This window comes from Strigops habroptila, chromosome 3, assembly GCF_004027225.2.
Source record: "Strigops habroptila isolate Jane chromosome 3, bStrHab1.2.pri, whole genome shotgun sequence".
In the NCBI taxonomy this organism is placed as follows: Eukaryota; Metazoa; Chordata; class Aves; order Psittaciformes; family Psittacidae; genus Strigops; species Strigops habroptila.
The window spans coordinates 1,644,490-2,685,526 of record NC_044279.2 but is presented as its reverse complement, the minus strand read 5'-3'; the positions used below and the strand labels follow the sequence as shown (position 1 = coordinate 2,685,526).

Here is a 1,041,037-nt window from a genome sequence, read left to right as displayed (position 1 = left end):
TCTCTCAGCTTGGGTGAGCAGTAATCCTAGAGAGCGGCCGCAAGCTGCGCTGCTCTCCGGGTCTTCATTTAATTCCTGGCAGCCGTAGGAATAATAGTGTTTTGTAAAAGCTATTAGTAATTTCTGCCTGAGTTCCGAGTCCAGCAGGCTGTGGCCCGCAGAGTTCCCCCCATGCAGAGACCTGACATCCTCTCTGCAGGTAATACCAGGGCTCTCCTGGAGCCAAAAGCAGAGCAGGCAACAGATGGTGGGGAGGAAAGAGATGCTCTCAGGGTGTTGATAGCAGCACATAGCAACAGGGCTTCCTCTTTGTAGAGACTGGGAGCCCCGATGCTGTGAGGATGGGCACCTTGCAAAGGTTTATGGAAGAGGGGAAGCGAAGGGGAAGCAAAGGAGAAACCTCCTCTGCTTCCAGAGGTGTTGGCCATGCTCACATCAAGGCAGGGAGGGGAAACGCCTAGGGGTGACCCTGCAGCTTCCCCTACCCCCTACACAAGATGAAGGCATCCAGCAGAGATGGTAAAGGCTGTCCCACCACTCATGGAGAGCAATAGCCATAGTGAGAGGCAGGGGTTGCCTCTCAGGAGGTACAATGTACAGCACCAAGCACAGCAGGACTCCTCTTCCTCTCTCCCCTCCCCATCCTCTCCCATTCATAGGAAATCAGGTTTAATCCAAGCTTTGTATTTTTAATTACCCTCATTTTATGCCACCAAACACGGGGGCCTACTTGCATTGTCCAAGATACTTGTTTTTAAAGAATATCATGTTTTTTCCCTTAAACCAAGTTTTATCTCCCCGGCACGTGCCTGTGTGTGCGCGTGTGTTTTGCCTGAGATCTGCTTTACGTTTCCTGATGGATGGATGGGGATTCAGATCCCCCCCTTTTTTCTTTTCTTAAGGTGGTGCATAAAATGTATTTATTCTTCTTTATCTCCTGCCTCTTACGAGGAGTCATTTGTTTTCATTCAGAGAAATGAATACTATGTGAAGCCTGAAGAGTAATAACACAGCAAAATGACAACGGAAGAGCGAGGCGGAAATCTGAGAGATACAATGGCAGGTTAGTAACCTCTAAAGATCACTGCTGTTGTGAGCAGGACAGTATTATTTAATGTCCAGTCTGCCTTGCAGCTCCATTTAATAAAACATATGAAAATCCCTGGGAAATTTTGGTCGTGCATTTTAAACAGGGCTGTTCTGCTGAAAAGGGGTAATCTGGATACACTGAGATTACTTCCTACTATCTGGTGCGGAGGAAGAAATTAATACAGATTCCTTCTAATTAATACAGATTCCTTCTGCTTCTTAAGACAATAGCATGAGTCAATATATCTCTGTGCTGTTTGGGTTCATAGAGAAGTGAGTGACAAATGAGACTTCATTTATAGGCAGCGTGGGCAGGAAAGGGTTAGGGCTGGAAAACCCAAATGACCTCTCCTGACCTTTGAATAGCAGCAGTAAAAAGGCCCAAGGACAAGGAGGGTTCAGGCTCATGCTGTTGTCATCAAGGGGATATTTTGCCCTTACCCACAGTGACAGCAGAGATCATGGATCCCTACAGAGAGGCGCTGGGCACCCTGACTGTCCCACTCCAGGGGGACAACCCAAAGAGTCTCAACCCTAAATAGCACCAAAGCCACTCTCAGCATCATCTGGGAAGATGCAAAATCACGTTGTCTCCATCCAAACAACCTCCCATCCCTGATTTCCCTCCTGTGCTGTCCCAAATCACCGTTTTGGTACTCATTGCTTGCAAAGTCCTGGATGCCGATGGCACTGCTGTGACAAGTGGGATAGCAGCAAACAGCACACACATCCTTTCATTTCATGCTTTGCTACCCGAGCCACACGGAGGGATCACTTCCAACAACACCCAAAGAACAGCAAACACCTTTATTTCAGAGCATGTGCATCTGTACGCTTTAACTCTAATAACAGAGCAAGGATTAAAAATAAAAAAAAAAAAAGAAAGAAAAAAAGAAAGAGAAGGAGGAATTGAAGAAGCTTTGGTAGTTTGGGGTGATTTTAATCGTTATTTCACCCCCCCCCCCCCCGCCATTTTACAAGTTTGTTAAACCAACATGGGATTTAAGTTGCTAAAAGCCAGAGCTGCTGTTTATACAGCTCCAGTAGCTAAAAACCTACATTGCAGCGCCACCTGCAGCGACCGCGCTTGGTGGCAGCTCTGGAAATCCCCAAAACTGGGTGAAATCCTAGAAAAAAGCCCTGGGGAGAGGGCTGTTTTCTTATGAGCTTATTCCTCCGGGTCTCTTCTTCATCCCTTTCTGCTCTTTAGTCGTTTAGGTGTTGAAGGTTTAACCAACTTGCCCTGCTTTGCTGACACCCGAGAGGAAATCATCCTCTCCTGGGTAGCTGTCACCATCCCTGCTGCTGACAAAGGATGTCTTCATCATGCTTTATGAGGGGGGGCGGAATCCATTGCAAGCTGTTTTAAAGCATGTCCACAGCTCTGTGTTGTCACTCCTGACACCTTGGGGAGGGATGGGATGAGCTCTGCCCCAAGAGCAGGTTTTGGTCCAGGTGTTGGCTGACGGGATTGTTGTGCTATCAGCTTTTTTGGCAGTTTTGGCAGCTTCAGGAAGGGTCATGTTGTTGATAGAAAATGAGATAAAAGGGCTATAAAAACCTGCAAGAGAAGAAGATGCTTGCAGGGAAGAGCAGGATTGTGCCACTTGGTCACCAGCCACTGCCTTCCCCCATGGTCAGAGCCTCTTTGCAACCAGTTTCTAACGACTGGTGGAGAAAAAGCCATTGAGCGGATCTACCCAAGCCATCCTCCACTTGTGCTTTGCCTTTGGAGTCTTGGGGGTTGCACATTGGTGCATCCAAGAAATCTAGGGTGTCCTGGCCTGGAGCAGAGCTGTGCAAGTGGCCCTTTCTCCTCTGCCACTGCTTTGCTGCGCAGCTTCTGGCAACTCCCTTCACTTCCCTGCCAGTCTACCCAATGTACTCTTTTGGGGCAGATTTATTAGTAGGACATCTACTAAATAACATTTACATCAGTTATCTAATATCTACCCCTTCTCCTAGCCCTTTAGCAACTATGATGCAATGTCAGCCAGAGGTGAGGCTTGCCTTCATTTCTTTAACACTTGTTTAGATGTTCTTTGTGTTGTCCCAGAGAATAAACCCAGCAACCAGCAGGAGCCACAGACCTGCAGGGTCTGACTGTTCCCTCCTTTGACTTTATCACTAGGGTTCCAGTCCATGTTAACATCTGGATTCATACACTAGATCAACTCCAGTTGAGTTACAGGAAGTTTTCCAGAGTTATTCAGCCCAAATTTCCCCTCTCTGTTGAAATTTCAACACCGTTGTCTCCCTTCCCATTCCCTTTTCTCTATCCCGCTGCTCCAGTTCATCCCTCCCCATCTCCACCTTGCCAGGAGGGTGCCACTGCCAGGTAGACCCTGTCCTTCCAAGCAAACCCAGGGGTGAGAGAGATGCTCATTCTACATCCCCTGCCTACCCAGAGGGGATTTATTATGTGCTCAGTCTGACAACATCATCTGCACATCTTCCCAACCCATCCACCCTGTCCCAGCTTTCCCTCCCTCCCCTCAGTTCACCCCCTGCCCTCTCCCTTGAAACTCCCCAATGAACAATTTTTCTCCTTCTCCCTTCAAATATTTGCCAACTATTATCACCACTGGTCACACCCAGGCTGTCACTTGTCCAAACAAAACAGAAGGGGGATGGCCACAGAAGAGGGGCAGATGGACGGAGGCAGGGTGAAATGAGAGCCAGGGGAGCAGTCAGGCCATAATGATAAGGAGAATATAAAACACAGGTCTGGGCTGTTGAATTAAATGAGGGGACGCCTGAGAGGGACTACTTCAAACTGCAGGAGATGAGTGGAAGGGAATAATACTGGAAGCAGGCAGGTGGAGTGATAAGATACAACCAGAGAAAGTGGGACAAATCCATTGTTTTTTCATTCTGGAGGACAATGCAAGTGGGAAGAGCAATCAATCCCTGCTTGGGAGGGCTGGAGAGCGCCAGGGGGAGATAAGGAGCAGGGAGGTTTTGGAGGTTGAAGGATAAAATGGAGAAACGGGTAAAGTGGCAGAGAAAAGCAGGCCAGGGACATGCAGGAGGAGCTGGAGACTTTATGGAAGGAGGAAGCTGGATGCCAGCACTAGAGGCACAAGGCACTGAAAGGTGTGGCTGGATTAAGCTGAGGACAAGCAATGCTTCAATCAGAAGAAATCCAAAGGAAAATCTGACAGCCTAAAGAGGGAAAGGGCCTAATCCAGAGATTAGGGCTTTACTCTGGGATTTGAGAGCCTGGGTCAGACTTGCTGCTGTGATGCAGCTCCTGGGTGATGCTCCAGCAGGTACCACAAATGCAGGAGAGCATTTAGGAGCCGGGCTGGACCTGCAAGGATTTTCCCAAGAAGACACAGGACTTCCCAGCCCTTGCAATTGGTAATAGATCTGGGAAGGTGTTTTGGGAAGTTTGCCACCCTAGTATAGCAGGAAATGGAAATGCAGAATATACTTTACAGCCTACCAAATCTCACAGCTAATCGTGGATGTGATTCACAGCTACTTCTGTGAATATTTATAAAGCCTCTTTCCTGTGTAGCTTTAGCATTTTCCTCACTACATCTATCCAGCCACCTACTTCCACAAAACTTTTAGGAACAAGATCATCTCACTGCCTGTCAAATGTGGCTGAAACTGCCCCAAATCAGTGTTGGGCACTGATAGATAGCCATGGGAAAATGTTTGCTTTGTTAGAACATCAAGCTAAAAGAACAACCAGAAAAACAAGGAAACCAAGCCCAATATTTATGAGGTTTTTTTGTAGCAACTCATGATTTTTAAGCCAATCACATTGAAAAAGGAAGGAGGGAGAAGGGGGAAGGCTAGCCCATATTTTTTAGCATGTGGGGTTGGCAACACATGGAGTTACCCCACTTAGAGAACGTGGGAGACAAAGAGGGGGAGAAGCAAAAGCTTATCTTGGGATGTTGTGGGAACCCCAGTGAAGAATAGCTATTCTTATATGTCAGCTTCATCACCATGGTATCAGAAAAGAAGAGCAGAAGGAGAAACGACAGGAAAGGGGGGAGTGGAGTAAGGTGGCTGAAGAAAGAGAAAAAGGAAAGGGAAGCAAAAGCCGTTTCCCTGATGAACAGTATCACTTGTTAAATAGTTGGTACATGGTCGCTCTGGTCCCCTGGGTTTACAGACACAAAGATGCTGCTCAGCCCTTTCTAAAGCACCCCTTAAAATGCTCAGATATTCACAAGAGCAGGCATGTCCTCTCTGATGTTGAAATGGGGCTTATTCAACCAGCCCTTCCCAAAACCTTACAAAAAATTATATACATACATGGTATAAAAACATGGCAGTTGTCTTCTCCACTTTGTTTATTGGTAGAACCTATACAAAACAGCATTGATTTGCTTTCTTCTTCTCCTGTGCTGGGTGTTTTCATCTGTGGTGAGAAAAGAATGCACTGGAGGGCAGCTTTGAAGAGCTGTGAGTCCTTTGCAGTGCTATAAACTGATGGTGCAACATCTCAAGAGTGCAAATTCTTCCTCTCTTCTAAACCCAGTATTTTACCTCCTTCCACCTCTGAGTGTATACAGATTGCCAAGCAGATGAGGATAGTGGCCTATGAAGACTGAAATTCAGCCTTTTACCATTGCCACAAAGGATGCTCAGAGCCACCCACACTCATATAAGCAAAATCTGGGAGAAGAGGGTTCTCTTCTATAGGGGAACATCCTTGCATTTTCCATGTTATTCATATGAATGTTTCCATCACCAGTATTTGTTTTCTGAATCATGCTGAGGTCGCCACATCACTGCTTTCTCCATTTCCCAACTTCCCTTTGGGGAGATCTCCTTCGTTCAGGTACAGCACCCCTGCTTATTTCAGTTACTTTCTACCACTCTCCGAAACCACCAGATGTTCCTTTTGGGAATCTCTTCATCCCAAATTCCTCCCATGTTTTGGATCACCTGCAACATCTACTTCTTTCCCATTTCTCTCTCCACCCAGACAAAGCTCTCCGGATGCAGGAGCTATGTTGTGAAGTTCCTCAGCACTTCAAGTCAAGGCCTTTGAATAGAATGACCCAACATTATCTCTTTAAACCCAGGTCATTTTGTACAGCTCCCGGCACCAATGTCTCAGTTAGGGGCTTTGAATTAAATCACTTCACTCCATCTCTTTGAAGCCATTTGACTTCTCACCCAAACAACTTGGGAGCAGCATCCCTCCCCCATCCCTCTCCTCCTCCTAACACCTTTTGTGCAAATCCCCACTGAAGAAATAAAAGCTGGCTACACATGTTGTAACCCTTTATTATCTGGGGAGCCCCACTCAAATGTACAGAGAGATAATGTTAATAGAGTGATGCATTTTGTCTGATCTAGAGCTGTCCCTGAAAGATAAATGCTGAGGCAAAGCAGAAGCATTTAATCACAAATAAACCATCTTAACATGTTGTGTATGTTTCTTCTTTCCCGTCCTAAAGAAGCAAAGCTTGGTCTTGTCACGGCATATTATTTTGCCAGCATTATCTCTGTTATTCCTCAATAATTCCATTTACTGCTGGTGATGGGTAGGAGGGCTGAGATATAGAATCAAATTAATTAAAATGACCCAACAAACTTGTGTTTGCATTGTGAGATTCAACATGGCAGCGGATCGAGCCGAAGACAAATTGCATTCAAATTAATTTAAGGAAAATAATTTGGGGCATATCAGGTTTATTTAGGATCAATTTTAATAAGCTAAAGTAAAGGCAAGGCAGTGGGTGATACCATCAGCCAGTCAAAAGCCACCTTTGATCGAGGTTTATACAGCTGAATGACAGTTACTTTCGAAGCCATTATGAGAAAAGCTGTTTTTTGGTGTGGCTTGGACAATTAAAAGAGCACCTCAATTACAGCTCCTGGAAATATTAGTAATGAATAAATTATCCAGAAGGTTTGACCCTCCCTTCCTTCATAGAACTTCCAAATAATTAAATTCCTTGTCACAGTTTAAGACATTGGATTAAATTCACCTACAACAGAGGATCACTGGGAGAGGTGAGCCTCCTTCATCCATGTGACTGGTGAGCAGTGTTGCATGCTCCGATAGACAAGGCATGAGATTTTGGGGGGGTTTCAAAACAGGTTTTTATTTTGCAAGTGTTTTCCTGGCATGTCCCTGACCCAATGTTCTTGCACAGGTTAGATATGGTGCATGACCATAGCAGGACCAGATCTTGGAAACAGAAGTCTTCATGTCCTGAAAAGATGCCCGAGTGTTTGGCCATCTCCCACCTGCATCCTAGAACATCAAACTCATGGCAGGCTAAACCAGCAGGAGAGGATAAAGAGCATCAGATGGGCCTTATTTGAAAGAGGCAAAGACATTGGGAACCTCAGCAGTGTTCCACATTGAATATGGACCTATCCTAGGTGCTCTGCATCCATGCTCTGCTCCAGTCCAGGGTCATCTGTGCTTGCTGAGACTGGAAGCACTTTCGTACAGGAGCTCACTCCTGCATCGCAGCAGAGTGAATTCACTGAGGATCCTCTCTATGGCAGCAGGTCTGGGTCACGTAGGACTGTGGGCAGCATCAGCAGTCCTGCAGATACCACAGCCCTGCCTTCACCAACCACAGGAGTCAGACTGCACCAGAATAAAGCCACACAGCTGAAAATAGATGTGGCACGTAGGCACATGGTTAGTAGTGGACATGGCAGTGCTATGATTGGACTCGATGATCCTAGGTCTTTTCCAACCTAAACAATTCTATGAGCTACACTTGGTATATGAGGACAGCATTTCCTCCAGGACACAAGCCCTAATCCTCAGGGATTTTCCTGCTAGCACATATTTATCAGCCTGATGTAAGCGCTGCTTTCACTCTTTCCTTATTATCCTTCACCTCATAGGAGATCAAGGGCTGGTGGCCAATATTTGGAGGTAACCGTCTCTTACCACTTCAGCCAAATGAGTATGTGATTGCAAATGGTACATGCCAGGACATAAGACATTATAGAAATGTGAAAGTCTCTCAGTGATTTATGGCTCTTTAATCAAGGGCTTTTAACATTTAATTAAATAGCTATAGGAGTTGTCTTTATTTCTTTATCTATCTATGGCTGGGTGAATTCAACAACATGAAACTTCATATATTCTGCGCATCCTGGGATCACAGCCCCCTCTGGAGCAGAAGTAGGGAAGGTGGGCAACAGGAGAACTAAAACACTTTGTTTTCTTATGGTTTTAAGATCCTGCAGTAATTGAAGGTGATAAATTAACCTCCAGTATTATCAGGTTGGGAAACCATGAAAGACTCATCAGAGGACCACGCTAAAGATGCAACAGGCAGCATCTTGCCGATGAAATGTACCATGCGGCAGAAAGAAGGGTCAGATGAAGGTGGTGGCTGAATCCAAGCCTGTTCTACTCCCCATCCCTCTTGTGGTCCCTTGTGATGCTCATCTGGCAGATAGAAGAGGGCTTTCCAAATCCCTGCTGTGGCTGGGAGGAGAGAAGGTTTGGGATACCTACAAGATGGACATCTCAGGTATCCAGCTCAGGCAGCACCCTGCTGCAGATATCCCTCAGCCAACACTCAGGGACTGACATGCCTTGGATAAAATGTCTGAATATTCTCCAAACGGCTAAGAAAAGGTCTTTTTTTGAGCATCAAAGGAGGCTTTGAGGTGTGTAACTTAAATATAAGCATCTCCAGTTAAATGAGATGAATCCTACCTTGTGACTCATGCAGTAGAAGAAAAACGACCCCATGAGCTTCTTGCTGGGCCACCTTGTTCACAGTTCCTGCTCAGTGAACATTTCATGGTTTCTAAGGATCAGGAAAGCACTGAAGGAAAGATGGAGAGTCTCTCCCCACACACTGGTGTCTCCATTGATGGGTTGTCAGTGAACTCATCAGGTCTCCTACAGCCACAGGGTCAAAAGGTACTTTTACATTGCCAAACAGCCCAGGAAGATATTCCATTGTTTTTCCTGACAATTTGATTATATGCCTGAAATAAGCTAGGTTGGACAGGGCTTTGAGAAACCTGGTCTAGTGGGAGGTGTCCCATGGCAGGGGATTGGAACTGGATGATCTTAAGGTTGTTTCCAAAAAGTTCTGTAAATCTATCTTCTATAAATCTGACTCCATGATTCTATGAAGTAAAACCAAGTGCCACTTTAATCTCATTCATATGCTGTATGGAGGAGACGGATCTGGGCATCAGGAGAGCTCAGCTTGGAACTAGCAGGCCGGCGACCTTGAGATGGGAGAGTACCTCTACTTCCACTACTCCTCCTCTCGAGTTTGGACTTCGTTTTGCATCAAGGGCTGCCTCTCATTATGCATGTGGATGCTGTCTGGCATAAAAGAGATGTGATCTTGGTTGTGGCCTCTGCAGCTCCTCTAGTACAAATAATAATTTCCATTCCATCTCTTCTTTTGTTTGCTCCTGATTTATATTAAACAGTTGGTGATTACTACATTTATGGGTGATTATTGCACTTATGCTGTGTTAAATCTAAATGTTTGTTTATCTTTATGTGGTCTCTGTGTATCTGTTTGCATGGCTTTTAACTTTATGATCGCAGAGTGCCTTAATTATAAAATCAATACATTTTTTAAACTTCTGACTATTGCAGAGATAGAAACCCACACGACACCCATGTCTGGATGCAACAATGACTCTTCTCTTGAGCTTGTAGCAGTACATGAACCTCAGCTACAGGAATCAATGGTTTTAGTTTGTTTAGGTTGTTTTTTGTGCTAGTAACTTAATTCTTCATTAGCTTGACTCATTCTCTGTTTCTCATCAAAGCCTTCCTCTTGCAAGCTGGTCTTAGATGGATTCTCATCTCCCTGCATGCTTATTGACTTCGGTCAAATGACTTCGTCAATGATCAATGGAGGTCATTGCCCAATGGTGCCTGTTGAACCAAAGCTTGGAGAAGTGGGGTCAGCCCCCAGCTCTGCCACAGGCACCTCTTGGGTCACACCTACACCACAGAGAAATCTTCAGTGGAGTATCTCCATTACAGCTGCGTTGGCTTTTTCTTCCACAACCTCATGTCTTCTGGTAATGATGCACTGCTGATGATATTGATTATTTCTAGACCTTAAGTAGCTCCACGCTGACAGTAAGAAGCCTTTTCTCCAGGCATAGGATGTAGAGGTGGCTGGGAATATTTAGCACAGCTTTACCAAGAGTAAGCCATGCCTAACTAACCCAATTGCTTTCTGTGATGGTTTGATTGGTTCTGTGGACAAGGGAAGAGCAAAGCACATTGTTTTCCTGGCTTTAGCAAGGTCTTTAATGGGCTTTCCTACAACCTCTCCATTGAGAAGGAGGGGAGATGTGGAAAGGATTTGTGAACTACCTGAAAGTGACTGAAAATCTGACTCAGCCTTTGGGCCCAATAAGACTAATCAGTGGTTAGTTACATACAGCATTCCTCAGGGGTCAATACTGTGTCCATCAGTAGCCTGCACAACAGGACTGAATGTGACTGAGCAAAGTCTTGAACAGCCTGACCTAAGTTCAAAGTTGTTCCTGTTTTTAACAGAGGTTGGGCAAGAAGCCTTCAGAGATTGTTTCCAACCTAAGTTTCTCTTAACCTGCTGGAAGACATGCAAGTTCAGAGAGAACCAGATGAGGTCTTTCTGCACCAGGGCTCACTGTGGTGTAGGCACAGCTCCTGTATCTCCATAGCATGATGTCCTACATCTCTTCCAGCTCATAAAGATGTCATTACCTTCTTCCAGGCAAAGTGCAACCCTGTAACCCTTGTCCTCTGCACCCAGCCACTCGGTCAGACATTTACCCATCCAGTTACCTGCTCATCCAGCCTGTGATGTTCTAATGTCCCTGATCCATCACAAACTTCTTGCATTTCCACTGTTCTTAGTAAGGATTTCCACAACCTTGCTTTCAAGCAGTGTAACAGCACAGCAGATTTCTGTTTTGTTGGGGGAAACCAAAGCACGTCATCAAAGCACACCTTGCAATGCCATACCTCAGATTATGCACTCAGAGAAAAGGAGCTCCTCTTTGCTTATGGTCCATACAAGTGAAGAAGGCAAAGATGTCCTCTTTTGGTCACCAAAGATGATTTTTACTCTAAAGGAACCTGTCGAAGGAGCCTAGACGTAGCCTTGTGTCTTGCTCTAGTGCAGCAATATCCAGGGGGAAGCAAGTTTGTGAGCAGATTCTGCAAAAATATGGCAGGCCTCAATTCTGAAATGCCCCCCAAGTTGTGTGACTGCAGGAGGTAAAAGACATGTCTGCATTACCCCATTGTATGAAGGAATTCAGTTGAGCTGAGCATCAAAACCATGTCTCTCTCATTCTGGGGACAATGCACAATACTCAAAGCACAGATTTGCTTGATTTAGGCTCTGCTTTTCACCCTGGTTGTGCCTCAGTTTCCCCTATTAGGTTGTAATAATCTGGGAGCATGTTATAATCATTAATATTTCTACTACTATGAAGAGTCCTGAAGCTCCTCCAGACACTTAAAACCTGTGAATTGATAAATACATCAGGAAATGCCCACTGCCTGCTGCTGCAAAAACCCCATGGAAACAGGAGCTGTAGCCACTCATGTAAACACAAGTTAATCAACAACCAGCATTAAAGAAGTGTAGTCAGGTGATGACCCCAATTTCTTTTATTCCAGGCTATATTTCTCAAGCAGCAGATCACATCATCTCTTGCTCTTTCTTTCTTTGCCACTTAGATGTAATTAGGATCCGTGCTCACAAGGAGCAGAAGCATCTGTAATTAAACCCAACCGCAGCACCAGGAGTGAGCTCTCAGGATGAGTTCACTTACGTGGCTGAGTGTGAAGGCCAGGGGTTCAGTGGGAAATGACTATCAGGTCTCTCACTATGGACAGAGAGCTGGTGGGAGTCCTAGAAACACACGTCAATGGGGACACATGTTCCTTTCTAAAGTGGTGCCCAAGAGGTAGGTCTGGAGGGGAGGTCCCAGAGCTGCTAGAGATGCCCCAGCCAGATTTCTGTAGCATCCTGTGTGTGGATTTAACCAAACTGCTAGCCAGGGCCAAGCTCAGCATCCTTAGTTTTGCAATCCTATTTTACCACTGTTTTTCAGGGAAAGTAAAGAAGGAGAGAAAAGCCATGCCTGCACACATTAACTCTCCCTAAAAAATGTGATATTTATCCCAGTATAAATGTATTCCTTGTCAGTACAGGTGAATTCAGATGCACACGCATCCATCCTGAGCAGAATATAGTTAGTGATTACAATATGATGTTTGGGAATGTGCACATAGGATCCTAGAATAGCTAGGGCTGGAAAGGACCTTAAGATCATCTAGTTCCAAACCCCTGCCATGGGCAGGGGCACCTCACATTAGACCACGTCGCCCAAGGCTCTGTCCAACCTGGCCTTGAACACTGCCACAGATGGAGCATTTACCAATTCTTTGGGCACCCTGTGCCAGCACCTCACCATCCTCACAGTAAAGAACTTCTTCCTTATATCTAACCTGAACTTCCTGTTTCATTTTAAACCCATCACCACTTGTTCTATCTCTACAGTTCCTGATGAAGATGCTCTCCAGCATCTGAGGTCAACCTGGACTATTGGGCAGATTGGACCACTAGACCAGGGCTTGGATCAACCTGGTCTAGTGGAAGGTGTCCCTGCCTATGGCAGGGGGTTGGAACTAGATTAAGTTCCCTTCTAACCCAGGCCAGTCTGTGATTCTATTAATTTAATTAGTTTAAATCCCATCTTTAATCACACTGGTTCCACCCATAGAAAATATCAACACTAACATGTTAAATCTCATGCGCACTTGTGGCAGGTGAGCCACTAAAATGTTAAAAAAAGGAAAAGACACCACCTAACTTATCCCAAATTTATCCAGTATCAATACACAGCCCTCACTCTACCCAGTGCCAACCTGAAGCTACCTTTTTCATATGAAATCAGAAGCAACAAAGGGTTATAATCTCTACACTTGGGTAAGATCAAAACCAGAGAGAAAGAGTCCCAGATCCAATTGCAATTGTAAGGGAAACATGGAAGCATAATTGTTGTCTGAAAGCAGCCTGGGGATGTAAGCCCCTGCTTGGAGCCAAAGCAGCAAGTCAGGTGTTGCAGGGTCTCTTTGGCCCTGTGTGGTCAGAAATGTACTATTACAACTCATTGGAAAACCTCAATGGGTTGTAATTCCGTTACAGCATTAAAACACACCAGTGGCAGAGGCATCCCAGGGGCTCTGTAATTCGAAAAAGACACATTCCAGCAATTACTTTTGGGTTTTGTTGTTTTCTTTTTTCCTTTGAAAGAAAAGCTGATATTAATGGTTTCAATTCTTTTTCATCCAGTTGCTGTCCTAGGATGATGTGGAGTTTTAAGTACGGGCAGGAAACAATTGGAAAGGGGACATTAAATGTATGCTTTTATGTACTAAAATATGTATAAATTCAGACCACAAGAAATGGACAGCAAAAAATTGCATGGAGCTCATTCCACCCAGGGAAGGAAGGAGCCCACAAGTTCACTCACACAGCTTATAAGGTCAGTGCAATCCCTCACTGGGAGTCGTTTACTTCTAAATGACTGTTGCCTGAGTATTCTTCTGAAGCACATCCTACATCTTCCAGGTGGAAACTGATATCAGGCTAAAAGCTTGCCTACATGTAACCTGCTTTTCTTCATCCAGGGAAGAAATGTGGCCTCCTGAATATGAAACTAGATTCCAGGACCTCCAATATTCTTGGTAGTGGAAGAAGTCAGAAGCTACAAGTTTGCTGGGTGATATTGGGAAAGGCTTTTCCGGCTCCAGCCTGCCTCCTTCTGCTATAGCTGGAAGGAAATGTTTCACATAACTCAACCCACACTGTTGTAAGAAGTCAATCCAGGAAGATATTTGAGGTTTTGATAGTTTTCCAAAGGCAAGGCAGGATTTTTTTCTTTTCTTTCTAAATCTGGAAGGCATCTCCTGGGACAGGAACATGACTTCCAAGGCAGCTCTTGAACCAGTTATACTTCATGCACTTTCATATGACTTCCCTGTAAATCCTGAACCTCCAGGATTTACGTTGATGTAAGGAACTATTACCTGCAACCCACAGGTTTGCCTGAGCTCCTGGTACCCCAGAGCAGCATTCACATCCCATCAATTTAGCCTTGCTGAGGAAATTGGGACATACCTGCACACACTGCAGGGCTTGCATGGCAAGGGTGCCACCACTTGCCCACACAGCAAATGCCCCATGTCTCTTGTTGAAGGGCTCCACTGCTCTAACATGAGAAGAGCAGCATCCCTGGAGAGATGTTGCTGACAGATAGGCCAAATTAACATGCTCTTGTGACAAGGTTTCTGTCCTGTGGAAATCTTGTGAACAGTAACAGAGTGACTTAGAGGAACAGGAGATCCTACTCCAGTAAAGTCAAAGCTACACTAGAATTGAAATCCATGGTCATTTCAAACAACAAGCAGCTAGTTTGGATACTCATCCCAGTTGTTAAAATTCATAGTTCCCTTTAAAATCCAAGTAAATATGCTTACAGAACTTATCCAGGACAAACAAATGTTGATGGGACACTTAGCAGAGGTTCTCTGCAGTCATTCAGTTGGCCTTCAGTACAGCGGTCATTATCCTTATGAGAGCTTCATGAGGATAAATCAGCCACACTGACTCTAAGTAATCATGCTAGATTGTTGGAGACTGGGACATAAAAGATAGATGGCTTCGTGGTTAAAATACTGGTTTAGGTCAACTGGAAGAGGAATTCCTGTCACATCTTCCATTGTGGTCTCTCTGTGCATCAAATTACAGGTTTTGCGCATTTAGACTATGAACTGTTGAGGAGCAGAGAGGGTGGTCATGTTTGCACACCTCCCAGAAAGGATGGAATGGCAATTCTGCTTGGCACATGTAAAATTTACTGCAATATAAGGAATAATACCAATGATTTGCTTTCTTCAGCCTTCTGGGGTTGGAAATCTCTGGCAGAACTGGAGTTTTACACACAGAGAGCACAGGGGACTGATTTAACCAGGCTCTGGCCAAGGATGCTGTGTAGACTTGGGAACTCACAGTAGAAATGAAGTCACAGACCCTTTAGTCTGCTTGGGAATTGGTGCCTGCAAGAAAACCAGGAACTAAGAAAGCAGAGCCCCTTGGACCTGGAAATGGGCTTTTCCTGTATTTTAGCCTGTTGTGAACCAAAATACCTGCCTTATACTACACCAGAGTCCCCATGACAATTGGGTCTTCTTCTCCCTGGCTGAATCTCTCTCAGCTGCCTCTGGGAAGTAAAGATGACTAGGATAGATCTCCCTGTTGTCTCTCATCTAAGGGGATCTGCACCCAGGCGAAGTCTGTACTTCCTTCTATCTCATGCTTTTTCCCATTCCCTGCATGTGCTGCTTGCCTGTGCCAAGCTAGTGATGTAGTGAAGCTAATAACCCACTGATGCATATTCATGAATGTCAGATAATATGTTAATGACACTATGCAAACACATTCAATTAAAAAAACAAAACAAAAACAAAATCCCAAACCCCAGGCCACCTTGTTTTGGATCATGCTCTTCCCAGCCTTTCCAAGTAGGAGGTTTTGCCTTGGTACAGGTTACTGGATGCCATCTCCTATTATGTCGATCCCCACTATTGTTGGTTTGTGAGTTTTGACAGTCATGACCTATTCATTATTTCAGACAAGCCATACCTTTCTGCTCTTGTTGAACCTTTGTGCCTTGGGGATGGGTCTTCTGGGGCTGGCCATGCTATCCACAATGGTGGTGTGCATCTGAAGAGCCCTCTTCAACAGGAGTAATTCCCACCTGCTTTGAGTACTTCCCAAATGGATTTGCAGATACACTGTCAGGAATGATCTCAGGGAAAAATGAATTTTAAGCTCCATGGCTGAAATAAATAAAACAAAAACAAAGAAATATTGTTTGGGGTGGATTTCACCAAGACTCATTCTTCTCAGACTCACCAAGAACTGGAAATAACCAAAACTAGCCAGGTGCACATTGATCACAACAAGCTCTTCCCTTTTACCTCTGAATACCTTTAAGAAATTGATAGGTTGGCAAAAAAAGGCTATTCTCTCTCCTTGCACTCATACGTACCCAGCTAGGTAAGGATGCTCACCTTGATGTTAGTAGAAGATCTCATATGGGCATCCATGGACCATCTCATCACATTCAAAGAAGGATTTAAACAAGGCTGTCTTGTCTTTCAGGGCAAGTCTGCTGAGAGAGAGAAGACAAGGCAGTGGGGGGTGCAATGCCTGCAGCTGAGAGTTATTAGGGTGTTGTCCAGTGTGAAGATTGACTACAATGAACACACATTGCTTTGAGTTCATTGCATTCCCACAAAAGGCTCTGCCCCATCACACCTCTCAGTGCACTCTATTAAGGGCAGTGGTTCTGAAATGATGTGGAGAAAGGAGGTCTATTGTCTGAAGAAGTTATCCAAACAGCTTTTGACATCTCCTACGTGTTCACAGAGCAAACAGGACCCTGGTTAGTTTGAAAAAACACAAGCACAGCTGCCACCACCTTGCTGCATCATGGGGAAGGGTCCCCAAGCAGCAATTGCTCCATTAGGATAGGGAGGGACCACCACCCTTAAAGGGGCTTGGTGCTGCTCACCTGGTCTAGTAGGTGTGTCTGCATGTGTCAGGAGCTTGGAACTGGGTGATCTTTAAGTTCCCTTCCAATCCAAACCATTCTGTGATTCCATGATTCTATGGTGCAGCCTCTGCCTGTGCCAACCTTGGTCTACTGGCAACAGTGGGATACATTCTCATGAGTTATTTTTGCCTAAAAGTCCACAAAGAAAGAGCAGTTCAAAGCATTTTGGAATAGCTCTAATCTTGAGATAAAGACAGCAATTGCATCTCTTCACCTGCAGCTGCCCCTCAACAAGCTGCCACAGAGCCCTTCAGAGATGCTTCTCAACCTCCTTTTAATCGAGGACCATAAAGAGATATTAATAACCCCCTCCTGGAGCTGCTTGTCATGGTGTTACAGAAGAGTTTGAAAACAAAGGTAACATTCAAGTGTTGCTTTGTTTTTCCTCCATTTTATTTGTTTGTCCATTTTTGGGATCAGGGTCATACAAAACGGAAAGTTTTGTAGTTATTTCAGAGCTTCTTTGAATGTCTATAGCAGCAGAGACAGTGCTGTACCTACCCGCCTTACCATCCAAAGAGTTTGCGATTTCCCTATATTGTTTGCGTCCCCGTGACACTGTTTTCTCCAGCCCTTTATTCCCAATAGGAGCAAAAAAAACCTGGAAGAGGATGAAAAAACCCTCACACTGTGAAAGGGAGAGAATGATGCCTGGCCAGGTTTCATCCATCTAACTTTATGTGTCATCAGTTCAGATGCATAAATCTGAGCGAGTTGTCTAGATGCCTTTTATATAGCCGATGGAGAGAAAGAAGAACTTCCCAGGTGCAATTCAGCCCAGCTGGGAGAGATGAATTGTGCTCTAGAAGGAACCATCTCTCTTTCCCCACCGTAAAGCAAAGTTGCGGCGATAAAGCAGCTCAGACATAACCGCCTACCTCTCAGCAAGCTGCAGTTAGCTGAGAAAAGTCCCACTCAAAATAACCCTCAAAAAAACCTGCCAGCTTCCCTAAACAGCTCTTATGGCGTAATAGAATAAAAGCATCCAGGGGAGAACTGCATCTCTGCAACACTGCGGTGTTTCCCACTAACCTCAAACCAGCACAAGCCCCTGACCGCAGTGAAGGTATCTGACCTGCTGCAAACCCTGGCTTTAATGCACCAGAATTTAATGCTTTAATGGACCAGAATTTGGGAGCAGAATTTGGGGCTCCCATAGTCTTGGGAATAGGATTTGGTATGTTAGAAGAGTTGTGCTTGCTCAGGTTGTGGTTTTGCAGCAGCAGACAAGTTGGGCAGCATAAAAGAGGCTGCAAACCCTCTTTGCGGGCTGTGCATGTCAGGAACAGCATCTGACTCCTGGTGATGCAAGGGATTACAAAAGGAGTAGCATCTTGCTGCAGATTTCCCTGACAAAAGAGGCTCCACCTTTTCTTCCTTCCCAAACATGGGAAAATTCCTGAAAACATTTCCTGTGCTCCATTGGAGGCTCCACCAGCACATACACACACACTAGATACACAGTCACTCCCTGGGTTTGCTTTGCAGATTTGCCTATTGACATTCCCCCTCCTTCCTTTCCTCCATCTCCTGCTCTTCACTTCCCCCACTCCATGGAGGCACTGGCACGACTCGGTTCTTTATAACATTCACCATCGCTGGGAGACCCAGGGCTGCTTTGAAAAATAATAATAATAATGGTTAAAAAAGCAAGACAGGGAAAAGAGAGCAGCAGAAAAAAGGGAGATTGAAAGGAAAGAATGCCTGTCAGCTCCAACCCGCTGCCGCACCGGCGTGCACACAGGTTGCCTTTTGCTTGGCACACATCAATGCCTCTTATCCTTCGAAGTTATTTCCCCTGGAGTGAACCTATCAAAGATGTTCAGCCTCTCTGGAGAGAGCAGTTCCAGATAACACTGGATTCCCTTGTCAATTTTTGCCTACCAGGCTCTGGCAGCATTTTCTACCTGACACTCTGATCTTGACACACACGTACAGGAGGAGCATGTGTGTGTGTTTCTGGAGCCGTTTCCTCCTGCTTTGTAAGCAATGCAGCTGCCTTTAGACTGCAGAGAGGAAGGGAAAACCCAATAACACTTGGCATCTGTATAGCACCCTCCTCATCTGTGATTCCTGTAGTGTCTTGCCCTCCTTTATAATTACAGTAATTAATATAATTATGGTAATAATAATGATTATTATTTAGGGTGTGCCAGATCTTTCCTAATACGGCTCCTTCCCTGGAAATCCTGGGCCTATATTTGTAAAAGAAGTCACTGTAGGATTTCCAAATAAATGCTTCCCCCCAAAAATCCTGCTGGGAATTCTGGATCATAGAATCATAGAATGGTTTAGGGTTGGAAATGACCTTAGAGTTCATCCAGTTCCAACCCCCTGCCATGGGCAGGGACACCTCCCACTAGACCAGGTTTCTCAAAGCCCTGCCCTGAAATTTTCATCCCCTCTCCGCTCTTTGCTGTGACAACAGCGCTGGAAGCACCAGCCTTTCCAACAGGCTCCTTGCATGTCCCTGATGGTTCAGATGGGTCTTTCTGGTCACTTTGTTATTTCATTTTCGGGTGGAGGGGAGAGATTGTTGAGATCTGATGGTACTTCAGCCCACCTGGGTGGCTCGGTCAGCCTTCAACAGCACCAGCACTAAGGCTGGTGAGAGGCGAGACTCGGTGCAACCCTTAAATCAGCATCCCAAGAAGCCGTGTAATTACAAGGCTCTACCTAGAAGGCCCAGAGCTCATTAGTCTCAGCAATAAAATAAGCAGTTTATAGGTGCTGTAACTCATGCTGGACCAAAAGGTGGGCATATTGCAGTGCAGCAAGCTGCAAAGCACAGACGCATGCCTGAGACTTCAGCCCCAACCAAGAATTTTGTAAAGCTCCAGCACAGCTGATGCCTCCTCTGCAAAATTGGTGCCCCAAAACATAGAATCATATGTGTCAATTGATGACTTATTTCTATTTTGTGTTTTCCCCCTGGGCTTTATGTCCCACAAAGCCTATGAAGACAGGCTGAGAACATTGAGGCTGTTCAGCCTGGAGAAGGCAAGCTGTGTGGAGACCTCAGAGCAGCTTCCAGTGTCTGAAGGGGGCTACAAGGATGCTGGAGAGGGACTCTTCATCAGGGACTGTAGTCATAGGACAAGGGGTGATGGGTTCAAACTGAAACAGGAGAGTTTTAGGTTGGATATAAGGAGGAAATTCTTTACTGTGAGGGTGGTGAGGCACTGGCACAGGGTGCCCAGAGAAGCTGTGGCTGCCCCATCCCTGGCAGTGTTCAAGGCCAGGTTGGACACAGGGGCTTGGAGCAACCTGCTCTAGTGGAAGGTGTTCCTGCCTGCAGCAGGGGGTTGGAACTGGATGATCTTAAGGTCCTTTCCAGCCCAAACCTTTCTATGATTCTATGATTCTATGACATTACACTCATCTCCAACGTGGATTGTGATCATCAGCTCAGCTCCCACACTGAGCAGGAGAACAAGGGTAAGAATTTATTCTGGTGTGTCACCCAACTGTCCTCCTCCTTCTCTGGCAATGCTATCCTCAGCATGGGTGGTAGAAATCACTGCTCTGTAGTTAAACATAGCCCTTAATTATTCACACTGTATATATGATCTAGCTTTCTACATATCACTCAGGTCATGCTCTGGAAGTAGCATTGCCACCAAGGGCAATGTGAGACCCCCTGAAGGTGTTAGTGGTGTGGGAGAAAGATCCCTGAATGCGGTTGATGGTTGCTGTTACTAACATTAAGTCATAACATTTCCACATGAGCCTAATCAAGTCCTGTGAGGAAAGGGAGGCTCAGCACCCCTTGGACACTTGAGTGAACCATCCAGTCTAGGAACACATCATCAGCATTACATCAGGACTCTACCACCTTGTGCCTTTAAGCATACTTGCTGATTTTGCCCTAAAGACATCACTTCTCCAGAGGTGATTGGAGAAGCAGGAGGAAGGCAGAACAGAAGGTCAGTGGGGCAACTGTGCTAGGAAATGAGGGGATGGTTGCCACATCTAAGGCCAAGTGGGATGGGGCTTTGAGCAACCTGGTCTAGTGGAAGGTGTCCCTGCCTGTGGCAGGGGATTGGAACTGGATGAGCTTTAAGGTCCCTTCCAATCCAAATTATTCTATGATTCTATGGTCTATGATTCATTCTATGGATTCCTGGCCATCCAAACCAGACCTCAGGGCATGGCTGCTTTCAGCCAGTGCTGCTGTTCCAGCTGCAGCAGCAGCACCCCAGTTACCCCACACATAACCTCACAAACCCAAACAGTGCCATAACACTGATCACAGTTCCATGGGTGCATAGGTCACCACCAGGCTTGCCTATGTGCAAACCACAAGGAGACCATGCAGGCAGAAGAGTCACTCTGCATGGTGTCCATATGGGCTCTTCCAGCCATTGGCGGACATTCAGGCAGCAAATGATTCCTGAAGATCTCCATGCTGAAACCAAGACCTCTGTTTGAAACTCAGCAGCACCATATAGCACCATATAGCCCCTCAATAGCAAATCCAGCCCTGGAGAGGACAGTCTTAATTGCAAGCTTTGCTAGAGGACTCACCTATGTTCCTACAGATTGGAGACCTGGGCTGCTGGCTAGTTCATGCTGTTCCCCCTCTGGGATTTTCAATGTTTGTCAATTCCTGGAAGATCCAATAACATTTTCAAAGCAGGATGTGAAATTGGATTATGTGGGACTCAGCCTTTGAGCAGAGCAGAGGTAAGTCTCCTTAAAGGCCAACAGCAATCTTTCCCTTTTCCCTGCCTGGGACCTTCACTGAACCTTGAATGGCGAAACACACGGCTATTCCATTTCACCTTGCAGCTGGCTTGATATAATTGATTATATTTGTCAGCTTTTTCTTCTTTAAATGCCATGAATGGATTCATGCTGCACTTACATACACATAAACCAGAGTTGCTGCCCTGCGACAACAGTTCCCTGTTCCTCTCTGGTTTGTGCTCACAATGGGAGAGATGCATTCAAATAAGACAGAAAAATATTGCTTTATAAATCTGAAGGAGGTTTGCAGCATCTAATCCAGCCATCCATCATCTCCCTGCTCTAATCTGCCTAAAGTCAATGGGGATGGAGAGGGAAGAAGCAGGCAACAATAACAGTATCATGGTAACCACGAGAGCGATGCTGGAGTGGATTATCTGCTCAAGGAGTGCAGGGAGGGGTGTGCAACCTCGCATGCTGCTTCCCCGGGCTGCGTGTCCTGGGTAAGCATTAATCAGATACAAAAGGGCATGTGTCACACAAGAATAACTCTGCTATTATTATTATTTATTCTATGTAATGCTTTAGCTCTCTAGTCAGGTCAGAGCCTTGGTCTTTTCCTTCGGAGACTGAAATAGCTGAAGGCATGCATGGCTCAGAGCATATTCTGAAGCCCTGTTTCCAGCTCTGCTCAGGGATGGCACTTTGTAGTCAGACAGTTCCTGCCATGTCCCCAGCAGCTTGGGCAGATGGGATGTCGCCGTGCCACCAGACATGCCATGGAGCTGAGGGCCCAGCTCAGAGAAGGGAGGTGTGAAGCATCCCTTCCCTCCCAGCAGCCCCAGGAGATATTCCCCCAGGGCACAATGGCATCCTGGCAATGCTCAGTGTGCTGGTGTGAAGTGAAATGGGGGCAGGATTAAAAGTAAAAATTATCCAAGAAAGTCTCAGCTTTGCAAAATTTGCAGTTTCCCCCCAAATACCATTTCAAAGGGAAGCCTGGAATGAACCAGCTCTTTGCTCTGCTCTGAGACCCATTCCTGGTGTCACCACTAGCTGCAATCACAGCCCACCACTCCTTCTCTCTCCTCCTGTCCCAAGATGTGTCCAATGACGGCAGAAGGAAGAGCATTGGCCTGAGGGATCACCTCAGACCTTTTGCAAAAGGCATCATGTGATGTGAAAAGAAAATACCCCAAAAACCAAACCTAAACTATTTGGGGTTTTGCTCCCATGGAAATGGAGCATAAGAGGCACAATTTCATCTCCTTAGAGAGTTGTTGGACTCCTCTAGTCCTCTCTGATGTCCAGGTACCCAGGGAGGAACAAAGGGAACCTGGAGTAGGAATTAACAGGGTGCAGAGTAATTACCCAAGAGTCTTTATATATACATATAAAGGATCTTTTATATATATATATAGGGTCTTTAGAAGTATTTCCAACTAAAAACAGCCAAACAAACAAACCAAACCCCCAAAAAAACAAACCAGGAGCACTTTGGGGCTTCATCCTTCTCCTCTGTCATCCTATCTCAGTCATAAGATGCAGGCTGCGTCTTGCAAGAGGCTGCAAAGACAAGAGGCCAGGAGAGGCAGCAGAGCAAACACACATCCCCAAGGGCCATGCTGCACTGCTGCTTCTCTCTGTGGCTTTGCAGGAGCTGCAGGGGTGTGACAACAAAATGCAGCAACTGGAGCTGAAGAGCCGCCAGCATCATGATGGTGGAGTGTGAATAAGGGACACAGGAGAAGCTGTTAATGCAGGGGAGATGCTGAAGCAGTCTTAATCCATTTGGCAGACCAGTGCCTGACACTGCATAAAACTATGCATTAGAGAAAAGAAGACAGTGTTTGGCTGAAATTTGGCAGGGTGTGATTTGTGTTGGCTAATGTACAGTCTGCAGCAGCAAAGGAGAGAAATCCTGGTGTTTTCAAAAGAGAGAAATCCTGGTGTACTCCTGCATTTGCGTCAATGAGGCATTTTAAGGTGTATCTGGATGGCAGAGGTGGCTCCCATACTGCTCTCTCTGCTCTCCTTTCACAACGAGTCTCTCCAGCTATCACATTTAAGTCTAAGGGCTTGGCTCGCCAGTAGATTGTCACACTCAATGGTTCATGGATGGGACTGAGCCCAAATCCATTCTCTATAGTTTGATACTCAGCTCTGCCTCTGCTATTAAACCTAAATAACAAGCAAGTTTAGTGGCTGCAAAAGCTGCCAGGCCATTGCAGCTTTATTTAGCCGCATAGCAGGTGGGTTTTGGGAAGTGTTTTTTGCAGCCCTCCCTCACACATGCATGCCCACAGCCTGCCTGTGAGGTCAACCCACGCCTGAAGGACTAGGAGTGTGAGCACCAGTCCTTCCCACCTCCACTAGCCAGAAGCAATTCTACTGCAGGGAGTCTTTGCGCTGGAGGTGTGCAGCTCGGATGTGCCATTGGAGTGTCCCATAGTGGGTTTGAGAACTGGCCACGAGCCTCAGGTGGGATCTGAGAGCACCAGAAGTCCCGGATGGGTGGGTGGATGGATGCATGGATGCCTGCATGGATGGATGATGGATGGATACGTGGATGGATGATGGATGGAGATGTTGCTAGCATTCGCCATTGCCTAAACCCCAGAATTACCATGACAAGGTCCTATCCAGCAATGGTCTCACTGTAGATGCCTGGGAAAGGGACCTCTATATTTAGGAGGCATTCATAGTTTTTGTTCCTTTTCAGGAACTTGTCCAATAGCTCTTTGAATCTGTGTAATGTCTGCCATGAGAAGGCAGTGGCAGAACTCACCGCCTGAGGTGTCCTTGTGTTTATTTTCAGCTTGCTTTCTGCAAAGTGCTCTCTCCCTGGCAAAGTTGATGCCTTCCTGTTATTGTATCAGCAGAGATGGTCAAAGAGCCTTGTCTCTTCATTCCTCAGCAGCACTTATGGTTTTACAGACATCTACTGCGTCCACTCTCAGCCATCTCTTTTTTAAAGTAGTGATGTTGTGTTATCAGGATCTTACTTGTGCCTCTAAGCCACAAACTGAGCAAGATCTGCAAGGAAATAAGAGAAACCATCTTTGCAATGTCCATGCTCCTGGCTTGCTACAGCCCACTCTTCCTGCCACAGCAACTTTCTTCGTAGCCCTATATAAACCACTTTGATTCACCTCTCCTAACTCTGTCTAAATTTGGGTCATTTGACAAGCCGAACACAGGTACCTGCTTCAGGGGAAGAGAAATCCTTCTGTAGACTGCCAAGGGACTTCAGACACCAGCTCTTGTGTCTGAAGTCCCTTGTATGTCTTGTACCTATATCATAGCTGGCTGAATCCCACCCATAGGGTTAGGGGTGGTAAATTCAGCCCCCTCCTCACACACCTCCCTTTGCCTGTCTGCAAACACAGGCAGCTTCCCCACTTTGTGGCATTATTTAGGAGCTCAATTAGTTAATGGCTGCAAAGTGCTGGTGAGATGGATAGCACTGTAGAAACAGTGTTCTTGGTAAGCATTCCCACTATTTTAAGCAAATAAAGAATGCCACCTGACAAATCTGTGGCTAGAAGGGACAGGATGTCAAAAGAGATGGACGGAGTATAACTGAGAAGGGGACAGGAATGATAATTCATCTTCCAGCTGGCATTTGTTTTATCTCCACTTTGGCTTGAATGCTCAAGAACAAGGTAGGAGGAAGGAGTTTTGTTACTGACTTACTTACTAATATCTCTGATGAAGGGCAAGAGATAAACTGAGCAAGAATGCACAACTGTGCCACCCCTTCTGTCTTCATGTTGTTTCTTCTTCATGTTTTTACTATTTCTAAGGTAAAAAGCAGGCAGAAAAACAAAAAGGTTTCCTTTTTGGAAACAAAAACAGCTGAAAAAGACTTTCTCAGATTATTTGTTAATATCATAAAGAAATGGAAAGGGGCACTAACACTGTTACTGCTCTTTTGTGAGTCAAAGCAAATCAGCAAGATGCAAACTTCTCTGCAACACATCTTTTGCTGTTGGCCTGTAGCCCTTTCCAGTGCTGCAAGCCTGGCCAAAGTCACAAACCAGAGCCAAACCTACACAGCACTCAAGGCTTCTACGAGTTTTCCCTGCTGCGTGCCATCATCTCTGCTGTTTGCACAGCTGAATGCCTGTAATACCTGAGTCAGGGCTGAGCGCAGTGTAAATCCCCCCAGCTATCAGGAAATCCAATTTTATGGACACGGCTAAATTTGTGTGATGTGTTGGAGGATTAATTCATGAAGATCATTGCCTGCTCAGTCCTGTAATTCAAGCTCTTTTCTTACAGGGGAGAGAGGCAGGCACACGGATATTTTCACATCATGGGGCCAGTCAACAAGTGTCACAGTGGGATGCAGAAGCAGCATGGAAGATTGTGCTTGGCCGAAGGTCAATACGACTATTATAGTGCTGCATGGGATTGGTCAAAGGTTTTAAATGAGTGGTCCAGATAGCTTAATTCTGATTTTATGGATATTGATATGTCAAAGGCTTCCAGGGACTCCAAGGACTGTATGTATATATAGTTCATTCTGGGATTTTTTTGTTGGATAGGTGTAGATTGGCCTAAATCATAGAATCACAGAATGGTTTGTGTTGGAAGGGACCTTAAAGCTCATCCAGTTCCAACCCCCTGCCAGGGGCAGGGATACCTTCCACTAGAGCAGGTTGCTCCAAGCTCCTGTGTCCAACGTGGCCTTAAACACTGCCAGGGATGGGGCAGCCACAGCTTCTCTGGGCACTCTGTGCCAGCACCTCAGCACCCTCACAGGGAAGAACTTCTGCCTAAGAGCTCATCTCAATCTCCCCTTTGGCAGGTTAAAGCTATTGCCCTTTGTCCAAAGCCTGTCTCCAGGTTTCCTGTCAGCCCCATTTTGGGTATTGGAATCTATAAATCACACCCTCTTTGTGGGTCAAGATGGAGAGGAAAAGCTTTTATTTGGGAGGCAATAGCCTGCTTATGCCATCATACTGCCTATGTCCTTCTGCTCTTTGCATTTGTGCAGTGCTTATTCCCTTCGTGCCTCAGTGGGAAACCATCACTTATCATTATAATTTGTCTTCGCAATGAAATGCACATGAACAGGGACATAGTTGCAGGTGATACTGGTGCTAAAGGAAATCCTCATGATTTTGGGGCCCCCTCAGGATGTCAGCTCAATGGGATCCATCCTCTGCATCTTCTAGATCTCCCAATGAGTCAGAATCTCTCTGCAAAGCAGGACCATCAGTTTGGTGTTGGGATGGATCTCAAAGCACATTGCAGAGCGTGCAGAAATGTGCTTTGAGATCACAAAGCAGAGTTTGCTCTGTTTCATGGATGGAGCAAAAGATGAGGGCAGCAGAGCTGTAACATGTCTTAGGCTACATCAGTTGCAGACTTGGGAATAGATCTAGGAAAAGGATGGTGCCTGTATGGGTGTATGTGTGCATACAGGGCTTGGTCCCACTGTCTTCTCCAGAGCAAGGATTTTTTCCAGCAGCTCAACCCCTCTCTGACTGACATGATCATCCTTCATATAAATACTGTACAGCTCTGATGACCAGCTGGTGCTGCTGGTTCCTGCATCTTCACCTAATGCCCTCAATCCTGCACCAATCCACAGCACCCTACAGAAGCTGCTGGGAATCACTGGAGCTTTCCTTGGCACGATGAAACCCTGGGGAAGAGCAGAAGCAAAAACCTAAAGCGGGTTTGATGTGATGGATGTTTATCTTAGAGGAAGAAAGGAAAAAGATGTGTATTAGATGATAGCAGGAAGGACCTCATATCACCCTACAAGACCCCTAAAACATCTTACAAACTGAAATACCTACAGGCATGTGGTATGTTCTTCCTGCTCCTACATCATGCCCAGTCTCTCCCCACCCATCTCGTTTTCCTTTTAACATCTAATTTCTCTAACCTTCTGAAAGCAGCCAGAAATGGTTCAAGAATGACCTTCCACCCCCTCCATCAAAGCTTGTCTCCCTTTTCTTCATATACCTCTTTGAATCAGTTTCAGATGAATGCAGAAGGCCCACTGAAAGTGTTTTCTGGGGTATTTTGTCACAATTTAGACCATTAAACCTAATATATGTTATCAGCAAAGTGTCTTACTAAACAGAGTAGTATTTAGCACATAAAATATACTTAAAATATTAGAAATTGGGATTGTTTTCTCTTTACAGTACCTAAAAGGTGTTGGAAAATGAGGGAGAAGTGCATTAGCAGAAGGATCAAGTTATGATTCAAGGCTGAAGAGTCAAAGCTCCCTGGACCATTGTAATTTTGACCCCTTCTCCAAATCATTATGCTAGGACATAGGGCCTTTTATTACTTGAGAATATAACACTGGGCTTTGCGAGCTTTAACTCTGCATTTTCTGGCTCTTGTGGGTTTAAATAATAATTTAATGTTCTATTAAAGTTGTTCCTTTTCTTATTTTTTCCATTAAAACAGTTCTTTCTCTTAGTTCTTTTTTCCCCAATGAATGAACTTGGATGTTTTTGAGAGTAAAAGGGGAATTAAAAAATGTGGGAATACCAGAGAGATTCTTCCACAAAAGCCTTTTGGGGAGTACTTTAAGGGAAGGTGAACACACCACGAAATCACTTTTTTCAGAGTGAACGATATCATGAGACCTTTGTACAAATAAGAATTAGATCCGCATGTTAATAAAGACAAAGCAATAAGCCTATCAAAGAAACATTCTTCATTTTGTTTCATGTTTCAAACATGTAAAGAACACAGATTTGTGGTTTTAGTGGAGGATTCTTCCACCTTTCTGTCCTTCCAAGATCACTTCTCAAATCTTTCATTCCTTGTTCTTTTACTGAGTAATTTCTGTGATGCCCTCTGCTCCCCTCTGGCCCTACATCATGCATTTGTCTCCTTTCTCCAGTCTCTAAAGATTATAGTGATTAGCCTGAGAAGCTTCAAGCTTTTTATTTAAAGCTCTTTGATATATCAAACATGTTTCTATGGATTTGGAGAACACTGGACAAATATGCAATTATTATTCTTCATTTTTACGTCTTATATACAGAATTGTGGGTAAATACACCATCAGGTTTACACCACCATTGTGCTAGATATTGCTCATCCATATGCTACATATCTACCTTATCAGAGGGAGCCAAGGGTAGGTTGTCCTGCTGCTGGATGGTATTGCGAGCAAGGGATATGCATAGGTCACTTATCAAGGTTTCTTGTGTACTTGCTTGGACATCATGACACCTCTTGACTTGTCGAGTAGTAAACTGTTAGCAGTTCATAACATCACAGCTATTAAAAGCAGAGACATAAGATTGCATAGAGTCTAATGGATAAAATGGTTATAAAGATGAGGAAAAGGAGTGACAAGCACTGCTAGTTCACAGGACACAGGGCTCCTTTCCTTTCCTTGCATCCAAGCCCAGAACAGTGATGCTACACCAAGAAATTTAGTAGAAGACCAACCCTGGTATTCCCACACACGTTGTAATTATGTCTTTTGTTTGCAATGCAAGTATATCCCAAAATGTATGACACACTCAGCAGGGAAAACAGATTAGCAGATAGCAGGAGGAGAGAACAGGGTGACAAGCATGTAGCAGGCACTGAGAGAAGATTGCATGTAGCAGGCACTGAGAGAAGATTGCACAGCTGTAATCATAATCAGACACTATGTTGGTATTCTTGTTATTGTCATTGTTACTGTTATTGTTATTATTATGAATATTAATTAAATGTTGAGTACTGACATCAGCCCCTTTCCTACCAGCATGACCTCAAAGTCTTCTGGACATCTTAAATCAGAGGCTCCATTGTTTTCCATTTGGACCAGAGCATTTCACCGACCTTTTTCACCACAGCAAAAACCTGTTGCATTTCAGAGCTGTAACAAGAGTACCAGCAAGAAAAAAAGCAGAGAGGGAGTTAATAAAGTGATCTGCTGTGTGAGTTCTGAATAAAAACCATACTTACAAATGGGGACAAATGTCGAGACCGCGGATGGTGTTTGCAAAAGTGGCAGCTATTGGCCAATGTTCCCTTTCTCATTATTCCTCATTTGTGGAACAAAATCAGATATTATCTCCAGGGATGTTTTCGGATGTAAATAGATGAGTAGGCATGTTCAGATGATTTTTGCCATCCCTAGTGTTTATGTTTCATATCATTTCATGGGCACACTTCAATCAGAATGCATCAAAACCTGTGGCCAGATGAGGGGTGTTTTGACTGAAATGAAGATTAAGCGTTACTGAAGACTATCTACAGCCATCCAAAACTAGATTCAGAAAGAAGCTGAACCATTTTTCTGGCACTTTCAGAGCCTCAGGGGTAGGAAGTTTTGTGCAGATTTATACTTTTTATATCTATATTCTTGCAACTGCTCACTAATGAGAACAATTTCTCACATCCTTGGTGTATGTAGGATGCCAGCGTCACAGCCCTTCAACCATGGGGCTAGATATGAGCACATTTACATCTGGGCACATCCAAAGTAACTGATGGAGCAACCAGGGATGGAATCAGACCCACAGCTTCAGGTGTGCAGAGTCACCTATCAGACGTGTCTTCCTCTTCATCATCCAGCCTGTTTGCACTAGGCTTGAATCATACCCAAACATAGCCAAGCTTTGGAAAACTTGGGCTCTCAATTCAAGTTTTTCAGACTATCTGTAGGTTTTTAGCTTGTTTTTCTTCTGTCTCCAAGTTACAACAGGTATCAGGACTTTAGGTAAGACACATTTCAACAGGGTTTTTTCACTTGAAGAGGAGCATTAGTTTGGGACCTAATGGGCATCACCACAGTTACATCCCACTCAGAACTTTCCAAAACTGATCAGTGCTTGGGGACATTCAGATTGGGTCACTGTGAGGGCTGGGTACATAGGAACATATTCTCTGCACCCTTTCTTTGGTCCATTCATCTTTGGATGAGTTTGGGTGTTATTTGCTTTATCAGGTCTAAAGACAAGGAATTGGGAAATTCCTTTTTTAACATGGTGCACAAGCTGATAGCTGGATGAGGGGAAAAAAGTGAATTTCCTATGAATTTGGTGTTTCATGGCGAAAGTGTAAGCTGTTTTGCTTGCTGCTGAATCTGGTGGTACAGGAAAAAGGCAAGTTGAGGAGTCACGCCGCTAAAGGAGAAGCATCTTCTTAATGTGCTGTAACTTTACAATCATCACACAGTGCCATGGGAAAGCTTTGGGACTTTATAGCTCCACCAGGGGACAGGTTGGAACTATCCTCAGTATATAACTGGGGAAACCACATCGGAAGAGGGTGCCTCAGTGCACTGCATATCTTCATATCATATATGCACTGCCTATCTTCATCATATCTTCTATGGACTAGTGTGAGGCATCCCTGCCCATGGCAGGGGGGGTTGGAACTAGATGATCTTAAGGTCCTTTCCAACCCAAACCATTCTATGATTCTATGATTCTATGATTCCCAATGACTAACTTCAGTTAGATACTAATATTTTTACTTTTATTTTCTACTGCTGACTCACATCTCACAGCACTTTGCTGTTCCTGCCTCCCTGCCCTCAGCTGATGAGAACCAGGGTTGTGCATCTGTCTGTCACTGCTGCTGCATGAAGTGAGTCCTCCACGTTGCATACAGATGAGACTTGGCTCTCGCTTATGCAGGAGCCAGAAGGAAACATGCAGGAATCAGAGCTCCCCAGGTGTAAAAGTGTGACAAACCCCCCCATCCCAAAACATGCTCTCAGTCTGTGGGGAACTGGTGGCAGACACTCTGCCAGCATTTGTGATTTTACTGCCAGCCCCACGATGTCTTGTGGTGTCTTGAACCAGTGAAAGGATTGTATGTTAAACAGCAAACACCATGAAGTTTTCTCTAAGGAGCAAAGCAATGACATGTGAGCCCTCAAGGGTGTGAAACCAAAGGACTGCAGAAGGACTCTAGATGTCAATGTTTTTCACGTCCTGAACTGTTTATGCATTTAGGATTGGCAATGGTGAGATTAACGTCTGGATTGTAGCTGTGTTCTCCACAGTTTCTTGCTATAATGTCTGATCTCTGAAGATTATCCCTACATCTTCTTCAAACTCTTTCTTTTTTAACATTTCCTTTACTAAGTCAGCTTTCAACCCTGCATTTGAGAGAAATATTAAGCTGTTGTGTTAAAGAGACATATCAGAAAGAGAGTCGTTCTGCAGCATGTGCCTCAGCCCTCCTCAGCTTCTATTTATGCTGCTTTTGAGCATAAGGATAGTTTGCTTTTATCTGTCCAATGGATTTCTGTTGCTGTGATCATTTCTCCCCTGGGAAAGGTGGCTGTGGCTCTTTCCACCACACTGACACACAAAAGACCCCTTTTCTTTTTGTCAAAGATCCAATGTCACAAATCTCCTGCTCTCTCACTTGGGGGTAGTGACTGACTTGGAAAGAACATCTCAATCGAATATTAGTTTCCCCAGATGAAATATCACTTACCCTCTCCTTTGCAGTGCCAGTAATACGAATGTTCTCCAACCACTGTAATTGCTTCGTGGTAGATTGAAAAACAGAAGGAGCAGCTTTGCTGATTTGTGGTTTAGAAGAAGGTACAATATATGTGTCTCCAACTGATATTAAAGATGACAGATTGAAATCTGAACCACCAAAGATGGGCACTGCAGATGATAAATTGCCCTCCAACTTTGAGAAGAGCTGGATCACTCTCAAAGTGCAAGGGAAGGGCATACAATGAAAGCTAGAAGGCCAGTGCGTAATCTCCACAATTAGTGTAAGCATCCATCCTGCATCTGTAGAGTGCTTTCCATTTCCATATGGGTGTAAGTGAATTAGTGTGCTGGGGGCTGATAGCCCCATTAGATAGCCTGCTTTCCTTTAATGGTTTGATAAAAGGAAGGTGACAAGAAGATAGATAGAGATAATACTCCAGGCTTCTTGCAGGAGAACCATTATCATTAACAACATTAATTAGCCTATAATACACTGTACAGAAACACCAGATACCACCAGTCTAAAGGGAAGTAACCTGACAATTGTCAGTAACATGATAGCTTAGCATTAGCATATACTGATCATTGAATATCTTTATCTTCCCAACCTAGCCTTTCAAATTCCCAACGCTGCCTTACAGGCAGCATCTCTACCCAAGTCATTAAAAAGACACATGGTTATGGAAGCAGGAGCAGCAAGACTGGTAGCAGACTCCAGAACCTTTTGCCATCAAATCAGCCTATGCAGAACTAGTCCAGTTTTACCCTTTGGAAACTATTTGCACTTAAGAGCATATTAAAAGCGGACTGAATTGCTTCTAAATCTATCAGCCTTTCCCAGCAGGGATGTGGTAGTGCCTTTGGAGAGCAACTCAGAGTGCTCTGATAAAGAGAAGTGCAGGGAATAACCCTCAGTTTGTCCATAGGAGGTAACAGAGAGAGATATATAGATAGGAGCAGAGCCTGAGACTGCCTAAACTCAGCCCTAGCATCCTGCAGTCTGGATGTGCAGAGATGATAAATTACGCTAAGGGAGAATGAAGCATTTTACTGTTACCCCTTGCAAGCAGCTAGCCAAACCCCCCTAAAGCTCCTACTAAGAAGAGAAATTAACTGTGGAATCAGTATTTTTCTAAGGTAATCATCTTTCTCTGCATGGCATGTATCAAGCCACAGTATCACAGAAACACAGTTGAGTCCCTTGGAGCAAAACTAAATCAGGCACATCAAGTTCATGCTCAACATTAACTGAAACAGGGGAAGTTCAGGTTAGATATAAGGAAGAAGTTCTTTACTGTGAGGGTGGTGAGGCGCTGGCACAGGTTGCCCAAGGAAGTTGTGAATGCTCCATCCCTGGCAGAGTTCAAGGCCAGGTTCAATGGAGTCTTGGGTGATATGTTTTATTGTGTGCTGTCCTTGCCCATGGCAGGGGGGTTGGAACTAGATGATCTTAAGGTCCTTTCCAACCCAAACTATTGTATGATTCTATGATTCTATTTTAGCGTTTTCTATGAACATGACTTCTAGTCTCCCCTAATATCCAAACTAGATGTCCTTTGCTGAAAATTTAGCTCATTTCTTCTTATGTTTCTCCCAGCAGACTAGAAGAATCATTCTTATCACTTTCTCAAGTATCTTCAGTCTCCTGGAAGGCTGTAATTCTATCTCCACTTGGCTTCTCTTTTCTTGGCTAAAGAAATACAGTTCCTTCAACCTATTTTGCTGATTACAAAACTAATCAAACTACCGGAGAGGGCTCTGAGCACAAAACCCTCTCTCAGAGGCAAGCCCCGAGACTTTCTTTCATCCAGATTTTCTGCATGCTGCTTCTTCAGCCTGTGTGATGCTTTTCCCTACCAGCATAAATGCACTGAAAGAAATACTGAGTTTTAATCATCTAACTGCTTTTGGTGTCTTAACAGCCTGAGGCATGTGGGCTGTGGGAACCCTCCTTGGGTTCTGGGTAGGTCCTCAGGGGTTAGGCTGATATCTAAGCTGGTTTATATTGCCTGACACTGGAGGTTATCACAGGACTCTGAATCAGCCACGGCTTTGAAACAACCTTCACAGGAAGCTCCCAGAAAAAGACTGAAATGATTTAAACTTCAGTTTGTTTGAATAAAAACTCAATTTCTCAGCTAGAGGATGGAAATAAAGTGAAATCTCCAGGGGATATTTCACCCCAGATGCTAATCTTAGGCTGGAATAACTCTCTCCTTTTCTGGATGGACACCTAAGGTTTGCTCAGCTTGGAAATCCAACCTTTAGATGGCCTACAGTTGATGACGTGTTGCATGTCTGTGCTCTATTTTTCTTTTGCTTTCTCAGAAACAGCTCCAGTCCAAAGAGAAGGAATTATCTATCTATCGATCTATCGATCTATTGCTCGATTTATTGCTCTATCTATCTATCTGTCTATCTATTTGGTAATTGAGGCAAAGTTTATGCTCCTTATTCCTTGGTTTGCAGCACTGTTCTATCTGAAAGTATTTCTTTGCCTCCTTAAGTGGGTGCTTTGACCAAACAAATCATTCCAAGTCTCTTCTTGAAGTTATTCTGTATGTGGTCTCAGACCGACTTCAAGCCCCAAACTCCTGGGCACTACACACCCTTGATTACAAATGCCATGGAGGCATTTCTAGCTGACCAAATCCTCCCTGACTACCTTCACAGCCAGGAGACAGAAGCAGGCATTCACAGCACCTACCCAAATTCATCTGCCCAAGCATGGATGTCTCCTTTAGAATGAGGTGATTCTTGCCTGAAAGGCTTGCAGTGGTGCATGGAGGGTGCATGGAGGCTGCACAGAGGGACAAGCTCAGACGAATATTACTTTGGACCTCATCTCTTGCAATGGTGGAGCATTGGCACTGGGGAATGGTTTGTACCAACATTTTGCTCGTCATCTAGTAACTGCATTAGTGAAGTGCAAAAGGAAACGCTGCCCATTTTACTTAGACTGGGGCTTAGGAGGAAGGGAGGGGAGGAACAAAATCTTCTTTGGGAGTTGAAAAATATGGAAAATGAAATAGAGCAGACAGTAGAGATTGACAGCTGGAGTCTGCTAGATCTATTACTATTGACCGTAAGCTTGGTTAAGGTGGCAATTATCAGCTATGGTATCATCCCTCCTAAAAGTGGAAAGGAAATATCAATACTGAAATGTTTAAAGCACAAAAAAAAAAAAGCAGAGCAGAGAGAGAATGTGGAATAATGGGAATGCAATGATTAAGACAGACAGACAGACAGAGATGTTGCGGCAACGACTCTTGGCAGTGCTGGGAATGAAAGTCTACATTTCAGTGTGAGAAAACATAAAGGAGATTAACATGCTCTCATGATGCCCACAGATTTTGGTAGACCGCAAAACAGATTTCCTGGGTTCTCTGAAGGAATTGCTTAGAGGAAATACCCAAGTCAGGAGGGTTATTCTCTTACTTACAAAAGATACCTGGATATAGAACCTACACCTCCAGTGTGGGGGGCAAAGAGATGGATCCACACTTGTCCATACATGTTATAAGGTTTGAAATGGCTTGAGATCAGTGACTTCTCAAGAAAAAAAAAACCAACAAACCAACCTTTTGGTTCTTGCTGCTTTGAACTTGCTGTATATTTCCCATGCTTGAGGTGAAAATCCGTCCTGAAACAGTGCACATGCATCAGTGTGTGTATGCATGTGTAAGCAGGGGTCAGATGGGCACGCAGCATTGTTATAAATAAAAGGAAATGCCTGTCTTTCTGCATTGTGCTCAGAACCAGGGCTTATTTCCCTAGAGGTCCACATGTCCCATTTTATTTATGATCTCTAATGGCACCATCCCAAATGATGGCTGCTCCACAGATGGGCCTAGTTCCCCAAAGGGAACTGTCCCACGAGTGTGGCTTTTTGGCAGCGCTAGCCACATCTTCCTCGCTATTTGGTGCCCAGCAGATGTGCTATTGTCTGGGGACACCTTAGAGGAGTACCTTGGTTTGGCATGAGGCTCATTTTGTTTTACTCTCTTGAAGAGATATTGTGCATGCACAAATCTTGAGGATGCTTTTAAAGCACAAGGCAATGAGATGCCATGCAAAGTGTTCCCTTGCATTGTAAGGTTTCAAGATTACAGCTTTCCAGGGGTCTCCTGTGCTCAAGTTCAACACCCCAGATCCATCAATTTCCTATGGCAGCTTTTGGTTTGTGCATCTTGCTTGCATCTTGGACAACTTCACAAAACCTCTTTTCCTGCTGCAAAGTCAGCTTGACTTTGCCTCTGCCTCACTGTCCACCTCCTTCTTTCCACATCCACAAAGTGGGCCAGGAGAGATGCTTGTGGGACCATGCCAAAAACCATGTCACTGAAACATCTAGGCAAAAGAGAACCTTCTGGAGGCTGTGGGTGCTTTTTTGGAAGTGGAATTGAGTGTTTGAGGGTTATTTTCAATGAAGGTTACTTAGCAGATTTTCCGAATCATCCCTACTCAAAAAATCAAGCTAGTGATGGAGCAATATATGCCCTTTCCTCCAAAGATGGAGGCAGCTGCTCTCCCTTATTCTTTCACTCCCAGATTAGCCCCTGCAGTCCCAAAGAGGTTACAAAAATTAATGATGACAGCAAGAAAAAGGGATTTGCCCTGACTATGCAATAGCCGCCTCCAAAACCTATGGGCAGTGCCTGTGGTGTTGCTGATGAGGCCAGGAAGAGCCCTCACGAGAACATCCCTTCCTTTCCCATCCTGCTGAGAAAGCACCCACGTCCCTCGAAGCACCCAGAAAGAGTCTTGATTTAGGTCTGGCTCATACTGCTCTTATCAGATGAATGGGAAGGAGAAATGTGGAGAAAATCTTGTTTATAGTGGTGGTAAGAAGCAAGACCAGGGGGAGCATGAATATATGCAGGACGCATCTGAGGCTTTACCTCAGTTGTCTCCTAAATAACGTTAAGGGTGATGGAAGGCAGCAGTGGCCATCTCCCTCCTTCCCCTGCAGGCCTAGCTTAGATTCTTTTTCATACTAAGTTTTCAGGCTATTTTGGGTCCTAAAGCCAAGCCTTCCTGCACCCTCCACCTCTTCTCCCTACATTTTTCACTGTGCTGGGAGAGAAACATGAAGGCTGAGTTTCCACTGCAGAGAAGAGGGGACCAGTGGCTGTAATTATAGCTCTTAAACTAATGATGTCTGAAGACTCTAGGTGATAGTAGTCTCTGTCCGTAGGATGGGGATATCCTGCATTGCCCTACCTCTGGGCATCTTGTGAAAGAGAATATCTGTTTTAACAGGGGAGTATTTCCTCAGCTGGTATAAACCAGCACATCTCGATGCCCTTCTAAAGGCCAGGATGGATAACGAAAGTCCCACAGTGATTTCCCACAAAGCTTCTCAGAATCTGAATGAAATCAGGACAATTCATTGCAAGTCCTTAGCAAAACAAGCACACAGCTTGGTGTTTAAATTTTCCCACCATCACTGCTATTTTTATGGACAGCCAGCCAGTGTCATATTTCTTTTCCCAGCATTATCCCTTGCTTCTTTTACAGAAGCAGGGCTTGACATACAGGGTGTCAGGCAAATAACTTGCCCAGTGCTTCAGAAAGTCAGCAAGAGAGTCAGGAATCACAGCCTGGCACCATTCAAATACACATATCTTGTCCTCTGGCTGCATGGAAAACTGCAGGCGTGGGATTGAAGGGATGGTGGGGAATAAGGGTAGAGAGAAAGGTGCAAAAAAAGGAGCTGAGAACAGTGCCTGTTCAATGAATGTATTTGAGTGGGAGTCAGCTAAAGGCTGGCTTATGGTAACTGCATCACACATTCACATTCATCTTTCTTGAGAATGTTTTGAGTTCCCTTTACTCACTACCAAGGCAACTGATTCCTGCAGGAAAACAGGGCGAACTCACACAGAGCGGTTGTGAACAGCAGTGAGCACAGCAACACCATGTTTGTGGGGGCACAGTGGCCATGTCCAGAGCAGTTCAGAAGATTCAGAAGAAACTTCTTAGCATCTGGAAACCTCCCACCACCAATCCCTGGGAATGCACAGACCAATCTGAATATGCTATGCATGGTCCACCCAAGTGGTGCACGGTGTATCGGATATGCTGCTCAGATGCTGATGGATGCTCAGCTTCAGCAAACAGCACTGCTGATGCTGGCAGAGGTTTTTCTTCTCACATCTGACTCCAAACTTCACCCGCCCTCTCCCCCAGCTCAGCTGCTCCGAACAACTGAAGAAGGAGAGGTGGCCTTGGAGGAGCTGAGAGCAGAGCATTTCCGCTCACACTGTTAATGGTATCAATTTGACTTGTGGGTGCTGTCAGAGCCTAGACTTGAACCTTCACATCCCACACTGGGACAGAGGGAGAGACTGTCCTCATATGTCCTGGGAGGAGTCCTGAGCCCTTTGCTTGTAGCCCACTGTGACATGATGAGGAGGGGGCAGCTTTGGCTGTCACCTCTCCCAGCAGGGCTCACGGACATCAGGGCTGGAGCTCAGCTGGCAGAGCCTTGGCTTAGTTACAGCATCAGTGATGACCCTGTGGCCTTTGTGAAAAGTGTGCTCAGCCCCTGGGTTGGAAAGGTTGGACACCTCTGGCTGATTTATCCAGAGGCACTGACACAGACAAGCAAGGTCCCAGCCTGGAGAAGTTTGTGGAAGATGGATAGCACAGCACAGATATTAATGGCTATAAGAGAAGGCAGCAGAAAACCTGAGGAAGCTGCTGGTACCTGACACTTGCCTTTCAAATATAATTGCCTCTTGTCTGGTTGATGGAGGGATTTGAACCTGGTGTTTCCAATATTGGAGGCACAAATCTCTGGAGTCTGCATGAAAGAGCAAAGACATCATTGTACTGCTGACCCATCCCTTCAGCTAGCAGTGAGGTTCAAACCTTGAGTCTCTGCCAGCTATTCACAATTAACAGCATGCACAGACAAGAGCATCTCCATATTAACCCATTATCATCGTCTGCTTTTAGACAAGCCTAAGAGCAACTCTTTCCCCCCTTAGCATCAACCTCCTCAGTTGCTGAGCAAGTTTAAAGTCACTGTTGGCACAGCCCCTTGTTTGTTGCTGTCCTTCAATCCATAGATGCTAAAGGTGGGTTTCCATCGCACCAGTCACATCCAAACTGATCATGCGGTGTTCCCTCAAGATAACCACAAGTAAGTGCAACTCATATTAAAAGTCAGTATGAACCCTGGAAAAGCTTGTCCATTCTCCATTGACAAGAGAGGGAAAAAAGACTGATTAGCTCTGATGTGATATCTGTATCATCTCGCCATAAGACTCTAAAAAGTGATGCTGCAGACATGTGCCATGAAAAGGGAGCCCTAAGCCATGACATCTCAGAAAATCCACAAGCCTGCCACTCTGGATTGCCAAATGCCTCTGAAGTGTTTCCTACAGGCCGCCTACATATCGAGTCCTCTAAATTCACTCAAAACTTGATTTCCAGTCTCTGTACTTCAGTCTACACTTGATTATTCTATATATACCATCAGCTATAAGGCCTGACCTTTTTCAAAGTTTGTCCATCGTGTTTCAACTTGAAGTTTTACAACAGATTAAGGACAAATGTATCTGGTCCCTACAAAAAGTGGGATAGAATGATCTCAGTGGTTTTCAGAGGGAAAGAAATGGGGAAATGCACAGAATGACTGAGAGTGTCTCGAAAGAGTTTGCACAGAGCAAGAATGGTCTCCTGCATCACGGGCCTACAAGTTTAACTGGCCAGCTTTGTCTGGGCTCCTCCAGCACTACTCCAAAGTCAACAGGCAACCATCAGATGATGTGGTTTCCTGATATGTTGTGACCACTCCTTGTAACACTTGTACTTTCTCTACTCCTACCTCTCTTGGAGTGTGGAGCACTTTGAGCAAGACCTGCCAGTTGTACGTGCACCCAGCACCCATCCATAGTACCATGGATTTGGTGCCATCCCATATGTGTGCAGGATTGAACCCTCTGGAATCCATCCCCAAGGAGGATTTGAATGCTCCCCCCACCCCATCACTAGCACTGTGTTTTTTCTTTCCTGAGACACACAATATTGTGTGATTTTGATTTTCAGGTGAATGATGACAATGAAGAAGACAAGGAGCAAGAGATTCACATAATTTTCTCTGTTAATAAGATCCGTGTTGCACTCATGCCTCCCTCCTCCTCCTTACTCTGAGCTTTCACTGATTCAAGGATCTGTTACTGCGTACTCGTTGGAAACAGCTCGTCTCTGTTTACTGTTTCTGCAGGAGATATTATTGCCTCTCACAGCTTAAATTCATGATTTCTTTTTTCTGTTTGTCTTTTTCCATCTCCAGCCTTCCTTCCTGCCTCCGTTTCCTACTTAGAGAGCACTTGGGTATTCAAACTACTTTTGAGACAAACCTTATTGCTTATCCTTCATGTCAAGGATATTAAGCATGTGTGCAAGACAAGAGGTCATGTTCAGACAGTCTACTCTACATACCTTGCTTTGCTACTACAATGATGGAGCACCACCAGCCAAGGGCTCTGCAGTGACTCACCTCCATTGTAACCCATGGGGTCAAGAGGAGGAAAAGATGCAACCCCAAATTTAACCATCTCAATTTGCATCACCAGTCTGAATGTGAGACCTGAATTGTCTCCCAGTGACAGTGGTAATTGATTCTAGGTCTTCTAGCAAAGAGGGAATGGCCAGCTGCCTTAGACACTAAACAGAAGATCTGACAGTGACTTTATACATGACCTTCATTTCCATGGACATGCATGTGCCTTCACTGGTTTTCCACATAGGTAAAACAGAAGTAGGATTTCTCACCCCACTCTGCCCACTATGAAAGAGCAAGACCACAGCAGTCTTTCCTGGGGAAAGGTAGGTCTTTCTTGGTACTGTTGAGACCTTACTGGTGTGAGAAGGGTGTGCACCAGAATAAGGGACACAGTGCCAGGAGACCAGGCTGCAACATCAAATCATTGCCTGCACGGCTCATTTGGAAACAACAGTTGAGCTGTAGCTCTCTTATCAGCTTAGTCACTGATAATATGAGATCCTTATACTGTACTCTTTGTCTGGCTTTACAGGTTTCCTAGGGTCAGTTTTAGATTGGATTAACGGCCAAGACCATTAGGATGGGCAGCAGCCTGCTCCGCTCCTCCTCCAATATTCACTGTCACTGTGCCAGAAGAAGCTCACCCCAATTTAGGTAGACACGATGTGAACATAGCACCAGACCCAGTCTGAGGATGCTGAGTAAGGATGATGACAAACAGCCTCAGCTCCTGGTGTTTGCCACTACCTCAGTGCTCCTACTTTGGGTTAGCTACTGTTGTTCCTATTGAAAGAGACTTTCTGCAATGGCAGATGGTTAGATATAAGAAAGAAGTTCTTTACTGTGAGGGTGGTGAGGCACTGGAATGGGTTGCCCAAGGAAGTTGTGAATGCTCCATCCCTGGCAGTGTTCAAGGCCAGGTTGGACAGAGCCTTGGGCAACCTGGTCTAGTGGAGGGTGTCCCTGCCCATGTCAGGGGGTTGGAACTGGATAATCTTTAGGTCCTTTCCAACCCAAACCATTCTAGGATTCTATGGAGGGGGCACGATTCACCCAGCTCGTTGCAGCAAAAAAGGAGAGCAAAAGGGTCTCATGGCCACGGTAGAGCCAAGCAGGCAGAAATGGGAAAGCTCAGCAGAGAAACTGCATGTAGAAAACGGCTCCACTGACAGAACCACATTGGCTCCACTGACCCTTTCCCTCTGCTGAGCTGATACTGCGGTTTTCATTTCCAGGCAGCAAGCTGGAAATGTTTCCTTCCCTGTCTGCAGATGCCAAAGGTGCCTGAGCTGAGATAGAAGCTTTCAGGGTGGCTCATCAGGAAACGCACCATGATAAACCCCCGTAGTGCTGGTGCTGTGCTTCTCCGAGCACCGTGGATGCTTCCTGCTTCCTCCACTGCACCACACAGCAGCCTGTCAGGAGTGGGACAGTCACAGCCTTTGCCTGTCAGACTGTGGGATTTCTCTCTCCCTGTCTCTGTGCCTTTGGTGCAATGCAGTATTTTCTGCTTTAGCTGCTTCGCTCACTGGAGCCCTGTGAGTGCTGGAGAAATGAGGGGGTTGCTTTGCAAAGCCTCCCTGCATGTAGCTACCATTCCCATTTTCATGCTTAGCCCAGTGATCAAGCAGGAGCATGAAGAAGATCTTTTATGCCCTGGTTCTGCTGTCTGCTTTTAGCAAAGTGAAGACTGGAAACGAGGAGCAGCAAAAATGTCTAGTGGGGGAACCCGGTTTCTGGGGAGTTTGTGTCCTGAGCACCAGCCTGAAACTCAGAGACCATCTCAAGATGTTTCTCCTTGTGTCAGCTGATGTGGAGAGGGATTAGATTATACATTAGTAGTGTATAGTTTGTCACATCTATATTTGACATCTATCTGATGGAGGAAAAATAGCTTGGTAAATTCAGGTTTTTATCACTGCCAGTTATAGGGAAAGCCCCATGTGCAACACCTCATGGATAGCTCCTTCATGGAGGATCAGCCACATCTACCCCACAGAGCACCAGACCCATGGCTTGTCCATGACCCGAAAACATAAAATCACCTTTTGATGGATCTTAATCTCTAAAACACCTGAAATGTAAAATCTAGTCCTCAAAAAACTGTTCGGGCTTTGTCTCAAAGCTACAAAGGGATTTGCATGCAACAGCTATGAAGTGGTGAGCTAACAGACATGTAGTGTGGGGACCAGAGAGCAGGAGCTACTCAGGGAGCTAAGCTGGCAATGTAGATGCATCTCTTTGGTAGATGCTGCAACTCCAAAATGCTCGGGTAACCCATGGGTTGCTGTTGCAATCACTTCTGGCAGAAACCCAGCCCCACTGTGTGCACTGGAATTAGGAAAATGCATAAACTGTGCTGTGGTTTCCTGCCTTTATGTAGGAACTTGCCTCTATCCCTTGCACCGCAACTACTCACATCTTCCAGCCAAACCTATAGAGCTTTGTCCCAGAGTAGTAGTACCCTGCTCCTGCTCTACTACTCATCCAAAGGCACGGAAAGAAGCTTTAAACCTCACACAACACTCAGATGTGTTTAGCACTGTGTTTAATGAGTTGTGCAAGGTCCAGAGCAGCAAAAGGCAGGTTATCACCAGATTTGCACACTGGGTGGAAGTGTTCTCAATCATGGCAGGCAGGCAGGCAGGCAGGCAGGCAGGCAGGCAGGCAGGAAGGAAGGCAGGAAGGAAGGCAGGAAGGAAGGCAGGAAGGAAGGCAGGCAGGCAGGAAGGAAGGAAGGAAGGAAGGAAGGAAGGAAGGAAGGAAGGAAGGAAGGAAGGAAGGAAGGAAGGAAGGAAGGAAGGAAGGAAGGAAGGAAGGAAGGAAGGAAGGAAGGAAGGAAGAATAGACACAGACGACCAGACCTCCTGCTTCTCTCCCCCTCACTCCTGTCCACTCTAATGACAAGCAGGCAGAGTTTCTCCTTTCCCAGCAGCCATGGAGCTTGTTTGAAGCAATTTGGAGGCAATTGAATGAAAAGGAATAAATGAGTGGATATTGCAGTTTATGGATGGCTGAGTCAAACCCACAGGCAATAATTAGAGGCCAACAGTCCCTTTTATGCCCACAGAAAGAAAACGACTTAAATTTGTTCCATTTTAGCTCCAAACAGGAGGTGAAGCTGTAGTGTGCTGGATTTTCAGTTATGGCACCTTTTAATATGCATCTGGAGGAAAAACCAAAACAGAACAGATTTTTTATCTTAATTTAAGTCAAATGTCAGTAGATCCAAACTAAATTTCTCTGGTTTCAGTCCTCTCCTTCTATTTGAGATGCAAAGAAATGATGGGGGGGCGGGAAACAGAACACGCAACTACAACTGCTACCTTCATTTGCCTACATATAGTTTTCATTTGCCCTACATATAGTTTTCAACATGGCTGTTTGCCCATCTGGCCCCTGGTTAGCACAATCTATGGTGGTTTCTTGCCTTCTTCCTCACCTATTTGCAATCTCAGCCTGGTTGAACAAATGCAGCTCCAAAGTGTGGATGACTTCTTCCCTGTGAGGGTGGTAAGGCGCTGGCACAGGGTGCCCAGAGAAGCTGTGGCTGCCCCATCCCTGGCAGTGTTCAAGGCCAGGTTGGACACAGGGGCTTAGAGCAACCTGCTCTAGTGTGAGGTGTCCCTGCCCATGGCAGGGGGTTGGGACTGGCTGATCTTAAAGTCCTTTTGAACTCAAACCATTCTATGATTCTATGATTCTATAAAAGGTATAAGGATTTGATGTGGAATGGCGTAAGTCCTTGAAGATATCCAGATAACGGAGGCTTTATAATACTTCAATGGAGTTACTTCATTGCTGCTGTTACAAGAGCATGTAGACCATGACAGAAGCTGAAAAACTATGAGTGGAGAAAGAGCCTTTACGTTACAAAACCCATCAGCAGCTCACAAAGTACAGATGGCAATCAGGGCTCCACTCCAGTGTTTTTTAACCTGACCATTTGCTTAGGGCAAGATTTCCCAAAGAACCCAGCTCCTGAGGCAGCTGCAAAACAAGTTTGTTTGTTTATCTGTTGCTCCTGTAAAACATATTGAGGTTTTGTTAAAAAAAAAGCACTTGGAAATACCCTATTTATCAGGAAAATTCATGCTTTCTTTGTGTTGAAAATGATTTCTGATGAAAACTGTGCACTTTCAGAGACTCCCCCCTTCTTTTTTCCTTTCCTTTCCTTTCCTTTCCTTTCCTTTCCTTTCCTTTCCTTTCCTTTCCTTTCCTTTCCTTTCCTTTCCTTTCCTTTCCTTTCCTTTCCTTTCCTTTCCTTTCCTTTCCTTTCCTTTCCTTTCCTTTCCTTTCCTTTCCTTTCCTTTCCTTTCCTTTCCTTTCCTTTCCTTTTTTTCCTTTTTCTTTTTTCCTTTTCCTTTTATCTTTCTTCTTTCCTTTTTTCTTCTTTTTTTCCTATATTTCTTTTCTTCTTTTTTCACTTTTTCTTTCCTTCTTTCTTCTTCATTCTTTTCTTCCTTCCGCCCCTCCCCCAAAATAGTAACAGCAACAGAACTCAAGCAAACAAATCCAAGAACCTCCTATGTCAAAAATTCTAACGGTCCTGACTAAATGCCCAAGTGAGGAGCTCAGATTTGCCACAAATGCCCAGCCTGCAAGAGCCCCCATTTTTATCAGGAAAACTACAGCCATCAGAAACTATTCCTCACTTTATGTAGGGACTTCTTAGTCAAAACTCTCTCGATACTTTGCTCTTGGGATGTAAGATGCTGTGGTTTGCTTTTGGGCTCTATCACACAAGAATGACAAGTTCTTTACAAAGCAACCCCAATCACTTAGGTTGGAAAGATCCTAAAGATCATCAAGTCCAACCATTAACCCAGCACTGCCAAGTCCACCAATAAACCATGTCCCTAAGCACCATGTCTACGTGTCTTTTGAATACCTCTAGGAATGGTGACTCCATCACTTCCCTGGGCAGCCTGTTCCAATCCTATACCACAGGGCAGAGAAGATGAATACTGTCACCGCACTGCTGCAAACACCAGTCCTGCCAACTGCAGAGTGTCGGGAACCACTTTCCCACCTCCTCCCTCCTCACAAACCATTTGGAGCTCAGCCACGGCCCTGGAAGAGGGCCCAGATATTTATGTTCCTGGACCTTGGCTCACCGTAGCCAGTGTTTGGTTTTGAAAACAACTGCTGATTAAACAGAAATCCCCTGCCCAACAAGCAGAAAAGAGTCTTTTCTTCCCCATTTTTGCCCATCCGGTTCCATTGCCTCGGCTGGACAGGACTGTCTTGCTGGACAAATCTCTCCTCGGCAAATTCCAGCAGCAGATACACTGCTTTGGCTCACACCTGCATTGATGTTCCCAGGGCATAAGAGCCTGCAGAATCTGGGAGATAGTTTGGATGATGGAGGAGAAGGTTTTTCTCAAATGGTTAAACTAACACTTGTTAAAATTTCAAAGAACCTTCATTTCCCTCAACCCTGCAGGGTGTGATTTCAGTCTCTAACACCTTTGCTTGCAGAGCAGCCTTCACTGGTGACAGCCAATGCAGTCCCCAAATAAGCATCCTACAGAGCCCTTCGTAATGCTTGGTTTCCCAAGATAGAGCAGTGATGTGACAACTCTGAAGCATTCCAACAAGTTGCCATTCTGACACCAAAACAGCTATGATTTGGCCTCCAAGAGACCACAACCATTCTTTCCATCCCCAGCACGAGGTTTTGTTAGCCCCAACTGAAGTCTGTGCCTTCACACAGGTTTTTCTTTGTATTGCAGGTGGCCCTACTGCTTTCAGCTTTGACACAGCTCTGTAGTGCATGGTGCTATACATGCCCCAAACATTTATAAGTTAAAGAAAGCAGATATTGTTTGGGAACAAAAATAATGTGCCATTTTGAAGATAGGGAATGGCTGGAAGCTGTCAGTTCTTGGCCATGAGTTCATCCACAGTTGTCGTGTTAAAATGTCCTTCTACCTTTGGTGTGTTACAGATCATAACCACATCATAGGCCATAGAATAGTTAGATCCTCACTGTTTCATTCAAAAACTACACTGAAGAGGGAACAAACACTAGCAAAAACTCACTTCTAGAGTCAACTTCCAATTGACACCATCTCCATGTCCCTGGAGTATTCCCTTTTTGTCTGCAGAGCATTGGACTACATGGACTATGTTGCTCGCACCATGCTTTCTTGTGCTTGAGTATGGATTAAATTTGGGCTACCACGTTTTCCAGGTAAACTGTTGATATAAGAGAGAATCACACTGTCTGGGAAGAGACTCACTACATGTTATAGAGAGGCTTGGCAAAGGAAGCCAGATTTTCAGGGCAGGCTGGGAACTGAGCTGGTCTGAAAATATGGGAGCTCTCAAGGATCAGGTACTTCTGAACATCTGAATTATTTGGAAATACTCTACCAGATCATAGTCAAAGTGCTAACAGAGACCTATGGCAAACCCAGCCCTTGTGCTGTTACCTTCTGAGCCCTACCTGTGCCTTTGTAGGTTCTTCTGCTACATACCACGTGTTCCTATTTCAGTGGTGCATTTAGGAATAAATCAAAATTTTCTATATCATCAATCACGAATTATTTCTCAAAGCAATCATGGATCTTTTTCCCAAATTACACTGTTTTTCCAACAGTATCTTCAACACCAAACCTCACAGCTTGGTGCCCCAAACCTGGACTCAAAACCATAGAAATCCAGTCTGGATGGAAGTATTGCTCACTTGCCTTCAGCCCCTGGAGCAGATCTCTAACAATGTACCACCAACTCTTTTTTGAGGGAGACTATCCCTGGCAGTGTTCAAGGCCAGGCTGGATGGGGCTTGGAGCAACCTGCTCTAGTGGAGTGTGTCCCTGCCCATAGCACGGAGTTGGAACTGGATGAGCTTTAAGGTCCCTTCCAACCCAAACCATTCTGGGATTCTATGATAAAGGAAGATGCAGACTAACAAGAAAGTCTAGAAAGGATGCAGTAAATCTCTTTAGGCATCAGGAAGTGGAACACTGGAACCAATGCTTCTTATTTTCCAACCTTTCTCTCCCCAGATTAGTATTTTCACTAAACTCCTCCTGAAAACATTTAAGGAGGAAGAGACAGAAATTTCTTCATCCAGCTATAACTGGAATGCTATTCCATGAAATAAAAAACACAACAAGAAAACAAGGTCTTACTATTGTGTTCCATACTGTCTTTAAAGTTAGTTCTTATAAAGGGAAATTGGGATGCTGTCTTTGAATTACAGAAAAGATGCTGGATGATTTCAGTTTCTCCTCTTTTTGCTCTTTCATTTCTGCTCGTCTCTGCTCAAGCAGTTGAAAAGACATCCAATATGCCTTGGACAAGTGACCACCTGACCTGGCCAGCACTCCCTGCCATGTAGCCCTTTGAATGGTAATATCCTTTAGTTGGCCATTGATCTAGTCTGGATTGGCTCCAGTGACCTGGAGGTGAAAGCCCTTGGTATTCCCTTACTAATCATAATCAAGACAAAGGAACTTATAGGACAGGGTTACAGGAAAAATGGTAGTGGATAGCAAAGTATATTCACAAGTATTTTTAGTCCTGAACACCAAGGAGCCACTTAGTCTATTGAGTATAGCTCTGAAGATGACGCATACAGATAGAACTAAGTAAAGGAAGATAAGAGCTTTTAACTGACATATTTCTTGGCAGACACCGTGCAGCACTCTCCCCAAAGGGTACATAAATACCCTGGTCACTAGAACTGTTTGAAACCCTGTTGCCTTCAGCAAGTATAGAAATTTTTACTGGCCATGAAATGATCTGTCAGATCTTTCTGTCTCTCATTTATAGCCTTTAGTCCCTCGGATCATCTCTTTCCTTCAGTGCAATTGCCTTACTTGCTGGCCTGAGGTGGACTCAACTCCAATCTGCAGAACAATGATGCTCCCATTAGTGTTCATTCTTACCACTTGGTCATGCCTTCATTAGTAAGCAGATGCTTACTATGGTTACCAAGAAAGAAGAGAGAAAACTAGTAGCTTCATCTGCAGTCTACTGTACATGATGCTGGTAGACCCACCACAGCTTTCATTAGTCTTGCATGCTATATTTGACAGGAGATGGGAAAGCATACTCATACCCAAACCTCTATGCAGAGCATGTCTCATTTCAGTCTGGTCCCATATAAGACCACAGGATCAGCTTATGACAACTGAGAGGGAGGTGAAAAGCCCCAAAATCGTCTTCCTCATCCACAGGTCCTCATATTAACCCTCAGAATAACATAAAATAAACCTAGCTGCAGTAGATCTGTCCAAATATACTTCCTCCAGCCCACAAGCCTGCTTCCAACAATGAGCAGCTGCAGATACCTAGAGAGAAACTGTACAGAACTGGGTAATCATAGAATGATCAATTCCCCAACTTATCTATTCAAGACACATTCTTCTTTCCAACATGGCTGCACCTCTTCAATGGGATGATATATGTGGTGGGTAGGTAGTTTCAAGGCAGGCGTATGTTCAAATATATTAGTCTAACTCTGAATCACATCAACCTAGAAAATCTGGAGACTGATGGCATTGGCTTAAGGAAATTCAGTGTCCTTGGAAGAAGTGAACATTATTCAAATTGAGTGAGCATCTTGGGCAGGACCCATTATTTAAAAAGCTCAATGGTCTATAGATACTGGTTTTGGATTAAGGTAACCCAGAGGAGGTTCAAGGGGTGATCTAAAGAAGAGCTGCCCTAAAACATCTGGATCCATGTGTATGACTCTCAGTTCATAGGAGAATCTTTCCTCTCCTCACTTCCACTTGGATAGAAAAAGGAGTGATTTGCTGCATTTAATTCAGGAACCACAAAGTACAAAAGCAGCATTAAAGTCAGACATCAAAGAAGGAAAAAAGATTAAACCCCCCCAAAACCCAGTTTGTTAATAAGGTTTAAGGCAAGTCTTGCTCTATTCAGAATCCATATACCCAACCCAGTGATTTGGCAGTGGAAACAGCCTGATCTCAAGAGTCACCAAGAAACAGGAAGCAATTGAGACAGGTCTTGAACATAGAGTCATAGAATGGTTTGGGTTGGGAAGGACCTTAAGATCATCTAGTTTCGACCCCTCTCAGCCAGGACACCTTACACCAGACCAGGTTGCTCAAGACCCCATCCAACCTGGCCTTGAACACCGCCAGGGATGGAGCATTGTAATTTTATTTCCCAAAACCCAGGAAATTTCAGACCTGACTTGTCTTAAACTGGGATGAAACTAGAAGCCATTCTCACACATATATCTCAGTGGTGCAGAACAGTCTCCTGCAGTTTTGCCTCTGAAGTTTCCTCCATAAGGGTGAGGCCAGGGGCCAGTACAGGGTCACCCTCTTCGTTCCACTGCCTGCCCAAGTACTTCACCATGTAAATGATCCAGAAACAGGCACGAGCTACCCCCTACCCACTCTGAGCTTGAGTTTAAGGACAAAAAAAGAAGCAGCTGCCTCCAAGAGCAAGCCCACGATGCCGCCCGTAGTTAGATGAGTATTGAACTGCCGCGCCAGCGTTTTTTACGGCAGTTTAAAACACTATCAAGGCAGCATCAAACTGCCTTTTACATCCAAACCCAAATGGCTATGGAATGAAGCCCAGAGTGGAATGCTAAATTGGATCCTATCAAATCAGCATCAGATCACACTGGCTAAGTTGTAATGAATGGCTCCTAACGACGGAGTTCATCATTATAAAGTAATGACAAAAGATACATAACCATCGAGGGCTCCAGCAGTGCAACCAGCCGCCACCCATCACCTGCCTCCTCCCCTTTCTCTGTTGCCTGCTGGTTTTTTCCTATTAGGGTGAAGTCTTTTTTACTGGGGAGTGTTTTTCTCCCTTTAACTGGCAAAGGGTTTCAGGGCTCATTCAGGATAAATTATTCAGTCTAAACGGATATGAAATAAATCTTCAATGGCAAACAATAGATGATTCTCCCTTTAGACACACCGAGCCTACAAATCTAATCTCCTGCTAAGCAATAGTGTGTCCCACTACAGCTGCTGATGGCAAAATTTACAACGGTAGCATTTGTTCCTTTATGCGCATCTATATTTAGATTGCCATAGGGCCTCCCCTTCCCACAGCAACACAAGGCAACTCAGCGTTGCATGTGTGAACTGGTCACCATGAGAGAGAGAGGCAGAGAAATGGCTCACCAGCCTTCAGTTCGGAAAAGAGTTAGTCATGCAAACTTTTAGCTATTTTCCTTGTTAAATAAAGATGCTTAAAAAGGATAGAGCAGCTTGTGTAAGTGAATTAGGATTAGCAGTCCCATGTATTGTTTTGCTGAGATTTAAGCCTCTCACATAGATGGACTTGCACTTCTCTTTTTGGAAAGCATGGTCTTGGCATAACTATATTGTTTACAGTCATTTTACCCACTCTGAACCCAGCAGACGCATCTGGAAGAAGGTGAAGCCTCAGACCCACCTATAGCACTCAAATCTCTGCCCCATCACTGACACCAGCTCCTCCTTTTTCCTCCACCAGCACTCACAGCACAGACTAATTTTGCAGCATCTGGAGGGTGGTTCTACTCCTTAGTGAGCTCAAAACACATAAAACCCCCATCACAGATTTAGTGCCAGAAATCAGCTGAATGAACTCTGTGGCTAGCACAAGCTTAGGCCACCAAATGGAAATGGTCGTCAGTGGATCCTCAGCAAAGCCACAATTCCCCTGGCTGAGGACTTGGCCTTCTGTGTTTAAATCTTTCATCACATTGCACCCACTCCTTCCTGCCATCTGCCAGGCGCGCCATGCCCTGGGCCAAGTCTGGTGCCGGCTGCTTCTCCCCGCACAAGCCTCCCTAGCCCAATATATGCCCAAGTGCTTCTGCACACTCCAACTGCTCTTCTCAACCCAGAAAGAAGCCAAGTTGGGAGCTCTGCTGTCATTTCCCCTACCCCCACATCAGCTGTAGCAGGAGTGAGCAACTGCTTTGGCTTCTCTTTACCTTTCAGGGCCATCTGGACAACCTCAGACCTCGTGCTAAGGGAAATGGAGAAGGGCCAACAGCACCTTCATGATTTCACCCAGGAACCAAGTTATAGCCTGGAAGCAGGAGGTTTATGTACATTCATGAAATACTCAGGGCTTCCTTGCGCTCCTTTATGGCTTGCGGAGTCCTCTGGGAATGGCATGGACTCCTAATGGATGCTGCATTAGCTAATCCAGTGATTCAATTACTTCTAAATACTCTCTGGTGGCAGGGGCCAGTCTTCCTGCTCACTTACTGGAAATAGTTGCTCTTCCAGGGGGAGGGGAGAAGAGCTCCCATTATAGGAAATATCCCCCTTTTTCTTCTTTGCATGTCTGTCCACAGGTACTGCTCAGCCTCCAAGGGCACAGATGGAGCCAGACAGACCTGACATCCAGTACCTGTCTCCCCAGAGGTCCAGACACAAACCCTTTCTGGCTCCACTATCATAAGAGATGAATGAAGAAGGTAGATCATACCAGCTCAGCACAGCAATGACCCGATGGCCACCAGCTTGTGGGAGCTGGACCGTATCCATCTAGCACAGGGTGAAGCCAGAGGTGCTCAGTCCTGCTGACACTCAACTCTGTAGGTTTGTCAGTCTAGGACCAGAATCCAGGTGATTTTAGGCGTTGCCCCATCCATTTGCTACAAGGTCATTCTTCAGCTGGACAGCAGAGTCCAGTTCTGGGCCCTTCACTACAAGAGAGACATTGAGGTCCTGGAGTGGGGCCAGAGAAGGACAACAGAGCCAGTGCAGGGCCTGGAGCACAAGTGTGATGAGGAACGGCTGAGGGACCTGGGGGGGTTTAGTCTGGAGAAGAGAAGGCTCAGGGGGGACCTTCTTGCTCTTTACAAGTGCCTGACAGGAGGATGAAGCCAGGAGGGGGCTGGTCTCTGCTCTCAAGGAACGAGGGATGGGACAAGAAGAAACAGTCTCAAGTTGCACCAGGGGAGGTTTAGACTGGAGATGAGGAACAATTCCTTCCCCAGAGGGTGCTCAGGCATTGGAACAGGCTGCCCAGGGCAGTGGTGGAGTCGCCATCCCTGGTGGTATTTAAAAGATGTGTAGATGTGGTGCCTGGGGACATGGTTTAGTGGTGGCCTTGGCAGTGCTGGGTTAACAGTTGGACTCGGTCTTAAATGTCTTTTCCAATCTAAGTGGTTCTATGATCACTAAAAGGGATGATAAAAGTAGGGATATAAGGCTGGACAGACTCCTATCCAAGCGATCACTATATATATTCTACTTCCCAAATTCATATTGCAGCTTTAATGGGACATTTCTTCATCTCCTACCTTGAGCTCTGCCTCTGTGGATGAATACATTTCAGTGGTGCATCTCAGACAGTCATTGTCTTAGGCATATGCATAGGCATCACCTGAATGTCATACAGCAAATCCATGCTCTTTTCACTAATGCTTTGCTGTATGGACAGAGCTTCATAAGCCTAAGAACAGCATTACTCTTAGTTCTTGAAAGCACAGATGAGATGAAAGACAAATTCAGCACGCTCAGAGGAATAAGAAGCTCGTGTCAGAGAAGAGCAGGTTTGATCCTGTAATGAAGGAGGGCTGTAACCAGCTTCATTTGGCTCTACACATACAAAATAGTGCTCCCCCCTGGAAAGTAATCAGCCAGACCATGGGAGGGTCTGCTTTTAGTCTCAGGTGGGTTTTACATAATAATACACTTATTTCTTAGAAACAGGCACAAAAATGAGGAAAGATATGCACAGAATGGGAGGGCCAGGTACAATTCCTTTTGATTTGTCAGGGATGAGCCATCAAAGAAGATCCACTTTTGGCTTTACTTTTGCATTAGGATTGCTATATTCACTTTTGACCAGGGAAGTGCTGAAGTATATACAAAAGACATTGTTTGCATAGTCTTAAAAGGCAAAGATAAAACCTTACAAGCTTCTACCAAAATATTCATATGGCCCAAAACCACAAGACAGACATTCATACATTGGTTCATAGCCTTAAAAAGCAGAAGAGATCAAATATATGTATATATAAATGTGTATAATATATATAAAATACATATGTATGTACATACACAATACATACGAAGAATTTCAGAGAAGTAATTCCCTACTGTGGAGAAGAATCAGTGTTTGCAAGATGCTGCAGCAGAGCATGGAGTCAAGCAATGTGGAACCACATTAATTACAGTTTCACTCGGTGCTTGGCCCAGGCTTGGGCTCTCGGGGAGGAATTGCTATTTGCAAGTGGTTTAACACCCTGCTGCCACTGCTCTCAAGTTCCCAGCTCGGAGGGGCAGGAAAAGTGCTGTTCGCAAGCAGTTCAGCTCACTGCTGCTGTGACAAAGGGAGAGCAGGGAGCATTTGCCTGAGTGAAGTTCCCAGGAGCAAAGCAGGAGCAGGCAAATCACATCCTGGCTAATCCTCCCTTCTAAACAGCATAGGACTAAAAGTTCAAGACTCTTCCCTTCAGAGCTGGTCCAGTACTTTCAGAAAACTCAAGCTTAGATACCACGTTCAAGTTTCAAGGTAATAAAAGATGTCCTTTGTGTGAGGACAACACCCAGGCTCGTTTTGGAGGAAAGTTCATGCTAAAGAATCAGTTTGGATGATTGAGCCATCCTGTTTTGCAGGAGAACACAGTTTAGGTATGTGGATGTGATCTGTGCTGGGTCACCTGGTCTCAAAAGACCTTAGACTGGATCACTGAGGTAAATCCATTGCATGGTCCTGTTAGCTGATTTGTTACTGACTGCATGGGATTTCCATGGGCTTTGGGGCCACTGCTGCCCTGCCAATGTTGCCCATACTGATTTGCTTAAGAGCTCGGTGCAGTTTAAGGAGAGCAAACAAAGCATCCTGCTGTAAAAGTCGTTATTTAGCACCAACAAAAACATGGCTTCTTCACCATTATATTCAGGGGAAACCCTTCGGCTAAATTCTTCAGTCATAGGTAGGACACAGGTAACTTGGAGATAGTGGAAGAGAAGGAAAGCCTGCATAAATGGTAACACGGGACAGGCAGAAGATTTAAATGCAAGGAGAAAGAATCAAATAGATAGAGCCTGAAATTGAGATGTAATAGATTTTGTTTGCATTGTAGAAGAACTATTTTAGAGAGAGGAAATTATGAATGAGGAGGGATTGGGATACAGAGTCACCTTAGAAGGTGGAACAACCAAATTATGAGATAACTTTGTTCTTCTAATCCAGGAGGTTCAGAGGTTCTGCTATTTGTTGCCTTGGTAGGTTTGGAGACAACCATTTGGTTGTGGAGCCACAAGGACGGGCAACCAGGTGATGGACATGCTAGACTTTGTTTGAGCTTCCTACCCTTGTCTATGGGTTTAGTTTAGGGCTGTACTGTGGTGGTTTATTTCAGGACTGATTATGAATTTCTGCTATCCAAGGCTGTCACACCATCAACTCCTACTGTCAATGCAGGGAGGTGGGCAGGCTGTCTGAACAACCACTTTAACAACCATACTCTGGACACGAAGCCTACCTCCCTCCTTCAACAATGGGGAATCTAGATGTAGTGGTCCTATGCAATGCATGACCTGAGCTGCCCATCACTATGGGAAGCATGCTGTGTGCTGCAGCTGGTACCTAAATCATTCTTGGAAATCATAATGTGGATATGGCCCTGTTTGAGGAAATTCTGGTCAAACAAAATTCACTGTCTGCACTCCACAGCCATAAAATACTTATCAACCTCAGACATCTAGAAAGAGCCATAGAGGAGGACCGAAGGCATTTCCTAGCACTACTTATGCACCCCATTGATGGCAATGATGGAGTTAATACAGCTCCCATCTACATGTTGAGCAGGCGGCTTGCCAGAGGCTTGAAGTCTGGTAAATAAGCAGGCACATCTTGGCTCAATGGGAACAGATTGCTAACTCAGTGCAGCTCAGGGTGAGATGCACCGTTGAGTGGCTGTCATTAACGGAGAGGATTCAGTGGTCATGACTGCGTGTCACTGTCACAGCCAGAGCTGCACGAGACTGGAGAACCTGGTAAAGAGGAAATGGGTTTGGGTCCTGACCAAATCTTGAAGTCCTTGCTCCATCAGCGCTCCGTTTCCTGGTCTCGGTGTAACCTGCTGTTCAGTGGGTGTTTCATGTTCCTCCCTGGCAACCAGCCTAAGAGCACGTGAGGCTGCTGCAGCTTTAGTTATGTCTCAAGAGCTGAAAGTTCCCTGGATTAGTCCCGAGTCCTTCCCTTCATGCTGATCTCAATGCAAGGACCACCAGGTTTGTTAGTATTGCTGATTTACTAATCTGAGATCCTGCAGAGCCTTGGTGGCAAACAGGGCAGAGAGACCCCAAGCACCATCATCCTGGATGACACACTATGCCAGAGATGACATACTGGATTCAAAACCAATTTAGTGGAGTTATGGGACACTGATGGGTTTCCCAGGGCAGTGGTGGAATCATCATCCCTGGAAGTGTTCAAAAAACATGTAGATGAGGTTCTTAGTGACATGGATTAGTGGTGGTCTTGGCAGTGCTGGGGTAAATGTTGGACTTGATGATCTTAAAGGTCTTCTCCAACTGAGTTGATTCTATGATGGAAAACTGAATCTTGTAAGGGTCTAGGTGGGGGTAAGGTGGGCACACTAACTATCCCCTCTCCATGCAGCCACTTCCCTACAGCTGCTAGTGGTTGTGCATCTGAGCACCTCTGCCTAGGAGATACTAAAGGGCATCTCCACAGGGCAACAGACAAGGTCTGTGAGTGAAATGGCTTCTCCAGTATTCATTCTGGGACTAAACCATCCACTGGGTTTCAGCCACACCATCAAACCCCTTCTAAAACCTGCCAAACCAGAAAATACAGCTATTGGGAAACCTGTGCACTGGAAAAGGCAACTTCTGGAACATTAAAGGCTGAGAAAGTCAGGGCTGTTCAGCCTGGAGAAGAGAAGCTGTGTGGAGACCTCAGAGCACTTTCCAGTATCTGAAGGGGACTACAAGGATGCTGGTGAGAGACTCTTCATCAGGTACTGGAGTGATAGGACAAGGGGTGATGGGTTTAAAATGAAACAGGGGAAGTTCAGGTTAGATATAAGGAAGAAGTTCTCTACTGTGAGGGTGGTGAGGCGCTGGCACAAGTTGCCCAAAGAAGTGGTAAACGCTCCGTCCCTGGCAGTGTTCAAAGCAGGTTAGACAGTCTTGGGTGACATGGTCTAGTGGAAGGCTTCCCTGCCCATGGCAGGGGGTTGGAACTAGATGATCTTAAGGTCCTTTCCAACCCTAACCATTCTATGATTCTATGATCCATTTAGGGAAAAGAAACCCAGCAAATCTACATCTCACCCTGTGCTGTTCCCTTGAGCTGAAGCTCAGACACAGAATTATAGACCTATTATGTGGGCTAAAGCTTAAAACCCATCAGAAGTCACCAGCGTAGGGCACGCAGTGCACACTGGAGCAGTTCCAGCTCAGTCTAGCAGCAGCCGGGGGGACTCCATCTGCTCCAGCCTGTCGCAACGCCACGCTTGCATTTCATTTGTCCATCCCCTGTGCAATTATCAGGATCTACATGGGAACTCTCTCTCCATTCTCCGTTTGCTCTCAGCATGCAGTGAATTCAAAGCTGTGCTGCCAGCATCACAGGGCATTGGAATCGCTCGCAGTGGCACGAAATCAGCTGGAAGGTTTGCAGAGCCGCAGCAGGGCAGGCAGGATCCTTTCTTTCAGCTGATAGAAAACCTGAAGAGTGATTTTATGAAATCCATTGAGGGAAACCCCAGGATCAGTGATAGAAGGGGACAGGAGGTTGTTATGGTGAAAAATCCTCTCTTAAACCACACAGAAATCTGAAGAGAGAGGCTCAGCAGAGGCACAACGAATGATGAGAAATTATCAACAGCTTCTATAAATGAAATGACCACAGCAATGTAACAGACCAGCTCTAAAACCCCATTAGGAGATGGAATCCAGACTGGGTAATGATACAGCTTTATCACAGCCCATATAGCGATCAGCAAACAAGCCTTCTTATAGCTCATACTGCGGAACTTTTGGGGTAGAAAGGTTGGAAATTGCGTCTCTGCCAAGCTGTGAGCAGAGAAACAAGTGCAGTGAAATCTTTGCAGGGCAGGATCTGTCTCAGATCACGCTGACTACTTGGTTGATGCTTACATAACATAATGAGAAACTGCAATATGGAGATAAGTCCTTCTGCAACTGCTACTTGCCTGCTAAACCCAAAACAGACCCCACCAGATCCTTGAATCCACCTCAGCCCATATCCGTTGGTTACTGATACAGCCTTTTCTATTCCTTAGTCTCCATCCCTGAGCAGGGATTCAGCTGTGTCTGCTGCTTTCCCAGACCCCTTCCCTGATGCAGTGCCTGATGCCAACTCCTGGTCCGAGGAGTTGGCATCAGGCAACTCCTGCAATACTCCATTGCAGTATTTGCATTTGCAACCTTACTTCTACATTGAATGCAGGATTTGATAGCAACCTGGCAAAAGAATGATGTTTTACCATCAAAAAACTAAATGCCCAGTGACTTACCCACAGGAAGTGTCTGTGAAGGAAGCCTTCACCACCATAGAGGATTTCTGTGGCAGATGCTCAGTGGAGTTGATTAGACAGAAATAAATCTCTCACTTTCAGACCAGCCCTGGCCCTCCCTCTCAATTCGGGTGGTGAAAGGGTCTGAAGAGGGAGATCTTTCTCCTTTTCAAGTGCTTCCCCCTCCACACTACAAAGTGTTGTTCCCACCTTTGTGTGGCCTGTGCTAAGTGGGAGCATGCAGCACATCAACCTTTCCCTAGGAAGCAGACTCCCAGGAACAAGTGATACCATTTTCTGAACTTTAAAGAGGAGGAAGCCTTTGTTTCTTACATCCTTTTAGGTGCTGATCAATAATGAAGCTTCAAACCTCCACAAACACGCCTTTCCCTGCAGTCAAACCAAGCCTTGAGGCTGCCTTTGCTCCTTCTGATGATGGGCAGCCTTTCTTCCAGCCTTGCTTCACCACCCCTCCCAGAGGATCTGCCATCAGAGGAGGACCCAGGGTCTGCACATTCACTATTCAAGCCAGCAAACAGCTACAACATCTACAGAGCCAATTAGTAAGAATGGACGGCTGCCATGGGAGCAGTGACCGATCTGACTTCCTGGGGTGGGTGAGCAGAGAGGGTGACATCTTCGTGACACAGGGCAACCCATCTCAATCCCAGCTGCATGTCCACCTCATTCATAATGCAGCTGGGCTGTTCACTGCTTTTCCCTGTTGCTTTCGATACCGGATGAACAGGAAAATCACTGATCATTAGCAACAACAGACAGAAGGATCCCAAGGGCAAACTTTATATCGTATTCATAAAACCAGCTCTCCTCTCAAGCAGTCTGTCTCCCTGTGGCAGGTCTGTTCCTCAGAGCATCTTTAAAAATACAGGTTTTATTTCAGTAGTGCCAAAAATCAAGGCCGCCTTATGCTAGACACAACACGACTAAGTAGATCATCTCTGCTCTGCAGAGCTTAAAATTCACATAGTCAAGACAATGTGCAAAGGGACCAAGAGACACAAGGAGGTGAGCTGACTTTCCAAAATCATATTGGAAATGGGTTTCAGAGCTGAGACTACCACCATGGTCTCCAGCCAGAGGCAGGATCACTACACCACAGTGGGACTATTCCATTAGTAGTACATTTAAATACTGCATGTGCTGAAATGTCTATCATTTTTCTTGGAGTCTGTTCTGCACCCTGATCACCAGGAACTGATATCTCTGATATTGAGCCTCAAGCACTATTATCTTCTATTCATAATCCAGTTTACCGTACAACATTGTTTTCTCTCCCTTTCTGTTTTTTACACACTTCAGAGCTCTTTTAGTCTCTTAAGATGTGCTCCTACTGCCATTGCCTAGCAAAACTGCATATCTGCTCCTAGACCCTCTCACTGCTCATTCCTAAATCCCTCTGGTTTGTCAAAGTCATACAGGTTAATACTGTGCCACATTACCAATTACTGGCACTGCAGTCCTTTGGAGGTACTTGCACAGGAGAAAATTACTCTCACTTGGAGATTCACAGTGAATAGTGCTTTCTACCCAGAATATGTGGAAAATAACTACTTTCCCAGTTACTGACCCACAATGAAGATACCTTGCAGATTCATGATAAGATGGCGTCCACAAGCACATCACACATTTAGCTCAAGCCTTGGCAAAGCTGGGTCAATTTAAAGCAAGGCCTGACAACTTCTTCTCGTCAAATCAGGTGGGATCAGCAGTGCCCCTCTTTGGGATGCAGATGATCACTCAGTCTGGATTTATAGGAGTTAAAACAATACCTCTGACCTCATTTGGGATCCTAACACCTGATACCAGACCAACACCATGTCTAAAACTATATGTCATTGCTAGATAAAAGCTCATGGTTAAAATAACCCTCCATGGCTGCAACATCCTATGATGAGAAGACCATTCCTTTGGCCAGCAAGGGAAGAGGCTTTTGTGCAGTGTTGTCCACCTACATAGAAAGAAACTAAAGCAGGCATGACAGTGAATTTTTCTCCTTTTTAGTTTTTTGTATCTGGTCTTGTACAAAAGTCATTCGGAATCATGTTCTGCAGAGCTAGAGAAGAATCAAATCTCACAAGGATCTTCATCTGGGCTGGTGGCTGGTACCCTGTAATGTTTTCTGTTAATGATTCAGACATGGAAGATCACTGAATTTGCTGGAGATAATGAAGGGCAGTGGTTAGGACTCAGAAGTATGTAACCATTTTGCAGGCTGATCTTAAAAGAGAAGGTGAATAGGCACAGAAGTAGAATGTGAAATTTAATGTGGCTAAGTGTGAACTGATGCATGGGGGTAAAGCAGTCTCTGAGCTAACTGCATTTTAAATTATGCTGAATTAGTAACACAAAGAAGTCAGATATAGACTTCATCGACAGAACCAACATTTACTGTCATTGTAAAGTGATGTGATAGAATGTCTAAGGGTCAGGCCTCCTCAGGAGGTCAACACGAGAACCAGGTGAGGGCAATGGTGGGCTCAGCTAACGACTTTCTCCTGATCCAAGCATCATTCTCAGCTGTTACTTAAAGCTGTCAGGCAACTCGGGCTGCTCACACCCTGTTTTCTGATCTTTATTGCTTTGCCAAAGTTTAATTGGCCCAGCTGATGCTTCCCAAGCTGGGTGTCTGCTGCAGGCTGGTTAGTTATTTGTGTTCTCATTTGCCAGAGGAGGTAGAAGCAGGGAGGAGAGGAGGAGACTTGGGTTTCAATATGAAATGAGTGCAACTCATTCCAAGGCAAAATGCACCAAGCAAACCATTAAAAAAGATTCTGATGGCTTTCTAGGGTAAGCAGCACCTCCTCCTCCCTCCTTTGGAATAGGGATTTGACACAAGAAACGAGAGACAGAGTCTGTCTGATGGCTGGGGAATGGCATTTCCTGCTCCCTGAGGGTTGTGTATTTGCTAGGTTAAAAAACCTCCCAAAACTTCAGCTTTTCAATTACTCAAGAAAGGCTTGGTAGTACATGGTGACTACATCTCCTGAGCCATTTGTCTGTGCTGACCATGCTCCTTCCCCTCATCCAGGAAAGCAAGGACACTTTGAGATTGGCTACCCCACCACAGCAAGAGGAACCTGGGACTTCCCTTGCAACAGTCTCCTCTTGTTTAGGACAAGAACTTGGAACAAGGAAACTTTTGTCCAGAAATTCATTAGGGTCCTTTTTGGCTTCCCAGGCTATGACTGAAGGATAGGATAGGTTAGGACAGGACAGGACAGGACAGGATAGGGTGGAATACTTCAGTTGGAAGGGACCTACAATGATCATCTAGGCCAACTGCCCGAACACTCCAGGGCTGACCAGGGGTTAAAGTAAGTTATTAAGCCTCTTAAACATTGACAGGCTTGAGGCATCAACTACCTCTCTAGGAAGCCTGTTCCAGTGTTTGACCACCCTTTTGATAAAGAAATGCTTCCTCATGTCCAGTCTAAACCTCCCCTGGTGCAGCATTGAACCATTTGAACCATTCTCAAGTATCCTGTCCCTGGATCCCAGTGGATCCCAGCACCTCCCTCTCCAATTCCCCTACTCAGGAATCTGTGGAGAGCAATGAGGTTGCCCTCAGCCTCCTCCTGTCCAAACCAGACAAACCCAAAGTCTTCAGCTGCTCCTCATAGGATGTTCCTTCCAGCCCTTTCACCAAAGAACAAAAATCAATGAGATGATAGATAGAAGAAGACATTGCCACAAGCAGATGTTGGTTGAGAGTATCTGGAGTGATGGGACAGACATTTGCTGCAACCCAAACCATAACAAGGCATAATTTTGGGACTGTACTGGTGGGTTTGGACCAAAACATCACCAGGAATCATGCTTACAGCTTGGATGACCACATGTTGCTGCTGCCAGCCCAGGCCTTGGCTCATGTTATTTTGCCAATGCAGATACAGGCTGGTGCTCCCATCTCTTCTCTGCTGTCATCAGACATAAATGAGACCCTTAAACTCCTCACATGCTGATCAACACAGAGCACGCTGTCATCCCATCAGGGTTAGCACAAGCAACGGAGCTCTGCAGGATGAATCTGAGAGACAAATCCCAGTGACAACCAATGGAGCAGGCAAGGAGTTATTCATGGAAATATAGCCTTTTTCCTTAAAAAAAGAGAAAAGAAGTTATTTATAAACCTGAGATAAAAGAATATTGGAGTTTTAAAATTAAAGCTAAGAGATGCCAGAATTGCCAGGGTACATACTTTAACCCAGCCCCTTTCATATATACTCATTATATTATAATCTTAATTACATGGTTGCATGGGTTTTATCTCCAGCACTTGGCTCACAGGATACAACACGCTTATTGAGTCAGGCACCAGGTTTATCCCTGTCATTCAGTGACCCCATCCCTTATTTTCCTGCACATGAGCCTAACTCAAAAGGCAGCATTATACACTTCAAATCCTTTTCTCTGCTGATCCCCCATGCCACAAGTTTCACTGGTATGAATGAATTTACTTTCGAAACACTCTCCTGAGACGAAGCTGTAGTATGATCCTCAGAGTAAATGCTATGAGCTGAGATACAGAGATAAAAAACATATATCCATTATGGCTGTTTGATTTGAGCTTGCTGTGACCCATTTTTTTCCAAAAGGTTAGCCTTTTTTAGAGCTTTTTTTGTTAGATCCCTAAGGTGCCATTCGTTTTAGTTGCAATTTTACCTATTCAACATCTTTACAAAGTCGACTGCTTGGTTTCAGTGAATGGTCATCAAAGAAGATTTTAGTCTAAATTATGCATGATGAAAGGACTTTTGTGGTAGAGTCAGGGCTGAAATAGGGCTGGCCACGAAACAAAAATCCTCTTTTGAATGAGGAGAAATGAATAATCAAGATTTCATTTTAAAAATATTTTAATGAATGTGACATCTTCTGCAATGGATGAGGGGGACGGAAAGAATGAGAGTCGTGGGTAGGTTGTATTTCTGGAATGAGTTAAGGCCAAGCTTTAGTCCTTGCTCTGAATCAAGCAGAATGAAGCTCTCCTGAAATCATTCCAAGTTTTAGTAAAAGATAAATAACTGAAATATTCACATGGTAAAAGGCAGACTAACGGGACAATCACACACCTTTGAACTTCTGGGTTTCCCCATGTGTAAATGAGTGTCCAAATTCAGTTATCTGTCACTTAAAACCTTATCCTAATTATCATAAGCCTTCCTGCTTATCCACCAAGAAGTTTTTCCACCAAGAAAACGTATTGGGACAAAATGTAGGTATTTCCCTGCCTAAATCTTGGCATTGGCTTTTCTTTCCTTTTCCTTTTCTTTCCCACCCACTTCATAACTTCTACCTGGTGCCACTGCTGTGCAATAGATCCCTGCTGCAAATCCCATCTCTGCAGCAGAGGAGACAGAATCTGCTTAAGAAAATGGGGTCTTTATGAGAGTTTTCCACCCCTTAATAAGTCAAGAAAACTGGAGATTAGGTAAACCTTAAAGTTTTAAGTAAAAATGCAACACAGTCAACAGGGAACAGTACAGAATCACGGAGTAACTTGAGCAGAAAGGGACCTCTAGAGCTCTCTGGTCCAGCTCCCCATTCAAATCAAGACCAACTCCAAACTTAGATCCAGCTTTGAATTCAGATGAGGTTGCTCAAGGTCATCCCTTTGAGCTGTGGCTTTAGCAGAGAAGTAATCCAGTGTCATGGTTTAACCCCAGCCAGCAACTCGGCCCCATGCAACTGGTTGTTCATTGCCCCACAGTGGGATGGGGGAGAGAATCAGAAGATAAAAAGTGGGAAAAATCATGGGTCGAGATACAGATTAATAGGGAAAGCAAAAGCTGTGCACAAGCAAACCAAACCAAGGAATTCATTCACCACCTCCCATCACAGGCAGGAGTTCATCCATCTCCAGGAAAGCAGGGCTTCATCACATGTAACGGGGACTTGGGAAGGTGAATGCCATCGTTCCAAACATCCCCCCTTTCCTCCTTCTTCCCCAGCTTTATATGCTGAGCATGACATCATATGGTATGGGATACCCCTTGGGATATAGATAGGATATAGATGCCCAAGCTATGTCCCCTCCCAACTTCTTTTTCACCCTCAGCCTCCTTGCTGGTGGGGTGAGGAGCAGAAAAGGTCTTGACTCTGTGTAAGTGCTGTTCAGCAGTAAGGAAAACATCCCTGTGTTATCAACACTGTTTCCAGCACAAATCCAAACCACAGCCCCACACCAGCTACTGTGAAGAAAATTAACTTTACCCCAGCCAAACCATCCAGGGATCTCCCTTGGAAAGGCCCACCAGCCACGGGCAAACATTAATCTCAAGCGGCTCTGCTGCTTCTTGTTTCTCTTGTTTCTGAATATGTTTGCCCTATTGCAACAGAGCAATAAATTGCCTTGTCCTTATCTCATCTGCAACATGTGCATGTATCCATCCATTGCCCTATCCCAAAGATATCAGAGCTTTATGAACTGTTACCTAACCTGGTTTACTTTGCAGGTGCGACAACTGCAAACCTCACTTCCTGCTGTCTCCGAAAAACTTCACAGACCCTGTCTAAAACACGACCATTTAATTGCATTCATTAGTATGTTCGATATAGTGTAATGCCAAAGAAGCAAGTATCGAGCATGTAACTAGCCAGATGTATGAGAAAGGTGATCTGCCAGGCCATGGGAGCATCTCATGAGAGGCAGCCTAGATGATAACCTCCTGTCCCCTATCGTTGTGCAATTAGAGCCTTTATCCTAATGCATGTACCCACGTGGGCACTGGTGACCAATATCCTGCCCTTTCCCAACTTCTGAGAGCTTGTCTTTGTAGCCTTAGTGTCCTTTTAATGTAGATTTTTTGATGTAATTATTTATTTACATGACCATGCAGCCTAGAGGGGCTCGCTTCCAAGGCTTGCGTGAGAAGACTGTGATTATTCAGGCTTTGCAGAAGATGATTAAAGCAGCGTGACTAAAGTGTTTAAAGTGATCTGTCCTAAAAAAGGGCAATGCACAATGTGCCCTCTTCCTGCACGCTGCAGCTGCTGTCTGTATTCACAGACAGATTTGTTAACTGCGGTGACAAAAGGAAGTTCTTCTTTCTTTTCCTTCTCATTGCTTTGGCATTAATCAAATGCAGCATGCGCTGGGTTTTGCTCCTTCCAGTTGCCTGCTCAAATTGTTGACTCATTTCCAGGTAGCTACACGTTCACCAGCCTCTTGACAGCAGTGAGGTGGGAGACAGGTCCCCAAAGGCATAATTTGAAGACAGTGTATTTTACAGAACTGTCAAGAAGTTCATTTGGGCTGCTGAGCCTTTATTACTAGTGACGTCTTGTAAGACAGAGAGGACCCAACTTGCATCTTGGATTTCAGGATGAGTTTGCAAGACTGATAGAAGAAAAAACCCCATAAACCAAGAAAAAGAGCCCTTCTCTTCAAGCTTATCTAAGCTGCTACTTGCCAAGTGAGATAAACGTGGGCCCTCACAATCTGATTATCACAGTCGTTTCACAGGCTTGATATCATCTTTAATCCACGGGCCACTATGAAATTAAACTGGCTGATCTATTCGGATAGAGGCGAGGGTTGAATAGCTAAAGGATGAAAAGGAAGGGTGTAAGAGGGGAAGATGAAGGAATTTCTGTTCATCACTTGGTTCATATAAGAAGTCAGTCTGAATATTCATTGTGGGTGGCAAAGTTTGGAAGAAATAGTGATAGGGGGAAAAAACACAACAACAGGAAGCCTTCATTTGAGAAAGAAAAGTCTGATCACGAATATGTTCCCTAAATCTAATGCTTGTTCACATGCAAATGTTGGATGGTACTTGCTTTTACTATGAAGATGGAATTTGCTATCTGCTCCAGAATGAGAAAGGAAGAAACAGAGGTGGAATTTAAAAGTTTTTACTGGAGGTTTAGTGCATTGTTCAGCTGGACAAAGTGGATAAGATGTACCTCTGAATTGCAAAATGACTCCTGAAGTGTAGTAGGTGCCTCCTTTTTTTCTACAAGTGACCAACTCCACCAGTTTAGTGGACTCAGTGAGGTTTGCACTGGTGTCAGTGAGATGAGAGGTTGGTCTTGGGGACACAGAGCTGGCAGAGTAGTTCTCAAATTGTTGCTATCACCGTGGGCATCTGGTTCACTTCTGGTTCTGTCTAACTTCCACCTCAGCAGCACCAGCTCCACGAAAACAGAAGCAGCAGGGTTCTGATGGAGAGATGCGTTGGGCTGTAAGGCTTTCATGAAGGGCGATGGGGTTTTGTCATCTCGTCTTTGAAGAGACAGTGCAGCAGTCAAGTATTCAAGCTTGGCTTGTGTCGGCTTTTACAAATGGAGGGATGTGAAGAGTTAGAAATGGAAGGAGCTTTTAATTTCTGAGGAGCTACAAATCGAAGGTGAACCTCATTAACTTGGACACTTTGTGTGTGCAAAATGAGAAGTATTTCACCTAATGAGAAGCTCTTAATAGGTGTTGGTTTTTTGCTAAATTATCATATTAACCAGCAGATAATTAACAAGCTTTTTCATAATGTGATGCTCTACTGATAAAATCTCATTGTCTATAAATCATCAAGCTACTACTCAAAAAAAGGGGCTTTTTAATCATGCTGGGCATTATGGGCAAAAAATACAAGACACTTTTAATTGTTGGGGAACTAGAAGGGAAAGACAAGAATGTCGCATCTGCTGGGGGCATGCATGGGGTGCCTTAAGGTAAATCAAGCACTTAGGGATGGTTTTAAACCACTTTAGAGTACTTATGGCCACTAGTATGTCATTATTGAAATGTCTTCCTTGGAGGTACAATGTGACAGAAGTTTAAGAGCAAATGACAGATCCAAGTGATACTTTAGAGGATATGGGGGATTTCCTCTAAGAAAAAAAGAATCATAGAATCATAGAATGATTTGGGTTGGAAAAGACCTTAAGATCACCCAGTTCCAACCCCCTGCCATGGGCACACTAGACCATGTCACCCAAGGCTCTGTCCAACCTGTCCTTGAACACTGCCTGGAAAGGAAAGCGAGCCAAGGTTAAAGCTTTAAGGTGCTTTTGAAAGTAGCATGGGATCTTTAATGACCATATGATGTTCATAGAATCTTGGAATCAGCTAGGTTGGAAAAGACCTTTTGGGACTTATCACTGTCAGAAAGATGCCTACTCCAGCACCATGATGGTGTGCTGGCTCCGAGAGCAGAGAGCTGCCAATTCAGCCATCACTGGATGGCTTGGACAGTAAAGCCTGGGGAGTTCTCATAGCACCAAGCCCTGCCACACAGCCTCTTTCATCTGCGGCCAGCACTGCTCATTATACATCATGCCAGAAGATCTTGCATGTGGCTCACCAGTAAACTCAGTGCTGGCAGACAGGCTGGAATTAGAGGCATGCTGGTCCCATTTGCACGTGAAGGAGCTTCTGCACCATGCAGCTCACTGGTGCATTTTATTTGGGTTTCTACCAATTTCTACTCAATGTAGCAATCAAAATAGTATTTAAGAGTGTTCTATGTTAGTTCTAGTCCCTGTCTCTATATCCATTCTATGAAGTGACTTAGGAACACTGTGGTTAAACCAAAAGTTGACCTGCAGTTTCCCAAGTCCCTCCTGTTATTCCCAGCCGAATAGTCTGTTTAGAAGGATAATGTCTACACAAGAGCATGGTTTTTACTTCTGGCTACATGAGGAGGATCTGAATTCCTGATACTCAATGCCCTCCCCTTTTCTGGGGTGTTTGTTGGGGTATTTGACAAAGATTTCCTCCCAGGCATAACCCGGGACTCATTTCCATCCAAGTGCATCCTCCCAACTCTTCCCTGTCATTCCCATCATGCTTCCTCACTGGGAAAAACCCCTAGTTCAGTACCTTTCCTACAGACACTCCTGGTGCCAGCCCAGAGTGGATCAGTAAGGCCATTGGATGGGACTTTGATTAACCTGGTCTAGTGGAAGCTGTCCCTGCCTGTGGCAGAGGACTGGAGCTGGATGATCTTTAAGGTCCTTCCAACCCAAACCGTTCTATGCTTCTATGAATATCTTTTATCTTTGCTCTTTCTGCAGAACAACTATGAAGTTGCTGGCAGCAACTTCTGAGATGTCCTCATAGATTCTCATTTGTACCCCTTGAGCTTTCAAATTACTTTCAGCCTGTTCTCATAGCTTTACTATTTCACAGGTCTGCCTTTCACATCATCTTTGCCCTCTCTGTCTGCAGGGGAATTGGGGCAAGGGAGGATCTTGCAGGGAGAAGAGGTGGCAGAGGATGAGCTGAGACGAGTCCAAGGCTCTTCTTGGTGTTCCCTGTCCACATTTCCCCTACACCTGCAAACTGCTCTGGCTCCAAGTGACACAGCAGCAGCTTTCTTCTTGGCATCCAGCCACTGTGGCCGCTTGCTGCTGGCACTGTAGGCTCTGTGCCAGCTGGCCCGGGTCAGAGAAAGTTGTGCATGGATCAGAAAGTCAAACCAGCCAGAGCTCAGAAGCAAAGAGAAGAGAAAAAGAGCAAAACAGAGAGAAAACCTTCAAGCCCGAACTGTTGCAGGGGTCTGGGCATTAGGATATTAAACCTTCATTCCTAGTTGATAATCCATAGCTATGCAGAAAGCCCAGCTGCCCTCATGAATACTTGTGAGGCTGTGGCCATGGAAACAGACCTCGGATCTTTTTGCTCATGTGGAAAGCCAACTACTGCTGGAATGAAATAAGACTCCCTTCTGATGGTCCACAGTGTCAAAACTGTGATGCATTGATTGCTCAGCAGTCCTCAGCCCATCTGACAAACATGCATGAACCTGTGCCTCTGAGGAATCATGGAATGGTTTGTGTTGGAAGGGACTGTAAAGCTCATCCAGTTCCAACCCCCTGCCATGGGCAGGGACACCTTCACTAGAGCAGGTTGCTCCAAGCCCCTGTGTCCAACCTGGCCTGGAACACTGCCAGGGATGGGGCAGCCACAGCTTCTCTGGGCAACCTGAGGCCTCACCACCCTCATAGTGATATACTAGTACCCATCATGTGGCCATGTCCATAAGATGTATAACCCACTCTTACATGGTCAGAAAGGAGCATGATGAATATCCTGAAGTTCCAGCAGCTTTCCATTCTTCCACATTTGATGCGTGGATGGGAGAAGCAGACTCCCAGTGCACCAAAACCCCAGAAGTTCATTGTGAGATGCATCCTAAAAGAGAAATGTTGGAGAACTCCCAGGCAGAGAGCAGCCTGGATAGATACTGGTAAAGCAGAGCTTGGCTCCTGCAGGTTGGAGATATGAGAAGCAAGAGGCTGGTTTCACAGCAGGACTTTTACACAAGGGGGTTGGCAGAGGATGGTTCTTCCTGGCTTGTCTTGTGCCCCAGCCCTGGTACCACTGTGCCCTGGGTCAGCATGAAGTGAGTGGATGCTGCTCTGCCTCTTCCCAGCTCCCATGATAAAAGGAGGGACAGAGCTGGAGATACAGCATGAGGTTAGACTGGATCAGAGTGAAAAATAAGGTGGGGGAAGGAGGGAACTAGAGCGCTCAGCATGATCACATGTGTTGGGAGGGCACCGGGACCCAAGCATTTGTGACACACATTTGGCACTTGGCACTTGCTTTTATATCCAGCAACACAAGGACTTGTTAGAGGTAAATAAAGACCACTGGGAGCCTTCATCCAGAGCTCAAACAGTGAGTGGAAACTCTTCTATTAACGCTTCCTCCCTGCCAGCTCCTCTCCTTTCCTTCTTTATTCTACCTCTAGGTCACAGCCAGCATCTCAACTGGAATTACCTCAGGCTGCTGCTGAACAAGCTCTGACCTCTGCTGCAGATATTCTGAGGGCAGAGTGTCCTGGCTGATCAGTGTGAGCCAATACACCCTGGCCTGTTTCTCCCTCCAGCCAGCAGCGTGATGGGGTGAGGAGGGGGAGGTTGTTACAGCAAATCTACTCCATGATTTATAGGAAAGGAAAATCCATTTGGAATTTAAAACTGCTATTAGCTCCTTTCAGCGTGCATGTGCCTGCATGTGTATAAAATATATATATATAATATAAACCCTTACAAAAAAGAAAACATAATAAAGAGGGGAGGGGGAAGGGTGTTTGCAAGCCTTGCAGGCACAAAGCACTGGAAATGTGCAGCAAGCTTTATAATTACCATAGCACAAAAGCTCTGAATTGAATTGCTTAGCATCCCTCTCTGTCTCCCTGCACTCTTCCTTGCATCACAAAGCTCTGAAGCATCATTTGAAGTTTCAAAAGGAACATTTTTGGGAATGAGATAATCAGCTTCTACTAATCGGCCACGTGTCCCAGCGTGTAATCCACGCACCTTCCAAGGAAGGGAACAAAGCCACGTCCAGCTAATCCCCTTGGGTCATGCCTTGAAGCGTGTCGCATGGGCCCTATGGCAGGAGAGGAGGCAAGAAGGATTATGCTGTCAAGAGCAGACCTATGTCTGTGCTCTCACATCAACCAGGACCTCATTATGTGTAATTCCAGGTAATGAACTCCAGGAAGAACGCTGTGCAGCAGCGAGCCATTTGTCACACTTGGGGCCCTTTACTGATGGTACAAACGTGAGCCTATTGACCAGCAATGCAGATTCCATGTGGGAAAGTACTCACTGCTGCGAACCCCAGAGCCCTGTGCCCTGCAGATGGGTCAACCTGGGAGGTACATCTCATCCATGACATTGCCATCTTCTCCATCACTTGAGAAAAGGTCTTAACCACCACTTTATATGCTGGCTGGGAGGTGAAATCACTTTCCAGACCATAAATGGTGCCAAGATGCTACACTGAGAGTTGCAGAACCGGGGGGAAAGGAGAGACAGGGTTGCTGGGGCTCTATCCTTGTGCTTGGAGTACCTAGGAGGAAGAAGAGGAGCTGTACAGGGATCTGGGCTGCTCATGCATTTCACATACAGTGCCACTTGGTCAAACAAACAGCAAAAGCCAGGAGCAATCTCAGAAGCTCTAAATCCCCTATTTCCTCATTGCTATGGAAGAAGTGTATACTGTGTGGGGAAAGGTGAGCAGGAGCATGAGTGCACTTGTGTGTGTTTGTGGTTGGCAAAGAGCACGTTTCTGACGCAGTGCCCCATGCAACATCATCTGCAGGGGTAAATTTGCTGGTAAAAACAGACTCAGAGGTGCCTCACCGAGACAAACACTCAGGAGTGGTGAACATCCATCCCGCGGATCTAAACTTGCTCTGCTGCTAACAGACTGCACCTCAGAAAGGCAAAAAGCTTCATTCTCTATTCCTCAAAATCCACCCCTGAAAAGAGAAGCTGTTCCTGTTACACTACAGCCAAACCTCTTTGAAGAGCTTTACTCCCTCCAGTCAGAGGAATCTCTCTCTCCCTGAGATGCTCACATCCATACACGGATATTCCTTCTCTATGACTCTCCAAAGGGAGCCATCAGTCTCTTCCAAATGCTCTCCAGTAGTCAGCAGTGATAGGCAATGTAATAATCCCTTTTATTGGGTCAATACATCAACTGGAAAACAGAAGCTATTCCTTTCTTTAGGTGATAGCCAAAGAGTGACCTATGTGAGCTTGCAGGCCGGTATATTATAGCTATTGGGCTGGCCCAGCCAGGAGAATGGTGTATTTACCATTCTTGGTTTGTCTCTTGCTGCTTTATTGCATTTCCTGTTTTGTGAGCAGCCTTAATAAAGCATCTTTCTGAAGGGCTCTCTGCTGCCTAGTAAATATCCTCCCTCATCTGCCAACGTAGATAGGGATCAATCCATCAGAGGAAGTCCCTTGGGATGCCATGGTGCATCAGTCAAGGTTAGGGACCAGACAGGCAGGTGACAGCAGAAGGATTGCAATGTTTCTGCTAGGAATGGCCCCCTTCCCTCCTGCTGCTTGGCAAAGAAATAGAAACAAGAGGATGGGAGAGTCCTCCAAAGATGGGAAAGGTTTCCTCTCTTATCCTCAGCAGCCTGGAGGAAAACAGGCATCCCTGGAATCAGCCACATGGGTGGCTTGGTGTAAAGAGCATTAACACAGCAGAATGCCCTGGGCTATGCTCCAAATAGACATCAAGATCTAAGCAGGGATTGAGGGGTACCGCACATGCAAGGACTTGGGAACTTTCCCATTGAAAGATGGGTCAGGACCAGGCTGTAATTATCTCCATGGGTAAGGTTTGATGGTGGCTTGTTGGCTTTGTGCTGCTCAGGATCCACATGGGATGTCTTTTGTAGCTGTCAAGTCAAAGGGCACAAGCTTGGTGGGTGCTGGAGCTGCCTGGCCTGAATCCAGCCTGGGCCTGCTGAGTGTCAGACATGGCATCTCCCCCCACGGACAGAGTTTCATTACTGGTGGAGCCTTGACAAGGTTTTATCACTGCCTGTGTTTCCCAGCTTTTCAAGCATCTCTCATATTAACTCTTCAGTGCCTTCCAGAAAGCAAAGAGAAGGATCCAAAAGATTAATTTATTGCTCCATTATTAACACATTAAAACATCAATATCTGCCTTCAGTGTCTTGCAGTGCCAGATGGGAGAGTGGAAGCTCTCATGTAAGGAAGCTGCAACCATAAGTAACAATGACCTTTTAATTGGTCCATTATAAGGTCGGAGCCTGGCCACCACATTGGGAGAGTTCACTAAGCAGTTAATCCATTTAGCAGAGTCCGGATCTTCAGAGAGGATGTAAGTGGTGTGGCTGTTGTATAAGCTGCATTTGAGAGTCATTAAAGGGTTGCTTTCTGCAGGAAGAGTCACATTTTAACAGCATTAGCTCCCGGCTCCACCAGGCAAGCCCTTGTGAATTATCCTACACTGAAGCTGCAGCTATAGATTTCGTCTTATAGTTTCGTGTGTATAATAAAAGACAGCTCTCAGACATCCTAGAAGAGGGCTTCTAATGGCAACTGGCATGTAGGAGCAGACAGTACATCCAGACTTGGGAGTGAATTAAACCCGAGCTCTCTGCAGATGGCTCCTCTCCAGCTGGATGGAGGACAAGAGGCTGCGCGTTGGGTAGGGTATTCACAGGCTGTGATTCATTATTTGGCTCCTTGCATGCTGACCAACGTCAGGAACAGTCTGCAAATGTACACCCAACACAGGCTTCCACCTGTAGCTGTTGTGGACAGTGCAGCTGGCTTTTTGGCGAACTGGTCCATGCTCCTCCACCACCACATCTGTGAACAAGCTGAGCTGTTTCCCTGCTGGTGCCAACCCTCAAAAGGCTTGTTGTATGAGGGAAGTGTCACTGGTTAGTTAAAGAAACTCCTGACCATATAGAACCTGCCAAATTCTGTCCTCTAACATGGAGTTCACATGTAGGATGAGACAACAACAAATTCAGAAAGATGTGGGATTAGATTGGGGAAGGAGATGAGGCTGCAGGCATGAAAGGGTAGCAGGGACTCTGTTCTCCTGTCCTGCATGGTGGGAATAGTTATCAGGGGAGGAATAAGAAGGGCCATTCATTAATACATATGTGTTTTAAGGCCCTTCAGTGGTCGAAAGGTAGTTAAGCTTATAAAACGTTTGTTGCCTGAGGGCATGATTTGGAGCTCCAGGTCATTCTCTGTATGGTGAGTCAATGGTGCCAAGGGCCTTAAAAAGCCACATAGCTACAGGCAGTCCCTGGACACAGGCTTGTAAATCTGACCTTCAAGAACCCCACAAAGTCCTTTATGCAGGTAGTACATCAAGATGGTGAAAAAGCAGTGTGAAGACTGCATGGGCAAACTAAAGAGAGGCCACAGAGAGAGAACCTGAGTTAAACATTAAAGTAACCGGATCTGGTTCTGCTTCTTTCCATGTCTGCCCTCCCCATGTTTCTCTCTGGTATATCTACACCAGGCTGCTGTCCCCTTCATCTTCCAAAAACTAGTTGCAGGGAACCCTCTAAAACCTTCCCTGGTCAGAAGGACAATCCTGGCATACCCTAAAGAAAAAGATGCCCAGTTATTGAAGAAGGGTTCACCTTGGTGAAGGTGGATGTCCTAATTGTCTAACAGCAGGGACGATTAGACCACTGGGTTACTCCATCAGGCTGCAACAGAGCAAAGCCCTGCAAGTCCTCTCCTAAAAATGATGGGAATCATAGTGTAGAGATCTACAGAGATGAAAGCTCAGGCTGGGGATGTGCACGGCCAGCAGGATGCCCACATTGCTCGAGTGGTGCGTGGTTACACCAGGGTTACAAAGCAGACTTCAGCCGCCAATTGCTTCTCCTAGCAAGCATGGAAGTGGGATGAACTGCCCCATTGATAGAGCTGTAACTTGCCCAATCTCCATCCATTCATCCTTGCACGCTCCTGTATCTCTAAGTTTCTTTTCCCCAAAGGAGCTAATCATCGTGCTGCCATGACCTCCCACCCCGGACCTCATCTGTATGGCAAACCCAACTTTCATGCTCAGCAGCAGCCCAGATTAGTGCCTTGTAAATAGAAGCATCTTTGTGCCCAAGCACTGACCTTTAACTCAGCTCCTGACCCCAGCAGTTTTGATGTGTCTGGCTATTTGTCTTGCTGCTCGCTGGGAGGAAGAATAGGAGAGGGGAGATGGCACACGACCGGGAGCTGAACGGAGCAGGGCTCTATTCTTGGCTCCACCTCAGACTTCCTCCCTGACCCTCAGCAAAATGACTTACTCTGTCTATTCCTGGGTTGTGCAGGGTCATACCCTGCTGTGGTGGGTACCCGCTGGAAGTGCTCATAGCAGTGGGAGGATCAAAGGGTGTTGGATGTAATTTGGCTGGACCTTGTGCTGCTGCACTTGAGCCTAAAATGGACTTTCCAGAACCTCAGATGGCCAGGGACTGGGAGGAAATGAGAGGAACTGTGCAGTTTTACTGCCATACCTTCATCATCATCGCACCACAGCTCTCCACAGCACAGCCTCCTCCACCTCCTTGCAGGTTAAGTCCAGACTCTACATCTGCACCTGGAAAAAAAGGCATTAACTTGCATTATGCATGAAAAGAAGGTCACACTTACTACACCCAAGCTTCAGCCAGACAACACATGCATCCTGTCAGTCTGTCCTAGAGCCTCTTGGACATTGCCATTAGGGCATGAAGACCCCATGATGCAGTTTACTGTGATTACTGCTTTCAAGACATGGGATTTCCAGTTGCTTCATCATCTACCTTTCCATTGAGAAGATCACCTACAACTGTATTTCAGACCATTCAGTGGCAGAAAGAACAAGGGAAGACAAAGCTGAGCATACTCCCAGCCTGGATGGACGTGCTTATCCCCCAGGCTGGATGTAGGTAATGGTCTTATTCCACTCTCAACACCACAAAGGTCAATGCCCAAATTCTTAGAACTCGTTTAAAAGTCCAGCTACAAGATTAATTTGACCTTAATTGGTTTCAGCACTAATGAAGTACATACACTTGGCTTTGCTTAATCAGTGAAACTTCCAATGGCATTAAAATGTCTAAGAATACAAATCCCTGGAGATTTAAAGCAAATAGTTAAAATCAACTTAGATCCAATTATCATATAAATCACTAATGACCTGGGTAAATTGGAAGCTCTTTGGCTCAGCCTCGAGGGAAGCATAAACCAAATAAAAATGTACATGTTACCTGGATTAATACCCAGGCTCAGGGGACTTCATTGCAAATATTCCAATAGGATTTTTCCAGTGACATTGTTACTCATTGCAAAACACCAATATTTCAAAACAAACCGTTTCCACAGGAAGGTTTTGATGAAACTTTCAAGCAGGAACATTCATATCTTTGTGTTCAGCATCCAAAAGATATGTTCACTCAAGAATAGGCAATTATTCATTGCTGGGCACATTCCTGCTGAATACTTTAACTGGAGGGCAATTAGTTATTTCCGGTCCCGTCTTTTTGTGCTCTGCTTTTCATCTCGTTCATGGTCACAGTCTGATGTTCAGTCTTTCATTTATAAAAAGAAAGAAGGAAAGAAAGAGAAGGTGATTAAAGATTTTGGGTTTGGTCTAATGAAAAAAAAAAACCCTTGCAAATGTTTGCTACATGCCCCAAGATGATCAGATCTAGTTTTCTAAATTAATTAATTAAAATAGAATCATAGAATCACAGAATGGTTTGTGTTGGAAGAGTCCTTAAAGCTCATCCATCTCCAACCCCCTGCCACTTGCAGGGACACCTTCCACTAGAGCAGGTTGCTCCGAGCCCCTGTGTCCAACCTGGCCTTGGACACTGCCAGGGATGGGGCAGCCACAGCTTCTCTGAGAAAAGTCTGTGCCAGCGCCTCAGCACCCTCACAGGGAACAACTTCTGCCTAAGAGCTCATCTCAGTCTCCCCTATGGCAGGTTAAAGCCATTCCGCTTGTCCTGTCCCTACATGTTTGTGTAAGAAGTCCCTCTCCAGATTTTTTTATAGGCCCCTTTAAGGTATTGAGAGGCTTCAATAAGGTCTCCCTCGAGCTTTCTCTTCTCCAGGCTGAACAATGGGCTGAAAATGCTCAGCAGCACCGAAGTGTTATAGAGGTAGGGATGCAGCAGACATCAGGGTGGACCTATAGGTCCATGGGAGAGAAGGAAGAGAGGCTGAGCTGCAGGGCAGTGGTGAAAATCAACTCTGGCTTCTGCACCAGTTTTGCTGCTTTTCCCATGCTACCTGGGTAAAGGAAACTCCCTGGTGTGAGTGTAGGCAGAGCCATGAGAGATGATCACAGCCACTGTCACGGTGCTGTGAATGTGATTTATAATGCAGTGTATTGATGTGAAATGGGAAATACCACATCAGTTGTGCAGCTCACCCATCACTGAGCCCACACAGGGGAATAGAGACACTTGCCATCACCTGAATTGTCCTCAGGGCCAGGAGGAGGAATGTTGGCTAAAGTGGGGCTGGAAAGATGCGACTTCAAGGCTTATCATAACAGGAGCTCCTTCCAGCTGGTGAGAGGATGATTTGCGTCTAGAATAGGAGATCTGCTCTGATCCTACAGTTCTCTATAAGGACTCCGGACAAACTGATGAGGATGGACCTGATTGGGTTCTCACCAGGGGCTCAATGGACATGCATCAACACCAAGGCAAGTTAGGGAGCTGAGCACCAACCCCCTCCATGTGCAGCATCCTCCCAGGTAACGCTGGAGCTGATGGTGCTCCAAAAGGCTAAGAAAGAAATCAAGCAGGGCTGCAATCCATGGCCTGAAAGGACAATTTCCTCCTGACCCGTGTGATTAGATGAGACCCTGCTGCATGAGCATTGATTACCCTGATGTTATTCCAGATGAACTATGTGCTTTTAGCAGTCGCTTTCTACTTTCTTTCACTGTGTTCTATTATGAAACTATTCGATCTCACTTCATATTCATGTATGGCCATTAGCTCACTGCCCAATGCTGCAGCCAGGCACCATGTGCTGAGCTTGCCCACCCAGATATTCATCGCATCAGGCAGCACAGGACAATTTAAAGCCAGGCTAAGCCAGTCCAGTTTGTCCCTGGGTCTGAATTCCAGAGCTAAAGATCCTTACATCTTTTCAACCACCAAATCAGCTGCATGCACACAGAGAGTGATGTGCAAGTTTCATGCTTGAGGGTGGAAAACCACATCCTTCCTCACGTGACATGTCACATTTGGCCTAGAGAATTTGCTTTTCTCTGGGGAATCAAGTATTCATCTGTAGTCGGTTCATGAGATAAAAATAGGTCAGATCTTGTTTCCTCTCAGCATCCTGGGACATATTTTTTCTCCCTGTGCTAGAATAACCCTCTCTGGTATCCCAGAAAGCTGAAAGAGGGATTTCCCTGTATGTACTGCAAGAGGAGCATCCACCTGCACACTTAGCTGTGACTACCAGTCTATCCAGGCTCTTTGTCCCCAGAATTGTATCACTTATAGAATCACAGAATGATTTGGGATGGAAGGAACCTTAATGCTCATCCAGCTCCAACCCTCTGCCACGGGCAGGGACACCTTCCACTACAGCAGGTTACTGAAGGCCCTGTCCATCCACTTGGGATGGAGAGGCTGGAATTTGCTCTGTTGGCTGCAATCCATCCAGCAAACCCCAACATTTCCAAGGAAGCATCCAAGGCCAGCACCCACGCTGGAGCTCCACCAGAGTTAGTGGGATGCTGAGACATCCCCGTCTCCTCTGTTGAGTCTAAACATTGGAAAACAAGGATTTGACTGTTGCTAAGCTACACGGGGCTGATCAGTGCAATGGTGAATGCAGGGCTGTGCAAGCTCGGGTCCTAATCCCTGGGGTGAGAAAAAGGGTTTGTCTGCAAGTCCAGGGACATGATGCTCACAGCACGGTCCAGGTTGCAAGCTCTGCTGCTGCATCATGCTGCTGGGGCTGAAAAGCCAGTGTTACCCTGGGGATGGGCAGCAGGCAAGGATGCTTGAAGATGTGCGCTTTAAGATGATGAGGGCTTTAAAGAGCTTAGCCCTTTGCTGTAAAAATAAAACCAAATGCCTTTATGTAACTCCCAACCCCTCTAAAGCTTCAAATACATCCCTTGAAATTAAAAAAAGAGAGATTTAAATCTGGAAAACCCCTCAACCATCAAAGTATCTCACCTTAAAACCAACACAAAACCCACAGCCAAAAAGCCCTAACAAACAACAAAACTTCAGGCAAAGCAAATAGAACCCACACCCTGAACAGAGGCGATAGAGCCGAACTGGGACCCTTCGCCTCCCACCCTCACTGGTATCCCCCTAAAGGTCATGGTTCAGATCCCACCAACATCAGGGCAGACCCTTGGGTGCTTTGCCTGCAAGTTTCTTGCAGTGGGGGCTTTTTCTTGTCTTTTTCCTTTCCCAACACTGCTACTTAATGAATAAACCCTAATCAATACTCATAATAAAGCTTCCTAGGCAGTAGGAGGGAAAGAGACAGATCAAAATGATCATTAAAATGGGAGGATTGATTCTGCCTCCCGTAACTCAGCTCTGACTTCAGCTTACAAACCTGACCTCTTGTTTATATCGGACTAGTTATGGCCTTGCCAGCGTGGACATAGAATCATAGAATCACAGACTGGTTTGGCTTGGAAAGGAACTTAAGATCATCCAGTTCCAACCCCCTGCCACATGCAGGGACACCTTCAACTAGAGCAGGTTGCTCCAAGCTCCTGTGTCCAACCTGGCCTTGGACACTGCCAGGGACGGGGCAGCCACAGCTTCTCTGGGCACCCTGTGCCAGCACCTCAGCACCCTCACAGGGAAGAATTTCTTCCTTACATCTAACCTGAACTGTTTCAGTTTGAACCCATCACACCTTGTCCTATTGCTACAGTCCCTGACAAAGAGTCCCTCTCCAGGTCACATCACCCATCCTGCAGACACCTTCAAGGCATTAGCAGAGCATGAACCACAACAGACAGCCCATGATGTTGGCAGCTGCAGCCTGAGAAGATTCTCCATCAACCATCACCAACACATTATTGTTTTCCCATAAACTGGTGGTGTTAGCTTTACATAAAGCCACACCATCTCTTCGTAGGTGCTTTCAAGACCAGGGCTTGGACTGGCTTGTGACCAAGGAAGACGTTGTATTAGCCTGACTGGGGAAGCTTTATCTTAGTGCCTTCAAATGAGGGATTTTAGGGATATTTCTCATTGGAGCTCCTTTTCATGTTACAGGGTTTTACAGCAAGTGTTTTCTGTCTCCAGAGCAACACTGCTACATTAGCACAGATCACAGACAGCCTCGGTGCGTCTCTGTGGGGGAAGGAGAACCAGCTTCCCTGGATAACCAGGCTCTTGGCTCTTCTGCTGTAACCACCAACACTGGGAGCAATTAGTGCCTCTGTACAAACCACTGGAGGCTGGATCCAGGGTGAATAGCACCAGCAAGAGGTCTGCAGGCTTCTGTACACGGATGAGAGATGGTATTTGAATAGAGCTTACTGCGTTTGATGAGGGCTGGCACACACTCACTCCGATGCGGCTGCGTCAAGCTCCGGTTCTCAATACGATTTTCCTCTACAGCATCATTGGCCTGGGGTGGGTTTGAGCCTTCTGCTCCTCACAGACTTCTCTGGGACTACCCAGGGGAATTTGTCCTGTGGCAGACCTGTACCAGGCACTTCTTCTTGTATTACTGATACAGCAACTGTTGAGAAACCTGTCAGGGCTGAATGTGAAGCCTGCTTTATGTGCAAAGGATGCAGAAAGCAGCAGTGTCCCTTGCTCACATATGGGTAGTGTTGGGTATGGATGTCCTAAGCTAAGCAAAGGGTGTGCAGAGGGGCATGTGGTGGACATCATTCACCTTCTACCAAAGGGAGAACTCACAACATCTTCAGTTTCTTGGTCAACAGTGTATTGTGTTAGACTGAAATACCCACCTAACACAGAAAGTTGTTGGGACACTAAAAACCCAGCATCCAACAAGCGCCAAGTGCTCCAGGTTCTCCCTGTCCAGCTTCCTTGTGAAGAGAAAATAAACCAAAACTGGTCTTATGGAAGAAAACTGCTGCATTCATCAAAGACCAGATGTCAACAAGGAAGTTGAGGATGGGTTTGTTTGCCCAAACACATTCCCACCCCAGGAGATGTTACTTCAAGGATGTTATTAGATGTACCTTTAGCACAAACACTGATGCTCACCTTCTTTTGTTCCATATTTAATGGAGAGGGAACAAAGAGGGATCACAAGCTGCAGCAACACAGAGAACTTAGGGAAGAGATAAATCTCTCCATGTGCAGGATGCAAAGGACTTATTTGAACACAGATGCATTGCACTATCCACACACCCAAGCAAGCTCACCCACCTCCCTCTATGGGAGATGAGCATTCCCAGACCCCCAGACGATGAGCAGTCAGCACAGTAAGCAGAAGATTTGCTTTAATGTCATGTTTTTGTCCTTGCTGTGTTCCCAGCAGCAGATTTAGACCCACCACCGTCTGGCAGAAGCCCGGCCACAAGCCCACAAAGGAGCAGCCAAGTTGAAATGAAGATAAAGCACTTGGGGGGTTTGACGGACGACAGGCATAGCTGCCTCCAGTCTGAGCCGCTCATACAATATACAAATGAAGACACAAATCAATGCAAAGTGTTTGAACTCCAGAGAGAAAGGAAAAATCAACCCATCTATCACACTCAGACACACGTCCATTGGAGTCCAAACGCTGGCAGTGCTTTTTGTCGTTGCAGCAGCTGGATTAATACAAACTGGGATGTACATACAGCAGGACATGAGGTCCCTCTCCCTTCCCTAAGAGGCAAATACTTCCCAGCCACCTTCAGCACCATCACTGGGACACACAGATTCTCTCAATCCTAGAAAGAAAGGGTTTAGCCCCACTTTAGGGAAGGGAAGGTGAGGAGATAAGTGCTACCCCACGGCTGAGCTTTGAGGAGGAAGACTAAGATGGGGCTAGCTGAAACAAACAGCTGAGGATTGGATTGAAAAAGAATGGAAACAGCACTATAGAAAAGGTAAAATGGTAAAAAACACCAAAAAACCTCACCAAAATCTGCCTGACACAAGCTCTGCTCACAGCTTGTTCCTTGGAATCCAGTTCTGGCAAAGCTAGTCACACTGGAGAAGGAAATAGGGCATTCCTGGGGCCATGATCAGTCAGACACTCCCAGCTTCCAAGTATTCCCTTACAGATGGGGATGGATAGCAGGTAATAAGCCTTCAGATAACCATACATCCTCCCTTTCTAGCTCCGATGAAGTACAGAAGATACTCTCAGGGGCTTTCTGTCCATCTCTCTGTGTCAGTGCTTTATTAAGGAGGTGGCTGCACTGAAGTGCATGCATGACTATTAAGGTGGCAGTCTGGGGCTTATTAAGCTCTGTTTAACACTCTTTTTTGAATGTTTCTGTTCAGTGATTAACATCATTAGGGGGGATTTTGGATATACAAATTAAGCATTAGCTGGATTTGACAGAGGCTGGTTGTTCAGTTTTGCCTGGTGCTGGGCACTTCTGCAATACTGAAAGAGGCAGTTGTCTTCTCCGCAGCCTGGCTATCTGAAACATGAGGGTGTTTTACAGCCTGCTACTTCATCCAGGCTTAGTCATCCTCTTCTTACTGAAAACTCATAAATAATCCATCCTAAGAAACAACTGTGGCACCACTTTGTCAAGCTTATTAAGACCATGGCTATGAGAGCCATGAGCTCTAAGCATTTCAAAGAGCCCAAATACAAGGAATAAATATATAAAGAATAGCTTTAAGGAGGGAGAACTTAGCCCTGCAGAACATCTCCTTATGCACCGATGTATGAGTCCTCTACTGAGCCTCTTCCACCCTGCATTTGATCTCTTGAAGACCAAGAAGACCAGTTTCAGGCTGGCTGTGGGCCCCAGTGGGTACCTTCAAATTGCTCATACTTCATCATGGTTTCAACATGTCTTTGCCTGGAATTATGCAGAAGTGCACATCTGCATTGGGTGATACTGGTCCAGCCTCCAGCTCCCAGTTCAACCAGTCTGAATCTTTTCCAGGAACACTAATGCAGACGTCCACTGAAATTGATAAGAAACAAGCTCCCGAGTATCTCAGAGGCTGACGAGGGCCACACAAGGAGACCAGGAGCAGCTCAGACTTAAACTCAGATTTAAATACACAAACTCATTTCTAAACCTGCATCACTTTCAGGTCATTCCCCAAGCTCATGAGGCACAGAGAGGCTGGAGCAGCAGCCTCCCAAATGCCTGTGAGAACCAGCAAAAGGAAAAGACTTGAAGTTAGCCCCATGGGCACCCCAGTGTTCCCTACAAGGACCAGAAGACACGTTACGGGAAGCACTGGCTTCCTGCTGCTGCTGTCCGCAGCTTGTACATATCAGAGCAATTTCAAGGCATTACTCTGCAGTGAACAGCACATATCACAGCCAAGGCCAGGTTATTTCAAGCCCTCTCCCTCCTCCTCCTCTGCTGCTGGGTGGGGAACCCATCACTGATTCACCTTCAACTCTGAGCAACTCCAAGGTCTTGGAACAGTAGCAATCAAGTGGCATCAAAGACAGAATCAGTCATTCCTTTTAGCAGGATGGCAAGTGTCAGGAGAGCATCTGCAAATAGAAATAGGAGGATGGGCTGTCCCTCATTCACTTACCTGTCTCTCTATCTAGAATCCTCTGACACCCATCGATTAATACTTAGCACTTCCACAACAGGTTACAGGTTCCAAGTGCTGTGCAAACATTAACACATTAACCCCCTTGCCAGGCTGTGAGGAAGGGGAGAGTCGTCATCTCCATCATACAGGTTGGTAACGGACCCTGGGGGTGTTCAGGGCACTGGTGGAGAGGAGGAACAAGCTGGTTGGGGATCAAGGCAACAACCTGTGAGTCTTCTCTTGCTATTCGTGACCACAGAGAGCATTTGCATTCATTTCCCTTCCTCTGCAAGCAGAAGGGATAAATAGTCCCCTTTTCCTAAAAATGGGCAAGGACAAAAACAAAGTCTCCATCAGGGGATGCAGCTCTTCTTCTGGACTGCTTCTCTAAGAAGACCCATGTCCTGATGGGAGGCCATCCATACGTGCTGAGACTAAATCAAGCACTTCCCCTTTGTGCCTGATTTGTAGCAAGACCTGATGTGAAACCAGAAGGTTTGGAAGATGGACTCATCAAAGACATTGGTAGGACCTTAAACTCCTGGATACAAGGAGTATGTTTTGTGCCAGTCCATGTGGTGCTACTCACAAAAGCATGACCAGAGATGCTTCAATGACCACAAATGATTCCTCTTTAATGGGCAAAGTTAGAGTTTGTGCAGTGGCCAAACACCTGTCAGGAAAGGGCGAGGTGGATTTCATCCCACCCCAGGGTGGGAAAGGATGTGGCATCCCTTCTGCACCTATCTGGAAGCACACAGGGTCTTCCAACCCAAACTATTCTATGATTCATCCAAAATATCCAAAGCCTTTTCCGCAACAGCTCCTGAAAACCCTCCATCACCAACCTCCCAGACAAGGGGTTTCCATGCCCAGCCTGGTCTGGCACTGCTCCCTCCTCTGCAGAACATGCCTCCATGCACTACGTGTTAGTGCCCCAAAGCTCTGTTTGCAAAGAAAATGCTTTTTTGCAATTTTACTGGACTGTTTGAGACTGAAGGAAGCATTGGAATATGCAGAATGGTGCTTTGATTCCATGTCATTCTCACGCAAACCTGCAACCAAAGCAGCATCTCTCCTCACCATGGCCAGGCTAATCTGCTCATATTCCTTTTCCACTAACACAGAGCTAGTTAAGAAGAGATGAAAACCAGTGCACACCAGCTACCAGGCTCTGCTACCTCTCACTGAACACTCCCTGCTGCCCATCCCATCTCAGAATCTGAGTCTGAATCTCCTGATCACTATAACCCCCACTTTCCTTTGCTCCACACCTTCGTTATAGGACACCCCAATATCCTGTTTTTATCTTAAATCCCTTTCACCCCTCCTTTCAGGAATACCCTGAAAATGCCTGGAATAAATGTCTTCCTATTTAATAAGAGCACACATGAGGATTCACCACTGGGGAGAGCCCAGCAGCTGTGAACAGATGTGCCCTAAGGTCAATCCAGACCCTGTTGTCATTCACCACCGCTGCACCGACAGGAGCAGACGTACAAAGCAACATCTATTACAGCAAACTAGACAAGGTCAGGGCACAGGATCAAACTCCAGCACACAATTACACATACCTTTAAGCTGCTGGTGGACTATCTGTCACCATCTCAGACCACAGTGAGCAGCCTCCCAGGCACTGGCCAGACCTTGGAGGTCTTCATGGGCCAAAGGAGTCTTTCCAGAACATACACTGGGTTTGTTCACCTTGTTTTGGAAAACAAGAAAATATAAGCATGGGGACAAAACTATGCCATGCTGTCCCATGTTACTTATGATAATGACAGACAAACAGCTCTGGGCTCATTCTGCAACCTCCCCTTTGAAAATGCCACCTCATTTGAAAGTTTGCCTCATGCCAAGGCATCAGCCAGGGTGGAAATTGTCCTACTGCATTTATAACAGAGAAAGGGGCAGAGAGAGTTGAAGGAATACCATTGCCTTCTGTATGGAAAGCAGACACCCAGGCTGTGCACCATGAACTCTCGCAGATGACAAGAGCATGGCCCCTTGTAGGAGTGGTCAGAACTCAGTGTGACACCACGTCTGTGGTTGGTCACCATCCTCCATGCCACCAAACATCCTGCTGGAACAAAGGGACTGGGTGATACAACACGCAGCCTTGTGCCTGCCTCTGATGGTCTCCTCATTGCATCTTTGTCAGCTACTGAATTCAGAAAGCCCCCATGAGCTGAGTTTGCCAGCAGGATGTACTCAGAACACAAAGGCATGAGAAGCAGCAATGGGGAGAGGAGGAATGAAGAGAAAGACCAGGTTGGATGGGGCTTGGAGCAACCTGCTCTAGCAGAAGGTACCCCTGCCCAAGGCAGGGGGCTGGAACTGGATGAGCTTTACAGTCCCTTCCAGCCCAAACCAGTCTGCGATTCTATGACATCTCTGGGGAGAATGGCTGCCTGGCAATGGGCTGGATGGGGCAGATGTAATGACAGGATGTATGTGTGAGGAGGCTGGGGCATAGCCTGGCTCTTCTATCAGCTCCCCCCATCCAAGTTGGCCAGACTGGGGAAAAGAACAAGCTGAGAGATTTTCAGTGTGCTGCCTGTCGCCATGGAAACCTCTTCCCCAGCATCCCAGGGATGCTCACCTTATGGGGTGGCCACAGAATCCCAGGAGAGGACCAGCCCTTGGGAAGGGCATGGGGCAGGAGCAGCAGAGAAAGGGTGGCCCCGGCACTCAGAGCTCTGCAAGCAGGACAGGGTGAGGCTCTGCACGCCTTCACTGTGGAGAACTGCAGTGGTGATCCTCTTAGTGCTCTGGCACTAAGCAGGAAGGCTGGGCAGGCTCTGAAGAGCCTGCAAGGGCATCCTGGGAATCAGGAGGTGGAAAGGTGAAAGCCAGGGATGCTGTCAACTGATAAAAGGTCAGAAGAAAACTCCCTTTGGTCGTTTACTCTGGAGTTATCCATCATGGAGTATGGAGACACACAACCAGACCTGCAGGCTCAGGTCAGCCAGAGAAGGGTGAAGGCAAGGTGAGGAGTAGATTTAAAATATCCAGACAAATACCTATGGATCATGCATATCCATATCAGCTGTCCTCATGCATCTGCCTGTCATGGTGCTCCTCTGAGGACAACTGGTCTCTTCTGCCCACCTCATGCTTAAACCAACGCTGGTGTGTGCACAGAGACAAACCCAAACCCAAAGGTTGCTCAGAGGGAGCAGTACAAACCTCCTTCTCCTGCCTCCCAGGAAGGTGGAGAAGGAAGGATGGACCTGCCATCCAGACCATGTTCACAATCTCCCTCTCCTCCACCACCTCAACCAGCTGATATAAGTCTTTGTAAGTCCAGGTCTTCAGGGAAAGGACTCTTGGAGCAACACCATTGTCTCTTGGAGGTGTTGGAGAAATGCTTGGAGGTGGTAAAACCCACCTTAACCCATGCGCATGGCTATAGATTGATACTCAAAGGGAACCTGAGCTCACACTTGATCAGGATGCACATTTTGAGCCGTCATTTCAAGATGTCTCAGGTTTCGTGTTTGTTTTGTTCTGCACAGTATTTATTGTGTGTTTGCTGCCGTGTTTTACCCAACTGCAAGAAATACATAAACAGCAAATGATCAAAGCAATACATCTTCTCCATTGAAAAGCAGGCAAGCCAGATGGAGTCAATTAATGAAGATGTTTAGCAAGACTAGAGTTTAGTTCATGTGCAAACAGGTTGTTCCTAGAAGCATCAATCTAATCCAATAACCAATGTGTGGGGGTGTAAGAAGTGCTGCTTTGTTCCTTCCTTTCCATTACAAAGAGCTGAGTGAAACTTTTGTTGTTGCTATTTAATCCTGGTGAGAGGTTTGGAATGAACAGCACCAAAAGGTGATTCTCAGCCTCATCTGCATGTTTTGATCATGTTGCTTAAGGCAAAAGAGGAATCGAGTATCCAAAAGCAAATTCAACGCTCAGCCTCTTCTCTGAGCCTGCCAACAAGGGAGCTAATTATGGCCAATAGTAATGATGTGGACATTGCTGCACAGTCTGCACCCAGCCAAGAATCCTGTTCCCTATCAGATGCTAATTCAGAGTGTTATGTCAGATTTCATTTTGATTCTACAAAATATTGCCAGACATAAACTCTTATAATGCCCCAAGCGACAGCCCCTTCAATCACTCGGAGCTCTGATCCACCCTATAACTCAGATTTACAGCCCAGCTTTATGCCACACATTATTGATCAATTATCTGGGGTGCAGCAGTCAGTGATGCCAATCCCTGCTTGAGGACAAGAAAAAAGGAGCCAGCAGCCTCTTCCAGGACTGCATGGCTGTATGCAGACCCCTACATGGGTGTATGAATTCCAGGGGCTGCAGTGATGGGGACCTATCACTGTGAGCATCTATCAGCAGCAAGAAGAACAAGGTACCTAAGCTGTCTGGAGAGCAAGGAGCAAAACAGAGCAAGGGGATGCTGGGACACTGGGGGCAAGCAGTGATTCAAGTCTTATTAAATGGGTCATTTCTGCATTTGAATCAAAAAGATGAGGAGAATGGCCCTGGCTTTCTCCTTGGCAGGTCACCGTGCCCAGGAGTCTCTGCCTGTCCCAGCAGCTATGGATCAGAGGTTGTTCTTATGGAAAAGCTGTGGATTTGATCCCTGGGATGCTCCCAGAGCTACAGGAGAAGGGATCAAGACCTCACACCTCCTGTTGGCGAAGAGCCCCAGCCCAGCCCCTGTGGCAATACAATCTTCCTGCTTCCATGGCTTTTACCCGCCCTTCCTTCTGTTGTCACACTGAACATGAAGGGTTTTGAAGTCTGCCTATTGCATGGGGTCGAGAGGTGGGATTTGATTGTAGCAAACTCTGGCTGACTAAATACAGTTAGCACCGGACACAGCAGGGTCTGGAAAGATCCTTCAATTGGGCATCTTCTCCTGATCTTGGGATCTACAGAGGGTCCATTCACCTTGACAGGCCAGTGAGCTGGTTACGGCCCTCACCAATCCTCTCCTGGACCTTCTTTGGAGATGGCAATACAAGGCTACCACTGCAAAATACAACAAGCCCACCAAATTCTCCCATGCTCCTGCCTCTTTTTCCACTGATCATTCCTGCTCCTTCATCCCACAGTCAGAAACTTTCCTGCTTTGAGACACATTGAACGTTGTGCAGCTCCTAACGTAGCAGAAGACTCAGAGGACTTCTTTATCCAGGAGAAACACTCTTATTTGGTGTTTATCCTTGCAATAGTTGTTTTAAACCTGTTTATTTAGAGGGAAGATTGCTCAGTAAGCCCAAGGTGCAATCATCTGTCAGCTGCTGTGGTCACACCAGGCTGTTGAGAGATGGCAAGAGACAAATCCAGGAAAAGAAAACATCAGGATAACTTTAGTTTATGATTGTACCACCTCCTCTTATCACCTACAGCTGAGGCCCTTGAGTCAATGCTGCTTCTTCCTCCAGCTCCCCCTCCATCCCATCAAACACACACTTAGAAAGAGTTTGAATACTCCTCGTCCAGCCAGAGAGTCATTTATCTCCACATCTCTCCAGACCCTAAGCTCAGAAAAACCAGGTTAAAGATGCACAGAAGCAGATTTCAGACTTCCTCTGCGTAAAACTAAAGTAATACACCTTTTCCTTTAGTGAGGACCTGGTTTGTTTTCCCCCCATGGGATGGAAAATGGCAAACAAGGAAGAAGTGGAGTTTAAGGAGATGGGTACGAGTGTGTGTGCCCATGCATGAGCGTTCCTTTGAGCAGCCATAATTCCAGCAACAAACCAGCCATCCTCAACTTCCAGGTAACATGAAGCTTCAGACCCAAAATGGACTGAGATTTGGCCGTGTTATCCTCACACTTACCTAGGAAAGGTCAACACTGTTTTAAACCCAACTGATACCGTGTCTGTGCTGCAGAACAGACATCTCCCCAGCTTCCTCAACCTGCAGCAAGCTTTCAAACCAAATTGATCAATAATAGCTCTTAAAAATTATCATCCCAAAATGAAAGGCTTGGCATTGCATATCCACTTAGGAGCTGTAAATACAGCAAATTAACATGAAACCAAAGTCGGTCCCATGTGAAGGCGCGTCTCTGAGATGCTGGAGCCTAAAATGGCCTTTATGGCTTAAATTTATACTAAGTACCAGCAATTTTTGGTGTTTCCTTTTTAGTGTTTTACTTTCAGTTGGCTTCTTTCCGAGTCTATTTTAACAGGAGGTTTCCCAGACATGGGAACAAAGCTGCTGTCAGTCATGTTTCTATTTATGGTTGCTGAGGATGCTGATGGGCACCTGAAGCTACAGAGTAGGTCTAGTTAAGAGAGGTGAGTGTGGTCAGGGTTTGGGCTGGAAATCTCTCTGCTCTGACTTATCACAGGATCCCAGACTGGTTTGTGCTGGAAGGGACCTTAAAGCTCCTCCAGCTCCAACCCCCTGCCACGCGCAGAGACACCTTCCACTAGAGCAGGTTGCTCCAAGCCCCTGTGTCCAACCTGGCCTTGAACACTGCCAGGGATGGGGCAGCCACAGCTTCTCTGGGAAAAGTCTGTGCCAGCGCCTCAGCACCCTCACAGGGAAGAGCTTCTGCCTAAGAGCTCTTCTCAATCTCCCCTCTGGCAGGTTAAAGCCATTGCCCTTGGCCTGTCCCTACAGGCCCTTGTCCAAAGCCCCTCTCCAGGTTTCCTGGAGCCCCTTTAGGCACTGGAGCTGCTCTAAGGTCTCCCCTTCAGGAGCCTTCTCTTCCCCACGCTGAACCAGCCCAGCTCTCTCAGCCTGCTTTGCTTTAATTTCATTACCAAGACGAAGAACATCATGCTCTCCATGCATGTCCATGCAGAGGGCTATGGACTGGGATGCCTGCCTTGTGCTCTTGCTTCTTGTGCTGCTGCTGTGGAAGCACAAGTAGCAACATGTCCATTAATTGCATCAGGAATTGCTCTGATCCCCACCCACAAGGGTAATGAGGCATCCAGTGTGCATTGATTTCAGTGGCACAGGGGTATCCAAAGCATTTTTGAGGATCTAGACCGACTGTGCCAGGATCTCTGCACCTGTAAGTAAGGGGATGACTGTGCCATGTGTGGGCTTTAAGATCGGGGAGGCTTAGCTCCAGGGTGGAAAATGATTTGCACTTTGATAACCTGCAGCAGGAACAGCCAAGAGAAAAGAGATTGATAACGAATGGTTAAAACCCCCAAGTTATTAATATTATAACATTACCTTCTGGGACAGGGAGTACTGCACCAACAGCGGTTCTACTGCTCAACCTCCATCTGTGAACAGGATGATGACCCCATTCTCTCAGGAATGGTCCAGCACAGGACTTTGAAGACTGCTGAGATCCCTTCTGGCCTTCCTAGGACTGTGTTACTGCTTCTTCTGAAACAGCTTTTGCCATTGGGTGGGATCCACTTAACCACAGCTCCTGCATGAGAGAAGATCATCCAGGCTCCCTCCAAGATCAGTAGGAAGGGGAGCACATCCAAAAGGAGTTCATACAAATCCAACAGATAAGCTGAAGCAGCCTCGGTATAAAACACCCTTGTTCATCAAGGGAAAGAAAGAGAAAGATGAACTCCCTTAGCCTAGAAGCTCACAGATACAGGATGTTTAGATACCCAAGATGAGACCTTGTCTTCAGCGAGGGGTCAGACCATGCAAATGCCTTCAAGAGAGTCAGAAACCTTTGTACAAATGAAAAGGCCCTGGGTAACCAGCACAGAGGGCTGGGAGAGCCCTTGGACAGGGCAGCTGAGACTAGCAGAGCTTGTCATTATGTACCTGGCTAAGAAGCCTTGATCTCCTGAGTGTGTCTGAGTTGTCCCTTAGCAGCGGCCCTAAAGCCAGAGCACAAAAAGGGTATTTTCCCAGAAGGCTGGGAGCGAAGAACTCTTTCCCATCAAAAACTTCTCCTCTGATGCTGCTGCAGTAACATCAGGGCCATTTTTGTCCTTCTGCAGACTCACAAACACTCTGCAGGGATGGGGTTCACCTGCACATCCCAGAAGGGGCATTGCTGAGCTGGAGTGTGTGTCCCCACATCACCACATTCCCACTGCTTTTCCCAGGATGGGAACATAACAAAGAATTCTGATTTGGTTCCTTTTCTCTCCCCTGATTCCCTCAGCAAAGAGAAGGGTATGAAATGAAAGCAGGTTCAAGAGACATACGCTGGCAATATTTCATGCTGCCCCTAGTCTGTTCTTTCCCACTGAGTATTCCCAGCCTGAATATTGAGTAACCCAGGCTTCAAAACACACACGGAGGTGATGGATTGCTGCTGAATGCAGGCTGAAGTTTTAAGCCAACAATTACTTTTCTCCGAAGGCTTTTTTCCCCACCAGAAACTGGGGAACAAAACCACCTTTGAATTGTTTTTATGAACAATGCTGTCTTCTGCACAGTAACTGGGCTCTTTAGAGGATCCTGGGTTATGAATAGCTCTCATTACAGGGGGAAAAAATGCCCATGTTTTCTGTACATGCACCTACTGTATGTGCAGGGGATTAATCACCCTCTTTAAAGAGGATCAGAGCTGAACTGATTAACTTCGGAGCAGAAACCTGATGTAAAGATGAAGGAGCCCCCTTAGAGCCTGCCTGGGAGTTCAGAGCCTTCTCCTTCCCCCTCCTTTCCTGCAGCAGGGAGGAAATGAGCCTCCCCGGAGACAGACAAGATGGACCTCAGCAAAATGAATGTCTCTGTAATGCCATAAATCAAGTGGTGAGTAACTTGTGCCTGGGGGAAGGGATCGCTTCCGAACTGGAGTCAAGGGGTGAAATTCAGTGGAGGGGCTGAAGATACCTCCAGGAGCTCAATATCAGTTTGGGTTTAACTTGTTGGACGTCGAACCTGCCACGTTGTACGTTAGCCTCAAAAAGAAAATAACAATAAAACTCCTCACACTGAGGGTGGTAAAACACTGGCACTGGTTGCCTAGAGAGGTGGTGGATGCACCATACAGGAGATATTCCAGGCCAGGCTGGATGTGGTTCTGGGAAACCTGTTCTAGTGGAAGGTTTCCTTTCCCCTTGTCCTGTCCCTACAGGCCCTTGTCCAAAGCCCCTCTCCAGGTTTCCTGGAGCCCCTTTAGGCACTGGAGCTGCTCTAAGGTCTCCCCTTCAGGAGCCTTCTCTTCCCCAGGCTGCCCCAGCCCAGCTCTCTCAGCCTGGCTCCAGAGCAGAGCTGCTCCAGCCCTCGCAGCAGCTCCGGGGCCTCCTCTGGCCTCGCTCCAGCAGCTCCACGTCCCTCTTGTGCTGTTGCCCCAGAGCTGGATCAGGACTGCAGGGGGGGGCTCCCCAGAGGGCAGCAGAGGAGCAGAATCCCCTCCCTTGACCTGCTGCTCACGCTCTGGGAGTGCAGCCCAGCACATACACACCTTGTGCCTCCAGGGCAGATCAAACACAATTCCTTAGTTCAGTTTGTCCAAAGCAAAACTGAAAAGAAGGAGTAACACACAGTTACAGAGCCCATTTTTGGTGAGTAGATTAAACATTGCACACCCACAGGTTCTCTCCTCAAACTCCGACAGAGCATTTTCCAGCTTAACATAGTTACTTCCTTCAGGCTGGGGAAACAAGGACTGAAAAAGCTGGATGATACACCCAGAAATACTCAAACTAGGAATCACATACCCTGATGCCTCACTGATCCCCAAGGAGCACTTGGCATCGTTTGCATGGACCAAAAGTAGTGCTATGGTTGGTTCAATTCATGGCCTCCGGGGGAAGTAAGATGAGTGAGACCACCTTCTGGACCCCTCGCCTTGGGACCCACCACCTCAATTTCTGCACAGGGTCACCTCGGACATATAGGAATGTCAAACCCAGCATAAGGAAGAGAACATGAAAGACCATGAGGTCCAAAAGGCTGACCCCAGGTAGCAGGAGGGGCAATACGGAAAGTATTGCCTCCCCAGGGAACCCTGAGTCAACCAAGGTTTGGTACCCACGGGTGTAATATGCTATTTGGTTTCTTGGTAACAGCAGCCCAAGCTGCAGCAGCAGCAATCAGCTTCATTCTAAACCCCCGAAAGTGCCACGATGTCAGATTAAAAAGCTTCCATTTAAAGAGGGAAAAAAAACCCAAACAAGAAGGCGAGACTTGATGGTGATTCATAATGAGCCTGTTTTAGAGGCTCCCTAATGGCTGCACTCTCCATTCAAGGAAAACACACGGTGTGTTGAGTGAATGATTTTGCTGGATGGTGCCACAAAGGCAGCACGCTCGGGTCGATAGATCCCAGAACACACACGCCGCTTACCGTAACAGCAGCAGCCACACATTACCCCTCCTTGAGAGCCTGAAGGGGTTCACAACTGTCTCTTGTTTTACTGGAGGCTATTTCGTATTCTCTTAATGCTGACACCCAGCCTCTGCTCTTCTGCAGCTTCCTCCAAACCTGCAAGAACAAATAACACAGGCACAGATTTGGTGCAGCGCTCCCTTCGCTTCTCCGAGATGGCAAACAGGGACCAAAGAACAGGAGCTGGGAGATTTGCTTCCTACTTGGTACTAAAGCAAGAAGGACTCTGCCTGCTAAGTCAGTGTGTTACCATGGATCCGCTCTGGCCTCACCTCCTATGTCCCATGCTCAGCATTTCTCCAGCACTTCACATTAGTTCCAATCATGGAATGGTTTGTGTTGGAAAGGACCTTAAAGCTCATCCAGTTCCAACCCCCTGCCACGGGCAGGGACACCTCACACTAGAGCAGGTTGCTCCAAGCCCCTGTGTCCAACCTGGCCTTGAACACTGCCAGGGATGGGGCAGCCACAGCTCCTCTGGGCACCCTGTGCCAGTGCCTCAGCACCCTCACAGGGAAGAACTTCTTCCCAATGTCTAATATAACAGCAACAGGATCAGCTCCTAAGCTGTTAAATACACACTTGCTCTGCTCCTTTTGCCTCTTCTGTGCACCTGGAGCTGCATCTGCATGTTGCTCACAGACTTCTCTCTGCAGTGCTAATTTCTTCAGGCAAAAGCAGAGATTTTCCTTCGTCCACCTGATTCCAGGAGTGGGAACCTTAAGCGAAAACAAAGAGATCATGAGACCTTTCCCTACCCATAAGCACTCGCTTGCTGCCAGTCAGACCTCACCCACCTCTGCAAATACCTCCTTTGGAAAGCATCAGGCTCTGCTATTTAAAGGCAGCTACAGTGGAATATAGATTTCTTGTTTGCTTGCTTTTTAAGAAGAGTCAGATTAGGAGACGTTCGAGCTGACTTTGACCTTTTCAAAACAGCCCAAGTGTTAATAATATTTAAACTGAGAGGGCAAAACCCGCCCTCACTATCTGACATAAGAAACAGGGGAGAAGCAGTAAATTCTCATGGGCAGCCTAGCAAAAAAGGTTCCTGTCCATTAACGGGTCTTCAGTAGCTCATCTCTTTGCCCCTGCTCTACTTCATCCACTAAACCCTTTGCAGAATTAAACCCCTATATCACAATATAATAAACCTGTGAAGAACTTTGCAAGGAGAAGATGTCCTGGTTTAAGGAATGTGCAAATCTCTTGATATCAGGTTTTAAGGAACAGTGAAGGACTCCAACCTTTGCCAAGTCCCTTCGAGCCTGGCTATTTCTATACCAGTAACAGGTGAATATGAAGCAGAACCTGCTCAGCTTGCAGTTTACTTGGGAATTCGATCCACTTCTTGCAGCTCCAACGCCAACGTTCCCAGACGAGGATTCGCAGTTTGATCTGTGCAGCCAACCTTCCCTTTGGGATAGTGGGAACAGCTGCTCTGCCCCCGTCCACCCGCGGGACTTGCAAAGGAAAGAGAGATGGGATCCTGTGTAGGGGGGTCAGAAAATAACTGTGGTTTCCTACAATAGCTGAACAGGGAAAACTCACCTCCAGTTCAGCCTGGAGAAGAGAAGGCTCCTGAAGGGGAGACCTTAGAGCAGCTCCAGTGCCTAAAGGAGCTCCAGGAAACCTGGAGAGGGGCTTTGGACAAGGGCCTGGAGGGACAGGCCAAGGGGAATGGTTTTAACCTGCCAGAGGGGAGATTGAGATGAGCTCTTGGGCAGAAGCTCTTCCCTGTGAGGGTGCTGAGGCGCTGGCACAGGGTGCCCAGAGAAGCTGTGGCTGCCCCAGCCCTGGCAGTGTTCAAGGCCAGGTTGGACACAGGGGCTTGGAGCAACCTGCTCTAGTGGAAGGTGTCCCTGCCCGTGGCAGGGGGTTGGAGCTGGAGGAGCTTTAAGGTCCCTTCCAATCCAAACCATTCTATGATCCTGTGAAGGTAGCCCATGGGTGAAGGGATGTTCAGGATCTAACAGAAGGAGCACTGGAACAACCCTCATCTCCCAAGAGCAGCAATGCCATGGGGACACTTTGAAGCAGTTACCCAAAAGGTGCCCTCAGCAGTCTTAACAGCATGTAATAAAACCCCCATCATCACTGGGTTTATCTGCTGCCTTAGGTCCTCCCCTGACCATGGCACAAGCACTTTTAGATGTCATTGGAAGGTGGCTCAAAATATTTTGGGTACAAGACCAATGACAAACAGACCTTTTAGGGATATTTTTCCTCCAAACCATCCCATTCTTCTCAATGTCAGATGATGCTTTCTACAGAAGAAGGGTTAACCTGGCAGGGGGCTGCTGCAGCACTGCAATTCAAGGTGCTCCCTCCAGCACAATGCTGAGTGTTCTCTTCCCAGCAGTTACTGGCTTGAGAGACAATCAAACTAATTACCTTAGTAATTACCAAACTAATTACCTCTCTAATTACCGAGTGTCTTTGTTCACCCTGAGCTGACATCCTTGCGGAGGAGCCCTGGCTCGGTGCCCCATGCTCTATGGGAATCTGCCTGCCTCTTCTGCAGTGACTTGAAGACCCAGGTCCTCTTCACACCATGGTCCTCCTCACACCCAGTTCAGGATGTCGCCCTCTTCCTCAGATGCTGATCTAGTTCCTTTGGCTGGCAAATACAAGTTTGCATTGCAGTGATAGTTTTGCTGCCAGACTATGGAAGGGCACATTACCTGTGCTGGGCATGGGTTTCTGTGGTTGGAATATCCAGAGCGCAGTGCTGTGGGATCACCACCACACTGAAACTAGATGATGAAACTAGAGATGTACTTGACCCCAGGCACTATTTGGTACCTTTCTCTCTGATGAGAACAGCAGCTGAGAGCAAACTGGAAGGTGACTTGAGATGACAGATGTTCCTCTCTAACACAGAGTTGAAACCAGCAGGGTGTTCATCAACCAAAAGCCAACATCAACATCACTGTCAATTGACCTCACCTCCCCAAGCTTACTCCTCTTCATTTTCCAGACCTCTGCTTGAAACTTGTCTTAGGCTCTCAAGAGCCAGGGTCTGGTAGTCACTCACTGCTCTCCTGAACCTCAATGAGACAGTGGGTGCTTAGTCCTGAAAATCACAGAATGGTTTGGGTTGGAAAGGACCTTAAGGCTCATCCAATTCCAAGCCCCTGCTACGGGCAGGGACACCTTCCACTAGAGCAGGTTGCTCCAAGCCCCTGTGTCCAACCTGGCCTTGAACACTGCCAGGGATGGGGCAGCCACAGCTTCTCTGGGAAAAGTCTGTGCCAGCGCCTCAGCACCCTCACAGGGAAGAGCTTCTGCCTCAGAGCTCATCTCCATCTCCCCTCTGGCACGTTAAAGCCATTCCCCCTTGTCCCATCCCTCCAGGCCCTTGTCCAAAGCCACTCTCCAGGTTTCCTGTAGCTCCTTTAGGCCCTGGAGCTGCTCTAAGGTGTCCCCTTCAGGAGCCTTCTCTTCTCCAGGCTGCCCCAGCCCAGCTCTCTCAGCCTGGCTCCAGAGCAGAGCTGCTCCAGCCCTCACAGCAGCTCCGTGGCCTCCTCTGGCCTCGCTCCAACAGTGCCACGTCCTTCTTATGTTGGAGGCCCAGAGCTGAACAGCCCAAGGAAAAATCATTGCATTTAAAGCATGAACACAAACGGTTTCATTAACACTGATCATGACCTATGAAGGATTTAATTTGAAGAGATGTTGGAGCCAGAACACGGAAAGAACTCATGACTGCAGGATGGAAGCCCACCTTGTGCATGCTCTTGCTCTCTCAGCACACTGGGCAAATGACTTAGCACCCCTCTGCTTTCTCTGTCCATGCTATTTGGGAAGCAAGGCTGCCTTGCTCTGTCCTGGCTATACCTACTGGGATGAACAGTAGAGTTTGGGTTAGGGATCTCTAGGTGCTCAGAGTAGAAAGATGAATATATAGAAAACACTAGAAATACTCCGTTTGCCCAAACCCAACCTGCATTTGCAGTTGAGGGGAAGACCTTGCAATAGTTTACAGAGAAGAATATTGTCTAGAATTTCTGTTACTTTGGAGAGGAAAACACAAAGCATAGGAAAGGGCAAGGCTCCCCCTCCTATCGCTTCTCCAGCTTGAGAGATGACATGTAACTCAATCATCAGACAGGGTCCACCTGAAACCCAATTCACCTCTTCAGATTCTCTCAAAAGGAGTACAGGATCTAGAAGAGAACAAAGCAGTGGCCATCTCAGCTGTAAAATTTATTCCATCCATCTCCATATTAAAGCTAATTCCAAATATCTGCTTAAAACTGCAATGCTGGGATATCCCAATAGGTGAAAAAACCCCAACCAGCTCTGCAAGGTTGTGTGACCTGTCCCAGACACACACAACTCCTGAGGGAAGGAAGTCTCACGTTGAAAGAGTCTAAATTACATGAGAGTAGGATGGCAGTGATTATTTTGACACCAGTGAAAGACCTGTGATTTGTTCCACAGGCACGGAGTGAAGAACAATGAAAAGCTTTGATTTAGCTGTTCCAATTCTGTTTTTCCTTTTAAAACCCTACGTGAAACTGCCCTTTGGTTACAGCTGATCAGAGCTTGTCAACGACCAACCATAACATCTGAAATGATTCTCTACCAGTGTCATGCCTTCATCTATTATCCCTAGAGAACACCTCCCCTACCATCCCTTCTGAGATTAGGATCCATTAAGCTGAGTTCAAATTCCCAGTGTGGCAGTGAGCAATCTTAGAGAGATCTGGTTATTTCTGAGGAGGAGGAAGACCGCCCCATAGGTTTTCCATTCTAAAGAAAAAGAGAAAAATGAGAAACTTCAAAGATTTTCAGTCTTGAAATGCAGCTGCAAGGTAAGTCTTGGCTGGAAGAGGAACAACATTGTCCAGAACAGGCTAGAACCAGCATTTTTTCTCCTTCTCCCCCAGTACCATAAACCATCAGCAGACACTCCTCTTGCCTGTGCTGCTTCAGATTCTGTGAAACCTTGTTTTTAAATATCATTAGTCCAGTTGCAAAACAAAAGATGGCAAATCATAGAATCCCAGACTGGTCTGGGTTGGAAGGGACCTTAAAGCTCCTCCAGTTCCAACCCCCTGCCATGGGCAGGGACACCTTCCACTAGAGCAGGTTGCTCCAAGCCCCTGTGTCCAACCTGGCCTTGAACACTGCCAGGGATGGGGCAGCCACAGCTTCTCTGGGCACCCTGTGCCAGCGCCTCAGCACCCTCACAGGGAAGAGCTTCTGCCTCAGAGCTCATCTCAATCTCCCCTCTGGCAGGTTAAAGCCATTCCCCTTTGTCCCGTCCCTGCAGGCCCATGCAAAAATGTCTCTTTTAAGCAGATCTACTGCTTCCTTGCGCAGGAATGTCCGATGTTACCTCTCAACTGTGTTTCCAAAGAACAGTGTCCTGCCTGATGTCCATCCCAACAAGCAGAACGAGGTCAAAGACTGATGAAAGGAGAAAGCCGCAGGTTCTCAGGAGGGGATGGCAAAGGTAGAAGAGGTGTCAAATTGAACCTCATCCCAGAAACATTCAGAACTGCTGCTCTACTTTAAAGGCAAAAGTTGTCCACAATGGGGACAGTTTTAAACTCTATACCCTGGTTGCTGCAATCAGCATCCCCAAGCTCAAGCAGCACATGTCAGAGATGCCACCATTTACGATACAGAAGATGTTTAAAGAACACAACGTCTCAAATGAAGCCCAAAACACAGTTGGAACAAAGCAAGCAAGACTGACTCCCATTGCTCAAGGCTGTCAGGATGGGAAACCAATAAACATTTGGCAGTAACAGAGACCTTCCTTCCCGACATAGCTCTTCTTTTGATTTTACAGAATCATCTGGCCTTAAAAACATCTGCTTTTCCTCTGTGCTGCATTTTGCTGCCAATTCTGAGCCTGGCAAGGATGGATCTGCCAACTTCTTGGCTCTCTGTTACAAAAGAGAACATTATGAAGGAGAATTTGTGAGTTAGCTGATTGGTAAACATTACAGCAAGCCACCATGTAAACATGTTGCTTATGTCCCTATTATTTCTCTCAAGCAGTTTACCTGGCACCTGACATTGAACTCCAGGATCTTCCTCTCCTCCTGATATTACAGTTGCTTCACACGTACAAAAGCCCACCTTCTTTTCGTAGGAATAAAAAATAACCCTTAATTAAACAGTGCTCACAAAGCATCTTGAGAATTAGAATAGAAGAGTCAGTGACAATATTGTGAATAAAGCCTAAATGAGATCCACAGGTGCACTCACAGTTGTACAGTGGGATGCAGTTCAACACAGCCAATTAAAGATACAGAACAGGTAAATAACTAGCAGAAGGCACACTGCCACACTGCTTATTTGACACTGATGCTGTTACTATTGCATATAAAATCTTTTCTAAGGTTGCTGGGTAAGATGAATGCAGCAGTTGTTATGTGAACAAACCCAGTTAAATCACATTGTGTACTTGCATGAGGATGCTTTGCAGGTTTAGGCACTCCATGCCCTTTCATTCACTCCTCAAGGAAGGAAACTTGTGGTGCATGAATCACAGCACACCATCACATGGGATCCTTTTAGGTTGCTGTGATGAAAAACAGTTCTATGTCAGTACTGTTCCTGAATCCAAGGTTGGTTATGCAGAGAAGTCTATGCTCTAAAGCTTTGTCAATAACATCTGCTGGTGAAACATGATTGACACAGCAGAGGGAACACCATCCACCCCTGAGGAATGGAAAGAGAGACAGACTGAACCATCAATCTTGTGCATAAAATACATTTATTGTTGGTACAGAGTGAGGCATATTTGTCAGTACTTGATAGGACCGAGCACAACAGAATCGTTTCATGTAAATAAAGGCCATGTTACATCTTATGTGTTGGATCATTAACATCATTCCAGCAGAAGGCCTGAAGAGAGACTTCATTTAGTGACATGATTTGTGAAATAAGTTAAAGTACAATTGAAGTTATGATACATGGTAAGGAAAACAGGCTGTATGTGCAGTGAGGACCAGGGGCTGACCTGCTCACAAAGTGCCACCACATCCCGGCACACCAAGTGTTACATACCCGTGCCTTTGACAGGGAGTTTTAGAGGAGATTCTACAGTGAAATAGCAGCATTTGAAGGATATTTCCCCTTTCTCAGGTCAGTGAAAGGTTCTTTTCTTTTCCTTCCTTCAATCACCACTAAGTGGATTTTACTAAGACTGAACAGTATCTTCGGCTCTGTGATTTCTGATGTAATAAGATACAGGTCTTGGCTTTTCAAATGGTCACACTGATTGAGCCGTGATGGCTGCTGCTCTTGAAATGGCTCTTCCAGTTCTTCTCTTTATTGGCCTGCCCTGTAAATGGGCTGTCATATCATTCTCGGGGTAAAAAATGCTCTTCTGCTGAAATTAGTTGATGGTCTTGTGCTTGATTTGGACAGTGCCTTTATCCTCCTCTCTCAAGCATGCTCTGCTAAGAAAATGGTCAGGGAAGAGGGGAAGAGAGAGGGAGAAATACGTATTTCAGTAACTCAAAGTTATTCCAGAGACTCCCTGAAGTTTGGCTACAATTCCTTCCTAGGATTTGCAATTGCTTAAATAAAAATATAGAAAAAGAAACACTGTCAACACACACATCATCACAGAGACAAGTCACAGGAGCAGAATGAAGCTATCTTAGGACTCCCCAAGCCAGCCATTTGGAGGCCTGCAGAGTTGCAGTAATGATCCCTCTTCATCCATCCTAATGCTATCATGGCTCTAGTGCTATTGGCTATTAAGGAAATTAAAACCCCTGACCTTACAATAAGATAAATCCCATTCCCAGCAATTACATACTCAAGGAAATATATCCTGAAGTCATAGAACACTAAGTGTCTCCCCTACCTACCTCCTTCCTGTGTTCTGAGTCATAATCAAAAGCTCAATAGTCTTAACGTGTTGCACTGACCTTGTGCTTCATTCATCACCTCACTCCCATGCACAATCAGCCACCAGGAGCTAAAAGTAAAGATCTGTCAAGCAGACCAAGAGTTATTCTTCCTGCCACATCAGACAGCTCTGCCATCAAGGTCTTGACTCCACAGAGGCTCTGGCCTCTACTATGAACATGCAGACTTGCAAGGACAGTATGTAGGGTCTGCAGAATGGAGCACAGGTATGGATACTGCTGGTCTAGACCAGTACAGAGAACAGACACTGGGACCTAACAGAACACTGACAGGGCAGGCAGTAAAAGCATGCTGGAGATCATCCGTGTTCATTGGAGGACTATGACACTGAGGCAATCAGAAGAGAATCCCAGACTGGTCTGGGTTGGAAGGGACCTTAAAGCTCCTCCAGTTCCAACCCCCTGCCATGGGCAGGGACACCTTCCACTAGAGCAGGTTGCTCCAAGCCCCTGTGTCCAACCTGGCCTTGAACACTGCCAGGGATGGGGCAGCCACAGCTTCTCTGGGAAAAGTCTGTGCCAGCGCCTCAGCACCCTCACAGGGAAGAGCTTCTGCCTCAGAGCTCATCTCAATCTCCCCTCTGGCAGGTTAAAGCCATTCCCCTTGGCCTGTCCCTACAGGCCCTTGTCCAAAGCCCCTCTCCAGGTTTTCCTGTAGCCCCTTTAGGCACTGGGAGCTGCTCTAAGGTCTCCCCTTAAGGAGCCTTCTCTTCTCCAGGCTGAACCAGTCCAGCTCTCTCAGCCTGGCTCCAGAGCAGATCTGATCCAGCAATGTATTGTTACTGCCTACAAAAATGGATAAATCCATAAAAAAATGGATATATCCATAAAATGGATAAGTCAGTAATTCTGAGTCTCCTTGTAAGACATGGTAGGAAGGGATTTGTTAATGTCAGCAGCAAGCCCAAATGTAAACCTTGAAATCTTATAGGAGACCTAGAAATGGCTGATTCGGGTATTTGAGCAGCAGTATCTGGCCAGACAGGGTACAGTCTTGCCAGCCTGGACTGAACTGTCAGTGTCACAGAAGTTAGGATTCAGGAAAATTAAAAATAAAGGGACTAAAAAGCCTGTTCTTGTGTATGTCTTCAACCAAATCCTCACAGTAGCACTAAAAATAGCCCAGTGAACCATTCAAGTAGATCAAGCAGCGTTTCTGCAAGGATTAAGAGGTGTGCCAAGGAGCAGGAGAGCATGCACATGAAAAGATGGTGAATGTCGTTGTGATCGCAACATTCCCCAGAATCCATGGAGGAGAAGTACATGCTGACAGAATAGAAGGCGTTGGTTTTATGCTCCCTAGGTGCCATTATAGAGAAAAATAAGGGAAACTTGTATTAGTTAACAAAATCTCCAAGCTCAGTTTGACAGCATCCCCATGGAGACTGCTGTAAAACTGATGAAGGCTACTTTACCTTTACTCTTTTTGCAGTGCTATTATAGAACTTGCTCAGAGCCATCACTGGGTTGAATATTAACTTTACATAAATTTGACACCGCAGAAGTTAATGTAGGAAATTCCCCACAGAGCTGAGAAAAATTGTGTTACTTTTATTTAGTATCCTAAGGAAAGAAATCACAGGGATTTGTTCATAACACGCATATTTCTCCCCACAAAATTTGATCTTCAGACAAATGGGAGTCTTCAGGCCTTTGGTTTTCTCTACATGTTTTGGGGGTTTTTAGTGTTCTTTGCTGACTCCTGATCACGTAAGAAATTAATGTATTTTGAACATTTTCCTTGTGGTTTTTTTTCACAATACCAATGAAGGGAACCTGGTCTGACTCTTCCATAACAAATTTCCTTCAATAAAGGTAGTGCTGTGTGGAGACCTCAGAGCAGCTTCCAGTGTCTGAAGGGGGCTACAAGGATGCAGAGAGGGACTCTTCTTCAGGGACTGGAGCAATAGGGCAAGGGGGAATGGGTTCAGACTGAAACAGGGGAAGTTCAGGTTAGATCTAAGGCAGAAGTTCTTCCCTGTGAGGGTGCTGAGGCGCTGGCACAGGGTGCCCAAAGAAGCTGTGGCTGCCCCATCCCTGGCAGTGTTCAAGGCCAGGTTGGACATAGGGGCTTGGAGCAACCTGCTCTAGTGGAAGGTGTCCCTGCCCGTGGCAGGGGGTTGGAACTGGAGGAGCTTTAAGCTCCCTTCCAACCCAAACTATTCTATGATTCTATGAAATGTTGGCCATTAAAGACAAGGCCTTTTCATTGCATTTCAGTTCAGTGTTTCCAACTACAATGATTTTACATCTTTTTCTATTAGAATCAAAGATGGTCTCTAGTAAAAATTCTGGAGGATGAGGCTAAAATAATGGTTCTATTCTGACTAGGATGCATGATTAAGGACCACTCCATCCTACAAATTAAAATGATGGTTGAAACAATGCCAAAAAGGCTGAGGAGTAACATTTTGTAGCTGTCAAACCCCAGAAGCTGTTGGTGTCATTCTCTGAAGTACTTTGAAATCTCACCTGCCTGCAGAGACTTGGATCCCTCTGGAATTCAATGGTCTAATAGGAAAGTATTGCACAGACTTCATTAAGGTATAGACCAGTTGTGTTTCCATATACGAATTTGGACTCCCTGTAGCCCGGGGAGAAATAAAAGGAGGAAGAAAAAACGGTATTTTAACAGCCACCTTGTCCATATCAGTGGGCAGCAGACCAGGATAAGTGATTAAAATGCCACTGGATGGGCTGTATTAGTGCAGTGACTGAATCTGGAGTTACTTCAGCAGTGGGAGCACAAATACATGCCACAGACAAGCCTAATATCTTCCCCTTAATGGCTCCATTAAGTAAGTTTTTCTCTCCATTACTATTAGAATAAACCTCAAACACTAATAATAGAGTTTAATTTATCTCACTGGCTTCTCATGACTTTGGGAGAAGATCTCAAGTGAAGATACAACAATGTGTCAAACTCCTCTGAATTAACAACTCTCTGGGCTTTTCTAATAAGGGGAGAAAAGGACAGATAGAGACATGAGATTACCGACAGGATGAGAAATAAGGAGCATACAGAAGAGAGGGTGAGATAATTATAAGCAAGATAGGGAAGAAAGGGGAGTCAATAAATTCAATTTATGAAAGGCACAGAATGTGCTCAGCCTGAGCACAAGTGCCCAGACTCAGCGCCAGGAAATCGGATTAGTTAACTTATTTGCTTTTCAATATCTTGGTCTATTCCCTCTAGCAAATTTTCTTCTCTCTTTGTTTCTTGTAGGCAATGTCAGTTAACTTTTTCATTCCTGGCTCTGCTATTTCTCCCACTTCCTCTGCCTTCCAACCAAGCACACAGAGAAGGTAATTTTGAGGCAGTTTATAACAGCATCTAGCAATTATTTGGTCTGGACTTCTGGGCAATCAGTGAGCAACAATAATTACAATTACAGCTGCCACACATGGAGGATGAGCTAGAGAAGACTAATGCTCTTGATGAAAAACAATTGTTCCTGCTTGCAAATGTATCCATCACAAAAGGCTTTTCTTTCTCTGTTATCGTAAGAGAGAAACCTCTCTGAATTCTAATCCTGAAGCATGTGTGAAAGAAGGTAAGAAACATTTAGGAAACACTTTTAACTACTTGACAGGTTTGGCTGAAGATCTTCAACAAAAATAAGGTGTTTAAAAGGGTTCAAAAACCCAACGCTCGATTTTATGCAGTTTCCTTTTCCTGCACCTTCTGAACATGAATTAATTCATCCTCATCGCAGTCTTTTGAAGGAATTCCTATCAGATACAAATTACAGTTGTAGCTGAAACATGTAATGTAATTACACTGAATTTTTTCAGTTACTTCAAAGAATAATACAAATTATAATAAATTAGTGTTCCAGATGATGGAAGCCACGGTGAAGATCTAGTTCACTCCATAACAACCTAATATTATTCCCAGGTCATCTACCTAAATGTCTCAAACCCACACATGGTCCACTAACTTCAGACTGGATTTTGGAATACAAAAACCACACTAAAGGAAAACTTAGAAATAACTTAGACACCTATCATTGCTTGTCATAGGAATTAATGGAATAGATTCAATTTAAAGGCAAAAAGTACAGTTCAAAAGGTCACGGGGAACCGTACAGTGTAGGGAAGAAAGGGATGAGAAAGGTTTTCCACCTGGAGCCCAAGGAAGGCACCTGGACAAAGATGGTTGGACTCCTCATGCTTGGGCATCTAAGCATGGCTCAACCATCATTCCAAACCTAATATAAAGGTTTCTGAAACAAAGCCTCAAGCTTGGACATCAGGAAAGATTTTCATGAGCAAGGAGATGTGGGAGGCTGAAGAGTTATTGAGGACAGGCTGAGAAATTTGGGGTTGTTCAGCCTGGAGAAGAGAAGCTGCGTGGAGACCTCAGAGCAGCTTCCAGTGTCTGAAGGGAGCTACAAGGATGCTGGAGAGGGACCTTCATCAGGGACTGGAGTGATAGAACACGGGGTGATGGGTTCAGACTGAAACAGGGGAAGTTCAGGTTAGATATAAGGAAGAAGTTCTTTACTGTGAGGGTGCTGAGGCGCTGGCACAGGGTGCCCAAAGAAGTGGCAAATTCTCCATCCCTGGCAGTGTTCAAGGCCAGGTTGGACAGAGCCTTGGGCAACATGGTCCAGTGTGAGGTGTCCCTGCCCGTGGCAGGGGGTTGGAACTAAATGATCTTAAGGTCCTTTCCAACCCAAACTGTTCTATGATTCTATGATTCTATAAAGGAAGGAGCTCAGGAGCATTAACAAGTGGGCAAAAGGATGTACTGACAAACGATATATTGAAGAAAATGATTTCAAAAGGACAGGGTGATCTCACTGACTTTTATTTGTCATTACATGGATCCTCTTTAAGTTTCTCACTAATGATAGCAAAGTTTAATATCATAAAGTGATTTTAGAGCTGCCCAGACAGCCAGACAAATTGTCCTCATCCTGCAGTGTTCAGAGAACAACCACGCTACAGCTGGTAGCTGCATTTGTCTTCCGGACTGCCAATGCAGCCAGGCTGCCTGTGCAAAAAGGAGCACACTGACTGTATAAACAAAGAACTAACAGTAATAGCACTGCAGTGAGCACTGTGGGCTGAGGAACAGCTTTAGCACTGCCACGCAACCATTGTCTCCTACACAGAATCATAGAATGACAAACTGGTTTGGGTTGGAAGGGACCTTAAAGCTCATCCAGTTCCAACCCCCTGCCATGGGCAGGGACACCTTCCACTAGAGCAGGTTGCTTCAAGACTCTGTCCAGCCTGGCCTTGTACACTGCCAGGGATGGGGCAGACATAGCATCTCCGGGCTCCCTGTGCCAGCACCTCAGCACCCTCACAAGGAAGAACTTCTGCCTTGTATCTAAACTGAACTTCCCCTGTTTAAGCTTGAACCCATCACCCCTTGTCCTATTGCTCCAGTCCCTGATGAAGAGTCATAAACATAAAAGAAATCAAGACTTCCAACTGGTGGGCAATCTAGTTTGAGACATCCATTTGTCATACATATGACAAGTAGCACCACGTAGTTTAATCCCCTTTTTTTAATCACTAAAACTGCAGATACCAGGAAAATTATGCCAACAGCGACAGCTACTACACTACACAACAGCTTCCCAAGGGAAGAGATGGAAATCCAAGCATTTAAATAAATTGAACCTGGACTCCACAGAGCTTCTGAGAACATACACACTGGGAACATGTGAGAAGGGCTAATCAGATATTCCCATAGTCTTCCTCTCTTCTTCATTTCATCATTGTTTCAGTGGCAGTATCTCTAACTCACCTGTTTGGCATGATTGACACAGCGCAGGTACTGGCTAGCCAGGGCAGAGCAGCTCAGGGTCTCCTGAGCATGTTGTCGATAACACTGTAGAATCTTGTCCTGCAGATCAGCGCAGATCGGATGAGTTTGGTATCTCCTGGGGAAAGAGAAAACAACCTTTTGTTTCCTTCTCAAAAAGATTTTAGCAAAGATGCAATTCTTTTGTTTATTTTTCTTTTTTAAAGAAGTGAACTAAATAGTAGTGAAGGAAAACACTTTAGAGTAATAAAGAAAGGCTGTTTCTAGAGCTAGTTGGGTGATAGGTGTGTGAGATCAGATGCAAACATCAACGTGAGCTGCAGAAGTTTGGCTATTAGGACCACAAGTGTCCTCCTGATGCAGTAGTCAGGTTCCAGCTGGCAGAGAAAATTAACATCCCACTTCGTATGAGGACATATAAGATCCCATCAATAACAAAGCACATCTGATCTCACCTACTTTCGAGAAAGTCACAGATCCACTGGAAAGCTTCATCGGTCTATAGCCTTACGACCACATAATCTTGCTACTTATTAAATATTGCTCCTGCATAGAAGTGAAATCACCCACTGGGCTGACCTCGAGACTATAAAAATCCTGCTACCCTCAGCTAATTTCACAACCTACTTTTGCTGATCTGATAATAGCCTCTATTTCTGGTGCATCCTTGCCATCACCTCAGTTCTAATCCTGACACCAGATGTGCAAGTTATTTAGGAATTTTGTCTATTTATTTTCTTTACTGTACGGATTCATTACTCTTGCCATCTTTTTGGCTGGTGCAGTACGCTTTCTGCCTTCAACAGAAGCCAAACGAAGGGGAAGTTTCTCTAGTCTGCCTTGTAAAATCCAATCTATCTCTTTTGGACAAAGATCTTGTGATTTCCATTAATTCATAAAATGTTATCCATGCTGGTAGTACCACAGAATTAAAATGGGAATCAATACTTTCCTATTTCAAAAGGAAGGGGGTTGGTGAAGTGTTTCAGAGACAAGAAGTCGATTGAAGTTTTAAGCTAACAGGACATTTAGTTTATAAATACTTTTTAAGGTTCTCATTTCTATAAGAGACAATCAAATCACAGTTAAACCCCTTTCACATCAAAGATAAAATATTTCAACAGTAGGAAAAAACTCCATGAAAACTTAGAAGACCATTTACAGTTCCTATGCCTTGAAAACAACCATTTGCTTTACATGTGAGAACTGTATCTTCCCGTTTACCCTACGAGGAAAGCCTGACAGTGGCTGCTTTAACATCCAGCTCACATCATTCTTAGTTCAATAAGGGTGTAAAAAACCTGCCACTCGTCAGCCACAGCATCGTTAGATGAATATTCTGTTCCTTCCCATTTTGCTGATTGGCCAAGGCAGATCTCTACTTTACTACAGTAAGACAGTGAAAGGCGAAGCACAATGATGTTCCTTAGGGGAATTGACTTCTTGGCAATCACTCAAGATGTAGTACTAAGAAAAAGGAATGTTAAGTCACCTTGATTTTACAGTATGTACCTATATAAAACATCCCTCTTACTCTTTTCATTCATTACCCTACATCTGTGACAACCAGAATTCAAATGCAGTCCCAGGTGCTTACACATTTTATGATCTGAAAGCTCAAACTTCTGTAGACTCTTAGGTATGAGGATTTTCCCTTAATCCCCCCTCTGCTGATATCAGCAAGCACTTCAAAAGAGTGTCAGGCATCAAAATGTATGTCCATAAACTGCTGCACGCTGATTATGGCGAGGTCTGGATCGGGATGAAGCACGAGAGGAAGCACCATGTATGCTCTCTGTAGATGTTAAGACTCACCACGGTGATGATTCAGGTCTAACTAAACCAGAGCTCATTTTAAATGCCTGAAAGCCTGGTCTGGATTGATAAACCGACACAAAAGACCACGAGTTAACAAAAAATACATTCAGAACATCTAGCTGTGTCTTTATTCACAAACCATTTTAAAGTGACTTCTTCTACAAAGGTGAAGAGGGAAGGAAATGGGTTGCTGGACACTTTGCTACATAAATTCTGTAAATCTGTCTAAAGCCATTTCAAGAGGGGTACTCAAACCCACATTAAGGAGCTGTTTTGAATGCGTTTTTCCCTGAACCATGCCATTAGTGACAGTTCCAAGTCCATGTATTATCCTTTATTTGAATGCTTCAATGGATTCTTTATGTGGCCAACCATATCGGATCCCTATAAGACACGTCGTCTCCTGCCCCATAGTTACTTGATCTCATACTATGACTTTTTAGACGTGATTTTTCAAGACGTGCTCTCAGCCCACTGCCTGTCCTTCCAGGCAATGCAGACCCAATGCAGGTCAACTGCAAACAGGGCCACTTCCTTCAAGTCAACAAGTCCATTTTCTTGGATTAATCTGTTGAACGAGAGCACCGTTTCCATATCGATCCGCTGTGCTTGTTACGTTACCCTAATGCACTATTTGCACTTTTGGGAAAACACTAAATGAGATTAGTGTCTAACATTAGATGGCCATAAACCACGCGCTGCAGGATCTCCCGTTCAGGAAAGAAGTGCATTATGGTAATCCCACCACAGGGTTTGAGATTGATTTCTGTTTGGTGATGGATGACAGGACTCTCAGATGGATGGTCAGAAACCGCCAACAGCAAGGAAACTCCTCAAAAGGGAAATGAAATATCTCCCTAACAGAGAACTGCTCTGAAGTTCCTATTTCACAGCATTATTTAAAGGTCTGTGCAGCTGGATTGAAGAAAAACCTTGTAAGTCAGCAGTGCAAAATGAGTAATTATCAGAGAATCATAGATTCATTATGTAGAATCCATAGCGAAAACGTGGAGGGTTTAAATACCTCAATGGATAAAGCAACCTGGTCTGGTCCTAGAGCTGACCCTGCGTCAAGCAGGACATCCCTTCCCTGAACTATCCCATGTCCTAAGAGAGCTGTGTTTTTGGGACATGTGGCAGGGAAAATGTCCCACAATTCTATTTAATTACTTGCTTAGGTATTTCACAACTAAACTGAAGGAAAAATACACACCCTAGGAGTGAATCAGGACTGCCAGGGAACCCTGACGCACCTCCACCTCCAGTGCAACTCGATAACTACCTTACAGAATCAACACACATGAAATCTCAAACGCTTTTCTTGGCTGAAAGTCAATATGAACAGCGGTCTGATCTGCACCCTGCACCACATGGCACGCTAGTAACGATGGGGTTTTATTAAGTTTACAATTACTTGATCTGCTTTCCCTTTTCCAGCTGCTCCTCAAGCACCTTGCATGCCAGCAGAATATTTCTGTGTACTAGAAGAAATCTCCAAGGAGCAGCACCCCCACCTTTTCCATCAAGCTGATGCACCACAATCTCATCAAGGTAAGAGGATGAAGACACAAAAGAAAATGAGAGAGTGTTTTAAAGAGAAATATTCTACGCTAAAGCACGAAGGGAAAATTTAATGAAGGGAACTTTGTACTCCTGTAGCCTCTCTCAAAGAGCATAGCTTATTGTACTCCTGGGGGCTCCAAGAAAGGAGCCCCTTCATGGCATTCAAATAAAATGTCTACTAAAGAGGAAATGGGAAATCACCATGGTAAGCTTTACAAGTTTTGTGATAAAACTGACTTTCTGACTGAAGGAATCTGAATCGCTGATGAGTTTCCAACTGTGCAGGTATCTGGCATAATCCCACCAGATCAGGACTTGAGGCAATTGTCATCTAATATGGGGGGGAAATAAAACAGAATGCAAGGCAAAAAAATAGTGCTATCAAATGGCCAGAAGTATCCAGGGCTTAATTTTATTCCTCATAAAAATGCTGACACCTACCAAAAGCATCTGTTTTTATTTGTGTAACCTTTGGCGTCTGAGGCTACTTCTGTGCTACTAAATAAAACACACCAGAGATAATCCTCTGGGTCCAAGGCCAAGCAGCACGATGCAGCACAACCTTAAGTGTAAAATCTTGCCTTCCCTTCCAAACAAGCAGCTCAGCACATCCACATCCAAACAGCAAACTGGGGACAGTCCCCAGCATGTGCTGGAAAGTCTTAGCTCCAAAGCAAACCCCTATAAACGAATATGCTACCAGTGAGACTCAATGCACCAGCACAGGAGGGTGCTGGAAGTGATGTCTTGACCTGTTTTATTTACTCCTACTGACGTAGGAGATGAGCCACGCTGTGACCAGACCCCAACTGTGACTGGTAGCATGCAAAGCAAAACAAAGAAAGGAGGATGATTCCGTTTTTAACGTGCTTATAATGCACACAAAGATAAGAAACGACACATTGAGGCAAACAGATGGTGAAACAAAAGGAAACTGAGGCAATCTGTACCATCACGATAGGACAAGAGGAAAAGGCCTCAAGTTGTGCCAGGGGAGGTTTAGATTGGAAACTGGGAAAAATGCATTCACCAAAAGGGCTGTCAAGCATTGGAACAGGCTGCCCAGGGAAGTGATGGAGTTACCATCCCTGGAGAGATTTAAAAGACGTGTGGATGTGGTGCTTTGGGACATGGTGTAGTGGTGGACTTGGCAGTGCTGGGTTAATGGTTGGACTTGATGATATAAAGGTCTTTTCCAACCTAAATAATTCGATGATAGGCAGCTCACTAAGTATAACAACAGCCTAATTGTTTTCAAGTGCTTTATGAGCAACCAAGAGGATTTTTAGAGGCTTTTGTGGGCAGTGAATCAATTAATGTTGTCTATGTCTAGCAGAAATTCCTTCTGAGAAACAGTGAAACGTGGTGCTTGTTTGAATAGTGGATGAGTGAGGGATAGAAGGTGGCATCACGCACGGTACAGAGAGAAAATAAACAGGGAATTGGAAACAGCAGGGAAGCAGATATGGGACATATGTGGCTTCAAAAGTAAAGACGTGTGACTTGCACGGGATCACAATGATGGGAAGCCAGTGGCAGGATGAAAGGAGATGATGTGAATCCAGGGTAGGAAACAGCACTGCTTTCAACAGACATCATCAGGGCCAGATTTCACTTCTTATCCCAGAGGAAGGGGGGAAAAAGTGAAAATTAATGTTGCAGTAACTGGTAGCCTGAGTAGTGATGGATTTAGCTGAGCAGATGGACAAGAAAGGCCGTGTCTGAGATGCTTTACATAGAGTCAGCAAGAGCAAAACGTAAGCCTAGCTGAGAAGACCTCGAGAGAAGGTCAGCTCAAAGATGAAGTGTAAGTGACAAGTCTGGAGCAGCAGCAAGACAGTGGTATTTTCCATCCTGAAACACAAAGGTGGTGATGAGGGGGTCATTCCTTTTATAAGAGTATCTCATCCAAAAAGAGCCACTTCCAACAGCATCGCTGCGGAGTGAATGCGCAGGACGTGTTTACAGAACAGAGAAGAGTTGCAAAACAGATAGTGGGACAAAAGGTCATATGATAATGAAGGTCCTTACTGCTGCAACCAGTATTTTTAGGTTTGAAATCAATTTACTCCTTATATTAAATTATTTTTAAACATTGTCTTCGCACATGAAGTAGGTGATGACTTGAAAGCGCATTATGAAACATGTAAAGCACAAACCAAATGGTTCTGTTCTTCCGAAAAATCATTTGGAAGTTAATATCACGGATCTGAGTTCTGAATATCTACAAGTGATGCTATGAAGCAGTCCATAATCAAGCTGTGCCCACACAGAGCCCTCAGAATTACCGTGTGGGAAGTGCTGCCAGCAAAAGATCAAGTACTGTGGAGTTGATTCTTGCTTTTATTTACACATGAGTACATAGTGTGACTTCTGCAAAAGGTGTAAACGAAAGAATTTGCCTAATGAATCTATGATGAAATGGTGATAGAAAACCACAGTTGTTTCTGCTCTACAGTTGAGAATGCTAAACGTGTAGTAATACTAAATGACTTATGCACAAGTTGGAATACAACTTATTCCACCTGCTGATATACGTATCTTTTGTGCTACTAGTGATGAAGTCCAGTGTCAATATTGCCCCTGTTAATTTTAGCTTCTTTTGCCTAAAATCCCAGCACTGACAAAATCATCAGCAAATGTTTGTCACCCTCTTATTTCATCTCCCCCCCAGCCTTCTTCAAATAAAAATCTATTTCAAACATTCTGACCTTTGAAATTTAAGGATGGAGATGAGGAGGAAAGACACATTCCAGCATATTCATACTCTCTGCTTGAAGACAGACATTTAATTATGTCAAGAGAGTACTAAGTCAAGTTCAATAGGTGGACAAAAAGCTGGTTTAACAACAAAGAGCAGCAGATAGTACAACTGACCTTTATAGATGCTTTTTCTTTACGTATTGAGTATTTCCCACCTGGTATGTTGGCAGGATACCAGCTTGTAGCGTAAGCAAAGTGGAAATCATTCCTTGTATTGCAACAACTTATTTATTGCATTCAGGGAGGCAAGAGCATCTCTAAGATTAAAAGAGAGAATTTACAATCTCAAATCTGGCAGAGCACATAAATACGAGCAGAACTTCAAGGAGTGAATAATTTCACATTTGCATGTGTAAAGTTATGCACATTCTTAAATCCCTTGTTGGGCTAGGACTTACAACAGTAAGACATTAGGATGAGGATCAGAAAAAAGATTTCCTGGTTGTGAATCCTAATTAGACCGATGAATGAGTCGTCAAGGTAAGTGTTCAGATGTTTAGGATACAACATTAGGACTAGATCTCTTTAGGCTTGAGAAAGACAGCTGCAAGTGAATGTGAGATGGATCTGTGCAATTACCAATGACACACACAAGAGATGAAGCCAATGAGGTTTTCTAGCAGTAGATTTACAATTGAAAAATAATTCAATCCTTTTCCAAACAACACATCACGAAAAAATAATGGTGAGACACTGGCACAGGGTGCCCAGAGAAGCTGTGGCTGCCCCATCCCTGGCACTGTTCAAGGCCAGGTTGGACACAGGGGCTTGGAGCAACCTGCTCTAGTGGAAGGTGGCCCTGCCCGTGGCAGGGGGTTGGAAATGGATGAGCTTTAAGGTCCCTTCCACGTCAAACCATCCTATAATCCTATGAAAAACTGGTACTCACGGCTAGAGGATACTAGGGTTATCATAAGCACATTAGGGTTCAAAAGATAACTATACAGTAACACAAGAGAAGTCCATGAAGAGATTATCAGGAAAAATATAATATTTGGCTCAGGAAAGCCCCACTCCACTACTTATTGGAAGGTGAAATGGTATCACTGCATAATTCCCCTGTTTTTACAGTGTTTCCTAAATACCCACTCCTAGCCATTGCCCAATAAGCTAAGGGGACCTCTGAGCTGACATGCTGTGACTGCTTAGACTCCAAATAGCTTGATGAGCAAGTCATCAAATGAATACAAGACTCCCATCAACCCCTACAGTCAAAATTAGATTGAGTACTTTGATATAAATTGGTCTGACTTGACTTTTATTATCCCAAAGCACTATTTGTATACAAAATTCCTCTCCCTGAAAAAAAAAACAACAAAGGAACCCTTAAAATATAAAGTACATCAACATATTATTATACAAATGTACCTTACACACAGCTGGTCCTTGCAGCTGCAAAGGGAAGAACGTGTTGGAATTACCCAAATTTAGGATGCACATTTTTTGTATTTAGCTTAAGGAACAGTTTTTACTGAATACCAGGATACTAAAAAAATAATCACAGATAATGATACAAAATTTAGACTTCTAAGAGGGACGTGCATGTCTCTACAGTGTAGAAAAATAACATAGCAACTATAATCTTTAATCGGAAAAAACTCTGGAAGGAGCAGTTTAATGTACATGGAATATATTATAGCCATGTAATGCATCTCTATGCCAACCGTATACTGGGCTGCATCAAAAGAAGTGTGAGCAAGTCAAAGGAGGTGATCCTGCCCCTCTACTCCACTCTCGTGAGACACCACTTGCAGCACTGTGTGCAGTTCTGGTGTCCTCAACATAAGAAGGACATGGAGCTGTTGGAGCAAATCCAGAGGAGGCCACGAGGATGATCAGGGGCTGGAGCACCTCCCGTATGGAGACAGGCTGAGAACATTGGGGCTGTTGAGCCTGGAGAAGAGAAGCTGCGTGGAGACCTCAGAGCAGCTTCCAGTGTCTGAAGAGGGCTACAAGGATGCTGGAGAGGGACTCTTCATCAGGGACTGGAGCGATAGGACAAGGGGTGATGGGTTCAGACTGAAACAGGGGAAGTTCAGGTTAGATCTAAGGCAGAAGCTCTTCCCTGTGAGGGTGCTGAGGCGCTGGCACAGGGTGCCCAGAGGAGCTGTGGCTGCCCCATCCCCGGCAGTGTTCAAGGCCAGGTTGGACACAGGGGCTTGGAACAACCTGCTCTAGTGTGAGATGTCCCTGCCCATGGCAGGGGATTGGAACTAGATGATCTTAAGTTCCTTTCCAACCCTAACTATTCTATGATTCTATGATTCTATATATAAAGAATTTCTTGGTCTTGCACTGATCAAAACCAGTTCCCAAGTTTGGCAAGCTAAGAGACAAAGATCAATCATCTCAGATACACATAAGTCTGTCCAACCACTCAGTGGAACAAAACCCAAACCCACAACAAGAGTCAAATCTACTCAGTCTGAGCTAAGCAAACCCCTCTACTTCCATGCCTCCGTGATCAGCATATCAACACTTACATTCCGAGCCTCCTAATGTAAATCACAGATTATTTTTAGAGTTTGCATGTGGCATCACTTGAGCTCTGCCTCATTACTCCGCCCCCAAAATTATTTAATGAAGACTGGCAAGGTTCCACTGGCTCAGCTGTTTGTGAGCAGACAAGTCAAAGACCACCGAGGCAAAAAACACCAGGTGGTGCCATTTCTTACTGTTAGGACTTTTGGGGGCTTTTTGGCATTGCGAAGATTTAGGCTGCAGCAAGCAGCAGATCTTCAGATCTGGCTAGAGCTCATGATGAGTTAGATTAAGTCTTTGGGAACTTCAGTTGACGCTTTGGCTGACATTCTTCATAGAAGTGGCTGATGCCAGTGGTTTGCAACCATTGCTGTTCCAGGATTACTTGGCTGTATTAACTAGCATTACATACTATGTAAAAAATACAATGCAGTATTTCTGATTTTTAAAGGAAAAAGAATTTCCTAAGAGCTCATCTCAATCTCCCCTTTGACAGGGCCTTGTCCAAAGCCCCTCTCCAGGTTTCCTGGAGCCCCTTTAGGCACTGGAGCTGCTCTAAGGTCTCCCCTTCAGGAGCCTTCTCTTCTCCAGGCTGCCCCAGCCCAGCTCTCTCAGCCTGGCTCCAGAGCAGAGCTGCTCCAGCCCTCGCAGCAGCTCCGGGGCCTCCTCTGGCCTCGCTCCAGCAGCTCCACGTCCCTCTTGTGCTGTTGCCCCAGAGCTGGATCAGGACTGCAGGGGGAGGGTCTCCCCAGAGTGCAGCAGAGGGGCAGGATCCCCTCCCTGAGCTGCTGCTCACGCTCTGGGGGTGCAGCCCAGCACACGGAGGGGTTCTGGGCTCAAGCGCACACTGAAGCCGGGTCATGGGGAGCTTCTCATCAGCCAACACCCTGAAGTCCTCATTCCTATCCCTATGTTAATTTTCCATGTACTGTTACCTCCTTGCATGTGTAAAGCAGAGACACACACACTCACAAAGAACACAGACAGACCTAAACAAAGATAAAACCCCAAATGTGCAGCATAAACCAAATACACAACAGCACACCATGTTGTAGATTTATTACTGCCACTTATTTCCCAAGAGCTATACAACTCACTTCAGGCTTTGTAAACGTGTGAGTAACATGGTCATCCCAAACCTGTGCTAATAAAATCTTCATAGCACCTTACCCTACTACACTAAAAAACCAGCTTTCCCTTTATATAGGTTCCATATAATGCGTTCTAATAAGAAGACCCATTTCTCATCTATAGCAAAGGTCAACTACTGCACTCAACGTGAAGCACCACAAGACGCTATCTTGTGGCACATTATTATCCAAATATTACTCTCTAGAGCAATACAGGTTTAACTATTTTCTTCAGCCATAAGAGGCCCAAAAGCCTGTTACTGACCACAAAACTAAGAGATAGTACGAGCTGAAGTAGCATACAGAAAAAGCAATCAACAGTTAAACACTTCAAGCATTGCTGCTCCCGTGGGTGATGATTACTTGAGGGAACTGAAGGTTGCAATCTTAAGAGATGGGAGAATAAATGCCAATTTTTCAGTTGGACATGAAGTTCTTCAACAAACAAGGCTTGGATTCACTCTGATAAGCTACAAAGGCGATGTGCACTTCCCCACGTCTTGCTGTGGCAAGCCACCCTTTCCATACAATATAATCAGCTGGGCTGCAACAACAATGATGTATTAGCAAACACACACAGAGAGTAATAATCACCCTGCAAACATGCTGATAATAAGTTGGAACTGGGCCTTGCTATAATATATCTTCGTATCTTAGTTTTAATGTGCTTGTACAATGTACTACGGAACTATTAAAACATAATGCCCTCTTAGCATCATACTAGGGAAAACGCACCTTTCACCATGAACAAATGATGAACTGAACTTAGAGATGAGTTCTGAAGCACAACATTGGTGTTTTTTCATTATTTTAATTATTTTTCATTATTTGAAAATAATTTTTCACTTCATAATTATTCACTGCCTGCTGGTGGATGTTTCCCTGAGACTCTTACTAGACACGATGGTACCTGGAAAGCAGTTTGACAACAGAAGGTGGAGAGTATTCACAGAATCATAAAGTGGTTTGGGTTGGAAGACACCTTAAAGCTCCTTCAGTTCCAACCCCCTGCCATGGGCAGGGACACCTTCCACTAAGCTCCAAGCCCCTGTGTCCAACCTGGCCTTGAACACTGCCAGGGATGGGGCAGCCACAGCTTCTCCGGGAAAAGTCTGTGCCAGCGCCTCAGCACCCTCACAGGGAAGAGCTTCTGCCTCAGAGCTCATCTCAATCTCCCCTCTGGCACGTTAAAGCCATTCCCCCTCGTCCTGTCCCTACAGGCCCTTGTCCAAAGGCCCTCTCCAGGTTTCCTGTAGACCCTTTAGGCACTGGAGCTGCTCTAAGGTCTCCCCTTCAGGAGCCTTCTCTTCTCCAGGCTGCCCCAGCCCAGCTCTCTCAGCCTGGATCCAGAGCAGAGCTGCTCCAGCCCTCGCAGCAGCTCCGTGGCCTCCTCTGGACTCACTCCAACAGCTTCATGTCCCTCTTATGTCCTTGCCCCAGAGTTGGACACAAGGAAGCATCATTACTTACTTATTGGGAACATATTGTAGGGAAAGATCATTGCTAACTCCCAAAGATCTTACAAAGGTCTCTCCTTGCACATCTGCTGTGTGCTGGCAGCATTAATTAGACACTCGGTTATTTAATGCAACTTCAGTCTGATCTAAGAAAGTCATTCTGATGCTTTGTGTTTTATAACCTTATCCCCTATGATTTTTAAGTTGCTATTTCTTTTTGCTAAGGTCTTCCAGCAGTTTGGTAGCAGAGTGCTTTTAAGTTACAGTATCTCAAGTTTGACAAACTTTAGATCAACCACTAAAATCTTTCCCACTTAGGTCATGCCCCTTGATTTCAACTGGTTCACACTGAAGTTTTACGGCTAATTGCTGCTAACTGAAGAATTCAACTTGCTCCTGCTGCGGTACATCTCGTTACAAAGGACGGTACTAGGCTAAGAGAAAGACAATAATTCTTCTTGCCATTTGCAGATGGAAACTGGTGATCTTTGCCATCCTGCTGGGATTTTTGGTTTTGTTTTTAAGGGGTCTAAATAGAAGACAGTCTGAAATAACCCTTACACGAGAAGAGTAAGACATGAGAAGAGTAATCGTGTAGTGCAAAAATACCTCAGTGATGGAAATTGTAACAGAAACAGAATGTTTTCTCTACAGATCTTTCCTTCTTCTCCTCCTAGTATTGCTTCTACAAGCAGGTAAAATTTAAATGACCTCTTTCCTATCATGGCACAAACAAAAATGGTCTCCTTTGGGCGTGCTGCTTATACAGACTGGCAGGATCTTATTGTGCTCATCCCACTTCGTGGGAAAGGTGAATCCACTGTAAAGCTAACATGGCAGCGAGTGCAAGCACCCTACCAAAGGTCCAGAGAGCTGAGAGAGACAATAATGGACAATAATTATAGCTAGTTATTGTTTGGTCTACTTACAGCCTGATTTTATAATGCTCCTGCCAGCAGAGCTATTTTCTGTGATGTCTTTTTCATGCAGCAACCTTTACATAAATCAAAGGCAAAGCAATACTCGGCAGTTTCTCCTGCAGCTTGTTTTGACAATAAAAGTTAATACTGAACCCTGGCTGTTATCAATCTTCATAAACGTGTCCATGATATAGCAAGCCTGTTCCATATTACACTGAGTCTGTTACTAATGCATGCACAGGAGCAACCCGGTGGCTTAATGGATCTCCTAAATGGCTTGAAACTGGGACCCATGTTAAGTGACAAGGAAAGTTTTAAAGGAATAACTGCTTTTCTCATTTCTTTCAATATATGATAAAATGATTATAGACTAGATTGCGTGTGGCTTGAGAAATGTGTCTTGTACTATGATAGGAATTTACACAGACAAAATAAAGACCTCAGGAAAATATACATCATGTTCAAGGAACTACAGTGACAAGTGCCAAATTATCAGTATTATCAGTTCCTTTTAGCAGAGATCTATGGGACCAAGGATTTTGATATTCAAGCACTGAACTGCAAATCTGACAGAATTAACAGACTTATTTCAGTGGCACACACATCCTCTTAAAGAGAAGGAGGGGGAATGCCTGATCTGTATTAATTTGGTTATTATTTGAAAGCAATTAGTTTACAGTGCTTATCCATGACAAGAGGGTGCTAAGTTTGACCTTCCCACATCTGTACTGCAAGGATCCAAAAACTTTATCTGTCTAAATATGCGGTTTACCAGGTACTGAGGAACTTGAAGCCAACTTCTGCCCCACGCAGTGTCATGCTGTGCAAGCAGAGAGGAGAAATGAGTCTCCAGATTCAAAATAAAGGGAACTTGGGATAGAGCCATTGCATAGATAAACTTCATCCTTAATCAATCAAGCCACCAAAACCTCTTCTGTAGACTGTCCAGAAGAATATCTGCAACTCTCTACCTAAAGGAGCTAAAATATTGAATAGAAGAGCTGGTGAACTGGCTCTCACACTGAATATATCTATAAAGAACTTGCTTTAAAATCTACATTGATGCTCTGACTGCATCTTTTTATTGAGAGGGTTACAACCATTTTTTGGCCAAACTACCATGTCTAGTCAAGGCAAAGGGAAAACACTAGATGTGATGGAAGAGAAGGGAGTGCATCTCATCAGCCCATGGAAGAGCAACATTTCACTCACAGTAAAGCAGTGTAGACAGAGGGAGTCTATTACACACAGATCTATAAAGCCCATCTCGCAAAGCCTTTCGATCCTGATCTTCTTTTGCTTCCAGTAATGCATACGGCACAGTGCAGCGTCTGCTCTGGAATATTATCCATCTTAACACACCCTAGACAGGGGAGTCCATCTTTATACAGTTTATAGCCACAGATATGGCACTCGAATGCTCTCCTTAAAGATACACATAATAGTTTTACCTATTTCTTTCAGTTCCTTCCCCTAGGCTTTCATGTGTGCTTTAAATGTTTCAGGACTATACTTTGATTTTCTACTGCAGGCAGATGAAGGGAAAGGCAGGACAGTGACAGAGCAGCTTTATGGTAGTTTTTCTTTAAACATTGATAAGTTTTCCAATTTCACTTATAGATCTTCTATAGAAACACAGAGCACTTGAGTTGATAAAACCCACTAACACTTCACTGCTCCATGAACAGTAATGGGGAGAAATTTATCCTACCAAACAGCTTTGTGTCTTCTCATATTCTTTTAGGGTTAGAAGGTGGTGTGCTTTTCACGCTTCCAAGTGTGCAGCCTGGCACACAAACAGCAGGTCACATCTATACAAGCCAAACTGTTTTAAAATGCCAAAGCAAACCCAAAATATTTAGGAAATCCTCACTTCAAAACCAGGAGGAAAAGAGTTTTGATTTGCTTAAGAATGAAGTTTATGTTCAAGAAAATCAGAAAATGCATTTATCAGATACTGTAAGCACCTTTAAAACATTGGTTAGAGCATTTCATGACCAATACATGCATTTTCTCCTATAGATGTCAGGGCTCATGCTTTAAAAATGCACTAAAAACCACTGAAAGAATCAAAAAGCACATTCAGAAAATAATTTAGCATTTTGCATGCAGTGATAGGACAAGGGGGAATGGCTTTAACCTGCCAGAGGGGAGATTTAGATTAGATACTATGAAGAAGTTCCCCCCTGTGAGGGTGCTGAGGCGCTGGCACAGGGTGCCCAGAGAAGCTGTGGCTGCCCCATCCCTGGCAGTGTTCAAGGCCAGGTTGGACACAGGGGCTTGGAGCAACCTGCTCTAGTGGAAGGTGTCCCTGCCCGTGGCAGGGGGTTGGAACTGGATGAGCTTTAAGGTCCTTTCCAACCCAAACCAGGCTGGGATTCTATGTTTTCTTTTAAAAATGTAAATGAGACAGCAACAAGTTGCTGAGTGACTGTTGGAAGATAGAGAAACACTTCTCGAACGCCCCAGGCCTCATGGACACACTGGGCTGAAATTGCTAACTGCTAACCAAGGCTCAAATCTGATTGAGATTCATCTTCATTTAGGCTGCCCTAAGCAAACAGGAATATAAAAAACAATATTGGAAGACAAATTGTAATTAAAAGTGCAGCTTTGCTCAGAGAAGGAGCCATTAGAGCATAACTGTTCTCTGCATGCCTAATGTGTTACCTATTTCCCATAGTAGAAAAAAATAACACATTTTTTATACCATTTAGTCTTCTTTTATCATTTTACCTTTTAGCTACAGGGTAAGGCTGGTGCAATATACCTGCCACATGCCAGGATTTTCAAGTCCAGTAATGCTTTTTGCTACAGGAATTAAAGTTTTACTCTTGAACTCATCTCACGTGAACTAGGAGGCAACCAGACAGCTTATCTACTTCATAAAACATCTTAACACTATTTTTACAAACCTGATTTTCTGAGTATGACAGCACTTTGCAACAAAGCATATGATTTGATATTTGTTTAATGTATACTTTGACTTTACAACTGTGATTTCATTTAGATGGAGTCTAAGCAGAATGACTCTGGTCTATTTTTGACCCTGATTTAGCCCAATGAAGGGAGGAAGAAAAAAAAGAGGGAAGCCTGGTTAATTACAAGTAGTAGCAAATGAGCTGTAATGGAGGTGTTATGAATGTAAATCAGTGATGCCCGATGCAGCAAGAGCAGCATCTGTGCATGCAGCTTCCAAAGTAATGAGATCATGCTGATGTCCTGGCATCCTGCTTTGATCACTTCATCTTGTTCAAGAGCTCTGATGGGAAAACAAAGGTCAGTGGCACTGACCTCCCTTCCCACAGCTTGTACACGTACCAGTATTAGCGACTGATCAAGGATTGCTGTCTTTCCACCCCATGATTTCAGATGGTTACATCGTTGGGGGCCTTAACTAAACAGATAGCACAACCTCCTGCCATGTGAAGTGTCATGTTCTAACATGTAGAGGTAATTGGCAATTCATTCTTCACCCTGTAACCAGACAGAGGTGCGTGCTGCTTAGAAAAATCATACCATTAACTCTGCAAAACGTGGTCCCTTCCAGAAAGGGAGGTTTGAAGCTGTGTGCTCCCAAGTGGGGGCTGTGAGATCTGTAGGTTTTGATCCTACAGATGGCTTGGAGTCATAATAAACATCCTTAGAAAAGGTATTTGTAAATCTCAGCAACAGAAGATTACAAAATACAGAACAAATTAATAATAGAGACTGAGTTTAACCTTCCACGGTTTAATACTGTAATTGGGAAATCATTTACTCGTGTTTATACAAAATCCCAACAAAGGATGCTTAAGGTATTAAAACAAGAGGCTTTAGTCCCTGAGAGGGAGTATGAAGCCAGATGTACCAATGCAGTGAAGAGTCAATCCTTATTGGTCATGAGTGGCTCACGGAGCTGCAGTCAGCAGCAAGAACTGTCCTTAATGAGAGCATCCATCAATTTTCAGGGGACTTGGTGGATTTCCAGCACACAAAACCAGAGAATGTGCCAATTTAACTGTTGGCCACTGACGCGTGAAGGAAGTTTCCCTCACTTGCTTTCATAAGGAAGACTATAAAATTACTTAATGTTTCTATGTAAGTAAATACAGAAAACCTATGGTGGGCTGAAACATGAGCATGTCGCCTTTGAACACATCAACCGGACTCACCTGAAGAGGAAAGGGATGTTCAGATAAAGAGGTATGTTTGCCCTCATGGTTACCCTACTACAACACTATCCTTTAATAACTATAGAATGATAGAATCATAGAATCACAGAATGGTTTGGACCGGAAAGGACCTTAAGATCATCCAGTTCCAACCCCTTGCCACGGGCAGGGACACCTTCCACTACACCAGGTTGCTCAAGGCCCCTTCCAACATATCCTACTCTTCCAGAATATCTTTTGTTATATTAAGTACTAATTCATATCAAACAAAAAATTCCTAGTCATGACTTTGTGCTTTACTACAATTAATTTTAAGATTGCTTTCTCCATTCCAGACCATATAGTAGCTAACTGTGTGAGAAACGGGTGATAGCCCCAGGGGAGCTTTAGTGAATGGACCTGCGACTTCTGGAAAGGAAACGAAAGGGACAGAAAGGATAATGGCAAACATGGAAAGCATTGGCTTCACCCTCTTCGTTAATGTGCTAAATTTTGAATAATGGATTTTTAAAGTTAATATAACTCTCACAAAACAATTCAATGCTTCAAACCTATTTCCTACCCAAATAAGTACATCTAAACTTCACATTACAGCTCAAATACTTCCATGAAAACACACATCCCCGTGTAAACAGGCTCACGATTTGGGGCTTAACAGAAAAACACACAGCTATTATGCCAGAATCCCCCTGCTTCCACTTGATTCAGAATGAATCTGCATCTAGCTAAAAAGTGCATAATTAATATTTCATCCTGTTGAGTACTCTCATTCCTAATGGACCGTATTGATCAAAGGAAGAAAGTTAAATATCTATGTTGCTGTAGGGAAAACTGAAGTTGTCATTTATGAAGTGATCATTGTTTCATAGGTAAATGTACTAAATAAAGGGTTTATACACTTTAGATATTGGAAAGCTGTTCAAAAGATATCCTCTTATATGGGCTTATAGGTTCCAGAGCAACCAAGACAGGGGTAACTACTGACCCCCAAAGTCCCTTCATGAAGCCAAGCTGCCGAAGCAATAGGCAACTCTACCCAAAAGGCAGAAATACACAGTTCTTGCTTCCTCACTCTGATTCAAAGGCATGCATAAGGCATGCATGGTGCAAAGGGCTTCACTAGTCGAGGGAATGTTCTGTCAAAGCAAAATCACTCATACAAAGTAGTAGTAGAAAGTCAAACACATTGCTGGAGTGAGCTCCACCACAGCAGCCCTCAGGTAAGCCTATCAGGACAAAACACTGGCTGAAAGGAGTGAGCAAAGAGAATGGATCCTGTTTTATTCCTTTAATATTCAAAAGGAACACGATTTTGGATGTATGAGATAAATAAGAGAGACTGAAAAGACCTGTAGTCTCTTCATCAGTTTCTCTTCCTGCCTGAAGCTGGTCTACGTATTCTGAATCTGGACTGGTTTAAATCTAAAGAGGGGTGACAATGACACCCACTCTGCAAAACACTATTTACACTTGGCTCGTGAAATGCAATGCCATTAGGTATCAAACAGCACTGCTGACACCAAGGTGAGTAGCTCTCACTGCCATGCCACCCTCTGCATGGTGTCAGCAGAACTGTCTGTGCAACTACACTTGGGGAAACAAAAAGGGCATGGGATGAAAGAGTACAAAGAAAGAGAAATAAGGTTCTTCAAGAACTTCTGCTGTTAAGAAAAGCTCCACGGTTTAAGCTGAGTTGATGGTATTTAACTATACATTCCTTCTAGCATGGCTTACAGACATACCAGTCTTTACTCATCTGTGGGATGTTGTGGGTAACTTGGGACCATCATCCCTAGATGTATCATGTGAAAAAAGAATTCAGGATAAGAAAACTGGGGGACAGGTTGAGAACACTGGGGCTGGTCAGCCTGGAGAAGAGAAGCTGTGTGGAGACCTCGGAGCAGCTTCCAGTATCTGGAGGGAGCTACAAGGATGCTGGAGAGGGACTCTTCATCAGGGACTGGAGTGATGGGACAAGGGGTGATGGGTTCAAACTTAAACAGAAGAGATTTAGGTTGGATATAAGGAAGAAATTCTTTACTCTGAGTGTTGTGAGACACTGGCACAGGGTGCCCAGAGAAGCTGTGGCTGCCCCATCCCTGGCAGTGTTCAAGGCCAGGTTGGACACAGGGGCTTGGAGCAACCTGCTCTAGTGGAAGGTGTCCCTGCCCGTGGCAGGGGGTTGGAGCTGGAGGAGCTTTAAGCTCCTTTCCAACCCAAACCATTCTATGATTCTATAATATGACCAGCAATAGTATCATTAGGGTGAACAATACCAAGACAACTGTTTCATGACAAAGCACTACATATATGTGCTATATTTGTAAGAGAAAAGATTAAATCCTGATGTTTCTATTTAAAGCCCATTGTCTCTGGCTGAGCAAAGGGAGTTCAACAAGAAGGCAGCAAGCCTGCAGGCTCTGTCTCAGGATTTCTAAATAGCTTTCTATTTTCTGTTACTAGAGGAATACTACATAGTAGTTCACGAATAACTTATAATCTGTACTTTTAACTTTAGTTTTTAAAAGCAACTGATGCTAATTGAGGTAGCAAAAGAACTGCTAGAAAAGGGAGTTTCTCACCAGCGGATGTGCGCAAGCAGAAACAAAGCAGTAACTATTTGCCTGGGTATCTCCAACATAGATTTCTACATTATAGTAGTATGTGAGTAAAACATGACAGTTACTGAAGAAACTTGCATTAAGGAACTATCAATATTCCTAATACACAGGTAGTGCAGAAGGGTGCCTTGAAAGTCACCATATGTGCCTAACATCAGCAGGGTAACAAGAACAGTGAAATAAACCCATATTTCCCTGGTCTCAGTCCAATGTTGTCAATAAAAAGCTTATTTTCTTTCTAGCCTTTTGGGTGTTTTGGTGTCCAGAAAACTGCCATCTCTGCTTTGTGAGACAATTCTATTTGAAGACCCAAGTGTCACTGCCATTCATTTAATGCAGCTTCATTACAAACTTCCTCATCTTCACTTCCCAGTCCAAAAGAATCTTAGGTAAAACACAACTTAAACTCCTTTTATTTCTATATATTGATAGAGATGCATCAAACATAACTGTGCTTTAAATTTTATTTCCAGGAAACATTAATAAACCAAGCTTTGTGACACAGAAGTCACCAATTAAAGGAAGAAACTGATGGTGTGTCATTTATTCCTCTCGACTGTATCCTGAATCAAACCCCTGCTGAGCATATTTTCAAGGCTGTAATAGCTGTTGCTTGCCTATCACTGAGCCCTGACTTCCATCAGTGAGCAGAGCAATGGAAGTGATCGAGGATAACGTGAACCATATTGATTTGGTTTGTAAACCTGTTTTTAAAACATCAAACTATGTGAAAATTGTACCGTGTGAAGCAGCCTGAGCAAAGCCCAAATCTTTTGGTGTTTAATCAAAGTTGCTCCTCCAGTTCCCAAGAGACATTCCTCCTATGGCAGGGCTCATGATAAAAAGTCTCATAGTAAGGGAATGAAACTGACAGAGAGGAGATTGAGATGAGCTCTGAGGCAGAAGCTCTTCCCTGTGAGGGTGCTGAGGCGCTGGCACAGGGTGCCCAGAGAAGCTGTGGCTGCCCCATCCCTGGCAGTGTTCAAGGCCGGGTTGGACACAGGGGCTTGGAGCAACCTGCTCTAGTGGAAGGTGTCCCTGCCCATGGCAGGGGGTTGGAGCTGGAGGAGCTTTAAGGTCCCTTCCAACCCAAACAGTCTGGGATTCTACGAGTAAAGCTATCAAAATCTGTAATTCAGAATAAACACCAAGATTCCAGATGATGTGAAGAATCCTGCGTGATTAAAACTGTTAGTGTTGGATCATTTCATCCAGGAGTCTACCCTGTTCTGTTCTGTTTCACTTGATTCTATTTCATTCTATTCCACTCCATTCTATATAAACCCTGTGTTATGATGCACAAAATCCAAAATCTGGCTCTGTTGCAGACACAGGAGTTTGGAAGTGACACTGAAGTGACACATTGAAATACCAGGAAAAACCTCCCCCTTGCTTTGCTGTGCACAAACACCACCAAAATGAACAGTCAATCCCCAAAGAGGACCTGGATTGTCTATCAGGGAACTATGTTCTTGCCAAGGAACCAGCAGGAAGAAGCAACTCCATATTGTCTACAAGAGTGAAGGAGGAGAGGAATGGCAAAATACTTCAGAAAAAGCACTACTGCACAGCTATGAAGTCTATTCTCTACCATAAGAATCAAAACCCACAGAAGAGAAAGCAAACCCATTTATTTTAGGCTGAATTTGCCCTATCTGCTTATTCTATTCCTAAATGAATAATGAAGATGTTACTTTGCTCTAGACACCACAGGGGAATAAAATGTCACCACCGCAGCTGCCAAATTTCCCTCTCCCAGCCCTTCAAATTAAGGACAAAAACCCACAATAAAAACACACAATTTGATTAGTAAAAGTTCAGATCTTTGCCCAAAGCCCAGCTCTTCCTGTAATATCGCATTCTTTTCTTCTTGTGTAAACTTCTCATTAGAACAGAGACATCTTCATAATAGAATAATTCTGGTTGTAATGTAACTGCGGGTAACATAACTCCTACATTAGAAAAGGCAGCATGCTCTAGTAATGTTGGTTTAATGTAATTTGTGTACTGCAGGAACTGACTGAACCTGCTCATTTAGGATTTGATCAATGTGAATTAGTGTCTTAAAGAGATGAACCATTTGATAATTCAGAATTTGATCAATGTGAACCAGGACCTTGCGGAGATAAAACATTTATCATGGACATTTTGGAATATCAGTCTAATCCAGGCAGCGCTGGAAAAGGTAATAACCAGGCATCAATAAGGACTGCAGACAAAGTACAGAAGACCTGCCAAGCTCTGTGATACAACTTGATGTGGGATATCTGTTCTTTTCCATTTTAATGGAGCAAATTATCCCTAAAGACTGATAAAGCCCTGGCTGATGTAATTTCAGGGACTAAATGGAGGGAGGAAAATCCAGGAAATATTTAAGTAATTATCCACTTCTTTTTGCTCTTGAAAAGAGATGTGGCTTCAACAGTTGAAGAAATGCAAGTGATCTCAATAAAACTTAGCAACTAATTCAAGCCATGTTTGAACTAAAGCGAGACCATTTCTCAGTGATACCACAATTAGATCTATTAATCTCGCACTTAGAACCTGAAATCACACTGACACGCAGCACACGGGTTTATGCATTAACAAAATTTAGCAGTTCAACCTTATTTAATTCCTCTTTTACAGCCAATTAAACAAGCTCTTTAAACAAGCCGTGCTTGAAACTCTGTCCTCAATCCTCACATGCAATTAAACTGAACATGAGAAGTGCCTGGTGACACCAAAAGAGCATCATCTTTAGGTCTCACTAAATCATTCATCATTTACCCATCAAGTAACGTACAAAAGGCAGCGATAAAATAACGTTTGCTGAATTGCAACCTTCAATAAAAAGCCACGGCATTTCAAAGGGTTTTCTATAAGGAAAACTTTGAAACGATAAAGCAATTTCGAGATTTCATGCACTTTATCAAACCTCCCGCAATTTATGCGCATACTTCAAGTACCTTTTTCTTTTCATAATGTTTTCCTCTTGGTTTTTTTTTAAGGCAATGGACCAAAACTAATAAAAAAGCTCCCAAGAATTTGGCAGGAAATTCAGCTTCAAGTGCAAAAGCAGCACAGCAATTTTGGTAATGGCATTACAGCAAAGACTAGGCAAATAGGTGATTTCTATTGGTACCTTTAGTCTCTAGAAAATTAAGAAAAGACCAATCTGATCAAGTGTTAGGAATCTCTGATTCTCTCTCTAAATCCCTCACCTGTAAATACTCTTTGCTTTACGTAGATAGACTGAAACATCCTTCAAATCGGTTTTCTTAAAGTTTTTAGACATTGCCTGAGGCTATAGACTGGTCCCTGCTTTATCAGCCATTTGTGCAAATATGAAATCCAAAGTATTTGATTTACTGAAGAAATCATTTACATATTAGGGGGGAGAAACCAAACTCAAAGCCATTTCCCACCTCTGGCCACAATAACCACTTAGAGTAATGGACATGTACTTAAAATCACAAGAAAAGCTTGTTTTGGAATAATGGAAGTGAGAATAGGCAATAATTAGATTTCAAAGCCTGAAAATACCCCCTGCAACAGAGGAAGGACAGATTCCTCCTTGATGGGAATCTTATCACATGAATGACAATGAATAACAACATACTGGGCTTCCTATATGGAATGGAAATCCCTTCAAATTATGCTTAAATCAGAATCGGAGTCAATGGTCATCCTGTCCCTCTTGCTCAAGGGACAGATGAATTCAGTCCTCAATATACTCTGCGCCATTAACCAGTACAAAGACTTTATATATACACTAGAGAATATTAAACAATTCATGATACTTCTTCATAAAAGATAAAATCGTTATCTTACAATTAAGAACTTTATTTATATCATTATCAGCAGCTCAAAAAAGGCCTTTTCTTTTGTTGCTCATCAAAGCCCAAACGAAACACAAACCAAAAGAAAATCCCTCCCTAAATCTAAAAATCTCCACAGAATAATGCATTTTACACAGCAATTTTTGGTTACTGCAAGACTAAAAGATTGTAAAAACTTCTCTCTGTATCCTTACTAAAATGATAAATGGAACCTTCTGCCTACCGGATGAACCAGCACAAAGGGAAGAGCCCAAGGCTAAGGGTCAGAGTCACTTTGATCCATCAATTACTGTATCTTCATTTAACTATCCTCAGCACTAATAAAACTAATTTAATTTGACCTTCTGACCACTGTTCAGGGCAATGGGAAGTTGCTCATTTAAATCTTTCACATCATGTAAGCACAGGGTGAATAGTATTGTAATGCAAAGCTGGAGCTACATTTTTGGTGCTCCATTAGAGAAATAAGGTTAAGGAATGGATGTTCTGAACAGTTCATGCATCTTATCCAATATTAATTAACTAGTATCCTACTAACTGCACATCTAATTTCTATGCAGCTTATGGTTACTATGCCCTGGCTTCCAAAATCTACAAAACTCTCTCATTTCAACAACCAGCACAGGTTGATGAGATCTGTAATAGGAGGAAGGGGAATTATGGTGCAGTTTAATGTGGGTAAGAACTCGATTAGGTGCCAGGCTCAAAAATAACTGGAGAAAAGACTTACTTGTACCGAGACGACACTTCATCAGCAGCTTTTTGGTATTGCTCTGTGGTAACTTTGTAGAACTGGGCACTCTGGAAAGTTGGAAAAAACCCATATAAATACAGATTTCATGTAATACCATTTATATACATGCTAGTATCTAGTAAACAAAGATAATATGGATATTTATCCATTTAAATTGCTCAAAAAAAACCCCAAACCTAACCCTCAAATCAAGTATTCTGCAAAGTTTCAGAGACAGAATCACAGAATCTTTAAGGTTGGAAAAGACCTGCAAGATCACAGAGTCCAACTGTTAACCCAGCACTGCCAAGTCCACCACTAAACCATGTCCTTAAGTGCCACATCCATCTTTTAGATATGTCCATGAATGGTGACTCCATGACCTTTTTTCTTTGTATTTGTTAAAATATGTGTGTGCTCTTGGTTCTGGAAGGTTATACAAAATAAATGGCTCTTACGGAGGAACCTATAAAGAGACATGTGGTAAGAATCACATATTTAGCACTAGGTGCTGCTGGAGCTTTTGAAATATCTCCATTAGAAAAAAAACAACCAAAATAATACTTAATCCTTACTTCTCTGCATGTCTCTGTGTTACTTACACATGTATCTCTATCTAGCTTGCAGTTGACAGTCGAGCCAATCTTCAAAGTTGCGCAATAAATTAATTATGGCTTTACTTTCTCTTTTGCTCTTCGCCTTTTGTAGTGAGTGATTTTAATATTCCAAACTTCCAGGTCACTTCAATCAGTTGCTAATGGTAATTTTTAAAATCAGGCAGCTTCAGAACTTATTTTCATCTCGCCTAAAGCCAGGAATGCCCTTCACTCAGTTTCGCCAAGGCAAGTCAAAATTGAAGCATCAAGCGACAGAACTTCTCAATACTTAAAAGTTTCTCAGGGATGTAGGATATTGGGTGCCTTGGGAGGCAGTCCTGAAAGGTAAACGAGTCCAGGAAGGCTCGACATTCTTCAAGAAGGAAGTCTTCAAGGAACAGGAGCAGGTCATTCCCATGTGCTGAAAGATGAGCCAGCGGACATGGTTTAGTGGTGGGCTTGGCAGCGTGAAGTTAACAGTTTGACTTGATGCTCTTAAATGTCTTTTCCAACCTAAATGATTCTATGGTTCTGTATTCAAAGACGAGCCACTATAATGTTGTGATGCTTCATGTCTAGATAATATATACTTGGTATTTTTCATGAGGTTTTTATAGCCTTAGCACAGTTGGACTTAAGATGTAATAACTAAGGCACCTGGCTTCACAGTTGAAGGAATAAAGACAAGTTAAAGCAGTTCAAAATATCTCTAAACCCATTTTTCTCTCAATGGTGGGGCAAACAGGTCATGGAGATGCATAAAGGTTTTGTTGGCACTTCCAAGAACTCTTCCATAGCTTTGTTACTCTTGAGACATGTGGCATTCCATGTTAACATGGCAACAAAACTCTTCCAATTCCACACATTACATACAGACCATTCTGAATCCTTATTTTAACAATCTACCTGTTTATACCATGGTTTAAAGTTATTTATGCCACAACATTGATCTTTAAAATATTTCACATACATGCATGGCACAATGCAGCCCATAGAAAGCATCATAACAATTTTATTTTGGGTAAAGTAAGCAGTTTTATGCATTTAAGACATTGATGTATGAAATAGCACCATGCCTAAAACATTGTTAAGGAATAAAATATTAAACACCCTGTAACTGGAGAGGTCACTCTTGTAAAAGTCGAAAGATGACATAGTCTTCTTGATCATTGGGTTAGTAAACATGTCCTGAGCAACATTTATCTGTGCCAAATGATGTCATGAGAAATGCAATTAAAAGAGCCCACTACAGCAGAGACACTTGAGGGAAACTCCAAAAGAAGGAGCTTTATGTATGAGAATAAAAGCAAAACTCATTTTTCCTTTCCATTTGAGGATTTCATCTCCTGAGGTTCTTCCTTGTGAATTCTAATCTTGGTACGCACAGAACTCACTGACAAAGAATCCCAACTCCAGACACAAAATTGCATTGCAAGTCTAATATTTTACCACAAATTATAACGAATTGTGTAACATTCACTGCAGGCAAAGGTCATGCACAGATCACAAAGAACACGGTGGCCTCACTGCACCTTTGTTTCGGAGGTTCAGACCTCATCATTCATTTGCACTGGAATGGAGGTTTCCACACATGTAACTTGGGGTCATTTATTTTTTCATAAATCATTGTTGGCCAGTAAGAAAATGAAAATGAAATCCTCCTCACACCAGTGACCCCCTCGCATTTAGCAATCTCAGCTGCCCAATGACAGTCACATCCAGGTTCCCTGCATGTAGATGGAATCAATAGGTATGGGATTAGACAGCAGACTGACTACGGTGTGAGTGTGGACAGGTCACTGTTTGAGATGATGAATAGCTCTCTATCATCCTCCAGTCCCCTACCATGCTAACATTTACTATAATCTTATTTGGGCTGCGATTTATCTTTCTTTTCCCTGATCAATAAAGATGAACACAACAGTTGTAAGGATCGATTGCAATTTTTTATCATTTTCAAGCATGAAAGAGCATTTCTGACACAAAAACAATATTCCGAGGGTACTTGTTCTACTTTTTAATTGCAGCTCAAGTGATCACCTGAGCTGCTATGTATGCCACGAGGTTTTAATCCCACACTACAGTCGAGCTATCAAGAAATCCTTTATTATCTTAAAGTATGCTGTGCTTCTTGAACCAGATCTTCCTTTGAAATTCATTCAGGCTCTTTTAGAGATATACTCTATAAGCCAGAAATGAAGTTTCATTTTATAAGTCCTCCCTGATCTGCAGTAAGAGTTCAGTGGTCATTCCTCTAAGTATAAAGAACTATAACATAGCACTGTTAACATCATAACAATCTCCAGATAAATACACATATGTATCCTGTGGTACATACAGTCTGCATATTCATGTACTGTTTAACTCAGAGTGAAGATAAAAAGCTACGGTCCAATTCTCAGGTTAGCAGCAGCTGCAAGCTATCAGAGAGCAGCTGTATCAGGCCTGTGGATCTTCACAAGTTCCAGTAGATACCCCAAATGCAGCTGCTTTGTGCCCAAAGTGTGCATGGGTGGGGAGGACAGACGGAAGGGAACAGAAATGTCTCACAAAGTTCAACAAGGCAAAGTACAAGGTCCTGCACATGGGTCAGTGCAATCCCAAGCACAAATACAGGCTGAGCAAAGGATGTATTCTGTGTTGTGCTAATTTAAGCATAGATACAGGCTGGGCAGATACATCCTTTGATGTATCCTGAGCTGCATCAAAGAAGCAGGTTGAGGGAGGCGATTCTCCCCCTCTACTCCACCCGTGTGAGATGTCACCTGAAGCTCCAGTTAACTCCTCAGCTTAAGCCTCCTATTCCTCTCAGTCTCACAGCATTGACACAGCACATTGCACTTGAGCTGTCTTCTCGCCATCTGGGCTTTGGTATTTTGATATTCCAAGAGTGTATTTTGATAGTCCAAGAGTGCCAGTCCTCAAAGAACAAGTAATCCTCAACCTTCACTAGCATTTGGGCAACAATATCAAGCAGATAAATACACCGTGGGAAACACTATTCTTCCCTGCTTACGCACCTGGATCTGTATGGAAGAAGATTTTGGTAAGGTAAGCATATTCTGAGTCAGAGGAGGGAAACCACTGTATTAATATATGCGTAGACTCATGTTTTTATAGGAATATCAATTGTCCTGCTAAAGTAAAAGAAGTTTAGGCAGATTTTCCAAGGACTGGTAAAAAACAGAATCTACAAAGCATCCAAACTCTGCTTAATTTTAGCTTCCTTAAAGAAAATTCTGTAAATGCAAAGTTCCAAAGTTACCTATTAATCATCTTTTTAAATATTGCAATATTGTGTTAGTTACCATACAGTTTTGTTGAAGAACCTGCAAAACCTCCTAGTGTTTAGTCAAGCGACTAATTTCACATGTGACTTTAATCTAATTGACCTGAATAGGACCTCCACGTGTTAAATTAGTTACTTAAGTGTTTATGGCCTGAAAATCACACATAGGTTGCAATCAAATTGAGTGCAAAGTAGTATTTTCTATGCCTTTCAATTCATAGAATCATAGAATATGGTCGGAAAGGACCTTAAAGTTCACCCAGTTCCAACCCCTTGCCATGGGCAGGGACGCCTCACACTAGACCATATCGCCCAAGGCTCTGTCCAGCCTGGCCTTGAACACTGCCAGGGATGGAGCATTTACCACTTCTCTGGGCAACCTGTGCCAGCGCCTCAGCACCCTCACAGTAAAGAACTTCTTCCTTATATCTAACCTGAACTTCCCCTGTTTCAGTTTGAACCCATCACCCCTTGTCTTATCACTACAGTCCCTGATGAAGAGTACCCTTCTAAAAGAAAGATGGAGATTAGTTGTTCTTGAGGAGGAAGTGCCCTTTCAGAGCTACCTTGAAAGAAGGGGAAGGAGAGAATCTTAAGCTGGCATTGCGGAAGAGAAGCTAAAGAAGAGAGGACTTGAATTTTAAATCTACCCAATTTCCCCTGAAAAACACACAGAGCCAGAGCAAGTATAAATGATGTTATAATTCAACTAAAGCAAAATGAGACCTGACCACGGGCACAAGTATTTTCATCATGTTTGCCCCTGAATTAATCTTCTTTGAACAAAAGTAAGAGCAGAAGCTTCTTACAGAGCACATTGTGGAGGAATAGGAGCAGAATTATTTTGCTAGCCAGCTCTGATTTCAAAGGACTGGGTAAGAAACTACATTCCTGCAGAACCTCAGGTCAGCTGTTTTGTCTGCATGTGGGACCTCAAAGCACGAGTGCATTTTTGACTCAGTGCTGAAAATCTTCAGATTTGCAGCCAGAGAAAGTTCTGAAAGCTCTCGTGTCATCCGAGCTGATAAAAGGTTATCAAAAGAACCAGGGGAACTTGAGAATCCTCATTTAATTTCACTAAAGACACATCACCTGGATGCACTATTTTATTCCACATGTGCTGAGACTGTTTTTAACCGCAGACACACCACGACTTATTTTGGCACTGAAATCTTTCTTATAAGCCCCTTGGCTCTTCAAGCCCTGAACAGATTCAATACAAGAGAGTAACATTCATGCAATCTATTTAATTTTTACTTTAATTTAATAGTTATGTAGTTAACAGTTTATTTGACAAAGAGAAAGACGTGTGACTTCCATACAAAAGAGACAAATCTAGCCTTTGCTTCAAATTAGTGCTGGGAAAGACAAAAACTGAGCACAGCTTGACTTCAGCTCAGCTCAGCACCTGCTCCACCCACCAAAGGAACCAAGAGCTTGGGATGTTTAGCACCTTTGAGAATCAGGGGAGAAGTTTTAATTTAAAGGCTTCTTTTCCCTTGTTATCCTCCCCCACGGAAGGACTCAAAGCATCGGCAGGCAAAGATTATCATGCTCCCTGAATGGCAAATTGGAAAGTTTTCTTCGCCTCCTTTTTTAAGCCATTTCTGCTGCAGTTAAGCTTTCTTTTATCCCTTAATTGAACTTCTTGCCATTTCATCTCGGTATCTTTTACAAACCCATTTGGGGACAACATGAAGCATTTTGTTTTATTCATTCTGTTGATGCGCAGCCTGAGATCTATGCTCCTTAAAAGAAGATTTCCAAGACCAGGAAGGAAGGAATAGCTCTTTAAGACTACAAAGTTGCTTCACAGATTTGACTCCAGCCTTAGGACTGACAAAGTTGATGTCCAAAACAGCCACTGCTGTCCAAAGAGACCTATTCCAGCAGTTGTGCAAAGAAAACTCATGCAGGAGCATGCTTTCGGGACGAGGACACACCCTGTGAAAGGTGTAAGATCACTAGATCATGCCCCACTGTTATGCCAAGAATAGGGCAGACCATGTGGATTACAAACGAAAAGGGAAGATTAACTGTTAGAAGAAGTACACGATGGGTGGAGAATGGATTGAGAGCAGCCGTGAGGAGAAGGACTTGGGAGTGTTGGTCCATGAGAAGCTCCCCATGACCCAGCTTCAATGTGCACTTGAGCCCAGAACCCCCCCTGTGTGCTGGGCTGCACCCCCAGAGCGTGAGCAGCAGCTCAGGGAGGGGATCCTGCCCCTCTGCTGCGCTCTGGGGAGACCCCCCCTGCAGTCCTGATCCTGGTCTGGGGCAACAGCACAAGAGGGACGTGGAGCTGCTGGAGCGAGGCCAGAGGAGGCCCCGGAGCTGCTGCGAGGGCTGGAGCAGCTCTGCTCTGAAGCCAGGCTGAGAGAGCTGGGCTGGGGCAGCCTGGAGAAGAGAAGGCTCCTGAAGGGGAGACCTTAGAGCAGCTCCAGTGCCTAACGGGGCTCCAGGAAACCTGGAGAGGAGCTTTGGACAAGGGCTTGTAGGGACAGGCCAAGGGGAATGGCTTTAACCTGCCAGAGGGGAGATTGAGATGAGCTCTGAGGCAGAAGCTCTTCCCTGTGAGGGTGCTGAGGCGCTGGCACAGGGTGCCCAGAGAAGCTGTGGCTGCCCCATCCCTGGCAGTGTTCAAGGCCAGGTTGGACACAGGGGCTTGGAGCAACCTGCTCTAGTAGAAGGTGTCCCTGCCCGGGGCAGGGGTTGGAACTGGATGAGCTTTAAGGTCCCTTCCAACCCAAACCATCTATGATTCTATGAAATCACATTAAAACATCCAGTTATCTTTAATCTGTGAAGCTACTGAAAGGTGAGCAAGAAAAGGAGGAATTATGGAAGAGGAAATATCAAAAAGCGAATAAGACTGTTCTATCATTCTATGATTCTACAATTCTATGAACATTACCTACTGTAGTGTGCATATATCACAGTTCCAAATTATATTAAGTTATAGCTTTATAAATATATGACCATTTTTACAGCATCTTTATTTGAATTAAAAAGCTCTATTTGTCTCTGAATTGATTTTAATTAGCTATTGAAAACCAGGCATATAACGTCATACAGCTTCCTAAGTAATAGTCCATCTTTATTCTACCTCAAATGCTATTAAAATGATATATGAATGAAGCAATTTCTTCTGAAATGTCATCAGATTGGGCCTTTGCTTGAATTTGTGTGTAAGTTATATTTCACATGAGTTATGACTTCTCTCATTCGGTCCAGCTGCACTATTCATGAAGTTGTGGGTTTTGACTTCAAAGATCAAATGAAGGATGTTCAACTCCACATTCAGGGAACCTATGTAACATTTATGACTTCTGCTCTTGTTCATGTTTCTACGTGCTATTATGAGCTCCTTTTGAGAGGACTGATTGCCCTCATTGGAACTGTCATCAGAACACACTGGATGGACCAGAAAGTTCTCTGTACCTGTCCCTAGGGCTGAAAAATAATAAGGAAGATCTATTCAAATGGAGCATCTTTCCATAAATGAATAATTACTGTCCAAAGGAAATCAGATTTCCAGTTCTGAACTGCAACATAAAAGTAACCTTCAGAGAAGCACCCAAAAGATCCCTTGATGAGAGACTTTGACCATGTACTGACTATGTTCAGGACAACACAGAAATAGCCAGACTAAAGATGCATGGGCAGATCAGGGGATGTCCTTTCATAACAGAGGAGAACTTTTTATGTGCAAGAAGTGGGAAGTCTAGCTGCAAAGAAGGGAGAGAGAAGACAAACTGGAAGAGAAGCCCCATGATTAAAATCCCCCCCCCCAAGGTAGTAATTTGAGTTCCTGGACTAAGCCTACAGAGGACATCTGGATGGTAAGAAAGTTAAGGCTAAGGCTGATTTTCAGGATTTTGGTGGAGTTTGCCTAAAACTACTTATTTCCTGCGTTGGCTTAAATTAAAGTGCAAACCCCTTTCTTCTGCCCTTTAATCTCTTAATAAAGCCTCATCTGCCCCTTCTGTCCTGGAAGAAATTGACTCTGGATGAGAGTCCTCCTCTGATAGATGTCTGAACTATGAGAGGCTGAAGGGAGGACTCTGGATACTCATGCCACCACATAGCTGTTTCTACAGAGAGATAAAACAGCAAACAGGTATCCAAAACAGTGCTGAAGATGCCAGAGACCCACTCAAACACAAGAAGCAAAGGAGAAACACACGCTGCATCTTGACAAATACTCTGCGAGAAAACAATTCACTTCCCAACATCATTTGATTCCATGATGTGTGTGTTTGTGGAAGACAAACGTTCAGTGTGCAGCGAGTGGGGCAAAGCACTTAATGCAGTTATCAGCAGAAAATGGGGGAAATAGCATATTCTTTGACCTTTTCTTTTAGATTTCCATTTCTGTTTTTCAGGCACCAGTAACTAATACCTTTAACTGCAACTATTAATGTCTCTGAAGTTTCTCCCAAGATATGCTTCACTTCACTTTTCTGCCCTGGTAGAACATTGATCTCTACTTTGTTAACGCTCAGAGCTGCCAAAGAAAATGAAAACCTTTGTGAAAAGGACAAATCTATTCAAAGTTCTTACAGCTATTCAGCCAAGCATCTAATCTGCATGTAATTGTGGTACAGCCTTTAATACAAATGTTCTCAACCTTAGAGATGCACGTGTAAATGCACAACTGTATTTACGTCTCCTACCGATGACAAGATGCCACATCTAAATGATTCCTATTTACAACTTCCCTTCTCAGTCTCCCCCTTTTCACTGTTACACATTATAAATTACATTCTCCCTAAGGTACCAACGGGCATGATTTCTCTGCATCCTAAAACAAACTTCCATCCCCAAAATGGCATAGGAACATGGGAAGTTGCCAACTGCTGCCATTGAGGCACATTGGAATGGGTATTGCTGCTGCCAGAGGTGATGGCCAAGAAATCTAAGTTGATAAATCCTTTCTCTCAGTGGCATCAGGTACAGACTGCAGCACTAGGAATAATACATTCATAAGGGAAGACAATCTGAAGTGACCCAGGAAGCTGGCTTTACAAACTTGTAGCAGAGACAGCACTAGGTTCAACACAGCTCTAATACAGCAGCCGTATTTTTAAGATCATGCTGCTCATCCTCTGCAGATAGAGAATTATCTGGGAAAATCACTTGAAATACTACCTGTTTCAAAGTCATTTTGGACGGCTTTCAGAGGCAGACTGCTATCCCAGTTAAGTGGTCAAAAGAGTAAGAGAAAATTGCTTCAGTGAATTATGGGTGAAAATTTGGCTGGATCATCAGGTTCTACTTGGAAGCCACCTACACGTAGAGCTCTTCAGGGGTCTATATTGCAGCCATTCCTGTTTAACATCTTTATCCATGACCTGGAAATGGAATGCATGCTTACCAAGTTTGACAGGGACACCAAATTGGGGCACATGCCCTACAAGAAGCCCAGGAAACATGACTTGTTTAGCCCAGAGGAGAAGAAGACCTGGGGGAACCTAACAGTAGCTTTAAAAGCCCTTGAAGAAGTTTATCAACAAGATGGAAACAGGCTTTTTACTGATGTGCAGTGGGAGAACAAGAGACAATGGTTGTAAATCAAAACAATAGAGCTTCAAAATAGATATAAGGAAAAATATTTCTGTCCAAGGATTAATAAACAGGAAGACAGGGATCTGAAGAGGTTGTGGTATCTCCAGCCTTAGAGATCATCAAAGATCCAACTGGCCAAAGCCCTCAACAACCTCATCTGTCTCAGTATTGATCCTGCTTTGAGAAAGAGGTTGGACCTCCCAAGGCCCCTTCCAGTCTGAGTAATTCTATGGATATATATACTTGCAGTCAGTGATATATATCTGATATCAGAATGAAAATCTCTTTTGGCTGGTAGATGTGCAATCTGCTCCGCAGCTGTACGTGAGATTCATCTTGTGGCAGAAGCCCAACATAAAGAATCACAGATTAGCTCTATCTTCTTTCAAATAAATGGAAAATAGCCGGGTTTAGCTTTGTTTATTAGATCTACCACTATCACTGCTCAGTCAGATTGGTTGCCTAAAGGCATAATGAGTGGAAGATTACCATTTTCTGAAAAGCACAATGCTGCCACAAATAACACTTTATGCACCAACCCTCAAGAGATCAAGAATAAAGTTTGGGAAAGAAATGCTGAAATATTCCACCTCTCTCAATGCAACAGCCCTGGCAACACTGTCACTACACAGGCTTGGTCCTGTCTCTGTATGACAGCTTTAAAGTGTTTTGTCTGAACCAATACCAGGTTGTGGTGACTTTTCTCAGGTAACCATTTCAGCACAGGGAATGCCAATAGTGAAACTCATGAACAAGTTTTGATGCCATCAAACTCCTCATATGGTGGAACTATGAGCTGCAGTATCCAAGTAAGATAAGCTTATTATTCAGGACCACTTTAATATAACATGAGCCGGCTTCAGTGTGCGCTCGCAGCCCAGAAAGCCAACCGTACCCTGGACTGCATCAAAAGGAGAGTGACCAGCAGGTTGAAGGAGGTGATCCTGCTCTGCTCTTGTGAGACCCCACTTGGAGTATTGTGTGCAGTTCTGGTGTCCTCAGCATAAGAAGTTCATGGAGCTGTTGGAGCAAATCCAGAGGAGGCCACGAGGACCATCAGGGGCTGGAGCACCTCCCGTATGGAGCCAGGCTGAGAACATTGGGGCTGTTGAGCCTGGAGAAGAGAAGCTGCGTGGAGACCTCAGAGCAGCTTCCAGTGTCTGAAGGGGGCTACAAGGATGCTGGAGAGGGACTCTTCATCAGGGACTGGAGCGATAGGACAAGAGGTGATGGGTTCAAACATAAACAGGGGAAGTTCGGGTTGGAGATAAGGCAGAAGTTCTTCCCTGTGAGGTGGTGAGGCACTGAAATGGGTTGCCCAAGGAAGTTGTGGATGCTCCACCCCGGCAGTGTTCACGGCCAGGATGGATGGAGTCTTGGGTGACATGGTCTAGTGCAAGGTGTCCCTGCCCGTGGCAGGGGGTTGGAACTAGATGATCTTAAGGTCCTTTCCAACCCCAACTATTCTATGATTCTAATATTTGTATTTGGTCAGATCAACAGTCTTCAGATATTGCTGGCACAAATACTCTAAATATTGGTATCTACTTGTCTACATCACTGTCAGGTGAAAGGTTTTTGATGATGTCAGGAGCAGCAGGACAGTAAAGAGGAGGTGAATATGGAGAGATCATCTTTTCAGTGTGCAAAGTTCACAATCCATGTCAAACCACCTACAAGGTGTCAAAGCAGAAAGTCTTTCAATCACAACATATCAACTGACTGACAGCTGATGATGTACAACAAGAGCTAAGCAAAACTACATATCAAGCACAATTTTTGGTGATTCTGAAGTGCTTCAAGCATGGTCTTTTGCAGCTGCTTTGAACACCATGTGTGAGCAGTGAGGAAATATCAGGACTGGTAGAACAAGGATGTTAAGGATATAAAAGACTGCTTGGTGAAAAACATTGTATGTATTTGTTTGGACAACTGATAGGTACCTGAATCCAAGAAAACTACATTCTATACTCAGTCTAGATTGAGAACTATGCTTATATTTAGTGAAGCAAGAAACTAAACGAGCTCTGAACATGTTTAAATCAAACTAATGTGAGAAATTCACGATGTTCTTACAACAGTGTGTCCCAGTAGACCCATTCTGTTCAGAAACAGCCTTCTGAAAGAAAAGCAGCCAAAACCAAGGCAGGTGGCCTCCTCACTCAAAAACCTGCTAAAAAAATCCAGAAACTAGGAAAAAGAAACCTATTAAGTGTCTCAGCATGCCACAGTGTAATCATCAGCACCAAATGCATTGCTCTGGAAGTTAAAAATGTGGGTCTACTGCTCTCAAGTAATAAGGCAACATGCCACAGAATTCCTACAGCTGGATGATACGTTAGGCTAAATAATTCAAATGCAGACCTCTGAAAACAGTCATAACTTATAACTATGTTTTGTGACCTCAAGAGATGATTCTCTCTATTTACTAGGCTTCTTTTTCCTGCACTCTTGGCAGGTGCTGTTTATTCCTACTATCCATTTCAATTCTCCCTCCTGCAGTGCTCAGAGCATCTTCCGAGCCAGAGCTGTTCCTCTGCCTTTCAACCATTCCACACAGGCATTTAGTGTATGTTCTGGCCTACATATGTATATTCTCCCACTGTTCTTCATTTTTCCTTTCCATTCTAAGTGATCACTTGTGCTACACACCTCTATTTCTCCAGACATCTGCAGCCTTTCACCTCTTCCTCATTAGTCTGAACAGATTTTTAGTTGCCTTGTAAGAACACACTCTGTGTTACAGACATAGTCCCCCACATCATGTCCATTTATTCTGGCAAATGTTGGGAAGTCAAAATTTTCCCATGTAGGTCACTGCAGTTATTATGAAGCAGGTCTGCTAATCCTTCTACCCATGTTGGCATTTGTCTCTTTGGGATGCGTAACTCAACCACCATCCCTGAAGGTATTTAAAACACGTGTAGATGTGATGCTTAGGCCATGGTTTAGTGGTGGCCTTGCAGTATTATGTTAACAGTTGGACTTGATGATCTTAAAGGTCTTTTCCAACCTAACTAATTCTGTGATTCTATGATTGATCATGCCTAACCTCAGCTACCTATAGGCAGATGATTCGACTACGCTTCCTTAGTTCCTTCCTTCCTAGTTTGTTAACTATGTTAACGGACAGCAAAACATTCTCTCTCTAAACTGATGAGACTGTTTCACCAACCTTCAGTAGTATCTATTACCAGCACCTACTGAGTGAAGCCAGCTATTTAATGCAGACTATGTTTCCTCTTCAAGCTAAGAGACAGAAAATGCATCAGTGCCACAGACTCTCACCAGGGAGGATATACAAAGGCATTGTAATTTAGACCAATGTCTCCGTGGCAAATACTCTGTTATACACTTGTACTATGCCAATATAACAGCAAAATAAGACATCACAACTGAGGGAAGAGTTACACATAGTGGTTCTTTTCAAAATATCAGAAACCCAACTGCAATCATTTATAGCTCTCCTTTATTCCTTACAGCAACAGGTCTAGCTAGATAAATTATATCTCTGTATCGATTAACACAGTTGCCTGATAAATATATGGAAGTACCTGCCAGTTTTGATTCTTGCATTTCATTCTACATAACAAGTTATATCTATATCATGTGTGGGAGCATTCAGAAAGCACTTGATATAGTCAATATTTCTTCTCTTCTTTTTCCCTCCACAGTACCAAAGCTACACGACAAAAGCTCCCATATCTTTGATTTGGTCAGCTATCTTAAACCCTCTATGGGAGAAACATCCATTTTGCTATTATAAGATCTGGAAACAGGTTGTAGGATCTATATCACTATAAGCTTACTGAGTACTACAGCAGCTCTTTGCAATGTTGTATTACTGTAATTATTTAATCGTTTTCTACATGTAACAAGTGAATCAGCAGCTTTATAGTGTTAACTCATATAATAATTTAGGAGGCACCTTCAGAGGTCACTTATGCCACTTATGCCACCCCTGGCTCAAATCAGGTCCAATTAGACCAAGCTGCTCGGACCTTGTCCAGTTAAGTCTTGAATACCTCCAAGAATGATTCCTTTGCATTAAACCTGTCTCCTATGGATCATACCACCAAGAACTGGAGAAGAGAAGCTGTGTGGTGACCTCATAGCAGCCTTCCAATATCTGAAGGGGGCTACAAGGATGCTGGAGAGGCACTCTTTATCAGGGACTGTAGTGATAGGACAAGGGGTGATGGGTTCAAGCTAAACCAGGGGAAGTTCAGGTTGGATTTAAGGAAGAAGTTCTTCCCTGTGAGGGTGGTGAGGCCCTGGCACAGGTTGCCCAAAGAAGTGATGAATGCTCTATCTCTGGCAGTGTTCAAGGTCAGGTTGTCTTTGGCAACATTATCTAGTGTGAGGCGTCCCTGCCCATGGCAGGGGGTTGGAACTGGATGATCTTAAGATCCTTTCCTACCCAAAGCATTCTCTGATTCTATGAATTGTATTTACGGTACCTACACACTGAAGCTTTCTATTTACTCCATCTCCACTTTCATACTATTTCTTAAACCTTGGACAGGAGGAGAAGTAAAATCCTGTCAGTAAAGTCAGAGCCACATGAAAACAGGTTCATGTGTCTCAAAACATGGTTTAATTGCATTAAGTAGTCAAATAAAAAGACATCGTATATCCCCTCAAATATGGTGATAGAATAGAATCATACAACTGTTTGGGTTGGAAAGGACCTTAAGACCATCCACTTCCAACCCCCTGCCATGGGCAATAAATCCTTGGTCTGTTAACCACTGGTAAAACTCCCACTTCAAAAACATTCCACACACCGTATGGCACAAACACACACAGCATCTTACACTTCATTTTCCAACACAAAAGCACGGGTCTTGTAAGGATCTTTCAAGTTTTTATGAAGTTCTTTCAGTTTTACAGGTATTTGAAATCATCTCTTGTCAGTTCATGGCAACAATTCAAAGACAAAACATCACTGAAGTTTTCTGCATAAAAAAGGGTCGTTTTCTGCTTTTGAAAAAGCATTAAAAGAAAAACCCTTCATATTTTATAAAAGGAAGCCCAACCTCCACTGTTAGCCAATAATTCACCTTACTTACACACAGCAATATGTTGTTTTGCTCAGTAAAAGCCTGCTTAGCTGCAAGAGATTCTCAAGTCTTCAGCATCCTGCACTTTCTTTTAAACACATAATTAAGGAAAGTTCCAAGGAATTAAGTGACAGTAGTGGCAGTACATTCTTAAGAAGGAAAGAAGATAATGAAAGCTGTTTGAAAAGTGCAATGAATACAGTATGGTGTGTATTCATTTCAAGGGGTGTGTTGCACTGGCAATGTGTTATTTGGTAGGGTTATGTCAAATAAAGAAGAGTGTATTTATTCACTGGTATTAAAGGAGAGAAGACAGCCAAGATACCAACAGTGTTTCCTACAGACACATGAAGCTGAACAGCTTCTTCTACAGGAAACTGTATGAAGGTGTCAAATAAGGGGAGACAGAGCTCCTGAGTGTCTGACACCCAGGCTAGGAATGGTACCACCTGAAAAAGGGCTCCTGGACTCCTGATTTAAGACCATGGCTCTTCTCTTATTCCAAAGTATAGAAAGTATATAAAGCTTTTTTTTTCTCCTTACGCTTTACTGAACAATACACAGCTTCTAAAAAAAGATTACGAAGATGATGTGAGGGCTGGAGCAGCTCTGCTCTGGAGCCAGGCTGAGAGAGCTGGGCTGGGGCAGCCTGGAGAAGAGAAGGCTCCTGAAGGGGAGATCTTAGAGCAGCACCCACTGCCTAAAGGGGCTACAGGAAAACTGGAGAGGGGCTTTGGGCAAGGGCCTGGAGGGACAGGACAAGGGGAATGGCTTTAACCTGCCAGAGGGGAGACTGAGATGAGCTCTGGGGCAGAAGTTGTTCCCTGTGAGGGTGCTGAGGCGCTGGCACAGGGTGCCCAGAGAAGCTGTGGCTGCCCCATCCCTGGCAGTGTTCAAGGCCAGGTTGGACACAGGGGCTTGGAGCAACCTGCTCTAGTGGAAGGTGTCCCTGCCCGTGGCAGGGGGTTGGAACTGGATGAGCTTTAAGGTCCCTTCCAACCCAAACCATCCTGTGATTTTATGATTTAGAAGCCTATTCAACAGGTTAAGCAAAAAAAGAGTAACTCAAAATCATGCCTTTACATTTATAGACATTTTGCTGAATAAAATGGTTAATCAAAAGACTGCAGATTTTAACTCACTTCTTGAGGCAATTAATGGTGCAATATTTCCTTCTATAGAACTTACCATAGAATTCACTCTCTATATGATATTTTGATGATTACAATGTTCTCCCCTTGCTCAGAGAAACTGAGGCAATGAAAAAATGGCACGTTTTTAAGATATGAATCAGAAGTAGAACATTCAGATTTTCTGTTCAAACATTTACTCGTTACTCAAAGGCTGAATTGCCACTTATTAGACTAAATAGAGGCACTTTCTATAACATAGGTGAAAACGCAAGTATTTATACCTGTGGAAAGCAGTAATTATAGTTTACAGCATGTTAACTGCTGCCAGGCACTACTATGCTGCTACTTTTGAGAACTGGAGGGTAGTGAGGATTAACTACTGAAATCAGTAGCAAACTTGGCACCAACAGACGTGAGCTGGCACAAAGCAACAATTATCTGCAATGCTTTTAAAAATACATATGGTCTCAAACACCCAAACCCACATTCTGTATTATTGTCACAGTCTATTAGGAATGAGGAATACCTTCTCTGGGCTTTGATAAATGTATAGACAAACAAGCAATAGATTTTGTTGCAGGAAAAGACATCTTTAACTGGATTATAGAGGTACCAGATATGGAAAACATTGAAATGTTATTAAGGTAAGACATTTAAATAACATTTAATTCTTTTCTGAGGATGAAGACATATGTTTGAACTCCTCTGCTATGGTTCATTTGAATTTGCTTCCTAATTACTGCAGCTCTGTTTTTGTGCTGTAGTGTGCATAAATCCATATTCCTACATGATGACAGCCCATGTAATGCAAAGGGTTAAGCTCTGACATGGGGGGAAAAAACATAAAGATTTCAAAAGTGGCAGGAGAGTATCTGCTCATTTCAAACACATGATTATCTCCCCATATTTCAAAAGGAAAGGCCTTTTGAGGCAGAGGAATATGCATGTGAATAGAAACATATTGAAAAGTCGCAGCATTCAGGTATAATGCTTTTCAGTTCGAAAGGCAGAAGATAGGGGAACTTTCAATTCTGACACGTTTAAAGAGCTGAACATGCCACCAGCCTGGTATTATCATTTCTGTCCCTTTTTCCAGCTCCTGATGGCTCCCTACCTCTTTTCCTAAGCCATGTTGATATCCCAATTAAAAACTACAAGAGCAACAGCGATTCCTTCCGCAGCTGAGCTGGATCTATTTCATACAGAGCAGGTTATCAGACAACCCATAAACAGCCTGAAAACCAGTTAAAACAGAATATGGGAGAGAAGACACATTCACCTTGGAAGTATTAGTGTAAAAATGACCCATTAGTTTTCCAGGAAGAACGTCACAAACACAGAAACTCAAAGCCATCTATTTCATCCCTTCTGAAGGAATGGGGAGTTAGGGATTTTAAAGGAATCTGGGTAACGCCCAAGACAAATTGGTTTTGTTCTCTTCAAAGCAAAAACTTGGCTGAAAAGAAGCTGTCACCAAGCCCATTATTCTGATTGTCTTTCTCCTCTCTCATTTCCCCCAGTTTTCTTCCTAGAAACCTCCTGGTCATCCTGAATTTGAGTTCCTTCTCCAACCTTTAAAGCCCAGTACTTTAATTTCTGGAGAGTTCACAGAATACAGAAAAATACAGAAATCTGCATTTCTGCATTAAATTCTCAATACAGAAAAATTTACTTCACCTTTCACTCCTGTGGCAAAGCCTGGCCAAGGCTGAGATCCGTGCCACAAATCATGTTATAACACAATCTATTTTCATTACAAATGAGACATCTAGTCCAGGTCATGCTTTGCCTATGAAGGTTGGACCAGATGACCCTTGAGGTCCCTTCCAACCTGGGATTCTATAACTCTTACAGTGATCACACTCTTCCTGACATTAAGAATCTCTTGTACACGATGAGCACAATAAAATGAAGATGAGAAAGACGATATACCTTTATCAGGACACAATAACACAATAAGGAACAGTTATTTCCTCAAGCATGGTTTTAGCTGTGTCCTTTCCAAGCAGCAGCATTCTCTGTGCTTACCCTCAGTAGTGCTTAGTCCTCAGTACAGGAAAGACATGGGCCTGTGGGAGAGGGTCCAGAGGAAGGCCACAGAAATTATCAGAGGGATGGAACACCTCTGCTATGAGGAAAGGCTGAGAGAGCTGGGGTTGTTCAGCCTGGAGAAGGCTCTGGGGAAACCTTATTGTGGCCTTTCAGTTCTTGAAAGGGGCCTATTAGGAAGATGAGGAGAGGCTTTTTAGCAGGGCCTGTTGTGACAGTACAAGGGGTGATGGTTTTAAACTAAAAGAAGGGAGATACAGGCTGGACGTGAGGAAGAAATTCTTTACAATGAGGGTGGTAAAACACTGGCACATGTTGCCTAGAGAGGTGGTGGATGAACCATCCCTGGGGACATTCAAGTCCAGGCTGGATGTGGCTCTGGGCAACCTGATCTAGTTGAAGATGTCCCTGCTCATTGCAGGGGGTTGGACTAGATGAGCTTTGAAGGTCCCTTCCAACCCAAACCATTCTATGATTCTACCCTACAGAAACAATGATGAAACCTGCTGTCCCTTTCCCCCATCTGCATATATACACACATGGTGAACCATCAAAACCTCCCACGAAAAAGGCTATGTCTGAATCACAGCTTATTGTTCAGTGAACCTAAACCAGCCTCACAATATCCATCAGCTCCAGATGTCAATGGCCTGTCGCTAGCCCTGTGTTTCAGCAGCTCCTCACAGAGCCCTCTCCCACTGACGGCCAAGTTATTAAGAAATGGTTTGTCTACTCAGATTGGCTTGATCATTTATTTCCCAAATTCCTTTTCCCATCATTTACTCATTATACGCCTCCTCCTGATATAAGAGGACATTTATTAGCTCCTGCATTTATTGTGCTGGCAAATAGAAACATTCTGCAGCATTTCCTGGGGATTCTCTCATTTATCTATCGGTTACAGGGCTGAAGTATTTTTAGGGGCAGAAAAAATTAAAATATCACTCAGACTGACAGCAGTGAAAATGAAGCTGAAAAAAACACAGAATTGTTTAGGTTGGAAAAAACCTTTAAGATAATCGAATCCAACCATTATCCCAGCACTGCCAAGGCCACCACTAACCCATGGCACTGAGGCCTCGGCTACATGGGGTGTGAACACTTGCAGGGACGGTGACTGGTGTGTGCTCAGGAAGGCTATTGCAGCCTTTAGCTTTACAAGACTATTTACAACAACGTACGGAATATTTCACATCAACATTATTGCTTTACAATGAGAAAAATCACTAACTACTGCTTAGGCAGAAAAAGGACTCATAAAATCACAGAATCATAAAATCACAGAATTGTTTAGGTTGGAAAAAACCTTTAAGATAATCGAATCCAACCATTATCCCAGCACTGCCAAGGCCACCACTAACCCATGGCACTGAGGCCTCGGCTACATGGGGTGTGAACACTTGCAGGGACGGTGACTCCAGCCCTGCCCTGGGCAGCCTGTTCCAATGCCTGAGCACCCTCTGGGGAAGGAATTGTTCCTCAGCTCCATCTAAACCTGCCCTGGGGCAGCTTGAGGCCGTTTCCTCTTGTCCCATCCCTTGTTCCTTGGGAGCAGAGACCAGCCCCCTCCTGGCTCCATCCTCCTGTCAGGCAGTTGCAGAGAGCGATAAGGTCCCCCCTGAGCCTTCTCTTCTCCAGACTAAACCCCCCCAGGTCCCTCAGCCGTTCCTCATCACACTTGTGCTCCAGGCCCTGCACCAGCTCCGCTGCCCTTCTCTGGCCCCGCTCCAGCACCTCAATGTCTCTCTTGCAGTGAGGGGCCCAGAACTCACACAGGATTCGAGGTGCAGCCTCACCAGTGCCCAGCACAGGGGGACAGTCACTGCCCTGGCCCTGCTGCCACAATGGTGCTGATACAGGCCAGGATGCTGGTGGCTTCTTGGCTGCCTGGGCACAAGCTGCTCATGCTCAGCTCCGTCGATCAGCACTCCCAGGTCCTCTTCCATGAGCAGTTTCCAGCCACTCTTCCCTAAGCCTGGAGCATTGCATGGGGCTGTTGTGACCCAAGTGCAGGATATGGCACTGAGCCTTGATGAACCTCATACGACTGACCTTGGCCCATTGATCCAGGCTGTCCAGATCCCTCTGCATGGACTTCCAGCAGATCAACACTTACACCTGACTTGGTGTAAGTGACTTAAAGAGAAAGGGTACTCAGGGAATGTTTTAATGCACATAATGTCATTAATACATCTTTAAAAGGGAAGTATTCTTAAATTAGGTACTTGGACAAAGGACAGAGAAGAGAAAACCAGTGAAAACAGGGACTGGTCTGTATTCCAATGCTTTACATCCAAAACTCAGCTTGCCCAAAGTAAAATTACTGGCAATTAAATAGAAGTATAAATATATTAAAAAGATAAATACATTTAAGGGAAAATATTTCTATCAGATTCCCAGGAAACTGAAAGAGCCTCAAGGATTATCTCTGGGGAGTTATTCCAAGTATCATATAAGCAGTAAATTCTCTAGATTTAGTTACATCTATATGTAAAACCAAAATCTCTAGAAGGAACCCTAAAAATTCAGTGTTTTACTTCTCAGGTGGTTCAATCCAGAGGGCCAGTATTTTCTTAATGTATTACCTTAAGAAAGAAAACCAAGCAAACTATCTCACTGAGTGTTGTTTTAATATAGTGTTAATTCAGTACAGTATTTGTTCCCAAACTTCAACTTCTATCAAGGAAAGCGGGTGGGAGGAGGGAACAGACCTGGGTGAAATGAAAGCTGCTTATTCATTAACTACCCATATGTTAAAAAGATTTTGCCATACCCCATGAATACACTCAGCTCTCTCTTTTAACATTCACATAACAAATCTCTTTGGTTTGTTTCATTTTGCCTATTAAAATTTCTCTCTCCTGATACCTTTCTTTGCTCCTTAAGAAGGGGAAAGGGAAAAGCAAAGCTGAAATGACAACTGCAAACACATGCGGACACAAGTGCTGAAGGAGACTTAGGCAATGGTGACATGTTTATGTTTAACTGTAAGAATCCACTAGTTTGTATTCATAAAAGTGAGCAGTGCTGGATGAACAACCTGCCCAGCCTTGTTAGGATCCAGTACTTGCTTCTGTGAGACAGCCATCCCACAGGAGAGACGTGCTTGATCCCACACCACAGAGTCAGGTCCCACTCGTTGTGATTTTCAGTCCTTCCATCAGACAAGGCAAGCAGTGGCAGAGGAAAGGTGTTACCCAGCTCTCCTGACTACATGATTTCAGACACAGGAATAAAGAGGGAGAGTGAAGGAGCTGCCCAACATGCTGCTTTTCGACAGCTTTGGTTTTTAATAGTGCCTCATATGTTAGAATCAGAAACCTAGAATGGTTTGGGTGTGAAGGGACCTTAAAGCTCATCCAGTTCCAACCCCTTGCCATGGGCAGGGACACCTTCCACTAGAGCAGGTTGCTCCAAGCCCCTGTGTCCAACGTGGCCTTGAACACTGCCAGGGATGGGGCAGCCACAGCTTCTCTGTGCCAGCGCCTCACCACTCTCATAGGGAAGAAACCCCCATCACAGCTTATCCTCATCTGTACTTTTCATTTATAGAAGAACATGTTTATGTGTTCAGAAGCACCAAGATTCATCTGTACTTTTCATTTATAGAAGAACATGTTTACGTGTTCACAAACACCAAGATTCAACTGATTTTAACACAAACTGAAACTCTCTTAGAGAAAAATAATGATTAGTGATGACCAGTTCTCATGGCACCATAAACAAATTCCTATTCTTACAGTATAGTAGGAGGTCAGTAAATGCTGAGATCCGGAGCAGTGATAGTTGTATAACTGAGGAAAAGTTAAGGATAAAGAACCCGTAATTCAAGCAGCGAGGACTTAAAAGCTGCAGGAACAGAAATGGGCTTTTGAAAGAACTAATCTTTACAAAGCTAGATGATAGCTGGATATACACAAAGCACTATATAAATAGCCAATTCCTGAAAAATATGATTTCCTCGTTCGTTGGGTCAGTAAATCCCCTATTAACTACCAAAATCTCCAAGAGTTTGAATTGTAGAGGTTTTGAGCATCCTTATTGCCAGTCAAAGTGCATCCCACCTCTCTGAGTGTATCTTTGCATAACACAGGCAGCGCAACCACATTCAAAAAACACGTTCCACCAAATCTGAGGAAATATCAGTGCCTAAATTCTGTAGGAAATTACACTGGGGCATCCTATAGGCAAAAAAAGCGGTATCAAGATGAGTTTAAAACAGCATTTTAGGCTAAAAAGCAGAATGAAATATAGCAGGAAGAGTGGAGGGGGTTGGAACTAGATGATCTTAGGGTCCTTTCTAACCTTAACTATTCTGTGATTCTATATCAGAGTCAGTTCTGGCCAGATATGCAAGAAAAATGTAGTAAACCAGAAGAAACTCAGGAAAAGAAAATGGTAAGAATGATGATGGGTTACAGAGAGATACTGATGGAGATAAAATAAAGGGGAAAAGCCTATAACTGTATTACAGAAAGCATAGAGTATTAGAAAAGTCTTTAAAGATCACATAAAGACATCCCTGCTGCAGGACTAAGTTGTTAGTTTGCATCCAGTGCACCATTATCCTTTGGTCTTCTGCAAAACAAAACCATGGAATTATTCAGCTTTTGCCCCAAACTAAAACTATCAACAAAGCAAAAACCGTCCCAAACCATGGGTTTGCACATAAAGAGGGTTGCAAACAACCTATAGGAAACTAGTTACTTGTTAGAAGTTACCAGGTGTCTTACTGCGTGAGGGCAAAAATAATGGCATATTAGTTATCGCACTACTTTGGGTCTCCATTTATATAAAGTCAGCCATACAGAATGGGAAAACAATCTGTAACTAAACATTTAGAGAAACATCAATATTACTATTCAGTGAGGAACAACTCCTTATTTTGTTATTAGGCAGCATTCCAGCATTGCTATTGATTGGATATGTGATAAGAGAGTGAAAAAGGTACGTTTAATGGGAAAAGTGTCTGAGAGGAAAACACTGTGTGTATTTGGTGGGCTTAGGGAAAAGAAATAGATTGGTGAGGTGTGTATTTAATAACAAATATCTTATCTACTTATTCATATATAGTAAATAAGAGAGAAAGAGCAGGAAAAAATAAAACAAGGCTTAAAACTAAGTGTTCCAAGTAATGGTTGTGGCTCAGCAAGATACGGTGGTGGTGCATTAATGCAGCACTCCAGTCAGAAGGCTACGGCTCAGTCTGCCTTTGTCAACCAGGTTGAGGTTTCAGATATTGTAATTGGTAGCAAGTTTCCTAATCTCAACCTGCCAGGCAAGAAGCATTCAACAAAAGCTCCAGCCCCAAAATATAATGACATTTGAAGAGAGAAATTTCTCTAATATTGGCAACACGAAGCAAGATCACAGCTTGGATTGACAGCTTTATTATGCTAAACTGACAAAAACATTACGCGCTGGTCAGTATTAAAAAGGGTGGTTTTCATGAGCAGTGTGGCAATACAAAGCACTGGGAAACTCTGATGAACTCCTCCTTTTATCTCCTTGGTGCAGCATATGAGCTCAGACATAGGAAAATCTCTTGGCCCGAGTACAGAATGAGAAATTAAGATATCTTGATTTTATACCCACGTCTCCAATTTGGGGAGAACAGCAGGAACCTGCTGTGGCAGCTGAATATCCATTTAAAAAGGATAAGACACCAATAACTTCACAGAAATAATACAATTCATTAATACTGATATGATATAGGGTAGAATTTGTCAAATGGAAGCCATAATATATGTTATTGCTTCTATCTAAGAAGTGGAAATGGAGTTAATGTACTGATATACAGGCTCCGTATATCAATATCTCTGTGTGTATATACATGTAAATATATATATAAATAGCTATTTGATATGGGGAGAGAGAGACACATAGAGAGCCAGCCAGATAAATAGAAACAAGAAAAAAACCACTGAGAACATCTCATAAAAACAGAAGGGGGTAGGAATGATGAAACTGTTTTCTTTCACATCATGGACATTTAGAGACTGCTGCTATAATGACTGGTTAAAATTCAGTATTATTGTCGAGCAATATAACACAGGCAAGCTCACTTGGAATTCAAAGAGAAAGAAAGTCTACAAACAGCCATTCAAGCAAGTCTTTTCTGAAGTACAGGAGTTTGGTTAGGTCAAAGAAAACACAGATATTACTGGGAGCATCAGTTTAAAGAGCAGAAGAAAGAAAAAGACCAAGCATCTTTAGCTGTACCATATTTGCCAAATTCACCTCTCCAGAGAAAGGACCATGAAGCATCTCCATAGAGGCAGAGCGGAGAAACTCTGAATGTTGGGGAAGTTACATGAGATTCTCTCCTACGGAGCCAGGCTGAGAACATTGGGGCTGTTGAGCCTGGAGAAGAGAAGGCTCCTGAAGGGGAGACCTTAGAGCAGCTCCAGTGCCTAAAGGGGCTACAGGAAACCTGGAGAGGGGTTTGGACAAGGGCCTGTAGGGACAGGACAAGGGGGAATGGCTTTAACCTGAAACAGTGGAGATTTAAGTTGGATATAAGGAAGAAATTATTCCCTGTGAGGGTGCTGAGGCGCTGGCACAGGGTGCCCAGAGGAGCTGTGGCTGCCCCAGCCCTGGCAGTGTTCAAGGCCAGGTTGGACACAGGGGCTTGGAGCAACCTGCTCTAGTGGAAGGAGTCCCTGCCCGTGGCAGGGGGTTGGAATTGGAGGAGCTTTAAGGTCCCTCCCAACCCAGCCATTCTATGATTCCTTTACAGACCATATTCTCAAAGTTGTTGGCACTGTACGTTAAAGCTGCTTTACTCATCCATGGTAAGAAAGATGCAAAGTATAAAGCAAATGTGGAACAGTCATTATTCCGGTTGCTACACATTCTGTTTAGAAGAGAAATCTTTTTGAGCAGTATTTTGTATTGCAATGGGCAATTTGGAAAATCCTGCTGGTATTACACGTGTCCAACACACTGCACTTCAACAACAAGTACAACTTGGCAACTCTGTCAGCTCTGCACCACAGCTAATTCCATTTCTTCACGGGAACAATGACAAAAGGTTTCCTGAGCTTTCCCTGTGTCTCCCCTAAATGCTCAGTACATTCTACCATCAGCCAAAACCGTTTCCTACTCTGCTGGATTCAGCCTCAAGTCTCAAAACACAGAACCTACATCGCTGCTATTTGATTTTGAGAGACATGAAAGAATGCAGTACGGATGTGCGGAGAGTAAACATGTTTGCTCTAGCAAATACAAACTCCTAAACACAAGAGGTGAGAGCAGAACCATCCTCTGCTTATGGAATTCTTGCTGATACAGTCAGGCAAGATCAAAGGAAGGAAACAGACTGATAAAACAAATAGAAACAAAAATCTTTAAACTGCTAAAATATGTTGTAGGGCATAAAAATGTTTGCGGTTGTTATATTGCCTTAGAATAGTCCCCCTCTGTTATCTACATCTTGCAAACTACAGTTGACAAAAGCCATAGCAAACAGATTCTGATTATTTAGTTGTTGAGATTTGAAAAGGTAAACAAGACTCTGAAGCATCGGAACAAATGTGGAACTCGCATTGTTTCCATCTCAGCACTTATGTTCATTATAAACACCTACAAAAAGCCAATACTTGGCTGTGAAGCTGAATCGTGCATCATCTCCTTTTCTGAGCACCGGGGCTAGTGCTGCAATGTTGGTCCATTCTAAGCCTTGAATAGAAAAATAGGAAGAGATCATTAAATTATAATTTCCCTGCACAATTGGTATAAGCATTTCCTACCAACAGGATTAGTATGAACGCAGGATCCCAGAATAAAGCTGCTCAGCACGAGGATGGCAGTTTAGTGTCTAGTAAATTTGATTTCTCTGAAAATCCTGACACATCACAATAGCAAAATCCTATTTACTGTGGCAAGCAGGATGGATAATACTATTTAACACCTGCTAAAGTACGTGCCATCAGCTCACAGCTTTGTGCTCTGGGTGCTCATCTTACCTTAAGGTTAATGCTCCTTGACAGCCTACATGGTAAGTAGAATCCCCAAATTAAGTGCTGAACTTATGATTTGCAAATCCTTCCTTGGAATTTAAGGCATGAAAAAATGGATGCAGATAAGAGCATCACATTTCCAGAACTTACGTCTATATCCTCAGGCTCTGATCTGGCACTAAGCCCTGTATGGGGCAGGAGTCTCCCTGCACAAGGGCCACTAAAGTCAGCTGGGACTCCGAATCGGAAAGGAAGAACTATCAGGGCAGTAACTTGTTCACTGTTAAATCTGTAGCACATCTAACAATGCTGAAACCTCCAAATGCTAAAAGAATCACAGAATCATAGCATTTAGGTTGGAAAAGACCTTTAAGATCATTGAGTCAAACAATTAACCCAGCACTGCCAAGTCCACCACTAAAACATGGCCCTAAACACCACGTCTACATCTTTTAAACCACTCTAGGGACAGTGACTCCACCACTTCCCTGGGCAGCCTGCTCCAGTACTTGACAACCCTTTTGGGTTTCCTAATACTTTCCTCTTAATCTTTTCTTAATATAAATTGGGGCTGTTCAGCCTGGAGAAGAGAAGCTGCGTGGAGACCTCAGAGCAGCTTCCAGTGCCTGAAGGGTGCTGGAGAGGGACTCTTCATCAGGGACTGGAGTGATAGGACAAGGGGTGATGGGTTCGAACTCAAACAGGGGAAGTTCAAGTTGGAGATAAGGAAGAAGTTCTTCCCTGTGAGGGTGCTGAGGCGCTGGCACAGGGTGCCCAGAGAAGCTGTGGCTGCCCCATCCCTGGCAGTGTTCAAGGCCAGGTTGGACACAGGGGCTTGGAGCAACCTGCTCCAGTGGAAGGTGTCCCTGCCCGTGGCAGGGGGTTGGAACTGGATGAGCTTTAAGGTCCCTTCCAACACAAACCATTCTATGATTCTGTGATAATATCCAGTCTAAATCTCCCCTACTGCAATTTCAAGCCGTCTTCTCTTGCCCTATCCTTTGTTACTTGTGAGAAGAGACAAGTCACTTCCTGGCTGCATCCTCCTGTCAGGTAGCTACAGAGAGCGATAAGGTCCTCCCTAAGCCTCCTCTTCTCCAGACTAAACCCCTCCAGTTCCCTCAGCCTCATCAGGCTTGTGCTCTAGAATAACTCTATTCCCTTAGACCACATGGATATTACTCAATACTTACTGGAAGTATTTCTAGGAAATTCACAAGCATAAAACTTAGCTTGAGTGAAATACCCTGATTAACATGGGGATACATATCTTGTTCATTCACACTGATAAATTAAGTAGTTTTGTCATACAGCAGTGTATTAAAATTAATTTCCTTCTGCTCCTATGACTAGGGGCATGATTCTGGTAATGATGCATAATAGTATTATGAAGCAGCAGAACATGAAAACAGTTGGATTTGATGAAGAAAATTTGAGCTAGGGAGAGTTGCATCAGTCTCAAAGCAGCAGAAGCATGCACAGACACACCTCATTGTGTGTAGTGCATGTGTGATGCCAAAAGTAGAATCAGAAGCAGCAGAGGATCTAGTCATGTTGCCTTCATAGCAAAGGTATCCTAAAGGAAAAGCAACTGGGTGAAGGGATGATAAGGTGTGACCTGCTCTGTAGGCAAAATGAATGCAACTGCTGATGTTGATTGTTAATTTCTCCCAAGTAACAAGGGACAGGACAAAAGGAAACGGCCTCAAGCTGTGCCAGGGGAGGTTTAGACTGGTGATTAGGAACAATTCCTTCCCCAGAGGGTCCTCAGGCTGCCCAGAGCAGTGTTGGAGTCACTGTCCCTGGAAGGTGCAGATGAGGCCCTTAGTGACATCGTTTAGTGGTGGCCTTGGCAGTGCTGGGGTAAGGGTTGGACTTGATGAGCTTAAAGGTCTTTTCCAACCTAGCTGATTCTATTTTTCTGTGTCTAGAACCTACAACGTTAGAGATGCAGAGATGGGGCTTGGAACTGACATGGAAACCAGTGGCACAACGGAAGGACAACGGATGTGGAGGAACTGAACAGAACAACAGTGAATACAGCACGACAGATGCATGTGATTGTGTGTGTGGATACACATGAGACAACATTCGAGAAAGAGGCTGTAGGATTGTTATTCCAGGTAGCAAGCTGCTCCATCTGCCCCAGATGTTAGCTTTTCTTTTTCTTGCTCTGCTATTTTAAAAGAAAAATCGCATGGTTTAAAATACCACTAATGCCACCTTATTATGGTAAATGATTAAGATTATGTAGGCTACACATGTCCATGATTTGAACACTGCTATCTCTGGGGTTTTTTTTGTTGTAGTTGAGATGCACCATCAGCCTGTAAGCAGACAATGAAAAACACTGACAAATTCTTCTCCAAGCTTAATGTGCAAACCCTTAAATAACAGCTTTCCATCCAAATCAGATACACAGTATGAGGAGGTTATTCTTTAACTCCTTTGCTAAACTGTCTCATTTTGCTTTGCTGCTGCAGAGCATGTAATAACTCATAGCTTATGTGCCATCTTTGACCTAGAAACACTGGCAGCTGTTAGGGGAATCTCTGGGTTTTTGGGGAAGTATCAAAAGGTTTTTAGCACATAAACCAAATTTATGAACAGATATTGCCCTGGAGAATAGAACTGTTTATGTTTTAGCATCCCAGCTGTCAGTGGTGCACAGTTATTCGGTCCTGTATTAATCCCCTGAAAAGGCTGAGCATCTTCACTGAAATAGTTTATAATTGACAGCCTTCATCTGGCGCTGAATATGGAGAATAATTCTCTCCATAAGGAGCACACTGTGCTGACACTAATCTGTTCTGTTGTCATCTCCCTTCATTATCAACGTCTGCATTGTTTTTTTTCCAGCAGCACTGAAGAACACAAATAGGAAGCGTCTAATTGAAAAAGGTAAGTAATCAAAAAGCCAATTAATCATCCAGATGAGCTCTGACACTCAATGATGCAACAGACAGAAATACCACATACAGAACTCAAGTAGTTTTAAAGTGTGCTTATTTGATGTAAGAATCATCTGAGAATGTCATTAGCATTCTTTGTCACAGGTGACAGATTCATACTGCACGTTTCTTCATCCTGACATTACTTGCCTACTCTCCACTTACTCCGCTCCCATCCTGCCTCCCATTCCCATCTTTTCTCTGCTCAACAGCCCATATCCGGCTCCCACTGAAATCAGGAAGTTATTGTTATTGTGCTCTGTAATTTCCAGTGTGTTAAACATTTCCAGATCTTTTCTTCCTAAAGCTCTATTTCCATCCCAATGCTCAAAAAGCACCAACACAGCATCTCATGAATGACCTTACTAACGACTGCAGGCCCAGCCGTGGTGAACCTGGGATTGCAGGGGACACGACCTCTCTGCTTTTGCAAGTTTTCATTCCATAATCTCCACATCTCTGAACAAGCTCAAAGTCAGATTTGGAGCACAGAGTTCACCTCCTTTCAAAGCTCAAACAACACTTTTTTAGTGTAGCAGAGATATGCACATGTACTCTGAAAACAAACTGGATGACAACATGGCAAAACAAAGGTTTCTTAGCTCACAAATAATGTCGGAATGAAAAGACAAATGTTAATATCATGAGAGCTCCACTCTGAAAACAGACCAAACATCATCCATGGCAGAAGACACTCAATTCCAAACTGCCTGCTGCAATCCTGGAGACTTCCAAGTCCAAGAAGAGAAAACAAGAGACGGCAGAGTTCCCCTATTCCACACTACTTGGGGGGACGATGCTTCAGTAGTACTCAAATACAGTTATTTAAAGTCCATTATCTCACTTGCACACAACAATGTCATATTCATACACATGTTAAAATGTGATTCCACATTGGAAGTCTTCCCTTAATAGGGATGACCTATTAGTGCATTAGGCAATCTAAAGGCACTATATCACTGACCTACTTTAACATTAAAAGTAGCTATGATAAAACCTTTCTGGGTGCACAGCACCTTAAAAAGGTGAAAGAGAAGCTTTCAAATGAAGAATCACAGTTTATCACACATCCTGCACCATGAATGAATGCCCAGAGAAGCTGTGGCTGCCCCAGCCCTGGCAGTGTTCAAGGCCAGGTTGGACACAGGGGCTTGGAGCAACCTGCTCTAGTGGAAGGTGTCCCTGCTCATGGCAGGGGGTTGGAGCTGGAGGAGCTTTAAGGTCCCATCCAACCCAAACCATTCTATGATTCTATGAATTACTCCACTGTAACTATAAAATGGAAGGCTGATAACTGATATCAGAGGTACAACCACCCCATAAGAAGTCAGTTTGGATGAGATACTGTGGATGCTTTTTCCTCTAACACCAGACAGTTATTTGGGAATAAAGAAGGCATTCTGTGCAGAGTTTTTTGTGAAGGACCTCCGTTTTAACTGCTTAAATAATGCACCGTTTTAGAATCATTAAACTAATTTATCCTCATCCTTTCAAACTATTTTTCATTGCCAAGAACATGGACTTCATTAATGTCATCGTCAAAAAGGTAGGACAAAACACAGAGACAGTATCTGATATGCCCTCTACTTAAAATATTCATTAAGACTAATTATACACACTGATAATTCATGCAACATGCTCTTCTTCCTAATCCATAAAAACAAGGGGTTTTCTTCTATCCTGCTAAGCTGCATAAATGAATATAGATCTTGTTAATAGTGTTTTCAAAACTAAATAGAAAAGAAATTCATATTAATCAACAATAGGTAGGCTCAGGATGAAGGCAGAGGGGTATAGGAGGCAAATGGATTCAGGCTGAAGATTACAACCAACCTGGGATCTAGAAAGTGGTGACAGCAGTAATTATTTGACATTAACATCCTATAAAATAATACCCCTCTAAAGAGTAAGAATGCTAACAGCAATATGTTAAAATACCATAAGCATGGCACGCAGCTTATCAAACCATTCTGTAGAGTTTAGTTTTGAGTCTGCGGGGGAAATAAAGGCTTTTCAAAGCCTTCTTAAAAAGCATAGAAGTGCTTTTTAAATGTGGCATAAACAATTTTAAACATTTTAACATTAAGCTTTACATGTACTGGTGGCTGTTGGAGGAACCACTAACTCCAACCAACGAGAACAACTGGATTGCAACGAAAATTCAGTGTGTACCTCCACACCGCACAGGCAATTTTAAGACTACTTGGTGATGCTCATTCACTTACACTGGTTCTTCATCAATGCTGCTACAGAAGTTACCCTGTTCGGATCATGTCTCTGTATGTAATTACTGTGACAGATGAAATCTCATTGCAAATGTGAGAACTTAGTGAAGAAAACAATATTCCCATCATTAAAGCCTCCATCTTGTCAATATTAAGCCAGAAGCAGTAGCAGTTCATAAGAAAAAAAACCCGTTGCACAGTTTTAAGCTTTATCTCCTTAGAAAAGTCATCTTAACAGTAAAATATAACCAGAAAGTCGGTAGCAGAAAGGAACAGAAAACTCTTCATTAAAAGGGAGAGAAGGCTCACCCTTTCCTCCAGTCGAGCCAGCTGCTCTTTGTAGTAGGCATCGTGCTTCTTCAGTTCTCTGTCCTTCTCTTCCAGCTGCCTGGCCTAAAAAAAGAAAGAGAACCATAAAGCTGGATCAAGAAAGAGCCTCACTTGCAAAGCAAAACATCCACTATAAATTGTACCAGTAAGGAATGTAAGAGCGATTGAGAACTGCAGTCTATTAGCTTTTGCCAAGCAGTACATTAATAAGATGATGATTGCTGCATTGAAAATGGAGAGAGATTGTCTATTGTACTGGGCTTTCTCCTTCCCCTCAACAGCTGTGCCACAGTTTGTCCAAACACATTTGGAAATGTCACGAAGACGGAACCAAGCACACTCATGCCGAGATGACTATTTGGGTTTTTATTGGAATTAACTTTGCAGATCACTCCTGAACTTTGGGAAACTTCCTCAAGCTACTGAAAGCAAATATATGCAGAGCCTGAATATTTCTTAATGGTAGAAGTGGACATTTTGACATGAGAAAAGCTGAACTTGCATCCACCTATTTCTAAGCAGTGCTTATAAAGAATTCTTTTGCAGTAGCTGCTTTTCCTTTAAAACCCCAATTCTGGAATGCATTTAGCACATGCTTAATTCTAAACACATAAATCTCTGGAAAGGACTAAATGCCTACATATTGGCAAAAGCAGATCTAAAAAGTACATCTAAAACTCTGATGTCCTCTTTAAGTAGCAATCCTTCCTCTGGAAACTCCTAGATCAATTGAAGCATCTGACTAGGCAAGCTGAAACCCTTTACTATAGGATCATCCCCATGTGGACCTACAAGGATGCTGCAGAGCGACTCTTCATCAGGGACTGGAGTGACAAGACAAGGAGTGATGGGTTTAAACTCAAACAGGGGAAGGTCAGGTTGGAGATAAGGCAGAAGCTCTTCCCCGTGAGGGTGCTGAGGCGCTGGCACAGGGTGCCCAGAGAAGCTGTGGCTGCCCCATCCCTGGCAGTGTTCAAGGCCAGGTTGGACACAGGGGCTTGGAGCAACCTGCTCTAGTGGAAGGTGTCCCTGCCCGTGGCAGGGGTTGGAGCTGGAGGAGCTTTAAGGTCCCTTCCAACCCAAACCATTCTATGATTCTATGTCCAGTAACTTAAAATAACACAGAATAATTCTGAATGTCTATCTTTTGAATACTGATATGAGTATTCATTTAAGAGACACTGCTTCCAGCACTACTGAGCAAGTTGACAGTTTTTTGGCTTTTCATCTGCAGTATGTACCAATATCTACTATTAAGGGGACTCATTAAGTATTACAAAACACATTCAAAGAGCACACATGCCCACAGAATTCATACAAAGCTCTAAGTCCTCCAGAGGAAATACCAGACAAGTGGTTTTTAACAAGCTATGGAGGATTTAATGTTTAAATCATCAGCACAAATTCATTGCAGGCTTGTAACGTTTTAATAATAACCTACCTTAGTGACTAATAATTAACTATCAGTGGTCATTACCACAACTGCCTATTCAATAGTAGTCATTTACCTCTAACGTTGTTTTCACACAGGTACTGAGACTACAAAGTCAACTTCCTATTTTAGCAGCACTGAAGGAGGTCATCCTGCCCCTCTACTCTCATGAGACCCCACTTGGAGCACTGTGTGGAGTTCTAGTGTCCTCAACATAAGAAGGACATGGAGCTGTTGGAGTAAGTCCAGAGGAGGCCACGAGGATGATCAGGGGCTGGAGCACCTCCCGTATGGAGACAGGCTGAGAACATTGGGGCTGTTGAGCCTGGAGAAGAGAAGCTGCGTGGAGACCTCAGAGCAGCTTCCAGTGTCCGAAGGGGGCTACAAGGATGCTGCAGAGGGGCTCTTCATCAGGGACTGGAGTGATAGGACAAGGGGTGATGGGTTCAAACTGAAACAGGGGATCAAGTTAGATATAAGGAAGAAGTTCTTTACTGTGAGGGTGCTGAGGCGCTGGCACAGGGTGCCCAGAGAAGTGGTAAATGCTCCATCCCTGTCAGCGTTCAAGGTCAGGCTGGACAGAGCCTTGGGTGACATGGTCTAGTGTGAGGTGTCCCTGCCCATGGCAGGGGGTTGGAACTGGGTGATCTTAAAGTCCTTTCCAACCCAAACCATTCTATGATTGTATGATTCTATCATGTCAAACACTAAACTGTCGTACTCTTGCTACTGCAGATGGTATCTCCAGGTCATAGAAGCATGTCAGAAAACTTACACCACGTACGGTGCTGTGCTTGTATAGATACAGGACTCAATTCTCTTTGTCAAAATTAGGAGGTGGGTTTTGACTTTGAAGGGTTTTTTGGTAAACAGCAAAGGAATAAAATCAAAACTTTGGATTTTTGGTTGTTCTTTGACTTACTACTTACCTTTGTTTCTATATCCTGAAGCATGTAAAAAAAAACCAGTGTCCAATTAGATTTATTATAGAATGGTGAATAGAAAGAATGGAAAAACATAATACATCAAACATATCTCTTACATAAAGCAATGCTAAAAACTACTTGGAAGTTGTTCTTTTTTAACGCAACTTCTCCCCAAATCCCCCTGCTCATCCAAAAAGCACAAAGCCAAATATTAATGCTACTTAGATGAACCTTCTCCTTTGCCAACCACCCCATCTTCAGTATAGTGCAATGAAGCACATGCTACAACCCTCTTCAGTACCATTTAAATGAGCCTTTATACACTAATTACAGGTTTTTGCAAAGCTGATTAAACTAAATGTTCTGCAGCCTAATACCACGCTTTGGATTGATCACGGTTCGGCTTCTTCTAGATAATCCCTGTATGACCTCCCAAAGCTGATGGTTACAGAAACAGCTGGAAAACCATTGCAGATTGTGCCTCCCCAAAACCATCCTCTCCCACGTACCTAAAGCACTACTTCAATGCATTGTCATAGTTACTCATACATGAATATTTGATGCCTAATCACTTCATGAGCCTTGAAATATTTGCAAACTCAAGAACATTCCTTTTGTGCAAATGGAGTTAAATAGGGCAGGGACAAAGAAAATGTGAAATTAATGTTCCATAACGCTCCTGAGAACTCAGTTAAGTTTTAGTTCTTACAATTCAATAGTGTCTCACATGATTCTATTGATGACCTGAAACCAAGCAGTAAAACTGACTTGGGAAAGCCAGTAAGATAGAATAAAACCCATGCAAGGGCTTCATGACTTAATTCACTTGCCCCATTACTGACAATTCACAAGGGCAGAAATTTTCAGGGTGTACAAACACAACAGGTCAAGGGCAGACTAATGATGGAGGAGATGAAACCCATCCTCTCCTCTGGGTGCAGCTCAGTTTAAATTCTTCCCATCTATGTCTTGCTTCCTGATCAAATCATACCATAGAATCACAGGATGGTTTGGGTTGGAAGAGACCTTAAAGCTCCTCCAGCTCCAACCCCTGCCACGGGCAGGGACACCTTCCACTAGAGCAGGTTGCTCCAAGCCCCTGTGTCCAACCTGGCCTTGAACACTGCCAGGGATGGGGCAGCCACAGCTTCTCTGGGCACCCTGTGCCAGCGCCTCAGCACCCTCACAGGGAAGAGCTTCTGCCTCAGAGCTCATCTCAGTCTCCCCTCTGGCAGGTTAAAGCCATTCCCCTTGTGCTGTCCCTCCAGGCCCTTGTCCAAAGCCCCTCTCCATTCACAAAAGAGAAATGGATTTGATTAACAGTATCTGATCACTCAATTTATATATATATGAAAGACAGTATGAGCAGGGGAATGCAAATAACACCCATCTGGTGTTAATTGCCCCGGGAAGTTTGGTTTGCTGTGGAAACTGTTAGCTTTTTGGGTTGATTCTTGGATTTGGTTGCCTGCCCCCCAGGATAACTAGTGATCAAAACAGATGGGTTTAGTGTACCAAAGATACGGAGGCCAAGAAGTGAATTATAGTCATGTTGTCTACTGCCCTGATCATACCAAAGCTTTTACATCACTGATAAACTAGAAATATCAGATTTTAAGAATACTAAATAATACATTTATCCAATGGTCTCATTCCCTATATTGTGAAAGGAACTGGAAGATTTGGCAGGCCAGTAAGAAACTCAGAAACAAGAGGCCTCTTCCATATAGCTACAACCCTGGCATTTGTGCAGTAATGCAGCCACAGCAAAGTTCAAAAGATATAGTAAACAAAGGATTATTCATTTATACAGGAGACAATATAAATATGCCAATGGAAGAGAATTCGCTGCAGAAATAAAACCCTGTAAGGTAATAGTATATTTATGTGGCTGCAGCAACATGAGCCCAGTGAATATCAATTAGCTGTAACAGAATAATTAACAGTAGCCATGTATTCAATTAGCTGAATGCTGCACTTGAGGTGTAAATGAGTTATTGGACCAGGCTCACTGCTTCTTCACAAAGTAACTCTAATAAACAAAGTGTTTGCTTGGGTGTTGTTTAGAAAAGAGCTTCCGAAAGTCACCCTTGAGGGGCAGCCCATTTTCCCAAGAGCACCCAAAGTGAGAATCCAAAACCAGCTCGCTGATACTAAATATAGGTGGTTCAGAATCACTGGGATGTTGGACTGAGGTCTAAAGGCCAACCTGGGTTTCATTTTCAAAAGGAGTGCCTGGATTTAGCACAGCACTGGGATGAGTGTCCATCACTGGAAGTGGGTGGAAACATCTACATCGCCTCGCTCACGGCTGCAGGGACACTTGCAGAGCTGCACCAAGCCAAACCCTTCTTATGCTGGGTACAACAGGTACACATCAGTTAACTATGAGCTGCAGTGTGCCTGTGCAGCCAGGAGAGACAAGAGTATTCTGGGGCGCATGAGGAGTGTGGCAGCAGGTTGAGGGAGGAGATGCTCCCCCTCTAGTTGACCCTGGTGGGGCCACATCTGGAGCACTGTGTTCAGTTCTGGGCTCCTCAACACAAGAAAGATAAGGAGCTGCTGGAGAGGGTCCAGTGGAGGCCACAGGGATGCTCAGGGGTCTGGAGCATCGCTCTTATGAGGAGAGATTGTGGGAGCTGGGCCTGGTTAGTCTGCAGAAGAGCAGACTGAGAGAGGATCTCATCAATGCAGATCAATAGCTCAAAGGCGGTGCCAGGAGGATGGTGCCAGACTCTTTTCAGTGGTGCTCAGTGACAGGATGAGGAGCAATGGCCATGAACTACAACACAACAAGTTTCACCTCAACATGAGGAAGAACTTCTTTACATTAAGGGTGTCAGAGCACTGGAACAGGCTGCCCAGGGCGTTGTGGAGTCTCCCTCTCTGGACATGTTCAAAGCCCACCTGGACACGTTCCTGTGTAACCTTCTTTGGGTGGCCCTGCCTTGGCAGAGTGTTGGACTGGATGATCTCCAGAGATCCCTTCCAACCCTAATGATTCTGTGATTCATTATCTCCTTACTAAGGTAGAACAGAGCAAATAAGCAGCTGAATGAAAATGTATGTTGAATAATTCTCTTTGAAACATAAAGATAGGGATCCAGTTAGTTGGATACAGCAAGGTTCAAGGTGGGTGCAGTCTGCAATTGCTCTTCTTTAAGGAGCTGCAGGGGATAAACCACTATCAGGTAATCTGGGAGAAGTTTGTAGGCAGGTTTCAAAATCAGCTCTTGAAGCACTCAGCAAGCCCAGGTTTACAGCTGCTAAGCTCTAAATTCATCAACATCCACCAAGTTCACAGCAGAACACCACTGAGATGGCTTCAGTTTGCATTTTGCTGGCAGAGAAGAGTGATTAGCTTCAAAATACAGAGTCCAGCTTTACACTAAACTTATCAATCATTATCAGCCATCTGAAAGTGCCCTGCCTAGGTCTTGCCAAGCTGTGTCATGGTCATTTCCTCATCACCCCACCATGAATATCAGGGGAAAACCAAGGGATAGGTCTCTCAAGCTACATTCGAGGCTGTGAGTAAGACCAGGCATCAGGTCCAGGGCTGCAAGAGCATCCTGTCACAATGCGTTTACAAGACTAAGGGGTTTTGCCAAATGAAATGCTAACTACAGCAATGAGGGCTTTTTTCATGGGAAAGGTCACATGAAATATCTACAGGCCCTCAGGCAAGCCTGTGTCCTCTGAAGAAAAGGTTAATGGATTAATAGGCAAAAGAAAGTGGCAGAGGAGGGCTGGCCTTCAGCAGTGCCAGAAGCATGACCATCTCACAGGAGAACTGTGATGCACCACTACTACAAGAGAGCACATCTCAAAAAGTGATCTTTCACCATTTTCCACTGTATGCTTCATCCATTCTTCCCTGTGAGGGTGCTGAGGCGCCGGCACAGGGTGCCCAGAGAAGCTGTGGCTGCCCCATCCCTGGCAGTGTTCAAGGCCAGGTTGGACACAGGGGCTTGGAGCAACCTGCTCTAGTGGAAGGTGTCCCTGCCCATGGCAGGGGGTTGAGCTGGATGAGCTTTAAGGTCCCTTCAAACCCAAACCAGTCTGGGATTCTGTGATTCATGTCACAAATAATAGAGCAAACCTTGCCATCAAATTCTGCTAAGTCATGCCTTTTTAAATCATATTAAAACTGCTCTTGCTAAGACCTTTGATGGTCATTCTTTGAACCACCCTAAACCACTCATTTCACAACATACCATTCTATTGCTGCAGATTTTACATTCCTTTCTCCACTTGAGGTCTGCTGGATGAGTTTATCTATAGGTTAAAGCAGCGTGTGAATCCATGAGCTTGTTGACACTAATGTCACTCAGCTACAGACTATGACTGTCAGTTGTGAAACAGTTACACAGCATTTGATGTCCACTAAATAGCTCTGCCCAGAAACCCTTTTGCAATGGACTACATTCACTCATCACGTATAGCCCTGTGCATTCAGGTTTGCACATTGATAAAATCAGGTTAAAATGGTTTCTTCTTGTGTGCATTCTTAAGGTCAGTAAAACTACAATGTTCATTCACTGCATATAGTGTCCCAATAAAAAATATTACATATTTCCACGTTTAATATATGTTGGATTGCAGCATTTAAACTGACACCCTTCTATTTCAACATATGAATACACACGTCACTCTGAATGAGCACAAGGAATAACTTATGGATATTCCTAGGAACATATGCTTCTCCCTTCCCCCCCAAATAATTTCTCTTTGAAGCTATTGCTATTCACAAAGTCATTCCTAACCACAGAAAACAGACCAGACACATAACTTGAAAACCCCCTGTGTTCATTTCCACTTGTAAAGGTAGAGAATAGCTATGAATTAGAAACAGCAGCAACAATAATGCATCATAAAATATATTCCTTGGCAACTGTAATTAAAACAAGCTTTTGTAATTACCTGTAAATGTGCTACAGGACATTGTCTAAAAATAACGAAGCCCTAAAGGAATGAGTAGTGCAGATAAAGATCACATGGAGAGAGGGCTAATGGAGAGAATTTAAGAACTGAATTTATGACAAGTTAGGACCCGGTCTGTACAGAACCTGTGACACAGAGCTTCATGTTCTGAATCCAGTTATAGACCAAAGAAGGAAAAAAACAGATGTAGATTGTGTCAAACAAGACAGTTTTGGATTTAATTTCTAATGTAAGACACAGGAATATGCAGGAGAACATTCATAGAATCACAGAATGGTTTGCGTTGGAACGGACCTTAAAGCCCACCCAGCTCCAACCCCTGCCACGGGCAGGGACACCTTCCACTAGAGCAGGTTGCTCCAAGCCCCTGTGTCCAACCTGGCCTTGAACACTGCCAGGGATGGGGCAGCCACAGCTTCTCTGGGCACCCTGCGCCAGCGCCTCAGCACCCTCACAGGGAACAACTTCTGCCTAAGAGCTCCTCTCAATCTCCCCTCTGGCAGGTTAAAGCCATTCTCCCTTGATATAATCACTTGATATGATCACATCATCACTTTAGAGGCTTCCAGGTTTCTTCCACCCCGATTTATTTTATGATCCTATCCTCAAAACAAGGGGCAGAAAGATCGCACAATTGTACCAACCTACTCCAAAATGAGCAATATGAGCACTACAGAAAAGCTTCACTTAGCACCAAACTTTGCTCCTCAGGGGGTGAACCATCTGGTTTGTGCAATCTGAAATCAACAGATCCTGAAGATTTTAGTTTCTTGAAAAAAAGAATTAAAATACATTCCTGACTATCATATTTATTAGCAAGATGCAGAAAAGCCTCATGTTTGCATGCAACCATAGTTCAAAGTAAAAAAGAGATGCTAAACAAATCTGTGTTGCATACATGCATGTCAAGGGGAATAAAAGGCAGGCATGACTTCTTTCTGAAAGTGTGTACATGCTTTTCATTTAACTAACACAGTCCAACAAGATCAAACATTTTAAAGACTATCTGTACTGCTGCCAGGTATTTGAAGCAATTCAAATAATGTCTATAACCATTTCTGACAGCTTCTGATGTTTCAGTCAGATGTCAAATATGTACAGATTTGCACTAATCTTAAAGAAGCATAGACTACTCTGTGTGAGCCAAAGTGGATTGCTTTATATAGAAATGGAGCAAGAGAACTATTATCCTGTAAAACTCAGGAAAAATAACTGCTGGTAAAGATTTAAGACTATGTTCTACTTCAAGCTTTGTTGCTACATGGCTATCGTAGTAAGTTATAAGTATTTGTGATCTTTGTCATTGTGTTCAGAATTCACAGAATCCCAGACTGGTTTGGGTTGGAAGGGATCTTAAAGCTCCTCCAGCTCCAACCCCCTGCCACGGGCAGGGACACCTTCCACTAGAGCAGGTTGCTCCAAGCCCCTGTGTCCAACCTGGCCTTGAACACTGCCAGGGATGGGGCAGCCACAGCTTCTCTGGGCACCCTGTGCCAGCGCCTCAGCACCCTCACAGGGAAGAGCTTCTGCCTCAGAGCTCATCTCAATCTCCCCTCTGGCAGGTTAAAGCCATTCCCCTTGGCCTGTCCCTACAGGCCCTTGGCCAAAGCCCCTCTTCAGGTTTCCTGGAGCCCCTTTAGGCACTGGAGCTGCTCTGAGGTCTCCCCTTAAGGAGCCTTCTCTTCTCCAGGCTGAACCAGCCCAGCTCTCTAATGATAATTTTACAGAAGTACTGTGGATTTCCTGGGTGAAATGAACAACAGAAAGATAAACAAAATGTATTAGCGAGCACTGTGAGCCAATATTTGATGTACTTTATAACAATACATGACATAAAACAAAGGAGAACATAAGGAACCACCACCCTTCCAGAAGGTGTTCTCACTCCAGTTTGCCACCAAAGTCAAAAAACAAGTCAATGAGAAGAAACTTGCACCTCGGTTGCCTAATGCCTAAATATCCAGAGAAGAGAAAAGCTTTCCCTTTAAGAATCTTTATTCTTGCTTCAGGAATCCAGCATCACTTGTCACTTTGATGTTATATTATTACATTTCTAAAAGCCACAACTTACTACTTGTCTTGTGAGCTGAAGATTCAGTAGATTGAAGATAAGCAGCGAAATAATTATTATAGATGCTGCATTAATACAAGCAGTGAAAACTCAACATCTCGTTGAAGCCCACTTCAAAGTCAATCTCATCTGAAATCCCATAGAAAACTGACTCTATCCTGCGTTTATTAGAGTCTAGTAGCATCAGGGACCACACGTTCTCCAGTTATTTTCCATTATATCCTACTTCTTGTATTAAATGATCAAAACTACACCTGAATTGATATAATCTCCTTCCAACAGAAGTTCCATCATTGGAACTGGCTGCTCAAGTCTGTTATCCTGGTAACCAATTTCCACTAAAGGCAAAAAAAGATGATGCCCAAGTAGGTAAATCCACTTTTGAATAAAAAATAAGAACACATTTATTTCTTCTCAGCTATTCAAGTTATTGATTTCTGCTTAAGACACAGAATTGAATCACTTGTAGCTACATCAGGTATTTCTCAATGTGAAAGATACATTCTAAACAGTACCCTGGATGTTTAAAAAGGCACTAACTTAAAAACATCTTTAAGACAATAGATTATCTGTATTTTGGAAATTAAATCTTATTAAATTGAAGTCTGTGGTAATAAACCACCAAAACTCATTGATTCTGTTTCAAATAATGCAGCTATACTGTGCACCACTATTCCAAACCAGAGAGTTTTTCCTAAGGGGGTTGATAATAAAACAACTGCAACTAGTAGGTGATTCATCAGGGACTGTAGTGATAGGACAAGAAATGATGGGTTCAAACTGAAACAGGGGAAGTTTAGGTTAGAGATAAGGCAGTTGTTGTTCCCTGTGAGGGTGCTGAGGTGCTGGCACAGGGTGCCCAGAGAAGCTGTGGCTGCCCCATCCCTGGCAGTGTTCAAGGCCAGGTTGGACACAGGGGCTTGGAGCAACCTGCTCTAGTGGAAGGTGTCCCTGCTCGTGACAAGGGGTTGGAACTGGATGATCTTCAGGTCCTTTCCAATCCAAACCACTCTATGATTCTACGATTTAAGACAGAAGTTGTAACTCAGAAACAAGCTGATCTTTTGAACGGGGCATATGACTTCACAGTGAAATATTTAGGTATTTAACGCCAGCATTGCCAAGGGAGTATCAGTTTGGTCAGTGTGGGAACACTACAGCTTTCACAAAAGATCTTTTCCCATCAGCATACACAAAAAATCCACATGATACAGAAAGTATTTACAGCTAATTGGTATGTCATCTATATCAAGGCTATACAGAATTTATCCCACTGAACAAGTAACTGCTTTTTAGCTCTTCTCTTTTGATTCCTTGCAGCACTTTGAAAACTCAATTCAAGCAAATAATAGGACAGTTACATGGTTCTTTTCATTGTATCTCTAAAATACTTCACTCTGAGACTCCTATGTGATAAGAGAAGTTACTATACCTGATTAAATTACTAAATACAAACGAAGATCCAGCAAAGCTAGAAAGCAAAGCCTTGGGAAAGTGGGGGAAAACAGCAGGAAGGGGGATACAACACATTTAATGTTCTTTCTATTTTAATTAGCAAACTACAATGCTGGTCTTTCAGAATTTGCTTTAAAATTTTAGCAACTAATAGTGAAATAAACCCACAAGAGAATTACTGCCTTGAGTAGAGTAGCTCTGGAAGGAGCTGGGATTGATTTATGTATTGATTACCGGTGAGCCTCTCCCTTTTATATCATCCTATAGCACGTGTCATTGAATTTCTATGTCCAACTTCCACTCATTGCACTTTTATTTCTCTTCTCATTTGACTGCAGAGTCTCTAGGGCAGAGCCTGGAACTCGCTACACATCTGTGCAGTGTTTAACATAATTATACTTCAAGCTCTGCAGGCGTTTGTATTATTCTAACTGGAATAAATAATATTCTAAGCACAAAAAATATATATAAAATTGATGGGAAAAGCAGACTTCATACAAGAAGGAGACAAACACTTGATTTTTGTAAAGATTATGCTGGAAAAACATATGAAAATGATTTATATTTTACTTTCTTAAAGCCCTGACCACTTCAGAAGGTATTTATTTGAGTGTGGTACTTATTTGGGACCGAGCAACTAAAAAACCCCAAACTTAGAAATATCATTTACTAATAGAAGGCAGAAAATACATGTAAGAGAGGGTCTGACACTACGTTTCTGTTCCTTCCTCTGACATCCTTGTTATGGAAATAATGTTGACACAACATTTAGAGTGATTAACATAGCAGGGCACAGACAAAAACACGGTTACAAAAACAACAATCTTCCTCACCACGGGAAAGAATAAGACAGTTTTCTAATGGGATATTCAACAAATAATTCAATTCTATCTTACACAAGGAAAAATGTAAAGTGAATACTCGTAAAATCCAATGAAATGCTCAAAGGTTTAATATTACTGGATAGAAATGGCCAAAAAGATCAAACCAGAGAAGATTACATGGGCAATGTCCAATATTTCAGGCAGTTTATGACTAAGATGACCACAGTTATGTGGAAAGAGAGATACATTGATAGCAACAGGAAATCATTTTAATTCATTAAGACCACATAAAACATCACAATAAGCTGTTGGAGTTACAAGTCCTGGACAGCCTAAAGATAGTGAGGATGAATGGAAGATGATACAATGTGGAAGCAAAAGCCTGCACCAGCCACATGAAGTATTTGTATTCTGATCGTAAAGCACTAGAAAAAGACTTTATATTCCTGCAGGCCAGCCAAGAAAAACTTGTCCTGTGTGTAACAACAGCCAAATAAAAACAGAAAGAGATTTATGAAGGGAAAAGAGAATCATAGAATCAACTGTGTTGGAAAGACCTTAAAGATCAAGTCCAACCATTAACCCAGCACTGCCGAGGCCACCACTAACCCATGGCACTGAGGCCTCGGCTACACGGGGTGTGAACACTTGCAGGGACGGTGACTCCAGCCCTGCCCTGGGCAGCCTGTTCCAATGCCTGAGCACCCTCTGGGGAAGGAATTGTTCCTCAGCTCCATCTAAACCTGCCCTGGGGCAGCTCGAGGCCGGTTCCTCTTGTCCCATCCCTTGTTCCTTGGGAGCAGAGACCAGCCCCCTCCTGGCTCCAGCCTCCTGTCAGGCAGTTGCAGAGAGTGAGAAGGTCCTCCCGAGCCTTCTCGTCTCTAGACTAAACCCCCCCACGTCCTTCAGGCATCACACTGAGATCATGTTATTTGACATAACTAAATAACTAAACCTCCCAGATCCTCCCAGAGCTCTGGTCACTACAGCCCAAAACTTCAGAGAAGAAAAAAGCTGGAGATACATAAAGACCAAACCCACCAGAAGTACTTTGTGTACATAGAAGGGTACATCCTAGATGTGTACAACATAATCAGATGTTCAGAGGAGGTGAGTCAGGCTTCTCTTATTTACTCCTTCCCGTAACACAAGACCGAGGAGATATTCAGTGAACAGTGAAATTGAAAAGCAACAAATTTGAAACCAATTAAATGCATAATTAACCTACAGAACTCATTGCCAGGAGTTATCAGAGAAGCCAATCACTGAGCAAAACCCAGAAAAGGTGAGATGTTTGTATTAACTCTGCAAACATCCACAGTTACACCTATACGGTAGTGGAGCCTCTGAATTCCTTTGAGGACTGTAAACCTCATCACTATGATAATAACTGGAAATATTGAAGTCTGTCATGCATGAATTATAAGAGATTAAGGAGGAAACTCCATCCTTTTTGTACCACCTGCATGTTCCAAAACCTACTTTGTTTCTTGTGGCATGTGACAAAACCCATTATTTGAGTCCAAAATTTGAGGCACTTGCAGTCAGCTGCTGTGATGCTGCATCAACATAACCAAGAAAGACATAAAAGCCCTCAAAAAGCCTTGCCAACTCTTTTCTTTCACAATCAAGATGACAATTTATAGAGGGATTGTGCAGACCCATACAACAAGCTTTGAGAAGTCGTCTTGCACAAGTGTGTCTCATCTGTGTGTTGAGAACAGCTAAACAGTGGAAGGAACTGATGTTAAACAAAGCTCAAGGTGTAAAACAAAACAAAGTATCTAATCAGTAAGGGAAAAAATAGCTAACAAGTTAATTTAAATACTGCTGAGACAAAAAGCAGAACGCCAAACTGGTTCGAATGACTTGTGCAGAAGGAAAGACGCAGTTTCTCCACTCAGCGAATTTCCAACCATCAGCCTCATTGTTCTTAAGACAGAGAAATTCACACAGCACAAAGCACAATTTCCCAGCCTGAAGAAGAGAAAAAGTGCTGAGAAGCACATTGAAGACAAAGACAGCAAATCATAGAATGGTTTAAATTGGAAAGGACCTTAAAGCTCCTCCAGTTCCAACCCCCTGCCACGGGCAGGGACACCTTCCACTAGAGCAGGTTGCTCCAAGCCCCTGTGTCCAACCTGGCCTTGAACACTGCCAGGGATGGGGCAGCCACAGCTTCTCTGGGCACCCTGTGCCAGTGCCTCAGCACCCTCACAGGGAACAACTTCTTCCTTATAGCTGACCTGCATTTCCCCTGTTTCAGTTTGAACTCATCACCCCTTGTTCTATTGCTATAATCCTTGATGAAGAGTCCCACTCCAGCATCCTTGTAGGCCCCCTTTAGAAACTGGAAGGCTGCTCTGAGGTCTCCATGCAGTCATGCTCTGAGCAATCCATGCTCTGAGTTCACCAAAGCAAACCAATACTGATGGCTCATCAAGACTCTCCCCACTCCTGCTCTCCCTTCTCTTCCCCTTCCCAAAAACCATGAAAACAGCAAACCTGTCCCAGCTATAATTTACACTCTGCTCCAACACTGCAGCTGCTTAACTAACTATCAAGGGTGAGTAGAAATTAAGACTGTAATTTCAATCAAAACAGTAAGAAGTCATTAGCTTGAAAATCGAGTATTACTGCTGTAAGGGCTAGGTTAGAAATGGGTGAGAAGGTCTCACTATGACCCACTACTAGAGAAACTATTAATCACTGTGTTGGTTTTGCTTATTGCAGTATCACAAATAGAGCAGCTCAACCTCAGCCTTGGATGAAGATACAGCTGTGCTCAGTGCAGCACAAACACAATATGGACAATTAGTGGAAGAACACCTGCACGATTTAATGTAATATATATTCAAGAGACAAGGTGGCAAGAAAACAACACAGTGAACAATTAACATCCAATAAGCCATATTGTGGGAATTTTTTCCATCCTTAGAGAGCATGAGTGGTAGAAGGCACAGTCACAAACAGCAATAACAAAGCTAAACTTTGTTATTGGTGTAAGCTATGAGGGTGCTGAGGCGCTGGCACAGGGTGCCCAGAGAAGCTGTGGCTGCCCCGTCCCTGGCAGTGTTCAAGGCCAGGTTGGACACAGGGGCTTGGAGCAACCTGCTCTAGCGGAAGGTGTCCCTGCCCACGGCAGGGGTTGGAACTGGATGAGCTTTAAGGTCCTTTCAACCCAAACCAGCCTCTGATTCCATAATTTATGAAACTTACCATACCAGTCATAACCTCCAGAGATGGAAATGTTATCAGTCATCACGACTATCCTTTTGTTTGTTTATAGTATTAAGCAGAAAAGAATTAGGGCTTCAGTGCAAACAGCTTCTGGCTCAAGAGCATTCCCTATCCACAAAGAGCTTGATACGGCATCTCAATACATGACCCTCCAATGGAGTAAGCACAGTTGTGGGCTGCAAGAGCACAAGTTGTGCCCTCATTTCAACTGTCTGTGCCACCACAGCAAAGATTTCCTTCCTTTTCCTTTCTCAGGTCACCAGCGATGCTTGCAAGGAGTCTGTACCATGTTTGGAGAATCTACAGTCCATACATTTGATAAAGGAATACTAGTATCTTAACATAACCATCTTATGTTGTGGGTGAGAAAGTCTTCAAGTGAAAGAAAGCACTTTAACATGCTTCATAGAAAAGGGGTTTCATCCCAGTCAATAGAATGCTTCAGAAAAATATAAGCTGACAAGTACTTTACAATAATGGCCAAAAAAACTTCCTCTTACATGTGGAGAGTTGCTAAAACATGTCAGTTTTACACAGCCTTTTGTGGACTGCCCAATATTTGCAGGGCTAGAAAGCAAAGCTCTTGTCTGAATTTATGAAGTGAGGTTTTTTAACTGCATGCTTAAGCCTCATTTGTCATGCAATACAGACTGTTCTAGCCCACAGTGAGAATTAGTGCTTAATTTTGTAAGCGTGGAGCCACATACCAACTACTTGCAGGAGTAATGCCACTGCTATTTGCATGGAATTGAGAAGAGCAAAGAATTGGTAGAATTAGATTAATTTAGAAATGGTAGAAAAGTAACATCTTTTCTGTGTCCTTAAAGAGAAATTAGAAGATTCTGCAGAACAAAACATGACTGATCATAAATAGGTAAAAAGATGGGATAAAATGTTTATTCATCCCACATAATACTGAGCACACAACACTCTGGTGAGGTTTAGGGCTATAAAACAAGATACAGCTCTGCAATGAAACAAGAAAACCTGGACTAGGGACTGAAGGACTCTCCCTTGTCTCTCAAGTACCTCGGTCTGGTTGTCAGATGAATACAGGAGTCGTGGTGACAAATCAAGGCAGAGTGCCTGGGAGATTGACTGGAAATGTCAGAGAAGGGCAGAACTCTGGTTTTATCCACTTCTTTCCCCTCTCATCCTGTCTTGTGAATTATAAGGTAAGGCAGATTGCAGAGACAAACAGCAGAAAAGCAGTATATAATTTGCTTTCTATGTGCTGCTCTATGTAATTCTTCATTCAGGAGCGGAAGCACCTAAAGCTATTCTAAAGAGATTCTTCTTTTATGCAACTTTGGGTTCAGAGAACTAACACAGATAATATAGGTTAAGAGATTTCGAGAGGAAATCTCAAAAGAAGAAAAACATTATTGCACCATAGAAAACAAGAAAATATATATATATCTTGTATATATATAAAAATACATTTAATTGTGTTGCTACTATCTGCAAGATCTCACATCTATCTGTAACACAGCTATTTAATCTTACCTGAGACTCTACCTTTATTTAACATGTCCAGGGATGCAGAGGCTAAAGAAATGAATTTCCAACAGAAATCATGTTTTTCTTACAACAGAACTCATTGTGTAGCAATCTCTGACCACTCAAATATTTATATGTGACCACTCAAAATGCATATATGTGAGAAAATACAGACAATAACTGGTGCATTGATCACCATGTATCAATCATAAGATCACAACCTGGGTTGGGTTGGAAGGGACCTTAAAGCTCATCCAGTTCCAACCCCCTGCCACGGGCAGGGACACCTTCCACTAGAGCAGGTTGCTCCAAGCCCCTGTGTCCAACCTGGCCTTGAACACTGCCAGGGATGGGGCAGCCACAGCTTCTCTGGGAAAAGTCTGTGCCAGCGCCTCAGCACCCTCACAGGGAAGAACTTCTGCCCAAGAGCTCTTCTCAATCTCCCCTCTGGCAGGTTAAAGCCATTCCCCTTGGCCTGTCCCTCCATCCCTTGTCCAAAGCCCCTCTCCAGGTTTCCTGGAGCCCCTTTAGGCACTGGAGCTGCTCTAAGGTCTCCCCTTCAGGAGCCTTCTCTTCTCCAGGCTGCCCCAGCCCAGCTCTCTCAGCCTGGCTCCAGAGCCGAGCTGCTCCAGCCCTCGCAGCAGCTCCGGGGCCTCCTCTGGGCTCACTCCAACAGCTCCATGTAGTACGATCCTGCTAAATTTGAACAACTTAAGGAGATGGGTTTCAGTTATTGAGATAACAGAGTAAAGTCCACATTGACCACTGCAGCAAGTGGTATGCTTTAAGTTAGTACTGACTCAGTACCCAAACAAGGTGCTAAGGAAACGCAAGACTGTTTTCCAATGGGACATAACACCAATGTCTCAAGACCTGTCAGTTAAACATCTAAAGTCCTCCTATAAAAACTGGGTTCTCTAGTACCCATAACCAAATGTCAGCTTCAATAATCGATATCTACCTTTCCACATTCAACAGGCAGTCTTGGGCAGTGACTATTTTTCACTTCTTTCTTTCTGTTATTGAGCACTATTAGGCATCTGCCAAATTCCACTTCCACAGCCTCAATTTATAGGTGGAGGAAGCAATATATTTACATGCAGAAGTTAAAATGCATTTGGGCACTGAAATACTGGTGAGGTAACTGTGGTAGAAGTACAAGTGTTATTACTGCCTGTGACATACAGTCCAAGCCCAGCTCAGACACTCAAAGGAGCGATGGAGGCATGAATCTACCTTATGCACAATATCACCATGGCTGCATAAATTCAGCTCCTATAAATTCAAATGCGAGAGTCTTGTTTGATTTTAGGAAGTCTTAATCTGTAATACATAGCAAGCAGTATTTCTTCTAATGATGGGCAAAGAGCCTCATATCTCCTTTTACTTAACTGGAGTCAATAAAAGAAAGGCCAAGAGAGATTTCCCTGGAATTTAAGCTGTAAAAGAATTAAGAGAAATCTGGATTTTCCTTTTAAAATCTGTAACAAAAAGTAACTTTCTTACTATTTTTTCATTGAGCTGTAGATCTGGGCTACCATCAGGTAGATCTGCTGTGAGTTCTTCTTGTGGTCACCATTCTTCCTTCTGCACCGCACTGACTTCCATGCAACTCAACATGCCAGGGGCACCAGGATGGGAATGGGACCAGCACCTCACTAGAAGAGGAATTATCCAGATCCCTGACCTGCAGCTCACTAGAGGAAGAACAGCCTGGATATCATCTTTCCATTGTCCCCATAAGAAAGCACTTTCTCCTGAACCACACCTTTGGTCATTGTTACATCCTCAAAAGTGGCAGCTCATTCCAACTTTAGGAGTTTCCAATGCAAACAGTTCTTACCTTTTAGAAGCTTTACTGCTGCCAAAAGCTTATCTTACTCTAAGAACTAGAGAAATAGTGCAGACAACGTATTTTTACTCCAAAATATATATTCAAGTGGCAAACAAGCACATCTTCGGGGAATGTTGGAAGCATTTAACATTCAGGACACCCAACTTGAAGCAGAGCTCATAGTGTAGCTATGGCTAAGTGACTTGTATAAGAAATGCGGGCAGGGATTTGGGAGTAATTACATAAAAGAGGAAAAGCTTGAAAGCAAATATACCTGGTTTAAGCAAACAGGCTTTTTTTTCTCCCACCCTAAGTATATCACTACACACATATTTGTATGTGTGTGTGTAAATATCTAAGTATTTATATATTATTACATATGCACATATATAATACTATATATATAAATACATATTGATGCATTCGTAAATTTTTATATCATGGAATCTCAGACTGGTTTGGGTTGAAGGGACCTTAAAGCTCATCCAGTTCCAACCCCCTGCCATGGGCAGGGACATCTTCCACTAGAGCAGGTTGCTCCAAGCCCCTGTGTCCAACCTGGCCTTGAAAGCTGCAAGGGATGGGGCATATATGTTTGTGTATATACATATATACAAACATAGATAGATAGATATTTGTGTATATATAAACACAAAAAAATCTTCCTGACTCTTTGATCTCAAAAATTACAACAGACAGTGAAGTTCTTGCATGTTCATTCTCAAAATTAAAGGATTAAAACCAAAGTAAAGGGTTTCCACAAGCTGCTATGTGAACATTTCTAATTGGCACTTGGTTATAAAGCAGATTCTTTTGGAGGCCTCAAACGTCTTCCATTATTACAAGGCTTCCAAATGATACCAGGATCATATTTGAAATCTACCAGTGAATTTTGTGGGACCAAGACTAGGACCTTGATTCTTCTGCAGGGAGGGTTGGCTGTTTTTAATATAAGAGGGAGTATCAAAGATGCTGAATATTTGACTAATCTCTTTGTTCAGCTCCCAGAATTCCAAAGCCTTAACACAAACATTCCCAAACTGCTAAGAAGCACCAACAGGTTTTTAAATGCATTTTGTGCACAACAACAAACAAAATCAGAATGCAGATAGACAAAGATCTACCCTCATAGTTGCAGGCTCAAGAGGATGATGTGCATAGAAATAGTACAAACGAAGAGATTAAGAAGCGTAAGCTCAGGTACATCCAGCATCTTTTGACCTACCTAAGAGCAAGAGCTCTTCTTCTTCCTTGAATATAGCTAAGCTTTTCCATCTAATGTGTATGGGAGGAATAACTCTGACAAATATTTCATTCCTCTGCCTGCCTGTAGACATAGAGAGGTTCATAAGCAAAAGCCATTCATCCGACGCCAAGTACCAGAGCATGGGTAAAACCACACTCATAGCTCATCTGCTCTGGGCAACCCAAACTTTGTCAGATGTTATTCTCAGATCAAGACTGTGATAAATGACAAAGACACAGAAAAGCAAGAAATGTGGAAGTATTTATTAAGGGCAAACCGGGAAAAACCAGAAGGATCCTGCAACAAAATGTAGAGAGATGATATAATCCTCCCCTAAAAGGAGATGAAAGATCTGAAAGCTTCACAATATGGCTAGGAAGGTGGGAGAGGAATAAGAAGACGTATTCCTCCCAAAGCAAGTCAGAGAAAGAACTGGGACCAGCACCCAACTGCTGCTGGGGAAACCAAAACTCATGTTAGAGAAAAGAATCAGAGAATCACAGAATGGTTTGGGTTGGATGGAACCTTAAAGACCAGCCTGGCTTCAGAGCAGAGCTGCTCCAGCCCTCGCAGCAGCTCCGGGGCCTCCTCTGGCCTCGCTCCAGCAGCTCCACGTCCCTCTTGTGCTGTTGCCCCAGAGCTGGATCAGGACTGTAGGGGGGGGCTCCCCAGAGCGCAGCAGACGGGCAGGATCCCCTCCCTGACCTGCTGCTCACGCTCTGGGGGTGCAGCCCAGCACACGGGGGGGTTCTGGGCTCAAGCGCACACTGAAGCCAGGTCATGGGGAGCTTCTCATCACCCAACACCCCTAAGTCATTCTCCTCAGGGCTGCTCCATTCAGTCCCTGCCCAGAAAGATTCTTTCCTCTCCATTTCCACAGGCATGAAACACAAGCCCTGCCCTACCAGCAGAAGTAGTATCATGGAAGAAAGACCAAAAGCTGCCCAGCTCTGCAGCACAGAATCAGAGAATGGTTTGAGTTGGAAGAGTCATTAGAGCTCATGTAGTTCCAAACCCTGACACAGGCAGGGACACCTTCCACTAGAGGAGATTGCTCCAAGCCCTGCTCAATCTGGCAAAGAAGAAATGAAAGATACAATCATGCTGCTGTTTTCCTCATGATGTCTGAAGTAGAATTATTTCTGATGTTTTTCAGAGCTAGAGAAAAAAAAAATATATGAAAACTTCAGAAATTCATAATTACTCTTGTAAGCAATTCAAAGATTGCCTTGGTATTAAAAAAAACCCTCTGGATAAAAAGGAATAAAAACATCTAAGAGACTAAGTTAAACAGAATAGGTTAATAATTTGTATTATCTTCTCACTAAGGTTTATACAGCCATAAAACCCTAATGGTAAAGAAATTTAGATTTAAAGGAGAAATTATGGCTACAGTTTTATCCGCTGTTCTAAATATTAAATATTTATAAAATTAATATGCTTATTAACAATATAATATCAAAATACAGTGGAGAGTGAGGCTATCTCCCTATTTATCTTTACACTGTTCCCACTATTGGTATTCATGGCTTAATGCAAGCACTCTTTGCAATAACATATTATAGCAGTGAATCAATAAAACACATTCTAATAAAACCTAATTCTACTCTGACCTACCACTGTCACCCCCAAATGCTCATCTATTTGTAAACTCAGAGGAAAAATAATCTACATGCCGCCCTTGCTTACACTTGGGAATGGGAGACCTCAGATATTGCTTCAGGCTGTGGCTTAAGAGACAAAGTGTGAAGGTATACTCCTGTCTGAAATCAATGGTGGTGGAACCAAAACTCCTTAATGCTTCACAAGGAAAGGAAATAATCATGGAATGGTTTGGGTTGGAAGGGACCTTAAAGCTCCTCCAGCTCCAACCCTCTGCCACGGGCAGGGACACCTTCCACTAGAGCAGGTTGCTCCAAGCCCCTGTGTCCAACCTGGCCTTGAACACTGCCAGGGATGGGGCAGCCACAGCTTCTCTAGGAAAAGTCTGTGCCAGCACCTCAGCACCCTCACAGGGAAGAGCTTCTGCCTCAGAGCTCATCTCAGTCTCCCCTCTGGCAGGTTAAAGCCATTCCCCTTGGCCTGTCCCTACAGGCCCTTGGCCAAAGCCCCTCTCCAGGTTTCCTGGAGCCCCTTTAGGCACTGGAGCTGCTCTAAGGTCTCCCCTTCAGGAGCCTTCTCTTCTCCAGGCTGCCCCAGCCCAGCTCTCTCAGCCTGGCTCCAGAGCAGAGCTGCTCCAGCCCTCTGATAAGTCAAAGAACTGAGTTACAAACACTCATTTTTTAGGAGATTTGAGTGACTTTTGTTAGCAGAGCTTTTTTAAAATGCTTTAAACAAATTTCAATCTTTTTTTAGAGCTATGGAGTATATTTTTCTTTATAAATAGAAAAAAAGAGCAAGCACTCAGCATGCAATAATAACCAAACATGCAAGAGCCACATGCCTTGAGAGAGATCTAAGACAGGAACAAATTAACCTAATCCTATTACTTGAAGGTCCAGGCCTGAAAAGAGCCGCTGAACCCTTGTGGTGAACCTGTGTCACTTTGATCTCCATTGTAACAGAAACAGCAAAGTGACATGCTCAAATGGAAATCATTTCTAACAGATGAAAGCAGGGCAGAGCACCCCCTGGATTAAATGTGTTTAGAAGAGTCAGAGGGTGAAAAATAAATAGGAATTATAAGTTTTCTACAGCTCTCTTCCCCCATCTCAGGTCCTTCTCTCAACTGCTTCCCAAAAGTGCTTTGAATCACTACAAATATGAAACACGTAGCAAAAAGAATGTGGAAAACAGGCTGTGAAGTCCAGTACATCCACAACATGGTCATTTATCTCTTTTTACACCAAAATACAGAAGCTGGTGTTAAATTACCTACTACATGGACAACTATTACACGGATTACACCCAAATGATAATGGAAGGTCATGTAGATAGGAAATTAAATACAGGAGACGTGATCATGGAAGGAAGGCTCCGTTTGCTGGAGCTTATTCTCCAAAATCACTTGTTATCTGAGCTATGATCTGCACTCACCAGTTGAAGGTCACAGTCTGGTTTCCTCAAAGAAATTCTTATTATTAGCTGCAGCCCTTCATATTAATTTTGCTGAGCTAATAAACAATATGGGAAAACTGCTGATCGAAACAAAAGTGTCCTTTAAAATTACATTGACATTACAGGTAATATTGAGAAATAAAAGGAAAATTTTATATACATAAAATCTGTATTTTCTATAGGAATTTATATATATATAAATCATATATAAACTTATATTTTAAATATATATATATAAATGCAAATTCTATGTAAAAAAACATTGTCCCCAACAACTGAGTCAAGGAGCCTGAAAAAAGCCAGTTCCAGGTAATTCTGCACATATTTAAGTACTTTATATGAGAAGCCCTCTGAGCAATAAAACCTCCAGTCTCACACAATAAACCTGCATCTGGAGTTCTTCAAGGGCACATGAAAAAATAAACCAAAAATCAAATACCCATAATTGCAGGGGGTTGGAACTATACGACCTTTGGGGGTCCCTTCCAACCCAGGTTATTCTATGCTGAGGAAACAAGTGATTCTACAGAGCTCCTAGTGCAGGACTGAAGCTGCTAAACTGAATGTCATACACGTGCTTTACTTGGCCATAGTGCTGGAAAAACTGTCTTTTTGTTGTTAAATAATATTGATTTTCTTTTGAATTATAAGATACTATTAGCTTAAGTCACCTTCACTTTGTTTTTACTATGCCCAACTTGAATTTCCCAAGGAAACAAAGATATTTTAGACAATAAAGAATAGCTAAAATAACTTTATTTGTAAATATGTATTATAGCTAAATTTGGGTGTTTGTATTTTATATATTATCACACCCTCCAGCTTTACAATAATTTCCCACCCCAAGCAGAAAAAACAAAGTTAAAGTAAGTACAAACAGGGAAAAGAAAACACATTCTCTGTTTGCTTTCTGCAATATTTTTCTCTCCAAGTAAAGCCTCTCAGTTTATACGCCCTCCATCCCTCCTGATTGCCATATCTGACAAGATATGGAACTACATGATCTTAAAGGTCCTTTCCAGCCCTAACGATTCTATTACTCCTGCTGAAAATTAAAGCACTGCGGTTGCTGCACTGCAGGGAACTGCCACATGGGGGATTCCAAACTGATGGGACAGATAGGAAGTCTGGGGAGGGGGGGGGGAAAGCCAGGAAATCATGGCATGGAAAAGGTAGAAAACACAGTGTTTAATTTTAAAATGACAGGTCAAACTATACACAGTTATAGAGATGATCTATGTATTTCTTACTGACCTCCTGCTCTAGAAAACTATAGTGGGTTTTGTTCCCTTCTGAAGCTAGACCTGTATTTGTGCATTGCTTCTAGCAGTATGAAAATACAAAAATTAATAATTAACGATTTTCAGTATTTGAAGCTTTTCCATTTTGCAGACATGTCAAGTGGAAACCAAAAATCATACAGGCTGAGATTGTTCAGCCTGGAGAAGAGACGGCTCCTGAAGGGGAGACCTCAGAGCAGCTCCAGTGCCTAAAGGGGCTCCAGGAAACCTGGAGAGGGGCTTTGGACAAGGGCCTGTAGGGACAGGCCAAGGGGAATGGCTTTAAGCTGCCAGAGGGGAGACTGAGATGAGCTCTGAGGCAGAAGCTCTTCCCTGTGAGGGTGCTGAGGCGCTGGCACAGGGTGCCCAGAGAAGCTGTGGCTGCCCCATCCCTGGCAGTGTTCAAGGCCAGGTTGGACACAGGGGCTTGGAGCAACCTGCTCTAGTGGAAGGTGTCCCTGCCCGTGGCAGGAGGTTGGAACTGGATGAGCTTTAAGGTCCCTTCCAATACAAACCAGCCTGGGATTCTATTAAATACACCCACCACACACAAATTTATGCATGTACACATTTCAAATCTGTATTTCACACTTCCTATTTTCAGCATTATTCTAAGAACTCACACAGATTCCCACCTAAAGCAGTAACTCTGACGTCCAAACTAAACTACATTTGAGAGATCTCATTCTTTAAGCAAATGAAAAATGGTTTTACTACACTGCTAGGGACTGGAGGGCAGGAAGGAGAAACAGCTTTTTTCCATAAGGCCAGGTTGGACAGAGTCCTGGGCGACATGGTCTAGTGTGAAGTGTCTCTGCCCATGGCAGGGGTGTTCGAACTGGATGATCTTGAGGTCCTTTCCAACCCAAACCATTCTATGATTCCATAACTGCCATTAGTATCCATTATTTGGGTACTAATTTGTAATTTTTCTACTTCCAATTCCTTTAAGTTTCACTACAATTTCTCACAATTCAAAAGACCATCTAATAAATGAATAGGCAATGTTATAAACATTCATTATACAGGTAAGCAATCGGAGACATTGATAAACCACCATTTGGTTAAATTTATGTATCAATGGCCATTCATTTTACTATATACAATTTGGAAGTGGATCTTTCTGAAGGCCATTATGTGGGAAAATATGCATTTCTGTGTTATTTTAAACAGGATTTTCGATCCAAGACTCAGCATAACACAATAAATTATAGAATTACTGAATCATAGAATCGCTTAGGTTGGAAAAAACCTTTTAGATCATTGAGTCCACCCACTAACCCAGCACTATCAAGTCCACCACTAAACCATATTCCCAGGTGCCACATCTACACGTCTTTTTACCTGCAGGGCTGGTGACTCCAGCACTGCCCTGGGCAGCCTGTTCCAATGCCTGAGCACCCTCTGGGGAAGGAATTGTTCCTCAGCTCCATCTAAATCTCCCCTGGTGCAGCCTGAGGCCATTTCCTCTTGTCCCATCCCTTGTTCCTTGGGAGCAGAGACCAGCCCCCTCCTGGCTCCATCCTCCTGTCAGGCAGTTGCAGAGAGCGAGAAGGTCCCCCCTGAGCCTTCTCTTCTCCAGACTAAACCCCCCCAGGTCCCTCAGCCGTTCCTCATCACACTTGTGCTCCAGGCCCTGCACCAGCTCCGGTGCCCTTCTCTGGCCCCGCTCCAGCACCTCAATGTCTCTCTTGGAGTGAGGGGCTCAGAACTGAACACAGGATTTGAGGTACATCTGGCCTTCCTCCTCATTCATATCCATAAACACTCAATCCTATTGTCATCACCATCAAGCTCTAGGCAATCTAGTAACTCCCTAAGGTACAGGGCTACCCCACTACCCCTCCTTCCTTGCCTGTCCCTTCCAAAGGAGATTATAGCCATCCATGGCAGCTCTCCTGTTGTACCAGTTATCCCACCATGTTTCCGCAGTGGCAACCATATCATAGTTTTCCTGCTGCACAATGGCTTCCAGCTCCTCCTGTTTGTTGCCCTTGCAGCATGCACTGGCAAAGATGTACTTTAGTTGGGTTATTGATCCAGCCACCTTTTTGGGGGGGAGAAGCCCTAATTCCTACATGAGGTGCTTCCATGGTTTCTAACACATCAATAATCTTTGTGTCTTTGCTGCTCACATGGATCTCCATCCCCTACCATCACCAAGACAGCAGACTGAAGGGCCTTGCTAGCACACTGTCCCTCAGACGTCATTGTGCTGCCCCCAGGCTTAGCTCTAGTAAGAACTCATCTGTAGTAACAACCTAGCAATTGGCTACACAGTGTAAGAACTACCTCCTGGATTTAGAAACAGATTTCATCCAGCACATCGTTCACCCAGTAAAGAGAAATCTGTATTTCCCCCCCCCCAGCCAGTGTACTTCGGTATTGCATCAATGATGACAAAGTGAGAAGCTCAAATATAGACACTCACATACACTAAAGCAGACCACGTGAAACCACATTCGTACGATGCAAAACAAGACTCCTACTGAGTGAGTAGGTGTTGTGAGAAAAGAAGCTCATTTCCTACTACGCGTGGAGTCACGACAACCACCAGCTGAAGGTTTGAAAAGCACAAAAAAAACCTTTGAGTTAGAGAGGGGAAAAAAAAAAGCTTTAAGATTAGAAATAATTTCCAAGAAAATTGTTTTGGTGTAGAAATACAAAGTGTTTCCAATTTTCTTTTAAATAGGCCTTTGCTTGTTGGGTGTATTTTTCCAAGAAAAATAAGCTTGGAATCAACTAACTGCATTTCTCCTGTAGCACGTGCTGCTCACCAAGATAAAGAAACCTCCTGCTGCCCTACAGGGACTGTCCCCATCAAGTGCTACAGCAGCTTGTGGGAAGGAGGAAGGGGAGGAAGCAGACAAAGGTGACATCGGTTGGGAGGTCACCTCTATTACAGCAGCCTCACTGGCCAGCAGGCAGGCATCATAAGGTCTTCAAGCATACCATAAAGTCCAAGGCTTTGTAAGGAAGGGCTGACAGGTCCAAATAAAGCTGGGAGACAGGCTGGGCCATCACTTCTGGTCTTTACGAAAGAATTGGGCATCCCCAGGATGGACAAAAGAGGGAAAAGCCACTGATATACGAGAGCAAAGAGGGACTACAGAAAGAGAACCAAATTAGTCTATTAAAGAACCTATTATTATTACTTTTAACAAAAAATGCTTGTGTAAGGCTACTAAAGACAATCTTTGTTATTATTTATTCAAAGGACTAATAAAACCATGCATCCTTTGGGCTTCTGCCACCATATTACTCATCTGCATATCAACCCTATCCTTTTTTGAACATCTTGAGCCAGAGAAGAGCATTTTTGACTTTACTTTTCAGTTCCTCTGATACAACCTCAGCTCACAGCTCACTTCCACTTCCACCATCACATAATCATAGAACAGTTAGGGTTGGAAAGGACCTTAAGATCATCTAGTTCCAACCCACATGCCGTGGACAGGGACACCTCACCCTAGAGCATGTTGCCCAAGGCTCTGTCCAACCTGGCCTTGAATACTGGCCAGGAATGGAGCATTTACCACTTCTTTGGGTAACCTGTGCCAGGGCCTCAGCACCCTCACAGGGAAGAACTTGTTTGTACTTAACCTGAACTTTCCCCTATCTCAGTTTAAACCCATCACCCCTTGTCCCATCATGTGCCGCTCTGGCTGTTACCACTAACACTAATTAACACTAGTTAGTTCCACTAACTAAGCAAAGTATTTGGTGGCTACACAACAACTCTGCTTACTATAGTGTTTCTACACAAAGCTGGTCCCAAATACATATTAACTACTAAACCAGATGAGACATAACACAAAAATACGGCTACCCAGTGCAGCATTATATTAAAAGCAATTACTACTTCTAGATATAGTTAAGTCCCTGACTAGAAGTCATTAAAGCTCCACACAAAACTGCAGACAGTAATGGATGTTAATTCAATGTCCTCTATTCTGAAAGCACTACTTGCTCTGCCTGACCAAACTCATGTGGCTGATTCATTTTAGGCTGAGCTTATCCTGGTCTTCCTCTTTCTGTTCTGTCTGGCACTATGTCATCTTGGTACACTGAATTTTAACAATACCAGTACTGTATTTTTCCTCATTTAACAGCAAAAATTCACACAGATCTTCACACCATAAATTACTGCTGTGTTCTAGCACATCAAAAAAATATATTGCTGTGAATAGTGTGAGAGAATATACTTAATTATATATTGAACTTGTAAAAGCCCTTTGAGAGCCCCCAAGATAGAATGAATTCTGTGGAAGCTCTCTTTATTAATAAAAGTACTTAGACCAATTACTTTGAACTTCTATAGACAGTGCTTTATTTCAAACTATTTTAATCAATCCTCACAAAATCTCTTGGCAACAGCATACAGGAAGTGTACAGAGGCAAAGGGAGTCATGGTGTTTCAGTCAAGCTACCAATTCTTTATGCTTTATTATTCACTTTTACTATGCTTTTTAACTAATCTAACAAAATAAAACCAATGTGGCTTGCCAGCCTCCAAGCTTTCTTTTATTAAAGGAGTGATTACATCCAGCAATCTGGAGGATGATCAGGGGCTGGAGCACCTCTCGTATGGAGACAGGCTGAGAAAGTTGGGGCTGTTGAGCCTGGAGAAGAGAAGCTGCGTGGAGACCTCAGAGCAGCTTCCAGGGTCTGAAGGGGGCTACAAGGATGCTGAGAGGGACCTTCATCAGGGACTGGAGCGATAGGACAAGGGGGAATGGGTTTAAACTAAAACTTCTGGCTAATAACAGGTTAGATCTTAGGCAGAAGCTCTTCCCTGTGAGGGTGCTGAGGCGCTGGCACAGGGTGCCCAGAGAAGCTGTGGCTGCCCCATCCCTGGCAGTGTTCAAGGCCAGGTTGGACACAGGGGCTTGGAGCAACCTGCTCTAGTGGAAGGTGTCCCTGCCCATGGCAGGGGGTTGGAACTGGATGATCTTAAGGTCCTTTCCAACCCAAATAATTCTATGATTCTATGAATATTAGAGAGGATCATTGAATTTTCCATCCTTTACTACTCAATAAGTAACTAATCATTTAAAGAGATTTAAATCAGTTTGAATCAAATGAGACTCAACATCATCTTCCAAGTGCAGCTGCTCCCACTGGACAGGTTACTGATCCCATTGCCATGTTTACGGAGTTGTCCATGTGGATCTAGTGGTGAGGGAATCAGTTTAGCTTACATTGTTCAACTGTTTCAGCAAATAGATGTCACCCAAAGCAAACTAGGGAAGTTCATATGAATTGCTACTAGGCCACTCACCCAGAGTGACACTCACCTCTAGCAAGGGGAAACAACCAGGAGCTGCTGAAGCCTTTATCTCCACTAATATTACTGGATCTAGAAGAAGATGCTCCCCAAAGAGACTGGAGTCTGTCCAGGCAGCAATTGATAGGGATGAGAACATCGATTGACTTTCAATTTCAGCTTCAGCCCTGGGTGCCAACTGAAGTTACGTGCAATGGTGTATGATTTATATTCTGCAGGATTAATATATTTGACACATGAAATTACAGATGTCTTCAAAGCATGAAGCCATTTCTTCAAGAGAATTTAATTATCACATATCAAAAAATTGAAAGAAGCTTTATTTTACAAGCATTGATTTTATCATCCACTGAGATCCAGTGAAACTTGCCAGGGAATTATGCGTTACTATGAATTCTACTACATCTTTGAACCCAAATACATGCTTGAAGACAATGTAGACTACCCAGTTCTTTCAAACTGGTAATTTATGTTCGGTTAAACACAGTTTGATGGATGTTAATCAAGAAAACAGGAATTGCTCAGACATTGCTGCTGTTACTGGTGTTAGTTGTTTGGGAGTTGTGATTTAGTGAAATCACCAGCAATCGTTTAGCAGGTAATTAAACCATAAAGCCAAGACCTGTGATTTCCAGGCTTTTTAAAGCAATAATAATCAGAATTCGCAGCCCCATTGAAATGATTCCCATCATTAGGATCACCAGCATCATTTGTGTTACCGTTCATTCCCTTTGTATGGCTGTATTAGTGGCTTTATCCAAATTACACCCTGCTGTCTGCTATTTTACTAGATATTCACTATACAAGTCCATCTCCAACAGATCTGGATCCATTTCTTAACCATGAGAGGGGTGTCGAAATTTAGCATAACTCTTGATTCATTCGGAGCCAGACTTCCATTAGCATACAAAACCATATTTGAAGTCAAATCCAACTTGAAAGACTGGACCATTGTTTTGTTCCCATTTGTTAAACCAAAGACTGCATTATACAAATTTCACAATTCCCCTAAGTGCCTTGAAAATTACAACCATTTTAGTCCATGATTCACTTTCATGCAGACTCTGACTGCATGCAATTTCCCCCCCTCCCCATCTCAATTATATCTTAATATTATGGGGGCTGAAATGCATTAAATAAATCATATTTCATAGCAAAGCAATAATACTTACATGCATTTCAGAAGAAATTGTCCTGCATTAGAAATGTATTTATAATGTCATTACCTTATTTTCCACATTGACTCAAGTATGAGGCAGCAGCGACTGCTCCAAGCTACGGATGGAAGCTTTTAGCAAACCTTATGTTTATTCTGCTGCTGGTAATTAGCTGGTTTAGTTAATATAATCCAACATTTACAAACAGCAATTTATCCAATATAGAAACTCGCTCCTGTAATTAGTGAAACATTGTTATTGATTAAGATTTAATATGGTGGTTGCTGTTGCTGCAATGTACTACATAAAGGGAACGATCACTAATTTGTCAGAGGACAGTTCCTAGTCAAAGTAATCTCCTGGCACAGCACCAGGAATTTCATTCTCTATCAACTCTTTTCTGCATGATTTTATCCCTTCTGCAAAGTTTCAAAGGTTTTAAGAGAAGGTAATGACAAAAGGAAACGTAAGAGAGAATTACACCCCCTCAAAGAGGCCAAAACTACTTGATTATTCTTTTATCGCAAGACAAGCTTAAGGTGATGCTTAAATTGCTAAGACCCATTAATGCTATTCAAAAATATTTTGAAGAACACACCAAAAAAAAGGAAAGAAATCTATGCCATCATTTGAAATTCAACACTAAATACGTTGAAATAGTATTAAACTGAAGTAGCAATTGTTCTATCAATTGTATCAGTGAAGTATCAGGCGTTGCTTTTTGTGTAGGAGAATAAATAAGAAGAAGTGATTGTCAGAAAGAAGATTCTTTGTGAAAACATTTCAGTTCATTGCAGAAAAATCTCAATTTCAATTAGAAGTTTAAGGCTGAACTCACCCTGTATCAAAACCTGAACTGTAATTTCTACTAACAGCACTCTCTGGATTCAGGCTTAACTCCAGCAGCGTTACTGAAAGAGAAAGAGGAGTCCAAGACTCTTCTAGTGAATCACTCATCTGAATAGACTTACCTGCTAGGAATATCACATTTGATACTTGCATTATCAAAAGCAAACGAGGCAAGTCAGAGTGAAGCACCAGTTCAGCTATTTAGAGTTTCAGAACATGTAGCACATTCCAGTAAAATACACAAGTGACGTGCTCAGAAGCACCAAACTCTATGCAAGATAAATACTAGTGTCTGAATATAGAGCTGCTTATCTACAAGTCTGAAAATCAGAGTCAAACCCAACTTTAAAACTCCCTATTTTAAAGATGTTGTAGTCTAAAAGATTATTTGTATCTCTGAGGAATTTCAGTGTTTTACAATGATCATTAAACTAAAGGGGAAGTATGAAATTTTCACTGACAAACCAAAGGGTATATTTAAGAACACCAAACAGTCTAAAAACCTTTAAGTTTGACTGAGAAAATATATGAATTATCTACAAGTTAAATATAAACTGGAATAATCATGAATACTCCAGTCCAGGGATACAGACCTCCTCATAACATGAGGTGCTTACACCCTTTTGGTAATGACAGAAATAACCAAGATAAACTTATTACAGTAAATAAACTGAACAAAGCTATATATATTTTCAACCTATTCCTAGATACCTGTGGAATTCAGAGTAAGACTCAAGGACTCACTTTTAAATGTATTCCTACAATTTAACCCAGTTACATACATATAATGACCAAGGGAATAGTGGAAGAACAGGGTTTCAGCTATAGAGAAAGTCAGGAAAACTATTATATTCATTAAAATGCTCCTAAAATGACTAGCTTATCATCTTTGCTACAGAACAGAGCAAGCAGAGCATAAATTATTTATGATGTGTAACAGTTTAATGGAGTATAAAATAGCTTTTTTTTCTTCTCACTAGTAGTACAAGTTCTACGTTTTGTTGTCAGCTCCACTCTCAGCACTGCACTCTACCCATCCACAATTGTGACATGCAACTACTTTTCAATTGTTCTGTATAAACTCTAACTTGAAGGAATTATTTATACCACCTATTTATTTTTTTGCTTCAAGTGCTATCATAGTATCCTACTGAGAACTGCTGAACTGCATGAAATTCAAGTAAATCACACCACAGGACAGTTGTCAGCTCCTCCAGAAAGTTGGGGAAGCCCTTGGATCAAATCCCGCACACAGCCTGACGCTGTGACATCCAAATCACCCTTATGGGAAGATGCACTTAGATCAACTTCCATTTCCCCCTGTGGCCACAATCACTCTCTCCATAATCTGTCGGAACATGCTCCAATCTCAGGGAATGTGTGTGAGCAGAGATTTGTGATTACCCAGGGGACCAAAGGGGCTTTAACACCAAATAGTTAAAAGCTTAAAAAAACCAAAACTACAGAATGCACATCACAAAGGAAAAAGGAAGCAACTATAGAACTACTAACTCTCACCAATTCTTCACAAATGGTTACAAACCATAAATGTGTTCTTATATAGAATCATAGAATGGTTTGGGTTGGAAGGGATCTTAAAGCTCATCCAGTTTCAACTCCCTGCCCCGGGCAGGGACACCTTCCACTAGAGCAGGTTGCTCCAAGCCCCTGTGTCCAACCTGGCATTGAACACTGCCAGGGATGGGGCAGCCACAGCTTCTCTGGGCACCCTGCGCCAGCACCTCAGCACCTTCACAGGGAACAACTCCTGCCTAAGAGCTCATCTCAATCTCCCCTCTGGCAGGTTAAAGCCATTCCCCCTTGTCCTACCACTAGAGGACCTCAGCAAAAGCCCCTCTCCAGCCTTCTTCATTATGACCCATTTTCCAGTTTATTATCTAATTCTTTCTATTTCTGTTTTATTATTACTTTGTGTGACATGATGTGGGTACCACTACAATATTTCTATGGTTTGGGTGCAAATCACCTTAATTGAATAAAATGTTCACTCAAGGAGACAATCACATTTCAGCTACAGCCCCTCAACCCCACATAGTCATACACAGAGAAAGACACTTCTACAAGATCATCCACTTCATAATAAAGTTGACACCTGAAACAGGTCAGAATCACATCCTGAAAACACCTATTTCTCCTGAATCAGAAAGAGATCTTAAGGTGAAAGGTTCTGGCACAGTTGATTAGACCTGTAACTAGCTGAAAATGTGGGCAGGCAAATGTACCTCTGCTTGCAAGTGACTGCGCAGCAACGCTGTGGTAAGACCTTACAGCAAGGCCACTACACAGCAGACAATCTAAATACTAAGCTTTTAAGGCAGCATAGACAGGAGATTCCCCTCATTAGGTCTGTTCATCCTCTGCATAATTAACCATCACACACTTGAAAGTAAACTTGAACTGACACTAAAGCTTACTCTGTGAATGACTGAATGAACCCGTGTATTTTTCCTCCACTTTATTGATCAGACTTGCAGTGTCAGCTATTGGGAAGAGCAGTAGTTATTTCCTTACTGTTCCAGCACCTGTACAAAAGCCTTGTGTCAACCTCTCCACAAAATAAAATTACTTTCCATTCATTTTCCACTCCATAAAGCCTCAGGCTATGGAGTGTCAGAAGCAAGAGAAGAGTTAAGGATGCTACACGCTTCAGCTCCAACTTTTCTGAGGGCTTAAGCTAAATTCATTTCATCCACATATAAAAGAAGAGAGAAAACCCTCCACTAACAATAAATAACATTTCCTTTTGTTCTGCTGAGAAGTTTGAGCATTCCCATAGTTCCCAAGGAACCTGAGAGCTGCCAGGAGAGCAGTGCCCACCACATTGATTTCAATGCACCTCCTCCTTCTACCTCCAATAAAAATCAAATTACACTTCACCGTGTCCATAAGCCTCTGGGAGAAAAAACAGCAACAAAAAAACCCACAAAAGAACAAACACTGATCAGATTCAATAAAGTTTTGTCAGAGCCTGGCGATAGTGTTCTGCATTAGTGTTGTGTGGCAATATGTTATTATATATTAGTATATTATTAATATATTAGTGGCAATAGTGATGTGCATCTCCCCCCCTGACAGGAGGCTGGAGCCAGGAGGGGGCTGGTCTCTGCTCCCAAGGAACAAGGGATGGGACAAGAGGAAACGGCCTCAAGCTGCACCAGGGCAGGTTTAGATGGAGCTGAGGAACAATTCCTTCCCCAGAGGGTGCTCAGGCATTGGAACAGGCTGCCCAGGGCAGGGCTGGAGTCACCGTCCCTGCAAGTGTTCACACCCCGTGTAGCCGAGGCCTCAGTGCCATGGGTTAGTGGTGGCTTGGTGGTTCTTTTGCAGGGAGAGAAAGAGAGCTGAAGCTAGAAGACAAACCAAATATATGGGCACAAATGAAGAATGGGCTGAGGAAGGGCAGGAGGAAGCTACAGGGGTTGGCAGTGGTCAAAAGAGGCTGATTTGAGGAAGAACTGGGGTACTGGGAAAAGTTTCTATAGAAACACATGTCTAAGCAAACAATTTAAGAACAGAATTTGGGAAGGAAATACCCACATTCAACCCCAAATATATTCCTGTACAAAATATGGATTGACTCAGAAATTCCAACTGCCAAGACTATTTGCTTAGAGGATAACTTGTAAAGCTTACAGAAGGGACGACAAGATGAACATCCTGGGTTTTTTCACGAGTTCACATGGAATAATAGTCACAGCATGCTCACCAGTATCTAAAATCTTACATGAACTTAAACATCTTTCCTTTCATGGCACTTTGGAAAGATGAAGAGGAGAAGGAAGAAGATTTGGCTTTTTAAATAGAGAAAACCACTGTCAAATAAGCTACACCAATAGTAAGATAGCAACAACATCACTGCAGAAGTTATTTTACCCGATATCTCTTATCTGTTGAACTTCAGCTCCAAACCCTGTGTTTCTGCAATCTTTAAATCTAATATATTTATCACCTTTACACTTTCTCGAGCACCAACCTATCAGCACTCTCTGAATTGATAATTTCACACAGCTTTTGCCACTATATTCCACAGCCAATGGATGCTACACGCCTCTACAATGAAACATACAAACCTAAGTTAAATATTTAATGAAATAAAAAGAATTTATAGTGCTTTCAGATTATCCCAACCCTACAGAGTGAGTTTAGAGCACAGAAATCAAGACCAACACAGTAAAATGAGATCACCAGATCTGGGCACCCAACTAAAAATGACTTGAGCATTATTTTGCATGGTATATACGTAATTATTTTGTTCTCTCTCCAAAAGTAATACTGACTACCCCTAGGAGATTTTGCTATCTTAATACTCCTCACAGACTGACAGATATACTTGTTGGAAAGCCAAAAGTGCTGCCATGCACATAAAAATACGCCATGTGCTAGTAGTGAGTAGTCAGAAGTTATCACGTGGCTGAGCACACTGCAACCAGCAATTCAGTAACGACAAGAGGAAGTCATAATATCCACTCTAACAACTATTTAGCCACTGTTCTTAAAAGGCTGAAAGTATCTGCTTTCAGTATCTGCTTTGTCCAATAAAACATCAGTGGAAATGCTGAGCAGCATCAGCAGATCAACACATGTCAGTCTTGTCAGGACACTTCATGCTCATCTTCTAGTTGAGCATCTCTTACTCCTCAAAGCTACATGGATCTGCTCCCTTAATAGACCAGAACTGATCATTAAAAACCCCAAAACCAACAAAATAAGGATGTCAAATGCTTGATACATTTTGATTCTTCGAGGATTATGACCCCACATTAAGGCAAACATACACCCCACCACACTGACCCACAGCCATTATATGGTCACCCTCTTTCTTGACACAAGCTACTTAACTACACTTATATTTGATGGATCTTGACCACCAGTTTTCTACTGGTCTACTGAAGGAAGATGGAGTTACTCCTCAAGAAAGAACAGCTTATTTTTTCCATAAGCCTCCAAAACGAACAGGAATAAGGGAATAAAACTGGGAAACAACATTGGCTAGCAAGAAAATCTGTTTCAAATAAATGAAGGTTTGCCTTAAAACCACCTTCTTCCAGGTGAAATCTCTTCATATAAAAATTCAAAATGAATTTGTAAGATGTAACAGACCACAAAAGAAAACGAGTGGCATTATTTTCCTGCTGTACAATAACTCACTTGCAGGTAGCATGTTCAAAGAATAATTTTCTCAAGTTCTGTATCTTCTTCCAACATCATTACTTTCAAAAGAAACAACTATGGGATGCTTTTCTTCTCGTGCTTCAAACAGGCAGATAAAAGTGAGAAGGAAAATTAAACTATTACATGAGATATTACAATGTAAAACAAAGATCCAGCTGACCTACTTATCTGAGAGTACTTAGAAGATGCCCCATTACTAAGAGAGGAACAAAACCTACTCATTATCCTTCCTTCCAACACTCCTCTTGCTTCTTCAGAAGCATTAAAAGGAGATTGATAGATGTTCTACAGAAGTATTGCTCCTCTTAGCACATACATTAAACCATCGCTGTGGGTCTGCTGTCATGACTTGACTATTTGGTGGCCCTTCAGTTACACACTAGAAATGACTCTGCTGTAAGTGCATATAGTAATATGCATATACTGCATAAAGCAATTCTCCTCCCTCTGAGAAGACATTGGAGAAGTTTTCTAGCTCCTAATGTAAGGATCTTCCAGTAAAACAGTACAGAAAGCTCCTTGTTGGTTTATTCAAAGGCTTTAAGACAGGCACATGGTAGGAAATGGACTTCAAGTCAACCTGTATTTACCTCCAAAATTACTTTAATGATCTTCAATTCACTGACACCCTTCACGTGTACACACTCCACCGCTACATTCAGCCAAAACCATTCACCTACACCTAAACCTCTTCTGTCAGTGTTATGGCTTCTTTCCTTTATGTGTGCTAAAGTAGAAATGACTTTGAAATGCACCCATAAAGGGATGCTAATGACTCTGACTCCTGACAGCTGCTACAGAAACAAGCCTGTTGGCTCAGGCACAGCACCATTAACTCTCTATCATAAAGGACTCAGGACTTGCTCATTTATTACTGCTGCACAGCCCAAGGGGGGAAAAGAGGGAACAGCAAGAGTTTCTTCCTCCGAAGCAAAATCATAAGCCACTTACTCCTCCTAATGTCACGATCCCCACTGTTATCTGCAGGGTAATTAGGAAAATGAGAAGTAATGATGGTTTTTTATGTATTTACAAACGTGATATGAATTCAACCATCACACAAGACAATACAAACAGGCTGGTGGACGTGCCAAGCTCCCAACTGGATTGTATCAGCAATATTAACCAAGAAGTAATATGACAAGTAAATACTATCAGCTTCTTTTACCATAGCTTCCCGAAAATGAAAGCTGACATATTTCTCCCATTCTTTCCTATGAAAGTTTTTAAACTACAGACATGACAGCTGAAACCAGGTTCTGCTTCAAAATCAGTTATAAAGAACGAAAGTTTTGTAGGCTAAATATTGAAAGGGCCCTTAGGGACAGAACAAGGGGAATGGCTTCAACCTGCCAGAGGGGAGACTGAGATGAGCTCTGAGGCAGAAGCTCTTCCCTGTGAGGGTGCTGAGGCGCTGGCACAGACTTTTCCCAGAGAAGCTGTGGCTGCCCCATCCCTGGCAGTGTTCAAGGCCAGGTTGGACACAGGGGCTTGGAGCAACCTGCTCTAGTGGAAGGTGTCCCTGCCCGTGGCACAGGGTTGGAACTGGAGGAGCTTTAAGCTCCCTTTCAAACCCTTTTCAACCCAAATACACAACCTCAGAGAAAGAGACTCGCACACAGACTGTTGTCCATACAAGTGCTATCCTCACTACATTGCGTGGAAGACGACTGAATTTCCAGCTACAAACTCCACTGCACTTTGCAGGACAGAGATGACACTGTGCTATTGCTATTTCACTATTAGACACTGAAATTAAACAGCTCTCAACCTTCAGAGGATTGTACTATCAAGAGAATAATTTTTATTAGGAAAATAAAATGGTATATTAACATTCTCCATTTATTAACTCTTACAGTTTAAACTCTTCCCTCCTTTAAATAAGGAGGAAGAGTGTTTTAATATCCACGAACATACCGGCACACCTACCACAGAATATATCATACAAGCAATACATGATAGGACTAGAAAATTTCTTGACATTTACATAGAGAAAACCCAAGCCCCGCAGATTTACCCAGGACATTCCATTTCCTTTCCTCACCCGCTCTGAAATACACTTTTAACTTGGATTTGTACACATTTGCTTTAGATACACGGGCACCTATTGCTACCACACTTCAGAATCTAGTGGGACCCTGAGATGATAGAATCCCAGGCTGGTTTGGGTTGGAAGGGACCTTAAAGCTCCTCCAGCTCCAACCCCCTGCCACGGGCAGGGACACCTTCCACTAGAGCAGGTTGCTCCAAGCCCCTGTGTCCAACCTGGCCTTGAACACTGCCAGGGATGGGGCAGCCACAGCTTCTCTGGGCACCCTGTGCCAGCACCTCAGCACCCTCACAGGGAAGAGCTTCCTTATGCCTGATCTAAACCTCCCATCTTTCAGTTTAAAGCCACAATCATCGCTCAGGTCTCCTATGGAAACACTGAAATTTCACTTCTTCAGTAACTCAAAGCAGAAACACAAGTCACCCAATTTTATACTAATAAATAAAGAATATGTCAAAGTGCACAAAGAGCAGAAAAAGTATTAAAACCCAAAACACATAGAAGTGTCTCACCCTTAAGTACCCTCAAGTTTAAAACCCAGTGTTGGGCATAGCTGTGAATATAACAGTTGGTGAAGCATAGTCTAGTCCTCTGCTTAGTTACAAGGAAATTCAAGACTTCTCCCACTCCTCCTCCCAACTCCTTCCATTCCCAAGAAATACCGTCACCACAAAACTGCCTGGAAAAGAAGACAACATATCTCCCAGCAGAAAAAGCTTTTCCATTCTTCTAGGATTTCGAAGAAGTTACAACACATCCCACTCCTAAACAGGCTCTCAGCATCCAGATTCTCAACCGCTCTCAATAAAAGAGAAGGTGCATGAAATTAAGGGGAGTTATACAAAAATAGAAGGAATGTCTCTGAAATAAAACTATCAAATTAAGCCTTAAGGAACATTTTATGGTCCACTTTGTCATCTTCCTGCTACTTACAACAAACCCTCTTTATTTTCAGCTCCACACCTCAAAAGGAAGGGCCCTTGTCTCAGAACTTGCTTTAAACTGAACAGGCAGAGTCCTGATTATAGCCAATACTACAGTAGTACAGAGTGAAAATGATACAACAGCAACATCAAGACCACTGATCAGTATAATGACTATTTAACAAATAGTGACTTTTTTATATATAGATGACTAGATCCTTTCCAAACTGTCCTCTTTCAATGGCTTGGTCCCCTTCTTTCAGCTGGTGTTCCTAAACAAAATACCCACGTTACACAGTGAGGAGTCCTCAGATAAGTTACAGATAACAGGGTTTGCATTCATTATTCAAGTAGTCATTACTAAAACAAATTCCTCTTAATTTCCATCCCCTCAACAGCCTTTCTTGTTATAAGCCTCCTAATTCAACCCAAAGGAAGGAAGGTTACAAGAATACTCCAAAGGAGAGACATGGGAGTATTTGCCTAGCCAAAATTAATCTAACTTGAGAGTATTGCTATTAAATCAAAGTCAGAAAGAGAGTTTCAAGACGCAGCAGATTGTTTTGTTGAAATGGAGGAGACTGTATTGTACTTCAAGACTTCTGCCAGATAAGCACATTTCAACCCATGGCATGTATTTGTACCACGTCATGTCCAAAGACAAGTCTTGCCAACTCTGATGTAGCTTTTGTTCTGCTATACAACTGACAAAGCGCACACGCTACAACAGCCCAGAAGTAATCAAAAGGAGTCTGGATAGGAATATGTGTGCCCAGGCAGCCAAGAAGGCCAACAGCATCCTGGCCTGTATCAGCACCAGTGTGGCAGCAGGGCCAGGGCAGGGACTGTCCCCCTGTGCTGGGCACTGGTGAGGCTGCACCTCGAATCCTGTGTCAGTGCTGGGCCCCTCACTCCAAGAGAGACATTGAGGTGCTGGAGTGGGGCCAGAGAAGGGCACCGGAGCTGGTGCAGGGCCTGGAGCACAAGTGTGATGAGGAACGGCTGAGGGACCTGGGGGGGTTTAGGCTGGAGAAGAGAAGGCTCAGGGGGGACCTTCTCACTCTCTGCAACTGCCTGACAGGAGGATGGAGCCAGGAGGGGGCTGGTCTCTGCTCCCAAGGAACAAGGGATGGGACAAGAGGAAACGGCCTCAAGCTGCACGAGGGCAGGTTTAGATGGAGCTGAGGAACAATTCCTTCCCCAAAGGGTGCTCAGGCATTGGAACAGGCTGCCCAGGGCAGGGCTGGAGTCACCGTCCCTGCAAGTGTTCACACACTGTGTAGCCGAGGCCTCAGTGCCATGGGTTAGTGGTGGCCTTGGCAGTGCTGGGGAACGGTTGGACCTGATGAGCTTAAAAGTCTTCTCCAGCCTGGTTGATTCTATGATCTATATACAAACATTGTGCTCAAAACTTCAGAAGAACATTATTTAACCTTTCTTTTCATGATATCTTGAGGGTAGAAACAGGACTCTGGAAGAAGGGAAGGTACCTGTAAGAAGGATTAATACGCTTGCTTTTTGCCCATGCATGACAAGGAATGATGATATTCATTTGAAAAGCTAGCATGGCAATTTTGTTAGCCATTCAATAAAAAGGGAGTAGTAAGAACAAATTGGTTAATGAATGAGGGAGGAGAAAGGAGAGGATTATGCAGTGAATCTATAAAAATGAACTCAATTTGAATCCAACCGAAAGAGCAAATTGATGGAGCAGCAGGCTTTGTAAAGCACCAGATCTTCATCTGGATGCTGAGATAACACAGTGATTAATTTTGCTTCTGTCAAATATCTTGGGGTTTGCTATATAGGAATTAAAGAAATAGCATGTTTTAATAGCATAGTTTTAAAGGCTGTTTGACTATCAAAACACATTCCTCTCACCAATCAAAAATAGATTTGAAAGTGAATAAATGCTCACTGTATGCACCTTACTTGCTGTCATTGTTTTTACTGTGGTTTTCCTGTATGCCAAACTGACATCAGAAAAATGAAATTAACCATTACATATAAAAATTAAATCCCACAAATCCCGATAACAAATTGCCAAATAAAAACTGAAAGGAGAAGGAAATTATTTGTATTGATCCATTGAAACAAATGCTTCAAATGTCAAATGGACGTTATAAAGGGATAGAAGAGAGATGCACGTAAGCAAGTGGAACAGGTTGCCCAAAGAAGTTGTAAATGCTCCATCCCTGGCACTGTTCAAGGGCAGGTTGGACAGAGCCTTGGGTGACATGGTCTAGTGTGAGGCATCCCTGCCCATGGCAAGGGGTTGGAACTGAAGGATCTTAAGGTCCTTTCCAACTCAAACCAGTCTGGGATTCTATGGTTCTAGTTCACAAGCACTTAAATGGCAGCTTCAGAGATGAAATAAAACATTTGCTTAACAGTTCACATGACAGATCATCCTGGGATTACAACCTACAGCACGTATCACCCCCAGGCTATTTTAAATTATTTATACTGTTGAACTATATCAAGGAGGGGGGAAATTGTTCACTCTTATTAACAAAGTAATTTTAGACATATAAATGTGTCTTTACCATTTTAAGGCACATCTATTTGTCCACATAAAACCATTTCTCATTTGTAAATATCTGCTAAGGAAAATCCATTTCTTGCATTGCTGGAAAAAAGAATTATCAATCTCTTATTTGCACAGCAACAGCTTCTTTTTCACACAGAGTTTTACATCCTCTATTTAACATCCCAGAAAATACGGAAAGCGATATTCCTTCCCAAACACCTCACTACTGCAGTAGAAATGCCAGGAAGAGAGGGAGGGAGAGCCAGTGAGAGAAGAAACATGCGCCACAAGACACATTAAGCCACATCCATGGTATGATCTTATATTACGTTTAATCAAACAAAGAGTCACTATGAGGGTTGCCCAGAGAAGCTGTGGCTGCCCCTTCCCTGGCAGTGTTCAAGGCCAGGTTGGACACAGGCGCTTGGAGCAACCTGCTCTAGTGGAAGGTGTCCCTGCCCGTGGCAGGGGGTTGGAACTGGATGAGCTTTAAGGTCGCTTTCAACCCAATCCTTTTCATGATTCTATGAAATACTGTTGCATGTCCGTTCCCCAAAAAAGACAGGTCACATTCTCCATATTCAAAATTATTTTCTTCCATTCTTCTCTTTTACCCTTGTCTTTTACAACAGACACAACCAAAACCAGATTACTTTTGTCCATATCACAAGAATGCTGATATAAAGAAGACTCTCCACTGACCAAGCCTGCTATTTCTAAACCATAAGAACAGCAGCTCGTGGCAAAACAGAACCATGTAGAATCATAGAATAGTTTGGAAAAGGACCGTAAGATCATCCAGCTCCAACCCCTGCCACGGGCAGGGACACCTTCCACTAGAGCAGGTTGCTCCAAGCCCCTGTGTCCAACCTGGCCTTGAACACTGCCAGGGATGGGGCAGCCACAGCTTCTCCGGGCACCCTGTGCCAGCGCCTCAGCACCCTCACAGGGAAGAACCTCTGCCTAAGATCTAACCTGAACTTCCCCTGTTTCAGTTTGAACCCATCAGCCCTTGTCCTATCGCTACAGCCCCTGATGAAGTCCATACCTCATCCTAAACAAATTGTATGAGTAAATCTCTAAAAATCTCCATTTTCAGAGATTAAGAGAAAAAAATCTGCTTTCTAATTTCTAAAACTGAAGAACAAGAGACAAAATTGTCACCAGATTTAATTTTGTACCATGTGGTTTCCAACCCTTAAGTCTCATTTTCAAATACGAGCCTGTAATATTTTTACTACCATAGATTGTGAGTTATGGCCACCAATCATTCTGTACTTCTCAGAAACAGCTTGACCCTATAGTGAGCAATCATGTTTCGCCTCAGGCTATGTAGTTTACCTCCAATGATTTCAGAATCACCTCAGAAGATTCATTTTTCTATTAAAATGATGAATGAGCTAAATGAGGTATGTAATAAATACTGCAGGTTTGTAAACAGCCTCCTTCTCTCTCCAGAGCTAATGCCTTAACTCATTTAGTAGTTCTTCCCCCTGGTATTTTCTAGTGAAGTCATCCCTAAAATACGGTTAGCACAGGACTGCTTGAAAGGAGCAGGAAGGGTTAGGATATAATCTGCTTATGGAAAGTAGGGGCCTCCTCTTGATCAAGCTAATGAATTGAGGACAGGCCAAAATGAATGCAAGACTAAAGCAAAGGTCATTGCAGAGCACACGTAGGTAGCGCCCAGGAGCAGCCACCCAAGGATGACAGGGAAAACACCTCAATAGTTCAGCCATAGAGGAGCGAAACACTATTTCAACCATATGTATTCAATTATGACAATAACCTAACTCAACACTCTTCAGCTCTTATCTATAAAAGAATGCACTTTGTCTATTGATTTCAGTGCTCCGAAAAGTAAAAGAAGAATTATACATCACAAATATGATCTTGTGAGGAAAAAATATCCCATAATCTGATTAGCGCATTCACCTAAGGTGCAAAAAGTGCTTTTTAATATAAGGATCCTTCTACCCAATTGATTTTTTTGAACACAGAATTTATTAATAGACCTTCTGGTGTAGAGAATCATTTACAAAGCAAAAAAAAGAGCTTGGCAAAACCAGATTTCACTCTCTAACAGGCACTTGAATGGAAGCCTGGAACAATATATAATTGTATTAGGATAGAGGTTTCTAATGATGGCAATAATCAAATTTTAATGTTATGGATGCAGCACATGAACAGAACAATATTTCTGTGTCTCTTCAAAAGGAAATGAGACTCTAATGTCATTGGCAGCTCAATAAAACCATTTTCCAACATACAGGGTTCTAATGACAGCTCATTTCGGTCCACACAGTGAAGCAAATATGTTAACAGTGAACTCCAAGTCATTATAGGGAGATGGAAATACAACAGGTCCTCTGCACTTTGGATAACTATTGATTTTTTTACTCCATATTCTCTATGTCTCACCCTGACTCTCGTAATGACTCAAGTGATGGAACGTCAACAAACTATTTATGGCAAAGCAACCACATTTAAAGCCACTCAACAAGACTCTGCCCAACTCAACTATCCACAGTTTTTAGACGTACAGCAACAATCTCCAAGAAGAAATACTGCAAAGGAGGACAGATCCGCTGTGAACAAAACGTAACACAAGTGTTCTTGGAGCAGACAGAAGTATGGGGCCTTCAACTGCACTGATCTTTGCTAAAGACCACACCAGAACCAAAATTCTCTATGGCTAGACTGAAATAAAAAGACTTAATTTATAAGAAAGTTGGGGCTGTTCAGCCTGGAGAAGAGAAGCTGTGTGGAGATCCCAGAGCAGCTTCCAACGTCTGGAGGGGGCTACAAAGGTGCTGGAGAGGGACTCTTCATCAGGGACTGGAGTGATGGGACAAGGGGTGATGGGTTCAAACTGAAACAGGGGAGATTTAAGTTAGGTCTTAGGCAGAAGTTCTTCCCTGTGAGGGTGCTGAGGCGCTGGCACAGGGTGCCCAGAGAAGCTGTGGCTGCCCCATCCCTGGCAGTGTTCAAGGCCAGGTTGGACACAGGGGCTTGGAGCAACCTGCTCTAGTGGAAGGTGTCCCTGCCCGTGGCAGGGGTTGGAACTGGAGGAGCTTTAAGGTCCCTTCCAACACAAACCAGTCGGTGACTCTGTGATTATGAAATCCTCTTTGAGGAGGGATGGACAGAAAAAATGCCATATACATGCTAAGGGTACACAAGAAGTATTTTGTTACCCAGCTGCACTACTACAGGCACTTCTCAAGTGTGACCTGAAGCATATGCTGCACTTTGTCCTTTGGTAAAAACACTCAGAGGTACTTGGCAAACATCATCTCTCAGAACTACCTGTAAGTAAAGCTAAAGGTACAAAACCGCTCTTCAGTGGCAAGGCCAGTTCAAGAGGTTTTCATCTTCTTCCTCTAATAACTTGTCCTCCGCACACAGCTTGCAATTTCCTTAATTGATCTATTTCTGTAGTCAAGCTACAAAGCGTATTGTGGGTATGCCTGCATCTCTAAAAGGCCTCCAGGATGGATTTGTAAGGCCTCTGCTCCAGTCCACATCATCTGCACTGACACAACACAAAAGGAAGTGAACTGCATTGCAGAGATAGAAATGGGTAGGAAGAAAAGAGGTAAAGAAATTCTTCATTGGCAAAGCATCCCTTACACCTAACACTGGTGTACACCCGACCCTTCAAAACAAGCTGGGTCACATCGCCTGCCAGAGAGGAGATAAAAAATAAGGATAATGAACTTCATAGAATCCCAGACTGGTTTGGGTTGGAAGGGACCTTAAAGCTCATCCAGTTCCAACCCCCTGCCACGGGCCGGGACACCTTCCACTAGAGCAGGTTGCTCCAAGCCCCTGTGTTCAGCCTGGCCTTGAACACTGCCAGGGATGGGAGCGTTTAAGGGCAGGTTGGATGGGGCTTCTTGCTGAAACTTCTCCCAAGTCAGCTCATTTCAGCATCAGATATGAGCCCCACTACAACGGGGACACAGCAGGATCTCAGCCAGAGATGCTGAGAAGCCAGAGGAGATGCAAAACCTCACTGGCTCTTCAGCACACTGAGTCTCACTGCTATTGCTTTTAAAAGACTAGGCCCAAATACTGAAGATAAGGGAAGTTCAGCTATATCTAAACACTCCTCAAAGCCAAAGTCATCCGAAGGCATTACTAACAGCATCAACGGCAGTTGGATTTATTTCTGCTCAATTAAGCACCAACAGTTGAACAAATCTTCACACCGACCCAAGAAGGGATTTCAGGGTCTGGAAACTCCACTCTGAATTGTAATTTCTACTTTGGTTGGTACAAACATCAGAATTAGTGATCTGGAAACCACAATTCTGGATCTCCCTCAGAACTGGTTTTGAAGCAGTTGACATCCCATCAGCCACCTTCCAGTCTATTTGTATTGAGGGAGCCATCCCTAAGAGCTTACGCAGCACATCAGTAGTTCAGTTATCATTAGCTCATCCATCACCTCCGTGTTTCTTTCAGAGCTGTTATGAATCACATCCAGGCTCAAAGAGCTGTTATTGGTAAAACTGTCCATTTCCCTTCATGTTTTCTGTTCAGATCTGACACCTTGTTTGAGGAGCCCTCTGCAAAGAAAAGTTTTGGCATCAAAACTTCCTCCACTCTGAAGAGACCCATCAAAAACCAATTCACAGTGTTTAGCTTCTGCTTTAGCTTCATTTTATCCAGGTTTTTCATTTGTATGAAGAGTTAATGCTAATTTTTGGGGTGTAAACACTTCAAAATCCCTTCTTTCTGACATTATAAGCAGCAGCTGGTGTTGTAATTGTTGAAGAATGGGAAATATTACTTCAACCTAACAATTTTCTGTCTATTTATTAAAACTGAATTAGCAGCCTTTACAAAGGCAGCAAAATTCCTCCTTTCTAACCACAATTTCTTCTCCTGTGCACTACTTAAACAATTTAGCTGCAGCAAAGGGATTAATTTTAGAGCTAATGGTAGTGACATTTCAGAAACACTCTTTCTCTACAAAAAAAAAAAAAAAAACCCAATCTGACAGATCAAATAGGGGCTACATAAAAAACAACCTTACTATAGAAGTTCACTACAACATGGAATTACTCATTCTACCTCAAAAAAGGTACACACAGATATTTCCCCCTTTACAGATTTTATATATTCAGCTTGGATACATGAAGCAAGACAGTTACCATAAGCAATAAAGCCATGGGAATAAAACCAGCCAGTTATGGGAAAATACAAGCACAAACACAGGCTGGGAGAGACTGGATGGAGCAGCCTGAGGAGGAGGACTTGGGGGTGTTGGTTGATGAGAAGCTCCCCATGACCCAGCTTCAGTGTGCACTTGAGCCCAGAACCCCCCCGTGTGCTGGGCTGCACCCCCAGAGCGTGAGCAGCAGGTCAGGGAGAGGATCCTGCCCCTCTGCTGCGTGAAAGGGAGACCTTAGAGCAGCTCCAGTGCCTAAAGGGGCTCCAGGAAACCTGGAGAGGGGCTTTGGACAAGGGCCTGGAGGGACAGGCCAAGGGGAATGGCTTTAACCTGCCAGAGAGGAGATTGAGATGAGCTCTGAGGCAGAAGCTCTTCCCTGTGAGGGTGCTGAGGCGCTGGCATAGACTTTTCCCAGAGAAGCTGTGGCTGCCCCATCCCTGGCAGTGTTCAAGGCCGGGTTGGACACAGGGGCTTGGAGCAACCTGCTCTAGTGGAAGGTGTCCCTGCCCGTGGCAGGGGGTTGGAACTGGAGGAGCTTTAAGGTCCCTTCCAACCCAAACCATTCTTGAGATGATTCCATGAAAATAAAGGAGACAGCTGCTAGAATTACTTGCAAGGAAGGTGAGAATTACTCAATGTTTTAATATTGAGACCCATTCTACAGAAACACACAAACCCTAATTGCTACCTTGTTATCTTACAGTACACCTCAAAGAATGACTCTCTACTGCAAATGACAAAACAGCAAATGCACAGTGATTTTCACCCAAGACCCTCAAGATATTTCAAGATTTCACAGACCGAAACAGTAAGATGATCAAAACTGAGCTGACCACACCAGTGAGTACAGAAGTCACTAACAGAGCTCAGATACGCTGCTTCTCTTCTGATGTGCAAAATCTATGCCCCGAAATGCCTATGCTTCCACAAAAGCATGGGTTTGGTAGTCAGCTCTACAATGTCATGCACGGAAAGGCAGCAAGTCATGACATCCCCCCCAAGAGGGGACATCCTGTAGGATTTTATGGTGTTTCCTTCATTTCATTAGCATTTCTATGTTCTTCTTCCAACTCAACACAAAGCAACAGCACACACATTGAAACACCACTCCCCAAGCTGATAAGGTTCAAAATTAGTTAACAGTAATTTTTGAGGCAGTGCTAACTTCAATATTCTTAAGTAAAAATTACCAGTAAACTCAACATAATGGCTAAATAAACCAGTTTGATACCCATAGTAAGAACTCTCTCAAGCATTTGGCTGATGAGAACAGCATCACACGCTGCTCAAAAGCTCAGTATCAACTACAGCAGTAAGTGAAGCTGCAAAAACCCCCAGTAATTATGCAAATAATATTCCCCATTATAAATCTTCAGCTCCTCAGTAGGTTGAGGCTACAAACGCCTGCTCTCTCATGCACAATATTAAGAATCCAAAGGTTTCAGGCATAAGACTCAAGGTGTACATTGGTCATAATTCCTCTCCGTTTTCCTTTGTTCCCATATCTTAACATGACAAAGCATTAAACATTTGTTTTTCATACTGTAATTGTTCTTCTGCAATAACATTACCATAGAAGTGAAAAAGCATTGGGACTCATCTGCAAGAGATACAAATACTCAGATGAAATTTGCTTGGTTTTAAATTCCTATATGGAAGAACAACATGAGCAAAAGATTTCTCCCTTACACAGCATCACTAAAGCTGTTGCTTATTGAAGTGATTGGTTTATTGTGTTACCAACCAATACACCTTAGAAAGCTCTGATTTTATTTCAGATACAGAGGGGCAAACATATTTATATGGTTGCTAACATAAATAATCCTATTTTGCTAGGAATGTTCAGAAACATTTCAAGCTTTTCTTGAAAATACCCTTTTTTTTTTACTATTTATACTCATGCAATGAAAAACAAAAGCAACAGCATATTCGTAGCTCAGAGAATAATGATTGTTACAAAGAAGAGTCAATACAGACTCAATACAGGAAGCAACCACTATATATAAGAAGTTATAAATCTGCCAGACATTTGAAATGGCCTGAAATACACAATGTCAGTTTTCAGAGGATATTTTTCAGCTATATTTTATAACTTCCTTGTCAGGAAGTATTTTATCCATCAGCTCCAGTGAAATATGATTCTTCAATACAGAATTTTTCACTAAGCTGGTTCTGAGGTTTGAGACCACCATCAAAAGTTAAATTCTTTGTTGTCTTTTAGCACATATGAGACTTCAAAATGATACTTTTTTAAATTCTCACTGTTAGCCAGATTTGTAGCCCAGAAATATTATGGGTTTCCTTTAAATAGAATAGAATAGAATATAAATCATAGAATGGTTTGGGTTGGAAACGACCTTAAGACCATTCAGTTCCAACGCCCTGCCACGGGCAGGGACACCTCACACTAGATCATGTTGCCCAAGGCTCTGTCCAACCTGGCCTTGAACGCTGCCAGGGATGGAGCATTTACCACTTCTTTGGGCACCCTGTGCCAGGGCCTCAGCACCCTCACAGTAAAGAACTTCTTCCTTATATCTAACCTGAACTGCCCCTGTTTCAGTTTAATAAATATCAAATATAATTGAATTCTATTCTATAAATAATTAATTTCTAGAAAAGTTCTCTTGTATTCTGTAACTTCTTAACATAGAATAATCAAATTAAGTAAATAAACCTAGAATACCTTATCATTCTCCCCCCCTCTGAAAAAAGACATTTAACACTATCCACACACAAGAAGACATATTCTATTTGCAGCCTTCAGAAAGGATCAGCTCCTTCTAATTTCTTAAGGCTCTTATTCCTAGGACAGGGAGATTGGACAAAAAGAGATAAAATTACATTCTATTAACTAATAATAAAGAAAAAACAACCAACAAGGAGATCTGCTTTCCTCTTCTTCCACTAGTTTGAAACAAGTCTGAAGTCTTGTTGGTTGGAACTGGATGATCTTAAGGTCCTTTCCAACCTAAACCATTCTATGATCCTATGAAGACATGGTTGCTCGAAATAGCTGAGACTTCTATAGAAGCTTCTGAACTCACAAAGCGTTGGGCCTTCTGCCGCTCCTCTTCTGTCGCAGCTCGCTCGCGGAGAATGGCTCGAGTCAAATGCTCATTTGAAGAGATCCTCTCTCGTTCCAGGAGTCGGCCAAACTCATCACGAACATACATTTGCTCTTGTTTCAATCTAGAGAAGGCGGAGGGAAATTTATATTGGAGGTGTGTTTTCTAAATGGACTTTAGAAGGACACTGGCACAATCACTTTAAAAGCAGTCACTGTCATATGTTATCCTCAGCATCTGAAGACACCTAAATTCAAGTATTCACTAAAAATTCCAGATGTTTATTTCAGATTGAAGTGCCAAACTCAGAATACCCAAAAGCTCCAAGCCTTAGAAACAATATTCATTACATCACATAAAATACAATGAATTTAAGAGCTTTATGAAAGTATATTCTTGACTAACAAGAACACGTACAGAGCTCTGTTGGTTCATTGCTTTTGTTCTGTTTTTAAGGAACCCTTATACCAGGAAAATCCTTCTCCCCACCAGCCAGTCGGCACCAGCTAAAAAGCTTTGCAATGGGATAATGCTTTCTTACCTCTGGACGCACCATAAACCCAAACATAGCATCAATCTACCAAGCTGCAAAAAGATCCAACATCCATAATAAACCTTTCCCAGCTATTTGAGACGATGAGATGAAACCAGCTATTGAATTTGCTGCACCACAGTTAATAAAGGCAACTCCAGCCCCAGAAAATCCTCAACACTAATGTCACAAACCATAAATACATTGGAAGTCTTCACCGTAGGACTTGATATAAGCACACCACATCTAATTATCATGAAAATACAGAGATGTAAGTTGTTTAGCTACTAAAACTTATCTGTTGCATGTATGTTGTGACACTGAAGTCAGCATTAGGGAAGTCAGAATAGAAATGGCAGCATGAAACACTGGTTTTGAAATAGATTTTTGAAAGAGTGATGGAGAGGAAGCTTAAGTATTCTCAGTGCATTTATCTGTTGTCAAGGGAGCTTCAAGAGAACAAATTGTAATGAGGAGGGTCACTTTGTAAAAGGCACCAGCATTACAGTACATTAGATTCCTCCCCAGGGAGCAGATTTAAGTGAGGTGGGGAGGAAAAGAAAAGACAATTACAAGATGTATTACTTGTGTGCTCAGATACAACCCTCTGAAACGCAGCAACCAACTGGGAATCTTGATAAAAAGTTTATTAAGCAGCATCTTCAATTACTCTAGCAGGGGGGGAAAAGAAAAAAAAGCCAGATTATGCAGACATGGACCAAATTCCATTAAGTGATTTCCCAAGGTCCCCCAAATTATTCCTGCAGCATTGCTATAACAAATCCTTCACACAATCAATGGTGCAGTCAAAACACGCTGGTTGTCTTTTCCATTGGAGAAATCACATTGTGTCTAAGGAGGAAAAGAAGTGTCAAAATAGAAGTCTCAGCAGCTGCTTCTTGTGAGAGGCAGCAGTGTTTAGTGTTCCCTGAGACTCAAGTAAGCTCCTTCCACATCCTTTCTGGATTTTACTTCCCGCAAGGGGTATTCCCCTAAAAATTGCTCTTCTTTCTGCATGCTGTACCTAACGAAGTAATTTAAGTGAATGAAATCAGACAATATCTGAAAGAGGCTTCCAGAGGTGTCCAAATTACAAACTCCCCAAAATCAAACTAAAAAACCCACTTATACATTTACATCTCCTTTTCGGCAAGTTATCCCCTGTGCATTTGACACAAGCTCAGTTAAGTCTTCTCCTTCTTGCCCTTGGAATTATGAACCTTTGTGAGATCTCCTCCCCACCTCTCTTGCAAAAAGGGGTCAGTTTTCTTAACACTTGAAAATAATGGGCTTCTAATGTCAGGATAAACCCTCTGATGGCCTAACCCAACTGCTGTCACATTCAGCTTCCCTACTCAGTACGCTACAGAAGAACAGGATGTTGTTTTCTACTCTTGACCAAACTCCACGTGTCCTTTGCTATAAGCTTGCTACAAGACACTGCTCTAGTGGAAGGTGTCCCTGCCTGTGGCAGGGGGTTGGAACTAGATGAGCTTTAAGGTCCCTTCCAATCCAAACCATTCTATGAAGCAATGATGACACAAACTCATCTATGTTGACAACTCAACTGATTCCTCGCCCTACAGTGAGCCACTAAAAAGCTTTTCAGACCCTCTGACACCCCTCAGAATTAGCTGACAAAACCACAGCCACACCAGCAACAGAAGGGGTGGAGATATAATGCTGGTTTCCCCCAGAGAGCTCAGGGCAAGACTTGCTATCTTGACCTTAACCATCCCATTTAAAATTAACTCGATACTACCCTACAGGCATTCCAGGTTTGAGGATCTTCTTGGCCATGAACTGCTATATCCAACCACAGCAAGAGCAGAAAAGATGGGGATAGAGAACCCAAACCAGGCACCTATAGAAGTCCTGCCAAAGTTGTATAACCCTACATCTGATCTTTAAGTTACTGGTTTCCAAGTACATGATGTGATAAATCCCAGAAAGAGGATTCTGTGCCATCTTTTGCTGGCAACTGCATCTCACTGTCACTGCCAAACCAATCTCCAAGGAACTTCCATCGCAACAGAGTAATTGATAGGAGTGCAGGGGAAGTCCTTCACTTCTAACTCCCACCACTGGTATTAATGCATTAACTGTGTTTAACAGATTACTATCCACCCACCTTCTTTTTCCCAATTCCATGTGTAAAATGATATTACTGAACAGTTAACAGCTGTGTTCTTTCCCAATAAATGAATATGAAAACCAGTATTTAATACTAACTAGCTCATTGATACTAATAATGATGTGAAATATCTACATCAAAACTGGAAAGAGTTAATCTATGTCATTCATACCCTGTCATCCAAATTTAGTTTTCTCAGTTACAGACTACCCTTCTTCCTTAAAGTGGGATTTCTTGATGTCTTCAAAAATCATGGAAGGTTGGAAGGGACCTTAAAGCTCATCCAGTTCCAACCCCTGCCACGGGCAGGAACACCTTCCACTAGAGCAGGTTGCTCCAAGCCCCGTCCAACCTGGCCTTGAACACTGCCAGGGATGGGGCGGCCACAGCTTCTCTGGGCACCCTGTGCCAGCGCCTCAGCACCCTCACAGGGAAGAGCTTCTGCCTCAGAGCTCATCTCATTCTAGTTTAATAAACTTCTAGATCGTGGCACCCAGTCACAAGCTGTACAGCAAGCATTGTACTGATTTTTCTTCCTTCCTTGCATGGAAGGAAGAAAAAGAAGAACTCTATACTATTTCATGATCAAATTTCATACAACTGAGGCCAAAAAGGTACTTGGCTTATGTTCTTCTAAAACATCCAAGCCTGCCTTGCTCATAGCAGCATCTTAAAACAGAAATGAGAAGTCTTTCCCATCTACCCTAATCCTCATTCATGTGATGAGGAATGCATCTCATCTTACCTCCAGAACAAAATACAACTAGATAACTTCCTGAAGCAGCTTTTTCCTTCAGGGCAACTTTTACTCACATTCCCATCTCACCCGATTTAAATTCAGAGTTTTAACAGAAGTGGGATTTTGAAGTAATTTTCATGTATTTGAGTTACATGATTGGGTGACTGGTGGGGGCTTAATGAAACGAACACAAGGCAGATACATGCTGATCCCAAACATTTCCTTGCATCATTTTACAGTCGTTTTCTTCCTTGACATTACAAATTCATTTTACTGGCATCCCCCATCTACTGCTGCTGAATAAAGGCAAACATCAGCTAAATCTACAGTAATGAATTATATTATTATCTAGCCCAAAGTAAAACAAATAGATACATATCTACAATTTATAAGGAATTACACAGCACAACTCATCGGTACAGTCCACTACTCCAAGAATTCCATGCAAATAGATCACTTAAAATGACGGTTTTAATTACAACAAATATAAAGGCTCAATAGAATGGTTCTCACATTTAAGCACAAAACTCTAGTTAACAGACAAGAGACATTATGCATTATGCTGATCATTTATACAGAAAGAAAGTGGGTTTAAAAGTGCTGCTACAGCAGAGGAGGCTGCTGGCTATCCATTTTTCTTTACAGTTGATAGTTTGAGTAAAATCCTTCTAAATAATAAGGAAATACTGTTTCAAGATGTGCCCTGTTATTTACAGTAGGTGATCTAATGAAATAGAGTATGCAATGCTACCACTTTTCCACAGTGCTAGTTGAAAATACACATAAAGCATTAACAAGAACCTCAATGTACTGAAGTTTGGATTTACACTTCACAGTATTTCATGTTCTCAACTGTTTTATAGCACACAATCATACACAAAACGAACTCCTGCCTTTCTACAGCACTGTCTCTTAGGACTTCAACGCTGAGTTAATGCTATGAAGTAACTTTATATACCTGCTCTTTTGGCAATTCAGTACTAAAATTCCAATTATTAAGTCACTTATAAGCCCTAAAGCTTCTGGCACTCAAATTCTACATCACAGCTTCTTTCACCCATCCTTTAAATGCTTGATGATTATCTCTTACTTTATTGAATGGCAAGTGCAGTCCACAGCTCTCAGAATCATGCAATCCCTTATGCTGGAAGGGATCTCGTGATCATCTGGTTTAAATTCCCTGCTGTTGTGGTGCAAGTACTCTAAAACCACCTTTGCCTTTTCATAGAACCACAGAAGGGTTTAGGTTGGAAGGAGCCTTAAAGCTCCTCCAGCTCCAACCCCCTGCCATGGGCAGAGACACCTTCCACTAGAGCAGGTTGCTCCAAGCCCCTGTGTCCAACCTGGCCTTGAACACTGCCAGGGATGGGGCAGCCACAGCTTCTCTGGGCACCCTGTGCCAGCGCCTCAGCATCCTCACAGGGAAGAGCTTCTGCCTCATATCTAACCTGAAAGATAAGTGAAGTCAGAAGATGCAGCTAGTTTCACCCTCCAACTGCAGCACAGTAGAATTAGAAACTTAAGAAGCCAACATGAAAGCATCTCTGATGGGACAGTCTGTTTTCTGTATCTCCTAAGAAATACAAGACAACATTCCAAAAAAAAAAGGCACAATAAAAACAACTCTGCTGCACTCAAGAAAAAAATGCCATTTTTAAACGAGTTCAAGAAAATAAAATCATTAATTCTATCACATCCACTTGTGACACAGCCCTGTAATAGTGCACAGCATGACCCATGTTAGCCACACTAACAAGATGAACGATTTAAATCTCAATCCAGAAGAATTCACTCTGTTGTTTACTTCAAAATATCCATTTCTGCCCTTCTTGAGAAACACCTGCAGATGTGAAAGGTTCCCATGAAGGGAAAAGCACCTTTTAATTCACAACAGCAGCAACACATGAAGAGATGCTGAAAAGAAAATACACATTAGTTTGGGGTTTTGATGGCCACTACGTGTTTTGTTCCAAATTAAAGACTCCATAGGAAATCTGAAATTGGGAAACAATTCTCTACTAAAAGCAAATACAGGGATTTATCATTTGCAGCCTTTATTTCCAGAGCATGAAAATTTATTATGCTATCAAAGATTAAACATTTGCTTTCTGTTGCCTGTCAGGGGAATGATTACTTGCCAGTTGTGGTGTCTTTATTACCATCTCCAAGCTGCACAATCTGATGGATCTGTGGTGATCCAAGATAAACTCATTCAAGTCCAAACCATGAACTGTGTCATTTTTCATTACCTCCAGCCAAGCAAAATCATAGTATTTCCTGTTTCAGAGTCCACTATCAGGAAAATCATCATCATCTTCTCTATAAAATGTAGAAAAAGCTAAAGGGTTATAAGTCTTTCAAGTTGGAAATTGTTGTTAAACTTGAACTGCATGTAATAATGAATAAAACATTTCAGTATTAAAAAAAAATCATAGAATATTAGAATGGTTTGGGTTGGAAAGGACCTTAAAGCTCCTCCAGTTCCAGCCCCCTGCCACGGGCAGGGACACCCTTCCACTAGAGCAGGTTGCTCCAAGCTCCTGTGTCCAACCTGGCCTTGAACACTGCCAGGGATGGGGCAGCCACAGCTTCTCTGGGCACCCTGTGCCAGCGCCTCAGCACCCTCACAGGGAAGAGCTTCTGCCTTATATCCAACCTGAACTTCCCCTGTTTCAGTTTGAACCCATCACCCCTTGCCCTATCACTACAGTCATAGAATCATAGAATCATAGAATCGTAAGGGTTGGAAAGGACCTTAAGATCATCTAGTTCCAACCCCCCTGCCATGGGCAGGGACACCTTGCCCTAAACCACGTGGTCCAAGGCTCTGTCCAACCTGGCCTTGAACACCGCCAGGGATGGAGCATCCACAACCTCCCTGGGCAACCGATTCTAGTGCTTCACCACCCTCACTGTAAAGAACTTCTTCCTTATATCTAATCTAAACTTCCTCTGTTTAAGTTTGAACCCATTACCCCTTGTCCTACCATTACAGTCCCCGATGAAGAGTCCCTCCCCAGCATCCTTGTAGCCTCCTTCAGACACTGGAAGCTGCTCTGAGGTCTCCACGCAGCTTCTCTTCTCCAGGCTCAACAGCCCCAATGTTCTCAGCCTGGCTCCATACGGGAGGTGCTCCAGCCCCTGATCATCCTCGTGGCCTCCTCTGGATTTGCTCCAACAGCTCCATGTCCTTCTATACATTCTTAGAATGATAAATGTTTTTATTAATGCTATTTTGTTAAAATTTTATTAATTTTACCCAGCTTCCTTCATCTTTCATGATCTCTGAACATTTCTATATGATATCCCCTCAACTCCAAAAGCTTCCATTGACTAAAACCGAGTACGTGTTTACAGTGGAAACTGTTCCTCATTTTTGTTTCCTTTGACACCAGCAAGTTTGTTAACGCATTCTGACAGACTTGCACAACACCCAAATCTGTTTTGAACAATACAGTTTAGGCCATGATGCAATATTAATGAATGAATAATGTTTCTGAGCACTGAGTTTCAATATTTAATGAGTGCACGCTGAACACGCCATAGAAAGCTATGGCTGAATATCACTGTAGCTGACGAGGGATTTGAAAAGATGAGAGACTCACCAGGAAAACAACTCTAACCTGAACTGAGGTCTGAGAAGTGTGAAATAGATATTTCTCCTACTTAGTTACCAGTAGCTGATTTTTCACCTGACTGCAAAGTCAGATAAATTAACGTCCATCTGCCTCTGCAAAACACAGTTAAGGAGTAAGATTCAGAAACAACTTACCTGAAAGGCAATGCCTTTTGCTTCTCAAAAGTCACACACCACCACCACTAAAAAGTTCTTCTAGTTAGAAGTGACTTTCTACAAATATTTACACATTAATAGTCTCTATTCATAGAATCCCAGACTGGTTTGTGTTGGAAGGGACCTTAAAGCTCATCCAGTTCCAACCCCCTGCCACAGGCAGGGACACCTTCCACTAGAGCAGGTTGCTCCAAGCCCCTGTGTCCAACCTGGCCTTGAACACTGCCAGGGATGGGGCAAGTGGGTCTTATCCTTATCAGATTTACATGCTACAGGTGAATGGGGCTATGCCTAACTTTAGTAGCACCCCCAGTCTTTAAAAATACACAATCAAAATACACAAACTCACTACAAGTGATGAAGAGCTCTCAGGATTATGGTGTGTGCAAGAAGAGAGAAAAGATTATAAGTACCAATAATACTTGCAACTTGGGTCCCATCCAATGCTTCTGAGCAACACAACCCGTCCAATACACCAGCCCACTGCAAAAGCAAGCCCTTCAAATCCAACCTGAGGGATCCAACTCCAGAGCTAGGGACCAGCTTCCTATGTTACTGCAGAAGCAAAGTGCAACCAAGCTCTTACCCAACCCACTAAACCCCCCCAGCTGATTTACTACAGCTATAACGTAGTAGCCAAGCAACTTCTAACAGCTGAGAGAGAAGTTAAAATCAAGGAGAAGGAGGAAGAGTGAAAGAGAGGCTAATTACACACCCATAACATGGGTTGGAAAGGTAGTCTGATGAGGATCAGCAGCATCTCTGGAACGTGCAGATTAATATAACGAAAACAAATATGAACATTATCTGTTTCATGTGGGGGTTTTTTTGCCTACCTACCTCAAACTGCATGCAGTAATCTGAGTGAGATTTTCCAATGGTCTTAGAGTGTATTACTTTTACTTTCCTAGGCTTGCAGTTCATATTATTAAGAATTCCACTGCTTTATTCCATACCCACACCTTCCTCATGGTGAACTACTCCTTAATGCTGGCCACACACATACATAAAGTAGCACTTCATTTATTATGAATGCTACTGAAAGCATAAAAGTGATGTGATTCCAGAATTGATCCCTAAGCAGCAAGTAAGCTTTTCCCATAATGTTAACTCCTCCTTTCAATATGTCCCATCATACACTTTTCTCAGTCACAAACTGTATTACAATTCACAATCCAGGAGTGCAGCCCACACTGGGATCTGCCCTGTGCAAAGGGACCTGGGGGTCCTGGTGGACACAGGCTCAATAGGAGTGAACAGGGTGCTGCTGTGGCACAGAAATCCAACAGGATGCTGGGGAACATCAATAAGGGCATCACCAGCAGAGATAAAGATGTCATTGTCCCACTATACTCAGTGCTTGTCAGGCCACACCTGGAATACCAGGTTCAGTTTTGGTCCTTGCTATACAAAAAGCTGTGGACAGGCTGGAGAGGGTCCAGAGAAGAGCCACAAAGATGATCCAAGGATTGGGAAGCCTTGTGAGGAAAGGCTGAGAGAGCTGGGACTGTTCAGCCTGGAGAAAGCTCAGGGGAGACCTTATCCCCATGTTCCAGTATTCAAAGGGTGGCTACAAAGAAGATGGAGACCCTCTTTTGATAGGCATCACATGGAAAAGAGGAGGGGTGATGGGCACAAGTTACTGCTAGGGAAATTCTGACTGGACACAAAAGGAAAATGCTTCACCATGAGAACAACCAGCCATTGGAATAATCTCCCCAGGGAAGTGGTGGATTCCCCAACATCAGACACTGTTAAGATCCAACTGCACAAGGTGCTGAGACATCTAGTCTAGACCATGCTTTGTCTAAGTAGGTTGGACCAGATGATCCTCGAGGACCCTTCCAACCTGGGATTCTATGATTTTTACTTTAGTTCTGGACATGTCCAGTAGCAATAACATACCAAGGAAGGCAACATACCAAGTGCTTTGCTTTACTCTTTCTTCAGGCTGAAATCTGTTACCCAACCCAAGAAAACACTGACCTTAACACAGACTATCTTGGTTAAGATTATGTTCCACTTGCCCCATGCAACCATTTCTTCCCATTCTCTCCATTACCCCCTACTTCAAACACTTCTCAAATCAACCAGGAGTCCAAGTAATGACACTTCTTTGAACATGTTCATTCATTTCCCTTTTCCAGCTGCCTTCCAGCCTCAACAAAACATCCACCACCTGAAACTATCTTTGCTAATGGCCAGGTTAGTTGGTGTGCAGGTCCTTGACCAGAAGATCAAAGGCACCAATTTCCAAACTCAATTCCATCCAGCTCTTCATCAACAATAATTCCACAGACAGCTTCTTAATGTGCACTACAACAGGGACACTGACTTAAGAGTCTGATGGCTGCTCATGCCCTGTAGAAGAGGGTTGAGTTGACTTTCTTTATTAAGATATATGGGTTGGGGTGGGGTTTTTAGGGGGTGGGTGTTGAGAGGAGAGAAGGTGAGTAAGGGGGAGGGAAGGTTGTTTAATGGGATTTAATAATTATACTTCATAAAGGCACTGTTTTTAAAATATGTGCATATAGAGCAGTATTATATAAAGACAGAATAGAGGAACAAATCTCTGCCTTTATGCCAGAGGCATAATCAGTGAATATCACTCCTCACGGGATCTGCAAAGGCAGTCAAGAAATTATGACAATATTAATTATCCCTTAAAATGAAGTGACAGTTATAAAATTCATTATTATTATTATTATTATTGTGTTTCTCTGCTATGTCTACTCATATCATCTGATGGGGCCTATGAGGATGCTGGGGAGGGACTCTCACCAATGACTGCAGCAACATGACAAGGGGTGATGGGTTTAAACTCAGGCAGGGGAGGTTTAGGTTGGATCTAAGGCAGAAGTTCTTCCCTGTGAGGGTGCTGAGGCGCTGGCACAGGGTGCCCAGAGAAGCTGTGGCTGCCCCATCCCTGGCAGTGTTCAAGGCCAGGTTGGACACAGGGGCTTGGAGCAACCTGCTCTAGTGGAAGGTGTCCCTGCCCGTGGCAGGGGGTTAGACCGAATTATCTTAAAGTCCTTTCCAATCCAAACCAGCCTGGGATCCTATGATTTGCTACTTTACAAAATGAAGGAGCTCAGCAGTTTGAAAGCAAAGGTTTGTTCAAAACTGCTGAGGGGGAAAATAGTTTCTCTCCTCCCTACCTGAATCTAAAACTATGAAGCAGTATTATTTTTGTTGATGCTCTCTCCAAATAAACCCACTGGCTTCAAGTCATTTTCCCATCTCTCCTCGAAATAAACTTAAAGATGAAGCTTGGTATGCAAGTTGTCAGTTGAGATTCCAAGTTTCAAACTCAAAGTGATAAATAATCCCTTGAAATTGGAGTTTATAAAGGTACGAGTGAATTATAGTGCTGCCTCCTCCAATCTCCTCTTCCTGCCTCCAAGATTCAGCTCCGTATATAGTAAGGACTAAACACAATGGTATTAATGGAGAGTCAGACCAATAGCAGGAATCTTTGAGAGTAACTCTACCATTGCCAAATAGCAATTTTCTCTTCCCACAAAACAATAAGGAATGTAAAACAGGCTTTTAAGATAACTTGGCATTTCCAAACTCTAAACTCCATAGAATCATAGAATAGTTTGGGTTTGGAAGGGCCCATCAAAGCTCACCTAGTCCAGCCCCCTGCGATGAGCTGGGACATCTTCAACTAGATCAGGTTGCCCAGAACCACATCCAGCCTGGCTGGATGTCTCCAGGGATGGTGCATCCATCACCTCTCTGGGCAACCTGTGCCAGTGTTTTACCACTCTCATTGTCAAGAATTTATTCCTCATGTCCAGCCTGAATCTCTCCTCTGTCAGTGGGAAACTATCACCTCTTGACCACGCACTAAACTTCCATGGTTTTAGAAAGGTACAATGCAAACTCATTGAGAAGGTGACTTACACTTCCATAACAGAATTATCCTCTCAACAGAAGGCTGTCCAAAGAGGCATCAGATACAACAGCTCTCCTGATGACAGTACTTGTTTTATAGGTAAATCTCTGACCAAACCCAAAGAGCCTTCACACTTAATCTTGGCTTCTTCCCCTGCCTGCAGAGGGACAGTTTTCACCCAGCCTGACCCTTCTCATTCCCTCTTTTCCTGTGAGAGAGCAGGATTATTACCCCATAATCCTCCAGACTTCACTAATGGTATATCTATTCAAGAATATACTCACTTCTAAGTCTTTTCATGTGTGTGAGATCAGACAAGGGAAACTTCTGGTGTGAGAAAGGATAAAGAACCCAAACTTTGAGCTGGTATGATGAGGCAAGGGGAATGGGAAGAGCTCAATCTGTGGAAGCAATGCCACAACTTGCTGCTGTCTCCATGTGTGTTCCCAATCCTGAGGCTGAAGTGGCCTTTTGGACACTCAAAATATAAACCAAAATATCATTATGTTTTCATAATATCAGTTATACACAACGAACTCCTCTGTGCTGTCTTGGTAAATGAACAGCCCTCATCACTGCCCAGCACTGTCTGATTTCACACTCAGAAAAAGCTCCTCTGCAATCTTACTCAATCACTATTTTAAGTCATCTCTCCCCTAATTCTACATCTTCAGACATGGAAGGAGAGTGTCATGCACACACGTCACATTCAGAGACAGAGGCCCTTATAAGATGTCACACCAGCCCTTTTGTCCAGTTTAGATGCAATTTCATAGAATCATAGAATGGTTGGAGTTGGAAGGGACCTTAAAGCTCATCCAGTCCCAACCTCCTGCCACAGGCAGGGACACCTTCCACTAGAGCAGGTTGCTCCAAGCCCCTGTGTCCAACCTGGCCTTGAACACTGCCAGGGAAGGGGCAGATTTATGCCTTACTACTATCTTCCAAAGTCCTGTTTATCACTATAAAATATCCCAGTTTTCCTCTCTCAAATCAGTAGCTGGAGTTTATTCGGGCACACTCTGAATGTCATGCTAGACAAAGGTTAAGCTTCTCAGCATTTGTGAACACGAGTCATGCTGTATAAAGGTGTATGAACAACGACAGCATAATTATCCACAGGCTACATCAATATGGCAGTAGTGACAACAGAGCTTTACTTAAGTATACCTTCTCACTCCAGAATGTGTCCAGCCTGGCCTTGAACACTGCCAGGGATGGGGCAGCCACAGCTTCTCTGGGAAAAGTCTGTGCCAGCGCCTCAGCACCCTCACAGGGAAGAGCTTCTGCCTCAGAGCTCATCTCAATCTCCCCTCTGGCAGGTTAAAGCCATTCCCCTTGGCCTGTCCCTACAGGCCCTTGTCCAAAGCCCCTCTCCAGGTTTCCTGGAGCCCCTTTAGGCACTGGCGCTGCTCTAAGGTCTCCCCTTCAGGAGCCTTCTCTTCTCCAGGCTGCCCCAGCCCAGCTCTCTCAGCCTGGCTCCAGAGCAGAGCTGCTCCAGCCCTTGCAGCAGCTCCGGGGCCTCCTCTGGCCTCGCTCCAGCAGCTCCACGTCCCTCTTGTGCTGGGGGCCAGAGGAGGGAACCTCATCCTTACACTGACTGACCGGCAGAGGCAAGCTTTGGTGCAAAGCTGTTGTACCACTTCTTGCCTTCCTAAATGGGATTATCAATCGGGTAATATCTTTAAATGTTTGGGGGTTCAGGGTTTTTTTTAAACAACAGTATGGTCACTTGTGCCCAAAGATGTTAAGCTCTTATTCTTGACTTATCAGTAGTTTAAACCATTATAATCTTTACTTTACTGCTTCCAAGTATTTCCAGCTTTCTATCCTACCATCAGCAGTAGAGAAGATGTAATTTTCGAGGCTGTTTTCTCACTTAATCTAAACACTATCAAGAGGTCCCTGTGGCAGGAGACTCCATTACAACTGTTTGCAAACAAAGGAGCTTTCTGTCCCCCATGAGAAGAATACTGCAAAAAAAGCCAGTCTCCCAATTCAACACAGGTAATTCCCCGGGAAAATAGAGTATTTTAGGAAGAAATAGATCTACTTCCAAAAAGTTCTCATGGAATTTAGTGCATTACCCACATGAAATGAAGATCCATTAATATGCTCTTCCTAAATTTACATCAGTAGAATGAATATTCTAAATCAATCATTTTCTTTTTCTTCTGTTCTGCCAGTAAACTAGAATAAACATGTTATTAAACAGAAATCAATAGTGAGCTTTAAAACATACAGTAGCACAGAAGAAGGTCAAGCCCTGCTATTGATTTTAATATAATATTTTTGGTGTGTCGTTTCCCAAAGGGTTCTTCCCTAATCTTGTGCTTCATTCTTCTCTCACTTTACATTTTCACTGGTGGATTTGCTGCTCTCTTCTGCAAACGCTGTCTAACCCAAGAAGTTTCCTAAGAGCTTGTCATCAATGCAATGTACTGCTGAGACATGACAAAACAAGGTCGGGGGGAAGCACTCACACACATCTGAGTATCAATTAAACCTTAAAGTGAATTGCAGTTAGAGGGACCCTCCCCCAAGCACAACACCAACACAAAAACACATACAGAAGCTAATGGCTGCAATCTCAGCACCTCCCACAGCGAGCCACCTTTGTGCACCAGCGTGTACGTGGCTTTAAAAGCCAATTTAGAGTTTAGAGAGATTTTCTTTAAACAGATGAGGATGTTTAGAACTCGAGAGGTTGCAATAAGTTATCCAGCTAATGACAGCTAAAATGCCACACACCATATGGAGCCCAGCTAGCCAAGTAGAACAGACTCCAATTCATTACTAGGGAGTGTTTGAAAATCTATCATCAGTATTACTCAAAGAAAAGCATTTTTCATGTGGCTTTCAAAACAAAAGTTGCCAAAGTCGTCATAGGAGAACAAGCAGTCAAACCACAGCAAAACTTAAGAGTTATCAAAAGCCATCCTAGAATGAAAGAATGGTTTAGGCTGGAAAGGACCTTAAAGCTCACCCAGTTCCAACCCCCTGCCATGGGCAGGGACACCTTCCACTAGAGCAGGTTGCTCCAAGCCCCTGTGTCCAACCTGGCCTTGAACACTGCCAGGGATGGGGCAGCCACAGCTTCTCTGGGCACCTTGTGCCAGCGCCTCAGCACCCTCACAGGGAAGAGCTTCTTCCCTATCTCCAACCTGAACTTCCCCTGTTTCAGTTTGAACCCATCACCCCTTGTCCTATCACTCCAGCCCCCGATGAAGAGTCCCTCTCCAGCATCCTTGTAGCCCCCTTCAGACACTGGAAGCTGCTCTGAGGTCTCCACGCAGCTTCTCTTCTCCAGGCTGAACAGCCCCAACGTTCTCAGCCTGTCATTTCATTCTTTTTCTAAACTATTCTTTATTTTGACAGTTTGCATTTCAAAAGCACAGATTCTTCCACCTAATTTTAAGATACACAAAGCTTTTACAGGAGCATTTTAATATGTAACATCTTCCCCACTAATCCTTAGTGAAATAAAGGGAACACTGCCAGCATTACTCCCTACAAAATATAACATCAGGAATATGACAAGCCAATCTGCTCCTTACCTTTCACAGCCCAATGCACAACCCATGAAAGCTGAATTATGGAATACTTAATAGAAGTTACTGAAAAGAGTCAAATGGCAAAATACTGGAGTTACAAAACAAATATTTCCATATCGTAATAACATTTTGCTCAACTCTTGAGCAGTCAACACAAAGCTTAAATGTAACTCAAGTTTTCCTGTGAAAGCCCAGTTCAAAAGAGGACAGATTTCACTGTAACATATTGATTTCCTTTATTGCTGACTCAAAAAGAAGCCTGATTTTTTTCTGGGACATTTATATAGTCCTATCTAATTATAGACTCCATCAACCTAACTCAATTAAACAGTAATATAATGATGTGTAGGAAACAACTGAGATATATGCAGACAGTTTAAATAGTACTAATTACATTCTCATTTCTTTAATCCATCATAATGAGCCTTTCTTCCCATTCTCAGAATGGAGGACAATGTGGAGGTTAATATTTATATTCAGTGTGTAATCATCTATACAGGAAAAAAATCAGTGAAATAAAGGACAAATGAACTCACAAGTCAGAGTTCATTGTGCAGCCAACTCAATTCCAAATTCCAACAGGATTTTTTTCCATTGCTAATAACCCCACAGGAGCATAGGAGACATTGCAAAGCATGCTTCTGAACTGCTGCATCCAAAGTCTGCCACTGCATTCTGTATGACTCTACCCAGTCTTTCACATAACCTCTGAGAAAACAGGCTTAAGAAAGCCATGTTTCAATATACAGAAGGATATCAAAAAGGCTTTCTACTAGTAAACTGTTTTAATTCAGTACTTTGTATCTTCAAAGCACTATAAAGCAGCTTAAAGCACACTGCAGCTCACAGAAACACTTAGAACTCACAGAAATAAGAATTACCATTTCTGTTGCTGTTAGAATATACCTTTTGATCACACAGATGGGTTACAAGTAACCCACCTCTGCACTGCTCTCAAACTATTTCCACCTCTACACCACAAAGTGAATATTTGGACTCAAAAGAAATCAACAAAGATTGAGCTTAAGAGACTACAAAAACAGTCAAGCCTATGAGGTCAAAAGGGATTTAAAGTCACATTTTATATCAGCTCTTTGCAAGGAAATTTCAGTTAAATACATGTTAAAACAACAAATTAATATCAGAACTCACTACATCACCCAAAGGTCTTACCTACCATATTGTCTTGGGGCACAGAATGCAACTGGTTACAGTAAGTAGATAAGTAACAGTAATAAAAGCATTAAGCACATGTTTGTGTTCCAGATTGTGATTAACAAACCAACCTTCTCTTTTGGGCTTCAGAGTCTCTCCTGGCTCGTTCTAACGCCAGTTCTTCAGCTATTCTCTTCTTTAGTTGTTCATCAATAACTACAATTAAAAGAAAATGAAACGAAATGTTAACACAACATATTTCTAATTACAGAAACAAGTACATAATACAGTGCTGTTTTGTTTTCCTCTTTCTATAAAGCAGCTGCAGTGCTTTCTTGTGGTTTAACCACCTTTCAAGCTTAGGATACACCAGACAGCCTTTAAAAACTACTCTTAAACAACTCTTCACTCAGAAGAATCTTTCAAAGATTAAAAACCATATGGTATATGTTAACTTAAATACATTTTTCTTATGCAATACACCTTTATAAAGTAAAATTTGGGGAGGATGGGACTGAGACCTAAATACCAAAGTTGTAAGATTCTGCGTTTTATTCACATGGAACCAAGGGAAACATCTTCCTGTGTAATGAATCAAGTACTTTCAGATGCACGTTTTACCCAACAAAGTATTTACAACATCCTCGATAGCCATACTTCCTGTTAGAAACAGATTTTGCCTCAAATTCTCCCAATTTGGTTTAAACAAGCAGACATGGAAAGAATAGTTTCTTCACTTAGATTATGTCACATGAATCAGTTGAGAGGCTGGTTAAGAACTCAAAGAGAAGCAGCTTCACGTGTATGAACAAACTTTTCAACACAAAGGTAAGAAACTATGAGAGGGACTAACCCTACAAGCTTGAAAGACATCTGTAGAGCTACCAAAATCCATTCAATAAGGTTTTGAAACACAAAGCAGGTCCATTCCCAACTCCTGGATATTCAAGGGCTCAGTCATACAAACTACTACACCGATACCATTCAACATTCACTATCTCCACATGCATAGGCAACTGCATACTTCCGAAAAGTCTGATCCAAAAAGATCAATAGTAGTTTGTTGTTACTTCCTTTAATAGAAGTTGTGGCAATAAACAATGTTTCAATAGATTTTCAGAAGAAAACATAGTGAAAAGTTGTTTCAATCTAAGAAAGAGCCAACCAAGAAAAACTGACACATACATAGCAGGAGGTAAAGAAAGGAGAAAGAAAATACCCAGTCATCTAGTAAGAAAGTAACATTTTCCAATTGGGAACATGTAGTAGCTTGGTAGCCAAAAGTTATGACAACTTCAATAGAAAGGCATGAACCTTCCACCATTCCCCAATGTCCTATATCCCTCCAGGCCCTTGTCCAAAGCCCCTCTCCAGGTTTCCTGGAGCCCCTTTAGGCCCTGGAGCTGCTCTAAGGTCTCCCCTTCAGGAGCCTTCTCTTCTCCAGGCTGCCCCAGCCCAGCTCTCTCAGCCTGGCTCCAGAGCAGAGCTGCTCCAGCCCTCGCAGCAGCTCCGGGGCCTCCTCTGGCCTCGCTCCAGCAGCTCCACGTCCCTCTTGTGCTGTTGCCCCAGAGCTGGATCAGGACTGCAGGGGGGGCTCCCCACAGCGCAGCAGAGGGGCAGGATCCCCTCCCTGAGCTGCTGCTCACGCTCTGGGGGTGCAGCCCAGCACACGGGGGGGTTCTGGGCTCAAGCACACACTGAAGCTGGGTCATGGGGAGCTTCTCATGGACCAACACCCCAAGTCCTCTTCCTCAGGGCTGCTCCATCCAGTCTCCCTCAGACTGTGTTTGTGCTTGGGGATGGCCCTGACCCACATGCAGGACTTTGCACTTGGCCTTGTTCAACTTCATGAGGTTCACATGGGCCTGTCTCAAGGTCCTACTGCTAAAACATGTTGTCCCACTCCAAAATGCCAATCACTTGAGTGTACTATATATATTGAATTCAGGGCAATACAACCCTCATCTGCCTTCAGAACCAGTAACAAAACCACTTCCTTATGTAATTAGAAACCAGATAACCACATTTTCAGGCAATATAAAACATGAAGCAATAGCAAGACAAGCCTCCTTAGAGATTCAACTTGTATTAAGTATTTATGTATAGAGACAGCATTCAATAACTTAGAAGTTGGAAACCTATGGAGATAATGGGCAAAAGCCATTACCCTCCCTTTTTTTGTAGCAAACTGACAGTTACAGTATTTGCCCAGGAAGTAGCACATCTGGAATGTAAATCCTTCTAAGATGGATAAGTTTAAGTCCACACATCATGTATACTTCAGTGAAGAGCTCCAAACACCATCTAATTTAAGCAGATAAACCATTCATTTCCTTTTTCTTTGACAAATACAGCCAACGAAAAAGTGTCTTAGAGGGTTCTAGTGATTAGGAGACCAAAGTGAGGCAGACTCCAATTCCAGGACCCCCTTTTGGAACCAGTTGGTTTCCGTTAGGCAGCAATCAGGTTTTAAAAACTAGAGACATGAAATGACCTCGGCTCCAGGAGTTGGCTTTATCCACCAATATTATCCACCATCATTAGCCCATGTTCCCATTAGAGTTAATAGATTCCAGCGTTCGATTCTTCTCATCCTAATGTAGTCTTATGAAATAGTGAATTTTATGAATGAATGAAGCAGCTTCATCAACTATATGGGAGTCTTGGCCAAGTAATTCAGTTATAAACATCTTAAGTCAAGTAGAATGAATCGATATCCATCTGGCAGATGCAGCCAATGCTTAGACGACAGAAAGAGTTGCCTTAGGGAATGGTGGGGGGACACTTGTGAGTGGCAAGTGAGACCCCAGCCTAAAAATACATTAAGATATGTGAAAATTCAGAGGGAAATATGAATTTTTAACAGATTATGATCACAAACACCAGATGAAAAAGCAAAACCCCGTTTTATTGGGGCTATCTCTACTGACTATTAACACTGCTCCACTGTTTCCTGCTCTGAGGCTATGTGAGGATACTCTGAGAGGACACAGAGATGTTAGGTTTCCAAAGATCAGCTACTCACTTCAAACTGTATCTGCAGAGGAGAAAAAAGGTGAGCAAAACATCAGGCTATCACATGGATCCTGTTTCTGTACTGCAGCACACATTCATCTCCTCAATAAGCATCACAAGCCTAAGTGGGAGCAGTTCAGGTTCTACATTTGTACACTTAGAAATGATTAAGCTGTCATAAAAGCAAAGAACTTACTTGACACTACAGCTACCTTATTCACAGAACAATCTGAAAGCCTGAGATCAAGTGTTTCTTACTGCAGCTCAACCCAAATACCTCAATAAGGGATTGTAATGATAGGACAAGGGGTGATGCGTTTAAACTGAAACAGGGGAAGTTCAGGTTAGATCTAAGGCAGAAGCTCTTCCCTGTGAGGGTGCTGAGCTGCTGGCACAGGGTGCCCAAAGAAGTGATAAATGCTCCATCCCTGGCAGTGTTCAAGGCCAGGTTGGACAGAGCTTTGGGTGACATGGTCTAGTGTGAGGCATCCCTGTCCATGACAAGGAGTTGGAACTAAATGATCTTAAGGCCCTTTCCAACCCAAACCATTCTATGATTCTATATTTCATGTCGTTTTAACACTGGACCTGAGAACACCCAAAACGTTGTGTAAGTGTATTGCTCACAGCATCTACATCATGAAGTTTATTGTTCTGCTGTGCAAAAATGAGTACAAGAAGTCTAACAGACCATAAAACATGTTAAGTCATAATGCGAAAAGATTCAGGCATCAGCCAATAAAGACATTTGACCTTAATCAATCAGGTTAGCCATCGATCAGGCAAATACTAATAGGGAATAAAAGCAGAGCTATAGATCATTCACCAGCATTATTGTAAGATATCATTGGGAAGCTGCCAAAAGGGAGCTTTATGATGTTTCAGTAAAAAATTGCAGTTCTACAAGTAGGAGGGGTTTGTCCTGGGTGAAGAAGTAGCATTTCAAATGAGAAAAGTTTCTTTATTAGCAAGAGGATCAGAAAAAGGAATTGGGTTTAGAGAAAAGCAATAAGATCTCTCTCTGATGGCAACCTCTGCTCAGACTATAGATTAAAACCAGGCAGCTGACTATTAAACTATTGGAATATTAGAACCTGGTGGCTGCAACACTGCTAAGATAAGCATGATCCATACATAAGTATAGAGCAGTTGCCAAAAATTACACAGCCATTCCCACCACCACACACTTGAGTATTTTAAGTTCTTCAGGATACTGAAATCAGTGTCAGCTTCATAGTAAGTGCATCCCAGAGCTGACAAATCAGGAAGATTTTCAAGTAATTCCATTTAGGAGGGTCACACTTGCATCCCAGTGCTATCTTATGCTCCTACAAGAGCATAAAATGAATGCAGCTCCAGCATTCCAATCACAAGACAATTCAGATAGATGGTCTGTAATAGGAAGCATGCTCAAAAAGCCACAGTGCTATAGCCAGAAATAGATCTTCTCTGTTCTCCTACCATGTGAAGGGTGGATGCTGATAGGTGTCTGATAAGCAGTATTCTCCTCAGTATAATGGAAATGGGGTGCCATCAACTGCAGGGACAGAGACTGTTACCATGCTCAGAGCTAGCAGCAAGTTGTACAATGCCTGAGAGGGACCAAACTGCTCCATGTAACACCACTGCAGACACAGAATACTGCTACGTGGTAAAACCCATGAAGCTCTTGCCTGGATCTTTGCAGACCAAGCAGTGAGGGTCAATAGATAAGGACATTCTGGATTTTGATGGCCTCTGGGATGCAGTAACCCAATGTTTCTTATTTGTCCAGCTACTCCTTTGGAGAAGTTTGAAAGATAGTCATTAATGTCTAATATGAAAGCCTAAATTCATTATGAAAGTCTGAATTCATTATTTCATAGAACCACAGACTGGTTTGGGTTGGAAGGGAGCTTAAAGCTCATCCAGCTCCAATCCCCTCCCACAGGCAGAGACACCTTCCACTAGAGCAGGTTGCTCCAAGCCCCTGTGTCCAACCTGGCCTTGAACACTGCCAGGGATGGGGCAGCCACAGCTTCTCTGGGCACCCTGTGCCAGCGCCTCAGCACCCTCACAGGGAACAACTTCTGCCTCAGAGCTCATCTCAGTCTCCCCTCTGGCAGGTTAAAGCCATTCCCCTTGGCCTGTCCCTACAGGCCCTTGTCCAAAGCCCCTCTCCAGGTTTCCTGCAGCCCCTTTAGGCACTGGAGCTGCTCTAAGGTCTCCCCTTCAGGAGCCTTCTCTTCTCCAGGCTGCCCCAGCCCAGCTCTCTCAGCCTGGCTCCAGAGCAGAGCTGCTCCAGCCCTTCTTCCTCTCACTCTAAAGCAATTGCTTCACAGAAACATTCAGCATGACACTAAGATTACAGCAAGAAGGTGGCACCCGAAGCTGTAACAACACACATTAGGTAAAGCAGACAACATGCAGCCTCAAAAAGGTTACTCTGAGGAATCAGGAATACAACATGGACAAGTTGATCAAGCAGCCTCTAACCCGCAGAGCTGGAACCTGCCCATTAGTCTTACATATTCAGAGATGATTAGTGGAAACTGCGTTTATTACCAGGCACCTTCACTAACTCCTCTCAAAAGGGCAGGTGCATTAAGCTGTTAACGAAGAGACACTTTGGTTAGATACAGTCAAACATCTTTTAGAAATTACTTTGCTAAATAATGGTCAGAGAATTCATTTATAGAGAAAAGAAAAGAAGAAGAAACTCGTTCTGCTTTTCCTTTTCATCCAGCTCTGCTATTCAAAGTCTAGTGAACAGGACATCTTTCAGAGAGCAGCTTCTTAAAGGCCACACCAGAATCACACAGATGCCCTCCAGGCCACCCAAACATCCTCCTTAAAGAGGTAAAACTTCACTGTCGCAAAAAATACCTCCAAGGACGGATGCAGCAAAGCCCCTCCAGGAAATGTGTGTCAACTGACTGACCTGGTGGTGAAAAAGCTCCTCTTTACGGGTTAAAAGCATCTCTTGTTTCAATGGATGCCTCTTGTTTGTCTTCCTGTTGTGTACCACCACACAGGCTGGTTCCCAGTATGTTCTCAGTAACTTCCTTGCTGGAAAGGTACTTCCAAGCCTAACAACTCCAGGTCCCTCAGCATCTCCTCTCAAGTTTCAGACCATGACTCCTTGACCCAGGGATCTCCGCAGTACTCGGGTGCTGCACAGGCTACTTCTGCTTTCAAATAAACAAGTCATAAGGAAGGACATAGGGCCTACAAGAAAGCTGGAGAGGGGCTTTGGACAAGGGCCTGGAGGGACAGCACAAGGGGAATGGCTTTAACCTGCCAGAGGGGAGACTGAGATGAGCTCTGAGGCAGAAGCTCTTCCCTGTGAGGGTGCTGAGGCGCTGGCACAGGGTGCCCAGAGAAGCTGTGGCTGCCCCATCCCTGGCGGTGTTCAAGGCCAGGTTGGACACAGGGGCTTGGAGCAACCTGCTCTAGTGGAAGGTGTCCCTGCCCGTGGCAGGGGGTTGGAACTGGAGGAGCTTTAAGGTCCCTTCAATCCCAAACCAGTTTGTGATTGTACAGTGATGACAACCACATACATGGCTTGGATGCAACTCAGAGTACTAACACAGGGGTAAAATAGACACAGTCTTCAACTTAGTGTCTGAATGCATCAACAAGACAAAAACCAAGAAGCTACATTTGGTATTTGGTTCATCTCTTCCACTGCCACTGAGTACAGGCTGTTAGGAAAGAGTAGTTCTAAAACAAGGGGTAAATTACCACCATGGATTAAAAACAGGATGAGACAAAATAGAGGACAGAAAGCACTAGAAAAGGGAAAGCTAAACTGAGACTAAACTTTGCACATGAATAGTCTAAAATCATTTTAATCAAGACTGAAAAAACTTAAAAAGGGAGAAAATAAGGCCAGGCAAGCTGAGCAGCACAATGGTACACAAATTCAGTGCTGAGCAATGAATAGCCACACGCACTGGAAAGCAGAATGTGATTTTATCTTACACTTTGCTTGGTTTTTAAATCAACCATAATCACATGTAAGTCCTGAGCATTGCACAAAGAACATTTGTTTAATGGCCAGCCTGGCATGAGAAGGACGAAAGTAGAAAGGAAAGAGAAGGTCCAACATTGAGTATAAAATACATGAAGAATGAGAGAGAAAGAATATGGAAATAGATAGAAGATGATGCACCTCCACACTTCAAGCGCAGTGTTTTATCAGGCTTTCCACATGAAGCCAAGGATAAGCTTTGCTGGGATCTATTTCAGTTCCACCAAAACTTATGGGCTTAACACAACAATCACTTTGAAAAGTTCTCCAAACTGTTTTGTCCCATAGCTTATGTTAACATCTTCTTTCTTTTAAGGCAAAGGGGAAAGAACACCTAGTCTTTGAAACAAAGCACAGAAGTGAGAGGTGTTGGTTGGGGTTTTTTTGCATTAGAAGCACCAACCTCAGCTGGCTCCTCACAGATCCCCATTGCATGTTTCTCTGCACCCTCACTTTAGGACAAACTGATCTCTCTTGTCCTTACAAGATCATCTTCCTTGAGCACCTCTCCAGTGCCCAAACTTCATCTCTCTCTCCTGCCTCCTGGCTTGGCAATGCACAGCACAGGCTGCAGCTGCTTTAGCAGAAAAGGTTGCCCAAAGAAGTGGTGAATGCTCCATCCCTGGTGGTGCTCAAGCTGGCTTGGACAGAGCCTTGGGTGACATGGTCTAGTGTGAGGTGTCCCTGCCCATGGCAGGGGGTTGGAACTGGATGATCTTATGGTCCTTTCCAACCCAAACCAGTCTGTGAGTATGTGCAGAGTGATAAACCTTCAGCAGAAGAGCTCAGGCAGCTTTAGACCTTGTCTCCACAAAGGATTTCATCTTAATGTCTCTTATCTACCTGCCCTGGATTTATCCAAACCTTTAGAAACATCAGGGCCTTAAGACTTTCAGTCCTCCCTTAGATTTGGCTGAAATAGATTCATAAACTCAGAAGTTCTCAGAAGGCAACTGGTGAGTATATGGCACTACCACACAACTCTGCCCTTGGGAAAGCACATGGGAATAATGGAAAGAAAACCTGAAATGGCTCAATGCAGTGAAGAGACGAGGTATAGAACATGTCATCATAAAATAGGCAGCCCCGGGCTTCCATTCACACACTTAAGGAAGCTCACAACCCAGCTGAGAGGGCAACATTGCAAATACTCTTATTTTTCTAATATTTGACAGGCACAGTGGGCAATCTATTGTCAAACTCTTTGCTGAAGTAAAGACCAAGCAAAATCAAGAGTGGGGTGGGGGGGTGTGGGACAAGACACAAAAGAACACCAACAGGCTACATTACATAGAGAATAAAGCTTCAAGCTACGTACTAGCCATTGCCAGGAACACCGAATCATAGAATCAACTGGGTTGGAAAAGACCTTTAAGATCATTAAGTCCAACCATTCCCCAGCACTGCCAAGGCCACCACTAACCCATGGCACTGAGGCCTCGGCTACATGGGGTGCGAACACTTGCAGGGACGGTGACTCCAGCCCTGCCCTGGGCAGCCTGTTCCAATGCCTGAGCACCCTCTGGGGAAGGAATTGTTCCTCAGCTCCATCTAAACCTGCCCTGGGGCAGCTTGAGGCTGGTTCCTCTTGTCCCATCCCTTGTTCCTTGGGAGCAGAGACCAGCCCCCTCCTGGCTCCAGCCTCCTGTCAGGCAGTTGCAGAGAGCGAGAAGGTCCCCCCTGAGCCTTCTCTTCTCCAGACTAAACCCCCCCAGGTCCCTCAGCCGTTCCTCATCACACTTGTGCTCCAGGCCCTGCACCAGCTCCGGTGCCCTTCTCTGGCCCCGCTCCAGCACCTCAATGTCTCTCCTGCAGTGAGGGCCCAGAACTGAACATGAAAATTTCTTCCTTGCTGGAAAAACTATTTCCCAATTCTTTACTGCAGAATTCCTTGCATTCACCTCCGTAGCATCTGGTATTGACAACAGAGCACCAGGGCATTCAAACCATCGATCTGATCCGACCAGGCAGTTCTCCTGTCCCTGTGCACACTAAGTATGAACATTAACCAGCTCACTTGGGACAACGTACCTTCGGGCTGTCTCCAACCCCATCATCTGTCTCAGGAGCTGGCAGGGCAACCACAGCTTTGGAGACATTAAAGTTAATGAAGATGTCACAAGGAAATTCCAAACTGCACATTAACAGTCATAAATATTGAATCAGGAAGCATGTGTCAGCAACCTGGTACCTCCACAGCACCGAGCCATGGGCTTATGAACACATTATGGGCCCTTCCACAATTAAAACACTCTGACCACCCACCCTGCAATTTAAAAGGCATAATATGCAAATACCCTCAGTTTTCACTCATTCTATTTAATAAACACTCCAGTTTGGTCCATACATCACACAAAACCCAGCAGTCTCAGTGGCCATTTAAGTTGAACAGCAGAGAAAAGACAAAATATCAAACCCATTAATCTTCATTTAGAGAGTAGCCAACTAAATAGTACCATAGAATAATTTCCTCTAGACCAGGAAAAAACAAGCATATACTTTATTTCTTATTCCATTAAACAACAAGAAAATGTTGTCTCAAGCAGCCAACTATGGAAACAAAACTTCTTTCCCCCCTGAAATAGGTTACTTGAGGTCTAGGTTAACATGCCCTGGTAGATCAATGCAAGAGAGTCCATCTGCACCTACCCACGCTGCCTGTGAGGACTCAAAGCTCCAGCTCAGATCTGTCAATCAGGTAGCTTTTATGAGCATAAAATTCACTGGAAGAATCACAGACTTCAGTTTGCTTTGGGTATCAGTAACACAGGCAATAACCCTTATCCTGACCTAAAAACACAAGCTTAAGAAAGCCATTTAAATATTCACTGCACACTAAAGAAAACAGAAGACTTCTAGTTTTGAAATCAAACTGTTAGATTTCCACGTGGATTAAAGCCATGGCAAGTGTCTTTAGTGTGCTTCAATTAGGTGGTACATCAGTGACAATTAAATAACTCTTCCTTCATTCTTAGTTTTCAAAGAGCCTGATTTGCAGGCAGCAGCATAGAATAGCAGCAAAGAAGAGGAAACAAGGAAGGGTTGTAACTGTACATCACTATTCCTGGCATACAAGACTAAAAAGGGAAATATTAGGGCTTTTCAAACTGGTGTACCTGGTCTTCAACCCTATGAAAAGTCCAAATTAGCCTTAAACTCAGTGGAAGAAATAATAAATCATCCCTTCATTCCACCAGCACTAAAACACCAGAAATAAGTTACTTGCTCTAAAGACCAAAGTATCTGTTTCTTTCCCTGCCTCTCTCAAGAAGAGAGGAATCTCTTGGAGACCCAAAGGAAGTTCACTGGTATATGTATAAGTGAACCATCAGAAACAAGATCTACACGTGCCAGAACAGTCACTGTCATGAGTGACCTTATTACACATATCGTGGAATGGTTTGTGTTGGAAAGGACCTTAAAGCTCCTCCAGCTCCAACCCCTGCCACGTGCAGGGACACCTTCCACTAGAGCAGGTTGCTCCAAGCCCCTGTGTCCAACCTGGCCTTGAACACTGCCAGGGATGGGGCAGCCACAGCTTCTCTGGGCACCCTGTGCCAGCGCCTCAGCACCCTCACAGGGAACACCTTCTGCCTCAGAGCTCATCTCAGTCTCCCCTCTGGCAGGTTAAAGCCATTCCCCTTGGCCTGTCCCTACAGGCCCTTGTCCAAAGCCCCTCTCCAGGTTTCCTGTAGCCCCTTTAGGCACTGGAGCTGCTCTAAGGCCTCCCCAGAGCCCTCTCTTCTCCAGGCTAAACCAGCCCAGCTCTATGAAGACAGGCTGAGAGAATAGTCTTCATTTCCCAAGTTTCTTTATTATAAGCCATGGATCAAGGCAGGGTCACCATTTAAACTGCTGAGGTTCTTAAAATGTCATTATTCTTTTTAGAGAATAGCATTCGGAAGAACAAACTCTATTTTCAGACTCATAGAAACTCAACCACCCCCGCACACAGCAACTCTCCCATTGAAATTCACACTCAGAGGCACTTCCACCACTATGGATTCAGTGCAACCACAGAACATGCCTCCAAGGACAAACGTGTAGGAACTGTTCAGTATTGGTCATGTGCAGCAATACTTGAAGCAGCTCATAGGATAATGAGATATGAAAACAATGCCATTGAGAGTGCATAATTTAACAATATTTCATATTTTCGGTTCCAAAGGCACTTGCATATATTACATTCTCTCTTTTACAATGTAAATGTGAGGATTAATCAATTTATACTCATGTAAATTAGTCACAAGATGGTGCAGAAGCTAGAAATAACAAAGCAAAGTTAGTTCATGTTCTATTTGGAACATTCTCTTTTCAGTATCCTGTTATTGGTGTAGCTTTAGCAGTAAATTCCAACAACAAACTTATGAGGGAGCTGGAAAAAATGAAGGGAAAGCAGGATTACAAGGTCTTCCCCTGGGATTCTTTGAATTGGGTTCTATCTGCCTGTGCTTACCAGCTGTATTTAACAAGAATAACTCATTTCATTACTCCCTAGCATGGCCAAGGTTACATTCTGATAAGCTCACAGAAAAATCAAGTTAAGAAATGGATGTATACAAGCCACAGAAAGAAAATTAAGGAATAGAAAATCCTGAGGCTAAACTTAAAATTAGATCTTTTTAACCAATATACAAAGGAGAAATGGAGCACAGGAGAATAAAATAGTAGGAAATAAGAAGTAAGGACACAGGAGCAAAGCTCAGTGCAGGAGAAGGCTGCCCTGCTGCACCAACGAGCCTGCACAGGCACCAATTCCAGTTACTCGTAGCTTAACAAGCTATAAATGTGAGCTCTTCTGCTGTAAATCCTTATAGAATCCTATCATGGAATGGTTTGGGTTGGAAGGGACCTTAAAGCTCATCCAGTTCCAACTCCCTGCCACGGGCAGGGACACCTTCCACTAGAGCAGGTTGCTCCAAGCCCCTGTGTCCAACCTGACCTTGAACACTGCCAGGGATGGGGCAGCCACAGCTTGATGAGAACAATCAGCCCTTGGAATCATCTCCCCAGGGAAGTGGTGGATTCCCCAACACTGGGCACTGTTTAACAGTCAGCTGGACAGGGTGCTGGGTGTCGTGGTTTAAGCCCAGCCGGTAACTCAGAACCACGCAGCTGCTCACTCGCTCTCCCCCTTCTTCCTCCCCCAGCTCCCGGAGGGATGGGGAGGAGAATGGAAAGAATGTAAATCCCACGGGTTGAGATAAGAGCAGTCCAGTAACTAAGGTACAATACAAAACCACTACTGCTACCACTAATAATAATAATGATAAGGGAAATAACAAGGGGAGAGGATACAATTGCTCACCACCCGCCAACCAATACCCAGCCTGACCTGAGCAGCAATCTGGGCCTTCCAGGTGACTCCCTGCAGTTTCTATCCTGGGCATGACGTGCTGTGGTATGGAATACCCCTTTGGCCAGTTTGGGTCAGGTGTCCTGTCTCTGCTCCTTCCCGGCTTCCCCTCCTCCCTGGCAAAGCATGAGACTGAGAACGTCCTTGGTCGGAGTAAACATTACTTAGCAACAACTAAAAACATCGGTGTTATCAGCGTTGTTCCCAGGCTGAAAGTCAAAACCACAGCACTGCACCAGCTACTAGGAAGGAAAAAAATGACTGCTATAGCTGAACCCAGGACACTGCAACATCCAGTCTAGGTCAGGCTTTGCCTTGAAATGTTGGACCTTTCCAATCTCACCAAGGTGAGGTCCTTTCCAACCCGGGTTTCTATGCCGTGAAATAAGTTATTATTTCAGCAGGTCATTTTGGTGTTTTGTTCCATTTAAATAACTAAAACACCAGTAATAATGAAACAGAACTATCACAGGCCTTTACAATACCCTTAGATTGACCACAACAGTGGAGAGACTTGCTACTCCAGCTGTCTGTGCTAGGAATTCCTACTATACATACACTGCAAGGCTTTTCTTGCCAAATACAGTGAATAAAAGCATTAGGATTCTGTAAATCAATATTTAAAACAATAAATATATTGTAAGCAATGATGGGAAGGATTTTGATTCTGCTTTCAACAGGATTAACCATGCAGTGTTCTTTCAGGACAATCGAAGTTGCCCAGTTCCTGATCTTTACAGTTTATAAGCTTATTCTAAAGCTGTTTTACCTGACAAGATGGAGACATTTCCCGGCATCTCTTATTTGCTTGGGCAAAATAACTCCTGAATCCTTTCTCCACATGCATTTCAATTAACATCTACCACTAGAGAGGACAGTGCAGTAATCACTTATTTCCACACATAATAGCAAGGTAAAAGGGTTTATAAACTCGACGCATAACAGCTGGGTAAAAAGGTTTACAAACTAAAACAGCTCTTTAGTTTGCATTTAGAAGTCACCACTAATTGCAAAGAATTTCTGCTATTGCACAGGTCTGCAATCCCAAATGGGACTCTCCCTGCTGTCAAGGCTACATAAACAGCAAATTCTGATGTTCAGGTCATTCACCACCATCGACTTTAAAGAGGATTCTCCAGCTGTGATTGCATGCTATCAGTGGCCCTGAAAAGTCCATTTTAGCCAGTTACAGCTCTGGATTGCAATTGCTTTGGACAGGAATAAGAAGATTCCCAAAGATGCTCATGAGTCTGAATCAGAAAGCCTTCTGGTGAGGGTATTCCACATCCATTGGGGGTAATACAGGCTCAGAGGAGCTAACTCGAGGCATTGAATTTTAAATGGCAATGTCCATGTGCCAACTGTTTCTGGGGCAGGGGGCCCTGCTTTCACATATATGTAGTGCAAAGCAGAGGAAATAGGCCTTGCTACCTGGAGAATACTTCTAATGAGTGACTGGATGGGATGAGTTAACAGGAATAGGTAAGAGGAGGAGGAATAATGTTATCTTCTGATATAGTGCAAATGACTGTACTACATGCCAACATAGCATGCCAAGGAACAGCAGCACAACCACTGACTCCAGGGCCTGCCACAACCTCATCTGGCCTATCTGCATGCATTCCCCAAAGAATCTCCCCCCTTCACATGGACCCAAGCTCTCCCGAATCCCCCAGGCTCATAGATGGCTTAGGCCAGGTTAGATGGGGCTTGGAGCAGATCTGGTAAGGAGCCTTCCCCATCCGTCCTGAACACATCCTTTTGAGGAGATTTCTAGGAGCGCAACAAAAGTCTTATTGTCTAAATAAAGTACATAGCAAGGTGCATTGAAGGATATATCAGTAGCTCTTTTCACTTCAGAAATCAGTTCAACAGGATGAAGATAATCTGTGATAAATAACCCAAGTCAACTATCATATCAGGGAGCATTAACTGTATCATTGTCACCAATCCTTTTGGAAGTTAACAGAAAACAAGTAAATTAATGATCCTGGAGAAATGTACCTTTAATTTGGATAAAGTTGGTTTAGAACTTGGAAAGTTACTCTGGGAAGACAGAAGATAAAAACAAATTACATAAGAGGCCATAATGCAACAATACTGTGAAAAACACAAGCAGTGGAAGCGTCTTCCCAGGTAAAGGTTAATGAAAGGAAAGACAAACGTGTTTCACCCAGAGATAACACACATCAATACATCTGCTGACCCCGTTAACCACATTTCACAGTGGTTGGAGTTGCACGGAAAGATAAAGCAAGATACCATATTTCTACATTGTACATTTAAAGCAATCCAACAATTAACACTAAACTTTAAAGGGAGTGTTTTCCAATAGAAGCCGGATATTCAGTAAAAAAATAAGTGTAACCATCTCCAGATCAAGTCATCATTTTATTTATCAATGACATGGGCACTGAAACTCTGCACAGAGCCTGACAGCAATCACTTCACCTACAAGTAGGTACAAAAAAAAGCCAACAGTGACAAGTAAGTGGATCTTTAACGGCTGTTGTGGTGCATTCAAATCTAATCTCCTGTATATTCAAGTTCTAACAACAGGCTGATACAGGGATGTTTTGTAACAGTGCAGAGAAAACAGTAATTCCAGAATTGGTTTATTCAGCTCAGATGCAAACTACAGCACATTCAGTCTCATCACTGCTGAGTGGAGCAGGATACAAGGAAAAGCATTTACACAGTGTTTGTAACAAGGTGCTGTAAATGAGAAGCAGTGACTTAGAAAGGGAAGTGCAGGAGAATATGGAAGCACTTTCTTATGCCTTGAGGATAATGTTGCCAGTTTCCTACATCCCATACAACAGCACATTTTAGAGAATCTTCTGGAAGTCAAGCATTAGTAACAAAGCAGCATACATGTAATGCTATTAGTCTGGAGAAGAGAAGGCTCAGGGGGGACCTTCTCGCTCTCTGCAACTGCCTGACAGGAGGCTGGAGCCAGGAGGGGGCTGCTCTCTGCTCCCAAGGAACAAGGGATGGGACAAGAGGAAACGGCCTCAAGCTGCCCCAGGGCAGGTTTAGATGGAGCTGAGGAACAATTCCTTCCCCAGAGGGTGCTCAGGCATTGGAACAGGCTGCCCAGGGCAGGGCTGGAGTCACCGTCCCTGCAAGTGTTCACACCCCGTGTAGCCGAGGCCTCAGTGCCATGGGTTAGTGGTGGCCTTGGCACTGCTGGGGAATGGTTGGACTTGGTGAGCTTAAAGGTCTTTGCCAACCGAGCTGATTCATGGTAGAACACAAGGAGTCAGATTAGAAGTCACCAATGTACACATTTCAAATACATGAATCAAAAAGGCGTCAAGGTCATCTGCACTCCTTACACAAGAGCAAAGACAATTCTGTTGAGGAAACTGGAGGGGACTTAGAAGGCATCATAACACATCTTCCTCCAGCTCCAACAAAACTGGCTTTATATTTAATTATCAGCAGACAACTACAATGTTGTCAGCTTCAAGATGTGGTAACTACAGTATTTGCAGCCCTATATTTAGCACTGTATTACTGCTTGTAATACTGACAACTGATGGTGCGTAAGATGAGACTGATGTTTATGACTATTTTCATTATTCAGAAATTATATAAAAGGACAAATGCCAAAATGTTTAAAGTTTTAACAGCAACCACCATCTAACACCTACATTTTTAATCACAGGTAGTGAGAGCTGCTAAAAACCACAACTTTTTCACATGGCTGGTCTCTAAACTGGTGTAATACTCCTACTATGTCCACCCCTGATAGCTATTTAGTGTTATATGTTGTCAGCAGTAAAACAAGGTACTACAGAAGGACGTAACGAGTAGCAGAGACTTGATCCAATTCCAGTCTAGGAATAAACTCTCTTGAACAGACACCAAGTAGCACACACAGGAGCCAGCAGCATCTCTGATACCAGCAAGTAAAGTCAGGAATTCAATAAGTACAGGGAAAAATAGACTGTTCTAGGGGCAAGAGGTCAGGGATGAAAATCCTGAGGAGGAAAAGTAAAGTGACTGTCAGCCAAAATGCTTCCAGATAATTCAGAAGTATGAGGTTTGCTTTATCTTTGAGTAAAGCATTCTCTCCTCTCTTGCAAATGACAGAGCAGACCAAAAGGAGCCAGTGGGTTCTACAATCTGCAACAGACCGGCACAGATACAGGAGACCATTCCACAGTCAAAATCTGGTTGACAGCGTGATGTGATATCCAGTGCTGCTCCTCCAAAAAACAGTTTCCTTAGATTGCTGATAACACTGAAGTCACTCATCTATATAATCACTGCTTTTATTAACTCTTTATACCAATTTCTGCAGATACTTCTCCTCCTTAAATCTCATAATACTCAGCACCACGTCACCCTGTTGAGAAATGTCACTTAGTAACATCAGGAATAACTGAGTCTTTTCTCTCAGGATAAACTGCCGCCTCCTCACCAAAAATAAAGAGGAAAATCAAAACTTAAAGCACCTTGGATGAACAGGCCAAGGGGGAATGGCTTTAACCTGCCAGAGGGGAGACTGAGATGAGCTCTGAGGCAGAAGTTGCTCCCTGTGAGGGTGCTGAGGCGCTGGCACAGGGTGCCCAGAGAAGCTGTGGCTGCCCCATCCCTGGCAGTGTTCAAGGCCAGGTTGGACACAGGGGCTTGGAACAACCTGCTCTAGTGGAAGGTGTCCCTGCCCGTGGCAGGGCTTGGAGCTGGAGGAGCTTTAAGGTCCCTTCCAACCCAAACCATCCTGTGATTCTATGAACCACTCACCTCTGTCTGTATAAAGCTCCAGAGACTAAGGAGAAATAGAAGCCTTCCACAGGATGAACCCCCATATCTCACCCCAACCTCAATGACTGACTTAGATTAGATGCTTATTTTTCAGATGCTTAACACGAGATGAAATCAAACACAGTTAATGAAGCTCAAAATGAGAATCAGATAGACTGGCTCCATGAAGCATTGTTGGAGGCACACAGCAAACAAAAGCAAAGAGAAGAAATAATGTTCTTCCTCTTGTTTAAATTTAGATTTCCAAAAACAGGCAGTAGTATCTGAGAACTGTCATTTTTGGTCTAGTGTTCCCCAAAACTTCAGTAATACATTTCAACATGAGGTCATTGGAAATCAAGGAATTCAATACACATACAAACCAGTGTGAGGAATAAATTGTAGCTGAATTCAGGTACCGAAAAAAGCAGCTAAAACTGCATCCTGATCCCCTGAGGCAGAGGCAAAGAATCCTCTAAGTGGTTACCTCCTGTTTAACTAAAAAACAACTAGTACAAAGCTTTCAAGCAGCAGCACTGTGCAATATACTTAACCTGCCTCATCTGACAAGTGATGAAGAGCTTTAGTAACACTTTGCTGCAGCCTGGAGATGAAAGGAAAAAAAAGAAACAAAGCTTTTCTTTTCATCTTAATGTGATAAATCAGACATTTAAAGTACGCTTTAATATCACACTGAAGATCCTCTACCTGGTAAATAAATTGTGATGGAAAGAAAAGCAGCATTTACTATTAAAAGCAAGAGGGTTTTTATTACTTGGAGGGCTGCTTGTCGTGTTGAAGGAACATTATACCTAACAAGTGGTGTTTTTAAGTAACACAAAGAAAATAAATGCATTTAAGACCCCCCCCATCCTACTTAATGTCAGTGGGGAGAGGGTTTGGGTAAGAACATATTCACTATAAAACCAGACAGGATGCTGTATAGCAGAAAGACGATTTCCTTGCTATCACGACTAACGCTGGTGAAAGCAAACAGTTCTAATTTAGTCATTGGGTTTATTTCTTTAAAATGATCAATACTTTTGATGTTGTTCTTTAAGATAGCAAAAGCATTCAGGCTGCAGCAAATGACTTCTGAGTCCTTTAAATTACAAACCCTTTTATCTTAGCCGGTATCTGGTCTTTTTGACCTCTAATCCCAGGAAGGTCTCCGAAGGACAAAGGAGGAATAACTGGAGTTTATTCTGGTGCCCAGACACAGCACAGACAAGAGAAGTCAAAGGCTGGGATTTGAAGAGGAAATATTACATAGTTCAATGCTTTCTGCTGGCAATCTTCAGCACATTTCATGCTCAATAGGAAGCAAGGACCTGAGCATGTGTGAACCCTGACTTCTGTACGAACACATATGAGAGATTTCTAACAAGGACCACAGCAAATATGTCCCAAACAGGCATCATAGAACTATAGAATGGTTTGGGTTGGAAGGGACCTTAAAGCTCATCCAGTTCCAACCCCTGCCACGGGCAGGGACACCTTCCACTAGAGCAGGTTGCTCCAAGCCCCTGTGTCCAACCTGGCCTTGAACACTGCCAGGGATGGGGCAGCCACAGCTTCTCTGGGCACCCTGTGCCAGCGCCTCAGCACCCTCACAGGGAAGAGCTTCTGCCTAAGATCCAACCGAAATCTCCCCTGTTTCAGTTTAAACCCATTCCCCCTTGTCCTATTGCTACAGTTCCCGAGGAAGAGTTCCTCTCCAGCATCCTTGTAGCCCCCTTCAGATACTGGAAGTTGCTCTGAGGTCTCCACACAGCTTCTCTTCTCCAGGTTGAACAGCCCCAACTTTCTCAGCCTGTCACCATCTTCAGTCAAATACTGATTTCTAATGGACAGTGTAATTGAAGTTAAGAAAAAAAAAAGGGAGGGGGGGGGGGGAAAGCATGTTGCCAGGTCAAATTTTATTTAAGTCTAGATTTAAAAAGAACGAAAAAAAGAGTTAAAAAGAAAAACCAAAACTCAGAAAACAAACTCCACCACAGACTTTCCAGGAGTCTGCCGCAGACATTGGATAAACTCTATTTGCATCTTCAAGAAGTTCACCCCATTGGAATAATCTCCCCAGGGAAGCGGTGGATTCCCCAACGCTGGGCACTTAAGATTGGGCTGGACAGGGTGCTGGGACATCTAGTCTAAATCATGCTTTGCCTAGAAAGGTTGGACCAGATGATTCTTAAGGTCCCTTCCAACCTGGGATTCCATGATTCTATGATTCTCTTATTGCACTGGTTTCTAGTTTCACAAGGTCCCATTTCAGCATGTTTGTGTCTTTGTACCATGTTGCAGGCCATGTGTGCACCATCTCTTTTTCCCAGGTTCATTTTCTTCTCTGTTTTTAGAGACAGTTTCCTTACCTCTCTGAAGTTACTGCCACACTAGAAATTACTACAAGAACCACATACCAGCCCCCAACAGTTGTTTTCAACATGATTTTCTGCCAGCTACTGTAAGATGATGTTTTAGCATGCACACATCTTGTGCCTCCACATCAAAAAGCAGGTTGTTTTAACTTCTAACTCACAAGCCATTTCTAAACAAACACTTTGGATATGCTTGTTATAGTAGCTACAACAAAAACTGCTTTATATGTGTACCACACAACTACTCCTAAAGATTTTTAGAGCCAACATCTGCACTCAGTAAACCCTTAATAGAGCACATGCAGCCCTAAGCAGAATAGCATGAAATTTCATTTCACCAAACCCACTAGAGACCCAAAAGCACACAGTGTGCAGTACATAAGAATTACCTGTTTCTAAGAACATCTAGAACCAAAAATGACACTTCTAAATGAATGCCCATTGAAAGAAATTCTGCCTCTCTGCAAAAAGCCACTCAGAGAGAACAACTGGTAAAAGAAAAGAACTATTAAATAAGCTGACTGCAATGGCTCTGCCTCGGCTTGAAGTAGTTACTTATGCATCGAGTAAGACAGGACCTGATACACAAAGTGCTGCTTCTTTAGATTTCATTTGGAATATCACAGCTTCTTCATCAGTTGTAAAATGAGAACCTTGAAATCAATCAATCAAATGCCCCCCTAATATATGAAAATATTCAGGGGATATAGTGGTTTTCACCCTGACCTTCATGTAGAGGGGGAACCAAACAAAATACAACTCAATTCCACAAGCTCCATTTGCAGAACACTTGCAAATCTCAATTTGTTTCTTTAGTTCCCTTTAAAGCACTGAATAACAGTAAATAAAGCAGGAGCAGAAGGAGAGAGGGGGGTGGGAATCAATTACTGCAATTGTGGCCTCAGATGCCTCCCACACATGGGCCACTTTCTTCACACAAAGTTGAACATCATCATTTCATTACCAAGAAAGGGGGAGAAAAAAGAACGGGACAGCAAGACCTCTTCTACATTTAGCCCATCCTTTCAACTGCATGATCAAACCTGAACAATATCTACACCCTGTCAAACTCCAGGTTAACATTAACACAAATGTAATTTCTCAGAGCATATTTAGGTGGGTGTATTTCGTGCAGCCCACTACTGTACTGAGATATGAGTATTTCAGGGTTGGGCTGGCTTGTTTACGAGCTCGTTTCAGCTCCTTGGGTTGGCTTTCTTTAGTTGTTATTACTAATCTACCTGGAGAAGGTTTTTGTTTAGAGGAAAGAAAAGTTAATCCTCCCTTCAACAGTATAAAATATCCTTTCAGTATTAGGGGAAAAACATAATAATTCTAGTCTATGAATTAGTCTGGTCACTTGGAGAAGAGAAGGCTCCTTAAGGGGAGACCTTAGAGCAGCTCCAGTGCCTAAAGGGGCTCCAGGAAACCTGGAGAGGGGCTTTGGACAAGGGCCTGGAGGGACAGGCCAAGGGGAATGGCTTTAACCTGTCAGAGGGGAGACTGAGATGAGCTCTGAGGCAGAAGCTCTTCCCTGTGAGGGTGCTGAGGCGCTGGCACAGGGTGCCCAGAGAAGCTGTGGCTGCCCCATCCCTGGCAGTGTTCAAGGCCAGGTTGGACACAGGGGCTTGGAGCAACCTGCTCTAGTGGAAGGTGTCCCTGCCCGTGGCAGGGGGTTGGGGCTGGAGGAGCTTTAAGGTCCCTTCCAACACAAACCATTCTGTGATTCTACATCACTGGACACTAAGTTATTATAGGGAGAAACATGATCAGCCAGCCACAAGGTTAGTTGTAACATCAAACTGCAGCTTCAAATACATGACATCTGCATAAGAAGTTCCAACACCTTTTGCCATTCAGTCTTGTTCTACCTTAGACATTTGTTAAAGGGCTGCTGTTCCAAGGACATCTCAACACTTGAAACACAATTAAAGCAGGAAGCCCAAAGGTACAGTCTCGATGATATCCTGAAGACAAGACTTCAGAGAAGAATTCAAACACTACTTCCGAATTGGACAAAGGTTGGGAATACAGTGAGAGAGCACCCCAGGCACATCCAGGCTCACGTTCACACCCTCAAGAAGTTCTGCTCACAAGCACGATGTGCATTCATAAGGTTCTAGATGTTCTGATACAATTATGTACCTCTTCCACAGTCAATCCAAGTCTTTAAACAATCAAATCAGGGCTTTTTGCCTATTTTAATATTCTCCTCATGTCTGCCCAACCCTCTGTTAATCACACCCCATCTTCTCAAGGAGGTGACTACTGTACTTTCAGCACACAGAGTGAACCAAGCTCTTCCACAGCCCTGAACTCCACATTTCTATGAACTAAAAGAAAGCACAGGTGTATAAATTGCATTATTTACTAGTTTTCCTTCTAATTTCAGCACCATTTTATAATGACATACCCAGCCACCTGAAAGCACTCATAGACCACTTGCATGTCACACAGACAGTGAGAACTTGAATTTATGCAATACTTGCTTTATCTCCCATGTATAATTCCATCTTGCCTATAGTCCTGCAAGCTGGTGACATGAATGTCAGGCTCAACTACACATTTGCTGTTACACTGACAGCACTAAAAGTTTGGCATCTTCAGCAGTCTGTGAGTAACAAGATGTTTCACCTTTTGATAATAAAATACTTCAATCAATAGTGAATCTTGAACCCAAAGAATATCAAGATACATCACTGAAAATAGAAGTTATCTCCAAGTAACTCAGTGACAACTAAGTGGCAATAGCAAACCACAGGAGAGCAGGAGTGAGCCCCGCAGCATCATGTACGCAGGAATAACCCTTCCTCTGTGTGTCACACCTTAGAATCATAGAATGGTTTGGGTTGGAAAGCACCTTAAGACCATCTAGTTCCAACCCCACTGCCACGGGCAGGGACACCTTCCACTAGAAGCAACACAGGTTGCTCCAAGCCCCTGTGTCCAACCTGGCCTTGAATGGTCCTTGATAAGGTTCCTGTTGGAATGTTCCTCATCCCTCCAGCCATCCTAGGTCCCTCTGGAGAACAGCCCTGCCCTCAAACATGGTACCTTCACCTCCCTAATTTGTGGTCATCTGCACTGAAGAGGGTGTGCTCCTTCTACCTCCTCCTCCATGACACTGATAGAGCTGTTCTACAGGACAAACTCCTGCAGACCACCACACGATACCAGCCTCCAGGTAGAGTATGACCCATTAGACACATCCAACCAGGTTTTTTTTTCAACCCAGTTTGTCATCCAGATACGTCCGAACTGCAACATCCCAACCGAAATACAGGAATATTGGGAGAGACGGTGTTAAATACCTTGATGAGGTGGAGGTAGATGACACCTACTGCCCTCCCCTCATCCACAAATCCACTCACGTAGTGGTCTCCCTCTGCTTCCACCTCCTGCTTGGCCTCATTTTTTCACTGAGGCTCTATCATGAGCTCCCTGGTTAACCAGACCAGCCTGCCAATAGATCTACTGATTTTCCTGAATATTGGAATGGACCGTTCTTGCAGTGGGAAAAGATTTTTCTTAAGAAGCTCACAGCTTTCCTGAACTTATCCCTTCAGAGCTGCCTCCTCTGGGATCCCACCAACTAGGTCTCTTCTGAAGCTTGCTCTCCTACAGTTCAGTTACATCCTGCATCTCCAGAACCTAACTCTTCAAATACTCCTTCCTGTACACCTCAACAATACTTCCTTACAGATTTCCAACAGAGCCAACATACCCTGAGCCACTGAAACTCCACCAAAAGACAGACAGCAACACAACACAATTAAAAGGCATCATTGCACATGAATGAACAATGCTTAGGAACACCTTTTTCCCCACTGGAGGCATGCAAGGTCTAACCTAATTCCTGAGGAAGCAGCAGCAGTGCTCATTTTACTACCCACCCACCCAATACACAGTATTTTATGGCATGGTCCTTTACTAATTTGTTTTTGTGGGGACAGTATAACAACAAATAAAACAGTTAAAGAAAAACAAAAGAGAGAAAAATCCTCTGTGGCCTCAGTGTTATCTGCTTCTGCAAAGGGAAAATGCTCGTCTGAGCTGCAGAGATTCTTGATTATTTAAGTATTTGTTCTCCTTTTTCAGCTATCCACCAAGTTAAAATGAATTAAACCATTCCCTTTCCCTGTTATGACCAAAGCTTTAGGTCTAAGACACACTCAGAGAGGAAAAGACCTAAAACAAAACCTAAAACATGTCTCGTTGTCTGAGCAAATTACTTCCCATCAATATTGCTTGAGGAATTCGAGACATACTTTAAAGATTTTTACACTTGTTAAATATTTTAGTACATTTAATATTACTCACATGTCAGAAAATGATCCAAGCAAGCTGGGATGCCTTAAGACATAGCGTTTAGATGTCAAATTTCACTGTAAGTGTATGTAATTTCATTTTCCGACCCCAAACTGAAGTCAATAAATTCATCATCTATTGGCAAGCAACAAGATCCACGTTCTTTTCATGTAATCTAATCCATTATTCCTCCACCAAAAGCTATCAAAGACTTGACTTCAAGAAAGGGCTGTTTTTAATAGCTCTAATGTTTCTCCCTTTAGACGTGGTTTCAGAAGAAAGTGTTATTTGTCTACAATGTATAAAGTTATAAATGCAGACAAAGACACTGGCTGGCCAGAGCCAGCCTCCAAACAACACCAGCCTGGGATAACTCTCTCCAGAAGCAGCAAGCGATCTGCTCTGTCACAGAAACAAGTCACTGTCATGCAAGTCACACACAGGACAGGAAGAGCTGCCTGGGGAGAGGTCTCTCATTTACACAGAATCATAAAATGGTTTGAGTTGGAAGGGACCTTAAAGCTCCTCCAGTTCCAACCCCCTGCCATGGGCAGGGACACCTTCCACTAGAGCAGGTTGCTCCAAGCCCCTGTGTCCAACCTGGCCTTGAACACTGCCGGGGATGGGGCAGCCACAGCTTCTCTGGGCACCCTGTGCCAGCGCCTCAGCACCCTCACAGGGAACAACTTCTTATATCTAACATGAACTTCCCCTGTTTCAGTTTGAACCCATCACCCCTTGTCCCATCACTCCAGTCCCTGATGAAGAGTCCCTCTCCAGCATCCTTGTAGCCCCCTTCAGACACTGGAAGCTGCTCTGAGGTCTCCACGCAGCTTCTCTTCTCCAGGCTCGACAGCCCCAATGTTCTCAGCCTGGCTCCATACGGGAGGTGCTGCAGCCCCTGATCATCCTCGTGGCCTCCTCTGGACTTGCTCCAACAGCTCCATGTCCTTCTGATGTTGAGGACACCAGAACTGCACACAGTGCTGCAAGTGGGGTCTCACGAGAGCAGAGTAGAGGGGCAGGATCAACAGTGCAAAAAGGTTTACCACAAGAAACCAAGAAGAACCTTCTGTATCATAGAAAAGACCCCCAGATTTGAGATCCAGCCCCCAAAGCCGTCAACAGAGAGTAGTTCAGTATTAAGTGCTCAGAGCACTTGCTTTGAAGCAAGTGTCCTTCCTGTCACGACACCTCATCAGCCAAACACACTCTGACATGGTAGATGTAGCTACAAAAGCAACAAACAGGTTGGACTGTTCTTCCTCCATCAAAGAAATTCAATAGTTTGTAATTCCCCATCACAAATCATTCAATGAAAGAGTAATGGATGGTATGGGAACATGTACTTAACTATAATTTAATCCTCTTAAATACAAATCATTTTAGCAACTGAGGTATAACATTGATTATACTTTCCTGGGGAAATACAAGCACTTCACCTAAATCACTAGTTCTTAAAGCAAAAATATGCATAAGGTTTCCCAAGCTTGCAAAGCCACCAAGTGATTCATTAAGTCTTTCAATACATAAACCCCCAAAACATGGAAAAAGCACTATTTCCAACACAAAGAGAAACAAAACAAAGGAGCAAGATACATACATGTGAATTAGCAAAGAATTGCTGGGTATTACAACCCTTACCTCTAGTCACCACATCCCAGAATCAGATGCTTATTCACAAGACCACTTCCCTACCTCGAGTTTAAAGATGAAAAAGCAACAACCACCTGCAAAGTAGGTAGGATGTGCAAGTGTTATTGCATATAAATCATACCATGGTCTGGGTTGGAAAAGATCTTAAGATCATCCAGTTCCAACCCCCTGCCACAGGCAGGGACACCTTCCACTAGAGCAGGTTGCTCCAAGCCCCTGTGTCCAACCTGGCCTTGAATGCTGCCAGGGATGGGGCAGCCACAGCTTCTCTGGGCATCCTGTGCCAGCGCCTCAGCACCCTCACAGGGAAGAGCTTCTGCCTCAGAGCTCATCTCAATCTCCCCTCTGGCAGGTTAAAGCCGTTCCCCTTGGCCTGTCCCTACAGGCCCTTGGCCAAAGCCCCTCTCCAGGTTTCCTGGAGGCCCTTTAGGCACTGGAGCTGCTCTAAGGTCTCCCCTTCAGGAGCCTTCTCTTCTCCAGGCTGCCCCAGCCCAGCTCTCTCAGCCTGGCTCCAGAGCAGAGCTGCTCCAGCCCTCGCAGCATCTTTGTTTTCAATCAAAGTGTTGACTTTTGGAGGAATTTTTTTGTCAGCATCAAGGCAAAAGGCCATTAGGGAATACTGAGAGCATTAATATTTCTGGAGCACTGATAAGAAGCCCTACTTGAACCTTGCAGCTTCACAGTCAACAACTATAAGTCACACGCTCTGATCTCTGCCATTCATTTTCACTCTTTCAGTAGCTACAGTATGTTCACTGTGCCGAAGTATTCCAAAATAGAGTAGAGGGTGCCTGGCACAAATCCTGCGTCATGCATTTGAACAGGCATCAATAATGATGTATAAAGATTTAAGAAAGCCATCATGTCAATCCATCTCTCTTGATAAACTGTATGTGACTTATTTCCACTACTTTATCATAGGAAAATAGCATATTGTAACGTCTGCTTAAGTCTATTTCAAGACAAGCTCAATATACTAGAATTCAGTGTTGATTAAGGAAGAATTATCACTTCAGAACTCAATAGATACTTGAAATGGGTATTTGCTTTTCCTGGTTTATTTTTTTTTTTACAAGTCTTTTGCAATGGATAATAGAAAGAAAACCAAGTAAAAAAAACAACTCTCACAAACATTGTGTTTTACACTTTAATGTCAAGGAGAAGAAAACAAAGAGTCATTTAACTCCTCTAAAAACCTACAAACTACTTCAAAAGGAGATATGGAAAGAAAGTTAATGTCAAAAAACATCTCTCTGAGCCATTACAATGCTCTGAAAGGCACATTTGATTTTCTTCCTCACATTAAAACCAGAAAACCATGGGTATACCTGCACCTGATGATCGGTTCTGAGACTGTGGCCTTCCACTGGGTGAAGAAGGTTCCTTCATACGATCAATGACACTGTCAGAGAGCTGAAAAACATAACCCCGAACAGAGTCAGGCTGCTTCTGATACTTTATCCCCATTCCCCTTCTTTTTCCACCCCCAAAATGAAGTAAAACTTTAAAAAGAGAGCATAAAGCTCCAGAATAACAGGACAGATACTCAAATTCTATGCACAATAAACTATTTCACTTCATTTGTGGAGTGAGCATCACCTCCGAGTGCAAACAATTCGACTGAACAAGACGATTTGGCTCTCACAGAACACAAGAAACGGATACAACAAAACACAGGACACAGGGAACAATAAAGGCAACACCAGCCTTTGACACGCTGCTGGTAATGAATCAGCCTTTTGCCTGTCACAGTTATTTGACTGACAGTCAAACCTCACACTGTGCAGGTGCATTTAACCCAGCAGGAACCTCATCAAGGCCCTCAGAGACCTTGTGCAACACGAGTGGGGACAGCAAGTCACTACGTTCATTCGCATGTTGCCCCATGCACACACGAAAACATTGCCTCAAACTAAGCAGAATCAGAGTAAGAGCAATGTCCAGTTTCAGATCTGGTGTGGTCCACGGGTAAAATGAACAGAAGGTAAAGAAATAACATGAAAGCTTTTGTTTTCCAGCTTTCTTGGTTTCCTCAAACACCAACTCTATCAAAATACTCTTTTATCACCCACGAGAATTAATTCTAATGTGAAAATTCTTTACTAACCCTACAGCACCATGTGTCTCACTGGCAGAAATCCATGTGACAAAGAGTTTGGCCAAAATCTCTCGTCTAATACAGCCTAAATGTACAAGTGTAAATGCTCTTCAGTGTAAGATCTCTTAACCCAACACTTAAAACTCTCAAGTTAACTTCACAGTTAGTTTTAAGCATGGAAATGGTTGTGTACATCCTACTTTTGGCTGCCTTATTGATCAATAGTAGTTACTTAGTGTAGCTACATCCTCCTAGTACACATGATATTACTCATGGTTTTATTCCAGGAATACCTTACAAGAATTCTCATAGTCCTTCCCAGCTTAGAACTGTGTCAGAGCAGCTGAACTCTGCTGTGAGCACTGACATTCCTGTCACCTCTTTACCCAAGAGCATTAAATAACCAGAACTAAAATACATCAGGATGCTGAAACAGGCAGCAGTGACCATCACAGCTCATTCTGCAACACTCCTCCCTACGAGCAGCAATAAAAGATAATCTATTATCACTGCTGGTATGAATTAGAGTCTCTTCCATTGAAAAACTTCCAAGCTGCGAGATTGAGAGTGTCACAAGCTGTCTCCTGGTATATTATAGGTAAGAGCATGCCATAAATAGGGAAAGCACGGGAATGCTTCTGCAGGTACACAGGAAGTCGATACACGGCGTGTCCAAAAGCAGAATATGGGAAAGGGAGGAGCTCTCACATGTAGAGGTCAGGGAAAGACAAAATAAGGTCTTCTAGTTCACATACCCCCTGTAACCGTTCTGCCGCCTGTATTTGGGTTTGTGGACAAGGACCCCCGACCACGGCTCCCTATGCACAGCGAGCTTCTTGCCACGACAGACGCCCCTGGAGTGCCCCTGAGCGCTTCGGCTCCCCTAAAACACCCAACCCAAAAGGCAAACGGGAGTGGAGGTCACTGCGGGAGAAGGGATGGCGAAGGGTCGGAAACAACCGCGAGGGGACGGGGCTGCAGGGACAGGAGCCAGCAGCGCTGAGGCAGGAAGAGACCAGACAGGGACCAAGGAGGGTCGAGCTCTGAGGGGAGGGAGCCAGGCCCTGAGCGTCCCCCCACTGAGAACCCCGGGCCGGGGGAGCCCCGCTCTCACCCTTACGCCCTTCACCACCGTGATGTTCTCATTCTCATCCGCCTCGAAGGTGACGCGCCGGGTGCTGCTCCCGCCGCCGCCCATCTTCACCCGGCGCCACCAGGCCGCGGACACGGACGGCCCCAAGGAGACTCGCCGTCCCCGCTGCCAGGATACTCCGCAACAACACCAGCCCTTATTGGCCCGACGCTCGCCTCGCCCCACCCTCCGCAAGCAGAACCCTGCTTCCTATTGGCTGCGGCGCCGTAGCCATGGAAACCGCACACCCCCGCTGAACAGCGGCGAGGTCCCCGAAAGGGTAAGGAAACTTTTTCGGTCTGAACTTGACGCGGGTGCGGACTACAAGTCCCATGATTCTTCGCGGCAAGGGGGCGGGGGCGGGAATGGTCGCGCCCGCGCAAAGCCCTCTGGGTAATGTAGTTCTCGCCTTGCGAAGCGTCGTCCCTCTTGGTCCTCCTGAGGCACAGCCGCGCTCTGAGGCGGCTTTCTCGATCCCTTCCCCTGCTCTGCTCGTCCCGCTGTGCTCCTGCCCTGCCTCATCGAGGCCACGCCAATGGCATCGTGTGGGGTGAGTGCCCCAGGCTGGAGCCTCGTAAAATCACGACATATTTTGGGTTGGAAAGGAGCTTAAAGCTCATCCAGTTCCAACCCCCTGCCACGGGCAGGGACACCTTCCACTAGAGCAGGTTGCTCCAAGCCCTGTCCAGCCTGGCCTTGAGCACTTTGCCACATCATAATAGCGTAAAATTACCATTAGCATAGCCTCTTAGGGCATGTAATTTTATTTCCAAGGGATCAATGTTGTTAATAACACATAATACATTTTCTTTTCAGCCTACAATATCAATTGCATCTGGATCTGGCTGTTCCGTGATCCCTGCAGGTCCCGTGGCCTGTCCGGACGGACAGAATTGCAGAGGTGCGTGCTGGAAAGATGTCTGAAAGCAGAAAAAGGTGTTGTTTAGTGAATAGTATAAGGAAAAAGGATTGCATTATGAAGGTCAGTGGTGCCAGGCACATCTCTGAATTTCTCTAGCCTAAGTAGGAGGCTAGAAGTACCTTTATACACTTGGAATATATGAATATTATCATTCTGTACAACTCCCTGACAGGAGGATGGAGCCAGGAGGGGGCTGGTCTCTGCTCCCAAGGAACAAGGGATGGGACAAGAGGAAACGGCCTCAAGCTGCCCCAGGGCAGGTTTAGATGGAGCTGAGGAACAATTCCTTCCCCAGAGGGTGCTCAGGCATTGGAACAGGCTGCCCAGGGCAGGGCTGGAGTCACCGTCCCTGCAAGTGTTCACAGCCCGTGTAGCCAAGGCCTCAGTGCCATGGGTTAGTGGTGGCCTTGGCAGTGCTGGGGAATGGTTGGACTTGATGATCTCAAAGGTCTTTTCCAACCTGGTTGATTTAATGATTCTATGAATATACATTGGTTTGTCTTTCCTACCATCTGGCCTCTTTACACAGTGAAGCCCTGGTCTTTTGATGGGACTTCTTACACTGACAGCACACAACTAATAATAACCATGATAACTGGGAAAATCTTTTCTTCTCTCCCCTCCACCCCTTCCAAGTCCTCCATCTGCTTGGCTGAAGGAAGGATAGCTTATTTGTACCAAAGTGACACTGAATCCTTCCACTCCCCTTGCAAGAAATGTGTCCCAAAGTGCTTACACAATGATCACAACAGAGTATTGCAGCCTGTGTCAACTGACGTATTTCATTTCTCTGAATCGATGCAAACATCATGTTGGTTGCATCAACAGAACTGCTCATATATCCTTGATGTATTTTCAAGCCATTTTTATTTGGATGTAAAGTGTCTATCGGCCAACATTTCAGCAGTATCTGCCTTCCTTGGGGCTTAAGATATTGCTGAAGCATTGGCTGATAGCCACTTTACTACCAAATAAAAATTGCTTGAAAATATATCAAGGACACATGAGCTGTTCTCTTGAGGTATGTGATGTGATGTTTATGCCTGTATTTATAGATCTTAAACTGGTTTCTATGAGGGGGCATTATTAAGAATTCAACATCCTGGTAACAGTATGTTTTTAAGGGAATAAATGGACTGTGCATCTATCTGTCTTCATAGTGTGTGAGCATCACAAACTGAGGCTATTGAATTTCTTTTCTCCACTGGGAATGTTTTCAGGGGGTCAAATTGTATTTGTTCAATTAGCAACTGTTGTGGAAATGCACTTCTCCAAATCAGAAGCAGCTCTTGTAATATGTTTGTCCTCTATTGAGAGAGTTCTGAGAAAATACTCGTCTTGCTCAACAGAAAGATTTATATTTAGGAATTAAGGTTCTAACAACCACTACTTTCTGCAAGCGTTTTTTTTGATTGTTTTGTATGACTTGAAATTAGAGAACACTCTTAACTTATGAACAGATTTGAGGAGGAGGAGAAGAACAAATGGGCAGAAATATACCTCAGAATTGCTTTGGGTCATTTTGGTGCATCTGTAAGGTGCATTCACTGTAGAAAGAGCAGGACTGAGGTACCCCAGAATTTATGGCTCCCCTATAATAGGTGAGAATGAAAGACTGTTTGCTGCAGGCCAGAGCTATCTATATGTCAGAAGTTTTTCTCTGTGGACTGTCAAACCTATTTGAGAGCTCTTTCAAGGACATTGCTCGATGAAAGAAGGATTAGAAGGTAATGTTAGAAAAGGCTACAGCAAATTTGCAATAGGAATCATTTGGTAACGACTGGCAAATAAACTCATGTCTAGTTCACAGCTCTCACCAGCAATTTGCAAATGGAAAAAGGAGTTGTTCTGTGTATAACTTCAAGCAATTTATATGTTCACATAAATAATACTCTTGTAGTAAGAGTAGCGTTTATCAATGTGGTACACAGAGTTGACTATGCTATGTGGCATAGAAAAACCCAACTTTGATTAAACTGACTAGTGCAGCAGCACTAGTCAAAGCATCAAAACAGTGCTTAGCATAGAATGATTTGTTGCTACTCAGTACTCTTAATCACTCTACTGGAGTTCTGTGCAGCCAAGCCAGGCACTTTTGATGTGCACATTACCTCAAATACCTGTGTCCCGCTCCAGTCAGAGTAACACAGAGACAGGGATGATGAAGTGACATGCCCAAGGTCATTCAGTGCCAAAGCAGCAGGACGTCAGTCTTCGCTGTCAGTTCTCTTCAGTGGTTACCAGAGAGTACATTTCCACCCAGCAAAAAGATAAAGCAAGAGCAGAATGACAAATAAAAACGTAGCAATCAATACAAACCTATTAAGTGCTTCTGATTCTTGTTTGCTCTGAACCCATTTCTGACTTGTGTAAGCAGAAAATCCATCTCAAACTGGTAAACTTCTGGTATTTCATTGTGTATCTGAAAGACAAGCAGTATCTTATTAGGTTAAAAACATTCACTTCTTGTGGTGCTGTGTGTTTCTCCACATGCCCCACACAGTTTTCCAGCCAGATTATAAATGCTTGGTCCTTTGTTAAGAAGCAATGCTCTTACCCAATGTCCTTGACTGGACATATTCCTTTGTGGTAAAAATGCTTCTTGTATCACATAATACTCAAATTGGTTGCTATAAAGTGTAGCCAAAGAGTAGTGGAGGACAGTATAGCCATACATTCACAAACAACTAAAGCCTAATGAGCCCAGGAACAAGTCACTGTTAAATTTCAGACTCTTGTCTCAAGACTTAACAAATGCCATGAAAACACTTGATAGGTGAGGTGACATATAAAGGCTCATTGCACACATGCTGTGAGTTCTTGTTCTGTAGAGGATCATCATGCTCGGTCACTGCCAAGGTGAGTATGTTGTGCTGTATGACTTTACCTGGTTATCCCTCGATGGTCATCTGAGCCTTAGAAATGTTCAGCATGGAAGGACTTTGATAGTACCTAGGTTCCTCCTTATCAGCAATGATCATTACAGCACAGTCTGCAAGTTCCCAAAATCTGGAAAGTACTCTTTCTGTAGGATGTAACAGTCCATAATGCCTTCTGCCATAAGATTTCACAAGTAAATAATGTATCTTCAGTACTCTCATAGAGTCACAGAGTGGTTTAGGTTGGAAGGCAGCTTGGAGATCATCCAGTTCCAACCCCCTGCCACAGGCAGGGACACCTTCCACTAGAGCAGGTTGCTCCAAGCTCCTGTGTCCAACCTGGCCTTGAACACTGCCAGGGATGGGGCAGCCACAGCTTCTCTGGGCACCCTGTGCCAGCGCCTCAGCACCCTCACAGGGAAGAGCTTCTGCCTCAGAGCTCATCTCAATCTCCCCTCTGGCAGGTTAAAGCCATTCCCCTTGTCCTGTCCCTCCAGGCCCTTGGCCAAAGCTCCTCTCCAGGTTTCCTGGAGCCCCTTTAGGCACTGGAGCTGCTCTAAGGCCTCCCCTTCAGGAGCCTTCTCTTCTCCAGGCTGCCCCAGCCCAGCTCTCTCAGCCTGGCTCCAGAGCAGAGCTGCTCCAGCCCTCGCAGCAGCTCCGGGGCCTCCTCTGGCCTCGCTCCAGCAGCTCCACGTCCCTCTTGTGCTGTTGCCCCAGAGCTGGATCAGGACTGCAGGGGGGGTCTCCCCAGAGCGCAGCAGAGGGGCAGGATCCCCTCCCTGAGCTGCTGCTCACGCTCTGGGGGTGCAGCCCAGCACACGGAGGGGTTCTGGGCTCAAGTGCACACTGAAGCTGGGTCATGGGGAGCTTCTCATGGACCAACACCCCCAGTCCTCCTCCTCAGGGCTGCTCCATCCAGTCTCCCCCAGCCTGTAGTTGTGCTTGGGACACACATTCCTGGTGTGCTAAATCCTGCTTCTGTTGGTGCTAAGTTTCAGTATATAACTGCAGGGCAAATTAAGCTAAGCTATCTAATTCCTCTAAATGAGCTTTGCAAACATACTTGAAGGCCTGGTTATTTAAACAGTAGATAACTTTCCCTTTCAAGGCCAGTTCAGCCCCTGCAGAAGCTGGAGGTTCATGGCTCATCTCAGAATCGATGCTTCAATCATTTCACTTTTCAGTCAGTGTTTCATTCTCATTAGTTCAAGATTGGAGATTGAGATGAGCTCTGAGGCAGAAGCTCTTCCCTGTGAGGGTGCTGATGCACTGGCACAGGGTGCCCAGAGAAGCTGTGGCTGCCCCATCCCTGGCAGTGTTCAAGGCCAGGTTGGACACAGGGGCTTGGAGCAACCTGCTCTAGTGGAAGGTGTCCCTGCCCATGGCAGGGGGTTGGAACTGGAGGAGCTTTAAGGTCTCTTCCAACACAAACCAGTCTCGGATTCTATGCGTGCTATCTAAAGACCACCACTGCTTCCATGAGATCACTTTTAGAGTTCCTGGGATACTTTATTAGTCTTTATTTCTCTATTGGCTACTATTGGATTATGACTACCCATATCACCCCAGAGATCCCTGCCCTTTCCACAGAGGACAGCCTGGATTCCATGCCTTGCAGCACTAGCCACAGGAAGCTGTTGCAAAGCTTATTTAATGCAGATGATGCAGTTCAGAGCCCTCCAATTTACCTATAGACTGAAAAGTATAATATATTAATATCTTGTGACATTAATATGTGATTATTTATGTTGATATGCTTTTACCTGGCTGGTGTGGTTCACATCGGTACCAAGTGAGCTGCAGGAGTTGTAGCCAGCATGACTGTCATCTCCAAGACCAGCTTTGATTCATGGTCTCATTTCCTGGTTTTCCTCCCACTGCTCACAGCCCTTTATTTTTTCCCTTCTTTCCACAGTCTATTTATTAAAGGCAGAGTTAGAAAATACAGTTAAAATATACTCAAGCTTATAATGTCTGAGTCGTATGGCTTTGGAACAATACACATTCTTTCCCAAACCCATCTTTCTGGATTGTCTGTTCAGCTGCTGAACTTCTTTACTGACTGAATGACTGAAAGAAGCAGCACCTGATTTGATCCATTCCAGGCTATAACTGTGTGAATAATCCTGAATTTCCCAAGCACTGCAAAAAGAAAGGAAAACACAAAGACACAGCACAAATAGTTTCTTGGCATTCTCTATACACTGATGTATGAAGCTGAAAAGCAGAAGTGTCATGATGCTAAGCACTGATACACCACAAGAGAACAGCAAAGTTGGGCATGAGGCCCTTGGCCACGGGACACTTGTGACCATAGGGACACCCAGCTCAGGGCACAGGGAGCCCAGAGATGTCCTGAGTCTTTGCAGTGTCAGGTCAATGAAGTGCCCATGGTCTTCTGCTGCTGATGGTGAAAATCATGTTGCTGGGCTATAGTATAGATGTGACAAGGTCACAGGGTGTAAAATTAGAGTAGCAAAAATACTTGGAAGAAACAAATGTGTTTGGACATATAGAGCAGTCTTCAAATCTGGCACAGCATAGGACAGAACCTCACTTCAATTCCTAAAAGCCTGTGGAAAACAAAGAACAAAAATAGAGTTTTACATGGTTTTAACAAATTAAGATGCTCCTGGTGGTACATAGCAATGAAGGAAGCTTTTTGTCTGCAGAACTTTCCCCTTTAATACACAGAAAAGTCTAAAGGAGTGTAAAAATGAAATGTAGATGTTTACAACAGTGTCAGATTGTATTGGATGCCACAAAGAGATCCATGGATTCAGGTGATCACTGAAGACAGGGGGTTGTCTGTCAGAGGTGGTCTTCTGTGCCTGGCTTCATTGCAGTAGCCGTTGTAAATACAGTGGCAGGGACTGCAGCACATGGCTGGGTTCCAGCTGCTTCAGTACAAAAGCAAAAGGATTTAGTATTTAACATCAATGTCAGCTGAAATGTTTTATGACCTTCAATGGGCCTCTGCCCCCTGTGGAGTTATTCATCAGAAAACTTGCCTGGGCTGTAGCATCATCTTGGGCACATTCAAGTGCTTCCTGCAGAGAGCATCAAGGACTCAGGGACTCAGCATTGATAGTCTCTCTGGCCTCGCTCCACTGGTGCCTGAGTCACAAGGGCTGGGAGCTGCATTTGCAGAAGCAGGTTTTTGATCATTATCTATCCTTCCTGCTCCAGCTGAAGAAAGAGAGAGATTTGAAGTAATCTCCGTTAATATCCACTTCTTCTTCCACCGCATCATTAAACACCTCCCTTCTTCCCTCGTTTTTTGGGGGAGATGAAATGTACAGTTCCTTTCTGGAAAACTATTATCTGACATTTCTGTTTATTATTTGTGCTTCCTCAACACCTGGGAAGTCCAGTGGTCAGAGTGGGCAAATGGGAATCAACAGTATGGTTGCAGTGAGCTTCATAGAAACATGCAAGAGGCTAGACTTGAACACTGCCAGGGATGGGGCAGCCACAGCTTCTCTGGGCACCCTGTGCCAGCGCCTCAGCACCCTCACAGGGAAGAGCTTCTGCCTAAGCGCTCATCTCAATCTCCCCTCTGGCAGGTTAAAGCCATTCCCCTTGGCCTGCCTTAAAAGATCCTTCTACTTCCATGCTGCTGTTGTCCCGAATCCCATCCCCTGTCACTCCAGCAGACATGCTGGGACATCACCTCCACTGTTACTATAAAAGGGACATTTTTTCTTACTATAATACATCTTGTCCAACATGTCCAACATAGTGTGAAGCAGTGTTCTCATAAGCTGCGTAGGAAGCTTTAAAATGATGTAGAATGCATGTAAAACTCTTCAGAGTTGGAAGGTCATTACTGGTAGGTTGCTATTCAAAAGAAAAGCATTACTCAGTAGCCCTGAATCTTCACTTCATTGAAACCCTTGCCATGGCCATTTCCAAAGGGAAATTCATGCCATGCGAACTAGCCTCTTTTTGTCTGCAGAACTTGTCCCTTGAACACACAGAAAAGTCTAAGGGAGCGTAAAAATGAATTAGTAGAACTGATCTTTGGGAAAAAGGTAAATCTTTGGCTAAATCCCATGGCCTAAGCTTTGTTGGAGGAAAAAGGATCAACATCCCTTTCATACAAATTGCCTAAAGTAAGAAATATCTTATTCTTCGAGAGAACTTAATGTCAGGTATCCAACACCAAGCTGGAGTAGCAGTCAGGTTGGTTCTTTACATGATTTCCCCAGGGATACCATAGTTCTTCCATTCAAATGTGTCTGTATTGCTTTTATCTCATTATAGTAGCTTGAAACAAGACATAGTCTGTGGGAAACCTCCTCTATGTGCCATCCAGGGTATTCCATTTGCACTGTTTGCTTTTCCAATAGTACATTTCCAGAGGCTGCCAGTGAAGCTACTGAAGTGCCATAATAATTAAACAGGAGATTAAACAATTCAAGAGAACAGCAACTACTTTAAGGAGGTGGATTTACCTCTGAATCCAGTGTGAGTGACACCAGTAATGGCCCCAAAATGAAGAAGTATTCTAGAGGTAGATGCAGTGCAGATCAGAGCCCCAGAAATCATCTGATGGTTGAAATAAAGCTTGACAGGGAGTCAGAAAGTTCAGTGTTTCCAGCTTGACATAAAGATGACTGAAGGGTTGTTTGACAATAGTGCTTAAGCACTTACACAAAGAGAAAATAGTGGAGCTTCTCAGTCTAATAGAAAGTGGTGTAACAGAGGATGGGTGTTAAAAGAAGAGAAATGCAATTTTCAAGACAGAGCAGCAAAGCACTGGGACAAACCCAAGTGAAAAGGTAAACCCTCTGTGTCCTGCCTGGGTTCCTTCAGACAGACAGAAGTTATTGGGAAGTGAATGAAATTCCATGGCAGGAAGTCAAAGTAGGTTATCTAATGACTTCCATTGGTGTTAAAAACTGTACCAGTAGCTGCCTAGGACTTCATCATCACCACCTAATATTCATATCATGGCCACATGGAAGATCAAGACAAGGAGCAGGCTCTTTCGCTGCTTGTAGAAGTCAGGTATCTGCTGAGATATGATTTGGGGCATCCTATGGAAACAACAGGGCGTAATTAGGGAAACTGTGCTATCTTGTTGCTTCCATTAAACATGTCAGGCAGCCTATGCTGAAATTGTTACTCCCAGAACCGCAAATGCAAGCTGGCCAAGCATCAGGTGCCTCAAAGCAACTTGTCACACCAATTCCTGTCAAGTAGTATTCCTTCCACCAGAGGCCAGAGCCCTCATTGTGCCAGTACAATATCTCTGGTCTGTTGCTGAGTTTGACTTAATCTAACAGAGATGGAACAGTGGTCACAAATCGGCCCTTCCATGACGATCTTAGGAAAAGAGCATAACAAAAGATTATGGGAATGAAAGTGGAAAAGAACTTTGATAGTTCCTTTCTTTGGCATGACCTCGAAAAGGACCACTTGCATTTGCTGGTTATGCTGTTTCCTACATCAACAGACCCAGCTGTTAACAACTGTTTCAGCTGTTAACATGCTGAAAGTTAAGCACATGCCTGAATTATTTTCCTAATCAGGTTCTTAAGATACAATAAACCAACTTAAAACGAATGTTTCTGTACATAGTAGCTGTTGTGGTCATATCCTGGGGAATGCTTGATCATACCATGTTTCTGCAGATGTTCTTCTTTGGGAAACATTTTGTACCTCTCATGTACCACTCACACCCCTCAATGATCTCAAGTTTGCATGATGAGGTCTCCATCTTCTTATTCTGTTAAATTTGCTCTTTTTCTTCCTGGAACAAAACATGCAGTCAACTGTTTGCATGTGCAACAGAGACAATCATAGCAAAATACAGAGCACTGTGTTATTTGCCAGGATGGACAGGAATGGTTGAGCCCTCTGTGAAATTGCAGACTGATTAATTATACATGACCCAAGCAGACTATTTACTCAGTGAGAGGCTAACACAGACTCTTTTGTCTTGTTTTGAGTGTTGCTTGCTAATCTGTTTGATTTGGCAGCTTGTAAATAACTGGTTAATAAAATTTGGGGATGTTAAACCTGAGTGGTGAGGAAAGGGCAGCCAATGCTCACAGCAAAGGGCGGTGAAAGAGCAAGATCTTTTTTAAGCAGTTGAAATGGGGAATAGATAACAGGGCAGGGAGAGAGAAACAAAGATGGTCATCCAAAGCACAGGTTATATTTTGAAAAAGCTTTAATTTACATTGAGAAATACATCCATGTAACATATTGAGCTTAAATATCCTTTCTCTCACTGCTTGCAAAGACATTTGAAGAGTGAAGCACTATTATCCCTGTTTCATATATAGAAAAAGTGAGGCACAGAGCAGGAAAGTGTCTTGCTCAACATCACACGTTTCCAGCTCCTTCATGTCTTGGTCTCCCACCCTAAAGCGGACCACAACTGGAGGTCCATCACAAAGCATACTTGCCTTGGAGTGAAGACACGACTGGCAAGGACCCACATCTCCAGGCGTTTAAGCCTGTGTTCTGTAGGCTGAGCATTGCCCTCCTTCCACTACAAATGAGGACCCCGGGGCTGAGATGAAGAGCATGAACAATGACCTATCTTCTGCCAATTCACTTCTTTCCTAGGAAAAACCAAAAGCAAAGTTTGCATTCAAACCCAATCACACAAAGGAAGGACGTCACATTGTCAAGCTCTTAAAAGTTCAGAGCGTTGGCGAGCTCCCAGCTCATTTGCTGTGCATATGCATGATGGTGGAATGTTAATGACATGATCCCGTACTGTTTCTTTCTGCAGGACACCTACCTTCAGTGCATGGGATAATGAGCACCTATGTGATGTTTTGTTTTCACATCGTGGTTTCATGTGTGGCCCCATGCTTCATTTTCTGCACACTATTCAAACCCAGCTCTCAAGGCAGTGATTAGTGCTCTCAAGGACTTCTCCATGGCAACAATCAATCTGGCATTCCCTAATTTTCAAGTGCTTTACTTTGCAATATTAACAGTGTTTTCTGTTTAAAAAGGTGTGTGTTGTGTCCTATATATTTAAAGCAGGGGCTTAGTCCTGGCTGGAAAGCTTAAATTTATATATCTCCTTTGATTTCAGAGATTGCTGAGATAGTAGTAGCAGGGTACTCTCTGCTCCATATCATGTGGTTCCTGTGATAATAGGGAATGTTTTTGTCCAATATTTCTATTTAGGGTTAGTAAATAAATGATTACATACTACGGAGAGGCAGTAGCTGACAAGTATTGGAGTCCGTTTGGCACTGCAGAAGCAGGAGGCAGGAGGTACATTCAGAACTGTGTGGGAACAGTAAGAAGCAATTGTCTTTTCAATCATAAAGTCCATGCCCAGCAGTGTCCTCAGTCAGAGTCCAGTATGTAAATCTGGTTTCTATTTTCATTACTTAGAGGTAACCATCAACAGATGGTGTTGTGAAACACTCACCATTTTGGCTAATAGAGTTACTATTGCCAACTGTCCTGTCCTCCAAGCAGTGATTAGATATATTATTACTAATAAATAATACATAATAATGATACAAACAGTCCAAACCTTGAAGTCCTTAGTCCTAAGCAACTCCCACACTCTTTGTGCTTATATCTCTGGATGACTAAATGTTTTACCTCACCGAGCCAAGTCCTCCTTTCTGATCTGTGTTACCAACCATTATTTCTTTGAATACAGCTCCTATGGCATCCTTCAGATGAGCTCCCACCAATGGGAATTCCATATGGCCATTAGAAACAGACCTTGCTCACGCAGGACTCAGGCATAGAAACTTTAATCACAACTTCCATTAAATTCCCAGAGCAGAGGAGCCAAAAACTCTTGCTGACTTTATGTGTTAGTATCCAGATGGTCCCTTCCAGTTCCACAGAATTCATTAGAAAGGAAAAGTGAACTCCCATCTCTTATGGGTATTGGGATAACCTTCTGGACAAGGTTGGAAGGCAAGCCAGTGATTTCTACCTGAATGTGTGCACTGTAAGGCTCACAGCAACCAAGTTTCCTGTACTACTGACTGTTTGGAAACAGCGCACAGTACATGGAGAAAGCAGCAGAAGGTGGGAGAGAATCCAACTTAAGGCCAGTCTAAAAAGGAAGGAGGATAACCCTGAAAGTCACAACTCTGTAGAAGCAACGCCTACACCCAGTGAAGAACACTGTGAGAAAACAAATGCACTCAGTGTTATCCTGGAGGATCAGGGATCAGCCACGTGAAGGGGAGATATATGAGGCTGGAGCGACAGCTGAGGTGTAAGAGTATCATTAAGCAAATCGTATTCCCGGACAAAGTATTCTGTTATTCCCAGTGGAGAGACAGAGCTAAAGAAAGTTGCAAATGACTTGCGAGGCTGCGGACCTTGGAACAGACATGAAGCAGCCCCACAAGATGAAACCAGGGAATATTGTCCCTCTCTCAATGGAGGCAGCATAATGTGAATTCTATCATATTTAGCACATGCAACATCTTTAGGCAACTGCTTAAATAAATAGCTGCTTGCTATGAAATTCCTGGATTCCTCTTAGTAACCAGGTTGGACATAGCACCACTCATAGAATTATAGAATCATAGAATAGTTAGGGTTGGAAAGGACCTTAAGATCATCCAGTTCCAACCCCCTGCCATGGGCAGGGACACCTCACACTAGACCGTGTCACCCAAGGCTCAGTCCAACCTGGCCTTGAACACTGCCAGGGATGGAGCAGCCACAACTTCCTTGGGCAACCCATTCCAGTGCCTCACCACCCTCACAGTAAAGAACTTCTTCCTTGTATCTAACCTAAACTTCCCCTGTTTCAGTTTGAACCCATCACCCCTTGTCCCATCACTCCAGTCCCTGATGAAGAGTCCCTCTCAGCATCCTTGTAGCCCCCTTCAGACACTGGAAGCTGCTCTGAGGTCTCCACGCAGCTTCTCTTCTCCAGGCCCAACAGCCCCAACTTTCTCAGCCTGGCTTCTACTTCTATCCAGGCTTTGATCATACAGACCAGTTCCATCAGCAGTTTTGCCAGGGAAAGAACTGATGATTTAAAAACTTGGCCCAATACTTGCGAGCAGAAGTGGCAGTAAACATTAGTCACTGTAGCAAACTAATTGGTTTTCCATATGGCATTTTCAATGGAGTGTGGAAGATTCACAAGTGAAATAATAATTACAAATGAGGAATACTTTGGGAAGAAAAAAAGTGGTTTTCTCCCTGTGCGTCACTTAAAGAGATTTCTAATTAAGTCAATACTTGATTATCCTGGAGATGACATTGGCAGCCAAATTGTACTTTGTTGGGTTTTAATCTCAGGGAAGAATTCTTCCCAAGGGCAGTAAAATTCCTGCATCTATTCAGGTGCTGCTGAGATGTGAGAGAGAGGAGAAAGGTGTTTAATTCCCTTTGGAAAATCAGGTGGTGAACATTTTCCTAATAACATTGTTGCCCATAATAGAAGTTTGTGCTCAGCAAGATAAGGGTCTGATATTAGTGATAAAGCCAAGTCAAAGAGAGATGCTTTAAGATATCCTTGGATCTGTACCTGGCTAAAGGCAAAGCCGACTCAGAGCTGGAAATTATGCTCCAAGGCAAAATGAAAGTAGCTTCATGAGATCTCAGCCCTAACAAAAATCCAGAGCATCTTATTCTCCTTCCAAGCTATTGATATGGAGGGATAAAGAAGAAGAAGAAACATACAGTGTAAATGGAGTCAAGAATTTGTTAGTCCAATTGATATTTTGAAAGCCTAATGTCCCAAAATACCTAACTAATGCTTTTAAAGTCTCATAAGTAATGCAATTTAATATCTATCTATCTATCTATGTATCTATCTATCTATCTATCTACCTATCTATCCATATATAAAAATTAATACAAAAAAGCCTTCCTAGACTCTACCTGTTATCTCCGGTGTGATGCTCACCCAGTGCCAGTGTCTGCATTCCAGGGGGGACAGGATCAGCCTCCTTCAGCCACAATCAAGGGGAAGATTACAAGTCACCCCTGGGGTCCTGCTTGGGAAGAGTGTGATGTCCATGGTGGGGTTTCTTCCTCCTCACTCTTTTGGTATGTTCATCTGTCTCTTCCCAGTGCCCAGCCCGGGCACACAAAGGGCTGGTGTTTGCTGGGCAGAGCCTGCCCGGGGCAGCAGCCCTTGGCCGTGCCGGGTGTCCCCAGCCCTGAGCTCAAGGCATGAGGCCCTTGGCCACGGAGCACTTGTGACCACAGGGACACCCAGCTCAGGGCCTTTTGTTCATACTCCCTGTGACCGGGGTATTTGACAACTTGTTACTCAAACATTCTGTTTCACAGAGCAGTCTGAGGACAGTCCTTCTCTCTGAGTTTCACTGCTGACCACAGGGAACGTGCAGAAGTGGATGGTGCTACATCCACAGACTTGTGGAGGGATTTAGATCCCACGACTGCATTTTGGTTGGTAATGCGAATGCTGGTTGTACTTTCATTTCTTCCATGCAAGTTGGATTCTGTCTATTCAGATCTTTATACAAATTTGGATTGCAGTTCTTATCTTCCAGTGGTTGTGTAGCATATGCACAGAGCAGCTGTGTCAGAGCCCTGTCCTGAATGCAAATCATCCTGATGGTAGCAGAAGGGGGCTGAATTAATTAGATGACTCTCACTGGAAGACAGCTAAGCCTGAAGCATCACATCCCATAGGGAAATGTCCACTTCTATCACATTTGCTGTTCAGGGACTTCAAAACGCTTTAAGGGTAAGATTCTTCTAAAGAGCCTGCAGAGAATATAATCCTCATTTCTCTCACTTAGCTCCTTGTGGGAGGTGCATGAACCAGACACATGGTTTTTGTCAAGATTATCCCAGAATAATAGGCCACAGGCCACATTCTGCTGCAGCAGAATATGGAGGAACATTTTCTTTTGTAGATGCATCCACTCAGTAGGAGGTATCACTGGAAGAGATCGTCTTTTCCCCCAAGATTTCCTGATCTTATTTGTATATTTGATCTTCTGCCTGGATAGGATCAGTTTATACCAGATATTTATGCCAGGTTGGATGGGCCTTTGAGCAACCTGGTCTAGTGGAAGGTGGGGGGTTGGAACTAGATGGTCTTTAAGACCTTTTCCAACCCAAACCATTCTATGATTCTACTATGGCCCGTAGCTGACCTCCCAGAATTAAACCTCACCATTAGTAATCCACACCTGAATCGCCGAAAGCCACCAAGATTGTAAGTAAGACCATGTCTAGCACCAGTACTGACAGCCAGGTGAAGTCCATACCTCTTCGTGATGACCTGCTCTGAGGATTCAGTTGAAAGTCATCTTTAGTCTCAGCCAGTTTGCTAAACAGCATCACAGAGTGGTTCCTTTTGATGCTTCACATAGGATCATGGAATCATAGATTGGTTTGGGTTGGAAAGGACCTTAAAGATCATCTACTTCCAACCCTCTGCCACGAGCAGGGACACCTTCCACTGGACCAGGTTGCTCCAAGCCCTGTCTAACCTGGTCTAATATCTCTGACTGATTTTGGAGGTTTGGTATTGCTGGGATGATGATATTCTTTCATTTCTTCCTTGGCTTCCTTGGCTTCCTTCCAGTTAATACTGACCATTGATGGCTAAGAGTTAACATCCTCAGCTTCTGATATGTGTTGCTCCTCAGTGTGCTGTGAGGTCCAGAGTGGATCTGCTGCACCAGCATCTTTCTTTGAGGACAGTGAACTTGGCTGGTTTAAAAATGCCATAAATCAGTCACAGTCAAACAGTCACCAAGACATAACTCTACTGAAGTGTCTCAACAGGAATTCCAAAGGAAAGGACTGAACAAGGTTATGGGGCTCTCTACACGAATGTGGCCAATAAAACTAAGGCAGGAATGACTCCGAATGATTTTGTGTGGCTTATAGAGTCATGCAGCAGAGACAGAGCTTGGCCGTTGGCAGAGGCTGTTCTGATAGCTGAGACAGATGGGTTATCTTTGCTTGGATAAAGAAAAAGACATGGAGAAATGGATTGGGTGCTGTGGCTCCATGCTCCACCACAAAGACAACTAAGGCAATAGACACCTGCACAGAGAAACTCATCTGACCCATTGCAGGTGTTTGGTTTTGAGATGTGACAAGCTGTCCTCTGAATGGGCCCACTGCATTCCAAGGTTTATAAGGAGAACCTCTGGTGACTAGCTTAGCTGTAGACATGTAACTTTTGGGTACCTAAATCAGGGCAGATCGATCACACCACAGGGCACTCATTAGCCTTGGCTGCCTTGAATCGTATGTTAGCACCAAAGCAGAACACAGGGCATTGAACACGACATGAGATGCTGGGGCACTTTCCCTTCTTTCGCCATCTGCTCAGTAGTATTTTGAGGTGTTCCATCCATTCCTTGTGTCTGAAAACTTGGTCTCTTACAGCTTGGGGAATATAAATAGTGATAATGGGCAAAGCTGGTGCCAAGTGGTCCATAGAAGGGGGATTGAGTTCATTTTCCCTTAATACAAGTGATGATGTGTGGTACAAGCCATTGGAGATGTAAACTGTAGCTTGCTTTGGTTTGTAGTTGGTAAACATGCACAGTTCCCTCTCGTCTGCACAGTTCAGTTCATGGCCCAAGCATCTAAGCCAAAACAACTCAATATTAAAGTGATAAATTAGAACTATTAAATATTTCATGATGGAAGGGAAAAAGCTGCTAAAGCCATAAAATATCTATAGGGTAATCTCAATTGTATCAGACAGAAATGTTACATTTTGAGGTTTAATATCTTATTTGAGGCTATTTCATTTTTGAGAACATGCAGTGCTGTTGCCATATAAATTTATGAACAAACTCCTGAGGCCACATTTGTTTTCTACGTATTGTTTTTCCTTGATTTCATGGCATTTTGGGATTGCTGGTGTTGGGGGATAAGTGATTTTGATTTCTGTATCCTGGTGTTAAACCCTCACCATCTCCCACCTGGGTTTTGTTTTTTTGGTGGTGGGGTTTTTTGGTTGATGGACTACCAGGACTTCATGGAACTTGTAAAACTCACAGCATAGACCTCTAATGGGACTATCAGAGATATTGTCAGTAAATCATTTCAATCTATATCTGCCCTCTCCCATTCTACCTTATTAGGATTACGCTGCACATGATGATTTAGTGCATTAAATGCCTGGAGTACCAGCTGCTGCAGGGAGAAGGGTGAGAGACAATGATTAGCCCACATCAGAATACATCACTGTGTGCAGAGGAGGTAACTTTGCCCTCAGGACCCCATGAGAAACAGGCACAGACCTCAGAGCAGCTTCCAGTATCTAAAGGGGGCCTACAAGGATGCTGGAGAGGGATCTTCATCAGGGACTTAGTGATAGGACAAGGGGTGATGGGTTTACACTTAAGCAGGGGAAGTTCAGGTTAAATGTAAGGAAGTTCTTTACCATGAGGGTGGTGAGGCCCTGGCACAGGGTGCTCCATCCCTGGCAGTGTTCAAGGCCAGGCTGGACAGAGCCTTGGGCGACATAGTCTAGTGTGAGGTCCCTGTCCATGGCAGGGGGTTGGAACTGGATGATCTTAAGGTCCTTTCTAACCCAAACCATTCTATAATTCTATAATTCTATAATAAAATGATTTTACATGTCAAGATCCTCATTTAAAACACAAAAAGACTCCCATCAGATTTCGAAGATGTCATGAGAGGATTCAGTTGTATCATTGTACAATTGAAGTCCTCAAAGAACTTTGCCAATACTCTCTATATCTTTGAATGTTAATTCAGTGAGATAACACACAGCTTTATGGAAGTCATTGGGTTATAGCAATTGCAGTGGTCCCTGTCAGATGCTGAAGACTCTGCCAAAATATGGCTTTGGGCATGAAATCTTTCACAAGGTTTGTTTTCAGCTCAAGGGGAGGTGTTGGGCTTGGGAAAAGATCCCATCACATTATTTTGGGGTGCCTGTGGAAGGACCCACCTATAAAACACTGTCACCTTCAAGTTTAACTCTTCACATCAACAGCTTCCAGTCACGACAGAGTATGGGAAGGGAAGATTATATCACGTAAGGAACTGGGGGGGGGATTTGAGACAGATTACTTGAGCTGGAATCTGGCCAGGTCACTGCAGTTAACCCCCTTACTGTAGCCAAATGCCGTGGAGTCTTTAATGGACGTAAGTGTTGAGGAACTTGTCTTTCACATCTCATCCGATGGCAGGAGAGTGGGGAATTAGTTTAGTCCCTTTAACACTGGGCTTCTGGACTGCAAGTGTCACAAAAGATATTTCTTTGCAGGCAGATGTCTGCTGCCAGTGGGAAGCTGAGAAATGCCAGTTTTAATTAAAAGCTTTATTTTCAAACACAACCCAGAGATGATAAGCAGTAAGAAGGACTTGTCCGCCGGGAGGCTTCAGTGTGCGGCCCTGAGCAAAACAGCAGTAATTGAAAGACAAGGCCTAATTCCCCTTCTCCCAGCTGGGTCTAACCATGAGGCAGGGACATCAATCCAGCCCTTGAAGGAGGGCTGGCAGCATCTCGGATTTGTCATTGCCTCTGTTGTCAGAGGGAAGGAAGCCAAAGCAAAGCTGTAAGATCTTCCTAGCCCTTCTCTCTAAAGCTGGCTTATGAAAAGAACACAAAAGAGAGGGGCAAAGCTGTTAGAGGAAAAGGCTGAAAGCTACCTATGTGACACGTAGAATCAGAGAATGGTTTGGGTTAGAAAGGACTTTAGGATCATCCAGTTCCAACCCCTTGCTATGGGCAGGGATGCCTCGCACTAGACCATGTCACCCAAGGCCATGTCCATCCTGGCCTTGAACACTGCCAGGGATGGAGCATTTACCACTTCTTTAGGCAACCCATGCCAGTGCCTCGCCCCCCTCACAGGGAAGAACTTATTCCCTATATCTAACCTGAACTTCCTCTGTTGCCTGCTTTTCCTCCTTTTCCTCCTCCTTCCCAGACATTTTACCTCGCCTCTTTCAAGCCCCACTGCTGTTGTACTATATCAAGTTCTGTACATATATTTAATTGTAATAAGATAGATTACAAGAATTGATTTTCCCCAGGGTCAGATCGATAAGACTGTATAAGCAAGGAATATACAACAGTTCAGGAAGAGCTCACTGTAGTAGATTAATTAATGATATGAAATACAGAAACATCCCAGTCACCGTAGCTCTCCTCAGCTCACCTGAGCTATTAGCTGAGTCTCTTGTGGCATTCAGCAGCATGCTGCCAACCTAACAGTATCCACATTCCTCTTGGAGTCATCACAGCCAGAGCTTTTGAAGATCCTAAGGTTACTTTTTGCACTTATTCTTTCAAGGAGAAATCACAGTGTGAAGTAAATACACTTCTGAGCAGCACAGCACTGACCTACCTAATCTTTATTGCAATCTAACAGGGAAAAGCAAAAACCTGCTGTACATTCTTACTCACTTTTTATTTCCCATAGATATGCAGCTTTTGGAAACAAGAGAAATGAACATAAAAAGAGATGCTGCTTTCTGGCAGTATTGGAAAACATATATTGGATCATCCGTGTGAACTAATATGTTTTTATTGAAGTGGCCTGATGGTTAGAAGAGGATTAGATGTGAATCCTGTTTCCTTCCCTTCCCAGCTCTAGGAGATGCATGATTTATAGCTGGAATCTAGAGGAGGGAGGAGAGAAAGGTGGCTATGTGCTGCATCTCCCTTACTACATTTCAAATTCATCTGCTCAAGACCAAAGCTGGCTGTTGTGTACCTAAATCTTTGGGAACACATTATGGTCTTAGTGGGTTTGTGGAGCTGACCCAGACCTTATAATCGTAGCTTCAAGGAAACAGCCTAAATGAATATGTTGTTGAGCCTTCAAAAATGATGAGGATACATTGATTCTGTCAGAAAATGTTTCATATAACTCGATTGATTATAGAAATCTTGGGGTTTGGAAAATCTAAAATTAAAATAAAATAAAATAAAATAAATTATGCTCTTGGTGCAATAAAATAAAAGAACAAGAAAGCACAAGGAGATTTAGATGAGGTATAAAGAAGCTTTTCCCTGTGAGGGTGCTGAGGCGCTGGCACAGGGTGCCCAGAGAAGCTGTGGCGGCCCCATCCCTGGCAGTGTTCAAGGCCAGGTTGGACACAGGGGCTTGGAGCAACCTGCTCTAGTGGAAGGTGTCCCTGCCCGTGGCAGGGGGTTGGAACTGGAGGAGCTTTAATGTCCCTTCCAACCCAAACCAGGCTGGGATTCTATGATTGTAATACTGGATTTTCATACTGGCTGTGACTCAGGAAGCTCATTCACCAAACAGTAAGATTTTCCTAACAGGTTGCTTGACCTTTTCATTACTATTATTTGTGGTCAGTAATGTGCAGCATCTTTTAAACTCTTACATGAGCATTGCTGGGTGAAAGGTTGATATTTTAAGGGAATTTTCCTCTGCTTAAAGTTCATTATCACTGAATGTAATGCTGTCGACATCTGACATTTATAGAGTACACTCAACCTCTGGCAATCCCTGGGCATTTTGCAAATGAGTGAGCCAGATGCTCAGCTCCTAAACCTTTACCAAGATCACCAGAGACATCCTAATTTACACCAAATGTCTGTATGTGGCAAAACGAGGTAATACCCTTCCTTGGAACAACTGATTCATCCATAGGAAACAAACTTTTGGACACACGGCTGCTTCCTTATGGCTTTGCATGATCTCCAGGAGAGCTGGAGGCCCCAGACCTTGCCTGTTTCTTCCTACTTTGTCAGTTTGCCTAAGGAATTTATCACCATTCCCTCTTCCTTGACCTCTCTTATGTCCTTAGACATTCACAGCAGCTCAACATGGCTGAGATGTATCTCTGAAGCTTCTGCCTGCAGAAGGTTTATGCTCTAGGAATGGCAACTGCTCTAGGATCAAAGTGGTTCTTCATGTTTGGAGACTGATTTAGACCAAGAAATGCATATAATGTTTAGATGAAGCCTGTAGTGACATGGTTTAGTGGTGGTCTTGGCAGTCCTGAGGTAATGGTTGGACTTCATAATCTTAAATGTCTTTTCCAGTCTTGTTGATTCTATGATTCTTAGACTGGGTACTGTTGGCTATGAACCTGCAGTGCAACTTGCTGTCCTGAGACCATGTAATTCATAAAACATCAGAATCTGGTTTCCAATATTGGTGTGAAAGCAACTCTAACCCTATATAATAAAGTTTGGGAGAGGCCTTAAACAGCCTGGTCATCTTCAGCTGTGGGAAGACAATTGACTACTCAGGGCTGGCATCTGCAGTTATATTTGCTAACTAACAGCTACCCTGTTTATCCTGTAGCGTATTGGTGCAACATGAACTTTTACCAGTCGTAGAATCACAGACTGGTTTGGGTTGGAAAGGACCTTACGATCATCAAGTACTGACTAGTGGCAGGGGGCCACAGGCAGGGACACCTCACACTAAACCATGTTGCCCAACCTGCTCTGTCCAACCTGGCCTTGGACACTGCCAGGGATGGAGAATTCACCAGTCCTCTAGAACCTCCCCAATACTACAAGATTTATGAAAAAAACCAGCATTTAATGGTTTAGAGAGCTTTAAGGCCACTTTTTGAATACTTTTAGGAGCCAGTTATATGGCCTATCAATGCAAGTAGCTTTAATAGTTGCTGTTTAATAGCATTCCTAATTACTTTTAAAATTGGAAGTATTTCCTTATTAGCCTAAGATCGTAGAATCATTGAATCCCAGCCTGGTTTGGGTTGGAAGGGACCTTAAAGCTCATCCAGTCTCAACGCCCTGCCACAGGCAGGGACACCTTCCACTAGCCCAGGTTGCTCATATGAATCCAAAATACGTGATGTGGATATGAGATATGAATACAAAATCTGTCTTCTGTCTATTAAAAAAAGAGTATTTATGAAACTTTGCTGAACCACAATCACCACTTTTATTAGCCTTGCTGGTGTCATGCATATCCTGAAGGTTTCATTTATTTCTGATATTTTTAGTTAGTCTTGTTATAAAGACATTTTATTGTCCTTTGTTCCCTCAGACTCAGGTTTGTTGTTGATATTGTTACATTCTCTTACCTAATGCCAATATTACCTAAGTCATTAGTACGTGCTATAAGCCCTTAAGCTAAGCTCCTTGGTGATGCTATTGCCTCAAATCCCAATAGTAAAAAGGCCCTACTACCACCAAGTATGCACAGTCTTACATAGCTGCTTCAATGTGCCTGGTCTTGGAAAGGATTTTCCTGAATTCCTGGTCTTGGAAAGGATAAAGTGGAGCTAGAAAAGGTTAAGGGAAGGATGACATGCAACAGGACAGCTTCCACAGCAGGAATGATCATACAGGCTACATGGTCTCTGGTGTATAGGGAAATAATAAGGGGAGTGGGAGAAATATAATAGACATCTGTAAAAAGATGAAGGTCGTGGAGCAAGTGAATAGGAAACAGTTGTTCAGTGACTGTTCAAAGCCAAGAACTAGGGGACATCAGTGAAATGAGGAGGTGGCTAGTTCAGAGCAGGGAAGAGAATGCTTTGCATAGGGCACACTGCAGGGCTCATTGCTACAAGACGAGGGTGATGGAATTTTCCAGGAGCTCAGAAAAGCACAAGTGGATAAAGGCCACCAAAGGTTGTTAAACACCAAAATGTCAGTTAAGACTCATAAAAATAATTATTTGCAAATTTCTACAGGCTGGGAGAGCAAACTAAGGGTGCTTACTCTCAGAAGCAGGGTATTGAACAAGATACACCTTTAGTTTGAGTTGGAATACTTGTTCTTACATTCCTGTCTATGCACTTGTAAATTCAGATCCGTAAATGAGTAGGAATAGGCCAAGCCCACCCATATTTTGGCAGTGAAACAACCCAATTTTCCCCACTTTCTGTGGCTGCTTTAAAATGGAGACCTGGCAATTGAGATACGTTTCATATCGAAGCACAAGCCACAATTCACAGCATCAATTGGAGTAACAGGACCACTGGGATGTCTTTTGAATGGGGATTGTCATAGTGCATTTGATGTAATGTGTTGCTCCATCTAGGAAATGCTCCATTTGTCTTTTCCTCCTAAAGGTGATTTTCCTTTGTGTTTTTGTTCTGGGTTTGAAAGCAAACGGTGGCAGCATGACATGAAATTTAGCAGCTCTGCATCCATTCTGGGCATGTCCACTTTGTTCTGACTAAGTTAGTCCCCAATTGCACCTGCAAATAGAAAACAGAACTAGGTGCTAAAAGAGAAGAGCTCTTTTTCTTTTATTTATTTTACTGCCTTGCCTGAGTAAGTGCACTGACATATTGCTGCATGTTCCCAGCATGTAGCATTAGGGTAACACAGCCCATTAAGTTGGATCACATCAGCCTAGGTCTTAATGGGATCTAAGATGACATGTTATGACACAGAGCACTTCATTATTCACTGGAGTGCTTAACTTTGCACACAGACACATCTCCATTTAGACCAGACCATGCTTACAGTGGTTGTGTTATCAACAAGTATTCCTTGCAAGGAATCTGCATCTCCACATTAAGCCAGGCAAGCTGGGAGGCTTATCTTTGGTTTCTGCTGTGACGAATGAGATGGTCTCTAGTTTCACCTAACTTTAGCTTCTGCTCAGCCTTCAGATGCCTTAAAGAAGCCAGTTTCTCTCCATTACCCATAGATACAAGTCAGCCAATCAGAATATTCACATGGTTGGGCTTTTAGTGTTTGGATATACATTGTAGAATAGTATTATCCTGACTGGCACACTGACACAGCAGCACATGCTCCTAGGCCAGAACCCCGCCATGTGCTGGGCTGCACCCCCACAGCGTGAGCAGCAGGTCAGGGAGGGGATCCTGCCCCTCTGCTGTGCTCTGGGGAGACCCCCCCTGCAGTCCTGATCCAGCTCTGGGGCAACAGCACAAGAGGGACGTGGAGCTGCTGGAGCGAGGCCAGAGGAGGCCCCGGAGCTGCTGCGAGGGCTGGAGCAGCTCTGCTCTGGAGCCAGGCTGAGAGAGCTGGGCTGGGGCAGCCTGGAGAAGAGAAGGCTCCTGAAGGGGACACCTTAGAGCAGCTCCAGGGCCTAAAGGGGCTCCAGGAAACCTGGAGAGGGGCTTTGGACAAGGGCCTGGAGGGACAGGCCAAGGGGAATGGCTTTAACCTGCCAGAGGGGAGATTGAGATGAGCTCTGAGGCAGAAGCTCTTCCCTGTGAGGGTGCTGAGGCGCTGGCACAGGGCGCCCAGAGAAGCTGTGGCTGCCCCATCCCTGGCAGTGTTCAAGGCCAGGTTGGACACAGGGGCTTGGAGCAACCTGCTCTAGTGGAAGGTGTCCCTGCCCGTGGCAGGGGGTTGGAGCTGGCTGAGCTTTAAGGTCCTTTCCAACTGAAACCACTCTATGATTATCAAATACCATATCTAAACCACTATTACCCTGATTCTGTATCATTGCAACAAACAGGAATGTTGCTGATTTTCCTCCGCCGTTCCCTCATTTTATCTAATTTATTATACCACTGTTATTCTGGGCATCTGAACTGCTTGGTTGCTACTGAAAGTTAAAGCTATGTTCATGTGTGGTGCCCCTGCTGTTTTGCTGAATATATCAAGCATGTCCATGTAGAGTAGACCTGCTGTGCTGGCCTAATGGCAGCAGCACACCACTGGCACTCTGATCCACTCCAACTGTTCCTGGCATGCCTCTGATGCCTTTGATGGGTAGACATGTTAGACAAGTTGCACCAAATAAAGGCAGAACTGCAGACTAAAATGCTCCCAAGCAGACTGTCAATGCTACATCATTATTACTTAAATTACCCACTTGTGGAAATACAGTGCTGGGAATGACGTGGTCCAGGTGGAATCAAGTACAAAACACCTCCCACACTCAGAGATAACTGAGTGTTGCTGGCTTGAGTGCGTGTAGGTGCTACTGCTTTCTGCCAGTTGACACGTGAAATTATTAGTACTATTTGTCACTCTCCCAGTCGTAAAACAAGTTACTGAGTGTTTTGCAGAGAAGTGATGTACCTTGCCCGAAATAGATGCACTTGGGACACTTGCAATGAGATCAGTAATCCATTACAGGAGTGCTTTTCACTGGCTGAGAGTACCAAGCAGAAGCAGAAAATTGAGCACATTGTAACCTACTCTAAAGCCTTTGATGTCCTCAGAAGTCATGAAAGCACCTCGGCATGTCTAGCGAGTCTGGTCCATATGGGACACGGATCAAATTGATAGGCTGGAGGGAAGAGAAATCATCCAGAGGCACTTTGACAAGCTTGAGAGGTGGCCAGTGCCAGCCTCATGAAGTTCAACATAGTGAAGTGCAAGGTCCTGCCCCTGGGTGGGGGCAATCCCAGGCACAGCTACAGGTTGGGTGGAGAAGTGATTCAGAGCAGCCTGAGGAGAAGGACTTGGGGGTGTTGGTCCATGAGAAGCTCCTCATGACCCAGCTTCAGTGTGTCCTTGAGCTCAGAACCCCCCCTGTGTGCTGGGCTGTACCCCAGAGCGTGAGCAGCAGGTCAGGGAGGGGATTCTCCTCCTCTGCTGTGCTCTGGGGAGACCCCCCCTGCAGTCCTGATCCAGCTCTGGGGCAGCAGCACAAGAGGGACGTGGAGCTGCTGGAGCGAGGCCACAGGAGGCCACGAGGATGATCAGGGACTGGAGCACCTCCCGTATGGAGACAGGCTGAGCACATTGGGGCTGTTCAGCCTGGAGAAGAGAAGCTGCGTGGAGACCTCAGAGCAGCTTCCAGTGTCTGAAGGGGGCTACAAGGATGCTGGAGAGGGACTCTTCATCAGGGACTGGAGTGATGGGACAAGGGGTGATGGGTTCAAACTGAAATGGGGGAAGTTCAGTTTAGATATAAGGAAGAAGTTCTTCCCTTTGAGGCGCTGGCACAGGGTGCCCAGAGAAGCTGTGGCTGCCCCATCCCTGGCAGTGTTCAAGGCCAGGTTGGACACAGGGGCTTGGAGCAACCTGCTCTAGTGGAAGGTGTCCCTGCCCGTGGCAGGGGGTTGGAACTGGATGATCTTAAGGTCCCTTCCAACCCAAACCAGTCTGTGATTCTATGATTCTACCAAGATTCTTATAACTGATTATTTTCTCAGCACTGGTTGCATCTCCCAACATACTTTGTTCCAGGAATAGCGTGTGCCTTGTCATCAGTGCTGCGATGATAGCAACATTTTAGGGATTGATGAAGCAAAGATAGACAGTGGCATATTGCTTTAGGAAAGGTGGGAAGGTAATTTAGCTGTCAGGACAAATAAGGGAGGGGTGGATTTTTGCAGTATAAAGTAGAACAGGGGAGAAAAAGGAAGTCAAACATGATCTTCAGTTTAATCAGCCAGAATGTAAGTATAAAAGCAGTGGCGTTAAGTGTATTAGTTAACAGAGGTAATAGAAAGGGTTTAGAGGAAAGTGAATCCTTTGGGAAGCTCAATGTGAATTCTATGTTTTCTGAAGTGCCCCAGTGGAAATTCAAATAGGTTGTAAACAACTGGAGATGAGTGAAAGGTGAAGATGAGTGATGGAATAACCATGGCCCTGACTGGGAAATGAGGTCTGCCAAAGCAGGTAAATAAGTCACCTAATGTGTGGAATGAATGAAATAACATGCAAAAGGAGACCTCAGATAGCTTACGTTTGGGCACATCCTATTTCAAAGCATCATGAGAACAATCAGTCATTGGAATAATCTCCCCAGGGAAGTGGTGACTCCCCAACGTTGGACACTGTTAAGATTCAGCTGGACAGGGTGCTGGGACATCTAGTCCAGGTCATGCTTTGCTTAGAAAGGTTGGAGCAGGTGATCCTTGAGGGCCCTTCCAACCTGGGATTCCATGATTCTATGATTCCAGAGTGATTTCCACAGAGACAGAGGATACTAGATGGAAGTGAGTAAATGGGGAGGGAAAAAATGAATGTAGGCAAGGTACATAGACAAAAGGAAGTGAAGAGAGATGGGACATTAGCTGGGAATGCAGCTGAATCTTGAAGAGTGTTTTTCATGGAGGCAAGAGTGGTTTTGAGAGTGGAATTAAAGTAGGCAAGGGAGAAGTGAATGTTCATAGAGCAGACTGGAGAGAACCAGGGAAGTTGGAGCTAACATTCAGCTTTAAAAGTGAGGTTCATGCAAAGTTAATTTAAACCAAGCTGAGAGTTGCACAGATTCAGAAAGAGCAGGTCCCATTTGCCCATGTCCTATGTGAAAACAGGAAGAGCCACATTTGCACACAGATGAGATTTCAGACCAAACTGTGTTCAATTCATTCCCATCCCGTGTCCATTCTGCTCATCACAGCAATGTCTGTTTGCTGGCAGCTGTGGGTCTTTCCAGTCCCCCTATACTTAAACCACAGACCAGATTTCATTTGGAAAGCCTGGATTATCACACATTGTGCCCAAACACTAAAATTAGCTCTCCTCTTCTGTGTACATCAATAAGCAACAGTGGTTTGACAGCCAAGGAGAAATAACACCACCAGAGCCTTGAGAAGCAAGGCATGGATTTAGTGTATGGTGGAAGGCAGACTTAATGAGGGCTTCTTGAATGACAGTGGTCAAGGTGCTTTCCAGGAACTGGGAAGACCCAACTGAGTGTCCACCAGCTCTTTTCCCTGGGAACTCATAGAAGCAGATTGCCCAAGGTGTGAGCCCTGACCCTGTAACTGCTCCACATGGACAATGACAAGGTCTCTACCCTCCCCTGCCAGGATTTGCCTTATTTATAGAATCACAGAATCAACCAGGTTGGAAAAGCCCTTTAAGATCATCAAGTCCAACCATTGTCCAGCACTGCCAAGGCCACCACTAACCCATGGAACCGAGGGCCTCGTCTACACGGTGTGTGAACACTTCCAGGGACGATGAGTCCACCACAGCCTGTTCCAATGCCTGAGCACCCTCTCAGCAGCCAGCACAGATATTATTCATTTCACCCTGTCTCTTCCAAAAACTCACACACTGGTAGTAACTTGCAGGCAGAGAAGTGCTACGTGGTGGCTTCCAGCTGGAGCAGCCTGGGCTGGGGCACAGCCAGGATGGAGATGCAAAAGGAAGAGCACGCCACCCATAAATCCCATTACACGCTGTGTGATGAAGCCCAAGTGCCAGCAATCAGCAGCATGAACGTGCCACGTTGCTGGTGCTGCCACGGCCAAAGCAAGGTGCTAAATTGCTGTGATTTAGCTGAAATCACTAGAATATCTGACTAAAAAATACACGATTATAACTGCTCCTCTGTGTGTCTTTCCATGTTCATTGGAAAGAAGTATGGCAGATCATAAACCGCGGCAACATCCCCTAAGCCCAGAGGGTTTAATGAAGGATTAAGGAGATTGTAACTGCAGAGCTGAAATAATAGGGAGGAAATTGAATTATTCCACCCATATTAAATGCATATATTCTTGAGCATTCCTGCCAAAATTACTTTGCTAAGCCGTGGTGTGAAATACAGTCTGTTTTCACATGGGTGCATTAAACAAAGGCGCCTGCTACAGTACAACAGCTTCGAAGAGAATGGAAAGGCATCAGGATGAAAAAGCGCTCCCGACGTATGGTTATATCAGCTCTAAATTGTCTCACAGATGTTTCTAGCTCCATTAGATGGAAGAGTGGGTAATTTATAGAAGTCATTTTTAACAGTTTGATTGGTGGTATATATCTGCTGAATTGATTGGCTGGGGAGACAGATCTTGATTTTTATAATAGCAATAACATCCTTTGCAGATTACTGCTCAATTTAGCCCTGATGTTGCTGGCCACCAACTCTCCAATTATATTATGCTGTTATTTCTTAATTATCAGTCTAATTGTAGGGAAGAGAAGAGCTGAGGATGCATGAGATTGGCTGGGCTGGACAAGAAACCACTGAAGTGAAGGGTCTGGCTCTTTCCCTTTGATATGCTCACAGCTCTGGCTGAGATCAGGGGGATTTAAACCCTCAAGCTTGAGCATTATTTCTTGTTTTGAAGTTTGCTAATCCTATGTGGATATTTCCCATTGAAGTCAATGGGAGTTTGGTTACAGATGAGACCGACTTAGATAATGTGCCCCCTTTTGCATCTAATGATGCTGGAGGTGACTGTCCTGAACAAAAAATGAGCTTCCTATTCAAAGCAGAAGTCTTTGATAGGCACATGGGGATGTTCATAGATGACCAGAGTAGTGGGATGGATAATTCCTGATGCTGGCTTTGAGGGCAGCCAGTGCCTCTTGACTCCCAGATTGCTCAGCTCTGACCTGTTATATGTCTTGGGAGGAGTTTGTTCCTGGTCTCTGAGAGTCAGGATGTAGTTTATACCTTGTCCCTTGAAGATATATTGTCTTCTCTGAGCTCTTAATGTGCATTTATTGCAACTGCCTCTTTTGACAAAATAAAAGTGTCCATACCTTTGGTTTGAGTCCCTCAAATCCCCAGGTCTTAGCACTGTCTTGTGGCAGTGAGATTTGCAGGTTAACTAAGAAATCTTTCATAAAACACCTTTTTACCTCAACTTTGAATTTATCACCTCTCAGTTTTGTCCCTCTGCTCTCATGGGATGGGAAACAACTGAAAGTCCCACTCTGTTCTCCATAGGCTTTTTCATAGAATCAGAATCCCGGACTGGTTTGGGTTGGAAGGGACCTTAAAGCTCAACCAGTTCCAACCCCCTGCCATGGGCAGGGACACCTTCCACTAGAGCAGGTTGCTCCAAGCCCCTGTGTCCAACCTGGCCTTTTTGGTTTTCTGCACATTTCTGTCATCACTAAAGAGATTATAACTGAGTACAGTCTTCTGCATTTTCAGTCACTTAAGAGGAGACGTCAGTCAGTGGAACAGATAAAAAGCTTAATAGTTCCCCAAATCCCAGGCTAAATTCCTACATTTTCTGCTGTACAACCTCTAGACCTTAGAAGCTGAAATTCTTCTCACAGGTTTTAGTTCCAAAAGCCAAGTCCCAGGAATGGTATTCAGTGTTTTCCAGGCATCAGTGAGTGTTCTGTTTAAGCAAGGATATAGCGAAAGCAGCTCCAGTCCTTAACCTGGTGACCAAGAGACTCCCTGAAATACTCTGGTTTTATTGACATGGTCTAGGGTGAGTCGTCCCTGCCCATGGCAGGGAGTTGGAACTGGATGATCTCAAGGTCCTTTCCAACCCAAACCATTCTCTGATTCTATGATTCTATTGGCATGAAAGGATGGAGGGAAGGGGTGGGAGGGTTTGCTGCAGAGGTGTATCAAAATTGCTGTAAAATAATAGAATGAGCAATTTTTTTCTCTCATTTAGGGCTTTGGAAGATTTCAAGCAAGAAGGAAACACTGTGAAAACAGAGGTTGCTCATTCTCCACTTGCTCAGAGGAGTGAGTTCATAGTAACTGTGTAGTGAGCCCTTAAAAATACTGCAGTCATTTACCTTTGGTGCTATTTCTGGAGAGGTTTTATCCCTTCCTTTCATGTCACACCCAAGTTTCTTCCACTCAGACAGCCGGTGGCACCTCTAATTTGTGTCATATTCTCTTCATTCTCTTTCATCTTTTCCTCAAGGGGTGAACTGTTGCGTGTTGGGCAGGATTTTCTTTTCAGAGGTTATTATTAACCCTTAGATTGTTTGAGGTTAGTTAGAAGCAGGATCAGAGACTTGGGGTTTTTATATATATAAGCCTGTATTCTGTATGTATTAAAAGGAATAGTGTCCACATCACTTAAATATCACCAAGCCCAGCAGGCTGCTGGTGGCATCAATGGCTTGAATACACACGTGGTCAAGCTCCCCTGGAGTTTATCAGTGCAAATCAAACCAGTCTCCATTGAACTGGCTTGTAAGTGATCCTCACATCCAATTTATTAAAACCACATTTGTTTTTCAAGCACACCAGATTCCTGATTAATTTCCAGCACCGTGCCTTATTTAATGCTGTAGGTTTCATTGTCATTTCTGATTTTCCACAGGGCGCTTGATTGATAGAAGCTATTGTGAGCCTGTTCTTTGAGCACATTGTTCTTGTCAAATAGCAACGTGCATCTTATTGATGAAAAGTCAGGGTGCCTTTTATAGATGGCAAAATCATCATGCAAGCTTTGGGACCATGTGCCGAGCATATGCACGAAGGAATGAAGGAGTGGTAAATTACGCCAGGAAAGTTGAATATTGGAGAGGAGTTACCATGCCAGTTGAATAGCTAAATTCGGCTGGCATAACATACCCCAGCAATCCATGACTCAGATGTTAATCAGTGTTAGATGCTCTTTTTAGTTATATGCTACTGATGAATGTTACAAAATCAAGTGGTTTGTACCAAGACTGCAAATTAATTTTGAATTAAATAAGCCTTTTGTTTGGAGGGCACTTGGGATTTGTTTGGGTTCTGATCGCTGCCCCCAGCTTTCTGCAGTGCAGGTGGTAGGAGAATGGCTTTAAACTGAAACAGGGGAGATTGAGATGAGCTCTGAGGCAGAAGCTGTTCCCTGGGAGGGTGCTGAGGCGCTGGCACAGGGTGCCCAGAGAAGCTGTGGCTGCCCCATCCCTGGCAGTGTTCAAGGCCACGTTGGACACAGGGGCTTGGAGCAACCTGCTCTAGTGGAAGGTGTCCCTGCCCGTGGCAGGGGGTTGGAACTGGAGGAGCTTTAAGGTCCCTTCCAACCCAACCCATCCTGTGATTCTATGAAAGAAGACTCTGCCTGGTCTTTTGGTTCATCCTTCTGCCACCACAGGATTGCACCCTGTGCAAGACAATCTCCTGTGTCCCCTGCCATGCACTCTCTCTGCTGCTCTGAGGTGTTGCAAGTGAAAGGAGTGCAAATTGCATCTTATAGGAGCAGTGAGATCTTCAAGCATGAAAACCAGAACTGACAGTGTCTCTGTGCTTCTGTCAGAGGAACCACACAGCTCCATGGGCTGCGGCACTGATGTAACTCATCAAGTTGCAGATATAAAGGTCAGACAAGTTGGAAGCTGAGCTGTAGTCCAGAGGATGAGGTTTCTCATACACAGTGATGCTTTTAATAGTAAAGGAAGTAACTTATGAATACCAATACGCACCTTCACAAGTCTTTCAGCTAATGATCTCACATAAGCCACAAAAGTAAATATTTTCCTTTTCTCCTCTTGTTAAGGATAAAGATAATATCTTCTCACTCTAATCCAGTGTGATCAAATGTAGGAGAGACAGCACATTAGAAAGTGGAGGACAGGAGTTAAATTCTTTATATTTGAGTCTGGGAAGCTGCAGAAACCATAATGGGAACTTTTTCTGCCTTTTTCTAGCAGGGTGCCTCTGGAGTATCCTTTGGAGGACGAAGGACTTCGCAAGGCCAAAGGCTTTGCATGGAGAGACAGCACAAAGGACAAGAGCAAAGGTGTGAGAACCAGTCTACCATGTACTTGAACAGAGCCAGATCATCGCAGGGGATTGGAGTTGTGTGCTTGCGAGAGGGGCTGGCTGGGCTGTTCTGAAATGAAAGCAGATGAAAACACCCAGCGTGAGTTGTGGTGGCAAAATGGAGCAAGTTCTGTATCCCTGGGACAGGCTGAAAGGATTTTGTGATCCAAATTGCTTTTCTTAGACAAATTGGTTTTACTTGCACAGACTATTTGCTTGGCCGGTGCGTTTGGAGCAGATGGGGAAGTGTTTTTATCTTCAATCTAAATCCTCATCCTTATGCTGCAGCAAGTCCACTTCATGGGGACTTCTTAGTATTTGGTTTCATTTCCGTGAGTGGATCTCTCTCAGCTTGACTTTGGGCAGTTCTTACTTTCTAACCTCCACAAGGAAACTTTCTTGGCTGAACAAGCTGTCCATAGAGATGCCAAAAAATCTATTACTTCCACTGCTGTCAGTGATGGGAGGCACATGTTTTTGGAGCTGAAAAGCAGGGTTTGCTTCCCCACTATTTGGGTATGTGAGGGATTTACTGCATCTATTTGTTTGGAGGATGGCTGAGTCACACTAAGAAAAATGACTGGAACAACTCACTCCCTGTGGAAGAAAGTGGCTTAAACTTCATCAGCTACAACTCAGCATCCTTGACTGGGGGCTTAGCTCCTGTGTGCAGGTTCTGACCTTCCCCTTATGAATCACCCCCTTTCCACAACTGCCTTAAGCTTTGACAGAAGTTGTATAAATCTCCTGCTAAAGTCCGGGATTTTCCCAGTGCTGGGAAAAGAAGAACATTAATTACCTGAGATTTTCTCTGCTCCACCGAGGCACAGCATTTGCCTACAGCAGAGCTGAGTATCCAGTATGAAATGATTCCAGCAGATGCCTTCCTTTCCTCTTTACTGTTACCCACACGCTTCTTTATGCACCCCTCAGCATAAACCCCCCCAAACTTTTAGATTAATCAAGATACAAATTGCACTCCTGGGAGGGAAAAACCTCTCCATGTCTTAATAAAAATCCACCCTTGCTGCAGTGCCTCAGTCCAGAGCCCAGGCTTCAACAGGCATGCAAGGAACTGAGACCAACAGATTGCCTCCTTTTAAGCTGAGACACAGCAATGCATCAAACATGCAAATCCAGCCTGGTGCTGCAGCTCCTTTCTAGGATATTTGCCCAAGGGAACAGAGCAGCTGCCTGCAAAGAGCCTTTGATAGAGAAAATCTATTATTCATACACACACACACTCTGAACTAAGGATTAATGTAGCTTCAAAGTTGTGCAAGGATATTGCAGTCCTATTCTAAAAGAGGAATCACCAGCTGGAGTAAGAGGGAATGACTGGGGGCAGCTTTTGGGGCAGCAAAGTGTGATGTCTACCAGGTGACACTTCAACCTTGATGACCATCTTGATGACAAGCCCTTGGTGGCTTGCTGACTGTGCTTTGTTAGCCCTGCAATGAGTGAGGTGGAGCTGCCCTCTCCTTCCAACCCTCCATTGCTATGTCTCCTCCTGAGATCCCCAAATCCTTTCATGTGTTTTCTCACTCAATGCACCATCAGGAGTGTCTCAGTGCCTTAGAATTGTAGAATCCCAGGTTGGAAGGGACCTCAAGGATCATCTGCTCCAACCTTTCTTGACAAAGCATGACCCAGACTAGATGTCCCAGCACCCTGTGCAGCTGAACCTTGCAAGTGTCCAGTGTTGGGGAACCCCCCACTTCCCTGGGGAGATTATTCTGGTGGCTGATTGTTCTCATGGACAATGGAGCAGTCCTTTGGAGCAGAATCATGGCCCATCTGAGCACCAAGAGCTGTTAAGCTGATAACAGAGGGGCAAAACAGGCCAGAGCAATGAGATAAAAAGGCCGATACTGCTGTCACGCTGATGTCTTCAAACAAGTCTCTCAAATAACCAGTGTTCACAGCATGTTTCAGGGCTGCAGAAGTAACTTTGGGTGTGCAGCACTCAAGAAGTCTATGAGACCTTCATAGCACAGATGGGAATAAATGAATAAAGGTCTATGTGAGGCCTTGTTGCCTTGTGTCCTTCCTAGACAGGACACATGAGGTTGGCGTCTTTCTGCAAAAGCTTTTTGACATTCTGATGCATCCTTTTGAATTCATCAATAAACCTCTATTTATTGGTCATCTGAATTTCCCCGAGATCCTGATTTCCCCAGAGCATCTCGCTAAGAGGGCAAAACTGAAGGAAAAGAAAAGAGAAAGGAAAAAGCACGAGTTCTGTTCTCTGTAATGAGCTCATTTGCGGGTGTTCAACTCACACATTTGCTATTAATGTTACGTTAGGTGGTTGAATGAGCTATCTAAAATGTGTGCAGTAGTCTCCATTTGGGATAAATGGAGAAGAAGGGATACTCAGAATAACAGTGGCATAATAAATTAGATAAAATGAGGGAACGGCGGAGGAAAATCAGCAACATTCCTGTTTGTTGCAATGATACAGAATCAGGGTAATAGTGGTTTAGATATGGTATTTGATAATCATAGAGTGGTTTCAGTTGGAAAGGACCTTAAAGCTCAGCCAGCTCCAACCCCCTGCCACGGGCAGGGACACCTTCCACTAGAGCAGGTTGCTCCAAGCCCCTGTGTCCAACCTGGCCTTGAACACTGCCAGGGATGGGGCAGCCACAGCTTCTCTGGGCACCCTGTGCCAGCGCCTCAGCACCCTCACAGTAAAGAACTTCTGCCTTGTATCCAACCTGACCTTCCCGTGTCTCAGTTTGAACCCATCACCCCTTGTCCCATCACTCCAATCCCTGATGAAGAGTCCCTCTCCAGCATCCTTGTAGCCCCCTTCAGACACTGGAAGGCTGATTTCTATATCTTACCCAAATGCACTGCTATTATCCAAACAATACTACATTCTGGCACCCACATATTTGACTCATGTCTTGCAGATTTTGAGTGGTTCACTTGAAGCTCACATATTCAGAAAACGTATAGACATGAATATGATGTATATGGGGAAAACTAAAGCCAGAACATCTCCCTCTGAAGTGGGCAAAAAGTATTGACAGAGAGCAGAAAGGAGCTTTTATCTTACGCAAGTGTAGCCAAATGCAATTTGATGTAATTCTTGGAGCTAACACGCTGATAAAATGACTCACTGTGTATCCCTCTGTGTCTTTTGCATTCAGGCTCGATACAGAAATTCCTTTGACTGGCATTTGTTGACATTTTAGCATAAATTTACACTTTCCAAGCCTGCGAAAGGCAACAAACCTCATTAAAAACCGATATTGATACACCCTCGTGCCACCTTGCTCGGGATGCAAATTCAGTCTCTCCCTGTTGACGTACCCTGTTGAGCAAACATATGTCATGGCCTTTGAATAGGAAACTGGCAGATGTCTAATTGACCTGAATAAATTGCCAGCATAAACCAGAATGGGTCAATAGAAGGTCTTAGAATCCCCCAGCAAATTTTAATCAAAACTGATGGGATTAACAAGTGGATGCAGAGATGAGTTATCTGATGCAGAAAATGCTGGAGAGTTCTGCATCTAGAACCAAAAGTGATTCATTCAAATGTAATTTTCTCTTCCTGGAGCTCCAGAAAACTTTGCTGTGTGGAAGGAAAAAGGTTGCAACAAAGCCATTTAAGTAGTCCAGGTGGACCCCAGCCCAGCAAAGAGCATGTAAGGTTTCTCTCTCCAGAGGGAATCACAGAACCATAGCATAGAATAGTTAGAAAGAAGGTGCTGGGGGTCATGAAATGAAGTTTCATCAAAGATCTGAGCCAGAAAGCCACAAAACCCTGCAGAACAGAAGTTCTTTGCTAGTAATGAGCTCTCTGTGTTTGGAGGACAGCCAAAATCAAGCCGCCAGCACCCTGGCCTGTATCAGCACCAGTGTGGCAGCAGGGCCAGGGCAGTGACTGTCCCCCTGTGCTGGGCACTGGTGAGGCTGCACCTCGAATCCTGTGTCAGTTCCTTGGGAGCAGAGACCAGCCCCCTCCTGGCTCCAGCCTCCTGTCAGGCAGTTGCAGAGAGCGAGAAGGTCCCCCCTGAGCCTTCTCTTCTCCAGACTAAACCCCCCAGGTCCCTCAGCTGGCCGGAGCTGGAGGTGCTGGAGGCATTGAGGTGCTGGAGCGGGGCCAGAGAAGGGCACCGGAGCTGGTGCAGGGCCTGGAGCACAAGTGTGATGAGGAACGGCTGAGGGACCTGGGGAGGTTTAGTCTGGAGAAGAGAAGGCTCAGGGGGGACCTTCTCGCTCTCTGCAACTGCCTGACAGGAGGATGGAGCCAGGAGGGGGCTGCTCTCTGCTCCCAAGGAACAAGGGATGGGACAAGAGGAAACAGCCTCAAGCTGCCCCAGGGCAGGTTTAGATGGAGCTGAGGAACAATTCCTTCCCCAGAGGGTGCTCAGGCATTGGAACAGGCTGCCCAGGGCAGGGCTGGAGTCACCATCCCTGCAAGTGTTCACACCCCGTGTAGCCGAGGCCTCAGTGCCATGGGTTAGTGGTGGCCTTGGCAGTGCTGGGAAGGGTTGGACTTGATGAGCTTAAAGGGCTTTTCCAACCTATTCTATGATTCTGTGATGTTGTCAGACTTGGGTTTCATCACGCAGCTACCTCCTGCCATGATGGGATGTGTCATCCCAGACCAGAACATTTGAATGCAGATGTAGCTGGAATATATTGAAATATTTGGACAAGAAGGAGGGTACTGTCGAATCTTAATATCAGGCATGGTAGAAAAACTTCTGATGCCATCATGAAAGGGAGGAATTGGAGTACGGATGAGTAGAGAAGGTGGGTGAAGACAATATTTTCAGTCTCATCCTCAGGAATCAGACAAAGGAACACTGTCCATTTAGTTTTTACACTCTTAGGTGCTGGCACCAAGAGCCCTCGTAGCAGTCCTGTGTGTGCTGCACACCCCTCAGCTCTTGGCTATTTGGGTTAGGCAGTAAAACTCTGTGGGTGCCACAGCCCACTCAGTGTAAGGGTTCAGCAAAGCTGGATGGCATGATTGTCATTAATGCAACCATCAGATCATAGAATGATTTGGGTTGGAAAGGACCTTTAGATCACCCAGTTCCAACCCCCTGCCATGGGCAGGGACACCTTCCACTAGAGCAGGTTGCTCCAAGCCCCTGTGTCCAACCTGGCCTTGAACACTGCCAGGGATGGGGCAGCCACAGCTTCTCTGGGCACCCTGTGCCAGCGCCTCAGCACCCTCACAGGGAAGAAGTTTGTGGTCTCCATCAGTAACTCAAGGGACAAATCTGGACTTTCTGAAGGTACTATGAAGGGCAATGCTTCTCCTATTGTCACAGCTCATCACCCCTGCCACCTTGAGCATGGCTTTTGCTATAGCTGATGGGGTCTATAAGGAGAGAGTAAATGAGCTCAGCCCGTTCAGCATGGATTTCATGCACAGAGCTCACAAAACCACAAGCTTACGCTCCATATTTCTAGCTGCCAACAGTGGTTTTGGTTTTGAAATCAAGCTGAAAGACCTAAAGGAGTAGTTATGGGTTTTATTACTTCCAATGCAGACAGCAGTTATGGACGAGGGCCCGCTCATACTAAACATTAAGCACTGTGTAAATACACAACAAATGTGCCAAACTGGTCATAACTAGGAAGCTGTTGCACCTCTGAAACACTTATAGTTTGAGTAGCTACTCTGAAAAGTTAAGATTCCAACTGGAGGTTTATATCATGTTTAAAAAATTCCTACTTTTGGAGCTTCCCCTTCCAAGCAACTCATCCAAACCATTATATTTTACTAGATAATATGATTTTAGAGGGAGTAAAATGTTACAGAGAGAAACGGGAGCAAACATTCATTTCACTTGGGTGTATATTCTTGTCACCAGGATGGGCCTCAAGCATGTCCATCAGTCTGTTTGATGGATGGATATTCCTCAGCAGTGGAATATAAGTTCTGCCCCACAAAAAGTTACAGGCTTCAGGTGAGGGAAGCCACAAGCTTCTTTGCTCTTTCAATAATGACATGGAACAACAACTCAACAATCTAAGCCAGTTATGGACTGGTGCAGGCAGAACAGGTTCCCAGCAAGAGAGAAATCCAGTCCCAAAGAAGTAAGTAGATAATTCAGACAAAAGTAAGGGTGGAGAAACAAATGCTTGGGGCAATGTAGGTTCTTGCTTCAGAGCCCATAAAGCGTTGTACCCAAGTAAGGAAGAGGACGTAAGAGTCCTGCACTTAAGGCGATGTGGGATGGATCTTGATGCTGGGAATATCTGCATCACCTTTGGACCACAGAGCCCGGGAGCTGCCATGTGAGCTGAACGTGCCTTTGGGGAATTCAATCAGATCCTTTTTGTCCTGGCTTCCAAAGCAGAAATTGGGCACCTGACAGGAATCTGCCAGGTTTGAAGAGGGAAGCCAGGAGCTTGGAGAAGGGATGGCATAGACACGTGTGTGCTTTCTGTTGCCTGCATTAGTGCTGCATTAGCTGTGTCAGCCTGACACAGCAGCTCAGAATGCAGAGAGGCAGTGTATTCAGATTTAGCAAAGCCCATTACATTCACAAAGGCTCAGGAGAGATGTCCCAGCAAGACAGTGCTGTAATAACTACAAGAAAATGTATTTTCACCAAGCTAGGCCCTTAGCTAAACTCTCTGCACCAGGGGATCTCGCTGTCGAAAGCTGCAGTTATTACTTTCTTAAAATCCTTATTACATTTCCAGCTCTATAAAAACTGAGTAATTACTGTCTTCAATTACCTCTTGGCACTAACTTGATTAATGTCCTCTACACCGATTGCTTTTTGAACTGTTGGAGACAAAAGATGAGCTGGGTCAAGTCTATCAATGGCCTTTTCAATGTCTTGTTAGCTGAAAAAGAGGGACTTGTGTGTTCAGGGAAGGGGCATCCCTTGATTCCTCTAAGGATGGACTGGCAGAAGCCAGACCTTCAATAGCAGGGTCCAAATTTAGGTGGTGCCAGTGGAACAGCCATTCAAAGTGGTCGGTTCTCTCTCTTTCCCTGCAAATGCCCTAGCTCTAAACCCCAGAGATCCAGGCTGGAGAGATGGTACTAAGTGGGAAGATCAATGCTTGTCTATACTGGCTTTAATAATTAAAGCTATTGAGCCATTATGTCTTGGATCAACAAACAGGGCTAACAGGTCAGGCTTCCTAGCCTTGTAAATTGATTCTTTTTCTACAGACAATATTAGGGTCAGGGGCCTTGACTGACCTGTTCTCCCAGGTCCTGCTATAAACAGCCGCTGACTGGGACCATCTGGCCATGATGTGGCTCAGGGCATTTATTATTCCCAGCAGGAAAATACTTTTCTCCTCTAGCAGAAGTGAGCAGTGTGTTGCTGCTGAGCTCTCGTCCTCCTTGAATCATAGAATCAACTGGTTGGAAAAGACCCTTGAGATCATCCAGTCCAACCGTTGCCCAGCAGTGCCAAGGCCACCACTAACCCATGGCACTGTGGCCTCGGCTACATGGGGTGTGAACACTTGCAGGGACGGTGACTCCAGCCCTGCCCTGGGCAGCCTGTTCCAATGCCTGAGCACCCTCTGGGGAAGGAATTGTTCCTCAGCTCCATCTAAACCTGCCCTGGGGCAGCTTGAGGCTGTTTCCTCTTGTCCCATCCCTTGTTCCTTGGGAGCAGAGAGCAGCCCCCTCCTGGCTCCAGCCTCCTGTCCGTGTAGTTGTAGACAGCACTGTGGAATGGGACAGCAGATGGGGTTTGCTGCTGGTAGAGTTATCTGTGACCTCAGGATCTGATATCTCATTATAATGATGAATTCTGTCTTCTGGCCCAAGTCATTCTGGGACCTGTGCACTGTGAATAGCTGGGCAAATGCTCTAAGAATCTTTACCAGCCGCTTATCTCCTCTTTCAGCATCCGATGGTGATGCTGAGACAAATACACGAATTTCTTGAACTGTCAGGGAATGATCTTGAAGGGGATGGAAGGAAGGTAGGAGAGGACCATGGCCACTTCACCAGCATTGGAGATGCTCCTAAATGACTCAACCTATCCTATGAAATCTCACTCTGCAACTTGGGCTCCTGCACCATGGAGGCCATTGGGCCGTTTGCTGGGAGGAAGGTTAAGCCAAGCTCCTAAACCAGGAAAGGATTAGCTCCTTTGGAGGGCTGCTGGCTCCTTCCCTTCACCCTGCTGGATGTGATCCATGGGCCACTTCCAGAATCCAGCTCAAGTCCTTCCGTCACATCACAGTCTTCATTCTTCCTTGTAAAATCAGCCAAGCAATTATCTTGCCTTCCTCATCCAGGCTTTTTTAGGGACCCATCTCTTCTCCAAAGCTTTCCACCCTGCAGCTCCAGGGCCGCACATGGGCCACTCTGTCCTCTGCAGTGCAGCCACACACAGATGCCTCCAGCAAAGGACCCCACTGTTTTCTGCCAGCTGCGTTTTGGAGTCACTTGGGTCAAGATCTTCGAAGAAACCAAGCTGCCAGGTTCTTGTTTTAACCTATAGAGCCAGTCGCCAGCAGGGATAGTGTGAGCTAAACACTCCAGCATTCCTGCTGTGCCTCAGGCAGGGTTTGCAACTGGCACTGAGCATCACATTGTGGATGCTGCCTTACTCTCTGTCTCCCCAGATAGCTCTTAAAAGCTCTTAGGGGCGTATTTACATGGTCTACAGCCACTCTCTGATTGCAGCATGAAAGTTTCCATTATCATACAAGCCTTGGAGACATATTCCAAAGACCTGTCTCCTCCTCCTGCCTGTCTCCATGTGGCAGGAGGTTAGCTGAAATGTGCTTTGCAGTCGCTGAGGATTAATGCTGTTTTGTAATGCCAAACCCACATCAGAGCTGCCAAAGGTCTTCTATGAGTAAAGGATTCTCAAGCAGAGACAATGTGCAATTTGCTCTTTGCAGCCCAGGAAAACAAGCCCCAGCAGAATGTTATCCCATGCTTGGATCTCTTTGTGTTATAGTTTCATGTGTCTGTAGTTTGATGTGTTGGTGTGTAACTCAGAGCCCTCTCCTGCACTGGCCGTGTTCTTATTTCTTCACCAGCCCTCTCAGTGCCACCTTCCTAATCCTTTCTGCATCCCTCATTCGCAGCCTGAATTTTCTCTCTTTTCCTTTGATACCTGCAGGAGTTTGGAACAATTGAATTTTATGTACAGATCTTGATTTTATTTTGTTGATTTGCTTTGCTTGTTTTGATACAGGACCGTGGTGAAAGTATGTGCTACTGGCTCTCTGCTCTCTCAGTTAACAGAGACAGGAGGAGATGTTCACTACCAGGGATGTCAACTTGGCCCATTTCACTGCAGAGAAAAACCTGTGTATTTCCTTCAAAAACTAGAAAATGTAAATAGTAGGAAGCTACTGTAAAGGAAAAGCTCATGTGCCCAACAAGAGCCCAGGTGCCGAATATAAGAAGGACATGGAGCTGTTGGAGCAAGTCCAGAGGAGGCCACGAGGATGATCAGGGGCTGGAGCACCTCCCGTATGGAGCCAGGCTGAGAACATTGGGGCTGTTCAGCCTGGAGAAGAGAAGCTGCGTGGAGACCTCAGAGCAGCTTCCAGGGTCTGAAGGGGGCTACAAGGATGCTGGAGAGGGACCTTCATCAGGGACTGGAGTGATAGGACAAGGGGTGATGGGTTCAAACTGAAAGAGGGGAAGTTCGGGTTGGATCTAAGGCAGAAGTTGTTCCCTGTGAGGGTGCTGAGGCGCTGGCACAGGGTGCCCAGAGAAGCTGTGGCTGCCCCATCCCTGGCAGTGTTCAAGGCCAGGTTGGACACAGGGGCTTGGAGCAACCTGCTCTAGTGGAAGGCGTCCCTGCCCATGGCAGGGGGTTGGAACTGGATGATCTTAAGGTCCCTTCCAACCCAAATCATTCTATGATTCTATGTCTTCTTGTAGCAAACCACAGTCATTTCTTCTCAGCAGTGTGAGGACAAGGACAAGTTGAAGATACTCTCCTACCCCCTAAAGGCACAGGGAAAAGGAAGGCTCCCTTCAGCAGCAAAGGTGGGGATTATAACAGCAGACTCTGCAAATATCCATTGAGCTTCCCAAACCCTCTGGTGGGTGGAAGGTGTCCCTGCCCATGGCAGAGGGTTGGAACTGGACGAGCTTTAAGGTGCCTCCCAACCCCAACCAGTCTGGGATTCTATGATTCTATGCCCCTTTCCCTGTTATTCCTTAATAATGCAGAAGGCATTAGTCCCTTCCTGAACCAAACATCTCAACTACTGCTGTATGTGCAGCCCAGGTTAGACAACTCTGAATTAGCTCACAGTGAGTTATCTCAGCTGCTGACAGCAGCCCAGCCCAGAGAGCTCGGTGTTAGATGCTGCTCTGACCATAAATCAGCTTCTTGGACGGGTTTTGCAATTCAAAGAACTTCAGTCTGAGACTGAAGAAAACATCTTTCCCTCTCCTGAGCCCTTACAGACTTCAGTGTGGGGTTGGGTGTTCCTCAGGAGGTGAGGGGTTTGAAGCACTCCTCAGGGCAGGGATGAGTGCTTGAACCTCTTTGTTACCACAGGAAACCACTTCTTCCTTTGACAGGGGTTCAGACAGTGAGCAAACAACATTTGTATTCATCCAGGGGTGTATTGGGTGGGTAAAGGGCAACTTAATATCAGGCTTTTTCAAGTGAGAGACAGCAATTGGCTTCATTCTGGGTGAGAACAAGGGCAGTGGGAGGCTGTGCTGGGGTAAAGATGCTTCTGAGCTGCAGAATGAAAACTTGATGTATGAAGGGATAGTTACTGGTGAAAACAGGAACTTACAGAGCCTGCAGGGATTGTGAGGAAGAGATTTTGCTGCATCCCCAACATCCATCATTGTGCCTGAAGCCACACAGGGAGACCCCACAGAGCTGGACCCATATGATCAGAGGTTTCAGGTGTGTGCCAGCCTCCTGCTCCATGTGCAGTGCTGCCAGCCTGGTAATCCTTAGTGGGTCCAGGTTGTTCTCTGCATTCACTCCTCTTTCCTAGCTCAGGGAGGGCTGAGCACCTGGGAGCAGTTGGAAACACAGGGAAGGAGTGAAGGCAAACAAAGGAGGAAACCTCTGGATTTTGTTTTCATCCTGCAGCATCCTGATTTATCTTCCAAGCTGTAGTGGGTATAAAATGCTCCTAGATATTCCAGCCCTTTCTTACCTCCATGGCAGCAGGGGAGCTTATCCTTGTAAGGACTGAGGGCAGAAATACACTGAGGAATATATCTACCCCCGTGGCTCTTCCTGCCATCACTTCCCAGCGACTTCTGGATCCACTGAACTAAAACCACTTCAGACAAATGGTTTCTTGCTGAAAAGGCAGCAGCAGTTTTCCAAAGGTTCCAAAATTTACTGAGCTTGTAATGACTGCAGCCAGTCACTGAGACTGTGATTGAGTGATCAAGATGTTCATCACCCAAGGCCATGCACTTATTGCTTTTTCCCTTGGAAAAATGAAAGGGAGTTTGTGTTATATCTTCTCTGGTTCCTTTTTATGTCAGTGAGAAAAGCACAGAACAAAGACTGTTCACTGCTCTGTGCTTTCGACTTCTCTCTTCTCTTAGAGGTGATCCTGCCCCTCTACTCTGCTCTTGTGAGACTCCACTTGCAGCACTGTGTGCAGTTCTGGCGTCCTCAACATAAGAAGGACATGGAGCTGTTGGAGCAAGCCCAGAGGAGGCCACGAGGATGATCAGGGGCTGGAGCACCTCCCGTATGGAGCCAGGCTGAGAACATTGGGGCTGTTGAGCCTGGAGAAGAGAAGCTGCGTGGAGACCTCAGAGCAGCTTCCAGTGTCTGAAGGGGGCTACAAGGATGCTGGAGAGGGACCTTCATCAGGGACTGGAGTGATGGGACAAGGGGTGATGGGTTCAAACTGAAACAGGGGAAGTTCAGGTTGGATACAAGGCAGAAGTTGTTCCCTGTGAGGGTGCTGAGGCGCTGGCACAGGGTGCCCAGAGAAGCTGTGGCTGCCCCATCCCTGGCAGTGTTCAAGGCCAGGTTGGACACAGGGGCTTGGAGCAACCTGCTCTAGTGGAAGGTGTCCCTGCCCGTGGCAGGGGGTTGGAACTGGACGAGCTTTAAGGTCCCTTCCAACACAAACCAGTCTGGGATTCTGTAATTTTATCATTCAAAGACACAAGAATGTTGAGAGGACCCGAGATCTGTGAATTTAAGCTGTGTCATTGTAATTTTAAAAAGATCATTTGTGTTTAGTGGAAGGGATTAGGAAAATGTAAAGCTGAAGGAAAAGCGGACAAAATGGAAAGGGAGGAGATGAATTGAGAGGAGATGAATTGGGGGAGAATGGGGAGCAGAGGGTAGTAGTGAAGAGTGATGAAAGACAGCGGAAGAGGCAGCTGAATGATTTTCAGCACCTGAATGGTTGTCTTCAGCACTTGTTGTGACAGATATCTACTAGTTTGTGACAGATACCTATTAGTTGTACTGACCCAATTCTTCAGCAGATCCCTGGAGCTGGGCGTTCCTGGAAATGTTTTTCTACTCCAAACCCACAAAGTTCATAGGAAATAATGATACTGCACTGCAGGGCTTGGCTTTCCTGAAGGGGAACTGTTCAAAACCAACACCAGTCACAGCAATGCCATCTTTAAAGAGATGAGAAGACCTTTTAGCTAATTTTATTGCATTACATTTCATTTCGTAGATGTACGGTAGATTACACCTCATTTTGTTGCTGAGCATTTAATATTACCTCAGCAGGCTTTAAGTGGGAATTGCAAAGCCTCTGCTGCATCTTAGACATCTCTGAATCCACTGTCAAGCCTTTGGGTGATGGCAAGATCAGTGATGAACCAGTGCAAAATGCAGTGATCTTCCATCCTAACGTGTCTGAAACCCTGCGCTAGCGGTGATGGAGTTGTGGGATTCATCTGCAAGTATGTCTTGCTGATTTTGTCTTTCTTGCCGACAATAAGAGGAAAAATTAAAGACATCTATCTCCAGCCTTATTCAGTGCCCACACAGCACTGCTGGACAATAAAGTTGATTTAAGTCTGTTCCTGTAGATTTGGGGCTTCAGACAGCTCTTTATCACAGCACTTTCAAAGCTGCAGTGCCTGTAGCTCGCTGAGCATCCTCTTGGACTACCCACAAACACTTCCTGACACCAAGTATTAAGGAATTACCATCACTGCCATCTCGCAGACTGGTTACTACTGAACAGTTTGGAATCTGAACTTTGAGGCTGCTTGATTATAGAATCATAGAATTGGAAAAGACCTTTAAGCTCATCCAGTCCAACCATTGCCCAGCACTGCCAAGGCCACCACTAACCCATGGCACTAAGGCCTCGGCTACACAGGGTGTGAACGCTTGCAGGGACGGTGACTCCAGCCCTGCCCTGGGCAGCCTGTTCCAATGCCTGAGCACCCTCTGGGGAAGGAATTGTTCCTCAGCTCCATCTAAACCTGCCCTGGGGCAGCTTGAGGCCGTTTCCTCTTGTCCCATCCCTTGTTCCTTGGGAGCAGAGACCAGCCCCCTCCTGGCTCCAGCCTCCTGTCAGGCAGTTGGAGAGAGCGAGAAGGTCCCCCCTGAGCCTTCTCTTCTCCAAATGGGTATGTCCAGAGATTTTAGATTAGTCCAGCCTGAGAGTCAGGCAAGTAACTACTTCTTCAGGGCTCATCCTGCTGACCAAACTGGGATAATTCCAAGGTGATGGGTGGTAATGTCTCTGGGTGAGGGCAAAGTCAACCCTTCCCCATCACCTAAGCTATGGTACTGAGTCTGGGCACATAGAATCATAGAATGGTTTGTGTTGGAAGGGACCTTAAAGCTCCTCCAGCTCCAACCCCCTGCCACGGGCAGGGACACCTTCCACTAGAGCAGGTTGCTCCAAGCCCCTGTGTCCAACCTGGCCTTGAACACTGCCAGGGATGGGGCAGCCACAGCTTCTCTGGGCACCCTGTGCCAGCGCCTCACCATTCTCATAGTTCCTTCTCTTTCTCGGCAGCAAAGCTTTGAGACTTTAAGCTAAGTAGGGTTTGTTGTTCCCTGCTTGATTTTCGTATCACTGGGTCACAGTTTCTCCTGTAAAATGGGAGTTACAATGTTTGCCAGTGATATATTTGCTTTGTCAAAAGTGCTATAGGAGTACAACAACTGTCATATTATCCTTCTCTTCTACCACCTCATAGTAAATTAAATTCGAGGCCAAAAGGACTGTTCAGCTGCTGAAACTTATGCCCCATTTTCTGCAAGGGAAGCCTTGATATTGGATGTGTGATGTCTCATTTCAGAAGGGCTGATACCACCGCTGCTTTTCCTGAAGATACAAGAGTGCGTTGCTGGTTCTGGGAGTTTTACTTACTTCAGTTCAAGTTTTTGTTGTTTCTCTTGCCCGAAGCTGCTGGTTACACAAACCAGCAAATATCCAAAGCTGTATTCAGGAGGATGAAATACTTCTGTGAGCAGCAGAATTTATGAAGTCTTATCTCCAACGGATGTCGTGCTTGGTTGCCTACAGTTTAATAAGGTGGAGCTTGATCCAAGGGATTTAGGCATCCATTACCTTTCCCTCCCATGTGAATTCACTGGAATAGATGAGCCAACTGGTTCCACCTCCCCCTTGGTGCCAGCAGGAATTCTGGGACTTTCTCTTCTATCCAGCCACCTCTTTCCCCCCAAACTGTAGGAACTTCCTGTCTTGGATATCACCTGAGGCAAGTGTTGATACCCAGGTCATTATGTGGACACCGATGGCCAGATAGACATGGGGAACTTAATGTCGCTGGGTTAAAAGACCTTTAAGATCATTAAGTCCAACCGTTGCCCAGCCCTGCCAAGGCCACCACTAACCCATGGCACTGAGGCCTCGGCTACATGGGGTGTGAACACTTGCAGGGACGGTGACTCCAGCCCTGCCCTGGGCAGCCTGTTCCAATGCCTGAGCACCCTTTGGGGAAGGAATTGTTCCTCAGCTCCATCTAAACCTGCCCTGGGGCAGCTTGAGGCCGTTTCCTCTTGTCCCATCCCTTGTTCCTTGAGAGCAGAGACCAGCCCCTCCTGACTCCATCCTCCTGTCAGGCAGTTGCAGAGAGCGAGAAGGTCCCCCCTGAGCCTTCTCTTCTCCAGACTAATATGAGATGAGGAGAGACAGGCTGAGGATTTGGAAGATAAATGAAGACGACTGGATGCTGGACATCAAATGAAGGTTTGTCTTAGCCATAAGATGGAAGGCAGCGCTGGTTAGTCACATTTAGACTTCCTGAGACCAAGGTTTGGTGCATCTACAATACCCAGTAATGATGAAAAACCTGTTGTTCTTCCTGTATGCATTGTCACTGCCATCAACTTCTCTGTTTGAACAAAGCCCTCAGGAATAAGTACAGACATGCTTCTCTGAGAAGGCTATGGAGTGCCCTCAGCCTCCTGGAAGGTGAATGCAGGCTCCAGGGCTCAAGCTGCACATGACTCAGTAGCTGTATGAAGCCATTGGAAAGCTGCTCTACCACCTTGCAGTTTACTGCTTCCCAAGGAATGAGATCTGTTAACTAAACAAGCAATGAGAAAAGATCATTCCATGGGATCAATTATGGGGTTTCTGACCCTTTTTCTGGCCTGGTCTGAATCAGGTCACCAACTGCGTGAACAAACTGTCTGGTTCAGTCTCACCTCTCTGTATTGTTACGGATTGCACAGTTGTAGAAACAGCATTCCCAGAGCAAAGATAATTAAAATAAAGGGGAAAAATAAACCCAAATAGTCTGGGTTTTTTTTAATGGTTTACAAAAGGAGAACAGCTCATCTTTCACTGTGTTTTACCTGCCTTTGGAGCAACACACCTCACCCTTCTGCTCTGATTTCCTTCAGGGACTGCATTACCACAGCATCTGTGGCTTTGACATTGGAATAACAGCAGTACTTTTCCACTTTGCTTAATCTTAGCCACCACTTTTTCTGCAGCAGCAGTACACAGCACGGCTTGGGATATGTCAGGAGGCACAAAAACAATAAGAAGGAATTTGAATCGTATTTCTTCCTTGATTCCCAGCACTAAACCAGGCAACTTCTTCTCCTGCCCCAGGAGTTGCTTACTTCTTATTCACAGGCAGAAAGAATTGATGGCAGCTACATGCGGGGGAGAGATACAGATTGTTGTCATGCAGGAAATATAAAAATACAACCTAAACCACTTTTAGCTCTGACTTATTTAATGGCAAATAGGAAGAACAAAGTTGTCCAGGCGAGTGACTAACCATAGAGCCAAGTCCTGTTGTTTCAGCACACTTATATCCAGTTCTTTCAGCACACTTCTTCATCCAGTTCTTAGTCCTCACAAAGCTTCATAAAACCCCAGAATTAAGTCTGTTGCAAGAAGTGGGGGCCTGGAACTTGATTCTTTGGCCATGGCCCAATTTCAGTGTAATGCAGCTGGTGCCAGGGTGACAAGCTCTGTAAGAGGAGGTAAGATATTAAAGTGACTGATATATGTCAGCTGAATTATGCTTGCTTTATACAAGCAGAATTGCTCCTCCAGTCTTAGATGGAAACTCTGGCCTTCCCTCTGCTCCCATTTCCACTGATGCAAGTCAAAGGTAATTTCATTATAACTAATATAAACGCATTACAGACAAGGCAATTACACCTGTAAGATCCTGGTGTGAGCTGAACCCTTTTCTCTGACATTTCTCCTAATGTTTGAAATGAAATAACGAAGTAAGAAGTGGCATTTTAAAAAATGTTAAACCTGTGGTTGAGACCTGGGTGTACAACAGGCCTGGTAAAACTGTTAGAAATAGGAATTCACAAGTAACACTTAGAAAATACCAGTGGATAAATCGTGGAAAGGGATTGCAGGTAAAACTAGCTCAGGAAAGGGGGAAAGCAATCCCCTAGCACCACATTGGTCCTGTGGGGAAAGGAGCTCTTTTGATAGTGGAGTGTTTAAAGGCTTCCCAAAGGAAGTAAGTCATATTTGCAAAAGAACTGCTCTGCCCGTACCTGTTTAGGCTTCTTTTTGGCACAGTTCTCTGCTGCTGCAGAGAATAGTTGTAAAACTGGCCCAATGGATAAGAAACAGCAGAGTATGTGCTCGCCTCCACACCGAGCCCTTTTCTTTCCTTATGAAGGGAGGATGGGGAGGAGGAGTGAAACCATCCGTGCTTCCCAATCCCTTCTGCTTGGGGGGGATCCTTTACTGAGCCCCTCTAATATTTACAGACAAGTTGTGACACTGATCAATTCATCATCAAGAAATTGTTTTGGTTAGTTTGGAGTTCATTTGGCTCGAATAGTCAAGGAACTAAACTTCTTACTAAACATACTTTACTAGATATACCTCCTAGTAGTAAAACACTGTGTGAAATATGAAAAGGAAAAGTACATTTCCATCCCCTGATTTCCAATAATTTTCAAGTTGAGATTCTTTCTTGCAAGCTGTGTAAGGAGAAAATGCTCTTCTTATAACCCTTTATCCTCATTGTATCATATCTTGTTAAAGAAATAACTCAGTGTTCATGTGCTGCCTCACACTACGTTGATTTCCTTTCCTTTTGTTTAAAGAAAACAGAAGTTCACACCTATTGCTCAGCTTGGGTTGGGAGTGAAGGGAAAAGGCTTGTAAATGAAACGAGGCAGTGGTTTAGCAATTATAGCCCAGGATTGAAAGTCAGCAAGGTTACAATTCTGGGGGAGATTTGCTGTTGTTTGTACTGATGAAGTTCCTCCTAAATGAGGTGATTATTGTCAGGAATGAAAAGGCAGGACACATTGATTTCATCCTCACTGCAACCTCCGGGACGTGCCGGTACAGAGCAGTCAATATGAACTGCCAGTTAACAAAAACCCAATATTGGCAAGTCGGCAGTTTGGGAAAAAAACTCCCTCCAGCCAGTGCATAAAACATTCAAATCGCCATCCTGGAGGAGCAAAGGCATTAGCAAACCTGCTCTGAAAATGAAGGGAGAGGAGCCCTTTTGGTTTAGTGAATAACAAATCGCAGAGCAGAGAGCCCATCTGCCCAGGGGAGATGTACTTCCACTCACTTCAAGTGCACACCCTACCTGGAGGTTAAAATCACTTTACTTTGAAGCAATTATTCTGTTCTCAAAACACATTGGTTATTCAGGAATAAAGTAGCTTTTATTTCAGAATTAAAGTGCCATGGGTTAGTGGTGGTCTTGGCAGTCCTGGGGTAATGGTTGGACTCGATGATCTTAAAGGTTTTTTCCAACCCAGCTGATTCTATGCTTCTATGAAAGCACCCATCCTCTTATTCTGCTACTGATAATAGATACAGCTGTTGATTATAACAGAGCTTCTTCCACAAGACCTACTATGGAAATCTTCCCCTTGTAAATAAGCTCTGGGAATACCATGCTTCCAATTACCTTCTACTTCAAATACTCTTCATATATATGGATGCTGTTGATTTACCTACAGATTTCACCAATGTTCATGCAATTAAAACCATTAACATGCAGCTTTGGGCTGAAGAAAGAAGTCCAGAACAGCGGCCAGGAGTAGTGTCTTTGACGTGATGGAGTGAACCTGGTTTAGAAAACACCCAGAAGCTTTTAGTACCTGACTGTTGCTGCACTTGCTAAGGAATCATTTCTTCTGCAGTAAGTCTGCGGCTTGTGTGGTGCTTTTAAGACAAGCTCTTAAAGGACCTGACCCAAGAGGTATCATTATTCTTCATCTGTAAATGGGGAAAACAGCTTTGTAAGATGAATTAGAATCATAAAATAGTTTGGGTTTGAAGGGACCTCTAAAACTCATCTAGTTCAACCCCCTGCAATGAGCAGGGACATCTTCAACTACATCAGGTTGCCCAGAACCACATCCAGCCTGGCCTTGAAGTTTGCTGTTGCCCAGGTGAAAAACAACTTTTTGTTTTCTAACCTTGAACACATTCACCTTTCCTTTTGTAAAGATGATCCTGTGGCAAGGGATGGAGCATGTTGATGGTAACTATGGGCACGTTGGGTGGCCTTCAGTAAGCCCTGGGTGTCAGAGATCTGCCCCTTCCCAGACGGTTTGTGAATTGATTCCAATTTTCCATCTCCAGTTGTGGAAAAACCACAGTTCAATGCAAAATGCTGTGGTTTGCTTTCAGAGCTGCCTTCAAACATCCCCTGGGCTGTTTTGGCCAGAGTCACCTCACCACGTTCTCTATGTTTATAAAAGCATCTTAACTTAAAGAGATTAAGTGACACTTCAGCAACTCTGTAATTTGCAGTCACAATCAGCCCCAGGCTAATATTTCGCATTAAATAGTTCATGGGACACATTCCTCTAAATAACCAGTGCGTTTTGTTCATTTTAAACCCTATAAACGTTTAAACCCCTCGCTGTTCTGTCAGATGAAGTCCCTGGGGTGCCATGAGGTGACATGGACACACTCTGTGGGGGCAGCTTTGGTCCCTCACGCTTCCACCCCTTTCTGCAGCTTCTAGAGCAAATGTTAGCTTTTGGACAGAGCCCTCTTTGCAGATGTATCGTGTCTAGACGATAATTTATTAATCAATCTTAACAGCATTGATTATATCGTCGACGGCGCGTTTCTGACCACACCAGGCTGGGGGCGCAGCCAGCAGCCGCCGCCATTAAAACTACAACTCCCAGAGGGCTCCGCTGGATGCCGTACGCCCCGCCCCTCCTCTCTTTCTATTGGGTCTAAGACCGAGTTCTCTGTTCTGATTGGCTAAAAGGGGCCACAGGGCGTGGCCGCGCTGTGTTTGAGGGGGGTACAAGATGGCGGCGGGCGAGGCGACAGGGCGCTACCGGAGCAGCATGAGCAAGAGCAAGGACCCCTCGGGGCTGCTCATCTCTGTGATCAGGTAGGGGCGGCGCGGCCCCGCTCCGCAGCCTCCCGTCCTGCCCGGGCTCCTGGGGGTGACCCAGGGCTGTGTGGGGGCCTTCCCCGGCCGGGTCTCGACGGCCTCGAGCCCCGACAGCGGTGAGGAGGCCGCAGTGCTGGAGCAAGGCTTCTCCTGAGGGGTGTCCTGCGCTTCTCCCACCCTGTGTGGTTCATCCCTATGTGTTCTCCTTACTTTGCTCTGTGTTGGGTTCAGAAGAGCAAGCCCTGCAGTTATCACTGGCTTAATGGCATCCAGGGAGGGTGAAGGCACTGTGTTCTTATTGCTAGTGTGTCTGTAGTTGGTCCCCATTCACAAACATACAGCAGCAGTGAGTAAAATGTGGCTGGTTGGAAAAGGTGTAGGACTAGGAAGTCCTGTGTGCAGACTGCATCCTGGTTTAGGATGTGGTAGTGGGAAAAGTACTCTTTTTGAGTCAGACCATCTTATGGGCGGATGAAAACAAAGTGGTTGTGTCTAGTCGTGTTTAGATTATTGATTTTTGTCTGCTCTTATTCGTGAACCCTCTTTTCCTCTGCTAGAGGATGATTCTGTGATATACATGGAGCCAAGCAAGGGCCTGAATTCACTTCACTGGTTTCCCTCTGCGCTTGCTTTAGCTGCTTGTCCCTCTCTGTGCTGCTTATAATCAGTGGGTTGGCAGCTGATGTCCCACACTGAAGCTTTTAAGTGTTATGCACACCCTCTAAAGCAGGTCTGGGCAGCAAACAGTCACACCAGCATCATATTATGAGTTGTAATGAGCTTTGAAACTTTGGTTCCTACTTCAGTGTCTTTGCCAGAGAGTACAGTCATTCTGTTACTTTGGAGAGGTTCTTGTAGCAATAGTTCTGTATCAAGGATGTGTTATGGTTTTAAAATCCTCTCTGAATGCTGATGTTTAAGCTGAAACCCCATTCTTTCATTACTCTGGTGACTGGTCTTTCAGCTTTTGCAAAGCTTCGGGTAGATGGTGGCTCTGAAAAAAGAGCTTCGGAACTGCTTCACCTTTCCGGGGTTGTGACTGTGGTCTCTGAATTGGATGGGAACAGAGGAACACACTGAACAATGAGTGAAAGATGATGCTTAACAGAGACCTCTCCATTTTGAGCGTATGGGGTTTGTTAGTATGGCAAGAAAAACTGTTACAAACCCTGGCTTATTTAGGTTGGAGTTACACCTCTATGTATGCAGCTGAAGAAGAGTGTACGTTGGTTTGACCTCTTGTAAACATGGAGTATAACAGTGATAGTATTGCAGTTTGGTACCTTTTATTTTGTATGTAACATACTGTAAGGGAAAGGAATGGGAAGTGAATACCCAAATCCGTGACTGTTAAAATGAGTGGTCTTCCTGCAAATGTTATATCCAGACCTACACACACTCTGTAGTCCAATTGTTCATGAGTTCACAAGGACCTTTTGCATAATAAATGATTAATTGTGAAAACCTGGAAAAATCAGGTTTCTCGCCTGGATTTTGAGGTTTTGCTGGGTGCTTGCACCTTACATTTGGGGCAAGGAGAAATAGTGTGTGTTTAAAGTGTGTTGTGCTTAGTGTTTCTTTATCAGCCTCAAATTTATGTACGTTGGAGGGGGAAACATGGTAAGTTGTAGCTAGATAACCTTAATTTAGAGAAAATACAGTGGTTTGTAGATAGGGGAAGAATGAATAATATATGTGCATTGATTGGGACAGCGTTTCCTGTAGTACTTGTCTTTCTGTCTTCCCTCCCCTTCCCTCATTTTGATTCCTATAATTTCCAAGAGTATTTTAAGGGCCTTTTATATCTCTTATTTTAATAAATCTGGACTTAATTTCATTTATAACATAAAATGAAAGTGAGCTCATGTTACTGTATTCTCCAAATAAGAAATGGTGTTTGGCTACTAATCTTTGGCTCACAGGCCCTGATACTTGGGCTGGTTTAGGTCCAGTGTTTAGACACAGCATTGAGGTTATAAACTCAATGGAATTAAAATTACTGAGCAGAACAGCTGATAACTAAACCTCCGGAATTTAATTAGAGCTTGTGCTTTTGGATGTAGAGATTCTTTGCAGAGCTTCAAGTGGCATGTTGAGCCAGACCATGAAAACCTGCAAGTAGAACTGATTGCAAAGGAAGGCAAAAAGTGGGGTGTTAATATTCACGTTTCTTAAGGTCAGCCAAGTACAAAAAGCAAATGGCATGGAAAAGAATTGAAATGACTTTCTTCTCTATGTTGTTTTGTGTAGTAGCTCAGGTGAGGGTGAACGTGCCAAGTAACAGGTCACTTTTGCTGCTTTTTACGCCCATAAAATGCTGGTGCAAACAAATTTGGGTGGGTTGAGTGTATCTTTGTTATAACTTAGCTTCAGAAAACATATTGCAAATCTTAAGAGCAGGCTATTGGTTTGAAATGTAGCAACGCTTTGTTTTCTTGAGAGCTTTATTTCCAATACCTTTATGGAGTCTTCTGCCAATCCTTGTGGTTTTACACTTGCGTTTCCCTGTTTATTTAGAAGGCTTTTTATTCCTCTCTTGCTCCTGTGTGAAAGGCCCATAAAAGGAAACAGAGTATGAAAAGCAGCAGAACTTTAACTACATTCTTCTGCAGGAAACAACAAAATCAGAGGAGCTTCTTCAAGTATTATGATACTACTATTGGTTAGAGCAAAGAGGGTGATGTCTTTCAAAAAGAAACCTTGTTTGAGTCTGTGAAATCCATTTAGTATTTCTACACTCACTCTGATTGTCTGTAAAATGCTTTGAAATGCAAAGCTGAAAGGGCTTTTATAAATATGAATGATTTTATTAATGAAGGGATAATTTCTGATATTTACTCAAGCTCAGTAGCTTTCTGTTGCGAGAGACTCAATAATTTCCTTTCCTCTGACACTAGATTTAGGGATTCTTGTACTTATTTCACTGGACTTCCCAGAGGAAAGTGTCTTGCTTTCACGGAGAGTGGGGGCAGATCCTTGGCAAAGTTTAATGTATTCCAGCAGCACTGAAATCAAGGAAGAAATGGAATTTTATGGGAGATGGGGCTGTGGTCTGAAATCAGGGTGTTGCTGCTGCTTCAGGAAAGTTGAGTGCATAAATATCAGTGTGGCAGCAGGTTTATCACTGTTGTTTGTCACAGTCTCTGTATAGCCTGGGAATTTTGGGTCATCCCTATAGTCTCTACAGTGTTGCTTTTCATCAGATCTCAATGCAGAAAACTCTGAGGTGAGCTCTGCGCTGGTGAGACCCCACTTGCAGCACTGTGTGCAGTTCTGGTGTCCTCAGCATCAGAAGGTGGAGCTGTTGGAGCAAGTCCAGAGGAGGCCACGAGGATGATGAGGGGCTGGAGCACCTCCCATATGGAGCCAGGCTGAGAACATTGGGGCTGTTCAGCCTGGAGAAGAGAAGCTGCGTGGAGACCTCAGACATAAGGCAGAAGTTGTTCCCTGTGAGGGTGCTGAGGCGCTGGCACAGGGTGCCCAGAGAAGCTGTGGCTGCCCCATCCCTGGCAGTGTTCAAGGCCAGGTTGGACAGAGCCTTGGGTGACATGGTCTAGTGTGAGGCTTCCCTGCCTGTGGCAGGGGATTGGAACTGGATGATCTTAAGGTCCTTTTGAACCCAAACCATTCCATGAGGGAAAATCCAATAGGAAAGACTGACCTGGTTTTGATCCCTTTTTCTGTCCCTGTCAGTGAAGTGTGTTTTCCTGTTGTGTCGGGGAACATGTTAGTTCTTTGGGAGTTGTTTCCTGTAGGAGGGTTGGAGTCCTGAATGAATTCACCTTGGTTTTCCTGTTGTTGTCAAGAACAGAGAATATTCAGCCTTGAGTATGGGCTAATTTGGAAGAAGTAGTTTCTTGAGTAGATGTGCTGCTCAGTAGAGTACAAAACCAGCAAATAAAGAGAAAATAAACCCCTGGTGTTTGAGCCGAACCAGGATGTGTTGAGTGATGATAACCCTGCTGAGGTTGTCTAGCTCAGAGGGGTGAGTTTTGGCTCCTAAGCCGTGTGTCTGGTGCCCATGCTGCTCTGTAGCCCCAAATCAAGCAGACTGGCCAGGTCCACACAACAAACCACCCAGCTCAGGTCTCCTCTTGCGGTCCTTGAGGTATCTCATTGGTTCCAAAACCTCTACATATCCATGAACAGCACTTCAGGTTGTTCACCAACATAAAACCTGTCTACTAGCTCACATGTGGGATGTTTTATAGTGTTATGCTGCTGTTTTTTTCCCTGTCCAGTGTTACAGGAGTGCAAGGGCCTGTCCTGCCTGTAGGAGCACTGTCAGGAGTGAAGGATGTGCAGCACTGCCCTAGGGCAGGATGGATCCATTCAGAAAGAGCCAGGAGCTACCAGGGGAGCTCACTTGGAGGTGATGTAGTCATACCCTCAGCTGTGCTGCTGCTGGGTTACGCTGAGTTCTTGGGGACAGTTTCCCTCCTGTTTTTCCTAGAGGAGAAATAGAGGGTTTCTTCATAACAGTAAATCTTAGAAATAAAGAGGGTTTGGGAAGCTCAGTGATTATTTGCAAAGTCTGCAATTATAATCCCCACCTTTGCTGCTGAAGGGAGCCTTCCTCTTCCCTGTGCCTTTAGGGGATATGAGAGTATCTTCAATTTGTCCTTGTCCTCACACTGCTGAGAAGAAATGACTGTGGTTTGCTACAAGAAGACATAGAATCATAGAATCCCAGACTGGTTTGGGTTGGAAGGGCCCTTAAAGCTCACCAAGTTCCAACCCCCTGCCATGGGCAGGGACACCTTCCACTAGAGCAGGTTGCTCCAAGCCCCTGTGTCCAACCTGGCCTTGAACACTGCCAGGGCTGGGGCAGCCACAGCTTCTCTGGGCACCCTGTGCCAGCGCCTCAGCACCCTCACAGGGAAGAGCTTCTTCCTTATATCTAACCTGAACTTCTCCTGTTCATACTCGAACCCATTGCCCCTTGTCCTATCACTGCAGTCCCTGATGAAGGTCCCTCTCCAGCATCCTTGTAGCCCCCTTCAGACCCTGGAAGCTGCTCTGAGGTCTCCACGCAGCTTCACTTCTCCAGGCTCAACAGCCCCAATGTTCTCAGCCTGTCTCCATACGGGAGGTGCTCCAGCCCCTGATCATCCTCGTGGCCTCCTCTGCTCATAGCTCCTGGGATTGTGACTTCCAGAGTAGGATACTGGATATCAGGGCTTTACAGCTTCCATCCCATGTTTCTGCTGGGTGGTTGAAAGCAGAGCACTGGTGCTCATGCCTTAGCACACCTGCTTTCAAAGCATGTGTTAACTCCCTCACGTATGAGAAGGATCCTTCCAGCTCCTTAAATAACAAGTACTTTGTAAGGTCAAAGTACTGTGGAATTCTGATACTGAGCACATGGGCTTTAGCGATATCTCTTTTAAAACCAGTGCAGAGAACAGAAAGTTCTACTCAGCTGCTGGAAGACAACTTGGAGAAGAGGTTTTGTAGCTTCCAGAGGACAAACCTGTGTATGTATATTGATTTTCCATAACCTTTTGTTTTGTTGCTTGCTGGCTGAAGCAGCTTTTGTGCTCTGCAAGAAGCAACGTGGCATTTAGCAAATGCTGTATTTTTGGAGCGACATCTTGTCACATTTTTAATTGGTGGCTGTTTCTGCCTCTTTTTTTTTTTTTTTATTGTTGGGCATTTTTCTTTCCAATTAAAGGGTGTTATTTTTTTCAGACTGGCCTTTAATAGCTCCTTTAATTGGGAGAAAACAAACTTTAGCAGTGACTCCATAAGACCTTATTGAAATCTTTGTGCTCAGCTTTCACACAGGCAAACGCACACAACAGACGTCTGCAGGAACTGAAATTACAGGCAAAAACCCCTTGAACAGATTTGCTATTTCACAAGTGGAATTCTCTTTTAATGCTTTTTGGCCATTATTTTTATTAAGTTTACAGTGAACTTTGTTAAATGGATTCTTACTAATGACCCACTCTGCTTTTTCTGTCTAAAGCAATAGAACTGATATCCTGGTTTGATGTGGAGTGAGGAAGATGGATGTAGAGCTCTTGCCCTCATTGTTACATTGGAGAAATAGCTGCTACAAGAAATATAGCAGAGTTATTCTGATCTGTATGTACTGTAATGGTCTCTTAAAACCACTTTTATTGCTAATGGTGTTTTCCAATGTTATCAAGGTAGCAGCTTTGCTGCAAGTAGTTCAGAAATTCATTGAGACTAAATTGTATATGGCAGAGAATGGTTTTAAATGAGAAAGTTCCCTTAAATGATCTCGAGGCACTTAGATAAAATGTTTGGCGAGTGGTGGGTTATAGCTTAATACAGCTCCTTGGTTATTGCAACAATAGGTGAGGGTGAATATGTGAATCCACGACAGTATGTGAAGGGACGGTGTGTGTAAGGGTAGGTCACACTGTGCTTTGGTAAAAGCTTGAGGTACTTTATCTTTCAGCTCTCATTTTAGCTTTAGTCAATGCACTTGGCAGAGCTGGAGCTCAGCCTGTCCTTACAAAACCTTAGGAAGCAGAAGTAGTTGGTTTTGTTAATAAATGATTACAAGTTCTGTGGTTTCGATTCTTTCAAAGACATTGCCTCCATCAGCTCTTTATTCCAGCACAGTACTGAAACCTTTGTGTTCATGATGGAATTGCCCAAAGCCTCGTGGTGATGGATGCAGGGCTGCTGGTCTGATGCAGTGTTATAGCAGGATGGGGTCATAGCACAGGGTGGCCTGTGGATCCTTAAATACTCTTCATCTTTTAATCATCCAGGTGGCAGGTCTCGGGAGCATTGGCCAGCCTCTGCTCTTGCAGATTTGAAAATACTGATCCTTAAGACTTGATTTTTCTCCTGGGAATGTGGTAGAGCCCTGCACCCAGCTCTGGGGCAACAGCACAAGAGGGACGTGGAGCTGCTGGAGCGAGGCCAGAGGAGGCCCCGGAGCTGCTGCGAGGGCTGGAGCAGCTCTGCTCTGGAGCCAGGCTGAGAGAGCTGGGCTGGGGCAGCCTGGAGAAGAGAAGGCTCCTGAAGGGGAGACCTTAGAGCAGCTCCAGCGCCTAAAGGGGCTCCAGGAAACCTGGAGAGGGGCTTTGGACAAGGGCCTGTAGGGACAGGCCAAGGGGAATGGCTTTAACCTGCCAGAGGGGAGATTGAGATGAGCTCTGAGGCAGAAGCTCTTCCCTGTGAAGGTGCTGAGGTGCTGGCACAGACTTTTCCCAGCGAAGCTGTGGCTGCCCCATCCCTGGCAGTGTTCAAGGCCAGGTTGGACACAGGGGCTTGGAGCAACCTGCTCTAGTGGAAGGTGTCCCTGCCCGTGGCAGGGGCTTGGAACTGGATGAGCTTTAAGGCCCCTTCCCACCCAAAGCATTCTATGATAATTCATTTAATAGCTGTGTTGGCTTCTTGGATCTAAAGGTATTTATAAAAAAGGGTAGAGAGTTGGCACTTATTGTCTCTTGCACATGGAGGATCACGGGGGTCATGAGCTATACTTGCATTGTTTGATTTGATGTGGTGAAATCTGATGAAGGGTTGGTTAATTTAGCAAAGTAAAGAATTCCCTGATGATATTTACTTAGATGGCTGTGGCCTTTCCACTGCAGCATTCATGCGTCCATCTGCAAGTCCTCAATGATGAAAAGATCATCAGCTTCTGTTGAAAATGCTCGAACCGACTGTGTAAGCAGCATAAAAGATTAATGGAATGTAAGTAGAGGAGGAAAAGGTTTATAATGCTCTGTTTACTTTGAATGTTTAACAGCATTTTGAAGAGAGTTGGTTCTGCCACTTCCTGTTGTGAAGGAGTGACTTGTTTCTTTGTTTGCATGAGGGGAGTAGTTTCTCCTGAATGTTTTGATTGAATTCCTCAAATCAAAGTGTTTCATGGGAATCCCAGCCTGGTTTGGGTTGGAAGGGACCTGAAAGCTCCTCCAGTTCCAACCCCCTGCCACGGGCAGGGACACCTTCCACTAGAGCAGGTTGCTCCAAGCCCCTGTGTCCAACCTGGCCTTGAACACTGCCAGGGATGGGGCAGCCACAGCTTCTCTGGGCACCCTGTGCCAGCGCCTCAGCACCCTCACAGGGAACAACTTCTGCCTTAGATCCAATCTAAATCTAGTAACAATCAACCTGTGAAAAGAATGAGAAAACATTCACCATGTTGCTGGTGAGTTCAATTGTTAAGTACCTTTTGGATTATTATGTTTTTCTTCTGGGTGACTTTTGTTTCATAAGGAACCGACTTTTACAGTGATTTCAATGAGACTCTGCAGAGGTTTCCAAACATGTATTATCAGATGATAAGCTTTGAGGTTAAATAGTGCTGGAAGCTGTAGATCACCCCATTTGGGACTTGTCTTTAAGACAACAGGTTTCAATTATAAAATTCAAATAAGTCCATTTAGTTTAATGAACCTCTGGAATTCTGTAGAGCCGTGTAGACACTCTGTGAACTACAGTTGTTCTTGTCCCAGGGTGCTTTATAGAACTTTTTCATCCTCCTTTGTTAAAATGTAGCTCCTTATAAGGTCTCACAGGGTGGAACTGCACTTGTGAGGAAGAATACATGCTCTAGACAGGCTCTTTTTTCAGACAGTGCTTTTTTTTACACCCATAAATAGAAGGTTTAAGGAAAAAAAACCCAACTAAACCAATCCTGATTTTCAGAAAAGATGGAATTTTATTGTTTCTTTGCTTTTGTATTTTATTAAGATTAACTCAGACTTAAATACCATGAAGTAGTAGTAAGGAGCAGTCCAGAGAAGGGCACCGGAGCTGGTGCAGGGCCTGGAGCACAAGTGTGATGAGGAACAGCTGAGGGACCTGGGGGGGTTTAGTCTGGAGAAGAGAAGGCTCAGGGGGGACCTTCTCGCTCTCTGCAACTGCCTGACAGGAGGATGGAGCCAGGAGGGGGCTGGTCTCTGCTCCCAAGGAACAAGGGATGGGACAAGAGGAAACGGCCTCAAGCTGCCCCAGGGCAGGTTTAGATGGAGCTGAGGAACAATTCCTTCCCCAGAGGGTGCTCAGGCATTGGAACAGGCTGCCCAGGGCAGTGCTGGAGTCACCGTCCCTGCAAGTGTTCACACCCCGTGTAGCCGAGGCCTCAGTGCCATGGGTTAGTGGTGGCCTTGGCAGTGCTGGGAGCGGTTGGACTTGATGAGCTTAAAGGTCTTTTCCAACCCAGCTGATTCTATGATTCTAAGGTGCCTCCAGTAAACATTTTCAAAAAGCCTGTTTGATCTTTGGTGTTGCTTCATGTGTTACTGTTAGGGGAGAATCTGCTGCCTGAGCCTTCACACACCACCCAAGGGTTTAACTGCTGGGACCAGAGTCCCTTCACAGCTCCAATGAGTCCATGGGTGCTTCTTTTGACTCCTCACTCAGACACACACTTGCTCTGGGACATGCTGCTTCCTCCTCCTTTGAGCTCAATCCTTTTTCCTGCAGCAGAGTCTCAGGTGTTGAATTCCAGGAAAAAATCATGTAGTTGAGTGGTGCAGGAAAAGGGACACCTTGAGCTGGTGCCTCCAGGAGGGACCTGGATCAAAGCAGTGTCTGGGGAGTTATACCCTTATGATTTATGCACTCGCTCCTCTTACACCTTTGTAGCCCAATGGTGATTTTTTTGGTCTTGGGTCTTCTAACGCCTGGTTGGATTCTTTCTCTGTCTCCATGCAGGAAGGCTGTGAGCTGTTCTTATCTGTTTGAGTTGCAGCTTCTGCTGACACTGGTAACCTCCTTAACTTCTGTTTTGAGCTTCTTGTGCACTAGCTTGATGGCAGAGCACAGGACACTAAAGTCCTGGACCTGGGGTAAACATGACACAGCACCAGCTAAAACATCAGGGTGTTGTCAACATTTTTCTCATACTAAAGACAAAACAAAGCACTGCACCAGCTTCTAGGAAAATTACTCGGAAAACTAACTCTCTTCCAGCTGAAAGTGTATCTTGGTGAAAGTCCACAGTTTACAGCCTCAGGCTCCAGCAAATCCAGCTGCTGTGGTAAGCAAACAACATCCTAAACCACACAATATTATGAGTCTAAGTGACTCAATCTATTTAAAACTTGCTTATTTAAGGTATATAACTAATCCCAGGCTGGTTTGGGTTGGAAGAGACCTTAAGCTCATCCAATTCCAACCCCTTGCCATGGGCAGGGACACCTTGCACTAGAGCAGGTTGCTTCAAACCCCTGTGTCCAACCTGGCCTTGAACACTGCCAGGGATGGGGCAGCCACAGCTTCTCTGGGCACCCTGTGCCAGCGCCTCAGCACCCTCACAGGGAAGAGCTTCTGCCTAAGAGCTCATCTCAATCTCCCCTCTGGCAGGTTAAAGCCATTCCCCTTGGCCTGTCCCTACAGGCCTTTAAATATCTCCAAACATTCACTACAAAGCCCAGTCCTTGAAATTAGTCAGATCAGGCCCATTGTGTAATATTCTGTTTCCCTCTATAGCTTTTAGGGAGGAAAAGGTAGTAGAATCAGAGACTCATGGAATGCCAGGTTGGAAGGGGCCTTAAGGATCATCTGGTCCAACCCTTCTTGGCAAAGCACCACCTGGACTAGATGTCCCAGCACCCTGTCCAGCCGAATCTTAAGTGTCCAACATTGGGGAATCCACCACTTCACTGGGGAGATGATCCCAATGAATAAGCCCATTTTATCATCCAGTATTTCCTAGTGTAGAGCACTTAGATGCATCTTTCATGCATTTGTGAAGTCAACACTTGATCCTCCCACCAACTTGTGCTTCCAACTCCCAGCTCCTATTCCTGTGGTAATTTGTAACTTGCCAATGTCCGAGTAACCCTCTGGGCAGCTGAGAGGTGGGTTATTTTCTTCCTTTTCCCTCACATCCTGACCTCTTACCTTCTATTCACCTCTTGTTGTTCCTTGTCTATTAGATTTCGTGCCACATAGAGCTTGTGCTGCTGTTGTGTCTGAGCCTGGCTCTCAGCAGGGGGCTGGGCTTGGCCTTCTGGTCTTCCTGCTCTATAAATGTCTGGTAATGATCACAACTGTTTGAACTGGACTGAGAAAGCAAATACTGTAATTGCTGTGTGGCCACGGTCATCAAGAGGTGCCTTATGAAAAGCAACTAGATTCTAATGGGTTGCTTTTTACTCTGCTTTCCTTTTTTTCCCCCTTTTTAATGCTGAAGTCTCCTTGGCACATTGCAGCTATTTCCTGCAGAGAGGAGACAGGGCTTTTGAGACATCCACTGCGCTCTGCTTAAATGATTATTTGTTGCTTCTAGCAACTGCTTTCTTGGTTTAACTCCACAAATCCTTTATTGGACAGAAATTGTCTGTGTTGGTGAGGGCTGTGCTTTGATTCTGTTTCTTTTTCTGTACCTTATAAAAGCTTGTTGTAGTCTGCTTTGGGTTTTAGATCCTTACTATAGTGTAAAATGGAGAACACGTAAATAAACAGACCCCCCTTCTCTAATTGTCACCCTCTAAAGGGTGATTTTGATAACCTTAGTGCTGCACTATTAATTTTATTGTCAGGAGTGATGCAAATATATATGATATGTTGTGAAGCCTACTCAGGAGAGGACCAAGAAGATGCTGTGAGGGCTGGAGCAGCTCTGCTCTGGAGCCAGGCTGAGAGAGCTGGGCTGGGGCAGCCTGGAGAAGAGAAGGCTCCTGAAGGGGAGACCTCAGAGCAGCTCCAGTGCCTAAAGGGGCTCCAGGAAACCTGGAGAGGGGCTTTGGACAAGGGCCTGTAGGGACAGGCCAAGGGGAATGGCTTTAAGCTGCCAGAGGGGAGATTGAGATGAGCTCTGAGGCAGAAGCTCTTCCCTGTGAGGGTGCTGAGGCGCTGGCACAGGGTGCCCAGAGAAGCTGTGGCTGCCCCATCCCTGGCAGTGTTCAAGGCCAGGTTGGACACAGGGGCTTGGAGCAACCTGCTCTAGTGGAAGGTGTCCCTGCCCGTGGCAGGGGGTTGGAACTGGATGAGCTTTAAGGTCTCTTCCAACACAAACCATTCTATGATATAATGGCTCTGGAGTCCCTGGAGCAACACAGAAACAGCAGAAAGTTTACTCTGGATTACTATTAAAATTAGAGCTTTGATCTCCCCAGTGATTCAGCACTTGGTTCACTTCCCTTCACTACAATGTTCATTTTTCCTGATGAGGTAAGAAATACTTAAATTTGATGGGTTTGCCTCTTTCTGTTGGTGTTTCCCACTGGCTTCAAGAGTGTTTTGATTTGGGTAGGTGATGCTGTGTGAAGGCCAATGAACTGTGTGCTTAAAGAAACCTGATCCCGAACTAATGGAAGATTCTTCCTCAATTTCCAAGCTGCACCTCTGCATCATGTAATACTACTTCTGCCTTTAGCCACACATTTGCTTATGTCTGATACTGTGGAATAGGGGAAGAGAAGCTTTACAGCAACACACAGATACAGCAATGGCCAGAAGCAATGGGGACTCCAACACTCCTCTCCTGTAGGAATTGTTTAGCATGTTGCAGGTGCAGACTTAGAAGGACTTGCTCAGTATAAAGCCCATATTTGCATTTTGCACACAGTAGCTCTTCACTTTGGTTTAATCAAAAAACCCACAGCACTGTAATACCCACATACTGTTCCTGCAGTGTTCTTCCTGAGAACCTAATTCTTTAGTCCAGAAATTGATAATTAAAACTGCTATCTAAGCTATCCATGGCTTAGCAATAATCATAGTGAACAGGACTGGCCTTAGGGGAGGGAAAATAGGCCGGTAGTTATCCAGCCAACCTGGCTGGAGGCATCAGAAGAAGCAAATAGGCAGAAATGAAACATTTATTATTCATTAATGTTAACAGTTCTCTCTTAAAATTCACACTTAATCTCATTTTCTTGGCATATTATTGGGCAGGTAGGAAGCTAAGAGTGGGCTGGTAGAAGAAATCACTCATTTGTCCTGGAAAACAGTCTGAAGCCCTTGAACATGCAAACTGTAGGGGGAAGTATGAGACTTCTCAGTGTGAACAGAAGTTGTGAAGTCTCAAATATGATTCCTGCTGGAGCTGAAGTTTTGAGGCTGGTGCCTGTACATGGATAGTCTTAAGGGTGGTTGTTAAATTCCTTTTGCCACAGTGCAAAATATGGGGGTGAGGAGGGCAACTAAATCATGGAATCCCAGACTGGTTTGTGTTGGAAGGGACCTTAAAGCTCCTCCAGTTCCAACCCCTGCCACAGGCAGGGACACCTTCCACTAGAGCAGGTTGCTCCAAGCCCCTGTGTCCAACCTGGCCTTGAACACTGCCGGGGATGGGGCAGCCACAGCTTCTCTGGGCACCCTGTGCCAGCGCCTCAGCACCCTCACAGGGAAGAACTGCCTGATATCTAACCTGAATTTCCCTTGTTTCAGTTTAAACCCATCAGCCCTTGTCCTATCACTACAGCCCCTGATGAAGAGTCCCTCTCCAGCATCCTTGTAGCCCCCTTCAGACACTGGAAGCTGCTCTGAGGTCTCCACGCAGCTTCTCTTCTCCAGGCTCAACAGCCCCAATGTTCTCAGCCTGGCTCCATACGGGAGGTGCTGCAGCCCCTGATCATCCTTGTGGCCTCCTCCTGGACTTGCTCCAACAGCTCCATTTCCTTCTGATGTTGAGGACACCAGAACTGCACACAGTGCTGCAAGTGGGGTCTCACCAGAGCAGAGTAGAGGGGCAGTAAGCTTTGTGGTTCAGCAGTACTATCACCAGCCTGAGCTCTACAGCGCTGCCTGAAGTACCTGCAGTGATGCCTGTTCGTGGCTTTGCCAAAGGCTTTTCCTACCCAATGACACAGAATGCCCCAGAAAAAAGCATTTCTTAGTAACTTAGTGTGGCTCTTCTCAGTTTGTGCGAAGCTTGTTGATGTGAGGGCTGAACAAAGAAGTCTCGTGTACATTTCATTCCCATCAAAGCTTATTTTTTAGTAGCTTGGTGTGGATAAGCTGGGCACGTTGGTGGGGACATGGGTGTTACACGAAGATTAATCTGCGTGTGGTGTCCTTTCTGTGGTGCTGGAGTTTGGATGTTCAATCCTGTTTTGGGGGCTGGAGTGCATTTGAAGCTCAATAATAGCATGTTACAAAGGGAGGTGAATTGCTTCATAGTTTAGCAGCTGATCATCTCTGGAACATTTCTGCACTCTGTAGTTATCTGCTGTGCCATGATGTGTATAGTACAATGGTGTTTGTTTTCCTCTGCTCTTGAATAGCTTAGTAAACATCCTGTTCTCTCACTTCACAACAATGGAAAGAATTTATTAGCTTGTGAAGAAATTGGGGCTTGTTTTCTGTCCTATGTCAGCTGCCTTTTGCTTGAATGCTGGAGAGTTTGCCTCTTGTCTTCCCTTCCTCCCCATATGAAAGCATCACACTGTAGGAGTAAATGTACAGAGGAGATGAGGTTGTGGCAGTTCTGCAGTCAGGCACCTGTGGATCTTGGATAGGTCTATGAAAAACATTGATGTGTCAAAAAATAGCCAACACTTCGTCCATAGTGTGAGAATAACTTGTTATACAGTGTGTGGAGTCTGTTGGTATGTGGTGTTGCTGGGACCAGCTGAATTACGTGGGTTCTCAGAGAAGAATTTGTTTTCTCCCTACTGCATGTGTTGCATTTTCAAAGCACTGGATGCGTTTCCTATGATAAACAGCAGCTATTTTATATATGTTTTATAGTCTGTAGCGTTTGCTGCATTTTCAAAATGAGACATTGTGTGGCTCTCTCAAAGTTCTTTAGTGTTTTACTGAGAAACATTTCATTTTGCTGCACAGAGGAAAACGCTGAGACTGAGGTCTGTGGAGAGAAAAAGGCTTTAATGACTCCAGTGGGTTTTCCAACTGCTTCCAAATCCCATGTTGAACATTTATAGGTGAGCAACCATAAGTCAGCAGTCTTGCCTCTCTGTGTTTTGAATTACTCTTTAGCTTTTGATGGTTACAGGCTGTTGTACTGCTGCAAAGCAACAGGAAAGGGTAGATTCAAACATACTTTTGGGTTGTAGTTGTACCAGCATTCCTTCATCTGTGGTGCTGAGGAAGGACTCATCTGGAGCTGTGGAGTTCATCATTCAGTTCTCCAGGAAGGTAACAGCCTCTTGCAGAAGTGGTGGAGATGGCACTTAGATTTGATCAATGTGAATACATTTGCTCATGTATTTAGGCTTGGAAACTCCCCGTGTTTGATGGGAACTGTTGCAGCAAGCTTAAGGCTTTAGGTGTCTCACAGAGTGAGGGTGCTTCAGGACTCCTGTACAACTCTTTCCACCTACTCCCTGGGCTATTGGAGTTGGCTGCTGGAAAGTGGCGATGAAAAATGCCTGTGATCTACAGATCCAATTTGACCAAAATGCACAGTCCCAACGGACTTTTGTTAATCTAATTCCAGTGTAAATTCACTGACCTCGGGAAATATCAGGGTTTGTTTTTGTCCTGTATGAAATATGCTGTACTTCCCATGATAAAAACATTTCAGGATTGTGTCTGATCATCTCTTCCTCCTGTCTGGTGCATGTGGAAGAGGCTGCACTGAATGAAGCGTTTTGCATTTGTATGATCTTTATTTTAACTAAGTATAATCAAAAGCTGGGGAGATTTGCCTCAATGAATTTCTGTTGCATAAAAATGCTTCTTAACAGGCTAACATCCAGTTGGAATTACTCTAATCCTATTGAGCTCGTGCTAATGAGACAGGCATATGCAGCCACCCAGCTGCCAAGTACAAGTGACAGGTATCTTACAGGGGAGCTGAAGTCTCACTTGGAAAACTGGGAATGAAAAAGCAAATGAACTGGTGAGGAAACCCAAGTGGAGATCCCAGAGTTCATAACACACGTCCTCGGTATCGAAACTGATGCTCCTTCTCTGTCATATTTTGAATGCTTTTGTTTTCAGGGACTTCTAAAAAGCTAAATGTAGATTTACCATTGTTTCATAATCCTGTTCTGTTTTGTACTTCTTCCTTCAAAGTTCTTTCTGCAAAGTCCCTTTCCCAAACAATTTTGAGCCCTTTCTATTTGGCAAACAGTGTGTTGACTTTTCTTCCTTGGCACACATTTTAATCGAAGTGAAACAAGCAAAGATGCCCTTGGCTTGCTTTTCTGCAGTGTTAGCAGGAAAGTAGGTAATCTCAGGAATATTAAGTGTTCCTTGCTTTGCTTTTTTTCTGTGCAGAGCCAGAAAAACAAATGGCTGCTGTACCAAGGGGCTTAGGTAGGAAATTCAGGTGTACGAGGTAATGTTTCATATGCAATCACTCTGTTTTGTAGTTACAGATGCTGCTAAACTTCAAGGGCTTAATGTTGTGGTTTCGAAGGAGGAAAATACATGGAAATGAGTTATGGGAGTAGAGAAAAGGTTGTGAATTAGTTGTGGTTTAAGTAGGTAAAGTGAGGGCTTATAGGTAAGTAGGAACTTTTAAGTTCAAGGCCAGGTTGGACGGGGTTTGGAGCAACCTGCTCTAGTGGAAGGTGTCCCTGCCCGGGGCAGGGGGTTGGAACTGGAGGAGCTTTAAGGTCCCTTCCAACCCAAACCAGTCTGGGATTCATCTGATAGAGTGACTTGAGAGGAACAGGAGTGGAAGGCTCTTACTGGTGGCTGTAAGCAGTTGTAAGTACTCATGCTACGTTCTAAGAACTTAAATGTTACAGCCATGGTGGACAAAAATGCAAATTATTGTCTGGGAAAAGGTTTAATGTGCTTTAAAAAAAAGGGAAATATCCAGAAGAGGCCTTCTCAGTTCTGCAGCTCACTGGGTTCTGATAGTTTTGACTTGAAACAGCTTCATTTCCTCTTATATATTGCTATGAGCATCCATTAAAGAATGGGTTTGCTCTTCTCTAAGTGCTCTTTGGTTCCTCAGTACATAGAATCACAGAGTGGTTTGGGTTGGAAGGGACCTTGAAGCTCCTCCAGCTCCAACCCCTGCCACGGGCAGGGACACCTTCCACTAGAGCAGGTTGCTCCAAGCCCCTGTGTCCAACCTGGCCTTGAACACTGCCAGGGATGGGGCATTTACCACTTCTTTGGGCATGATTGTGGGATGGATCCCATGTGCACTTCTATTCTCCAGCCGTTAATCCAGACTCCCACAGTGAATGGAAATAACCAAGTCCTAAACCCAGAACCTTATCCTTCTGAAACATAAGACTGAAAAAGCAGTCTCTTTCTTTTCTCCATTTGGATCTTGGGTTGTGATTTAAACTTCTATCCAGAAAGAAATAACCTACAGGTATTTAAGGCAAACTCCTGTGGGTGGAAAACACTGACCTGTTAGGCTGAAATTCTTCGCTGGGTAGAATTACTTACCAGTTTTGGCATAGTAAGTTGTCCCTTTACTGTTTCAAGTTAGAAGAGACTGAAGGGCTGTAAATACAGGTGAATTTTCTGGTCAAAATATGAGTATGATGTTCTTAGCGATGGTTGCTTCCAAGATATTTTCCCCAAACAGGTAATCAAAGCAAGTGAGAGGTTCCCAATGCAGGTGTTTAACTCTGGGAAGATTTCCCGGCTGGTGCATCTGACAGAGCCAGCTGGAAATCTTGGAATATGGTGCTTGACTGAGCCTGAAACTTCCACTGAGTTCAAGCCTTGCAGGTCAGGATCATAGGCTGGAAAAACAAACTGGCTGGGGGTGCAGCCCAGCACATGGGGGGGTTCTGGGCTCAAGCACACGCTGAAGCTGGGTCATGGCGAGCTGCGCATTGACCAACGCCCCCAAGTCCTTCTCCTCAGGGCTGCTCCATCCATTCTCATCCCAGCCTGTCTTTGTGCTTGGGGTTGCCCTGACCCATGTGCAGGACCTTGCACTTGGCCATGTTGAACTTCATGAACTCCAGCAGCAGAGTGATTCCTGTGTCTCGCTCTCATCCTGTTGGATTCTGGGCTGCCACCACATATTAAGCTCATTTTTCAGAGACCTGCAAGTGCAGAAGATGACTTAATTGACAACTCTATTCCCAGTGTGTGCTGCTGCGGTTCCTGAGGTCAGGTTGGATGATCCAGAGCTTTGAGACCTCTTTATTCCTGTTACCCTTCTTTTAAATGTGGGTTGGCAATATTCCCATGCTATTACTGGCTGCATTGTGGGGTTAAAGGATGAGGTCTTGGGAGTTTAGCCTGTGTGAGCTGATGTGTAGTGCTCAGCCACATGGACTGGTTTTTGCCCCCCCAAAATCATCTTGATTCTGCTGAAGGTGGCAGCAAATGTGTATTAATGTATCTAAGCTGACAAATAGCAAAATAGCAACTAAAATTGATAGTTCAGACATTATCATTTCAGTAGGAATAAGCTTTTGTGGTATCTAAGAGGCTTCTGATCTCCAGCTATAGAAGCTTTGTCCTTTTGCCATGTTTTGTGGTTTCTAAGATAGAGACCCTCTGGTGACCTCTCAGGCTTCGTAAGCATCTGTGCTTTGGCTGTGCAAATGTCAAGTGTTTTTAGAGCAAATACCCTATAGAGGGCAAGTTAAACTCAATGACAAGGACAAACAACTGAGCAGCACAATTGGAATCTGCTTTAACAATATGGATGTGCCTGAAGGTTGTGAGGAAGCCTGAGATAGGCAGGAACTTGCTGGAACATTAGGAGAGGCTTGTGACATCCACTGACATGAGTGATGTGGTCTTAGCCTTGGAGAAGGATCCTTTAGTTTTGTAACAAACTGCTGGTGTTGCAGATAAATTCAAGCCACAACTTGGCAAATGATGAATTTTGAAATCGAGTTTTGTTTAATTAAAACTAAAAACTTTTCTAGTCAGAGATAGAGGCCAGTTGGGTTCTGCTTCTACCGTGTCTGTAGCAATCCACAATTCTCCTGCGATCTATAGCACAGGTTAGAGAGAATTGATGTTTTCATTAACCACTGAGATAAACAATACTGTTCAGCTTCAAACTCTAACAATATGTCAGTTCCTAAAGAGGATTTACATTTGTGTCTGGTGTAACCATGCTGAGGAACATTCTTCTAGCAAAAATAAGCAATTCTTCACAAAGAAAGTGTATTCATCTGCAAGAGCTCTTAGCGGAAGGTGATTTACTGCCAAACACATGCTTGTATGAAGAATCACAGACTGGTTTAGGTTGGAAGGGACTTTAAAGCTCACTCAGTTCCAACCCCCTGCCACGGGCAGGGACACCTTCCACTAGAGCAGGTTGCTCCAAGCCCCTGTGTCCAACCTGGCCTTGAACACTGCCAGGGATGGGACAGCCACATGCTTTCCATTCATCTGTTACAGCATGAACCCAAACTTCACTGTGTCTCACAAGTGCTACGTGTTTGATACTGTTGCATTAACTGAATGTTTAGCTTTGTTTTCTAGTATGTAGAATCTTAGAATGGTTTGAGTTGGAAGGAGCTTTAAAAGATCATCTAATTCCAACATCTTCATGCATTACTCTGTGGAAAGTGTTTACGTGACCTCTGCTAACAGTCGTGGGTGTTTTGGTAGTACTTGGTGCATGTAATCACAGCTTGTTTGAGGGACCAGTACTGTGGATTCCCGAGGTGAGAAAGAGAAACTGGGCCACGAGGATGCTCAGGGGCTGCAGCACCTCCCGTATGGAGCCAGGCTGAGAACATTGGGGCTGTTCAGCCTGGAGAAGAGAAGCTGCGTGGAGACCTCAGAGCAGCTTCCAGTGTCTGAAGGGGGCTACAAGGATGCTGGAGAGGGACCTTCATCAGGGACTGGAGTGATGGGACAAGGGTTGATGGGTTCAAACTGAAACAGGGGAAGGTCAGGTTGGAGATAAGGAAGAAGTTGTTCCCTGTGAGGGTGCTGAGGCGCTGGCACAGGGTGCCCAGAGAAGCTGTGGCTGCCCCATCCCTGGCAGTGTTCAAGGCCAGGTTGGACACAGGGGCTTGGAGCAACCTGCTCTAGTGGAAGGTGTCCCTGCCCGTGGCAGGGGGTTGGAGCTGGATGATCTTAAGGTCCTTTCCAAACCTGACCATTCTATGATTCCATGACTCTATGACCAGATCCTTCTGCTCATTCATTCAGCTAAAATGCAGGTATTTCCATCAGGAGTCTGTAGTAGCAAATAGCCATGTTTAGCTCACGCTGTAGTGTCAAGATGCAGTCTGCAGCACTAGGCTGCTGTAAGCACAATGTCAGAGGTCTGTGGTAGAGCAGAGGCTGGAACTCAGATTTCTTCATTCCAGGCTTATTTTCTACCCACTGTTATCACTTTTCTGCATAATATTAAAGCATTTTGGATGCAGTGCAATTAAAACCATCATTTCTTTATGTGAAAACATGATTTAAGACACAATGAAGAATGTTTGGGAATAGAACATCACTTTAAGAACACAAAATATCCCTGTTTTTAGCCACCATGAAGCGTGGAACTTTAAGTGCTGCAAATTTCATGCATTAGGAGAAGCTCCTCTGTCAGTGGAATGAGGAGGGGGGTTCTCATCTCAGCATGTTCTTCAAGCAAGGGGAGAGATGTACCCTCATCCCCTGTCAAAAGTGCAGCTCTTGGTATATGGGAGCAGGGAGGAGGGTGTGAGGCACCCACGCTGATAGTCTGAGGCATGACAAAGGAAAGAGGATCTCTTCTCCTTTCCATGTGGTATCTGTTGTGGCCCTTCTGCCACTGCCATCTGAAAGTGACAAGAAGTGTTAAACCAGCATAAAACAAAATCCATCACTTGGGTACATTGTCTTCTTGTAGGGTGTTGGACAGCTTTTGGCTGTAATTCCTCTGTCCTCCTGGTAGTTGAGTAGAACAAGTGTGTGTGTGTGCTTCTGTCCTCCCCTCATGCCGTGTTCCATATGGGAGTACAGATTTGCTTGCTCACTTGGGTTTCCTTTGCTGCTCTTTCTTGGATTGTGATCCCCTGTGAAATGGCTTTTGCTTTCACTTTAGAGGTGGAGTCCTTGAGTAGGTGGTACAGCCTGTTGCTGTTCTTGGAGGGGAAGAAGGAGTAACCAACTGGAAGTTTGGTGCATGGCTCTTGACATTGAGAGGGAGCATTTCTTGAGTGAAGTCTTTGAGAAGAGCTTTTGCACTTGGGTCTCTACTATTTTCTTAATGGCCTTGAAGAGTTCAGAGTAAATCTATCAAATACCCTTCTTATGTCCTGCTTGTTGTTGAAGATCCTCTTAAATAAACCATAAGGAAATGGCTTCCTCTCCACTGTTACTGTTCAGTGATGTGCAGTCAGTTCTCACCTTCTAACTCCTGCTGTAGAGGGCAAGTGCCTGTTACTGCAAGGAGGGTTGATGTTTTCTTTCTTTCTTGACAGCAGGAGATACTGTGTTTAGTTTGACTCGACCTCGTTGTGAAAGTAGCAGAGAGCAGCAGCAGTATCCAGCAACGTGGGTTTTGGCTCCTTCCAACTATTGACCTTCTCTACACAAATAGCTTAAGAAATACAGGAAAAACTCAAGAAGTTCTCTTTTATTCCTCACAGGGTATTTTTTTCCGTAGTCTATTTGTTGGGGAATAATGGCCGTTGTAGTCTTTTACTATTTTGATAGTCTGAGTGCAGGATTTGTACCATCTCACAGTGGTGCCTCAGTTCAGAGGCCTAAACTTCCGTGACTTAAATGAAACGATAGTCTGCATGTCTTCATGCTCTACAGGTTGTATTTATAAAGGCATCTTACTTCCAACAAGTAGATGCTCCAGATGTCTTTGGGAGTTGATTGTTTCATGATGTTTAAGCATATGATCCAAAGCAGTTTGTATGCAGGGATATTTTTATCTATACCTTTAGTTTTTGCTTATTTTCTCATCAGTTCCTTAAAGTGATTCAGATGCTGTCAGGAGAACTACAGAGTTCTTCTCTCCTGGTTCTTAAGGTTGTGGTACACCAATGTTTAGGTCATAACTAAACCTGATCCTACATGAGCTTTCAGTAGAATTATACAGTGTTCAGTGTCCCTATTGCTGATTTAAATCAGAAACCTGTATGGACCAGACCTACCCTTCAAGGATGAAGAAAGAGGAAAATTCAGGATGCTTTTTTTGTGCAAACCAACTTTGAGTGCAACCTACTGTAGGAGAGAAGGTCTTTCTGGCTGTTGCTGTCTCCCAGGTCTTTCTGGTAGCACCATGGGTTCATTCCAGGTGTGGGCTTCAGGATCTGAGGGTAGGGTGGGTCTCATGAGGTGAGGGAGGTGAAGAGAGAGAAAGAGAAGATCACATTGATTCTTGAGTAGAAGTTTGGAGTCACCACAAGAAGCTTTTGTCTTCTGTGCCAGTTTCATTAAATTTTCAACAGTTTTGCTGGAACCTCAAACTTCATTGAGCTGTATGTGAATATGTATAAAAAATTAAACATCTTGTTTCATATTAAGATTAAAAAATCTCTGGTGTTGATCAGAGGTTAAAATAAATGAAGGGGAGATAAGGGCCCCTGACACTTCTTTGCTGTACTGGAGTGTGTTTGGAAACAGATTGACTATTGGAAGGCATGGGTAGGCTTTTGATGGATTTCTCTGTGTGTGTCTATCATACAAGGTTGGGTTGGAAGGGAGCTTAAAGCTCCTCCAGTTCCAACCCCCTGCCACGGGCAGCGACACCTTCCACTAGAGCAGGTTGCTCCAAGCCCCTGTGTCCAACCTGGCCTTGAACACTTCTTTTCCCTAAACCCCGTAGTGAAGTAAAGAAGCTCTGAAGCACCTGAAAACATGGAAATAATAAAACATAATATTTATGGGGGTTTTATATTCTTGAAGTACATTCTTCTCTACTAACACCACACAGGCACGTTTCCCAGAAGTAAACTTCACTTGAAGGGTACAGAGTTAAGAGTGACTTAAGGTTTGTGGTAAGTAGTGAATGCTTTAAGCAAAGGCTTCCTGTCCTCATAGATAACTTGAAAATACCCCTTTTTTTTTTCCCCTTTCTTTGTCTGCAGGACTTTATCTACCAGTGATGATGTTGAGGACCGAGAGACTGAGAAAGGCCGCCTGGAAGAAGCTTATGAGAAGTGTGACCGGGATCTGGATGAGCTCATTGTGCAGCACTACACGGAGCTCACCACCGCCATCCGCACCTACCAGAGCATCACGGAGCGCATCACCAACTCGCGCAACAAGATCAAGCAGGTGAGCACTGACTTTGTGTGTGGTTCTGTGTTTGCAGCTGCTCCATGGGCTGTGTTCTGGGTATAAATCTGGGCAACTTCTCTTCTTAGAATCATAGAATCAACCATTTGGAAAAGACCTTTAAGCTCTTCAAGTCCAACCGTTCCCCAGCACTGCCAAGGCCACCACTAACCCATGGCACTGAGGGCCTCGGCTACACAGGGTGTGATGCCTGAGCACCCTCTGGGGAAGGAATTGTTCCTCATCTCCATCTAAACCTCCCCTGGTGCAGCCTGAGGCCATTTCCTCTTGTCCTGTCCCTTGTTCCTTGGGAAAAGAGACTGACCCCCACCTCACTATAATCTCCTTTCAGGTAGTTGTAGAGAGCAGTAAGGCCCCCCTGAGCCTTCTCGTCTTCCTGTTTACTTATTATCATAGAATCATAGAATAGTTAGGGTTGGAAAGGACCTTAAGATCATCCAGTTCCAACCCCACTGCCAAGGCCAGGGACACCTCACACTAAACCATGTCACCCAAGGCTCTGTCCACCCTGGTCTTGAACACTGCCAGGGATGGAGCATTCACAACTTCCTTGGGCAACCCATTCCAGTGCCTCACCACCCTCACTGTAAAGAACTTCTTCCTTATATCTAATCTAAACTTCCCCTGTTTAAGTTTGAAGCCATCACCCCTTGTCCCGTCACTCCAGTCCCTGATGAAGAGTCCCTCTCCAGCATCCTTGTAGCCCCCTTCAGACGCTGGAAGCTGCTCTGAGGTCTCCACGCAGCTTCTCTTCTCCAGGCTGAACAGCCCCAATGTTCTCAGCCTGTCTCCATACGGGAGGTGCTCCAGCCCCTGAACATCCTTGTGGCCTCCTCTGGGCTTGCTCCAACAGCTCCATGTCCTTCTGGTGCTGAGGACACCCAAACTGTACACAATACTACAAGTGAGGTCTCGCTTGGTAGTGTAACATTGTAAGCTCCCATTTTCAACTTCTGTTTCTCCATTTTCCAGCTACTCATCACCATGCTGAACTGAAAGTTGAGCTGAGGAAGTGCTGTTACCCACTAATCTTGAACTAGGCCTGATCAGAGTTAGTGGGTAACTCTGGCCTGGCTACGAGCAGACCATCCAGACCTAATACAGTGCTCCCTGGCTGTGTGTTGCTACCAGTGTGCCCCCTCCATGAGGACCTCTCTTGTGTTTAAGAACAGAAGCAAACAGAGAGGTGGATGTGAAGCTCCAAGCTTTGCAGTGTGCCCACTTCACTTATTGTCTGGGCATGTTGCTGTCAGGTTTATGAAGTCTAAAGGCTGCTAAGCTAACACCTTTCCATCTAATCTGTTCGTGTTTTGATATGTTGGCCTCCAACCACCCCCTGACTAGTCTGGGTGATACATCAGCTTGCTTTTCCCCCAAGAATCTGAATTTGGGTGCTATTTCTGAGCTCAGTTCTGTTGTGTGAATATACATGAACTCTGTGCCCCTGTATCTCTGCATTTTGAGTGCTCACACTTCAGCAGTGTGCCAGTAAATAACTCTGGCAATCTTTGTTGTGGACTTGCTGGATCTGCTTTTCCCCTGCAGTAGTAGAGGAGTTCTTTGGTCCCCTGTCTCATTTTTTACTTCCTGTGTACTTTGCTATACCGAAACTTTGCAAACCAGGCACCAAATCTCTTTGTTTTTCTTTTCCTTATACCTTAGACTTCTCAGCTTAAAATCTTTCACAAGGAGCAGTGGGTTTTTACCCTTCTGGGGCTATGTACTGACCCTTCTGTCTCTGAAAATTCATTTAGCCTTTTCAAAGCAAATGAGACCGTTCTAATGCTTGCCAAGGGTAAGAGTTCATTGTAGGATTTATGTACAAAGCTCAGCACTTTGAAAGCAGAGATCAATTGCACTAGATTTGAAATAAACCATAGCCAATGGCCTATTTTCACACAGGGTACTAAGCTTTGCAGGGGTCAAACCAAACATAGAGGGCTGTGACCTTTTGGTCCCACCTGCAAGAATGACTGCAAAGGTGAAGGACCTTTTGATATTTAAGTTTGCTTATTAGTTTTGGTTAATATGTATTGCAGTAGTTTTGACCTCATCTCATGGGAGCTCCCAGATGTGGTTTGTCATCGATCTGTGTTACACTGTCAGACTTGTTTTGATGTTCCCCTCCTGTGGAAGGTGGATGATGGCACCGGAGTTTACTTGTGTTAGGAATTGTGGAAGTGATAGTCCAGATCCCCATGTGTATCTACCTTTTGTACTCAATTCTCTATGAATTCCTGCTGGGAAAGGCTGAGTTTTGAATCCAGCTTTAGAGGTGTTACCACTGTAAAACTGAATTATGAAGTAGAATCACTTTGCCCTACCAAGGGGAAGCTCTTGCTTGAAGACTTGCTGTTCATTCCTTCCCCTGCTCCCCAATGTAGCTATAGTTGATCTTCATTCTTGCAAGGACAGGAGCAGGAATGTCTTGTGAGACTCCTTCTAGCCCTGTGATTGCTTTGCTGACCTACTTTGGCTCCATGTAACAGCAGTCCACTGATGATGGTGTGCTGGGTCAGTGGCACACTTTTGATTAAGGTGTTGAGCAGGGATTAAGTCTGAAATGAACTCTGTGCCTTTTAGTTTGCCTTTGCAGCAAGTTATGACCCTCTTACATTAGGTTTTGTGTTAGCTGAGGGTTTTTTCTATGTTGCTCCTTGTAGAAAGACAGAGTGCAATGTTACTGTATGGAAATCTCCATCTCTTCTGGCTCTGGATGGAGGCTGGTTGATGTAGTTCATGTTATTTACTGCTTGTCTGTATTTCGGTCCATCTATGTATTTCACATATATTTTTGTCAACTACCTTGAGGTGAACAAGGGAGAACGTGTTGAAGTGGGATTTCTGGAGTGCTTTGAAGGCTCATTATTTAAAAGTAAATTGAAGGACCTACTTCTGAGTGTCTCTTCATCTGCAATTCAGTGAGAGCTCAGCCTGAGGAAGGGTTGGACCCCAAGAATTCAGAACTTACCACAAAAACACGAGTAGTGTGAAAGCGATGTGTGAAGCTGGGCTGCTAATTGCTGCCACATTTTAATGTGGAGTATTGATATGCATGATGCAAGAAAAGCTATGTTACACTGACCTTCCCAGGGGATATTGGGAGAACCTGAAAGCTGGGAATGTGGGATGTGATTTTCAGCAGGAAGAACGGAGAGTAAAAACTCTTGATGTTTTCCCAAATGGGGTGGAATAGTGGAGACTTTGGTACTTACAAGGTGGCATGAGGATCAAAACCAAACTGAATGGTGACACTACGTGATCATCACAGGCTGGTTTGTGTTGGAAGGGAGCTTAAAGCTCCTCCAGTTCCAACCCCCTGCCACAGGCAGGGACACCTTCCACTAGAGCAGGTTGCTCCAAGCCCCTGTGTCCAACCTGGCCTTGAACACTGCCAGGGATGGGGCAGCCACAGCTTCTCTGGGCACCCTGTGCCAGCGCCTCAGCACCCTCACAGGGAAGAGCTTCTGCCTCAGAGCTCATCTCAATCTCCCCTCTGGCAGGTTAAAGCCATTCCCCTTGTCCTGTCCCTCCAGGCCCTTGGCCAAAGCCCCTCTCCAGGTTTCCTGGAGCCCCTTTAGGCCCTGGAGCTGCTCTAAGGTCTCCCCTTCAGGAGCCTTCTCTTCTCCAGGCTGCCCCAGCCCAGCTCTCTCAGCCTGGCTCCAGAGCAGAGCTGAACCAGCCCCCTGATGTGATGGCTTTGATAAATAATGGAAATGCTGAATTAAATTCTATCTGAACTGCTATTTTTTCTGATAAAACCATCTCTCTAACAAAAATTGCTTGAGTTACTAGGAAAATGGTTGGACTCTTAGACAGTCATGTTTCAAGAAATGGACACCGAACTTGAAGAAAGGAGGAGATGTGCCAGAAGATTTAATAGGCAGATGGAGAATGTTTACAGCAAGGAACTTATTTGCCTTCACTGAAAATTGGATTCATGTTGTATGCCAAAATACTGGATTGATTTTTGGAAAACGTGCAAACAAACTTCTGGTCATGGTTAATAGGATCCTGTGTGTGTTCCTGTTACACCTCAGTTAAATTTCCACTACAGGTAGAAAACATGTACTCAAACCCATTTACTACAAAACCATTTTGGTTTGTAAGTACTCTATCCTTTCCTTCAGCTAAAGGAATAACCAGAAATCTTAAGGAGCTTGGATTTGACTATACTTCTGTGATCTTTTTGGAATTCCTAATGAAGTAAATGTGGGAAAGGGCTGATCTATGTTAGAAGCTGCCAGTTACAGCGCCACATTTAATTCAACTTTTGACACGTTGCTTGTAGGTGAAGGAGAACCTGCTGTCGTGTAAGATGCTGCTGCACTGCAAGCGGGATGAGCTGCGCAAGCTGTGGATTGAAGGGATTGAGCACAAGCATGTCCTGAACTTGCTGGATGAGATAGAGAACATCAAGCAAGTGCCTCAGAAGCTGGAGCAGTGCATGGCCAGCAAGCACTACCTCAACGCCACAGACATGCTGGTAAGATGTGGTACCTTGTGTTGGGAGCACACTGGTGAGCCATGTGGTTGTGTTCAGACAGCTCTGTGTGTGCTGCTGTTTGCTGTTTCCCTGCTTAGCTTCCTCTTTTGTCACTTGCTGCTTTCTTGGATGGAGTTTCCATTTGGTTTTGTTCTGATCCTGCCTGACTGGACCTTGGGTTACAGTCTCCCATCCTCTTTGGTCTTTCAGAGCTGTCTTTACCTGTTTGTGTCCTGATCTTGATGATTTCTGTAATCATCTAGTTCTTTACCCACAGCAATAGGGTTCCTTCTGCTTCTGTGGTTCAAAACTGAAGGCAAAAGCAGTATGTCTGCTCGTATTCCTCTTGTGTTTGCCAGAGAATGCCTTTAAGGAAATCTTCTCATTGCCTTATTTTGTTACTGTGTTTTTCAAATTTACTGTACTTTGTATTTACTGAGCTATTCCGTTGGATAAGTTATTATTCAACAGGAAAAAGAGCTGGAAATCTTAGTTATATCGCCCCATATGCCTAGAGCCCAGACTTGAGCTTGATTTCCCTTCTTTCCATTTTTATCTCATTTTACCTTAAAAATGACTTTCTACAGCTTGTTCCCTCTGAAACCTTTTCAACAGTTGGATATCAGTCTCCTCATCCCATTCCCTGGCATGTGTAACCCTATCTGCATTTGTGGTGTTCCTGTCACACCCTCTTGTCTGATTTCACTCTCCATCACCTTCCTGTTGCCTTCTGTTGCTCATGTTCTCTTTCCATGCCACACCTGATGCAGTTGCCTTCCTATAATCTGGTCACAATTTTCCCTTTCTTCCTGCTTCAAACCATCTTTCAGGAGCCCTCTGAGATTTACTCTCCTCAGAGTCTCACTGTCCTTTTAAATGAACTCTTGTCTTACATCTTCCATGGGTAATGTATCCATTGCTGTTGTGTAGAGTGGAATCTTTATGATGCTTATATAAAATGGTTCCTGTATATAAAACCTAGTGGAATTCCTGAAAGCAGATCAGCAGCGCAATGGCTCGAAGCAGCATTTGGGAGAGTGCAATCAGGTTTGGCCAAAGCTTTCCTCAGGTTTCTGATACAGGGAATTGGAGTGTGGTGTTTGGTGTTTTCAGTTACAAGAGCTAGAGAAGTAGATGTAAGTAAAGGGTGGTCAGTGTAGGGGGAAACCCACAGTATTCAGAGTTAACTTCAGCATTGGCTGAAGTGTTGGTGCTTTCTTTTACTGATGGACTTGCCTGTCTGCTTGGTTTGGCTTTGCTGTTATTTAATTCAAAAGTTCTTTATTGGAATAATAATTATTAGAATAATCTCTCCAGGGAAGTGGTGGATTCCCCTATGCTGGACACTGTTAAGATTCAGCTGGACAGGGTGCTGGGACATCTAGTCTAGCTTGTGCTTTGCCAAGAAAGGTTGGACAAGATGATCCTTGAGGTCCCTTCCAACCTGGCATTCCATGCTTCTGTGATTTTTCAGAAGGAAATTCCAGAGAAGTAATTAATTTCTTTTCTGGAATGTAAGATGTGTAAGAAATAAAATAGCAGTACTTTATAGAATCCCAGCCTGGTTTGGGTTGGAAGGGACCTTAAAGCTCCTCCAGTTCCAACCCCTGCCACGGGCAGGGACGCCTTCCACTAGAGCAGGTTGCTCCAAGCCCCTGTGTCCAACCTGGCCTTGAACACTGCCAGGGATGGGGCAGCCACAGCTTCTCTGGGCACCCTGTGCCAGCGCCTCAGCACCCTCACAGGGAAGAACTTGTGCCTTATATCTAACCTGAACTTCCTGTTTCAGTTTAAACGCATCACCCCTTGTCCTATCACTACAGTCCTTGCTGAAAAGTATGATAAATACTTAAGATTTCTATATATGCTTTAGAAATGGTTTGCAGGATGTGCATTTGATGTTATTGGTTTACAATGTGTTGTGTGTGCAGGTTTTTTACATCTATACTTACATGTCAATAAGGTTACTCAAGGCCACCTTAGAGCCAATATTAGACCTCACTGAGGTAAAGGCTTCTGTAGCACACACTGTGCTTTGTTTCTTGTTTGTTTGGTGGTGGTTTTGTTTTACAGAATAGAGTATCTTTTGTCAGAAATCAAATGATAATGATCTAAAAGGCAGCTGTGGGTTTTTTTGGGCTTTTTTAATATATCAAGGAATGCAGAGAGACCTGAAGTGAAAATGGAAGGCGCTGTTTCAGCCGTTCCTTGGCACTTGCAATTCTCATTTGAAGACAAGTGTACTTGTAATAAAGACACAGTAACCCGCCTGCATTTGGAGCTTTGTCACAGGCAGAAGTCACTGCAGGCTCGGTGGCTTTTGCCATCTCCCTTTAACACTACCTCTGCAAGACAGTGATGTTGTAATCACTCACTGCCTGCAGCATTATTCCTTCCTCCTTCCATCTGATATGAATATTACTTAGAATCATTACTACGCTATCGGGGCTGCAGAGTGTATATAGATCTCTGTGCTTTTGTTTCATTCCTCCAGGTAAACAGATGCTCATAGCTTAGAAAAAGCCCAAAGTGATGTGACAAGGAGGTCGTATCCCTCCTGGTGAAACTGGAGCATGATTAATACTGTTGCCTGTAGCCTTGTGATATGTACAGTCCAAATGAGACCTTTGCATTAGGTTGATGCAAGCGCTCTAATGGCATCATTTCTGCTTGCTGCAGCCCACTTCTGCAGCCTGTCCTTTGTATTCCACTCGCATTAATTGAAGTAATTTTGCCACTGAAGCATGTTCCAAACCTCTGCATTTAAATTGAAATTTTAATTCCCTTATTGTTTGCAGAAGAAGACTGAAGATGGTTTTGTTACAGGTTTCATTAGCACTCCAAACTCTCCAGCTGCTGGTTCTAATGTGCGGTGACTGAATAATGCTGGCAAGAATTGTTAATAAAAGAATGGCAGCTATTCCCAGTAGGATGAACACAATCAGAGGTAGTTTGTGACAGCTTATATTTGTAGGAAGGAAAAATTTGAAGTGGCAGCTTTTTTGTTCCCAATTCTGTATCCACAGCTCAGCTTTAGATATCACGTATCTACGTTCTGTGTTCCTTCAGCATCTTGATAATGCACACTCTGGTGAGCAGAGCTGGTAGGAGCAGGTTACCTGTTCTGTAATTGCATCTTACACAGGTTGTGTTAAAAGGAACATTAGTTCCAACCTTCCTTTGAATTGTGAAGCTTTGGAGAAATTAGGAGGGTCTGGAACAGGCAGAACTCTTGTTTGAGATCAAAGATATTTCAGTTACTTTCTGTATATACTTTTTTAAAGTGTGAGTTTTTACCTTTTATGTCAAGAATCTGTTTTTTTACACATAAAATTGCTAAAAGTAAAGTTCACTTTTATGTAGCAGTGAAGTGCACATGCACACGTATGTGTGTATTTTCTCTTTAACATAAAAAGGGAGCACAGGAGAGAGAGACTTTCTTGCTCTCTACAACTGCCTGACAGGAGGCTGGAGCCAGGAGGGGGCTGCTCTCTGCTCCCAAGGAACAAGGGATGGGACAAGAGGAAACGGCCTCAAGCTGCCCCAGGGCAGGTTTAGATGGAGCTGAGGAACAATTCCTTCCCCAGAGGGTGCTCAGGCATTGGAACAGGCTGCCCAGGGCAGGGCTGGAGTCACCGTCCCTGCAAGTGTTCACACCCCGTGTAGCCGAGGCCTCAGTGCCATGGGTTAGTGGTGGCCTTGGCAGTGCTGGGGAACGGTTGGACTTGATGATCTCAAAGGTCTTTTCCAACCTGGTTGATTCTATGGTTAGGTGCTGAGAGGAGAATTCTGACTCAGAAGGAGCTTCCCAAGGGAAGGCAATGGGCAGTGTCCAAAGGGGAGAGCAGCAGAGCTGGTAGCAGAGGAGATCTGGGCTTGAAGGTGCACTTGGCCTGAAGGATGAGCTTGGTTTGCTGGAAGGTAGGATTCTGAAATCTGCTAGAAGAGATGTTTTAGGTGTTCTACGCAGCACTACAGCCAAGCCAGAACCTGAAGCAGAGGGCACTCAGCAGGATGGGCAGCAGTGGGCAAGGACTGAAGGCTTCTTGCTTGGAGGAAGCAGTTCATGGCTGGTCTCCCCCAGCACTGGGCCATGTGTTGAAGGGCACTACGCTCTGCCTGGCCGTTACTTAATGAACTCAGGTATCAGAGAGGGTGTTGATCCAATTGTTCTGACTCTGCTGTTGACCCATGAGGTGCCCATAGGGAGAAATTAATATTTTCCATTTGTTTTAATAATCGAAGGGGTGAAATGCTAAAAACAGTCGAAGGAGGAAATGTTGTTAAATCCAATAATTAAAGGTCATATCATAATATGATTAAATGAGAATTGCTTAGGCTACTTTCTTTGCATTTCCTGGCTTTTATGTGTCTAGCTTTGCAATTTAATGAACTAATAGTACTTTTGACAAAGCATATCGAGTTTTAGAAAGTCTTCCCATTCCAACAGACCATGAAACACTTTACTCTGAACTTGATTTATTAGAACAGGGAAGTACAGTTCCTTTGGGGTGAGGCTGTGTCTGGTAACAAAGCACCATGAAACTACAGAAATGGATCCATGGGGGATAGGAGTGAGGATAACTGCTATTTCCAGTTGAAACTTCCTTTGTTAGGAGGATGACAAGAAGGAAGAATGAAGGTGGAGAGAAGGAAGTATGGAGCCCTTGGACTAGACTTCACTTAACTTCACCCTTCCTTGTGTTAAGAGCTAGGAACTGATTCATATGTGTGTGTTACTCAGGAGCACATCCTTCTCCTTTAGCCTGCCTGTCTTTGTTCCAGGGAATACAAAGCTGAAGTGACAGTACCTTGGTTCTCAAGAAGTAGGTCAGGGAATGCTCCACGACCTACTTCTCTTTCCTTTTGAATGTGAAGGACTTAGGTTTTGGTTTCCTTATGTCAGGGAAAGAATTAATGTCTCCTGCTCTGCTTCCTGAAGTGATAGGAAGGATATCAATATCCTTCCTATATTAGCATCAGGCTTTTCTCAGAGCAGATCTGTGGTGTTGCCAGTTTATTCACATTGTAGACTCGACCCAGTGGCTATTGTGTTGTTGCATGGAATTAGATGCATTGGCGTGGTGTCTGGCTGTGCAAGAGGGAGGTTGGTCCTGTGCAGGTAGATGGTGCAGCCTCATTAAAGCACACTGAGCTCACCCCAGTATCCTTAGGATGCATTCGATGGATTTTTGCTCAGCTCCAGAAGAGCACCTCCATAAGACCAATCTCCCTGTGGTAAGATCTCTCTTGGGTTGAGTTTTTGAAGAGTATTACTTCGTTGTGAAGTCTGACCTTTATATGGGGAACACACCAGATGCTGACCAAGTCCATTGTCTGCAGGCGTAAGTATTTTACACAAAATACTCAGCACCCTCACAGAGAAGAGCCTCTTCCTTACATCTAACCTGAACTTCCCCTGTTTCAGTTTGAACCCATCACCCCTTGTCCTATTGCTCCAGTCCCTGATGAAGAGTCCCTCTCCAGCATCCTTGGAGCCCCCTTCAGACACTGGAAGCTGCTCTGAGGTCTCCACGCAGCTTCTCTTCTCCAGGCTGAACAGCCCCAATGCTCTCAGCCTGTCTCCATACGGGAGCTGCTCCAGCCCCTGATCATCCTCGTGGCCTCCTCTGGACTTGCTCCAACAGCTCCATGTCCCTCTGATGTTGAGGACACCAGAACTGCACACAGTGCTGCAAGTGGGGTCTCACGAGAGCAGAGTAGAGGGGCAGGATCACCTCCTTCGACCTGCTGCTCACGCTCCTTTTGATTATAATGTCTTCCCAGAAAACTCTGGATGTTTGTAGCCTTGGCCATGGTTGAGAGTGTTAATTTTTGTTACTTGGACGTAGCTGCTACCTGTGGCTTTCCTCAGTATACTCCAAGGAGTCTCTTCTAGTTATAAGTACTGCGTAGCAAGCAGCCTGCCTGGAATATGAGTAGTCTGGAATAATGAAATAAAGAAAACTGGGAACACAGTTTTCAGTGTGCATTTTATTTACTGTCAGCCTTTCAGCTGGAACAATGAAAATCAATAAAACAAGCCTTTCATTTTCTGCATTTCTTATGGCAGAGCTGGGATTCAAGTACTGGTGTGGAACGGTTTCATATATTGGAATTAATGCCATTAGTGGAAATAAGACTTTTGTTGGTGTGGGAATCTGTAGCAATGCTTTTATTACATTTAAATTTCGGCCCTGCTTGAAGTTCTTCTTTCTGAATTACAAACCCAGTAGTATTTTCCCAATACTTCATGCCTTGAAGTCTTTCCCCAGCTAACACTGAGTCTCATCGTCATTGATCTCATTGATTACAAAGAAGCCTTTTAGGAAACAATGTTGAGAAGCTGGCATCTTGAGGGTTGTATCTCATTTCAGGTTACCCACTGAGGTGTGTAAGTGCTTATCCTTAAAGGAACTCTCTTGTGTTAGTTTTTAATGGTTGGCAAACCCTGTGATTTCTTTAGCTGTGTGGTTGAGGTATGGCTGAGAAAGAAGGCAGATTTGGTTTTAAGTTGATGTATGCCTAGGGTACGTTCAGGTGGTTCACATGTAAGCATGGAACTCATGAGCTTTCTTCTGTCTGCTGCTCATTGATTTGAGATAGAATCAAGGAATGGTTTGGGTTGAAGGGACCTTAAAGCTCCTCCAGTTCCAACCCCTGCCATGGGCAGGGACACCTTCCACTAGAGCAGGTTGCTCCAAGCCCCTGTGTCCAACCTGGCCTTGAACACTGCCAGGGATGGGGCAGCCACAGCTTCTCTGGGCACCCTGTGCCAGCGCCTCAGCACCCTCACAGGGAAGAGCTTCTAATATCTCATCTCAACCTAATACTGTGCCTTTACTCAGATGCAAGGATTTATTAGTAGTATTTATCTGCCTTCAAGGAACATGGTAAAGCTTTAGTGGATTAAGTTTGGTAAAAGACTTGGAAGTTCTTTATATGAGAAGCATTAATGCTACATATTGTTAGAAGATTTCTCACCTCTTTTCCGTATCTTTCTCTTTTTTCTCTTTCAATTCCATTTCCTGATATATTTTTTTCAAGTAAACTTGCTTGGCTGATTTTAAAGACATCAGAACGTGGAGAGTTTCTTTCCCTTGGAAACCTCTTACCATTTTTCCCTCAGTACACTTATCAATAACTTCATCTTATTCTTTTCACCCTGTAACTTCCATTATCTGAGGCAGCGCATCGTGTTCAACTCTTAGTGCCTAATCCTGCTTTATTTGCATTGACTCGTGCTTGACCTCAGCCCCTCAGCTCTTAATGCACCAACAAGCATTGATATCTCTCTAGAGTATTATGGGGTGGCTGTTAACTAATAACAACCATTCATTTAAGCTGATGAAAGTTTATTGAATAAGAAAACATGGTGTAATGAAGGTGGAGTAGAGGCGTCGAGCATCGCTTTATGGTGCAAGTGAGACATAGCTACACAGGACACTGCCCCTAATGGAAGGGAGAGGCATCCATCACGTTATGATCTGTGCTGCTGGGAATGGGCGTTTCTGAACATTAAATTTGATCTTTCCTGATCATAGATGCAGTGATGAGAAGTTCTTTGCTTTATCCTGTGAGACATTCATATTCTTACCATTTCATCATTGAATGCAGAGGATGCTTTTCCAGTAATCACTGGTCTTTCCATGAATTCTTTTTTTAAACTCTGGATTGTCCAGGCATAATTCTGTCCATAAAATATTGCAACAAGCAGCATAAGAAATTGACTGGCACAGAGTGCCCGGAGAAGCTGTGGCTGCCCCATCCCTGGCAGTGTTCAAGGCCAGGTTGGACACAGGGGCTTGGAGCAACCTGCTTTAGTGGAAGGTGTCCCTGCCCGTGGCAGGGGGTTGGAACTGGAGGAGCTTTAGGGTCCCTTCCAACACAAACCATTCTGTGATTCTGTGAAAGTTCACGGAATGCTACCAAGTAACTTTCTGACTGGTTAGATACAAGAGATGTTGCTGTGTAGACCTAGAGAAAGACTTAAGGCTGAAGAGCTCGTATAGAAGATGCATGGACCATGTGGTTGATTGAGGAGACATTGGTTTTCTTATACTACAGCTTAATATTACCTTTTGTGAATGTATGAATTCTGTAATATAAATAAGTAAAGTAATAGGTGAAGAGCTAGTTGGAAGGAGTTAAAGATTCCTTTAAGAGAGATGAGACACAGGGAGCATGAAAGATAGGAAATGTCATCTAGAAGACAGCAAGAGAATTGATTTGGGAAACTGTGGGTTTGCATTAAAAGGAAAATCCTGATGTTTTACTTTAATGCACCAGGACCCCATTATTGTAGCCATCATTCATATAGAGAGGAGACTTTTGGGACAGAGAGAGTCCTGAAAAACCACACTTTTCTTAATGGCAATTAAAACTAAATGCATTAAATGAAGACACAAAAAAGTGTGGCAGTGAAAAGTGAAAGGAAAAGCCTTTTGGATTATTTCTGCTGCCTTCACAATACCTACAACTGTATTGCCAATCCCTGAGAGTGCTCCAGTGAGATTTAATATAGATGTCTGTGCAAGGTCAGCCCAAAGGCGCTCTTAGGCCAGTGCTGTGTCTGAGACAGAGGATGCTGGAAGGGAGAGTGAGGCCAGAGCGAGCAATCACAATCCTTTCCCAGAACACTCTGAGCTTCCAGCACTTGGCAGTATGTGGCTTTTGACGGAAAAGCTGATGCCTTTTTTGCTGAATAGCACTCTGGAGAGGTTTCTTCCTTGTATTTTCCCTGACACTTTTTGCTCCACTTTAAGTTTTTGGCTTCAGGGCTGTCCTTTGGCAGAGATGTGTTGCTGACCTGTCTGACACTGACTCTTTGAGCTGCTGATTTCAGCTTATTGCCCAGGAGCTGCTGAGGGTTGGAAGCACACAACTATCACAGGTACTGGGGCAACACATGTCTCATTTCCATCAAGACATCACTCTAATGGAAGGAATCTTGGGCAATTCCATGCTGCCAGTGGACACTCTGACTTTCCTATTTCAGCAAAGTCATTTGACCATCCCCCTGTTGAAATTGCTGGTGTTCTGTGGTCAAGTCCAAGGGAGCAGTGGCATAATCCCCTCTCGTCGTTTTTAGCTGCTCTGTTCCTTGAGCACTGCTTTTGGTTTCAGCACTTTATTACTGGAAAGACATTGATGAATTACAGTGAGTGGAGGAGAGAGTAGAATGATTGATGGGTGACGGGACTAAGGCAAATTCCAAGCCATTAAATTCATGGAGCTGGAGTAAAGGACAGCAAGTGAGGACCACGATTTCATACATATTTTGAAGTTTGTAGAGGGAAACAGTAAGTTAGGTTGGGTCAGTGCCCGTTAAACACTTAAAGGACGTTTATGCTTTGTGTTAGTATAGTTATAACAGGTTTGCTTTAATGCTCTTATAAGGGAGGAGAAGGAGTTGTATCAACAAGAGATATAAAAGCAAGTTCTGTAAGATGTAGCAACATCAGAAGGACATGGAGCTGTTGGAGCAAGTCCAGAGGAGGCCACGAGGATGATCAGGGGCTGGAGCAGCTCCCCTATGGAGACAGGCTGAGAACATTGGGGCTGTTCAGCCTGGAGAAGAGAAGCTGCGTGGAGACCTCGGAGCAGCTTCCAGTGTCTGAAGGGGGCTACAAGGATGCTGGAGAGGGACCTTCATCAGGGACTGGAGTGATAGGACAAGGGGTGGTGGGTTTAAACAGAAACAGGGGAAGTTCAGGTTAGATCTTAGGCAGAAGCTCTTCCCTGTGAGGGTGCTGAGGCGCTGGCACAGACTTTTCCCAGAGAAGCTGTGGCTGCCCCATCCCTGGCAGTGTTCAAGGCCGGGTTGGACACAGGGGCTTGGAGCAACCTGCTCTAGTGGAAGGTGTCCCTGCCCGTGGCAGGGGTTGGAACTGGATGAGCTTTAAGGTCCCTTCCAACCCAAACCACTCTGGGATTCTATGATTCTGTGTTGGCTGCTTGGTGCCTCCTTTGGTACAAGTGGTTGCATTTCAGTAACGTTCATTCTGTCCTGGTGGGAATCTTAATATAAGGCTCAATGTTTAAGAGCAAACCCCGCGAAGAAGTAGCCCTTTTACCCTGTTCCTGTATGTGTGCTTTTCCCTGTCCTTCCCCATCAAACAAGCTGCCAGTGACAGCTTATCTCAGAAAGAGCCGTTTTCTTGCAGCCTGAGCACTTTTTGTGTGTGTGTGTAGCTCTGAATCTTTCAAACTAATCTTTTAAACTTCTCCCCCTTTCTGCTGCAGTCATCCACATCACTCCCCTTCCTGCAGCAGTCAGTCAGCAAATCCTTTCATCTCGAGAAGGGGAGTGAGCTCAGCGATGTCCAAAATACTGCAAAGGAGTCACCTTCTTTAGTCCTCAGTCATTTATAGCTCTTTGTTTGCTTTTAGCTTAATTCTTTCAAGACTGTTTAAAGGTGAATAAAATTGGTAGCAATTTCTTCATCATCTTAATATCCACTATGTTAATCAACACTCGGTGCTGTTCATCATCAGTGTTGTACAGCTACTCATTAATCCTCACATCCTGTGTGTACCTTCTCTCCCTTTCCTGTTTTTAAGGGGAAGGAGCAGTGACAATCAGGAATAGGTGCTGTTGATTTGTGCTTTTCCTGTTTTCCATGCTTTTTAGCTAAAGGCTCCCTGCTTGAGAACCATCTGGGGGTTCTTTAAGTTCAGGGTCGTTTTAACTAGCTCATGTTCCCTGGTTTGTCTTGATACCAACTCACACTATGCTGTGCACGGGCCTGTGGCAATTTGGTAGGAAACAATTCCCAGTCTTTGGATTTAAGTGCAGCTTGGGTGAGTTTTCCATGTGTTGCATTATTTGCATGTCCCGCCTTCAAAGGCAGCAACTTTTCAGCTTCATCTTGATTCACTTTGCAACAAAAATGTAGGACAAACTTAGAGATGAATCCTAGACTGGTTTGGGTTGGGAGGGACCTTGTGTGTAATTCATCCCTTAGTTACGTTTGTGGTGGTAGAAACTTGGAGGATCCTGTAACGCATCATCTGCTCTTACATCTATCAAGTGTTAAATTCCTTGGAGACAGACCATCATTTGTAGCTATTCTGCTGTTTTTCCCAGTGCAAATTCCCAGCAGCTGGAGTGTGAGCACCTTCGTGCTGCTTAAACTTTTGAGTTTAGATCCTTACTGATACGAGTCAGGTGCCAGCTGAATTCAGTGAGATGCTGGTTCAGATCTGGCTACGTACATTTAAGGTATTTCTTAGTCCTTTTCCTTTCCTGTACCTCTTGAAAATGAGTTCCTGTAAAAGCAGTAGATCAATTCTCCTCCTTTCAAATGTCAGCATTGTCTTATTCGCCCAGCAAAGCAGCTGAAACCTTCTCAGTTGCTGCTGTTTATTTGCTGGTTTATTCAAAGGGTTCAGCTTTTTCCCTTTGTCAGACTGTGTTTGTGTGTGATGTGACTTCTTTTGCTTCAAATGGTGACCTGGCACGTTGTTTTCTTTTAACCTTTCTCAGTTGTTTGTTCATGTTTCCTTTTCTGTTGTCTAAAGTCAGGATAAGCTGGTACCACAGCCACAAAGCATTAGGTTTTCTAGTTTGAACCACCCTTATTCTGAGGTTGTAACCTTGAAGAAGCACCTCCTTATAGAATCATGGAACAGTTTGAAAGGGACCTTAAAGCTCCTCCAGTTCCAACCCCCTGCCACGGGCAGGGACACCTTCCACTAGAGCAGGTTGCTCCAAGCCCCTGTGTCCAACCTGGCCTTGAACACTGCCAGGGATGGGGCAGCCACATTTTCTATCTGCTCATAGACTTCCAGGACTGTGGAGGTCTAGAATTAACACACAAAAATTCCTCTTTTCATACCTTTTTTTACAATGCTTTTTGGAAAATAAAAAGGGAAGACCTTATAACAGAAACAGTCTTGCAGTACCTAAAGGGGGCTGACAAGAAAGCTGGAGAGGGGCTTTGGCCAAGGGCCTGTAGGGACAGGCCAAGGGGAATGGCTTTAACCTGCCAGAGGGGAGACTGAGATGAGCTCTGAGGCAGAAGCTCTTCCCTGTGAGGGTGCTGAGGCGCTGGCACAGACTTTTCCCAGAGAAGCTGTGGCTGCCCCATCCCTGGCAGTGTTCAAGGCCAGGTTGGACACAGGGGCTTGGAGCAACCTGCTCTAGTGGAAGGTGTCCCTGCCCGTGGCAGGGGTTGGAACTGGATGAGCTTTAAGGTCCCTCCAGCCCAAACCAGTCTGTGATTCTATGAGATAATAATACTCTTGAAAAACCTGTTAAGGGAATGTGCAGCTTTACCTGCATTTGGCCTCAAAGAACAAAGAATTTTAACAAATCTCTTACTAGTACTTAGTTTCTACTTTGTTATAAACTGCTAAATTAAACCCTTCCAAACTGAATGTTACAATCAGCAAATGTTTTGCTACATGTTCTTTTTAAGGCAATTAAGCCCTGCTATAAACTGCCTGTAACCTTTAAACAAGCTGCAGAGAGCTTCTGGTGCCACAGTTATTTCCTCTAAACTGGGATTTTGAGCTCATACAAAGCAAAGCTCTTTTTCCAGGCTTCGTTGAGCCTTGTTTTCTAAGGGTAATAATGAGTACAATGGTAAGTGGATTTTAACGTCAAAAGTGACTATCATAGAAACATAGAATGGTTTGGGTTGGAAAGGACCTTAAGATAATCCACTTCCAACCCCTGCCATGGGCAGGGACACCATTATCTAAGCTAAATTCTGTTATAATCCAGGCCAATACTGTGAGTTAAATTAGGTGATTTTGTATTTATTTAAGTGGGCTGTCAGATTATTTAAGACAAATTCTGTTGTAATCAGGCCAATATTTTAATTATCATATGACTAAATACAGTGGTTTTGTATTTATTTCAGTGTTGCTTTCAATGGGAGAGACAGAATTTTTTCTTAAAAATTAAAGAATAAAGGTGGTGATGGGGATTACCTGTTATTTCTTTTGGCACTATTTGCTTGGTAAATCATGTCTTTAAAGAAGAATCATGAGATGTTTGTTGGTTGATTCACCTTCCAACTGACTTCTCTTGCTGTAACTCCTTTCTGCGCCCCAACCACTGCCAAAAGATGAATGTTGGGGAGCTCTTTTACCTCTAATGATCTTTATGGCCAGGTACTCAAACACAAATGTCATTATCTCCTCCAACCTCAGAAGCAAATATTAATCCCTTATTTCCATTTAGCTAAGCCAGGCGGGTGTGAGAAAGGGTCTTGAAGGACCCTCAGCTGCTTATTCTGGCCCCTGAAACCACGTGTAGTTTTCTTCTGTACATCTCATTTTCAGGTTCTCTGAGAAAAGGCTGCTATTCCATTATCAGTCTTAACCAGAGCCTTGTAGTGATAATTCTTCCCCTCTATAGACAGTTCTACATTTATTAGTCTTTTTGTTAGTATGAATAGCACACAGTAGGTAATAGGAGTATTAAAGACCAGGTAACTACTTGGGAAATGTAGCCTAAGATGAGGGAAGAAAAGAAAGGGGAGAAAATCTAATTAAATGTGATACCCTTGCATGTTTTAGAGCATCTTTAATCTTCATTATCCAAGGTGCTTCCCACAGTGAGGATAAGGAGCAAAAAGCAGGGGTGGTGTGGTAACTGCACCCTTAGTTCTGTGTGTGTGTGTGTGTGAAGGGAAGCAGTGACAGGGAAAAGAAGGTCTGGTTCCCTCACTGGCTTTTGGATAACACAGTATTGGGCCCAGTCACACTGTGCCATTATTTGGGTGTCCCACTCTGGTATTAGCAGGATCAGAGCCAGCATATCAAGGGAAGTGACTATGCACGTGTGAGGCTGCATGTGGAGTGCCAGTTTTGGGGGTCCCTATGCAGGAAAGGTACCTTTACTTGCATGGGAATGGGAACGTATCATACAGGAGTGAGTCCAGTGGAAAGCCCCAGGGTGGGTTGGGGTTAGAAGCACTCAATGTATTAGGAGATGCTGTAGGAGTTGTGTTTGTTCAGCCTGCAGAAAAGAGTGGTTTTTTTGCTGCTGTGACCATCTAAAAGTGTTGGAGGAAAAATGGAGTCATTGAATAGTTTGTGTTGGAAGAGACCTTAAAGCTCATCCAGTTCCAACCTCCTGCCATGGGCAAAGACACCTTCCACTAAAGCAGGTTGCTCCAGGAATGCAGCCAGGCTCCTCTCAGAAGTGCACAAACAAGAAGCAACTCTCAGCACTTTCTGTGGGAGAAGGTTACTGGGCATGAGGAGAAAACTCCTCCCCATGAGAGGGGTGAAACAAAAGACCAGAGTGTCTGTGAATCCTCATGCTTGCAGATTCTCAGGCCTTGACCGGAGGCCCTGAGCCTGGTCTGACGCAGCACTTAGCACTGCTTTGAGCAGGGGGGTGGACTGGAAACCTCTGGAGGTTCCTTCCAAGCTGGATAAGTACAATATTCTACCAACAATACAAATGCTGATGTGTGACTTGATTTCTTTGACTTGCTCAAACAGAAAGAGTTGAAAGCTGTGTTTGTTGCTGATATGCTGACGTGTAACTCGGTGAGTGCAGCGTGATTCTGAGCTGCTACTGTCATTTCTCCTAGTATATAGGGATTGTGCCTTTGTACCTTTGCAATTGCTCTTTGGTAGGTGTGGTTAACCCTTGGCCTCACCACTGTCCTTAATGACAGGTGCCTATGAGATGGCTCAAATGCTGTTTAATTTTAATATACAACAAACTTTGTGGAGCAGAGATGTGTGGCAGAAACTGTGTTGTTGTAGCAATAGACAACAGGATGGTTTAAGCTGAAGAAGGGGAGATTGAGATGAGCTCTTAGACAGAAGCTCTTCCCTATGAGGGTGCTGAGGTGCTGGCACAGGGTGCCCAGAGAAGCTGTGGCTGCCCCATCCCTGGCAGTGTTCAAGGCCAGGTTGGACACAGGGGCTTGGAGCAACCTGCTCTAGTGGAAGGTGTCCCTGCCTGTGGCGGGGGTTGGAACTGGGTGAGCTTTAAGGTCCCTTCCAACACAAACCGCTCTGATTCTATGGTTTGTACTTCTCTACATGTAGAGCTGTTTCATTTCCCAGCACTTCTTTTAAAGGGAGCATTCAAAACGCTGCTGGAGAACTGAAATAATCCCAAACATGCTTTAATGTACTGAACATATTAAAACTGATGTGGAAATGTTGTAGCCTTTGAGGCTTTTCCATTCTTAATTGTTCAAAGTAATAAAATTAAAATCCTAAAGGATGATATAAGTAATTAGTAGTGAAGGGCTCTGTCTGGCTGAAGACTCCAGATAACTTTGGAATAAAGGAGTGGGAAAATTATAGATGCAATTTAAATACAAAATCCCTGTTATTCAAGAGGGAGACGGTTGCCTTTTAAAATGTGAAAAGCTTTTCGTGTTTAGGAATGGTGTGAGCAATATGAACACATTCAACCCCCAACATTTAGGTTTCTCTCTAGAATGCACTTTTTTTCCCCTTGATTTATTCTTTATATCATAACCAGAGGAACAGCATTCATAATAAAAAATAGAAATCCAAATATAAGGGGTTTTCTCCTAAATTAAGCTTTTCTAACTGGAGGAGTCACTACTAAGTTGAGGAACAGCAGCATTTGTGGTATACACTGAGCTGTTACTGCTTTGTGCTGCCTGTCTCCCACACATCTCCTTTTGCATATCAGGGGTTGGAATGGGAGGAGGTTAAGAACAACCAGTTGAAGTGGAATGCCCAAGTTGAGAGAGTTGATGGTTCAACAGTAAATACACATCATCTTAAAGTATTTTTGTCATGCATTAGGGTCTCTTGCAGAATATAAGTGATGGGTTGTTACACACTGAGTGGGGCCATACAATTCTGGTCTTGATTTAAACTTTGCCAGTGACAGACAATGGATAGTTCCCATTAGGAATTCAACTTTTACAGTCTTCCAGTCTTATTTTTGGTGCTTGTGTTGTTTTTCTTGGCTCCATGGGGCACTGGCTCTGTTCTCAGCTGACCCACCATGGGGGGTTTCTAAGTCCCTTTATAACCTTACTCCTTCTCAAGGTGGTTGACCAGCTTGTTGACATGATCCAGATGGATACTTGAACTCTAAAGCTAATTATAAACTACTTCTGCTTGTGCTTCCAAGTAGTCAACAGAGCTGTTGTCACTGTAACTGCTCTTCCTATCTGCTTTCTGCTTCCCTGTCTTTTCCATCCACCTTTAGTTCTAAATCTTCCTGCTCTGGGGGACAAAGCTCCTGTGATGACAATGTGGTTACTTGCTAAAACTGAGTTTTAAGAACTGACTTTTCCCAGGGTAACAGGGTAAGACACAAGCTTGGAAAGGTTTTCCTTGTAACAGATCCATTGTTAGCTCTCTCTGTAGTGTGTTTTTAATCTTGTGCATTCCTTATAGACACTTTTGCTTCACTTTAGTTGCTTCTGCTCCTGGTCTGTGGTAAGTTATCCAGCACAGGAAGCAGACAAAGGTTTTAATGTCATATTATGTATTCTGAAACATCATCTGGGGTGCTGCTTCATAGCTGAATGTCAGGACTTAAATCGTCTTTCTGTTAGTAAAACTACAGAAGGGAAAAACATTTGCTTTCTGCTTTTTAACATCATGCTTCTACTTGTTGCCACCTAAACCAATTGGAGACCTTACCTTGACTTCCATGAACTTGGACTGAACCTCAGCTACTTTCCAGCCCCAAACTGTTCTGAACATGAAAGCTTTTCTCTTGTGCTTTGTCTTGATAATTGCTGGTAATGGGAAATGAAATCTCTGAAGATAAAACAGTGGTTAAGTGAGGCCTGGCTGGAGTGGGGTGGCCTCAAGTGAAAAGGCTCTGAGGGTGCCTGGTGTTGAGATGTGGCTGTAGAGTGCAATCACTGGGAAAGTGCCATTTATCAAGGGTGTGAATTCAAGCTTGTCTGGCTGCAAATATGAACTGTAAGAAGTGCCATCAAAAAAACCCACCCAATAAACCCCGCCAAAAACATCTCCAGCTTTTTCTAGCAGAAGAAAGGTCTGAGTGTAAAAATGTGGGGGTTTGGGTTTGCTTTATTTAAGTGCACTAAATGACTGACTGTTCCCTTTCTTTGTGAAGAGATGTGCTTGAAAGCTGTAATGAAGGGATGAGATCCAGAGGAATCTTGACAGGCTGGAGATGTGGGCCTGTGAGAAGCTCATGAAGTTCAACATGGCCAAGTTCAAGGTTCCACACATGGGTCAGAGCAATCCTAAGCACAGACGCAGGCTGACAGGAGACTGAATGGAGCAGCCTTGAGGAGATGGACTTGGGGGTGTTGTCAATGAGAAGCCCATGACCCGGCTTCAGTGTGTGCTTGAGCCCAGAACCCCCCCGTGTGCTGGGCTGCACCCCCAGAGCGTGAGCAGCAGGTCAGGGAGGGGATCCTGCCCCTCTGCTGCGCTCTGGGGAGACCCCCCCTGCAGTCCTGATCCAGCTCTGGGGCAACAGCACAAGAGGGACGTGGAGCTGCTGGAGCGAGGCCAGAGGAGGCCCCGGAGCTGCTGCGAGGGCTGGAGCAGCTCTGCTCTGGAGCCAGGCTGAGAGAGCTGGGCTGGGGCAGCCTGGAGAAGAGAAGGCTCCTGAAAGGGAGACATTAGAGCAGCTCCAGTGCCTAAAGGGGCTCCAGGAAACCTGGAGAGGGGCTTTGGACAAGGGCCTGGAGGGACAGGCCAAGGGGAATGGCTTTAACCTGCCAGAGGGGAGATTGAGATGAGCTCTGAGGCAGAAGCTCTTCCCTGTGAGGGTGCTGAGGCGCTGGCACAGACTTTTCCCAGAGAAGCTGTGGCTGCCCCATCCCTGGCAGTGTTCAAGGCCAGGTTGGACACAGGGGCTTGGAGCAACCTGCTCTAGTGGAAGGTGTCCCTGCCCATGGCAGGGCTTGGAGCTGGATGAGCTTTAAGGCCCCTTCCAACACAAACCAGTGTGGGATTCTACGTTGGTCTTAATCTTGAGAGTAACTCTTTAGAAACTGAGAAGATAAATTAAGAGATGAATGATCTGAATGCAAAGCTTTCAGTTTTTGTTGCTTGTGTTTTAGATAATACTTTTCCTGGATGTCTTGGAACCTTTTTATTGTAATTTTCCTGCTTGCTTTTAGTTCTTCCCTCACTCCATTTTCATCTCTCAACTTCTCAGTTTGACAAATGTTGTTCCTGATTTTGTTCTTACTTGCTGAAGTTGCTGACAGCTTTCAGGGCAGCGATGAATGCCTGCAGCTCCCCTCCAGTGCCGGGGGGAGTTAAAGGGTTTGGGATACTTGATCTGCCAAAGGAAGAAGGTGAAAATTAGAGCTGAAACTTCTGCCAAGGGTTTCCAAGCTGTGTCTGCGTGCCTGCTGAATCATCTCCACTTGGATCTAGAGCTTTTTAGGGAGAACCAAATCTGGGTTTTTGCTTCATCTGTGTGTTGGTTTTGTGGTGTGTTAGGGCCAAACTTCCATGACTGTTCACAAACAGGTACTGGGAAGAAAGAGGATGGAGTGCCATGGGTTAGTGGTGGTCTTGGCAGTGCTGAGGTAATGGTTGGACTTGATGATCTTAAAGGTCTTTTCCAACCTAGTTGATTCTATGATTCTACAGTGCTTGGTGCTGAGTGATTGGAACCCCCTGAATGCTGATGCTGTTGCAGTGTTGGTGAGCTTAGGAGAAGCCTGTTGAGTCCTCTGCGATTAATGCTGTGACACACATTCTTTCTTAAGACCAAGCTCAATCCTAAACCCTGGCAGCAAGTGCACGCTCTCATCATCCATGCAGAGAAGAGAACTTCATAGTTAGGGACTTCTTCTCAAAACTTCTCAGGAAAAAGGTAAAAGTGCAGCTTACTCTTACAAACTGTTCTGAATTCCAAAAGCCTGATGGCCCCAAAGCTGTGTCAGGGTCATTCTTGATTTGGAGGCAAACAAAGCAATACGGTGTTGATAGATGTTCTTTTGGTATAGTTAATATTTACTGGTATTGAGGGAGCAGACCTTAGCTTGGCTGTCTGCTTCCTGCATCTCCTTGCTTTGAATTTTTAATGTTAAGCTGACAGATTTGCTATAAACTTAAATCCTGAAGTGCCAGCAAATGTCTTCTTTTACTAATGATATCTTTTAGTTATTAGGGATTTTATCTATTTTAAATCTCTGGGTGCAAAACATGCTAGTTCTTGTTTCTTACAACATCAGCTCTGAAGTTTTGAACACTGCAGAGGGATTTTATGTCATTTCATTATTTTTCATTTTGTTAGTAACTGTGGAAGTGCTTTAATAACTAGTGAGAAAAACAAGTAAACTGGGAGAGATGCAAATTTGTAGTGTTGCTTTTATGCACTGATTTATCATCCCTGATGCCTTTTGTCCATGTTTGTTTTAAGGAAATAAATGGATGTTCTGAGAGTGAAGCAGCTCTGCTCTGGAGCCAGGCTGAGAGAGCTGGGCTGGGGCAGCCTGGAGAAGAGAAGGCTCCTGAAGGGGACACCTTAGAGCAGCTCCAGTACCTAAAGGGGCTCCAGGAAACCTGGAGAGGGGCTTTGGACAAGGGATGTAGGGACAGGCCAAGGGGAATGGCTTTAACCTGCCAGAGGGGAGACTGAGATGAGCTCTGAGGCAGAAGCTCTTCCCTGTGAGGGTGCTGAGGCGCTGGCACAGGGTGCCCAGAGAAGCTGTGGCTGCCCCATCCCTGGCAGTGTTCAAGGCCAGGTTGGACACAGGGGCTTGGAGCAACCTGCTCTAGTGGAAGGTGTCCCTGCCTGTGGCAGGGGGTTGGAACTGGAGGAGCTTTAAAGTCCCTTCAACCCAAACCATCCTGTGACTCTCTGAAATCAGGTTCCTCAGTGCAGTGCCCACTGTGTGTCTCCTGGTCACTACTGGAGCGCAGCAGCAGAGAAACGTTGTCTGTGGCCTGTTCCAGTTACCGGAGTGTGGGTTCTGTCTGCTGCCTTGTTGCTTGCATATTTGCCTTAATTTTAGCCTTAATAATAGAGCAATTACAAAACCCCGTGGTCTTTAGAGTTCAAAAGTGTCTTTGAACCAGCAGTAGCTTTCATTAATCTGATGGCTGTGTTTAAATTGTGTAGTTATATGACATAGCTGCTGTGTCGGCTGGAAGATGAGGCCTGCTAAGCTTTTTCAGCTATATCTTGACATCACTATAGGCAAATAAAATGTGAGCCATTTTCTCCACATTTATAGAATTGGCAGTAATGTTTCATTGGTGTTTCTGTAATGAAAAGAAGAAAGAAAATCAAACATCATTGTCAGTCTCTTTTTCTAACACTTTTCCACTTGCTAATCCTCTATTTTGTGATAATCTGGGCTTTGATTTGTATTTAACCAACTGTGTTTTAACTAACTTGGTTTATACATATGCTCAAATATTTGAAGACTGCTCATTAAATCCGAGTTGTTCAGATCTTGGACCCTTTTTATATATATTGAGTTTTCTTTTAGGAATAGAAATGAAGAAATACTACTCAAACCTTTTCTGCTTTAAAGAGGTTTATGGATAGAATCATCATTCAGACATTCCTCTAATCCAAGAGAGAAGTCCTGAGGTGGATGAATTGACCTTTAAATGTTGTCATGTGTGTTCTCCTTTAGGTGTCAGCTGTGGACTCCTTGGAGGGTCCCCTTCTTCAGGTGGAGGGATTGAGTGACCTGAGGCTGGAGCTCCACAGTAAGAAGATGAACATGCACTTGGTCCTGATAGATGAGTTACACCGTCACCTTTACATCAAATCAACCAACCGAGTAGGACAACGCAACAAGGAGAAAGGGAGATTAAGGTGGGTTTGGTGTGATGTGAGCTGAGGGGAGCAGGTCTGGAAGAGGACAACATTCACCCTTTCATAAGCAGAAGCTTTCTTGGGAGAGTGCCATCATCTTACACCTCAACCAGTCATTTTTGGCATATTGCTCATGCTTGTGACTGGAGAGCAGACAAGCTCCAAATACACTGATGCACCTTCGAGCCTGTGAACACTCTGTTCTCTTTCTTTCACTCCTGCCTAGTGATTCTATTGTTTTCTTGCTGCTTCCCACAGAAATATAATGAGGTCCATTCCTTTCAGCATTCTCATCCTCCTCTGATGCATACACCTTTCCTACAAACGTCGTGATCCTGAGGCTCAGTCAGGTAGAGGGAAGAACACAGGGAAAAATGGCTGATGTGTTAAAGCAAATGCCCAGGGTTTAAAAGACTTCCATGTACCCAGAAGTCAGTCTGCAGTATTGAAGTGCCCGAGCAGTGTCTTGGCTCTGTGGTGTTTCTAGGGTGTTTTAAAGATGTTGAAGCTTCTTACCTGGTTGTTGCCTCTGATCAGTAGATTTTAAGTACAGGTGCCTGGCTATTTCTTCCTAATCTTGTGGATTCTAAGCTTGAGGGTAATAGAGTTCTTGGGAGGAAAGGAAGGAAGATAATGGCCAGAAGAAAGTGACACAGTTTTGGAAGATAACTTATGTAGAGTAGAAAAGGTACTAAACAAGGGCAGGGAGCAAAAAAGGGAGCCACTGTATGATAAAGGTGCAGAAAAAAGACAAATTAGCATTTTATTATGAGAAGGAATAAAACATACTTACCAAAATGAAGAGGAGAAGATAGTAAGTTACATTAAATGAATTTAGGAAATGAAGAATTGATTGAAATTGAAATCTCTAGCAAGAAGGGTTCTAGCAAGTCATCACTCTCTTCCCTACTCATCCTGATAGTTTTTGGTGTACACAGACTATGTGACTGGTAATTCACTGCACTTCTGTACAACTGCTACAGGGCCCCTTATCTTGGTCTTGTTTTCTCTTTTTCCATGTTCCATGTTGATAACATGAACTCTTGCATCAAGCACAGCTTGTTCTTTTAGTGTGCTGCTCTAGACTGGCTGTTAACCAGGATGCAGTAATGTTTGTATCTTGTATTGATTTTAAGTGTGTGCTGTTTCACACTGCTGAGCTGGAATGGAGAGCTAATCCCTGTAAGCAGGGTATTGTAGGTGTATAGGGAGTACAGGTGGTTCTTAGGCAGAATAGTAAGTTTAGCTCTTGTCTTTGCAGGCTTCTATAAACATTTTGACCTCTAAGGGAACACGCTGAACTCCATTATAGGAGCCTTCTCCCTTAAAAATGAGTTCTTGCCTGTATTCCCCTGCCACATCCAGCTTTGTGCCTTTCATTATGCAGCTGGGGCAGCATGACACATTTTTGGCAAATAATTCTATGTGAATTATCAAAATGACCAAGTAGAAAGGCTGAGTAAGAAAATTCATCTGGAGAGGAGGCAAATAGGTGCGCACGGAAAAGGGATTTGAAGGGAGGAAAAAGGGTGGAGGTTTCTAATTGAAACTACAAACCCACTGTGCTGGGTTGCATCAAGGAGTGTGAGCAGCAGGTTGAGGGTGGGGATTTTCCTTCTCTAATCTGTCCTTAATGAGACCCCCCCCTGCAGTCCTGCATCCACTCTGGGTTCCCCACTACAAGAGGGACATGGAGCTGTTGGAGCAAGTCCATAGGAGGCCTATGGCCAGGTTGGGCGGGGCTTGGAGCAACCTGCTCTAGTGGAAGGTGTCCCTGCCTGTGGCAGGGGGTTGGAACTGGATGAGCTTTAGGGTCTCTTCCAACCCAAACCATTCTGTGGTTCTGTGAAACTAGAAGAGCTGGATGGATTGGGTAGTTGACAGGAGCCATGTGTATATACAGACACTTACTTGTTTTTGTCTGTGGACTTGTGCTTTAAGTTAAGTGTTGTAAACCTCATGTATCAAAACTGTTATGTAGATCTATTGCTTAGGCTTATGGATTGAAGAAATAAATGGATTATTTGTTGTTGAAGTAAGAAATTAACTTCTTGTTGAAGTAATAGTTAACTCTTTGCTTTCTTTCCCTTCGCACAGTTCACTTGTGAAAGATGCCTCTCCTGTACCTCTTATGGATGTTACCAACTTATCTACACCTCGAAAGTTCCTGGAAACTTCCCAGTTCAGTACTCCAGGAAGCTCCAGCAGTGAGTATTTCAGTCCTATGTATTCCTCATAGTAGGCACATCATCCCCTCTTCATGGTTGGCTGCTGATGGGAGGTCCTGAAACAAAAAGGCAGTGCTTTGTGCAGTGTCCTGGAGTGAGTGAGTGCTATGTCCAGGGGCAGACCTTGGCCATAGCTGTGTTTTGCTTTTGGAAAATCATTATTCCTCCCTATTCCCCCCATCAGCTTCAATTAAATACACTTAGTTTTCTGTGCCTGTTCTGATCTTGGTCATGTTCTTTATATCTTGAGCAGAAGAGATTTGCAGTCAGCTCAGTTGGCATACAGGTCTCCTCTACACTATTAATGTAAGCATGTGTATGTGTAGATATTGCAGAAGGGGGTTTTTTGCTGTGTTGAAGCCAAAAAGTCAAAGCTTTTCCTTGTGGAAACTTCCTGACTCCCACTAAAGATCTCTCTGTACACAGGGATAATCTGGTGGTGATCTTTGTATTCCTGTTACTACAGCAAACACTGAATGAAACACTCAAGTTTCAGTGCTGCTTTTGTATGAGGCTTTGGAAGTGCTGCAGAGAAGGAGAATTAATCCTTGCATTGTTTCAGTGGATTAATAAGTGGGGTTGTCCTTGTTTAACACATTCATAAAAGGAATAATAGAGAAGTGACCTGCATCTCTTCACGCTTCTCCAAAATCCAGTGTTTCAGTATTCCTCAAACGCAGAGAATCTTTTATTTTCTTCTCATCCTTATTTATTCTTTTGTCTTTGTCATCTTGTTCCTGTTTTTTCTTGTCCTTCTTGCCTCCTAGAGCCTTTCTTTTGCTTATTCTTGCCTTTCACTCTTGTAGGGGTTTTGTTATTTAGCTCTGCTCCTGCAGGGTTGCTGCTCTCTCAGAGCCTGAGGCTGTAGTTCTACCTACTAGATGTTTGTGAGGAGTCACTTGTGATATGCCACTGTGAGCTTTCAGAGCTGGAAGCAGCAGCTTGGTCATGGAAACCTGGAAGAGAACAGTGTGAAAATCCTGGAGAAAGAAATCCAGAATTCCTCTTCTTTCCCTGTCATCAGTGAGAAGTTCAGTTTCTTGCTAAAATCGCGTGATTTTGGGGAGCTGAGGAAATAAAGCACCCAAAATTGAATCCTGGTCTCACCATTGTAAATATTAACCTACTTCCTCTTCAATGAGTAAGCTGTATGTTGTATAGTGTTGCCATTATGTTCCACCTAAAATATTAGTCCTTTGTATAGTAAGGAAACAAGGACTCTGAAGTTATGGAGCTGATGGGGGGGTCTCCCATCACGCCTCCTGATGGGACATAGACAGCAGGAGATGCTCCTATTGAAGAATGGAAATCCTTTCAGTACCTTCAAACTTATTTCAGTACCTTTAGTATCTTCCTTAGGTGGTGTTTTTTATTGCCAGTGTAATACAAAACTTGGGTGCTCTGAAAAGAGTTTTGTTGGCCCTTGTCACCTCTAAAGACCTGCAGGTCTTGTATCTGCTGAGATTGGTAAGAGGTTACTCACTCTTCAAAGCTGGCCAAGGAGTTTTCCTAGGAGCTGTAGCCAATGTAAACCTGTTTGTAAAGATAAATGTGTTTTTGGGGTTCATGCTGGACTACAGTGATTCTGTCTGTGAAGGGAAGTCCCACACTGCTATTTCAGAGCCCAGGGCTTCACTGGCCCTAGTGTTACCACTTAGGTACTGCCCTTCTCCTTGAGCAGAGTCCAGTTCAAGTTTACTGCACTGATTGTCATAGAATCATGGAATTCCAGATTGGAAGGGACCTCAAGGATCATCTGGTCCAACCTTTCTTGGCAGAGCATGACTTGGACTAGATGTCCCAGCACCCTGTGCAGCCCAGTCTTAACAGTGTCCAACACTGGGGAATATCCACCACTTCTCTGTGGAGATTATTCCAGTGGCTGGTTGTTCTCAGTGTGAAAAATTCCCTCTTGTATCCAGTTGGAATGTCCCCAGGAATACTTAATTTGATTCTGTTTTTTGGGAGAGATGAGGCCAAGACTGTTTTCCACCATCTCACTAAGAACAGGACATGAGACCCCCTATTTAATCTAATAGCTCCAGTCGGAACAGGGACATTTGGGATACGCTTACCTGGACCATTCAAACATTTCTTCTTACACAAGCAATGATACTATTTTCAACTAAAAAAGGTCATTAGCTTATTGCTAATTATTTTGAGTGCTTCCCCCACATGCATAAGAAGAAAAAGAGGTTTGTTATCAGTCACTTGTGAGAGCAGAACAAGAAGTGGTACTAATATTCCTAAAGCACAGCTAGATCGCTGTTTTCTGGCTTATTTGAGACTTCTTAAAATCAGCAAATTCTAATTTCATTTGCCTGATGCAGTGTTGGTGTTTAAAATGCCCTGTCCTAAGAAACAGTTATTTCATACTGTGTTTGAATGAAGGTTCTGGGGTCCGAGCAGCAGGTAAGAACCACAGCAGTGGTCTTTGAGAACTCAATTGTTTGTGAACAGAAAACTGCACTGCTCCTTTCACTCCAAATGCCTCAAAAAGAAAGGCTTTGATGCCTTCACCCTCAACTAGTGAATTGACAGAAGTCAGTTGAGGATCTGCCTTAAAAACTCTCATTTCTGCAGATCTCTTTTTGCTCTTCATGCCCGACACACCAGAAAACCTCTTACCTGGCTCCTTGTTCTGCTCTGAATCACTGAGCGCTGGGCCAGCGTCCCTCAGACTGGCAAAGATGTGGGTTATAATAGGAAACATTCGATCAGCATGAAGCGTGCATATGGTTTTGTTTCAAGTGCACAATGTACTTATGGATATTTCTTCCCCCTAATTCTATTTAAAAGAAGCCTTTTCCAGGGCTGCACGACTATTAGAGAATTTATAACTTATGTGTCTGCATAACAAAAGCTGTTTCTGCCTTTAGTCATTTCAGTTCTTTGGCTTTTTATTGATGAAACAGAGTGGTCGTGCATATCAATGTGTGTCACGATGAAGCTCTGACTCATTCAACCCAGCCCAGCAAAGATGCCAACATTTTGAGTCCTTTCTGCATTCGCTTCCCAAAGGAGATGTTACCTCGTGCTGTAGAATCTTTATAAGGAAATTAAAGCTGTTCCTGCTGCACTTAAACAAACCCTTTGGTCGTGTTCACCTGAGGATTGCAGCTATGGCAGATCACCAGTAACATTTTCCTTTCATGCCAGTTCAGAGAAATAAATTCACTTCTAAATTAGGTTTGTCTCCTTGAACCTTCTGTACTCTGAAGAGTACTTAGGAAGGTTCCTGCATTGCCAGGCTCTTCCTGGAACTATAAAATGTGCTCACCCAGTACATAGCAAACCCCAAGTGCCCTTTTCTGAAGGATTCTGGAGAGTACTTGTTGGAAATCCAACAGAAGGTGAGCTGAGGTGGTGACAGTGTTGTCATTGGAGTATGTAAGTTTTATGCTGAACAGATAATATACTTCAGTGACCCATCCTTCTGAGCTCAAAGAGAAAAATACAGCTGCTAAATCCAAGCAGGATGGTGGCTTCTATGGTCAAGTCTAGTTCCTGCTCCTGGCTCTGGTTCTTCAGGAATGCAAGTGCGTGTGTGTAGGTGAAAACATGTAGAGACCTGTGAGCTTGGCCCTGCTAAATACCTGCAGGAACCAGAGCTTTAAGGTCCAATTTCAAAGGTGGCTCTAAAAATGCCTTTGTGGCATTCTGCTTGGTTTAATGGTTGCTTCCACTTCAAACGTGTTGAATAAATACGTTTAGGCTAGATCTTAGGCAGAAGCTCTTCCCTGTGAGGGTGCTGAGGCGCTGGCACAGGGTGCCCAGAGAAGCTGTGGCTGCCCCATCCCTGGCAGTGTTCAAGGCCAGGTTGGACACAGGGGCTTGGAGCAACCTGCTCTAGTGGAAGGTGTCCCTGTCCGTGGCAGGGGTTGGAACTGGATGAGCTTTAAGGTCCCTTCAACCCAAACCACTCTGGGATTCTGTGAAACTAGAAGGAGTAAGTGGTTGATAGAAGCCATGGAAATGGGAATTTTTTTCCTGTTAACCTCACCTGAGGATCTGACACCAGCTGGTGACTTCTCTATGCCTTGTACTAAGAATTAAATGATGCCTTCACTGAACCAGAGGGGTCCTGGTTTAGCTGGTTTGCATCTGCACAAATCCAGCTGAGGACTTGATGGGAAGGTGATGGCAAGTCTGATTCTCTCCCACTGTCATTGTGGTGCCACACAAAGAGCAGAGCTTGTTCTTATCTTGGGATAAACTTTAGTACCTAGAATGTTTAAGAGGAAGTCTGTTCCTGCAGTTGGAGGAGGGTTTGCAAGCACACAATTAACATGAAAGCCTCTGAAGTAACTTTTGGTCTGTTTTTGCAGGACTACGATTCATCTCACTGATCCTCACTCATGGTTCATGTTCTGACTTGAAGCTAAGCACTGATTTTTGTAAGCTGTGTGTTTGGGGAAGGAAAAGGAAAATCATGGAGATTTTTAGGTCCATGTGATGAAAGCCAAGAAGAGAAACACATAGATTGGAGCTGAGGAACAATTCCTTCCCCAGAGGGTGCTCAGGCATTGGAACAGGCTGCCCAGGGCAGGGCTGGAGTCACCGTCCCTGCAAGTGTTCACACCCCGTGTAGCCGAGGTCAGTGCCATGGGTTAGTGGTGGCCTTGGCAGGGCTGGGGAACGGTTGGACTTGATGAGCTTAAAGGTCTTTCCCAATTCAGTTTATTCTATGATTCTATGGTCACTTTTGCTGTGTAATTTCATTAGCGGTTCCTATATGTGGTCCCGATGTAAGATATTTGACTACCAGGCACTTACTTTCTTATTTGGAGACTCAGTTTTCATGCTGGTGTGCATCGGGAGGGTGTTGAACGTGGCTGACAGAGTTGCTTTGTCCACTTTTGTCAGAACGAAATGTTCTTGCAATGGATTTGGAAGAGTGGCCTTGTCAAATCAAAATGCCTCTGTTTTTGAAAGACCAACATCCTTAAAGCTGTAGATTGAACAGTGTGAACAACAGCTTTATAAAGAGGAGATTTGCCTTGAGGCTTTGAGGTTATTGATCTCAGAGACCCATTTTCTTCTAGGCTTGGTAGTAAAGTGGAGCAGAAAATGACCAAAATCTTTAAAGGCCCCATTTCTAAAGTAACTGTCCATTTGTGGCTCTCTGGCTCTGTACATGGGTCAGAACAAGGATTCAGCATCAGAAATGAGGAGGTGACATTTCTTCACACTTCAAATTATGCCTCTGGGGCGCTTTGAACTTGCATCCTTTTCTTTAGAAGGATTGAAGGCTGAAAGGATATAATCAGAAAGGACATAAATCATGGGCAATAGTACATGAAATTTTACTGTGTGCCCATAAAAACACACAGCTAATGAAATCTCCTGTAATGAGGAGCAGCAAATTTTGACCATTCATTGCAATGAAAAACAAGACCCAAGAGTCTTTTCTTTAGCTGCTTTGCTTAAACGAGTTATCAGCGTTGGCCTTTCTGGGCATCAGACCAGAGCTATTAAAATGCTTCTTGCAGCAGGTTTCTTTGTTGTGAAATGGCACAAGTGTACAAATGAGGGTAGCATCACTTGGAATAGGTGTTTTAATGGGGAACCAGCAAATCTAGAAGCTGTCGGGGAAGTTTCCACCTTTAACCGTGGAGGTGATGAATCGGTGATGCACACGATTCAACTTACTACTGCTTTAAACTAAGGGTAGGTTTTTGTCTGCTTGCACAGAGTTGTGTGTTTTCAGGTGCTCTGCTTCAGTGATGACATTTTGGAAGTGGCTGAATGTTTAGTTAGAGAACGTGGCAAAACCAGCACTGCTTGAGGTTGGTGGCTTGGATGGCTTTTGAGGAACCATATTTAAATGTTCTGTTTCATAAGCATGTTTCAGAGATCATTAGAACAAGAAAATCATCAGGAATGGCTTCACCCAGAGGAATTCATGCTTTGACCAACTTGATAAACTTCTATGATATAACTGACTGGTAGATAAGAGCGGTGAATATTGTCTGCCTGCTCTTCAGTAAGGCCTTTGACACCATCTTCTGTACGATCCCAATAGAAAACCAGTAGATGTACAGGTTGGATGAGCACCATCCAGGCTGTGCTCAGGTTGGGTGACTGAACCCTACCTGAGTTGAGGTTGGGGTGACTCAAGAAGTGGCTGAATGGTTGGATGCAGAGGGCAGTATCAGTGGCACAAAGTCTAGTTGGAGGCTTGTAACTAGTGGGCTCCTACTGGGTTCAGTCCTGTTCAATGTCTTATTTGCTGATGGGGCAGAGTGTACCCTCAGCAGGTTTGCAGATGACACCAAACTGGTTGATAGGCCAGAGGGTCTTGCTGCTATCCAGAGGGACCCAGGTAGGCTGGAGAAATGGGCTGACAGGAACCTCATGAAGTTCAACCAGAGGAATTGCCAAGTCCTGCCTCTGGAGTGGAACAACCACAGGCACTGGGACATGTTGGGGAGTGCTGGCTCCAGTGCTGGGCTCCCCAGTACAAGGAGAGACATGGATGTACTGGAGAGAGTCCAGCACAGGGTCATGAAGGTGATTAAGGGTCTGGAGCATCTGTCCTAGGAGGAAAGGCTGAGAGAGCTGGGACTGCACGTCCTGGAGAAGGCTCAAGAGGGATCTTTACCTGGAAGGGGAGGGTGCAGAGAGGTTGGAGCCAGGCTCTGTTCAGTGCCCAGTGCCAGGACCGGAAGCAATGGGCACAAACCAAACCACAGGAGGTTCCCTCTGAATATCAGGAGACATTTGGTTTTCCCCTTGGATTATGGGGGCTTCATTGTGCTCCCTGTCCCTGTCTTCCAGCTCAGGGTACCCAGAGAACAACTGGTCTTACTATTAAAAACTGAGGCAGAGAAGGCATTAAGTACCTCAGCCTTTTCTTCACCCTTTGCCACTAAGGGTTTCCCCTGCATTCCATAAAGGATGGAGATTCTCCTTTTGTAGCTAATATATTTACAGGGATATTGTTTATTGTCTTTTACAGCAGTAGCCGAATGAAATTCAAGTTGGGCTTTCTTCTCATTTTCTCCCTGTATAACCTTACAACACCCTTGTAGTCCTCCTGAGTTACCTGCCCTTTCTTCCAAAGGTCTTAAACTCCCCTGTTTTTCCTGAGTTCCAGCCAGATCTCTCTGTTCAGCCAGGCCAGGTTTCCCTGCCAGCTCATCTTTCAGCACATGGGGATGGCTGCTCCTGCACCTTGAATAACTCCTTCCCGATCAATGTCCAGCCTTCCTGGGCTCTCATCCTTCAGGATTGCATCCCAAGGGCTGCTAAACAGGCCAAAGTCTGCCCTCCACAAGTCCAAGGTAGCCATTCTGCTGACCCCCCTTCTGTCCAAGAGTCAAAGCTAGGAATAAACTCTGATAGTGTTGTGATTTTTGCCTTCATACCAGTGACTAACAAAGTCGTTCATAAGTTTAAGAGAAAATAGAGGTGTATCTTTCATTTCTGAGAGCTGATATGTAGGGATATCTTCTTTCACCCAGAGAATGGCACTTTTAAAGGTGCACTTCCATATAAACGCCTGCCTACTTTTGATGCCTTTTTTAAAAGGAAGGGGACAGGAGGGGCTCATTCCTGGGCCAAAGCTTTGTGGTCAGATAACCCCTTGATGACATTAAATGGCAGAAGAGGATGTTTGAAGTGTGGAAGACACGGGAAAAGAAGAACATCTTCAGTTACCCAGGGTTGGAATCTTGTCAGATCTTAGAGATCAATGGGCCCCCAAAGCTACCCAGGATACCTGCTTAATAGGCACAACGTGCAGGAAACTTGGTCCCCACTGTTTTAGCAAAAGACCAGATCTAACGAAACTTCTTGCTACTAGATCTTGAACCGTTCACTTTGCTGTTGTTTGTAAGAGATGTAAATCGATGTCTTGATATTTGAGGGTGTTCAAAATTGGTTTGCTCTTTTGAAAATGGAAGAGTTTCACACACGTCTGATGCGCTGGCAGAGTTCTCAGCCAGATTGCTGCCGTTAGTCCTCTTAAATGCTGTCCTCACATTTGGATACGGCAGCGTTTCCTCCCTCTTGGGTTTGCATGGTGTGTTATTAAGAATAATTTGCAGCCCTCTTACAAAGGGGATGGAGTGTGATGACGGGGACCTGCCCCTAAAAGGTTTAGAGTGTGAAATCCTCACATTGAGCTCAGAGGAACAAGATATTTGGGCTTTTTAAAAACAATAAGTTAAAACCTTTCTCTCTCTAACATTTCCAGCACTGTCTTTTCACCAGCTCTTGTTCCAAAGAGCTCGTTTTCTGTGTTTGTGCCTGCCATGTTTTAAGAGTAACATGTAGCGTTAACATGGGTAGACCATGTACACAGTGCACGAAGTGCTTTGCAGCCTTATAGGTTGAAAGGGGTGTGATAGATGAGAGCGTTGAGCAGGAATATGTTTGCATCCTTGCTGCTTCTAAAAATTTACCATGTTCTGGGTGTTTCTAGCTGCTTACCCCACAACTTGCCCAAACAAAATTGGAAAAGGTATCTATGAGAGAGGAAAAAAAGCACTATTTCATCTCCTCGATGTTCACTACCTAAAACCTGATCTCGTCCCTCAGAGAGGGGCTTTGGACAAGGGCCTGTAGGGGCAGGACAAGGGGAATGGCTTTAACCTGCCAGAGGGGAGATTGAGATGGGCTGTGAGGCAGAAGCTCTTCCCTGTGAGGGTGCTGAGGTGCTGGCACAGGGTGCCCAGAGAAGCTGTGGCTGCCCCATCCCTGGCAGTGTTCAAGGCCAGGTTGGACACAGGGGCTTGGAGCAACCTGCTCTAGTGGAAGGTGTCCCTGCCCATGGCAGGGAGTTGGAACTGGGTGAGCTTTAAGGTCCCTTCCAACCCAAACCATGTCTTTTCTGTGGAGGTTGGTGTAAGCTGACACTGAAATAAGTGTTATGTGTTTGTCATGGTGCTGTTTACACCATATGGGCTCTTTGGGCTGTTATTTCCTTGATCTTGTGTAACTTGAGGGTGCTGATGTTCAGAGTATGACAGCTTCAGGCAGCTACCGGGCTGGGTGCAACTTGTGCTGTGCCATTTCTCCTTCCTGCCATGTCGTTTAAATCCTTCTGGTGGATCTTTTGACATTCCTTCGCATTGTTGGAGAAGTTTTGATTTAAGTAAAAAATCTGTTGAGAGTTTGAAACCACAGGAGTCATCTGTCACCATCCATTGGCACTATCAGAGTTCAGTCTCAGCAAGCTCAAACAGCCCTTGGGTTTGAATTCCCATGCAGGGATTTGGGATGGTGGATGGCACAGCTTCAGCCCTCTCCTTCAGTGCTGTTCGTTATGGATAGAGTGATGCACTTCACTCGTAAGAGAGAAGTGGCAATATGTTTATTGGTATGAAATAGTGATTTAACTAAGTTTTGTAGTAAACGTGACAGTGATTTAGCAAGAGTTTGATGGTGAAACACTTGACTGTTGCCTGCACAGAGGGCAGGGTCAGACAAAGCTGTCGGAGACCCTCCCATTGTGTTGTGAGGTTCAGAAAGGACCCCCTTGGATTCGAACTCCTCCTCAGAGAGGAGTCTGAGTGCAGCTCGATCCAGACTGTCCCAGACTTCATCAGCAGTTTATGTCTAAAGGGTTATAATGTGCAATCAATCCTTTATATCCCTTAGCTCAGACTTCAAAGTTTAGCATGCTGTTAATTGCTTACTGAGAACCTGTTGTGGCAAGGAATCTCTCAACCTCGAGGAGTAACCTTGAAAGGTGTCCCTGCTCTGGGGTGATCCTGGTGTGCAGCCTGCTGCCATGCAGGAGAGCTCCACAGGCCCTCAGCTGTCTACTACTTATGGAGTAAGCTGATCAACTCATAGTCATGTTTGCATCCCAACGACAGACACTTGGCTTGAGTTGGACCTTGCCCAGGGTTGTGGTTGGGGAGTGGTGGTGCATGTTGTTCAGGTTAGCCCTTGGCTATTGTGTTGTCTGTCTGCCCTGAATTGAGTCCCATGGGCCACCAGGCCCCAGACACATCCATTAGCACCACCACTGCTGGTTCTCTCTTGAGCAGAGTTGGGATATATAAAGGTCAGGTTGGTGGGCAGGGAGAACACCACCACATTTGTCCATGTGCTGCCACCGTGACTATAGAACTTCCAAGATGCATTAGTTGAGTTTGCCTTGAAGACACTTAGTTCACATCAGTGATTGAATATGTTTATTGAGTGCTTCACCCAGTCCTTAACAGGAACATACTTTCATTGTTGCTGGGTGTTATCTGTAAAGTAAGAGATGTTGCTTAATGAACATACATAAAAGCACCTCTTGCTTTCCTCTTCCTTGTCTCTTAGCAACAGAATTTCTCCCTGTGCAGTCCTTGTTACTTCAGGACTGTATCCACAATATCCTGTCTAATTCTTCTCACTTTTCCTTTCCAGAAGCCTTGTTTAAAGATTTGAATAACTTCATCAACCCCTCGACAGACGTAATAAGGCAAAATAGGATAACATCAAACAATCATTCGCTTTGGCAGTGGAAACTTTGCTGAATTCATCAGAAGTCTGTTAAGCTTGATCCTGTTTAGAACAAAAACTCCTCTCATGAAGAATACAGTGAAGAAAAACAGCTGGGTTAGAAATTTAGGGCTTGTAGCTCCTTGAAACACACTCAAGGGATTTATAGTGGTATAAAACCTCATTTATGAATATCTTAATTACACCAGACTTCCTTTGTTTCCTAATACATAGCTTACACCATGAGCTCTCACTCCTACGTCAATCAAATGTGCAGGCTGGTGTATTTATGTATAGGGAAGCCCCCAAGCAAACAGAAATATCCAGATTCTGGGTGTTGCTGGTTTCCTTGTTTATTCCTTGGTTGCTCCAAGTAGTGGGAGTTCTGTGAAGGCAGAGGAGTTGATATGCTGCTTCTGCATGGTGCTAAGTGTTGGGTTTAATAGTTGAAATCTTGGATTATGCCTTTGTGAATCTATTCCAGTGCGAGACACAAGCCTTCTGGAAATTAAAGAAGATGCAGAACTGGATCCAGAGGAGAACAGCACTGTCTTCATGGGAATACTCATCAAAGGGCTGGCCAAGCTGAAAAAAATCCCTGAGACAGTGAAAGCCATCCAGGACCGCTTAGAACAAGAACTCAAGCAGATCGTGAAGCGCTCCACAACCCAGGTGGCAGACAATGGTTACCAGAGAGGGGAGAACCTTTCCCAGGAGAACCAGCCTAGGTAAGGATATTGTAACCACCAAACCTTGATTTGCTGCAAAAACAAGTCTGGGGAAGGGTGTTGTAGCTTTTAAATGCCACTTGAAGGAATGGCAGTAGTGATTTTGTAGTAGCAGAGAGAGGGAATGGTAACATTGCCAGAAATCCCTGTGTTTCACTGAAAGGCTGATGTGCACCTGGAAGGCTTGGGAATTCAGGAAATGTATTCCGAAGGGGGAGGCATTGTTGCTGCTTAGCTAAGGATATGGGAAAGGGAGATGCTTCCTTCTCCGCTTGGCCCTAGAAGAGAATCTTTTGGCTAAACAGATGTTGGAAATGTAGGTTTGAAGGTGGGAGCACAGTAGAAGGCAACATTATTTAACTGCTAAGAGGTGCATTGTGTTAAGTACTTGATTTTCTTTATATTTTAACCTAACTTTTCATTTTAAGTGGCTTTACAAGAGCTTGATTTGTAACGTTGTCTCAGAGCGCTGGTATCTACAGTGTAAAGAACACTTGTGCCAAAACAAATACTATCATCTTGTGTTGCACTGAAGTGTGGCTTTACACTGGTGCTGATGCCAAATACATTCTGAAGTTCCTGAGTACTGTGATTTTAAGAGAAGATTCAGCTCAGTTATTTCAAATATATCAGAATCCAATTAAACTGATGCAGGTGCCGAGCTTTGGAATCATGTATGGAACTAACTACATCCATAAATATCTGCCTAAGTTTCTGGTTGGTTTGCAGCCCATTTATATTAATGGTGAGGTGTGGAAGCCAACAGGGAGCTGTTCCTGCCATTCTTCAGGATTCACCAGTCCTATTGCTTGGAAAATAGGATTCCATAAGGGCCAGCTATCACTTCTACCTGAAATAGTCCTCTGTGATACTGCACGTTGGAATGATCACTGTCCAAAGGGAATGAATGGTGGAAGAGAAAAATGAAACCCGAAACGTGTATCTTCATTACACATAATATTTGTAGTGGAAAATGACTCCCAAGGAAAACATTAGCTTGATAAAGACTTCCTTTCTCATTCCTCTCTTTCTCATTGCTGTGGAAACAATTATGTTTGAAGAACTCGGAGAGTTACTGTGCTGATACCTTGGTGAAATTACAACAAGCAGAAGGCAGGATTTTAGTTACTGATGTCAAGAGGGAGCATAGCATATACTTGATATACTTCAGAATCAGTCTTGAGAGGTTGTATGACTACCTGGTTGTCCATTGAAATGGATAAATTGGATCAGATCAAATCTTCATGACATTAACCTGCCCAGAGGGTTGAGTAAGGGACAGAAAAGTTTAATGGCTTTTGGCATGTGTTTAATAGGAGTTTGTGAGCCCTTAAGATGCTGTTATTGTAGAGCTATGGAGAGTGTCTTGAATTCTTGTTGAATAAGGAGATAATTAGACCTGATTCTAAACCTAAATCCCATGTGAAGTTTACAGCAAGCAGTTGCATTCATTTATATTGAAAAGAATAAATTATAGTAAGGGGAGGTACACCGCCCCTTAAATTAGCTTCAGTTTTAAATCAAATCCCAGCGACTTTCCTGCTGTCAGGAAGCAAATCAATGCGAACAACAAGCTCCTGCTATTTCAAGAGAGCTCTGTGAGACCCCAAATTTGAGCACGATGCAGCACCCGAAACTGCTTACCTATTCATTAGGCTGTCAGCCCCAGTGTGTACTTGACCTCAGGATTCTGGGAGTGGAATGTTTTTCACTTCACCTTAAAGCTTGTCACACTTGGATGCCTCTTAGTCTCTGTGGCTGAGCTCAGTGCCTGTATTCAGCTACTGTGCTTTAAAAAGTGTCCATAAAATTCTCACTTCTGGCAAATAAAATGACTATGAAGGTGATGGAGAGGCCTGCAGGGTTTCAGGCCTTCTGCTGGACAAGTTCCCTGTGGCTTATTTGCTATGTACAGAACAAGTTATATCATAGACTGGTTTATGTTGGAAGGGAGCTTAAAGCTCCTCCAGTTCCAACTCCCTGCCACGGGCAGGGACACCTTCCACTAGAGCAGGTTGCTCCAAGCCCCTGTGTCCAACCTGGCCTTGAACACTGCCAGGGATGGGGCAGCCACAGCTTCTCTGGGTGGCTCTTATCTTTTCTGCATGGAAAGGGTGGTGGTTCCTTCCACTTGCAGATGGGGCTGATAATCTTGGTGGAGGTTCTGGTGTAATTCCTTTGGAGACCCCATGGAACAATTATGTAGATCCACCTCATTGTACAAGAAATAGTTTCTAGAACCTGGCCAGAAAAGTTGCAGGTCTAACAACAGCTACTGAGTCTGAAGAGATGCATCCTTCTTATCTGGCTGCCTTTTGCTTCCTTACCTAGTAAGCTTTTCCATATTGATTTTTGTGGCCACCTTTGTGTATAAAAACACTATTAATTACTCCCAAATTTATCATATAAAGATTTCAAGATTGGTTTTTTGGTTGTGACTAAAGCACAACAGGCTCCCGGGGGGTAATGAATGTCTCTCACACACCTCTGGGTGCTCTCTTCATAGAGCCACCAGGCTCTTGGGTCATCTCCTCAGAAGATGACACGAGCCCTGCTAAGGACCTCCATGTAATGGCATCAGTATATTTGTCACCAGTGGGGTGACAGAGGAAGGATTTGCATGCCTCTGTGATACACCTGATCCTGAAGTTTCCTAAAACACACAGCATGGATCAGTCATGTAGGATAAGACTTAGGATAGGCCTAACTAGATGGAACATCTTTGGCTGTGAGATACTTGGCTATGAATGTAAACCCTCCTTACTAACATGCACTTAGCACCATGAAATGTGAGTAATACGAAGATAGTGAAACCTCTTAAGGAGCAGTAGGAGGTTCCTGGTATTTCTTTGACATGGGAAGAAGATAATTTTGGAAATCATCCTTGAGTCTCACCTGGTTGCACTGACTTCAGCTTTAAGTGGACTTAAAGTCTAGGTAAGTTTTTAGGTATCTCTGCTTGGAATGAGTTTGTGAAAAGGGCTTTAAAATAGGAATTGCCTTTGGCTTACCCTTAGTTAGTGGCTCATTCCAGCGTGTCTCCTACCTTCATGTTTAGGTATGTGTATCTTGGGTTGTGGAGGACAAAGCATCATAGAAGAGGCCATGTTGTGTTAGCTTGGAGTATTGATACATGAACCTTCTGAATTATGGAAGAGATTTGACTTAATAATATTGATCTGGACACATGCCTACTGGAGGGTCAGATTTATAGGACAGGATTTTGCTAGGGATACATTAAAGATGAACTTTGGATTTCAGGGAGGATGGACTAGATGAGTTCTAAAGGTCCCTTCCAACACAAACTATTCTGTGATATAGTAACAAGTTTGCTACTGAATCCTGTTGGATTCAATACACTTTGCCCTACTTGTTCATCATCCGCTTCTGGACTTTTAGCTCATCTTGAGGCTTTAAAATAAAGACAAATTATACCCACACCAACACTCAGACCAGGCAGAGGATGTTATTGCTGCTCAAACGCCTGAGTTGTCATCACTGGCCTCATTCAGATGTCAGCAGTCACTCTGCATCAACTCATTCTCCCTTATTGTCCAGACAACAGGAGCTGCTTCTGGGGGTGTGTCACTGTCTCTCCACACATTTACCATATTTCTGGGTGAAGAGGTGATGAGATTGCTTTGACAAATTGCCCCAGCCAGGCTCCTGTCACTCTCTGTGTGTGTTCTCCTTAGGTCACTCCGTGCTGCAACTCCATCTGCATAAAATCTAGGCCAGATGGTTTTATGCTGTTTTGTCTCGTTGGCTGGCTGACATGGATTGTGTCTGTGTCTCTCTTGGGTCACCTTGTTTCAAAAACGACCTGACAGACTTTTAGAGCAAAGAAAATTAAGAGAAGAGGAGCTGGCTAACGTGAAAAGCAGGGAGATGTGGAAATCTGACATTAGTTGAGAAGAGAACAAGTAATGGGGTGGTAGTTAGGGCCACTGAAGAATGTGGGTCAGGGAGATTTCACATCTATCACATGGGGATAGGAAGACATTGGAATTGAAAACCAAGTAATTCAGTGTGTGGAGCTATTACTAAAATACTACTGAAGTGATAATGTGAGGTCAGGCTCACCTAGGGCCAACAGAAATTGTCCAAAATTCCAGCTTGTTTGGTGCTGCAAAATTGTCCTTTCCTGGGGCAGCAGAGTTGTGTAAGAGAGCTAATGTGTTCTTTCTAATGGGATGGTAGAAGAAGTTGGGCTTGCCCTGTTAGATTTTCAGTGGTATATCATCTATTTGCTCCCATGATGTTATCTTCTCTGTCATTTCAAGCAAGGCTGTTCCTCCAACAAGAAATTCCTCATCTATCCAAATTCTTCTGTATCTGATTTTCCTCCTATGTTTGTCTGGCTTCTGCCTGGCCAGCCACATGCCCCAGCTGCCTCTCTGCCACTTACTATGTGAAGCTCTATGTATCTCTTAGGGGCTGTTGAAGCAATAGTTGCCTCTCCCATGTCTTAGAATGGGTTGGAGAAGACACTTGTCAACAGTGATGGAGGGTGTTTCTGAGGGAGCCTTATCTGCAGGTTGTTTTGTTTCCTTCACTGGTGCCTTTGGTGATGGACTAACAGTAGATGGGGAGGGAGGAAGATGTAAAGGTCTTTCCACAGTAGCAACTTCTCAGTTTCACTTGGGCAGGATATTTATTAAGGTTTATTATGCCCCATCCCTGGCAGTGTTCAAGGCCAGGTTGGACACAGGGGCTTGGAGCAACCTGCTCTAGTGGAAGGTGTCCCTGCCCGTGGCAGGGGGTTGGAACTGGAGGAGCTTTAAGGCTCCTTCCAACCCAAACCAGTCTGGGGTTCTATGATTATACAAAGCCTTAATGGATTAGAATGGCTTTTCTTCCACACTGGACTTTCCTATGTTGAAAAGGTAATACTGTTAATGTTGATAATAGCTGTCTTTCCTGATGCTGTCACTTGAGGTATGGCAGTATTAATGTCCCCATGTTTCTTATCACAGAATGGTTTGGGTTATGATACCATGACTCCTAAACACATCTTTATTTTTAATATGATATACATCTGGCCTCACTATACCCTCCCAGACTTACCTAATGGCTTTTTCTATTGAATCAAGGTACTTTTCTGCTTAACCACTTGAGCTATGTGGTTATTGGCATTGGTAGGTGAATGGCCTCAGGAGGTTACTGTATAATGTTGTGCATATGTATCTTTATACACAAAATTGTAGTATATGAATGAGACACAGTTAGTTGATAGTAATTCTTTTAAGCAATAGCCAGTTTCTGTCCTTTGCAGACTAGAAGTTCAGTCCAGGATTGCTCTAGCCTGAGGTAAGTGGTTTTAACCACAGCATCCTGTGAGGCCACTCTTACTTTCCAGTGGTAACAGCAGCAAATGTGCAACAGCTTCTTAATTACTCCAGATAATCAACTGCTGAAGGAAGTGGATGCATGCAGATACTCAGCACTCTGAGATGAAGTGGCTGAGGTGTGAACACACATCTCATTAGTGATGGTTAACTAACACAGACGACTGAAGCGTGGTGGTTAAGGAGTGGGTGCAACTCCAGTTCTGCTCTAGATCTTCTGTCCTGCTCTGGGGATAGCAACTTCTGATGGGCAGACACAGCAAGCATGTGGTAACTCCTAAGCTGCTGCAGTTCAGTGTGATGGAGCCTGTCTGTCAGAGCTAGAAGTGCCTAACATATGGATTTGGGAAGTGTTATCCTCACATTTTGTTGGGGTTACGTGTGTACTTGAATTGCTCATTAAACGGCAGTGAACTCCATCAGGATCTTGCCATTCTCACATAATAAAACCTGTTGAGTCAGTGCCTTATCACAAGATATTCAGGAATTTGCAAAGGTCCATTAATTACAGTAATTGGGCAGTAAGGAAGCCAGAGGAGCAGGTAAAGTGTAGTACATTGAGATGGAGTTATAGCTGTAGTACCTTCCATATAGTAGTAAAATCTTGATAACTGACACAGTTGGTGGGGCTTTATGGTTTAGGTTTCTGATACTTCATGTTGTTAAAACCTGCCATAGTATTCATTTCATAAATCAGAATGAATATCTTGTATTCTGTTTGTATGGGTAAGTCATAGAACCCCAGACTGGTTTTGGTTGGAAGGGACCTTAAAGCTCCTCCAGTTCCAACCCCGGCCACGGGCAGGGACACCTTCCACTAGAGCAGGTTGCTCCAAGCCCCTGTGTCCAACCTGGCCTTGAACACTGCCAGGGATGGGGCAGCCACAGCTTCTCTGGGCACCCTGTGCCAGCACCTCAGCACCCTCACAGGGAAGAGCTTCTGCCTCAGAGCTCATCTCAATCTCCCCTCTGGCAGGTTAAAGCCATTCCCCTTGGCCTGTCCCTACAGGCCCTTGTCCAAAGCCCCTCTCCAGGTTTCCTGGAGCCCCTTTAGGCACTGGAGCTGCTCTAAGGTCTCCCCTTCGGGAGCCTTCTCTTCTCCAGGCTGCCCCAGCCCAGCTCTCTCAGCCTGGCTCCAGAGCAGAGCTGCTCCAGCCCTTGCAGCATCTCCATGGCCTGTGCTGGGCTTGCTCCAACAGCTCCACGTCCCTCTTGCATTGGGTCCCAAGTCACAGTGTTCTGACTTCTGGCTTGCTCCTCTCATGTGCTGCATGACTGTGTCCCTGTGGTATCTTCTATAAACTGAGTGGTGATTGTCTTGATGGTTCACAGGTTGCTGCTGGAACTGCTGGAACTTCTCTTTGACAAGTTCAACGCTGTGGCTGCCGCGCACTCGGTGGTCCTTGGACACCTTCAGCAAACAGTGGCCTCTCCTTGCAGCCAGCACGATGGTGATATCAAGCTCTATGACATGGTTGATGTGTGGGTGAAGATCCAAGATGTGTTGCAGGTAAGAATCTTTAGGTGGGCACATTTTCAGCTTGAAACAGCTTTTATAACCAGAATACCTGTCGCACTCAAGAGTCAACTATGCTGGAATTTGTCTTGATTTATGGTAAGCAGCCACATTTATAACACACTGTTAAACCCTAGTGAGCTTAAATATCAGCAAAATCTTTCTGTGGCTTCATCCTTATGGTGTATGGAAAGGTTGATCCCTTTTGCCTACCAAGTAATTTATCAGAAGCTTTCACACAGTGACATTTTCGTTCAGTGTTACCATGTCATGCCTGTCTTATAAAGTGCCACAGCTCTAATCACTTGTCTTCTCTTGTCGTTATGGCTTGGTTATAGTCAGCTGAGACACTTGCTGCCAGCATGTTTTGAGGGAATTCTTTTGTAAGTCTTATTTTTAAGCATAGGATACTAAAGCTGTATCTTCCTTAGGCTTTATTCTGGTACCATGCCTATCACCTGAGCATCCGAGACTCTCACAAGCAGCAGAGCATCTATCACATGTCTCTTCTCTCAGTCTTGCTGTGAGGCTACACATGCACATTAGGGGATTTATTTATTTGGGAATTGCCTTTATATATAGTACACAGTTGTAGACCTCACCCAGTATTTGATAGAGGAGGTCAAAGAAATGAGCCTGGCTTTATTTACAAGAGGTGGCAAGATTTATGATGGTCATTCCACCTCTGGCCTGTTCATGACAAATGCTCTCTGCCTCCTGCTCTACCACAGCTTTTCATTGTTGGGCTCAGGTCTATTTAGCTCTTGCTCTAAAGGCTTGTTTGAGCCTGCAGTGATGCACACAGGTTTTTTGCTTACACAAATACAGCCCACTGTGTGCATGGTGGGAATTTTGATGCTTCTTGGACATGGTAAATGTAAGCTATGGGCTTTTGATCACCTCCAGTGTTTGCTTGTTTGTCTTTCTAGAGCAGGTAGTATCTTTATTAAAGAAATCTTGATCAGTTTTCTCCATGATAAAGATTTTCACATCCATCCATTCAACATTGTTCTTCAAAACATTTGATGGGGAATTTCCAACCAGAGGTTAATGGTGGGTTTTCTAAACAGAAGAGTGGTGTAGAATTGAAGCTGTCTGGCCCTGTTAGAGAAGGATTAAACTTGATAACGTGAGGAGCAAGCTTGGCATGTGCTACCTCCAGCCAGCTTAATGTCATCCATGAGGTCTAGGAAAACTTGAAGAGCTTGGAGTTCTGCAGGAGGACAAAGCTTTGGGAGTAAGAATCCTCCAAGATTATATCTAAAGTGAGACAGAGTGACATGGCTGGGAATTCCCTCTTAGCAGTGAGAGTTTATGATGGTCTCATTCCTCATGAGCGGTGAAATTGGGAGTGAGTTATGGCTATTCCAAACCAACATTGATAAAGCTTCTGTACAGAAGCACGTGGTGGTGTGCACATGGAGAAGAGTGAACGTGCTTTCTGTGTTGGGGAGAAAATAGTTGGCCAAGCTTTCCATAAAATACATGCCAAGAAAGATAGAACAACCCCTTGTAAAGGTTTCATTGCTATTGGCCTGGCAGCACGGGTGTCAGAGGGAGTCAGAAAAGCTGCCAAAGGAGCTTTTATAATGCAGCACTTCAAGATCCATAATCTCTTGCTGGTTTAGGGTGAGAGATGAACATTGACATGGAAAGGAGGGAATCTTTCCATTTCTTTGTGCAACATCTTGTGGGTTTGCATACATTGGTTTTATTGGAGTGGATTAAAATGGTTTTTCACCTTACAGTGTAAGAAAACCTTTGATCCCAAAGCTAAACTATTTCTATTCTCTTTTTCCCAATAAGGATGATTTTTTTTTGAGAGGAGACCTTATGTTTGCAGCAGAGAGAGCAGGAAACTCAGTTTTAAAAGTGTTATTTAAATAGTGCCTGCACTGGGGAGGATGAAAACTTGGAGGAAGTGGGTTCCTGGTGAGGTGCATCAGGGAAATGGTGCAATTCCTTCAGATGGTTATGAATGAAGTTTATTCATCACGTCAGAACAATTTGGCACGACTCTGCATCTTTTGCGCATGTACATTGTGCATCTCAGCATGTGAAACACATTCATTACAGGAAGGTTATCTCCTTATAGCTCTGTACAAAAGTAATAATCATAGAATCCCAGAGTGGTTTGGGATGAAGGGACCTCAAAGCTCCAACCACCTGCCACGGGCAGGGACACCTTCCACTGGAGCAGGTTGCTCCAAGCCCCTGTGTCCAACGTGGCCTTGAACACTGCCAGGGATGGGGCAGCCACAGCTTCTCTGGGCACCCTGTGCCAGCACCTCAGCACCCTCACAGGGAAGAAGAATAACAATAATAATAATAATAGTAGCAATGTGTACTCCTGGTGGGCTGGAAAATTGTGTTCTTTTTGGAAAATGTGGGAGTTGTTCTTTTAGCTGGATTTCAGAGTGCTTCCTATTAACTGCAGCAAGCCCTGTGGTGTAGCATTAGATGAGTAGCTCAATGCTGTGCAATGCTTAGATACTGAACATGCAGATCAGATATTTTTGACCTCTGAAAAGGGAAGAATAATCCTGAACCTGTCAGGGAGAAGACAGGGTGACCTTTTAGAGTTGGGTACTGGAGTGTTAGAAAAGAAACAACCCATAAAATCAGTTTGTCAGACTATTAGAGCAGCCTTGCTGAGGAAAACCCAGTTTGAAGGTATTTACTTGTACAGGAGCCAGCTCAGCCTGTGCTGGTTTTGCTCAACCAACAGGAGAGATTTGCAACTTGTTTCAGTTTTAACTTGGCATTTGGTGTGTGGGGCTCATTTAGCTCTTCAGTGGAGTTGTAGGTGGAATATCCTTCTGAAGAGCCTCATTACTGTAGGACCAAGTACTCTGCTGGGGAGAAACGTGTTAAAGCAGCACTGAGCAATGTTCTGACATCAGTAATTGCTTCAGGACAATGCAGCAAAGTAATTCTGAGTTTTCTGGCACCATCCCAGCCCAAATGATGAGTGTTGTGCTGTGGGAAAGGCACAGTGGTGTACATGCATTGGAAGAAGAAGGTTTTGGGGGCAGCATAGTCTTTCTGTGGTGTCTTACTGGTTTAGGCCAGGTCAAATCTCTTTAAGGACTATTCTGTTGTATTATTGTTGGGGTCCAGCAGCTGGTGAACATGCTGCAGCAGTCACTCCGTGTGATGGTTCTTCCTTGCTGTTATCTACAGCACAGAAGCTTTAACAGTTCATTCACCTTTTTTTAGCACTGTCTTTTGATACCACAGTGAGAAAGAGGCATCTGTCCCTGCTCAACAATACCAGTGTTCATACAGCTTCTTCAGAAATGCCACCTCTCTAGTGATGGGGTGATCACCCTGTCAGCTATAGTGTCTTCTGCTGCTGGAGAGAAGGCAAAGACATCTCCATGTGTGCTCAATATCCTGACTTCATGGAATCCCAGAGTGGTTTGAGTTGGAAGGGACCTTAAAGCTCCTCCAGTTCCAAGCCCCTGCCATGGGCAGGGACACCTTCCACTAGAGCAGGTTGCTCCAAGCCCCTGTGTCCAACCTGGCCTTGAACACTGCCAGGGATGGGGCAGCCACAGCTTCTCTTGCTATTTGCTGTTGCTATTTGCCTCCAAGGAAGAGACTTTCTCTCCTTTTGCAGTGTTAGCATTTGTAGTTGATGGATCTCAATTTTTAAGTGGTCTGTATCTATTTTCTTGCTTCTGAGGGGGAAAAATCACATATATGCTCTGGGACATGTATCTTTAGCAGGCTGTCTGCTGGTCTGTCTACTGAGAAGACACTGACAGTTATTACTTCCCTTTTTGGGGGGCTTCTGTCTAATGCTTGTGGATATGTTCCTAAACTGATGTGATTTAGCAGCCTAAACATTGCTGAAACCATAAGGTAACTGGAGCAAGAGAAATCATAGCCTGCTCCCTGCCCACACACTACTGTTCTGCTGCTGCTGGAGAGCTGGAGATACCAGAAACTGTTGACTGAGAGCCCTTTCTCTTTGCATGTGATGCTCCTCTGCCCAGAGGCTGTGACATATCCTTCCTTACAGAGGGGAATGACACTTGAGCGCAGGATTTGAGCAGGGAGATGGAGTGTTCTGCAGCACACAGCCAGGTCTGGTGGCCAGCAATGTGAGTGATCTTGCAGCAAAGCTGCAATTGAGTTGTATTTCCAAAGCCACACATCTCTAGGAGGGCTGCTGGGGCACTTGGAGATGCATTTCATTGCTCTGCTGTTGGAAGCTGAGCCACTCTATGATTTTGTAAGTGGATCGATGGCAAAAAGTGTTGGTCTTTAGGCACACAAGTGAGCAGGGAGTGAAGTTCAGCAGTTCTAATACTCGGTTACTCAATGGAAAAGGTGTAGAGGGTTCAATTCCGTGCCAGTCTATGCAGATCTCAGCCAGCTCTGCTCTGATCCCATTTCTTCTTCTGCAGCCTGGGGTGTTTTCCTTGCTCTGGCAGCATTGCTCGTTTTCCTGACAGTAATCTCATTTGTGGCCAAGTGTTCTGGCTGTGTTTCCTTCTTGCTCAGGTCTTTGAAGTGTGTCAGGGTTGGCACAGGGAATGCTCTGCGAGGAAAGGAAATAAAGGGTTTATCCTGGGAACCGCAGCTTTCATCAGCCAAAGCCACTCTGTGGAGCAGCACCTCAAGGTACCTGCTCATGCAAAAACCAAAGTAGTTTTTGCTCTTGCCCTGGGTGGCTCAGCACAGCAATGAGAGCAGTGCAAAACACTTAGTAAAATACCTTGTGATGTTGGGAGCAGGAGGTCATGAGCTCTGAATCTCTCCACAGTCGTGATGCTGTCCGACTCTTCACTTCAATAAGTGTGTCCTGCAATAGATGACCAAATCTCTCTTTAAACCTTTGCCTTTAAAGGATTAATGAACTATTTGTGGCACACTTCATACTTGTAAAGTAAAACAAGATTCTTGGGTGAGAGCTGTTAGTGTTAATATGCCATAAATACCGGTTGAAATGTCAGAGCTATATATGAAATTGCTGTTGCATTTGGGAAGCTCACCAGGTAATATTTTGAACTTAAACTAGTGGTATTTCTCAGACATGCAAGAGTTTTATGGTTGTCCTCAAAATAATGTGCCTGCCAGTCTTTCTGTGCTTTTTAAATGGTCTTAAGTGTGTGGAACTGATGTGCCTGGACTCCTGACTGGTTTCTCTCATTAATGCTCATCTCTGGTTTAGCCATGAGCATGGTTGTGAAAGTCGTTGGTCTGCAGCTATTGAGAAATACATTTTTGTCAATCTTGCATGCATGAAGGGAGGAGAGAGCATTCTACTGCCCTGTGTGCTGTAGTGATAGGACAAGGGGTGGTGGGTTCAAACTTAAATAGGGGAGATTTAGGTTGGATATAAGGCAGACGTTCTTCCCTGTGAGGGTGCTGAGGCGCTGGCACAGACTTTTCCCAGAGAAGCTGTGGCTGCCCCATCCCTGGCAGTGTTCAAGGCCAGGTTGGACACAGGGGCTTGGAGCAACCTGCTCTAGTGGAAGGTGTCCCTGCCCGTGGCAGGGGGTTGGAACTGGAGGAGCTTTAAGGTCCCTTCCAACACAAACCATCCTATGAATCTCTATTTAAAAATCAAATTTAGGTAATTAGAGCAGGTCACTTGATACTTCCCCCTCACACTCCTGTTTCTTACTTGAAGTGAACTCAGAGCTCGCATTAAGAAATCTAGCAAAGTGTTACTCAACTTGTTAAAAATGCAAATATGTACTACTAAGAGCATGAGAATTTATGTGGAAGTTCATGCTCCAGGCAGTGTCATCGGGCCGAATCTAGGAAGGGATGAGATTATTTTGCAGGAAGGCATTTCTTTAAATTTTGATCTTGCCAAGAAGGTCCATAATGTGCTGCCTCTGGTAAAGTAGTTTATAGATTTGCTCTAACTTATTTCATTCAAGTCTTCTTACATATTGAAACAAAGTAATTTGGTAAGTTTCTTAAGCTCTTACAATGGTGCACTTGGAATTCATGCAGTCGTGGACTTCATGGAGTCATGGAACAGTTTGGGATGGAAAGGACCTTAGAGCTCCTCCAGCTCCAACCCCCTGCCACGAGCAGGGACACCTTCCACTAGAGCAGGTTGCTCCAAGCCCCTGTGTCCAACCTGGCCTTGAACACTGCCAGGGATGGGGCAGCCACAGCTTCTCTGGGCACCCTGTGCCAGCGCCTCAGCACCCTCACAGGGAAGAGCTTCTGCCTCAGAGCTCATCTCAATCTCCCCTCTGGCAGGTTAAAGCCATTCCCCTTGGCCTGGCCCTCCAGGCCCTTGTCCAAAGCCCCTCTCCAGGTTTCCTGGAGCCCCTTTAGGCACTGGAGCTGCTCTAAGGTGTCCCCTTCAGGAGCCTTCTCTTCTCCAGGCTGCCCCAGCCCAGCTCTCTCAGCCTGGCTCCAGAGCAGAGCTGCTCCAGCCCTCGCAGCAGCTCCGGGGCCTCCTGTGGCCTCGCTCCAGCAGCTCCACGTCCCTCTTGTGCTGTTGCCCCAGAGCTGGATCAGGACTGCAGGGGGGGTCTCCCCAGAGCGCAGCAGAGGGGCAGGATCCCCTCCCTGACCTGCTGCTCATGCTCTGGGGGTGCAGCCCAGCACACGGGGGGGTTCTGGGCTGGGAGCACACCTTGTCGGGTCAGATTGAGGTTTTGAGCTTCCAATTTAGGATGGTGAAATCACATTGCTAAAGGTGAAAAATGTGTCAGCAAGTACAAAGAGGTTCTGTAGCACTGGGATATATTATGCAGCTGGAAGGGCAAAGGATGAGACAGCAATGGCATACTGTCCTTTTAAAACAAATAATAGAAGTAGAAATGCACGAAATCAATCTCTTTTCTTTTTAACTGGCTGATTCTGGCTGAAGTGTGTTTAAAACTAACTCAATTGCTTTGGTAGCAGGTACCTGGAAGAGGTCCAGAGCTGAGCTCGAATAGAACATTGTTTTATTGTCATACCCAGGAATGGCCCTTGTTAACTGATCTGAGCTGCATTAACATGGTGACATAGCAGGAGTCTGTATGAATACAGTGTTAACAGCTTTTGTTTTGAGAGTCATTTTCATGCCAGAGCTGTTGATCCATTGTGTTTGATAAACACTAATGCTTATGCTAAAGTTCAAAGAGATAAAGCCCCGCATAAAAATGAATTGTTTGAAGAGTGTACAGTCACTTGTGCAGTTATTGCAGAAGAGGTCACTGAGCTTGTGTTTGGGAGAGTTTAAAAAAGATTAGCTCATTTCATGTTTGCAAGGAAGAAAGTTCTTCTCCTCTGTCCACGCTGTAGAACTTCAAGGTGCTCGGTACTTTAAGGGCTCTTCATTCCAGGTGGGTTTTCCTTTTAATCACAGAACACTTTGGGTTGGAAAGGACCTTAAAGCTCCTCCAGTTCCAACCCCCTGCCACGGGCAGGGACACCTTCCACTAGAGCAGGTTGCTCCAAGCCCCTGTGTCCAACCTGGCCTTGAACACTGCCAGGGATGGGGCAGCCACAGCTTCTCTGGGCACCCTGTGCCAGCGCCTCAGCACCCTCACAGGGAAGAACTTCTGCCTTATATCAAACCTATACCTTCCTTATCTTCCCTGTTCAAGTTTGAACCCATTCCCCCTTTTCCTATCACTATGATACATGCATTATATTTCACTTCAACCATTTCCCTGGATTCTTGAGTATTTGTTAGGTCTGATGTGCTTTTCTTTTTTTGGTTACTATCAGTGTCCACACCACTCGATTCCTGCTGTCAGCCAGAATTAGGAGAGACTACAAGTAGTTCATCAGCATTTGTAGACATATTTTATGGGACTATAAACCCATGTCTCTTTTGATGTGCTGAGCTTATTCACACTTAGTCCCTCTGTGCCTGGCTTTAAAGGCAGTGAGTCGTACTCTTACTAGCATCATAAAAACACTGTGAACAGGAAAAGGCCAAATGCTCATCATGTCCTCACGGCAAGACATCTCATCTGACAGCAGTGCAGGAGGGGATTCACGCAGGCAAATTCCTGCTAATGTTAGAGACTAGCTGGAATCCGAGGGAAATGTTTGGAAACTGTTTTGCTTAAAAGCCTTTCCGCTCCCGTGCTGTGTGCTTGCTGTGTTTGCCATGTGTGACATTTACAACACTGAGAGGTGGAAGCTTTTTTTGCTTTCCCTAAAGTTTACCAGCTCTTGCTTTTTTCTTTCCCGAGATTAAATCCCAACTTTGTTTTGGGGGCTGCCTGCTGTTTGCAGGAGTCATTTGTGACATGGGAAACTACAGAAATGCCTTAGTAAAAATCCTTTCTAAAAGGATTCTCTTTCCATTCTCATTTTCCTTGTTTTATTGCTCACAGGCATTTTGGCAAGTGAGCTCCTTGCAGTGAATCCTAGGACGGAGACCATGTGCATCTAGAAGCTCAGCCCTGCTCAGATAGAATCTGTCATGGTTGTATCTTTTATGTTCAGAATGGGCTGCAAGGGAATTAATTACTTCTTTTCCTTGTCATTCATTCTACAAGTCGTGCTACTTGCTGCTCTCTGGTCATACACATGCATCCCTTCACACGTCTGTCCCCATCTTTGTTCCTTCTTCCCCTTTCATCACCACCACACTCTCAGCCTTGCTCTAGGACCTGAACAAGGAGAGAAGGTGCAGCACTTATGGAGACGCATCTCTGAGGACCTAGTACTGTAGATGGGACAACGGCAGTTCCTTATCAAGGCCAGGTTGGACACAGGGGCTTGGAGCAACCTGCTCTAGTGGAAGGTGTCCCTGCCCGTGGCAGGGGGTTGGAGCTGGAGGAGCTTTTTAAGGTCCCTTCCAAGCCAAACCATTCCATGATCACTTGCAAAGGCCAATGCAAGTCTGTGCACATACACTTGGAAGCTGTTGCTGCCACAGCTCTGGACACAAAGGCACCACTTGGAGATGTGTTGTGTATCACTAATAGAATACATAAAACATTTAGGGACATATATTCACAGCATGCTTCCCATCATCAAAGTGACTTCGGCATCCGATCTCACCGGGGTGATGCCATTCTGCATTTTACACATGGGGGACCAAGTGTTGGAGTGAAGCAGAAAGGTTTGGAAGCATTTCTGTTATTTTTGGTGTGCCTGGTTCAGTACTGTAGAAGGAGGGAGCATATTGTGTGTTTTGTTGGTTGTAGTAAGCTTCTAAGATTTCTTTGTTTCTCTTGACATTATGGATCTTCTGCAACACTTAGAACATGAATATGCAAAGCACCCAATAAAACCTGGAGATGGCTGTTTTGCTGTTGATCTGCAGGCTTTGATATTCTGTTTATTTTGTCCTTCATCATGGTTGCACTGACCAGCTGCCTTCCAAAGTGGTTTTATTTAGGAAGACTGCAGATAGCTTTCAATGGTTTTTGAGTTATATGTCATTGGGTTTCATTTATATGTCTTAAGTGTTTCAAAGGGTATTGCCAACTCTGGTGGTAGATAACAAAGACTTTACTCAGGCTGTGATTCTCAAGGGTAGGTACATGACTGGTGAGGCATTGTAAGAAAGTATTTAAGCCCAGAATCAGCCTTTGTTATGTTTTTCCTTTATTACTTTACAATTATTCTGTGGCTCATGCAGTTCCTGCTGTACCAGGCTTTTACCAAGTTCTTCCCAAAGCACTCAGTTGCAACAGACTATTCTCTGCCTATATATATAGCGCAAATGCGTATGTACAAACCATCAGCAAGTGGCTGATGAGTCACTGGTGATCTTTGGACTAAGAGAGGCTGAAGAGCTCGAAGCCTGTTGTTCTTTACAGGAAATGACAAACTCCCAACTTCCATTGAGAACAAACAACCCTTCTCCACCCCCAAATCCTTCTGTTCCTGCTCAGTGGTGTTCTGGTAATGGCATCATAAGTCAGCGTTTTGTGACATCCAAACCCGAATCTGAAAAAATAGAAATCAAAATCCCTATTGACTTGTCAGAAATGAGCTTAGGAGAAGCAGCTTTTTCTACATTGATGGCTGAAATGGAAAATGTGAATTGCATTTCATACTTCTGTTCTGTCTTGCTTGCTTGGTGGGAAGTGCTGATGTGGTGCGCTTCAGCAGTGCCAATGTGACCCAGACAGGCTTTGAAACGGGCTGATTTTTATTTCTCTATTATAAATGCTCTGATTTCATTTATCGTTTAACTGAGCAAAAGTGACACTTTCAAAAATCTGAACTAAAGTAATAGTTTAATTTTGCTTCATCTGGTTAATCTAGTTTTATATTTTGTTGGTTTTATATAAAGACTCTGGAGGTTTACAAATCATAGAATCACAGAATGGTTTGGGCTGGAAGGAGCTTTAAAGCTCACCCAGTTCCAACCCCCTGCCACGGGCAGGGACACCTTCCACTAGAGCAGGTTGCTCCAAGCCCCTGTGTCTAACCTGGCCTTGAACACTGCCAGGGATGGGGCAGCCACAGCTTCTCTGGGCACCCTGTGCCAGCGCCTCAGCACCCTCACAGGGAAGAGCTTCTGCCTCAGAGCTCATCTCAGTCTCCCCTCGTCCTCTCCCTACAGGCCCTTGTCCAAAGCCCCTCTCCAGGTTTCCTGGAGCCCCTTTAGGCACTGGAGCTGCTCTAAGGTGTCCCCTTCAGGAGCCTTCTCTTCTCCAGGCTGCCCCAGCCCAGCTCTCTCAGCCTGGCTCCAGAGCAGAGCTGCTCCAGCCCTCGCAGCAGCTCCGGGGCCTCCTCTGGCCTCGCTCCAGCAGCTCCACGTCCCTCTTGTGCTGTTGCCCCAGAGCTGGATCAGGACTGCAGGGGGGGGCTCCCCAGAGCGCAGCAGAGGGGCAGGATCCCCTCCCTGACCTGCTGCTCACGCTTCTGTCCTTAGAACCCGTGTTTTCAGCACAGCCCTATATATATAGCTTCAAATATTGCAGTGTTGAAGACGCATGTGAATAACAGGGAAGACCCATATCTATCATAATATAGAAAATATGTGCAATAATATCAGCTGTATTTATTCTAGAATCAACTTGTTATTTGTTGCTTGTAAGGAAATGGCTGGAAAAGACTGTGTCCGTGCTAGGAACCATGGAAACCCATTTTCACCTGAGAAAATGGGGAGATGAGGGAATTAGTTAATTAAATGTGGCCTGTATGCAGTCATTCTACTCTTAGTATGTAATTAAAAAGCCTTGTAAGGCTCTTTGGGGTCTTCATTTACTGGAAAAGGCCTAAGAAAAGTGTGAATTTGGGTGTACTTTGGTTGAAGCTGTGAGCTGGAAACGGATTAAAATACTAATAAAATGTGTTGCATTGTTAATTCATTCTTTCCAGTCATAAAAGCTGGACTCCGTCTGCTTTGCATTTGCCTGACAAAGCATCAAAGAGCAGCTCTAGGAGAGGAGAATGAAAAATAGATGTGTGCTGAGCTGTGGTTTTGAGTGATGTGGTTCTCATGCTTTGATTTACTGCAGTGTTGCCTTTTACTTTTCCCATTGCACTGCACTGTAATGTCACCAAACACTTTTTACCATGGTTTGTGGGTGAAATGCTGTTTCCCAAAGGTTTTCTGATGGAAGACTTGGTGGTGGTGCCCACTATTCCCACTGTAGCAGTGGCTGAGGGGCACTGGAAAGTGCTATAAAAATAACCCTGAAACTGTGCCCAGCTCCTGGCTTGTTTTCCTGTAGTTTTTGTTGAACCATCCTGGGTATTTCTATGATGGATGGGGTTTTCCAAAAGAGCCAAAGGCATTTAGGATCTAACTCCCATGGCAATCCAGTGGGAATGGGGCAGCTAATTACTTTAGATTCCTTTGAAAATCCCAGATCTCATTTTGCACTATAATAAGGTGATTTTAGAGGGGGTGAACCTCCAACAAAAATAACACTTTGTGTAACTTTTCCTCTCTTTTAGTAGACAGGGGAGCTGCTTGGCTTTGCTGATGGCCACATCCCTTGTGTTGAACTTCCTTTGGAAGAGGCTTGGAGCAGGAGGTGGGATGGAAAGGTGGAGGACGAAATGCTGGTCTCTTTGTCAAGGGCTGACCTGTGGCCTTGTGCAATCCCTGAGATGAAAATGTGACCAGGAATCTTGTCTGCCACTTGGTAGATTCATTCCAATTGCACAAAGGTTAATAGTGTCATTAATTCTCTCTCCTAGGCTTAAGCAGTTGGAAGTTGCTGCATATGACAGGGAGAATAAGGCAAAGCAGTTACACCTCCCAGCGGGTCAGTAAATAAATAAATCAGAGCGGTCCCTTAAGCATAATATCAAGAATCTTTCCCTTTTTACTCACAAAGGACAGTGAAATAAACCAGTAGATTTACACCTGATGAGCTAGGACACAATAAAAGGGTGATCTCACTTTATTACAGTGATTTGGTGCTATATTCCCTTGCTGTTTAACCAGTGCATCACATGCCCTGTTAGAAAAGCTGCGTTTCCCAGCCCCGTTACCTGCCAAAGTGATAAATGATGGTGCCTTTGAATTGTTCTCTCGCTCTAACCTCTCTTGATAATTTGCCTTAATTCACAATGGTGTCGTTCCTTTAGAGCACATCTTGGGCCTAATGTGGACAAATTAAGACATTACCAAAGATCTGTGGACGTGACGAGTGGTGGAGAGTGTTCTGAAAGCTTCTGTAATCTCCCAGTGGAAGTGATGCTCATATCTCCCTGTTAATATGCACAGATCCTTGCATTTGAGTAGAGATTAAAGCCAATGATGTCCTTTAGCTTGTCTGCAGTGGGGTATCACACGCAGTTCAACTACTGCAGTTCCAGCCATGGAAAACAATAGTGTGTGTGTGTTTGCTTCTGTATGTTCTTAAAACTACGTTGTGTGTAGCTCTTCAGTATTGTGTAAGACAAACAGTTGTGGGGTTTGTTTTTCAGTTTTGCTGTATTTTCACACCAGAAGCTAAAGCTTCCTTCTGTGTTGTGATTGCAGTTGGATAACCTCTTGTACAGGATGCTTTTTCTTTCCCATGGGACTAATTTTAAGGTGCTATCTTTCAAGGCATCACTTCAAAATACTCTGGGTCTTTTTTTTCAGTGTCCTGCATCCATTCAGTGCTTAACATCTTCTACTCGGGCAATTAGACAATACATGGTTCATCATCATAGAATCCCAGAGTGGTTTGTGTTGGAAGGGACCTTAAAGCTCCTCCAGCTCCAACCCCTGCCACGGGCAGGGACACCTTCCACTAGAGCAGGTTGCTCCAAGCCCCTGTGTCCAACCTGGCCTTGAACACTGCCAGGGATGGGGCAGCCACAGCTTCTCTGGGAAAAGTCTGTGCCAGCGCCTCAGCACCCTCACAGGGAAGAGCTTCTGCCTCAGAGCTCATCTCAATCTCCCGTCTGGCAGGTTAAAGCCATTCCCCTTGCGCTGTCCCTCCAGGCCCTTGTCCAAAGCCCCTCTCCAGGTTTCCTGGAGCCCCTTTAGGCACTGGAGCTGCTCTAAGGTGTCCCCTTCAGGAGCCTTCTCTTCTCCAGGCTGCCCCAGCCCAGCTCTCTCAGCCTGGCTCCAGAGCAGAGCTGCTCCAGCCCTTGCAGCATCTTTGTAGCCTCCTCTGGACTTCCTCCAGCAGCTCTATATCCTTCCTGCACTTTTGCCTTTACGCTCATGAATCCAGAACAAAGCAAGGATTCCAGGGGATGATGCACTTGTATCAAGAGTTAAATTGCAAAAGTAACTTTTGGTGCATGGTTAGGTGTTTATTCTGCTTTTGGTGTGGGGATAGACCAAGGCCCTGAAAAAACCTTGCATTGCAGTCTAAATTTGAACATCCATCTGATTCGGGTTTGTAGTGGGAAGTGGTTTGGAGGAGAGAGAAGTCCATCACTAACTCAATGCATGGTGTGGTTAAAGACAGGACTGTCGTACCAGCAACCAGTTTCTGCTTTACTTTAAGTAGAACCATGATTCTCTTTATACTTATACTAATTATTTTGTGATTTTCAAATCTGAGTATCCCAGAGTTATTGGGAAGGATGAATCAAGCCTCTGCATTGCTGTGCAACAGGTACTTTAGTGAATCTTGTGTATATGTAGATCAGAAGATGTGATTTGTAGAAGTCTGGCTTTCCTTAATGGCAACCTGTGTGATTCCTTGAAACTCTGAGGTTGCAGGTTGTATCAGGCGGGTTAGTATTTGGTCCTTGTATTCCCAAATCCCTCTTTCCCTCTATCAGAATGATGTTCTTTGGTTTAATATTCTTCAGACACTGAGTTGGAGAAATCTTCTTTGTTACTCGTGCTTCATATCTCCTGTTATGCCTGTGTATTCCCTTCGCTTTATCTCTCCTGTGCTTTCTGAAAACCACCTAGATGTTAATCTGAATTTTTACATTGACAGGCTTAAATGTATCCTGTAGTCAAACACCAGCAGAAGCAAAATGATTTCCTCGTTCTCACAGTCCACCTAAAGAGTTATTGACACTCTCTGCAAAGTCATTGGAATGAAAATCCAAACATCAAACACCCAGAGTGAAGGGATTCTGCAGGTGCAGATGAGAATGAGATTATGAGACTTATCTCCAAGGTCACAAAGATGTGTTCTGCCTTTTGAGGAGTCTTTATTGTGATGTTGAGTGGACTCATTGTGTGCTGTAACTGGTGCTACACCTTCCTTCTGTGTTTAGTAAGAGCCTTGTGTTGTCTGGCAGCGCCTTTTTAAGGCCAAAGGTTCAGGTTGAAGGTTTTGTTAAACATCCTTTTCTGTTGCATTTAGCTTTGTTGTGAGCTCTATAATTAACAATCTCCTTAAAGATCAAGTTAAAGGTTCACATATTAATTGATGGTATAGAAACAGTTTCGTGCACATGGTATAATAGCTGTTTATGGTCTGTGTAGGATTATTGCTTGATTTATTAGGGATTTGTTCTTTTGGATGCATAATGTTGTGCTGTGTTAATGGTCCTGAGATATTTTGGCTTCCTTCTGAAAAGATACGAGGAAGGAATGGGAATCCTTTAAGTATCTCTCAGTGGCAGCTCCTTCAGAGTTGTATCTCAGTGTCTATGCTACAGGGATAAGTGCTGGAGAACCAGAATACTACGGTGAGTAATACCTTAAAGGTGTAGCAATACAGGTAAGTTTAGGGGAAATCTGTCAATTTGGAGTTTTTCTGGCTGGGGAACAGATTACATGGCTTTTGTAGCCTCAACTGACAACAGATCAGTACCTTTAATGAGGAAAAACCCACACAAGCTCAGTGTTCAAAGTATCTAGAAGCAAAACTCCATCAAATAGCCCCTGTGATACCAACTGCTTTGCCGGACAGATCTTCCAGAGCAGTTTCAGGTATTGATCAGTTTATTTGCTCAATATAATCCCAATGTATCAATACTCAACTCCTGTATCTGCATCCCAGGCTGCTACACAGGCATAATGTAGAGCTTGGGGTAGACTGCTGAAGCTGTGTGCAACCATGTGTGTATTTGGCAAGGGAAGAACAAGGGAGTGGGTGGTATTTAAGTGGGGTTTTTGTGTTTTTAGTCTCAGAATAACCTCTTTAGTGCTGAATGGTTTAATCAGATTTATATATATATATATAGAGAGAGAGTACTGTTTGCAACTCCTCCGGCTCAGTGCAGAGGTAATGTAATAGTACTACGATTATAATTCCAATTCAGTGAAACCCTCCCTAGTGGAATGGGAATGGAGAAGCAACCTTTTCCCAAAAAATGATGTAAAATGTTTGCTATCTTGTGGACAAAAGAAGAGCTCCTCTACTTCTCTGCTTTCCAGTTCCTTTCTGTGTTGAACTGGACTCTTTCACACCCTCAGCTTTCCTGTCATGGTGCATTCAGAGCAGCCTTCCAGTGTCTACAAGGATGCTGGAGAGGGACTCTGCATCAGGGACTGGAGTGATAGGACAAGAGGTGTTGGGTTCAGACTGAAACAGGGTAAGTTCAGGTTGGATTTAAAGCAGAAGTTGTTCCCTGTGATGGTGCTGAGGCGCTGGCACAGGGTGCCCAGAGAAGCTGTGGCTGCCCCATCCCTGGCAGTGTTCAAGGCCAGGTTGGACAGAGCCTTGGGTGACATAGTCCAGGGTGAGGCATCCCTGCCCATGGGAACTAGATGATCTTAAGGTCCTTTCCAATCCTAACTATTCTATGATCCATGCATTCCACACATTGAAAACATCTTTATCTTTTCACTGGAGTCCTGGTAAAGATACTAGGAAGGTAAAACTTCATGAAGGTGTGTAGAGTATTTAAAGTACTTTTATAAGTGCAGAATTGACATTTTTGGAGCTCACTTTCTTGTATGCCGTTATCTGCTTGGAAAAGCTCTACATGGGATTGAAGGAGCTGCAGTTGACCCTTATGATGCACTGATGGTTGCAGGGGTTGTTGCTCCTTTTGAGCTTTAAAGTGCCAAATTTGGGGGGGGGTTTGGGGTGTAGCATTAGGGAAGGAATAAACAAGCAATGGCTAGTCCCTCCAGGGAGAAAAATTGATCATTTTGGGGTGAATGAGAGCTTTTATAGATGTAATGAAGTTTGTAGTCATCCTTTTTTGGCTAATTCAAGAGTCTGATGATTGTGTTAAAATAAGATCAGTCCCAGCACCTCAGTAACATCCTCATGATAGTAATATTTATGCACCTGCTTTAATTTGGCTTTGCAAGCAAGGGCCAGCAAGCCTGCCTGTGAGACTTCACTGCAATGATGTGCTGGCTCAGCAGAATAAAGCTGACTTGGTGTGTTCTTAATGAATCCAAAATGATTCCCACCAAGTATTTGCTGAACCTCAGCTTATTTTTGCAAGCTTGAAAATGGCTCATTAATTGATGGGAGCCTGACCATGCCTTTGGAGAGAAGAAGTTAGCTCCAAATTACAGTTTCTCTTAAGCAGAGCTGACTTTCTCATTTTGATCATGAGTAGAGTGGCCCCAGGTAGTTGCATTTGTTTTAAAGGAGCCTTTGGATTTCAAATCATAAAATCCCAGACTGGTTTGGGTTGGAAAGGACCTGAAGAGGTTGTTCACTATTGTTTAGTTCACTTCTTTCCCTCACTTCCCTGAAGTTACTCTTCTGCTCCTTCCTTACTGCTGCACTATTGTCTGGAACGCTTCCTATTGATCTTCTGTGCTGGTGATGATTTCCTCTTCTGCACACAGCAGTGAAGAACTGCACGTGATTTGATCAGAGAAGATTTGGTGCTTCTTAAGATCTAGAGGACCATTTAAAATCTTTTTGGTAACCAGATAGGAAGAGGTTTGATGTTCTTGTTTGTTGAGTTGTCATTTTTTAAGGTTACTTTATGGATCCCTGTCTCTTTGTTTTCGGCACAGCATGAAAAGCTGGTTTGTTTTTGCTTAGAAAAAGGAATTCTGCTGAATTATATGTAATATTCCATTTTGGGGGTCCTCTGCAAACCACTTACTGAAAGAACAACAGCAAAAGAGTCGATTTAGCCATTGTCTGCTCAGTAAATATCTCCCTGTGCAGACTTTAAGGGAAAAGGAATGTTTTGAGGTGGAGGGAGATTTCTTTGCAGATATTGACCTGCAAGTTCTGGGTTGCAGAGATAAGTGATTAATCCATGTGCCATAATCTGTCAGAATTTGAATGGCTTCTTGCTTAACATTTCATTCCTAGCTTAGAATTAATAGTTTAGAAATAAATCTGTTACTATGTGGTGCTTCTACTGATACAGCAGCAGTTGGGAACGGGCTTTGAGGATGCTGCTGGATTTCTGCGTGTCTGAGATTTGCATGTATGGGGAGATGAGTGTTGTCAGTGAGGTCTTGATCTACAGTGTGCTGAGTACTTTGGCCCCAATCCAGAAAAGCAATTAGATGTAGGGTGTGATTGGGACCGTTCACATGGTTTAGGTTGTGTGTGTGCTTAAGTGCTTTGCTGGCTTATGGCCAGACTGCCCAGCACCTTGCAGGAGGAAGACAATATCTGTGTAATAAACTAGCATAGAACCTTTTTCATACGGTAATGGAATCCCAGATTGGTTTGGGTTGGAAGAGACCTTAAAGCTCCTCCAGTTGCAACCACCTGCCACGGGCAGGGACACCTTCCACTAGAGCAGGTTGCTCCAAGCCCCTGTGTCCAACCTGGCCTTGAACACTGCCAGGGCTGGGGCAGCCACAGCTTCTCTGGGCACCCTGTGCCAGCGTCTCACCACCCTCACAGGGAAGAGCTTCTGCCTTAGATCTAACCTGAACTTCCCCTGTTTCAGTTTGAACCCATCACCCCTTGTCCTATCACTCCAGTCCCTGATGAAGAGTCCCTCTCCAGCACCCTCGTAGTCCCCCTTCAGATAGGAAAAGAAGCCCCCAGCTTGATGTATAGTAACAGGTAAAGTAAGTACTCAAATGGGACAACATTGTGGAAGAAGTAGAGAAGTTTGTGGTTTTCCTTTTTGGTGGCTTTTTTTTCCTTAAATACAGTCAGATTCTCCATACTAGTGGGCTCTTCCCCCCTAAAGAGGAAAACCCTTTGAGCCCAAATGTTAGTCAGCATCCGTGACATTGATGTTTAAGGCACTTCAGGAGTACTCAGCGTGAAACACTGACTTGGAGCATAGTCAGTTGGATTGAATTGGAACATTTTGCAGAGAACTTGCTGCAGAATGTGAGTAACAGTTAAAGAAGGCATGAAGCATCTTCTTTCTACTAACATCTAAGAGAACTTGGTGACCTAGCAGATTAAGGACACTGAGTAAAGGGTATTTTTTGATTGTTATTTTATAGAGAGCACAAGTGTGAGGTTTTTTCTTAGAGCAAAAGATGAGTAATGGGCCCTTTCAGCATGTAGAAACATGCAATCTTAAAGATAGTAGGGCAGTGACAAAGAAGACACTGAATTCTAACGTTTTCTCTCTATCTGTACAAATGAACCTGTCTAAACCATGTGATGGCTCCTCAGTCAGAGGTGGGTGAACGGGATATTATGAGGCTGGATCTCGTTGTTGTGGTAATTCAAGAGGGTCTTTTTTCTTACCCGTCTGAAAATTGGGTGGTGATAGATGTCAAATATTTGTCTGTAGTGGGAATGTCAATATTTGCTATCTAACTGTGCCCATCGGGGAACAAATCACTTGCAAACAACAACATACTGCAATGAAATTACCCAAGAATTAAAGATGAAGCAGCTGAATGAAAAACAGATCCCGAATCAACTGAAAAACCCCAGTTAAATAAAAACGAGGTGGTTGGATTCCCTTGTGATGAAGAGAACCGAATGATAGCGTGTGTTCTGCAAAGGTGGCGAGATGACAAATGTCAGTGGGAATCTGGAAAGCTGTTTGCAGACTGTGCAGGGAAGACAGACTTTTAGTAGGAGGTGGAGGAACATGCCTTTATTTAAAGAATTCCTCTGTCTAGTGACATAAAAATGCATAGGAGAAAGGATCACATATAGGGCAAAATACTGTGGTATGAAAATTGAGATGTATTTATTAGTTCATGGATCAAGGAGTGGAAATGGAGAGGAATTCTTCTTTAATTCACAAAGATCAGAGACAAGCACTTAATAGCGGTGGCTGCCGCCCTCCGTTCCTGATGTTCATGTTGGGTAAGTGAAAGAGTTGATGGACACCTTGTCCTTGACTGGTTCTTGTAACGGCTGGTTCAAGAGCCCACAGGAGGAGTGAAGTGATTTTTAGGTTAAATCTTGGATTGCTGTTTGACATAATGTACCATGGCTGGTTCAAAAGGAGCAATTTGAGCTGCCTCCTCGTAGTGCCTAGAGTGTAATTATGTTAAACATCCCCAGGAGCAGCCTGAGTATCAACTAATAAAATGGACAGAAAAAGAGATGAAGTAAAAGCTAAATTGCCAAGCCTTAAACAGACAAAAGAAGCAGAACTCTTTATTGGCTGCTGGTTTCCAGTTGTCCAGCATTGTAATTCTGTTCCTTTGAAGAGAAGTGTAAATGGCAAATAGACAACCAGGCTGCCAAGGTTGGAGGTGTGTTTATTTGGTGTAAATAACTCAAAATTTAGAAATCAAGCTCTAGGAAAGCCAATAAACTGAAACATTTTTAGAGGAGGCCGTAGGAGGGAAGTGACGATGAACCCTTGTGGGGTTTAGGGATGAAATATATTTGATGTGACTTTAGACTGTTAAAAGCAAGACACCTGCAGAGGACATCGTGGGTTTCTTGGATTGTACAAGATTATGTGTTAAGAAAAGGAAACGTTATGGGAAAGCGAAAGGATTTCTCTGAAACCAGTCTTTAGTTTGAAAGTGTAGATGACGGAGCTACCCAGAAACTCTTCTCTTTTGGTAATAAGGACATACATAGAGGCAGAGTCAGAGGCTTTAGAAGGAACCTTGAAATGAATTTAAGCTCAAAGGCAGTATGTCTTCACCTCGCACTGGGCACTGGTGAGGCCGCACCTCGAATCCTGTGTCAGTTCTGGGCCCCTCACTGCAAGAGAGACATTGAGGTGCTGGAGCGGGGCCAGAGAAGGGCACCGGAGCTGGTGCAGGGCCTGGAGCACAAGTGTGGTGAGGAAGGGCTGAGGGACCTGGGGGGGTTTAGTCTGGAGAAGAGAAGGCTCAGGGGGGACCTGATCACTCTCTGCAACTGCCTGACAGGAGGCTGGAGCCAGGAGGGGGCTGCTCTCTGCTCCCAAGGAACAAGGGATGGGACAAGAGGAAACGGCCTCAAGCTGCCCCAGGGCAGGTTTAGATGGAGCTGAGGAACAATTCCTTCCCCAGAGGGTGCTCAGGCATTGGAACAGGCTGCCCAGGGCAGGGCTGGAGTCACCGTCCCTGCAAGTGTTCACAGCCCGTGTAGCCGAGGCCTCAGTGCCATGGGTTAGTGGTGGCCTTGGCAGTGCTGGGGAATGGTTGGACTTGATGATGTTAAAGGTCTTTTCCAACCCGGTCGATTCTATGATTGGGGCTTGGAGCTTCTGACATAGAAGTGTCAGAAGACTTTTTTAAGCAGGGGAAGTATGAAGTCACTGAGATGCCAGGAAAGATAAGCAGCCTCCCCTAAGACTCCAGCTGAGGATTGGAGAATAAGCAGAAATGTCTTACGTACATGTACCAAAGATTCTACAAACTATTTCTGCAGGGGAAAATTAGCTCTTGTGAGCGGGGTTTTTGTAGGTTTGTTCAGTTTTTAATAGTTCATTCTGCGCTTGCAAAGGACAAAGAACTTTGAACACATCAAAGTAGCCAGTGGTTGAAATGCTTTTTTCTTTTTTGATGGTTGTTGTAATGTTTTAATCAATTAAAAAACTGACCAGGAGACATAAAGCAACAATCAGTGAAAAATCATCTTCTTTCCATTCTGATAGCTGAACTCTGTTTTTCTGACAACCCTCGTGGTGGTTATCAGGCTTATTAGTGGTCTTCAAAAAGGTCTGTGGAGAAAGACAGCAAATTCGGACACCTGCAAAAAATCTCTTGAGTTATCTGGGACGTGAAGGGACTGATGAATAATAGAATCCCAGATGGGTTTGGATTGGAAAGGACCTTAAAGCTCATCCCGTTCCAACCCCCTGCCACGGGCAGGGACACCTTCCACTAGAGCAGGTTGCTCCAAGCCCCTGTGTCCAACCTGGCCTTGAACACTGCCAGGGATGGGGCAGCCACAGCTTCTCTGGGACATGAGATGAATTAAGAGTGAGAAGCAATGTCACAGAGAACGAGGCTTCTCGCATGCTATCTGCTAGCAGAAAAAGGGATGTATTGGGTATTGTCAGAGAAGTGCAAGAATACATCATGCTGTTAGTGGCAGCGCGAGGAGCCTCAGATACAAATCCCAGGCAAAACGTGTAGCAATTATGGGATAACTTTTTTCCACAATCCACTAGTTGAAAGGCGGATTATGTTTTATGACATGAATACATCCATTGCTTCCGAAAATCATCGATTTATTCTTCCAATATGTGCATGTATTTCTTCTTCTTTCTCCCCTTTCTTTGTTGCATACTGACGACAGGATCCTTTTCTACAAGGTTTAACCACGGATTGAGTTGCAGCAAGACTTTACTGGGCTTTCACAGTGGGTCTTGTCTAGTCTTGATCATCTTTGTTCTCTCTTCTGCTCCATAATAGTCATAGCAGAAGCAACAGAGGATTGGAAGGGATCTCTGGAGGTCATCTAATCCAACCCTCACCTACATCCAAGGAGAATAACATCACTCAAAAATCTCTGGAGATTCTGGAAAACCATAAAAACGAGAATCTAGACACAGCCCTTTACTAAAGGAGGCAGGGAAGCAAGGGGAGAATCAAGGGACTTCTAAAGCGCTTGTTCTACCTCTGACTCCTCAACAGAAACGTAGAAACCCAGAAATTAAGTGATCTGTAAAATCAGAGGAAGAATTACTGTTGCTGCATGTCAAGCATAAGCTGTGAACTGATTTACCTTCCTTCCTGGAGCTGGTAGGAGGGTTGTGGAGGAGGGAGGAGCAGTGGGGCTGTGTCCTGGTTGACAGTAAGTCTTCTACTTGTGTTTCAAGTGCTTTTTCTCATCACTGACTTTGGGAACTACAGTGTAGATAAAACTGTGATGGAGTAAAGAACTGGCTGGAAGAGGAGAAGTTCCGAAGGGTTTGCTATTAAGGGATTTATCTAATGGCTCTTTCGAGGGCTCTGACTGGGGCTTGGCGCTATGCAGTATTTCTGTTACTGTCTTGAATAATGCAGCAGAGAATCATAATATGTGCAAATACCATGTGCTGGAAGGTGGGGTCTGTTGGAAGCGTGTTGGAGAATATGATTGGAATTTGGAAGATCCTAATAAACTAAATTTAAAAGAAGAGACACTGGTACAGAGTGCCCAGAGAAGCTGTGGCTGCCCCATCCCTGGCAGTGTTCAAGGGCAGGTTGGACACAGGGGCTTGGAGCAACCTGCTCTAGTGGAAGGTGTCCCTGCCCGTGGCAGGGGGTTGGAACTGGATGAGCTTTAAGCTCCCTTCAACCCAAACCATTCTATAATTCCATGTGTTTGGCCATTTCCCTGTATGGATGTGAAGAGTTGGGTATGGCTCACCTTTAGCCGAGGAGTGGTGTGATACACAGGATTACAAATGGCACGTGAACCAGTCTGTGACCAAAAAAGAGAGAAGTTTTGCCATGCTGAGTACCAGAGGAGCTGAGCCTGCAGGATGTCTGGAAATAGTCCTGTTCTGGTCATTGTTGAAGGGATTTTGGCTGTGGTCCTATGTCCTTTTTGACTACGGTCTTGAGGAAGAAGCCAAAGAATAGGGAAGGAATTCAAGGGAGATCAACGAGTATGATCAGAGATATAGGGGAAAAGTGACTTGAGTTAAAAAGGAGCAATCTATTTACTTCTAGATAAAAGGAATAAGGGGTGGAAGGAGGCCTTTGCTTTCAGATACATCAAGAGAGTTGAAAAGCAGAGCGGAATCATGTGTTTTCTCAGATAGGAAGTACTGAGCTTAAAGACTAGCAAGGGAGATGTGAACGTTTCTTGTCTTTGTCTAACCTAACTGCTGGTGTAAGTAGTGAATGATTGAGGGATGTTATATCCTTGTTATGTAGCATCCTTATAAACTTCCAAGCATCTGTCAGGCATCAAAACATAACTGCTTCTTTGGGATGTGGGGATGGACTCAGTGATCTCTTGAGATCTCTTCCAATTTTGTGTGATTCCAGGAGAATCACTGGGATTATAGTCCTGCCATCCCCAATGATGGATGAAATGCTGGGAGAGCCAATCCAGCAGGTTATCAAAGCTTTGGAACTTTGCCTATTTGATTTAGTCCTAAATACCACCTTGCAAGTTGGGATTTGGAAGAGCAAGACATTGCAATTAGATGTAGAATTAACGGAAGGGGGAGGGAATGTGTTGCATTTAACTTCACACTTGTGATTTAAGTGCCAGAATTAAAATCATCAGCTCCCTGTGTGGTCTCCTTATTTGTAGGAATTCAAGTGACATTAAAATTGGATTAGTAATGAGCTTTTGCTTGAAGGACCAATATTAAAATCAAGGGAATGTGAAGGAGGAGGGAGGGTGGTTTCCTTGTGAAGCCTTCGTTGGCAGCGGCAACCTGTGTGTGTTTAGAGGGATGTGCAATCCTCTTCCTCCTCTTAAAAGCTGTCTCCTCCGTTTCAGCCATGGAGCAGAATCTTCCTTGCCTTGATTTGTGAATTATTTACACTTGGACTGTGATGCAGTGAAACTTTTGGAAAATAAAGGTATATATTAGTCTTCCATTTATGAGTGATAGGATTGAGGGAAAAGCAGCAGGCTAATGGAAGGGAATAAGGAAGCACTTGGGAGCTGCTGGCTCATACTTGACAGTGATTTGTACGTCTGTAGGTTTTAGAGTGCACGGTGTATTTTAGAATACCCCTTGCCTTTTCTTTGTTTGCCTGTAACCTCCTCTCACCCACCAGCTTATCTTGGGGGAGGGATTGCATTTGGAGGGGTAACTCTGGTCCTGGATTTGTTTTCCGTTCCTTGGAGCCACGTTACAGATGCAGCTATTCTCAATGCCTTTTGTATTTGCATCTCAGGAATACTAAATGCAATAATAATCTCTCTCTTAGACACTCCAGCAAAGATCAGACCCCTGCTATACTTGTCACTGAATAGATACTCAGCAAAAATTCTCTGTTAAATGCTGCTTGAGAAAGAGCAGAAACAAAGGTTGTGCTGCAGACTGAGACGTGAACTGAAGATACACTCAGGATCTCTTGGATTCCTGGTCCAGAAGCTTTGTTCCACCCCATGTGTTCTCTCCAAGTCTCCCCATGTTGTCAGCTGTAAATACAAGTGACACATCTCCCTGCCAGGTTGTCCAGCTGAGTAATGTGACTTTGTCCATCCTCCTCCTCCCTTTTCTACCAACTTCTGTTGCCTTGGGGTATTGTAACTGTTATTTTGCATTTGAAAACCCTCTGTTTGGAATCTGTGCCCGCTCAAAGGGGGAGGGAGAACTCTTAAGTAACAGCTTTTTTTATCCATTGTAGACAGATTGGTGTCACACGCCAATAAATAGGTAACTCTCATTGCTGCCAATGTTATTAGCTTGTAGAAGACAGTAAATTTACAGACTCCCTTGTGAGTCACAAATGTCTTAAAAACCCTCACAAGTAATTATCTGAAGTGGAGACAAGTTAATGTAGGTTTTGTCTGTTCCTTTCTTCTAACTCTTGGTCATGGTCAAAAGCCACGCAATGCTTAAAGAGAAGTTATATGTGTTAAATGTACCACAGGATAACTGGACACATGGATTTCTGAGGCAGGTTTGCATGTCCAACTGCAGTCTTGTGCTGTGAAGGATGAGCTTTGGACGTGACAGGTTTTAGCTTCTGGCTATTCATTTTTAAATGGTAGGTAGTGTCTTCATCACCTGAGTTAAATCTGACAGTCCTCTGGGGTTTCTCATGGTGTTACAGGGGATGCCAAAAGGTTATTTTAATAGTAAAATAGCATATAAATACATGGATATATATATAGGAATAGCACGAAGTGATGGCTGGTGTCTCTGCAGTGATGTGAGTAAATAAAACCACTTTGAATCTCTGAAGTTTAGGAGGGAATTGGTGCGGGGCGGGGGGGTTGGTTGAGTCTCAATGGTTAGAATTTGTCGTGGTAGTGGCAGCTTTTCTTTTGCAAAAGGCAGCAGCACTTCAGTGGTAACAGCATTGCCAGAGCGGGGAAATTGATGTTGGAGCCATCTGCTTTGTCCTGGCTCCACCCAGTGGCATTATCCAGCCAGTTTCACACACACCATCAAGGCTTTTCTGTGAAGCGAAGGATTTTGTGTCTGTACAGGATTTAGTGTTAAGAGAACCTCAAAGTTCCTCCAGTTCCAACCCCCTGCCACGGGCAGGGACACCTTCCACTAGAGCAGGTTGCTCCAAGCCCCTGTGTCCAACCTGGCCTTGAACACTGCCAGGGATGGGGCAGCCACAGCTTCTCTGGGAAAAGTCTGTGCCAGCGCCTCAGCACCCTCACAGGGAAGAGCTTCTGCCTCAGAGCTCATCTCAATCTCCACTCTGGCAGGTTAAAGCCATTAGGGTTCGGGTATTACACAGATGCTCTCTGCCTCTTCGCTTCCTGTCCCAGACTGTAGCTTTTGTTTGGATTTACCTGTCCCACTCCCTGTCTTTGCTGTTCAGTACCATGCACCAGTAAAAGGAATATTCCCATTGAGTCAAAGCTGGGACCTGAATTCAAATACCCAGCCCTCTGCACTGGGTTGTTTGCTCATCTGATGTGTTACACTGCTTTTCCTTTGGGTTTCAAAACAAATCCCCCCTCTATTCTGCAATTGCACTGCAACTGAAGAGTATTATCATTAAAAACTGACTCTATGGCAATAGCCTCAGGATGTTCATGTGAGCTGGAATTGCAGTAGGAATGACCAAGCTCTGCGATTCCTGCTGGGGAAAATAAGGATGAATTCACATCCTGCACCTCGAAGAATGAGAGGCATTTTCAGGAAGGCAGTGAAAGGCTGGATGGAGATGTCACAGTGTTGGTCAGGGGGCTCCTTTCTGAGCAAAGGTACCATTATATTGTTTCCTTTAGGTCCTCTAAAAACGCAAAGCGGGTTGTTGTTTTTGTTAGGCTCTTAGCTTTAAAATGCATTCCTGTTGCTATTGAATTTACTCTTTTTTTTTTTTTTATTTTGGCAATCTAAAATGTTTTTACTGAAGGAAACAATGCCATGCATGATTGGTTTGGTTATTGGAAGCCACACAGTGATTCCAGAAGCACTTCCACTTTCCTGAGTAGCAAAAAGCGATGGATGCAGGTCTTGCTGGAGAAATGTCATCGAAAATAACTTGAACAATTTCCAAATCGAATGGGATTCAATGGGGTGTGGAGTATTCTCAGTGCTGAGCACTGCAGATATTAAGCTGGGGGTTCAGTACTTCTCAGCTGGAGGCCTCAGGTGGGATTGCAGCTGATGTGCTGCTGTCTGCAGAGTCCTTCAAGAGTTAAATGTCACTGTCTGTCAGGATGATGCCAGAGCTCAGCTGGTGTTTGTGTGCTCACAGCCCCACGCTGGGTCCCAGCAAGGTCCTCGGGCGCTTTGTGCAGTGCCACTTGAGGATCTAACTCCAGGTTGGATAAGAGGGTGTCAGGGATGAAGCCACAAGGTCATACTGACTGTTGCATGTACTGCTTTGAAGTTTGGTGCTGGCTTAAAACTGGCTTTTGTTGAGCCAAAAGCCTTTCAGACTGGCTTAAGGAAGGGTCTGTCTTATCTCTCTCTATTCCAGGTTTCATTCTGGTAATCAATTCACTTTTTTACCTGCCATTAGGAAAGAAAACAGCGTCTACCAGGGAACTGAACGCTCCTTGTTTCTCCCTCCTCGTTCCTCATCCCTATGTAGGAAGTAATTTCATTGCCCCTACTTGTATCCCTTTAAAGCATGGAGTAAGAAATGTCTTCAAGGTCACATTCCTCCTTGAAACTAATGATGGTGTTTTTCCTAATCCCATTACAAGGTCCCCAGTATCATTAGATGCAAGCGTTACTGTTTAGCTTCATTTGATAAGCTTATGAAAGGGGGAGGAAAAGGCTCCCTGATGCAGGAAGGCATTCAAGTATCTGCTGTAATGGAACATGTTCAGAAACGTTATAATCTGCTTAACGGTGGCATTTTGGTGGCCCAGTGCTGCACCTTTTGTAGAGCAGCATGAAAGGCAGGAGGGATAGTGATCCTGACGGGGCCTTTAAAAGGCTGGAATGGCTCAGGCATATTTTATTGTTGCTGCTTTTTTTTTTTCCCCCAAGCCTGAAAATGGGAATCTTGTCTATGCTGTGAGCTCCCCCCTCTGGCATCAGGATATCTGTAATAATGTCAAAGACCCTGAAGCGTTATAGAAATAGTGTTTCTGGAGTAAGGTCGGGGCACTTTATATCAAGTGTGATATGAAGCCTGCAACCCCAGACTGCTGACAGGACTGCACTGCTCCGCACTTCATCCAGTTGGGAACAGGAGGAATAGAAACCCCCAGTTATTGTAAGTGTGACAAAGAGGTTCTCTAGTTCCAATGTTATTTCAAAGATGTCAGTGGCCTCATAAGCTCGGCTTGAAATGGTGGCTGCTGGGTTGGGGTCAAAGGGGAATGTGCCCTTTTATCAGCATCTTGGAGTCACTAGGCTTGTTCTATGGAAACCTACATTTGCTGCCCTGGCATTTAGCTGTGCTTTTGTATAAACCCTTCACACAACTGATTTTATGAGCTGTTTCTCTTTATCAGGTATTTTGCCTCTGGGCCACCATTGTAGATTCAAATGTGGTTGGATCTTCAAGGCCAGGTTGGACAGGGCTTGGAGCAACCTGGTCTCGTGGAAGGTGACGCTAATAAGATGGCACTAAACGGCTGCTTAACAAGCACCAGACTGAAAAACCTGGTTCCCTGACTCTTTAAATGCAGGTTGGCATTTTCCAATTGACCAAATCCTTGAATCGCAGAATGGTTTGAATGGAACCGACCTTAAAGCTCCTCCAGTTCCAACCCCCTGCCACGGGCAGGGACACCTTCCACTAGAGCAGGTTGCTCCAAGCCCCTGTGTCCAACCTGGCCTTGAACACTGCCAGGGATGGGGCAGCCACAGCTTCTCTGGGCACCCTGTGCCAGCGCCTCAGCACCCTCACAGGGAAGAGCTTCTGCCTCAGAGCTCATCTCAATCTCCCCTCTGTTAGATTATAGCCATTCCTCCTTGTCCTGTCACTACCTGCCCATGTAAAAAGTCATAACACCAAGTTAAAAAAGCTCCAAAACATGGAATCATAGAATATCTCAAGTTGGAAGAGACCCTTAAGGATCATTGAGTCCAGCTTGATGCAAACATAAAACTCCTGAAATCCCACCAATTTACTGACACCCCAAACAGTGGGATTTTAAGCATGTAAAAAACCTGTGGTTTTGTCACAAAGACCCTTTGTATGACTGACACAGGGGGATCTGAATAACATCCTGTCCAAAATTAACGTGAATTTACCCGAGGCTTTTATAAATGTGATGTTGTAGCCTTTCCTGCAAGATCTGTTGAAAAGCTTTTTATACATAACGAAGCCACAGTACTGGGTTTAACTGTAGCAGACTTCCTTATTTTAATCCACTTTTACTCCCTCACATCCCTGGCACTAGTTGGTAAATCACTCATGTGGGTCATGTCTCCTATTCCAGCACCATCTTACGAAGCTGTGGGTGGAAGTTTCTTTGCTCATCCTTCTTGTTTCAAGTCACTGTGATGAAGTTTTTAATTGATCTGAAAGAAGATGAAGCAACCAGTAGCTGTATGTTCTGTTACTGACTTTAATTAACTTTACTTTTCCTTACACCATTTCTTGCTCACTGTTTGCTATTGCTTAAAGGCAGAGTCTGTCTCAGCAGCTTCCACTGCTAAATGTCTTTCTTGCTCTGGGTTGTAAGTCTGACAGTCACCTCCACTGTACACACTTTCTCTTGGCTGGTTTTTCTCTCCCACACAGCACTGCTGCACTGGGATAGCAGTAGCTAGAGCTGCTTCAAACATAGAGGAAAAATGTATTCTCCTAGGATCAGGTGTAGTTTGCTATTAAAAAAACAACTTGGACTTAAAATGCAGTTTTAAATATTCTGTAAGAAATGGGTGCAGTTTTATATCTAGTTATGGAAATATTCAGGTAATTAAAGTTGGGGGTTTTTTATTAACGTGCATGATGATATATGAAGATACGTGCTGATTTGTTTGCTATATGGTCTAATTACCATGTATGTGAAATATATGGGTCGTAGAATCCCAGACTGGTTTGTGTTGGAAGGGAGCTTAAAGCTCCTCCAGTTCCAACCCCCTGCCACGGGCAGGGACACCTTCCACTAGAGCAGGTTGCTCCAAGCCCCTGTGTCCAACCTGGCCTTGAACACTGCCAGGGCTGGGGCAGCCACAGCTTCTCTGGGCACCCTGTGCCAGCGCCTCAGCACCCTCACAGGGAAGAGCTTCTGCCTCAGAGCTCATCTCAATCTCCCCTCTGGCAGGTTAAAGCCATTCCCCTTGGCCTGTCCCTACAGGCCCTTGTCCAAAGCCCCTCTCCAGGTTTCCTGGAGCCCCTTTAGGCCCTGGAGCTGCTCTAAGGTCTCCCCTTCAGGAGCCTTCTCTTCTCCAGGCTGCCCCAGCCCAGCTCTCTCAGCCTGGCTCCAGAGCAGAGCTGCTCCAGCCCTCGCAGCAGCTCCGGGGCCTCCTGTGGCCTCGCTCCAGCAGCTCCACGTCCCTCTTGTGCTGCTGCCCCAGAGCTGGATCAGGACTGCAGGGGGGGGTCTCTCCAGAGCGCAGCAGAGGGGCAGGATCCCCTCCCTGAGCTGCTGCTCACGCTGTGGGGGTGCAGCCCAGCACACAGGCGGGTTCTGGGCTCAAGTGCACACTGAAGCCGGGTCACGGGGAACTTCTCATGGACCAACACCCCCAAGTCCTTCTCCTCGGGGCTGCTCATCCAGTCTCCTCTCAGCCTGTGTTTGCGGTGGGGATTGCCCCGATCTATGTGCAGGACTTTGCACTTGGGTCAGTATGACCTAAGACAGAGGTCTTTGGACCTGAAGTCCCTTATTCAGTCTCTGAGCTTATCACAGATATAGTTGCTGTTCCCTCAGATTAGGATTGGAACCCCACGTTGCTCAGGCTTCAAGTTCAGGAGTGGAAAGCAGCAGGCCTGGATGCTCTCAGTAGTATTCAGCACCAAAACACTGAGCAGCAAGCTCACAGTGCACTGCACAGATGTACTAGATTTACTCCTGACAAAGATGTTTTCCCACTTTTGGCTGGTGATAATTGATGGGCTGTACCCTCAAGGGCAGTAAATCTCAGCAAGTCAGATTTATGAGGACCCTTATGTTTATTTGGCAGCATGACGCTTGTTACAGGGATAAACTGAGCGAGCAGAGGAAAAGCTGACACCTTGAAAAATGCTGTATCCTATTTCTCAACTGGACTCCTGCAGTTTTAGGGCCATAAAACTTTCCTTCTTGTTACGTGGGACAAGAGGCTTGAAGAACTTGAATTTGGTGGGGAGCTGAGGACCGGGAGACGTGCAGGTGTTTCCTCAGGGAAGAATCCCAAGGCATATTTGTTCTGTTGTGCTGGAGGGATATCGCACGTTTTTGTCAAGTGCCTGATTAAGTTTGACATTTGAAAATAGAACTTCACACAGAAATAAGTACTGTACTTGTGAGTATTTAATTAAGATGTTTAGTTCCTGTCAAGGTTGGTAGTTTCTCTTTCCTGTTAAGGGCAACACATCTTCCACTGCTGAAATCTCAGAAACCTGTACTTAACCTTTAATCGTCATTCCATTTACATAGAATTCTGATTAACAACTTTTAAAGTTCAGGAGCTGCAACGAAATGCAATTAAAGCCCTTTCGGAGTCTGTTATTAAGAGCTGGCATTTAATGAAGACTGGGGGCACACCACTGTTATCATCTACACTAGAGCAGGATGTCTTCAGCAATTAGTTGAAGGCATGAAATACATGGAGTGTGCTGTATTACCCATGAGTTAACATGGTTGGTATTTGAAGAGCATGCTGCCTTCTCCTCTCTTTGCTGTTGCTGGATTCTGTGTGCCAGTTTGAGTAGCAGAAGCTCAGATGAGGTGCGTTTAAGCATAGCACTGCTTCTCCTGCACATTAGAATTGCATATTTCTTCCCTAAGAAGATGCTTTGAAAGGTGTGTGGATAGTAGACATATAACGTGAGCAAATATATCCTCTGTCTTTGTGATTTAAAAATGTTTAGCTTTCCTTCAGTCATAAACATAAGTTTGTCTCCTCCCCATCTCCAAGCTATGCAGAACCAGTGAAGCTCAACTAAATTATAATTGCAGAGCAGAAAGCTGCACTCAATTACCTGTTCAACTCTTACACTCCTCCTTGACCTTTTTATATGCTACCTGAACAAAAAGTCCAGTCAAACTGAAAGACAGCATGTTTAAATCTCACAGGGAAACACTTCTTTTTGTGCTTTCTATGAAGCAAGTGGTAATTACGCCTTTCTGTTCTTTGCTTTTTGGTCCATTTTAGAATACAGTTGGTTAGTTACCCATCCTCTGCATCATACTGGACTGTATGTATTTTACAACTTCTTATTACTCATATCAGAAGGACTGTGCTAAAGACCATTATAGAGTCATAGAATGGTTTGGAATGGAAAGGACCACAAAGAACATCCCATTCCAACCCCCTGCCACGGGCAGGGACACCTTCCTCTAGAGCAGGTTGCTCCAAGCCCCATCCATGGCATACATCCAAAACATGGATTGTCTTTGGAGGAAATGAATTATCCCGCTGGCTCCCTGTGCCGCCCACCTTCATTTGGGGCTTTTTGTGGTTTTCTTTTAAGGGTCTCATACAAACCAAGCAAGCAGCCTGGGTACTTGGATCGTTTCGTGTAGCATGATCTGTATTTGCAGAGCAGCTGAGGTGCCTGGAGTAAAATAAATGCTGTCTGGTTGGTTTATGACCCAGTTATTCAAGCTGACTATTGGTAGCTTAAATAAATTTGTCACCGGTATTTGTTCCTCTGTTATTAAATAAAGAAAATAGCAGAACTACTGGGAAAGCTGGAAAATAAGACAGCCCAGCTCCTGCTCTGCTTTATGGAGGCCAGATGACTAAATTTCAGTGCAAATGGCTTCAAACTTTATGTGTCACTAAACTGGAAATGACCTTCATCATGTACCTTTGTATAAGCTGGTACAGATTGTTGGTTACATGGATATTAAAGCAACTGAAGTTAGAAAGCAATTGCAAAGCCTCCCTTGAGGACTTGAGGGAGAGGCAGCCCTCCTTCAGCACATGCCTGCTCACATCTTACAGAAGGTAATGTTACCTGCTGTGGTTTCTCAGTAGCTTTTTCTTTTTGGTGCTTATCAAGTGTAAGTTAAGATAAAACTTGTGATATTGGTGCTGCACAGAGGAGTGGGGTCAAGTTAGTAATGGGAGGTTCTAATGGACAACAGGCTCAATAGGAGTGAACAGTGTGCTGCTGCAGCAAAGAGCCAACAGGGTGCTGGGGAACATCAACAAGGGCATCACCAGCAGAGATAAAGATGTCATGGTCCCACTCGGTGCTTGTCAGACCACACCTGGAATACTGGGTTCGGTTTTGTTCCCCACTGTTTGTGTGAACAGGCTGGAGAAGGTCCAGAGAAGAGCCACAAAGATGATCCAAGGACTGGGAAGCCTTGTGGGGAAAGGCTAAGAGCCGGGTTTGTTCAGCCTGGAGAAAAGAAGGCTCAGGGAAGACCTTATCCCCATGTTCCAGTATTTAAAGGGTGGCTACAAAGGAGGTGGAGACTCCCTTCTGACAAAGAGTCACATGGAAAGGACAAGGGCTGATGGGCACAAGTTACTCCTGGGGAGATTCTGGTTGGACACAAAGGAGCATTTTTCACCATGAGAACAATCAGCCACTGGAATAAACTCCCCAGGGAAGTGGTGGATTCCCCAACATATGGACACTGTTAAGATTCATCTGGGACATCTTAGGTGTGGATAGGGTCGGTTTTGGGACATCTAGTCTAGGTCATGCTTTGCCTGGAAAGGTTGGACCAGAGGTCCCTCCGACCTCTATCTCTATGATTCTGTGATAATGATCCATCACAGGGGTGTTGATACAACAGAGGGTGAAATTAGTGAACACATGCAGCAAACACCACTGTTGAAATCATTATGCTGGGCACTTGTTACTCAACCAAATCCCTTTCTGGATTGATGTGTAAGCTGTCATGGAAGGGAAACAAATGAGGACTGGCTCATTCGAGGAGCCTACAGCCTGATGCTGGTGGCTGTGACAGCACAGGATGGTTTGTGCTTTTGCTGTGCTAGCAACTGTGAAACCCATTACATCAGTCTGTCTCGAGTGACTTCACCTCATCTATACGCCAAGTAGAGGCAGAGCCTGTGGTGCTGAGGATATAAAGTCCATACACACGATACCAAAAGCTTGTGAAATGAAAAGGTCCTGGTTTCCAAAGCAATGAGCAGATGCAGGATTCATTGCCCATGAAAGCAGCTTTTAAGAAGTGGTGTTTTGAAAGTAGTTTGGAGGTTCCTTCCCTCCCTCCCTCTCTTCCTCCCTGGAGGTAGATGCACATTCACAGGTCTACAGTAATAGTTGTGCTAATTCACAATTAGCATTGATAATGAATGTGGTAGCACTGACAGTGATAGTGTTATCTCAAGAGTTCTGGGGTTATTTCTTACTCTTTTTATCCCCAAAAAATGAAAAACAAAAAGGATTCTTCCTTCTTGTACAATAATGAGATTGGGCGATGCCTTGAGAGAATTAATTGTGGCAGGGTTTTTATTATTCTGTTTCAGTTAAATTAATTTCATGGGAAGCAAGAGGATTAGATAAAGCAGGTTGTGCAGGATGAAGCAGTATTCACAGCACCTAAAAATTGGCTTTGTTCTTGCAGACTTACCTTATTGCTTTTTCCTTGGTCAGGTTTGCCACGTGCAGACTCTGCCCCTCTTCTCGACGTGGTACAACTCACACAGAAGGCTCCGTGCTCATAGAATTCAATCAGTTGTTACATTTTGGGGGCTAAAAATCCACAATTACTGCAGTATTTTAATTATTAAGAGTTTTGATACAGCAAATTACTGGGTCATTGGCCACGAACCACTGTCTTGCATAGAGTGACACTGCTTTTCTTGCTTTATTCTGGCACTTTGCTGGTAGATACCTCCAGAGCTTCATGAATGCCTTTTTTTGTATGTTTACCAAAAAGTAAGTGCATCCTACTTGAACTCCCAGCTTTTTCCTTTCAGGAATCATTTGCTTTTGGTTTCGCTGCCCTGAAATCATCTGTGGCTGGAATTTATCTTCTCAGTCATGTTGTGCCTTTCCTCAATGGAGGCACTGTTATTTGCTGTTCCCGGGCATCTTTGTGCATCCCACTCATGGGATGCAGGGTAATTTGAATCTGCTGTTCTGTTTTTAACCAACTTTCCTCGTTGAGATCCTGTTAGGAAATCTCTCTTCTGTTTTGTGATCTTGGCTTCTGATTCCTCCTGTTAGATGTAACTGAACTGGAACTCTAGAGCCTTCAGTTAAGTCTCTTCCTCCTTACAACTCAGGAGGAGTCTAAGTTGGTACAGCTGAAATGCCAGTTTCTGCAGCTGCCCAGTGTGTCAAAGTAATAAGCTGAAAATAAATATCACTTTCAATTGTTAATTCTAAATGTATTGAGATGAGCTCTGAGGCAGAAGTTGTTCCCTGTGAGGGTGCTGAGGCGCTGGCACAGGGTACCCAGAGAAGCTGTGGCTGCCCCGTCCCTGGCAGTGTTCAAGGCCAGGTTGGACACAGGGGCTTGGAGCAACCTGCTCTAGTGGAAGGTGTCCCTGCCTGTGGCAGGGGGTTGGAACTGGATGATCTTAAGGTCCTTTCCAACACAAACCATCCTGTGATTCTGTGATTCTCAGATGCTGAGAATATTGGGTTGTTTTTGCCTCTTAAATTTCCTCAAAGTATAGGTGGAGTAACCTTCATTAGTAGTTTCATGCCCAGTGGTTGCCAAAGACAAGCCTGGGTGAGAAGTTTCTACTAGCACAAACCTGTTCACCAAACAGTTACCAGTAGCTGGTTTTATTTCCTATATCAACTGGAAATGGTAACTAAAGGTGCTGTGTGGCAACAGCACTTTGAAATCTAATGGTTCCTTCATGCAAGAGCATGAGAGTTGCCTTGAATGCTGCATCAACAGAGCCCCAGATGATAAGGAGCTGTTGTGATCTTCTCACCTGACTTCTGTGTAAAACAAGCCGTGGTCCTTTCTTCAATATACTCCTGTCTGAAAGAGGGCACGTGCTTTAGGCATCCAGTCTCGACTGGGTTGGGGGGGAAACAGTGACAGACAATAGAATGTAACCTTTGATGTAAGTGGTTAATTATGCTCTGGGAATGTTTGCCCAAGCATTCATCACAGTCTGTCCAGCTTCAACTTTGCAGCCTTTGGAGTTTTTGATAAAAGATTCATTAGTGAAGATGTTTTTCATCAGTTCAGTGCCCTCCGATGCACACTTGCAGGCTTCTCCGCTAACCTCTTCGCCTTCTCTTCACTAAGCTAATGAGACTGAGCTCATGGCTTCTGGGTGTTCCACTCTAAGTAATGCCTGCCAGCCTTTTAATAACTTCCAGGCTTCTTATGAGCACCTTTCCACCCCCTTCTTCCCTCATCTCTCGTTGTTTCTGGGTGCCAGGCTCTCATTTGGCATTCCATATGTGACACTAATATGGAGCGATGCTGTAAACTTTTACTTCTGGCAAAGCTCTCTGCTTTATGTAGCCATTTCCAATTAGCTAATTAATACCTATCATCTCAGTGGGGCCATCTCTGGCTGTTGATTAGCTTCAATATTCCCAAATTTGCTGAAGTCACAACTTTACACAATAATCATATAGTTCATGATTTCATTTTTTTTTCCCTTAGGTGTAAAGATTTACCTCTGCTGACACTGAAATTCTTACAGGAGCTTGATAATATTATGAAAAGTAATAATGAAAAAGTAAATTATATTCTGTTATCCATAGAATCCCAGACTGGTTTGGGTTGGAGGGACCTTAAAGCTCATCCATTTCCAATCCCCTGCCACGGCAGGGACACCTTCCACTAGAGCAGGTTGCTCCAAGCCCCTGTGTCCAACCTGGCCTTGAACACTGCCAGGGATGGGGCAGCCACAGCTTCTCTGGGCACCCTGTGCCAGCGCCTCAGCACCCTCACAGGGAAGAGCTTCTGCCTCAGAGCTCATCTCAGTCTCCCCTCTGGCAGGTTAAAGCCATTCCCCTTGTCCTGCCCCTACAGGCCCTTGTCCAAAGCCCCTCTCCAGGTTTCCTGCAGCCCCTTTAGGCACTGGAGCTGCTCTAAGGTGTCCCCTTCAGGAGCTTTCTCTTCTCCAGGCTGAACAAGCTGTGTTCACTTTATTATTTGCCTTTTTTTTTGCCCCAAAACATTATATTTTTCAAACCTTCTGTAGTCATTATATCCATAGGAATGTGACGTGGGAAAAGCTCTGGTCCATTCGATCCAGAAAGGGGTTGCTGTAGCTGCACTTGAACATGCTTTCATTCTCTAATTTAGCTTCTTCTAATTACTATCATTTTAAAAATGAAGATGGACTGAACTTGGGCTGAAAATTAGTTTTCTATCTAATAAAAGGTAAGTGTTCTGTAACAGTATTTCCCTTGGAATACAGAGGAAAAAAGGAATTAAGCTTTCCAGGACCTTGCAAAATCCAGTATTGACGGTCTTCTCATTTCCTTTTCTAAGTTGAGGATCATGTCAGGTGCCTGCCCAGTTTTCGTCTAGGAGATGCTGTATTGACTTTGAGCGTTCTGGCTTTTGTCAGATCCTTGGTGGAAATATAACTTTATCTCTGTTAATTTAAACCTAAATTTGTCATCATGAGAAGAATAATGTTTAGCCAAGATCTATGTTCTGTAAATCCATGTCATTGGACATGAATTCTATTATTCTTCCTTAATTCTTTATTAATAGAGTCTTCTATCATCTCTTCTGTGACTTTGTCCCAGATCAGTATGGGGTGGCGAGACCAGTAATTACCTGCTCATCCCATTTACCCTCACAAAATTCATGGTGTGGTGGTAGTTTTTATCTGATTTTCTGGACCCCGGAAATCCGTGAAGGCGTAATGAAAATCACTGTTAAAGGTGTAGAGTTTGGAAGTGTCATGATTTCCTGATGGAGCAAACTGTCCACACTCCAGCATCCACCTTAGTTCAGAATGTATGAGGATGTGAAATACCTATTTGCAGCTTTTAATTGGTGGAGTAGAGCTTATTCAGAGCTCAGGCCTCCTATCCACAACCTTACAAGGGGTACAAATGAGGAATGAATGTAGCTGTCACCCTGCGGCCATGCGTGTTTTATTGCCCGTGCGTTGTTCGTAGGTCAGTTTTGGCTATGATAAGGTGTAATGACTTACACAACATCTCGTGGGGCTCAGCTGAAGAAGAGAAGTGTGGATCTGGAGAGTCACAGGCAAGTGCAAGCAGACAAAGAAGCAAATTTGTTCTTGCCCCCTTGCAGTTCAGAGAGGCAGCGTTGTGTCAGTTGTTATCAGATCAGTGTGATAGACGGGCTACACATACTGATATGACCTTTTGTAATCTGAGAATTTAATTAAGCCTCCAAATCCATAAGTATTGCTTTTTTCATCAAATACTTCATATTAATTTTCATTTCCAAAGAGCAGTTGAAGAAAGAGTGCTTTGTTCTCTTCCTTCATGTACAGCTTTATTTGTTTGACATTGATAGAAAAACACTACATGGATGGCAGAATTCAACCATCGAGCAGAAAGTCAAAGCTCTTGTTATAGATGAATGGGATGTTGCAAACTTTGCAGTCACTCATAAATCTTGCTGTACGTCCATGTGATTAATGTCTAACAAGGGTTTTGATTGATGGCTTAGCGACTGCTAATCAGGTGTTATGGGACCAAATCATGGAATCCCTCACTTGGTTGGTTAAGGAAAGCTCCTGTTCGCTGAGATAGGCAGGAAGATGCCTGGTTTCTCTTTTCTTTTAAGTGGATTTTAAAGTTTTAGCTTGCTGTGGGTTTTAATAAGTACATGGCCAGGTCACAACTACTAACATCGAAATATGAAACTTATTAAAATCCTCTATGAGGACTAGGAGAAAAGAACAACTGGATAACATTGACTGTCCAGCTGTAGGGAATAGATTCATAGAATCCCAGAGTGGTTTGTGTTGGAAGGGACCTTAAAGCTCATCCAGTTTCAACCCCCTGCCACGGGCAGGGACACCTTCCACTAGAGCAGGTTGCTCCAAGCCCCTGTGTCCAACCTGGCCTTGAACACTGCCAGGGATGGGGCAGCCACAGCTTCTCTGGGAAAAGTCTGTGCCAGCGCCTCAGCACCCTCACAGGGAAGAGCTTCTGCCTCAGAGCTCATCTCAATCTCCCCTCTGGCAGGTTAAAGCCATTCCCCTCGGCCTGTCTCTACATCCCTTGTCCAAAGCCCCTCTCCAGGTTTCCTGGAGCCCCCTTAGGCACTGGGAGCTGCTCTAAGGTGTCCCCTTCAGGAGCCTTCTCTTCTCCAGGCTGCCCCAGCCCAGCTCTCTCAGCCTGGCTCCAGAGCAGAGCTGCTCCAGCCCTCGCAGCAGCTCCGGGGCCTCCTGTGGCCTCGCTCCAGCAGCTCCACGTCCCTCTTGTGCTGTTGCCCCAGAGCTGGATCAGGACTGCAGGGGGGGGCTCCCCAGAGCGCAGCAGAGGGGCAGGATCCCCTCCCTGAGCTGCTGCTCACGCTCTGGGGGTGCAGCCCAGCACACGGGGGGGTTCTGGGCTCAAGTGCACACTGAAACTGGGTCATGGGGAGCTTCTCCTCACCCAACACCCCCAAGTCCTTCTCCTCAGCGCTGCTCCATCCAGTCTCCAGTTCAGGCCGCTGACTTTGGGTGAAGGCCATGCATTGTGCAGTGCAGAGAGAAACAAAACCTTTGGGCTGCTTTTGAGACAAGTAGCGGACAAGATTTTGACTTGCCCACATCTTAATCTTACTGCTTAAAAATTGTAAGGGTCTTAATCTTCATGCTGCACTTATAAGCCAAATACACTGAGTGTTGAAGATCTCTCCTGTCTTCCGTCCCGCTTGGCCATGCATTGTAAGCGCTCAGCCATGCTTACACTTAATTACTTTGTTCTGAAGAATGTGTGTAACTGTTGAATACAGGGCACTGGAGCAGAAAGAGCTTTGATCTGTCTCGCGCAGTTTCTGCCGGGCTTGAATTTTATAACTTAAAGATGAACTTGGAGAGTAGTTATCAAAACTGCCTATTTTCACTGCTTTTACTGCTTTTGAGTTGTTCAGAGGCTTGTGTGTAACCATCCTGGCCGGTGTATTGAGTCATGCCTTAAATTAATGTTTTTTTCTTCTTTTTCCTCACCTGTGGTGTTTTCAGAGCAGTTCTTAATATCTCACCAAAACCTCATCTTCTATTTCTCTATTCCCCTTTTTAACTGGGAGGAATAACTCATTACGTTCCTAGCTCAAACCTCTGTTAGCTTATTGTCATGTTAAAATCATAGAATCCTGGAATGGTTTGTGTCGGAAGGGACCTTAAAGCTCACCCAGTTCCAACCCCCTGCCACGGGCAGGGACACCTTCCACTAGAGCAGGTTGCTCCAAGCCCCTGTGGCCAACCTGGCCTTGAACACTGCCAGGGATGGGGCAGCCACAGCTTCTCTGGGAAAAGTCTGTGCCAGCGCTTCAGCACCCTCACAGGGAAGAGCTTCTGCCTCAGAGCTCATCTCAATCTCCCCTCTGGCAGGTTAAAGCCATTCCCCCTTGTCCTGTCCCTACAGGCCCTCGTCCAGAGCCCCTCTCCAGGTTCATTATAGCCCCCTTTAGCTATTAGAAGACTGATCTTGGAGCCAAGTACTCTATTACACACTGAACATTTCCTAGTCCTGGATATAAAATGACACCAGAGTCATGGAATCCATTATAAATAGGTTTCATCCATAATGGAAGAAATGAAGTGTTTTACTTGATTAAATTTGAGGTTTTAATTAGATTTTTGTGGCCATTTTGGGGTTGTTAATTTAAGTAGAGAAGATGAAATGCAAATAGGTGAATACAAACGGATTTGGTAAATTACTGTTAAAAATGAGTGCAGTGATTACTTTGACTCTTAACAATAAACATCTATTTTCAAAGCTTGTGCTTAGGTAAAGTTTTAATTGAGATGTTTCAGGAGTTGAAGTTTCTTTGTGTTTGTATTAGTTTTGTTCCCAAGCTATCCTGAATTATTTCTAATTAGGGGCATGATACCATTTACCTAGATATTTATTTCTGTGTAATCTATTTCAACTTAGCCAGCACAGTCCTGATGTATTCCTTTCACTACAGACAGCTCTCTTTGATTCGCTTTGACCACCTAATGATTATTAAAATGCCACATATTACTAATAGCTTCCAAATAGGTAGAATTCTTTTAAAACAAATAGTGACTTTCTGAATGCACTGACAAAAGTTAATTTTTAAGGGGTTTCTTTTCATCTTCAGTTGAAAGGAAATTAGAAGTGAATAACTTGGAATCTGTTTCTGCTTCTGCACCATTGAGTTGCTTAAATAGCATCAAATACCAGGATACCATTCAGGGCTGTGAGGTCTCTCAGCAAGGGAGCCTCCATCCCGTTTACTATGTTGGGCTGGAGGGAAGTAATCCTAAACTACGTTGGCAGAGCTGGAAGCTGTGGGAATTCATGTTTTCAGTGGTAAGAGAAACAAGTTTGGTTTGGGAGCTATTAAAGGGCAATTTTTGCAGCTTTGCCAGGATGTTTTGGAGCATGTGACCCACAGCACATGCACTTGATCAGATCCATGGATGTTTTCTAGTTCTACATATAAATATGTAAAAAATATATAGGAACACATGCACATATATAAAATATGCTTTTGAAATTGAGCAGTTCAGTATTGCTAACCTTAATGTTTTCAAGAGCTGTGGTATATCCCCAGCCAACAACCTACTCACCATCTCCCAGCTTCTGCTCCTTATAGAATCAGTCTGGTGAGAAGTAGGACTTCTTTCAAGTTACTTTTGGTGCCATCAGGGTTTTGTAGCAGATTGAATTGGTCAAGTAATGTAAAACAAGCTTTCACCAAATTAGAGACAGTGGCGTCTAAATCCCTGGGATCACATTTCCGAAACTAAAGCCTGGTTTCTGTTAATTTGAAAGACTTTTATTAGTTTTCCAGTCTTTGCTAAAAATCCGTAACATTCAAGTTACATTATAATGCTTTATTATAATAAAATTATAATGTTTTATTTCAAGTGCTGAGTGCCTCTTGCTTCACCTTCATCTTCAGATGCTGCTGACAGAGTACCTGGACATGAAGAACACCCGCACTGCCTCGGAGCCATCCACCCAGCTCAGCTACACCAGCTCGGGGAGGGAGTTTGCTGCGTTTTTCGCGAAGAAGAAACCGCAAAGACCTAAAAACCCTTTGTTCAAGTAAGTGCTGGGACGAGGTTAAAGCTGTGCCTAAGCTGTGTTTGGTCCCTCAAGTACTGCACCGTGTTGGCTGCTAATCACAGACTGGTTTGTGTTGGAAGGGACCTTAAAGCTCACCCAGTTCCAACCCCCTGCCACGGGCAGGGACACCTTCCACTAGAGCAGGTTGCTCCAAGCCCCTGTGTCCAACCTGGCCTTGAACACTGCCAGGGATGGGGCAGCCACAGCTTCTCTGGGCACCTTGTGCCAGCGCCTCAGCACCCTCACAGGGAAGAGCTTCTGCCTTATATCTAACCTGAACTTCCCCTGTTTCAGTTTGAACCCATCACCCCTTGTCCTATCACTCCAGCCCCTGATGAAGAGTCCCTCTCCAGCATCCTTGTAGCCCCCTTCAGACACTGGAAGCTGCTCTGAGGTCTCCACGCAGCTTCTCTTCTCCAGGCTGAACAGCCCCAATGTTCTCAGCCTGTCTCCATACGGGAGGTGCTCCAGCCCCTGATCATCCTCGTGGCCTTCTCTGGACTTGCTCCAACAGCTCCATGTCCTTCTGATGTTGGAAATTGTGAGGAGAGAGCAGGGGCAGCCATGAGGGGAGCTCATGAGGGGAGCAGGGGCGGCCATGAGGGGAGATCATGAGGGTAAGCCGGGGTGGCCATGAGGGGAGATCATGAGGGGAGAGCAGGGTCAACCATGAGGGGAGGTGATGAGGGGAGCAGGGGCGGCCATGAAGGGAGATCATGAGGTTGAGCCAGGGTGGCCATGAGGGGAGAGCAGGGGCGGCCATGAGGGGAGATCATGAGGGGAGGTCAGGGGCGGCCATGACGGGAGATGATGAGGGGAGAGCAGGGGCGGCCATGATGGGAGATGATGAGGGGAGAGCAGGGGCGGCCATGACGGGAGATGATGAGGGGAGAGCAGAGGCGGCCATGACGGGAGATGATGAGGGGAGAGCAGGGGTGGCCATGACAGGAGATGATGAGGGGAGAGCAGGGGCGGCCATGACGGGAGATGATGAGGGGAGAGCAGGGGCGTCCATGTGGGGAGCTTGTGAGGGGAGAGCTGGGGTGGCCATGAGGGGGGATTATGCGGGGAGCAGGGTCAGCCATGACGGCAGATCATGAGGGGAGCAGGGGCGGCCATGAGGGGATATCATGAGGTGAGAGCAGGGGCGGCCATGAGGGGAGATCATGAGGGGAGAGCAGGGGCGGCCATGAAGGGAGCCCATGAGGGGAGCTCATGAGGGGAGAGCAGGGGCGGCCATGAGGGGAGATCATGAGGGGAGCAGGGGCGGCCATGAAGGGAGCCCATGAGGGGAGATCATGGGGGGAGCAGGGGCGGCCATGAAGGGAGCCCATGAGGGGAGCTCATGAGGGGAGAGGAGGGGTGGCCATGAGGGGAGCTCATGAGGGGGAGCTGGTGCCACCATGAGCGGAGATGATGAGGGGAGAGCAGGGTCAGCCATGAAGGGAGATCGTGAGGGGGAGCAGGGTCAGCCATGAGGGGAGCTCATGAGGGGAGAGCAGGAGAGGCCATGAGGGATAGGGGCAGCAGCTGTATAGTATGGGCCACTGTGAGAGGGCAGATGAGGGGTGGCTGTGACTGGAGATCATGAGGGGAGCTCAGTTTGCCCTCGGTGACAAGGGCTAATGGTGGGCTTGACAGTCCTGGGCTGGCAGTTGGGCTCGATGATCTTACAGGTCTTTTCCAACCTCATTGATTCTATGATTCTGTGACCCCAGAGCTGTACGGGGAGTGTAAGGATTGAGATGGAGATTTAATGCCCAAAGCTGAAGCCTCGGTGAGTTTTCCATTATGGATCTATTGCTGGTGTTTATACTGTAGCTCTATCCAGGGCTTATCTCAGGACTGGGATCCCATTGCAGTGCTGCTGCAGAGCGTGCAGTGATACACTGCGCCTGTCTTGATCCACGGTAAATTCAGGACCTCTTAAAGAGTGTGATAAAGGCGACTGGACAAAGAGAATTAAGATAACTGTATAATTACCAGATAGACTAAGCGGTTAATCCTATCACTAACTCCTTTAATTTGGAGTGCAGAACAGAAAGAATTAAGTGATTGGGAGGAGAGTGTAAGAGAGAGGATGAGAAACTGAGTGGCCAAGCGAAGGATTTGGGAGAACAAGTAAGATGTGCAAGAATAAGACGTGAAGAGGAGTTGTGGGTGAGCAGCACTCTTAGGAGGGGAGAGATCGTCTTGTTACTACACCTAGATTCAAGGGGCTGTGCTGAGTTATCGTCTCTTGCACTGACTGCATGTGCTGCTCATTCTCTTTGACCTCTGGAGGATTTTGGTCTCTGCTCTGGTGAGAACCCACTGCAGTCCTGCATCCAGCCTCATCTACATGGGTTTTGAACGCTTCCAGGGATGCTGATTCCACCACTTCCCTTGGAAGCCTGTTCCAATGCCTGAGCACCCGTTGGGCATGTGGATCTGGTGGTTGTATTCTCATAGTACTGAAGATCCCAGTTAGAAATTGAAGTCTTCTGCACTGTCTTCTCCCCCTCTCACAGGATGAGCTGTCTGTGTAATCTGTTATTAGAAGGTTAACTGTTGCCTGGAGGGTATGAGAGATACCTCCTGCTCCTGTCAACCCATGGTTATTCCCCCCAACCCTTTCTTTTCAGTGCTCCTATGGCTGTTTGGGTACTCTGACTTGTAGATATCTATCGGAACAAAACAGGGCTGTTCACCTTTTCTTACTGTGTCTGTTCTTGGGTGCACATGGACCAGTTTAAGCTTGAGAAATAAGGATGCTGTTTCACCTGCAGCAGTTTAAGGCTCTCTCTGAGTTTGTCAGCTGAGATTGAAGGTGGGTATAATTGTTTTCAGCCAAGGTGCATAACCTCACAGGAGCAGCACGTCTCCTACCACTCATGGTCTTGTCACCATGTCATTGCCGTCACTGCAGTGACAGCAGCATTTATTGGCATCTCTTATTTGGTTATCTGTCTTCTGTCAGCTGTCACTATATCTATGGAAATCTCTGTTGAAATGGAATTTCTCAGTCCGCTGACGGATGTACGTGTTTGATGGAGTGTTATTCTTGCCTCCTCTCCCATCTTCAGTGCTTTTCACGCCAGGATTTTTCTTGCCTTTCCGTTAGCTGTGTCCAAACCAGAGGAGCCTTCCACTTGTCATCAGAATATCTGTGTTAATTTCTTACTGCACAAGTCTCTTAGGGCAGGGCTCCACCTTGTGTTTTACTCATGGATGGATGCAGGTAGTTGTGGTGTGGCCTGTGGTAGTTTGCTGTAAGCAAATGTTATAAATACAAAGTAATTTTGCCCTGAGGAGAAGGACTTGGGGGTGTTGGGTGAGGAGAAGCTCCCTAAGAACCGACTTCAGTGTGCGCTTGAGCCCAGAACCCCCCCGTGTGCTGGGCTGCACCCCCAGAGTGTGAGCAGCAGGTCAGGGAGGGGATTCTCCCCCTCTGCTGCGCTCTGGGGAGACCCCCCCCCCCCCCCGAACCAGAGTCCTGATCCAGCTCTGGGGCAACAGCACAAGAGGGACGTGGAGCTGTTGAAGCAAGTCCAGAGGAGGCCCCGGAGCTGCTGCGAGGGCTGGAGCAGCTCTGCTCTGGAGCCAGGCTGAGAGAGCTGGGCTGGGGCAGCCTGGAGAAGAGAAGGCTCCTGAAGGGGAGACCTTAGAGCAGCTCCAGTGCCTAAAGGGGCTCCAGGAAACCTGGAGAGGGGCTTTGGACAAGGGCCTGGAGGGACAGGCCAAGGGGAATGGCTTTAACCTGCCAGAGGGGAGATTGAGATGAGCTCTGAGGCAGAAGTTGTTCCCTGTGAGGGTGCTGAGGCGCTGGCACAGACTTTTCCCAGAGAAGCTGTGGCTGCCCCATCCCTGGCAGTGTTCAAGGCCAGGTTGGACACAGGGGCTTGGAGCAACCTGCTCTAGTGGAAGGTGTCCCTGCCCGGGGCAGGGGGTTGGAACTGGAGGAGTTTTAAGCTCCTTTCCAACACAAACCATTCTAGGATTCTATGATTCCATGATTTTCTTCCAAAGTAGAAACTGGATGGCTGTGGGAAAGCAGTGAATGTGATTAAATCCTGCAGCAAAAGCTACTGCAAGGCTCAGGAATAATCTGAGTTGCTGTCTCAAGGAGGAGACAGAGGTTTGTTGCTGTAGTTTGCCTTGACCTTGATGCTTCTGGGTTTGTTGCCTGGAGAAGACCTCGAGGCCATGATACTAACATTACGCTTAGTATCTCACTAGGGGCAGAAGGGAGCCCATCATAAACACAAAGCCAAGAATTCCCTGTTCCTTTAATTAAAGTCTCAAGTGTTTGTTATATTTTGATAGACTGTTATTAGTTCAGTTGCGATAATACTAACAGTCACAGTCACAATTAAAGCAGAAAAGCCTCATTAATAGTAATAACCTTAACACTGTTGCACAAGAATGCTTACAAATGCTTGTCCTTTTTCTCTGATGGGATGCTTGTGTTTCCAGATTCCTTCTGGGCACCTCTTCCTTTAGCAAAAGGAGGGGGGTGAAGGGTGTTACAGCAAACCATCAATATCTTGAGGTCTTTACCCTGAGGAGTTTGATGTTCACGAACAATGTTTTCCCTCTAAGTCTTGTGTCCACTTTGGCCATCTGAAGATGCTTTGTCCCCACCGCCTGCCCCCTCTCCCTGGTCCCCAGCACCAGTGGCAGCACTGCCCAGTGCCCACCCGGGGCACACAAGTGACTGGTGTTTGCTGGGCAGAGCCTGCCCGGGGCAGCAGCCCTTGGCCAAGATGGGTGTCCCCAGCCCTGAGGTCAGGCAGGTCAGGCACAAGGTCCTTGGCCACGGGACACTTGTGACCACAGAGACACCCAGCTCAGGGCATGGCAAGCCCTGAGACATCCTGAGTGCTTGTGGTGTTGGGTCAGGGCCCAGTCTGTGGCATTTTACTATCAATGAGTATGGGGCTACCGCAGTTGAAAGACATTCATGTCTGCCTCTCAAATTGATCCTTGTGGAGTATTAGAGCCATACAATAAATACTTAATAATTTATTGCTCCCTAGTTCCCAGGACATTGTTTATTAGCTCTTATTTTTTATGTATTGGTCACTTAGTAATCTAGCTGGTTTTAGCCTGTAGCTTTGGTTTGGATTTTACCAGGCTTTGGGGCCATTCCTGCTTAAATACCTGGCTGCTCTCAGTTGAAGAGCATCTCTGTGCTTTGTCTCGTCATGGGTGGCTGCTGGAGAGCTGGGTTGATCAGAGGTGGCAGAATGGGATGTGTTGGTGATGGGTTTTATAGGAAACCATGCTTTTGTCTGCCTGCATAATTCTGCTCCAACATGCAGCAAGTCCTTATGTTTAGAGCTGCCTGGTGCTTACAAGGATGCTTCCATGGATGGCAAACTGACTGCCTTTTTTGTTTTCTTTGATTCCAGGTTTGAGTCCTCCTCCCATGCTATCAGCATGAGTGCCTATTTGCGTGAGCAGAGAAGGGAGCTCTACAGCAGAAGTGGAGAACTTCAAGGTGGGCAAGTAGATAATGTGTTGCTTTGGATAATTCTCTTTTGCAGGAGCTTCAATATCCTGTTCATGCTATGTCAGAGTATTAATACTTCTCCAGTTTGCCACACTGATTGTCTAAATCTCTCCAATTTTTAAGCTTTATTTATTCTTACGTTACAAAGCTACAAGGTTTCTCTTTATCCCCTCTGCATTTTCAGATGGGGTTGAGGTGTTTAAAAGATAGTCATAAAACAAGGGGTGAAATGCAGCCAGTCTCATCATGAGCACTCCTTATGGGTACTTGGAGCTAATATCTGCTTCCTTATCTGCAATTTATTTCCTTACATCATATGCTGAATGTGATAGTTGCCCTGGATTGGTTTGGGAGCTTGGTCATCTCATACTTGAAGTTGCAGGTTTCTGTTGTATGGACTGAAGGGACCAGTTCTTTCTTTTGTGCAACACTTGAGCAGTTGCAGAGTGTTTGAAAGTGGTGAATTTGAAGAGCTGGACCACTTGTGCTTGTTTATATGGCTTGTGGCCAGTCCTGTATGCACACAGAGAAGTGTTCTCTCCTCCGAGCATGGCATCCTTGTGTGTTTATTTCCCGAATGGTCTAATTCACAGTAGTCTTGGTTTTGGGAGCAATATCAAGGGAAGATCTTAGGGCTGTCGTAATAATGTATAACAGGACTTCTGTATCATCTGTTCTAGTTTCTTACTGGGCTAATCATAACAAGAAAATAATATACGTACTTCAGATATTCCAGTGATGGACAAAGGTAGAATTTCTCCTTGAAATCTTACCCATGATAATTTCCATTCGGCTTTTAGTTGAAGATGTTTTATGATTTACAAGGGAGTTTTTGGATGACTTTGTGTTCTCTTCCTCCTTGTATAACTTGGCTGTTCTCAGTGAAAAGTTAAACCCACAGGAGCACGAAAAGAAGCTTTGAGAGATGGGCAGTGTTCTTGTGGACAGATTGCATCACTTAAGTGACTCTACAGAGACGATCTTAGTATTGATGATTAAGGATATAATGATTCACTCTGTGGTGAATATTCAGATACTTCTAGATGGACTGTGAAGGAAGAATACAAGATAAAGATGTATTGGAGTTGAGAGTTGCCCACACTATGATCTGGCAGCCTATAAGAATAAAATAAAGTGGAGATACCTGTCTTTTAAATGATGGTATCACCATTTACACACATTTATATCGCAGCTCTTTACCTTTCGAAACTCAGGTTTTCACCTTCAGAATCTGTCACGTGCTCTTGTGCTCAGGATTAACTGAAAGAAGTTACCCAGTTCAGTAGGATACTGTGAACTGTAAGATGTTACACTGCACCAGCATTCTCTTATACCTCTCCTATGGAGACAGGCTGATAAAGCTGGGCTGGGTCAGCCTGGAGAAGAGAAGGCTCCTGAAGGGGAGACCTTAGAGCAGCTCCAGTGCCTAAAGGAGCTACAGGAAACCTGGAGAGGGGCTTTGGACAAGGGATGTAGGGACAGGCCAAGGGGAATGGCTTTAACCTGCCAGAGGGGAGATTGAGATGAGCTCTGAGGCAGAAGCTCTTCCCTGTGAGGGTGCTGAGGCGCTGGCACAGACTTTTCCCAGAGAAGCTGTGGCTGCCCCATCCCTGGCAGTGTTCAAGGCCAGGTTGGACACAGGGGCTTGGAGCAACCTGCTCTAGTGGAAGGTGTCCCTGCCCGTGGCAGGGGGTTGGAACTAGATGAACTTTAAGGTCCCTTCCAACACAAACCAATCTAGGAGGCTGTGATTGTACCAGTGGGTAGCAGGATTTAAGTAGTTATTTCTCCACAGCTAAGAACTCTGTTACAAAGTTTATGGGGCAAATGTGGGCTCAAAGCCAATCATTTTGAAGCTGTTGAGAGCAGTAAGTTTGGAGCAGGGATGGGACCATCAGGGAGCCTGCAGCACTTGCCTCAAAAATTTCAGGTCTCTTTGGGATGAGTCCTTTTGCTTTCTGTTGTTCCCAGTTGCCTCCACACCTTGACGTGACCAGTCCTCCATGTTGCTTTAAAAACACAGTAGAGAACAGCACTGACTCCAGGTCTGTGTCCTCTTTCAGGTGCTTGTGGCTGAGATCTGGGTGGTTTTGTGGTTACCATTTCTGTTAGAGGGGTTGTTTTTAAATAGCTCCTTGGGCTCAGAATAGCTTCCTGGGTTCAGAACTCTTTACAGATTCCATGAAAGATTGACTCCTTATTGATATCAGAGGAATCTTGGGGTAACATCTATCATAAGTGAGAGATTGTGAGCGTTTTCAAGAGCAGAGAATGCAGAAGAGAGCTGAAAGAACAAAGCCTGTGAGCTGACAAAGATGTAAAGGACAAAATACAGGAAATAGTGTGGATAGGGACAAGATTATGTTGCCCTTTCTGGATGAATTGGAAGAGTTTGAACGTGATGCAATAGGTGACAAAAAGTCCAAGTAGGGTGTCAACAGGGACAATAGATGAGATGACTTTGCTGAGAAATCTTTGCAGTTGAACCAGCAAGAAAAGTTTCCCTTTGAACTTGATGTTAAAAATGTACTCTCCTCTCTTTCTATTATAAGCTGCTGTTCCCTTGTAGGTAGCTCATTAATCTTCCCAAAATCCCAACCACAGCAAGATCTGCATTTTGATATTTCCTTCTTTTTCTTACCTCTTTTCAAGAGAAATACAATTTGATTGTTCAATCAGGTTACTGGAAAGCAGGCATGTGACACTCTCTCTTCTCTCAATGCCACACAGTTGCTCTTCCTGACAGCCTTATCCATGGGGATAGTTTTTCAGTGGCAGCAGGAGGAGGGTGGCTTGTGAGGAAATCTTCAAAGAGAACATATGCATTAGGAAAAGAAAGATCCCATAAAAGTTTGGCTCATGCCAACGTTTTGAAATAAGAATGTAATTTAAATAGCCTTAAAATCTGTGAAGATCAGGGATGCTTTGTCATTAACGTCTTTCATTTGGACTGAAATAGTGCGGCGCGTAAGGCACACGTTATCCCTCAGCGGGAGGCAGAGATGTGCTGTGAGTGATTTAGAGATGGAATTCTTGTGTCTTATTCCATTGAAATCAGAGGAGGAAAACTGAAGCCATGTGTTTTCCCCTTGAAGATGGACACACAAGTTGTTTGACAATTGTCATTAAAAAGAAGGGGGAAAGCAAGAACATAACTGAAATATCTCCTTCCAGACTAACACAGATGTGGGTCCCCAGGTTGTTGTCGGAAGTAGTGTCCGAGGTGGTTTCTTCTGGACAAAACAAGCAATGACCATCACTAAGCTTCTCCTTTCCTTATTTCCATGTGCTGGATGGGCAATTTACTTTTTCCTTGTTGGAACCCTCCTGCCATTTCTCAAATATGATGTTCCTTTTATAGTCTTGTTTTAAATAATGTGGGTGTATTTTATAACCAAGGAAGTTTATTCCATGAGCAGCTGAATGACTGAAGCCTTGTTCATCTCAGATGTGTCTCCTTTCTCCTATAACACTTTTCCTTCATTAGCCACACTTCTCCCCATGTCTAAACCTGCTTCATCCCCCTCACTTCTTTCTTGCTGGCATCCACCAGTGCCTGTCCATGGCCTTGAAACACCCCCTAAGGAGAAAGCAGCATGTTCCGTGGCTGGATCAAGCGGAGCACATACTGAACAAGCAGCCCCATGCTGTGGAAGCAAAGGTGCAGGTTGCTGCCTGGCTGGTAGGTCTAGCACATCCTCACTGCAGCTTCTCCTTCCATGGAGACACGCATTTATCCTGCTTCCATCTGCACAGCTGCCTGTTTTCACAAAACCTCTAAGATTTATTGCTTTAAAGATCTATTCCTCTGCCAGTTGTGGCAGGAATTGGCTCACCAACTCTGTTGTTGTGAGGATGGGACAGCCAGAAGATGAGATAACTCTTATTTTCATTGGAAACTAGGCTAAAACGTTGCTGTATTTCACCACTGTTGTTGCTGGCTGGTGGAATGAATCCCATGCGTGCACCTTATTTCATTCCACTGGTGCCTTCAATTACCTGGGATTTCTTGGGAATAAATGGAAAATGTGGTTTCTTGCCATTGAGGGAGAAGGTCAAGGACCGTGGGAGGGGACCATAGGTGGTAGGAGGGTGTCACTGGGGCATCACAGGGAGGCAGGAGATGCTCTGCAGGGGCCTTGAGGGGTTGTTTCTTTAAATGGAATGTAACTGGTGGCTGGAAAACAGGGTTTCAAGCAAAAATAAGGAGAAAGACCATTGATCTGGATAGTATCTATGCATGTCTGGATTTCTCATTGTGTATTCTGGTAGTGTTTCATAAAAGCCCTAATCCAAGTTTTAATTTCATTGTACTGAACAGTAGTACATCTGTGATTTGTGCATTGTATGCACCCGAAAGGATTAGTTTGGATGTGATCTAGCAGCCTTCACCAGCACAGTTGCTTTGGATAAGTGCCTTGAAGTCTGTCTTCCAGGGGTTTACATGTTTCCATTTTCTGTGGCTGGGACAGGAGCTGGATCCTGGAGATGCCAGTCCATTAAAAAATAATGATAAATAACTGTAAGCAAACAACAGGAGCAAAAGGAGCCATAACTGAAGAGGAAAAGCTCAGTGGATGCTAATCTTTATTTCAGAAGGTGCCTAATCCGAGCTAGTGATCTTCTTTACTTGTGGATAGCTTATGTGTGTGGGATTTGGAAGACCCAGGGTAGGAGAGCTCTGAGGGCATGAGATGTCTCCCCAGCAGCCGTGCACTGCGCTGCTTGCTGTTGGCTGATAATGTTGGTTGAATATGAGCAGCTTGTGCCCAGGCAGCCAAGAAGCCACCAGCATCCTGGCCTGTACCAGCATCAGTGCGGCAGCAGGGCCAGGGCAGTGACTGTCCCCCTGTGCTGGGCACTGGTGAGGCTGCACCTCGAATCCTGTGTCAGTGCTGGGCCCCTCACTGCAAGAGAGACATTGAGGTGCTGGAGCGGGGCCAGAGAAGGGCAGCGGAGCTGGTGCAGGGCCTGGAGCACAAGTGTGATAAGGAACGGCTGAGGGACCTGGGGGGGTTTAGTCTGGAGAAGAGAAGGCTCAGGGGGGACCTTCTCGCTCTCTGCAACTGCCTGACAGGAGGCTGGAACCAGGAGGGGGCTGGTCTCTGCTCCCAAGGAACAAGGGATGGGACAAGAGGAAACGGCCTCAAGCTGCACCAGGGCAGGTTTAGATGGAGCTGAGGAACAATTCCTTCCCCAGAGGGTGCTCAGGCATTGGAACAGGCTGCCCAGGGCAGGGCTGGAGTCACTGTCCCTGCAAGTGTTCACACCCCATGTAGCCGAGGCCTCAGTGCCATGGGTTAGTGGTGGCCTTGGCAGTGCTGGGGAACGGTTGGACTTGATGAGCTTAAAGGTCTTTTCCAATCCGGTCGATTCTATGATTCTGTGATTACTTCTGTGGGCTCAGAGATCGGACAAATGCTTCCATAATTCAGCAGGAAGGATGTGATTTCAGAAGCAGAAATGATGCTCAGGTGGGTGCAGAACTGATGACTCTGTTGAGTCTATGACTCTATCATGGTATTACTTTGTCAAAGGTGGTGTCAGTTGCAGGCTCCTTCTAGATCCATCAGGTATTGTTTCAGAGTCCTGTTCCCATGGGGAATCCATAAAGCTGAATATTGTGCTCATGGTGACCGTGGCCTCAGTTGAGTTTATCAGTAGAAGTGGAAAAAGACATTTTTATACACTGAAAATCTGAAGAGCCTCGCGGGTGCTGATGAGGATGGAGACAGCATCCGGCTCCTCCGTTATCTGTGTGTGTGCAGGCCCTGGTAGTTCAGCTGAAGGTCAGCTTTGCTGCTGTTGGACATCTGGGCTGCTTATAGGAATGAAATGTGAAGTGCTCCCATGCAGCTGCTGTTCCTTTGGATGTTAATGGACCCCACATCTGCTCAGCACCTCTTAAAATCTGGGCTTGGTACTTCTTTCTGTTTGGAAGCTCAAAACATTTCATTAATTAAACTTCTCAGTGTCTCCACAGAGTAGGATCTAGTTTGAATTGTAGCTGTGCAAGCTGTGGTGTGTGATCCATCATCCTGGGAAGGACAAAGGGAGCAGAGTTAGAGTTGGAATGCCAGAGTCACCTTTTAGTCTTGTGTTAGATCACACTGGTTTGACTCTGAATTGTGGTGGTGTGGTGGTTGTGGTGTTGATGTATATTCATATATATAGCACTTGTGTTCTCTCTGATCCTACTACTTGGACATCTTGCAGATGAGTTTGTGCTCTTTCTGTCACTGGAAGGTAGGGAAGTGGTTCCTGTACAAGGAAGGTAGAGAAAAGTGAAGTGACTTTCTCTGTAAGGTGTTTAATAGACCAAAGAATGAAATTCATGCCCTAAAGCAGGGTTCCCCCAACTACTGGGCACATTTAGTGTGCTGAACTGAAACAGCACTAATCCTCTATTTCTTTATGCTGTTATTTAAGCAGTTTCTGTGCAGAACATCCCTGTGCTGCATTATACACTTCTTTCTACGTAAAAACTGTGGAGAAGTTCCCCTTGCTTCACTTTGCTGCAGTTCCTTAAGTTTGGTTTTGTCAAAGGTGATTTTCAATACCCAGAACCCAGGTGAGGGTTGTAGAGTAATATCTAAAATTAATTTTAAACTCTATAATGAAAATCAAATGCAAGAGTCTCTTGTGGATTCTAAATAAGCAACACTCATCTCTGAGTTGGCCAGTCCTTTAGCTATATTATATATAAGATTTATTGTTTGCCACCTACCACGTGCAACATTCTGTTTTATCTGAATGTCTTTTAATAGTCATAGAATCACAGACTGGTTTGGGTTGGAGGGACCTTAAAGCTCATCCAGCTCCAACCCCCTGCCACGGGCAGGGACACCTTCCACTAGAGCAGGTTGCTCCAAGCCCCTGTGTCCAACCTGGCCTTGAACACTGCCAGGGATATTGATCATGTGTTGGTCTCCTGGGTTGCAGTGCAACTTGCTAGAAGTTTGGGCCTTGGCTCAATGGTTCAGGTGTAACTGTTGGTTATGAGAATTACCCATTTTCTCTAAGTTTAAATGACCAGGAGGTGGTCCCAGTGCATTGGTAGGAGGGCTACAAAGCTAAATGTATATTATTAAGCAACCTGCTCTAGTGGAAGGTGTCCCTGCCCATGGCAAGGGGTTGGAACTGGAGGAGCTTTAAGGTTCCTTCCAACCCAAACCGTTCTACATCCCACCCTGGCAAAGGATGGCAGATTGGGCTGTGAAACAACAATCTGTTGTAATGAGACAGGATATTCCTTTTTTGACCTCATTTCTTATTAGTAGAAACTCCGTGGATTTTTTCTTCTTGTTCAGGTGATCAATGGGAAGCCCTGAACATCCCTATGATACAAATTTGAGGAGTGGATTTGAGTTACTTGCCTGTATGGGGGAGAGGGACTCTTCATCAGGGATTGCAGCAATAGGACAAGGGGTGATAGGTTCAAACTGAAACAGGGGAAGTTTAGGAAGAAGTTTTTTACTGTCAGGGTGGTGAGACACTGGCACAGGTTGCCCAGAGAAGTTGTAAATGCTCCATCCCTGGTAGTGTTCAAGGCCAGGTTGGACAGAGCCTTGGGTGACATGGTCTAGTGTGAGGCGTCCCTGTCCATGGCAGGGGGTTGGAACTGGGTGGTCTTCAGGCCCTTTCCAACCCATAGCATTCCATGATTCCATGCTGCTCATCTATTCTCAGTCCAAGCCTGACTATTTCTCACCATAAGGTTTTAAGTAATTAAGGAAATGAAGGAGAACCTCTGCTAATTAAGATTTCAACGCCAAGAACTAGCAGCGGAGACGAATGGTATCTGCTATGACAAGGGCACAATGTAAGGCCACGTCCAGGGAAAATGCACTTATTTGTAGGTGCCTTGTTCCATTTGGATTCACCAAAGGGCTGCCGGAGGGAGCCAGCTGTGTTCACCCGTGACAAGAACCAATCTTGACGTCTTGGATAATGAAAACGCGGTTCAGCACCTTTTAGAGCTGGGTATGATAATATGTTGTCAGTCAGAGGCAATGAGGAGTGGGGGGGAAGCAATAGAATTCTTGTCTGCTTAAAGGAGACATTGTGACAAGTGGCCAGTCCTGCTTGAAGACACCCTTTAGACAAGGATGGGGAATAACTGCTTGAAGAATCAGGAGGTTGGTTGTGCAGAGGAGGGGGAAGGATGGGATGTTACGAATCTCCTGTCACGCAGCTGCTTTTGTCTCCCCATGCTACACAGGATCACACTTGCCTTTGAGCTTTGGGAGGGGGAGAGGAGAGGGGAAGAGAATCTCTTTTTTGTGGTGTGACAGTATTAATGCAATCATCTAGTTCAGACCTTGTAAGCCCACTTCTTATTTCCTCTGCGTGTGTTTTCTCTGCGTTAGAGGATTAGCTGCACCGTCTCTTCAAAGGCTATCCAATCAAGGAGGGGTTATTAAAACCAGGGTGCTTTATGACTGAGAATTAATTAGAGCAGCATTTTCATGCAAAACAGCCCATTTTTTGATTAGCAATGGAGCAGGGCCGCAATTAACACTCTGGGAAGCTGAAATTTCCAGCATTTGTGATTTGCAGGAAATGAGATTATCAAACCGGGGTCAGGCACTTGACAGCGAAAAGGGGATTATGTGTAAAGCAAGAATTTGTTTCTTGATTTTCTTTGCCTCCGAGATTGTTATTGAAGCTACAAGCAATTCAGAGGGAGGTAAAAAGAGAAGGGAGAGACCTAAAAATGGAAGTGGGAGAGACCTTTTGCTGTGTTAGTGCCTCCTCGCTGTGCCAACAGATTCCCTCAGCCTTGTGTTAGGGAGAACACACTTTGCATCTGATTTATAGCAACAGGTTTGCTTTGCTTTCGTGGGGTTAGTTGACCTTTTCCAATCCATGTGTTTTGAGAATCATGGTCTAGGTCCCTGCCCTTGGCAGGGGGATTGGAACTAGATGATCTTAAGGTCCTTTCCAGCCCAAACCATTCTATGATTCTATGAGAATCCTTCAGTGTTTTTTTTAAGCAGTCAAAATATTTCTATCCAGGGGAAGGAGGCAATGCAATCCCTTTACTAGACACAGCACTTGGTCTCAGTTCCTTTAAGTGAGTACGTGGCCAGTGTGTTTTCTAAGTAATTTCTTTTCATCTGATGTTAAGGATGTGTATTAAAGCTTATTAAAGGCTGACCTTGGCCATCGGGCTCTGTGGAAAAGAAGCAGGGCATCTCTGTCATTTCTAGAGGGTTTGAAGCGGGGTTTGTATCTCCCACTTAATTCTTCTAACTTTTAGAGCAGATACAAGGTGTTGAAAGTCAGGCTTGGGCTGTGGAATCTCTCCTTTAGCTTGTGCCAGGGACCTCGAGCAGGCTACAGCAGCACAAGTTGGTTTTGATGGCAGGTCAATATCTGCTGACTCCAGCAAGTTCAGAGAGTGCCAGTTAATGTCTACTGCAAGAGAGGGAGAAACGAGCAGTCATAGCGTCCCAGGCTGGTTTGGGTTGGGAGGGACCTTAAAGCTCCTGCAGCTCCAACCCCCCGCCACGGGCAGGGACACCTTCCACTAGAGCAGGTTGCTCCAAGCCCCTGTGCCCAAGCTGGCCTTGAACACTGCCAGGGATGAGGCATCCATCTGCTTTTTAAAATGACCATGTAATTCTTTTTATTACTACTGATTTTGGAGTGAAATTGTTCATGAAGGCAAAGATCGTGAAGTTAATGGTTGTCAGCAGCCACCACAGCCACATTCTTGGTCCTGTTTCTTACCTGGCAGTGCCTGCAGCTACTGCATCCTTTTCAGCAGTGGTCATATTATCAAGGAAGCTCACTCTTAGCTTGCACCTTTACCTTCATAGGCTGGACCTTATACAAGCCTGGCAGCACATCTTGGTTGTCCTTTGCTCCCTGATGTGGCTCAGCAACTCATTCCAAGCTTCAACCCTGACAGTATTTCACTCTTTGGTTTTGGATCCCTGTTCAGGGCTTCTAAGTCAGTCTTTGGTAAGCTCTTGCTTTAGTCTTTGAACCCATACGGTGTTCTTCTCTATTCAGAGCCTAAGGACCTCTAGTAAGCTTCTGTGAAGCTTGTCAGATACTGCATGGTCCTTTTCTTAATATGAAACCCCAAAATACCAGGGCATTAAGTTGTTTTATCAGTAGAAAAGTTTCTCAAATAAAGACTCAAAATCAAAGGTGATGGAATCAGTTATGAGTTCTGTCATCAGCCTCGGTTATCTTGGAGTATTCTTCACAACTCTCCTACTAGAGCTAATCTTCATTCCCCTATTGATATGAGGAAACACACTGAAAAAAGTCCTCATTTTATCAAATCCCCCCCCAAATGGATGCTTCAGTGTTACTACTATTGCTCCCAAGAGTAGTGATGGTGTTACAGTTCTGGCCATGCAGACTCTGGAGTTTCCTGGGACTTGCTGTGTCACAGTGCCTGGTTTGGAAAGCAAGCACTGATTTTCAAGGTGTTATTTACAGCTTCTTCCCAGCTTTGAGGTTTGGGTTAGTAAAGAATTTGATGGCTTTGTGGTGAATTTACAAAGATGTTGTGGAATTATCTTGTATTACGCAAATTAAGCAGAATAGGCAGGTAATGTTTATGCCTCTGAACTGTAACACCCTGTTTTGTATCAGTTCCTGGAGGGATTTTTTTCAGGAGAACTTGGCTTTTGGAGGTGCTGAGCTATCTCAGCTTGATGTGGCTGCCCCATCCCTGGCAGTGTTCAAGGCCAGGTTGGACACAGGGGCTTGGAGCAACCTGCTCTAGTGGAAGGTGTCCCTGCCCGTGGCACGGGATTGGAACTGGAGGAGCTTTAAGGTCCCTTCCAACCCAAACCAGTCTGGGATTCAGTGAGATGTTCAAGTCCTGACATCCATTAAAATCAGTCTGTGTGTTTCAATATGTTTAATTTTGAATTGGGTGTAACTCACCCAAAGTGAACATTAAATGATCTGAATTTAGGGGTGAGTAAAAGGAAGCCTCTCCCTGTAATGTGACTTTCCTGAACTGCAGAGCATCTTCTCTCCCTTTTCCCTTCTATCATCCAAGGCAAAGCTTTCTGGCTAGTCTGAGCCAGGCAGCAGACCGTGCTATGTCAGTGTGTAAGATGTGTCCCAGGCTGGAGCAGATAAATCACGCTTTGCTTTTCTGAAGGACAGTGGAAACATTTCATCAGTACAGCCAGCAATAAAATAACTATGATACAGTTGAACAGGTTCTCTTCTTCCTGTGATCTGAAATAATATGCTCTTCCTTTCTCTCCATGTGAGAGCTTCACACTCTCCTGGAATTGGTGCTTCTGTGTAAAGTTCAGTAGTAAACCATTTATTTAAAACCCTTCTGTCTTGCTGTTTAGGAGCAGAATTCTCTCAGTTTGGGATGAGCAGGTCTGGTTTCTGACTACCTGCTCTGCTTTGAGGAATGTTCATCGCTCCACTGGTGGAAGTGGGCTGCAGCAACCTGAAAGAGTGAAATAGAGTGTGCAGGTTAAGTGGATGGTACTGCCGTTGTCTCCTCTCAGATTTTAACCATCTCAAGCCAAAATCCTGTTTCTGAGCTCTGGCTTTCCAAAGGACATTATTTACTACAATGCTATTTCCTTGACTCATTTAAGGACTGATTTTGTTACTCCCATGCTGGGGTTTTGTTTGCTAGCAGGGCATTCCAGTGTGCCTTTGGTACCCCACGTTTAGATTCCTACACTTACCTTCTGTTACTGGTAATGAGAATAACTTACAGCAATTTGAATTGGGGTTTGGTAATTGCTAAATGCTAAGGAACACCATAGAGTTTGGCTGTAAAATGAAGAATCAAACTATCCAGTGGGAATTGTCCCACATGACATCCTTGTCTCTAAATTGGAGAGACATCAATTTGATAGATGGACCACTCGGTGGATAAAAAACTGGCTCGATGGCCGCACGCAAAGAGTTGTGGTAAATGGCTCGATGTCCAGTTGGAAACCTGTAACGAGTGGTGTCCCTCAGGGATCGGTGTTGGGACCGGTCCTGTTCAACATCTTTGTCGGTGACATGGACAGTGGGATTGAGTGCGCCCTCAGCAAGTTTGCCGATGACACCAAGCTGTGTGGTTCGGTTGATACGCTGGAGGGAAGGGATGCCATCCAGAGGGACCTTGACACGCTTGTGAGGTGGGCCGATGCCAACCTTATGAAGTTTAACCAAGCCAAGTGCAAGGTCCTACACCTGGGTCGGGGCAACCCCAGGCACTGCTACAGGCTGGGCAGAGAAGAGATTCAGAGCAGCCCTGCAGAAAAGGACTTGGGGGTGTTGGTTGACGAAAAGCTTAACATGAGCCGGCAGTGTGCGCTTGCAGCCCAGAAAGCCAACCATATCCTGGGCTGCATCAAAAGAAGCGTGGCCAGCAGGTCGAAGGAGGTGATCCTGCCCCTCTACTCTGCTCTTGTGAGACCCCACTTGGAGTACTGCGTACAGTTCTGGTGTCCTCAACATAAAAAGGACATGGAGCTGTTGGAGCGAGTCCAGAGGAGGGCCACGAGGATGATAAGAGGGCTGGAGCACCTCCCATATGAAGACAGGCTGAGAAAGTTGGGGCTGTTCAGCCTGGAGAAGAGAAGGCTGCGTGGTGACCTCATAGCAGCCTTCCAGTATCTGAAGGGGGTCTACAAGGATGCTGGGGAGGGACTCTTCCTTAGGGACTGTAGTGGTAGGACAAGGGGTAATGGGTTCAAACTTAAACAGAGGAAGTTTAGATTAGATATAAGGAAGAAGTTCTTTACAGTGAGGGTGGTGAAGCACTGGAATGGGCTGCCCAGGGAGGTTGTGGATGCTCCATCCCTGGCGGTGTTCAAGGCCAGGTTGGACAGAGCCTTGAGCCACATGGTTTAGGGCAAGGTGTCCCTGCCCATGGCAGGGGGGTTGGAACTAGATGATCTTAAGGTCCTTTCCAACCCTTACGATTCTATGATTCTATGATTCTATGAATATGGATTAGCTGAATGCAATTAGCTGGGAAGATGTATCTTTCAAGAGGATACTTAATTCTTGAAAGAGATTTATACAATATACATACTTTCTAGAATGATTAATTGCAATGATGGCTTTGTATACATACATTGTTTTAATCTGGCCTGTTAAATAGCAGAGAGTCCTAAGATGCTCTTAGGTGCTTCTGTTTTATGATCAAATCTTGCTGACATTTGGCTTTTTCAGCAAATTCTTAACTTCTTTCACATTGAAGTTCATCCAGATCCATTTTTTATGCGGGTCAAATTCCTGCTTACTTGTCTGTAAGTAATGGCTTTGTTTTCACCAGCTAAATTAGCAAGACTTTAAATACGTTGCTGAAGTATTCCTTGTATTTCTCCTGTTTGATAGAGTAGATAATGGTAATTATAAAAAATAAGATGAGAATTCTCTGTGGAGCCTGAACTGCCTCCTCTGCAGATTTTATCCCCTTTAAGCTGTGACATCTCCAGAAAGCAGTCGGATATCACAGGGTACGGCAAATGACAAGACATACCTTAAGGGTGAGTGTGGAGGCAGTAGCTGTTGCTCGTGCCTTGTCTTGTACCTGTTCAGTGGGTAAAGACGTGTTTAATCTCTGGCCCTGTCATTCTAATGCCTCTAATCTGTATTTGAAGTCCCTTAAAAATGCGAATCCCTTGTTTTTCAAGGAGCATAAGAAATGCTCCAGAGACAGCTATATTACCATTTGGATTTTCTCCTTTGCCTTTGATGGATGGATATATACATTTTTGTTTTACACTGAAGAGTTTTTTGATCTGGATAGTGTTAAAATGCAACAGTGACAGAGTAGTGGGCAGCTTTCACAAGCTCTGCTTTCAGGTTGGGTTAAAGCCATTGAGGTGAGCAGGAATTAACATTTCCCTTGTCTTGTAAAGGTCACCCTTTAATTGAGATTCACCATGTTCAGTCCAAAGCCTGGGTTGAAGGAGAACTCTCTTCACAAAGAAGGCACAAATTGGCAGTGTAATCTCATCAGAGGCTTGGGTTCTATGGTAATAAATCATTCCATTCGAAGCTAACAGAATTGCCACGGAGCATAAAACACGCCAGATGCTTGAAAGACTTTTGTGGCTTAGAGTTTGAATAACAGTTGGGTGGTCTGTAGGTGTCTTGAGTTTTTCCTAATAAGGGAGAACTGTTGGGAAGAAAGTAATTCTTACCTAATTAAAGGATTAAAATACATGTGATTTTGTTAGCTGTGAATTTGTCTGACGCAGGAATTGAAGGTGTGCTGTTGCCGTGCTGTAGATCTGTTTGTGTATGATATCTCAGAAATGATTGCAAAATAAATGGCCTCAGATTTCATCCATCCATTATACCCTGCCTTATCCAGAGAGATAAATGTGGGCTGAGCAGGTGATTCTCTTCTGTAGAATGAAGATGTAACTTTAATCAATAAAGAGATGTGATTTAGAGTTCTGAGGATAACAAAGGCTAACAGTTTCTGAAGGGCTCTTTGGGCTAAGTGCATAAATTGTTGTTGAAGTCTTTTCTTAATATATCATGGGTGATATTAGAATACTTTATTATCAGTAGACAGAAATACAGATATTTTTCAGGTGAGGAGAGTAGCAGAGAAGGCAGTTTTGCATCCAGGAGGTACGTAGGGAAAAGATTATTTGTATGGAGGCTGGAGATGGGGAAAGAGAATGCCTATGAGAAGCACCAGAGCTATAAAGCCTCCTGTCAGCGGGCATTTAAATCTCGCATCTCCTGGATTTTTGTTGTTGCTTTTGGAGCTTGAGTGGAATTGTCCATTCAGGAGTGTGTGGCTGCCTATGTATCTCACAGTGAATGGTTTGGGATAGCAGTTTGACTGTTGCTTGTACACGTTACAATGCAGAGATCTGGCACCTAGAACACATGTAGAAATGTCTCTGTTCTGCTGTTGATTGTCTCAAGATCTGGCCTCTTGTACCCTCCTCATTTCACTTCTTGTTGTTTGTTCTTTCTCTTTTCATAGCAGTGCACCAGATCAAGGCCGGTATCACCTGTAAGGACCTGGCCAGTGCACCACGTGTAAATGAACCTCATTGCTTTTGAATTGGAGCGGAGAAATTCTGTTTTCTGTCCTCTCTCTTATGCCCATGTTATTTCAAGAGACTGGAGAAATGAGTCGGTGGCATTTCTGGAGTAGAGCAGAGTAGCCTCATTTTGTTAAATGCTATTACAAGGTCCATCAGATAAAGAAGTTGTAGAAGGACATGGTGCATATGCTGAAAGCATCTTTAATAGGAGCTTGTTTTGGTGCTTAGTTCAGTTTAACTGCCCTGACAGGTCTGAACTTGGATTCATTAATGGAAAAATGATTGAATGGACAACATGGAATCATAGAATGATTTAGGTTGGGAGGGACCTTAAAGCTCCTCCAGCTCCAACCCCCTGCCATGGGCAGGGACACCTTCCACTAGAGCAGGTTGCTCCAAGCCCCTGTGTCCAACCTGGCCTTGAACACTGCCAGGGATGGTTCCTCACACACATGTGCACACTGAGGTCTGAATTTAAATTCATGCTCTATGTATAGACATCCCAAATTTCCATGCTTCCATTGCCAGTCTTTTAAACCATGTAGCACCACAAAGGCAGAGAAATTGTTGCAACCAGATTTTCTCCATATAACACTTCTGCAGCTGCTTGAAGCAAGTTGTTCCAAGTTTGCTGGAGAAAAACAGGCTATTTCTTTTCCCTCTAAATATTGGGTACAGCAAACACTCGCTGAAGATCTCATTAGTGTTTTCATATTTCATTGTAATTACTTAATAGTATAATAGCAAAGATTTGATGCTCAGTAACTGCCGCCTTTTACATAATATCAGAAATCCTCTAAGTGATTGGGGGCTTAGAGCATCTGTGCTCCTCTTTGGGTGTTCTAATTGCACTGATCATGTGGTTGTGTTGGATGTACTTGTCACCAGTAGTTACTGGGTGACATCCCTTGCAGAAGCACTGTATTCCCTGTACCTCAATGGCATCTAGAAGTGGGTGAACAACTGTAACAAATGGCACTTTCTTTGTCTGCTTAATGAATATGGAAGTGATTTCGAGTGGCCTCTTCCCTAGACTCTAACTATATATTTCTTTCATAATGGGAAATATGTTGATATTATGTGGAAAAGCTATAATTCCAGTAATAATTGGTTTGCAATGCACTCAGGGCTCTTCTCTCAGCAAGGTAAGATGCCAGTTTGGCCTGACCCCAGGTTAAGGAAGAGGTATGTGCCCAGTGTGAAGTTATATGACAACGTGATGCTTGGGGTCAGCTGCGAGCCATGGGAAATAATTGTTTGTGCCTTTATAGCTACTGTGGAAATGTGAGAATTTATCTAGAGTTGGCTAAAAGGTATTTGCACCATAAGCAGGCAAAAGCTAAAGTCTTTAAGAGTATAGGAGCCACGATGTGCAATGGTTTTTGTGGTGCTCATACGCAGAAGGGTGTTATTACATTTTAAGGATAATTACTATGGAAAAAAGCAAGCAAACCCCACTTCATCTGGACATGTCACTATTTTTCATGCGTTCACAATTTCAGCCCAAGAGGACCAGGCAGTTTCTCAGTGACTTTGCAGAATCCTAAAATAGGGATGTATTTGGGTAAAACTAGCATTTCTAAAACTGACACTGTTAAAATAGAATCACAGGATGGTTTGTGTTGGAAGAGACCTTAAAGCTGATCCAGTTCCACAGCTTCTCTGGGCACCCTGTGCCAGCACCTCAGCACCCTCACGGGGAAGAGCTTCTGCCTCAGAGCTCATCTCAATCTCCCCTCTGGCAGGTTAAAGCCATTCCCCTTGTCCTGTCCCTCCAGGCCCTTGTCCAAAGCCCCTCTCCAGGTTTCCTGGAGCCCCTTTAGGCCCTGGAGCTGCTCTAAGGTCTCCCCTTCAGGAGCCTTCTCTTCTCCAGGCTGCCCCAGCCCAGCTCTCTCAGCCTGGCTCCAGAGCAGAGCTGCTCCAGCCCTCGCAGCATCATCATTCCCCTCTGTGACTTAAATCAACCGTTGGATGTTTCTAACTTCAACCTTCACCTCAGAACCCGGATACCAATGTATTTCATGCAACCTTTTGCTTTCTAATTAGTTCCCTGGAAGAGAAGCACTTAGGACTCAATTAGTGGTAATAACTGGAGCGTGTGTGTATGGAGAGGAGATGATGTGTTGCAAGATAGGTTTCCATGTAGCTATCTGATGATTCTGATGGTGTTAATACATGTCTGTTATCCCTAATTGATGAGTTCAGTGTTGTGTTGGGTATTTCATGTATCTGGGGGAGAAAAAACATCAACAAAAGCCCTTTCCTTACTTTGTCAGCTACTTGATAACTGAAGGAAAGCAAATGTTTATTCAGAGGTGTGATAAGGAAGTGTGCTGTGTCTCAATACCCAGTTGCATTGCTCTCACACACGCCGATGTCAGGCTATAACTTTTCATTTCTATAGACCAGTTTGGCATTGTTGCATTAATCACACCAGACTGAGCACTTATCTCCACTGTTGTATTGTGTCTGTAATTATATAGTGCCTTACTATCAGTATATCCTTCTGGAGCCTGTTTGGAATACAGAAGAGTGTATTAAAGATAAAAGCCAGAGGTGGTTTTGACTGAAAATATTTAGACCTTTTTTTTTCCTTCTTGTTGTTTTAGGAGCTCATTTCATTTATAAAGGTTTATATAATTGCTTCAGGGCTTATCATGGTTTTTGCTACAGTTAAATGCTCTATATTCTTTCTTATTAATAATCATCAGTTACTCGATGCTTTTTCAGAGCCTACAGTTTTCATCCAGAAATAACTGGTTCATACATTTGTCTGTCTGAACTATTCAGCTTCTGACCAAGGGGCTTTGTGTTTGCACCGACATGTGGAGTTCAGGGGTAACCTGAGCCACTGGGCTGTGTGTAAATGGTGCTGTGCCATCTGTGCACCTTAGTTTCATTTGGTATCCTGCAGGTAAGAATCATTTCTGTAGCTAAAGGCTTTATTTTTGTAACCAGAGGATCCAATTTAGGAATTTTAACAAAGAGTCGCCCACTGTAGCTTGGCCTTTACCTTTGTATGACAAAAGGCGCTTATTCTATTTCAGGTGCTACAAGTGCAAAGGAAAACAGGAGAGAAGAATTCTATTTTCTCCTGTTGAGCAGGGATAGAGCTCTGAAATGCAGAGATACAGCTGCCTGAGGCAGGAAAAAAATACAGCATCCCTTGTCTGGGAGCTAGAAGAGCAGATGCCCTGTTCCCATTCAAAAGATGCTTCAAAAAGTAGATGGAGGATTGACAGGTCTCTCAGTTGTGTCGTCCTCTGCTACTGCTTTTACTCCTTTGGAAAAGTAGAGTCCTTGCACAGAAAAGTTGGTTGTTACAGTTTTAAAGGCACAGTTTTCTCAGCATAATGAGACACTAGAACAGGCTGCCCAGAGAAGCTGTGGCTGCCCCATCCCTGGCAGTGTTCAAGGCCAGGTTGGACACAGGGGCTTGGAGCAACCTGCTCTAGTGGAAGGTGTCCCTGCCCGTGGCAGGGGGTTGGAGCTGGATGAGCTTTAAGGTCCCTTCAACCCAAACCAGTCTGGGATTCTATGATCCTATGTTAAAAACTGATTTTAGGTGGTCTGAACATCTAAGACATGTAGTAGTTAGTACCTGACAATATAGAGAGTTGGTGGTTCACTGTGGCTGCTCGTAATGGCCTTGAGTAACATACCAATAGGCAATTATTAACTTCAGTGGACTTGGTCTGGCTATTGAATCATCAACTTGCAGAGTGCCAGCTTGGCCCTGCTTCTTCCCAGCTGAAGAAGTATTGAGGAGCCCATGTTTATGATTTGTGTCACATCTTACGTATACATCCCAGGTGTGATCTTGATGGGATTTCCTCTAGTAGAAGACCTCCTTAGCTGGTTTAGTAACATGAAACTGATCTCTCAGTGCTAGACAGAATCAGCTTTAGGTGAAAACCACTATTCATTGTGTCGGGGTTTATTTTAATGCTGACTGTTGGCTCTAAATTTGCACAGATCCAGGAAATCATAGAATCCCAGACTGGTTTGGGTTGGAAAGGATCTTAAGATCATTTAGTTCCAACCCCCTGCCATGGGCAGGAATGCCTCACACTAGACCATGTTGCCCATGACCTGGCCTTGAACACTTCCAGGGCTAAGTCACAGAAGGAATGTATGAATCAATTTCCCTCCTTACCCACTTGAATAAATGAAATCCACATTAGTCCCTGTGATTTCAGCTTTTTCACTGTTGTGGTAGATTAGGAATTCTGGTACATTGGGAATGTTCTGAGCAAAGAGCTGTTTTATGTGTTGGACGATGCACTTGCCAATTTATTTCTCAGATCGTAGGAAATCAGTTGTCTCTTGGAGGACGTACAAACACAGATACCTTACTCACAGTACAGAAGACACTTTGGCTTTTCTTTTTCTAGTTGTATTTCCCTTACTGGGTGTTGGAGCTTCTGAATTAGTCTAAACCAAGCATAAACCATTTCTTATGCACTGAGAAGAGACATTAAAACTAAGTAATGCCATACAATTGAATTAAATGTGAGGAAAGAAGATTGAAACCTCTTTCCCTTTTAATAGCAAGTTGATGCAAATGGCAGTGGATAAGCAAATTATAATACATTTTGATGAAGAAGTGGCAAGTTGGAGTGATAGGTTGGATTGTCTATATGGGAAGTTAATGATGCAGTTACAAAGCAGAACGAGGGGATGGATGTGGTGGATGTAATACCAGTGAAATTAAGCAGGTTAATTCCAAGCCTTTATGCAAGACTCCATTACTCTGTACTCTGAGTGCAGATTATTACAGTTATCTAATGTGTTTAACCCACTTAATGCTTTCTGATCGTGCTTATGCAGAAAACTAAAGGCTGGAAGTGTTTTAACATCACTTTTCCCTCCTTTCTTCTTAGAAACAGGGATTTTATTTTAATTGGAAAATAACCATATACGGTGCACTCAGTGTCCAGTTGCTGACGTTCCCATGGAGAGCACAGCAGGGATTTAATCTCATTTACCTAGAGAAAATTGCTGTGCTTGACTTCTAAACTGTTTTCCAGTGTGGCCTTGCTGATTGTACTTGTTACTAAGCTTTAGTTTCCTTCCTTTTGTTCTTCTAATGAGTATTATTTTGGAGGAACACAATATAAAGTCAGCGGAGAGGGTTCTTTGTAACCTTGTAGGTATTAGCCCTCCCTTCACTCCTTCCTTGGTTGATACCAGCTGGTTAACACCAGCTGGTTAACTTCTGCACCCTGTGATGTGACTGTGAGTAGGAGAATGATGCTGTGTTGATCCTTGAACCTTCAATTAGTTGCTGGTATTAAGCTGCAGGCCCTGCCCTTGACACTGAAGCTGTGCTGTGATTTTCTGGGATGACTTTGTACAAGCAGAACGTGTTAACATTTGTCATCCCCATGATGCTGGGGAACAAGCAGGAGGAATCCTGTTAACCAAACCCCTGGAAGCCCTTTGCTTTCTACTTAGGCTGTCAGTGATACCTGCACATCACCATGGTTTTTGGCACATTTGCCCAGGTAAAACAGATTGGGAGTTAATAGGGGTTGTGTTGGTGTTCAGAAGGAATAGATATAATCTGATTTTCTCTAAGTCGAAGCGGTTCAGCGTGGGTAAAGTGACAAAACCAGTGATGGTACATCTCTATTTGTAGGCAACATCAGGAGGAATCAGAGCTTTGCCATGTTTTGCATAAGTACTTTTCAGTGTAGAACTTGATATTGAAAATATCTTTCGTGTTTCAAATACCATCAGTCTTATTACATGGAGACACAACGTGTCAGAAAGCAGCCACATCCTCTGGATGTTAATGTTAACCTTCTGTTAAGGTGTCTGTTCATTTTAACTGTTCTTAAATTACTGCACATCACAAGACTCTGGTTTACTTCATTTCCTCACTTGTGTCATGAGCAAGATGCATTTCTGAATGTTCCGAAGAGCATCATCTCTGTGATTACAGCCATCAGTAATGTAAAGAAATAGTGCTTGCAGATGCTGTTTGTAATGTCTTCATTCTCTGAACACTGATACAGATATTTTATTCAGTAATTTGTTAGTGCTGTTCCTTTTACTAGGCAGTTATTTATTATTGGTGTCAAAAAATACTGTAAGTGGATCTAGATCTATTGTTTTTAGGCCACTGATTGAAGCCTGCTTCAGGAGTGACTGATAACTTCTAAGGAAACTTGGGCCACAGCCGGACAGGACCTAAGTGAAACTATAATGAATATAGAGAAACTAGAAGGAAGATAAAACGTCTCATATGGAGCCAGGCTGAGAGAGCTGGGCTGGGGCAGCCTGGAGAAGAGAAGGCTCCTGAAGGGGAGACCTTAGAGCAGCTCCAGTGCCTAAAGGGGCTCCAGGAAACCTGGAGAGGGGCTTTGGACAAGGGCCTGTAGGGACAGGCCAAGTGGAATGGCTTTAACCTGCCAGAGGGGAGATTGAGATGAGCTCTTAGGCAGAAGCTCTTCCTTGTGAGGGTGCTGAGGCGCTGGCACAGACTTTTCCCAGAGAAGCTGTGGCTGCCCCATCCCTGGCAGTGTTCAAGGCCAGGTTGGACACAGGGGCTTGGAGCAACCTGCTTTAGTGGAAGGTGTCCCTGCCCGTGGCAGGGGGTTGGAACTAGGTGAGCTTTAAGGTCCCTTCCAACCCAAACCATTCCATGACTCTGTGGTAATCTCTGTACACTCAAATTGCAGGGTGAACCAATGAGAACGTAACTAGCGCTGAATGTAGGCAGAAAACATCAATTCTGGAAATTATTTCTTTTTAATGCAAGTTAAATAAGCAGATGGGACTAAAACGCAATTACAGTGTCATACAGAACAGACCTTTTCTCATGACTGCCTGCAAAAACATTTCCTTGCAAAGGGTATAAATTCCTACTTAAATAACCAGAGAAGGTGCTGGGTGTCAAGCATTAAACACACCAAATTATACCATTTCTTTTAACTGATGTAGAATTGTATTTTTCCCTTTACTCTGATGTCAGGTGGAGGAATTTCTTCTTGACAAAGGCTGTTATATAGAATATAGGTTGTGGTTTTGGGGTAGGGGAATAGGATGCAGCCTCTTTGATGTTTAATATAGCCCCCTGTTATCTTTAATTCACCTGATGCCAACAGGAAGCAGTGCTGGAGCCGTGTGCTCCCGTTATCACCTCTTAGCCCTGATTTTAGCTCCTCGGCTGGGTGGCTTGTACCATTGCTGGTTTTGGGAGAGCAGCCAGGAGAGATGGTCTCTTGAGGTTGATCAGCAGAACAGATGGACAGACACAGGAGACATCACAACAGAGAGCATATTGAGAGCAAAGGAAAACGTCTTTAAAGGACATTGGGCTTTAGGACAAAAAACAACTTTCCTCGAATAGGTGCTCTGGCACAGAGATGTTTTCTGTCATTGGCTTTATTTTCCCCTTCTTTTTTTCATCAGCCTGTCCCTTTTTGAGGGACATCATCACTTGGAGAAAGCAACTGAGTCCTGAAGACGTAGATGTGTATTTTTGTCTCTCTTTTTAAGTACAACCTGACTTTCGCAGTCACTTCACTGACCTGGTTTACTTTCAAATACTTCCATTTTTCCTCAGTGTATCGGAAATGTCACAAGCCACCTCTTATGCTGTGGTTGGTTGTGTTCAGGTTAGGCTGAGCCCTTGGGTGCTGTAGAAATGAGGGGAAATGGCTTGCTTTCATTTGTGGTGCCTGATCTTTTAGGAAATACAGGTACAGCCTCTGGTTTTCACTGAGGGAATTCACCGAGTGGTAAAGCAAAAGTAAAGAGTGGAATAATTTGCACCTGAGTTTCTTAACACAGATATACATCAATTCAAATACATGAGACTGAGGATTAGAGAGGGGAACGGGGTGACTCTCCTAGGGTACTTGAAAGGTATCTTCTTAAGGGATATACAGGATACAACCAAGAGGTTTTGAGTTAACTGAAAGAGGTGTGATGCTTTGATGAAGCATCATCATCATCATGGGAACACCATCTTAGAGCAGAGTAATTCCACCTTTAGCAAAGGTCAACAGCGATACCCTGCCTTGCCTTCTTGGTAAGGAGGAGGAGGTGAATCAAGAGTATTCCTTCAGCTGGGATGTTCATCTGAGGTCTCTTGCCTCCCCCTTCCAGTCTTGCATGAAACTTCCAGCACATTCATGTTCTGAAGGTCTCTCCATCTCTGCTAAAGTTATTGAGGGACCCAAAAGTCATTGGGGTTTGGGGTACTGGTAGATTTAGGAGGCTGGGGTGCATCAGCCTTGCTTGCCCTAGTTATTAGCTAAAAATGGAGGGTGATGTTATGGCTCTTTAATTAACAAGATTTATATAAAATACATAAATATGCATCCACTTTTGTCAGGACTCACAGGAGAAAAGTGAAGACAAAAAAGAAATAGGTATTCTAGGGGAAGGGAGAAGAGGTGGTAGGGACTGGGGTGGGGTGGGATCAGGCTGTCTGCAGAGCTGGTTGTTCATGAAGCCTTTCACATCATCTGGGGCCTGCTCTGCTCTTCTCAAAGAGGTGACCTTAGGCACAGGCAGAACCAGTTTTCTTCCAGCAAGGTGGTTTTGAATGAAATAGATTGGATATTGCTGTTAGGGATTATTCAGGAAAATGTACCAAAAAAATACACTTACACCAGACAAAAACATGGAGCAGGGATGGTTTAGGTTGCCGGGAGATGGTTCAGGCAGCAGAGAGATGGCTTGGGTGGCAGAGGGGTGGTTTAGATGGCAGAGGGATGGTTTAAGGGGCAGAGGGATGGTTTGAGTGGCAGAGGGATGCTTTAGATAGCAGGATGCAGGCTCCAGCCTTTGTAACTATTTCAGCTAGTGCTGTGCTCTGAACACAGCTGTCAGGAGCACCTTAACTGAAGCATTAAAAATAACCTAATCCATGCAGGTGGTGAGGAGGAAACTGCATGTGTTTTCCCCGTACTGGTTTCCACTCCCAGCAGGTAGCTCAGTGCTGACACTCTGATTCACTGCTTGACCATGATCTTTGCTTTTTCTCCACACCTAAATTAACACCCATTTGGGCTTTGCTTTCTAACAGAACCTGCCTGTGAGACTATGGGTGCTGAGCTATTACAGAGGAGTCCTTTGCTTTTTGAGCACAGCCACTGCTGTTGGGTTAATGTTTTCACAGAGCAAATCAGCTGTGGAATATTATTTCCCTGGTGAGACCAAGACACCTCCATGTCTCAGCTCTGCAAGGAAATTTCAGGGCATTAGAGAGGGAAAAATACATAAATCTGTTCTTTGACAGCACTAGCAAATGTTGCTGGTGTCTGAGAAGCAATAGCTGGATGTGTTTGCTTGGACCTTGTCTATTCTGATGCCTGCATCTGACATTGTGGACATTTATGGACATGTTTGCTTTGTCTGGCTTTCTAAGGAGACAGCCATCTGGTCATACATGTACTGTCAGTGTCACTGGATCACCCTTCCGGAAAGAGAAAGGAGATTTTGCTTTTCATCTTCCATTTGAAATATCTCATTAACTAAAACAAATATATTGAGAAATATAATACATTATGTGTGAGGTGTAGCTTGGATCGTATAGAGGATAACGGGGCCACTGCAGAAGTCAATGAGAAAAGATCAAACCTCGCTTGGTGGAGAAGTAAGACCACAAAGTCCTGTTGAACACTCCACGTAAATACTGCTGAGGAGAGGAGGGAGGAAGGAGAGGTAAAGCTTCCCTTCCAATTCACTTATGATCTCTACTGTACCTTGAGCAGTGCATCATTTCTAACTAAAAGGCAAAAACCCCAAACCTCTTCATCTTCTGTTTCTCAGGCTTTGGTGATGGGTCATCTTACTCAGCTGATTGCCTCGACAGCTTCTCATCCAGCTGATAAATGAGGGTTGCATTGTTTTTATTACTCCCCAATATGTTGTTGACTGTGCTGTTAATGCTTAGTGGCAGGAGGAATTCCTGCTCTGTTTGATGCAGGGAATCACTGAAGTATCCAAGGGGCCCCAGAAGCAGATGTGAGGTACCTGATTTTCTCTGCTTGTTAACTCATATACAGGAGAGAAAAATGCATCTTTTTGCCTCAGAAATCTTTGAGGTTAAAGCTGTGTATTCACTCTGACAGCTGGCAGAGAGGCTTTGCAAAGCATTAATGAAACTGTGACCAGCATCTCCCGTCTTACTCCTTCAGGGTCACTGATGGGGGAACTAAACGTGGAAGTTGGTTCCTCTTGTGGTCATCTGGGAAAAGGGCACTCTTTCAGACAGGAGATACAGGAGATGCTTTAGACTTCTCTCTCAGTATTTAAATGAGCAGTGGACATGTTTTTGTGGCAAGTCCTGGCATGTATTTCTCTACCACTTGTATTCTTGCTCCTTTAGGAGGTATTCAGGAGGTAACCTGAGTGCTCAGCCCAGTTCAGGTAAACTAAACCTTCTCACAGTCATCTTTCCTTTTGCCTTTGATACACAATTATTTATCTTATAAATTAGGATAGCCCCATCCCTGGCAGTGTTCAAGGCCAGGTTGGACACAGGGGCTTGGAGCAACCTGCTCTAGTGGAAGGTGTCCCTGCCCGTGGCAGGGGGTTGGAGCTGGAGGAGCTTTACGGTCCCTCCAGCCCAAACCAGTCTGGGATTCTATGACTTTCAGCAAAGTGCGTCACAAAGATTTGCAAGGTGGTGTTATCCCTATTATAGAGATGGAAAAAATGGGTGAACATAGTTAATGGGACCATTCTGGCAGTGCTAATACTCCTGAAATTCAGGCACTGGCAGTCATTAACTGCTGGTAATACAGAGCTTAGCACAGACTCATTTTAGCTGGTTCCAGAGTTGGTTTGCAGCCTGTGGAAGTTCTCTGCTTGGAGCTCAGCTGCCACTGATGGTTGGTTGAAAGTGGGGTTTCTAAATGAGTCATAGAATGAATCCCAGACTGGTTTGGGTTGGAAAGGACCTTAAAGCTCATCCAGTTCCAACCCCCTGCCACAGGCAGGGACACCTTCCACTAGAGCAGGTTGCTCCAAGCCCCTGTGTCCAACCTGGCCTTGAACACTGCCATGAACACTTCAATCACTGCGCAGTTGTCACTGCAGCAGCGTAGCCATTGGTTTTCAACTAGAAGGATTTTGCAGATGTAGAAAATACCAACATACCTCATTTTGAATTCCAAAATTCTCACCGTTCTTTATTACCTCTAAGTACTCCCCTACACTTTAAAGAAAATGCACAAGATGTGCCACGTTTCATCTCACTGCAAATTCATGAGTATTGACCTGTCCATTGGTAAAGTCTTGTTCCATCCACCTTTGAATAGTTGTCTTTTGGTTCACCTTGCCCATCTCTGCATAATGCTGGCATGGGCTGCAGGCTGTAAGTGCTCTTAGATGCTGAACATCATGATGTTTTTCTCCACCTGCTTTGCTGTTTCAGTACCTGCTTCCATTTTATTCTCATGTCAAGTGCTGTGACAAGTACAAAGAGGTTACTTAGTTCCACTTCAGCTCCTTTGTCGAAAAGGACTCGTGGAGTCCAATGTTGGAGTTAAACTGGAATTAAAAGACATAGTGTTTACATAGCTTGAAGCTTGTCAAAAGGTGTGTTTAGAATCATAGAATCATAGAATCGTAAGGGTTGGAAAGGACCTTAAGATCATCTAGTTCCAACCCCCCTGCCATGGGCAGGGACACCTTGCCCTAAACCATGTGGCTCAAGGCTCTGTCCAACCTGGCCTTGAACACCGCCAGGGATGGAGCATCCACAACCTCCCTGGGCAACCCATTCCAGTGCTTCACCACCCTTACTGTAAAGACTTCTTCCTTATATCTAATCTAAACTTCCTCTGTTTAAGTTTGAACCCATTACCCCTTGTCCTACCACTACAGTCCCTAAGGAAGAGTCCCTCCCCAGCATCCTTGTAGACCCCCTTCAGATACTGGAAGGCTGCTATGAGGTCACCACGCAGCCTTCTCTTCTCCAGGCTGAACAGCCCCAACTTACTCAGCCTGTCTTCATATGGGAGGTGCTCCAGCCCTCTTATCATCCTCGTGGCCCTCCTCTGGACTCTCTCCAACAGCTCCATGTCCTTTTTATGTTGAGGACACCAGAACTGTACGCAGTACTCCAAGTGAGGTCTCACAAGAGCAGAGTAGAGGGGCAGGATCACCTCCTTCGACCTGCTGGCCACGCTTCTTTTGATGCAGCCCAGGATACGGTTGGCTTTCTGGGCTGCAAGCACACACTGCTGGCTCATGTTAAGCTTTTCGTCAACCAACACCCCCAAGTCATTTTCTGCAGGGCTGCTCTGAATCTCTTCTCTGCCCAGCCTGTAGCAGTGCCTGGGGTTGCCCCGACCCAGGTGTAGGACCTTGCACTTGCCTTGGTTAAACTTCATAAGGTTGGCATCGGCCCACCTCACAAGCGTGTCAAGGTCCCTCTGGATGGTTTAGAAGTCTACACACTTCTATCAATGAGCACAGAAGGAAACTCTGGTTTATTTTCCATTGCCAATATTCAGTGCAAAGAAACAACTGTGTTGTGTGTGCCATAGGTTGTAAAACAGATTCATTCCTGTCCCACGTTTGTCACATGAACTGGGACCACAAATATGTGTATCACTAATTGCCATTTTGACTCTGTTCACCCATATCCATTCTGGCCTGCTTTTAGGAACAGCTATTGCAAGAACCACTGGAGCTTGGGATGGGTGATTTACATCCTCTGGAAGCAGCTGGGAAACCCTGTTTTCACATATTATAAAGCATTAGCCTCTAACCCTGCAGGTTTGTGATGGATTAGCTGTTAAAAGCATGCTAGAGCTGACATGTGTAGGGGAAGGAATGTGTGAAAGTAATGAGAGTGATAGTGCAATCGTATTTCATAGTTGGGGTGTCAACTGCTTTTCAAACAGCAAAGTTTCAGGGGCTTATTGAGAGGTTTTCAAAGCTAATAATAGTAAAAGTAATAATGGCAATAGGTAGGTGACACCCCTGTTGAAGCGTTGTTCTGTGTTCAGGCTGCCATGGTATTCTCCAGGTTTTAAAGACCCAGAGAATGCAGGAGTCCTGAAAGCATGAAGAATTGTAAACCCATCAAAATACATAGAGAATGATCTTCTTTCTAAATAATGTTTTATATGTGCGTGGCCAAAGATCTGAAAAAGAACCAAATGGAAAACTTTTGTCAGAGCGGGAGAGTTGGCTGCTCAGGTGAAACATTGGATTTGGGCTTGAGGATTGATTCTGTTTCCAGCTGATGCTGGCTTTGCGCTGGGCTTTGTCATAGGATCATAGAATCACAGAATGGTTTGGGTTGGAAGAGAGCTTAAAGCTCCTCCAGTTCCAACCCCTGCCACGGGCAGGGACACCTTCCACTAGAGCAGGTTGCTCCAAGCCCCTGTGTCCAACCTGGCCTTGAACACTGCCAGGGCTGGGGCAGCCACAGCTTCTCTGGGCACCCTGTGCCAGCGCCCTTGGCCAAAACCGCTCTCCAGATTCCTTGCCAGCCCCTTTAGGCACTGGAAGCTGCTCTAATGTGTCTCGAAGTGTAAGTACTTCAGGGTAACTACAGGTAGCCCCATACCCCTTGTATCTCTGACCAACTTTCAGTGTGGGCCCAGCAGTTGAATCCTGAAGCTCAGAGCTTCACCAAAGCACCCAGGCAGACAGGGTGCTGTGCTCAGCAGCTTCATTTAACAAGCTCCCATGAGCTTAAGATCTAATTCTGAATGTGATTTTAGCAAGGGAAAGCTCTAGTTGTATTTCATTGTGGTGCAAAGCCTAGAAATAGCAATCCTGTGCTGAAGCAGTTGTATTAATTCCACAGTGAAAATAGCTGCTTCGAGGCTTGCTGACAATGCCAGTCAGTCATGGAAAAAGAAGGTATCAGGATATTAGGGGATATTTTAAATGTTTCAAATTCTGTGTTCTCTGCTATAAATAATTTAAAATCTAGTTCACAAATGAGTCCTTTCCCATCTTCAGGCAGTGTTTGATGATATTGTGATAACACAATGAAAGTGTCAAAGGAGGCTTCAGTCTCTGGTGGTGGAGAAGGGCATTAGATGAAGCTCTTTGCTGCTCTTAGTCCTGAGTGCTGGGTAGAGTTTAAATTCAAACTTCAGGTGTGCACTCAACGTGGGAGTATATACAAAAAAATACCCTATTTATTTGGTAAACACTATTCAGGAGGAAAAAGCTGCTCCATTTATTCTATATGCAGTTGTTCCATATGTTGGAATCTTCTACACGAGGTACTTGAGTGTTCTGGGACCGTGCTTACACTGGGACTGCCGAAGAAGAGCTCAAATGCAGTGAGCACAAGTCTAATTATTTTGTTCACTAGAGGCAATAATTGGCTTGTTCAGAAGTAATGAGATAATTCAGATGTAAATTCATTTTGGAGAGGGGAATTTTAATAATGGATAATCTAGGAAATTATAGCGTGAATGAAAGGATATTTTGTTTATAAAAGGAACAAGTAATGTAACTCCAGAAGGTTGGGGCCATTTCAGCTAATGCGCAGCTGGAAACGAAAGCTGGGAGATTGCTTTGACTGCTGTGTAAGTGCTGCGTGTTCTCTGATGTGAGCACTGGGTTTTTAACAAGACTCGTATCCTGTGAGTAAGTAGCAGCAGCGTTCGCAGAACTTCACTGTGGTCGGGGTGGTGTCTGTGGAGATGAACTTTAAGGTGAATCATGGAGTAGTTTGGGATGAAAGGACCTTCAAAGCTCAGCTAGTCCAACCCCCTGCAATGAGCAGGGACATCTTCAACTAGATCATGAAAAATGATGTGCATTCATGTGGACATACTAAATTTAAACCTTATGGAAATGTTGTAGAACCCAGGCTTGAGCAGTTGTGGGGTTTGATATTATTCCTTACATTTTTCTTTACCATTCCTGTGAAACTCCTTCGGGCGCAGTTTTTGGGAGCCAGTATGTGTTTCCCCTTAGAAACAGGATTTACTATTAGAAATGTGATTTTGAAGGGATGGGGTTGGCGTTATTTAACCTGATAATGATCCTACATAAGAAGAATGTGGAGCTGCTGGAATGAGCCCAGAGGAGGCCCCGGAGCTGCTGCGAGGGCTGGAGCAGCTCTGCTCTGGAGCCAGGCTGAGAGAGCTGGGCTGGGGCAGCCTGGAGAAGAGAAGGCTCCTGAAGGGGACACCTTAGAGCAGCTCCAGTGCCTAAAGGGGCTCCAGGAAACCTGGAGAGGGGCTTTGGACAAGGGCCTGTAGGGACAGGCCAAGGGCAATGGCTTTAACCTGCCAGAGGGGAGACTGAGATGAGCCCTTAGGCAGAAGTTGTTCCCTGTGAGGGTGCTGAGGCGCTGGCACAGACTTTTCCCAGAGAAGCTGTGGCTGCCCCATCCCTGGCAGTGTTCAAGGCCAGGTTGGACACAGGGGCTTGGAGCAACCTGCTCTAGTGGAAGGTGTCCCTGCCCATGGCAGCGGGTTGGAACTGGATGAGCTTTGAGGTCCCTTCCAACACAAACCAATCTGTGAGTCTGTGATAATTTTATTTCTCTAATTCTCAAGCAGAACTGCCCTGTCCTGCTTCCAGATCTACTGCTGGCTTGCTTTGGAACTTCTGCTAAGTCTTTATGCGTTCTACTTTCAGTCTTGGGTTACTAAAGCGAAGTGGTGGTGCCCATTGACATCCTTAAGAGCTCTAAATGTGAGTATGGGGCAGGTGCCCACCTTCTGCCTTCTACATTAGTATTTTAACTCAGGCTCTTTTGTCACAGAATCACAGAATGGAACCTTAAAGCTCACCTAGTTCCAACTCTCTGCCATGGGCAGGGACACCTTGCACTAGACGAGGTTGCTCAAGGTCCTGTCCAGCCTGGCCTTGTCTGTTAATTTATGGATTTGCACAAATAGAGATGTGATTTTTGGGTGACATACCTTCAAATGGATAGAAGGTGATCGATCACTTCATGATGCCATCTAGGTGGCATGCCAGCTGATGGAGTGTGGGCAGCAGATGGAGAAGCAACATCTGGCAGGTGGGACCAAGCTGGGGAGAAGTGAGAATTTCCTTGTGCCTCTGGGAAGCAGATTTAAAGGGAGAATATGTGGAATGGTTTAGTTTTTGTAGGAGCACGTGGACAAATCAAAACCAGATGAATGGAGCAGTGGGAGGAAGGTTTGAGCTGATGAGCATCACTGAAGGACCCTGGATCTAATCAGAGAACATCCTTTGTTGGCTTTCTTTAGCACCTCTATTCTCCTTTCCCCCCATGTTGTCCTTTGCCTTTTCCTTCTCTTTCTTTTTTGCTTCACAAGTATCTGAGCTGTGAGTTCTATGTTAAGCCCTTCTGGTTTGTCCTGTGCTGAAGAGCTGTGGCTAATTTTAATCAAGCTTGAACTGTCATTCCTGTTCATCAGTGTTACATTAGCATCAGTCCTGTTCATCAATGTCACATTAACACTAAAGCCGAACTCCCTGATTATTAAAGTGGATGGAAATCACAGCTCCGTGTGTGGCCAAATAGCTCCTCATCGATGGGGCTTTTGATGAGGCCTGATAGTTTAATGCAGGCCTTAATCAAGGGCTCGGAACTGTTTTCTCTGCTGGGCTTTATCCTCATGCTATTGAATTGCATGGCCACATGCACATATTCCCTCTTTCTATTCCCTGTCTTCTATCAGGACTGGAGCAGAAACCCAGTTTTAGGCGGAAGCATTGCTCACATTAAGAGCTCAGGTCCTCAGTGGTAATGAGACAAAGTGTCTAAGAATTGGTATTTAAGGCTGTGAAGATTGGGAAGGTGGGAAATCATTAAAGAGGGAGGGAGTTTGAACAGTGGGTAGTGCAGAGAGTCATGTGTCAAGAGCACTGCCTGGTTTATCCCTGGGATAAATCTTCATTGCACCATTAAGCTGGGTTTTGCTTGCTTTCTTACCTCTATTTCTTCCCTTTCCATTGTGGTTTCTACCTGCATCTCTGCTTTGCTCACTTGCCCAAATCTTATACTAGTTTTGACGTGAACAAGCAGTCCAGTTACATGAACAAACTATAGATTATACATGAATTTGGTTTAGGGTGATAAACACTTTGCTCTAAAGATCCAAGGTAAAGCTTTTGGGTTTCAAGTCCAGCCATCCCATTATTGCCCCCTGCACTGGGCACTGGTGAGGCTGCACCTCGAACCCTGTGTTTAGTGCTGGGCCCCTCACTCCAAGAGAGACATTGAGGTGCTGGAGCGGGGCCAGAGAAGGGCACCGGAGCTGGTGCAGGGCCTGGAGCACAAGTGTGATGAGGAACGGCTGAGGGACCTGGGGGGGTTTAGTCTGGAGAAGAGAAGGCTCAGGGGGGACCTTCTCGCTCTCTGCAACTGCCTGACAGGAGGCTGGAACCAGGAGGGGGCTGGTCTCTGCTCCCAAGGAACAAGGGATGGGACAAGAGGAAACGGCCTCAAGCTGCCCCAGGGCAGGTTTAGATGGAGCTGAGGAACAATTCCTTCCCCAAAGGGTGCTCAGGCATTGGAACAGGCTGCCCAGGGCAGTGCTGGAGTCACCGTCCCTGCAAGTGTTCACACCCCGTGTAGCCGAGGCCTCAGTGCCATGGGTTAGTGGTGGCCTTGGCAGTGCTGGGAACGGTTGGACTTGATGAGCTTAAAGGTCTTTTCCAACCCAGTTGATTCTATGATTCTGTGGTTACTTCTGTGGGCTCAGAGGTCGGACAAACGCTTCCACAATTCAGCAGGAAGGATGTGATTTCAGAAGCAGAAATGATGCTCAGGTGGGTGCAGAACTGATGGCTCTGGAACCCAGCGCTGATGCCTCCAGCCTTGCATGTCCTTGCACAAAACACAGCCCATGCCTTACGTTTCTTAGTCTAAAGTCATGTATGGCTCTCTGCATGCACAAATCAAACATTCCCCCTCACCTGTGACAGCCAGTCAATGTCCTCAGCCATTATAATGTATAGAATAAAAAAGTGCCATTTTTTTGGTACATGACAAGCATAAGTGGAAAGTGTTAATCAGGAAATGTTATGACTGCTGTTGTTTAGCACGTCAGCCAGTGCCCTGCAGACCTCGGAGGATTACCTACCTGTGAGCCCATCATGTGTCCTATAAAGAATAATTTGCTTTTCCCCAGCTGGTACAAAAGGTTCCAGTCCACTGCAAGGAGCTTTTTGTTAATTTATTAGTAATTAGCTCAAAGTGCAAGTTAAGCAGCAGTGGTGCCCAGTAGCATACTAGGAGTTGGAAGTGATGGAATGAAGGTAGACAGGCACCTAATTAAATGCCTGTGTAAACCCCTACAGTTCACCACACTGAGAAAAGAATATTTATGCTAAAATTATATAGAACCCCAGACTGGTTTGGGTTGGAAGGGGCCTTAAAGCTCCTCCAGTTCCAACCCCCTGCCACGGGCAGGGACGTCTTCCACTAGAGCAGGTTGCTCCAAGCCCCTGTGTCCAACCTGGCCTTGAACACTGCCAGGGATGGGGCAGCCACAGCTTCTCTGGGCACCCTGTGCCAGCGCCTCAGCACCCTCACAGGGAAGAGCTTCTGCCTCAGAGCTCATCTCAGTCTCCCCTCTGGCAGGTTAAAGCCATTCCCCTTGGCCTGTCCCTACACCCCTTGTCCAAAGCCCCTCTCCAGGTTTCCTGGAGCCCCTTTAGGCACTGGAGCTGCTCTAAGGTGTCCCCTTCAGGAGCCTTCTCTTCTCCAGGCTGCCCCAGCCCAGCTCTCTCAGCCTGGCTCCAGAGCAGAGCTGCTCCAGCCCTCGCAGCAGCTCCGGGGCCTCCTCTGGCCTCGCTCCAACAGCTCCACGTCCTTGCTGAGTTGCAAAGGCACTTTCCCCAATTCTTTCCTCAGCTTCTGCTTGCATTGTTTTTTCAAGAGTTTTTGACCAACTTTAGTGTTATAATTGAGTCAGTTCTGTCACAGACTTCCCTGGCATTAGACTTAATTAATGACAGACCACGGAAGCCTTCTTAAAGTGAAGAAAAAAGCCTGTCGTACGTTATTTGTCAGTGGCAGATCTGCTCTGTCGAGCAGAGTTACAGTTAACCTTTAACCAGTTATGGTGTCATCTAGAAGGTGCTGCCATCCTCTTTAGCTGTCATCAGACCTGGTTAAAGGTTAACATCTTGCTTTGGGCACCAGGGTCCTGCCAGGGCACTGTCATCTTCCCAACATCCATGGTCTGAGTTTCTGAGCTATACCCTCAAAACACAACGTTAAAATAAATAAGGAATGAGAAGATGCAGGTTCCATCTTACCAAAATCAATGAAATATAAGAGCACATGTGTTGGAAACAACTAATTCCTGTGTGCTATCTTCATTAGTGAGTCCTGGATTTAATTGGAGTCCTTAAACCAGAAAGCCCTGGTGGCTTCTTTACCCTCGTGTCTTGCTTCCAGTGCTGACGTAGTCGCTTGTCAAAGCAACCACTCTTTAGGAATAAGCTCAGTCTGTTGTTTCCTCCTGTGCTTTTCTCTTTTTGGGTCTGTTTTTAGGATATATTCAAAATGATATTCAAATAGTGTATTACCTGGGATGGGATTTCTCAGGGTTCAGCATCTCCTGCCTCTGAAAAAGCAGATGAATCGAAGCCCTGGTTTAGCAGAGTTGGGCAGCTGGAAGAAGATGAGAAAAGGGGTGATGGAACCTTGTGTTTGTGAAAGCTTGTGGTGCTTAAGATAGACATGGGCTAAATGGAATATAATGAATACGAGGGTGGCAGAGCCTGCTTTATCCTCTGAAGTCTCTGGTGGCATGGAAAGCCTTTGGTCTCAAGATCCACAGTGAAGGTGAATCACAGAAGCTACTTTCAAAACCAGATGGACTTTATAATTCAGGAGCATCTTCCAAATGGCCATAGCAGCATCTGCAGGTGAAAACCTCACACTGGAGCTCTACAGCTATAAAGGCAGGTTATAGCCATCAAGTTTATGTCTGGTGCTAAAATCAGCTTAGGTTTGGGTTTATCAGCTGTTGACGAGGAGTTTTAAGGCTGTAATAGAGTCTGGAAGGCATAAAAATAAGTGTAACTGAGCACGGAGGGATCACCCTGAGGCAGATGTAATGTGTAATCCTTCCTTGGCATTCGTGTAGCTTTCATGTTGTGAGGTGTTAAAGGGTTATAGTAGTATGAAAATCACTGCTACTAAAGGAGGATTTTTCTTTGAGGGTAAATAATGTGTTGGTACCTGTTTGTCTAAAGCTTTAATTGAATCTAGAATCCTTATACAAGTTTTCTTGCTCCTAAATCATATCTGAGTGGCATTCTGGTACACTTCTTTGATTGTGAGCTTCATCCTGCTTATAGATGCAAACAAAACATTACCTTTTCTTATGCTATCCACCTATGGTAGAAAAAACACCACCAGGTTTTGGGATGTTTTATTTGTCAGTGAATTGCTGCAGAGCTTTTTCCTCCAACCGCCACACAGGGGAAATGAAAAGCAACGACACAACTTACAAACAAGAGTAATTTCAGCTCTTCATCCACAATTACATCTCTGCTCCCTAAGGAAACTGTTGAAGGGAACATTGTGAGTTTAAGAACAGCTTTATTTTTATAAACACTTGCTTTTAATTCCTGAGTTGAAGTTGTGGTTATTACTGAACATTCCCAAGGCTTTTTGCAAACAGTATCATCTCGGGTATGGATTTCCATCCTCCTCGTTATGCTTTGCTTTTCTCATCTCCTCTTAAACTCATTTGGTCTCTGAGCTCCCACATATTATGCTACCTATCCCTGTTTCCTCTCGGCCATTCCCAGCTTGGTAACTTGACAAAAGTGAAGTGAACAGAATACTTTCCTCCTAAATGATATCCTCATATAAGGGCTTTTGAAGTATTACAGAAATACTCCTAATTAGTCAGGGTAAGCCTTGTGTAAAGTGTCTTCACATTAAGCCAATTTTAAAGAATAATAAAAGGAAGAGTAGAGAGGGGTTTTCCTTCATTTTTATGCAGTACCAAAGGCTCTATTGTATAACCTGACTCTTTCAGCTTCCTTGGATATGACCTGATCCAAGCGTCTTGTCCAGAATTCGTGGTGGATCATACAAAACCCACAGCATCTCTGGTTTAAACTGCCTCCATACTTTGTCAGGTACAAAATCCATCCTTTTAGGGTGGATCACTGTGCGGTTATAGACAGTTCCTGCTTGATTGCTCTGTATTTAGTTTATTCAGTTTATCCTTACAAAGGTTCCTGCCTTCTATGTCTTCCTTTGTAGGCTTTTTCCCTGAACAGTGGAAGAGGTTTGAACTGAAGGGACATCTCTCTTCATTCCACCTTGCAGTGCTCTCCTTTCTTGGTCCAGCATTTTGCTGTTCATCTAGGCTCTGAATTCCCCAGGATTAACCTCTACCCTGGGTTAGTAGCAGAGGGAGGAGGAGGAAGATCCTGCTGCAGGAGGATCCCTGGATATATCTGATCCGACAGGCAGTGAGTGGATGCAGAAGGAGGGACTCCCCTGGCTTAGCACACAATTTCCTGAATTCCCTTTGAAACCTTTCCCAAAGGATTCAGTAGGATTGTGACCTCTTTTTGGTATTGCCTTGAAAGAATCAAATTAGTCTAGCCATCAGTAATCTAGGAGCTGTTTTATATATAGCTACTAAAAGCAGCCAGGTAGGGTAAGTCAGCAGCTATGATCCACTTCTCTTCCTCATTTCTATTCCATTGCCCCAAATGTGGCACTTGAGGAAGAGCTGAGTCTAAACTCAGCTCTGTGCTCAGGTAAGGATATAGATGATACCACCTATTCCATTGATTTCAGGACCAATGGCAATTCCTTAAATCTCTGTGACCTGACAAACCAGTGTCTCTGTTTTCTCTTCCTTCACCCCATTCCCTATAACCCTTTCACCATGCATCTAAATGGGTTTCTTGCAGAAACGATGACCTTATCTGAGTGTTTTCCACCAAACACCAAAATGTAAAAGCCATTTCCCTAAATCCTCTGCTTCCAGCATCACGATTTCCAAGCGCCTGTTTCATTTCTCTTTTATTTCTTTCCCATTAACAGGAATTCCTGCGTACATCTCCTTGCAACAAATTAAATGAGGTTACAGCTCGGTGTCCTGTCTGTACAAGAGCCTCAGCTCTGCTTTGTGTCTTCAATCTTTGAACTTTGGCTTTGTCCTTTTGGTTGTTGTTCTCTGAACGCGTTGGCCAGAGGATGAAATTAAAAAGCACTTTAGCTGAATGGTAGGTGCTGTTGAACCCTGTTCTTGAAATGGAAATGAAAGCCCTGCCTTTTTCACATCCCTTTTCTTAAGCAACAGGATATTGATCCGCTGGGTTGAAGGCTTTAAAAAGAAGATGCTCTGTTATCTTCCCAGTTTATTTTTCTGGAGCAGCACGTTTTAGTCATCTTTGCATTTAGTGCTCTGAAAGAACATGGAGATCAGATTTAGGTTATTAGAGGGGATAAATCTTGTGCTTCATTCGGTGCTTTCTTATTCTGCCTTGTACCGGCGATAAAAGCAAGGGGATCTGAAGCTGAGCTTTGTCTGGAAGTTTTTTAGCTGTGAAAAAGGTTCCTGTTAAAGGCCTATTTGGGATTAAAGCGGGATGCCTGAAAACCATTGATGTGTTAAGCCCAAGCAAGCAGGTTCAGTTGCTATTTTGAGTTTCAATGTGTTGTATTTCACTTAGGTACAAATCTTTGTGCATTCCTTGTACAAGCGCTGTGCCAACTCTTCCGCGTAGTCATGGGCTGATACAGAAGAGTGAGGTGGGAGCTTGCAAAGCTGGACCCATTTCATGAGTTGTGGTGATTTTCCAATGGCTGTTCATAGGTTTGGGAGCTGGTATCTGTGCAGTATTGTTGCAAAGGGACTGTGTAAGTGCTTACTGCTAACAGCAGATTAAAATCCCCCATGATTTGGCTCTGTCACTCTCTGCCCAACTCCAGAGCTTTCACATTAGTGAAAAAGGAAAAGTTGGCTCCTCTACACTTGCTGTCTCATAGAGTGTTTTGAACGCCTTCTGTAGCGTGAGATGTGCCTTCATGGAGCATGGAGCAACCTGCTCTAGTGGAAGAGTGTCCCTGCCCATGGCAGAGGTTGGAACTGGATGAGCTTTAAGGTCCCTTCAACCCAAACCAGTCTGGGATTCTATTCTATGATTAAAACTTAACTACTCGAGGTCAGTTAATGCAGCATCCCTCGGTTGTTCTGCAGTCTCATCCCAGTGTTCTGTCACATGCTGATTCAGTGCCAAAGCATATGGATCCCCATATGGTGACTCTCTCTGGTTTTCCACCACCTGTAGTTAAGCTGATTTTCAGTTGCTGAATTTGCCCAAGAGATAAAGGAGAATCAGTACAGCAGTGAAATAGGGTTGCAGGGTAAAGAGTGAAGTTTCCTGTTGCTACAGTAGTTACTAGAAGAAGGAAAATAATTAAACAAATGGATTTAATGAGCATGTCAGTGATCAGAAACAAGTGTTTCCAACACCTCATTAGTGGGGGTGAGATGGGCTCCACACACTTTCTTGTCTCTGATTCAGCTTCTGTGAGCAGATTGGAATGAAAGCAGGTTGCTTGTCCTTAAAAGCAATAACTGCTTTAAACTGGTTTAAATGTGACTTCAGGGTTCAGAAATAATGATGTGGCCAGTAACATTTCCAGGTTTGAATTATAAAGCAAGGAAAATATATCCTCGGAATGGTTTGCCATAGCTGTATTCTGTTAGTGGGTTTCTTTGAAATACAGACATACATATTAAATTATATATGTGTCTATATGTATATTAACAGCTTTTTTTAGCACATCTTGTTTTCAAGCAGTTGTATCACTGCTTTGGGTGAGCTGAAAACAGCATCACAGTTAATTGTTGGAATACTTATCCATTAGCAAGGTAATGGAGTAAGTATACACCCTCGTTACGTTTTACTGGGCTTGCCAGTATTTCTTAGTGGCAGAGTGTTGAGTGAAGAGGGAGTAGTGTTAAAACACCCCCGTGTCAGTACGTGCCTCCCTGGGTGTCAGTAAGCAAATACATGAGGCTGGTGCTGGTTCATGGCACCTTTTGAACGGTTTTGGCCAACCCACCATCTGTAGTTGAATAAAATGTTCTTCTGCAATGGCTGTAGGATGGATTCCCTCTGCAGGCTGGGTTCCCTCTGCAGGCTGGATTCCCTCTGCAGGCTGGATTCCTTCTGCAGGCTGGATTCCCTCTGCAGGCTGGATTCCCTCTGCAGGCTGGATTCCGTCTGCAGGCTGGATTCCTTCTGCAGGCTGGGTTCCTTCTGCAGGCTGGATTCCCTCTGCAGGCTGGGTTCCTTCTGCAGGCTGGATTCCCTCTGCAGGCTGGGTTCCTTCTGCAGGCTGGATTCCCTCTGCAGGCTGGATTCCTTCTGCAGGCTGGATTCCCTCTGCAGGCTGGATTCCCTCTGCAGGCTGGATTCCTTCTGCAGGCTGGATTCCCTCTGCAGGCTGGGTTCCCTCTGCAGGCTGGATTCCTTCTGCAGGCTGGGTTCCTTCTGCAGGCTGGATTCCCTCTGCAGGCTGGGTTCCCTCTGCAGGCTGGATTCCGTCTGCAGGCTGGATTCTGTCTGCAGGCTGGGTTCCTTCTGCAGGCTGGGTTCCTTCCGCAGGCTGGATTCCCTCTGCAGGCTGGATTCCTTCTGCAGGCTGGATTCCTTCCGCAGGCTGGATTCTCTCTGCAGGCTGGATTCCCTCTGCATTTGGGAACTTCCTCATTCTCTGGGGTCTCCCTAGCTTATACATAGCCTGCCAGTGGTGTAAGAAGCAGATGCACAGTGTGCAGTTTTGGCTAGTGTGACCCCTAATTTTTAAAGGCCAGAGTCAAAGGATACAATGTGGGGCTACTTTCCTTCAGTCAACTAGTGCTCCTAGATCTGCTTTAGATAGGAACACTTGCAGATATCTCCTCTGTTTTCTTTGTATTCTCTTACAAACATGCTCCTGCTGCTTTCCATAGCTTCCTTTTCTCATGCCTACAGATTGTTCTTGTAATGTTACAGGGATGGCACAGCAATTTTCTGGGTTTAGGCCTATTGCTCTAAATGGTGGTAATGGTACCATCCAGCTTTGCAAAGATCCTGTGTTCATCACTCACATTTTAACTACACATCTACTCATTCAATGTCAGATCCTGCCCAAAATTGTTTGTAATTTTATCCATACCTTAGGGAGAAGCAATGTGCTGCCTTGATGGAAAGGATTTTAAGAGGCCTTAGGTACTCTTGTCATATTTCCCTTTCCACACTCATAGCCAGAAAGAATTTCATCAGCTGCTGTTAAAGTGGTTGTGCACTTGGATGATCTTGGTTGTTTTGAGTGATGCTCCAAGGCTCGCTGTGGTTGGGAGCAGGACTTTTCCAAGTCCTCGGAGTGAGCTGTGATCATTGTAAAGCTTTGGTTGATGTTTTGGTAGGGATTTTTAAATGGGAGCTTTCCTTGATCCAAGCAGCTGAGGTCTCCTGTGGGCAAGAACAGGTTACCCAACTAAACAGGGTAGATGTGAACAGCTGCATTAACCAACTGTAATTCTCATGTCTGTCCAGTGTCTTTTAATCATAGAATCATATAATGGTTTGGGTTGGAAGGGACCTTAAAGCTCCTCCAGTTCCAACCCCCTGCCACGGGCAGGGACACCTTCCACTAGAGCAGGTTGCTCCAAGCCCCTGTGTCCAACCTGGCCTTGAACACTGCCAGGGATGGGGCAGCCACAGCTTCTCTGGGCACCCTGTGCCAGCGCCTCAGCACCCTCACAGCGAAGAACTCTTCCTTATGTCCAACCTGACCTTCCCCTGTTTCAGTTTGAACCCATCACCCCTTGCCCTATCGCTCCAGTCCCTGATGAAGAGTCCCTCTCCAGCATCCCTGTAGGCCCTCTTCAGACACTGGAAGCTGCTCTGAGGTTTTTAATGCACCCATCCAGCCTTCAGGCCATGTAGCTCCACTGCAGAAAAGCAGCAGGTTATTATATTTCCCAGGAAGAATGTACAGAATATTTTAGCTGCTCATGATGAAAACGAGCTCTGTGTCTCCCGGGGAGGTACTGGCTGGGGTGATTCTCTAAGCGCTGCTCAGCGTGTGTGTACAGCAGCACATAGTTAAGTCATTAAAACCCAGTCAGCTGCCTGCGCTCCTGAGCGTGCCACCACGTATGTTCTTAGTGGATTGTTGTAGCTTTAATGAAATCCAGTCTCGCTGCATCACTAAACTTCTCTTCTCCAGGAAGGCTCTTTACAGGGACCTGACAGATCACCTCTCCAGTGCTTCCAGACGTCCTGGCTCTCTTCATTCTTCTCCATAACGAGTTTTGTGCTGCATGATAAAATATTCATGTTAAAATAGGTTCTAAACTAATTATCTGCAGCCAGCCGTTGCCGGTGCAGTCATTTGCTGTTAGCTTGGCTCAAGTTAATGGCTTGTATTTCAGTACAAATAGTCCCTCCTGGCTGTTTCCTGTCACTGATTCTTATCCTAAATGGAATTTCCATATGTGTTTGGAGCTAATTCTTCTGACATCCAAAGGAGTTTTCTCCTTCTGCGCCCTGCCTCTGAAGAGGAAGATGTGTTATGTATGATGAAGTTGCTGCAACTGCATTTTCCTTAGTAGCAATCATTGAGTAGGTCTTTCCTCTGGTTATACTCTGGGCTTTCTTTTACTCTGTGTGGTTTTAGCAACCATAAAGAAATAGATGTTCTACATCTATTGTAGATCATTCTCAGCTCCATCTGAGCATGATCTACAGTGATCATTCTGTTTGGGTATTGAAGTTACACAGGGAAAAGAGGGAATAAAGCTAGTGATATATCATGGAAAGATACACAGGTAGAATAATCTCAGTGTCTGTCTGGAGGTACCACATTAAACTGGCATCAGAGAATCCTGGGTTGATGCTGAGCTTAAAAGTAGCCTTAAAGAGGAATAGGATAGCTGGAGGCTGAATGAAACAGCGCTGGGTTGCAGAAGGGCTGATGACTTCTTTAATCTCAGTATTAGCTGTGTGTGAGAATCAAAACTCTCAGGGTTTTTTCTCCCTCCTTTTCTCCAACACGAGTTTGTATTAAAAATGCTGACAAATTTTCATCTCCTAATTCTTCCATATGTCCACATACTGTAAAAATGTCACTAAATGTATGGAAGTCATTTAGACTAATGACAGGTCCGTATGTCTAATTGTTGGTGGGATCAAGGTTTGTGAGTGCTATAAGGGAAATAATGTAGAAATCTATTTTTCTTCTTAATCTTCATGTTTATAGCAATTAACTTAAACAGCTTGTAGCAAAAAGAAAATCTGCTCTAGTCTATACTAATCTTTCTTACATTAGCCCTAACGGGACTCTTGTCATCTGACATGTCTAAGAGATTTATTCAGACATTTAAATTTACTGTAGATTCACAAGTGTGTGTTACAGAAATGAAGACAAACTCTTGCTGCAGGTGTCTGTAGCAATAAATGGATTATTCCATTTCAGTTAAACTTCATCAAACACAGAGTTGATCGTCTTCATATACCCCTCATGGGTGCACCCTTGGTGTGCATCGTTTGGGAGGAGAGGGAATTCACTCCAGGTCTGTTGGAATGGAAACTTATGTAAAATCACTGATGTTACAGCATGTGCAGAACCTCTCCAGAGTGTGCACAAGTTACTCCACCTTGTACAAGACCCACTCTTTTTCCCATTAGTTTGTGTTATTTATTGTAGTATTTCACCATTAAACCAAGGTGAGGGAGGTACTGTCTTTAGCTACATGCATCTTTAGGAGACCCTCTAAGGTCTCTCATTTGTAGAATCTGAGCTTTAAGCCAGTGTAAGTTTGCAGACAACACCAAGTTGGGTGGCAGTGTTGATCTGCTGGAGGATAAGAAGGCTCGGCAGAGGGATCTGGACAGGCTGGATCAATGGGCAAGTCCAGTCGTATGAGGTTCAACAAGACTCAGCGACGTGTCCTGCACTGGGGTCACAACAGCCCCATGCAATGCTCCAGGCTTAGGGAAGAGTGGCTGGAAACTGCTCATGGAAAAGGACCTGGGGGTGCTTATTGATGGAGCTGAGCATGAGCAGTTTGTGCCCAGGCAGCCAAGAAGCCACCAGCATCCTGGCCTGTCGCAGCACCAGTGTGGCAGCAGGGCCAGGGCAGTGACTGTCCCCCTGTGCTGGGCACTGGTGAGGCTGCACCTCGAATCCTGTGTCAGTTCTGGGCCCCTCACTGCAAGAGAGACATTGAGGTGCTGGAGCGGGGCCAGAGAAGGGCACCGGAGCTGGTGCAGGGCCTGGAGCACAAGTGTGATGAGGAACGGCTGAGGGACCTGGGGGGTTTAGTCTGGAGAAGAGAAGGCTCAGGGGGGACCTTCTCGCTCTCTGCAACTGCCTGACAGGAGGCTGGAGCCAGGAGGGGGCTGGTCTCTGCTCCCAAGGAACAAGGGATGGGACAAGAGGAAACGGCCTCAAGCTGCCCCAGGGCAGGTTTAGATGGAGCTGAGGAACAATTCCTTCCCCAGAGGGTGCTCAGGCATTGGAACAGGCTGCCCAGGGCAGGGCTGGAGTCACCGGCCCTGCAAGTGTTCACACACTGTGTAGCTGAGGCCTCAGTGCCGTGGGTTAGTGGTGGCCTTGGCAGTGCTGGGGTGAGGGCTGGACCTTAAAGGTCTGTTCTGAGCTAAACAATTCTATGGTTCTATGAATAAAAAGGAGGGAGGAAGAAGTGGAGGAAACTAAAGCAGAGCAAGTTAAAACTTAAAGCAGCTGAGAAGCTTGACTTACAGGACAACGTTGCTCTGAGATTAATGGATTTTGATTGTTTTATGAGCCTTAGACATCAACAGAGACATCAGTGATAAAAGCCTCCCCCTTGCCCGCATGTTGCTGTAGAAGAGTTGTGGAAGGTCCCTTGAGGTTTTGAGTGACTTATGCATCTGACATCTTAAATCACTAAGGATTTGGGAGGAGGTAAGTAAGATTAATTGCACTGTTAGTTTGTTTTCTCTGTTGTGCAGTGGTGCACTGGTGGACACACTTACTGGGGCTCTGAAAGGGGGAGAAAATACTCTTTTATCTATATACTATAAAGCTGTAAAGCTCTAATGAAGTTTTACATCATGTAAATTGTAGCATGGGGGAATTTTTACCACTATTAATTTGTTTCATATTGATGCTCAATTTTACACATCTTCAGTATTTATGAAATGAAGGAGTAGTTGAGGGGCAACGCTTCTCCCAGCAGCACAAATTAGTTTGTGTGGTTGGTTTCCTTCTCTCCTTGACTTTCTGTTCCAAATAATCCTTGTCTCTTCAGGGTGCAAATATCTAGAAAAGCATGAAGTGATACAACTTGAATCCCTCCTGCAAAGAACCAGAGGAACATTCCTTTGGAGTGGGACTTGAGGGAATACAATCTATTTCCTGTATTATTTTGTATTCTTGAATGCTCTTGTTTCATAAACACAGAGTTTACTGTGTTCCCTTCCTGCAGTGCTCATCCCTCTCAGAGTGTTGCTGAAATGATGGTTTTCTGCTACAGGAAAGATGACTGATAAGAGGGAGAAATTGATATCTGGGTCGTGGCTGTGCTTTCACCAGTATATCAATGATCATTTCTTCAATATCCTCCTGATTTGGGAAAAAATAGCCTTGTCTTTTTGGAAGTGAGTGGAATGAATGTTATCTTACCAAGAGATGAATGTAGATTTTGAATCCAGTTGATAGCAGCTATATTACGGGTTTAGCTTGATTTTCTAGGAAATGAGTCCTATCGTGAAGGAAATGAGTCTTTTATGATTGTTCTGGCTGTCCCTCCCCACTGATGTGATTGATATCAGCCAAATCTGAAAGAAGCAGGAGATGCAAAGACATATGCAGTACCTGGGAGGGGGGGAAAGAATTGTGACCAGGAGCAGCTGCACAGAGGAGAAAAACACTGAGGGAAAAGGGAGGCAAATTTGGCCACTGTAGTGAACAGAAGCCACTGGCCAGGGATGAGACACAGAGCTTCAAACCTCCCATGTTTGATGGTGTCTCCTGGGTAAGTGTTGTAGGGAACGTATGGAGATTTATGGATATAACAGTTTGGGAAGCTGAGGGGACAAAGGAAATGCATCTGTCTCACTAAGTGTTGATCCTCAAGCATTTATTAGAACTGGAAGTGGAAATAGCATTTAGTTACTACAAGGCATCTTTATTCTAGAGTTAGGGCTTGATTTTTTATGTGTACAACATCCTCCACTGTACTCAAAGCAAGCAGAAATGTTGTTTGTGTCTGAAAATGGTGGAAATTCATTTTTCTCAAGTCAGAATTGAGTCCTTCATACACACTTCTTTCTCCCAGCCCAGAGCTGTCATTCCTCCCTAGCCTGTATTTGCATGTAAAAATTAACTCTTCTTGAGAATCCTGTCTTGGTTTCAAGAGACTGAACATATGATTATCCCTGAGGCTGCTGAGCATGGACAGTGTGTTGGTGTTCCTCAAAGGACAGGGACTTCTGGCTCTTCTGCAGAACCCTTTAATGTACATCAGGAGAGTATTTGATAGACAACCATGAGATTACCTTTTGCTCTGAGCAGAGCTTAGGTAGGGGCATAGGTAAGACAGAAGTTGGGCAAATTAGCACAGTGTGATACTGAGGTTGATTAGCTCTGGGGAGAAACATTAAACTAGATTTTGTGTCTTGCTGGCTGTTAATGTGAGCAATGGTTACTTGTTTAACATGGTTTAGGCATGACCTTGGTCCTCCAAGGAGTTCTGCCACCTCCACGTTGTCTCTGTGTGTAGGTTTTTAGTTCATCTACCGTCTTTCCATGTGCCATCAAGAAGAGGTCTCACAGGAGTAGCTGTGGAGAAGCAGCTGTGCTGTTTTCTCTGAGGTGAGAGCATCAGGCGCTCACTGGTCTAATGTTTGTTCAGGCTGGAGGAGGACAAGTCTACGTGGATTTATAAGAGCAGCAAAAAGCTTTGGCCATGGAAAACATCAGGCAGCATGGGGAGTATTCTCAGTTTTAAGGAGCATCAGCTTTGACTTGACAGCTCTCATTAGACAATATGACTTAAAGCAAGATGAATGTAGACTACTTTGGTATTTAAGTCCTAATGTTGTTGGCTGGAATACACATGGTGTTGGCAGTTGTTGACCTTTTGCATCTGCCTTGTCTACTGGCCTTTGAGAGAAACCACTCAAGTATCCTGAGCCATAGTTTCATAGACCCACAGTCTGGTTTGGAAGGGACCTTAAAGCTCCTCCAGTTCCACCCCCCTGCCACGGGCAGGGACACCTTCCACTAGAGCAGGTTCCTCCAAGCCCCTGTGTCCAACCTGGCCTTGAACACTGCCAGGGATGGGGCAGCCACAGCTTCTCTGGGCACCCTGTGCCAGCACCTCAGCACCCTCATTAATGCTGACTCCTTCTTACATGAACAAAAGCATTGGTTGCATTTGCAGCATTTCTGTACAAGAGTTTTATGTGGGAGAAAGAAAACCCCTAAACCCAAGTTCTGGGTTAAAGTGGGATAATCGTGGGTAAGTCAGTTATAGCAGGAGAATAACTGTATTTATACATCATAGTTCAGATAGTGCAGGTTATGCTGCACCTCCACTCTCACACTGATCTAACCACTTAAGGAGTCCTGGAGGAAACTAAAAGCTTAGCATGCCATTATTAATGGTTACAGCTCTTAATAGGGGGGTTAAACTCAAATTCCTTGACTCATCCCTCTTTTTTCTTTTACTCTTTTCCTTGCTGGCCCCCCGTGGCCTAATGAAATACCTTCCTAATTAAATTTAATAATAGAAAGAATCATTAGTGTTCTGCTGGGAGAGATCATGGCTGAGACTGATGTGACCAAAAAAGAAGTGATTTCTGGAGCTGCAGCTGAACTTCCCAAAACTCTGACCTGAAACAGCAGAATAGGAGCCACAGAGGTGCTGGCAGGGAAGGGTTAACCATGAAGTTTGAGCTCCTCTTCTCCATAGAGTGTTTTGCTGGCATACATTAGAGTAAAAGGGGTTATAAACTTTATTTGGAGAGCCCTAAAGAAAAGGAAGCTTTGTGCGCCAAGTCCCAAGAGTTGGGAAGAAAGTGGATCAATTTAGTTCAATTGTGAATGAGTATTCTCCTGTGAACATCTGTAAACTGTTGAGTTTAATTGGCCTACAGCTGGCTCTGATTGGAGCTTGGGGGCATTTTTTTCCTCCTTTTACTTAGTATCTCATTTCCTTTTCCCTCTGGTTTCCTGGTGGCATTTGTTCGTGTTAGTTTTTCATGTTCAAAAGTAAATAACAACACAAACACATCCCCATCCAAGAGCCCTAAAGGAGAAGTGGGCTGATCTGCTAGAGCATCCTTTTGGAGGCACCTCTTACTGCCTGAGCATCAATGGGTTCCAGGTGCTTGTAGGGATGGAGGCTGGGTGTGAAAGGTGTTTGGGAGCTTGGTTTATTGGATTTGTTTGATTTATATTGTGGTTTTTCCCATCATTAGATTCTTTTCAGCCTCTTTTTTTTTCCTTGAATGAGTGAATAGCAGTTTTGGGTGGTTTATACAGTGTAACTCAGCTTGGAATAGTGAAAAGGGAAAGGACAATTGTTTTTCAGCTGATTTTTCTTTTGTCCAGCTGAGATGTGAATGTAGCAGTGGGGTTTTAGTACTCTTACTCTCCTCATAGTCCCTCAGGAATAATGTGAAGAATGACTTTAGTTGTCCTTTTCTCATGACCTCGATATTGTCCATTGGCAGAGAGAACAGAATTAGATTACAACAGGATGAATACAGGGTCCAACTAGGGCCTTAAATTGAAGATTTCAAAGTGCAAAACACATTGATGGCCTAACTTTACTATTACTATTATTATTATTATCGTCATCATTATTATCATTATTACTATCATCATCATCATCGAATCCCGGGTTGGAAGGGCCCTCAAGGATATCTGGTCCAGCCTTTCTTGGCAAACCATGACCTAGATTAGATGTTCAACACCCTGTTCAACTGAAGCTTAACAGCGTCCAATGCTGGGGAATCCACCACTTCCCTGGGGAGATTATTCCAATGGCTGGTTATTCTCAATGGGAAAATTGTCCTCTTGTGTCCTGTTGGAATCTCCCCAGGAGTAACTTGTGCCCATCACCCTTCATCTTTTTCATGTGAATCCTTGTACGAAGGGAGTTTCCATCTTCGTTGTAGCCCCCCTTTAAATACTGGAACAATAATAATATCAAAACTTGTTATTTATGGCAGTGTTCAAGGCCGGGTTGGACACAGGGGCTTGGAGCAACCTGCTCTAGTGGAAGGTGTCCCTGCCCGTGGCAGGGGGTTGGAGCTGGATGAGCTTTAAGGTCCCTTCCAACACAAACCATTCTCTGCTTTTATGATTATTATTTACTGTTATTTTCTTCCCAGAGCCATTGGTCATTTTTCCTGCCTGCTGATTAACCAACCATTTCTTTTGACCATTTATTGAATTTAGAACATTAAAACTGGCTCCGCAGATTCAGATTTCATCCTTTTTTTTTCATCCTAATACAAAGATGCAGTTTGTATTAGAAAAGAGCTGGATACATTAACATGTATTAATATTGTTAAAATCATATATTCTCTCCTGGATTTTGCAAAACCTGAATTAGAAAACGTAGCCAGAAGCACCTATAATTATGAGAAATGATGTTTTAGAGGGGATGGGTGGAGAGAAAAGCTGTGCAGACACTAAGCCAAATATGTGTTTGCATTTAATACTTATAAAACAGTGCCTAAAAAGCCTAAATAACATTTGATGGAACATCTGGCAAAGTTGTGGCATTGTTTTGCCAAAACATTTACTGTCACAAACTGAAAACAAACTTCAGTGTGTTTTAGAGGCTGGAATGTATTATTTTATACCGTTAGCTGGCTTCTCTCCTGGAGATGGATATTCCCAGTTCCCACTGCAGGATTTGGAGGGCTGCCTTTGCCACCAAATCCAGCTCCAGCATGTTTCTTAGGTGGGAAATCATTCCATTCAAGCCCTGTGGTGGTGGTGGCTGAGCTGTTTGACCTCCCTGTTCAATTGGAAGGGGAACGCGGCTCCTCACTGCTCCCGACGGGGAGAAGCTGCAACTTGTTAATGACCAGTTTTACTACCAGCTTGTTCTTGTGCCAGGAAGGATTAAGCTGTTTGTGGGAGGGATGGAGAACAGCTGGGCCTTTTTCTTTGGAAGCGGCGGGTGATGATACAGGCTGGAGTGGATAAACCTAAAGCGAGGGGGAGCTGGCGTTACTTCAGTGGAGGAAGCGGTTTGAAGGTGTTGGATTAGTAAATCCAGCGTGCGGGAAGACGTGGGTCTAAGTGGTAGATACTCACTGAGGTGGGGCTTAAGCGACCCCTCCAGCAGCTGGGTCGCTGTGGTTGCTGGTTATTATGATCTCCTAAGAAATCCCCCCGTTCCATGGAGGTTCATGCTTAATTTGGGGGTATTTAGGTTAGTTGCAGCCAGTGTTGGTTGCAGGATAACTGGGGTAACATCTAATTAAGAGGCCAGAATGGTCCATCAGATATGGACATCTTTGAAGCATGGCACACTGGTTAGATGAAAACAAAAGGAATGTTTTTAAAAGGGAGGAAAACGAAAGAAGAAGTTGAGATTTAATTGACTTTTGGCCTTTTTATGGCCCATGCATTTCTTTTAAGGGGATAATAGAGCAAGGAAAAGTCAGAGATGGCTGTTGCAAAAGTAGTTAATGGTGAAGCACAGGCTTGTGAAATAAATTGGAAAGGAAAGAGAGGAATGACTATGGGATGCAATCAAGGGAATAAAAATGATGCAGAAGAGCAGCCTGGAGAAGAAAGGCTCTAAATGTGGTTTAATATACATAGATGGTATTCGAGCATGAGACCAACCCATGAATGCTTCCAAGATCAGGAGAAGATGGAGAGTTCCAACCCCCTGCAATGAGCAGGGACATCTTCGACTAGACCAGGTTGCCCAGATCCACATCCAGCCTGGCCCGAATGTCTCCAGGGATGGGGCATCCATCACCCCAGAGCAGGGGATCAGATGTTGTAGATGTCTGAAATGCAGCTAAACTCTGAAAGGACCAAATTGAGAAGTGGGAAATGTGGGGTGGGAGCTGAGCCAGGCAGGGGGGGAAAGAAACCAGCTTAATGCTTTTATAATAATCCTGTTGTCTTGGATTTGGGTTGGAACAATTGCTACAGCAACAATCATCACTTTAGAATGCTCAAAACTTGTGAGAAAGGGGAAAACACGTTAAATTAAGGAATTATTTTGATTAATTTGATTTTTGGTGGTATTTGCTATTGCTCTATTTTAACATTTGTTAAAATGCTGTGTTTGTCTGTCAGCTGCACAGTGTAGGAGCAAAGCCCTGTTAGGTGACTGGTGGTATGGAGGACTCCTATTCCATGTTGTTCCTCAGCAATGAGTATCATTATCCATGTGCTGTGGCAAAACAAACGTGTTAAGCAAAGCATCAGTTGAAGCTATTTGTAAAGGTGTGGAGCAGCTTCAGCTCAAATAAATATGAATATTTGAAATTGGTTAAAAAGTGAGAATTATCTCTAAATATTTATGAGGAGGGATGGTGCTGGTGCGGGAGCAAAACCATCTCAGGAGGCTTCGTGTCAATCAAAACACCCAGATTTGTTCAAGGTGATTGAAATTCATATCGAGGTGGATCATTCAGAATGAATCTTGGGTTTGAAGTGAGTTAGGGCAGGAAAAAAGCATCAAGGTATGGCTTAGGGTTGGGTTTTTTCATGGTTACTTGTGGTTTAATACTAAGTGTTGTAGTGTTACTTCACTGAAAGTGCGTGAGCTGCTCCAGGACACAGAGCATCAGCTCAGTGCTTTCTTGAATGGAGAGAAAATGGGAAGAAAAAGACTGGAAATAGAAGATAGGGGCTTACAAATTGATCAGACTAATTTGTTGTGTATTGGCATGGCTGATAGATTTCTTTCTGGTGAGAAGAGGCATAAAAGGGAATTGCAGGACCTGAACATGAGACCTTTCACAGAGCCTGGAATAGATACTCCAAGGATGCCCTCCGAGATGTCACAGGGGCTCTGCCCTGCTCTGTGGCACCTGGTATTTCACAGAATGGGTTGGGTTGGAAGGGACCTCTGGAGATCATCCAGTCCAAACCCCTGCCAAGGCAGGGCCACCCTGAGCAGGTCACACAGGAACGTGTCCAGGGGGGTTTGGAATGTCTCCTACAACGCCCCTGGGCAGCCTGTGCCAGGGCTCTGCCACCCTCCATGGAAAGAAGTTCTTCCTCATGTTGAGGTCAAACTCGTTGTGTTGTAGTTTATGGCCATTGCTCCTCGTCCTGTCACTGGGCACCACTGACAAGAGTCTGGGGGTGCAGCCTGAGGGATGGGATTTCATCTTGTTTGGGTCAAAGTCCATGTTTTCCCAAATTCAGCCTTTCTGGCCATTAGGTGACATAGTTTTCCTAACCATGGCAGGGATAAGTCTTTGGTTGAATTCCGGGATTCCATCCAAGTTCTGCAGGTTTTTTTAAGAACCTAAAAACACATCAGGGTATCTGGAGGTAGTTTATCACACAAATCACTTTATATCCATATATGTTGGGTTTGCTACTGAAAAAACAGCAAAAGCTTTGTCACAACAACACTTACAAACCTTTACATTTGTATTTCATGCAATGGTTTGGGGTTGAAGGGACCTTAAAGCTCCTCCAGTTCCAGCCCCCTGCCACGGGCAGGGACACCTTCCACTAGAGCAGGTTGCTCCAAGCCCCTGTGTCCAACCTGACCTTGAACACTGCCAGGGATGGGGCAGCCACAGCTTCCCTGTGGATCTCTACAGCTAGACCCTCAGTGGGTCACATCTGCTCTGGTGCAGGTTTACAGTGCAGGTTCTACTGGAGGAAGCTATGGATCTGAAAATGAAATTGCACCAAGATTTGAGAGAGGAAAAAACCTGACATTGAGCTCTTACCCCTTGTAGCTTGAAATGGTTGAGGATTGAAAGAGTTTAGGAAGAGAGGAGCTTGTGGTGATGTGCAAAAGGCTGCGGATTTTGGCGGATGGGGAATGTGCTGAGGGACACAGTTCTCCAGGCATGAAAGATTCTGCCTCTTTTCCTTTTCCTTTTAAAAGAGGCAGAATGTGCTTGGACAGGTATTAGCTCACGTGTGCCTGGTCTGCTGAGGGCAGCAGTACCAGCAGCCAGTGTGTTTTGAAAAGAGCAACTAAACAAATGCTGGGTACTGGCAGGGATGAGAAATGCTGCAGATCGCGGCTGTGTTAACTCAAAGGAGAAGACAGATTCCTTGATGAGCCGGCTTTTGTCCTAAACTTCTCTCTGTTCCAGTCAAACAAAATGCTGATCCTCGTAATCCAAACGACCAGAGCTTTCTGGAGATGTGAAATTACCAGATCTCATTAATGCTGGGCTATATCATTCATCAAAGCACTTCTTACACCTCATGCTGGCTCCTTTTCTCTCCCCCTCTTAATCTTTCTCTCATTATAACGATGCCTCTGCCCTTTGGACCTATCTGCTTCCAAGGAGTTGACACCTGCAGAGATATTATTTGGTGAAGACTTGTTAACTCTTTCAGCATTGAAATGCTGAGCCTGTGGTAGGAGAAACACAATCTGGTGGAAGCTGCTTTGCAGAGCACGGCTCTAAATACCCCGATGACAACAGGCAGATGATTGCACACAAAGGAGAGGAAATTATTCCCCTAGCTGTGCTGGGCTTTCTTCTGATAAACTATTAGTCCCATTGTCAACAGGTCTGTGCAAATGCACTTAATGGCATTAGATTTGCTGTTGCTTTGGAGACTTGCTCCCAACCTAATGTGTTTTTCACGTGTGCCTTGTGCTCCTGGATAGCTCCAGACTAAAGATATCAAAATAAGCCCAAATGCCGTGAAATTAGACCTCACTGGGGACAAATGCCTTTGACATGAATGTGGAAACTACTTCTCCAGATGATACTAATAGTAGCACCCTTTATCTAAAGAGCTGTAGCTCTTTGCAAACACCTCGATTACCCAAGTGCTGCACTGCTCAGGTATTTTAGCCAAATAAATACCATTTCTAAAGGAATTTTCCATAGAGCTCTCAGAAATACCTGTCACTGTTTCAGCGTCTCCATGCAGTGATTGAAGCTCTTATCTCTCGCAGTAGGAGATGCCAATTTACTGATGTACTTTGCAGTTAAAATCCAAGTTCCATAAGGCAGATTAGCAGGGAGAAAATGCAAGTCTCTTTGGAGGGGAAAAAAGAAGAATTTGAAAGTTGTTTTCGAGTCGATTCTGTAATAAATGAGCCAATTTACATGATGTATCAGGTGCCATAAAGAAAGTCGTTGGAAATGGCAAGATCTGTGTTGTTCTGAGCCCCCCAACTATCATGCTAAGCAGTTGAGTTACTACATTCATCCTTTCTACTCTGCACCCATCTGTTCTTGCCTTGAATTGTATTTCCTTTGTAAACTCCAGTGGGATCACACATGTTTTTGTCGTTATGCAGGGACGAGCACATGAATGTTCTCATCAGCATCTAAACTCCTAGTTATTGATGCTATAGTTTTTAATTACTTAACTAAAAACATCATTTCTCATGTAGTATTTGCTCAGCTCCTGACAATACTTGGGTAGTTGATGTTTAGAGCTGACATATAATAGTTGCCAAAGAGCATTAGCTTGAAGTTCTGCAGGAGTGATGCTGAATAGAGACTATTTAGTGTTTCCATTAATCACCTCTAAATAGAAGACAGAATTGGAGAAGCTATTTGAGTTTTCCAGTCCTCTTCCAGTCATTGCAGTCAATGAACCACACAAGTAGAGGAACACATTTATCAAGAGTCAGTTTTTCTTTGTCCTCCTACTGAGAAGCAGTCCAGAACTTCACTGCTTTGTCATTTATGGATGTTACTTTGATATCCCATCTGGACTTTATCATGGTCAAATTACATTTCCTGGTTTAATACTGTCTCTAAATCTCTTTCCTTGTGTTACATCCCTGATACTTATATTTAATTAAGCAAACTATCATGTTTTTGCTTGTAAGATGTGCCGATTGTTCATCTGAACAGCCTTTCCATCTCTGTTCTGATCTCTTCTCATTTTGAATTGCTATTCCAGATGGTGTCTCACTAGTTCCTTAAATATTCATAGTATTCCCCTTCCTGACCTTACTGGAAATAGTCCACCTGCTCTATCTTGGATCATGTTTGCTTTGATGGCTGCATCCTCTGGGTGGCCCCAGGTCCTCCTGTGATTAAGGGATATACTTGAATTTGTCTTTTGAAACTGCAAGCCATGCAGTCTGTCCCTCATGGCAAAACTTATGAGCACCCGAATGCATTGAAATACTCAGTATCAAATTGTATTCCATTTCTCCAGTGGTCCAGGTGTGGAGTATCCCATTCTCCTGTGTGTTGGTAATAACTTCCATCTCTGCTTTCATCACCGTCTGGTTTTTGCACATTAACTTTTGTGCAGTTGTGATTAAAGCGTAAGTAGGAATATCGCCTTAGCTTGTCCTTAAGGACTGTGGTTGGTAAGCTTTTTGCAGTCCAGATTTTCATCTTCCAGCCTAAGTCATTATTCGTTCTCCTTTAATTCATTAACCACTGCACAGTCACGTTACCAATTTCCACCTTCTCCACCTTGGTGGTTTCCTTTATCACAGTATACTTCTATGATAACTATGAAGTCCATTAAATGTATTTTTAAGGGACTTGGTTCAAATGTATGTTTTAAGAAACTTAGTCACTTAATTTCAGTTTTGGATCCTTTGTTCCCCCAAACTTTAGCTCACAGGCTTCACAGTAACATCAGCTTCTTACAGCACCTCTTCTGGTCCTTCACAGCAGTGCTGGTAGTGTCTTCAGAGCAAGATGCAATGTTACAACAAATAATTAATGAGGACGTGGATATTTAGCAAGTTCTTTATTGGTGATTGGGATGGGATGTAGTTGATGACAGTGTGTATTTTGTGCCTAGAATCCCAGACTGGTTTGGGCTGGAATGGACCTTAAAGCTCATCCAGTTCCAAGCCCCTGCCACGGGCAGGGACACCTTCCACTAGAGCAGGTTGCTCCAAGCCCTGTCCAAACTATGATTTTGGGTTGTTGGTTGCTTCCCAGCCGCCACTCACCTCCTCAGGTGGAGCAGCCCCATTTCCCATAGGGGCAATCTGCTTTCCTACTCCTCAACTTGATTTCTCTTGGCAGCCACCCTGGATGCGGTTGACAGATTCTGTCTGAGAAGGGCTTCAGTAATTGCTCGTTCTGTTCGGATGCTGTGTCAATGACAGATGGTCACACTGAATGTTTAAAGTGTTCGGGACCCCCGGATGATCCCTCAGCTTATGAACCACAAACTTTGCCAACGTTTCTGTTGTCTATTAGCAGAAGTATTTACAACGTTGCCTTGGATTCCTATTTTTGCCCTTCCATCTTAAGCGTGTTTTGCTGGTTTGAAACGTTCTCTTTCTTTTCTTATTAAAGAAAGTCTCAAGATGTTAGGACAGACTGCCATAAGTAAGTGCCAACTGCTATTGCAGACTTGCTAACAACTTTATTTTTACCTGAGAATGCTACATATGGCCAAGAGCGGAAATATTAGGGTCTGTAGTCTTTGTGAGGCCTGGCAGATATTGTCTTGGAAGAAATAGCCCTTGGGTCAGTCATAAACTTCAGTTTTAGTTTCATTGCCGGAAGGACTTCTTCATTTTTTTGCCCAAAGTGATGGTTTTCCATCATTTCACAGCCCTGTGACAGCTCCAGACTTGCAAAAAAGAGGCGGTGGGAAAGCAGCCAATTTATTTATGGCATCCCTTTATTGCAGTTTAGGAGCTGCAAACAAGGGAAGTCAGTTTATGTGACCCATCGGAATTTCATGGACCAGAGATTGCCTGCAACGCCTGGTTTAGGATGGATTGGTTGACCTGCAGGGTGTCAGTTTGATACTTTATCTACTGCACATTGCATCATGTTTTACAAGACTTGTAAAAACCAACTTGTAAGGAAGACGTAGTTGCTCTTATACACTTATTCCTAGTGTTTTCCTGCTTGAAAGCATTTGACATCTTTGTCTTGTCTTTTCAATCCCGCAAACTCTGAAGGCAGAATTTTGCTTTTTACAGATTCCTTCATCCCTCTTCATGTTTTGATGAGTTGAGGGACTCTTCATCAGGGACTGGAGTGATAGGACAAGGGGTGATGGGTTCAAACTGAAACAGGGGAAGTTCAGGTTGGATACAAGGCAGAAGTTGTTCCCTGTGAGGGTGCTGAGGCGCTGGCACAGACTTTTCCCAGAGAAGCTGTGGCTGCCCCATCCCTGGCAGTGTTCAAGGCCAGGTTGGACACGGCTTGGAGCAACCTGCTCTAGTGGAAGGTGTCCCTGCCCGTGGCAGGGGGTTGGAACTGGAGGAACTTTAAGCTCCCTTCCAACCCAAACCATTCTATGAGCGAGGTGGTTCTGTGGCACATTTCTGCCCACATACAACTGGATTCTTGTACCATTCCTACGTGTCAGTGATAAGATGTGCTTTACGTTGGTAAAAAGCTACTGATAGTCTTTCAAAACCCATCCAGGTTCTGGTGTAGCATCTGCTGTGAAAGGAGGAGTGTCAGCCCATGAGTACAGACCAGGATGAGCAAATCTTCCTCCTGCTCTCTCAGATGTTTCTCTTGCTCTGCTGAGCGTTGCACTGAGAACTGTAATAGTCTTCAGCAAGTTTATCACATCAGATTCGTGTATTCAGCCAGTGTGTGCATTAAACTGGCTTCAAATGAGTTTCTTGCTGTTGCAAGCTGCTCTGATGGATGTCTGGATAATTGTCCTATCTGCATATACTAAAGGAGAAGGAAGTGATTGCATCCCCAGCCTTATTTGAAGGACTGAGGGCTGCTCTGAAGATCTAGAGGGAGGAGATTGGTGCAGCTAAGATACATTTAAATCAAATCAGGAGATTAATCAGCATCTTATTATGGTTGCAGAGTGAAGTAGATTTTATTGGGGTGAGGGGAAGGAGCTGATGTGTGCATGTGTATGTATGTGTCTGTATTTGGAGGATTAATTCAGTATGGCTGGACTATGATTGCTTGAGGTATATGAGAGAAACAGGCCAGAGGATGGGTAAGTTTGCTGCTCTCTGTCAGTGGATTCAAAAGTGGATTCAAAGATCGAGGTGTCTCTGACCAGAACACATCAGCAGCTCTCACTGCTTTTCCTCTGTGTGTGTGCTTGGGGATGTTGCTGGTTTGAAATGACTTATGGCTCCATTCCTCTGTTTCTCTCTTAATGTCATTGATGAATTCCTAAGTCCTGCTACTTCTCATCCTAGCTTGGAATTTGCAGTCCCTGCGCATGGAAGTCATCTTTGGTGTTCTCTCAACTGCTTTTCTTATTTTACTTTGATGCTGTATTTTGGAAGTTAAGGACTTGGATTTCCAAGTGCCTCGTGATCAAGTGCCTCAGTCCTGAACTGGATACTTAAATCAGCAACAGTTGCATCACTTGAAGGAACTCTTGCTGATGCCAGCCTGGAATTAAACACACTGAGATGTGTCCCCAGCTGGGAGGTGGAGAAGCTTTTTGTGTTTTCCTGGTGCTTCACAGCTTTTTTTGATGGAAACAGTTGTAAGTATGTGAGCTTTCCCATAGTAGGAAGTGAACTGTGCTGTTGAGACACTCCTCAGTAAACCAGCACATTGGCACAGCACAGCCAGGTAGAGACAACCTTGCTTTAGCTCATGGGCAGATCTGGAGGATAGTGTGGCCTGCATATGAGCATCCTGCTTCTTTCCAGCTTGCTCAGTACCTTTTTGGGCGTCTCTGTACCCAGTAGTACAGACATGCCATAAAGCTCCTTCAGTAAAAGGCTGAGTAACTCAAATGACTATATTCATCACTTCCTCCAAGGCTCACACATGTGCTGGGATTATCAGAGATGATACTTACCTCCAGGGAAAGAAGTGATGTATAAAAATACTCATTTTGAATAAACCCCATGCAGGTATTGAAGCCAATGCTTGTTTGATGTGCCAGCTTCAGCAACCATGGCAGACATTGGCAGGGTGGCACAAACCCACAGCAGTGTTGGCCTCTTTCCATGGTATCCATGTTAAGCATCTCTGTGTTGGAGAAGACTTGAAAGCACTGCTGGGAAACCCTCTGTGGTTTAACTTCCTCAAGGAAGCTTGTGATGCTCTTTTCTTACTCAGCATGCTGCTCCAGATTATTTCATCTGTTGTTTTGGATAGTCACTTGTGGGGTTGGTGGCTCTGCAATAAAGTCAGGTTCCAGCAAAGACTGCTCTGTTTTGCCATAATGCTCTTTGGTTTCTAAGATAACTGGAGAGATTGATTACTTTAGAAAGTTACTTCTCCCCCCTCTCTATTGACATAGACCGGATGAAGCCAAGGAGGAAGAAAGAATGTTCCCATCCAGTTTACTGAGCAGGACATCAATATTGTCAAAGACTGCCGTGCTCAACCCAGGTCAAGAAGATCCAGTAACACCAGTCCAAAGTTGAAGTCAGGTGCTTTGGATGTGTAGCAACCACCATGGCAGTCACTTGCATCTGGTCACCAAGTGGTTTGACATAGAAGTTATTCTGAGTAGGAAGGTCATGTTCAGGTGGGCCAAGGGCAATGTAAGGCTTTTAAGTATCTGCTTTTCTCTGTGTGCAACTCGGAGCTATCTGTTGGGGTGGAGCAGATGCTCTTTCACAGCAGTTCTGGGTTTTACTGTGGGATTTGTTGTTACCAAAGCCACCTGATTTTAAAACCAGAAGTTCAAGGCCAGGTTGGACACAGGGGCTTGGAGCAACCTGCTCTAGTGGAAGGTGTCCCTGCCCATGGCAGGGGGTTGGAGCTGGATGAGCTTTAAGGTCCCTTCCAACCTTAGATAGATAGGTCCCTTCCAACCAATATATAGAATCACCTTTTGTGATTCTATATATTGAGCTTTCTGTAGCGATAGTGTATTTTTGGGAATGGTTTCCTTCCATCCATAGCTGCACACTCCTATCTGAAGTGCTGAATTGTCCTTCCCTTGCTGTGTCAGTTGGAGTCTCCAATTCTGCAGGACATCATGGTATACAAAATTAGTAGAAGTTGTGTCAAACGTTGTTCTCGAATGATGTTAGTATTTCATTGGCAGTCTGTTACCTGGTGTCTGTCACCAGGATTCTGCTTTCTCATTATGTCAGTTATAGGAAATACTTTAATGACTCTCATTCCTTATAGCAGTGGCCACCACGGTGATGATGAAACAACCTGCAGAAGCTGGATGACCTTAGGAACCAGAGTAAAAAGAAGGGGATGAAATTCAGTAACTCTAAACACAGGGTCAGGCGCCCGGGGATTGATAACAGAAATTTGAGCTCCAAACTAGGAGCTAATCAATTGGAAGGGATGGAGCATAAGAAGTGGTGGTAGTCGATTATGGAATGACTGTGAGCTGCCAAAGTGATGCTACAAATGTGACCCAGGCAGGGTTTTCCAGCAGAAACTGGGAAGTATTAATGTCACTGAACAAAATCCCTGATAAGAAATCATCTGAAATACTGCATGGAGTTTCTGTTTTTATTGGGGGGAAAAAGACTATTTCATGCTGCAGTAGTCTGAAAGGTGATGCAATTGCCGACAAAAGGTATCAGGCACATTGAAGGGGTGATAAAGAGTTCTTGGCTGAAAAATGGTGTTGCCACAGATAGGAATAAACTGGCCAAAAAGAAATTCAATTTGGAAATTGGAGAAAGGATTCTAACAAGTGGAGAAGTGATTTCTGAATAGTGATGGCAAGAAACTTGGTTTGAGTGTGAAGGGAGAGGTGCAGGAGGTTAACTCAGTGACTCTAGAAATCCTCTCCAGTTTTTTGTCCTCATTTGACATGCTACAGATGGCTTTTAGTGCAGTGTGTATTTAAATGGGTTATTTTTAGGGAATTACAGGGAAGACTTGCTGGCATCATCTTCATCAGGGACTGTAGCGATAGGACAAGGGGTGATGGGCTCAAACTGAAACAGGGGAAGTTCAGGTTAGGTATAAGGAAGAAGTTCTTCCCTGTGAGGGTGCTGAGGCGCTGGCACAGGGTGCCCAGAGAAGCTGTGGCTGCCCCATCCCTGGCAGTGTTCAAGGCCAGGTTGGACACAGGGGCTTGGAGCAACCTGCTCTAGTGGAAGGTGTCCCTGCCCGTGGCAGGGGGTTGGAACTGCATGACCTTAAGGTCCTTCCCAACTCCAAGTATTCTATGATTCTATCATCAGCATTTTCTGTTGTTGGTTATAGCTACAAATGAAAGAAATGTGTGTAGTTTAGAAAGCAGGTTCTGCTGTTGTCTCCCGTTAAAACCAATCCATTCTTCTTCTTACTGAAGCATTCTTGAGGTCTGAGAAATGATGGAATCTTTAGGAACCTTGTTCTTGCCTCTGTTCTCCTGGGCTTGTGGCAACTATCAGCTGTTGGAATTAGCTTGGAAACAGAAGATGTGTCTTACCAAAAGAGTCCCCAAATAAACGTCCTCTAAAAGTGCTGAAGTCGAGAGGAAGTTGACTTTGAAATAGTCCATCATCACTGAGCCTGTGACTGAGAAAGTGCCTTCAAGAGCTCTACTTAGTCTAGATTAAGGAAAAACAAAAGCCAAAGGAACCAGAATGACATAAATAATGAAAGAGCTAAAAATGCCTTGGTTTTGTAATGTAGATGAAGGTGTCATGACAGGAACCCATTTACATATTGGAATTATTTAATTATCGTATCTTGTCCTCTAAAGAACCAAACTGGTCATGAATATTCATGTCTTCAATTAAAATATTAATGACAGATTGAGACTTTGGTTTTTAGGTCTCCAAACACCCATAAACAGATTTATTTAAATGCAATGAAGATTAGAGGTCAAAAAGGAATTGTCTTTTTGTTTTCAGGTTGCAGAGAGGCTGGTGTTCTCCTTGAAGACAGAAAGGTATCTTTTGCTCTGCATTCGCTCCATGCAGGTTTTTGGAAGGAGTCTTGTGGGTACCTCTGCTGTGCCCCACATGTGACTGTTGCTCCTTGTTGCTCCATAGCATCCCATAGCCTTGCGGAGGACTTGGAGAGGTTAATTTACCCTTAAATGCAGACCTGAAACCACCATCAAACACACTGCAGTGATGCTTTGGACAAGGGCCTGTAGGGACAGGCCAAGGGGAATGGCTTTAACCTGCCAGAGGGGAGATTGAGATGAGCTCTGAGGCAGAAGCTCTTCCCTGTGAGGGTGCTGAGGCGCTGGCACAGGGTGCCCAGAGAAGCTGTGGCTGCCCCATCCCTGGCAGTGTTCAAGGCCAGGTTGGACACAGGGGCTTGGAGCAACCTGCTCTAGTGGAAGGTGTCCCTGCCCGTGGCAGGGGGTTGGAGCTGGATGAGCTTTAAGGTCCCTTCCAACCCCAAACCAGTCTGGGATTCTATGTTCCATTTCCATATTCAGCCTGTAGGTGTAAGTTACTGCCTCTGCCCATGATATCTGTGCAAGGCAGCTTTTCCTTGCAGCTCATCTACAGCTTTGATGATCTTCAGTGTCCTCATTTCACTTCTTCTCCAGTAGCATCCCAATTGGATGCTTGGTGTCATCAAAGAAATTAGATTAAACCATCCTGCTGGCTTTAACCCAAGGAAGTTGAAGGTTCCATTGGGAACTGACTGTATCCGATGGAAGGCAGCTAGTAAATATTTCCAGCTTGTGAATAGTTGTAAAGAAGAAAATGAAAATCTTAAAATAGGAAAACCTAATGAATGGTTGCTGCAAAAGTATTCAACTAACCCTTACAATTGATTTTGCTAATAAAGAGCAATTCCTTAAGAATAACCAGACAGAAAAGATCCAGCATTTCCTTATCAGCAGGGAGGAGGAAAAACACTGGGTTTAAATGAAGAGAAATAATTAAGCTGTGAGGGTAAGCAGTTAAGTGACTGGATACAAGCCTTTTGGCTGTTATTTTGTGTGTAACTAAGCATAGCATGGAATTAACTGAAAATGTGCTCTTTTGTGGTAAGGTTGGAGACTGTGGCTCTCCTTCGGATAAAAGCAGGTCTTGCATTGTTGCAGAGACAGGAGAGAGGCTCTCTTTGGCCCCAAAGGCAACAGATTTGAGTCTGCAGCAGGATGTGTAGAGGGTCAGTTTGAAGTTATTTCGGAGGCTCATTGGTGACCTTAATGTCATAGAATAATAGAATGGTTTGGGTTGGAAAGGACCTTAAAGCTCCTCCAGTTCCAACCCCCTGCCACAGGCAGGGACACCTTCCACTAGAGCAGGTTGCTCCAAGCCCCTGTGTCCAACCTGGCCTTGAACAGTGCCAGGGATGGGGCAGCCACAGCTTCTCTGGGAAAAGTCTGTGCCAGCGCCTCAGCACCCTCACAGGGAAGAGCTTCTGCCTTATATCTAACCTGAACTTCCCCTGTTTCAGTTTGAACCCATCACCCCTTGTCCTATCACTACAGCCCCTGATGAAGGTCCCTCTCCAGCATCCTTGTAGCCCCCTTCAGACACTGGAAGCTGCTCTGAGGTCTCCACGCAGCTTCTCCTCTCCAGGCTGAACAGCCCCAACTTTCTCAGCCTGTCTCCATAGGGGAGTTGCTCCAGTCCCTGATCATCCTCATGGCCTCCCCTGGACTTGCTCCAGCAGCTCCCTGTCCTTCTGATGTTGGGGACACCAGAACTGCACACAGTGCTGCAAGTGAGGTCTCACAAGAGCAGAGTAGAGGGGCAGGATCACCTTATTCGACCTGCTGCTCACGCTTCTTTTGATGCAGCCCAGCAGTGTGTGTTTGGTCTTTGAAATGCATTGGTCAGAGCAGCTTATCTCCCTGTGTTGAATCCTCATCTTACTCCTCCTCGCAAGTCCTAAACTTCTGTCTAAAACATAGTGTTCTTGCTTTTGTTAAAGCCCCTTTTCTCCAGAGTGTACATGGAATAAAGACATGTCTTTATGAATGTAAGTGGGTGATGGTGTTCACTCTATCCAAGCTCTGAGCGGCTGGAGGCAATGCCAGCTCTGTGCTGGAGGTCACATTACTGCTTGGCACGCTCCTGTGCCTGAGCTAATAACCCTCTTCCCCCTGCAATATCTATAGGAACTCATCCATGTAGGTATACCCATAAAGAAAAATGTCTCAGTTGAGTCAACACCAGCTTCTGCAGTATCTTGCCTTTTATAAGGATTTCATTGCATGAAGTCACTGCAGGCTATAACAGTTTGTATAAATGACCCCGTTAGTGAGCAAATGCCCTCCATTCTTAAGAGACTTTGGACTTTATGTAGTTCTCTGCTTTATGGTGTAGATCTGGATGGTGTGAAACACTGCAGTAACAGATGATTTTGTTCTTGAGAGCACTTGGGATGTCTCCTCTGGTTTACTCTTTTAGTATGTGTCAGGTAGAGCCCAGGTCCATCTTCATGAGAATTCCTGTTGTGTTTCCTCTTGGCTGTGCCAATGCAGAACAAGCTACGACTGCTTCATATCCCAGCTGAGCTGAAGGCATGTGGCAGTGCTTGAAATGAAGGTGATCTCCCATTGCTGGTATCCAAAGTGTTTCAAGGGATGGGAACAACCACCTCAATATCACCGCTGTAAATCAGTGTCTAGTTGTCCAAGGTGGATTCAGGAGAGCATTTGATTTCATAGAATGAATTGTAGAATCCCAGACTGGTTTTGTGTTGGAAGGGAGTTTAAAGCTCCTCTAGTTCCAACCCCTGCCACGGGCAGGGACACCTTCCACTAGAGCAGGTTGCTCCAAGCCCCTGTGTCCAACCTGGCCTAAGCAAACAGTTGGGGAGAGTTTGAAGAGTGAATTCACCTGTTAAAGAACAGAGAAAAGGTGCCACAAGTGGTGAGCATAGAGGAGAAAATAGAGATATTCTGAGTTATTTCCATATTGAGCCATTTTGCAGGTTTTTTAGTGGCAAGATTCAGACCTTTTGTGCTTGTGAAGAGTTAAATGCAGTTCTTGACAGCCAGGCCATGAATGCTGCATAGGCATTCTTGCATTTGTTTTGAACTTTAAAGAAACAACAGGCTGATTAGTTGGAGCAGGTTTTCCCTCAGGCAAAACTAAAGAGTGTAATTTCATTACAAAATAGAGTGCCAAGAGATGAACTGGAGTTGGAATTTATGGGTTTTTTCCCCACCTTAAGGGATTTGACATTTCTATTCCTTGACATTTCTCTCATTGTTACACTGGCTGCATTGTGCTGCTTTTTATTTCCCCTCCCATGGTGAAAGTGTAGCTGTCTCCTTGAAGCTTGGAGTGTCTTTTCTTGCAGGTAACACTCTAATGGTTTGAATTAGTTCAACAAGCAGATGGTTGGAAAAGGAAGCTCCGCTCTCGTGTGTAGCACTGGGACATGGGATCTATTGGCAAAGAAAGAATGAAGCCCTTGAACATGGGTACGCTTAAAACTGGCATGAGGAAAGGCTGGTGTATGGTAAAAAGATGTGTAAATAGTAATGGGTTACTCAGAGGTCTGGTGTAAAGTACCTAAAGTATGTCGAAAGTAGCACCTGAGACAGTTTTGTTCCTGGAGCCCGTTATTTAAAGAATAATGGGTGTTTGTATGATTTTTTTCTGCTTTTAGCTGCTTCTCTTCCCCATTCTTTTCTGCAGCCCTTGGGTTTGGTGGTAGCAGAGCAAAGCAGCTCGGGTAATGCGTTGGAAGGCTTCATCATTTAGACTTCATTGTGAGGCGCTGGCACAGACTTTTCCCAGAGAAGCTGTGGCTGCCCCATCCCTGGCAGTGTTCAAGGCCAGGTTGGACACAGGGGCTTGGAGCAACCTGCTCTAGTGGAAGGTGTCCCTGCCCGTGGCAGGGGGTTGGAATTGGGTGAGCTTTAAGGTCCTTTCCAACCCAAACCATTCTATGACTCTACTAAAAGAGCAAACAATATTTGGCTGATATTCTAATTCCTTTAACCCATATATAATTTTATACATAATTAAGAATTTATATGGTCTACAGATGAAGATATATCAACCTAATCATGATTGTCAAGCACATGCTTTTCAGACTCCGTTACTTGCTGCTCTGGTACTTGCTATGCTGCGGATTTGTGCCTTTTTGCTGCTCAGATACAGCTGAGAACTTTTTTCTCAACACCCAACAACCCAGCACCTTCCCATAGGAGTACAACAGAGATCTCCAAATTCAGTGGGAGGTGGGAAACCTTTTACATCTGCAGCTTCTCCTGTGTTATGGGACCCTTTGTATTACCCAGTGTCGCTCTGAATAACACGACCCTTTCCCTGTGTTATAGTTTGGCTTTTCTCCATTTTAAGTAGCCCTTGCAGGGGATAGTGGAGCAGGGGAAGTACTCCCTGAATACTCCCTGCATCAACTAAGGCTTCTTCTGCTTCTTTCTTGATGAAGAGTACTTTTCAAAGTTGTGTGGCTGTTTGAAGCTGAAAGGTTAGGACCACAGCAGAGGGGGACCTCTAAACTCAGCACTCCTTTCAGATGCAGAATGGCTTACATCTATTTTTAAAGAGAGAAGGAGGGATTTGCAGACTGCAGCTAGAGGTGGTACAACACAGCTTGGAGATAGCGTTGTCCACACTCTCCAGTGTTATTGAAAGAAGCTTCCACACTTGAGGAATGTACCCCAAGGCATAGGAATAACTTTGGTTTGTGCCTGTTCCTCTGCTTTCTTTTAAACTTTGTGCTTGATACCAAGTGTAATTTTTGCTTTTCCAAATTCTTGTGGCTCTGCACTAGTGTGTGCGCTCCTGCTTCTTGTGGTTGAACAAAAGAGCACTTATTTCCTTTAATTTTGAAGTTAGAATACAGAGTATTCCAAGGTGTAGGTAAGACTCTACTGAGCTGTTGATAGAGCCTGCTGAATCAGCAGAACCCACAGATTAATTTAGAATCCCAGAGTGGTTTGGGTTGGAAGGGACCTTAAAGTTCATCCAGCTCCAACCCCCTGCCACGGGCAGGGACACCTTCCACTAGAGCAGGTTGCTCCAAGCCCCTGTGTCCAACCTGGCCTTGAACACTGCCAGGGCTGGGGCAGCCACAGCTTCTCTGGGCACCCTGTGCCAGCGCCTCAGCACCCTCACAGGGAAGAGCTTCTGCCTTATATCCAACCTGAACTTCCCCTGTTTCAGTTTGAACCCATCACCCCTTGTCCCATCACTCCAGTCCCTGATGAAGGTCCCTCTCCAGCATCCTTGTAGCCCCCTTCAGACACTGGAAGCTGCTCTGAGGTCTCCACGCAGCTTCTCTTCTCCAGGCTGAACAGCCCCAATGTTCTCAGCCTGGCTCCATACGGGAGCTGCTCCAGCCCCTGCTCATCCTCGTGGCTTCCTCTGGACTTGCTCCATCAGCTCCATGTCCTTCTGATGCTGAGGACACCAGAACTGCACACAGTGCTCCAAGTGGGGTCTCACCAGAGCAGAGTAGAGGGGGTGATTTTCTGATGAAGCTGAAATGTTCAAGTTTTGACTTCTTTAGCCTATGGCTTTGAATGCTTTTAAGTAAAATTTAAAATAAGGAATTAGTTGATACTTGAATATTTTTTTCAGCATGTACCTTTTGAGCTGTTCTTATCCTTGACACCTGCACAGCATATAAAAAGGAAACATAAAGAACTCTCTTAATAAGTTTCTGTAAATCAAAGCTTGTAAGAGTCCTTGGCCATTGCTTAAGAGATGTCTGTAGTTCCCTGTCTATAGAAACATACAGAAACATATATGGAAAGGACTGGTCATTCTTCTTGCTGGAGTTTGTTATATTAGATACAGCCTGATCCTGACATCTTGGCTCCTCTGAAATTGTGTTTTATTCAAGTCGCCAGGTTATTCCTGTGCTCGCAATGGCTCTGATTAAGCACTGTATTAGGGTCATATCCTGGAATAACAGGATTTTGAAATCCCTGGCTGCATTTGAAAGAACTGTGATTAAAGTTCTGGCTGTTTTCCTGCAATTGCTAATGTCTGCTGAGGGTTGTGTTCCCCTCCCTTTTATTGGAGCTCGGGTTCTGCTACAGGCCCGTGTGGTTTGGTGCCAATATCAGGGGCAGTCTCCAGGGGGAAACAGTTTTGCATTAGAATGCAAGAAGTAAAAGCTGTAGCAAAATTAACACAAAGGTCTAGAATTACGGTGTTGGTTGTTTCCTAAAGTCTAATTCATCTTTGATTGCATTTCAGGCAAAACAAAGCAAAGGGGGATAAGGAGGTGGGGAACCCCATCTACAAGAGATTATGGATGAACAGGTTGAGAAATGCTGCCTGACAGGTCATACTCGGAGCTATCTGCTAATTTCTACTGGCGCGGGGAGCTGTTGTGTGCATTTTGTGCACTGGCATGGACAATCCATTTTGATTCCCTTGGGGAAACCCCCTGTTATTAGTAGGGATCATTCTACATATTGCTGGGAAATGAATTAATTCACACTGGTGTGTGCACAGATGAGGAATAAGGATGTTCTTTTGTTGCTGTAAATTTATAGATGCACCACAGTGTTGAATAGCCAAGTAGGATTTATTGTGCCTTGGTTTATGTGCCAGATTTGTAATATTTTCAAGACTTGTCAAAAGATTGGCAAATTTATCTTCATCAGAACTCATGCATTCAATAATGAGTGGAAAACAACTCTCTGACAGCTTTTTTGGACAGTATGGTGGTTACTGTAGTCCCAGCTCTGTGCAGTTTCTGAATCCTCTCTTTCCTTCCTGTGTGCTCGTGTTAAAAACCTGACTATTTCTATAGATGGGTACTTCTAGAAGACCATACAATGTTTCACACTCTTTATGGAATCATAGAATGGTTTGAATTAGAAAGGACCTTAAAGCTCATCCAGCTCCAACCCCCTGCCACGGGCAGGGACACCTTCCACTAGAGCAGGTTGCTCCAAGCCCCTGTGTCCAACCTGGCCTTGAACACTGCCAGGGATGGGGCAGCCACAGCTTCTCTGGGCACCCTGTGCCAGCGCCTCAGCACCCTCACAGGGAAGAGCTTCTGCCTTATCTCTAACCTGAACTTCCCCTGTTTCAGTTTGAACCCATCACCCCTTGTCCCATCACTCCAGTCCCTGATGAAGAGTCCCTCTCCAGCATCCTTGTAGCCCCCTTCAGACACTGGAAGCTGCTCTGAGGTCTCCACGCAGCTTCTCTTCTCCAGGCGCAACAGCCCCAATGTTCTCAGCCTGTGTCCATACGGGAGGTGCTCCAGCCCCTGTTCATCCTCATGGCCTCCTCTGGACTTGCTCCAACAGCTCCATGTCTTTCTTATGCTGAGCACACCAGAACGGCCTCTCTGGCTTTGATCAGGTTTGTGTGTTTCAGTTTCCCAAAGGGGGAATTGAAGTAGTGACTCCAACCTTCCTTGGGTAAAGCTCTGTTGAGAAATGCTGTAGACAAAAAGGAGCAAAGCTCTTATTCACTGTTGTTAAATTCATGCTCAGGTTTCAGCTTCCCATTTAACACAGAATAGGGCTCCAACTTACCAAACTGCCTGCACCACCTTTGCATTCAGTGCCTGAAACAGCTTCTCCTGCTTGTTTCTGACCAGCTGTCATTCCCCTTCATTTACTCCATAGCAGGACTTGAGCACAAGAAGCTGATTTGGAAGCAGTCACATAGCTGGTGCACAGACATATTGTTCTGCTGATGTTCCCATGCCCAATCCTTTTACACTCTCCTATACTGTCTTGTCTGAGCTCCAACACCATATGCATTTAAATAAGTTGCTCTTTAATGTTTCAAAACCTGATTTATTAGTTGCTCACACTCCATCTGCCTTGAAAAACTGCAGTATGCCTTCACTTTCACAGGCTGCACAAAAGGTTGGGGTTCAGTTTGACTCTACTTTATCATTTGATCAGTGTGTCAGCCACATATGTAAAGTCTCTTTACAGCTACAGAAATTGTTTCAAATTCATACTTTTCTTTCTCCTCTTTTTCTCCCCCCCCAGGCACTGTGATTAATGTATTTGTCAAGTTGAATATTTACTGTTTTGTTGGCTTCCCTAAAACTACTGTGTTCAGATAGAAGCTCTTCCAAAGCATGGCTGCAGCATCAATCCTTATCCGAAGCCAGAAAACATGCTAGAGCTAATGAACTGTGATTACTTACACACTGCAGTCACTTTTCAGCTCTTTTGTTTTCTCAGCTTGCTTTATCTTATCTCTTGTAGCAGCAAATGGCCTCTACCTGAATTTTTTATACTCCTGACATGTTTTCTATTCAGTTTTAATGTCACAAGAACAAAAAGCCCAGCAAGCTAACAGAGAAAGCAAGTGAAATAAGACAAAGAGATTTCTTGACATAGAGTTATTTATTGCTTTTATGTTCTTATAAGCTGTTTAACTTTCAAACTTTCAACATTTCATCTTCCTTCTGAATGCTTAGAAGTTCCTTTAGATGATGGAATCGGGAGTTCAGAGAATCACAGAGTGGTTTGTGTTGGAAGGGACCTTAAAGCCATGTGGATTTGGGGGGTACCTGTCCATGTGGATTTGGGGGGTACCTCTACTTGGCTACAGCAGTGTTGGTGTCTCCTGTGCAGAGGTCAGTGCGGTGACAAGTGATGGACAGACTGGAAGCTGGAAGCAGTCAATTGCCCTTTGAGGCAGTTAATCCTCTCAGAGCTCCCTTCCTACCAGCCCTCACCCCAAGCACTGACAGCCAGTATTTTACAAGTAGTTAACCACCTAATTCCCATTGATTTTGGGTCTCTTGGAGTGCCAGTGTCATCATCTGTCTGATCTCTGTTGGTACTGGTAGCAGGTAGGGTGCTGATGTGTTCTTAAGTATCTCCTGATGGGCTGGTGTATAAATTCACAGTTGCTATGAATTAAAGTATGTGATTAAGAGAAGCAAACAAGAAATGCAGCCAGAAACCTTTGTTAAAGCGTTTCCTCCCTCAAGCAAAGAAGTAATCAAGTATTGGCCAGAGCTTATTCTTGTCTGTCTTGATAACACATGGATTTTTTTTGTCTGGTCTTGTGCATTTCACCTCCCTCCCATTGCAAAAGAGGGAGTAGGAGGCCCATGTGCTGTATCAGCAGCAGGTGGGTCACTGCCAGAGGCAGGAGCCATGTAGTGCTCTCACTACTGCAGTTTGTGGGTGAAGGGGACAGAGGGAACTTAAAATCACAGGCTGGTTTGGGCTGGAAGGGACCTTAAAGCTCATCCAGTCCCAACCTTCCCTCCGTAAGATCTCATCTCAGTGTCCCCTCTGGCAGGTTAAAGCCATTCCCCTTGGCCTGTCCCTACAGGCCCTTGTCCAAAGCCCCTCTCCAGGTTTCCTGCAGCCCCTTTAGGCACTGGAGCTGCTCTAAGGTGTCCCCTTCAGGAGCCTTCTCTTCTCCAGGCTGCCCCAGCCCAGCTCTCTCAGCCTGGCTCCAGAGCAGAGCTGCTCCAGCCCTCGCAGCAGCTCCGGGGCCTCCTCTGGCCTCGCTCCAGCAGCTCCATGTCCCCCTTGTGCTGTTGCCCTAGAGCTGGATCAGGACTTGCTACGTAGGAGTAGACAGAATAGTCTGCCTGAGATAATCCTCTAGATGCCCCTAGAAGATGAGGTCTATTTTGTCCAGTCTGTGGAGTCCTGAGGTGGTGGGTGTTTGAAGGCCTTCCTAGGATAGTTTTGTATCATTCACTTATAAATAGCCTTTGCTTCGCTTTACCATGGAGTGATGAGTTTCAGTTCCAGTTGCATTGGCAGACCCGTAACAGCTCCTGTCACACTGCTTATAGAGCTGCCTGTCTCAGGTCAAGGCTCTTGAAGCACTCCCAAATATTCATTTTAGGTGCAGGATGCTGGATACCGTTTGTGCTTTGTTCCCCAGTGGAGATGGGTCTGCAGAGTGGATCAAATCCTTCGCCATCCCTTCTCCATCCCTGGAGTAGGAAAACAAGTGCTGGGAGAACTGGTTGCTGAGCCCTTCATTCCAGCACTGCACCATGTGGGCTCTACTGAATCAGGTATCTTAGAGCAGCTTGAAAAATAGCCTGAATGCACTGAAGTTTGATGATTCAAGACATGCAAAAGGATTTTAGAGATCACTTATGTCTGTTTCCTTATAAAAAGAACTTGCACGTGCATTCCAATACCTTGGATCACTGCTGTGTGCCAGTACAACAACAGGTTGTGATGCTTGTTTTGTGACTGTGTTTAAGGGGGTACAGCTGTGAGACGATGGAGTCCTCATGTACAGAAACATATGAAAGGGCAGGAGACTTCTATTATAAACCTTCACACTTACTGTGCTGTAATAGCACAGATCAATCACTGTTTTCTGTGGAGCTCTGCTTTATAATAACCTGCTTTGCTCTATTTGGGCAGCTTTTGCTTTCTTCCCTTTCATACTAAATCAAAATCTGGATTTCCACACCTTGAAGATGGGGGGGGGGGCCACAGGTAATAACTGTTGTTGATCACCACATAATCAAGAACTTTTGGGAAGGACCATAATATCTGAACTTCCTCCTTTCCTCCTCTAAGTTTGCTCGGTTGCTCAGAGCAGAGGAAGCGGCATTGATTCACAAGCTGTGTTGATTGCTTGATTGTTGTGGCTTCAAAGCCTCTTTCAATATTCTTTTGATGGTTACATAGATTAACGTGAAGTGGCTCGCTAGGAACAGAGCTTTGATCACAGAGAGGCGCCCAAGAATTGGTCACTGCGTGCCTGGAACCTGTTTAGCTGTAGAGTTTGTAGTTGGGGAGTTGAGGACTGAAGTTGTCCTGTGCTATTGAAGGGGATAGGAGGGGAAGAGAGCACACAGAAATCCTCTGGTCCTCCTGATTTTTGGGTGCTTGCTGTTTCCGTTCAGACCAAATTAGTATTTCTTGGATGTTCTTTACTAATTAGAAAAGTATCTTTGTGTTTGAGAACCTTTTGTGTCTGATAGGATTTAAAGTGTACAGGGCTGAGGATGAAATGCATTAAGACAGATAGAGCTCCAAAGCAATTAGGTAATGTGTTAACGGTGTTCTGAAGTGCCAGTGTAAGAAATCTCACCTTTTAAAGTACTCTATTAGAGACAGAGAGAGCTTTCCTGATGTTGTTGTTAGTAAAGAAATTGCTTTATTACTTGCTATGGTTTTTAAAGTGCATTTATGAGATGCTGAGCTACCTCCTCTCTGATGTCTTCATGTCATAGAATCATAGAATCACAGAATGGTTTGGGTTGGAAAGGACCTTAAGATCATCTAGTTTCAACCCCTTGCCCTGGGCAAGGACGCCTCACCCTGGACCATGTCACCCAAGGCTCTGTCTAGTGTCCTTCAAGGAACAGATTAAGAGAGTGAGTAATGTGTGATTCCTCTTCAGACACATCAGAGTAATAACTTCCATATAAATCTTGGATCTTTATGGAGAAAATGGTTTAAATTAAAATATAAGTAATCAAAATCCGCAAAATCTAGGAAAAGGAAATAGAAACACTGTTGTTGTCTCTGTGTGTAGCTTGGTGTCATCAGCAAGCTTGCTGAGGGTGCTCGATCCCACTGTCTGTCACCAACAGAGATGTTGAACAGGATCAGTCCCAACACCAACCGCTGTGAGACACCACTCACTCATCACTGATCTCCATGTGGACATCGAGCCATTGACCACAACTCTCTGAGTGTGACCATCCATCCAATACCTTATCCACTGAGTGGTCCATCCACCAAATCCATGCCTCTCCAGTGTAGAGGCAAGGATGTGTTGCACAACAGTGTCAAATGCCTTGCACAAGTCCAGGTAGATGATGTTGCTCTCCCTTCCCTTATCCACCAACACTGTAGTCCCATTGTAGAAGGCCATGGCAGAGGGGTTGGAACTAGGTGATCTTAAGGTCCTTTCCAACCCTAACTATACTATGATTCTATATTTATTAGGCACTATTTGCCCTTAGTGAAGCCTGTTGGCTGTCACCAATCACCTCCTTATTGTCCATGTGCCTTAGCATAGTTTCCAAGAGGATCTGCTCCATGATCCCATGATGGGTTCAAACTTAAACAGGGGAAGTTCAGGTTGGATATAAGGAAGAAGTTCTTTACTGTGAGGGTGCTGAGGTGCTGGCACAGTGTGCCCAAAGAAATGGTAAATGCTCCATCCCTGGCAGTGTTCAAGGCCAGGGTGGACGGAGTCTTGGGTGACATGGTCTAGTGTGTGGTGTCCCTGCCCATGGCAGGGGGTTGGAACTAGATGATCTTAAGGTCCTTTCCAACCCTAACTATTCTATGATTCTGTGACCTTGCTGGGCACTGAGGTGAGACTGACCATCCTGTAGTTCCCCAGGTCTTCCTTTTCTTTCCCTTTTTAAAGATGCTTGTTACGTTTCCTCTTTTCCAGTCAGTGGGAACTTCACCAACTGCCACAACTTCTCAGATCTGATGGATAATGGCTTGGCAACTTCATCCACTGTATCAATGATGTATATTTAAATTTTTAAAATACCAGGCAGGATGGCAAACTTGAAACGCTCTTAATGTTTGCTCAGACTTTAAATGCATGCAGAGATTCAGGCTTTCTTGGTAGCCTGATACTTTTTCATCTTGAAGCATGACATTTTAGGCTCCATTTCAGCTGCGTTACTAATGGGCCCGTCTCCGACTCCCACTTGCAGTGGTATTCAGGTAGGCACACTTCATTGCCAGCACAGCGTGAGGATATCATTAACTCCATGACAAATTTCACTTCACCTCCAAGTTTTTTCTTCTTTGTTTTTTTTTTTGTCTCATAATTTACTACTTGACAAATTAAATCAGCAAACTGGTGCTCTTTAAGAAGGAACTGCTACAAGTGTAGTACTTTCTGACAGCTGGGAAAGTTTGGGGTTGTTTTTCCTAGTGCCTATATAATGTGGATATTACAGTTTCTTGCCTTAAACTAAAGCAACAACCCAACAAACCCTGCAACCCAAGTGAGATTTCTGTGGTGTGGCACTGCTGAAGCAATGATATATATACTCAGTCCAGATGGTTATTGGAGTGCTGTTATGCAGTGATGTTGTACATCAGTGAGCATGGGTGGTTAGTCCTGTAGTCGGTGCTTATAGTGAGCTGTCATGGCAATGAAGTTGAGCACTTACATACAGTTGGAAATCTTCACTGGGAATTAGGCTTTGCAGCTCTTTTCCCTAATGAGGTGGATAGTTTTCTTCTCTTGGAGGCTGCTCATGTCTGTGTGGTGTGTGTTAAGGACAGCCCAGCAGTACACAGCTCACACACTTAGCTCTTGTTTGAGAGATTGTGCAAACTGCCTCCCTGACAATTGTCTTGATAAGGGGAAAAAAAGTCAAACAAAACAAAACAAAACAGTCATTTTTTCCACTCTTCTTTCTTCTGGTACCCGTTTTCTGTGGAGCCTGGTGTTGGTTTCTTTGGATGAATGATCGTTCACCTCCTTGCAAGAGACGCTCTTGGTAGGAATCGATAAGGATGAAGGGATATTCATAGCGTGTTTTTATGGAGATGCTTGTTGGCTCTCCAGCACAGGGCATTGTCTGCAGTCATGGTATCGTGTTGGCTGGTCAGTGTAAATGCAGAATTCAGACCTTGATGTAGTCAGGGAGAGTCCCCACTACAGAGACCTGGGCTTGTTCAGCCTGGGGAAGAGAAGGCTCCTTAAGGGGAGACCTTAGAGCAGCTCCAGTGCCTAAAGGGGCTCCAGGAAACCTGGAGAGGGGCTTTGGACAAGGGCCTGTAGGGACAGGCGAAGGGGAATGGCTTTAACCTGCCCGAGGGGAGATTGAGATGAGCTCTGAGGCAGAAGCTCTTCCCTGTGAGGGTGCTGAGGCGCTGGCACAGACTTTTCCCAGAGAAGCTGTGGCTGCCCCATCCCTGGCAGTGTTCAAGGCCAGGTTGGACACAGGGGCTTGGAGCAACCTGCTCTAGTGGAAGGTGTCCCTGCCCGTGGCAGAGGGTTGGATCTAGATGGTTGTTAAGGTCCCTTCCAACTCAAACCATTCTATGATTGTGTGATGATTCACACTCAACTATACAGTCAACAGTATCATACACTGTCTCTTGCTCTACATTGGGCTTTTCTCCAGTGGTTATCAGAAAACAAAACTCTGTGTTGTCAACTGTGGTAAATGGCAGCATTTGCTTGCCTGTGCTGTGGCTGGGCACGAATGGAGCTGTGCTGTTGTCAGACTTGGAAAGAGGAGCAGTGCAGGCTGCTGGCATTAGCGAGAGCTGTTGCAGTGCTGGGTTCTTGTTGGTATGCACGAGGCATCACTGAATCAGCTGGGTTGGAAAAGACCTTTAGGATCAAGTCCAACCGTTGCCCAGCACTGCCAGGGCCACCACTAACCCATGGCACTGAGGCCTCGGCTACACGGGGTGTGAACACTTGCAGGGCCGGTGACTCCAGCCCTGCCCTGGGCAGCCTGTTCCAATGCCTGAGCACCCTTTCCATCTGGAATAAGATTTACGTCTCAGAGTATTTTTCAAGGTAAAATATTTAAATACAAACAAAATCACTTTTCCTCATAGCTTCCACCTACATGCAGAGCACTCATTTTTATTAACGGAAAGTGAAGAGCAGAGAAGATGTAAAAGCATCTTTTTCTCTCAGTGCCAGTGTTCTGTTCTTCTCAAATCTATCATCATATGGCCAAGCAGATAAGACAGATTATTTTATTCCTTGCTGTGGAGCTCGTCCCAGTCAATAATATTGATTAGTGCAGGGTGACTTGATGTAACAAGAATAACACCCCGTTCTTAATTCCAGCCTGTATTTCCTAGTTCATGCCTCAGTAGCTTATGCTTGGATGGATTCTCCAACAAGTCAGTTAAGACACAGCCCCCACTGGAAATTGCGGGCTCTGACATTAATCAGGGAAATGAAGAATTTTCTTCTCCTAGATGTTGCTCCTCTTTTGTTTCCATGACAAAATTGTCCCATTGTGGAAGTTAACTTCTTAAATGGAATTCCTGAACTTTTTTAAGAGCTACCTGTTTCTAAAGACAACCAGTAAAACTGTATAAACTCTGTCCTTAGCTGCTGCTTTCTGCTTCGTGAGTCCTTATGTTAGGGTAGGATTTATCAAGAAGCTTCGTGTCCTAATGGTGCGTTTGGGGAGCTGAGTCAGCTTGTGGAAATACTGTGGCTGTAGATCATAGAAACCTGGAATCCCAGGTTGGAAAGGACCTCAAGGATCGCCTGATAAAACCTTTCTTGGCAAAGTATGACCTAGACTAGTTGTCCCAGCACCTTCTCCTGCTGAGTCTCAACAGTGTCCAACATTGGGGAAGCCACCACTTCCCCGGAGAGATTATTCCAATGGCTCATTGTTCTCATTGTGAAACATTGTCCTCTTGTGTCCAGCTGGAATCTCCCCAGGAGTAACTTGTGCCCATCGCCCTTCATCTTTTCCATGTGACTGCTTCTCAAAAGGAAGTTTCCATCTTCTTTATAGCCACCTTTTAAATACTGGAACATGGGGATAAGGTGTCCCTTGAGCCGCCTTTTCTCCAGGCTGAACAGTCCCAGCTCTCTCAGCCTTTCCTCACGCGCTTCCCAGTCCTTGGATCATCTTTGTGGCCCTTCTCTGGACCCTCTCCAGCCTATCTTCATCTTTTTTGTAGAGCAGGGACTAAAACTGAACCCAGTATTCCAGGTATGGAATAGTGAACGTGGTATTCCAGATATGCGGATTCGCATGGATTTTCCAATCCACAGGGAATTTAATACTGTTCCTTTTACTGAGGCAGCAGTTAAAGTATTGAACAGCATCTTTGAATGTACATCAGTGTTGTGAATTCTTGTGCAAAACACTCCTTACCTGGAGGGACCATTTGGGGTATGGAAGAAGTGGTGGTGGTGACCTGCATGGTCCTTGGACATTGCTGTGAAGTTCCTAACAGGAGGGTCAATGAAATCAAGTCCTCAAAGAGCTTTATTTGTAGATTATGCAGTTAATGGTTAAATGGTTGCAGTTAGTGGCTTAAAGCAAAGAAACTTTGCTTAGAAAAGAAGCTTGGATTCAGTTACTCATTAGTTGTGTTCCTCCTCTTGCACTTTCCAGCCTGGAGACATTCTTCTTCTCATTTCGAGGCAGACAGATGTCAGGGTCAAAAAAATCAATAATCTGCTGGTGGTGTTTTGATTTCAAGCACTTTGTCATTTTGCTGTCTATAAAACTATCATAGTAATGTGATTAGGTTCTGTATTTATTAGTATTCAGTCATTAAGTAGAGTTCACATGCAAAATGTAAAGGACTTAATATAATATTCGGGATATACAGGCTTTGCCTAAGTTCATGTTTGGGCTTATTTGAGTTTTTTAGACCCAAACCAGAGTAGGCAGGTTTAGTTGTGAGATGATAGCAGCAAGGTGATGACCTGTGCTTAGTAACAAAGGAGCATCACCAAAATATGAGGGTTTATCTGCTGCTAATTTCAGGATGAGGTTGTTTTCTGATGCTGTCGTTTGCTTGTATGTGGAGTATCTCTCCTGCTCTCCTAAAGAAGTTTTCTGCTAGAAGGGTAACAAGTGGACTTTGTTGCTATTAGAAAATGTGAGGGGAACTGAGATTTTTCCCTCCCCCCTCTTTTCTCTCTCAATATCCTAATTTAAAGCATTCTGGTGTTAGGAGCTGCCTGCAGAAGTAACCTTGGTTTGGTGGCAATGATGTGCAGATGGGTGTTTTCTTCACACTTGATGTCCTGCAGGCTGGGCCTGAGGTGTATAAATAATGCTCTATGAGCTTGTGTTTTACTACCAAGGAACATGCCAAACTCAACCAGTTCATTGTTCCTCTTTGTATCCAACTGGAATTTGGGCAACAGAGATTTCTGCTAGGGAAGTACAAGACTCAGTGTGGGACATGGACTCCTGAGAAGATCCAGGTGTTATATATAATACAGAAGTTAAAATGTCATGTCACTGTTAGTCAAAACCAAGCTTTCTTCCAATGGATTGAATGGTGGCATCATCAGTCAGAGGTGCAGGGGCCTTCCATAGAGCAATATGGAAGCAGCAGTGAATTGCTGCTCTCCAAACCCTTTCTAAGCATTGTGGCCCTCAAAATCCAGCTTAGCTACATGGACAAGACTTTGGGTGTTTATTACACAAGGTGAAAGCCCTTGTGCTTTTGAGAAAGGATGATTTAAGTGTGTGCTCATGTGCTGGGGGTTTGGGTTTGGGCTGTTCCAGTAGCTGCTAAAGTCATTGAAACTTCAGGCTAGAGGTCCCCATCTGGCAGTGAGGTGACATTTTGAAGAACCATGAAGTTTGAAGAACCATGAGGTTCAAGTGTTTTAATGGTATCTGGGCATCTGATATGGGTGGATGGGTGTCATGCTAGCACCTCCAGTCCAGTATGTTGGACTTCAGCCCAACTGATGAATTCATCTGATGTGTTGGGAAACTCCTCTGCAGTTGAAACTGGGTCCAGTGCTATAGGAGACCTGCCCTTACCAGTCTTTCTGCAATCCTGTCACTAGCTATGGCAAGAGGAGCCCAAAATAGTGTATAAATACTGTCTGCATTGTTGCTATTGCGTTAGGAGTACTTCCTCTGAGCAGAAAGAGGGTAGAAAGTGCATATCTTTGCCTTAATTACAGATCTTTCACCAGGAATGAAACATTTAATGCATGTTTAATTATCACTTACTAAATGTTTAATTATCACTTACTCTCTAAAAAATCAAGGGATGTTCAGATCTGTTAGACAACTTGTTCCATGTTATTTTCCAGGAGGACCAGATGATAACTTAATTGAAGGTGGCGGATCCAAGTTTGTCTGCAAACCGGGAGCCAGGAACATTACCATCATCTTCCATCCCCTCCTCAGGTAAGACAGTCTTTCTACATGCTTTTACAGATGCAAATAAGTAGAATTAACTTTCCTTCTTCATGGGCACGTTGCCACCTCTGAGGTAACGTCCTCGTTATCCTGAGATAACAGCAGTGGGCTTGCTGTAAAGTTGTGTTGATGTGCACATGTATAAAGGAATCATTCGCTGAGCTTGTCAGTGCTCTTTAATCTTTCTTAATAGCTTACACCAAGTGGGATTGCTTGATGGGGTGACCCTGTGTTATTGCTGACTGGCCGTTATAGAACCATAGAATGATTTAGGTTGGAAGGGACCTTAAAGCTCATCCAGTTCCAACTCCCTTGCCGTGGGCAGGGACACCTTCCACTAGAGCAGGTTGCTCCAAGCCCCTGTGTCCAACCTGGCCTTGAACACTGCCAGGGATGGGGCATTCTGCTTATTAAAAAGTCAGGAGGGCACTTTATGAACTGCAAGGTAAGTTCATTCTTTGATAAACCCAGTGTGGTCTATGGACTGCAAATTCAGTGCCTGATTTCAAGTGTCAATTGCTAACATCTTCACAGCTCATCAAGGACTACTGGAACTTTAAACCAGAGCAAGCCTATAATAAGCCTCTTCTCACAGAGTCACTCACCTCTGATACTTTAATTTTGCTCTTTTTACTTTGCAATTTAACAGTTCAACTTCTTAGTTTTGCCTGAATTAAATAATATGATGTTTTTCCTCAGTTCATGTCAATCTTCCACCTCTGCTTTTCCCTTGCAGGGTTTTCCTTTATTGTCAGACATGTCCTTTCCTATTCAGCGCTGGCACAAGAGCATCCTTTAGAGCATTCCCCTCCTTGGCTCTGTCTGTATTACTCACTACCATGAGTCACTTAGGCAGCAGGGCATGTCTCTCGATGCTAAAACCCAAGCAATAATAAAATAGTAATAAAAAGTAATTGGAATCTGATCCCCAGAGGAAGGAATATCCTGACTGATGTCTCAGTAACTGAGACCTGTGGTCATTTATGACTTTTTAAGACTTAAAAATGCAGACACAAAGTGCATAAATTCCGCTAAATTTGAATTTCTGATGTCAGAACATGAGATATTGGAATAATCTTGAGAATAGCTCCTGTTGTGAGGACACACTAAATCTTTCCTTGAAGAAAGGGTTGCGAACATTATCCATTCTCCATTTCTTCCTAGATGCCCATAATGAAATGGATAATTTCATCACCATATTTTGTTTCAAACTCTCTTTTGTACGAAAGAAATGTGCTAAAAAATGAATCGTCTACAGCATAATTTATAGTTTTCTGCCATTTTACTGTGAGAAGAGATGGACAATGGTTAAGATGCAATATGCTATTCAAGATACGACCACTGCAATATGGGCTTCAATCCCTTAATCTTTAATGAATTTACAGGCTTCTTGCAAGCACCGAGGGAGGTGATGATGCTCCTATTGATGAGATACTTGACACTGATTTGGGAACTGGTGGAAATGCTTCTTTCTTTCTCTTTGCCTTCCTGCTTAATTTTCCTCCCTTTTCTTGCCATCCGAGTCAAACAGGAGTGCTCTGCTTTAAACAGCACTTCTCACAAGCACTTCACTTTCATTACCAGCTTGCAAGATGGGCGGTAGAAATAATTGGCCTCATAAAAAATAATTGCTTCAAGATGAAGGTATCTGCTTACAAGGTATTTTTTATGCCAACCATCTGCAGCATCTTTACTTCCTTGCATTGAGTAGTTCATCAATAACTGCGTGAAGAGGAGGAAAAGACTCTATGACCCAGCTTTTCTCACCCCAGCAGGATGGGGTGAGTTTGGGTGTAGGTCAAGGCTGTAGAAACTTCTTTAAGGTGATTTTACCTGCTGTAGTGATCAACAGAATAAAGGCGTGAGTCCTTGCTGTCTTCGATTTAATTCATGACCTTCAGCTTTGGCATGGGTTGCAGTGTATCTGGGATGACCATAGGACTGGGTTTCTTTTGCTGATAATAATCTCCTACAGGGAATTCTGTTCCTGATGGAAGTCAATAGCTATGACCTGTCCTACCAGCAAACTGGCTTACCCATTGGCTCCTGTTAAATTTGGCTGGCTGTGCTTGTAAAATGATGAATATGAAGGATTTACTTAAAATATTGATGTTTGCACATCATCTTACGTGTGTTCCTTATGTGTTGCATTCCTTGTTGGTTAGATCTCTGTCCCCCTCTCCTTGACATCCTTGTATTAAGTGACAAGCTCTCAAGGAGGTCATTGCTGCAGAGGTGTGAAGTTTTCACTTGCTTCATCTTCCATTTGCTGTTGGGCTTCTTTGTGGCCTGCCTCAATCATCTTTCATCCATGTCACTGGCTGAGGCTTCAGATGAATCTCTTTTGAATTCAAATTGATCAATATTTTATGTAGAAATTGGGGGGTTTTCCTTATCTTTATCAAATTCACATAAATATGTTGACAAAGAACTTTTAGCAGTGTATGGCTGAGCTGATCTTATTAGGAAGCTGAGTGCTTCTCAAAGTGTTAAGCTAGCTGGATCACTGAGAAATCAGACGTTGGCATGATGATTTAAAGCTTGAACATCCCATTAAGTGATGTCTTTAAAATGTAATTCAGCACAATAATGTTAGGTGGAGAGCTGTAACCAGAGCATTCATATTCATCAGTCTGAATTTCTCTCTTTTGTAATACCGATATGGAAAGTGTCATTGTCTCTCACATCAGAGACTTGCACAATCACAGCGTTCCACTGCTTATAATAATCTTATTTGGATCCTTTCTTATTTACAAGCTGAGATTGAGCATGGCTCCAGATTCTTCTGAAGAACAGAGTCAACAGCGTTTCAGAGGGCTGTGAATTAATCCCCATATCTCCAGTAACCAAAGGTTGGTTAGAGAAACTCTTAACTTAGCACCATGGAGAGTCTAAAGGCAGATAGATACAAATGGTTTTCAAAGTCTTCCTTCCCTCAGACTCATTTAGAGCAATGAGCCAGAGTTGGGAAGTGAGATGTGCTGTCCTTTGGGATACAAGTCCCTCATTTCCACTAGGACAACTGAGACTCACCAAGCCCCAGCTTAATTACCAGGGCTTAATGACACCACCACACACGGGCTAAATGAATAGTGAGGGTTTGGAAGACAAGTGGGTATTCTAGTAGAGATGATTCCTGGGAATAGGTTTTACTAACTACATACGAAAACTAATTGCACTTCCAAATTGAAGAGGGATACACATCTGATATTCCTTAATTACATTTGGCAGGAGGTGTCAAAGTATAAAAGTTACCAAAAGAGTCCAGTTGCTTTCTTCATCCTTCACCGCCAACCGGCATCTGCTTGGATCGTGGAAGCGCCGGTGTTACTGGTGTTACTGGTGTGTGGACTGACGTCTCCCGTTGGAGGAAGGGAACATGCAGGATCAATGTGAAGCCTTTGCATTGTGGAATATCAAACAGCCTGAGTGATGTCTGTTGTAACATTTGTTTGGTGGGGATTTCTTTCTCTTTTTCATGTGTATTTGTTTCAGCTGGCGTTTGAAAGGCACTTGGCTCTTCAGGGTAATAATCGTTTTACATATGCTTTATAGAGTCTGTTTATTATCAGACTATTGAAGAACAGATGTCTGCAGTCTTGAGCCTGGAGGGGGAGGGACAGGAGGGACTGGGGATGGAGGGGATGAGGGCATCTGGAATCCTGAAAGCGCCACTGATGCTAACTCAGTTGAACATTGTTTGGATGTTGGGTATTAAGGCCGTGAGGGTATCCATTCATTAATATCAGCCACACTTCATTAAGATCAAGCAGCAATTAAAAGGATTGTAGGATGGAGGAGAAAGCCAAGTGTTCATTGATTTGGAAGAAGCAGTTGCTTCTAAGCAAGCTTGTGTCCTTGTGGAGTGGACTAGGGAGGCTAAACTGACTTGGCAGCCTTTGCCTCTCTGTCTAGTGGGCTTGTCTATCTTGGGGATCTCCCCCTTCACCAGGTGGGATGAACTGAAACGTGTCAGTGATGTTCTAATCACTGCCTTTGATTTCAAAGTCTGGGGAGGGAGAAAGTGAAAAGCAAAGTGTGGATGTATTAAAGTACCAAAAAAAAAGGGGGGAGAAGGAAAGGCAAAATTACTGATCTGACTCTGCTGATGTTGGTTGGGATGTAGAGAATGAAGTTTAGTGCTCTGACGTGTGCATGGTCCAAAGCACTGCAGTTTGCTAATTCTTGGTATGTTGGATTGGTCAGAGTGGGGTTTGAAAGAGCAGGTAATGATTTGGCATTTGAATTTAACAGTTAAATGGTGATGTTAATTTATACTGGTCTCCATCATTCGAAGCAGTAGGCTTTTTACTTGCTAGCATTTTGAGGATTTCCTGTTTCTTCCAGTTATGTTAATGCTGATAAAAGAGTGATTGCTCTTTCAATGAACAAAACAAATGCTGTGGGGAATAATCAAGGATAGTAATTTACTTCTGCTGCCTGTTGATATCAGCATGGTCCTTACCAACTGGTGGCAATGAGCTCTCAATCACTGAAGGTCACATTTCAGACTCCACTGGTACCCTGTCCTTGGGATGGAGGTGCACAACATGTAGAATATGTATGTACATGCAGGGATGTGTGTATTAGCAGTGATGTTTTAGCTTTCCATGCTTTGGGAATAATCATGTCTATTTTATTCAGGATATACCAAGATAAAAGGTGCTGTATGTAGAATTTAAACCTTCTGTTGATTTTGAAGGTGTTGGAAGGGGATGGCAAAGTTGTCAATGGTTCCTATGGAGTATCTGAGTCCTTTGGTTATTGTGAGCATCAAGTGCTGCTGCATCTGAGCAGTGTTTGTGACTGCAGAGCTGTGATTGATAGAAAACTAAGCATAGAACTAAGAACCCAGTTATATATATCGGTACTTCACTGATAACCTCTTTTATTGGTATATTTGTCCAGCTATAGTAATGAACAACTAATTTGATTTTAACATATGCTGTAATATCTTGTAGCTGTGTACTATAAAATCAGTATTTCATGGTATGAGGAATGTGTTATTTGGGAAGCAAAAGGAGTGTGAAAATTAAATTAGTTTATTAGTTACATTTATTATGTTTAGACTATGTTAAATGATACCATGTATGCTAAGGAAAGTGGTATTTTATCAGTCTAAAGGGTATAGATTATTAGTGAAGTAGATGGAAAATGTCAAATGATCCTAGAGCACAGATTGTGCTAAATAATGAGAGTCGATGTCTTCAGCTTTTAGAAATCAAACCTGAAATACTTGATTTTAGAGAAATGAGTAAAACTGGCTCAAGCTGGGAGAAGGAACTTACAATATTGACTGCTTGAAGTTTGTATGTCAGATTGAATAATGTTCAGGGGATAAGGGGTTAAGTTAAAAAAAGAAAAGTCTGAGATGTTATGTACCCAGGAAAACATTATTTGGAAATTTTTACAGTTATTGTCCCCTTAAAAATGCAGCCATCCAGATTTTGTGAATACTGGCTGAAGTCTTACCTTCAGACATACCCCTGATTTTAAAAGAGAGGAAGAAATATCACTTAGTTCATCTAAATCTCACTTCTGCAAGGGAGACAATACCTTCCCTTTACAGAGGGATGCTGTGAGGCAGGGAGATAGAATCATAGAACGATTTGTGTTGGAAGGGACCTTAAAGCTCCTCCAGCTCCAACCCCCTGCCACGGGCAGGGACACCTTCCACTAGAGCAGGTTGCTCCAAGCCCCTGTGTCCAACCTGGCCTTGAACACTGCCAGGGATGGGGCAGCCACAGCTTCTCTGGGAAAAGTCTGTGCCAGCGCCTCAGCACCCTCACAGGGAAGAACTGCCTTCTATCTAACCTAACTCTGACTTCCTTATATCTAACCTAAAGGTGGTTCAGGCTCTGCGGTGTGGAGAGTCAAATGGGGCTCAAATCAGGAGATCTCAACTCCTGCTTCTCATTACGGTGCCGGGAGTCACCGTGATGCTTAATAACCCCATCTTTATTTTGGAGTTATTAATACTCATCCCTGAGTGTGACAGATGCTTGATGCAGCTTTTCCTACACTCGCTGTTTACTTCAATTGACCTGAATCAAAATCTCAAAGGAACAATTTGGCACCCACCTACTGAATTCTTTCCTCCTCCCCCCAACTCTGGTTTAATGAGTGTTTAGAAGACATTGAGTTGACGAGTCCCTTGCTGTTGACATTTAGTACTTTATATCTGTCAACAGCAGGGATGAATGTTTCTTGCAGGCAAATCCTCACTCTTTTCTCTTTGACAAGCTCTCATAAAGTCTGAATTATAAAGACACATTGCAGAAAAGCTTCTTGTTGTCACACTGCAAAGAAAAGGTTTAGTTCTGACTGAGGCCATCGCAGAAACGGGGCACAGGAAAGGGATGGGGAACAGCTTTACATTTTGTGCCTGTTTTTTCTATCCCCCAATGCTTTATGAGAACTGACAGTCTTACTGTGTGTGTCTGATTAAAGATGACAGTTTATCAAAACCTTAAGGTAAGACTGTTCATTTTCAATGACAGAAAATAAAGCAATCCCTCCCCACCACCCCCCTAAAGAAAAACTCTTTACAGGACAAAAAAAACCCCTCTCTTAATATGTGATCCATTGATTTTATATTGTCTGTCAGAAAACGGGCTTCAGCAGATCAGTCAAGTTTTGAGTTTCCAAACATGCTTCATCCTTATGGAAAATCAACAGCCTGTCAGAAATCTCACATGTCTCCAGCTCCTCCTTTCCTTCGGACAAAATGCGCCCTGAAGGAACATAGAGATTTTGACATTGCAAGAATTTAGGCTGAAGAGCTGAAAACAGTGTTAATTCAATTCCATGGTAATGAATCACTTCTAAAGCATATTGTGTTCATCAAGGCAACCAAGTGGTTTTAGCTCATTTCTTCATCATAGAATGGTTTGGGTTGGAAAGGACGTTAAGATCATCCAGCTCCAACCCCCTGCCACGGGCAGGGACACCTTCCACTAGAGCAGGTTGCTCCAAGCCCCTGTGTCCAACCTGGCCTTGAACACTGCCAGGGATGGGGCAGCCACAGCTTCTCTGGGCACCCTGTGCCAGCGCCTCAGCACCCTCACAGGGAACAATTTCATAGCAAAGAGTTTTTGGAGACTCTTTTCAGTAAACTGGTTACAGAGTCATAGAATAGTTTGGGTTGGAAGGGACCTTCAAAGCTCATCTAGCCCAACTCCTCTGCAATGAGCAGGGACATCTTCAAGTAGATCGGGTCTCTGCAGTAGAAGTAAGAGAGTGGTGTTTGCAAACAAAAAAGAGAATATATGAATGTTTGCACTCCAAAAGGTCAATTAACATTGCTAAGTAAGTGCAGATCCCTTAAAAATTGTCTGTTTCTTGGGTTTGGGATACCCAAGTTGATCATTCTTAGTCCTGAAGCTGGTAGCTAGTTCAGTAAACACAAGATGTAATCGTTCCACATACAAAGAAAAATTGGAGACCTTCTAGAAATAACACCAAATACAACAAGAAGGGAGAAATATTGGGAAGTGTCAGGTTTGGTTCCCCTCTACTAGGTCTCCAGAGCTCTCAGAAGAAAGATGCTATTCTGCTGCTTTTGGAGGAGGGTGAGTGACAGCCATGGAGAGCTGTGGTCTCGTGGGTGGTCAGAGTGGAGAGTTCATAGCACAGAAATCAAAAGTACTGCCTAAAGTAGGAAAACTGAAATGCTCTGAAGTTCTCTAATACTACAGGGAGGGAAATAAAACCACCCTCTTTTGCTACAAGTCTTCAGTCTAGACTCATTCTTCATTTCATTTTGCAGGGCTCCGCAATTTATCGCTGCAATCCATTCCTCACTGTGAAAGTCATCCCTCCTGATACACACCCTGTAATTGGTTTTAATGAAAATGGGTCTTGCAATTCACTCTGAAAATCAGGCTGGGCCTGTACATATGGAAATTGTTAATCTGAACTGAAGGCAAATTGATGTTAAAAATAATAGAAGTGAATTAATTGCAAGAAATCTCTAGATTGCCAGTTGTTATCTCTTCTTAACATTGGTATTTAGTTCATTCTCCTTTGTGTGGCTCCTAGATTACTATTTCAGCTCCTTCCCAGGCAGGATTATTCGTAGTTCTTCATGACACTTCGAGTATTTTGGGAGTGTTTTCAGCTTCCCATTCATAGAATCACAGGATGGTTTGTGTTGGAAGAGACCTTAAAGCTCATCCAGCTCCAACCCCTGCCACGGGCAGGGACACGTTCCACTAGAGCAGGTTGCTCCAAGCCCCGGTGTCCAACCTGGCCTTGAACACTGCCAGGGATGGGGCAGCCACAGCTTCTCTGGGCACCCTGTGCCAGCGCCTCAGCACCCTCACAGGGAAGAGCTTCTGCCTATCTAACCAAAATCTTCTCTGTTTCAGTTTGAACCCATCATCCCTTATCCCATCATCATAGTCCCTGATGAAGAGTCCCTCTCCAACATCCTTCTGGGCCCCCTTTAGATACTGGAAGTTGCTCTGAGGTCTCTACTGGGTCAGTGAGGTCTCATCTGGCTTATTATTTCTTTTATGGAATAGGTGCCAAACTTGTCACCTCCATGATCTGCTGCTGCTGAAGTTCATTCAGTCTCCACTCATCTGCCTTTTTCCCCCAAAAGTCCCTGCTGCTGGCACGTGTCCGGTCACACAAGAGGCACATTCCTGGCAGTGTTCAAGGCCAGGATGAACGGAGTCTTGCATGACATGGTCTAGTGTGAGGTGTCCCTGTCCATGGCAGGGGGTTGGAACTGGATGATCTTAAGGTCCTTTGCAACCCTAACTGTTCTATGATTCTATTCTATGATTCTATGTGAAATGCCCATTTTCTGTTGTCTGATGGGAGGAAATCTGCCACATGCCTCCCTCAAGAGCCTCCTAAAGAAAGTTTGGCACCTCTTCTGTAGTAAAAACCCAAATAGAAGTTGTCAAGGACTGGGAACTATTGCTTGAGTAAGCAGAATGGGTACTTATTATCAGGTTTAGGTACGCCCAGGCCAATAGTTAAGTGTTTTTTTTCTGGTTAGTTTGATGACAAGCAGTAATGGGTTTAATTGCTGGTTGTCATTTGTAATGTGGTGTATGCAGTAGTAGAGTTATTCTGATAATGTGTTGTAATTACCTACCATCAAGCATTTAACCACGTGCAAAATACAGTGTTGGAAGTAATGTAGCTAAGTTCTTTGAATCGAAGGCAATAGCTAGTGAGAGCACAATATCATATTTAAATGCCAATCAAATCAGGCAGGTAAACAAAATGAACTGGGTGAGGTTTTCTTTCCTCCATAAATACTTCCTGTGCCCTTCAACCATCCCAAAAACTTGGCAGAATGAGGAACATGCCTGGAGGGCTGATAAATAAAAGCTATTTGAGTTCCCTGCACATATACCTGCTTTAAAAAGTATTCTGCATCCTGCATAAAGTGCTCTCCAGAAAGACTCTTTGTGTTCAAACCCAAAGGAATTACTATGCATTTTGGCTTTGCTGTAGTAGGAGAGAAAACCTTGCTTAGATAGCATTGTCCCTAATTCTGAGTGACAAATGATGGTGCTAAATGGTAGATGGGGCAAAGTTGTTTAGAAAGGCAGAAGTTTCAATTCACCTTGACTTTATCTACACTCACAAATGAATCAACAGATGCAAATGAAAGAGGGGAGGCTGATCTGCCAAATTTGCATGCTCAGTTGCTTCAGTCCTGTGCTTAGTCTGGCAAAGAAAGGGGGAGGGAGAGAAAAAAGTGCCTGAAATGTAATGAATGGAAGCGTGGCTCATGATGACCTTTACCTACTGTTACAATTCCAATGCAGAAAAACCAAATTCCTGAAGATGTTTAATCAGCAAAGTTGAATTTTGATGCAATCACGTGCACAATCCTGTTACTGCTGCAGAAATTGATTATAATTCATGGCAATATTCTAGATTCATAAGGATTGACACCAGTGAACTGCCACCTTTTCACATTCATTCCATCCTTGGTGGGGCAGAGCCTGATGTAAGATAGAAGGAACGTGTGCTCCAGCTCAGAAACACCCCCCATGTGCTGGGCTGCACCCCCAGAGCGTGAGCAGCAGGTCAAGGGAGGGGATTCTCCTCCTCTGCTGCGCTCTGGGGAGACCCCCCCTGCAGTCCTGATCCAGCTCTGGGGCAACAGCACAAGAGGGACGTGGAGCTGCTGGAGCGAGGCCAGAGGAGGCCCCGGAGCTGCTGCGAGGGCTGGAGCAGCTCTGCTCTGGAGCCAGGCTGAGAGAGCTGGGCTGGGGCAGCCTGGAGAAGAGAAGGCTCCTGAAGGGGAGACCTTAGAGCAGCTCCAGTGCCTAACGGGGCTCCAGGAAACCTGGAGAGAGGCTTTGGACAAGGGCCTGTAGGGACAGGCCAAGGGGAATGGCTTTAACCTGCCAGAGGGGAGATTGAGATGAGCTCTGAGGCAGAAGCTCTTCCCTGTGAGGGTGCTGAGGCGCTGGCACAGGGTGCCCAGAGAAGCTGTGGCTGCCCCATCCCTGGCAGTGTTCAAGGCCAGGTTGGACACAGGGGCTTGGAGCAACCTGCTCTAGTGGAAGGTGTCCCTGCCCGTGGCAGGGGTTGGAACTGGAGGAGCTTTAAGGCCCCTTCTGACCCAAACCAGTCTGTGGTGCTATGCAAGTATCCCCCATTGATAAGTCAAATTCCACACCCATTCAGATATGAAATCTATTTGGGTAACAAAGCACCAGATGAAAGCTGAATTAAAATATCATCTTTATTTTTAGCCTAGATTTTTGATTTGGAGGTCTAAATGATTGCATTTTGGTTTTCTTCACAGAAGCAAATGTGTATTGGTAGCTTCATGATGGGTCTCACATCATTGTAACCTTCTAAAATCAGGACCCAGAATTTCCCCTAGCCCATAGCATTTAATTTAACAAATGTTCTTCTAATTTACCATGTTTCCAAAAAAAAAAAGATGAAAAGGGCAGTATTGTGACAGTGATGACATTTCTCTTCTTCCAAAAAGTAGATGAAATAAAATCTTTCTTACCATTCTTTTCAATTCCTGAAGTTCAGGTAGATGTTGTCAGAGACTTGTCTTGTGTTTCAGGTGGCTTGCCAAATCTTAAAGGCAATTTAAAACACGTTGTTTTCCTTTTCATACAACATCAAACTGGGATAACTGGAGCTGACAGTAGATTTTTATAGAACTTAATAGGCGTAAATCTCTTTCTGGATGGAATTAGCGTCAGACACGAAGAGCCTGGCTGGGATAGAAGATTGTGTCAGTGTTGCTAACGGGTGTTTTCAAAGACTTCCTTGTGTTTGGTGGCGAGTCCCAGCAGCTCAACACAGAAATAAGTCAAATTGTCAGAAGTCATTAGTGGTTGTCACTTCATAGATCTTCACACTGGAGTTCCCCCTTTGGAATTTCAGTGGAATGATATTTTTTTGCTGCTTCTTCAAGTAAGTAGGGCAGTCGGATGTTGTACAGAACTGCTGGGATTTAACCCATTCGTAGCTTTATAGTTGTGGCTGCAAAGAAATGGTGAATTTTGGAGTTTGAGGTTCAGTTCCGTGCTCTGCCAGAACATGTTCTGCTCCTAGAAAGTCTTTTTATACCCAGATCCTCAAGGATACATTTTGAAGCTTGATTTCATCTGAGATGCAGGCCTTTTAGGAATGGTTAGATAAGCTTTGCTTAAACTTGTTGATTTCAGACGTACCAACTTTAGCACATCAGACCTTTTAATTCATTGTGTTTCTACATTGTTTCACCTCTCTTTTTACAGGTAGTCTCCAAACACTGTTATTTTAGTGAAGTAGCATTTTGAATTGCCCATGGAAGGACTGTAGTTGCACTGTTTCTCTTGTTCTTTGTGAAACTGAAGTGAATGCTAAATGATGTGATTTACTTCTGTTTATAAATGAGTGCCCTTTCCATGGATTTATTCCTTAGTTTCTAATTAGGAACTTCTGGATTGTTAAATGGGGCAATTTGACAAAGAGGAGACTAATTAAGTAGGAGGTAAATAAGGTAATATGTAGTAGTATAGGGTTTGTCTTAAGGTTGCTCAACCAGCACCATCCAGGTAGGAATCCTTCATCACTCATCTCTGAGAGCAGGAGCGTTTGTTCTAGCCTTAGAAGCTTCTCACAGCTATTCCATCACGTGCGTTTTCCTTACCCATCCAATTTAGCCATTCCAGCAAACTCCTTTTAGAGCCACATTCACTGGCAGAGATTTCCTTCTGTCGCAGCTTCTTCTGCTCAAGGTCCACGTTGAAGCCACACTGCAATAGCACTCTAATTCCATCTCCACCAGGACCTTTGCTGCTCCAAAGTAAGCACTGAAGCAGAGCATAGAATGGTTTGGGTTGGAAAGGACCTTCAGATCATCCAGTTCCAACCCCCAGCCATGGTCAGGAACACCCTCCACTAGATCAGATATTCCCTTTCTGTTCCTTTCTCTATGAGAGATGGATTTTGGGAGCTTTATTTAGACCTTTATTCTCAGATTCTCAGCTACAAGGAGGTGCTGCTACCCAAGGGTATTAAAACTGTGGTTCAGAAGAAGTTATTTTCATCGATTAATTTTTTGCACATAATGATACAGAAATAGAAAGGTTTTGATTTAGTTTATATGCTTTGAATTCCCAAATTTGAAATGATCCATTAGTAATGCTTTGGTGTCCTCATTAAATACCTAATTATATGGAGCACTTTTACAGTTTTTGCCAGTTTCTGATGGCTTTTACTGTGCCGATCATTGCTGGTTGTGACATTTAAACCATATGTTTGAATTCTTCCATCTCGTGTGTCTTGTCATTTCGTTGCTCTTTTTGAGAACTGTTTCTATGATTTAGTAAAATAATTGCACAATAAGAAAGATAGTGTAATTCTGTGAAAGATACAGAACCAGTAGGTATCCCCTCAAGAAGAAGACAGAGAACCACAGTGCAGCCACAGGAACCAGTGGTTGGGGGCTTGTTAGTGGGAGTCCTTTCCTTGCGGCATTTGGGTTTATAGTTGTATGTGCAGTATCCCCCTTTAGAAGCAAAATATATGGAGATGAAAAAGCAAAGCAAAACAAGAACATAGAAGTCACCTTAAACTTAGCCTGGAGGTGCTTTTTACACTAAATCTTTTGACGTTTTTGATCTCCATGTCATGACAAAGTTAGGGAATAAATTCCCACCTTGCATGACAAGCCACCCCAGAGAGAGCAGTTGTGTCACAGGCCATTAGTGTTCATCATTACAAAGTGTATTGTGGCTCTTTCCTTTGTTCAGCTCCATCGATATTGATCTGGGAGGTGTATAGAGGAGGCCAAGGGGTGTAGGAGGATGTGAAGTTTCAAGCTCCAGGGTTATCTCTCTCATGTAGCATCTCAAAAACACTGTTGGCCCAAAAGGCACTTGTACTGAATCGTTGGCATGGGGTGCGTGACTTCAGTGTCACTTGGGTTTTAATAGGGGACATCGGTTTATGGACATAGATGAAGCCAGCATGCTTCAAGGGATCCTTCTGGGGCAGGAGTTAGAGTTGGCTCGTGCATGGGGATGGGTATGTTGAGATGGTGTCCGCAGGCCTTTGTGTTATTTCAGCTTCCCTGTGGTGTCAGCAGAGACAGTCAGTGTTCCTCAGCTGGAAAATCACTGCCTTTCATGACTTACTGTACTTCAGCTGCCATGCTTAGGTTGTTATTCCTTTCTTTGGCCATTTGCTGTGTAACAAATAGCACCACAATATACAGGCCAAAAAGGTGCTGTGCTCTCCTTTCATGTATTACTGTGCCTTTTTTTGGGGCATTTCCATAGAAGAATTTCTCAGTTGCACTGAGAACACTATTAAGTCTTTGAAAAACAACCTAAGAATGACTGGATTGTGTTTATTAAAATATAAGTCACTGCAATGACGAAGTGCTGGTACAGTCTGGTCTATCTTTTATAAAATCCAGAGCAGGATGAATTAAGAAGATTTATATTCATGGGTTATTGGGGCTGCTGAGCTTTGTTAGTGTGAGAGTCAAACCAGCTATTTCCTAGAGTCCTCAGGGAGGTTCTTAGACCACATCAGCAGTCCCCCAGGAATATGTGAGGTATAGTTAGAAGAGGGAGGTGGTTTCAAGGAGAGCATCACCCAGCAGATGCAGAGCACTGAGGTTCTCCTGCATTCAGTTGCTGCTGCAGAACTGTAGCAGAAAACCAGGAAAATTCAGGTCTGAAGGTGTGAATGGGAACAAGAGGCCCTGGAGCAGGTCTGCATGGAAAGATTAAATGAGAGGGTTGGTTCTCTTCTGTCCTCCCCTTGAGATGTTACTGATGTTTTTAATGTTAGAGGTTACAAAGTAAGACACAGCTTAAGTTCTTGTCATCTTTTTAGCCTAGAAGACCTGATCATTGATGCTTTGGGGGTTTGTTTCCCAATCCCCATTATTTTCAGTGCCACGGAGCCTTGCCTGTTGAATCCATGGCACGTCAGCAGGCAAAACCTCATGGGAATGTGTTGTTTTTTAAGAGGATGGACAAAGTGTTAGTTTAGGATCTGGGCCAGGGCAGTTTTGTTTAAATATCCACAAAACAAACCTTGTTCACCCTATGGAGGCAGGTGACTAGAACTTTGCGACACTGCTTTAAATGAGGTTGGGGTTTTTTAGCCAACTTCTTTCTTATTGCACTTTCCATCACACCCTGTTCTTTCTCCTCCTGTCTCATAGATGAGGGACAAGAATCTGAAGTGAAGCACAAGTAGTCAGGAGCACATGTCTGTAGGTATGAGCCTTGGCAAGGGCTTGTCACAGTATTGACCGGACAGTCACATTCTCATCTCATGCACAAGGACAAAAGCTCAACAGATAATGAAATCTGCGCATTGTCCTTTAGGATATTTATAACTACAGGGAGAAATTTGCTCTTGCTTTGCATGTCAAAGAGGTGGGAGTATCTATTCCCACAGTTAAATTCCATCCACGGGTAAGTACAGTATGAATGTACTTCTGAATTGTATATGAAAGAGAGAGCACAATCTGATTCTCTGCTTAGTGAAATGAATGGCAGCCAGGACATGACCTAATTATCCTGCTTCCCGTTTTCCATCTACATGAAGTCTTTCAGCTTTGTGGGTGTTTTTTAAAACCACTGATTTTTGTCATTGATGCTAGAATTTCCCTGATTTCAGTGTTCACCAAAGAAGGTGATGAAGTGTGTGTGTGTCATAATTATGTGATGACATGCAAATAATGTCTCCTAGGTAAAGAATCCAAGATTCTGATGTTGATAAACCTTACAAGAACTCTTTGGTTAAGCTTAGACTATGTCAGTCTCAGGGTAACGAGTTTCCTTGCTTTAAGTCCCAAGTGGGACATAAGTAGCTACATGACTAGATGGGTTTTGAAGGTCTCTTCCAACCTAAACTATTCTGTGATTCTATGATCTACCATTTACCTCAAACTTCTTATTTCTACTTTTTATTCAGTCACTTCCTCTGTTGCCTCAACATCGAGTTGATGCTTGTGATTCTAGGGCAAAAATTAAAGCATTTTGATAAGCCAGTCTGCAAAGGGCTGGACGTTATAAACTGAAATGTTAATTGTATATAAAGGAGCTTTGAAAATGTGGAGGAATTTGGAGGAGGCTTGAAACTTAATGGATCTAATAACATTTATGTTATCTTGAGATTGGGTGCATTGCGTTTACACGTGTTCCTTCGAATCGTGAGTTGATGTTGTTTATAGAGATCTGACACTCTTCTTGGGCTATGAATCGCTATTTCTAAGCTCCTCAAAGGATTAGTGCAGTAGAATCATGAAAGGAAATGGGCAATTGTCATTAATTTTATTACAACATAGAGATTTCAATGCCCTTGAAAATAGAAGCATATTTTTGTTTGGTTTGCCATAGTGTGGTGTTGTGAGTCTAGTTTTGGTGGAACCTACAGTCTTCTTTCAAGACCACATTGCAGACTCTTACATTCAATACCAATTATTTTTTTCATAAGGCATTTAAATGTATTGAAATGTGTGTGTCTGTGGAAAAGAGGGGACAGAAAAGCATAGAGGAAAAGGTAAAAGTCTCCACTAAGCTTTTTATCTCTACTTTAAAGGCAGAAGAACTGGCAAAGCTTGTGTTGAGTTCACAGTTATCCCTTAGACTTCTCTAATCAAAGTATCCAAAGCTACTAAGTGATCCTATTTACTAGAATTATTTGGGTAATTTATTATTATTATTATCTTTATGCTTAAATCAATACGGTTTAAGTCATAGATTACTGAGAGGGTGGCCAGTTTGTATTTCCTTGGCTGCATTTCAGTAACAAATTCACCTCTGGAAGAGTTGCAGCTCCTCCTCTTTAATATCACTGCTGTCCCATAGCGACCTGATGCTGAGATGTATTTGGTTCCCCCCAACACATGTTACTGAAAACACTGACCTGACCTTTGAAAAAATTAATTAACATGTATAAATGTTATTTTACTTTGTCATGTTGAGAGAAATGGTTGGAGCTGGACAAGAGGGATGCTTCTGGAATGGCATTGCTTCACTCACTTCTGTAACAACATATTGACAACACCTCCTTTTTCAGTCCTCAGCTGGCTGTCCTCTTCTCAGCTACCCTTTCATCTTTATTCTGTCTTGCTCTTTGAGGATTAGCTCTAATAAACTGCTTTTTATTATATTATCTACTTTTTGTGGGCATCAACACAGATTAAACGTAAACTTTCTGTAGACTGGGGTTGATTTTTGGTGTATTTAGGAAGAAGGAGAAGTTTTCTTGATCATTTCAATCCCTGGGTTTTCCTGGAGCAGCCAACTTCTGACGGAGGTATCTAGCAAGGCTTAGAGTGATACTGCCCATCTGTCAGCAGGACAAGTCATGGCAGAAATGTCCTGCCTGTACCTTGTCTCTAAGCTGAAGACCTCTTCACAAGAGAAAGAGAGAATAAAAGCCCTCTCTGTACAGGTTTGGCTCAGTTGTGACAATTTCATTTCTTGCCACCTCTCCTGAATTTAATTAGGAAGCAAAACTAAGTCTGAAGGGAGGGATTGTGATTGCTAGCTATAAATACATCACATGAATAAGTGTGAAGAAGGGCAAAGCAATTTGTCCACTGTTGGCTGAGAAATAAATGAATATAACCTTTCCTTTCCATCACTTGGTATGACAGTTTGTTGTCTTACTTTTTTCCTCATGGCTTATCTGTATATCTGCTGGTAACACTCTTGGCACGTGTGCATGAAGTTGTTTGGTTTCGAAATAGAGGATAGATTGAGATGAGCTCTGAGGCAGAAGCTCTTCTCTGTGAGGGTGCTGAGGCGCTGGCACAGGGTGCCCAGAGAAGCTGTGGCTGCCCCATCCCTGACAGTGTTCAAGGCGAGTTGGACACAGGGGCTTGGAGCAACCTGCTCTAGTGGAAGGTGTCCCTGCCCGTGGCAGGGGGTTGGAGCTGGAGGAGCTTTAAGGTCCCATCCAACCCAAACCGTTCTATGATTATATGATAATCACTTTAATAATACGGATTACTAACAATGGCATAAGAGACAAAGCAACATCATGCTGCTAGCTCTAAAGAACAGCTCTTCTTAAATACAGCTATGAGATGACTATTTGTGTGGAGGAAATTGTTCTTTTCTTAGGCTTGGGCACTTTAGAGGTCAAAAATAAAGTTATAATGAAAAATGCAATGTCAGTTGTATAGTCTAAATACTGTTTAATCCCCAGAGTGGGTGGAGAGGAGAAATAGGAATCCTAGTGCCTAATTCTTGGCAGACCAACATTTGTTGAAGTAATATTTGCTTTAAAGGAGAATAACTTGTGTAATGTCTTCGTGCACAGTACGTAAAGCTTTAAATAGTCCATTCCAGTATAAATTTCACCCTGGTGACTTGTATAATGTAAGAGCAGTTAAAGGAGGCTTAGTTTTGCTTTGCAGTAGGTCTAATACAGCAGAAGGACCAAGTAGGTGTCCTACCTGCTAATGCTGTGGCTAATTGCATAATGATTGCAAAATGTTTTGAGATGGCCATGGTGGTATCACTGCCTAGTTTTCACCAGGCTTATATTTCCTCCCGGTGTGTAGGACTATCTGAGCCCATCTCTCAAGCAGCCAAGCTTAATGGGCACACTCTAATAATGACTGAAATTAATTTCTTAGCAATGACACCATAATAATTAATACAGCCCTCTTGGGCTGCATGTGATAGAGGTGATCTGAGGAAGTGGAGATATTAAAGTGCCACTGTCCTTCTCCCCACGTGTGAAATATCATCAGTTCAGAGCAGGCTTGCTTTATTACAGCCATATTGAAATGAATGTGTTGCACATCTTCATTGAGTGCCTATTAACAGCACTTCCTTGATTTAAGAAATGGCTCCAATATGCGAAGACAAACCATTTCAATGAATAAATTTAGCACTTTAATGCTATTTATTTACTCCACACTGTAAAATGTAATAAGATAAATAATGGGTCCCACGGGGGTGTGGGGTAAGTTGGTGATCAACATCTCAGCAGGCAGATGAACACAGCTCGAGTGAAGAAATAATGACCAAAATGTTCAGTGCTCCCTCGGATGCCATTTATATACCTGGATCTAATAAAGAAAGAATTACAGTGCTTAACAACGTGCTTAGCACTGGGAGCTGAATGTAATGAGACCAGCAGTGAGGAATGTAGAGCTGTGTTAGCTCAATCTGAAGCATCACTTGGAGGTGTGGACAGTGAAAGCTGCGAACGATCCCATGTCCTGTCAACATGGGATTTGCTGGCTGTCGGGATACCTGTTCTTGCTTTTATACTGGTTAGCAAAATCCAGTCTGGGGCAAGCTTTCTGCTCTGTAACTCAAGTAATCTACTTAAGGCTGGTTTGGGGTTTGGGTTTTAAACCTCTCAGAATGTGTTTGGATTATCTGTCCAAGCATAGTGAAGGAGTGTGGTAGTAATGGGTGTACATGAAGGTTGTAGAGCTGGTCAGGGCTCAAGTGACAAAATTACTCAAGACTGGCAAGTGATTGATTTATTTCTCTCTTTATTTTCAAGCAACTTGACTTGATTATCCAAGTCTGAAATATGGTTGGAATTTTTTTGGGGGGACAGGGACAGATGATGACTGGGACGGTTGGGACAGCACAAAGATGGCTTAGTTAGAATGCCTGGTTCCTGTTCTGGGATGTTAGGAATTCTGGTGTATTCTAAAGACATTCTTTACTATGAGGGTGCTGAGGCGCTGGCACAGGGTGCCCAGAGAAGCTGTGGCTGCCCCATCCCTGGCAGTGTTCAAGGCCAGGTTGGACACAGGGGCTTGGAGCAACCTGCTCTAGTGGAAGGTGTCCCTGCCCGTGGCAGGGGGTTGGAGCTGGAGGAGCTTTAAGCTCGCTTCAACCCAAACCACTCTGGGATTCTCTGAAAAGCTGGGAGTGCTTCATGGTGTGACCAAGAATGGCACAGATGACCAACTGCCACTGCAGCACTTGTATCTCTTCTGGTTTTGCACTTGTTTTTCAGAATGGATTTCTGCTCAGAGGGAGATATTTCAGCATTTTACACTCGGTTTAGGTTGCACACCCAGGAAGTGTTAAGAAAAAAACCACATATATAAAAGACTTGTAAATAATTTTTCAAAATCACAATTCAGTTACTACTGGTGTACTCTAAGCAGTCACGCTTTGGGCATAAAAGTAATAACAACCTGTCTGGAGACTCTTCTTCCTATTTCTTGCTCAAGCATTTGAAAAGTACAAACATGAATAACAATCAAATGGTAAAATGATAATGGAGTGATTTGTACATCAGGTTTTCAGTGCTTTTTAAGCTGTCAATAATCCAGCACATCCCATATTTTAAAAATAAAATGTGTTTTTTTGCAATCACAGGTCTTGCAGATTAACTCCTCCTGGAGTTTGTTGCTTTCCATCCCTTCCAGGAGCAAATAATTCTGTCTCTGGTTCCTGTTTTGATACCTTTTGTCTTTCCATTAGTGTCTCAGCAATGCCTTTCAGCCCAGTCTGCATCAGGGGGTATATTCACTCGGGGGAAGTAATGCTGGTGCTGGAGCATAAGAGAAAATAGAGCTTGGCTTTGCCATTCTGGTTGGAACTAGATGAGCTTTAATGTCCCTTCCAATCCAAACCATTCTATGATTTGATGATTTCGGTGATCCATCAGACATGGTAAAGAGTCCAGATGTTGGTTAGGTGCTAAAACCTTTTGCCTTGTGGTTGAGCCACCATTGAGCATCCTAGGAGAATCTACTGGGATCAGATCTCATCACATCATGGAACGTGTGAATTAGAAGTAGTAAAAAATGGGGCATCTCGATTCAATTTCCAGTTGGTTGAAATGTTTCTGTTTTCAGGTGTGTACATTCGTTTTCCACAAAACATCAGCTTTTCATGGAGGAAATGGCTTCTTCTCATGAAAACAAATAGATTTAGTAGAAAATAACTTCCAGAGAAAAACTGAAAGATGGTTTGTGACCACCCTTAGTCATCAAATCTGGTTGAGTACACATGCACGTGCACACAGCAGATGGGCTGAACGGGGAAAGGGGCTGTTTTTAACTCGGCCCTTTTCCAACTAAGCCCACACGTTAAAAACAAATATAATTTACATCTCACTCAGCTGCTTGGAATTCCCACTTGTATAGGAAGATACTTGTCTCCTGTTCAGTTTCTTTTTCATTCTGGTTAAATAAATCCTTTCCCGTGCAGGGTTATAAAGCTTTCTATATGTTTGGGTATGCAGGAGCTATTTCACATCAGCTATTCACGCGGTGTGTGAAAGGCATCCTGCAGGAATAGCCTCAGTTGGTTATTTTTAGGAGGAGGAGGAGGATGGCATCAGCAAAACCACTAGAAAGCTTTTCTGCCACTGTATACACATCTCTGAAGACAGGCAGCCCACTGCTGCCTAATGAAAGGAGGAATTGGAAACCTCACACAGGCTGATTTAATCACACAGATGCTTTTGCCAAGATTTCCACCTTCCTGGGCAAAATTTGTTCTCTTTTCTCTGCAGAAAACCTTTACTACAAGAATTGTTTGGAGAGGAGGATGGGAGGGGGGAATCAACTGCTGGACTAAGTAAATGAGTTCAGGGACATTACAGGCTTCCCTAGTGGCACACTTGGATATATTGAATGTTTTGGGAGGTGCAGGAGTGAGCAAACTCTAATTGCTTCTTGGGGGTGAGGCTGATACTGTGTGTCTGCATCTGCTTCCTTCTCATTTATGGAATCACGTAACCCTCTGCAGCCTTGTTATCTGCTAGGTAGGACAATGGGATGCAAAGAATGTGAATATGGTAAAGATAACTTGCTTGCTTTAGTAGCACTTAGGCATTAAAGCCTGATCTGGAGTGTGTTGAGGGATGTGGTCATATTTCCATCAAACTTGGCTTTGGAGTATGTTTCTGACTGTGAGAAAGCACAAGGTTGAGGAAGGGAAGAAGGTTATTTGCTATCACAGCTGAGTTTGAAGATCTGGAAATGAGAATGAAAGCTGGTGAGTCTGGAAAGGGACTGGTGAGTGTGGGACATTGCTGGATCCATTCTGGGATGTCTGAGATGTCTTGAGTGTGCGGGATCTTCCACATCATTGTGGGCAACAAAGAAGGTTCCTTATGTAGAATTCTGGATTTATTTATGTCTTTAGAGAGAAAGGGTGAATCTTGTGGGTTATAAGGATCCTTTTTTCCAGTCATCCTCATTTTGATTCATTGTTAGGTGTTTCTGATAGTCCTCTAAAGCCCGTATTATCTGTCTTTCTCTTCTATCTCAATTAAAACGCCCACATTTAAGAGGTTTTATTCTAGCCATTGCAATCACACACTGAAGGAGAGGCTGTCTGCTCTGGGTATTTGTGTCGCTATAGGATTAGCTCTGTGTTTAGCTCTTGCTACTTTAATTGGGGCCTCAAGCAAGAAACATGTGTGGGGTGTGCTCTGCAGACTTCAGAAAGTTAGGGACAGAGAGAAGCAAGAGCTGTGCTACTCACACGGAGCAGAAATGGGTTTAATTTCCCAGCTTTTGCCACTCACATCTACCCAGGCTGGAAATAAATCGAAGCTCAAAGACTGGTGGCAGGAAAAGGGGAAGCAATTTTGGCCTTTAAGCAATTTTCTTCTTTCATCTGCTCCTAAAAGTTAGTTTCTCTTTTCTTTAATAAAGCTGTTTATTAGTGGAGATGGGTTGTAAACCTCCTAGAAATAAACCTACAAAGCAAATGAAAACTTTCCTTTGAAGCACTTGGCTGAATTGCACCTTTTTTGCTCTGCTTCTGGCAAGAAACCCATTGGAAAAACCTGACTGTGACCAGTGAACCACGATGGAAAAACTGAGGCTTTGTTACTTACTTTCCAAGTATTGTCTGCTGTCTCTCCATAGGCAACAAACATCTCATTGTTTTGGAGAACTGGGTTTTGGGTGAAGATAAATGCATCTGCAGGTACGTTTGCAAATGCTCTTAGGATGATTTAAGGAGAATATTGAGGAGTTTGACCAAAAACCTGTCCAGATCTACAAATCATTTTCCATTTAGTCCCTTGAGCCTTGAGTCCTTCATATGGAGTGAGCTCTCCTCTGTGGTGGCTGATGTAGCACAGGCGTGATTCGTAGTTCTCCAGTTCAATAATCTGCATGTGGGAAGATTTAGATTAGATGTAAGGAAGAAATTCTTTATTGTGAGGTTGGGACACTGGCACAGGGTGCCCAGAGAAGCTGTGGCTGCCCCATCCCTGGCAGTGTTCAAGGCCAGGTTGGACACAGGGGCTTGGAGCAACCTGCTCTAGTGGAAGGTGTCCCTGCCCGTGACAGGGGGTTGGAACTGGACGATCTTTAGGGTCCTTCCAACCCAAACCAGTCTGGGATTCTGGGACAAAGTCATTGGTTTAATGCACGCTCTTCAGAAGGACAAGATGCATTCAGGACTTGGCTGGGATCACCTTTACACCTCACTGCTAGGAAGAAAAATGTTTGTCTAGAATTATGTGGAAAACATCCCATCAATCTCTCTGTGAACATCACATTGAGAGGTGTGGGTGTGGGTTGTGATGTGCTGCAGTAGAAAGGAAAGTACTTGTTGGGGGAAAGAGCATCCTATGGACTGCAGGCTCTGAAGCACTGGAGACATTCAAGACCAGGCTGGATGTGGTTCTGGGCAACCTGATCTCCTTGGAGATGTTCCTGCTCGTTGCAGAGGGGTTGAACTAGATGAGCTTTGAAGGTCCCTTCCAACCCAGACCATTTGGTGATTCTATGAGAAGTGTTTGGTCAGGGAATTATGTCACTTTATACAATTGGTTTTACCCCTGAATTTTATAGACTTTGAAGAGATATTTGATTAGTATTTCTGTCAGTAGACACATTTTCCTTAAAACCTTATGGTATTTGTTAGAAAGTGTTTCTAATTTTCTGATCAATGAGGCATCTGAGCACTTTACATTTGTGCATGTGTTAAAACATGTACAGATTACCAAGCTTAATATGTTTTTACAACAGATCGAGGGCCATGAGCTCTGTACAAACCATATGTTGGTAGATGAAGAGGGTGAGCAGGATATGGCAGGTCGCAGAAAGGAGCAGTTGAATTTATCAGGCCCCTTTGTAGGAGGACATCTGCTCCTCTTTAGCTATGCAGATACTCAGAGTCACCCATTCCGATGGGAGTCTTCTGATGTCTTCATAAATTCAGTGTTTTCATGCTTTTTATCGCTGTGTTTAAGTTTGAATTGTTCCGGGGCTGATGCCTTCTTGGGTAATATTGTTGTTTATAATATGCCATGGGAGCCATGAGTGCTTTTCAGTTTTGAAATCAGAGTTCCTGTTGCATCTTGCTTACACCTTCTCCCCGTGATGCTCATTGATGTTAACTGAAGAAGCTGCTACCTGTAGGAAAATCATTGATTTTGTATGACTGTATCTTCTGAAATACTTCACGTGGTTGGAGAAATTGTCATTTTAAAACCTGCTTCTTTTGGCCTGATAGAAAACTCTTACCAACCTGGGGGTGCAGAGGGGAGCTGCATCAAATCCTTCAATACTTATGAGTATGTACGAGTGTAGCTACCAGCAGCAGTTCCCAATATGCATTAAGAGGATCTGATTTGAACTGTTCTGAGCTGGTGATACCCACCTTTCCTTCAGCATTGTTTTCTCCCAACCCTAATTGATGTATTTCAGTGTCAGTGTGATGAGAATAGCATGAAACTGTGATGATACAAATGTGAATCAGCCCCTTAGTATGAATCAAGAAGATGCTTTACCAAAATAAGACAGTTAAATGCTGATGCTATTTTGACTTATGTAGCTTGGAGGCTCAGTTTGCTTGTAGATAGTTTTTCTCCCCTTTTGGTTTGCTCTAATATTCATGAAAGAGAAAAAATGGGATTTATTTGTTGAACCAAACTCTTCATTCCTGAAGCAAAATCCAGAATGAAGAGCTGAGCCTTGAAACCTTCCCTATGGGTAAATAAAAGTGGTTCTGATGGATAAAGAAGGGGATGAGATGTGCGTTAAGACCTTCTGTGAAACATACACTGGCATCAGCTTCCTCCTTCCTAATTTTGGAAACTTACCCAGGAACTGCCTTTGCTGCCTGCTCAGAAAGAGGAATAATCTTTGTGGTTGTAGAGGTTCAGATGTGGCTCCTCAGGCATAATTTCTGAAATGGGGGCTCTACAAAGAAGTCAAAATAGTCACGATAAAGTCTTTGGGGTTATGCCGGGTTGGGAAGGGAGTATAGACTTGCTTTCCCAAAACACTCAAAAAACCAGAAGGGAATAGGAGGAATAATCATAGACTCAACCAGGTTAGAAAAGACCTTTAAGCTCATCAAGTCCAACCATTCCCCAGCACTACCAAGGCCACCACTAACCCATGGCACTGAGGCTCGGCTACACGGGGTGTGAACACTTGCAGGGCCGGTGACTCCAGCCCTGCCCTGGGCAGCCTGTTCCAATGCCTGAGCACCCTTTGGGGAAGGAATTGTTCCTCAGCTCCATCTAAACCTGCCCTGGGGCAGCTTGAGGCCGTTTCCTCTTGTCCCATCCCTTGTTCCTTGGGAGCAGAGAGCAGCCCCCTCCTGGCTCCATCCTCCTGTCAGGCAGTTGCAGAGAGCGAGAAGGTCCCCCCTGAGCCTTCTCTTCTCCAGACTAAACCCCCCCAGGTCCCTCAGCCCTTCCTCATCACACTTGTGCTCCAGGCCCTGCACCAGCTCCGGTGCCCTTCTCTGGCCCCGCTCCAGCACCTCAATGTCTCTCTTGTAGTGAGGGGCCCAGAACTGACACAGGATTCGAGGTGCAGCCTCACCTGAATTGCAGGCGTGTGTGCTGTGCTTGGAAGAAATCGCAGTTTCAGGTCCAGTAGGAAAATAGCTGATTGGGGGGTTTTGTACAGTTCTTACTGATTTTACCAGTAATGGTTTGGTTTTTAGCCTGGAAAATCAAGATCTTCCATTTATGTGTTTCCATCCCTATATAAGATCACTGCGTAACACACCAGAAACACAAGCTAACACATCTTTGGTGGCACTGTCCACGTGATGCTAAAGATCCCTTAACGCTGGTAATTAACCCAGGGCTGTTCCTTCCTAATTTAAAAGAAGTTTTGATGTGCAGAGTTGCCTTTGGCTACTGTTCGAATGAATTAAGATTTCAATATTGCCTCATATTTACTAACTCGCAGTAGGATGAACTTGGAGTTAGATCCTCATTTAGTTAAAATAAATGGACTTCCATGGTATTAAACAAATTTAAAGCAGAGGAGGATTTGGCCTGGGGGAGTATAGGAGGCTGCACGTTGGATCAGGTTCTGAGCTGCATGATAATGAGTAAGAAATGTGTAGTATGGTTGAGTTCAAGAGATCCGGGCTGGCTTTGTACCTCATGCCTAACACATAGCAGAATGGAAACAAATTAATATGCCAACAAATTGGAAGCTCACAGGAGAAGAAATAGTTGATACAACTCTCAAACGTATGTTCCTTCATTTTCAGTGGGTGGATGCAGCTTATTCCTTTATGTATGTGGTGTTTGGGTCTTGTGAAGGAAACATTTCAATGTAGAAAAATAGATCAAGGGCTGTGTTCAAAGCCAGCGCTTCCACCAAAACCTTTCAATCTCCTGGTTCATTTTCTGTACACCGTGACCCTCTTGAATGTCATCTGCTCCTTTCTGATTGCAAAGCCTTTCTCTCTCTGCCTCTTTCCCTTGTGGAGCTCCTCTCTTCTCAGCTGTCCTTTCTTCCTTTGTGAGCCTTCCCTCCTCCTCCTCCTCCAGCTGCCTCTTTCGGGTTGACACCTTTTGTTAGTGTTATCAGGCAGATTAGAGGACTAAGATTCAGGGGGGAACTGGTACAAATTCTTCTGGGTCAACAGGTTTGTTCCTGATGATTGTGCTCTTTGATTGCTCAGTATGAGGGACAATTGATCAATAGCAACTTTGTGGTGAAGCCCAAATTTGAATTTGAATGGATTTAACAAGCTGATTTTGAGGGAAACAGTGATTTGGAGGAAAGAAGAGAGAGGATTTGATGTTTGAGTTGTTTCTTCTTTTCTCCCCAAACTTTGCAGCTCTTGGGTTTTCAATAGATGGTCTTTTGGGCAAAACTGGGTTGGGAAATCATTGGAATAGTCAAGGTGGATATATGAAATCTTGTCAGGGGAGCTCTGTTAGCCCCAGCTCGGCTTTGTCATTGTTTCCAACTCTCCCAAGTAACTGCCAGTCCATCATGGATCCATCCCCATGGCTGGGAGATGCCACTGGCTTGTTTCACCATGTTTCTGTATGCTCACTGCATTTCCCTCTGACACTCCGCAGTGGTTGTCCATGTATCTTTACTGCAGTTTGAATGAGCATCCCTTGAGCTTACACTAAAGGCCAAGAACTTGCCTTTAGATCTCTAAATTATTAATATATACTTATATATTAATTAAACTTCTTGATGTCAGTTGAAACCAGCTCTGCTCTTCATCTTGAGTGGAATAAACATCATAAAATGTGTGCCTCATATTTTAGTGTATAACAAAGACATCACCTCTTAGGCCTTAGCTGCCCAAAGCAAGTTAATCTATGCTGTGGCTATCTCGATTTATGTGTCATGACTGAAAACCTGCTTATTAGCAAACCCAAGGAATCAAATCTTGTTTGTTTTATCACTTGATTTCATGCAGCTTTAAAACATAAAGTTGTTGCAGAAGATCATTTCTTCTGCTGTATTAATAAATGTTTGTGGACAGTATGGATAAAACCATTCACACTCTGTTCACACTTTCATGGCTTGGAATTCAATCTGTGAATCAAGCCAGACAATACAATAGCAGCGTCTTCAGGCAACTGCAATTTAATAATAGCCCTCAACAAAGTAGGTTTGCATTAGGTCTGTGCTGTGGTTAACCTTCACAAGGGGTTTTGCAGAGAAACCAGGCTGTTTATCTGCCTGCCTCATTCATTTCATGTTTCGGTGTCTTTGGGCTTAATAATGTCTCAGAAACTCCTGCCCGAGAGAGATGGGTTTTGAAAAGGGAAGGAAGAAAGGGTGGGCAACAGCAAAACAATCTCCCTGTGTATTTTACTCACAGTCCCAGTGGATTAGCGATAGTAGTTTGCATTAGCAGTGACAGTACAGAGATGATTACTCTTCCCTAGAGACTGACAGGGATAGAAATGGTGTTCCATTATATTGCTCCTTATTATTCTCTGTGCTAAGTGGCACAGTGACTGGGGAGCCAAAGGGCAGAGTTGAGCAGCGGTTTTAAGCTAATAAAGTTTTCCCAAGCAGGAGATGGGATTGTTAAAATGAAGGCTTTTTTCCAAGGTGTCTGAAAGTACCTTTTTATTTGGCACGAAGCTGAAAATGTGTATTGGCTGTGTTGGCTTTGCTCAGTTTGATGGAAAAAAATGTTTACTTTCCCTACTATTAGCTTCACTGCAGTTGTGTAGAATAAACTCTAATTGCATTGTGTTAAAGGACATTTTCCTGGGCTGCATCAAAAGAAGCGTGAGCAGCAGGTTGAAGGAGGTGATTCTGCCCCTCTACCCTGCTCTCGTGAGACCCCACTTGGGTACTGCTCTGGGGAGACCTTAGAGCAGCTCCCAGTGTCTAAAGGGGCTCCAGGAAACCTGGAGAGGGGCTTTGGACAAGGGCCTGTAGGGACAGCACAAGGGGAATGGCTTTAACCTGCCAGAGGGGAGATTGAGATGAGCTCTGAGGCAGAAGCTCTTCCCTGTGAGGGTGCTGAGGCGCTGGCACAGGGTGCCCAGAGAAGCTGTGGCTGCCCCATCCCTGGCAGTGTCCAAGGCCAGGTTGGACACAGGGACTTGGAGCAACCTGCTCTAGTGGAAGGTGTCCCTGCCCGTGGCAGTGGGTTGGAGCTGGATGAGCTTTAAGGTCCTTTCCAACCCAAACCATTCTGTGATTCTGTGAGTTTTCAGTTAATGCCACCATGGTTGGCACTCTGGAAGGCAGCCTCTATTTACAAGCCTTTGTAGAGCTGAGAAGTTTGTATTAAAAGATAAAACGGGAAAAGCTTAGAAATTCCATTGATGCCTTTCTAAACCTATTGCTAAAATCATACTCTGCAGCATGTAAGAATATGAAATATATTCTCAGTTTGTATTAGACAGTGACTGAGGTTAGAATGAGCACTCTCTATTTTGTTTTCTATTCTAGCAGGTACTTAAAGGGAATTATTACTCTTTTAACTCTTACAATTTATTCAGTGCTTGCTGCAGGTAACAGGATATATCGTTGCAGTTAAAATCCTTCCCTTGGTTTTTATAACGTACTGTATGCTAAGCCACATCCCAAAGGAATAAACACTTCCGATCTCGCTCTTATCTGTGGCACAGTTTACATGGTAAAAAGTCTGTTTTGGTGTTAAATGCTCTCATTTTTATTCATGTCCTGGGATGATTCAGCCTATTCCATGTGAATTACTGGATCAGGAGCGCTTTCAAAACCTGTACTGGCTTGTGCTGGTGTCTAGGATAAACAGAGGTGTTGTTTTAAGGTCCATCTAATATGATCGCACCCATTCCCTAAGCTCGAGCTGAGCACTAGTGCAACGGGGTTGTTCTTGGCTTTAGTAGCTATTGGTGAATACTGTATTGAGAAGGGACTGCAAGGTTTTGGATCTCTCAAATTGATGCTCTTTGATGAAGGATGCATTCAGGTACGTGTCTAGCTACCAGGCCAGTACCATTAATGTTAATTCCCTATCTGGAATCCATAAATCCTGTGTAAAACCAGAATTGGGCGAGATTAGCAGCTCCCTCTGAATACTGGTAATAGCAAGAGGGCTGGTAAGTCACCTCTCTCTTAGCCATGCTAACAGTAATTACTACACGAAGTTCCTTCTGTTTGTTCATTCTTACTGTAAATTAAGAAGTAAAGAGTTGGGACTTGCCTAATGTGTAACTTGATGAGGTTTGCAAATAGAGATGTGTCTTCAAAGAGTCATTTAGAGCAGTTATTTTAGAGCAGTTCTTTGCTGATGGAGACAAAACACGCTATTAAGAATAAAGAAGGTAAGACCAGTGCAGCAGTTCTTGTCCTAATGTACTCCAGTTTATGGCTTTTCAGTCTAGAATCACAGAAATCCCCAGGTTCTTATCACTGTTTCTCTAAATTAACAGTGATATGGAATTGCTGCACCCGTTGCTTTGCTCCCTGGAAACCTTATAGCTGAGAGCTGGGATACGGCATCAGACTATATTTAGAGGGATTTCGCTGATGCAGTGGGCTGACTTGAGAGCTTCATTTTAATATTTTAGTGTATTTTTATTCTTAGAAAGGGAGACCTTTGCCTTTTTAAGGAAACTTGGAGTATGGCTGCAGCTGCTCCGTGTGAAAGGCAGCTGCAGTGGGACATATGGATCCTTCTGCCACGCTTTGGTTGCAGGCTGGTGTCTTACTGCAGGCAGATTGGGCTGGGAGTGATTCAGGACCTAACACGTAGTAAGGCCAAAGCTGATGTGATCCCCCAGAAGGAGATAATGAATCTCAGTAAATCTTAGTGAAGAGACAAGAGCAATTTATTGTCTTGTCAACTAAAAGGGATAGAAATATAAGTTCTATTTTATTTGCTTCCTTTATTAGGAAGGTTGTCCACTCATCTTTAATTCACTTTGGGTTTATCCCCAAAGGTTAATGCCTTTCAGGCTCCAAAAACAACCCTCTGCTGCTCCATGGCTAAGAAGTCGTTGCTCTGTGAGGTTTGCACAAAACCACAATGTATTCCTGAGCTTCCAGGGAGCACTGAGCTCTCTTTGCAAACACGTTTTGTGATGTCTGATTGCCCTGTGAAAGAGATATTAAATCCTATTTGTAGAGCCAGGTCAGACAGGGCTTGGAGCAAGCTGTTCTAGTGGAAGGTGTCCGTGCCCGTGCCAGGGGATTGGGAACGGATGATCCCCAGAGCACAGCAGAGGGGGAGAATCCCCTCCCTGAGCTGCTGCTCACGCTCTGGGGGTGCAGCCCAGCACACGGGGGGGTTCTGGCTCAAGCGCACACTGAAGCCGGGTCATGGGGAGCTTCTCATTGACCAACACCCCCAAGTCCTTCTCCTCAGGGCTGCTCTCAATCCCTTCATCCCACAGCATGTATTGATACTGGAGTTGCCCTGGCCCACATGCAGGACCTTGTACTTGGCCTCATTGAACCTCATGAGGTTCACATGATCCCACTTCTTGAGCTTGTCAAAAAGCAGAGCGATGCTCAGGTAAGCTGCTGTGACAGGAGTTTAGACATCAGAGCATGTCCTGTGGCTAAACACACTGCTTGCTTGCACTGACTAATGTGTGAAGCCTTCCTGTGGGTGAAGCATCGTGCTTTCTTTACAAAAGGAGGCCTGAATTGAACACCACGTCATGTCATACAGGATGTTATCGGCAACTTTTAAAGATGTGCACAGTTGGAGGAGTCATCACTCTAACACCATGAGATCAGAAAAGAGGATGAGAAGAAGGTATTAGTGATGCTGTTGATGAAACAATGGGCGATAGGGTGTACAGCAATGTATCTATTGAACAAAAGCAATCGAAAATGAACCATATTATTTCTCACTCACTCGTCCTGTCACTGATTGAGGCATTTCAGAGCACAACCAGGAAAATAATAGGTTGCTTTCACAATGGTAAAAGTTTAAGAAATGCTAAATCATTCCTCTGACATCGTTGCTGTCCTTGGGGAGAGTTATAGCGTGCGCTATTGATGCCTTGCTTCATTCTTGCTTTTCGGATTCAATCTCGCTGCAATGGAGGCCTGAACATTTCAATTTGCTGCCTGTAGAGTGGTATTGAAATGCTGAGGCTAAAATGAGAGAGATGATTTGGGATGAGGCTGAAAGCAGAGGCTTTGTGGAAGGCATTACACAAACAAATCCTCTGACAAGACCTTCATTCACTAGCACATCTCCTAACCATCGTGACACAAAGCGAGTGGTAGGTGTTTGTAAGTAGGATATTCACTGTGGGTATTGATAAGCACTTTGGCATTGTGTGGATGTCTAAATCCGTGTTAACCTGACGTTCCCTTTCCGTTGTAAAGTTTAATTTTACAGCCTCTCCTTGGCAGAACTTTACTTTTGGACTTAGTATGCTTGGAAGACTTGGTGTAAGCTGTTCATTCAGTGCCTGTTATTCTGCTGGTTCATCCTAAAGCTAGGACCACCATGGATGTCCTCTTTATCACTTGCTAGTAATTCTGAGCATTCACATCTCAGCTGGTTATTCTGCTGGCATTGAAATGGGAAAAGCCTATTTCTGAGGTGGCTTCCATCTGAAGAATTGTGTCTATCCTGCTGTCATGAGACCCCACCTGGAGTACTGCCTACAGTTCTGGTGTGCCTGGTATCAGTGGCATAAAAAGGACATGGAGCTGCTGGAGCAAGTGCAGAGGAGGCCACGAGGATGATCAGGGGCTGGAGCACCTCCTGTATGGAGACAGGCTGAGAACATTGGGGCTGTTGGGCCTGGAGAAGAGAAGCTGCATGGAGACCTCAGAGCAGCTTCCAGTGTCTAAAGGGGGCTACAAGGAAGCTGGAGAGGGACCTTCATCAGGGACTGGAGTGATGGGACAAGGGGTGATGGGTTCAAACTGAAACAGGGGAAGTTCAGGTTAGATATAAGGAAGAAGTTCTTCCCTTTGAGGCCCTGCCACAGGGTGCCCAGAGAAGCTGTGGCTGCCCCATCCCTGGCAGTGTTCAAGGCCAGGTTGGACACAGGGGCTTGGAGCAACCTGCTCTAGTGGAAGGTGTCCCTGCCCGTGGCAAGGGGTTGGAACTGGATGAGCTTTAAGGTCCCTTCCAACACAAACCATTCTAGGATTCCATGATTTTAACTCACCCCCTCCTAAAATGGGCTAAAAAGAACTAAGGTGATCAGCCAACACTGGCTGTGTAACAAACCCCATTAGCTGCCGAAATCTTTCACTTACCTTTGATTTGGATCCAGTCTAGGGTCCTAGAGATGAAAGACTTGGTGCGTTAAAAGCCTCCTCATTATCAAACTGAGGCACAGCCCCTCCTTCAAGGCTTGAGCCCTAATCACCAGCCATGTCATTTGCAACACAATGCCTGAGCTAAGCTGTGCTGTCCTCTTCAGAGTTCACTTCTGGTTAGAAACTTTGTCGATTAGTTAAAAACAAATGAGCCTTGCTTGCATTTGTCTGCAAATAAAAGCATAATGTTCCCTCTTTGAACAGAAGTTTCTGTTACCACTATCACTCCAGACCCCTGAGAGGAATATATGGAATTGTTAGAAACGTTCTCTCCTTTTTTGTTTCCTTCTCATTTATTTCGTATTCCTGTGGCTCCCTGTGTACAAATCAATATAATAGCTCTTTGGTTCTGATTTAAAGTTTTTAGCTTTGAGTGCAGGCATTAAGTTATCTCCAAGAAGCTGTTTCAGTTTCGGCAATTTGGAGGCTTGTTGCTAATATTTAGTAGGTGCAATTTTTACTTTAACACTTTGCACTTGGTTGCTTTATTCTCTTCCACTTACCTGGCTCAGTGTGTCTTCCTGTTGTTCGTGCACCTCAATAATGTGGTGTTGAGGCTTTCTCCCAGGATTTTCATTCATCCAGTAGCCTGAGTGTGTTTGCCCCATTCTGGATGAGGCTATTTGGGGCTTTTCTGTGGTTTTCTCTTCCCAGGAGTCATTGGCAGCAGAGATTTCATAGGAAGGTTTTGCTTCCTTCTGCAGAAAGTACACTGGGGCTTTCTTGTCTTTCTTTGCCCCTGAGAAGTGGCATCCTGAGCTTGGCACTCAAGAGTCCACGCTGCAGCCAAGGTCGGGAGATGTGTTGTCATGAGGACCTCTCATCTTTATACCATTCATACCATTGATCTCTCATCAATCATACCATTCCTCTTGAACCTATGGATTTTATGCTTATCTTTAAGTCAATCACAGGCATTAATAACTCTCATTCTTCCAGCTGAAGAAGGATGATCCCTGTGAAAACCCCATCTCCTACAAATAAGGTGGCACGTCAAAGGTACCTGGGTGTCATGGAGATAGCTCAGATTTCAGGTAGATCAATGGATGTGAACAGACTCCTGCCCCTGGGGCCATCTATAGATTTCAGAGGAATAATCCTCAAAGCCATCAACGTTAGGGCCCAGATGTGGCAAATCTGTGCTGAGATTGCTCCTTCCACATCGTGCTCAGCAGAGACACAGGAGTGGCATGGAAAGGCAACCTGACAAAAGCAAGCTGTCATCTGAACAACAGCAACAAAAAATGTGATAACCTTTTGTTTCCTGTCCCATCAAATACAGTGCAGGAGAATAATCTCATCAGTTGAAAGAGAAAAAATATGGACTTTCCTCTGATAAATTATCTGCAGGCTGCTCACCTCATTGTTAGAAGTCAATATTTTGCCCACTTGCTGTGGAAGCCTTGCAGAACATGGACATTCAATTCTGAAGCAGTTTCCATTGGCATTTCTTTAATAAACTCTCATAATTTATAGACTGTGTTTTACATCATCTCCTCTTGCCTCCGGAGTTTGTTCTAGCCAGCTATGAAGAAATGCGGTATTGAGTTGTTACTCTTCTTGATTAAGTCAATAAAATCCATTTGTCTTGTTAAGTGAGTTGCTCCACTTGGCACGTTGTGCAATCCCAGATTCCACATTTTGGGGTGAAAAACAATATCCAAGGCAATGATTAATGATCTGACAATCAGAACTGCCGAGCCAGTACCTCAACCCAGCCACGCTTGCCCAGAGCTGTGCCTGTACTGTATTGCTAACGCAGCGCAGCGCAGGCAACACGACTTCAGCTGCAGTTGCAAGGTGATGATCTGTAATTATTGTTAGGTGATGATTGCTCTGAACACTGAAGAACATTTTGTTATTTTTAGGTGGCAGAACTTCATCTTTTATTAAAAACAACTGTACAAGTAGCATCACTGTGAAAGAAAGCTGAGAAATGAAGGGGTGGTTGTATTTTGGTTCGTAGCGTCTCTCATAAGCAGCCTAAGTAAGTTCTGCTTCTCCATATCAAATGGTTGTATTCCTGCATCACAAAGCCCCTGCCTCTTTTGTTCTGATTTGAAGCCTTTGAACTTTGGTGGGAGCTTGGTTTGGAGGTGGCTGAGTTGTTCTTAAAGCACTTGGGGAACCTGCTCTGCAGCTCTACCCAACCATTCCCGTGAGCACTGCAGAGATCCAAATGATAAAATCCTACTGTGTGTTTATACCTCATTTCCAAAGTCTTCATGTCTGTTTGTATTTGATCTTATTAGGTTAAATACCTCCAGAAGTAGCAATTATTCCAAGCTCAACAGCAGCAGCCAGTGAGTCCTTTCAGATAGATTTGTTGTTGGAGCAAGGCCAGAGGAGGCCCCGGAGCTGCTGCGAGGGCTGGAGCAGCTCTGCTCTGGAGCCAGGCTGAGAGAGCTGGGCTGGGGCAGCCTGGAGAAGAGAAGGCTCCTGAAGGGGACACCTTAGAGCAGCTCCAGTGCCTAAAGGGGCTCCAGGAAACCTGGAGAGGGGCTTTGGACAAGGGCCTGTAGGGACAGGCCAAGGGGAATGGCTTTAACCTGCCAAAGGAGAGACTGAGATGAGCTCTGAGGCAGAAGTTGTTCCCTGTGAGGGTGCTGAGGCGCTGGCACAGGGTGCCCAGAGAAGCAGTGGCTGCCCCATCCCTGATATGTTCAAGTAAGCAGCACCCGTTATTTTCAAGGTGAATAAACCGTCAAAACAGCAAACTTAGGTTTGAAACTCACAACATTTTGCTGCAGCTTCTTCCCATCCTTCCTGCAGGCTTTGTCTTGCAAGAAGCTCCAATTAGAGGGAAGATGGAGGATGTAGAGGGCAAGTAATGCATGAAACCTGTTCTCCCCATCACAGAACAGTGGAGATGTTTGTGATGGTTTGGCTATCTTCTTGCATCCTGATTAAGAGACATCCTCACTTTGTGCCTTTATCATCTGCTCTATCACCTTGCAGTTTGCTGATTCCCTTAGCTCATGGGAGCTTATTATAACCCAGCTTTACAATATAACTGAGGCCAGGCTTTTTATTTTTATATTTATTTTCACCTGTTGTAATTCTCAAATTACACCTTAAAGAGCAACTTGTCAAGGATGGTGGTTCCAAATTTCATCTAGCTTAGTAATAGTGTTTGACTATTAACTTTCTTCCAGATCATGAAAAGCTCTAAGGCTCCTTCAGGAGAGGAATGGAATAGCATTAAACTCCAGCCTCTCCTAAGATCCCTATCACTGCCAGTTTCTACTCCAGCCTACTTCAAAAACTCCAGTTTCTACTGTGTGTTGGGCTTGTTTGGAATCAGTATCTCCCAGAGATCATCTCAGTTATCTGTCTTTTGGGATGATCATCAACAGCCATTGCTAAATAACTCGAGCAGCAACAGGAGCCTCCAACTCCTAACCTCAAGCAAAGGGAAGAATCTCATCCTTCCTGGTTGCACATTCTGTCTCAATGGAATTTGATAGAAACACTTCTCTTTGTTAGCTCAACTCCACTGTCTTCTCTTAAGCCTTCCTCTCAAGCTGTTGTTCTTAACTAGTTGCATTTTCAATAATAATAGTGTTTTCAGGTCCCTCCTCTAAGATCCCATTTCTGTTTCCATCTTTGCATGGGCCAGGATGGCCAGGAGGAGCTCAACTAAGCCCTTCAGGCTTATCCAAATTAATATAGAACTTTCTTCTCCAACATTACTCATTGTCCCATCCCTGGCAGTGTTCAAGGCCAGGTTGGACACAGGGGCTTGGAGCAACCTGCTCTAGTGGAAGGTGTCCCTGCCCGTGGCAGGAGGTTGGAACTGAGTGAGCTTTAAGGTCCCTTCCAACCCAAATCAGTCTGGGGTTACATCATGATTTTAAGATGTGATGTCATACACACATGCTTAATGCTCTTCTGTTGATATGTCCCTCTATACAAACTTCAGTTGTGTTTTATATGAAATGCCAGATTTGCTCTCAATTATCAATTCCCATTCCTGGGATACAACGGTGTCGTCGTGTCTCTCCTGGTTTCCACACCTGAAGATCTTATCCACATACAGCTCCAACATACAGCCCATATGGGAACCTCTCTGCCAGCAGCGTTCAGGCTTTAATATGCCCTAGTTCTGCTGCTGACCAGGCAGGCTGGGTCTGCTGGAGGCTCGGTGGTGGTATGTAAGGAGGGGAACAGCGTTCAGGTGGGGCAAAAAGGGGGATATGGAAGCATTGGAGATACTTTTATTTATTAGTCTGTAGCAGCAGATTCCTTTAAGTGTTGGGGAGGCACAGAGCATTCTGCAAAGGGAACCGTGCCCCAGCTTTACTGCCAAAGCCATCATGCAGGACTGCCAGGAGCAGCCAGGGTCTGCCTCCTGTTGAGTTACCACTAGATCTGTTCTGTGCACCGCATGGTGTTACAACTCTCGTAGTAAAACAGCATTGGGAGACCTGCTCCTGGTTGCATCATGACAGTAAAAAGCATAATTTTGGCTCTTCCATGTGATGAGTTGACATGAGCCAACACTGACACTTCAAAAAGGGGAGAGTTTTTGAAGAAGAAAGTCCTCAAAAACTTCTTTTCACTTTGGAATGTCTCTTTCAGTGCTTTACCAAGTAAACTCCCAAATCCCTTCTGGATTATAGTTGCCTCTGAGCTGTCATATTTTGGGCTGGCATTCTTTTGCTGTGCATTTGCAATTGCTGATTCACAGAGCAATAAACCCCCAGGACTTTGATTCTAATCTCTGAAAACAAAGCAGTGTAGGAGAAATGGATTTCACCTTGCAATGATTAGCTCTTAGCAAGCTCGTGCCGTCTTTCTGGAGACATTTAGAGTCAAACTGCATCCGTAGAGACAATTCATCTTTCTTCCCATTGAAACTGCAGTGCTGAAATGCCATTGTAAATCAATAAAAAAGTGAGTCTTTTCGCTTTAGTCAGAGATTTTTACATTTTTAGAGCTGTATTGGAATAGCCTCCAGACCTGTCTACTTATTGCATAGTCACCATCGTGTTTAGCCACTGTAACCAGTGGTAGGTAGCACAGCAACATCTCTTAAATTGAGGTAATTCAGTGCTTTCTCTGCTTAGGGAAACTACAAAAGCCAGAGGTGAAGAAAACATATTAGGTTCTCCAAACGAGGTGATATTGCTATCTGTTACATGCATTATGGTGACGAATTGGTCCTTCAACCTCAGTGCATAGGTGGATTAAAAGAGGACGTAACTTAACTAAACAGGGCAAACAGAGGATGAGAGAAGAGAAGGATAATTACTCTCATTTTACAGATGGGAAATGAAGATCTGGGAAGATTAAGGGATTATAGAGCTCTGTGTTCCTCTGGCCTTGATCTTGCAAATAGCTTGAGCATCTGCTGATCTTTAACTACAGGAGTAGTTAAATTGAAATCATAGAATGGTTTGTGTTGGAAGGGACCTTAAAGCTCACCCAGTTCCAACCCCTGCCACGGGCAGGGACACCTTCCACTAGAGCAGGTTGCTCCAAGCCCCTGTGTCCAACCTGGCCTTGAACACTGCCAGGAATGGGGCAGCCACAGCTTCTCTGGGAAAAGTCTGTGCCAGCATCTCAGCACCCTCACAGGGAAGAGCTTCTGCCTCAGAGCTCATCTCAGTCTCCCCTCTGGCAGGTTAAAGCCATTCCCCTTGGCCTGTCCCTCCAGGCCCTTGTCCAAAGCCCCTCTCCAGGTTTCCTGGAGCCCCTTTAGGCACTGGAGCTGCTCTAAGGTCTCCCCTTCAGGAGCCTTCTCTTCTCCAGGCTGCCTCAGCCCAGCTCTCTCAGCCTGGCTCCAGAGCAGAGCTGCTCCAGCCCTCGCAGCAGGTCCGGGGCCTCCTCTGGCCTCGCTCCAGCAGCTCCACGTCCCTCTTGTGCTGTTGCCCCAGAGCTGGATCAGGACTGCAGGGGGGGCTCCCCAGAGCACAGCAGAGTAGCCCTAGTGCTGTATGAGTGGAAGCAGGAACTGAACCAAAGTTTCCCAACTCCCTGTTCTGTGCTTTAAGTACTATCCTGTCCACAGACTCAATACATAGTTATTTCCCCATGTTCTCTGCTATTTTGTACAGCGTTAGTGATGTGTTTGGAGGCAGCAATCAAAGATACTTTGAAAAAGGGATGCTTATTTCGAAAGGGAGAGAGCACTATTGTTAAAGCTGCATTTAAGTAGTTTAGTGTTCTTATTGCAGTCTGCCTTTAAAGACATCTCTCCAATTTGGCTTGTATTGATAATAAACCGGGTGCAGGAAGCAGAGGTGATAGCTGCAGGACTGTTTAACACATTTGGGGAGGCAGAGAGAAAGGGGGAAATCTATGAACTCTCCAAATGTTGCTGGCTTTTTATTTCAAGATCGATATAGGATCTCTGAGCACATGACAATGCAAAATGGCGCATAATATCACAGTCCTCAGTTGTCCCTAAATTACAGCATTTTTAAGCCAAGCCAGCTTTGTTTAAATAATGGCTGTGCCACGGAAGCTGTCTCATTGATTGGGTTACATCCGTGCGTCACAGCAAGAAAAACGAGTTTGTGTCAGGCTGAATTACAGGTTTACGTAGATTATTGAAGCATTGCTCTTTACCTCTCCCTCTGTCAATCATCATCGCCTTGCAGATTGCTCTATTTTTAATATATCTCAGTCATAGAATCATAGGATGGTTTGGGTTGGAAAGGACCTTAAGATTATCCAGTTCCAACCCCCTGCCATGGCTAGGGATGCCTTACCCTGGACCATGTCACCCAAGGCTCTGTCCAACCTGGCCTTCAACACTGCCAGGGATGGAGCATTTACCACTTCTTTGGGCAACCTGTTCCAGCGCCTCAGCGCCCTCACAGGGAAGAACTTCTACCTTATATCTAACCTGAACTTCCCCTGTTTCAGTTTGAAACCATGGGTTTTTAGCAATGATATTAATAGTAATTAATAATTAAGGCGTTATGGATACATGTGCTATTATTCTGCCCCTCTGCTGTGCTCTGGAGAGACCCCCCCCTGCAGTCCTGATCCAGCTCTGGGGCAGCAGCACAAGAGGGACGTGGAGCTGCTGGAGCGAGGCCAGAGGAGGCCCCGGAGCTGCTGCGAGGGCTGGAGCAGCTCTGCTCTGGAGCCAGGCTGAGAGAGCTGGGCTGGGGCAGCCTGGAGAAGAGAAGACCCGTTATCCTTTGAGTAAGAGCAGTGTGTGAACACTGCCTGAGTTCCAGTATCAACATGCTCTTTCCTTTAGTTGTGCCTGTAGTTTTGTGCCTGTTTTCTCAGCTAACACAGATTGTAATCTATTGTGGTAGATTGTGAAAAAAACCCATAGTATTTCATTTTACAACCTATTTGCAGAGGGTGAAACTGTATTGACCTTGTGTATAAGTGCTGGGGATTTTTTGCAGCCAAAAAGTCTTAAATTGACTGTCCACTTCCCTTGTCTAGTTTCACTAAAAATAGTAAGTTAATTCTTGAGTTAAATTTAATTGTCGTTTGGTTCTATAACCTGAACTATCAGGTCAATATTTGTGAAACAGAGGGGAAAAAGTCTTCTTGGAAGAATTTTTTTCATCTTAAAAGTGTGGTTTATTGTCAAACTGTATTACTTAGAGCTGAATGTTGTGGAAAGTTAGAAGTGCTGATATCCTATCCCATTCCTATCCTTTATCTCTGCATAACCCTGGATAGCCTGTTTCACCTTTTAATTACCCCTATATACATTATTGAATTATCTCACTACATCGGCTGATTTCCCCCCTGGAAAAACAGTCGGGAATAATGCATTAAAAGCATCTTAATGTTATATCGTTTTCTTTATCTCACTAACATTTATTCATCTGGAAAACTGGAGTAGTTTATTTGACCTGTACCATACCTGCCGTGGCACTGCCATCCCATGCCACATCCACATCCCTGAACACTGAAGGAAGGGAAAAGGCTAATTTATTCTGTAACTCAGAATATGTATTTTCTTAAATAGCTCTGTAGGAGATGTTGACAGCATGTGCAAACTTGATGTTACCACTTATGCTTTGAATCAGAGTATGAAGTATGAATCCTCTTCATCAGGGAGTAGTGATAGGACAAGGGGTGATGGGTTCAAACTGAAACAGGGGAAGTTCAGGTTAGATATAAAGAAGAAGTTCTTCCCTGTGAGGGTGCTGAGGCGCTGGCACAGGGTGCCCAGAGAAGTGGTAAATGCTCCATCCCTGGCAGTGTTGAAGGCCAGGTTGGACAGAGCCTTGGGTGACATGGTTTAGTGTGAGGTGTCCCTAGCCATGGCAGGGGGTTGGAACTGGATGATCTTAAGGTCCTTTCCAACCCAAACCAGTCTGTGATTCTCTAAGTGTTGTATGAATGGGAATGATAAGTGAGGATCTTTGCTTCATTAATAGACACTTAAGAGTCTCGGTCGAGATGTGGTCGTGGTGGTTGGGACCTCAGAAGACCTAAAGTAGTTGGATTCATTGTCCTTTTCTGGCCTGGTTTAATAGCCCAACAATGACCACGTAGCTGTTTGGCCAAGGGCAGATGTTGTTTCTCATCATTATGGAGTTTCTAAAGAGAAATAGAAAAGTAGCAGAGTAAGTCTGGGAAAGGATTACATTTTATATGTGTGTGGCCACAATGGGAGTTTTGCATCTCTGTTTCCATACCCAGCATGTTCTCTGTCATTAGTGATCCTTTTGACAAGTCTCATTGCTTAAAATGAGTAGGCTCAGTTGCAAACAGTGAGGTAACAGCATTTTGGAGTGCTTTTCCCCCATGGCACAAAGAAGAGAAGTCTCTTATTCAAAGGATATTAAATTAGCATGGAAGTAGAGTGAGTTATCATTTTCAGGAGTGGCTGCAGTACAGATGCATGTATGGAACGGAGGAACCTGTATGTGTGTGTATATTTTTGGTAGTTTAGGACATTATCTTCAAGTAAAGACAGGCAGACTCCAGGTAGCTCCTCATCTGGCTGTATTACGGGGTTTTATTCCATCCACCAAGGTGGTTTTGTGTTTATTCACCAAGTTCAGCCCTACGAGGCTGGAATGAGATACTGAAATGTAGTTCCATCTGATCTTGCAAATTGCCAAAGTTAACAACTTGCAAAGCCTAAATATAAGAAAGGGCTATTTTGCAACCCCTCTCATCGATGTTCTGTCAGAGCTTGCGTATGATTTCATTTCTCTGAATTCAATATATGGATTTTTATCCAAAGCATTTACCAGGTGCTGGTGACTCTCTCCCTTTGGTTGGTCGAAGATGAGCGGGGAGGGAAGGGGAAGAAGGATGGTATTTCTGTTTATTCACTTCTGTATTAGGTGAACTGAACTGTGGTTCCAGCATGAGTCCCATCAACCACTCAGACAGTCCTTGAAACCCTTTCCCAAGTCTCCATCCATCCTTACAGGTCACTTACAGGTTGCCAAAGAAAGAAGTGACTGAACTGACTTTCCTCTTCTGTGGTTGTTACTGTGTTAGGTGAAAGGAGGGCATTTTATAGATTGGATCTTCCAGTAGGATTAAACAAGAACTGGCACCTTTTAAATGAGGTCTTTGGATGGACGTAACTTTATAGTATTTTACTGGTCTTTCTGCCTGTGTGTGCAGTTGATTTTTTGGCTTCAATATCTGGTTTGATCCAAGGGTGCATGTATCATAAGTTCATTTTGACTGCAGGGGGTAGAAAGATGAGACAGTAAGTTAATGAAGGGTGATTTCTTCTCTCTTTATCTCTTTCATTGTCTATACCCCAGAACTGATTAGCACAATCCTGACCCAGAATAGGAGCATGAAAGTCTTCCTTGAAGCACCCTGGGAACTCTCTTTAATTGGCTTGAAGTTATTCTTGAATGGTAGAACCTTACCTATATGTCATTTATTTAACGTTGCTGAGATGGTTCCTTGGCCTGCATCAGTCTTTGGGGTCTGCTTAGTACCTGATCCATCCCCCAGCCCTCTGCTTGGTGGCAATGTGCAGTTTTAGTCCCATGGAAATGGAATCAGTGAATCTCTGTTGGTTTTCATCATTCTCTGACCAGGGTCACGCTGACACACGTTTCCATTTCCCTGGTTGAAGTCAGACTGCTAGAAAAGGAGAGAGATATCAGACAACCTGCAAACACAAACTCAGTTTGTTTGAGGATGTCATTGATTTGTTCAGAATAGTATTATACATGGCTGCATTCAAAATTAATTATAGAGAACCATTGTATTGCTTATAACAGCACTTTATAATTTAATAGAATTCCCATTAACTGAAGAGCTTAGAAAATATGAAAATATCTTCTTTTTCCTTGACTTTGCTGTCAGGAGTGGGTTTGAATTATGTGTAGGCAAAGAGCCACATGGTTAGAAGCCAGAGTAGCTCTAGTGGTGCTCTGGGTTCGAAACATAACATTAGTTTTAAGTGCTAAGAATTTCTTTTCTTTTAAAAAATCATTACTAGCTGGAATGGAGCAGTGATGGAGAGAGCAGGATGTGCCAGCTCAATAGTTCTTCTCCACTAGTTATGCTTATCATATGTGAAAAAACCCTAAAGAAATCAATTCCCCCAATCCCTACCCACGTCAACACAGCACTTATCAATGTGAGCCTAATGGAAGTTGCCTTGTGTGTTTGAAAGTGCATGAATCGGTGAATCAGGATATAATTTCTTTCTTAGAATCATTGAATGGTTTGTGTTGGGAGGGACCTTAAAGCTCATCCAGCTCCAACCCCCTGCCACGGGCAGGGACACCTTCCACTAGAGCAGGTTGCTCCAAGCCCCTGTGTCCAACCTGGCCTTGAACACTGCCAGGGATGGGGCAGCCACAGCTTCTCTGGGCACCCTGTGCCAGCGCCTCAGCATCCTCACAGGGAACAACTTCTTCCTTATCTCCAACCTGAACTTCCCCTGTTTCAGTTTGAACCCATCACCCCTTGTCCTGTCACTCCAGTCCCTGATGAAGAGTCCCTCTCCAGCATCCTTGTAGCCCCCTTCAGACCCTGGAAGCTGCTCTGAGGTCTCCACGCAGCTTCTCTTCTCCAGGCTGAACAGTGTCTCAGCCTGGAGTCCTCAGCCTGTCTCCATATGGGAAATGCTCCAGCCCCAGATCATCCTCGAGGCTTCCTCTGGACTTGCTCCAACAGCTCCATGTCCTTCTGTTACGCTTGCAAATGCTGCTATAGAATAAAGAGGGGTTTTGCACTGAATGAGAGTGATAAAAATTACTTACTGAATTGTTCCATCAAAGCAGCTTTGATTGAGAGGACAGAAGCCAACTAGATGGCCGTTCAATGGCTGGAAATACGAAGGAGTTTCATTTTGGTTTAGTGGTAGAAGTTTAGTTGAGGAGGTTAAAAAACAAGGTAGACCCAGGCAGAAAGCAACAAAACGAGCAGGGAAAAAAAGAAAATCAGAAAAATTCATTTGGCCATGACATATTTTGGGTGATTCTGGATTGATATTAATAATCCATAGTGCCAGGAAGGGCTGGCGAAGAAATTAAACAGCACAACAACTAGGAACATGTTACAGTGCGTGTGATGTATTGCACAGAGAGGAGAACTGCAAGTTCTGAGCTGTGGTTTTGCAAGAGAAGTGGTTGGGGATTTTGTGGTTGAAGGTGGTTGGCTGGGTTTAAAGGATTCTGTGCAGAAAGTGCTTGTGGGGATTGCAACCTTTCAGGGCAGACTTTGCTAGGCATGGAAGTGAGAGATGGCCAAGCCCTCCATCTGGAGATCATTGGCACTAGTAGGTCATCCAGACTTGGGCTTTGGGTCAAGCCTTGGCAGTATGGCATTAAATACAGCTACGTTGCTAATGTAAGAGATAAAGCACCTTCTCTTGGCAAGTACAGAGAGCAAGTCTGTGCAGACTGTGGAAGACCCAAATATATGTGTTTTCCTCCAGGCTTTATTTTTCCTTCTTCCTTTCTTCCTTTCTTTTTTCCTAATCCCAAATGTTCAGCAGCATATTGGGTCACCTAATTGCATTTTGGTTTTCCCTGGCTGCTGTTCTTATCGCAGCAGCACAAGACTCTGTGAGCTCCATCAATACTCGTGCATCCACGGGAGGCAATAAACCCCCGTAAAATTACAAAGGAGTCCTGCCAATTAGGCTAAAGCTGCTGTTTATGAGTTCTCAATAATTACTTTAGCTTCCTATTTATCTAATGCCTCAAGAAAATGGTGTCTGATTGAAGGAGGGGATCTTGCTTGACTGAGGACATGTCAGAATTGGACAAAGCCAAGTGGGAAGTCGAATTAGCGCTGTTTGTTTCAGCACATGAAGGGGGCTTCACAGGGAGACAGGGAAAGAATAGTCGTGATTTTTAGATGGTGCCAGCTAGCAGCTGTGCCATTCTCTTACCTTTTTGTCCTCCTTTTCATGCCCTGTAACGTCAGCTCCTCTGGCAGCAACCCAGGGGCTTGCATTAGGCAGAAGAGCTCTGGGGAAATGTACCATCTGGGGGAAGAAAGGGAGGTTTGAGGAATGTGTTGCTTGCTTCTTCTTGGCTTTGCCACATCTCTATATTTCTGAGGCCACTTACTTCCTACAGTCATATTTGGAGAGTGAGAAGTGGAGGGGGAGCTTATGGCTTGTCCACAACAGGGTTTCTGGTGATAATTCTGGGAATGGGAAGAAAATAATACATAAACCCATGTGTTTCAGTGCTGGATAATCAGCCATCTCTTCATTAAAAATGTGCCATGGCATTTTCTGTCATTGGCCGATAGATCCCTTTGCTCAAGCAGGGTTAAATCCATCGTGATGGAGAAGGGCCTCAGATCTTCATCACTGTGTCAACCTTCTAAGGTGGTGGACAGCAGGACTGGGGTCAGACCACAATGGGGGTGCCCTGTGCAAAAGGTAAAAACCTCAAGTGAAAGCTTTCACACCCAGATCCTGCATCATTTGGAGAAAGAATCATAGAATCACAGACTGGTTTGGGTTGGAAGGAACCTTAAAGCTCAACCAGCTCCAACCCGCTGCAGGTGTCCCAGGCAGGGGCACCTTCCACTAGAGCAGGTTGCTCCAAGCCCCTGTGTCCAACGTGGCCTTGAGCACTGCCAGGGATGGGGCAGCCACAGCTTCTCTGGGCACCCTGTGCCAGCGCCTCAGCACCCTCACAGGGAAGAGCTTCCATCTATCTAAACTAAATCTCCCGTTTCAGTTTGAACCCATCACCCCTTGATCCTATCACTGCAGCCCCTGATGAAGAGTCCCTCCCCAGCATCCTTGTAGCCCCCTTCAGACACTGGAAGCTGCTCTGAGGTCTCCACGCAGCTTCTCTTCTCCAGCCCCAATGTTCTCAGCCTGTCTTCATATGGGAGGTGCTTGAGCCCCTCATCATCCTCGTGGCCTTCTCTGGGCTTGCTCCAATAGTTCATTTTCCATTACTTAGAGTAAAAATGGCACAAACTGAACATGTGCCCTTTGTATGAACAAACATGTGTGTACAGAGTGCGAGTGAGAGACGTTTCAGAGCATCACACTGATCTCTCCTGAGAAAGCTCTCTCTCATCTTTGGTAAAGAATTGGAGCCAGTTTGTATCCACTCTGGCTTCACTGTACAATAGGTAGTCAAATAATGTTTTAACATAGTGTGAAACCTGGGATCCTCCTGTCTGCTGGGCATTTTCTCCATCCTCTTGCCTTGAGACCACATTATTGCTTCTCACCTTCAGTGTGTGAAAAGCACTTAGTGGTCCTTCCCTGGTGAGGTTGGTTAAGGCTTCCTACCTTAGACACACACCTCTGTAGTCACACAGAGCAAATACAGATGTTTCATTATCCTGCACTCTCTTTGCTTCTCCATGAATTGACTTGTTACTCCAGGGTTCACAGAAGGGTCTTGTGTCCATGAATCTTGTTTTCCAAACAGGCTGCACTGTAAGAGCAAGATCGTGCTTGGGAGGAGCAGGCTATACCTGAACTAATTCATAAGGGATGCAGAGCCCTTTTCATCCTTTCTCTCCGTCATTTCAAAGCCATGGAAATGGTGCCTATGTCTCCTGTATTATTCCTGCATCCAGAAGAACTGGAATGGGTCCCGCACAGTTCAGGTTTGATCCAGAGCACGTTCTTCTTACCCCAGCTATTAAAAAAGGGAGAAAGGAGCAGGATTTGTTGAGGGTTTTTAATAGCGTTTTGAATTTATCCCACTTCCTTTTCCCCCTGTTTCCAAAAGTTCTGCTTTTTCTGTGAGAAGCGTTGGAATTAATTTGGAAGTGTTAGTGAGGAGTACTGATAGACACAGCTGTAAAAGCACTAGGACCTGCAGAAGCCCCCAAAAAGCTGTCAGAGCTTGGCTCACGGTGGAGACGTGTAAGGCTTTTTTTTCCATTTTCTTTTCCCAAATGTACGGAAGCTTTTTGTCATTTCTCAGGATTTAAGGCAGCTTTTTAAAATCCCAATATCCCATGTTCTGGTGGTCTGTTCTTGCTGTGCTGCCACATGGTGGTGACCCGGGCTTCCGTGCTTATTGTCAGTCGTGTTGCACTGTGGCTTTGTGGGAAAGGAGGTGAAATCACTGAGTTGTAATGACTGGATCCAAGGAGTAGCCCCCTTTCACCCTCCTGGTGCACCAGCCAAGGCATAGACCAGTAACAGTGAATGCTTCAAAGGTGGGATTCAAAATGTTAGAGTTGTTCAGTGTTATTTGTAAGACTTTCAAATAATCTCATCCCTTGATTTTCTCCTTTTAGTTTACTCTGGAATCTGGAAACCTTAATAGTCAAGCCTCAGTGTATCACAGAATCATGGAATGGTTTGGAAGGGACCTTAAAGCTCATCCAGTTCCAAGCCCCTGCCACGGGCAGGGACACTTTCCGCTAGAGCAGGTTGCTCCAAGCCCTGTGTCCAACCTGGCCTTGAACAGTATTAGGGATGGAGCATGTAGGTAGCTGCTTTCTAATGAAGGAAAATCATGGTCCCTTCTCCCTAATCTTACAATTTATAGTCCTGAAAGACTGGATTTCAGGCAGGAGAATTGATGGTGCAAGAGACTTGAGATGCAGAAAAAACTCAGAAAACTAGCAACAACTAGAAAACTACTAGTGATATAGTGAATCCCTGTAGATCTACCAGATCTATCTGGATGAATATGTACTTTAAATACAGAATTTGGCTGTATTTTAAATAGCCAGGACTTGATTTACCAGCCTTGGGGCATCCCTTCTAGTCCTGGTAGGATTTAGTAATGCTCTGAGAATAGAATGCTTCTACATGTTTATTTTCTGGCATCTGTGGCAGTCTTAAGCCAACAACAACCTTGAAGTTAATCAGTTTAGATATATTACACATGTAATGTTAGCCAGTGATAGCCAAGGGTATTACCAGAAACAAATCCCTCCTAATTTCAGGATGACTCGTAACCATTTGAATTGGCTTCTCCTTACTTCCATTGAGGCAGTCAATGCATAGAGAGTGGAGCAGAGGAATAAACGTTGCGCAAGGTGGTAGAGTGTGATTTGACCCAGACAAAGCAGGAGTGAGGCTTGTTTGGGATTTAAGCCATTTGGGAGATGGAGCCAGTCTAAAGGGAATCTTTTCACCTGTATCAAACTGAAGAAAGGACCACAGTTTTTGCTGTTAAGCCAGAGAAGCAGGTAGCTTCCACACTGACTAGGAAACCTGGTGTCTCAGCTGAGCATGATCACATTACCCTCTAGCTGGTGAGCCATGGGGAAGATAAAAGCTGTCAGGTAATGGAGATTGGTTACAGCTCTCTTTCTAAAAGTTAAGTGTAATTCAGCTTTGGGGAAAATGCAGTGGCCTGACTAGATGGAAAGTTGGTTTAGATGGTTGTAGTGGTTGCTGAGGTCCTCAGTCATTCAGTTTATGTAAAAAGAAGTGCATTTATGAGAAAACCTTCACTTTTCTCCTTGGAGATGGGCTGCAGCCAGGCAGGACTAACCCTGGCTTCCTGGCAGTGGGGGAGCACTGCTAGTTCTAAGATGATAAAACAGGTCAACCATCATTTCCAGTAGTCAGTCTCGGTCGTAGTGGGGTTTAGTTATCTTGCCTTTGACAGAACTATCATATGTTAGAGACCTGTGAAGTATTTCAGTTGGTGATAGTGACTGTTTGCAGGTACAGAGACCTCATGAGGCATCTCTCCCCCACGTTTTGGAAGCTAATCTGGGTGTCTCCAAGCAAACTTGGCACCTGAATGGTTTTTTTACAGCCCTTAAGCTGATGAAGGAAGCTGTGGCTGCCCCATCCCTAGCAGTGTTCAAGGCCAGGTTGGACACAGGGGCTTGGAGCAACCTGCTCTAGTGGAAGGTGTCCCTCCAACGCCCATTGCAGGGAGTTGGAACTAGATGTGAGTGAACTTCTTCCCTATGTGCACATACTTCGTCACATTTACCCAGGGAGCCATACCTTGTCTCCGTGGAGGTGAAGGAGGAGTGATGCTGTCAGAAAAGCTAAAGGAGATCCTTAGCATCAGCTTTTCAAGCTGCAGAGAATATTGTGATTAAATGCCAGCCCAATCCCTTGTATAATATGTCCAGTTGTAAGAGTTGTAATACATTTTATACATTGCTTTTCTGCTGAAGGTTCTCTAAGTCCTTTGGAAATAAATGTCGATAGAAGACGATGTCTGGAAAGCTGTAGGTGTGTAGGTTAGAACATCATCCCTTCCAGGTGTCATTTTCTCCCTGTTCAGACCATTATCCAAACTGCCTAGGGCAGGCACTGAAGACTATGTACTGCCTTGAAGTAACAAGGGAAATACTCATCACACACACTGCAGTTAACTCAGGTTTTGTGCAGGATACAGCTTATTGCTGCTTCTCTGTAAAAGCGCTACAGCATCTGTAATGCCTCGGGTTTTATTCCTGTTGGGGCTGTAGAAAACTGATGGGAAATCAGAGTAACATAAGGTATTGGAATTACATGGGGTAGGGATTGCTCAGCACTGAGATACCTCTGATATTTCAGTGGGAGTAACTGAAGGGGAATTGCAGGATGGACACTGGACCTGAACAAGAGCAGAGTCAGGCTTCAGATGACCAAAGCGTTTTGCTTCATTTGCAAAATGTGCCCTTGAGTGCAGAAAATACTGAGTTCCTCCAACTCCTTGCTTTTCAAAGGGGCTTTTATGTGTTTGAAGCTGTTAAAAATGTGCTGAAACTGATATTGCTCTGCAGCAATGATTTATGTGTGTTGATTTCTTTGCGTCTTTCCCCACACATAGAATCCCAGACTGGTTTGTGTTGGAAGGGACCTTAAAGCTCCTCCAGTTCCAACCCCCTGCCACGGACAGGGACACCTTCCACTAGAGCAGGTTGCTCCAAGCCCCTGTGTCCAACCTGGCCTTGAACACTGCCAGGGCTGGGGCAGCCACAGCTTCTCTGGGCACCCTGTGCCAGCGCCTCAGCACCCTCACAGGGAACAACTTCTGCCTTATATCTAACCTAAATCTCCCCTGTTTCAGTTTGAACCCAAACCTGTTTGAGGTTGAACCCAAGTAAATGCATTCCTAAACACCACATTTTGTTATTGCCATATGCAACTCCAGTATAAGCCTTTGTTGTGTGTGATTTGCAAAATATTACTATGGAAACTTATAGCTTGTCTCTGTGGCCCTTCTCTGGACCCTCTCCAGCCTGTCCATGTCTCTTTTGTAGAGCAGGGAACAAAACTGAACCAAATATTCCAGGTGTGGCCTGGCAAGTGCTGAGCAGAGTGGGACAATGACACCTTTATCTCTGCTGTGTGATATCACTGGAAATAGTCATGTGTAAGTCTACAGGGTTGGGTTGAGTCCAGTACAGAGGTTGGATGCAATGGCCAAGTGTTGCCCACATCATTCTGGCATGATTTTCCTTGGGATAACCATGGTTGTTACCTGATTGTAAAGCCTGACTTCTTTTCTCTCTCCCTGCCTGACATTGATAGTTAGAGTGGAGTTGAACTGCTGTTTAGTGACTCCAAACCACAGAGTAGACAGGGTATTGGAAGAGGAGGGTTGACACTTCCCTTCAGCCTGCCTCCTCTTCCTTAGCAAGACACTCACCTTGGGATCTTGCCTTCTAAAGACATATCTGTGTTTCAGGGCTGTGTGTGGAAAATGGGTCACCCAAAGCCTTCAGGGTGGTTTGTTGCTTTCTATAAAGGTCATAAAAAGGAGCTGCCTTCTGGCACTATATAATACACTTGCTGTTCTTTAACACGCTTTACGATTGTGGTTAATGGCTCTGTGCAGTCCAGTACTGCACTCCATCACACCTTGCAAAGGCACTGGGTGATAATTCCTTCAAAGTGGAGATGCAGGAGAGATTGCAGGTGGGTTCTGTCCCACCTGGGTCAGGACTGAAGGTAAGTACTAGGGTAATTGCATGCATTAGCATAGAATCATAGATCGGTTTGAATTGGAAAGGACCTTCGCATCATCCAGTTCCAACCCCCAACATAGGCTTTTAGATGTCACCAAGCTTGTTAAGCACAATTCCCTGCAAATTTCCATTGTCCTTACAAAAATCCTAACCAGATCTTGTTTAGCAAGACTACTGATAGGGAAATACTGTAAAAGTTAATGTATTTGTATTTTACTTTACGTGAGAATGTTTCTCTACACTCTTCAGTCAAAAACTGTTGTGCAAGCTGAGCAATAAGCTGTGAGTTTATAATGCATTAAGGCTTTTACTAATGCATTATGTGAAACCTTTCACACTGGTGTAGCTGGATTTCTTCTGCTCACATCTATTGCATCATGTGTCTTTATCCAGAGAAAAAGCTATTTATCCCATTCCGTGATCATCTGTGTACTTACAAGAAGCAAAACAAAAGGCAAAATGCATTCCCAGAAATATGTTGTGCGTTATCTTGAACATACCTATGTTAAATTGTCCATCAGAGATTTCTCCGACTGTGAGGAAGAGGGTAAGGAAGTGTTAATGTCCTCTTTTAGTGCAGCTGAGGTTGGTCTTTCTTCCCCTATATCGTGCTTTTACAGGAAAGATAGTGGATCCTGGCTTCAGAATTAGATTGTTTCCAAGAAAAGATTTGATTCTGCTGTAAGTTATTGAAGGTAATAACATTTTATTGCTCTGCTTTAAGCAGCTCAGAATTTCTTGCAGTAGCTTTGAAGGGAGAAGTGAGAAGAAGAGGGTGATATGGAAGATGTGGCTGAGGGCTCGCCAGGTAGAAACCAGGGAGGAGGAGAAGGACATGGTGTGTGTTAGACAAGGTGACACTGAGCTGCCAGGGCAGGACAGCTGTGAAAAGGTGATCTAGGAAACATTTTCATTAGGAAATTAATGAAGTATTAGTGAGAAGTGTTAATATTGTTAAGCTGGATGCAACTCTCCCTGTGATAACTGTGACTGATGCTGATTACCTGTCTGCAAAGAAGGTGTGAAGGGGAAGCTGTTAACAGGAGCAGAAACCTCTTCTGCAGGAGTAAAGTAAAAAGAAAAGGTTGACTGTCTTCTGTTAGTGAAACAAAGGCTGGTGTGGAGGGGATGGACCTGTGCAAGCTGTAGTGCCCTGCCAGAAACTGGAGAGGGCAATCCCAGGCCAAGAATCATAGAATCCCAGAATGGTTTGTGTTGGAAGGGACCTTAAAGCTCATCCAGCTCCAACCCCCTGCCACGGGCAGGGACACCTTCCACTAGAGCAGGTTGCTCCAAGCCCCTGTGTCCAACCTGGCCTTGAACACTGCCAGGGATGGGGCAGCCACAGCTTCTCTGGGCACCCTGTGCCAGCGCCTCAGCACCCTCACAGGGAGCAACTTCTGCCTTATATCTAACCTAAATCTCTCCTGTTTCAGTTTGAACCCATTACCCCTTGTCCTATCGTTACAGTCCCTGATGAAGAGTCCCTCTCCAGCATCCTTGTAGCCTCCTTCAGATGCTGGATGGCTGCTATGGGTAGAACTGGGTAGAGATACCCCTGTCTGCTCACAGGCTGCCATTGCTGTGTGTAGTGCCCCAAATGTGCAAGTTGCTCTCTAGTATTGGGGCTATGTGTCACAATTTCTCAACACAGTCAACAACGTTTGGATCCATCTGAATCTGTGCCCGAGTCATACTTTTTGAGTATGGATCCAGTGTGTATTCCCCAAAACAGTCTTTTTTTTTATGTGCAATGATCTTAAGTTCTGCTTAGCCCTTGTAACTCTACAGAGTGGGATTAAGGGGAGGGAGAAAAGAAAACATCTTCCAAAGGTTATATTTCCATCAGATTGAATAGAGGTTGAATCTCGGTCTAATGTTAATGCTAAATAACCTACTTGGACTTTCTAATGTCATATCTGGTGCAGCTGAGAAAGGATAAATGAGTTTTCTATTATATTTCTGCTGCTGGTTTAGTTTAATTGGAGAGGTTTCCCTATAAGACAGCATTGATTAAATAGCTGCACCTGCATTTATATAGTCAGACCTATTTCTGCTATTGAGAAGGTCTGCATACCTCATCTAAAATGAAACCTTTCTCTATTTTTTAATATCTTATTCTTTAGGAGGTAGATTTGCAAGACTTTTTTTTTTCCCTTAGACCAAATTCCTTTAAGCTTTCCTTCATCAGAAACTCCATGTCACAGCTGCTTCTTATGCTTTAGAAATATGCATCACTATCAAATTCTGAGAGTACTTCACAGTGAAACGAATTGAGCATTATAAGTGTAGGTTATGACATGTCCATATTCAGTGAATGGGTCTAGTTGTAAAGATACAAGGATATGGCATGGAAACGGTGGTCTGGTTATGAGATGGGACTTCGGAGAACTAAACTGGGGGGGGATGTGTTTATTTGTTTAGGTTTTTTCCTGACTTTAATCCAGCAAAAGACATTGACCTATTGGAGCAAGACAGAGGAGGCCCTGGAGCTGCTGCGGGGGCTGGAGCAGCTCTGCTCTGGAGCCAGGCTGAGAGAGCTGGGCTGGGGCAGCCTGGAGAAGAGAAGGCTCCTGAAGGGGAGACCTTAGAGCAGCTCCAGTGCCTAAAGGGGCCCCAGGAAACCTGGAGAGGGGCTTTGGACAAGGGCCTGTAGGGACAAGACAAGGGGGAACGGGAGATGGAGAAGAGCTCTGAGGCAGACGCTCTTCCCTGTGAGGGTGCTGAGGCGCTGGCACAGACTTTTCCCAGAGAAGCTGTGGCTGCCCCATCCCTGGCAGTGTTCAAGGCCAGGTTGGACACAGGGGCTTGGAGCAACCTGCTCTATTGAAGGAGTCCCTGCCTGTGGCAGGGGGTTGGAACTGGATGAGCTTTAAAGGTTCCTTCCAACCAAAACCATTCTATGTTTCTATTAAATACTACTATTTCTCTTTTCCCATAGTTGTATGAGCGTGGGCTACTTCGCACAGGGGCGTGTGAACTTGGAGCAGATCAGCTCATCTTCTTGTACCTGTTGATAAGTGCATGCAGCTGACCTTATTGCCATGGAGAAATGAGTTTGCATGGCTCTAAATATACATTTCCAATGGTCCAGCAGTAGTGATCCTGTGAATTCATTCGCCTCTCAGTAGCATTTCTTCATTTGAACACCTTAAAACCACATTCTTCAGGACCAGTATATTGTTTCCTGATGATGAAGCACGTTAAGACCCAGCCTTATTTGGATTCTATAGATGTAACACTCAACACAACTAAACCAGCAATTTCCAGAGTCTTTGGCTTTCAGATAAGTGTGTCTATCTCTTGCTTCAGTTCTCTGTTGTGTTGTAACTCAGCATGCTTATAGTCATGTACAGTAGCCCTTAATGTCAGCAGCTTTTTACAACTTCATTAAATTGCCTACAGATTCTCCGATGCTTTTAATCACAAAAAGAGATGCTGACATGATACATGTGGCAATCAAAACATGAAAAAACCAGCTTAGGAGTAAGTAGCAGCAGCTTTCTCGCTGCAGATGTCAATGTCTTTGACAAGCAAGTGCTTGCGTTGTGACATATAGTAATAGAAAACATCCTGTTGTGGTAAAATACCACTAGCACCTTGAGAAAAGCCTGGTGTTTGTGGGACCAAATTACACACGGAGTTTCTTGAGTCCTTGTTCAATGAATTTGATGCCAATGGGAAGGCTGAGATTTCAGTTTATCATCAAGAAAGGAGATAAAAAAAGGAAGAAAAAAGCACCGCTAAGTGCACTTCAAAGCCTCCAGGCGCTACGGTAATACAAATAATAAATGAAGAACTAATAAAGTGCAGAATAGTGGCGTTCAGACTGAGAATGGGATTGATAAGGAATGAGTTTAACATTAAGAATAAAACCCTTCGGGGCTTCAACCTTCACTGATTGTAAAGTGTCAGGAAGGAAATTAACATTTTTGTTGTTGTTTACCTCCAAAATTCAGGAAGAGGGAGAGAATGAACCGAAGATGCTCCAAGGAGCCCTTCTGGAAGAAGTCCAACCATTGCAAAGTTACACAGATGAATTGATTTAATTAGGCTGCCTAATAACACTTCTGCTGTAGCTTTTGAAACAGGCTCATAACAGATATTAACTGATGCAATCTGGGTATTGCAGATTGGTTTCAAAGATTCCCATGACTCATCCCTACTTCTTAGGTCATAAAGTGCTCTGCAGAACATAAGAGTTCCCTGGTATTCTTTTTCCCTTCAATTTTCTGGTTTTACTGATTAAAAATACCTGTTCTGTGGCTGGAAATACTAAAGTGGAGACAGAGGCAAAAATCCGCTTTCCTATGTTGTAGCTTGTAGGAATTGTTCAGGAGAAAACTACAGCACTGTAGCTGTGTGCCTTGCAGTGAAAAAATGAGAATGAAACTGGTGTGGAGAAAATGGGATTTTACTACCCAGGGATTCTTTCTCCTTTGTAGAGGAGCTGTGCCTGTGTTGATGGCAAAGATGTCCATCCAAATACTAGTGAATGTTTGGAGTCTACTCGGCCCCGGTGAGGCCACATCTGGAGCACTGTGTCCAGTTCTGAGCTCCTCACTACAAGAAAGACAAGGAGCTACTGGAAAGGGTCCAGTGGAGGCTACAAGAATGCTCAGGGGTCTGGAGCATCTCACTTAGGAGGAGAGATTGCAGGAGCTGGGTCTGGTTAGTCTGTAGAGCAGACTGAGAGGGGATCTCATCAATGCAGATCAATATCTCAAAGGCAGTGCCAGGAGGATGGTGCCGGACTCTTCTCAGTGGTGCCCAGTGACCGGACGAGGAGCAGTGGCCATAAACTAAAACCCAACAAGTTTCACCTCAACATGAGGAAGAACTTCTTTACATTGAGGGTGTGAGAGCACTGGAACAGGCCGCCCAGGGCGTTGTGGAGTGTCCCTCTCTGGAGACTTCCCAAACCCACCGTGGACATGTTCCTGTGTAACCTGCTTTAGGTGGCCCTGCCTTGACAGGGGGTTGGGCTGGATAATCTTCAGAGTTCAACCCATTCCAACCCTAATGATTCTGTGTAATCCTGAAAGCCAGCACTGTTAAGATTTCACATACATCTGCTCTAGGTCGTAGAAACTAGGCACAGTGATGGAGCAATGCTCTGTCCCTGGCAGTGTTCAAGGCCAGGTTGGACGAAGTCTTGGGTGACACGGTTTAGTGTGAGGTGTCCCTACCCATGGCAGGGGGTTGGAACTAGATTATATTAAGGTCATTTTCAATCCAAACCGTTCTGTGATGCAGGTATTCAACGAACAGTGCAGTCATCTCTGACATGCTTTGGCTTTAGGGCAGTCTGTGATTTCAGCAGGGCTGAGTAGAGCCTCGTTTGCTGCTTTTGTGTAGCCAGTGATTCAAAATTGCTTTATAATCACCATGTAAAAACTTTGAAGTAGTAAAGACCACGTTGGCAAGACATAGTCCAATTACTTTGTTATGCATCTTGTTATGTTGGCGTATTTGTTTAATTAAATTCCTTGCTAATTAGAGCTGTATGTACTTGCGTTAATTATTATTTGCTTAACACAATCAGCAGTGTAATTCTTTCCAGAAAAGCCACACACTTTCTAGTTAAATTAAATAACTGATTTTGTGGGCTTTCTGAGGAAGAGTTGCTCCCTTTTTGTCAAGTGATAGGTTGCATTCTTTAATGTGAATGAAATTCAATTTAGACTAACTAAAACTTAATATATCATATTTTTAATGGGTGATTAAGCAAAGAAAGGAAGAACTGCTTTGATTTGTACCTCAGCATTGAGATGTATGAAGACAGGCTGAGAGAATTGGGGCTGTTCAGCCTGGAGAGGAGAAGCTGCGTGGAGACCTCAGAGCAGCTTCCAGTGTCTGAAGGGGGCTGCAAGGATGCTGGAGAGGGACTCTTCATCAGTGACTGGAGTGATGGGACAAGGGGTGATGGGTTCAAACTGAAACAGGGGAGATTTCGTTTAGATAGACAGAAGAAGCTCTTCCCTGTGAGGGTGCTGAGGCGCTGGCACAGACTTTTCCCAGAGAAGCTGTGGCTGCCCCATCCCTGGCAGTGTTCAAGGCCAGGTTGGACACAGGGGCTTGGAGCAACCTGCTCTAGTGGAAGGTGTCCCTGCCCGTGGCAGGGGGTTGGAGCTGGAGGAGCTTTAAGGTCCCTCCAACCCAAACCAGTCTGGGATTCTGTGATTTTTCCTTACTGGATTACAAACTTGGATGGGTCTGCTATTTATCACCCATGAAGACCTTTTACCATCTGACATAGGAAAAGTACATTTGTCTTCTTTGTTGTGAAGCTTTGGAAGGGAACTACTTTCTCATGCTAGAAAAATGTAACCCAGTGGAACTTCTGACCTTTTACCAAGCCCTTAATTACTTTTTAAAATGTAGAGTACTATAAAGATATTATACAGCCAGGGACCTATTTGGGTTTTAATACTATGCCCATTAGCTCTACTTTTGATCTGTGAATTTATATGTAGTCCCTAAAACTGAAAGGAATGTGATACCATAAATATCTTTAATCATATTCAGTAAGGAAGCTAATAACCAAGTGTCTAATTGTTTCTACAACTAGGTGACTAGATGCTACGCAGCGTGGGTAGAGTTTGTGTATGTACATACACCCACTCCCATATGTGTCGTCTCTCTATATATCTGGCACATTTACTGCTCTATCTTTATAGCATTGACTTGTGTAGGTTGTTTCTCATTTGAGCAGTGAGCTGCTGATCAATACTGCAAAATGTGTTTAGCGTTGGGGGGAATCACTGAACCACAGTTTATTAATGTAGTTATGCTGAGAACCTCTGGAAAGCAGTAAGAAAGAAGCAACTCAATGGACTAATGCATTCGGAGCAGATGGAAGAAATAACTCTTCTAAAGCAAAATATAAACATGGGCAGGATTATGTAGGAAGATAGAGGGGATTTGTCCTCATCCCAAGAAGGGTTAGGGGTGTTTCTTCGCATTTTTCAAGGCGGAATGTGCCGTTGGATGAGAACTTTATCAGTGGAGGAGCAGAATATTAATGAGGGTGGTGAGCTTATGGGGCTCTTCGATGTCTTTGTAATCACTGAAATGAAACTGGGTAGATAATACAAACACTCCTGAGGTCTTCTTGCAGATTACACAGAGGCTCTGTCTGTTCTTCTTCAATATTCACTAATTGCAGTTAGTCATTTTTAACTGTGCACAAAATCAACAGAAATATGGTTTTAAAACACAAGTGCAGAACTTGGCTCACAGTTACATCCATCCAGCTGTAGCATTCTTAATCTTGCATTTGAATGCTGGCCTGTGGCTGAGATCCCTTGGGAATAGAGTAGTAAACACAGTAAGAATTGCAAAGTGTTTCCTTCCCATGTGCTCAAATGCTCAACAGTGATTTTTGCTTTTCCAAACTTGTTCAAGTGCATCTTTTCTATTAAAAATCACCATTGCTCATCTACTGGGAAATAAGCATTTAAAGAAATGAGTGATTTACTGCTCCATGCAGAATGAAGGGCCCAGGTCTGCTGTTAGATGTTGTAATTTAAAATCACAGGGAAAAAAAATACAGAAATTGAAGAATCACAAGAGTAAGAAATAGAGAAGGGGAAGAATCAATAGTAACATTAATGAGAACTGCTGGAAAGGGCTGTGAATGGCTCTGGGCATCTCTGCTGCAGGAATCATTTCCAATCATAAAGCAGTATGTTGCCTTCCTACGCAAGGAGCATCTCAGAGATGTGAACCCGGTTCCCCAAGACAGACTTGATTCATTAGAGGGTTCTGCTTTACAGCAATACATTTTCACACAGAGGTTGTGTGAAAAACATCAGGGCTTCTGTCGGCCACCTGGAAAAGGGGATGAGAGTATTTCACTCTTCATCAGGGACTGTGGTAATAGGTGATGGGTTCAAACTGAAACGGGAGATTTAGGTTAGATATAAGAAATTCTTTCTTAGATAGAAGGAAGAAATTGTAGGTTAGATAAAATGAAGAAATTTCTATAAGGAAGAGAAACTGGCACAGGGTGCCCAGAGAAGCTGTGGCTGCCCCATCCCTGGCACTGTTCAAGGCCAGGTTGGACACAGGGACTTGGAGCAACGTGCTCTAGTGGAAGGTGTCCCCGCCCGTGGTAGGGAGTTGGAACGGGATGATCTTAAGTTCCTTTTCAACCCAAACCATTCTATAATTCAATGATTTCAGTTAAATAAAAGTTAAATAAAGATGATAAAGACTTCTTTGGAGACTTGACGATGTTACCCTCACAAGGCAGTGACTACAAACAAGTCCCAGAGGTGGTAGTAACCGTGTAAAACTTCTCACAGCCATCACAAGCCTGTACACCAGTTGACTGACTTGGTAAACTAGGCATCCCGGCTACCCTTGGTGCTTCACAAAGCTCTCAAAAGGGTTGACATTTTCTTTCTTTTCCCAGCCAGGATAAAAATCACAGCTACTAGTGGCACTCCACACAAGTAAAATTGGGGTGAAGAACCAAGATTTTATAGTTTGAAGTCCTCCTTCCACTGCAGTCCATTGCAAAAACCCAGACAGCTTTGGCGGGTCTATGGCTTTTGTGTGGCGATTTGATTGCATTGAGGAGAGTTCAGTTTTGATGGCTTGTATTTAGTGAAGGAGTGGAAAAGTATTAGACTTTGAGGTTTTTGCTGATTTGGTAACAGCAGACAAGACAGAGAATAGAGTTAAATGGATGGGTTAAAATAAAGGAATATGTGAGTCAAATATTAAGTGAAATATATGAGTGAGGCAACATGAGTGAGGCTTTGTGAAGCGGAAGCAGAGAGATGCATTTCCTTTCAGAGAACAGCAACTCAAAAGGTAGATAAAAACCCCATATTATCTGCTAGTTTCCAGAAATTAAAAATCTCAGTGAGACCATATGTTCTTTACCTGTCTTGGGACTAAACCTCCTGGTTGTATTTTCAAAGCCTAAAACCTTTTTCCAGGAATAGCATTTCTTACTTTTCATGCTTTGTCTAAATACTCCTTCCTTTCCTTTCGTTGACATGGTGTAAGCAGTTAATCGTGGAAAGACTCAGCTTTTAAGGAGAGGCTGAATTAACATGAAGGCTTTAGGCACACTACCCTGTGTGAAGCACTTCTAGAACCTTCATTTGGCCCTATTTTACATACAGACCTCTAAATTAATATCTTGCCTACTGGTATCTGCATACAGGAGGTACATGAGCTCAGGGCACTGATGCTTTGGCTTGGGTCCCACAGCGAGACCATCCTTTATGTGGTATCTTCAGCAAGCAGAAGGAAATAGAGGTACATTTAAATCACAGCTCTGGAAGGTGTATGATATCTCGGGACTTCTACTTGAAGAACAGGGAGTTTGCAAGGCTCTTTGGCAAGGCCAGATGCAAAAGGATAGTGTCTGTCATAATACTGTTTGGAGAAGTGCTAAACCTGAGAGATTGCAGATAGGTTGGATGGAGGAAATCAGGCTTTCAGTATCAGCCCTTGGGGCACTACAGCTGCTTTTATATCGAGCTTTAACTATAGCAATGTACTATATTTACAAATACCAGAGATACAGAGCAAGAGAACTTCATGCTTTAATGATTAATGGACTCTCTGATATCCCCTGAGTTGGTATTTTTCATAGATTAGATCTTCCTTTTTGCCTGGAGGCTGTGTCTGACTTTCATTCCCTTTCTGCAGTCAGGCTGCAAACACCTGAAATGCTCTGCTCTGCTATGGCCCATTACTCCATCCTGTGGATCTGGGAAAGGAGTGAACATTTCTGTTAAAGAAAGCTCATTTGGGTGAATTCTGTGCATTCCATAAGGCAAAAGCTCAGTTTTTCCTTGAGGGAAATGATAAAATAACTAGTTTGTGGGTTTGTTATCCTATTTGGTCCCAGGTAATGCATGTTGTAGCTACTTAAGCAGAGTTGGAGAAAATGTACTTACTTGAAGCAGTGATCACATAGACCCTTTAGATTATGATAGTAAGACTTTAATACTAAGAGCTATTTTCTGCTCACTTTTTGTTGCATTATCATAACTTCCTTTAATGACACTGTTCTCACTGGTCAATTTTTACCTCAGGGATAGAGAAAGAAGGCTAAATTGAGAAATATTCATGGATTATGGGGTTTGGAGCATCTCATTCCGAAATTGGACTGCTTTCACAGTGAAGATCATTTCCTAACCTTTTATATTGCTGGGAATAATCAGCTCCTCATTTTCTTCTGGTGGCTCTAATCTGTGACTGGAATAGGAAGGTCTACAATGTGCAGCCTTGAGAGAAAATGAGTGGTTTCTTTAAAAAAGTGAGTGGAGAGAATACAATTGCAGAATATGGAGTTTGTCCGGGATTGTGGCAGTAATATCCCATACACTCCACAAATGCCTGTGTTTCTCCAAGCAGGTAGTGCTGTTAACACAAAGGATGACTTCAACATCAAAACACACTTCCCAGTTGAATCAAGAAATGCCACTTGTAAATAGGCTTGTCCCTAAAAAAGCTTCCAAATTAAATCTGGCTGCTCTTGAAACATGGCATTCCATTAGGTCCCATACTCCAGTGTTATATCAATAGGGTATTGCATCCTTGGCATTTCATCCAAAAGTGGATAGGGATAGCAGGTTGCCTGCATGTAATAGAATCATAGAATAGTATGGGTTGGAAAGGACCTTAAGATCATCCAGTTCCAACCCCCTGCCATGGGCAGGGATGCTTCACCCTAGACCATGTGGCCCAATGCTCTGTCCAACCTGGCCTTGAACACTGCCAGGGATGGAGCATTTACCACTTCTCTGGGCACCCTGTGCCAGCGCCTCAGCACCCTCACAGGGAAGAGCTTCTGCCTTAGATCTAACCTGAACTTCCCCTGTTTCAGTTTGAACCCATCACCCCTTGTCCTATCGCTCCAGTCCCTGATGAAGAGTCCCTCTCAGCATCCATGTAGGCCCCTTGTCAATCCACAATAAACCACTTGTATCAAGTTGTGTGGAAGGAAAGATTTAGATCCCCATTGCTGGATGTGTTCCTTCCCTTTTACCCCACCAAATTCATGCCAGCCTCCATACCACCAGTTGTCTTATGTTGTGCGGCAAAGGGGTAGATGGCACCAAGAATTGAAGGAAGAGGTTTCCATCCAGTTCCTCCACTGTGCTTCCCCATGCACGTAATGCTTGCGGGAACAGAAGTACATTAGTTTATGCTTCCTCTAATTAATACGATAATACAAAAAGAGAGCTCAGGTCTGACTTTACAGGGTACTACAGAAAAAATCAGCTCCACAAGCGATGGTTGTGGTTGTTTAGATGTAATGGTTTCATTAGTCATCTCATGGTTCTGCAGACAGCTTCCACTTTCATGTCACATTTGTGTTCTAATCCTTCTCTTTAAGACTGACTACAATAAGGAGGAAGAAAAGAAACAGTTTTAATCCACCCTTTCTTCTAAATACCAAGTACCAAAGAGGAAGGAGGGTTTAGGAACGGGGGGGAGGGGTTGGGAATGTTTAATAAGACAACAAAATTCATTCCCCAGCTTGTTTCGAGGGGATTTTTAACATTCCAGAGCTAAATTAGAGAACGGATCCAGCGCAGGCCCCAGGCTTTGACATGTGTTTTATAATGACAGTTAATTAGATGCTGTCTACAGCAATCATAGGCTGTCATTCCTAATACATGTCTAGTAACGTGATGGACAGAAGAACTCCCTCCCCTCTCCTTGCCCTAATTGAAATCGGTTGCTGGAATTAACTATGAATATATGAGATGGTAGTTTGACAGCTAATGTAGCCTTTCCCTGCATGCCATGAAGCAGGACTATAACTCCTTCTGTGCTCTACATGTGTGGATACTGCAGTTAAGTGGAAGGGACATGATTTCCTGGTGGCGTGGAGGAACATTTCCCAGTTCCTTCCACATCCAGCCTTTCTCGAAGATTATTTGTCAGGGAGCCTTATAACATTCAAGAAGTCCTGCAGGTCTTCTCCAGTGATGCTTCTCTCCTTCTCCACCATTGGTTAGTCATTATCTTAGAAGATGTAGGTCAAGCTCTTAGAAAGTGGTAAATCTGTTGTCAATCATGCAAGTTTTTATGTAATTCAGAAAATCCTGATATCCCAGGGCCTGTAGGGACAGGCCAAGGGGAATGGCTTTAACCTGCCAGAGGGGAGATTGAGATGAGCTCTGAGGCAGAAGCTCTTCCCTGTGAGGGTGCTGAGGCGCTGGCACAGACTTTTCCCAGAGAAGCTGTGGCTGCCCCATCCCTGGCAGTGTTCAAGGCCAGGTTGGACACAGGGGCTTGGAGCAACCTGCTCTAGTGGAAGGTGTCCCTGCGCGTGGCAGGGGTTGGAACTGGAGGAGCTTTAAGGTCCCTTCCAACCCAAACCACTCTGTGAAAGCCACAACCATTGGCAGGTCTCACGCTACTCGGGAGAATTTGGAACTGTGGCTTCAAAGCAGTGATCTCCACAAAGCTCGTGTCTTTTTGCATCATTGGAAAAAAACCCTCCTTTGCTGTAATTGCTTCATCTAATCCCTTATTAGCCTGTAATATGGTTCCTGTCATGTCAGGCTTTTTTTTAATTCAATTTAAATAAATGCTAACAATATTTTGCTTCTAATTTATCCCCATCCTGGCTGCTTCAGAGACTTATAAGTAGATTGTTATGGCATTAATTATGATTTCATGGTCAGGTCCTGCTCCTCAATAGGAGTGATACAATTTTGCCCCCACTGTGTCTTCAAACAAGGAATCTACAAACAGCCCTATGATGTCTCCCACTGCTTTAGAAGATTTGCTATAATGGAGGGATGATAAAGCAATCAAACAAATCCTATTTACGCATCCCTGAGAGTATAATTCATGCATCAGTGAGCACTGTCAATGGAAAATTACCTTTGGAGTTTAAATTTCCATTCCAAAGTTGCATTATCATTTTGGTTGTGTAGGCTACAAGCTTCTGCTCTATCAAGACTGTGAAATTTATATCCAGCTGCCATTTTTACTGTACAAGCAAAAAACTTATATATAAAAGTATTTAATGTCCCCGTCTATAAATTGATATTTTTTAATAGTTCACTCGATGCTGCTGACTTGTACATTCTGTCTCAAACTTACCATCCTGTCTGTGTTTGGGTTTTTTTCTTAAGTCTCAGTAACAAAAACAGCAGTTGGAAATTGATTTTCTGGAGACCGTTCAATGTCCTCTCATCCCTGTGGATTCTTTCATTGCCATCCACTTGGGTCTTTATTTGAAGAGAAAGTGTGGAATAATGCAAGGAATGTTAGCCCTGTTTTTTGCTGTCAAGAGCTGGTATGAAAATGAGTGTTGTTACGTGCACATCTGGCCTCATGTTGAGAGTGTGCCTGCATTTCATTTCCAAAATCCAAGGGAGTTTTTAGCCTAGTGACCATAGGGTCTGCATAGTGAGGAGGATCTTGTTCGTCCTCTAACTCTGGCTTGAGTTTGTTGTTAATTGTATTGTCCTTGTAGGAATTTGCTGATTATCTGGCTTTGAACCTGCAGTTTCATAGAATCCTAGAATGGTTTGGGTTGGAAAGGACCTTAAGATCATCTAGTTCCAACCCCCTGCCATGGGCAGGGATGCCTCACCCTAGACCGTGTCAGCCAAGGCTTTGTCCAGCCTGGCCTTGAACACTGCCAGGGATGGGGCAGCCACAGCTTCTCTGGGCACCCTGTGCCAGCGCCTCAGCACCCTCACAGGGAAGAGCTTCTTCCATCTATCTAAACTAAATCTCCCCTGTTTCAGTTTGAACCCATCACCCCTTGTCCCATCGCTCCAGTCCCTGATGAAGAAGTCCCTCTCCAGCATCCTTGTAGCCCCCTTCAGACACTGGAAGCTGCTCTGAGGTCTCCACGCAGCTTCTCTTCTCCAGGCTGAACAACCCCAATGTTCTCAGCCTGTCTCCATACGGGAGGTGCTGCAGCACCTGATCATCCTTGTGGCCTCCTCTGGACTTGCTCCAACAGCTCCATGTCCTTCTTATGCTGAGGATGCCAGACTATGAATAGGTTCAAGAATCTTAGTTCTTCCTTCTGATTTGTTGAATGCGTGGTGATTTGGCCTTCATAAAAGTCTTTATCTGCTGAAGAAACCCTGTTTGGGAAATAGGTGTTTTCTCTTTATCTCTGTAGATAGAGGGGTACAGTCAAACTTAGGATGTAACCATGGGTTCTTTCACATTGGTTCTTTCACATGGGTTCTTTCAAATTTAGCTAGACCCATGAATCATAATAGAAAACCACTGTCCCAGCTGGATTGAGATGTTTGTTGTGTTTCCCCTTAATTTCCATTTCCAAGGCTTGTTTCTCCCTTTGTGAACTGAAATGCTGCTGGCATCTCCTGGAAACATACCTCATAATGTCATAGAACATAAAATCCCAGCCTGATTTGGGCTGGAAGGGACCTTCAAGCTCCTCCAGTTCCAACCCCCTGCCATGGGCAGGGACACCTTCCACTAGAGCAGGTTGCTCCAAGCCCCTGTGTCCAGCCTGGCCTTGAACACTTGGTTCTACTGCTCTTGCTGCACCATGTGTGGTAACACCAGGGTGGGAGTGGATTTTGGGTCTCCCTAAAGTCCTGCATTTGCATGAGCTGCAATCCTTTTCTTTCCATCTTTATCAAAGAGCCTTCCAAATCAGATTGGAAACTTGGCCAAGTGGTGAGAAGACCTTTTCAGTTTTTCTCACGTGTCAGCTCCCATCAGCAAAGAAGATTTAATTCTGTGGCCACTTTTTGTTCAGAGGATGGAATAATGGAAGGAAACACCTTTTTTCCCCCAAGCATGCCTTTTCTTCCATGACTTCCATCCTCCTTTTTCCTCATTAGCTTAATTTATGTTCCTCATCCTCAGTTCTTTAAGGTCATTGAAAAAAGGAGGAGGTGAAAGAAGAGAGCAGCAAGAGGGATAAAATACAAGGGGCATGAGTATGTTTTGATTAACATTTCTTGGCTTCATTCAGGCACTACTCTACTGTCAAAACAAGGCTTTGTAAAGCCAAAGAGTGATGAAGAGTCTTTTGGATTGAGATCAAGTGTCAGTGCTTCTTTCATGTTGAATACATCTTATATTGAGCTATAAATCCATTACCTTTCAATATACCATACTGTGACCCTGAGGTAGAGATGAATTAAATGGGTAAAGAAACACAGAAGGTTTTTTTTTTCTGTTGCTTTAATCCAAACCTCAAGCCAAATCCATATTTTTTCTTAGGAAACTGAGACATCCAGGATTCACTTTAGGCTGATTTAGGCTGGGTCTTTTTATCAGAGCATCCTTGAGCTATGCATGTCTTCAGTTTTCAGCTAGTTTTGCTAAATATTGTCAAGCACTTTTGGAGGAGGTAAGAAATGTTGAGGCTTTGTTTCTCATTATTCATCTATTGCTTTGATATATTCTGTATTTGGTATTTTATCTCCTCAGTCCCCTTCTCATAGGTCCAACATCGTATACCTTTAATATCTCCATTGGTTTAATGCCCACTGTGCTGGAGGACTGTGTTTTGTGCTCTCTGCTGGATGGAGGCTTTCAATGATTAATAGGTTATTTCTTTCTCCCAGTTAAATTATTGTATAGTGCTGCCTAGGGACAAATTCAGGGATACCTCTCCCAGGTGATGGATCTATTGGGAAAGGCACTAAGACGAAAGCGCTGAGTACCTGCATCTCTTCACCAAGCCCTTTCTTCCTCCTTTCTTACTTAGTCTCCTTAGTCACTGAGCAGTAAGTGAATGTTATATTGTCATTCTGTTATTGCTCCTTTTCATCACTTTTTTGTCCCATTTCTTTCCACTTTTCCTTCTACTTAGACTGAAAACTGAATGTCTCTTGAATCACACGCTTGGCTTTTAAAGATAAGCTGATCTGTAGCTACTTAGGTAGAGCCTACCTTAAATAATGTGAGTTTATGATACAAAAAGATAAATACACACATTGGTAAATACATAGAATTGGCAGAATCTGCCATTTCTTTGCAGTTTTACATAGGCCTGTCTGCTGCTGCATGTGTACTTCTGCATTGCTATCTGTGCAATTATGATACTATTGATAAGTGGATGTGTGTGTAAATATACACAGAGGAACTGAGAAGAGACTAAGCTTCAGCTATTATTTCATCGGGAGCTGAATGCTGCATGCTAACATTAAAGGGGGAAAAAGCAAGAAGTGAGCTATTGGATTCCTCTTCCCAGTTCCCCCCTTCCCATCGTTGGAGTTTCTGTGTGAGCAATATGGGATATTTTGTGACTCCATATGGAGAGTTGACAGCACAGCCTGGTTATAATAAAGCTTTCAGCCTTCTTCTCTAAGTCAGTGATTAAATGACATCACAGAGTCTTAAATGCATCAGCTGTAAAAGTCAGAAGGCTAAAATATCCCATTAAAGGGAGGCGAGTGTTGGAGGACCTGAAGTGTGGAACTGCTCCAGGAAAGCTGTTTTAAATGAGCTGTAGGCTGGTGTGCTGCTGGTTCAAGTTCTTTAGACAAAAAATACAGGGTTTTTTTAAAGCCTCTTGTGCTCAGGTTGATGTAGCTGTGTGTATATCTGTGTATGTCCGTGTGTGTCTGTAATCTCTGTGTGCTTATTTCAAGTAGTATATATGGGGAGTTTAAGTATTCTGTATATATTGTTTGGGCAGTGGTCCAAAGAGATCTGTCAGTCATGTGTGAGTGCTAAAGGGTGAAACTGCAAAGAAATTGAAGTTGAAATTCAGAGAATCATAACATGGTCTTTGGTCCCTTCCAACCCAAACCATCCTGTGATTCTGTTTTTGCAGTACAATAAGACTTGTGGCTGCAGAGGATGAATTGCAAATGCCATCTTTTCCAATACAGCTTTCCATGTCAGGATTTCACCATCAGAGTGCTTTAATGTATGTATTTTCAAATGCAGATCATGATTTAGGGCATTTTAGTTGATGATGTTTGCTCAGAAAGCTTCATTCTCAAGAAGGCAAATTTCAAGTACTTACTTAAGGTACGTTTCCTTTAGGCTGTCTTCTACGTGACACCTAAAATCAATATATTCTGAATATGCATTTATAAGAATAAATTTAGCATAATAGTGAATTATTCACAGCATTCAAACACTATTCTCACTATTAATTAGAGGAAAAAGATGAAATGCAGATTCACACAGACTGGCTGAGTTAGGACAAGTATAAGGGTCCTGATTCCTGGTGCAGGTAGTACAACGAAGGAAAATAAAATTCATGTGAAAAAATCTGAATTAAAACTGCTGCAACATCCATCCTGTCCACGAAGCTGCATTTCCCATAGTTCTATGTGTATTTTTATCCTATTTTTGGTGATTGCCTTCCAATATTTGAAGGGGGCTACAAGGATGCTGGAGAGGGATAGGACTGGGGACTGGAGCGATAGGACAAGGGGTGATGGGTTCAAACTGAAACAGGGGAAGTTTAGGTTAGATCTAAGGCAGAAGCTCTTCCCTGTGAGGGTGCTGAGGCACTGGCACAGGGTGCCCAGAGAAGTGGTAAATGCTCCATCCCTGGCAGTGTTCAAGGCCAGGTTGGACAGAGCATTGGGCCACATGGTCTAGGGTGAAGCATCCCTGCCCATGGCAGGGGGTTGGAGCTGGATGATCTTAAGGTCCTTTCCAACCTAAACTGTTCTCTGATTCTAAGAAGAAAATGTGGCACAATTTACAATGCAGGTAGCCACAGAGGTAGGATTTTATACCAGAAAACCATATTTTGTAAGATTGCTGCTGAATTATATCTTCATTGTTCTCAGTATTTATTTCCACCTACTTCATCCTCCTAAGCTCATAGGATTTGCTCTGGGGTTTGTCGTGCCTTGGAGGAATATAAGCACAAACATGAGGCTTTATTTACTTCCACATTCCTGGCTTTGTGTGTGTGCTGTGTCCCTTTGCAGATAATAAGATACTGAGTGTAATACCACAGCCCATCCCAGTACGCTTTCTAGCTGGAAAGATGAGACACCAGAAAGCTGCCGTCCCATTTCAGCTGGAGTGGTGCTGGCTGGCAGGGCAGGGTGGGATCACCATGGATGAACGCCTGTTATATCAGCCCATCTGTTACATATCTTTAATTAGAGTAATTCCCATGCAGTCATAAATAGGAGTTTCCCCATCCTGGCTGTAATTTCATGCCTGTTTCAGTAGAGAGTTCCTCTTCCCATGCATAACGCCGCAGGAGACCTCATGAATGCAGAGGAGCACAGCTCTCATCACCTTATGCATCAAAAATGATTTCAACTATGCATTTGCAAGTATTGATTTATGGCAGCAGGAGGATGAAGTCATGGGCAGAGTCAACATAAGCACTACCAGGCAGTTTGTGTCCCATGTTGTGGGATGTAAAGGCTCTCCAACCTCAGGGGCATCTTACTGGCCCCTTCCAGCCTCATTTGTGAGCTTGGTAAGAAGTGTTTCTAGTCAATGCACTGCATTCAGTTCTTCTGTTCTCCACATGTGCCTAAGGATAATTTTGCCTCACTCTAAATCCTGTGTCCTTTGACCTCATGGTCTGTAATCAAGAGTTACAGCATGCCTCAGGCAGTTCTTAGAATCATAACATCATAGAATGGTTTGGGTTGGAAGGGACCGTAGGATCATCCAGTTCCAACCCCCTGCCACGGGCAGGGACACCTTCCACTAGAGCAGGTTGCTCCAAGCCCCTGTGTCCAACCTGGCCTTGAACACTGCCAGGGATGGAGCAGCCACAGCTTCTCTGGGCACCCTGTGCCAGCGCCTCAGCACCCTCACAGGGGAGAACTTCTGCCTTATCTCCAACCTGAACTTCCTCTGTTTCAGTTCGAACCCATCATCCCTTGTCCCATCTCTCCAGTCCCTGATGAAGAGTCCCTCTCCAGCATCCTTGTAGCCCCCTTCAGACACTGGAGGCTGCTTTGATGTCTCCACGCAGCTTCTCTTCTCCAGGCTCAACAGCCCCAATGTTCTCAGCCCCTCTTTGTATGGGAGGTGCTCCAGCCCCTTTATTATCCTCATTCTTACAGCCCCATTTTATACAGTTCTGTGTTTACAGAATCAAATGCTGCTCCTAAAGTACTACATATCATCTGCGCAAAGTACACGATAATAAAACCAACACACATATGAGTATAAAATGATGTCTAGCAGGGTCAGATAATAGTTTTCCCAGTGGCAGTACAGCCCTTCTATGTTTATGCTGTGCTCTACAGCAACTTCACTCACTTTATTAGGCTAATGACTTATGTGTGTTTTGTAAGGATCACTCTGTGGACAGAAATCAACTGTATGGGCAGAAGAGATCATCTGTCAGTAATTCCTTGCTTCAGTTTTTAAGTTCAGGAGGTGAAAAAATACCATACGCAAATGGAACTGCACAGGGAATTAGTTTAATTAGTTAAATTAGTTTGATTTGGAAGACTGCAACTCCTGGTGTTGGAAATTGTGGAGGATGTTGAAGCAAATACCCTCACTCTTGAGAAATGAGATCCTTAATGGAGGCACAGCATTGAATTTGTCCACATTTGCTGTCTCCAGTAGCACGGCATTGCTCAGGTCCGTTATGATGCAAATCCATTCTCCTCATTAGCTTGGACCAGACCCTGGATACCAAATGAAGTGGATGATGAGAGACAATTCAGATACCTGCTATTTACTCTGGAAGCTGTTCTGTTTTCCCCACACAGAATGTACAAGCATCTCTCCTCATAAAACGAGCCCACTGAGCCTCATCTGAACCCTTCAAAGAAATAGTGGTGGCTCCTGGAGTTGGGGTGTTATTTCCCTGCTGTAAATATCTTCAGTGGCTTATGGTAAACTTCCCATCAGTTCTTTTCCTGCTGCTCTGCCTCCATACACAAGGTGTACACTTATTAATGGCTAGAGCCTGGAGCACAGCTGGTTCTTTTATCACTTTTTTCTTGCCTTCCTAAATAGCAATATTAGCATGTCCCAATTGAGTTAAGTTCTGCCAACTTACTAATGAATGTGATTAGATTGAAACTACGTGTAGCTTAACGTTGCCTGGCTTGAGTTGTAATCTCGATGCAGTATCTTTACTCTGGCAGCTATTTATATACAGGATCTTTGCATTCCTGTGCAAATAGCTGTAACTCAGCAGCACAGACAATTGGGTGGCAGATCCATGGTGTGAAAGCCACCGAGTTTTCCTCTGTGGTGTTGCATGCCCAAGGTTAGTGAGAAAGTAAAGTAACTGTGCTCAGATACACTCTTTAATATGTGTGTGCTTCCTTACCTGGGTGTCTCAGAGTGGTTTCGATTGTGTATACTCTTGTCTCATAGTTGCCATGTGATTAAGTATGGTTAAAACCCAACCCAACTCAGCAGCATCTCAGATCCACTCTGTGCTCTACATGAGAATCAGTCGGGATCCCACTCTCTTTCTGTAGGTTGGGTTGCAGGGACACCTTCCACTAGACCAGGTTGCTCAATATTGGAGGTCAATATATTAATTCCCTCCCTGGGGCTCTCAAACCAACATCTTTCCCCACTTCTCAATTCCCTTTGCAGAGGAACAGGTATTCATTACCACAGGCTGATGAGGAACACGAATCTTCAAAGGCGACTTCGTATTTCTTCCTTTGTTGCTCCTAATTTTGACATTGCCTGAGGCTTATGGTGTTTGTTCTTAGAAGAGGGAAAAAATAGGCAGAGATGGGCTTACTGCAGAATATAGTTACTCCCTAATCAGTGAGGAACAGTTTCATTTAGAAAAGATGATGTACTTAATGACCATGGATTTTTCCTCAAGCCAAGACCGTAAAATTGTTATCCCCGTTAAAGAGCTCTAAAGTTGCGTGCTTAAAGTGGCTCAGCACATTAATGCTTCCCTCCTTCTAATGCAATCACCCCCCTGTTTGCTCAAACCCATGTTTGTGGGTCCTGGTACCCTTTTGGCATTGCTGTTCATACGGGGATGGTAAGAAGTCTCAAGAACCTACCAAACAGTCATTGTCCCCAGTGATGGGGAAGGCAGAAGAGGAACCCAAGTCATTGGGTCTGGCCAATTCCCTCATTAATAGATCTGACCATTGGGCACTGTGCATGTTTCTTGGGTCTGCCCATGACTTTGCCGTGGAGATGCTATGACCTTAAGAAGGATTTTATGTTCCTGTTTGTAGGCCTGTTGAACACCCAGGAGCAGCATGTGAGTGTGCAGCCCTGACTACTCTTTGCCTCAGTTTCCTTACACTGCTCTATGGTGTGTGGGTAGACTTTCATCACTGGTGAATGTGGCTTTTAGAGAAATACAGAGCAGCTTCCTTAATTAGCCAAATATTGTCCCATCCAGATTCTCAAGCCAGGCAGTAAAGTATACGGAAATGATCTCCATCTGCTGTATTTCAGGGCCGTGTCTTTGACAGCTTTGGGTACAGGATTAAATTACGGAAAAGAGAGTTAAGGGATGAACTTGACGTTGACTGGAATAGAGGGACTTAGTGCTCTACCACAGATTGCTGAGGTGATGGTGTCTTATTTCCTACTATAAAATGGCATGTGGGCATGTGGAGAGAGCAGGGCTGTCCATGGAGCTGTTTCCCAAATACTTGCAAGGACACAGGGCTCTGGGTTGCTACCGTCCTACAGCTGGTGGTTGAATAGGTGTCCTGGCCATTTCTCTGCACTGGCTAAAAGGAAAACCCATGGAGGGGAGCCAGACTCACTCGTGAGTCCTTCATTGTGGATATCACAGTGTTGTGATACCTGAGTTAGGTGTCTGTAGCAGGAGGTCTGAACTTGTCCCTCTGTCCTCCTGGAGGCAGTAGCTCCATCACACCCCAGTGCTCCAGGACATCCCCAGGTGGGCCCTGGAGTTATAATCTCTTGGTTTGGGCTTTTCATTTGCCTCAACCTGTTCTTTTTGGAGTAACCCCCGATCTAACTGATTGTCCATACCCCCATCCACACACCGGAGACGAATCAGTTGGATGGTAATGAAAGATCACCCCATCTGTCTGCTTATTTAATGGAGTGTCAGCACACAGCAAATAAGAAATAATTGGATTGACAGACACAGAGCCAGTTATTAGGCTGTTTGCTGTCTGATTGGGAAAAGCAGAGGAGCAGAAAGGTGTAGCAAAGCTAATCTGACCATGTCTGTTGTTCTAAGCCACACCAAATCCATGAGCATTGAAACCTCTCGCTGGTCCAACTTGTTCCTCGCTGCCATCCACTCCAAAGCCATCCCTGCATTGAAATTACTAATCATTATCATGCAATCTAATAAAACACAGTTTTCATAAAGATAGTGCCCATTTATAAAGCTGTCAGCATAGCTACTCTATTAATAGAGCCGTTTTAAAGATTTATAGTCAGCATATGTTCCTTTTTACAGGGGCCAGATTGAGAGCTGTGGGGTTTGAGCACGAAGAATGTGCCACCACATCAGATTGAAAAATAATATGAATAATAAGTTAATTTTTACAAAGCTGTTGTGCTCAGGAGAGAATGTGAAGTTTGGCGGGGGGGATGTCATTACATTTCAGTGGTGGTCAACAAACTGAATGTAATATGGCAATAAAGGAAATAGGATTTAATAATACGGAAAGCTCAAGTTGGTGAACTTCATATTTCAGATCACTTGGTGTAATAGGATGACATTATGTGATGGTTCTGTTAACATCTTTATCGATCCGTGATGCTAAAGTGTTTTATACACATCAAATGAAACCCCACAATATTTCCGTGTGATGGGCAGGAATTCATTTAGAGTTGACTGTCAAGATTGTTTAAAATCGTAATGCTTTTTAAGCAAGGCTTTTATGTATTTTCTACCTAGCACCGTGCCTAATCCATCAGTAGTAGTGAAATAATGTTCCCTGTTGTAGTGTCATGGGAAGTAAAGCTTTGCCATTACTTTTATAGTAAGTTTGGAACAGAAGCAGCAGTGGGATCCTACAGGTTTGACTTCATCTCATGGGCAGAAAGTGCCTCTAAGCAGGCACATGCCTGGGTTCAGATAAAATAAATACATTGCAGAACTTCTATGGAGAGAGATTGATTGACCATGGTTAGTACATTTATCTTCTGCCTTCTGCAGGATTGGATTTAAATTACAAATGGATCGACACTGGGTAATTTAGTTCAGTGGTCATCTTGGATTATCATCTCCATCATGAAGCAATCTTGTGACTTTAAAGCAACTGGCAAGCTGTGCTCAACGTAGGGCTGGTTTGGGGCTGGTTTCAGGGACTGGAGGGGAGAGATTTGCTGGTGCAGCTTGGGAAGAGCAAAGGGGTGGCTGGTTGTAGGAGCTGTGTTTGCTCAGTACTGTAGAAACTTAAAACACATCAAATTAGTTTAATTTCATTGATAAATGATGAAGAAGCAGCTCATCAAAGCTCTATTTCTGGCTGAAAGTGGAGTGTGTTGCCATCACTGCTGAGTTGCATGTCACAGCTCTGCTGTCCCCATTCGCTGGGGGTAGAGCAGTTCACTGTTCCTCTTTACGTGGATGTGCACAATTGGGGTTTGTTGGCATCTTAATGATACAGCACCCATCTGCATTATTGAGGATCTCTTGCTTTGCAGATATTCATTGTTTGTTGTAATAGTGGGGGAACTGAGGCTCTTTACACCCGAATCCCAGACTGGTTTGGAAGGGATCTTAAAGCTCCTCCAGCTCCAACCCCCTGCCACGGGCAGGGACACCTTCCACTAGAGCAGGTTGCTCCAAGCCCCTGTGTCCAACCTGGCCTTGAACACTGCCAGGGATGGGGCAGCCACAGCTTCTCTGGGAAAAGTCTGTGCCAGCGCCTCAGCACCCTCACAGGGAAGAGCTTCTGCCTTATATCCAACTTAAATCTCCCCTGTTTCAGTTTGAACGCATCACCCCTTGTCCTATCACTCCGGTCCCTGATGAAGAGTCCCTCCCCAGCATCCTTGTAGCCCCCTTCAGACACTGGCAGCTGCTCTGAGGTCTCCACGCAGCTTCTCTTCTCCAAATAACCTGTAAAAGTTCCTCAATAAATTAGGAAAAGACAAAAACATTTGCCCAGAGGTTTCCTGCTTCCCAGTTCACATTGTAAAGAACATGTACCTGCTCAAAAGGGTTAAAAGGAGGTTCACGGCATATAGGGAATAAAGCTACTTTATATTTGTTCTCAAAATGAACTCGGAGGCTTCATAGCATAGTAAGGAGTCTGTAGGGGGTGAGAAGAATAGAAGTGGAAGTCAGCTCTCAAAAGCACCCGTGTAGGTTGGGCTGAGAGGAGACTGCATTACCCACTGGTGCATATAGCTACACACACAGCTCTGCTGAAATGCAGCCTTGTGTTGGGGAGCAACAACTGCCTGACAGGAGGATGGAGCCAGGAGGGGGCTGGTCTCTGCTCCCAAGGAACAAGGGATGGGACAAGAGGAAACGGCCTCAAGCTGCCCCAGGGCAGGTTTAGATGGAGCTGAGGAACAATTCCTTCCCCAAAGGGTACTCAGGCATTGGAACAGGCTGCCCAGGGCAGGGCTGGAGTCACCGTCCCTGCAAGTGTTCACAGCCCGTGTAGCCGAGGCCTCAGTGCCATGGGTTAGTGGTGGCCTTGGCAATGCTGGGCAACGGTTGGACTGGATGAGCTTAAAGGTCTTTTCCAACCTGGTTGATTCCATGATTCTCACTATGCTGCGGAGGGTCTTTAGGATCTGAACAACGCTCGAGTTTTCAGGTTTGATATAAAAGATGTGGAGCAAACCAAATTTGTCTGCCATAGAGGGGTAAAAGGCCAACACCAAGGGGTGGCTCTTGCAAGGAGCCGCAGACACTACGTTAACATCCCACTCCAAAGCCACTGTTCTCTGCTTCACACCGAGGGGCACTCAGGGAGGTGGTGTGAGCTTATAGATTCCTCTGGTGAGAGTTACACCTTGTGGGATAAATAAATTGCTCCCCAGGTCCCTCCAGTGAGAGGAGTAGTTGAGAAGGAAATGAAGAGGGCAAACAGCAGCTGTATTTTGGTTGTAGAAGACAGGCAAGTCTTCTCTTTACTCAGTGTTTGTTAGCAAGCACTGCCTTCTCATGCTTGTTAAATACTTACAATGCTTGAAATGTGCTTGTTAGGGTGTGTTTTAGGTTGGTGCAGAGAGTCATGTCACAGTTCAGCCCCATCCCAGCCATGTTTTCACCCATAGTTAGGATTCTTGCTTGCTGTTTATTGCAAATAATCAAAAAGCAGATAAAAAACCATCAAGCATCAGGACAGGGTGAGATGACGAGAAGACTGTCAGTGAATCCTATATCTGGATGTACATTTGCAACAACCAAGTGACGATGGTTTGGTGCCTACCAACCACATGTTCCTGGCCCTTTCTGGATGCCAAATAAACCACATGTCACACTTCACTTCCATGTCACAAAAGGGATAAGGACACATCCATTCACTTACCACGGCTTGGCTGATAAACCATAACTCAACCACGGAGATCATCTCTCCACACCCCACACAGATGCCACCTTGGTCTAAAGCAGACCAGTTGTATCACAAGCAAAGCTCCTTGAGAGGGAAGTAAATCCTCAAAACAGTGGCTGCTGCTGCAGCTCCGGCTTCTGCTGCTTTCCCTGTAGCACTCATGGTGCGTATTTCAGGTGCATCCTCATTAACAGAACGAGCTGATGTGATTCACGCTTGAGTTACTCTTCCTTTGCCTTCTAAGAGGCAGCTGTACCATGTCTGCTCACAGAGGGAGCTGCTTATGGGTCTGCCAGATGTATAAATGCTGTATGCAGATTTAATTGCTCTGTTTCATCTGCAGAAAGGGAAATAACATCTTCACAAGAACGGTGCCTAGAGAGGTAAGAGGAATAAAGTTAGATTTTCGCTGCTGTAAATTCACAGGCCAATGGATTGGGGTTTAACTCTGCAGACTGATGCCTTTACAAATTTACAACTAGGCTTAAAATTAGCCCAGTTTCTATTTCTTAAGTAACACAGCCCCATTTCAGTGGTCTGTACAGTATATGCCCCCATGTTTTGCTCAGGATGACAGTGATGTTGAAAGGCATTTCATAGCCTTCATTTCACAGTAACGACTCTGAGTTGTGCCATTTTGTTCCTTTGAAACTCACTTTCACCACGAGGTCACAAAACTCCAAGCTGCTCCTCATTCACATTTACCACCTTTGGAAAGATCACGCCAACTATTAGCTGAGGTTTGGCAGCAGATGGAAATGCAACTGCTTCATGAAGCTCGCTCATGCCCTTGCAAGAGATGAGAGGATAGAGACCATGAGATGCGAGCGTCAGCCCAACCACCAGTGCAGCTACAGCAGCAACCCCGAAAGCAAATGAAAGCAGTTTTGAGGCCGTGAGGATGGGGATGGAAACGTGAGCTGCTGTGCAAATGATGCAGTTGGAAAGGTTGGAATTAGCACGTTAAAATTTGCCATCAAGGTTTGACCTCCCCAACAAAAATCCAGTGTGGTTCCGCTGCTGCTGCTTATGGGTCTGGCTCAAGTGAGGGGCATCTGGGCTGTAGAGTATGAGTATAAAACATATAGAGTATTCTATACATTATGAAGCTTTACTAATTAGTTCTGGCTCTATATCTTGTGGTCCAAATACAGGCCAATATTCCCCTCTGGAGACATCAGAAGAAATTGCACCTGATCTGCCCTAAGAGAGTTGCGCAAAGTCAGAAGGTTGTGGGTTTAAGGTGATAGGTGAGCATTAAATAAGCACTACTTATAGACACAAGAAGATAGCTAAATTATAATTTAATGTTTTTCTGAGCGTATATGGTGTTTGTAGCACCTCAGAGGCAACGAAATACTTACTTTTCTATTACACCTGCATGGGAAGGAAGTCTTTCTTACCTCAATCTCATGGTTGAGCAACTGCAACACAGAAATCAATTCTACAAAGCTCCTGGGTTTTTTTAGCTACTGTTAAAAAATAGAAGTTCTGGATGCTTTCATCTTCCAGTGCTAAAGCTGTCAGCTCGGTGGGGACATACTCAGAAACCTTTACACTAACCAAAAGAGCTATATCGAGTAGTCGAGCTGTTTTTCACATTGGGGATTTCTGTTTGTATAGGGGAGGGGCTGGAGGGACTGAAATGATGGGGACTGACAGCAGAATCTGGCCGTTTGCCTGAAATAACCCATCAACACAGCTTGGCGCTGCAGACACCAGTCTGGCTGCTACTGCCAGTTACTCCTGTTAAGCTGAAACCTTAATATTTTAGTGCAGAATGCCCCAGATTTGGTGTTTTCTGTTAACAGTAGTTATTTTCCATTGAAATTAACCTTCCTGGATGTTTTCTACACTATATAATATTTGAAAATAGCAGAAAAATAGTGCTTTTTTGCCTGTTTACTGGGGTTTTGTCTGGGTTTTGCTATGTTTTTAAATGCAGTTAGTGTAGTTAAATCTCCATTGAGTGTCCCAGAGCTGTTTGCACTTTTTTATGATAATTATAGTTTTAATCATATTTTGGGTCACCTAGAGAAGAGCTTAAACCTTTATTCCTGCTGTTGTCTGCTATATAGAGCTCCCTTTGGACTGATTTCATGCAAAAGCAGCTCTATGATCTTGCATATAGGCACAATATTTATCAGCAGCATGCTCCTCAGTGAAGCATCAATGCTGAGGTAACTGGTGATGTACCCAAAATAATTCTCTGTAGTCAAGTTTTTATGCAAAATAATGAGCTTTCTGTTACTTTAGTACCTATTTGATTGGTATTCATAGAATCATAGAATCCCAGAATGGTTTGGGTTGAAGAACAGTTAAAGCTCATCCAGTTCCAACCCCCTGCCGCGGGCAGGGACACCTTCCACTAGAGCAGGTTGCTCCAAGCCCCTGTGTCCAACCTGGCCTTGAACACTGCCAGGGATGGGGCAGCCACAGCTTCTCTGGGAAAAGTCTGTGCCAGCACCTCAGCACCCTCACAGGGAAGAGCTTCTGCCTCAGAGCTCATCTCAGTCTCCCCTCTGGCAGGTTAAAGCCATTCCCCTTGGCCTGTCCCTACAGGCCCTTGTCCAAAGCCCCTCTCCAGGTTTCCTGGAGCCCCTTTAGGCACTGGAGCTGCTCTAAGATCTCCCCTTCAGGAGCCTTCTCTGTCTCCAGAGCAGAGCTGCTCCAGCATCTCCAGGGCCTCCTCTGGCCTCACTCCAACAACTCCACGTCCCTCTTGTGCTGTTGCCCCAGAGCTGGATGCAGTACTCCAGGTGGGATCTCACAAGAGCAGAGCAGAGGGGCAGAATCATCCAGTAACAAGCTATCTGTGGTCTGTGCTGCAGTGATTTTTTTAACTCTAATTGTATTTGTTGTAAATTTCCCATGTATATTGGTCAGTACTTTTGGTTATGGGAGCAACACTGGGTCTCACTTTGGCAGAGGAGGAGTTAGAGCATGGACCAGACAGTGAGATGGACAAGAAGTGGGTTTTATTCAATTAGATTGTTATGTGAACTGAATATACTGGAATATGTACCCGTTTGGTGGCACATAGTTGCTGAAATAGCCTCTTTTCTTAGCCCTGCTATCACAAGGCTGATAAATTAAGAGTCAGAGCTGTAACTGGTTGGTTATCAAAGAACTTGGCCAGGAGAACACCATCTGTGGCTGTTCCTTCTATTGACCCTCTCCCAAAACGCCCACTGTGGAGATGGGAAGGCTTTCTGGATGGGGAGTGGACAATCTGGGGTCTTCCAGGTGTGTGTCTTGTTTTGAATGTGTCTTCAAACCTTCAAGAAGCTATTCTCTTGGATATTTTACCTCTAATTTCCTTGAGTCTGAACAGCCAGTTTGGGATTTGCCGTTCTGTCAGTAACCAGTATCCAGTTCAAAGGCTTTCTGCTGTTTCCTTAGTATTTCCTTGCTTTGTGTAAGCTCACCAAAAGGTTCATTCCAGGTACTTGGATGTTTAATGAGTAAGACAGAGGGAAGAGAACAGTTTAGGATCATATAAAAATGAAACGAGCTGAAATGTAAATTTGGGCTGAATGTCTGTAAAAATTTTCTTAATGAGGTTTCAGAATATTTTATGGTTTTTTCCTGTCATTCATTTGTTTGAGGAGGGCATTTCAGATAATATTATCATCATCATTAAGAACAGAGTAGTTGTTATGCACTTGCAGTGACACGTCTGCAGCTTCTTTTAATGATATCTTAGAAGACATTTGATAACAAGAAGACAGCAAAAAGCCTTGGGAGGGTGAGAGTTGGAGGTTTCTGTATCAATCCGTGAAGCCTTTTTAGGCTTTATGGGTTTTATTGCACACTTTCAGCCTAGGTAAGACAGGTCTCAGAGCCGATGAAGTTGTGAGTTGGAATGAATTAAATTTGCTGAAATAGTTTGTCTTTTTTTTTGCCTTTTTGAATCCAAATGACTGTCATTTCCAAAAAGATACTTCATTTTCCTGAAAGTGCTTTTGTGTCTAAGGGGAATGCTTAATTGCAGCCGCAAATCACCTCAAATGCTTTCAGAGGAGGATAAAACAAGTTAGAAAGTGTGCATCATTTTGAGAGTGCAGGTTCTGAATGCAGGATAAGATGCAGATTTCTGGGTTTTGACCCAACTGCTCTCTGCAACAACTTCATCCTGCCCACACATCTCATAACAGTGTCCTTCAGAGCACCGACATCCCCTTTTTAGGATTTCACACCATCTACATTGACCATTATCTGGTGACACACCTTGCTCTGAAGTTTTATTCAAGGAAAGCATTTTGCGGGTCAGACATACATGGTGGTTGTGTTAAATAAGTGTAACTCCTGTCCTGGGTTCAGCTGTAACAGTTATTTTTCTCCTTCTTAGTAGCTGGTGCAGTGCTGTGTTTTCTACTTTAGCCTGGGAACAACACTGATAACACCGATGTTTTTAGTTCTTGCTAAGTAATGCTTACTCTGATCAAGGACTTTCTCAGTGTCATGCTCTGCCAGGGAGGAGGGGAAGCCGGGAGGAAGCAGAGGCAGGATACCTGACCCAAACTGGCCAAAGGGGTATTCCATACCATGGCATGTCATGCCCAGGATATAAACCAGGGGGAGTTACCCGGGAGGCCCAGATCACTGCTCGGGTCAGGCTGGGTATCGGTCAGTGGGTGGTGAGCAATTGTATTGTGCATCACTTGTGTTTATTGTTTTCTTCTCCTTTTCCCCTTTCAGTTTTATATTCTCTCCCCTTGTTGTTATTTCCCTTATCATTATTATCATTGGTGGTAGCAGTAGTGGTTTTGTATTATACCTTAGTTACTGGACTGTTCTTATCTCAACCCGTGGGGTTTACATTCTCCTCCACATCCCTCTGGGAGTGGGGAAGTAAGCGAGCGGCTTTGTGGTTCTGAGTTACCGGCTGGGCTTAAACCACGACATTCCTCAGCAACAGGGAAATTTTCCTTCCTGAACGTTCCACATGGCTCATTCTCTCACATTCAGAGAATACACCCCACGGCGTGGTAACCTTTATAGCTTTCTCCCCATTTTTTTTGTGCCAGTGAGAGATGATTTTAAGTGTAGTTGTTGATACTATTTCAGAAACCCTGCTCAATTACAACTGAATGGTTCTTTTCCTAGTGGAATCATCGAAGCAAATGGAAGTGAATCAAAGCTGTTCCTTCAAGGCCTTCTTTATGGCCCCTTTTTTACAGTGAGCTGTATTTCAGATTGCCCTCTTTGGAGAGTAAAAAGAAAATAGTAGGGTATAAAGGGCTCAGTGACAAAGTCTTTCACTATCATAGTGTTTTTTGATGGATTTTTTTTGGTCATGTGGATTTATGCATGTGTGGGTATATCCAAAACCAGTTTGAACAATTGTGTCCCAACCTAACTGCTTTATTCAAATGCCAGTTTTCTCCCCTTTCTATAAGTCATTGACCAAAATGGGATTTCTTATCATGTAACTGGTTCACACTCAGACATAAATGCTGATCTCTAGCATAGCCGTGGATCACATTGCTTTTTTGACATTTTAATAGAATCATAGAATCAGTGAGGTTCGAAAAGACCTTGAAGATCATCAAGTCCAACCATTGCCCAGCACTGCCAAGGCCACCACTAACCCATGGCACTGAGGCCTCGGCTACACGGGGTGTGAACACTTGCAGGGCCGGTGACTCCAGCCCTGCCCTGGGCAGCCTGTTCCAATGCCTGAGCACCCTCTGGGGAAGGAATTGTTCCTCAGCTCCATCTAAACCTGCCCTGGGGCAGCTTGAGGCCGTTTCCTCTTGTCCCATCCCTTGTTCCTTGGGAGCAGAGAGCAGCCCCCTCCTGGCTCCATCCTCCTGTCAGGCAGTTGCAGAGAGCCAGTTGTAAGTTGTTCTTAATGGCATTCTGAGTATTCCTTCTAATACAGAACACATAGGGTACGTCACTGTTGCAGTGTAATACTCTAGAAGGATTCTTGGTGCAAATCTGATGTCCATGTATATCTGGAGCCTTGTGATGCTTCCTTGGTTACCCTGGTCGTGTGCTTGGTGGGGTTTTCCTCCTGATGGGATGAAGATTGGAGCTGCACAGTGGCTGCCTCAAGTGCTCCATTTGCAGAGCAGATGGGGGACTTATCCTCGCTGGCGAAAACATGGTGAGGTCATCTTTGAACCACAGCAGATCAGAGTAGGTTGGCTCTCACTTGTCTTTCTTTTAGGCTGTGCTAAATGGTAACATACTTGCACCATTGGAGTATCAAATCGGTGAACTCTTAGGGCTGTTCCTTACTGTAAGACATCCTCTGCCATGCACACTGCATTTTTCTTCACCTGTTCTCTACTTCCCTTTCCTTTTGTAGAGACCTTTTAATTAAATGAAGACTTCAGAAATTGTCTATTTTTCGTTACCATTATCATTTAATCAAGTTATCTTGAACATTCAAACTTAAGGTCTCTCATCCATATCTTCTAGTCTTCCCTGCTGGGCAGAGTTTCAGTCTTAATAATTTTTTACTGATACCAAGTTTAAATCTGCTTTCCTAAGCTCTTGACCATTTGTTCTTTATCACAAGTGTTGCTGAGCACTCATAAAATCTCTTCTCACAGAGTCATTGCTGTCTAGCAGCTTTCTCATCATCTGTGATTACTTTATGGTTTGTATCAAGTAAAATAGGGATACCAGTATGAAGTGAACCAGTGTTGTCTATATGAAGAAGTTCAAGCCTGTTAGAACATGCCAACCACCTCAGTTCTCTAATCAAGGTAGAGTTTGCTGGAGATCAAGGCCTGGGTCTTTAGGAGAGATCTGAAAATGGTGATTAATGCCAGGTAGTGGGAAACAAAGATTCCTGATTACACTGTTTGCTATCACTGACCTTTCCTATGGCTCACACAAGCAATTTAGTCTCTGGTATAGGAAACACATAGAAACACCATCAAGTTACTGTGGGATAAGGAGTTGCTGTAGGTCAGCACATCTGCGTTCTAATAGTTTTCTTCTCATTTGAATATGACCATTCTCCCTCTTAAAATTTTCTTCTATTTGTGTTGGTTTAAGCAATTTTAAGAACATGCTGGGTTTTAAGTGTTTAAAAGTTGTTCTCTTCACTTCATTGAAGGCTGCTTGTTTCAAATTCAAGCTGTTGTGCCTCTCTTTTCCCATGTGAGAGGTATAATGGTATAATTCATATTCTTTTGTGATTTTAATGCATCAAAAGCACTGGGTAAATAAGCTTATAAAGAAAGAGTGGCAAATTTATTGGCAGGCATGAAAAGATACGGCAAGTTAGTTTAATATGGTCCCATCAACCTTGACAGTGATCCCTTAAGGACATCAGTGGCTGTCACTCGAAGCTGGTGACATTGGGTCTGTTATTTCGGAGATAAGCTCGGTGGTGGTCTCCCTGCTCTCTTCCCAGATGACTCTGCTGTTTCCCTGTTTTATGAAGCTGATTCACATTATCGATCTGCGAAAGGCAGGGAATAAAGCTGCCAGTCTTTGCACTTCTCTCCCCGCAGCATCTCTTTTTGGAGCAGCAGTCTTCAGACTTAACAGAGAATGGGTCCCCCTGCGGAACCAAGAGCTGCATCAGCCCGAATGTGTCACTCTAGACTGATGGAGTCAACGCTGCAGAGGCTTTAGGGAGCAAATTGTTCAGATTTGAAAGAAATCATGCTACTAACATTGACAGGAGCTTCTCAGTCAGCCCTCTGAAGGGAAGCCGCCTCCTCTGGAGTGCTGAACGTGGAGGTAGAAGATTATGGATAATTAAGCAGACCTCATTGAATTGTTGGGAAAATGGTTGGTGATGAGGCACCTCTAATACATGCTGCACACACTGGAACTGTTAGAGATGTTTCAATGGCAAAAGAAGTTTTTCCTAGAGAAGAAGAGGTGGCTTTTCAGGGTGCAGAGCGTGTTGCAATGTATGTTGGGAGATCCAAGGACAAATGATTCTGCTGCTGCTGTGTAGAACAAAGATAAAACCAATCCCAGCCTCTCCAGGAGTGGGATTAAAATATAAATGATTGTGAGAATGAGCAGGGACTGGAGCATCTCCTGTATAGAGACAGGCTGAGAAAGTTGGGGCTGTTCAGCCTGGAGAAGAGAAGCTGCGTGGAGACCTCAGAGCAGCTTCCAGTGTCTGAAGGGGGCTACAAGGATGCTGCAGAGGGACTCTTCATCAGGGACTGGAGTGATGGGACAAGGGGTGATGGGTTCAAACTGAAAGAGAGGAAAATCAGGTGAGATCTTAGGCAGAAGTTGTTCCCTGTGAGGGTGCTGAGGCGCTGGCACAGGGTGCCCAGAGAAGCTGTGGCTGCCCCATCCCTGGCAGTGTTCAAGGCCAGGTTGGACACAGGGGCTTGGAGCAACCTGCTCTAGTGGAAGGTGTCCCTGCCCGTGGCAGGGGGTTGGAACTGGATGAACTTTAAGGTCCTTTCCAACCCAAACCAGTCTGGGATTCTGTGATTCATTATGACTCCTGATCCATGCAATTTTGAAAAGAAGATTGATTTCATTGCCTGGGATACAAGTTAAAGAAATGACAAAGTGATTTCTAGAAGAACCTCCTGTGTGTTAAACAGATGGCATCACTGAAAGAGCTTTTGCAGGAGGAGATGACAAACATCCTGTGTTAAAATATTCCCGGAATCGGCATGCCATTCTGAGTGTGCAGGAATGGGGTCCTAGGATGAAACAATAACACATAATAAAAATATAGCATCATACAGACATGCATAATGCAGTATGATATCAGCATAATACATATGCATTGCTTTTTTCAGTGTTATCTCTGGGCTTCGAGCTGGAATATGCTGCTATTCAGATTAGAGATGGGAGATAGGGAACCTACCTGTGAGAATCAAGTGACCAAGCCAAGAAGGAAGTTTGCCTTTTCAAAGGGATTTCTGGCATCCTCATTGTTTTACTTTTAAAAGACATCTTTCCAGTACATCTCAAATAAAGCAGTTGGTGATTTTTGGATAAATAAATAGGAATTGTGCCTGGTTGTGGATTTTCTCCAATGCCTCATTTTGTCTGTTCTTCTCCAGCCATTGAGTCTTTTTCTCACCAGTTGTTGGCATTTTATCCATTATTCTTTGCAGGCTACCTTATAGACCTTTCCTACTCTTCATGCCTCATGTTGGTACAGTCTATTCCCCCACTGCTGTTGCTTGCCTCTGAGATGTAGGAATGGCAAAGCAACACTAACACATATAGAGTAACTACATGGTTTATTTACATTACATTCTTCCCCTTCTGTTTTCCAGGTTTATCCAGGAGATAGAGCACGCCATGGAACTTGGCCCAAGCAAGCAGTGTCCACTCCGTGAGTTCCTCACCATGTACATCAAGAACATCTTCCTCAATCAGGTCCTGGCTGAGATCAATAAAGAGATTGAAGGTGTCACGAAGGCATCTGATCCCCTGAAAATATTGGCTAATGCGGATACCATGAAGATCCTTGGAGTGCAGCGGCCTCTTCTTCAGGTAGGAGCTGAGTGAAGTGGCAGTGCATCCCTTAGTGTCCATGTCTAGCCATGACCCTGCTATGTATCCAGTGAGGAAAGATGTGGACCTGCTTGAGCAGGTCCAGAGGAGGGCCAAGAGGATACTGCGAGGGCTGGAGCAGCTCTGCTCTGGAGCCAGGCTGAGAGAGCTGGGCTGGGGCAGCCTGGAGAAGAGAAGGCTCCTGAAGGGGAGACCTTAGAGCAGCTCCAGTGCCTAAAGGGGCTCCAGGAAACCTGGAGAGGGGCTTTGGACAAGGGATGCAGGGACAGGCCAAGGGGAATGGCTTTAACCTGCCAGAGGGGAGATTGAGATGAGCTCTGAGGCAGAAGCTCTTCCCTGTGAGGGTGCTGAGGTGCTGGCACAGACTTTTCCCAGAGAAGCTGTGGCTGCCCCATCCCTGGCAGTGTTCAAGGCCAGGTTGGACACAGGGGCTTGGAGCAACCTGCTCTAGTGGAAGGTGTCCCTGCCTGTGACAGGGGGTTGGAACTGGAGGAGCTTTAAGGTCCCTTCCAACACACACAATTCTGATTCTAGGATGCTGTGACCCACAAGGTTGATCTCAACAGTCTGTAACTATGATCTGTTCCACTGTCACTGCTAGTATAGTCTTTCCTCTTCTGATCTCTGTATGCAGCTGTGTAGGTGTACACAGGCTCTAAGTTTTGCTTGTGCAAGAGGACATATCTCTCTTGCTACATATGTCAAGATAACATCATCTTTGCATCTTGCCTGGCACACACCATTCTTAAAGCACCTTTTAGCCATCGCTACAAACTGTTTCCAGCTTTGTTAAACAACTGCCACAGAGGTTTATTTTCAGTAAGGTGTGCCTCCTTAGAAGTTCTGCAAATCACAGAGGTGTGGGATTGGACTAAATACACATGCTAAACTACCAGGAGGAGCAAAGATAGATGAGGTCTACTGCCTCCCAAGGGCAGCGTGTGTGACTGATGTGATGCTGTTGCAGCAAGGCAGCTGTCTTGCTTCCTCAGGCAGATAAGAGAGATTTGGGAGATTTGGCTTTCAGGTTAAAGTATTTATGTGAGAAGCCTCTTTTGAAACAGCTTTTTGGAACTCTAATGTGGAGTAGTGATAATGGCAGCAAGCACAGTTGTCATCCCAACTACGTGGGTAGCAGGACAGTATGGAAGCCTGCCTCCAAATTCTGAGTTATACGTGTTGCATGGGACTGAAAGGAATAAACTCACTGTCATCTCTGACTCTTGCTGTGATTTGGGTCAAGCTCTTTTAATCCTTTTAAATTATTCCTTCTTATCTCTAAACTCACTCTTCGGGGATGAATAATATTTACAAAGTTCTTAGGAAGTAGCATGCATCTCCCAAGGTTTATCTGGCTGCTTTCTATCGTAGTTTATAGCTGTAAAACATGTATATTATAATGATGTATAATAATAGTAATTACTAGTAGTATTGTTATTGGGGAAAATTACTAGGATTTTTGCATGATTTAATGGTCATTAACTCTGTAGCTGTCTGGGTGCTGCAGGTATGGGATGGTTCTTTCAGAGGCAAAGCAAAATAAGATTCCAGTGGTTTCTCAGAAGTCTTTAGAGGGAATAGCTTCCTTAGAAAGGGCCAATAGTGTATTTACGTGATTTAACTCCATGAGTTAAAATGATGGTTTGGAGCAGCACGGCATCCCTGAACTGTTTCCTTCTGAAAGTACAGCCTTCTCAGAAACTCAGTTATTGAAACTCTAAAGCGGAAGAATACAACCCATAGTAAATAATTACCAACATGAAAATTGCTTCTGCCTCAATATTCTCTGGGCACACACAGCATAAGATGAAAACAGAGCATGGACACTGAAGAGGGGCTTTGGACAAGGGCCTGTAGGGACAGGCCAAGGGGAATGGCTTTAACCTGCCAGAGGGGAGATTGAGATGAGCTCTGAGGCAGAAGCTCTTCCCTGTGAGGGTGCTGAGGCGCTGGCACAGACTTTTCCCAGAGAAGCTGTGGCTGCCCCATCCCTGGCAGTGTTCAAGGCCAGGTTGGACACAGGGGCTTGGAGCAACCTGCTCTAGTGGAAGGTGTCCCTGCCCGTGGCAGGGGGTTGGAATTGCGTGAGCTTTAAGGTCCCTTCAACCCCAAACCATTCTGGGATTCTATGGCAGGAGCACATCCGAGAGGGGCTGCGCTGGGGAAGAAATCACAGCCTTACTTTGCGGTTCTCTGCAATGCCAGTTGCAATCACCATTGTAAGTGCCTAGGGAAAAAAGAAATATGCCAGATCTCTGATGCACATGGAAGTCTTCCAAGACTCGATTTGCAGAACAAGGGTTGAAAACATCAATGTTAGGGCAGTTTTGGCTTCCACAACAGGAAAAGTATCTGAAGATTGAAACTATGAGTTACAAATAAAGCAGAACTCTACTGATTCATGGGCCGAGTCCTCTGAAGATGTTATTCAAAGTTCCTTTTGAGAGATCTGGAAACAAATAGGTATATTCTGTGTTGTATTTTGTATTGTTTGCCTTTCCTTTGTTTTCTGAGGTTTAAACTGAGGGAAAGCCCAAACTCAGCCTGTGCAGGCATCTGACCTTATTGAGAGCTGAAAATACTTTATGTTAACATTAACCGATCAGCTTTGGAGCAAGACCAGGGAGGTTGTTAACCTTACAGATTTGGGTTGGGTTCTTAATGCAGTAATGTGTTTTTTGTGGATTGTGGCTTCATTTGTAGCCACGAAAATGTGTTGTATAATATCAATACATTCTCTTAAAGTTCATGCGGGGTTGAAGAGTCAGAATGGTTGGGAATTTTCTCGTCCACTTCCTGTAATTTGTTTCTCATGATGGATGGAAATCATTTTGAACTGGAATTATTCTTGGTCTGAATGTACATGGTCAGAAGGGCTGCCTGTTCCTGGCATTATAGAAGGGTAATTTTGTGAAAGAGAAGAAAAATTGCTGCCTCTTTGAACCAAGTCATCCAAATAGCTCCCTAAAATAATGCTATTGATTTTACATTAAAAGAGAAAAAAAATAAAAGGCTGTTTCTGCATTGACAGTGCTGTAGCCTGAAATCTTTGCCCTTATTACCTCATGGGTACCATGAAAATAGTGTGTGTAGGGAGTGAATGAGCCTGGCACATCTCTCCCAGCACTGTGCTTCTCTTTCCTGTCTTGTGTTATCCGTGTTCATGGTTCAACCATCCCACCCTCTTCTATCCTAAAGATCATTCTGAAGCTCCTGTGGCTGTGATTTGAACACAACTCAAGAATTATCAGTTCCGACTGCACAGGCTGATAAGAGCTGCTTTTTGATAACTATCAGCACATGGTAGAACTGAATTAGCTTATAGATAAGAGGTTTTCTAGCATCCTGTGCCATCGTGTCCTCAGAGATGAATCATCCATTTCTACAAAGATTATGCTTTAAAAAAAACCCAGAAAACATTGTAGATGGTCTTGTTTTCCATTCTTACATCCTAAAACATATAAAATTAGAAATCCTTTTCTTTTTAAGAGTGACTGAATAATCATAGAATCCCAGACTGGTTTGGGTTGAAGGGACCTTAAAGCTTCTCCATTTCCAACCCCTGCCACGGGCAGGGACACCTTCCACTAGAGCAGGTTGCTCCAAGCCCCTGTGTCCAACCTGGCCTTGAACACTGCCAGGGATGGGGCAGCCACAGCTTCTCTGGGCAATAACCCTGAAATTAATTTGCCTCAAAATTACTCTGTATTAAACTTTAGGCTGCAATTGTTTAAATCAATACTAAATTAGGCTACAAGCAGCTCAACAGCTTCTTGTAGCCTCTTCCTGTACTGTTCATGTTGAGGTGATAAATCTTTCCAGCTAGGCGGTCACTACTAATACCAGCCTTAAAAATCTCTTGCCCTGCCTCCATCTGACAAAAAAAGTGCAAGTTGCTCCCATCTTTCCACTCCACAGCAGCCAAGTGAGACTTCTCCTTTAAAGCATAGAATCGTAGAATCATGGAATGGTTTGGGTTGGAAGGGACCTTAAGATCATCTAGTTCCAAGCCCCTGCCATGGGCAGGACCCCTCACACTAGACCATGTCGCCCAAGGTTCTGTCCAGCCTGGTCTTGAACACTTCCAGGGATGTGGCATTTAGCACTTCTTTGGGCAACCTGTGCCAGCACCTCAGCACCCTCACAGGGAAGAACTTCTTCCTTATATCTAACCTGAATGCATCAGTGCGATCGTTGTCTTACAGCAGTATTGTGTGCATGGAGGGTGTGATAGCTCTCTGGCCAAGCTGCAGAAGCTGAAAATCTAGGGAAGAACTCCTTAAAAAGTCAGAGTGTGCAGCTGTTTGCAGGATGATGACTTGCTGGAGATCCCATCACCAATACTGCATATGGCATGCATGTAATCACTCGCTTTTGACTTCCCAACGAGAAGCTTTGGCATGTTTTCTTCCCATCACATTTGTCGTTATTAAGAAGAAGAATGGTCACAGTGAGTCATGTTTAAATGGCTCATCAATAGTGATGGGCACACACTTTGATAGCAAGTAGATATTATTATTTATTAGTATTAGTTGTCTTTTCAAGCTGGCTTCCAGAGATCAAAATCCATTACGGAGCAGGCATGGTTGGTCAATTGGGTATTTCCCATGGAAGTATGACTTTTGAGGCAGCACCTGTGGTTCTGGTCTTCCTGTTTCAGTGTTTTTACAGTGACATGTTGTCTAAACCAGCATGGAGTGCTTTACAGATGTTGTCATCCCTTGTGTCTATCTATCTGTTTCCATCACACAGCCAATATGTCAAGAGGTTAAGACCCACCGACTGAGTCCATGGCAGAATTTCTAGCTGAATCTTCTGTTTCAGTTTGCAACTAGAGACAAAATTACCTCTCCATGGAAGTCTGAATCTCCCTATTGCTTTCAGTATTTCTTTAGCTAATTTTTCCTCTGGGGGGAACATTTACTGTGGTTACTGCCTTTTGTGGAAGCTTTTACAAGGCTCCCATGTAAGTCATCTGCAGATGTGTAAGTTCTCCACTGAGGCTGATCATGAAGAGTTTTATAAAAGCAATTACTAGCTTTAGGCAAACTGTTATGGCAGTGCTTCAATTCATTTTAAAAATCAAGTTTAATTTGCACATTCAGTAAAGCCCAGGTAGGAAATGGCTTTAAGTTGCATATGAACACATTGAAGCAGCACACCTTGCAGGCAGGATTACTTTCTTCCTCTCTGGATGTGCAAAAGCAAAGTCATGTTTCACAAACCATCTCACAGATGTGGCTCATGTTTGACCTGAAGGAAACACTCACATGGTTGAGGTCTCTGTAACCTATTAATCCCTGCAGTCGCTGGGTGTCTCTTCCATGGATGAGTGCAGTCTTGCTTTGGAGTCAGATAGAATCTCTGTAACCCTCATTTGTTCAGCATTGAATCCAGGTTAATATTCCCCATCTCCCATGACCTGAGGCTCAACGCCAAGCTGGTCTTGGCCATGTGGTTTCTATCTAGAACATGTGAGAACTGTTTTCCTATTTAAACAAACTTATGCAGAGCTGCTCAAATCACAACTGCTCTACCTAGATCATGCTCTGTTAGAAACTAGCCTAAGTCTTCATTGAAAGCAATTAGAGTTGGGTGCAAAATGTCTTTGATCATGGTCTTACATGAGACCACCAACTTGGTTTGTTCACTTCAACAAATATTTGACCACAGTTTTTGGCCTATGCCAATGCATGTTGGATTTGAACTTCTTAAATGATGGTTACTCTTATTTCCAGGTCATTTATAGCCATTAATTGAGTATTTTCCTATCTGGTATCATACTATTGTCATTATGTTAGTTGGAAGGGGCCTCTGGAAGTTGGTCTCATCTGCCTAAAGGTCTGACCAGAACCGAAGCCTGGTCAGCACCAGGTTAGGTCAATCATGGCTTTGTCTCAGCGAGTCGTGAAAACTTCCAGAGATGGAGATCCTCTGGGCAACTGCACTGCTCTCCAGCTGGAAAGCTGTTCTCCTAGCCACAGTTTTTGGCTGCTGTTCCACATTATGTCCTATGTATGTTATATAGAACAGACCAGGAGTCTTCATTTAAATCATGTATTATTTTATATGAGGAAATGTGAAGTCTACACACAGCGCAGCTCTTGCAACTCTGTAAGGCACATTAGGTGTGAAGCAGAATAACTAATCCAGTGACCACATTATGGCCTTCACCCTTCTACTTGTGGTTGTGTCTTGTTAGGGCTGATCTCTGGTTTAAACTATTCCAGTGTTATTAAAATACACCTCCCTAGGGTCAGCCTAGCCACAATGGCCTTGACATGACTAGAGATGAAAGTGTGTGTGGAGGGTTTGTATCAATGAGTCTAATCAAAAGATGTTATGGACAAAGCAGACGAGTTCATAAAGAGAGATCACCCAGTCTCGTACCTCTTAGCAATTACGTTGTGCTTTTGATTAGAGAATCTTAAACGTTTTTTCAAGTATTTAATTTAATTGGGAAAACTTGCTATTCAAAGACTGCCTTTTCTAACACAGCTTTGCCTCTAACCTCTGTCTTTGTAGCACATCAGCCAATATCATTCCTAGGGTCCAATACTTCAGCATGAATTCATGTCATTAGCTTGCCTCGCTCAGGGTTGTGTCTGATAAGTTGTTTTAGAAGATGACCTGCGCCAGGAAACCTCTATTTCCAACCTTAAGTTCTGAGTTTGACCAAAAGTGATGACCTGACCTGAATGTTCTTGGGAACGTGCAGCTTCAGGTTGGAAAACCACAACTTCATGAGCTCGTGGTGCTGAGAAACCTGGTTGGAATGGGGTCAAACCTTGTGTTTTCAGGGTGGGTTGGAGGGTGCAGACTGGGTGCTGTCCCTTTTGATCTTCCTGCAGCAAGATTTTTTTGGTGGACAAGCTAGAGAGAAGTAATGGTTTCTGACACATCTGCTGGCAGGGACTGAATTGCATTAGCGCACCGTCAATCCCATCTTCTAAGAGCTGTCTTTATTGACACCTATTTGACTTTACTGGCTATCAAAGGCATCCTCAGGTTTTGGCCTGCATGGGAAGAGCAGCAGGCAGCCAAGGGGGAGGTGGATAACTGCATGGCCAACATGAATCCGTGGGGATCAGCTGCTCTGAGGGAGCAGAAGGGGCATAAAGCCCTCGAGGTCACCCTGGGAGTTGGAGTGGGTGAGGATTGACTTTGCCTCTCTTCATTTTCTGTCTCTCTCTGTTTTTTATGGTCATTAGTCTGATCAGTGGGACTCAAGCCAAAGAGGAAAGAGAAAGATACTCCAATTCCTGTGTGCTGGAGATGGCTGGCAAAGGAAGAACAAAGAAATAGGGGGAAAAAAGAGAAATAAAAGATAGCTGTCACTGTCGTCTTGGTCTCGAAGATTGACATCTCACTAGCAGGTCCTGTCTGTCTCATTGCAATTCCCTGTACAGCTTCTGGACGAATCCTGTCTCCATAAATGCAGTATCTATTGAGCTGCCAAGGCTTTTATGCTTTTTCTTTTGTTCCTGAATTAATATGAGATTTTAGGGCAGTGGGAGAAAGCACATGCATATACTGCTTCATTCTTTCCCATTCTTTCTGATAGGGTTTTATTTTTAAATCCTGCCGTCATTGTGCATCCAGTGATTTCTGGCTTGGACAGAAGTCAACAGGAATTTAGGTTAGATGTAAGGCAGAAGCTCTTCCCTGTGAGGGTGCTGAGGCGCTGGCACAGACTTTTCCCAGAGAAGCTGTGGCTGCCCCATCCCTGGCAGTGTTCAAGGCCAGGTTGGACACAGGGGCTTGGAGCAACCTGCTCTAGTGGAAGGTGTCCCTGCCCGTGGCAGGGGTTGGAACTGGAGGAGCTTTAAGGTCCCTTCCAACCCAAACCATTTTGTGACTCTGTTGCATGCAATAAGTCATGCATGGAGGCTTTGGGAGATAGACCAGTGTGGTGCTGGGAGTGCCTCCAAGATGTTGAGCACATCAGGACTTGCAGCGCTGTCAGTGAGCTGCAAAGAAGCATCTATATCTTACAAGATAAACTTCTTTAAGTATATATATACTTCTTTAAGTATTTATACTTCTTTAAGAAAGACATGGAGATGTTGGAGCAAGTCCAGAGGAGGGCTGTGAGGATGATCAGGGGCTGGAGCACCTCCAGGGCCTTGGGCGACATGATCTAGCATGAGATGTCCCTGCCCATGGCAGGGTGTTGGAACTGGATGATCTTAAGGTCCCTTCCAACCCAAACCATACTATGATGTTCTCATTAAGATGAACCCTTTTAAAGGACCTTTGCTGATGTGGTATTAAGTGTTCACCCTCACCCTTGTCTGCATGACTTTTTTTCAGTGGCAGTCGAGCAAGTGTTCGCTAGACCAGTAAAACCACTAAAACTTCCTTGTGAGGTATTTTTATTCTACTTTCCCTTCTTGCAGCCATATTTTCCTTCACAAGTTGGAAGTGAACCACAAGTATCTGCCCCAGCCTCGGTCACAGGCCTTGATTGATTATTTTAATTACCCAAAACAACCCAGACAGGCTCCTGCAGCTGTAGTATTGCACTCATAAATACTCATTTTGCCTCACATGGCTGAGCCCACATGGCTGGTGTCACAAACAGCTCCTCTTATCTTTCTGTCCAGAGGAGAAGCCATTAGCTTGGCCACCCTCCTGTTTGTTTAAAGCTTAAACTGCACATTTCTCATCTGCAGCCTCGTTAAGCATACAGCATCATGGCAGGAGAGCACATCATGGGATGCAGAGGCAGAGCTGGCCTTCTCTTTAACCCGAGGGTGCTTCCAAAAAGTATGTGTGAAATCTCAGATACAGCTGCCACAGAAGCGATACTTCACCCAGCTTCCTCCTTCCCTCCAGCTGCCTTTATTCCTAAGTGTTTCTTCAATTTGAAACTAGGGGTTTGACTTCACTAGGGTTGTTTCTGTGATGGATGACCATAGCTGCAGCGTGCAGGAGGCTCTGAGCATCCACCTGTGAGTACCTGCAGAGGCAGAGTCTGATGAACTTGATTTAAAGGAGATCCATATCACTCCATCACAAACAGCCCTCCAGGAGTTTTGTTAAGAACTTCTCTTTTCACTTGGAAAGTATAATTTCTTGCTTATTTGAAACACAGCAGTGGTAGAGTTTGGGGGCTTGGTTGGGCTTATTTTGACTCTCTCTGCACCCATTAGCTGAAGGTTGAGTCTCTCTAACATGACAGCACAGATATTTTTCTCTTCCCTCTGTTTAGTTTGCTTCGTGAATCCCAAATTGACAGGCTGAGAAAGTTGGGGCTGTTGGGCCTGAAGAAGAGAAGCTGCGTGGAGACCTCAGAGCAGCTTCCAGTGTCTGAAGGGGGCTACAAGGATGCTGGAGAGGGACTCTTCACCAGGGACTGTACTGATAGGACAAGGGGGAACTGGTTCAAACTGAAACAGGAGAGATTTAGATTGGATATAAGGCAGAATTTCTTCCCTGTGAGGGTGCTGAGGCACTGGCACAGACTTTTCCCAGAGAAGCTGTTGCTGCCCCATCCCTGGCAGTGTTCAAGGCCAGGTTGGACACAGGGGCTTGGAGCAACCTGCTCTAGTGGAAGGTGTCCCTGCCCAGGGCAGGGGGTTGGAACTGGGTGAGCTTTAAGGTCCCTTCCAACCCAAACCAGTCTGTGATCCTATGAAATCCAGCCTGGAACACAATCTCATACAACTTTATAGATGGCTTCAAGAGAAGAAACCTTCCTCTGTTCTTGCCAGGCTCATTGAAAGTCACATTCTTGGGGTTTTTTCCCCTTGCATTTGAAGCCTGGACCCATTTCATTTAGGAAGAATAACTCTAATTTCTAGTTTCTGAAATGTTTTCCTAGTCAGAAGTGCTGGATGAGAAGAGCCATCATATTTTAAATAATTGATGGCTACTTTATTGAGTTGTCAGCACTAATTCATCCTCCTTTTGAAGCGCTGGGACATTCAAAGGAGGAAATCCTTTCACAACCTGCTCATTTTTTGAAGGAAAGTTCATTTTTATAATTACTTTTGATTTCCACTGAGGAATGTAATTGTGGCTGTGTGGGGAGGGGTAGGCACGAAGTACCTTCCGGGCTTTGCTAATAAAGGCAAAAATGCCTTTATTACTACTTCTGCTGCTAATTTCTTTCCCTCCCTCCTTTTTGCAGGGGTTTAATTATACCTGTTTTAAAAGTGCATTTTGAAATGTGACACCCAGTTCTCATGGAGAACAAAAGAGAGATTAATCTATTGTTCAAAGGAAAGGTAAAGAAGCTTTATTCTTTTAACGTTGTTTTTTGTCAGGGGCTGCCCCTCCCTCACAAGCACCATTTCAGTGGGAGGGTTGCAGACAAGGAGCTGTGATTTTGAAGGAAGGGGCTTGTCAACAGGAGGATTCAAAGATGAAAACCAGATGCAAAGATGCTGCCATCAGACTATTCCTTCTCCCATGATGGTTTTCCCTCCACTGACAGAAAGAAAGGTTCTTGCTAGAGTGTATAAACTTTGCTAGCAGTTTAAAGGTTAATAGCACTCTAATTTACATCTGAAAGAAGGGAGAGAAGGCAGTAAATTAAAAGTTTCCCCTCTTGGTACTAACCTGTAAATAGATCCTTTCCATGTTGAAAATATAAAATATAATAATAGTTTTGCTCATGCACACAAAGCTGTCAGAATGGGATTTTGTTTTGCAAATGATCCGCTTTTGTGCTGTGATTTTTACCTGCATGAACTTCATACAGAGGGAAAAAGCTTTTCCCTTACATCACCCATGCAGCTGCACCATGAAGCTCTTAGACAGTACCAGGTCCTGGAGCCCCAGTTCTGGTCATTATGGCCTTGATCCAGGACTCCCTGGGGGCTCCCAACACAAGAGGGACGTGGAGCTGCTGGAGCGAGGCCAGAGGAGGCCCCGGAGCTGCTGCGAGGGCTGGAGCAGCTCTGCTCTGGAGCCAGGCTGAGAGAGCTGGGCTGGGGCAGCCTGGAGAAGAGAAGCCTCCTGAAGGGGACACCTTAGAGCAGCTCCAGGGCCTAAAGGGGCTCCAGGAAACCTGGAGAGGGGCTTTGGCCAAGGGCCTGTAGGGACAGGACAAGGGGAATGGCTTTAACCTGTCAGAGGGGAGATCGAGATGAGCTCTGAGGCAGAAGCTCTTCCCTGTGAGGGTGCTGAGGCGCTGGCACAGACTTTTCCCAGCGAAGCTGTGGCTGCCCCATCCCTGGCAGTGTTCAAGGCCAGGTTGGACACAGGGGCTTGGAGCAACCTGCTCTAGTGGAAGGAGTCCCTGCCCGTGGCAGGGGGTTGGAACTGGAGGAGCTTTAAGGCCCCTTCCAACCCAAACCAGGCTGGGATTCTACGTTGATTATTAATTTAATTACAATATTCAGGGACCTTGTGTCTCTGTAAAGTAAACTACTGCATGGAATGAAAATAGAGTAAAATGATGCAACTCTACAGGAGAGCCCTGCCTTGGGCTGTGTTCTGTTTTAATTATGTAGGTGCTGATTATAATTGCTCGAAAAGGTAAGAACAAAGGAGAATTGAAAAGCATTGAATTTGTGTAGATGATATCCTAGATTCCAATCTCAGCTGACCTTGAATTCAATGAAGTTATACTGGGTTTCTTCCAGTATGAGTGAGATGAGAGGTATCCCATTAGCTCTAAAGAATGTCAATTTAAACATTAAAGGACAGAAGGAGATATGGTCATTCAGCTGCGTCTGACTCCTGTCTACATGAATAGCATCAGCTTCAATTACCTCTTGAGTTGCATGCAATTAAAAGGAAAATAAGCTTGAAAATGAAACAAACCAAACATTGAAGCCTCTAAGGGAGCTCCACGACTTCTAACAGAAGGCACTGAGATTCCTCTGCTTAACTGTATTTTTTCTCATTTAAGGGTGGTGTCAGGAACTATATTAAAGGAGGGATAGTGATAAGTTGAACACCCGTTTTTGGTATTAACATGGCATTTTATATCTAATTCCTGCTCTGTTGTTTTCCATGGCACTTTATACAAGATGAAAAATATTCTTGATCACCGTTCTCCTAGCTAGACAGTGAGGATGAGAGATACTGAGCTGCTGGAGTGGGTCCAGAGAAGGGCACCGGAGCTGGTGCAGGGCCTGGAGCACAAGTGTGATGAGGAACGGCTGAGGGACCCGGGGGGGTTTAGTCTGGAGAAGAGAAGGCTCAGGGGGGACCTTCTCGCTCTCTGCAACTGCCTGACAGGAGGCTGGAGCCAGGAGGGGGCTGGTCTCTGCTCCCAAGGAACAAGGGATGGGACAAGAGGAAACAGCCTCAAGCTGCACCAGGGGAGGTGTTGGAAGTTTGTGTTGGAAGGGAGCTTAAAGCTCATCCAGTTCCAACCCCTGCCACGGGCAGGGACACCTTCCACTAGAGCAGGTTGCTCCAAGCCCCTGTGTCCAACCTGGCCTTGAACACTGCCAGGGATGGGGCAGCCACAGCTTCTCTGGGCACCCTGTGCCAGCGCCTCAGCACCCTCACAGGGAAGAGCTTCTGCCTAATACCCGTCATCCAGATTTCGTCTCTAGTGCTCAGTCTGAACACTGGGAAGAGTGGCAAAGCAAATAATAACAACAACAACATAGGTAGGGCTTGGGGAGTGCCACATGCTTTAGGAAGACAGCTGAATTTTGCAGATGGAAGACTTTATACACCAGAGAGGGTTGGGTGTTGGGTGAGCTCCTCAAAGAGTTAACAGAGGGGCTGTCAGAGTGACAAATAGCCCATGGCTTCCTGGTTAGCATTGCCTTTTCGAATCAGTGGACCACACTACGTTTAAGAGATGTGCCTGTTCGAAGCAACATCAAATGCTTCTGGCCATGATGCTGCTCTTTAGCCCTTCGTGTGAACCATCTGCCAGTAACCACTGGAAGGGATGAGGAATGAGACATAAAGCAGTCGCCACACCACAAAGCAGAGACTAGTCTGAACTATCAAAACAAAAACAGCAAAAAAAGGGGGAGAAAAGAGAGCAGAGGTCAAGATTAAGCAGCTGATGCTCTGAAAATAAGAACCTGCTCTTAGATCAGGGAGGAATATCCATGACAAATGGACTCAGGCAAGCAGGGCCTACGTGCTTTTGAGTGTAAACCAACAAATAGTTGGAGGGTGTCAGGGCTTACTCAGTCTTTCAGGTTCTTAAAAATAATTTGGCAACACTTGCATGGTTTGTCAAGCCAACAAAATCTCCTTTAATTGAAATGAATTGTCTGTGTGGATATAAATGCATATTGGAGTTTCCGTATCGCAGCCTCAAGCCGGGAATATGGGCTCAGCATCTCTTTAATTGCATTCAGCATTGCATTTCACAGCTGGGCTGAAGAGCGGCCAGAAAAGCTGCTTTCCATCAAGTCAAGTTTTAAGTTACAAGTCCTCCTCTGCTAGTTTTTACATGAATAATTCACCAGGACCAGAGCACCAGAGATACAAAGAGCTGGGAAAGTTTGGGAAAGGAGAGAAAGACTTTTCCCATCCAGATGTTGATTTGACAGTGAGCTAATGCAGAGAGTTAAACCCAGGAGTTGATATGCTCAGGCAGGTACATTTGGGTGTCTGGAAAGATGTGAACTTCACAAATAAACTCTTATTTTTGATATAATGGGAATGAGAGCTTTTGAACATGAAACAATCCAGCCTTGAAGAGAAGGTGGCATTTAACAGCACATTCGCTTTTGTTTTGCTGAACATTGGCCTTAGCCTGACATGTTTTTATAACCTCTAAGACAACAGAAGGAAATTGCCCTAATGGAGCCAAGAAAGCAAAATCCCTTGATAATCTGCAGCTAAGTTTGTGCTCCAACTCCTTTTACACATGAAACAGAAAGGAAAAGCCTTGGTCAGGCCTCAAACAACAGTGCTGGATTTGTGGTATCATGAAGCCTTCCAAAAATGATCTAAAATACATATATCTGTATATTTAATCTTATTTATTTATGGTAGCTTGAGTTTAATGCACTGAGCTGAGAATGGTGGAGGAAGAAAGAGGAGGAACATGTGCTGGTGGTACTGGCAGGTTGTCACTGGAGTAGACATGAGGGTTTGAACCCGCTTGAGATGATCTTCAGGGCAGTGCGCTGGTTTGAGCCCCCCACAGTTCTGTGCAATGTGCTTTCCCCTGTTCCCTTAAACTCCTCTTTTGGCATTTTTATGTGGGTATCAGCTTGGCTTTTTCTTTTAAAGCACATTTCTATCCTGTGTCATTTGGCACTGATCCGTATCTGGGTAATGAGAGGTGTTGTTTTCCCTCTGATGAGGAAAATTGTTTGGAGTATTTTTCTTGTACTAGGTTAGCAAGTGTTGAAATTGATGCAGTAAAATCATGACAGAGGAGCATCTCCCCATGAGTTTACTGTGGTGGTGAAAAACATGCTTCTTGATAGACTTTGGGGTTTTCTTTTAGGTTTATTCCTAATACTAAATGGTGAATGCTCCATCCCTGGCAGTGTTCAAGGCCACATTGGACAGGGCCTTGGGTGGCATGGTCTAGTGTGAGGTGTCCCTGCCCATGGTAAGGGGTATGGAACTAGATGATCTTAAGATCCTTTCCAATCCGAACTATTCTATGATTCCCTTGCACTTGCTCTTTTGCTTTGCTCTTAATAATCAAACAAGCTCTTGAAGGCATAGGGTGGCCTTAAGGAAATACTCCTTAACTCCAGTCTGTTTCTGCTAGCCAGTACCATCTTACACCCGCCTCAGCTGCCAGTACCGGATCTGTACTTGACCACTTGCTTTTGCAGGAGATGGTACACACCATTGCCTCTTCCCTTTCCCTTTTCCTTCCCTAAACCCCCAGTGACTATTTATAACTTGTAGCCATGACATAATTTAAGGTTCTTTACAGATTATTCCTGATTTGCCTTCTTTAGTTGCATCATTTCTTGCAGGTATGGTGGTAGCACAAGGATCAAGAGAGATGTGAGTGAAGGTGGGAATGACTTGGCTGGACAGGGGAGGATTTTCCATGCATAAGAAAACATAAATTATAAATATATATACTGGAGACAGATAAACGACACATTCAAGATTAGTGTTGTTACCAGAGGAGGACACACCACAAAAGCTGGCCAGGAGGGAGCAGAGCATGTTTCACCAAGGAAGTGGTTCACTTCCCATCCCTACCATTGATTTATTTTAAGAGGCTGCTAAAGCTCAGCTCCAGGTCCAGGCTGTGAGATAACCCTTTCTGTTTTTGAGCTGGACTCTGGAGGAATGGAAGGGAACTTGGGAAACAGCCAGTCAGAAAGTTCATGGAGCACAGGCAAGGAGCAGGTAATTACAAAGCAGCTTGACAGCTCAGTTTGTTGTACAAGCTCAGGTCAAAATCACCTACTCTGGGGTTGGGTTTCTTTACATCTGATTCAAGGTTCTTTGAACTTTGGGTTCATGCAAGTTTGAGTTGCATGTGTTGCTAGCAAAAAGAAGCTGATTTTATAGTGGTTGATATTCTGATTGGTTTCATGGAGCAGGTCAGTGTAGACAAGGTCTAATGTGGGGGGAAGAACGTAGTGACAGAAGTTTGTGGATCTGTCCTTAAATCTTCACTTTTGGAGATTGACATCCAGAGGAACAGAGGAAAATTTGCAGGGGCAGGAGCAGTATAGAATCACAGAATCCCAGACTGGCTTGAGTTGAAGGGAGCTTAAAGCTCATCCAGTTCCAACCCCCTGCCATGGGCAGGGCCACCTTCCACTAGAGCAGGTTGCTCCAAGCCCCGTCCAACCTGACCATGTGCTTGGAAGCTGACAGCCTTCTGCAGGTGAACTTTCAATGAGAACATGCCATTAGCTGTCCAAAGCCTCTTCCCTGCTTCATCCTCTGCCTTGTTGAACACTTATCAGACAACAGTAAGTCCACATCTGCTTGCTGGACCCACAGCCTTTCAATAATTTAACTTAAAGGCCATTTCTTACAAGAGTTAGTTCATGCCCCTAAAATATCTTTTCATTTAATTGTATAATAAAGGAGGAGCAGGCAACTTTAAGCACCTTTATCAGGGTAAAAATAGCAGTCAAGGCACAGTTTAAAGTACTTCTCACTTCTAGGATGTGTTCTTTTCAATCAGATAACGGTCCATATCTGCTCTTTCTTCACTTCGCCATCAGTTTATGATCGCATGAAGCCTCCAGCATCCTTCCTGCTTTATTTTTGTGTATCACGCTCTTAGGAAAGGAAAATGAAAATAGAAGGAACAGAGAAAGCTTGAATGCTGTAATTGCTTTTTCAATCAATTTTAGAGAGCTGCTGTAGAAACGAAATGCAAGAGCAGTTAAAAATATGTTTATGGTTCCAACTTATTGCAGGAAGATGCTCAAATCTCTCTTCTAACGTAGATATCCTTGGTGCAGCAAATGATTAAATGGATGATGGGAATATTTAGGTGAGGCTGGTGAAAATGGGTCAATAAAAGCATGTTTTCCACTGACCTTTTTGGTACCTTTGGAGTATGTTGCTGTAAATGGATTAGCACCCATTTTTTGGGTGACTTTTATAAATTGGTTCTGGGTGAGATACACGGGGTCACAACACAAGGTGAAACCCTCCCTTTCGTTATTCAGGGTTTACTCCAGAGTTACTCAATGAATTTTCCTTATCTAAGGAGGCCTGAGAAGGCAAACACTGGGATTTGTTCCATTTCCAGCATTCATAAGCAGCTGGTAATGGGAAGGGACATCGGTGTCGGTGGTGGCCACAGGGCTATGTGGTTCCTGGAATGGAGAGGAGAGGCTTCAAGATCATGGTTTCAGGTTAGAGGAGAGAAAAGGGACCATATATTTGTGTAAGTGCCTGGTTGCAGCCCAGTTCATGGTGTTGCCACTGAGTCTTCCCTGTGATAAGGAAATCATAGAATGGTTTGGGTTGGAAGGGACCTTAAAGCTCATCCAGTTCCAACCCCCTTCCACGGGCAGGGACACCTTCCACTAGAGCAGGTTGCTCCAAGCCCCTGTGTCCAACCTGGCCTTGAACACTGCCAGGGATGGGGCAGCCACCATCCAAAAATTTGAGGGATGGCTCAAAAAACCTTCATGTAGAAGGTTTCCCAAGAGATTTTAAGCCAAAATAAATCTAATGCCACAATATCTAGAGTTTTAACAAGCCGTCAGCAGAGGATGATGGGGGTGCTTGGGACTGGGTGCTGGTACCCTCCTAGGAAAGATGCAGTGCTTCAACTCTGAATGGACATATGTTGGGACAGCTTAAGGTTCAAACAACTGAAGGTGGCTCGGGACTGTGATGTGTTGGCAGACCAAGGTGAATGCATCTGGTAGTGCTGCCAAGCCAAGGTTTGCCTGAAGCACATCTATAAGTAATACTTCCTTTAGTACTTGCATCCACATTCATTTAAGGCAGGGATAATGAGATTTCTATGTCTCCTATACATCCTTCACATTTAAGTCAAACATGTCAGCAGAAGATTGAAGACATTGTAGTTAATGGGGCTACGTTTTGGGTAACCACAGAATTACAAAGATGGGTTTTCTACAATGTGTCATTCAAAGTGATTATTATTTAATGTGTTTATTAACATGTTGATGAAATTTAGGTGCAGCTGATAGAAAACACTTATTTTATGAAACTCGTGATGCTGGTTTTGTGTGAAGCGAGTTAATGCTTTGTTTTCAGTTTTTCTGATTTTATTAGAAATGAACTATCAACAAGAAAACATCTGATGTGGGTTCTATTTGCATTTCCCAAGCGTGTTTGTCGCTCTGCTGCATGGTTCAAATAGTGCAACAGAAGGAGCCATCAGGAGTTCTCACTGGGGGTAGGATAAGCATTTATCTCCAATGTCACCCAAGGAGCCTCCAGAGCTGAAGGAAGTTTGTTCAGGAGGACTTTGGGGGACACAAAACCATGTTCGGGCTTCTTGGAGCAGATTAGGTATCACTGAGAAGCTGGTTGATAGCCTGGCCAGTGTGGGACTATGCTCTGGTAATGAAATCACCCACCTGCCTGGCCCTGTGTCCCCCCCTAACTTGGGATAAAGGTTAAAAAATAGCTGGCAAGCTGTAATTCTATCATATTGATGCTTGTGAACTTCTCCCTTTCTTTCTTCACCCTTTAGAAAGCCTACTTGACCTGGGGTTTCCTGCAGCAGTGATGTCTACCCAATGTGATCTCAATGCATCAAGAGCTTCCTTGTGGAAGCCACATTTTCTGTCATACTGATGTTATTCAGGAAAAGAAATGTGCTTTATAGCCTGTTCTATTACTTGCTGTGAGTGCAGAGTGGGCCAGTGTCTTCTGAAGGCTCTGATATGGTGGCATCTGATGTGGCAGCAAATTAAAATCACATGGCTGAAGGAGTTGCTGCCCCAGCCATCTGCCCAGTCCCTTCAGTGGTTGTTGCTAGGAACATGAGGATATATGTGCTCGTGCAGACATACCCTGATCTCAGTTAACCTTGATATATGATGCAGAGTGAGTGCTGTGAAGGTTTGGGAGCAGATTCACAGGTAGGTGAGATGTAATAGAATCATAAAATCATAGAATAGTTTGGGTTGGAAGGGCCCTTCAAAGGTCATCTAGTCCAACCCCCTGCAATAAGCAGGGACATCTTCAATTACCTCAGGTCCTAAGATGATGCTATTGAATGGAGTGGAGGAGATGACTTGGCCATCTGATTTCAATCTGTCATTTCATCTCTTAAGAGTCCCTGTAGATCTTGAGCTCTGCACTCCTACAGTGGTGAGAGCAGGACACTTGGCTCCTTGGAAGAGCAAAGCTGTGATACATCCCATGTTGAAGGTTGTCAGGTTTGTATCCTCCTGCTCACTGCTCTCCAGCCCCTGAACTTTTAAGAGATGATTTTTAATCATACAGCAGGTATATTTGTGTGGCAGATGTGGTGCTGTAAAGATGCTGTCTACGCTTTGACTACTAGAAGAAGAAATTTGGGGAATGCAAGACCTACCATAAGAGGACTTACCCAGTTTTCCTTTTTCCATCTTAGGAATGGTGATAAGGAAGTGCTGTTGGAGCCTGCTGTAAAAAATCAATGACTAAAATAGACTGTGGGATATCTTCCCTATTCATTACATTTCATCACAGTCTCTGATAGTTCAGCTCGATCCCTAAACACTGCGTGCAATATCCTTTCCAAATCCCATTAAGTCTGACAGCTCTTGTCAGATTGTCTTGATAGATGTGTAAATGGTCAGCCCTGTTGTGAATACCACCAAAATCTGTGCCTCCCTGATACCTCCCATCACCAGATCTAATCACACACTCCCGTGTGAGTGAATTCGAAGCTCTCATTACACATAGAATAAAAACTATTTGCTTGTTTCAGTTTCGAATTGCCAGTAATTCATTTAGAGTCCAGTGAGGTGTGAAAGTAGGCCTGGTATTTTCCCTTTAGGCTGGATAGCTTTAGAAGTGAGAGTGCTGAGGGACCTCTTAGGTCATGAAGTCCTGGTCCCTGCCATCAGATGAACAGTATCATAGAACCTGCTTTTCATAAACATATTAAGTGTGTCTTCAAAACAGCCAGGTTTTCGTTCCCCATAGCTGCTGTTGAAGGGTATGTGTATTGCTTTAGTGCTTCACTATTCCTCTAATCCCAAGCAATGATAAGGCTGTTTATCAGCGCCTGCTCATCCAGGCTGCTGAGTTTGGTCCACCTGAGCGTCACTGTCTCTCCCTTGGGGCTTCAGTGGTGTAGGTAGCTTGAAGTCATCTGCGGATGTGTCTGCTCAGAGCTACTCAGCCTTTCTGCAGCTCAGTAAGGAGTAAATTTAACAACACGAGGTTTGATACTGAGGCTTAAGATGATCTTCATTTGCAAATGGGACTTTTTCAGTGGCAATACTTCTGGTTGTCTCTTGACCAGTTTTTGATCCAAAACCTTGCATGACTATTCTATGATTCTACCTTGTTCTGGGACTATATTTTGGTAATATTTTTCTTAAGGAGTAAACCACCAAAATCTTTTCAGAAGCTTATATTTATTTAGGAGAAAGTTGAGCTTGTTTTGAAAGGACTCAGGCTTATTATGAGCCATTTTCAACTCTTGGTCACAAAGTGTGGTCTTAGCAACTACGGTTTGGAAGGACTTCCAGATTCAGTAGTAAGGAATGTTTTATTTTTGTGGTAACTGCTCAGGATCACCTTGAGCTCTCTTGACCTCATAGAATCAAGAAAGATTGGATATGACCCAGCAGTGTGCAGCCCAGAAGGCCAGTCATATCTTGGGCTGCATCCAAAGGAACATGGCCAGTAGGTCAAGGGAGGTGATTCTGTCCCTCTGCTGTGGTAAGACCCCACTTGGAGCACTGTGTCCAGCTCTGGAGTCCTCAGAGCATTCAGCTCTGGAGGCCCCTTGGGTGATATTGGGTCCCCCTTTGAGATAGGGTTAATCCTACCCCCAGTGAGAACTCCTGGTGGCTCCTTCTGTTGTGTTATTTGAACCAAGCAGACTTTTTAGCAGGGCCTGTTGCGTTAGGGTGAGGTGTGATGGTTTTAAACTAAAAGAGAGGGGATTCAGGCTGGACATGAGGAAGAAATTCTTTACAATGAGGGTGGTAAAATCCTGGGACAGGTTGCCCAGAGAGGTGGTGGATGCACCATCCCTGGAGACATTCAAGGCCAGGCTGGATGTGGTTCTGGGCAACCTGATCTAGTTGAAGATGTCCCTGCTCATTGCAGGGGGGTTGGACTAGATGAGCTTTGAAGGTCCCTTCCAGTCATTTCTATGGTTCTAACGGAGCTACTTTAATTTGCTCCTTTTACATGGAACTGAATCAAACCCACTACCATTAATTGCAACAACATCTTGACATCGGAGACAAATTTCTCCTCCACTCCCTGCATTCAAAGCCCTTCTCCCAGAGGCAGAAAGGCAGCACGAGTGATCTTGAAGTGCCACCTGCCTTCCCAATGAAGCTTGCATTTCATCTGCTTCCCTCGCCTGCAGTACCGCTCCTCTTTAGCGGCACGGCGTTGCCAGAGAGATCTTACAAAGCTGACAACATTCAAGAGACAAATTATCTCCATTCGGAGTTAATTTCTGTTTCCCAGCAGGGCTCTGCTGTGACCCCGCTGGGTTTGGAAGTGCTGCTGTTTGGTTAATAGAGGAATGTTTTGTGGATGACTGTATCCGCGCTCTGCTGGTGCCAAGTTTGGCTTCAGCTGCTCTCTCGCCTCCTCTCTCGCAGCCAACATTGCGAGGCCTAAATGGATTTATTCACAGGACAATAACTTGACTGTCATTAGCATAGGGGGGGAATAATGTATGAGCAAGCCATAAAACAAAATGCTCATTCTCTGCCATCCATAACTGCCTGGGAGGTCTCTTAAAGATGTACTGTAGGGAGCCATCTGCTCGGAAGGGGAAATGGGACTGTCAGGAAATGAGACGCAAGTTACACATGGGAAGAGAAGATCTGTAGGATCATCCAGATCATTTGCTGAGCAGGACTGCTCATTACTGCTCTGGCTGGGAATTGATCAGTGGCATCTCCACTGTTATTGGATATCTCCCATAATGAGCTGACCCAGTGGGTCTTTCATTTCCCGATCTGATTCTCTTTTTCCCTCCCAGAACATGATGTGGGGGGAAAAGACTTCTTTTTCACACTGCCCTTTTGCTGTATTTTGGAAGTGGGATTTTGGGGTTGTGCAGGGATTTGCGTTTCTTTGCCATGATGGAAATCTGGCAAAGATTTGTTATGATCAGATGGCTGCTGAACTGCTGAGTAGTTCATTTAGTTCTTTTTGCTCCTTGCAGGGAGCTCAGAGGAGTGGCAGTACTAATCACGTAGTGTGGGAAACTGTGAAGTGCAACTGAATACTCTTTCTCTTCTTTGAGTTTGGTTTTTGGGGTTAAGGTACAGGTCTTTGGGCAGATTGTGATAAAACACCCTAGGATAATAGTTGGGGTGTTGTCAGCTTGGGTGTTGTGGTTGTCAAAGGGGGAAAGGAAAAGCTGGATGAGTAAGGGTTCCCCTGATGTGTAACAGGAGTGTTCCTCAACACATGACATTTGACTTTACAGCACCAGGCAAACAGTGCAGCTGGCTCCTAACACACATATTTATCACAGAGCCTGGCCCCCATCCAGACCTTGTTTTATGTTGAAAGGTGTTAGATGGAGCTCTATGAGAGGTGTTGTTTTTCCATCCCTCTTCATGTGAATAGGATGGTGAAAGTCACTTTGGCGGTAACTGTGCCCCATCTATGAGATTCTCCGCAAACATCCAAGTGATCCCATTTCCACACTGCTTTAAGCTGGTGTGGCCAAATTTTCCTACTGGAGATGGTCAGTCTGAAAGTGAATACAGCTTCCTTGGTTTCCATCCTCACACTTGGAACTATCCTGCTTCAGAAATGGTCCCACAGTTGGACCTGTCATCAGGTGGGGTCTGAGTCAAGAAGAAGCAAGTATCTTTGTTGATGGAGGAGAAAACAGTGTTCTAAGTGTTTAAACTTTGCACCCAGCCCATGAGTCTCGTTGTAATTGCTACTTGTCTTTGCAAGAATCCAGTCGTGGTGTCTGTTCTTCCATCTCCTGAGCAGAAGAGTTTGACCTGAATCTCCAGGGGTTTTAGTGGTCACTCACTTTTGATTAATGCAATGTTAATACAAGCTGTTGGATACTTGGAGCGAGCTGCTCACAATCTCCATGCATGAGGAGTTTCAAAAGAATCCTTTGGGGACATCCAGGGATAGAACTGTGATCCTCTTGGTCTTTGATGTGTACAACACAAAGCTTAATGTATTGAATAAATCGTGAGTGATACTGTCAGTTGCAACATAGGAGTTTTCTCCTCTCTGCTTTTTGGACAGGGCACTTCACACAACATCTCTGTGGACACTGGTGCTGTGTGAGGGCAACCTGAATTGCTCTTCAACTGGTCAACTCCAACCCTGCTCATGCCCCAAGAGTAAGTGCAGGAAAGTAAACAAGCAGAATAAATGAACCTATAGAGCTTTTAAATCCTCTGCTTCCTTTTGCAAGAGAAGAGACAGTTGATCTCTTTGCAGTTTCCAACTCAGGAAGCTCTGCAGAATGCCAAGGGTTTCATAAAATGAGAATTTCACAAGACTAAGGATATTTGTATTCTATTTGTGTGTGCAGACACGTGTGGTAATTTTTACGTTGAGTACATTACTTCTCATTTCTGAGTAGTTTTGGTTTTGGTTGCTAAGTCGTCCCTGAGAGAAGGAGCAGAAGGTGTTCTGAGAAGACTTCAGCTCTACGAGGGTTACATCTGAAGGTGGTTAAAAGGCCTTTTGTTGCTGTCTCATATTATGATTTCTCTATACCAGTGATGTATTTATTTGAAATCCTTTGGAAGCAAAGGAAATTGGGGTTGGAGAGTCCAACGTTTCTCTTGTCCTGGCGAGTCTAGTGGTTAGAGCATTGGCCTGTGCAATAAGACGTCCAATTTCAAGTCCTTTAGCTGAATGCATCGTCTAGGAGAAAAAATTCTCTCTTTTCTATTGGTTTCCTAATCACTGAGACAGGCAGAGATCAGTTTTGTCTATAAAAAGCATTTCAGCACAAGTCTGTTCTAATGAAAATGTGGAAAAGGTCTTGAGTTTGCCCATTCTTTTGGGGGCAACCTAAATTAGAAACATGAGAAGTTGCTGTGAAGCCAAATCCTCATCCTCTGGTCCCTCATGAGCACTGGGGTGTAAATTCCCTTTGTAATTTTTTGCTTTCTCCTTTAAAATTAAACTCACCCTTAGCTCTGCAGAATCCAGTAGCTCCAACATGAGGGCAGCTCCGGGAGATGATGGCTGCTGATGTGGCCCATCAATCACAGATGTCAGTGGTAATGTTCAGCCCTGCGTGCACAGGGCTACATTATGTGTGACAAGAAGTTCTCAGCAAAAGCCTTATAGTAAGGATTTTAGCAAGAATAGCAGAAATCCATCTGAAGTTAGTTGCTGTAAGTGACCTTTAAAAGCATTTTGGAATATATAAGATTTCTTTTCTTTACTCTGTAATTCCCACATGTAGAATAGAATCATCTATAGTTATAGAATCACAGACTGGTTTGGGTTGGAAGGGACCTTAAAGCTCCTCCAGCTCCAACCCCCTGCCACGGGCAGGGACACCTTCCACTAGAGCAGGTTGCTCCAAGCCCCTGTGTCCAACCTGGCCTTGAACACTGCCAGGGATGGGGCAGCCACAGCTTCTCTGGGCACCCTGTGCCAGCGCCTCAGCACCCTCACAGGGAACAGCTTCTGCCTTATCTCCAACCTGAACTTCCCCTGTTTCGGTTTGAACCCATTACCCCTTGTCCTATCACTCCAGTCCCTGATGAAGAGTCCTTCTCCAGCATCCTTGTAGGCCCCCTTCAGACACTGGAAGGCTGCTATGAGGAACCATAGTTGAACCCCAAACTATTTTTAGGGGCAAAAAGGCTTTTTTAGCTAGTTGAGGATGCTTAAATAAGGCTGAATTGGTCTGCTGGCTCTGGAAAAAGGAAACATGAACCATTCTGGTGGTTTAACTGCATTTTCATCTGTGCTGGCTTATAAAGTCAAGCCACAGAAAACAATGCAATAAATGTAATTGCCAATTTTAATATACTTTTGGATGTCTCAGTAGGAATTGAATCCATTGCATGTAATTAGCTGGATCCTCTTGGAGGGCCTCTGCTTTCTCCACACATTGCTTTGGAAGGCAGACTTCTTAATCACATTAATTACAGTTGAGTTAATGAAGAGTGAGACAGAGATGTGCATTGCAGTGCTCTAAGGTGATGTTTGTGACCTCTGTCTTTTGGGATATCCCCTATATTGGGTGTTAACTTCTAGAAACCCACTAGTGACATTGGTCTTGTCACTGTGTGTTGTCATTTATCCCTACAAGCAAGACTTTTAGACACTTGCTCCAAAATCTGACAAATGGTCTTGCAATTCCAGCGAAATGACCTCTTCCTGATCCCAAAAGCTGACCCTGGGTTACCCACCTCTTAGACCTGGGTTAACTGTTAAGCATTTACATGTCATGAATGTATTGATTTGGCCTTTTTTTTTCTCATTTCTAATCTTTTTCATTGTCTTAAAATCACAGAATCCCAGCCTGGTTTGGGTTGGAAGGGATCTTAGAGCTCATCCAGTTCCAACCCCCTGCCACGGGCAGGGACACCTTCCACTAGAGCAGGTTGCTCCAAGCCCCTGTGTCCAACCTGGCCTCGAACACCTCATTAATCTGACACTTATCATTAATTCTTGGTGAATTTAGGCCGTAGTTACAGTCTTTGCCTTGGGGTCTATATGGAGAGCATAAATCCAGGGGCACAATATTGTCTGATTTTGGCTCAGTGCTGCTAAGCCATCCTCCATCTTGTTTTTTCCTATTGCTTTTGTTCTTTCATCAGCCAGATGCCCTTGTGGTCATTGTGTCTTTCCTGGAGCATCTCTCCTCCACACAGGGCATGTGTATGCCCTCTCTCTAGCAAGAAAGTTTTAATAGGCAAGTATGCTTTAAATGCTGGGGCTCCAAGACTGAAGAAAACAGACCTTGGAGCACATAGAGTATTCATAACAATAACACAGATGGGTCTGAATCTCCAGGCTGGACTAGCCATATGAAAATGTCTATTATAAAATGAGGTTCACTGTGCTGCCAGAATTGATGGCCTGCTTCTGAGCATCATTAATTCCATAGTCCACGTGTAGTTTATATCATTTGGCAGCTGCTAATGATGTTCTAGAGCAGATATTACAAAGGAGAAAGAAACCTGCTACTCAGTACCTGCGAAAGAAATCGTCACCTTGCCATGGGTTTACCTGTAATTGGGAGCACTGTGTAAAATCCTAAAAAGAGCCATTTCTGGGAATATTCAGGGGGGGACTGAAAGTGTCAGGAATGAGCTTTTCAGCTCCTGCAGTACAAGCCGTGCATGAAATAACTGGATGTTATTCCTCTTCATTGCAGCCCTGCACAAATGTATATTGATTAATAAAGGAAGAGCGTGGCCTGTGCCTGACACTTTTAAGTGATAAACAGTTATGCAGCAGTAAAGAGGGTATATTAAAGGCTAAGAGCTAATGACTTTTCTTGTGTATGTAACACATTAAACCCAGCATGAAGCTACAGCTATTTTATCATGCTGCTAATGTCCCTGACAACATTCACTTGGTGGGAGTGAATGGATGGAAAGCTATTTACAGAAGTAAATTAAAATACCTTAAAAAATGCCTTTAATAATAGCTACAGAACTCAGCAGGATCAGAGAAATGAAAGATAGAAAAGACCTATTAAGTTATCCAGTCCATCTCCCTGCCAAGGCAGAGATATTCCTTATTATGCAGTTACTACTGTATCATTCAGTGAAGATTTAAATGTCTCAAGTGCCAGTGCCTCTGATGGGAGAGCAATCTAAAGGCTGGAAGATTGGCCTGTCACAAACTTCCCCTGTGTGCAACCTCATTTTTCCTTCCCTGCTCATCTGCGCTGCACACATAGATGCACAATGGGAATAAAGGGATGAAAATCCTTATCCAAGTGTTAACTTTTCTATTTCCTGCTTTTTCAAGCTTGTAACAATGCTGAGTTAGCAGCCTGCTTGGTATGGGGGATTCATGTTTGTTTGTTTGAAGACTCAAAAGACATCTTTTCCTGGGCTGCATCAAAAGAAGCGTGACCAGCAGGTCAAAGGAGGTGATCCTGCCCCTCTACTCTGCTCTCGTGAGACCCCACTTGGAGTATTGTGTACAGTTCTCGTGTCCTCAACATAAAAAGGACATGGAGCTGTTGGAGCAAGTCCAGAGGAGGGCCACGAGGATGATCAGGGGCTGGAGCACCTCCCGTATGGAGACAGGCTGAGAACATTGGGGCTGTTGAGCCTGGAGAAGAGAAGCTGCGTGGAGACCTCAGAGCAGCTTCCAGTGTCTGAAGGGGGCTACAAGGATGCTGGGGAGGGACTCTGCATTAGGGACTGTGGTGGTAGGACAAGGGGTGATGGGTTCAAACTTAAACGGGGGAAGTTTAGATTAGATATAAGGAAGTTCTTTACAGTGAGGGTGATGAGGCACTGGAATGGGTTGCCCAAGGAAGTTGTGAATGCTCCATCCCTGGCGGTGTTCAAGGCCGGGTTGGACAGAGCCTTGGGCCACATGGTTTAGTGTGAGGTGTCCCTGCTCGTGGCAGGGGGGTTGGAACTAGATGATCTCTAAGGTCCTTTCCAACCCTAACTGTTCTATGATTCTATGGTTCTGTCTTCTTAAGTGGATACTTCCAGTCCCATGGCTGTGATTTACAGCAGCGTGTATTTGGAGGTGAGAACCACCTTGGCAGGGGATGCTCGATGGCTTCTGCAGGGTGGACCCACTGAATCCAATCCCTTTTTTGGCCTGCTCCTGGGCATTGGCTAAGAGTTGGTGTGCTGAGAGTTCTCATTTTGTGGGTAGAATCTCATTTTAGGAGATTTGAATAGTTATGATGTCTTTTGTGGAGACAGATTTGCATTGCTAGCTTTGGAGAAGAAAATGCCGCTGCTTTTAGGTATTTCTATGTCAGAGCTTCTGGGATGGCAAGGTGGTTTTGTTTGGCTAGTTGTTTTTAAGCGTACCTTGAACATCTTCTGCCGTGAAGTGTATTCGAGCTCAAAATCAGAATGAATGCATCCAATACAACCAGCCATTGACATTCACCCTGTGATTTCTGCAACAAGTCCTTAACTCCGTTTTGAGTGTCACTATTCTTTCAGAAAAGCACCTGGTCTTGCTTTAGAGCCTTCCAGAGATGGAGAATGAGCACAAGCAAGCTGTTGGTGTGCTTAATTACCTTCACTGTTAAAAAACATGTAGCTCATTTCTGCTCTGGTATGAGCTTCAGTTCCCATCTGCTGGATCTTGTTATGGCTGGCTTAGAAGGTTTGAATAAAAGAAGTAAGGAGCTTTAAAACTATTCTAGTGTCACAGACATTCAGAAGCTCAAAAATGGTTTTTTCCCCTTTTTTCTGGGGTTTTTTTTTCCCTTTTCTATGTAAATGTGTGAACAGAAGTGTCGTGATAACCATCAGGTCCAGTTCATTGGGGATATGTAGAGCTTGCAGTTGAGCAGAGCATTTCTCCTTGGGGAAAAACGTATGCATATATGTATATAACGTATGTAGTTATATAGCCACATTGTTCCATCTTGATGGTGGCAAAATTGGTTTCTGGTGGGTAAAATGAGCTGTATCTCATATATGAGTGAGCATGAGTCTACAGTGGTCACTAAGGATGGTGAAGAAGAGTTGAATTGCAACCCAGCTGTTGTCCATGTCTTAATGATGTGAGAAAGCATGAAGGTAGGTGTCGGCTGGTTCTGACCTGTGATGCTGTAAGAAGGGGCTCAAGCTTGATTAGAAAATCAAAGTTTTTAATTAAAACTAAAGTTTTAAAATGAAAAATTTAAGTGTAATGGGGAAATCTTCCTAAGAAAACTTCTCCTTGCTGTGAAGCTCAATCTGGAGCACAAGCCTGTCACAAACTTGGACAAAGAATATGATGGAAAACCCCATCCAGCCATACCTACGGTCCTTGTGCTTCCTCTTCAGTCTTCCCTGGCTTTGGGATTTGGCCTCATTATTGCCAAAAAGGAACGTGTGCCTTTAGATTATGCAGGCTTTACTTCAAATTGCAGAGCCAGTAAGTATCACGTAGCTTTCATTTAAATCACTGCAGAGCATAGGTTGAAAATACTCATGGCAGACTCCTCTTTCTGTGCTTTAAATAGCTGTGATCGATTGTGCACTTACTGGACTTCAGCAGAGTTGGCTGCAGTTAATGTTAACTTCGTGTATAGTAGAGGTTTGTGTGTTCAAATCGTGGACTCTGGGAAATCCTAAATAATGAATATAGTGTTTAGAGGAAGAAAACAGCTCTTCTGCATGGTTAAAGGTAATACAGTAATAAGCAGATTTTACGGTACATGTTTTCCATGTGGTTTTTTTAATGTACATTTTGCTCTTCGTCAGTGTGGTGGTTCACTGGAGCAAATATTTTCTGGATCACACAGTGCCAGGTAAACAAGAGCTATCCAAGACCTTGTTTGTGCACTCATTTGGCTACTGCAGCATCACGTTTAAAGGTGAGAGAGAAACACAGTGTATCCTGGGCTCCCATTCACATCCATGGGGAGGAAGGCACTCAGGACCTCTCAGAATAAAGCCCCTAAAAACTAAAATGCCACCTGCAGTGAAAAAGGCAGAGTTATAGCTTTAAAAAAAAGAAATCCCTTAGAGTTAGGAGCATTTGGGAAGCAAAGTTGTGGTAGGATGTAGTATAACCATAGTAACAGGCAGGATTCTGCAGAACTGATACTGAAATAATGAATTTTGCTGGAAAAAAAAAGAGGAAAGCAGACTATCAGATTTTGAGATGGTAAAAAAGGGGTTTTTGCATTTAAACATGTATTTGAATTGATACATACTAAAAACTCCAGCCCTTTGTAAACCCTGGCTGTACCACAGAAGAAAACAAATTGAAAAGCCCCCTTATCTCTCAGTGTGAAATAACCACTAATCAGTAAAACAGACCATTTAGACTATCATCTTTCGTCTGTTAGCTAGAAAATACATTATTTTAGTTAGTTCAGGATTGCTTTTTTCCTTCTATTTTAGTGGGGGTAACCACAGCACTGATATACTGAAATAGGGGTGCAGGTTGGCTCCCTATGGCAATGATGGAGCATTCAATTCTCCTGCCTACCCCATGCCTGCTCCCCAAGCCACAGGGCTTATGTTGGCTACTTTTTAGGCATCAAATAGGCTTTAGCAGCCAGTTTATCACAGTATTCAACGAAAACTGTGTCCCCAGCTCCTGGTTTTCTTCTTTTGAACAGTTTCCATCTCTAATTCTGCTCTTTAATATCATCTAATGAGACGAGAGAATAGTTATTTCAGTGGCATCACAAGATAATTGTTTAACTGCTGGAATTTGGGCAAAGGGAGTAAATGCATTTGGGAGGGGGAGTGTGTGGTTTATCTCCATCTCTTTGCCTTTCAAGGCGCTGACAGCACTTGGTATTTAGCAGCTCACAAGAGCCTGGCCAGGTATTTAAGCAGCTCAACTGGTGAAGCAAAGCACATGCTGGGAGGTGGCTGCAGAGCTCCATTTCACCTGCCTGCTGGTAACAAACCCTTATTAATTGACAGCAGAATAACCAGATTGCAACTGGCAGCCTAATGCTGTGGAGCATCACAGGTCAGAGCACAGGGAGAGGCAGGATGGCAGCTGGGAGCATGGGAAGGGAGGCAGCACAGGCAGGACGGGTTCCTGTGTTAAAGCTGATTGCCTTCAGGGTGATTTTGGCAAAGCTCCCATGGATGCTGAAAGCCCATTAGTCTCTATAAATGTCCTAATAAAATTAATCATAATATTAATGAATCATAGAATAGAACAGGTTGGAAGGAACCCAAAAAGATAGAATCATACGATCATTGAATCATAGAATAGTTTGGGTTGGAAAGGAGCTTAAGATGTTCTAGTTCCAGCCCCCAAGATTGTGTGGTCCAGCATCTCATGGGAAAGGGAGATGAGATTATCCAGTGTTCTCCCCAGTTGCACCTTAAATCCCTTCAGCAGCAGGGACTCTACCACCCTGGAGAGGTTGTTCCAGTGAATGATTGTTCTCACTGTAAATGTCTTAAGTGGAGATGAAACCTTTCCTGCTGCAACTTGTACCCATTGCCTCTTGTCTTCTCCATGTGGCTCCTTGTGAAGACCCTCCATCCTCTTTGTAGCTCCCCTTTAAGTACAGGATAATGTCCTGTACTTAATATATTATAAATATTAATATACTTATATACAATATACTTAATATTGTATAATAATAAAAGTAACCCCAGATCCTGGATCCTAGAACCCAGATCCTGTGTGGTATTTATATACAACCCTAACTATTCTATGATTCTGTGATTTGGGGATTTGCACATCTCATCTCATGCATAATCCTGTGTGCCAGGTCAGTACCTAAGAGCACATCAAGCTCAGTCCTTTCTCCACAAGCCCATCATGGGCTGGAAACACTTGTTTGCATCCAGTGGCATTATGCTGGTAGGATACCCAAGTACAGGGATGGTGAGCAAGGCTTCCTTTATGCTCCTGAGGGAAACACTAGGCAGCCTCTGGCCCTGTTTCAGGCCAAGCAGCTTCCAGGCTGGAAGGAGCAGAGATGGACCTGCTGAGCAGAAAGACAGAAATCGAACATCCCAGGTGCCTTGGGACTGGTGGGAGCATTTTGCCTAAACCTCCTCTGTTATTTGAACGTTTGCATTGGGCATGGGGAGGCAGCAGTCTGGGAGATACCTGCAAAGGTATTTGGAGAGGTGGGACAGGAATGGCCAATGCTGCATTATGGAGAGTGGGCCCAGAGAGGAATGAGGAAGAAGAGTGAGGTTTTGAAATGAGAGGAGGCTGAAATGGATCTTTGTTGGATGCTGTTTCCGTGGGGCCATGGTTAAAGAGGATGACTTTCTTGGTGTGAGGCTTTCCCCTGTGCATGCTGTGGGGCAGGGATGGCACCAGGGACTAAACTGGGGCTCCTGAGCCAGAGCATCCCTCCAGGACCCTGCGTTAGAGCTTTGTGAGATGCTAGAGCCCAGTGTTGAGACGCCAGGAAATCACCACACTTTGCTGGCATTCAGATGGATCCAGAGGCATCTTGCATCACTTGCCCATCAGCCTGCTGGCTTCGATCCCAACTGGTCCAGAAACCTCCACAAGTTCATTTCTGTGGCTCATTGCACAGTGAGGAATCAGCCTAACACACACAGGTACTACAAGAAAGCAATGCCAGCCTTCCTAGCAGGAAAGGAGACACTTCTCCTTCTCCTAAACCACAACCACCCAGATTCCAAGTGCAGCTTTCAGCTCTGCATTACACTTCCATGGGAGGAACCAGATCTGTGGGGAAGTTTGTCACCTTAATAGATGATGACAGAGCACACGGCACCCGAGACAGGTGAGGCTGCATCAAGTGGAACAAATCTGTATGGATGATGCATTCCTGCTGGGGCAGATGAAGGCTTCCTCTTCTGACATGATGATTTATACATTCGCAGCTCTTGCCTGAAGAGTAGTGCCCCAGCATGGGTCACTGGAGCCCTCTGCTGAATACACGTTCTCAGTGCTGGGAAAGGAGGATGAATAGTGCTTTGTAAAGGCTGCCAATTTAACGTTTGGGGAGAAGCTGTAATTCATAGAATCATAGAATGGGTTGGGTTGGGAGGGACCTTAAAGCTCCTCCAGTTCCAACCCCCTGCCACGGGCAGGGACACCTTCCACTAGAGCAGGTTGCTCCAAGCCCCTGTGTCCAACCTGGCCTTGAACACTGCCAGGGATGGGGCAGCCACAGCTTCTCTGGGCACCCTGTGCCAGCGCCTCAGCACCCTCACATTAAAGATCTTCTTCCTTATATCCAACCTGAACTTCTCCTGTTTCAGTTTAAACCCATCACTCCTTGTCCTATCACTACAAACCCTAATGAAGAGTCCCTCTCCAGCATCCTTGTAGGCCCCCTTCAGATACTGGAAGGGTGCTATGAGATCTCCACACAGCTTTTCTTCTCCAGTCTGAACAGCCCCATTTTTGGTTTGAAAAGGTTTGATCTAGTACATTTATAACTGTGGGCTGTCAGCAAAGTCCGGCTTAAAAATTAGATGAGGCTTTATATTTTTTTCCCTTTGGGGCAGCCGCATCCTGCACTCACCTGGTGCCTTCCTCTGCCAGGGCATCTCAAGGAGATTTTTAAGTGATAGGGAATAATATACTGATAATAGACAACTATTCCAGTGCCAAGGTCTCCTCCTCCATCTGCTGTGTTTTCAAGAGCCCATCACCTGCTGAAGTCATCCCTGCACAGGTACATCCTCATCTGTGCCTTCTTCCCCCAGGAACGTTGAGCAAGTGAACAGAATGGGGAGAAGCTGTGATTTCTGCAGAAAACAAAATGCTTTAGGGGTGGAGATTGTTTCTCTAAGTGCTTCTTGCCAAGAAGTTAGAGAAAACGAAATGACAGCTTGAAAACCTGAAGGTTTGTGTAGGCTTGACCTGTTGTGTTGAACTTCTTCTGCGTGTTGAGGCATCATTGGGCAACCAGCTTTGTTGTACTGAAACTGCATTTTAAGGGACCCTTAACACCATACCTCCAGCTGCATCCTTTTACATTGAGTGCCCTCTTGCTGCAGAGGAATTCAGTTGGTTTTAATACATAAATGAGGTTGTCCAAGACAATAATCCCAAAGGTCTTATTGAAATAGTACCTCTGGGTCTGCTTATCCTCCGTCACTCAGGGCTGGTGAAAGCCCAATGCTCAGTGTGTAAATTACACCTGCCCTGGAGCTGCTTTACATTATGTGAAGCTTCAACACAACTGAGTAAGGACCACATCAAGGAATAATGATAAATATTTGCAAAACACGTGAAAGATAAAACCCACCGTGTTAATACCGAGTGGTGCTGCTCTGTTTTATCCCATTACCTCGACAGTAGCTAATAGCCAGGAGGTCATAAGAAGGAATTTCCTTTTACTTTTAGTAGCCTTCAGACTCTTTTAAAGCCCCACCGCCATGTGCTGTAGGAGTAATGAATGACACCCTTGGTGTGGTGTTAGGATTCAGCACCATGCAGCGTTTTCAGGTGCGAGGAGATGAATATTGTTCTGTGGATGAGTTTCCTTGTTAGTGTGGGGGGTTTTAAAAGGCTTCATTGAAGTGTCTTGCCATAAAATGATGCTTTGATCATCCCCATTTGCTCTTAATGAATCCAGATGGGTCAGAGGCAACTGGATTGTACCTCTCTGATAATACATGTGCTGCCTTTCATTTTCTCACACTGAGTTTCAGAACTGGTCCAGCTAACGAATCCAGCTGCATTAACATGGCCTAACGCATCCCAATACACCGTGTCCCCAGAGACACATGCAGATGTGTCAGGATTGCTTTGGAAAAGGTTAAAGTGTTACAGAAAAATAGATGTTCCATACCTGGTACTGTTTGCTTTCATATGGTAATCTCCTTTTTTCATTCTTTTATATTTTTCAATCATGCAAGTAGCTTTCTGTTTCCTTTAAATCAAAAGATCTCATTCTGAAATGAAGCTGTTGGCAGGAGCTTAGCTGTGATTTTAATGTTGTTGTACAGAGGAGAAAGTAAGTGGGAGAAACTACGTAGAAACCAGCAATACCTTCTCTTTTAACGTACAATCTTTGGTGGTTTAAGTTGTTGTTTGCTCAAATGTTGAGTTACATAAAGAAATAGAAATGGGGTGGATCAAAAGCAGCTTTGATTCATCTTCATGTGGTTTTGTGTAATCCATGAAGTTTGCAATCACATGAGCATCTCTGGTAAGCTAAGAGAGATCAGTTGATAGTGTTGGTATGCTGAAAATCCCACCCACCTCTCACCAGTGAAATACCAATGGAAAATGAAAGTATGATTATCCATGCAAAGAAGAGCAAAATGGCTTTGTCTTCCAGGTTACTACATGGATTAGGAAGGATTTCTTTGTATGGTTTTTTATTCCTTATATATGAGTATTAACTTTAATGCCCCAGTCTTAAGGATCAGCCCTCAGAAGGAATCTGGGCTTTGGGTTGAAGCTGCACAGCAACTTCTGTGTTTTCCATCTGTGCAGTCAGAGATGTTCGCATAGCTCACATCAGCAGGTTGGAGAGTCACCTTTTCCTCTGCTGACAGACAAACACTGTCCGTGTGAACACCTTTAAGCCATCTAGGTGCAAAGCAAAGCACCTTTGTTGGTCATTGGTGCTTGAAGGTTGAAGGACAGCAGCTCCTTAACCAGCCCAAATGCAGTGAATCATAGAATAGTTTGGGTTGGAAGGGACCTTCAAAGCTCATCTAGTCCAACCCCTCTGTAATAAGCAGGAACATCTCCAACTAGATCAGGTTGCCCAGAACCACATCTGGTTCATGACTATGCCCTACCTCTAGCCCAGTGGATCTGGTGGATCTAATTTCCCCCAATTGCTAGGTAATTTTCACACTGCGTTTATCAGCCATGAAGTACACGATGTTAAGTTTACCCCCAAGGGTGCCAGATCTCCCATTTTAGCAGGATTTGGATGGTTTCTTAAAGTGCTGCTTTTGCCCTCGCTGGGCTCAGCCTGGCACACCAAGCAGGGACAGCAAAGGGCCTGGGTGATGTTTGAATCCAGCAGCAGATGAGATGTGCTTACAATTTGAAGCCCACTAGCATGAAAACAGCACCGGTGGCTGCTGCAGCATCACTGTGCAGTTCTCTGCTTCATTTCCTTACAGTCACTCCAGATTGCAAGTCCTTTAGGGTTGGTTGTTCTCCTCTGTGCATGTCAAACCCAGGGCAGGATTGAGTACTTATTAAAACACAGATACTTGTAATAACAGGAGAAGCAGCATAAACAGGAGCATCTGAGAGGCATTTACAACACCAGACTATAGTTTTGTTTGGACAAAATAATCCCATTTTTTTTCTAATTAGAACATGAAAGATCAGTTAATTCTGTCATTTAAGAGGAAGCTTAATAAAATACATAAGCAATGAAAGCGAAGGGGTTTGTTTTGTCTCCAAGTACAGTTGTGAGCCAAGGATGTATCAGGAACAGCACAGGCAGTGACTAAGCCTTCATTGAAACCCCCATGTGCCGAGCAGTCCTGTGTGCTCGGGATGAGGGATGAGCTTGGCAGATGCTTTTTCACCACATCAGGGCCAGGCAGCAGAGCAGAATCAATTCCTGTCACTCAGGGGTTGCTCTGGTGCAGCAGGATTATGGATCAGGGTGATGCTCCGTGCTTTAATCTGGAAATCAATAGAGAGAAGGAAGTTGGGCTTGTGGGGATGCGGCAGAGATGATTTCGGGGTTGATGAGATTTTGCTCTGCAAACAACTAAGTCATTGAGTCTTCTTCACGTCCTGATTAACACAGAGAAGAGGCTAAATTCAGCCTTGATGGAGCTTTCCCAAAGTCCCTGGGGTCTTCCCATATAATTTGAATCCAGAATTTCTCAAACATACCAGGGCTCCCAAATGCTTCACTTTCCTTCTTTGACTTTGTGCATAGCTCAGGAATAACCCTTCACTCTACCAAGCCTAATATTAATTTAATTTATAGCAACCTGGGACTTTGGTAACCTTCCTTCTGTCTTGCTTGTAGCAAGCAAATGAAATACAGCAGGCAATGGTATAACTGCGCCAAGTCACCTTGGGGTGCCTCCGAAACCCCAAATTTCAGATGGAGCTTTTAAATCTCAGATGTTATGAGATACATAGTACCTCCTTGCTCATCTATAGGATGTGGAGCAGCACTTTTCTTTTGTGGATTTGTCCTGTTGTTCTATGATTTTAATACACTGCTTGGGGTAACAAAAGGATTGCAAGGTGCCGCTTAAACCTCAGCCACCAGCAGAAAGCTTGTGCCCTACACATGCAGCTTGTGTGATTGGGAGTGATGGTGAAATCCCTGGTCTTTAGGGTAGTCTGCAGTCTGTGAGCCTGGAGTTATTGCTCAGGGGTTTGCAGGTCCAAGCAGAACTCAGTGAAGCTGTCTGTACCTGGTTCCTCTAAAAATCACACTTTTGCATTCTGGGGTTTCATCTAGTGAAGGAAAGACCCAGTGAACTCTGCTGATCCTCAGCAACAGGCTCGGAAATCCAAACTTCATTCAAACCCCTAAGCCACCCTCTTCATCTCTTGCATTTTTCCTTCTTTATCCTCATTCATCCTGCTTTATGTCACTTGGTGCCATGGATTGCTCCAGCATCCGCTCAGCCTCGGGGACCATCAGCTGTACAGTTACATCTGTGAAGCTGATCAGTAAAACATGAGCAGGCTGAAATTAAGATCCACTCTGAACTGCCATTCATGCTCCTGCTTTTCTTTCTTTTCCAGAGCACAGTAATTGTGGAGAAGACAGTTCAAGACCTGATGAACCTGATGCACGACTTGAGCGCCTATTCGGATCAGTTCCTCAACATGGTGTGTGTGAAACTCCAGGAGTACAAGGACACCTGCACCCTTGCCTACAGGTACAGGCAGGCTTGGAAAGCAATGTGTGTTAGAGATGCTGTTCTTGGGCTTTTGCTCTTTTGCCATGAGTAGGCAAGAGTTACTTCTAGAAATCATCTCTGATGGGATGGGCAAGGGTATTTCCTTCTAGGTGGGGAAAAAGTCTGGAATAATGATCATTGGCATAAGAGTCTTGGCTTCTCAGTGACTTTATCCACATCACACTGTGTTTTAGGCTCTTTAAATGTGGATGACAGTGGTAGCAGAGCTTAGAAACCACACAGCTTTTCTCTTAATCAGGCAAAAGGTGACCTCAGGTTGGAGATGGAGAGTATAAGGCATCATCTTTAAAATAAATAGCTGTATGTAGCTATTGCTTCCTTGTAAGGCAAGTCAGACCTTTCGATTTTAAGTGTTACCAACAGATTCAGCAGTATTTTACTTAAATATATAGATTTGGGTATTCAGATCTCAGGGCAATGCAGGAATTAGTAACACCACCACAACATAAATACATCCACGCTGGGGTTTGTGAAACAAGAAGCTCCCCATGACCCAGCTTCGGTGTGCGCTTGAGCCCAGAACCCCCCTGTGTGCTGGGCTGCACCCCCAGAGCGTGAGCAGCAGGTCAGGGAGGGGATTCTCCCCCTCTGCTGCGCTCTGGGGAGACCCCCCCTGCAGTCCTGATCCAGCTCTGGGGCAGCAGCACAAGAGGGACGTGGAGCTGCTGGAGCGAGGCCAGAGGAGGCCCCGGAGCTGCTGCGAGGGCTGGAGCAGCTCTGCTCTGGAGCCAGGCTGAGAGAGCTGGGCTGGGGCAGCCTGGAGAAGAGAAGGCTCCTGAAGGGGAGACCTTAGAGCAGCTCCAGTGCCTAAAGGGGCTCCAGGAAACCTGCAGAGGGGCTTTGGACAAGGGTCTGTAGGGACAGGCCAAGGGGAATGGCTTTAACCTGCCAGAGGGGAGATTGAGATGAGCCCTTAGGCAGAAGTTGTTCCCTGTGAGGGTGCTGAGGTGCTGGCACAGGGTGCCCAGAGAAGCTGTGGCTGCCTCATCCCTGGCAATGTTCGAGGCCAGGTTGGACACAGGGGCTTGGAGCAACCTGCTCTAGTGGAAGGTGTCCCTGCCTGTGGCAGGGGGCTGGAACTGGAGGAGCTTTAAGGTCCCTTCCAGCACAAACCATTCCATGACTTCTATGGAACTTTCCCAAAACTTGTCTGTAAACTTATTCAGGGGGGCATCAAATGCTTTGTCCCTCTGTCCTAGACTGTCTTTGTTCATTAGCATTTTTGGGTGATCCATCTCTAACTGCTTCCCCAACCATAGAGACTAAACACAGTGTGGTCCCGCTGCGCATAGAGTTATGCTGGATCGTTTGGTTTACTTGCGTTATCCTAGATTTCCTGGGTAACCATCAATAAGTAACTTTCTCTCTGTATATCCCAGTTGCCCATCTTTAAAATGGCCCTCCCTGGAGAGGGAACCAGGAGCATGCCCCATGCCATGGTGATAAATACTTGTGTTGAGACACTACAGATGCTGCAGCAGTGTGGGCTGGGATATCTGCTATACATAATCTCCTTTAATGGCTAAATGAGGCTGGCTATAGGAGGGAAGCTGAAAAAGTCCCTTGTGTTTTCTAACCAAGAGCATTAAGAAATTATTTCCTATTGCCTGATTTCGTTCAGGAAAAGCTTCATCTGGTGAGCAGTTGTGTACAGGCTCATTATTATCAACACCACCACCAATAGCAGTGAGCACATATGGGTCTAAACTTCACTTGCGTAAATTGGTGGCTTGTCATGTGCCGTTGTCCAAAATGCTTGGATTTTATATGAAACTTCATTGACTGGAGCCAGACAATAGATGTGATTTCTTTGGCTTAAACTTAAAAGGTCCTTCCTTCCTTCCTTTGCTGATACCATTCCTGGTTTTGGCACCTGCTGAGGAGTAATTAGGACAGCCCTAATTTGGCAATATCCTGATTGCAAGCAGGAGGGAAAAACAGGAAACGTTCTAGTTTTGCTGCTAGCAAATGACTGACTGAAATAGAAATCTATATTCATTTCAAATGATGCAGAGGAATGGAGCAGCTCCCCGGTATTCCCAGGGCAAACAGTACGATCCATGGGGACATTATGCCCTCTGCAGGGATCTCCTATCAGTACGGCTCCATGCAGCCTTACTCTTTGGACCAGGGTTTTCCTTGAGGGTTTGAGATGGATAAATCCTTGTGTTCATAAAGTTAGGGAAGGAAGGCTTATTTATAGCTGCTTTAAATCAGAATAAACTCTTTAGAGCTGTGAACTAATACAAGCAGGCAAAGCCATCGGAGCAAGGGAGTGTGTGTCTGTTCTTGAGATGTCAAGATAGTGAGAATTTGGGAAGCCAGAGAGCTGTTTTATCCAAGATTTGCACGTGGCATTTGGACATTCCCCATGTGCATGTGTTTCTTGAAGGGGGAATATGAGCAAACGTGGGTGAAATGTATTCAAATACAGGCTCCTCAAAGCAAGGCTGTTTTATTTGGAGTCCTTCGCAGAGCAGATAGCACTGTCAGGACGTCAGTGCTAAGAAATGCACAGCTGAGGTTTCTCGTGTTTGATTTCCATTTGGCACACATTTTCCAGTGAATGCAAAAAGGAAAAAACCTGGATATGAATGGATTGGACATTTATCTAAGTAGCAGCTACAGATTTTCTTGTTTTAATTGATGATGGATTTCAGAAGCGTGTTCAATCTGATGTAGGTGAGATGTCTTCAGCAAATTACGTGTTTGTACCCAAGTGCAGTTTCAGTTTGACATAAACTGTTTATGGATGTGAGTTATGTTCCTGAGGGGTTGGGATTAAAATTAAAACAAAAATGTGAGATAGAGCCACAAAACCTCCTGCTGTGTTGGCAGTGCTTTTCTTCAGCCTTGTCCAGTCTACATCTAGCTGCTGCTTCAGCAAATTCCTATAATAGCAGCTCTACTCATGAGTGAAGCCTGTAGAGCTAAACCATTTTTACAGGGCTTTAGTACAAGGAGTCACAGGGACAGGGAAAATCCTGACCAGTTCCTGGTAGCTACCCTTAACATGAGTCTTTAGTCTCTTGCCAACACCCTTCCAATATCTGAAGGGGGCTACAAGGATGCTGGAGAGGGACTCTTCATCAGGGACTGTAGCGATAGGACAAGGGGTGATGGGTTCAAACTGAAACAGGGAAAGTTCTGGTTAGATCTAAGGAAGAAGTTCTTCCCCATGAGGGTGCTGAGGCGCTGGCACAGGGTGCCCAGAGAAGTGGTAAATGCTCCATCCCTGGCAGTGTTCAAGGCCAGGTTGGACAGAGCCTTGAGCGACATGGTCTAGTCTGAGGTGTCCCTGCCCATGGCAGGGGGTTGGAACTGGATGATCTTAAGGTCCTTTCCAACCTGAACTATTCTCTGATTCTCAGACAAGTTTTGCTGTCTTGAGTGCTAAAACTAATCTCTTTCTATGTCTTTCTACACAAATAAGCCCCATGTTTAATTATGCCCATGTTGAAGCTGCAGTTCTTACTTTGTTGTCCAGCTTTAAGCTCTGTCCTGTGTGTCCACCCGCTTCTTACCAGTCTTCATCCTCTCTCCCTTGAACAACCCTCCTGTTACACATTTTTCAACCTATCTGAAGAGCTTGAGTAAAGGCACCACTCACCCAAATGCGTCTCTTTAGTCTGTAAAAAGAGATGGACGTCTCCAAAGAGTAGTTCACCTTAGTTAAAAAGTGGCCAAACTCTTTGGAGGTGCTCAGCTTTCTCCTTTGGTTGGGAAGGCGGCTTGTGGTGACCAGCCTCCTGCCTGAACTGACTGAGCTAAATACGATAAGGTGGGATAAAACTGGGCCTGTATCTTTCAAAATGATGAAGAAAACCAGTGTATCTCAGTTCCTGCTTTCCAGCCAGCCAAAATTCATCCAAGGTGTGGGGTCTGCAGTCAAACAGGATTCCTTGAGTCATCAGGAAATGCTCTTGCTGCTCAGTTTACTACTTCTTACTGGTATCTTCCCCTTCTTCCATTAACTTTGGGGGTTTTAAGTTGTGTTTTTGACTCTTTCTGGGCACGGGTCTCTCCCTCAGGCCTTTAGGTACCTGGCACATGGTGAACATATTGGTTTTAACCTCTTAGCAGTGCAAGCAAAGCTCAGCATGGAAACACCACCTTGGCCCTGGGAAGAGAAACAACTTACTCAAAAATACATTTGGCACAAGCCAACACAGTTCAATTATTCCCCGTGGCCTCCAGATGTTTTCCTAATGAAAAGCCATACCCCCCCCAGCTGTGTCCAGGGATGTTCCCATCACTTTGATCCCAGCTCAGGGTGGCAGTGGTGCAAATCTGGGATCATTACCACCAGCAGATGTTTCCTGGATAAAACCCACTGAGCTGTAGAGGAGTGAACCCTCCTCACTCATCATGTGCCATCATCTATGTGACACCTTTTCCCTACCCACTCCCAGGAGCTGGGTACAGACAGATGGGATTTTCCTCGGCCCATTGAGCTGTGAATTAATTAGTTCATTATGGCACTGGTGGGAGCAAGAATGCATTGGGTCTGGCTGAGATGGAGTTAATTCTCCCCATAGCAGCCCTCAGAGTGCTGTGCTTTGTGTTGGTAGCTGGAAAGATGTTGATAACACACCAGTGGTTTGGTGCTGCTGAGCAGTGCTCCACAGCATCAAGTCTCTCTCTCCACCATTCTTCCCTCACCAGGAGGCTGGACAAGATCTTGGGAGGGGACAGAGCCAGGACAGCTGATCCCAACTGACCAAAGGGGTATTCCATGTCATATGATGTCTGCTCAGCAATAAAAGCTAAGAGAAAGGAGGAGGTGGGAGGACATTTGTTATTACAACGTTTGTCTTGGAGTAACTACTACACATACTCAAGCCCTACTTCTTGGGATCATAGAATCATAGAATGGTTTCGGTTGGAAAGGACCTTAAGATCATCTAGTTGCAAGCCCCTGCCACAGGCAGGGACACCTTCCACTAGAGCAGGTTGCTCCAAGCCCCTGTGTCCAACCTGGCCTTGAACACTGCCAGGGATGGAGCATTTACCACTTCCTTGAGCAACCTGTGCCAGGGCCTCAGCACCCTCACAGGGAAGAACTTCTTCCTTATATCTAACCTGAACTTCCCCTCTTTCAGTTTGAGCCCATCACCCCTTGTCCTATCACTGCAGTCCCTGATGAAGAGTTGCTTTACAGCATCCTTGTAGGCCCCCGTCAGACATTGGAAGGCTGACATAGCCTGCTGATGGGAAGTAGAGAATAAATCTTTTGTTTCCCTTTGCTTTGCACTTGGCCTTTGCTTTTGCTTTATTAAACTGCCTTTATCTTCATCCACAAGCTTTTTTCCACCTTATTTTGTCCCCCTCCCATCCTGCTGAGAAGGGGAATGATAGAGCGGCTTGGTGGACACCTGGCATCCAACCAAGATCAACCCACCACAGCCTATTACAGCAGCAGGAGTAATTACATAGGAGTTTGGGAGAAGGGGGAGTGTTTGAAAGGAAGCATTTTGAGCTGTACTAAAACATGTCATCCTGACTTGTGATAATTTACTCGAAGCCCCAAATTAGATTGACATTGATAGAAGTTATGGAGGTTGAAAACTGGCTGAGATGCTAGAAAGAAAAGGTGGGGGAAAAGGAGTGTGGAAGTGATGGGGAAAGCTGGGCATCTAACAGAGGTTGGAGTATGTACCAACCTATTAAACATGAGGGGGTGGTTGGAGTGAAACCAACCTATCAATAAAGATTAGGAGGTGTTCCCATCATGGGAAACAATGGGGGCATAATTCCAAAGGACCCATGTAGTGGTGGCAATATCCCAGCATGGATTACTTTGAAGCTTCCTATTGATTTCAGTGGAGAATTTGGCTTAGGGCTCCATGGCTCATGGACCCATGAGTAGCACATCACCAAAAGGTGAGAAAAGCAGGAGTTGTGTGGGTTAGGCTCTTGGAAAACAGAGACCCTAGGAAAGCAAGGACCCCAAACTCAGTTTGTAGCTTGCTATAGCAGCCGAATATCATCCTCCTTCTCCTTCCCCCAATACCCACTGCAAAAAGCAATAGGATTCTTGAAGACAGCAGATAATAAGGATCATAAAACAGAGAGGTAGCTCTGTCCTCTGTATAACTCCATCAGAAGACTCCCAAAGAGGACTTGCATTCGTAGTCATCTGAAGGGCTATGATAAGGCTGTTAATAATTGAAGAGAGTAAATAGTGGAAGTGGTGAGAGCTGAGGCTGCTGTAAGGGGAAATAGCAGGGAGTAATGGCATGAAACTGAGTAAAATAAAACACAAGCACAGTGTCAGGACTTTTATATTTTTTATGAAGCCAAGAGTTAGATTTGCTCTATTGTGAAATAAACTCCCAAGGGAAGGAGACTATTACTTTAGTCATTTAAAACTGGGGAGAACAAAGCACTGGCTAATACATCCAATGGAACAGTTGTCTTGCCTTGGCAGAGAAATGGCCAGATAGCATCAAATGCAGTTTTTCCATCTCAAATGTCAGAGATTCTAGTGAAGCTTTTGGGTTTTTTCCCTTCACCCAGGGTGTGAAAAAAGGGCCTTTTTTCCTAAGGGGAAAAACACCAAGTTCCTAACAGCAGCAAAAAGCCAAATTGCGGTTTTGACGCTGAGGTCTTCTGTGGCTGGAAACAGAATTCATTCTTTTGTCTGTGGCAGATTGAACATGAAACTTAAAGAGAAGGGAAATCTCTTTGTAAGTGCATGTGACAAATTCATTTTCACAAATCATGTGTATTTACAGAGCAGACGTTGTTTTCGGGGTAGTAGGTGAAAGGAGTGACAGGTTGCTCCGTGCTGGTGGGAAAAAGAAGTAATCTGCTCTGTCTCAAGATAGATTAGTGTTGGCTCCTATCTCAATGCCTTTTTCACTGTTTTCCTTTTCAAAACACACATACTCGGTGTGTTGTTACTTTTATTTCTATTTATTGACCAAAACATTCCTTTCAGGACGTGGAAAATGAGACTGGTTAATCCACATAAACCCCTTACAAATGTGCAGGGTCTTCATTATGATCTTGCATGACCCTTCCCAAAATCACCACCTGAATGCTAGGGACAGCTCTGAGCATCTGTTTGCCCCATTCAGTGGCCTAACCTGGATCTAGAAGTGTAAATGGCTCAGCAAGGTCCACATTGAGCTGATGTGGGCTAAACCAGCACAGATACATCCATGCCACAACACCCAGCAGCTCCAGTTCTTGGTTGACAGATCCAGTGTTGAATCTCTACATCTTTTTGATGCATGAAGTTTCTATCCATGTTAAAGAAGCAGTTTTTTCTGGGGGACAGTAACAGATAAAAGATCTATTTGGCATTTACACTTCTCCAACCACTTGCATGGTAGGACTCAGCAAACATACTTTATTTCTGGGTGTCTTGTAACATTGTGAGCAAGAGGTGGTGGGTGTTTGAGGGCAAACACAGGTCCCGGAGCCTTTTCTGTATTTCTCCATAGTAGAAGGTGATCAGACTCTTATTGCACAAGTGAGATCTTGATTCTGTTGTTAACCAGCAGCTAAGCCTCTCCACAGGAACAGGGCCTCTGAGACCTTGTCTTTTCAGATGCTTCCATTCTCAAGCCACGCTGCTGCTTGTTTGGTGGATTTGCCATATTCCCATTACAGAGGGCAGGAAAAAATCCTGCTGCTGCCCACTGGAGAGGTCACCACCATGCCTTTGCTTTGAGTGATGTGGACAGATCATGTGTTTCTTCTTGGGCTGGAGAAGCAGTCCCACTGGTCACTATGCAAGGGCCTCCTAGAAGAGCCTTCCAGATGCTCACCAGAGAAGGAAATTGATGATAGGATCTAGAAGGAAATTCCAGTGCCCCTAACTCCTGCTTCCCTTTTCCAAGAGATAGAAAAACACCTTCTAGGTCCTTCCTGTCTACTGAACAACCCAAGAATGGGAAAGGACTTTCCTCTCTGTAGTCACAATGTGCCAGTGAAGTAGCAAACATTGACAAGGACTATGCTGATGGTTGTTCCTGAGCAATCCCAACACAAAAAATAGGTAGCTAATTGACTCCTTCAAAGAGAGCATCCTGTTTATCTCCTGCAGTTGCCAGTGAGGAATTCAGCTTAGTTACACTGCCAAAAATACTGAACAGGGAAATTCATAATTGGAATATTCTGTGATCTTTGATTCCATTTCACACATACAGGTGATTTAACTGAAATCTCTATTAGTAGATGGTTTGGCTGACTGGAGGGAAGATCCTGGATTCTTCATTTCCTTTCAGTGCTTCAGACCTGGTCCCCAAGCTGAGCCAGCTGGTGTGTGGTGAGCTGGTGGCTTCCACCCAGGTCTTCCTGGGCAGGTTTCCACATTGCAGTCACAACACCATCAGCAGCGGCTGGTGAGCTCAACTGAGACTGCAGGCAACAAATGAGCCATGGAGAAACTACCTTCTCTCTCTTGTAGTACAGAATGACCTCCTCCAGTTGTGTAAATGACTATAAGCTGAATGATTTCAAGGGTGGAGGGAATAACTCTATCAAAGTACATCAAGAGTTGTGAGTTGAAGAGGATTTTATATCCTGTCCACCTGCATTGCTGTTCTCTCCAGATGAGCTCTTTGTTGAATTCCTCTTTGGACCCATTCTGTACTGCTTAATGCACGCTTGTATGTGACAGGGATTTTAATGGGTATGTGCAGAATTGCATGAAAAATACAATTTGCTCCTCACTGATGTGATTGTTGCTGCTTCCCCCATAGGAGCATCGTGCAGTCGGATGAAAAGCTGGTGATCAGTGCATCCTGGGCCAAAGATGATGATATCAGCAGGCTCCTGAAATCTCTGCCCAACTGGAGCAACATGGCTCAGCCCAAGCAACTGAGACCCAAGAGAGAGGAGGAGGAAGACTTTATAAGGTAAAATAATGTATTAAGTTGTGAATGGGTTTCAAGGAGAGTAGCAACAATGGTGAAACCTGCTGGAAATGAAATGATAGTGGTGTTTGTGTAGCTGTTTTGTGCCCAGGTGTGAGAAGACTCCTAGAATCATAGAATTGTTTAGGTTGGAAAAGACCCTTAAGATCATTGAGTCCACCCATTACCCCAGCACTGCCAAATCCACCACTAAACCCTGTCTCTAAGTGCCACATCTACACATCTTTTAAATACCTCCAGGGATGGTGACTCCACCCTGATGGATGGATGGAGTCATCCCGATGGTGACAGCCGTTGCAGTGAAGAAATTGTTCCTAATATCCAAACCAAACTTCCCCTGACGCAGCTTGAGGCCATTTCCTCTTGTGTATCACCAGGCACCAGCTTTGCTGAACTGAGAACTTCCTGTGTGTTGGCTGGGTTTGTTTCTGTTGATGGTACTGAGAAATCATTTAGGAAATAATCTGTTTGGGGGATGTTTCTGGGCTTTGCTTATCAGTCATATGATGGATTGGTAGATAAATCATTCTGAAGCTCTCTATAGAATCACAGAACCCTGGAGTGGTTTGTGTTGGAAGGGACCTTAAAGCTCATCCAGTTCCAACCCCCTGCCATGGGCAGGGACACCTTCCACTAGAGCAGGTTGCTTCAAGCCCCTGTGTCCAACCCGGCCTTGGACACTGCCAGGGATGGGGCAGCCACAGCTTCTCTGGGCACCCTGTGCCAGCGCCTCAGCACCCTCACAGGGAACAACTTCTGCCTAAGAGCTCATCTCAATCTCCCCTCTGGCAGGTTAAAGCCATCCTCCTTGTCCTGTCCCTACAGGCCCTTGTCCAAAGCCCCTCTCCAGCTTTCTTGTCAGTGTCTTTAGGTACTGGAAGTGCCTATTATCCTTCAAGAGAAAGGAGAAAGCAGAGCTGCTTCTCACATGCAGCAAGCACAGAAGAGAGGGAGGCCACAGTTCAAAGAGGAGCTTCAGTGGCAGTGGCAGCTTGCTGCTTCCCTGTCCTTATTGCTCATTTCTGCTCTCTGTGGTGTTCAAACAAGGCTATATGAAGAATTGTGCTTGTGAATGGGATTGGAGAGGGAAAGAAAGGGTTATTTCTAATTCAGGCAGATCCTTTCTCTGGTTGATGGTGCTACTCTTATTACCCCTCCAATGAAGAAAACAGTAGTTTGCAACCTCATGGAGGAGCCAACTGGTTGTACTGGACAGGAAACTGGCATCACCAAAGCTGTCCTCATTTGAGCCATAACCTAGTGATGTTTCTCCTCCATCCCAACCCCAGGAGCTGTGTAAGGAGAGTCAAATGAAATATATTAATACCTCCAGAGGAGATTCTTTCAGAGGCAACTTACTGAGTCCAAACCAGATTGTTTCTACCCTTTGAGGCAAATGAAAGCCTGTAAGTAGGCAGATGGCCTTTCCCTGCACACTGTAAATGGCTCAGTCTCTGAATCTTTGACGCATCCTCCTTGTCATTCCAGTGAGTCAAAAAGCTTGTCTGTGCATCCCCATCACTATTCATCACTTCCTTGATTGACATTTGGCTATAAAACTGGAGGAGTAAGTGAAGCTGTTGAAAATAACAAGTCTAATTTGCCCAGATTGTGATTTTACTCATTCACTCAAGGCAAGCACAATAACATGAAGATGGTGCAGTCTAGAGACAGGGACGATGTAAAGTATAAAATATGTCTAGTCACAGAAATGTTTGCTCATACTGCAGTGGGGATCATCAGCTTTGCCAGTGTTTCAAACAATATTCAGTAATACTGGAAGAGTGAGGATGCAGAGCCCTTGAGGTCTTTGTGCAGTCAGTCCCTGAGTGGTTTGAGATTCACTGATTCAGTCCTAGCCTCCATCCTTGCCTTCACATTCATCCCTTGTTTCTTGGCACAGAATGGTGCTGGGATGCCCTCCTGGCTCATACTGTGATTTCTGAGCCATCAGCATGGGACACCAGAGCTCCCATGGATGCAAATCTGGGCACTGCAGGCTGGGCATAACCTGCTAGTGTAAATTCCTGGCCAGGCTAAATCTGATGGCCAAGCTCCATCTGATGCTATAGCAGTGCCAACGTTTTGATCCTAATAGATATTTTCTTCCAATATTGTCATTTTATTATCCATTAATTGAAGTATTTTGTGAAATTCTATCAGAGGTGTTAGAGTGGGAAATCTCTTAAGTCATCTACACTGAATTCACAGGGAAAAGCCGCTCTACCATGTCTGGTTTTTAGCTTAGACATTAGGACAAAGTTCTTTTCTCAGTATCTGTTTGCACAGAGCATCATGTATTAAGCCTTGATTCCTCAGACTGCTGTGTGAATGCTCCTGCAGCATTCATTTAAATGATAGTAATTGGTCTGGGCCAGTTTTAGCTGTTGATGATAAGCAACATGGCTTAGAAACTTCCTCAGGAATCTGCGTGCTTGAATAGATCTCTCCTGAAAGCTGCAAAATAAAATTAATTGCTTGTCCAATTCTTTGTCATCTTCCTTCCATTTAAATGGGCTTTTTTTCTTCAGACTTTCCCCTAATACAAACGAACATAACTTCTTTGCCCTTTCTTCTTTCTCTTCCTCTTGGCACTGCTGATGAATTGGGAATAATTCTGCCATAGCCATCTCTGCCTGAACACTGCAGTGGAGCCAAAGAGAAGTGGATAGCTTGGTTGTTAGGGTCATGGCTGTGATGGGAGAGCCTGAAAGAGTTCATTTCATTATCACTCTAAGCATCCAAGATATTTAAATCTTTGATATACAGATACTCATCTGTTTTCATGGATCCCCCTGCTCCTCAGCTAGCAGGGACAGGACTAAGCATCCTTTCCTGAAAAGGAAAGTTTAAGCTTGATGAAGCATGGGACCATGTTCTGTTTCGACATAAAACAAGACTGACAGCAGTACTCGAACTACTCAGCAGTATCCCTTTATGAACGTTGCTGAATGTCGTGGTTTGAGCCCAGCCGGTAACTCAGAACCACACAGCCGCTCACTCACTCCCCCCCCCCCCCCCCTTCTTCCTCCCCCCGCTCCCGGAGGGATGGGGAGGAGAATGGGAAGAATGTAACTCCCATGGGTTGAGATAAGAGCAGTCCCGCAACTAAGGTATAACACAAAACCACTACTGCTACCACCAATGATAATAACGATTAGTGAAATAACAAGGGGAGAGGATACAATTGCTCACCACCCACCGACCGATACCCAGCCCGACCCGAGCAGTGATCTGGGCCTTCCGGGTAACTCCCCCCGGTTTATATACTGGGCATGACGTGCTGTGGTATGGAATACCCCTTTGGCTAGTTTGGGTCAGGTGTCCTGTCTCTGCTTCCTCCCGGCTTCCCCTCCTCCCTGGCAAAGCATGAGACTGAGAAAGTCCTTGGTTGGAATAAACATTACTTAGCAACAACTAAAAACATCGGTGTTATCAGCGTTGTTCCCAGGCTGAAAGTTAAAAAACACAGCACTGCACCAGCTACTAAGCAGGAGAAAAATGACTGCTATAGCTGAACCCAGGACACTGAATTAAACATGTCCTGAAAAGTTTACCATCAGTGTTTGTACTGTGGCAGGAAGAGATCTCAGAGCACAGTTTTCCTTCTCTCCTCCTCCTTAGGTTTCCTGTAACTCATTTGTTTAATTAAGAAGAAGAATCCAAACGTGATGTCTCTGCAGAAAACCCCAACCTCATGCCTATCTGTGTTGACAGTGATTGATTTTGTTGTCTTAACCCATCACTACGTCTTGCAAATAGATGTCAAAAGGCAGGGTAAGATACTAGCAGAATCTCCCCATTAATATTCTGGTGGGGTTGGCCTGACCAAGGGACCTGATTGAGCATATTCTAGTACCTCAGAACTTGGCAAGGGGAGAAAGGAAAGAAAAGTCATGCCTCTGTTCATATAATTAGTTTTTAAAGCTCTGAAGGCTATTTGGCACTGGGGTGAGTGTGAAATGCACTGCCCTTATCGCGTTATAAAGGTTAGCCTTCAGTTCATTGCTGAATCAGATGTGTCGGTGGTAAATCCCAAAGATGCATCATTTTCAGGTTTGCCTTTGATGAGGAAAAGCAATGTAAAAAGAGCTTCAAATCTGGTCATGCTTGAGTTACAGCAGAAATTCTTGGATTTTGGTGCAGCTCTGCAGCAAGGGGCCAGGGTTCTGTGCACAGCAGGAACCATGGCTTTGGTTCCTTCCCTTGGGGCTGGAGAAGGAGTGCTGGTAATTCATGGGCAACACATTTGCCTGGAAAGCCCATGCTGGTCTGAAGATCACACCACAATGCAGACTTTCTACAAGGACCTGTAGGTACAGGACAGGGGGAATGGATTTAACCTGCCAGAGGGGAGATTGAGATGAGCTCTGAGGCAGAAGCTCTTCCCTGTGAGGGTGCTGAGGCGCTGGCACAGGGTGCCCTGTGGCTGCCCCATCCCTGGCAGTGTTCAAGGCCAGGTTGGACACAGGGGCTTGGAGCAACCTGCTCTAGTGGAAGGTGTCCCTGCCCGTGGCAGGGGTTGGAACTGGAGGAGCTTTAAGGTCCCTTCCAACCCAAACCATTCTGTGATGATTCTGTGATTCTAGAATCTGACTGCAGAGTGCTCCAGCTGCTTGCTGCTTCCTTCTCTGCATCTCCTGTTCACATGAGGATGCTCATTCTCACTTGCTCTAAACCAAAAGGATGGGGTATATTTGAGCAACGTGGAAGGATACCTGTGCAACAGCAGATCCTTCACCAAATCATCACAAAATATATTGGTCAGAACAGTTACACTATCCCAACTGCTTATTAGGATCTCTTCCATTGGTTTACTTGATGCTCATCTTCAGACAGTATTTCCAGTGTAAAATTGGAACCTAGGTGCAGATGTGGGTCTGGTTTGGAAATGTGTCACTACTGGACAAGACAGAAAAGCCAAGCTGAAGGAAGAGAGCAGGGATGGGCTAAAGGGTGTCCCTCCAGAACAGAAGGCATGGAAGCAAGAAAGGTACCCTCCAGTTTTGGATGTATTTGGGACTGTGTCTTGGGAACCACTATTTCACCTCAGCTCCCTTAGGACATACAGCACATCTCACTTGCATGCTGGAAGAGGACATCAGCCATCCAACAGCAGTAAAGACACTGGGATATGCTCCAGAGAATGAAATATCCTTTCCTTTCCTTTTCATGCCTCAGTCCGTGTGAGCAGAATTGGGAACAAGCTGGGACAATTTGCATTGGACTATTAAGTCCTTCCCTCGGTGCAAAGGGAGAGCTGTGATGGCAGAAGTGTGGAGTTCAGCTCTTACCTCGGGGTAGGGCAGTCTTCCCTTGTTCCACCTCTCTATGCAACCAGCAGGCACTGGCCAGGGTTTGCATCAAAAGCTGTATCTCAGGTTGTTCCATCTGCTCTCTCATGGGTGGTTTTTGTAGTGTTGGTTTGGAGCTTTCCATTATTTTTAGTCTCTTTTGCTGTCCTAGTGCTTCTCCTGCTGCATGCTCCTTTTCTGAAGCCTTGATGTTTTATGGAAGGCTTTTCTCTTTCTTTACCTCTTTGCTCTCCCTCCCATTCTCAGTTGTAGCTTTTCTGCCTCTCTTCCCTTGTTTCTTTCTCTCTGAAGAATAAAAGATCCCTCTGTCCAATTTCTCAGGTTCTATTTATTATATCCCAGTACTTTTAAAGGGTAAAAGGATAATTTTGTAAGATTGGCAGCAGACTGCAGACAACTTTTCCCTTTACCGGGACTATGAATCTGAGGTGTGAGTCATTTCCATTTGATGACAGTCTGCTCTTTTATATGAAATGGGTTTCTAGATCTCTTCTCTGGAGCCTACAGGAAAATGTGCCTCACCATGAGCGCAACTGGTACTAAATCTTATTGCTATCAAGAGTATCATCTGAGAGGTGTAAAATTGAGTGAGCAACTGGATCTTCAGAGGCCACTTCTGTATTTGAGAGGTTTCCTTCTGCCTTTGCTTTGTCTTGTGATGGCAAAAAGATTTTGGAGGATTTGGGTTGGGGTTTTGTGAGGATTGTGTTCTGGCCTGATGATTCTATTCTGCACCTGAAGCCAGAAAGAGTCATTAATCCTGCAGGTGCATTGTCTATTAAAATGAGTGCAGCAATGCTCAGCTCTTCCAATGTATTTTTTCGGGGTAATACCTGTGTCCCTAAACTGCAGAACAGGGATGGAGGAGGAAGAAGGAACAGAAATGAGATTCAGCTCCTCCACAAAGCTTTAATAACAGCTCCTGCTTTAACAAGATTGTGTATCGCTAAATCACATCATTAGAGCTACACAATGCACTCGAAGACTCTTCCTTGTCTGCTGTGATAAATCGTATGATAGAAACTTAACAAGACCAGAATATTCAAATAAATTTAAGTGAGAAGATGGTTTGTGATGTTACAGCTTGAAATTGTCAATTAGTGATGGCTGCTGCTTGACAGTGCTGCGACCTCGCAGCAGAGGTTCGGAGCGCCGATGGTGACGGTCCCTAATAGAGATGCAGAAGTTGTTGTGGGAGGCTCAATGAGCCTCAAAGCTGGGTTTTAGGATGGGCTGGCTCTTCAGTCCTTTAAAACCGAATCCTTTAGGTTGTCAGGGTGAGTTTATATCCACTGAGGATCCTTTTGCAGCAGCTTTTCATCAGGGCTACAAATGCCGTTTGGTTGTACTGCGAAGTACTCGTGCTGAATATTTGAAATACCTTCAGGTGCTGAATCTTTGAACCAAGTGAAATGGCATCTTCAGCAGGAAGGTGGCTGGGAGGGGGTATATTGTTCTTCCAGCAGCAAATCATTTCAGAGGGCTTCCCTTTGCAGCAAACAGGCCACATGGGTTGTTTGTTTTGGCGCTTGCATGATTTCTTTCTGATGGTTGAACAAATTCTGGTGCAAGGTGAAGCCACAAATCACCTTTTCTCTCTGTCTTTATAAATAAGAACATCAGGGGAATTTCTTTGAATTAATCAAGGGCAAATCCGTCTGTCTGGGTAGTTTCTATACACAGTTTTTAAGCAAGGTCTCCAGGCTGACTCTGGCTCAAGTGTAGGAATAGAAAACAAATGGGTTATAAAACTTCTATATGACATAAATACAGAGAAAAATCTGCTGATCCAAAAGAAGCTGCAAAGCTGCAGTGAGACTGATGCATATACTGTCATCATAAGATTTCCATTATAATGTGTATCATGTTTTATATATAATATACAATATGTATTCTAAGTGCTTTATATTGAGTTCTTATACAGCAAGCTTTTTACCTAGTAATTGTTTTCGGTAACATTGTCATGGATGTTCAGTTTAATGTGGATTTGGTAGAACACCATGACAAAGCAGTAATCCTTGTTTTGCCACCTCATCCTAGAGCGTTTGTGTCTTTGTTCACGCTTTAATAGATGTTTTTAGGGTATTTCCTCTACAGACACAGCTCTGCCCGCTGCTTTTAGCTGCAGTTTAAATTCGTCTTGTTGCTTCTCATCTGCAAGCACCCGATGCTCAGTGGAAAGCATCCCTCTGAGGTCTGCGGTTGAGAGGGTGTGAGAAAGGACAGGAGGTCCTTGTTGGGTTCCAGGAGGGCTCCTAAGGGACTTGCTTAGTGTGTCCCCCCCATTCCTCCAGCTCTACGCGTACTCCCAACAAGCATTTTCATAGAATTGTCATGGAATCGTGGAATAGTTTGGGTTGAAGGGACCTTAAAGCTCACCCAGTTCCAACCCCCTGCCGCGGGCAGGGACACCTTCCACTAGAGCGGGTTGCTCCAAGCCCCTGTGTCCAACCTGGCCTTGAACACTGCCAGGGATGGGGCAGCCACAGCTTCTCTGGGCACCCTGTGCCAGCGCCTCAGCACCCTCACAGGGAAGAGCTTCTGCCTCAGAGCTCATCTCAGTCTTCCCTCTGGCAGGTTAAAGCCATTCCCCTTGGCCTGTCCCTACAGGCCCTTGTCCAAAGCCCCTCTTCAGGTTTCTTGTAGCCCCTTTAGGCACTGGAGCTGCTCTAAGGTCTCCTTTTCCTCTGCGTTGTTTGACTACGGGATAATTGACACTAATTTCTTGGCAGAGAAAAGGGAGAGGAGCAGTAAGTGAACATGAAGCTGCTGCCAAGGGCACATGAGAGATCTCCTGTCTCATTCTGCAGTACTGTTGTAGACACTTGGCTGCTTTTCAGCCCTGTTCTGGCACGGTCAGACTGCCTTAAAGGTAGCAATGGTCATCTTGATTTATCACACATGCTCTTCACTGGCCTTTCTTCCCCCTCAAACAAGTTTCCCATTCTCTTATGTATATGCTGAAATACGGATGAGGGGAAGCCTTGTATATTGTCATCAGTCCCTCTATAGAGGCCCTTAGTGACATGGGTTAGTGTGGACTTGGAAGTCCTGTGGTAAAGGTTAGACTTGCGGATCTTAAAGGTCTTTTGCAACCTATTTGATTCAGTGATTCTATTTCCAGGCATTTTAGCTCAATGTGTTGTTTAATTTTATTAACAGCTCATCACTTAGAGACATCACCACTGCTCTTGGTTGCTGGAGGAGAGGAGGGGAAGGTGGTCTGCCTGCAGAAGACTTAATTGACCAGCCTTTCCCCATCCCTGCTGGTACCATGTCAAGGATATGCTATGCATCCTATACAGTATCCAAGAGAACAGAGGAGATCTAAAGCTGAAACATTGCTGGTCACTCAGCTTGGAAAGTAAAAAAAAAAATAGAGAAATTAGGATGGTTTAACAAAGGGAAACAAAATGAGGTGCTTTGTTAATCCTAGGATTAAGCTAGCGCAGTCAGCCTGCTTTGACAAAGCAGAGATTTAACAGAGAACCCAGTTGCAGTGCACACAAATCCCATGGGAGTTGAGACTAAAGGGAGATGAAGTCGTGTGGCATCAGATACAAGTGTGAGGAAGAGTGAACTCCCACAAAGAAACGGCTGGACAGTGGATAAAGGCACTTGAATCTGCTTTATTTGCCATGTAGTTGATCTGCAACATTAATCTCCGTCTTGAGCATGGGTATATGCACAGCTGAATTAATCACTGGAGAGAAGAGTGTTGCCTTTTGTTACAGGTCTGTAAAACACTCTGTTATGAACCACTTGATAATGAGGTTTTCTTACTTTGTCAAATATATCATCTCTGTGGCTGGAAATTTCCATTTTTGGATGCTCACCAAAAGTTGCAGGATCTTTTATTTTCCCAGATGCTTTGGGAAAATAGTCCCAAAAGTCCAAAACAAGCTTCGTACGTAAGATAGGATGGGATTAGAATTGTCAGAGTCCTGGTAATTCAAGCCAAGGGTACCCACAGAACCATCAAAACCTCATCAATCAAATGCAGAAGGTGGCTGCACATCTCTTTGTATATGCTCTGTGTTAGATACGCACGTACAGACACAAATGTGGCAAGCATTGGCTGAGAAACTATGGGAATCAAAGGTCTGAAGATGCTGTTTTAAGGCAGGTATTCAAAAAAGCAGAGCTAAGGTTGGATATTCAGTTGATTTGGGGGTTTTTATATCCTTCTGTTGAGTGTAAGCCTTGCAAATTTAATAAAGACAAAGGCCTATAGTGAATATTCTCTCAAGCAGGCATCAGAACTAGCTTCAGGGAGACGTTTGCTAACAGCAGGTTTAAATTGAAAGGAGAGGGATCCACTAGAACTCTTTATAGTTATCATCTAAAAGGGAGTTGCTTGCTGAAGGTTGTCTCTATCACAGGTTTCAGTTTGTGAATTGGGGTTTCTGCAGTCAAGGGTGTGTATTAAAGAAAACAAATACATTTGCTGCCCTTTTGATACCAAATTCTGTTGTTTTGGAGCAAGGGGCAGAAACGCATTGATCCCAACAGCATTTAAGAGTATAGCTTCCCCTAGAAGACCTTATTTGTATTCCAAACAGGAACAGAAATAGGAAATACACCATGGTTTGTATAATATAGATTTTTCCCAGCCTGCCTGTAAGCACTGCATTATTCATGCCCAGGCTATCCATCCAAAGCAGTGCCAAAACTGTTCTGCTTTGCATGTGGGAAGGCAGAAGAGTTGTGCCTGTGATCAAAATGAATTGGTAATCGTGGTTGTGGGCAGCAGCATGGTAGTGGCTCCTCGTTTAACAGCTCTCAAATGGTGTTTTCCATAAAAAGTGCTTCTTCTGTGGCACTTTATATTGGGAAACTATGTTAACAAAGGTAGAAATTCACCACATTTCATTTCTTACATTTCCAAGTGATTGATGCAGTTGCCAATGGGATTTGGTAGTCTAAGTTAACAGGAGTACTTTGGTTGGAGGGAAGAAAGTGTATCTATGAAATGTCTTCTGCTCCACAGGAGCGGATAATTGTATCTGAGCGTTTGTAGGTGGGTAGAGTTAAGTGACATGTTCTGTGGTTGCTGTAGAAGTCAGTAACGTGTTTTACTTCAAAAAATCCTAGAATCCCAGACTGGTTTGGGTTGGAGGGACCTCAAAGCTCCTCCAGCTCCAACCCCCTGCCACGCGCAGGGACACCTTCCACTAGAGCAGGTTGCTCCAAGCCCCTGTGTCCAACCTGGCCTTGAACACTGCCAGGGATGGGGCAGCCACAGCTTCGCTGGGAAAAGTCTGTGCCAGCGCCTCAGCACCCTCACAGGGAAGAACTTCTGCCTCAGAGCTCATCTCAATCTCCCCTCTGGCAGGTTAAAGCCATCCCCCTTGGCCTGTCCCTCCAGGCCCTTGTCCAAAGCCCCTCTCCAGGTTTCCTGGAGCCCCTTTAGGCACTGGAGCTGCTCTAAGGTGTCCCCTTCAGGAGCCTTCTCTTCTCCAGGCTGCCCCAGCCCAGCTCTCTCAGCCTGGCTCCAGAGCAGAGCTGCTTCAGCCCTCGCAGCAGCTCCAGGGCCTCCTCTGGCCTCGCTCCAACCACTCCACATCCGTCTTGTGCTGTTGCCTCAGAGCTGGATCAGGACTCCATTGTGCTGATCATGCTTTACACAAAAAACGATGCTCTACCCCAGCTATGAGCTTGTCCACCCGGTTCAGCCTCGTATTCCCCTTCAAATGCCCATTTGGGCTTTGGATACAAAGCTTTGTATCCTCTTACGACTCTCTTAAGAAATGCACAGTCAGGAGAGCTTGCAAAGGGCTTTCCTGAGGTTCAGAAAAGATTTAACATGTTTCCAATAGCCAGAATGGATCAAAATTAACCCCATTTTATAGAGAGGAAGAACAATTGAATGTCCACTGCCATAGTCCCCTGGAGCTGGAGATGCTCCTGTGTCTCAGTCCCCAGGCACAGCCAACAGATAAGGATTCCTCCCAATCCACAGTATGCAGGATATAGCCTAAGGCAGCATATTTTCTATTGTCAAGCAGAAGAAAATCCTCAAAGAGATTTTTTTAATGAAGGCTATTTTTACTTTCTGCCTTTAATGAATTCAACTGAGCAATTTAAAACCATTTCAGGGTTGTTCTTTTCTCTTTTTTTCTTCCTCAAGTGACAGTGAAGTCCCACAAATCTAGGGAGACGCTGGCACTAAAACTGCTTAGATAGTATATAAAATGCCACTGATGGGATTATTTTGCTGCAGCTCGTTGCAGCTATTATGCTCAGCAGCATGATTCCTCATTGTAAGTTCATAAAGGAGCTAATGACAGGAAGTGGAGATTTGCAAAGTTGAATGGAAGTGGAATGTAAATTCGTAACAAAAAGAGCAACTAATGACGGGACAAGGATACTGAGGACCCTAGTGAATGTGCTGTCACTTAGAGTCTTTCAATGAATGCACTTGGTTTCAGCCAGGAGCTATTGTAATTAGATGTAGGAACCATGTCCTGATTTTCTCCATCCTAATGGTACACAAAAAGTCCTGCCGGATTCTCCTCCTTTACCTGCAAAAGCAATGAGAACGTGTGCTATAGAAATTGGACAAAACCAAACATGCTCTTCTTGGAGACAAGTAGTGGGACAGCCAAATCTGAATGCAAAAGGTGGAATGTGACAGTGGAGCGAGCAGTTATACACCTTCAAAGAACTTTTTGCAGCTTTTGAGGGGGTAAACACATTTGTTTTGGTCATCATTTTTCACTAGGTGCTATCTCTGCAAATAAAATAATGCATGGACTGATTTGTCACTTTGTCATAAGGTTTCACAGGAGATTTCTTTAGATGTGTGAAAAAACCTGAATCAGGGTAGGAAGAGCTGATTTAAAAGGAAAGATTAAGAGTGCTGTGTGTAATTTATACATATATCAGGGAGACACAGAAAGCACCTGCATGTCTCAGCAAGGTGTAAATGCTGGGTTGAGACCAAGAGGTATAGGAGTTGATTGAGATGGAGTTTGTAACTATGAGGAATGAGATGAAAGTCGGAGATTGTAAATGCAGGGAGAAGGATAGAAAATAACCTCCCTGAGATAGAGGTGTCATTCACTGTACCAAGACTTCAAAAACTCCACCAGCCAACATTCTTGAGACCCCACACTGGAACAGTTCTAATCTGGCTGGTTGGACCTTCTCCATGGTGTAACTGATGTCTTTCCCCTGCTGTCCCACGCTGTGTTTCTGACATTGGCTTCGGTTTGCATTTCAGGGCTGCTTTTGGCAAAGAGTCAGAAGTTCTCATTGGCAACCTGGGAGATAAACTCATCCCTCAACAGGAGATCCTGCGGGATGTCAGCGACCTAAAGGCCTTGGCCAACATGCACGAGAGCCTGGAGTGGTTAGCAGGTCGTACCAAGGCAGCCTTCACCAACCTCTCAGCCTCCCAGAGTAAGTAGCTCCCACAGGAGAACCTTTGTCTTAGAAATGGAAAAAAATCAGCATAAATACGTGATTTGAGCAGGAGTGGGCATCTTTTGTTCTTGATTTCAAAGCGGGTTTATGTCAGAGGGAAGCAGAAAACAAAGCAGCTTCATCTCTTTCTTCCTGGTGAATGCTGCGGTGTGGCATCTGCTCAGCCTGTGGTGGGCACCATGTGAGGGTGCCAGGAGCATCACTTCTAGCATAAGCTCTAAAGGGGCTTTCAAAGCTTGAGCTTTTCAGCTGTCCCTGCACAGGAGCAGGTATCAGCGCTGAGACAGGTTTCGTTTCCTTTAAAACATCGCTAGATCACTGAATATTTAAAACTAGGTGTGTATTATACATTCAGGAGAGAAACTGCACAGCTTTTAATGAGGAATGCCCTCATGTGCGTGTCACCAGGGCACTGATGCAAAAGCAGAAGCAACCCTTGGTGAAGCAAAGTGCCAGGAGGGCAGAGGCAGGGGAGCCTGGAGATGCTCGTGGCTGTCAGGGATTGCCTGCATTACCTTTGTGAGATCGTTTCGCTTCTCTCTGCTTCTTTTGCTCCTCCTTTGTGCAGCTTTTGCTCCTTCCCCCAGGGAATAGTGATTTTTCTCTGTCTGGAAAGTGCTGGAGACGTGATTAGTGTTGCTTCTCTTCTTATTGCTGTCACTGGCATTGTCTGCACGGGGTCACGTTCAGGGGAGGGTTGTAGCTGTGCCCCAGAAGTATAGCTCGATATAAACAGACCTCAGCTCTGCTGCTTTTCCACCTTTCCACCGTTATTAACTTACAGTGAGCCACCTACAGCTCAGCTGACCTGGGATTAAGCTTCTCCTAGGACAAAGGTTTGGGTCTCAGCTGCCTACTGAGCCATTCCCAAGAGCTGTCCTGTGTCACAGGCAGACGCCGGGGAGGTGGCTGTGCATTTGTTAGAGCAATTCATACTGCCCTAGATCCCTGTAGTAAAACAGTGTGTGTTTTACAAATACTGAACATCCCCTGTTGTCTTGGGGTTATATTAAATGCAGCTGCCTCGGGTGTGGAAGGAGGCATCTACACTATGTTGTAAATGAGGAGCAGAGGAGAAAAGGTTGCCCAGAGAGGTGGTGGATGCACCATCCCTGGAGACATTCAAGGCCAGGCTGGATGTGGTTGTGAGCAACCTGATCTAGTTGAAGATGTCCCTGCTCATTCCAGGGGGTTGGACTAGATGACATTTGAAGGTCCCTTCCAACCCAAACTGTTCTATGATTCTGTGAAAAGTGTTGCATAAAAACGTCCACACAGCTTGGTGGTATCCCAGGATACATGGAGATGTAGGGAGAATACATGGCATTTCTGCACTTCATCATGTAAATATGGAGTAGAGTCCCAGGGGAAGGTACCCATAGAGGAGCAGGACTAAGGGCAGCCAGATCTTCTGAGCTCTTGTGGGAATTTGGCATTAAAAATCACCTCAGCCTTATTTTCTGGGATATTTGTAGGTGCTAAATAAAGTCCTAGTGTTATATCTCTGTAAAAGTTATTATCATAGAATCATAGATTGGTTTGGGTGGGAATGAAGCTTAAAGCTCCAGTTCCAACCCCCTGCCATGGGCAGCGACACTTTCTACTAGACCACATTGCTCCAAGCCCCGTCCAACCTGGAACATTGTTCCCTGACAGCAGTGCATCTCTGGTTGACTGGCAATCCTTATAACATATATAACTCATATATAACTCTTATAAGAGTTATAACTCTTATATAACTCTGCTCTAGAGCAGGACCTCTAAACTCTTCACTCCACCTGTCCACTATCAGTTCATTGGGATCCAGAAGGATAATGAAGATTATCCCATCAGGTAACAATTAAAGACCCAAAATACTACAGGTAGCTTTAATATTCCTATAACCCATACTTTGAGTTCTCAATTCCTGAATGACCTCTACTCTCACAAGGTGAGATCTTCATGGAACAAAAGAAACCCAAACGCAATGGAAAATGCTATCAGTGTTCAGTAGCCAAATATTTATTCAGAGCACTTTAGTTCCTGGGGGAGTTCTTGGGGCTGAGGAGTTGTGCTCTGACAGTCAGAAGCTGTTAAAAACCTAAACATCATTTATAAGTTCAGCTCTAGTTGAAACTTAGATTATTTAATAGTGTTTTCCAACCATTAAAGGGCATGAGCCTGACTTTCAGCTTTCTGAGAGGATGTTACACAGAGCAGTGAATAAACATAAAAGTACAAAGTGTAGTATTTCACTTGGCAGTGTCCTCCTGACAATAAAAATTCATCTTCCTTTGTAATAACTTTATACCAATGCACTAAAATCTCTGTACACAAATGTCAGGAGGATCTGAAACAAGAGGAAGAACGAGGAGTGTTGGAAAATGTTAGAGGCTCTTGAACTCCTGGTTATAAATGAAACCTGGTGGAGTATATCTCATAAATGGAACATCAGTAGAGCTGACTGCAATCTATATGGGAGAAGTAAAAAGTGATGCCGTGGGGCAGAGGTGGTGGAATAATTCAGGTGTATTTACAAATCCATCAAGCTCCAGTGATATAGAGGGGAGTGCAGTTCTTTTGAGGAAGAATAAGAATGAACAACAAAGGAAAATTGAGATAAGATGTCTCTTTCCATCCCACTTGGGCAGGAGGAGAAGAGCAATGTGAATATGGTTGGACTGAGCAGGGAGGAGGAAAAATGAGAACTCCTTATTGTTTTAAAGGTTCATACAATGTTAATTCCATAACACTCAACTGTTATCTGAATTACTCTGTTCTCTTCTGTCGTGGTTTGATCATCTGAGTATCTGAGCATCTCATTGCTGGAAGCCACAGCAATGAGCATCAAGGGGAGGGAGGAGAGGGAATAACTGACAAAAGCAGAGCTAAATAAAGGGGGTTTCTGCCACGCACTGAAGCTCACCAGGTTTGGATTCAGATCACCATAAGTGCAGCCAGCTTTGTCGTTTCAGCATCAGTAACTTTGACTTTAAGATATGCCCAGGTGAAACCCAACCATTCCAATTCAAATCAGCTGGAATCAGTGGTTCTCATACACAAGTCAAGGGGCTGTTGGTCACCCAGCTCACTTTTTGGGTAGCTGACTTTGGGTAGACAGCAGTTGTTATATTCCTTTGAAGAACTCTGTCTTCTGCTTTATTTCTCTCCTTGGACTAGGTGCTGTGTTGAAGTGTCTGTGCTTGAACAAGAGCAGTAATCTCATCATCGATAGCAGTGGTGGGAGTTTATCTTTCATACTTACCACATGTTGGCCAATGCATGATGAGAGCACACATACAGGTCTTTGGTCATTTCTGTTTTCTGGCCCAGCAACTTGACATTAAATCTTGGTCCCACTCAGGGCACCATCAAAGCACATAGTGAGCGATTGGGACCAGAATTTTTGATGCAATGCCAGAAATACCATCTTCTGCAACAGGTTCGTAACATGCCAGTGGTGTTCCTGTATTCCTTCCTGGTAGAAAGTTGGTAGCTTTTCCAGCAAAGCTTCCTTGGCTGCAAACAGGCAAGGATGCCAGAGGAGAGCTCTTCATCAGAGACTGTAGTGATAGGACAAGGAGTGATGGGTTCAGACTGAAACAGGGGAAGTTCAGGTTGCAGGTAAGGAAGAAGTTCTTCCCTGTGAGGGTGCTGAGGCACTGGCACAGGGTGCCCAGAGAAGCTGTGGCTGCCCCATCCCTGGCAGTGTTCAAGGCCAGGTTGGACACAGGGGCTTGGAGCAACCTGCTCTAGTGGAAGGTGTCCCTGCCTGTGGCAGGGGGTTGGAACTGGATGAGCTTTAAGGTCCCTTCCAACACAAACCATTCTATGATTCTATGATTTATAGGCGTCACTGTAAGTATTCAGGTGGAGTTGGGCAGCTATGGGCATGGTTTGGGAAATGCTAAAAAGAGGACTACCTGTTGGTGGCTTTAGGCTGTGAAACGCCCCTTCCTAGAGATAAAAATTCAATAACCTTCTGCTGTGGCTGTGCCACAATTATCACTCATTTAAAAACAGTCTTGCTAATAGAGTGCTTTATCATGCTGGGCAGTCTCTGCATTCTTCATTATTTAGTGTTTGCTAAGCTGATGGCTCTTCCATAGCTCTTCCCTTATCTGCACTCCTTCAGAATTGGATTTTATATTTTCTGGACCAGTCAGATATGACAAAGTCATTTTCTTTTGCTCTTGTCTTTTGAGGGAATACAAACTTCTTTTTAACAATAACCATTTAAGGATTAAAATTGCTGGAAGATGAATTAACTGAGGAAGTCAAGTAAATTTTAAATAGGTTTTATATGGAAAATGGAAGTAGGGTTTCCTCTTTTCCTCTCCTGCTTCTCTGCCTTGTCATATGCAGATAGAACATAAACTCATCCTTTTTCCTTGCCAGAGCTTCAGCCTTCTGAAGCCCTTTGAATATTTAACAAAGAAGGAATTATTATGCATGATGAAGGAGTTGGGACGAGCTTTACATTTTTAAGATGGTTGCATGCTGTGTGTAGGTAGGAAGATGAAAGATTAGCCATTAGCTTACGGAGTTGCAGCTACCCTTTTAAATCCAGCCAGCTTTTGGCATCTCCTGGCTTCAGATCCTTGTAGTCAGCATTAACAACTGACTGGCTTAAATGTGGAGTTTGAAATTACTTTCTCCTGGAGCACACATGAAACAGGATTGTCCTTCTCTTTTAGGTGGCTTATTGGAAGTAAAGTTTTGGCCCATGTGCTGTGTCCTCGCATACGTTTGTAGAGAAGTAGATGTTCTTGCATCCGCCCAAAGGTTCGCTAGTGTATCATTGACACTTTCTCTGTGTCCCTTCTTCCTTGTCCTTAAGAATATCATTTTAGTACATTGTTTTATCTAGAAAAGCAGGACACCAGTAGTAGACTCAAGAAAGACACCTCCTCTCCTGTCATTACCTTCTCCACGAAAAGAAAATCTCTTTAGAAACTGATCCTGAGGTTCAATATTTAGTCAAAGTAGGAAGATGCATCAAGGAGACCCCTTAGAGGAAGCTTTGTGTGAGGAGGGTACTGAAATCAAGGCAGAAATGGAAAAAACCTCTGAGTTTTCTTACTGTGGGCTGTTTGTTGGCATTTTGTAGCACCTCAGGTCCTGGGTTCATGCAGTTGGGTGAGCATCTTACTGTGTGAAAACCACACACATACATGAATGCTTTCCCTTTTCCTAGGAGAAAAGCTTCAGAAATGTAAAGGATGCAAAACATGCCGGTTTTTAAAACCAGACTTAAACCAATGATTTCTTTGCAAGTGGTGGAAGCTTTTGACTTTCAGTGCCAGCTCCTCCCTGCCCCTTAGTGTCCTGTGGAAGTTGGCACTAGGGCAAAGATTCCTTCAGGAGCAAAGCCTCAAAGTCTTCAACACAAACCTGGCTTCAAATAGGCGTCAGGCTGACCCTGTGTCTGCAGTGGCAGAAGCTAAAAGGTGAACTCTCAATAACTGAGGGTTAACAATATATATATTATATATATAATATAACAATAACATTTCGAATTAACCTCTGCAGCTCAACCCTGCCTACCTATGGGGGAAGCAACCCAGTATTAGAGTAGAGGCATGGGACACCTTCTCTGAGGGCTCCCTCCATCGCTGGGACAGCCATGCCCTTGAGGACATAGAACCATAGAATGGTTTGGGTTAGAAGGGACCTTACAAGATCATCCAGTTCCAACATCTTAACCCTGCTACTGTCAGAAAAGCTGGACCTGCAGCAAAAGAGGTTGAAGCCATTTCTTCTCTACCTGCTTGTCACTCCACAGACATATATTGCAGTTGTTCACTGGCAGAGCTGGGTCTCTTATTGGTGATTTGCATTAGACATGGAGTTAATTCTTGTGTTGGGTTAATCCAGCTTCACGTGGGTGTAATGGGAAGTGTGGGAATGACACGCTCCCTTTCCAAAGGGAAGGTTTGCACAGCCCCTTGGGAGAACATCGCTTTCCAGCTCTCCCTTCCCATTTCACACAAGCCATATTGGAGGGTGGAGAAACCCAGCTCCAGGCAGGATGCTGCCTGCCCCTCCAATTGTGGCATTCCTGCTCCCAGCACTGCCATCAGCCCCACCGTGACAGCCTAAGTAGGGTGTTTAAGTGATGTCAATATGTCGAAGTGATGCAGATGCCAATATGCAGATTGGGAGATGAAGCCCTCTTGTTCTTCCCAAGGAAGTCCTTTCCCACTGGATTCTTGTCTCTTGGCTTTTTTTTTCACCCATCCAGGCAATTGAGATCGTACTTTGCACCATACAAAAAAGCCAGCATGGAATTTGTTACTGTCACAGGCTTTATCTAGGAATGCAACAATTCCCTGTAGCACTCTTAATTCCCATTGACACACTGCACTGTGATCCTTCAGTTTCCAAATTAGAGGCCTCAATCTGGTTGTGAACCAGCCAGATTTAATTGCAGAAGTGCTGAGAAGTAAGATCACAATGGGGACACCAGCAGTAAATCTCAGGAGACATTGGCTTCACCCATTTGTGTTGCAAAAGGAGCATGGCTCTTCCCTGGCAGCTGAGTCTGGTTATGATCAGGATCCAGTTTGGACTGATAGTATGTTTCTAAGGTGTTATAACATGAGGAGATTTATTTAGGGGCATTGCAGGGTGTGCAAAGGCAGAGTTTAGCCCTTCTGAAGTATCTAAAAGGGCATTCAGCCTCTTTATCCAGGATCATAGAATGGTTTGGGTTGGAAAAGACCATAAGATCATCCAGTTGCAACCCCCGTGCAAGAAGTTGGTGTCTCCAACATAGGAAGGACATGGAGCTGTTGGAGCAAGTCCAGAGGAGGCCATGAGGATGATCAGGGGCTGGAGCACCTCCCGTATGGAAACAGGCTGAGAACATTGGGGCTGTTGAGCCTGGAGAAGAGAAGCTGCGTGGAGACCTCAGAGCAGCTTCCAGTGTCTGAAGGGGGCTACAAGGATGCAGAGAGGGACTCTTCATTGGGGACTGGAGTGACAGGACAAGGGATGATGAGTTCAAACTGAAACAGGGAAAGTTCAGGTTAGATGTAAGGAAGAAGTTTTTACTGCGAGGGTGGTGAGGCACTCTCCTATTCAGGGGTGCTTTCACCCTAAAATCAAAGGGCAGTGTGCAGAAGATGCCTTCACCACTTCTTCTGTAGATGGGCAGCACTTCCTCTCCAGGTTTGCAGCAGTCGGGTGAGCTGTGACTTCATCCAAAGGCAGAGGAGGGAGCAAAAAGGTTTGTGCTACAGCTTTTTACCAAATCCTGCAGCTCGCTGTCACTGCCTGGCTCTTGTTAATGATAATCCCCAGCATTTGCATCACATTTTCCAGCCATACATCTCAAAATACTTTGAAAAGGTTAGTGAAGGCCATTACTGGATCAAGACTATTCTGGACCACTTTGCACCAGAGGGTCAGCCTCCCTTTTTCCCTGGCTCTGTAAGCCTCCTGGTCCTGAAATAGGCTTTGATGGCTAATAGAAAGCATCCTGCACCACTCGAGAAAGCGATGCCTTTGAAAATTGATGGCAGAGCCCCTTTATACCACTCTCCCAGAGTAAAGGAGCTATAATTTACAGTCACTTTCAGGCCCCTTTCTGCTGACAGAGTGGTGTAAAGGGGTCTGAGTACAAATGAAAATCAAGGCCGATGCACTGGTAAAATTGATGCCTTTCATTTCGTAGTCAGGCCACACAGCAGTGGTGAACTCAGGTGGGTCTTTGTGTTTAACCCTGGTGTTTCTAATGAACTGAATTCAGCTCTTAAATGGGGCTATATTTCTCTCAAGTTGCAGCTTATTCTTTCTTTACTGTCACTGAACTTGTAACACATCTTGCTATATTGATTGCTCACAGGGAACTGTTATTTGTAGGGATCTATTAATAGAGAACCTTATTTAAAAGCCAGATTAAAGATGATCAACACGTGCCTGACCTCATGCAGGAGAAGGACTTAGCAAATGCTGTTGCTTTATTATTGCCACAAAAGTACCTTTCTTTCTGAAACAGAAAAAGCTGCACATTTCTAACAAATGCAAAATGTCTGCCATTAACTTACAAAGATGAATCTTGAGTGCTTGTGTTATTTGATGAATATCTGTTGCTTCGGTATAACTTAGTCTAAATGACAGCTTTCCATTTTAGCTTCTTAAGCAATCTCACTTTCCAGTACTTTTCTTTGCTGTTCCGCTAAGTGAACAGTTGGTGCTTTTCTGCAGATGCTCAAAACGTGGTCACATCCCCTTCTCAGGTCCTCTGAACCTTCATAATATGGTTATCCATACTGTCTTTTTCCATCTCATCGCTGTGCACATATCTGAATGGAGATCCAGTGTCCTGGGGTGATCCTTTTCCACCTCTGCCTTGCAGACTGTTTGATCAGGATGTTAAACCTGTTGGTGTCTACAGCATGTTTTACACCTGAAGTTCACCTTGTCCATGCCCTGAGCTGACCACAAGGCTGTAGGTACTCCTACAATAAGATCAAGTTGTCAAGCCGTGCACCTAGGTGAAGTGTATTCATTTTACCTGGGCACGGTTGATTCAAAATGGTGTGGGACATCTTCATTCAGATCTAGTTGGTTCAGAGGAGAACCAGAGGAAGCCAAAAGGGAAAGGTCTTCTTGGGCATCTTATCTGCATCGCCCTGGCTCATATCCACACAGCTCAGCCTGTTCCTGTTCTGACCTCTCTGGATGCTGCAGAGATGACCAACGTCATCTTATTGCTACACCATTGTCCACAGCATGCTTGGAGCTGGTATTTAATCAAGAACCGAGATCCTGCCTCGAGTCATGGGTTTCCCCAGGTGGGACTCCCCTTGAGCAAGGGCAGGAGAGCTTTGCTATCCTCAGCCACCATAAAATGTGCATCTGTCAAGGCCAAACCAAACCATCTGCGATCACACGCTAATTAATCACCATTAGTAGTTTTAATAGAAGCTACAAATGTACCTACACTTACATAAAGCTGCTATAAACAGGTTGCAGACTCCTAGCTAATATTTAGACCTTGGATTCAGCAGATACATCACGTCACCTGGAGTTACTCCATGCTGAATGGTAAAAGCCTAATGAGGGATCCAGTGTCAAGAGTGCAGAAGCCTTTCAAAAGACATTTGGAGAGGAAATATTAAGTATCCATCCTGACTTAGAGCATTTATGAGCCTTTTATCAATGACTCCAGGGGCTGTCAGCAACACTATGGATGTATTTTCTCCCAGAGAGCCGCTGGGTTGAATGGATTGACTTAACATATCGAAATGGGATTATTATTTCCCCTCTAAGTGCCAATTCAGCAAAATTGTCTTGGACTTGAAAGCAGAAATGTGTCTGTTGGTCTCTTAACACCATCTGAAGCTGACCAAGAGCTGAGCAGAGCAATTCAGGGAGCGGACAAGAGTCCTGATGGTACCGTCTGAGCTGTGTTGGCTTTTGGAGGACTAAAACCATGGAAAATTTGTATTGGGACAGCAAAGTGTTAGGACTAACCTTTGAGACCAACAGGGAACTGCTGACCTCATGAAGATAAAATGGTTGCTTTGGTAAACCTGAGCATTTGGCTTGTTCTGTAACTTTGGTGATAAAATTCCATGGCTTAAATATGGGTCTGCTTTGCTTGGATCTCAGGGAATGACACCACAGTCATCAGCCAACTAAAAGCTCTTGTTTTCTTGTCAAAGTGATCTAGTGCCTTTCAGGGCCCTTTTTTTCCCTTGAATGTCTGCAGCGAAGCTGTTCTTATGGATTAGTGGTTGCAGATTTCCCCAGCCTCAATGCTTTACATCAAATATTTAATGGTTAGAAAATGAGATGTTGTTTTTCTGACCTGGATGCTCAGCGTTTATGGTTCTTTATCTCACACAATAGGCACACCACCGTGATGCTGTCCCACTATTGATCTGGTGCTGTGGGGTCAGCACTTAGCTTACCATCATGATTACACTAATTACTCTTGTTCCATCTTTCTTCCTTCCCACTCACCGGCCTTAAACACAGGGGATTGTCATGTAAATAAGTGACCTAATTAGCAGTGCTTTGCAACCATTTTACAACGAGGATCCTCATGAGTAACACCAGCAAATCAAGGCTATGTGGAAATAACTCCAAAGAACCTGCAGTTCACATCATTTGGTTCAATGCATTAGGATCTGTTTATCTCTTCTGAAGAAAGCAACTCATTGGTGTCAAAGATTAATGGCAGTCAGTCCATCTGCTTCTCCTGGGTTTGTTAGAGGTGACAGATTTACTGTGGGGCAAAATCATCTTCAAAACTAGGTGACAGGACTTTAAAGTATGGTCAATCATTGGTGTCACCAGTGAGTCATTTTGCTGTGGTTCGTGGGCTGTAGGATCATTCTGATCTAACCAGCACTTGTATTCATATGGGATTTGGGAGAAATTACTCTTAAATAAGCAGGAATTGTGGAGAAGTCACACTACGAGTCTGATGCAGCTGATGCAAAATGAGACATGTTCCTGCTTACATTAAGGGCATCTTTGTGCTTCTCTCTTTTCCTGGGAGTGGATTCTGTGTGTTTCCCATTCTTCAGCCTACATTTGAAAACGCTGTGTAGTTCCCATAGATATTCATATTCACACCTTCTTCTCTATCCTCCTGGACAAGATTCATTCATTCTTGTTTGTCTTCCAGCACAGACCTCCGGGCTGCTCCTCCTCTTGCTTTGCAAACCAGTCTTAAAAACAAACAGCTCCCAAAACACTTCTATCTGTAATTGTCAACAGCCAAAAAAGATCCTTAAGGTATCTGCTTAATTGCATTTACCGTCATTACACTTTCTTCACCTTGTCCTTGCCTCTTGCAAAGAAAAGCTGTTCTGCTCTTGAGCATCAGGACACCCATTGACCAGTAATTCTGTTTCTTGCTCTTCCAGTGAGTCCAATAGACTGGAAGATTTAAGGTCCTTTTAGAAATAGATCCCTCTCAGGACATCTTCTCCCCAGAGAAGTTTTGTGGTGGTGTTTTGAGGGCATTTATTGGCAAGATGCAGCTCTTTATGTCTGAGGAAAGAAATGAAAAGGTTAAACTCCTGCTTTTCTTTGCAAGGGAAGTTACGTGGAATCTCAGATGGTTTGGAGCATCACCCAGGTTGACCAGTCCCTTAACAAAACATCTTGATCCCTCAGTTTTTAGTTCAAGGCTCAGATATGCTGCTTTGTAAGTGTTCTAATACCAATCTTTAGTAGTTCTGAGGAAGTCTTATGTGCAGGTTGTCAGCTCTTTATAGGTTTGGGGGGTTAATACTAATCTAAGTGTATGGCCAAAGCTTATCTTCTTTTAGCTGCCAAAAAATCATTTCAGTTCATGTAGGACATATCCTAACAGTGGTGTGGAAAGTCTTCCATGCAGTTGGGGCATAAATGTCTGTTGTTCCCCTCTGCCTGGATTCACACAATGTATTTTCACAAATGCCCAGCGTTCCTGCCCAATGCTCACCAATGAGAGCTGGTGTGCTCCGACTCAGATACCATTGACATGTCGTTAATTTGATGATACATAGGTTATGTTGATTCAGAATGCTGTGAAGTATTCTTTATTAACAGTTGAGCAAAAATCATGGCTCTAAGGACACGGTGCCTTGTATGAAGCAGCTGCCTTCTGTTTTCCTTTCACTTGTTTTCGCTTGTTCATTCACAAATCATAGAATCACAGACTGGTTTGGGTTGGAAGGGTCCTTAAAGCTCATCCAGCTTCAACCCCCTGCCACGGACAGGGACACCTTCCACTAGAGCAGGTTGCTCCAAGTCCCTGTGTCCAACCTGGCCTTGAACACTGCCAGGGATGGGGCAGCCACAGCTTCTCTGGGCACCCTGTGCCAGCACCTCAGCACCCTCACAGGGAAGAGCTTCTGCCTTATCTCTAACCTAAATCTCCCCTGTTTAAGTTTGAATAATGTTGACAATTTTTAAACTATCTTCTCCTCCTGTTGAAACCAGTGACAAATGGGTAAAGAAATTACTTTGGGGGTGAATTTTTAGCTCTGTGTAGATTGATGGAAGTGGAGCTTCCATTGACTTCACTGGAGCTGTTATTTTGCCCTGTCTTTAATGAAAATGAAGCACATGGCTGGTTTTGGCTGACCAAGCACAGAGAAGGGTGGGAAACACTGAACAGGCAAACAAATACATTCCATAGCTCAAAAGCAGATGAATGGCTTTTTACTAAGCTTTTTAAATCAAGTCACTTCTGAGCTAGTAGAATTCAGCCCAAGAAATAATATTTTTGAGAGCGGTAGGGAATGAGAAAGTTACATTATAAATAACTGAAAACAGAGAATTTTAACACTGAGGAGGTTTTGTAGTTGAGGAGCACTGGAACAGCAAGCCCTGGACTTTTCAAAGTGAGTCAGAGCAGCCCTGCAGAGAAGGACTTGGAGTGTTAGTTGATGATAAGCTCCCGATGACCTGGCTTCAGTGTGTGTTTGCAGCCCAGAAAGCCAACCATATACTGGGCTGAATCAAAAGAAGTGTGACCAGTAGGTCAAAGGGGGTGATCCTGCCCCTCTGCTCTGATCTGGTAGGACCCTACTTGCAGCACTGTGTGCAGTTCTGGTGTCCTCAACATCAGAAGGACATGGAGCTGTTGGAGCAAGTCCAGAGGAGGCCACGAGGATGATCAGGGGCTGGAGCAGCTCCCGTATGGAGACAGGCTGAGAACATTGGGGCTGTTGAGCCTGGAGAAGAGAAGCTGCGTGGAGACCTCAGAGCAGCTTCCAGTGTCTGAGGGGGCTACAAGGATGCTGGAGAGGGACTCTTCATCAGGGACTGTAGGAATAGGACAAGGGGTAATGGGTTCAAACTCAAACCGGGAGATTTAGGTTGGATCTAAGGCAGAAGTTCTTCCCTGTGAGGGTGCTGAGGCGCTGGCACAGGGTGCCCAGAGAAGCTGTGGCTGCCCCATCCCTGGCAGTGTTCAAGGGCAGGTTGGACACAGGGGCTTGGAGCAACCTGCTCTAGTGGAAGGTGTCCCTGCCCATGGCAGGGGGTTGCAACTGGATGATCTTAAGGTCCTTTCCAACCCAAACCATTCAATGATTCTGTAATCCTTCCATATTGAATGTCTTCAACTGTGACAGCTCTCGTGCTCCTAGCTGCACCTGCACAATTTCACTTTATTCAGTGAAACAAAACCTGCTCTTCAGAGTTTTATATATGAATCAAGAGGTTTGTGGGCTTTTCCAAGCCTTTTCCACACTTGAATGCAAAGTGCTTAAAGGAAAGTGTTAAGCAACCAAACCAGTGGGTTGTCATATGATGGAAGTCATATCTCCCACCGCACTTTTTGCCCTCGGAAACACCTTTTTGTCCCTCCTGATAATGCCTTTTCTGAGGCTGCATGTTCGCAGAAGGTAATGGCAAACAAACCACTTTTGGAGGAGTTATTGCCTATTTCACAGTGCTAATTTCCTGGTGAAATTTATGCCCGCCAGCAGAGGCAGACGAGGAGCTCCGCAGGCAGCTCTAACGAGACAATTCATTAAGTGGCAAGTGTACACACGCCATAAGAAAACATTAATTCACAAAATGAAAAACTAATAGAGTGTTTAGCCCGTCCTTTATCACCAGTGACAGTCTGTGCTCTCCTCATCATTAGTGTTTACTGAACTGATGGGGACTGCAGCCCAGCCTGCTTATCACCACTCATCGCCAATGGGGTCGCAGTGATTTTTTTCCTCCATGCTGCTTTGTCCCCCTCTCACACAGTTGAGTTTTAGCATGGAGGGAAGGGCAGAGGGGCATGGAAGGAAGATCTCAATGCCAGCCTTCAGCTTTTTCTTGCTTTTCACAAGTTTGGGGCACAAGTGCTCTTTCCTTCTCCATCCTTATTAGAACCTCAAGAGAAAATCCCTTCCTTAAGTATCTTCCCATACGGTCCTGGTTGCCACTACTAGAGACCAGAGTTCATTAGTAGGAATTTGGTATGAGTACTATTAATGAGTCCCTGAGCTTGCTTTCTCTTTATTTCTTCTTGTCCTTTAAGTGTTGGCATAACTTTGCCCCTTCAGCACCAGCGAGTGGTTTTGCCGTTGATCCCAGTAAAAGGTGAGCTGGACCAGTGCTGAGTATTTAGACAATTCCATCCTCTCATCTCTTGTTTGAAAGGTCTCAACCTCTTAAAGTATGTCCTTTCTTGGTATTTGTCTTATTTTAGCAAGAATCCCTGGTCTCTCCCGTATTTCTCTGTCAATTGCTATGGTCAGCTGTGATAAATGTTCTCGATGTCTCAGAGCTTTGCAGGGATCAGGGCCAAGGAGGAAGGTTGAAGGTTGGACTAGATGACCTTTAAGGGTCCCTTCCAATGCAGACCATTCTATGATCTTGGAAATCCTAAGAGATGTCACTGCTGTTACTGATTTCTCTCTTTCTATTTAAAACCTATAAAGAGAACAATTTAGCTAAAGAGGAGCAATGCAGCAACATCTGCATAAATACTTTATGCCCAAAGGTTCACACTTGTGAAAAGGAAGGAGGAGGATGTCAAGCCCAAAATCTAGCTTTGGTTCCTGAATTCCTGTAGCTCTGAAATGAATCTCATGAACTTTGGGAGAATCAAAATCCAGTTCCAGATTTTATGTCTCATTCCAGTCCTTTTCTATAAAGCCGCAGCTCTGAGATCCCCAAACAGAGCAATTTAGAGGTAGGCAGTGAGTGATCTATGCCTTAGAGCTTCAAATAATACTCCGGCAGCCAGAAACTGGTCCAAGTGGCCATATGGGTGGCGTATAGTTGTTGTTGTTGTTGTTCATTATTTCTCAAGCACTGCAGGTGTGCAGAGCACTTTGCAAGAGGATAAAAAGAGAAGACCCCTGCTCCTCGGAGAGCTTACACTCCAACTGAGATCAGGATGGCATCTCGAGAGCGATAAGAGATCAAAGTGGGAGAAAAGATAAGCAGGGAAAGAGAAAGGGCTTTGGAGGAGGGTCCTGGTATTTATTCTCACCGAGAGGAAATCATTGTTTTTGCTTTGTCTGGTTCTCTTTGGTTCTTTACGCTTTTTAATCTCCAGCACATTCTAACATGTCTCTGCAGCTGAATGCAGCTATCTCCATACAGCTGCATGGAGATGATGCCCTGTGCTACCTATGTCACCTTTCAGTGAGGCTATGGGCATCTCAACAACATTCCTGTCACCTCCCAAAGCTCTTGCTTACCAGCATCACCACAGCAACAGCTCTTCTGTACTCAGCTCTGGCCCAGATGAACAGATTGTGGCTTAACAGAAAGAGAAGTGGTTTTTTAATGGTGACATGTTTAAAAAAGTATTAGTTTCCTCCTGCTCTTCGGCTTCAGAAGACAGAGATCACCTGGCATATGTCTTCCTTCAGAAATAAGTCCTTGATGTTGCATCTAATGTGCACATTGTACTGATACACTCTATTTCCTTCAAAGGAACCCCACTATAATCACATATCTAATTCTTCCCAACTTCACCCAATGCTTTTTCCTTTAAATATCTAGATATTCTTCTTTCTTGTTGGTGCTGGAGTAGCCATTTCATCTCCCAGTGGCATCATGACCTCGTGATACTAACAGCTGTAGGAACAGGAGATGTGGAGAACTCAGTCAGCTTGGATAGTAATGATGGATAAAAACAACGTTATCCAGGTTTTGCATGCTGGGAACTAAAGCATAGAAAGAGAAAGCAGTGCATGAGAGCCCCAGAAAAGTCTCCAACAGAGAGAAGAGTTAACCCTGAGCCTCTAAAGGTGTAATCCAGCACATAACCCATAACAGATTCCATTTTCTGTGTGTGTGTTTGCAACTATTTGGAGTTTCCTTTTCTGGAGAGGAAGGGAGTAAGGAATTAAAGTTTTAAAGGCTGTGAGCTGGTCCCTAATGCTACCTATGGGGCACAGCAAGCGTTTCATACTGCATCCCTGTTCCAAATAAGAGGGATTTTTGCCTCAGTGAGCCTTTCTGCTTTCCCCTCTACAGCAAATGTGTGTAGTGCTATAGAAAGCCTGAGCATGTTGGAGGTTTATTTCTCATGTTCAGGTCGCATTGGAGCCAAGGCAGAGCCTGTAACCTTAGATTGATTTTTCTCCTTCTGCTATTAAATCATTCAGATCTGTTTGTGGTCACTGTGCTCAAGCGGGGAGCAGGCAGGATGCACTGCTATAGACCTCAGTTGGTTCCAAGGTTTGTTTAGGGGTAACATGGCAGGTTTTGTTTAATATTCCAGAGGTCTGGCAATTTACATCCATCGATTTACAAGGCACAATCTGTCAGGAGGCACCAGCATTGCACTGAATTGCAAAATGATTGAAATCAGTGCTGACAACAAGTGTGTTAAGTTTATTTTTCTCAGGTTTGCTGGAATGGAACATTCCTTCTCCTTGGAGTGAGAAGCCTTGGCTGTGCCTACAGCAAGCTAGAAGAAACCCCAAACAAACCATAACTCTTACCCAGCAGCACAGGAAGTTCACTTAAGACAAATGAAATCCATCTGTTGAGTTGCATGATCATAAGGGCCAATGGAGCAAGGTGGCCACTGCTTACACACCCGCTGGTATTTTGTTGGCCAGGAAAGCTCATGTTCAACTTAGTGTAAATGGGTTATGAAGGAGAAGAAAGGGAAGAAGGAGGGATGGCTGCTGATCTGCTGGTTTGCTTTTCCAACATTTCAATTGGAGATACCTCCCTCTTCAGTAGAGGACTCAAAGTATGCTCTGGTGTAGTGAAAGTCCATGCAATGCAGGGCATTTGCCCATTCGCCCCTTTGCCCAAAGAACTGGCCAACTCCAAAGCCAGCTCCAAATTACATTTAAATCAAGTCTCCCTTCATAATTAAGACTCTGATTAATTTCTGCTGCTGCAGCTCTTTACGTGGCTTCTTCTTGCCAAGAATGATGGAGTAAAACTGTCTTGAGTGAGACTTAAAGTAATGGGATTTTCTCATGGGCTGTGAAGTGAATGTCCAAAGGAGAAGGGAAAATTGATGGGCTCTGAAAGGCTTCCTTTGATCTCAGAAAGCAAAAGTACACTTCAGTGTCCTCATTGTGCATGGGAGTTGGTGTGCATCCCCCAAACCATCATAGAATCATAGAATCAGAATAGTTAGGGTTGGAAAGGACCTTAAGATCATCCAGTTCCAACCCCCTGCCATGGGCAGGGACACCATCACCTCCATGCCATGGGGGCTCTGAACACCCAGAAGGACTTCAGCGCTCTGGCTTTAAATAAGGAGCAGATTGTCCCCCGTCTCCCTCCTCCTCTTATCTCCACTGACAAATATAATTACAGCTTCACTTAAATTGCTGTAAATGAATTCTGGAGAGTAGAAAAATTGTGCATGTATCTCTCCATTGCAGAAATGAGCTGACTCTTGCGTTTCGGATGATGCGTCCATCCATCTCCAATGCTTGCAGGGAGGCAATGCTGCAGCAAGTTGGCACGATCATACCAGAGGCTGCAGCCCCAGCACTGCTAAAGAGAGATGATTCTTGCAGAGAGTCCATCTCCAGGAGTGGGGCTGATAGAAACTTCTCAAAATGTAGGATTTCTTACTGAAAATAGATGGTTTTTTTTCCCCTCATAATAAAGGTGACGTTTCCTGCTTTCTGCTGTGACCAAATAAGCACCCTTAAACCTGATCCTGAGCCAAAAGTCCTGCCACCCTCCAGGGAAACAAATGTCACTTGAAGGTCTTGAAGCTGGAAGGTGGGTGCAGCTGCACAAACAGCTCTTCCAAAGCACCTTCCGAGAGACATCTCTTAACACCCTTATCTGGAAATAAGAAGCTGTGTAAATAAGCCCATCACCCCCTCGCTGATAATTCCATTTTCTTTGTGGGAGAGACTCCAGTGAGCAGAGGGAGGCTGGGAGCAGTGTTGGGAGGGGGCATCTGTGTTATTCCTGGCTGGATTGTCACCTTCATTTCACTCTTTATTTCTCCTTTACGCTCCAGGCCAGTTCATTATGTACAGCAGCATTTGCCAAGCTGTGAATTTCTCTACCATGCTCCTTGGTTAAAAAAAAGACCTTCATAAATCCAGCTGTGATTGCAGGAGCTGCTGAAGAAGGCTACTTCCAGGAGCTGTGTTTTACAAGGCTTCATCCATGCACGCTTTTCTCTGCTTTAATTCACAGTACATTTAGACGCACAATTAGGCACTTTGCTGCGTGCAATCCTTTTGCATTGCCACTGTCCTTTAATTGTGCAGTTCTGTCTTGTGTGTTTACCTCCGTTTCCATTGATTTCACACAAAATTGAGGCTTTTTATCTCCTCGTTCTGTTTCTTCTTTTCTTTCCAGACTAGATCTGAAGGTGTGTTTAATTTTAGGAGCAAATCCACAGCTCAGAGTTGGTTCTGCTTTCCAAGCTGGTCTTTGGCTGTACAAACAGCAGCAAGTGACATTTACTTAATCAGTCTCCATCAAATGCAAGTTTATTGTCCTTGGTGATGTACAGATCCTTTCTGTGCAAAGCTGCATTGGTGTCTGGCTGAGTGTTTGTCATGTAATGGATGTTAGTGCAAGGAAAGAGAGAAGGAGATGTTTCTTAAAGCCAGCAGATAACATACCTCCATTATCCAGGTTGATCCCAGAACAACTGAGCTGGAAATGTGCAGCAACTATGAAAAACAGCAGATATGGGAGAGCAAAAGAGTGTTTCCTAGGGGAAAGCTCTAGTCCCATTGTGGCACAAGCATAGGGCTCTGGTTAACCATATTCAGGACAAACTGATTGAAACCAGAAGGGGTGCAGAGAGTTGCTTCTGTCAAGCAACAGCCATCCCTGGAGGTATTTAAAAGACCTGTAGATGTGGTGCTTAGTGACATGGTTTAGCGGTGGGCTTGGCAGTGCTGGGGTAACAGTTGGACTTGATGGTCTTAAGGGTCTTTTCCAACCTAAATGTTTCTATGAAGGGCTGCCAGGGATGGAGAACTCCATAAGGCAAATAATAATGTTGGCACATGAAGAACCAAATATAAAACATCAGTGAATACGTTTTGACTGGGAATTCGATCCCACATTTTAACTTCACTGTTAGAGAAGTGATGTTCTGAAGGAGCAAGGGCAGAAATCCAAACAAGTCAATACACACAAGTTTATACTCAAGGCCATGGGACACAGGGCTTATAGGGACTGACTTGATCCAGGAGGTCCCTTGCAATCTATCATTTAATTCAAGTGGAAGTTGTCTAAGTAGGGCTGTCTGATTTCAAACATTGCTAATCACAGGAAGTCATTGCTGAAGTGCTGCTTGAATGAAGACAAACTCAGATATTTGGGATATGCTTCCTCTAATTAGGGAGGAATTGATGATAATAGTGTGTTAGTCTTGTTACTGAAACTCGGTCTTTAGCTCGAGTGGCAGCAGTTTGTATTGCAGGGGAGAAGGTTCAGGGTTCAGGCACTGTGATAAAATATAAGGGATGAAGGCTGCAGAGATAGATCTGCATTGACACCTCTCCAAAAGAGATGATGGGATAAACTCAGAGTGGTTTTTAAAGTGATTTCAATGAGAGGGAAGTAGTTGGTCCATGACCAACTCATACATGTTACCTGGTTTTCAATTGTTTTACTGCCCAAGAGCTGTGTTTTATTAACAAGAAGGAAAAAAGCCTCCCATTTGCCTCTGAAGGGATGGGGGCAGGCAAAAATTAACTTGAGATTGCACAAGGAAGCTTATAATGACCAAAAAGGACCATCTTTCGTGTCGGTGCCGTGCTTTGGCTCCCAAGCAGCAATTTTCTCTCTCTCTCCAAGCAAAGCAAGATAAATGTTCCTGGATTCTGCAGCTACAGAAATACTCATCACAGAGCAATACCTTCCCAAGCAAATGTATTCTGGCAGTTGATTAAACCTCTCAGATTCACTTTGGAGTTTAATCAATTGCAGAAGCAGTTTGTTGCTTCATACACTCCCAAATTATAGATGTGATTGCTCAGCTAAAGGTGGGAGAGAACACAACTATTTAGGATGGAAGAAGACGAGGTGTTGTGGTTGCTAAAGGGGAGTCGTATTGATGAAGTATGTCACTGTCTTCTCTTGCTAGCCATGTCTCCTGGTCAGGACAGCCATGCCAGCATGGAACACCTTCCTGCATCCGAACAGATCCTGCAAACCCTCAGTGAGCTGGCCAGGTCTTTCCAAGAGATGGCTGACCGCTGCCTGCTGGTTCTGCATTTGGAAGTCAGGTAAAAACCCTGGATTTGGGGATCGTGGGTGAGCTCGGGAGGCTTTAGGTTAAGATTGTACATATTATGGCATCTGAGAGAAATATACTTGCCTGCTATAGCATCAAAGGTAATAGAATCACCATAGAATGGTTTGGGTTGGACTGGACCTTAAAACTCATCCAGTTCCAACCCCTGCCATGGGCAGGGACACCTTCCACTAGAGCAGGTTGCTCCAAGCCCCTGTGTCCAACCTGGCCTTGAACACTGCCAGGGATGGGGCAGCCACAGCTTCTCTGGGCACCCTGTGCCAGCGCCTCCAGGTCAGCCCAGAAATGCCAGATCCCGTCACCATCACCATGGATGGCCAAATGTGGGATGGAGGCAGGATACCAAAAGAGAGAGAGTAGGAAAACTGTGGTTTGGGAGGCCTTTGTCCTTAGAAAACTGCACTATGGTGTTTCAATAGACTAACAGATCCCTGCACATTTATTAGCCATGGTGCTTTGGATTGCAAATAGGAGCTTTTCTCCCTACTTCAAATAGTTACAAACCAGGAAACCAGCTGGATTTTTTTAAAGGGATGGATAACTTTATGATGTCTCTGACTTCACATGCAAAGATCAAAGGCAGCAAATCCCTTTCTTCAGGCTGCCAGCTGCCCACTCTGGAGTGGGAGGACATTTTCCCTTATGTATCCTATGGGCCAGGTGTATTTTCATTGCTTCCCTTTCCTCTGAAGCATCAAATAGAAGCGGATGTCACGAGACAGGCAATGAGATTTGATGGATCATCAGTTTGTTCTGCTCTGACATATCCCAAGCCATACTGTATCCTTGCATACACAGGCAGAGCTCTGGTGAAGTCAATATGTAGCTTTAAAAACAAACAGGCATTAGTTATTGTCAGCAGTCCTTCAACCTGTTATCCATCATCTGGTGGCCACTTGATTGCAGGCTTTGCAGATGAGCTGGGGTTTGAAGGATTCCAGGAAAAGATTGGTAAGATATGGAAATGGAGCAGCTTTCCAGCTGTGATACAATAGGAGATGATGCTCGAGGTAACCCGGACTCAGGGTATGGACACCAACCTGGCTGGGTTTCTGGCCTTAGTTCTCTGTGGCTTTCCATCACACTTGGGTTAAGCAAAAATAAGAGCAAATTGCTTTGTTGGAGCAAGTCCAGAGAAGGCCACAAGGATGATCAAGGGCTGAAGTACCTCCCGTATGGAGACAGGCTGAGAACATTGGGGCTGTTCAGCCTGGAGAAGAGAAGCTGCGTGGAGACCTCAGAGCAGCTTCCAGTGTCTGAAGGGGGCTACAAGGATGCTGGAGAGGGACCTTCATCAGGGACTCTAGTGATAGGACAAGGGGTGATGGGTTCATACTCGGGGAGATTTAGGTAGGATATAAGGCAGAAGTTGTTCCCTGTGAGAGTGCTGAGGCGCTGGCACAGGGTGCCCAGAGAAGCTGTGGCTGCCCCATCCCTGGCAGTGTTCAAGGCCAGGTTGGACACAGGGGCTTGGAGCAACCTGCTCTAGTGGAAGGTGTCCCTGCCCATGGCAGGGGTTGGAACTGGATGAGCTTTAAGGTCCTTTCCAACCCAAACCATTCTATGACTCAATGATTCTAAGTGTAATTCAGTTTAGAGCAGACCATTGCCCACCTCCTCTAGTGCTTCTAATAGGAGCTCTTCTTTGACGTTTTAAATACACCAAAGCATTTTACTCTGTGGAGGAAGTGGATGGAATTAAGAAACAGAGATGCTAACAACCAGGAAAATCCCCAGTGAGGTGGGAGCTTCCCAACATTCATCACTCTACGTTTGCAACCATCTGCAGCAACAGAGGAATCTGCTTCCTTAAAGGAAATCTGCACATTCAGGTCATTAACCACTTCTTTTGTTACAAAGAACCCTGGAGGTTTAGATTACTTAACTCTGTTACAGTATTTTCCTATAATAAGTCCTATGTACAGTTGCATAGGAGCAGGCACTAAAGAGTATAAACACATGTTTTACTCTTGGAATTGCCCTAAAGTGGACTTGCTTGTGATGGCCACCTCAAGGATGGTTTCCAGGAGGATGTAGGACATGAAAGGCAGGACATATCTGGTACAGCTTCTCCCACCTCAACACAACTCCCTGCTCTTCAGGCCAGTCTGGTGTGAGCTGTCTGTCTCTGTCTCGGTGTGCTGATCCTGAGTTATACTTCGAGTGCAAGGGATATTTTATCCAGGCTTAAAATCATTGTTGTTTTTTACTAGCTTCAACATTGGAAGGAAAATAAGATGCCAACACTTTGCATACCCACTGATACTTTAACATAGGGGTTGATGCACTGTAATATTTCTCTCTTCTGTCTTGCAGAGTTCATTGCTTCCACTACCTGATCCCACTGGCTAAACAGGGGAACTATGCCATCGTTGCCAATGTGGAGAGTATGGACTATGACCCCCTCGTTGTCCGGCTCAATAAGGACATCAGTGCTATTGAGGAAGCCATGAGCGCCAGCCTCCAGCAGCACAAGTTCCAGTACATCTTCGAAGGTCAGGCATTTACCATAGAATCATAGAATGGTTTGGGTTGGAAAGGACATTAAAGCTCATCCAATTCCACCCCCTTGCCATGGACAGGGACACCTTCCACTAGAGCAGGTTGCTCCAAGCCCCTGTGTCCAAGCTGGCCTTGAACACTGCCAGGGATGGGGCAGCCACAGCTTCTCTGGGCACCCTGTGCCAGCACCTCAGCACCCCCACAGGGAACAACTTCTGCCTTATCTCTAACCTGAACTTCCCCTGTTTCAGTTTGAACCCATCACCCCTTGTCCCATCACTCCAGTCCCTGATGAGGGTCCCTCTCCAGCATCCTTGTAGCCCCCTTCAGACACTGGAAGCTGCTCTGAGGTCTCCACGCAGCTTCTCTTCTCCAGGCTGAACAGCCCCACTGTTCTCAGCCTGTCTTCATACAGGAGGTGCTCCAGCCCCCCAGATCCTCCTCTGGATTTGCTCCATTCTCATCCCAAAGCTTACCTGTATTCCTTTTGGGGATCAGGCAGACTGTGATACTATTGTGACCTACAGCAGATTGATAAGTGAGACCCATGCAAACACAGGACACTCAAAACCCCTGTTGCCTCCATTCCATTTCTGCCCGAATAGGAGAAATGGGCTGATGCTGAGTAGGAAAGCAGTAAGTTGATGTACATGCAGGACAATTCTTCCTCGGGAAGCCGTAGGGCATGTGTATAAATTACAAGCACAGCTCTGTTATGGCACAGTTCCTATCCAAAGTGTAGCCGTTCCATTGCTCAAATTAAATTTAGAGAACATTAGCTCTTCTGATGTCTCATCTGTTGTGATTACCTTGGAGAATATAAATCATGTTTTGGTTCATCTCCCCTGTATTTATTTGTGGCACTCACGCACAGTTCTCTTGCCTGCGCGCCAAGATGCATGTCCTTTTCTGTGGTGGTTGCTCAAAGTCAGGAGGAGGGGGTGGATTGGAGATGTACCTATTGCCCAGTAATACATGTCAGTAGAGATGAAGACATTGCAAGCCTGGCTGGCCTTGTTTTGGCCACTGCTTAGAGAAGGTTTTCAGTATCTGCAAAGAGCCACGAGGATGATCAGGGGCTGGAGCACCTCCCGTATGGAGACAGGCTGAGAACATTGGGGCTGTTGAGCCTGGAGAAGAGAAGCTGCGTGGAGACCTCAGAGCTACAAGGATGCTGGAGAGGGACTGTAGTAATACGACAAGGCGGGAATGGGTTCAAGCTTAAACAGGGGAGATTCAGGTTAGATATAAGGAAGAAGATCTTTACTGTGAGGGTGCTGAGGCGCTGGCACAGACTTTTCCCAGAGAAGCTGTGGCTGCCCCATCCCTGGCAGTGTTCAAGGCCAGGTTGGACGCAGGGGCTTGGAGCAACCTGCTCTAGTGGAAGGTGTCCCTGCCCGTGGCAGGGGTTGGAACTGGATGAGCTTTAAGGTCCCTCCTAAGACAAATTATTCTGTAACTCTACATCTAGTTTTGTACAGACCCGTGTACTGAGTGAATCAGGCTGGTTTTTGCTATTCATAATGTGACATGAATGAATACATTATTTTGGGGCTGGCTGTTTCCTTCCACAGCAGAGGAAAGATGGAGACATCATTCAGAAACAAGAAACTGTTCAAGACTGATCAGAGAGAGATTGTACATCAAGTGCATTGAAATATGGCTCATTTCTGTTCTTACAGACTGTGAGTTTACTAGAGAATAATACCACCCTTGATAACAGATTAAGAGACCATCAATTTGTGGGAGCAGTAGTAGTCCATTGCTCTGCCCAGAGAGGGGGACTAACAGGAATATTGTGCAAAGCCTGATTATAAATCTGGGAATACCAATGGCTATGATAATGCGACTTGGAGTTTTCATAGTGTTTGGGGTTTTGTACTTTTAGTGTTTTGCATTTTTCCTAAAGAAGGAAACCTTGAGGAAAGTCGTCCTAAAATGCACAGGGATGATACTGAGGGCTGTTTCCAGGTACAGTCCAGTGTATCTCCTGTTCCAGTTCACATTAACAGTGCTCATTCTTGGGTTCTATGATGAATTATTGTCACTAAATGTCTTCCTTCTGTGATTTTAGTGTTTGTTTCCCTCACCTTTGCAGGTTTGGGCCACCTGATTTCCTGCATCCTTATCAACGGCGCCCACTACTTCAAGCGCATCAGTGAATCTGGCATCAAGAAGATGTGTAGGAACATCTTCATCCTCCAGCAAAACCTGACAAACATCACCATGTCACGAGAGGCTGACCTGGACTTTGCAAGGTGAGCTGAGAGCCCCATGTTGGGTTTGTTACTGTTTTGATGTCCATGTATAAAGAGGTAACTCCTTCCAAAAGGTTCACTACTTACGCATGCAAGTGGATCGATATCAAGTTAAACCTATAGAAGTGTTAATTGTAAAACTCACTTTCCCCCTTGTTGAGCAACATTCAGAGCAACGTGGATCACTTGAGCTCAATGTGGAGGTCACACCAATGTGTCTGTAGTTGGGGCTTCCTGTTGGTGTGGTTCTTCTTAGACCAAAACCCAGGCAAGGAAAAGCTTCTAGGTATAGGTCTTGGATGGAACTCAAACTGGCAGGATCTGGTCCTGGATTCATGCCCAGATAAGTAATACTTTGGTTTGTTGAAGCCTTAAACTTTTAGCAACTCACAGGAACAGTGTGTGTGAACCTCAGGGATGCCAGATGCTGTCTTAGTTCAAGTTCTGTTGCTCTTTATGTAATAGTCATAGCAAAATAAAACCAAAACTGGACATGATAGATCCCCTGCAAGTTTCTCACCCATCTTGCTGCTTTGTTCACGAAAGGGGATTGTTTGAGGAATAAGCAAATGGGTAAAAGCAAACACTAAACATTGAGTGCTCTGCACATAGAATCATAGAATCAACTGGGTTGGAAAAGATCTTTAAGATCATCAAGTCCAACCTTTTCATCAGCACCCTAGATCCAACATGGACCGAGGGTGATGACTACAAGTAGCTGTATTGGCTGATCTTCTGTGGAGGCAGCTGGTTCAGGCAGCTGAGCACAAGAAATAGCCAAAAGAAGGGTCTGGAACTTGCACATTAAGGTGTTTAGATCAAATGACAGAGTTTTATGTGATGCTCAGATATGGAATACTGGAATATACGAGTGGAAATAGTTGGTGTCATCAGTTGGCCATTGCTCCTGGAGACTGAATTATGAGAGAAGCATGACTCCTTCAGATGAGGGAGAGTATGCCTTACTGAGTGCCTCATTTGCCAGGGCTCTCATATGGGGAGTGATCTCATCATTGAATTAGTTTCTTCCTAATAACATTGCAGTGGAGAAGTTATGAATGCTGAGGCCTGGAGGAGGGGGAGAGAGAAAGATCCATTACTAACCCTTCAAGGGACAGAGCTCCCAAATTCAATCTTTCCTTCTTAATATTATTTTCTCCCCTAATCTGTTGAAATGCTAAATAAATTAGACCAGGTTTTTGGCAGCAGAACAGAGCTTGAGTATGTGCTGACAGCAACTGGCACCCAAGTAATGGAACGCTGACCAAGTGCTGCTGGAGGCTGGCATGGCACAACTGGCTCTTTGCTGGAGAGGTCTCTGTGGTAGGGGTTGAATAGCCATAGAGCTGCACAATTTGATGTGGAGTTTGAAGGGAATGGAGAGGAGGGAACGTGTTCCCGTTCCCAATCTTGCCAGCCCAGCAGTTCTCATAGATCAAACACGCACCAGCCCTCTTTATATATGAGTTACATGGCAAATAGATTTTCTCCTGTGCCATTGGAGCTGCTGGGTACCATCATCAAGAGCTGTGGAGCTCAGAAGAGACACCTGAGCTTTCAGCACAGCAGCATCAGCTGCTTTGTGGTACCTGGGATACAGATTGCTTCCCATAATACAAATTCAACACCTTTTCTTTTTAGCTTTCATGACTGCATCGCTTCCCTCTTTCTTTTGGGGCAGATTCCTGTGATCTAGAGAGTATGTTTTATTCTTTTGTTCTTCAGATCACACCTGAATACTTATTATCCAGCTTCTCCCTTTACATAAGGCATCTCATGCATCCAAACCCTGCCCCGCTGACCTGAATGTACAATTACCCAAGCAAGTTCTCATGCTACCCCAGGGACTCCAGTTACTGAGGTCTATTCAAACTATAAAATAAACATAACAGTTCACCCCCAGAAAGCATAAAATAACATCAGTGTAGGATAAAAGTGATTTGTACTTCTGTGATACAGCTCATAGAGGAATCTGTAAACGTTTTGTGCTGTAGCTAACTATCAGGTTTGCCTTTTTAAAGGTGGTAAATGGAAAGCAAGCGGTTATTTTATGTGCGGGAGCAGTGGCAGAGCTGATGGGTTAAATACTCACTCGCCTACTCATCCTTCCCCCCTGCACCTCCTGGTAACTGGGGTAAATTCCCTCCCTGCTTCATTTCTACAGGGAACTGGGTGGTCATTGCTGAATAGGAGAGATTTCTGAAGTGGGTCTAAGCCAGGTTGGGACTCACTGCCCCATGGTTTTGACATGGTTTAGTGGTGGCTTTGGCAGTCCTGGGGTGACAGTTGGATTTGATGATCTGGAAGGTCTTTTCCAACCCAGTTGATCCTATGATTCTGTGATTCTATGTCTGATCTTTTCATTTGCTCTTCTGCAAAGTAATTGAACGTTTACTCTGATTTCTTTAAGGAACTTAGTTAGAAATCGTGGGCTCCTTTGATCGGGGGAAGGCATAATAGGGCTTTTAGTGTTTTTTATTTCACACACACAGAAAAACAGACTTTCTCAGGCAGTTATGGGGCTCTTTGCCCTCCAGGTTGGATCTAAGCCTCATCCGAAGCCAATTGGCTTATTCTTCCCCTGGACAGTCACTTCACTGCTTCTGTTGCTCCCTTGCCCTCTTGGTACTTCTTTGTCCATCAGAGCGTGACACTGAGGGTTTGAGAAGCAGTTAGCCACAATTAACAATCAATGCATCACCCTTCATACTATCATTATATGGTAGCTTTAATTCTAGAGCACATCCTGCGTGGTCCTTTTCTGAAAGTGAATGCACTTAAAGTCTGATGGCCTCAAGTTTATAGGAAAGACCAAACCATTTGAGAAAGGGCCAAAAGACTTTCAAGATCTTCCTGAGTGACGTGCTTTTGATTTGGGGTTTTGTTTTGCTTTTAGTTTTCACTTTTGATGTATTCTTTAAGGCTTTCTATGGGCCTCAGAGAGCACTGGGCATCCCCTTTCTTCTCTGTCTCCATGACTTAGGCAGTAGAAACCCCAACCAGAAAAGCTGGAGGGGGAAGACATTTCTCCTCATGTTGAGGATCCACAGCAAAATCTTAAGCCTTGTAATACTCACTTGTTCTGATGAGACTCTTGCTGTTTAAACCACATTCTTGATAAGATGTGTAACCTGTGGGTGACAGCAGCAGGATTTGCTGCTTTGGGAGTCATAGCATGGCAAGGGGAAAATTTGCTTTCAAATGGATTTTGCTTAGAGCTTCTCAGTTAAAGGTAGAACAGAGTAGGGAAACTCTCAGCAGAGCATCGCGAGGCAGAGCCAGAACCCATTTCCATTGAGAAAATGAATTGCCAAGTTCTAGGAAGGAGTTTCTCCACTGAAAGTAGAAAGGGTAAAATAGGCAGGTTCTGACTGCTGAGGTGTCACAAAAGGATTTGTAGCATTTGCTACATTCCTTGCAAATATGAATAGCTTTTTCCCTTATATGTGTGTTCAGTATCTAGGCCAGCAGAAATGCAGTTGGTTGTTAGGGCATCCACTACTATATTAAAGAAAAAGCAGTATTTTCTTCCCGTGTATAATACTATATACTGCAAAGTGTGGGAGTCAGCATGAGTGCCAAATACCTCTGAATTGTGGTAGGTTTAGACGCAGAATTCAATTTATGGCACTAGAAGGATAAAATTCAACTTCAGATTTGGATTCCAGTCCAGGTCTTTTCCCTTGTGCCTTCTTTCCTATTCCTCCTCTATCCCCACCTAAAATTACTTGTGTGGTTATGCAGAGATTTTGTCAGAGGTAGTCAAAAAGGGCTCAGTTTCTGTTTCAGACTTAGCCTTAAAAAAAAGACCATCCAGTTCTTATATGTTCATTTTTCATTGGGGGAATAAAAATCACAGCAGTGATAAAATTGCTCTATTCTTGAAAGTTAATTGAGGTGGTTGCAAGGGGAAGGGAGAGACCAGTGATGAAATGTGAACATTTCATACAACACAGTGTCACATATTTTGACCTCATAGATAAAGGTTTTTGAGTGGTACTACTTGTCGTTACTGGATCTGAAAGTGTCCTTCGTCCCTTAAAATGGTTTGCATCACAGTGAACCAGAGGTGTCTGTACACCTCAGAGTTAGATCGGAGGTTGCCCTGTTGCTACCATTCAGGTTAGTAGTTGCAGTGGCCATCCGTCCCATGGGGACCAGGAATCAGTTCCTGCTGCTAAAGATGTTACCAGGGCCGTTGGCTCTGACCATGTCTTTGTAGTAGATGTGGCACCTACATTGTTATTGCCAGTGGATCCCAACCACTCTGGAGAAGTCCCCAGTGAGAAGGCACGGGGACAAGCCATCAGCATGCTGGATGCTGGTTCATAGGTTGTAGAATCATGGAATGATTTGGATTGGAAAGGACCTTAAAGCTCCTCCAGCTCCAACCCCCTGCCACGGGCAGGGACACCTTCCACTAGAGCAGGTTGCTCCAAGCCCCTGTGTCCAACCTGGCCTTGAACACTGCCAGGGATGGGGCAGCCACAGCTTCTCTGGGAAAAGTCTGTGCCAGCGCCTCACCACCCTCATAGTAAAGAACTTCTTCCCAATATCTAATCTGAATCTGCCCTCTTTCAGCTTAAAACCATTATTCAGCCATGAATAAACCCCTGCAATGTCGTTCCGGTGCCTGTGATCAAATGTGTCTATTGTTATACCAGGGCTGCTTGAATTTTTATTGCTCACAAAAGAGAGTGACCTTTGCTTCTGCTCCCCAGCAAAACACAGCTGCTGCTCCGACCTTGTTCCTCTGCTTCCGTGCTCTCCCATGTACATCATGAGGCTACGACGTACATGTACTCACTTGTATTCTTACACTCTCAGGGCAAATGCCTTCCCTGCACCCATTCAGCCAGCTGCAGAGTCAGGAGAGAATGGCACCAATCCTCATACTGGTTTCTAAGTGAGAATCTCCAAGGCATTTGCAGGAAGCAGTCACAATTAATACCAGTTATCCTAAATGGGTCCTGGAAGCATACCCTGCACTCAAAACCTGTCTTTATTTAGGTGGGGAGGGTAAGAGAGTATAGATGAAGGAGGATGCAGTTGGAGCTTGAGCTTTCTTTCAAAGCAGTATTAAACTGCTGCATCACTGGTTGGGTTAGATACCAAGGTCAAGGTGTGAGATGTCTGCACAGGGCTGTGATGGGAAGAGACTAGCATGGGTTTGGGAAGCCGTGGATCTGCCTCAGCTCTGCTCCAGCACCTAATAAGCCCTCTATTTGTGTTTGTAAGCTTGAGTGAATCACAACACCAGAGTGGATATAGACCCTCTGGGTTTAGGATTATCTCAGTCAGTGACAAGAAGCAGAGATGCCCTTGTGCTACAGTTTTCCAGTGCAGACAGGACCATTGCTTTCAGCACAAAACATCCGTGGCAGTGACAGGGTTGTCCTGTCCAGCTCCTATTCTTGCATGGAGAATACAGGAAAATACCACAGGGAACTGCAGCAGCAGGGTTTCAGGGAATGCTTTGTTCCAGGGCACAGTTCTGGTTCGGATGCTTGGCATTAAGGGCTCCTCTCCTGTTATAACTGGCAGGCAGGGGCTATTTTTGATCCATTATACGGGGGCAGGAGAGATTTCTGCCTCTTGCCTGATGCAGAAGGTTCTTCCCGGCAGAGGGAATAAGCAATAACTTGCTGCCATCTACTGGGTGCTGCAGAGGGAAGTGGAAGCCGGTGTGTATTAGAGATCCCTCAGACATCACAGCGCTGTCAAAGAAGTCTTTTTCATTGCCAAATATTATTCCTCTCTCTGATTTTATTCCTGATAAATACAGATCCAGCAGGCTGTGCTGGCTGCCTGTCTGCCAGGCTGCCTGAGATGTAGCTGGTGGAGGGAAGCCTCCTTTGAGAGCCATTCTTGATGTACATTGAACTTGTGTACATCGAACCCCAGGTCCAACAGATCCTGACCTGGATCCCCTTTGTTCAGTGGCAGAACAATGTTCTGGTCTCAGGTGCCTCTGCAGTGCTCCTGTGATGCTCCTCTGCAAACTGTGCCAGCGCCTCACCACTCTCACAGGGAAGAACTTCTTGCTTATATCTAACCTGAATCTCCCCTGTTTAAGTTTAAACCCATCACACCTTGTCTTATTGCTATGGTCCTTGATGAAGAGAGATTCAAAAGCAAATGGAGCAGTGCACTAGAAAGGATACTGCAAGCTACCAACAAGTAGTTTTGGTGCAGACATCCTGGTCACTGACCCTCTTGACACAGTGTTGGTGGGAAAACCTCTTACTTGTTCATAAAGACTGTAAAAACTGAGGCGCTGGCACAGGGTGCCCAGAGAAGCTGTGGCTGCCCCATCCCTGGCAGTGTTCAAGGCCAGGTTGGACACAGGGGCTTGGAGCAACCTGCTCTAGTGGAAGGTGTCCCTGCCCATGGCAGGGGGTTGGAACTGGATGAGCTTTAAGGTCCCTTCCAACGCAAACCATTCCATGATTCTAAATGGGTTATTCTGGAGGAATTCCTCTCTTCCAACCTTTATAAAGTCCTCAGAGCTCTGGAAAGTAAAAGTCACCAATGCCTTTGCAATCCTAGGAAGACCTTCCCTATTAGAGCCAGAAGCAGAACAGGCTCTGAAAACAGAAGCTTCCCTTTGCGAACAGCATGGGAAAGACATGTTATCTCCATCACGATGCTGGACCCGTGTATCTGTGGAGCATGCCCTCATTTTGTTTTTGCTGCTTTTAATTAAGAAAGCTGCTTTAGTTTTCAATTAAAGACTTGGTTACAACAAAATCCCTATTTTCTTTGCCTTTCTTTTCTGTCTTGTTTTCTCCCCCCTGTAGTTTCCACTGAGCTTTGATCTCAGTGCAGGTTTAATTAGCTGTAATTAGTGGTTTCACTGCATTAACCAGAAATCCCAACCACAGAGGATTAAAAGCACCCCTCAGCTTGGTGCTTCCCCTCCTCCCCTTCCTCCTTTTGCTTCCCCCTTGTGCTTTAGGGGATCAGAGACTGTCCCTGGATGGTCCTTCACCAGATGGGTGCTGCTGGGTGATGCCCTGTGCACCCCAAAGAGCTGATCTGTTATGGACTCATTAAAACTACATGGAACAAATCATAGAATCGTAGAATGGTTTGGGTTGGAAAGGACCTTAAGATCATCCAGTTCTAACCCCTGCCACGGGCAGGGACACCTTCCACTAGAGCAGGTTGCTCCAAGCCCCTGTGTCCAACCTGGCCTTGAACACTGCCAGGAATGGAGCATTTGCCACTTGTCTGGGCAACCTATTCCAGTGCTTCACCACCCTCACAGTAAAGAACTTCCATATATCCAATTTGAACTTCCCCTGCTTCAGTTTGAGCCCATCACCCCTTGTCCCATCACTACAGTCCCTGATGAAGAGTCCCTCTCCAGCATCCTTGTAGCCCCCTTCAGACACTGGAAGCTGCTCTGAGGTCTCCACGCAGCTTCTCTTCTCCAGGCTGAACAGCCCCAATGTTCTCAGCCTGTCTCCATACGGAGGTGCTCCAGCCCCTGATCATCCTCGTCACCGATCTGTGTAGTTTAATGTCCAGTTAAGTCTGCAGTTGCCATGACTTTTAGTAGGACACCAATTCATGGCTTCCCATCATTTCATAGAGCACTTCTTGTGGTTTCTACTGCTTTCTGCAAAATGCTACATGTACAGCAAGGTGCCTGCTCGAGGCTTCCCAAACTTTCAGCTTCTGCAGTCCTCCACAAGCATCTGGAAGCCATGGCATGGCCATGGCCTTCGCTGGAGCTGCCCAGCTCCTCAGCACAGAAACGAGGAGACGTTTTGGAAGATATGACTGATCTTGGTAAACCCAAATCACTGGTCTGCTCTCCTCCATTGAGGTCCATGGAGAAATACCACATAGTCGGCCACACAATACATCTGGTTGCTCACAACAGAGCAGGAAGGAACCAAAGAGCTGGTGAAGAGCGAGTAGTGCTGAGAATCATGTCTCCTGTCAAGATACCCACTTGACACCAGGTAGAGATCAGATACACCAAACCCCACCAACCACTTGCATGTTGGAAAAGGTCTTGGTTCCTCTGACCAGCTCAGAAGCTGTATGGATATTTATGGAGACTGAAAAATGTAGCATTCCCAGATAGCTCACCTTGATGTCCAAGATTGGAGATGGGTCCCAGTTCACTGTGGATCAAGCATTTCTACTTAGCACATCTGTGCCAAAGTTGGCTGTTTTCAGTCATGTGTCCACCCAATCTCCTTGCAGTGCCAGGAAACAAGACTTTCTTTGTCCTTTCCTCAGTTTTCCAGGATGTTGCTGAAGTTCAGATCTATTCTTTACATCCATGAGTGAGTGAAAGAGGAGTTTGACCAGTCTTTGTCTTTAAATCACTGGCCCATGGTGCTGAGATGTAGAGGAAAGGCAACAACCCCATCCTATAGCCTGAAAATGATTCTCAGGTCATCTCACCAGAGTGAAGGGGACCCATGCTCTGGGTCCCATGTTCCCCCAGGACTCAGAAGCCATTGTTTGCTGTCACAGGATTGTCATCTTGGGAAGTAAAGCTTTCCTAAGGAAAATGTGCTGTTCTTGTTACACCACAGCCATCTCCTCCAGGTATTTCCTCTTTGCCACAAAACCAGACTTGTTTGTTATATCTGATCCATTTGGAGATGGGGTCTTTATGGTGTCTGTGGCTGAAGTCTCTCTCCTGAAGTCTGAAGGCTTAAAATTCCTTTCAATTCACTGTCAGTGACTGCAGATTGTAGATTTCTTCCCAGGATAATACTGGGGTTGTGCTCTGGCCAATCTTCTGGTACCTGGGTCCTTTCAGCCCTATCCTCTTCTGCAGGGTCAATGCATCTAGAGTAGACCAGTGAAATCAGCTGCTGGAGGGGCTTTGTTTCTCCCATCTTTGGGCATCCTGGTGGGCATCAGATGGGAGTAGATCATAGAATCATAGAATGGTCTAGTCTAAACACCCCTGGTTTACGGAAGTCCAAAATACTCCTCCCCAGGACTGCACATGATGCTTTATCTGCCTCATCTGGAAAACAGCCTCCAAAACATATTGTATTATATCTGCTATGCAGAATGCAGAGCCAGCACACAACAAAGGATCAGCAGCTCTTTACAGCTCCTCATCACACAGGAGGAAAGCAGCATCCAGCTCTGAAGGCTCAGTGGGAATGTGTGATGGCTCTTGCATATACCCCGTGATGCCAACGCCTTGGCAAATCCCACCTTCTTCTTCTCCTTCTCTGCACAACGGGACCTGATGCGACACAGTAAATCAGAACAGGGAAAGGATCCAGCAATGGGGAAAGGGCTGTGGTTTGGGTTTTGCATCAGCTTTTCCTCTTTTTTGGCAGGATCAGCTCCCTGGTCTGGTTCACAGCAGGCCCTGCAAACAGCTGCGCTGGCACAAGTGAAGGAGAGGGAACAAACAAGGAAATGAGCTGTTAAGGCTCTGAAATGATAATGTTCCTGAAAATGGAACTTTAGCTTAAATTAGGATAAGGCATCAGGGTTGAAGAAGGGAATTGCTCAAGATAGGAGCAGAGGGGAGGCAGGAGCAGCGAACACATCCTTGTGCAGAAGTCATTACTCTTCCCACACCATTTGCACCATTTGGCCTCACTCCAGCCTAAAGATGGACAACTTTTGTTCTTACCTTTGCTGAGTAGCAGCTTTCTTCTTCATTGCGTCTGTCTGGGAAATGCCTTGCCTGCTACTGATGCTCCACAATAGGAAAGAATTCCAAAATGCCCTAATGGTGATAGAGCAGATGTTCGGAAGCAAAAGCCTGACTCGTGGGGGATGACATTTCGTGTTTGTCCTTAAGTAATTTTCGCATAATGAGAGCATTTGAGCACATGGAGGTGGGAAGAAAGTGGCTGAACCACCGTGTACTGAGAACACTCCCCTTCCTTTGGTGACTGCATGGGTTATAAACTCCTCAAGAGGGGATTTTGCTGGCTTTGTAAATAAAACGCAGGCATTTCACAGAGACGTGGGCCATGGCAGCCTGAAGAACGTGCACTCAAGTCCAACAAAGTAGTTGGACATGACCCGGCTTCAAAGTGCGCTTGAGCCCAGAACCCCCCCATGTGCTGGGCTGCACCCCCAGAGCGTGAGCAGCAGGTCAGGGAGGGGGTCCTGCCCCTCTGCTGCGCTCTGGGGAGACCCCCCCTGCAGTCCTGATCCAGCTCTGGGGCAACAGCACAAGAGGGACGTGGAGCTGCTGGAGCGAGGCCAGAGGAGGCCCCGGAGCTGCTGCGAGGGCTGGAGCAGCTCTGCTCTGGAGCCAGGCTGAGAGAGCTGGGCTGGGGCAGCCTGGAGAAGAGAAGGCTCCTGAAGGGGAGACCTTAGAGCAGCTCCAGTGCCTGAAGGGGCTCCAGGAAACCTGGAGAGGGGCTTTGGACAAGGGCCTGGAGGGACAGGCCAAGGGGAATGGCTTTAACCTGCCAGAGGGGAGATTGAGATGAGCTCTGAGGCAGAAGCTCTTCCCTGTGAGGGTGCTGAGGCGCTGGCACAGACTTTTCCCAGAGAAGCTGTGGCTGCCCCATCCCTGGCAGTGTTCAAGGCCAGGTTGGACACAGGGACTTGGAGCAACCTGCTCTAGTGGAAGGTGTCCCTGCCTGTGGCAGGGGGTTGGAACTGGATGAGCTTTAAGGTCCTTTCCAACACAAACCATTCTGGGATTCTATGATTTAAGCCTGAGTTTAACTTTCAGATACATGCATTGACCTGCTGAACTGATGAACGCTTGCTCTATAACTAGTCATCCGCCGCAGTCACGTCTCCATCAGAGCTGGTTGCCCTCGGTTCCCTTTACAACAAGCAGCAAGAAGCATGATTAGAGTGTGATTTTCTGAATTTGTTTAAATCTTCTTTGCAATGAGATGCAGGGTCTGTTGCAGTGCCTGTTGATTTCAAGGATCGGTGAGCAGAGATGACCTGCTCAGGTGGAATTATCCGTGTCAGACATCTATCACTAGGCAGGATGAGCCCTTCCTCAGCTGTCTGGGGCCAGGAGGTGACTTCGCAGGTGGGCAGATCAATCCATAAGCACCCTCTATAGTTTTTTACACCTTGTAGCATCCCCATAGTAACTGGATTAGGGGGCTAAGTTGTTTTTGGAAGTTCCTACACCCCCAATGTCCAAACATGATGTGATGTGTGAAATCACATAGCATCCACTCCTCATCGGTGTCACTCTGTATAGTGAAGGGAGCATCTTAAAGCATTAGTTGGTACTGGAAGGCACCAGTACTGCCCAGGTTTTCCACTGTTGACTCAATGTTTTTATTTTGATCAGCCATTTCAGTTTTTCCCGGAGGCACTTTTAATCTTCCCACTGTAACCTTTAAAGATAGAGAGTTTAGTGGCCTCTATAATGATTTTCATTGCCTGAATGTGGATGTGTGAGTCTCTCTGAGTAAAGAGATTAATTCAATTTTCCTAAACTGGAAATGGACTGAAAAACTGAGAGGCTTCATTGACTTTCTTTGCTTGGGTCTGGGTGTGTTAGTGAAACAATCAATGGAGGTGAACTCCTCAACCAGCACAAACTGACGTTCACATTTCCAGGGACACAAGCTCAGGAAGATGTGAATAAACATCATAGTTTTGGCCGTCAGACTTGGCCAGAGCACATTCTTAGGCTGCATTAACAACATCAGGATATATCCTCCTGGCAATGAATTACAAACAAATTCCTCATTTCTCCCTGAGGTGACAGTCTTTTGCTGATATGCGCTTTCTTGAGACTAATAAGTTTTGAATGTCGGTGGGGGGGTGGAAATCAAAGTAATTACTTTGTGTTCCCAAGCTGCTTATTTGTGTAGGTGCATGTGTGTTTATCTCTCTCTGTCATGCTGCATTGCTAATGGTAATTAAAGTGAAGGGATTTGTCTTGTTAGAAGTTTTTCTGCTTAATTTCTACCTGAAGTGACTTTGGCCTCCGTGACGATGCTCAGTCACTGACCAGTTACTTGTAGAATTGAAGTTGCTTTAATATAAGGTTTAACTTTAGGAAACGAAACTTTGTGGGATTGAGTATCCTCAGCAAGTTTGCTGATGACACTGGGCTGTGTGGTGTGGTTGGCACTCTGGAAGGAAGGGATGGGATCCAGGGGGATCTGGACAGGCTGGAGGGGTGGGACTGTTCGAACCTCATGGAGTTCAACAAGGCCAAGTGCAAGGTTCTGCACATGGGTTGGGGCAATCCCAGGCACAGCTACAGGTTGGGCAGAGAAGTGATTCAGAGCAGCCTGAGGAGAAGGACTTGGGGGTGTTGGTCAATGAGCAGCTCCCCATGACCCGGCTTCAGTGTGCGCTTGAGCCCAGAACCCCCCTGTGTGCTGGGCTGCACCCCCAGAGTGTGAGCAGCAGCTCAGGGAGGGGATCCTGCCCCTCTGCTGCGCTCGGGGAGACCCCCCCTGCAGTCCTGATCCAGCTCTGGGGCAACAGCACAAGAGGGACGTGGAGCTGCTGGAGCGAGGCCAGAGGAGGCCCCGGAGCTGCTGCGAGGGCTGGAGCAGCTCTGCTCTGGAGCCAGGCTGAGAGAGCTGGGCTGGGGCAGCCTGGAGAAGAGAAGGCTCCTGAAGGGGAGACCTTAGAGCAGCTCCAGTGCCTAAAAGGGGCTACAAGGATGCTGGAGAGGGACTCTTCATCAGGGACTGTAGCGATAGGACAAGGGATGATGGGTTCAAACTGAAACAGGGGAGATTCAGGTTAGATATAAGGAATTTTTTACTGTGAGAGCAGTGATGATGTTAACGTCTTTTCTAACCCAAACCATTCTATGATTCTCTCTCTGGCTGTCCAGCAGGAATTGGGTCATTTTGCTTATCCAGATCTGTAGGACATAGGACGCATGTTGGTTTTCTTTGCAGACCAGGTTTTGAAAGCACATCCTGTGTCCTGGTATTCACTATCATCTTGGTGGAGGTTCTTGCAAATCAGAGACTACTTATCATCAACATTTGCTTTATTTGACTCCACAGAATCTGATATGTGGGTGATTGTAGCAAAAATGCAGAGTAAAATCCATGTTGTACATTGTCAGCAGTGGTGTGGTGTGTGCTCACCACGTGCTCATGGCTCCCTGGTAAACCAGCATAGGACACGTTGTCTGTGGCTCAATGGGTGGGCCAAGGAGTTCTGCCAGGTTTCCAGCCTTGGGTGTCCATCCCACCCAGGGATGGGGGGTTCAGACTCCCCCACACTTCATTTTTTGCCTTAAACATTAAATAACTGGGTTGGAAAGAGGCCACAGAGCTTTCCCACCGGCTCCCCAGGCTGCACAGACCACAGACCAGGTCTCAGTCTGGATCAAGAGAGCAAAACCGCAGCCCAACCACAGCATCCAGAAACTGTTTGGGTCAATACAGCCTTTTTTGTACTGTAGAAATATGAAGATGAATGTAAAAGCTTATTTCCAGGTCCACATAAAGCATAAAACACATAGATACACCAGAAACACCATGGCTTTAGCCATGAAGGGTCTAGGCAGGCTTTTGAATGCATTGGGAGCAGTTTTGTTTGCTTGCTTTAAAAATGCCGTAGGAACATCTTAGCAATCCTCTTGTCTCAGTGGAGTCCGAGGACCTTCTCCTCCTGCCTTCACTTGCTCCCCTGCCCTTGCAGAGCTTCAGGCTTCAACTGCCTTGATTGAGAGTGGTGAGGCACTGGCACAGGGTGCCCAGAGAAGTTGTGAATGCTCCATACCTGGCAGTGTTCAAGGCCAGGTTGGATGGAGTCTTGGGTGGTGTGGTCTAGTGTGAGGTGTCCCTGCCCATGGCAGGGTGTTGGGCCTGAATGATCTTAAGGTCCTTTCCAACCCAAACCATTCTATGATTCTAAGACACTGTTCAAACAAGGTCAAAATTTAGCCCCCGACTGAGCCTGAACAAACATCCAGAGTCATCCCTCTGATGATCATGGAATCACGGACTGGTTTGGGTTGGAAAGGACCTTAAGCTCATCCAGTTCCAAACCCCTGCCATGGGCAGGGACACCTTCCACTAGACCATGTCGCCCAAGGCTCTTTCCATGCCTAAGGCTCATCCCATGGGAATAGATGAGCCTGTGTCTGTCTGTGAATACCTGAGCTCCATGTCCGAGCTCTCACCCAGCCTGCTTTGGAGCTCCTCATTCATCTAAAAATGGTTTTCTGCTTAGAGGTGGGCTCTGCCTGTACTGACTTTGTGTGCTGAAGGTCTGGAAGCCTGCTGAGAGCCTTGCTTCCTCTAACAGCAAGCAGAGCTGTTTGTTAGAGGAAGGACAGAGTTTTTAAGGATGGGAAGTTGGTGTGACACAAAGCAAAGAAAGGGGGAACCATCAGTGTGTGAAGAACAACCATCCCAGGCATGTGTCTGCAGCTGAAATAAAGGTAAGCAGTGGCTTGTCAGCTTGAGATGCATCTCTATTGCCTGGCTCCAACCTGCAAATGGAAGCAATTAGAGATCTGTCCTGCCTTTTTCACAGTAGGCTGCATCTTTCTAGCACAAGCCCCACCGACAGAAAGACGCATGCATGTCCTTAAGGAGCAGATTGGTTTACCCTGTCAGTCAGATCTCATTAGAAGCTGCAATGCTTCATAGCTGGTAATCTGCTAGGAAATAACAGGGATTGGTGCTGTGCGATACCGTTTTGAGTCACTGCTCATCACTTTTCTGTGCACTGAAGTCAGATCTTCTGCAGAGGGTTCTTTTTTAATTAGATTGAGGCAGGGAGCAGAGCATTTCAACCTGCTGATGCAATGGCATCTGGGAATCATGCTTGGAACGATGAGCAGATAGAGCGTGGCTGGTAGGATGTAAAACATCAGTGCAAGGACACAAGGGGGACAGTTCTGGGAACGGTGCTTTTCAGTTGAGGACAGGAGGGAGGAGAGAGGAGAAAGGGGTAGCAATGGACAGGAGCCAGTTCCTGCTAGGCTATAGGAGGGAAGAGGGAAAACAAGCACAGGACAGAAATGGCACGACTGAGAGGACCAACAAGGCCAAGCCATGCCATAGCGCTAGGGCAGAGCAAGATACCAGCCTGGAGAAGAGAAGCTGCGTGGAGACCTCAGAGCAGCTTCCAGTGTCTGAAGAGGGCTACAAAGATGCTGGAGAGGGACTCTTCATCAGGGACTGTAGCGATAGGACAAGGGGTGATGTGTTCAAACTGAAACAGGGGAGATTGAGATGAGATCTTAGGCAGTAGTTCTTCCCTGTGAGGGTGCTGAGGCGCTGGCACAGGGTGCCCAGAGAAGCTGTGGCTGCCCCATCCCTGGCAGTGTTCAAGGCCAGGTTGGACACAGGGGCTTGGAGCAACCTGCTCTAGTGGAAGGTGTCCCTGCCCGTGGCAGGGGTTGGAACTGGATGAGCTTAAGGTCCCTTCCAACACAAACCATGCTATGATTCTGGGGCTGATGCAAAGGTCTTTGCTAACTGGGGCACCTGGGAACCTTCCTTTCTCACTGGTGCTGAAGCATTGATGATTAGGGCAGTAATTTGCCCTTGTGCTAGGGAATATTCTCACATCCAGCTCATTTCCTACGGATTTTCCACACTCTAGTGCCATTGATCAGTACCCAAAGGAGCCACAGTCCCACATACAGAGACCACCGATGAGCTCATCCATCTCCTGGCTCTGGGACCTAACCAGATTCTTGCAGACCCCATGGAGCCAGTTGCTTCACGTGGGAACAAGCTGCCATTCAGCAGTTTCTGACCCATGGAGAAACAGCTCCACATCATCTTCTTTTGCCCTTACTTCCCTTTCTTCCTCCTTCAAGCTCGTGCAGCAACATCCTGGTTTGGCTATTCAGCCACCCCAGTGTTTTTCACCATGAGCTTTCCCAGAAAAGATGTGGTCCATCAGAGCTGGATTTTGAATACTAAGGTGTATTGTCACAGTTACTCTCTGATTTGCATCCTTGAATGAGACTAAAATGCTGCCCCAAAAGGGAAACTGTGATTTTTGCAGCTAAATCAGTAAAAACCTGAGTAAACTGAGAGATGATTCTTCAGCTGCAGAAGGCAACTGGCTCCAGGGCACAAACACACTCAGTTTGAATAGGGAATGTACATCAGGCAATTCCCGTCTATCCGAGGTAGGTCTTCTGGTGAGGCTGACATTCAGAATTCTGCCTCAAATGCAGGAAACGTGGAGTGAAGGAGGTGAATTATTGATGGAGCACACGGATTATCATATCTGACAGATGGAGACTGTCTGGGAACATGTTGCAGAGTGGCATCTGCACCATGCCTGATTGGCGGCCCTGAACTTTTACACATCAGATGGAGGATAGCAACACACAAACTCTGATGCAGCAATTAAATCTGTCCTGTAATGAACCTGGGCTTTGTAGCCAAGAGAAATCCATACACTTGGGTATATATTTAAACCTCAATTCTTGTATTTTAGGAAGGTATTGATATAATTATAACATATAATAATATATAATTTGCTCAAGGAGGTTGTGGCTGCCCCATCCGTGGCAGTGTTCAAGGCCAGGTTGGACACAGGGGCTTGGAGCAACCTGCTCTAGTGGAAGGTGTCCCTGCCCGTGGCAGGGGGTTGGAACTGGATGAGCTTTAAGGTCCCTTCCAACCCAAACCAGTCTGGGATTCTATGTTTCTAATTACATCCAGACCACTGCATTTAAATATAGATGTATGATGTCAACATATAGAGATATATATTGCTTGGACTGCAGTGTGTAATCTCTTACTCAGATTTTATTAAAGGCTGTAAAGTTTCACTTGTATTTTACAGTTTGTATTGCAGATTTGAGATCAAATAATACAGAACAGATGTAGAATTCAGATGACATCTCGTATCACCTAGACGCATTAACATCTAAAGCTAAATTGACTCTCAAGTGCATACAGAAGTCATGTATCAGATATGTGCGACACGTCATCATGTGTGCGAAAACAAAGGGAAGAAGAAGAGAGGTGCAAATAATAGCAAGTTTTATGCTTTCATGAAGAACAGCTTGTATTATGAAGAAGCAATATGTAAAATATGCCTTTTTTAATAAGATTGAGTGCCTTCGTGTTCCAGGTTGTTTTCTTAAGCCCAATGCAACTTGGTAAATGACTGTAATTGCTTTGCCATCTGTTAACTGTTTGGTGCAGTGTGTGAAGCTCATTCTTCCTTCACTCAGAGCATACAAATGGGCAGATTCTGAGAATCATCTGGAAAATGGGCTTTTTGTCCCTGGAGGGGGTTCAAGGGTGGACACCACCGTGGAAGCTGGCTCTGGGACATTACCCAGTGAGCATCAGCATAGGGATGGTACTGGGTTGTAACGCAAGGGACTTCAACCCCTTAATCATAGAATCCCAGACTGGTTTGTGTTGGAAAGGACCTTAAAGCTCCTCCAGCTCCAACCCCTGCCACGGGCAGGGACACCTTCCACTAGAGCAGGTTGCTCCAAGCCCCTGTGTCCAACCTGGCCTTGAACACTGCCAGGGATGGGGCAGCCACAGCTTCTCTGGGCACCCTGTGCCAGCGCCTCAGCACCCTCACAGGGAAGAGCTTCTGCCTCAGAGCTCATCTCAATCTCCCCTCTGGCAGCTTAAAGCCATTCCCCTTGTCCTGCCCCTACAGGCCCTTGTCCAAAGCCCCTCTCCAGGTTTCCTGGAGCCCCTTTAGGCACTGGAGGGAATCTCAACAGACCTTCATTTTCCCAACTACAAAGCAGCCTTTCGACAAATTGGAGAAGTTCTGTACATGGTATCTCTATAGTGCCTCGAGATATACAAATGGGAGTTTAAAGAGGTTAATAAATTAATACCAAATCTACAGGTTCCGTTCTTACAGCAGAGTTCTTTTGCTATCTGGAGCTTTTGTACAGTTAGTAGATGCGTTTCTGGAGGAGATAAAAATAGCAGTTAGAGCAATTTCTCTGCTTTTGATGGCTATGAACTACCCCATCAGTTTCAAAGTGGTGCAGGGATTCTCTTCTCACTCTATAGGGTCCAACTTTGTTTCCAAGGAGCCACTGTCATGCTGCAGTAGAGTCTGTGCATAAGGAGTAGTGAGCAAAGGGCTACATCGCCAAGATATCCATCAGTAAGATGAGCAGACCTAGTTTTCCATGCAGTGGAGAATGGAGGTAGAAGCCACATCTGTGGCTGTTGGTCTGATCCTGCACTGACATTGTCTTGATAATATTTTCATTTTAAATGCTAAGAATTTATGCTGTCTGGCAATAATATATTGTAATGCAGATCTGTTGGCTCCAAAAATTGAGACCATTGGAGCTAAAACTTCACCAAGAATGGCCAGAAGAGGCCACAGTTGTACTGCACACAGCAGGGTTGGTGCTTGCTCCAGCTTCAATCCCAGCTCTTCCAGCAATGGTGCTCTCCAGAAGGAGCTCTTAAAAGTGGTCTTCTTGCTTTGCCTACTACAGCAACACCTTGGAGAGGCAATGGCTTCCCTCTGTAAATAATGTCTTTTGCCCTAGGTTTAATACAGAGGGAAAAGCAATTTCAACCAGAAATATTGTTGCAAAAGCAAATGAGTAGCATCTGGCCATAAATACCTTGAGCCTGTAAATCTGGAGGTTTCTAAGCATCAGGAGAACTATTGAGAACTGGAATATTGGGTGTGATCAAATGTTGACCAATGCAGAATGCATGGAGAAGAGGGTTGAAGCCCTTAAGCATTAACTCCTTCAGCCAGGAGACCCATAGTTCTAAGTTGATGTCCACTACAATTTGGTATTGAATCCATCTTGGATGTGTGGTTTCTTTGTAATAAACACTTCAAGCCAATATAACTATCTGGTTTTGGGTAGGATGAATTGGTTTTGCCCCATTTCTTCTCCATTCAGAGGTAGGAGATTGTGGCAATCAATACCCTTAAAGTATTGGTGGTGGTGGTAACTGATAACTATAAGCCAGTGGGTAGGGTTTGAGGCTGAACACCTCCAATGTTCTCAGCCTGTCTCCATACGGGAGCTGCTCCAGCCCCTGATCGTCCTCGTGGCCTCCTCTGGACTCGCTCCAACAGCTCCATGTCCTTCTGATGTTGAGGACACCAAAACTGCACACAGTGCTGCAAGTGGGGTCTCACCGGAGCAGAGAAGAGAGGGAGAATCACCTCCTTGGACCTGCTGCTCATGCTTCTACTGCTCCCTTATTAATATTTCCTTTTTATTGCCTTTTCCCTTCCTCCCATTGCTTGTCACTCATGACTTGGACAACACTGCCTTGCTGGGAACACAGGATGGGGATCCCCTTGCATCCGGCAGCATCATCACAGAGAGGAACACGTGCACATAGCATTGAAAACCCAATCCCTGAACAACTCCAACCACCCTCACACTGTGCAGTGATACACAGTAATTACACAGCTTTTCAAAGGAAGGATAAATCCATTAAACCCCATTAACTAATGTCTCAAAAACAATGTCTGAGACACTCCTTGTAGCTCCACAGTGGCTGATATAATGAAAGATGGAAATCCTCCCTCTCCAAATGGAACTTTATAGGGTATTAAATAAGCACCCTCAGCACTTATCTAAATCTTTAATTAGTTCTATAATATACTGATGAGATCAAGGCTAATTAAATTTATACAGATAAAGAGCAATGAAATTCTAGCCAAGTGAGCTGGAAAGTACATATTAAATAGTAAATTTAATGGTTCAAGCAGATAAATGCAATTTTATATATCTATATATATAAAAAATTCAATTCAATTCACATGTTGTATTCAAATTGATTCTGAGTGTGCAAGTTGATTGGGAAAAATCTTTTGAATAGATCAGTAAAAGTGCTAATCTGGCCTGTTGAAATATCAGTTCTTAATGGCAGCATGTGCAAATAAGCCACACACATTTGCATTTTACTGCATATAGTAAAAAGGAAACAAAATATCTATCCCATCTGCCAGTTTATAAAGAATATTAAGCAATGTTTCCCCTTGCCTCATGCATAAATGAGAGGGAACGTGGGGATGAATGTAGTCTGAAAGCAGAGAGTCAGCAGTTTGATGGAAACTACTGCAAAGATTGCTCCAGTCAGCAAAATCTAATACAGTTTTAGCTACCCTTTGGGAACAACAATTACTGTGGCAAAAAAAAAACCCTCTCCCAGCTTTATTTAGGATCAAGTGGCTTGGAACTGGATCCAAACCCTGATGATCTAAGTGGGGAGGTGCTTGGTGGTACAAGATTGTTGGTTTTGGACAAAAACAGGCATGTTTGGTAGCTATCAGTGGGTGAAGGACACATCTGATGGTGTCTGCTTGCCAAGGGGAGCTCTGCTCTTGTGAGACCCCACTTGCAGCGCTGTGTGCAGTTCTGGTGTCCTCATCATAAGAAGGACATGGAGCTGTTGGAGCAAGTCCAGAGGAGGCCACGAGGATGATCAGGGGCTGGAGCAGCTCCCGTATGGAGACAGGCTGAGAACACTGGGGCTGTTGAGCCTGGAGAAGAGAAGCTGCGTGGAGACCTCAGAGCAGCTTCCAGTGTCTGAAGGGGGCTACAAGGATGCTGGAGAGGGACTCTTCATCAGGGACTGGAGTGATGGGACAAGGGGTGATGGGCTCAAACTGAAACAGGGGAAGTTCAGGTTAGAGATAAGGCAGAAGTTGTTCCCTGTGAGGGTGCTGAGGCGCTGGCACAGGGTGCCCAGAGAAGCTGTGGTTGCCCCATCCCTGGCAGTGTTCAAGGCCAGGTTGGACACAGGGGCTTGGAGCAACCTGCTCTAGTGGAAGGGGATTGGAACTCAATGAGCTTTAAGATCCCTTCCAACCCAAACCAGTCTGAGATTCTATAAGGGAGAGCTTAGCAGGTATCAGGATGGAAAGGAGGGGAGAGAAAAGGAGAGGTCTGTTGGAAGAGGAGTTATGTTCTGCACATACCTCACCTTTTCCTTTGCTGATTAGCTCCACATTTTACTGGTGATTTATCATGTGTGTTTCACAGAAAGACTTGCAGTAGAGAGAAAACCAAGTCCTTCAGTGACCCAGAGGTGCACCCAAAGGTATTGGCTGGGTTTGTGGGGTGTTTTCCAGAACTAGCCATTAAAACAAAGCTACTTTAATCTGTACAGAAGCCAAGACATAGGTGATCTGATTTGTATTTAGTGCTTCATACTCTGTCTGTGTGGTTCAAGTTTTAAAAGGAAAAGTAATTGGATTTATAATTGGGTTGTCTTTAATTAGAAGACTTTACTTATACCCTTTTGAATAAATACACCTACTTTTCTTGCCTGGCTGTATCCTGATCAGAGTTCTGTGTGCTGCAGTCCCAAAAGCAGGTACAGATCAAGGTGTGAGGGCTTCCCATCTCTGACACTGTTTTCTACGTTGGACAAATTACTTAATTTCTATATCTATCTCAATTCATCCAGCTGTATAAAACAGGAATAATAATATTATCCTTACGTCACAGCCCTGATTCTTTATTAAGGGTTGTGATTTGCAGGAGCATGAAGCAGTTATGAATTATAAATGCACTTTTATGTCTTCCTCTCGTGTTCTGTTTTCTTTCACAACTAATTTCACTTTGGTGTTTGCACTTCTAAGCTTAGTAAGTGGGTTTTATGTTCTTGGCGCTCTCAACCTGTAGTAACATAGCTCAGAGCTGTCTGTGCCTCCTGCCCCAAACAGTGCTGCATGTTGCAGTGTGTGGTGATGGGGCATCTGCCTTTGGATTCCAAGAGGCTGCGGATGAGGTGGTCTCTCTAGAGAGGATCATAGCAGCACACAAACATTTTTGGCCTAATTTTAGGTTCCCCCGACATCCCATGGAGACAAATAGGTGCTTCTTGGCCACAGTTCATCTCAACCTAGACAGATATGAGCGGTGTCTATTTCTTGGCATGGTTTGTAAGAGGAGCTGAGGGTAACAGCAAAAACATCTCTAATGCGGACATCTAAAGCTGTGTGAATTTCCCTAAAGCACTTTGGGTTCTTCTGAAAGCAGAGAATGGGCATTGCTATTGTTGTGGCCAGAACTGCTCCAGGTTGACTAAAAATCAAGAAAGAAATCTTAAGAAATGATGATGAGTGGAACAGTGGCCTGAGGGTATTGATATTCTCTTGTCTGCTTTAGGCTGTAACTGCATAGAGGACCAGAAGGATGAGCAGTGGTTATATATACGATGTAGCAGATAACTTCCATCACTAGTTTCTATTCTGTCATCATAAGCTCCCAAAACGGGAGAAGAACCAGCAGCCCTACTTGCACCATCTTGGTTTAATACGCTCATCACTGATGCATGTATGCAGATGTCATTGCGGTCTTCAGGAGGTGTAGGAATTGCAGTAATTGCTGGTTTATGTGGATTTTCCTTTGCTTGGTATTTCAGGTTTTCAGAACTTGCTTTACAAAGTCCTGCACGCTAGAGCTCATCTCTCCTGCCCCATCTCTAGTGTCCTGTAACCATCAACTCCGTCCTCATCTCTTTCCCTTTCCCACCTGAGCTTTCTCATGCTCCATGCACAGGAAAGCCCCATGGGTTTCTCTTCTTGGTTAAGCCAGTCCTGAAAATCCATTTCTTCTGCATTACATAAACTGAAGTTATTTCATTTCTTGTTTTTCTTCCCTTTTTCCACTCACTTACCTCCGCCATAAATGTAGTGGATCCACCAAGATCTTCATGTGTCAAACTTGAGTGACTTTATAACTGCAGCTTTGGTCTTCTTTCCTCTTCACTTGAATGCTCATTGTTCTGTCTTGTGGTTTTTCATAGAATCACTGGATGGTTTGGGTTGAAGGGACCTTTCAAAGCTCATCTAGTCCAATCCCCCTGCCATGAGCTGGGGCATCTTCAACTAGATCAGGTTGCTCCAAGCCACATCCAACCTGACCTTGACTGTTTCCAGGGATGAGTCATCTACCACCTCTCTGAACAACCTGTGCCTGTATTTCACCACCCTCATCATAAAAACTTTCTTCCTTATATCTAGTCTGAATCAACCTTCTTTTAGTATTTGTCTAGACGTACTCTTTAAGTGCTTCACAGTTAATCTTGTTTACTTTCTTATTAGAATATCTAAGATATTTTGGGTGCTATAAAAATGACTCCCTAATTCCCAAAAAAGGAGGGGAATAAAGTATAGAATTAGGGGGTTTTGTTCCTTTTGGGTAAGCTCTGAGTTCTTGCCTTGTGAAGCAGTTTCCATCTGCACTATTACAGAGTAGGAACGCAGCTATATAATGAAGGCATAATTAAAGTAAGATCCTTTATTCTGACACATCACACTGCTCATCTGAAGGTCCTGCTCTTAAAAAGAGATCAAGTTATTCTTAGGGAAATCAGAAGTGAACGTTGAATTCACCTGGCCATCTTTTGACACACTTTTTTGTGTGCAGGCCTTGGGTTATAGGTTAATATTAGCATTTAAATGGAGAATGGTATTAATAGCCCTCAGAGGAGCTTGTCTCATCCTGATTGCCTTTCCAGGGATCTTCTCTAAATGAGGAAGCCTCTTAAGTTTGTTCTCTTTCTCCAAGAACAGAGTTCAAGAGACCTTCTTTTCTGACATACATATTTATACTCAAAATGCATCCTTGCAAAATGAGTCCATTGTTGGCAACTGGATGTTTTGTTTTACAACTGCTTCTTAAAACCCAACAAACCAAGTTGTTTTCCATGTCAGTTGGCTTCTTCAGTTTTAGTTTGCCCATGAGATGCCTTTTCTTGCACCTGGGAACCATTTCCACCAGTGATATTTAACCTTCCCTATCTGCTCTTAGTACAAAGGTGTTCTCCAGACGATGGTAAATCTTCCTGGGCCAATTCCAGCCTGCTAAAGTGAGAAGGAAGAGGACAGCGTTGTAAGGACGGGGTTTATTTCATAAAACATGTTTTCTTGTCATAGGATCACAGAATGCTTTGGGTTGGAAGGGAGCTTAAAGCTCCTCCAGTTCCAACCCCCTGCCACGGGCAGGGACACCTTCCGCTAGAGCAGGTTGCTCCAAGCCCCTGTGTCCAACTGTCCTGGGTTCAGCTATAGCAGTCATTTTTCTCCTGCTTAGTAGCTGGTGCAGTGCTGTGTTTTTTAACTTTCAGCCTGGGAACAACGCTGATAACACCGATGTTTTTAGTTGTTGCTAAGTAATGTTTATTCCAACCAAGGACTTTCTCAGTCTCATGCTTTGCCAGGGAGGAGGGGAAGCCGGGCGGAAGCAGAGACAGGACACCTGACCCAAACTGGCCAAAGGGGTATTCCATACCACAGCACGTCATGCCCAGTATATAAACCGGGGGGAGTTACCCGGAAGGCCCAGATCACTGCTCGGGTCGGGCTGGGTATCGGTTGGCGGGTGGTGAGCAATTGTATCCTCTCCCCTTGTTATTTCACTAATCGTTATTATCATTGGTGGTAGCAGTAGTGGTTTTGTGTTATACCTTAGTTGCGGGACTGCTCTTATCTCAACCCGTGGGAGTTACATTCTTCCCATTCTCCTCCCCATCCCTCCGGGAGTGGGGGGAGGAAGAAGGGGGGGTGGGGAGTGAGCGAGCGGCTGTGTGGTTCTGAGTTACCGGCTGGGCTCAAACCACGACACCAACCTGGCCTTGAACACTGCCAGGGATGGGGCAGCCACAGCTTCTCTGGGCACCCTGTGCCAGCGCCTCAGCACCCTCACAGGAACAACTTCTGCCTCAGAGCTCATCTCAATCTCCCCTCTGGCAGGTTAAAGCCATTCATTCCCCCTTGTGCTGTCCCTACAGGCCCTTGTCCAAAGCCCCTCTCCAGGTTTCCTGGAGCCCCTTTAGGCACTGGAGCTGCTCTAAGGTGTCCCCTTCAGGAGCCTTCTCTTCTCCAGGCTGCCCCAGCCCAGCTCTCTCAGCCTGGCTCCAGAGCAGAGCTGCTCCAGCCCTCGCAGCAGCTCCGGGGCCTCCTCTGGCCTCGCTCCAGCAGCTCCACGTCCCTCTTGTGCTGTTGCCCCAGAGCTGGATCAGGGCTGCAGGGGGGGTCTCCCCAGAGCGCAGCAGAGGGGCAGGATCCCCTCCCTGACCTGCTGCTCACGCTCTGGGGGTGCAGCCCAGCACACGGGGGGCTCTGGGCTCAAGCACACACTGAAGAAGGGTCATATTGTGCTAATCCACTATTACTATTTACCTGTTTTTCAGATGATAGAATCAGCTTTTAGTAAATGTTAATTCTTCTCCCTAGGCTTAAATCTCAACTTTAAAAAGAAGCAAAGCAGTTTGCCAGCATTTCACTGGATAGAGATTTCCCTCACTTGCAGTCCATTTATTTCTCCCATCCCTCCCTAACTTGCTTTTCCCAACTTCCTCTTGATAATCAAAAGAACATTTATTATGGCAGGGACAAATACACTTCTGAAAGTAAAAGGAAGAGCCTAAATAACAAAAATCACCAAACAAGAGGCTCATCCCACTCCCTCTTTCATATTTCATTATTTGATAACATCAGAAGATGAGGCCATCAGAGCTGCTTGGGTAAAGGCAAACAGGAATGTGCTTGATCAATATTTATTAATACTTTCAAAGACAAGGGAGGCAAAGTTGAGCAGACTTCATAATGGAGTGAATAATTACTCATGCAAATAGGGTTTGGCCCAGGGCAATGCCATGCCAAAGCAGCAGGGTTTTAATTGCACCCCATTATAAATGCATACCTTTGGCTCCCTCGTGCTGTCTCGCCTGCTCTCTTCTTTCTTGTGCAGGACATTTTTAATTAAAAAATAATCTGATCCCGGAAAGAGTGACAGATGAATCCTGTGTCTGTTGGTGCGGAATTCCTCAGTAATCCAAGATTTGGGACAAGCTAAAAAGGAAGGCAGCTGGAAGGACATGGGGTAAAGATGGGCTTGTGTTGCTGAGTTTGTCCAGTGATTGGTCTGACTGCAGGCAGAGCTTTAGTTCTTGCTCCTTCTTCTTTTAAGGTGCTCTGTCACCTTGGGAAGATCATGAGTCTTATGGACCATGAGAATATGGACCATAAGACAAGACCCTGGCACAGGTTGTCCAAAGAAGTGGTAAATGCTCCATCCCTGGCAGTGTTCAAGGCCAGCCTGGACAGAGCCTTGGGCAACATGGATTAGTGTGAGGTGTCCCTGCCCATGGCAGGGGATGGAACTAGATGATCTTCAGGTCCTTTCCAACCAAAACTATTCTCTGATTCTATAAGAATATGGACCATGAGAATATGGAGCAAAGACTTGCCATCTCTCAGAGAGATCAACCCAGCCGGAGCAGGCTAAGATTAAAATCTCATTTCACATCTGCTCAGCATAAACTCCCTGAAGGAGACCAATATTTCCTGAATCTAAGTATTTACTTTGTCAATCTTACTGCTTTTTCTACGCCTTGTCTGTATAACTGTACATGAGCTATTGCCACCACCCTCACAGTTAACCTTATATTAGATTTGTGACTGTCTATTGAAGCATCATGATAAATACCCAAATCTTTTAAACCATTGAGGCTGACAGCAGCTTCTGGGCACTCAGTGAATGAGCAGTGACTGGGTGGAAGCTGCCACTTAAATGTGGGACCTTTGTTTCTGCAAGGTCCCAAATACAACTATTCAATTATGCCAAGTTTAAGCATAAGCATTTCAGGATTAATTATAGCCGAAGAGGGGAACTGAAATGAAGACTCATCCTTAGACCACTGACCTGGATTGGGGTGGGCTTGGCAGTGCTGGGGAACAGTCGGACTTGATGATCTTAGAAGTCTTTTCCAATCCAGTTGATTCTATGATTCTATGACTTGACGGGCTTTATTAATCCCTGCCTGTATTAGATGTCCCTTTATCTATCTGCTTTATCTGAAGAATGAGCTGTGTTTTTCTGGCTGGGAGAGAGTTTATAGTAGTGCCAGTGTTATCAAGGAGGATGAGTCTGAGCCTCTCCTGTGCCTTTTTCCCCTGCCAGTGCATTGCTGCTTCTGGAACTGTGTGAGATCTGCTATTTGTTGTTTCTGATGTTAGATCTAAGGCAGAAGCTCTTCCCTGTGAGGGTGCTGAGGCGCTGGCACAGGGTGCCCAGAGAAGCTGTGGCTGCCCCATCCCTGGCAGTGTTCAAGGCCAGGTTGGACACAGGGGCTTGGAGCAACCTGCTCTAGTGGAAGGTGTCCCTGCCCGTGGCAGGGGGCTGGAACTGGATGAGCTTTAAGCTCCCTCCCAACGCAAACCAGTCTGTAATTCAATGTGTCTACCTGCAAGAGGAGCCAAGATTTAAAGAACATCCATCAGTGTGGCAGGAAGTGGATTGGACACACAGGCCTTGCCGTGATGTGCTCCTGAGCCAAGGCTTAGTTTTCCATACCAAGAGGTTCACAGGGAATTCTCCAGGCTTTGTCATTGTGCTGGAATTGCAGTATTAGCATCATTAGCAGATAAACTGCTAGATCTGTTCCTATGAGTGGAGATGAGGTTGGATTTAGTCTCCCCCTCCCTGAATCCTGTATGGAGAAATATGCTCCCCAGGTTTTGTGGCTTCTGCTATTGATGTTTTATCAGCATCACAGTCTGAGTGAATAAGAGATGTGAACATCGATGGCAGTAAATCGTATCACGTCATGTGGTGGGTGGCACAGTAGCTTCTTGGGACCGCCAATTGTGCCGTTGGGTTCCCCATCCTATGCACAGGAACTGAAATCAGTAGTTGACACAGAGTGACTTGGTGTTACCCAAACCCGGTGAGATTAGAGTTTGAGGGATTACCCAAATGCCTTCTGTGAACAGCAGCTGATACAGGGATGTGCAGGGTCTCCCCCATCCTTACCTCTCCTGAGCTGCACAAACATCCTTTTATCATGTCATAAATCAGGGGGATTTGGGGTTTCCTCAGACCACATGTACTACCAAGCAGCTCTTACCAAGCCTATTCTAAGTGGCTTGCAGGTTTCCCTTTCTTTTCGAAGGGGCATATTATCACTGAGACCATTTTCTGAGCCATTTACCTTCTGCTTCTAACGGAATAATGTGTCCTTGGAGCAGAGGCCACCTCTAAGTCCCCTCAGACCAGTGAACTGGTCCTCCATCAGCTCCAGGAGCTTCATAGCCTGTATCTGAAATGTGTGGAGCCGAACAACTCCATTGTTTTTTCAGCTTATCATTCATCCCCAGGAGTTGGTTTTTGTGTCTTGTACCCTGTGTTCTTTATTTATGTCTGCATGTATGTCTCCCATTCACGCACACTCACTTCTTTTGAGCACACAACCCAAATCCTGTCCTTATTCTTTGTATTGATGATTTTGGAGTCCTCCTCCTCTGACCATGAGCCCTTCCTCTCACTGATCTCAGCCAGACCACAGTTGTGTTGGTGCAGACTTTCAACCAGGGGAACATATTCTCAGGTCACAGCAGCAGATGATGCCCTGAAGGATACAGAGGAGATAGAAGCACAGATCTCTGATGCCCAGTAACTGGCCACAAATAGTAGGTGAAGCCTGAGCCACTCTAGTATGTAGTTTTGCTACAGCTGCATTACAGTCATTGCTGCAGTGATTTGCAGTCTGACAGCGTGCTGGATGCTCCGTGCAAAGGCACAGCTAAGCCAGACCTGAGAGCCTGCAAAGTAAAGAACAAGAGCAATTGAATATGCATCTTTGCCATGTTTGCCCTGATTGCTATTTTAATGCATTCAAAGAGGAGGGAAAGGGAGGGAGGTGATAACTTTTCCTGCTCTTGGGTTTTAAATCATTTATTCCACCAAGACCTAAGGATTAGACTGCAGCCTGCCCTTGCTCTCTGCAGAAGCATGGAGATGTGATGCAGGGACCTCCTCTTTGGCTGTTCCAGCCCATTTCTGCCTTGATTTGCTCTTCAGCCAAAGAAGTGCTTGGTATTTGGCTGAAACAAACCCTTGCTGCATGCAGACAGACGAGGATCATAGAATCACAGAATGGTTTGGGTTGGAAGGAACCATAAAGATCATCTAGTTCAACCTTTTCACTTCTCCTTCCACATCATTTTCTTAACAAGGGTATACAGCAATTATGAAGTTAACCAGTTCCTCTAGAAAAAAGGTTACTTTCCATCATGCACCACTTCTGTTTCGGTTTTGATATCCCAGAGAGGCCTAAACTACAGCTGAGGTTCATGGCTTCGTGGAGCTTGCTGCAGTGGGGTCATATGTGAGAACCTTTCCCCTTATCCCGGACCTGGAAGGGTCTGCTCAGGATTGGGACCCCTAATGCCTAAAGGAGCTTTGTAAAGCTTTATATTTGCACAGCTCCCTCTAGACAGGATGCTTTGTGTCGGTGATATCTAGAGCACAGACTCCTGACACCGGATCCAACCCCTTGGTATAGATGGGGAAACTGAGGCACGGAGCTCAGCTGTGTGAATTGGAAAGGCTGTGCCAGGAATTCACAAAAGTGCTGTAAAGGGCACCGAAGTCCTGATTCTCCTTCTGCTGCATGACCTCTATAGAGTGCTTTCCAAGCACCTCATGCTCTTCTCCCAGTTTAAACTATAATCAGTTTGTGCTATAAAGGAATCATGAAATCTTAGAATGGTTTGTGTTGGGAGGGAGCTTAAAGCTCCTCCAGTTCCAACCCCCTGCCACGGGCAGGGACACCTTCCAGTAGAGCAGGTTGCTCCAAGCCCCTGTGTCCAACCTGGCCTTGAACACTGCCAGGGATGGGGCAGCCACAGCTTCGCTGGGAAAAGTCTGTGCCAGCGCCTCAGCACCCTCACAGGGAAGAGCTTCTGCCTCAGAGCTCATCTCAATCTCCCCTCTGGCAGGTTAAACCCACTCCCCTTGTCCTGTCCCTACAGGCCCTTGTCCAAAGCCCCTCTCCAGGTTTCCTGGAGCCCCTTTAGGCACTGGAGCTGCTCTAAGGTCTCCCCTTCAGGAGCCTGCTCTTCTCCAGGCTGCCCCAGCCCAGCTCTCTCAGCCTGGCTCCAGAGCAGAGCTGCTCCAGCCCTCGCAGCAGCTCCATGGCCCTTCCCTTTGTGGAAGGAGGGAACAAAATAGTCTCAGAGCACCCCAGCAGCTCTCACTAGTTTCTGCTCCTTCACTGGGCTGTGGAGTCAGGACAAATAATCCAGTCCCAGTCCATTCCCAGCCTGTTTGTTCTGCAGTGGTTGGATTGGCAGCTGTCAGAATTGCCCCACTGCTTCCCTGGCCTGTGATACATTTGCCTTTCAGTAAGTACTTGTTTAAATTCTCTTTCTTGGCAATCTGTTCTTTCCCTAATGCCACTTTGCATTAATTCAAACCAGCCTGCGCTGCAGCCTCTATATTATTCCTTCTCTTCAGATGATCTTTTACTTATTAAAAAAGGCACCTTCAGCTCCTGGCTCAAATTTGATTTTGCATTATTTAATATTCCTTTCTCTCAAACTGTGTGTCTCGGTAGCGTTGGTGGTCCCTGGAGTTTAGGCTGGAAGCTCTTCCCATGCTCCATATTAGCATCTTTCTACAACAGGGTTTCATTAGGGACAAAAAAAACCTCCACTTTCCATATCTCTGTGATTTCTTTTGTTTCCAGAAGACTCCTGTTCTTGCAGTCTGGATACACGTCTATGTATCACCATGTATATGGAATCGTAGATTGGTTTGGGTTGGAAAGGACCTTAAGATCATCCAGTTCCAACCCCCTGCCACGGACAGGGACACCTCACACTAGACAAGATTGCCCAAGGCTCTGTCCAACCTGCCCTTGAACACTGCCAGGGATGGGGCAGCCACAGCTTCTCTGGGCACCCTGTGCCAGCGCCTCAGCACCCTCACAGGGAACAACTTCTGCCTTATATCCAACCTGAACTTCCCCAGTTTAAGTTTAAACCCATATATTTATATGCATCTATCTATATACTGTTTTCTATATGCTGGATACCAAACGGTGACATCTCAGCTGATGGTAGCTACTAGGAAGGAGAAGCCCTCAGTAACCCATAGTCTGTGTTTTAGCTGAGTATGGATGAGTGTGGGGACCAGACTTGTTGAGATTCGCTCCCTGTGCATGTAGGTGCCCACTTGGCATCTCCTGATGTTTTATCACAATGTTTGTGCTCTCTTTGTACAGCACCTGATGCAGTGTTCTCTGCTCGTGGCACTGCTGGATAAAAGTAATAGTTAATGGTATTCTACGGAAATAGCAGGAACATAGAATCACATCCTGGTTTGTGTTGGAAGGGACCTTAAGCTCATCCAGTTCCAACCCCCTGCCACGGGCAGGGACACCTTCCACTAGAGCAGGTTGCTCCAAGCCCCTGTGTCCAACCTGGCCTTGAACACTGCCAGGGATGGGGCAGCCACAGCTTCTCTGGGCACCCTGTGCCAGCACCTCACCAGCCCCATACTGAAGAATTTCTTCCTAATATCAAATCTAAATCTCCCCTTCAAGTACAATCAGGTATCACTGTTCACAAGAGTGGGTTTCTTTGCTTGCTTTTCAGGCAGTATTACGAGATGCTCTACAACACAGCAGACGAGCTGCTAAACCTGGTGGTGGATCAAGGGGTGAAGTACACAGAGCTGGAATACATCTACGCCCTGAACTTACTGCACCGGAGCCAGACAGGGGTGGGAGACCAAACCACCCAGAACATGAGGTTGCAGAGGTTAAAGGAGATCATTTGTGAGCAGGCTGCGATCAAACAGGCCACCAAGGACAAGAAAATCACCACCGTGTGATCTGCTCTGTCACATCAACTGAGCAGCAGGGGCTGGTGGGTTGCAGATCTAAGCCTCTGTTTCTGTTATAATCAAAGGCAAATTGTATCTTTGGGTTGACATCGAGAAGGGAAATGCCATTTGAGATTTGGGGTTGGGGTTGTTTTGGGGGGTTTGATGTGTAATCACATAATGCTTATTTAACGTGTTCTCCTAAGAGTGATTGTACAACAGGAACAGGCATCGTGGTGGAGATTTGGGTGGGATATTTAGCTTTGCTCTCTTACTGCTGCTTTGCCTTGAGATGTAAGGCAAGCTGCTATCTCTGGTGGGGTGGGAAAAGAGCAGATTTCACACTGAGTTAGGTCAGAGCCTTCAGACCACGCTAAAGCAAACAGCACCATGACAGTGCAGCTCAGACCTGTTGGTCACATGTGGGAGCTTGATGGTTTTGATGCTGTTCCAACAGCGTTGCTGCATGGAGACAGTTTCAGCTCTGCCACTGCTATTCTCCATGACAGCTGTAGATGCACTAAGTTTTCTGCTGTTTCCACTGCAAAGAGATCTAGTTGCTTATTCCTTCAGACAGTGATAAGCCAATTCTCATAGTGGGAGGTAACATGGGACCATTTGTTTCCACTTGTAGTTTTTCATTATCACAGAGCCATATGGCATTGTTTCTACAGCTCATACTGCGCTGGATGATGTTGGATGTAGGAGAAAATTGCCAATATAAGGTAATAGCAAAACTTCATTCTCTGTTTCTGAATATATCTTTTGAGTCTCCCCAGCTCAAAAGATATTTTGTTATCGTCATTTGATGTACTGGAAGGACATGCAGGCTTATGGAGCTCAGTACTGATGATCAGCAAGGGCAGGAGGAGGGCAGATCCCAGCCCTGCAGTCTGAGGTGCACTCACATCACCATTTCTGCCCTGCCTTGACCATATGAAGCCAACTCTAGAAGGTTCCTTATAAACTGGGGCTGAGTTTCTACCATCCCTCCAAACCCAGCATACACCACCCTTGTATGTGCCAAGTAAATGGTCACCCAGCTGGGTCTCACATGCTGAGATAGGTTCTCTTTGAGCTGTGTAAGTGCTTGTGTGTCAATCTCGAAACTGCAGAATTAAAGGATGTTTAAAGACTCTTCAAAGGCTTTGGTGCTTTGTCTGGTGGGTTTTTTAAAGAGCTGTTCTTTTCGTGGTGTTTAAAAGATTCTCTTCCAGGTCTGAATTCATAAAGTATCATCCAAGGTGACATCAGTGTGGAAGTGTCTTCTGAATCACTCAGTCTAATCCCCAGCTACCATGGGACAACTGGACAAGAAGCTTCTCAACCTTCATGTTAAAAGCAGAACCCAATAGTTCCAGTTCTTAGGAATCTTCTGGTTTCTATTCTCATTGTATTAATGAACCCAATTTTTCTTATGCCAATGTTGGCCTTTAACTGTAAGATTTCCTTCCTTTCCTTGATGAATTTGTATGGGTGAGGGTAGAAAACGCCATCATGGTAACACATATGATGATGTATATGTCTTTTTGGGGTAACACACGAGATCTGTAGTCACCTCCTCAAACACTCAGATGTGCTGCAGTGTAGATAGAGGAAAGCAGCCTATTCCATATCCAGACTTTGGAGGAAGATATAGAAGCTGTTTTGTACATGTAAGCCAGATTTGAGATTCTTCCTCATCTCCATCTCCCCTCTGGCAGGTTAAAGCCATTCCCCTTGGCCTGTCCCTACAGGCCCTTGTCCAAAGCCCCTCTCCAGGTTTCCTGGAGCCCCTTTAGGCACTGGAGCTGCTCTAAGGTCTCCCCTTCAGGAGCCTTCTCTTCTCCAGGCTGCCCCAGCCCAGCTCTCTCAGCCTGGCTCTGGAGCAGAGCTGCTCCAGCCCTCGCAGCATCTCCATGGCCTCCTCTGGCCTCGCTCCAACATGTCCAGGTACTTCCCAACAGGTGATTCAGGACTATAACACACAATGAAGCAGGCCCATCCTCTGGATGGTTCAGTTTTCCATGTGTGTTTCCAGCTACAACTAACAGCATGGCAGCAACCCGCCTGCTACAAAGACCTGGACACTATAACCAATGATGGGGCTATTCTGGCACTGAATCTGCCTGGATAAAGAGAGTCCCCTTGCAAGGGGTCTGGCTTGTGTGTTGGTGTTTGTTGCAAATCCTCGCTTGCTAATAGGGAATAGAGTGGGTGGGAAGAGATCTTTTGAGAACATTTTTTGTTCATTAAGCTGTTATTGTGGGTAGAGTCAAGCTGTTATGTTTAATAGTAAATAACTATTCAAACAACATGCTGGCTTATCCCTCACAATGTCCGCACACTCGTAGGCACCTATCTGGAGCCACAGCTGGGAGGCCAACCCCAAAGGTGGTTGGAAGAAGGGGGTGATACTGATTCACCAGTGGCTTCTAAGGTGTTTGGAAGGTCCCTTGGAGCACACAGTTTCACCCAGGTGACTATGTGACGTTGTACTCAACACCTCCATATAGTAGCCACCAGCCACTTGGGTTTGGTGCGAGTCACACAGTACCTTCTTGCTGCTCATGTGCTCTCATGGTCTAGTGCAGATTTGGGGCAGGCTTTGGCTGTCTTGAATTTATGAGTTCTTATAGGTTTAACAGAAGCACATGTCTCCTAAGAGCACCAGCCCTTGGCACTACTTGTAAGCATTTACTTCTCCTTTCTCCAGCATGTTGTCTGGTAACTATTTCTCCGCTCCAACCTGTAGAACCTGGTAACACAGATCATAAAATCATAGAATCATAGAATGATTTGGGCTGCAAGGGAGCTTAAAGCTCATCCAGTTCCAACCCCCTGCCACAGGCAGGGACACCTTCCACTAGAGCAGGTTGCTCCAAGCCCCTGTGTCCAACCTGGCCTTGAACACTGCCAGGGATGGAGCAGCCACAGCTTCCCTAGGACACCCATTCCAGATGGAGCATTTCTAACACATTCACAGTGGAAGATGACTTCTCAAGGGGAGCAAACCACATGAGGGTGTTGCAAACTGTGCTATGACCAAGGAACCCTCTTTCGCTTGGATCTGAGCTATGCACAGCGCAATGTACCCCCCTTCTGCCCTGAAGGAGGAACCTAATCCTCACTCTGGTACCTTCTCACAAGACTGCATTCAACACCTCTGGTTCTGTTCTCTGCACCAGTTCTTGTCTACAAGGAGTTTTGAGGTCTTGACATGACCCTGCAGGGCACAACAGTTTATGGACAAAGCCTGGAGATTTTGTTTTGTAACGAAACATGAAATGCTGTCAGCTCCACCAGAGAGAAATCATTACATGGATGTGGCCCTTTGGTGCTTAAAGAGACAAGGAAATACTTCTCCAGACCAAAAACCGAAACACTTTCATGGGGGCTGTAAAAGTTCATGAGGGTTTCACAATTTCCTCTTTACAGCCTCATCATCTTTAGTGGGTTTTAATTATCACGCTATTTCGAAGCCTGCACCAGACAAAACAGCAGAAGTGGAAGGAAAAGCAAATTGCTCTGGTTCCTTTCAAAGTTGTGTGTCTGTCACCAGCTCGTCCTCTCCTGAGTGCCTCATCCCTCTTGGCATCCTCTTGATTAAGGATGATACAAACCTGCCTGTCTGGCAGATGTACATATGTACACACATGCATAGATAGGTATGTAGGTAGGTAGATAGGTAGAGAGAGATAGATAGATAGACGGGTAGACAGATGGATTGATAGATACATCAATAGATAGATGATAGGTAGATAGATGGATTGATTGATAGATACATCGATAGATAGATGGATAGATACATAGGTAGATAGATGGACAGATAGACGGATAGATGGATAGATAGACAGGCCCCCCAGGGATCTCATAGTGTGGGTTCCCCCAACCTGATCAATAGATACATCAATAGATAGATAGATAGATGATAGATAAGCCCCCACGGATCTCATGGTGTGGCTCCCCCAGGCTCATGCTCTGCCACACATGTGATGAGTGCAGCCATTCAGAGCCAGCACTGGCTGGAAAGCTTTGCTGAGGAGTCGTTCCACTGAGACTCTCTTTGTGCCTTTTCTTGGCTGAGTTTTTACTTTATTAGCATGAGTCATAATTGCAAATTTCTGCTTGAATGTGGTAGATGGCAATAAAGGGGGAGGGCACCCAGACAGGGAGCGGGGAAGAGTTGCCAAGAGGAAATTAGCATTGCAGTAATGCTGGTTCTATTGCTCTTACACAAGTGGGGAGCTTTTTTTTTGGTGGGGAAAATAAGTCATTTTACTGAGATGAGACATGGAGAAGTCACACAAATGGCCACTTAATGCCCTGATCCTTAGTCCTGGGGATTAATTCCCATAGTGGAACATACTATGATACACAAGCCCCGTCCCTCACTGCGCACAAAGCTGACTGTGCTCTCATTTCAGGAATTTATTATCTGAGGATTCATCCTGCTGCACTTTAAATACCCAGTGACCCACATCAATTACATCACGGTAGCAACCTGAGCCTCGGGCAAGGCTGGATGTCCACCACTGTGCATGTGCATAGCAGGGGATGTTCTGCCCTGAAGAGTTTGTACTCCCAACAGAGGTGATGGATGGTAAACTTGAAAGGAAACTGAGGTGCAGGGAAGCCAAATGTTGCTCTCCAGGCCATGGTCCCTGGTGTACTACCCCTGCTCTTCCATTACTGGGCAAAACCACCTTGTCAATCCCGGCTGAAGCTGTTCCCTGCAGTTCATGTTTCAGCTTTTTACATCGAACGAGGAGCATGCTCTGAAATGAGGCATTTTACTTTATTTTCTGTTCCTTCCTTTGCTGATTGGATCTAACAACTGAACCAGGAAAAAATTAGGCAGCTGCAGCCAGCATCTAATCATTAAATTTGCTTTGGGATGACCTGAGTGAAATTCATCAGGAGCGATTTATTGGGAAGTTCATTGCATCGGTGTTCATTATTTACTCTGTTAAGCTTAGGCACAGTGGCAATCAGTGGAGAAAATTGGACTGTTAGGGCCTTGGACTTCAGTGTTTGTAATTTCCTCTACCGAGTTGCAGCATGAGATGTATTTGGCACGGAGAAATCACCCCCTTTGCTGCTGGAGCTCAGTGTGCTCATCCGATGGCACCCAGCCATCACGGTGGCTCGGGTAATTGGAGGGGTGAAAGCAGGGCTGGGGAAAAGAGTCACAGAAAGCAGCTTGAATCCTGACCCTGGTGTTGAGCACTTCCAAAGGCCTGTGGTTATTAATGTCATGGTTATCTTTCATGCCTCTGCCACCCAGCTGAGGCAAAGCTTCTGCTCTTGCTCCTGGTGAAGTCTCCCCATCAGCTCTGGGATAACCAGGCATCCGCTCTCTCGAAGCAGAGTCTTTGTCCCCCTGTGCTAAGGGACAGTCTTCAAGGCATCCCTGATCTCCACTGTGCCTTGTTTGTCCCCTACCTCGTGGCACATCCCACCACCACCAGCAAGGGACCAGAGGAGAGCAGAGTTTGTGGGATATGAGGGTTGGGTGCAGACAGGGTGCTGGACTGAAGTAAGGAAGAGCTCATCTCCTGGTTGGGACAGACATTAGGAGCAGGGATCTGCAGCTACCTTGTCCTCATGGGCAAAGTCCCCAGCAGACTCCGATTGTGAGGAAGATGGGGAGCTAACAAGAGAGAGGGGGACCTGAGCTTCTCCAAGCCTCTCTGAGGCTTTTATGAGACTTTTAAGACTATTGCTTTGCTCATGCTGGATGCTAGTAGCTGTCCCCACATGGGGGCTTCTCCAAGTTCAAGATGTGGCACACACACACCCTTCCATGCAGTGGAAAAGCTCAGGGAGGTGCATCAAGAAACACAAGATCAAGGGGAAATGAGCAAACCCAAGGCACTGGCTGCAGGGAAGTGATTCAAGGAGTTTGGGTGTGCTTCCAGCAGGCTGAATACCAATAACACAGCCATAGGAATAAGCTGAAGGGAAGGTGTCAAACAGATTTAGACCTCTGCCCCATCACCATAAAGACCAGAACCTGCAAAGCTGTATTAAGCATGATTTGAGCAGCATTCAAGCTGCCTGGTTTACACCTTTCTCTTCCTGCTCAGGAGCACCAAGGCAGCTTTTCAGGTTTGCTTTTCCTCCCTCCATCCAGCTGGATCATTTTATTGCTTGGTGCTTTTTGGTGAATCACTGAGTGAATTTGCAAGTGCAAAGAGCTGTCAGGGTGCTGGGGCTCCTGTAAATCTGCTTCGCATGTGGCCTGCATGGGAGACCTGATTGTTTTTAGAATTGAATAGTAAATCAATGTATTTAAGGCCAGCGTCTGCCGTTACCACTTCTGAGTATGAAATGCTCCCTCTGTCAATAGGGGAAAGTTTTATTAGGATCGTAACTGCTGATTTAGAGCTTCAGTTCTGCTTTGGGTTTTTGGAATGCTCAGTTCAGTGTTTGCTGTTCCAGAGCCAGGAGAATTTGGGGAACATTTCACACCGTGGCCACACACCATTCGAAATGCAATAGAGATTGAATGTCTGGGGAAACATCTCTCACCCTCTGTGCCACAGCAGCCCCTTTGGTAATGAGGGAACAACAGATTAATGAGTTTTCCTTCATTAGCACAGCTGGAATCACTTCTCACCTGCCTGAACTACTCCACAACCTCCTTTTAAGCTTTCAGCTTGAGAAACTGAGTGCAATGAGGGCTTTTCCAGGCATGTTTTGGGGACTGAGCCTACCTCAAACCACTGATCTTCACTGGGATATGCCAGCTGTGATGTGAGTTGCCTCTTTCCCTCCAGGCTAATAGACAGCCATTCTCCTTCCCCTGGTAGAACATTGGCCTAGAAGATTTATCTCTCCTTGGTGGATCCAGAAATCCCCTTTCTCACATGAAGAGCAGGAAGGTGTCAGATGAGGCTGTGAATAATGGGCCCGCATACTGAGCTGTTGCTCATAAATCACTCAGAAGAGAAGCCCAGGCATTTAGGGGAGTTGTAAAAGTCCCTCATCTGCATGATTAGCTCTTTCCTAGCTGATTACAGAAGAAGGACACTCCTTGAACAGCTCCTGTGTTTTTAACGATTCCTTAAACGTGAGTAGATTACCCCAAAAGCTCTGGGCAAACAGAGACAAGCCCTTGTGCCACCCTCAACCCTCCCTTCAGTAGATTAAGAGAGCCCATGTTTCCGAATGCAGAGAGGTTGGATGGGAGGACGTCAAGACATCCATGGGCACACAGCCACCAACTCTCATTGAAGGGTTACCCCTGCCACATGGAGGAGGGAAAGGTTAAGTAATAGTGGTCTGCATTCAGCTCTGGGGCAACAACACGAGAGGGACGTGGAGCTGTTGGAGTGAGTCCAGAGGAGGCCCTGGAGCTGCTGCGAGGGCTGGAGCAGCTCTGCTCTGGAGCCAGGCTGAGAGAGCTGGGCTGGGGCAGCCTGGAGAAGAGAAGGCTCCTGAAGGGGACACCTTAGAGCAGCTCCAGTGCCTAAAGGGGCTCCAGGAAACCTGGAGAGGGGCTTTGGACAAGGGCCTGTAGGGACAGGCCAAGGGAAATGGCTTTAACCTGCCAGAGGGGAGACTGAGATGAGCTCTGAGGCAGAAGCTCTTCCCTGTGAGGGTGCTGAGGCGCTGGCACAGACTTTTCCCAGAGAAGCTGTGGCTGCCCCATCCCTGGCAGTGTTCAAGGCGAGGTTGGACACAGGTGCTTGGAGCAACCTGCTCTAAGTGGAAGGTGTCCCTGCCCATGGCAGGGGTTGGAATTGGAGGAGCTCTAAGGTCCTTTGCAGCCCAAAGGTTCTATGAAGGAGGAGGTCTGGGATGTTATTTCCCACCATCCTAAGTATTTTCTGCATCTACCAAAACTGATGTCACCACCTAGGCATCTGCTTCTTTTTTTAACAGCCTCATTCAGGAGCAATCTTTCTCCAGCCCAAAACACGTGATCCTAATTTCACTCCAGTTGCCATTCCCTGTGGAGAGGGGTCTTAAAGGAGCCATTTCATCTCGGAGTGCATGAGCAGGCAGCCAGTCCCTGCACTGCCAAGCCAAACAGATGGGGTGAGGGGAGACAGAGAGGGAGGACAAGTGTGTTTCTGAGGTTTTAATAATCCCTTCTCCTGTCTGAATCATCACAAATCCCAGTGGAAGGGCAGGCATTTTCCAGATGGTAGGAAATAAACTCTGGGACACTTCCATGCTGAGAACTCATTAGCCCTCCTGGCTCTGCTCCAAGCTCGATGGCAGCCCATGTAAACTGTATTTGGTCCTGCCCTTTTCCTATCATCTGTTCCCATGAAATCTCCAGCCCCATCTTACGCAGACAAGCTGCCCAGCTAGCTATTAATTTGATTATGCGTGGCCTTTGCCTCTTGGAGAGCTTGGAGCTCAGGCAAGTATCTTCCTGTAAGCCTCCTGTATGCTAATCCAAGCATCTCAGCTGCCTTCACAGTACCCATCTGCTCACCTCTCATTTGATTCCCATGTGGAGTTCTGGGGAACAGTGAGGTGTTTGGCTGACTTTCAGGTTGCAAAGACAGAGCACTGGACAGAAGAAGTATATGTGTACATGTGCGCAAAGGGATTTAAGCCCAGCCACATCCCTCTACATGGGCTTGTGCCAGGCTCTGAGTTGTTCCAGGCAGTATCTGCACTTGGTGGTTGTTGCTGCCACCCAGCAAAGATGATGGGGCCTCCAGAGCAATCACAAAGCTCCAAATCACTCCCATTCTCTAACCTTAGTCTCCAACAGCCATCAGCTGAGTGACAGGAAAGCAATGGGAGCAGTATCAGGTCCTGGTAAGCCGCTGCTGCAGTAGCAACCTGGCTCAGTAGGCAGGGTGCTCCTCCTTGTGTGGTTGCAGGATGAGAGACTCAGCCAAGCTCATGATCTAGGATAAAAGGTTCTCTTGCAGGGTTTTTCTTTCTAAAACCTCATAGCTTTTCCATAACACAGAGTTCACCCAGTTTGTGAGTATCTTGTAACCCTTTAACAGTCCTTGAATGAGACTCAGCTAAACATTGATGTTTCCACAACTCATTTGGGTAAAAAGTGTCCCACCTCCTATGAGGAGGGGTGAAATAACTGCCCTGTGTTTTAAGGTATGGGAGGCACAGTAAGAAAACCTTTGTGCCATTTGAGCTCACCCATGGGTGCACTGTGCATCAGGATAGTCCACACACCCCATGAACTGAGCTGTGGAAGCAGTCAGGGTTCTATGGTGATAAAAGACCAGGACAAGCAAAGCTGTTTCAAAAGCAGTAATTTTACTTTCCCCCACTGTGACAACCTGACCTCTTTCTATTTCCCAAGTGTTTCCAGCAAAATTATACAGACTTTTTCCTCCACCAGCTCCGAAACTGTACTTTTTTTCTTCAGGAAACACATTACTTCACCATTTCAAACAGCCTCAGACCCTCACCCAGCACATGCCTGTGACTCCCAGTATAAATGACCAGTGTCACCAGTCCTCTCAGATATAAGCCAGGAAGAGCAGGACTGGCCTGTGACTGAAACAGCCAGGTTTGCAGACTGTCTGCATGGTGCCATTGAGCAGAGCCACCATCCTGCACAGAGCCCGTGTTGTCCTGGGGCTTTGTGGCTGGATAATGGTTCCCTGAGGGTTATCTGTCTGACAATCCCGATCTGGAACACACAAATGGAGGTGAACACACTCTTCCTCCTCCTGTGGAAGAGTGAGGAAGAAGAGGAAAGGAGCGCGGCTGTGTGAGGGGGATGCGCTGCCTTCAGCCACACAAGCCCCAGGGCGCCTGCTGAGGAGGTCGCCTGTGAGGCGGACTACAACTCCCAAGATGCTTTGCGGCTTGACGGCCGCTGCGGGCGAGCCCCTCGCGGAGAACTACAACTCCCATGCTGCACCGCTCCGCCAGCCGCCTTTCCATTGGCTGGTTGGCGCCGATCCCCTTCCCCCGTCTCCGTGGCAACGGGAGGCAAACAAGATGCTGGCGGCTTGGTGCGAGGGGTGATGGAGTGGTCCTTCAGTGCGAAGCACCGATAGAGCATCTCCCTCCGCGCCCCTATTACAACTCATGGCGGAAAGTGAAGAGAAGGGAGGAGAGGATGGCCTTGAGGAGCAGCTTCCTCCTCCTCCTGAGCCACCGCAGCCCCCGGACAGGCCCAGCCTGCAGCAGCCACGGCTCAGCCTGCCTCGCCAAGAGGACAAGCAGGAGGAGGAGGATGGAAAGGAAGAGGAGTCACAGCACACAGAGGTTCAGCTCCCCAGCTGTTAGGGGAGGGGTATGCTTGTGAGGGAAAAACCCTTTCCCCCCTCATCACTCAGTGTTGTTGTGGGGGGAAAAAAGGGGAGTTGATGGGGGCACCAGATAGTGATTTCTCATTTCCCCAAAAAAAGGAAAGGCTGGTTGGTCTCTTCCCCTCACCTCTAATTTCTGCCTTTTTTTTAGGGTCTCTTTCGTCCCCATCGTGTCCAGAATAGCTCTGGATTGCCCGTCTCCTGTTTTGCTACATAAAGACTAAGGATAAACTGGCATATGAATGGCCAGATTAAACCCCTTTCCTGTTTACATGCCCAGTCCTGAGATTGAATAAGCCCCCTGGGTCCAAGTGAATTTTTTCTCCCTGCTCTGCTGGGTTAAACAGTGTTCACTGCCACAGCATTATCACCTTGTATACTTACCTAGTAGAAATACATCTTTAGTCTCCATTGCTATAACATGTAGATGCTACAATTTAGATGGTTACCATTTGAAGCATCCTTTATCTTAGTCCCTGGATTAGCCAGGGACTTCTGTTCTGTGACTTCTCCAAGCTTACAGGAATTTCACAAACCATTGGCTTATTTTCTCATTAAACCTACGTAGTGGTTCATTAGTGCCATCTGTCAAGTGCCCACTTTGGCAAAGATTGTTCTCTGAAGAGCAGCGCTAGCTGCTCATGCTGAGCAAATGTAAAGGGCTTCCAATAACTTGCATATTGGGGTGCAACGCTGGGGTTATGTTAGTGCTGATTTGCTGAGATGTTAACATCCATAATCAATGTGAGTTTCATGGCTCAGCATCTCTGGAAATGGGTCCTGTTTAAAGCTGTGCATTTAAATCAGAAGGTAAAACCAACCCAAACCCAACAGAAACCTGTTGAACCTTTTCAAATGTATAAAGCTAGTACATGACATGTTTCTATTTATCTGTTTTGAGGCTGCATTAATCATTGTGTAGTGCCTTAGGTGATGGAGTCCTGAAAGCAGTGTTGGAGGACTTTTTATTATTAAACTCCGTTCCCAGTTGCATCCCAAACAGCCCCCATGTGGGGAATTTCATTTCATAAATCCCCCCTTAATCCATTCCTTTTCCTGATCCCTATTTCTGCTATTTTATAGGGTCAGCTTGAGGGAGTGTTGGATGAAGACACTGTAGCTGAGGGACTCCACAAGTTAGGGCACTCAGCCACTGGTATCGAATACGTCTATCTTAATCTGTCGCTTTCAGTAAGTATAAGCAAAGAACATCAAAGTAAAGTGCTTTTCTGCTCAAAGATTTCCTCTTTTTAACAGCAAATAGTTGGTCTAGTAAAAAAAAAAACTTCAAGAGGCAGGTTTTTGTCTCTACTTGTCAATGCTGTTTCATGTACATGGGACTGCTGACAAGGCACAGCATGGCTCCTGCTGACAACTGGCATATCAGTATTCTTTTTGCACTTAGTACCAACAGCAGCAAGATTCTTCCTTACCCAATCTTCAGGTGTGAAAATACATTTTCCGACTTCAGTCAGCTGGAGGAAAAGAATAGAGGAACATGTGAAGCACCTGAGAATGTGTTTCATTGCCCCTTCAGAAAGTTAGCGTGATATGTCCTTTAAAGCTTACTTGCTGCCTCTCCCTCTTCTATGCAGGTTGTTTTGCTGGCATTTTTCCTAGCTGCAGATACCTCTCCTGGTTGTGTTTTAAAGTCATCTTTTGACATTTTCACCATTCATGGCTGATCTGCAGTTCTAACATCACTTTCTATATATGCCATCCTGTTCTGACACATCCAGCCAGAGGGACCTCGAGGCACCTCTTCAATGTCTCCTGCTACTGTGTCTATCTTGGGAGAGCAGCTGAAGTTATATAGCCAGTTATTAAAGTCCCTTTCTTTATTTTTCCAGGGTCGTGAGTTAAGTGACATTAGCATTCTCTCCAGATACATTCACCTACAGAAGCTGGAACTTTCATCTAATAAAATTAATGGTATGTAGTAAATACACTAGTAAATTCTTGGCTTGTGAAATCATTTCAGATGAGAAATGCACTGTACCATGTAGCTTTAGTATCACAAAGCCTGGTCTACATTTTAATGGTGTAACTACTCCATACTAGCTCTACAGAATGAGGTCATGGCTAGATCTTCTTGAGAGTGATGTATGGACCATTCAGGCAGCTGTGCCAGCATATGTTTATCAGTGGGAACATGGAGATTATTGTCCAGTTTATTATCCAAAGATAAAATGCAAGCATGCATGTCAATACAAGGTTAAGGTTGAGATTTTACATGTGCAGACATCATAATATTTAAAGTTATGTCTGGAACAGTTTTCCCAGCCTTGAATTTTCCTTTGTCAAGGTTTCCCATTGGTGGTAATGTGAAAAATGATTCAGAAAGGTAATAAATGGAGACTGGGATAAACTCCGTCTCCTGCTCCTTGCCTCTTCCCTCATACTCCCCAACTCATTTAACATGAAAAGGAATAAGCTGTGATAAGAAACCTGTTGCATTATTTCTTTTAAATCCATTTCACTTGAGGTGCTGGAGTCCAATAATAGCAGCAGTTTTGTGAGGCAGCACTTCTCCATGCTCATTTTACTTACAGCTCATCTGAGAAGGCTGGGTCTGAACAGAGCAGGGACTTTTCCATAGCAACTGGTCATTTAGTCTTCAGTAGTGGCCTGAATACTCCACTAATTACTAACTTAGGACAGAGGTAATTTCTCTGTCATTCTAGAGGTAGCTGGAATATAAAACTACCTTCTGGCTTCTAGACAAATCAGTTGTCATACTGGAAATTTAATGTAGAACTTGAGTATTTATTCTATGTGGTGTAGAAACTGCCTCTTTTCTACTAGAAGGTGTTAGTACATCTGCTTTCTGCACTTTAAACATCACTTTCTGAATGTGTAACTACAAGTTCATTCTTGGTTGCTATTAGACATAATGGTCACACTTTGTCATGACGATCTCTGCATTTACCTATGCATTCAAGTAAAGGATTTGACCTTCTGTTTTGTTACTAGATCTTTCTTGTGTCAGTCACATGCCTTACCTACTAGAACTGAATGCTTCTAACAATGAATTGACTACGTATTTTGGTTTTAAACCACCTAAAAATCTCAAGGTAAGTTGCCAAAAATGCATTTTATAGGTTTAAGTTTGAAACCATTTTGTAAATCTACCTTAGACATTGTATTTGGACAGATGTAAAAGTGAATTTATATGCCTTCCTTGTTCTTTTCTTACCTCATTTGACATTTTAATAGCTTTTCCAAATCTTTGGGTATTTCAATCTGCATTTCAGTCTTATTTTGTTTCACACCCTGAACCCTTACATGCCATGGGAAGCTGTATTGTACAACCAACTATTCTACTGTTCTAGCCAGAGGTAAATACAGCCAGAATTTTTGCCTTGCTCCTTGAATTTATTAGTAGGATTGCTTCCTGCCCTTCAGATTGACTGATGCCCATCATTTTGTAACATGTACTTGAAGTGTAGCTGTGTGCTAGTCTTCCCTTCGCTGTAGCTCTCTTGTAGCCCACTTTGGGTTCTAAAAAGCAAGAGGGTGTTTTGAAATACAAACTCCATATATTTCTCTGTCTTCTCTCTTAGTTTTTTAATACGTATTAGTTTTTTAATATGTATATGTATGAATAATTACAGGACTATTAATGATAATGTTGTTGGAACAAAGTATAGTTTTGGAAGGTCCCAAAATGTGAATGCTGTGTTTCATGAAAAAAGAACCTGCCCGTTTATGTTTCAATATTAATCGTAGAATCACCAAATTGTTTGTGTCAGAAGGGACCTTGAAGTTCATCCAGCTCCAACCCCCTGCCACGGGCAGGGACACCTTCCACTAGAGCAGGTTGCTCCAAGCCCCTGTGTCCAACCTGGCCTTGAACACTGCCAGGGATGGGGCAGCCACAGCTTCTCTGGGAAAAGTCTGTGCCAGCGCCTCAGCACCCTCACAGGGAAGAGCTTCTGCCTCAGAGCTCATCTCAGTCTCCCCTCTGGCAGGTTAAAGCCATTCCCCTTGGCCTGTCCCTCCAGGCCCTTGTCCAAAGCCCCTCTCCACTTAATATTAATGATCTTATTTCTTCCACACCCTTGATTGCAAGTTTAACATAAAAGCCATTTAGTTTCACAAGACAGCTCTAAGTGCTGATAAAATAAAACTAACTTTCTGTCTCTTTTTTTCCTTCAGGAAGTCGATTTCTCACACAATCAAATACCTAGAATGAAAAACTTGTCAGCATACCAATCACTTACTAAACTCTTGCTGGATTGTATCCTTTATGGAAACTCGAAAGGGAGATAAGTTGCTTGTTTGCTTTCTGACCAGCTACTTGCTTCATGTGGATACCTGTTTTCTTTGTGTTGTTTCTTCATGTTAGTTTTGTCTTTAGAAGCAAGTTTAAACACTGCTGGTGATACTGATCTTAATTTACTTAGGCATGCATGGTGTTAAAAGTGTTGGTGTATACATGTAAGGATTTCGTCTGCTAGAGGAACACAAAAACCTCCACTTTGCATCATGTAAAACTGTAACGGTGACATGTCACATGGTGTTTGCATGGCAGAGGTAATATATAATGCCAGTATTTTTATAGACTAAAGGTTAATAGGAAATCAGCTTGGAAGACTAAGCTCCCTTAAATGAAAAAGGTGCATGTTGTTTCATCTTGAACATAACTAATTCCACAGGAACTGTAGACACTTTGCGGAGGACAAGGCTGTTTAGTGACAATGAAGAGAATCTTTAAGTGAGAGAATACTTCTTGGATATGCTGAGGGCAGTACACAGAGCAAAGGTGTTCTGCTCCCCACCTTCCCCACTCTTACTGTGATACCTACTATGTGGGCTTAGAAACACTGTTCTGGCAGAAATCAGATAAACATGAACCTGCACATTAAGGTTTTTCATTGCTTAATTTTCCGTAGTACTCAGTCTCCCTAAAGATTCTCCTGAAAAGTCGTCTGGAGTTTCATGTTGACGTGCTGTCTTACTTCAAATTGCTTCCTGAGAGCTTGTGAACCTTTCCTCTTCGCTTCAGAAATTATATCTTGATTTTCCACTCTGTGAAAGGGAGAAGACAGAAGCTATGATAGTTTTTTCTCTGTCTCTTATCCCATTACCAAACAATATTAATACAATGCCTTTTTCATGTAGGAGCAGATAAAGCACTTGCAGGGCGCCCAGGTTACATTATTCACACGTTTTAGAAAGTGTGTAGGTGACAGGATTCTTGTCAGCAAATGGCATTGACACACTATCCCTTTGCAATTCTAATTTTCTATCACAGAGGAAAAACCACATGGCAAAATGAAAAGGAAAGAAAGATCAGAGATGTGTATTGTGGATCTGAAGCAGTATTTTTTCAGTTGCTTTCAATGCAGCAGCATGCTGTCTTCCATTTCTTCATTTGGCAATGAAGATACCGTTGAAATGGGGAGGAAAACTTGTTTCAGGAATACAGTTGCAACAGGAGCCTCTGAAAGAGTGGTAAATGAGTGCAGGATTTAGAAGTGCAGGATTGAGAATAGCAAAGCGGCACTGTTCCTAACCCATGTCAAGCACTCCTCGCTGAAGACATGGCAGACAAAACAAGCTGTTCGTTGAAATCCTAAAGGAAAATACTATATTAAATACCGTGCAGTAGCAGAACTGTTTGGCAGGCATTCCTTGTTGACAGTAACTAAGCATTTCTTAACACCTTTAAGTAAATTACGATGCAGATGGTAAGGTCATTGTAACTTTTTTTCTGACAAGTGCATACACAAGCACACCTGACAGGTTTATAAATGAGTTTTTAAGGAGAAAACTGCCCAAACCAGAGAAGGAGACAGCTTGGGCAATAAGAGCTGACAAAGCATTATATGAGTTATTAAAAGACTAAACTTGATTGTATTTGTTTTTAGTGCTGAGCAATTTGCTGCCTCATATTGATGTTTATGGCTTAATAGTTTTTCCACACCAAAACTTTTCCTCCTCAGATTGATGCCCCATCCCTGGCAATGTTCAAGGCTAGGTTGGACGGGGATTGGAGCTACCTGCTGTAGTGGAAGGTGTCCCTGCCCATGGCAGGGGGTTGGAACTGGATGAGCTTTAAGTTCCTTTCCAACCCAAACCATTTCATGATTCAGTTGAAAGAGAAGCAGTCTCATTTGGTATGGAAATCACTTAATATCTATCAAACATTAGTGCCTGTGGATGGTTTTTGTTTCTTTTCTAAAATGACAGAGAGAGTGTAGTGTGAGGTCATATGAAAATATAAGCCTGTGCTTACTAAGTCATTTCTTCTCCTCTCTTTCTCCATCAAGGCCTGTGAGTGTAGAACTTGGGTATAATTAAGTACCTATATAGGAATGCAGTTAGGAAAAAACAGTTAGGTTACTGCTCTTAGAGTATTCTATTTGTCCTGGCTAAGCTTACATTTTGTTTGGTTACAATATCATTCAGACTGAGAGAAAGTAATCTTGATAATATGTCTGCTAGACATGTAAGACTAGAAATGTGAATGAAAATTCACTTTTCTTTCCCTCGTTGCAGGCAGAGTTCATTATCTCAGTTAAAAATGTTTTCTTCTGTGATTGCCTAAAGGCATTTGCCTGTGTCCTGCATGTTCTGGTTGTTTTTTGTTCCCAGTTATATTTCTTGGGTTTTTATTTAACTCATTCCAGCCTGGACATTTATGATATGAGTAATTCTCCTCATCTAATTTCAGTCACTAAATGATTAGATGCCTGGATCAGAGTTGTCTGATTTCAGAGCTACAGAGTCAGGTACCTCTGCAGTTCATCCCATTGTGAGAAAGATGGCTTGTTGTCAAAGAAGACATGATTTGTGTAAGGAATGAGGGTAGTTATGTTAATGCTGAATTTTGCTGAGGAATCCTAACTACTTGTACTGCTGCTGTTGATTTTAATGATAATTTAAAATACATTTTCCCTTTTCAGGACAGATGGCCAGTATAGAACAGGTATAATTTAGAGTGAAATAGCCCCATATAGTACTGTTGCCTGGCATGACTTCAGTAATTTGTGTGTGATGCTTGGAGGTCAAGGTCAGTTTGGAGCTATGTTACGTACTCCATAAACATAAAAAGATTACACCCTCCTCTGATGAATCAGCCATGTGACTGCGTTGTACAGTCTAAGACATAAAGTCAAAGACCTTCCAGTACCTAAAGGGGCCAACAAGAAAGCTGAAGATGGGCTTTTTATAGGGACATGTAGGGATAGAACAAGGGAGAATGGCTTTAAACTGAAAAAGGGCAGACTTAGATTAGATATAAGGGAAAAATACTGTGAGGGTGCTGAGGCGCTGGCACAGGGTGCCCAGAGAACCTGTGGCTGCCCCATCGCTGGCAGCGTTCAAGGCCAGGTTGGACGCAGGGGCTTGGAGCAACCTGCTCTAGTGGAAGGTGTCCCTGTCCGTGGCAGGGGTTGGAGCTGGATGAGCTTTAAGGTCCCTCCCAACCCAAACCATTCTGTGATAAATACCCCTATGTTTTAGCCTGCATACGTGCATCTGGTAAGCAGACCAGAGATTTACAGCATAGTTTTGCAAGATGCTGGCGGTAGTTTCTTCCCCACACTCCTGTTCTTCTATTTTCATTACTCTTGATTCGCCACCAGCCTGGTTATGCCACCTTGAAGGGCTGCATTGTAAACCAGGTCACAGAAACAAACCGAGTTAAAAACCCCTCCAATAAGGAGGGGAAGAACATTTCTAGCTGGACCAGTGTCACTTGTCCTGCTGCCCTACAAAAAGCTGTGTCAGTCAAACATGGAGGTAGTAAGTTCCATAGGAGTGGGTGTGAGTAGCTGGGATTTAAAACTCCTTAACATGAAGCATTTATTGTCCAGCTTCCCACACCATAAAATTCAGCTTCATTGGCTAATCTAGCAACTAATTGCTAAGGTTTTGTGTTCAGTTCTTTTCCTTAACTGCAAAAACCACTGTATAGTTAATAACATAGAGGAGATACAAGGACTGGGGAAGTGTCACAGTCTGACTCACCTTAGTTTGTCACACAACAGACTTGTTGCAATCGGTGGCCTTGAGAACCTACCTATCAAAATACTCAACTTGGTAAGAACTAAGTAATTCTAGTTATTTTCCTGTCTTTTATCAGTATATTAATGGCTTAATAAATGTGAAGATGATTACATTAAAATATTTTCAAAGGTATTTGTAATCCTGGACACATCTGGTTCATTAATACAGGGTCATAGAATGATATAGGTCAGAAGGGAGCTGTGGATCTCATCTGATCCAACTTCCTGCTCAAAGCAGAGTCATCTTCACTGGAGGATGCTCAGAGCCTTGTCCAGCTGCATTTTGGATTTCTCCAAAGATGCTTTGCTTTTACTCTGGATAGGTTTTGTTGTTGCTTAGGTGATGTGTAAGAAGTTACCTACTGTGCATGTCCCACAGTACAAACAATTAATTTCTTTTGTAAGTACATTTCCTTATAAAGCTGTGTTCACGACAGCAGTGAGCTGAGACAGGAGAAGTGAGGACCGAGACGCCTTCATTTTAGAGCACAAGTCAACTCCAGTATGCAATTCTGCTCTTCTATGAAAGGATCTTTATCTGATTTTTTAAGGTTCTTGTAATGAGATGGGAAGTTTTATATTGCCAGCTTCGCATCAAGTGATCTTGAGTATATTTGTTTAAATACAACATTTCTAGGTTATATTTCTAGATGCTATAGCGGGATTTATCTTCTCTGGCTTCAGATCGCTGCAGTGCAGACAACTGTACCTGAGCTACTTGTTCTTTGCTGCCTCAAATGTCAGTGGAGAGAAATGGACACTTAAAATACTTCATTATTCTGATCCATCTGCTGGTGTCTACATTAACACAAGATGCATCAGGCCTTGGAAGTCCCTGTTTCTCTCTGTTGGTTATGAAAATAGCCAAGGATAACTAGCCCAAATATAGACCTCTGTCAATGCCTACAGTTGTTGGCATGCATCTTACTCACTTTAAAGGCATTGGGAAGGCATGTATCTCCTTCCCCATTTATCTCAGCCCCATGCTTGTAAAATGACCTTAGTAATCTCAATGCTTTCTTCTGAATGATTTCAAGATAGGTAATAGGAAGAGTCATCGATATACAAGTTGTGCAGAAACACAAGCAAACCCTATTTTTAATGTTATTCACTTTCTATAAGTACAACAGGCTACTTCTTAGCAGGTTTTACTTCGAACTAATGATTTAAAAATATATTTAATGGGATTTGAAGACTAAGTACGAAAAAACTATACATAGAAATATGCTCAGATTTGCTACATTAGTTTGAAGCACCTACATACATATTTTAGATAAAGTGGACGAATACCTTATCAGGAATAGAAATATTCTTTTCCAATCCTTTTGAAATTTTAAAGATTTTTCATCTGTTCTGTAGTAATTGATGATACAGAAAAGAGTAACTATGGTCTGTACCCATCAAGACCTGGCTCTCATACTTAATTCTGCTTCCATATTCACATTTAAAAGTGGACAGTAGTGTGCTTTGAATAATATATTCAAGTAGCGTTCACTAACATATTTTTAATATACTTTTATTTCATATCTATACTGCCTTCAGTTATGCCCTTAGTGATAATAAAACTGGATTTTGTCTCATTTTTAGTGGATAAGATTAACTCAGATTGGCAAAATCATGTCTAAAAGTTCTGAAATAAGAGTATGACTATAGGAGTATGAAGATCTAAGCTGATAGGAAGAGCTTTTCTTCAGGGACAACTACACTGAGTTGCTCAATCATTGTCTGCACTGATTTCCTCATCTGTTAAAAGGCCTAGTAATAATTCTGTTAGTAATGGGTTATCTGCCCTGTAAAATACTTTGGAGGTTGTGTTAACAGCTAAACCTTATTAATATGAACATGTTTTTCAGGTTGGGTTCTTACGTGCTGATACGATTATTTATACAACTGCTTGTCTTTTTTAATTAGCAAAGTAGACACTCGTGGAAATTATGTAAATAGACAGATTTTAGCATAGCATTTCCTTTTGCTCATTAGAATAAAATGCAGTTCTTTTCTTCATGGGAGCAGCCATCCCCTTTCTTCCCATTGATTCAGCTTTCTTTTCCATTTTGCCTTGAGCTTTTTAGGTTGAAAGAGTAGTGAGGTCTGAAGTTTGGAAGAAAGACATCAAAACCTGTAAATACTGCCTAGCTATACCAAAAAAGCCTTTATTCTGCTTATGTTTGCAAAAAATAAAAAGTGCAGCTTTAGTGAACTGGACTCTTAGGAATTTTATGCTTTGCAAAATGGAAAGATCTCTACACAAATCCCTTTTGTTCACAGGGTTTTATGTGCATCATCTCTTGCATAGCATTTTGCAGCTCGAGCTCTGAGCTGTATCCTATTAACCAGAGGTCTAACGAAGAACAGGAAGAGAAGAAGGAGCCTCCATGCTATTAATAACCTAATTAAACATTTAAAAGTCAGGAAAAATGTCAAGGACAGACAACTGGATTCACGTTAGAGTCAGCTGCCTTATTTATTTCAACAGTTCCTAAATATTTATTAATAGAATATGAGGCTTCTAAGCTTTCAGCACAAGGTGATGCTGATGGAAAAATAGAGCTTACAAGGTTATCCACAAGGAATCATGTTGAGAGGCCATCTGGGTATGTGTGGCCATTGGGACAAAGATGAGTATAGAACTTAAGCATGTTACATCTATTTGGAGTTCAAAGCAGAAATGAGTATATGATTTGTGAGGCCCTGACAAATGAAGCCATCTGGTGTCCAGTGATAAATGTAGGTCTTCTATCTTGTACCTTGTATGGGAAGAATGGAAAACAATTATAGTTGTTTACGAGTTCTCAAAAGCTTGTGTTAGAGTCTAGGTGAACTAAAGCTTGGGTCATTTTTTCAGCATGGAGAAGGCTCCAGGGAGACCTTAGAGCAGCTCTGAGTGCCTAAAGGGGCTACAGGAAACCTGGAGAGGGGCTTTGGACAAGGGCCTGTAGGGACAGGACAAGGGGAATGGCTTAACCTGCCAGAGGGGAGATTGAGATGAGCTCTTAGGCAGAAGCTCTTCCCTGTGAGGGTGCTGAGGCGCTGGCACAGACTTTTCCCAGCGAAGCTGTGGCTGCCCCATCCCTGGCAGTGTTCAAGGCCAGGTTGGACACAGGGGCTTGGAGCAACCTGCTCTAGTGGGTGTCCTTGCCCGTGGCAGGGGGTTAGAACCGGATGAGCTCCCTTCCAACCCAAACCATTCTGTGATTTGTTGTGTTAAAGTCTCGATGCACTAAAGCTTGGGTCATTTCTTGTGTTAGAGTCTATGTAAACTAAGGTAAGTTTGTTTGGTTTGGGGTTGTTTTAAACATTTCTGTGCCTGCTGTCACTGACAATAAATAAAGTCTGCCTTCACTTATGCACTTATGCATACTCAGTGTGCATTAGGATAAACTTGTGTATCCTAGAGATATTTTTTTAGACTGCCAGTAGTCCAAAGAAGGCATTACTGTATTGTTCTGCCTTCATATTTTGATTATTTACTCTGTAATCATAAGTGTAAATATAACCATGATTACAGAGGGAAATTCTATGTATTTATGTATATATATTCTGTCATTTTATGTGCATATCTATTTTCTACATTTTAATTTGGATACTGACAAGAGTATCCTTTAGCTAGGATCAGCTTTAAAAGGATGCCAGAGCTCTTTCTGATGCTGTTGTCTCTTGCTCTTCGAGGTGAGTTGAAGATCAGTTAATCAGGAGATAGGTGACTCTTTTCACCTTGAGTAATGTCGAAAGCTGTAATATGTCATCTCTAGACGAAGATGGGGTTAATGCATAACAGGCCTATTTGTAATAGGATTCTCAGTAACAAGGTGAACTCTGTTCTTCCTCAGGAATGTTGGTTTTCACCTGTAGAACGTTCTCAACAGTTTATGTCCTTTCATCTCTGCTTAGAGCTCTAACCAGATTGAGAAGATAACCGGGCTGGACAGCTTGAAAACTCTACAGACATTGGACCTATCTAGCAATAAAATAACTAGTCTGGAAGGCTTGAAGGAACATGATCTACTAGAGGTGATCAACCTAGAGGACAACCAGGTAGCATACTTGATATTGATATATATAAAATACAGCTTTTTCTAAGAATACATCTTTTTTTTTTTTTTTTTCAAAATCCAATTCCTTTAAGGCTTAATCAAAAAATCTTAAAATGCTGCAAGAAATTAATTCTAAAAGATTATATTTTTCCTTTCATATTTCACTCCAATGCTGCTTCACATGTTGGTCGATAGCGTGCTCCTCAGGCCTTAGTTAAGATCTCTAGATGGGTTTATCTTTATGTAGATATCACTTCTATAGTATTTAGTGCTCATGTACATAAAGAAATGAGTGCTCCTCTGAGTGGATCAGATAAGGATGAATATGCAGCTCTTCCAGCTTGAATATTCTTGAGGATCTTTACTTACATCACAGCTTTTCTACTGCCAGGCCTCAGGAGGCTTTGCTCTTATTTCTCAGCCCAATTTTATGACCACAGATTCTTCTGAGCTTTCAGCTGGAAACATCCTGTGGGGCAGAACTTCATGGACTCTATAATAAAGCAGCTTTCATTATGCAGCAGAATTTTCACTGGCAGTACAATGACACAGTCAAACTCATTTGGGTCTGAGTTTTGAAACCCAAGCCATATATACACAATACTGCTGATATTGATCTTCCAGCATCCTTAACTGAAAAGACTGTCAATTCATGAATCATTTTAACATCGAAGATGAATCTGCTTGTGAATTAGGAAGTCTAAGAAAATAAGAAATAAAAATATAAATCAGGATATTATTGATATATTGATATATTGAATATTTTCTGTCATTTTCCCCCGCTTGCAAGATACATTTACAGGATTTAATTCATGACTGTGAGTTCTTTTTTCTCACACTGTGTTCAGGTTGACATTTAAAGGTACATCAATTGCACAAGACAGGAAACTACCTAATAGTATGGTTGCTATTAGCACTAATAACACCACTTCCATTGCCTCATATAGTTTCCACTGTTCTTTAGCATGTAAAGCTATTAATTTTACCTCATCAAAATTTGCCTCTTTTAATGATGTTATTGAAACTCTTTAATGAGTCACCAGTTTTTGAACATTTCCTTCTAAAGGAAGGAAATTTAAAGAGAATTTAAAGAGTGTTTTAATTAATTGACACAGAAAGATCTGAGTTTCTTGAGCTCATACCACCCAGAGTGATCTTAAATGCTTGGTTTATCTGCAAACCATGTCTCTCTTATACAAGTTGAGTGATTTTTCATATGCTGACAGTTGGCATTCTTGGATTTCTTTAGGAAATCCACCCAAATGACATTTAACTTGGTCAAAACTGTTCTGTGGTGGGCTTCTTGTTACCCTCAAATGAATACTGAGTAGGCTATGGTGGAGGTTTATGTTTTTAGACTCAGTATAGGGATAGAATCTGCAGTCTTCTAGGTTCAGTCTTTCAGCAGTGAAGAACAGGTATCAAGCATTACAAGGCCATTCGTCCCAGCCTACCGTGGATCCAATAACCTCTGGGACTGCCTTTCCACTAATGATAAAGTGAGGTTAGAGGACTAATTTGGGCTAAATTAACAGATGGCTAAAATGAGGCAACATGAATTCCATTAGAAGCATTTAATGGAGAACCTTACAGCTGTTCACTCAGGGTTTATAGTGCCTCAAGTGTGACTTTGTTTTGGGCACACAAACTGATTAACCCAACTTAACTTCTAATGCTTACCTGATGTGCCCGAGTGCAGCCAAGCCAGGTTTCTTTTGTGGATAGAGGAGATCTTAAGTGGAACGCACCACTTTCTGGACACATACAGCCAAGGACAACTATGCTGATGCTTTTCAGTCAAGTGCTGCAACTTAGGTAGGATGAACTTGAGCTCCAGTGAAAAGAAACTCTTCTTAGAAGGATTTTCTTTTGCTAGTCAACTGAAGCACAAATGTAACTGCACAATTGCCTCACTTAAACACATCAGACACATAAAAACTGAATGTGTCAGGGCTTGACATTTGAAAGAACTGGAATAGAGCAGGTGGTTCGAAATTGCAGTCTGTATTGTGCTGCTCCTCCAGCTAACATACAAGTTGTCTGCCTTTTGTGACTCAAAGTGCCTTATTGAATGCACTTAACATATATACCCATTTTGTGAGTATAATGAGGTTTTTTTTATGTCCAGATTTTAAAAGCAGGGATTAAAATACCTTTTTTCTCCCCCATAGTTATCATGGATTCTGTTGCTGCTGATTTATGCTCTCTTTCTGTCACTAATTAGATTGCTGAGCTGCATGAACTTGAACATATTGAAGATCTGCCTCTCCTCAGAGTTTTAAATCTGTTAAAGAATCCTGTACAGGTAAGAGGAAGCCCAAAATAAGAATCTAGACCTGCTGGTCTAGTTCACACCAGAATCCCTATAGCCTCAGTTTCTATTTCTGACAGTGGCCAGGTCATTTTAGGGAGTGAGTACAAGAAACAAGGATTGATGGTTTCCCTGGCATGGGTACCAACCTTTGTCTGGGAGCTTTGTCTGAACCAAAGCTGCATATGAAACATGGTTTTAACATTCACGTAATAAATTTTACTACTTCCATTTGTGAATCCATTTATACACTTGTACTCACAGTATGCCATGATTTTTGCTTGGGAAAAGATTCCTTTTTTGTTTGCTTTGAAGGTCTGTACCTGATTGTCCCTGGAAAAAGCTCAAAGGGACTTTATAGTGCTCCTTTCAAAAATCATATGTCTATGGAATCTGTATCTTCTTTTCTTCTTTAGGATTTACTAGTTCTTATTTATGGCTCCCATAATATTCCTCAATTAATGAATTAAACACCCATTTTATCAACAACAACATTTGCAAAATACAAGAAGTTCTGACTTTACCTCTGCATTTGTCATTTGTCCTGAGTGATCGAAGATGAGTCTCTCCTGACTTCTGTGATTTCTAAATTTTATGTGAATTTTACAGTGATTTCCAAGGCTAGAAAAAAAGAAAAAATATTAAGGGTTTAACTTCTTCTTCCTGTAATTGCCAGTTTTGTTTTGGCTTTCATGAGAATGGCCTGTTGTGGCACACAATGACATTGCTATGAAAACAATACCCAAAATAGGCTGCCTCTAGTCCTCTGTAATCCAAAAGCCTTTTCCTGTTCACATGTCCTTCCCCAAAGCAAAGTCTGATCATATTCCTTTCAATTACAGTTTTAATAATAACTTATACATGCAACAACCATCTTATGACAGCTGTTCTGTAGTTTTAACAGGACCTTTCTGGTTTGGGAACTAGGAACCTTCATGAACTCCTCAGTGTCAGCTTTTTAATTTCTCTTTTAATTATTCTTCTTATTGTCTTCAACTTATAAGCCAATATGATGACAATTTATAATGCAATTTCTCTTTTAAAGCTCCTATAGTATGACTAAGGTTGGAATTATTAACCATATAAATTACTTCACAGTAACAGTTTATTGCTATGTAAAATTACATAGCAATAATAGTTTATTGCTATGTAATATTACTATGTAATTTATTGTAGTGATAGGACAAGACGTAATGGCTTCAAACTTAGACAGGGGAAGTTCAGGTTGGATATAAGGAAGAAGCTCTTCCCTGTGAGGGTGCTGAGGCACTGGAACAGGTTTCCCAAGGAAGTGGTAAACGCCCCATCACTGGCAGTGTTCAAGGCCGGGTTGGACAGAGCCTTGGGCGGCATGGTCTAGAGTGAGGCATCCCTGCCCATAGCAGGTGGTTGGAACTGGATGATCTTAAGGTCCTTTCCAACCCAAACCATTCTGTAATTCGATGATTCTATAATCCCAACATAGATAACACTTTTAGTTCTCCAGCAGTCTTTCTTGGTGTTCTAGTGGATGTGGTGGTGAATTTTAAGTTCCCATCTTGACCTTTTGAACAGCGTAGTTGGAGACTTTTGAACAATTATTAACTCTTGCTGAAGAACCTAAGCTTGTGGTGGAGGGTGAATTTATACAGTGTGTTGACATCCTTTAGGGTAAAAAGCTTTTTCAGTTGCAATGTATTAAGGCCAATTCAATTTCAACTGATTGAGATGAAATATTGGATTGATGAAGGTAAATACTTTGTGTCAAAGTGGAAACTTTGTCCTTCAGGAGCAAGCAGATTATTGGCTCTCGGTGATTTTCATGTTGCTCCAACTAACAGAACTGGATCTCAAGAAGATTTCAGTGAAAGAAAAGGTATGTAAACATAGTACCATTCTGAATTTGTCCTAAATAAAGAATATTAAAAACTATGCATGCAAATGTAGCTTTCTAGTCATGTGGGTGTGACAGACCTTCCATGTTTCAGCCCCCAGGATAGGCTACAGGTTCAGACTTTTGCTTTCAAATCCAGCGTTCAAGGTCAGGTTGGATGGAGCTTGGAGCAACCTGCTCTAGTGGAACGTGTCCCTGCCTGTGGCAGGGGGTTGGAACTGGAGGAGCTTTAAGGTCCCTTCCAACACAAACCACTCTGTGATTCTGTGAAAAGACCAGTTTAAGGCAGCATGATCTCAGGAGGTGTTAATGACAGTTGTTGGTTTTATATGTATATATATATTTATATATGTATGTATATGTGTATATATATATATATAATTTCTGGATCAGTTGGAGTATGTAAAAATGCAAGGCTTACCTAAAAACTTAATTCAGTGAAGAGACTTACTTAGTAGCCATTGCTATTCAGCTAGTGAATCTGAACAGACAACTACATTCATGAAACACTCTGAAGTGATAACCACTGTGTTTTCTAGTGTTGTGTACAGCAAAGTGAACTCTGAAAGTTAAAATGCTGCTCGTATCCTATTCTACTCCATACAGCCTTCACTGTAAAATCTTCTCCCAAAACCAAACCTGCTCAGACTGCTTACAGTAGCGTTCTGTTGTAATAGAATCCTTTCCCTCTTGTGCAGCTTATACTGTAATTTGGTTGCTGCGTATAGTAGCTGGGCCCAAGCCATGCTAGAACTGTTAGGATCAACAGCTGCCAATTGGGGTTGGATTTCAGGGAATTATCCTTTAAAATTATCCTTCCTGGAAATGCATTGCTCCTAACTTTGGCTGCATAAATATTAGAGTTCTTGTTGAATGCCAGGCACTCTTTGTCTTGACCACAGAGAAGGGATAATACCGGGGTGTAATCCAACCCACCTTACCCAAGTGTGGTTTTGAAGTGAACTCCCTAGTTGCCCAACTTGAGATGCTTGATTCTCAGTGTGGAATAGTCTTGCAATGTCTTCCCTGTGAAGGTGGCGAAGCGCTGGCACAGGGTGCCCAGAGAAGCTGTGGCTGCCCCATCCCTGGCAGTGTTCAAGGCCAGGTTGGACACAGGGGCTTGGAGCAACCTGCTCTAGTGGAAGGTGTTCCTGCCCGTGGCAGGGGTTGGAACTGGATGAGCTTTAAGGTCCCTTCCAAGCCTAACCATTCTATGGATCTATATGAACAAGACTTCATCTGGACTTAACCTTAACCAGATGATAGACACCTAAGGTCTCCTAGCCACTAATTCAGACCAAAGAACAAAACTAGAGTGAAATGAGCTCCCTCCATTTCTCCCAAAATAGTGTGGACATTAGTTCCTGAGTACTGAAAGTTTTGCTTTAAAGATCCATTCCTGTTGCACCACACTAGTGGCTAATACAGGCATGGCTCTCATCAGAGCTTGCAGAAGTGTCTTGCAGTGGTATTGACTAGTTGATATTTGATGGTTTACCTGAAGTGACTCAGTAGTTCTTAACCTGATTCTGAGTGAGTAGTATTCATAATAACAAAAATATAGAACTCGTTAGTGGTCAGTACCCTCAATAGACCTTTCAATAGAATGGATGGAGAGAATCCTTGGAGTTTAAGTGCTCCTTATCCCGGGAAAGCCAGAAAAGCATTGTCAGGAGAAAACAGCAGTTTGTTTAGTTTGTTAATGCCCATTCTGTTCCTCTTCTGGCAAAGAAATGAATGGCTTCAGTCCCTAAGGATTTTACTTTGGCATCTTCCACCAGCACTAAGAGGATGCAAATTAATGGATAATTAAAACCTGAGCAAAATTACTTTGCATCTTATATGGCATCCCGTTTGCTTTCCAGTAAAACGGTGAATATATTAAAGATGGTGAGCTGCATCTGGCTGCCTTCCATCCATCTATCAAATTGAGCTTAAATCTCCTGAAAAGATTTATGTGTTCACAGACATGCCAAATCCAAAGACTGACCCTCATGAATAAGAAGCCACCATTATTCATAGTGGTCTGCTAAGCATATAGGAGCTGGAAACAATAACGTCACTGCTCTTCTTTCTTTTGCCCCTATACAGGTTGCTGCTGTGAATAAATATGACCCTCCTCCAGAAGTAGTTGCTGCTGAAGACCATATGACTCACATTATGCGTGCGATGCTGCAGCCCCAGAAGATCTTTGACAGGTAAGCTTCCCTCCACTTCACATCTGCTCCTGAGGGTGGCACTCATGTAAAGCACAAGGTGTCATCATATTTAGAGGGACGTTTTCCTGTCCCTCTCCCACCTCTAAATGAATCTAGTGAAGAGGAGAAGTTCTATAGTATTCTGTTAGCGGTCTGGAAATTAGGCAAATCTTATTTGGTTGGAATTGATTATGGAGTGAAGTTAGTCATTCACCTCTAAAGGCTCAGACAGATTGTCTGCAGCTCCTTTCTTTTAAACAATCTGTTGAAACAGATGGCCACAAGCACCATAAATGAAAGATGCAAAATTTCTCTCAATACCCAAAGGCACTTGAATAATCTCTAGAGGCAGAAGAGAGCTGTAAAACACATCATCTTCCTGTTCTGCTTACTCTTTCTCTTTGACTATTGGCATCCCATTGTGAACAAAATTACCTTATTTGTGGCTTTGCGGCACATTTTATATTCATAAGGTGAGATTTTTAAGTTTATCCTTAGGGAAGTCCAGCTACTTCTGCCTTTGGCAGGAGATGATGCTCATTGCCACTTAAATCACAGAAGGGAGAGGCACACCAATGTGCTTTTCCAGTGTTGCCATTGGCATGCTAGGTGACTTCTCTCAGCCTCATTTCTCATGGAGAAAATGGAGATGGCCATAATTTGCTGCTCTGCAGATGTGTTATGATGTTTCCTTGATGAGTGCTTGGAACATGCTTTGACATACTTAGATGGGAAATGTTATGAAATAGAAATGATTTATTATTATATTTGCTACAGTGGGCACTGAGATCAACTTTTGTGTCCCCACACCCTGTTGTAGCACCATTTTGGACGTCTGAATTCATAACTGAGTAACCTGACATACTGAACCAGCCTTCAATGTCCGAAGGGGGGCTACAAGGATGACAGAGAGGGACTCTTCATCAGGGACTGTAGTGATAGGACAAGGGGTGATGGGCTCAAACTGAAAAAGGGGAAGTTCAGCTTGGATACAAGGAAGAAGTTCTTCCCTGTGAGGGTGCTGAGGCGCTGGCACAGGGTGCCCAAGGAAGTGGTAAATGCTCCACCCCTGGCAGTGTTCAGGCCAGGTTGGACAGAGCCTTGGGCGACATGGTCTAGAGTGAGGCATCCCTGCCCATAGCAGGTGGTTGGAACTGGATGATCTTAAGGTCCTTTCCAACCCAAACCAGTCTATGATTCTATGATTTAAGATCAGTGATTTATTAACTCATAAATTTATAGTTTTAGAACAGCTTAATTGCAAGTCTTCTGTTTCCTGGGATTGTTTATGAAAGACTGGAGCCATCCCAGGGGTGATGATAGCTCTGAGAATTCTTAGCAGCCTATTAAACCCCTCCCCCCAAGATTTATTTACTGCTTTGCAGGGTTGGAGGTTTCTTTAACTAAAAGCACAATAGTTCTACCTAAAGGCATGGATTTCTTCCAATGCAGACATAGGCTCTGTTTAAATATTTGTTTACTGGATTGTGTATGTGTATCTTCATTGCTGGAGAGCAACAATTCTGTCTTGTGTCAGAGGTATTGTATACACAAACATAGAAACATGCAGACCAACATTGATGGGGCTGACCAAGATTGCTAATGATGCTTTGAATGTTCGCCCGTGCTCAGCTGGAAAGCAAACAACAGAGTCATTAATGAAATCTTCTAATGAGGATGTGTTCCAGACTTCTACACTATAAAATGTTTATTGGAACCAGCTTAGTACAGTTCATTTGCATCTATCATTTTAGATTAATTAATTTGTTTTAATATCTCTATTAAGAAGTGAAAACAAAGCAAAAACTTACATTCTTGCATAGTCTGCAGTCAGAAAACATTCACATTAAGTTCTTTATGCCATTCCCTCTCTGTGTGCCTTGTGATTCTATCTTTAATTACATGGCAACACATCACTGAACAATATGATGTGTATTTTTCCCCTACTAGACAAGCATGTGGCATTTAAAAAGGAAGTTTGATCATAGTTAGAACTGCTATATGGGGAGCAGAAATGTAATAATGGGGGCTCTTCAGTCTACTGGGCAAGTACATGATGAGACTTGGTATGTGGCTATCGAGGATCAATTCATTCAGAGAAGAAGAGCATGCTTATTTTGAACAATGGAAGTAATTAACCACTGGAACAATTTACCAAGAATTCCCCACAACTGGAATGTTTTTAATTAAAATATACTCTAACAGAACCCCAGGAATCAGGCCTGAAACAAGAACTAGCTTGGGGAAATCCTGTAGCCAGTGTGATGAGGGGAGTCTGACTTAGATGACTGCAGTAGTCCCTTCTGGCCTTGATATCTATTAATCTTGCACAGCAGTCTATTACTGTACCCACCAAAGACAAAGAAAGATGAAAGATATTAATTAAGTAAGCCAAGATACTGCTGACAAGTTATAGGAAACCCAAAACTTCTAGTTTCTGTTTTGAGAACCAGTAAGTGGGGATGCAATGAAAGAGAGGATTATGGAAATGTTGTCCACATTCTGTTGAAATCAGAAATCCAAGGAATTTGAGGATGTGAGGAATTTGAGCAATGGAAATTTACTTCAGAGAATTTGAATTCCAAGTATAATCATGTCAAATAATGATATATTGTATCATTGCTGGATATAACACTTCATTGTAACAGAAAAGATTACGGAGGAATTCTGCAATTTGCAAGCACGTAACAGGCTCAATGTGTGGAGAAGGAATAGATTAAAACTATGTTGAAGATAAGGGTTCTGTCTTCACAGACCTGCCTTGACATCTTTATTCACGAAGACCAATGCCTTGAGCAAGAGTCAGAACCTTTCTATTACGTCTTGATAAAATTTGAATCTCTAGACACCAAGAGTGTTTCCTGGAATTCCCATCTTGGAACTGGTTCATCCATAGCAATGCACTTATAGTATCCACAACTGTCATTAATACCTCCTGAGATCATGTTGCCTTAAACTGATCTTTTCACTGAATCACAGAATGGTTTGTGTTGGAAGGGACCTTAAAGCTCCTCCAGCTCCAACCCCTGCCACGGACAGGGATACCTTCCACTAGAGCAGGTTGCTCCAAGCCCCTGTGTCCAACCTGGCCTTGAACACTGCCAGGGCTGGGGCAGCCAGAGCTTCTCTGGGCACCCTGTGCCAGCGCCTCAGCACCCTCACAGGGAAGAGCTTCTGCCTCAGAGCTCATCTCAATCTCCCCTCTGGCAGGTTAAAGCCACTCCCCTGTCCCTCCAGGCCCTTGTCCAAAGCCCCTCTCCAGGTTTCCTGGAGCCCCTTTAGGCACTGGAGCTGCTCTAAGGTGTCCCCTTCAGGAGCCTGCTCTTCTCCAGGCTGCCCCAGCCCAGCTCTCTCAGCCTGGCTCCAGAGCAGAGCTGCTCCAGCCCTCGCAGCAGCTCCGGGGCCTCCTCTGGCCTCGCTCCAGCAGCTCCACGTCCCTCTTGTGCTGTTGCCCCAGAGCTGGATCAGGACTGCAGGGGGGGTCTCCCCAGAGTGCAGCAGAGGGGCAGGATTCCCTCCCTGACCTGCTGCTCACGCTCTGGAGGAGAAGCCCAGCACACAGGGGGGTTCTGGGCTCAAGCACACACCAAAGGGGGTCATGGGGAGCTCCTCACCAACCAACACCCCAAAGTCCTTCTCCTCAGGGCTGCTCTCACCACTAATGTCAAAGAAGAGAAAGACAGTCTTAACAGCTCAAAAAATGATGACAGGAGGAAGATATTTCTTGAACTGAACAGAATGTTGTCACTTAACACATTCAGATAAGGATTTTTAAGATGTATTTTTACCTTCTCCAGTATTTTTCATGTATTGTGCTAACAAACTTATCGTGCTTATATTGTCTAATGTCTTGTAAATGCCACCAAAAAGCACAGTAAGTAAAAAGTCCTTAAATCTCCCAAGGGTTCTGCTACTGTCTTGCTTTAAAATAGGCTAGTGGATGGAACACTGAACCAGGATCTGGGTTCATTTCACACTTTAGTAACAGCACATATGTACACACTCGAGCCAGCCTCTTAATTTATTAGGTGTATCTGTTGTGTCTTCTCTGAGGCTGGTACTCCATAGAGAATTAGCAGACTCAATTTCATTATTATCTCAGTGCTTCTGAAGCATCAAGTCCCATTATATACCAATAGTCTGGTAGATAATAGAGCTGGTTTGCTGATCCTAAAATAGGAGTAAAGCCATTACTTTGAAACCTCTTTCTTCCGTGCTTGTGTTGGATGGTTACCATTACTTCTTAGTTACTTACTTAGAAAAGGTAAAACAAATATACTCTGGTTTCAGGTATTTGCATTTATCTGTTTAAATCACATTCAATGGAAGCTAAATACACATAGGTCATTTTCACCCACTTTTTATTCATTTAAAGCTATTTATTAGTTAAAAACAAGTGGGTTTGGAGCTATTTCAACTATTTCTGACATATTATCAAGCGGTTTAATCATAAGATCTAGCTGAGGTTTAAAAATGAGAGTCCACAGTTGCATTCCATTTTTAGCTGTGTACATAAATTACTGGACACTCAGAAGTGCACAACTGCTTTTCATTCCAGTATTTACAGCTGGAAGTGGAAATCTGAGGATCTAACCATCTGCTCAGCATGGAGAAAATGGAGGGCTTTGTATTTTTGTAGCACTTTGGGTTCTTTTATTGTGATGGTGTTTGTGTTCAGTGGAGTTGAAGGATCTTAGTGGTTTTCATTGTATTGAATTGAAGAGTTCTTTACAAATCGCCACCTTCATCTGGAAATGCCATGGAAGTCAGCAAGATTCCATGCAGGAGTGTGGAAAGGTTTGTAGGATTGAGTCCAAGTTCATGCTAGGCTCATTATCCTCACCATTAAAACATTACCAGTTCGGCAATAGATTTGGAAAACTCTTAAACAAATCCCAGCTACACTGTGACTGCAGAGGGAGCTTTAGAAAAGGCTATAAATCAGAAAAGATTATAGTAGATAGAACATTACTCCTTTGGCAAAAGAGACCCAGGGGTCTTTAATGCAGCATTTTGTGCTATTTTTATGTTTAGAGCATATAAAACTGAGCACATGCTTCTCTTGATTGTTGTCTACACTGTGAACAATGCGAATAGTGTGATAGACAGATGAGATTAGTTGAAATGATGATAGAGTCTCTGTAGAAGCTTTATACAAAGTCGCTAAAGATTTCATTTGTAGGTAATGTGACAGCTCCTTGTTTTCCTTTCTTGTAGCACTTTACCTTGTCTTGATGCTCCCTACCCCATGCTGGTATTAGCTGGCCCTGTAGCCTGTGGTAAGAGAGAGCTTACTCACAAGATCTGCAGACAGTTCAACAATTTCTTCAGATATGGGTAAGTTTGCTCTGTAAGTTGAAAACACCAAGTGATCCAGGCCAGAATTGCTGCTGGTTTGGTGGCAGTTGTTGTTTCTCTTTGTAAAGAAGTTAAAGACAACCAATAAATGTTCATTGCTCTGCATTTTATCTCTTCCCAGGGCTTGATTGCCTGAAGTCATCACATACTTCCTTAAAAGAAAAGCTATTTAAATGCTCATGTTCTTTCCAAAGGTGAACAGCAAATAAACAAACGTGTCATTTAGTGCTCCTTTTATTGATCTGTTCCATCTCTGCTCACTAATGCCCCTCAACCAAAGCATCTGTTTAGATATGTATGCATTTCTCCTAATTCTTGTAATGTACCTGCATATAACACATTAGCATGCATGTGCTGAGGGCATCCAGAAGCTAAGGGAAGAGGCAAGTGCAGTTGCTGGACCAGTTTATTATCCTGGGAGTAGTGTTATCAAAGCAAATGGCACCTTTCAGACTTCACCACCTGCTGGGAGGACTAATTCTCCTTATCTGAAAGGCCTGAATTATGATGATCCTTACTGAGCTCCCTGTGTATTTAGTGGAGAGAAACTATCTCTTCCCAAGGGAGGTTCAGCCTTTGTGAACCACTTCCCTGAGGTACCTACCTACTTCCAGTGCCTAAGACATAGGAAGTCTGGCTAAGTTAGATCACCCCTATCAGGTGCTTAAAGTTAGGTGTTCCTTTTACCACCCATTCCATTCTTCAAGATACCTGACTTTCACAGGTCTTATAGCACATGCTATTCAGCCCCAGTCTGTGTTCCCATATATATTATATTGTCTCTCATCTATTTTCTCTTTTATTACACTGATTTTTCCATTAATTTTCAACCAGATTTTAGCCATAGTTTCACATATATTGCCACAGTAGGACCTGGGTCTCTATTTGTGCACTTGTGAATTGTAAGAAAGGGACCATGGGCACATACATATGTAAGAATGAAACCTCAGACTTCTTAGCATCACAGGACCATGTTCTGCATGCCAATGCGCTGTCTAGTAGTAGCCTTCTTCTCTAATACATGAAGATGAAGAAGCCTATATGTATTTCTCTCTGCTCTGTACTCAGATTGTAGCCACTTGCTGGTTTAGGTCATAAAACTGGCAAGTTGAAAGGACGTTTTAAGATTATATGACTGGAAAAAGGACTTTTCACCCTTCTTTAAAGCAACTACAATGTTTTGAAAGACTACATTGGAAATGACAAACTAATTGAAAGCCAAGTGAGATTTTCCAAGCACTGCGAGGGGTTTTTTAAGAGCATTGTTTTTCTATCATGTATTTTATTTTCTAAAAGCTTTATGCATGAGGGGAAAACAAAAAAAGGGGGAGAGAGACAGAATCTTAACAGAGCAGAAAATTGCAACCATAAAGCAAAGTTGTATTTTAATTATTCAGGGGAGATTTCAGCAATTTTCTGGCTTCTACCTTTAGACTTCAAACATTCCACTCATTAAAAATGTATTTCACACAGGAAACCCTGGCAGTTGGAATGTAAACATGGCCTTGCAATTCAAAAGGGTTGTAATGTTGAAAAGTGTTTCAAGAAATCAAGTGAAATTGGACCCTCAAACCATCTGGCTGGTGCTTAGGAATGACCTTTAAAGCTCGACGCGCTCATAATATCTTAAAGAAAATCAGGCCTTTGAAGTGGAATTTTAGAGCCCATGTGTAGCACACTGTTCTCGTTTGTCATAGCTTGCTGATGTAAAAGAAAGTGACACCCTCTAAATGCTGTGGTGGTGAAGATCTGACAAGCTCTGCTTTACTGGCTAAACTTGTATTGTGGTTTAACCACAGCCCCACGCAGCTGCTCGCTCACACTTTCCCCGGTGGGATGGGGAAGAGAATGGGAAGGTAAAATGGGTTGAGATAAAGCCAGTTTAATAGGGAAAGCAAGTTGTGCATAAGCAAAGCAAACGAAGGAATTCATTCACCACATAGAATCCCAGACTAGTTGGGGTTGGAAGGGACCTTAAAGCTCATCCAGCTCCAACCCCCTGCCATGGGCAGGGACACCTTTCGCTAGAGCAGGTTGCTCCAAGCCCCTGTGTCCAACCTGGCCTTGAACACTGCCAGGGATGGGGCAGCCACAGCTTCTCTGGGCAACCTGTGCCAGTGCTTCATTATCCTCAAACCATCACAGTCAGATGTTCAGCCATCCCCAGCAAAGCAGGGCTCCATCATGTATAACGGGGACTTGGGAAGACAAATGCCATCACTCTGAATGTCCCTCCCTTTCTTCCTTCTTCTCCCAGCTTTATATGCTGAGCATGATGCCGTAGGGTGTGGAATATCCCTTGAGTCAGTTGGGGTGGCTGTCCTGGCTGTGTCCCCTCACAATTACTTGTGCCCCCCAGCCTCCTCACTGGTGGAGTGGGGTGAGGAGCAGAAAAGGCCTTAAAATCATAGAATCATAGAATCCTCTAGGTTGGAAAAGACATTTAAGCTCATCAACTCCAACCTTTACCCCAGGACTGCCAAGTCCACCACTAAACCATGTTACTGAACATGTCACCTTGACACTGTGTAAGCACTGCTCAGCAATAACTAAAACATCCCTGTGTTATCAACACTGTTTCCAGCACAAATCCAAACCACAGCCCCACGCCAGCTACTATGACGAAAATTAACTCTACGCCAGCCAAAACCAGCACAGCTTCTTTATGGTTTATAACTGGTTTATAATGGGGGTTTTGGGGTTTGTTTAGGACTTTTTTAGTGTTTGTTTAGGACTTTTTTACTGTTTCATCCTGGTAGTAAGCTCATGTATGTGTGGTTTATCCTATTGTTCTTACGTGGTGGCAGGTAATTACTTTTCCTGCTTTGCATCCCACTTTTCTCCTTAGTTTCAGGATTGTTTCTCCCCTTTACTATTAGCAGTCTATTTAAAGATTGGTCTTTATAATCTCTTTCTTAACCTCAGTTCAGCCGAACTCTTAGTCTCCTTTTCCGTATTTAGGATTCTACTTTATATCATCCACAAGCTGACATGACTGGGAAAAAAATGGTTTCATCATTTCTCTATTACAGGGTGCTGTGACAACTTCAGTTCAGGCTACCCTGGCCTGGGCGGGGATTTATAACCAAAATGTAATGTTACATTGAAACTTCTTTTTTGTATTTATGGGTTGATCTTTCAAATATGCAGCATTAGTGCTGTGATTTGCACCTCATATTTCTTCTCTTCTTAAAAATAAACTGATTTGTAGCATTCTCCCTTTCCCCCCCTCACCCCTCCTATTCCAGAGCTGCTTCTATGATTGAAACCAGGTTATTTCTTTATTATACCATCTATCTTCCAGTCCCTGTCACACCACCAGGGAAGCTTACTTTGGAGAAGAAAACAGACTTGATTACTATTTCGTTTCTCAAGAAGCATTTGACAAAATGGTGAACACAGTAAGTACCTGACTAGTATCTTAGTAGACCCATTTCCTACACCCAGAGTGAACTCAACTTTATGACCAGGTTTGATTTTGATTTTTGTTATGTTATATACAAATATTATATTTGTATGTGCAGACTTATTCACTCACAGTCATGTAGCTTAAGTTTATAGATGGAAACCACAAATCTGTTGTGTCACTGTATATTTATTCTGTCTTGTATGAACATAGAGAAACCATTAACTGGGCATAATGGTCACTAAGAATATTTAAACAGTAGTATAATGTAGAAATAAACTTATTTCCATATGCATGTATGTGTGTGCAGGGAAGAAGAAGAACTTAAATAGTTGATATCCTTTTTCTTTGTTATTTCCAAATCTTCCAGCAACCCCACAGGGAAGGCAGTCTTTGAAAGCTTAGCAAATTCACCCTGAAGGCATCGTGTTTCTCTCTGAAGGCAATGCGCCTCCAGCTACTGTTTCTGATGCCTTTTGCTGCCTGCAGTAAAACATTGGCTTGAAAAGCCACAACAGAGCTCATTATTTGTACATATACAAATGGGGGAGCCAACACAGTCTTAAGCAACTGATCTGGTCCTAAATGATAACTCTTAGTAATCAAATAGTTTAATTTTAAAAGCATATAATCTGCTTACATCTCTCTAGACATACTAATGGGAAGCAAAGTTTCAGTTGTCAGGATTTAACTTTGAAATTTCTTGGCCAATTATACATTCTCCTTGCAGATCTGTTTCTGTCCTCTCTTTGGCATCTTCTCTTTTCTATGGCATGGCCATATGGTTTGATGTAATGTCAAAAGGATGCCCCTTGCTTTAGATATCGCTTTCTTTACAGTGTAAATGAATAACCAATAAAAGCTGTAACCTGTCAGCAGCTTGTTTTCAAGACACTGGTGTTTTATTATCCATGAACAATGTACAAGCACATGCCCTGCAGGAATGACTACGTGCTCTTCCCTGCAAATGTTGTGCTCCCATTGGTCTCATTGTCATTGATGGTTTAGGCAGGGAGAAACTTCACAGGGAATAAAAACAAGGAAGTCCAGAGTGATTATGCACATTTAAGGGTGTTCTTTCCCTTTAAGTATTTCCTTTGTCATTATAATTGCTGTTTTGAATTTCAGGGGAAGTTTATAGCAACCTATAAATACAATGGATATTACTACGGACTTGCAAGAGACACTGTAGAATCAATTGCCAGAGAGGGTCTTGCAACTTGTGTTCACTTAGAATTAGAGGTAAGGATTACTAACTGCCTAACCAGTTTTGACTGAGTCATTCTTTAACCTGCCAGAGGGGAGATTGAGATCAGCTCTTAAGGCAGAAGCTCTTCCCTGTGAGGGTGCTGAGGCGCTGGCACAGGGTGCCCAGAGAAGCTGTGGCTGCCCCATCCCTGGCAGTGTTCAAGGCCAGGTTGGACACAGGGGCTTGGAGCAACCTGCTCTAGTGGAAGGTGTCCCTGCCCTGGCAGGGGATTGGAACTGGGTGAGCTTTAAGGTCCCTTCCAACCCAAACCATTCTGTGATTCTGTGAGAACTATCCTGCGGAGGAATTCACACAGTTTGATGAAGGTTTGGTTCAGCTGCCTAGACATATCCACTTAGTGACACAAGAGACACCCCATGGCCTTCTGCCCAGCCTGCAGCTGCTGCTGTTACATTTGAACTAGTTGTGTGGGCTAATTACAGTTGTTGGAGATATGGTTGTTTGGTCAGAACTGCATTTTGAACTCTACTGCCTGTATCATGTAGCTCTCCATTGACTGTATGTTACCTACATCACTCCTTTTACGGACACCCACATTTAGTCACATGGATCCTTCCGCTGGCTTCTTAACATTTCCTGGCCTATTTTTCCAATGTTCAACAGCCTCATCTCCCCACCACATCACCAGCACTTCCCATTACAGTATCCTCAGCTTTTCAACCACATGCTTTCCACCCATCTGCAGCTTATAGTGGGACTAGTCTAGAGCTGCACACCTACTGATCACCCCTAAAAGAATGCCATGTTTCTCCTTTGCTGCTGAAGCAATGCAGGCTGCATGCAGGCCTGAGGCTATATTTTGTGCAGAACTATTAAAAGATGCGATCTCTTTGAGGGATGACTTTACCCTCTCTGAGATTTGTCAGGTGCACATGCACAGATGGTAGAATCTCTGAAGTCACGCTGCGTTAGGAAACTGGGTCACAAACAGAGTGTCAAAACCCATCTATTAGAATCCCAAAAGATTAACTTTTTAGCTCATTTTCTAATTATCTACTTCTCATTATCTTAGAATAAGATTTACTAGCGAGGGGTTGAGGTGACAAAAAGGAAAGACAGGATACATTTCCTTCCAAATTCTTTCTACATACTAAGCTCCATCTTTATGAGCTTCCAAAATGAGAGACTTTACAGTGCCTGGAATATGATACTGAGTGTTGCTTGGTGTCACTGTAGGACTTAGCTCTACCTCTGGGGGATTACTATGAGTTAACAGACACTACAACACTTCATGATAGATGGGGAAAAAAGAATGGAGACAAAAAAAAGATGCAGGGGACGGCAGTGCTGCCATAGGATCCTGCGTTATGCATCCAGAGTTAGGGGAATGACTAAGCAGAATTGAGCAAAACTCAACATTAAATTTAATTAATATTAAGATGATTATTTTGCTTGTGAAACTGATGTTCAAGAAAATAGTTTTTCAGTTAAGGAGCTTAGTGTTCGTAAGGTGTTTTAGTCTGCTTTGACCCAAATAAATCTGTACGCGTTTACTGGCTTGCATATAAATGTACAAATAACAGAATAGCAGCATCCAATATCTGAAGGGGGCTGCAAGGATGCTGGAGAGGGACTCTTCATCAAGGACTGTAGTGACAGGACAAGGGGTGATGGGTTCAAACTGAAACAGGGGAAGTTCAGGTTAGATCTAAGGCAGAAGCTCTTCCCTGTGAGGGTGCTGAGGCGCTGGCACAGGGTGCCCAGAGAAGCTGTGGCTGCCCCATCCCTGACAGTGTTCAAGGCCAGGTTGGACAGGCAACATGGTCTAATGTGAGGCATCCCTGCCTGTGGCAGGGAGCTGGAACTGGATGATCTTAAGGTCCTTTCCAACCTAAACCATTCTATGATCCTATGTCAGTGCTAAAAGCTAAGTAGTTCCTTGCTCAAATGGTCAACAATTTAATGCTGGGATCCTGCTCTCAAGTCCCTGTTACACAACTGATCTTAAACAGCAAATTAATAACTAAACCTCAGTGTAGTTCCATTCCCCTTTCTCCTCAGTCTTGCCTGAACTGCGAATCCCCCTCAGTCTCCATTGGTTGTGATAGGCACTGAGTGTGTCTGTTGTCTTGCCAGACAGACACTAAATTTACAGAGGAAGAAAAATAGGACATTAAATATGATAGAATGCCTTTTAAAGCTGTCAACTCTTCACAAAGTAGATGTGTTATCAAATAGTTTAGGAGAAAGAACTTAAAGGAACATCATGTTTATTCATAAGGAGGTTAAGCCAGTGACATAGGCAGTGACCATAACTTTTACTGGGTATTACTGAAGCTACTGCCATGGACAGACAGCGGAGAAACTCCTTTGTCACTGAAGTTTCAAGATCATGTAGTAATTATTCATAGTCTTGTATCACTGTGGACTCTGCGAGCAGATGAAAAACAATAACAGTGAGTTATGTATCTGAATAGAAGTTATCGAAGTCCATTATCTTCTGTGAGGTTCATACCCAAAGTGATTTAGCACTATTAAAAGAAATTTTAATTATGGGCTGTGGGCTGAGACAAGAAATTTAGAGCTTTTCAGTCACTTTAATCTGGAGTATATCTTTCACTGATAAAGGAGACTGAAACAAACGCTAAAAGTTAAATCATGCTGAGTCTACACTTCCAGTCAGTGAAGCTGCTGCAGTTCTGACACACAGTTATGCGCTGGAGTAGGCACATTTGTTGTGCTTTCCCTTTGCTCAGGTAGCCACCAATACCTGTAAAGCATGCTCCAACCAAGGAACACGGTGGCTAATAGGTCTCATTATGCTCCCAGAAATAGAAGTACACCTTGTTTCCTGCCAAAGACACCTCTCAATTGCACTTGTTGCTGGTTATCCTCTTATTCAGGCCAAGGACTCAAAGGAAATAGGATATTGTAGGATCCCAGACTGGTTTGGGTTGGAAGGGACCTTAAAGCTCACCCAGTTCCAACCCCCTGCCACGGACAGGGACACCTTCCACTAGAGCAGATTGCTCCAAGCCCCTCTGTCCAACCTGGCCTTGAACACTGCCAGGGATGGGGCAGCCACAGCTTCTCTGGGCACCCTGTGCCAGCGCCTCAGCACCCTCACAGGGAAGAGCTTCTGCCTAAGAGCTCATCTCAATCTCCCCTCTGGCAGGTTAAAGCCATTCCTCTTGTCCTGTCCCTATAGGACCTTGTCCAAAGCCCCTCTCCAGGTTTCCTGGAGCCCCTTTAGGCACTGGAGCTGCTCTAAGGTCTCCCCTTCAGGAGCCTTCTCTTCTCCAGGCTGCCCCAGCCCAGCTCTCTCAGCCTGGCTCCAGAGCAGAGGTGCTCTAAATTCAGGTATATAATACCTGGAATAACTAGGTCCTGATGGAACAGAAAAGATGGAAAGAAGGGAAACCCCAGTAACTGGTGGGTATGAGAAGCACGATGCTTTAAATCACTGTGGAATTTGATTTAAAAGATTCTTTCAAAAGTGTGTTTAGAATAAAGTTATACTACTCTTACAATACTTTACACATGTAGCTTTAGGGCACTTCACCTTGAACTTGCCTATTTTGTTGCATTTTAGATCTTGAGACCTGTAGAAGGAATTAATGTTTCCAGTACAGTTTTCACAGTAATTTCACAAAACATTTTGCTACTCTGCTTCATTTGAAGGGTCTGCGTAGCTTGAAAAATACCTACTTTAAACCCAGATGTATCCTGTTAGTACCACTTAGCAAAGAGAAATATGAGGAGCACCTGCGGAGGAAAGGATTATTCAGCAGACCAGAGATTGAAGAGGCAGTCTCCAGAGTGGACATGTACATCAACATGAGTGAGGATTTTCCAGGGTACTTTGATGCCATTATCTACACAGGTAAGTTAATCTCTTTTCATACTTTAAATCTGATTTCTATGGTTACACCAATAGATGGTCTGAAACTGCTCTGCAGACAGAAGCACTGGCAAATGTTAAAACTAAAGCTGACAAATGGTTTGATGTTCATCATAAGAGTTTAAACTATTCCTTCACTGATTTTCTCAGCTAATTCTTGTCCCAGAAATCCAAAAGCTCTGGACATCTGGCAGGACTGAATTACTCCACTACGTCCAACTTGAGCTTTAAGCCCATCTAGAAAGTGAAACAAGTATTGAACCTAGCAGAACACTTGTTAAATATTTTATCCTATGAGAATATTCAAAGGATCTAATTGTCTGTTGGTCTCTGAGCAGAGTTCAGAGCTGCTTTTAATCCAACAGTCCTAGTTATCCTTGGGCAGGACAGGCTTTATTCAAGTGTTGAAATGACAACTGATGCGCGGTCTGGCGATGTCCCACTGTAAAGAAGAGGATCTTCTGCAAAGCAGGATTCTTCTGATTCCTAACTTGCTCAAGTCCACCAACCTGGCACAAGGAATGGAAGGGTGGTAGATAGTCCATTAAAACAAATGTTTGCTTCCTGCTACTTAGGAATTGAGGATGGCAGATGGAAAAGAAGTGTCCTTTTCTATTTTATTCTGTATCTGCCTTTTTGTGGAGGTGATTTTTGTGGTTCACCACATTGATGGTGAAATATCTCATTGCGGTATGAAACAGTCTATTTGTACTTACTCTCAAGGGCATATAGAGCTTGCAATTTAAATGTAACATTGAAGAAATAAAACAGTAAGCCAAATTCCAGAAGGACAATGTTTAGGTGAGTGCAGAAACTGAGATGAATTTCAGATTATCTTCTTGAATGTGCTATTTATGAAGATGAAGATTTTACTCCCAACAAAATGATCTGGATGTGTTAAGAATGCATTTCTCTGTCAGACTTCTGTGATTTGTAACTTTGTACTAATGCAAGGTTGGCTTTTTCCATTATGCATCCTTCCTCTCTGCCATGAAATGCATATCCCTATCTGCAGATGAACTGGATGAGGCATTCACAGACCTGAGTTTCATCGTAAGGGAATACCTGGGTTTGAAGCCACCTGCAGTTGCTGATAGCATTCAGGACGTGAACAGCAGAGCAGAAGCAGGTATTGTGTCTGGGCACATGCTACTAGTGCTTTTATCAGTAAAGAATTCAGATTTATTTGTTACAAGAATTGAAATCTGTGAATGATGCAACCACTGAGACTGCTTGTGTCTGAAACCTCCACGTGCTGCTCTGCAATGGGTCTCCTGGGCTGATTCCTCCCTGGGATATAAATCTTTAATGGAGATTTTCCCAGGTTCTTTACATCACTGTGTGCCCTGAGGCAATAATATGCAGAAAGTGAGTTGCCTGACTCTTCTGAGGACGCTTTTGGGCTAAGGGTCATTCCAGATGCATCACAAGTGAGATATGCATCCATGTCCGAGAGCTTTATGCCTATCAAACTGCTGAGCAGCAAGAAAATGCCATGTCAGTGAGACCTGACTTTACTCTCTTCCCCAGGATAGCAAGAAGCATGAAGAGGTATATGAAAACCAGGACAGTAAGATGAGTGAAGGCAACTTATAAATTCACTCCAAGTGCTTTTGGGGCTACTCACTGCAGGGTAAATCCAAATGATGGACAGTATATTTAAGAGAATGCTTGAATCATAGAGTAGTTTGGGTTGGAAAGGATCTTCAAAGCTCATCTACTCCATCCCCCCTGCAATGAGCATATATTCTGTTTCAGGGAATGTTTCCGTCAAAAAACTAAGATAGGAAAAAACCCAAAACCTCACAACTTTCAGACAGATCCATTCCCAGATCAAAATCATGGAACTATAGAATTGGCTCAGGAAGGAAGGGTGCAGTGAAGAGCTTTATGCTTGCTTTGGAGGATGAAAGGATGACTGCTTTTGTCAGAGGCAGCATAACTAAGGTTAGCTTAACATATTGTGAGAACTCAGCTGCCCTTTGATTTTAATCCAGACAGGGCAGGTTACCAGCTGGGATGAAAGCAGAATATGACCTCTAAAATACTGGAGTAGAAGAAATAAGACACAGGCATTATGATAGTAAGAAGTGCAACGTGGACTAGCAAGAAGCTCATTTATGTGAACTCTTTCCTCTAACTCCAAGAGCCTCCATGGTTTATGCCTGTCTTGGTTAGATCCATTGGAACAGGAGGGTTAATCAGTTTGCTGAGTAACACAGAGCCAGTATTCATGACCTTCTGTGTGGCACAGAAGGCTGCAAATAAAAGTAGCTGAAGGAAGGGCAAGAATGAACATTTCAATGAAGGATAGCGTAAAATTCATCAGTTCATCAGTTCAAGTAATTTTGTGTCCTGAAAGAATTAATAAATACTGATTTCCCAGTGGACATGAAAAAACTTCTCCACATATTGCAGCATCTCAGTGCTTCAGCAGTGAGGACCTTTCTGCAGGATCTTATTTAATCTTGAACTATTGAAGTAAGAAAGACTTCCTTGCTTTTTTTACTATGATATTGTTACTATATATTGTTACTTATTTGTCTTAAAAACACTGGAGATGTTTTATCCTGAGAGGCAACAAACCTCACCAAACCCCAACTAGATTATCAGGAAAGAAGAAAAAGGGGATGATTAAAAAGAAAATATTTTTATATAATCATGGTATTTTTCATTATCTATATTTATGTATCTAAAGCTCCTTTAAAGGACTTTGTATTCCTCAGCAGTTCCGAGTTCTTTCGGTGAGTGACTTGTCGCTAGTTACAGAAACTTCATTACTACTACTAGATTTTGGTAATTCTCCTGTCCATAAAGTAACTTTTAAATTTACTATGCACCATTAAATTCATTTAGAGCTTCATTTATAGGTGTTTAAATAAATTTAACTACCCTATTTCTTGAGATCATCTCTTCTTATGGACTCTGTGAAATAATTTATCTTAAGAAACTTGCCCCAATGTTGCCTTTAATATGGACATTTTTAGTAAGATAGTAGCAGGGGGAAGATTGGTTGGGGGAGATTATGATAGGTTGTTAATTCTGTTTTTAATGAACTGCTCTGCAAGAGCTTTTGCTCATGTATAGAGTGAAAATAGTGGGAGAAAATAGATAAGTTCTTCTTTTAAAAAACTTTATATAGCAGAAGGATAATCTGTTTCAGAGCTGATAATGCTTTGTACTTGCATTAGCAGCTTTCCTCCCCAGAACCTGGTATTTTACAACTATTAATTATATAGCACAGCAGTCCTGTGGAGTATGTATTGCTATTTGTATTTTACAAATGAGGAAAGGGACATTTATGTCAAAGACTGATTATTTGTGATGCTGGGCACCAGAAATCCCACTGAAGCTTTGGCAGTGTGAAGCTCTGCACCTCTGAAGGTGAGGCTTTATACTTACTGTCAAAGTGAGTAGTTTACTGTCCCTGAAACAGAACCCACCAATCTCCAGTCTCATCTCCTCTGTTCTTAACGCCAGCCCTTATGGTAGCTACAACCCAGCAGTATATAAACAAAGAATCATAGTATGGTTTGGGTTGGAAAGGACCTTAAGATCATCCAGTTCCAACCCCTTGCTATGAGCAATGACACCTCACACTAGACCATGTTGCCCAAGGTTCTGTCCAACCTGGCCTTGAACACTGCCAAGGATGGAGCATTTACCACTTCTTTGGGCAACCTCTTCCAGTGCCTCGCCACTGGAGATATATATATGATGGCTATGCTGAAAGTCATCTGATGACTATTGAAACTTCTTAATAAAGGTATATACTATGAAAAATAACCCTATATACTGTGAAAAATAACCTGATTTAGTTTATGAACATGGATATGGATGGGGTGTCTCTTTGTCATCCACTGCATTCGTACATGAGTTTTTAGGTTGTGTGCTCTTGTGCTTTGATATACACTTAAACCTTTCTTAGGCTTGGATTTGTGCAGACTGCCATGTCCCAGTATTTATAAGATCTTTCCTGTGGCTTAATTTAATATTTAGATACCATTTTATAGAAGGATAAATCCCAATTTACAAATTTTTATTCAAATTTGAAAGTAATTCTTTTTGAAAACTGAGTTAGTTGTGTCTTTCTGGCTCGCATTCATGTTTGCTTCTTTGCAATACAGCAATGGTGCAAGTCTTTGGATTTCTGATCACAGAAATTCAGATAAATAACTGAAGAAAAGGTGCCTCACACCAACTCCCCATCACACCCTAAGACCTCTGAGAAGGTTAAAACTTCTGAGTAGGTAGTAATTAGCTTAGAGGTTATAACAGTGCTGCATATCAGAGCATCCACAACAAAGTGAGCTCATCTATGCTAAGCATCTCTTCCTAGCCCATTAATGTAGAAGGGGAAAATTCCCTATATCTGTGAAGTACTTGGAAGGTTTAAAAGCTTTTTGGGACCTGCATAGTTTATATCATAGAATCATAGAATGGTTTGGGTTGGAAAGGACCTTAAGATTGTCTTGTTCCAACCCCCTGCCATGGGCAGGGACACCTCACACTAGACCATGTTGCCCAAGAATCTGTCCAACCTGGCCTTAAACACTGCCAGGGATGGAGCATTTACTACTTCTTTGGGCAACCTGTGCCAGTGTCTCAGCACCCTCACAGGGAAGAACTTCTTCCTTATATCCAATATATATCCTTATAATCAATCCTTTAAAACTTTCTTGAGTTATCTTTTGTGAATCCAGAACTGTGCCAAAAGCCAGCTGATGATAGTTGCAAATAACTGGTTTCTTTCTGCTTGCTGTAAGCAAAGTGGTGTTCAGAATGTTTTTGTTCAGGAGTGTCTTTTCCACCCCAGCTTCCAGAATACGGGTCTTGCAACAGCCAAGATTGTCGCCTGGTGGTGTAACTACTGGAACTACTCAGTCTTCATCCATCAATGAGTTCTTGGACTTCTCTGACAAAAGCTACCCAGGAGGCATCTCAGACAAACATGCTGCACAACTGAGCTCCGTGGTAAGGAGCATTTACTTTCACCTTAGACAGAAATGATTAGTTGTATGCAAAAAATACATGTCAGACCTTTCTTTCTCCAGAGAAAATAGACTCCTGTTCTCTGGCCATGTTTCATTTCAACAATATTTATCAGTTCCCTAGATTTAAAGGCAGATTGACGAGAATGAGGCAGGTAAAGTCAGATGAGAGGAGAAGCCGTTGTTTCTGCTCAAGGTTACACCAGAGTGACTCTTTTGATCCTAATTAGAATCATAGAATGGTTTGGGTTGGAAGGGACCTTAAAGCTCATCCAGCTCCAACCCCCTGCCACGGGCAGGGACACCTTCCACTAGAGCACGTTGCTCCAAGCCCCTGTGTCCAACCTGGCCTTGAACACTGCCAGGGATGGGGCAGCCACAGCTTCTCTGGGCACCCTGTGCCAGCACCTCAGCACCCTCACAGGGAAGAGCTTCTGCCTCAGAGCTCATCTCAGTCTCCCCTCTGGCAGGTTAAAGCCATTCCCCTTGTCGTGTCCCTACAGGCCCTTGTCAAAAGGCACGATTTCATCCAGTTGATTTCATCCAATTGTGTACTGGTGTAAGGCAGCTGAATATCACCTCTCAGCTCTACAACAAGATATGGAATGATCCTATTCAGTGGAAATACTAAGATGCAGTTAAAAGGACAATGAAGATTACTTGTGAACGCCATCCTGTGGCAGTGGATAAACCTGTTCAGCTGAGCCTCAGAGTGTATCCTAGTGCTAACTGCCAGAGATCAAATTTAAACACATTTTTCACCTGCTTTTACTTTTCCAATCAACACATTCAACAACGTGCTTGGATTTCAAATAACCTCTTGCAACTTCAAGCTTCATCTCTCTTCCTTTTTTTTTTCCCCTTCTCCCTAATAGTCCTTTCCCTACAGGCATTCATTCTCCTTGTAGGCAGTGGAGGAGTTGGGGCTATGAAGCAGCTGTGTCTAATGCTTTTTTTTATATGACTATGACAGGAGAAGGGGGAAAAGAAAAATGAAAGCTTTAAACTTTGTTCCATTCCAGGGTTATGATGTCATTATGATGAATGATGGCTTGGCAGGCATGACTCGCTCTACAATTTTGCCACTACCTCTGTATTTATAACTACCTCTGATGTTTAGGATTAGTGCTGTAGATGGAGGAAAGTAACAGAACCCCCCCTGCCCCTGTTTTCCAGGTTTTCAAAAAGGCTTTCTTAGATGTGGAGAAAGGTATCTTTCAGTTTTCTGAAATGAAATACATCCTTTCAAGCCATGCAGAGCTCCAAAACTGTCACAAGTGTTGCTCATTTTCATGTTTCATAGAATCATAGAAGAGTTTGGGTTGGAAAGGACCTTAAGATCATCCAGTTCCGACCCCCTGCCATGTACGCCTTACCCTAGACGTTATCACTCAAGGCTCTGCCCAGCCTGGCCTTGAACACTGCCAGGAATGGGGCATTTACCACTTCTTTGGGCAACCTGTGCCAGCGCCTCACCACCCTCATAGGGAAGAGCTTCTGCCTTATCTCTAACCTGAACTTCCCCTGTTTCAGTTTGAACCCATCACCCCTTGTCCTATCACTACAGTCCCTGATGAAGAGCCCCTCTCCAGCATCCTTGTAGCCTCCTTCAGACACTGGAAGCTGCTCTGAGGTCTCCACGCAGCTTCTCTTCTCCAGGCTCAACAGCCCCAATGTTCTCAGCCTGTCTCCATACGGGAGCTGCTCCAGCCCCTGATCATCCTCGTGGTCTCCTCTGGACTTGCTCCAACAGCTCCATGTCCTTCTTATGTTGGGGACACCAGAACTGCACAGAGTGCTGCAAGTGGGGTCTCACAGGGGAGAGCAGAGAGGCAGGATCACCTCCTTCAACCTGCTGGTCACGCTTCTTTTGATGCAGCCCAGGATACGGTTGGTTTCTGGGCTGTGAGTGCACATCGCCAGCTCATGTTCAGTTTCTCTTTGACCAGAAACCCCAAGGGTTCTTTCATCCCAAGGTTTGTTAGTTTAATATGAGAGAGAAGACAGAGTATTTCTCACTTTGGTGGCACTCTGCCATCGCTCCTACCCCTGGAATTTATTTTTCTCACTTTTAATTTAATCTCTTTTTATTCCTATTTTGAAAGTTTACATTTTGTCAAGTCAGGGAGAAGTGGTTTATGATGAAGGAGGCCATCATTTACCTTGGCTTTAACTTGCTTAGTGGCTGCAAGGCTCCTTCTTATTAGTCTCCTTGTTCAGGGCTGGTAATACCTTTTCCTTATTTACTGCACTAAGTTTCCAACATATTTTTACATGCAGAGGAAGCTTTACAGCATCAGCTGAAGTGACAACATGGTAAAACACTGAAGGTGAAACACAGGTGCCTCTTAGACCATATTTAATGAGAAGAGTATAAATATGTCTGTGGCCTTCAAGTGAAATTTTGTCTAAACCATTACATTTGGGACTGCAAATGATGATAGTGCTTTTGGCACTCAAATAATGTGCTGTCACTGCAGTAGCCACGTTCCACTCCCATCATGTAGAACTGGAATAGGAAGAAATTAATGGCAGTCATCCACAAGCAAAGTAAGAAGCAGGATCTGCTGCTCAGGGATAGACAGTAGATGTCATTCCTTGCAGCCTTATCCCTTGTGAGCATGTCAGTTTTGTATGGCTGTAATTAACTGTACAGGGTATGAACAGAAAGGTGTCTATAACTGTAATCCACACAGAAATAAAGGTCAGAACTATATCTTTACCAAAAGAAAACACAACAAAACACCAAAAGAAAACAAAACACAAGCTTGGAGAGCACCTAAGCAGAGCCTTACTTAGCATAAGTAATGAAGGAAAGTGAAGGAATCCACAGTAGGCATTATGTGAGCATTCAGCAGATTAGCTATATTCTCTTTCATTGCTCATACATGGCAAAACACCTCTGTTACAGACATGTGATTTAGCTATTAAATTGATAACTATCAATGGCTATCGGTTGATAACAAATCAGGATTTAATAACTTTGTGATTTACATGTTAATGGTTTTAAGCACATGGTAGTGCTGCATTTGTCTGACCTGAGAAATTACATTGTCCTACAGCACATGTTAACACACCCTTAGAACTCAGGACCACATTTTCCTGCTGAGATCATCATGTGTTCATCATACAAAGTCGTTTTAACTAAAACTTGCAAAAGGTAATTCCTTCATTGGGGGGGGGATGTTGCTTGATATAGAGTTGGTAAAGCAGGTTTTCTGCATTGCTAGAGCAAGGAGACGGTGTATTTAAGATGAGGCAGAGGCAAATTCTACTGTATTCAGTCCCTTGCTGGTGAAAAGAAGCTTAAGACGACAGCATAGCTAGAATCATCCCCACTCTAACACACAGGGAGGTTGGGAAGCATCGAAAGTAGTTCCTTGAAGATATTTCTTCCTATTACCTCCTCACACATTTTGACTACTATGAAGAAATGGAGCTTCACTGGAGGTAAAGATCTTCATTTTTCAAAGCCAGCAAAGTTTCAACACAAAATTGGGTTTGTGTAGACTGGTGAATCACATTTAGCACCTTGTTAGTTATAATATAGCTCTGCTATTTTCCCAGAATCTATCAATTCATACACTCTGGAGTGTCAGCAAAAAAGAGGAGTATCATAACCAATTAAGTTACCATATATACTTTTAAGCTGCTGTCTAAAGTTGCTCATATTTCTTTATCAGGAAGAAGCTTCTTTCCAAAGACGTTTCTGTGCAGCACGTCAGGCTCTGTCAGGGAAGGCACCTAATGCATATGTCCAGCTCTTTCAAAGGTAAAAAGTAGAATGCTTTCAGCTAAGTCCTTTGCAATAAAGTGAAAAATGCCTTGTTTAAGGTTTCTTCTCCACTGCTCAAAAGGATGAATTATTAGAAGCTGTCAGGGATTGCAAATCTCAGAGACAACTCTCCTTTCTATCAATCACTTTTAAGTCCAGCCCTACAAATAAATCACACTCTGCCTGCCTTTTGACTTGGGAGTGTAGCAGTCTCAAAATATATACCAAAAATGTATGAGGCAGAGCCATCCACAAGGAACTTGTCTAAAACTATGAAATTGTCACATGTGTCTTCTCTGAGAGAGCAGAAAGGGATCATTTTTCTGGCAGCTCACAGTCTCCCACATGAGTTTTAGCACTACTAGTAATTAGTGTCGGAAAGTCACAGCCACGCTCAGCACAAGGTTGTTTGCCGCAGTGTCTCTCTGTTTAAAATAGAATCCATGGATATCTCTGTTTAAAATACGAATTCTGAAAGCTGATTCCACTTCCTAATTTTATTTTTTACTTGTTTTATTTTTTTATTTTAGAAATTGGGTTCTATCCTGACTCCCTTCTTCTTCCTTATATTCACAGCGATGCAAAAATGGTGTTAAAAGTCTATGAATCTCAATGTACCTTCTTTGATTGACCTTTTGTGGCACTCCTGCCTTTCCCTGCTTGTAAATCTTCCTAATCTGAATTCTTCTTTGCTTACTTTTCCTACCTGCCATGAAAAGGCTCACAGTGTTGACATTTAAAGTATCACATAGGCCTCTAAAGCAGCAATCATCAGAAAGGATAGAAAAGTTCATTCCTTTCAGCCCATTTCAGACCTGTACAAATGCAGTTACCAGTTGTAGATGCCAGATGTATTTTATGAAAATCATTCCAATGACAAAGTCTGGAGATTGACTCTTAACCAAAACAACCCTACTGAATTAAACTGTCTCTAGAAAACCAGTGGCCAAATTCTGTGCAGATGCAGAATTATCATAGAATCCCAGACTGGTTTGGGTTGGAAAGGACCTTAAAGCTCATCCAGTTCCAACCCCCTGCCATGGACAGGGACACCTTCCACTAGAGCAGATTGCTCCAAGCCCCTGCGTCCAGCCTGGCCTTGAACACTGCCAGGGATGGGGCAGCCACAGCTTCTCTGGGCACCCTGTGCCAGTGCCTCAGCACCCTCACAGGGAAGAATTTCTTCCTAATATCTAATCTAATTACAATCATAATCATAATTATAACAATAAAATAATAAAGTAATAAAATAATAAAATAACATCTAATCTAATTATGATGCATTTTCCAAATCTTTACTTATAGAAAAGGGTTTTTAAGTAGCTGGTTCATGCATTTTAAACTATGCTGAAATGAGAAGAAGAATAGAAATCAGTGTTTTCTTTTGATGGATGTCTTGGGTTTTATTTAGCGTTGCAGTATGAACTGTTCATCCTAGTCTGCTTGCTTGTTGCTCTTTGCTCCTTTTATTCCACAACACAGATGTTTTGGAAGCTGATTTTGGAGTTAAGTATCAGGCTGCTTCGGCAGAGCTGTCAGGCAGGTGAGAGCAAATCCTGTCACCCCCAATCAGCACTTGCAATTACCAGGCCTCAAGGGATAGACGCACTCAGTGGAATTGGAGGCAAGAGTAGACAACATCCCATTCCGTGCAAGAGGTTATGTCAAGAGGGGCCATAAATATGAATGTTATAAAATGGTTGAAATGCTGAGAGAGAAGCTGAATCCTGGTTTGTTACAATTAAATAGTGGAGAACCTGGTAGATCAAGAGGTCCACTCCAGTGCTAGTGCAGAGTTGTTCTGTTGAGCAGGTTTATTTACACAGAATTGAATCAAGTTTTAAATATCCATCAGAGAGGGGTTTTCACCTTGGAAAAGCTCACCTAGGGTTCCATGGATCTTCATAGAAGAGTGGTTCATAGAATCATAGAACACCAGCTTGGAAGGGACCTCAAGGTTCATCTGGTTCAACCTTTCTAGGCAAAGCATGACCTGTTCCAATGCCTGACCACCCTCTCGGTGAAGAAATAGTTCCTAATATCCAATCTGCATAATAGGAAGAACCACTTTGTGCTGGCATCATGCTGAGAGAGGACTGGGAATGTAAATAGGTGGCTGGGGACCAGAAATGGTAGAGGGCAGAAGCAGCTCAGCTTGTTTTGAGCAGCACTGCTGCAGAGAATGAGAACCCTGCTTCAGTTAGGAATGAATCTAAATTCTACGAAATTCATGAAACTGATGTCAAAAATGATACATTCCAAGAAAGTTCCTAAGGTATGTTTTGAATTCTTGTGTATCTGTAAATATTAAAAAGATTCTTCAATGTTAAAACTCATCATTACACACTTTAATCCAAACTGAAATATATTGCTGGGTTTTCTTGAGCATGAGAATGTTAGAAGTGGTGTCACACAAGAATCTAACCTATTTTATTTATTGCAGCCCCTCGGGCTTATATACATAAATGTAGATTCTTAAACTCAAATTACTGGAAACCTGGCCTCTGTTTTTTGCCTGGGGCTGTGTGCAGGTGTAATTGAAGTCATTTTGATGTCTCATTGCCTAACATAATGTACAGGCAACACTCAGTGGTTTGCTCTGAGCAATTTCACTAGTTGTCTGTGTATTTGAGAGTAATAAATACAAGGTTGGGTTGAAGTCTCCTTCAAATCAGGCCTTTAGCTAATGATTAACTTCTTTATTCCATCTAAATAGAATTGGAGGAAGCAAGAGCAGGCAGCGCCGAGAGGAGGATTTATAACATGTAGTCTTGCTTCTCTGAGTTGGAAGAAATTCATACACTTTACAGTTTCACTGCCAGAACTGGGAAGGGAGAAGGTCTATAGCAGCCTTCCAGTATCTGAAGGGGGCTACAAGGGTGCTGAAGAGGGACTCTTCATCAGGGACTGTGATGATGGGACAAGGGGTGATGGGTTCAAACTGAAAAAGGGTAAGTTCAGGTTAGATAGAAGGAAGAAGTTCTTTACTGTGAGGGTGGTGAGGTGCTGGCACAGGGTGCCCAGAGAAGCTGTGGCTGCCCCATCCCTGGCAGTGTTCAAGGCCAGGTTGGACACAGGGGCTTGGAGCAACCTGCTCTAGTGGAAGGTGTCCCTGCCCGTGGCAGGAGGTTGGAACTAGATGAGCTTTAAGGTCCTTTTCAACCCAAACCATTCTGTGACTCTCTTCTATGCTTCTATGGTCTGCCTGTGGCTGAGACACTCTTCAGGTTGGATTTGACTGCTGTGAACATAAGATTTATGTGCAAATGTTTCCAGAGAACTATAGAACTGTTTGTGTTGGAAGAGACCTTAAAGCTCATCTAGTTCCAACCCCTTGCCACGGGCAGGGACACCTTCCGCTAGAGCACGTTGTTCCAAGCCCCTGTGTCCAACCTGGCCTTGAACACTGCCAGGGATGGGGCAGCCACAGCTTCTCTGGGCACCCTGTGCCAGCGCCTCAGCACCCTCACAGGGAAGAACTTCTTCCTCTTTCAGTGTTATGTCTATGCCTCTCTTAATGATGAAACCAGGGCATTGTTCTGACCTCATGGAAATTTCACAGGTGCTACTTAACTTTTCCACTCTGTTTTCCCTGTTTTTTTGAGCTGAGGCATCCTGGTGCAATTTGAATTCTACTCTGAGCCTAAATACCTATAATAATAGTACAAAACATGAGAGACGACACAAAGAAGACATTTAGTGCAGAGACAAAAGGTGAAAAAATCATCCCTATCACACCTCTAAAATTGCATCTTTTTTATAGCTGTCGGGCATGTTGCTTGAAGTTTATTTATCAACTGAGTTGTAGCTTCTGAGGGTGGGTCACAGGTTCTGAATCCAAACCTTTGCTCCAGGAAGTAGAGTCCATTTTCCCATGGTTGTCCTTCAATCCTGCCGTCAGATTCCTGCTTTAACCTCCCCTGTCAGATGGTGTGTTTCTGTGCTGTACATCAGAGTTCTTTGCTGAGCTTTTCTTTGTTTCTTATTATTTTCATTTCCATCATATGGGTTTACAAGAACTGATTTCTGAGAGCACTCTGCTCTGGGGGCCAGTAAAGGAATCAGGCCCTTTCTCCTATGTAATTGGTTCAGATTCTGATCTGAGCTGGTAACAAACAAACACCATTACCAGCTGGTGGTTGCTTGACAGTGAAACAATAACAGCTTGAGGCCTTACACTAAGGAAGCTTTATTTATAGGTATTAATAAGAAGAAGAAACTAAAGAAGGGGAAATTTAAAGGCAAAGAGTGGAAAAACCTGGCTTGCAATGCAGTGTGTTGGGCTAGGGACAGACTTCAGAGGAGGAGTGGGGAAAGCTTCATCACTGAAGCACCGGAAGACTCATAGAGGGGAACAGTCCTGCTTTGGCAAGATGAGGAGGTGTGAAAAGACAGTGTGAGATTCCAGCCTCTCTGTTACCTGTGTGAAGCTGGCAGTGATGTACTTGTGCCTTAATGGCCTTTGGATGGACGAGGCTTAGAGCAACCTGGTCTAGGGGAAGGGGTCCCTGCCTGTGGCAGGGGGTTGGAACTAGATGAGCTTTAAGTACCCTTCCAACCCAAACCATTCTATGATTCTCTTTGGTTTTAGCTTTGTGGTGCAAGTCTATAATAATAAATATTGGTGTCAATTACTGCAATAATAAAGTGGTGTCAACACTGGTTTGGTTTAGGTGTTATACATGGCAGTGATGATGAAACTTCTCACTTTGTGAGTTAGTCACAAGGGGTGGGATTAATCTCACCCAATTTTGGGTGTCTAATAAAAATGTCTCTGTCTGAACTAGTTGCCCTACACTGCTGTCTCAGTGAAGAGTGATTCACCCAATCTGCTTTAGATCCCTACTTAAGCTTGAGTTTATTCCTACTGTAGCTGTGACTGTTCCTCTTTATTTGCTATAAACAGAGCCTGGATTACTACCCCCAACTGCTTATTGCTGTTCTCTCCCACAGGAGATAACACTCCCCTCCAGCTGAACAGGTCCTGTGAACTCACTAAGCTCTAATGAAGCTAGCACAGTATATAAATGCATGTAACAAGCACTTTCTTTTCTTTCTGCATCATTTCAGGGACCTGGCAGTCACTCCTGTACCAGGCAGCTTCCATCAGCAATTCCTGGAACCAACAATATATGCTTCTCTGCTCTCAGATGGAAGGAATGTGACCCAAGACCAGAGCTTCCCCCTGAGTAACCCGGAGAGCCGGTGAGTTCAGCTTCTGAGACAGCAGATCATCGCTGGGTGGAAAGAAGGTTAATGCTGCAGAGTGCAAGAACTAAAACCATTTCCCAAGCTAATGCAGTTGTCTCATCTGTTACATCAACAGCCTTATTAAGCACGTGTCACTGCAGCATAAACCAAAGTCTTGTCATTCATGGAATGGTTTCATTTAGACACCATAAATCACATACACAGAAAGGGAACTTCAAGAGCTTTCTATCAAAAGGAGGTTTGAAGGGAAAAAGATGCTGAAAGAAACTTGGTCCAGGTATAGAAAAACAGAACTTGAGTGATAAATATGGTTTTAAACCAAATTTATCAGATATTGCTATCAGGATTATTTCTCATTCTCTCTTTAGAGGACTACCATAGTTGCCGTTTAGGAGGCCCTGGGTGATATCATGATCTTCACATCCATACCTTACCCATGATAACATCAGGCTTCATCAGGATACTGAGCTCTGCAATACCTTTACCTTCTCTTACTATCTCAGCTACTGCTACTATGCTTCGTATCTTGTCCAGCATCTCTGCTCATGAGTGATGAACATCCCTATTTACTTGTACCACAGCTAAGCAGGCTCTGAGGCATGGGAGGGAAACAACTATCGCATTTAAAGCTTGTAGAGAGGTGAAGGTAGAAGAAGATTTGAAGAGGCTACACCTTCAGTGCCTTTTAGGCCTTCAGCTGTGTTTTCCTGATTGGATCTGCAGCTACACATTGCCTCTCACAGGATGGCTGTGACTTACTCTAATGGTCCTGTTTCATAAGTACATCTGAGCTCTGGCTGCCAACAAGCCTGTCTGCTGCTGTGGCAAGTGACATTGTATGCAGGATATGCTGTACCCTGGATAAGCTTTGTTTTTTCCTCTCTCCTGGCCATCTGTTGTAATCCCATGCCCAGATGGGATACATAGAAGCAGCCGGATGCCACACAGCATGACCTAGTGAAGCGTAACACACCAGATCCTCCATCCACACTAGGAAATAGCTCTGCTCACTCTTAAGAACCTACCACAAAGCTCATCTGAAAGCTTCAACCGGAATGAGCTACGTTGAATGGCTTAGAGTGAGCCAGCCATTGGTAACTTGAATTGGATCATGGGTTCAGTGCCATGTCTGGTATCCTGTTCTCATCCCATACAAACCCAGATACCTTCCCTGCTTTATTTGAACACACCACCTCTGTCTTTTCACACCTTGTAAAAATCAGTGTTAAATAACTTCCTAAACACACAGGAGGCCGCTTTTCACCTGAAGTCAGACCAGTGAGAAATGCTGAGCATCTTTATAAGATTTCAACCCATTCACCTTATCCTTCATCTGTTAAACAGAACTTTGAGATAAACTTCCTGTTGTAAAAAACCCTGTGTTCCTTTTCTATCCTAGAGAGACTGTGCCCTCGCTGTGATGTACTACCTGCCACTGTAATTACAAGTAGTTAATTAGCATGCTGTAAAAAGGGCAAAAGCACAGGCCTCTGCAGACTCATTTGTCCTGAGTATTTGTGCCACGGTGGAGTGTGCTGAAGGGGGACAGAATGAGTGGGTGAGAGAAACCAAGTGCGTAATAAGTTGCTGAGGGATTATGCATCATCTGTCCTTAGCAGGAAGAAGCAAGACCTATAATTCAAATGAGTGTGAAGCTCTGATGAGTTGTAAAGGTCTTACCCTTCACATATGGGAATAAATATGTCTTTCCACTCCACCACATTGTGGTGTTTTGACTTTAGCAGTGTTTTCATTTAGCGCTGTTAATAACACAGTGGGAAAACAACTGTGAGGAGAGGAAAAGCAAACTGCTAATCTGATTCATTTTCCATGCATGCAGCATGGCCTACAGCAAAATGGTAGAGAGTCATGTTGTCAACTCCTTTTGCGAGGGAAATATGGGAAGATGGGAAGGAATTTGCTTATAGGAGTGATGGATGGAAACACTGTTGTGTAGATGCATTTGAAAACCCCCGCATTTCTGAAGCATTGTAGCACAGCCTGCAGTGATCTTGTTTGAATATTGAGGTGCTTTAATGTTTTCTTCTTCTTTCTCTCCAATTTCATGCTGTCAACATTTGGAATGGAAGAAAGAGTAAACTAAAAAAAGCCATCAAGGGGTAAGAACATGAATGTGTTGACCTCCAGGCATAGTCAGTGAATGAAGTACTGCTTTCCAAGAGCAGGGATTGCAGATTAAGTCTCATATCTCACTGGGCAACACTGTGTCCAGGTCCAAATATTTTGCATTATTTCTCAAATCTGGCAGTTTTCATTTAAGCTTGAGCTGTGGTGTGGAAACGGCAGCATTATTCTTCAGGTCACCACCACTAGTTGGATCCAAGTCCTGCCGTTGTCTGTTACTTCTGCTTTACAAGTGAAATGATTGCATTTACTCCAGAGTGAAAATTAAAGGTTTCGTTTAGACATCTGCCCACTGACCCGCAGGTCTCAGCAGGACAGTTTCTAATTACATCCATGGCTTCTTTGCATTGCTAAGACTATAGCTATGGTCTTCTCCTGGGAAGTAACTTACGATGACCTGGTCTTTCCTGATCTCACTAATGAAAACACTGTGCCAGTTTCCAGGGATTTTTGAAGTCCTCTGCTGGAGGCTGACCTCTCCCACACGTGGAAGTGTAGATTATGGTTGCCTGAGGTGCCATTTGTTTTCACTCATAGGCTTCAGCAATTTATCATTGCCTTTGGTGAGCAGCAGTCCTTTAGGGCAATAGATCTTGCGACTGTACTTTAAAGCACTGCTACTCGCCACAGGCAATGATAAATTCTTTGGGTCCCTCTCTGCTGTATTTCATCGCTCACTTTTACCAAGCAGAAGTATTTGAGAGGTTATTGAAACAATCTGGTTACAGCATAATGAAGAGAGGAGGGGCAAAATGTAGTGAGTTGGAGAGTAGAAACTTCCTAATCATAGAACACTGCCAGGGATGGGGCAGCCACAGCTTCTCTGGGCACCCTGTGCCAGCGCCTCAGCACCCTCACAGGGAAGAACTTCTTCCTTATATCTAATCTAAATCTCCCTTCTTGTAGTTTAAAAAGCCATTCCCCCTTGTCCTATCACTACATGCCCTTCTAAAGAGTCCCTCTCCATTTCTTCTTCTAATTTCTTCTCCCTAATTTCTTCTTCTACATACAGGCTGTGGACTGTGCCTCAGTACTGGGCTCTTCAAACCTCACCCCACTGTTACATTCCGTTTACTTCTACTGGTGACAGAAATAGAAAGTAGACAAAATTAGAGCAAGCGCCACAATTTTTATTCCTGTAAAAGCATCTTTACACACAGAAGAAAAGGAGACAACATTCTCCATGTCAGGACTCCCATTAACTTCTTCTGTACTAAACCTGTTTGCAAGTTTGAGGGTGGAGTAAGAACCTCACCTACCATGTCACAGGGAACTGACTCAAATATTGAATTTGCACATCCCCATTCCTGACAAACACAATCAAATGAAAAATGTCCATCACTGAAATGTTACAACATCATGTGCAATGATGTATGTTAGGGTTTGGCAGTCCAGTGCAACCAGAATCTAAACAGGATCTATAGCAGGCCAGTGCTTTACTCCTCAACTCATTACTAAGGGAAAACTTCAAAGTTAGGACACATAGAACGTTTTGGGTTGGAAAGGACCTCAGGAACATCTAGTTCCAACCCCCCCAGCATGCCTGCTTCCCCTATAATAGGTCTCTTGCCTGTGCTGAGGCTGTCAGGGGAGGACTAAAGATACCTTATCCAAACTCATTTACAGGTCACCTGGCAAAAGCATAAAGGAGAGGCAAGTTCTCAGCTCCTCTGCTCCACCACTCTCAAAAACCTTGGACATCTCCATGGCAGAGACCTCATAAGCTCTAGTTTCCCGCTTATCTTTGATGTCATTCTCATTAAGCAGCTTTACAAGAATCCTTAATTAAATTAAATGCTTCCTATAACACTTGTACTAGAAAAGCCTGAGTTCCTACATTCCCTTTACACCCTGCCAAGTGGTACGTGAACTATTTCCATAGTCTACCTTGTCTTCTGCCCTTTAAGAAAGGGACAGCTGAGGAGAAAGGCACTAAAGATTGTTGTTCAGCACCTTCAGATGCTGGTTTTTAACATAGTGCATTCAAGTAGTTGCAGATAGAGATCCACAGGGGTTAATCCTAACTATATGATATCTATTTTTAGCCTTTATTTGTAGGCGGATGCGTGATCATGTTCTCTGAAGCAAAAAGCAGTAGTCAGCCTTTTAGAAACTGGAATAGATGCTGTTGAAGAGTCCAAGCTACTGTTTATACTAAGCCTGGATTTACTACTTCTAGTAATTTCTTATCCCTACCACAGTTATGTCTGATGAGTATTACAGGCAGCTAAAATGAGATTACAACTAGGGTTAAGCACTTGGCTGGAGCACTGAGTGTTTGATGAGCATCCTTGGACGCAGTGGACCTCAGAGAAGACGAAAGCACTCAGTACATTACAGGATAAAACACTTCTTTACCTTGAAGGCAACAGAAAAATACCCATAGACTTCCATAGTACATCTATCTAGTGACAAGATAATTACCTGTTTCTTCTGGGAGCACCTCACTGTTTTATCTCATTATTCATGATCCTTTCTTCTTATTGTATGGATTTATTAAAATACCACTGAAATACTTACTTTCCTTTCCCCACAACATTGTAATCACAGTTATTCTCACAAGCTTAAATGCTCCTTGCAAGAATTAGAGGGTGAAATTACTTTGGCCTGTCCCACGGGTAAGGTCAGGGTGAATAATCTTCCCCCTAGATTCATAAATCTATGAATTAGTTTCTCTCGCCTAGACCAGAACAGTCCTTTCTGTATGGAGACTGACACTATGAATTACTTTTAAGCATTGCTTCAGAAAAATATAACAGGTTTGCATTAAATATGTAGTTATTGATCCTTCCATATCAATCAAGGCCTTTTCCTTGCTTTTCTTGAAATAAATTGATAGGATATAGATGGAAATGGGAAGTCTTTATCAGAACAAGCTACAACGTGATCGTTATCATTGTCAGGGTGTCAGACCACTCAGGTTTTGGCTTTTCTGCAAGAGACATAACAGGTCAGAGGTACCTTGGGTACTATTCACTGGTAAATGGCTACTCATGGTTTGTGTTGTCACTGGGGCGCTACAGAAACACTTCTTTTCAAGGCAATTCCTATCTTCTTTCTCTCACCAAGAGAGAACATTGAAGATGGATTTGGAAACAAGGAGCTCTGAGTTCTGATCTCAGATCTGAAGCTGATGCACTGGCACGAACTTCTTTTGCACTGTCATGTGATTGATTAAATCAATAAATTCAGATTGAGAGAGGTAGTAGTTGTGTTTGCTAGCACTAGTTTTGTAATGTGTAAAGCTTTGTGTAACTGATAAGTATTGGGATTTATTTCTGACTCTTGACTGAGTTGTGTGACTGCAACATCAGTGATATTGTCAGGCTTGGTGCGTGTGCTATTTTATTGCTACTTCAAAGCATGAATCATTTCCTCCTCTCAGCTGCAAAGAATGTGGTCCTGCCAGTGGACGATTTCTGGTCTTATCTGGTGAATCTGCTGCGGAAGGTCTCCTGGTTCAGAGCCCTGTTCCCCATGCTCACCCCACTGAAGAAGCCAAAACTGAGCATCAAGATCCAAGAGGAGCTGAAGATGGAGTGGACAGATTGAAAGGTTTGAACCATATCGGAACATATTTTAAACCATTTGGAACTGGCTTCCCAGGAAAGTGGTAGAAACACCATCCCTGGAAGTGTTCACAAACCGTGTAGATGAGGCCCTCAGTGACATGGGTTAGTTGTGGCCTTGGCACTGCTGGGGTAAAGGTTGGACTTGATGATCTTAAAGGTCTTTTCCAACCCAGCTGATTCTATTCTATATTCTATGTAACAGCTTTGCTCAGGCTGTGTATCTTATTATAACAACAGTAGTTTTATTTGGGTGACAGAGGAGCTTCTTCATGCTTCTGGTAATGACACATTTAAGAAGCAAGGATATGATGTGGCAGATTCATCAGAGTGTGAATGCAACACACTCAATACAGCAGCTTTCTCTCAATGAACTTCAGGAGAAATTAAAGGTAGTGGCTGCTTAGGTGTAAAGCTACTCTTCCATATGTAGAGGTAGGGCAGTCACTACCTGAAGATGTTACTCTTCCCTCACCACCCAAAACACTGGCTTTCGGCTGGAGATAGGATTTGTGGAAGCTGTGGCTGCCCCATCCCTGGCAGTGTTCAAGGCCAGGTTGGACACAGGGGCTTGGAGCAACCTGCTCTAGTGGAAGGTGTCCCTGCCCGTGGCAGGGGGTTGGAACTGGATGAGCTTTAAGGTCCTTTCCAACCCAAACCAGTCTGGGATTCTATGATTCTATAACCCCCTCTTAGTGCTTCTTCACTTATTTCTGCAGAGACTGAATTCTCTGGTGACAATCTTCAGAGAAAACACAGCAAGTCCAAGCCTGGTTCTCACGTGCCTCAGCTCAGCAACTGGCCCGGCTCCCACTCCAAACCTGTCCTACCTCCAATCCCATCAGGGCGGAAGAAGACCAACCCTTGATGGCCACTACCAGCCAAGCCTTTGTCATGACTACACCGAAACTTTCTGCCTAACAGGAACAGTGATTTTTATATATCTATTTCTTTTCCACAAAGCAAAGTCTATCAAATATTACTTTTAAATCCATTTCTAATTAACTCTCCCCCCAAAAAGTTATTTATTTATAACTTGATTAAAAAGTAATTTCTATATTTCCCAATGCTAAAAATTATTTCCCCAGGCACTCTCAGCTGGGAAACGGTGTAGATTTTATTCCTAACAGCCACATGACCACATCTTCCATTAACTTCTCTCTTTTCTCCCCCTCCTATATTATAGATTTAATTGAGGTGCGGGAGCATCAAGGTCTCTGATAATATTGTCTATAGTGTAGAAGTGGTGAATTACTTTGAAGAGGGACTTTGTGAAGTGTTCAGAGAGTGAAAACTAGTTCCAAAACTATTTGTTATTTAATAAAATGTGGTTTTTTTGAAGGGACGAGTCCCAATTCTTGGATTTGCAAGTGTATTTAAACAACCCAGTGAGGAGTCATCAGGAAACCACAATATAATCATTGAGAGCTAGCTGAAGCTGAGAGTAATGTGTGAACATTTGTTTTCCTGTACGTGGAGTAGGAGCTCTGACAAGTAAATAAACCTCTTGAATTAATGTTTGTCCTGATTGATTAATTTTCATTACCGTCTACTTACAGAGCAGATAGTGAAGCCCCTTTGCCCAAGCAGCTTCCCATGAGGAGGGGGCATTTGCTATTCCTATTACAGCATGGATCTTTGCACGCAGAGAAGACAACATGACTTGTTGCCGCAGTGTGGAGTAAGTCCATGGAAGAGCTCTGGTTTACCTCACCCTGCATGTTCACAGTGTGGCCAGGTGGTTTTGGTGTTTAAATAGGATGAACCGAACGAAGCAACACAGCTCATGGTAAGTAATGGATAGATTCAGATAGCCTGACCTTAAATTCCAGCAAAGCCTGTAAAACAACTCTGCTTTTTATTAAGTAGTTTCTTTCCCATATAGTTCTTTCAAGCTGAACAACCACAGCTTTCAATGCACCTTTTTAATATCATTGATTTTGACAGAACAAAAAGCAAGGCTGCTCCATAGCCTGGGTTCAGAAGCTGCAGTTTCAACCTTAGCGGGTGTTTGGCCAATGCAGTTCAGCAAAGGTGGGTACCCAACTGCCTCTGGATTCATACCCAACCTCCACTGCTTCTTCAGTAAACCCCTCATGGCTGCTTTCCCTCTATAAATACCCTTGCAGAAGCTGGCGTGGCTGTTACAGCAGGCTGCATGGCAGATTGGCATGGATGCTGATGAGTATATCAGGTTTTGCTGGTTTAGAGGTGATAGTTTTGCCATGCACTGGACCAGGTTGCTCAAGGAAGTTGTGAATGCCCCATCCCTGGCAGTATTCAAGGCCAGGTTGGACACAGGGGCTTGGAGCAACCTGCTCTAGTGGAAGGTGTCCCTGCCCGTGGCAGGCGGTTGGAACTGGATGAGCTTTAAGGTCCTTTCACACCCAAACCATTCCATGATTCTGTGGTTAATGAGTATGTACAAGGTACCTTGTGGTTCATACACAGCAGGGCTGGGGTGGTCACAGCTCCTTGCTTCAGGTAATGCAGTCAGTGCAGATAAATCAGTTTTCTCCTGGACACAAATGCAGAAACCCATGTTCAGGCCTCTCTAGCCCAAGCTCGTGTCTGGAAAATAAGGGTAGTGGGTTGTGGGTGACACCTCAGTCACATCAGTGTCCCTTTTCCTTCCATTCCTGCCCCATTCTCCAAGCCGAGACCACTTCCACATTCAGCCCCAGCTCTCCATTCTTCTCTTGGAATGGTTCCTCCTGAGCAACACAGACCAAAACGTGACAAGTTATCCCTGGATTCTGCTGAATTTCCTTTGCTTTAACTGTGCAATCCTGCAAAAAAGCCTTGTACACCTTAAGTGAATGAGCACAAAGCTTCAAACTACTCCTATTTACAGGAATGTCTTAAATGTTAAGCTCTCCAGTGCAGGAATTGTATCTCTATGTTGATTGCATATAGCTGAGCATACAGGAGGAATATAAATATGTTACTCTTATTTCCCAGTTGTAAAAGGAAATCATTTGTTCGTCTGTGCTCAGGGTATTGCATTAGCATCAGACAATAATGTTTGAAGAGAATCTCCTATTTTGCAATCAGTTCGTGGGCCCTGAGCTTTCAACTACTTCCAAATGTGGCATGTTCAGGGGACCTTGTGTGGAAGTGAGACATGGGAATTTTTAAGGAAGAAGCTGAATTTGAAGTCAATTCAGCAAAATATCCAGTTTCTTTCCTGCTTTTCCTGCTATAATCTCACTTGCTCTTTTCCCACTCCCCAGCACACCACAGCTCAAGTTGCAAGCCCGATTTACAAGGATTTACCCCAAACCAACTGCATTCTGCTGAGCTGCCCTTTGTCTACTGCACCCTGAAGCATGGAACATCTGGTTGAGTCTGAAGGCAGAAGTGCTGCTGGGTTGCTGGTATGTAGGATTTACATTTCATTTAGCACATTGTTCCAGGGAACTCTGTTTTGCTTGGCAGGAAGCGGGTTTGGATTACTGCACAGTAACACCTTCAGTTAGTCATAGTCAAACAAAGCTCTGCAGCTTGAGTTTTACAAAGGGGACTGTAACAAGCTGTTTAATTTCCCCTTTTTTAAGTGAAACATTCAACATTCAATGGAATCAGGAACTCTGGTTGCTGCCTTGTGAGTGCAAATGGCTTTACCAGCCAGAGGTAGGCGCGTGCTTATCACACGTGCTGTGTCATAGCCCTGTGTTACACATGGGTAAATCAAGGCAGAGAGAAATCGCACTGAATTGTGTTGTCCCAGGAGGTTTTCCATAAGAACTGGATCAGAATCCAGCAATTCTGTATCTCTGCTCAAATGCTGGGTCTTTGAGGTGAAGCACAGGAGACTGTGCCCATGCAAAAGTGTTTTGGGAAGCCAAGTGCAGCTCTTTTATCCTGATTCCTCCCCCAGGCCAGCAGCAAGTTGATAGGAATCACAACAGAGGTGCTGTAGGACAAGGAGCTGCTGAATGAAGGGGTGATGGGTTTGTCAGACATAAAGGGATGGTGTTTTCATATAAACCTGTGCCTGAAGGAGAGGATATGAAGTTTGCTGGCTACAAGTTTGATGTACAGTGAAGGCTTCCAGGGGCTGTAGAATAAGTCCATAAATAGCTCCTCCTGGATATCTGCTGAGCATACTGAGCACTGGAGGCTGAGATGCTCCAAGGACATCCACAGAGTGCATAGGCAACCAGGGCAACCTGCTGTGGGCTTGGTAGAAGACAACAGCAGAAGGCATATGGTGGCTTGGATTCTCCAGCATCCCCTCCCTAAATTAATAGCTGTATTTTAAACAAATGGGTACAAAATAGTTGGGTTTGGCACTCTGAGCTTCATCTCCCTGCCTCCATCTACCAGCTCTAGAAACCCCAGAACCTAGAAACCACTGGTGGAGGCTTGTCTTGCTGGTGAGATCACTGCAAACCCAGCAGCTACACCTCTTTGTTTCTTTAACCAAGTTCTGCAGGCAGATGGGGAATAGCTTCCAGAACTGACCAAAGGGCTGTTTATTTCCCTGCATGTCACACACATCCAACTCCAAAATTACCTTTCTGAAGCTCCATGTCATGCCCTGGCAGTGACTGGCTGCCCCACTCCCTCTGCCTGCTCCCTCGGAGCTTGTCTAAGGGAAGATGCTGCATAATATGCTGCTATTTGGCAGCTGTCAAAGTGAATTAGAGTTTGTTTTAACAGTCCCATAGTGGAGGTGAGGAGAGCTGCTGCTCAGTGTGATGACACCAACCGCCCGTGTCCCTCTTTGCATCCCTCACTCAAGGGAGTGAAGGGCTTGAAGGAGACCCATGAGCTCTTTCCCTGGTCTCATCCTGCACTTCTGTGGTGTTGCTTCAGCAGCTCCAGCCTGCAAACCACTTTGGGTTCCCCATTCATGTACCATTTATCACTGCTAACACCAAGGTGTGTTTGCCAGCACAACTGGAGTCACCTTCTCCCCATGGTGACTCTTCATCAGGGACTGTAGTGATAGGACAAGGGGTGATGGGTTCAAACTGAAACGGGGGAAGTTCAGGTTGGAGATAAGGAAGAAGTTCTTCCCTGTGAGGGTGCTGAGGTGCTGGCACAGGGTGCCCAGAGAAGCTGTGGCTGCCCCATCCCTGGCAGTGTTCAAGGCCAGGTTGGACACAGGGGCTTGGAGCAACCTGCTCTAGTGGAAGGTGTCCCTGCCCGTGGCAGGGGTTGGAACTGGAGGAGGTTTAAGGTACTTCCCAGCCCAAACCAGTCTAGAATTCTATGATTCTATGGTCTATGGGATTGGACCCCCTTGGCACAGAGTCAGCCCTGCACACCCCGCACAGGCTGTGCACTAAATCTTGCTTCTTGGACATACCCTCTGAGTAACCCTCACAAAATATTTCAAGCCTCTGAGATATTCTTTTCTGCCTCCTGTAAGGCAGAGGCAGAGGAACCCTTGGAGCTGAGCCTGAAATTCATTTTCCTGCAGGGAGGAGGAAGAAGCTCCTGCATTCTTATCATTTGTGCTTTACCCTGCTCGTACCTCAGAGCAAGTAGAAGCACGAAGGTGTAAATCAATGTCCATCACAGAGGCATGAAGGCTCCACAGTGAAAAATCCCAATGCTGCGGGTCCTCCCAGAGATCTTCTCTAGTGACTCCCATCTCAATATCCTTTTCAGACCCAGCTTCAGTGTGCGTGTGAGCCCAGAACCCCCCCGTGTGCTGGGCTGCACCCCCAGAGCGTGAGCAGCAGGTCAGGGAGGGGATCCTGCCCCTCTGCTGCGCTCTGGGGAGACCCCCCCTGCAGTCCTGATCCAGCTCTGGGGCAACAGCACAAGAGGGACGTGGAGCTGCTGGAGCGAGGCCAGAGGAGGCCACGGAGATGCTGCGAGGGTTTGGTATCACGGAACTTCATCTTTCCCTTTGCTTTGGTCTGGAGGCTTTTATGTACACAACTAAGCACCAGTTGTCTCAGCCTAAGGCTCCAGCAACTTCAGCTGCCTACACTAAGGGCTACATAAGCCAGGCAAAACCAAAGGAATTCAGTTAAAGGAATTCAGCTAACTAAATCCACAACAAAGGAATGGAGGAGATGGATGGTCCCGGCTTGGTGCTGCAGAGAGGGAAAGAAAAAGCCCAGGGAATGAGAAGAAGAAAGAAGAGACTTGGGGAAAGAAGCCTCTCACCTCATGCCAGCATCTAGAAGGTCACATTGAGCTGAAGGACCACAGATGGGTCCACACATTCTAGGTAGGATCACCAAGCGCTGGAGGACACACGTGTGGAGCTACATGGCCAGTGTGATGGGTGAGGACCGGGGGTGCTGGTGCTCAAGGGTGCTCTGGAGGTGTTTCAATGCAGGAGGGATGGGTCTTCTCAAATCCCAGCCAGGCTCAGTTTTTCCTACCTCCTCTCATATAACAGCAGAAGTTGTGTGTTGATTTCGGCGCTCCATGAATTTTCCAGTCACCAGCAGCCGATTCCAGTAGCACAGCACAGAAGGAGAAACAAACCCAACATACTTTGAAGAGGATACAGATTTATTTCATATTTTAAAAACCCAACAAAAACACCACCCTAAACCCAACCAACCAACCCAAAAGCTTGACACTGATCAAAAAGCTTTTTGGCTCAGCCACTTGTCCAGCCTCTGCTAAAAAATCTGTGCTATTATCTCTAGAACATTAAAATCAAGCACATCAATAGCCCCATTTTTTGGGGGGTGAAAGACCTGGATTTAAATACTACTTTTGGCTAATGGGGCCCCTTTTTCATGGACCTTTCTTTGTCTCACAACTGGGCAAGCTCAATGCTCTCCTGCAGCAGGAAGGGAATCGCTGCATCTTCTATGACATTGTAAGAGTTATAAATATACAGAAAGACACAAATCACATAAAAATACCCCTGACAAGAACAAATCTCAACCCATCGTTGACACTTGGTTTGAGAGAAGACCAAGGACAGCACATGGTTAGAAGAAGGGAAACCCAAACAGCCCCAAGCCTACCAGCAGGACAGGAACTGGAAACAAGATGTGATCTTGACAAAGAGTGACCCAGTGAGTGTCTATGTACAGGTTACACTCACTCAGGCACTGCTCAGCTGTTGCTCTGCTAAATCCTCACAAGTTACTCAGTCCCTGATGCTGAATTTGTGGTGCCTTCCCCTCCTCCCTCTTGCAGCTGAAGCTCTGTGTTAACAGCCTTGAGGAGCAAGATCCTCCATCCTGGAGCCTGTGCAAGGAGCTGGAAGGGAGACCTGACCCACAGGAGATGCTGGGAAACAGTGTCCCCATCTACAGAATCCTTGGAAACATCCCGTATCTGACACTCAAGACATAAGAGATTTTCCAGGCTCAGGAAAACTCAATCCAGAAGAGAAAACCCTTCACAGCACCTCAGGAAGGAGCTGTGGGTCCCATCAGCATCATGTCACTGTTGGGATGGAGCTAACCATTTCCATAGTTAGTGGTCCATACACCGCTGGGCTTTGGGTTGGTGGCTAAAACCATCCTGAGAAGACACCAGTGCTTCAGCACTTGCACTGCACCAAGGGTTCCCCTTTTCTCCCAGTGACCCCCACCAATGGTTAGACCATGGTGGGCAAGAAGCTGGGAAGGGGCATGTCCATGAGAGCTGATACAGACAAAAATCAGCAACAAAACCATCAGGGAGGAGGTTTTGGAAAGGTGGCCATTGCTCAGGATGGGCTGGACATAGCTCTAACAGTGGGAGATGGGTTGGAATCACATTGGAAGCTATCGGGATGCTGGGTGGAGGAGTAACAGTCCTTACTTGGCCAAGCTGGATGTGAATCAGGTTGACATTCTGGATGCCTTAACTATCACAGTAGAGCAGGGATAGTACCACGATGATGGCAACAAGGTGCTCCAGGACAACTGAGGCAGCACAAAACAGTGCTCCTCATGGTCCAAAGCTGAGACAACTTGCTCTGCCCAACACTGAGCAGGTCCCAAAAGAGCTGTGGCTGCTGCTCCTCACCTTGCTGGCCACATGTATTGCCTGCACTGATGGGGATACACACCCAAAGCTCTTGGAGACACCAATCCTGTACCAGTTGGATACTGCTATGATGTACAGAAATGCCACAAGCTGATGCCCAAGGGGTGGGAGAAGACAAGTAGAGAACAGGATGAAGGGACAGTAAAACCACCCCCAGCAGCAGAAATAAGCTCAGTTGTACTGGCCCTTAAGTTCCTTGGCATCATTTGAACCCTGAGGTGGGGCTGGATCTGGGGGGGATCAAGGGCACGCTGGGGGCTCAGCACAAGCTGAGTAACAAAACCCACTGCACATGATTGTGATGAGGGGAAAAGTAGGAAGCATCTGGAAAGTGACCTGTACTGAGGACTTAAACCAAGGCAGGAGGAACCCAGCACACCCTCTGGCTGGTGAAGTATCACAGCAACACCTGAGGACCCTGATCTAGTTGAAGATGTCCCTGCTTATTGCAGGGGGGTTGGACTAGATGAGCTTTGAAGGTCCCTTCAACCCAAACCGTTCTATGATTCAGCAAAGCCTCAACAGCACTTCACTATCTCCATGAGAAGGATGAGAAGGTGACACAGTGGCACTTTCTGTCCACTTTGGGTTTCCTCAGGCTCTCAACTACTCCCTGCTGCTAGCGATGGGAGCTCAGTTGCTTGAGAATCAGCCTCCTGAGCCACCTCCCAGTGAAGGACCTACTGGGCAGACTGGAAGGCTCTACAGGAGCAGAGCACAGGGGTAGCAGGATCAGGCAACAAGGACTAAGGTTAACAGCCATGCCTGGAACTTCCAGTGTAACCAACAACCTGCTGCACAAACAGCAGTTCCCCTGGATGTTAAAGGACGGTACCAAAGAGGTTCAGGGTCCAGCTCATCAAAGCTGGAGGAGTGGACAACAGCACCATGACAAGGCTGGGCTCCTAACAGAGAACTGGGTCAGCTTTTCCACTACTTTAAAAGGGTTCCTCAAACGGGAGAACAAAAACAGGGGGAGAAGTTGGAAGCAAAAGGGGTTGCAAAAATAACCGCATTGTCTCTCCATGATCCATTTCAGTAGGTTCCCAGTGGAGGCTCCATGTTTCCCAGGAGCTTGGCACAGCCAACACCTCCCCTGTGTTATAAAACAACCCCTTTTGGGGCATTCCGTGCTGCTCCACTCTATAAAACAATAAAAAGGTCCCTGCAGAGAGGTCCAGGCTGTTAATCCTCCTTTGGCCTCTTCCTCCAGCGAGCCAGGAAGGGCCCGAGGCTGTTCCACACCTCGGTGTACATGAGAGTCCCCACGAAGACAAAGGCAGTGCCCAGCCAGTGCCAGGCTGTGAAGGGGTTGTGGAAGTAGAGGATGGAGAAGATGAGGCTGACGAACTTGCGGAGGGTCACCACCAGTGTGACCGTGAGGGATGTGCACTCCGTGGTGAGGATGAACACGCCGCGGATGCAGACGTATCTGGATAGGTGAGGTAAGGAGACGTCAGGGATGAAGAGGGAGGACACCTTGGAAGGCCTTTGGGAATGAGGACTGGGCAATGGACAGCCCCAGTCAGGTGATAGAGGGAATAAAATACCCTTCTCCTCACATCACTGCTTCTACAGCTGTGAACAGCTACAATGCAAACCCCAAAGACAGCCCAAATCCCCCCTCAACCCTGCTCTGGGGCAGCAAAACTACCCCGCCAGAGCAGCTGGGGCTGTCTGTTGGTGAAAGGTTGATGGCACACAGGGTTTACAGCCCCTACCATAGAGTCCAGGGAAGCTAAATCCAGTCTTCATGGAATGGTTTGTGTTGGAAGGGACCTTAAAGCTCATCCAGTTCCAACCACTGCCACGGGCAGGGACACCTTCCACTAGAGCAGGTTGCTCCAAGCCCCTGTGTCCAACCTGGCCTTCAACACTGCCAGGGATGGGGCAGCCACAGCTTCTCTGGGCACCCTGTGCCAGCGCCTCAGCACCCTCACAGGGAAGAATATCTGCCTTATATCCCATCTAAATCCACCAGCAGAAGCCCTCTTTCCCCTTGAGGGGGCATGGGGAAAGCAGATTAAACAAGGGGGTTTCATGGAGGAGTGTAAGCAGCAACTCACGCTTTCTGAACAATGAGAAGAAAATGGTAAGAGAGCCTCAGATTGAAGGGTCTTGAAGGCATCTCAGCTTCATCAGGCTTGCAGACCTCTCCTCTCTGCCTGGAAGACTCTACACTGATATATTACAGATAGCTCCTGATCTGTCCCTTCTGCCTAGAGCTGGCTGGCAAAACTGCCATAAGATTATCCCCATCAGCCTGTCCCTGGGGAGCTGGTGGCAGATTTCAGCTACCCTGGAAAAAACCATAAGCCCCAGGTTAAATTCCACTCTCTATTATCCAAGTTACACAAAGATCAGCTCCCAAATCCAGGGAAGACTTCAAGGACTTGGCACCCCCACCCCACTCCTCCTCTCCCAACCCTCCATCTCAAGCTGAGCTTTCAAAGGATACTGAGTGATGATGTTCATGAGGAGGTAGAACCACATGATTGGCAGGGTCAGCCCGATCACTGGGACCTCGAATAGCTCTGCAGGGAGAAAGGATGGAGCAAGGTCACTTGATGCACAGAGAGGTGTCTCCTGTCCAGGACTGACCATGATATAGATACAGTGCAGCTTCAGGAGTATGTTAATGCATTAGGCAGGATGAGGTATGGGCACCAGTTTGATTTTGGAGAGTTATCTTCTTCCTACTTTGGTATATGATAAATACAAGAGTTCGCAGATAAGCTTTGTCTTGCTTTCTTCAGGGCTGTCCTACTGTTAAAACTGGATGCATCAACTGTGTGGCTCTGACAGTGCTAACACAGCAAAGCCAGTGCAGCACCAGCAAAAGAGCCAATGGGTCTTTCTTTACACGTGGGTCCTGCTATTCCCATTTCTGAACCCCCTCACAGGGAAGAGCTTCTGCCTCAGAGCTCATCTCAATCTCCCCTCTGGCAGGTTAAAGCCATTCCCCTTGGCCTGTCCCTACAGGCCCTTGTCCAAAGCCCCTCTCCAGGTTTCCTGGAGCCCCTTTAGGCACTGGAGCTGCTCTAAGGTCTCCCCTTCAGGAGCCTTCTCTTCTCCAGGCTGCCCCAGCCCAGCTCTCTCAGCCTGGCTCCAGAGCAGAGCTGCTCCAGCCCTCGCAGCAGCTCCGGGGCCTCCTCTGGCCTCGCTCCAACAGCTCCATGTTCCCCTTGTGCTGTTGCCCCAGAGCTGGATCAGGACTGCAAGGGGGGTCTCCCCAGAGCACAGCAGAGGGGAAGAATCCCCTCCCTCAAACTAATGACAGGGTTGAGGGATACAGAAGCTTTCTGGTGCTGCAAAGCCTGTTGAATTTCACTTGAACAGCCCAAGACAACAGTCTGACATGCACAACTGCTGGACTGAAAGCTTCCTATGGCATTTTCCAGAGGACAGAAAGGTGTGAGAGCAAGGATCCATTTGTGCAGCACTTACCGGACTGGCTGAAGAGGACTGCATGGTGGTAGATGTTGGGGGCAAGGAGCAGAAAGCCTGGGAGTGGTAACGCATGCTGGAGAGAAAAGACATGATGTTAGCAGGTTATGTGAGCCCATCCCACTTCTCATCCTGGGAAAACAGCCTCACACATCTGGATGAGAGTACACACTTCCCTGCTCCAGCTTTGCAGTGTGTCATCCTTTGGATTTGTGCTGCGTCTGGGATGGGAAGGAACTCTCTCAGCAGTTCTATCTGCAACAGGAAGGATGTGGTGACTCACATTGTAAAAAAGGGCCTCTTTGGAGTGCTTCCCAAACTGCTTGTACAGGGTCTCCTGGAAAATCCCCATCCTGGCAGACATGAGGAGGGCGAAGGTGAGAGCAGCAATACCTGGAAGAGAAGCACAGCCTTGCAACGCTGCTCTAGCATGGCATAGCTCAGGTCAACCTGCCTGAAGACTCCCACAAGTTGGCTTTCAGTCAGTCCAGACTTGATCAGAAGACCGATAATGGCCTTGAGGACACAGGTGTCCAGCGCCTCACCATCCTCACTGTAAAGAACTTCTTCCTTGTATCTAACCTGAACTTACCCTGTTTCAGTTTGAACCCATCACCCCTTGTCCTATCACTCCAGTCCCTATGAAGGTCCCTCTCCAGCATCCTTGTAGCCCCCTTCAGACACTGGAAGCTGCTCTGAGGTCTCCACGCAGCTTCTCTTCTCCAGGCTCAACAGCCCCAATGTTCTCAGCCTGTCTCCATACACGAGGTGCTCCAGCCCCTGATCATTCTTGTGGCCTCCTCTGGACTTGCTCCAACAGCTCCATGTCCTTCTTATGTTGAGGACACCAGAACTGCACACAGTGCTGCAAGTGGGGTCTCATGAGAGCAGAGCAGAAGGGCAGGATCACCTCCTTGAACACTGTGCTGAGCTAACACTTGAAACAGCCACAGCCCCTCTTCCTCTCTGCAGTGTATCTCATAGCATCAGATCTGTCAGATAGGGCTGCTTTGTAAAGAGAATGTTGGTTTTCCTGAAACCACGACAAGAAGTCAAGAAGGTATCTGCAAACATGCATGACTGCAGCCTCATTCTGTCACTAAGTCATTAGCTGGCAGAAATCCCTTAGATGCCACATTTACCTCATTGGCCAAATTAAGAGTATCTCCTTGCACAAAGCTTCTAATGGGTGCCACAAAACCTATTTCTTTGCAAACCAACCTCCACCAGATGCTCAGTACAACTTAAACCCAGCATAGGGACTCCCACCACCATCTGCTTCACACAACCCACATATAGAATCATAGAATCAACTAGGCTGGAAAAGACCTTTAAGGACATCAGAGAGCTGAGTTTTGACCCAGCAAGGTCAGCTGGAGATGTGACGCTCACCTAGCAGCCACCACAAGAACACCTGGAGTCCATCCTCTTCATTTAAGCTGGAGTCAGATGCCTGGTGGAGGGAGACACAACATAGTCACCAGGAGCTACCATGTCCCTGCAGCTCATTCAAACCTGCCTGTACCTCATTCTTGGTTTGTGTGTTGTGTTCCAAGCAAACCCAAGCTCTCACATTCTCTGAACAGAGGTGGTAGCAACTACAGCACGCTCTGCTTTCCATTCTGCTCAGGGAATGCACCAGATTCCAGCAAAAAACTTGAAATGTCTGACCAAGAAAGTAGCTTTTCTGAAGTGAATGCCCTGGCTTGGCAAAAGACTGAACTCTTCAAGCACAAAACTGATCAATGCCACTTAGAAAGCTCTTAGACAGCCTATCAGCTCCTCTACCCCCACCTCAGAGATGAGTGTGCAGGAAAGAACAAGGGCTTTGGCCAAGCCCCAGTCAGGTATTAAACCAGAGCTCTGGCTTGCAGTGCAGACACTGAGGAAACCAGGCCTGTAGATGCTGGTAGCTGAGGGTAAAACTCCACGTAGCATGACTTGGCTCAACTCCTTTTCACTGTAGTTTAGGGCAAATTAGATTAACTCACCTTTGCTACAACTGTCTGTACTATACCACAACTCCATGACTGCATATGGATTAATAGAGAGCAAAGCTGCACAGCACAGACCTTCCTCAGACACTCTGAGGATATAAAAAGCTATTCAGTGATGGGGAACTGGAAGCTTCGACAGCCCTGGTTCATTTCCAGTCGCTCAGAGCTGGATAAAATGCAACCAATTTTCATTTGACCAGCACTTTATGCCATTTTCCTATCTTCAGTTGACAAGATCAGGCTGTAGGTGCTGACCCAGGAACAGCCCAAAGTGGTGTTACACAGGGATTTTCTTCGTTCCCTCCTGTTCTCCAAATGCATGCACTTTATTTCAAGGGTCACAGGAAGTCACATTGGATGAGAACAGGTCTGGAATAATCTAGCCTGAAAGCTGACAGTCTCTTCTGGGATAAAAAGAGCAAAGGCTTAAGATGGATGAGTTTTGTTTAAGATTCACTGCTCCTACTGCAACACATCACAGTAAAACAGCTTCTAAGTGTTATAAATAATGGTTTAATGTCAGCAAAAAGCAACCTAAACAGGTTAAAAGGCATCTGTAATTAAGCTAAACCACACACATGTGTGTGCATCCCTTCTCTCCAATCACATGAAAATGAAACCAGGAACAAGAGCCTTTTGGAAGCACATTTAGAGCCAGGACACATTTTATCTCTCCATTAATAGTCAAGCAAAGGGAATTACTGATGAAGGTGCTGACAGCAACTCCTCCTGTCAATAAAGTTCACAGCTCTGCCCTCAGGCCCTTTCCAATCCTTACCACTTGCTTTGCAGACATGAAAGTGCAGGTGAAGATCCCCACTGACACCAGGGCTATGGATGTGTATTTAGATACGCTGTATCTGCACAGGGGGAGAAGAGAGATGTCAGGGACCCAGCCCAGCCTCACGTTGTTCATCTACTGCTCCCTTGCATTGCTTTTAGCTCCATACTGGTGTGAACATGGAGTAATGGGCACATACCCATTACCTAACACTGGAGGGAAAAGGGAAGGTCAACTCACTCCAACTGCAACAAAAAAGGAGCACTTGGACCAAGATGTCCTTGCCTGTGGCAAAAGATCCCTCTTGGATCTCTGCATAGTGATGGAGTGGCAGGGGATGTGTTCATACTGGTCCAGAGCCAGACCCTAAACCACTGGGAGGACCCTGACATCTTTGCCCACTGCAGTGGGTTGACCCCAACAGCAGCCAAGCACCTACACAGCACTTATTCATTCCCCCAACTCGTGGCTTGAGCTAAAGTGTTTAATAGGTGAGGGAGGAAAATAAAGCCCCCAAAACATGCAAAATCACTCACCACCTCCCATAAGCATGGCCATCTTGAAGCCAATTTCCCCCGACCCTTTTCTTCCCCTACCCTGGTTTCTATTGCAGCACACATTAAGTGGCACAGAATACCCCTTTGGCCATGTTGGGTCAGTTGTCCCAGCTGTGTCCCCTCTCAACTTCTTGTCCACCCCCAGCCTATTTGCTAGGGATGCAGAGTGGGAAAAACAGAGCCTTGACACTGTGTAAGCACTGTTCAGCAACAGCCCAAACATCAGTGTGCTATCAACACTGTTTCAGCCACAAATCCCAAAGACAACACCATATGGGCTGCTATGAAGAAAGTTAACTCCATCCCAGTCAGGCCAGTAGATCCATCCATCAGGAGCAGTACTGGCCTCACAGAAGCAAGAGGAAAGAAAGAGGCTAACACAGAAGGCTGCAGTGATGTGTTAAATCTCTCTTTTCAGTCCATGCTTGCCTTAAATGAAGGAGTGAGGGGTGGTGGGAATGCAAGAGGGAACTATTCCAGCCTCTAGTCCAGGCATATCTTTATGTCCCAGTTTCCCCACCAGTAAAACAATATTTAACAGGAAAGGGGAAGGCACTAAACAGCACTCAGGATTAAGTCAATGGCAGAGCATTCCCTGGTGATGTAAGAAAGAGGCTCTGACTTACCTTTTCTTCAAAATGATGATACCTAGAGCCATGCTTGCTATGAGAGAACCCTGGGGAGGAAGAGAGAGAGGAGAAAAACAAAACAGAAGGTCAGCACGACAAAATTCCTTGGACTGGGATGCAGAGAGACACTGCGAACTCAATACAACTAATGCCAAAATACCAACAGACATGCCAGAACAGGATCAGGGAGACTGGCAGGGTGGGGACAAGAGGAGACAACTCCAAGTTGTGCCAGGGGAGGTTTAGGTTGAAGATTAGGAAAGATTTCTTCACCAAAAGGATTGTTAAGCACTGGAACAGGCTGCCCAGGGCAGTGATGGAATCACCATCCTTGGAGGGACTTAAAAGACATGTAGATATGGTGCTTAGTGATATGGGTTAGTGGTGGACTTGGCACTGCTGGGTTAACAGTTGGACTCGATGATCCTAGAGGTCTTTTCTAACCTAAATGATTCTATGAGTCCCGCTTCAGCTAGGAGGAGGGGAAAAGTTGAGCTGAATGGCTTGGGAACAAGGATGCTGGGGCAAACAGGCTACTAGGATCTTCTGGCCAGTGGGCCTCCCCCTTTTTTTGCCTCCCTCATGACACTCAGTGTGTGCTACAGACAGAACGTGGCCAAATCACTGTGGTTTTAATGGGGAACAGGAGTACAGCTCCACAGACTGACTGCAGGGCTGCAATACAAGAACCATCCCTCATGGTTAATGCAGGACAGGTCTCTAAATGTTGCCTGGTTTTCTTCTTTTTAACCTCTCCTGACTTCGGGTATCTCAACTCCACAGTGTGTTGTGGGAGAACAGATCTGCCCAGCAGATTGTGTTATTCCCAATAGCTGGACTTCTTTGGTTTTAACAGATACTGTAGCCTGGTGCTCATCTACACTTCAGTAAAGAAGCATTTTAATAGCATTTTCCAAAGCAAAGACTTTTGCAGTAACACTGCAGGTCAAATCCATGCTCTCTGACCTTGGATGTTTAACCAAGACACCTACACTAGGACATGGAGCATGGTGTAGCTGTATGGTGGAAGGGAAAGCTGGATCCCTTTGGCCAGCAGTTCAGTTCATCCAGACCCAGAGTCTGGGCTTGGTTTTGTCACTTACTTCCCCATCACTTTTGGAAATATACAGCCTGGATGAGCCTGTTTCCTTGTATATCCATTAGGTTGAAATACAGTGATCAACACTGTGAAAGTAAGAACTGGAACAGAGCCTTCAGAGCATAGTCGCTCTCCCCACAAGTTACCTGGAGTTTACTATTTGCACAGGGGGGTTGGTGCCCCCAGAGAAAGAGAGGGTGGCAGAACACATGCAGGGACAGTGCTTGCAAAGCTAACAGGAAGAGATGTCACATGAGGAGGAAAAGGATGACAGTACTCACCGATCTGAAGATCATGTGCAGCGGCATGGCGATATTTAAGTTCAGGGCATAGTTATTCACCACACTGACAGTGAAGAACATGGCTACCATGGTGAAATAGTACCTGAAACACAGGAACAACAGAAACCAGCTGATAGCTGTGCATGTACCTCCCTGGGATGCTGGGAGACACCTTGGGAACAGATGATGGATTGCAAGGAAAGGTCTGGAGCTGAGCAGGAGCCCATCCCTAGCTCTTGGCGCTGTGACAAGGAGATCAGTCCCCTTTGGATGTAGCAGGGAAGTCCTTAGGACAGGAAGAAACCTGACCTGCACTGACTCAACCTCAACTCCAGAAGCAAAGGGGAACTGAGGATACTTCAGATGAGACCTTTTAGCATGGACTTCCTCCAGACCCCTCTTTTCTAAGACAGTGGCATAAGACAAAGACTTGATTTGAGGGGATTCAATGTCTGCCAGCAGGCATTGCTACCCTGAAGGAGAACCATTCAAATCCAGTCTGAACACCACCTCCATAGTTCTACATCTCCATAGACTGAAGTTCTTCGCTGTGACACAGCCATGAATGGCACTAAACTTGCCCTCAGCTTCCTGTCATGAGGATGTGTGTCCCAAGCACTCAGCTGAGTGCTCTGTTTTGCCATAGGCAGTCTGCTAAGGAACCCCACTAAACCTCCTCACTTCACTTCAGCCACTGAGTGCCACGGAGGAGAGCAGGAACATGCCAGGCCATTGCCAGGACAAGATCAGCCCTGATGGAGAAATGCAGAAGTGAGTTTGTGTTTCCAGTAAACCTCTCCCTCCCACACCCATCGCATCAAGCCCCAGAGACACAGCAAAGCTCTTCAAACACAGCCAACTCTTCACTGTGCAAAGCACTGCCCTGTTGTTTGGACAGGAAAGTATCTGATGGCAATTTCCTATTGAGAATTCATAAAAAGAGGAGTTCATCTTTTAGCTGCATGACAGGTTCTCAATGCGGCTTCACAAATGCTGCAGAATGGATGGGATTTAGACAGGATAAATTGATAAGCCATTTTATTAAACACTTCTGGAGATAACAGATACACAGTCAATTTGTGCCTAGCAAAAGTGTTCAGATCAACTGTACCTTATTGGTATGGCTGGCTTCTTCCTCCCAAAGTTGGTTTCGAAGATAAAACCTTCCACTGCAATAAATAGGAACTGGGAGAATGTCACTATGTTCCCACATCCTGGAAACTGCCTGCAGAAAAGGGAAGTAAGACAAGCATCAGAGTATGCCATGGAGAACAAACACTGCATTGGGTTCTGATAAAAAGAGGCTCACAGCTCATATTCCCAGGGTGAGCATCAACCTCGAGGAGCTTTGCTGCTTTATCTGTCCAGGTTCTCACGTTGCCTTTGTTTAACACCTCCCTGCAGGTATTCACTCACCTGTGCTTGTAGATACATGTGCAGCAATCCCTTCCTCAAACACTTCCAAAGAGGAAATAAGCAGCCACCCCCACTGCTGAGGCTGCACCTCGAACCCTGTGTTCAGTTCTGGGCCCCTCACTACAAGAGAGACATTGAGGTGCTGGAGCGGGGCCAGAGAAGGGCACCGGAGCTGGTGCAGGGCCTGGAGCACAAGTGTGATGAGGAACGGTTGAGGGACCTGGGGGGGTTTAGTCTGGAGAAGAGAAGGCTCAGGGGGGACCTTCTCGCTCTCTGCAACTGCCTGACAGGAGGATGGAGCCAGGAGGGGGCTGGTCTCTGCTCCCAAGGAACAAGGGATGGGACAAGAGGAAACGGCCTCAAGCTGCACCAGGGCAGGTTTAGATGGAGCCGAGGAACAATTCCTTCCCCAGAGGGTGCTCAGGCATTGGAACAGGCTGCCCAGGGCAGTGCTGGAGTCACCGTCCCTGCAAGTGTTCACACCCCGTGTAGCCGAGGCCTCAGTGCCGTGGGTTAGTGGTGGCCTTGGCAGTGCTGGGCAATGGTTTGACTTGATGAGCTTAAAGGTCTTTTCCAACCCAATTGATTCTGTGATTCTATGATCATGGGGCAAGTGCTGAATTGGGTCTGGAAGTAAAAGAGGAAATTAGTTGCATCTCAGAGCTCTGTATAACACCCTGCAGGGTGTAGGGTCTGAATGAGCAACATCACACACCGACATAACCATGCTTATGGATCTTCCTCTTTCTCATAGGGAAGTGGCTTTGATAGGGCGCTCTCTCTACATACAAGCTGCTGTATTTGTTAGAGTTCAGGTGAAATGATGAATCCACCCAGGAGGAAGGCAGCAGGATTTCCAATAGCCCTTATTTCCACTGCATGAGGGAAGTGCCAAGCTCAGGTCCATGCCTGCAGAGCAAGGCGTAGTGTCCATGGTTCTGCTTGTATCATAAGCCACAAAGCAGTATCTGACCTTGAAAGAGACCTTCTTAGCTGAGCATCTTTGTTCTCCCAGAGACCCAGGCACTGCAGCCATCACTGCCTTTGTAGTGGAAATGACACCACCTTTGAGCAAATCGATCTTGTGTGTTTATTCTGAGGGAACAATCACAGAGTGGTTTGGGTTGGAAGGGACCTTAAAGCTCCTCCAGTTCCAACCCCCTGCCACGGGCAGGGACACCTTCCACTAGAGCAGGTTGCTCCAAGCCCCTGTGTCCAACCTGGCCTTGAACACTGCCAGGGATGGGGCAGCCACAGCTTCTCTGGGCACCCTGTGCCAGCACCTCAGCACCCTCACAGGGAACAACTGCCTTAGATCTAACCTGAACTTCCCCTGCTTCAGTTTGAGCCAATTCCCCTTTGCCCTATCACTACTATCCCTGATGAAGAGGAACTACACACAAGCCATTAAAAGCCTGACAATACACATTCCCTGCATGGTGATCCTACAAACAGGCCTGCTGCAGAGCCTGCCTCGTTCCTAAGAAGCTTACAGGCAGCAGGAGAGGATTTCCTGGAGGCACACAGTCAGCTGCAGGCTCAGAGGAGGCCGTGACATGTCACATAATCAGAAAGCTCCCTGTTATTTGCAGCAGGAGATGGGAATTTGAGCAAGTGCTTCCCCTGTCTCTGCTGCAAGAGAGAAACTGAGGCCAAGGACTTAATGGAGAAGCTGCACACCACTGAGTCCCAATCTCCTCCCTGCTGCGCAGCTGTGCAGCTTGCTCACACAGCAGCCCATCACAAGTAGTTAGAGGCTGGGTCTAGACACAGTTTTGTAGAATCATAGCATCATAGAATGGTTTGGGTTGGAAAGGACCTTAAGATCATCCAGTTCCAATCCTCTGCCATGGGCAGGGACACTTCACACTAGACCATGTCACCCAAGGCTCTGTCCAACCTGGCCTTGAACACTGCCAGGGATGGGGCATTTACCTCTTCTTTGGGCAACCTGTGGAGCACCTCGCCACCCTCACATTAAAGGACCTCTTCCTTATATCTAGAATATAGAATGCAAGCTGATAGATGCATGGGAGAACAGGAATAACCAAGCTGTCCCCTGCATGGCAGAGCCAAAGGCCTGGTCTCCTCCAAAATCTCCTCTGCCACCCCCCAGACTTCTCAGAAGCAGCAGCTCTGGATAACGCAGAGCTGGCAAGTGGTTGCCACCAAAGAGCACTTGGAAAGGCCACCTTCTCCCTGCATTTTCCATGGGGTAGGTACTAGCCTGAGCACCTCCTCTCTACCCACCTGCCAGTATTCACATTTTTCAGAGCTTCATCACCTATAAGCCCTCAATTCCTGCTGTGCAATGAGGTTAACAGGTTCAAAAGTCACCTGGGTGAAGAGGTATTGAACAGCAGACAGCAGCCAGGCTGCAGGATTGTAAACCTTATCTCTACTGGGGAATACAAAGCACGTGTAAACTTGGAACAAACCCAGATTATTCCCATGCACTAGACTTTGTTTCCTCCCCGTTTACAGATCCTTGCTGTACATATACCTCACATTATCAGTGAAGTGTTGATCCAGGGTTATATGTTGACTGATATAGTAAAAAGACAAATAAAGAAACCTCCAGGCTATATCTGTATCTTTGATTCACAATCCTAACACACTGATAGACCTAACAGGAGAGACAAGAAGTGTGGATATATCAACTACAAAGATCTACTTTAGCTGTAGCCAACTGGTAACAAGTCCTTCAGGAGCAATGTAGAAACACTATATGTTTCTGATGCAATTCTGATGCAATTGTCACCCTGCCTCCTAGGATGGGATTGCCTGGGCTGTCTGACAGCCCCAGCAGATGGTGGCATGAAAGATGGTGCAGAAGATTCCACATTCTGCAGGGAATTCCTTCAACAGCCCCTGCAAAAGAGCAACCTTCCCATTTGCACTATACGGGGAAGAAACTCCCATATATATATCCATTATATAGAGTCTCAACTGTTTTTACAGAGAAAGCACCTCACAAAGACACAGCTTCAGAAGGTGAAGAGCAGATCACAGATCATGGGATGAACTGGATGATGTTTCTTGCCCTGTCCGGGACTCCATCTGTTATTCAGACAGGGACTTAAGTTTAACTTGCTCTTTATAACCTCCAACAAGGAGTTTTCCTGCTTTCTCTCATAAAGCCACTTCACTACGTTGAGAGGGAGCAAACCTGGGTTTTGGCCTCCTTTAAATCCCCTTCATAGCAATTTAAGCCCCTTATTTCTTGTTCTGACTCCAGAGCCCAGCAGAAAAATTTCTCTCCTGTTCTCTGCAGCCATTCTCCACACATCTGAAGTCTTTGGTCTGTCCTCAGGCATCTCTAGACTAAACAGTTCCCATTCCTCTGCTATATCCTCATAAATCCTTAACAAATTTCTTCCAATCCCCTTCACTAGACTGTTAGGCTGGTCACTGCCTTTTCCTGTGATCCTCTTCCAGGACTTGGCTTGTTAGGAGAAGATTTATTTTCAAGAGAGACTTCTCCCTCCAGGTAACCCCAAGACCCAAAGAAATAATCACTGCAACCCCAATTTAGGGACCAAAGGTGAACAGCACAAGTGAGGGGTACAGGAATTGAGCTGTTAGGAACAGGGGAATTGCCAAAGTGGATGAGAGGCAATGCTTAAGAGAAACTTGTCTGTGAAAAACAGCTTTTCCTTGATGTCTGCACTTGGACTTCTGGAACTTGGTGCTCGAAATCCCTTCTGGGGTTCAGACACCTAATTCAGTCTCTGAACAGGGGCAAATGGCTCGCTTTCGTTTTAAACTCTGGCTGCAGGAGACACAAAACTAAGTGGCAAGCAAATGGAAGAAGCCAGATCCAAAGCTCTCTTCACATCAGATGGGCCCATTCCTCCTCCCTCACTGATGCTGCAGCACAAGCCAGGCAGGAAATGCAGAGGTTAGAGCAATCCCTGAGAGGAAAGAGAAGTCACCACACAAGGTCTGTTCCTCCAGGAACTGCTTCTTGATTTATACAGGGATTGCTGAGTGATTGTGCAACCTTGTGTTAAGGTACCTGCATCCCAGCCTCCTACTTAGCTTCAAATATCCCCTTTGCTGGCTTACAGAGTCAGGCTCTCTTCTGCGCTCCCTTTTTCTCTGAACAAGCTGGGATGATGATGGGTGGGAGGAAGTAAGGGCAGGTTTTAACTATGAGTGATTGCCCAGACAAGCTGTGGCTGCCCCATCCCTGGCAGTGTTCAAGGCCAGGTTGGACACAGGGGCTTGGAGCAACCTGCTCTAGTGGAAGGTGTCCCTGCCCGTGGCCGGGGGTTGGAACTGGATGAGCTTTAAAGTCCCTTCCACCCAAACTATGATTCTATGATTACATGACCATAGTACTGAGTGGTCAGGGGATGCAGCTCCACACTGACTTACTATGATTGTAGACACAGAACCAGTTTAATCATTACTTTCTCCCAGTCAGGACAAGCACTTTTGCCTTCACAGCTTGCTGACTGACCGTGGAAATAAACCCAACAGACCATCACCTTTTTTCCAAGCCATGCCAGCCTTCCTCCATAAGGGCAAGGAAGGCTTGGATGTACCCTAAAGACACAGCACTTGGATGTACCCTAAACATCAGCCCTCCTTCTTGTCCTCTCCACCTTGGCTTTGCAGCTGCATGATGCTACCAAAGATCACATTTCCAGATGGACAATGTTCCCTCGGCCCTGCCTGCTGTCCCCAGGGATCCCCAGCCAGCTCCTGCACGTCTTCTCCTTGGGATTTCGGCTGTTACTTGGGATCAGAGAGTGGTGGGGATGTTTTAGGGCCGGAATGATGCATGTGGTGGTCCCTGTGTCAGCAGAGACATGAGATCCCCGATGCTGAGACCATACAGGACAAGACTGAGCCCAAGTTGAGGGGGACAGCACCCCAAAACCCCACCAGACAGTGACACAACACGGCCAGGGCCTGGTAATCCACAGCCGGGCTCCTTTTGGCACCTTCATGAGGAACCCTGGCGTTCCTAAGCCATGGAGGGGATCGGCGACCCCAAAGGGACCACAGAACCCATCACCACAGCCCCCACCATCACCCCAAATCCTCTCCATCTCCTGGAGACCCCCAGGGCACCGCCGCCGCTTCCTCCCCTCACAAACCCTGAAGCCGGTAGGGGACACGGTGCCCCGGGGACCCTCCTCCGACCCCCCGATCCCATCCCTACCCCCGAAGCCTCTCCCCGTCCCCGCACCTGGCCAGCAGCTCCAGGAACACCACGTTGCTGCAGCAGCCGCCGAACACCAGCCCCACCGCCACGGCCGGGTGCATGGTGTCGCCTCAAGCAGCGAGGCAGCGTCCCGGGCCGCCACCGCATCCCGCTCCCGGGCCGCGGCCCCGCTCCCGAGCCCGGCCCCGCTTCCTCCCGGCCGCCGGTAGTTCGGTCCCCGCCCGGCGCTCGTTCACCGACACCGCCGCGGCTGCACGGTCTGGACTACAACTCCCAGCATCCCTCGCGGTGCACGCCGCATCCCCCAGCCTGTGGCACTGCGCCGCGGGGCATGATGGGAGTTGTAGTTCGGATGTGGCGGCGTGCGGTAATGGCGGCGCAGGGCTCCGCGCTGAGGTGGCTGGAGGAGAAGGAAGGGGGGCAGCTCAAACGCTGCTTCCCTGCTGAGAAACAGCCGCTAATTGCCGGTTTGGGTTTAGATCATTAAATTATCGCTTTGATGTGAAATCGAGCTTGTCTGAGGCCGCTGTTGGAGCCCCCAGCGAGGTCCTCCCACAGGCAAGCGCCGTATGAATGGCATCATGGCGGAGTCAGAAACACGGGACACTGAGGCAGCAAAACTGGGTTTGAAAAGCAGTTTTGTGCTCGGAAGGAGCTGAGGGCGACAAGGAGGGTGTGGGAGGGGGAGAAGGGAGGAAAAGAGGCACAAATGGTCGTGTTGGGGTGGTTTGGGGATGATGTGAGTCCAGCAGTACCAGAAGCAGCCCACAGCTTCACATGGGGAGATGGAGGAAAACACAACCCGTTCAGAGCAATGGGTGAGGTGTTTCTGCACACATCAAGTGAAAGAGAAGGGCACTGAGATGCTGGAGATGGAGGGTTTGGGTGAGAGGGTTATTGGTGTGGGGACAGACTGCACCCAGAGGCACCAGGACCATCTGCAATTATGTGTACATTATTTCCTTTCATGATAGGGTGCTTCAGCTTCTCTTGTCAGGATGAAGACAATATCCTGTCCATCGTGGTAAAGACATGAATTAGAGCAGCACAACCACTCCAAGGATCCAGCCCCAACATGTGGACTTTCTAGTCTGGCATAGACTTTCCATAGGGCTTAATACAGTGTCTATTGCACCTTCAGTTTTACTTTGTCCCTATTAGAATGTGTTGTTGCCCTGTTAATTCCTTATCTCTGTGCCCTACAGAGTGGTTTTGCATGAAGTTGGAGCAACTCATGTTTTTTGCTGTTAATGTAGTTACATATCAGTCAGGGGTGAACTGTCTTCTAAAGTTGTATGGAGAGACCCAGTAAGCATCTGCCAAAGCCTTCTGTGATCAGAAGAAGCCAGATTGATCAAAAAGTGGGATTTTCATGCTGTAGATACTTCTTTCTGTTCTAAATAAAATTTTGATCTGAATCAGACCCAAATCTTTCCCATTTTTTCTTCAAATACAAGTGTGAAATCCCATGAACACACTGCAAACAACTATGGTCAGTCCAAAAATGAAGCACTTCCTTTCATGATTTCCAGCTCTTCAGGGAATGACAGCCTTGGCAGCTTCTCTGGTGCTAAAAGCAGCTAATGACAGGGGCAGAACTGCCAGGATTCCCATTTTTCAGCTCACTGAGAGAGTTTCTAGGCTCTTTGACTCCAAGCTGGCGATCCCAGCATTCCAGACTCCATGCTTGGGGGCTGGAAACTCAGGGTGGTTGGAGCATGTGTCTTCAGGGCTTCGAGAAGCTGAAAACCTGGAAACTACAGCAATGACACCTGGGAATCCTTGAGTACCTTGTGTGCTTTGGCTGCAGATAGAAACACTGAGGTAGGGGGTTGGAACTAGGTGATGTTAAGGTTCCAACCCAAACCATTCTATGATTCTGTGATTCTTGATGAAAGCATCATAGATCCAAGGGATCTGGAGCCTCCCTTGTTCTGTTTTCAGGAGTTTCAGCTTGGATATACCCACTAGGAGGATGATCTGCCAGAAAATACAACTTTGGGGGTCAAAGCTGGATTCCTATGGGAATCCAGCAGTCGTGCTGAGCTCTGGCTCTGGTTTTGGCAGAAGTTCATTTTCCCCCTATTTCACAGGGCATTTTGGTGTTTTCTGACTTCTCTTTCAGTAGAAATGCTTCCACTGCCTTCCTTGGACCATCGGGTCCTTTTAAATGGTTTATATATTATTAAGAAGCACCATGGCTCATTAGCAACAAAGACAATGGCTCAGGCTTGCTGGCACATTGTAACGTCTCCAGGGTTTCCTGCTTCCACATCCTCAGCTGCTGCACAGGTCAGGATGATCGATTCCTTTCTGTTCCCTTCACTAATAACCTTTTGCTACCTTGGGTGCTCACTTCTTCACCTTTATTCACTTGCTTTGTGCTTCAAAAGGAGGGGGGGCGAAGGCTGAAGTTGTTTTCCTGCCACTGTAAATGCGCCGCACCTTAGTTCCTAAATGCATTAAGCCACAGAACAAATTGCTGCTTTTGAACTGCTCCAGTGTAACAGTAAACCCCAAATGTCAGCTCATAAAGCATTTCCAGCTGGTCATTGTAGCCTGGCACCTCTGGGAGGGCGGTTTTGTCTGGGGTGGTGAGTACTTAACATCCTTTCTAATGTTACAGCTATGAGGTAGGTTTGGGGACACATTGGCTGGCTGAGGGAAGTTCTCAGTCTGGTGAGTTCATGGTCTAATTCTTAGGGGATAGGGGCTTATATCACTGCAAAAGCTTCCAGGTCACCTCAGTGTGATGCTAGGGATGTACTTGCCAGACTTGCCTTTTATCCTTGGAGTGAGGTTGGTTTATCCCAGCTGTGATGCTGGACCAACTCCTTGTTTGTGGGTCGGTGTATTCTTCACAAGTGATCAATAAGATCTAATAGTATCATTCACTCCCATTAAAACAAAAATTAAATCCATTCCAAATTGAACATCAACTCCGTGATATCAAAATGAATGACAAAGTCAGAAAACAGCAAAAAAAATAATATATATAAAAAATACCAGTTCAAAAGTAATTTAAAATCAGTTCACCTTCACTGTGTCAAAAAGCAGACACGCAGCAGTGTCAGTGTAAGCATCCTATGAGCAGGAGAGATTTCTCAGCCCTGTCTCTCTTCTAGGAATGACAACTAACACTTGGCAGTGCAGCCAGGTTGTCTTGCATACCATGAACAGACAGCAATGCTCTTGAGGCCATGTTCTTGCAGTCAGGATGCTCTAAGGACACAGACAAGACGAGGTTTGTAGGTTGAAATAATATAGCTGAAAAATTAAATAAGCTTTCAGCTACAGGACAAAAGCTTCTCTTTCCTGCCCAGGGCTTATCTGTTTTCTACCAACAACAGCAGATGCTTTAATAAAAGATATTGCTTCTACCTACAAACATAATCTTGCTTCTGCCAGGGTTATTTTGACTTTCTTCGAAGATGGCTCAAATAAAACAAAACATGTTTTCACACCATGGAAACACGGGGGAGTCTGTTTCTGCCCAAAAAGCCGGCTGGGGGGTGATGCTGGTGTCTACCCTCATACAAATCTGTAACATTTCAAAGTTTCAATAAGCCCTGGCAGCGTTTTGAGTTCTGGACTTCTGAAATGCAGTGCAAAGAGAGTTGTGGACTCAGTATGCTGGGTGAGGGGGGTTGATTTAAAGAATACATCACAGAATCAACTGGGTTGGAAAAGACCTTTAAGCTCATCAAGTCCAACCATTGCCCAGCACTGCCAAGGCCACCACTAACCCATGGCACTGAGGCCTCGGCTACACAGTGTGTGAACAATTCCAGGGCCGGTGACTCCAGCCCTGCCCTGGGCAGCCTGTTCCAATGCCTGAGCACCCTCTGGGGAAGGAATTGTTCCTCAGCTCCATCTAAACCTCCCTGGGGCAGCTTGAGGCCGTTTCCTCTTGTCCCATCCCTTGTTCCCTGGGAGCAGAGACCAGCCCCCTCCTGGCTCCATCCTCCTGTCAGGCAGTTGCAGAGAGCAATAAGGTCCCGCGTGAGCCTTCTCTTCTCCAGACTAAACCCCCCAGATCCCTCAGCCGTTCCTCATCACACTTGTGCTCCAGGCCCTGCACCAGCTCCATTGCCCTTCTCTGGACACAGTCCAGCATCTTCCTTCAGCTCTGCCCAGGAGGCACATTGTGAGAGATCTTCCTCATGACAGAACAGGGAATTTGGGAAGCCAGATTTCTTTAGTAGTTGCCACTTTTCCCACCCCATTGCAGACAGTCAGGCCTTGATTCCCCAAAGAATCATAGATTTTTGGTCTTTGCTTTGGAAACAACTACAATGATCGGGGAAACCAAACAGAGCTGTAAGCTCCTGCATTAAAAGTTCTTATATTTCATTTCCAGACAAACATTTTTGAGCCTATTAGGTGTGGCAAAATCTGACAGAACACCAGAGACTTTGACATACTGACACGACAAAAGCTTGTTTCTCAAAGCTGAGCTTTCCCAGAAAGGCTTTCTTGCTCTCTTGTTTTCTAAAGCATAGCTTTTTCTGAGCAGTAAAGCCAATCATGTTCTTAACGCGTGGGAAGCAAATCAATCAAACCAATCTTGGTTGTTTTCACAATCAATACCTATGTGATGCATGCCTGGAAAAGGCAGGAGATTCTAACATACCACTGATGTGCAGAGGGTTTCTATAGTGCCTGGTCCACTGAGGATGTGAATCTGTCACAGAGCAGTTCCTGACCTTTGGCTCAGCTCGAAACTGCTTGTACTTTTAGTGCTGCAAGTGCCTTTTCAAACCACAGGGTATCAGTGGTGGTGGTGCTGTCACACAGGTATTGTGTGACTATCTCTGAAGAAGATCTGCTAATGTTTCAGTTAAGTGTTTCTGAGACAGTGAATTCTGCAGTACGGGCAGATTCTGAAAGATGCAAACAGAGCAAGCTAATGAAGTGCCTCATTCCTAACTATGTGAAATAGATTCCTAACTATATAAACTACAACTTACAAATAATTCATTATTTCACCTTAGATTTCACCTTTGGCTTCAGCTTTTGCTTCACTTCTGACTTTGTGGTCAGATGGAGATGCCACAGGTAAAGAAAAGCCATTTATTAGTTAGAATTACTGCAAGTGGAGACATGAACAAGTTTTAATACATCTGAGCTCCACCTTGGCCTTCCTTTGTTTACCAGCACCTTTGGTTTATCTACATATTGCACTGTTCATTCAAGCCTCTCCTCTCCCTGCTAGCAATGGTGTCTTTGCTGAAATGGAGTGTGATGTGTCATCTCCAATAACATCATTATGACAATGATATTTTTCCTGGTGGATATTCCAGAGAAGAGATTCAGAACTGACAAACTGGACTCTCTCCAATCCACACGGACTTGTGTTTCTGTGTTCAGGGCATTTCCAAAGAATGGGAAAACTGGTGAAGCGGCAGATTGTGGACTGATGGGTGGTGGTGATGGACTCACCACCTTTTAACTGGCATCTGGGTTTAAACTGAAATAGGGTAAGTTCAGGTTAGATAAAAGGGAGAAGTTGTTCCCTGTGAGGGTGCTGAGGCGCTGGCACAGGGTGCCCAGAGAAGCTGTGGCTGCCCCATCCCTGGCAGTGTTCAAGGCCAGGTTGGACACAGGGGCTTGGAGCAACCTGCTCTAGTGGAAGGTGTCCCTGCCCATGGCAGGGGGTTGAAACTGGATGATCTTCAGGTCCTTTTCAACCTAAACCATTCTGTGATTCTATGATTCTATGATTATTATTAATCTCATTTTGTAGTGGGAACAGTTAAGCTGCAGACACAGGCAGAGTCTGGGTCAGATCAGTTGGGGCGAAAAAAGGGAACAGACCCTAGGATTTAGATTTCTCTCCTCCAGTATTATGTATCATGATGTTAAGTGTATATTTGTGGGAGAGCAATGGTAAGGAATAAATCCTTTTTGTATGTTTGAAACCTAAACTCACCTAACCCAGGTATCAACGAGTGCTGTTGGGAGAGACAACTCCTGAACAGTATATACTGTGTCCTAAACCAGTCTGCTCTGCCATCAGCCAGCTTGTTGCTGTGCAGCTCTCCAAACCTTTCCATCTCAGCTCCTTCACTTTTGTTTTGGGAATGTGCAGCAGCAGAAATCCAAGAAGTGCTACTCCACTTTCACCAGCTTTGTTTGAAATGCCCCCAACCCCTGGACTTTCACAGCTTTGTCTGAGGGAGGAGTCTTTTGTTTCTCTGTTGGGAAGCTTTTTATGGCACTCAGCTTTAGATTGCCATTGCTTATATGATATCACATAACTTTAACTAAATCAAATCACTGATGTATTTTTAGGTGTGTTAGAAGGGTTAAGTCTCTCTCCTTAAATCATCACAGTCTTGGGATTATGTGTTCCACCACAAACTTCCAGGTCCCCCAAATATTCTCCCCACTCTCTCCTCGGTAGATCCTTTCTCAGCAATCTCAGTTATTTGCTAAATGCACCGTGCACATCCTCAGCGTAGCATTTCAGAAATGATCCCTGTTTCTGGATGGAGCAGGAGACATTCCTGCTGTCTCAGATGCTTTCTGTGAGGCACATGAGCTGCTTTTCTCACTACAGATGTTTCTATCCCTCGCTAGTGTAAAGCAGCAGGACTCCCATGACATAGTAGATGCAAGAAACTGCTGTGCTGAGGATCTGGCCTCCTTTCTCCTCTTTGTCGCTTCTTAAACTCTTCCCTTGTTTCCCTTAATTTTTTCTCTGCCAAGTTTCGTTTGGGTGATTTCCAAAGCAGAACTCCCTGATCAAGCAGTGCTGGTGCTAGAACTGCCGATGTGTGTTGCTACTTGTCAAAAAAGGCTAAAAAACTCCAGGCGTGTTTTGGGGAGAGACAAGGGGAAAATTGGAAATAGCTTCTTTATTCTTTTCTCTAACCCCCTCCCCCTTCCTTCTCCTCATTCCTTAAGATCGTTAAACTTGACATCTCTTTAAATGAGCTGGAAGAACTTCAACCTCAAGTGTTTTTCCCTTTTGAGAGCTTCCCTGTGTTGGATATGTGTCTCCATGCTTTAGGCGAGTGAGCATGGCTTTCCAGAGGTGATTGATGGCTTCTCATAGAAATGCTCTTTCAATTAAAATAACCTAAATGTACACAAAGAGGAGGGAAAGAGATTCTTTTCCCCTTATTTTACTGTTTTTATACTTGTCCAGCATGTGAATCAGAGTTATCTGCGTTAAAACATGGGCATGTCTTCTTCTCCTTTGCAACCTAACACTTACCTGGCTTCCCTCTGTATGCTCAGTCCTCATCCACATTGCCCCTGGAAAGCAATACTCTGCTGAGCTCAGCTTGTTCTCCCTGCTCAGCTGTGCCTACACTCTCTCCTTGCAAAGCTTTCCATATTTCCTCTGATTTAAGACTGGGTTTTCCCCCTCCTTGTGCCTGGAGATGAAGAATTAATGCACTAATTCACTATACCCTTAAGGTATCAGAATCATTATCATTAAACATCTAAACTATGCATTCAGCCCAGGTAGAGCTTGTTGCTTTAAAAGCCTTTGGTGACAGGGAAATGGAAAGGGAAATACATCTTTAGGTGTTAAAGGGTTTTGCAAGCTGCAGCATTGCAGTCTGCCTCCCACCTTTGTTCAGCACTGGGTTTTCATTCAATGTGCTGTCAGTTTTGCCCCCAAATTCACTTTTCCTTCAATGAAAGCCAGGGAAACGGTCACGAACATGTTTTTATCTAGATATTGTGTCCATTATTCATTTTACTCCAACCTTTGTTGCTTTTGGCTCCCACAAGTGTGGGAATTAGAGTTCTTCCCGACCTCATGGCACCAAGCTTTAGTTTCAGTGCACTGCAGGACATGTGGGATTTTGGCAGTTGGACCTACCTGTCTATTCAGAAGAAGTCTCATGGTCTAGCAAAGACCTTTGAAACCACAGCACTCCCTGAGTAACCTGTTATGACTTCACGTGGGCTTCAACAAGATTTTGGGAAGTTGCTCCAAGATCACTTTTGAGAGGGCTGGAAACATTCTACTACACTCTACATTTCCCACATGAAATACAGAATCATAGAATAGTTAGGGTTGGATAGGACCTTAAGATCATCTAGTTCCAACCCGCTGTGTCTGGTTCTTACCCGTCTGTTCTTGTGCATTGGTCTTTCTTTCACTTTGCTTTTAGTGTCTCCAAGAGTGTGTTCAGAGAACAGACATGGGGTCTAGGTCCAGCAGATCTATCGCTCCACCTGGGACTTTGTTCCCTCCTGTTGTGGGGATCTTTGAGACATCATGCCACAGGATTTGGACTCCTAGATTAATAGCTGGGTAATTTGTTCCGCTATTAGAAGTGTCCCTCAGGGGTTGGTATTGGCACCAGCAATATTTTACACCTTTGTTGGTGGCATGGACAGTGGAATGAAGGACACCTTCAGCAAGCTTGCCCATGAAACCAAGTTGTGTGGTGTGGTCAACACACTGGAGGGAAGGGATGGGATACAGAAGGACCTGTTGGAGGGAGTCCAAAGTAAGCCATGAAGATGTCCCAAGGGCTGGAGCAGCTCTGCTCTGGAGCCAAGCTGAGAGAGCTGGGCTGGGTCAGCCTGGAGAAGAGAAGGCTCCTGAAGGGGAGACCTTAGAGCAGCTCCAGTGCCTAAAGGGGCTGCAGGAAACCTGGAGAGGGGCTTTGGACAAGGGCCTGTAGGGACAGGCCAAGGGGAATGGCTTTAACCTGCCAGAGGGGAGATTGAGATGAGCTCTTAGGCAGAAGCTCTTCCCTGTGAGGGTGCTGAGGCGCTGGCACAGACTTTTCCCAGAGAAGCTGTGGCTGCCCCATCCCTGGCAGTGTTCAAGGCCAGGTTGGACACAGGGGCTTGGAGCAACCTGCTCTAGTGGAAGGTGTCCCTGCCCGTGGCAGGGGTTGGAACTGGATGAACTTTAAGGTCCTTTCCAACCCAAACCAGCCTGGGATTCTATGATTCTATGATTCTGTGATTTCTACATACTGGTGTGCACAGGCTACGGGTCTGGGGCTGTAATATCTCAGCAAGGCTGCTGCAGAGAGGACACAGATTTCCTAGTGCTGTCATAACCTGAAGCCACGAGGCCTTGGAGGCAGTAGATTACTGCAGACCTCGTGAATACAAGTCAGGGTAGAGAAATTAAATGTTCTCTGGGCCCCCATTGACAAAACGATGTTGGTGTGTCAGCTGTTATTAGACCCAAGAAAATCTGAGCCCAAGAGAAAGGGCTGGGGATGACTTGGCTCTGTTCACTCTAAGAAAATTCAATTTATTGTCTTGCTGCTCCATTGCCTGGAATGTTTCCGTGCCTGGGTCCTGTGTTCACTTGTGTGTTGGGGTAATAAAGAGGGGCCACAGACAGTCTAGACAGAGGTGGTCTCCTGAAGGCATCAATCTTCATTACAGAGACCAGCAGCTGGGAGATGAGGTAGGAAAGGAGCTATCCCTGGGTAGCACCACGTTTAACCCTTCAGCTCGCAGTATAGCAGCTCCCTCCTATCTCTTTTTATGCTGAAATGAACAGTTTGAGGTATATTTCCTCTTTCTGGCAGGGCAGTTATGGTGGGGCTTTTGTGCTGGTGAGGGTGGATGGAGTATGGATGGTCCTTGTTTGCCTCAAGGTAGAGAACTGGGAGGATGGTTTGGAGGCAATGAGAAAGCTGGGGTCAGTTCTCAGCAGGGCTGTGCTTGCTCCTAGAACAGGGCACTTGGTCTCATCTCCACTTGTACATGAATTATACTTTGCCCCTTGGCCCCCAGGCTCATGGAAAAGCTTCTCCACAGCTCTACCACAATGGAAACAAATCTGCTGGCCATCATCTCTGACCCATATGGGAGGGAGTTGAGCTCAGTTCTCTTGGGGCACCATCCTCACTGTGCTCTTGTGGGCTTTGTTTGGCTGCAGAGGTCCCTGAGAAGGGGCTGATGCCAAGCAGACACTGGGGACTGGCTTCTAAGTATTTGCATTTATTGCTGGGACAAAGGGGCATTTTGGTGTAACTTCATCCACGCTTGTGAAAAGGGCTTTTTCCAGCCCTGGATGTGGCTGTTCATGCGTTTGGAGCTCATCTTCCACTTGGGAATGGCTGGCATGTTCTTGTTGTGTGGCTTCGTAGAAGGAGCAAGACTCGTTGTGTTGGGTTTATGGTTGGACTCAATGACCTTAACAGTCTTTTCCAACCTAAATGACTGTGATTTATTGCTTGGCCAATGCCTGGGTTGAACTGAGCTGCCCTCTGTGTTAAGAGATACTGTGGGGATCTTCCGGGTTTCTTCAGTCTCTCCGTGAATACAGGCACTTCAGTTCTATCCGGGTTGCACTGTTAGTGCTTACATCTTATTTCTGATATTGACATTGATGTACAAACAAATGTTGCCAAGCCTTAGGGATGGCAGCAGCATCATTTCTCCTAGATTTTAAAAACTTCAGTGTTTCTTCTTATGCAAGAAATGAGTGGCAATAAATGAAACAAGATGGATTGAGGTTGAAAACTAATGGAAGGACATGATATTTTCATGCAGCATGTAGTAAACCTGTGGAACTCATTGTCATAGGACATTGCCACAATGCTAAAAATGTAAATGGTTTCCAAAGTAAGAAGTTTCTTCAAAGTAAGAAGGAAGTTTTAGGAACAATTCCTTCCCCAAAGGGTGCTCAGGCATTGGAACAGGCTGCCCAGGGCAGTGCTGGAGTCACCGTCCCTGCAAGTGTTCACACCCCGTGTAGCCGAGGCCCTCAGTGACATGGATTAGTGGTGGCCTTGGCAGTGCTGGGAAACGTTGGTCTAGATGATCTTAAAGGTCTTTTCCAACCTGGTTTATTCTCAGATTCACAGAAGAAAAGTGCGTGCAGGGTATTAAATACAAAGACATTTCCAAGGTGCAGTCTGTGCCTCGCATTGTCCCTAAGCTATAGGTCATTGGAGGCTGGAAGGATGGAGATGTCTCCATGTGCTCTTACACTCTTGTTAACCATCTGATATTGGCCATTGTAGGAAGCAAACCCTGCACTGGATAGCAAGTAGGAATCTGATGTTGGCCGTTGTAGGAAGCAAACCCTGCGCTGGATAGCAAGTAGGAATCTGATATTGGCCATTGTAGGAAGCAGACCTTGCACTGGAGAGCAAGTGGGAATCTGACATTGGCCATTGTAGGAAGCAAACCCTGCACTGGATAGCAAGTGGGAATCTGATATTGGCCATTGTAGGAAGCAGACCTTGCACTGGATAGCAAGTGGGAATCTGACATTGGCCATTGTAGGAAGCAGACCCTGCACTGGATAGCAAGTGGGAATCTGACATTGGCCATTGTAGGAAGCAGACCTTGCACTGGATAGCAAGTAGGAATCTGACATTGGCCATTGTAGGAAGCAGACCCTGCACTGGATAGCAAGTAGGAATCTGACATTGGCCATTGTAGGAAGCAGACCCTGCACTGGATAGCAAGTAGGAATCTGATGTTGGCCATTGTGGGAAGCAAGCACTGACCTAATACTGCAGCTCTCATGTCTCTCTTCATACTTTGCTCGCAACATCTGCTGTCTTTGCATAAATATTTCCCTGGCACCAGCTGCAGCTCTCTGGCAGAACGAGTCAGCAGGGTTGACTCTCAGCTTAGTTTTCCCAGAGTCTGCAGGATTTTCAGTGTGTCCTTCACAGAGGCTGAGCTTTTCATCTTCCCTTTTCCAGCTCCATCTCGATCCTTGGCGAGGCTTCAGAGGAAGAAGCAAGTCTGGAATGCGTTACAGGTGCCGAATCTCAGATGCTTTCATTTTACCTCTTATGGACAAGGTAAGTGAAAATGGAAGAGCTGTATTGTACTCACTGTGGGTCCCAGTCCAAAGTAAAGAGACGAGGTAATGTGACTCTGATTTTGATTCAAACTACAGCAAAATATACTGCAAAGGAGAGAAGTGAGGGGCTATTCTGTATCTTGTTATTATCTCTGTGCTGGAGTTTTATACTGTGACCTTCTAATGCATTTTTGGGTTTGTTAAAATCTACTTTTAGCAAAACATATTTGGAAAAGGGCAGAAAAGAGGAAATCTGTGAGGCCCCCTAAATATCCTTTGGGATGTTTGGGTTCAGGAGATGTGTGCTGCGTATGATGCACATTTAGGGATAATTTGCCTTCCCTCGCATTAGATCTAATCTTGCACCCTAATATTTACAGGGTAGATAAAATCTGAAGTGGAAACTTGAAATCTCATGTATAGGAGTGGCTCTTATGATTTTTAATAATCACTGGCTGTTCTTTCTGTTCACATATGTCAGAATTGCAATCTATGTACAGATCTCAGCTGCACTTGGCTTGCAGTTGGGGTCCTGTGTTAACGTTATGTTAGGTTGTTGTCATCAAGGCTGTGATAGAACAGGGTCTGGCAAATAAGCAGGGTTCCCAGCTGGGGTAGGGAGCAAACCAAACCCACCAGTGTGCCCTGGAGCCTTTGGCATGCCCAGTCTGATTGTGCCCTACTGAGAAGTGGTGGGAGGCCAGGGAAGATGGTGCCATCTCCCACCTTTCAGCCATGCAAGGTATGTGGTCAAACAGCTCTTGACCATGTGAAGAGTTTGACATGTGGCACCCAGTTTTATCCTGACCTTTTTTTTTCTCTTCTAATGCATCAGTCTCAGCCTGATGGTGTTTCATGGCATAAATGTCTTCTATCCATCTTTTCACATCCACTGTTATTTTAATTCCCTATAGCGCAGCCACAACCACTTCTTCCCATGGTAGAGTGACACAGCAGTCTTTGAACACCTAAAGGGGGCCTACAGGAAAGCTGGAGAGGGGCTTTGGGCAAGGGCCTGTAGGGACAGGACAAGGGGGAATGGCTTTTACCTGCCAGAGGGGAGATTGAGATGAGCTCTGAGGCAGAAGCTCTTCCCTGTGAGGGTGCTGAGGCGCTGGCACAGGGTGCCCAGAGAAGCTGTGGCTGCCCCATCCCTGGCAGTGTTCAAGGCCAGGTTGGACACAGGGGCTTGGAGCAACCTGCTCTAGTGGAAGGTGTCCCTGCCCGTGGCAGGGGGTTGGAACTGGATGACCTTTAAGGTCCCTCCAACCCAAGCTGTTGCATGATTCTACGACACCAAGAGCCGTGCAGTGATCCCAGGAAGGGCTGATAACAGAGTACACCCATTCTCTGTTCAAGAAACACAGACAAAGAAGACAAAAAGTCTATTATTCTTCTTGCTCTCAACATCTTTTAATTCTGACAGCATGATCCAGTACAGTGAGATTTGACCACATGCAGATTGGAAGGAACATTAGTTTAACTGAAGGGTTTTGGGGCCCTTTTAGAGCATGTCTTCATCAGTCTCTGTGTTAAGGCACCACTGCCTTTGCTCCTAATAATTTAACTTCTCGATGTTGTAGACATGCCATTATCCAGGGAATCTATTCACTCGTGCATGAGGGAGTGCAGCATTTGTCAGTGCACCTGATAGCTGAATGTAGCCTTCATTGCCAAGGTAAATTATCTGTAGATCAATCACTTTGAGTGTCCCGTTACCTTTAAGTGCTTCCACAGGATCATCGCATTGCCGGTGTGTATGTGTAAGTGTGAAACAGAAAAGCCAGCCCCAGTGAAAGGTGAGGATTTAGTCCTTCTGAGAGACACCTCGAGGGATTGCAGCAGGAATCTGCTGTGCTTTGGGGCTCCCTTTTGCTCCTGGAATAGTTAACGGTGCCAAGCAGAGCTACCCAATGTGGTTATCTGACCACTTGGGCATCCTTTCATGAGTTAAACCTTCGCAGCCTGAGCACTGAAGGCTCTTTGCTCACTTCACAGGGGTACAAGTATTGAAGTTGCTCTTGGGATGCACTAAAAAGCTTTTCCTTTTCTTGCATTGTAAATATTAGGTACACTCATCTGAGAAAAAAATTATGATGGTGAGTTTTAGGTAGGTCTTTGTTTGCTTTCTAGGATACAAGGGACTGCACAGCACTGCCCTGTACCCTCACTTACTCCTGCAACACCCTTGTATAGTCCCACTGCCCACAATTTTCCCTCTTTGATCCTACTTCTAAGTTTGTAATCCCACACTCATTTGTGCTTCCAGACTCATAACTCCTTATGGAAACCTTTGTCCTGCAGACAGAATTCTTGAACAATCTGACTACAAGAGCAAGAAGCTTCCTGCTAAAGACACAAAATCCACCTTTATTACACCATGGAAAGAAAATCCTTCGTTAACTCTTAGCCTGCAATAGAGTTAGCACCAAAATGCCTAATGTTCTGGGAATGGTGCTGCACAGGCCAAAAGTGTAGCGTTTTATCCTTATTTCTTGTCATTGCCACCAAGTTAGACATCTCAAATCAGACTGCCATACTGATAATTCATGGGTAGTTAAGCCCAGCCTAACTAGCTCTAATGGAAGGGGCTTGATGCTTCCTTCTGTGACATAAGCCTGTGGTCAGCAAAAGCCCAGGGAGAGCAGGGACAGGACATCTGGACAGTGGTGCAGCTGTGTCATAGAGTCCTAGAATCATAGAATGGTTTCTGTTGGAAGGGACCTTAAAGCTCCTCCAGTTCCAACCCCCTGCCATGGGCAGGGACACCTTCCACTAGAGCAGGTTGCTCCAAGCCCCTGTGTCCAACCTGGCCTTGAACACTGCCAGGGATGGGGCAGCCACAGCTTCTCTGGGCACCCTGTGCCAGCGCCTCAGCACCCTCACAGGGAACAACTTCTGCCTTGTATCCAACCTGAACTTCCCCTGTTTCAGTCTGAACCCATCACCCCTTGTCCTATCACTACAGTCCCTGATGAAGAGAAATGTCACATGATGTATTTGCCGTGGTGGCCATCAGTAGCGGTTGAGGCAAAGCTCAGTCCAGGCCTTTCGGATAAATCTGTGGCTGAGTGAAGTTCAGTGGGTATTGCTCATGAGAGCAAGGGTATTAACTGCTGGGTGCTAATTACCTATTTGTGGGATTGTATTTAGCCCAGTGAGTCCCAGTGCAACACCTTTGAAGGGTGAAGGGTACTGTTACCTGGTCCCTTCAAGAAAAAGACACTCATTTCTTCTATGCCTGTTCTCAACATCATGTAAACTGCTGGAACTTACCTAAAAATCAACTGAGACACAGAATTTTTACAGAATATGCTCTAAATAATGAAAAATGATCTAAATAATGATCAACTCACACATGGCTTATGTCTGAGGCAACTTGGCAGTGCATCCTGCTGCCTTCGAGCCTTGGACTGATAGTTAAATTTAAGCTGAAAGGTTCAGTTTTGAGTGACCAGGCATGCTACAGTCATTTCAACTTCTGCTCATAGTGGAGACAAGGTTTCCTTCACTCACCATTCGTTTTGAGATCTTGATGGATAAGGTCAGACCATCAGAGCTCTCAGTAATATCTGGGAGGAACTGTGTGGTTTTGGTAGTTGGTCCATATCTGGTTGGAGATGTTTAGAACTTATTTCTGTGTTCAATGAAGACAGGAAAGTACTTCCCAGGCAAGCCATGATCTACTGCCTATTTTACCCCCTACTCATCTGCCTGTTGCTGTCATTTTTAAGACTCATGGAGCTTTGTATTGGTGACCACTGGGAATTGAAAGATGTGACTTTCTGGTGACTTGAAGCACTTTGCAGGACTGGGACAGGCATTTGTATCTGAGTTAGAGAAGGTCTTGCTTCTGCTTCTACCAAGTGTGTCCATGTTGGCTTGCTAAAAGCTGGATGAACAATTGGTGCCATACGGTAACCACATCCTCAGCTGGTGAAAACCACCCGACTGCTTTAGATTAGATGTCCCTGAGAGAGAACACACCACCAGGAAGCACAAAATGCTGCCATCACATGAGGAAACATCATGTAATGCTCCCTGTGTTGCTGTCTCTGTGTAGTCTTGGGACTTGCCACCTCTTCACTGCCGTGTTCCCAATTTCCAACATCTGCCCTGTATCCAGTTGCTTGACGTGAGAGTGAACTGGGCAACCAAACAGTGCCAATAATTGAAATGGGATGTGTGACCAGGACAACAGAGACTCCAGCTTTCCCAGTCCCATCGTGCTGTGGTATCCTGATGGCAAGGGATATATCCCAGCAGGGTATTTCCCTGTACCTCCTGCAGAGCATTCAGCTACAAAGAGGGAAATGTGTTCTGTATTATTTCCAAGGGGTAGGCATGTGGGGAGGTCTCTGTTTCTTCTGATCGGGCTTAATTTCATTCATTTAGTAACTTCTTGTTTAGAGGACTTGGTTTAGTTTTAATCTCAAGGCATTTTCTCCAGCCAGCATAGGCACATGTGCCTTCCACATTGTGGGATTGAATGGAACAAGTGGTTCCTAATTCATCCCTAATTTAATAAGGGGTATTTCCCCTCCATGGTGTCCCAAGTGCTATTGCCTTCACTATTGAATCTTCCCTTCAGTCTGGTTTCTCTGGGACCTACATGCTGATTTTTCCTGTAGTTGGGATCTTTGGGCTGAGGCATATTACAAACTCCCTGGCTGTTGATTTCCATGAAATTTGGCTTGGAATTTTGTTGGGAAGATGGAAAAAGCTCCAAGATATAGATGTACAGATAGACTGAACCTGATTGCTTTGTTTCCACAGGCAAATCATGCTGAGAGTGCTTTCAAAGACTGTGGTGCTGAGGAAAGACTTGGACAGACATCAGGAAGGGATGGATAAGACATATGAATGTGTCTTTGCAGATGTCTTTAACAGAAAGCAAAGGAATGGTCCCTTCAGCCCACGGTGGCAGAGAAAGGGGTGGAGGTTGAGACAGCAAGGCTGGGGTGGGAAGGGAAATGCAAGGTTGCCTGTGGGAAGAGGGGGATCATGCTGGGATAGGAGCTATAGAGCATCCTGATGGCTTCCAGGCAGCATGTGGGTATCTCCAAAGAGAGCCATATGCCAATCTGGAGACATGGCTTAGCATCACAAGAGATAAATGTCCTCTTCTTTCCCACTGTAAACTCAGCAGCACCAAGAGATGCCTCACATTGGCACTCCAGGTAATTCACTGGAGGTCCATTCAGGCCAGTGGCCCTTCACACTTGCCATCTCTCACCTTTCCAGCAAAAGGAGTGCTTGTGGTAACACTGGTTTGAAGGCAGAAACCATTTCCCTATGTTTCATATGTGGTTCTAGGGGCCTGCTTTGGTCATTCCTGGTGGTCAGTGCTTGCTGGGTTGGTAACTTGGCCTACCAGCCAAAAGAACATCGCTGCCCAAAGGTGACTATAGGTCTGACACTGAAAAGAAAGAATCTTAGGCTGGGTAACTATTGAACCTGATAGGAATGGAAGTTTGCATGTGACGTCTACCCACAAACCCACCATAACACTGTGTTTTAGACAGGAAAAAGATATTCAAGCTGTGTGGTGTTAGTCTGGATACAAACGTGACAATCCATCGTAGCAGCCTTCCAATATCTGAAGGGGGCTACAAGGGTGCTGGAGAGGGGCTCTCCATCAGGGACTGTATGATAGGACAAGGGTGATGGGTTTAAACTGCAACAGGGGAAATTCAGGTTAGATATAAGGAAGAAGTTCTTCCCTGTGAGGGTGCTGAGATGCTGGCACAGGGTGCCCAGAGAAGTGGTAAATGCTCCATCCCTGGCAATGTTCAAGGCCAGGTTGGATGGAGTCTTGGTTGGCATGGTTTAGTGTGTGGTGTCCCTGCCCATGGCAGGGAGTTGGAACTGTATGATCTTAAGGTCCTTTCCAACTCAAACCATTCTATGATCCTATGATTCTGTTTCACAAGGATCTGGTTTGACCCAACATGCACCCTACTGATGTGATAACACTTTTGGCTCTTCACAAGGTGCTGCTTAGGTCCAGACAGCATTTAGAGGGAGAGCAAGATGACCTCTTTTCCCCTTTGAGTGGTTCTCCTATAAGATAGTGGGGGACCATTCCTCCTTGGTCCATCACCACCTATGTGCAGGTGGTATCTTAGCCACTGGATTCCCCTCACATGGGGCATCAAATAGTTGATAGATGCTAATCGTTTTCAGTTTTGAGTGGAGATAAACTGCAATTCCAGAGAGGAGAGGTTTCATACCCCCTTAGCAGCCCCCAGAGCCACGCTACAGTTGCTTTAATAGCCTAAACCTCAGCAGAAAGGTTATGAGAAGGAAATACAAGCTGGGTTTTGATCGCTGTCTGTTGAAAACATCTCAGCTTCCCTGTGCCCTGGCACAGGCTGCTGGTGGTTGATTTGGTTCATGTGCTCCAAACAATGCTCGGGGAAGATCTGAGATACTGAGATGTTGAAACTTCATTTTTGGTGGGTTTCATTCTGCTGCTTTCAGCCATCGTCTCGGCTCATCTCCCTCATTGTGCAGTGTTCCCGTGGACTGGAAGATGTGGTGCATTGGCCTGAGATGGGGCTGGCTGTGATTCCAAGCATCTGGAGCCTCCAGGCCTCTCTCCCTCAAAAGCAGAGCTCTGGGCAGGGATTACCATGAAACTTGGCAGAGGAATGATAACATTTTTGGTGTTGATGATGAGGAAAAGTGGGATATGAGGAGTTGAACCTGGTGGAAGCTGCTGGGAAGGAGTGTGCTCAGATGCTTCCAATGGGGATTATACCCTCAGCATCCGTTGGTTGCAATCAGGGTGCACCAGGCTGTGGGTGCTGGGTTAAGTATGAGGTGTCCCCGCCCATGGCAGGGGGTTGGAACTGGATGATCTTAAGGTCCTTTCCAACCCAAACCATTCCATGATTCTATGATTCATTGCATGAATTTGAGGGCAAATGCAGCTGCCCTCCCCATCCCACAGGGACTGGCTTCTTGGTGAGTCAATTCCCATCCCTGGTCCATATGTGAAGATAGTGAGATGCATGACACTTCCCACCACTTCCATCCATATATCCTAGAACAAGAGGAGGCTCTGAAGTCTCGCAGTGATCAGGTGTTTAATACTTTCCTCTTAGGTGCAGGAATGGCAGGGGCTGCGCTACTGAGCTGTGTGCTTTGACAGGGAAGATAAATGAACTTGCTGAGCAGCATTAAGCATAAAGAAGCCCAGGAGCTCCCCTGTTCCTCCCTGCATCTCCAAATTGAGTTTTGAAGCTGTGATTTTCAGCTGGCGTGGGACAGGAATGGATGGGAAGCTTGTCAAGTACAGGCAACATCTGCTGCTGGAGGGAGAAGGAGCTGATGTAAAATGTGATCTCTGTGAATGGGGAGCCCTGGGCTGAGATATAACACAGCAGCACATGCCTCCTTTCCAAGAAATACACATTAAAAGGTTGAAAAACCAGCCTGCAGAGTGAGCAAGGGGGGGTGGATGCTGAGCTTAGCAGTGTGTCCTTGAAGAAAATGAGTCTGATGATTGCATCTTGGGCTGCATTTCTAAGAGTGAAGCCAGCAGGGCCAGCAGATCCTTCCCACCATCTGGCACTTGTGAGATGGCATTTGGAGTGCAACGACCAATTTTGGGCTCCTCAGAATGGGAAGGTTATTGATACACTGGAGTGAGTCCAGTGGAGGCCACTGAGATGGTTGGAGGCTGAGATGTACAAGGAGGTGCTTTGGGTCTATTGGGCTGCGAGAAGCCGGTTGGTCCTTTGGGGCTCCTTTCTTGACCTAAACTGTGATTTTACCATTCAGTGACATCTGATCAGTCCGTTGGCTGTGCTGTATTGTCCATCAGAGCAAGCACTGAGCAAGCAGAGCCATGTGCAGATGATGAGCTGTGTGTCTGCATCCTCTCTCACCGTTTGGATGACTTGTGCAGATGGAGCCTATCGGGACCCCCAGTATACCCAGTGCCCTTCCTTCTCTGCCCTATAACTGAGTCTTACTGGCTCCCAGACGTCCAAAAGTGCAGCTCAGGCCACCAGAGATGATGAGATTAACTTTAAAATCATTCTTTTTCAGAAATGAAGGTGGGTCTGTGACACCTCCGAGCATCAGAGCACCTCAGGCCAGGTTTGATGGGGCTTGGAGCAATCTGATCTAGTGGAAGGTGTCCCTGCCCATGGCAAGGGGTTGGAACTGGATGAGCTAAAGGTCCTTTCCAACCTAAACCATTCCATGATTCTATGATTCTATGATTAAGCTCAGCAGTTTGGATGCTGCAAAGGGGCAAGTGAAGGAGTGTTGTGTGGCTGCTTTCTAAAAGGATCGTTTTCATTTATTTGCTTTAAAATGACTTCAGTTGGAAGTATTTTATCAGATAGGAGAATGAATTATGTTCTTTTATAAGAAAAACAAATGTTTCAAGCTCTGCTCTGTATGCTTTTCATTTGGAAAACTCTCATTTGCAGGCAGGGAGATCTTGAAATGGCTCAAAATACAAAACCCTCCCAAGGAACAGGGTGGGATAGCACTAGATGAAGAGGTTGTGGACACTGCTCCTGTATGTGTGGGGACACCACTCCTGCTTTCTGCAGGAGCTCTTGCATGTTGCAGCATCCTTATCTCTAGGGATGGTCCTTATGGCTGCTGCTCAGTCATTTACATTCAACATCCAATGGTAAGGATTTTACTGGCAGCATGGGCTCCTGTGGTTTTAATTTGATGAATTAAAGACAAATAATGCCCACAGCAACATGACAGAAACCTGTGATCCATCCTGTGCTGGTAGCATAGGACATGCCAGAAGGGAGGATTATCTGTCAGTGATTCCAGTGCCAGAGGGATCACACATGGATGGCTTCAGTGGCCTGAGCATGTGAATATTTACTGTATTTTCAGGTTCTGGATTATCTCTCCAGGCTTCCAAAAGCCTCTGCAGGAGGACAGAGCTCTCCCCTTATTCCTGATGCCTGGTGGCACCTCTTCCAGCACTAAATGCCTGGTTTTAGGCAAAGGCATCAAACCCTCTGTGTCTGAACAAGCTGTTGGGCATCAGCTGAGCCTAAATAACTGTGTGTATTCCCGTGTACATGATCCTGCACTGCCCACGAGCAGTATGATTTCACACCTCTTCCTCTCTGCCTAAAAAATAACACTTTTCCCCTTGCACATATGCTGGCCTAGGAGCATTTTCTTGCTTGAAGGTTTCCTCTCTGCTCGTGCATTGTGTTTTGTTAAACCACAGTAATTTGCTCATGGAGCTAAGCCCTTAATCTCCCCATTTGTACAACACACAGCTATTTAATGCCGTTTTGCTTAAAACACATGACATTTCTGCATATTTAAAGCAGGTAATACTGCAGTGCTTGCATAAACATGGGCAGAGTCAAGGGGAGTTTTTGGCTGGGTCTCTGCACTTCATTGTCTGGCTGGTACTTGGAGGCTTAACTTATAGGTACTTACGGGCTTAAGCACAGTTGGGTTCTTTGAAGGCTTTTCTTTGCTTTATTTCCTCTTTGATTTAGTAAATGGTGAAAAGAGGCAAAATTTGAGCATGGTTTTGAGTCACTGCAAATGGCTTCACATAAACGAATGCGCACGACTGCTACAAAAAGCAGGGCAGGCAAAAACTGCTGCTGAATTGTAAGCAAAGGGTCACCCTGTTCTGCAATTACTGTGGTCCCTAATGCACTGAATTGCAAATCATACCCATTCCTGGAGTGTAACACTAGCTGGCTCTGCCTGCCAGACTGAAATGAGCTCATAGAGCAAAGCAGCCAGAGAAAAGAGCTTTTAAAAGTGATGGGAAAATGGTTTTAGTCTCCAACCTGAGTGGGAAAGTAATCAGGCTCCATTCCCTAACTCTGCAAGGAAGACCTTAGTACAGCAAGGGGCAAAGGTATCACTTGCAAATAGTGCTGTAGTAACAGCTTCTCTGCTGGGTGTTGCTGTGCTGCACGAGGATGTTTTCAAGTATCCCATTGGTTTCAGGATGGGAACATCTACAAATGAGAGTTTTCCTTGTCCTGGACTCCAAAATGTGTTTTGAGATGGCAAGTGGGAATTATCACATGGATAAAACTTTAAATACTCCAACTTTTCTGATGTTTTTTTCTGCAGACAAAGTTACATTTTCTTTTTGAACAGCAGAATTTTGCCCAGATTTGTTCTGCCCCCATAATGACCCAAAGTGAAGAGCAGTCCTGGCAGCAACTAGGCTCTTGAACTGGATTCCTCATTGGAATGGGATGAGTCCCATTGGAACAGGATGCCACAGTCTGGCAGCGTCTGTGGTTTCTGCATATCTGTCTCAAGAGCACATATTCTTTTGAACTTCTCTTTTTATCTGCTATTTTGCTTCCCATGGGGGCCATCCTATGAGTGCTCCACTGGGAGCGTGCACCAAGACAAAGGCCAGGATCTCTTGGTCTACAAGCATTGCTTAGTTGAGAGGGCATGATTGTTGGGTTGGACATTCTGAGCTCAGTCTGCTTCTGTGCTCAGCTACCAAAATGAGGTCACCTTTTCATCCCTGATGGTATTTTTGCCACCTGCCCACTATAGACACGTATCTTGGCCATATCTCTGGGTGGAGAGGTGGAAGGCTCCACACCACTGCTTGGACCAGATCTCTGAATTGTAATACAGCTCCTCACCAGTATCCCCAGTTAGCTTTGGGGCTGGCAGCAACACACACCAATCTAGCAGTTAGTGATGCAGATGTGCTGCTTCTGCTTCTGGAATCAGTGCATGTGGATGCTACACTGTGCTGTATCCACTGGTTCAGAGCTCCCAGGAGGTTTGCCCTCTGTTTCTGCATGGTATGGTACAGACTTGCCTTTATTTTCCTGAATATGCATGTTTAAAGGTTCCCATTAGCACTGTAGAAGCTATTTCTGGTTCTTACAGAGAAAAAAACCCTTTTCCTGTGAGATTTATGTCATCCTATATTTAGAACACCTAAAATGCACTAATGGTCGAAATGAGATCTTTTATATGATTTCTCTTTCTTTCTTTTTTAAGCTGATGAAGAATAGAGTGGGAACATTTAAAGTTGTTTGCAATATATCCTGCACAGAGCATAGGCTGAGGGTCACGCTTTGATAAGTACCAATGTCACATACCAAACCTCTGCCTCCTTTAGGTAATCTGTGCTTGCTTGCTTGCCCTGATACCCTGTGGCTGTGCTTGGTTTCACGCTGCAGATCAAATGCAGCTCATTGCTGCCAACTGGAAGTAGGGTTTGGTCATATCTTCTTGTTCTTTAATTACTTTTCCAAAGAACTGAAACAATCCCCATCTTCAAAACCACATCACTGCATGAAGGGGGGGCTGCTGTTTTGTCTTTGGGTACTGGTTCAATGTTTCCTCTTGCTGCTGGCATTTTCCTTTGCAAAATGAGCAAATCTCAGCATGGAAGTGAATAAATGAAAGGGTGAAATGTGTCTGCAGGGAGAAGCAGTTAGAACTGCAGTGGTCAGGAGGACCCACTTCATGTAATCCCATTTACACCTGTATGTCTGTGTGTTTCGTTCTCTCTAAGCAATGCTGTATGTTTCAGCTCCGTGTTTTTCCTTAGGAGACCTTGGTGTGCATCCAAAGGAAGCAAAATCATCTTGGTTCCACCCCTGTGGAAGCACAAAACGAGATGGTTTGCCCAAGCTGAGACAGGGCAGGGAGGTAAAAGTGGGCTCTGCTGTTTCCCAATGCTTTCCCTCCATCCCTGTGTGATGTACCAGCGGAGTGGGCACCAAACTGGCTGCAAAACCCAGCAGGAGATGGGCATGGAGAGGAGCTGGTGCTTCCCACCTGGCAACCCCTTCACCCCACACCAGTCAGTCTAACCCCTATCTCACTTTCATAGCATCTCATGATTTCTGCCCTTGAGCCCATGGCTCTCAGACTCTGCAAGGGGCAGAGGAACAAGGTACATCTCCTGATGAGGTTGTACATGGGTTCAGGAAATCCACCACAGCCATAATTTGTCAAACATCTGCAGAGTTGTGCCATCTTCAGCACCCACATCTGCTCAGCTGTGGGCATCTGCCTCTGCTGGCTGTGTTATCCTGGCTAGAGGGATTAAATAATAGGTTCTATTAAGCTTAAATAATAGGGTTTTGCTGACCTGACTGGTTTTGGTGGAAAAGGGTAAACATTTACTCATATGGTGTCTCCTCTGAGAGGCTGGGAACTAAGAGGGCTAGTGAAAGCAGCTTTAAATGGCTCAAGGTAACAGCTCTACCAGCTGCTGGTGGAAGAGGATGGGAGCTGAGATGAAGCTACCCTGGCCGTGGTCACTATAAAAGGGCTGTAACCCTCCTGCCAGCTTTGTTGAGTGTATTGAGTGTCTATAGGGTGTTTAGTGCCTCGCTTGTAGAAGTCTGGGGTCACCTCATGTCTCAGTGCAACCTCAGGCTTTGGAGGTGATCCCACAAGGCTTCATCCAGAAAGGGGCAGACATCAAGGTCAACTTTCCTCCATTGCTATGTCCCTCTTTGCCTACCTTTTGTTGGTCCTTCTTGAGAGAGGAGTTGAGGGTGAAATAGGGTTTATTTCCATTCGGGTATGTCTTACAAAGTCTGACTGTGCAGAAGTACAAAGAACTATGGAGTGAGTGACCAAGTCAATGTCCCACATAGCTAAAGACATCTCAGGTGTCATTAGATGCCACTATGCTTTCATCTGAATCAAGCTCAGGATGAGTCTCAAAGAGGTGAAGTCAATGGAGACGGGTCCCAGTGTTTACAGCTGGTTTGCTCCTCATTTGGAGCTATGACATGCCACCAGTGGCCTTGCCCTGGGGAACTAGTTCTGCTAAGTTCAATGGACACAGGACCAGGTTAAACTATGGTGGACCTTCTGGAGGGCTGTGTAGTTGGATGGAGATGATGAGGTACCCTGGGAAGCTGGGAAAAGGTAGTTAGAGAAGGGGAGGGAAGGGCCAAAGAAATAAAGCTGTTCAGAACCTTCATGAAGAAGAATGAAGTGGCAGATAAATAGGAAAGGAAGGGAGAGATCTGCAAGATCTGCTGAATGGGAAAAATCAACAAGGAAGAAAACTGGGAACCTAATTTTGGACAAGAGGAAAAGCTGCTCCGGTGATTTTGGGGCTGGGTTTATCAAATGAGAGCATTTATCTTGGAGTAGGAGTGACAAGAACCATCCTGGCAACCATAAATCCTCAAGGCACAACTGGTCTGAATGAGACCTCATCTTTATTCAAGCTCTTGTTTGCCTTCAGGGACCACGATCAATTTCTCAGCTCCACGAGGGCTGTGTCTCTGCACTGGCCCCATCTCTGCTTTTGTGGCCTCAGGTTAATGAAGGACAAGGGCATGAGCAAGAAAGGCTGGTTTCCTTTCAATGGTTTCTCGAGGCAGAGGTGGTTGGGGATCAGCAAACGCTGCTGAACCTCTCCCTGCTTTTATCTGATGAATTATGTGTTTAGCAAAAGACATTTTGCTAAATATTAAGCCTGAAGTTTAGAAAATGGAAAGTGTTTCCTCTCCAGGAAGGTTGGCATTGAGGCAAGGGACGACTGCCCATGAAAGCTCCTCTTTGTTTGCCTTCCCTTACTCTCCCTTGATCGCTTTAAAATACTGCTGATTGCTTGAGTAGCTGAGAAGCCTCTCTTGGAAAGCTCCCAAATATGCTTCAGCACAGTTTATTTGTATGATTTGCACTTGGCCTGGTTTGATATTCCCCCCTTTTCTTGGTTGACAATTAAAGAACCAATTTCATTCCTCACCCCTTGCTCCATCCCTTTGATGGAGGCTGTTTGGCTGTAGGGTTTGGTAACAACATAAAGTGTTGTTCAGCTCCAGGTGTTCACATCTGCTGCTCAACAACTGAACATAAAACTACTACATAGACTGAGAACAGTTCCTTGGGGAAGGGTGGCCCATCACACAAACAGGTTAGTGGCTAAATGGGCCCCATCTCCACAGCCCCACACTGAGATGGAGATGCTGGACACCTTTGGTTTCTTCTCATTGCTCAGGGTGGTCATCCTTGTGGATTGGGACAGAAGAGCTGAATGTGGACATGATGCAGGTGCCTGTAGAGATCCCTGGGCTAGTGCCAACTGAATTAGGCTTGAGAAAGGGAAATTTCAGCTGTGCTGGCACAGTGCTGTGCTGGGTTATTGACTGAGCAGCACTGCTCTGCCACTTCAGCTAGTACACTTATGTACCACATAGATCAACCAGGTGTTAAAGGTTTATCATAGGGTGGTTCGTGTTGGAAGAGACCTTAAAGCTCATCCAGTTCCAACCCCTGCCACGGGCAGGGACACCTTCCACTAGAGCAGGTTGCTCCAAGCCCCTGTGTCCAACCTGGCCTTGAACACTGCCAGGGATGGGGCAGCCACAGCTTCTCTGGGCACCCTGTGCCAGCGCCTCAGCACCCCCACAGGGAAGAGCTTCTGCCTCAGAGCTCATCTCAATCTCCCTTCTGGCAGGTTAAAGCCATTCCCCTTGTCCTGTCCCTCCAGGCCCTTGTCCAAAGCCCCTCTCCAGGTTTCCTGGAGCCCCTTTAGGCACTGAGAAGCCAACCAGGAGGTCTGGACACACAGGACAGCCAGCCTCATCATCACTGTGACTCTTGGTGCAGGTTGTAGATGAGACTGACCCCCAGCATGCTGCAAACTGCCTTATTGTTAGTGATCCTGGAGACAGAAAAGAGCAAGAGAGCCCATTGAGTTGCTGCTTGTATTTCTACTGAATACAGCAAGAAGCCAAATATGCCCAGGATGAACTCCGATGAACCTGGATTAAAACCACAACTCCTGCCATCACTTTGGGCACCTCCAAATGGCAATTCCAGCCCTGCTCTGCTGGAAATGCGTTTGAGCTGCATGGCACAACCATCTCCTGATTGCCCCACTCAGGGCTTGTGAATAGATTTAATTGCTGAACACAGATACAATTGCAATTAAGCCTATTCAGCCTGATAACGAGGCATTCAGGGATTTAGGGAGTTTTATATGGTTCAATTAGATTCAGTTGTTAAGCCTGAGCCTTATGGAGTGCTGCTCTGAAGCCTGGGATCTGCAGGCAATCCTACTGCTTAAATCCTGGAGAGCTTTGGATGGTGTTTTCAGCCAGGAATGGTCTGAGTAGAGGGAAGAAAATGTGAGTGTATATGGTCAGGAAGCAGTTAATTCCTGGGATGTTTTGCTGGAGTGGGAAAACATCAGCCTAAGTGTTTTCCCTGCAGGCTTAAGCTGGTGGAGAGGGATGGGAAGAGCTGCACTGCTCTATCCTTACTGTTAAACACACCTACACACCTGGAAGCAGACACTGATTTATGTGTCTTCTAGCAGTCGTTTGAGGCTACTCTTATTTATGGATGGGGCTGTGATGGTCCCAGAAGCAGTAATAAAACGTGGAGCCCTGAGGACACTTTGTACATCGCCTTCATCTCCCCATCCCTTTTGGCTTCACCTGGACCTCCAGGGTCAGGATGGGGCTGGGATTCCCTCCCACTTTGTATCTTAAGCCAGTGCGTTCCTGCTTGCCCTGGGGGCTCCCATCTTTCACTCTTCCTTCTTGTCTTTGACCTTTTTGGCCTGTTTATTATCTCTTGGCCAGAGGATGGGATAGATGGGACCTACTGCAGCGAGACCTGCTCTTCATTGGGTCTGAAGTCCCAGGACCCCTCGCATTCAAAATAACTGGTGGTGTGGGGACGAGCCCCTATTTTGAGCAGCAAAACTTGGGTTTTGGTATCTCCTCTATTTGTGTGGTGTATGCTCAAGGGGTGGCTAAATGGGGTTTCACCCCACTGCTGGGCTGCCATGGGGTGTATCTGGCTTTCACAGATGTAGGAGGTGGTTGGAGATGGGTGTCCCTTGTGCTGCCATGAAGGTGATATGTTGCATGTGCTCCTCAGGCTCTTCTTGGGGCTGATCTCCCTCCCAGTAGCAGGGGGCCTCATTCTTCAGTGTCTCACCCATTCCCAACCCTGCAAAAAGAGCCTGCCCATTGCACCCAGAGCTTTGTGGTCACCCCACCATCCCCACATGGCACTTGTGTCCTTTTGGGGGTCATTTCTCATATATGGGAAATATTATGGGGTTGTTTCTCGTATATCCGACAGGGTTAGGATACCAAATACACCTGCATTCCCTTCACCACCCTGTGCCTCAGTTTCCTGCTGCCTCTTAATATCAATGCTAACATCCTCCACCTAAGAGACCATCTCTTAGAAAGCTCTTTGCTGAAGTGAGATAAGACAGATAAAGTGCAATCATGATTTACTTTGAGATATCTTGACTCAGGCCCCTCCATACCCTCCCAGCAATGTCAGGCCCCTAAATCAGACCCATATGTTAGTTCTGCACCCCACTTCTGCTATTTCCCATCCTCTCCTGGTGTTAATATCAACCTGAGCTCTTTGACCTCCTGGAAATAGAGACTTTCTCTCCCCTCCTCCCAACCCTTTCCCCATGCTGGCCCCTTCCTCTGCAAACATCCCAGTTATTTTATTACTATTTTGTGCCCACAAGGTAAAGATTTGTGTTTTCCCTCCCCTCCTCTTCGCTCCAGCATTCCTATGGGGTGGCATCCCCTGTCCCAGCCTCCCTTCCACTGCTTCCATCCCAGCTGCCGGCCCTCAGAGAAGGAGTCGGAGGTGGAAGGGGGGGAATGCCTGGAGCAGCCCCTCCTCCTGCCTCATAACTTCTTCTTCCAAGCGTGCAGGGAGTTTCACTGCAGCCCGGCTGACGCGGATGCCTGTTCCTGGGGCTGTTGGACCCTCTCATCCATAGGGAGAAGCCAACACGCAGCAGCTTGGCCCGGGTAAGCAGCGCTGTCTGTCCGTCCCTCGCTGTCTGTGTGTCCATCTGCCCTGTTATCGGGTTTTCTATGCTCTGTTCTGTGTGTTTCTGCTCTCCCCATTCTCAGGTTGCAGTGAAATGAACTGTGGCGTGAAAGGCGTGAGAACGGGATGGGGGCGATGGGGAGGATGAGGAGGATGCAAATCACCTCCCAGCTTCCCCGTGCATGGCACAAACCCCTCGCTGCTCTTTCAGAAGTGTCTGAGATGCCCAAAACTTGTCTGAAATCTGGATTTTGGAGTGAATTTGCACTTCCCGTGATGGGAGGTAACTCAGGGGCATCAGCTAGTTGCAGAGGCAGGGAGAGGTGGTGGAGAAGTGCTGTCGTGTGTAGCACATGGTGGGTTGTTTTGGGGGTTTTGAGGTTTTCTGGGAGGAATTGGGTTCTCGTTGCCTGCTTTGTTACACCCATGAGGTCTGAGCATTGCAATGGGCAGAATCTGGCCCCAGTGAACTTCCCACCAGTGGAATAAGGAGCTGTTCCTTATTCCTTAATAAGGAGTTATAGTTTTCTTCTAATGCTGTTCAGTTGGACTGTGCGAGGTGGATGGTGGTGAACAGCAAGTGCTGAAAGCAAATACTGGATCAAAGCTTTAACAGCAATGGAGCAGACCCTGCTGGGACTGGTTATAACTCCGGACAAAGTGGGTATTTCAGAGGCTTATGGGAGAAGCAGCAGATAGGGACAGTCTGGGACCATTTCTGGCTGAGGATGCTGGATGATTTCAAGGGTGGGATTCTGCATTCCTACATCTGGCCCAGACTAATGTAGCTTTGCAATGAACACAGGGACTGCTTGGGTGCAACCACATGTGTGCAGCTCTTGAGTTGAGGGTCTGCTCCTTTACTGACCCAGCACCAAGTCACACAACCCAGGTTTTCCTGCCTCGGTAGTGGTTATGGTGACTGAGATCCTTCAGCATCACCCCCCACCCTGTCTCCCCCTGTAGATGCTGACATGATGTCTCGCAGGGAGCAGCAGTGATTACCAATTTCAGTTGGCTGCTTTCCATCATAGGCCCAAAATAATGTGATTTCTGCTTGCAATCAGGGATTACAAGAAAGTGCCTTTCTTCCTGGGAGAGGAGAAAACTGGCCACCAGGCAGATGATTCATGGGATGTCTGCAAAGTCTTTGTGGCTCTAATAAAGTGATGGAGTGTGATGGAGTAGGATGGAGTCTGCAGAAATCGCTTCATTGCATGGATCAGGAGGAGCAGAAGGGGGATGGATGATGCTATTTCGGCTCCCCAATGCTTCTGCAGACATCTCTTCACCTGAATCTAGCCGAAGATGTCCCTGCTGATTGCAGGGGGTTGGAACTAGATGAGCTTTGAAGGTCCCTTCCAACCCAGACTATTCCATGATCATATGATTCAATGATTTCAGTGCCCCAAGCAGCATCATGTGCATGGGGAGATGAGTTGGGCCAGGAGGTGCTTGAGGTTGTGGTTTTGAAGGGTTGGCACAGGAATATGGGGATGTGTCCTCACCTCTGCAGGTCCTGGTGCTGTCCTCAGCCTGGCTGAGGGTGTGATGTTTATACAATGGGAATTGTTGGGGTGATATTTCCTCTCAGAAGCTGTTTGGAACAGCTTCTCAGGGGTTCCTGGTCAGCTACTCAGGGGTTCCTCACTGAAGCAGCTCTGTCACCTCTCTCTGGTCTTAAATATCAGTGCACTGGGGCTCATGGCTGGAGGAGGGTTTAAGTGCATGAAAGCTTGTCTGCTTTTTCCACCCAGCTTTCCCAAACGTGGCTTGTCTCATGTTTCAGCAGTCCTCAGATCTTCCTGTCCCAAATAATGCCTCCCCACCAGTTTTGTTCCTCTAACCCTGACAAAGACAAGGAAAGAAAAGGAGAGATGCAGCAGGGCATCTCCAGCTCCTTTGTCTGGCTACCTGGACCCCTGCCCCAGGCCATCATGTCCCCTTGTCCATAGGAAAGGGGACCCTGTCAACACTCAAGGCTTTGCAGGTATGGTGGGGAGCAGAGCTGCAACCACTGCTGGAGGGAGCCAGAGCTAAGATCTGGGGACCTTTCAGGTCTGCTCTTTGGAATAGGACCTGCCCTGGGGTGCCTATTTCATAGCTGGCAGGAATCAGTGCTGCTCAAACAGGGAGCAGAGGTCTGTGTAAATGGGAAAGCTGGGGAAGGATGGATGAGTGTGACTGTTTGCTGGGATAAGTGACGTTTTGAGCTTGCTGCAGCACCAAGAGGTGATGCAGGTGGTGGTGAAAGGTGGGTGATGTGTTCATTTTAGGCTCACCTTTGAGTGGAAGGAATGCAGTAAGGAAATTCATGTAAAAAGTGAGAGATTTGGGGTTCAATCCTTCCATGAACCCCACTGGTTGGCTCCAGCTCAGGGGCTGGTTGTTCTTGCCTGGGGGAAGATATTCTTGTCCTGGCTGGGAAGTGGGTGCCTTTTTCCAATTCACTGTCCATAAATCCTCCTTCCCTGTGTCTTGGGTGAGCACAGACCCAGCAGCAACTTCTGAGAGTGGGAGGAACAGAGAGAAATGTCCAAAATGTGTTTAGCTGCATCCATGCAAGCTTTGATGGGAGCATCCTGCTGAACAGGGTGGACAGTTGGTCCATAAAAGCCTGTCTAGATGGATACAGGGAGCCAGTTCTCTGTTCCTCAACCGTTAACACCAGTTTGTAGTGGGTATAAAATATGATTGCACCAGGCAGCGAGTTTGTAGAGAGGTAAAAATAATGGTGTATAGTAAAATGGCAAGTTATGCCAGTGCTGTACAGGGAGATGTCAGTCTGTCACAACGCACTTGCTTCAATGCCCCAGCAACTCAGCCAGTGCTGAACATGAGACCTGGGACACCAAAACAGTCCAAATCAAGATGCAAATGTAGTTGCACCATCTCAGCAGGATGCAAATGCCGGGGAAATATGGGAAGGTGCATTTGAGAAGGGTTTCACTTGCTTAATAGAAACTGAAGCTGAGATTTATGGTGGTTCCATCCCTTTCAGCAGAGACTGTCAACACAAGAGGGCAGCTGGTGTTTGTGTCGTGACCATGTCAAGAGTCTGCAGGGAACATTCAGGACCCATCCTCATCGTAGGAGGCTTTGTCAAATACAGTCTTTAGGGGTCATCTTTTATGGTGTGTTTGTGGTACCCCACTGAGGTTGGGTCCTGACCGGGGTGTAGACTTAGGCTGTAGGTCCTGGAGGGTGTCTGTGGGGTTGGAAGGGGTTGGAGAAGCAGCTTGGCAGGGTCAGGGGGTCCTGAGCAGGAGATAGAGACATGCAAGTCCCATGTACAAGCCCTTCTCTTCCCTTGCTTGCTCTTACGTGGTCCTTGGTCCAGCAAGATGGAAGCGAATAGGCTGGAGGCAGTGAAATGGCATCAGCCCAGAGGCAACAGGGATCTGCTTGTGGAATTTATCCAGCCACAAAACCAAGAGGCTCCCAAAGGATGCGGGACCTCAGGCTGGGATCTGTGTTTTCTTTGTCCCGGCTCCCAGTCCCCTCAGTCATGCTCAGGAGCACTTTGCAATGTGAATAACCTGGAAAAGATCCAGCCTGACTGAGTAACCTGAGGAATGCTGCCTGGCTGCCAGCCCAGCAGTCAATCCCTTCATCAATTGACTTCCCAACCCTTTTTTTCCACCAGCGTCCCCCCCACCATCTATTGATCTCCTCGTCTGGAAGTATTGGCTTTGACTCCATCAATACATAATCCCATGGGACCTTTCATCTTCTTTATGGGAAGACAGAAGCATTATCTTGTGGATGCCCCAGATGGCAACAGGGTGAAAACCCCACAAATACCCTTACAACTGTGAAACCTATTCAATGGGCAGCTCCTGTCTCTGTGCTACACGTGCTGAGGGATCTCCCATCACCTCACAGCCAGAAGCAGGGTGGCTCATTTCAAAGCTGAGCATTAAACTGGATGGAGGCAGCAGAAAGAAGCTGAAGTTGGTTTCAAGGTGTTCCCCATGTCTGGGAATGCACCCAAGGACTGTTTAACCATCATCACTTACTTCTCTTTTAGCTTTTTCTCTTCCAAGTGTATTTCTCATTTTTAAGTGGGATTCACATCGTGATGCTTCTCAGCTCTTGGATGCCCAGGGGATGCTATCAAAGGCTGTATTAGGATCAGAAGCCCAGTGGGGAGGCCCCTGGGGTTGAAGCAGAGCCATTTGTTCCATGTAGACCTCTGATGAGCGGTGATCTCCAGTGAAACTCTCCTTCAGAGTTATCCACCTCAAACCTTCACTGTGCTCTTGGCATTTCTTGCAAGAAGGAGAGATTGGGTGAGCAGCAAACCCTCCTTTGCTGTTTCCAAGCAAAACCATCCATCACCCACAAACTGGGTCTCTTGGAGTGGAAGGAAGAGACTGGCTGGAGATGATCTTCACAACCACCATCCAACTGTAACTTTCAGCTTGGAAAGGTTTCCAAGCTTAGCTAAGAAAGTATTTTTCCTATTGTTAATGTGAAAACCTGACACGTGGAGAGCGACCACGGTGTGGAGGAAAGAAGAGGAGGGTCTAGCTTTCATTTACAAGACTCAAAAGGTATTTCTGGGCTTTTCTCTTTTGTGCTTCTAAGCTGCAGTGCTCCATTCAATGCTTCCAGATGCTGCTTGGATAACTTCTGCAGGAGGAGGAAGGTGGCAAACCCAGCCCCAATTGGTCATGACTCTGCAAGTTGTCCCATACTGGGGGAAGAGAACCTGCCAGTTATCTCCAGCTATTTATCACCTTTCCATTGGTGTTGTTGCTGTCTTTCCAGTGGGGAATAGCCAAAAACCCAAGGAGTTTTCTCCTCCATGAAGCTTTGCCCTTAACTGGCTGTTTCCATCAGATCTGAGCAAATCCTAACCTGTGCTTTGCTCCTTGTTGTGTAACTCCAATATGAACAGGAGGAGGATATTGGAGCTGTGCTGTAGCCTGATGGGTGAGAAGATGGGCACAAACCTCCTCATGCCGTGTCTCCCACCCTGGAGGAGAGCCATAGCCAACCCTTGCCATGGTCTCAGGAGACCTATGGAGATGTTAATCCAGCTGCTTTTATACATGGCCCCCATCTCCCCGCCACATTTCCTATGGAAACAACAGCTCTGGGGTCTAAACCTCACGTTGGTGGAAGTGGGAAGCCAGGACCCCTTGTGGGTCACCGCCTTTGAACAAACCAGGCATGTTCAGCTGGGTGCCGAAGCGGAAAATAGACTTCCTCTGGGTACCACTTCATCTTCTTTCATTGAGCAGCTTCACCAGATTTACCCCCATCATCTCTGTTAAACATTACTGCACAGTGCAGCATTTAAATCAGGAAATCAATGGGATTTATTGAAAAAAACAACAAAAAAGCACCCAACAAAACACTTTCTTCAAGCTTTTGCTCTAGGAGAGGGAGGGGAGTCATTCACCCCTTCTGCAAGGAGCAGAACTGGTTGCTGACACTGCTGTTTAAACAGGCTCCAAGCTGCAGAATGCAGTAAGAATGCTCCTTGGAAAGGTTTCCTTGCTTTAAAATCCTTGTGTTTCATGGCAGGATTGCCTGGAGCTGAGAAAGGTCCGTCAGGAGATCAAATTGATGCATCAATGAGAAGTGGAGGGGAGCTGCAGCTCCGAGGATGTGGTGTTTGTTAGATCTTCAAGGAGGGCTGTTAGCCACCAGAGCTGTCACCCTTTGCACCACTACCACCAGCTTCTGCTGTTTGGGCATCTTTCTGCATGAGGAGCACTCAAACCCATGCTCATTTTGGGCACACCTTGGCCCAGGATGGTGCTGGATAAGCATTCAAGCTTTGGTTTAAAAAGCACATGCAGCCAATGCAGTCATTTCTCTTCATCAGGGACTGTAGTGACAGGACAAGGGGTGATGGGTTCAAACTGAAACAGGGGAAGTTCAGGTTAGATATAAGGGAGAAGTTGTTCCCTGTGAGGGTGCTGAGGTGCTGGCACAGACTTTTCCCAGAGAAGCTGTGGCTGCCCCAGCCCTGGCAGGGTTCAAGGCCAGGTTGGACACAGGGGCTTGGAGCAACCTGCTCTAGTGTGAGGTGTCCCTGCCCGTGGCAGGGGGTTGAAACTGGATGATCTTAAGGTTCTTTCCAACCCAAACCAGTCTGGGATTCTATGGCCATTCACAGCTCACACCAGCTGAAGGACCTGTGTATGTTCACCCAGAGTTAATGCTCCTGATCTTACACAGTTAATCCTGAATGTTTTGGACTGTGTTGGCATAATCCTGGTTTAGCCTGAGAGAAGGTGCCCAAGCGACTTTCAGAAAGACAAGGGACAATCTCAGCCCTTTTGGGCTTGATTTGAGCTCTCATTTTTGGTACCATTTGCACCTCTGCTTGCAAAGGGACCATCTCCTCCCTGCAGATCATCCCCTCTGGATGCTCATGGAGAGCAACATGCAGTTCGGGAGTGTGCCTCCAGCTACCAACAAGTCAATGCATTCATATTTCTTTGAAAACAGCTTAAACTTTGTATTCAAGGGATTTAGAGAGAAGTCAATTACCATAAAAATCTATTAACTCCATTAAAAAGGAGACTCAACTTTTGACCCCCTGAGGCTTCTTTCTATCAAGCCAGGAACAACCCGTGTTTAACCCGTTTTTTCCTGCCCTCCAATTCTACCGTTGTCCTTGAGGTTTGAAAATGGCTTTAAATCCCCTGATACTTAATCCCAGGAGAGGAGCTGCAAAGATGCACTGACCAGGCTTTTCCATGGGAACGTTTCAAAGCTGAAGGAGGGAACCAACATTTCCTTGGCAGCAAATTGTGAACACATTTACTTGGACAGACCCTCTAATCAATGCCAGCTATTGCATCTGCATCCTGTCTCCTGGGTTTTCCTTACATTGGTGACAACATGCTGCTTTTGGATGACCTGTTGGTACCATTTTGGAGCTGACGGTCATCACGATCTTCACTCTCCACCTCTCTGAACATCAGTTGCCCCTTTACTGGTGCTTTCAGTCTCAAGCCCTTGGTTTTATTCTTCATCTTGCCACCAAAATTCAGTGGTTTGAATGTGTCCTTTGTGTCAATCAGTGCAGTCTGTGCCTTGATTTTCCCCATCCAAATATGCAAAATTACATGTAAGATGTACTGGGATCTTATAGACCTGTTAATGCTGGTACCATCAATACCTGGACCATCTCCATACCCTTCTCCTGCCAGTCTTCCTGGTGCTTCCATATCTTGAAGTTCCCATTAATTCTCATTCAGGCCAATCTCTGTATTTCAATTATAGATCTTTGCAGGGCTGCTGGGATCTATCTCCATAGGGTTTATCATAGAATCCCAGACTGGTTTGGGTTGGAAAGGACCTTAAAGCTCATCCACCTCCAACCCCCTGCCCCAGGCAGGGACACCTTCCACTAGAGCAGGTTGCTCCAAGCCCCTGTGTCCAACCTGGCCTTGAACACTGCCAGGGATGGGGCAGCCACAGCTTCTCTGGGCACCCTGTGCCAGCGCCTCAGCACCCTCACAGAGAAGCACTTCTTCCTTATACCCAGCCTTATATCTGCTCTGATTTCATGATGGAGCCTGGCAGAGCTCCATGAACAGGAGCCCTGCGGTGCTGGGTCTAGTAAGGTGAGATGTAACTGAAGCCCTGGCTGGAGCATTCATAAGGAGGTGCCCCTGTGGATTCTCTGCTGGCTAATATAAGGTTGTGTTCAGCCTGCAGTCTTTCAGAGGGAGCTGCAAACAGGATACCTATCCTCTGTCCATCTGGCTGTTTTCAGGACACTTGTATGAAAACACTTGAGACCTGCTTCCCTCTGTCAGATTTAGCTGATATTGCCAAGATTTTGCTAGGTCATGAGGCAGAGGAGCTGTCTGCTTGTGTGACGTGCAATGTATGGCACAGTGGTGGGACATGGATCTGCACAGATCCCCTGGGAAAGCTCTGCATGCCCAGATGCAGCTCTGAAATGTAGCTTTTGTGCCTGTATGCAACAGGGATAGTTATTTGGTGGATGGATTTAGCAGCATCTGGCACGGGTGATGCTGGGGCAGGAGCTGTGTGAGATCCAGCTGGAGCCACAGGCAAATGGGAGGCAGGCACCAGCCAGATGAGGCTGTCAATCCTTTTTAGACAGACCTTGCTGACAGGGGTTAGTTATTTATCCCAAAGGGGTTATTTATTTATCCCAAAATTCGCTGGGAATAAAAGGAAGAAGAGTTTAATGCAAACATACACAGGAAGCATAAATAGAGGGGAACAGCCCAGCCGCTGGCACTACTGCAACTGTGTAAGACCTGATTTTCTTCTTCTCTTACCCTCTTGCATCTTGCCAGACTTCCCCCAGCTCTGACATCTGATCCAGATGAGGGAAAGGGAGAAACTGGTCCATCGACTTTATGGGGTTTGGAGGCAATTTGTTCAAGGAACTGTAAAACCTGGAGAAGTTGCTCCTATAAATTATTTACCAGGGACAGTAAAAGATCAAGGGAATTGCTGGGATTCCTTGCAAACCCCTGAGGTTTATGGGGTTGTTTTCCTGCCCCTACCAAGTTTCTCTAAAGATCTCTATAGAGGTTTTAAGTGATCTCTGACAGGAGCTGATGGCAGCAGTGTCTGCAAAGATCAGTTAAGAGCTGCTGGATTGAAGTTTGCCTATATGTAATGTATAAAATGAGCATTGTGGTGGTACCTATGATGTGAACTGAGTTGCCCCAAGTTGGACAACAATGGTGGAACAAATGATAGTCCTCCATCAGATATAAAAGGCTATATCCAATATATATCCTGAAAAGTGGAAGGAGCAAGCCCACATGTGATTTTAGCCCTCTGGTGGGCTGTGGATGGATGGAGGTGTTGGAGCAAGTATTGGAAGCTGCAGGGTAGCTCTTCACCCTGATATACATGTCCCACCTTGGAATATGTTCTCATCTAGGGCTGGTGTTTCATACCCAGGTGAACCCTCAAATGCAGTGGGATTTGGGAAGGAATCAGGAAGGGCTGTGCTTGCAGCCCAGAGAGCTAAACGTATACTGGGCTGCATTAAAAGAAGCGTGACCAGAAGGTCAAAGGAGGTGATCCTGCCCCTCTACTCTGCTCTCGTGAGACCTCACTTGCAGCACTGTGTGCAGTTCTGGTGTCCTCATCATAAGAAGGACATGGAGCTGTTGGAGCAAGTCCAGAGGAGGCCACGAGGATGATCAGGGGCTGGAGCACCTCCCATATGGAGACAGGCTGAGAACATTGGGGCTGTTGAGCCTGGAGAAGAGAAGCTGCGTGGAGACCTCAGAGCAGCTTCCAGTGTCTGAAGGGGGCTACAAGGATGCTGGAGAGGGACTCTTCATCAGGGACTGTAGCGATAGGACAAGGGGTGATGGGTTCAAACTGAAACAGGGGAAGTTCAGGTTAGATCTTAGGCAGAAGCTCTTCCCTGTGAGGGTGCTGAGGCGCTGGCACAGGGTGCCCAGAGAAGCTGTGGCTGCCCCATCCCTGGCAGTGTTCAAGGCCAGGTTGGACACAGGGGCTTGGAGCAACCTGCTCTAGTGGAAGGTGTCCCTGCCCATGGCAGGGGGTTGAAACTGGGTGATCTTAAGGTCCTTTCCAACCCAAACCATTCCATTATTCTAAGGGGAAAACCAAGAGAGAAAACGACTCATTTTCTGTTCAGAGAACAGCACCCTTGAATGTGGGATCATCTGTAATGTGAATGTGCTGCAGTCATCCATCAAGGACCCGCGCTGCCAGCGCAGCAGCAGGAGTTGGGTGGGTTTTCACCCTAAGCAAGCATTTGCAGCTCACTGCTGGGAGGCAGAGCCCAGCTCTAACTCTCCTTTGTAAAATGCATGTAATAAACATTAGAAATATGTTCAGAAATTGAACACATAGAAGTTCAACATCCACACGCATGAGTTCGTGTCTGCCAGGAAATGTCTTTAGTTTGTGGCATCCAGATTATAAACCCCTTTCGAACCCTCATCCTCGTCTTTGCAATGTGAATTCAAGGTGTGACTGTTCTGAGCTCCAGCCTTTCTGCATCCACATGGTCTTTGCTTTTTGTGACTGTTAACATTTACTCACTGAAGGCCTGGGGCTACTGTGCTTTTTCTTTGCCTCTGCAAAGCCTTCCAGGATTTATTCCTTATGTGACTATTTTCCTATTGCATTCTTAATGTGCATTTTTCACTGCAGTTAGAATCACAGAATCATCTAGGATGGAAAAGACTTTTAAGATCATCAGTGTTCCGTGCTGGAGCGTTAAACAATATCAGAGCTTTTAAACCCATTCAAAGGGTTTGCTGCCTTCCTGCTCCATGAAGGGTTTGTTATGGTCCAGGTCAGACTCTGCCCTATGGAGCTGAGGATTACATAGGAAGGGAAAAGGGGATGCTGCCATGTCGGCATTGAAGGATGCTGAGATCTGAGGGGTGATGGGGTCATCTTCCTAAAGCTTATAATAAAACTCCTGCAAGGGAGGTGGAGGTAAAACCTATTTTTCTTCAGCTCCACACTTCTCCATTACTTATTTTCCTAGAATCTTGTTTACTCCTGTTGTTAAAAAGTCTGAATTTTCTTGGTTTGGGTTTCTGTTGGCATTTCTGGGGAGGGGAGGCTGGTTTTGCTTTGAATCCATTTCTACAGCAACTAATAGCAGCAGAACATAGAGATTTGGACGTGAGTTGTAAAGGAAGGACACAGCACAGGTTAACCACTGCACAGCAGAGATCCCGATTACATCCAAAAATTAGGAGAAGAGAGAGGGAGAATAAGGAACAGAAAACACATTAGGGGAACTGGAGTCCTGAGGGTCTCAGATGGGTGCAGGTCCATGATGGGCAAGGCTACCACAGCCCTGGTGCCCCTGCAGTCTAGATGTACAAAGGCTGCTCCAGGCATTCGACCTTCATCTTGTTCTTTTAGGGATTGATTTAGGTGGGGTTGTTCCAAGCTGTGCACAGGAACTCAGCCTTGTTTTCCAAACGGGATCTGAACTATAACACAATGTGATTTTGAGGCTGCGTGTTGTTAACTGGAAGGAACAATCCAACCCTGGCAAAGAACTAGGTTGGATGAAGTCATTGGGCTCATCTTTTCCCCATGTCTGTAATTTCCACCCTGGAAGCAGTCCATGCCTCCCTGGGCAATGTGCTCAGCCCAAGATGAGCAGGGGAAGCTCAGAACAAGAGAAGAACTTCTTAATGCCCATTAGAAAAGGATAAAGTCCCTTCTGGCAGCACCACTGCTGTTGCTTTGCAGAGAAGTCCCTTCTTCACAGAGGGAGACTTCTATAGCAATTTGGGGGTCACTAAACCATCTATAAGTGACAACCAGAGTTTCCAGCCCCTTTGGCTGCTCCACAATGGTGGGGTGGATTTCCAAGGGGAGCAGGTATAATGCAGTTAATCCTGGTTTTAGGAAGCTGAAGGTTAGTTGTAGAACAGGGTAATAAAGACTTGAGTGCAGGTGATTGCTGTCTGCAGTGATGATCCTTCCTCCCTGCATCATTGACACAGCAGATGCTTCCCTCTTTCATCACACCACTAATATTCACATTGAGGTGGTTGTTGCCTGGAGAAGGGTGCTGTTAGGGAAAGGTGCTGGGGAGCAAAGCTGAGCTTTCCCCTGTACCATCAGCAAAGGGATGAAGAAATTAGTGGGTTTATGGACTTTAATGCCAATTGCCTAAGTCAAGATGAGCCTTTATAGCTGGAGAAAAGCTTCCTTTGCCTCTGTAGGCAAGTGGGATAATCATACTCAGATGGCTTGTGTTAAAGTCTCTTTTCTCCTGCAGATGAATGACTCTCCAGGCTGTGTTCTGAGTCCAGGAACCGAGGAGGAGCTTCTTCCCAAGGAAAAGGAAAATGTATGCCCAGATCCTTGCCCTGGCAGTGGCTGTGGTGCAGTACAGAGCTGTGGCCATCCATGAAGGTATGTGAGAAGTGGGTTACCATGAATACAGCATATAGGGATGACACTGAGACAAACTTCTGATCTCCAAGACCTGGTACAAGCCACCACACAGAGGATGTAAGAGAAGAGATCTCAAGGAAGCCTTGAAGCCTCCTGCTATTGTTTAGAGATGGCGCAAAGGTTCATCTCCTCCCAGGCAAGCCCATAAAGAGATTTTGGGGAGGAGAGGCCGGAGCCAAGAGACAGAAGGACCCCAGAGAAGAGCCTCATGGAGTCACAGCATGATCCTTGGTGCATCTCTAGCCTCAGGATAGGGAAGCTCCTTGTGAGCATCCTACAGAGCTAATCCAGAGCTCCCAGGACTGTCCTGAGATTGGGTATGAGCCAGTGAGGCCTTCCTGTGCATATTACTCTGCAGCAAGAAGCCCCCAGGCTTTGAAGGTGCAAATTCACCTGGACTAAGCTCAGTCAATTCACCAAGGAGTTAATGGAAGCTTTGGCATCAGCTACAAAATTAACTTGATTAAGTTCCTGTCCGTCAATTAAGCCGATATGTTTGACTATAATGCTCTTTAATTCCAAGCTGGGAACAGGGCAATAAATCACCATTTACAGATGTCTCTGGCAAACCTGTGATTGATGAAATGTGGTAATTTGGGAGGTGCCTGGAAAATTTCAAATCAAGTCATATCCCCCTGTGATTAATAGAGCTGTCTGTGGTGGTGGTTTCTGCAGAAGGTACCAGTCCAAATATGCTTAACATCACACGTTTCCACTGACAGCTTCAGGTACCGCATCCAAGCAGCAAACGCTTTCAGGATTTATTGCCAAGCTGGAAAGGTGCTGAGCTCCTGGCTCAGCATTTCACAGAATGGGCTCTGGTTTTCCTGGGGTAATGGTTGGACTTGATGAGCATAGAATCATAGAGTGGTTTGGGTTGGAAAGGACCTTAAGATCATCCAATTCCAACCCCCTTCCACGGGCAGGGACACCTTCCACTAGAGCAGGTTGCTCCAAGCTCCTGTGTCCAACCTGGCCTTGAACACTGCCAGGGATGGGGCAGCCACAGCTTCTCTGGGCACCCTGTGCCAGCGCCTCAGCACCCGCACAGGGAAGGGCTTCTGCCTAAGATCTAACCTAAATCTCCCCTGTTTCACTTTGAACCCATCACCCCTTGTCTTATCACTACAATCCATGATCTTAAAGGTCTTTTCCAACCTAGTTGATTCTATGGTTGCCCCTTTATGGAGAAAGGGGAATCATCCTGCCCTTCTTAATCCCATGGAGCTCCTGCTTGTTGTCTTTCCTCTCATTATCCCTGGATGCAGATGAGGGTAGGAGCATTGAGCATGGTGAGTAAGACTCTCACAGGCCAGGCACAGATGGAGAAGGCTTTCTGGGGATTTGGGATGTGGAGAGGAAGGCAGCAAAGGTCTCTCTGATATCAATGATGTTTTGAGCATATTTTCCAGATCAGGGCCAAAAATGCAGGTATTGCAGGAAAAGCTGCACTGCCTTGAGTAGCTCCAAGAGGTGGGTGATTTGGACTTGGCAGTGCTAGCTTCACGGTTGGACTTCATGATCTTAAAGGTCTTTTCCGACCTAAATGATTCTATGGTTCACTGATTTTGGTGGATGGTCTTTTCCATCTTGTTGAACCTTTGTTGGGATTTTCTTGTGGTAACACAGGTAGTGGTTATTCTGGGAAGCTTTTGAATGCTCCCCACCATGTTCTGAGCTCAGAGACAAGGACTGGCATTGCCTTCCCTCCGAGGAGTTCTGGAAGAACAAGGACATTAAGGTCCAAACTAGGGAAAAGGGGTAGATCCAAAATGGAATTGGCAGCTGGGAAAAGAGCTTATGGTGATTTGCTATTAGCATCTGAGGTGCCTCCAGTACCCTTCCTGGCAGGGAGATCTCAATAGAGAGCTTTAGGAAGGACAATGTAAATAATTGTCTCCCATTATTGTCAAGGGCAAGTGCTTTATATTTGCAGCTGGGTACAAGTTACACCAAAAATAGCCCAGTCATTATTCTTCTGTAATAACCAGATCTGTTAATCATATAGAATAATTAGGGTTGGAAAGGACCTTAAGATGAAGTTGTGAAGAGCTCGGCGTCAGGAAGCACAAAGAAGGATGAAGAAACCAAAAGCCTTGGGTAACAAAGACCCTTGGACTGCCATCCATCTGCACCCAGCAAATGATCCTAAAGTGTGGCCAAAGGGGATTGATCAGGGACATAGCAATGAAGAGCACAAAACCTGCATCTTTCCAAGCCCTTTGGGGGTGCTGCTTATAAGAATGGGGTAAAAGTCGGGTAAATTCAAGAAGTCAAGCTAAAACAGGCTTTCCATTTGCAGCAGAAGCATGAGAAACCCACCTAGCACATCTCCATAGCAAACTGGAACAAATGCTGCAGCCCAGTTTGGTGCCAGTCAGGTCTCCAGACCTGCAGCGGAAAGTCAAGGCAGGAGCTGGGTAAAATCCAAAGCAACAGTGGCACAAAATGTGGAGGGATTGAGTCCATTCCTGGTGAGCAAGATAGAAAAAGCCCTCCTCCAGCAGTCAGTCTACTTTTAGCAGCCCTATGGTAATAACTCAGCACCTATCTGCAAAGGAGAGAAACACCAAAGAGAATATATATTTTGAACATCCCTTGTAGAGCCTTCATTAATTTGAAGTCCCTAAAAGTCATCAGATTTCTGACCATGAAATGTATTTATTGGATGCCCAAAGAAAATTAATTTCAATTGAGACTGAACGCTGTAAAGTGAAATATGCCTTGATGTTTGTTAAGCTCATTTCCGTGTACCTACCTAATGTCCCTTTCCTGCTAGATGTCATCAGATAGCTCTGCTTGTACAGTAAAATAGCTTAAATTGTTCATTCTTTGTACAAGATACTGGTGCGCCTCTTGCTTCCAGCATATCCTACAGACCTGCTTGCTTTGATAGCCAAGTGCAAGGTCCTGCACTGGGTTTGGGGCAATCCCAAGTGCAAACACAGACTGGATGGAGCAGCCCTGAGGAGAAGGACTTGGGGGTGTTGGGTGAGGAGAAGCTCCCCATGACCCGGCTTCAGTGAGCGCTTGAGCCCAGACCCCCCCCCGTGTGCTGGGCTGCACCCCCAGAGCGTGAGCAGCAGGTCAGGGAGGGGATCCTGCCCCTCTGCTGCGCTCTGGGGAGACCCCCCCTGCAGTCCTGATCCAGCTCTGGAGCAGCAGCACAAGAGGGACGTGGAGCTGCTGGAGTGAGGCCAGAGGAGGCCCCGGAGCTGCTGCGAGGGCTGGAGCAGCTCTGCTCTGGAGCCAGGCTGAGAGAGCTGGGCTGGGGCAGCCTGGAGAACAGAAGGCTCCTGAAGGGGAGACCTTAGAGCAGCTCCAGTGCCTAAAGGGGCTCCAGGAAACCTGGAGAGGGGCTTTGGACAAGGGCCTGTAGGGACAGGACAAGTGGAATGGCTTTAACCTGCCAGAGGGGAGACTGAGATGAGCTCTGAGGCAGAAGCTCTTCCCTGTGAGGGTGCTGAGGCGCTGGCACAGACTTTTCCCAGAGAAGCTGTGGCTGCCCCATCCCTGGCAGTGTTCAAGGCCAGGCTGGACACAGGGGCTTGGAGCAACCTGCTCTAGTGGAAGGTGTCCCTGCCCGTGGCAGGGGGTTGGAACTGGATGAACTTTAAGATCCCTTCTAAGTCCAACCATTCTAGTATTCTGTGATAGATCTGGGTCTCGATATTTGTGCTTCAAATGAGGAACTTCCACTCAGTTGGATGAGAACAGCAAAATGGGGAATTAGGAGGAAATTAAATATAACAAAGCACCCTGGGAAGCCCTTGATTACCCACTTCTTTGGGCATAAGCATGGTCTCTCTTCTTTAGCTGCCATATCTCTGGGGTTTACATGACTCAGAGGGGTTTATCTCCTGCCTTGCTCATTTCATGGTGTGGGATGAGCCTTCCTGCCCCTCTTCTCCCCCAGCATGCAGGACAGCGGAGGTGGCTGACGTTTTATTCCTCGTGGGACAGTCACAGAGCACAGGGAAAGGCAGCTCTCGGCTGGTCAAGGACTTCATCAGCAGCGTGGCCCGTTCCTTTGAGAATGTGATGATGGGCAAAGGAGGCATCCGGCTGGCGGTGGCACTCTATGGGGAGAAACCAAGGTGAGTCCACCAACAGCACCCAGGTTTCTATAGCCCTATAGATCTATATGGGCAACTATATCCCTGAGGTTCAAGGGCTCTTGCTCCTCTGCTGAACCATTGCAAGAGCAGAGCAGGACTTCAACCCACAGCAATGTCACCAGAGCCTGGAGGTGCTTGGCCATGGGGAACTCTTTCAGGGCAGGGAGGATGGGATTTAACATTGCTAACAAGAAATTCCCCCCACCACCCTATGTTTTATGGCAACAGGGTGCTAGGGCTCATACCCTGAACTCCCTTGACCACTGTGAAGAGGACTTCTTGCCTACACACAAGCCTAGAGTAACCAGCTAAATTACTGCTGGTTATTGCCACTGTCAATGCATCCTTGTTGTAATGACAGTGTTTTCTTGCTCTTCATTCACCCATATTCCACCATTCCCAGGATGAGTATTGAGCTCACAGATTATGTGACCATTGAAGAAATGCTGGTTGCAATTGAGGATCTCTCCTTCAAAGGCAGCACCTTAAAAACAGGGTCAGCCCTGGCGTTTGCAGCTCATGCCATGTCACGCCTGGACACACTGAGAGAGGGTGCAGCAAAGGTAAGTGACCTTCTGTGACTGGCTTTCCTGGTATCATGAGCAGGGACCAGACCTCTAACTTCTTTAGCCAAAGGCATGAATAAGCAATTTTGTTTAAGTCCAGAGGAGGCCACGAGGATGATCAGGGGCTGGAGCACCTCCCGTGTGGAGACAGGCTGAGAACATTGGGGCTGTTGAGCCTGCAGAAGAGAAGCTGCATGGAGACCTCAGAGCAGCTTCCAGGTCTACAAGGATGCTGGAGAGGGACTCTTCATCAGGGACTGTAGTGATAGGACAAGGGGTGATGGGTTCAAACTGAAACAGGGGAGATTTAGGTTAGATCTTAGGCAGAAGTTGTTCCCTGTGGGGGTGCTGAGGCGCTGGCACAGGGTGCCCAGAGAAGCTGTGGCTGCCCCATCCCTGGCAGTGTTCAAGGCCAGGTTGGACACAGGGGCTTGGAGCAACCTGCTCTAGTGGAAGGTGTCCCTGCCCATGGCAGGGGGTTGGAACTGGAGGAGCTTTAAGTTCCTTTCCAACCCAAACCTGTTGGCCACACTCTTTCCAACAGGGATTCACCCAAGGTCTGGCTTGTCAGTGTGAAAGTCCTGCACTCTCTCTGTGACCTCGTTGTGTTGAACTCTTTCATTCTCTGCCTCTCACACCTATTCTTGTAGGTGGTTGTTTTGGTCACGGATGGGAAATCCAGTGACTCAGTTGAAGATGAAGCCCAGGTCCTGCAGGATGGAGGGGTGACAGTGTTTGCTGTAGGTACGTATGGACACTCTAAGTTACATGGAGCATTGCACCAACACACAGTCTATGCACTAGGGAAGATTCCTGATGGATGACACCCCCTTCCTCTAAAAACTACACCATCCCCAGGCTCAACCAGTAGCAACTACTCTAAGTACAGGAAAACCACATCTGTGCTGTGCTTGGGTATCTTTGTTGTTGTCAACAGCTGATTTATTCAGTGTAAACCTGCAGTTTTGCATCTGTCAAAACTACTCATGAATTCAGGAGTTCAATAAATAGGCCCATAAAAGCCAAAATGTTTTGATGTGACATTTTCGGAAGTGAAATATTTTTACTTTTGAAGGTTTCTCTTAATGGAGTTGAGAGACTGATTTTAGCTACGTGAAAAATGTCCATCAGAATCATTCCATAGGCAAGGAAAAGTTTCAGCACCCTCCAAGACCTAAATACAGCCATTTACTGCAAGTCAAATCCTTCCCTTTATCAAACATACCAGGAGAGAAGAAGGAAATGGTGGTAGTGGTTCATTATAGACAGCAAACAGGTTGGTTTGGACCAATATGAAGTGAAAATTAGGGGAGGGCTGGTTTGATGGGGAGTTTTTCTCTCTTTTTTAGTTCAGCACAGGAAACCCCTGCAATTTCGATGCAGCTTCCCAAATTCCTGTTGTCTGCTCATCCATCAGAAGGGCAGAAATGGGAATCATGAGGCTAGATCCTCATCCAGTGGGAAGGATGAGGCCAGATCCTACTCTGCTCCTTTTCACTCTCCATCCCAATACAGCTTTCCACTTCTCAGCCCATCAGCAGTCAAATACCTTGGGGCAATCTCTCCCATGCCAAGGAGAAAACCTTGACCTCTTTTCCCTGATGAAATAGGCTTCATCTGCTTCACCACTGTCCATCCAGCTTGAGACTCCATTCCTTGTTTCATCCTTTGCTGTGGGCAGTAGGATTCCAAAGCTGGTGTAAAAGTCCAGCCCTTGCCAATGCCTGTCCTGTCCCATGGATGGTGTTTGATGTCCTTCTTTCCTCTTCTTTTCTTCATCTAGGAATTAAGGATGCTGACAGGAATGAACTGAACAAAATAGCTTCAGAGCCCACTGCAGAGCATGTGCTTTACGCTGAAGATTTCCACCTACTCCACAACGTGGCCCCCAAACTCTCTCGAAGACTCTGTGTCACTGCCTCAGAGCCACCACGGCCCACCAAGCAGATTGTACAAGGTGTGTCAGGGTATCCCTTTATCCTGCTTTCCACCATCTCGAACCAGCTCCTTCCCAGTGTGTGGATGTGCCAGCCATGGACACAGACCCCCTATATCTCCTCTGTTAACCCCTCTGTTTCCCCCTCTGCTCTGGGGAGACCCCACTTGCAGCACTGTGTGCAGTTCTGGTGTCCTCAACATAAGAAGGACATGGAGCTGTTGGAGCAAGTCCAGAGGAGGCCACGAGGATGATGAGGGGCTGGAGCAGCTCCCGTATGGAGACAGGCTGAGAACATTGGGGCTGTTGAGCCTGGAGAAGAGAAGCTGCGTGGAGACCTCAGAGCAGCTTCCAGTGTCTGAAGGAGGCTACAAGGATGCTGGAGAGGGACCTTCATCAGGGACTGTAGTGATAGGACAAGGTGTGATGGGTTCAAACTGAAACAGGGGAAGTTCAGGTTGGGTATAAGGCAGAAGTTCTTCCCTGTGAGGGTGCTGAGGCGCTGGCACAGGGTGCCCAGAGAAGCTGTGGCTGCCCCATCCCTGGCAGTGTTCAAGGCCAGGTTGGACACAGGGGCTTGGAGCAACCTGCTCTAGTGGAAGGTGTCCCTGCCCATGGCAGGGGGTTGGAACTGGATGAGCTTTAAGGTCACTTCCAACCCAAACCATTCTATGATTCTATGAAGAATCACAAGGGAGCTTTAGGGTTTAGATGACCCTAGAGGAGCAATCAGCTCAGGGAGCATTTGTTGCTTGGTGACAGTGTCCTGTGTATTTTTCTTGTGTCTGTGTCTCCACAGATTGTCTCGTGATCCCAGATCCTGAAAATCTTGCTGATGGTCCAAACAAAAGGAGCAGCAATGGGCTGGGGCAGCGTTTATACCTCTTGGGGGCTTTCGTGATGGGCTTCTCATGGTGAAATCCAGCAGCACAGCTCAGGGTCTCAGAATCACAGGATAGTTTAGGTTGGAAAGGACCTTAAGATCATCCAGTTCCAACCCGCTGCAATGGGCTGGGATGCCTTACACTAGACCAGGTTGCTCAAAGCCCTGTCCAACAGAACTTAGTTCCTTGCAGAAGATGCAAAGAGCAGCCAGAGATCTTCAAAGACATCTAGATTTCTCCCCAGGGAGATACTGCTGTTGCAGTGAATCCAGAGGTGATGGCAATGAACTCCTGCCCCTCTCTTGGCACACAAACTCGTGAGCAGATGATTTAAGAGCTTGCAGCAGAGCTTGGGAGAACTTCATCTGAGTCCTTCAAAGGTCTTTTTTTGCTTTCTCTGTGGTTCTGTAGCTCTTGGGGGCTTCCTGTGACAGTTCATGGAGCTTTCAAGCTTTCTGGCAGACAGAAAAGCACAGACTGCTCTGGTGGCAGTAAGGAGAAAAGAAGGAAGAGCTGATACCCTATGCATTAAGCAGGTCTTCACAGGGGGATGTAGCCAGAACCAGTTTTCCCTTCTTGTGCTGTCAAGCAATTTGCCAAAAGAAAACCTGGTTGTGTGGGTTTGGTCTGGAAACACATCCCATTGCCCCTGGGGTTTCAACCTTACTTCTATCTATACCCAAGGCTTTCTCTGCGTTGAACATGTTGACTCCATCCATGACCAGCTTCTACATTTACAACTCTGGTACCATCACAGTCCAAACCAAAGGCCTTTCTTTTCTCTTTTTATAGCAGAGAAGATCATCGGCCCCCGGGATCTGCATGTCAGTGAGCACAGCCACAGCTCACTGCGCCTCACCTGGATGCCAGCTACAGGGAGGGTGATGGGGTACCGTGTCCATCTGCGTCCCTTGATGCCTTTGGGACAGCCAGTTTTGGAGGACCAGCGGCAGGTAGAGTTGCATTCCCACTTTGCAGAGCACCAGTTACACGTCCCAGTGTTAAGGATTAGTCCTCTGGTGAAGCTGCTGATGGCTCAGCCTGGTTAGGAAATGGCACCATGTTCCTCAACCGTCCTTGGTCACAACCCAGTGCACTGGCATAGATTCCTAAAGCTTGAAGTGAAGGTCTATAGATAGACCATTGAATTTGCAGGTGTGTTGGTTGCTGTTGTGGTGAGATGGAGTTTCTTGTCATTGTTCTTGTGGTGAAATGGAGTTTCTGGTAGTGATGCAGGGAAAAGGGGTGGAAGAAGGATGTGGCATGAACTGGCACAAACTGCATTGGGATTGATAGAAACGGGTTGATGCGAAGCACTCCTTTCCTTGCCTCTGTGATACCACCTCTCAAATAAGCCCATCCAGCTTCCCTACCTGCATCCCCAGTTCCTCTTGCTGCCAAAATTGTTCTTCTTGGTAAGATCTCCATGTGTTTTGGTTTTGGGTTTGTCATGTCCTTGTGTGAGGGATGGTGCCATGTGTGCCAGCTCGCTCCAGTTCAGCTTGACCACTGCACAAAGTTTGAGAGCAAGACTGAAGGATAGAAGATGTATGCCTAAAAGCTTTGATTTCTAATAATAGAACAAAGAAATGAAAGCATCAATTATTAAGGTTAAGAATATTTGCTCTATTAATTATTAAGATTTAACAAGAATGATCATTTTTGGCTGCCTCAGAATCACATAAGAATATAGTGAAAACACAGACATTATGTCTCCACCTCTCTTACCTTCAGGTTACATTGAAATCTTCCTCTATGAGCTTAAAAGAAACTTTCTTTGTCAAAGGTGTTTGCTTTTCCTCCATGTTCTTCAAGGGGATTGGGACCACCCTCACCTTTATGTCCTTGTCTTTATGGAGTTTTCCTGGGCCATCCCATGAAACCCACCATTGGCACTGTCCTGTGTCCATGCTATGTCCAGTGTAAACTTGGATATCATTTGAGAATCACAATGTTCTGAGTTAGTGCATTTTAAGAGGCTTATGGTCATCAAAGTCACCTTGGACTATATGTGAAGCCTCGTGCTCATAACCTGTTGCACAGGGGGGTCTTCTGTGGTCATGGAGGTGTAATGATGTCCTTTGTCCCCTGTGTGACAGATTGTGGTGGATGGTGACAAAAGCACCGTGTTGGTGACTGATCTGAAACCCAACACCAAGTACGTCTTCAAGGTGAGGGCTATCTATGGAGATGGCCTTGGGGAGTCAGCAGCTGTCAAGGGGAAAACAAGTGAGTGTCTTTTCTGCAGTCATCTCCATCTGTTCCTTGTCTGTGTGGGCACAGGGAAAACCCCCTCCCAAAACCATGTGTGCAAGGAGTGAGAGATGGATGGATAGGAAGGGGTAGGAGGAACATCTGTGCAGATGTCCATGGTGTGGGCTGCAGGGTTGTGAGTGGGTGCAGAGTAACCCATGTGGTTAAACCACTTCAAAGCAGAGGGTGCAGCCTGCTGGATAGCTCTCATCATCTCATTTAATAACCAGCAGGATTTAACAAACCCAGGCTGGGATTCAGTTAATGTAATGTATTGTAATGTAATGTAATGTAATGTCAACCCGTGTACCTGGGATGAGAAAGGTTTTGGAGACCATGGGCTGAGAAACACAGACATGAGTTATTATAGACAGAAGTATATTCTAAACACCTTGCTTCACAAGTGGGTGGTCCAAAAGGTTTGGGTTGGCACTATGTGTGCACTTAGAGCTTCATTTCACTCAAGGTGAACACCAGGCTGGTATGATCATGGCCTTTAGGAACTGCCCCAAACAGTGATCTCTGGTCCCATGAAATGATCTAGGCTGCTTCTGGCCTGCAATCTGCCATGCCAATTTCCTTTGCTGTCACATGGCTGGCTGTAATGACAAGGTTCTTGGAAACAAAGGAGCAAATTCATCCTTGGCTGTACCCAATTCATCCTGGCATTCAACCCTGGAGTGTAAAACACTGGGTCAGATGTGATGGATGGAGCAAGTTTTGTCCCAGAAGCCTCTGCACTGATTTAAGAGGCTTTAAGAGTTTAAAAGGGGTGGCTGATTCCACTCCCTGGTTTGGCTGAAGCACCAAGTCTGCTTTGCCTGAGGGGTTTTGAAAAGAATTATTCCCTTTTTCCCTTGTCTTTTGTTTCTTCCCCCACCTCCTGCAATGTCTTAAATTGTTTGTCTTCTTGAGGGACAATCTCCAACAGGATGAATAAATAAAGCGCCTGAATGAGGTTGACTCATGTGGACTTGCCAGGAATAAGATGGAATGTCTTTATGGGTGGAAATAAAGTCATTTGATCTATTCCCTTATTATCCCCAACATGAAGCCAGGGGCAGAAGCTATAAATCTGTCTGCCATGGCTGGCTGGACCAGAATGGGTTCCTCATTGTAAGAGTGGCATCCATAGGTGCAAGTAGTGTTTGATTCATGTGTCCTCGCTCAGTCTGCATGAAACCACTGCAGAGTTTTCTCTGCTTAGGAGGAAGTGGGTAGATAATTCAGTTCCCAAAACCACTCACTGAGGAAGCTTTGTGCCTTAGTGGGGGGTTTCATCTCACTTTTCAAGTGGACAAGGGTTTGGTAGAGGGGGAATGGTGGCTTTTAAGGAAACCACTTGGAGAATTGGCACTGCTCACCTTTGTGTTTCCCTGCCCTTGAAGACAAAACATTTCCCAAGGCTCTTTGCCATGGTGCTTTATCCCAGCACTGTCACATCCATTTCTGCCATGTTTTTGTACCCCAAAGCCCCTGTGCCTCCGGTCACTAATTTCCGTGTGATAGAAGAAGGACTTTATAGCTTGAAGGTGGCTTGGACACCTCCACTAGGCAAACTGGAGGGCTACAAGATCTACATCCCCAGAGGTGAGTTCAGGTTGGATTCATTTCTCTTGGAGTTTGCTTTAAAAGGAGCAGTGACCCAAGGAGAGGAAAGGTGCCGCAATGGACCACAAAGCTCCTTAGTCCAGGTTAGCCTCTTCCAGACAGTGTGGTTCCTCCAGGACAGAGGAGGAGAGCCCATTGGAGGATTTTCTGTTGAAGAACAAGGAGGGGATGATGTCATGGATGCCTTGTCCCCATTTGCACTGTCACATCCAGACCTACCATGGATGTTTTTCATGCTCTAGTGCCTGCTTTGGTGTGGATGTGGGGTGAGTTCAAGCCTTTGGTATTGTCCACACTCACCTCTGTGTGATCTGGAGGGCTGGGACAGCATCATGGATATGTTTGGATATAGCTACAGGCATAAATCTCAGCAACATGACATGGGTTGGGGGACTTCAACCATGCACTTGAACCTGCTCCTATGCATGCTCTTCACCACGTTGGGATGTAGACAGGCAGTGAGAAGGCTTCACCATCACTCTTCTCCTTGATTTTGCAGCCAACAGACCAGGAATGACCTACGAGCAGGTCCTGCAGGGTGATGTCTCTTCCCATGTGCTGGATAACTTGCAAGAGGATAGAGAATACAGCATCAGCATCTATGCAGTGTACCCCCAGGGGCCGAGCCAGCCTGTGGCTGCTGTGGGGAGAACATGTAAGTGGTTTGGCTCTGTGGTTGCTCTTTTCATGCTCTGGGTGCTGTGAACACCCCTTTGCTGTTGATGAGCACCTCACCATTGGTCATGCTGCAGCTACATGTGCATCAAAGGGGCAGTATTTAACAGACACCCAACTCCAGCCTTGAGCCCTGCTCTTCCCCCATGACGTGCATGGACATGGACACCCTCAAACACCATCATGCTGCTTGGGAGGAAGGGTGGGAGATCTGCTTACCCTCCACAGCTGCATAAAGCAAGTGAGGTTGGTGCTTTAGAGGCATTGGAAAGCAGTGGTCACAGATTTGGTTGTTTTCACCACTGCTTTTATGAGATGCCTTCACACAGGGCAGGAGCCCTTGGAAATCCCTCTGCTTATGGCAGATGGGCAGGAGGAACAGTGCTGAAGGGAGGGCAGCCACTAAAGTCCTCCATTGGCAAGTGGATGCTCTAACAGCTTTGTTTCCTGTCCTCTTTCCAGTGAAGCTCCTGCCTGTGAAAAGCATCTTGCTGCAGAATGAAACCACTGACACTGTCCAGGCAAGGTGGAGCCCTGTCCGGGGAGCAACGGGATACAGGCTCACTTGGACATCAGCAGGTAAAGACCCAGGGATGGGGTGCATGCATCAGTGAGCAGGGGGATGGAGAGATGGGAGCTGTGAGGTCCCCAAGGCCTGGATGCACCAACACCTTCTTTGTCCAGCCATGCAGCAAGAAGCTGGAGGGAGCCAGGTTTCTGGGGGTCCATGACTAGTGGAGTTAGAATCATAGAATCAGCTGGGTTGGAGAAGATCTTTAAGCCCATCCAGTCCAACCATTCCCCAGCACTGCCAAGGCCACCACTAACCCATGGCACTGAGGGCCTTGTCTACACAGTGTGTGAACACTTGCAGGGACGGTGACTCCAGCCCTGCCCTGGGCAGCCTGTTCCAATGCCTGAGCACCCTCTGGGGAAGGAATTGTTCCTCAGCTCCATCTAAACCTGCCCTGGTGCAGCTTGAGGCCGTTTCCTCTTGTCCCATCCCTTGTTCCTTGGGAGCAGAGACCAGCCCCCTCCTGGCTCCAGCCTCCTGTCAGGCAGTTGCAGAGAGCGAGAAGGTCCCCCCTGAGCCTTCTCTTCTCCAGACTAAACCCCCCCAGGTCCCTCAGCCGTTCCTCATCACACTTGTGCTCCAGGCCCTGCACCAGCTCCGGTGCCCTTCTCTGGCCCTGCTCCAGCACCTCAATGTCTCTCTTGTAGTGACGGGGCCAGAAACGAACACAAAAATTGTTGTCTGTACATGGGGATGATTCAGCATCTTGAAACCAAGGATGTGGATGATGAACTCCACCAGGGGTGCCAAAATATCTGCTCTGGCTCTGCATAAAGCAGCCTAACGCGTATCCAGCCTTCTTAAACATGGGATTAGTGCAGGATTTACTGGACCTGAGTAGCCTTGGAAAGGGTTAACAGCAGGAGAGAAGCTGCTGAAGTGCTCCATGCAGAGCTGCACATCACGCAGCCCCTGAGCATCTGGGATTACCTGCTTTTTGGGAGCACAGGTACTACCACATTACAGATTGGAAGTGCCTGTGCTTGTTGCTTTTCTCTCTGCATCATAAAGACCTGGATTTCATTCCCCAGCATCCCATAATGCATCCCCATTCTCAGGCAAACTTTGGTATTTGAAGGCAGATTTGCCTTTGCAGCTGGAGCTTCTCCCCTGCCCTGAACCCAAACATGTTTTCACTGCTGGTGTGGGGGAGCAGGAGTTAGAAATTCAGGTTTGATGGCATGTTTTGGCCTTGGGAGATGGATGTTTCTGTGGTTCAAAGATGAGATGGGATGTCAGGACACCTGGGCTCCATCACAGGCTTTGAATAAACAGCACAAACCCCTCTGGCTCAGCTCCTCTGGTTATGAAATAAGGAGACATCTCCCACCAGGGGAGGGAGGATTAGTTGGAGAACAGCTCCAGAGGACATCAGAAGGGAGAAATGTTTACAAAGAAGATATAAAACTGCATTTATTGCTTTGTAATGAATATCATTATTCATTATATGAATATGACAAGGCCTAGAGCAACCTGGGCTAGTGGGAGGTGTCTGTGCCCATGACAGAGGGTTGAAGCTGGATGAGCTTTAAGGTCCCTTCCAACCCAAACCAACCCCTGATTCTCTCTCTATGGTATAAAACCATAGCACACCCCAAACCTCAGCTGTTTACCCAGTCCTTGTTCTATACCCCAGCTACAAACACATATGCTCATCCTGCCATGTCTTTGCAATAGGGACATCCCTTCTTAAGGGGACAGTGTGGGACATCCTCAGATGAAGCAGCAAGGGCACATCACCCCGGATTTGCTCTTTCTGAGCAGCTCTTTAGGCTGGTAGCACTTAACCCCAAATCCAGGGGTGGCAAAACCCCAAGGGGCAGCCCACCCTCGCTGCTGGAGCCTTTGTGGTCCTCCTCCCATGCTCCATCCCACCCTGGGCCCATGTGTTAGGATGCAGTGGCGTTGGGATCCAGGCACCTTCTGCCCATCCCTCTGCAGCCGTCCCAAGCACTGGAGGGGGTTGATTTTTCTTCTCAGAGACAGACAAGAGATGAACATAAACGGCTGATGTAGAAAGAAGGTCCATGGCTGGGATGGGAGAAGGGGGATGGAGCTCAGGGTGCTGGTGGAGCAGAAGATGGGGACATGGCACCCTCCAGTGACCAAACTGCAAATGGCAGCTTCGCCCCAAAACCCGAACAGACTGATGCCTGCGCATCTCTGCCCCTTTAAAACGGGGTGTGATCCCCAGGGATTAGGTTTTAACTCTTTTCCTGCCTTGTCGAGAGGTTTATCTGAACAGTTTCAAGTCCACAACAACATACATCGTATGCTAGAGGAACCTCCCATACGAAGACAGCCTGGAGAAGAGAAGCTGCGTGGAGACCTCAGAGCAGCTTCCAGTGTCTGAAGGGGGCTACAAGGATGCTGGAGAGGGACCTTCATCAGGGACTGGAGTGATGGGACAAGGGGTGATGGGTTCAAACTGAAACAGGGGAAGTTCAGGTTGGAGATAAGGCAGAAACTCTTCCCTGTGAGGGTGCTGAGGCGCTGGCACAGACTTTTCCCAGAGAAGCTGTGGCTGCCCCATCCCTGGCAGTGTTCAAGGCCAGGTTGGACACAGGGGCTTGGAGCAACCTGCTCTAGTGGAAGGTGTCCCTGCCCCTGGCAGGGGCTTGGAACTGGATGATCTTAAGGTCTTTTTCAACCTAAACCATTTTGTGATTCTTTGATACAGAATGAGAAAATGTCTTTTGAGGCATCATCTGGCTTCAGTGTCCTGCAGGGAAGGCAAGATGACTCCAGTATCAAGTCACCCAGGGCTGGGCAGAGTGTGGGCGCTCTTATGTGGCTGCTCACAGACCCATATGTGGCCATTTGTGTGTCGCTACCTGATTTATCTTCTTTGGCTTTCAAAGCCTGAGTGGTCATGATCTATTGGTGGTCACTAAGGTTTGCCCAAGTGACTGTGGGTTACTCCTACCTGCATGTACCTTAGCTCCTCTTCCAAGATTTGTGCTTAGAATCATAGAATTAACCAGCTTGGGAAAGATCTTTAAGATCGAGTCCAACCATTACACTAGGACTGCCAAGCCCCGCAGTAAACCATGTCACTAAGGGCTGCCCTTTCTCTGTCATCTTTGGCTTGAGGGCCTCGCCAGCACATGTACAAGCCAGGAGGATGAAATGCTATTGGGTCACACACACAGTGTAGTTCTCAAGTGGTTGCTTGCATGATTACCCACTGCCCTCTGAGACAAGGAGACCCAAGGAGTGTGATCCTCCTTGGTGTGACCCAAGGGAGCCCAGGCATCATTTCCCTTTGCAGAGGGCAGTATCCAGGACGTGAACCTCAGCAGCACCTACAGCTACTACATGATCCAGGGGCTGCAGCCTGGCACAGAGTACACCATCACCATCAACCCCATCTTCGGGGATGTCGAGGGACCAGTGGTGAGCAGGAAAGCAACAACGGGTGAGTGACTGGGAGCCAGCCCAAGTAGGCACGGATATGGGGCTGGCAGCACAGAGCTGGTGTCATTGGTTGTCACCACCCTGCCTGTCATCTGGTGCAGAAGGCAGTCTGGGTCATTACAGTTTTGGGGGGCCATTTAGAAGCTGTTTGGACCTTGATGCAACTGGGCAACTCTGCTCTCTTGCAGTGGCATCGAGCACCGTCCAGATGCTGAAAGTGAGTGAGATATCCATCAACAGTGCTCTGGTCTCCTGGGACTCAGTTGCTGGGGCCACAGGGTACCGAGTGGCTTGGGGTCCTACACCAGGTAAGATCCAGCTCTCCTCCAGCCTGCATCACTCCATCTCCTTCTGTAGCATGCGAGATAAGGCACTGCAAACCTCAGGGGTGGTGGGTGTAGGGGCAGGTCCAGCTTATAACTGGTCCGAGCAGCCTCTTCCACAGCTTCAGTGCATGAACTGAAACCAGAATGGACTTGACCCACAGTGCCTGCAGGAACTACATTCAGCCTGACCCCAGCCCAACACATAGACCAAGAGTCCTACACCATCTTGCCTGGTCCTCAGGGAAGAGGGGGAGCAGATTGTCTCATACAGGGACTTTGCAGTGCCCATGTTAATGTGGGCCCTGGATGTGGTAGCTGGTTTGGTTCCTTCAGTCATTCAAACTCCCAAAGAAATAGCTGTAGGAAAATTCCACCCCACATGGGTGTCCTACAACCACAGTTCATCCAGGTTGGAAATGGACTGCCAGGGAAAACATGGTGTCTTTCCCAGTGTGCAACAGAGCTGCTCTCTGGACTCTTCAGTCTTTACCCTCTCCTATTTCATTTCCTCTCTTCCAAAGAGTTCTTTGGCAAAGACCGTCCTCACCAGCTGGCCCTCAACAAGTCAACCACAGCCTACAAGCTCCGCAACCTGGCCTATGACACTGAGTACGTGATTTCCCTCTATGTGCTCTTTGGCTCTATGGAGGGACCAGGGATCACAACCTCAGCCAGGACATGTGAGTATGGGCAAGACCTTCAAGTAGCTACCATAGCGCATGACCCTTCTATCTCTGGTTCAACCTTGGGTATCCCTACAAAGGCCTTACACTGTACCTCCTGCACCCCACTCCCATCCTCTTCCAGTGCCTAAAGGGGCTACAAGAAACCTGGAGAGGGGCTTTGGACAAGGGCCCGTAGGGACGGGCCAAGGGGAATGGCTTTAACCTGCCAGAGGGGAGATTGAGATGAGCTCTGAGGCAGAAGCTCTTCCCTGTGAGGGTGCTGAGGCGCTGGCACAGACTTTTCCCAGAGAAGCTGTGGCTGCCCCATCCCTGGCAGTGTTCAAGGCCAGGTTGGACACAGGGGCTTGGAGCAACCTGCTCTAGTGGAAGGTGTCCCTGCCCGTGGCAGGGGTTTGGAGCTGGATGAGCTTTAAGGTCTCTTCCAACCCAAACCATTCTGTGATCTTCCCCTCATGTTTAGCAACCCTGGAATACAGCATGGAGATGAGAAGAAGAGCACAGGCAAACACTGATGTTCAGCACCCATGGAGCTCTGGGTGGATGTTTCACGCTGCAGACAGTGTGGGGACACTAGGATCTGGATCTCATGTCTCCCTGTACTGCCTGTCCTGGGCTTTCAGAAGTTTTCTCACCTGGATCTAAAGCAGAACATGCTCGTTGGTGCTAAGGGAGGTAGGATGTAGATGTACATGTACAGCCCAGACCTCAAGCAGGATGTGGATGATGAGACACTGAGGATAAGCAAAGATACCACTTTTAAATCTTTATGTAATTTTGGCCTCATACTGCCAATGAGGGGCCCCATTGGACAGTGGTCAGGGCACTGTATAATGCTGTCCTCACTTTGCAGCTCCTCTTGGCTACGTGTCCAATTTCAAGGTGATGTCCCACACCAGCACAAGCCTGTCTATAGGCTGGAGTGCCACAGCAGCAGCCACCAAATTCAAAGTCACCTGGAGCCCTGTGGGAGCAGAAAAAGGTGAGCAGAGAAAGGGTGCACATATCTATGGCCATGAGAGACTGATAGTCTGCTACCTGGAGTAAGAAAGAAATCTCACTATTGAGAAGCGTGGTCCTCAGCCTGCACCCATTGGTGATGGCTCCTTCTCTCCTTGTATTTATGTTCTTCCATTTCTGAAGATAATCCCCAAGGTTCTGAAGCAGTAGTTCAGCAAGGAATGGCTATTCTCACTACAGGAGAGACATTGAGGTGCTGGAGCGGGGCCAGAGGAGGGCACCGGAGCTGGTGCAGGGCCTGGAGCACAAGTGTGATGAGGAACGGCTGAGGGACCTGGGGGGGTTTAGTCTGGAGAAGAGAAGGCTCAGGGGGGACCTTCTCGCTCTCTGCAACTGCCTGACAGGAGGATGGAGCCAGGAGGGGGCTGGTCTCTGCTCCCAAGGAACAAGGGATGGGACAAGAGGAAACGGCCTCAAGCTGCACCAGGGGAGGTTTAGATGGAGCTGAGGAGCAATTCCTTCCCCAGAGGGTGCTCAGGCATTGGAACAGGCTGCCCAGGGCAGGGCTGGAGTCACCGTCCCTGCAAGTGTTCACACCCCGTGTAGCCGAGGCCTCAGTGCCATGGGTTAGTGGTGGCCTTGGCAGTGCTGGGCAACGGTTGGACTTGATGATCTTGAAGGTCTTTTCCAACCTGGTTGTCTCTATGATTCTATTTCCTTCAGGGGGGATGCCACCAGTCTCACTGGTGAGCTACAGGCTCTGAAATACCTCTTTTCTTTTACAGAAAACCAGGTTGCCAAGACTCAGTACCTGAGCAGTAAAGTGTTGACTTACAGGATTGACCACTTGCTGCCCAACACTCTGTATAAAGTCAGTGTTCAGGCTGTCTTCAGCAAGACCGAGGGGCCAGAGGTGACCCTGACTCACCGCACAGGTATGTCCTGGTGGAACAAACCTCTTCGTGTTGGGATGTAAAGGCTGGATTCATGGTCTTGTGCATTGCACGTTGATGGTGGAGTGCTATAAGTAGGTCTTATAGCTGGTAGCAATAATCCACTGCTGTTCCCATGGGTAGCAGTGGACACATCCTTCTGGCATGTTAAGCAGGATCCATCCCTGGCAGTGCTCAAGGCCAGGTTGAACAGAGCCATGGTCTAGTGTGAGGTGTCCCTGCCCATGGCAGGGGTTGGAAGTGTATGATCTTAAGGTCCTTTCCAATCCAAACTATTCTATGATTCTATGATACAGGTAGGCAACCCTGGATGTATTAACACACTCCCCAGTCTTATTTATCCACAGCCATCTCACGAAGGTTGGAACCTCTCTGCAGGCACCACTCAGGGTCAGCTCACCAGAATGCACTCTTGAGGTTTGCCATTCCTTGCTTTGTGGCTCTGCCCCTTCAAACTTGGGCTCCTGGGTACTTTTAGTGTGGTTTTCACATGAGTTCATCTGAGTCACAGCTCCCCATGGTGTTTGAAGCTGCATCTGGATGATCTGTCCTCTCTTGGCCTTCTCTTCATGTCCCTGTGTCATGTCTCCAGTTTGGTGCTGGCAGGAAGATATGTGGATAGGATCTCTCAACCGCAGTGCTTCTCTCCATGGATTCATTAGGAAATGCAGCCTGGAATCCCTGGATGATGTCTTGAAAGTAGATGTTGTGTGAATACTCAACTCTTTCTTCAGTGCCATGAACCTTCTGCAGTATAACTTGAGCTGTTACTTCAGTTATCTTACCTTGTTCATTTTTCCAGCATCTTCTGGAGACTTCAACCCCATCCGGACCATCCAGGATCTGAGGATTATTGACACTGGCATAAATAGTTTGAAGCTGTCCTGGAAGAGACTTCCTGGGGTAACTCACTATAAGATATCCTGGGTGCCATTCAATGGTAAGCAACCTGGTCTCTTTGTCAGGTATGGTCTGAGGACAGAGCACAAGGAACCCCAAAAATAGGAGCTTAGATGAGCTTATTCCTTTTCCCACAGACAATCAGGGTAGATGAGGATCATAGCGTCTACAAAGCCAGGTTGAAGCCCTGTCAGTGATCCAGATTTTAGTCTCTAACAACGATATCCATTGGACAGAGGCATAGTTGGGATTTGGGAAGTCAAAGAAGTGTATCCCTTCCAGCAGCGCATACAATGCCTTTGTGACCTCTCACCTCCCCGTGCCTCAGTTTCCCCATATGCACAATGAGCTCAGAACACTCCTCCCTGGCCAGGTCCCATAAGCTCTGTACGAGGAAGCTGCTGTAACAATGATTGTTAATAAGAATTACCTTGCCCTTTCTATGTACACTGTGGGGTTTTGGAATGTCTCCTCTCAGGTGGCTTGGAAACCTCCCAGCTGGTTGCAGCAGAGACAGACTCCTTCACAATCCCCAAACTGAAGGAGAGCACCACCTACACCATCTGCATGTCTGCAGTGATCAGGGGAATGGAGGGAAGCCCCACGCTCCTCACAGCCAAAACCTGTGAGTATGGGACCACTGGATGGGGACAAGAGCATCTCTCACACATCTCCATGGGGCTGTCTCTTCCTAGGGGCTGCAATGGGAGGTGAGGATGGAAGAAGAGCAATATTGGCTGATAGACACCTTAGTACTTCTCAGCTCCCACCAGGAGCGTGCTAGAAAACATGCATTGGTCCTTTTCTCTTATTACTGAGAAACTCTGGTACTTTGCCTGCCTTCCCCTGCCAATAATCACTATGAGATGCTATTTTTGTGATCCATTATCTTGGAATTACCTCTTTAGTTACAATATCTTGACCATTTCCAGTAGATAAAGGCAAACATCACTCATGATGCTCTGACATTGTGCGACCTGATCAATGCTGCAGATGAAATGGTGGAGAAGGTCAGGGGAGTAAAGCCAGTGCTGTGATATGAAGGAGCATTAGGATTTGGCACACTTGAGCAGGCAAGATCTTTATTTCCCATCCCAACAGCTCAAATGTCACAATCAGTTTAGAGAAACACCCAGCTGAAGATCTGCCAACAGTTATTTGCTAAAACTCCACCAATTCCCACCAGTTGAGGATCTGACTGGATTCAGCTTTCTGCAAAACCCTTGAAGTGCTGCAGGGACTCCTCCTTCTTACCAGAAACATGGTGGTTTAGGAGGCAGAAGGTATCCAAAGCTGTTTACAGGCTAAGATGTGTTTCCTGGCACACACATATTTGCACCCTGGGGTAGAGAGCATCTGAGAGATTCACCAGCAACTGGAGCTGTGAACAAGTGTAGCCAAGATTTGCTTCATGCTCATCATTTCTATCTGGACTTTTGCCTTTGATTTCAGTGGGATCAGGATTTGCATCTCCCAATGGATGCATCAGTTTCTTTCTGGCTCAACCAACCTTTCAGTGGTAGCTTCTACCCACCCTATGCTTTGTTTCTTTCTCTTCCAACAGTGGATTTACCCAAAGTGACTGAGTTCACAGTGCAGGAGGCTGCAGAGACCAGTGTTTTGCTGGCTTGGAGGGCTGTTCCTGGAGCATCCATGTACCTATTAACGTGGCGCTTGTCCTCAGGTAATGTAGTTTTGGTGGGGGGATAAAGGGTGGCTTGTAATTTGGTTCCCTCCTGTGTGAGCTGTCTCATCACCCAAGGGGATTTGAGGGTGGAGCATGGATGTATCTGGCTTGCCCTGTGGTCTGTACCTGGTTTTGGAGACAGTTGATGAAGTAGATGCAAGTGGCAGGTATTAAATAGGAAGCTTCTTTCCACCACTACCCTTATGTGGCTGCTGTTACCTTCAAGTGTCATGACTTGCGTCTCCATGCTGCCCCGTTTGACCTGGGGTAAATGATGCTGTCACTGTAGCACCAACACTGTTCCTTCTTTTGAACCCATCTGGACGCTGTTTAGCAACAGAACAGAGGGTTGACCCTGGAGCCTTCCATACATTATGTCCCTTCATCTCAGCTTCTTCATTTGGAGGAAAAAGAAGGGGAAAAATGGAAGCTGGCCCAGTGAGGAGACTCACAAGATGACCCATATGGCCATTGCAAAACCCTTTGGGGAAGAAAAAGGAGACATGAAGATTAATGGTCTAGTGGAAGGTGTCCCTGCCCATGGCAGGGGGTTGGAACTGGATGATCTTCAGGTCCTTTTCAGCCCAAACGATTCTATGATTCTACTTAGGAAAGCACCTCCTGGTTGGCATTATCAGTATCTCTTCCTCTAGAGTCACTACCTGTCCATCAGGGATAGTTGCAGTGAACCAAAAAGCTGCTTTTTGTCATCCATACAACCTTAATTTTCTGTTTAAAAGCTTTTCTCTATGGTAAAGAGCTTTTAAAACTTCCTTAATCATTGCTCACAACTTCCAGTGTGTCTTTCTTTTTCCTATTGATTTGCCTTTACAGGGTTTCCCCTTTTCATGTATCATTTCTTTCCTGGAATGGGCTTAAACCTCTTTGAATATAGCAAGTTTCCTGCCATTGCTGCTTCAGCTACTGACTTTTTGCTAGGGATCAGTTCATCTTCCCAAGTCAATAAAGAGAAGGAAACCTGACACAGTTCCCCTATGTTCCCTGCAGTGCATTTTGAGTTACCAGGTCTTCAGCTTTCATTCTTATTCTAATTCCAAGGACATTTTGGTATTGGCAGCTTAAGACTTGCAACATATGTCACTCAGGATGAAGTCTCCTGTGGTAGCATCAGTTTGTTGCTCTACATATTATGAGTAAGTGATTAGGGAAGTGAACATTCAGTTCTCAAGGGTGATTTAACTGATCCAATGCAACTGTTCCACTCCTGTGCCATGCTGTTAAAGTATCGACCCCTAAGTATCCAAAAATCATTGGTTTCAGCATTGTCAGGGGCTCAGAAATGGATAATACCATGTCTGACAGTCTCCCTATGCCCTCACTCAATCGATCCTTCTGAAATAGGTTTATAACTATTGATTTAACATTCCAATCAGATGAATCTTGCCGCCACATTTCAATAGTAACAATGAGATCAGATTTATGCTCATAAGTGGGTAATTCCAGTTTCTCTTGTTTAATTACCCAGGCTGCCAACATTAGTGTATAAAGGCAATTAAGAATTCCCTTTTTTGGTCGCTTGGTATCTTGATTAATTTTCTTGTCCACAACCTGATTTTTCCCTAAATGACTACTCATTCATTACCCATTTCTCTTGCCCCCCTTTTAAGCTCACGTAATGCTCTCCTCTCTGCTGGCTGATTCTAGCCAGCCTGACCTGGGCCCCCTCCTACACAGCTTGACGTTGTCCCAGTTGGAGACCTCCTCTGTCCAGTGTTAGACAAAACCAACCCCATGTATGTCAATGGGGCTCCATCCAGAGCCAGCCTTCCTCTTCCCATGCGTCGGGAAGGACCTTGAGAGAGCTGGGCTGGTTCAGCCTGGAGAAGAGAAGGCTCCTGAAGGGGAGACCTTAGAGCAGCTCCAGTGCCTAAAGGGGCTACAAAAAACATGGAGAGGAGCTTTGGACAAGGGCCTGTAGGGACAGGCCAAGGGGAATGGCTTTAACCTGCCAGAGGGGAGATTGAGATGAGCTCTGAGGCAGAAGCTCTTCCCTGTGAGGGTGCTGAGGTGCTGGCACAGGGTGCCCAGAGAAGCTGTGGCTGCCCCATCCCTGGCAGTGTTCAAGGCCAGGTTGGACACAGGGGCTTGGAGCAACCTGCTCTAGTGGAAGGTGTCCCTGCCTGGGGCAGGGGGTTGGAACTGGATGAGCTTTAATGTCCTTTCCATCCCAAACCAGTCTGGGATTCTATATGAAATCCCCTTTATGTAAATCAAAAGGTTTTAGTGCTGCTCAATGGCGTAGCTGCAAGAGCAAAAGTAGCTGAACTTGCCTCTTTGGGGTCCAGGCAGGGTGCTTCAGCAGAGCTGTCAGCTTGTGTTTCATACAGCAAATCTCTTCAGACAAGGAGGCAGGCACCTAAACCAGTTATTGTTATGTTTGACCACCCAAAGGGAGGGGAGTAGAAGAGTTTGAGTCAAACTGCAAGAGGGTTTTATTTCTTTCTTTTTAAAGGAGCAAAATCTCCCTTCCAAAAATTCTGGGAGGTAATTGAGAACTTTTAATGAAAATGAAACAGGCTATTTATACTGATTTTATTTCTTTCCGTAGAAACTGAGCTTTTTAAATTTATTTTTTAGGGAAAATGCCATTTCAGAATGAAAAGGTGCAAGTTCCACTTTGAACGGTGCCAATCAGTATTTCCAAAATAAAATTTCCACTTCTAAAATGTCAAAACATGATTATGACATTTTCAGAGATTTTTCCTATTTTAAATAAAACCATCTATTGTATGGGAAAAAATTTCTCAAGTAAGTTTGATTCAACTTTTCATCAGACTTCCCATTCATTAACAGAAAGAATCCTGTTTCTAACCGTGCCAACCACTACAATCCATTGGTCTATCACAGAGCTCAGTCTCAGACACCACTTGAACCAAATGCCCTCTTTAAACACTTGTACAAATTCCCATATTCTTTTCCTGTTCATATATTCAAGGACTTCCTTTTTGGATGCAAACACCTCATTTCATCTGGTTTAGGACCTGACCATTGCAGTTTGCAAACATGTCTTACCAAAAGCCTCCACTCCAAAGCCCAGGATTCATCATATCCCCAAGCTCCTGTTTGCCAAAGTTGATGTTATTGGAAGACAGATGCTACAGAAATGGGAGTTGTTTTGAGTTTCTCTGGCTCCCAGTCAATGCATGGGTTTTTTTCCCTTTTTCACAGCTTCTGATCTTTCCCAGGAACTGTTATCAGCAGCTTCTAGATCATATCGAGTGATGGGACTGAGCGCCAAGGAAATGTATTTGTTTTCTATAAGACCAGTCTTTGGAGATACTGAGGGACCAGAGACAGCTCTCTTTGGGCAAACAGGTATGAAGGCTGGAGACTTGTGTAGCAGTTTTACCTAGCTAAATGCTACTGAGGCTAATCGCTTGGCTTCTCTACCCTTCTGAAGCTTTGCTAGATAGTGGCATCATAACTAAAACCTTTTCTGTTTGCCTCTTACAGTGGGACCTCACAGAGATTCACCTGCACCAACCACTCCAGTGATTTCTACAGAATTGGATATGATGAGGTCCACATCTGTATCTCCTAGCAATGTGGGGACCACTCCTCTTCTACTGCCCACCAGCACAAAGCTACCACCAACCCCAGAGGCCCCGCTATCGGCCACTGACGTGTCTGCACTGCTAACGACTGTCCCTGGGCCAAGTGAGTGTGTATCTGTGTATGATGATGATGATGTAGCAGTAGGTCAAAACCACCAAGGACAATGGTCTTTTCTGATCTCAGAAGCCAAAACTAGTCTTTATTCATTGAGTAGTGAGAGGGGACAATATCAGGGAAAGGGAAGACACAAAGCCTATAAAATGGAATGAAGCTCTCAGCACTGTGGGGTGAAGGTGCTACCTGCTCACTCACCAGCACTTGGCATCACAAGAGGTATTGGGTTTCTTTTGTTGCTCTGAACACAAAGAAACGTGCTTCTGCTTTAGGACCCCCAGCTTATGGAGATCCTCTCTTCCCTCTGCAGTCTGTGGCAAGCTCAAAGCAGACATTGGGTTCCTGGTGGATGAATCCTCGAGTATTGGCCAGAGCAATTTCAATAAAGTGAAGGATTTCCTCTTCCGGATCGTTTCCTATTTCCCTAAGATCGGGCCTGAAGGGACACAGGCAAGATTTTGTTCTTCTCTTTCCTGAAGGTGTTTTCCTTCCAAGTGTTCACCTTTTGCTCACTCACATATTGTGGATAAGAACGACTAAGTGCTCTGCCTAAAGACATGTATTTGTCCAACAAAGACATGAATAAAAGTCTCCTAAATGTCAGCTTACTCATTTAGATCTATTGCCATTTCTTGGTTATTCTTCCAAGAACAGGAATTCATCAGCAATAAAGCAAATTCCAGACCCACTGAAATGCTGTCTAGATTATGGAGGCAAGGATGCGTTAGGTGCATGTACCCTTCTAGGACCCCATTTCTGCCCACATCCAGACTGCTGATGGTTAGAGACCCAAGTGGGGGCCCACGTGGGAGACACAGCACATCCCAGCAGCTGCCTCCTCTAGACAAGCAGAAGATCAGACCCCCAGGCCATGCTGTGAAACACCCCAAGGGCAAACGAAGCCTACAGCAAATGACAACTCAGCAAAGCCAATGGGAAGATTCAGTAGATAATTTATTTGAGGTCATTTGTGTTTAATTAATGTACTGTTTGAATTAGTCCTTTGAAAGGGAGATCTATGTAGCTCACTTTCAGTTGATCAGGAGATGGGAACTTCTTGCAAACTTTGCTTTCAGGTGGTCTTGAAGGTTTAGGTACATGATGCAGTTACCCTGATTTACCCTGGGTTAAAGCATTCTGGAGAGAAGAAGACATTTTGATTTAGGTGGCTATAGCATGAGCTGAGTAGCTGGCTTCCTTTTGCAGTCAACAGAGATCAAGGGTTTCATTCAGGAAGGATGGGTGCTGCCGTAGGAGGTGCTGCAGCAGGAGATGCTCCCAGCCAACCATGAGCAGCCCAAGGTGTCCCAGTCTCCTATCTGTCTTATTCTGTATTCAGCCTGTGCAGAAATCTTTGGTGCCCTAGAGGATTTGAAAGAGTACCTTGCCCATCCTTAAGCATATGTGCTATGCCCTATGTGCCTATTTCATAGAATCAACCAGGTTGGAAAAGACCTTTAAGCTCATCAAGTCCAACCATTCCCCAGCACTGCCAAGGCCACCACTAACCCATGGCACTGAGGCCTCGGCTACACGGGGTGTGAACACTTGCAGGGCCGGTGACTCCAGCCCTGCCCTGGGCAGCCTGTTCCAATGCCTGAGCACCCTTTGGGGAAGGAATTGTTCCTATTATCTGCTGTTTCCTAATATTCCTAATATTTGATGTGTGCCTGAGCCCTCTGTGGTTTTTAACCCCCTTCTCGTTGGCAGGTTGCTGTTGCTCAATACAACGAGGAGCCCAGGGCAGCCTTCTACTTCAACCAGCACCGTGACCGCAACAGTGCCCTGAAAGCCATTAAAGAGCTGCGTTATACTGGAGGCAACACAAGAACGGGTGTGTATGAGTGAGCTGGGGTTGACCTTCTGGCCCAAGACAGAGTCTGGAGGCCAGAAGGTTTTGAACCCAGTTACTTCGTTAGAAAGTTATGGCCCAAAGTTCTTTTTAAAGTTTGAGGACAGAGGATGGAATGTAGCTTGATTTCCAGGGATGGTCTTTCTAAGCAGCCTGATGTCCTCTATCTGTGTCCCAGTTTTACTGCTGGGTTCCTCTTCATTATTTCATAACCTTGCCTGCACTTCAAGGAGGTTTTTATACCTGGCTTGGAGACAAAGGCCATAGACATTAGGTGAGGAGAGCTGATGCTGAAGCATCCTTATTGCCCACTATATGCACATCTTCATCAGCAAATTCCAACTGTTATTGCCTTGTATTACCCAAACAACAAAACCATGTGGCCTGTCCTATTTTCATGGCATTGTTATCACTTAATGTCCTTTGTTCCCCTCTGTTGACAAATGGCACAGCTCTTCATTAGCTCAGTGTCTCAGAAATCCAGACACTTTTGGTTTATGTAGTTCAAAAGCTCAGAGACAGGCAGGACTTTCCACATGCTCATTCCCAGCAGGACAATAGGGTTTACCTGCATCCCTGAAGGTAGTCGAGCAGTAAAGGTAGCTAGTTTCAGCTTTACTGTTTTTAAATGGCCCAAATAATATCTTCCCATCAGTCAACGTGAAGAGAAGCTTTGAGGCACCAGTGTGTGTTAACTGAAGGCTTATATACCTCATCCTGGCTCAGTGGTATTGGCCAGGAACACAATAAAATGGGTCTGATCCAAATACAAGAATTTTGATGGGACGGGTTAGAGAAAGCAGGGATGAAACTGGTCAGACTGCAAATTCCTGGGTAACCTCCCCTGTAATCCTTCCTTTTATGCAGGATGCATCAATAGAGATATTCTGCCCCTCATAGGAGTCTTTCCATGATGTTTTGTGGCTTCTTAACCATTTTAGTCTGGGGGATTAGTTCTTTGTGAAACTTTCCTGGTCTGTCTAAAGAAATGTGGAAATGGGAATTCTGTGAATTTCTCCCTAAAGTGTAGGAAAATGCTTCAAATCTTCTCAATATATTTTGCTTTTCTTTTCCATAACTGTATTTCTTCCAATACCTAAAGGGGACCTACAAGAAACCTGGAGAGGGGCTTTGGACAAGGGCCTGTAGGGACAGGACAAGGGGAATGGCTTTAACCTGCCAGAGGGGAGATTGAGATGAGCTCTGAGGCAGAAGCTCTTCCCTGTGAGGGTGCTGAGGTGCTGGCACAGGGTGCCCAGAGAAGCTGTGGCTGCCCCATCCCTGGCAGTGTTCAAGGCCAGGTTGGACACAGGAGCTTGGAGCAACCTGCTCTAGTGGAAGGTGTCCCTGCCTGTGGAAGGGGGTTGGAACTGGAGAAGCTTTAAGGTCCCTTCTAACCCAAACCAGTCTGTGATTCTATGATTCTATATATTGAATTCAGCCTGAACCATTTCAGCTGATCTGATTTACTGCTGTCTTCCCTCAGAAGACATTGCATCATGCTAGGGACTGCTAGCTCCATTTATGGAGCCACACTGAATGCTCTTATTCTTCCATCTGTGGAAGGAGGCCCACAGTCCCCACCTGCAGACCTACTACTTAGGTAGATTTACACCATGTCTCTCCATGTTTGCTCAGGTCGTGGTATTACCTACATGCTAAAGGAGTTATTTCAGTCCTCCAAAGGGATGAGACCAGATTTCCCTCACATGATGGTGCTCGTGACTGATGGACAATCCCAGGATGATGTGTTGCCACCAGCCAGAGTAGCACATGCTTTGGGTAAGAGTTGCCCTGTTGTTTTTCCCTGAGTCCTTGGTTCTCCATGGATTTCTAAGGGGTGAAGAGTGGTACATTATATGATGTGTGCTCTGGCTTTCTTCACTCCTTTATCCTTTCTTCTTTCTGTTCCTGGCTTGTGTCTCTTGGTTTGCTATAACTCACACATGCTGCTTCAGGTCTGTTCTCATGTGGCTACCAGAATACCTGATCCCAGCAGAGGATATTAACAGGAGAATGGTGATGAGGGGGTTGGAAACTCTTATCTCCAACACTTTTGCTTCTGTTGAGTGATCAGTGTATTTCAGGGATCCGCATCATTGCTGTGGGTGTCTCAGGAGCTGACCCCATTGAGCTCAACAGCATCTTGCTGCAGCAGAACCTCCAGAACGTTTTCTATGTCAGCACATTTGATGACTTCCCCCACATCCTCAGAGAGCTGATAGAAGTCATTTGTTCTGACCCTCAGCCTTCAGGGGCCCAGCTACCATCTGGGGAGGTGAGATACTTCATAGAGCTTTGACTATGAGCCATTTCTTGGCGTGGATCATGCACACAAAGGGCAAATTTCTTCATTAGGCAAAGTTTCAAAGCAAAGTCAGAACAGATTTAGGACACTGAGTCCAATCCTGACCTCAGTGTCCAACCCTAGAGATAAAGAACAAAATTTGATATCAAGGCAGTGGAATTGCGGAAGCCAGAATATGGCTTTGAAAGTTCTGTTGCATAAAGCCACTGCAGGGTCAGAGCACTTGAATGTGTTATAAATTCATTGCCTTCTTCTAACTCTAGTTGATGGGTCATTGGTATGGATGTGAGCTCTTCTGCAGAGTGTCTCCAACAGTGATATGTTAGGGCTGTTTCAATTAAAAGGTTGGTGATATAAAAGCACAGTGACCTCTTGAGACGTGCTGATGGTTGGTGTTTGATGTCTGGTTCCAAAGCCTGCAGGATCACTAACCTAAGCCAAACTCCATGCTGTAGGTTGCCAGACATGAAGCCGACAAGCAATTGCCATTTGGTGACATAGAGAACAAGCCACACATCCCTGATCCATCATCAGCTGAACCACAAATCCAAAGAGAAGAGAAGGCTTGTGGTCCCTGGTGTTTAAAGGTAAGAATTAGTTCATTGATGACTGCTCAGGGGACTACATTTCAAAGAAACATTGATCACTGCTCTGATCAGGTCACTTCTTATACCTGTGTGGTGTCCAGTGTCAAGACCCTTCACTTTGGAAACCATGTCTGTTTGGGGAGGTCATCCTAGAAGTTGCCATTTCAGCATGGGAAATGCAGCAGCTTCCTGTTCTCCTTCCCAGCAAAGGAATGAGCTGCAGGTCTTCCATAGATCCCACATCATATCTGCCCATGCAGATGTCCCAGATGTTCCGTGCCATCTCAGATAGCTCTAGACTCCAGGTGAGCCACTGAAGAGACCAGCAAGCTGCCACTGCTCCTGGCTTCAGAAATAAAACGTCAGGAGGCAAATCTACCCATTCCTCCCACCAAGCAGAAAGCCAGAGGACATGAGGAACAGTAGGACAGCCCCAGAGCCCATGTGCTGGTCAGGAGCACTTACTGATGTGGCTGTAGCCAACAAGACTGAACAATCTATGTTAGCTTCACTGGAGAACATGAGGGTGTCTGTAGTAACTTGGTCAGTGTGGTCAGCCAAGTCTGGTCATGATTCAGTTCATAGGTAGGTGTCCACACTGGCAGGATAGTGAAGTTTATGCTGCAGCAGTGTAAAATGACATGAGATGAATGTTGTCCATGGATGGTTGAATTAGGGTCTTTATTTCATCTCTGCCAAACTCATTTCTACAGTTTTTTCCATGGGGGAGAAGAGTTGCATTGGCACTACCCTGAAGTCTTGCAGATATGTAACCAAGAATACTCAGAGTTTAAGCCAAAAAGAAGATCCTGAACTGTAGATGTGGCATGGGCCAAGGCTTCTTGAGGCATTAATACATTCCCTATCTGCGTTTTGTCCTCTCACAACTCTGTGTTCTCCATCCTGTTCTCCCAATTTCAGTGAGAGCCAGAGACAAAATAAATAATGCATGACCTCCAAAGGACTTTAAATAGACTGAGGGTATGCACAGGTCTCCTGGATGGTCAGCTCTGCTTCTTCCTTTTGTTGCATAAGCTGAGCATGTAGTCTATGTCTCATGATCACTCTGGTTTATTTGCTGTCCTATGGTGGATAATGATTTTGTAAACATTTGTTCTATTTTCCTTTTCCTTTCCAGAGCTCCAGGGGCCCACCAGCTTATGGAGGCTATGACCCATACAGCTTTACTACAAAGGGAGAGAAAGGAGAGCGGGTGAGTCCACCAGCATGAACCACCCACTTGGTTAATTGATACGTATCTAAATGATTAGAAACAAGGAAGAGATTAGAACCAAGGAATGATCTTCAGATCTTTTATGTTGGTGTTTTGATATATCCTGTTCCATATTGGCTTTGAAAATTGGGCAAAAGGGAACTAACGTGCGTGTGTGTGCTGGCAACTGGGGACTCTCTCAAGAGGTACCTTTTGAGAGGTGCAGCGCTTTGGGTTGTACCCAAAGCTCTTGAAGCTCTTTGGGTTTGCAAGTCTGGGCCCATAACCTACATGCTGTTACTTTCCCTGTGCTTAGGGTCTACCTGGGAAGGATGGCATTCCTGGGCTGCCAGGCAGACCGGGGCGGACAGGTCCTCCTGGTCCCCTTGGACTCATGGTATGTATTTGTTTTAACATGCTTTGTCCAAGTGCCATGTAAGAGAAGAGTGAACATGGCTCTCAAATCTTTCTCTCCTGTTTTGCAGGGTCCTCCTGGCATCAAAGGTGATATTGTAAGTATTCTGAATACAGCAAAGATCATCAATACAGTGAGACCCTAAAGCCTTGCTTTTCAGGCCTTTCAAAGGCCAGTTGCACTGAGCAGGACAAGAAGCTGAGATGACCCATTTTGCCTTTATGAGGGGCTGTTGCTCTCACCAAAAGGCTCCAAATAGTTTTCCTTCTGTTCAGAGATCTGGCAAATACTGCAACTCAACATGGGCACGTTTATAACCATGTAACCCTCAATGAACCAGAGCTGTCTAGAAGAAGGCCAAGGACATGAACTCTGCCTTCAGTCATATATATCACCAGCAGCACCATTTGCTCAAGATTTCCATACACGAATTGTTCACACAACAGTACATAGCATTGGTTGGACAACATGCATCCACCAAACACCAACCAAATCTCATGTGCCCTTAATTTTGCTGTACTAATTGCTCCATGCTGTTGATGTCATTGGTGATGGCACAGTTTTGCACATTAGATCAGCAGTCATAAATGTTCCTCCTCTGCTTTTACCAGAGGTCTGTTAGCAGACAACTGTGTTTGACCAGCTAAATCACCCTTAGCTCTGAGAGCTGTATTGAGAAGGGATTGGAACCAAGGTGCCCAGGTTATTTGGGATGCCCTAGGGTTTCCAAGGCAAATATGGGTCTTGATGGAGGCTTCTGAAGTGGGAGCTGGAGGCTAGGCAGGTATCAGAGAGCATCATAAATGGCACAAGACACCAGTGCACACGTAATTGAACTGAGCCCCTGACCTCCGTTGACTACAATTGGGTATAAACAGCCAGCTCTTGTGCAAGAACAACATTTCAGTGGCACCATATTGAAGTTAAGTCCATGTTTTGGGCTCGATTCAGTTGCTTAAAGAGTCCTCTCATGTCATTTGAGATGTGCTGTTATCCCACCCATCCTCCAGCTGATGCTCCAGGAGGTCTTCCATAAATTCTGTGTAAGCAGCCCTGTGCCTTGTGTACCTGGGGGTATCTCAGGTGGGGTAGCACCTAATGAGACTTGTGATGTTTGTGAGCCATGGTTTGCATAGATCATAGGAGACCAAAATGAACCACTGCAGCCACTGAATGCCCCTTCTGACTCAGTTTACCTTCTCCTGTTGGATTAAACAAGCAGCAGTCCCCTCCATTCCTCACAGCATCCATTGGTTCTTGAATCTACTATATTGTTACTACATCAGATGTACATCCTGCATGAAGCCATTACTACACATTGGCCCCACAGGTGACAACTCGATGATTCTCCTCAATGTTGGGACCAAAACCTATTTTCATATTCACTTTAAAAGCAAATGAAATGTTGTTAGAAGCAGGTCTGTAACCTGAACATTCCACAATGATGATCTTATGGGTGCTTTGCTGTTTAATGCTGCAGGATTTATCTCTTTATTGCAGGGACCTCCAGGCTATCCAGGACCAGTGGGACCAAAAGGAGACAGAGTGAGTTTCATTTCTGGGGTTCATTGGGAAAAAGCTATTGTATTGTTCTGACCTTTAATTCCTAAACATTTGCACAGTGATATTTGGTGCATTTGAACTTCTGAGCTCCATTTAACAAGCCCTACACAAGTCTTCAGCTTGGGGAGTTGTCCTTCAGCTTTGCTAGGAGGAATCTGATGTCTTCATGGAGAAAAGTGCTGAGTCCCCATCACAGGCTCTTGGCACATCTCAGTTATTTGCAGAAGGAGGTAGCCCTGGGCTGGGTCATTCTGCCTTTCTGAGTTTCCACTATGAATAAGCCTGTTGCATACATTTAGAAACAGAAAGGTAAGGCTTCATAATCAGTTGTAGGCAGATACCAGGACCAGTTGTCTTGTTCTTCCCCCACCCCCAATGCACATTTCTCCTTCCTTCCTTGCATCCAATGAGCTGTCTGTATGGCTACAGATCATGGAACAGATCCTGGTGAAAGCTAACCTTATTTTTCCCATGGGATTAATTTTCTTCCATGCCCATAAGCAAAGCTCATGTCATGGCCATGTGGTTTCTGGTACCTCTGCTAAGGAGTTGGTGCAAGTGGGTGGTTTAGGAAGGGCTGTTTGGTTTTAAAGATGCTTATGGTGATCATGAAATTGCCTCTAAGTCATGATACTGGCTATCTGCTTGATGAAGCTAAGCATGTATCCTCCTCCCTTTCGGCACAGGGTGAACCGGGCTATGTCCTAGGAGGAGTGGAGGTGATTCCTGGCCGCAATGGGCAGCCTGGACCCCCTGTGAGTATCATACCCAAGGTGTGGTGGACCCTTCAGCCTCTGAAGGGCTGGCAGAGAAGGGAAAGGAGCTGAGAGAGAGCCCACATCAATCCCTATCCTGGTTTTCATTGTTGCAGGGGCAGAAAGGGCAGCCAGGGGTTCCTGGGGTAGCAGGACCACCAGGTTTACCAGGGCCACAGGGACCACCAGGGATCCCCATCAAGGTGAGTGTGGTGATTTGAAGCATGGTTCTGTGATGTACAGAAAGAGGAGACCGGGCGTAGTCCATAATCTGGATACTCTTCATTCACGGGCCCTGGGAACACACATTTCTCCTTTCCATCATGGGATTCTCCCATTGAGGTATCAGAGGAGGCACTCTGCAAATGTTCCCATCATCAGGGCCCTGCTGTTGATCACAGTGGGAATCAGTGATGGAGCTTGGAATGGTTACAGTCAGCCATGTCTGAGATGGGACTTGATTCAGTGGCCACTAAGACTTTCCCAGCTCCACATCCCTAGGAAGGTTGTTCAATGGCTGGAATGAAGTTCGCAGGATCACTTGTGCTATGCCCAGCCAAAACTGGTCTGATGGTCATCACCAAATCACTCCTTGCACTGGGGGTGGGTCAGAAAGTCTCAGCAGACACCAAAAGACCTAACCTCTACTGCTTTACCCTAAGGGGTAGGGGGGTTGATACCAGATATTGCAGATGGAGGTGTCTGGAGCATGCAAGACAGCAGAAACCTTTACTAAAGCTCTGTCTTCACTTGGAGATGGGGATTTTGGTCTCTGGGCTTGTCAACCTGCAGGAGCTTTTTGCTGTGATTAAGTTTAGACATGACCCCCTCTCTAAATTACCACCCCATGGTAATTCACATGTTTGTGTTTCAGGGTGAACCAGGGGATTCAGGTATCAAGGTAAGTACCTGAGATAGATTGGCTTTCACTTCTGCATCTGATGAGAAGCCTTTATTATTTGTATTTCTAAGCTGGCAATAGGCTTTCATACCTACCAGATGTCCATCAAGGCCCATAAAGGGCTGCTGGGATATGCAGTAAGACTGTCCTGTGCTTCATGCAGGGCCCTCGTGGGAGGAATGGCCTCAAGGGTGACAGAGGAGGCATGGGAGAGCCGGTGAGTGGGTCACCAATGGCCAGTTCATAGAATCATAGAATGGATTGGGTTGGAAAAGACCTGAAGATCATCTAATTCCAACCCTCTAGATAAGTACATCGGGATATATATTTCTCTGCTTGTGTTTCTGCAGACTTGAAAATAAACCTTTCCTTTACTAGGACTGGTAACAACCAGTTTGGAAGAGAAAGATTTGATGCTGTATCTTCCTTTTCAGGGGAAACCTGGCTTGCCAGGTCCTGTGGGGCCACATGGTGTTCCTGGACTGCCTGGACCAAGGGGAGAAAAGGTCATTACTCAGATGCTTGCTGAATCCATCAACCCAAGGGGGAGACAGAACAAAGTAATAGCAGGGCAGGAGGCACACTGGGATCTCCCACTATTCCCCTTCACTCCCTGCTTGTATGGGTTAGATTTTGTGCATAGTAGAATAGATGCTCCATCTCCATCCAAGTCTATTTTCCTCTCGATCCTTCTGTTTCCACCCACTGGAAGATCTCCTCTGTGGTTCCTGCTGTTAGGAGCAGTGTTTCCTCTCAAACATGGCCCAAGCCCTGCATGCTCCCTGTCCCCTGGATATAAGGCTGCTTCATTGAATCCCACATTCTGCAACTTTGGGGACCAGCTTTCCTGAGTGCAATGCTGTGCTTTCCTTACAGGGCATTGCAGGAACTGGCATTCCCGGCACTGCTGGCATGAAGGGGGAAGAAGGAGAGCAGGTGAGCTGGCATTTTTGAGTGGTATTTGCAGCTAAAATCCCTTTGGAGGATTCAGTATCTCCAGAGTCTCCTCCAATACCTCTTGTCTAGGTGTACCTTGGAGAGCACATCCTGTGGTTACAAATGCAAAGGGTGAGTGAAGGGAAGACATTGGGTTTTAAAGTCTGAGTTTTCACTGTTTCTTCTGGTTTTTAGGGGGTGATGGGACCTCCAGGAGCACCAGGACCAAAGGTGGGTATTGAAATGCTGAACCTGAGTCCCTGTGCCTGGCACTTGGGTACCAAGGAAAGTGTCTAGCTCTAACCATCATCATAGGCTGTGGGACTATTGTGGCATCATTAGATTTGTAGATCATGTAGCATCATCGTAGGCTGTGGGAATATTGACCCCTTACTCAGAAGCAACGAGGGAATAATTCTACACATCAGCAGTCCCTGGTCTGTGGGAGTCATTGCTGCAGAGACCTGGAATGGTAGCAAGATGTGATATTTTAATCAAATACTAAATGGCATTTTTGTGGACAGTGAAACCCTACAGAACTGTGGTAATTCACGTTAAACGTGTTTTGGGAGGAAGGTGTAAGGAGAAGATTGTCTCACATCTGCATTTTGGACACCTTCCTCTGAACCTTCCAGCCCCAGATTCCTTCCCAGATTTCCAGTGGAGAAAGATCAGCCCTGTAAGAGGTGATAGAGCCCATCCTGAAGTTTGATTTTTCTTATGGAAGTACCCATCTTTTCCCAACCATTGGGGGAAAAGGAACCTTGACCAATCCTCTCACCTTGCTTAAGAGTGTGGGGTTGGTGGAGAGGAATGATTTTGACATCATGGTGCTGCCAGAGGAAAAGGACTGGAAAATTGTAGCTCCAGTCTCAACCTGGTAATTCTGAACTGAGGCCAGGGAAGATGATGCATGGCAAGGAAGGGACTCAAGCTGGAAAGAAAGTGCAAGAAACCTGGAGAGGAGCTTTGGACAAGGGCCTGTAGGGACAGGCCAAGGGGAATGGCTTTAACCTGCCAGAGGGGAGACTGAGATGAGCTCTGAGGCAGAAGCTCTTCCCTGTGAGGGTGCTGAGGCGCTGGCACAGGGTGCCCAGAGAAGCTGTGGCTGCCCCATCCCTGGCAGTGTTCAAGGCCAGGTTGGACACAGGGGCTTGGAGCAACCTGCTCTAGTGGAAGGTGTCCCTGCCCGTGGCAGAGGGCTGGAACTGGAGAAGCTTTAAGGTCCCTTCCAACCCAAACTAGTCTGTGATTCTATGGAGTTTTAACAGTGAAGATATAAAAGCAACATGTAAATATAGAAGCTGTAATATCATAGAATCAGAGAACTGTAGTAACTGTGCCCTGGACCAATATCTCACCTTGCTCCTCTTGATTATGCTGATCAAGTTCAGGATAGTCCATATATAAGTATAGTAATATATGCATATTGTGTTATATGGTAGATGATTATGATTTAACTATATAGTAACTATATATTATAATATGCATGCAATTTAATATTAGGCATTATGTATAAAGTATGTTCGATTCTACAAGATACCTTAATATATTCTAGATACTCTACAAGTAATTAATATGCAATATACAATATATAAATGCATGGACTATACATATATAACATGCTATATACTATATATGATATATATGTAATAAACTTAACTTTTTCTTTTGTTTTATTTGCATTCCTCCCTGCTTTCACCATCTCCAGTGGAGGGAACATGCTCAGCATGTTCTGCAGCATGGGAGCCTCCAGGCTCATCCTGCTCTGCCTGTGGGGCTTTGCCTTAACTAAAGCATCTTCTGTTTTCCAGGGTAACAAAGGGCAAGGAGGTGTTAAAGGGGAAAAGGTGAGACTGGCCAGCACTGGAGTGCAGAGTAAGAGGGGAAGAAGCACTGGCTGGTTTCAGGCTCAGAACAGAGCAGTTGAGGTACCTGGTTGGAGATCCAGAGAGAAGGATTGGAAGTCCCCCCAAAGGCTTCCCCCAGTCCAGTGTGACTGGGCCACATAGGTAAATGACACATAACTGCAGGGGTCAACGAGCTTGAAGCTTGGGATAGACCTCGCCCCAGTGGTAGATCCCCAGGATAGTCTGCAGCAAGCAAACACTGACAAACCAACCTGGAATACTCTTTGATGGTCCATGCTGGCTATTCACAGGTTGCTTTTATTGAGCTGTGTTTCAGGTTTGCTGGTTTTACAGCTCCCTTAGCTGCACTTGCATTTGGTTATAACCTCAAAGATCAAAAATAACCTCAAAGATCAAAAATATACCTCAAATATCAAAAGAGACAGCAGTATTTTTTCCTAAGAATAGCTACAGCAGTGGAGAATGGAAATAGGCTCAGTCCTCCTTGAGTCAGTGCTCCTTGCAGGAGCAATGCCCTGCAAGCACAGCAGGTACATGTACTCACAGCTTCCAGCTCTGAGCACAATCCTGGGGCTGGGTTATGGAAAGCACTGACCTGGTCTGGTAGCTCCCATGCATCTCATGGGTATCTCCATACCTCTTCTTGCTTGCAAAGGACCATCTTTGATAACTTTACCTGGGATGAGAGCTTGCTGCTCTCCACTTGGTCTCCTGGTAGACGGCAACAAGGCATCCTAGAGGTAGGCACAGAACCACAGAATAGTTAGGGTTGGAAAAGACCTTAAGATCACATGGGAATTTCTATCTCTTACCCAAGAGATAGAAATGTATCAGATATATTCTTATAGCAGATGTGTCTTGTAGTTAGTGAAAGATTGGGCTAAAGATCTCCCTCCTTCTTTCTGGCTGGGAGCTTCTCACTGCAGCAGGGACCAAAACTCCTGAATCCATTTTCAGCCTGGTGGAAATTCTCTTTTGATGTCTTACAGGGACTCCCAGGACCTCCAGGCCAGAAAGGAGACCAAGTAAGTCAAGCAGTAAGAGCACGACATGTTTGACTAGCTCAGGTGAAGCTATCCTGCCTTTCCCAAGCCTGTTCCATGTGTGCAGCTCTTGCAAGCTCAAGTTGAGTGTGTTTATGGAAGGGCTTACACGTAGATCAAGGCAGCAGGGATGTGCTTGAGCTCAGCATCTCCTCTCTGTTTTGCTCTTGTGCTTCTGAGATGAATCTTGAGCTGTTTAAAGGACCAGATGGGGGAAAGCAATGGGCAGATATTTTTCATTGCCCCAGATTGTTCATTTTATGTCCTCTTGCCTTGCAGGGAAACCCAGGATTTCCAGGTGCTCCAGCTATGGGGGTAACTATGAGTGGATTACAGCCCTTCTTGTGCCATAGCTATTCAGCATCACCACCAGCAGTGCCCATAGACCAAAAGACATGTGTCCACTGAACTGTAGGAAGAACAAACACACCTTTTCCCTGTCCCTCCAGCCTTCTGCTCCCTTGCTCCACTTCTTGTATTCCCAGACATTACACCCCAGTTGCCCACTGTCTCCTCAAAGGAGCTTTACTGCTGTGATGGAAATACAAGGATAAAACCTCCCCACCACTGAAGCCCTGTGCTCCAGGCCTGTCCCCCTGCTCAAGCTTGTAATTCCCAATGGGGCTACTCTGGTCCCTGCTTATCTCCATCCAAACACTAGGGCAGCTTTAAGGTGAAACATTGGTGGTGGCCACCTCTGCGTGCCCCATGGCATTGCTGCAAGGGCTGTGGGAGCACATGGAGGTTGCATTAAGGACTGAGACCCACCACCAGGACAGGCTGATGTGTCCTGGAGGATGCTGGCATGAGCAGGATGTTGCTGTCTGAAGGTTGGTCCTTGGTGTGTGTTAGTGAAGGCTACAGCAGTTATCTGCCAATAACATATGTGAATGATTGTTCAGTCCCATCCCTGGAGCCAAAACTTACTGATGTTGGTGGGATTCCTCACAAGCTTCGCTGGGGTTGGGATTTGGCTTGTCCTTTCTAGCCATCAGTGCTAGTCACAGGTTTCCTATCCCATAGCAAGGTTGAGATTCTCTTGCTTTGGAAAAGGTAACATGAATAGACCCTCCTTTGAACATCCTTTTCCTAAATAAGAGAGCATTTCTGTGATTTGTCCTCAGGTTTTGGGACCTCCAGGCAAAAAAGGTGTCAGGGTAAGTCCATTAATCAGCACCGCTTGAAACCTACCTGAGATCTTTGCCTGAAACAGGGAAGCCTGTACCATGTTTCACCATCTGAATCCTATTTCCCTTGTGATTGGGAGGAGAGATTGAAATAATAGCAACAGTCTTGCCCTGCTAGTATTTCTTTTGCTTTTATGAACATTTTGTACCTGTCATTCTCTTCCTAGCCCTAGTCTGCAGGGAGATCTGGGATTTCCATGCGCTAGTTTTAGAAGGGAGACATCACTCAAGTGCAGATCCAGCCACTCACAGAAGCTGGTTTCCAACCAAGGGATGCACTGACATAAAATCAAAGCACAGCTGAGGCTGGAGGGGACTTTTGGAGGTCTCTAGTCCCATCTCCTGCTCCAGACAGACCCCATTTCAAAGCTGGGTCAGGTTGCTCAGGAACTTGTGTGCTGAGCATCCCCCTGGATGGAGATTTCCCTATGTCTTTAGTCCCCTCAAGCAGCATTTGGCCTCCCCATGACTGGAGGGAACTGAATTTCTCAATCCAAAGAGATCTTCATATCTCCTTTACTCCATATGGATGAGTTTTGTCCTTTTCATTGTGCTTGGATGCTGGAGCAACCTCCCTTCATTGGTCTTATTGTCCAGAGTGCTTAACATTGGTTAGCAAAGTGTCTCTATTCCTTCAGGCCGGCTGCATTAGGTAGTGGCCTGGGGCTTTTGCAGTGGCCTCATGGTGGAATGTGGCCTGGATTATCTTAAATATTTAAGATAATGATGATTATTAAATGATACCTCATTGCCAACCTGCAGAGAAACAAAAGATCTGGATTTTACCCTGCTTATACCACTATAAATCTACATTTGGTGCTTTACAGCATACCAGTTGCATGGCTGGGGAGGGTGTAACTCCTGTGAAGAGTTTTGTGTGGCAGAAGACCAGCTACCACAGAGAAAGCTTCAGCATAAACCCAAAGATGGGTGGATTTGGCAAGGAAATGGTTTTCAGAGTGTATTAGAAGCACAAAACGCAGCTCTAGGGAGCCACATGAACAGGGCTTGGCTTCCTGCATGGTATTATTAGCTTTGGGAATGTCTTTTATTCACAGGGAGATATTGGACCAACAGGGGCCTTAGGACCACAAGGAGACAAAGGAATCCAAGGAGACAAAGGAGAGAAGGTAACGCACTTGCTCAGTGCATCCATTATGGGTAGAAGGGTTTATTTTGTTCATGTCCACAAAGGAAACTGAAGCAGATGGAATTCCTTCCCAAATCATGCCTACAAGGAGGCATGTGCTGAAAGCCAAGGGGAGACTTGTCCCATGTAGAAGTCAAAAGCTCCTTGAAAGAATGTCAGTGAGAGATGCTGTTACCAAAGCTCGGCTCACCCAGCTTCCCATGGTTGATGAAAATGAGTAGGATCTGCTCTGTTCTTTCCTGCAGCTTCAGATGGAGATTTATGTCCTGAGCTTGGAAGCTGCTCTATCAAGATGCCGTAATCTCCTTCTGCATCTTGCTTAGCACCAAACACAGTTACGGCAAGGATGGGAAGCAGGTTGACCCTTGAGGGAGGTGCAGAGTGGTGGTGGGATTGAGACTGCCAACAGTGAGCATGGCACAGGACATGTTCCCAACTGTACGATAATGAGTAGAGCAGGGTCATGCCACCACAGCTTGTGCATGGTGATGAAAGAATCAAATCTGCAAGATCAAGATGGGGAAACTGAGGCACGTGCTGGGTTCCTCAAATAGCACTGAAGTGAAAGTTGGATATCCACAATAGCATCTCTCAGAGGAGGCAAGGAGTGTGTTTAGGAAGGGAGAGGCACCATGTTGGAGCAAATCCAGAGGAGGCCACAAGGATGATCAGGGGCTGGAGCACCTCCCATATGGAGACAGGCTGAGAACATTGGGCCTGTTGAGCCTGGAGAAGAGAAGCTGCGTGGAGACCTCAGAGCAGCTTCCAGTGTCTGAAGGGGGCTACAGGGGTGCTGGAGAGGGACCTTCATCAGGGACTGGAGTGATGGGACAAGGGGTGATGGGTTCAAACTGAAACAGGGGAAGTTCAGGTTGGGTATAAGGCAGAAGTTGTTCCCTGCGAGGGTGCTGAGGCACTGGCACAGGGTGCCCAGAGAAGCTGTGGCTGCCCCATCCCTGGCAGTGTTCAAGGCCAGGTTGGACACAGGGGCTTGGAGCAACCTGCTCTAGTGGAAGGTGTCCCTGCCCGTGGCAGGGGGTTGGAGCTGGGTGAGCTTTAAGATCCTTTCCAACCCAAATCATTCCCTGATTCTATGTTGTGGCCTTAAGGATAAACTGAAAGGCAGCACCAGCACAGGGTTTAGCCCTAGCTGTGTCTTTGTTGCACATAGAGTTGCAGAGAGGAAAAGCTCCCCAGGCATTGCACTGAGACACTCGTCATTGATTTTTGCAGGGAAGTCCAGGTTTCGGCATTCCCGGTCAACCTGGTCTAAAGGGAGACCCAGGCGATAGGGTGAGTGGGGCAAGAGGCTGGATGTGGAAAGGGGAGGGCTAAGGAGGCAAAACAGGAGGTTCAGAGCCAAAATCTCTCTGCCACTTCCATGCATGTGAATTTGCTGGGCTTCACCCCTGAGGGAGTTAATACTGGGGTGGTGACAAGGAGCTGGGCTGTCACCCTGTGGTTGGTGAGCCCATAGTGGTCTTGTGTGATGGGGTTTGTCATCCAGTGTCAGTGCAAAGGGGTGCAGAGAGAGGATCACTCGTGAGCATGCAAGAGAGAACATATGGTCAATGTTCAGCTGGTAACTCTGCAAACAGCAGAGGCAAGGAGGCCCCATTTCCAAAGGTTTTGTGTCCTGAAAGAGAACTTGACCTTTACCTTCCTGACTTTTGTGTCTAAGAAGGTGCAAGCTTCTGTTGGCTCCCATGTGAGTTCACTGATCTCTAGTAAGGTCCGGGTTAATGCCTTGGTGCGCCCTTCTACATGGACATCAATAGTCCCTTTCATTTTAAACCAGCTAAATCTTGCAAGCTAACATCTTTGTGGTCCCCAGCCCTCTGTCAAAGCTGGTCATCAAAGTATTAATGGTTTCAAAGAGTAGCTTTGCAGCAATGAGTCTGATGTTTACACCCCTTAGATACAACAGGAAGACCTTCACCAGAAATCCAATACCTAAATTCCAATACCTAAAGGGGTTACAAGAAACCTGGAGAGGGGCTTTGGACAAGGGCCTGTAGGGACAGGCCAAGGGGAATGGCTTTAACCTGCCAGAGGGGAGATTGAGATGAGCTCTGAGGCAGAAGCTCTTCCCTGTGAGGGTGCTGAGGCGCTGGCACAGGGTGCCCAGAGAAGCTGTGGCTGCCCCATCCCTGGCAGTGTTCAAGGCCAGGTTGGACACAGGGGCTTGGAGCAACCTGCTCTAGTGGAAGGTGTCCCTGCCCACGGCAGGGGGTTGGAACTGGATGAGCTTTAAGGTCCCTTCAACACAAACCAGTCTGTGATTCTATGAGATTATTCTCCTGTATCATTCTTTCCATGTGACTAATGGTGTGTATCTCTGCAGGGAAATGTAGGTTTGTCTGGCAAACCAGGGCAGAAGGTGAGTGTGTGCAGTGATTGCAATGTGTAAAGCACTGCCTCAGACTGATGTCTGTGTCACCCAAAGCAGCTTGAGTCAGTGCTGTTTTATCATTGCCATGGGGCTTGTATCAAAACATGGGGAGTGTTCAAACACTGAAAGGTCGAAACAGGTCCTGCTTTGCTTGAGTCTGTATGACACAGAGCTCTGCATAGAAAAACAATGAAAAGATGCTCTTGCATCTTTAACAAGGCCTTAAAAAACCCTGCAAATCCTGGCTTTTAGCTAGGAAAGGTTCTAAACTGGTCAAGAGAGGTCTGGAAAACATCCCAAATATGGTGTTTGTGCAGTGAATCTGCCTCACTGTGGACATTTCTCAAACAGCATTGCTCCCCAGGCTTGCCTGAAGGAGCATGTGGATTTGGGAAATGTTACAGCATGATACATAACCCAGCGAATAGAATATCCAGTCTGGCTCAGCTTCATGGGCATGGAGAAACTTCGTGTCAAAAGAAGTAAAGGAGAGACATCCAAGACAGGGTGTGCTAATGCAGCTGCAATGTGGAGAAGGCAGCAAAGGTATTTTGGGTTGGGAGAAGGCATGGTGAGTTGGTTGAGTGATGGGGAAGGTCTTTTGAACAAAGACCAAGCAGAGCAGATGTGTAAGTACCCATCCATGAGAGCTCAACTAATAGCTCTGCTAATGGGCCACCTCAATGGAACTGCAGAGCTTCCTGGAGGTGGAGAACCTCATGAAGGTCTGTCCTGCATTGTCTGCCAAGGCTGGTTGTGAAGTCTGAGTGAACTGCATTAGAGATGGATGCTTTCCAGCCTAACCCACTGAGCAAACGCTATAAGCACAGCCTGTCCTAGCACAGGTAGATGCTTTGAGCCCGAGCTTCAGCCAGGAGCGTGGAAGCAATTGCATGGCTATAGGGCCTGGCATGCTGTCTGAATCTGCCCTGCAGTGTCTGAAGTATGAGGACTATGAAATACAGAAGAGGAATTTAACAACAGTCTTGTTTTCTTTAGGGAGATATAGGTCTGAAGGGACAGAAGGGTGAACCAGGATTACCTGGGAAACCAGGCAAGGCCGGACTAAGAGGTAAAGATGTAAGTAGAAGCTATCAATCCAGTCAGATGGTCGTGCTGAACCCCTTGGTGTGCTGCTCTGTACCAAGTTACCAACCCCAGGTTAAGCCCTTGCAATAGCAAGTAGAAACAAGTGACCAGATGGGACCACTCATTCTTATACAGGTTGGGGAAGAGACAGGTCTCAGGACAACAGTGGTCAACAAACAAGAGTGGACAAACTGCCTCTGATTAGACATGATGGTTTGCTCATCGAGAGTTCTAACTCCTCATTTGCTCTGTCTGCTCTTTCATTGCAAGTGAGGAGGTAGATCCTTCGCAGGTTGTCATCAGGGTGTGCTTTAGGCCATGTTTATTCATGATGTTATTCAACATCATGTTTTTTAATCATTGAGTCATGGAAGTAGGGAACTAGCACAGTGTGAAGCCACAACAGCCCTCAAGGGCTTGCTTGTGGTTTGAGGGCATAATAGTTACTTCTTAAGATCAAGCAAGGTGACCCATCCCAAATGCATCATAACTGGCTTCTGGGAAGTCTCTGCTAACCACAGGCAGTGAAGACTTCTCTTTAGTTCAAAGGACTGTGTTGATCCCTGAACATCAAGTGGAATAGGATCATCAAGGGAAGCCTGGAAAAAGTAAGGAGCCACGTTTCTGATCCTGAGGCTCAACACCCTGTCTTCAGAGTCATCACTGGTGATGTCAAAACAAGAGCTCCTAACCAGAGTAGGAAATGAGGGTAAAAAGACTTGGTCATGGGTGGAAATGTAACCCAGCACCTTTGCATTGTGTTATAGGGAGAACCAGGGAAGAAAGGCACCTCTGGGACCAAGGTAATCAATGGGGAGCCCACAACTTCCAGAGTTATATGGGGACCAAACGCAGCTCACAGCTGGAGGTGTGGGTATAGTGATGTAGGAGAAGGAATGCACTGAGGTAGAGTGAAGGTCTATCCAGTCCAGCATCTCCAAGAGTGACCAACTTCCCTGGAGCTCCTAGGAACAATACAAAAGCAGGATGTCCTGTGTGAGAGGTGATGTCTCATGGGTTGAATAGCTCTTGGTAGACTTTGCTTATATTAATTTCCAGCCCACATAAACCTTTAACACCCTCAAATCCCCTGGGCAAAGCACTGCACAGGTTAATGAAACAGCAGCTGAAAAACAAGACCCTTTGGTTTGTTTTGAAGCTGACCCCTGCTCATTTTGTTCCCTGTTTACTTGTCCTTATGTTAGATAAGACCATGAAGAATCTCCTTCACCTTGCCCTTGGCTTTTCTTTCTCCTATTTTAGCTTTGGTTTCATCTTCCAAAGCTAAAGGCTGAAAAAGAAAGGCTAAAAAATAACTATGTTTTATTTGGGAGATAGTTCTTTCTGATAGTTCTGATAGTTCATCAGCTCTGCAGCTGATGTAGAAAACAGAGTGCTACAAATAACAGTGGAGTTTGGTAGAAATAACCTCATTCTACCGCTAAATATTAATACTCTACAGTCACCCTACCCCTTCTGCCCCATTTACTTCACTTACGGGACTGCTGTAAAACACCACCCCTAATTTAACATATCCCATAAACCTGCCTTTGTCCTGGCTTTCCAAACATTGAGCAATGCCAAAGAAGAAATCTAACCTGCTTTAGAGCCACTGGAATGGTAGGTGGACTCGGTTCTCCCCCATTAAACTATTCCTCCAGGTTTAAGTGCAGTAAAATTAGTATCACCAATGAAGGTTCAACCTGATGGAAGCAAGCTTTTAAAAGCTACTACTCCTCTCTTTTAGGGAGAAGCTGGTGATCCTGGAGAGCCAGGAAAGAGAGGAATCAGGGTAATAATTGCTATTTTTACAACTTTCTGCCCAGGTTATGGTGGGGCATCAGGGGAGGCTGCTATGCTGCTGCCCAAGCACCTTTGGTCTATGCAGCAGGAGAGGACTCTCCATCCTCTCCATCCGAACGAAAGCCTCCACTCAGAAACATCCACATGCAGGAAAAGTCATGGAGGGGGTAACATTCTTCTTGTTGGCTTCACTTTTCTAAGCTGCTGGATGCTCTGTTCCTATTTGCTTCCCTAAATCCTTTCTTGCAGGGTCCACCTGGACTCCCAGGACGGCCTGGGATAAAAGGCGATACTGGACAACCTGGAAAGGCTGTAAGGCAATCACTAAAGGAGCAGTTGAGAGAGGGTGGACTTGGGATAGTGCAATGCCAATTGAAGAAAACCATATTCTTCTTCTGCCTTACAGTCTGCAAGGCATAGAAAGCTCCCTCCCTGTTTATTGGGGAGGGGAATGTCCTCTTCATAGGGAAGATTAGGACTGTTTCTCCCTCTTGTGTGATTAGCTAGAGCACAAGTTCAATGGCAGGATGGTGCACTGGGAGGTTCTGAGTGTGCAGAAACTTCCCCAGTCCCCCACTGCTGGAAACAAAACGCTTCACACTCTGTCTCGTGGGGAAGGAAGGGAAATGATGCGCTTATGCATTGTCTGATTTCCCTCTAATAGCTTTGGAAAACACTGGCTAAGACCAGCTGCATTGTCTGAGGTCTCAAAGACATGGTGTTTCTGCAAACGTTGTGAAACTGAGTAGAGGAAAGTCCCCAATGAGCCTTCCCACTGAGGCAGAGGTTCATAATCCCACCCCTTATTACATATCAGAGAACTCCTCACAGGAGAGATGTTGAAACCCAGATTTCATTAGCTCAAAGATGGCCTTATTAGCCCATAAAATGCTGAGCTAGCAAGAGGCTGCTGAGACCTCCTACCACGGCTGGTTCTCATACTTCCTCTTTCTCCACTTCCTAAGGAATCACTGGAGAGAAGGGAGACAAGGGTGAATCTGTAGGTTTGCACATTCCTATTTATAACCTTGCTTGAGAGAGAGTCTGTCTGGGGGCTCAAAAGTTGAATTGCACCACTCACTATTGTTTTTTGGGGTGGGGATATCTTCATAGGGTGAGCCTGGGCTGCCTGGGACTCCTGGAAGCATTGTGAGTAACACCTACTGCTGTTGACTTGCACATTTGGTCAGGGAAGGAATATAATGGAATTTAGCATGAATCCTGGATACCACAGAGGGCACATTGCTAGAATTCTTTGCTTTCAATGATGCATGTTGTAGAGTGGATTTCCCTTCTAGCTTTATCAAAGCTGCAAAGAAATGCAGCTAGCTTCTCTACAGATACATGCATGAATACCTCCCCAAATGGCTTGTTGTTGATGCTGCAAGAAGACTGTGACACAGAAGAGCCTAAAAGCTAGCTTTTTTTGGCAGATATCTTCTCTGGAGAACGCCATCACCCTGAAAGGTGACAAGGTAAGAGCTCCTTGCTGGAGAAGATGGGTGTTGAAGCTCACTATGTGATTGTTTTCCATGTGTTGTATATTTGTAGCTTCATTACATTTGAAAGACAGAGCCTGCAAACATAACCTGAAAATCCCAAGTTCCTTAAGCAAATACTTGCTGTTCCCACCTCCAGCAACAAAGGTCCTCCAAACGCAATGCGTCATCCTCTTCATTAGGGACTGTAGCGATAGGACAAGGGGTGATGGGTTCAAACTGAAACAGGGGAAGTTCAAGTTGGAAATAAGGCAGAAGCTCTTCCCTGTGAGGGTGCTGAGGCGCTGGCACAGGGTGCCCAGAGAAGCTGTGGCTGCCCCATCCCTGGCAGTGTTCAAGGCCAGGTTGGACACAGGGGCTTGGAGCAACCTGCTCTAGTGGAAGGTGTCCCTGCCCGTGGCAGGGGGCTGGAACTGGATGAGCTTTAAGGTCCTTTCCAACCCAAACCAGTCTATGATTCTATGATTCTAAGAGCAGAGCTGCTCCAAATTTAACTTCATTATGTGAATTAGTGTGATAGTTATAAGACAAGGCTGGTGAGTCCATCTGGAAAAGGTGGTGTTCGTCTGGGGTCAGCATGCAAGAAATGTCACAATGCATGATGAAACCACCATCTCCACTGGGAATTGTAGAGGGAACAAAGAAATAACATGTTCCTTCTGGCTTACAGGGGGATCGTGGGAAGGATGGATTGAAAGGTGAAAGAGGTCCTCCAGGCCCAAAGGTATGTCTTGAGTGCATGGAGGCATCTTCGTGTCAATGCCATCGTGTTGGGGAGGGGTAGAGCATCCATCTCACATCTCTTCTGACCCTCTAAAAGATTGGGTTTTCAAAGCAGTTTCTGAGATGGGCTTATAAACTTGTGGTCACAGTGGTGCTCTAGTTCTACAACTCGATTAAGTGGATACACAATATTTAGGTCAGAAGATGTTGTTCAGGAGTTGAATGGAATAAAGTTCTAAACTGTTCAGGGATGTTCCCTTCCTTTCCTCCTCACTGCAAGTTGAAGAACACATCAGAAAGGGACAGAAGGAGAAATGGCTCCTGATACCACACACATCTAGAGATTTTTAGAGGTGGGACCAACTCCTTCACTTAACGGAGAGGAAAATGCTGTAGAAAGCATCATCAGTGCATACACGTAGATCTCATTGTCATGAGATCCAGGTCTTTGTAAAGGCAAGAACTTATCCAGGTGCCATGTACAATCTGTGCCTCAGATGTACCCAGTTCAGCCAGCACACCCCTTCATTGCAGCTCCTTCACCTCATGAAGATGCATCGTTCACCTTGGCATGGAGCTGCAGCACCATTGGGGCCTTCCTGGTGCCCTTCATTCCACCGGAATCTGTCAATGCAGACACCAGATTTCAGTGAAATGAAGCCCATCAGAGAGGCAGGTCACCCCCACCTCAGCAGATGTCCCTTGCCCCAGCACTGGACCTCCCAGGACATTGTAGCTCATGTGTAGTTTCATCTCTGGTGGTGGCCCATGATCACTCACATGAGAGTGTCACCATGTGAGCAAGGAGAGATGGACAGCCGGACTATACGACTTGCTCTTGGGTATCCAACCCATTGGAGATATTTGATCCAGACTGTGGCAGTAGAGCCACCAGCGCCATGGCCACCTCCTGAAGGGACCATCAGCCATGGTGGCACCTTGGCCACCCTCCTCCTTGCTGTTACCTCTGCACTGCTGCCACTGCAGTGACAGCACTGGTAGCACTGAGTGGCCTCAAAAATCTTTGCTGATTTACATGTTGAACGTAGCCAAGGATTGGAGAAGGGCATGGTGCAAAGCTCTGGTCCAAACCTCACTTTGATGATGCTCGTGTCTGGCTCTGGTCCATGCCTGCCCTATATATGCAGCCAGCAGTTCTTTCCAATGGAGGAGGGAAGGAGCCCACTGGTCAGGGTGGGATTCAAACTCCCTCTCTGAGCTGATGAGAATTTGTCTGGGGTTACAGCATGGGCTGGTAGCAGAGTAAGGGCCACATATGTGACTCTTGCCCCTCCTCAGCTCTCCTCTTCTTGCTGCTTATTGGGATAATGACTTAGTTAATGAGTTGTTCTTGTTCATTTGAAGGGAGAACCGGGTCCACCAGGCAAAGGAGTGGAAATGGAGGTAAATAAGATTTATAGAGCATATTGATGTTGGAAACACCTCCATCTCTGTGTGGAGTTGGGATGGCAGAGGGGACACAGTGTGTGCCCCCAGCCTTAGCCGTCAGCCACCCGCAGCACTAGCTTCCTGGGCTGGAGGAGAGAGGAGAAGTTCTGACCCTTCTTTCCCTTTGCAGGATCTAGAGAGGCTTTTTGAAGCAAATGGTATCAAGGTAGGTAACGCTTTGACCTTCCTTCTGCCAAGGTGATTGTAATTAAGCTTTTCCATCTATTCCCTCTGGCCTTCTGGAGATGATGTGTGCTCCCCACATTGTGTGTCCAGCACCGGCACTCACAAGAAGGCAGGGTTATTGCATGTCCTTTTACAGCTTTCCATGTTATATCATGAAGATGCTGTGAGGGCTGCAGCAGCTCTGCTCTGGAGCCAGGCTGAGAGAGCTGGGCTGGGGCAGCCTGGAGAAGAGAAGGCTCCTGAAGGGGAGACCTTAGAGCAGCTCCAGTGCCTAAAGGGGCTCCAGGAAACCTGGAGAGGGGCTTTGGACAAGGGCCTGTAGGCACAGGCCAAGGGGAATGGCTTTAACCTGCCAGAGGGGAGACTGAGATGAGATCTTAGGCAGAAGGGCGCACTGGGGTACTGCCTTAATGGTCTCCACTGGTTGCAGCTGGCATTGCTGAAGGACCTCTCCAATGTGCTCCTGCAGAATGGGCTGGATGGCCTCATGTGGCAGCTCGGTGGCTCCAGGACAAGCCAGACCTCCAGGAGAAAGCAGGCAGCTCTGCATATCACTGAGCACAGTGTGAGTGTTGTCATCTGCCAACCTTGGGGCACACAGACCTTGAAGGAAATGAGAGAGGCAGAAATGAGTCATTGAAGGCTTCAGGGTCACCTCTGTCATCAAGCAGGTTGCGGTGACTTGGAGCCACTATAAGAAACAGTTGAGCTGGAAGAGGCTAATGGCTCACATCAGGGTCTTGGATCTTCAGGTTAAACTGGTGGGATTGCAAAACACTCTTTTTTTACCAGTGAAAATAAAGGAATCAATCTATCCTTACTATTGATGGAGGTAGCTAGAAGCCATAGAATCATAGAATGGTTTGGGTTGGAAAGGACCTTAAAGCTCATCCAGTTCCAACCCCTGCCACAGGCAGGGACGCCTTCCACTAGAGCAGGTTGCTCCAAGCCCCTGTGTCCAACCTGGCCTTGAACACTGCCAGGGATGGGGCAGCCACAGCTTCTCTGGGCACCCTGTGCCAGCGCCTCAGCACCCTCACAGGGAAGAGCTTCTTCCTTATATCTAACCTGAACATCCCGTTTCAGTTTGAACCCATCACCCCTTGTCCTGTCACTCCAGTCCCTGATGAAGAGTCCCTCTTCAGCATCCATCTGCTCTGCTGTTTATTTTCACCTTAGGGAGTCCTCCAGACACTGGTGCCCTAAACTGATCCTCCAGGCTCTGTGCTGCTTCTGTCACCTCCATGCTGACTGGAGCACCATGAGCAGTATCAAACACCAGTGAAACCTGCAACACCAACACAAGTGGATTGATGTGATGACAGGCTTGAGCTCCCAGGACCCACACATGTGATGAGCTCATTTCAGTATTTAAAGGGTATCTACAAAGAAGACAGACATGACCTTGGACGGTCTAGTGTGAGGCGTCCTTGCCCGTGGTGGGGGGTTGGAACTGGATGATCTTAAGGTCCTTTCCAACCCAAACCAGTCTGGGATTCTATGATCCTATGAAGTGTAGGTCTATGCTCCTGTCCATCTGGTATGCTGCAGTAATAATATTAAGAGATTGCATATCAAATGTGTACCAGCTGCTTGTGACCTCCTAGTCCATGTTCCAGTGATGCCTCCTCCTGATCCTCATCCTCCCTTCCTTTCCACCCTTCTTGTCTTCTGAGCAAAAAACCAGCACAGGTTTGGCTGGTTTCAAGCCATCCCATGCTGGTTATGAGTTGAACATGTCCTGCAACTTCTCACTTGGTGGTTGTAATCTAGGTGCATCTTTCCTGCCCCGAAAAGAATGGATGCAATCCTGCTGTCAGGTTGGATTGAGGTTGCCCAAGGGAGGAGTCCCTGCCATCACTCCACAGCCCTCATTTGCTTCAGTAACCAGGCTAACTGCTATAGATGATCTAGTCACCTGCATCCTTTGCAACTGCATGTAACAGATAGTTTGTGTTTCTGGGAATTGGGAATTTATTAGCGATTTAAAGGCTAAATCTCCATGCTGGACCCAAGTTGCAGCACATCTCCAGGAATGACATCAGAGGGCTGTATCCATGTCATCTCATAGCTGCTGGAGGAGTCATGGAGCTTAATTTGCCTGATCAGACAGTCCTGATAAGAGATAGTCCAGGAAATAGTGCCTGCAGCAGTGATGGGGTTTTGCTCATCCTCTTCAGGACAGCCAAGAAGTGACTCACTCTCCATAAGCCCTTGTAGGTCACTAGTAGGAAATGTCTCTAACTGAAGCACAAGAGCTGTTTGGAGCCAGCTCCTGATGATTTTATCTTCCTCTGTGCTTGGTTCAATGGTGATGCTGTTGCTCAGGCACTTAGATTGAGACAGGCTCATCCCCCCCTCAGCTCCAGGCTCCTGCTGTGGTCTCAGGTGAGATGTGTGGCTTGTCAGGATCATTGCAACCTGGATAATGGTAGCACTTTAGGAGCTTGAGAGGGCATGAAGTGCTCACCAGTAGATGTGTTTGCACTAGGAGACACAAACTGAATGTGTGCCAGCAACCCTGGAGCCAACAATGCTGGGATTTGGGGTACAGAGGCACCAAAGCTGTCTCTGTTGGGCTTTGGAAGCCCATCTCAATCTGGCAGAAAGGGATAAGGCCAGCCTATCTAGGCTGGTCTTCAACCAGAGAGCAAGGGAGGTCAAAGCAGCCCAATGACCCATGGGGGATTCTTACAGCCTGCCCTAGCCCATCCTTGGTGGCACTTCCCAAAGTAGAGTGCAAGAAAGGTCTTGGCACCTTGGCTCTCCAGCCTTGTCCTGCTGTCTCTGAGCATGCTGTTGGATAAGTGGCACTGTTGATAGTGTGTTGTGGATGATGTTTTAACTTAGAAAAAGCGGTAACTTCCTTTGGTTTCCACAGGGTCCATCTGCTGGTGGTTCTGAACCTGAGTACCTGTCCCTAGGGGACCCTCCTGAGTCCTTGGAGAAAACATCTGAGGAAAGAAGGAAGGAGACAGACTCAAAAGGGGCAAACAGTTCTCTCAGCGGTGTAAGTAAATGTCTGTTCAGTGACTTTTAATTATGTTTTCATTAGTGCTGGTTTAATAGATGCAAAGGAATTACTCTTTTTGGAGCTTGATTGGACAAATCACTGCAATTCTGTGAGGTTTGTCCCTATTTCACTGCATTGAAAAGCTAAGTTAAAGAAAGGAAAAGGATCTCTGCATGAAGCAGTGTCAGAGCTTGGAAAAGAGTCTGGGTTTCCATCTTCTGCCCTGGTTATTAGTGACACTGTGTTGTCTGCTATCCGTCACCCTCTGCAGGGCTTGGCTGTGCCCCCACCAGACCCAGAAGATGATCTACAAGGAAGCCAGTCCATGGGGCTTCAGGAGTCCTTGGAGGACAGGGTGGAAGGACAACCAGAGCAGGACACCAGCCATGTATGTCTTCTTTAGCACTTCTGGGCAGTAGAACATGTGGAGATAAGGGATAGACTGGAAGGGACTGGGATGCACAACAATCACCCAGTGCTCTGGGGCAGCTCCTCCCATATCCCTGGAGGATACCACTGCTTGGACATGGGACCTGGGCTGGAAGCTGATGGCCAGCCTTGTCCACTGCATCCAGGCAGAGCCCTTGGCAGATGTTTTGTTGATTAATTCCACTTTTGGGGGAAAAAAAGAAGGAAAATCTCTTTCTAATCCAAATCCATCTGGCCACAGCATCCATCTCATTATCTGGGCTTGGCTGACTGAATAGTTGATGATTCTCAACACTATTTAAAGTCAGATTTGTAATACTCCAGGGACAGTGCAGGCCCCAGACAGTGAATTTAAGGTATTCCCCTGACGGGATATTTTCTTTTCCTTTTCCTTCTTACTTTCCATAGATATCTCAGAATAGTCCATAGACCTTCAGGTTTCCCTGCATGGAGTTAGTGGTTTAGACCCTGCTATGCACCCTCCTGAGCCCAGCTGAGGAATACAGAGTTTGTCTCCCCTAAAGAAGAGGATTTTAGGGCCTAAGTAGGAATTTGGGGACTTTCTCAACAAGAAAAGTGAAGTAAATTGTAATATAATGAGCCTTTGTGGATAACCTGAGCCCAGGTGATGTCCCGGAGGAAATGTGATGCAGAGTGATTCACTTTACCTCTTCCTTCAAGGTCTAAAGTGGTTTGTTACTGCACTTTATCTACAGGACAGGACAGTAGAGGGTTCTCCCATAGCCGGGAGTTAGAACTCCTTTACAACTGCATGTGTAAGAGAAAGATTATATCATTTTCAGCAAGGTTGGAGGGTGCATCCAGGCTGGTAGCAGCAGTTATCGCAGCTCAGCTGATGGGCAATAAGTTGTGATATTGCTGCGGTGTGGTTGTCTGAGCCCTAATATCCCATTTCCCTTTTGTTTTCTGCCCTCCTTGGCATGCATTTTCTCCTGAGATCCCAAACCATGTTCTTCTGCCATGTACCAAACCCAGCACCCTCCACTTTGAACATGATTTGTAACCACAAGTGCACAGACCCCAACATTGAGTGGCACCATTCCCAGTGATGGAGAGAAGGAAAATGCCTTCATCTAGTGCTCGTTTAACACCTTTGCACAACGATGTGCTCCTGTGTGATGGGGGGAATGCTCTGTTTGGGAACATACTCAGAGACAGGATTCCAACAGCCTTAAAAAGTGAACTGAAAAATCTCTTGGGATGTTTGCTTACACTTACAGCCACGATTATGGATGGGAACAGCATTAACAAGGGTATTTCTAGGCATAGAAATGAGGGGGTATCTCAAAGTGGGGAGATGCTGTTGGAGGAGATCTTGCTCTGGTTGAAGTCAGCTAAACCCTTGCTTCTGTCCCATCATCTCAGCTGTCTCTGGCTGGTTCTGCAAACTAACACATGCTGAATCATGGAGCTGGAATAAAGGATGTTGCAGCAGCCACGAGAGGGCTCCCAGCACAAACACACATTCCCACACCCCAAACACGTATGTATGTGTGTGAGCTGCAGCCCTAGAGATGGTGGCCTGTGCCATGAGCATCCATCGGCTTTGTTTCTCCTCCTTGATGCACCATTTCCCTTGGCTGGGAATGGTTAAGCTGGAGAAAGACCTGGAAGCACAAAGGATGGAGCCCAAACCCCCTTATTTCTTGTGGGAATGGGCTGCGCAATGCTGGTTGAGGTGTGAGCTTTTTGATGTCCTGCTCCTGGAAGCAGGTAGAGCTTAGTCCCTATAGACCTGCACCCATAGACCATGAAATGAGGGTGTCCCAAATCTGGTGCTCCATTTAAAACTGTGGAATTTAGCTGTGCTGGATGCTTTTTGGGAGCAGATTCCTCAAGGTTTCACATATGTCCCTGCATGGAGCTATTTAATAAATCAGACCACCACACACACAGCATCTCCTTCCTCAATGAAATGGGAGTGACCCCTGTTTGTTGGATGTCTGGAAGCTAAATGTATCCCTGTGCCCAAACACTGTGGCCATGGCATTGGAAAGGAAAAGGGACCATGTGGCCATGCCAAATGTGACATTAGGGCAGGAATAACTGTCCTCAGTCATCATTGTAAACCATTAATTTAATCCCTGCATCCCAAGGACCAAAACCAATCACTGTGTCCTGTTTGAGATGCTTTTTGTTTCTAAATCCCTATGGAAAGTGCAGAGCAGAGCCCCAAAACTGATTTATAGGTGGCTTTGGACTCATTTATCACAAGAGACACAAGACTGGACATTTTTTAGCCCAGTTCAGGGTGTCTGAGATGACTTGATTTCTGCATCAGAGATTTTTTACAGGGATGGACATACCAAATATTAAAGGACTCTTTAATCTTGTGATGAAAGGCAGAGGAGAGACAAAGAGAGGAAGATGAATACTTGTATTCAAATGGGAAATTAGAGCTCAAGCTGATTAACCCTGGGAGTAGGCTGGAGGGAGATGGGATGAGAAGGTGATTCCCTGTTCCATCACTGCCTGAGATATCAGGAGCAGAGCAAAGAGGGCTGGGAAGGGTGGGAGTTTGCACTTTGGGTTGACAGAGATGATCTCCTGCCCTGTTGAGACTGGTGCTCAAGAGCCCTGTGGATTAGTGGGTGCAATATCAGTGCCAACCCACAGCGATGCTGCATCTGGGTGTTTGGCAGTAATTATTGGTGTAATCCTGCATCCTGGTGTTACCAAACACCTTTTACTGAATCCCAGCCCAGAGGATTCCCTATCAAATAAAGAGTTATTGGAAAGGTGGGCAGGTAACATCATCCTTCCTGCTCTTGTGCGTGATGATCATAGCAGCCTTCCAGTATCTGAGGGGGGCATCCAGGGATGCTGGAGAGGGACTCTTCATCAGGGACTGGAGTGATAGGACAAGGGGAGATGGGTTTAAGCTTAAACAGGAGAAGTTCAGGTTAGCTATAAGGCAGAAGCTCTTCCCTGTGAGGGTGCTGAGGCGCTGGCACAGACTTTGCCCAGAGAAGCTGTGGCTGCCCCATCCCTGGCAGTGTTCAAGGCCAGGTTGGACACAGGGGCTTGGAGCAACCTGCTCTAGTGGAAGGTGTCCCTGCCCGTGGCAGGGGGCTGGAACTGGATGAGCTTAACGTCCTTTCCAACCTAAACCATTCTATGATTCTATGATCCCCATTTTGGTAGGGGTGTTTGTAAAAGCACTTCAAATCCCCCCAGCATGGTGGGATCTGCACCCCAAGAGTGTTTTCCTCACTTGCAGTTGGTGTAAAATCCCTTTTATCCTCAGGAGGAGGACAAAGCGTGGTCCAAAGGCAGGGAAACAGCAGCAGCCCCTCTCTCTGCAGCTCCTGCATCCCCTCAGCTAGTTTGGGCTCCCGGAGTGAACTCAGTGATGCGAAGGGAGCGGAATTGAGCCAGTTGTTTTCCCGTCAGCAGCAGCTGTAATCACAAATTTTACCTGTTAAAAGGTTCATGAGGCCCTGGAGAGAAGCAGCTGTAATAGCCCAAGAGCTTCATCTCGGAGGTGCGATTACTTCCTGGCAGGAGTTAATGGGGAAGCAAACTAACTGATAGAAAGAGGCAGGATGAGCCCAGGTACACGTGTCCATGTGAGAAGCGATGGCTGGTTACTCGTTCCATGGGTGAGCCGCTTCTTTGGTGTTCCAGGACCCTACCATTCAACCCCTGTCTTCTCCATCTCCCCTGCAGTGAAGTTAACTCATTTTCAGACTTAATTCAGATAAATGCCCCTGGTTGTCCTTGCCCCTGGTTATCCTGGTTATCTCCATGTGGATAACCCCATAGTCACTTAATTTCCCTACCAAGTATCTTCTTGGCCTTTTCTTTTTCCCTCTTTCCTGTACACCTTTTCTGGCATATTGTTGAATTCCCCCTTTTGTTGCCATTTTTCTCTTCCCTGTCCTAATTTTATCTGTTCCTTTTCTCCTTCTCTCTTTTCCCTTCTTTTTCACACTGCCCTTAGTAAATCATTCCTTTAGAAGGCAGCAGCCTCCCTCCTTTCCTTTGAGGTGCCTTATTGCTGACACCTCCGAGAAGGAAACTGCTAAAATTGCAGAGGAATTGCAGAAGGAAGGAGAGTTATTACCCCCTGCAATTTCCCACCACCCCAGTAAATGGCAGCTTTATGAGATGGAGGGCACACAGCTCACCTTCAAAACCTCAGCAAGGTCTCAGCAACCCACTCTTGCTTCACCGCTGCCTTGTGATGCTGTTCAACACATCTGTGAGTTGAATGTGGACCCATGCTTAAAGAGAAGCAGCATTTTAGAGCTTTAAATTCTTTGCTGTAAGTGCGAAGAGTTGATTTTTACAACATTTAAGAGTTAAGGATGAAAGATTCATGAGAACATCCACGTGGTCTCGTCTAATGGGACCATCTGACCCATCTAAATCACCTCAGTGTAAGCCTGGGAGATGTTCTTCGTGCTTGTCCTGTTAAAAAACACACCCTTGATGGGCCGTCCCCTGAACAGTCTGTACCAGCACATCCCTGACTTGCCTTTTATTCCTCCTTCTGTCACCCTTACCATCTTTCGGTAAAGAATTTCCATTTTAATTGGACCTAAATAGTATTTTTTTTTCTTCTTTATGTATTTTGGTGAGTCAGAAACTTCCTGGGTTCATTTGCCGTTAGGTAAAACTCTAATCCCCCTAGTTACAATCCAGCAAAACAGGACTATCATCCCTGAAAACCTGACAGCGTCATGTCCAGGGCTGCACCAACCACCATTTCCTGTAACTCCTTCACTTAGGATTTACTTTCCTTTAACTTTAACCATCTAAAAGCCTCCACACATACTTTTAGGTGAAATTAATTGGGATTAATCCAGATCTTTGTTTCTGCCATGAAAAAATGTGGGAATAGTGCTAAATAACTAGTGATTTTTTCCCTCTCCTTTATGTACTTCTGGCAGGGCTGGGGTTTGGGTGCAAGGAGATGCCCAGCTTTCATTCATATATATATCTCATATATATTTCATCATATATATAATATATATTTCATTATATATATAAAAATATAAATATAAATATTTATATTTATTATATAGTAACATATATATTAAGATATTCACCAGAGCTACACTGCAGTGCTCTCACTGTGTGGTTCAGGGGATAACTGCTGTACACAGAGATATCCAGTAGCTAGGAATATTGTCGTCTTTACAACAGCAACTAGATAATTTACCGTTGCTAGTATGAAGAAGAACAAACCAGGCCAGTAACTATTTGTACAAGCTTTACTGTGTGTGCCTTAAACGTTTATCAGCCTAAATCATGAGCACTGCAAATATCACTAAGTGGCAGGTTAACATGTAGACATTAATGGGTATTAATAATTGGTTTATTCCAATCAGATACGTTTAGGTACATTAAGCATGTAGCTGGTGCGTTACTCGGGCATGGCTGGGGCAGGGAGGCATTTGAAGTCCAAAGTTGCAATGTTTTAGGTGGGTTTTATTTCTTTTAAATGGCAGAAAATGAATTGCTTTAATAATCGTAGAATCATAGAATCCCAGACTGGTTTGTGCTGAAGGGACCTTAAAGCTCATCCAGTTCCAACCCCTGCCACGGGCAGGGACACCTTCCACTAGAGCAGGTTGCTCCAAGCCCCTGTGTCCAACCTGGCCTTGAACACTGCCAGGGATGGGGCAGCCACAGCTTCTCTGGGCACCCTGTGCCAGCGCCTCAGCACCCTCACAGGGAAGAGCTTCTGCCTCAGAGCTCATCTCAATCTCCCCTCTGGCAGGTTAAAGCCATTCCCCTTGGCCTGTCCCTCCAGGCCCTTGTCCAAAGCCCCTCTCCAGGTTTCCTGGAGCCCCTTTAGGCACTGGAGCTGCTCTAAGGTGTCCCCTTCAGGAGCCTTCTCTTCTCCAGGCTGCCCCAGCCCAGCTCTCTCAGCCTGGCTCCAGAGCAGAGCTGCTCCAGCCCTCGCAGCAGCTCCGGGGCCTCCTCTGGCCTCGCTCCAGCAGCTCCACGTCCCTCTTGTGCTGTTGCCCCAGAGCTGAATGCAGTACCATTGTTATGATGATGATGATGATTATTATTATTGTTGTTGTTGTTGTTATTATTGATACTATATAATATTAGGTGCTCAGAAGGATGCTGTTTCCCTTCCCACAGGAAAATGTGAATTCAGATGAAGGCTCTGCACTCCTAAGGCATGTTAGAGCCAGGAGATCTGCTGAGCACAAGGCACACAAGGTAAGCACCCCATTTCACTGCAGCAGCTTTGGGCTTGCCTATGTGCCATCAGTGTGATCCAGGAGGAATTGGTGACCTTTCCTTGTTGTCACAGGTTCATCCCCCTGGTGCCCCAGGAGCTCGGAAATCCCTGCCTGGATCTGCGGTGAGCGAAGACTCCATACAATGCATACAAGGGGAATGCTGATTGCCCACTTGTGCAAAGTCACAGTGAATGTAGAGAGTCAGGTGAAAAGTTAGTGATAAATATGAATAAATAAAGGAAGAAAGAGCTGCTGCAGAAGCATCTTTCTTGGCAGAGCAGATTGTTCTCCCTGTATCTGGCAAGGGGCTTGGAAACAGAAGCGGGGAAAATCAAACTCAATCAATCAATGAGAGAACATAGTAACTTGGTTCATGGGGAAGGCAGCATAAGTGAAGGGTATTTTGTGTCCTAAGAGTTTAGCTGATATCTGTATGTGTGTTTAAGTGTGTAAAATATGTTTATAAACACATCTCTGACACACCTACACAATTGCATTGTTGACTTTTAACACAATTTGCCAGGAATGGGAAGTGCAAAGAGTAGATTTTTACATTTAAGAGTTAAGGATGAAAGATTCTGAACAGATTTCCCTTAGGCTTGAATGAATTCCTTTAAATGAAGTGAGTGGCCCCCAACCCTGCATTCCCAGGGGAATGGCAGCACTGAGCCGAGCTCATCCACACCATCCATCATAGCTCTCCATGAAGGGACAGGGTTAAGGCGGGTCATCTGTGCCATTGTCGAAAGCCTGGTACTGAGGCATTTCTTGGTTCACGGACCTTGGCAGCCCATCTGCAATGGGCAGCACCCACTCTCAGATGTCCCATCCATGCTGGAGCAGATCAGAAGGAGCCTGGAAGCCCCCCGCATATCCAACCAGAAGCCCTTCAATGGCGTTCTTGTGATCCCATGGCTTCCCTGTGAGATGCCTCCAGCCTCCCCACTTGCTGCCTAACATCTTGCTACTCAGAGGTGTCTTTTTTGCTCAAAGGCAAAAAGCCTCTCCAGCTGCTTTCACACTTCCCTCTTTTCTTTTTGCATTCAAGGCATACCCAGGCCCTCATCACCCGAGGAGAATCAAGGTACAGCATCATGTCATACTCCTCCTATTGCAGCTGCACACAGTGAGGACGCAGCTGGTCCTTTCTCCTATCACACCACATTCCAGCCCCATTCTGTATGTGCATTTTGTTCTTACAGAAGGAGGGAGCTGGCACAGCAGATCCTCCCTCCCATGGCCAAAAGGTCAGTGCTTTTGCTTCACTTTTTAATGCTGATACCCAACAGCACCTGAAGGGATCGGGATAGTGATCATCTCCCAGAGCAGGCTTATTTGGTGGCTGAGGAATCTCTGGTGCCAATAGGTTCAAGAGGTACTAATCAACAGTTTTGGCCATTGGCACTGAGCAGAGATTTACTGTGAGGATGCTGAGGCGCTGGCACAGTGTGCCCAGAGAAGCTGTGGCTGCCCCATCTCTGGCAGTGTTCAAGGCCAGGTTGGACACAGGGGCTTGGAGCAACCTGCTCTAGTGGAAGGTGTCCCTGCCTGTGACAAGGGGTTGGAACTGCATGAGCTTTAAGCTCCCTTCCAACACAAACCATTCCATAATTCCAGGCTTGAACCTTTCACAACTAATCCAAACATGGGGTTTGTGGTTTGGGGATCCTTAATAGTTTTGTCCTCTGTGGACTTCTCCTGTCTCCCTCAAACTCATGTCATCCTTTAACATCTGCTGTATCCTGGGACAGGGAGACCCTCAGCTTAACATTCATATCTGCAACTTATATTTTCTCTGCCTGCATTTCCACTGCGCAGGATAGAAGTGATGGGGTCAGGTACATCCCCAATCTGGTTGGAGGAAATGAGGTGTTACTCCAAAGTTGTTTGCCAAAAGCTGATGCAGGAAAGAGGGCAGCACCCACCTGGTCCAAAGAGGGAAGGAAAAATTCCTCATAGAAATGCCTGTTTGCAATTGAAGGAGTTGCCTGTTGTTTTCCAGGGAGAAATGGGAGTTCCAGGAGTCCATGGAGACAAAGGAGAAAAGGTAGTGATAGTGCTTTTCTGGCCTTAACCTCTGAGACCAGGAGAAGGGTCCCTGTGCTATGGGTTTGGAAAGGGTGAGGCAGCTGGGGACGTACTGATGGAGATGACATTCAGGTCTTTGGAAGACTGCACCCATGTAAATTGGGATTGCAACAGTCCCACCTTTATCCCTGGATCTGGCTGCATGTTTCTGTCCTTCCAGCAAGAAGAAATTCCAGGGGTTTTCCTGATATTCCTTTTCTGCTGGATCAATGAACTAAAGCAAGTGATAGACAGGCAAAAGTCAGCACTGGCACAAGGACAGGGATGGAAGAAGGGCCATTCATGGCACACAAAACACCATTTCATAAACACTTTTGGCAGCAAAGGCTTATAGAGACCTTATGGCAGATCTGGGGTGGTGGGACCCAGATATTCAGGAGAAAGACAAGGCAGGTTGTTGTTGAAAGGCACAGCCTGATGGGGAAGGGGTACTCTGCGTGGGCTACCCTTTAACCACCTCTGTGGTGTGGCGTCCTGGGGACACAGGCATGAGGAAGGATGGAGGGAGCTGGAAAGTGGATGGTTTTTGTCTTGCAGGGGCAGCCTGGGGAGATGGGAGAACCTGGAACAAAGGTGAGCTCTGGATCAGCATCAGCATCTGGAGCAGGACAGCATTACCAGCTGAGTGGCTCAAATCCAGCACTGGAGATTGCCATAGGAAAGATTGCCAAAATCAGCTGGGTCAACCCAATACTCCATCTCCTTCCTAAGAGCAGTGTGGCTCTGTCTTAAGGCATTTGGCTCTTTCCTAGTCATGTAGCCACTGCCTATCTCCTCTGGGGAAAAGAAGTGGAGGTCAGAGGGGCCGGTTGCTCCATGCTGCCACAGGCTGAGTCCAGAGGAGGCCATGAGGATGATCAGGGGCTGGAGCACCTCCCGTATGGAGACAGGCTGAGAACATTGGGGCTGTTGAGCCTGGAGAAGAGAAGCTGCGTGGAGACCTCAGAGCAGCTTCCAGTGTCTGAAGGGGGCTACAAGGATGCTGGAGAGGGACTCTTCATCAGGGACTGGAGTGATAGGACAAGGGGTGATGGGTTCAAACTGAAACAGAGGAAGTTCAGGTTAGATATAAGGCAGAAGCTCTTCCCTGTGAGGGTGCTGAGGTGCTGGCACAGGGTGCCCCGAGAAGCTGTGGCTGCCCCATCCTTGGCAGTGTTCAAGGCCAGGTTGAACACAGGGGCTTGGAGCAACCTGCTCTAGTGGAAGGTGTCCCTGCCCATGGCAAGGGGGTTGGAACTGGATGGACTTTTAGGTCCTTTCCAACCCAAACCATTCTATGATTCTATGAGCACAACTGGAAACCTTTGCTCTTGCTCAGGGCTGCACTGGGGTGGTACTTCACACAGCTTCTTCTCACACAAGCTTGGTAACACTCTGTTTATTTTATAGGGCACCAAAGGAGAAAGAGGTGAAAACGGTCAAAAGGTAAAGAACAACGTTGGTACCACAGTCAGGGGTGTCTCTTATGGTCTGAGAGCTTATCTCCTGCTCTCCTCCTCCTTTTGCCATACCTAACCTCTCCATCTCAGGGCCAGGTGTCCAGGTAACCTCCCAAGATGTGGGATTAGTGGACAGCCACTCACTGGGGAGCTGGTGTCTCTCTGTTGACAAGGGAGGGACTCAGATCACACAGACAGGACACCCACCTCATAAATGAGTAATATCAGAAGACAAGAGTCTCGCTTAGAGTCCTCTGGTACCATCTCCAGTAACATAATAATTCATGCCTGCCCATGGCAGGGGGTTGGAACTGGATGAGCTTTAAGGTCCCTTCCAACCCAAACTATTCTATGATGCTATAATACCCCTGCAACTCAGCTCCCTCTTTTCTAAAGCTGTTTAAATGCTCTCAACATCTTTGTCTCTCCAGGTCAGATAAGACTTCACATCATCTGGATGTGATGGTCAGTGAGAGCTCTGTAGAAATCCTCAATGCAGGAACAGCTAGGAGGGCCTTCAGCTGGGTGTCCAGGGAGCAAGATGTCTTTCTGAAGGGCTTACAGTGGAAGGGGTGATCTTAATTTCTCCTGACCTTCTTCTCTTCACAGGGAGAACCAGGAATTGGGTTCAGAGGTCCCGTTGGTCAGGCTGGGCCACCTGGATTTAAGGTAAGCTTTTCTTCTCTTCTAGATAGGATCTCACTTGGGTTTTATCGAGGTCTTTCCTTTTGTAGTCCTTGCTTTCCACCGTTGCTTGTGGAACACAGAACTGGCTGTGGCTACAAAAATAAAGCACCAAAACCAGCCCCAGCCTGGGAACGCAGAACACCATCATATGGGTCTGGGACAGAGGGCATGCTCTGCATCTTCCAAAGGGCCATTTCAAAGCTGGTGTGGTCCAGAGGACAAATAGCATAGAGTCATAGAATGATTTGGGTTGGAAGGGATTTTCAAAGGTCATCTAGTCCAAACTCCTTGCAATGAGAAGGGACATCTTCAACTAGATCAGGCTGTGAAATATGGCTGTGAAAAATCCAGGGAATTGTGGTCTTGTCAGAGATATGTTTCTGTGATCCCTTGGGATGCTGCAGGTCTGCAGGGCTTGAATTCACTGGGGAGCTCTGAAGGTCTGCAGGCAGGGGGTCCCCACTTAACAAGCTGTGGTACAGCCCTTTCATAGAATCGTAGAATCAACTAGGTTGGAAAAGACCTGTAAGATCATCAAGCCCGAGGACTCCATCCCTGGGACTTCTCTTATAGACCAGGGATGGAGGAGTATCCTGGAACTGGTGTTTTATGTATGGTCATGTGAATTCAAGGGGACACCCCTGGCTTTCTCCAGGACCTTTAGGGGTGCAGTTAATCCCACCTAACACCCAAATTCCTTGTGATCCACTCAACAGGGTGAGCCGGGGGCCCCAGGACCTCCAGGAGCTCAAGGCATCCAGGGCATTCGTGGCAACCCCGGCATCCCGGGGTCCCAGGGGGACAGAGGGGCTCCAGGTCTGCCCGGGATGCCAGGACAGAAGGTAGGTGGTGTGAGGTGAGGAGACAACGTGCGTTGTGTCACCTCAAGGTGAGAACAATGATGGCCCTATTGAGACTGTCTGTGCTGGGTGTCCACTGTGGGTCAGACCCCACCTATCCAGGTCTCCTGTATATGCCTGTATGTAGTCTATATGTAGCCTATACATAGTGAAGAGAAGCAGGAAGAAAGCCTGGTTGCAGGAGAGGAAACAACATTGATTAGACCAACTGATGTTGTTAGGGAAAAAACAGGCCAAGAGATTGGGTGCAGGAAGATATCCTTCAAGAGAAAGGAAAGGGAAAGGGAAAGAAGGGAAAAGAAAAGAGGAAAAGGAAAGGGAAAGGGGTAGGGGAAGGGGAAAGAAAGGGGTGAAAAGGGAAAGGGAAATGGAAAGGGAAAGGCAAGGAAAGGAGAGGAGAGGAGACTGGAAAGGAAACTGGAAAGAAAAGGGGTGATGATAGCACAGGAGATGTCAGCAAAGGGGTTTGGTGTCATTAGTCCCTGGGAACAGAGGGAGTAATGGGTAAGTCTCATTGCAGGGACATGGATACTTAGCTGGAGGTGGGGTGGTGAACAGCAATGTACCTACATTCAAGTCTCGGTGTAGCTGGAGTCTTCTCAACAAGAAGCAGTCCACATGAAGAGGCTATTCCAGAACACCTTGGGGCACCAGCTCCTGCTTTCTGTCTGAATGGGGAAAGCGAAACCTTTCCCATCAGGGTGTTCTCCTCCTTAAAGGGTTTTGTTTGCAAGGGGGAGCGTGGGAAGAGAGGCCGGAATGGATTTGCTGGACCCCCAGGACCATCAGGATCCCCAGGAAAAGAGGTGACTTTTGTACCTTGCCCCTGTGTCTTCTGAGCAGCAGAGGGGTGGCTGGTGGCAAGGTTGAGGCCCTGGGACTGGACTGGGTGCACATTCACCCTCTTGGATCACTGGGTCAGGAGAGCATTGAGGATTGCAAAGCAAAGTCCTTTCTGTTTTGTTTTCCTTGCCCTCCAGGGGATTCCTGGGACAGCCGGACCCAAAGGCAACAAGGTCAGTGCCAACCTGCCAGGCAGGTCACAAGCAGCTGAGATCCTGGAGTGGCAATGGGACAGCCCACTGCCTTCCCCTGGCTCCTTATCTCTTACCCCATCCAGCCACTTCATCCCTCTTTCCCTCTCATGCCCTTCTTTCCCCATGGTTGCTGGAGCATCCTCTAGAGAGAGCAGCAACAAGTCGATGGAAGTGACTCTGTGACTTAAATCATGGCCAAACTAATCAGCAATCATGTGATGTGGTGTCCTTGATCCATATGAGACCTTTGTGCTTCTCTGTCTTGCAGGGAGAAACCGGCATTGGAGCAGCTGGACCAAGAGGTCCTCATGGGCTGCCTGGTACTCAGGTAGGTCCCTCCATAAATGCTCCTGGTTTGGCTTCTTGCAGCCTGCCCTCTTTCAAAGGCAGCTTCATACCATCACTTTTCATTCACTCATCTTAGAATATGCCTAAAGGGCTGGTTTCAGACCCATCCTTAGTTTTTCACCAGCCAGATTTGGAGGTGATGGACACAGGTCCATCAGGAGCTGGAGCTGGCATTGACCAGAATCTGTGCACAGGTTGCAATCAGCATCTCCTCCATAGTTAGATACCCTCAATCACTGCAGGTTACACTGGCCAACTACATGACCAAGCAAATCCTGCCCCACTGACTGTGTTGGCTGTGCTCTCACCGGCTAGATTGGATTGTTGAAGGCAATAGCTACACCCCAACGTTTGTGTTTTAATCCCAATGGCTTGTTGAGGAACCACCTTGGATTTGTGTGCTTTGGGGATGCTACCTGTAAGCTTGTTCCTTCAGAAACCTGCCTCCAGCTTCTTTATCCTCATTCCCATCTTCCCTCCTGTTCTCCTGGCAGAGGGAGACCAGCTCCCATCATTGGGGCAGCAACATTCCCTTTTCCTCATGCTGCTGGGAAGTTTTGGTCTCCTTCTGGCAAAGCCCCTCTTGAGGTGTAATCAGAGGCCGTGTTTCAAGTTGCTCCTTCTGTGCCCATTCCACAAATACACTGATTTTATGCTGCAATCCATTTAGACAAACTCCACATCTGCCAGAGGAAGTGTTCAATGGGGCCCCTGAGATAAAACACTTACTGGGAATGTCACCAGCTGTGAAAGGTCTGGGGTGAAGCTTCATTATGTGAAGGAAATGATGAAATGATGTTTCTGCTCTTCTGACTCCAGCATAAATCTAAAGTGAATCACAGAATCTCAAACTGCATTGGCTTTGTATAAGCGATCTATATTGGGCCTCATAGGACAATGGCAAAGTTTAGGTATCTTAAAGACATGTAAGTCTTGTAGGATCTACCTAGAGAGGTCATAAAAGGACTTTGTAGACCCACCAGCACAGCTATCCCTAATAGGAAGGTTTATAAGGTGCTAATAGCACACATAAAGGGAGGCTCAGAACAAGGTTTAGCATCTGGAAACCTCAGCTGGGCATGAAGATAAGCCTCACACAGTATCATAGAATCATAGAATAGTAAGGGTTGGAAAGGACCTTAAGATCATCTAGTTCCAACCCCCCTGCCATTGGCAGGGACACCTTGCCCTAAACCATGTGGTACACGGCTCTGTCCAACCTGGCCTTGAACACCGCCAGGGATGGAGCATCCACAACCTCCCTGGGCAACCCATTCCAGTGCTTCACCACCCTCGCTGTAAAGAACTTCTTCCTTATATCTAATCTAAACTTCCCCTGTTTAAGTTTGAACCCATTACCCCTTGTCCTACCACTACAGTCCCTAAGGAAGAGTCCCTCCCCAGCATCCTTGTAGCCCCCTTCAGATACTGGAAGGCTGCTGTGAGGTCTCCATGCAGCCTTCTCTTCTTCAGGCTGAACAGCCCCAATGTTCTCAGCCTGGTCTCTCTCACATTGTTCTCCAAAGGTACAAGTTGATGTTGAGCAGTTGACTGGTGGCCTCTTCTTTCTGAAAGTCAGTGGAATGAGTTTCCTGGTGAATTCCTGGCTGCCTTATTCATTGTGGGAGTCCTGCTGGAATCTTGTTCAGCCAGGAGATATGAATGTGCAGAAAAGCTACTAAGCCCTCTAACTAGGGGGAAGATGTCTCTATCCCAGGAACATCTCAGACCTCTATCCTTTGCCTTTCTCAGATGTAAGTACATCTTGGGGAGGGACATATCAGGTCATCCAGCCTCAGATGGCTTCTTCTAAGCTAGTCCTACCAGGACCTCTCTATACCAACAAAGAGGAAGAGACACCTTTTTGGAGTGATTTGTATCATGCTAAATTAGGTGCAGATCATCTCACAAATGCCTGTTTCTCTCAGGGACTGAGGAGAAGCTGAAGCTCAAAGCTTCAACCTGACCAAAGCATTATCCTCTAAACACTGCAGTGACATGTGGATGATCTCAAACCCTATGATCCAGATTCGTAGGAGCATTAAGGCTCCTAATCCTGATGGAGGTAGAAGTGAAGAGGTTGGACAACACCTTTGCGGATCTAGGCTTCTGTGTGCTTAATTCCTGTTGTCCCCAGTGGGATGGTTTGCAGAGCTGGGACTGTGTGTTGCATTTCTCTTTGCTGATGGCCTTCACTACTTTTCTCCATCCTAACAGGGTGATGAAGGCATCGTGGGAGTCCGGGGTCCTCCTGGCATGATGGTGAGTGGTGAAATAGAATGGAGGGGTGATTTCTGGTGTCCCCAACATAAGAAGGACATGGACCTGTTGGAGCAAGCCCAGAGGAGGCCACGAGGATGATCAGGGGCTGGAGCACCTTCCATATGGAGACAGGCTGAGAACATTGGGGCTGTTCAGCCTGGAGAAGAGAAGCTGCGTGGAGACCTCAGAGCAGCTTCCAGTGTCTGAAGGGGGCTACAAGGATGCTGGAGAGGGACTCTTCATCAGGGACTGGAGTGATAGGACAAGGGGTGATGGGTTCAAACTGAAACAGGGGAAGTTCGGGTTAGTTATAATGAAGAATTCTTCCCTGTGAGGGTGGTGAGGTGCTGGCACAGGTTGCACAAGGAAGTTGTGAATGCTCCGTCCCTGGCAGTGTTCAAGGCCAGGCTGGATGGGGCTTGGAGCAACCTGCTCTAGTGGAAGGTGTCCCTGCCCATGGCAGGGGGTTGGAACTGGATGAGCTTAAGGTCCTTTCCAACACAAACCACTCAATGACTCTATGACTATGATTTTGCAAGCCACATACTGTGATTTTCATACCCTTAACATTAATAAGAGGCAGCCTCCACCTCTCAAAGACCATAGGGGAAGGGTTGCTCCCAGAGGGCTCCTCCAGGTGGAGGTGATGGGGATCCCCAGATGAGAATCAGCTCTTCAGGGATGAGATCCTGGGGTGAAACCTGCTATTGGAACCACCCTTGGCCTTCTGAGGAACTTCATAAAGGCCCATCCTGTTCGTAACAACAAATTCACTCCAATAGAGAAAACAGCCTAAGAAGAGTGGAGGCTCCTGTGCCAGTCCTACCAGCAGCTTCTCCATGGTGGAGCCCATCCTTGGAGGCAGCTCTGCCTCTGAGTGGCTGCTCTTTCCTAACACCTTCCCATGCTGGTATTTATCTTCACATGTTGTTTTATGTTCTTGCAGGGTCTAAAAGGCTTCCCGGGTCCGAAAGGCGAAAGAGTAAGCAACAGTCATCTTATCTACACAGTGTCTTGGAGGAAGGCACCATTGTGGGAGCCTTTGTCTGCAGCAGCCCACACTGATGATGCCCCTGTAAAAAGAATGGGGATAATCCAGCATCTTCTGGGGTGACTGGGAGGGGTCCTCAATCAATGTGTAGTGGCACTAGCAACACCCTGTAATGGCTGGGCTGAGATGAGGCACATGCTGTCTTTATGCATGCCTAGGTCTTTTTGGATGGAAATATGGGAGTTTGGACAGAAAGTGACCCCAGGTATGATCTGGTTGATCTCCAGATGTGAAGGGTTAGGGGAAGAGAGCTAGAGAGGACAATGAGTGCCCAACAGGCAACACATACCCTTTCTTTCACATCAGTGAGCAGAAATCTCCTTGGTCTCCTGCTACATCCCACTTGCAACCCTTGGAAAATGCAGTACTGAGAACTACACCCCAAATGCAAGGGGTGGGCAATGGGACACCAGGGGAGAGATCCACATACAGCTCTGCCACTCAGATGTTCAAGTGAAGTTTCAAAGCCTGTCTCTGTTCTCATGGTCCTTGCAGCTTCCCTCTTCTCCTGCAGTTGCCACACCAGTCTTGAGCACTGAAGGTTATGAGATGCCATCAGGACTGAGTCCTAACCTTCAGCCTCATATCTATTATAAAAAACACTCAGGAACAGCTACTGTTTCATACACTTGCAGTAAGGCATGCCAGATTTGAGGTTGAAATGTGGGCAATCCTGCATTACATAGGATGCCATCCCTCCCCAGATGTAGTATAGGCACATCCCTGCAGCATGGAGGACCATTGGGAGGTCAAAATCCAGCAACAGCTCCACATTGTGGATGTGCTGAGCATGAAGTCAGGCAAATCACTTCAGTCTTCTGGGTCTTTATTTGTTGTCCATGCAATAAATTCTGGTTGTATGTATGTAGAGTGCCCAGAGGAGCTGTCTTCCAGCATTGATAGATCTTAGTGGCTGGGAGTGTGAATCAATGGACTGAGCAACACAAGAAGAGTGAGTATGAAGGGAATCACTCACTGTCTTCTTTCCTGTGTTCAGGGTGATCGGGGGCTTCTGGGACCCAAAGGAGAAAGAGTAAGAACATTCCAGATTGTGACTTTCTGGGCAGATGGGGTAAAAGGATTCAGGATTTTATAGTTATGAGTGAACAGATGGACAGTTATCTAAATGAGTCAGAGATCTTAGAAGATAAAGATGTAAATGGTAAATAATATTTATATGTGTTTTCAAATATCATAGAATTGTAGAATCACAGCCTGGTTTGGGTTCAAGGGAGCTCAAAGCTCATCCATTTCCAACCTCCTGCCACGGGCAGGGACACCTTCCACTAGAGCAGGTTGCTCCAAGCCCCATCCAACCTGGCCTTGAACATTGCCAGGGATGGATATTTGGGGTCTTAGTGATTTTATAGTATCCATATCATTACAGCGTAGAGCCCTGAGCAAGGTTCCCAGATGATAGGGTGCAAATGCCCTTCATTGAAGAGGACTTCATACATATTTCTACTTATTCTGCTTATTTCTACCCATTTCTACTTTCAATCCATGGTGTTGTGTGCAGTGCCATCCATGAGCCTGGATCAAAACCCCATTGCCAGTGAAATCTTCAGGATTTGAGGCTGAGGGACTCGTGTGGGCCTCTCTGTGTCCCTGCTCAGGCATCTGGCCCCCTTTAGAGTGAAGATGTTTTTCCTTCCATCTCATAGGACTTTGCTTTATTGCAACTTGTCCTTTCACTGTGTGAAAGGACTTTCACTGTGTGAAAGGCCTCCAAGAAGAGCCTCGAGCAGAAAAGCTGCGTGGAGACCTCATAACAGCCTTCCAATATCTGAAGCATGCTGGAGAGGGACTCTTCATTGGGGAGTATAACAATAGGACAAAGGGTGATGGGTTCAAACTGAAACAGGGGAAGTTCGGGTTAGATGTAAGGAAGAAATTCTTTACTGTGTCGGTGGTGAGGCGCTGGCACAGGTTGCACAAGGAAGTTGTGAATGCTCCATCCCTGGCAGCGTTCAAGGCCAGGTTGGACACAGGGGCTTGGAGCAACCTGCTCTAGTGGAAGGTGTCCCTGCCTGTGGCAGGGGGTTGGAACTGAATGAGCTTTAAGCTCCCTTCCAACTGAAACCATTCCTTGATTCTATGATCCATCTTCTCTACATTGTACACCTATGTAGGCAGCAAAAGACAACACATAGATGCCCCCCTCCCTTTCAAGTCTCCACCAGTTTCAACCCACTTTATTAATCCCATCCTTGCACTGAACACTCTGGTTTGAGCTTGAATTTTGATGGGATCCTTCAAAAAAACAGGAAAAAAAAGTCATTTTGGCAACTATTTGCTGAGGCACAAAAAGGCCTCCTGTGAATTAAGAGAGAAAGAAAATTGCCACTGATTCTGGTATAAGCAGCTCACCTCAAAACATCCAGCGATCTTAAACAGCCTGAGCTGGCTCATATCAGGTAATGTGAAAATAACTCCCTGAGCACTTCTGGATAATGCAGAGAAACTGCTGAACTCCTGCCCAGTGTTTTGTTAACTTCCTTCCTGGCTGCAATGGCTTGTTAGAAAATGAGGTTTAGAAACCCTACATGACGATTCTGCCTTTGAGTCACGCAATATGAAATGATTAAGGCCCATTTGTCTCTGAGGAAGTTACTTGGAAAAGGGGACTCACTCCAGAGATGAATCAATTTTTAATCTGCTTCATGAAGATGCCCCAATACACTTTGCAAACTGCAGGAATGTTTAATGCAGTTTTCAAAGAATAGCTTAATAAAATATAAGGTGGAGTACAAGGTAGAACAGGAAAGGGGGGAGGATAACTGGCTTGGGTTTGTTCCATATAAATGCAGCTTAACTTTCTTTCTACTTCTCCCTTGATCAATACAGGAATAAGTGTGAATCCCAGGCCCTGTGCTATGTATTGGATTAAACTACAGGATCTTTAGTCTCCTTTTTATTCCCAAAATTGATTGAACCCATTCCTGTCTCCTTAAAGAACCTCCAGAGCAGGGAAGCAGGAGGGCACATTAAGCCAGAATTTGATCAGGATCTTATGATGATGGTTGGATGAACTGCAAAAGAATATCTAAGTTTAGGGAATATTGGTTGTTTTGTGGTTGCTAAGACACCAGCAGCAAAGCACTAACACCCTGAATGGGGATGTTTGTATGTAACAAACTGGTGGGCATGGAGTCCTTTTCAAGTGGCCTAAGTTCTCCATTAGAAGGTGGCTTCAGCCCTCTTCCCTCCAATCTATGGACAGCATCACCACTTTGGAGAGACAGCCATTGCTTTGCCAGAGCAGAGCCATTTTTTGCATGGGAATAGCCTTATCACAGCTTCTTCACTCTCTGAGGAGCAAAATGTCCCTCCTCAGCTGACAAATAGACTTGACATGGATGTGTCCATAGGGTTACCGCATGCCTGTAGCTACTGACTCTCTCAGGATGACAGGTTGGGGTTTAAACCTCCAAAAACTACCTCTGAGGGGTACCGTAAGCGCCAGTCCCTTTCCTTAGCTCCAACTCTGCATCCATAAATCAGGACACCATGAGTAGACCCCTTCACCATGCTGCCTGTGGCCAGCTCCCACATCTGGGAGGAGATGCAAACCTTGACATCCTGAGTGACATATGGTTATGAAGAAGCCAAGACCCATATCAGATATGAATCCGTCCCACCACTGACAGCCTCAGATCAGGAACTGAACCTCAGGGTCATGCCATGCACAGCTCCATTTCCAGCCATGACATTTAGACTGGGGTAATGCCACTGGACCCCAACAGCTTTTGGAGCAAGAGGTCACTGTCAAACCTCAGGACTTGTTTTCTGTGCTTTTCATCATCCAGCTTTTAGTTAAGGATGACTGTGGAGCGTACATGCCTTCCCCTGCACATGGACCGCAGTTTAGGAAATGCTCACCCATTCCAGATCTTCGAATGACCATTTTGCCCACCATAGCAAAGGCAGTTCCGTTTAGTGGGACCCAGGAGTTCATGTTATCACTGGATATCTACATCTCCCTTTGTCTCCTTTCTCTAGGGTGAGCCCGTGACTATTTTTGGACCCCAGGGCTATAAAGGCAGTAAAGGAGATCCCGTAAGTTTGATTCTTATTAACTTTTTCCTTTCTCCACTGTTGGTGGCATCAGCACCAAGCACAGCTTGGGATCAGCACTGAGAAGCAGCAGTTCAGTCCAGAACCAGTGTCTGAGAGCTGGGTGCTTCCAGGAGAGAGGCATATTCCACTAATTCCTGTCTTACCTTTCAGGGGGAACAGGGCCTGCCAGGTTTTGATGGAGACAAAGGCGAGAAGGGAGAGGATGGGCCTGTAGGAGAGAAGGTATGAACATCCCGATGTGGCTGGGAGAGACAGCAGGTCACTGGTGGTGTGATAGCTCTGCATCCTCGCTTCCCTTGTGCCTGCGGGAATACATGCAAGGACACACTTACCCAGCTCTTACCAAAGAAAGGGAGAGGAGGATGCTGGGCTGGGGCTTGGGAACGTGACACACATCCAGTTTAGCAGGTGGCAAGTATGTAGTTTTGGGACCACATCTGCAGTACAGATGTGGTGACCATTCAATTACTGCAGCACTGTAAGAGTCTCACATCTCCCTTTCCCTCCACGAGCTGGCTGTGCTGCTCCAAACTCTGCAGCTCCTCTGACCTTAGGGCTTGGTTGGCTCCTCTGTTCCGCTTCAGACAGAGCTGTCCCCTGCGTGGTGGCAGAGCGAGTTGCCCACTCCTCCATCTGCTTTTGCTCTTCAAGGTCTCAACCCATCACCATGATGCTAGGAGGAATCACGTAACTCTTCCACTCTCAGACTGAGTCATGGATTAAATCTCCATGTACTAATCATACCTATTTTCATATTACGTTAATGCTTTTTGCTTCAGAAGCCTGACCCAGGATGGGGACTCTGCCAAATAAATACAAGTATCTACAACAGCAGCATCCCTGTCTGAGCTGGACATCCAGCTCCTGAAGGGCGTGGAGCACAAGTGTGATGAGGAAGACAGAGATGAGGGACCTGGGGGGGTTTAGTCTGGAGAAGAGAAGGCTCAGAGGGGACCTTATCGCTCTCTGCAACTGCCTGACAGGAGGCTGGAGCCAGGAGGGGGCTGGTCTCTGCTCCCAAGGAACAAGGGATGGGACAAGAGGAAACGGCCTCAAGCTGCACCAGGGCAGGTTTAGATGGAGCTGAGGAACAATTCCTTCCCCAGAGGGTGCTCAGGCATTGGAACAGGCTGCCCAGGGCAGGGCTGGAGTCACCGTCCCTGCAAGTGTTCACACCCCGTGTATCCGAGGCCTCAGTGCCATGGGTTAGTGGTGGCCTTGGCAGTGCTGGGGAACGGTTGGACTTCATGAGCTTAAAGGTCTTTTCCAACCCAGTTGATTCTGTGATTCTATTTCCCATGGGGACCTGTATAATCAGTGTAGTTCTGGGTAGGAATTGCCTGACCCAGTGTGGGCATCCCTGTGTGAAGAGGCAACTTGTCCTTGCCATAACTGATTGCACTGATTAAGTCCCCAGCAACTGTAAGGGAAACCCATGGAGATGTTCCCATGGGGGGTACCTGGTTTTGTAAGTCAGATGAAAGCCCGCACAGGGTATCTGTCAGTTTGCTTTCTAATAAAGAATATGTAATCACCTAAGGAAGTTGGGGCTGTTCAGCCGGGAGAAGAGAAGGCTCCTGAAGGGGAGGCCTTAGAGCAGCTCCACTGCCTAAAGGGGCTCCAGGAAACCTGGAGAGGGGCTTTGGACAAGGGCCTGTAGGGACAGGCCAAGGGGAATGGCTTTAACGTGCCAGAGGGGAGATTGAGATGAGCTCTGAGGCAGAAGTTGTTCCCTGTGAGGGTGCTGAGGTGCTGGCACAGGGTGCCCAGAGAAGCTGTGGCTGCCCCATCCCTGGCAGTGTTCAAGGCCAGGTTGGACACAGGGGCTTGGAGCAACCTGCTCTAGTGGAAGGTGTCCCTGCCCATGGCAGGGGGGTGGAACTGGATGAGCTTTAAGGTTTCTTCCAACCCAAACTATTCTGTGATTCTATATCCTAAAACAAGAACACCTTTTGGCCAAATATCTGAGTGACTTCAGACAGAGCCCCAGAGCTGTATCTCCATCACCAGTAAATCCAGCAAGGTCTTGTACTTGTGTGTTTGCAAGGAGTCAGCTCATCCAGAGGCTTTGAGACCCTTTTCTGCTTGTTTTTCTTCAATGCCCACCTCTGGGCTCCAGCTTTCTTACAGAACAGTTCACTGAGGTTTTGTGCCAAGCTGGTGGCTTCCTACCGCAACAATGGCTGCCATGTAGACCTTTGGGCTCCCCAGGGCTGAAGTCTGCTATAGAAATGATGTTTTTTGTCATCCTCTCTTTCATCTCCATGGGTCCTTCTTCTGGGCTCTCCTGAGGGGACCCGAAGTTATTCAAAGTGTATTTATTAGGGATTTTAAATTTTAGGGACTCAAAGGTGAAGCTGGCTCCAAGGGAGTGATGGGGCTTTTTGGAGCAAGAGGACCAGTGGGACAGAAGGTGAGTACAGTGAGCACCTACGTTAAGGCATCCCGTCCAAGAACTGATGTGTAAAATCACACAAGAACTGATGTGTAAAATCCCATCACAATTTTATTGCAGAATATACATCTGCATTTCCTTTCCAAATGTTGTGGGGCTACCAGAGAGCAGAAGTAGCTCTGCTTTTCCAGGGGAGCCCTAGAGATATCTCCCATTCTGTAAAGCAGCAGCATGCTCTGGCATCTTTCCTGGGTTAAAATGGTCAATAATGACTTAATGAAATAGCAATATTCAGGTGTGAGGTGTGAACTGCTGTCTACGCTCCAGTTATACTCAATGGAGATGTAGGGCTCCATTCAGTTGCCCAGTAGAGATGTTTGTGGTACCTTACTTGCCCCCTCCTTCAGCTGCTGCTGCAGAGGGGTCCTCAAAGGTCCCCTTGTTGCCTCTTTCACAGCTGTAGGTATCTCCTATAGCAATCCCCATTTCCAGAGGAAATGCAGCTCTTTGCCGTGGTAACTCCTCTCCACTTTCCTTGCAGGGGGAACCAGGAGAACCAGGCTTGCCAGGCTCTGCTGTGAGTTGGAGCACCTTTCTCTCTCTGCCTTTGCAAGTCTTAGTTGCACTGCTGGTCCTCTCCCCATCACCATGTGTATGGGTCATGGGATGGGATGAGGTTAAGCTGGCTTGGTGCTCCTCCACAAAGCCCACTTTCAAGGAGGCTTTGGTCAGAAACCAGCCTTGGGCATGGGGGGCCGCAGCCAGAGGTATATTTTAACAGGATGTTGCATTTTGCATTAAGGAACACATGAAATATGCATTTATTTATTATTTCTAATACCTTTAGTGTATTAGAGGGCATTGCCACACATGAACACATTATGTTTCATGTTCAAATGGCTTTAGAATGGTTACTGTAGGCTGTATATCCAACAAGAAATGTATATATCCTCAAGAGACTGGACTACAAGTGGCTATTCTCAGTGCATGCATGTTGCTGGCCAGAGGGAAAACAGTTGTGTTGAAGGACCTGGATAATCTCTGAGTTCACCTTGTTTCCTGATATATTGCAATTGGGAAAACAAAAAGCAAGGCAATTTTGATTTTCAAAGGTGTTTACATGCCTTTGAACTTCATCATTTCACCTGGAAGTGAACAAATGGTTTCCAAGGTTGTCCAAAGTGTAGAAAGTCCACCTTGACTTCTTTTTGCCTGGGAAAGGAAGTAATAGGAGGGGAGGGAACACCAAAAGGTGGCTGGGGCTTTTTCTCAGGCCATGGAAATAGGAGCCTGTGCAATAGTTTTATTGCAATGAGAAATATCAGTGTTTTCTATTCCCCAATTATGCCTCTTTGTGTTTGAGTGGAGGATTCTTGGCAACTATCAGTTGCTGTGAAGGCTCCACAGCCCTTCAGTGCTGTCCACTGATTACTGCTCATGGCTGTGTAACTATTTACAAGCCCATAATGCAGACTGGTAATTGTTACTGATTAAAAAGCCCTCATTCCATTAAGTATTTCAACCCCTGCCTAATTGCAATCAACCTTCTGAGCACTTTGCAAAGTGGTGAGGCTGTAACATGCTGTAAGACCTCAGCATCCGGCATCACTGCACGTAGGCAGTACATTGAAATTGCTCTGTAGGGAACGTCTGAATCCATAGGTGACAACCAGTAGTAGTGCAGGAGTAGAGCAAAGATGTTTGTTGAGGCTTCTGAGTGGGAAGGAAGCACAGCTGGACTCTGCCATCCAAGGGCATGTAGTAATAGGACAAGGGGGAATGGCTTTAACCTGCCAGAGGGGAGATTGAGATGAGCTCTGAGGCAGAAGCTCTTCCCTGTGAGGGTGCTGAGGCGCTGGCACAGGGTGCCCAGAGAAGCTGTGGCTGCCCCGTCCCTGGCAGTGTTCAAGGCCAGGTTGGACACGGGGGCTTGGAGCAACCTGCTCTAGTGGAAGGTGTCCCTGCCTGTGGAAAGGGGTTGGAATTGGGTGAGCTTTAAGGTCCCTTCTAACACAAACCAGTCTGAGATTGATTCTATGATGTGCTGTTTTCTACTAGCACCCACAGGCATTGACACATAACACAGTTAACTACCAGAAACTGGTTTCTTGTCAACCAGTATTTGAGGAAATCTAAGTAATCTTTCTTTTGGAAATATTATGGGATTCTGCTGGTGCCGGTTGATGCTGTCTGTGCTGCGCTTGGAGCTAGATGAGATAATAAAGCTTGGGTTTGGTCCTTCATTACATTTCTAAAATTGCAAAAGTCAGACCAAAGCTGGGGCCCTGTTGGAAGAGCCATGATATACGACATCCTGGGTGAAACTCATCTGATGTCTGCCCTGTTCACTGCTCAGACTTGTTTTATGGACGGCTTTAGGGTGCTCTTAGAGCATGATTCACATCATCTATTTCAGACAGTTGTGTTGGGATGCAACATCCTGATGTGACTTGTTCTTTACAAACCCATGTCTCACTTTGTCTTCTAAATACTTTGATTATTTTCCCCAAGTTATTCTGCAGAGCTAGGCTGTCTCATGTATCATTCCCCAAGTCCTCTTCTCCCAGTTCCTTGAATACAGACACTGCTTGGTTCAATCTACTTACACCAAATTTGTCCTGTGCAAATTCTTAAAGGTAGCAGCTCTCATTTTCCTGTGGCTCCCTCTAACTCCCTGTTTCATAAGCACAAATTGACACCAACTCACTGCAAACATTTGCTGGTCCCTTTCTGTCCTGTTGAATTCACTCTGAGCAATTTAACCAGCTTGTAGAAAGTCTCATCCAGTTACTCTTTTGATTTGGTGATCTATAGGAGTTCCCAACCAAGCTGACAGCATTTGTGTCTTCTCCCTGTAACCATTGCAATAGATCAGGTTGACTTTACAACTGGACCTCAAGGCAAATAAGTACATTCTTGATATGCAAGACACCTCCTCCTCCTTTTTCCTCCTTTCTAAAAGCACTGCACTCTTTTACATTGACATTCCTGCCATGCTTCACCCTTTTATATTAATATTGCAGTCTGTGTTATGCCTATTAAGTCATCATCTTGATCATGTTTTAAGGTTTCCAGCTCCTCTTCTGTATTCCTGTGCTTTGTGCTTTAATATACAGGCAGATTAACCTATTATTCTCCCTAAAGCAGTACTGCAGTCCCCCTCTCCTGCTATTTCTCCCTATTTTGGCTTTCCAGGGTCTATAGTTACCTATAGTTCCTTGGCCTTCTCCATCCTGGTTTGCAGTCCTCCTCAGTAGGTGTACAAGCTGGAGCTCAGAGATGATCTTCACCTCCTCTTGTGAGCTGGGCTCTGTATTTGGCCAGCAGCCTGTGGCTGCTACAGTGAAAACTAGACAGCACTCTGAAGGGTCTGAAAACTAAGTGATAATCAGGGCCCTATAATCCAGAGTACGGTAGGTGTGAGAATGAACCAGGAATTCAACTTCACAATAAATATTAGGAACTCAAGACCTTGAGATATCCCTGCCCATGGCAGGGGGTTGGAACTAGATGATCTTAAGGTCCTTTCCAACCGAAACCACTCTATGATTCTATAACCTCTTGATATAGATAAAAGTGGTGGGCAGACATCTCTGAAGAAGTACCAACAAGAAAGGCTTTACTTCCCTCCATCTTCTGCATGGGGACTTAGGTGAACCCATATGCAGTTCTCCTGCCTGCTGAGCAGTGGGCTGTTTCAAGACGGAGGAGAGGAAAGGTGGAATGTGGGGGTCTGCCCTGGGCTTGACAAGAGTGGAAACTCTTGTCAAGTTGGCCACTTGGCCACTCAGAGTGGAAAAAGCTATCTCCTAAAAAGTTCTTGCCCAGGGAGGGTGTCTTGATGCCTTCTGAGCACTCTGAAGAGTCCAGGCTGGTCAAAGGGAAGTTTGTCAGCCAGATCTTTTGGCCATGGGTGGAAATCTCTGCTCGGGATACCTTGGAGTCTTTGCAGGAGGTTATGAGGCTGACCCATCTCTGAGATGTAGTGCCTGAGAATGAATGCTCATTGTGGGCTGTGAGGACCAGTGACATAAAGAAAGGATTTTAGGGGGAGGATGCTCAGGACTACAGCAAATAATCGTGGACAGGGCAGTCTAGACAAAAGACACAGCAGGGAAGGGATAAAAACACAGATGAAACTCTGAGGTTGAGAATCTCAGCTAATTCGTATGCATCATCCCATCAAATATTGAGCACCGAAGCCCAGGAGGTGGGAAACCTTTAAGCAGAGGTTGCAGCCTACACCAGGGTTTGGAAATGCATTAGTCCTTTGATGTGTGGCTTCAAACAGATTGATCCTTTCAGGGCATGCCTTGCGGCGATGTTTCTGCTGATGAGTTTCCCACTTCCCCAGGGTGTCCCAGCTAATTCCCCATCTTGTTCATCCAAGTGGAAGCGATGAGCCTGGAGACAAGGCAGGCTCCTCCCTGGCTCCAGCACAAAGCTTCGCAGGAATTTGTGCCTGGAAACATTGATCCTCGGCTGCTCCAAGACGTCTTTGCGTCAACAGGCAGCGCTCAGCTCTTATGACTAAGCCTCTGCATTGATGTGCCTTCATGGTGCCTGGTGCCTCTGCAGTTAAATGAAGTCTGTTCCAAGCAACACTTTAATAACAGATCCAAATAGCAAAATCCATTTCCAGTACTCCAGTAATTGCCTTTAAACTGCCATTTGGCGAGCTTTGTTGCCGAGCAGAACATTGAATGTAAATCTGAGGGAACAAATCTTCATTCAGCTTCTTTCCCTTGCCTGATCTCAAATGTTATCCTCTTCCTCTTTTCTTTTTATTCCTATTCCATCATTTTCTTGTCCCAGCTGCAGATGGTCTTGAAAAGCATCAGCTCTCTGACCTGCTTCCCACCAAGCTGAAACAGAGACAGACCTGCTGTCATGTCCAAGCCTTATTATAAACCTTCTAGTCCATATGACAAAGTCTCTTCAGCCCATGATGAGTAGGAGTCCACCTACAGTGAGATAAGACCCAGGTCAAAAACTTGCTTATGATTACCGGGCCAAGTAGCTTAGACGCAGCTACCTTTCAGCCTACCAGCACATATTGTGAACTTAATTCTTCCTAAAGCCATTTGGACTCCTTTCAGGTCAAGAGCAGGCAAGAAGCACCTCATGATCTAATGCAGACAGAAAGAGTTGGACACAGGCAGGTAAAGAAGCACAGGAAAACAAGGAAATGAGAGACCCTTTCACAGGAAACACAGGAAAGGTCTCTCCTTTCCTTGTTATCCTTCGCCACAAGATACTGGGGGTAACTAAGAGAAATATTAAAGCTAATTGGGAAATCTCTATTTAGTGTCAGGTTCCTTCAGGAGCAGGCAGTGCTCAAGAATAAGCTTTTTAGCCCATCCCCTTGAACACAGATGTATAAATCCCTGGCCAGATGGATCTGTACCCAGTTCACAGCTATCTCAAAACCACCTCTTGGGCTGGTGAGGTTTAACCATCAAACCAAAAGGTTTATTACCCTCCTAGCAAACAGAGAAGCTCTGGATACCTGGGGGTTTTATGGTCCTTGTACTTCCTCAGATGGAACAATATATTGATCATGTGAATAAATAGTTACCAGTAAACAGCGAGCTTGCACAAGATGTTTGTGCCTTATGGTGTAGGCAGAGCTTGAGGAACATGGACTTTTATACCTGGGAATGAAAAGGTAATGGGTCTGTCCTTGTGGTCAGGGGCAACACTGTCCCACCGGGTGTCTCTGGGGTGTTTGCTTGTCACTGTGGTTGTGTTTGAAGTCTCCATTCGTCACTAAAAGGAGGAATAATTTGATGTGCAAATCTGCTGGCTGATTTTTTACTGTATTTTTGGGTAATAAATGTGTTTCCTTTCAACAACCAACTGCAAATTAATCCCAAGTAGAGAACACCACTTGTTCATCTCCTGATCTGCTTAAACAGCCAATTCATTCTCTGAATGAGCTGAGCCCTGTGCAATCAGTGTCTTAAGTGGGGATAAATCCAATTTCATCTCGCATCCAGGCTCTGAATACTGCCATCAAAATTGGCCAGAATGGATGAGTTAACTGTGGGAACCTTGCTAAAGCAAAATGGGCATTTCCAGTAGCTTTTAGTTTGCTACCAAAGCAGTGGGAGACTCCATGCAAAGAGGCCCTGATGCTGGAGGTGGCTCCAATGTCCCACACTGAGCCAAGAACCTCCAAAGTGTGGCAAAAAGGGGTCGTCTTGTTGGAGCATTGCCCACAAGGCTGGGCTGGATGAGGATCTCTCTTTGGGCTCTCAACTCCCCAGATGGGAGATCTCTGAACTGCAGCTATGAGCAACATCATGCCTGGATCCCTCATTCATCAAGCCAGATTTCATCATCCAGCACTGCTTCCCTTGGGTTCAAAGCCATCACCACCTAAATTCTCTTGTCCCAGGACTGCTCTTTAGCTGCTACATGCCTCTATTTCCTGAGCTGTAATTATATCAACTCACAGGTTGCATTTGCTAGTGACTTACAAGCTTTTGAGGAATGGGTGCTAAATTCCAGCCTCAGGTCTTGGTGCTAGTATTAAGGTATTAAGTGCTAGTATTAAGGTATTAAAGTAGCTTCTGACTTCTGACTGCAGGAACATGCAACCCAGGCTCTGACTATCGAGTTTCCATCCTGATGACTGTCCTCAGCCACCTTCCCTGCAAGGGCTGATACAGAAATGCATTTCTCTCCTCTTTCTGGCAGGGTGCAGCAGGTCTCAATGGGCAGAACGGGCACAAGGGAGCCAAAGGTGACAGAGGTCTTCAGGGGCAGAAGGGGAAGCCGGTGAGTAGCAGGGAAGGACGTGGTTCATTTGGCAGCTAGAAAGAGGCCTCATGCCTTTCTTCACCCCAAGTTCATTTCTCCTTCCGCACCCTATGTGCCTCAACACTGGAGTCAAGTTCTTGCTCAGGGTCTTTCCAAATGAGAGATGAACTCACTCCCTAAACCTCCTGGAGAAGTCTCTAATGCACGTCCTGGCCTGATGTTTAGAAGGAACCATTCTCTGGATACCAACAGAGAATCTATGTCTCTAGCAATAGACTTCTAAGTTTTCCCATGTTTTCCAGCATGAGTTTTCCTTTGTTACTTACCAAGGCCTAAATTTCAAGTTCCTTCATGTACCAGATCCAGTTCTCCTGCCTGATGCAGAGACCAGGGAACAAAGCAATCATTTGCTAAAGCCCTTATGGATGAGCTAGTTCTCTGTCACAACAGAATGCCTCCCTTGCCCCCACGTAAGTTCCTGCACATTAATGAACGTCATCTAGATTGTTCAGGTAGTGCCCAAAGGATCCAGGCTGTGAATAACAGCCTCAATTTCCAGGGGCATTGACCAACAGAAGAGCTGAGGAAGACCATCTAGCATTTCCATGGTGCAGGTCCTTGTGATTGCAGCCACTCCATTAGCTCCCAAACCTCAGCAACATTCACTCCAACACACAGATCCTCAAGGGTCATTGTCCAAACACTGCCCATTGTAAGCTACAGACCCTGCGGAGACTCATCACAGCATTTGCCCCACTTCACTAGCAGCCCTATTGCAGTCATCCATCTTCTGCAAGGTCATTCCCTGTCCTACCCCCGAGCTGGTTGCATTTGTAGCAACAAGGTGATCATCATCTGCAGATTTTCAAGGAGCTTCTGGTGGTTAAAAGCACAATATAAGTGCAAGGTGATGCTATCACCAGGGCTGTATTATTTACCTTTCAGGCTGTGCATGATAAGTTTGTCTTCTTTTTTTACGCAGGGAGAAAAAGGTGATACTGGGACCTCTGGTGACATCGGGCAGAAAGGAGCAAAGGTAGGAGATGGGTGAGATCCTGTAAGATCTCCATCCTTGGAGATACTCAAAAGCTGTCTGAACATGGTGCTGGTCAACCAGCTTTACATGGCCCTGCTTGAGCAGGGGAGTTGGAACTAAATGATCTTAAGGTCCTTTCCAACCCAAAACAGTCTATGATTCTAGGATTCTAAGATGTCCTCCAGAGCTTCCTTCCAACATCAACCATTCCATGATTCTATGACATAGAGGGTGGGACAAGCAAGAGCTCAGGCTTCAGGCTGCAATGAGGAAGGATGCTTTGAGCAAAGGAACAGCTTGCAGCACTACATTGGGGTTAACCCTGTGCACACATGGAGTTCCTCCCTCCTTCCCTCACCTCGATTTAACATCACCACTTGTGATCTGCTTTATCCTCAGGGCTTACGAGGGCTTCCAGGACACATCGGTGCTCCCGGAGCAAAAGGCATCAAGGTGAGCTAAGCCCAGCTTTCCATCCTGCTTTGGCTGCATCACTTCCAGCAGTGTTTCCCACTCATCCCAGGATAACACCATGTATGAGGAAGCCACCCTCACTGGCACAAGTCCCACTTGGTGGGATATAGCCATGCAGAGCAGGCAGCAATGGATGGGGAGGTTTTAAGGCTTGAAGGGAACTTTATCATAATCTGGGCTACTCTGCCCAAATCCCCTCCTGACCTGTGGCTTAGCAACTGCCTGGACTCAATTTGCAATCACTGCTGGGCACATCACTCTGACTGTCAGCATCATTAGACCTTCCTCTATAAACAGGGATAATGACTCTTTGTGGTCTTTTCATGAAGGGCTTTGAAAAGCTTGATAAGAACTAAGGGAGCTGTTGATAGCTGAGCTGGTGGGATGTGGTGGTGTTATTATTGTTGCTGTTATTAATATTTGCCTTCATTGGCCTATTGGGTAAATGAAGCACTGTTCAGTGGGTTTCCCACCTACTTTCATGTAGGTGGGTTTAAATTTGGGACAGTCTAGAATTTATACTGGTCTGAAGTAGGGCTTTGCCTATACTTAGGTTTCTGTTACCAGGAGTGTCATCATGTTCCCCCCTTAAGCACCACTTAAGCTTGGCTTTTTGGAGCCAGTTTTCCCAATGTTGTAGGAGTTGTTTGTGCTTACAGCACATCCTCTGCTTTTTCATCCATAGGGAGAAACTGGCAGTCCTGGAAAACCAGGGATTCCAGGATCGGATGGACCATATGGACCAAAGGTGAGTATCTAAATTAAGCATCTGCCTACAAGTAAGAGGTTTCCGAAAAGCTTTGCAAATGCTGCAAATCCACCTCTGCAATGTGCTAGTTCCTTTCAAGGGGCACAAATGGGGTTATTCTGAGTCTCTTCCTATAAACCAGCATAGATCTGGGTGAAGATGCTTGGACACTGAAATAGGGACCCCTTCACTCACCTCTGCAAGACTCAACTGGGTTCATCCACCCCATCCCTGATGCTCCCCAGGTATCATTGCACATATCAAGTAATGCAGGTTCTTTAGTGAGGTTTCCTTGTCTCCTTGGGTACCACCAATGCGCAGGCTCAGAGACCCAGTAAATAATAGTGTAATCTGAAGAAAAGCTGGTTCATTCAGCAATTTGCAACCTTGCCAAGTCCGTATTGGCCATAATTTTATCTTGGCTCCTTCCAGGGTGAACAGGGAGCATCAGGGGATGATGGTGCCTCAGGGATTCCTGGAGCGAAAGGAGAAAAGGTCAGTACTTACCAGACTGCATCAAGCTGCCGTTTATAGAAGGATAAATCCCACATCCATCAGGTGGAGTTAACAAAGTTATACACTTTCTACATCATAGGTACCCTTTCCGGTGGTCAAATGTCAACTGTCTGGAGCATTAAAGGTCCCTTCCAACCCAAACTATTCTGTGACTCAATGATTAAGGCTGGGACTGCAGGTGGAAAGGGCAGGAGAGGGAGGTTTCCTTAAACTCACCCTCTGCCAATGTCTGAAACTCCAGGAAGGTGCCTGCTTAGTGTGAGGAAAACCATCCAAACCCTTGGTGGTATTAGTTGTCAGAGTTTATTCAATACCACCATGCCCAAGGTAAAGGGTGCCTGGGATGCTGTGGGGCAGAAAGAGTGGATAACGCTGGACATGGGAATGGGAGTGGGAATGGGAATGGGAAAGGTTTCCAAGCTGACCTGCTCCTGGGCTCTGCTCTCAACCGCCTGAGGAATCCCCACCTTGATCACTCCTCTCCAATCTTCCTTCTCTGCATTGCTCAATTTCCCATTTTCTTCCCTAAAAGGACAAGTCTAAAATTTGTACCTTTCCATGGAAAGAAAAAGTGGGATTTCAATTAAAAAGGAAAAACATGCAATAATCCCAGCAGCCTCCATCAAGTCTTCTGGCATTTTCCAGCACCTCAGGCCCTTCTCTCATTCAGGTCTAGGATCTGGTCTCCAGCTGATTTGGGATCTTAAAGAATTTGTTGCATTTATTGATAACAACTCTTCTGGTCATCATTCCACAATAGTCATCTGTGTCAAACACTTAAGGTTCTTCTCTTGTCAAGCAACACCTCTGGCTCACTGAGTCTCTGAGCTGTGAGTGGTTGGAGGCTGGGAGATCATTTCCTGGGTATAATCATTCCCTTCCTCTCCTGTTCTTCTCCTCTCCCACAAACATCTGCTTTCAGCCACTGCTGAAGGTTGGGTGTTGGGTTGACTGGAAGTCCTCACTTCTGCTGTGGTTGATGGGAGCCTTTTCCATTCCTACACATCTGTACCATTCACAGTGGTGCAGATGAGTGGGAAATTTATAGGCCAGCTCATGGTAACTTCCTTTCTCCCTCTTGGAAGTCATTGTTTTTCCCAGAGTTACAGACTAAAGGACTCTGCTTACACGTGCAGGGAGAGTTGGGCATTAGAAATTATTGGGCATCATTCGAGAGAGGGGTTGTCCTTGTCTCACCATGCAGTGAGGTGCCTTCTGGACAAGGAAAGCAAAGCTAAAGTGATCTCTACCATACGACTGATGCTCTGTTAGTAGCACAACAGCAGGCAAAGTAGGATGCAAGTGGTCTCCCCTTATTGTCAATGCCATGAAAACATTTGGGTAATGTTTGGCTGGCCCATTTCTTGTGGCTCCAAAGAGAAGGGTACAGGCTTTACCAACATGCGGTGCTCTGTGCTGAACTGCTCTGTTGGTGATTCTCAGGGAACCAAGGGAGTTCCTGGTTTGGGAGGCTTCAAAGGACAAATGGGATGGCCTGGAAAGACTGGAGTCGCTGGACCAGATGGACCTCAAGGGCCACAGGGTGAACCAGGGCCACAGGTAAGCATGACCTGAATCATGGTGAGATCTGCACCTTACATCCCATGCGACATAGCACCCCAGATGTGTCCCCACATCATGTACACATACATCACCCCTCCTCTTACAAGCTGATGTATCCCACATTGAGATGGCTGCAAAGTCTGTTGTCTTTCTGTGGAATCTTCTTGGTCAAGTTACTTCATCTCTTGGTGCATTTATCAACGGATATTCATTTCTTTTTCCTTTCCTCTCTTCTTTGCCTGTCTGCAGTGTAAGATGTGACCTTCTAGTCAAGAAAGGAAGGCTGATAATTTCAAGTTAGCTGGGCATCAAGTGCACCCTTCCTGTTTTTAATTATGTGGGATCAGGATGCCAAGGCTTCGGAAGGAGCTGGTGGCTTTCAGACCCTGTTTGTGGGCCACCCTTAATAAGTGTTTCTGCATGCAAGACATGCTGTGCACCTTTTAAATGTAACAAAAAGACTTGGAAACGAAACATGTTAATGCTATTGATGAGCAGGAACACACTGCCCCCAGATCCTATGGTAATGAAGAGTGTCCTGCTGCTGCCAACACAATGCGGAGTGATAGAGATTAATGCTAAACACCCGCCCTTAGACAGCATCCATTAAGTAATGAAGAACTTGTCAAGTGAAAGAGGGCTGGAAATGAAAACACCCTTCTCATTTGTGCTGAGTTTCAGGCTTGGACAAGAAAATACATAAATTAGCATGAAAGAACTGAGAACAAAAGGATAGCTGGAGTTGGGTAACTGCCTGAAAGACCGACTGCTATCCATAGCATGAGGGATAACCCTGGTTTAACTCTTGCCACCCTCTGAGTCTGGCAGGTATTTGTTTTCCCACATTTCACCTTTGAGTTGTGTATCCCTATAGAAATATGTGTAAGAATTTAATCCTCCTGTGTGTGTATGCATCTATATGTATATATGTACAGACTGCATGTACACACATACACGTGGTTTCTAAAATACTTGAGTTTTCCCATTCCAAATGGAAATTAGATTGTGCTGCTGCTTTGAAAACAAGGATAAGAGGTAGAGACTCCAGCAAGATTTTCCTCTGTTATACCCTGCTGAATTATTCCAGCCAAATAACCCAAACTCTTATCACTAGTGATTATCCTTCACCAAGTGAGAAGCACATGCAGTAGCATGGAGAATTTAGCTGATGTGTAGCTGCATCTGACAGTTCAGGATTGGGCTGGTAGAGATACACCAGTGAAAATTGCTTTGACTTTTGAAGATAGAAGTTGGGACCATTCAGACCCAGTTCACGACTCCTGGGTCTCAAAGGGCTCCCTGCCCTAGGGGCCCTTTTAGGACTTTTGACTTGGGTGATGTAAAGGTGTCGATGTAGGCTTTATTGATTCCTAACCTGGTTTCCCCCCAAACAGAGAACTGCATCACATATTGGGAAAGCCTGTACCCTGCTCTTTGGAGCCACAAACCAAAATACTCAGCGCTGGGTTTTAAGTCTTAGAGAAGAAGCAATTAAGGAAGGGAAAATGCAGGTGGTGCAGCAAGGTCCACCACTGAACATCTATACTGTGTCCTGAGACACCGTAAAATAAAGGCTTGACCTGGAGCAATCTGCTCCATCGTACAAGTGCACAAGGGATTCTCTGGTCCTCCAGCATGATCCAGCATCCTATAGCTACAGCTGAATCCCACCCAGTGCTTCACCACTGACAGGGTGATTATAGGAAGGCCTGCCCCAAGCTTCCCCTATGGGGTGAGGTATAGAAAGACCTTCCAGAACAACAAAAAGTGGAGTCTATCCAGCTTCAGACCATAGCAGCAACATTCTTCTTCCTCCCCTTGCTCCCCAGGGTGTACCTTGCAATGAAAAATGTATCAAAGGAATCACAGAGGGGAGAAAGGAGCAGAAAGTGTGAGATCCCCTCATGTATGTTTAAAAAGGCTGGAAGTTTTTACATTAGCAGCAACAAGCACTGCATGCTCAGAAAGCTGTGTGTGAGATAACAAATGGCTTTTGTTTGGATGCTGATTAAAGAGAGACTGTGAGATGCCACTTCCTACACCCACACTGTCTTCTCCCTAAGTTAAAAGAGAAAGTCCCCAGGTCTGAGCTGCAGCAGTGAGGTTACCCTCATTTCTAATGTAGGAGGGGATTATCTCCATCTACAAGTCCCTCTCCTCCTGCTGAGGCTATTTCTTAAATCAGTGACAGGACAGAGTGCCAGAGAGAGAAAACTGCCTTTTGCCCCTGTAGCATCCATCCTTTCTGCAGAGAGGGACCACAGGAAACACTGTGTGGTTGCCCAAGGCAGAAGGGACAAAGCCCAGGGCTCTGACCCATCACATCTGATCTGCCTAGGGAGCATCTGAGATCTAGAGGGCTCTGAGTATCTTCTGCTGATGCCCAAGTTGGGCTTTAGGAGGAGAACCCCAGCTGGTGTTGTGGGATATCTCTGGAGGGTGCCTGGACGCTGCTGACTGAGCTCTACTCTTCTTCTCTAGGGTCCACGAGGGAAAAGAGGGAGACCTCAGCTCTGCCTTAGGGGACCACCAGGCATGGATGGGCAAAAAGGAGAAAGGGTGAGTATGGGGATGAGAGCCAACCTCACCTCCCAGTGAAGTTCCTCACCACGCTGCAGCAGTGCAGAGCTCTGCATTGGGGCTGGATGGACCATGGATGTTCTAGTTGCATTTCTTGCAACCACAAAAGCACTGGGAGAATTTTACTCCCAAGCATCAGGATATTGGATATCCTGCAGGCATTGGATATGGGCAATGCTGAACACACTTCTGCCTGGAGCTATCTCCAGTTGGGACAACTGCTGTGAGCCCTGTGGGCTGCCGATTGTTTTATACAAGACTTCCATAAAACATCATATTTTGGGTCAGCACTATGTTTGCCATGGCAGACTAAGAGTAAAACAAAACTCAGTGCAGTACTTCAGTACAGAGGGGCAATGCTCAGCCTTTTACTGCACATCGGAGAATACAAAGAGCTTAATATCAAGATCTCAACCTCCAACCCATGTTCTGGGTCAGTCCCTACAAGCTGCAGGTCCTGCCAACGCTGACTCAAGGGCTTTTTGCATCAGGACATGGTATTGCATTAGCTCAATGGGTTGGTAGAGGATAATGTGATTTCTCCTCACTCTCCAGCCCCTGTAAGCGAGCGTGGATTGAGAAAAATAACCATTCGCAGCTTTAATTTAGATCGTGCTTCCTGTGTTCCTTTTCCTTTAATATTTTTAAGTATTTTTAATCAACAAATCCAGTTTTCAGCAGTTCTGAGAGGAAAATTGTCCAAGGTATTTTCTCCTAAGAGGCAGAAAGCCCTGTTGGCAAACATCAACATCTCCTTGTGTTTCAGCACTGGGATTGCAATCCCAGCCTGGTCTGGTTCCCAGAGGTTCTCTGGAAGCCAGATCCTATGCACACCTCCACCTTAGCCTTTGTGGTCCTTTATAAATAGCAAAGAAACGTGAGTTCAGCTGTAGCTGCTTGCATCCTTATACAGGGTATATAAGGATGCTAACCTATCCTTATGGATAGAGCAGAGCTCCCCAAAAACCTGGGAGCCTGCACCCAACTTTCTTCTGTTCTTGTTGCCTTGCACATGGATGAACCTGTTCCTTTCTGTGAGTTACTCACATATACCCCTTAGATTTATAGGAAAATATGTAAGCTTTCTCCTCATCTCACTTCCTAGCTTATCGTTTCCTCTCTAAGGTGCACTTATTCTTGGAGCATTTAATGGTCAATCTACTGAGCTTTTGTAATGACTTAAGTGTTTTTAACAGGGTGAAAATGGTCCAGCTGGACAGAAAGGAGAAAAGGGAGATCCTGGTCTTTCTGTGAGTACTTTAGCTCAAGATCACATCCTATTACACAGGCTTGAATAGAGAAAATAGGGCAAACTGCCCCTAAGAGGTGTAGGGGAGGAGGGAGATGCTGAGAAACAGATTCATTCAGAGAATATCTGGGAAATGAGAGTGTTGGCCATTACCCAGAGACATCAGACGTGCACAGGCTGGGGTGCGAGCAGTGCTGGGCTGTAGGATGCCAAGCCCAAGCAAGAACCCAGAGCCCAAGGCACATTTCCCCTCTCCCATCCTCCTCATGATGCTTCAAACTCCTGCTTGCAGATAGGATCAGTGTCAATGCCACAGGCTGATCACAGAATCCCAGACTGGTTTGGCTTGGAAGGGACCTTAAATTTCATCCAGTTCCAACCCCCTGCCACTGGTGAAATACAGAGAAAGAGCAGGAGAGAGAAATGTGCCCCATTTTCAAGATTAGGGTGCTGGCATTGCTGCAAAAGCTGCTCCTTTGCTTATAAATCCTAAAGGAGTGGTTGACCCACATGGGTCAGGGCAAAATCCCTGTTAAAGCTCCTGTAACAATAGGATCTCCATCCTATTGCCTGTGCGAATGTGTTTGGTGCCATTTGACTGATACAATGAGGTACTTTCATCTTTCCAGTGTACGGAGGCAAGGCAGGATTAGTTCTAGCATGGGTGTTATGGGTAAGGGTGTCCTGCATGTGAGCTGCTGATGAGCCCAGCTCCCTAAACAGAAACTGCCCCCAAATTTGTTATCCATACAAAAGATAAGAAGTGGTGACCATGTGAAGTGCAGTAGGACACCAGCCATGGCACATGAAAGATGATCAACTGAAACAGGGCAGTTGGCTGGCCCAGGGGTGAAGCACAGACTCAGAATCCGTAAAGACCACATGTCTCTTTCTGTGAGGAAGGGCATCAGCTGGTAAAGAGGCAGAGAAGAACAAAATGAGGTGCAGCTAAATCTTACCTGCATCTAGTGCTACAGCACATTTCCAACCCCCTGCCACGGGCAGGGACACCTTCCACTAGAGCAGGTTGCTCCAAGCCCCTGTGTCCAACCTGGCCTTGAACACTGCCAGGGATGGGGCAGCCACAGCTTCTCTGGGCACCCTGTGCCAGCGCCTCAGCACCCTCACAGGGAAGAGCTTCTGCCTCAGAGCTCATCTCAGTCTCCCCTCTGGCAGGTTAAAGCCATTCCCCTTGTCCTGTCCCTGCATCCCTTGTCCAAAGCCCCTCTCCAGGTTTCCTGGAGCCCCTTTAGGCACTGGAGCTGCTCTAAGGTCTCCCCTTCAGGAGCCTTCTCTTCTCCAGGCTGCCCCAGCCCAGCTCTCTCAGCCTGGCTCCAGAGCAGAGCTGCTCACTGGTAATCACTGCTAACTCTGCTTTCCCCCCATGGCACAGGAGGAAGAGGTGAAGGAGGTGGTCAGGAGCGAGATGAGAGGCAGATGTGGTAAGTTGGCCCCTGAGCCACGCTCGGGGCCACCCTCTGACACATACCAGCAGCTAAATTGGAGCAATTTGAGTGCTGGCACATGCTGGCTCTGCAGAGCAAATATCACCCATTAGCAGCAAGTGGAGACGCGTCACCTCTCCATGCTCCAGGGTGAGCGTGGGCCTCTGGGCTGCCAGGTCTCTGCCATAGTCCTGACCTCCTACTCTAACTCTTAATTCTTTCCCTTTAAACCTGGTCTATTCCCGTTTATTCCCTTGTTGTTTTGCCAGCAAAGCTTTTCCTTCCTGCCCATCTCCGCTTCCCCACTGATTGGTGAAAGGCACTGAGTTACAGGGGAAGTTTAGAGCTGTATTTTGTCTAATCACAACCTTTCAATTCCTCTTTACTTCTTGACACACAAACCTCTTCATTCCAGTGGTGAATAACCATCAACCGGTGCCACAACAGTAACAAAACCCACCACATTTTGGCATGGCTTTACCCCATAATCCCCATATCACAAGGATGTCAGACTTTTGGGATCTTGCTTTCCTAGCCCTGCAGAGGTCCAGCTACTTGAGGGCCATTAGAGAGCTGCCTTACATCCTGGGGTCTGCCTCTGACCAAGGAGCATTTGGGTTCACCACCACTTGCCAAAATGCTTCAGCCGTTGAGCTGGAATCACACTCATTTCTGCCTAGAGATGTTAGGGGGTTCTTTGAATGCTTTGAAGAGGGGGAAAAGGATGAAAACCAGTCCATGGAAGCATGTGCTGCCTGTAAAAATGAGGATTTTGTTGGAAAATCTTATTTATATAGTGAAGAAAAAGAAGTAGCAAACAAACTATGTCCTGTCTGCCTTATGTTTGTAGATTGTGGAGGTGAGTTGGGAAGGATGCTCATGGAAGGAGGTAAGGCTGCTAATATCTATAGAAATGCATGTGCATTCATGCAGTAACGGGTGTCTCCTTGGCCCAAACCAACCTGAAACTGCAGGTGAAAAGATGTTAAGAATAAGTGGGATTTTCTGTGATTCAGTGCAGAAAATGACCTTGGATCACCGACTGCTTTTAGACCCTGGCTCTGGAGGTTATATTTCTTGAGAGGAATAGGAGAAAACAGGGTTGAAAGGGACACCAAGAGGTCTCCTGCTTTCACCCTCTACTGCAAGACAGGACCAAAGCTATTCTTGACACCCAGCTTTAAAAGCTGCACCCACAGGAACACCTCTCCCACACCTGGGATCCTGCTCTTGCCCCAGCCTCCATTTGCTTCTGTAATGTAAAGAAATCATAGCAAGTGAATCCTGCACAGTGAATGCTCTTGAACACAGCAGCCTCCATGCTTCTGCAAAGGACAACCCTTGGTCAAGTATTTTGCCTTCATGACTCGGGTGTTTCCTAAGGTCCCTGCCTGTTAGCTGGCTGGTTGATCCTTTAACCTGGAGCATGTGATGTTTTCCATCCCTCATGCTCAGAGCATAGAATTGTAGGAATCATGGAATGGTTTGGATTGGAAAGGACCTTAAAGCTCATCCAGTCCCAACCCCCTGCCACGGGCAGGGACACCTTCCACTAGAGCAGGTTGTCCAACCTGGCCTTGAACACTGCCAGGGATGAGTCAGCCACAGCTTTTCGCATCATTTAGATGAAACAGTAAGTTAGCAAAGGAAAGCAAACCCGGATCAAAACCACAGCAGACACACCACAGAGCATTAATCTGCGGTGGATTCAGTCTGCGGGTTCACATTGCTTCAAAACAGGTTTCTGGGTTAATTTGCATTGACAGACTCCACTAGATCTGCTGTCCTGTAGCTGCAAACTCTGTACATCCACCATAAAACAGAACTCCTAGAATATCTGCTTTGCTAATGTGCCTTCCAATCTGGTCCAGATCACACTTGTCCCTCAAGACACTGGGCATCAGACATACCCAGTATGAAGGATGATGGAGCCACAGCCTCAAACACATCCAGACATAGAGCTGGATGTGTATAACTTAGCTAACTCTTCTTGTGGACTCCCAACCATTGAGTAACCAAGTCCTGCCTGAGAAGACAGGCAGTGCTCATTACTATCCCATGGAGATGCTGATCCAGCAGCATTTCATGATCCATGTAGTTTTGATTACGACTCCATCCCCGCTGACACTAAAGTCCATGCAGTAATGGAGGTCCCAAGGAAGCCCAGCACACTTCTTGGGAATCACTTCCTCAAAACCAGCTTTTACTATTAATAACTTTATCATATCCCTTGCTGCCTTCCTTGAGAAGACAGCAGACAGTACAATGTCTCTTTAACTGCTTGCCCTTCTCTAAAGTGTATGTGATTTGGCAATAGGTTTCCTACTTTGACCACGTAACCCAATGGTCTATAGGCTTTGGCCAACGAAACACTGTGTTGTGACTTGTCGCCCACCCTGTGTTGTGCAGTGGCAGTCCTTTTGTTGAGCTACAACCATTTGTCAAAGCATGGTGCCTTTCAAACTGTGGCACCAGATTTCATCCTCACTGACCCAGTGATTAAACCCACAGGTCTGGAGGCAGCAGAAGTCAACAGGCAGCTCCAAGGGGATTTACAACCTCAGGAACACCCCAGCAGGGATGGTAAAAACCAGGAGGAAATGCTTAACAAAACTCAGAGCATGACCACATTGGTGACCTCCCTGAAGCCCTTCATGAAGCCACCTTCACTTATTGCAGGTAAGTGCAGCAGCATAACTGCATGCTTTCCATCTTTCCAGTCTTGGCAACCAGTATCTTCTGGAGCATTCCATGAACCCAGTGCTAAATTCTCTTCCCTGGGACTGGGCAGAAATAAGACTGTGATGGGATTTCCAATGGGGGCTCCCATGCTGTGATGCCCCTGTGCTGAAAAGGGATGGTCTCTGCTCAGAGATGAGGTGAGCTGATGCTTCTGGAAGGGGTGGTGGGTGAGGAAAAGCCAAATGTGTGTGGCCTCAATGATGATCATCACCTTCAAAAGGATGCATTTGAAAGGCTGGGAGGAGGCTGCTGTTTTCAGGCTTATTTTGTCCCTCTCTCCCCACCGTGTCCTTTGCAATCTCTACTAAAGCTTCCTACCAGCCAGAAATTACATCTCTGAGACCAAACACTCGAGCTATTACAGACTATTTCTGCCCAGGGCCTCATGAACCCTTTAATGGGTAAAACTACTGATTACAGCTAATGGGAAAACAACCAACTCTATTTCTGTCCCTTCGAGTTGCCCAAGAGAGAGCGGGAGAGAAGGGCCAAGGTCCTGCCCTGAAGACATATGCAATACAGACCCAACTATACATGAACACCAGTGAGCTTGTGGCATCGCCTCACACTGCATTTACCTCTACACCAGGCAACTGGAGAGGGCAAGAGCATGATCCAAGAGTGGATCCATGTGTATTATCAAGCTCCCAGTAGGATCTTGAGTAGCAGCAGGCAGCCGAGGTGCAACCATCATTTCTGGGGATGAAGGCTGCTCAGCCACAGAGAGGTGAACTATGTCCTGCTACTTGCCCATGGGCTGCAGGGAGGTTCATGGCTCACTCTGTAGGCACAGCTGATGTTAGCACAGGAAGCTCCAGGACCACCTTGGGATGCAGTGGGTGTCCTGGTGGAAAAGCCCAAGAGATGAGCCTGATGAATACAGAGAAATCCATTAATACCTGGCTGAAAACAGACATCATTCCAAGGTCAGGACAAGATGGGGCAGTTTCAGCTGCATTTCAGATCATCTACCCCTTCTTCTGACCATGAACCATAGTGAGTATTACAATGGGGGAATGCTTGGCCCAGCTTCATGCAGACTTGGTGAGCAATATGATCCTCTTGGCACAGAAGAGTCAGATATCCTCCTTCTCCTGTCCCATTGGGATAATCGCTCATGGGCAGCTTTTCCAGGCCCTATGGGCCTGCCCATGCCCTGGGGTGCTGATAGAGGCAACAAGCAGCCTTTGGATGCTGGAGAGGGACTCTTCATCAGGGACTGTAGCAATAGGACAAGGAGTGATGGGCTCAGACTGAAACAGGTTAGATATAAGGCAGAAGTTGTTCCCTGTGAGGGTGCTGAGGTGCTGGCACAGGGTGCCCAGAGAAGCTGTGGCTGCCCCATCCCTGGCAGTGTTCAAGGCCAGGTTGGACACAGGGGCTTGGAGCAACCTGCTCTAGTGGAAGGTGTCCCTGCCCGTAGCAGGGGTTGGAACTGGAGGAGCTTTAAGATCCCTCCCAACACAAACCAGTCTATAATTACCCCCGATGGCCCTTTCCTAGAGCTTTGGGAAGAGTTTTAAGTCAAACCTGTTGATGATGACCTCCTTTTTCCCCCCATGTAATTTCCTAAGGACCAAACAAATCCCACAAATCCAGCTAAGCATAGAACTGGACTCCAACCACCACCGCCTTCCTCTCTCCTGATGTCTGTGTCACGCATCAAAGAAAGACATCATCCATCTGGCTATAACCTCACGTTATATGAAGGCAGCGTCTGGGATCGGGGCGGTTTCAGACCAATGGGATGTACCACATCTGATTGAATCAGAGCCGCAGCCGTTGCCAGCCGACAATCCCATTACAGCCCGGATCCGAGGCAGGAGGGCTCATAAATCCCTCTGCTAAGTGATGAGCGCAGATAGGAGCTCCAAATGTTAACAGGATTCTGCAATGGGAGCATTATTACTGCCAGATTACAATCGCTCCTGGCTTCTCCAAGCCAAAAACTCCAGCCTGGCATTTATCTCCTGCAAACAACCACAAATACTTCCATTTTCTCTGACTAACACCCAACCTGTCAGGGTTGTTTAACACCATTAAGACTTTTATTGCCGCCCGTTTCTCCCTCCCTTTGCCAATTGCTCTGTGACATTTATTAAGAAGACTTGTTAGCTGGTGGAAAGCCAGGTGAGACTCCAGTCTTCTCTATTTAAATGGTAGCTGATTTGCTCGTGTGCCCTCATTACTTGTGATTTCCCTTTGCTTCCCCAGTGGCTCCCCGGGCGCAGCAGGTAACGGGTCCCTCTCAGCACCAGCGCCGAGAAGCCCACACTCAATTACCAGGTGAGATGCACTGAATTAAGTGACATTTAGGGAAGTCACTTCCCGGCGGGAAGTGTTTGTTGGCATTGAGATTAAGGGGATGTGGTGCTGAAGGAGTTACACATGCCAGCAAACAAGGTTTCAGCTCAAAACGCAGGTTTGGATCTAGCTTAAAGGAGCTGGGGTTGCCCCAGGGCGTTGAGGTGGTGGTGAACAAACTGGAGGTTGTCCAGTCCCACCAGTGGGAGTCCCCCAGACAATACCCCAAATGCAACCACCCCTACAAAGACATCACCCTGCCCAGGACCCAAGGGTTAATCACCCCCTTGCAAAGGTCAGACACCACCATGATGGGCACCACAGGGGTGGACAGTGCCATGGAGCAACAAGGAGATGAGGGACCTGGGGGGGTTTAGTCTGGAGAAGAGAAGGCTCAGGGGGGACCTTCTCGCTCTCTGCAACTGCCTGACAGGAGGATGGAGCCAGGAGGGGGCTGGTCTCTGCTCCCAAGGAACAAGGGATGGGACAAGAGGAAACGGCCTCAAGCTGCCCCAGGGCAGGTTTAGATGGAGCTGAGGAACAATTCCTTCCCCAAAGGGTGCTCAGGCATTGGAACAGGCTGCCCAGGGCAGGGCTGGAGTCACCGTCCCTGCAAGTGTTCACACCCCGTGTAGCCGAGGCCTCAGTGCCATGGGTTAGTGGTGGCCTTGGCACTGCTGGGGAATGGTTGGACTTGATGAGCTTAATGATGTTTTCCAACTGAAGTGATTCTATGTTGGGGGTTGGACTAGATGACATTTGAAGGTCCCTTCCAACTCAAACTATTGTATGATTCTATGCCCATGCCACTATGGAAATCCACTGCCAGATGCCTCACCTTGGTCCCTGTTGACCCTTTGCTCTGCCAACCTCATTGCTTTGGGGTAAGGTGTTGACTATGGGGCTGTGTGAGTCCCTGGACCAGCCCACGGGGAGGATGGAGATGGCAAAGTTTGGCCTTTTCCTACCTGGATCCAATACATAAGTGGATGGGGGGTTGTTTCCCTGCAGCACCCTGCCTGCAGCCGATGGACGAGGGTTCCTGCCAGCACTACACCCTGCTCTGGTATTACCATGCAGAGGCAAACGCCTGCCGGCCCTTCCTCTTTGGGGGATGCCGAGGGAACAGCAACCGCTTCGAAACCAAGTGGAGATGTGAGCAGCAGTGCAGAACCTCAGCAGGTAATGCAGCCCTGAGCCCTCCAGCCTTCCTCGTCCTCCAGCCAGCAGTGAGGTCAATGCAGGAAAACCCATCCACAACATACCCGTCTCCTCTGGACTTGGTCTATTGCTGTTGGAGCTGGTCCAGAGGAGGCCACGAGGATGGTCAGGCGCTGGAGCACCTCCTGTATGAAGATAGGCTGAGACACTGGAGCAGCTTCCAGTGTCTGAAGGGGGCTACAAGGATGCTGGAGAGGGACTCTTCATCAGGGACTGGAGTGATAGGACAAGGGGTGATGGGTTCAAACTGAAACAGGGGAAGTTCAGCTTGGAGATAAGGCAGAAGTTGTTCCCTGTGAGGGTGCTGAGGCACTGGCACAGGGTGCCCAGAGAAGTGATAAGTGCTCAGTTGGGTTCCCATTACCAGATCTATGGGTTGTGGAGTCTGTCTGTGGGGCTCTTCCTCATTTCCAGGCATGTGGTAGCTCACTACAGGGGAAATGAGCTCCTGCTGGCCCTGACAGTAATGCAAGCACTACTGCTGCCGAGCAGAGCACGAGCTGTGGCTGAAACCAGCCTTCCTAGAAAGATGCTCCTCTCTCAGCCTTTCCTCTGCATGGAGACAACCCCTGTGGGCATCAGGAGAAATGCATTAGTTCTCTATAATACATTGAAAAAAACCCTTGGGTGAGGCTCATCTTCTCTGGTTTTGAAGGCATGTTAAAAAAGAGAAAGAAATTAAAGGTGGAGATGTATAATTCCAGGTTCATTTCAGAGTTTTCGGGTGGTTGGTTTTTAGACAGGCACCTATTTCACATAAAATCAAGACCATTGCACAGGCTGTTACCATCCGCTTGAATCTTTCTGATACACAATGGACTTTGCCCAGCCCAACCCTCCTGTTCTGAAAGGAAGGAGGCAGCACAAATATTCACTGCTCTAAGTCCAGTTTAGGACAGGCAGTGCCATCCTGGAGAGCTGGAGTGCTCTCTGGGGAGGGGAATGCATTGCCTGGTTGGGAAGGAGGGATTTGGTACTCCAGTGCAGCCAGCCCAAACTGGCTGCCCTCTTCTGTCCATCCACTGCAAAGGTTGGTATCACTCCTTGGGCTTCATGGGGAGCCCGTAGAATCCCAGGCTAGTTTGGGTTGAAGGGACCTTAAAGCTCCTCCAGCTCCAATCCCCTGCCACAGGCAGGGACACCTTCCACTAGAGCAGGTTGCTCCAAGCCCCTGTGTCCAACCTGGCCTTGAACACTGCCAGGGATGGGGCAGCCACAGCTTCTCTGGGAAAAGTCTGTGCCAGTGCCTCAGCACCCTCACAGGGAAGAGCTTCTTCCTTATATCTAACCTGAACTTCCCCTGTTCATGCTCAAACCCATTGCCCCTTGTCCTATTGCTACAGTCCCTGATGAAGAGTCCCTCTCCAGCATCCTTGTCCTTGTTAAGGACAGTCAGGGTAGACCAGTTGGCCCAAGTAACTTGGTCAGTGCCCACATTTGGTGGCCTGCTTCTTTGCAATGTACTGTGTGAGAGGAAGCCACTTTTGGTGCTTTAAATCCAGTACCAGCATCACCAGGCACTAAGTGAACCTCTCTCCAGCCAATACTTTACCCCAGGGAATAAGCATTAAGAGATAGTGTAGGCTTCACAAAGCAGATGTAGATACCTCCAGTGCTGTGTCTGCACTCTATTGTAGGTTGATGAAACCCCTTGGGAGTGGGAGTCATCCAAATCCAAGCCAGGCCCATGTGTCCTCTTCATACCCACTTCTCCTGGCTGACCCTAAATGCTGCCAGGAGCTGGTCTGGATGGGGACATTTGCTTTACGGGTGTCATGACCTGGCATAGAAAATCCCATGGTGTCAAGGACCTCCTGAGCCGCTGTGAGCATGGAAGGTCCAAGAAGAAGCCCAAACTGGAGCCAATCTCCAACATCCCCTTTGTCTTTTCTTTCCTTGCTTATGAAAACCAGCCAGAGGGAGGTGATGAGCTGCAATTGCCTTGTTTAAATCCAAGAGGAACAGAGCTGGGAGAAGCATCTCCAGGACACCTCGGAGGCTGGACAAGCACGAGAAACCATTTAACGTGATGAGGCAAGGGATGCTTGGAAAATGACATTGGAAAACTCTAATTATGAGCAGGAAATAAGGTGGTGTGAGGAGAGGGAAGCATCTGATTGCTCAGAAGAGCAGAGATGTCCAGACGGTCACAATTACACCACTCATCCCATAGGACTGCTGTGCAAAACACATACTCTGGAGTTTATTTTTGTAAAATAAAGTGTGTTAATGCTGTTGTATGTAATTCTAGTTCATCATTCACCTGGAAGCAGAAACCCTTTGAGAAAGGTGGAGAGAAAGGTGGGAATTTCTATGTCCCCATGTCAGACCGGATGGGCAGGTTGAGCCTCATTTCATGGTCTTTCAGCTTGAGCCTAAACTCCCCGTGGCCTTTAACAAGTCCCACCTTCTCCTGCACTTGAGCATCCCTGGGTAGGTTAAGAGGAGCCATCACAAACTGTACAGTAAGAAGAAAACAGGTTTCAGAAACAAGCTTCTCCATGCAAAATGCCACCCTCAGGTCTTCAAGGCATTTGAAGATGATGTCTGGAGAGTGTGGAAATCCAAGAAGTGGGAGGCTGAGCCTCTGGATTTTGGTGGCTACATGGACCCAAATGAGAGGGGTCCTATCCTATAGGATCTCCTCCAAGCATGCCAGCCCCTGGGAACAGCCACAGCAGCTTTGATGGCACAAAAGCATCTCCTGGCTTTTGAAATACTTGCAGTCTGCCAAAGAAAGAGCAGAAGCAAAAAGGCTTTGCCTTCCCCATGAGTGAGGAAATCCCTGTCATGTTGCAACCAGGTAGGAAACATGGTCTCTATGACGCCTCTCAGATGTGGTGTGGTTTGGTTGACCATGCCATTGCTGCCCATGCTACCAGCTTGGCAGGGATCTCCCCAGCATGGGAGTTACCATTTTGGGCTCCTAGCCTTTGCCTGGGGTGCCCTGCTGTGCCCTGGCAAAGTGAGCATCCATGGATGCAAGCCGTGATTCCTCTCATCATAACACGTCCCCAATAGACATGCCCAAGATATCGACAAAGGGTCACTCTTCTGCCCCATATAGACAAAAATACTTTCATTAAAGAATGTACATTGTGTTGCATCTTCAAGGATTGCATTGGGAATTGCCTTTCCTCCTCCAAACGCCCTTGGTTGGAACATAATGATGAGGATTCCTGGTGGAGTGGGATTGCTGGAGAGTTGGTTAGGAAATTAGTGGGGTTTATTAGACATTTTCTGCACCATTTGGTAAGGTTAAGCTCAGATTTCCCTCGTTTCAGGGTTGCCTTATTGCTTCTGGTAGTATAAAAGAAGGATTCCTCTTACCCTAAACAGGTAACTCCTCCTTAATTTGGTTGCCAGAGACGTGGTGGATGCGTCATCCCTGGAGACATTCCAAGCCAGGCTGGATGTGGTTCTGAGCAACCTGATCTAGTTGAAGATGTCTCTGCTTATTGCAGGGGGTTGGACTAGATGAGCTTTGAAGGTCCCTTCAACCCAAACCATTCTATGATTCTACCCACAACGTCCCAGGCACCAAGGAGGGACAAAGAGAGATTTTGGGGATTTTTATTCCCCTCCACAGCTAACAAAAGCTCAAAAAGAAAAAGAAAGAAAAGACGAATTTGGTCAATGTTGGCAATGAGACAAGTGTCATTTTCAGCCTGACATTTCCAGCCTGTCCTCTCGAAATAATGTTCTGTATTAAAATGTACTTCAGCAGGAAAAACACCCAGGTTTTGTATCATGGCAAGAGAAATATTCCCTGAGAAAAGAAACAACATGTTCCCGGCTGAGCCAAATGACAGGAGCAGCGTCACCCAAAGGAAAGTGTTTATGGTGAGGCCACAGCATCAAGAAACAGGGTTTTTACTGAGAAACACCCCAGATTTTCGCTGGTATCAGAGTGATGGGGGCACTCTGGGAGGAAGTATGCAGGATGCTGATGTCTTCAGAGCCCTGCTGGGTTGGGGAGCTCACAGGGTGCCTGTCTGTGCAGATGTTGCAGCCTGTGGCCCTCGGCATCCCAGGGCACATGGAGTGACTTCAACTTTAGCTTCTGCATCAGCCCAGGTAAGTTGAGAGCATCCAGGGAAGCATTTGCAACCAACAGGAAAAACCTTCATTCCATCATTGCTTGATGAAAACGATCACTGTGTACAAGAAATGAGAGACCTAATGAAACGCCTGATCCAGAAGTGCAATTGTCACCTTGGTATGAAGATCTTTACTTAGGTGGGATCTTCCCAAGGGGCACACGTTGTTGAACTCCCACAATTAAGCACAAGTGTGATGAGGAAGATTGAGGGACCTGGCGGGGTTCAGTCTGGAGAAGAGAAGGCTCAGGGGGGACCTTCTCGCTCTCTGCAACTGCCTGACAGGAGGATGGAGCCAGGAGGGGGCTGGTCTCTGCTCCCAAGGAACAAGGGATGGGACAAGAGGAAACGGCCTCAAGCTGCACCAGGGCAGGTTTAGATGGAGCTGAGGAACAATTCCTTCCCCAAAGGGTGCTCAGGCATTGGAACAGGCTGCCCAGGTTAGTGGTGGAATCACTGTCCCTGCAGGTGTTCACACACTGTGTAGCCGAGGCCTCAGTGCCATGGGTTAGTGGTGGCCTTGGCAGTGCTGGGAATGGTTGGACTGGATGAGCTTAGAGGTCTTTTCCAACTTGGTTGATTCTGTGATTCTATGATTGTGCAAAGGAAATGGCATCTCAGGACATTGAAGGAGTAGGGCTAAAGGACCTTAACCATACGAAGGGCTGGGGATGCCCTTCCAGAAAGATTCACTCACATTGATTCATTTTGGGACATCTCTGCTTGCAAACCCCTGTGCCCCATATGACCCTTCCTGATGCAAACCAGCCCATGGCTGGACTGGAGCGAAGATATTTGTATGGGAAAAGGGGACACACTGGAAACATAGTGCTAAGAAACGACCAACAGCCCAGTTAACACATTAACAATGTCACAGTTCTCACTGTTAAATTAATACATTAAAAACTCATTAATAATATTAATTATTATAAGAATAACCCTCCTAGGACCTCTCTTCTCTGTGGTGTGTTGATGACCTCACCAGCATCCCTCCAGGGAAGGAATCAGTGGCCTCCAGCAGTGAGTTATCATACTCGAGTTGCCACCACCACCTGGGCCAGGGTGTCAGGTCACAACAAAGCCTGGGGTGTTTTATTAGCAATGGCTATATATATATATGTATGTATATGTTTAGGGGGCTGCAGTAACTTTGGACCAGCTGCAATGTTGAGTTTCCACCACAACAACGGAGATAAATATCCCCAGGAACCTTTCTCCAATTGAGGGTGCAACAGCATCACCTCCTCGGGACCATTGCCACCAGCCAGCTCAGTAATAACTCAAAGTGGCACCTATTTACCAAAAACCAAGAGGAGAAAGGCTTCCTCCACCTTCTGGCTGTTTCCCCCTGGAGCTCAGCCCCACATTTCATTGATCCACCCCAGCTATCAGCTGCACCATGGCATTAGGGAATAGGAGGTTGCATCACTGTGGGCTGGTGAACCCATTCATGCAGGCATGTTAAGTTGACATCGAGTCTGAGGAGACAAGAACAGCAGTAATTGCATGAAGGTTGGTTTTATGACTGTGAATCAGCAGCACAGTGAGGGTCTGGAGCCAGCAATAGATGAGCAAATGGACCTGGGGGGACCTGAGACCTGCCTGAGAACATGAGGAATTCATCTTTCTGCCTCACTATTCGCAGACACCAAAGAAACAGGAAAACACTTTCATATTTCCCTTTTAAATCACTTAAAATAGGAATTCACCTCCCAACATGCACAACTTTATGGCAGCTTTTGGCTCTAAGCTTGATGAAGAGTGCAGGAACCCCAGAGGCAAATCTGGGGGACAAATTTGTCCACCTTCATGGTCAAGGTATAGCCAAAGGAGAAGGAAAGAGTCTCTTGGGGGGTGATTTGGCTCAAGACCCAACACCACAGACCACGCTTACGGCACAACCCAAAGCAACATCTTATCAGGGAGTCACCAAGTGACTTAATTCAGACCTGCAAAGCATCTGGATGACTTAAGTGAAACCTGGTATTGTGGTCAAGTATCTCAGCTTGAGCTGTCCAGGCCTCTGGGAGGTGTATTAAATGCAGCTTGAATTTCCCATCAGTGCTCTGGGAGCTTTGGCATAATGGCAAATGGATAACTTGATTGATTTTTAATATATCTACCCTTAAATGTTCACTGTTGATTGGCCATCTGAACCACTTTGGCAGAGCCAAAATATTCCCGGAATGCATCCTCGGAGCTTCCTTGGAAATGTCATGTCACTCTAATTGAGTTTCTTGACATGATTTGATTTCAGGGCAGGGAGGGGGGTGACTTTTAGGGCTGAACATTGTGCTTGGTGAGCCGGATGCTTTCCAGGTGCAGGGAGCTGGGGATGCTCCAAACCAGGGTGAAACCAGAAGATTCCTGAACACACATTGCATTAGAAAGCAAAGGACATGGCTATGAGCATGTGGAAAGCTGGGGCTTTAATGCATCTAAAACCAGCTTCCTCATGGAGTTTGCAATGTGGAGGGTGATTTTGGGGCATGAGTGACCCCATCGTTGTATGGCTCACACAGCTCCAGAGGTGAGCCCAAGGGTCTGTATCTAGGAATAGAGGTGCACCTATGGCTTGAGCACACTCAGCCCCTTTGCAGGAGGGGGTTTCTTGTGTATCCAGCCAGTGAAGTCTCATAAAGGAGAGGAGAGGAGAGGAGAGGAGAGGAGAGGAGAGGAGAGGAGAGGAGAGGAGAGGAGAGGAGAGGAGAGGAGAGGAGAGGAGAGGAGAGGAGAGGAGAGGAGAGGAGAGGAGAGGAGAGGAGAGGAGAGGAGAGGAGAGGAGAGGAGAGGAGAGGAGAGGAGAGGAGAGGAGAGGAGAGGAGAGGAGAGGAGAGGAGAGGAGAGGAGAGGAGAGGAGAGGAGAGGAGAGGAGAGGAGAGGAGAGGAGAGGAGAGGAGAGGAGAGGAGAGGAGAGGAGAGGAGAGGAGAGGAGAGGAGAGGAGAGGAGAGGAGAGGAGAGGAGAGGAGAGGAGGAACTCTCCTCATCGTGCATCCGATGTCCGCGGGCAGTTCCTTAGCAACCCTGACAAAGGAAAATGGATCGGGAGGGATGAAGAGGTCGGGCCAGTGTAATTTAGTAATTTGATAATGATACAGCCCCTGAAATGGCTGTGAGCGCTGACAGCAGGGTCCTGAGCATCATCCTGCATCCTCTGCTTGCAAATCAGAGCCGACAGGCTGTTTGGGAAGAAGCTGACAACAACCCTCATCTTCACTCCTCCAGAGTCAAAAGCAACTCAGTGTTCATCACTCTGGCACCAGCCTGAGCTGCACTGGGTTAATTATTACGTGGTATTTTTAGAGCAGGAGTAATTTAGGCTCTGGATATGCCATGGAGGGAAACGGACAGGAGTTAATGCAGGGCTGGACCTGAGCACCTCCGTGGTTCTGTGAGAGGTGGTGGAGGTTTGCATGCTGTCCACAGCCCTTTTGGGTGATGTCCATTGCTTTTTGGAGCAATAGGAATTGCTGCATCAATGTGTTGGGATATTCAGTCACTGGCCAGCATCGCTGGGAGGATGCTGGTGAGCACTATCCCCATTGCAAGGGTGGAATTGCAACCCAACAGCCACAATGCCCTTGAGAAAGGAGGGAAAATATTGGAAAAGCCTGGAAAAGCTTCTGTGCCAACAAAGCAGCTTTGACCACCTGAGATGGGACAAGCAGGACCAGAAATGGGGATGGATTTGCCCCTGACATTGTTGCTGTGTGGGTTAGGAGGAAACCCAAGCAGAAACTCCCATCCAGGAGCCAGTGCTCCCATGGGAGCTGCCTCAGGCTGTCCATTCTGCCCCATTTTACACCCCAAACCACTCTGGTAAATCCCATTTGATCCTTTAGGATTCCTCTGGATGGCTCCTTGCCCATCCCCTGCCTTGGGCATCCCTTAGCTCAGCACTCTGAGCCACACGGGTGGGCCCTGCATCCCCCAGATGAGTCCCACTGTGCCTTGAAACCACTCCAGGCACCTCCCCATGGATCACAAAGCCAAGGGGCCAAGCCACGGCCATGATCCCAGTGGCAAATATCAATAAAACCCATCTGCAGAGAAGAAACCACCACATTTCTTGAGCAATGCCTCTCCCACACACCTCATCCAGCTGTTGGAGCATCACCAGTGGGAATTATCCCTGCTTATGGAGGCAGCAAAAAGAAGAAGTGGCTCTTTTTGCACTCCATTCTATTGGGTATAAATAGGTTTTCAGTTTAGACCCACTGTCAGGATAAGCACCCTGAGCCCAGCACTGCTCTTGCACATGAATCCATGCTCCTGCTGACTTCCTTTACCCTTTTTTCTTGCTTTTAGATGTTTCCTTCCAAGCAGAGATGTGATGCCCCCATAGCTGCAGGCACCACGTGTACAGGCAGGTGCAAACACCACTTTGGAGAAGGGGTAGGAGGTACAACAGAGAGATAGCACCTAAAAACATCACACCATCACTTGGGGAAGGCAATTCCATAGAATCCCAGACTGGTTTGTGTTGGAAGGGACCTTAAAGCTCCTCCAGCTCCAACCCCTGCCACGGGCAGGGACACCTTCCACTAGACCAGGTTGCTCCAAGCCCCTGTGTCCAACCTGGCCTTGAACACTGCCAGGGATGGGACAGCCACAGCTTCTCTGGGCACCCTGTGCCAGCGCCTCAGCACCCTCACAGGGAACAACTTCTGCCTTAGATCTAACCTGAATCTCCCCATTTGGGGCATGTTTTTTGCTCTCAAAGCTCCGGTGTTGCTCTGCCTTATTTTTGGTTATAACAATGAAACTTTAATAAGAAACTTTAATAAAAGCCTGCTCATCTGCCCACATTTGGGCTTTAGATGATGATTCACAGATGGAAATTTAGCTCAGCAACAGCAAGAAAGGCTGTGGAGAGGTGGGAAGGTGTCTTGCTCCCGAAGAGACAGAGGATGTGAGGAACAAAACCTGCATTTTTCATAAGTTTGGTGATTTCCATCAAGACTTTGGGCACTTTGAGGCCTTTTGGCCACCACCCTGCTCCCATGGGGGCCCTGGGCTGTACTTAGAGTCATCTGGGGGTATTTTCATGCTGTGATGTTTCCAGTTGTGCGGCAAAGTCTCCTCTCTGATCCCTTGCAAAAGCAAAGAGGAAGCAGGGATCTACACACTGCGGTAGCCACTGACAGCTACAACTGCCTGGTTTGCTTTTAAAGTGGACTGATAGGGATGAACCAAGTGATTTGACTTCTTCCATCTTTCTTTCTTAGACGCTGCCTTCTCTTTCCTTTTTCCCACTAATAAAATCACTGTGGAGACTCTATGGCTGGTATGTGATTTGCTTTCTGCAAGGACATTGTGCTGCACCAACCCTTCCCAACAGCAAAGCTTTTATAGAATCATAGAATCCCAGACTGGTTTGTGTTGGAAGGGACCTTAAAGCTCCTCCAGTTCCAACCCCTGCCACGGGCAGGGACACCTTCCACTAGAGCAGGTTGCTCCAAGCCCCTGTGTCCAACCTGGCCTTGAACACTGCCAGGGATGGGGCAGCCACAGCTTCTCTGGGCACCCTGTGCCAGCGCCTCAGCACCCTCACAGGGAAGAACTGCTGCCTTATATCTAGTACAAACTGCCCCTGTTGTTCCCTGAATGATGGGAAGCACATTCACCTCCATGCTCCAACTTCTCTTTCAGATAGTTTTGGTCATCTGAAGGATAAAAATAAATAGACTCACATTTACGTGGGCCATTCTGGCAGCAGGAGTGACTTTTGAGGAGGACCCCTGTTTATATGTCATTCCTTCACATTTAGTGTGTCTTTAAGGTTCATTTAATTGCTTTTCATCTTTGCAGCCATAGGGATGATCTGTCTCCAGCCTGTCTGCTCAGGAAAGCAGTGTGTTAAGCTTTAAGTCTCCCCCTGCCTTTCAGTCTGCTCTTGTGCCCTGGCCCCCTGAGACCTTTGGGGTCCACTGGCACCCAGCTCAGTCAAATGAGGTGAGGTTCAACCCAATCATGTGAAGATAGACCCATAGTGGAGGTGGGTAACTGCACTTGCCACCCTACCATGCAAGGCTGCAGCAGTAGGAGTTGGCACTGACAAACACCCCCTCGGGGTCCCACAGGACCTCCTAAATCCCTTAGGATTGTGGGTCAGCCCTTTACCCGTGTGCCCAAGTCATCTCATTGCATCCACCAGCCAGGAAGGGCTGATCACCCCATTTCCAAGCATTCAGGGAGTGCACAACCCATGGGGACAGCCTAAAGCAGTTGCAGTGCATGAAAACTGCCTGCTCACGTCTTCTCCCTCCATCACACACCATCTCCTCTCAACCTCAAGAAAGCTTCAGTGGAAGCCCATCATAAGGGATGGGATGACTGCAAAGGTGAAGCAGCTATCTCCTATGTGATCTTACCCCATCCCGACTTACAGTCTTCATATAGTTCAATTCACCTTGGAGATGCACTGGAATAAGCTGAAGACTCATCACTTCTGGAAGAGAGTGGGCTTTAGGGTGGCTTCAATAACCTACTTTGACATCCCACCTTTCCCTAACCGCTGTTCCCTTCCCCAGGTACCAGCATCACAGGTTCCCAGTGATGTTGGCAACAGCAGGGCTTCGGCTTTGGCCTGAAGACCTGAAACTCTTGGAGGTGCTCAGGGAACACCAAGTGCTTGTGTCAGAGGGGTGCATGCACCAGGCCTTGATTTCTGGGGTACTAACCCCAATGGGATGTGATGCCAGGGCACAGGATGGAGACATCCCCCCTCGTAGGCAGAGGGGGACACACTTTCTGAGTGCAAACACGACTTCCGTGGAATGGGTTGGGTTGGAAAGGACCTTAAGATCATTTAGTTCCAACCCCCTGCCATGGGCAGGGACATGAAATACCCTTTAGCCAGGTCAGCACCCAAGCTCCCATCCCATATGTATTTATATGCTCAACCCCCTTCTTCCATCCCCAGGCCAACAAAAGCAGGGGAGGTGGGTCCCTAACTCACCCTGAAGCATGCAGGGCTGTCAGTGGTCTGAGTCAAACAGGGTCTCCTGACTGTTCTACAAGGACCACAGTCAACATCTGCAGCCCTCAAGGAGCAAAAGGAACAAAGCTTTAGATACCTTCTGCCAAGCTTCAGGCCTTGCCCTGCCATGTCATTTGGCCAACCAACACTAGTTAAGCTACTGGGTAACAGTGCTGACACAAGCCCATCTCACTCTATGGAGGTCAAGGGAAGGTAGGACACAAGCCAAGTAGGGGGAAGCTGAAGTTGGCTGAGAATCAGCACTTGTACATCTGAACAAGAGCAAGAGGAAATCATATTTAGGTTAGACCTACATGATCTTAAGGTCCTTTCCAACCCAAACCATTCTATGATTTTTAATGGACCTCCTCCATGGGGGACAGGTTGGGAATAGCTCTCATCTATCACTGCTTCCTCAAGAAGTGAGCTCAAGAGTTTCATCAGCTCCAGGGGCCATGAAGCCCTTAGACACACCTCATCCCTCTGCAATAAATGAACCCATGAGAGGAGAGAGGACTATGGGCCAGATGGTGATTTACCTTCCTCTTGGTGTGGACAAGTCCGTCTAATGGAGTTTCCCACCCAGCTCTTTGTGTTGAAGGCTGCAACTGAGTGTACTTGCCCAAAAACACAACTGAAGGCTTCAAGGATTGGGATAACCGAACCACCTCCCAGGTCACACTGAAGGAGGGGAAAGGAAAACATCAATCCGGGAGGCGAAAGCATGACATGAAAATGGGAGTGAATTGCTGGAGGGGTGGATCCTGATGTGTCCCAGCCAGCAGCCGGAGGTGGTCAAGGGGAAAACACTCTACCCAGGTTAGAAGCTAAAGGGGAGCTCCCATTGTTACCAGTCACTGCCTTCAGACAACATCCAGCATCTTCAGGGGCTGGGTGAGAAGCTCAAAGAGGCTCATCCAAGAATATCCAAAGGAGCTGCTGTGACCGTTGTGTGTGTGGTCCAGCATTAAGAATATCTCCCCATCCTAACTCAGAGCCCATCCAGGGTCAGTACTGGCTGCTGTCACTTTTCATGGAGGGGCTCAGAGGGTTTCGCTCACCTATGGTGGGATTTGTCCCTTCCCAAGGATAACTGCACCACACCAGCCCTTTGCTAGGAGATGGTGGTGATGGCATCTCAAAGCAGAGAGGAGCTGTGATCAGCAGAGTCACCCACAGTGGCCATTGGAGGGACCCTCCACCAGAGACCTGACCCCTTTGGGTGTCTCAGCCCATGGACTAACCCCTGTTCCAGCAAGGAGACCTCATCCCCATCCTCTTTGTAGTACAAAGCACTTCGTTTGCAAACCAATGCCATGGGGCTCTGTAGAAGACCTCCCTCCGACCACACTAGAATCAGAATCAGAGGGGGTTTTCCTGCCTTGCTGCTGTCCTGGGGCAATCTGAGTTAATTCTGCTGGACCTCAGTGGCTTTGGGGAGCTGAGGGTTCTTTCTCAAGACACACATTAGCCTCACACCCCCTCCTGCTTCAAATGCTGCCTCTGGGACTGTGCAACCACATCCTGCAAGAACTTCCCTATATTTTCAATATTCTACAGGTTTTCCTACCTGTATGGGAGGAGAAAAGCCTCTAGAAATGGGAAATCAGGCAGAGAGCAGAGTGTGAGTGTGGCAAGTCTGTCAATGCTGCAGGTAGGGGTTATAGAATCATAGAATAGTTAGGGTTGGAAAGGACCTTAACATCATCTGGCCTGGGGTAAAACCCTGCTGAGGTCCTCCACCAGCCTCGCTCTTCAAACAGAAGCACATTAATTGGGATAACACTTAATCAGAGCTGAAAACCCCAACAGGCATCCCTGGGGGGTATAAAACCCTTTGCATTTAAAGCAGCCTTGCACCAAGTGCTTGTCTACCTGGAGGAATGGGGGGAAAACGTGTCTGTGTGCCCCTGCAATGTCCCAGCGTTGGTGACAGCCCCATTTTGGGATAACTTCCACCAGGTTGTCAGGTTCAGACATCTGGTTTTGCCCTTTTCCTCCCTCCTTTTTTTGCTCCCTGTGAATGGGGAGCGGCGCCGCAGCCCCGTGACGTTGCCGGCTCCCTCTGATTTCAGCTTAATGAAATCATGCCCAAACGAAGGCTCCACGTCTGGAGTTACGACTCCGACCCCGTGATCGCTCACTTTTATATATACACGAGGGAGGGGAAAAGCGTTTCCATAGAGAGAATAAAACCAGCAGAGCCCTCTTTAAGAACAAGAAAAGCAAAGCGAGGGCACAGAAGTTTAGGGCAACGCGCCTGATGCTTCTCTCCTTAGAGTGAGTCCACAGCAACCCCTTCCCATCCTGACCACCGAGGACTACCAGGTGAGTGCCTGGGTTTCATTGATTAACCATAAAGCAGCTCTATTTGCACAAAGTTGAAGTGATTTAGTGCTTTCCTTGGGAGATCACATCCCACATTTCTCCGCAAGAAAAAGGCAGGATTGGGAAAAGCAGTTTGGGTTATTGTGTTGAGACTCCCCCCATCCTCCCTCCTAACCAAAGGAATCTCTTTTTTATTGTTTTATCAATTTTTGGAGGCTGGGAAGAGTTGGGAAATCTTGGGAAATGGAAAAGTGGGGCAATAAATCATTGCTGCGCTTACAGGGATGGGGAGGAGAGGAGGGCACAGCCCCACGGGGTCAGTTTGTGCTGCGGAGCCCCTGGGAATCAGCATCCTCAGGAGGGATTCATTAGGAAAGTGGAGGTGGCATCACACAAAGAGAGTTTAAAGGGTCTAAAGGTCTCATCCACAGCATCATTTTATCCCAGACTTACTTTTTGATGGGGAAAGAATCAGTTTTATCCAATGCCTCCAGTGCTGATGAGCAGCAAATTGCTTCGATCCCACTTTGCCAGAGCCGCCTTCCCGGAGTGATTTTCTCTTTTAAATCCAAAAGGCAGATCCTCAGCTGAGCAGGTCCTGCTGTGCCTGTCGGCACCATCTCGGTATAATACCTATAAATTGCTTGTGGGCATCCCAGCAATTCCCATCAGCAGGAACAGCACCTGCAGGTCACCCAGAGCAGCGGCAGAGTGAACTCTGACTTCCTCAGATCCACCACATGTGGGTTTTCTTCTTGCTTTTTTCGGGGGGAGAAACCCCCAATTCCAGCTTTTTTTCCTGCTCCATACAAACTTCCTGGTGTGCCCAGGCACAAAACCCCCATGCAAAAAGAAACTAACCCCCAAAAATCAGCTTTTTCTGCCCATCCAGATCCAGGTGCTGCTTTTCCTTGATTTTTGCTCTTTTCACCAGGATATCCACCAACAGCCAAGGACCAGGAAAAGAGCAGCAGGGTGTGGATGTGTCTCAGCCACGTTTCCCCCTTGCTCTGCCTTTCCTGAGGTCCCCAATGGGTTTTCCTAAACGCCACCAGTTTCGGACAGTCGTAGAATAGCTGTTTGGGAGAGGTGGAGATGCTGCTTTGTGGCTTTAGAGAGGGCAGCAGCATCTCTAACCAGTGCAGCTCTCTCCCAGCAGCTTTAGATACCATTCCCGTTCTCCATCCAGCAGCCTGGGGTCATGCAGGAGAACAGGGGCTGCAGATTGGGGTGAAAAAATAAGTCATTTTTAAATTCATGTCCCAAATCCCGGAAGCAGGGGATGCAAGGAATTTGCTGTGGGAGATGCTTCATCCGGGGCTGAAGCACAGCAAAGGGGGAGGCTTTGGGGTGAGAGAACGATCTTTATCCTCTTGAGCTTTTGCAACCCAAAACTAAATACCAGGATTTAAATGTCTGATTTGGGGCTGAAGGAAGGAGAGTTTTGGGTCTCCAAAGCCATGAAAGTTGGGTGTCTGGAGGGGTTTTCCTCCCTCATCCTACAAGGATTTGCTGGTGTTCCCTGGGTCGTTCCACACTGCTGCATGTCCTCAATGCAGGGCAGGGTTAAGGGGACGGTTGGTGCCTGGGGGAGCTCTGTGGGGTTCTGTGCAGGGCAAGTGGAAACCGTAGAATCATAAAGCCAACTGGGTTGGAAAAGATCTTTAAGCTCATCAAGTCCAACCATTGCCCAGCACTGCCAAGGCCACCACTAACCCATGGCACTGAGGCCTCGGCTACACGGGGTGTGAACACTTGCAGGGACGGTGACTCCAGCCCTGCCCTGGGCAGCCTGTTCCAATGCCTGAGCACCCTTTGGGGAAGGAATTGTTCCTCAGCTCCATCTAAACCTGCCCTGGGGCAGCTTGAGGCCGTTTCCTCTTGTCCCATCCCTTGTTCCTTGGGAGCAGAGACCAGCCCCCTCCTGGCTCCATCCTCCTGTCAGGCAGTTGCAGAGAGCGAGAAGGTCCCCCCTGAGCCTTCTCTTCTCCAGACTAAACCCCCCCAGGTCCCTCAGCCGTTCCTCATCACACTTGTGCTCCAGGCCCTGCACCAGCACTGGTGCCCTTCTCAGGACAGGATTAAGGGGATAAAGCCACCCCCATCTCCCCCTCCACAGAACAGCAAAGGACAGAGTTAAGGTGACGACAGTTTGAGGGTCTGTGACTCAGACCCTCAGCTCCAGGGTGACAGCTCCTGGGGACAAGGGGGTTGATCTGATTTGGATCAGCCTGAGGACATCTCCCCCACCAGCCACCCCTCCTGCATCAAGGCACAAACTCCATCCCAAGCAGTGTCCCCAAGACACCAACACCCACAGGGACTCGCAGGAGCCATCCTGCTCCTCAAGACATTCCCAGAGGCTTCCCCAGCCTCTTTGTCTCCTCCACAATCCCATCCTCATAGGAAACACATCAGCATCTCACCACCCCACATCAAACGTGGGGGGGTCCCCACAACTCTGGGGACTGTCCTCAGAACAGGGCTTGCCATGAGATGTGCTTACCACAAGATGGGGCCCGAAGATTGGGAATGCCAACACACATCCAGACGCTTGTAGGGTCCGTGTGCCCTCGGGGCTGGCCTGGGGACACTTGTCAGTCCTCAACTTGGTCAAAAACCCCCACCAGGAGACCCCATGCAGCCTTTTTGGTGGTCAGGGGGTATATAGAGAGATGGGTCACTTCCTAGATAGTCTGAACTCAGAGATGGGAGGTTTTCCAGAGCTGGAGGGTTATCCCAAGGTTTTCATCCCCCCATCAAGACCCCAAAATGACCCCAAAATACATCCTCTTGTATTTCAAGCAGGGAGGATGCTGCTGTGCTGTGATTTTGGTGGTGCCCCCATGTCCCCAGTCAGGGCTGTCCATGAGGGACTTCACCCCCGTTGTGCCATCAGATGGGGAACCCTGTCCTGCACCCAGGGTGGAGGGGGATCCTGGGGATGGAGCACAATATAATGGACATCCCTAGAGCACCCAAGGCCAGGGTTGGAGAGGGGACATGGGGCCATCACACTAAATGGGTGGTAGATCACATCTCCAGCACTGGGGATGGCTGCATCCCACTCTTCTGGTCCCTTTTGGACCAAGTTGCATGAGCAAGTGGATGGGCAATTGCTGGCTTGAAGGAGCACAGAAGCATCTCTGATGGCTTCAGGCTGACCAGAAAGGAGCTGAAAGGAAACCCCCTTTTACTGGTGGTACTCACAGTTACCCTGGGGAGGCATCAGCAAGGTGGAGATGGCTGCATGGGGATTGCAACGAGATTGCCTCAAGCAAGGAGGGACCCTGTTAAACCAGCTCTCCTGCAGCAGGCACTTGTGTTTGACAAAGGCATGGCCAAATCCTTCCCTCCATGGAGGCTGCAGCCTTGCCAAGCACCTCGGACATCCCACCTCCCACCCAGCACTCCAAAACCAAGGGGTGAGGGGCTGCGCCTTATAGAATCCCAGACTGGTTTGGGTTGGAAAGGACATAAAAGTCCATCCAGTTCCAACCCCCTGCCATGGGCAGGGACACCTTCCACTAGAGCAGGTTGCTCCAAGCCCCTGTGTCCAACCTGGCCTTGAACACTGCCAGGGATGGGGCAGCCACAGCTTCTCTGGGCACCCTGTGCCAGCGCCTCAGCACCCTCACAGGGAAGAGCTTCTTCCTTATCTCCAACCTGAACTTCCCCTGTTTCAGTTTGAACCCATCACCCCTTGTCCTATCACTCCAGTCCCTGATGAAGGGTCCCTCTCCAGCATCCTTGTAGCCCCCTTCAGACACTGGAAGGGAAAAGAAGGCCCTAAGCCAATACATTCCCACACACCCTAATGATTAGATGGAATTTGGTGGGGATGTGGAAGATGAACCCATGAATGCAGGACCTGGGAGGTGAACGAGGGTCCATGGGAGGACGAGGGGATGACGATGCTCTGCCGCGGGCCCCGCGGGACGCTCATGCCCATCTCTGCCCTCCCCTTGCTCTCTCCATTGGACAGGCCACCGCAATGTCCCACTCCAGGCTGCTGCTCCTCCTTGCCTTGCTTTGTGCCACCGAGACCAGCCGTGCTCTCCGTCTCTACAACCCTGCATCCATCTTCAGCTGCCTCAACACGGCCCTCACCGAAGGCCAGAAGAGCCTCCCAGAGGAAAACACCATCTTGGACAAGCGCAGCTTTGAGTCCCCATCACTGGAAGAGGGGTCCGAGGAGCAGGAAGGGGATGACGTGGCAGAGGAAGAGATAGGGAAAAGGACGTTCCCAGGGGAAGGCCATTACAAATACGTGTCCCAAGCACAGGTGAAGGGGAAGACGTACCAAAACCGAGCCAAGACCGACCGCCGCACCAAGGTCACCCTCTCCCTCGACGTCCCCACCAACATCATGAACATCCTCTTCAACATCGCCAAAGCCAAGAACTTGCGGGCAAAGGCGGCTGCCAATGCCCACCTCATGGCCCAGATCGGGAGGAGGAAGTGACCTTCCGTGGGCCAGAGGGGACTGATGGCCATGTATGATAGCAGTGTTGTATAGTTTTGACCCATCGAGCTCACTTTCATATCTCTTCTTCCTCCTTCTCTCCTCCCTGATCTCTTCCGTCGCCGCTCCTGGACATTTCCATGCACAGGGAAGAGCCTCATGCCTGCTCCAGGGCAAGGGGACGTGTCACCTCGGGAAGGTCCCTATTAAAGCTATGATCTCTTGAGTTTCCCATGCTTTGTTGTCCCATCGTCTCCATTGGGTGCTCTATTGGGCCTGCCTGGGCCCGTTGGGTACCCAAAACCTCTCTCCAGCTCAGCCTTGTGGCCCTGTCCCCACCACTGCCCAGTCTCTACTCGATCCCAGGTCCCCATACACAAGCTGTCCCTAAACACAATCCTCAGTGCATTGGGAAGGGAAAACAGGACTGGTCAGGGGACCTCAGGAGGGATAGAATCATAGAATCATAGCACAGTTTGGGTTGGAAGGGACCCTCAAAGCTCATCTAGTCCAACCCCCTGCAATGAGCAGGGACATCTTCAACTAGACCAGATTGCCCAGAACCACATATGTGGATGTGGTTCCCAATGTCTGGATTCCCCAATTTCTCCTCCTGGGGACTCTCTGGGTTTTAAGGTTGTCTTTGCAACCACCCCTTTCTCCATCAGCACCTTCAGCAGTCACAGCTGGGACAGCATCAACATGGTCCTTCACGAGTGGCCCCAGGCCAGGGCCACCCCACGGCATCAGGTGAGTTTGGACCCTAAGAGGTGCAGGTGCTTCCCTGGCTTCTCCAGACAAAGCCCATGGGGTCTGTCCATGTTGTCCAATCCACCCCTGCTCACCTTTCCACTGATCTCCATTTCCTGGTAGGCCTCTGCATCAGTTCTTCAGCTGGTACAGCTTCACCTCCCCATACACAGACCACCCCCATTCACCCTTCACTGAGCCCCAACTCACCAAACTCTCACCTCTTCACCTTGGACTATTTATCCTTTTCTCTTCACCTCCCAGCCCAGCTCCAAGATGGAACTTCATCTCTGGTGTTCATCCCTTCATGTAGCAAGCATGGGAGATAGAGAGAAAGTTATCCCTCTTTCCCCATTAGATGCTTGCCAAGAGCAGCAAAGCAGCTCCCACCAGCCCCATCCAGGTCCTGGCCACGGGGAGCGCTCCAGGTGGGACATTAAAAGGGTTCATGTCTCCAAGGCTTGGCAGATGGAATCACCAGCCATCTGCAGAGATGTAGGTGAAAGCATCTCCTCTCTGCCCCACTGGGCACCCAGAGAAGCAACATATGAATTCAGCCCCAGCAAGCCCATGCTCAGGTGTCCAAAGCAACTAGTTGGACCCACAGGAGGGGGACTCAGGACCCGAATTCACCTAAAGCCCAAAAATCAAACCCAAATAATATACCAGGTCCTTCAGCATCTTCCCATCATAGAATCAAGTGGGTTGGAAAAGACCTTTAAGATCATCAAGTCTGACCATTCCCCAGCACTGCCAAGGCCACCACTAACCCATGGCACTGAGGGCCTTGTCTACATGGTTTGTGAACACACACCACACATCTCCAGCAAACAACTCACCAACATGCCCACAGCACCTCTGTGCAATGCCCTCCTCCTGCCTCAGCTCCAAGGGTGTACCAGTGAGGTCTTTCCTTGTTGCAATGTGCTCCAGCCTTGGGCTAGATGGTTCTTTACACGGTTTTATAGCCCAACACCCTACACATCCACCCCCTATTGGTATATTGAGCTCTCGTTCAGCAGGACATAGTCATTGTCCCCATTATACACCCAGAGAAACTGAGGCACACGCTCCTGCTCACATCTGGTCAGGCAAAGCAGGGCAGAGCAAGTCAGATCTGGATGGGCATCCAGCTGGATGCACTTTCATCGCTTGGTGAATTTGGCCGTAGGTGTCCTCATGTTGTCCAGGCACAGCCTTTCTAATGCTCAGGGCTCTCTAAAGGAGCATTGGCACAGAAGATCTGCTCAGAGGCAAAGGAGAAGTCATTGAGCAGATTAAGAGATTTCCCCCTGTGCTTCCCATTGAGCACCACTAAATCCTTGGCCCAGGCTGGGAACAGGCTTTTCCCCACCATCAGCTGATGAGGGCACCTGCAGCAGCCCTGCTTGGGTCCTGTCCCAGCACCAGATTAGACAAGGGGAACATCTCAGCCCTGTGCTAGCACCCAGATCAAAACACCCCACACTTGGCTCTCACACTGGGTCTTTCTTCTGCTCCCCTTTGATGAAGGCCACTAACATGGTTTGGGTTGGAAAGGACCTTAAGATCATCTAGTTCCAACCCCCTGCCATGGGAGGAGATGAGCCAAGATGTTTGCTGGCACCAGGCTGTGCTTTTATGTGCAAAGCTGAGATGGGGACAGCAGATACCAGCTGATAGTGAATGATGGCAAAGCAGAGGTCCTCCATCCCCAGCTGCATCCCCATGGGGAGTCTCACCCAAGCACTGGTTTGGACAAACCCTTCCACTGTTAATCCTCCTTCCCAACCTCTGCCAAGCAAGACCAGGGGTTGATTGGAGGGGCTGAGACACAGGCGGATGTTGGAGGAGCCAGATTTCCTGAGGAAGCTGGATGGAAATAGAGCAGTGAAATCTCCATCACCGCCCAGCTGGGGTTGGGAGTGTGCAGAGCCAAGACCACCACACTTGGGAAGAACAATGTTGTTGTTTGGGGTGATATCTGCAGTTTCATAGGAGCCAGGTGAGGAGTTGGTATTTCCAGCCATTTCATGCAGGGATGAAACCCAAACTCTTTTGGAGTACAATAATGAGAGTTTGCTCCAGCACACACAGCCAGGTCATGGGGAGCTTCTCATCACCCAAAACTCCTAAGTTCTTCTCCTCAGGGCTGCTCCATCCAGTCTTCCCCAGCCACTCTTTATGCTTGGGATGGCCCCAGCCCAGGGGCAGGACCTTGCACTTGACTTTATTCCCCTTATCATGGCAAGGGCAATGCTAAGTGAATATTTAAAGGCCAAATAAACTCCAAACCCTACGGGTTTGCAGGTGCAAATCCTTCAAAGCACCTTGATGAGCCCCCATTGCTCTCCCTTGGAAACACCTGAGCCCTTTGCCAGCAGATGACTACACAAGAAGGGGTAGGAGGAGGCAGCCTTTTAGCAGAGAGCCCAGCCCTGCCTGCTATAAAAGGTCCAAGAGGAAGGCATGTAGGACATGCTCTCAGTGAGGTGGTTGTGGTGAGGAGCCTGGGTGGTTCAGAGCCATGGTAAGTAGCCATGGGGTTGGATTTGCTTTCTGGTGCCATGGATGTCTCTTCTCAGCTCTATAGAGGGTGAATCTGGAGGTTGCCCTTCTATGCAACTGGGGAAAGGTGTCTTACCTTGGGGGTGAAATTGGTTATGGGCTATGGAGGAGCATTGCAAGCCCTGGAGAAAGGGCTCCTAAGGATGAAGAGCTTGTGCTTTGGGGTATCTATAGCTGGGTTGGCTTTGCAAGAATAGTTTATCCCTCTTCCTGGCCTGGGGAGGACTGTCCTGCTGAAATGCCTTCAGGTTTGCCTGCTCCCTGCATGAAGATGCTTTGATGCTGTTGGCATCTACTACAACACTTGCCTAGGTACCTATCTAATGCTGCTGTGGGGCTGAGGCAGACCTGGAGCAGAGGGTGAAGGTCTCCTTGTGAGGACTGGCTCAGCATTCCTGCTCTCTTCCTGGTGCATTAAGGCTGTTCTGGGTCTCTCTTTGGTGGCTGAGGGCTGACATGTTGAATCCCAACCTTCAGCCAAGACCCTCTGTTTCGGTGTAGGGCACTGCTGCCCTGTTTCTGTGCTTGGCAGGGCCAAGCTTCTTGCAAGAAGATCATCTGAGAGTTGCTGGGCTGGATCTCCAGCTCAGGCCACAAGTAAAATGCATGGTCGTAAGGGCCATGTGCTCTACAAAGACACTGAGAAGTGCCAGCTTCTGGCAGTCCTCAGTGCACATTCCTAACCTCCTCTTCTCTCCCATTCCCATGCAGAGGGAGTGTATTTCTGTCCATATTGGCCAAGCAGGTGTCCAGATGGGCAATTCCTGCTGGGAACTGTATTGTCTAGAGCATGGGATCAAGCCAGATGGCATCATCTCCTCCAACACATCCTCAGCACGAGCAGATTCTTCCTTTGGGACCTTCTTCAGTGAGACAAGATCAGGGAAGCGTGTGCCCAGAGCAATATTTGTTGACCTGGACCCCACTGTCATTGGTAAGTCATGGAAGCTTCTTAGTGGGGTGTGTGTAGGGGGACACCTTCTCTGACCTGAAGTGTAATGTTGGCCACCTAAACTGCTGGTGGGACTGGCAGCTTCCATGTGAACCTACATCGTAATCAGTGCAAGTAACTTGGTAGATGGTGAGTCTTGTGCCAGTGACACTCATGAGGTCTCAACCTCCTCCAGATGAGATCAGGACTGGGACCTACCGCATGCTCTTCCACCCAGAGCAGCTCATCAGTGGTAAGGAAGATGCTGCCAACAACTATGCTCGGGGTCACTACACCATTGGGAAGGACATCATTGAGCCAGTTGTTGACAAGGCTCGGAAAATGGTAAGAATCATGTGGAGGATCTTCTGCATTAGGGCTCTGGTGGTGGTTGACTTGACCATCAAGAGATGTGGTGGTGGAGAAGGGCAATTGGATCATGGTCAGGTTGACCATGCCACTGTGACTAGAACATGGTGGAATGCATGTGGGTGTATGTCTTGCTGGTTGGGACTTGAGGGGGAAATAAGGGGTTAAAGATGCTCCCAGGCCAAGCAGGAGAACAAGCAGTGTTTTAACTGTCCAGGCAAGTCTCTTTATCCTAATGGGGTAGCACCTGCTGTGTCAGGCCTGATCCAAAATCTCATCCCAACCAGTGTCCCAGCTCAGATTCTGGCTGAGTGTCTCCTCTTGGGCCTCTCCTCCCTTGTGTGGTTGCCTCTGAAGCACAAGGTTTCCCCCATGTAGGCTCTCAGAAGTGCTGTGATAACACAAAAATGGCTTTGGATTAGGTGGAGCCACTTAGTGGCCTTCAGGCTCTTCCTAATCTTCATGACTGCTAGTACCATGAATCCCCATTTAACCTAAGGTGTGACTCTCAGGGTAGCCCTTGCTGCTAAAACAGGAGATGATTTACAAGCTGTGTTTGCTGTGTCAGGCAGCTCTCACCTGTTAGTAATGGAAGGTGTATGTGAGCAGGAGTAAATATGGCCTTAAACTTGATGGAACATGGTGGTTTAGCCCGATATAAATCCAATGAGGCTACAATAGCTCCAGTGACTTGGTCCTTCTGGTTCTTTCCCTGCTGCTGCAGGCTGACCAGTGCAGTGGCCTCCAAGGGTTCCTGGTGTTCCACAGCTTTGGAGGAGGCACAGGCTCTGGGTTCGCCTCCCTCCTCATGGAGCAGCTATCTGCGGAGTACAGCAAGAAGTCCAAGCTGGAGTTCTCTGTGTATCCAGCCCCACAGGTCTCCACAGCAGTGGTGGAGCCCTACAACTCCATTCTCACCACTCACACCACCCTGGAGCACTCGGACTGCTCCTTCATGGTGGACAACGAAGCCATCTATGACGTCTGCAACCGCAACCTGGACATCGAGCGTCCCACTTACACCAACCTTAACAGGCTCATTGGGCAGATAGTTTCTTCCATAACCGCCTCCTTGAGGTTTGATGGTGCTCTCAACGTTGACCTGACTGAGTTCCAGACCAACCTGGTGCCCTACCCACGGATACACTTCCCCCTCACCACCTATGCGCCCATCATCTCAGCAGAGAAAGCCTACCACGAGCAGCTCTCGGTGCCAGAGATCACCAATGCTTGCTTTGAGTTCTCCAACCAGATGGTGAAGTGCGACCCGCGCCGTGGCAAGTACATGGCGTGCTGCCTGCTGTACCGGGGCGACGTGGTGCCCAAGGACGTCAACGCGGCCATTGCGGCCATCAAAACGCGCCGCTCCATCCAGTTTGTGGACTGGTGCCCCACGGGCTTCAAGGTGGGTATCAACTACCAGCCTCCCACCGTGGTGCCCGGGGGAGACCTGGCCAAGGTGCAGCGGGCTGTCTGCATGCTGAGCAACACCACGGCCATCGCCGAGGCCTGGGCCCGCCTGGACCACAAGTTTGACCTGATGTACGCCAAGAGAGCCTTTGTGCACTGGTACGTAGGGGAGGGCATGGAGGAGGGCGAGTTCTCGGAGGCCAGGGAGGACCTGGCTGCCCTGGAGAAGGATTATGAGGAGGTTGGAAGGGACTCGGCAGATGGAGAAGAAGATGAGGCCGATGAGGATGAGTATTAACAAACTGCAGCTTGGTCTTTCTTGAAGTCAAACCTCAGATGAAACACAAACCCTCTGTCAGAAGCCTTAAACTGGTCCTGAGTGCCTGGAGGTGCCAAAGGATTGTCCTGAGCCTCAGTGCTACTGTTTGAGGTGTTGAACCTTTCCTGCTTGCATAGTCTACGTGCTCATAGTGCATGTCTGTGGCGTGGGTGTCTCGAGCTTTATCACACTGCTGTTGATTGGTGAGTGAAGCTGATGAAGGGAAGTTTTATGGTGAACAACTTTAACTGTTGGATGGTGGCTTGGATGAAGCTTTTGGGTATCCTCATCTTGCAATTCCTTCCAGAGGAGGGATTTGTGGAATGGGTCTGAGGAAACATGGCTTTAAAACTCTACAGTTTGGCCAAAAGCACCTCTTGGGTCAAGTTTTGTGTATGCACAACATTGACTGAATAAATGGTGACCAGCACAACAACATCTCTTGTCTTGATGTGTCACTGAACTGCTTCATAGTGGGATGTGTGTGGTGGCTACAGGGTAGTTCCCATGTTGCCTTTGCTAGTGCAGTCCTGCCCAAAGGGGTGTCATCCTTGTAGATGCTGGGGTAAATGACACTATGATGGGAGCCATCTGCTCTGGGGTGTTAAAATTAACATTGGGGTGTTGATCCCACTTGGGTAGTGGCTGTTCATGGCACCTCTGTGTGCTCCAACATGTCTGGCTCTTGGTTTCTGTGCTGTTCTCTGCTCCAAGGCATAGAATGGAGCAAGATCAGGTTTGCCTGGTCCCCTGCTGCCATGCAGGGTTCTGCTAAAGCAATCCATGTCTTCCTGCCAGGCCTGGAAGCTGAGATGGGAATTCAAATACCTCTGTCTGTTGGACCCTTGCAAATGCACCCAAACAATGTCTGACCTCTGAGTCCTAAAGAATGGAGCTGTCTCCCCACTTGGACTTTTTCCCCCTTGGCTGTTCTCCATCATGATGCTGAAATCCCTGCAAGCAGCTAATGGGCTGAAAAGGAGGATTTAACTTGATCCCTGCACGTCCCTTGGACTGCAGCAGGTTATTTCTCCACCGGGATCTCTCATCCCAGCCAGTGATCTAAGGAAAGGAGCTGGCTGGGATGCAATGGGGAAGCTGGGTCTGCAGCCAGGCTGTAATTGAAGGGCTGTTGGCTCTGGACTGCACAGGAGGAAGGTTTAAACACCTTCAAGCGAGTGGAGGTTTCTATTAAAGCCTGTCTGCACTTGCTATTACTCAGTTGGCCTCCCAGGGGTGGCAACATCCCAACATTAAAAAGGTGGGAGCTCCTGGGGGCTGTCCCACCTCCAGCTGCCCTCTACTTGCGGGAGCAGTGCTGCTTGGACTGGTGGGGCTGGTGATGTGATGAATGGGCTCTCCTCTGCCTACTTTGAGCCTCCTGGTCCCACTAGATGCAGTTCTATGTGCTGGGGAAAGCCTCTCTGCAGAGGGCTGGTGTAGATCCCAAAGTGATGCCCAAACCTCCCTCTTGAGGGGAAAAAGGGGGCAAAGCAGAAGGTAGCTCATGCAGGGGCAGTGCCAGCTCTGCCTTACCCTTGTGGGTGCTCAAACAGCAGCTGGGTGAGGGTTGCTTGATGGCTTTGGTGTGAGGAGCTTTTCTTTTCCTCACCACAGATGTCCTGGGATAAGGGTCCTGTTTTGGGGTTTGTGGTCTGTCTGTGTGGCCCACAGGGCTGCAGGAGGGAGGCACAGCAGCCAGAGTGGCTGTGCCATTGCTGAAGGTCTGAGGTGTCATCTACACCACCTCATCATACGATACTGGAAAGGTTTCATCTCCATGGCCCTACTGAACACTCTGCACTCTTGGGGGGTCAACCTCCTGCTTGGAAAAGGTACTATTTGTATTAATTCTTCTTATTTTAAACCTTCTGGTGTGCCTGATAGCTCTTGAGTGCAGAGCTGTATGGTGTGACCCATGCTGGGAGTGGAGGGAAGGTCTGGCTGCTGGCCCAATAGGGACATGTTCATCTCCTGCTTGCTCCCCAACAGCCTCGCAGCTCCATCAGGGCATGTTTGTGAATGCTCATGGGCTTTAGGCTCATCTGCTTGGGATGGATCCTTTCTATCAGATCTCTGCGTGATCGCCCTAAGCTGAGCCAAGAAGTGATGGAGTGAAGCAGTTTGTCCCCCAGCCACGTGGAGACCATGTTGCCCTATGCTGAAGAACAACCTCTCCTAAGCATCCTCATCACCACTGGCCCCGGGAGGTCCATACACAGCTCATCTGCTCCAGACACAGCTCTTGCCTTCTGTCAGGGATGGAAGCAGGAGGCTGGATAGAACTAAGAACCAGGGAACTTGCCCAAGTTGTGATATGGCAGAGCTCTGCACGCACCTTGAGCCTCCTCCCTGCAGGACAACAATGAACAAATCCACCCTTATTGCAGTAATGAAGCAGTGAATGAATGGTGGTGAATGGGTTGGAGCAATGTGGTGGAAACACAGACCTGCTGCTCCACATGATGCTGCTCAGTGAACTTCTTTACAACCAGCTTTGCTGTCCCAGCACACAGGTAGGGAAAATAAAGCTGGAGCTGTGCAATGGAGCATTGGGTGTGGGTTTGGAGGATCCACTGCTCATGGAGAGGCCAAAGCATTGCCTGTGGCCATCAAGCTGGAGATGCCAACTCCCCAGAAGCCATAGAGCATTGCTGTCCCTGCAAGGAGAATCCTTTCCTTCCCTCCATTCATAGGAGGGCAGGAGCAGGTCTGTGCTGCCCTATGCACCAGAGTGATTGATCCCAGTAACAATTCCATCAGCCCCTGTGCTGTGCTGGTGCCTTTCCATGCTGCAGGAGCATGTGGCTGAGCTCCTGCCCCTGCTCTTCAAACAGGGTTGGCTTGTGGCTCCAAGTGGGAGTGATGCTTCCACCCCAGGCTGCTTCCTCACTTCTTTGGGGGGATTGAACCAGTGGCTATTGGGAATAGAGCCACCAGGGAAAGGTGGAAGCCCACAAGACCATGCCTGGAAACTTCTCAGTGTGTTTACCTGTGAGCACAGAGCCAGAGGTCACCTTTGCTCTTTTAGAGAGCATCTTTGAGCCCTGAATAGCCTCCGTTCTGCCAAATTGAGCAGTTGCTGTTCCCCTGTGAGAGCTATTGTCAGTACAAGGGGCAGGGTGTGGGGACAACCAACTGGAAACCCAGGAGGTGGGTTGGCCCTGTCCACAGGAATCAGGGGTTGGAAAGTGACCACCTAGGGTGGATGAGAGGAGACTCACTCAGCCCCAAGGGCTTTGGGCTCACCAGCTTTGGGGTGTCTCAATGTGTTTCATCATTGAAGAGGAGTGAGAGGACCCATCACATGAGGTCGGAGCTGGTGACCAGCCCCAGAAGGACAAGCCTCAGAGGGTAGGATGATGCTCAGTCTCCCCAAGAGCCATGGGGAGACTGAGACTAACCCCAACAGTCTAGCTCAGGCACTTTCACAGCAGTGAGTTCAGCACAGAGGAGGCTTCAGTCCAACAGGGATCTTCCTGGGATCCATCTACTGCCCATTCATGCTGTCAGCACCCAGGCTTTTTAGGCGAACACCATCCTCTGATCTCCTTCCATCATCAAAGTATAGGACACAGCAACACCTCCCCTCCCTGCCTGTACCTCCCAGTGCATCACTTTAGGAACATCTCCAGAATCATACCTCCATCAGTGGAGAGAGCAACTGTAGCTACAGGGCATGGAGGTGGTCTTGGGGGGGAAAGACTGACTCCACTTTGAGCCCAGCATTGAAATAAAGCATGGATGTAGGAATATGAGAAATAACAAGCACAAAGGGTGATGCAACAGCGATGAGCAGGGCACCTAGAGGCTCAAAGCAGCATGGACCAGCCACTCTCCTGGCTGCATTATCCCACAGGATTACAAATGCTCCCTCTCCATATCTTATCAGGGCAGTTCATTGGCTTTTCCTCCTGAGTCATCGCACGGGCCTGGCTCAGCTCCTCAGGGCAAACTCCTACCCCATACACATGGGGCTGGTTGCATGCTCACACCAACCCCTGAGCAAGGCCCCAGCACTGCCCCAATGACCAGGACCTGCTCAGGCATCAACCAAGCTCTACCACAGGGGGTGAGGAGGCAAAATCCCACCAAGAAATACTCTTTATCCAGGCACAATCAAACTGGGAATTCCCTGCCTGCTTCCAGACACGCTTCTGGAGGTGACAAAAGCAGCATCCAGCTCCAGCCAGACAAGTCCCTGCAGGATATAGGACACTTCCCTCACAGCAATCATTATGGTTGATGATCCTCGCAGATGGCCTTATCATACCCTGATCAGCATTTACTCTGCTCCCCAAAACAACATCCCTGCAACAGGGACATCCCCACACAAAGACCTGGGTTAAATCCAAAGAACTAAGAGCAAAACCAAAAAAAAAAAGGTCTTTTTTATTTGAATAAAGGCAGTTGCATAGAGGTTTACAGGTGCTTTTCTAATTAAAAGGTGCTTTTACATTAAAAGCCAGAGCAAGAGTTTGTCATTTCAAGCCAAAGCAGGCAGCTTGCAACATCCCCCTGGCCTAGGAACCAGGATCCTCTGCCTATGTGTCCCCAACACGAAGTCAGGCACTTATTCAGCTTCACTCATCAATCAACAGCAGTGTGATAAAGCTCGAGACACCCACGCCACAGACATGCACTATGAGCACGTAGACTATGCAAGCAGGAAAGGTTCAACACCTCAAACAGTAGCACTGAGGCTCAGGACAATCCTTTGGCACCTCCAGGCACTCAGGACCAGTTTAAGGCTTCTGACAGAGGGTTTGTGTTTCATCTGAGGTTTGACTTCATGAAAGACCAGGCTGCAGTTTGTTAATACTCATCCTCATCGGCCTCATCTTCTTCTCCATCTGCCGAGTCCCTTCCAACCTCCTCATAATCCTTCTCCAGGGCAGCCAGGTCCTCCCTGGCCTCCGAGAACTCGCCCTCCTCCATGCCCTCCCCTACGTACCAGTGCACAAAGGCTCTCTTGGCGTACATCAGGTCAAACTTGTGGTCCAGGCGGGCCCAGGCCTCGGCGATGGCCGTGGTGTTGCTCAGCATGCAGACAGCCCGCTGCACCTTGGCCAGGTCTCCCCCAGGCACCACGGTGGGAGGCTGGTAGTTGATACCCACCTTGAAGCCCGTGGGGCACCAGTCCACAAACTGGATGGAGCGGCGCGTTTTGATGGCCGCAATGGCCGCGTTGACGTCCTTGGGCACCACGTCGCCCCGGTACAGCAGGCAGCACGCCATGTACTTGCCACGGCGCGGGTCACACTTCACCATCTGGTTGGAGAACTCAAAGCAAGCGTTGGTGATCTCTGGCACCGAGAGCTGCTCGTGGTAGGCTTTCTCTGCTGAGATGATGGGCGCATAGGTGGTGAGGGGGAAGTGTATCCGTGGGTAGGGCACCAAGTTGGTCTGGAATTCAATCAGGTCAACATTGAGGGCACCATTAAATCTTAAGGAGGCGGTGACTGATGAGACAATCTGCCCAATGAGCCTGTTGAGGTTGGTGTAGGTGGGACGCTCGATGTCCAGGTTGCGGTTGCAGATGTCATAGATGGCTTCGTTGTCCACCATGAAGGAGCAGTCCGAGTGCTCCAGGGTGGTGTGAGTGGTGAGGATGGAGTTGTAGGGCTCCACCACTGCTGTGGAGACCTGTGGGGCTGGATACACAGAGAACTCCAGCTTGGACTTCTTGCTGTACTCCACGGAGAGCCGCTCCATGAGGAGGGAGGTGAACCCGGAGCCTGTGCCTCCTCCAAAGCTGTGGAACACCAGGAACCCTTGGAGGCCACTGCACTGGTCAGCCTGCAGCAGGACAATGTACAGTTACCTCTCTCAATTAAGGACTGGAATAACTATCCCAAATAATACAGCAATAGATCTGCTTAGATCACTTAGTGGCCAGAGTGAGCTCAATCCCTAGAGTGGATTCACTCAGTACATCACCCTGCTGAGCACCGAAGTAATATGTGTGTTGAGCATTTCCATGGTGCTACCATAGGTAGCTCTGTCTGGTCAGATGGAAACTCTTGGCAAATTGCTCCCTTATCAGCTCAATGCAGAGCTCAGCACCTGAGAGGGGATTGAAGGGTCCTAGACCCTTAGGAGACATCTCAAATACATCTCACTGACAGGCATCCACGTATGCTACAATCCTGCTTCATTTATATCAACTGTGGAGTTTGATCTTCCCAGCCTGGCTACCAATTGTCCATGTAAAATTAATATCCCCAATTGCACAACCAGGGTGTGTTTGCCCTGCGGTCAAAAGTCCCTCTCTTCTATCTCTTGGGTCTAGTGTTGTGTAACTTCATACACATGTGATATGCAATGACAGTTGCATTTAGAGAAGGTTCAGATGACCCCTTGCTTTATTGAGCACCAAAGCTAATCACAGGAGCAGCCGCTCTTGGAGCTCACATAAAGGGTTTTCTTCTTTAAAGACTTTTACCCCAAGCCCAAAGTCTAACTGTGTTGTCCATGGTGTCCATGGGCATGTCCGTGGTGTGTTACTTTAATGGAAAGACTCTCTTTTCCCTTACCATCTTACGAATTCTGCTGAGGACAGTGTCTATAATCTCCTTCCCGATGGTGTAGTGGCCCCTGGCATAGTTGTTGGCAGCATCTTCCTTGCCACTGATGAGCTGCTCTGGGTGGAAGAGTGCATGGTAGGTCCCAGTCCTGATCTCATCTGCACAAGGAGAAGCAGTCATGAAGAGCAGCACAACAGTTACAGGTTCTGGACATCACCGTGACATAGCAAAACACACAGCAAACCTACCAGGAACCCATGAGAGAAGAAGGTCATGGCATGGTTAGTTCAGACTGGGAATAATGGAAGGAGTAAGGATAATCCCATCAAAGGTCCTATTATACCTCCTCCCAAGATATATATATACCTTCTCCCTCAAGATACCCAGCAGCTATCTTGAGATCCTAATGTAATTTAGCTTGAAGATTCAGGACACTGCCTATGTTCCCATCATTGCTGTGGGATTACAGTTACCACATAGAATGGTTTGTGTTGGAAAGGACCTTAAGATCATCTAGTTCCAACCCTCCTTCTTCTCTGCTTGTTGCAAAGCATCTCGAGGGGGCTGGAAGCACCACCTCTATCCTCTGCTCTACAGTGTACTGAAGAGGAGAGAGTGTGCCTCCAGAGTTTACATCTCAGCTAGATGTATCTGACCCAGCTTTGGGCACCTTATGAAGACAGGCATTAGGAGCAGTTTCTCTAGGTTCCATGCAGTCAATGCGGTTGGAGGCACTTCCAAGGGTTATTTAAACCAACTCAGTCTTAATACTGGGCACATTTCATATTCTACTGGCTCACTAAGTTCTCAATGCCTTAGTAAGGTGCCTAAAAATGAAGTGGAACCAAACCAAAAGTCTGCATTCCTTTTGTTAGATGAAATAATGAGTCGCACATCCTAGATGTAAGATAAGAGCAAACACCCAGGAGAAGCCTCGAGGACAGAAACAGGTAGATGGATGCAAGTGGTTGGGAATCATTTCCGCCAGTTCCTTGAGCAAAAGAGGATTTGGTTTCTGGGAAGGTGCTTTAAATCAAAATGCCAGAACAGAGTGAAACACCCAGAGATCACTAAAGGGGCTGGAAGGAGAAGCAGAAAGCTTGCAGTAGCAAGACACCCAGCTCCCACAGAGCCATGATCACCCTTTCTTCACCTAAAGGGTGCTCAGGCATTGGAACAGGCTGCCCAGGGCAGTGCTGGAGTCACCGTCCCTGCAAGTGCTCACACCCCATGTAGCCGAGGCCTCAGTGCCATGGGTTAGTGGTGGCCTTGGCAGTGCTGGGCAACGGTTGGACTTGATGATCTTAAAGGTCTTTTCCAACCCAATTGATTCTATTATACGTGTAGCACCCATCTGCCCAAAGATGCTTCTCAGGTAGCATTAAAACCAGATGTGCCATATGTGATGGTGTAACTCAGTCTAGAGCCACTGAGGCTGACAAACCCATGCCGCTTTACACCTCTGAAGATCCTGCTCAAAACAGCAGGTCTCTTAAAAGGAGAGATCAACTAAAGGCAAGTCAGTGTAGGAAGAGCAATAGGTTTGTCACTCCCAGGTCCATTTGGAAACAAACTATCTCCTTCTGGTGGCTGGAGACATTTTGCTAGAGCAGAGGAATGGGAACTGCTGGGTGATATGAGCAACACAAGCCCCAAGTAAAAAGGGTCAGGAGTCACAGTTAAAGACACCACAACACCCAGTTGCCCAACTCTTACCTATCACGGTGGGCTCCAAGTCTATGAACACTGCCCGGGGCACGTGCTTCCCAGACGCTGTCTCACAGAAGAAGGTCTCGAAAGAAGAATCCACTTGTTCAGACTTTGGTTCCACAGGTTTCACCTGCTTGGGGCCAGGAATGGTCCCATCCGCCTGGATCCCATGCTCAAGGCAGTACAGCTCCCAGCAGGCATTACCCATCTGCACGCCAGCCTGCCCGATGTGGATGGAAATGCATTCCCTCTGGAATGGGAAACAGAGTGTTAAGGTGGTTTTCAGACATCCTGTGACTTAGCACTAACCCCTGTGGTTCTATGTTGGAGATGATGAGGGAAACAGGCAGCTTCCTCCCACCGCTGGGAGTTGGAGCAAGGATCAAGCCATGATCTGCAGGGCAGCTGGATGCACAGCATCCCTAGGAAGGGCTCTTCCAGCCCGGAGGAGGAGGAAGGAAGGAGGTGATGGGCTTCCCACTGAGGCAGGAAGCAGCTGAGCAGGCTGGCTCCTCGCTCAGTGCTCCATTGCCATGGAGTGGAGCAGCTGCCAATTCCCCAGGTCCCAGAGCAATGGGACATCAGAGACAACAGTTCCAGGCTCCTCGATCCAACAAAACAACCTATGCACTAAGCAGGGAGAAGCCAAGCTTGGGAATTCCCCAGCCAAGCTGGGAGTCACAGCAGGAAACAAGCAGTTGCCCAGAGCTAGAGCAAGGGCAGGATGACACCCAGGGAAAGGCTCTGAGTCCTCATTTAACCAGGTCACCCTCCAGGAGCCTCTAACTCACTCCAGGGCAGTACTGAAGGTTCTGGCGTCTCCTGGAGACTCTCTGATGGTTGTGTGCTTCCTGGGTAATTGGCATCTCTGCTGTTTCCACCACCCCGACATCAAAGCAGTGCTACAGCGATGACAGAGGCTCCCATCCCAAGCAGAGTGTCCCAATTACTGCCATGCCTGGCATGGGGCAGTGCTGCTTCCCAAGGGATCACCAAGAAAGTGAGCTGGTGATTCCACCTGCGGATGGCAAGTCCCACTATTTGTAGTGTTGATGGGCAGGTGATTTCATACCACCACCCTGTCCTACCCAGAGCTGGAGGTCTCCACAGATAAGCCCCGTTCCAAGTAGCCCACGTTGAGCAGGGCATAACAAATGCCACTGACAACCCAGTTGTCTCAGGGCTGAGAGGACACTGTGTGTGCACAGCCCTACACATAACTACGTGTCCCTTGAATGTCACTAAATGCTAGACAGCCCTGGGCACCAACCACTTGTGGCAGCAGCCTTCAGGAGAAGGGTGCAATGCAACTGGGAAGAGACCTTTTAACAGGGCCTGTTGCAATAGGATGAGGGGTGATGGTTTTAAACTAGAAGAGGGAGATTCAGGCTAGACATAGGGAGGAAATTCTTTACAATGAGGATGGTAAAACACTGGCACAGGTTGCCCAGAGAGGTGGTGGGGACATTCCATGGAGACATTCAAGGCCAGGCTGGATGTGGTTCTGGGCAACCTGATCTAGTGGAAGATGTCCCTGCTCATTGCAGCGGGGTTGGACTAGATGAGCTTTGAAGGTCCCTTCCAATCCAAGCTGTTCCATGAACTTCTTTCCACTTAGAGTCCAAGCATGGATGTGCCAAGACATTTCTTAGCCCTCAATGGCCGCTGCACACGCAGATCATCCACCATAAAGCCAAACACCAACTGAAGGAGTGTTCCCGGTACTGCAGAGACACACCAACCCCCTTTACCCACATTTTAATCCCAGTGTGAGCCCAGACCACCCGTTCTGCTGGGTGTGGAGGCTGTGTTTAAGCCCTCCCTCTCCGAGTTGATATTTGCACTATGTGGGAAATGCTGGCTGCCATTTGCCCATCCCTCTCAGCAAGATGGTTGCAATAGCTCCTCGCCACAGCTTGCAAGGGTCAGCGCTGCGGATGCTTCTCCAGCACGGGCTGGGACAGCTGCTCCACTCACAATCCTCTCCCAGCCCCATAGTCCCAGCACCTGCTTCCAGGGAGCACTGGAATTTTCAGCCCAGAGCACAGGAATGGGAACAAAAGGAGAGGAAAACGAAGAAGGAAAAGAGGGGGCTGCTGGAAGGAGGAAAGAGCAGCTTTTCCTTCAGGTTTCCCCCCACCCCCTTTACATGCCAGAAGGATTTCTTTGGAGATCCCAGTTCTCCAACATTTACATCAAGACAAACTGCATTTTACAGGCTCTGGCTATAGGCAGCCTATTGTTGTCCAGCTGATTTTCCCATTGGGAATGCCATGTAAATGTTTAACTGTTTTCTAGCCAAGGCAGACTCTAGGAGTCAGCAGATAAAAGGAGAAGTTCAAACGCTGGCTTGCTGGGAAGCACTTTGAAGTTTTCTTCCATTTACAACATGCAAAGGGGAAACCAACAGATTTTCCAAAAAGTTACTCTTTGCATTCACAATAAGGTGTAAGTTATGTTGTTCTTTACAACAGGTTTCAGCTAAATCAGCCAGAACTGCTCAGAGTTGAAGGGTTTTTAGTAACCACATTAATCCACCTCAGTTTCACTGCTGCAAACTCTTTAGACCAAAGATTCAACTAAAAACCTGGAAGGAAAAAAGGGCTTTATTAATTTAACATCTAATCCCAAGGGTTTGTGGCAGACAAAGGCAACATGGCAGCTCACTCCTAAGGAAGGAAAAAAACCTAAAGGTCTGTGTAAATTGCACCAGTTCCCTGTGGCAAAGCAAAAGATGAAGTGTTAAACTTTGGGAAGCCGGGAAACAAGGGACGGCAATGTCAGAACTTAAACCCCAGTTTACCATATAGTCATGCCTTGAGATACACTGGTTCCCCCCCCCAAAATTAAACCCCAACTTGCATTAAAGAGCCAGAAGCTTCCCAACTTTCCAGCCCCCACCTCAGGAGCTGCAAACTCCGAGTGGAAAAGCATCAAGAGACCACTTAAATAGTTCATCTCCAAACAAATCCCTCACTTTTCCCTTATAAGGAGCAAACTTTGACTCAATAACCCATCAGGTAATCAGCAATTCAACAAAGCTGTTTGGAATTAACATTCCCAAGCTAAAGGAAAAGGGGGAAAAGGAAAAGAAAAGCAAGCTGCTTAACTCAGCACATTGGAAAATACACGATCTCTATGTTAAGTTTAGACTAAGACAAACACAAGACATGCTCTTACCATGATGAGACTGGAGGCTCACTAAGATCTAAGTCAAACAGCTGCTGCCCTGCCTCTCCCTGCAACTTTATAGCCCAGGAAGGCTGGACTCCACCTGAATAGAAAGCTTTCTGCTAACTTAAAGGAGCAGAGCTCCTTTTCCTTTGCATCCCAGGAAATAACAAGGGATAAAAGGATCTCTTAGTGTCCAACTGGTGGGATTGCTGTGATGAAACACACTTGGTTAGGGTGCAGTGTGATGTTATTTCTTCTTTTCCTTTTCCAAAGAGCCTCAAATGGGGGAAAGAGGGGGAAAAAGGTGGTGGTGGTCATGGGGAAATAGATGGCAAATTTGGGGGCTGGCTAAAAAGAAGGAAACTGTGGAAGTTTGTGTCCCCCAATACGATTTTTATCCAGCAGAAACAATCTTTCCCTTATCATTATTGCACTGATACACTGTCTAGACAAAATAGACAAAATGTTTTGTCTGTTTTTAGGCACAAACCTGCAATTTTTGGGCTTTGTTCCATATGCTTAATGACCTTCCTGGGAATCTGCTGACTTGTGCACCTCCGTGATGTTCAGGTGTAGGATCAGACCCTCATTTGCCCTTTTTGCTGGTCATTACAGGGCCGTTTTGCTCCCCTGCCAAAAGCTGACATAAGGATTCTGAGACAGTTTTGGCCCCATCCTACAAATCACAGAATCCCAGACTGGTTTGGATTGAAGCGACCTTAAAGCTCCTCCAGTTCCAACCCCCTGCCACGGGCAGGGACACCTTCCACTAGAGCAGGTTGCTCCAAGCCCCTGTGTCCAACCTGGCCTTGAACACTGCCAGGGCTGGGGCAGCCACAGCTTCTCTGGGCACCCTGTGCCAGCACCTCAGCACCCTCACAGGGAAGAGCTTCTGCCTCAGAGCTCATCTCAATCTCCCCTCTGGCAAGTTAAAGCCATTCCCCTTGGCCTGTCCCTACAGGCCCTTGACCAAAGCCCCTCTCCAGGTTTCCTGGAGCCCCTTTAGGCACTGGAGCTGCTCTAAGGTCTCCCCTTCAGGAGCCTTCTCTTCTCCAGGCTGCCCCAGCCCAGCTCTCTCAGCCTGGCTCCAGAGCAGAGCTGCTCCAGCCCTCGCAGCAGCTCCGGGGCCTCCTCTGGATTCACTCTAACAGGGTAGTAAATGGGTAGGTACATCTTTAAGACTACTCTGGATCTGCACTGAAGACCCAGTAGAACCTGTGTGGTTACAAGATGCAAGTAGACAAGAGTAGTTAGTGGTAACTTGTTTCCTAATTCCCTTATATCGCTCTTCATTCTCCCATTGCAATGTTCCCAAACCTTCTTTGGTTCTGCCATAGTTGCTACAGGTTGACAGCTCTGGGTTTGGGGAGATAAACATGTTACAGACTGTATCGGTACAAGCCTCAGGAAGTCAAGGGCAGGAAGGTTTCCGTCTGTTCAGCATTGGTGAGACCCTCTTTGTTTTCTGGGTCCAGCTTGGGCTTCCCAGTACAAGATAGACATTGGTATACTGGAGCAAGTCCAGTGTAAATCACCAATATGGTTGGAGTACAGGGCGTAGGAGGAAAGGGTATCCTCAAGGAGAGACCTTTCAACTTGCCGTAAAGGTGGTCAGACATTGGAGCAGCAATGTAAAGATGGGGGAATTTTGGGTGTATTCAGAGCTCATGTGTGCAAGTCCTCATCAACCCATTCTAAGTTGATCTCAAGGTCTTCTTGAGGCAAAATTAACCCTCTCCCAAGGACCTGTGTGCACCAACCTGGTTATAAGGACATCCTCAGCCAAAGAGTGAGTTTCTTTAGAGAAGTTTTATTTCCTTTTGTGCTGTGAACATCATGAATGGGCTAGGCTGAGCCTGCAGTATGGTGGGTGCTCACCCTGCTGAGCCTTGGGGACACGCAGCCTTGAGGGATGAAGACATGAGCTGACCTGCAAGGGGATGGTATCCATGGAAGAGCTCTCCTCCACTGGCATGTTCAGCCCAGCCTCTACCTCTGAGGGCACATGGGAGCATTACCCTGTGTCTCCTTGGGGCTATGCCATGGATTTAGGGAATTCAAGCCAAGCAGGTTGGGCACATGGCTATGCCTGTTTTGGAAGTGGGGGAATTCAGCCATCATTGGGTCAGGCAGGGTTCTTCTGTTAGATAGAGCATCATACAAACACTGCTGTCAGTGTTGTGGCCTCCAAATATCTGCTGGGAATGAAGTTGGCCTCTGAGTAGAGAGAAGCATGGAATCATGGAATGGTTTGGATTGGAAAGGACCTTAAGATCATTCAGTTCCAACCCCCTGCCATGGGCAGGGATGCCTCACACTAGACCATGTCACCCAAGAAGCTATTCATTCCTGGCCTAAACCAAGAGCCTCCCAAAATGTGTGCATCAAGCCTGCTGGTCAGACAAGATCTTCTCTTTCCTGTTCCTCCATAAGAAAATGGGAAATTCAGGCATTTAGAGCGTGAAGCATTTATTCGCTAAATGATGAGGGTTTGGTAAACCCCAAGTCAAAGAATTTGGGGTCTGATTTCTGTCTGTCTTGGGAAATGGAAAGCAAGAGAGAATTGCTGCAGTGTGGTGGTGACAGAGACAAACCTGCCGCGATCTCAGCCCCAAGACATATTTAGAACAGCAGCAACAAGAAAGACAGAGACCACCCCCCCAGAGGACCCGCTGCAGCAGCTCCCAACCTTTTTATAGCCAGACTCACAGCTGCTGCTGTTCCTTCTTCCCACTCCCATGCCCTAAATATTGCCTCCTCACTGTCCCTGGTCTTCCTATTGCTGTCCCCACCGTGTGGTCTGGCACCAGCTGCTGTTTGCCTCTACACAGCAAATCCTTATCCATGAGGATGCTGGATGAGTCTTGAGATTGGAGAACTGATCTGTGGCTATGCTCTGGGCAAGCACTTGACTCTTCGGGGTGCTGAGGAACAGAGAAGGTGCTGCTTTGGAGAATGGCATTTAAATCATTGAATTATGGAATGGTTTGGGTTGGAAAGGACCTTAAGATCATCCAGTTCCAACTCCCTGCCATGGGCAGGGACACCTCGCAATAGATTATGTCACCCAAGACTCCGTCCAACCTGGCCTTGAACATGTCACCCTTCAGGCCTATAGTTTGCTTTCGATAAAGATTCCCCCCTGGAATCAAAAGGTTTTGGCTCTGGAAAAGAAAGTATTTCATTCAATATCAATCATTGGTGTTGCTGAAGCAGGAACAAGTGGGGGGGAAAGTCTCATTTGCTTCAGGCTGGGCCAGACATGGGATTTCTCAGTATTTCTGGCCTGTTGGCTGAACTGAGAAAACAGTGACTCATGTAGTTCCAACATCCACAACTTCAGAAATCACTTGCTCCCATGTTTAATTGTTCACCTAGTTAAATGTGCTCCCTGTTTCACATGTGAAACTCCCCAGGATCAGCTTCCAGCCACTGGCTCTCATTATGCCTTTTTCTGGGGAGTAAAAGCTGCCAACTTTCCACCCCCTCATCCCCTGAAGGCACTTGCTGTCTTTTCAAGTGAATTCAGCACTGGACTAATATGCAGAACAGTCCTAGAGATCTCCATCCTCCACTGTAGCTGAACTGCCGGATCCTGTTTCCCAGCAGGTCTCCGTGTGCCTCCGTTGCTCTCCAGAGGCATAAAGCCACTAATGTCATCACTGGTAACTCCTCACTGACCTGCGCAAACCTGGGCTCATCCCACTTACCACCACTATCCACTAACAGGCTTCTGGTAGAGGAGGGACTTGCCCTGTGCCAGTGGTTCCCAAAGCCCAGCCAGCAGCTAGCAGGCACCTTGGCTGAGGGACCTGGGGGGGTTTAGTCTGGAGAAGAGAAGGCTCAGGGGGGACCTTCTCGCTCTCTGCAACTGCCTGACAGGAGGATGGAGCCAGGAGGCGGCTGGTCTCTGCTCCCAGGGAACAAGGGATGGGACAAGAGGAAACGGCCTCAAGCTGCCCCAGGGCAGGTTTAGATGGAGCTGAGGAACAATTCCTTCCCCAGAGGGTGCTCAGGCATTGGAACAGGCTGCCCAGGGCAGGGCTGGAGTCACCGGCCCTGCAAGTGTTCACACCCCGTGTAGCTGAGGCCTCAGTGCCATGGGTTAGTGGTGGCCTTGGCAGTGCTGGGGAATGGTTCGACTTGATGATCTTAAAGAACTTTTCCAACCTCGTTGGTGATTCTATGATCTTTCCCAGTGAGAGCAGAGGATATGACTTTGTGCCGGGTGGATTCCATATCCAAGCTTTTTCTGTGAGGGCGATAACCACCACTGAAGCCAATCCCTTTAGCTGGTGAGGTGCCAGCACCCTCCCTGCACACCAAGAGTGGGTCGGTCCCAGAGCCTCTTCATCATCAAGTTCCACCGTGTGGCCTTCAGCCTCACATCTGATGAGCAAGTGAGGAACCTCCCAGGGGGCACCCACTTACTGATGGGCCAATTGGTCCCCTGGACAGCCCCACTTCTCCTTGTAGGGAAGCCTCAGGCCACTTCTACCCTAATTTAGGTTTGCCAGGGCTGACTTGGAAGCGCTGCTCCTGATAACGGTTGTCCTTTATCACGCAGTGAGGCCCCATCCTCAGCTCAGGCATCTGTTGCTGATAACCAGAGATGATTTATCCACGTGTTACCCTGTGTATCTCTGTGCATTTCTTTCCATGCAGGGTTTGTTTTCATACTCTGGCCTTGGTGTCAGCTCTTTCTGCTTCGTGCACGTGAAGGATGGGAGCAGGGACAACCCCACTGGTTCTGCTTATGCTCCCTCCACACGTACAGACTCCATCCGCAAGCACATCCCTGCAGTGTGAGACACTGGAGCAATGTGGATGCAGGGGGAGATACTCACAAATAAAGAATTACGCTTGCCACAAAAGTCGATTACTAACACAGAAGTCAAAAGAAGCAGTCAGCTTCAGTAGGAGCTTTTGATATTCTTTATTGTAATGCAAAAAGTTACACGGAAAAAAGGTGATTTAAACAGAAAACCTTCATTTCAAGGCTATCAGGATGGGATATTTTGCCAATCCAACTTCTCCCCCACTCCCCTCCTCTTTCTTTCCAAGTAAACCCTGGCAGACCCATCCCGTTCTGCAGACGGCTGGATTGGAACTGCATATTTCAGCAGAACACAGTTCCAGCAGAATTCCCCCAACCAGCTCTGACTCAAAGCTATTCCTATAACCCGGGGTGGAGAAAGCACCATCTCTATATTTGTGTCTGCACAGCTGTGCTTCTCCTTTGTGTTTCCTACAGCAGATAGGAACCAGCTGTGGGATAAGGGCTTCTTTGCAGTAGGTTTAGGCTGTAGCAGTAGTGAGCACACAAGGATGTATTTACTTATTCTCCACCTGCAAAGGGTTGTTTCTACTCTTCTCCCTTTAATTGCCTTTAAGAGTAATTTGGTAGAAAACAGGTTAGACTCTGAAGAAGCGCCTTGAATGACTCTTGAATAACCTGGTGACTCACTAGTGTTGAACTCTTCAACAATAAACCTCATGATACAGCTGATTTGCTCTCCTAACTTGTTCTTCATGCAAGTGGAAATGGTGTGTAGACCACTCTCAACAAGTGGAACAGCCGTGGCCACAAGCAGCTGCTTGGAGAAGTGTAAAGGGCTGGGAAATATATATATATATATATAGCACCCCCTGAAGTGGCTCCTCTGAGTTTTATTCAGCTCAGGGAATTTCTGAGCTTCAAGTGGTTTCAACATACTCAATAACCCTTAATGCATTTCCCTGACATCAGTTTGCCTCGTTCCCTTGAACATTGTCCAATGTTAGAGTCAGCTCATGGGCGCTTTTAGTTTCAATTTGGTCAGCGGGCTCCAAGACACCAACTTCCTGCTCCCTGACTGGGTTTCTTCTTTCCAATACCTTTTCTTTTCAACTTTCCAATACCTCTTTTTTGTTTCTTCTTGATCTCTCTGTGCATTTCCCTGTGTACAAAACTGAAACCATCCCATCAGCCAAGAGCATGCGTGTGTGTGCACACATTGCTTGAAGAAACTGAGTTGTGTCTTTCCGTCTGCCAATGAAGCAATTTTATCTGGTTCTGCAGAGGATCATCGAATCATGGAATCATCGAATGGTTAGGGTTGGAAAGGATCCTAGCAGCTCCCTGCTCTCTTAGTAGCAGACCCTACTATTGGTCTTGCAAGTGTTTTAATCAGACACTTATCTGAGCCAGAATCCCCATCGTTGAGTTGGGTGTTGCTGTTAGTCCTCACCATGGAACTGCCTGGTGCATTTCATCAATGATTCAATTCATTATTGACCCTCTACGAAGGACCCTTCTCAGTGAAACTCCTCCTTCCCACCTGTCTGTATTGTGGAAAACAAAGATGGGATTAGAAAAGCTCTTGCCAAATTCATGACCAGCTTAAGAACTCAGCCTTAGCTCTTCATGATTAATGCCAACACTGCCTTTAGTGGGGTGGAAAACTGAAGCTCTGCAGCAAGTGTTTCAGAAGAATTAGGTTTCAGCACAGATGCTTCATTGGAATTATTGGGATTAATAGGTATATGTGGCGAACAGAGATCTGCTGCATGGCTGGAAAAGGTAGGTAGACACTTTAGATTGTCCAGGCTGTTCTTGGCTGCATGAGATCTTCTCATTCCTGCACATATCCATCCTCCCTTATGGAAAAGGATTGGTTTGGAGCTGCCAAAAGCAAATTCACAGCAGTGTCAAAAGGGCGTCGTAATGTTATAGCTAGAGACCTGTTCCCCTGCTGAGCTGTGTGAAAGAGATTTGAGCAAGATCTTTCCCATCTCCACAGATGAAGCTCATAAATGACGACAATTCTGATTACTTGCAGTTCACAGGGTATTTCTAATGGTCTTAAATCTCTGACAATGATAAATGCTGTCATTAAACCTACATAAAGAACTGTTTTGAAGATGTAAAAGCAAAACACTTCTGAAAGTTGGAATACATTGTGAAAATACACATGAGGCTGAGCTGTGGGTAAAACTTGGGGGTTTATGTTGGTCAGGTCTCTGGTGAAGGCAAAACACAAACTATACTGTTTGTGGAAGGTGCAAGGAGTGAGAACAGAAGAGCAGAGTGACTTGGATTATCCAAACTAATCTCCTTACTTTGTTTTTCTTCTAAAAGGAATCAATTCTGCCTGGAATTGGAATGGTTGGGAAACACATCACTTGAGGCTTACAGCATTTGGCCAGCTTGGGTATCTCACAAGCCTCATGGAAGAGCTCTGAAACCTTTCATGAGTTGATTGTGTCACTTGGCAAGGTTTGTGAACCACGTGTATTATCTACCCTAACGCTTGCTGACTGCCTGGAATGCAAGAGCAATTTCCATCTAGTTTTATGGCACTTATTTTCTAGGGATATTTTTCCTAGATGAAAATACAAGACAAGTTGGTGGAGTTTTTTAAATGGCTCTAAATACTGATGGTGACACACACCCTCATCATGTGCAATTTATGGCCTAAGGTTTTATGGCACTATAAATGTCTAAGCTGCCTTGAATCCTCCAGATGACTACTTTGGAAGTGCTTAAATGAGTAAGGTTGCCAAGTGTATTAAACTCTATGAAATCACTTGACACTTTGAATCGTGAAAGAGGTTGGTGTCCATGAAGTGTGCTTTAATCTTTGCCTAATTAAATCTGCTTGTTTGAGAACCACAGGTCCTTCATGCATGTGTTACTAATCCCCTACCTAATCCACAAAATCTTTCCAAATGAGACTAGTCTGACAAGACAGACTTTTAGGTCAATAGAGATCTGCTACTCCTCGCTGAGAGCAGGGAGGAGAAAGCCTTAGCAGGCAAAACCCCTCCTTTGGGTGAAATCTTTTCTGGCCTCGAAAATGAAGCATGGAGCAAAGCTCAAACTTAAAATTCCTCCTGGAGCATCAGAACCTTCCGAAAATGAAGTGAAACTGTTTTGCAACCGACCCCCTGACAGCACTTGTGAGCAGGTAGGTGCTGTAGCACCAGTGGGATTCTCACCACCCTCTTAGCAAGCCCCTGAGAGTCAGCAGTTCTAGTTGTGCACCACTCAGGAGATCCCACAGATACCACATGGGTGTAATCTTCAACTCTTACTTGTCTTTGATGGGCACCGGGCTGCCCTAGTCCATCTGCAGTGCTGAGAACAGCCTCAGTCATTACCAGGGACTTAGCCATAAAGCAAGGATGTGGCCTGAAGCATGCAGAGCTTCCATCCAGACCATCATGAAAGAGGCTGGTTTTACCAACCCCTGTTGAGCCAAATGCCTGGCTTTGGGATAATCTCTTTATACAGCATCCTAAATCAACTTATGCTTATTAAAATCCAAGCTCTGGTGAGTGCATAAACTGTACTAGTAGCAGTTATCAGGGTTACACAGCTGGTAACTGTCACGTGTAAGTGAGGGGAAGAAGGCACAGGGTGAGGCTGGTGTGTCTTTCTGAAGACTCTTGCTCATGTGTGATGGTCAAGAGACCCTTTTATGTCTCAAAGCAACACAGAAGATAGAAGGACTGAAGGAAACGGAGGGTCTGTTGGTGGTAAGCAGCATGTTTTCACTTGGACAGATATCACGGAGGCAGAACAAAGTCATGCTCCATGAAGGTGGGGATGGTTTCCTGTGTTGGCTGCCTTGAGATCATGGAGATCAACTGCCCGGGCACCAAGCTGCCTAGAGACAGGGCTACACTCTGCCTGCACCCATCAGAGCACAGCGTTAACTGGGCCTGAGGGTTTACCAGATACCCCTGCCACCATCTGGAACATTCCAAAACAGCTCATAATGCATGTGCAAGCACACAAAGCGATCTCCACCTGTGGGAAGATTCCAAGAGAACCTGACTCTATTAGAAGGCAATCATCCTTCAGTTGTGTGGCTTCTCCACCCTGGACCTCAGCAGACTCACTGATTAAAAGGACTTCAACTCACTGACCAAAAGGACTTCAACTCACTGACCAAGAAGACATGACTGGATCCACGGGGTGGTGATCCTATCTCTCTATTTTCTCCCCTTTCTTTCTTTCCTTTCTCCTTTCCTCCCTCTACTTCTCATATCTTTTATAAGAATAAGAACTTGCCAAGACTTTTGTTCCTCTGGACACAGTTCAGGGAAGTTTACAATAAAATTAAGTGTTGTTTCATTTCAACCTCCAGAGAGCCTGTAGTTTCTCCCGTGAACCATGCAGAGAATGTGAGAAGCTGGGGATCCCCTTGGACGCTGTGGATCCAGACTGATAAGCACTGCCATACAAGGAGGAATGCGAGGGAGGAATGTGTGAGAGGCAGACCTCCTTAGCATCAGGAAGGATTTTCTTGTGCAGCCTCTGATGAAATCATTGCTGTTGCTACCACCTCTCCGCAGGGAATGGAAACTGTGAAAGGGTTTCTTCCACGGTGACTTGGTTTATCTCTTCCCTAGTCCAGCTCAGGGATTCTGTTTTCCCATCTCTCACAGATGGGCTGATGTGCCAATGGACAGTGCAGTACTGCCTCTAACATGGGGTCCAACTACAAGGCATTGTTCCCATAGCCAAGCAAACGAACAAGCTCCTCTGGATGATGTCCAGAGCATCCTTCTAGCTCCAGAGTGTAGCTCCAGTCACTGGAGAGATACCAAAAATCAATGGAAATCTAATAAAGAGGATTACAAGAGTCATGAAAAGGACCCTTGAACTCGACTGGCTTCTCATCTTCCTAAAACATTTGTACCAAGAATCCTGTTGCCCACAGTGAGAGGTTCTTCCCTCTTCTGAGCTGTGGCCCGTGCTCTCAGGTTCCACTTTGTTGTCTCCTCTTGTTCAGCAGATCCTGTGACTACTGTGGATGTGAGTTTGAGGTGTTGTAGGTGAGTGTCTCTAATTTAAATTCATTTAATATAAAGACTTACGCCTCTTCCAAAGGTAACAGTGACTCTGATTTTCAGTCTATTTCTCCCTGCTCTATTCCTCTCTTTCCACTGCCACTTGACCTCCCTTTTACTACGGTGTGGAGTAACGGGGAAAATTAGAGACACACAAATCCTCCAAGTTATGTTGCAACATTAAAGACATTTTAAGGTAAAATGCAGCTGCTACTTCTGGGATGGAATGTGGTTAACAGGCACAGAATCTACCCTATGATAGTTCCCCAGGCAACCCTGAGACCATGGCATACGCTGAGATAAACTGAACATGAAACTTAAGCTCCATAGACACATGCTCAAGGTCTGTAAGTGTTTACTTTAAGCTCCATAATCATACATTTAAGCTTACAACCATATACAGTTAGAATTCCAGAGGTATTTAGTTAAGAAATTAAGACTTGTAACAGATACAAGGACCTCTTAAAGGGTCTGGAGACCTGAGTAACAAGTGATTTATGATGAGAACTGATAGCTGGAGAGGCTTTGGCCTCATAGGCAGGCTGAGAAAAACAAGACTGAGGAAAAACAGCACTAGAGAAAACCAGAATGGAGGAAAATAAGCCTGAAACCCTCCCCAGAGCAAGTGTAGTTGGGCATTTAATTAATCCTTATGCAGATTAGTTGACCAATTGGTAAAAGGTAGGTTATGAGGAGTTACTAATTCAAATTAGATCATATAAATATGCAACACTGTGGAGGAAATGAGGGAAGACTCCAACTGGAATCAGTCAACAGGCTGAACCTGTCGTCTTCTCCCCCATAGGGATACCTGTTGGGTAAGAACCATACTCTGTGCACACATTTATGATTGATTTTTAGCTGGCTTTATACATTACTTTCGCACTTATTCTCACAGTTGGTATATTATTGTCGGCAGCAATCTTCAAACCCTAAACTGCCAGGAAATTGCAGGATAAAAATTCTCAGTTAAGATCTAAGATCTATTTTGTGTGTGTTTCCAGAGACTCAAATTAACTTAAAATTGGCTTAAAATCTTACTTTAAAACCTTTTTCAGCTTGGTGGGTGAATCTGCTACTGTGTACCCCAAATAGGATGGTCGAACCACTCTCTGATATAGTGGTGGAGCACCTGCAGAGGGTCTGACAGGCTCATCAGGATCAAGGGTCTCATTTTTCCTGGGGTGGTAACAAGTAAAAGACACCCTTAATGTGACATATGGTCTCCAGTGAACATGTTTTACTACAGCTGGAATTCAGATTGGAGTCCACTGATCTACTCTTACAGTGAGATATATGTCAATGGGAAGGAAGATGCTGCCAACAGTCCAGAACTGCTGCACCTCTGGGAAGGTAACACTGGATTTGGGCACTGGTTGATGAGACAGTGGTTTGCTTTTCTAGCCTGTGTGTAATGCAAGTGGAAATGGATGAGTACACCACTCTCAGCAAGTGGATGTTCCTTCAGCCAGTGCCTTCTTGGAATGGGCCTTTGAAACAACGCTTGTCCAAAGCTGATGCCTGGTTTGCCAACTGTAGAGATTTTGAGAATGACATTGAATTCCTGGAATCAGACTGTGGGAATGCATTCTTGTCAGTGCTCACACACTGGAGATTTCATTAGATCATCAGTGACTTGGTATCAGCCAGAATTATTGAGAGAGATTCCCCAGTACCCTCGGAAGGGCTGTCACAAACACACGTTGTTGTTCACAAACAGCAGTGGTTTACCACGCCTAGAGCAGAACAAGACAATGATATTGAGCCTCAGGAGGAACTGGGGTGATGGGTTTAAACCAAAACAGGCGAGATTCAGGTTAGATATAAGGGAGAAGCTCTTCCCCGTGAGGGTGCTGAGGCGCTGGCACAGGGTGCCCAGAGAAGCTGTGGCTGCCCCATCCCTGGCAGTGTTCAAGGCCAGGTTGGACACAGGGGCTTGGAGCAACCTGCTCTAGTGGAAGGTGTCCCTGCCCATGGCAGGGGGTTGGAACTGGATGAGCTTTAAGGTCCCTTCAACCCAAACCATTCCATGGTTCTATGATTCTGTGATAAGTCCATGGATCACTGCCCGCTGTACTGGGGGGATACAGTGCTCAGGGATGCAGCTCTAGCAACTGCAGAATGCAAAACACAGAAAGTCTTGAAAGACTGGAAGCTTCTCAAACCCAGGAGGACACACCAGTTTGTGGATGGTTCCTGCAGAAACCAGGGTCCAGCTGAGCAGGCAGGAGACAGCTGTGGAGGACTACAAAGAATTTGGCTGGTAGAGATGAAGTGTGTGAACATCTGAAGCATACTGAATGTCTATCAGTAACTATAAGCCAATATAAATGAAATAGTGAAGCAATACAACTTGCTAAACTGTTTAGGTTTGAGCAAAAATAGAAACTTCACAGTTTTGTCATGTTGAGTCTGCACTGGAATATAAGAAGCAAAATTAATTGCCTTCGCTTTGGCATAATACCAGTGCTGAGTTTGACTCCTCTGGCTAACTCTGCTGTGAGTAAGCCCGGTGTATCAGGTATGCTTACTCTTTTCTCCCATCCCAATGGTATGCTTCAAAATAGAAGCACAACTTCTCTCTAAAACCTTCGCATTTTTGTCTCACAGATGGTTACGTTAAACCTTTTGGGAGGCTGCTGTATCCAGCTTAAGGAGGGGGCATCTACTTTACTGAGTTGAGCTGCAGGTTCCACTTCAAAAGCTGGACTTGTGCTTTAGTATCTCTGAAGAATCCATTTCGGATTCATTACTAAAATACAGCCAAGTCAGTGAAATGTCTTGTGCATATGTGGGGGTTTTAATGGGTTTCAAAGAATTTCATCCAACTGCTGCACAGGAGTTGAGATCAGACTGAAATGAATGTGATCCACTGTAAAAGGCCATTCCAGCATTGCTGCCTGGGGTGCCAGCGTTGTTAAAGGGAGATCTTTCTGCCAGAACTGTCTGGTCTAAAGGCAGATTTGCACTTGAGACATAGGTTCATAGAATCATAGGTTCATCAATTCATAATATCATAGAATGGTTTGGGTTGAAGGGACCTTCAAAGCTCATCTAGTCCAACACCCCTGCAATGAGCAGGGACATCTTCAACTAGACCAGGTTGCCCAGAACCACATCCAGCCTGGCCTTGAATGTCTCCAGGGATGAGACCCTTCCAGTTTATAAGCAATGATAAACCATAACCCATCTTTTCTTATAGGAACAGTCAGTGCTGCCAGCCCATGAGGAGAGAGACCCCATCCCCTCCACAACAGCCACTTTCCACAGAGGGAAAGGGCTGAAAAGGAGGAAAATCAAGATGTTAGCCAAGTGGGATACGTTTCCAACTAATACCCTCATTAAGCATGTCTAAGTGTTCACCTGGTGTCTTGCTCAAAGCTCTGCTTAACCCAAAGTGGGACATGAGGAATGGTGAGGGCTCCTGATTGCTTTTCAAGGCAGGGTTTCTGGGGTTAGTGCTTAATGTCTGTCTAGCCAAGGCGTCTGCTTTTCTCCAGCACTATTAGAACTGAAGATCCCTGCTGCAAATGGTTTACACAGTGCTTTCGTGCTGGGATATGGCTCAGGGATGGAGAACCTGAGAGATCACATCCCCTGTAGGTTGGTCAGTGGGGAGATTAAAAGGTGCTTCTTTCTTTGTGTGGCTTAATGATGCTGCACAGGGATGGTTCGGTCCAGGCACAACCCGGGTTGTCTGCGGAGAGGGAAAATCCTGTTAAAGTGAGGAGAAAGGGGACGGATGCTCCGTGAGGGAAGCCGCTGCCTCATGCTCACATGCAATGGACATCCCCAAGCTCACCCCATTTAAAATCTCTCATGTGTGCTTTGAGAGAGGTGTCTGAGGTAAATCTTTGCCATCTGAACCAATTTCTGTTGTATGCGGCTTGCTTTTTGGGGAGGGAATTGCTTCAACTGCAATGCCCTGTTGATTCCTGCCTCTCTCTGAGGGGGATGAGGACGCTGCTCCCCTCCCCACACAGCCGTTCTGGCACTGGCTTCGCATTCGCTGAGGAGAAAAGGCTGAAGGGGAAGTCGAAGGATAGGAGGAGAAGCAGCACAGCGGCGGCGGGGACGGGAAAGACGGCGGAGACGGACGAGGGCAGCCGCGAACCCCGGTCCCGATGGCCGCTTCCTCCTCCCGTCCCTCAGCGCTGCAGCCCGCCCCTTCCCGCCCTCTTCCCTCAGAGCCCCGCCCTTGTCTCCTAGCAACGCGCCCCTTCCGCCGCTCTGATTGGCCGGCGCCGCCACCGCCGCCATTTTCAAACGGGCCGGTTCGCCGCCGCCGGTGCTGCCGCCGCCGCCATTACCCGCCGAGCGGAAGCGGCGCGGCTGGGTCCGGTCCCCAAGTTCCTTCCTTCCCCCGGTGCGACGTGTCACCATGGAGGCAGAACCCATGGGCCAGAAACCCCCTCAGCGGAGACGGGGCAGGGCCAGCGCTGGGGCCCGCGCCAGCCGCTCGCCCCCGGCCGACGGCACCCCCGGTGTGGCCGCCTCCTGCAGCCGGTAGGAGCCGCGATCCCTCCCCGTCCCCTGCCAGTGCCCGCGGTTCCCTCTGGGTCGTGTGAGCCCCTCAAGGGTGAAGCCTGCCTTTCTCCTGTCGTATAAGGGAGGGCTCCCCTCAGCCTGCATGACTCTATGTCTTCCTGTCCTTTAAAGTGAAACCCCGGCAGGCTGAGGTGGATTCCTCACACTCTTGTCTTACACGGGACATTCCCTCCTTATGGCTACACGGGACACCCTCCTATGATCAGGTATTGAACAGGCTGCCCAGGGCACTGGTGGAATCACCATACCTGGAACTGTTCACAGACGAGGCCCTCAGTGACACAGGTTAATGGTGGCCTTGGCCTTGTTGGGGAATGGTTGAATTTGGTTATCTTAAAGGTCTTTTCCAACCTGGTCGATTCTATCTCATAAGGGGAATTCCTCTCCTTCAGGCTATAAGGGGATCTATTGCCCTCCCTTATAAGACAGGAGAATGGTGGGATCTACCTCAGTAGATGGACACTTCTTTCCTTCCCCCTCCCTGGTTGTATCCTATAGGATATCATCTATACCCTATAACAGAGGATGCCCCCAACCCACCCCCAGCAGCCTTTCCTTCCTGTCTAAGGTGAACATGTCCCCTGATATTAGCCAGGGGGTCCCCTGACACCCCATTAAGACATTAAGATGTGGGGAGGGTGTTTCTCAGGCCATAACCGGTTTCCCTGCCCATTCCGGTCCCACAAGGTGGGGAAGCTGCTCCTGTCTCCACCCCTGCGTGCCGAACCACCCCTGGGCTTGCGTGCAAAGGCTTTCCCCTTCCCTCATCTCTGGTGGGGGTGTCTGGTGAGCTGCCTACAGCCCACATCGGTTTGGGAGCAAGAGGAGAGGATCCTCGTTGCTCCTTGGGGCAGGAATAATGTGGAGGTGGGGTGGCTTTAACATCCCCTAACATCGGATCAAATCCCTCTTCTGCGCATGGGGAGACCCTCCTCAGCTCCAGTGTCAGCCCTGGCTTTTCCTCACGTTTTTAATCCCTCTGCATGCCATTTATTGCTGTTATTTTGATGTGTTGGATATGGGAGACTCTCCCAAGACCACCCAGTGAAAGAAACTGCTACTTCTTAAGTGAACCTGAAGCTCAGCTTATCTGTGTTGACCCCAATCATGTTACCTGGATGTGTTTATGAGCAGCTCCTGCCCTATCAGCAGCTGACCCCTGAGTGTGACCCATCTCCTGCTCACTCCTATCTAGACAAACCCACTCTGATCAGGAGAGATTTGTGTTTTCTGTTGCCCTCCAGGTTAGGAAATGACTTCTCCAAGCATGCGGGTGATGTGGAAAACACCCAGTTTTGACAGATGTGGCTCTAGTTACCTCAGTTTCTACCTTCAGGTGCTCTGTGTGGATGAGGTTCACTCCTCTGTTCACTCCCTGCCCTGGTTCTTTGTGCCTGATAGGGGATTTAAGCCTGTTTGCAGCCCTTTGCATCCCAGTCTGGCAGCTGCTCGGGTTGGAATGGTGAGGGATGCTCCTGTTCTTCCTCCAGCTCCATTTGTGCTATGGGAATGAGTGAGAGGAAGGTGCCTGTTTTGAAACCCAGTGACATTCCCATAGGAGTGGATGTTCTTTCTCAGGTGACTTAAAATGGGGCAAACATGGAGCTTGGTTTTCTGGCTGATTTTAGGAACCATCGTGTGTTCTGGATGGCAAAACACTTTAATGACCTTTTAAAAACCAATGTTTTCATAGAAACATGCTGCAGCATCAGCCTGAAGATCAACTTGTAGCTCCCTAATCACCGCGCTTGCAAAGCAGAGCATAATTGAAGGCTTCAGCAATGAAACACTGGCTCAGGTTGTGGGATGGTCACACATTCCTTTGTGAGGCTTGTCTGTGTGGAGAGGCCCAGGGAAACTGGGCTAAAACTGGGAAAGGAGTTTATGCAGGTAAGACATGTACGTGTTAAACCTTCATCTGGAGACTCACAAGCAGGATGGTGCCAGCTCAGCACCTAGATGTGGGTTTGTGAGGTAGATGGAGCAGTTCAAGAAGTTGCTGGCTTGAGGCCAGTTTAACTAGAAGTGACTTCTGGGAGGTCTCTGGTCCAAAGCCTGCTCAAAGCAAGGCCAACTTCACTTTTAAATCAGGCTGCTCAGAGCATTAACCAGGTAAACTTCAGAAACCTCCAAGGACAGAGATTTTCTTACATCTTTGGGTCCCTGTTCCAGAGCTTGACCACACTCATTGTGGGAGGAAATATTTTTCCTTCTATCTATACAAATATTCCATGTTGCAGCTTGTGTGTGGTGCCTTTTCATTCTGCTGCATGTGCCCAAGTTAGATCCCTCTTTGCCTTCTCTCACCCAGGCTAAGTGAACCTGCTCTCTGTCTCTTCCCATTCATCCTGTGCTCTGACACAGCCCTGTTTGCCCTTGGCTGGGCATGTTCCAGTTGTTTCTTGTACTCGGAGGCCCAAAGCTGGATCCAGGATCCAGATGGGATCTCACAAATACCAACTGGCATCATTTGATCTACTTGCTATGGTTTTGCCACCCCAGTAACGCAGATCCAACCATCTTGCAGCAAATCACTAATAACAGAATTCAAATTGGTTTAATCCCTTCAGCTGTTGGGGAAGTGGCAAACTGGGACCGAGGGACAAAACCCAAGAAAACCTGGAAGCAGTTCTGGGTTTTTCAAACCACTTTAGCCACTCTGTTCACACAACAATCATCTTGAATGTGCCCAAATTCACTTTTAAGCTCTCTGCTCAATTCCTGAGCTTTAAGCCAGTCTAACCTTGGATGGGCCTGTATAGTGATAAGACAAGGGGTGATGGGTTCAAACTGAAACAGAGGAAGTTCAGGTTGGATCTAAGGCAGAAGCTCTTCCCTGTGAGGGTGCTGAGGCGCTGGCACAGGGTGCCCAGAGAAGCTGTGGCTGCCCCATCCCTGGCAGTGTTCAAGGCCAGGTTGGACACAGGGGCTTGGAGCAACCTGCTCTAGTGGAAGGTGTCCCTGCCCGTGGCAGGGGTTGGAGCTGGAGGAGCTTTAAGGTCTCTTCCAACCCAAACCAGTCTGGGATTCTATAGGTTAATGTGTGCTTTAACCCTTGCTGATGGTGGCTGCATTTATGCACCTGTAGTGGGCAGGATCCATACTTGACTCTCAGGGCTAGGACAGGCAAAAGCTCCAAGTGTTTGTATTGTGTCTGTGGCCTGAAGATCCATCCTGCTGCACAGGACTCCCCTTAACAGAAAATCCATCAGCTGGGGGGTTGAATTCAGCTGGGCCTCCAGGAAAGCCACTTGGAGCACTTAATAAAAGGCCCCTATTCCCAGAGCAAGCACTTTTGCACTAGAACAAAAATGTATTTAAACATATGGAGACTAAATTACCTCACTCCCCTCTTAATTTGCCTTAAGCTTGTGAGTGTGTGCACACATGATGAAAAAGCTTTTGTCTGCAGCCCTGGAATGTGACCCTGGAGGAGGAGCCCTCTGCTCACCAGCCTGATTTTAGTCAAGTATCTGTCCAAGCAGAAAGGGAGCTCCAGTTGCAGCCTGAGGCCTCTGACTGAGAGACTCTGAATGCACTAAATACATTCAGCAATGTTTAAGGGCGAGGTAATACCCTTTATTAAACCTGTCCTCTTGCAGACCCTGCCTTGATTTTGTACCCTTCAACTCTTGCAGCTACAACATTCCTGAGCAGTCTCAACTCTGCTGCTTCAGTGAGGTTTTCTTTCTAAGTATTAGTTTGACTTTCATAGGAAGCATCAAGTTTCACTTCTGTGATGCTGGAGAATTCCCGACACTTCCAAAAGAGGGTTATGTGGCCAGGGAGGTGTGAAGGGACGTGGTTTGGAGAGAGTATTTGTAGCTAGCCTCTTGTCTGTGTAATCCCAGCGTTGTGTCTAAAAAGAGAAGAGACAGTTGACAGCGTGCTAGAGACAGTGACTTCACACAGTTATGAACAGGGACTGTTTCTTCTGATAGCTCTGGTCTGGGGACTGCTTTAACATCTTGGAATGTTCCATTCATCCCTTTCCCGCATTGGCAATACCCCTGTGGCTCCTGCACAGCAAGAATCAGGTTTAAGGTATAAACAAGAGGTAATTGCTCTGTTGAACAGTGGGAGAGGAAGCTATAGAGTGTGCCCAAAGAAGAGCAGCCCTGAAGGGGGTTCACCACGAACACATTCTCCCTGTTGCCAGCTGGTTTCTGACCCAGAATCAGACAGCATTCCTGGCTGCTGGATGGGTGCTTCTCTGAACCTTGTTTGCCCCCAGCTCTGGCAGGTAGAAGATGACACAAAGATTGCAGGAAGGCTTCTGGGACAGACAAAAGAAGCTTTGTCTGGGGGGTTGTTTGCTCTGTAATCTTGTTCCCAGCTTGATAGTTTATCTAGTCTGCAGGTGAATCCAGGTGAAGCTGACAGCTCAGGGGCACGTTATCTCCTCTGAGGAAACATAAATCAAACAGCAAGTCCTCTCTGCTGCTGCAGACACGCTGCCTACCCCCAACTTGCATCTTGCATACATCTTATGCCAAGCTCCATGCGCTGCTGGGGCTCAGGAGGAGCTCCTTCCAGCTGGGATGGCCCAGGAGACGTGTGCCCTCCAACCCCAGCAAGCCTGGAGCTTCCAAAGGTGTTTTTATCTTTGTCCAGACTCAACTCTTCTATCTGCAGCTTTCACATTACAGAAGCACCCAGAGGTGATCACGCAGGGTTGGAGTCCTCCTGTGCTGAGCTTCTGAAGGCAGAGATGGGCTGTCAAGCCACACATGTAATTAAAGCCCTACCTCACACTCCCCTTCCTGAGCATCTCTGGTAGTACAGAGCCACAGCTCTTTTCGATCCGAGGATTCTCATGTTGTGTTGTGCCTGTTCTATGATGTGTTGGTGCTTGCTCAGCACCTGGGGTCCCAGACCCTGTAGACAGTCACTTTGGGACTCTCATCCCACTGCAGATAGCTCGTCTCAGCTGATTGTACATATTCATGGGCTTGTAAATGTTTTAATTGCAACCATCACTTCTCAGTAGTTATTCAAATGGGATTAATCCCAATTAACTGGCTGACTTTGTATGGAAGGATTAAAAGAAACTAGTGGTTTTATGTAGGTCGCATTAGGGTGGAAGGTGGAAAAGATGCTCAGTTGTTGAGTTGGGTGGTGTCACAGCGAGCCCCTGAGCAAAAGGGGGTCTGAAGCAGACTGACTGGTGCTGACTTGAGAAAGCCAGGACAAACAGCTTCTGTCTGGTGTCCTCAATGGATGAGGCTGACAAAGGAGTGTAGCAGATGCTGGAGAAGAGCTGACAGTCTGGTTTTGTGTTTTCTCACAGATGGTACAACTGTGAAACTGCTGCCAAAAGGTTCCCCAAACCAGCTCCATCCTTGCTGCTTTCCTTGCCGCAGCCCCAGTCACTGTGTGGCTGCAGGGTCAGCTGGGCAGCGGGTTTTCCATTAGACCTGTACCCCCCAAAAGTGACATTTTACTCTTAATCAGCAGCTGAACCACCTTTCTGTGGCCACAGGATTGCTGAGTTAGGCTTGCAGGAAGGAAGGAGAAGGATGACCTGTTTTGGTGGCAGCCTGCAGTCACACTGGCGAGGTGTTACGTGAAGCAAGACCCTTCACTGCAGCCTGTGCAGGAGGTTTGTCAAGAATAGGAGATTTAGGGGGGATATGATTCTATGATTCTATGATATAAGGCAGAAGTTCTTCCCTGTGAGGGTGCTGAGATGCTGGCACAGACTTTTCCCAGAGAAGCTGTGGCTGCCCCAGCCCTGGCAGTGTTCAAGGCCAGGTTGGACACAGGGGCTTGGAGCAACCTGCTCTAGTGGAAGGTGTCCCTGCCCATGGCAGGGGTTGGAGCTGGAGGAGCTTCAAGGTCCCTTCCAACACAAACCAATCTGGGATTCTATGAGGTTTGTTCCTGTAACAGATAGGAGCAAAGAAGCTGGTTCTCCACACAGGAGAAGGATGGGTTTTAAGGCATCTGAGAGGAGAGTCCTTCTTGAATTATATGTTTACCTATTCTTTTAAAAAGAAGCTTTATAAAGTCATCCCTGATCACCCACTTGTTCTGCACAATCTGTGAACTCAAGTGGCTTTTATTCAGTCACTTTACACATTTATCCTATTTCAAGTCAGTTGTTTGCTGGCCACTGACCTAACACTCCCTGTGAAGGCCAAGTGGTTCTGATGCTGATGGCTCTCTCTTTCCTTTCTTCTCCCTAATTATGGCTCTTCTAAAATGAATGTTTGTTTGTTCTTGATGCTTGTGGGGATTAAAGCCTATATTCCATCAGACTTTCTTGGGCTGGTAAAACAGTAATGAAGAGTGCAAACATACTCTTTTCCTTCCTATTATCACATCAAAGTTAGCACAAAGGGAAACTTTTCCTCCACTGAAGAAGGTAGCTATTAAAATGCATGACTTGAACATAATTGGAAGCTCTGGTGTTGTTCTCAGAAGATGTTTAGAGGCTCTCACATTACCACTGGCTTTTATTCCAAAAGCAGGCTCTGAGCGTCTGGGTCTGAGTGTGTTAAGGCACGGTAGGTCTAGATGCAACCACTTCAGTCAGTTGTCATTCCAAATGCACAGCTCCCAGAGTGTCCTAAATTGGGTGTCTGTGTTTTGACTGTAAGAGGATGCTAATACTTTGGCAATTGCTCATAAAAATCAAATAAGGGTTTGGGTTTTAAGGGTTAAAGCCTCCACTTGTGAACTTTATTACTTGTGCTTCTCCTCAGCTTTCTTTTGCACAAGAACTCCACAACACTCCAGCAAGTAGGAGAGAGCTACAAATACCCTGAACCTGAGAGGCTTTACACACTGATAGCAGTGATCTAACACTGCATTTTCTTCTTCTATAGACTGTTTTTCAGTGAAATAGCTAGTATAATTTTCAGGTCATCTTTCTCTTTCCCTACGCTGAGTGTTAGAAGGTTTATTAAAATCCAGTTTATTAATATCCAGCAAGCTGGAATGAAATCCTGACCTTACTGGGCACTTATTAACTCTTGGTGCAGGAGAACTGCGTTGTACCTGGTGTTTTCCTGCAAGGGACTAAGAAGGTGTGAGCATACCTGAACATACACAGCTCTGGAAATAGTTCCTGGTTTCTTTTTGTTAGGACATGCAAAATGTGTTACAACAGGCAGAGTTAATACAAGCTGAAGTATAAACTTCATAGAGTTTCAGTGGCCTCAGAACGAGTATCTCTAGGAAATAGTAGTGCCTGTGGAATGCTCTTCTATCCCAGTGTGCTTCCAGTGCAGCTTGGTGTTTCTCAGTGCTTAGAGGTGCTGGAAATGGATAAAGTTTCTCATAAGGAACATGAGATGAGGGTAGAAAGAGGAAGGAAAGACCTGTAAGATCATTCAGACCTTGCTTTGTCTAAACTATGCTACTGCTGCTTCCCCAATCTACATGGTGAGTGCCACTAACTGCTTATTAAACCCTTCCAGCACTCTCAACATCCCTCTGTGTGAATGCTGGTTGTGGGTAACACCAGGCTCTTCATTACTCTATGCTGATGATAGCCTGCATGTTATTGTCTTGTAAACCAGAAGCCATCCTACACTTAGGAAATAATTATCTTTACTCACAAATCATTACCCTCAACATCCAGTTGGTTCAGCTTTGCTGTTATTGCTTCCATTCATATTATCAGGGCAAGCTCATCACCAGTGCCTTGCAGAATGCGCCTTCAGATAAGTAACTCGCAGTGGGTGAAGATAGGATATTACTGCTGAGCTCAGCTAACTTCAGCCCTGTGAGTCAAAAGATAAGGACAGCATTATAGAATCATAGAATGGTCTGTGTTGGAAGGGACCTTAAAGCTCCTCCAGTTCCAACCCCTGCCCCAGGCAGGGACACCTTCCACTAGAGCAGGTTGCTCCAAGCCCCTGTGTCCAACCTGGCCTTGAACACTGCCAGGGATGGGGCAGCCACAGCTTCTCTGGGAAAAGTCTGTGCCAGCGCCTCAGCACCCTCACAGGGAAGAGCTTCTGCCTTATCTCCAACCTGAACTTCCCGTGTTTCAGGTTGAATCCATTCCTCTTGTCCCATCACTCCAGTCCCTGATGAAGAGTCCCTCTCCAGCATCCTTGTAGCCTCCTTCAGACACTGGAAGCTGCTCTGAGGTCTCCACGCAGCTTCTCTTCTCCAGGCTCAACAGCCCCAATGTTCTCAGCCTGTCTCCATACGGGAGGTGCTCCAACCTCTGCTCATCCTCGTGGCCCCCTTATCTTTCCTGTAAATGTGGGCCCTTGATGATGGCAGGGGATTGGAACTGGATAAACTTTAAGGTCCCTTCCAACCCAAACCATTCTGTGATTCTGTGCTGGTGAAAGACAGTTTAGATCTTTAATTATAAATCTTGGATGGATCTAAAACCACCCAGTTTCTCATTGACATTGGTTGTACTGGGAAGTTGTCATTACTGATTGAGTTTCTTATTTGCAAATCCTTTCTTGTTGAGCTTTTCAGCAACACTTCTCTTTTGAAACATAGCTAAGACTTAAAGGCAAAGCGTTGATGAAAATATGACCTCAATGTAACTGATGGCAAAATTCCAAGTGAATTCACTGATTTTTACCACGGTATTCCCGGATTTTACCCTAAGCTGCTTTGCACATCGGATGAATTTCAAGTGCCCATCAACTTGCCATCGAAACTTCCCATCTCAACTGACTTGCAAGGATTTCCTCTCTGGATACTGGAAGAAGTCTCATCCCTAACATTGTTTTCTGCTATCAGTTGGTTGATGTCACTCGTTGCCTTCTTTTTTCCCTTTCCCCCACTTCTCCTCTTTTCTGTCAGCATATTTTACACTTTCATTTCTGCATCAGCTTTAAATCTGGTCTCATCTGTAGTGTTGCTGGAAGAAAGCAGGAAACGTGGCTTCTGGTTAATGTCAAACCACTGCAGCAATGAAACTTAAAGGAAAGCTTGGAAATGCCTGAGAAAGGAAAGCAGAGATAAGGCAGCCCTGACAATAATAGATGGAAGGAAGACCTCTTCCCAGAAAGGAATGTGATAGCGAGAGATGAACAAACATGGGGTGAGAGAAACAAAGTGATTCTATGGAAGTTTCCCTAAAATATAATGTATAAGTGGGGAGGAAACAGCTGCTGAGGTGAAGCAGTGAATGAGGATGGAAAAGCCCCTTCCCCAGTGTAGGTCAGCTGAAGATTAGCCAGTGCTTGAACTCTATATGGACAATTCCCAGGGGATCTAATGGAATCTGAGTACTTGTATTCCTTTCTACTGACAATATGTGGCTGCTTTTTGAGTTAAAAGCTGTAAACATTCAGAATACTCTGAATTCTTATTTAAATCTCAAGATTCTGCTCACAAGTGATGGGTATTTGTGTTTGCATTGGAGCTCTTAGTGAAGATTTTGTCTCTTGTTCAATGTGGGTTTGTATTTAGTGTGGTGTCCATAACGGAGGAGCTGGTACCCTGATGCCTTCTACTGCTGGAACTAAAGGGCCTTCTAAAAGTAAGTGAAAGGCAGGAATTCCTTCATCTGCTGATCAAGATTTGCAGCTGAATATAAATAGAAGGTACTCCAGATTAGGAAAATGCAGCCACTGGATCCTGAAAAAGACTCCAGGTCAATCATTCTGCTTGAATTTGGTCTGGAAATGAGTAGTATCACCTCAGCTGTTCCTGAAAGGGGTTTTGTCTTGCAAGAGCAGGTCCTACAGTAAATTGGCCAATGCACCATCTTCCAAAGAGCTTGTTGCAGCACCTGGGGTGGATATTGCTGTGAGATTTCTGCTTTTCCTGTGGGGAAAAGTACTTCATGGAATGCTATGGAGAACTGGGGCTTTAGTAAACGTTGTAGGACACATAGGAGGACAACCCCCTCATATGATCAGGCATTGGAACAGGCTGCCCAGGGCAGTGCTGGGTTCACCATCCCTGGAAGTGTTCACACACCGTGTAGACGAGGCCCTCAGTGATATGGGTTAGTGGTGGCCTTGGCAGTGCTGGGCAATGGTTGGACTTGATGAGCTTAAAGGTCTTTTCCAACCTGGTTGATTCTATGATTCTATGTCTTCGCAGCCACCCATGGGCAGTGTTCCATTCAAGTGTGACTTTGTCACCTCCTGACAATCCCTGAGCACAAAGGCTGCAGGCATGATCTTAGGAACTAGATTAATCTCAAAAGCTAATCCATGTCACACTATTACCATACCCAGTGAGCTGGAGGAAATGGCAGGTGGAGGTTTGTGACAGGCTTCCAAATAGGATTTTAAGCTGTCATTAAAGTTTGTCCTCCTCAGCTGCACATCTTCCTCACTTATAGCATCGTGGAATCCCAGACTGGTTTGGGTTGGAAAGGAGCTTAAAGCTCATCCAGTTCCAACCCCCTGCCACGGGCAGGGACACCTTCCACTAGAGCAGGTTGCTCCAAGCCCCTGTGTCCAACCTGGCCTTGAACACTGCCAGGGATGAAGCATTTAGGACCAATTTGGACAACCTGTGCCAGCGCCTCAGCACCCTCACAGGGAAGAGCTTCTGCCTTATCTCCAAGCTGAACTTCCCCTCTTTCAGTTTGAACCCATCACCCCTTGTCCCATCACTCCAGTCCCTGATGAAGGTCCCTCTCCAGCATCCTTGTAGCCCCTTTCAGACACTGGAAGCTGCTCTGAGGTCTCCACGCAGCTTCTCTTCTCCAGGCTCAACAGCCCCAATGTTCTCAGCCTGTCTCCACACAGGAGATGCTTCAGCCCCTGATCGTCCTCATGGCCTCCTCTGGGCTTGCTCCAACAGCTCCATGTCCTTCCGATGTTGACGACACCAGAACCACACGCAGTGCTGCAAGTGGGGTCTCCCCAAAGCACAGCAGACCGGGAGAATCCCCTCCCTGACCTGCTGCTCACGCTCTGGGGGTGCAGCCCAGCACACGGGGGGGTTCTGGGCTCAAGTGCACACTGAAGCTGGGTCATGGGGAGCTTCTCATCAGCCAACACCCCCAAGTCCTTCTCAGGGCTGCTCTGGATCGTGTTTTATTTAGGCTGCCTTTGAAGCCTTCCCAGAAATCAAAGCAAGGATGGAGGCTTTCCCAGTAGTGTTAACAGGGACGAGAAGGACACCAATTATTTCAGACCTGACTATCAGATGTTTGGATGGATCCCAGGTGGACAAGGCAATGTCTGTGTTCCTTAAGCAGGACCCCATGCTTCTCATCACATTCTCCAGAAGAACTTGAAGAGGAGATGTCAAACGCATCTGTGCAGCCACAGGCTTCATGCTGCAAGCACCATCCCTGCTCCTTTTGGCTGGTTCACTGCTCACCTTTAGTCTTGATCTTTATTTGGGTGAAGCCAGAGAAAATGCAGACTTCACCAACAACAAAAACAAGGCATGAAGCCAACAGTGTAGTTAGAATTGCAAATCCAGGTGGGCCCCACCTTCTGTGGAGGAGTAGTAACACCTTTGGCTGAAGTTTCCTACATGTTTTAGCAAGCAGGCCCAAGGACAGACAATAATGCAGCCTGGGTTCCTATGGAGCTGCCTTCTGCTTGGGTTCTCTGATGTCTGATATTGAGGTGTAACAGTTAACTCACAAAGTTGAGAGAGAAAAGCTTAAAGAAAGGCATGTGGAGGTTGAGTTGCTGAGTCTGGGAGTGGAGGGCAGGTCTATTAGGGATGGCATGAACAGGATTACCTGCTCCTGGGGTCCAGGGCCATGATCCAAGAGGTAGCTGAGCATGATTTGCATCCAAAGTACTTTGCTCTTCCTACAGTGTGAGGGGTGGCTGAGCAGCAGGAGCTGCTGCAGGAGAGCTCTTGGGACCCTCTTCCATAGGGAAGAGGATCAAGCTTCTCCCTTTTCTCCTCTATCTTTCATGTGTCTTTCTGGAGCACTGTTACCACCAGGAGCTTTGTTCTTGCTGTGTCCTCCCGTGCTGGAGCACAGAGAGGGAATTCCAGAGGATGACATAAGGGACTCCAGAGCCACTGCTGGCTCAGACTGGGCCTTGTAACTCCCTTTTCAGTCCCTTTAGGAGCTGCCAAGCCCACAATGACATCCTCTCCCTCTAGGTGTCACCACTGCATTGGGAAAGGGATCCTTTCAGTTTCAGTTCAAGATTCAATCTGAATATTAATATTTCCTGCTTTGAGCTTAATATTTACAATCAATTGAACAGTTGGGACATATTTGGGGTTAATTTCATTTAACTGAGTCAATATTTAGTGCTTTCCCTCTTAGGATGAAAGGCAATCATGACTATTACAGGCTGCCTTTTCCCTTTCTTGCATTGGATTAATATCAGCTCTCTGCTGACCGTGTCCTTTTCCTAAACCATTTAAACTCAGCTCAAAGGTAACTTTGGAGGGGGAGAAGAGCAAGCAGGGACCCAAAGGTGAGCACATCCTGGCTGCCCTGGGCTCCCAGCATGTGGGTGGCCTGGGAGCGTTCATCACCTGCATCTTCACTTGAAAGCTCTTCTGCAAAGTTGTCTGGGTGGTTCCAGGTTTGCTTCTGAAGAGTCTTTGACATCAGAGAGACCACAAAGTCTATTGCATTAAGTTACAATTAAGCTGCTTTCCCACCCCCACATACATAAAGGGCTTTGTAACTGCTTTTGTATTTTGCTCAGTGAGAAGTTACAGTGCTTGGCTTGGTTTAAACCTCTAGATACAAGGTTTTGAAGCGATTTCATTCCCATGGGTGACTTTTAATAGAATCATAGAATCCCAGCCTGGTTTGGGTTGGAAAGGAGCTTAAAGCTCCTCCAGTTCCAACCCCTGCCACGGGCAGGGACACCTTCCACGAGAGCAGGTTGCTCCAAGCCCCTGTGTCCAACCTGGCCTTGAACACTGCCAGGGATGGGGCAGCCACAGCTTCTCTGGGCACCCTGTGCCAGCGCCTCAGCACCCTCACAGGGAACAACTTCTTCCTTTTTACATCTAACCCGAACTTCTGTAATGCCACTTGTGTTCATGAGTCCCTTAAACTGGTTGGAAACCATCACCCAGAGCACTACAAAGAGTTAATTCATGAGTGGTCCATACTCAGAGTCCTTCACAAATGACATTGCCATTTGTTTAAGGGACTTTGCACCTCATCCAGTGATGTTTCAAAGCAGCAGCCCTGAGCAGCTGACTTTGCTATAACTGATTTACAGAGGGGGCAGCTTCAAACTCAGCAGTTCACAAGAGATTGATGCAGAAGACCTGCCTTTAAGCAACATATCTATTAACCACAACCCAGCCCAACCTCTGCCTTGCCCTCGCAGGAGGCTGCAAACTGCTGATGGTGTCAAGTCCCCTTCCCTAAGGTGGTTTATAACAGTCAAATGAGTTGATATTTTAACTTGTGCTGCATCAACAGTTGAGAAAGAAGCTGCTCTATGTAGTATGTCAAGTGTTGAGATACACAACGTTGGCTCTGCAATAGTCCTGCTTGAACCAGGTTTACACATGTAACACTTTGTGTTGCTGCTTATTCCAGCTGACTAATGTATCTCCCACTTGGGTTTTGACATTCATTTTGATTTATAACTGATTTATAGTCCCATGTAGAGGAGCTGTTGCAATACTCATTCATACACTTCAGGGGGCAGATCTGAGATGGTGCTGGAGCCTAAATCCATTTCCTTTGTGTAAAGAATTGCTTCGGGATAACCTTTAAAAGAGACACAGTCATCTCTGTACTAACTGTCCAAGAATGTTCTCCTGAGCACGAATAACCACTGCTTGAGCTGAGCGAGCTTTAATACTGGGTTTCCTGTGTCTAGCAGACTTTCTCCTCTCTCCAGACTCCCCATTCCTTCTGAAGAGGTGCTATTTTCCCCTTGCTCTGTGAGTTTTCTCGTCTCTGTGGGTGGTTTGTTTGTTTGTTGTAAGAACTGGAAGCATCTCTAATGCTTTTAATAAAACTGCGTTATTCCTCTGTTCAATACTTGCAAACAGACTTCAGGTGTATTTACACTTCTCCCATGGAAAGAGATGAGAGACTCGTGTCTGAACTCTTCTCCCTTTCTCATCACTCAGATGTCTTCCTTGGCCCCCAAGCAGCTGCCTTGCCCTGCCAGCCTCCATAAAGTTATCCCTGGAGGCAGCAGTTCCTTGTCTGCTGCAGTAACTTCATTTTCCCTCATTTCTTAATCCTTCATCTGGATTGTTTTATCTGAGTTTCAAGCTCTTTTCCTTTCCTTGCAAGCCTTTCTTTACTCTACTCTCTTCCTTATCTGCTCCTGCCTTTAAAACCTCTATGGTCAGATAGCCAAATAACATCTGAGACTGTAATTCCCATACAGAAAGAGCATTTGGCTTCTAGCCTGAGGTCTGACTTGATTTCTACCACCATCCATGTGCAAATTGAGCTAAATTGGCCAGATTAGGAGAATGGAAGGTATCTCAAGCTGGAAATTGCCATCCAGGACTTGAACCAAATAACCTGAGAGCTGATAACTCCTTTAATGCTTCCCCACCAGCAGCAGAGAGTGGAGGATCTCAGCAGGCAGCAGCATGAGGTATGTCCTAAACACCTACATGGGCATGGAGGCAGTGAGGGCTGAGAAACACTGACGTGGGTTTGTGTTGGGGGTCTGTGACTTAGAAACTTAGGTCAGACACAGGGACCCACCTCTGCAGCTCTCACAGAAAGGTAGGAGGTTAAACCAGCATGAAAGGTAGTCACAGTGAAAGGAAATGGGTATCTTGCATAAGCACAGCAGTTAAAGTGCCTTAAATGAATATAATTGAACAGTGCAAGCCCTGTTTGAGAAAATGACTTCTCCTGAGGTGGGTACTGGCCTGTGTGAGCTCAGCACAGCTCGCTCTGTTGCTGGCTTGCAGAGCTGCCCAGGATATCAGCACTGACTGTGTTTACTTCTTGTTACATTAGCAAGGAAAGGCTGAAAGGGACTATGCCTTCAGAAAGCAAAAGCATTAAACAACCTTTTGTCAGAGCAAAGTACACCTTTAACTCCTTGTAATGTTTAAATATTTAAAATATGAAGTCACTCAGTGCTGCTTTACCACCCACCTCCTAAGGCCTGTTTCTTTTCCTATCTTACCCTTAAATTGTAGAGACATTACATTACACAGCTTCGCCCTGCAGCCGTTTCCTGCCTTGGTATTTTCTTCTCTTGTCTCCTTTTCTGTGTTTCCTACAGCTCCATTTTCATCCATGGTTCCTACACTGCTGCTGCCTTTCTCTGCTCTGCCCAAGCCCAGCCCTGCCCCTGCTGCTTGTTTTCCTGCGTGGGATAAGTGCTAATCTCCTGCAGCCTGCAGAGCAATGCAGGGGGCATCTTTTTATAACCCTGCCAAAGATGAGAAGGAGGTGGACTTTCCCAAGAACATAGAGCTGGTTCAGAACAAGTGCCTCTGACCCAGTGCGCTGTTTCCAAGTGATCTGGGTGCTACGTAAGAACAAAACTGACGTTTATGATCATAGAATCACGGAATGGTTTGGGTTGGAAAGGACCTTAAAGCTCATCCAGCTCCAAGCCCCTGCCATGGGCAGGGACACCTTCCACTAGAGCAGGTTGCTCCAAGCCCCTGTGTCCAACCTGGCCTTGAACACTGCCAGGGATGGGGCAGCCACAGCTTCTCTGGGAAAAGTCTGTGCCAGCGCCTCAGCACCCTCACAGGGAAGAGCTTCTTCCTTATCTCCAACCTGAACTTCCCCTGTTTCAGTTTGAACCCATCACCCCTTGTCCTATCACTCCAGTCCCTGATGAAGGTCCCTCTCCAGCATCCTTGTAGCCCCCTTCAGACACTGGAAGCTGCTCTGATGTCTCCACGCAGCTTCTCTTCTCCAGGCTCAACAGCCCCAATGTTCTCAGCCTGGCTCCATACGGGAGCTGCTCCAGCCCCTGATCATCCTCGTGGCCTCCTCTGGACTTGCTCCAACAGCTCCATGTCCTTCTTATGTTGAGGACCCCGGACCCGCACACAGTGCTGCAAGCGGGGTCACTCCAAGTGATGCTCTTTTCTCCTCCTTGGTCTCAGTCTCCACTGGTCTTCAAGTTGTCTGCTTAGTAACCCCTAATAAACCTCTTCCAAGGTTTTATCTAGTCTTGTCTTGATCGCACGTGGACCTCGCATCCAAGACAGCTCTGTTGAGTAGTCCTGCAATTGAGTTGTTTACTTGTGATGCTCCTGGTGGGGCTGTGGCCAGGAAAGCCTCTTCCCCACCAAAATAGGCAGGAATGGGAATGTGACCTACCCCTACCCCAGTCACACACTGTATTTTATGGCTTCTGCAGAACTGCCTTAAGCAGGAAGGAAAATGCTTGCTTTGGATTATTTCAAGCCAAAGCCATCCTGTGGCTCGGTTTGTTTGTGGTATGAATCATCATTAATAATTACAAGCACATTATTGTAGTGCTGAGTCCCCACACTGGTATATAGCAAAGGCTCCCTTGAAATACCCACGTGGCAGTACCACTGCTGTTCCAAATCCCCCACCTCCTCCAGTTCTGAGCGAGCCTTGAGCTGCAGTTTAGTCCTGTATAAGAGCAAAAAAAGGCTCTTCTAATACAAGGAAGAAACCACATTTCAGCTGTTCTTTAATAACCTTTTCCATGCGTGTCCTCAGCCTCAGCAGATGATGATTGTCCTTCACTGAGCACAAGCCTGTTGCTTGGACTCCCTTGTGTTTGCAACTGGTTTCAAGGATGCCTCTGGACTCTTAGAGTGCTTCAGCTGGTCAGTGGTAACTCCTTACACCACATTAAGTTACTGGTCCAGCCTTTAAGCCCTATAACTGGCATAACTACATTCATACCACCACAAAGAAAGAAGAACACAGCCAAAGAGACTGTTTGCATAGCTGCTTAGAGTTAAAAAAGAGAGAAGTTTGTGCCTGTCAGCACCAAAATGTATGTTTTCCTGTGTGTTCTCTTGTGATAACTTCCAATATTTAGTGGAGCAAGCCTTGGTTCCCACAAGAACTCAAAATAGTTGTCTGGATTTGGAGCAGCACAGTCTCCCTCAGCTGGCATGGCTGCTGGGCAGCACAGCTTGCTCCCATGGCTTCTGGCACTTGGAATTCCTCCATCCCGACTGCTCTCCCCTGAGAGTGTTCAAAATAGGTATCACAGGGGAAGGGGCTCAAGGGGTGACACTCAGTGGAAACAGTGATGTTTAAACACAGCTACTTTCAGCTCAACTTGGAGCCTTTTGCCTGCCTGGAGATGCTCGAATGGTTTAAAGTTCAGTGCGAGCCCTCAGGAGTCTGGATTTGTGGGAATTAGAGTCAGGTAAAGTCAATCCAAAAGGGTCAGTGGTTCATTAAAGCACCCAGAGACAGTGGCCTTCACTTTGGTACATAAACACACTGTGAAGACAGACTTACCTTCAAGTCTCGTCTCTATGAGGCAGTGCTTTCCTGTGAGCAGGGCTGCTGTTTACAACCCTTGCTTCCTTTCTCTTTCCTCCTTGAACGTGGTCCAGATACTTAAACACTTACTCATGGTGTTTCTTGTGCATTATCACCATGAAGTTTAACACCTCTGCATCGAGATTTTCTGTCTTACGTGGTGGTGGTTTCTCTGGAACTCAGCTCAATTCTGACCTTAGGACCTAAAACTACTGAAGAAGATGTGAGCTATTTAGAATACAGCCTGACTAAAGGTTTCTCTAAGCCTTTAGAGATATTTGTTATCAACTGTGCAGCAAGGATGACAGGAAGGAGTGAGTCAAAGTGTATTTATGAGTATTGCATCTGAGCTCTAATTAGAGGTTTTCTTAGCTGCTATCTCCCAAGCATTACATGGAGGATTAATTTCACCTAACTTTGGCCACCTAAAAGCTGATTCCTTACATCTGAGCTACACACAAGGTTCCTTTATAGCCTATGGAGAAGGAGAGGTGCCATTTTAAGCCAGCTTCAAATGCCTGGCTGGAGGTGTCAGCCTCTCTCCAGGAGTGACAGGAGAGCCTGGACAACTCTTCCCCCATCCCGGGGCTGACAGATGGGATGAGCCCTATCCCAGCTATATACTCCATAGGATAACGGGAGCCAAGGTTTGGCATGTGGTGGTGGTGTGGTTTTCTTTCTGCTCCTGGTTTTTGATGGTTAGGATTATCTTCTAGCTCATCATTCATGGGAGAAGTCATGACAGACCTGACCGACAGGGGCCTGATGGATGAAACTCAGTGGATCAAGAGCTGGGGGTGCATTAGCTGATGTTTGAATCTGTGTTCTTCAGCCAAAGATGATCCCGCAGCAGTGAGAGCTCTTGCAGGGCTGCTGACAAGCAACATGTTTAGTCAGCAGCTGCTCTGCTTCTCCCTCCAGCCCTCCTCCCGCTTCTGCTGCAGCATTTACATCATATCTCTGGGAAGGAGAGTACAAATAGCTCTGTGAAGTGGGCACACTTACGACACACAGCATGTGCTTAATCATGGATCAGAAGATGTTAGTTCTGTCAGCAGCTTTCGTTTTCCTCTTAATAAACAGGAATCAAGTTCTTTCTTTCCCTACTGACAGATCATTGCCATAATCCTCCCTGCGATGCTTGCACTCAAGAATACCTGCCTGCAGAAGTGGAGTGCTCTCTGCACAGCTCTGTCCCTGCATGCTGCCAGGCTGTATGGGGAGAGTCTGCTTTTGCTGTCTTCCAAAGCAAGCGTGGTTGGAAGCAAGGACAAGTTGCCTGGGTGAGAGAACAGATGGGTGATGCTCTGGGGCATCTCTGGCATGAAGATGTTAATGCTGATGAGTGTAGGGGCACCAGCTCCCTCCTGTGCCCTGCAAGAGGGATGGTGCTTCTGGAGCACCACAGTTTCATAGAACCCCAGCCTGGTTTGTGTTGGAAGGGACCTTAAAGCTCCTCCAGTTCCAACCCCCTGCCACGGGCAGGGACACCTTCCACTAGAGCAGGTTGCTCCAAGCCCCTGTGTCCAACCTGCCCTTGAACCCTGCCAGGGATGGGGCAGCCACAGCTTCTCTGGGCACCCTGTGCCAGCGCCTCAGCACCCTCACAGGGAAGAGCTTCTGCCTTAGAGCTCATCTCAGCCTCCCCTTGGGCAGGTTAAAGCCATTTCCCTTGGCCTGTCCCTCCAGGCCCTTGTCCAAAGCCCCTCTCCAGGTTTCCTGGAGCCCCTTTAGGCACTGGAGCTGCTCTAAGGTCTCCCCTTCAGGAGCCTTCTCTTCTCCAGGCTGCCCCAGCCCAGCTCTCTCAGCCTGGCTCCAGAGCAGAGCTGCTCCAGCCCTCGCAGCAGCTCCGGGGCCTCCTCTGGCCTCGCTCCAGCAGCTCCACGTCCCTCTTGTGCTGTTGCCCCAGAGCTGGATCAGGACTGCAGGGGGGGTCTCTCCAGAGCGCAGCAGAGGGGGAGAATCCCCTCCCTGACCTGCTGCTCACGCTCTGGGGGTGCAGCCCAGCACAGGGGGGGGTTTTGGGCTCAAGCACACTCTGAAGCCGGGTCATGGGGAGCTTCTCCTCACCCAACACCCCCAAGTCCTTCTCCTCAGGCTGCTCTGAACCACTTCTTCACCCAGCCTGTGTCTGTGCCATGTGATGCTTCTGTCCTCTCAGCTTGGGCATGGCTTGGACCGCTTGAGACAGCAGCTTTTCCTTGTTTCCTCAGCACTGTGTCTTCTCTGGGATGTTTATGGTGTTCCCATCACGATGCTAGTTGAAGATGCTCTGTGCAGCTGCAGAGCTGTCTCACTCAGCACGTTAGCCCATGAGCAGAGCAGACCAAGGGTTTTCCTACTGAGGCTGACGTTTGCTGCCAGCACAAATGTTTGCACAGTGATGCTGTAAACTAAATCACTGAACTGGTTCCCTTATAAATAACCTTCACAAAAGGCTGTTGTTATCTGTTTCATTTCAGGTGATGGTGTGCTCAGTGCGTCATTCCACCAGAATGCTTTGAAAAATGCCTCTGTGTGTGCTAAGCATAAACCTTGAAGTAACTTGGAACAGTTGGAAAGGGGTTGGAGCAGGGAAAAGAGGAGATTTGACCGTGTGCTCCCGAAAAGACCTTCTCTTTCTGCTGCAGAAAGCTCTGCCAGCCTTAGTGTGAGGGAGCTCGGTGCTGACGGAATTGGCTTGGAGCAGATACACAGTTGGGGAGGGAAGTGTGAAAACAAACTGGAAGGAAGATGCTTGGGTCGTAAGGGAAGTGTGTGGTGAAAAGATATCACTTGGATCCTCAGATGAAGCTCGATGTTGCTGTGGGGAGACTGCTAATGTGCAGCTCTGCAGAGGTCAGGCGTGTGATTATGTGAGGGTGTCAGTGCATGTTCAATCTCCTCAGGGCTTATCTGCTCGTGTTCAGTGCTGCTGCTGACGGCTTCTGCAGACAAACAGCTCTAATATTCCCCCAGTACCCATGAGGAGCAAACCCTTCTAAAATGGAAACTGGCTCACCCCCTTCAGTCTGTGCTGAACTCCATAAAACTGCTAAAAACCCAAATTCAGTGTTCTTTGTATAATCTAAACCTGCCCAGAGTGTCTGAAGGCGCTTCCTTTTAGAAGCAGAGGTTGTTCCAACATGAAAGAACAAACTAATGGCAATTCCAGAGTGTCTGAGCAGGACAAGAAGTTCTCAGCTCAGCACTTGCCCTGCTCCGTCCTTCCAAGTGGTAGGTGGATCGAGGTGGGTTTGGTCCGTGTTTAACTCCACGGCTGTGGGTTTTCATGGCTTTGCTATTAGAAAGCTGAGCCTGCTTCAGTTCCTAATTGCACCAGCGTTGCAAATCCTCCTGCTGCTGCTGCCAGAGGGTTATTGCAGTTTCTAAACCACATTTCCAGAGACTGACCTCTTAGTCTCTTGCTCTCTATATAATTATGGCTGTATCCTGCTTCCCTTTGTGTGCTCCTGGCAGCAATAGCATTAATGAGGCAGCGTTAATGATGGAGAAGCAGTCTGCAACCTTGAACTCCATGTGGAGTTCACCAGCACCATTTTCCTCTCGACCACATGGAAGTACTGAGTCCTTCTCTCTTGCTTTGAGATATTTCAAATGTCTGTCAATAGATTTTTCTTCAAGTAAAGCTTTTACCCTGGAGCTTTTCAAGATAAGGAACCGTGACAAGCAACACAGTAAGTGCCCTTAGTCAGAGTATGTTTGCACAGTGCTTGGGAGGCCTCTTGCACTGGCCAAGACCTCTGGATATTGTTGAAGTGGAAATATTCACTATAGTAAGTTAATAGAGAGGCTCTTTTTTGCTTCCCCCATTGCAGAATAGCTTTACATTCAAACTGTAAAGACTCTTCATGGAGCTTTTCTCTTCTTGTCATTCCAACCAGGATTCACAAGTGTGAATTTGGGGCAAGGCTTTGAATCTGTTCATGTTGCTGTTAATATTCACCATCACGGTACTTCGCTGCTGCAAGTGGTTTAGATTTAAGAACAGCTTGCTCTGAAAACAGAGAGGGGAGGGGGCTGGAAGTCAGAGGGGAAGGAAGCCCAGAACTGCTGCCCAGGCTGAAGAATGTATTTTGGAGCTTTCTGAAGTGAAGAGAACTGCCAGATCAAAGCATTTCTGCAGTTTCCTGGATAAGCCATCAAAACCGAAGGGAACAGGAGTGCAGACTGTGACTGCTGCGGACTGGGCGGTCGGGGTTACAGTAAAAGGGGAGCAAAATGTTTCAAATAACATTAATGGGAACTTGCTCTAACTGATGAGTGAAGCTTTTCTGAGCCTTATCCCCTCGTCTGGCTAATGGGAATCTGTTTGGGGATGTCTTTTGGATTTCTCTTGACCCTAAAAACCTTATTTATGGCTTTATTAGTGTTTGACAGAAACATTTGGTTTTGCTGAGTTGATCCAAGATCAAGTGTGTTTCTTCATTGCTGTTTCCCCTTCCCTTCTGAACTTCCAAATGTTTCTAGCTCTGAAGGCAATCATAGAACTCCAGACTGGTTTGTATTGGAAGGGACCTTAAAGCTCCTCCAGTTCCAACCCCTGCCACGGGCAGGGACACCTTCCACTAGAGCAGGTTGCTCCAAGCCCCTGTGTCCAACCTGGCCTTGAACACTGCCAGGGATGGGGCAGCCACAGCTTCTCTGGGCACCCTGTGCCAGCGCCTCAGCACCCTCACAGGGAAGAGCTTCTGCCTTGTATCCAACCTGAACTTCCTCTGTTTCAATTTGAACCCATCACCCCTTGTCCCATCACTCCAGTCCCTGATGAAGGTCCCTCTCCAGCATCCTTGTAGCCCCCTTCAGACACTGGAAGCTTCTCTGATGTCTCCACGCAGCTTCTCTTCTCCAGGCTCAACAGCCCCAATGTTCTCAGCCTGTCTCCGTATTTGACATGAAATTCTGAGGACAAATTTGGCCAAGTGCTCCCTGCTATTGCTACATCCATACCCAGCGAGAGGATCCTGCTGTTTTTCCAAGGAAGCCAGGAACAATGACTGTTTCCTTAGTCTGGCTTTAATGTGAAACAATTGAGCCTGCCCACTTACCTTTATCAAGCTGTTATCTACTCAATTGCCCAAACTTCCTCTATTAAGATTATTGGGGCCCCATCTCCTCCTGTGCTAAAACCTGTTGCTGAACAGGTTTTGTGTTCGGGACTTCCCCTGCCTCTCTCAGTGCTGGTAGCTGGGTTTCTAAACCTGTTTGCAGGCCAACTTGAGAATCCAAGTGACACACACTCTTTTAAGCTTATAAATACTTCATAGCTAATCTCTCTACGGGCCATCAGCATGGCAATCTCTATTTTAACAGGCTCTGGAAAGATTTACTCTTGGCAAGACTTGGCAGTCTCATCATTTGCTGGTAAGCAGCCTGGAACATTTCATTTCTTGAAGCAAACAGAGGGTACCAAAACAGAAGTGTTTGTTCTTTCTGTACAATCCCAACAACATTGCCCTTCCCCTGCTCTTACTTGGGAGAGATTTGCTTTGCCAGCGTGTTGCCACAGCATTTTACATCTTGAAAGTGATTTTTTGTGTGGTCATAACCCTGAAGTTCTTCATCACTTTGAAAGCAGAGTTGCATGAATCAGCCAGCTGTGATTAACACTTTCTGCTTGTCTTAAGCCTGGTAAGATAAGGAGAAGAGTCTGTATCTGCTCATCCTGTCTTAAAGCAAGGACATTATCCTGGAGACACTTTATCAAGAAGAATCTCTCCCAAGGAAGTGACTGAACACACTTGGTTCGGGTGACACAGCAGAGATAGCTGTGGATGTCCCTGCAATAGGGCTTGCCCCTTGGAAGAGCTTTGTGGTAAACACAGCTATTAACTCCATCCCACTGCTGGCACCAGCACAATGCTTCACTCTGCTCTCTCCAGGTCCTCCAACATTACATCCAGGCCACTCTGCTCTTGTCTGAATTAATCACACCGTGGTTTGAGCCATGACCTGCAGTGCTGGGCTCTGCTTTTCCTCCCAGTATGCTGGGAGATGCATTAGGTAAAACCTCTTACGGTCATTGCTGACCTTTCCTTCACCAACGTTGCTTTCACATTCCTGACTGGCCTTGCAAGGGATGCCCGTGTGAGCTCTGCAATCCTGAGTCATCCATCTGCACGTAATAGGGGTGGTGGGAGTCATGCAGGTGACTAAATTTGGCTCTGTGCTTTTTGAAGGGCTTTGCAAGCTCTAACAAAGCAAAAAAACCCAGCAGTTCTGCAGGCAATCATCCCAGTGCTTAAATGGTGCCTTATCACGGCCCAGTTACAAGCAGTGACTGGAGACAGGACATGGAGGAGGTGGGATGAAGCTTTGAGATGATAGAGGCTGCTTTCCTAAAGGTCTTTTTTCTGCTTAGCACAAGTCTGCTTCCCTCTATGTGTCTGTTTGCCATTCCTGATGGTTCCTAGCAGATCTCAGCTCCCCATAGTTGCCCAAAGACTTGGAAAGGAAGGAGGATCAGTTAGATCTCTTTAAACCACAAAACGTGGTTGGGAAGTGTCTGTGATACCAAGATCTAGAACAAATAAGAGAATTCCTACTGCTAGAACACTGTTGATGTTGGTGGCATGTAATGAGGAGCAGTTTCTGATTCCTACTTACTTCTCTTCATGGAGTCCTCTTACTAGACCATTGAAGAGGAGGAAATGAAGAGGAAGAAAGAGCAGCTGATGTGTAACACGCTCTGTTGGTGCAGATGTGTTGGGTGTTTGGAGAACTGGAGGGACCTTTTCATCTGTGGCAGATATTTCTCTATTACATGCCTGTTGTGGGAGGGTTGGGCTGCATTTCTGCTCACAGCTGAGTGACCAAGGGAGAAAATTCAGATGATGGAGTCTGAGATGGAGAAGTTCCTCTCCGACTCTTTGGGCAACTGGAAACAAAGCTGCCTGTGGAGTTTTGAACCTTCATCCTACTGCACTCCCCATCACTACAACTCGTTTTAAAACCTGAGGTTTCCAAGTTAATGCCTCTCGCATGAGCAGCTCTGCTCTGGAGCCAGGCTGAGAGAGCTGGGCTGGGGCAGCCTGGAGAAGACTCCTGAAGGGGAGACCTTAGAGCAGCTCCAGGGCCTAAAGGGGCTCCAGGAAACCTGGAGAGGGGCTTTGGACAAGGGCCTGGAGGGCCAGGCCAAGGGGAATGGCTTTAACCTGCCAGAGGGGAGATTGAGATGAGCTCTGAGGCAGAAGCTCTTCCCTGTGAGGGTGCTGAGGCGCTGGCACAGGGTGCCCAGAGAAGCTGTGGCTGCCCCATCCCTGGCAGTGTTCAAGGCCAGGTTGGACACAGGGGCTTGGAGCAACCTGCTCTAGTGGAAGGTGTCCCTGCCCATGGCAGGGGTTGGAACTGGAGGAGCTTTAAGGTCCCTCCAGCCCAAACCAGGCTGGGATTCTATGAAATGGGCCAAACTCATGGCAGAGGGGCACAACCTGGGGTGCACCCAGGACCCAGACACTGCAGCTGGGGCAGCTCCAAGCAGCCCAGCTCCATTCTAGGATGACTGGGAGTTACTCTGACCAGTTTTCAAGCTTGATGTGGCTTCCAGGCCACAATTTGGCTGCCTCTTGTGTTGGAGATCAAGATTCATGGAATAAAACTGTGCTCCTGCTTCCCAAGCTCATGTCTGCCTTGGAGACTGCGGCTCCGTCCATCCCAGCTCTTTATAGTTGTGCATGGCACAGTTTGCAGCCCATTCGTTCTCCCTGTGCTTTTCTATGTGTACTCAAGGAAGGTTTAATCAAACTCATACATTTTGGTGTGGGCAGGTTACACGTTGGGATTAAACACTGAGGATTTTTCTTTCTCATGAGAAAAAAATGCCTCTATTTTAAATTTCAAAGAAATCCAATGCTCAATCCCAGATTTGCTTCACGAGCAGGATGTACTTTTCTAAATCCCAAAGAACGTTCCCTTCCAGAAGTTTCTCCTCCATCTAGCGATCAGTGTCCTGGTATGCAGCTCTTGGAAATGCCACTTTCCTTCCTGGAGCAGTGTCACAGGCATAGGGATTGTGTTCAAAGGGTTGGGCTAATCCAAAGGTACCTGAAGGTCTTGTGGTCAGAGGAGCAGCTTCCTCTGGTTTTACCTAAGTCGTAATTCATGCATATAGTACTTTGAATAAGCTTATTTATTATATATCTTGGAAATTTTGGGTATTAGGATAAATATATATTTAGATATCTAAGTCTATGAGTATATATATATAGCACAGATGGCATATTTACTGTTCTAATCACTTGGAAGCCCATGGCAATGTTCCTGCTTCCTGGTTTTCCACTGCAGATGCTGCTTGCTTAGCACTTTCACTGCTCACATGGCAGCAGCTACCTCACTTGAACCCTTGGAGCAGGTGAGATGCTTCCTGAATGGTCCTCAAGGGACATCAGCCACCCCAGAAGCTGCAGGGAAGTGTTGCTCCTATTCCATGGGACCTCCTGAGGCGGCCAAACAGCTCTCACCCCATGTCCAGGTCAAAGTATAGCACTTTCTGCTAAGGCTGCTTCAGCTTTTCATGTGTATCAGACACATTCCTTCACCATGAGTGGGGAATGAAGAGAATTTGCCCTTCCAGCACATCGTGCTCTTGTCTTTTTGGTACCTGGTGCCAAATAATAGTTTCGGTTCATCTCCTTGGGTCATCCCAAGAAACAAAATCCATTGCCTGGACACGGTCCTTCCTTGAGAGAGGAGCAAGAACCAGCTCAGGCATTCAGCAGTTGGTTAGATTCCTTCTCAGAGCTGAGTTTGAAGGAAAATACAGTGTCCTGTGTGTTAACAGATATATGCTAAGCAAAGGGTCAGCACAGACATATATTTCTGGAGGAGAAGTGTTAAGAAGCTCACCTGTGTAGTCCACATCTGCTGCTTCACCTTCTGTGAACCCAGGACACCTTATCCCCAAAAGCACCTTTTATTCCCTCCCATCTCACTTCCAATACAGTTCACTTCATAACATATTTCTCTATATATATTGTGTGGTGAGCTCAGAGCAGCTTCCAGCGTCTGAAGGGGGCTACAAGGATGCTAGAGAGGGACCTTCATCAGGGACTGGAGTGATAGGACAAGGGGTGATGGGTTCAAACTGAAACAGGGGAAGTTCAGGTTGGAGATAAGGGAGAAGTTGTTCCCTGTGAGGGTGCTGAGGCGCTGGCACAGGGTGCCCAGAGAAGCTGTGGCTGCCCCATCCCTGGCAGTGTTCAAGGCCAGGTTGGACACAGGGGCTTGGAGCAACCTGCTCTAGTGGAAGGTGTCCCTGCCCGTGGCAGGGGGTTGGAGCTGAATGAGCTTTAAGCTCCTTTCCAACCCAAACCATTCCATGATTTAGGATCCTTGTTGATCTGCACAGGTTGGTAGAACTACAAAAGCATTTTCTAGGTGCTTGACTTGTATTTTCCAACCACCAATCCAGAACACCCCACCCTGCCCAACCCATTCCAGACAACTGCTTTTCCTCTCCCGATCCAGAGAGCTGCTGACGTGAAACACCACTGACTACTCTGTAAGATGAATTTTCAGGAATGCCTGAGCGCAAGTCCCCTGGAAGCCGGAAGCAGCCACATTCCTACATTATATCCAGGTTTTCTGCTAATCCTGTGGGATCTCAGTGTGAAGAAGAACAGTGCAGCTGCTGAGAGATGCTTCTGTCTGAGTTTGTGACAGCAAAGGGGAAACCTGCTCCCCTTTAGGTGCTGCAGCTGGTTGCCTTTGACAGAGAAGTGTGTGGCCCGTTTGGGACTCCAATTCCACATGCAAAAACCCAATGACAGACAGAAAACTGTTTCTCCATCCTATGGCCAGAATAAGCTTTCAAAAGCCATTGCTGGAAACATACCTTAAGTCCAGCAGACAGTGAAAGCTGGCACACAGCTTGTTTGCTTAACTGGGTGCTAGTGCAATAAATGACTTGCAGAAGGCAATTCCTTTAGCATTGTTCAAAGAGCAAGGATTATACAAACGCCCTATTGTGTGTCCTGCTTTCTGGTGGTTTAACTTTCTTGGATCAAAAATGACTTAATGAAAGACCACGACTCAATTCCTGGTTGTAATTTGATGGGTAACTACAAGGCTCTATTGTCAAAGGTGCAGTTTGTTGCCTCTTTTCCTTTCAGCTTCATTAACCTCAGAAAATGAGGCCACAATATGAGTGGTTTATATTATTTGGACTGTTTTATCCTCCCTCTTGGTCAGATTGGCAGCTTTGGGGTCAAAAAGAGACATTTTTTCCTTCAGACCAGCCTGCAGGGCCCAGTGGGAGGTTTTTGCTGCCTCTCGTGCACGTTTATTGTAGTGAAGCAGGTTTTTAATCCAACACCTGCAGTTGTGGTGGGGAATATTGGCAATCCCTTTGGTCTCTCCTTCCCAAAGACTGTGCTACATAGAATCATGGAATGGTTTGGGTTGGAAAGGACCTTAAGATCATCCAGTTCCAACCCCTGCCCACAGGCAGGGACACCTCACACTAGACCATGTCATCCAAGGCTCTGTCCAACCTGGCCTTGAACACTGCCAGGGATGGAGCATTTAGTACCTCTTTGGACAACCTGTGCCAGTGCCTCAGCGCCCTCACAGGGAAGAGCTTCTGCCTTAGATCTAACCTGAACTTCCCCTGTTTCAGTTTGAACCCATCACCCCTTGTCCCATCACTCCAGTCCCTGATGAAGAGTCCCTCTCCAGCATCCTTGTAGCCCCCTTCAGACACTGGAAGCTGCTCTGAGGTCTCCACGCAGCTTCTCTTCTCCAGGCTGAACAGCCCCAATGTTCTCAGCCTGTCTCCATACGGGAGCTGCTCCAGCCCCTGATCATCCTCAAGGCCTCCTCTGGACTTGCTCCAGCAGCTCCATGTCTTTCTTCATTGTCTTTACAGCTTTAGTGCTGGAGCTGAAGATGTATGATACCATCCAAGCTGTGCAAAACAGATGTGCTTTATCAATTGCTACCACAACCTATAAGTTATTTACCTCATTCCTTCTTTCTGCTCACAGGTACCCCCTGAGACGAGGCAGCTCTTTCACATTCCTCACTCCAGGACCACACTGGGACTTCACCCTGGTGAGTAAACCAGGTGGTGGTTTGAACCCATCACCCCTTGTCACTCATCACTTGCAGCAAGGGTGCAGATTGCAACAGCAGGCAAACACAAGCAGGAACACAGAGGTGAAGGTCCATCTGTCTGGAGGAGAAGGAAAACCAACACATTCTTCTCTCCCTGGCTAGACACTTTCTGAGCCTGTGAGGCTTCTGAGCTTTAGCTAGAGGGTGCTTTTTGCACACAGGGATTAGTGGAAGGCAGGGAATCCTGGACACTGTGATGTCTTCATCAATTTCTTACTTTCTGATGTGTTTCAGCAGTCCTAACTAAGCTGGCAATGCAATAGGCAAGATGTGAAACATGGGATAGAAATAAACCTTCATTTTTTTCCTTAAATACAAGAATCTGTATTTCATTTGACATAGAGAAGCTACCTAGAGCAAGTGCATGGCCTCCCTGCTGTAAGCCTTGCACTCTCTTCTCTCCATCCTTTAACTTACATTCCTTGCCAGGGAAGTAGCTCACCTCCAGCCTCTAGAGCTGGTAGACAAAGATGAACCACTCTCCAGAGAGGACCTACACTGGGTTTAACTCATTTCTGATCTTTTAACTCATTTATGCTGGTTTTAAAGCCACATCTAAAGAATGTTTTATGTCTTAACCATGTTTATAGGAGCAGGTAGATTGAGATGAGCTCTTAGGCAGAAGCTCTTCCCTGTGAGGGTGCTGAGGCGCTGGCACAGGGTGCCCAGAGAAGCTGTGGCTGCCCCATCCCTGGCAGTGTTCAAGGCCAGGTTGGACACAGGGGCTTGGAGCAACCTGCTCTAGTGGAAGGTGTCCCTGCCCGTGGCAGGGGGCTGGAACTGGATGAGCTTTAACCCAAACCAGGCTGGGATTCTGTTCTATGATTTCTGTTCTGAATTGCTGCTTCACGAAGTCTCTCCTCACATGCTGAGGATTTCAAGGCAATCAGTCAGCTGAGGTAGGTGCACAGTGCCTAGTGTGGTCTATACAGATCTTTTCCCATCTTAAAGCTCATGTCCATGAGCTGCCTAAGCTGATTTACCCCCCGCTGCCCCTGGAAGTGGTGATCCCATCCTCAGGCAGCCTGAAAACCTTGCCTTACCAAAAAGAACCCAACAAGTTTGGGATGAGCTGATCCAGCTGCCTGCACAAGCTGTGGGACTCCTGTGTTGGCACAAGGAAGGGCATGAGAACGTGCCTGGAGGTGGGGAAAAGGACAGGACTTACCTTTTATGAAGGAAATCCCATCTAAAATCAATTGGAGCTTCTTGTCAAAGCATGTATTTAGACAAGCACTTTGCTGGCTGTGCCTTGAAGGGCATCCATGTGCAGTTTTGGGGCTGCACAAACACCAGTCACTGAGGGAGTGCATTAAACAAAACCATAACCTTTTGTAGACTTTGCTTTTGCTTCATTTTAGAGACTTTCATCTGGTGACAATGTGCAGCTGAATATTACAAAGCCCTTGAAATTATATTCTTTCCCATTTGAAGAAATTATGTTTTAACATATTAACATTTTTAACATTTTCATTAACATATTTTAACATTTTCACAAATGAAAAGCGTTTTGATGGAGTTTCAAGTTATTCCTGTTCTTTGCATGGTTTTCTTTTTAATCTGCTTTCATTTGGCTATAAGCACAGTCAGTTCAACTCTGAATTACAGTTAGAACACATTGTATGTCATGGCAGACTGCAAATCCCAAAGATATGAGGTTTGGAGGATTTAATTGCTCGTCTGCATCTTCCATCATGTCCCTCATCAACCTAATCCACCTCCACTTCTCCCTCCAAGCCCAAATAGCTTCATTTGCTGCTACAGACAGTGGGCACCCCTGAACTCCAGCCTTCCTCTGGAGATCCAATCCTTCCTGTGGCTAGTTAGAGGTTAGTCTTGGGCTGATACACCTGGAAGAGAAGCAAATACAGGAGGGGAAGGGTACTGAAGCAGAGTGCATAGCTGTGCAGCTGCCCAGCAGACATTCCCCTGTGCATGGCCAGGGACCAGGTCTCCACTCAGAGGCTTTGCCAATGTGATTATGCTGACATATACTGAGCAGAGCTCTGTGTTTTGGCAGCAGCCCCTAGGCAAGCCAGAACTCTCCTTTTCTAGGTGTCATGTCTTATGTGCTGGAGTAAGAGTGTCCCACAAGGGGTTTTATTCCCCTCCATGAGCACCAGTCACAAATAGCATCTCTTCATGCCATAGTTTGGGCAGCTGTTTGGCCAAAAGTCCTTAAAATGTACCTGGCCTGAGCCTCAGGGGAAGTGGGGCAGGAAGCCAAGTGTCTTCTTCATGCCTGCAGAGGTGGGATGGGTTTACAGAGGACAACTAGTGCATGTTCTGCATAATTCTAAGAAAAGACTAATGCAGTTCAGGTTAAAGCATCCCCTGATGGCTTCTGACTGGAAGCAAGGTTGCTCATGGCCTCTTTTCCCTTCTCCCTTTTCATTAAGGAGGATTCATCTATGAGAAACAGGCACTTGATCTTTGTTGACTTAATGGTCCTGATGCATGTTCCTCACCTGAAGCCTTAGTGGTGTTTAATGACTTCAAGTGGGCAATAAGCAACAAAACCCCAGACTGAGCCCTAAAGAACTAAACATCCTGGGCTTAGGCAAAAGCCTTTAGTAGGAGAGATGAAAACTAGATCATAGAATCAAAGAATAGTTAGGTTTGGAAAGGACCTTAGGATCATCTTGTTCTAACCCCTGCCATGGGCAGGGACACCTTCCACTAGAGCAGATTGCTCCAAGCCCCTGTGTCCAACCTGGCCTTGAACACTGCCAGGGATGGGGCAGCCACAGCTTCTCTGGGAAAAGTCTGTGCCAGCGCCTCAGCACCCTCACAGGGAAGAGCTTCTGCCTTGTATCCAACCTGAACTTCCCCTGTTTCAGTTTGAACCCATCACCCCTTGTCCCATCACTCCAGTCCCTGATGAAGGTCCCTCTCCAGCATCCTTGTAGCCCCCTTCAGACACTGGAAGCTGCTCTGAGGTCTCCACGCAGCTTCTCTTCTCCAGGCTCAACAGCCCCAACTTTCTCAGGTGCTTGTTTTCAAATGGAAAACCAGTACTCCTTCAAAAAGCATTCCCAGAGCTTTGATCAGAACCCTTGAAATGGAATTCACATTCGTGCTCATGGCATCAGTTAGGTCTTTCTAGCAGCAAGTCACAGAATATTTAGATTTCCCCTCCTGATTAGCATCTTTTTATGCTCTCCTTTACAATAAATACCTCTTTGAGAGCCTCAATCAGCTCTCACAGTTTTTACACTTTAATAACTCTCATAGAAGTAACTTGTTCCACATGACTTGAGTTCCGTGACAAGGTTGAAGTATCAGATCTCGGATCGTGACCCTCTCAAAGATGTGAGAAAGCAGCACCGGAGCAGTTGCTTTTCTACCATGTGCCTTTAAAGCCCCAGATTTGAGCAGTCTGAAGAGGCCTTTTTCTTGGAATCTGTTCCTTTTCTGGCACCACACAGGAATGATACAGCTGGCTCCGTAGTGAAATGTCTATGAAACTATATTGGGCAAAGGAAATGGGCTCCAGCCAATGCAATACTTATTGCATAAGTCTAGCCAGTTTAAAAACAAAACCTTGGCCTTCCTTTCGTGTCTGGGCTTTGGGTTGGAGCTGTATGTTAAAGATGTTAATGTACTTGACTACATAAGGAAGGAATAATACTCAGAGCAACGAGGCGTGGTTGTCTTTGTCTTTTATTGCGAGATTTCTGCTGTTAAAGAGATGCTAAAATCCTTCACTTCCAGATGGGAAAAATAAGCTGCAGACTGAAAAGGTGTGGTTAGAACAGTGTTTTACTGCAGGGGTTTGATAAATAACCAAGCCTGAATATTTTACTCAACCTTAGAAAAAGCCAAATGGCTGCATTTGCATGTGTTCTCCAGCCTGACAAAGGTCTGCTCAAAGAGTCTGGAGTGTGCTGGGACATTAATTCAGTGTCAGTGCTATAAATATGGGAAGACATCACGTCTAATGTGAGAATGTGCTCCTCTGTGGTTAGCAAGTCTAGCAGTGAAGGGCCTCACGTAGCAGAGTCACTATCTTATCTCTGCAAATACAGTAGAAATTAAGCAGAAACACTGAAATCATTGGGGAACTTTGGACTTGCAGCCACTTCTGTAGCGAGTTTTGAATAGCTGAGGAGAAACCTCACAGCACCAAAACCCAGAGTACAAAACACTAGTGAGTGCACTTCAGTATTATCTTACCATCACATGTGTGTATAGTAGAGTCAGCATCATGTGGACAGGCAAGAAGACACATTGGACCATCACACAAAAGGACCAGCAAACAAGAGAACAGGTTTGAGAACCCTCATGGGGAGCTGGACATCCCCTCAGCACCATCAGCTTTCCAAAAGAACCATGGAAACTGCTCAGCATTTTAAAGTACTTTGAATGAATACTTGTATTCACACATCTGAAAGGCACTCACGATGGTGACAAACCTCTACTAAAGTACAACTTTTATTTGAATATATTATTAATTTCTAAGAAAACAGGACTTGTGTATGTCCCTGCCCATGGCAGGGGGTTGGAACTGGGTGATCTTAAGGTCCTTTCCAACCCAAACCAGTCTGTGATTCTATGATTCTCATGGCAGAAGGTCAGGCTGCAGGACTGGTAGAGCACAAAGCTGAAATTTGATGAACTTCAGAGTGGATTTGAGGTAGTAGTTCCCCAGTGTTCAGAAATGTTCGAAAGTCAACAGCTTTAAACTAGAAAAGGGGAGATTGAGATGAGCTCTGAGGCAGAAGCTCTTCCCTGTGAGGGTGCTGAGGCGCTGGCACAGACTTTTCCCAGAGAAGCTGTGGCTGCCCCATCCCTGGCAGTGTTCAAGGCCAGGTTGGACACAGGGGCTTGGAGCAACCTGCTCTAGTGGAAGGTGTCCCTGCCCGTGGCAGGGGGTTGGAGCTGGAGGAGCTTTAAGGTCCCTTCCAACCCAAACCAGTCTGGGATTCCCTCTGCAGCTGCAGGGAGGGTGTTTTCCTCATTTCACTTAGTTCAACGTCTGCTAAACTGATAAACAACATGTAGACCAGTATAAAAACACAAACCAGTTTCTTTGTACTTAATGAAGTAGAAGAGGATGAACTTGATTCATTCTGAAATGTTGAAGGACAAGGGTCAAACACGGGATGAAAATCAACTCCTTGTTTCAGGGATGACCAAACACTTTATGTTCGTGATCCATGTTTTTTTCCAGACCAGGTGATCTCCAGGCTGGCCCAGCCTAACAGGATGAGTCCACAATTGCTTTTCCATATCTGGGTGATGAAAAAGCAATGTAGAAGCCCAGATAGTGCAGAACCAGTGGGAGGTATCAGGAAGCTCAGGGCAGATGTCTTTGATCATTGTTCCATTGGCTTCTGCTCCTCTTTGGAAGGGAAAATAGCTGACAGTTCCCTGGCCAAAGCCTCATCTTTCTTCCCCAAAACCCACTGCATTCCTAGCAGGAATGCTTTAGCCACAGCTGTCTACTGGCCACATCCAACAGAATGAATTAAATAGGTGACCAAAATGCCCTCACATACACACATTCAGCTGTTTAGGGAACTGCACTATAAAACAAATCCCTGATACACAGTAAGAATCCCCCTAAATAAGATACATTTGGGTATTAGAATGTAGCTGAGGAGCAGGAACAACCAACCCAGTGCAAAACTGCTTTATGCTGGCTCTGTCTCAAGGTGAAATCAGTAAATCCCTTCACTCTCAGCCCCCTGCCCAAGCCCAGCCATGCAGGTGAATGGTGTCTTCTGGTGTCCCCTGGAGACCTCAGATCCTAATGCTCACCAAATCTGACCCTCTGAGTACTTAACTCTTTCAAAAAGCCCAACTTTATGGCTGGATTGCTTAGAAACCACAAAAAATGCTTCCTTTAACTAAAGGAATCTCAATTCCACAGTGGTAACCGCTGCGTTCTGCCCTGCTGCTGAGATTTCCCACTTAAGGCTTTACTCACAACCACAAGTACGGGTGTGCAGAGAAACCAGCTTGTAGACATCTAATTTACAGGTCTCAATCAGGTGACAAATCTCATGAAATAGCATAAACATGCTTTTTGGTTCCAACCTTTAGAGGTTTTGAGTTATTGCAGTTAGTTGGGGGTGCAATGGAAGAAAATGTCTCTAGTTGCTCTATGACAGCTCTGTTTCATTTCTCACAGAAGAGGAAGCGACGAGAGAAGGATGATGATGCAGTCAGTCTCTGCAGCCTTGACTTTAAGGTAACCAAAACACTTTGCTCTACAACATTGTGCAATCACCTACTCTGTGGAGTGGCTTCCACTGGGAACACGGTGCTTTCTGTGTTTGCATTTCCCCATCCACACTTCAGAGATGTGTACAGCTGTGTTTGCTCTTGCATACACCTCTGGGGTGGGCTGAGGCCTGCTTCTGCTATCCATAACACTGTTTGTGATCTGCTGGTTTAATCATTTGTATCCTAAATCTGCCACGGTTTTAATGCTGTGTGAAATGAATGTGTGTAACCCATAACTTAGCGAGAACATAAGCATTTGCAAGGGCCAGGAAGCAAAACTGTGCAAAGCCCCTTCAAATGTTGCTTTTGTTTGACTTTAGTTAACGCACTTCACTGTATTGCAAACAAGAGGGGCTGACTGGGAGGTAAATTGTTCTTAAAGCTATGGATTAAAGTGACTTAGAGAAATGAGGGTAGGAAGTTGCAGAGCTGCCTCTTTTTCCAAGGACTATCCAAGCTTGGCTTTCTGAAAGAGAAACTGCTTCCCGGATCTGCCCTGAAGATCCCACTGCCAGGCACTACTCTGAAGAAGGGAAGGAAGAGAAACAGGGTTTTTCCTAAGAAGGCAGCTATTGAGTTGAGAGTTAACCAAGTGGGGCTTAAGGTTTATTAGGCTGGGATTAAAAGTCACTTGTTAGTGGGGAATTTCCTGTTTGACCACTGCATCCTCTGTTGTTGTCACTCACTTTGCATTTGCGCATTATTTATTAGCCTCACTTAACCTGGCTATTACTGGAAGCTTTCCATGCCCAATTGTGGTGTCCAACTGGCTAACTCTGAGCTTTGACCTCTCTAGACCAGATCTCCTGTTCCAGATAAGACCATCCCTGTAATTTCCCAGTAGGAGAGGGAAAAAGAGCAGAGAAAGATTATCTTCAGTGCTGATGCCTCTGAAGTGACTGTGTTTGGGGCTTGGTTTGTTTCTGAGGTCTTTCTGATGCAGATGGGAGTGCTGTGGCAACGAAATCTGCCCTCAGGGAAGAGGGGTTTCTTTTTCTTTGCCTTTTAATTGAACTACCTTTTTATGTGCTGGAGAAAATTGCCTGACTTAGGGTTTGTCCCACCAAGCAATCACATTAAGGTGAAGCCAAAACATCAACAATTTGTGTACTCCCCTTTTAAGAGTTCTAACCGAAATCTTCCAAGGAAAAAGGGAAATCCCTGGGCTTACACAGTCGAAGTTCAAGCTGCAGCTTTTGGTTAACCTTTTTAACTTGTTCTGTTTGAAGGGTCTGGCTTTCCTGGACATTTGAGAGTTTGAAGGACACCCACCACGTACACTCCAGTGTATTCTTGTTAAAATACATTACAATTGTATTGTCATTTTGGATTGGATTGTCATTTTTAGGCTGTTTCATACCAATTCTCAAGGTTATTGAGAGTTTCAAAAGCACAAAGTCAACCATTTATAGTCAGATATTCAAAACACATCACCAAGACTTCAGAGTCTCATTGAGCACTTAAGCTGTAGTATAGACTGTACTTCGCTCTGTCTAGATTTGATGAGGGTGAACCAATAGCCTAAATTTGGCTCCATCAGACACTGGTGTATCTGTTTCACTGATGAAATAAGGTTACGAGAGATCAAGATAATTTAAGAATATTACGGTCAGGGGGAGACCCCCCCTGCAGTCCTGATCCAGCTCTGGGGCAACAGCACAAGAGGGACGTGGAGCTGCTGGAGCGAGGCCAGAGGAGGCCCCGGAGCTGCTGCGAGGGCTGGAGCAGCTCTGCTCTGGAGCCAGGCTGAGAGAGCTGGGCTGGGGCAGCCTGGAGAAGAGAAGGCTCCTGCAGGGGAGCCCTTAGAGCAGCTCCAGTGCCTAAAGGGGCTCCAGGAAACCTGGAGAGGGGCTTTGGACAAGGGCCTGTAGGGACAGGCCAAGGGGAATGGCTTTAACCTGCCAGAGGGGAGAGTGAGATGAGCTCTGAGGCAGAAGCTCTTCCCTGTGAGGGTGCTGAGGCGCTGGCACAGGGTGCCCAGAGAAGCTGTGGCTGCCCCATCCCTGGCAGTGTTCAAGGCCAGGTTGGACACAGGGGCTTGGAGCAACCTGCTCTAGTGGAAGGTGTCCCTGCCCGGGGCAGGGGTTGGAACTGGATGAGCTTTAAGGTCCCTTCCAACACGAACCAGTCTGGGATTCTGTAATCCGACAGATGGGAGCTGATTTTTGAGACTTTGTCTCTATCAAGTGTCTATGTTCACAACATAACTGTTACTTCAGCTCCACTCTCTCCCCCAGTAAATATAGCTCAGCTGACAAGCTGTTGTTTTGTCACCATACTTGCAATAACAGAGGAGTTTTGCCAGCATATTGCATTCACACTCCTTCTGGGCATCACTCTGCTGACAAAACGCCATGGAGATGGTGATCCCATGAAGGGCTGCTATGGAGCAGGGAGCTGCACCCTCATATCCCAGACTTGGCACCCTACCCGATGTATGTTTTTAGCATAAAGGGAGGGGGAAGGGATTATTGAACTTGGATGTGTACTTGTCTTTCTGAAGAGGTGGAGCAGCCCTTTATTGATGTTTAAACTTGACGTATTGCAGCTTATCATTCCGCATACCAGGAAGACAGTGCACAACATGGCAGAGCCCAGAAGGACTGCAATTCCCTGGCTATTCCTGTTTAGTTTGCCTTGTTAACCTTCCCTTTGCTGCCTAGAGTCCTCCTCACAACCCAACCAGGTCTATTAAGCCTCTAATTAGACATAGAGCCTAAAAACCCTCCGAACATCACCAAAAGATGAGGGGGAAGATACAACCTGAGACCACAGTTACAGCATCCGCTTCCTTCAGCACCGAGCCACCCCTTCTCTTGTGCCAAAACACTCTCCTTTGGGGACAAAGAAGGTATTTTCTCCCCAGATCATGTCTAGAGCAGTGCTACAACATGGTCTGTTGACAATTGGGTAAGACAGAAGGGAGATTGGATTGTATTGCAGGGACAGAAACAAGGAATTGAGGGCAGGACTTTATTAAGCAGATCTTTCTGGTTTAAAGCTGAGTTATTTGTGCATTTCAGGTGGGGTTATGACCAACTTTTTAAGTGATCACATATGAAACAGCTCCATATTCCCCGCACACTTATGTAAGGTGTTGAATGATTCATGGGAGGAAGCAGTGCTGTGTTTTCTATAGGGGTGTGTGTGTATCTGGATGTTTGGTAGCAACTAGATAAATACTTTTCACTACAGAAGACAGGGAAGAGACGGATGCGATGGTTTATTTTACCAGAGGCAAAATGAAGCCAGACTGAGTAATGTGTAACAATCACGTCTCGTCTGGATGGTGTTTTCTATTGGTTATGGGATGGCCTGGTAAGGCTTTAGGAGCAGGGATTTCTGAAAGGAAGGGAAGTCTTAGTGAGGACTCTTTTGATGAACCTCCATGCTGGGCCTTATTCACCTTTTGGGGACCAAATCTGGGAATACCACTCAGCCTAGATAGGAGTCAAGCCAAGAGTTGTACTAGTTTTGGCAGCAGAGACACTGATGAGAAAGCTGACAGTGACAATATCTCCAGGGAAAGCAGATAAACACTGATTAGTATTTCTTGTTAATGTAAAAACTCCTTGGATAAAAAGAGAAGGCAGAAAGAGAACCCTCATGTGTCTGCATTCTTGCTGGTCATCACTTGAAGCCATCAAGAAACATCTTTCCACGGTCAGTGTCCTCACGAGCAGCTTGGCTTCAAGGAAGGGATAACACAGTGTTCAAGGCCAGGTTGGATGGGGCTTGGAGCAACCTGGTCTGGTGGAAGTGGGTTGGAATTGGTGAGCTTTAAGGTCCTTTCCCACCCAAACCATTCCATGATTCTATCTAACACCACCATCACTAAACATCACAAGACACTGCAGTGGTAACTCCTTCCTTTAGAATATATACCCACAAGCTTTGAAGAAACACCACCAATCCTTCCCCCTCCCAAATACAACTGCTCCAGAGGACTTTCACAGGAATTTTATTGGCGTGTCTGATTCATGCAGGAACGTGCCCGTGCATAAGGCACTGATTTGTCTTTGGAAACAGCCTTTGATCAAAACGAACATCTCTGGCAGCGGCTCCACACCGCGCAGCTCCGACACACACCACTTGGCACGTGAGGAGCTCAGGAGCTGAAGTCAACTGTAGCTTCTCGCTCCATTACTCTGTTGTTAAGGTAGATGTTGTGTCGAAGAACATCACCACGTTGGATGGTCCCCGTTTGCTGGTGTTACATTCATATTCATAAGAGGGAAATTGCTTTTCTGGCCTGAGCGCCCTAATGTGCGCTGGTTGATGGTTGAGGTAAGTTGTTTTCTACAGAGGTCATAGGTTGTATTACAGTAAAAATACATCTACACTGTGGATTGAGAGGGGGTTTTTTGTCTTGTATTTGTAAGTGTATAGTGGAATTGAATGGCAGTTAATTATAGTAACCTCCCACCATCCAAAATAAATGCCCGATTCCAGACTGGCTTGTAAACCTTTCAGATGACCCAATAGTCTCTGGATGGGTCATAGCCTACTTTTGCTCATTTTCCAGAATACAGCTCTACATTTGGCTCTCAATATAAATATCTGGGAGTGGAATGTTAAACACAGCTCATGGAGAGTAAACAACTTTGTGTACTGGGGTCTGACTGCCCTGGCTGCATGAACACGGATGGGAGGAGATCTTATTTATGCCTCTGGCGATCATACTTACGCCAGTCCTCGAGTGTTCTTCATGTGACACTATATATAGTACATTAAGAGTGGCTGTAAAGCGAGTTTTTAGGTGGATTTCTGTTCCTAGTAAATACGATTTCAAACATACAGCAGTGGAAAGGAATATGCTGTGAGAGTGATGGATGCTTTCGTTTTCCCTGAGACTCTGAGCCGCCAAAGGGATTAAAATGTCGCAGGTTCCTTCTTTGAAGAAATTGAATCCAGATGTCAGGCACGTTAGAAGCATCCAGGATCTGGGAAAACTGGGGAAAACTGCCCGCTGAGGAATACCCCCAGCCTCTGGGCTCTCTTAATGCACCAGCTCAAGTCTTTTCCCCTCTCCAGCCACTGGTAGAACTGAGATCATTCGTCGTTGGCTCTTGTCAACAGCAGCAAACGTCCTTCTTGTGGGGTTAGGTATAAAATAAAGCAACCCTGAAGTGTCCTGGCTGATGGCTGGGGCTGTGTAACCTGGTCACATCTGAGCTGTGAGGATATTGAGGGTGCTGTAATGACTCTCTGCCACTTGATGGTAGGCTGGAAATCAACAATCCAGGCCCTGCTAGGGTTCTGTGTTAATTGTGTCTGCCTGCCCTTCCCACACATGATTATCATGGCATGGTTTGTGTTGGAAGGGACCTTAAGTTCACCGAGTTCCACCCCCTGCCATGGGCAGGGACACCTTCCACTAGAGCAGGTTGCTCCAAGCCCCTGTGTCCAACCTGGCCTTGAACACTGCCAGGGATGGGGCAGCCCACAGGCTTCTCTGGGCACCCTGTGCAGCGCCTCAGCACCCTCACAGGGAAGAGCTTCTGCCTCAGAGCTCATCTCAGTCTCCCCTCTGGCAGGTTAAAGCCCATTCCCCTTGGCCTGTCCCTCCAGGCCCTTGTCCAAAGCCCCCTCTCCAGGTTTCCTTGGAGCCCCTTTAGGCACTGGAGCTGCTCTAAGGTCTCCCCTTCAGGAGCCTTCTCTTCTCCAGGCTGCCCCAGCCCAGCTCTCTCAGCTTGAGCACCGCAAAGAGAAGAGGCAGGATCAGGTTGTGAGCGCTGCCCACCCTGGACACTGGTGCTGGAGGAGATGTTCAGCTGTTGAGGAGCATTCCTACGTGCCACACTTGGCAACCCCTGGCACTAGCCAGATGCCATGTGTCGCTTCAACAACTGAGTATTTTTAACTGTGAAAACTTACATCAGTCTGGAATTATACACTGGAATTTGGGTGCATATTTTCTTAGGAATTCCATCATTTGTTAATCTCAGTTTATTTGCTGATGCTTTGGGGCTGAAATAACAAAATGGCATGTCAATACCCAAAGAGCATTTTAATTTAGCAGCAGCCCAGAATAACTTGCAGGAGAAGGAATGTCCCAGGTATGAGGCTGCTCAGGACTCGAGGCAAAGAGCTCTGTGTAACAACAGTGCTCCCTTCTCCGTGGAAATGAAAACCCAAGCTAAAAATAAGAGTCAAACAACGAGGGCTGGGTGACTCCTGTCACTTGAACTCTTCCCAGCTCCCTCATTTGATAGTAGGATGGGAGTCACCAAGGTATTTTGCTCCCAGAAGCGAAAATCCTCCCCAAGTATAGAGGAGGAATGCTATTAATACCCACTGGCAGGAGAGCAGGAAGAACTGGTCTGTTATCCAGTGCAGGGACCGGCCGGGCCACGTTCTCCTGGCTTCAGGGCCACCATGGTATGGGCTGATCCCTGCCTGGAGGGCTGAAGGGCAGGGGAAGGCATGAAGGAGACTGGGGGTGGGACAGAGGAGCTGGGTTGGACAGGGCTTAGAGTGACCTGCTCTAGTGGAAGGTGTCCCTGCCTGTGGCAGGGGGCATGGGGAAGGCAGAGGGAGATGGTGTTGGATAGAAGAATATGGCCTGAGTTATAGGAGCGGATAGGGTTGATTAAAGTTTGTTTGAACTCCACTCCACCCTGCCACGGGCAAGACACTTCCACTAGAGCAGGTTGCTCCAACCCCTGTGTCCAACCTGGCCTTGAACACTGCCAGGGATGGGGCAGCCACAGCTTCTCTGGGCACCCTGTGCCAGCGCCTCAGCACCCTCACAGGGAAGAGCTTCTGCCTCAGAGCTCATCTCAATCTCCCCTCTGGCAGGTTAAAGCCATTCCCCCTTGTCCCATCCTTCCATCCCTTATCCAAAGCCCCTCTCCAGGTTTCCTGGAGCCCCTTTAGGCACTGGAGCTGCTCTAAGGTCTCCCCTTCAGGAGCCTTCTCTTCTCCAGCCTGCCGCAGCCCAGCTCTCTCAGCCTGTCTGGCTTTGTTGCCTCTGCTGCATGAGGAACAATTCTCCTTTCTTTTTCCCTTTGTTTTGGCTTTCCTCAGAGGGTTCCCAAGTACCACAGCCTTTTCAGGGTGGTTTGCACACTGCAGTGGTGTTTGCACTACAATTAACTTTACTAAAGGTCATACACTGCCTCCTGCATGTGTCGTAAGTAGAGCAGAGGCAGGTAATGTGCAGGTATCGTAGCGTGCTCAGAGCTGCTCTAGGGCCATAGTGATTATATTGCAGTAAAGAGGCCACCTTGGGCCTGGGGCACAGTTATCTTACCTGTGCAAGATCACCTTCCACCCTTGTTGTCTTCAGGCTTCTCCAGATGGGATCTCAGGGTGAGTTTTGGGCCAAAATGACACTTGATCTATACAGATGTAGCTGGTATATGGAAAACATCTCATCTCTTACAGGGGCAGCTGGGAACCACTTGTCTTAGAGGGGTTTTGGTTGCTTTAAGGCCTTTGCTTTGAGGGATGGGCAGTTGTCCACATAACCCTTCACACGTGCCATGGCAGGAGGCAGACAGGGAGCCCTATTGCATCAGGCCAGATGTTTCCACAGCATGACATCAGCAGGCTGCATCAGCCAGGGCTTGCATCACCATGATGTAGGTATCCTCACAAGGTGTCACACACAAGGTCAGGGAGCTCCCTGTCTCGGTGAATCAGGTGCTTCCATGACAGCAGGTCCCTTCCCTGAGGGCTTGGGATGGAGAAGGACTATGGAACACGTCATGAAAAACACATCATATGCCATGAAGTGCTTCAGGATGCAGGACATGATGTTCTGGTCCTACCAAGACGCATTTAAGTGCCACCTTTGTGTGTGTGACTCTGCTTCATGCCTTCCCTTTTGGTTCCAGGTTGTTCATCCCTATTCTTAGGTGACTCAGCAACAGCCTCTCACTGAAGAGAGATGTGCTCGTGGGGTCCCTGGATCTTTAATCATAGAATCATGGAATGGTTTGGGTTTGGAAGGAACCTTAAAGCTCCTCCAGTTCCAACCCCCTGCTATGGGCAGGGACACCTTCCACTAGAGCAGGTTGCTCCAAGCCCCGTCCACACTTCCAGGGCCAAGTTTAACAAACGTTTGACCTTAGATCACAGGAAAAATGCTTGATACTTCCCAAAAATGATCAACCCAGTGGAGGGTTTGTCTGCTCCTCCCCAGTCATCATCCCCTGTGCTCTTCTGTTGTCTTAAATCTGTTGACTTAAGTAATCCAAGAAAGAATTACCCGTATCTGGAAGAGTCACAGTCTGTCCTTCCAACAAGGCTACAGAAACTCGCTGTATCCTGAGTTTCTCAGAATCCCGCAGGATGATCCTAAACTCTTGCATCGCAGAGGTTACACAGGCACGGATGTGCTGACAGCAGCTCTCCAGGGAACAGAAGCAAATAAAGCTTCAAACAAACCCTAAAACTCCAGGGAAAGGGAGCAGGACGTTCCTCCTCCCCACTGCAAACCACCACTGCAAACACCTCCTCCCTCCTCCACGAAGGAGCTGGGTGAGCACAGGTAGGCAGCAACGCAGCCCCCCTCCTAGCACCACATAAACTCAGTTTATTTTTACCAGCACAAGAGACCTTTTCTTTTGGAGATCTGTAGCAGTGCCAGGAATAATATGACTTGAACAAACAAACACCAAACACAAACCTTTACATCTCCAGCCGGGCCTGCTGGGACAGGCTCCCCTGTTAGAAGAGGGGGAGAGGCTGAACCCAGCCCCTGGCTACCAGAGCGGTGCCAGCACAACCTTTAAAGCACAGAGCAGACTTAAAAGCACAGGTCTAGACAAGAATTCTTCCCTTTTTTTGAGCAAGGAGGGCTGAGGCTGGTAAAAAAACAACTTGTGGAGGCAACAGGAGCCACCGTGAGGAGTGTGTCCATCACCACGCTTGTGAGATGGTTGTAGGTGGTGGGGGTCCCAGTGCTGCAAGTGCCAGCACAGAAACAGAGGGGGAAACACCCTCCCCCCAAAATAAACCACACATTTAGCTTTATAGAATCACAGAATCAACCAGGTTGGAAAAGATCTTTAAGCTCATCCACTCCAACCATTCCCCAGCACTGCCAAGGCCACCACTAACCCATGGCACTGAGGCCTCGGCTACACGGGGTGTGAACACTTGCAGGGACGGTGACTCCAGCCCTGCCCTGGGCAGCCTGTTCCAATGCCCTGAGCCACCTTCTGGGGAAGGAATTGTTCCTCAGCTCCATCTAAACCTGCCCTGGTGCAGCTTGAGGCCGTTTCCTCTTGTCCCATCCCTTGTTCCTTGGGAGCAGACACCAGCCCCCTCCTGGCTCCATCCTCCTGTCAGGCAGTTGCAGAGAGCGAGAAGGTCCCCCCTGAGCCTTCTCTTCTCCAGACTAAACCCCCCCAGGTCCCTCAGCCGTTCCTCATCACACTTGTGCTCCAGGCCCTGCACCAGCTCCGGTGCCTTCTCTGGCCCCGCCTCCAGCACCTCAATGTCTCTCTTGCAGTGAGGGGCCCAGAACTGACACAGGATTCGAGGTGCAGCCTCACCAATGCCCAGCACAGGGGGACAGTCACTGCCCTGGCCCTGCTGCCACACTGGCGCTGGTACAGGCCAGGATGCTCGTGGCTGCCTGGCGCAAGCTCATTCAGCTCTTTGTTGACCAACACCTCCAGGTTGTTTTCCATGAGCAGTTTCCAGCCACTCTTCCCAAGCCTGTGGCATTGCAGGGGGTTGTTATGATCCAAGTGCAAGACCCAGCATTTTGCCTTGTGGAACCTCATCCCATTGGCCATTTGTCTCTTTTCAGTGCAAACAGGAAAAGCCCCTGAAAAGTGCTTTCCAAACCACTTTCCACTGTGGGCTGTGATGGAACAGTCCCCCTGACCCTCAGCAGGTGCCCCTTTTGCCCCACCATGAAGTGGAGCACTTCAGAGGCCCTCGAGGGCCACGAGGATGCTCAGGGGCTGGAGCACCTCCCGTATGGAGACAGGCTGAGAACATTGGGGCTGTTGAGCCTGGAGAAGAGAAGCTGCGTGGAGACCTCAGAGCAGCTTCCAGTGTCTGAAGGGGGCTACAGGGGTGCTGGGGAGGGACTCTTCATCAGGGACTGGAGTGATGGGACAAGGGGTGATGGGTTCAAACTGAAACAGGGGAAGTTCAGGTTAGATATAAGGCAGAGGCTCCTTCCTATGAGGGTGCTGAGGCGCTGGCACAGGGTGCCCAGAGAAGCTGTGGCTGCCCCATCCCTGGCAGTGTTCAAGGCCAGGTTGGACACAGGGGCTTGGAGCAACCTGCTCTAGTGGAAGGTGTCCCTGCCCGTGGCAGGGGGTTGGAGCTGGATGAACTTTAACGTCCCTTCAACCCAATCCAAGCTGGGACCCCAAGAAATAAGGGCTGGGAATGGGGCACCCCGAGCACCCAGCCGGTGGGCGGGGCTTAGAGCTGGAGTGGGCGTGGTTTGAGCTGGAGGGGGCGTGGTCTCCGCCGTGGCCCCGCCTCCTGCGGTGAGGTGTCGGCTCGGCGCGCCGGCGGGCTCAGAGCGGCGATGAGCGCGGGGTGAGGCGGGCGCGGAGCCGGGGTCGGGGACACGCCGCGGGCTGCGGCCATGGTGGCTCACGATGAGCTCGGGGGGCTGCTGCCCATCAAAAGGACTATCCGGGTCATCGACGCGCAGAACCAGTCCTTCAGGGAGCAGGAGGTGAGCTGGAGACGGGGGAAAAGGGGTGGTTTATGGAAAGCGGTGGGTTTGGGGCTCCCTCCTCTTCCCGCGCTCTGCGCCTGAGGGAAGGCGATCACCCAGGCACTGATTTGTTAATGTTATATATATTTCCTTTAAAAGACGCTTTTCGTAGCCCTGGGGGAGCGGGAGCAGGGAGCAGACCCCGTGCTCCTGAGCCTGCACTTCCAATGGGATTTTCATTAAGAAACCGCCTGTTGCTCTGAGCGCTCTTTCCACTGACAGGATTTTTCCTAATTATGGTGCTTGTTGCTGCATAACCGAAAAAAAACCAAAAACCCCACGTAAATCATGGAGGTTGGGTGGGTTGGTTTTGAAGTATTGTTATTTTTATCTTCCGTTGTAATGTAGATGGCAATAATTGCATTCCCTGGTTGATGCTCGCATGCCTCCTGCTGCGACAGGAGGCAAAAGTTCAGCAGCCAGGTAGGGACCGGCCGCCCTGGGCAGGGTTTTATTGCCCAGCATTAGCGGTGAGATGAGGTGGGAAAGGAAAACAAGGCGGTTCCACACAGCTCTGGCGCTTTTGAGGGCTTTGGGCTCTTCAAACCCTGCCTTTCAAAACAACCAAACTTGGGCAATCTCATTGTACGAAAGGGGAACCAGATGTTGGGAGAGAAATTAACATGAACAGATTGCTTCAAGGATAGCAAATCGCCTCTAATTCTTAAAACATGTATTTTCTGTAAGGTATAGGCAGTATCTGAGTTAAACTTGGGTCTGGGCTTGAGTAATGAGTCTTAAACCACACCGTATCAGTGCCAGGTACTGAGTTGCTATCAAGAGTTATCAGCAGCGCTCCTTTTGGTTGCAAAGAGCCGGTTGGATTTGGGAAAGGCTGTAATACCCCTACCCAACGAGTCAAACCAGAGGCTGGTTGTTCACTTTGAGTATTGAGAACAGAGCTTGAGATTCAGCCATCTCCTTGCACGTGCATCTTGATCAGGTGATGATTTGTGGCAGGAGCCGGTGACTAAAACCCCTTTTTGCTTATTTGGCCTGCATAGGAAAAGTTTGGCCGCGCGTGTTGTTTGCTTTGTCACCGTGTTGGGTGGTGCAGGACAGGCACGTAGGACATTGCTCTCTAGTAAGTGATCCTTGTAAAACCACTAATTATTACCCAGCACAAGGGGAAAGGTTGGAGCTGCTGCTGGATGGGCATTTGCTCAAAAGCAGAGCCTGCTTTTCTTTCCAGTAAGGTGTAATCCTTTCACAATCAAAGAGTTAAACCTGCATTTAGAAGCACATGAAGAAATTCCACCAGTGGGAATTATTGCCTGCCAGTTGAGGCACAAATTTAGCTTTTTGTGTTATGATATATTTATATCCACTTCTAATAAAGAACCTAGTGGAAAAAAAGAAGTCATTCTGAATGGAAGCAGCGATGTTGGACTCGCTGGGTCTTTTAATCAGTGCTTACCACCACCAGTTCGTTACAGGAACCTTGCAGGCTTCATTCTAATCTGGGCTCCTGTAAGTAATACACTGTGGAGACAGGGCAATCATTGTTTAAAATAAAAACTCCAGCCTGAGCCAAAGTTATCCATAGCATGAACCGCTCCGAGGCTCAGCTTACACCCAGTCTGACTGGAAGGGGAGTCCATGACCTCAACCTGAAATGCAGATCACAGGGAAGGTGAAGTTTCTAAGGAAAGGGGTTTTTTTTCCCTCCCTTCCCTGCCTTGGATCAAACAAGAAGGAAAAGAAGAAGAAACAGATGCTTCGTTTTGGCAGTCGAGCCGTTTGTGTCTGAGCGCTCACAGAACAGAAAGTGGGATTTGTTAAAGAGAGGGGAAATGACCTTTTGCTAAGCTGAATTTATAGCATACACAAGTCTTTCTGTTGGCCAGACACCCCAGGGAAGCACATTGCATGTACAGAAATCCCTCTGGTCATGCAGATCTGTGTGAAATTCCTCCTTCCTCAAAGCAGAGGAGGGCTCCTTGAAGCGCTGCTCCCTCCTGTTAAAATGCAGCAGTGTTTTCCCTTCAATCCCATCTTTGCACATCTCGCTGTGTATCAACTGCTCGGAAAAGTGGTGATTTATAATCCCAGGGAGCCCTTTTGTCCCAAAGAGAGAGGCAGGAATGCCTTCAGCCAGACCTTATGTGTATGCATGTGTCACTTCAGCCCAGCGCAGATGCGCGGGGAAGGCATTCACACGTGTCCCTCGCACAGATAGTGTGACACGGCAGCTCCAATCTGGCAAGGCTGCAGGCTTGACCCCTTTACCAGCGAGCTGTGAAAGGCTGTACAAGCATCCTAAAGCCCTGAGGTTTCTTGCTATTCATTTTCAGAGCCACATTTTTCTTCTCCCTGCTATTTATATCACTGGCCTTGACAGAGCTGTGTGTGGCTTATGTCTGTGTATTTTCTGCTTACATTCCTGCTGTGTCTTAAGCCTCTCTTGGCTTGTATCCCTTTATACTAGTACACTGATATGTTGTTTTCCAGAAGTAAATCACCTTTCCTTTTCCTCCGCTCTGAAACGTCTGCAATTCATTAGTTTCTTTGTTTTCTTTTGAGCCAGGCCTGACTTTCCAGCCTTCTGCCTAATCCTTTTCCTGACTGACTCTGTCTGGAGCCTCACGGTTGGCAAAGAAAAGCAGGGCTGCAGTTCCCAGTGCTCTGCCTAAACCCAGCTCAAGGCTGAGGACTCTCTCTTAAAGCTTTCCCTCATTCCCACACTACCCTCATAGTTCTGAGGGGTTTAAGCACAGCTTTGAACACACTTTACGCTGTGCCAAGAGGTCTTTCTGCCCTGCATCACTCATAAACTCTTTCTTTCATGTTGCCCCCACACCCCTGCAACTTTGAAGGCTTAATTCAGTGTGAGCTCAGCTCCTCTGTTGCCTAACACTGCGTGTAGGCAGACAGAGCGACGGCCACTCCTCGGGTCATGTTGCTGAAATCAGATCTTACATACAGAGCTTTTCTGCTTCCTCAGTCTCCCGACTGGAATCCAGCTCTGTGTGTTCCTACTCCCCCTTTTTGGTTTCCAGCAGTTGTCACTTCACACAGAAGCAAAGGGTTTGGGGCACCAAACGGGATGGAGATAGAGACAGCGGAGAGCTTGTCCTAAGCTGTCGTCTCCGTCTTTGCCTTTTGAAACGTAAGAGACTCAAATATGCTTAACCAAAAATGCTTAATGGTAACATTTCTACTGAAAGGAACTCAAAAAAAGAGTCTGTTTCCATCAACTCAACCGAATTTCACGCTAAGAAATTCCTTGTGATGATGAGTCACATCCAACCATCTGCCAGATACTGAAGGGCACCAGGGCACCTCGTCCAGCCTTTCTCCTGGCCATAAGCTCCGAGTCCATCTCTCCCTGGCTTCCCACTGCTCCCACCTTTCCTGTGCAGTCCTTCCCCCACAATATTACTGATATGAAAGACATGTAATTGCCAGCATCGTTTTCAAACCTGATGTAAGCTCAAGCAGCAGGAGGCTTCCGTGGGGCGTTTCCTCTTTCTTGGCAGCATTTTGGTCAGCGCAGAACTGAAAATGCTCTGGGTTCCCGGCAGGGATTAGGGGTGTAGAAAAGCAGAAGCTCTATCTTTCAAATCTAAACAAGTATAAGAAAAATGATGATGGCTTGGGGAGGGTGAAGGAGAGCCAGGACGGGGGAAGAAGCTTTGGAAACTGAGGGTTTTAAACTTTATCCGCTTCATGTGTGTGTGTCCCTCGCAGGAATGTTCAGCATGTGGCCATTTGCTGTTCATTACAATAGCTGCTGAGGCCGTGCTGGGCTCCAACTGCTCCTTTTCTCTCCAAAATAAAATGGAAAAACACATTCTTTCTACAAAGCAAGACATGATAAAAACGGAGCAGCTCATCACAGCTCCATCTTTAGCTGACAGGCGCTTGCCTTGCAGAGAGAATGCTTCAGTCTATTTATGTTCAGACCATAACGGTCCCTGTTCGAGCCCTATTTGACTTCTGACTGATGTGTTATCTTGTCTCTTTTACTGGGCAAGGTCTCTGCAGTTTAATTGCAACCTTCAATTTCAGACAAATATTTACAGCCTCTGCTTTCCTTGTAAGATGAATGGCTACTTCAAACCACTTTCTTTGCTGTGTTTCTCACTCCTTAAGTGGGTTCATGCTTTTTAAACCTCCCTGGGCAGCTTGAGAAATTCAGTGGGAGTCACAGGCAGTACAATTTGTTCTCTGCTTTATTTACAGGAGCCAAGCAACAAGAGGGTTCGGCCTTTAGCACGGGTCACATCCCTGGCAAACTTGATCTCTCCTGTAAGAAATGGTGCGGTTCGGCGCTTCGGCCAGACCATACAGGTAAAAACCAGAGCCTTCTAGTCATAGAATTGTGTAATCCCAGACTGGTTTGGGTTGGGAGGGACCTTAAAGCTCCTCCAGTTCCAACCCCTGCCACGGGCAGGGACACCTTCCACTAGAGCAGGTTGCTCCAAGCGCCTGTGTCCAACCTGGCCTTGAACACTGCCAGGGATGGGGCAGCCACAGCTTCTCTGGGAAAAGTCTGTGCCAGCGCCTCAGCACCCTCACAGGGAAGAGCTTCTGCCTTATATAGTCCTAGAAGCCTCAGAGATAGGGGAAGGCTGTTGCTTGTATGGGGGTAAAACAGGTACTGGGGTTTCCAAGTGTCTCTTGAAAATCTACTATATAGAATCATAGAAGTAACTAGGTTGGAAAAGACCAAGGACGCAAAGTTTGTCCAGGACTTGGGGATGAAGAACAGTTCAAGAGTTCAGAGGTAGCTTGTGAGATAATCAGGTTATTAAGCTGATTCAGATAGGGAGAATTATTTGACAAACTGTTCTAGTGCTTGAGGTAGGTGCATTGGAGCACGTGCACTGGACCCTGCTGCTCTGAGATCTTTCACTCATGTTACAGAAGTGTTGTCTAAGGAACACTAACCCCACGCATGCAGATAAGAGAATTTCTGTGCCTGAATCCTAGTAACCTTGCAGATCACAAGAGCAGAGTTCAAGTGGCTCCTGATTACCCCCATAATAGGCAGAATTATGATCCGAGTTAATTTACTTCCTCATACCTTGGAAATCAACCCAAGCTTTACATTCCCATCCTCCTCCCAAGCACTATTACACACATGCAGGGGGAGGTGCATGGAAAAGCTTGCCAATCTCAGGGCTTTCTCAGCAGTTTGAGTAGTGTTCCTTTATCTAAGGAAAAGTGTCTGGGTGTGTTTTCCTGTCCTGCACAACAGAGGAGGATGAAGGATTGGGAGGGGTATGGATAATACTATAATGCTCCTCTACTTCTGAAACGTTGGCTCTATATATTCTTTTACTCTCTTTGTTTTCTTAATCCTGCAGTCATTTGCCCTTCGCAGTGACAGCAAATCTCCTGGCTGTGCCCAGAAGTCATGCAGCAGATCTGCTGCTCCTACTCCTCCTAAAAGAAGAAACAGTGTTCTTTGGTCCGAGATGTTAGATGTCAACATGAAAGAGTCCCTGAGCACCAAAGAAATCAAGCGCCAGGAGGTAGGATATCCCTTAAACAGCAGGGCTGGGATAGGCAGCCAAGGCCTTGGCTTTGTCTGTTTCTTGGTGGGGAAAGGAGTAAAGAGCATCTGTGGGTGGCTGTATCTTCCTGTGCACCTCCATTTCTAACAGTTAGATTTATTTCCACATTAGTCATGGAAAAGGTAGGTTTCTCTCTCTCTGGAGTCTCCAAGGAGTTCATCTCCCCAGTCTGACCCTTCAGAGATGCCAAACTCTTCCATAGGGGTGCTCAGCATTGCTGAAATCAAGACCCAGCCACAGTGGTTGCTTTGCAGGCAGACCCAAAGTCAGGTTCCTTGTAAAGCAAGCTTGTCTTTCTCTTAAAGCTCTTGACAATTGGTTGAAAAGCCAAAATAGCAAGGCCTTGGCTTGCCTTTTTCCTGTAGTTCTTAGACAAATCTTCTAGCGACAACACAGAAGCTGACTAAAGGGATTTGACCTCTGTGGTTTTCTGGGGTTTGTTCTTTTTCATACTTGCCTCTGTAAAAGCAGTGATTTAAAAGGCACTACTATTTAATTGGCTTGTGCACGAGCCTCAGAGCTTTCACAGTTGTAACTTTGCTTTCTGGGAGCTGGGAAAGCCAACAGATTTACTGGAGGTTGTTGTGCCCAGGCGGCATACAGTGAATCGGATGGCAAACTCCCCCCTATTCAAGCTGCAGAGACAGGATGTACATTATGGGAGCTGAAAGCTCTTTCAGAGGAAAAACTGGGATTAAAAATCACTCCCTAATTTATCCCCTTCCTCACAGGCAATCTATGAAATGTCCAGGGGAGAGCAGGACCTAATCGAAGACCTGAAGCTTGCCAGAAAGGTGAGTGGGTTTTGTTTTCTCTGCCTTCAGTAATCACAGATAATAATGTCATTTCTTTACACCTGCAAACATTACATATGAGCTTTATCAGGCTCAGAATCCACACTTGGAAAGCTGGCCTGGAAAGCTGACGTGAACAATGCTGTGGTAGTGGTTTGCTTGCAACAAACCCAACCATAAAAGGATTGTTCTTTGCGGTCCTGCAGAGCCAGATGGGGATTCCCTCTCCTGGATGAGAACAGCTCGGACAGGAAAATCCTTTTCATTTGAAGGTCTTGAAACCTTCCTACAGAGGGGAATCTTGTGGCAGTCAGATCTTACTGTTTCTGTTGGCTTCGCTTCATATCTGCCCTGCATGGGATATACCCCCTCACATTTAATATGTCAGCTTTTAGACTCAGGAGATCTGAATATATTCTAACACTCCCATTCTTTGCCAGGCCTATCATGATCCCATGCTGAAACTCTCCATCATGTCCGAGGAGGAACTCACCCACATATTTGGAGACTTGGATTCGTATATTCCTCTGCATGAAGGTAAGAGCAACCGGATCATTTTCACAGTGTGCTGACTAAGAGTTAAACTCTTTCTTGTGTTAGAGCAGCTTATTGGGGCATTGTTGCAATTTCTATTTTTGTGTTTGAATTCCAGACTTGTTGGCAAGTTTAGGAGAAGCAACAAAACCAGATGGAACAGTGGAGCAGATTGGGCCCATTCTTGTGAAGTGGGTGAGTACAGAGAGAGAGCAAGCTAAAAATGAGCTTAAAGAACATTTAAGCTAAAAGCTCTGAGCTTTTGTGGCCTTGAGTGAAAGATTGAAAGGGAAATCCTGGCTGCACTGAAAACAATGGGACTCTGTCAGCCATAAGGCCCCGATTTCACCCCTCGAGACTTGGGCTGGTTGTGACTGCAATTAGTTGCTGATTTATGTTTGAAATGACTCTATCTTCTGGACTGTTTGTCACTAATGTGATTGCAGTCGTGTTATCGCTGTTAATCTCCAACATCTGAACTTTAAAGGCATCGTGTGCCTTGTTCTCCTCACAAAGGACTAGCTACATATACAAGATAGTCTGTTAGATAGTGCAGTAGGGGAAGTAGAACTCTCCAAGTTTGACATCTTAATGTGATTTTCCTTTCCTATATGGAGTTTAACTCTGGAATGTGGCTCTATTCTCCTGCAGCTACCACGACTCCATGCCTACAAAGGTTACTGCAGCAATCAGCTGGCAGCCAAAGCACTTCTGGATCAGAAGAAGCAGGACAGGAGGGTGCAGGACTTCCTTCAGCGCTGCCTCGAGTCTCCTTTCAGCCGCAAGTTGGACCTTTGGAGCTTCTTGGACATTCCTCGAAGTCGGCTGGTCAAATACCCACTGCTCCTGAAAGAGATCCTGAGGCACACTCCCAAAGACCATCCCGATATCCAGATTCTGGAAGAAGCTGTAAGTAACAGTGATTTCATGATCGTTGTTCTCATATAAGCATCTCATCATGAAGACTTAATGATCTTAAGGTCTTTTCCAACCCAGCTGATTCTATGATTCTACCTGGGCACACATCCCCATGGGCTGAGGTTCCCTCAGGGGAGCAAACACCTGGTACATGTTAACATCTACCTTTAGACTGTCACTGCTGGGCTTTACAATTTATATATGGTGGCCATGAACTTCAGATATGGTGTTTTGCTGGTGCTCAGATTACAAAACACCCATTTCAGCTTGTCCATGCTGGGTGGTGGGGTTTGGGGGAAGGTTTGGGAGGGTTTAGAAAGCTTTCTAAAGCCCTCAGCAATTCAGTGGGGTGGTTTTCTTGGTGGATGCAAATCTGTGACTGCATCCCTTCGTGAAAGCGAGTGAGAGATCAATCCACGTGGATTCCATCACCTGGAGTTCTTAAATAGGGAAGATACACAAGCACGAGGTGACTATTTGATCATCTGTATGTGTTTTGATTTATAGATATCTATAATCCAAGGAGTCCTCTCCGACATCAACCTGAAGAAGGGCGAGTCAGAGTGCCAGTATTACATTGACAAGCTGGAATACCTGGATGAGAAGCAGAAGGACCCCAGGATTGAAGGCAGCAAAGCTTTACTGTGCCATGGGGAGCTGAAGAATAAAACGGACATGTAAGTCCCTCATGTTCATGGTGATTAATTCTCAGGTTTGAAAACCTTCCCTCGGAGGTAGTTAAAACTGATTGTCTGGACCAGGAGCATTCCATCCTTAGGTTAGTTTAGACAATTAGCTAAGTATAAAAAGCAGAAGAGAAAGCACCTGATGGCAGCCTGCATTGCAGAGTGTAGGAAGGGAAAGTTTTCCTGCTGACAGCTTTACAATTGGCCTTCAGAACGCTGGAAAATAATTAGCAGAGAATTACCATAGAAAGTGTGCTCTGTGCCCAAGCACTCCATCAAAAGGGATTTCCTGCTGGCTGTTTACTTTCAGGTGCTCTGACATTCCCCATTATGAGCCCTGGCTCACAGGCTCTTCCAAACAAAGTGTTCCTGCAAAAGCCTGTTTGGCTTTGAGATGAACTGCCAGAAGTTTATCTCCTGCTGCAGCAGCGCTGAAGACCCTGTTCTACTCCAGGGTTTGCTGCCTTTTGTCCTGGCTTGCAGGAGAAACCTCGTTGTAACATCAAATCTTTCTGTTTTCCTTTATTTTTATTGTTCGTTGGGTTAGGTTCCTTTTGTTGCATTGGCCATTACATTTGTACACACATGAAGCATTTGGGGCCCCAGGGATGTGGAGCTGTTGGAATGAGTCAGAGGAGGCCACTGAGAGTGCTGCAAGGGCTGGAGCAGCTCTGCTCTGGAGCCAGGCTGAGAGAGCTGGGCTGGGGCAGCCTGGAGAAGAGAAGGCTCCTGAAGGGGAGACCTTTAGAGCAGCTCCAGTGCCTAAAGGGGCTCCAGGAAACCTGGAGAGGGGCTTTTGGACAAGGGCCTGGAGGGACAGGCCAAGGGGAATGGCTTTAACCTGCCAGAGGGGAGATTGAGATGAGCTCTGAGGCAGAAGCTCTTCCCTGTGAGGGTGCTCGAGGCGCTGGCACAGGGTGCCCAGAGAAGCTGTGGCTGCCCCATCCCTGGCAGTGTTCAAGGCCAGGTTGGACACAGGGCTTGGAGCAACCTGCTCTAGTGGAAGGTGTCCCTGCCCGTGGCAGGGGGCTGGAGCTGGAGGGCTTTAAGGTCCCTCCCAACCCAAACAGCCTGGGATTTTGTATTATCAGAAAAGATTCTGCTTCTAATCATCTTATTCTTGGCATCTCTAAATCATAATTTCACTTTTTAAGGGTCTTTAAAATAACAAACCTGTTGGTGTAAGTCTGGTCTTTGCCGCCTCTGCCAAGACCCTACATTGCTGTAACTGCAAACTCGGGAAGTTAACATGGGTGAAACTCCAAATAATGTGGCTTTGAATCCCAGAGGGGGTGTGACAGCTCTGAATGCAGAGTATGATGCTTTGCTCATATTCAGATGTGTTCTCCCTTTCAGAAACTCTACGTCTTCCTCTTCCAAGACGTCCTGGTTTTGACCCGGCCGGTCACTCGCAATGAGCGCCAGGCCTACCAAGTGTACAGGCAGCCCATCCCCGTCCAGGAGCTGCTCCTGGAGGACCTGCAGGATGGGGATGTGAAAATGGGAGGATCCTTCCGAGGAGCTTTTGGCAATTCTGATAAAGGTACAGAGCAAACCAGTTCATCTGCATGGGAATGTGTTGGTGGGAGATTGGTGAGGAGAAGCTAAGAGAACTGGGGGGGTTCAGTCTGGAGAAGAGAAGGCTCAGGGGGGACCTTCTCGCTCTCCCCAACTGCCTGACAGGAGGATGGAGCCAGGAGGGGGCTGCTCTCTGCTCCCAAGGAATAAGGGATGGGACAAGAGGAAACAGCCTCAAGCTGCACCAGGGCAGGTTTAGATGGAGCTGAGGAACAATTCCTTCCCCAAAGGGTGCTCAGGCATTGGAACAGGCTGCCCAGGGCAGGGCTGGAGTCACCGTCCCTGCAAGTGTTCACACCCCGTGTAGCCAAGGCCTCAGTGCCATGGGTTAGTGGTGGTCTTGGAACGGTTGGACTTGATGATCTTAAAGGTCTTTTCCTACCCAGTTGATTCTATGATTATACCTGGGCACAGATCCCTGTGGGCTGAGGTTCCTTTGGGGTAGCAGACACAAGATACATGTTAACATCTACTCTTAGGCTGTCACTGCTGGGCTTTCCAATATATATAGTGGCCATGAACTTCATCTATGGTGGCCATGAACTTCATATATGGTGTTCTGCTGGTGCTCAGATTAGGAAACACCCAATTCAGCTTGTCCATGCTGGGCTCTGTGGTTTGGGGTTGGTTTTGGTGGGGTTTGAATGCTTTCCCTGTCACAGGGCAGCCCAGGTCTCTTGTCTAGCAATGGAATCTCTAAACACTGAGCTCGAAACTGATCTGCTTCTTCCTATGTTTATCCTCAGCTAAAAATATCTTCCGAGTTCGCTTCCAAGATCCCTGCCCAGGCCAGTCCCACACGCTGCAGGCCAACGACGTCTTCCACAAGCAGCAGTGGGTGAACTGCATCCGAACAGCCATCGCTCCCTTCCAGCGGACTGCAGCCACGGCCGAGCTCAGGGAGCTGCCAGAGCTGAGCGAGGAGCTGGAGGAGAACAACCCCCCCGTGCCCAACGTCAGAGCCCAGAAGAGGCAGTCTGGCATATCCGAGATGGAGCTGGATGAAAGCACATCCGAGTGTGGCTCCATCCTGGACTCGGAGGAAGCCAAGGGAGTGAAAACACAGAGATCATCGATTGGGCACAGGACAACGAGGGAGAAGCAGCTCAGTGGGAAGCGGAAAGAGACGCTGGTGTGAAGGAGCCCAGCACCATCCTGCTTGGAAGACTGTTTATTTATAAATACCGTGTACATTTTCCTATGTGAGCATGATTGGATTCACTCTGCTGAGCAGGACATTCTCCATGGTGTAATGGCAGCTACTGATATACAGTTAACACTGTTGAGCTGGAGTCTGGTTTTACCAACACGGCCACTTTGAACCTGGTTTTAAAGCTGGGAGGGATTCACAAACCTGCTCGGGGCAGGTTAGAGAAGCAAACTTGGCTTTCTGAAAGCTTCCCACATGCAGTGTTTGAGGCTGAAAACCAGTCAAACTAAAGCAGAAGCATGGGCTGGCAGTACATCCCTGGGCAGGGGCATTGGATCCACACACAGGAGTCCTCCTAAAGGGTCCTCAAACCCTGAATTCATGTTTTCTCCTTGCCATGGTTACCAGAATCCATCTTTTCCATGGTAAAAAAGCAAAACCAGACGCCAGGTTCAACAGGGTTTCAATTTACCTACTGGAATCTTTCATCTTCCTGTGTCCTTTGTACATTCCTCATTTCCACTCTCGTTACCTGCCAGCTATTTAATTGTTTTGTAGTAGTTGTTTTGGTTCAAGTTTGGGGGTTTTTATTTTGGTTTTCTCTGTGGTTTTTTGGGTTTTTTTCCTTTTTTTTTTTTTTTACTTTTGTATTTTGTTGTGGTTCACACTTGGCATTTCCTTTCGAGTACTTGATCCTTCTCTGAGGTGTGTGTGTGGCAACACAGGTTCTCACATCACCCCACAGTACCATGGGGCACTGATGAGCTGGTGGCTGAGAGGAGACGCTCAACCTACCCCATCACAGTGAGCCACAAAGGCTTGTGTTTGCCCTGGACTACTGAAAGAGAACTGCATTGCTGGGGTGTAGGAATACTTTAGGCAACGTTGTGTAAAGGGTTTGGGGAGGGATGAGAAGCAGCAACTAGAGAGGAATAGCAGGGAGTGAAGGTAGATTTACTTTTGTTACCGTTGCCTTTTGGAAATGAAATGCCTTCCACGGGGAGGCAGGACTGGAGGCAACCAAGGGGTTATTGCATGTGGTAGAAAGGTAGAGAAGAGAAAGTGAAGGTGTAAAGCCAGAGGAGATAGAGGTTGTATATACTCATAACGGCAGCACTGCCATGTTCTAGAGGTCCAAAGATTTGTGTAAGAGATGCACTGCAAAGGGTTGTAGGAAACGAAGTGGTGACAGCTTTGAGCACAGCCAACAGGTCCTTCCTGTCCTTCAACTGGTCATTCCAGCCCTTCAACTGATGATGACAGGGTGAGGACAGCGATGCCACGTACCCATCCTTGAGCATTACCCAAAATTGGGCTTGAGGAGCCGTTTCTCACGTGCAGAGGGTCACTGCTTGTGCTGCTGGGATGGAAGAGGATGTACATAGACACAGACGTGTGGTTCTCTGTAAATGTATTGTACAGTTTCGAGTGCCAAGTCCATTAAACTCCTGAGAGCCTCTCACCTGCTTCAACTCACTCACTGCCTGGGAGGGACGTGCTCGGGGCTCTGCTGAACCTGGGGTGCCTGCCCCATCCCTGGCAGTGTTCAAGGCCAGGTTGGACACAGGGGCTTGGAGCAACCTGCTCTAGTGGAAGGTGTCCCTGCCCGTGGCAGGGGTTGGAACTGGATGAGCTTTAAGGTCCCTTCAACCCAAACCAGGCTGGGATTCTATGACGTGGTGGTTACAGCTGCATGTGCGGTGTGAGCAGCCACCACCCTGGTGGAACAGGGCTCTGCTGCCTGACTCACTGCAGCTCTTGCAGCAATCCCCTCCCTTTGTGGGGAAAAAGGGAGCAGTGGGGATACTCCTCCTGAGGCACTGAAACGTCCTTGCTCTGGAAACAAACCACTCCCTAGTTAGCAAATAGAAATCCTCTCCTGGATCAACCTTCAGACTCAGCCTTGCGCACAAAGGGGACTCCCCTCTGCTCCCTGGGGAGCACCCAGTTATCAGCACCATAGTGAAACTATCAGCTCTCCCAAGAAGCTCCTACCTGAGCATGTAGAGGGGTGTTTGGGCATGGCAGCAGCTCCTGGATGGAGCTCCGTGTCCATTCCTTCAGGCTGGCATCACTTCCCAGGCTCCCCACTGCATCCCAGGGCCTGGATCGGGAGGGAAGGCACAGCTCAGTCTGCAGGGATGGAGTTTAAGGCTGAGTTTTGAGCTGGGGGGGGGCCTCAGCCCTGTCCAAGCAGGGAGAAGCTGGAAAGAAGCCTGGAAGAAACAACCCAGACATTAGGGAGCTGCGGGAGCACACGGCTCATCCCAACTGGAGAGGAAATCCTGCAGAGCGCCTGCTTATCCTCATGTGCGTCAGGCTGGGGCCGAACCTTCATCTCATCGTCCTGTAGCCAGCAGCAGATCAGCCAAAAACCTGATTTCCCTTTAAAAGCCAGTTCCCCCCTCCCTTGTCTCCCGGTGGTTCCTATCCCAGATTGTCCCTCCGGCAGGAATGTGCAGCCTGCAGCCGCCTCCTCAGCTCTAGACTAAACAAGACGGGTTTTCCTGGTTCCTCCCATGCTGAACTGCAGACCTTCAACCACTGAGCCAAGACCCCCCATTCCGCGTAGGGGATGCAGCAGGGGGGAGATTCCAAAGGGAAGAGGGGGGAAATTCCTGAAGGCAAAAGGGAATCTAGGCCCCGCTCAGCCCCTACAGCCTTGGTTGTAGTAACATCCCTGCTGTGGCCAAAGGTGTCCAAAGGGAAAGGGAAGGTGTCCATGCCCAGAGGACGTGTGGGCACCTCCACCTTGGGTAAGCAGCTCCCTGGACCCATATTTACCTTTAGGGATCCACCCAGGTTGGGTGCTACGTGTGGAGTGGAGCCAGCACCTCCCAGTTTACAAGTGAGACCATCCCGGAGTCAGGGTTAGAGTGGGGTGAATCCCTCTTCCAGCACCCCAATCCCAGCTTCCCTTCTCCAGCCACAGTGATGACTTGTAGGTCTAAAAGTGGGATCGGGATCCTTTTGCTTGGCCCATAAAAGCCTGACTTTAGGAGCTGCCCAGTTCTGGCAATGGGTGCTGGTCATGGGGAGGTGATGGGTGCTGGTGATGGGTGCCGGTCACAGGGAGATGATGGGTCTTGGCAATGGGTGCTGGTCATGGGGAGGAGATGGGAACTGGCAATGGGTGCTGGTCATGGAGATGTGATGGGTGCTGGCAATGGGTGCTGGTCATGGAGATGTGATGGGTGCTGGCAATGGGTGCTGGTCATGGGGAGGTGATGGGCGCTGGCAGTGGGTGCTGGTCAGGGGAGGTGATGGGTGCTGGCAATGGGTGCTGGTCATGGGGAGGTGATGGGCGCTGGCAGTGGGTGCTGGTCAGGGGGAGGTGATGGGCGCTGGCAGTGGGTGCTGGTCAGGGGGAGGTGATGGGCCCTGGCAATGGGTGCTGGTCATGGGGAGATGATGGGTGCTGATGATGGGTGCTGGCAATGAGTGCTGGTCCTGGGGAGGTGATGGGCGCTGGCAGTGGGTGCTGGTCATGGGGAGGTGATGGGCGCTGGGAATGGGTGCTGGTCATGGGGAGATGATGGGTGCTGGCAATGGGTGCTGGTCATGGGGAGGTGATGGGTGCTGGCAGTGGGTGCGGGTCATGGCTGCTGGCAATGGAGAGACAATGGGGAACCAGAACTCCAGCATCTTCCAGCTTCACTCAGCACCAAGGAACCCCCAGCACAGCTGAACCCCTTCACCCTTGCCCAAGTGACCCCGGGTCTCCCCACCCAGCTCCCCCTCCCTTTAGAGCTCAACCAACCCCCCCAATAGCTTAAACAACCCCAAGTTCACCCTCAGCTTTGGAAACCTCTGTTCAAACTATATCTAAAACAAACCAAAAGCCACTGAATCCCAAACTTCACACCCTGCTATTCCCTGGAGACCCCCATGGCCACCGTGGGATCATTCCCAAGCTCAGCCTCTCCAACATCCCGTTTTCCACGTTAAAGCTGGATGCAATCCGTGCCGCGGTTCCTCCCCATTCCCAGCACATCTGGGCCCCACGGAGTTCCCGGTTTCCCTCTCCGCCTCCAACTTTCCCTTTTTCCATGATTTCATCGGCCTCCCCCCCGCCTCCTCGTCTGCAAATGCAAACCCAGACGCCGCCGCACACATCTGCACACATCTGGGCTCGCCTCGAGGCGGGATAATCCAACTGGATGCATTAAACCATCTGGTTTGGGGGGGTTTGTAGCCACTACCTGGATCAGGCCGCTCAGAGCCAGACACTGAGGTTGAGCGGAGCAATCCCACCTGGAAAACACCACGTAAGGCTTTAGCACTGGCTGTTTGCACCCTCCTTTGTCAAAGCATCACCCGTCCAGCTGGAAACATCCCGGGAATACGGGATGCCAAAGGAGCCGCCAGCGGTGGCTGCGTGCTCCTGCCTCCCACTGTGGTGGCCTCACCACGTTCCTGTCCCATCCCAGGGTCCATCTCCGGTGCCACCAACAGGACTGGGCCAAAACATGGGATGTTATGGGATAGTAGGAAGTTTTATTGGGTTCATTATCCCGCCATGGTAATGAGGGTGTAGTTAAGCACAGACACAATTAAGGGCTGGCTTGACCTTCTCCCAGAGCAAATGCACAATGCAATGGGTGCTGGTTATGGGGAGGTGATAGGGAGGTGATGGGTGCTGTTCATGGGGTGCTGGCGATGGGTGCTGATGATGTGGAGCTGATGGGTGCTGGTTATGGGGAGATGATAGGGAGGTGATAGGTGCTGTTCATGGGGTGCTGGCAGTGGGTGCTGATGATGTGGAGTTGATGGGTGCCGGTGATAGGGAGATGATGGGTGCTGGGCATGGGGAGGTGGTAGGGATGTGATAGGTGCTGGCAATGGCTGCTGGTCATGGGGAGGTGATGGAGGGCTAATGGGTGCTTATGGTAACAAAGTGGTGGGGAGGCGACAGGGAGGTGATGGGTGCTGGCAATGGGTGCTGGTCATGGGGAGGTGATGGGTGCTGGCAATGGGTGCTGGTCATGGGTAGATGATAGGGAGGTGATGGGTGCTGGCAATGGGTGCTGGTCGTGGGTAGATGATAGGGAGGTGATGGGTGCTGGCAGTGGACAGGCGATGGGAAAGCAAAACTCCCAGCAGCTTCCAGCTTCATTCAGCACCAAGGAACTCCCAGCACAGCTCAACCCCTTCACCCTTACCCAACTGACCCTGGGTCCCCCACTCTGCTCCCCCTCCCTTTAGAGCTCAAACAACCCCCCCATAGCTTGAACAACCCCCTCAATCCCCCATAGCTTTAAGAATCCCCAGTTCTCCATTGGTGTTCCCTTCTCCCAGCTGGGTCCCAGCCAGTTCCCCTCCTCCTGGCTCCCTGCTCCACTCCCTACGGCTCTTTCCCAGCACTTCTGATTGGATCTTCCTAAAGCTGGAGCAGAACATGGGCAACAAGACAGACAACGTGGGAGCAGCTCCTTGCACAAGAGGAGGTGCCGGGTCCTCCCCTGCCCGCGGGGCTCTGCCTCTCACCAGACTGGTTCCAGCACAGCTCAGCCAATTCCTGCCGGGAACTGCAGTGATTCAATGCCCAGTGTTCTCCAGGTGAGGTTTTCCTCAGGATGGTGAACCCTTCCCAAACTTTGTCCCACCTGGAGGCCCTGTTTCCCATGTGTTCCTCAGTTATCCCGTGGTTGGGTTCTGTTTTGGGGCCTTCTCGCTAAATCCCACAGGTCTGATTCCTCACTGGGTTAAACTGGGGGAAACTGGTGCTATTTTGGTGTAGCTGCAGAAGTCAAACTGTCTTCTGTGAGGAGCTGGGTCATCGGGTCCATTAGATCATTGGTGTGGCTGGTGAAGGTCATTTGACTGTTAGGGGGATATAGGAGGTTTAGAGGGAGGGATGGATGGATGGATGGATGGATGGATGGATGGATGGATGGATGGATGGATGGTGACATGGTCTAGTGTGAGGTGTCCCTGCCCATGGCAGGGGGTTGGAACTGGGTGAGCTTTAAGGCCCTTTCCAACCCAAACCATTCTGGGATTCTATGGATGGATGATTGGAGAGACAGGTAGATGGATGGTAATATAAATGCATGGATGGATGAACAGATGATTGGAAGGAGGGAGGGAGGGAGGGATGGATGGATGGATGGATGGACAGGTAGATGGATGATAAGGTAAATGCATGGATGGATGGACTTATGCATGGCTGGGTGGATGGAGGGATGGATAGTTGACTGGATGGATGACTGGGTGGGTGAGCGGGTGGAGGGATGAAGGGAGGAAGGGATAGAAGGATTGATGGGTGGATGGATGGATGGATGGATGGATGGATGGATGGATGGATGGATGGATGGATGGATGGTAATGTGGTTAGGTGTATGGATAGACACACGGCTGGATGGTTAGGTGACTGGGTGGATGGATGGACAGCTGAGTAGATGCATGCATGGATGGATGAACAGCTAAATGGATGGAGGGATGGATGGCAGGCAATGAGAACAGATGGACAGTAGGATGGACGGTTGGACAGAGAACTAACCCTCATCGTCTGTCTCTGCACCCTCCCTGCTGTAAGAGATGAGTAAAACCAAAGCAGGACATTACAACAGGGTGAACCCTCCCTCAGCCTCGGGGTTAACCCCTGACTAACCGG

The 1,041,037-nt window shown here is 45.4% G+C and overlaps 9 protein-coding genes and 1 long non-coding RNA gene across 39 annotated transcripts; 7 read left to right on the top strand and 3 right to left on the bottom strand.

Moving 5' to 3' along the window:
* Positions 1-99,798: 99,798 nt before the first annotated feature.
* Positions 99,799-256,249, bottom strand: CHCHD3 (coiled-coil-helix-coiled-coil-helix domain containing 3). Of its 4 annotated transcripts, none has more exons than XM_030478239.1 (9): positions 255,936-256,249; positions 254,052-254,136; positions 227,378-227,462; positions 211,418-211,562; positions 163,752-163,766; positions 161,370-161,453; positions 130,223-130,293; positions 106,747-106,882; positions 99,799-100,505 (listed from the first exon to the last, which is right to left on the bottom strand). In XM_030478239.1, the coding sequence occupies exons 1-9, from the start codon at positions 256,017-256,019 to the stop codon at positions 100,479-100,481; spliced, it is 732 nt and encodes a 243-aa protein (XP_030334099.1). In that variant the 5' UTR covers positions 256,020-256,249; the 3' UTR covers positions 99,799-100,478. The 4 variants fall into 4 exon arrangements, with proteins under 4 accessions (XP_030334099.1, XP_030334100.1, XP_030334101.1 ...); XM_030478240.1 differs by having other exon boundaries at positions 99,799-100,502; XM_030478241.1 differs by lacking the exon at positions 163,752-163,766.
* Positions 256,250-307,657: 51,408 nt separating this feature from the next.
* EXOC4 (exocyst complex component 4) lies at positions 307,658-704,234 on the top strand. Of its 3 annotated transcripts, XM_030480710.1 has the most exons (19): positions 307,666-307,763; positions 330,596-330,785; positions 335,098-335,292; positions 355,851-356,035; positions 358,133-358,242; positions 369,191-369,434; positions 376,115-376,292; positions 418,049-418,194; positions 423,609-423,697; positions 502,299-502,395; positions 587,757-587,976; positions 624,820-624,956; positions 633,713-633,868; positions 646,427-646,605; positions 666,623-666,764; positions 669,110-669,288; positions 671,394-671,553; positions 702,862-703,134; positions 703,765-704,234. In XM_030480710.1, the coding sequence occupies exons 1-18, from the start codon at positions 307,678-307,680 to the stop codon at positions 703,097-703,099; spliced, it is 2,931 nt and encodes a 976-aa protein (XP_030336570.1). In that variant the 5' UTR covers positions 307,666-307,677; the 3' UTR covers positions 703,100-703,134; positions 703,765-704,234. The 3 variants fall into 3 exon arrangements, with proteins under 3 accessions (XP_030336569.1, XP_030336570.1, XP_030336571.1); XM_030480709.1 differs by having other exon boundaries at positions 307,658-307,763; positions 702,862-704,234; XM_030480711.1 differs by lacking the exons at positions 502,299-502,395; positions 587,757-587,976; positions 624,820-624,956; ... (5 more) ...; positions 702,862-703,134; positions 703,765-704,234 and adding an exon at positions 437,917-438,168 and having other exon boundaries at positions 423,609-423,714.
* LOC115605783 lies at positions 508,052-515,516 on the top strand. Its single transcript, XR_003990723.1, has 2 exons — positions 508,052-508,092; positions 514,804-515,516. It is a non-coding gene; the product is annotated as an uncharacterized LOC115605783 (long non-coding RNA).
* An 8,778-nt stretch (positions 704,235-713,012) lies between the features above and the next one.
* On the top strand, positions 713,013-768,702 carry LRGUK (leucine rich repeats and guanylate kinase domain containing). Of its 3 annotated transcripts, XR_003990721.1 has the most exons (24): positions 713,013-713,284; positions 714,412-714,519; positions 715,179-715,260; positions 716,302-716,402; positions 717,487-717,568; positions 721,253-721,377; positions 725,235-725,378; positions 727,602-727,682; positions 729,457-729,543; positions 731,653-731,759; positions 736,977-737,096; positions 740,422-740,518; positions 741,652-741,765; positions 745,415-745,616; positions 746,650-746,763; positions 750,451-750,608; positions 754,309-754,397; positions 759,471-759,605; positions 761,702-761,731; positions 765,142-765,311; positions 766,045-766,794; positions 766,885-767,114; positions 767,273-767,359; positions 768,559-768,702. XR_003990721.1 is itself a non-coding variant. In XM_030480712.1 (21 exons), exons 1-21 carry the CDS (start codon positions 713,105-713,107, stop codon positions 766,191-766,193), a joined length of 2,475 nt encoding a protein of 824 aa, XP_030336572.1. In that variant the 5' UTR covers positions 713,013-713,104; the 3' UTR covers positions 766,194-766,835. The 3 variants fall into 3 exon arrangements, 1 of the variants encoding a protein (XP_030336572.1); XR_004389889.1 differs by lacking the exon at positions 761,702-761,731; XM_030480712.1 differs by lacking the exons at positions 766,885-767,114; positions 767,273-767,359; positions 768,559-768,702 and having other exon boundaries at positions 766,045-766,835.
* Positions 768,703-771,787: 3,085 nt separating this feature from the next.
* SLC35B4 (solute carrier family 35 member B4) lies at positions 771,788-788,927 on the bottom strand. Its single transcript, XM_030480713.1, has 10 exons — positions 788,698-788,927; positions 783,193-783,306; positions 782,082-782,184; positions 780,699-780,748; positions 779,513-779,594; positions 778,130-778,190; positions 777,021-777,130; positions 776,738-776,813; positions 775,749-775,824; positions 771,788-774,722 (listed from the first exon to the last, which is right to left on the bottom strand). Exons 1-10 carry the CDS (start codon positions 788,772-788,774, stop codon positions 774,476-774,478), a joined length of 996 nt encoding a protein of 331 aa, XP_030336573.1. The 5' UTR covers positions 788,775-788,927; the 3' UTR covers positions 771,788-774,475.
* Positions 788,928-817,121: 28,194 nt separating this feature from the next.
* On the top strand, positions 817,122-930,127 carry LOC115605560 (collagen alpha-1(VII) chain-like). 23 transcript variants are annotated; one of them, XM_030480194.1, is made up of 90 exons: positions 817,122-817,215; positions 828,990-829,126; positions 833,085-833,265; positions 833,690-833,849; positions 834,503-834,596; positions 835,636-835,809; positions 837,465-837,625; positions 838,772-838,901; positions 840,399-840,515; positions 841,036-841,191; positions 841,674-841,790; positions 845,057-845,203; positions 845,391-845,510; positions 846,050-846,208; positions 847,065-847,193; positions 847,957-848,106; positions 848,927-849,064; positions 849,503-849,649; positions 850,589-850,708; positions 853,901-854,047; positions 854,186-854,389; positions 854,712-854,851; positions 856,112-856,235; positions 857,892-858,035; positions 858,341-858,531; positions 859,017-859,148; positions 860,287-860,361; positions 860,678-860,758; positions 860,847-860,873; positions 862,277-862,321; positions 863,026-863,094; positions 863,211-863,297; positions 863,969-863,995; positions 864,159-864,212; positions 864,430-864,555; positions 864,872-864,931; positions 865,022-865,063; positions 865,127-865,162; positions 866,746-866,781; positions 867,792-867,827; positions 868,125-868,160; positions 868,970-869,002; positions 870,091-870,162; positions 871,416-871,475; positions 872,527-872,562; positions 873,574-873,654; positions 874,431-874,466; positions 875,490-875,633; positions 875,716-875,778; positions 876,580-876,615; positions 876,900-876,941; positions 877,636-877,689; positions 879,054-879,092; positions 879,268-879,303; positions 879,754-879,888; positions 882,205-882,333; positions 882,608-882,724; positions 888,889-888,969; positions 889,064-889,114; positions 890,041-890,076; positions 890,195-890,239; positions 890,995-891,039; positions 891,618-891,653; positions 892,470-892,505; positions 893,129-893,188; positions 893,923-894,048; positions 894,786-894,872; positions 895,047-895,082; positions 895,372-895,431; positions 897,669-897,713; positions 898,660-898,695; positions 899,762-899,797; positions 902,767-902,823; positions 902,995-903,066; positions 905,186-905,257; positions 905,781-905,816; positions 911,942-912,022; positions 912,987-913,040; positions 913,440-913,493; positions 914,200-914,262; positions 914,695-914,757; positions 916,222-916,338; positions 918,823-918,900; positions 920,118-920,171; positions 921,564-921,612; positions 922,466-922,504; positions 924,127-924,294; positions 926,572-926,643; positions 927,673-927,843; positions 929,796-930,127. In XM_030480194.1, exons 2-90 carry the CDS (start codon positions 829,060-829,062, stop codon positions 929,807-929,809), a joined length of 7,629 nt encoding a protein of 2,542 aa, XP_030336054.1. In that variant the 5' UTR covers positions 817,122-817,215; positions 828,990-829,059; the 3' UTR covers positions 929,810-930,127. The 23 variants fall into 23 exon arrangements, 19 of the variants coding, with proteins under 19 accessions (XP_030336054.1, XP_030336064.1, XP_030336061.1 ...); XM_030480204.1 differs by having other exon boundaries at positions 864,430-864,501; positions 929,796-930,118; XM_030480201.1 differs by having other exon boundaries at positions 879,793-879,888; positions 929,796-930,118.
* An 11,118-nt stretch (positions 930,128-941,245) lies between these two features.
* On the top strand, positions 941,246-945,758 carry UCN3 (urocortin 3). Its single transcript, XM_030480577.1, has 2 exons — positions 941,246-941,293; positions 945,279-945,758. Exon 2 carries the CDS (start codon positions 945,288-945,290, stop codon positions 945,756-945,758), a length of 471 nt encoding a protein of 156 aa, XP_030336437.1. The 5' UTR covers positions 941,246-941,293; positions 945,279-945,287.
* Positions 945,759-949,760: 4,002 nt separating this feature from the next.
* Positions 949,761-952,278, top strand: LOC115605713 (tubulin alpha-3 chain-like). Its single transcript, XM_030480550.1, has 3 exons — positions 949,761-949,989; positions 950,183-950,331; positions 951,080-952,278. Exons 1-3 carry the CDS (start codon positions 949,761-949,763, stop codon positions 952,061-952,063), a joined length of 1,362 nt encoding a protein of 453 aa, XP_030336410.1. The 3' UTR covers positions 952,064-952,278.
* A 4,181-nt stretch (positions 952,279-956,459) lies between these two features.
* LOC115605668 (tubulin alpha-3 chain) lies at positions 956,460-963,584 on the bottom strand. The gene is made up of 4 exons (XM_030480444.1): positions 963,502-963,584; positions 960,328-960,571; positions 958,621-958,769; positions 956,460-957,883 (listed from the first exon to the last, which is right to left on the bottom strand). The coding sequence occupies exons 1-4, from the start codon at positions 963,502-963,504 to the stop codon at positions 956,900-956,902; spliced, it is 1,380 nt and encodes a 459-aa protein (XP_030336304.1). The 5' UTR covers positions 963,505-963,584; the 3' UTR covers positions 956,460-956,899.
* Positions 963,585-977,686: 14,102 nt separating this feature from the next.
* NET1 (neuroepithelial cell transforming 1) lies at positions 977,687-1,035,883 on the top strand. The gene is given in 12 exon segments (XM_030479182.1): positions 977,687-977,841; positions 1,006,180-1,006,246; positions 1,012,446-1,012,505; positions 1,027,425-1,027,532; positions 1,028,552-1,028,719; positions 1,029,493-1,029,555; positions 1,029,996-1,030,092; positions 1,030,208-1,030,284; positions 1,030,741-1,030,998; positions 1,031,515-1,031,697; positions 1,033,050-1,033,236; positions 1,034,018-1,035,883. Coding segments are annotated over 12 exon segments (1,785 nt in total). The 5' UTR covers positions 977,687-977,716; the 3' UTR covers positions 1,034,410-1,035,883.
* Positions 1,035,884-1,041,037: the final 5,154 nt, after the last annotated feature.

Coding starts and splice junctions, on each gene's coding strand:
- CHCHD3 (XM_030478239.1), bottom strand. CDS start 256,019: ATGGGCGGCGGCGGGAGCAGCACCCGGCGCGTCACCTTCGAGGCGGAT. Junction 211,563..227,377: donor TCTGAAGCCCAAAAGAGAAG/GTTGGTTTGTTA, acceptor CGCCTTCTCTAG/ATTGAAACAAGAGCAAATGT. Junction 130,294..161,369: donor TGGCTCGACTGGAGGAAAGG/GTGAGCCTTCTC, acceptor CCAACTTTCCAG/AGTGCCCAGTTCTACAAAGT.
- EXOC4 (XM_030480709.1), top strand. CDS start 307,678: ATGGCGGCGGGCGAGGCGACAGGGCGCTACCGGAGCAGCATGAGCAAG. Junction 423,698..502,298: donor CAGAAGTGGAGAACTTCAAG/GTGGGCAAGTAG, acceptor GTTATTTTCCAG/GAGGACCAGATGATAACTTA. Junction 666,765..669,109: donor GTTCTGCATTTGGAAGTCAG/GTAAAAACCCTG, acceptor TCTGTCTTGCAG/AGTTCATTGCTTCCACTACC.
- LRGUK (XM_030480712.1), top strand. CDS start 713,105: ATGGCGGAAAGTGAAGAGAAGGGAGGAGAGGATGGCCTTGAGGAGCAG. Junction 746,764..750,450: donor GAACAGCAGAGCAGAAGCAG/GTATTGTGTCTG, acceptor TTTCCACCCCAG/CTTCCAGAATACGGGTCTTG. Junction 761,732..765,141: donor CTAAAAAAAGCCATCAAGGG/GTAAGAACATGA, acceptor TCCTCCTCTCAG/CTGCAAAGAATGTGGTCCTG.
- SLC35B4 (XM_030480713.1), bottom strand. CDS start 788,774: ATGCACCCGGCCGTGGCGGTGGGGCTGGTGTTCGGCGGCTGCTGCAGC. Junction 779,595..780,698: donor ATCATCATTTTGAAGAAAAG/GTAAGTCAGAGC, acceptor CCCCCTGTGCAG/ATACAGCGTATCTAAATACA. Junction 778,191..779,512: donor TCATGTCTGCAAAGCAAGTG/GTAAGGATTGGA, acceptor TCCCTCCACCAG/GCATCTGACTCCAGCTTAAA.
- LOC115605560 (XM_030480194.1), top strand. CDS start 829,060: ATGTATGCCCAGATCCTTGCCCTGGCAGTGGCTGTGGTGCAGTACAGA. Junction 845,204..845,390: donor GAGCAGGAAAGCAACAACGG/GTGAGTGACTGG, acceptor GCTCTCTTGCAG/TGGCATCGAGCACCGTCCAG. Junction 893,189..893,922: donor CTGGGCCACCTGGATTTAAG/GTAAGCTTTTCT, acceptor TCCACTCAACAG/GGTGAGCCGGGGGCCCCAGG.
- UCN3 (XM_030480577.1), top strand. CDS start 945,288: ATGTCCCACTCCAGGCTGCTGCTCCTCCTTGCCTTGCTTTGTGCCACC.
- LOC115605713 (XM_030480550.1), top strand. CDS start 949,761: ATGCAGAGGGAGTGTATTTCTGTCCATATTGGCCAAGCAGGTGTCCAG. Junction 949,990..950,182: donor CCTGGACCCCACTGTCATTG/GTAAGTCATGGA, acceptor AACCTCCTCCAG/ATGAGATCAGGACTGGGACC. Junction 950,332..951,079: donor TTGACAAGGCTCGGAAAATG/GTAAGAATCATG, acceptor CTGCTGCTGCAG/GCTGACCAGTGCAGTGGCCT.
- LOC115605668 (XM_030480444.1), bottom strand. Junction 958,770..960,327: donor CTTGGAGCCCACCGTGATAG/GTAAGAGTTGGG, acceptor CTCCTTGTGCAG/ATGAGATCAGGACTGGGACC. Junction 957,884..958,620: donor TCAGCAGAATTCGTAAGATG/GTAAGGGAAAAG, acceptor GTCCTGCTGCAG/GCTGACCAGTGCAGTGGCCT.